This window comes from Eretmochelys imbricata, chromosome 15 (genome assembly GCF_965152235.1).
Source record: "Eretmochelys imbricata isolate rEreImb1 chromosome 15, rEreImb1.hap1, whole genome shotgun sequence".
Classification (NCBI taxonomy): Eukaryota; Metazoa; Chordata; order Testudines; family Cheloniidae; genus Eretmochelys; species Eretmochelys imbricata.
In genome coordinates this window covers 32,341,624-33,354,555 of record NC_135586.1, presented here as the reverse complement: position 1 = coordinate 33,354,555, position 1,012,932 = coordinate 32,341,624, and the positions used below count along the sequence as shown (strand labels likewise).

Here is a 1,012,932-nt window from a genome sequence, read left to right as displayed (position 1 = left end):
CCAAATGAGTCAAGTAGCAGCAGTGTCTACAGAGATGAGATTCACATTATGGACAAGGCATAGAAATATGTGCAGTGGGCTGCACCGCACACGCTCTCATGTGTTAGAGCCACCATAGTACCGAGTGGTGGAATAAAATACACACTGTCACATGTTCTGTTTCTACCACCCCAAGGGGAAGCTGAGGATGTCCTAAGTTTCAACAGGGGCATCAGATTCCACTTTGGGCCATAGCACTGCCTGGATCTCTGGAGCACTGTGTGCTCTGGCCCCATTCCTGACAAGCCTATTTTGCCCATAGCCACACCCCATCTCCTAGGGCTTGTGAGAGATTCCCAGAAGACAACTTTACAATGTCGTCTACCAGGACTGAGCTGGAGGAATCTTCCCCCAGACAGTTACAGGGCTTTTCGTGCCCATGTACACCACCCCAGCACTTTTACCCAGCACAAAGGAGCTTGTGATTGGAGGGTGCTGGGGGGAGTGGTGTTCAGGATCTTACCTTTGCTTCTTCATTACCACAGAGAGAATTCAGTGACTTCCTTGTCTGATATTGGGATATAGTGCTCTCATGCCACACAATGAAGCTTGTACTTGTAATCCACAGAGAATCATAGCAATGTAGGGCTGTAAGTGTTAGATTGGAGCCTTATAGTTAAATATATGTAACAGAAACAACGTGGGCAAAGTCTGCATAAGGAATACCAGGAGATATATTGCTTAGAAGCTTTTGTTTAAAAGTTATTCGCAGTATCTCAACTATATGTTTTCTGTGTGTTACATATTTGTTTTACTAAGAAACTGTATTTTAGTCTCTCTTTGGAGTTGACTGGGAAGTACTAACACCTACGAATCAGCATTTTATGTACATAGCCCAGAGGGTAATTCTGTGTCATACTTTCTGAAAAATCTGAAAAGGGAAAACATTGAGCTTCAGCAAAGACTTAAGCTGAGGTGCAGAAGAAAGGAGAGTGTACGAGCATTGTACATAACATTGCCATCCCTCTGCCCTGTTATTCATGATGATTTGGAGGTCATTCTGAGACTTCATACTGCTGTTATTTTCCAATTTGAAAAATCAGGTAGTGTATCCAAAAGTATCCACTCCCTACAGTTACTAGATGCTGTGCTGGTTAGGGCTGTAGGAGTTCCTGAGCAGACATCGACAGATTACTGTAAGGATTTGATAGTTGAGGGAAGGTAGTGGGTCTGTCACCAGGGGTGGGTGCCTGTGAGTTTATCTTTGTAGCATATATTCAAAAAATATTTGAATCAATCAATCAAATTTGTGCTCCATCCAGATCACAGAACATCTGGAAATACCAAGGAGCTGCACAGAAAATCTGCCAAACTTGCGCAGTGGTCTCCTCTGATAGCACCTCAAAGTTGAGCAGAGAGAGAAGAACCTTCCCCCTCTACCTTTCAGATGACATTAGAAGGGAACCAACAGCCCTGGTTCACTTTCAGATGGGCCCTGGTATCTACAAATTCAAATCTCACATAGTCTGTAGGAAGAGCGCATTCTGGGGCACAAGTGCTCAAGGCCTAGCTATTTCAAAGGTAAAAGAAAATGTTATTCCTCCTCCTAACAACCCGTATTGGTAGAAAAGATACTTTTCTGAATACAGTCAGGCCCATGCACACACCCATTTTTTAATCACCGATGTGCTAGGTGTAAAACTGATAGCCTTCATCTTTTCAGACATGTTTCACGATAGGAATGGGCCATGTCACTGAGCACTGATCAAGAAGCCCATTCTGAGAATAAGTGTTTAATGAGTTTCAGATTTTGAAATAGCATGAACAATTTTAGCTTTTGGCATCTTCAGATATATTTGCTTTAAAAACTCAAATAGTGTCATCATTTCTGCATATTTCCTCTTTCTGGAGAGATACATCCCACAGGGAGATCTCAGCATGTACTTAGGGACATCAACCACTAGATGTCCTCATACCTCTTCAAAAACTCTGCAGTATTTCTGTGCATTAATGTTCCACATTTCACAATAAAAACTAGAACTGACCAAATAGTGGAAAAATCTTCCACAAATATTCATTTGGATTAAAACAATTATCTCTTCCCATGAGCCTTTCATTTTAAAGCATTCAAGCTTTAGTAGTGCAAATACTCACTGCAAACCAAATGTTATGACAAGTATCCTTCAGTGTTTGCTAAAAGCAATTTTTCAGTTCTGTAGTCAATTGTAATGTTCTAAATTTGAAATTCATACTGCATTGATCAGTCACTGTTAAAAACAATTAATTTAGATTTAGATATAACACTAAGCATCCTTCAAGATGGCTTAATGTGCCTTGCCATTACATAAAATCACGAATCAGAAATAAATACATTAGGCTATGTCTACACTAGAGAGCTTACAATGGCATGGCTGTACCGATGCAGATGCGCTGCTATAAGATCTCTTGGGTAGCTGCTCTATGCTGGTGGTAGACATGATTAAATCACCTCCCACCAATATAGTGCTGTGCACCCCTAGTGACAGACCCACAACCCTCCCTCAACTGCTTAAGCCAGCAAAACTTATGTTGCTGGGGGGAGGTTTTTTCACACCTCTGAGCAACATAAGTTTTGCCAACATAAGTGGTAGTGTAGACATGGTCTCATTCCTACCTATCTTCAAATACAAACAGTAATTACCCCACAATATCCCAAACTATGCCCTGTCCCTCTCACCTAGCCCTTCTTAAAGCCAAAACTAGACTAACTAACAAACACTGAATACTGAATATTCAGGATGAATTGTTCACAAGCTATTTGTGTAAGAAAAACAGTATGTGAATGATTTTGGATCTATAGTTTCAGGGCCTCCCTGCACTGTACCGTGTGCAGTCATTTAACTCTGTGGCCAAGTGTTACAATTGTGTTTTGGGAGCATTTCACAGCCACTTTGCACAGATTTATTTGACTACACAAGGTGAGGGGGAACAGTCAACATGGATTCACCAAGGGCAAGTCACACCTGACCAAATGGATTGCCTTCTATGATGAGATAACTGGCTCTGTGGAAGGTTAAAGAATGGTGGTGAATATTTTCAGTTGGAATGCCCATAGCCTAATAGCGTATGGACAGGAATTATTAAATGAAATTATTAAATGAAAAATATTATTGATATGAAAACAAAGCATGAGATAATATGCGTACAAGAGACTTGGCTAACAGGAAAACTAGATTATAAAATCCCACCATGTGGTGTAAAGAAACAGGAAAGGATGAGGTGTCTGCATCTTCATGGAGGAGAACCCTGAACTATCTTGAAGTAGAGATTAAAAAGCTAAATATCAAATATAATGTTACTGAGATACTGATGCAAAACAATTCTTGCATCTTTAAGACTTTATAATATTTATAACCCATGCAAGAAACTAGAGGGGATGGACCTGAAAGAATTAATTACAGATGTCACATGCCCATTCATTATCTGTGCTGATCTGAATAGTTACAACAGATTGTGGGAAAGTAAGAAAAATGATAAAAATGGAAAATGTTTAGAGTAGGGGTAGTCAATTATTTTTTGTCAAGGTCCAAATTTCTTGGTTAAGGTCTAGTTAAGGTCCAGACTCCAGAGAAAATAAATACAAACATAACAATCATCATCATAATAAGTAAATAAAAAGATTTTGGGGTCCGTTCAAAACGTCTGGTTGTTCGGATTCGGCCCATTGACTACCACTGGTTTAGAGCAATTCTTTGAAGAGAATAATTTAGTAATATTAAATGATAGAACCCTGGCCAGGTTCAATATAGCTGACAGAAGTGTCACATGCTTGGCTCTGGGAATAGCTTCTAGTACCATAGCAAGTAAATGCAGCTGGGAAAATTACAGAGAAGAGGGAATGGGTAGTGACCACATCCTGACGTTAATTACATATCAAGGAAAAGGAAATATCAAAGATGAGGATAATATCTCTACTTGGAATCTAAGAAAAGCAATTGGAAGCTCGTTAGAAATGAAAGTGTGGAATATGTGAATGAGCAACGTGTAAATGACGATATTGAGGAATTCTGTCATAATGCTACTAAGGGAATCATAAATGCATCCAGCCTAGCTATTCCTAGGATACCAACATCACTCAGAGATAGGCAAAGGGTACCATGGTGGAATAAGGAATGTGAAGTGGTAATCAGGGAAAGGAATAAGGCATATAAGACAGCAAAAAATTCCTTACCTAGCAAGGATTTAATGAAATATTTTTAAAAAATGAAAAAAAGACAGTTGCACAAAGGACTATAAAAAGGGCAAAAAGAGATATCTGGAGAACATATTGCAGGAAAGTCAATAAAGATGCCAATACTGTAGAGCAGGGGTAGGCAACATGAGCTGATTTTCAGTGGCACTCACACTGCCCGGGTCGTGGCCAACCATCCAGGGGGCTCTGCATTTTAATTTAATTTTAAATGAAGCTTCTTAAACATTTTAAAAACCTTATTTACTTTACATACAACAATAGTTTAGTTATATATTAAAGATTTATAGAAAGAGACCTTCTAAAAATGTTAAAATGTATTACTGGCACGTGAAACCTTAAATTAGAGTGAATAAATGAAGACTCGGCACACCACTTCTGAAAGGTTGCTGACCTCAAAATCTGTAATTTTCCCAGCTGCATTTGCTGTACAGGTATATAAACAACTTAGGAAAATAAATGGAATATAGAGTAAGACCTACATGATACCAAGCCATTCATTTACAAGTCATGATTTAATAAGCACCAGCAAAGAAAAAGTAGAAATTCTGGCCACCATGTTTTAAAAAATCTGTAATGATGAGGATAGAGGACAGAAATTTGGGATAGGAAAAGAACATTAATTATGGAGAATTATGAGATGATGAAGAGATGGGAGGAGGATGTAGATAAGATTTTAAATGAAAACTTTAGTATGAGAGTATGTTTTAAAATAAATGAATAAATAATATATAAAGGTGAGAAATAACAGACTTCAACTCTATTGTCCCTCTGCAAATTTGTGTACACAGAGTCAATCCCTTACCTCTCTCTAAAAGTGCAAAGTTTCAAAAAGTTCAATGAATAGAAGATTGTTCGGGGCGGAACAGGTCTGGACAAGGAGAAGTCTGGAGATAAATGTGAGAAGGGAGGGACAGGCAGTAGAAACAAAAGTGAAACTGTTTGCGCAGCATACTCCAGTAGTCTTGAGGTCTTTCTGAGTGTAGCCTTCATTGATTCGAGATCTACCATACCATTCTCTCACTAGAAGGAAAAACCTATAATGGCAGCAGGCCGTAAAAGAGACCCAGTTTGGGAATATTTTAATGAAGTTCCTCTATCTCTGGGTAAGACAGGTATGCGTGCAAAATGCAGACAGTGCTACAAATAAATGCAAGGCCTGGTTGCCCGAATTAAACAACATTGTGAGAAGTGTTCCTTCTCAGGAGGAAGCCTTGTTGATAGGGGGGAAATGGTAGACGTGGTATATCTTGACTTTAGTAAAGCTTTTCATACTGTTTCACATGACCTTCTCATAAATAAGCTAGGGAAATGCAACCTAGATGGAGCTACTATAAGGTGGGTGCAAAACTAGTTGGAAAACCGATCGCAGAGAGTAGTTTTCAGTAGTTCACAGTCATGCTTGAAGGGCATAATGAGTGGGGCCACGCAGGGATCGGTTCTGTTCAATATCTTCATCAATGATTTAGATAATGGTATAGACAGTACACTTATTAAGTTTGCAGATGACACCAAGCTGGGAGGGGTTGCAAGTGCTTTGGAGGATAAGATTAAAATTCAAAATGAATTGGACAAACTGGAGAAATGGTCTGAAGTAAAGAGGATTAAATTAAATAAGGACAAATGCAAAGCACTCCATTTAGGAAGGATCAATCAGTTGCATGCATACAAAATGGGAAATGACTGCCTAGGAAGGAGGACTACAGAAAGGGATCTGGGGGTCATAGTGGACCACAAACTAAATGTGAGTCAACATTGTAACACTTCTGCAAAAAAAGTGAACATCATTCTGGGATGTATTAATAGGAGTGCTGTAAGCAAGACACGAGAAGTAATTCTTCTGCTCTATTCCGCTCTGATTAGGCCTCAACTGGAGTATTGTGTCTAGTTCTGGGCGCCACATTTCAGGAAAGATGGGGACAAATTAGAGAAAGTCCAGAGAAAAGCAACAAAAATGATTAAAGGTCTAGAAAACATTGTCTATGAAGGAACATTGAAAAAAATTGGGTTTGTTTAGTCTGGAGAAGAGAAGACTGAGAGGGGATATGATAACAGTTTTCAAGTACATAAAAGGTTGTTATAAGGAGGAGGGAAAAAAATTGTTCTTCTTAACCTCTGAGGATAGGACAAGAAGCAATGGACTTAAATTGCAGCCAGGGCCATTTAGGTTGGACATTAGGAAAAACTTCTTAACTGTCAGGGTGGTTAAGCACTGGAATAAATTGCCTAGGGAGGTTGTGGAATCTCCATCACTGGAGATTTTTAAGAGCAGGTTAGACAAACCCCTGTCAGGGATGATCTAGAAAATAGTTAGTCCTGCCATGAGTGCAGGGGACTGGACTAGATGACCTCTCGAGGTCTCTTCTAGGCCTATGATTCTATGAAAAAAGCTCTGAAATGCTTAAACACCTAAGTGAAGGAAGCTTGAGGGTGATACTAAAATTATATAATAGTGTATGGAGAAAAGGTGAAATACCTAAGGACTGGACACATGCCATTAGTTTCCCAGTGAAGAAACCGAGTAAGTTGAACTCAAGCCCTGAGGCATACATACCAATTGCCCTCACAGCACGTTAGGTAAAACCATGGAAAGAATGGTAGCAGAGAGATGAGTAGCACACCTGGAAAGACCTATGTTCATAGATGGAACGCAAAGCGGATTCAGAAGGGGTGGGAGTATGATTGACCACATTGTTAGGATAGAGACAGAACTACAAAAAAGCACGAGAACCAAAGGATTCATGATAGTAACCTTCCTGGACATAGAAAAAGCCTATGGTGTTGTATGGAGAGAGGGACTACTTCATAAAGTGGCCTCAATGGGTAATATAGGAAGAATGTTCGGACGGTAAGGGCCTTCTAAAGCAAAATAACTATACAAGTCCAAATAGAAAAAGCTTTTTCGAACATATATTCAATTGCAAATGGAATGCCACAGGGAAGTGTAATTAGCCCAACCCTCTTTAATATCATGATAAATGACCTCTCTAAGGAGAGGAGTACAGGAATATGGATCACATTTTTGCTGACAACTTGCCAAATGGGCCCAAAGCAAAAATTTTGAAAGCGCTGCCAAAAGAATCAATGATGCACTTAAGAGAAATGCAGAATGAGGAAACAGGTGGGATTTCAAATTCTCCACAGTCTTCAAATTCTAAGGGAATGTTCTTCACAACAAGGAAAATCCAAAATGCTGTGAAGTTATATCAATATGACCAGCAGATAAATACAATGAACATTTTTGAATTTTTAGGTGTGATATTTGATAATAAGCTCACTTGGAGGCACCATATTGAAAATATTAAAGATGAGTGCAAAGGTAGAATTAACTTACGTTAAAGTATCTCTTGAACATCCTGGGCAGTGGATAAGAAAACAGTGGTAATGCTCCCCGAGTGCTAATTAGGCCTATTATTGTGTATGGATGCTAGGCATTTCGTCCAGCAAGGAACACAGATCTGAGAAAACTAGACTATGTCCAAGCATAAGCATTGTATACCACATGTGGGGCCTTCATTACTACACCTCGGTGTGTATTATACATAGCAGCCAGTGAAATGCCTATCACTCTTATAAGAAAGCTCTCAGACTTAACCATTTGGGCCAAAGTACTAGGTAACAGCAAAGATGACAACACAAAGCTAATATATAATGACTGCTAGAAATTAAGTGGAGACGGTAGAACAAAAACTCAAAATTCCCTATGTAAGTAGAGTACAGAAGTGGATGAAGGCTCTTAATGCAAAGAAAGGACTGAAAAAGACCCAAATCTATAGCTATGGGAAAATACTCTGTTACTGGAAAACCATCCCCCTGTGATAGACATGGAATTATATAGTGAAATAAATAAGAGAAGACTGATAAATCTACAAGATGTAGCAAATAAATATATTTGTGATAAGTGGGAACACTATTGCCAAATATCTACAAACAGCCCCAAAGAGGAAGGAACAGGAAGAGTGGGAACAGCTTTCTGCGGGCCCTCACTTGGACTCAAGAAAGCCAGAAGGCTACTAACTTTGTATCCGTCTTTACAGCTGAGCTAACAGGGATTATACTAGCAATAAACTGGGTTTTAGATGTGCGGTCAGTTGCAGTGGCCATTCTGTCTGACTCCTTATCAGGACTGCAGGCAATTTACAGTCCTGGTAAGTCTGACAGCAGAAATGATTTTCTTAATGAAATACTACTGCTAACAACCAAACTGGCTCAATTGGATATAAGAATAACTATAATTCTGAATATACTTGTTATCAATATAAATGTCCAGCTCTGGTTTGAGTCTTCTTAAATTCCATCTACACAGCAAAGAAAAACCTGCAGCTGGCCCGTGCCAGCCAAGTCAGGCTCGCAGGGCTTGGGCTGCGAGGCTGTTTCATTGCTGTGTAGACACTCGGGCTGTAGCCCAAGCTCTGGGACCCTCCAGCCTCGCAGGGTCCTAGAGCCCAGGGTCCAGCCTGCCTGAGCCCATAAGTCTACATGGCAATAAAACAGCCCCGCAGCCGTAGCCCTGTGAGCCCAAGTCGGCTGGCATGGGCCAGCCATGGGTGTCTAGCTGCTGTGTAGACAAACCATAGTAAGAGCATGGATCCAGGTGCACGTAGGGATAGCAGGGAACACATTGTCAGACAAACAGGCAAAAAGTGCTATTAATCATGAACAAATTGACTTAGGGATCCTCTTAAGCAAACAGATATTTAATCAACTGATAAAAAATGAACTAAAAAGGAATGACCAGAACTGTGGGCAAATTAAAGGAAGGGGAAAAAATTCCAAGAAGTATGCCCAACAGCTGATAATGTTGATATAATATAAGGCCCTGACAGAGAGAGCCAAGTGGCTCTATTTAGAATTCTAACACAGCATTGTGAATTAACAGAAAATTTATTTCTAATTAGCAAACATAAAGATGGATTATCCATAACATATAAGGTCCAGGAAATCATATCCTTTCAGACTGTAATAACTGTACCAATGAAAGGAGGTGTTTATATAGGAAACTCGGAGGCCTTGAAGTAACTACATTTTGTAGGCCTTGCATGAACAATGGAAGAAAAGGGAAGTAAGGAAGCAGAGATTAACAATAGACAAAGCATGAATTCACAAGTGGCCTTGTAAATAATATGTAGCTAGTAAATAAAAAAAATAGTAAGAAGCATAATGTGTGTAGTAGGAAGTGGGCCTGAAACATAAGCCCATATATCAGAGGCCTGGTATGAGGCCTGAGACCTGGGCTAAAGTAGTCAAAACTTTGTGATATAAAGCAAAGTTAAGTTGTGAGCAAGAGGCAGGCCCTGCTCACAGAATCTGGCAAGAACAGGACTGATACTGCAGAAACACACATTCCTAAGTAGTGCTAGGCATAAGAATATAAATGCAAACACATTCCAGAAAGGTGGTACCAGAACACCCCGATACCAAACACATTCCCCAAAGATAACAGAAACATGCTGCCCCATCTTAAGGATAAGGTCAGGATGACAGCATGATGAATAAAGATGTGTTGATTGAACCTACAGGTACAAGGCAATGGATGGCACCCTAATACATCAGAGGGTGGCACCCTTATACGTCAGGGGCGATACGTAATTTGTTTGCATTGTGTATAAAAATGTACCTTAGAGAGAGCGTCTGTGCCCAGCTGAGGGGACAGTGGAAAGTCCTGCCACTGACTGAGCTGCATCCATTGTCATGGGCAAGTGTAACTGTAGACATCGATCTGGGGAGCGAGGACCATGCTTTGCTGACAATAAACCTGACCAAGTGCCTTCGCATCTTCACAGATTTTGTGGTCATTTGGCAGTTCGCTGTAGATCTCCTGTGCCAGCTGTCTGCGCACACAAGGAGAACACACACGCAGGCGAACATCTGATGACAATGTGCTAGTAGCTTCTTACTGTTTTTTTATCTACCAGCTACATATTATTTACAAGGCCGCTTATGAATTCATGCTTTGTCCATTGTTAACCTTTGCTTCTTTACTTCTCTTTTCTGCAAAGTAATGCACATTGGAAAACATAATCCCAACTATATATATAGAATGATGGGGTCTAAATTAGCTGTTACCACTCAAGAAAGGGATCTTGGAGTCATTGCGGATAGTTATCTGAAAACATCCACTCGATGTGCAGCAGCAGTCAAAAAAAAGCGAACAGAATGTTGGGAACCATTAAGAAAGGGATAGATGACAAGACAGAAAATATCATATTACCATTATATAAATCCATGGTACTCCCACATCTTGAATACTCCGTGCAGATGTGGTCACCTCATCTCAAAAAATATACTGGAATTGGAAAAGGGCAACAAAAATTATTAGGGGTATGGAATGGCTTCCATATGAGGAGAGATTAATAAAATTGGGACTTTTCATCTTGGAAAAGAGATGACTAATGGGGGATAGCAAAGAGGTCTATAAAATCATGACTGGTGTAGAGAAAGTAAATAAGGAAGTGTTATTTACTCCTTCTCATAACACAAGAACTAGGAGTCACCAAATGAAGTTAATAGGCAGCAGGTTTAAAATAAACAAAAGTGAAGTATTCTTTCACACACCGCAGTCAGTCTGTGGAACTCTTTGCCAGAGGATGTTGTGAAGCCCAAGACAATAACAGGGTTCAAAAAAGAACTAGATACGTTCATGGAGGATAGGTTCATCAATGGCTATTAGCCAGGATGGGCAGGGATGGTGTCCCTAACCTCTGTTTGTGCTAGGAATGGGCGATAGGAGATGGATCACTTGATCCATCTTTAAAAAAGGGAAGGAGGATCCAGGGAACTACAGGCCAGTCAGCCTCACCTCGGTCCCTGAAAAAATCATGGAGCAAGATCCTCAAGGAATCAATTCTGAAGCACTTAGAGGAGAGGAAAGTGATCAGGAACAGTCAGCATAGATTCACCAACGGCAAGTTATGCCTAATTAACCTAATTGCCTTGTATGACGAGATAACTGGCTCTGTGGATGAGGAGAAAGCAGTGGACATGTTACTCCTTCACTTTAGGAAAGCTTTTGTTATGGTCTCCCACAGTATTCTTGCCAGCAAGTTAAAGAAGTATGGGCTGGATGAATGGACTATAAGGTGGATAGAAAGCTGGCTAGATCATCGGGCTCAACGGGTAGTGATCAATGGCTCCATGTCTAGTTGGCAGCCAGTATCAAGCAGAGTGCCCCAAGGGTCGGTCCTGGGGCCAGTTTTGTTCAATATCTTCATTAATGATCAGGAGGATGGTGTGGATTGCACCCTCAGCAAGTTTGCAGATGACACTAAAGTGGGAGGAGAGGTAGATAAGCTGGAGGGTAGGGATAGGATACAGAGAGACCTAGACAAATTAGACGATTGGGCCAAAAGAAATCTGATGAGGTTCAACAAGGACAAGTGCAGAGTCCTGCACTTAGGATGGAAGAATTCCATGTACCGCTACAGACTAGGGACCGAATGGCTAGGCAGCAGTTCTGCAGAAAAGGACCTAGGGGTTACAGTGGACGAGAAGCTGGATATGAGTCAACAGTGTGCCCTTGTTGCCAAGAAGGCCAATGGCATTTTAGGCTGTATAAGCAGGAGTGTTGCCAGCAGATCGAGGGACGTGATCGTTCCCCTCTATTCGGCATTGGTGAGGCCTCATCTGGAGTACTGTGTTCAGTTTTGGGCCCCACACGACAAGAAGGATGTGGAAAAATTGGAAGGCGTCCAGCAGAGGGCACCAAAAATGATTAGGGGGCTGCAGCACATGATTTATGAGGAGAGGCTGAGGGAACTGGGATTGTTTAGTCTGCAGAAGGGAAGAATGAGGGGGGATTTGATAGCTACCTGAAAGGGGGTTCCAAAGAGGATGGATCTAGTAGCAGATGACAGAACGAGGAGTAATGGTCTCAAGTTGCAGTGGGGGAGGTTTAGGTTGGATATTAGGAAAAACTTTTTCACTAGGAGGGTAGTGAAGCATTGGAATGCGTTACCTAGGGAGGTGGTAGAATCTCCTTCCTTAGAGGTTTTTAAGGTCAGGCTTGACAAAGCCCTGGCTGGGATGATTTAGTTGGGGATTGGTCCTGCTTTGAGCAGGGGGTTGGACTAGATGACCTCCTGAGGTCCCTTCCAACTCTGGTATTCTATGATTATCTGTTCTGTTCATTCCCTCTGGGGTACCTGGCATTGGCCACTGTCAGAAGACAGGATACTGGGCTAGATGTATAGGTGGCTGGTGAACCAGCTGTTGGGGGAGGCTAACCCCTTGCCCCTCACCTTCTGCCTGAGGTATTTTAAACAAATATCTATGGAAATGTGGCTGACCAAAATAAAATAATTAAAAGAGATGGAATGACTTACTGCCTGCTTTCAATTAACTACTGAAGTGTTCAAGCAAGATTGGCCAAATGGAATTAATGGATTTTAAAAAAATGATGTAACTTTTCTAAAAAAATATATACCTAGTACATTTACTGTGATTTATAATCTGTACTGTCTCAACACTGCTGTCTTCCTTTATTCATTGTATTTGACATCCCCTCTTTTAATACTTACAACAGAAAATTATTTTACTGACTATAAGTCTGTTAATTTGTAATAAAAAGTTAGTAACTAAATTACGTCAGTAGAGTCTGAACTATTTAATTCTTGGAAGAAAAGAGGCAAATGCCAGTTAAACACCAAGCCACCTGCCAAAGCAATGGCAAGAGGGGATAAAACTGTCCAACACAGGGCAGGGCTTAACATCTTTAAAACCAGAGTTTCTGGTTTCTGGTTCTTCCCAGAACTCCAATAAAAATTGAAACTTTTTGTGAAGTGCCCATCTCTAGCAGGCACTCCTCACTCAGCAGGAGCTCCAGTCTGAATAACTTGCATGTTTCCTCTCTCTTCCTAAGCACTGGCAGGACGCACAGTTTGTTTAATTAGTATAGGCAGAGCTCCAGTTCTGCCTGACTATTCACACAAGCAATGTCACAAAGACCTGGTGCAGCTAAAAGCTAACAAAGTGACTGGAATGAAGCCATCACAAAATATGCAGAGTAGTTTTGTACCTTCCTGAGCACACAGACCACTATATCTGTTGTCCGTAACCCTCATAGTGAGTTTTCAGCACAACAAAATCCAGTCGGGGGGAGGGGGCGAGGAAGACATTACTGACACTGACTGAGTTTTAAAGATCTCTCATCTCTGAACCATTGTTTTGCAAGTTGCATGTGCTAGTCTGAGGCAAAATCTCCTTTGCTTTTTCCTAATACTTTGCCTTTTTTTCCCCTTTGCTTTCACTGTTAATCTCTCAACAGAGCAGGATTCTAGCTAAGAGATGCAGGAGAGAGCATCCAAATGGGGAATATAATTGAGCTGTTTCAAACAGTGAAACTAGGACTCCCATGGGCTTCCAACCAGTGAAAGAGATTTTCCAAATGTGGAAAGTGGTTTGGAAGTGAGAGGAGGAATTTATGCTCACAACCTGGCATTGTTCCAGGAAAAAGCTGGCTGTTACCAACAGGAGGTGGGTCACCAAGCCTTCATAAGTACAAACATTTACCTCCCACATAAAGAAGAGAGGTTCCTGTTCTCAACCAGGATATGCAAACAAGGAAACTTACTGGAATGAGACTGCTGGGCCCCTGGGATTTCAACAACTGGCTGTTTTCCCAAGAGAGCTGGTTCAACCTGCTGAATATTTGGACAGAAGCCAGCCTACACACTGACAACTCCCTGTGACTGAAAGCATCGGGTTTGGCCTGTCCAGTGTCACCTCAATGTGTTCCATAGGCAGTGGGGGGCCCTTCAGGTAGGAAAGGGGAGCTTTGCCAGCCCTATTTGGCACCCAACACTGTGTGATCTTTACCAGTTGCTGTAAACTAGCTCCAAGTGGCACCTCTACACTGTCATTTTTGCCTGTTCACATTCAGATGTCGCTAGTCTCCATTGTTTGTATGGAGGTGGATAAACTACGTCTAAGAAGATCTTTCTGCTCTCTCCAGAGGTTGCTCTATACCACATATAATAGCACATCTGGAAACCTGATTATAACACAACTCCATTTTGTAGTTTAGATGGGACTTTTACCATGTTCCTGAGTCATGCTAAAGCTTTGGACAGTCCAAAAGCTAGCCCAGGCGAGCCCTAAATCTTGTGTATGCAGCACTTTTGCCTGAGCCACCTTTGCTCTGCATTGTGGTGTAATGGAAATCCTGCCAGGGAAGCACAACCATTTGGCATACAAATCTGTTTACATGAACAGAGTTTGCAGAAGTTACATGAACAAGTTTGCAGAACTTTCCAGTAAGCTCTTGGATCATACTGAAGCAGCACAACAGCTGGACCACACCTATTAATTCGTTCATACAGCTATCTTTCCAAACTTGTGAAATGGGGATGGTGGGAGCCATGTCCCTTGATGTGCTGTGGCTATAGAGAGTGAATAGAGCATTTTACTCTGTGTGTGGGAGTTCAGCCTCCCACTTAAAAGAACACAAGGCCTCTTCTGGGAAGAGACTACCAGAGCAAGAGAATATTTGTCAGTTTCTTTACAATGAAATACTTAAATTTCAGCATAAAAGGGATAGGCTTTGCCTTTATAATATGCATTCCATGGATAGAGGGGTTTATTTTCAGCAGGGTGCCACAAAGTTCCATACTTGGACTGGTGGCTGTTTACTATATTCATGTTATCTGGGAAAATAGGTAAGCTGTGAGGTGGCAAATTTTGAAGATGACACAAAATTACTTAGGTTAGTCAAGACTTAGGGTATGTCTTCACTACCCACTGGATCGGCAGGCAGCAATCGATCCAGCAGGGATCCATTTATCATATCTAGTCTAGACACAATAAATCGACCCCCGAGCCCTCTCCTGTTGACTCCTGTACTCCAGCACTGCGAGAGGCACAGGCGGAGTCGACAGGGGAGCGGCAGCAGTCGACTCATTGTGGTGAAGACACCCCAGTAAGTCGATCTAAGTACGTTGACTTCAGCTACGTTATTCACGTAGCTGAAGTTGCGTAACTTAGATCGATCCCCCAGAGTAGACCAGGGATAAGAAGACTGAAAAACTTCAGAGGGACCTAACAAAGCAAGGTAAATGGGCCACACAATGGCAAATAAAAATCAAAGAAGAAAAATGCAAGGTAATGTACATTGGGAGGAATATTTTGAACTCTTAATATACATTACGTGGTTCTAAATTGCCACACAATTACAATCACAAAAGGAGACGGGAATGACTGTGGACAGTGCAAGGAAGTCTGCTGTTCAATATGTAGTAGCAGTCAAAAAAGCAAACAAACAAAATGTTAGAGTGCTTTAATGAATGGGACTGGAAATAGTGAAATATTACACCATTATATAAATCAATGGGACATCCTCACCTGGAGCTCAGGCCAGTAATGCATTGAGCACCCTGGCCACAATGCAGCAAAGCACTCAAGCACCTGCTTACCTGTAAATGTGTGAGGAGTCCCACTGAAGTCAGTGGTTAAAGCTATGCATAAATTGAGTGCTTTGCCAGACTGGAGCCAGAGCACTCAGCACCTTGAAGAGTACAGTGCCTGGAATACTGTGCTTGCTTTGGGCCACTCTGTTTTGAATCAGATAGAGCAGAACCAGAGAAATCTTAGCAAAGGTTCAGAGATGGAGGATGAAAATTATAAGGGACCTGGAAAAAATTATACCTGGAGATAGTATGACAAGATTGGGACAGTTTGGTTTTGTGAAAGATGAATACGAGGAGACATGACAAATATATAAAACAATGACTGGTATAGAGAAGATAAATAAGGTACTCCTATTTATCCTTCTCATAACCAGGGATCCTAGAAATCTGTTTGCCATAGAAAAAAGCAAAATTTGTGTTTTTACGAGAATCTGTAGTTTTTACATTTTGTGGAAAAAATAAAAACATACACAGTAGAACCCCTTGCCACCAACATACACGCAGAATATGGGATATGGACGCTTCAGCCCCGGGTGGCAGGGGTCCAGCTGACAGCCCCACATAGTGGGGCTCTCGCTGTCAGATTTCATTTTAATCATGGAAAAACGTGGATTTTTATGTTTTTTTATCAGAGAATTTTGGGATTTTTATCACAAAAAAATAGGATCCCTGCTTATAACACAGGAAAAAAGGGGACACTAAAAGAAACTGAAATGCAACAAATTTAAAACTGATCAAAGGAAATGATTTTTTACATAAAATATACTTCACCTTTGGAACTTACTGTCAGTGGGTGACACTGAGGCCAAGAACTTAAAGTGAACATCCACAGTTCCATTAGAGAGCTGCCATGGTTCAGGGCTAGCTGCATCTTTGTCCCCCTTCTGGTCTCTGAGTGCACCCCTCAGTGTCAGGCCTTAAGGCTTTACCTCTACTGGGGAGGAATTAAAAAATTCTCCTTCTCTTCGGGCCCTGGGCTTGAGTAGCCTGCATATCAACTCTGCTGACCCAGCAGGTCTCACTGGGTTCAGAATGTGCGGTTTTTTTCCTTCAGGAGCATATGACCAGTGGTGTCTATGGTGACCAGATGCATGTTTTTCTTACCTAAAGATCTGTAATAATTATTTGTATTACAGTAGTGCATAGAATCCCTAGTCCTGTATCAGGACCCCATTGTCCTAGACGTGATACCAACACGGTCCAGAAAGGCAGTGTCTGTCCAAAGAGCTTACTATCTAAGACAACAGAGAATAGGTGGATATTGACAGATAAGGGAGTACAAAGAAACAATGAGACAGTTTGGTCAGCATGATAGGCAATGGCCTCAGCATAACAGCAACTTAACCATAATCAAGTTTTTTGTAGGCATCATGGAAAAGGGAAGTTTTGAGGAGGGTTTTGAAAGAGGATAATCAGTTACCATCCTGTGAGGGTGACTAGGCAAGTCTAATTTCTTCAGACACCACCACCCCCCAAGCAGCACCCTGTGTCAGTCTGGTCCCCACAAAAACCTCCCTCCAAGAGTACACCCCCTCCCCCCTTTTGAAAGAGAATTCCCTTTTACATGGCTAGAGTCCTTCTGATCTTCTGGTTCCCAGGCCTTTTCTAGTCCTGGCATTGTCTCTCAAGTGTTTGCTGAAAAATGGCTTATCTTGAGCTATTCTTCTCCCCTTCCTGCTTGTTTTCTTTACAGTCCCCCCTGTTAAACTAAACCAGTATACTCATTCAGTAAACATCCCAATAAACAGGTCAACATACAGTTTTCATACATTATTACAGGGCAGCTCCTCTTTCATCCAGAGCCGCCCAGAGGATTCAGGGGGCCTGGGGTCTTTGGCGACGGGGGTCCTTCTGCTCCAGACGTGTTCGGCGGCACTGAAGGACCCGCTGCTGAAGTGCGGTGGAAAATTCTCGTGGGGGCCCCTGTGGGGCCCAGGGCTTGGGGCAAATTGCTCCCCCTTCACCCCCGCCCCCCCCGGGCAGCCCTGCTTTCATCACAACAGAATTTTACAAAACGTAGACGGAATATGCCCTCTCATTTCAGGCATAAAATAATCGTTAACAGACAGGGGTAAGGAAGAAACTTCTCTATGGGCAGGTTATTCCACAATTGTCCACTCGGAAGTTTCTTGAATCTTCCCGTGAGCCCTCAGGTACTGGCCATTGTCAAAGACAGGATGCTGGACGGGATGGACCATTGGTCTGATCTGGCAATGCATGTTTCTGTCTCCTCTTTCAATGTGTGTTTGAAGAGAGGTGCTTGGAGAACTGTGTCTCTTAGTGGTGGGTCTTTGCTGTCCAAGATGAATTCACTGTGTCTTGAGATGAATTGACAGAGCTGTGTGAGTACCTCAAAACTAGACACACATGGAATTCTGCAAATCAAGAGTTAGATGCATTTTGGCAGAGCAGTGGGTGGGCCTCAGGTCAAGAACACCAAGAAGTGCTGTAAATCAAGAATGGCTGAAGCTTACCTACTGTCTTCCAATACCATGCTGTTCTCTTGCCAGTGCTATCAGTCCCTAACTCTGATAAGAACACAATTACAGTCATTTTATTGACCTCCCAGCTCTGATATGGAATGTTTGGGCCATGATACTATAATTTTAAAATTATGGGAGATAAAAAAGGCAATTAAAATAAAAAACAAAATAACTAAGTGTTTAGGCCTGAAACCCAACCAAGTCTCAGAATATCAGACATTCTTACTATCCCTCTGACCAGCTCAAACAGACGTGGGAATGCACAAGTTGTTCAGCTGGACTGAGGCCCGAAGCCACTGTCCATATCATCCTGGATACAGGTTGAGCAAACAGGCTCTTTTCTCAGACAATGCCCTTAAATTCAGATGGATTATTAAAAGTTATGCATCTTCCACACCCTCTCTTCCACTTCTTTCTCACTGCCCGCTTTTCTCTTCTCTCTTCCCCTTCCACTGCTCTCTCCTCTTCTCATGTCACATTCTACTTGTCTATTTCCTCCCACAGCCACCCCTTATAGTAAACAAACCTTCACTCTCCCCACCTTCCTTAAACAAACGGTTGTTTCCTTTTAATACAGTGGCCACCTGGAACACAGCAAATAAGGGACATATCATTAGGAAAAAATGGCTTAATCCATGGCAAAGATTCTATCGCCTTGTTGAGGCTAGGAAATTTTTGCTAAGATAGCCTATGTTGTGGAGCTGAACTAGTGATAACAGGCAAGAGCAATGGTGGGAGAAAACTTGTGTAGATAAGGTGCTGGCAGCTGCCAACTTTCTACACGTCACGTTGTGTAAAACCTGCTCTAAGCAGGGCAGTGGAATAAACGGCATTTGCCACCTGGAACCTTGTCTGCACTAGCAACCCTGCGAGTGCTACGGGGAGGGGTGCTGTACTGGTGTTTGCAACGGTGAGAAAATTTTGCCAAATAAAAAACCAGTGAAGAGACAGCCAGAGAGGAAAAAGACAAGGAGTGGTGCAAATCTGAATTAAACCTGAACTCCTGCAATAAAACCTACCTGGAGATGCTGTGATTCATCAGTTCAAGACTGAGCTTCTGGTGAACTTTTGTTTCTCACTCTTTCACTCTGGTCCTGCAACATAGCCATATAATTATTAGAGACTGTACACGCAGTGGGAGCTACTCGAGTATTTAAAAAAATTGAGTGCATATTTCCTAGGTCAGGCTTCTCCACATTCTGGCTGGTCTCAGTGGTAAGATTACAAGCAATCAACAAGAACCAAATATATCATTTACTGTGTAAGGGGTTTATTCAGGGTCACAGGGTGTAAGCATTCGGGGGAGCCTGTACAAACTTATGAATTCTGGTTGATATTACAAAGTTGTTATGAAACTTCTGTATGATGAAAGGCCTTTCTGTGTATCCTCCTCTTCTGATAAGCTTTAAGCATGTATCACCCATTGTTAAAGACTATCAGCACCTGAACAGGTCTTACCTGAGGAGAACAAAAGAGCATGCTGGGGAAACCTGTTCCCTCCACTTTTTCTGGGGATTGAGAGAGTAGGAAGTTACCAAGAAGGACAAAGTGAAGAAATGACAAAAGCAGAAGGTTATAAAAGTGCTCACAGGGGAAGACTCAGAGAAACACACCGGAAGTTTGGGCAGCGAAGGGGAAGGGAATGAACTAGCCGTGGTCAGAGGAAGCATTCTTGGGGAGAAGGCTCTGTGCCAGAACTTTGCTAGGCACTGCAAAGGAAGGATCCTGGATAGCCCCAGATTACTCTGACCCCAACCCAAAGAATGCTCTGGAGTGGTGAAAAAACTGATACAGGGAACTGCATGTAGGGTTGTTTATTGTTGGATAGATCTGTGTATTTTTTGTACTATTAAAGAATGGTGATTCAGAATTTGGTGCCAGTCTGTCTGTTTGTGTTCAGCATTTACACCTACCATGTGCCCTCTTGAAGAAGTAAACCAGAAGGCTCACTTGTGGGTAAAGTTCTGGGACAGGGTGTGTTTTAAGCTACAGGGAGGGAATCTGAGGGCCTAGCACTGGTTCCCTGGACTGGGCTGTGGGCTTTGTGGTTGAAACACTCAAGAGCAGGTGACAGAGTGTACTCAGAGGCCCTAAGATAGGGACAGTGTAGGGACTCTGTTCAGAGTGTAGAGGCTTAAAATACAGGAGATCCAGCAGCTGGGTTGCCTCACAACAGTCTGGTGAGAGGTCAGGAGAGGGTACTCAACTGCAGTTGTGACAGGTGGCATATTTTGCATCATTATTCACTAATGGGTGTCAAAGTCAATGAAAAATAAATGCCAGAGTCAGAAAAACCCCATACAACTTGGTTTGCTTTAGTTTGTATACCACTTCAAAAGTTTTGCATTTCTGTTCTCGCCCTCACTAGCTACAAATGTAGGAGAACAGAAAATCTTTGAAAATAAAAGCCACTCAGGAAGATTAAACAAGCTCGTGGTCCAAAACCTTAGTTAATTACTCTGGTTTTATGCAGGCAAAAAGCCCATTGGCTCAGATTCTGAACTGCATCCAATTTGTATGTAATGCAGCTCATCAGGTGAGTGTGGCAAAGGTGGCTGGTTGTACTACACACATCTGTGGCCCCAGGATTCCGAGGCCAGAGAAAATCAGTACAGCCTCAAGGCTGCTCTAGTTTACGCCCAGCTGCCTGAGGCACCAAAGAACTATTCTGGCTGCTGGCTATAACTGGAATGCAAGTGTGCTCTGGCTATGCTCCATTTTTCCTGGTCATACCCTGTATGGTGACAGGGCTGAGAGGATTAACTGCTTGCTGTACATCTCCTTGGGATTCCCTTTGTCTGGGAATTCTCCTGTCGTAGATGGGTATCTTAGTTTTCCAGCCACATCACAAAGCAGCCAGAGCACTGGTAGGGAATAGGTCAGGATCTGGCCAGTTGACTCTATAGGAGTTTTGATTAAGTCATGACTTCAGGATTTGACTTAATTGCTGAAGTCACCTACAAGACAGCCACTAACATTAGTCTGGACTTTTATTTGAAAATAGCATGGTGTGATGAAACAGGATTTTTTTGGAATGTATTTTAGGAATCTTAGGCATGCCTCAGTTTCCCTCTGTATGTTGCACTGCTACCCAATGGGTGCAAAAGTGTGTGTGTGTGTCCACCCTCACTGTCTGGTTGAATTAACAGTCATTAAAAAAAGTGGCTGAAACAGGTCTAACTCAGCAGAGGTCCAGCAAGACAAAGAGATGTCCCAATGACTGAGCAATCAACATCCAACAGCAGGAAACCCCAGCAAGCAAGACTTGTGAACTGAGTTGGGGAACAAGGTGGCAGGTGACTGGAATAAAGCTGGAAGTCTTGGAGAGACTCAGGAGCCAGGACTAGGGAAACAAGTGGGGGACAACAGAGAGCCAGACCTCAACACAGCTTGGCTGGCTCATCATGACACTGGTTTGACCAGGATGGACTAACCCAAGGACTTTCAGATTCTGTACGTCAGGTGACTAATAAATAGTTACCTGTTTTGAAAAGGCTGCCTGTATCGCTGTAAATACTCCTTGAGAGGGTTGCACCGTGACAGAGCACAGTACAAGCTTCCTGCAGGAGTCTGGCTTGGCAGGATTCTCTGCAAGCAGCCAAAGAGAGATGGGGATAGCAGATACCGAAGGCGCAGTCTCAGAGTCCTGGAGGCCATGGACCCGCCCCTGTGTGGGTCTCTTGGGCCTGGCACACTAAAGGGGTCACTCCCAGGAGTGTGATTGCAACAGACCATACCCTGTGGCTCTATGACACAGCAAAACTATTAATTATATTAAGATTATTTAGTAAAGTTTCCAGCAGCATTGCCAAAGCCTCAACCATCCAGAACGACAAGACTTGCTGTTAATAACGTTGCCTGTCTCTCAGACCGATCTTTCTTCTGACCTTACCACTCTGTTCAGCTGGCTGCAGCAAAGCCTGCTTTTGGGACCTGCAATCACAGGAGCCTCCAACCGCTCCCTCCCAGCCCTTTCACCATCTAGAACAGCCCCCCTGCACCTGGCACCCCAGCTCTCTCCCGCCCGCATCAAACAGTCACGCTTTCCCAGTCTCTGCAATGGCCTTGTTCAGTGCGATGCGCTCCGCCGGGGCTTGTGGCCACGCAGGACGCTGTGCAATTTAAAGACACGGGACTGCCCCTTTACCGATGCGCGGGGCGCCGGGGGGCGCGGGGCCAGGACCCCGCAGCGTGCAGGCCCGCGCTGCCCTGGGGAGGCCGTTGCGCACAGCGCAGGTTGCGCACAGCGAGCGCAGGCAGCATGCGGCGCGGATGCAGCAAGCCGCAGCCAGCAGCCGCACGAGGCGGGCGGCTCAGCAGCGCGTGCGCGGGGACGACTCTCGCCAGCGGCTCGGGCGCGGCGCTCGGCGGCTCCGCTGCCCCGCCCTCGCTCTGACGCAATTCATTTGCACTCTGCCCCTTGCCACGGGCCAATCGCATGCTACCCGTCGGACGGCGCTGGCCAATGCGGCCGAGCCACGGTGGCAGAAGCGAGCGGGGCGGGTGGAACGCGGGGCGCCCAGCGTTCGGCCGTGGAACGCCGGCGGCGCCAGGGTTCTCGGCAGCCGCGCGCCCGCCCGCCCGCCATGGTGGCGCTGCCCGGTTCCGCGGCCCCGCGGCTGCTCCTCATCCCCGGCCAAGCAGCCGAGGCCCTGGGCGCCGCGCCCAGCCGGCCCCTCTCCGTGGCGCTCCCGGCGGGGGGCCCGCGCTCGCCCAGCCCGGAGCCGCAGCCGCCGGCCCGCAAGCGGCAGCGGCTCACTCACCTGAGTCCGGAGGAGAAGGCGCTGCGCAGGTGAGCGGGGCCGGTGGGGCGCCGTGGGGTGGGGCCGGGGCTCGGGGCCGGGCCGGGCCGGGGCCGGGGCCGGGGCCGGGGCCGGGGCTCAGGGCTGCGCTGTCTCCCCGCAGGAAGCTGAAGAACCGCGTAGCGGCGCAGAGCGCCCGGGACAGGAAGAAGGCGCGGATGAGCGAGCTGGAGCAGCAGGTGCTGGAGCTGGAGCAGGAGGTAGGGCTCGGGGGGCTCGGGCCGGCGGGCTGCGGAGGGGAGGGAGCCCTGCGCCGCACATTGCAGGCGGCGGGGACGGAGCTGGCTGCTGCGGCCTGCTCCGCTGAGGTCGCCTGTGGGCTTCTTTCAGAACCAGAACCTGCTGCTAGAAAACCAGCTCCTGCGGGAGAAGACCCAGGGGCTCGCCGTGCAGAACCAAGAGCTGCGCTACCGGCTGGGGCTCGATGCGCTGGAGACGGGGGAGGAGAAGAGAGCGCCCGAGGTGAGCGTCTGCCCGCTCCCTGTGGGGGATTGGGGCAGATGAGTCTGCTGGCGGTTCCTGGGTGCCTGCGACCGGCCAGCACCCGATACTTCAGTGGAAGGTGTAAGAAACTCGGAGCGGGTGAGGTGGGATGATCTGCCCTTGTACTAGGTCTCATCAAGAGGTAACAGATGTGCTTCACGTCCTGAAGCCTGTGAGGCTTAATATCCTTCCAAAATCGTTAATATTGATTGCTGCATAGGGATGGGGGGGCTTCTCTTATCTCCACTGAGGGCTTTAAGGGGCTGCTGGCTGGCACCTTGGAAGAAAACTCAGCAGCATTCAAAGAGTTAATTCAGAACCCTTTCAAATCTACATCTCATGCTGGTCTTGGTGTAACCTGCTTTTTATCCTTGCATGCAAAGTACCATTAAATGTGGCCACAAGAGCTGGTGGTGAATAACACCACAAAAGGCACAAAAGGAAAACAATGGGCTGACAAGGTCAGCCTCCTTCAGAAGATGGTGGTGGATCCAGTGTACTATTAATGGGTGTCTCAGACTGAAGTTAAAGCTCAACCAGAGTGGTGTATTTTGAACATGAGTCTTCAACAGTCGTCTCACTTCCAGTCTCTGCAGCGCTGTTCCTTGTTTTGGCTGCTAGCCAAGTGAGGTTGAGATTCAGGCAACAGACTGCCAAAGGATGGTTGCATGATGACACTCAGTATTGTACTCTTGCAATACGGGGAAGAACATCAAACAGGCGGTTCGGGAGTCAAAATAATATTGGATAATTAGGCTTCTCTTCTTATACAGGTGGTGATGGAATCACAGGTGGATGAAATCAGGATGGTGACCGGGTCCGCTGAGTCCGCAGCACTCAGACTATGTGTTCCTCTGCAGCAGGTGCAGGCCCAGCAGTCACCCCTCCTGACAATCTCCACATGGATGCTGATGGCATTGACTCTTCAGACTCTGAGGTGAGCAGCCATTCCATGTTTACAGATCATGAGTTTTCGAAAGAATTACAGCCCAGTGTCTCCAATTCATCAGCTATGGTACTAGGGGCATTAGAATTTGAGCTGTAACACACCAGCAATGTAGTTCAGATAGGCTGGCATATTTCAAAGGTCCAGATGCTCTCAGATACATTTGTGCTTGTGAATCTTGGGCAGAACTGCTGACCTACAAGCTGTGTCCAATAGGTCAAAGACAGGTGGGTGAGGTAATATCTTTTAGTGGACCAACTTCTGTTGGTGAGAGAGACAAGCTTTCAAATTCTGAAGAAGAGGTCTGTGTAAATTTGAAAGCTTGTCTCTAGCCAACAGAAGTTGGTCCATTAAAAGATATCGCCTCCCCCACCTTGTCTCTCAATATTCTGGGACCAACACTGCATATTAGGTATTCTAAGAGACTACTCAACAGGAAGTGGCCTATTAATGCTCCTGCGGTCATAGGACAAAAACAGGACTATAAATTAAGCGGAAGTTAAGTTCATTATTTTGAAGGCAGTTAAATAGTGTACATTAGTTATTGTTCCCATAAACATTATCATTCAACTTTTTGCAACATGAAGCATAGACCCCTAGAAATGTAGGACCTTGATAAATTATCTAGTCCCCTGCACTGAGGCAGGATTTAAGGATATCTAGAATATCCCTGACAGGCTTGTCTAATCTGTTCTTAAAAATCTCTTAATAGGGATTCTGTGACCTCCCTTGGAAGCCTAGTCCAGTGCTTAATTATCTTTATAGTTAGATAGCTAACCTAAGGTTTTGTCTACACTAGAAATTTTGGTGGTCAGGGATGTGAAAAAACACATCTCTGACTGACCTAAGTGTCACCAACAAAAGTGCTGGTGTGGACAGCATGATGTTGGCAAGAGATGCTCTCCACTGATACAGCTATTGCAGCTGGTTGAGGGTGGCTTCATTATGCCAGCGGGAAAGCTCTTTTACACTGGGATAGAGCAGCTACACAGGAGACCTTGCAGTTCTGCTGTTGGAAGGTCCGGGGTGCAGATGGTCTAATCTGCAGCCCAGGAGATTAGACTGTTACTACTTGTTCTACCTTCAATGGATATGGAGAACTATCCTTCTCCCTACTCCCTTACCTTCTCCCTACTCAGTCTTTTCTGGAGACTAAATATGCGCAGTTTTTTAACCTTGCCTCGTAGGTGAGGTTTTATCACTTCTGTTGCTCTTTTGAACATTCTTCAATTTGTCCAGATTGCGGCTAAAGTGTGGCACCCAGACCTGGACTCAGTTCTCCAGCCAAGGTCTCACCTGTGCTTAAGAGAGCAGGACACTTGCTTCATATCTTGCATAGTATACTCCTGTTAATACACCCCCAAATATGAGCCTTGTTTACAGCTGCATCACATGTTGGCTCATTTTCAGTTTTGTGTGCATGTGAAAACCCTGAAAACATGCAATTCTTCAAAGCACATGCTGTATTTCTACTGTAGCTTTGGACAGGTTTTAAGTAACCTAATATTGTGAAGTCTACTAGTTACTGTTCAACTGCTGTCTGTATCCCAGAGTCAGATACAAGGACATGAGACAGCTAAAAGCCAAGGAACAAACAGGTTGAAACAGATAACCTTGTGGTAATGGAAACTACTGCTCAGGCTAGTACCTGGTGCTGACGCTTTATTTCCAGATTTTGCCTTTGTTTGCTGGCTCTACAGAGATTGTAGGCAAAGAAACTTTTTGTTCGAATAGTACCCACCACTATGCGGAGTACTGTAATGCAAATCAGTAATGTAGAGAACAGTCTAATAGTGCCAGTCAAGCTCCTGGAAGGGTTAATGGACTAGAAAGCTCAGGGTTAAGTAAATGAGCATATCAAAGTACATATGCCATTCCCACTTGTGCTGCCTTTCAGTACTGATCAGGTCTTCAGGTCCTATTGAACTTAACCTACTTGAGGTTGGTTTCAAGGGTAGGTTTGGCTTGTGTACAGTAGTCTGTATGTTCCTTTTAAAATGGTGGGTTTTGTATTCTGCAGTCTGATCTCCTGTTGGGCATTCTGGACAGCCTGGACCCAGACATGTTCCTCCGGTATGGTAATTCAGAGTCATCGTGCTTGGAAAAGCTGGAGGAAGAAATCTGTGGAAAAGAATCAGATTCCTTACCAGCCTCCCCCACTCCCTCTGTGGGGTCCTCATCAGCCAAGTTGGAGGCCATTAATGAACTGATCCGGTTTGACCATGTGTACACCAAGCCCCTAATCTTTGAGATCCCTGCTAAAATGGGCAGCCAAGGTGATATGTTAATGAAAATAGAGGAAGCATCTCTCTCTCCCTCAGAAGACAAGGACCTCCCTGAGTCCCCAGTCTCAGTGAAAGAGGAACCTATAGATAACTTTTTGCCTGAGCTGGGTATCTCAAACCTGCTCTCATATGATCACAGCCTTGAGACCTCTTGCTGTCTGTTGGATGCACGTAGTGACTCTGGATATGAAGGATCCCCTTCTCCCTTCAGTGATCTGCCCTCTCCACTGAGCACAGACCATTCTTGGGAAGATACTTTTGCCAATGAACTTTTTCCCCAGTTGATCAGTGTCTGATTTATTCATTAGTGTTGCATCTCTCTTCTGTGGAGCAACACTTTACAATCTATGCAGGGTAGTAAGAACCATCTCCCCTTTTTCTTAAGCCAGAAGTAAAGTAGATGGCTGTTTCTTAAAGAACATTACTCTTTAAAGTGTTTTCACCAAAGCCAGTATTTTGCTAATTTGTGCCCATCTCAGACTCAGAATACAACTGGGTATGATAGTGCCCTTTGTACCAGAACTTTCTCTTGGAAAGGAAATGGCTAATCTCCCTTCTCAGAGACTAAAAGTAATATCCTCCGAAAGAAACAGGTGCTCTTGTACCTGAACTGTACCTTGCCCCAGTTAGGCAAACCCTCAGTACCTAGGATAAATTTACTTTGGGGGAGTGAAGGGGGGGTGGGAGGAGGAGTTTAAGTCCTTGTCACAGCAATAGCCTGCTTAGGCAGTGGGGCTATGCTTCCCTCCATGTACAGACAGTTGGCTCAACATAAAATTAAAAATCTCTTGTAAATTTTACATAACTTACTATGTAAATGCTTATGAAAGTTTTCTATTGCTACTTAGTTTGTGATTTACTTTCTCCATTTAATATTTAAAAATACCTGTGCAATTAAAAAAGTGCAATGCAGATGTTCTCTATACTTCCATTTTAAAATAACAGCTGGGGGGAGAAGGTCTCTGCTTCTGTGTCAACCTCATACTGCTTACATGGTAAAAGGATGGATGTTGTAATGGTTCCTGTATTGTACAGACATGAAATGGCTTGTTTCAGTGCTTATCTTCGCAACTGCTCACTGCAGCTGTGGAACAAAACTAGTTACAGGGCCATTGCTGGTCTGATCAGCTATCAAAGCCTTACATGGGTAGGAGCATGCTACATGTGCTAGAGTACCCATGCTGCTGTTGAGAGCAGAGACTTCAAAGGGTTTGTCTACACTTAAAACACAAGTGTACATATAAAATAAAGGGGTATAAATGAGCTATTACCACTCAAAGAAATCAGTCACTATGGATATTTGAAAACATCCACTCAATGTGCAGTGGCAGTCAAAAAAGTTAACACTAGTCAGAATCAGTGGAAAAGAACATAGCATATCCCAGTGCCTTTATATAAATCCATGGTACACTTACATCTTGAACACTTGTGGAAAGCTAGTTGCCCCATCTCAAAAAAGATATGGGATTTGGAAAAGGTACAGAAAAGGGCAAAAATGATGAGGGGTATGGAATAGCTTCTCTCTGAGGAGAGATTAAGTAGACTGGGACTTTTCAGCTTGGAAAAGAGACAACTAAGGAGGGGATATGATAGAGGTCTATAAAATCATGATAGGTGCAGAGAAAGTAAATAAGTGTTAGTTACTCTTCATAACACAAGAACTAGAGATCACCAAATGAAATTAATAGGTTTAAAACAAACCAAAGGAAGTATTTCTTCACACAATGCAGTCACCATCTGAAACTCTTCACCAGAGGATGTTGTGAAGGCCAAGACTATAACAAGGTTCTAAAAAGATAAGTTCATGGAGGATAGGTCCATCAACAGCTCTTAGCCAGGATAAGCAGGGATAGTGTCCATAGCCTCTGTTTCCCAGAAGCTGGGAATGGGTGACAGGGGATGGATCACTTGCTAATTGCCTGTTTTGTTCATTCTCTCTGAAGCACCTGGCATTGGCCACTGTCAGAAGACACGTTTCAGAGTAGCAGCTGTGTTAGTCTGTATTCGCAAAAAGAAAAGGAGTACTAGTGGCACCTTAGAGACTAACCAATTTGAGCATAAGCACAAATCACTGAATGCATCCAATGAAGTGAGCTGTAGCTCACGAAAGCTTATGCTCAAATAAATTGGTTAGTCTATAAGGTGCCACAAGTACTCCTTTTCTTTTTGTCAGAAGACAGGATACTGGGCTAAATAGATCTTTGGTCTGATCCAGGATGGCTAGTCTTTTGTTAATGCTTCAGTGTAGACCCTACTGCTGCCCTCAGGAGCCATTCTCCTGTTGGTGTAGGTAATCCACCTCCCTGAGAGATGGTAGGTAGGTTGATGGAAGAATTCCTAGAGATTAGGTTGGTTTAATTATGCTGCTCAGGGCTGTGGATTTTTCACACCCCTGAGCCATGTAGCTGGGCTAACTTAGCCTTTGGGTAGAGACCAGGTCATTGTAAATTCCACATGCAAACTACTATAGGGTAGAGTAGGTAAGGCTAACAATAGTCAAAGCTGCTTTATACTAGAAAAACTACTGGAGAGCGAAGCAGTTTAGAGTAATTTGATCTAAAGCCTCTAGGTTATGTCTACACTTAACTCCTAATAATGGCATAGCTGCAGGAGTGTATGCAAATGGGAGGGGGTGGCTGAAGGTAGTCCACCTCCCTAAGTAGTAGTAACTAGGTCAACGGAAGAATGCTTCTGTCAAACTAGTGCTGTCTACAGCATAGCCATCTCTCTCCAAGGGTGTGGATTTTTCACACCACTGAAACACAGCTGTGCTAATGTAAGTTTTCAGGGTAGACCAGCCCTAAGTAACAAATCATTACAAAACAATTCCTTCAGCTTGCCATTCCACCTGAGGAAGGGTTTCTTGTGACTTCTATTTTTGCATAATGAGTGCAAGAGCTCCTGTTGGGGTTCTGGGAGGTTTATTCTGTATTTTAGGAAAAATTGTCAGAATGGCCACTAGCAAGAGTTGGTGGCCATACTCTGAGGCTACCAAAAAATTTGTGAGAACCCTTGCAGTAGAGTGCTCTTGCTAGGAGCCTCCTGTATTTGAGAAAGATTTGATCTTCTCTGATTTCTCTCCTCTAGCAAGGAGAAAGTCACTAATCTTTAATAAACCAATAAGTACATTCAAACAATTTCTCCTGTTTAAGGGAGAAAACTTCATACCACATCCAAGCACTTCTGTTTCAAACTCAAATCAGCTGTAGACAATACAGTGTTAAACACTGTAAAGAATGAGTCCATGCCTATTAATTTTATGGGCACATATTTACCAAAGTTCAATTTTTTTTTGTTCTGAGCTATTTCTGCAGGAATAAGTGTGGGTGCAGTACTATACATAAACTCCTATTCTAATACGAAGATGTGTCTTAAGAGATGAGTGGGAAATTGAGCTAATCAACCCTCATGTAGCTTCTGTTACATGGTGAGCATGAATAGGTGGGAGGGCAACCCTATAATCCGCAGCCATGAAGAAAAGCAGGGAGGAGTAGGCTTGACATTCATTAGAGGGACAGGAAGCTTTCCAAGCTTGGATAAAGGGAGACAAGTCAAATTTGTGAGTGAGAGTTGATAGCTGAATCCATGCAAGAAGATGAGGTGTAGGAGAAGACCAGGAGCACCCAACATAATAGGGAAACCACACACACACACACACACACACAAAGAGGAATATTGATGAGCATGATGAGCAGTGGCTGCAGGAGTGCTTACAAAAAAAATTGTAAACACTGAAAAGAAGAGCTTGGAGGAGGATAAAGCTTTAGTTTTGCAAATGTTTACAGGGAGCTCCTCCCAACTATGAGGGGCAGCAAGGGAGAAAGCACAAAAGGTGTGCTTGTTTGAAATTTTAAACAAGTAGGCAGAGGTTGCTATCACAGGCCAATCAGAGACAGGAGTCAACATCTTGATACTGAAAGATAAATGATAGGCCTTGAAAGCAAAGACAAGTAGCTTATGTTTGATATGATAGAGGAGAGATGCAAAAAGAGGCGTGACAGTTCAGACACTGAGCTGTGCTACATCCTGAATGGATATGAGCAGGGGAAGGTTACATTTGTGAAGGCGAGAGAGAAGGATGCTGTAGTCATCAAGATGAGAGCTTGCACCTGCTTCTCTCCACAGCCATTAGAAATCACAGATCCCCTTATCCCCACTGCTGTAGGAGTTCCCTAAGCTAGTAGATGTGGCATATACAACATCAGTCACACCATAGGGTTAACAGTTGCAGCTATTTTAAATGTTATTTCACATATGTCAAAAAGAACACATTAAACACTCAAATCCTTCAGATTAGGGGATGGGGAGAGAAAAAAATCAGATCTTAAAATGTGACTGTAGATAGAGAATCATTACATGAGGGACATGGGGGCCCCAGCAATAAAACAGAAGGGTTGCTATGGGCAGGTTTTCACATTCAAGGTAAGTTTTAAGATCTGTAGGTTTAAAAAAAACCCAAACAAAAACAAAAGACACCCCACAGAACAGATAATTTTGTGAGTATGTCAGAAGGGCAGAATTCCCCCCAACAAAATGGACCTTCAGATCTTCTCAACAGACAACCCCTTCCTCCCTCAGACTCTGTCCTTTCAAAATGTACTCCCACAGATCCTAGGCTTGAGGCCAAAAGATTATGTATATGCAGAAATATCCACTACCTGAAAGTTGCACATGTGAAGTCCCCAGAATTCTATACGTTGTCCAGAAAAGTACAGTAAGATCAAGAATAGCTCACTGAGGCCATGCAGCCCAACCCACTGCTCTTGTGGCCACGGTCCCTTCCCTGCACAGATGTGTATATGAAAAACACCTGGCCTTCGAAGGGCTGTTTGAACTGAAATACTAGACCATATAACTGATGTCACTATGCTGCTTGCTGCTCAGTTGCTGGATTAGTCACATGCAGTTTGCACATTTGATAGGGAGAGTAGCATTCACTTCTGGGAAAGTATTATACAATTGTGACAGTCTCATTATATCCTGAACATCCTTATAACACGAGGTATAGAAAAGTTGGGTGAAAATGCCCCTCCCCTACAGAGTTGAAGCAAAGGATTTCCAGCAAGGACTAGAGCTGTTAGTTGCTGTTACCATCTGGAGCTCTCACCATTTCACTCTAGTGACAGCTCTCATTTTAGGTAGAGCTTTTTGTGGTAAACAATACTCCCCTTTACTTACAATAGCATCTTGAGTGAGCTAAAATACTTAAGTTTCACTCACGTGATTTAGCTGAGAGGTTGCATTTCCTATGCATCTGCAGTGGCTCATGACCAGATGAGACACTAGATAAAAGCAGAGGACACAATGGAAAAGTCTTAATTGTCTTAAACACCTTACTAGAAAGCAAGGCATTTATTTTTTAAACAAATCACCACAGCACAGTGAACTGCCAAAAATGAGAAAAAAGTTTTAAGCTGAGCCCTTTAGCTATCTGAACAGCTGCCATAGTCTCTAACATGCCTCCTACAAAGAAAGCCTGTCCATCCTCCCTCAGAAAACTGATGCCCCTACCTGTAGAAACCTGTTCACCCTACTCCCAGACACAATTTAGTATAGTTACCAACCTCTGCTACAGAGACTCTCATAAGGGAGAGTCCAGGGTGGTCTGCCTTGGCTCCTGTTTACTTACTACCCTCTCCTTGTGGTCAGATTAGCTCCAGCACCCAGATTTAGCTGCATTACATATCATTTGTGATGCTACCTGGAAGCCTTCAGGATGAAAGACATTACAGTAGTGTACAGTATTATTTTCTAAGTTATTAGGCCAACTTTCCCCAGACTTCTCCTCTCCAGTCTCTTACAAGTGTTTATGACAGGGCTGCTGTAGGGGACATGGAAATCCTGGTGTTTCCCTATGAAATCTGAGCAGCTACTGTAATAAGATGGCAAGAGGCAGTTACAGGAAGGCATGAAACAGGTGCATCTTAAAGCCCATATAGAAAGCAGTAGCTTAAGCATACACATGTCTGAACAACATGCACTCATCTAAAGGGCTAAGTTCTTTCTTCTCCAGAGACTGGATCTACACTAATTAGCCATGTTAGGGAAGGTTAAGCCAGGTTCTCTGCAAAGCAGCTAAAAATTAGAGGGAAACCTGCTTCCACTCAGCTCCATTCAGTTAACGCAGTAACTTTCTCACAGTGCACACGGAGGCAGTCTACTTTCAGAATTTCAAGCAGTTCTCCCACAGTTTATCTAGCACTGGTACAACTTCACCAGTGCTAGAAGAATCATAGAATATCAGGGTTGGAAGGGACCTCAGGAGGTCATCTAGTCCAACCCCCTGCTCAAAGCAGGACCAATCCCCAACTAAATCATCCCAGCCAGGGCTTTGTTAAGCCTGACCTTAAAAACTTCTAGATTCCACCACCTCCCTAGGTAACGCATTCCAGTGTTTCACCACCCTCCTAGTGAAAAAGTTTTTCCTAATGTCCAACCTAAATCTCCCCCACTGCAACTTGAGACCATTACTCCTTGTTCTGTCATCTGCTACCACTGAGAACAGTCTAGAGCCATCCTCTTTGGAACCCCCTTTCAGGTAGTTGAAAGCAGCTATCACATCCCCCCTCATTCTTCTCTTCTGCAGACTAAACACCCCAGTTCCCTCAGCCTCTCCTCATTAGTCATGTGTTCCAGTCCCCTAATCATTTTTGTTGCCCCCGGCTGGACTCTTTCCAATTTTTCCACATCCTTCTTGTAGTGTGGGGCCCAAAACTGGACACAGTACTCCAGATGAGGCCTCACCAATGTCGAATAGAGGGGAACGATTCGAGTGACCAGTGACATGGATCAGTTGACCTTTTTAAAACCATTTTATAATCAGTGGGCCTGGCACCACACTGGGAGGTGATGTTCAACAGGTTATCCACCATGATCCTCAAAGTCTTTTTAGAGTTACTGCTTCCCAGGATGGGTCCCTGATCCTGAAAATATAGCCTACCTATTTTGTTCCTAGATACATACATTTAGCCATATTAAAATGCTTATTGTTTATGCCCATCTTACAAAGCAATCCAAATGGCTATCACCCTGTCTAATTCACCACTCGCTCAGTATTTCGATCATCAACAAACATCCTAACTCTATCTTCTCCTCTTTCTGCGATATCAGGATGCTACTGTTCAGTGTCACATACCCATAACACGCAGCCAAGAAACACTGCACTACACCAGCAGAGAAGAGATTTACAGCAGATCCAAGGATTCAATAAGAGAGAGAAAGACAACACAAACAAAACAGGGAGCCTCTGTTTCTGCCACTGGATTCCAGAGGGGAGACCGAGAAATGCAGTTGGCCTGATGAGAATTGGTCCAACTTCCATGCACAGAAAATAGTCTCTGTCCACTATATTAAAGAGTTACATTTGCTGAGACAAAAAACACAAAGCAGGCACCTGCTATCTCTCACATCCATGGCAATGAGCAGGGCTTGAATCTTCGTGAACAGCATGTTTAGAGAAGCATAAACACACCTGTGTCTCAAGAGATGGGTCAGGTCATCATAGGCTAAAGACTTCATATACAAATTTTCAGCCCTGTTTGGACTCCAGCATCAGGCAAAAGCACAGCTGCAAAATCCAGTATTTCAATCAATTCCTATAGACAAAACTCAACAGAAATATTTACTATTCTACAATCTATTTCAAGTTGGTTTCTTCCTCCAGACAAGGATCCTCCCAGTTTTCTCCATTTTCTTTCTCCCATGCAAGGCCTTTTGTCACTGCAACTATCCTGAGCCACTGGCTAACAAATGCACAGTGGTCTTTTAATTAAAGAGCAGTCCTGCAACTTTAAGCTGCTTTAGTCAGTTAAACTATTTACAACTAGTTGTTTCTACAGCACTTTGAACAAAGCACTGTGAAATCTATGTATGTCAGCTCTTCCGTGCTGAGACCATATCTACTTCTGTATCACGCATAGTGCAACGGAGCCCTGATTCTGACCGAGGCCTCTGCAGTCTATCATAATATTCAATATACGATACGGTGCTAGAGATAGGAAATTATAACAAGAAAAGGAGTACTTGTGGCACCTTAGAGACTAACCAATTTGAGCATAAGCTTTCGTGAGCGACAGCTCACTTCATCGGATCCGATGAAGTGAGCTGTAGCTCACGAAAGCTTATGCTCAAATAAATTGGTTAGTCTCTAAGGTGCCACAAGTACTCCTTTTCTTTTTGCAAATACAGACTAACACGGCTGTTACTCTGAAACCTGAAATTATAACAGAAAGTGGACTGTTTTCAACTGTAACAGCCCTCCTGTTGTAACAGCCCAATTAATCACAAGAAAATACAGCAATTTTATATCTGGGCTACTAAATAAGGGTAAAGGAAGGAAGTGAACATTTGGGCTGGACATCAGGAATGAGTTTCTTAACAATAATGCCCCCTGCTTTAGGAAACAGTTTTGCAAGGGAAGCAGCTGAAACCCTGACACTGGCAAATTTAATCTTGCATTAGAGAGCCTTCAGGAATGTTGTGCAGAATTTGACAACGGTTAGGCTGCTGATGTGCAGACACCACTGCATATCATGCTGACCAATATTGTCACACATTTCCCTGTTTGCTCCCATCTGTCTGTGTCCATCTGCTGTCTCTTGTCTTTTGCTTAGAATGTAAACTTTTCGGGGAAGGGACAGCCTAGCACAGTAGGGTTCTGGTCCATGCCTAGGGCTTGTAGACCCTATGTTAATACATATAGCAACAATCCTGAATTAACAAGGAAAGAGACTGATCTTAGATCTTTACTATGCTCCTATAGAGAACCATGTACAAACATGGTATTGAATGGACTTTACAGAGGCCATACAAGACCCAATGGAGCACATCACCCTTCACATCTTCTAATCAGAAATTTATGTTTACGCTGTTATATTTTACCTTCATAGCAGGTAGCATAACTGCTGAATAACTCTCCTGAAGGCATTATTTACCATCAACACATGTGCCAGCAACAGCGCTATCCAGTGTTCAGCTTCCAACAGCGTGTGTTCAAGTAGCAGTGCGTTGTTTGTGAGACAAGCAAGACGGCCGTTTCATGTTAGTTTCTTACTGACAAAATAGTGAACATTTTAAAAACAGATCTATGGGACTAAGAGGACAGTCTCTCCCTCTAGAGGAAGATTTCCATTGGGTTGCACCCTTGGGCTGTGAGCTTTCAAAAGAAAGGCCTCATTTTATTTAGCACAGCAGGCTAAAAGTTCATAGTGAGAAGCATTCCCCATGTCGTTGCACCCCGCAGTTTTGCTACCACAAACATTTTATGCTATATTTTTTCAAATGTCACGGGTTCTATCAGAGTTGCCCTGGAATCTAAGACAAAGTTGAACTGGAGGCTACCACCACCCACTGGGGCCTTATTCATGAAAAGTGTGTTTGGTTCTTCCAAAGCATTGGATATTGGATGACATCCTTCTGGGGATCCACTTAACTTTACCTTCTGTGCTGGTATTTCTTCTCTTGGCCTCAGCCATTAGGGGAGCTGGTGAAGCAACATGGATAAGCCAGCCATACATAAATGAGAACCAACCCCAGATCTCCCTTACATCAAATGTAAATGGCACCATCACCCAGCATTCTGAGTGCCCGACATCTGCATCTGGATGAAAGCAGCTGGATAAAGCTGAACCCAGGCAGCATTGGTGGGAAGAAGGAAACTGAAGAATATACCTCCTCTGTAACATCCTCCATTGCAACAACTATTATGACTGGTAGATCAGTCTGCAGCCTTGGAGGACATTTGGACTCCACAGTGCTACTGCAAGACCACATAGCAGGAAGTCCAATTCCATCTGCCTCTGATCAGAAGACTATGCCCCATCCTACTGGGCACAAATCTAGCCACACAGCAAACCACATGTGACACCTTCAGGCTTTATTAGTGCAATTCCCATCTAGGAGTAAGGCCACATGCCTACAAGCTCCATCTGATACAAAACAGTTGTCCACATACGTAGTAACACATCACCTCAGTGCTCAGCTCTTTGTGCTGGCTCCCTACTGACCACAGAGTCCAGTTCAGGAAACAATCTGCCCTCTCCATGGGATTGGCTCCAGGTACATGAGAGATCGCCTCTCCCTCCATACCCATGACCTCTTATGACAGCTATGCTCCATTAGAACACTGGAACCATCAACTCAGCAAAGGGAGGCTTGCAAGCTACGCATGAAGCTGAATAGGATGAGATACTGGCTTTGTAGTACTGCTTTTTTAATATAATATTTAAATGCAATATAGTGTGTACTATATTTTAATTTTGTCATTGCCACACCTAGCCACCTGTGCATGCTTATGAAGTTTAAGATGGACAGCACTACTAATTCTAAATTAAAGTATTGCAAATCAACACTGAGACTGGTTACTACTGAAACCAAAAGAATCACCTTGGCTGCTGTAAGCCCTGCTCAAAAGGATACCAGGCAAAGATGGCTGCCCCTAGGCTTTCACAAAAACACGATGAGTGAAAATGAAAAGGCAGACAGGAAACAGAATCAACACTATGACTTGTCAAAATGGCAGGCAGAAATCTTGTAGAATTATAGTGGGACGAACAACAGAACTGGTGCAACTCTACAATACCTGCACCTTCAGTCTACGTTAATATGGAAGCAGTCTGAACTGATCCAGTCTATGGGGAAGGTCTTCAAACTTACCTGGATCTGGTGCAATTGTTCTGATACTGGGAATGGCTGACAGACATTAGAAGCACTTGTGTATGGACATGAAGCGTATTGCAAGTGATCCACATGTTTGACCTAGTTTGGAGGAACATTAATATTGTTCAATGTAGATGGGTCTAGTCGGTGCAAAACATGGACAAACCACTTAATCACTATACTTCATGTTTCCTCATCTGTAAAATGGAAATAATATTGACCATGCTCATGGGGATGCCTGCTTAATGTTTGCTGAAGTGATTGAAGGCCTATAGATGGATGGTGCTGGAAAAGGGTAAAGTATTATTTCCTCTCACATCCCCAGTGAGAAATTATAGATTAACTATGAAACTTGTGTTATTAATCCCATTTCCAACTCTTTTTCCCTATACCTTGAACACAGCAAAGGGGCAGAAGGGAGGATTTCAGTGTCTCAAGTGGAACTCCTATTTAGGCTGCACAATGAGCTACAGAGGCATGAGGCTACTTTACCCTAATTTCTGCACAGAAAGGCCTCTTTTAAAACCAACTGAACTCCACCTGTCTAGCTTTCATCTTAATTTCCGGTGTGTTTTACAGCAAGAACATCGCACAGCAATCTAAAAAACATTAAAAATTTTATTGAAAAACGATGACATACAAATGGTGATTTGGTCCCAACAGAAAACAGACCAGAATGAGATTTTTCATATTTCAAAATAAAACATCCAGCAAGAATTTTCCCAGAACTGCACCATTTGTGCCATCTCACTTAACATGCAGAACTAACCAAAAAACCTTTTAAGAAAGCTAACAATAGACTGAACTGTAACGACTGCAGCCACCCACACCTGCAGCCGCCCACACGTTTTCTTAAAGCAAGTTTCAGTTCAATTAGCATTCCATTTAGTTTCCGGACAGGAAACAGTTTTCCCTTTCCGCATCAATACAGAAAGAGCTTTGAACTGTTTCCCCTTAATATAAAACAGAAAAGATGTCTGAAAACCAAATTAGATGTTTGCTAATAAAAGCTGAACTGCTTTAGAGATAAAGTCATCCCCCTGCTTAGGCCAATGAACACATGGCCAATAATCCACTGAGAAATCTCAATTCAAGTGGTAGAGTAGGATTAGGGCTCAGTGGAAATTGCATCAGCAAAGAACGTAAGGAGTAAATATACATCTGAATAGCAACCTTTGGCACACATGTGATATGCAAAGGAGTTAAGACTATAAATAGACACAGTATCTACACATTTTTTCCTTTAGAAGTTCAGATGAAAAAACAAGTTTTTAAAAATCAAGTAATATTTTTAAGAGGAAAAAAAGAGCCCTACTTGGATTTCACACTTATCAGCTTTCTAACATCCTCCATGTTCCTCTGTACCATAATTTTAAGTATTGACAAGATGGTTCCATTAAACATATGAATATTTCCTTCTTCTCATTCAGTTAATTTAGGACCAGAGCCATCAAATAAGCGCAATCTGAACTTTGAACCTTTTCCAAAGTCATATAAGCTTGGAGCAGGTGTTTGGAAGCACTGCAACACCTTCTAACCTCACAAAATGGAGGTCGTCGTCTTCCCTCCAGCATCCCACTGTTTTCATTATTTTTACACACAGTAACATTACAGCCTCTTAGATGCTGTAGAATTTAAGTCTGTTTAGTAGGTTAATGACATTCACATGAGATGTTTTACATACTAATATAAGAGGTTTTCACCAACCTCACATAAAAAGTTAGATACAAGAGCAGAAGAAAGCTACACACATTTGCCCAGTAGAGAAATCAAGGTTTCAGATGTCAAGTTATACAACGGTTTCCAGCCTACTTCAATGCTGGTTCAAAATTCAGAATAATTTTTAACATGTACTTCTTAAACATTGTTTAAATATTAAACATTAAAGCTCTTCCAGAATCTTGGGCAAGAAGAGCAGGATAGAAAACTGAGTTAACAGCTGACAGAAATGGAACTTCTCTACCTACCCCCAAAGGCCCATGTCAGAAAGACTGTCTCCTCTCTTATAAAATGCCACTGCCAGCAAAAGGAGCAGAAATGCTGACTGCAAATTGAAGTTTTGATTTTAAAATCCATATGATGGGTTTTTAACTAGAAGAATGTCTCACCACATAAACTATTAAGGTATTGTGCAAAGCAAAGAAGTGTAGATAGTTGCTTTTCCAATAAATCTAAAGCTGCTTTGCTGAGGAGCTATTGCATGGGCTTCCTTCTAGTATGGGGGAAGTCAAGGAAAACAGATTGGGAATTACCATCCTAATACCACCTTTACCCAGAAGAGTATTTTCACAAGAGGAACCTCAGTTCAGATGTCTTCAAGGAAACCTTGAGACTGACTCTTCGTTGACTGAGAAGATTACATGGTTTACTGAATACTGATAAATTTTTGTACTATTTTCTAATAAGTAGCTAACTGGATTCCTTTCCTGCAGTATCATTAGCTGGAATAAATTCCTGCAGTATAAATTAATAATCCAGATGCAATCTGAAACTCCAGAAAAACAGAATAGTTTTAATGACATAAGTGTTTCTGGTTTACATAAACCACTAAGTCCAGGTTTACTTAGACACAAATTCTGCTCACTTTACTAATGCATCAAAGTTTGAGATTAGTCATGTAGGATTTGGCTCTTACTGAGACATTTACCCAAAGCTCAGTTAAAGCAGTGCCTCTATATCTGATTCACAAATTATCATTTATCGAGATTAAAATCAAAAGGTGTCAGTGAATTCAGCACCAGCCACGTCACAAATATTACCAAGGGCAACGTCTGGCTTTCCAATCTGATGCATACCAAGGGAGAATGGCCACAAAAGATAAAATGCCAAAGCAATCAGCTGAAAACATCCTCTAGGCTTCTGCTTTATGAATTCAGAGAAAACTGAACATTTTTAACTGGCCCTTAGGCGAAATTTAGTAACCAGCTTCCAACTGAGTCACTGATTTAACTTTCTACCAAAACTAGACCATATGAGTCTAGTGTTGAGTTATAACTTCTCACCCCCATCACACTGCAGCACAGATAATTTCTATATTTACATTTTAAGGTCAAGCCAAGTAGATCGAGGGATTGTTTTTCTTCCTGTGACTAATCAGAGATATCTTCTCCTTTCAGTACATTTGAGTAGCCTCTCATGAAGCTAACAGACTGAGCCAAGCATATGCCCCAAAGTCTTAATGGCTCACCAAGTATAAGTGGGGGGTCTGAACCACTGTTACATTCAATCTCTGCATTTTACTCTTTACAAAGGCAACTAAGAGGACAGGCCCAATAAGCCATTTTGAGAACCTCTACCTTGCTCAAAAGGCCACTGAACTTCTTGTAAAAGATGCTGCTTTTAACAGTCTATAAAGCTTCTCTTCAACATCCTAAAGTTGTGACTGCCCAACTCCAGATTCTTCTGGTTGTTACCCAGAAAACAAACAAAAAAAAAAAACAAACAACAACTTCAGGTCCACACCTCATACCTGGAAGGTAGAGGGAGTAAAAATCAGCCACAGAAACCTTCAGAAATTCACCATTTCAGCCTGAAATCTGGCTTCTATAATTCCATCTCCTCTTCTACACATCCAGATGTTCCCAAGCTACTATATAGACCTGGAGACATCACAGTTTGTTGTGCTTCAGAGAATGTTTCAGTTTGTGGCTGGAAGGCAGCTCCAAGAGTTGATTGCTTAGCCTGGCTCCCTTCTGTCCCCTGCTGCTTGTAGTTTTTAGCAACAGAAACAGATTTCAGTTTGTCTGTGAGGAATTCAGGGAGAGGTTTCCAGAGCACCAGCTCCATGGAGGGACGGCTCCTAGAAGGGATGGAGTCTTAGTTTAATCAAAACTCTCAATCACAGCTGTGACAAATGAAAACCACCTAATTCCATCATCCACTTAAGTCACTGTCTGTGCAGAAGCGTCCCCCCAAAGCACATGCACTAGTGTTTTCTCCGAACTTCTGGAGAAAGTTCAATTCCTCCCCTTGGGAGATTATTTCACTGCTAACAGGAAGTTTTTCCTTATTTTCATCATAAGTTTCCCCTTTCTTAAGTTCATTCCATTACTCTCAATTCTAACCCAATGTACAACATGAAATAATTCTTCTCTCCCACTGCACCAGCCATGAAGCTCACTATTGTTCAGGACACTATGAGACCTTTCCCTTGATATGGAAACTTACATATATGAACAGCAGGCTATAAGGTTAGTGAAATTGAGAGAGTATATAACATTATGTATTATAGGGACCATAAAACAGTTTAGTCTATATGAATTCAGCATTCTTCTGTAAATTGCAAGTACTCTATGTTTAGCAATTACATATAATGCCCTGCTACACAATATAGTACTGTACATCACAAACACATTATCAAAGAGTCTTCCAACAGTAATGCTATAAAGAATCACAGTGAAATCAACTCTTGCTCAACAGAGGAGAGATGGACTCTGTAGGCAAACCCCTTTTCCCCATTTGGGTATGTTATCTGTGTTGCTCCAACATTTCCTCAAGAACTTACATGGATTCTATTATTTTTTTTGTCAGGACTTGATCAAAATCCCTCCTCAGTCCCTTTTGAAGAGTATCAGACAGGACAAGGGTGGGCAGATTGCTAGTATTCCCATCGGCATGAACATCTTCATCTTCATCAATTATCCTAAGAGTGGAGGCAGGAAAGGGGGAAATAATACATCTTATTATTGACCATATCACTGACAAATATGTATACCTATTGCTAATTGAAATCCCATTCAGGGGAGAGTATGCAGTTCAACCACACAATATAGAGTTAAGCCGCAATTTCATCTTCCCAGCTCCCTGTAGTTCAGCGTCAAAAATTATTTTCAGCCTCTCTGAAAGGTCCTGAATTTTGGTGACCCCATGCTACAGCTGTTCAGAGTACGGATTAGAATGACCCAAAGCTTTACCACTTAGGATGCACTGCAAAAATTGCATTTTTGGTAAAGCTCTTGTATATAAATTCCTAAGAATATCCACAAATATATCCCAGCAGAGCAACTGAAATCCTAGAAAAGGGCAAACAGAAAAATCCTGTATGTATTCCACTATGGACCTCACAGTGCAGATCCAGACAGCTGTTACAAAAGTCAGATCTCACATCACAGACTAATCGATCTAAAGGTGTAACTCACTGCTACAAAACTTTGTTAACACTGATTTAAGGTTGACCTGCAGCACTGTGTACCCTTTCAGAACACTGAGTGCATCTATATTTAAGCTACTGAAATCCAAAAAATACTGTCTTGTGGGCTGATGTATCATTTTAAAGTGTTCACTGTAGTTTCTGCAATGCTTATTTTTCTGTATGAAGTGGGGGGGATACCAACTTTGAAGTTTACTGTGACTGATTTAAAAAAAAAACCTATGACTACATTTTCTTTAGACCCTTTTTCACAGGAGCTACAACACTTTGAAGGATGAAACTGATAAGTGTGAATCCTTGGTTTGTGTAGACTGGATGAATTACAGAAATTTCAATTTTGTTTTCTGTATTTATTTTTCCACGATTATCATAAAGTTTGTTACTCTTTTGACTGACAACAGTATCCTGGTGCTGCAATAGTTGACCTTATACCAGTCCTTAAAATAAGGCCTTCTATTATGAATGTGTTTCCTGATGCTCAACAGCTCCTTTCACAAGAGTCCCAGCCAGAAAGGATGGATGGTCCACTGGCTAGCATACTAGCCTAGGACTTGGGAGACCCCAGGTTCAACTCTCAGCTCTGGGGCAAATCACTTACGTCTCTCTGTGCCTCAGTTCCACATCTGTAAAATGGAGACAATATCACCTCCCTCCCTGTGTCATGAGAATAAATACATTAAAGACAGATGTTCAAATACTACAACAGGGGCCACGGATGTAAGACAGATGGTGAGAAACAGTGGGACTATTTCCTGAACATGTGGCATAGTTACATTACCTTTATGCTACTTCTTACTAGTATCATTCATTCAATCTTTCCTCTCTTAATTTATGCTATTTTCCTTGACAATACTTAAGGAAAATTTGAGTATGCATATGAATTTTAGAACACTGAAATACTAGATCTCAAACCAGAAGCTTTGCTCTAAGGGAAAATCTTCCAGAAGGAGCCCCTAGGTAATGCAGGCAGAAAGAATGCATAACACGTTCTCAGCAAGCTGCCAAGGGCAGGACTTTAACTTGTAGTACATAGGTGTTGCTCAGATGCAATGGCTACAGGACGTCACCCTGAGTTTCCCAGTGACCATGTCAGGCTGCCTGCAAAAATTCTGGCTTGCAACTTTCTCTAGCTTGTGCAACATCGTAAATTTATCTTTAACCCTGAATAACTGTAATACTGTATCCCCAAATGGGCAGTGGGTGCCGGACACTAGCTGAAATCAATCCTGACTCCATAACACCAATTCAGGGAGGATAAGAGGCATAGTTTGAGCTCCCTGTGTGTCAAAATAAAGTTAAGAACTGAAAAATGTTGATATTTTTTGTTTTTGGGGGGACTTTATCTTGAGAATGCCTTGCTCACAATTACCTCAAATTTGGACCAATCACTGTATCTCAGATTCTCATGAGGTTATGACAATCCAAGTCACCATGTGGATTTTAGAGCACTTCAAAAAAAAATCAGTTGTTAAACAGTAAGCTAGTCTCAACACTACTTACAGTGGTGCTGTCACCCCACTACAATAAACTCAGTTATCCCTTATTCATAGGCATCATCTAAAGGGAAAGCTAGTAAAAAACCCACTCTACTCAATCCCTGCGTTTACCTGTCCTCAATTTCCTGAAGCTTCCTGCGGGCAACCTCGCACTGATGTTCCCCCATTGTCTGATCCATATCTTCACAGGGAATTTCTAACAAGCCAGCTTCATGAAGACTACCAATGCACTGCCTTGCTACCTCCCCAGCTGCCTGCTGACCTGCACAGAGAATCTCTTCAGTGCTGGGATTCGGAGAGTAGTGCACAGTTTCAATCAGTCTCTTCTTCTTCACAGGGCAACTAGGAAACAAAGCAAATTTATAGTTGGCAACAGAGAAATCTCTGACATTGTAAAAAACTATTAAGATCTTTGTCTGTCAAACCTATTTCTACAGAGCTGCATACTTTGTCTGTTAAGAAAGACTTCACTTCCAATGTACAAGAAGAAATTTTAGCTCCTCATAAATACAAAAATGCCTTTTCAAGAAAATCAGAATCACACATTCAGTTAGATTTGTATTATACACACTGGAGTGGATTCAAAGTTTCTGTTTATGTTCTGGAAAGAACAAATTGAGAAAGGTTCCAAACAGCAGTAGTATTGGGAAAGATTCCCTCACCCAAGCACAGTGCAATCTTTTGAGCTCTACCCTGGATCATGCATCATTCACTTCCCTCCACCACACAGGACAGACAGCGAATCAGGCTAAAAGCAGTTCACTGAAGACAAGTTAAACTTACCCATCCACCTCTTCCTCTAGTTTATGCTTCTTTCCACAGCGAAGAGAAACTCTGGAAAGGGAGAATGAACAGTTATTTGACTAGTAACAGTGTTTTACACCTTTGGATAGAATTGAGCGTGATCAAGAAAATTAAAGCATATGTTTCTGGCGGGCGATGTTCCATGGCTTTCAGTGTGCAGGTCACCTTGATATAATCAGATGAGGAGAAAAAGAGAGCCAAAGATGCATTAATCTAGAAACATATCTGTTAACTAAAAAGAAAGCAGTTGGAGTATAAAGGGAAGCAGTTTACCTTCGCTCATCTCTCCTTGAAATTAGTTACCTGAATATAATTGAAATAGGGCAACATTTGGATCATCTGGTAACTAGTCTCAACCATGATGGCCAAAGTAGAAGGCAAGTTCAGATAAGTGTGAAGCATGACATTCTAAACATTACACATGTATTTTTGCTCCCAAAAATAAAGACAGAACACTCTAACACAGGGTTTGCTCAGTTGCCTTTTGCTGATTTCCATGAAGTTTCTTTCCTGTACTATGTTTGTAGGGGAAGGTGGGAAAGAAATAGATTTATTTTTCCTGAAGCATTGCTGTTTCTTGAAGTGAGTGCTTAATTATCACAGAATCATAAATTAGGGTTGGAAGAGACCTCAGGAGGTCATCTAGTCTAACCCGCTGCTCAAACAGGGACCAACCCCAATTAAATCATCCCAGCCAGGGCTTTGTCAAGCAGGGCCTTAAAAACCTCTAAGGATGGAGGTTCCACCACCTCCTAGGTACCCATTCCAATGCTTCACCACCCTCCTAGTGAAATAGTGTTTCTTAATATCCAACCTAGACCGCCCACACTGCAACTTGAGACCATTGCTCCTTGTTCTGCCATCTGCCACCACTGAGAACAGCCAAGCTCCATCCTCTTTGGAACCCCCTTTCAGGTCGTTGAAAGCAGCTATCAAATCCCCCCTCACTCTTCTCTTCTGCAGACTAAATAAGCCTAGTTCCCTCAGACTCTCCTCATAAAATCATGTGCCCCAGCCCCCTGATCATTTTCCTTGCCCTCCGCTGGACTCTCTCCAGTTTGTCCACATCCTTTCTGTAGTGGGGGGACCAAAACTAGAAGCAATACTCCAGACATGGCCTCACCAGTGCCAAATAGACGGGAATAATCACTTCCCTCAATCTGCTGGCAATGCTCCTAATAATGCAGCCCAATATGCTGTTAGCCTTCTTGGCAACAAGGGCACACTTTTGATTCATATCCAGCTTCTCATCCCCTGTAATCCCCAGGTCCTTTTCTGCAGAACTGCCACTTAGCCAGCCAGTCCCCAGCCTGTAGCGGTGCATGGGATTCTTCCATACTAAGTGCAGGACTCTGCACTTGTCCTTGCTGAATCTCATCAGATTTCTTTTGGCCCAATCCTCCAATTTGTCTAGGTCACTCTAGACCCCATCCCTCCCTCCAGCGCATCTACCTCTCCCCCCCACCTTAGTGTGATCCGAGAACTTGCTGAGCGTGCAATCCATCCCATCATGCAGATCATTAATGAAGATGATGGGAAAAAAAATAGCCCCAGGACTGACCCCTCAGGCACTCCACTTGATACCAGCTGCCAACCAGACATCAAGCCATTGATCACTACCCGTTGAGCCCAACAACCTAGCCAGCTTTCTATCCACTTTATCGTCCATTCATCCAATCCATACTACTTTAACTTGCTGGCAAGAATACTGTGGGAGGCTGTATCTAAAGCTTTGCTAAAGTCAAGATATATCATGTCCACCGCTTTCCCCATATCCACAGAGCCAGTTATCTCATCATAGAAGGCAATCAGGTTGGTCAGGCATGACTTGCGCTTCGTGAATCCATGTGGACTGTTCCTGATCACCTTCCTCTCCAAGTGCTTCAAAATGGACTCACTGATGACCTGCTCCATGATTTTTCCAGGACTGAGGTGAAGCTGACAGGTCTGTAGTTCCCCAGACTCTCCTTCTTCCCTTTTTTAAAGATGGGCACTGTATTTGCCTTTTTCCAATTGTGAAGCTTTAGTCTCTTAACATGGTTTAATGGCACATTAATCAAACTAACCACAGAAACAGAATAATCAAAAATCTGCAGTGTAATACTTATCTGGATACACACACTTTTCATCCACATTAAAAAGAATGCAGCCGTCTCCTTTTGTATGGCATTTGAGAAGCAACGGGCTGGGATTATAATTCAATGTTAAGATTCTAAAGCCATTCTAATGCTTTTAGAGTATCTGGGTGGATATCTCTGTACCACCACTGTCAGCATAAATGGGGAATTGTTCTGTGATGCATCGCAGGGTTTGTAGCTCAACATGTGGGTGAGTGCAGTCCACTGCCTACAGGGAAGGCAAAATCCTGGGACTTTAAGGACTTCCTGGTCATAAAACAATGGCAATAACGGCTCACACCTTACTTCAAATAGGCCCATCACTGCAAATTACGCAGCTCAACATTGAGAGCTTATCCATCACAAAGTGCGATTACACCACAATGATCCTTCAGATTCAAAACACCAATGTCCTTGTGCTACAAGAAACACACCTGGAGAGCGAAGACCACCAATCAAACAGAAAAAGCACTAAAAACGTTGACAGGTTTCAGAGTAGCAGTCGTGAGCTACAGCTCACTTCATTAGCTGCATTCAGTGGAAAATACAGTGAGGCGATTTATATACACACAGGACATGAAAAAATGGGTGTTATGTCCGTCTGTTTGCATTTGGAAAGGAAGATGATGTCTGTCTGTATCTGTGTGAGTTTTTTCATGAAGTCGATATATTTCCACTCCATACGGCTAAATGCAGGGCCTTGCATAATGACAGGTTTCAGAGTAGCAGCCGTGTTAGTCTGTATTCGCAAAAAGAAAAGGAGTACTAGTGGCACCTTAGAGACTAACCAATTTATTTGAGCATAAGCTTTCGTGAGCTACAGCTCACTTCATCAGATGCATTCAGTGGAAAACACAGTGAGATTTATATACACGCAGGACATGAAAAAATGGGTGTACAGACTAACACAGCTGCTACTCTGAAACGTGTCATTACGCAAGGCACTGCATTTAGCCGTATGGAGTGGAAATCTATCAACTTCATGAAAAAACTCATACAGATACAGACAGACATCTTCCTTTCCAAATGCAAACAGATGGACATAACTTCTTTTTAGTAAAAACATTATAGCTTTTAAATCAAGCCCACATTTCAGCATCCAATTATGACATTCAGAAAACTACACTATAGATAAGAGATGCTATCCCCCACCTTCCCCTTGTTTATTTTTGTACTTACTGGGTGCAACTCTGCTGTTGCAATAAGACTGGTGGGTTTTCAGTGTTTGTGAAAGAAACTGTTGCAATAGTCAAGCCCTCATTATAGCTTCCAGTTGCAGCTAGGGAAGAAAGGTCCAGGTTACTTTGCAAGTATGAGCTGCTGAAGTCAGAGCCTTCTACTATATTATTTCTGTTCCCTGCTGTAACCACCATGGTTTGTTGGGGATATTCATAACCAACAGCTCCAGGCTGAGATTGAGTCTGTATGATTCCAGGTTGGAAGGTACCGTCAGGAAGAGTTGCTGGAGCCTGAGGAAACTCCACAGAAGGAACAGGAGGAACTCCTTGAAAGGATCTGCCCAGGGTTGTCATTTTCATCTGTACCTGGGGGAAAAGACAAACCAACCCAGAACAGAGTGACTATAAGCAAACATGCCGCATAAGCATCAGCGAGGAAAAGGCCAGGTCTATATTAGAGGTTTTGCTGGCATGGTCTTCTTGGTTAGGGTGTGCTTTTGTCTTAATAATAAAATTATGTCAGTAAGAACCCTAGTGCGGATGCAGTTATACAGGCAAAACAGTTCTTTTGCTGGTATCATTCACTAGTTTCTCCAACAAACTAAGGTTATGTCTACACTTAAAATGTGACAATTGCACAGCTGCAGTTGTGCCACTTTATCACTTCAGTGCAGATACTTGCTACAGAAATAGGAGGGGTTCGCCAATTGCTATGATCCATCCTCAGAGATGGAAGCTAGATCAAGGGAAGAATTCTTCTGTTGACCTAGTGGTGCCTACAACAGAGGTTAAGTCTGCTTAACTATGGTTACGTCTACACCACGCAGCTGTGCCGCTGCAGCCATGCCACTAAAAGCGGCACAATGTAGCCACTGTTTGTCAGCAGGAGACAGCTCTCCTGCCGACAAAAATCTTCCACCCGCAATGAGCGGTGTTCGCATTGTCAGCAGGAGCAACAAAGCACTGTTCAAACCAGTGCTTGTCCTAGACAAAACTTTTGTCTTTTGGGCAGGGGTTGTTGTGTTTGGTTTTTTTTTTTAAAACACCTCTGAAGGACAAAAGTTTTGTCTTTGAATTGCCTGCGTAGGCAAAGCCTAAGGGTATGTCTACATGGGCACTTCATCGGCAAAACTTTTGTAGTTCAGGGGTGTTAAACCCCCCCCCCCCGAATGACAAAAGTTTTACCAATGAAAAGCGCGTGTGTGAACAGTGCTTTGTCAGCAGGGGCACTCTCCTGCCAACAGAGCTGCTGCCACTCGTGGGGGGTGTAAGTTTTCTGCCGGCAGGAAAACTCTCTCCTGCCAACCAACAGCAGCTACACTGCAGGGCGCTGAGGGGCACAGCTGTGTGGCTGAAAGCTGCCTAGCACGTCTTCGCTACTCAGCGTTAAAGCGCGGCCACCCCGGCGCTTCAAGGCGCTGTGTAGTCGCGGCCCCGGCGTTGGGCGAAGCGCTCCCAGCCCTCAACCCGCCCTGCCTCCCGGCGCGGGGAGCAGCCGCCAGCGCACTCTCCACACGCCGCTTTACAGCGCTCGGGGGAGCGCTCTCACCCCCGAGTGCGAAATTTTCAGCCCTATCACGCGGCAGCGCAGACCAGGCCGAATTCTCTCAGGCGCGGGGACTGCTCCTGCCCCGGAGAGACGCAGCCCCGCCAGGTAACCGTCCACGCGGCGCGGCGCCGGTGGGAGCATCTTCTGCCGGCATAACGGAGCGGACCGCAGGGACCCCCAGGAGGCGTCAAGCCAGCCGCGGGTTCCAGCGGTAACGGACCCCAGACACACGCCGCGCCCCCGGGCCGACCCCCGCGCCGCGGGGACAGACCAGGCGCCCTGGAGCGCGGCAGGCCGCCGCTGCGCTCCGCTCCAGGGCCCCGCGCCCCCTCAGAAGCACCCGCGGGACTAAAATAGCCCCTGAGGGAGGCCGCTCCCCGGGCCGCGCACCAACCTCCAGGCCGGCCCCGAGGCGGACCGGGCCCCTCAGCCGCGCTCCCTTCCAGGCCTTTCTCCGCGCCGGAGACGACGCGCAGCGGCCGCGGGACGCTGGGAGTCGTAGTTCCGGTGGGAGGGGTAAGACCGAAGCTGGGGCATGCTGGGAGTTGTAGTTCCAGGGTCTGAATGCGCGCGCATGTGCATACTGGGGCATGCTGGGAGTCGTAGTTCCGGTGGGAGGGGTAAGACCGAAGCTGGGGCATGCTGGGAGTTGTAGTTCCAGGGTGTGTATGCACACACATGTGCATACTGGGGCATGCTGGGAGTTGTAGTTCTGGTGGGAGGGGTAAGGCTGAAGCTGGGGCATGCTGGGAGTTGTAGTTCCAGGCCATACTGGGGCATGCTGGGAGTCATAGTTCCGGTGGGAGGGGTAAGGCCGAAGCTGGGGCATGCTGGGACTTATAGCTCCAGGGTGTGTATGCACACACATGTGCACACTGGGGCATGCTGGGAGTCAGGGGGGCAGGAGGATTTATGGGCGCTACGCAGTGTTATTAAACTGGTGCCCCCATGCCCAATGGTAGCCTGGGCCCACAGCCTGGGGGAAGGGGAGGGATGAGGCAGCAAAGGATACCAAGCCGCCCGGCCCACCTCACGGTGGCGGAGAGTCACAGTTCCCCGTACCTTCTCCCTCACGCAGAATACACTACGCCGGTGCATTCAGCTCTGTGAATACGGCCCCTGCCTAAGGAGACTGCAGCGCGCTGGGTGTGCGGGAGCCGATGTTCTTACCTGCTGTCACTTGGCGAGGCTAGTCCCCAGCCCACCTCTTCTGCCTGTGGCCCCGCCCCTACTCCACCCCTGCTGTGCCTCAGGCCCCGCCCCCACTCTGCCCAGACCCCGCCTTCTTCCCACTGTCTCCTTCCTTTCTTCCCTCCCCATCCCTGATCACCCCCTTCCAGCCAAATCCTTGAATCCAAATTAAGCAAATGACATTTGAAAAAAACACTCATCTGCAATTTCTTTCTAAAGAAAATGGAGCATGCTCCCCACTGCATGCCAGAAGGTGAAGACTGGACATGCAGAGGATACCTAATTAAAAGCACTAAACTTGGGAATAAAAAATGTCAGTCACAGGTTTTTTTATGTACCCTGAAGTTTGTACATTCACTCAAAATGTTCAATCTCCAGTGACCTTCCTATATACATGACAAAATGGTAAAGGAAATACTGGTCTGTTGAGTGATGAATCTCACCATCCTCCAGCATGGCTAAGAAACCTCTCAGCAAAGTTGCTTGGGGACAATAAAATAAATAGCTAAATATATTCCTTATTATTTTGAGCTTTTATCCCATACTTTGTAAGCTTCCAGTATTTACAGAAGCTGACAGTAATTAATTCTCCTCCCTCAGAGCTGATGCCATGCGTTAGTTCAGATCTGGGTCAGTTGTTCTGGGCAGTGTGTTAAATCCTAGTCAGATGAGAAGCTCAGTGCTTCCTACTTGTGCCTGAAGGGCCAGCAGATTAAAGAGTTGTGTTTAGGGACAAGGTCTTCTGGTTTCACACACTGTTTAATTTTATTAACTCCACTCTTCAATCTATAATCAATGGAATGCAGTAAACAAACTATTACAGGATCATGGACAGTGGGAGACTTGACAGCAAATCACAAGGTAATTGTCCTTTTGCTTTCTTTACTGGCCAAAATATTGCCCATAACTAAAAGACAGCTAATGTGCATGTTTCCCTGAGTGACTGAAATGAAGGGATTTTTCACAGTTTAATGTCAAAAGGTTTATTGAGAGAGCTCTTCAAACTGTGACTTTATGAGAGAGTTGAATATTTCTGTCACAAAAAAACTCTTCCAAAGGGAAGAAGCTGGAGTACCAGAGCTGGAATAAAGAATCTCAATTTTCTTACATTAGTACTAATAGCAAATAATAATAATAATAATAATAATTAATAATAACTTCAATGTATATGGCATCTCTCATTCTTGTACTGTAGCTTGTTAAAGTTTGCAAGGGAAATCTAATCCAGCCTAATACTAAGAATGGAGTGCCAGCTTCTGCTGAAAGGTCCTAGAAGCCCCAGCAAGGTAAGCAGAATTATCCTTACCAGTAAAGATGCCTGCGGGGTATGGAGTTTTGTAACTTTACCAATGATTTTCAAATGAAACTTTCTCCAGTTATTTTGTGCTGTACCTTTAAATCAGAATCTCTCAAAGGAAATAATTAGGCTTATAAGGAAATGGATTTGAGACTTTTCTCGCACATAAAGGGAGGTTGCCATGGAACTTTTCCAGAACCTTTCCTTAGCCCCACCATGAAGTTAAATGGAACAGCCTTTTGATTAGTGTCATGTTTCTAAATGGATGTAATAATGTCACAAAATGTCATGGCTGGGCAGCTCACCCAGCAAGTACAGATATGGTTCCAACTTTGAAGAACATAGTTCTAAACAACATGACATAGCAAGTGAGAATGACAAACAGACAGAGATGGGCAGAAGTGGGAAAGGAAGGACAATAATCAGATCACACAGTTACTTAGTATGACATGTGTGTATCTTAATGATTTTGTTACTTTTTTTTAAAGTATGGAGCCCTGCACTCATGTGGTGTTTAACCTTGCCTCCAATACCAGATGTTCCCTGAGGGATCTTTTCAGAAAGAAAAATCAGAACTGAAATAGGAGCCTCAGTGCAGATCATAAGAAGGTTTCAACCCAAAATGTAACAGTTTTAGTTCAAATTAAATAAGGCAATGAATATGCTTCCATAACAATAAAATAATAATTCTTATCAGTTTGTCTGTAGAGTTTAAAGTACACAAAAGGTTAAAATCCCTGTTTTACATATGGTAAACTGAGGCACGTGGTGGTTTAAATGGCTTACTCAGGTCACACAAGGAGTCAGTACCAGAGTTGGGAATAGAACCTATGAGTTCTGTCTCCTATTTCCATACCAGACCTGTTGAACTGCACTGTTCCTCAATGATGCTGCATTTGTGGATAGCTTGGTCTGCATAACTATTATTATTTGTTGTTTATTCAGCATCAACTATTCAGTACTTAATTTCTTTGTGTCCATATGCTGTAGGTCCAGAACAGTGACCCTATGGCTGTGGTAGGTGCTAACAGAAACCTTTTTGCCTTAGAGTGAATACAGCGTTGTTAGCATTGTAAAGACTTGTTGTGCTCATAAGAAGAATGTGGGGACATTTCTAAGAGTAGAAGCCAATAATGAGTTAATTCCATCAAGTGATTAATTATAAAAATAATAATTCTGTACAATTACAAGTAAGAAATCATGAGACAAGAGCAACAGTTGGTGGTTGTTGTCTGATTTGCCTGCAGCACTGTGCGAGTCACACGGAGGTAACACGTAACTGTTGAAAGTGGGGGGAGGGGCACAATTTGAAGGTTTGGCCACCCTCCTGAAAAGCTCACCTCACTGCCCCCACGGGCAGGCCTTTCCCCTTCCCCTCAATTTTCCCTCCCTGAAAGCAGTAGTCCTTCCCTGCAGCACCCAGCTGTTGCTCCTGCCTCTCACCCGGCCTCCGAGATTACTTTATTGGCTCAGCTCCGCCAGCTGCCATGTGGGCCCGGTGGCATCATGTGACCAGCTCTGCGTCAACAGGAAACCCGGGAGCCCCTGGAGGCTGGGTGGTTTCCAGCCTGGCTTCCAAAGTCCCCCTGGCTGGGGCTCCTGTGCATTAGCCACCCCATGGCCCTGTTTATATCCCCTTTGTGAGTCCTGATCCCATGGTGGGCCCAACCCTGCAAGCCTTGGGCAAGTGCGGAATTTGCCCCACACGCATGGGCCCCATTGTCGCTCGTGGGTCAGCACCAGCATGAGCTGAGGCTGCAAAGAGGGAGGACAAAAGGGGAGCAGCTTGCGATTGCTGGCATCTCTGCTTTGAAATAAACTACTGTGCACTCATGTTTTTAATCCCCTCCCTGCAAAAAAAGAAATAAAAATATAAACCCTGGCAGAAATCTGGGGGGTGGCATGTGGCCCTGTGTGTCCACCCCCACACATCACGTCTGGATATGGGCCATAGTGGGCAACCGCCCTGTCTTCAGCACTCTTACTTGCTATTAGTAATGATCTTTTTTCCAGCTGTGAAAAGAGAAGAGCAAGAGGCAACAGAACAATTCTGCATATGGTCAAAGGAAGGCACAGTTCTAAAACCACGGCTTCTCATTAACAATAAAAGTATAGAAACACCCTGCAATGCCTGGTGAGAATCTGTTTGCACAGAACTGCCTCCTGGTTCACAGTGACAGAACAGGTTTCAGAGTAACAGCCATGTTAGTCTGTATTCGCAAAAAGAAAAGGAGTACTTGTGGCACCTTAGAGACTAACCAATTTATTTGAGCATGAGCTTTCGTGAGCTACAGCTCACTTCATCGGATGCATACCGTGGAAACTGCAGCAGACTTTATATATACACAGAGAATATGAAACAATACCTCCTCCCACCCCACTGTCCTGCTGGTAATAGCTTATCTAAAGTGATCATCAGGTTGGGCCATTTCCAGCACAAATCCAGGTTTTCTCACCCTCCACCCCCCCCACACAAATTCACTCTCCTGCTGGTGATAGCCCATCCAAAGTGACAACTCTTTACACAATGTGACAGAACAGGGGCCTTATTTCTGCCTCTGCATTTCAGTGCAAGAGAAAATCCTCTGGACCATGGGTTGATCTTTCATGGCTCTATGCCCCCTTGTTGGTTTTTAGTATATATAGTTAATGTTAATCCGTTAATAGTTTAAAAGCCATTCATCTCCATTAGATATGTTAGAACCTATGTCGCTAGACATGCCTTTGTGAGAACCCAGGCGTTGTATCAGCTTAGGCAGTCACATGCCCTCAAAGTACCAAGCAAAGCTGCTGTTCTGTTTCCTGGACTCCAGCTTGCAACTTAGGAGATGTGTGCAACTGTTTGGTGTTACTGAAAGGCAGCGTGTGTTACCATCTCTGCTCTAGTTTCACTGAAGCTGTTCCTGCATTGTCCTTAACATCACACGGAGATCAGAGTAGCAGCCATGTTAGTCTGTATTCGCAAAAAGAACAGGAGGACTTGTGGCACCTTAGAGACTAACCAATTTATTTGAGCATAAGCTTTCGTGAGCTACAGCTCACAAAAGCTTAGTCTCTAAGGTGCCATAAGTCCTCCTTTTTTGTTTCCTAATAGTCTAGGCTCCATCATGTCTCATGCCCTGGTTACTCTTTGTTTCTTTCTACAGCTGCCCAGCTGGACACTGTTTCTGGCTGTTTGTGCTGTCGGAATTGGAGGGACATTTCAATATGGATATAATGTTTCCATTATCAGTGCACCCACTGTGGTAAGGCACCATCTTTATTGTTCCCATTCTTGTGCATTTTGGGCCCCGTTCTGTTCCACTGATGTCAATGGCAAAACTCACATTGACTTCAGTGGGAGCAGGAGACCTTTCATCTGTAGGATTCTGGATGACTCTCTGAGTTTCCAAGCGAGTTTCCAGTGAGTTTGTGTTTCAGTTACATATAACATTGATTTGGTCCATGTCTGTTCAATTCAGCAGAGAGTGCCAACTGACAAGTTATCAGAGGGACATAATCCTCCTTGGAGGACTCAAGGGAAGGACCTAGATGATAAAATAAATCTTTTCACCCTTTAACTTCTGTGGCTGGCTTAGCACAAAGTGTTACGGGCAGGATCATGGCAGCTGATAGAAAAAGACATTTTTAGGGGGGGTCAAGAAATTTTGCGTTTCTTTATACCTGAAAATGTCCCTCAAAAGCTGTCACCCAACTTTTAGCTTCTGCGCCTGCTCTTAGTGGTCTTGAGTGTCCTGCATATTTACAGTAGAGGATCCAGAGAGAATTGGGGTAGAATGGCCCTGTGAAAAAGATGGGTGTGCATTTCTGCTAACAGCAGACTGATTTGCCAATTAAACTTGCAGCTTTCCTTTGTTACAACATTTAATGCTCTTAGTATGGTTAAAATATACTAACCATGAACAGATAAGTTGTATGCTGGAAAGAGAGCAGGGGGTGAGAAAATAGTGCTGTTTGTCTGCTCTTTGGATTTTTTGCTGACCAGAAAGTATGATGCACGCTGATTCCAGAGACTCTGAAAGTGAAATCTGCAGTCATTTCACAGTGTTAGGTGCTGACTTCCCCTCTACCTGGGGGGTGCTTGGAACCCCTCCCTCCCTCCATCCCAGACCCTGACCCCACCCCCCTCTTCCCACCCTTGCTCTGCCCCCACTCCACCCTTTCCCCCAAGGCCACACCCGCATCTGCCTCTTCCCGCCCCCTCCCCCCAGAGCACACCTTGTCCCCACTCTTCCCCCTCCTTCCCAGCGCCTCCTGTACGCCACAGAACAGCTGATCTACAGCAGGCAGGATGGAAGAGAGGGGGAAAACTTGATCAGCAGGGCTGCCGGCAGGGGGGAGGTGCTGGCTACTGGGAGGTGGTAAGCACCCGCTAATTTTTTTCTGTATGTGCTCCAGCCCTGCAGCACCCACAGAGTCGATGCCTATGATTTGGGGCATCTAGGATTTTTATTTGGACTGAGACATGGATAGTGGTAAAATGCTATAAGCCACTAAAAACAGGGACTTAGAATGAAATTTCCATTGGATTCACTCAGTGGGTGTGTAGGTTAACAGTTTACAAATAAATGAGAGGTGTATGTCCCAAGGAAGGAGGAAGAATACTTAGGGTGGCTTAAGACAGCATTACTATGAGTCCTGGGATCAAATTAAGAAAAAGAAAATTTAGGCTGATTATCAGGATCAATTTCCTAACAGTGAGATTATTGAGTTGTGGAAGAGTCACCCCTGGGAAGGGACTTTCAAAACTAAACTGGCTAAAAGACTAAAAAGGGAACAAGCCTGCATTGGCTTCTTGGGAGATGAACTGTATGTGACCTAATAGGTCTTTTCCACCTTAGCTACCGTCAGTCCAACTAGTCTGGAGCTTCTTGACAGACTCAGTTAATAAAAACCCACGAGTAACTTTCCAAGACTAATATAACATCTCTTGTCTGAGTAGCGCAGACATCCTTTCTTACTCTGAGATCTACATTAAGGGGGGGATTTTGAAAAGAGCACAAGTGATTTAGGAGCATGAATCCCATTAAGAGTCACACCCACCCAGCCACACCCCTTCATTCAGAAAGACGTGAAAGCTCTTTATTAACTTTACATGGAAGGATCATTCATCCATTACTTAAAGGCAGTCGCCCCTGAGATAAAGCATGACAGCAACACTGCACACAACAGTCTTTTTGAAGTAGGGAAACTATGTTTTGGCTGTATGAGTGAGTTAGGATTCTGCTAATTTGCAACTAGTTAGTAGCATTTTTGTGTAACACAGCTCTTCCGGGAATGGCTGATATTCAGTAAGATGTTTCCCCTTACACATGTTGGCTCTGAGGATGGGATCTCAAGCATTTGGGCTAAGTGATCAATTGTTTATTGAGATGCAAGTTGATTCACCACTCTGTATTTTCAGCACATCCACAAATTCCTAAATGAAACTTGGAGCAGTCGCTATCAGACAGAACTGAATCCAAGCTTGCTGACTCTCCTCTGGTCTGTCATTGCTTCCATATTTTCCCTTGGAGGTCTGTGTGGAGCTCACATTGGAGGCAGCGTGGCGATTAGACTAGGCAGGTGAGTTAAGCACATCAATGAAAGGTTTGGCAGCAAATCCTGTTTTCTTTTCCTTTTTGCACCTGGAAAGTGATAAAATCAAATAGAGAAAGAGCTCAGAAGGAAACATGCTTTATCCAGAAGACTCTTCCAGTTATTTAACTAGAAACAGAAATCAGTATTAGCTAATAAGGAATGGGAACTTCTACAGTATCCCTGGGACATGATCTCCAGGCTGGCCTCCAATCACATGAACTTGGAAGAAGAGCCCTGAATTACAACCCGCCAGTCCAGTTCTTCTGATCAAACCCTTCTTTGTCAATATCAAATCAGGTCCCTTTATATTTAAGCATATGTGCACTCCATGCAGCATAAAACACATACAGTCATAGAGAAGATAGACATTGTAGGCGTGCGTATACGCACCCTGTATAGATATACAACCTGCACACTAGTATACACATGCTGCCAGGGTTGGCCCTAGGTGTCCTGATGGCCAGGGTGGAAAACACCCTCTCCCCCTCCTGCCCCCCACATACATAGAATCATAGAATCATAGAATATCAGGGTTGGAAGGGACCTCAAGAGGTCATCTAGTCCAACCCCCTGCTCAAAGCAGGACCAATCCCCAATTAAATCATCCCAGCCAGGGCTTTGTCAAGCCTGACCTTAAAAACTTCTAAGGAAGGAGAAAAGGAGTACTTGTGGCACCTTAGAGACTAACCAATTTATTTGAGCATGAGCTTTCGTGAGCTACAGCTCACTTCATCACATGCATACCGTGGAAACTGCAGCAGACTTTATATATACACAGAGAATATGAAACAATACCTCCTCCCACCCCACTGTCCTGCTGGTAATAGCTTATCTAAAGTAATCATCAGGTTAGGCCATTTCCAGCACAAATCCAGGTTTTCTCACCCTCCACCCCCCCACACAAATTCACTCTCCTGCCGGTATAGCCCATCCAAAGTGACAACTCTTTACACAATGTGCATGATAATCAAGTTAGGCCATTTCCTGCACAAATCCAGGTTCTCTCACTCCCTCACCCCCCTCCAAAAACCCACCCCCATACACACACAAACTCACTCTCCTGCTGGTAATAGCTCATCCAAACTGACCACTCTCCAAGTTTAAATCCAAGTTAAACTAGAACATCGGGGGGGGGGGGGGTAGGAAAAAACAAGAGGAAATAGGCTACCTTGCATAAGGAGATTCTACCACCTCCCTAGGTAACGCATTCCAGTGTTTCACCACCCTCCTAGTGAAAAAGTTTTTCCTAATAGCCAACCTAAACCTCCCCCACTGCAACTTGAGACCATTACTCCTTGTCCTGTCCTCTTCTACCACTGAGAATAGTCTAGAACCATCCTCTCTGGAACCATCTCTCAGGTAGTTGAAAGCAGCTATCAAATCCCCCCTCATTCTTCTCTTCCGCAGACTAAACAATCCCAGTTCCCTCAGCCTCTCCTCATAAGTCATGTGTTCCAGACCCCTAATCATTTTTGTTGCCCTTCGCTGGACTCCCTCCAATTTATCCACATCCTTCTTGTAGTGTGGGGCCCAAAACTGGACACAGTACTCCAGATGAGGCCTCACCAATATCGAATAGAGGGGGACGATCACGTCCCTCGATCTGCTCGCTATGCCCCTACTTATACATCTCAAAATGCCATTGGCCTTCTTGGCAACAAGGGCATACTGCTGACTCATATCCAGCTTCTCGTCCACTGTCACCCCTAGGTCCTTTTCCGCAGAACTGCTGCCTAGCCATTCGGTCCCTAGTCTGTAGCTGTGCATTGGGTTCTTCCGTCCTAAGTGCAGGACCCTGCACTTATCCTTATTGAACCTCATCAGATTTCTTTTGGCCCAATCCTCCAATTTGTCTAGGTCCCTCTGTATCCTATCCCTGTCCTCCAGCGTATCTACCACTCCTCCCAGTTTAGTATCATCCGCAAATTTGCTGAGAGTGTAATCCACACCATCCTCCAGATCATTTATGAAGATATTGAACAAAACCGGCCCCAGGACCGACCCCTGGGGCACTCCACTTGACACCGGCTGCCAACTAGACATGGAGCCATTGATCACTACCCGTTGAGCCCGACTATCTAGCCAATTTTCTACCCACCTTATAGTGCATTCATCCAGCCCATACTTCTTTAACTTGCTGACAAGAATACTGTGAGAGACGGTGTCAAAAGCTTTGCTAAAGTCAAGAAACAATACATCCACTGCTTTCCCTTCATCCACAGAACCAGTAATCTCATCATAGAAGGCGATTAGATTAGTCAGGCATGACCTTCCCTTGGTGAATCCATGCTGACTGTTCCTGATCACTTTCCTCTCATGTAAGTGCTTCAGGATTGATTCTTTGAGGACCTGCTCCATGATTTTTCCGGGGACTGAGGTGAGGCTGACTGGCCTGTAGTTCCCAGGATCCTCCATCTTCCCTTTTTTAAAGATTGGCACCACATTAGCCTTTTTCCAGTCATCCAGGACTTCCCCCGTTTGCCACGAGTTTTCAAAGAAAATGGCCAATGGCTCTGCAATCACAGCCGCCAATTCCTTTAGCACTCTCGGATGCAACTTGTCCGGCCCCATGGACTTGTGCATGTGCAGCTTTTCTAAATAGTCCCTAACCACCTCTTTCTCCACAGAGGGCTGGCCATCTATTCCCCATGTTGTGATGCCCAGCGCAGCAGTCTGGGAGCTGACCTTGTTAGTGAAGACAGAGGCAAAAAAAGCATTGAGTACATTAGCTTTTTCCACATCCTCTGTCACTAGGTTGCCTCCCGCATTCATTAAGGGGCCCACACTTTCCTTGGCTTTCTTCTTGTTGCCAACATACCTGAAGAAACCCTTCTTGTTACTCTTGACATCTCTCGCTAGCTGCAGCTCCAGGTGCGATTTGGCCCTCCTGATTTCATTCCTACATGCCCGAGCAATATTTTTATACTCTTCCCTGGTCATATGTCCAACCTTCCACTTCTTGTAAGCTTCTTTTTTATGTTTAAGATCCGCTAGGATTTCACCGTTAAGCCAAGCTGGTCGCCTGCCATATTTACTATTCTTTCGACACATCGGGATGGTTTGTCCCTGTAACCTCAACAGGGATTCCTTGAAATACAGCCAGCTCTCCTGGACTCCTTTCCCCTTCATGTTAGTCCCCCAGGGGATCCTACCCATCCTTTCCCTGAGGGAGTCGAAGTCTGCTTTCCTGAAGTCCAGGGTCCGTATCCTGCTGCTTACCTTTCTTCCCTGTGTCAGGATCCTGAACTCAACCAACTCATGGTCACTGCCTCCCAGATTCCCATCCACTTTTGCTTCCCCTACTAATTCTTCCCGGTTTGTGAGCAGCAGGTCAAGAAAAGCTCCCCCCCAGTTGGCTCCTCTAGCACTTGGACCAGGAAATTGTCCCTACGCTTTCCAAAAACTTCCTGGATTGTCTATGCACCGCTGTATTGCTCTCCCAGCAGATATCAGGAAAATTAAAGTCACCCATGAGAACCAGGGCGTGCGATCTAGTAGCTTCTGCGAGCTGCCGGAAGAAAGCCTCATCTACCTCATCCCCCTGGTCTGGTGGTCTATAGCAGACTCCCACCACTACATCACTCTTGTCCTGCCTGTCTGAGGAGGGAAAAAAGGAGTAGGACAACAGGGATGTGGTGCCCAGGATGGCTGGCAAGCTTTATTTGTGTTGGGTTTTTCAAAGCAGCAGCTGACGCAGCAGGCACCAGAGCAAGGAACAGTGCCCCATGTTCTGAGAAAGGAGTTTTCTGTGAACATGACTGGGCCAAGGCTGGTGGAGGACTGGGACCAGGACCTAGAGTCCAGCCTCTTAATAAATAACAGTGGAACACAGGCTGCCACAATCCCTCCTACCCCACAACAGCACATGGCCCAGCCCCACCCCACTGGCATCCCCACTCCATTCCCTCCCAGTCCACTGCAGTCCCAGAGCCGTGCTTTCCGCCCAGACCCCAACTCACAGGGGCATTTTGCGCCACACTCCTGATGAGCTCACTTTGCATAGGGAGAGCTGGAGAATAGGGGCAGAACAGTGTGTGGAAGGGAATGCAGGAACTCTGATTTCCCAGTGTGGTCAACTCAAAGGAGTTGCTGGTGGGAGCCAGACCCACTAAATGAGAGCAGCTGGAGTTGACTTTCAGATACCTCTCTCCCAGGGCTAGGCAGGGGCTGGAACCAGGCCCAGTTTGGAGGTTCTGCATCATCTGCTCCCTTCTCTCCCATCCCCAGGGATTTGGTGCTCCCTGAATGTTGGTGCTCCCTGAATGTTGTATTACCCAAAGGTGCTAACATAACCCAGTCACTGTCCAACACTAAACAGTGTTAAACAAGATCCAGGAGTGGTATAGAGAGACCTCAGTCTGCTTAGTACAATGGCAAACGTACCATTAAAAATCCCTTTAATCTTTTATTAAAGATACAGAAAAAAAGGAAAAACAGTTAAAACATTTGAAATGTAAAGTATTAAGTAAGGGTTTCATTTTAACAACATCCCTTGTCCCTTTCCATTTAGCTGGAGACAGTTTTAGAAGGGAAAAACCCTTGTCTAACAGTGTCTTAGATGGTATCAAAGACAGTGATACCTGTCCTTTGGGGAAAGAGAAGAGGTTAGTTGATATGGGCTGGAGCTGCTGTTAAAGTGTGATTCTGTCTCATCTCAGTGGGTGCTGGGATTCAGCTGGAGCTGGTAGCAGTGGCGATGTGAACTGGGTCCCTCTCTCTGGTCAGGGCATCCCTCAAGATTAGCATGAAGAAGGTCTGCTGCCAGGAGATGGTGGGGGTGGCAGCAATGATGGGAAGCTCTATCCAGTAGCCTCCATCTGTTCTTTCTTATTTTCCCCACAAAGTCTCTTTCTTTAAGGACCCAAAAAGGACTGATGGGTGCAACAGCCCCTTCCCTTATCTTTTTTACACCAATTAGGCCTAAAATCCAGCATACAGTTTTGGTTAATTGATTTTCAGTTCCATGTCTTCGGTTTTTGCCAAGCATGATTTCAGCATAGTCCTTAAACCATATCAGCAGGCCTTTCTGTTTAGACTAATTGAGTTTTTCTGTCTGCTTTTTGTACCTTTTCCCACCATTTGTTATTATAGGGTATTTTGACATCTTATGAACTTTTACATATTTTTGTAATTGAGCTCACAATTAGAGAGTAAATGTATAGCCTCAGTTATCACAACACTGCCCAGGGCGGGCACGCTGATCACCTGTCCTTTGAGCCAGTCCTGCATGCTGCAAAGAATTCATACACTTTACAGGTATTCCATAAGCACCTTGCATGCAAATAAAGAAACATACTCCATGTGCATGAGTGAGATCACATACACACACATTATTAGGCATGTCTGTTGTTAAATATAAAGTAGGCAGGCAACAGGTCTCCCAATTTCCAGTGAGTACTGTATTGTTGAAATGCAAAGCCTTTTCTCGGTACTATTGTAAGGCATTTTTCTTATAACAGTATGTTTCTGTGACCTTTGTTATTTTTACTTTTAGAAAAGGAGCTCTTCTGGTGAACAATTTTATAGCGATACTGGCCTCCATTTTAATGGGGATCAGTTTTCCAACAGGATTGTTTGAGTTATTGATGGTTGGCAGGTTTTTGATTGGCGTAAACACAGGTAAATGCATTTCTCTTCTTCTTGCCTTTAATAAATTATGGTGAATGGTATTAGAACATATAATTATAATTATTATTAATGATAATCCTTTAGATACTGCTGTAAATTTGCATGTTGCTTTACAGACTTGGAGACAGGGATGTTCCCCTACAATTGTAATGTAAATGCTACTAAATTAAAACAATATAGAATATCACTACTACAATCTTGTTTCTAGTCTTCTAGACTTTTTGCCCAGTAATCCCTTTTCTATTAAAATCCAGTGCCTAGCACAACCCTACTGCTATGGTATTGGCCTGGGTGTAATATGAACTCATTATACTGGAAATAATGGCAAAGAGAACTGTGTCAGATGGACAATATCCTGGACAAACCTTGTGGATTTAAGATAAGTTAAACCTTACTAAATTAAATCTAATTCAGTAAGGTTTAACTTAACACCTTTGGGGTCCACTGTATTAAAAATGCATGTTGTGTATGGAACTGTATGTAACTCCTCTAGGTGGAGGGGGTGCCAGTGTAATTCCTTTGGCCTCTTTGAAGCCACTTCCTGGAGAGGTTTGCACGTACTACTTCAAACTGGATTCTCCAGGGACCAACAAAGAAAGAAACGGTTTTTGGATAAATATCCTGGTTTTAAACAGGCTCAGGGCTTTCTTCCTGATCTAGCAAATGCATAGGACTCCTGGTCCCTGGATGGCCCCAATACTTACAGAAGAGTTGGAAGGACTGGTCTACTGAGACCCTGTAAAACTCAGTGCTTGTTTTGAACCGAAGTTGGGATAAACCTGGAATCACAAGGAAACCCCTTGGCTAGGGTGTTGAAGAACTTCTTCTGCCAGAGCCCATGTTAGGGTTGGGGTGATCTCTAGTAAGCTTATTAGCATGCATGTAGGTTCGTTTATAGTTTTTAAAAAGTTTTCTCTGTAGTCCTTTTACCTTAAGAATAAAAGAGGCTTGTATATCGAAGAGCTGTGTGATAACTCTAACTGGGCAGTCACGCTATTCTCCATCTCTGAAGAGAAAGCAAGCAGGCCTGGTGGAGCAGTCTGTCTCTGCTGGGAATAACACAGTGCAGGCAAGGAACTGGTCAGCCTGGAGACATCCCAGTTAGAAAGGAGAGAGGCTGTGTTTCCACCCAAGAGAGGTGGCAGCCAGGTGAGCCAGTAGCCAGAGAGTGGGAGCCATTGCTGAACCACAGAGGGGAAATATGGGTGCAGTTGCCCTGGACTGTGACAAGAAACACTTCTGTTCTGATGTACAGGGAGTGATGATTTAAACAATAGTATTGGCAATGGGATCCCTAGCTCAAAAAAAAAAAAAAATCAGCAACAGATTGTGAGGAGAAAGGGAAGATGTAAGGGTGGCTGAGAAAGGAATAGAACAGGCTGGGTAGATTCTCGCAGCAGTAGCATAGAGGCAGAAGAACAAGGAGAAGAAAAACTCAGACAAGATCAGGGCAAGACACTTGTGTCAGGAAATAGTGTGAGAGTTAAGGGGCTAATCTACACTACTGTGCAACATCAGTGCAGCTGCACCAATGCAGCTGTGCCTCTGTAGCACGTCAGGTGAAGACATGCTATGCTGATGGGGGAGTGCTCTCCTGTTGGCATAATTACGCCACCTCAACGAGAGGCGGAAGCTATGTTGATGGGAGAGCGTTTCCTGCCAACATAGTGCGGTGTGGACAGCACTTAAATTGATGTCAGTTATAGTGCTTGGGGGGGTATGTGTGTCATTTTCACACCCCTGAGCGACATAACTTACATCAACCTAAGATGTAGTATGCATCTGATGAAGAGAGCTGTAGCTCATGAAAGCTTATGCTCAAACAAATTTGTTAGTCTCTAAGGTGCCACAAGTCCTCCTTTTCTTTTTGCAAATACAGACTAACACGGCTGCTACTCTGAAACCTAAGTTGTAGTGTAGACAAGCCCAAGGTGAGGTGATATCTAATAAAAGATTCACCCACCTTGTCTCTCTCATATCCTGGAACCGACACAGTTACAACAACACTACAAACAGGAAACAGTGTGACAGGCAAAATACCTCATCATATGTTGCAGTCTACTGCGGAAGACATGTCATGGTAGCACAAAGAAAAGGAGTACTTGTGGCACCTTAGAGACTAACCAATTTATTTGAGCATAAGCTTTCGTGAGCTACAGCTCACTAAGTCATCCTAGGGATCATGGGACACTCCCGCTAATGTGTGTTCCATGACTCACTGTCTTGGCAGCAAAGAATTTGGTCCCACATATTTAACAGTAAAATAGGTCAGAATGCTTTAAGTGATTCACAGGCCCTTCGAAGTTTTAGGGATAACTAAAATGGGCAATTACAAAGTGTCAAGAAGCCAGCACAAGCTAATGTTCTGCTAAGGGGGTGTCAAAGCTGAACACATTCCCCTGATACTCACTGCCAAGTAGAACATGATAACAGGACAAAGTGCCTTGGACACAGGTCCATACAGAATGTCATTTACCAAGTCAAAAGCTAATAAGGTTTAATTTATAACAGGAAAATGTTTCCTCTTCTATCTATAGGTATTGGCATCTGTGTGCAACCTCTCTATATAGGGGAGGTTGCCCCAAAACATCTCCGAGGTGCTATGGCCATGGGCAGTTCCATATTTTTGACTGGAGGAATTCTGACAGGACAAATAATTGGTCTAAGGTTAGAAATATAGTCCTTTAGTGCCTTGAAATTACCAACTTCTAAAAGGTAACCAAACTCAGTAGTCACCTGCATTAGTCACCCAGCTTCTTCCAGTGGCTGTCTCTGTAGGGGGAAAGGGATAAAATCCCTCCCATACTCACATTGATCAGCTAACTGCTAGGTGACTTACATGTATCCATCCAGCTGTAGAGTATCCATGTGGAATCATTCTCTCTTTATCTGAGTCAGCCATAGCGACAGCTGTAAATTAGATACATTTATATGCTGAGATGATATTTCTGCAAGTGTCTAGCTGGAGCTTTAGCGCAAAACAATACAAGTGAGCTGAAACATGCAATTTAAAAGGGTGGGACTGATAGTAAAGGAATATTTGTTTATATGACATCCTGATAGAACCAGCAGGACCTGCATGTTAGAACATAAGAGCGGCCATACTGGGTCAGACCAAAGGTCCATCTAGCCCGGTATCCTGTCTTCCTACAGTGGCCAATGCCAGATGCCCCAAAGGGAATGAACAGAACAGGTAATCATCAAGTGATCTATCCCTTGTCACCCATTCCCAACTTCTGACAAACAGAGCGTAGGGACACAGAACCTGATCTGAGGATAATAAAATTAAAAATTTATTTCATTAAGTTTACCAAAGGCTTCCAGCGGTCATATCAGCCTCTGCTGGATCCGGTACTCTGCATAATAGCACAATGTCTGCTGCTTCTCCCTTCTAGTACCCAGAACCTTCTGAAGTCTCCTTTCCTTTACCTTATCCCCAAATCTTGACCTCCTCTTCCCCCACTGACCACTGTAGGTATGAAGTGCCATCAGTGCTTTCCTATACCAATACTACACAGTTAAAAGGATCACAAGGGTAAGGGGGCCACTTTTAAGAATTTGTCCTTCTAGCTTAGTCTGTTAACATTTTTAAAGCACCTATTAATATTTTAAATCCCATTGCATTTTTAACAAGTTTACATTGCCCAAAATACATCATGATGCAGGTCCCAGGCATAAGCTGAATGAATTCCTCATGTTTTTACTTGTTCTAAATTTAATTTCACATTATTGGCAGGTCCTGGCTTGGCAGGTCCTGGAGGCTGAGGTCCTTAGAAACAGTGCAACATAGACAACAGCAGGGCAAGTTTCCCCTGTTGATGTGTCCCAACGCTTAGTGGGTAGTACCTAGTTTAGGGGTGAAGAGGTAGTTAATTCTCCCTATGCCATTAATTCTCTTGCCTCTCTGTTGACACTGACAAGAAATGGGTGACTTTTGAAACAGGGAGACCTTTCATCTAGGAACTAGACTATTTTTGATAGGATCAGCATCTCATTTCTAGCAGAGCACTGAAAGGCCACTAGCAGATACTTACTTTTCTTTTTGTTTTTCACTCAGGGAATTACTTGGTGGAGAAAAATATTGGCCTTTCTTGCTCTCCAGCAGCTGTTTCCCAGCACTAGCCCAACTATTCTTTCTCCCTTGGTTTCCTGAAAGTCCCAGGTATCTTCTTATTGACAGAGGGGATGAGACGAAATGCACCAAGGGTAAGTTACAGCACTTATTCTCTCCTCCTGTCCCTAGGAAACCACAAGATTAACATAGATCGTGCCTCTCTCTTCTCTTCATCTCCCCTGTACAAGTCCCATCTCCCTTCCTTCTCTCAAGAGAATCCTAAAACCTGATAGCTCATGTTCCTTTCCCAGCAGGCTCACAGCCTTGACACTGCTGGCTCACCTGACCTCATCTACCTGCTCAAATCCCCCTGGCTATAGGTCATTTCCCTCTGAGCTCCTTGCTAGTTTCTTTGGGCCTATATCCTGACCACTGTCCCTTGCAGGAGGGGTTGGGCACTGCCTGGGCGAGGGGTTGAGCATTGCCGTGGCAAGGGGTTAGGAACTGGCAGGAAGGAGAGGCAGGAGGTGTCTGTCGTACAGGCCATCAAAAGAAATGGGTTCATGGCAGGACCGGTGTTGCCAACTCTTCCAGGTGGGAATTGGCTGGAGCCTGTCTGTGATGATCTGAGAAGCAATCCTTTGCATTTCAGCTGGCCTCGGGGAAAATCTGTTTGATTGTCTGTCTGTCTGTCTTCCCCGCCTGCCTGCCTCCTGGGGAGGAGCAGCCAATCAGAGCTGCTGCAGGAAGCAGGCAGAGCTCTCCCCTTGCCTCAGGAGCCCAGAAGACATTTTGGGTTAGGGGAGGGAGCAACTTATGCCATTACCACTTGAGGGGAGGGAGGAGCAGAAAGAGCTAAGCAGTTCACAACAGCTCCGCTTTCTCCTCCTCTCTCTCCCACTGTGAATAATGGGTCACTCTGCTCCCTGTTCCTCTCCCTCCCATCCTGGAGAGAGGGTAAAGGACCTCTCGAGCTGCCCCGTTAGGCCTGGATAGGGGGAGAAGAGGATCATACCCCAGCTGCCAACCCCTCTCCTGAGAGACGGGAGTGAAGAACTGCAAGAGCTGCAGGAGGAGAAGAGGTGGGAGGGTGAATAATTGCAGGCTGGGGTAAGTGGGCAGATGTATAGATCACAGAATTAATTAATTTGAATGTTTGGGTTTAGGAAGAATTTGGATCTCTGTGCCATCAGGCTGCCAGTGAGAGCTCTTGCAGCAGGTGACAAAATCACCATATTCAATTATTTGGGGAGTTGGCACACCCACATAATGGGGGTGAGCATGGGGAATTAGAAATTCAAAAGACAGACCACAACCCACAATATATACTTCAAAGTCTTATGATTTTGGGCTAGTCTATGGTTTTTAAATTTTTGGGGTTGGTAGTACTTCAAGAACACTCAGGATTTACTGCAAGCATGATCGCCAATATGGCCTGTTACTTCCTATTCAGCCAAATGTGGATCTTTATAAACTTTAAGAAATGGTCATTCCACAAAACAAAAAAAACCATGGGGGGGCTTGTCTATTGCTATAAGAGTTAATATGGGGGAAATTAATTCTTGAGAGCTGGTTGCTTCTTTTGGCCACCCCAAGAAAAGAAAAGGAATGTGATAACGGGTTGAAGCAAAGCCTCCAGTTTTAAACTGTTTGGATGTTTATCATCTGGAAAACCATGTGGTGCTCCTGGCCCAGATATGGACTGGTCACAGAGCTTTCTTCTGAGCAAGATACACACCAGATGTATTCATTATAAGATCCTTTAATGCTCTGCCAGGTATGGCTGAGGTTAGCTTAAATAAGATATTTTACACACTGTGTCACCTAGTGGCTGAACGGTATGATCCATTTTGGCATTCCATTACACCTCCAGTCTTGGTTACCTTTTAAATACCTTTTTTTCTGTTGACATCTCATGTGTGAGAGAAATATGGGGTCTCAGAATTATTAGCCATAGCTCTTTTCAAGTAGGAAGTACCCTATTCTCCTTAAAAAGAACAGGAGTACGTGTGGCACCTTAGAGACAAACAAATTTATTAGAGCATAAGCTTTCGTGGGCTACAGCTCACTTCATCGGATGCATAGAATGAAACATATAGTAAGAAGAGATAGATATAGATATATATAGATATATATACACACACACACACACACACACACACACACACACACACACATATATACAGAGAACATGAAAAGGTAGAGTAAGAGGCTAATTAAGATGAGCTATTAGCAGGAGAAAAAAACTTTTGTAGTGATAATCAAGATGGCCCATTTAGACAGTTGACAAGAAGGTGTGAGGATACTTGACATGGGGAAATAGATTCAGTATGTGTAATGACCCAGACACTCCCAGTCTCTATTCAAACCCAAGTTAATGGTATCTAGTTTGCATATTAATTTAAGCTCAGCAGTTTCTCGTTGGAGTCTGTTTTTGAAGCTTTTCTGTTGCAAAATTGCCACCTTTAAATCTGTTACTGAGTGGCCAGAGAGGCTGAAGTGTTCTCCTACCGGTTTTTGAATGTTATGATTCCTGATGTCAGATTTGTGTCCCTTTATTCTTTTGCGTAGAGACTATCCAGTTTGGCCAATGTACATGGCAGAGGGGCATTCCTGGCACATGATGGCATATATCACATTGGTAGATGTGCAGGTGAACAAGCCCCTGATGGAGTGGCTAATCTGATTAGGTCCTATGATGGTGTCACTTGAATAAATATGTGGACAGAGTTGGCATTGGGCTTTGAAACTGCTGAGCTTGAATTAATATGCAAACTAGATACCATTAACTTGGGTTTGAATAGAGACTGGGAGTGGCTGGGTCATTACACATATTGAATCTATTTCCCCATGTTAAGTATCCTCACACCTTCTTGTCAACTGTCTAAATGGACCATCTTGATTATCACCACAAAAGTGTTTTTAATCCTGCTAATAATAGCTCACCTTAATTAATTAGCCTCTTACTCTACCTTTTCATGTTCTCTGTATGTAAGTGTATCTATCTTATCTATCTACAGGTTTCAGAGTAACAGCCGTGTTAGTCTGTATTCGCAGAAAGAAAAGGAGTACTTGTGGCACCTTAGAGACTAACGAATTTATTTGAGCATGAGCTTTCGTGAGCTACAGCTCACTTCATCAGATGCATACCGTGGAAACTGCAGCAGACTCTATATATACACAGAGAATATGAAACAATACCTCCTCCCACCCCACTGTCCTGCTGGTAATAGCTTATCTAAAAGCCATTTCCAGCACAAATCCAGGTTTTCTCACCCTCCACCCCCCCACACAAATTCACTCTCCTGCTGGTGATAGCCCATCCAAAGTGACAACTCTTTACACAATGTGCATGATAATGAAGTTAGGCCATTTCCTGCACAAATCCAGGTTGGATTTGTGCAGGAAATGGCCTAACTTCATTATCATGCACATTGTGTAAAGAGTTGTCACTTTGGATGGGCTATCACCAGCAGGAGAGTGAATTTGTGTGGGGGGGTGGAGGGTGAGAAAACCTGGATTTGTGCTGGAAATGGCTTTTAGATAAGCTATTACCAGCAGGACAGTGGGGTGGGAGGAGGTATTGTTTCATATTCTCTGTGTATATATAGAGTCTGCTGCAGTTTCCACGGTATGCATCTGATGAAGTGAGCTGTAGCTCACGAAAGCTCATGCTCAAATAAATTCGTTAGTCTCTAAGGTGCCACAAGTACTCCTTTTCTTATCTATCTATTGTGACTAAATTCCTGCTCTACCTTGATGGGTCTTGTGCTTATTGGTGGATTTGCTCGCCTTGGAGCTTCACGGCAGCCCTCAGCTTGGCCGTTTTTTCTGAACCCACAGCCCAGGTCCACTCCTCCTGTGTCTGACCAGGAGTTGGGAGGATTTCGGGGGAACCTGGGCCCTCCCTCTACTCCGGGTTCCAGCCCAGGGCCCTGTGGAATGCAGCTGTCTAGAGTGCCTCCTGGAACAGCTGTGCAACAGCTACAATTCCCTGGGCTACTTCCCCATGGCCTCCTCCCAACACCTTCTTTATCCTCAGCACAGGACCTTCCTCCTGGTGTCTGACAATGCTTGTACACCTCAGTCCTCCAACAGTCCGCGGTCTCACTCTCAGCTCCTAGTGCCTCTTGCTCCCAGCTCCTCACATGCACACCACAAACTGAAGTGAGCTCCTTTTTAAAACCCAGGAGCCCTGATTAGCCTTCCTTAATTGATTCTAGCAGCTTCTTGATTGGCTGCAGGTGTTCTAATCAGTCTGTCTTAATTGTCTCCAGAAGGTTCCTGATTGTTCTGGAACCTTCCCTGTTACCTTACCCAGGGAAAAGGGGCCTACTTAGCCTGGGGCTAATATATCTGCCTTCTATTACTCTCCTATAGCCATCTGGCCCAACCCTGTCACACTATATATATATATATATATATATATATCTCTTCTTACTATATGTTCCATTCTATGCATCTGATGAAGTGGGCTGTAGCCCACGAAAGCTTATGCTCAAATAAATTTGTTAGTCTCTAAGGTACTACAAGTACTCCTGTTCTTTTTGCGGATACAGACTAACACGGTTGCTACTCTGAAACCTATTCTCCTTGTTGTTCAAATTCCAAAAAGTAATGAAGGAGTCCTAATGCAACAGGTGCCAAGTGTCCCACGAAAGTGCAGGTGAAGTCCACGCATCATAACACAAACTTGACACAAAAACAATGAGGATAGTGGTGGCACCTTAAAGACTAACAAATTTATTTGGGCATAAGCTTTCGTGGGTAAAAAACCCACTTCTTTAGATGGAAGGAGTGAAAATTACAGACACAGGCATAAATATATATTGGCACATGAAGAGAAGGGAGTAACCTTACAAGTGGAGAACCAATGTTGAAGGCAAAACGCAAATGCCGCTCGTTGAGGGTGGAAGATTTTTTGTCACCAGGAGAGCCGACAAACAGCGGCTACACTGCGTGACTTTTAGTGGCACAGCTGTAGTGATACAGCTATGTTGCTAAAAGCTGTGTAGTGTAGACATAGCCTGATCTGGATCTGGATCTTCAGTTTAAACTGATAAAAGAACAGCAAGGAACAAAGGATTACATTCAGCCTTTTGTTCCTGTTCTGGGATCAAATGAAGACCTTTGGATTTGAGAATATGCTCTGTGGAGAAAGTCTGGGATATACACCTGAACACACTTAAAACTACCTTCACTAAACAAAGACACTCCACCAAAGAAGTAGATCACATTATGGAACGGGTCACCTGAATATCCCGAGAGAACCTGCTTCAATATAGAAATAAAACCCCCTCTGACCACACACCCCAGTAGTCACCTACCACCTCTCGCTGGAACCCATACAGGGAATCGTCAAATAACTACAACCCATACTTGATGGGGACCTCATCATGAAAGAAGCCTTTCCTGAACCCCCATTTCTGGCCTTCAAACAAGCCCCCAACCTCCCCAGCTCAACATCAGAAGCAAGCTTCCCACAGACCAGGACACACCAACTCAAAGCATCACCAGACTTTGCCAGAACAACAGATGCAAAATGCGCAGACATACCTCCACTGCTGCCATGATCAACACGGCATACAACACACCTTTCAAGATCCATGGATCCTACACATGCCTATCACAACCTCCTCCAGTGCACTAAATGCCTCAATAACAACTGTATGGGTGAAACCAGACAAGCACTACATTCTCAAACGAGCTCACACAGGAAAATGTCTCTGTCTCTTTATTTTAGTCCATTAAACATATTCCATTGGCACAACATAACAATTGGCATAACAAGAGATGTGACGAACTCAGTACTTCCCTTTCAGCTGTTTAGAACTTCCCCCTCCCCCCCTTTTTTTTCATTCATAGATTGATGTGGGAGCCTAATGTTTCTATTAGGAAAATGCTTTAAAATATCGGTTATGCTCCTTGTGTAAATAGTTCAATTAAGTCTCTCTCCATCTCCCCCCCCCCCAAAAAAAAAATTCAAAAAGAAAAATGGACACCAACCTCCACCAAACAGCCCCCCCGCCAAAATAAAATAATGGCTTGTCTCCCCGCTTCCCTTGAAAATCACAGATTCTGCTCAGATCCCTGCAAAGGTCAGCTCACAGAGGAGAATAGATGGATTTTCAGAGTCTAAGGTCGTTTTGGAAGTATGGTGAGGCATACGGAGATATCGTGTCATTTTTTCTTATTAGCTTTGAAGCGTTTTCATGGGCCCTTGCACTACCACGAGGAGATGGAAGATATAAAGAGAGAACGTTTTGCCTTAAACGGGGAGAAACCCAAGAAACCGTGGCAACTATTTGGTGATCGCAATGTAAAGTGGCAGCTCATTACGGTGATTGTGATGACTATGGGCCAGCAGCTCAGTGGGATAAATGCTGTAAGTGAATTCCTCACTATTCAGAAGCCAAACAATTTGTTTTAAAGTTTTGCCTGTCTAATTTCCATCTGGCTTTGATCTTCGTTAAAAACAGGGAACTCTGATATAGGAGCTATGGAGAGCACGGGGTATAGGAGAAGAGAGAGGATCTTTATTTTACTGATGGCGATAGGGAAAAGCCTCATTCAACTGAAAATATCAGGAAATATTAATGCCAAATTTGGATGATAGAGTGGAAGTTTGTTTTGCTTTGTTTTTTAACTCTCTCTACCCAAAGTCAGCATAATACGTAGGTTTCCTGGAGCAAGAGCCCTACTACTGCTTGTCTTTATGTCATTGGCATTTGACAAAATGATTAAAGCTCCATCATCCCCTCTCATGTTGCATAAACAGCAAAACTTAAGTTACTACATCTTGCTTCACTTCTCATGACTGAATCTCTGCTGTTTCTTTTTTCCCTTGGACAAATTACTTTTGGGTTTGGTTTTATGTTTTGGATGTTTTTGTTTTTTTTAAAGTTGAGGTCTACTTCTAGTTCTAGGTTAACACAGTAAGGGGAACCCATTTGCCTCTTGAAGCAGGGTTGGAGTTCAGATTGCAGAATAAGCAGGGCTCCCACTAGGTCTCTGAACTAATGTGCCTTAGCCCTGGTCTCGCTCCAACTGTGTGTGGAAGTGCAGGCTGCACACTTTGTGTGATCTTTCACACACACTAGAATGTATCATAGCTCAGGCAAACTCTTTCTTATATTGTTCACAAGATAATGTTCAGACTATCAGATTTGTTTTTGTTAGCAGTAAATTTACCTAGAGATTGAATTATAGATTTTCCTTTTTGTTTTCATGGTTTTAGTAAGTTATAGGATGCAATTTACTCAAAGGCTGCTTAGTGTATGAGCCCAATTCTTCCTCTTACTGATGATTTCACTGCTCAAGCACATTGGCACAGCTCTGTTGATATTTTCTTGTAGATTTACTTCTATGCAAGTTACATTTTTAAACAAGCTGGGATCCCTGCAGAAAAAATTCCATACGTTACTCTGGGCACAGGAGCTTGTGAATGCCTTACAGCCCTCACTTGCGTAAGTGATAAATTCTACTTCTACCATACCTGTTGTTTTTATTATAGAAAAAGAGAGATGGGGGAATGTGGCATCAGTGTTAACTGAGAAAGCGATATTCCGTCCACAGGGTTTGCTGATTGACTACATGGGCAGAAGACTGCTCATCATTGGAGGATACACCCTGATGAGCTTTTGGTGCATAGTGTTAACATTCTCCCTGACGTATCAGGTATTAAGAAGCACTCATGTGGACCATGAAATGCAATACTGTTTGTTTGAAAATTTGTGAGATTATAGAGCAGCAGAGCTTTTAACGTTGGAGAACATCCTCTCTTGGCAGTCAGAGAAGGAGCAAGAGTTGCACAGTTTAAACAACAATGTAGGTCATGACCAAACTTTTAAAAAAATTGTTGTGTCTCAGCTTGAGCACTGAAAAATCGCTAAAGGTGCCCGATTTTCAGAAAGAACTCTGTTCCTCCTCTTTGAAGATCAGGCCTTTCTTAGGTGTTTCAAATTGGGCACTCAAAAACTGAGGAATGCAAAATCACTAGTCACTTTTGAAATATTGGCCAAAAGCTCATGGGGTCCTGACATCTTATTACTCTATAGCAGTCCTTCAGAAAACATTAAATTTACAGCTGTGAAGTTGCTATTTCATACAGATTATCCTTGTTCTGAATTACATTGATTAACAGCCAATAACCTCTGATTGCACTGACTGCAGGACTCCCAAGAGTTCTGAATTTGTTTCTGGCACCTAATAGCGTATTTGCAAACAACATCACAATGCTATCATACAAGATTTGGTCCTGAGTTTAAATTCTGGAGCTCTGTGTCTAATGCTGGTAGGATTAAATAATGACAAAATATACTTTCTAACTTTAAATTAATAATAATCCCCAGATAAAATACTACCTAAAGAAAAAGTTAAGTTTGAGACTCCATTTCAGTCACTTAACTGTAAATGTCCTGTACAAATATTGTAGTTATAGAAAGAAATACTAAAAAGCCAACCAAATCAGATTTATGTTTAAATTTACAAAAAACTAAGATACTTGTAAGTATGGAAGTTCACAGCTAAGGTACTTATACTGCCTTAATTCTGCCCCTATAAAGATAGAACACTAGCAAGGAAGGGAAGATTGGAGGCTATCAAAAATACATGCAACACAAAATTGGTTTTATACAGCTAAATTAATTCATATGCCTCTGATAAGTGTGCTGCTTCACCATCATACTAACCTTTGTGTTTTTAATGTAAATAAATGTTATTTCATTATTTGGGCCTAGAAAGTTTGTACACATTACTTATGTGTTTAATGACACTTAGATAATAGACTGGCCCATGGGATTATAGGGCTCCACTGTGGGAGGCTAAACAGTGATAAAACTATATTAAAGTTAAACTGGTAATAATACAAAAAGAACAGGAGTACTTGTGGCACCTTAGAGACTAATAAATTTATTAAAGCATAAGTTTTCATAGGCTACAGCCCACTTCATCGGATACATAGAATGGAACATGTAGTAAATATATATTACACACACACACACAGATCAGTTGGAAGTTGCCATACAAACTGTGAGAGGCTAATTAGTTAAGATGAGCTATTATCAGCAGGAGAAAAAAAACTTCTGTAGTGATAGTCAAGATGGCCCATTTAGACAGTTGACAAGAAGGTGTGAGGATACTTAACATGGGAAAATAGATTCAATATGTGTAATGACCCAGACACTCCCAGTCTCTATTCAAACCCAAGTTAATGGTATCTAGTTTGCATATTAATTCAAGCTCAGCAGTTTCTCGGTGGAGTCTGTTTTTGAAGCTTTTCTGTTGCAAAATTGCCACCTTTAAATGATGAAGTGAGCTATAGCTCACGAAAGCTCATGCTCAAATAAATTGGTTAGTCTCTAAGGTGCCACAAGTACTCCTTACCTTTAAATCTGTTACTGAGTGGCCAGAGAGGCTGAAGTGTTCTGCTACCAGTTTTTGAATGTTATGATTCCTGATGTCAGATTTGTGTCCCTTTATTCTTTTGCGTAGAGACTGTCCAGTTTGGCCAATGTACATGAAAGCTTATCCTCTAATAAATTTGTTAGTCTCTAAGGCGCTACAAGTACTCCTGTTCTTTTTGTGGATACAGACTAACACGGCTGCTACTCTGAAACCTAGTAATAATACAGAATTTTACTTTGATTTTACAGACTTAAAGGAAAGTTTTGCATCTACTAATTATAAATATTACTAACAATGGGGACTCAAGCACTACTAAGTATTTGTGAAATTGACTGACTAGTGTATTTTATTGCTTTAAAAGCAATAACAAGAAGAAATTGGCTATTACTAGCAATTAATGGCTGATAGTGACTAAATGGAATTTGATCAGTTTACAACAAAATATGGCAAACTGTGGGATTTGAAACATTTTTTTCATTTATACACTGTAGTATACTAAGAAGCAGGGATTAATTTAAATACACATGACTTTCTCATTCTTTGAAGACACTTGTTTGATTTATTGAAAGCTAATTATTATCTGAGTCAGTAACCAATTTTGTGTTATTTATTCAGAAAGTCATTTATGGGTTCAAAGGCTAAACACTTGACTTTAAGCCAAATGTTAAGACCTGATGACTGAAATCTGAACTAAATACTTTTCATGCTCTTTTTTCAGGAGCTGTACCCCTGGGTGCCTCATTTGAGCATGGCATCTATATTTGCTTTCATCCTGAGCTTTGGGTTAGGTCCAGGTATTGCACATTCATGAACTCTTGTTTATAAAATTGCCTAAAATGTATCATCTCTAAAATAGTGCCAATATTATCTGTAGTGTAAGCAAGACAGCTAATACTTCCCATAGGGATGCTGATGCTCCAGCTAAGACAACCCAAATGCACAGAATGGCACAGGATGATATGACCAATACAGTGCATTCCTTCACTGTATGCTCTCTTCAAGGCCATGAAGTGGCCTTCATTCTGGTATCTTTGATGCACCCAAACCACATAGGAAGCAAGTATACAGTACTGTGGAAAGGGATCAGAAAGTCATAGAGGATCACAAGCTACATATGAGTCAACAGTGTAACACTTGAAAAAACAAAAACTAAAAAGAAAATATTCTGGGATATAGCAGCAGGCATGTTGTAAGCAAGACACGAGAAGTAATTCTTATGCTCTATTCCACACTGATTAGGCCTCAACTGCAGTAGCGTATCCAGTTCTGAATGCCCCATTTCAAGAAAGACATGGCTAAATTGGAGAAAGTCCAGAGAAGAGCAACAAAAATGATTGAAGGTCTAGAAAACATGACCTATGAGGGAAGATTAAAAAATTGGATTTGTTTAGTCTGGTGAAGAAAAGACTGAGGGGGACATGATAACAGTTTTCAAGTACATAAAAAGTTATTACAAGGAGAAGGGAGAAAATTAGTTTTTGTTGTCCTCGCCTCAGAGGTTAAAAAGCAATGGGCTTAAATTGCAGCAAGGGAGGTTTAGGTTGGATATTAGGAAAAAATTCCTAACTGTCAGGGTAGTTAAGCACTGGAATAAATGGCCTAGGGAGGTTGTAGAATCTACATCACTGGAGATTTTTAAGAGCAGGTTAGACAAACACCTGTCAGGGATGGTCTAGATAATACTTAGCCCTGCCTTGAGTGCAGGGGTCTGGACTAGATGACCTCTCAAAGTCCCCTCCAGTCTTTTCATTCTATGAGGCTTGTTGTCATTGTACTTTTAATGGGCCCTTACTCACGCTAAGTTGTACCTTAGTCTCTGAGCAGTTCCATTGAAATTAATAAGACTACTTCTGTAAAAGGGTACACCTTACTCTGAATAGGGGTTATCAGAATCTGGACCAAAAAAAGTGTCCAAAAAAAAAAAAATTTGGTTAACAAAAAGGATTTATATATAGATCTATCTATATCTTTTACATCCAGGTCAGCTAATGGCACATTCAAAAGCAACTATTTTCTTTTGTTTTTGCTTGAAACTTTCCTTGAAAATGCACACTTACCCTAAGAATCTGTTCTGTTTCTGAAATCGATCCCCAGGTGGTATAACAAATACATTGACTGCTGAATTATTTACCCAGTCTTCACGTCCTGCTGCTTACATGATAGGAGGATCTGTTAGTTGGCTGAGTTTCTTCACAATAGGAATGCTCTTCCCCTTTATAGTGGTACGTATCCGTTACATATACTATCTTCTCTCAGTTGCCTCATGTTCACTTGACTTCTTGCAGAGAAATTTTCCTAGACACAGAAATTGCTCTTCTTTATACAATAAAGAACTTAGTGCTTAGATTAAGATAAGTGAAAACTCTCCTTCAACAAAGGTATTATTAGAGTCAGTCACTCTTAGTAGGCAAGTTTATTTTAGATATCTACAAATAATACAAAAACACACAATAGAAGACAATAAAGTCAGACTGCATATGGAGGACTAATCTCCAGGTTAGGTTTATGATGAGAAAAAATTGAAGAAAAAGTATAAAGAATTCTCACCAAGTTCAGAGATTCATAGGTCACATCTCCTGTCAGCATCTCTTGTTATTGCTTAGCTTGTTAGATCAGAAAGAGGTAATACCTCTGTAACAAATGGTTTACTTCTTATTTGAGGCCATACCACATTTGTCCAAACTCAGTTGAGGACAATCACTTACAATGGAAAATATCTTTGGTCAAGAGAGATATTATTTTAGTGAAGACAATACATGTTGCCAAATTCCATTTCTAGTCTAATCATTTCAGTTACTCTACTTGGTCTTGCAAAGAAATTCAATATATAGAGACACTACTGAAAAGAGATACTGCCTACTGAACTGAGAAACTCTTTTGCGTGCAACCCTAAAAAATATCAAATAATTGACGTGTTCTCAGAATAAGTATTTACATAGGGTGGACTCTATGAAGTTACCTATGTGCCTAAGTCTTGTTTATAGGAGGGAGTGATGGTGGTATCCACATTATAGCTTTTAGCCCACTGGTTAGAGTACTCACCTGGAATTTGGGAGAGCCAGGTTGAGTTCCCCCTTCTGTAGTAGTGGGGGAGGGAAGGTCTTTCACACCACCTCTAAGGAGAGTATGCTAACCATTGAGCTACCAAAAAGTAATGGGGGGTGGGTGGGTCCTCAGACACTCCTGTTGAAGCTGTTCCACTGTGGATATATAAGGAGTCATTGCAGCAGGGGGACATGACATAGGGTCTCCTACCTTCTAGGTGGGTGCCTGAACCCACTGGACTAGAGAGTCATTCTTTCACATTCTCGCCCAGTCACTGTTTCATTATTTAATCCACAGTGGAACAGTTTCAACAGAAGGGACCAAGAGACTCTTACCTCAAAATATCCTGGTTTCAGAGTAGCAGCTGTGTTAGTCTGTATCCGCAAAAAGAAAAGGAGTACTTGTGGCACCTTAGAGACTAAAATTTATTTGAGCATAAGCTTTCATGAGCTACAGCTCACTTCATCGGATGCATGCCTTTTTCAAAATATCCTGTAGCTCAGTGGTTAGTGCACTCTCCTGAAATGTAGGAAACTCCTGTTCAAATCCTCTCTTCCCCCATCAAGGGAAGGGTAAGTTGAATCTAAGTTCTCCCCATCCCAGCTAAGTTCTCTAACCAGTGCGCTAAATGTTATAACATGGGCACCACTTCCTACTCCTCATTTTGTGTGGAGCAAGGCAGGCACCCAATTCATTCCCTACGTAACTATGTAGGCTCTTAAGCCAGGAGAGGGGTTCCTGTTGTGGACTGCTAGTAGAGCTAAGCATCTCCCTGCAGATTTGAAGTGTTCTAAAATAAAAAATCACCAACTTTACTATTGATCATTTCAGCTAATGATACAACAAAGAGATAGGGTAAACTGAAGCTCCATCTGTTCCCTTTTACTTAAAACCTAGATTTGGCACGGTTAGTGACTGACAACAAAATCTGAGTTAGTAAATAATACCTAGTTAAGTTTAGAAAATACTATGATTTTTTTATTAATCTCCAACATCCTGTATTTTGTTTTTAGAATGGACTGAAGCAGTATTGCTTTGTGGTGTTTTTACTGGAAAGCTTATTGGTTGCCAGTTTCATCTTCTTTGTCATTCCTGAGACAAAAAACAAATCTTTTCTGGAAATCAAACAAGAATTTCAACACCTTAATTTCAGAGGAAGAATCAAAGAGAAGGAAGCAGAACTATAATGTGAAAGAAGGCAGCTCTGCAATTAATTTCAGAGTGCACTTCACATCTCACAGGTGTAAGGCAGCCACATTAATGGAAATTATACACATATGATCCCATATAGTATATAAAAATGTTAAGGACTGTATTCAAAGGCAGCTTGTTATATCATTAGGTGAAACTTATTTAAAAGGTAGACTAATCTTGCTGGAATGTCAAAGTACTGTATTTTATGTACACATACAGTACTGCCTACGAAAAAGACTCAATTCAATAAAAATGTTGAGACATTTGGCTAATGTACACATGCAGAAACAGTGCTGATTACCTGGTCTCATGGGAGTACAGACTTCATTGGGGGATTGCTCCAAACATTCAATGTGAATCCATGGCATGCCTCATACTCTCACCATATCAGGTGTCAATATGAAGAATTTAGGAGACAGCGATGGGGTTGGAGCATCACTTCTTGAAATAAAATGTAGCTATTACTTTAATGTGATATTAGAATGCTGAACATTTAAGAATGGCCACATTGAATGCAAAACCTACTGCTAATTGAAATATCCTAGTTCAGCAGTTCTCAAACTTCATTACAGTATGACCCCCTTCTGAGAACAAAAATTACTACATGACTCCAGGAGCAGGGACCGAAGACTGAACCTACCCAAGCCCCACCGTCCCGGGGGGGGGGATGGGGGGGGCAAAGCTGAAGCTCAAGGGCTTCTGCCCTTGGGCAGGGGACATATAATTTTAGCCCTGGGCAGTGGGGCTTGGGCTTGAGACTTGCTGGAGCTCAGGGCCAACACCAGCCTTGGTGAACCCATTAAAATGGGGTCACGACCCACTTTGGGGTTGCGCCGCAATTTGAGAACCCCTGTTCTAGTTACTACATAAAAACACTCCTCCTCCTGTCATCAAGACTAATTCCTCTGACAGGCCTCAGCCTACCTGAGGCTTCTCCTACACAGTCCTATTTCTGTGACAGCACAAAATGGACACAAGCAATGAATCCCATTGGAATGAAGGCAGTAGGTAAGAAACTATATATATGATTCATGATAAAATGTATTACAAGGACCGAATGGCACTGGAGATCAGGATATAACTGGCCTTCCTGAAATTAGTGGTTGAAATCCAGCCTCTATTAGAAAAAAAATCAGAAACTACCATAACAGTTATTTGGTGACCTGTGTGAAAATAATTTGAGTCTCACTGAGTCTGGCTCCATGTAGATGAAAATACCTGGTCACAAAAAGACAATAAATGGTATCTATAGCAGAGATGCCTAAATTCAATTTGTGACAGAAACTGAACACTTCTCTCATTCCCTAGAGATCGGTCATTCCAAGACAGGACTGGGGAACACTGACACCACAGGAAGACCATCTATAGCAGGGGTAGTTAATTATTTTTATCAAGATCCAAATTTCTTGGTCAAGGTCCAGACTCCAGGAAAGAAAATAATAATAGAAACAATAATAAGTAAATAAAAAGATTTTGGGGTCCATTCAAAAGCATCTGGTGGTCCAGATTTGGCCTGCAGTCTGCCTATTGACTACCCCTGATGTATAGCTTCAATTATCAATACTGTACCTGTAGTGTGGAAGAGTCCTCTGTTTAATCACCAGGGCTGTCCAGCCAGCACTTTGAATCAAAAGTGAACTCACATTTTAAATTTCCCTTAAAACTGAAGCACCATAGGTCTTAATTTATTACAGCATTTACATTCCCCTTTGATTGTTTTGTTTCCTCACCTTATAAGGATCTATTACAGAAGCTGTAACTTATGTGCTCTCTGGTGGTTTCCGACTGATGCTACCACTGGTGCAGTTCCACAAGTGATATAATAGCAGGAGCACTGCTGTAGAGATGTCAGCATTTTAACCATTCTTGTCTAGATCTACTCAGAACATGCTTAGATGACATGATGATTAAAACAGCATAGGCACCGGGGTTCTTCTCTACATAGACCTAAAGAGTAAAATCAATGGGAAGTTTTAGGGAAAAAGGCTAACAGACAAAGCCACTGTGTTCTTACTGCTTGCCATGAAGTTATTCTAATAATTTAATCATTTGTTTTTACAATATACAGATAAATTAATTTCTACTCTAGATATCTCCTGCTGCACAGTCATGAACTCATCTCTTGTGTGAAATAAGGTCCTATCTGGTTTAGATTCTCAAAAAAAGGCTAAATATCTCTCTCCCTGTTTGTTCAGTGCACAGCTAGAGCTGGCCAAGAATTTAGTTTAAGCCTTACAAGGCAACATACAAAGTACACTCAAGTCTCCAGTTTTGCTTACTCCTTTCAACTGCCTCACCAACACACAGTGATGTGAAAGGAAATAAGGGCAGCTTTGAGCAGAAGAGTTTGATAAGGTTCTTCTTGCTAGGTTCATGCAAAAGTCGGATATTAAACACATCCTGATCAAAGTGATAGTAAACAAGGTAAGAGCGACTATCACACTGGTTGAAGGAGGCAAATGCATTCCCACCCTGAATAATCTCTGCCCACGGTACAACTGAGAATGTTGTTACCACCTGTCTCCAGGTCCTGCAAGAAACTCTCCAGTGAGCAATGTTTGCTAAAACTTTTCCTATAAACAAGCACCATTTTCCCCATGGCTGTAAGCGTTTGGTAAGGAGTCGGGAAAATCCACCAAAGTGGGCATTCAGGCCTTACTTAGGCAACACTTTTTGATGTCAGTGCAGCATCGGGCCCTGACTAAATCCCAATAGCAACAGTGATCTGCATACTCATTTATTGTCCACTAGGGATAGGTAGCTATACACTTTGGGATACAGAATCTATAAGTATTGACAGTAAGGAGTGTGGCCACAAAGGTAGCAGTTGGAATTCAGCAGTTGGTAGCAATAATGACAGCAACATTCCACTTTCAAGACTGCAAACTAATGACACTGGGTGGTACATGGATGTCTTTTACACAGCTCTTCTGTTTCCGTAGGTAAGTAAGGACCGAAAAAATCAAGAGGCACACAATGGTTGTGCTGCTTTTAGTTCCTGAATCAGAAACTACAAAATCACTACTTTAATCAAAAGTGGATCGGGTCTTAATGGCAAAGAATGTGATATCAGGAAGGATTCTTCTTGCTCTTCACCTTGTCCTCCAAGTTTTCAAAGTATTTCATTTTGGCTAGAAGTTTCTTGGCTTCTTGAAGATCATCTGAAATAAAGAACTGAAGTTTATATTAGGATGGAGTCTGTTTCATCTTAGAAATTTAATTTAAAACATTTTGTTGTTGTAAAATGGCCATATCAATAACAGAACTAAACGTGAATTTAAAAAACTCAAATACCATGAGTACCACAGTAAAGCTTATGTTGTAACAGTGGAGGCCTCAGTCAAGATCGGGCGCCCCTTGCAATAGGCACTCTATAAAACAAATATAAGAAATGGGCTTGCCCCAAAAGCTTACAATCTAAAAAGACAAGGTGTACAAAGAATGGGGAAAAGACATGCAACAACAGTGCCCTCCAATTACTTCTCTGAGAAGCACCAACAGAAAAAAACCCCAGTGGACCATTAGGCATCAAACTGTAAGACTGGCATCAGAGGCGTGCTTGGACTATTTCCATTACAACTATATGACACAGACATAACAGGAGTAAGACCCAGCAGCCTAGCTAGCAACCACTGCTACAACAAAGACTGGCTCCATCCCACCACCACTGCCAGAAGGGCTCTGCCTGTAAAAGGAGCTCTTTCAGACAGCACTGGAGCATGCCTTCAGGCTCCATATTTCTTTTTAAGTGGTGTTAATATTAAATCCTTCAATATAAAGGATCCACTAATATGTTGTAGTTAAAGCAATTTCATCCACAGATGTGAGGCCAGCAGGGCAGATAATCAGGAAACCCTTAGTAAGGTACCTATGTTTGTGGGAGGGAGGCTGGTTATGGGGGATTGTGGAATTAGAAATGTGGGCAGCCTCTAACAGACCAAGAAAGATTGTAATGTTGAGGGAATCTTAAAATTGAGACAGGGTAGATAAAAGGGTTTGTACCCTGGGGTGAGTGAGGGCCCTGAGATAAGGAGGATCTTAAATTCCTCTTTCCACTGATTCCATAGCAGTGACACTGGCAGAGTAGGGATGTAGAGACCACAGGAGTAGATGACTGAGTTCTGGCACAGCTTTTACCAGTTAGATGTTTGGTATATCATGAACCAAGGATGGTCAGTAGGGAGAAAGTGTAGCAGTGCTGATTGCATTCCACCTGAACTATAGGAAGTCTTCGCCAAACTGGATCTGACAGAGTAAGTGTCCATTTAGCATGCAAGCCCCAGATGGGATTAAGGTAGGACTGATTTTAGTGTACCACCGGATCTGCTGCACTGTCAAGTTCCTTTGTAAGGGGACTACATGCCTCAGCCTGGTGGCAATGGAAATACAGGGAAGGATTCAAATCACGGAGAGCAATCTTCATGTGGATGATGAATCTTCTGAGGTGGTCAGGAGATCCTGAACATCATGAAAGCCATGGGCCTATCAAAGGTAGTTACTGGATCAAATCTCAGAAGTGGCCACTCTTTGGACCTGTTTTTTGGATTGGGACTGCAAGTTATGCAACTGAATCTTAAACTAGCATCATGGACCAACAGTTACTGCCTATGGTTTGAGGTTGGGGCTCATTTCTCCTGTCAGGGTGAGAGACTTCTTTGAATGGTCTGCCTTGACTGATTAATGGAACTAGAAGAGTTCCAGAGATTCTTGTTCCATTGTTAGGCCATAATTGTGATGGTTAGGGAAGACAATACTTCTAGGTGCCCTCTTTGCTAGTTTCATTCTCACAGTTACCCTGATTTACTGGGGACCTGAAACAAATTAAGCAAGAGGAAGACAGCTAGAGTGTCAGTGGTGGAAATCTCATGCAGAGGCTCAACAGCTGTTTCATGAAGGTTTGGGAAGTAAAGAAAGAGTTATTTTCTTCTACCAGAGCATCTGCAAAATCTTGGACAGCAGGTTTATTCTAGGTTATAGATAGTCTGTTAAATCAGGACAGTCTGAGTTCAGTGGCTGGTCTGACTCCCTCCTGTTGAGGAAATTTGTTGTTTTACAGACCAAATTGATCAGATTACGGATGGGGTGTCTGATTTCCTGGTGACAGAACAAGGGCCTCATCTTGGCTGGTAGTTTCAGGCAGTAGTTTCAGGCAGTGATTCTGACTGAGGTACTGAAGATGGTGAGAGATTTTTCTTGCAGGCAGTGTTTTGGCTCCACATACTTCCTGGCAGGTGATGTGAGGCAAACCTGCAGCCAAACCAGGGCTACTCACTCAGCTGTCCCTCCCACAGAGCTGCACTGAGTCATCACTCAGGCACGTGGCAATATTGCAGTGAATTACCTTTCCCACAGAGCCTGCAGTTACTCAGCCATCCCTGAGCAGAGCCTGGGTCAGCTGACCCCCAGGCTCAGGTATTTCTCCATCCCCCCTAGAGCTGCAAATCACTCTGTGCAACAGCATTACCCAGTTAGGAACACTGCTACTGCTTCACAGTGTATCAGACTCTCTAGACTCCCAGCCTGTTCCTGACCACTTCTTACACTGTCTCCTGGCCCCCTCCTACCTGATTCTGAACCAACTGGCTTTGACCTCTGTCATATACCTGGACTCCAGCTACAGACCTCTTTGACTTATCTATAGACACTGATTCCTGTTCTGACCCTGGCTGTCCCCAGATCTCAGTTCCAGCACTACCCTTGGCCTAGTGCCAACCCTACGTCCAGCTTTGTCGTCTGCTCCAACCAGTAGGCCTGACTACCGGGAAGCAACGCCTGACAGGTGGAGACCAGTGGGGAATAGTGGGTCCTTTGTTTGCCTCTCTGTGAGGGCAGGGCGCATCCTGCTTAGAAGGAAGCATTAGTACACACTGCTCAAAAAGTCATCAATTGACACTGACAATCTAGTTAATTATTGACCTGTATCCCATGTTGGGTAAGATTATGGAGAAGGCTGTGGTGAGACATGGCTCACACGATCTAGAATGCTTTTGATCTCTTCAACACTTTGCCAAGGCCAGGTCTGTACTCGCATTGCAGAGACTGCAGTGGTTGATTATCTTCTCCAGGAGATGAACGAACATCAGATGTTCATGCTGCTGGTATTCGATCTGTCAGCTGCCTATGATACCATTAATCATAAGATGTCTCACCAGCAGACCCTAGCAGGAGTGGAGAAGGCTGCTCTTCAGTGGCTTTGTTCTTTTTTCTTGGAAAGATCTCACTGTGTAGTTGGCAATTGCTTCTCTTCCCGAAGTGCTGTTAATTGTGGGGTCCCAAAGGGTACCATTTTGTCACCCTGCCTGCATTCAAGACATATATGGGGCTGTTAGGAGAGTTAGCCAGGAGGCATGGGATGCAGCATTGTCAGTATTCTCTCATTTGACTCAGAGAATGTAGTTCACTGCCACAGCCAGTGTCTAAAATTGGGGTATGGATGAGAGTAAGATGGCCGAGACTTAACCCAGACAATAATGACATGCCAACAGTGAGTTGAAGGAAAAGTGGTGGCAATGACAGGGGAGGTAATTTCAGTCCTTTTCACAGAAGGTGTACAACTGCCATTAGGGTTTCATCTCACATGGAGCTACATCATAAAACTATTCAGAGACAAGCTGGTGCAAAACACAGCAGCCTGCTCACTGAGCAGGTCATCTTGCTAGAAGCTTGATACCAGTACTCTGGGATCTGTACTGGCTTGCCCATCAGTTTCTGGAAGTTTTTTATTTTTAAAGGCAGTGAATGATACTTTAATTCTGTAGTTCACTAAATACTTTATACCAAAGCATGCTGTTTTTAGCACTCATTACTCTGACATTACACCAGTAAAAATTCAAGAAGCAACTGAGATCACTACCTCTTTCAAAAGCTTTGCTCACATCCTTGGTCAATTCTTCTCGTTTAACTGTAAAAAACAAAAAATACATAGTCTTATTCAAAGCTGTATATACGCTCACTGAGCACTTTCATAACATTGCCTTATGACTTCATGCTGGGAAACAGATATGCTGCCAGCACCTTTGCAATAACGTTTTTGCTAACTGTTTTGTTCTGTCACTAGCTATTAAACAAACAGTTTAGCACCAAATCAAAGAAGTGAATTTTAGTGTAAATACAGAGACTAATGTCATCACGAACTTTAAGGGCTAGTAGCTTGGTTAAAAGTTCAGCTTACACTCTGAATTTTATTTTACCCTTTAACAATACTGACTATTGCTATTATTTCTTGCAGCCAGAATCATTAACCCTGCAGAATGAAAGTGTGAAAATACTTCACCATTGAACTGATAGTTGGCCACTACCTAGAACACATTAATGGACAAGGTAGGCAGGATGAGAACACACTCTTACAGCACTCTCCCGAATACACGGTTACCATACTTTAAACTTTGTGGGTGAAAGTGTAAGGCTCTTCAAACCAAATACTTTGCTACATTTTCTCCATATTAACATGCTCTACCGTAAAGTGATTTAAAACCTTCTTTGAAACTGGTGACCGTGTTGTTATAGTATATATGTTCTCTTGTCATGGTGACTAGCATTAATATTTAGAGAAAAGTTTACTGAGTGACTCCGGTCCCTCTGAGCAGAGGGCTTTTCACAGCTCCCTACTATGTTCCATATCATGCTCGACTATCCTCTCCTTTGTTTAGTAGATGAGACTTGCTGTATTCAAACTCTATATCTTCATTTCATCAGATTGCACTGGTGTCCCCTGTGGACAGCTGAAGTTCAGACTGTTCATCACTATGTAACCTTCCAATTTATTAACTATCCTTCTGAACCATCATCCACCTAGTACTTCTCCACAGTAGACAAGCCCTCAAACTTTCAGTGCTTGCTGGAGTTCAGTGAAAGTTTCTCTGTCACAGAGTGATAGATTGTCAAGCCAGAAAAGACTCCCAAGATTTTCCAGTTTGAGCTCTTGCATCACACAGCACTGCTCCCCACACCATTTTCCTAAATGTCTTCTCTAAGCTCTCCTTACATAGATATTAAGGTCAGAAGGGACCATTATGATCATCTAGTCTGACCTCCTGCACAATGCAGGCCACAGAATCTCACTCACCCACTCCTGCGATAAACCTCTCACCTATGTCTGAGCTTATTGAATCCTCAAATCATGGTTTAAAGACTTCAAGGAGCAGAGAATCCTCCAGCAAATGACCCGTGCCCCATGCTACAGAGGAAGGCGAAAAACCTCCAGGGCCTCTTCCAATCTGCCTTGGAGGAAAATTCCTTCCCGACGCCAAATATGGCGATCAGCTGAACCCTGAGCATATGGGCAAGACTCACCAGCCAGATACCCAGGAAAGAATTCTCTGTAGTAACTCAGATTCCACCCCATCCAACATCCCATCACAGGCCATTGGGCCTATTTACCATGAATATTTAAAGATCAATTAATTGATCTTTGGGCTTCTGCGTTGCTCCACTATCTCTTTGCAGCCAAGAATTACTTCCCCCATCAGTCTTAACACTTTCTCAATCTCCACGCTGAATACTTCCTTCACACTAACCCATTACTCTTTATCCTGACAACTTCAAACACTGAATAATATATTTCTCTTTATAGGCAACATGACCTCAAACATGTTTAAACCATTATTCAAAAGCTACATCCACATTTTCTTATTGCCAAACTAGTTAGAAGCTTGCTATATAGATTATAACAGGCACTAGATACATTTCCTGTTAGTAAGATTTTGTTAATGATATTGCCCATATGGAATTTTGCTGTAAAAAGCAAAATTCTGTTAACATTAACAGAAAAAATATTTGCTTTGAAAAGGTAGCCTTTATAACAAGCTGTGGCCACATCTGCATCGGACTAATAAAGCTGAACTAATAAAGTCTTTTTTAGATTGCTTATAAAAAGGAACTCTATTTTTCAGGGGCACCTTGGCAAGCAGTGTAAGTTATCTAGTTTGCAGTTTGGGTGGAGAAAATGCAAGTGGTTTTGCAGCTCAATCTACCAGCACAAACTGGTATCCAGACCCCCATGACAATCGCTAGTACGCTATGTATACATATTCATCTGGGACAGGAGAACTGAGAGGTCAATTAAAAAAAGAGAAGTGGTAATGATATTTACGTTCTCTGTAGACAAACAGGAAAATTGCTAAATTAAAAAAAAATTATCCACTAGTTAAGAGAAAATTGGCACAATGAAAGGAGAAAAGAGAAATTGGAGATTAGGCACTAGACACTACGTTGGTCAAACCGATATACTGCTCCGATATACTGCTCCTCTTCCTTTTTTTTAAAAAAAGAGGAACCCGAAAGGAGTCCTATTTCATAGATACCAGGGGAGCAGTCACACAATGCTGAAAGTATATAAGCAGAATTCCTAAGGCAGATAAAGTATGAAGTCCACATACATGACAATAGAAACCTTCAGTGGAAATGAAGGTTGAGGGGGAAGGAACACACTTCTAAAAGCAAGCTTGAGTTGATTGTCTGTTTTGCTGGGTTTTAAACTTGTTTGATGCCCTCTTATGTTTATAGCTTTTGCAGGCCTCAGTGGGTTTGCACACCATAGCTGAACATAAAAAGATAAATACTGATCAGGTAAGGGGACAAGTGAACAACTATAGTGGTAAGTGTTAGATTAAGAACACAGAGGTGTGTATATGTGCAGGGGATGCAAAATAGAAGGACAGAATGATAGAGGATCTAAAGCAATCAGAATAAAAACAAGGACATGGACTAAAGTTTGTCCTATTCAACATAATGATGAAAAACATAGGAAAATGTGGAAAAGCTATTTTCTTAGCTTCCTCCTGTCACAGAGCTGGCCCTTTAAGGGGCGTTACGGACCAGCCTACCTGGGATAGCCTACCTGTGATAGAGAGAATAAGCCAACTCAAACCCATCTGGAACCAACTAAATCCCTGGGTGACTGACTGGCCATTTATTAATAAGCTTGATAAAGGGTTCCTAGACACATTATCTCCCAGGAGAGCTCTCTAGAACAAGGAGCCTGGATGGTGTGCTTCTAGAGACAGAAGCAGCAGGACAGAAGCCCAGGGGCTGCAGGTGGCTGGAAAAAAGTGGCTGCAGAAGATTAAGGTAGAGACTGAATTGGACCCAGAGAACCACAGGGCCAAAGAAGGGCTGTGCACCCTTGGGCCCAAGTGGAGAGATCGCAGGCTGGACTAAGAAATACAGTCCCCAAGGGGAGGGCTGTGCAAACCCTGCACTCAAAAGGAGAGACTTATTTCAAGTATATTTAAATTTAATAAAGTAGAACCTTAACATGGGAATTTTGCTTTAGACCCTTTTGAACTGTGTGGTGTTCTTAGGGGGCCCTGTACAGGGAGCACTTACAGTGCCATGCTCAGGCAGCAGAAGGTGTTATGGAGCAGTCCTCCCCACATTACATCACCTTAATTAGAGAGACTAGCCTTCTGTCACATTATAGAAAATATAGCATTGTAACTTATTCCTGTACATTAGACAAATCTAGACTTCACCTTCAATGAAACTTTCAATCTCTTCTATTTTAGCCTCATTATTAGGTTCTGCCAGTGTCTCATTGATTTCCATGATTTCCTTGAGGAACTCCACATCTATGTCACTGTCTGTCCCTTTTGCCAGTTCCACTCCATTCAGCTCCAGCTGGTGAAGAAGAAAACAATGGGCTCACAATATCTGCTGCTGCCAGGCCTGTATTTCAATCCCAACCACTTTCCAAACTATCAAGTCACTAAGAGTTTATCTACACGTGGAGTTCATCAGGAAAAACTCCCTGTGTAGACATGCTCCAAAATTAGCAGTTGGCTAATGCACAAAGGGGCACTGGGAGTGGTTAGGGGCAAGGCTTAAAGTAAGTATAGAAGGTACATCTTTGCTCAGAGATAAGTAATCTGTTGGATGGGTGACAGACTATTAGTCCATGTCTACACTGCCACTTATGCTGGCAAAGTGTATGTGGCTCAGGGGTATAAAAAAAACCCACCCCTCTGCGTGACATAAGTTTTGCCGACATAAGTGGTAGTGTGCACAGCAATAGGTCAGTGGGAGAGCTTCTCCCGCCAATGTAGTTACTGCCGCTTGCTGGGGGTTGTTTAACATGTTGACAGGAGAGCTCTCTTCTGTCAGCTTAGAGCGGCTACACGAGAGATCTTACAATGGCACAGCAGAATTGGTACAGCTATGCTGGTATAAGGTCTCTAGTATAGACATAGCCTTAGTGAGATTACAGTGATAAAAATAATAAAAGAAAAAAGTTATTCCATAGTAAAGATGCTAACTAGGTGGGACAGAGGAACTCTTTGGCCTTCTTCAGTCTCAAATATTCCCGTTTTCTCTTGTGAAAGTATATGAATGGTGGAAAAACAGTAGAGGAGGTACACAGGATTTGGTTCTTTATACTGTAACAAACTACAGTCATCTCTGCACGTTTATGGTGCGATTCTACAGTATATATTAGACACCTTACTAGGTACAATCCACGTCTCAAGGGACTTAGAAGGGTTTGGTAGGCTCTGTTAACCAAGGAAGAGTGTTGTTCAGAAAAGTCCCGCTCTTTCTGTCAACAGAAGATCCAGAAATATCTTTATTACACAGAATTACCATATTTACAATAAAAGCCAAATCATGCCATTTAGTCAGCAGTAAAGAAATAAAATTACTATACAAACAGTACACATCAGTGCAATCTTTAATTGCAATAAAATCTCTACCAAAACATTTAAGGAAGCCAAAAGAATTAAACTGTTATGGATCTAGATAAGAATGCTGCGTACATTAGAAATACCCAGTGAATACCAGCACTTTACTGGTTCAAAATCTGTTACCTCTGTGATCAAAGTTTAAATTTTTTCGTTATTTTTAAATGCAGGACATCAATTACTTTTCTTCAGCTAGACTAGCAGTTCTCAACCAGGTGTCTGGGGCCCTCTGGAGGGCTGCGAGCAGGTTTTAGGGGGTCTGCCAAGCAGGGCCAGCATTAGACTCACTGGGGCCCAGGACAGAAAACAGAGGCATTAGACTCACAGGGGCCCCTGTGATGTGGGGCCATAGGCAATTCTCTGCTTGCTACCCTCTAGCACTGGCCCTGGCTTTTATATGCAAAAAAGCAGTTGTGGCACAGGAGGGCTGGTGTGTTTTTATAACATGTTGGGGTGGCCTCAGGGAAAAAAAAAAAAAAGGTTGAGAACCTCTGAGCTAGACTAACTTGTAATTCGACCTCTTAAATCTCACACTAAGCATGTCTGTGCATAGTCTGTCTTTGCAGAAAATGCTTCCAAACAACCAAACCAAAGTTTTCCAAAAAAGGGATCCAAACTCAAAAACTGTAACTTGGGACTCCTAGGGTATGTCTACGTACTCCATGGCAGTGAGCTTCCCAGCCCTGGTTGATACTTGGATTAGCAGGGCTTGAACTGGTGTTTTAAAAATAGCTCTGGACAATGCTTTGAAGTTGTGGTTCAAGTTCTGAAGCTAGGGAGCGGGGTGGGCTTCAGAGCCTGAACTCCAGAGCCTAAACCACACCATCAAAGTGCTGTCTATACAGACATTTTTAGAGTGCTAACCCGAGTCAATAAACCCAGGCTGGGAGGCTTGCTGCTGTGGGCTGTGTAAACATACTCCTGGGGCCCAATTTTCAGAGGGAAGTATGTATTCTCACCACAGTTGAAAATCTGGCCCCTGGAATCTCAAGGAGGTCAGACATCCAAAAATGGAGAGAATCAATTAATGGAAGTGTTTTGAAAATTTGAAAACCTTAGGTTCTGGTGGTTGGGTGGACCCAAAAGAAACACCACGTCAGAGGAACAAAGGAAGACTACATAATGACATTGATTAACCGTAATAAGTACACTTTACATCCTCCAAACATCACTGATATAAGCCTCAAGCACTGGGAAAGTGAGAGAATGGGTGCAGATAGCCTGGGGGTGTGAAGGGCTTCCTCCTCTTCCCCAAATTTTAGGGATTGTATTAATAAAGGAAATTGAGTTTGGAATAGAAGCTAGTTTATCTCACTTTATTAGAAGTGGACAAACTCAGTTAGGGACCAAAGTACTTTTTAAAGTGACATTCAACAGCGACTTTTAAAAAAAACTCTAGTCCCTCCAAATAAAAAAGGTCTCTCTCTACCTCAAGTGAAAATCATTCCATTTCATAGGCAGAGAACTTGCAGTGCAAACTAGGAATGTATATGAAGCTTCTGAGCAAGTCGGGGCAGTGATTAGAGAACCCTGGGCTCCACCTCCCACCCCTGTACTCAGTCCATGCAGATGCACAGATTTGGGAGCTGGTTCCCAAATAAATGCACTTGTTGAGCTGCCAATGAGTTGTCACCATGCCCCTTGCCTGGATGACTTTCACTGGAAAAGGTGACAACTCTCCTACACCAAGGCCTGTGCCTGGAGGCCCAAGAGCAAGTCTTCATCACCCCGAACTCCTAACCTGGGGTCTCTGGCTGAAGTAATCAGGGTGCAGGGAGCGTTGCAAGCTCCGGAATCGCTGCTGCAGCTGCTGCACATTGATGTTGAATGAGCGATCGCTGGGGAGAAAGAAGAGGGAAAGCATGAGAGCGACAGCTAACCAACTACTGTCCCCAACCCCCGAACTCCCTCAAGCCCTAACCTCCCGCACCCCCAGCTGCAGCCTCCAAGGCCCTCTGCTGGTTCTCAGCCCCACTCCAACCTCTCAGCCCTTCCCCCACCCTCACACTCCCCTCAAGCCCTAACCTCCAAGGCCCTCCCCTGGTTCTCAGCCCCACTCCAACCTCCCAGCCCTTCCCCCACCCTCACACTCCCCTCAAGCCCTAACCTCCAAGGCCCTCCCCTGGTTCTCAGCCCTGCTCCGGCCTCCCAGCCCTTCCCGGGCCTCCCAGCCCTTCCCCCACCCTCACACTCCCATCAAGCCCTAACCTCCAAGGCCCTCCCCTGGTTCTCAGCCCCACTCCAACCTCCCAGCCCTTCCCCCACCCTCACACTCCCCTCAAGCCCTGACCTCCAAGGCCCTCCCCTGGTTCTCAGCCCTGCTCCGGCCTCCCAGCCCTTCCCCCACCCTCACCCTCACACTCCCCTCAAGCCCTGACCTCCGAGCCCCTCCCCGGTTCTCAGCCCCGCTCCGGCCTCCCACCCCCTCACCAGTCCATCAGGCGGAAGAGGTCAGGCTGGGACTCCGGCGGCTGCAGGGCCTGGCAGGCCGGACAGAAGCGAGGGAGCCCCCCAGGAGCGGGGAGAGCGATACCACAACTCCAGCAGCGTGGGGCGGGGAGCGAGCCGGCTTCCGCACTACGCGGCCGAGAAGAGGCGGCTGCAGCCCGAGAGCCCCACAGCGCCCTGCAGAGCTGACCCCTCCACACAACCCACATCAGGCCGGAACTACAACTCCCAGCAGTCCCCGCGAGACCCACTAAAGCCGGATTGGCTGAGTTTATAAGAAGACTCGCGCGGGGCGCATGCGCAGTGAGCGGCGCGCTCGGGCTCGGAGTTGGGTCAGCGTTCATTCAGTCCTCGCGCGCGGGTGAGTCAGGGTCTCAGGTTCGCGTGGGGCTCAGCCCCCCTGCGCGAGCCCGCCCCGCGGAGTCTGCGCGCGCCGGTAGGCCCGGCCCCGGCCTTGGCCTGCGCCTGCCGCGCCGCACGCCCGAGCGTCGGGGCCGGGCCGGGCCGTCTGAGCGGGGGACCCCCCGGCGCCGCCTCCTCCGCGCGGCTGACTGGCGCCGGCTGTGCCGGTCTCTGTTCCGTGGCGGCCGGAGGCCCGGCCCTGGGAGCGCTCCCTGCCAAGGCCGCGCTCCAGCGGGTCCCGCGCAACAAGGCGCGAGGAGACGGGGGGGGCCGCTGGGCGGCGGGGGGGGCTCTGTCACCCCCCCGCAGTGACGTACCTCTCTGCCAGCGGCTGCAGGTGCCTGACACAAGCTGCCCGCGCTGTGGGGGCGGGGCACGTTACCTCTCCCGCCCGAAAGTCATTTGTCTGCGGGGAAGCCGGGGAGTCTGCCTGTGACGGGGAGTCTGCGCCCAGCAGGGCTTTCGGCAGGTGACATGAACTGCCCTCTCGTGGCACCCGCAGCCTTGCGTTTCTCTGCCAGAGTTGGGGCCTTTGCACTAGTGTCCTTGTTGTGTTTCCATTTAGGTAATAGCCTCTTGTCTCCCCATAACAGAGGTGGGCAAACAACGGCCTGCAGGCCACATCCAGCCCATGGGACCGTCCTGCCCGGCCCCCAAGCTCCTGGCCGGGGAGGCTAGCCTCTGGCCCCCCCCCCCCCACCGCCTGCAGCCACACCGCTGCGTGGGCAGCACTCAGGGCGGCAGGGCTGCCCACTCATGCAGGGCAGCGAGGCAGCGTGTCTGGCTCCGGCCAGGCGGCGTGGCGGCATGGTAAGGGGGTTGGGGCCGGGGGTTTGGATAAGTGGCAGGGGGGCCCTGGAGGACAGTCTGGGGACACGGAGCAGGGGCGGTTGGATAGGGCAGTAGTTCGGGGGGGGCAGTCAGGGCAGCAGGAGGGGTTAGATAGGGGGTGAGGTCCCGGGAGAGGGTTAGGGGTGGGGGTCCTGGGAGGGGGCAGTCAGGGGATAAGGAGTGGGAGGGGGGTTGGATGGGTCGGGGGTTTTGAGGGGGTCAGGCATGGGGGGGAAGTGGGAGAGGGCGGATAGGGGGCGGGGCCAGGCTGTTTCGGGAGGCACAGCCTTCCCTACCCAGCCTTCCATACAGTTTTCATAAATTCATAGATATTAAGGTCAGAAGGGACCATTATGATCATCTAGTGTGACCTGCACAACGCAGGCCACAGAATCTCACACACCCACTCCTGTGAAAAACCTCTCACCTATGTCTGAGCTATTGAAGTCCTCAAATCATGGTTTAAAGACTTCAAGGAGCAGAGAATCCTCCAGCAAATGACCCGTGCCCCATGCTGCAGAGGAAGGCGAAAAACCTTCAGGGCTTCTTCCAATCTGCCCTGGAGGAAAATTCCTTCCCGACCCCAAATATCGCTATTAGCTGAACCCTGAGCATATGGGCAAGATTCACCAGCCAGATACCCAGGAAAGAATTCTCTGTAGTAACTGAGATCGCACCCCATCCAACATCCCCGATGTATTGCACCCCGATGTGGCCCTCGGGCCAAAATGTTTGCCCACCCCTGCCCCATAACTATCTGTTTTAGTGGCTTCTACAGCACGTATTACAACAGTCCCCAAAATGCTCTCTGTCTCTGTTGGGTTAAATGTATACAGCATCTTTTACTTTCCATCCTATGCTCTAGTCTAGTGTTTACAGTACATTGTGAAAACGCTCAGCTGCATCTTAGATGGGGGCTAAGCAATTGCTGCTGGAATGATCAGTAATGTGGAGAAGTGCTTTGGGATCTCTTTAGCTGAAATGTACTATGGAAATACATGATCATTATCATCTTCATTAACTACTTTGCAGGTTATTTTGTGCTCTGATGCCTATTTCTTGCACATGTGTAGCAGCTGATTTTATAAGCTTCATGTCATTGTGTACCTGTGTAGAGTATCTGCAATCAAGGTTGAGACTTTAGGTTTGTATCCAAAGCTAAGGCAAAAACAAAACAAACAACCTCTCTTGGGCTGTCCAGCATTTTATCAGAGTAGTAAGTAGTATAAAATGAAGTTTGTTTTTTTTAAAATAAACTGTCACCACAGACTGTCCCCTTTTTCAAGAATGGTACCAATAATGGGAAGGGATGGCATCAGAAGTTTTCTATAATATTGAATGTTTGTTTGCTCAGGATTTTCTACTTGTAGCATTCTGTTTGCCAAGTTGAATCATTTTCTAATTGTCTCTTTCTGTTTGGAGAGCTATTGTTGTTATTGTAGGACTGGATAATTGCTGTGTGTTATACAAATGCATATGAAATCCGTGCCCTGAAGGGCTTATCCAAAAGTCAGGGATTGTGGTTTAACTACTGCTGTACAACCAGCAGAGGGAGTGTTACACGCTTTTTTGTTTTGTTTGGTAAATTCTTGTTCAATTGAAGTGGATTGCAAAAAAAAAAAAAATAGAGCAAACTAAACATTATCCACAAGTCTGCTGAGTTCTTTAGGCCAGAAATTTCACCTTGAAAACTACTACAATGTCTGTTTTAATTGTATTTAAATATTTGTCAGCTGAATTAGTTTTGGTGATGAGAAATCCTATACAATATAAAGTAATCTCTGTTTTAAACTTTGGTTCTGAAGCCAAGATGTCTCGGGAGACTGGAAATGAATCCCAGCAATCTCAAGGTGCCCAGCAGTCTCAGAGTGGTACAAGTTCTTCCTCCAGTGGATCACAGAGTGCCAGTCAGTCTTCTTCCAGTTCTGGGACCCTCAGTTCTTTAGACACAGTTCCTACTCAGGAACTTCCTTCAATTCCTGAGGATCAGGAACCTGAAGAAATTGTTCCTCAGCCATGGGGTCGACTCTTTGCACTTGGAAAGGGTTTCTGCAATTATGGTATGTATATACCATAGTGGGTTCTCTCAAGCCAATGTGTGTAATAGGACAAAAATCCTGAAGAAATTTAATAAAATGGAATATTTCGCTTTTGAATTAATGGTAAAGTATAATTGATGGTGTGATTGCAGCTTTTGTTTGGATTTTTGTAGGGAGCGTATATTTGGTAAGTAATGTTGCTGCCATAGGGAACAAAGATATACAGCATCTATCAATCTGGAGGAAGAATTCTTTCAAGAATTCTCCTTTACTGCCTCCCTATTTGCCTGGCTAAGATTTTGTACTATTGAATGTTAGTATAGCCATATATTTGTAGAATTTGACCCCAGAGCAGAATGAGACAAACTCTTTTAACTTGTCTCATTACTGAACCCAGGGTGGGAAAAAGAATAATGACATTTCTAAGAATAATTTGATGCCTAGGTGCATGCCATTTATCTGCTAGAACTAAAAAAAGATGTTTTAATCTGTGTGACTCAGTAGCAGTTTGTATGCTCTTCCTGGTCTTAGGCAGAGCAAGTCAAGTGCAGATCAACATACTTAGCTAGCAGACATACTGTGAGAGCAGTGCTTTTACCATGATCTCATGCCAGTCTGCTGTATTGATGTGGAGCAGATAGTCCTTAAAGCCACAGCAGGCTTCACTTGCTTGTTAGCGATCTGCCATTAGGTTTTCCTTCGTTAATAATGCACAATTATCTTATTTTTAAAATAGATAAATAGGAGAATAAATTTATAACAGTTCTGTCACAGGTCTATCAGGCAGTGTCTGCATTTTTCTTGTGGTAACTGTGATTCCTCTTAAAAAGGGATATGAAAAATTACCATGTCTATTAGCTCAGAGTCGATACAAAAATATTTTCTTTTATATCAGAATCTAGCTAGGAGTTGCCTAATGAATTTGAAATTCTACCTCCCTTCTAGCTGCTGGAAGGGAAAAGGTGCATTCTGCTTCTAGTCTCCTTCCCAAAATCTCCTAGCTGTTGTTAAGGAGAAGGGTTTCCACTATTTTACACATTGTTCAGCTTCCTGGATGCTGTAGGGGGCAGGGGAATGGGACTTTTACTGTCACTCTTCCCCAGCCTTCGATTTTTGAAACTTCTCTAGTGGATTGATCATTCCATTACAATACTAAATTTGAGTACCTCTACTATTGCTCAAAGTTCTCCCAAGCACCAGCAATCTAAAATTAATCTTATTCTAGACAATTTCACAGCTGTCCATCAGTGCAACTGACCAGAGTTGTGTTTATCTTACATTGCTGTTGCCTGACAAAGTTGTGAGCAACCGCAGAAGCCTTGGAGCTATCTGCAGAAATGGGGACATCATATAAAACTAGATTCATGTTTGAAAAACTATTATTACAATTATAAGGGCTAGAAACTTAAAGGGACACCCTCAATGTAAAATGTAGTAAATCTTTTTAAAAAAAAAACTAAATAGTTTCAAGCATTACAACTGACCCTGAGCCTCCCTGACCATTTGTTTTTTCTATTTTTTAAAAAAAACCTTTGCATCTTCCCTGTAGGTTGTGTGAAAGACTCACAGAAATTACTAAACTTTAAGCCCTGATCCTGCAAACAATTATGCACATGAGTGATCCCAATGTAGTTACTTACATAAGTAAAACTAAGTATGTTTGTAAGGATTGAAGCATTAGTTGGGACTGTCTCATCCCTAGATTTTTGAGAACCTTTTAACTGCTACATCTAGACATTTTTTCTTGTTGCTGCAGTTTTGTTTATTACTGATCATTGCTCTAGATAGTAGTGTTTTGGTTCTTAAATTAGCTTTTCACCATTTAAAAATTAACTATGATTACACATAGTTTATTTTAAAGGGGTCTGGTTCTTTATGCGTATGCATGTGAATTCTGGTGTTGCTCAACCAGAATTTGTAGTTTTTGGAGTGAGACAGTTTTTATTTTGCTTCACATTTTCATTCTTATACATGAAATGTTAATGTGAGTCATGTTAAAAGGGACAGAAGTGGGGGCGGGAAACAACTGTCTTTTATCTTTATTTAGAAATAAAGAAGTAGCATAGGGTTCAGGCAGTGTCTGATGAATCTTGCTTTGTCTCCTGTTCCAAGTGCTATAATTTGGTACCATTTTGCAGTGGTAGGTCTAATTTACTGGAATTTTGTGTTCTCTCTCTCTCTCTCTTCCTCCCTCCCTCCTTGTCCCCCCAATCCCAGACTGCGTGAATGACGAGTGTTGGTTTGGCAGAGACAGAAGCTGTGATTATAGCTTTGCTAAGCTAGGGTTGACCGAGACAGGCTTATACCAAAACTACAGCAAGAAGCACTTCCGAATCTTCAGGGTAGGTGCTAAAAAGGCCGTTTACCCCTTTCCCCCTGTCCTGTAAAGAAGGAAACTGGATTAACTGAAAAATTCTAAATCAAAGCTTCACTGCTTTTCAGACAAGGTGGATTGATTTAAATCAGCAACCAGGAAGCCTTGATTTAAATAATAAATTAGGATCTTACTTTGCATATACAGTTTTTAGTTATTTTCTTAAAGACAAGTTGGTTCTCATTGGTTGGTAACCATTAAAACATACTGATTAGCAACTAAATATAGCTTTTACACTAAATGTAGTACCAGGAGGAGGTACTATATTTATCCACATTTATTTAGACAGTTATATAGTGCAACATACATTTATTTGTGTTCTTAATTTTTACATTTTTTTATTCTGTTAGAAATGGTGAATGGCACATTTCTTATTAGTAGGTGATTTTAATTTTTATTTATGATTCGTGTCAAGCTCTATTTGGATGGAAACTGGAATTCAGTTAAAAATGAGCAAAACCAGCATAACTAATTTACAGGTCTTAAACTGTAACTGTAAATGGAGAATAGTAATTGAGTGGGGTGTTTCCAGTGGGGTCCCACATGGATCAGTTATTGGTCCTACGCTGTGTAATAACCTAGAAGCAAACATAAAATAGTCACTGGTAAAGTTTGCAGATGAGACAAAAGTTGGGAGAGGTAGTGAAGCAGGCAGACAGGTCACTGATTCAGAGTGACTGAGATCTCTTGGTAAACTGGGAGCAAGAAAACATCTAGAAACAAAGAATGTAGGCCATACTTACAGTGTGTGGGCCTCTATCCTGAGAATCAGTGACTCTGAAAAAGATTTGAGCGATGTGATGGAGTAATTAGCTATATGTGAGCTCCCAATATGAATACTGCGGCCAAAAGAACTAACGGTGTCCTAGGATGCATAAACAGGGGTATCTTGAGTAGGAGTAGAGAGGTTATTTTACCTCTGTATTTGGCATTGGTGTTACTGCTGCTGAAATACTGTGTCCAGTTCGGGTGCCCACAATTCAAGAAGGATGCTGATAAATTGCAGAGGGTTCAAGGAAGAGCCATGAGACGGATGAAAAGAGTGCAATCTCTTAAGCTTAACAAAGAGAGGATTAAGGGATGACTTGCAAAATATATAAGTACCTGATGGGTTCTTCAATCTAGCAGAGAAAGGTGTAACATGATCCAGTGGCTGGAAGCTAAAGCGACTCAAATTCAGACTAGAAATAAGGTGTAAATTTTTAACAGTGAGAATAATTAATGATTGGAACAATTTACCAGGATTGGGGCTGATTCTTCATCACTGAGAATTTTATATCAAGATTGGATGATTTCCTGAAAGATACATTATTTTAGAGAAGCTCTATGCTCTGTGTTATACAAGAGGTCAGACTAGATGATTATAATGGTCCCTTCTTGCCACAGAATCTATGAATGTTTTTTATTGGTTAAATAAAACTACCTTAAATGTGCTTGATACACAAGAAGATGTAAAACGTGTCAAAACATGTTTGGCATTTAGAAGCAACTGATTTATTAAATAAAAGAAGTATATATAGTTAATGAATCTGTGATGGTTTCTGGTCACTATGTATTTCAAGATTTTAGAACGATTAGATTTCATCCCCTCACTTAGTTTTTAGACATAGATTGGAAGAGGAAAACAAGCTTTCCTGCTTTTTCAACTCCCAGTCACTTTCTTATCTTTGAATGAACTAGTCATTGATCTGAATAAGTTGAAAAAACTGAAATGAAGAAAATATCCTCTCTGCACATGTAGAAGAGGCTACTGCTGTCAAAAGCTGTTTAGCACTTCAGAAAATGTTTCAGATGCTTAGCCAGTGACTTTTAGCAGTTCAGAGATTTGACTTTCTATAAAACTTTGGGAGTAAACATGTACTGCTTAATATTTTTTCATTTAATTTACATGATTTTAATAGATTATAGTAAATGTAGGCCTTAACGTCAGTTGTCATAATTTAAAATTTAGTTTTAAATAGGTTTATTTTTTAAAAAGAATGTAGTTAATTTAAATAAAAATTAGTTGTTTTTTTTCTTTTTTTAAAAATCACTGATTTTTATCCACCCTGTTTTCAAAGACTTGAGTCATAGAGTTTAAGGCTAGAAGGGACCACTAGGTTATTTAGTCCGACCACCTGTACATCAGAGACCACTGGTAGCACTCAGCATCCACATATTGAATTCAACAACCAAAATTAGACCAAACTGTTACAGCCTCCAGGAGACTAAACTGTTATGTGCCAAATGCAGAGACTAGGGATGCCACAGGTCTCAAACACAGGACCGTGGGGCTGCTGAAAGCATGATCTTTTTCCTCTACATCACTGAGCTGCAAGGGGAGATGAGGGAACTGCTGCTAAAACCCCACCACCAAAAGTTACACCCACTGAGTGCACAGGGACAGATGACTAACAGAACATTGCTGATTGGATACCACTCGCTATAAAGTTTGCTCTTCCTGTCCCATCTCTTGTCTGAGCAACATGCCTACTGACTAGTTGCCAGGCCTGTTGCTACGCAGATCTCTGAGACCAAGTCTCTGCTTCCTTACCTGGTTTCTACTCCTTATTCCTGCTACCATGCCTCATCCCTGCTACTACCGTGTCTCCTCCCTGCTCCTGTTACCAGATCTGGTTCTTGATTCCTACTTCCTCACTCAGACCCCGGTTGCTGACTCCAGCTTTGACCCTTGGCATAACGTTTGGCTCTGACTGTGGCTTGACCCTTGGTGTGACCATAGTTTACTCCTGGCTCCAACCACTAGGTCAGAGAGCCCACATTAAGGGCCCTGACAAAGAGGGACTGTAGTGCAACAGTAATGAGGCTGTTGCAACAGCAATGATTAAATGAGCTGTATAACCACCATTCACACATACTGCAGAGGAAGGCAAAATATCCTCAGGGTCACTCCCAGTCTGACCTGGGGGAAAATTCCTTCCCTGCCCCCACATGTGGCGATAAGTTAGACCCTGAGCATGTGAGCAAGAACCAGCCAGCTAAACAACTGAGAGAGAGAGAATGCTTGGTTCCACTTCAGAGCCTGGCCTACCCCGCTAAGTGTCCCATCTCCAGCCATATCCATCTCAGAGGCTTCAGAGGAAGGAAATTAATAAAAAAACAACAACAAACCCTCCCAGGATATCATCCCAGTAGCTCTTCTCTGGACCTTTCCTAGTTGAATCTTTCTTGAACATGGGTGACCAAATGAGGTCTTACCAATGTCTTGTACAGTGGTACTAATACTTCTCTCTCTCTACTGGAAATACCTCACCTAATAAATTGTAGGATCACATTTGCCTTATTCACAGCTGGTAGCAGTTCATAGTTATACTGTGATCGACCCACACACCTAGGTTTCTCTCCTCTCTCACTTCCAATTTAGGAGCTCCCAGTTTATTGCAGAAATTCTCATTATTAGACTCTAAGTGCATGACCTTGCACTTTGTAGTATTTGAATTTTATTCCATTCCTGTCACTCCAGTCTTCAAGGTCAGTCAGATCTTCCTGTATAATAATCTGATCCTCATCTGTATTGACAATGCCTCCCAATTTTGTATTATCATCATATTTAATTAGCACACTCTTACTTTTTGTGCCAAGGTGTTTATTAAAGATATTGAATAACATTGGTCCCAAGATCAGTCCTTTAGGAACTTCGCTATTAACCTCTTTCCAGTCCAATAATTTACCTTTCAGAACAACCCAATGTCTTCTCCCCTTTAGCCACTTCCTTATCCACCGTATAATGCTTATACTGATCCCCATCTTCCCTAATTTAAGTATTAATTGCCCATGTGGTACTGTGTCAAATGCTTTAGTGAAGTCCACGTATGTTAGATCTACTGCATTTACCTTATCTAAAAATTCAGTTATTTTCTCAAAGGAGGAAATTAGTTAATCTGGCATGATCTACCTTTGTTTAATCCATTTTGCGTTACATCCCCATTACATTTACTTCTACGAATTTAATGATCCTTTCCTTCACAATTTGCTCTAAAATCTTGCAAACCACAGGTCAGACTAAATGGTCTGTACCTGGCCGAATCACAATTTTTTTTTTTTGGCCTTTTCTCAAATATAGCTTGACACTAGCTATTCTCCAGTCATATGGTCCTACCCCCTGAATAGATAGATTTATTAAAAATCCTTACTACTGGACTTGACATCTCATATGCCAGGTCTTTCAATATTCTGGGATGTAAATTATCCAGTCCCTCTGATTTGAGCACAAGTTTTTCTTCCACATCAGATGTGGTAATTTCCATTTCTAGTCACTCATTTCCATCAGCCATACTGCCTTCATGCCCATTCTATATTCTCATTGGTTTCAGAGTAACAGCCGCGTTAGTCTGTATTCGCAAAAAGAAAAGGAGTACTTGTGGCACCTTAGAGACTAACCAATTTATTTGAGCATGAGCTTTCATGAGCTGTAGCTCACGAAAGCTCATGCTCAAATAAATTGGTTAGTCTCTAAGGTGCCACAAGTACTCCTTTTCTTTTTATATTATCATTGTTATGGAGAGCTGAGGTAAAATATTCATTTAGTTTTTTGGTCATACCTAAATGATCTTTTAATCTCCTTCCCATCCACACTGCATAGCAACCCAACTTCATTCATCCTTAATGTCTTTTTAGTTATATAACTAAAAAACCTCTTTATTGTTTATTTTAATTTCCTTGGCAAGAGCTAATTCAGCCTGACTTTTAGCAATTCTCATTTTATTCCATTTTCTGACCTCCATGACGTAGCTTTCTTTACTAATCAACTCCATTCTTCATTCTCTATATGCTCTCTGCTTATTCCTAATAACCTTTTTAGGTAGATATTCATCCAGCTGGGTCTGAGTCTTTCCCTACAAGTATTTCCCCCTTTCTTGGGAAATTTCAAATAGTTTTTGTCTAGTTGATTTGAAGAAATTCCAAGCCGCCTCCTGCATTTTTAAGTCTTTGAGCTCTTTGGTCCAGCTGACTTCTTAAACTAGTTCCCTTAATTTCCCAAACTTTGCCCTTTTGAAATCAAAAACCATAGTTGATGATCTGGTTTTGATTATCCTTCTATTTAATTTAAACTGAATCAGCTTGTGATCACACGATCCAAGGTTATTTCCTACGATCAGCTCTTTTATGATGTCCTTACTACTTACTAAAATCTAGTCTTAAATTGTTGGTTCCATGACAATTTAGTGAAGAAATTATCTGTGTCTGAGTCTGACCTGGGGATCTCTTGTTTTGATTTTAAGGGCTAAAAGAGTTAAAGATGTTTAACTTTTTTATTGTGGAACATTAGCATTAAAACAGTGACTCTTAGTTGTTTTTGTTTTTTAACAGAGGCTTTGGTGTTACTTTGTTTCTTGGCAAACACTTAAAAGTATTAATTTTAAAACTGAAAGTTTATTAATTTAAACACAGAAAAAACTAAGAAATTAAAATGTGCATTTATATTGAAATTGAATGATTATGCAAAACAAACTTTTTTTACAAAATATGATTTTTTATATTTATTTAACCCTTTTCCATCAAAAAAGGGTAATTTTACTTTCAGTTATGTTGTGTGAAGAGTATTTACTTCTCCTGTTTCTAAGAAATAGACACAAGGTGGTGGGGAGAGAGATGATAGAAAAGGTGGGGGAAATTCATTTTTGTTGATGTTTTTGGAACACTTATGAATGAATGCTTTGTTTGGCAGGTTGACCATGACACCTGTTTCTTGGATCCTAGTTCACATTCTGGTCATGAACATCATCTGATTGGGTTTTTCTCCTTAGGGCAGGATTGTGGTCATTTCAACTGCCTGTGCTGATGCAGTGCAGCTGATTTCAGGATTTGATGAAAAGCCAAGAGAATGAGAGATAGGATAGGAGGAAGGAAAGGGGACAAAGTAACACAAAAGGAAAGGAGGCGGAACAGAATCTTGCATGCCTCTGCGGTTCTGGCAATTAGGTATCCACACAGATAGGCTGAGGGCTGGATGTCATGATGATATCATGATTTTTAGGACTTTCAAGTGAAAAACAAAAGTTCCTTGAGCAAGGCCTAATGGCCTTCCTCTCATGCTGAGTCTTTCTGTCTGGTCTGCTCCTTCTGTCTTGGGGTCAGAGAAGATGAGATGAGTGGGAATGCAAGGTGGGACAGGAGAGTGATTTCTCCCCTCCCCCAAAGTCTCTTTTAAGAACTCCCAAAGGGGGAAAAGTGGGCTTCATAGTTCATCCCCCTTATTATTTTGTTCACCAGCTAGGCCTAATATTTGCCACACTAATTTTAGTTAGTTCATTTCTGGCTTTACATTTTTTTTTTTTTTTTTTTTTACTAAACATGATTTTAACAGTTTTTAAACTATATTAGTAGGCCTTTCTTTTGTTTGGACGAATTTAGTTTTTGTATATTTTTTTGCACTTATTCATAACAATTATTATTAAAAACAACTTGACCTATTTTCTTTTAACATTTGTTGTTATAGGTTGTAACATTTGGTGAACTTTCACTTACTTTTTACTGTTGAACTTAAAGTAAATTTTTAGGCCCAATAATCACATCAGATCTATAGCAGGTCCCTAACACTATCCCCACAGAACCTCTTTTACAATCCTTCCCCAAAGTGATTTTGACACAAATAGGTTCTGTTTTGTCTGTAGCATAGCTTTGTATTTCTTTCCAATTTACTGCATCGTTGATGTACAACACTGCCCCTGCACCTTTACCTTTATTCCTGTCTCTTCTAAACAGCAGATACCTTTCAATAACTATATTCCAGTAATGAGTGCTATTCCACCATGTTTCTATGATCCCTATAATGTCTTGTTTGACCTCCTGCACCAGTAGTTCCAGTTCCTCCATTTTATTGCCTAGACTCTTTTCATTTGTGTACAAGCATTTCAGTTGTTTCCCCCAGGCCTCTCCACTTATCAGTCATGACAGCCTTGGTGCCAGAAGATAAATATCCTAGGTACTTGACTGGAGATCATCTGTTGAGAAGAGTCTTCTTTCCCTAGATGCCTCCCAATGGTTAATCATCCCAAAACCTGCCTTGTAGCTCCAATCCTTGAGCCCTCAGTTGATCTTCATTATGTTGTCATGCCATCACCCTCCTCCTCTAGAGACGAAAAGTATTCCACGGAAAATCATCTGAGCTTCCACGTCTGTAAATGTCTTAGCCAGCTGAGTGTAGTCATCCTTGATCCAGTCCGATGGAAATCTAGCAGTGTCATTCATCCTGACATGCAGAACAGTCATTGGATTTTTCCCTGCTCCCTTGAGGTCCTCTCCAGTCTCGCATCCACTCTTGTATCCTTGCTTCTGCCAGACAGCACACTCTTCTGTTCTCTCAATCTGGTCTGGTGGCAGGCCTGTCAGTTCTTCTGAGTATGGAGTCCCTGATCATGTAGACAATCCTGGTGTTGATATGAATCTGTTTTATGTTCTCTCTCGCAGTCCCATGTACATCATCTTCACTTTTCCTTAGGCTACAGTCCCTGGCTGTCTCCATCATCTCTTCCTCTCTTCTGCAGGGGCTGGCTTCCTTTCTTTTTTTCTTCACCACCAGTTAACAGTGTTGCCAAATACATTGTTCAAAACCATTTTCATGATGTATTATTTCCTGAATTAAGGAAAATAAATTGTGTTAAACTCCGATATGGTTCATTACAGCTTCTTGATAAAAGCCATCTTTCTGTATTGTTACCTTCTTTTTTTTTTTTTTTTTTTAGGAAATGGGACCAAGAAACTCCTACGTTGCCTACATTGAGGACCACAGTGCAAATGGGACTTTTCTAAATAAAGAGCTTATTGGGAAAGGGAAAAGGCTCCCATTGACTCACAATTCTGAAATTGCACTGTCTGTACAGACTAACAAAGGTAAAATAAAGTACAAAGATAACTTGATTTTAAATAGCATCTTTCTTAAAATTGTGCTCCTTCTAAATGCTTTAGAGAGAAAATAATAGATGGAAACTGTGGATAAAGGTAATATTTTATATTTTCCCACTACTTTTTATACACAAAATCTTGAAGATTGTCTTACACACCTGAAATTAGTAAATTTTAAAAAGGGAGTTAAAAGTATTTGCAGGTACTACATTTGAGCCTGGGTCCCACTGCCAAAGTTTGTGCTTTTAAAATCACATTTTAAAAAATGCTTTTCTCTCACAGTTGTTAAACAGGGAAAACTGATTTACTATACAGGAGAAGTTGTGAATATGTCTGTGCACATGGCAGCATCTTATGTACGAAGGAAACAAACTGAAAAATTAAAGTGAGGGTTTTTGTTGTAGCAGTACCATGAATGCATGATTCACACTCTTGGGTTTTAGATCTGTAGCATGAGACTGACGGGTCTCTCCTTGTATTTTTACTCTTGAGTACAGTGGTAATAGATTATGAAGAAGTGTTGGGATTTGTCACGCTGGAGAATTGTTGTGGAGCAGCTGACATTGAAGATGTTACTATTACGGAAGTTCTCTTTCAATAATGAGATCACCTTGTTAATCAAAAGTATTCTTTCGAGTGTTTGCATTTGTCCATTTTACTGTAGGTGTGTGTGCGCCCCATGTACAGGAGTTGGTGATATTTTTTCATCAGTAGTACCCGTTGGGATTGCTAGTGTGCCCTCAGTCGTCACACACCACTGCCTGCTGGTATAAGAGGGTGGAACCACCATGACTTCCCGTCCAGTTCCTTGCCACCAGTGATGGTGATTCAGACTGGTTAACTTAAGTGCTTTCCTCACGCCTTTTCTGTATATAGATTGGGGTGGGCAAACTTTTTGGCCCAAGGGCCACATTGGGGTCGCAAAACTATATGGAGGGCTGGGTAGGGAAGGCTGTGCCTCCTCAAACAGCCTGGCCCCCACCCCCTATCTGCCCCCTTCCACTTCCCGCCACCTGAATGCCCCCCTCAGAATCCCTGACCCATCGAACCCCCCCGCTCCTTGTCCCCTGACTACCCACTTCTGGGACACCCGCCCCAACTGCCCCCTGGGACCCCACCCCCTATCCAAGCCCCTCTTCTTCCTGTCCCCTATCCACACCCCCGACCCCTGACTGCCCCCCCTGCTCCCTGGTGGCCCCCCCGAACCATCCAACTGTCCCCTGACTGCTGCCCCGGGACTCCCCGCTCCCTTACCATGCTGGAGCCAACCACACCACCGCGCTGCCCGGCAAGAGCGGCAGGTAACAGTGGTGGGCCAGAGTGCTGGCGGCAAGGCGTGCTGAGGCTTTGGGGGAGGGAGAACAGCGAGGGAGGGCCGGAGAACAGCGAGGGAGGGCCGGGGACTAGCCTCGCCAGCTGGGAGCTCAGGGCTGGGCAGGATGGTCCCGCGGGCCATAGTTTGCCCTCCTCTGATATAGATCCTGTTTACCAATTTGCCAATTATAGTTAGTGTAAGACAATTTTTAGTACTAGGTTGCTGCTTTTGGTCTCTCTTGACACTTTCTATCTTGTGATACAGCTACTGGAATGATGTGGTGTTCACCAGGTTTTAAGTCGTGCTGCACCTCTGTGAAACCCATGTCAGTCAGTGACCCACACCTGACTTGTTAGAAATGTTTGGGGGAATCCCATGCTCGTGACAATGTCACATCTGCAAAGGGTTCAAGCTCCGCTTGAAAAAAGATAAAGTGACGAGGCTTAAGTGCTTGCTTATGGATGCAGCACTTTGACCCCTGTCAGAGTCATCACATGGGGTGAGTGCCCCATATACATTTACTTCAGTCTGGAGCATTTTGCTGGAGATGTCTGCGGCTCCTTGGGATTGTTCCCGAGTACCAAAGGAAATGCTTAGGCCTTCTTCTGGTTTGGTGCCTCGCTTGCCTGTGTCGGTACCCTGACGGAACCAGATACCAGAAGAAGTGCTTGGGGGATAAATTCCCTCCAGAAATGCTTAATGCTTCTGAAGAGGGGATTGCTGCCTCTGAAGCCTGTGCCAGACATTTCTCCTGAAAGACATTTATGGCTCCAACAGAAGGTGCCGATCGCAGCAACCCTGGAGGCGTATGCAGCCACAAGAGACTTGCTTAGCTTCTTGGTACTGCCTGTGGTTCATACCTTGCCTCATTGAGATTGTGTGGTGCTGCTACCCAAGCCTCCACAGAAATCCGTGTTGTCTAGAGAAAAGCCTCCCATGAGTTCCCTGGTACTGCTGTCCTTGGGCTCAGACTACGTTTTACTAGTCCATTCTGGATTTGCACCTCCACTGTCAGAAGCATCTGACTCTTTTCCTTGGACTCAGAGGTGAGGCCCTCTGTATCCCACCCAGGATGGGGAACATACCTCTCATCAGAGTCGTTGGGACCATGGGCCATGCGCTGGGATCCTTCTAAGGGTCAATGGCCCAGGCAAGGATGGGACTTGGGCCCGTATCGATGGTCATTGTGGACACCCTGGGGTGTCCCCCCAGCTAGAACCTCCCATGAAGCATCTTGCTCACTGACATGGAGAGTGCACCACAAGAAATTGGTACCATTTCCTGGTACCAAGCAGTCAGAAGCCACTCAGGCACCCCCCTGCCACTAGTCACAGACCAACCACCACCTCAGATGTCTGTTTCATCCTTGTCACCTGACGAGGCTGTTGAGTGGTTAAGTGACACTGCCAAAGGACCACAGAGCTCATCAAGATCTTTTAAAAATAGCAACCTCTGTACTTGACATTCAGGCAGAAGAGGTGCGTGAAAGTTCTCACAAGTTGTTGGACATCCTGGTATCAGCGACAGCATCACGGTGCAGCTATGACACCATCATGTTGCCAGTCAAGGCCCTTAGGCAGGCCCCCTCCTCCTGGAACCTCACAGCAAAATGAGCTGAGAGGATGTGCTTTGTCTCCTGTAAGGGGTATGAACATTTTTATTTCATCCCCACTCCGTGTTCTCTTGTGGCAGCTGCCAATGAGTGGGATAGAGAGGGACAAAAAGCTTCTGTGCCATAAAGGAAAGACTCAAAGAAGCTGGATCTGTTTGGTCGCAAATTTTATTCTTGAGGAAGCCTGCAACTCAGGATTGCAAATCAACAAACTCTGAGTCAACATGACTTCGCCCTCTAATTTAAAGACAAACTATTTGAGGACTGCAGACAAGAGTTTGCAATAATGGCTGAAGGTGGCTAGGACTGCCCTGCAGGACAGTTGGGATCGCGCAGACTCAGCTGCTCGAATCATGATGTTGGCTGTCACTGTAAAAAGGTGTTTGTGGTTCCAGTTGTCTGGGCTACCTCTAGACTATCCAGTACTGTACCTTTGAAGGTCCCTCCTATCTTTTCAGAGAAAACAGACAACAGGCTTCATAACCTTAAGGATTCCAGGGCAACATTCAATCGCTTTGAGTCTATACTCAGGCAGCAAAAAGAAAGCAGTGTCGCCCACAGTAGCTATACAGAGTGCAGGGGTTTGCTCCCCAATCCCAAGATCCACGAAGGAAAAAGGACAGAAGTTATAAGAGACAACCTCCACCACTCTCTTCTTCAGCATCAGTGGGCTTATCTCATCCAGCTGTCTCACCCAGTCATTTTGATGGGTTTGTTAAGGACACTGTACCTGTTACCATAGCCCCATCTGTTTCCCATTGTTTGATACTAATCCCTTATCCCACTAAGTGCTTGCGTTCACATATGTAAGACCTACCAGTCTGAAAGTCTGGTGGAACTGTGGTATGCCATCCAGTTCAGTTCTACCCCCTTCCCACCCTCTTCTTATCCCTCTTCAGGGACCATTCTCATGAGATTGCCCTTCAACAGGGTGTCTAGTCTCTTCAGGCAGGGGCCATAGAGGAAGTGCCATTGTACTTCAGGGGTAAGGGTTTCTATTACTGCTACTTCCTGATCCACTAGACAAAAAGGGTCTCAGGCCTATTTTAGACCTAAGGGAGTTGAACAAATTCCTGAAGAAAATAAAATTCCGCATGGTTACCCTAGCTTAAATTATTCCTTCCCTGGAGCGGCGGGACTGGTGCACTGCCTTCAACTTACTTAAAGGATGTTTATTTCCATGTCACAATATGCCACCACCACGAGAATTATCTCAGATTCATGGGGAATGGCTGCTATTATCAGTTCACAGTGCTTCCATTAGGTCTGTCAACTGCTCCTCGAATGTTCACGAAGTACATGGGAGTCATAGCAGCTCACCTGTGAAACTTAGGTGTCCATGTGTACCCATGGTTGGACAACTGGTTGATCGGAGGTCAGTCTGAGGCTAAAGTCCTTTCCAGCATATCAACTATCCTGTCCATGTTCGATGCACTGGGCTCCTAGTAAATCGAGACAAATCAGTCCTAAAACTGGAACAGACAATAAAATTCATTGGAGAAGTCTTAGGCCCCGTCTACACTGGCAAGTTTCTGCGCAGTAAAGCGGCTTTCTGTGCTGTAACTCCCGAGGTGTACACACTGCCAAGCCATTTAGTGCGCAGAAACTGCGCAGTTGTAGTGCTCTTAAAAAACCCAATGAGAGGCGTAGAGCTTTCTGCACTGGGGCTACAGCGCTGCAATGCCAGTGTAAACACGGTGGTCAATTTACAGCGCTGCGATTGGCCTCCGGGAGGTGTTCCACAATGCCTGTTCTCACCTCTCTGGTTATCTGTTTGAACTCTACTGCCCTGCCCTCAGGTGACCAACCGTCATCCCCACTCTACATTCCTTTGCAAATTTGAAAGTCCCCTTCCTGTTTGTTTGGTGATGTGTGCAGTGGTCTCCGCACATCTTTCCAGGTGGCCATTCCTCCTCCACGCACCAGGTGATCCCCCGCTTGGAGCAAGGCTGAGCTGCTGGACCTCATCGGCATTTAGGGAGAGGAAGCTCTGTAGTCCCAGCTGCGCTCCAGCCGTAGAAATTATGATACCTACAGACAGATTTCACGGTGCATGATAGAAGGGGGCCATGGCTGGGACACACTGTAGTGTAGGGTAAAAGTGAAGGAGCTGTGGAATACCTACCACAAGGCGTGGGAGGCTGCGCCCATGAGCTGCTGGCTCCATAGTGCTTGGACAAAGGGGGAGGGCTCCGATGCCAGAGATGCATGCAGTCAGGAGCACTTTTCTACCCCGGAGGAGCCTAGCCAGTCACAGCAGTCGGATCTTGGCGAAGCACAAACAGGAGAGGAGGCCGCTGGTAAGTGGATCTGATTTTGAGAATTACTGAAGCGATTGGTTGGGGGCAGGAGGGTAGCAGAAAGCAGGCTTGTCTCCCACTGCATGCCTATTCTGCGTGGCGGAACAGGCTGTTGATAGACTTCCTCACTTCACTGAAATCTCCCTCACATACTTCCAGGAAACTCTCATGGAGATACTGGGCAATCCGCTGCCACAGGTTCCTCAGCAGAGCTGCTTTGTTTCTTGCCCCCTTAACAGTAACTTTCCCGCACCACTGTGCGATCGCTGGGTGGGGGGAACCATAGCTGCACACAGGCAAGCCGCATAGGGGCCAGGGTGGAAGCCACAGGCTTGGAGAAGACCCTCCCTTGATTCCTTGCTCACCCTCAGCAGTGAGATATCTTTCATAATTAACACAGACTGTGGAAAGTGTGGGGCTGAATGATGATCAAGTCCCCCCTACAGTGCTAGCTCTCTCTCGAAGAGCCACGTGCCCGGTGTTCAGCAGGGTCCAGGAAGAGTGATTCACCCTGGTCCAGCAGCTATTCAGCATTTTGGGGGTCTTGTGGCTCATGTGTGCTTGCTTGGGGTCAGCCAGTTAGTGACAGGTGTGAGAGTACTGACTGTGTTTTAAAGCACTGAATCAGCGTTGTCTGTGTTGCAAACAATACTGCTTCTGTAAAATGTTGCATTTAAACTTCACAGAGATTACCTTGGGAGGCCAGCCCCCCTTATTGGCAGCAGAACGGCTGTGCAGTATTAGAAAGTGACCATGAAGAACTAAGGAGGACTTTCTCTGTGAGGTTATGATGCACTCCACCTCTGAGAAACAGGAATTGAAGGAGTAGTGGGACAGCAAGAAGAAGACCATAAAGAGAATGCAGCACACCAGAAAGAAGCCACGGAGTGGCTCTTAAATGTTATGGCGTGCCAAGTGGACACGCTCCAGGTGATGCTTGCTCTTCGAACCGAGCAGCTCCGCACTCGCCCTCCCCTGCAGACACTGTCACAAAACTCTTTCCCATGCGCGCCCCCCCCCCACCACCACCACACTGTTATCAACCTCCTGGCTCCACTCTCTGCCTTCAGCATTCCACTCCTCCCTCCTCACAGTCCAGCAGTGTGGATTCTCACTACCCTCAACACCCATCCCTCTGCAATTTGGCCCTGCTGAAGTACAGCACGTGCTGTATTTTACTGTGAAGGAGAAGGTTGGGTACGATCCCTGGACATACGCAAATCTGTAGCCGTCCCGGGGCCTCTCCTCTGGAAACCTTCCGTTCCCCTATCCCCCTCCCTGCTGATGTATTTTTGTCCTTTGACTCTCTCCTCAGGTGGTTGTCTTTTAATAAAAGAATTGTGTTGGTTTGAAAGCAATCTTTATTCAATTAAGTGAAAGCAAAAAGAGCACTGCAAAGCAACACACAATTATGTTAAATCCCCATCATGTCACCAGTCGCCTCCTAGCATTACAAGCACTGCAATCCCGAGCATAGTAGCAAATATTAGTGGCTTTCAGCTTCAAATTGCTGCCTCAAGGCATCCCTGATCCTTATGGCCCCGCGCTGTGCCCCTCTAATAGCCCTGGTCTCCAGCTGTTCAAACTCAGCCTCCAGGCGCTGAGCCTCTGCAGTCCTGAGTGAAGCTTTCACCCTTCCCTTCACAAATATTATGGACCATACAGCAAGTGGCTATAAGCATAGGAATATTGTCATCGGCCATGTCCAGCTTCCCATACAGGCAGCACCAGTGGGCTTTTAAACGGCCAAATGCACACTCACCAGTCATTCTGCACTTTCTCAGCTTGTTGTTGAACTGCTCCTTGCTGCTGTCAAGTTTCCCTGTGTATGGCTTCATGGGGTAGGTGAGGTCTCCCAGGATCACGATGGGCATTTCGACTTCTGCTACAGTGATCTTCTGGGCCAGGAAGAAAGTCCTTGCTTGCAGCTTCTTAAACAGGCCAGTGTTCTGAAAGATGCATGCTTCCTGGACATTTCCAGACCAGCCTGCATTAATGTCCGTGAAATGCCCACGGTGATCCACAAGCGCCTGGAGAACCATTGAGAAATACCCCTTGCGATTAATGTACTCAGTGGCTAGGTGGTCTGGGGCCAGAATTTGAATGTGCTTGCCATCTATCGCCTTTCCACAGTTAGGGAAGCCCATTTGTGCAAAGCCATCCACAATGTCATGCACGTTGCCCAGAGTCATGGTCTTTTGGAGCAGGATGCGATTAATGGCCCTGCACACTTCTGTCAACACAACTCTGAATTGGTTAGTGACCTATCGGTAGCAGTCGGGAGTAGCCAGCTTCCACAGTGCAATCGCCACGTGCTTCTCCAACAACAGAGCAGCTCTCATTCTCGTGTCCTTGCGCTGCGGGGCTGGGGCGAACTCATCACACAGTCTCATGTGAAAGTTCTGCAGCCACTGCTCATCATCCCAGACATGCATCATGATGTGATCCCACCACTCAGTGCTTGTTTCCCAAGCCCAAAAGTGGTGTTCCACTGTGGGCAGTACCTCTGTGACACAAGCAATCTCGTGTCGTTGCTACTACGCATGGTGAGATCAACATCGCACTCCTCTTGCCTTTGTAGTTTAAGGAATAACTCCACTGCCACTCGTGAGGTGTTGGTCAGAGCGAGCAGCATCCTGGTCAGCAGTTTGGGATCCATTCCTGCAGCCTGAAAGAGGCGGGGCAGGGCGTGCAGTACACAAACCATTGAAAGATGGTGCTAAATGCAGACGGAAGCACAGGGATTGCTGGGATGCAAAGCAATGCATCATGGGACATTGGGACTGGACCCAGGATGCCTGGCGACCCCCTTGGCCTTCTCACAAGTCTTAGTGGCAAAAAAGAAAGAGGTGCTCTGTGGGATAGCTGCCCAGAGTGCACCACTCCAAATAGCGCAGCAAGTGCTGCAAGTGTGAACACGCTATTGCGGAGGCAGCTGTCAGTGTGAACGCGCAACAGTGATTTTCCTTCTGCTCTCTCTGAGCGGCTCTGTAACTGCTGGCGCTGTAACTTTGCTAGTGTAGACGTGACCTTAGACTCCACAAAGGCGAAGGTTTTTCTACCACAAGCTAGGTTTGACGCTTTACGGGACTTAGTGCTATATCTGACAGCATACACTGTCATAGAATCATAGAATATCAGGGTTGGAAGGGACCTCAGGAGGCCATCTAGTCCACCCCTCTGCTCAAAGCAGGACTAATCCCCAACTAAATCATCCCCAGCCAGGGCTTTGTCAAGCTTGACCTTAAAAATTTCTAAGGAAGGAAATACCACCACCTCCCTAGATAATGCATTCCAGTGTTTCACCACCCTTCCAGTGAAAAAGTTTTTCCTAATATCCAACCTAAACCTCCCCCACTGCAACTTGAGACCATTACTCCTCGTTCTGTCATCTGCTACCACTGAGAACAGTCTAGATCCATCCTCTTTGGAACCCTCTTTCAGGTAGTTGAAAGCAGCTATCAAATCCCCCCTCATTCTTCTCTTCCGCAGACTAAACAATCCCAGTTCCCTCAGCCTCTCCTCATAAATCATGTGCTGCAGCCCCCTAATCATTTTTGTTGCCCTCTGTTGGACGTTTTCCAATTTTTCCACATCCTTCTTGTAGCGTGGGGCCCAAAACTGGACACAGTACTCCAGATGAGGCCTCACCAATGTCGAATAGAGGGGAACGATCACGTCCCTCGATCTGCTGGCAATGCCCCTACTTATACATCCCAAAATGCCATTGGCCTTCTTGGCAACAAGGGCACACTGTTGACTCATATCCAGCTTCTTGTCCTCTGTAACCCCTAGGTCCTTTTCTGCAGAACTGCTACCTAGCACTTTGGTGCCTAGTCTGTAGCGGTGCATGGGATTCTTCCGTCCTAAGTGCAGGACTCTGCACTTGTTCTTGTTGAACCTCATCAGATTTCTTTTGGCCCAATCCTCCAATTTGTCTAGAGCCCTCTGTATCCTACCCCTACCCTCCAACATATCTACCTCTCCTCCCACTTTAGTGTCATCTGCAAACTTGCTGAGGGTGCAATCCACACCATCCTCCAGATCATTTATGAAGATATTGAACAAAACTGGCCCCAGGACTGACCCTTGGGGCACTCCACTTGATACCGGCTGCCAACTAGACATGGAGCCATTGATCACTACCCGTTGAGCCCGACAATCTAACCAACTTTCTATCCGCCTTATAGTTCATTCATCCAGCCCATATTTCTTTAACTTGCTGGCAAGAATACTGTGGGAGACCGTGTCAAAAGCTTTGCTAAAGTCAAGGAACAACATGTCCACTGCTTTCCCCTCGTCCACAGAGCTAGTTATCTCTTCATAGAAGGTAATTAGATTAGTCAGGCATGACTTGCCCTTGGTGAATCCATGCTGACTGTTCCGGATCACTTTCCTCTCCTCTAAGTGCTTCAGAATTGATTCCCTGAGGACCTGCTCCATGATTTTTCCAGGAACTGAGGTGAGGCTGACTGGCCTGTAGTTCTCAGGATCCTCCTTCTTCTCTATTTGAAAGATGGGCACTACATTAGCCTTTTTCCAGTCGTCCGGGACTTCCCCCGATGGCCATGAGTTTTCAAAGATAATGGTCAATGGCTCTGCAGTCACATCCGCCAACTCCTTTAGCACTCTCGGATGCAGCGCATCCGGCCCCATGGACTTGTGCTCGTCCAGTTTTTCTAAATAGTCCCGAACCACTTCTTTCTCCACAGAGGGCTGGTCACCTCCTCCCCATGCTGTGCTGCCCAGTGCAGTAGTTGGGGAGCTGATCTTGTTTGTGAAGACAGAGGCAAAAAAAGCATTGAGTACATTAGCTTTTTGCACATCCTCTGTCACTAGGTTGCCTCCCTCATTCAGTAAGCGACCCACACTTTCCTTGACTTTCTTCTTGTTGCTAACATACCTGAAGAAACCCTTCATGTTACTCTTAACATCTCTTGCTACCTGCAACTCCAGGTGTGATTTGGCCTTCCTGATTTCACTCCTGCATGCCCGAGCAATATTTTTATACTCTTCTCTGGTCATTTGTCCAATCTTCCATTTCTTGTAAGCTTCTTTTTTATGTTCAAGATCAGCAGGGATTTCACTGTTAAGCCAAGCTGGTCGTCTGCCATATTTACTATTCTTTCTTCACATCGTGATGGTTAGTCCCCGTAACCTCAATAAGGATTCTTTAAAATACAGCCAGCTCTTCTGGACTCCTTTCCCCCTCATGTTATTCTTCCAGGGGATGCTGCCCATCAATTCCCTAAGGGAGTCCAAGTCTGCTTTTCTGAAGTCCAGGGTCCGTGTTCTGCTGCTCTCCTTTCTTCCCTGTGTCAGGATCCTGAACTCGACCATCTCATGATCACTGCCTCCCAGATTCCCATCCACTTTTGCTTCCCCTACTAATTCTTCCCGGTTTGTGAGCAGCAGGTCAAGAAGAGCTCTGCCCCTAGTTGGTTCCTCCAGCACTTGCACCAGGAAATTGTCCCCTACCCTTTCCAAAAACTTCCTGGATTGTCTGTGCACCGCTGTGTTGCTCTCCCAGCAGATATCAGGGTGACTGAAGTCTCCCATGAGAACCAGGGCCTGCGATCTAGTAACTTCTGTGAGTTGCCGGAAGAACGCCTCGTCCACCTCATCCCCCTGGTCTGGTGGTCTATAGTAGACTCCCACCAAGACATCACCCTTGTTGCTCACACTTCTAAACTTAATCCAGAGACTCTCAGGTTTTTCTGCAGTTTCATACTTGAGCTCTGATCAGTCATACTGCTCCCTTACATACAATGCAACTCCCCCACCTTTTCTGCCCTGCCTGTCCTTCCTGAACAGTTTATGTCCATCCATGACAGTAGTCCAGTCATGTGAGTTATCCCACCAATCCTCTGTTCACATCACCAAGTCCAATCACATCATAATTCCTTGACTGGCCAGGACTTCCAGTTCTCCCTGCTTGTTTCCCAGGCTTCTTGCATTTGTATATAGCACTGTATGTAAGGGAGCAGTTTGACTGCTCAGAGCTCCGGTATGAAACTGCAGAAAAACTTGAGTGTCTCTGGATTAAGTTTAGAAGTGTGAGCAACAAGAGTGATGTAGTGGTGGGATTCTGCTATAGACCACCGGACCAGGGGGATGAGGTGGATGAGGCTTTCTTCCGGCAGCTCGCAGAAGCTACTAGATCGCACGCCCTGGTTCTCATGGGTGACTTTAATTTTCCTGATATCTGCTGGGAGAGCAATACAGCGGTGCATAGACAATCCAGGAAGTTTTTGGAAAGCGTAGGGGACAATTTCCTGGTGCAAGTGCTAGAGGAGCCAACTAGGGGGGGAGCTTTTCTTGACCTGCTGCTCACAAACCGGGGAGAATTAGTAGGGGAAGCAAAAGTGGATGGGAATCTGGGAGGCAGTGACCATGAGTTGGTTGAGTTCAGGATCCAGACACAGGGAAGAAAGGTAAGCAGCAGGATACGGACCCTGGACTTCAGGAAAGAAGACTTCGACTCCCTCAGGGAACGGATGGGTAGGATCCCCTGGGGGACTAACAAGAAGGGGAAAGGAGTCCAGGAGAGCTGGCTGTATTTCAAGGAATCCCTGTTGAGGTTACAGGGACAAACCATTCCGATGTGTCGAAAGAATAGTAAATATGGCAGGCGACCAGCTTGGCTTAACGGTGAAATCCTAGCGGATCTTAAACATAAAAAAGAAGCTTACAAGAAGTGGAAGGTTGGACATATGACCAGGGAAGAGTATAAAAATATTGCTCGGGCATGTAGGAATGAAATCAGGAGGGCCAAATCGCACCTGGAGCTGCAGCTAGCGAGAGACGTCAAGAGTAACAAGAAGGGTTTCTTCAGGTATGTTGGCAACAAGAAGAAAGCCAAGGAAAGTGTGGGCCCCTTAATGAATGAGGGAGGCAACCTAGTGACAGAGGATGTGGAAAAAGCTAATGTACTCAATGCTTTTTTTGCCTCTGTCTTCACTAACAAGGTCAGCTCCCAGACTGCTGCGCTGGACATCACAACATGGGGAATAGATGGCCAGCCCTCTGTGGAGAAAGACTATTTAGAAAAGCTGGACATGCACAAGTCCATGGGGCTGGACGAGTTGCATCCGAGAGAGCTAAAGGAATTGGCGGGTGTGATTGCAGAGCCATTGGCCATTATCTTTGAAAACTCGTGGCGAACGGGGGAAGTCCTGGATGACTGGAAAAAGGCTAATGTGGTGCCAATCTTTAAAAAAGGGAAGAAGGAGGATCCTGGGAACTACAGGCCAGTCAGCCTCACCTCAGTCCCCGGAAAAATCATGGAGCAGGTCCTCAAAGAATCAATCCTGAAGCACTTACATGAGAGGAAAGTGATCAGGAACAGTCAGCATGGATTCACCAAGGGAAGGTCATGCCTGACTAATCTAATCACCTTCTATGATGAGATTACTGGTTCTGTGGATGAAGGGAAAGCAGTGGATGTATTGTTTCTTGACTTTAGCAAAGCTTTTGACACGGTCTCCCACAGTATTTTTGTCAGCAAGTGAAAGTAGTATGGGCTGGATGAATGCACTATAAGGTGGGTAGAAAATTGGCTAGATTGTTGGGCTCAACGGGTAGTGATCAATGGCTCCATGTCTAGCTGGCAGCTGGTGTCAAGTGGAGCGCCCCAGGGGTCGGTCCTGGGGCCGGTTTTGTTCAATATCTTCATAAATGATCTGGAGGATGGTGTGGATTACACTCTCAGCAAATTTGCGGATGATACTAAACTGGGAGGAGTGGTAGATACGCTGGAGGGCAGGGATAGGATACAGAGGGACCTAGACAAATTGGAGGATTGGTCCAAAAGAAATCTGATGAGGTTCAATAAGGATAAGTGCAGGGTCCTGCACTTAGGACGGAAGAACCCAATGCACAGCTACAGACTAGGTACCGAATGGCTAGGCAGCAGTTCTGCAGAAAAGGACCTAGGGGTGACAGTGGACAAGAAGCTGGATATGAGTCAGCAGTGTGCCCTTGTTGCCAAGAAGGCCAATGGCATTTTGGGATGTATAAGTAGGGGCATAGCAAGCAGATCGAGGGACGTGATCGTCCCCCTCTATTCGACATTGGTGAGGCCTCATCTGGAGTACTGTGTCCAGTTTTGGGCCCCACACTACAAGAAGGATGTGGATAAATTGGAAAGAGTCCAGCGAAGGGCAACAAAAATGATTAGGGGCTGGAACACATGACTTATGAAGAGAGGCTGAGGGAACTGGGATTGTTTAGTCTGCAGAAGAGAAGAATGAGGGGGGATTTGATAGCTGCTTTCAACTACCTGAGAGATGGTTCCAGAGAGGATGGTTCTAGACTATTCTCAGTGGTAGAAGAGGACAGGACAAGGAGTAATGGTCTCAAGTTGCAGTGGGGGAGGTTTAGGTTGGATATTAGGAAAAACTTTTTCACTCGGAGGGTGGTGAAACACTGGAATGCATTACCTAGGGAGGTGGTAGAATCTCCTTCCTTAGAAGTTTTTAAGGTCAGGCTTGACAAAGCCCTGGCTGGGATGATTTAATTGGGGATTGGTCCTGCTTTGAGCAGGGGGTTGGACTAGATGACCTCCTTAGGTCCCTTCCAACCCTGTTGTTCTATGATTCTATGACTTGAGATAAGTCGCTGAAGAGTCCAGGAAGAGGCCCTGGAGGTTTTTCGCCTTCCTCTGTAGCATGGGGCACGGGTCACTTGCTGGAGGATTCTCTGCTCCTTGAGGTCTTTAAACTACAATTTGAGGACTTCAATAGCACAGATACAGGTGTGAGGTTTTTTTGTAGGAGTGGTGGGTGAAATTCTGTGGCCTGCGTTGTGCAGGAGGTCAGACTAGATGATCATAATGGTCCCTTCTGACCTAAATATCTATGAATCTATGAATCGTCCCTCTTTCTCAGTATGAGGCAGGAACCCTCCCCTCTCGCGCGCTTCTGCTTGTGTTTCCTCTCGGTATCCCATTTCCCCACTTACCTCAGGGCTTTGGTTTCCTTCCCCCGGTGAACTTAGTTTAAAGCCCTCCTCACTAGGTTAGCCAGTCTGCTTGCGAAGATGCTCTTCCCTCTCTTTGTTAGGTGGAGCCCGTCTCTGCCTAGCACTCCTCCTTGTTGGAACACCATCCCATGGTCAAAGAATCCAAAGCCTTCTCTCCAACACCACCTGCGTAGCCATTTGTTGACTTCCACGATTTGACGGTCTCTACCCAGGCCTTTTCCTTCCACAGCAGTACACCGCTGCCTCAGTCTTCTCGGTCAGATGGCACCATATACCTATGTAGTTTAGCGTGCCAGATTACACCTCAGAAAGCTGCAGGCATGGCTAGCATCAGTGCATTCCCCAAGTTGCCACCATTTAGAGAAAATGGTTTGAATGCCAACATTAGTTTTGTCATCTCTAGATTGGTGGGTGGACCCTCTAAAAGTTTGCGTGGGGGATTCCCTTTCTTCCCCCACTACCAACTCTCATTCTCATCACAGATGTGTCTCTTCTGGGGTGGGGAGCTCATATGGGGTCCCTGCAGACTTAAGGTCTTTGATCATTTCAAGATTTAGAGACTCTCATAAACATCAGGGTGTTATAAGTGGTACGTTTAGCCTGTGTGGCCTCCCTCCCCCACGTAGTGGGGGGAAAAAAATTAATTCTGGCTGTTTGAGGGGTCATGTTCATGTAAACAGGAGGGGCAGGAAGTAGTTTGCCTCGGAGACTTCTGTATAGACAACTTAGTTAATTTCAGAGCTTATTACCTTCCAGAGAAACAGACCACGTTAGCAGATTAGCTGAGCAGATCCTTCTGCAATCAGCATCATTGGTCACTACTTGCATATGTGGTCAGGTCCATCTTCCAACTCTGGGGGACTCCCAAGTGAACAGGGAATGTCAGCAGCTCTGTTCCCAAGGGAGACTCAGCCCAGGCTTGTTGGCAGATGCTTTTCTTCTGTCGTGGAAGAAGTCTTTCCTGTGTGCTTTCCCTCTGATTCCTTTCCTTTCCTTTCCTTTCCTTTCCGAGACCTCTTAAAGTGAAACAAGACCATGCTGACCTCTTCCTTATAGCACCAGCGTTTCCTTATTAATACTGGTACTTGACCCTGATATCATTTTTGGTCAGACTGCCCATTGGATCCAGATGTAATTTCCCAGGACCATGAGCGCTTGCTTCATCCCAATTCAGCAGCATGGATGCTTTTATGGCTGACACTCTTTAAAAAGTCCTTCTCAAACGATATTCAGAAAGTGCTGTTGAATAGCATAAAACCCTCAACTAAGAGCACTTTCCTGGTGTGAAGTGGAAGCACTTCTCCACCTAGTGTTGTGCGAAAGGCGCATTTCCCTAGCGGGCACCCTTAGGCCTCATGCTGGACTGTCTACTACTCTGTCTACTACAGAGTTTGGGATTAGCTCAGTAAAGATGCATCTAGTGGCTAATTCAGCCCTCAATGTCTTGGTGGATGATAGATCCCTTGTTCACACACCATCATCACACAATTCCTACGGTGCTTGGTCAGATTATACCTCCCCATTCAAGACCACATCCTTCCTTGGGATCTGAACTTAATTCTAGCAAAATTCATTGGGAATCCCACTTTGAGCCCCTGGCAGCTTGCTCCCTCTTTCACCTTTCCATGAAGGTAGCATTTCTTGTGGCAATTAACTCAGCCAGAAGGGTGGGAGGGTTGAGAGCTCAGGTGTCAGAGCCCCCCTACGGTTTTCCATAAGGAGAAGATATATCTCTATCCTCATCCAAAACTTCTCACGAAAGTAGTCTCTAATTTTAATGTTAACCAAGCAATCTGCTTGCCCATGTTCCTTCCAAAACTCCATGCACATAGGAATGAGAGAAAGCTTCACTCCTTGGATGCAAGAAGGGCTTTAGCTTTCTACCTGGACTGGACTAAATCATTTAGATCCTATATGCAGTGGTTTGTAGCAGTTGCAAACAGAGCTAAGGGCTAACCAGTTTCTGCTCAGAAAATCCCATTTTGGATCTCTTCATGTATTTGTTTATGCTACCTACTGGCTAATACAATTCCTCCAGCTAGTGTATTTGGCGCATTCTACCAAAGCGCAGGCACCTTCTGCAGCTTTCTTGATGCAAGTGCAGATTGTAGACATTTGTAAAGCAGCCTCTTGGTCTTCAGTCCACACTTTTACTTCTGATTATGCCGTTTCCTGTCTGTCCAGAGACAATGCCATTTTTGGATGGATGGTCTTACAATCTCTGTTCAGGTAGACTCCGAACCCACCTCCATGTGTGTTTGATTGTGTTACCAATAGTGGAATGGACGTGTGTAATCACTCGAAGAAAAAAAAATATTACTTACTGTTCTGTCACTGTTGCTCTTTGAGATGGGTTGCATATGTGCATTCCACATTGGAGTCTGTCCAGTATGAAGGAACTGAGAGGGGTTGGGGTGGCTCTGCCCTTTTATACCAGCATGCAGTAGCGTGTGGCGACAGAGGGCGCTCCAGCAACTCTGACTGGTGCCACTGAGGGACAAAAATCTCCAACATCTGTGCATGGGGCATGCATGTATCTACGGTGGAATGTACATGTGTGACACATCTTAGACAACAACAGTTTCAAAAAGGTAGGTACCCGTTTTTTAATATAATTTTTTGTTTCGGTTATATGTTTATTTCTAACATACAGCACTCTCTTAATTGTTGAATATTAAAATTTAGGAATAGTAGTCACTCCTTATAACAAAATCTTTAGAGTTAGTAACAAAAATTATCTCCACTCATCTTCCCAGTGTTCGTATTTTCTGATCTTATGGTGGATGATCAGTCGGGGTATCCCAGAGAATTCAGAGAGAAATATATCATGTCAAAGACTTTGGGAAGGTAAGCACCATACTTACTAAAATACTTAGGACTTATTTTCCTTTAGTTCTGTGTGAATGGTATTGGAACTGTAACTAGTATTAACTATTTGCTATTATTTTAGTACTGTTTCAATAATGCTATCCTAGGCACTGTGGTAATAGAAACCAAAACATGGTGCTTTACAGACTAATAAAAGACGAAGGTCCAGATTCTCTCATCCTCCTCCTGCCACTTTTTGCCACTTAGGTGAAATCTGGCCTTAACTGGCCAGCTGAGAATTCGCTCAGTGTAGGGCAGTTTTCACCTGGCATATATCAGTGTAAGTGTCTCCTTTGCCAGGAGCCCCACCATACCCTGGCAAAATGGGCAGGAGTTGGGTGGAGCACACCTGAATTATGTCAATTCACAACTTGTGTATTTTCCATTAGAGGAGATCATAGCTGGTTAGCATAGCCTCTAAAATGCTCTGACTTAGATTAGTAGATCAATGCTGGTGCTTAGGCAGGAGGTATTATGCTGTATATTATAAACCTGGATGCTAATACAATTATACAGGGGAGTCAGACTATGTGATCACAATGGTCCCTCTGACTTTCTAATAAATTAATAATATACTGTGAGAATCAAGGAGGTGTAACTTGCTTCCTAATGCACTCAGCTCAGGGAGTGTCTCTGTGCAGGAGAGAATCTGGGTGTGGACCTGTGTCCCGCTGTGTTTACATTAAGGTTAGTGTATGAAGGAAATGGGCAAGCACTGGCTAAATATGTGTGTGGGGAGAAACTGAAGACAAGATAATGTGGTTACTGAGGTGATTTTGATTTTTTTTTTTAATCTGTCCTTCACTATAGTTTCCTTCTGCTTTCCAGGGAGCACTTGTGTATGCAAATAAAGCTGTTAAAAGGAGGAGGTAGGATTTGAAGGCCTTGTTGAAGAAGTTTGTTTTGCGGAGAGTATTTGAAAAATTTTAGCATCAGTGATGGACAGTAGTTTACATTCTGTAGTGTTCTCCCTCGTAGAATTTTTCTGAGGTGTTAATAGGACAAATTAATTTTTCACTGCAAAGTGTTCTTACTTCTTAATGCAAAGTCCTTTTTTCAGTTGCCTGTCTTGTAAGTGGTTAGTTACTGCCTATTTGAAATATGGTACCCCTGAAAGTAAGTTCCCAACGCTGTCTGTAAAATAAGTCTTCTGTTCTGAATGTCCAAGGGTGAAATAGGTAGCTAACAGCACTCGTGGTAAATCTGAAGTTTAGCAGATTTGTTCATTCATTCCCAATCTACATGGCTTTGACATCTCTTATTCTGCTGCTGGACCATCAGAGTATGGGCTCCTCGGATTGCTGGGATTATAGCTGCCTGTTCGCTGGTTTCAGCTCTGAATGATGAAAACAGTTAAAACTGGAACTCTGAATTATGGCACACAGGTAGACCCATTTTCCTTAAAACAGCTGGGTTTGGTCCTCATGCTTCAAATTGACTTGGGTTTAAAACATACTTTTAATTGTGAAACTCAGATATATGATTGGGTACTCACAGTTCTTCGAGTGCTTGCTCATGTCGATTCCTTTCTAGGTATGTGCATGACCATGTGCATGGTCATTGGAGATTTTTGCCTTAGCGGTATCTGTAGGGCCAATTGTGACGCCTTCTGGAATGCCGCATTCATGCAGCGGTATATCAGGCGTTGTCTGTCCTACTCCTTCTCAGTTCCTTCTTATTGCCCGTGGTGGTTAGTCGGAGTGCCTTTCTTGCTTAACAAGAGCTAGTGTTTTTTTCTCCTACAAACTTTGTGCCTTAGGGCCTTTTATAAATAGTTTGTATAGTGTTAGTTAAGTAGTTGTTAAGTGTAGTTGTTAGGGGGTGAAAAGAAGTATCTTGTTCTGGCCAAAGGGTCACAAGCAGGGTCACACCTCCTCGACACCCAAGAACAAAGAGGCCAAAAAGCTTGATCTCTTTGGGAGAAAAATTTATTTGACTACCAGCTTACAATTTCGGGTGATGAATCAAGTACTGTTGGGCAGATATAACTTTAATCTTTGGGACGGCCTCAAAAAGTTTCAGGAATCCCTCCTGCAGGGTTTGGTTCCAAGTAATAACAGACAGAACAAAGTAAATTACCAAACAAAATAAAATAAAACACGCAAGTCTAAGCCTAATACAGTAGGAAACTAAATTAAAATAAATCTCACTCTCAGAGATGTTCCAATAAGCTTCTTTGACAGACTGGCTGCCTTCTAGTCTGGGTCCAGCAATCACTCACACCCCCGTAGCTACTGTCCTTTGTTCCAGTTTCTTTCAGTTATCCTTTGGGGTGGAGAGGCTATCTTTTGAGCCAGCTGAAGATAAAATGGAGGGGTTTCCCAGGGGTTTATGTAATCTCTCTCTTGTGGGTGGAAACCCCTCTATCCCCCTGTGTAGAATTACAGCTACATGATGGAGTTTCGGAGTCACATGGGCAAGTCACATGTCCATGCTTGACTCAGTTCTTTACAGACCAATGCCATTGTCCACATGCTAGTTTGAGTGTTCCCAGGAAAGCTCAGATGTGCATTGGCGTCTATCAAGGTCCATTGTTAGCCAAGTACTCCCAATTACTTGAATAACCCCTTCCCACTATGTTGACCAGATTTGCCTTAGGTGCTTCCTACAGCGAACGCTTTAAATACAAGCATAGAGCCAACACTCATAACTTCAGATATAAAAATGATACATGTATACGAATAGGATGAATACATTCAGTAGAACATAACCTTTGAAAAGATACGTTACATGGCGAATGTAGCATAAAACATTCCATTTGTCATATTTACATTCATAAGCATATTTCTATAAAGCATTATGGGGTGCAACGGCACACACTAACACCAGTTCAATACATAGAGTTTATTGGAGCGGTTCTTGACTGCACGTGGGCCAGGGCCTTTCTCCTGGAAACACGTTTTCAGGCCATGTTGGACCTGATTTCTCATGTAAGGAGCCATCAGCTCACCATGGCCCCCACCTGCCTGCGATTGATGGGCCACATGGCCGCGTGCATGTACATGGTCATCCCTGCTCGACTTCATCTTCAGCCTCTGCAAGCGTGGCTGGTCTCGGTCTATATCCCCAGCAGGCACCTCCTGTCTCTCTGGCGGAGTTGTCGGCAATTAGGAACTGAAAGGACATAGGGCTGGCGGCGCCGGTTATACCAATGCATGAGCGCAGCTCTCCAGAGCATGCCACGGCTGGCCCTACGGAAGCCGCTAAGGCAAAAAGCTCCTACGACCGCACACACCTAGAATGGAAGAGACATGAGCAACATTTCTCATAGTTACGAAAGGTAGATAACCGTTTTTTTAGGAACAGAAAGTCAGAACAAAGTAAATTACCAAACAAAATAAAATAAAACACGCAAGTCTAAACCTCTTTGAAATAGTTTGCTGGCAGTCAAGTTACTTTCTGAATAAGTATCCCTCTTCTACCCCATGGTTGCAAGCAGGGGGAAGAACTGAAGGTCAGAGTGTAACCCCTTGCGGGACATCACTATTTGGGTCCTCAAGTAAAAAAGAGAGAAATGGTGACCATATTTCTTTTAATATAAAATGCCTTTAAAGTGGAATTTTCCCCAAAGCCTTTGTAGGTCATAGAAGAGCAGCAAAGTGAAAACAGAAATCTGAGTGGATTTGTACGGATTTCCTCATATAATCTCATAATCAAAAATAAATGTGTTGCTATATGTACTGCTCAGTGTTGTGCAACCTTATGGTGCAGGACTTTATGTATTATAATGTCCTTTTGCCACTGGGCTATATTAATGGGGGCTGGGTGGGCTTTGTGAGCTTAAGTCAAAACCGTAGAGATACATTTTGAGAGTTTGTTGTTGTGTTTTTAGCCATTTGTGCAGCTGAAATGCCAACAGTGCTTGTCCTCTGTATTCTCTTAATAGCTTTCAGTTTGGAGTTTTGGTTGTAATTTGATTTCTATATTAGAACATTGGTGGCTACCAGCATCTATCCTAATCTAATGTGCCTACTACCGATGTGTCTAAATACTGCACACCCAGTCAGCTGCATTCAACGGGTTAGGAGACAGCAGCATTCTAATCACATGTAATACTCAAGTAGCAAACACATTCTGTGTTTGATCTATTTTTATTTGTCACCAACGTATTGAAAAGTGCTTGCAAGCTTTAACATAACTAAATTTTTATATTAGTGGTGCCTGTGGAGAGGTTAAATTGGCATTTGAGAGGACCACGTGTAACAAAGTTGCTGTAAAGATAATCAATAAACGGAGATTTATAACAAGCGCTGTGAGTGACACAGTAAGTATCTATTTTTCAGCTATCTTGCAGTGATTCTGAAGTATTTGGTAGTCCTTTGTGAACATTATAAATGTTTATTGCTATAATTTAAGGTTTTCTGGATTCAGATGTATTTTTGTAATGTGTGAAGTTTTGTGTATATTTATATTTAAAAAAATAAATCAAACCACAGCATTTGTAAGAAATTAAGTGTATTAAACAATTAAGATTAGTTAATAGTCTAGGGCAAATGGTCTTGGTGTTAAATATGGCTAGAGGCAGACTCCTTTTGTTACCTCTCCTCTGAGATGGAAGGATCCTTCACATCTTGTTGGGACAGACTATAGTGAGTTTTTCCAGAAACAGCCTGAGATCCAAAAGTATTTTAAATCAAAGCTTATTTAGACAATCAAGAAAAGCTCCAGTTAACTCCACGATAAATGTTACAAGAAATATGCACAGGCCTAAGGATCTCTCGCTCTGGTAGGCCCAAATCCTGAAAGTGTCAGAAGAGGAGGATTGGAAAAAAAAATTCCACTTCCAGAGTTCTGTGCCTGCAGTTCCTTTCAGGCTAATTATTTCATCCCTCTCTCCCTTACGCGGTGCATCTCAGACCAGCAACAGCTGTCAGTTTCCTTCCTCGCTTTGTTAATGTTTCCAGGTGCTTATTATCTTACTAGCCAAGAAGATACCTTTTGTATTTGCATCTTGACAATAAGATTGGTACAACTATGCTATTCTGGAAACATTTCTCTGGTACGAGAATAGCCAGTTAGCTACCATGTTTATTCCCCACTCTCTCCTCCCCCCCTCTCCCCCTCCCCCCCCCCGCTCTCCTGCTGGTAATAGCTCACCTTACCTGATCACTCTTGTTACAGTGTGTATGGTAACACCCATTGTTTCGTGTTCTCTATGTATATAAATCTCCCCACTGTATTTTCCACTGAATGCATCCGATGAAGTGAGCTGGAGCTTACGAAAGCTTATGCTCAAATAAATTTGTTAGTCTCTAAGGTGCCACAAGTACTCCTTTTCTTTTTTTGTTTCTGTTGCATTTATAGTTACATTTTTCTTTATATAAACCTTGGTCGTTTACTTGTTAAGGGCTCCTTGATTATGGGGTATGTACAAAGAAGAACTCAGTGGACTATATCTCCCATGATGTACCAAGAGGTGAGACCGTGTTGCATTGTGAAAGATGTAGTCTAACCAGGGAGCCCAACCACACAGGAGAATGGGAGCCTTAGGCACCCGAACTATAACTCCCATGAGATGTACTGTGGCAGCATTTCAGAATAAATTTGTTTTAGTTTGGGGCCAAAATGTTAAATTTTTTGTTTTTTCATCAAATACATCAAAATTTCCCATGGAAGATTTCAAGTTAAGGAATTCTTTTTCCATTTTTGTTGAAATTTTCTGCAGGAGATTTTTTTTTTCTGATGAGCTCTGCTATTTACATTGTAGCCACCTTAAAATTATTAGGATGGAGCAAATGTATGTTGTGTTTTCATAGGTACATTGCTGCAAAAGTCCATTTATAAACAGTATTACTGCTTGTTCTCTCTGACACTTCATTTCTCTTTAAATAGGATCCAGCTTTTAATGTTAATACAGAAATTGAGATTTTGAAGAAAATAAATCATGTGAGTATAGTCTTAAAATCTGATTTATTTTTTAATGTATATTCTGATTTTCTTGCTTGCTCATCTTCTTTTGAGGTTTCTATAGTCTGGTAACTAATGCTTCAGTTACAGTTAGGAGAAACAGCTTCTTAATTTTAATTTTGTCTTTTCCTGATTGGGTAGCAATGGTCACTTATTTTGCCTATTGTAGATAAGGTTACAAAGCACTTTCTGTTCTACCCCATATTTTTATATGCTTGTTGTAACTATTCCAAAACTTGCATCTTTGAAATTGAAATTGGGATTGAAATTTTCTTTACTTGGTCTCTGTTTGAACCACTGATCAGAAAATAAGACCTTCCTTGATACATCTTTCTGTGAATATTGCTAGATGGCCAAGCTTGCTGACCTAGCTTTGGCCTTGACCAAATCTCCACAGAACCACGTGGTTGAAACTGCTTCGGCTCAGAGACCCTAATCCATGGTAGTCAATTTTTTCTTTTCTTTTTTTTTTTTTTTTTGGTTCTTGTCAAGGTCCATACTCCAGAGGAAATAATACCCCCCCACCCCCCCAAAAAAAAAATTGATAAGTAAATAACATTTTGGGGTCTATTCAAAAACGTCTGGTGGTCCAGATTAGGCCCATGGTGCACCTATTGACTACCCTTGTCTAGTCAATCAGAACATCCAGTGTGGGAATCTTCAGATCTGAGTTAATTCGATGACATTGTTTGAAACTTTCCATTGACTTAAATAATAAACCCCACAAAAGTAGTACACTTCCAAATATCTTAGACACACCATCAATGTGAAATTGAGTAAATTTAATGGAAAAAAATTAGGTCTTATACCTGCTCCTGAATTCCTTTGGCAATTTTAGTGGATTTACTAAATTTTACCCTTTTTCCTGTTTTTTTTTTTTTAAATATTCTCTCTCCCTTTTGCTCTATGTCAACCCTCCACAAAAGGGGAACTCAAGTACAGTGGAATAGTATAATTGATTAGACAGAATGCATTGGCAGAGCTGTGTGGGAACTCATCATAAGAATAACAAGGGGGTTTCAGATTGTGATTGAGGTTCATCGAGAGAAATGTTTTGGGGGAAAACTTCCATGGCACATGTCTGCACTAAGCAGTCAACTTGTCACATTAGTCTCACTACAATTAATATAAAATTCACTTGCATTTTTTTAAAAAGAGAAACCTATTTCAGCATAGTGTCCTGCCACGTATACTTTGGATTGTGCACCATTCTGAAATTATTTTCTTGGGTAATATTTTCTTGTAATATTAGTTTTCATAAAATGATTGTGTTGTTTTATTGTTTCCTTCCTCTTTTGCTAGCCCTGCTTAATCAAGATAAAAAACTTCTTTGATGCAGAAGATTATTATATTGTTTTGGAATTGTAAGTAATTTGCATTCAATTTGTTCCAGAGTAAATGTTTTACTGCCATAAATAAAATAATATAATTTTAATAACTTGAACCTGACTTTGTGATGATCTCAGATGCTGTCGAAACCCTTGGTAAAACTGGGGGTTAGGATAGACAGGAAAGTCATTCTTTTGGAGCTGCAGAGGCACTCCACTTCGGCAGGATTCTCTGCCCTGTCATCCTGATCAATTGCAGCTGATGTGGTGGATCACATAAGTAGAGAGAGTCTCAAAAAGAGCACAGGCCTGGATTATTGAGAGCTTTATTGTTCGAGGTCTGCTTCTTAACCTGGATCTGGAACTTGTTGGGGAGCCAGAGAAGGTAAGTGGGTGGCCAGATGGTGAGCCAGTTGCAGCTTCTGCATGGCCTTCATTGTCAGTCCCAGGTAGTACAATCTGAAGATGATGAGAGCATGGATTGCTGTAGCTGCAGGTTTGTGTGATAAGAAGGGTGAAGTCTCCTGGCTACCCAAAGGGGATAGAAGGTGTTCCAAGGCTTTGTGCTACATTGACAAGCAATGGCCAGATGGTCTTTTAGGAGATGAACTTCCTTGTAATAGTGCTTCTGCTTTCCTATTAACATCACCTCCATCTTTTCTGGATTTAGTTTCAGCTAGCTCAAGACCATTTATTTTTACTGTGTAGGTCACGTTTAAGAATTTATACACGTGTGCCCAATGAATGCGTTTCAGAAAATGAATATACTTTACTTTTCATTGGGGTCTTTTCTTTTAGAGAAGCTTTTCAGTCTCAGGCTTTCCCAGTGAGGTCTAACTTCTGAAACCAGTATATTGAATCTCTTTCTGTATTTCTGTTTCAGGATGGAAGGAGGAGAGTTATATGACAGAGTGTCGAGATCAACGAAGATGAAAGAAGCTACCTGCAAGCTCTATTTTTATCAGATGTTGTTGGCTGTAAAGGTAAATATTCCTGAATGTGTATAAAGAAAAATATGATTTTTCTCTGACTGTGCAATCAGTGCATCTGATGAAGTGAGCTGCAGCTCACGAAAGCTTATGCTCAAATAAATTTGTTAGTCTCTAAGTGCCACAAGTCCTATTTTTCTTTACTTCTATCATTTGTGCTTGCATGTATTTTTACAGCAGTAAATGGAATCTTCTCCTTATTCATAGAAGAGATTTAGGCCAGCGTTCCTTTAGCTGCTACGCTAACCAACCTGGAAAGGATCCATTCTCTTCCACAGGCGTTTTAATCTGGCCCTCAAGTTCCCACTGGGGAGCGGGATCTGGTGCTTGCCCCACTCTTGCGCTTCAGCCAGCGAGCAGGGTCGGGGGCTGTTCCACGCAGCTCCCGGAAGCAGCGGTATGGCCCCCCTCAGGCTCCTTCGCGTAGAGGTAGCCGGGGGACTCCGCTCTGCACGCTGCCCCCACCCCAAGCACCGTCAGACCCACCCCCAGAAACCTCCCCCAGCTGCAGGAAGCTCAGCATCATCTCCTGCTTCGGGCCCCCATTACTCTTCAGCTGCGGAGGGAGGGGTCACTGTATGGGGGGACTGCTCCCCCGTCCACCCAACCACTGTGCATCTGGACCTCCCATACCCAGACACCCCGGCCAGGGCTCACCCTATACACCCAGATATCCCCCCTAGCCATCCAAACCCCCTCCTCACTGAACCTCAACCCCTGCATCTTGAGCTCCCCTGCCTCCGGACCCCAACCCCTGCAGCCACCCCACCCCACACTGAACTCCCTGCACTCAAATCCCCACCCTGATGAGCCCCACCCCCTGCACCACCCTGAGTCCCCATCCCCAGACCCCCAAACCGCTGACCCCCAACTAGCTGCAACCCAGACTCCCACCAAGCCCCACTCTCCCAGCACCCAGAACCCCATGTTGAGACACCCAGACCCCTCCACTGAGCCCCAACCATATTCACCTAGAAGCCCCTGCAAAGTCCCATTGCCCCTGCTCCTGGAACCCCCCAAATGAGCCTCTGTGCATCCAGATCCCGCCCCCCCAACACCTGAGACTCCCCCACTGAGCTGCCTGCACCCAGATTGTCTCCCACAGAATCCTCTCACTCCACACCTGGATCTTCCCCCCCACTGAGCCCCTTCACACTTGGATCCTTCCTGGTTGAGTCTGCCTGCCCCACATGTGGTGCTCCTGGCACAGAGGGGCAGGGCCCCAGGGTATTTCTTGGGCAGGTCCAGGCCTTGTGCTGTATCAGGGTCGAGTACATCCTCATCACTCAATCTGTGTACCAGGGGTGGAGGGTGAGGAAGCTGCAGGGTGATCTCCCACCTGCATACAGCCAGTGGCCAGTGCTCCCCACTGCCATGCTGGAGCCTCTGCATTTATTTATTGACAAATAAAGCTTGCAGAATATTGCAGGCTTTTAAAATATGTGCAGAATTTTTAATTTTTTGGTGCAGAATGCCCTCAGGAGTAACAGACTGGACCCCTGTCTCAGTCTGGACTCACCCCGCCTTTCCCTTCAGGTTGGTTTCTTTGTCCCCTAGGAGAGTCTGGAATGCCTTCCCTCCCAGCCTTAAATAGAATTTACATAAGGCAGGAAGCCTTTTGGTTCCTAAACTTGACCACCTCCTCCTGCCAGTGGAAAATTACTAGAAGTCAAATATAGTCTTGTTGTTCCTTCCTAGTGGACCATCAAATCTGATGGCCTGTCGTCTGGTGGATGTCTTCCCAATATATACCCAGTTGTAATTGTTACACAGTCCATATTGCTAACTTTAGATACAGAAATGATGCATGCATACAAATCGGATAATCACATTCAGTATATCATAACCTAAAGTACAAACAATTATGTCATATCCATATCATAATAATATTTCCATAAAGAATATGGAGTATAATGTCACATCCCCACTATATAAATTGTTCCAACACCACTGTGTAGTGGTGTTTGCCTTGGCAAACTAAGGCAGGGAAATGTACTTAATTTAAGAGGGTTTGAACACAGAAAAAGAGATTGGATCTTAATATCAAAAAAGAGATTGAGGTCCAAAATTCCTTCGTGTCATCATGAAGAATCTGTTTTGATAATGTGGCATATGGATGATGAACTGCAGGGAAGGCACAGCTTTCCTGTTCTACATAGTCTACCTGTGGAGATTAGAAGCTGCTGTGTAGCATCTGACAAATATTTTAAATCTTTTTTCAGAGTAGCAGCCGTGTTAGTCTGTATTCGCAAAAAGAAAAGGAGTACTTGTGGCACCTTAGAGACTAACACATTTATTTGAGCATAAGCTTTCCTGAGCTCCAGCTCACTTCATCGGATGCATTCAGTGGAAAATACAGTGGGGAGATTTATATACATAGAGAACATGAAACAATGGGTGTTACCATACGCACTGTAACCAGAGCGATCACTTAAGGTGAGCTATTATTAGCAGGAGAGCGGCGGGGGAAAAAACTTTTGTAGTGATAATCAAGGTGGGCCATTTCCAGCAGTTGACAAGAACGTGGAATAACACTCTGCTTCTCTTACGTATGTCAGTAGTCTTAATCATGGAGTCATGACCAACAACAACATTCTTGTCAGCTGCTGGAAATGGCCTACCTTGATTATCACTACAAAAGGTGTCTCCCCCCCACTCTCCTGCTGGTAATAGCTCACCTTAAGTGATCTCTCTTGTTACAGTGTGTATGGTAACAACCATTGTTTCATGTTCTCTATGTATATAAATCTCCCCACTGTATTTTCCACTGAATGCATCCGATGAAGTGAGCTGTAGCTCACGAAAGCTTATGCTCAAATAAATTTGTTAGTCTCTAAGGTGCCATAAGTACTCCTTTTCTTTTTAAATCTTTTTGTGAACCATATAGCTTCAAATACACACTTTTCAAATGAATCTGTTTGTTACTTGCATCATCATCATTGGAAAGACTTGGAAGTTCACATTTTAATGCATGCATTCTGTGTTCTGTGTGTGTGTTTGTTTGCATAGTATCTTCATGAAAATGGTATTATACATCGGGATCTAAAGCCAGAGAATGTGCTACTTTCATCTTCTGAAGAAACTTGTCTTATAAAGGTGAGGAAGAAACTTCTATCTCTGCATTTTTTTTCTTTTATTTTGATGTTCTTTATTCAAAACTTTGGAATGTTCTTCAGCAATTCTTCTCTAAATATTAAATTCCAACACACAAAAAAGTTAACATGGCATTAAGATTGCTGATGCGCATTCCTAAATAATAGAGGCTAAAAATACAGGAAATCTTGAGTTAAAGTTTTTTCACAAACTTTAGAAATCACTTCCTCTCTCCTGAATATTTCAATCAATATATACACAAAAGTATGAATAAGAATTTTCGCATTTAATATTTCACATAGTAATCAGTGGAATAACACTCTGCTTCACTTGCGTATGTCAGTAGTCTTAATCATGGAGTCATGACCAACATTACGGTAATTATCCATGCTGTTTGGTGTCTTGCTGTGTTTTTGCCTGAGAGACTTAAGTATTGAGTAGGTTTGGAGATTGAACCATTGCTGTACATGAAATAGTCTCTCCAGGGTAGCCATGAATCCATAGTGCTGCTACTTATGCTTTTCCTCCATCTGGGGATAAATAGAATACTTCAAACTGGTGTTCAATCCAACACTCTTTGCTAGCACTAAAACTCAAACCTCTCTGTCCCAACCCCCCCACAAAATGAGTCTCTTGTCCTGCTGAGTTTTCTGCTGAAGTCCTCTGCTGGGTAGAGCTTAGTACATAGTTGTGTACTGGCAAAATGCCTTGGAAATTAGAGCCATAAATCTCTCTCCTGATACTTGCTAACTAGTATAGTGTATTCTAGTATGTGTTAAAATAAAAACTGACTTAGTGTTATTCTCATAAACAAGATTACAGATTTTGGACAATCCAAGATTCTTGGAGAATCATCACTAATGAGAACATTATGTGGTACTCCCACGTATCTCGCCCCTGAAGTTCTCAATTCACTTGGGACAGCTGGGTATAGCCGTGCTGTGGACTGCTGGAGTTTAGGAGTTATTCTTTTTGTATGGTAAGAAACTTCATGGCTGACAGTTCAGTTGAACAGTCATACATGGGTGGAGGTCTTAGGCCTTTATTTAAGTATGTTTGCTAATGAGTGTGTGTGTCCCATTTTCAATCCTGGAACAGATGTTGTGAAATGCATATTCGCATTAAGGTGGATAGAAAGTTGGCTAGATTGTCAGGCTCAATGGGTAGTGATCAATGGCTCCATGCCTAGTTGGCAGCCGGTATCAAGTGGAGTGCCCCAACGGTCGGTTTTGTTCAATATCTTCATAAATGATCTGGAGGATGGTGTGGATTGCACCCTCAGCAAGTTTGCAGATGACACTAAACTGGGAGGAGAGGTAGATATACTGGAGGGTAGGGATAGGATACAGAGGGCCCTAGACAAATTAGAGGATTGGGCCAAAAGAAATCTGATGTGGTTCAACAAGGACAAGCGCAGAGTCCTGCACTTAAGACGGAAGAACCCCATGCATCGCTACAGACTAGGGACCGAATGGCTAGGCAGCAGTTCTGCAGAAAAGGACCTAGGGGTTACGGTGGACGAGAAGCTGGATATGAGTCAACAGTGTGCCCTTGTTGCCAAGAAGGCCAATGGCATTTTGGGATGTATAAGTAGGGGCATTGCCAGCAGATCGAGGGACATGATCGTTCCCCTCTATTCGACATTGGTGAGGCCTCATCTGGAGTACTGTGTCCAGTTTTGGGCCCCACTTTACAAGAAGGATGTGGAAAAATTGGAAAGAGTCCAGCGGAGGGCAACAAAAATGATTAGGGGCCTGGAACACATGACTTATGAGGAGAGGCTGAGGGAACTGGGATTGTTTAGTCTGCAGAAGAGAAGAATGAGGGGGGATTTGATAGCTGCTTTCAACTACCTGAAAGAGGGTTCCAAAGAGGATGGCTCTAGACTGTTCTCAGCGGTAGCAGATGACAGAACAAGGAGTAATGGTCTCGAGTTGCAGTGGGGGAGGTTTTTCACTAGGAGGGTGGTGAAGCGCTGGAATGCGTTACCTAGGGAGGTGGTGGAAAATCCTTCCTTTGAGGTTTTTAAGGTCAGGCTTGACAAAGTCCTGGCTGGGATGATTTAGTTGGGGATTGGTCCTGCTTTGAGCAGGGGGTTGGACTAGATGACCTTCTGAGGTCCCTTCCAACCCTGATATTCTATGATTCTACAACAGTCAGTCTTTCAACTGCTGTAGCAAAAGCTGCATTATCCATTATATTTGTTTCTCTTTTATTTAGCCTGTGTGGATATCCACCATTCAATGAACAAAATACTCAGCTATGTCTGAAAGATCAAATTACCCGTGGAGAATATACATTTATTCCAAGAGAATGGAAGCATGTGTCAGATATGGGTATGTTTACATTACAATGGCTGTAGAAGTATTTTGCTGACCCTCTAAAGTTTCTGCTGTGCCTTAATTGGTATCTTTGGGTACGTCTACATTTCAGCTAGGAGGTGTGAATCCCAGTTCTCAGAGACACCTGCACTAGCTCTGCTTCAGCTAGTGCACTAAAAATAGTAGCATTGCTGAAGTAGCACCAGCATTGGCTTGGGCTTGTTGCCCAAGTATGTACCCAGGGATCTGCGCTTGCTGATCAATTAAGGTGGGTAGCCTTAATTGATAAGAGCCCACCTTAATTGATTAGTCTCATAAGAGTTGGTATGGCAACACCCATTTTTTCTTGTTCTTTGTCTGTCTGTCTGTCTATCTTCCTACTGTATTTTCCACTACATGCATCCGATGAAGTGGGTTTTAGCCCACGAAAGCTTATGCCCAAATAAATTTGTTAGTCTCTAAGGGTATGTCTACACTATGAAATTAGGTCAACTTTATAGAAGTTGGTTTTTTAGAAATCGTTTTTATATCGTTGATTGTGTGTGTCCCCACACAAAATGCTCTAAGTGCATTAAGTGCATTAACTCGGCAGAGTGCTTCCACAGTACCGAGGCTAGCGTCGACTTCCGGAGCGTTGCACTGTGGGTAGCTATCCCACAGTTCCCGCAGTCTCTGCCGCCCATTGGAATTCTGGGTTAAGATCTCAATGCCTAATGGGGCGAAAACATTGTCATGGATGGTTCTGGGTATGTGTCGTCAGGCCCAGCCTCCCTCCCGCCCTCTGTGAAAGCAATGGCAGACAATCGTTTCGCGCCTTTTTTCCTGGGTTACCTGTGCAGACACCATACCACGGGAAACATGGAGCCCGCTCAGCTCACTGTCACTGTACGTCTCCTGGGTATTGGCGGATGCGGTACTGCATTGCTACGCAACAGCAGCTCATTGCCTTGTGGCAGCAGACGGTGCAATAGGCCTGATAACCATCGTCGTCATGTCCTAGGTGCTCTTGGCCACCTCGGTGAGGTCGGTCAGGAGCGCCTGGGGAGACATGGGCACAGGGACCTAAATAGAAAGAGTCGACCAGGTCATTCTCTTTAGTCCTGCTGTCAGTCGTATTACACCGTCTTCTGCTGAGCAGCCAGGAGATGGGGATGGCTAGCAGTCCTGCTGCAACGTCTACTGCCAGCCTAAGATGTAAAAAATAGATAGAGTGGATCAAAACAAGAAATAGACGAGATTTGTTTTGTATTAATTTGCTCCTCCCTCCCTCCCTCCATGAAATCAACGACCGACAGTCGTTTCAGTGAGGTCTGTCGGGGCACCTTGAAAAGTTTAATGGAGATTCAGTCCTGCCTGGAGGGGGAGGGATAGCTCAGTGGGTTGAGCATTGGCATGCTAAACCCAGGGTTTTGAGTTCAATCCTTGAGGGGGCCATTCTGTGTGACAGTTGTTTTTGTTTCTCCTTGATGTAAAGCCACCCCCTTTATTGATTTTAATTCCCTGTAAGCCAAACCTGTAAGCCATGTTGTCAGTCTCCCCTCCCTCCGTCAGAGCAATGGCAGACAACCGTTCTGTGCCTTTTTTCCGTGCAGACGCCATACCACGGCAAGCATGGAGCCCGCTTAGATCACTTTGGCAGTTATGAGCACATTAAACACCACGTGCATTATTCAGCAGTATCTGTAGCACCAGAACCTGCCAAAGCGAAACCGGGCGAATAGGCGATGTCAGCGCAGTAACGAGAGTGATGAGGACATGGACACAGACTTCTGTCAAAGAACGGGCCTTGGCAATGTGGGCAATGTGGTCTGTTTCAAAAGCTTCAGGAAGGGAGTTTCTTCCCAGACCAGAAAATAACCGTTGGGGAGGTTGAAATGCCTATAGCTATCCTTGGGGACCCAGCCTACCCCTTAATGCCATGGCTCATGAAGTCATACACAGGCAGCCTGGACAGTAGTCAGGAGCTGTTCAACTATAGGCTGAGCAAGTGCAAAATGATGGTAGAATGTGCATTTGAGTGTTTAAAAGCACGCTGGCGCAGTTTACTGACTCGCTTAGACCTCAGCGAAACCAATATTCCCATTGTTATTACTGCTTGCTGTGCGCTCCACAATATCTGTGAGAGTAAGGGGAAGATGTTTATGGCTGGGTGGGAGGTTGAGTCAAATTCCCTGGCCGCTGGTTACGCGCAGCCAGATACCAGGGCGATTAGAAGAGCACAGGAGGGCGCGGTGCTCATCAGAGAAGCTTTGAAAACTATTTTCATAACTGGACAGGCTACAGTGTGAAAGTTCTGTTTGTTTCTCCTTGCTGAAACACCTCCCCCCCACCCCTTGGTTCACTCTACTTCCCTGTAAGCTAAGCACCCTCCCCTCCCCACTTCGATCACCACTTGCAGAGGCAATAAAGTCATAGTAGCTTCACATTCATGCATTCTTTATTAATTCATCACACAAATAGGGGGATAACTGCCAAGGTAGCCCGAGAGGGGTGGGGGAGGAGGGAAGGACAAGGCCACACTGCACTTTAAAACTTAAAAGCTTAAAAAAATTAAAACATTGAATGCCAGCCTTCTGTTGCTTGGGCAGTCCTCTGGGGTGGAGTGGCTGGGTGGCCAGAGGCTCCCCCGCTGCATTCTTGGGCATCTGGGTGAGGAGGCTATGGAACTTGGGAAGGAGGACGGTTGGTTACACAGGAGCTGTAGCGGCGGTCTGTGCTCCTGCTGCCTTTCCTGCAGCTCAACCATACGCTGGAGTATATTAGTTTGATCCTCCAGCAGCCTCAGCATTGAATCCTGTCTCCTCTCATCACGCTGCTGCCACCTATCATCTTCAGCCCGCCACCTCTCCTCGCGTTCATGTTGTGCTTCCTGCACTCTGACATTGTCTGCCTCCATGCATTCGTCTGTGCTCTGTCAGTGTGGGAGGACAGCATGAGGTCAGAGAACATTTAATCGCAACTGCGTCTTTTTCGCCTTCTAATCTTCGCTAGCCTCTGGGAAGGAGAAGATACAGTGATCCTTGAAACACATGCAGCTGGTGGAAGGAAAAAAAGGGACAGTGATATTTAAAAAGACACATTTTATAGAACAATGGGTACACTCTTTCATGGTAAACCTTGCTGTTAACATTACATACATAGCACATATGCTTTCGTTACAAGGTTGCATTTTGCCTCCCCGCACTGCGTGGCTAACCCCTCCCCCCGCCACATGGCTAACAGTGGGGAACAACAGAGGAACGAGCACCTCTGAATGTCCCCTTAATAAATAATAATAAATAAATAATGTCCACCTATTTCAACCAGGTGACCATGAATGATATCACTCTCCTGAGGATTACACAGAGAGATAAAGAACGGATGTTGTTTGAATGCCAGCAAACATACTCTGCAATGCTTTTTTCTGCAATGATTCCCGATTACGTGCTACTTGCCTGGTGTGGTAAAGTGTCCTACCATGGTGGATGGAATAAGGCTGCCCTCCCCAGAAACCTTTTGCAAAGGCTTTGGGAGTACATCCAGGAGAGCTTTATGGAGATGTCAGTGGAGGATTTCCGCTCCATCCCCAGATACGTTAACAGACTTTTCCACTAGCTGTACTGGCTGTGAATGTTAGGGCAAATTAATCATTAAACACGCTTGCTTTTAAACCATGTATACTATTTAAAAAGGTACACTCACCAGAGGTCCCTTCTCCGCCTGGCGGGTCCGGGAGGCAGCTTTGGGTGGGTTTGGGGAGTACTGGGTCCAGGTCCAGGGTGAGAAACAGTTCCTGGCTGTCGGGAAAACCGGTTTCTCTGCTTGCTTGCTGTGAGCTATCTTCAGCCTCCTCCTCATCATCTTCCTCATCCCCAAAACCTGCTTCCGTGTTGCCTCCCACTCCATTGACAGAGTCAAAGCACAGGGTTGGAGTAGTGGTGGCTGCACCCCCTAAAATGGCACGTAGATAATCATAGAAGCGTCATGTTTGAGGCTCTGACCCGGAGCAGCTGTTTGCCTCTCTGGTTTTTTGGTAGGCTTGCCTCAGCTCCTTAAGTTTTCACACGGCACTGCTTCGGGCCTCTGTCCTTCATGCCCTGGGAGATTTTTACAGATGTTTTGGCATTTCGAAAACTGGAATGGAGTTCTGATAGCACGGATTCGTCTCCTCCTACAGAGATCAGATCCCGTACCTCCTGTTCGGTCCATGCTGGAGCTCTTTTGCAATTCTGGGACTCCATCATTGTCACCTCGGTTGATGAGCTCCGCATGGCCACCTCTGCTGATGAGCTGTGCACTCACCTGCAGCTTACCACGCTGGCCAAACAGGAAATGAGATTCAAAAGTTCGCGGGCCTTTTCCTGTCTACCTGGCCAGTGTATGTGAGTTGAGAGTGCTGTCCAGAATGGTCACAATGGAGCACTCTGGGATAGCTCCTGGAGGCTAATACCATCAAATTGCGTCCACAGTACCCCAAATTTGACCTGGCAAGGCCGATTTCAGCGCTAATCCCCTTGTTGGGGGTGGAGTAAAGAAATCGATTTTAAGAGCCCTTTACGTTAAAAAAAAAGGGCTTCATCGTGTGGACAGATGCAGGGTTAAATTGATTTAACGCTGCTAAATTTGACCTCAACTCCTATTGTTGACCAGGCCTAAAGTGCCACAAGTACTCCTCGTTCTTTGTACTCAGAACAGTCTTTTAACAGTGAATGTGTGAAATAGCTTACAAAGCAGGAAGTGTTTACTTGTTAATGGAAGAAAACACTTTTGCTAACCCTGAACTTCCAGGCTCTAAAGTGAAATATTTGGATTTATTTTATTAATGTACATCACAATCCTTTGTACTGCCTTAAACACATTGGATAATTTATTTTAAAGTTATGGAGTCATTAGATTATTGGCGTTATGCCAATCACCTTATTTTATTGTTTTAGCTTTGGATCTTGTGAAGAAGCTGTTAGTAGTGGATCCAAATAAACGTCTTACAACGGAAAAAGCCTTAGAACATCCCTGGCTTCAGGTATGTGTTGAATCATGTATTTAAAGTACAGTACAGCAACGACATTCTGGGAGGGGTACTGCCTATTTGTTGTTGTGTGACATATATAAGACTTCATTCACAAGGAACGTTATGGCTAGTTAGACTAGCTGTATAAGGTGGCTTAGAACAGTCTCTCTCATGGCTTAAAAGCTCGCTCTTAATGAAAATGCAACAATTGTTCAGTGGTTTGACTTTTCAAGACATTACCAATGTCTGAAGAGGAGTGAGCCAGCAGTTGCCCAGCAGGAGAGTATGCTCCACCCCTCAGACCGTGGAGTGGGGCAGGGGAAGGGTAACTGCTAAGGTCATTAGAGGACCTGTGCAACATGTCAGATCCTTGCTTGAATGGAGCACACAGTGTGGAAGGGGTTCCTTTTGTGACTTCATTGTCATAAGACCAACTATGGTGCTTGGAATTGGAAAATTCCTACTCTGCATTCTTCTGGGTTCACTCACTGTTCTGTACCTCGCAGTCCTGTCAATCTCCTGGAGTGGATTAACTGGGTACAGATTTACATTTTAGGTTTTAGTTCTGTGCAGCTTATTTAAACACTGCGTGGTGGGTTCTAAAAACCAGTGATGATGGACATAATGGGAAAGGAGGCAATAAATTACAAGGGATAAAAAATAAGTGGGAGTGGCATTATAGACCAGATGAGAATTTGAGACATTTCAAGGTGTAGTCAATTGAATCTCTTAAAATTCTGGTTGTATTCCTCCACTGGGGAGGGCTCTGATTGCCACACTGTAATTTTAGTGAGACTGACAGGCACACTGGTCAGAAAAGAGTTTATAAGAATATCACAGCTGAAAAATGGTGCTTTGGGTTAATGGTCATAATGGGACAGTGAATTCATGCGCTATCTTTGCCAAGACACAAATACCAAGCCATTTTTTAATTGACAGATGTGGTCTGGGGTGTTGTCCTGGAAAAGCAATGTTTTGGCCAAAAGGAAATCTGACAAATTATTCAGCATTTAATGGACCATACACATTTGCATCACAGCAGATTTCTTTGGTGATAACTTGGAAACAGAGTTTTGTATGCAGGATTTTAATCTTGGCTCACTTCACAACTAGCAGGGGAAAGCTGCCTTCATCTGACAAAAATATAGGGGGCAGGAATACTTTACTTTAAGATGGGACTGCTATGGTTTCTACCCTCCACCCACCGAAATCCAAATGTCAGTCAATCCCTATTTTTAGAAATATTTCCTTACATGGCTGGCTGCCATCTTATACGAGTTGTTTGCAGGTGATGTACCCCTGGCTGCTCTGAAGGCCAGCATCCCAAATGTTCAGTTCTAGATGTCAGGCCACTTGAACACCACCAGAGGAGCCACTTGAGCTCCTGTAACTGTGTGCAGTGAGGAGCTGATGGCCCTCCACTCTCTCTGCCATTGTCTGTAAGTATTGTTTTTAAAAACTAGCATAGAAGAAGCACAATGGATGCATGCATCAGATATACAGATGATGTCTATCAGGCCACAAGAGTTTGAAATGTCTTAGTATTTTTAGCTCCTTAGAGAAATGTTCAGCTATTAATAATAATTCAACCCCTCTGTCCAAATTTTCATTTCTGAACACTACATTTTTTAACCAGTAAGACCGCCAATTTAGGGTTGAAATATTTCTCCTGATGTTTAACCTAAAATTAACCGGTTTTTTTTGTTTGTTTTTTTTTAAACTCCAGTGGTCTACTCAAGACATGGAGCAGAGAGAGCAGCATTCAAGATAGGTTTTATAGTGTCCACTGTTTTTACCTGGGCTCTATTAGGCTTTGTATTCTAGTTTCAAGAAACTAATATTAACAAAATGGATATTAAGCAAGAGATTTCCAAAAGTTCAAATGGCAGTTAGCTACTATTTGTGTCTCTGAAAATCTTACTCTAAAATGCACGGTGACCTATTCTTTATCAGTTTTTCGTGGGTGATCCAGGTTTGATATGAATAAGGCCCATATGCTCCACAATTTTACATGGTCAAAGCTGATTAAATGATGCTGCAGGCCCAGTTTTAGCTCAGCTAGTACTAGTTGAGTATTCTGTGATCCATTGAGGAATGAAAAGATGGGAGAATAGCAATAATATTTTGTTCTTACTTGTGATGCACACAGTAACCAGCTGACCAAAATTCATCATTCTGCTGGTACAGAGACCACAGGATTCTATGGAGGATTGTGCAGACAAATTCACTGAACAGTTACTGTTGCAGTCCTCACAGAATGTTGTCCTTAGAAATTTGTTTGTGCGTGCACTAGCCCATGTCTTCCTGGAAGTGATGGACACAAGTGTTGCCTAAGGAGTAAAGAGCTCCCAAAGGACTAGCCACATATTTGACCTAATATCTGGGTCTGCTCTGAGTATACTGTGTCTGTTATTTGCAAAGCTTATGTTGCATGGTTTCACCATCACATCCTATGGTTCCATTCAAGGTATAGTCCACACCTGTATTATCACTGGAGTAGTTTTTCTTGTAGCCCTGGACACTGCTGAACTCTGTGTGTGCCTGTCCTCCCCCACTGGTCATGAGATATGTGTCTAATCCCACTTCCATCTGTTCGGATATAGATATTCAGGCCTGTCTGTAAAGGCCTATACTGTTCAGAATTTAGGTGTATTCTTATCACTTGGCCAGTTATAGAGGTATAAAAGAAAGAATCAAAATCACTGTCTGCCGGTGTAAGGTCGTTCTCTTACTGTGGCAGTCTGAGGCCCTGTTCTTAGGCTAAGGCCTTTGGCTAAGCAGGAGAGGCAGCCATAAGCTGGGAAGCGAACGGTCGCATCCTCACATTCCAAACTAGTCACATTGAAAGAAGGTGCTATTGGGCTGTTAGGAATACAATCCTGTCCTGATAATGCCTATCGCCTCCAGAGAAAGGGAAGTGCCTAGAAGATGTAAAAGGAAACTTAGTTTAATAGCATCCTGTCTGGCAAGAACTCACTTATCAATAGCTGGGGTGTGAAATCCTCATTTCTGTGTTTGTTCTATCACTGGTTTCAGAGTAACAGCCGTGTTAGTCTGTATTTGCAAAAAGAAAAGGAGTGCTTGTGGCACCTTAGAGACTAACCAATTTATTTGAGCATAAGCTTTCGTGATGCATCCGGTGAAGTGAGCTGTAGCTCACGAAAGCTTATGCTCAAATAAATTGGTTAGTCTCTAAGGTGCCACAAGTACTCCTTTTCTTTTTGTTCTGTCACTGTCTTCCCCATTTCCCTATTGTTTGCCTGTATAATGTCTGTCTGGTTCTGTGATTGTTTCTGTCTGCTGTATATTTAATTTTGCTGGGTATAAACTAATTAAGGTGGTTGGGATATAATTGGTTAAATAATCATGTTACAATATGTTAGGATTGGTTAGTTAAATTTCAGGAAAATGATTGGTTAAGGTATAGCTAAGCAGAACTCAAGTTTTACTATATAGTCTGCAGTCAATCAGGAAGTGGGTGGGTGGGTGAGTGGGGGGAAATGGGGACAGGGAATGGGGGTGGGAAATTGGAATCATGTTTTGCTAAGGAGTGGGGAATGGGAGCAGGGACACAGGTAAGGCTCTGTGGTGTCAGAGCTGGGAAGGGGGACACTAAGGAAAGAAACTGGAATCATGCTTGCTGGAAGTTCACCCCAATAAACATCGAATTGTTTGCGCCTTTGGACTTCGAGTATTGTTGCTCTCTGTTCATGCGAGAAGGACCAGGGAAGTAAGTGGGTGAAGGAATAAGCCCCCTAACACCATCCACAGAGTAATTCGTCTCATTATCGGAGATCTGCTTTTCAGATGCTTGTAGAGTTGTCTTGTAGTAGTTTGAGTCATAACTACAAGGTGGGAATTAAACCAGGGGTTCTCAAATTCATTTGTAGTCTGGATCATATGTTACTAGAGAGATTGCCTGGTTGGACACCACCCCACACATTAATGACTGTGGACCACCTCTCTTTCCATTTGCCATTGCAAGGTATATCTATGCAGCTACAGCAATAGCTTCCCTGGCAAATAACACTTAGACATTACTTGATGTGTTTTTATTTTTTTAATGTGTGGAGTGCCCTGTCCTCTTTTGGGAAAAGTTAATCATGTTATTTGTGCTGCTTTTTTAAATATAATCTCCCATCAGTTCTGTTTCTTTCTCTCCTTCTGCTTGTACTATATTTCCACTTGTGCAAGTCTCCCCATTTCCATTGCATGTGTTTCCCAGCCATTTGCTTCCTTTCTCTGGCTGTTGACTGGTTCCTCTTTCCTCCCCTCTTCCTCTTATGCAGCAAACCCTGGCCTAGTAGAAGCAGCAAGATTGGCTTCTTCTCCTTGCTTCCAGCCACTTTTACAGGCAGTGAGGAACCTGGATACCTGTAGCAGGAGCTGAGAACCAGGAGAACAGTATCCTGTGACCAATCAGCCTGTCCACAGACCACCACCATATGCTTCGTGGTTCACAGTTTGGGAATTACCCTATGAGCAAATTGTGTCTCCAGTGGGGGATTGGGTAGGCAGAATCCTATACCCCGTATTACTTAATGTGTGTGTGTATATATATGATGCATCGCGGCTAGATGGTTTCTAAATATAAGGCAGAGTGTCATAAGCAAGTTTCCTTTGTGGCTTGCTTGTTCAGGGGATTTGTTGGAAGCACTGAGTCAGGTTAAGAACTTTATTAGCTCTTCACAACACTCTTTCCATGGCATCCCCCTGTGTCAGACATAGTACAAAACTGTATTTTCCCATTATGCTATGACCACCTTACAATGGCATCATGTGCCCTTTGTAGGTATGGGACTTGTTCACTGTAATTCCCTTTTAGCAAGCTGTTTTCCTCATCCTTTGCAGCTTGTTTAAAATGCAACAGTGTATTTGAGCTGCTGTGATCATATTGCATGTGCCTTGACTTTTGTATATTGGCTCTCTATAAAGTCATTGGCCTTGAGTTTTCAGTCTTGATTTTTAAAGCTTTTAATGGTGTAGGTTCATTAGCAGCTTCCATATCTTCATTCTGACTGACATCTCTGTCCAAACACCACATGCCTTTGCTGTAGTGGCCTCTAGGGTATGAACTTTGCCTCTCAACCCCTCTTTCCCAACTTCTAAATGACACTTTAAAAAAAAAATCCCTAAAAATGCATGGTCACTCCTTGTTAACCCCCCACCCTTTTTTTAACCTTCCTTCTCTTTGTTCATTCATCACTGACTCTGCTTACTCCATTCCCTTTGTTCTTAAAGTCTTAGGCAGCTTTCAGAGTGTCTGATTTTATTGTTCTTTGGTGCCCCAGTCACTTCTGTGTGGTGTATGATGAATCAGTAAATATGTTATAGCAGAAACATATAAATAATTACAGGTTTCAGAGTAGCAGCTGTGTTAGTCTGTATTCGCAAAAAGAAAAAGAGTACTTGTGGCACCTTAGAGACTAACCAATTTTTTTGAGCATGAGCTTTCCTGAGCTACAGTTCACTTCATCGGATGCATTCTGATGAAGTGAGCTGTAACTCACGAAAGCTTATGCTCAAATAAATTTGTTAGTCTCTAAGGTGCCACAAGTACTCTTTTTCTTTTTATATAAATAATGGTAAGACTTGGTATATTTTCCTGCACCCTTCATAAAGAACGTTACTTTTGAAAGCGCCCTTCAAAGTGAAGCTTTTAATTCCCTCTCCCACCATCACAGGCTGAAGAGGGTTGAATGGAGTCTCTCAATACCTTTCCTAACTAACTTTTGTAGGAATTACTACTAAGTGTGCAGCCTCTTCAGCATTCCCAGCCCCAGGGAGACTGGTCCTGGGAACCTAATTTGAGGAACACATGGTAGTGCAATGCCCTAACCACAGGACTCACCTAACCAGCCATATCTTAGACTTTTTTTCCCCAAACATTCCATGTAACTAAATGTTTATAATTCTTCACAGGATGAAAATATGAAGAGCACATTTCAAGAGCTACTCTCACAAACAAGAGTCTCTATGCATCCACCACAGACATCAAGACTGGTATGTTTTTTGCTTTGTTGTTTTTTAGTTTGCATTTAAAACACGCTGAGTAGGTGTTACCCTGAGTAGGTCACAGCTGAGAGTGCCAGATTCAGAACAAACTACTGAAAAATAGGGCAGACTCACCACAAACTGCTGGTTATTATATCATTAGATTATACCAAGCCAGTAGCAAAAATAAACTTCTGTCTCACTGCACTGGTTAACAAGAAGTCAAAAATGCAGTCTCCTTAAGCATTCAGGCCTTTGTCTCACCACCAAGACACTGGACTCTGACAAGTGGTTACTGAAAACCAATTTAATCAAACATAGGGTCTTTCCAGTCTCAAGAAATTGGGTCAATATATAACTCAGATCTTACCCAATAATCACGCCGCTGCTAATCCTTTAACTAAAATCTAAAGGTTTATTAAGAAAAGCCGAGAGTTAAAATGGTTAATAGATCATATGCATACAATAATTGCAGTGTTCTTATATCAGGTTTGTAGAAGTGATGTTATAGACGGGGGCGGCCAAATTTACTGAATGCCGGAGCCGCATACGACAATCTTCAGAAGTTGGAGAGCTGGGGCACGCTTGCCGGGGCTCAGGTCTTCAGCCACGCGGGAGGTACCTGCTGGAACTCGGGGCTTCAGCCCTGCTCCAGCTGAAGCCCCAAGCCTTGGCAGGCACCCCGCCGCCTCCTCCCCTCCCACCGATTTTTGCCAAGGTTTGCTGGCCCTGCTAGGTCACCTGGTGCTGCCAGGTCCCCTTCCTGCATGGCAGCTACTGGCGCTGGCAAGCTGGGAAGAGGGAGTGGCCACAGCTGGGAGCTACAGGGAGAGCCACTGCTTTTGCTGATGCATCTCCCTGAGGAGCTAAAGCAGTGGAAGCTCCCTGCAGCTGTTTGCTGCTGTCTCTCCATGTGGAGCTAACACCTGGGAGCTACAGGGAGGGGCCGCTGAGGGTAAGAGGGGGTGGTTGTCTGGGGGGCATGACTCAAGCTGTTGGGGAGGGGGAGTGAGAATCTTTAAACTGTACCCCCCCGCTCTCAGCGGGCACCAGTCATCTCTGGCAGAAGCTCCTAGCCCCACCACCCTGCCTCAGGGTAGAAGCCCCGAGCCTCCCTCCCTCTCCCCCCAGTCTGGTAGGTGGAGAATGGGGGTGTGTGGGGGCTCCGTGAACCTCACTTCAACTGTAAAAGAGCTGCATGTGGCTCGCAAGCTAGCTTGAAAAGTCTCTCTGGTAACTTCCAAAAAATTGGAAGATCCTCAGTCCATCGTTCAATATCGTCCTTTTAGTTGTAAAACCACAGTCCAGAGAATCAGAGCAGAAAAGAGGCAAAATGGAGTCATCTCAGGGATCTTTTCTACCCTTTGCCATGTGCCTGGAAATTTTCTGTTTAAAACAAAGCTCACAGCTCAGTTTGTGGAAAGTTACTGGCACAAAATGGAGTCCAGGATCATATGAGCATATCATCTGTTGTTACATGGCTTGATGACTCTCAGGGGCAGCCATTGCTCATATCCATGCTGAGGTGTCCACAGGAAGATCTTCCTGGGTATAATGAGTTTCTTCTGTGGCCCATTATGAGAGCTAAGTGTATTTAATGGGCCACCAAACTTGACTAGTCCGTTCACAATGTGCTGGCTAAACTGGATGTAAACTACCTTGTGGGTGTTACCCCAGGAACAAACACATTTGAGATACAGATATATAGCCTATGTCCATAGCTTCAGATACAGTGATGATACATGGATTTAAACAGATAACTTTATTTGGAAAATCATAACTTTTCCATTGACACCTTACAAGATATACTTCGTACAAAATCTGTTGCAATTGTCTAACAGTGGCAATAAATATCATTGATATAAATGGTCATATTTCAATCATGCAGCATCACAGTAGGAATAAAATGAAATTTTATAAGCAGAGAAATTGAGATTAGAAAGAAATCCATTTATAGTAGTAAAAATTGATTTTGAATATTTATCCTGCAGAAACTTATAATTTCAAGCTAGTGTGGCAGGGAGGGATAGCTCAGTGGTTTAAGCATTGGCCTGCTAAACCCGGGGTTGTGAGTTCAATCCTTGAGGGGGCCATTTAGGGATCTGGGGCAAAAATTGGGGATTGGTCCTGCTTTGAGCAGGGGGTTGGACTAGATGATCTGCTGAGGTCCCTTCCAACCCTGATATTCTATGATTATACCCCTGCCTGCTCTATGATTATGTAGCACTGTGCTGGTTAGCTCTGTCAGTTACTATACCTTTTACCAGTAGAATCAGTAGGTATCATCAAAGCACTTAAGTATGTGGTTACTTCTAAGTGCATAAATTGTCCCAGTAGACTTCAATAGGACTATTCTTGTGCTTAAAATGAACCATATGCTTGAGTATATTTGATCATCGTAGCTTTAAAGACCCAGATACTTAATATCCTAGGAAGAACTGATATTAACTGAAGGCTGGAGATTGTGTGTAGGGTTGTCACTGTAAGATAGTAAGAAGGAAAGATAAGAGTAAGATTGGGGAGCTGGGTGCTTCCTTGTATTTTATTTTACTTTTTTGAGGGGAAAGAATGGAGAGAGAGAAGGGATTAAGAGCAGCTGTCTGATGTTAGATTTCAGAGTAGCAGCCGTGTTAGTCTGTATCCGCAAAAAGAAAAGGAGTACTTGTGGCACCTTAGAGACTAACAAATTTATTTGAGCATAAGCTTTCGTGAGCTACAGCTCACTTCATCGGATGCGTCCACATGCATCCGATGAAGTGAGCTGTAGCTCACAAAAGCTTATGCTCAAATAAATTTGTTAGTCTCTAAGGTGCCACAAGTACTTTTTGTCTGATGTTAGAGGATCATATATGCTTGCTGATTGGGGAGGCCATTGCCAGTTCCCACTGTCTTGCGCATAACGTAAGGATCATCCCGTCCTTAAAACAGGTAGCTATTTCTGCATCATTGCTGTAAATAAATCCAGCTCAGATGCCTTGTTTGTAATCAGAACTTTTAATATGTTCTTAAATTGTTTATCACATTTAGTTTAAGTCTGAAAGAAATTATTTGTTGCGGTTCCTTGATCAGATTTTTTGTGCATCATCCCTCAGAGTGTTCATCTGGTTGGTGTCAGTCCAGGAAAAATTGACACATGAGGGGGCTTTGATGTAACCAGGACAAATAAAACTGACAACAAATGTGAGTTTACTAAATGACAGATGATCAAGAAAGAGAGAGAACTAGTCATATTAATTTTATGGAGTGACAGGCAACCTGATAAATTGTTTTAAGGATTGGTAATGGTGAGAGTGCAGATGATGATGACTGAATCTTTTTCCATGGTTGATTGTTTTTGCTCTCAGTTGTCATATGGGAGGCAGCAAAGAGAGTTTTCTTAAACATCTTGAACTCACAGTAGGCATGATAGTTGGGCTCTGCCTCCATTCTGAACATATATTAAAATTAAAGGTGTTAGGTATTTGTGTTTGACTTGCATAGACATGCTCCTGCCTCTTTCTTTTAGCCAACCACAACCAGAAAACGTCCCCATGAAAAGGAAGAGGAATCTGGCTCTTCTAAGCATGCTGTTCCTTCGACATCATTTCAGGAAAAAAAGTGAAGGAAAGTAAACGTACTTGAATTGCTGTTTTTGTCTATCGATTATACAGATTTTTATAAGAAATGTTTTTCTCTTAATAATGGAATAATTGTTCTGTACTAATAATTGATAAATAAAAATAACTTTGTAAGAATGGAGTGACTCACTGAATTGGACAACAGCTTGTGGGGATTCCCATACATACAAGGTAGAATACCAAGCAAACTACCACCTGCCCTCAAACTTCTTTCTGGGGCAAAGTTATCAAGAGGGTGACGGCAGGCCAACTCCATAAGCAATGGGACCCTCCCTGGTAGTTTGGACCTCTGCCATTCTGGTTTCATAGTGCTGGAATGGCACAGAGATGGTATTCACAACACTAATGGATTACCTCAAGGCTCAGAAGTGAAATATACTTGCTAATGTTGCTGGACTTTCTCAACCATTGACACCATTTCATCATAAGGAAATGCCCTATGGGAACCCATAACAGGAATTTGCTTCAAGGTGATTCAGTCATTCAAATGATTCCAGAGCATGTGATGAACAGCTGATCCTCTTCCCCCACAGGCCATTACCTGAAATGTACCACAGGTATCAAACTTTATTTTGCACTTATATGAAGCTACTGGTAGAGACTGAGATGGTATGGGCTTCAGAAACAATTAGATGGTAAATTCTGGGTGACAGAGTCCATGGCTTTCTGTTTCTGTAAACTGCCTAGTATGCTTTCAGCTGCTGTAAAAACAAATGATGCCATCAATATATGGTTGGCATCTAGTTCTGTCTCCTTCTCAACAAATGTTTACATTATTTACCTTAGAAAGGGGATGAATAAGAAGGGACATTATAAAAGTATATAAAATATTTAACATCTAGAGAAGTAGGTAATGAGAAGTTCTCTGAGGGCTTGCTCATGTCCATTCCACGCTAGATGTGCGTGTGCTGCATGCACCATCACCAGAGATTTTTTCCTTCAGTGGTATCCGTGAGGCTGGCTCTCGCACCCTCTGGTGCTGTACGCTCAGGCACCAGTATAAGGGGCCCGGCTGGTCCCGCACCCCCGTGGCTCCTTCTCACCACCCAGAACGGTTGATGAAACAACTTATCTTGCTTTGGCAAGGTGATCATTCAGTGGTTTTTCCTGTTGTTCTCTAGTTTAGTTACATTCAGTTTTAATTTCTAGTAGTAGTGTACATAGTGTAGATATTTTTAATTTATATAACTAGACCCTCTCTCTTAGCTTAGAGGGGTTCCTTTCACCCTTGGGGCGGGACATACCCCAGTCTCTGGACTTCAAACCTTGTGCCTCCTGTGCCAAGCCTATGCTGCTGAGAGACCCACACTCCAGCTGTCCGAAGTGCCCGGGAGAAGCTCACGTATAAGAGCGTTGCCAAATCTTCGGCAACTACAAGCCCTTGTACAAAAAAGGACAGGGAGGCTAGACTAAGAGCTGTCCTAATGGAAGCTGCTCTTAGGTCGGCATCAGAGTCAAGCCGGTCGGACTCAGCATTGAGCACCTCCGCTTTGGTGCGAATCTCCCCTCAGGCACTGTGTTTCTTGGTACTGGAGAGGGGGAACAGTACGAAGAAAGAAACACAAGAAATAAGGGTCAGAGAGGGGGCACTCCCCAGTACCAAGGAAGGACAAACAAGGGGAATACAGCAGAGTACAACCTGTGTTGGGCCACTCCTCCATTCCTGTTCTGCTAGTGCCACCTTTGACTCCTCCCTGCTTGCAGGTGCTGATAAGTCCACTGCAGGACCATCCTCCAACTCTGGGAAGACATCATGGAACGAGTAGGATCGCATTGCCTTCCACCCTGGAGGCCTTTGCAGCTGCCAGGGACTTGATGACATTCCTGGTTCTTCCGACCCAATGGGACAACTACTGGCTCTGATGAGCATGAGCAGAAGGGAGCACATTGCCTCAAGCTGATACCCAGCACTGGGCTCTTCGGTGCTGACTAGAGGAAAAACAGCCCTTCTGTCATCAGTGAAATCTTCGCAGCTCTTCACCAGGGTCTCCTTAAGAGGACTAGTCCTCGGAGTTGGAGGTGGACCCCACCACACAACCAAGGGGTCGTCGCCAATACCCATCCTATGTTCCACTAGATCTTGGTGTGGGCCCTCCCCCTGGCACCTGGCCCAGAGGTAAGTGGCCGATGCAGGTCCAGTGGCCAATCGAATTTCCATGGGGTTTTACTCCGGTACTGGAACCACCACCCAGCTGTTTCTACTAGGTGGTGTCCGAGAGGAGGGCTCCTCCACTGCACCGTCCGGCTAAACCAGTAGCAAGCCTGGTACTGACATGCAGGACTTAGGCCTAGGTGATATCTTTGGGGCTGAAGAAGAAGAGGAAGGCCCCCCCGCACTGGTACAGGCCTCTTCCTCCTCCTACCCTGATGAAGCTGTCTCGGGACCAAGCAGCTTGGTGCCTCAGGACAACTTTAGAGCTCATCAGGAGCTATTCAAAAGGGTAGCTTCTAACTTGGGGCTAGAGGTGGAGGTTCTTAGAGTCCTCACATAGCCTTATTGACATTTTGGCTACGGTGGTCCTGTCAAAGGTGGCCCTACCCCTCAATGAGGCCATTATGGGTCCAGTCAGGTCTCTATGGCAGACCCCATTCTCTCTCCCTCCCTCCCACCTCAAGGGCAGAGAAAAACTACTATGTGTCTGCCAAGGGGTATGAATACCTGTACTTCCACCCTCCTCTCAGATCTCTTATAGTCACAGTGGCCAATGAGAGGGACAGGCATGGAGAGCTAGGTGTGACCCTGAAGCAAAAGGACTTAAAGAAGCTAGACCTGTTCTGTAGGAAGATTGGGTTATAGCTTCGCATTTCCAACCAAGAAGCTTTGCTTGGGAGGTATGATTACAACATTTGGGACTTCATGGCAAAGTTTAAAGACTTACTGCCATAAGACTCCAGGTAAGAGTTTTCTGCCCTAATGGAGGAAGGGAAGACCATAGCCTGAGCCTCCCTCCAAGTGGCCCAGGATGCAGCTGATGTGGCAGCCAGAACAATGGCTTTGGCCATGGTTATGAGTAAATGCTCCTGGCTCCAATCCTTGGGGTTGCCACCTGAGGTCCAACAGTTCATCCATGATTTTTCCTTTGAGGGTACCACCTCCTCCTTGGAGCAGATGGACTCGAAGCTCCATGGTCTGAAGGACTTCAGAGCTATCCTCACATCCCTGGAACCTTTGAGGAAGCATATCAGGCCTCAACAGCCAACCCACTTCTTGGCTCCTCTGCCCTGCCAGGAGCTGTTTAAAAAACAGAGCAGGGGTTACAAGCACAGGCAACCGCTCCCCTCCACTTCAACCTCACTACTGGGTTCACACAGGTATCTGGGAGGCCCCAAACAAAATGTTTGAAGGTACGCCCGAGAGCATTATCAATTCCTGCACTGGATCCTGCCCCGTTTTTGTTTTCAGACCATCTCTCCTACTTCAGCCCAGTGTGGTCCCTTATCACCTCGGACTGCTGGATGCTCAGTACAGCAGAGGAAGGTTACACCCTTCAGGTTTCTTCCTCCCACCTGCCACCCTGTCCCTTGTCAGGGACCTTTCTCACAAGCAACTTCTAGTCCACGAGGCACAAGCCCTCCTTCACGTAGGGACTGTGGAGGTGATGCCCCAGAATGGGAAAAGAGAAGAGATTTTACTCTCATTATTTCCTAATCCCGAAAGCCAGAGGGGCTCTCTGACCCATCCTAGACCTGCACTGCCTCAACAATTATCTCAGGAAACTGAGGTTCTGCATGGTTTCCCTGGTCTCTGCTATTTCCTCTCTGGATACAGGAGACTGGTACACCACCCTCGACTTCAAAAATCCCTATTTCCACATCTCCATCTTCCAGGGCCACAGAAGGTTCCTCAGATTTATCATAAACCAGCCTCATTACCAGTTCACTGTCCTGCCCTTGGACTGTCAGCAGCCCCTTGGGTTTTCACAAAATGCATGGACTCTGTGCTCATAGTTCTCGCTCCCCTTGACTGGTGGAGGGATTCCTGAGTGGTGGCTGCAGGTGTTCCCTTTGTCATCTCCAAGCCTTCAGTATCCCAAATTTCAGATGCACCTGATCTAGGCTGGGGGACTCACCTTGGAATGCTGGGCCTGTTGGAATGCTTTCCTTGCACATAAACTTCAGCCCCAGATGGCAGGGCTCGGACTATCATGGTTTATGTGGGCTATCAGCCCTCTGTGGTTTATGTATTGCCCATGTCCTGGCTGTGACTTTTGCTAAAACTACCTGTGCTAAAATCTTAGCCTTGATTATGATAGAATCATAGAATCATAGAATATCAGGGTTGGAAGGGACCTCAGAAGGTCATCTAGTCCAACCCCCTGCTCAAAGCAGGACCAATCCCCAACTAAATCATCCCAGCCAGGACTTTGTCAAGCCTGACCTTAAAAACCTCAAAGGAAGGATTTTCCACCACCTCCCTAGGTAACGCATTCCAGCGCTTCACCACCCTCCTAGTGAAAAACCTCCCCCACTGCAACTCGAGACCATTACTCCTTGTTCTGTCATCTGCTACCGCTGAGAACAGTCTAGAGCCATCCTCTTTGGAACCCTCTTTCAGGTAGTTGAAAGCAGCTATCAAATCCCCCCTCATTCTTCTCTTCTGCAGACTAAACAATCCCAGTTCCCTCAGCCTCTCCTCATAAGTCATGTGTTCCAGGCCCCTAATCATTTTTGTTGCCCTCCGCTGGACTCTTTCCAATTTTTCCACATCCTTCTTGTAAAGTGGGGCCCAAAACTGGACACAGTACTCCAGATGAGGCCTCACCAATGTCGAATAGAGGGGAACGATCATGTCCCTCGATCTGCTGGCAATGCCCCTACTTATACATCCCAAAATGCCATTGGCCTTCTTGGCAACAAGGGCACACTGTTGACTCATATCCAGCTTCTCGTCCACCGTAACCCCTAGGTCCTTTTCTGCAGAACTGCTGCCTAGCCATTCGGTCCCTAGTCTGTAGCGATGCATGGGGTTCTTCCGTCTTAAGTGCAGGACTCTGCGCTTGTCCTTGTTGAACCACATCAGATTTCTTTTGGCCCAATCCTCTAATTTGTCTAGGGCCCTCTGTATCCTATCCCTACCCTCCAGTATATCTACCTCTCCTCCCAGTTTAGTGTCATCTGCAAACTTGCTGAGGGTGCAATCCACACCATCCTCCAGATCATTTATGAAGATATTGAACAAAACCGACCGTTGGGGCACTCCACTTGATACCGGCTGCCAACTAGGCATGGAGCCATTGATCACTACCCATTGAGCCTGACAATCTAGCCAACTTTCTATCCACCTTAATGCGAATATGCATTTCACAACATCTGTTCCAGGATTGAAAATGGGACACACACACTCATTAGCAAACATACTTAAATAAAGGCCTAAGACCTCCACCCATGTATGACTGTTCAACTGAACTGTCAGCCATGAAGTTTCTTACCATACAAAAAGAATAACTCCTAAGCATCACACTAGGACTTCTGTTGTGTTAGTTATGGGAGTCAAAACCCAAACCTGATAACTGGATGTACAAAGAGGACTATCTAGTAAGATGGAGGTGATACTAGTGTATATGATGGTGAGGAAGCACGGCTGTGTTCATGCCTCACAAATGATATTGAAAAACGTGGAAAGAGAATCTACAAAAAGGACTTGTCATCTGGACAGTACTTCTCCTGAGAGACTAAGGCCTGGATGAGACCAGGAAATTAGGTCACTATAACTACATTGCTCAAAAATCCACACCCCTGAGTGACATGGTTAAATTAGCCTAACCCCCTGCTGTAGACAGTGCTGGGCTGATGGGAGAATTCTCAGCTCCTGCATCTCGGGTAGGTGGAGTAGCTACGCCAACATGAGATCCCCTCCCCTTGGCACAGGCCAATTGGCGCCAATTTATTGAGGCGCTGGAGCGGCCTAGCTGCGGCGGTGCCAATTGTAGCAGTTTACAGGTAGACAAGCCCTAAGTCTTGCATAGCCCTGTTGGTCCGAAGCTATGAGAGAGAAGGTGGTTGAGGTAATGTCTCTGGGTGAGAGAGAGAGAGAAGCTTTCAAGCTATGCACAGTTCTTCTTGAGGCCTGAGGTCCTCAGAGCACCCTTCTCCGACCCGAGGAAGAGTTCCCTGTAGCTGGAAAGCTTCTCTCTCTCTCTCTCTCACCAACAGAAGTTCGTCCAAAAAGGATATTACCTCAACCACCTTCTCTCTCCTGGGCGAGGTAGTTTAAGGGGGTTTAGAGAAGAGGTGACCGACGCAGTGCCTGTAAGTACCCTCAAAGAAAGAAGACAAGTCCTAAATCTTTGAAAGAGCAGCCGCTATCCCCACAAACTACAAGGGCTGAGAAACCATCCGTCAACTTCAGCGTCGAGGATACAATTTTTGTCTGGCATCCGTGTGTCATTCACCCCAGGACCAGCTCCAGGGCCGTAGTAAATGTCCCCTCGCTTGGCATCTTTGAGCCGAGTCGCCCCCAAACTATGCTCTTGTTCACCCGCACATGGGGCGAGAGGCGCTGGCCGCGGCCGGTCCTGCTGCCTGACGAGTCTCTCAGCGGCACCGGCCGCGGCCAGCGGCGCCGGGCGGGAGTTCGCCCAACGGGCGCCCGAGTTCGGGACACTGCGCCGCCTGCCCCGCGGCCGAGCCCCGCAGCATGACGCTGGTGCCGCGATGCCCTCGGGGGGTCGCGGTCGAGCGTGTGGAAGGGGCGGAGCGAGCCCGGGGTCCGGCGCGAGCCCAGCCCTGGGGGCGGGGCTGGGGCAGCGCGGGTCCCACAGCAGCCGGAGCCCGGATCATGGCGCCGGGGGCTGGGGAGCCGGAGTGGGAGCAGCCCGGCCCGGAGTGCGGGGCGGCGGCCCCTTGAGGAGGAGGAGCTGGAGCTCGAGCTCCATGGAGCAACAGGCGCCGCCGCCTGCCCCGCTGGGGGCCGCAACTGGGGGCTGGGCTCGTAAACGGCAGCAACTGCGGGACCTGGAGCCTCCCCGAGTAAGTTGTAGGCGGGCCGGGGCCGGGGCCGGGGCCGTGTGGCGGGGGTCCCGTGTTGGGAAGTGGAGGGCCCCGGCCAAGAGCAACTTCTCTGTCTCCTCAGCAAGCGGGAGCGGATCCCCCTGCCCCAGCCGCGCGCTCCTTTCCCCCCTCACCGGCCGCCCCCGCCCCTCCCAGTCGCGCGCTCCTTTTCCCCCTCACCGGCCGGGAGCGACCCCACCCCCTCCCCCGTCGCGCGCTCCTTTCCCCCTCACCGGCCGCCCCCGCCCCCTCCAGTCGCGCGCTCCTTTTCCCCCTCACCGGCCGGGAGCGACCCCCCCTTCCCCGGTCGCGCGCTCCTTTTCCCCCTCACCGGCCGCCCCCGCCCCCTCTGGTCGCGCGCTCCTTTTCCCCCTCACCGGCCGGGAGCGACCCCCCCTCCCCCGTCGCGCGCTCCTTTTCCCCCTCACCGGCCGGGAGCGACCCCCCCCCTCCCCCGTCGCGCGCTCCTTTTCCCCCTCACCGGCCGGGAGCGACCCCCCCCTCCCCCGTCGCGCGCTCCTTTTCCCCCTCACCGGCCGCCCCCGTCGCGCGCTCCTTTTCCCCCTCACCGGCCGCCCCCGTCGCGCGCTCCTTTTCCCCCTCACCGGCCGGGAGCGACCCCCCTTCTTATCTCCCTGGTTGGTCAGCCCTGGTTCCCTGAAGCCCAGAGCTGGGCCTGGGGAGGGTGGAACTTGGGGGAACAGAGGTGGGAGGGGGCTGCAGAGTGATGGGTGCAGTTGTGGGTCTCCCGTTGTGGGCAGCGTGATAATAGGGGGTTTACTGTTCTTGCCCCATAACAGTTGTGTAGCAGGGAAATGGCTCATTTCCAGCTCTGCAGGCATACACAGTCACTGCTCTGTCTACAGATGTCGTTTTTATGCCCTTAGCAGGGTATTAGGTGTGATGAAAAATACCTTGGACAGGTCTTGTCTACACTAGAAGTTTGAGCATATGGGTAGAGCATGTTTACACTCAGCCACTTGTGCTGGTGTATTGTGTCCACACAGAATCAAGTACAGTTGCATTGGCAAAAAATGTGTCTCAGTGTTCTCCATGCTGCTTTGAGGCACATGATCTTGTGGGAAAGTGCCACTGTGTATTGTGGGGCAGTCACTGAGTGTTGTGGGATACCCACACCTGTCTTTGGGAATTGTGGGTACTTGGGTCAGGTCTGCATATCAACCTACAGCTGGGATTCATACTCTCAGATTGAGCCACCAGCGGTTGATTTAGTGGGTCTAGTAAAGACCTGCCAAACTGACAGCAGATTGCTCTACAGTCAACCCATGTACTCTACCCCTGACCAGAAGAGTAAGGTAAGTCGATTTTCTCCTGTCAACCCTCTGTGGTGTAGGCCCTGCAGTAACTCAATGTCGACTCCAGCTACGTTATTTACATAGCTGGAGTTTTATAGCATAGGTTTACTTACTGTGGTAGTGTAGACATAGCCTTGGAGTAAAATAATAATCCTTACTTCTTACCTCATGCTTTTCATGACTAGATCTCAAAGCAGACTGTCCAATTGTCCTTAACATGTTTTCTGTAGCAGTCGTGATTCTTGGTGATCCCACCTAGCCTTTATTTCCCTGGCAAGCTGGACAGAAGCATGGAAAGGTTTAACTATTACCTAAGTAGTTGCCAAATTAACATGGGGTGGCCTTCGGAGACTGAAGGGCAGATAGAGATGTCCCATGACAAGGCTCAATCTCAGCAAGGAAAATGTTCTCAAAGTTAGTGCTCTGTGCTGTGCAGTGCATAATATCTGTGAGATCATGTTGCTAGGATGGGTATGTGAGGAGTACAGGAGGCTGTCTGCTGAATTCAAATAGCTTGAAAGTAGTCTGGTTAACGGTGTCACTGCCAATACAGTTTGCGTGAGAGAAGCTTTGTAAACTTACTTGGACAGTGGGCAATAATGTGACTATTTCTATGGGATCATTAGTACAGTAACCTGTGTTTCAATAGGCTTGGATTAATAAATTTTAAGGGATATTGTATTGAAATATGTAAAATAGTGTATGTATGTGAGCAACAGTAAAATAACTGCTGATGTATTTCCAGATTGAGCAAAGGCGATTGCTTCTGTAGTATACATGGACTGCTGACTATATAAATACTCAGTTTTTTAAATTGAGGTGGGGAAAGCCTTTCTGGCTATATGAATTACTCTCTAGCATTGCAGGCAGTTCTGTAATGCTGGAAAGCACAATAAAAATGCACCAACTTTCACACAGCATTTACTTCATGAACACAGTATGTCCAGCATTACAATAAAGAGGCAGTAACTTATAAAAAACTTAGACTATACTAGCTATGGTATGCAGTTACTTATACAAAGTGCCATGTGCACACTGGATGCCAATGCATCCCAGTTAACAAACAGGACATGTAATGAAAGCAGTTCCCTTTGTTCCCTGAGCTTTTGTCCATTGGAGTAGGGTACAGAGGGAACTAATGTAATAGGGGATGTATGATCCTTGTGAATAACCTCTAAGGGTTATACTTTGGTGTAGGGTGAATGCTGAAGTTGTCCTTGGTGTCTCCTAGTCAACACTTGGTTCAAGAGCTGGGTCTGCTGCTTCAGTAGCTGCAGCGTGGCTGTCTGTACTTCTCTGTCCTTTCTGAACTCCTCTAGCAGCTGTTCATGACGGTCCCTTGCATTTCTCTTGGAGTCCTCCACATTCTTGGAGAACATGTCCTTTTTGTACTTCCATTTGGCCCTAGTAGTGCTCAAGTTTTAGTGAGGCTTTCCTCAAGATTCTTCCCATTAAGGTTGTTGATAAATGCATGGATGTGCTGTTGAGTAATGGCAGATGATTTCATATGTATTGGAAGAAAGGATAGATAGATGGATGCCTCCTATCATCTTTTCCTAGCCGATGTAAAAACACAGGCATGCATTTACTAAGAGTTACAGGAGCATATCAACCTACATTATGATTAGGGCCTTACCAAATTCATGGTTCACTTTGGTCAATTTCACTGCCACAGGGTCTTAAAATTGGTCAGTTTCACAATTTCAGATGTTTACATCTGAAATTTCATGGTGGTGTAACCCTGGGGGTCCTGATCTAAAAGGGGATTGGGGGTGGGGCCCAAAGCTACTGTTTCAGGATTGCCATACTCACTTCTGTGCTGTGGAGTTTCCTGCAGCTGGAAGAGGCTCTCGGAGGTGGAGACAGGTCCGATCTTCCCAGTCTGGCTCCTAGCTGCTAGTCAGGGCCAGTTGTGGATTAACACATGGGCCCGTGCCCAGGGGCCCTGGACAATTTGAAAAATGGGTGCCCAAGCCTTGGCAAGAACCATGGGGTGGAAGCCCCGAGCCCCAGCAGGCGCTATGGGGACTGAAGCTCCAAGCCCAGACAGGATCCAGGAAGGGGGGCAGAAGCCCCAAGCCTGGGCGGCCCAGAGCCCACACAGGAGCCGTGGGGGTGGGGGCAACAGCCCTGAGCCCAGGCAGGAGCAACGGGGGGAAGAGGAGGCGGAAGCCTGGAGCTCAGGCATGAGCGGTGGAAGGCAAAAGCTCCGAGTCCCAGCTGGAGTCACAGGGGGTGGTAGTCCCCAGCCCAGGTCTCTGAGATGGGGCAGGAGCCGAGTGGTGGGGGCAGGAGCCCCGAGCCCGGGCAGGAACCACGAGGTGGCATCCCTGAGCCTGGCAAGAGCTGCGGGAGCTGGAGCTGGGAGGGTTGGGGGAGGGTCCTGGCTGGAGCCCAGGTGCCCCCAGCCCTGGCAAGAACCACTGGTGGGAGATAGGGGCAGTAGCCCAGAGCCTGGGCAGGTGCCACAGGGGCTTGGGGGGAGGGAGCAGCAGCTGGCAGGAGCCATGGGGGGGCGGTGGCCCCCCCCCGCCCCCTCCCCCCAAGCCCTGGCAAGAGCCACAGGGGGCGGAAGCCTGGAGCCCAGCTCTGGGGCTGCTGCAGTGCAGAAACCCTCACTTCTTTGCTGCCTGTGGAGGTGGGTCTAATCTCCCTCTGATAACAGCCGTGCAGGGGAAGGACAAATCCTGTCTCTTCCCCCCACCCCCAGCCCTGGCTGATTTGGGGGAGATCAGATTTCACGGGGAAGGGCTTATTTCACAGTCTGTGACATGTTTTTTACGGCCGTGAAATTGGTAGGCCGCTAATTATGATTTATTATTGGAGCTCTAATCATCACTTGCATCTATCAATCTCCCTTCTCTAAGGATGAAACATGTCAGAGCGAGACACTCAGAGTGTGTCTGGGGGGTCTTGCAAGATATCTGTCTGTTCCTTGTTTACAGCCATCTCACTGTATTTTGCCTTGTCATGCCCTTCCTGACCCATGAAGAGCTCCTTCTTCTTGTCTGCCCTCCCAGGGGGCCTTTCTCCTCCATTTACAGGACACCATGTCCAAGGTGGCTACAGGTGTGATGGTCCCTGATGAATATTATAAAAGACATAGGTCATGCAGGCAGCTCCACAAGTCATGTTTTTCTCCTTCACCTTTCAGTAGCCCTGCTTCATCTCCTTTTTCTTGGAATGGCACTGGGATTCTTTTCTTGAATATCTGAGTTTTGCCATCTGCTTGGCAAAGTCACTATAAATATTCTTTTTCCTACTACAGCTGTTCCTTCACTTGCTCCTCTTCCCGTAGTGCATGGAAACCAAGTACCTTTTTCCTGGACCAGGTTGGTAGCGTGAGACCAAGAGCAGGGACCATAGAATTGCCAATCCTCCAGGATTGTCCTGGAGTCTCCAGGAGTTAAAGATGAATCTTTAATTAAAGACTGTCATGTTTTGAAACCTCCAGGAATACATCCAAACCAAACTGACAACCCTCTCAAGGAACCACACTTTCAGTGAAAAGGCAGCGGGTAATGGGACAGATGTAGCTGTGAACACTGTGCTAGACATTTAAAAGTGAGATGGCCCTCTAGTCATTTTGGCCCCTGGGCAGAAGAGTTCAAAAGTGCTGGCAGGCAGGTCATTCCTGAAGGGAGTGTTGTATTGTGGAATTACGGTTGGAATACTTATGCCAATACAGGTATGTATGCACCCACATTCGGCCTTGATAGAAATATACTGGCAGAGAGCTTATGTTGTTCAGAAAATGGAGATGATGATGCCAGGAAAAGTGGAGGGTTTTGTCAGTAGGAGGCAAAATGCAGCATCAGGCTATGTTGAAAAAAGGAATGTTTTGTCAGCACAGCTTTCTAGTGTAGACCAATCTTCAGACTGAATTATTGAGTCATCCACCAATGTGTGACATGCTTGTCTGCCTGTCTTTGGCACATTGTTTAGATGCCATGTTTATATCTCAGCCCATGTACCATAATTAAATTCAGGACTTCATATTCCTTCCAGTCCACATGGACTCTCCCACTGATGTCCGTGAGAGGTTTGCATGGATACAAAGGGGATAATATAGCCTTCTGGTAATAACTAAACTTGTATTTATTAATTATTTATCCCATGCCTTATTGTCACATTCACTGTTGTTCAGTGACAAAATCCTTTTCTGCCTTTTGTTTCTCATCCTTCCCAGTCTTCCTTTCTACATATCTCAGTCTTCTCTGTTTATTCCTACCTTTTTTATTCCCATTGTATTTCCTTCTCTGAAGTAACCTTCAGTCCCCACATTTGAAGGGCTTTAGTCTCAGTCCCTTTCCTGCTCCATCTGCTAAAATGATCAGCTGTGGAATAGTTAATGAGGACACTGAATTGATGACACTTACGCTGACACTGAATTGAGATTTAAAGATTTAGAGTTGATTAACTGTTTACCAATGGCATATCAGAGTTGATCTATCTTAGGGCTTGGCTATGTGTTGGGGTTTTGGGCTCTTCAGGGTCTGATTTCTAAAATTCATTAACATGTTGCACATTAATTGGTCCATGTAAACCCTGCTGGTGCTCACTAAGCATTTCCTAGTTTGTTTTCACGCAGTGCAGTTTTGTCTTTTATGTTCTGGCTCATAAATGTTTACACATTAACTCTGTTTTAAGCACTAAACAAATAGTTTTATATAAATTACTATTATTTTGACAAGTTTGTGCATGAGACAGTGGATCTAACCAAAATGCATTTCTAAATCAGAAATCTGATGCATTGAAAGCTGTGCAGTTACAAAATGTATATTCTTCTTCGAGTGATTGCTCATGTGTATTCCACAATAGGTGTGCGTGCTTGCCATGTGCACTGGTGCTGGAAGTTTTTCCCCTAGTAGTACTCCTGGGGGGGAGCGCACCCCATGATCCCTGGAGTGGCGCCTGCCTGGCACGGTATAAGGGGAGCTGCACGCTCCTCCCACCCTCAGTTCCTTCTTGCCGCCAGTGAAGGTGCATTGGAACTGCTCTGCTCCAGCTTTGCTGTAGCTCGTCTCCAGAACTGTTCATTCGTTCAGTGTTAGTACCCGTAGTTAGTTAGCTGTTTAGTTAATTTAGTTAGTCAGTGAGCCCGGGCTGGGACATGCCCCGCGCCCTGGATTTTAAGTCATGTGACTCTTGTAGGCGTTCTATGCCAAGAAGTGACCCGCACACAGGCTGTTTGGGAGAAACCCATATCAGCGAAAGGTGCAAGACTTGCAAGTCGTTTAAGCCTCAGACCAAAAGAGAAAGGGATATTAAGTTCCTGGCCACCCCGACTCTGGCACGCCGCTCCGAACCGGCACCGCGGTGTTGGTATGCGGCGACCCTCTGGTGCCATCAACCAGTCGGCACCACTCCCCATCCACTGGGCATGCCAAGAGGGCCAGGAAGACTCCCTCTTCACAGCAGCACTGAGAGAAGTCTGGGACGGAGGTTAGGCCCATGTCGGCCACTCCTCGATCCCCACCGGGCCCCAGGCCTCTGACTCACATTGAGTGGAGTAGCCTGGCCCCTTTGGAACAGGCCTGTCTGGATGCTACCCACGCCTGAAGCCCTCCAGGTGGCCTGGGATGTTATGTCCATGCTGGTGCCCGGAGCGCCGCTTACGTCAGCCCCGTGCTCCAGAGGCAAGCTGCCGCTGGGATCTCTGCAGTCACCTCCTGCCCAGTACCGGTCTCGGGCAAGGGAACATTCCCGACACCGTTCACCACCCAGCGACCACTCGGGGCAGAGTCCATGTAGATCACCCTCAACGCTGACCAGACTGTCCAGCTGGGTTTGGTCCGGCCGGGACTCTCAGCACCACTCATCCTCAAGGAGCAAATATTGATGGGACCGTGGTGGGCATTGCCAACAGTCCTTGTCTCGGAGAGGGTACCGCAGTCGGTCACAGCATGGTCATCGATGCCGTTCCCTCTCAGACTCCCACTCCAAGTCTCCGCCAAGACATCGCAGCCCCGGGCATCGATTGCTGGTACCTGGCAGTTGCAGGTCCGCCTGTTGAGGCTGTTCGCGGAGCAGCGGTTACCGTCGGCACCAGTCCTGCACGTCGAGATTGCGGCACCGCCGCTCCTCCTGGTCCAGAGACAGCAGCAGCTCTTATGCCAGCCCGGTCTCCGTTCGTAGCCGTCCTTCGATGGGCCAGGCCAGCCAACCCGAACAGCTGGCGCCACAGCAGGTGCAGTGGCACCAAGCATCGTGGCCGGCCCAATGGTACCAGTGGGCACTGTGGCCTCCGGCACAGCCCCTGGTGGAAGCTTGCTTGGTGGCTGGAACTTCGGAAGCACCGTTGGCCTCCCTCTCCAGACCCCCAAGAAAGTAGTCGGTGGGACGTACGTCCTCGGCACCGTGCCCGGAGTCCGACCAGGTGGTGGACCCTCCGGTGCCTGCCGACACCCAGAGCACTGCACCGGCCTCCTCTCCCCGCCAGGAGGAGACGATTGCGGCCCCGCTCCCCTCCGCCCTGCAGGAGGACTTCAGGGCGCACCAAGAACTCTTAAAGAGCATGGCAGCAAGCCTCCATCTCCAAGCAGAGGAGATGGAGGAGCCCTCAGGCTCCCTGTTTAACGTGTTGTCCCCATCGGCACTGGGTAGGGTGACCTTGCCTCTCCATGAAGGGGTGGCTAAGATTTCAAATGCACTGTGGCAAACACTGGCCTCGTTGGTCCCCATCTCTAAAAAGGCGGAACACAAGTACTTTGCACCCACTAAGGGGCATGAGGACTTGTATATCTACCCGGTGCCCAACTCCTTGGTGGTCGAGTCGGTCAACCGCAGGGAACCTCTGGGTCAGCCAGCCCCAACCCCAAAGAACAAAGACTCTCAGAGACTGGACTCCCTGCCCTAGTTTGAGGACTCCCTCCAGGAGCGCGATAGCAAGGAGTTCAAGGCGCTAGTGGAGGAAGGGGCAGCGGCCGCTAGGGGGTCCCAGTAGAGAGATGGGTATCATGGCTCCTGCTCTCTGGGCTGTCCAGCAAGGCGCAGTCTTCCATGCAGGATCTCCCGTTTGACGGGAAAGCTCTGTTTGCAGAGGAAACAGGTACAAGGCTGCATGGCATGGAAGACTCCCACACGACCCTCCAGACTCTGGGCCTCTATGTCCTGGCTCCGGCAAAACCTAAGTTCAAGCCATAGCAGACTCCCGCCCAGGCCACCCTCCCGAAGTATGAGGCCGCCTACGAGAAGCAGCAGGACTATAAGAGATGCCCTCAGAGGCAGTATCTGCCTGCCTCCAAGGGCAAGCAGATGGGGAAAAGGCATTTTTGATGGGACGCTTGGGGGCACCCCGCCAGTCCTCACCAAGGATCTACCCCCAATAAAGCTCCCCTTCTCCCAATGGTTGTGTGCTTTCCTCCCGGAATGGTCGCAGCTAACCTCGGACAAATGGGTCCTCAACACCATCTTCTGGGGTTACATCCTCCAGTTTACTTCCTCCCCTTCCTTCTTGGGGGACGCCTCGCACTAAGCTCTGCTCAAGCAAGAGGTGGGGTGGCTCCTAGGACTAGGAGATAGAGGCGGTGTCCGAGAAGTTCGTGGGCAAGGGGTATTACTCCCATTATTTCCTTATCTCGAAGGCCAAAGGGGGCTCAGGCCCATCTTGGACCTGCAAGATCTGAACCAGTACATGGTGAAACTCAAGTTCTGCATGGTCTCCCTGGCCTCCTCCATCCCCTCCCTGGATCCCAGGGACTGGTACGCTGCCCTCGATCTACAGGACGCGTACTTCCACATGTACATATTCGAGGGGCACAGGCGCTTCCTCCGTTTTGTGGTGGGACAGAATAATTACCAATTCATGGTCCTTCTGTTCGGTCTGTCCACTGCCCCCAGGGTGGTTACAAAATGCATGTCGGTAGTAGTGGCCTACCTTAGACGGTGGGGGGTCCAGATATTTCCCTATCTGGCCAATTCGCTTGCCAAGGGCACCTCCCGGTCGCAGGTGAGGGATCATGTGGCCCTCCTCCTGTCCACGTGCACCGCCTTGGGCCTGTTGGTAAACAACACCAAGTCCACGATAGTCCTGGTCCAATGCATAGAGTTTATTGGGACGCTCCTGGACGCAGTGTCGGCCAGGGCCTCTCTCCCACCAGACAGATTCGAGACTCTGAAAGGTCTCATCAACTCAGTCACAAGGATCCTGGTGACAACAGCCAGGGTTTGCCTGCAACTCTTGGGTCACATGTCTGTGTGCATGTATGTGGTCCATCACGCCAGACTCAGGATGAGGCCTCTCCAGCTCTGAATCATAGAATCATAGAATATCAGGGTTGGAAGGGACCCCAGAAGGTCATCTAGTCCAACCCCCTGCTTGAAGCAGGACCAATTCCCAGTTAAATCATCCCAGCCAGGGCTTTGTCAAGCCTGACCTTAAAAACCTCTAAGAAAGGAGATTCTACCACCTCCCTAGGTAATGCATTCCAGTGTTTCACCACCCTCCGAGTGAAAAAGTTTTTCCTAATATCCAATCTAAACCTCCCCCACTGCAACTTGAGACCATTACTCCTCGTTCTGTCATCTGCTACCATTGAGAACAGTCTAGAGCCATCCTCTTTGGAACCCCCTTTCAGGTAGTTGAAAGCAGCTATCAAATCCCCCCTCATTCTTCTCTTCTGCAGGCTAAACAATCCCAGCTCCCTCAGCCTCTCCTCATAAGTCATGTGTTCTAGACCCCTTATCATTTTTGTTGCCCTTCGCTGGACTCTCTCCAATTTATCCACATCCTTCTTGTAGTGTGGGGCCCAAAACTGGACACAGTACTCCAGATGAGGCCTCACCAATGTCGAATAGAGGGGAACGATCACGTCCCTCGATCTGCTGGCAATGCCCCTACTTATACATCCCAAAATGCCATTGGCCTTCTTGGCAACAAGGGCACACTGCTGACTCATATCCAGCTTCTCGTCCACTGTCACCCCTAGGTCCTTTTCTGCAGAACTGCTGCCTAGCCATTCGGTCCCTAGTCTGTAGCGGTGCATTGGATTCTTCCGTCCTAAGTGCAGGACCCTGCACTTATCCTTATTGAACCTCATCAGATTTCTTTTGGCCCAATCCTCCAATTTGTCTAGGTCCTTCTGTATCCTATCCCTCCCCTCCAGCGTATCTACCACTCCTCCCAGTTTAGTATCATCCGCAAATTTGCTGAGAGTGCAATCCACACCATCCTCCAGATCATTTATGAAGATATTGAACAAAACCGGCCCCAGGACCGACCCTTGGGGCACTCCACTTGATACCGGCTGCCAACTAGACATGGAGCCATTGATCACTACCCGTTGAGCCCAACAATCTAGCCAGCTTTCTACCCACCTTATAGTGCATTCATCCAGCCCATACTTCCTTAACTTGCTGACAAGAATACTGTGGGAGACCGTGTCAAAAGCTTTGCTAAAGTCAAGAAACAAGACCTGGTTGTTCTCAAAGTTCTTCCAGGCCACGGACAGGATGGACAAGGTCCTCACCGAGCAGGACTCTGATCACCTCCCTATGGTGGTGGTCTGCCCCAAACAACATGCTCCAAGGGGTTCCGTTCAGGGTCAGAGCCCTGTCGTTGGAGCTGGTGTCCGATGCGTTGGATCTGGGTTGGGGGACCCATGTGGGGAACTTTCAGACCTCAATATCTGACCCTACATATACATGTCAAGGAGCTCAGGGCGGTGCGGCTGGCATGTATGGCCTTCCACTCGCACCTGGAGGGAAAGGTAGTCAGGGTCCTCACGGACAACACGGCCTCGATGTTCTATATCAACAGGTAAGGCAGGGCCCAATTCTCTGTCCTCTGCCACGAAGCCCTCAGGCTGTGGGACTTCTGTATAGCCCATGACATCCACCTGAAGGCCTTCCACCTACTGGGTGCCTGGAACGAGAGGGCGGATCGCTTGAGCAGGGACTTTTCCTCGCAACACGAGTGGTCCCTCCACCCGGAAGTGGCCCGCCTGCTCTTCCAAAGGTGGGGAATTCCCCAGGTGGACCTATTTGCGACTTGGCAGAACCGGCGATGCCCCTGGTTCTGCTCCGGGGGGGGCCTGGAGAGGGGCGCTATCTCTAATGCCTTTCTCCTGTCCTGGTCAGGCCGACTTCTCTACGCTTTTCCCCGGTTCCCTCTAATCAGCAGGGTCCTGAAGAAGATAAAGATGGACAAAGGCCTGGCGTGGCCCAGGTAGGATTGGTATGGGACCCTCACGGGCCTGGCGGTAGCTCCGCTGTGGCCGTTGCTGCTCCACCCAGATCTGCGCTCTCAGGACCAGGGCCACCTCCTGCATCCCAACCTAGCGGTGCTTCACCTCATGGCGTGGCTGCTCAGTGGTTAGGTGGAGAGGAAAGGACATGCTCAGAACAGGTTCAGTGTGTCCTCCTTGAAAGTGGATGGCCCTCCACTCGCCACGCTTATTTGGCGAAGTGGTCCTGGTTTTCTAGGTGGGTAGCAGACCAGGGTGTCTCCCCGGTGGCTGCCCCGATCCAGCTTATCCTTGATTACCTCCTCCATCTGAGGGCCGAGGGCCTGGCGCCTTAATCAGTCATGGTGCACCTGGCAGCCATATCAGCCTTCCATTCACCAGTGCAAGGACACGCGGTATTTTCCCATGCTATGACTGGCCGGTTCCTTAAGGGTTTGGACCGTCTTTTTCCCTATTCTAAACCCCCGGTCCCACAGTGGGACCTAAACCTGGTGTTGGCCCATCTCAAGGGGCCCCCATTTGAACTGTTGGCCGTGTGCTCCTCGTCTCACCTCTCGTGGAAGGTGGCCTCAATCACGTCGGCCAGGCAAATCTTGGAGTTCAGGGCTCTGACCTCTGAGCCGCCGTACATGATCTTTCATAAGGACAAGGTCCAGCTCCGCCCACACCCCGCGTTCCTCCCAAAGGTGGTCTCCGCCTACCACATGGGTCAGGACATTTTTCTACTGGTGCTCTGCCCCAAGCTTCACGCGTCCAGTGAGGAGCACTGTCTCCACATGCTCGATGTGCGGTGGTCTCTGGCTTTCTTTCTCAAGCGGACCAAGCCATTCAGAAAGTCCTTGCAACTGTTCATCACCTCGGCTGAGAACGTGAGGAGCCAGCTGATTTCCACTCAGTGGCTTTCCAATCGGATCACTTTGTGCATCCGTTCCTGTTATGAGCTGGCGGGTGTCCCACCGCCACCCATTGTGAGGGCACACTTGATTCGGGCGCAGGCCTCATTGGCTGCCTTCGTGGCCCACATCCCCATCCAGGACATTTGTAGGGCCGCCACTCAGTTCACACATTCACCTCGCACTATGCGGTCATCCCCCAAACCAGGGATTATACTGGGTTCGGCAGGGCTGTCCTCCGTCCTGGGAACTTGTGAACTCCTACCCACCTCCAACAGATATAACTTGGAATTACCTATTGTGGAATACACATGAGCAATCACTCGAAGAAGAAAAGCCAGTTACCTTTTCCATAACTGGTGTTCTTCGAGATGTGTTGCTCATGTCTATTCCACATCCCACCCTCCTTCCCCTCTGTTGGAGTTGTGTGGCAAGAAGGAACTGAGGGTGGGGGGAGCACGCAGCTCCCCTTATACCGCGCCAGGCACTCCAGGGGTCACGGGGGGGTGCTCCCCGCTACGGGTACTGTTAGGGGAAAAACTTCTGGCACTGGTGCCTGTGGCGAGCACACACACCTATTGTGGAATAGACATGAGCAACACATCTTGAAGAACACCAGTTAGGGAACAGGTAGCTGTCTTTTAGTAGCTAAAGTAAGGTTCTTCTCTCACCCTAGTGTTTGCATCTTATTAAAAATAAATCTCTGTAGAAAATGAAATGAAAAGAACCCTTCCAGCCCCCACTGCAGCCTGAGCCCAGATGTCTACGTAGTAGTGAAACTGCCTCGGTGCCTGAGTTGGATGATATGGACCAGCTGCGGATTTTTCTTTCCTGTGTAGACATATCCTTAGTGTGTGGCAGGCCAGTGTGAGATAGATTTACATTCCTACTTGCTGCAAACTGTATTTGTGTAGACAAGCCTTAAGAGTAAAGGTTTTCCCATAACTTACTTCACATTGCTCAAGCCTATCAATTATTTTCAGTAATTAAATTTGAAACTAAATATATTAACAATCAGGCATTGCTTATGTGGCCTAAGTTGTGTTTTTGAATATAGCTGAATTAAAAGAAGATTATTGTCTGAAAAGAGATGGTAAAAGTGACTCCGAACTCAAGTCTTGCTCCCTGTATGTGATGAGTTATAGTTGCTCACTTTAGTATTAAAAGTAGGATTTTACTGTTTTTTTTTTTTTTTTTTACTGATGATTGTTGTTGCACAGGAATAACTAGATAGAGGGACTGCACAGATGTTACTAAGTGTAGAATTTGGTCGGCATAACCTTTATTTTTCATGATGCATCAGCCAGAAAAAAACTCCACTTGAGCCTTGCAGGCTGTTGCTGGAGTTTTAAACATCATATTATTTAACCTTATTCAGAGTGTGTCTAATTGACATGGTACTTACAGAAACAGGTTTAAGGTTTTGGCCCGTCTACACTAGAACTCCCAGCATAATTAACACAAGTGGAACTGAACTGATGCAGGTAAAGACTTAGCGGCGTTGATTTGTTGCATGTGTTTGACTTGTATCTTGTGATTTGTATGTTTGCACTCTGTTCTTTAGGAATTAAATTTGAATTCTCTATTTCCAGAGCTGGAAGTTCAGTACTACTTACCATTTTGATGTAGCTACTTAGATGCTTCTATTATCTCTGTATTAGAGCTGGTCAAAAATCAGAAATTCCATCCCACAGGATATTCCAATCCTGCAACAATTTTTTGTCCTGGATTGCCCTGAAAGGCTGACACTTTTTGTATAATAGAATGTTCCAAAACTGCATTTTTTTGGAAATGTTTGAGAGTTTCCTTTTGATGCTTCTAATTGAAATAAAACATTTTGACATCCCTGAATCAAAACATTCTATTTTGATATGTTGGCTCCTGAGCCAGAACAAAGGCTCATCTACACTGGGAACTTATATCAGCATAGCTATATCTCTCAGGAGTATGAAAAATCCACATCTGAGAGATGTAGCTATGTTGACTTAACTTCTAGTGTTCATAGTGCTAGGTCAATGGAAAAAACTTTCTGTCACCCTAGCTACCACTTCTCGGGCAGGTGGATTACCTACTCCAGTGGGAGAACCCCTTCTGTTGGCATAGGTACTGTCTATGCTGAACCACTGCAGTGGTGCAGATGCAGCAGTTCAAGTGTAGACATACCCTAAGGCTATATCTACACTACGAAATTAGGTCGAATTTATAGAAGTGGTTTTGTAGAAAGCATTTTTGTACAGTCGATTGTGTGTCCCCCCACACAAATGCTCTAAGTGCATTTAGTCGGCATTTAGTTGGCGAACTGCGTCTACAGTACTGAGGCAACCGTCGACTTCCGGAGCGTTGCACTGTGGGTAGCTATCCCACAGTTCCTGCAGTCTCCGCCACCCATTTGAATTCTGGGTAGAAATCCTAATGCCTGATGGGGCAAAAACATTGTCACGGGTGGTTCTGGGTACATATCGTCAGGCAACCCCTTTGCTCCCTCTGTGAAAGCAATGGCAGACAATCGTTTCACGCCTTTTTTCCTGGGTTACCCGTGCAGACGCCATACCACGGCAAGCATGGAGCCCGCTCAGCTAACCGTCACTGTATGTCTCCTGGGTGCTGGCAGATGTGGTACTGCATTGCTACACAGCAGCAGCTCATTGCCTTTTGGCAGCAGACAGTGCAATATGACTGGTAGCCATCGTCGCCGTACTCCAGGGTGCTCTTTTATCCGACCTTGGTGAGGTCGGTCAAGGGCGTCTGGGCAAACATGGGAGTGACTCAGCCAGGTCATTTCCCTTTTAAGTTTTGTCTCATGGCAATTCAGTCTTGCCGGCAGTCCTAATGCACCATCTTCTAATGAGCAGCCAGGAGATGATGATGGCCAGCAGTCATACTGCACCGTCTGCTGCCAGAAAGATGTATAAAGATAGATGAAGTGGATCAAAACAAGAAATAGACCAGATTTGTTTTGTATTCATTTTCTCCTCCCTTCCTCCCTCCCGCCATGAAATCAACGGCCTGCTTAAACCCAGGGTTTTGAGTTCTATCCTTGAGGGGGCCATTCTGTTTCTCCTTGATGCAAAGCTACCCCCTTTGTTAATTTTAATTCCCTGTAAGCCAACCCTGTAAACCATGTTGTCGGTCGCCCCCTCCCTCTGTCAGAGCAATGGCAGACAATCATTTCACACCTTTTTTCAGCGCAGATGCCATAGCACTGGGAACGTGGAGTCCGCTCAGATCACCGTGGCAATTATGAGCACTATAAACACCGCATGCGTTATCCAGCAGAATATGCAGAATCATAACCTCTAATAAAGCAAAACCAGGAGAGAAGGAGGCGACTGCAGTGTGGTGATGAGAGTGATGAGGACATGGACATAGACTTTTCACAAAGTACAGGCCCCTGCAATGTTCACATCATGGTGTCAACTGGGCAGGTTCATGGTGTGGAACGCCGATTCTGGGCCCGGGAAACAAGCACAGACTGGTGGGACCGCATAGTGTTGCAGGTCTGGGATGATTCCCAGTGGCTTCGAAACTTTCGCGTGTGTAAGGGCACTTTCATGGAACTTTGTGACTTGCTTTCCCCTGCCCTGAGGCACAAGAATACCAAGATGAGAGTAGCCCTCAGTTAAGAAGCAAGTGGCAATAGCCCTGTGGAAGCTTGCAATGTCACATAGCCACTGGTCAGTCGGAAATTAATTTGGAGTGGGCAAATCTACTGTTGGGGCTGCTGTGATGCAAGTAGCCAACACAATCAAAGACCTGCTGATATCAAGGGTAGTGAGTCTGGGAAATGTGCAGGTCATAGTGGATGGTTTTGCTGCAATGGGATTCCCTAACTGTGGTGGGGCCATAGACGGAACCCATATCCCTGTCTTGGCACCGGAGCACCAAGGCGGCGAGTACATAAACCGCAAGGGGTACTTTTCAGTGGTGCTGCAAGAATTGCTGGATCATAAGGGACGTTTCACCATTATCAACGTGGGATGGCCGGGAAAGGTACATGACGCTCGCATCTTCAGGAACTCTGGTCTGTTTCAACAGCTGCAGCAAGGACTTACTTCCCAGACCAGAAAATAACGTTGGGGAGGTTGAAATGCCTGCAGTTATCCTTGGGGACTCAGCCTACCCCTTAATACCATGGCTCATGAAGCCATACACAGGCACCCTGGACAGTAGTCAGGAGCTGTTCAACTATAGGCTGAGCAAGTGCAGAATGGTGGTAGAATGTGCATTTGGGTGTTTAAAAGTGTGCTGGCGCAGTTTACTGACTTGCGTAGACCTCAGCAAAACCAATATTCCTATTGTTATTACTGCTTCCTGTACACTCCACAATATCTGTGAGAGTAAGGGGGAGACGTTTATGGCGGGGTGGGAGGTTGAGGCAAATCGCCTGGCCGCTGGTTACGGGCAGCCAGACACCAGGACGGTTAGAAGAGGACAGGAGGGCGCCGTGCTTATCAGAAGATCTTTGAAAACCAGTTTCAGGAATGGCCAGGCTATGGTGTGAAAGTTCTGTTTGTTTCTTTTTGATGGGGAAACCCTCCAAGTGATTTCACTCTACTTCCCTGTAAGCTAAGCACCTTCCCCTCCCCCTTTGATCACCACTTGCAGAGGCAATAAAGTCATTGTTGCTTCACATTCATGCATTCTTTATTAATTCATCACACAAATAGGGGGATAACTGCCAAGGTAGCCCAGAAGGGGTGGTGGAGGAGGAAAGTACAAGGCCACACAACACTTTAAAACTTATTGAATGCCAGCCTTCTGTTGCTTGGGCAATCCTCTGGGGTGGAGTGGCTGGGTGCCTGGAGGCCCCCCCACCACGTTCTTGGGCGTCTGGGTGAGGAGGCTATGGAACTTGGGAAGGAGGGTGGTTGGTTACACAGGGACTGTAGAGGCGGTCTGTGCTCCTGCTGCCTTTCCTGCAGCTCAACCATACGCTGGAGCATATGAGTTTCATCCTCCAGCAGCCTGAGCTTTGGCTCCTGCCTCCTTTCAGCAAGCTGATGCCACCTACCATCTTCAGCCTGCCACCTCTCCTCACGGTCATATTGTGTTTTCCTGCACTCTGAGATTGTCTGCCTCCACGCAATTCTCTGGGATGATGGCTTCACCCCTCCCCCCTCCACGTGGCTAACAGCTGGGAACATTTCTGTTCAGCCACAGGCAAACAGCCCAGCAGGAATGGGCACCTCTGAATGTCCACTTACTAAAACCACCCTATTTGAACCAGGTGACCATGAATGATATCACTCTCCTGAGGGTAACACAGAGAGATAAAGAACAGATGTTTGAATGCCAGCAAACACCGGCACCATACGCTGCAATGCTTTGTTCTGCTGTGATTCCCAATTACATGCTATTGACCTGGCATGGTAAAGTGTCCTACCATGGAGGACGGAATAAGGCTGCCCTCCCCAGAAACCTTTTGCAAAGGCTTTGGGTGTACATCCAGCAGAGCTTTATGGAGATGTCCCTGGAGGATTTCCCCTCCATCCCCAGACACGTTAACAGACTTTTCCAGTAGCTGTACTGGCCGCGAATGCCAGGGCAAATTAATCATTAAACACGCTTGCTTTTAAACAATGTATAATATTTACAAAGGTACACTCGCCAGAGGTCTCTTCTCCGCCTGGCGGGTCCGGGAACCCGCCTTGGGTGGGCTTGGGGGGGTACCTGGTCCAGGTCCAGTGTGAGAAACGGATCCTGGCTGTTGGGGAAACTGGTTTCTCTGCTTCCTTGGTGTGAGCTATCTACAACCTCCTTCTCATCATCATTTTCCTCGCCCCCAAAACCCGCTTCTGTGTTGCATCCCGCTCCTTGGACGGAGTCAAGCACAGGGTTGGGGTAGTGGTGGCTGCATCCCCTAGAATGGCATGCAGCTCATCATGGAAGTGGCATGTCTGAGACTGTGAACTGGAGTGGCCGTTTGCCTCTCTGGTTTTTTGGTAGGCTTGCCTGAGCTCCTTAATTTTCACGCGGCACTGCTTCGGGTCCCTGTTATGGTCTCTGTCCTTCATGCCATTGGAGATTTTTTTCAAATATTTTGGGATTTCGTATTTTCGAACGGAGTTCTGCCAGCATGGATTTGTCTCCCCATACAACGATCAGATCCCGTACCTCCCGTTCGGTCCATGCTGGAGCTCTTCGGCGATTCTGGGACTGCATGGTCTCCTATGATGATGAGCTCTGCATGGTGACCTGTGCAGGTGAGCTCACCACACTGGCCAAACAGGAAATGAGATTCAAAAGTTCGTGGGCCTTTTCCTGTCTACCTGGCCAGTGCATCCGAGTTGAGAGCGCTGTCCAGAGCGGTCACAACTGAGCACTCTGGGATAGCTCCCGGAGGCCAATACCGTTGAATTGCGTCCACAGTACCCCAAATTTGACCCGGCAAGGCCGATTTCAGCGCTAATCCCCTTGTTGGGGGTGGAGTAAAGAAATCGATTTTAAGAGCCCTTTAAGTCTGGAAAAAAAGGGCTTCGTCGTGTGGATGGGTGCAGGGTTAAATCAAGATAATGCTGCTAAATTTGACCTAAACTTATAGTGTAGACCAGGCCTAAACCTTACGGGATGTACGGTGGTCATGTGACTGCCCTGTTGCGTCACAGCCGCTCAATCAGAGGAGACACCTCAAGAGATACAATGCAGCCAGAGAGTTTGGCCCAAAGAGGATACTGCGGGGCATGAGGCCCTTTGACAGCTCAGGCAAACAAAGATTAATAATAAACTGACTTGAAATTAGACATTAGATTCAGTTCAACAGACCAAAAACATTTCAAGTCAGCCTGACATGAAACAAAATGTCACTTTGATTTTTGCAGAAACTGGATTTTCTGTCTCCAAAATATGGTGACAGAAGATTCCCACTCTACTCTAGTATGTGCCCTCCCATAAAAGCTAAATTTTGTTGGTTCTGATTTTTAATCCATTAGGGAAGAAGTTACATTTACAAATGAGCTTCCCAATCTGAAAATCCAGTTTCAAAATGTTTTTTCTTTCAAAGCAGTACAGGCCTGTAATTTATGGGTAGGGCTTTCTGTTTTAGGTATTTCTTCTGATTTAAGGTATTTCTATTTTTAGGTAAATCACAGTTTATATTTTTAGGTGTAGAAATAGATTTTCATGAACATCAAAAAATCCCTCATTGAACTTGTATGTATAAAAAAAGCACTGCTTCCAACATCTTATGCATTTTGGGAACGAGCTTGAAGTGAGTATGTGGTGTCTTTAAGATCTGGTGGGTCCTATTCTCAAGACAGAAAAAGGGTAACTTTCGGGTATTTTGGTATATATTTTATTAAAAGCTGTCCTGTTCGCTTATGAAAACTTACCTGTTTTGGAGATATGGTGACATGCTGTCTGTATAATATTTTATAATAATTTTCTAAGAAGAAATCCAGATTAAAGCAATTGCTGTTCTTCATTTGAGCAGATGCCACAGTGGGCTGGGAAATAGAGCTAGGATTTCATATTGTTAAACGTACAGTTTCAATGGCTTGTCACCTCTTGCTACGCTATTCCTGTAAAAACTCATACTCTGATTGGGTGAAGGATGTGTGTGGCTTGGCAAGATTTAATATCTGCTCAGAAGTGGAGAACTGGCTGTAGAAAATGTATTGGCTCTAAGGCCTATGGAAGTTATTGGGAGGGACTCCAGATTCTTTGTTTGTTCTTGGACTTTTGTCCCAGGCACTTTCTTTTAAAAAACAATAACCCTCCAGAGTTTGGAATAGGAAAACACAAGACTTTTTGTAAAAGCAGACCTTTCCAATTTAGGCGAAGAAATGAAAACGTTAGATAAATCTAGTAATAATGTTGGAGAGGAAACTGTACAGTATGATATATTGCAGAGTTATTCTTCAGAGAGTGCAACTTTCAATTATATATTTGAGTTGTTTTTGGTAACATATATTTAGAGTGAGTAAATGTCACTGTACTGTTTTTCAGTGTCCTGTAATGCTAGTTTTCCCTGTTTTGCCTTTTTCCTTTCATGTCATGTTTTTTCTGATATTTTAATGAGTATCTTAGGAAGTATTTCAGTAGATGTAAAATATGCAACCCCCCTACATGGCATTCTTAAGGTATTAAGATCTTTTTTGTGGAAGTGAAGAGGTTAAAGAAAGGGTTTTGACAGTCTTTCAGTTTTAATTATGGACTTGCCAGCAAAATTTGATCTATAGAGGGGGTATTTGTTTAAACTACTGTATTATAGTTGCATTTGAGGTGGCTTATGGACAAAAGGTTCAGTTCTCAGGTATGTGATTCAAAGTTCTTAGAGAATTTGAGCATTCTGTCTATGCAGTGTTTCCAGATTCCTGTATCATGTCTGTTTCTTGTTATCCTCTGCTTTTTGTTTAATTGGATTTGCTATATTATCTCTTGTCATTTGTGTTGCTGGATTTCCAGGGGAACCTGCTCCCTGGTAGGAATTTTTCTAAGGCTGCATTCTCCTCTGAAAGTCAAACCTTTCTGCCTTTAAACACACTCTTACTTTAGTATATCTTCCACTTTGTTAAATATTCTGTATACATAAAATCCTACTTTGAGTACTTGACTTTAGAAGCTAAACATTCTTCTAACATAGTTTTGTGTGCTTGTAATTCCTAGGTTTTTTTCTCTTTTTTTTTTTTCCTAAAAAAGTATGAGCAAATTGTGCAAAAGTAACAATTCCTTCCCCCATCCTGAATCATTAGCAATATTTGACCCTGCATTTCAGCATAGATGACTCCTACTACTTAAGCTCAGGACTAACATTAGCTGGTGGCAGGAGAAGGCTGTTTTCCCAGAGGTGGGAGTGGGTTGCTGGGTCGATGTTTCGGTGGAAGTTGGGGAAGCTCCTGCCCCATGTGTTCCATCTAGAGGGGGAATTGCCTGCTGGCCCCATGTGCTGGATTCACGGGGTGGTGGTGGTGAGCCTGGGCCGTCTCTCTCTCTCTCTCTCTTCTCCTCCTCCTCCTGCCCACAGCCCTGGAGTTTGGGGAGCTCCTGCTCTTTGCTATGCCTTATTCTGACTCTTTTCTCTACCTCAACCTCTGCTCTGACAGTTCCCAGTTGTTCCCAATACACTCTGCTGGTGGTGGTGCTGAAGCTTTGGCACTGGCATGTGCCTGACCTTAGAAGCTCATTGATTTTTTTTTTTCCCCTTATTGCCACACTTTTTCTGAGTAATGCAAGTGAGAGAAGGGAAATAGAATTTAACAGTTTCTATTTTAGCTAGATTTGAATAGAAAAGCATTTCTGTAGACAATGGAGAAGTGAGAACTTCTCAAGGTTGCAAGAATCCTTTTAATAGAAAGTATTGGGTGGCATAAATATAGGGATTGCTACCAGCTCCCCCATAGTGACTGTAAAGAACACTATGTGCAAATAGTAAAAAGGAATGGTTTTGTAATGAATACTTGCGTGTTGTTGCAGTACCTCTGATGGTTGTAATAATGCCCTCTTATTCATGGTTTGGGTATCAGAACTACTCAGCTTTCCTCTGTGATTCTCTCATGCACCTGATGACATTCTGCTGCCATCCATAGTTCACCTGACAGCAGGGATTAAATTTTAACATGTACCAGAGTCTATCATAATAGTTTCCTTTATCATGAATCTAATTTTTTTTTCTTATGATTATTCAGCTTTACAGTATATTAAATACAGAACCTATGATATATGGACTGGAAATCAGGATGCCTGGATTCTCTTTCTTTCTGTGTTACTGACTCACTTTTGTGATCTTGCGAAAAAGTAGGCATCTCTGTGCCTCGCTTTTTTCTGTTGTCAGACGCCACCACTGTGGTGCTCTGCTCTATCCAATGTTGATAACATCAGGTTTGTGCTTGTGTTCCCTCTGTGTGCTGCCCTGGCTCTGCGCAGATAGTTGACACAGCAGACCCTGAGAGAACCCCCAATGACTACAGACTCCAGTAAAGTACAAAGGCACCTGGACAGGTTTATTGTCAAATGAAACAGTAGCTCCCTTGATCAGATGTCTACAGTTCTGCTCATACATATGTGCTCCCTGACAATGGACACAGCTCAGTCAGTGGCGGGACACTCTATTGCCCCCTAGGCCAGACAAAGACACCGCTCCAGGGATGCATCTTATCCACAGGTACAAACAAGTTACACATCACTCCTAACGTATTGATGTGCAACCCCTCTACACAGTAAGGTGCGGCCTCTCACCTTGAACATGTTGGTTCGAACAAAACAACTCTTATCCATCATATTACCCTTTTGCCCCTGTCTTTGGGATGGGTCAGCTTGTTCCTTGTTATGTATGTGGAATGTCCAAGTATTGGAGTGTTCTGATAGCTCTAGTGTCCAGTACCTTTTGGCTCACAGCTTAACTTTGCTTTATGTTAGCAAAGTCTTGCCCATTACTTTAGTTCAGGCCTTAGGCCTCATATCAGCCTCTGATAATAAGGGTTTATGTTTCAGGGTCTCATCTTACTACATGAGTCTAATGATATTTGCCTCTCTAACAGGATGATTGTTGTCCATAATGTTTTAATAGTTTGTTGAGGTCCTTTGGATGAAAGGTTGCTCTGTAAATGCAAAACATTGTTAATTAAGATTAATTTCTTTTGGGTGTGTCTGAGATTTCTCTACTTTCTCTGGAGGGAAGGACAGAATTAAATGGTTGCTGAAATCTGTGATCAAAACCAAGGTTTCAATTTGAGTTGCTGTGGCATACCTAATGATAAATAATGGCTACTGATCTGTAGGTACAATTTGTATTTTGCTTTTTGAATGCCTTAAACGTCCTGAGGTTCAGCCTGATGAAGTCTGCAGTGCCTGATTTCCTGTGCTGGAGGAATACTGAGCAACTTTGTAATAGGTTAACAAGGATGCTCCGAAGCAAATAGTCCTCTGATACTAAATGCATCTGTCCTCCTTGTTGTGGTTGGATGGAGGTGATGAGAATGAAAGTGGTATATGCTGTGAATTGTGCAGAGCTGAAGATGGTTTCTTCAGAGTAATCCTATTAAGCTTTGAATGAAATCTAGTTGTCATTTCACAGCTGGCCATAGTTCTCTGCTGAAAACAGTTTTAACACTTATAATTGGGAACTTGCTAAAATACAGCTGTTATAAATGTCTTGGCAGGTGTGTGGGGCTTTATTTTTTTTAATTGAACACTATTTTAGTTGAAGAGGAATTCTGGAACTCCCAATCTGTTACCACTTAAGGTCAAATGATCACAGATGTGGAATTTCACTGACCTACGTTGTTTCATCACCTCTCTCCCCACCTTTCTCTGTAACAAACCAGAGAATGACACTTCTTATTTAAGAGAACACTGTTAAAGAGACAATTGAGAAATAGATGTAGCTTGTCTGAAATCTTGTGCCCTTTGAGATTGTTTGTATTATGACCAGAGTTAGAGTGAAGCAGGGCCCACCATGGCTAAGTCTCAGTACTGCTTCACATTTAGTCAGGTTAAACAGAGTGAGGGCCCTCCTCCCCTCTTCATTCAAGCAGCTGATTTGCTTCCTTGATGATGTATGCTGTAGGCTTAATAATGGAATCGGGCCTGAAGAATACACCCAGGCCTTCTGCTGATAAACCCAAATCCTGTGTTTTTTACTCTAAGGAGTGTCTCCCTGTTTATTGCCTGTGACTAGTCGATAAGATGTTATGGATTCTCTTTCAAACTACACTGCGCGGGCTCTCTCTCTCTCTCTCTCTCTCTCTCTCTCACCCCCCACCACATGTGATAAGAATCCACAGTATTTAGCAAGATAGAATGGATTCAGTTCCTTAGAGGGGAAGGTCAGTGCAAAAGATTGTCTGTGATATTACAGTTGCAGTGGATTAGTTAAAGAAAGCTAGTTTTGTAGTTCTTCAAAACCAGAAACCCTGCTGTATGCATTTGCTGTACTACAGTAGATCTGTTTTGTCTGAACAAACAAGAAAAAAACTAATCTTTTTCTGGTCAGAGAGAATGAATGTAGTATAACAAATGTCAAGGTGAAGGGAAATATGCAGTGGGTGTCTGGGAGGTGCCAAAAAAAACCAACCCCTTTTCTGCATAGTATGTGGAAAATCTTGGACAGCAGGTTTGTTTCGGGTTGTAGACCCAGACAGTCTTAGCAGGTCTGACTCCTTCCTGCTGAGGAAATTTCTTTTGTTTTGCAGACAGGATTTCAGGTTAAGGATAAGCTCTCTGCTTCCCTGGTGGCAGAACATGGTCTTGAGGGAATAAGGGCCTCGTCTTGTATGCTAGAGTTTCAGGCAGTGATTCTCACTGAGGTAATGCAAATGGTGAGAGAGCTTTTGGATCTGTTTCCTTCTTGGTGGAGGCCAGTGTGGAATATTGGGTCCCTTGTTTGCCCCTCAATAAGGGCAGGCTGCCTCTTGTTTAGGAAGAAGAATTAGTGCATGCTTTGTTCAAGCAGTCATCACTTGACACTTAAGAATGTAGTTAATGTGAGACTGGTCAATAATTGTCCATTCATTGTAAGATTTTGGAGAAGGTTGTGGTAAGACCATGCTCACAGCCTCCTGAATGCCTTTGATCTCCTTGATCTTTATTAGTGGGTATAGGCCGGGCTTTGGCAGAGAGAGACTGCAGTAGTCAGTCTCCTCCGGGTGATGGATGAAGGTCAGGTGTCCATGCTGGTGATACTAGATCTGTCAGCTGCCTATGAAACCACTGATCATGAGGTGTTGCTGACTTGCCAGTGGACCCTGGTAGGTGTGGAGAAGGCTTCCATTTTATTACTTTGCTCTTTTTTTTCCAGAGAGGTAGAGCAGCAGATAGTCATGAGCAATTGCTCTTCTTTGCAAAGGGCTGTCAATTGTGCAGTCCCACAGGGTGACATTCTGTTACCTCTCCTGTTCAAGGTGTAGATGGAGCTGTTAGGAGTGATAGAAAGGAGGCATGGAATGCAGCGTTGTCTGTATCCTGACAACCATCTGTGTGTCTTTGTCTCATTCGACTTGGATAATCCATTTTAGAGCCTCAGCCAGAATCTGGCTGAAATTGGGACATGGATAAGAGTGAGCTGGCTGCAGTGCAACCCAGACAAAAATGACGTGATGATGTGGATTGGGGAAGCAGCTGAAGGAAATGGTAGAGGTAACATCAGTCCCTTTGAGGGAGTATGTCTGCTTTTAGTAGGTTTTTTTGTGGGGGGCTTTAGCGGCCCCCTCCCAGCTGCTGTCTGATGATCACATTGCAACTATGGCCCAGTCAGCCTTTTACCACCTCTGTCTGGCTAGGAAGTCATGACCCTTCCTTTTGAATGCAGACCTTGCCACTATCTGGAAAGGCCACAGTGACTCATTTGGTTTTTGGAAAAGAAACCACCTATAAAAAAATTTAAATTAATCTGAAAACAGGTGTATAAACTGAAAAATACAGATCAGTTTTTGGGCCTTCAATCATTTCTCCAGGACTTTAGTCTGCTTATTCCATGTATTTAGTAACATTAATAAAGTTGTCATCAGTAATATTGGACTTGCTTCCTTTTTCCAGAGCTGCTGTATGTGATGTTTTCTAATGGTAAATTGCAGCCCCTCTGTTCAGCTGGTAGCAATTATCCCAGTCAAAGTTCTCTGCATTCACTGTGGATTTCAGTGGGAGGGTTCCTTGTGTTTGGAACTGCAGGCTATGGGAAGTGAACATTGCTTAATGCACTTAGGAAGGAGCTGCCGGTGCGTATTTTAGACAGAAGTTGTTCTGGAGTATCAAGTAATCTTTCATGTTAAGACATCAGTGTTTTTAAGGGAATGCTTGACCTGTCTTTGGGGTTGATGGTAGTAGCCTCTGCTGGAGTGATGAATGTTGGTCCTGGGTCGTTTTTGTGATATGGCAAAGAGGCTACAGTAAGCAGTAGTCAGTGGCTAGATGAACTGGGGGATTCTCTCCCTTGTGCTTATTGAGGTTAACAATGTCTTAGTGAAGAGGCATTTCTCTGGCTGTTGCAGATCTGGCAGATGAATGTGTCATGTTCTGTGGATGGTAAAAGAGGTAATTGGTGGGTTTGGGGACTATTAACTGCTTAATTCCAATCTCTGGGACAAGGGTTACCTTCATGGACATGTTGGTAGTGTTCCACTGGTTTTGAATTGTGAACCTCCCTCCCCTTACAGCATCCTTAGGTGCATCAGACCTACAAGATAATGTGGTTTATTGTGAGAGCACTCAGAAGTTCTGATGGATTTCAGTTTGGTGTGAGGACATCCTTGCTCTGCTCTTAAACAGGTGAAGGGTAATTGTTTGTCTTCAGAATACATGCAACTTGGCCATATTTTTGTCTTAAAATTAAGCAGCGTGTTGCTCTTTTCTCCTTGTAATTGGTTTTTAGTTAATGGGGAATATTTCCAGAAAAATACAATTTATTTGAATTATGTTCAAAAATTTTCTCTTGATTATGTCTAACCGAGGAAGTCACTTGTCCAGTGACACCTCCATATATCCAAACCCTCACTAAAAGAAGTGTCTGATTTTTCCCAAAGGTTTATATAAAGATGATCAATGAGAACAGTTCAGATACCGACACTTCATTTTGTCCTGTGCAGAGTAACACTTCATGCTGAACTGTGAATTGTTGGTGGGAAGGGGAGACCCCAGCTTATAAATTGGGAAACAAGGAAGAGAATGTATTAATGTTTTCTTGAACTTGCAGTTTGGGTATGTCTCCATGGCAGCAGCCCCAGGCAGCCAGTACATTGATTAAATGTAGCTAATGTTACCATACAAAAAACAATCTATCTATGATTCATGTTGGAATTTGTTAATACAGGGTTAATCCCATCCACCAAAGCCTGAAAAACAGTTCCCTTCAGTCTTTAATGTTGAGATTTGACACTAGCCCAGAGGCAAATAATGTGATTTTCCTTCGAGTGATTGTGTGCATATATGTACTGCTGCAGTTACTGCACCAGATTGACTGTGGCTCTGGTAACGGATGCACCTACCAAAGGCTGGGGGCCCCATCTTGTTCAACTGCAGGTCAACTCTTTGGTCACTACAAGAAGTTATACTCCATATTAATGTGATAGAACTTTGATGTGTGTGTCAGGCCTGTGACACCCCAAGTTTTATGTGCAAGGTAGCTTTCCATCAGAACCAAACTATTGATCTTCTAGTCGTCTTCTTGAAACCCCATTCTTTCAAAGCTGAAGAAAGACTTCATAGCTTAGATGTTCATGGAGATTTGACTGCCTTCTTCGACTGCACTAGATTCTTCGGAGGCTCTACCAGGCTTTTTGTAGCCTGTGCTGAGACTGTTAGAGGTCAATCAGTGTCAGCTCAGAGAATTTCACATTGGGATTTTTTGAGTACATTAAGATATGCTAAAGTCTCTCCTCTACTGAGAAAAATGGCTCACTTCACCAGGGCTCAGTCCACTTTCATCAGCTTTTCTGAGCAATATTCTGATAGCAGATACTGCAAAGTAGTAACATGGTCACGTGTACATATCTTTTTCCACACATTATGCCATCACTCATGCCTCTTGTGATGATGCCAGCTTTGGCAAGTCAGTGTTACAGTCTCTGTTCAGATGACCAGAAGCCCCTCCACCTGTAAGGGAACTGCTGATGAATCACCTGCAGTGGAATATATGTGTGCACAATTACTCAAAGGAGAAAAAAGTGGTTACTTATCCAGATTCATAGATTCCAAGGTCAGAAGGGGCTATTGTGATCTAGTCTGACATCCTGTATAACCACAGGCCATAGAATTGCCCCAAAATAATTCCTTGAGCAGATCTTTTAGAAAAAACATCCAATCTTGATTTAATAATTGTCAGTGATGGAGACTCCACTCCCTGTACAGCACGCATTGTTCTTAGAGATGTGTTGTGCACATTAACGTTCCATGACCCTCCCCCTTCCTTACTACTTCAGACATTATGTACAGTGGTGCAAAGGAAAGGAGAGGGAGGCAGCAGACTCATCCCTTTTATGCCATCATCTGAGAGTGCATGAGCCCCTGCTCTCCTCCTCCTCCTATTTACTGGTACTGCTGGTAAATATCTGACTTGGGTGTGCATACACCTGCTGTGGAATGTATATGTGCTGTGACAGGGTTGGGCCAGATGGCTACAGGAGAGTGATTGTGTGTGTGTGTGTGTGTGTGTGTGTGTGTGTGTGTGTTAAAAAGCATTGAGTTTTTATTAATCCATTTTAAATAGGTTTTAAGACAGTCCTCAGTTGGGAAGATATTTTAGCCCCAGGTTAAGCAGGGCCCTTTCCCCTGGGTAAGGTAATAAGGCAGTTCCAGAACAATCAGGAACTTGCTGGAACCAATTAAGGCAGACAGGCTAATTAGGACACCTGGAGCTGATTAAGAAGCTGCTAGAATCAATTAAGGCAGGCTAATCAGGGCACCTGGTTTAAAAAGGATCTCACTTCAGTCAGTGAGGGGCATGCAAGGAGCTGAGAGTGAGAGGGTGTGCTGCTGGAGGACTGAGGAGTACAAACACTGTCTGGCATCAGGAGGAAGGTCTTGTGGTCAGGATACAGAAGGTGTTGGGAGGAGGCCATGGGGAAGTAGTCAAGGGAGTTGTAGCTGTCACACAGGTGTTACATGAAACACTGTAGACATCAGTGATCCACAGGGCCCTGGGCTGGAACCTGGAGTAGAGGGTGGGCCCTGGGTTCCCCCCATCCCCCCAACTCCCTATTGGATACAGGAGGAGTTGACCTGGACTGTGGGTCCCACCAGAGAGGAAGGTCCCTGGCCTGCCCCTCGACCCATTAGGTGGACTGGCAGAGACTGTGGGGATTGTTCTCCTTCCTTTTCCCTATGCTGACCAGTGATGAGGTTAGCTGAGTGAACAGCAGGTTTGAGCCACCAGCAAAAGAGGCCAAACTGAGATTTCTGAGGCAAGCAAATCTGCCAATAAGCGCAGGACCCACCAAGGCAGAGGAGGAACTTTGTCACAGTGCACAACAGATCTCTAAGAACAATGCTTACTGTACAGGTAAGTAACTGTTTTCCCTAGGTGGACTGCTTTGAAATAGGGTCATTCAACACTTTGTTTTACAGCTTTTGAGTCAGTGTTGAGACAGAACTATATGAAAATAATGCAAATAAAAACAATGAGGAAGGTTTGTCTGTTCACAGAATAATGGGTGGTGTTAGTTCATGTTCTGGATGATGACTTTCAAAATGTCTGTTAAAAAACAAAGTTGTTGAGTTTGTCTCTGTTCTCAAGGCACCTCTGACCCCTTTGTGGCCTTCTTGAAGGCACTTACATCTCAATTCCACAATACTTTCCGTAGAGTGGGGATTTAGGCTGCATTTCACTGTGATTATCTGAGCAGGTCTGAGTTTAGTTCAACACCTGCAGCTTTGCTCTTTCTCAGGAATCATCACAGGGTTAACCAGTGACCAGCCAGCATTCATAAAGTATTCAGAACAAAAGCAGAGAAAATATATCTTGAAAAACAATAAACAGCTCACATGAATGTCTTAGTTTACCAGGCAGTCATCCATCTTTTTGGCAAGGATTTTGGCGAGTTTCAAAGTCCTTCAGGCCCTTTCTGCTGGGCCTATTCCTCTTGGTCACAGCATCATGACAATCTTGTATCATGTGAGAGTGATGTCCTTTTCTGTATCAGCCTGGTCAGTTTATACAGTTTTCCTTTGGTTGTCGGTTTCTTGAGCTTGGTTAAATGAGCAGATGAAGTTTTTCCTGTGGGGATGAGGCTTCTCCATTGAGATTTGCATTGGTTACGCCCCCCTCCACACTCACGCCCAGTGACTTCAGTTCCTGCAGGCAATTCCTATAACTCCCCCTTAGAATACCTCTCCCATACAGATACATATAACATTTATACAATTGATACAATAGTCTCTGAATATTCCATGTGTGCATAATGTCTGTTACAAAGTTATCAACACATAAAATAGCCTTTTGAATGAGAAACTACTGCTTGCTTTGCATCCTTAGAGGCTTATAATTGAAAGACGCTAAACAGTGTAATTGCAGACTTTTACTTCTGTGCTTTCCGATACTGTCAGACCTTTGTGAGAGCAGGGAGTCTACAGCACTAGCGAACAAGTCAACAGGATGATTCTTTAGGGTGTGTGCGCAATAAATCCTGGTCCACCCTCACTCTCAAACTTCTCTTGACATGGTGCGGACCCTTCATAGGCATTAACTTGTGTACATCTGCTCGCCAACCTCTCTGTACGAGTATGCCCACATATTCACACTTGCTTAATGACATCTCAACATATCTTCACACACATACTTGTGTTTGTTGACCCATCTACCAAACCCATTGATTTACCAAACTCTCCCAATCTGCAAACCACTCCTCTTCCACTCTAACCAGGGAATATGCTTGAAATGATAGTCAAGTAGGACAGCTGTATTTAAACTAGTCTTATATCTGGAGGAGGTAGTCATCTTTCTAGGAGATCATGAAGACATTGTTTGCTGATCATGCTTCATGGGAACGTTTTTTGTTACCTCTGGTACAAAAAATGTACAAAATGACCAATAAATAACAAATTTAAAAATTGGAAGAAGTTCTCATTCCCTGTCCCAAATTTTAAATTGCTAAAATGTTAATGGTTTTATCTTCTATTATACTGTTTCTTCTACTTTTAAAATCTTTAATAAAACAATATGAAAGTGAAAGTAATCAGTACTTTTGGTTAATAACTTTTTCTGTTTGTAGATTCCTCTCTTTGGATCAAAATCTTTGGGAGGAAGAAGCCCCGACGGCCCCATGTTGAGCAAGGCTGAGTTTGTTGAGAAAGTTCGTCAGAGTAACCAGGCCTGTCATGATGGTGATTTTCATACAGCTATTATGCTGTACAATGAAGCCCTGGAAGTTGACCCTCAGAATTGCATCCTGTACAGTAACCGATCTGCAGCGTACATGAAAATCCAGAAGTACGACAAGGCACTGGATGATGCAATCAAAGCACGACTCCTAAATCCTAAATGGCCAAAGGTAGGAAAGCCCATTTCCCTTCTGGTGAGAGACTTTCTATGGGAGTTGCAGCTCCTGCAGTATTATTAAGGCTGTAATTATTTTGTTATAATTGAGATGGACATAAATCATTCTTTACTTACAGTTCACTTTGGTGGGGGCTCTGGAGAATAGAAATCTTTCTGTGTTAAAAGCTACTTGACTTACTTGAGTTTCCTGTTAAGAGTTAAACTATTTTCTGTGTAAACAGACGTTGGCCTATTTTTCCTCAGCTTGCCTGGCAAGGATTCTTTTTTGCTGATCCTTGTGAAGATTTTGGATTCAGCCTTTTAAACAAATGTCATTCATGGTGTGTGAAGATCAGACATCTCTCTTAACATTTACACTAATAAACATTCAGCAGCAGCTAGAAGTATCTTGCTCTGAAAGCCTCAGGAGAACAGTGTGCAGAATGGAACATACTGCATAGAGGTTGTTGGTAACAGGGTATTAGAGTAGAAAACAAAGGACTTCAGCTTAAGTCACCACCTCCTGCCTTTCTTAAAATTTAGTTTTTGTAGAGCTGTTCTGTTTGGTGTATGTTCTTGATAATTTTTTAAGAAATTCCATATGTCCCAACATCCTCAGTAAGACCTGACAAGCAATGGAAAGGTATGACTGTACATGTTGATCTGTCATAGAAAGGGTAAATAGATGCCCTTCTATAAAATAGGGACTCCCAGAGATAGCACTACCTTTATTTAATGGTGTTGCCTGACAGTGGGTTTCTGTTGTGTTCCATTGAGAGAAAGCATTATGTTCTATTTTTCATAGATCACTCTAGTGTTGACTTTCCTGAATCTCACCCTTCAGCATTCCTTCTGTTTTTACAATGTGTGGTGTGATATTTTGGCTGCTTTTCTTCATGTTCAGGTCCGGGGATCTTCAAGTTGGGTTTCCAGTCTCCAGGGAGATTGGGGGCAGATGCTGACTTGGCTGAGTGCTAAGCTGCACTAAGTGTCCAGTTCTGTCTTCACAGCTGCACAGGAAGATTCCTGTCCCTGATATCTTTGGAGCACTCAGTTCCAATGCCTTTCCATTCAAAAATATTCTTTCTGAAGCTGGAAATTTCTCCTATTGAAGTACTTTTCTTCAGTTAATCCTGTCCATGTGTTGGTGCAGTGTTAGCCGACGGCCAAGGATGTTTGGTGAGGTGCCAGCTATGCCCGTTTATACCATCCGTGACTTTAACCGCTAGGACGCACTGTCCCTTCGCGGCGGGCAGCCCGGGCTAGGCTGACGGATGCCCCAAGGTCCTAACCACCCGTGACTTTAACTGCTAGAGCTCAGAGCTCCTTCGCAGTGGGCAGCCAGGATTGACTGACAGGTGCCCCAAGAGTTTGCCCCGTGGAGGTGGCACAACTCAACGCTAGGCTCTTAGTACTCTCACCTAATGGCCAGGCTTTAGAGCCAAAATGGCTGAGGTTCTTTAATTGTGTTGGCTGCTTTACAGTAAACCAGAGAAAACAAGTCAGGCTTATGCATAAACGGTTACCAAAATTTATTAAGCTAGATTCTAATCATGTGGTTACAAAATTGCTAGTGCCTACTTATTTAAATGTAGAGATGTTACACACACAAACAAGTTACAAAACTGAAGCCACAATCCCAAAGAAAGAAAACAAAGTATAGAGCTCTATTTCAAAATATGTGTACACTAAAGATAGGAGATCAGGTGTGGGTGCTTCTTACCCTCCTTGCATCTCTCGATTCCAGCGGTGCCAAGCCAGGATCGGTCACTCAATTCCGCGGAAAGACGAATAAGGAACAAGGCTTAGGGACCCTCTTAGCCGCAGAAGCCTTGGGAGGCTGTCACTTATCTGACCAGCAGATAGATAGTGAAAAGCACTCAAAAATCATGGTGCTGTAGGTCCCCTACTTATACCTCTGTACTCCTTTATTCTCTTTCTCCTTTCTTATGCCAAATTGAGGCTGGTCTGTCTGGGTGACGCCAGCTTTCGCAAGAGTAGTTTACACTTGCAAGGGAGAGAAACAATAAGTGTTGACTACTGGACATTTCTTTTATCAGGGTAAATATTTTCCCACCTAGGATGTTGGTGTGTGTGCATCACGCTATTTAGTAGGGGCTAAGAGCCATGTCTGTCACAGGGCCTCTGCCTGCTGTGAGCTTAATCGTTGTATCTGTTCCCAGAGGCACATTGTAGCAGCACACCTGTGCTTTCACAGCTTCAAAGGCTGTGCTGGAATATATGTTAAGTGCCCTGTTCCGGCTTCCTCCTGTGTTTCCAGCAATGCTGGGGGGGGGGGGGAGCTGTTTGTCTGGCTACATGCAGAACCGAGTTTTCTGAGCCTTTGCAGGAGTTGATCTCCATGCTGCAGGCTCAATTTAAAATAAACATGACATATACCTAAAAAGGGGAAGCAAAGCTCCTCTCTGACGAGAGCTTTGCCTTTTCCGCACCCCAGGGATGAGAGTTCACACCAGGCTGAAAGCAGGATGTTGCTCTTAGAGGTAAGGATGGGCCTTCTGCAAGTGGTCCTGGATTAGTTGCTGTGAAGCTCCTGCTGCTTCGAAAACTCCTTAGACATCCTACTGCTAACTGATGCACTCATCTGCTTGTCCTAGGTCTTGAGGAATGGCAGGGGCTGCAACTTCTAGGTGACTTTGGGGATGGGGGAACTGGGCTCAGCAGGTCAGTTCTCACAGATGCAGCCTGCATAGTAATGTCATTCATGCATCACTCTTCAGTCAATGTGCACTCCGTAACATCATTTTGAGGGGTGGGTTAGCCTGCCTTTCTTGTGGGACCCCTTCCCCACATCTGTTTCCCATAATTGGGAATGGATCCCCAGCTGTTGAAAATTGAAGGCTTGTGTCTAAGACAAGATAACCTTGTTTTCTGCCTTGGGCAACTCAAGTTGCCCTTTTACTTTGGTCATTAATTCACCTCCTCTCTGAACCCCTTGTAGGGCAAATGCCTAAAGCCTCAGCCGGGCCAGTGCACTCCCTCTCCATGGAGGAAAGATTTCTAGTACAGCCAGACTAAGAGGCAGGTTTGGTAAAACATTAGTGGAGATATTCTCCTAAGATCTGCCCACTCATGATGCCAAAAGGAAAGACCTTTCAGTAGACCTGGTGAAGATGATGAGGATGGTATAGGTCAACGTTTCTCAAATGTGGCCACCGTGGCCGAATGCAGCCAACAGGGGGTTTTCATGCGGCCACAACAGCCTCCTAGGTGGTGATGGGTGGGGCATAGCATTGGCCCTTCCCCTTCCTTCTTTTTGCTCCTGGATGCGCCACCCTGCACCACTTCTGGAGCGAGGTGGGGTGCAACGCTGCAGGAGCCAGGTGAGTTCTTGACCCACGTTGAGGAGAGGGGGTTTGTGCAACAGGCTCCAGGGGCAGGACTTCAGGAGCCTGGCCGTGCAGCCTTGGCCTCCGACCACGGGGCTGTGGGTATTGACCCTCGTCCTCTCCCTCTGGCTCTGGCTATGCAGCCATAGCCTCCAGCTGCGGGGCTTCAGCCTCTGTCCCCTGGTTCCAGCTGTGTGGCAGCAGGCGCTGGCTCCTGTCTGCAGTCCCGGGCTCCAGCCACACAGTGTCAGGCAATAGCCACAGGCACCAAACCCCAGCTGCAGGGCAGCAGGCTCAAACCAGGTGCCAACCCCTGGCTCTGGCCGCAGGGCAGCAAGTTCTGACCCCCAGCTCCGGTCATAGAGCTTCAGTTGGCCTCTGGCCCCCAGTTCTGGCCGTGTGGTGGCGGGCGCTGGCCTCAGGCTCCAGCAACGCGACCCTAGCCCATGGTGCTGATCCCCTGCCCCAGCTGCATAGCAGCAGGTGCTGACTCACTGCTCTGTTCTCAGGCTCCGGCCATATGGTGGCAGGAGCTGACTCACATGGCCAACCCCTGGCTTCTGGCTCCAACCATGGAGTGGTGGGTGCTGGCTTCAGCCACACACTCCTCTTCTCTGGCATCCAGCTCCTCGCTCTGGCTGTGCAGCAGTAGGCACTAGCTCTGGGTGTTGCCCGCAGCTCCGGCTGTGTGGCAGGAGGCTCCGATCCCTGGCTCCAGCCACGCAGTTCCTGTCCCCAGCTCCGGGTTCTGGCCACTGGCACTGAGCCCCGGCCCTGGCCACATGGCAGCAGACACCAGGCCTTGGCTCTGGCCATGCCACAGTGGGGCTCATCACCCACCCCCATCACCCCCGGCCCCCGCTGTCTTCCTGGCCTCGAATCCATCCCACCATCACTTCTAGCCCCTGCTGCCTCTCCCTTTTGTCCCCCCCATCCAGTGTTTACTGCGTCCTGGGGCTTGCTGCGAAAAGTGGTATTAACAAACATGCAAGTATCACTTTTCACAGCAGACTTACTAGCTATCTGTGAAAGGTGATACTTGTTTGTATGTTAATATCACTTACCACTTCTCATAGCCTCCCAGGTAGCAATTAAGTGTGCTGTGATATTAACAAATATACAAATATCACTTTTCACAGCAAGTCCCAGGACCCACTAAACTCTGGATGGGTGGGCCGAAGGGGGAGACAGCATTATTTTTATTGAGTCTGCCAAAGACCCCTAAAAATATACATTACAATGATTTGGATGTGAATCTGTGCATATTTAATTGATTCTATGCGGGTCGGACTACATGACCTCCTGAGGTCTCTTCCAACCCTAATCTTCTATGTTTCTATGATTGTAGTTATGACAGCCTTCCAACCTGGGGGTCCTGCTGTCTGGAGTAGCTTGCCTGAATCACTCCACTTTGTTAATTTTCAATATTGTTCTAGATCTTATCTCAAAACACCTTTTCTCCCCTGCCTCTTCCTCTGTTATTTTTACTGGAATATAATTCACCATATTATTTGCACCACTTGGTTCTGTAATTTATACCATGTACCACATCCTGCATTAGTAAGGAGAATTCTGCTTTGACAGGGAGATGGACTAGAAATTCATAGGTCTCTTCCATTACTAACTTCTGTCTTGTATTAATGAATACTATAAAACATTTTGGACAGTTTCAGGCGCTATGTAAAATAAAGTTGTAAGTGATCTCCAAGTTTCCAGTTCGTTCAATTGTATAAATGCTCGGAGGCACGGAGTATAAAAGCCAGTACATTTTTGGATAGTTTTGTTTTTTGTTACTGAGAAATCTGGTAACGATTTACAGTGGAGCCCACTTAAATGAATAGTTATGGAAGGACCTCGTAAAAGAATATTTTTCACATGCCAATCACAGACAGAAATACAGTGAGACCTTTGAAATGAGTCTCTGGTAAAGGAATAGACCTGTGCATCAAAGGGAAAATAAACTAAAAGGGAATAGGAAATTCACTAGCTTAAAAGATTAGCTCTGTTACCTGAAGGCATCTTTCTGCGTTATCAAATCAGAGTCTATTAAATGCAAAGAAATCCCTATATTAATGCAGTGTTAAAGTTGCATAGTTAAACAAAAATAAAAAATGTAGGCAGTAACAGGAGACAATGTGTCACAGTAGATATGGCATTGGACTGGAACTTGGGAGACTTTTCTGTTCTAATCCCAGCTCTCCCACTCTGTGACCTTGGGCAAGCCATTCCTATTTTCTGTGCCTCCAGTTATCATCTTTTTGCAGGTGGAAAATGGTGCTTACCTCCTTTGTTAAGTGATTTGAGATCTACATGTGAAAAAAACTATATAAGAGCTAGATGTGGGTACTATCACTATGTTGTTTGTTCCTGCCATTTTGGATAAATTTGAAAAGAACCATCTTGTTTATATTATAAAATGTACACTTGCTTGCAAAGCCCAACAGATCTTTGTTGAGATAAGAAATGAAACAGTCAGAGGAACTTCTCCAGGCTTTCCTGCACAAAGTTGGTCCTTTTCCTGAACCCCCACTTACTCTTCTTCTTCCCAGAGTGGTAGCCACTATGAGCAGCATCCCCCAGTGGTCTAGTTTGGAACTATATTTGGTTTAACTTTCCTCTTGACAAAGCACTCAGTTTTACAGTGGATTAAATTTGCTTCTATGCGTCTTGTCAATTCTCGTGATTTTTTTCATGAGTGATGGAATTTTGGCCAGGGCTGGAGCCAATTTTGCAGTGATGAGAAGCTCCAGCCTTCTAGCAAATTTCAGCCCTAGAAAGAAAATCCCCTCTGGTTGGTTGGTTGTGCCACTTTCCCACCTCGTGGTGTAGAGCAGCCAAGAAGCAGGCAGAGCTCTCTTCCCATTCCCTCTGCAACCCAACATCATTCTCACAGAAGAGGAAGAGGGAACAGAAAGATCCCAGCAGCTCAGAATGGCTCTATTCCCCCTCCCCCTTTGATCAGGGACAGCTCCTCTGTGCTACCCCCAGCCCACCCTCAATGTGCAAAGGGAAGTGAAGAACCTCTGGTGCTGCCCCCCTTCCCTTAAAGCTGGAAGGGGAAGAACGGGACACTGCTGCAGCTCCTGGCCAGGTTGGTAGAGGCTCATGAAGAACCCCAGGTGGAGCAGATGTGAGGCTCTGGGGCTAGAACTGATGAGAGGCTGGGGTGGGGGGACAGGACTGATTTTGGAGGTTGGGGGAACAGAATTAATTGCTGGGCAGGGGATGGACATATATGGGGATGAGAGCTCCTGCAGCAGGGGCCAAAATCACCTTCCCAATAAATTTAGGAGGTTGGTCAATGTTAATTGTCTCTCACACATACTGTGGATGGGTAGGAGGAATTAAAAATCAAAACAGACCAAAAAACACAGTATAACATATTCTTTAAAAATCTCATGATTTTTGGATTAATTTCATTATTTCTCTGGGCTTCATTCATGATTTTTGAACCTTTTAGAGTTGGCAGTACTGCTTGTAGGATATGACTATCACGCTATAAATAAAGACTAATACGAAAAAGGCCTCATTCTTCTGTGGCCCTACCTTGGCAGCATGTTAACTGTGCTGTTTTCCTGTAAACAGTCTCAATCAACTCAAGATACAAACCAAATTTAAAGACATTCCTAGCTGTTCATTCTGAACTGTAGTTTATACTGGAGAGTATAGTTCAATCAGAAGCATTTCTCTTTTAGAGACAGAATCCTGGTATGCTAATGGCCTGGTAGGAAAGCACACTTTTTCTCACAAAAAAACAAAAAACAAACTTTTTCCTGTTTTGGTGAATTGTGTTTCAGTGGAAATTTTCTGACCAACTTTAATGCTTCCCTCCCACTCTAATTTGCAATTAGCACAGATTTCCATATCAAAAGTGCCTCTGTCATAACCTCCTCCTGTGCTAGTCCTGAAGCAACATGTCTCAGGTAACTTGCGGAATGACTCTTCCACCTCCTCCTTCCATCCCTACGCTACCTAGGGTGAGCCTGTGCAGTCAGCCATTCTCATGGTAGAGAGCTAATGAATGACCCCTGTCTCCAGCTGATCCTGAACTCAGCCTGTCCCATGTTATAAAGCCTTGAAATAACTCCCTTCTCATTATTTGTGTGGATTTGAACCTTCTTGCTTTGGAGCACTATGGAATTATCTGTCCCATGTTAGAGCCACAGAATAACCCCTTTGCAAATGACTGCAGGCTTTGAAGCCAAGAATTGAGGAAGATTCAAAGAAGGATTGGCTATTTCTATGGAAAAAAGGAATATCTTAGAATTGTAGTTTACTGCTAACAAATTTTGGAAGGGAGATAAAATTTACGCTTACGCTTCAGGGCCTAAGCCAGAGGTGGGCAAACTACAGCCCGCAGGCCACATCCGGCCCGCGGGATCCTCCTGCCCGGCCCCATAGCTCCTGGCCTAGGAGGCTAGCCCTGGCCCCTCCCCCACTGTTCCCTCTTCCCCCGCAGCCTCAGCTCACTGGGCCGCTGGCGCAGTGCTCTGGGCGGGGGCTGCAGAGCCCGGCCTGACCCGTTGCTCTGTTCTGCACGGTGGTGTGGCTGTAGCGCCGCCAGCCACCTGGGCGGCAGGGAGCAGGGGGTGTTGGATAGAGAGCAGGTGAGTTTGAGGGGGTGGATAGGAGTCAGGGTGGTCAGAGGGTGGGAAATGGGGGTTGAATGGAGGCATGGGTCCCGGAAGGGCAGTCAGGAAGGAGAGGGGGTTTCGATGGGGCGGTGGGGGTTAGTCAGGGGCATGGGTTCCTGGGATGGTCAGGGGACAGGGAGCAGGGGTGGTTGGATGGGGCAGAGGTCCTGGGGGGCAGTCAGGAATGAGGGGGGGGTTGGATGGGGAGGTGGGGGGCAGTCGGGTGGGGGGTCAGTGGACAGGGAGCAGGGGGTGGTGGATGGGGCAGAAGTCCCCTGGGGGCCGTTAGGGGACAGGGAACGGGGGGGTTGTGTGGGGTAGGAATCTCGGGGGGGGGGCTGTCAGGGGCCAATCCGATAGGGATCGGGGGCTGGGCCATGCCTGGCTGTTTGGGGAGGCACAGCCTCCCCTAACCGGCCCCCCCATACAATTTTGGACACCCGATGTAGCCCTCAGGCCAAAAAGTTTGCCCGCCCCGGCCTAAGCCACACTCTAACTATTAGACACCAGAATGAGACCTGATATGGGGGGGCAAATTGTCCCGTATCAACCTACTGCAGCGTTTCTTAAACCTTCCTCTAAAGTATCTGGTGCTGGCCTCAGTTGGAAACTGTATTGGAATAAATGGATAACGGGTCTGAGCCAGTATGACAATTGTTCCTCTGTTTCTGTATGCAAGGATTTAAGATTTTCAGTGTTCACTTGACATAGTGCGCAATGCATAAAAGAATATGAAATAAACACATTCACAGTGCAATTCTATTTGCTGACTAGACAGCTCGATCAACAAAGTAAACACAGTGGCTGTTTTAAGCCATGATTATCCTGGATGGAGATCTGATGAAAATGTCTCAGCAGGACAATTTCCTTGTCTTTTAAAAAAGCTGCCATCATGTAACACAGTAATTGAGATAATGAAAATCCCCAGCTGAATTTTTTTTTTCACCCTCTGCATTATGTTTTGCTGCTGGCTATGTATTTTTCTCATTCTCCTGCACAGGAATCTTTCTTTGGCCTAAATTGTTGGTCCAGTAGAAACTGTTTCAGATTAGATTGGCTTTAGATGATTTTGCGAGTATTGCCAAACTCTGCTTTGTCCATGTTTGGCTGCTGGACAATGACAGTTTTGAGTGTTGGCTTATAAAACATATTTGTACCTACGAAACTGATGTGATGTCCAAGAGCTGCCTAAGGCATCTTCCTTTGTTGTTTGTGTCTGTTCTGTGTCTTGAATCTTTGTCAGTTTTGCTGAGGTGAAGCAGTCACTATGGTGCTGAATCTGACTATGGAAGTATTTATCTGCAGAAATACCTTGTTTTAGCACCACAGTAATCTCTAGACATTTCTGCTTTGCAGTTATTCCTCAATTCTGTATTTGATCATTCCTCTGTACATGCCCTACTTCATGTCCTTATTTCTTCTCCATTTTTTCCAGTTTATTACTGTTTTAATTTGATCATCCAAAACATTTTATTTCTTTGCACAACTCCTGCCATTTCTATTTGGCTTGTTAAGTAATGGGGCTCTTCCCCTATGTGTTTGGGGTTGGAGCAAATTTATCAGTTGTCCAAGACCATAGTCATATTCATGTCTGTTTTAGAATACAAAAAGAAACAAAATCTGACTTTCCGTTATTTTTAATCTAGAAGCTTGTCCAAAGTTTTGTTCTTTATTCCTGACAAAGTCTCCATACCTTTCTCTTTAGTAGAACATTCCCCACAAAGGCATGTTTATCATTGTACAGGTCTGACAAAAACAGGCACCAATATGACTGAATTCAAAATGTCAATTAAATATATACAGTCTAATAAAAATGGAACTTAAAATGTAAAATCTTTACGAAACCAGTTATTTTCATTTCGTATACAGAAAAGTCTGTGTCATGTTACACTTCTTAAAATTAGTGGTTATTAATTCTATTATCTGTGAACTACCAGCGTAAGCAAGGATAGGGGCTAGTGTCCCCTTAAAAGTGAGTCTGTCCACATCTAAAATATGTTGACCAAGTTTTGCTCACTTCTGATACTACAGTGCTGAAGCTAGCTATTTTCAGTGGTCTAGCAAGAGCAGCAGTCTTAGCCTCATTAACATAGGTCATGGCATAAAATAAACACTAATTATCTGTAATGACTTTAGTACTGACAGTAGAATACTTACTTAAGCGTATTTAATATGCTGTGCTCTGAGAGTCTCTGGGCTGAGCTGTACTTTGTGTATTTCCTCTCTGGAGTTTCCCTGAAATGGTGGGTGAAATCTACACTGAAGGAAAGGGATTTTGTTGTTTGCAGTGACTGGGGCTCTTGGGTCTTTTTTTCCTCCTTTATGGAGGAAGTACAGAGGAGCCTTTGTTATTTATTTGAAAAGCAAACACACAAGTGAATTTTCTCATTACCCCATCTTGCTGACAGCTATTCTCCAGGCCAAGGATGAAGTGAGACTCCCACCAGGTCAGCGAGGTTTTGTTCTCTTTGTTTTATCTTTCACTTATTTTTTTCTAGAAAAATATTCCCCAAAAATGTTGGTCTGAGTGATATCAGTCTGTGTTTCGTTGGGAACTGGAGGACTGCTAGGTGGAATTGGCGTACTTTCTCAATTACATCTGATTGCTTATGAGGGATATGAATCTGAAAGAAATTATTTGTAAACCATAGTTTGGGGACTACTTAACTAGTTCTGTATTCTGAGAACGCCGTAAATTTCAGAATGGATTTTACAATTTAATATAATCTAGAAAAAGCACAGTATGTCTCATTGTTTTCTTGCTAGTGTAAACAAGATTCTGATAAGCTGTCCCTGATCATATACTGTACTGATTACAATCATCTTGCTTTGTTGTGAGATTCATTTTCAATGTGGTATCAGTCTGATAATAAGATGATGGGCACCATGAAAAACCTAATATATATGTTGTATATGTCACAATATAAAATATAGTGTTATATCCCATGTCACCATTCTTTTCTTTAAATCTTTGCTCAATTCACCAGTGTATAGGAGTGGAATTTTTCCTTGTGTTCAGTGGCAGAACACACACATCCTTTAGGGAAATTAGAAGCTTAGGTTTTCTTTAGAATCAAAGCAATTCCATTAATTAGCCAGTACGGGGAGCTTTATGAGTTGTAGAGGTAGTATTGTGTTTTTTAGGAACTGAGGGGTTTTTTTACCTACACAGTATTCAGTTTCCATGTATCTGGGGAGCACAAATCCAAATAGCGTTCAAATCCAAGTTTTTCTGATACATTCTTTACCACAAGCATCTAAAACAGTTGCAGAGAATACAGAAAAATGCTTTGACCTGAGTAGTGTTTGATATCTCTCCCTATCCCCTTCAGGAACTGATTAAAATGAAGCTTGGAGGTAAGTAAAGCTGTTTTTTATATGTAATTATCTGCTATTTTAAAGTTTTCTTGTAGATTGTTTCTAGTTTGGGATCTTGAGTTGATTTTAAAATGATTTTTTAGAGTTTTCCTGTGAGAGCATTGGTATGAGCCCTTTATCCAAAGCTTGTAAAATTTGAGCAGAGCTCCATTAGAGTAACATTTTGTCACTTTTCTTTCCTTTCTTTACTGGGATTACTGGAGATGACTGTATTCTCCAAATGAGTTCTTGTTTGGCTGTGTACTGTCGATCCAAGTCGTTTTTTGAAAGTTACAAAAAGGCTCCACTGATTCCTAGGATTATTAACAAAAACCCAACAGCCTCTTTAGTGGTGGAAATTTGAGGCTGAGGACTTCGCAGAGTGGTCCAAAGACGTGAATTCCCTTTCTGTTTTCAGCATGACTTTCTTGTAAATTCCTGCTTTAACAGACTCTCTTCATTCTTCACTGACATGGAATAAAGTGCTGCACAAACTTGCACTTCAATAACTGGAAGAGAGTTGAAAGTCAATATAGGCCAATTAATGTTACAGATTGGTATAATTCACCTTGAAATACTCCAGGTCTTGAGCAATTATTATGGGAGTACACAGTATATCATACCAATACGTAGTACTTGTTATAATTCGAGTCTCCGAGGTTGAGTTTTAGTCCCTGCTATTTTTTTGTTTAAATATTTATTGTTGGGATGCTAATCAGAAATACAAGGACAATAAAAGTACAACAGAGAGCATAGTATTAGGGGACCTAAGCTGTATTTTGGGAATTCCCTTAAGGAAGATTGGAACAAGAGTAAGAGTTTGATTTTAATTTCCTTTCCTCTATATTTGATTTACAGTTTGTCCAATTCTCTAGAAACTATTAGTTCCTGAGTCCTGTGTTGCCTTTCAACCCCAAGACTGGGTGCTTTAAACCCTCTGAATGTAAATAAAGGGAGTATTCAACTGGTGATTCTGATTGTCAGCTAAACAGTCTCCTTTCTCAGTTCCTGGTAGTAATTCTTAATTCTCAAATTGAATAGAAGTTACTCTCTAGTGCAGTCATGCTTAATTTTGCACAATTTAAATTTTGATCTTAGGCCTGGTCTACACCCAAAACTTAGGTCGACCTAGCTATATCACTTAGAGCAGTAAAAAATTTCACTCCCTGTACAATGTAATTAGGTCAACCTAACCCCCACAGTAGGTACACCTAGGCTGATTTAAGAATTCTTCTGTCAACCTAGCTAGCGTCTCTGGGGGTCCACCTTCCATTGTTGTTGTCTGCGCTGCAGTGGCATAGCTTCAGCTGTAGTGTTTGTAGTGTAGACATTTGGATCTAAAACACAGATCAGGAACTAATTGTCAAGCCATAATAGATTAACATAACTCTGTAAAACTACCATAAATATAATAAACGCTTGAAAAAAAGTTATTTTTTCACTAATCCAAAGGAAAATTATTCATGAGGACTGTGTAGTGACCCTGAGAGGTGTGTGCATTAGAGCTTAGCCTCTCTAGATCTCCCGCAGTAATCTATATTGCAGGAATAAAACCTCTTGGTGACAGTAAGTTTGACTTGATAGTGTGTCTAGCAGAGAAGTTAAACTATGAATTTGACCCATTTGAGAGAGGACTTTTCCAGAAATATTGTGTGTAATCATGTACAATTATAATGTATTACTCAGTGGGACCCTGGTTGCTCAGCAGATTCACATTGTGCAACTTCGGAAGATAATATAGAAAACTAGTAAAGAGCATTTTTTGTGTGTGTTTTTAAACTAGCATTTGGCACTTAAGACTATCTAGGCATATCTAAATTTAGTTACAGATATGGGCAAACTATTGGTTAGATTTTTAACCATAAGTTTTTGGAGTGTGACTCTAGAAATATGAGGGTAATAAAAGTACAACAGGTAAACTTCGTATTTATGTAGTTAGCATTGCATATTCACGTTCTACAGAATCAAACTTTTTTTTGTTTACAAAAAGTTTATATCCCTGATTTTAAAATTAAGTTTTCAAATGTGAAGCCACCATAAATCAAAGCAGGTTTGTCTTCCAGAGTTTGCAGACAGCCTGTAACAATGGCTTTGGCAAGGTATGGACTCCTCTGGCTCATTAATCTCATAGAGATGTTAAATCCAAAGCCTAACAATGACACCATATGTCATTGACTATTTTATTACTGAGCATTCTATCAGATGGCCTTGGGAATGGGGTGTAAGTGATGGTCCATGGTACAGGAGAATTGTGAGTTGCTCCAGGGAAGGAAATGCAGAGGGAAGAAAAGCAGTAAGAGAAACGGGAAGGAAGAGAGAAACAAATATCAGAAATGGCAGTGGTCCTAAAAGTGAAAATACTTCATCTCCTGAGCCAGGCTGAATGTGACTTAACAAGGTGGATGGATCCAGCATCCTTATCCCCAGACTCTTCACCTCAGGGCTTGGTTTTTGGATGGGCATCTTCACTAGAGCAAGAATGTTCATCAGCAGTACAAGACATCTTCTTGAGTAGCAGAAAAGAGTTCACAAGGCGATCCTATGGGGTCAAGTGGAAGTGGTTCAGTTCAGGGGCCCAAGAGAGGGGTCTTGCCCTTGAAGATGTGGACACTCTCTTCTTTTGGACTATCTCCTCTCCCTGAAGATGTCAGGCTTCGCTCTCAACTCCATCAAGGTGCACATATTTGCTATCACTGTCTTCCACCCCCGGGTGGAAGGGCACTCTGTCTTTACTCACCCCTTGACTACCAGGTTATGGAAAGGCCTCCTACGAATTTATCCTCCCATTCAATCGATTGCTTCCAAATGGGACCTCCACCATGTCCTCATGATGTTGATGAAGTCACCCTTTGAGCCTCTGGTCTTACACTCCCTGTCTGTCCTCTCCTTGCAGGTTGCCTTTCTGGTAGCTATTACTTCCATGAGAAGGATAAGTGAAGTGGGCACCATGATGGCAGATCCCCCATTTACCACATTCCATAAGAACAAAGTTACCCTGCGCTTGCACCCCAAGTTCCTAGCAAAGATTGTATCACACTTTCATCTCAAGCAACCCATAAACTTAGCTGCTTTCTTTCCAAAGCCTCGTGCCTCAGCGGAGGAACAGCGCTTTCACTCCCTCAGCATCCACAGGGTCTTGGCCTTCTACCTGCAGAGAATGAGACCATTCAGGAAGTCTCCCAGCCTGTTTATTGCTATAGCTGAAAGGATTAAAGGGCAAGCTGTTTTCACTCAGAGGATTTCTAAGTGGGTTTCAGGATGCATTACATTTTATCAGTTATCTGGGCTGTCTCCACCCCATGGGATATGAGCAGTGATGAGCTGCCAAAATCTTAACAACCGGTTCCCTCCTCACCCCATGAGGGGGTCGTTGCCTACCCCTGCCCCCCAGGATCCCTGACCCATCCAACCCTCTCCCCTGTTCCCTGACTGCCCACAGAACTGGGCAGGAGGGTCTCGTGGGCTACCGTAGTGGGTGCCCATCCCACCCCTAAGAGCCAGAGGCATCTTCCGGGGGGCGAGGTGGGGAGTCCTGGAGGTGCTTACCTGGAGCAGCTCCCAAGAAGTATCTGGCAGGTCCCTCTGGCTCCTAGGGGCGGGGGAATGGCCGCTCCCCCACCGATCACATCAAAAGTGGCGCCTTAGGCACCGACTCCCTGGGTGCTTCGGGGCTGGAGCACCCACAGGGAAAATTTGGTGGGTGCAGAGCACCCACCAGCAGCTCCCCATCCCGCACCTGGACCCAGATCACCTCACCTCCGCTCCGCCTCCTTCGCTGAACGTGCTGCCCCGCTCTGCTTCTCTGCCCCCTCCACAGCTTCCCGTGAATCAGCTGTTCGGTGGGAAGCTGGGGCAGGCTGAGAAGCAGGTGGCGGCTTCCTGCTCAGGCCGAGGGTGGCAGAGGTGAGCTGGGGTGGGGAGCGGTTCTCCTGTGGGGGGGGCCCCCCCAGGGTTACCTGCTGCAGCCCGGGTGGCCCTCCTTGTGCCCCCATCCCAGCTCACCTCCAGGGCCTGGGCGGGAAGCCGCTGCCTGCTTCTCAGCCTGCCCCAGCTGAGGGGGCGGAGAAGCAGAGCGGGGTGGAGCAGAGCGGAGGTGAGCTGGGGCCAGGGGTGGGGTGGGGAGCTGCCAGTGGGTGCTCTACACCCACCAAATTTTCCCCATGGGTGCTCCAGGCCTGGAGCACCCATGGAGTTGGCACCTAAGGCACCACTTTTGGCTGGTTAAATTTAGAAGTCCCTCGCAGAACAACTGGTTCTAAAAGGGCTTCTAAATTTAACAACCGGTTCTAGCAAACTGGTGTGAACTGGCTCCAGCTCACCACTGGATATGAGCCCACTCAACAAGCGTCAAATATGGATGTGCTTTTTACGGACATATGTAAGGCAGACATGTGGCAATCGGTACATACCTTCTCTTTCTGTTGAGCCTTGGTGCGAGACTCTGACACAGATGCCTCATTCGGTGTGGTTGTTCTCTGCTCCACAGTTCCATCATCAGTCCCTGGAAAAATCATGGAGCAGGTCCTCAAAGAATCAATCCTGATGCACTTGCATGAGAGGAAAGTGATCAGGAACAGCCAGCATGGATTCACCAAGGGAAGGTCATGCCTGACTAATCTAATCGCCTTTTATGATGAGATTACTGGTTTTGTGGATGAAGGGAAAGCAGTGGATGTATTGTTTCTTGACTTTAGCAAAGCTTTTGACACGGTCTCCCACAGTATTCTTGTCAGCAAGTTAAGGAAGTATGGGCTGGATGAATGCACTATAAGGTGGGTAGAAAGCTGGCTAGATTGTCGGGCTCAACGGGTAGTGATCAATGGCTCCATGTCTAGTTGGCAGCCGGTATCAAGTGGAGTGCCCCAAGGGTCGGTCCTGGGGCCGGTTTTGTTCAATATCTTCATAAATGATCTGGAGGATGGTGTGGATTGCACTCTCAGCAAATTTGCGGACGATACTAAACTGGGAGGAGTGGTAGATACGCTGGAGGGGAGGGATAGGATACAGAAGGACCTAGACAAATTGGAGGATTGGGCCAAAAGAAATCTGATGAGGTTCAATAAGGATAAGTGCAGGGTCCTGCACTTAGGACGGAAGAATCCAATGCACCGCTACAGACTAGGGACCGAATGGCTAGGCAGCAGTTCTGCGGAAAAGGACCTAGGGGTGACAGTGGACGAGAAGCTGGATATGAGTCAGCAGTGTGCGCTTGTTGCCAAGAAGGCCAATGGCATTTTGGGATGTATAAGTAGGGGCATAGCAAGCAGATCGAGGGACGTGATCGTTCCCCTCTATTCGACATTGGTGAGGCCTCATCTGGAGTACTGTGTCCAGTTTTGGGCCCCACACTACAAGAAGGATGTGGATAAATTGGAGAGAGTCCAGCGAAGGGCAACAAAAATGATTAGGGGTCTAGAACACATGACTTATGAGGAGAGGCTGAGGGAGCTGGGATTGTTTAGCCTGCAGAAGAGAAGAATGAGGGGGGATTTGATAGCTGCTTTCAACTACCTGAAAGGGGGTTCCAAAGAGGATGGCTCTAGACTGTTCTCAATGGTAGCAGATGACAGAACGAGGAGTAATGGTCTCAAGTTGCAGTGGGGGAGGTTTAGATTGGATATTAGGAAAAACTTTTTCACTAAGAGGGTGGTGAAACACTGGAATGCGTTACCTAGGGAGGTGGTAGAATCTCCTTCCTTAGAGGTTTTTAAGGTCTGGCTTGACAAAGCCCTGGCTGGGATCATTTAACTGGGAATTGGTCCTGCTTCGAGCAGGGGGTTGGACTAGATGACCTTCAGGGGTCCCTTCCAACCCTGATATTCTATGATTCTATGATTCTATGATCATCTTCCTCACACCCTCCTCTTACCTAGGTACTACTTGTTAATCACCCTCAGTGGAATACAGTAGTAGGGACCATCACTTGAAGAGGCGAAGGTTACTTACCTGTAACTGGAGGTTCTTTGAGATGTGTGATCCCTATCTCTATTCCAGTCCCGCCCTCCTTCCCCTCTGCTGCAGCTGAGAAGGAACTGAGGATGTGGTTGGTCTGCCCTTTATTGCCTCAGACAAAGCCCTGAGGAGGAGCAAAGGCGCATGCACGGACCAACGGGCACTACTGCTTTCAAAATCTCCAGCTCCGGATGCATGGCACATGATGAGACTTTCAAGGACACAGTAGAGAAGTCCCACCCTCAGTCTGACAGCTTCTGCGCTGTTGAGGAGGATGAAAATTTTGGGGAATGAGTACATGAAGTTGGAGTGGAGGGAAATGACCACATTGTTGGGACCCTTCTTCTAGTTGATGTCATAGTATCCTCTCGCACTGAGGTTCTCTCTCCGGGGGTGGGATCCCTGTTGTTAGGAAGAGCCAGGTAGTAGTTATAGGGGATTCAATTATTAGAAACATAGGTAGTTGGGTTTGTAATGACTGGGAGAAGTGCATGGTGAATTGCCTGCTGGGTGCAAAGGCTGCAGACCTCTCAAGACATCTAGACAGACTTGCCTGCAGTGCTAGGATGAAGACAATGGTTGTGGTACATATATGTACCAATGAGGCAGGGAAAGGTAGAAGAGAGGTCCTGGAAATAAAACTTAGGCTGCTAGGTAAGAAATTAAATGCCCGCAATCTTTTTTGCAATCATACATGCTGCGTTCAGTGCAATAAACTGGATAGTAATAAGTATACAGTTATGCTTCAGGACATCAACCCATCTCTAACTAATAGAGGTCCAAAAGAGATTTTCTCTAAGGGCAGTTTAATTCATAACTGCTTACTGCAAGGTATTTTGCACCTCCCTCTGAAATATCTGATAAAAGCTACTGTTAGAGACAGCATACTGATCTTGGTTGTCCATTAATCTCATCCGGCATGGCAATTCCAATGTTCATTCACATTTTAACAAAAAGAAAAGGAGTACTTGTGGCACCTTAGAGACTAACCAATTTATCTGAGCATGAGCTTTCATGAGCTACAGCTCACAAGCTCATGCTCAAATAAATTGGTTAGTCTCTAAGGTGCCACAAGTACTCCTTTTCTTTTTGCGAATACAGACTAACACGGCTGTTACTCTGAAACCACATTTTAACGTGCATTGGGATGAAGGCATAAACTATTTGTAAGATGATCAGACACAATACTTTTGCTATATTAAACATTACTTTGCAATTCAGAGTAGCTGAAATTCACCCAGATACAGACACTTCAGTGTGTGTTGGGACCATTGTTCATAGCTCGCTCGCTCTCTCTTTTTGGGTGGTGGTGGTGTGTTTTTGAGCAGGAGGTGTATTTTATCTCTTCAGGAAGAAATCATCCTTTGACCTCAAAGGGCTGCTGAAGGCATGTGACTGGGTTGCTGTTCTTGTGAAATCTGCTAAATGCGTATGAATAATTTGCAAATTAATTATAAAAAAGTTTAACTGGACAGACTAGTTTATGCTTCCCATGCCAAAATGACAGGTTTCAGAGTAACAGCCGTGTTAGTCTGTATTTGCAAAAAGAAAAGGAGTACTTGTGGCACCTTAGAGACTAACCAATTTATTTGAGCATAAGCTTTCGTGAGCTACAGCTCACTTCATCGGAACACAGTATGCATCCGATGAAGTGAGCTGTAGCTCACGAAAGCTTATGCTCAGATAAATTGGTTAGTCTCTAAAGTGCCACAAGTACTCCTTTTCTCCATGCCAAAATGTATCTTGCCTGTTGGGATGCACAGAATCTTCATGGCATTAGCACGCCCTCTTCTGTTAGTATTGGTGATTGCGCTGTAACCAATGGCTAATTCTTATGGCTGTGCACCTTGGTTTGTGTGGCAATATTATTCTTGAGATTGTACCATTTTGAAGGCAGATTCCAGTCCCACATCTTGTACACAGGTACAGTACCTGGCTTGTACCTAAATAGAGGTCTGCCAAATGTGCTGCTTACCTAAATTCTCTGAATCCTTCTGCAGAAATAAAAATAGAAACCTCCTGATTACTGACTTGAGCAGTCGTCTGGCCCATGTGGGAGCTGTTCTGGTACCTTACAAATTCCAGAATTTGTCACAGTAACTTCCCTGATTTTTTGGATGTCAGCAACGAGTATTTGCTGCGGCAGAATCTGCCAATAGTTCTGTGTATGTAGTGGTGGTCTGGCATTTCCAGCTTGAAGGGGGGGCCCTGTGAAAGGGGTTAAGTTTGTAAGAGGAATACATTCAAAATGATTGTGAGTGGTGCGTGTGATGTAAGTAGCAGCCCCCACCTAGCAGGTGACTGTCGGACAGACACTTAAAATGACAACATTGTAGTTTTTTAAAAAAAAAAAACTTGTTAATGTGTAGGGATTATTTTAAGACACTTAAGATTTCAGGGAAGCATATTTTTAATGCACACAAAGAAACGTAGTACAGGAGCTACAAAAAGATGATACAGGAGACTGACCTAAATGTAGTTGTCATGGTTTCTTGTTAATATACATTTTAAAATTCCTCAGGAGATCTAGAAGTGAGAGGTCAGACTAAGCCTGTTGTCTGGATAGTCTGTGCTTTCCAGGTTCCTGAATGTACACAAGGGGCAGAGGATGCTGGCACCAAAAGAACTGGTAGTATATTATTCATTTTGCACTTTTATTGACCGTTATATACACAAGGTGCTAGCAGAAAATGCTATTCCAGCCATGATCAAGCAAAATCTCCCAGCCACACAGGTGTCTTCCACCCTTGATATGTACCAGTGCAAAAAATCTTTTCAAAAAGCTTTTAATGGAGAAGCAACAGCCCTGGGTATATATGGATAATAGAGAAAGTGGCTCTAGCTGTGGGTAACAGCCCAGGGGGCTTAGAGGTGTCTGTTGTTGGCTGTGTGTGTGTATTCTCTCTGTGTGCTCTCCCAGTTCTGCTCAGATAGCTGACACAACAGATATTGAATGGCCTAAGAAGACCACAGACTTGGTTCAGTGGCAGAGCTGCTCCGCCAGGTTTATTGGCAACAAAGTAAGGTCCTAGCATCCTATATGTGTTCGTTACAATGGACTTGGCTCAGTGAACAGTGGGACTTCCTGTTCCTCTCCCAAGGCTGCACAAAGACACCCCGTGGCTCCTCTTTTATACTCTGATGCAAACAAATTACGTATTGCCCTTCTGACGTGGTTAGTTACCACTCTTTACCTTATACCTGTTGGTACAGTCAAAACATCTCTCCCCATCACCCTGTCATCCTGACCTTATCTTTAAGAGGAGTCAGTGTGTCCATGTGTCATCTTCAGGGTGTGTGTTTACACCATAACTTTCTGGTGTTCTGGTGCCACCCTTTTGGAATGTGTTTACCTGAATACTTAGGAGTATTCTAGGATTCTAGTAATACTAGGAGTGCCTAGGAGTGCTTGTGTTTTTGCAGTGCCAGCCCTGTTCTTGCCAAGTTCATGTATCAGATAGCGAACCTGCAAGCAGACATCTGCTTTGTAATAGGGCCTGACTTTTTGCTCATAGCTTGCTAATTTGGATTTGTCTCAGCATGGGGTGACTTTAGTTCAGGCCTTAGGCCTTACACCAGGCCCCTTTTACCAGGCTTCATGTCTCAGGCTCTCTCTTTCTACTACAAGAGGTAAGGGAATATTAGTGTAAAGGGTATGTTTTGATATTTTGTGAGCCTCTTCCTAAAAAGATTTTTTAAAATAAAGGTCACTGCATGTTTCCATCACTGCATGGTTCTAAGGACACTAGCATATAATTAAGTACATGCAGCACAGTGAGAATAGACACTACTACTGATGTATACTATGGTACATAATTAGATCAGTTGGGGGAGACTTGCACATGTATCTCTGGAGGAAAAATGTAGCCTTCAGTCTTTTGGTTTCCACCATCATTTTATCATCCACCATTCTTGTTGCCTCAGTCTGAGTGATATTTAGCTGGATTATAGCTGGGCTGAAGTGTGTGGGGAAGTGAGGTGTTTTAGTGTGATGGATCCTTTTGAAGAATATGGAGTCTTTTAGTTTTTAATGCAGTTACTCAGATTTTACAGAGAAGTTCATTTTAAAATGCCAGTTCTGTTCCTTCAAAGGGTAATTTGTGAGTTTCTTGATGCTGTAAAGTTAATCAGTATCTAAGTGCCTGGGAAGTTATAGTGCTTATAGTTTATCTCTGGAGATACTTAACTGTCATTAATGTTCAGTAATGATTCTTAAAACCTCACTGGGATTTTTTGAAATACTTTAATATTCAAGTGAAACCACCCTGCTAAATTTGCATATAGAACTATAAACCCTACTGTGATTACTAGGGCCTTCAGAGGTAGTATTTTATATTGGTCTTGGTGCTGAGGAGCCTATTATTCCTGACCTTAGCACAGTGTTTTGTGACATTTGGTGTTCTAGATAGAAGAAAAGAATTTCCCTCACCTCCACTGGCACTGGAGAAATAGGGATATCTGTGTTGATTTACTGAGGGGTATTTGCTGTAGGAAAGTACACAACACTATTTCAGCAGAGGATATGGAGGCACTTAAGGAAGTTGAAGGGAAACTACTTGGTCTTTCAGTCAAGGTATTTACATCTTCCATTTTGAAGTAGGGAGAATAATAATGAATGGAGAGATTTAATCCAGAGCTAGAACACTGAAATGAAAAAGTGAAAAACAGAAGGCCACTTCCTTCTCTGGACCCATTAATTTCAATGGAACTGTACCAACTTCCCCCAGCTGAGGGTCTGGCTCATAGTTTCTGCAGCTTTCTCATTACTGTGTGTGAGTATGAACCCTGCCAGCAACCTAGCAAATGGATTGGCCCCTGTTTGCTCAGAGAGGGAGGAAAGGAGGGTGTGAAAGTCTTCCTGAATAATCTGTTTAGAAGAAGCCTCTCACTCTTTCCAGTGATCTTCCTTACACACAGAGGGTATGTTCATGCTGCAGTGTGAGCCCAGGCTAAGTAGAACTTGAGTTAGCAGACCATGGGTTTGTTAACCTAGGGCTTGAGCATTTACACTCATTTGTAACCCTGGGTTAGGAATTGTTGAACCCTGAGTCCAACATCTATACTGCATTGTGCGAGCCCAAGTCCAACCACCCATATCCCAGACTTCCTAGCGCTTTCCCAAAAGACGGCTGCTCTAGTCCTTTGTTCATGTGCAGTGTGAGAAAACTTGACTGTCCACCAAACTTGACTGTCGAAAGGACAAAGAAAGGGGGCTCTTGGGATTGTGAAATACTTCAGGTGGACTCCCAGAGCACAACTCCAGCAGGGCTACATCTATACTACAAAGTAATAGGGCTTGCACTCTTGGTCCCATCTTGACTCAGGCTTGGAACTTCCACCCTCCTGGGGTTGGGACCCTGGGTCTGATCCCTGGGTTAGTGATATTTGTGTGTAGACGGAAGTGGGGGATTAGGCTTGAGCCTCAGTTCAAACCCTGGCCTTACATTGCAGTACAGACAGTCCCTTATTCACCAGAAATAATATTGAAAAAGCATGCTTTGTGTTGGACTTGTTTTTCTCAGGCAGTACTAGTTCATATAAGCCTTCAGGAGGCAGTATTGTACCAAATAGTTTGTATGTTTGTACACATTAGAGACACTGTAAATCTGTTCCACATCCACCTGTTCGTGATTAGTTGTGTAATTTATAATGTTCAGGAATTACGGTTGTCAAGCATTAAAAAAATTAATCGTGCAATTAATAATAGAATGCCATTTATTTTAAATATTTTTGGATGTTTTCTACATTTTCAAATATATTTATTTCAATTACAACACAGAATACAAAATGTACAGTGCTCACTTTATATTTATTTTTGATTACAAATATTTGTACTGTAAAAAACAAAAGAAATAGTGTATTTCGATTCACCTAATACAAGTGCTGTTGTGCAATCTCTTTATCATGAAAGTTGAACTTACAAATGTAGAACTATGTACAAAAAATAACTGCATTCAAAAATAAAACAATGTAAAACTTCAGAGCCTACAAGTCCACTCAGTCCTACTTCAGCCAATTGCTCAGAGAAACAAGTTTAGTTACAATTTGCAGGAGATTATGCTGCCCACGTCTTGCATACAATGTCACCTGAAAGTGAGAACAGGCATTCGCATGGCACTATTGTAACTGATGTTGCAAGTTATTTACATGCCAGATGTGCTAAAGATTCATATGTCCCTTCATGCTTCAACCACCATCCCAGAGGACATGCGTCCATGCTGATGACGGCTTCTGCTCGATAACAATACAAAGCAGAGCGGACCGATGCATGTTCATTTTCATCATCTGAGTCAGATGCTACCAGCAGAACGTTGATTTTCTTTTTTAGTGGTTTGGGGTCTGTAGTTTCTGCATCGGAGTGTTGCTCTTTTACAACTTCTGAAAGCATGCTCCACACCTCGTCACTCTCAGATTTTGGAAGATGCTTCAGATTCTTAAACCTTGGGTCGAGTGCTGTATCTATCCTTAGAAATCTCACATTGGTACTTTTTTTTTTGCGTTTTGTCAAATCTGCTGTGAAAGTGTTCTTAAAATGAACATGTGCTGGGTCATCATCCGAGAGTGCTATAACATGAAATATATGGCAGAATGCGGGTAAAACAGAAAGGAGACATACAATTCTCCCCAAAGGAGTTTAGTCACAAATTTAATTTAAAAAATGTGTTAATGAGCATCATCTGCATGGAAGCATGTCCACTGGCATGGTGGCCGAAGCATGAAGAGGCATATGAATGTTTAGCATATCTGGCATGTAAATACCTTGCAACACCAGCTACAAAATTGCCATGTGAAAGCCTGTTCTCACTTGTAGATGACATTGTAAATAAGAAGCAGTCAGCCGTATCTCCCATAAATGTAAACAAATTTGTTTGTCTTAGCAGTTGGCTGAACAAGAAGTTGGACTGAATAGACTTGTAGGCTCTAAAGTTTTACATTGTTGTGTCTTGGAGTGCAGTTATGTAACAAAAAAAATCTACATTTGTAAGTTACACTTTCACAATAGAGATTGCGATACTGTGCTTGTATTAGGTGAACTGAAAAATACTATATTATTTTTACAGTGCAGATATTTGTAATAAAAAATAAAAATAAAAAATAATATAAAGTGAGAAACTTTGTATTCTGTGTTGTAATAGAAATCAATATATTTGAAAATGTAGAAAAACATCCAAAAATATTTAATACGTTTCTGTTGGTATTCTATTGTTTAACAGTGCAGTTAATCACAATTAATTTTTTTAATCGCTGTTAACTCACACGATTAACTCAAAAAAATTAACTGCAATGAATTGACAGCCCTAGCAGAAAGTACTAGTACTGATCTCTGTTCTCTAATGTCAATAATGTGTCCACCCATCCTTTGAGCTCCCATCTTTTGAGAATATAATTTGATCCTGCAAGCATCAAAGCTCCCAATGTAAACATCAAAGCTCCCAAGTTCCTTCACTCTTTTCCCTCCTCCAGCTGAGGTTGTTACAACACAGAGAATGCTGAGCTGATGATGGGGTGGTGGTCTCTCTTGATCTGAGAGGCAGCACTTCAAACTACATGGGATATAGGGATTAAGTGTGGCTACAGTAATAGGTATCTCAAACACATGCATCTGATATATGCCATATCCAAAATGCTTAAGGAAAGGGAGAGCCGTGTCTGGATAAATTGGAGAGAGCAGAAAGATAATGCTTAACTTTCTGTCTGAAAAATGCATTTGTTTCATTGCTACTAACAATACCTGGCAACACCTGACAATCACGTTCCCTGGAGTGAACCAGCTGTTGTGCTTGGCAGCGTTTTAAGTCAACATGTTTGTCTTCGGGCAGGTAATTTAACCCATCAGTTTCTTCATCTGTAAAATGGTCAATATATGATTGTGAATGCCCTAGGTTGTCTTCCCTTAATTGAGTGGACTAATACTAAGCACCTGTAGCTTCTTACCCTGTGGGGATACAATTAGTAAGTGAGAGCTCCTGATATTGGTGTGCATCCCCAATGAAAAGCATCATGTACTCACAAAAACAGTTCAGGGCAACTGCACTTGTATTCTCCCTCTGTGATCCAGCAAGGGCACCCATTCGAGGCTTCTGGCTCCCCAGCCATTGCCTCTCTTGGGTGGAGATTTTTCTCTCTCTCCTGACTGGACTATTTCCAGGTGGCCCAGCTTCCTGACTGTAGTGTGAATGCACAAGCATCTGCCCTTTGCTTTCTCTTTCAGAGGAAGCACATTTTATTCTTAAGATGAAAACAGTACAGAGAGAACTTTGATGAGACTTTCCGGGACACAGTAGAACGGTCCCATCCCCAGTCTGACAGCCGCTATGCTGTTGAGGAGGATGAAAGTCTCAGGGAAGGAGAACATCCAACTGAAGCAGAGGGGAATGATCCTATAGTTGGGACCTTCCTTCCAGATGATGTTGCGGTATCCTCTCGCACTGAGGATACCTCTCCAGGGGAGGGATCTCCAGTTACTAGGAAGAGACAGGTATTAGCAATGGGCAAGTCGACCATTAGAAACATAGATAGCTAGGTTTGCGATGACCGGGAGAACTGGATGGTGACTTGCCTGCCTGATGTGAAGGTAGCGGATCTCTCGAGACAACTTGATAGACTTATGTGTAGTGCTGGGGAGGAGCCGACGGTCGTGGTACATGTAGGTACCAATGACATAGGGAAGGATAGGCGAGAGGTCCAGAAGGCCAAATTTAGGCTGCTAGGCAAGAGATTGAAGTCCAGGACCTCTATGGTAGAATTCTCTGAAATGCTTCCAGTTGCATGTGCAGGGCCAGTTAGACAGGCAGAACTGCAGGGTCTCAATATGTGGATGAGATGATCGTGTTGGGAGGAGGGGTTTAGATTTATTAGGAACTGGGGAAACTTTTGGGAAAGGGGGAGCCTATACAGGAAGGATGGGCCTCACCTAAACCAGAGTGGAACCAGGTTGCTTGCATTTAAAATTACAAAGATTGTAGAGGTTTCAGAGTAGCAGCCGTGTTAGTCTGTATCCGCAAAAAGAAAAGGAGTACTTGTGGCACCTTAGAGACTATTTTGTTGGTCTCTAAGGTGCCACAAGTACTCCTTTTCTTTTTTTAAAGGTTGTAGAGCAGTTTTTAAACTAAGTGCTGGGGGAAAGCCGACAGGAGCGGAGGAGCACATGGTTCGGACAGAGACATCCCTTAGGGGAGGATCTATTAATGGAGATTCTCTATGTCCTAGTAAGGAGGATAGGATGGAAGATGATAAAATACACCTAGGATCTGATGAGAAACAGTCAAGTGGAAAAAAAGTCCCATTCAATTACATCATGTAAGGGCAGACAGCTAAACAGTGACAATTTTTTGAAGTGCTTATATATCAGTGCTAGAAGCCCAAATAATAAGATGGGTGAAATAGAGTGCCTCATATTAAATGAGGATATTGACATAATAGGCATCACAGAAACTTGATGGAATGAGGATAATCAACGGGACACAAAAAGAAAAGGAGTACTTGTGGCACCTTAGAGACTAACCAATTTATTTTAGCATGAGCTTTCGTGAGCTACAGCTCACTTCATCAGATACATACCGTGGAAACTGCAGCAGACTTTATATATACACAGAGAATATGAAACAATACCTCCTCCCACCCCACTGTCCTGCTGGTAATAGCTTATCTAAAGTAATCGTCAGGTTAGGCCATTTCCAGCACAAATCCAGGTTTTCTCACCCTCCACCCCCCCACACAAATTCACTCTCCTGCTGGTGGTAGCCCATCCAAAGTGACAACTCTTTACACAATGTGCATGATAATGAAGTTAGGCCATTTCCTGCACAAATCCAGGTTCTCTCACTCCCTCACCCCCCTCCAAAAACCCACCCCCATACACACACAGACTCACTCTCCTGCTGGTAATAGCTCGTCCAAACTGACCACTCTCCAAGTTTAAATCCAAGTTAAACCAGAACATCTGGGGGGGGGGGGGGGGGAGGAAGAAACAAGAGGAAATGGGCTACCTTGCATAATGACTTAGCCACTCCCAGTCTCTATTTAAGCCTAAATTAATAGTATCCAATTTGCAAATGAATTCCAATTCAGCAGTTTCTCGCTGGAGTCTGGATTTGAAGTTTTTTTGTTTTAAGATAGCGACCTTCATGTCTGTGATTGCGTGACCAGAGAGATTGAAGTGTTCTCCGACTGGTTTATGAATGTTATAATTCTTGACATCTGATTTGTGTCCATTTATTCTTTTACGTAGAGACTGTCCAGTTTGACCAATGTACATGGCAGAGGGGCATTGCTGGCACATGATGGCATAAATCACATTGGTGGATGTGCAGGTGAACGAGCCTCTGATAGTGTGGCTGATGTTACCAGGGTACGAAACATATCGGAAGGACAGAACAGGTCATGTTGGTGGGGGAGTGGCACTATATGTGAAAGAAAGCGTAGAATCAAATGAAGTAAAAATCTTAAATGAACCAAACTGTGCCACAGAATCTCTATGGATAGTAATTCCATGGTCTAATAAGAATATAGCTGTAGGGATATATTACCGACCATCTGACCAGGATGGTAATAGTGACTGTGAAAAGCTCAGGGAGATTAGAGAGGCTATTAAAATACAAAACTCAATAATAGTGGGGGATTTCAACTATCCCCATATTGGCTTGGTACATGTCATCTCAGGATGGGATGCAGAGATAGTTTCTTGACACCTTAAATGACTGCTTCTTGGAGCAGCTAGTCTGGGAACCTAGAGGAGAGGCAGTTCTTGATTTAGTCCTAAATTGAGCACAGGATCTGGTCCAAGAGGTGAATATAGCCGCTTCGTAATAGTGACCATAATATGATTAAATTTAACATCCCTGTGGTGGGGAAGACACCACAGCAGCCCAACACTGTAGCATTTAATTTCAGAAAGGGGAACGACACAAAAATGAGGTGAGTTAAACAGAAATTAAAAGGTACAGCACCAAAGGTGAGATCCCTGCAAACTGGATGGAAACTTTTTAAAGACACCATAAGTTTCAACTTAAATATATACCCCAAATTAAAAACTTAGTAAGAGAATCAAAAAAAGTGCCACTGTGGCTAAACAACGAAGTAGAAGAAGCAGTGAGAGGCAAAAAGGCATCCTTGAAAAAGTGGACGTTAAATCCTAGTGAGGAAAATAGAAAGGAGCATAAACTTTGACAAATCAAGTGTAAAAATATAATTAGGAAAGCCAAAAAAGAATTTGAGGAACAGCTAGCCAAAGACTCAAAAAGTAATAGCAAAATTTTTTTTTTAAAGTACATCAGAAGCAGGAAGTCTGCTAAACAACCAGTGGGGCTACTGGATGATGGAGATACTAAAGGAGCACTCAAGGACAATAAGGCCATTGAGGAGAAACTAAATGAATTCTTTGTATTGGTCTTCACAGCTGAGGATGTGAGGGAGATTCCCAAACCTGAGCCATTCTTTTTAGGTGACAAATCTGAGGAACTGTCCCAGATTGAAGTGTCATTAGAGGTGGTTTTGGAACAGATTGATAAACTAAACTGTAATAAGTCACCAGGACCAGATGGTATTCATCCAAGAGTTCTGAAGGAACTCAAATGTGAAATTGCAGAACTACTACCTGTAGTCTGTAACTTGTCATTTCAATCAGCTTCTGTACCAAATGACTGGAGATAGCTAATGTAATGCCAATTTTTAAAAAGGCCTCCAGAGGTGGTCCCGGCAATTACAGGTCTCTAAGCCTGACTTTAGTACTGGGCAAACTGGTTGGAACTATATTCAAAAATAAAATTGTCAGACACATAGATGAACATAATTTGTTGGGAAGAGTCACCATGGTTTTTGTAAAGGGAAATCATGCCTCACCAATCTACTAGAATTCTTTGAGGGTGTCAATGAGCATGGGGACAAGGGGGATCCAGTGGATATAGTGTACTTAGATTTTCAAAGAGCCTTTGACAAGGTCCCTTACAGGCTCTTAAGCAAAGTAAGCTGTCATGGGATAAGAGGAAAGGTTCTCTCATGGATTGGTAACTGGTTAAAAGATGGGAAACAAAGGGTAGGAATAAATGGTCAGTTTTCAGAATGGAGAGAGGTAAATCGTGGTGTCCCTGAGGGGTATGTCCTGGAACCAGTCCTATTCAACATATTCATAAATGATCTGGAAAAAGGGGTAAACAGTGAGGTGGCAAAATTTGCAGATGGCACAAAATTGCTCACGATAGTTAAGTCCCAGGCAGACTGCAAAGAGCTACAAAAGGATCACTTAAAAGTGGGTGACTGGGCAACAAAACGGCAGATGAAATTCAGTGTTGATAAATTCAAAGTAATGTACATTGGAAAACATAATCCCAACTATACATATAAAATGGGGTCTAAATTAGCTGTTACCACTCAAGAAAGAGATCATGGCATCACTGTGGATAGTTCTCTGAACACATCCACTCAATGTGCAGCGGCAGTCAAAAAAACCCAAAGAGAATGTTGGGAATCATTAAGAAAAGGAGAGATAATAAGACAGAAATATCATATTGCCTCCATATAAATCCATGGTACACTCACATCTTGAATACTGTGTGCAGATGTGGTAACCCCATCTTAAAAAAGATATATTGGCATTGGAAAAGGTTCAGAAAAGGGCAACAAAAATATTAGGGTTATTGAACGGCTTCCGTATGAGGAGAGATTAATAAGACTGGGAATTTTCAGCTTGGAAAAGAGACAACTAAGTGGGGAAGGAGGATATGATTGACATCTATAAAAATCATGACTGGTATGGAGAAAGTAAATATGGAAGTGTCATAGAATCATAGAATATCAGGGTTGGAAGGGACCTCAGGAGGTCATCTAGTCCAACCCCCTGCTCAAAGCAGGACCAATCCCCAATTAAATCATCCCAGCCAGGGCTTTGTCAAGCCTGACCTTAAAAACTTCTAAGGAAGGAGATTCTACCACCTCCCTAGGTAACGCATTCCAGTGTTTCACCACCTTCCTAGTGAAAAAGTTTTTCCTAATATCCAACCTAAACCTCCCCCACTGCAACTTGAGACCATTACTCCTTGTCCTGTCATCTTCTACCACTGAGAATAGTCTAGAACCATCCTCTTTGGAACCACCTCTCAGGTAGTTGAAAGCAGCTATCAAATCCCCCCTCATTCTTCTCTTCTGCAGACTAAAAAATCCCAGTTCCCTCAGCCTCTCCTCATAAGTCATGTGTTCCAGACCCCTAATCATTTTTGTTGCCCTTTGCTGGACTCTCTCCAATTTATCCACATCCTTCTTGTAGTGTGGGGCCCAAAACTGGACACAGTACTCCAGATGAGGCCTCACCAATGTCGAATAGAGAGGAACGATCATGTCCCTCGATCTGCTGGCTATGCCCCTACTTATACATCCCAAAATGCCATTGGCCTTCTTGGCAACAAGGGCACACTGTTGACCCATATCCAGCTTCTCGTCCACTGTCACCCCTAGGTCCTTTTCCGCAGAACTGCTGCCTAGCCATTCGGTCCCTAGTCTGTAGCGGTGCATTGGATTCTTCCGTCCTAAGTGCAGGACCCTGCACTTATCTTTGTTGAACCTCATCAGATTTCTTTTGGCCCAATCCTCCAATTTGTCTAGGTCCCTCTGTATCCTATCCCTACCTGCCACCGTATCTACCACTCCTCCTAGTTTCGTATCATCTGCAAATTTGCTGAGAGTGCAATCCACACCATCCTCCAGATCATTTATGAAGATATTGAACAAAACCGGCCCCAGGACCGACCCTTGGGGCACTCCACTTGACACCGGCTGCCAACTAGACATGGAGCCATTGATCACTACCCTTTGAGCCCGACAATCTAGCCAACTTTCTACCCACCTTATAGTGCATTAACTTGCTGACAAGAATACTGTGGGAGACCATGTCAAAAGCTTTGCTAAAGTCAAGAAACAATACATCCACTGCTTTCCCTTCATCCACAGAACCAGTAATCTCATCATAGAAGACGATTAGATTAGTCAGGCATGACCTTCCCTTGGTGAATCCATGCTGACTGTTCCTGATCACTTTTCTCTCGTGTAAGTGCTTCAGGATAGATTCCTTGAGGACCTGCTCCATGATTTTTCCAGGGACTGAGGTGAGGCTGACTGGCCTGTAGTTCACAGGATCATCCTCCTTCCCTTTTTTAAAGATTGGCACTACATTAGCCTTTTTCCAGTCATCTGGGACTTCCCCCGTTCGCCACGAGTTTTCAAAGATAATGGCCAGTGGCTCTGCAATCACAGCCGCCAATTCCTTTAGCACTCTCGGATGCAACTTGTCCGGCCCCATGGACTTGTGCACGTCCAGCTTTTCTAAATAGTCCCTAACCACCTCTTTCTCCACAGAGGGCTGGCCACCTACTCCCCATGCTGTGTTGCCCAGCGCAGCAGTCTGGGAGCTGACCTTGTTCGTGAAGACAGAGGCAAAGAAAGCATTGAGTACATTAGCTTTTTCCACATCCTCTGTCACTAGGTTGCCTCCCTCATTCATTAAGGGGCCCACACTTTCCTTGACTTTCTTCTTGTTGCCAACATACCTGAAGAAAACCTGAAGAAAGTGTTATTTCCTCCTTCTCATAAAACAAGAAGTAGGGGTCACCAAATGAAATTAATAGGCAGCAGGTTTAAAACAAACAAAAGGAAGTATTTCTTCACACAACACACAATCAACCTGTGGAACCCCTTGCCAGAGGATGTTGTGAAGGCCAAGACTATAACCGGGTTTAAAAAACAAAACAGACAACTAGATAAATTCATGGAGGATAGGTCCATCAATGGCAGTTAGCCAGGATGGGCAGGAATGGTGTCTCTAGCCTCTGTTTGCCATAAGTTGGAAATGGGTGACAGGGGATGGATCACTTGATGATTACCTGTTCTGTTCATTTCCTCTGGGGCACCTGGTATTGGCCACTGTCGGAAGACAGGATACTGGGCTAGATGGACCTTTGGTCTGACCCAGTATGGCCGTTCTTTTGTTCTTAAAACATATTAAAAACAATAAAATAATCATGCATGCTAATAAGCTTACCAGAGATCACCCCAGCTCCATCATGAGCTCTGGCAGGTGAGCAGTCCTTCAAGCCCCACCCAGGGGTTGTCCTGTGGATTTAAGTTAATAACTTCCTTTGCTTAGAACAACATGAAATGGTTAGCTGACCCTTTATATAGTCTAGCCATCTTTGATCTTGAGTTTCCAGGAGCAGGTAGTCATTGGGTTTTTCTCCCCAAGGCATAGCTTCAAAAGGTCTTCCAAGTATCTTGTAGGAAACCCACTTCACATGTATTGTCCCAAGCAGTTCTTTGAAGTTCATAATGCTTCCCAGAGATGCATTAATCATGTCTTCCTCCTAAAGAAGTTCCATACAGTCCCCACAATAATACATAAACATTTGCATATTTAATACAATGGACTCTAATACTTAATTCAGTTAGGTTTAAATTAATTCAGTGAAGTTCATCCAAGATATTGTCATATCTGTCAGTTACTTTTCACAGAAATATTTTAAATAGTGCAGAAGCCCATAGATACAAAAGTTTGGAATGAGGGCACTTCCCTTGGCATTGTGTAATTAATTCAAGAAGGAACCATCTTCTCTGCAAAATGAACCCCTAGTGACATTACCCAGCAATGTGAAAAGCTAAAACTGACAGTGCTCTTAGAGAACATGGAGTAATGGTCTCAAGTTGCAGTGGGGGAGGTTTAGGTTGGATGTTAGGAAAAACTTTCACTAGGAAGTTGGTGAAGCACTGGAATGGGTTACCTAGGGAGGTGGTGGAATCTCCTTCCTTAGAGGTTTTTAAGGTCAGGCTTGACAAAGCCCTGGCTGGGATGTTTTAGTTGGGGATTGGTCCTGCTCGAGCAGGGGGTTGGACTAGATGACCTCCTGAGGTCCCTTCTAACCCTGATATTCTCTGATTCTAAAATAAGAATGGTCAGACTGGGTCAGACCAAAGGGCCATCAAGCCCAGTATCCTGTCCTCTGACAGTGCCCAATGGCAGGTGCCCCAAAGGGAATGAACAGACAGGTTATCATCAAGTGATCCATGCCCTGTTACCCAATCCCAGCTTCTGGCAAACAGAGGCTAGGGACACTAGAGATGATTCCAAGTTCCCAAACACTGCTAGAAACAAAACTGAGAAGATGCTCTGGATTCTGTTAGATCCTTTACACAGGAGGTGTTAAGATATTGTGGAAATAACCTGTAAGAGGACCTAGAAAACATTATTAAACTCAAATTTTTTCACCAGGATTTTGTATCAATACTCAGGGTATCTACACTACAGTGGTGGTGCTTAAGCTGTGCTAGTGTAGCGTAGGTGCTTGCTTTATCGACAGAGAGGTTTTTCCATTGATGTGGATCATTCACCTCTCTGAGTGGAAGTAGCTAGGTTGATGGGAAAATCTTCCTATTGAAAATCTAGCCATGTTTATACCAGGGATTAGGTCAATTTAACTGTGGAGTTCAAAGTGTGATTTTTTTTCACAGTCCTGAGTGACATAGCTAGGTCAGTGTAAGTTTTAGGGGTAGACCAGACCTCAGGTATGTGTGGGATGGATGTAGGGGTGGTGTGAGATAGCACTTGCCAGGGCCGTAACCAGGACAGGGTGAGCAGGCCAGCCACCCAGAGTACAAAGCCAAGAGGGGAGAAAAATGGGTTGGTATGGGGGGCGTGCAGGGTCACGGGCCCACCCAGATTTCTGCCTTCCATTTAGCTCACAGGTTTTCAAACTGTGGCCCTACGGGGGCATGCCCCACAGCTTGAAAATGATCACGTCCTACCAGGAGCTGGCAAATCAAAAGCTGATGGGAGCCGCCCAGCCTGCTGAGGCACCTTGCTTTCTGTGCTGTGGGAGCCTGGCAGACCTCCTTGCCCTGCTCCCCAAGCCGGGCGGCCACCTCTGCATAGTTGGGCAACACAGCTCTGAGCTGTGCCCTTGATGGGCTCTTGCTTCTCCCTAAAGGAGCCCAGCATCTGTCAGAAATGCCCCCGGAGCCCGGCTGCCATGAAATGCTCCCCAAGGCTCTCTGCAGCAGCAGAGCCAAGAGTACCAAGGCAACGGCATGTCCCACAGTTTGAAAACCTCTGTTCTAAATGGAAGGCAGAAATTTGAGAGGAAGGGGCACGTGACCCCCTACGTCCTCTCTAGGGGGCGCTGATATGCTTGTTCACCCTGGGCTAGAATGCCTTGTTACAGCTCTGGTGGTTGGAGTAGCTGAGGTGTGATTAATCCATTTTAATAAACTTTTCACAGCCTTGAGTGACTTAGCTAGGTCAATGTAAGTTTTAGGTGCACACCAGGCCTCAGGTGTGTGTAGCAGGGAGGGATGGGGTGTGTGCGTGCGTGCACAAAGTGAGATGTGAAGAAGCCAGGTAGCAGTTGCCAGGGCCATAACCAGGGCGAGGTGAGTGGGCCAGCTACCCAGGGTACAAAGCTGAGGGGGCAGAAAAATGGGATAGTGAGGGGTCGTCCCCCCCCCCCCCCCCCCGATTTCTGTCCTCCATTTAGTGCACAGGTTTTCAAACTGTGGAGCACAGAGAGGCAAGGAGAGAGGTTAGAGAAATTGTAAAGGAAGAAGTGACAAGATTTGGGGTTGAAAGGGATACACATTTTGAAAATGCAGCATCTGACGGATGGAACTATAACTAGTTAAATCCAGATCCTAATATTGATAGAGAATTGTGACCAAAGGATTGGCTTTTGTGATTTTTATTTCTTCCTAATGAAACTTTGTGTCTGTTATGAAAGCATTTACCTTGTATTGGGAGTTAAGTAGCATTCCTTTGACTGTGAGAAGAAGAATTGCTTCTGTTGAAACTTGGTCCTGGACACTTGCTAAGCCATTGTTGTCAGCAGGTATGCTAATCAGTACAGGATTGGCTTGAAACAGTTCGTTCTAGTTTACTTTCTCTAAATGTATCTGTCTCAAACATGCTTGCCAATATTTACTGATTTTAACACCTACCCTTTTGGTGAGCAGGCAGGGTTTGTAGTTTGTATGACAGAAGTCAAGAATTCTAATTTCTAATTGTCGGTTACAATGGGAGCTACAGAAGACTGCTGGGAGTGGACTGGGTGAGGCTGTGTAAAGGACTGTATCAAATTTGAACTGAGCTTTTGTTCTTGAGAGATGAAGCCCAGTTTCCTCTTAAAAAAACAAAACAAAACAAAAAAAAACAAAAACCAGGCACTAACTAAACAAGCAAAATCTCCCTGGCTTCCGACATGACCTGGATGCCAGAGGGTTGGAACTCTGCCTCATGTAGAGTCAAAGAAGAACAGTTGTTTTAACTTTTGGGTGCAGAGGGTCTTTTTTGTGGAAGATGCATGAACCTGCACGTACTGGCAAATACTCACCAGCAACTACACACCACACAACAAAAACACTAACCCAGGAACCTATCCCTGCAAGAAACCCCGTTGCCAACTCTGTCCAAATATCTGTTCAAGGGACACCATTGTAGGACCTAACCACATCAGCCACACCATCAGAGGCTCGTTCACCTGCACATCTACCAATGTGATATATGCCATCATGTACCAGCAATGCCCCTCTGCCATGTACATTGGCCAAACGGACAGTGTCTACGCAAAAGAATAAATGGACACAAATCAGACATCAAGAATTATAACATTCAAAAATCAGTCGGAAAACACTTCAAACTCCCTGGACACTCAATAACAGGCTTAAAAGTGGCAATTCTTCAACAAAAACCTTCAAAAACAGACTCCAACGAGAAACTGCAGAACTGGAATTAATTTGCAAACTGGACACCATCAAATTAGGCTTGAATAAAGACTGGGAGTGGATGGGTCACTACAAGAACTAAAAAAACTTAATTTCCCCATGCTAATTTGCCCCTACTGTTACTCACATCTTCTTGTTAACTTTTTGAAAAGAGCCACCCTGATTACCACTACAAGAGTGATTTTTTTATCCTGTCGATAATAGCCCACTTTAATTGAATTGTCTCGACCCTCCACTTGGTAAGGCAACTCCCATTTTTTCATGTACTGCTATATATATATCTTCCTACTGTATTTTCCACTTCATGCATCTGATGAAGTGGGTTTTAGCCCATGAAAGCTTATGCCCAAATAAATTTGTTAGTCTATAAGGTGCCACAAGTACTCCTCGTTGTTTTTGCTGATACAGACTAACACGGCTACCACTCTGATACTGGTACATGGTGCCCTAATTCTGTTGCTTATCTGAAGCAAAACGTTGTTCTTTTTGATCTCCGTAATGACCTCCTTTCTAACTCTGTATAACTGCTTTCTTAATTGTTTCCAAGGGATATCAGGCACAACACAGCATTTGTTTCATTGTAGGTCTGAATTCTGAAGTATTTGGCATAGGAAATTCAGTGCATGGAACTATTCCAGGCATGGTAAAAATGTAAAGTAAGGGGGAGGGGCTTATAAAACTCATCCTACCTGCTGGGTTTTATACCCATGCCCTCACTCCTTGCTTCACCCAGCTATAACCTATGAGGAGGTAACAAAACACATGTGCTTATAAAAGGCACTTAAAAGGATGTTCTGAGTTTATGAAAAGGAGAAGTTGTATTTTCACCAACCTATTTTCTAAATCCATCTGAAGGGAGTTTCCTTGTCAGCCTTTAGGCTCCAGGAGTCAAGCTCAGATAAAAATTTAAACCCAAATAGTTTGTAGAGGAGCCTAGTGGAAGAGAACAGCTTGATTCTGCTGTTTGATGTAAAGAAAATGAGTGAGATGTTTCTAAATCCTGCTGTTTGCTTAATCTCTTGTGACATGTTTGTGTGCTCTTAAACAGCACCACTTCTGTGGTAGGTGAAGTAATTCTTGGATACACACAATGCACAGTATAGTATGGGTGGGCAAACTTTTTGGCCCGAGGGCCACATCTTGGTATGGAAATTGTATGGTGGGCCATGAATGCACACGAAATTGGGGGTTGGGGTGCAGGAGGGGATGAGGGCTCCAGCTGGGGATGCAGGCTCTGGGGTGGGGCCAGAAATGAAGAGTTCAGGGTGCAGGAGGGGGCTCCAGGCTGAGTCAGCGGGTTGGGGTATGATAGGAGGGTGGGGGCTCCAGCGGGGGGTGCAGGCTCTGGGGTGGACTGGGGATGAGGGGCTGGGGGTGCAGGAGGGTGCTCTGTGCTGGGACCAAGGGGTTCAAAGAGTGGGAGGGGGATCAGGGTTGGGGCATGGGAGGGGGTCAGGGTGCAGGCTCTGGGCGGCGCTTACCTCAAGCAGCTCCCAGAAGTGGCAGCTTGTCCCTCTTCTGGCTCCTATGCAGAGGCACAGCCAGGCAGCTCTGCATACTGCCTCATCCACAGGTGCTGCCCTTGCAGCTCCCATTGGCCAATGGGAGCTGTCAGGGCAGCACTTGGGGCAGGGGCAACATGCGGAGCCTCCTGGCTGCCCCTTTGCGCAAGAGCCAGAGCAGGGGCATGCCTCTGCTTCCAGGAGCTGTACAGAGCCACGGCACACGTGGAGCAGGGCAAGCCCCGGACCTCCCTCCCCAGTGGGAGCTCGAGGGCTAGATTAAAATGTCTGAAGGGCCAGTTGTGGCCCCCAGGCTGTAGTTTGTCCACCCCTGTCATAGTACATAAAGCATTTCACATCCTTCCAGATAAGATGTCCCCTTTACGTGCAAGATTAAACTAATACTAAGCATGATGGCACCTGAGCCAATTTTTCTGGGCACTGGCACAGAAATAGGGAACAAAGGATCTTTTTGTGCACTTATTATATATTCTGCCAATTAGAAAATTCCAGGCATCTGTTCTGTGTTCACGGATTTAATTTTCTGTAGGCATATTCAAAACTTGGGGTCTGCCATTTTCACCCAGAGTGTTACCTCCATCTCATGTTTTCACTCAGCGGTTATGGGGTTAGAAGCTGCTCAGTGGCAGTGTTAATCTGCTGTTTGCACTGAGCAAAAATTTGTTCAGACTATGAGGGCAGTAATCTCTTTCTTAGCTTTGCACAAAGCGCTCTGGACTTGTTGCACGATCTCCACTCTGCCCCTAATGATGAATATTGGTGTAATTTCAGTGATGATGTTAGGGAATAATAGGAATACAGATATTAAAATGAGAAGACAATAATATTGTTGTCCTATAAAACACTATTTGCACTCTCCTTAAGAGAAAATGCAAACTTTTCTCTAATCCTCCCCCCTCCTCCCCCCCATTATCTTTCTCTGTTGTCGGTTTTGTTCACTATATACATAAGCATGCGGACTCCATGATCTTGAATACCTCATAATTTATTAATGCTGTGATTTTCTTTAAACTCTGGATACGAGTGTTTGAGGACCAAAGCTTCTTAATACAATTTAGCAAATTATGCCTTTAAAGAGAGAGTAAAGTTAGCTACAAGAGAAACAAAATACATCCACTAAAAACTTAGAAACAAAGAGGATGTAAGAAGGGATTGCGGTGATTTTATGAAACTGTTTATTCTGCAGATGGTGGAAATCTTTTGTTCCCAAAACTGTCCAATTCCTCGGTAACAACCTACCTCTCAGTTAAACAGCACCTTTTCCAAAGGAAGGTGATGAAGTGAGTGGGTTTCTTTTATGTGGAGGGGACCTCACCATGTGTTTGTACCCATATGTGTTTTTTAAAATATTTCATCCAGAATCTGAGTAAAATGACTCCCATTTCACATCACATGCATACATTTTTTTTCCCTAGTAATCACTTTTCCAGTGTTCTCTTGCTTCCTTCTACACCACCTCTTGCTAAAAATGGGACTTTATAAGTTGAGAAGACTGCTGAAAAGAACTGCACAGAAGGGAGGGGTGGGCGGGCATTGAGCCATAAGGCAGCTGGGTATTTGAAATGGAGTAGGTTTTTTGTGTGTGTGTTGTCATGTAGCTATAGGGAAGGCTAAAGAATTGCTTACACTGGTATTTTGTTAAACAATTCCAGCTGCTGATCATGTGACCAGTCTTTTGCGCAAGAAGGGGGCATTTGCACTGCCTCTTGTACTTCTACTGACACCTCACCTGAAATGTACCCCCATATGCTGTAGGGAACCCATGTTAAACTGATTGTTCTTGAGATCTATAGAGAAACTATAATCTCTAATTACACACACAAACTTTTGAGCAAAGAATGTGACTTGACCACATAACTATTTTTTAAGAATAGGACTCTTGTTTTCAATTTGATGAGCAGCAAACTTTCCAGTTCTGTCCTTCTCTTTACAATCTGTATTTAATTTGTAGAAAGATGCATTCCAGTTTCTGAGGCAAAACTGTTTAATGGACTTTTTTGGCTTTGCTAGAGCTTCAGTTGGGATGGGTTACCCTGAAACTGAGCATGTTCACTCTTATATCTTTCCATCTTCTCCTTCTCATTTGCATGTAAATTTACTTCTTAAGATATGTTTTTAGACAGTGGCTCCACCTTTCTTCCTTCCCTCCCAGTAATCCATTTTTACAGCTGGTGGTTGCAAGTTGCGAGCTGTACCAATGGGAGCATCATCCATGTGGTATTCTGCTAAAAATAGAATAGAGGAATTCTCTGCATCTTGGACCATTTAGTCTGTTTACTTCAATTTTGTGAATGTCGCTTAATGTATTCTTGGTTCCCTTTTAGGGTTCGAGCTCCAGATTAATGGTGGTTTCTGCTTCCAGGTCCTAGTTTCTTTCTTACTCTTACCTTCTAGAGCAGTGTTAGAATTTAATACTGAGTTGCTGTCTGTCTTAGGTAATTACATGGCATTCTTTACCATAGTATCTAAGTGCCTCACAATCTTCTGTGTTTTCCTCCCAACACCACCCCTGTGAGGCAGGGCAGGTCTGTTACTCCCATTTTACAGATGGGAGCTGAGGCACAGTGTGTCTTAAAGGACATTTCCAAGGTCATACAGGAAGTCGGTCAGAGTTGGGAATTGAGCCCAGGCCTCCTGAGTGCAAGGCTAATGCCTAAGCATTGGATCATCCTTCCTGTCTGTCCGTCTTTCTATATGTGTGTTTAAATAATGATTATTGCTGCAGTATCTTGATAGCCTTACAGAATGATATTGTCCCAGCATGCAGTCTAAACATGGGCGTTCTGTAGCATCCTCCTGCTTTCCCTGGACCAGAAAAGGTGAGGGTTGTACTTTCATTATGGGAAAACTATAGTGAAGAGCTATCTATGATCCTTTTTTTTTTCTTCTAGCGCCCCTGCTGACTCCAGAGTTTGGCTGAGAGTAAGGTGATGAAAGGGTACAGTGCAGTTGTGTTAAATATTACAGTATAACTGCTGTCTTAAAAATTCAAATACTGATAAAATGCCTTTCATTTCCTGCACCTTGCAAGACAAATTCACAATAACTATGCGAGTTCGAAGAAGCCCTGCGGAAGAATCCAGCCCTTAGAGCAGACAGAGGGAGTAGAATGTATGTTCTCAGCAAGAAGCTGCTTCATTTTGAGAAAAAAGGTCACCCAAATTGAGCTTGAAAACCCTCACTGATACACTCAAGTTTTTTAATACAACATCAACACAAAACATCACAGCACTTTCTTCAAACCTTTGTTTGTCTTCCCTGCAGCTTCTGGAGAATACTTGCTGATACTTGGCAGATGGAAGATTTGACATGTTTCTGGTGGAACTGTATTGCAGTTGATATAATCTGAAGTGCATTTCTCTTCTGGAAATGCACTCTTCTTTACTCAACAAATCTTGTCCGTGTATATTCAGAATTAGATCTTTTTATGTTCCAGTAACAAAAATGTGTATTGCTTTTTATTCCTGGTGGTCTTGGAGAACCCCCTTCATCACCATTGTTGGTGGTGGTGTGTGAAAAGGAAAAGGCCCTGCTTGGCTCTTGGAAGCCAGGTTCAATCTGCAGGGCAGTTAGAAAAAAAGAAATCTTTGTGTGTGTCATCAAATTTGGTGCCCCAGGATGCCATGTTTGTCACTTTTCAGAAGAGAACTCTACTGTAGACTCTTACGGTTATCTGAGGACCCTGCCTACATGGTTTTGTACCTATCGTCAGAAATCAAAGCATGTGCTGTTATCTCTTTTCCCTCTGAGGGGTGGCAGTTAAGATTTCTGCTCAGCTTCAGTATCTTTTCTCTTCCTTTATTTGTTTTCCAGTTTATTGACTTTTAAAGACCAGACATTTATTTATCCTTTTTCTCATCACAGGAGGATTGAGTTCCCTCATCTTGGGGATTATTTTCCTTATTAACATCATCACAGTGGTCCTTGAGAGTCTGATAATGAAGCACTCTTCAGAATTATCATGAGCGAATGCACACATGAGAGGGCGCTGTGCCCTCAGTCATCTTTAAAGTGCCAATTTTAGTAGCAACTTTTAGCACGACATAGATTTGGATGTTTCTAGCAATTACTTGGTTTTCAAAGTACCAGTATCTACTGTATAGTTACCTTCCTCCCCGTTCTTAGCTGAGACTCTGAGACTGACTTTTGTTTGCTAGTTCTTAACTGAGCTGGCTCTGAGCCTTTTAGTCCTTAGTGGTGTTGCTGGGGTCTGTTGTTACAAATAGGATATGCCTTATGCATGCTATCTGATACTGTTCGGTTAGAACTATTTATTTCAAAATTTGTTTTGTTTTGCATTCTTATTCAGTCTGCTAAAATTATTTTGCTGCTGTGTTTCTGCAATCTGCTGTGGTTATAAGTAGAACTTTTGCTGTCTTTGGAGTCCTAATGCCCACTGATTGCAACGTATCACTGTTTCTTTCCTTCTGCTTTTACACCGCTCGCTGATTTTAGTAACTGAACCACAAAGAATCCTATCCCATATTCTCTTTTCTACCACTACTTTATAAGTTCGGTGACAGGTGTATTATATAATCCTAGCTGTAGGGAGAACATTCTCCTGGAATATTGTGTTCTGATCCTCTGTGGACCAGAAATGCAGTTAAGGGTAGTAGAAAAGCTGCAGAAGGAACACTGCTGCCATCATGAGGAATAATCTAAGGGCTTATCTATGTGATTGGGGATTTTTAAACACCTGTCAGGGATGGTCTGGATAATACTTAGTCCTGCCTTGAGTGCAGGGGACTGGACTAGATGACCTCTTGAGGTCCCTTCCAATTCTATGATACTTTAGTCTGCACTAGAGGTGTATAAATTTAGTGTGTGACACACTAGTGTGAACTAAGGATGCCTGTGTGGATTCTGCTGGCACTCACTGAAAGTTATCAAATACGTGTTAATGTAGGACTGTTTGAAAAGGGACTACATTAACACTCACTAGCAACTTATAGTGCTTGCCGGCATGGTCCACATTGGGCTAGTTTGTCTGACATGCTTGTGCAGACTAAAATGTACACTATTTTGGTGCAGACTAAAGCACCGTTTAGACCAACTCTTAGGCTATGTCTATGCTACAGCTTATGTTGGCATAACTTATGTCACTCAGTGGTGTGAATAAACCACCCCCCTGCATCTCATAAATTACACTGACATAGGCGCCGATGTGGACAGTGCTATGCCAGCGGGAGGGCTTCTCCTGCTGACGTAGCTACTGCCTGTCGCAGAGGTGGTTTTATTATGCCGATGGGAGCGCTCTCTCCTGTCAGCATACAGCGTCTTCACCAGACATGCCACAGCACTGTATGTTTAGACAAGCCCTAAGACATTGCAAGGTTAGAGGACTGCAGTGAGATTTGCTGTATGGAGACCTTCTTACAGGTGTCTACGATGCAGTTAGGAGCGAGAGAGATTTCCAAGAGGTTGGGCTTGGAGTCCTGTGTAATAAATAAATAGGTAAGTGTGCTGGAACACTGAGCTCTTGTAGGCACATTTGTAATTTCTTGTTCAGGTGGACAGTTTAGTAACACATGAAGGTATCTCTGGACTCCTTGGGATTCTTATCTCCTTTTTGTGTTGTCAAATATTAAGAACCCACCCTATTTGTCAGTCTAGTCTCTAGGGTAATTGCTGAAATGGAAATGGTCTCTAAATAGAGTCAAATGATAGAGAATCATAGAATATCAGGGTTGGAGGGGACCTCAGGAGGTCATCTAGTCCGACCCCCTGCTCAAAGCAGGACCAATCCCCAACTAAACCATCCCAGCCAGGGCTTTGTCAAGCCTGACCTTAAAAACCTCAAAGGAAGGAGAGGTTTCAGAGTAACAGCCGTGTTAGTCTGTATTCGCAAAAAGAAAAGGAGTACTTGTGGCACCTTAGAGACTAACCAATTTATTTGAGCATGAGCTTTCATGAGCTACAGCTCACTTCATCTGATGCATTCAGTGGAAAATACCAACCTCCCTAGGTAACCCATTTCAGTGCTTCATCAACTCAACCTGAGACTGAGAAACAAACTGTGTGTGTGTGGGGGGGTACATTTACTGAAAAAGCGGTGGAAAATGATCGTGATTAGGAGTTTAATAGTGAAAGTTGTGTGTAATTTGTGCAGCCCATTGCACTGAATTAGTATTTCAAATGTTTTTTAGCCACGGCCATGTCGTTTTCTCAGTTCTACACCATATCAGCCTCATGGAAGCCATGTGCCTGACTTAATTTTCTCACGTTGTTGGCCTTTCAGAGCTCTCCAATAGTTTATTTAAAGAAGAGTATTCCTCCCCTTCCCCTCCCCCCCGCCTCACTTCTCTATAATTAAATAGGATCCACAGTGAAGATAATAAAGTAAAGCTTGGAAATGCAACACTTTACACAGATAATTACTGCATTAAATACAGAAATTGTTCTGAGCCAAAAAATGTGATCACACTTCAAATTAGCATTAAATGAATAGCAAAAATTTTGTGGCTAATATCATTACTAATTAAATCTGTTATTCTCTCCAAGTGGATGTTTACCTTCAGTTTCTAGACAGAGCTAATCTCCAGATGCTCAGCCTGTAACCAGAACTGTTACACAAAGTAATAGAGTGGATTCTTCATACTCTACTCCTGGGGGAATTCTGCACCAAAAAATTTAAAATTCTGTGCACAATATTTTTAAAATTCTGCATATTTTATTTGTCAAAATAACACAGTATAATCACTCCAGTTTCAATTATTTTGGTAATTTATTTTGAAATACTTGGCAGCAAGTATGTCTGTAACAATACAGACAACAAAAACGACGTAGGAAATATTTTTTGACAAATAGATTCCTTTCTAAGCATATTAATACAGAACTTTGAGTAATAATTCATTTAAACTACAAAGCAGAAACGTATTTCCTGCACCCCTCGGAAGCCGTGCAAAAGTTTTGGGGAGTCAGGGTTAACAGAGGACCTGAGGGAGAGGGAAGTCATCTTTGGAGTGAAGTTGGAGAGCTGTTGGGTGTGGGTGGGAAAAGTATGGAAAAGGTTTATTTTTTGGGGGAGTGATTATTAGGGAATTGGGGAGCATCCCCCAGGCAGACCCTGGCTGTGACCCCTAGCATCTCCCATTCAGTAATTCACACTTGCCCCTGTCCCCATGTGGTTCTGCACCCCCACTTCCATTCAGCCCCGGCTCAATGCTGTCACTCCACCAGCTCCTGTGCCCCTGCCCCAGTCTGTCTCCCCCCACTAGCCCTTCTGAACCCCAGGCTCAGCAGCCCAGTGTGTGCCTTGCTCTGTCCACCCTGCCCATCCCAAGCCTCCTCATCTGGCCCCAGGGGCAAGGGTGCTATGAAAAATGTAGCCTCTCCTCCTTCCTTTCTGCAGCTGGCTGCTCTGGTCCTGTCTGCCCTGTCTTTTGGTGTCACAGCAGCCCTTGGTGGGCAAAAGGTATAACTGTAGCACCTTTCTGGTAGATTTTATTTTTTGCAGAGAAAATATAATCTGTGGGGGGGCATGAATTCTGTGCCTGCATGGTGGCGCAGAATTCCCCCAGGAGTAATGTTCATTAAAGTTTTTCAAGATTTGGATTCAGCAAAAAAAACAGCAGACTTAAGCAAAGAGTCTTATGGTTTTGGCATCAAGTATTAGGAGCTAAATGTTTCACTCTTACTGAGGCTGCCTTCTGTGGTGCATGCCTTTTTACCAGATCATTCATATATCATGGCCTTTCCTATTCAATGCTCTCTCATTTGCTGTGATGGGCAAATTAGGTAGTCTGCTCTGTTCTGCAGTACAGATGGAAAGAATGTGCCAACACATCTGTTAGTGACTGTGTTTAAGTGAGATTAATACCTAAATTATGAAACTCTTTGACCAGTATGATGCGTTCTGCTCTACAGTGAACAACAGAGATTCATGTTGCTTTTCTTTTCTGGATTTCAGCTAGTTCAGTACTTTTTTCTCTTTTACCTGTTTTACTTGCTCTGAGAAGTTACGTAACTTAACCTCTCTAGAAATTAATGAAGGGTTATAATAAAATCCAAAACATGAAATGCAAGATTTGTAAGATATTTAGTGCAGTTATTTTTATAATCTCTCATGGCACTTCCGGAAGTTTAGCTATGGCACTCAAATTCTTATACTGCATGTTCATAGATTCCAATGCCTGAAGGGACCATTGTGATAATCTAATCTGACTTCTGCTGTAGTACAGGCCACACAACTTCCCCAAAATAATTCCTAGAGCAGGGGTCGGCAACCTTTCAGAAGTAGTGTGCCGAGTCTTCATTTATTCACTCTATTTTAAGGTTTCACGTGCCAGTAATACATTTTAACATTTTTAGGTCTCTTTCTATAAATCTATAATATATAACTAAACTATTGTTGTATGTAAAGTAAATAAGGTTTTTAAAATGTTTAAGAAGCCTCATTTAAAATTAAATTAAAATGCAGAGCCCCCTGGACCGGTGGCCAGGATCCGGGCAGTGTGAGTGCCACTGAAAATCCGCTCCCGTGCAGCCTCTGGCACGCATGCCATAGGTTGCCTAACCCTGTCCTAGAGTATATCTTTTAGAAAAACATCCACTCTTGCATTAAAAATAGTCAGTGGTGGAGGGTGTACAAGGACACTTGGTAAATTATTCCAGTGGTTATTTACACTCACTGTCAAAATTTATGCCTTATATCCTGTCTGAATTTGTCTAGCTTCAGCTGCCAACCATTGGAGCATGCAACATCTTCCTCTGCTAGATTGAAGAGCCCATTGTTAAACATTTGTTCCCTAGGTAGGTACTCATAGATTGTAGTCAAATCACCCCTTAACCTTCTCTTTGTTAAACTGAATAGATTGATCTCCTTGAGTCTATCACTATAATGCTTGTTTTCTAATTCTTTAATAATTCTTGTGGCTCTTCTCTGAACCCTCTCCAATTTATCAGCATCCTTCTTGAATTGTGAGCACCAGAAATGGACAGAGTATTCCAGAAGCAATTGTGCCAGTGCCAAATATAGAGGTAAATTAACCTCTCTGCTCCTACCCTAGAATCCCCTGTTTATGCATCCAAGGATTGCCTTAGCTGTTTTGGCCACAGCCTCACACTGGGAGCTCATGTTCAGGTGATTATTCACAATGAACTCCAGATCTTTTTCAGAGTCACATCTTCTCAGGATGGAGTCCCGCATTACGTAAATATTATTCGTTCCTAAACGTATATGTTGCATTTAACCACATTAAAGTGCATATTGTTTGCTTGCGCTAGGCTTGCCAAGTGATCCATATCTCTCTGTATCAGTGACCTGTCCTCTTCATTATTTACTACTCCTCCAGTTTTTGTGTTATCTACAAATTTTCAATTTTTTTTCTTCCAGGACATTAATACAAATGTTACATAGCATAGGACCATGAACTGATTCCTGCGGGACCCCACTAGGAAAACACCCTTCATTGATGATTTTCTGTTTACATTTTGAGACCTATCATTTAATGTGTGCCATGCTAATTTAATATATTTATAGTTTTTTAATGAAAATGTCATGGGGCACCAAGTCAAATGCCTTATAGAAGTCTAAGTATGTTATATCAGCACTATTACCTTTATCAACCAGGCTTATATTTTTTGTCGGTTTGTGTGTGTAAAGTGAAATCAATGTTGATCAATACTTCCCATGAAAATCTAATCCTTCCAAGCCTAGAGTGTGTCAAAACATATAATCAAGGCTTTCTTTTTGATATTATTCCAGTATGTCAGAATTATTTCACCAATCACTGCATGTGATGGACTTCCTTAGTATTCTTTTGGGGCACCAGGAAGAGTCTTATTCTACATGCCTAGTATGCCAATGGATTAAAATTGTTATCCGTTTTCTTCTAGTAGAACGAGTGGAGCATAGTCACATGTAGACAGACCTTTCCTCACTTCACCTCTCCTCATGCTGGAGAAGTTTCTTTGTTCAGATAATTGTTTAAGCTCTGACAGCATTTCCCCCCCACATTGCTTATGGACTACTTTACAAATATACACAGAGCCCGAACTGCACCTGATGGGAACATAGAGGGTACATACTTTGATATGGCCTATGTGAGTGGAAGCTGCTTCCAGTTGTTAACCAGAAAGAAGCCATCTTGTAATACTGCAGAGAACCATATAGTAAGCAAATACACTACGTATATAACTATCCACCCTCCATTCAGAAAGATAAAGGATATTACATTTTTTGCCAGTGGTTACAATCTCTGTGTTAGGTTTCAGAGTAACAGCCATGTTAGTCTGTATTCGCAAAAGGAAAAGGAGTACTTGTGGCACCTTAGAGACTAACCAATTTATTTGAGCATAAGCTTTCGTGAGCTACAGCTCACTTCATCGGATGCATACTGTGGAAAATACAGATGATGTATTACCAGCAGGAGAGTGGGGTGGGGGAGAGAAAACCTTTTGTAGTGATAAACACCCATTTTTTCCTGGTCTGTGTGTATAAAAACATCTTCTGTATTTTCCACAGTATGCATCCGATGAAGTGAGCTGTAGCTCACGAAAGCTTATGCTCAGATAAATTGGTTAGTCTCTAAGGTGCCACAAGTACTCCTTTTCTTTTTTCTCTGTGTTAGTCACTCTGGAGACACTGTTACAGGCTTATGGTTGAAGTTGAGGTTAATTGCTTACTGCTCTAATTCTTATATTACAATTTATTGGTTATCAGTTAAACAAAATAATTCAAGATCCAGCTTCCCTTCTTCTTTCCTTGTGAGGATGCTATATTTTGGGAGACTGTCTCTTGCAAGCAGTATATTTGATACATTCAGGACTTCTGATGTGATAGATCCTTTTCTGATTCAACCAGGCACATAATGAGGTGCAAATGAAATCCCCTTTTTGCCATTTTTACACTTGATCCAGAAAATCTGGCTCAAGTAAGATACCAAACGGAGAAGCACTTTCAGAGCTCACAAAAGGCATAGTCAGAATTTTTGAGGACTGCAGAGAGGGTGAGGGAGAATACTTAGTAGTTACAGCTAAATTTAGTAGTAGATAGTAGAGTCCTTTGTGGAAAAAATTTCTTATACCTGGAAACTGTAGTGTCAGTGCTTTATTAATTCCTAGCTAACTAATTTGGAGTAATTATTCTTCTGTATGATAGATGCATGCTAATAATAAGTTAGCAAACATGTAGTCTACCTTTTCAGTTCAGTCTAAAGATTCAGGTCCTAACTCCTTGTTTTGCATGTGTCAGTAACAGTTGGAGAACAATGTAACTGTTGTTGGCTGTTGGAACCCAGTACAGACGGTGTGGTGTGTGCATGTGATGGGGGTCTTAAAAGCCTAGATAGCAGATGGATGACTTCTGGAATACCAGCGTGCAGTTAAGTTTAGCATCTCTCAGTAAATTTAAAAGGGAGAACAAGAAATAGCTAATGATTCTTTGCTGCTGAAATCTTGTCTCATTACATACATATTTATTTATCTCTTGCTAACATGCCTTTCTTTATTTAGTGTCTCCTTAAAAGCAATTTATTCATTAGAAACCACTGGTCTCCTCCTTCAGTTCCTTTGATTCAGATGCTCACAGGATGATATTGGGTCAGAGGAGAGGGCCTGCTCAAGAGAGAATGCACACCTGCCCGCTGCAGCAAGCTGCTCTTATACTTGCAAAATGGTCCTTTCAGAGTATGTACAACGTATCCGACATAAGAACGGCCATACTGGATCATAACCATGGTCCATCTAGCCCAGTATCCTGTCTTCTGACAGTGCCGATGTCCGCTGCTTCAGAGGGAATGAACAGAACAGACAATCATCGAGTGATCCATCCCGTTGTCCATTCCCAACTTATGGCAAACAGGCTAGGGACATTCAGAGTACTGTGTTGCATCCCTGACCATCCTGGCTAATAGCCATTGATGACCCTCGTGTCCACACCCTTCATGGGCTAGGAGTCTGCACAATGAGGAAGAGCTTCAGTTTTGTTTTGCTTTGAGAGTTACAACACTCAAACATTGCCTGAAATTTGTAAAAATTGCCATATATAGCAAGTGTCTTTTTGTGAAGAACAGAGGCCATGCTCTTTGTCCCCAGCTTTGTCCACCAAAATACAAGTTTGCCCAGGGTGCCATTTTACCTAAGGCCGTCCCTGCATAAGACCTACAAATGTTCTAAATTCTGTGCCATTGGTAAAATGGATATGGCATGCTTTCTCCTACTTGAAAGCAGGATTAACTTTTTGAATAATGGTGTCACTCTGCTGCTGCATGGTGTTCTGGGGAAATTCTGGCCCTGCAGGAGAAGTGATTTGGAAGGGAGAGTATGAGAAGATCATTATTTAAATAGAAGTTTGCATGTGCTTTGATCCCAGATTGAAAGGGAATGGTGTTTTTTTGTTTTGTTTTTTCCAGTACAAGCCACATCCGAAAGGGCTTACTCAGATAGACTTGATATAGGAAGTTCTGGTTTTGACATCATGCAGATGGAAGTAAAAACCTGTTTTAAACATAAGCCTCTTAATTTAAAACTGTATTTGGGAGACTTTATAGTAGAACTTACTCCCTAAGACAGAAAAGAAAATTGAAATTTGCTCTGAGAAATGAGGGTCTATGTATTTTTTCTGATGTGAGTGATAACAAAATAGAGAAGCAGCAGAAGCAGTCCTATCAATTCAAGGCGATGCTTTGAAAGTCTAAGAAAATGAGCATTTTAACCCCCTCTTTCACTTATTTGTGTGTTGTCTAGGGTAGATAAAAATCACTATCTAGAATAAAATGCTTTTTTTGTGCATTTTTAAGTGAATTTCAATTTCTGTCCAAATATAGCTTGCCAAAGTCATGAGTAAAAAAATTAATAATCTAATAAATAAGAAACACATCATTCAGTATTTTCTAACATAATAAAAAAGGTAAAAAATAAGAATTTGAATAAATATGTAAGCTACATCATTGCTTAAATAAATATATATAGATATAGCATATCCTCCTAGTTAGCACAAAGTACCAAATTCAATGTAAAAGCTATATTTAGTTACAAATCAACATGTTTTATCAACCATTGACAATCAACCTTGCTTTAGGAAAATAACGAAAGTACAAATGCAAAACAAGATTAAAACTGATGACTTAAATCAAGGTTTTTTGCTTGCTGATTTATATTAGTGATTTAAATCCGTTCACCTTGTGGTGTCTGTATGAAGCCTGGTACGTTATCAGGTGCTGGGAGAGTGGGGGCAAGGGATATAATAGAACTCATTTTTGAATGGCAGTTTGATTCAGTGAGGTTGAATTCTGGTCCAAGATGCGTTTCCAGAATGATCAGCTCTGTTTTCTGTTTGAATAGTCTATGGACAGCACCGTCACTGGTCCCAAATGTGGGGATGAACTGGGCAGTTTAACAATTGAGCTCAAGCAACAGACTTAGCCATTTGCTAGAATCAAAGGGCAAATTTACAGTTCTCCACTCACCTAGACTGGTTTGACTACTGCAACAAGCTGTATCTGTGCATATAGAAAGTCAGATGGTACGTTGTGTGGGAGCCTGTTTTCTAAAACCCATATGAGGTACTGAGGACAGCTCACCTCAGTGCTCCAATAACTAAATTTGATCTTAGTCTAATACTAGATTCAAATTTAGTGATCTTGACTTATATGTTCAATATATTGGGCCTTGAATATCTGAGAAATTACTTCTCTCTGTGTCTGTGATCTGCCACATCATTTGCTATATTCAGGGTGAAACTCATAAGTTTAGGAGTTGTGGCCTTCCCATTATTCTGGAGTGTCCATCCATGAGATGGTAGAACAACCCCAGATCTCACCACTTATAGAATAAAATACTAGGCCCATCTGTTTATATTTGCTTTCCCACACAAAAACTGCTTTGAAAAAAGGAAGAAGATGGGGTGGGGGGGGTGGAGTAGAGAACAAAAATGCAAAACTAAGTTACCCTGTTCACTTCTGGACAGACCACAAAAGTAAGAGAAGATTAGTTTTTCAGACTGAGTTTTCAAGACTGCTTAAATGTCATCTGAATATTAAAAGCCTCCTTTTGTTCTGTAATAGAAAAATAATTTGCATTATCCAGCTGCTATCTCAATTATATTTTAAATAATATAAAGTATTATGTTAAACATCTATTTAACTGTCTCGTTGATGCTAAATGATGTCATTTGGGTCCCTTACTGTAGAGCATTGTCCAGACTGTGTCTAAGGATTTATTGGAGCAACTAGATTGATGGATGGATGCTAATCCTGCCCCCTGGTTTCCCTGTGCAGAAAGGTATGAGACTTGGGAGCAGAGGGACAGTATGGACTATTGTGATAGACAGCTGAATGACCCATATTGGTGGAGATCTTCTCATTTTCAATCTCTAGAGGTCAAAGTCTGCTACGTATTTATTTATTTTTCTCCAGAAGCCAGGTGTTGGATCCAGAAGTTGTACAGTTGAGGAGTAGAGGGTCCTCGTGCTGGCAAGGTGATTGCTGTAATGGTTCTGATTTTCCAGAATAACACCAAGAGCATGAGTTACGGTCCCATTATATAAATGTGAATTATGTAGATTGCCTAAAGTGTAGGCAGATCTGTGTGTGCACATGTGTTGGGAGGGTGAATTTGCACCAACCCAGGCCTGAAGCACTAACTGAAAAGCTGGAGGCCAGCACTAATAAAACTTGAGCTGCAGTGGAATCATTCACAACATCTTGATTGCTTCTCTAGTTTATGATGTGAACTAATTACCTTAATAAAAGGCACATTTTAAGCTCTCATTAGAAAAGTACATTATTTGCACGCAGTACTGTTTTATGAGTCTTTCGAGCATCCCTGAGCTGCTCTATCGGGTCTCTCTGTATTGGGAGTGCAAGCTGCTGCTGCCTGACCATGAAAAGAACTGTCCCTTGTGTTCTCTAGGACCAAGGGCACATCAGGGATAATAGTAGCTGAGGGGCCTTGGAGTCCCTGGAGTATTTTTTCTGTTGAGATGTTGCTTTCAAGATTGTTTTTAGAAACACAAATGTGTAAAACCAGATTCTATAATCTGAACTCACTTTACAGACTCTGCGTGGGCCCCCAGTTATTGCCACGTGTCTTGTAAAATTGGTTCACTTCACTTGTGATCTATTGAGCTGTGCACCTGGGTTCTGGAGGGTGGGATTGAGTCTGTCTTCTATATTGGCTCCATGCTCTATACTTGCTGAACAGTCCATGTGAGTGACCATTACAAATGAGATACTGGGATGTTCTAATGGCTCGGTGTGACCATCCCATTTGGAATTCTGATCTGAATGCTGCCATGTTTTGTGAATGTAATATAAAATTTGATAGTGTTAGTAATGTTATGGTTACTGCTTATCATATCTGAAGTGATTCAGTTAAATGAACTGTGCAAAATGCATTTTGTTTGGGTTTTTTTTACAATGTACAAATCCAGTCAATTAAAGAACAGACAAAATAAGGAGGTTGGAGTGTGAAGATCTTATCTTATTTCTGGGATTGACACAGCAATGAGATGTCAACCCTCAATTTAATTTTACTCATTAAAACAAACACACTATTGCTTCCCCCTCAACCCCCTTTATCAGTTGGCTGTGCCTGATGATCAGACACGACACTTCCTAGTTCTTCTTCGAGGTGGGTGCTCCACTGTAGATGTTGGTGTGCCCCTGCGCCGTTGGTCAGAGATTTTTACAGCAGTACCCGTATTGGCTGCCCATGCACGGAGCCTACCTCACATACCAGTCTTGTCTTAATAGTGCGCATGTGCGGCCGAACTCCTCAGTTCCTTCTCTACCATCCCTGGCCGGAGTCGGACCTACAGCAGACTTATTAAAACTTTTTCTCTTACCCATTCTACATCCTTTTTTCCCTTACTTTAGCACTCTAGTTACTAGATAAGTTCATCCCTTTAAAAAATAAATAAATAAAAATTTGTTCCTGCTTGTTCCTCCAGCCGATGCTAATATGCCTGGCTACCCAGGTTTAAGCGGTGCACTACGGCAGGGGTGCCATCCCTATGTCAGATGGTCACTCCCAGTGTATAAAATGCCTAGGGGAATCCCTCATTCCTCAAAAATGTGCCCATTGTTCCAAATTAAAATCCAGGGCATGTAAAGATAGAGAACTTCGCCTGAAAATGATTCTTGGGCAGAAGTCACTCGGACCTGCTTCTGACCCAGGTATGGGCTGCTCAGTGAACCGCAGCCCTCCCGCCTCCAAAAAGGACAAAAAAAGAAAATGCCTGCCTCCCTCATCCAGAAGGGAAACATTGCAAGCAAAAAGGTTGCTGAGCAGGTCTATTTCTTCTATGCAGACCTTTTCTCAGCTCGGCACTTTTGATGTGCCGGTTCCCCTGGCATCGCGCTAATCCCACCTCTGGCTGCGGTGACAGCACAGGCTCCTGGTGCAGAGGCTTCAGGCTTCAAGTTGCCTGCCTCTCTCATGGCACCGTCTGGCACAGCAATGGACACGGTGCCAGCACAGAGGACCTTGCTGGAACAGACCCGGGCTACGCTTACCTTCCCGGCACCACTGATCTCAGCGCATGCATTGAGCGTTATGGTGCAGAGAAAGTTGGTGCTGAATGACCCTCCAGCACCACAGGCACTCCTGACAGAGAGTTTATCTCACACAGGCTCTCTGGCATCGCAGTTCATTCATTCACTGTACCTACAGGTGTCATCTAAGCTACAGTTACCTCTATTTGACACCTATTTTTCTCCAGACATTTGCATGCAGTCCGGATACTTGTCTCCAGCTGTATCTCACTTCTCTCGTGATGAGGAAGCCATAGTGCAGGGAGACTTTTCACCATACCAGTTCTCCCAGGCACAGAGCCAAATCAGCACTGGTCACAGAAAATCTAGGTCTTCGTTCATCAAAGACCTCCCTCCCTGGTATACAAACCCATAGATGGCACCACCTATGCCTTTCCCCGGTCCGTGGCAATACGGGGTCCATGAGTACCATATAAGTGGTTCCACTATGATTGCCAAGATGCCAAAAATAGGAGTAATGCCACTTCACCACCACCAGTGCATATGGCTACAAATGAGACACAACAACAAGCTGTTACTCCACACATCGATGAACACGCTACATATGCTTCCCCAACCCTTGTGGAACCCATATCCACACAGGATGAGGCTATACTGCCTCCCCACCAACACTGTTGGATGATTTCTTAAAATTTCAAGAAAACCTCTTCAAAAGAGTCGTTAAGGAGTTGAGGATTAATCTGGAGGAAGTTTTCTGAAAACCAGCATGAGTTGGCTAACATCCTGCAACCTTCCTCCACGTCCAGGATTGCCTTACCTATAAATTCAGCCATTATGGATCCTGCCAAAACCATATGGCAGACACCAGCTACTAGCAGACCTACCTGTAAGCGAGCTAACTGGAAATATTTTATTCCTTCCAAAGGGTCTGAGTTCCTTTTTACTCACCCAGCGCCAAACTCATTGGTAGTAGAGGTAGCTAACCAAAAGAACAAACACCAGTTCCCAGGTCTACCCCAACTGATGAAGACAGTAAAAGGCGGGACCTGCTTGGTTGTAAAGTATATGCTTTGTCCACATTACAATTCTGGATATCTAATTATGTGGCCGTTCTGGCAAAATATGACCACAGAAATGATGAGAAACTCATGGACTTTATTGATGACATTCCAGAGGGGGGGAAAACAACAACAAAAAAACCCCCCATCCATTTAAAGCCATTTTTCTCTGATGGAAAAATCATCTCCCGAATCGCACTACAAGCTGCGCTTGATGTTGCTAACACAGTTACGAGGTCCACTGCTACAACAGTCGTGATGCGTCGAGCTTCATGGCTTTCATCGTCGTCTTTTCCTTGCGAGGTTCAGAATACCATAGATTTTCACCATCAAAAGGGAGATCTTCTATTTGCCAGTAACACCAACGATGTGCTTCACTCCATGAAGGACTCAAGAATGACATTATAGTCTCTCCGTATCCAAACCCCTGCAAATAAGAAGAGACAGTATAGATACCAACCTTATCAACTTCCATGCTACCCAACGTATACTCAACAAAGTCATAGACCAGATGAACAGCAACGTCTGTGACCAAGATATCAATGTCGCCACACCAGTTCATTGGCTCCATGTCAACCCCCTCCCACTAATAAGCAAATTTGAAGATGTGACCGATGGTATAGAAAACATCATCCCTACTTCAATGCACATTTTCCCCCGCCCCATCCCTTTTCAGGGACCTCTCTCACAAACAACTGGTCCACCAAGAGGTGCATCACCTCCTCCAATTAGGAGCAGTACAACCAGCGCCTGACCAACACAGAGGAAAAGGGTTCTACTCCCATTACTTTTTAACACAAAAGAAAACTGGGGGATGGCAACCCATTCTCGACCTCAGATGCCTCAATAAATTCGTTAAATAAAATGAAAAAAAAAACAATTGGTGACTCTTGCAACCATAATTCCAGCACTGGAGCAGGGAGACTGGATTTTCAGCCCTTGACCTGTAGGATGCTTATGTTCCTGTGACCATACATCTTTCCCACAGATGTTTTATTTGCTTCGTTCTGGGCTCACTAGACTACCAATACAGGGTCCTACCTTTCGGCCTCTCAACTGTGCCTCATGTCTTTTCCAAACTCCTTGCAGTCATCTCAGAAGGCAGAGAATCATAATTTTTACTTACCTCGACAACTGCCTTTTCAAAGCCAGGACCCTCCAAGAAGTCATTCAGTCCACACAACGGACAGTCCAATGTTTCCATGCTCTTGGGCTGCGAATGAACAAAGAAAATCTTCACTCACTCCCACCCAACAACTGGAGTTCATAGCAGCAGATTTCGACTCACGCAAAAGAATAGCATCTCTCCCACTCCACCTTTTTAACGCTATCAACCGTTTCATTCCCAAGCTGTGCAACAGTCCACAAGTGGCTGCACGAGCTTGCCTAGAACTCCAAGGCCACGTGGCCTCTTGCAGTTTTGTAGTCAGGAATGCTCACCTCTTCATGAGGTGTTTCCAAAGCTGGATTCCACTGTCTACAGACCGAATGTCCATGGTCTGAACAAATTTTTATACATACCTCCAAGAGTCTAGGACTCTCTCCACTGGTGGACATTGCCTCACAATCTTTGCTCCGAGTCCCCTTTCTACAGGACGTCCCATTGGCTGTCTTAATTACAGACACATTCCTTACGTTATAGGGAGTACACATGCCCCAATACGCTACGCAGGGTCTTTTTTCTCCTGCTGAGACGTCCCTTCACATCAACGTTTAGAACTCTGAGCAATATGCAATGCCTGCCTCCAATTTCTCCTTTCATACAAAACCAACATGTCAGGATAATGACTGACAACATTGCTTACGTCTTCTATGTAAACAGGCGGGGGCGTGATCCCACTCCCTTTATACAGAAGCAATGAAACTATGGAATTGGTGTCTCAGACACAGTGTCTGAATATCAGCTGCATACTTAACTGGCTTTCTCAATCCCACCATGATGACTTCAGCAGAAGATTTCCCATAGACCACGAATGGGAACTAAACAAGGATACAGTACTAGACATATTCCACACATGGGGATACCCAACCACAGACCTTTTTGCAACTGCAGCAAACAAGAAATGCCCAAGATTTTGTTCCAGAGCGGGACTAGGCAAACACTCCTCGAGGGATGCATTCATGTTCCCATGGAACACCGACCTAATGTATGCATTTCCTCGATACCACTCATACACAAATTATTGATAAAAATACGAACACACCAAGCCAGGGTCATAATGATAGTCCCACATGGCCCGGACAGGCATGATACCTTTCCTTACCAAGATGTCACTTTCTGCACCCATCCCACTACCCTCCGCCTGAATCTCTTGTCCCAACAAGAGGGTCTACTACTGCACCCCAGTTTAATCATGTTACACCTCAAGGTTTGGCTCCTTCATGGTTCTCTCATGCCGAGCCAACTTGTTTGGAGCAGGTTCAAAATGTACTCCTTCATAGCACAACAAATTCTACATGCACCACCTGCCTTTATAACTGGACAAGATTTACACACTGATGGGCTGTCACAAACACCACTCGTTTTTTCTGTGCCTCTCCCGCTAATCCTCGACTATCTATTAGAGATTAAATTATCTGGACTCTCCCTGAGTCCCATCAAACTCTACTTGGCCACAATTACGATGTTCTATGATGCCATCGATGATAGGACTATCTTTGCTTATCCCATTACTAAGTGATTTCTTAAGGGACCCCAAACCCTATACCCACACATCAAACAGCCTAATCCATCTTGGGACCTCCCGTTAGTCTTAACATGCCTAACCCAAAACGATTTGAACCATTAGCCACATGTTCCCTCCTACATCTGTCTATGAAAACTGTGTTTCTGGTAGCGATTGTCTGTGTGAGACGCACAGGAGAAATTGCAGCACTCATGGCAGATCTGCCATGCACCATATTTTTAAGAACAAAGTCACCCTACGGTTACTCCCCAAAATTCCCCGAAGGTGCACTCCTCTTTCCATGTCAATGAGCCTATCCATCTCCCTACCTTTTCCAAAACCACATGTGAATTCCTTTGAAACTGCAATGTACACTTTGGACGTGCGCAGAGCTTTGTCCTTCTACTTCGACAGGACTAAAACCTTTAGGTGTTCTGACAAGATATTCGTCCCCATTGCAGAACGCTCTAAGGGCTCATTTATCTCTAACCACTGACTTTCCAACTGGATCTCGAGTTGCATTTGTCTTTGTTATCAACTACAAAACGTGACTCCTCCTACCTCTATCAGGACTCTCTCCACCAGATCCATGACAGCCTCAGTGGCCTTTCTACATAACATCCCCCTTTAAGGACGTTTCCAGAGCTGCCATTTGGGCTTTTGAAAATACGTTTGCAAAACATTATGCTCTTACACAGGGACCCATCACCAATATGCGTATGGGCAGAGCTGTTCAGATCTAGAAGGAATGCAGTAGATAGAAACTGCTTTTCAGTCACCTACAGTGGAGCATCCACAGGGACACCTCTTGAAGGAAAAGAGGAGGTTACTCACCTGTGCAGTAACTGACGTTCTTTGAGATGAGTGTCCCTGTGCGTGCTCCACTCTCCACCCTCCTCCCCTCTACTTTGGAGCTGGGCGGCCTCCGTTGTACAGAAGGAACTGAGGAGTTCGGCCGCGCATGCGCACTATTAAGACAAGACTGGTGTGTGAGGCAGGCTTCGCGCATGTGCAGCCAATACGGGTACTGCTATAAAAATCTTCGACCAACGGCGCAGGGGCGCACCGACCCCTACAGCGGAGCACCCACAGGGACACTCATCTCGAAGAACGTCAGTTATTGCACAGGTGAGTAACCTCCTCTTTTAAGGTCTTGGCATGTTGGCTAATATTTGTCATGTTTGTAGTGTCTCATGCACAAGAAATTGTTATGAATCCATTGAAACTTTCCAATGACTTCATTGTACCATTAAGTATAAGGTATAATATAGAAATACAATCTTTTGTGCTCCTTCCTTTCTCTTTGATTCTTTACTTAAAACTATTTTTTTTTTAAGTGAGATAAGTTACAGGAGCAAAATATCACACCCAACATAAATTCCTGGTTGTGCCAGTAGAAAGGGAATTGATGAGCAATAGACAATAATAGGGTTCAAAGGAACAGGTATAGGGATCACCGCCTGTTCGTGGCGTTGCTGTTCTGAGTTCCATTCTAGTGCAGTTCTTTTGAGGGAGAGGAATTTTTAAGGGTGATGTGTATTGTAGAAGGAACACCACGGTACTGCTAACATGCTCCTCCCTATTCTGCTTTTTTATCTTTGGTGTATCTGGCTTAGGACTCCTTTACTGAGGAATGCATTTCGCATGTTTGCATGAAGAAACATGAAAACAGTTCCTACTAAGTATCCATAGTCTCACCAAATAATCTGTTGTTACCAAGTTCTGGGTTGTAGGAATCCCTCCCTGTAGTTGAGGAATTAAAATTTAATCTCTATTTTTATGAATAGGCCATAATTGCTTCAGTATAAAAGATTAGTATTGAATTTCCAGGCATGTTGTACATGACTGTGAACATCTTGGACGCTGTGTCGGATCTTTGCTTTCACATTGTGTAAAATCAGTGATTTGAAGATTGAAATCAAAGGCTTGAAAAGAGCCATCCGTTATCACCAAATACAGGACAGTTTAATTCAGCTTCAGTTAAGTATAGATTTCAGAAGCTGTGATTTTTCTCAGAAGCAGCCAGTCAGAGATTCTTTTTCTTGGGAATATTTAAGAAAAATATGCTGTTCTTTTCCCAAACCTCGTGACTATTAGAGCAAGAGGTGATCTAATATATAGAAACCCACGCATGCGCTTGTGGAGACAGACCTTTGTCCCTAGGGAACAAACCCTTTTCAATTAAAGGAGGAAGATTTCAGTGCAAAGCTGGTGTAAAAGTTTCTCTTATTCTAAGTGTTTCTGGTAGATTTTGGAGATTCAGTCCCTATTTTCTCATTCTGGGATGAGAAAATGTAGCTAGCTAATGTAGAACAGATCCATCTTAAGTGTGTCCGTTTGAGAAGCCTGCGCTCACCAACCATAACTGATGCCCTGTTGTACTCTGTGGTGCCTTCAGCTGTGCCGTATGTTAAGAAAGCCTGCCTGTTATAACACTCAGTGTGGTCAGCTGTTAGTCGGCATTAATGTTTCAGCTACCATCTATGACAGAGTCATCATGTTGGCGCAACTTGCTTCTTCACCTTTGATCACACTTGTTAACACTAATGTATCAGAAGCAGAATGCTTGGATACAAAATTAACAGGCACATGCAACTGGCCAAAACACGAACGTTATATTACAGATGGAGATGAGATTGGGAAACTGAATGAAGTCAGATGGCTCAAATTATTGTCACGCTGTCTGCAGTGGCTCACGACAGTGGGTGCCAACCTCAGGGCAGACTGTCAGGAAGCAGGGCAGAGACCCCCAAACTGGTATGTACTATAATGAAGGCTGCGAGTTTGCCATGGAAGTCACAGATTCCATGATTTTCTGTGACTTTTGCTGCAGCCAGTGCGCCTGGCTCAGGGGCAGCTCAGGCAGCCCCTGCGTCAGGCGCACTGGCCGCTTCTGGGGAAGTCTCCCCCCACCCCTGCAGAAGAGTTTGGGTTTGGGAGGGGGCAGGGTATTGGAGCACAGGGAGGGGTGAGGCGGGCTCTGGGTGGTGCTTACCTGTGTGTGTGGGGGGGAGGGGGGATTCCTTATCTATAATTACTATATATTTCTCCAACTCAGTGAGAAGTGAGAACTCCTAAAGCACTATAACAGTCTTACCATGGAGTCACAGACAGTGCCTTTGGGTATTCCAGTCTATCTTGCCACCTAGGCAAGCTGGACATAGTAATAGTTGGTTGTTACTCACCAAAGATCACAACATATTCAGGTTGCTGCCAGTCCCAAGAGACCAGTCACTCACCCCAGGTCAATTCAGACCTTTGATCTCACACCAAAGACAATGCACATAGCCAATCCAATGGTAAACTATCTAAGGATTTATTGACTAAGAAAATAAATGAGAGAGTAGTTACAAGGTTAAAGCAGGCAAGCATATATACACAAATTAGTTCGTTTATAGTTCGAAAAGGTGACAGAGTTGTAGTAATCTATCAGTTCTGGATATCTTTTAGGGCTAAGCCAGGTTGACCCTAAGGATCTGTTTTTTTTTCCATAGCTCTGGCCGTGTGAGAGTCCAAATAGTAAACGAGATGAAAAATTTTCTTTTTTATTTCTTTATTCCAGAATTCGAGCTGGTGGGATGAGCCCTCTTGCATGTAGCCTCTTCATGGATATAAAGGGGCAATTAACAGAGTCTTTGTTTTGTGATGTTTCTAATGGCCCATTTAGTTCGGATTGGCCTTCTTAATGGCCAGGAGACCATCCCTCCTGACTGGTTCACGGTTTCAGAGCAAACATTTTTTTATAGTTAGAAAGCAATAACTTAAATATTATAGGTTTGAGCTGTAGCTCACGAAAGCTTATGCTCAAATAAATTGGTTAGTCTCTAAGGTGCCACAAGTACTCCTTTTCTTTTTTTTATATATTATAGCGTCTGATAAAGGTATAAGTGAGATTAATGCATGCAGCACCTTACAAGCATTTCATAAAGTCTGAACACTAATCACATTATTATAAGTCCAATACCCATCTTAACCATACTAACACACAGGTGAAACAGGCTGATTTCCAGCAATGAATTTGTCAGTGCTCAGTAGAGGCTTAAAGCCTTGGCAAGAGCTGGCACCTGGTCAGCTAGTGTCACAGTTATGTACACAAACTGTGTGACTGTGTTTGTGAAGGCAACTCCCTTAGCGGTATGAGATAAAGGAAATGCTAAAGACGTGACTATTAAAACCCATGAAACAAATTAATTTGCTTTTATATAAAGGCCTGGCCACAAGGGTAAACCATAGGATGCCTCTGTGTAACAAGCCACCCTGAATAATGTAGGGGAATATAAAAAATGAGCCTAGTACAATTAGATCAGCTTTCTCCACCTAGCGCTGTGGCTGAGTTGTTCCATCCTCTATTTCCCCCAAACCCTTGTCCAGTGATGGATTTGTTGTAAGCTTCTGTTGTAATTGCTGCAGTGATGGTGCTTTGAGCACATCCTGAGCCTGCTCCACTGCCTGGTCACGCAGATTGTTAAGAACTTTTGCCCAATGTGTTTCCTCCTGTTAGCTTCAATAGGCTAATATGAGATCCAAACATATTTTCAAAGTGTTGCACCAGGTCTTTTTCTATGGCAGATGTGTTCATCTGTTGGGAAACGGAGCCTGTACTTGCTTGTTAAATATTGCCCACCGACTCTGAGCATGTTCTTCTCAATCAGTATCATAGAATATCAGGGTTAGAAGGGACCTCAGGAGGTCATCTAGACCAACCCCCTGCTCAAAGCAGGACCAATCCCCAACTGAATCATCCCAGCCAGGGCTTTGTCAAGCCTGACCTTAAAAACCTCTAAGGAAGGAGATTCCACCACCTCCCTAGGTAACCCATTCCAGTGTTTCACCACTCTCCTAATGAAAAAGTTTTTCCTAATATCCAACTTAAACTTCCCCCCCCCTGCAACTTGAGACCATTACTCCTTGTTCTGTAATCTGGTACCACTGAGAACAGTGTAGATCCATCCTCTTTGGAACCCCCTATTCAGGTACTTGAAAGTAGCTATCAAATCCCCCCTCAGTCTTCTCTTCTGCGACTAAACAATCCCAGTTCCCTCAGCCTCTCCTCATAAATCATGTGCTCCAGCCCTCTAATCATTTTTGTTGCCCTCCGCTGGACTCTTCCCAATTTTTCCACGTCCTTCTTGCGGTGTGGGGTCCAAAAGTGGACACGCTACTCCAGATGAGGCCTCACCAATGCCAAATAGAGGGGAACGATCACATCCCTCGATCTGCTGGCAGTGCTCCTGCTTATACAGCCTAAAATGCTGTTAGCCTTCTTGGCAAAAAGGGCACACTGTTGACTCATATCCAGCTTCTCATCCACTAACCCCTATGTCCTTTTCTGTAGAACTGCTGCCTAACCACTCGGTCCCCAGTCTGTAGCAGTGCGTGGGATTCTTCTGTCCTAAGTGCAGGACTCTGCACTTGTCCTTTTTGAACCTCGTCAGATTTCTTTTGGCCCAGTCCTTTAATTTGTCTGGGTCCCTCTGTATCCTATCCCTACCCTCTAAGGTATCTACCACTCTTCCCAGTTTAGTGTCTGTCTATAAACTTGCTGAGAGTGCCGTCCATGCCATGGCCAAATGAAGTGACCTGAGTTGTGGAGAACTGGAACATGCCATATGGAATTTGTACTGCAGTTTTATAAGAGACTTTGGGACTGGTATCACAGTGAAGTAACAGTGGTCTTTCAAGAGAACTGTTTCCTGGGAAAAGTCTGGTAAATAGCTTTCTACAGAAATGCTTAAATTTTATTAAACAAGATACATCATGAAGGATAGGTTCATCAATGGCTATTAGCCAGGATGGGCAGGGATGGTGTCCCTAGCCTCTGTTTGCCGGAAGCTGGGAGTTGGCGATGCCGGATGGATCACTTGATGATTCCCTGTTCTGTTCATTCCCTCTGGGGCATCTGGTATTGGCCACTGTCGGAAGAGAGGATACTGGGCTAGATGGACCTTTTGTCTGACCCAGAATGGCCTTTCTTATGTTCTTATATATCTTTTAAGCCATAAATAATTAACGCGTGGAACTTGCTGTTGCAATGTATTTTCATGTTCAGTTAAACTTCAAAAAAGAGTTCAACAGAAGACAGAACAGCATCTGCATTAGGTATAAAAATTACAGGGGCTATCAATGTTCATGCCTCTGGCCATGAATTTTAACACCAGCTGGCTTCATCCCCTAGAAACTTAGAATATCAGGGTTGGAAGGGACCTCAGGAGGTCATCTAGTCCAACCCCCTGCTCAAAGCAGGACCAATCCCCAATTTTTGCCCCGATCCCTAGATGGCCCCCTCAAGGATTGAACTCACAACCCTGGGTTTAGCAGGCCAATGCTCAAAAACCCCTGAGCTATCAGTCCCCCAATGGTGTAGTATTTCAAAATTAGATGCATCCTGGATGGTTTACACCTTTCTCTGAAGCATCCTACATTTTTTGCTGTCTGAGACAGCATACTAAAGTGGAAGGACCATTGATCTGTTCTGGTACAGCAGTTTCTATACTCTTACGGTATGTAAATTACCATCTTTGGTCATACCTTCTTAATTCAGATCAGTATGCAAAATCCATTTGTCTTGAAGCACCATCCTAAAGAGAAACAATGCTAGTGGCACATCTGATCTGACATAATCTCCCTTTTCATTCTTACAGGGCACCTCCTTTTTCCCTAGCATTTATCCATTTCCAAGAGCCAAGACCTGTGAGCTAGGGCTGTGCTTTCTCTCCTATTGGGTGTCTGGGATGATACTGTCCTTTCTGGTTTCTGTGTATTCTTTGATCAAATTCCGCATTGCAGAGGAGGGCTCCTGGTGATACTCTTGTAAATAGAAAAGGAGTACTTGTGGCACCTTAGAGACTAACCAATTTATTTGAGCATAAGCTTTCGTGAGCTACAGCTCATTTCATCGGATGCATCCGATGCTCACGAAAGCTTATGCTCAAATAAATTGGTTAGTCTCTAATGTGCCACAAGTACTCCTTTTCTTTTTGTGAATAGAGACTAACACGGCTGTTACTCTGAAACCTGACTCTTGTAAATGTAACCTTCAAACTCCCTTATATATCTCACAGCATGTGCTTTTTGGAGATCTCAAATAACAAGTAATTCCACATTCAAGCTTCTCACTTTTCATTCTCTTTTCCTTTTCATTGCTTGGGTTGCTCAGTTTTATCTTGATATTCCTGATGGAATGGGCATTACCCTGATTGAAGGATTGGAGGGCCCATTAGCACTTCAGATTAACAGTAGTTTTTTTGAGTACTCTCCCAGGTCTTTGGAGACATGTGGGGCTTCAAGGTCCCCAATTCCTCTAAGTCTTAGCTAGGAAAATGTTGTATTAGGCTGTGTCTACACTATAGTGTATGTTAGCATAACTTACGTCGCTCGGGTGTGAAAAAACCACCTCCCTGAGCAATGTAAGTTTCACTGACAGAAGTGCTCTTGTGCACAGCGCTGTCAGTGGGAGAGCTTCTCCTGTCAACATATAGCTTCTGCCGTTTGCAGAGGTGGTTTTATTATGCTGATGGGAAAGCTCTCTTCTCTCGGCATAGAGCATCTTCACCAGACGCACTGCAGTGGCACAGGTGTTCCGGTACAGCTGCAGCACTGTCCATATAGACATGGCCCTAGTTTCACTCCAGGGAATTTGAATGTTCCACATGTTCGTATTTATTTTCTGCTAATCAGTTTTTGTTAACTTATCTTCCTTTCTGAATGTGCTCAAGGAAGTTACATTTTATCATGAATAGTATGGCTATAAAATGCATGCAACCATATTTCAGGGAGTAAATGTTACATGACTCTAGCACATGGATACTAAAGAAAAAATGAGAACTTCCAGGATTTGGTTGCACTATAAAAGTGTGCCTAGGAATAAAGGAATAATAGGGGGGGAGGGATAGCTCAGTGGTTTGAGCATTGGCCTGCTAAACCCAGGGTTGTGAGTTCAGTCCTTGAGGGGGCGATTTGGGGCAAAAAATGGGGATTGGTCTTGCTTTGAGCAGGGGGTTGGACTAGATGACCACCTGAGGTCCCTTCCAACCCTGATGTTCTGTGATTCTATGATTCTGTGACTGTTTGGAAAGGGGACAGCTAGCTACAGCACTGAACCCAGTAGAGCAGAAAATGCTTGTGCTTTACTCTGGAGAGAAATGTTTGGTGCTGTAATATACATTCATTTAGGCTTTAGGAAGCTGTAACAAAGTAGAGAATGGAAGAGAAGAGGAATGTGAATGAGGGCATGTGAGTGGTAAATGCAGATCTTGTAAAGAGCCGCAATAAGAGTCCCAAAGAATAAAAAAAAAGGTAGCTGCTTGTTGGTTTCATGTAACCCCACCATCCCCCATTCCTTCCCCTCCCCTGCTGTACTGCCTCCTGCTCGGGGCGGGCGTAGAATAGGGTTACTGGTTCTGAAGCCTCTGTAGGGGAGTATTGCTATTTGGATCATTGAATTGAATTCTGGCTCAGAAACAGCTATTTTCCCCAATGTGCTCCTAAAGTCAATATGATCAAACTAGCTAGAAAATAATAAAATTTCAAACATAGAAAATGACCCTACATAACTGCTGCGTTTTCTAATGCAGTGTTAGACTTGCAAGCAAAAATAGGAAGCCATGAAGTTTATTGCTGCCATAAAAAATTTGTTTTTCTAAATCACTCTTGGTGCTCAATAAAACAGAAAATTATCTGAATTTCACCTGTCAAAAAAGACATCAAAGTACTCCAAACTCTACAAACTCATCTTTTACAAAAATTCCTGAGAACAGAGAGAAACAACCTGCCTCTGGTAGCTCTATAAATCTAGGGACAATTAACCTAAGCAATCTGGCTGATCTCACCTGCTGAAATGGAGCTGAAAGAGGCTCCAAGAGGCCCCCCACCCTGAGTTAAATCCTGGGAGCTGTGGAATAATGGCTAATCAGCACCCCTCCCCCATAGCTTCCAATTTCAGTGCCCATTAATCTGATAATCAGGGAACCATTGACTACAGTAACTCCTCATTTAAAGTCATCCCAGTAAACGTCCAGGTTAATGTTGTTTCATTGTTACGTTGCTGATCAATTAGAGAACATGCTGGTTTAAAGTTGTGCCATGCTCCCTTATAACGTCATTTGGTAGCCGCCTGCTTTGTCCACTGCTTGCAGGACCAGCAGCCCGTTGGAGCTAGCTGGTGGGGGCTTGGAACCAGGGTGGACTGGCAGCCCCCCTATCAACTCCCCGCTCCCCCAAGTTCCATGTGCTGCAGCTGCCCAGCAGACTATCAATTGCCGGCAGTTCAGCTGTCACTCCCCCCACTGCTGTGTGCTGTTCCTGCCCTCTGCCTTGGAGCTGCTCCCTGGAGCCTACTTGCTGTGCAGGGGTCGGGGTAGAGGGGGGCTAATGTCAGGGTGTCCCCTTCCCCCATGCTGCTGCACCCCACTTACCCCATTTCCATAGGGCGGGGGAGGGGGGGGACACGGACGGACGGATGACACCGCTCAGGATGGAGGGAGCTTCCTAGCAGCAGCTTCTGTCTCAACTTGCTGATCTATTTAAAAAGGCAGTGTACTTAGAGTGGGTCAGCGTACTTAAAGGGGCAATGCGTATTTCTCTCTTTCTCTCACACAATGTGTGTGTGTCTCTCGGTTTGCCATGCTGTCTCCCCTCACTCCATTTGTGCTGCCTTGTAGAGTGTGAGGCTACATAAACAACAATGGGTTAACTCTTGAGGGCTCAGCTGATTGCTAGTTCATCATTTAGCAGTAACGCATTCCCTGTGAAATATCCCACCCTCTGACTTCACCATCTCAACCAAGCTTCACAATCATCATCGCTGTGTACCAATATTAAATTGTTTGTTTAAAACTTACTGTGTGTGTGTGTGTGTGTATAGTCTTTTGTCTGGTTAAAAAATTTCCCTGGAACCTCCCCCCCCCCATTTACATTAATTCTTATGGGGAAATTTGGTTCGCTTAACACTGTTTCACTTAGTCGCATTTTTCAGGAACATAACTACAACGTTAAGCGAGGAGTTACTGTACTTACCCTGGCTCCAACAGTGACTTCCTCTGTGTCCTGCCAAGTCATTTATCTGCAGTGTTTTATTTTCCTGCTCAGTAAAATAAATCCTGCTTCCTGGGGTATGTGTATTTAAGGGTTAATTATTTGTGAAGTGCTCTGAGATGCTCTGATGGCAGGCGTTGTGAAAGTGCAAAATATTGGTATGTTAAAGGTTAAAAGTGCTACATAATTATATCTACATATTTTCCAATTTCTTTAAATAAAAGAATGCTAATCTATTTCTATCACAAGCAACGCTTCAAGTCAGCCCTTCAATATGTTAGAGAAAGTTCTGTTGGGTCTTGTAAGTTGGTGGTGAGAAGCCTTTATCGTATGTGCTCCTGTATCAGGGGATTCATTTTGGTGTGAAGTTAATTATCTATTAATCAATGCTGTATTTGGGATAAGAAGCAATGGAACCTGGTTAAAGAAGTTACAGCATTTCTGTGTAAATCTAGAAATATGTTGCCTATCTCACTTAAAAAGTTGTCATCAGTTTCTGAAAAAAGATAGGTGATGCAGTCACAGAGACTGTGATTGTGGGAATCATAGATTCCAAGATCACCTAGCCTGAACTCCAGTATAGAAGAGGCGGTAGATAGAATGTCCCCAAAATAATTCTTAGAGCATAACTTTTTTGAAGAACATCCAGTCTTGTTTTAAAAATTTGGTGATGGAGAATCCACCACAACACTTTGTAAACTGTTCCAGTGTTACATTTCTAACAGTGAAGGTAATTAATGCCTTATTTTGAGTCTGAATGTGTCCAGCTTCAACTTCCAGCCATTGGATCGTGTTACACCTTTCTTTGCTAGATTGAAGAACCCATTATTAAATGTTTGTTCCCCGTGTAGGTACTTCTCTTTGTTAAGTTAAATAGATTGAGCTCCTTGGTCTTTCATTATAAGGTATGTTTTCTAATCCTTAATTATTCTTGTGGGTCTTCTCTGAACCCTCTACAATTTATCAACATCCTTCTTGAATTGTGGACACCAGAACTGTACACAGGATTCCAGCAGTGGTTGCACCAGTGTCAAATATAGAGGTAAAATAATTTCTGTTTGTACTCAAGATTCCTCGGTCAATGCATTTAAGGATTGCATTAGCTCTTTTGGCTACAGCATTATACTGGGAGATCATCTTCAGCTGAGTATCCACCACAATCCCCAAATCTTTTGAAGAGTCATTGCTTCCAAGGATACAGTCCGCTTTCTTGTAAGTATGACCTACATTCTTTGTTCCTAGACACACAGCTAAGTATAAATGTATACTAAAATGCATATTGTTTCCTTGCGTCCAGTTTACTAAGCAATCCAGATTGCTCCGTATCAATGACCTGTTCTCTTAAAATCCTAGAATCATAGAAAATCAGGGTTGGAAGGGACCTCAGGAGGTCATCTAGTCCAACCCCCTGCTCAAACCAGGACCAATCCCCATTTTTTGCTCCAGATCTCTAAATGGCCCCCTCAAGGATTGAACTCACAACCCTGGGTTTAGGTCTTCATTATTTACCACTCACCCAATTTTTGTGTCATCTGCAAACTTTTTCAGTGATGCTTTCATGTATTCTTCCAGGTCATTGATCAAAAATTTTAAATAGTATAGCATTGCAGCGCACGCGCACACACACGCACACCGGAAACAAACCCATTTGATGATGATTCGGTTGGCAAGTGTTTGATCCATGTAATGTATGCCATTTTAATTCTATATGATTCTAATTTATTTAATTAACATTTCATATGGTACCCAGTCAAATGCTTAGTAGAAATTTAAGTATATTACAGCAGCACTATTACCTTTATCAACCAAATTTGTAATCTCATCACAAAATTTGATAGGATCTGTTTTCTATAAACCGATGTTGCTTGGCATTAATTATATTACCATCCTTTAATTCTTTATTAATCCAGTTACATATCAGCTGTTCCATTCTCTTGCCCAAGACCTAAGTCAGACTGACAGGCCTAAAATTAACTGTCATGATGTTTACCCTTTTTAAAATATTGGCACGTTAGCTTTTGTCCAGTCTTCTGGATCTTCCACAGTGTTCCAAGACTCATTGAAAATCAAATTTAAGGTCCAGTGAGCTCCTCGGCCAGCTCTTTTAAAACTCTTGAATGGAAGTCATTCAGACCTGCTGATTTAAAAATGCCCAACTTTAGTAGCTGCTGTTTAATATCCTCCTGTGATACTACTGCAACGGAATGAGTGTTATCATGTGATACGACTACATCATCTGTTTTTCCAAAACACAGAAGAGAAATATTTATTGAACACTTCTTCCTTTTCTGCATTATTATTGATAATTCTACCATTTACCTCTAGTAATAGACCAATACCATTGTTAGGATTATTTTAGTTCATAAAATACTTTAAAAACTGCTTCATATTGTCCTTAACTCTGCTGGCTGTAGATTTCTTTATGTACCTTGGCTTTCCCTTATCAGTTTCCTGTGATTCCTAGCTTCTGATTTATATTCATTACATTCAACTTCCCCTTTCTTCTGTTAGTTATAAATTTTTTATTTTGTATAGCTGCCTTCTCTTCTCTAAATCAGGTAATTTTTTAACCTGTATGTGACCTTCCTCAATTGTGAGATTGTAACTTTTTGGGCATCTATAAAGCATGAAATTTGTATATTAGTGGTCTGAACTTTATTTTGTTTGCACGTTATAAATATGATCAAGTCATGATCACTTGTACCATTAATTTTTAGTTCTGTGATCAGTTCCCCATTAAACTGTCAGGACACGGTCTAATCTAGAATTCCCCAGTGTTGGTTGCAATTCTTTTTGAGTTAGGAAATTGCCATATATAATATTTAGAAATTCCAAGGATGCTTTTAATACTAGCAGTTTGAGACCTTCAGCACAGCTCACTCGGGTTGAAGACGTTCATGATTATACAGGCTTTTTTCTTACGTTACAGATGTGTAAGGAGCCAGCCATTCTGTTCCCTAGTGTGATTTGGTGTTCTGTAGCATGTACCCCCTCTTGTATTTTTCTCTTAGGACATTGATTTATAAACATTCAAGATCATTTTCATCTGACTTATCAGTGACTCGGAAACAGATAATGGCATTTTTGATGGAGTACTGCTCCTCTTCCCCTTTTGTCCACTTGACAATTCCGAAATAGGTTATAACCATTGACTCGAACATTCCAGTCATGAGATCCATCCCACCAGGTTTCAGTAATACCACTGAGATCGAGTTTATGCCCATAAATGAGCAATTCTCGCTCCTCATATTTGTTGTCCAGGCTTATAACATTGATATATAGGCAATTAAAGAATTTCTTCTCTTCATGCCTTTTGGTTTCTTGATTAATTTTGTTCTCAGCATCTTGATTTCTGTACTTAGTGTTCATAACTTCCCTCTTTTCACCCTCCCCTTTGTTATTAGTTTAACAGTCTCCAGACTACTCTAGCTAGCCTATCCCTCTGAGAGTGGTTCCCCTTCTACTGAGGCAGCGACCATCCAAATTATACAGCTCTATCTCCAAAGAAAGTTGGCTAATGTTCCACAAAACCAAAACACTACATCACTTATGTGGCCGATGGCACACTTCCTAAACTTTCAGCCTTCTGTTGTCCTTTGCTTGTGGGACAAGAAGGATCTCAGAGAAGATGGATCATTTTTCTTCTTCAGCACACTTCTAAATCATCTATTGTCTGTGAGCTGTCCTGCAACACAGAATAATTTGGGCTGATATGCGCCATCATCAGTGGATTCTTGCCTGCTGACTTCAGAAGACCTCTCATGTCTTGGCTCAAGGAAAATGGTACACATCCTGTTGTCTGCCTATTCCTGGCAGCATGTTCTTTCAATTCTTGAGTATTGAATCTCCAGCCGGATAATCTGTCTTCCGTGGATGGTTGGAGATCTCTTTGTGGGCAAGCTTGATTTTCTTACAAGTGGGCCCAAATTGCCGCCCCCAGCAGTGTCCCGAACATCTATTTCCTCAGACCATTTGGATCTTGAGAGAGACCTTCCACATTTTCCGTGTTGAGGATCTGGTCTTGATTGGAAACTTCTAATGGTGTAGAGTTCATTCCGGTCCTCTTCTTCCTTGTGGCCACCATCTGCCCATTCTCATCTGTCTCCAGCCATGGAGACCGCTGCTGTGACTTCTTGTGGTTACAAACTGCCAGGCTCCCTCCTGTGACTTCTTCTCTAACTGGTTCCTTTGTGGACATTTCCAATCTTCCTTGAATCTGAGGTACTGATGTTGCCTGAACCTGGCTTTCTAGGATCTCCTCAGCTTCTCTGATTCTCAGTAGCATCTCTACTTGTCCCTCCAATCCAAGAAACTTTTGTTCCAGCGCAGCTGCCAGCTTGCACTTCATATACAGGAAGTTCTTTTTTGGCTTGAGGCAGGAAAGAAAACATGGCACATCCATTACAGGTAAACACCACTGTTCCATTGATGGCCATTGTGGAATTGCATGTAGAGCTGATCCTGGAAGGAAAGCATCTCTCATTTCCTTTCCAGACTCCCTCAGAAACTCTTCTGTTAGTTGCTCCTGTTTGCAGCTCTCAAGTTTGCCTAGCAAGTGACTTTTTATACAGTCTCCCCATGAAGCTCAGCACCGCTCACCACCAGGGAGTGATTAACCTCTGAGACTTGAAACCGTGAGATTGATCAAAACTCCAAGGGTCAGAGCCATATGACTCTTAGCAAGGCACCAATAAACAAAGCTGTCTCAGCTTCTTACTCAGGGGCCCATGGCCCAGCTACATGTACACTACATAGCATGATTTGGACACCAGATATGTTCAATTCTGCAGTGCAGCTGTTGGCTGGAAAGCTTGCATATGGCATGCTTCCTTGGTAATAAGGGAGTGTTGGCAGGGGCAGAGATGATTGTTTCTGACCTAGAAAGATGTAATTAGCACATACTTATCAGGAAAAAAGTAACAGAACCAGTGACACCCAAATAGTCCATGATTTTATAATCTAAATGCATTTTCTCTTGTATCTCTCTAGCTGGAAGAAATAGTTGGAAAGGTCTTACTATAAAAGAACTTGTCCTTTATTTCAGTTGGGATGGACATGTTGAACTCCTGGTATCTAGCCACCTGGACTTCTGGATACCTCTCACCATCTGGCTAAACATCTGCTGCATGAGGAGGAGCAGCCTGGAAATGGGGAAGAGTATAGGCCATACAAGTATGAAGCAGACTCGCAAAAAGCAGCTGTTAGCCTTAGTTTGGGTATTAACAAGAGCCAGTGATGGAAAAGAAGCTCTAAAAAGCTAGGGTTGTGTGGGGAGAATCTATTTTGTGGCCAGTTTTGTGAACTATATGTCAATTGAAACATTAAACAAGCTCTTGTTTTTATTAGTAAAGGAGATAGAGTAAATAAAATTGAGGCAGGTGATTCAGCCCCAACAGCCAAATGGCTGTCTGTGGGTCAGTGACAGGCTATTGACTTACCTACTACTGTTGAAAGAAGAAAAGGAGTACTTGTGGCACCTTAGAGACTAACAAATTTATTTGAGCACAAGCTTTCGTGAGCTACAAACAGCTCACATCATTGGATGCGTTCAGTGGAAAAATACTACTGTTGGTTGCTCTCAGCAGTATATTTCCAGCAAAGGAGCTGTGAATTTCAGCAAGAATGGGGCACACACAATGTTTAAGGGAATGCAGAATATACCAAGATACATCAAGTCTGACAGTCATGATTTTTGTCAAGTTGCACAAGTTACTGAGAAGGATATTTAGGGTTAAGACACAAGGAATTACATGACAGGTGAACAGACTGCAGATAGTACCCCTGCTAGTGGAATGAGTGGAGTATGTAAAGTTGGGGATTCTCAGGGCTCCAAAAGGGGAAGGCAATTGATCCCCTAATCCTTGGGAATAAAAATTTAGAACTGTATTATACATGATCATCTGCATTCCTAAAAAAGCCCACAAAGGTATACTTACTGGAGGGGATCTTGAATGGGCTAGATTTAAGGTGTGTTCTAAACACTTTTGCTTTTCACTCTCAGTTTGACGCTTCTAGTCCTTTTGATGTTACAGACATATTTGGAAAGGAATTACTTGTTTTTTTCCCAGTCTGAATCATAGTTATGCCTGTCTGCTTGACAATGTGTCTTCAATATGGATGCCTATCATTAAAAATTTTTCTGCCATGTTGCTATAGAAGATATACTTGCTCTCTGCAATATAAACTCAATGCATTATTACTATGTAAAATTCATTTCCATGAGATACTGCTGAGGCCTTGAGTTTGTCATGATTCAAAAAGGATTGAACTCTTATGTGGATACTAAGAGCTTCTGCAGCTGCATTTGTACAACAAAAATTATAATGGACAAATTGATGCTTCAGGGCATAAGACATCCATTAACTTCTGCTCCTGTCCACTGGTAAAAAAAAGGATAACAGTCTAGATGGGCCACTGGTCTGCTCTGGTAGCTAATTTCCATGTTCCTAATAATATATCACTTCAAGTCTTTGGATATACTTTTTGTGTTAAAGTGTAACATTTCAATGTATTTAAAGTAGAATCCCCAACTGTTCCTCTGAAAGGTCCATAGCAGTTGGTTGTGCCAATTTTTGTAATGCGTGCACAAACTCTCCAATGCTTGTCAGGGGAAGCTGGGGCTATTGGCGTGAATGAAGGGGTGAAAATAGTGAGGGTATTTAGGCACACTGGAGGTAACAGCATACCGGGGAGGGAATGCATTTCCATTTTGCCTATCTATCTTGCGAAAGTTATTTCCAATTTTGTACTTGGTAAATGTTGACGTTGTCTGGCTCTCCTGAAATATCCATGTCTCAAGCACACTGAGAACATAGTCACTGGGATACATTTGAATGGGTTTCCTCTTTTCTAGGCAATTTGCCTTGCTAAGTTAGTGAACTTTTCACACCTGTCACCCTCCTCTGACATACTTGGCTCACATGCTGATTCTTGCAGCTCACACTCATTGTAAGGGTCTGATAGGTTTATTTGAAGTACTATAGCAAAGTGCAATTTCTGAAGGTTGACAAACATCCAAACCTAGCAGGCTTGATGAGATAAAAGCTTTCTCAATTTTGATCACAATGTTATCGTTTGTGTTCCTTCTCTAAGGCCCTGTTTTAAAACTGTGCTTTGCATTTCAATGAATTATTCAGTTTTTAAGACTACCATTTCTGCTTCTGCCTCTCTGCTCACTGTAGACTTTAAATGTGTAGCCTGTGTACACCCTGAGCCAGTCAGTCTTGCAAACTGGGCCTGTCTGCCTTTGATGTCATCCTCCCCCTTACAGTTGGAATAGGAATAAACAGGAGGCCAGCCCCATTTTTTGCTGGTCTGAGATTGCAATCCCTTGTGGTTATATAGGAAAAGAATATTCCAGTAGCAACTACACTGAGCTATGCAGAATTGATCCCATGGTGTAATATCTTGAGACGTGTTTAAAAAAAAATTTATTTTTCACTGTTAGTGAATATTTCCTATTAATGACCTGATTACAGATTTCCCCTAATAGACACAAGACCAATGTGAATCATCCATTAAGTCCAATTATTAGAAATAAATTGAGTTTGGGAAAGAAGGTCATGGCTAATTTGTGTGCTTGTGTGACAGTTCAGGCCACTCCCGAATGTTAACCCTTGGGCTGTTTTTAGCCTTTGGCAGAAGATGCCTGGCAAAGTGCATTTGGCTAGGTCATGGAGAGCTTAAATTTCCTTTTTTCCATCTATGCATTCATGTTCAGGAATTGACAGTATGGTCCATAATAGTAAAGCCTGGAAATAGCATATATATGACTCTGCTACTGGCTTCTATCAGCAGCTTAACTAGGATCACATCTATTCATCCAGTGGCATGTGACAACACAATAGGAGAAAATTAGTGTACCTTCATCTCATTTATCTCTGCCATGGGGTGCAATAGCTGAGAGTTGTAAACACATTGCTTGGTCAGTATGTCTGAGTATGATTTCAGTAGTGGCAATCATTACATGGCAACTTTCATAAAAGGCACTTATGAGAAGTTGTCTGGTTTACATCTTGGGCTTGCTCATTCACTGCTGGCTACTGAAGAAACTTCCATACTTTTAGACAGCCGAAAGTCTCAACTGAAGCTACCAGTCAGGTGACTGTAACCATTTAATAATTGGCAGAGCCAGATGGGCCAGTCAATTGAATAACTTTTACCCTTTGGCCCAAACTTAGGGTTGTGTATAGTATTCCATAAACCTTATTTACAGGTAAGAAAATCTCTTATCACACCACAAGTGGCCTCTAACATGGACGTCATCAGCATTTTTAGACGCTTTCGAAGAGTTCCTTTCTGGGCTGCAACTTACCTACCACATTAAGGGCCAAAGAGACTTTTTTGACCAGAGTTAGGAGGGATGGAGATCCTGGATGAAGATAGTCACCCTTCTTTCCACCCCCCCAAAATAATCCAATTATCTACATTTTAGCTACCCCTCCCTGCAGTGGAGATGGACTGAGTCATGGATCTAGTCAGTGCCTCCCTGTATTAGCAGGAGGGGTTGGCACAGGATTGATAGAACTCTACACTGGTGTGGATATGTGTATGCTGCTCTGCATACTAGACTGTGTAGAGTGTGCTGGGACTGTCACTCACAACCCCTCCAACTTGCATCTGCTTTTTGATTCTCAGGTTCCTTTTTTGAGTAATGTCCCTGTGGTTGCTCCACTTCAGATGTGCATATGCCCCATGCACCTTTTATTGGAGACTTTTGGCAGTAGTGTCTGTTTGGTCTGCGCATGTGCCCCAGTTAGCCTCATGTTCCATACTGAGGATATATAGGGTGGTGACTGATGAACTGCTCTCATTTCCTTCTCAACTGCCTCAGCTTGAAACGGAGCAACTTGCTGTGCCCAGTTCTAGCTAGCTTGCTCATACCCTTTCATGTTAGAAAATAACCTTTATTTGGTTGGTTGGTTGGTGTTTTTTTAATTTTATCAAGTGTACTTCTTGTTTTTGTGCAGAGTATGGGAAGGATTTTTTTCTGAGACTCTCTCTCTACTGACCCTGATTCTGCTCCCCATTCCTGAGGGGGGAAGGGTGGTTCTTTGAAGGAATTTTATTTTCCCTCAGGATATGCCTAAAACTCCTTGATTTAAACATCGAACATCGTATAACCTGTTGGCATTCCATCCCACTTAGCAACTAGTTGTCTCCATTGTTCAGGGCATGTGCATGTCCTGTTTTTTTCTGGGTAGCCCCACCCCTAATCTGGGCTTTGCTTTGATAACACTAATTATGGAAAGCTTAACTCGTATTGATCATCTCCAGAACAGCGAGAGCAATTTCAAGCTATCATCCTGGAAGGACAACTGGTGGTGAAGACTTCATTACAAACAGCCTTGAATGCAGCCCACACAACTATGTGATCTGTGTTAACAGAGATTGTTGTGCACAGTGCATCCTGACTGCAATCAGGATTACTGAGAGAGATCCACAACATTGTCTAAGATCTCTCTTTCAACAGTTCTAAGTTGTTTAGAGATTCCATCAATGAATCCTTCCATTCCCTCAAGGGATACTCTTCAGTCGCCTAGTATTTACACACCTGTAAATAAGAGAAAATTCAGCGGGTCACAAGAGTTCTTGACTAATTTAATTTCTGACTTATAGACCATCAGAACATCCCAAAAAGAATCCATGCTTCCACAAAAAGAGACCCTTTACCTCCACGATGGTGACTTTGCAATCCTCTTCACCAAGCAAGTGTTATTTTGGATGCTTCGTTCAAGGATTGTGAACACTTTCACCAATCAGAACTACAGATGCATTCCCCTGTCTGCCTTCACCTACCTTTTGGGGATCATCTCTCCTATTTCTGAAGATCCTGGGAACAGGTAACTGTGGACAGATGGGTCCTGGAACTTGTAACACTGGGCTACACCATGCAGTTTACCTCCATCTCTCCCCCACAATTCCCCATCCCTTTTCTGGGACCCATCTCATGAACATCTAAAACAAAAAGTTCTATCCCTTCTTCACTTAGGAGCCAGAGAACCAGTACCCTCCCCTATACAGAGGAAGGTGGTTCTATTCAGAGTACTTCTTAGTTCCCAAAAAGAGAGGTGGGTGAAGAATTATCTGAGGTGGGACCTCAGACTGCCAAATACTTTCATCAAAACTCAGAAGTTCAGGATGGTGATATTTACAGATATAATACCATCTCTGGATCTGGGGGACTAGCTTGTAGCCCTGGTCCTCCAAGATGCTCAGTTTCATATCCTGTTGCAGCCAACTCACAATAGGTTTCTACGCTTCACAGTCAGGCAGGAGCACATTCAATACCATGTGCTTCCCTTTGGACTCTTTACCCCACCCCCAGAGTTCTTACAAACGTTTTCGCAGTGGTAGCCTCTCACTATGGCAATGAGGAGTGGTTGTCTTTCCCTACCTTGACAGTTGGCTTCTGAAGGCCCCCATGAATGTTGAAATTCAGTCTGTACTCAGGAAGGCCAAAATCCTATTCAACGTGCTAAAACACTCAACAGGGAGAAGTCAACTTTCAGTGCCTATTCAACAAATAGAATGTATTGGGGCCACGCTGGATACCGGGACCTCCAGATCTTACTTTCTAAGGAACAGGTTTATCAAACTAACAAACCTCATTTCACAAGTTCAAATGAACCCACAAACAATGGCCGGAATATATTTACAACTCCTGGGCCATATGACAGCCTGTACCTTTCTAACTGCACATCAGGTTACATCTTCACTGATTCCAGTGATATCTGAAAACTGTTTATATTCCCAACAAACAGTCTCGTCAAGCTAGTGGTGTTCGCTTGACCAGGTCTATGTTCTCTGGATTGATGGAAGGACAAAGACGGTGTGTAAGGGGATTCCCCTTTATCCCATCATCCCCCATTGACGCTGTAGTGACAGACACATCTCTCATAGGTTGGGGAATGCACCATCAAAGACATACTGCACAAGGGAAATGGATGGCTCAAGATCTATACTCCACGTACACCTTTTGGAGCTCAGAGAGGTCAGATATGCCTGCAAACATTTCCTATCTATTATCAACGGTCACTCCATCACAATAATGACAAACAGAGCCACAAATATTACATAAATTGCCAGGGAGGAGCAAGTTCCCCCTTCTGTTGTGTAGAGGCATTGATTCCTCATCTTGGCCATCCTGAATATGATAACTGATGATTTGAGCAGATACTTTTGCCAGGATCATGAATGGGAAATTGACAGTTTTGCTCTGAGGTATTGTGTAACTGGGGTTCTCAGAAAATGCATCTCTTTGCCGATGCTGCCACAACGACCACCAGGAACTAAAAATTTTGCTCAAGAGGGGGCCTAGGTCACTACTCTCTGAGCGATGCTTTCCTTGTTCTTGGTTGAGAGATCTCAGAGATGCCTCTCTTCCGTCACCATTGCTTCTCAAAGTTTTAAACAAAATCAAAGAGAACAGAGCCAAAATCATACTAGTTATACCAACATGGCCAAAACAAATATGGTTTCCCCTCTCTAATTTGCCTTTTGTTTCACCTACATGTCTATCTTCTGGTGATACCCAACCTGTTAACCAAGATTAAAGGAAAGTTCTTCACCCCAAGTTGGTGACTTGCATCTCAAAACTTGGCACTTAGCCTCTACTCTTCAGAGCCATCTACCTTCTCTCGGAAAGTGCAGGTTGTCTTGCATAACAGGAGAAAAGCATAAACTAGGAAGAAATACCTGCAGAAGTGGAAGAGGTTCCACAGCTGGTGTTCTTAATGACACCTGTTCCATGTTGACTGCCCCTAATCTGGGATAATAAATTACCTCTTGAGTTTGAGAACCTCAGGCCTTTTTTTTTTTTTTTTTTAGTTCTGTTAAAGTTCATTTAGTGGTCATTGTAGCCTTCCACTCTCTAATTGAGAGGTTTTCAGTGTTTGCTCATATCACTGTTTCCTGTTTCATCAAGGATTTGTCAAACCTTTTTCATCATGTCAGGGAACCTACCTCTCTATGGGATTTAAATTTAATCCTCAAAACGCTGATGAAACCTCCTTTTGAGTAACTGATGAGTGTCGTCTTGCACTTGTCTATGAAAACTTCATTTTTTGTGGCTATCAACTCTACTAAGAGAATTGGCGAGTTGGGGGCCTTAATGGCTGATCCTATTTACACCATCTTTTATAAGGTCAGTATACCTCTTGGGCCACTTAGGCTTTCTGCCTAAGGTGTCTTTGGAATTCCATATCAAACAAGGCATTCAGCTACCAGTTTTCTGCCCTAAACCTCATCAGACTAGAGAAGAGACTTCTTTTCACACTCTAGATATCAGGAAAGCGTTGGCTTTTTACTTGGAAAGGACTGAATCCTTCAGAGCAGTGCTAATCAAAGTGGTGGTCCGTGGACCGGCACAGCTGCCGGTCTGCACGCACATTGGAAAGAAAAATTGCTGGTCCCCCACATCAGGTGGCTTGAGAAGCACTGCTTTAGAGCATCTTCTAGCTTTGTTTCTGTCTTGGGCAGAGAAAAAGGAGCCTCCATTTCAACTCAGACTTTTCAGATGTGTGTCTGCTTGCATTATCTCTTGCTACAAGGCTGTTCAGATCCAATATCCTCCTTAGATTTGTAAATAATGAGTTCTTTTGATTATTTATTGATTGGGACATCAACTGGTTAAGTTCAAGTTTGGTTTGTTAATTAGAGTAGACCTCTAAGATCAAACAGAACAGGCTACTCACCAATTCTGGGGTAACAGTTTGTCATTCACCCTGTTCTGAGTTGCGACAGTTTCAATGGATATTTATAGCTAAGGTATTTATCTCACATTACAACTTGCAGTTTTAACTACATAGCTGAGCATCAGTCAGTTAACAGGTGGACAGCTACATTTCCATTACCCTCCAAATTTTCAGCTACAAGGAATCAAAACAGCTATAAGACTACTTCGAAGACTTGTTTTGAACCAATGTTAAACAATCATTTTTAAATGTCCTATTCCGTCATATCTGCCTGTTCATGGTTTTTTCCTTTTATAATCTTATCTACTTATCCCTTTCTTGTAGTTTCCATTACAATTTATAAATTGTTATTCGGGTTGGTTAGCCAATCGTATTTTACCTAGCAATCACATATGAGATTCTGCTCATTTGGGGTAGCCTGTGAGAAATTACCAACACAACACAACTTTAGCCTGGATCAGTCCACACAAGAGATCCACTTCCTGGACACTACGATGCTAATAAGCGATGGTCACATAAACACCACCCTATACCGGAAACCTACTGACCGCTATTCCTACCTACATGCCTCCAGCTTTCACCCAGATCACACCACACAATCCATCGTCTACAGCCAAGCTCTACGGTACAACCACATTTGCTCCAACCCCTCAGACAGAGACAAACACCTACAAGATCTCTATCAAGCATTCTTACAACTACAATACCCACCTGCTGAAGTGAAGAAACAGATTGACAGAGCCAGAAGAGTACCCAGAAGTCACCTACTAGAGGACAGGCCCAACAAAGAAAATAACAGAATGCCACTAGCCATCACCTTCAGCCCCCAACTAAAACCTCTCCAACGCATCATCAAGGATCTACAACCTATCCTGAAGGACGACCCATCTCTCTCACAGATCTAGGGAGACAGGCCAGTCCTTGCTTACAGACAGGCCCCCAACCTGAAGCAAATACTCACCAGCAACCACATACCACACAACAGAACCACTAACCCAGGAACCTATCCTTGCAACAAAGCCCGTTGCCAACTGTGTCCACATATCTATTCAGGGGACACCATCATGGGGCCTAATCACATCAGCCATACTGTCAGAGGCTCGTTCACCTGCACATCTACCAATGTGATATATGCCATCATGTGCCAGCAATGCCCCTCTGCCATGTACATTGGTCAAACTGGACAGTCTCTACGTAAAAGAATAAATGGACACAAATCAGACGTCAAGAATTATGACATTCATAAACTAGTCGGAGAACACTTCAGTCTCTCTGGTCACTCAATTACAGACCTAAAAGCCGCAATATTAGAACAAAAAGACTTCAAAAACAGACTCCAACGAGAGACTGCTGAATTGGAATTAATTTGCAAATTGGATACAATTAACTTAGGCTTGAATAGAGACTGGGAGAGGATGTCTCCTCCCCCCCCCCCCCCCCGTTCCTGTTAACTGCTGGAAATGGCCCACCTTGATTATCACTACAAAAGGTTTTCTTTCCCCCTCCTTCCCCCACCCCGCGCCCGCTCTCCTGCTGGTATTAGCTCATCTTAAGTGATCACTCTCCTTACAGTGTGTATGATAACACCCATTATTTCATGTTCTCTGTGTATATAAATCTCCCCACTGTATTTTCCACTGACTGCATCTGATGAAGTGAGCTGTAGCTCACGAAAGCTTATGCTCAAATAAATTTGTTAGTCTCTAAGGTGCCACAAAAGTACTCCTTTTCTTTCCACACAACACTGAAACTTCTCTTCTTATTAAAACTATTTATTCTGAAAAGAGAATAATAATAATAAACCTTTTGAATACCTTCTGAATACTTAGCAAAACTCAGCAGGTAGGTCTGCCTTGGCTTAGTTATAAAATAATAAAAGGTAATATGAAGCATGTCTAGAAAGCAGTTTCCACTCTCTGGGTATGTCTAGACTGGGATAAGAGATGTTAACTGACGTGTCTGAACTAAACAGGTTTTAAAACCTTAGTGTCAAAGGGTCAAGTTATATTTTAACATGTGCTCACCCAGGGTTCACCTCAACCAGCTAGCACATGTTGAAATATGACTTGCCCCTTATACATTAGGATTTTAAAACATGTTTAGTTAATTTGTGTCAGCTAACATGTTTGTTAAAAATCATCTCTTACCCTAGTTTAGACATACCTTGTGACCCTTTGTTTTGTCAGATGCCATCCATCAGCAGTTCATTTCCCTTCCTTGTCTCCCAGATGTCTTCAGGCAGTACCTGTAGACCTCTTTTTCAAGCACCAGGCCCATATGCAGTCACTTGATGTGCATAGGAGATTTGAGTTCATTATCATATCCAGTACTTTTCACAAAAGGTGTTTATCCCCATGTCCTGGTTCATTATTCTATTAGAGAGCTCCCACTCTGTGTCCTACCTTACCCTCCCCTGCCCCGCATATAGTCCCTGAAAGGTAGATGCAGGATAGATGTATACATCTGCAATCTTCTATCCTTAAGGTGATTGTCCATTGTGGGGAGAAGTCTTTAGAAATGCTAGTTAGTCTTCTTTCTAATACTACTTTCTTGACCACACAGCCAGCTCTTGGTCTGCTAAGTGACATCCATGCAAAATGTTTCTGTATTTATAAATGCAGCTTATAGGATTCCATAATTCTGCTCCGTATTAAATACAATTTTTTGACTAACACAGACTCATTGTTACGTTTACTGTTTCAGCGATAGTACTGTTTCGCAACAGTGAGGCACATGGCTCTGGAAGGTTAGTGAAGGGCACCAGCATTTTTTTAGGTCCTCCTTAAAGAGGAGTTATGGCAAACTGTGACAGTAAAAAATGCAGTTATTTCTTATTCTCCCCATTTTGCCAGTTTTAAGGACAGGACATGTCTGTCTGATTAACTTCTTAGTAAATGCCTGTGGGTGTGTTGTGCAATGCCCAGGTAGTGCTGCTGGGTCGTGCTGGTAATATTTCTGGATTATACCTGTCACAGGCACTGACTTTTGTTTTTCCCAGTGGATGCTCTGCCCCTTCCCGGCGCCCTCCCAGCCTGCCGCTCTCTCCTCCCTCATCTCTGCCCCCTCCCTTTCTCAGCACTTCCAGCCAGCCACTTGCTGATGGGTGGCCAGCCCTGGGACCGGAACCAGTGTAGCTACTGAGTCCAGAGCACCCCCTAGTTTTTTTCCTTGAGTGCTTGAGCCCTGGAGCACCCATGGAGTCAGCGCCTATGATTAAGGTTATGAGTTTGTTATGGAAGTCACGGATTCCGTGACCTCTGTGACTTCTGCAGCAGCCAGTGCGCCTGGCTTAGGGGCAGTTCAGGCAGCCTCTGTGCCAGGCACACCATCTGCTTCTGGGGCAGTCTCAGGCCCCCGCTCCCTCTCCCCAGCAGCAGAGTTGGAGTGTGGGAGGGGGTAGGGGTTTGGGGCACAGGATGGGGTGAGGCGGGCTCTGGGCAGCGCTTATGTTGGGGGGCTCCCCAGAAGCGGCAACATCCCCCTTGTTCAGCTGCTAGGTGGAGATGTGGCCAGGCCGTTCTGCGCACTGCCTCTGCGCAGGGGACCACCCCCGCAGCTCCTGCGGCCAATGGGGAAATGTACTCAGAGTGTCATAGCTAAATGCAAGATGGAGCAGGTAAGGAGTTAACAAGCGTTTAAAGAGACCATTCAAGGTGAAGTGGACAATTAACACCTCTACAGTCATAGGTCAAAGGAGGATTAGTGGGCTACTGATTGTTTTAATGAGCCATAAATCCAATGTCTTTATTAAGTCCATGGTTTTTGTCACCTAACAGAGTTATGAATTTGAGTTCCCAGGCTTGTCTTTTGAAGGTGTTGTGAAGGTGTCTTTGAGGTTGAGGACTGAGATGTCAGATATGGAGTGATTGTTTAGTGAAAAGAGCTCACCCACAGGTGATTTGGTGTTTTTTGTTTTTTATTGTTTTTCTGTGTGACTTCATTCAAGAGCGTAGTGATTGTCTCATTTTACATACATAGTTGTTGTTGGAGCGTTTAATACACTGGATGAGGTACACCACATGTTGTGGTAGGGATATGAAGGACTCCTGGATCTTGAAAGGTGTGTTGTGGGGGGTGTTGATCATCTCTGCAGTGGAGATATGTTTGCAGATTTTACATCTTTTGTTCTGGCAGGGCCTGGTGCTGCTTTGAATTGATGTGTCCTGGTCTGAGGGATGGCTTGGTTCTGGTGATGAGCTGGTGAGGTTGGGGTTGTTTGAAGGCCAGGAAAAAGGCTTCAGGAAAAGTTTATTTCAGGATGTGGTCCCTATCAAGTGTGAATTGTAATTGTTTAATGATACCCTGTATGGTCTCCAGGGGGGTTGGCAGGTGACAACTAGAGGTGTGCGGTTGGGGGTGGGGGGAAGAGAACCTTTTGCAGTGATAATCAAGGTGGGCCATTTCCAGCAGTTGACAAGAACGTGTGAGGAACAGTACGGAGGTGGGAAACATGGGTAAATAGTTTTACTTTGTGTAATGACACATCCACTCCCAGTCTTTATTCAAGCCTGTAATCGAGTCTGGCCAAACAGGACAGTCTCTACCTAAAAGAATAAATGGACACAAATCAGACGTCAAGAATTATGACATTCAAAAACCAGTCGGAGAACACTTCAATCTCTTTGGTCACTCGATTACAGACCTAAAAGTGGCAATTCTTCAACAAAAAAACTTCAAAAACAGACTCCAATGAGAGACTGCTGAATTGGAATTAATTTGCAAACTGGATACAATTAATTTAGGCTTGAATAAAGACTGGGAGTGGATGTGTCATTACACAAAGTAAAACTATTTACCCATGTTTATACCCCCCCCCCTCAACCCCCCACTGTTCCTCAGACGTTCTTGTCAACTGTTGGAAATGGCCCACCTTGATTATCACTACAAAAGGTTTTTCCGCCACCCGCTCTCCTGCTGGTAATAGCTCACCTTACCTGATCACTCTTGTTACAGTGTGTATGGTAACACCCATTGTTTCGTGTTCTGTGTGTATATAAATCTCCCAACTGTATTTTCCACTGCATACATCCGATGAAGTGAGCTGTAGCTCACGAAAGCTTATGCTCAAATAAACTTGTCAGTCTCTAAGGTGCCACAGGTCCTCCTTTTCTTTTTGATTAATTCATGTAAATTGAAAGTCCATTTTTTTGTGGAAAGATTTGCTAAAGAAGATTGCAAGTCTTTCGGACAGTGCAGAAAAGTGGAGAAGTTTGTATTTTCCTGGGAAGATTGGCAGAGTTATGTGCTTTAGTCACTCGAACATCCTCATTCCTGTATTCTCTGCTATGAGGATTGATCCACCTGGGAAGTTAAACTGATATCTGGAAACACTTCATTAGCCAGGAAAGCAGTTTTAAATTGGATCACTATTTCTAGAAATACAAGTGGAATCATGGGAGAAATGCATTTATGAGTTGTGTGCAGTCTGTTAAGCCAAAACACTCGCCAATTTGTGATACATTTAACTTATAGCCTCGGTCATATTCCTGTTAGTGACCTTGGGGTGACCCCATCCTGACGGGTTGGTTGGCTCTTTGTGTGTTGCTTTTAAAACCTTTTTGTGTGAGAGAGGAAAACTGAATTTTCCATCTTGAACTTAAATCTGTTGCAATTAATTTTCACCATATGAATTTCATTAAAGTTGACAATGCAGTCTGCTGGAATGGAATCTGACCTACAAACTGTATGATGTTTGTTGGCACTGGAGGATTGGCTGTTGGGAAATGTTACTGCTTAGTTTCTCTTTCTGCTACTTGCCAGTTTGTAACTGCTGCATACTTATTCCTATGGACTAGTTCCTCCTTTCGATCCAAACTCATGAATCCAATAAAATGAATATGAAACAGAGAACTGATTTTCGGTACACTGCAGCAACAGATGCTTCAGAATATCTGTGTTGGAATAGGGGAGAGTGTTTGAGAGAGGCAACCTTAAATAACTGTTATAAATAGAGTTAATTTTTAATTTACATAATTTAATAATGTGAGAGATGGTGGTAGTGAAGTGCTTGGTGCTTTGTAATGGGGCCGCTGCCACTCCAGGGTCTCTTCCCCTTCCCAAAATTACTCCTGGGGGAATTCTGTGCTACTGCATGTGTGCATAATTAATGAGCTGCACATACTTTTATTTTTTTGCATAGAAAAAAGCTTCTGCTGAAATGTTGCTGCAGTTCTGCCTTTTGCCCACCAGAGGGTACTGTGGTGCAAGAACAGGAGCAGCTCCCAGCAGAAAATAACTCCTGCAGTTCCACCTTTTGTCCACCAGAGGGTGCTGGGATGATAGAACACAGCAGCAGCTCCCTGCCAGCAAGGGAAGAGAAAGAGCCTGCCTTCTTCACAGCGCCTGTCAGGCTGGGTCGGGAGACAGGCAGCATGGGGTGCTGGCGGGGGGGCATACAGGGGCTCATAACGGCTAGTTGGGGAGGACAGACTGGGGCAGGGGCTGAATGGGAGTGGAGGCACAGGGCAGAGGGAGTTGCAGGGCCACATAGTGATGGGGGAGAAGGTGCAGAGTTACATAGGTGCAGGAGTGGCTGGGTGGGGGCACAGAGACACATGGGGATGGGGGAGGAGGTACAGAGCTGCATGGGGATGGGGAGGGGTGCAGGACCACATGGGGATGGGTGGAGGGGTATCTGAGTGGGGGTAGAGGGACACGTGGACAGGGGGTGCAGGGACACATGGGGGTGCAGGAAAACATGGGGACAGGGGCAGATGTGCCTTACTGAATGGGAGAGGCTAGGGGTCAGCCAGGATCTGCATGGGGGAATCTCCCTAACAATCCCTCCCCTCCCCACCCTAACCCCCCAAAAAAAGAAACCTGTTCCATACTTTTCCCACCCATACCCAATAATCCTTCAAGTTCACACCCAGGCTCCTTCCCAGCAATTTACTTCCCTCTCCCTCAGCTCCTTCATCACCCCAGACTCGCCCAAGCCTTTGCACTGCTTCTGAGGGGTGCGGGAAATACAGTTCTGTATTGTAGTTTAAATGAATTATTACTCAGATTTCTGTATTAATATGCCTACTAAGGAATCTATTTTTCAAAAAACATTTCCTGAATCTTTTTTGTTGTCTGTATTTTTACAGACATACTTGCTGACAGGTATTTTGAAATAAATGACCAAAAATAATTGAAACTGATATGATTATATTGTGTTGTTTTGACAAATAAAATATACAGAATTTTAAAATATTGTGTGCAGAATTTGTAATTTTTTGTTGCAGAATTTTAATTTTTTTTGGCACAGAATTCCGCCAGGAATACAAAATAGAAGGAAATACATTCCAGTCCCAGCTTCCACGGCATTGCTGAGAGGGAAACAAGACAAGCACAGGGTAGCCTCTTTTGCTGAAGTGTCCAGAACAAACCATATTTACTGCATCTATAGCCCTTGGGAGCTAGAAGAGTTCTCAATCAGGCAGGTGGTTTCCCAGTTTTAACTTGCTTTCCAGTCTGGGCTTAGTTCAGGAACAAGGGAGCAGTTGTTTCCCCTTTGTAGGAACCTGCCTAACCATTCCTGCTGGAAGCTTCTGATTGATTTTGTCTCACTGTCACAGCTGCGGGCTGCATCTCCCAACAGCCCAGCAAGACACAGCTGTCAGCTCCTCTTCCAAGCCTGGCAGATCCAGCAGTCTTTATAGACTAAACTTCTTCCCTTGGCCCAGTGAAGGGGTTTAACTTCTTCCTGGTTCAGTTGGAGACAGGGCATATACACTCTTTCACATGCTTTTATGGGTAGATGCCTAAACCCAAAGTCTGTCTGTCTGCAGATTCTGCACTGTTGCTTCTGAACTGTGTCTTTGGTATTAAAAATAAATGCCCCAAAGATGATGGCAACCTGATGGCACACAACAGTGTGTACGTGCCCTAACATGCTAGAGGTGGGAGTTCATGCACAGATGTGGGGCCTAGCATGTCAAAATATGGCCCTTTGCAATTCCTGGGTTACTGTTTCCCTTGATCTTCGGGAGGGAGTGGTATACGAAAAAGATATATGTACAGTGGGGTATATTAAAAGCCAGAATCTGGTAAAGAATGCACTTTCCAAGAAATGACAATTGTAACATCATGAGGCACTGCTCAGAGAGGAGTTAAGAAAGGCTTTTATGTGAGTAGCAGGGGAAGATAAACTCGAGAGAGAAAATAGGCTAATTAATAAAGAAGTTGGATTGTTGGTGGGGTCTGCAGGTCTCACAATTTTAAGGCAAAGGAGGAGTTAAAAGCGTGCTGTGAATAAAGGGGAAAGGGTGTGTCCAATGTAGAGAATTTCTGTGAATCTGTATGCTGGGCAATGTTGACAGACAGAATAAAGTAAAGGTAATTTAGGAAAGATTTTCAAACTGTTACTTGGAGTGGATGGGGAAGTTAGATTTGGTATGAGTGGGAGAGAATAAAATACACTGGATGAAACATTAAATAACCTTTTTTTCCTGCAAAAGCCTTTAGCTTCGAACTTGGCCCTCTTCCCCATGGGGACTCTGAAGCTCTGTTTTGGTGGTCTGTACTGTAGGGTCTGAGCTTTGGCAAACACAGAGATGCATGATGTCACTGAATGCATAACATATGCACGGAGGGCTAGTAAATGCTGTTCACACTGCAGTGTACAGCCAGATGTATGTGTTGGAACATGCTTTCAGAAATGGAAAAATAATCTTTATGAAGATACAAAGAAATAAAGTAAGAATATCCTGTACAGAGCCTGGTCAGATCCACAGTACCTGCCAAGTATGAATATTCTCTGCAAGGTTTCTCACTCCCTAAACCTTCAGGTTTCCGCTCTTTAGTTGGCGCCTGGGAGCAGTCCATTCAGAAGACCTTATTCAGCATGTTTTTTCTGTGCCTGAGAGATGAGATCTGAGAAAAAAAACTAATTTTGTCCATAAAAACATAACTGGAGCTTTTTATTGAATGATTTACAGCAGGTGGGAGGCATATGAATCCATTCTGTCTGTTTGCCACATTTTCTCTTTTCCTCTCCTAATATAAATGTGTCACAAAATTATCACAGAAGAGGCTTCTGGTGCCAGCCATTGTTCCAGTTACTAATGTACAGAGGTGGACTGTCTGGTCCCATTGCAAAAATGCCTGATTGCAGAGGTTGTATGAATGTCTTATTCCATAGTACTCCATGTGGAATAAAAGCAAATGTGGGTTTACTAATCTCTTTACATGTGGGTGAAAATACAATTCCTGTATTTTGGACAGGCCCAACAAAGATAATAACAGAACGCCACTAGCCATCACCTTCAGCCCCCAATTGGAAACCTCTCCAACGCATCATCAAGGATCTACAACCAATCCTGAGGACGACCCATCACTCTCACATATCTTGGGAGACAGGCCAGTTCTTGCCTACAGACAGGCCCCCAACCTGAAGCAAATACTCACCAGCAACCACACACCACACAACAGAACCACTAACCCAGGAACCTATCCTTGCAACAAAGCCTGTTACCAGCTGTGTCCACATATCTATTCAGGGAACACCATCATGGGGCCTAATCACATCAGCCACACTGTCAGAGGCTCATTCACCTGCACATCTACCAATGTGATATATGCCATCATGTGCCAGCAATGCCCCTCTGCCATGTTCGTTGGTCAAACTGGACAGTCTCTACGTAAAAGAATAAATGGACACAAATCAGATGTCAAGAATTATAACATTCATAAACCAGTCGGAGAACACTTCAATCTCTCTGGTCACTCGATCTCAGACCTAAAGGTCGCAATATTAGAACAAAAAGACTTCAAAAACAGACTCCAACGAGAGACTGCTGAATTGGAATTAATTTGCAAACTGGATACAATTAACTTAGGCTTGAATAGAGACTGGGAGTGGATGTGTCATTACACAAAGTAAAACTATTTCCTCATGTTTATTTCCCCCACCCCCCACTGCTCCTCGGACGTTCCTGTTAACTTCTGGAAATGGCCCACCTTGATTATCACTACAAAAGGTTTTCTCCTCGCCCTGCTCTCCTGCTGGTAATATCTCACCTTAAGTGATCACAGGAGAGATAGTTCAGTGGTTTGAGCATTGGCCTGCTAAACCCAGGGTTGTGAGTTCAATCCTTGAGGGGGCTATTTAGGGATCTGGGGCAAAAATTGGGGATTGGTCCTGCTTTGAGCAGGGGATTGTACTAGATGACCTCCTGAGGTCCCTTCCAACCCTGGTATTCTATGATTCTATGTCTCCTTACAGTGTGTATGATAACACCCATTTTTTCATGTTCTGTGTGTGTATAAATCTCCTCACTGTATTTTCCACTGAATGCATCTGATGAAGTGAGCTGTAGCTCACGAAAGCTTATGCTCAAATAAATTGGTTAGTCTCTAAGGTGCCACTAGTACTCCTTTTCTTTTTACGAATTCCTGTCCTGAATTTTCAAAGTCTTCCAGGTCTGTAGGAGTGTTGGGCAGTGTGCATGTCCATCTGATATCTCTTATACAAGGGGTTAACTCCAACTTCACGTTCCCCCTCCCCTTGTAGAGGCTCTCAGGGGAATGGGCTGCTAGAAGCAGAAGCAGAATGCCTGTGGAAAGGCAAGGCTTCCCTACCCAGCTGCTAAGGGTTGGGTGAACTCCAGGCTGGGGGGTCTTTTAGTTATATATGTTTTTGCTTATTGTAATTTGTTTTTGATGTTCACTGATGAATTGCTGCTGCTGAAAAATTCTTGCTGATTAATGCTGTTTATTCCTGCTGAATCACCCCTCTCCTCTCCTAGTCACACAGCTAAAACCCCATGCTGGTGTCTTTTGAAGTATGATTTGGCCATACTCTCATAATGGCAACTTAAAAGAATCTGTAAAGCAACCTCACTGGCTTCCTTCAACCCCTTCTCCCCCTTTTAAATCTCTCCTCAGATGTAGTACCTGCAGAAAAAAACCGAACAGAGGTTAGGCACATGGGGAGCTGTGACTACTGCTTATCATGCTTTTAATAATTATCATTGTTACCTTGTGCTTTCCCCTCTGTTATTTCTTAAAAACAATCCACCTGTTGTCTCTTGTCTTATACTTAATCTCTTTGGGGTAAGAGCCATCTTTTTGCTCTGTGTTTGAACACTCGGTAGCACAGTGGGCCTCTGTGCACTTCTGCAGTATAAATAATAATCAGAGCCTGATGGTGTTTTTGGAAATCCGAAGAGACCACAACTGGAGCATAAAATGGGATGATGGTTTGTGAAATCAGATAACAAAAGAGGCAAGTAGCTTAGTATGATTTTAATAAAGAAATAGCAGCCACTTAGGTTATCATCTGCAATTGTGCTAACTAGGATAAAAATTACAAACGCTCTCAGTCCTTCTATTTTAAGGCATAAAGCAATCACCAGCGCACTCAGGAAGGATTTTTTTCTTCCATATGCAGGATTACACGATTTGCCATGTGTATTTGTTTTTTCTCCTTCCTTTGAAGCATTATATGCTAAGCTGCTGGAGACAGGGTAGTAAAGTAGGCTACAGACCATTGTTTGATCTGTAACACAGGAGGTAGTTTACCAGACTGCATGGACCATTAGCTTAATCCGTTGTGGCAGAGAGGCTAAACTGGTCTTGTAGGGTGTGGTAGGAGGAACGATACTGGACTAAGTGAACAACTTGTCTGATTTGATTTGGTGATTCCAGTGTTCCTCTGACTGCGTTCCATGGCTTTATTTTTCAGTCAAGACTCTGTTAGAGAAGAAAATAATTTGAGAAAAATCCTTGAGCATTAGTAACACTGCTTTGGAATAGGACTCTGTTATACTTCCATCTGTCTCCCCTGCAGATCTTAGGGCTAAATCACTACACAAATGAGCAGATCAGTCAGATGGTATTTATTGAAAAGTTACACCAAGTTTCTTTCAGGTAGCTCTATGAGCTTGTTGGGAGCACTTCCACCTATAGCAAGCTACTTACACAACTCTGCCATGGGGTCCATCTTTCATAATAAACCCTTGGGAAATGGTTGAAACAAGCGGGTATTTATTTTTATGCAGAGTTGCTCTTCTTCACAGATATGTAGTGTTTTATGAATACCTATTGGTGACTTTCAGTCACAATATACCGTTCTGTTCTTAGCTGTGTTGTGATATGCACTTTGTGTGTGATTCAGATATACCTAATCCTATTTGTAAGGTAACTAAATTATAAAAAGATACTTTCAAGTAATGTAAACAATCTCACCTGAAATGCATATATTGAGAAAAGGAAAGTTATGGGTTAATCTTCATCCCTCTCTCCCCACCTTAATCTATGGATTGCAGGTCATTGAAACAGTATAAAATACCCCTTTCTGCTGACACTCTTCAATACCCAAGCACATTGGGGTGAGGATTTACAGGACATTTCACTCCCCTTTCTGAGTTCCCTGGATAGCTCTGGATGTTGCTGGACTGTCCAACATGGTTTGTGAAGGGATGTCCTATATCCTAGCTTATTGCGAATTTGGATCATTTAAAAAATTTATAATATGGAAATTGAAAGGGGTTTTTTGAACCTGGGATGGTCTGTTATGTAAGTGGGCGCTCACCAGTTGTGATCTTGTTTGTCAACGCAAGTGGAACTTGTTTGTCAATGCAGTATTAGAGTCCCAAGTAGGTTTGCTCCAGGCTCTGAAACTCTGGAGATTAGATTGACCATTTAAAAAATAATTACTCCTTTCATACAAAAGTATTATTCATCCTGAAGTAGTGAGCACACGATGGAGCCATTGGCGGTGAGACTTCAGTTCAAAAAGATGGAGCCAGTTGGGCCTTGGCTGAAAATGAAAAACAAAATCTCTATTAGTGAAACCCCACAAGTTTAGAATTCACTAGGGTAGAGGACTTGGAGAGGAGAGCCTGCAGTTTATTGGAGAGAGGATAAGAGAGCCTTGATTTGTAATAGCAGAGCTAAAAATCTCTGGAAGGTTTTTTTTAAGACACATCTTCTTTAAATCCAGCAGTCCAAGGAGATGATGTTGCAATAAACAATTCTTAGCAGTTGCAAATATCGTAATGCAACTGATACTCTTCCAAGAACCTGTATCTAACTTAGGATGCACTGGAAGAAGGAGGTTGTTATTGCATTAAAGTATCAATGTAGATGTTCGCGATCATTGTTGCCTATTGTGTCCTGAGGCAACAAAAGAGTACTAAAAATAAATCCCACTCCTGTTTTCATTCCATTCCCTTAATGGTTTGTTCTATACATTTCTCCATTCAGGAGAAGGATTTATCTTTTGGGTTTTTTTATTTGTTTGTTTTTGTTAGCCAACAGCAGGTTCATGTGCACAGGGCTGATTCCCTTAGCGTTAGCAGACAACCTGTAGACCTGCTGAATAAGGACAAGCAGAGGCTTCTGCTCCATCGCATACCCACAGCTTTATAAGACTGAGATTTGGCAAGTTTTCAAGGACCTTTGGTAAATTACATCAACAACAAATACATTTAAAAAAAATACATATTCCATTCCATTCCACTTGGAAAATGTAGACTAGGATCCGTTCGTCACTGCAAAATATATAGGCCAGCAGCATTTGAGTTAATATTACATTAGAATTGCAGAGACTTGGGAAACCTTTTAGTACATTTTCAAAACTGACAGCCTTAAAACTTAAAGGGAACGATACATGCTGTCTGTTCAAAGTCAAAACTTAATGGGGTTAGATTTATATTTATTGCATTCACAACGAGTAGGTAAAGGGATTTTGGGGGAATTATGTTTTCTCACATTTCTGAGAACAGTTGTAACAGTTAAAGGCAAGTAAAAATTGAAAATAGCCTTTTTCCTGTCTACTCTGAATGGAAGCAGCCGCATTATCAGCCCTTTCTGATTCACCACCCATAAACTTGTTACACATCTCCCTAAGTTTCATGTTTGTTCAGCATCAGATACCTGAACATAGGATGTGAAATATGCCAGATATGGTGTCCTCCAATATTTTTATATAGAAATCCCTTGTGCTGCTCAAACATAGCTGCTACCACTGGCCTAGTTTTCTTTAAGTTCTTTCACAGCTTTATGTTTCAAGGCAACATTCTAATCAGCAGTTTTAAAGTGGGTTTTGAGATGTAATCACATAGGGGTCTGTACATTTTAAAGCAAATTCAGCTGAGGTTAACTTTGATCAAAGACCTTGAGCATGGTTGTAAGTGTCAAAGTATAAACCCAAACCTAATGAAACAGTCAAACTATTTGTCCACCATCCAATGCCAGGCAGCGGTTCACAGAACTAATGCCTTGTTTTCCAGACCATTTTTCTCTGACCACTTTCATTTGATGGAATAGTCAATGAAGGCAGCATTTAGTATTGATTAACAAATTTCTGACTCAGAGCCAAGCTTGTGGAAGATGTGTGAAACCCTCAATCATTATTACTATTGAAAGTTCTGGGAGTGTAGATATTAGGTAGTGCAGAGCAGCCTCTCTGATTCATACCTGCTATAGGACTTGATGCAACCAGTTGAGTTCAAGTGAAATGAGTATGTGTCTTTTGCCAGATTAAGTGAAAGATGATTCTGAGACTACTGAATCATAGAATCGTAGATCTGGAAGGGACCTCGAGGTCTTCTAGTTCAGTCCTCTGCACTCAAGGCAGGACTAAATATTATCTAGACCAGGGTAGTCAATAGGGTCTGTGGGACAAATCTGGATCGCCATATGCTTTTGAACGGACCCCAGAATCTTTTTATTTACTTATTTATTAAGGCTACGTTTTAGTCATGGGTATTTTTAGTAATAGTCACGGACATGTCACGGGCAGTAAACAAAAATTCATGGCCCATGATCTGTCCATGACTTTTACTATATACCCCTGACTAAAACTTGGGGGGGGGGGGGGATGGCTCGGGGGGGCAGCCTGGGTGCTCGGGGGAGGGAGGTGGCTAGGGGGCACCACAGGGGTTGTAGGTGATTGGGGATGGGCAGGCTCCCTACCTGGCTTCTGAGCTCCACGTGCTGCCTCCACTCCACCCCAGGCCCTGGTTCTGCAGCTCCCATTGGCTGGGAACCGTGGCCAATAGGAGCTGCGGGGGAGGTGTCTGCCACAGAGGCAACACGTAGAGCTAGGAGCTAAGGGAGGGGAGTTCCTGTCTCCCTTCTGGAGAGCCCTCCCTAGGTAAGCACAGGCCTGAGGCCCCCCCCGCCAAACTCCTGTTGTGGCAGGGGGGAAGACTGCCCCTGCAGTAGCCGGTGTGACTGGCCCAGGGGCTGCCTGAGCTGCTCAGGTGGCCCCCCAGCCAGGCACACCAGCTGCTGCAGAAGTCACAGAGGAATCCATGACCTGCGTGACAAACATGGAGCCTTACTTATTATCATTATTACTATTTTTTATTATTTTCTCTGGAGTCTGGACCTGTACTATACCTTGATCAAGAAATTTGGACCTTGACAAAAAATTGACTACCCCTGATCTAGACCATTCCTGATAGGCGTTTGTCTAGCCTGCTCTTAAAAATCTCTGGTGATGGAGATTCCACAATCTCCCTAGGCAATTTATTCCAGTGGTTAGCTACTCTGACAGGAAGTTTTTTCTAATGTCCAACCTAAACCATCCTGACTGCAATTTAAGCCCATTGCGTCTTGTCCTCTCCTTAGAGATTAATGAGAACATTTTTTCTCCTTCCTCATAACAACCTTTTATGTACTTGAAAACTATTATCATGTCCCCTCCATCTTCTCTTCTCTAAACTAAACAAACCCAGTTTTTTCAATCTTTCGTCACAGGTCCTGTTTTCTAGACCTTTAAATATTTTTTGTTGCTATTCTCTGCACTTTCTCCAGTTTGTCCACATCTTTCCTGAAATGTAGCACCCAGAACTGGACACAATACTCCAGTTGAGGCCTAATCAGCGTGGAGTAGAGTGGAAGAATTACTTCTCATGTCTTGCTTGCAACATTGCTTCTAATATAACCCAGAATGATGTTTGGGTTTTTTTGCAACAGTGTTATACTGTTGACTCATATTTAGCTTGTGATCCACTATGATCCCCAGATCCCTTTCCGAGTACTCCTTCCTAAGCAGTCATTTCCCATTTTGTATGAGTGTAATTGATTGTTCCTTCCCAAATGGAATACTTTGCATTTGTCCGTATAGAATTTCATCCTGTTTACTTCAGACCATTTCTCCAGATCATTTTGAATTATAATCCTGTCCCCCAAAGCACTTGCAACCCCCTCAGCTTGGTATCACCTGCAAACTTTATAAGTGTAGTCTCTAGGCCATTATCTAAATCATTGATGAAGATACTGAACAGAACCGGACCCAAAACTGATCCCTGCGGGACCCCACTAATTATGCCCTTCCAGCATGACTGTGAACCACTGATAACTACTCTCTGGGAATGGTTTTCCAACCAGTTATGCACCCACCTTATAGTAGCTCCATCTAGGTTGTATTTCCCTAGCTTGTTTATGAGAAAGTCATGCGAGTATCAAAAGCCGTACTAAAATCAAGATATACCACATCTACCACTTCCCCCGCATCCACAAGGCTTGTTACCCTGTCAAAGAAAGCTATTAGGTTGGTTTGACATGATTTGTTCTTGACAAATCCATGCTGACTGTTACTTATCACCTTATTATCTTCTAGATGTTTGCAAATTGATTGCTTAATTATTTGCTCGATTATCTTTCCGGGTACAGAAGTTAAGCTGACTGGTCTGTAATTCCCTGGGTTGTCCTTATTTCCCTTTTTACAGATGAGTATTATATTTGTCCTTTTCCAGTCCTCTGGAATCTCTCCTGACTTCCATGACTTTTCAGAGAAAACCACTAATGGCTCTAATATCTCCTCAGTCAGCTCTTTGAGTATTCTAGGATGTATTTCATCAGGCCCTGGTGACTTGAAGACATCTAACTTGTCTAAGTAATTTTTAACTTGTTCTTTCCCTATTTTAGCTTCTGATCCTACTTCATTTTCTCTGGAGTCTGGACCTTCACTACACCTTGATCAAGAAATTTGGACCAATTGCTACTAAACGTTTTGAAAACTAAAACAAAAAAGTCGTTTAGCATTCTGCCATTTCCATGTTTTCTATTATTGTTCCCCCCTCCCCCCCCTTGCTGAGTAACAGGCCTACCCTGTCCCTGGTCGTCTTCTTGCTTCGAGTGTTTTCTTGTTACCCTTTATGTCGTATCTAGTTTAATCTCTTTTTGGGCCTTGGACTTTCTAATTTTGTCCCTACATATTTGTGTTGTTTGTTTATATTCATCCTTTGTAGTTTGATGTAGTTTCCACTTTTTGAAAGCTTTTTTTTTTTGAGTTTCAGGTCATTGAAGATCTCCTGGTTAAACCAGGATGGTCTCTTGCCATACTTCCTGTCTTTCCTACGCATTGGGATAGTTTGCTCTTGTGCCCTTAATAATGTCTCTCTGAAAAACTGCCAAATCTCTTGAACAGTTTTTCTATTTTGACTTGCATCCCATGGGATCTTATCTACCAACTCTCTGGGTTTGCTAAAGTCTGCCTGCTTGAAATCCATTCTTTATGGTGCTGTTTTCCCTTCTACCATTCCTTAGAGTCATGAACTCTATCATTTTGTGATCACTTTCAGATTCTCAAGCAGTTCCTCCCTATTTGTCAAAATCAAATCTGGAACACCCTCTCCCCGAGTAGTTTTCTCCACGTAAAATAAAATAAAAAATTGTTTCCAATACATTCCAATAACTTGGGTAATCTGTGCCCTGCTGTATTATTTTCCCAACAGATGTCTTGGTAGTTGAAATCCCCCATCACCACCATGTTCTGTACTTCGGATGATTTTTTTAGTTGTTTAAACAAAGCCTCATCAACCTCTTGGACTCAAGTTTTCAAGTTACCTGATTCTGTTACTATTTAGTAACAATTTTTCAAACTGAATAACCCCTTTGCATTGATGGCCGGATAGGAGGGAGTCAGATTTCCAATTCAGGACATATTATAGTATTTGGTTTATCTAGGTTTTTGTATTGACACCCCTCTGAGGTTACTTACCCATCTGACACCTGAAAGAAAAGGCGTTCTTGTGGCACCTTAGAGACTAACATATTTATTTGAGCATAAGCATCCGATGAAGTGAGCTGTAGCTCACTAAAGCTTATGCTTAAATAAATTTGTTAGTCTCTAAGGTGCCACAAGTACTCCTTTTCTTTTTGCGAATACAGACTAACACGGCTGCTACTCTGAAATCTGACACCTATGTGTCACCAAAAGAGGTGACCAGGTGCACCTGATGATACCTGTTATGAGGTTTTGATACAGGACTGAGTCCAGAGAGGATGAAGTCTATGAGAGGTAAAGGGAGTCAGCACTCACAGAATTGGCCTGTGAACCATGTAGACAAGTGGTCACGGCACATGGATTAGTTAATAGTATAGTCCCTGACCAGGAAACTACGAGTTGAACAGCAACTCTAGGCGAATGCTGCAGCGTGTTGGACTTCTAGGTGCAGACCCTCAGTTGGTGTATATTATCATAGCTCCATTGACTTCAATGGAGCTATGCCAGTTAACAGCACCTGAAGACCTGCCCCTTAGGGTATGTCTACTCTGCAAAGAAAAGATATGTTCTTAATTTAGGACAAACTTGGATTGGCACAGCTTCAGCACTTCTGGTGAAGATGCTCTAAGCCAACAAGAGAGAGCTCTCCTGTCAGCTTAATAACTCCACTCCATGAAGTGGTAGCTATGTCGGCGGGAAAGCCTCTCCCACCAGCATAGCACTATCTATGCAGGGAGTTAAGGTCAATATATCTACTTTGCTCAGGGGTGTGGATTTTTTACACCCCTGAGCAACATAGTTATACTGAAGTAAGTGTGTAGTGTAGACCTGGTGTCAGGTTAGCAAACTTGGATTAAAATAGCAGTGAAGACATGGCAACTTGGCTTTTAACTCAGGGTTAGTAGGACATATTAAAACCTATAGGGGAGTTTGGTGTTGAATTTATGCTGCTAACCTGAGATAAAGCTGGGTTGCCATATCTTCACTGTTCTTTTTACCTGAGATAGCTAATGCAGGTTAACCCAAGTTAAAGAACATACCTATTTTTTTACAGTAGTGTAGACATATCCTTAGTAATGTGTCCTATTTTAAAATAAGGTTAGTTCAGATACAGCAGTAGTAATCCCAGTGTTCTCCCCACAGACAATGCAATAATGGGGGAATTGTTCTGTGCTAGAGGCAACATCTCTTTCTGGAGAAAAATTTTTTTAAATAATCTGTCAAAGGATCTCATTGGCTGAGCATCCCTAGGTGCTTTGTCATTGTACAGAGATTCAATTTATTCTTTGCTCCCGTGCCTTCCTGTAATGCTGTAGCAGAAAACAGGACTGCTGTATAGCTTCAACATGTTGTGGTTTGGGGAAAAGATGATACCGAATACAGATGAATTGTGTCACATATCTTATTCATATATTCCCATCTGAATATGCAAACAGACACAAACCACATTCCTCCTCCACTTTCTTATAAAAAGTTCAGCAGTAGTACTGCCTATCATTGTAAATCAGTAAGAGAAGACTCCTTTGAGAATTATAAGTGCCGTTCCTGACTGTTATATTATCCTTTGTTGAATACCTCAAGGGCTCAGGAACAGGATAGATGTTGTAATATGCTTGTGTTTCCATAGTGTGGAAGAAAAATTTTGAATAGAGAAAACAGATCTTTTGCAATACAACAGTTTTATTGTGCAGCCTTTTCAGAGTGAGAGAGAGTGTTCTGAATAAATCTTAGATTTCATCAAAGTTAGAACATGTACACCTGCGGCCTGAAGCATTAGGTGAAGCTTAATATGCAGATTGAGCTGCAAATATGCGCAACTCCCTCCACCATTTTGTGTTGCAGAGGACCCCTTGTGAGCTTCCGAAGAGCCACTATTTAAAACAGTTTGGATTGTGTTTTAGTTTGTGTTTGTAGGCCTTTTTCAGATGGACTATCTCAGGGAAGTGTGCCTACCTTTTAAAACAGGCATATATTTGTGTTGGCTGAAACTTCCATAACTAATCAGCAAAAGAGAATGTAGACTAGGTAAGAACTGAAATGGCTGTCTTGGTGGCTGAGCATCAGTGATGCAAGTGAAAAGAAGATTTGCTTCTCTGTAAAATTCTTGTTTTCATCCAATACTATGATTTTGCTTTGCTGGAAATTACCTTCTTTTCTGGAGAGTTGTCATTTATCCATCCTTACTGCACTTGGGTTGCTTTTTGTAAACCTTCACAGCTGGGTTTAAAAGACTGATGAAGAGGATTCTAATGATTATTTTTTAGAAATTTCTATTGGTGTATTGAGCTATGGCCAAGCTGCCATGGATTCAGAGACACTTATTTTGTGCTAATTAATTAACATGTAATAGCAGAAAGGAGAGAACAGCATTTCTTTGCATGCTTTATGATATATAGAAACTCTATATCCACATGCCCATGACCTGCAATTGGTGAAGAAGCAAACAAACCTGTGACCTTTGCATAACAGTAGAAAAATTGCAATTCAAAGATTACATGAACATGACAATTTAAGAGAAACTCTGCTTAAAAAAAACCCTTTTCCTCTGCTGATGCCCTGTTTGTTCCAGGCACCCTTCAACAAGTGTTAGTGTGAATATCCCATAGATTTCTCCAGATTATGAAAACTAGGACCAGATCTGTGGGATCCATTTCTTGTATTTGTTTTTGTCATGGCTTCTCTGAGACTCTTCTCTCCAGCTGGATTCTTCACTAAGATGCACAACTGTAGTACAAGGAAGGGCCATGATTTGGCCAAACACTTACTATACTTGACAGAAGTGCTGGATTTGTGTGGAGAGAAGATTTATTTTGATTCTTCAAGGTGTGGGGGTAAAAGAATAGAATTAAAACTTTAGTCCTACAATACTGAAGTAGGCAAAGTCAATGCGTGCCACTTGTGTTAGCTACCTAGAGACCATTTTCTGCCCCCTAGCAGTAAACTTGATGTCTGGTTTCAGTAGATTGCTGCTGTTAGCAATGACTGAGTAAGAACTGCATACTGGCAATTCTGAACATTCTGGCCTACAAACAAACATCCCAATTAGCACTAAAATTAGTTTCCAAATTCTGATATCCTGTGACTTTTGTTGCAGTTTTTGGTGATTATTGACACAATTAAAGAAGAAAAGACACCCTGAAAAACTTGTTGGAATCTTGCCATTCAGAACAATAGAAATTAGAGATATAAAATAAGTAGGTAATTTGCTTAACAGATCACATGGATAATTGTTCTGCACCTGGAATACTGTGTCCAGTTCTGGTCACCATGTACCAGAAATATATTGGCAAACTATAGGGAGTTCAGAGGAGAGCAACAAAAATTATCAGGCGGCTGAAGGGATTGTCTCACAAGGAAAGCTTGAAAGAACTAATGTATGGCTTGACTCAGAGAGCAATGGATGGGATGGAGATTAAGAGTCTGCAAGTACTTAAAAGGTCCCCATGAAATATCTTCCACCAAGGATTAGTTTGGTACATGGAGGTTGTGACACTGAGTACTTCAAAGTAGCATCCTGGAACCCCCGTATTCACATCTGTCATACAATTATGATATATTTTGTACAAATTATGCCTTGTGAGGTATCATTTTAAAAGTCTTGATCTGTTGAACATTAATATCCTGTTGGATTGTATGTGCTATGATTAAGACTATGTTTTAGTCACGGGTATTTTTAGTAAAAGTCACCAACAGGTCACGGGCAGCAAACAAAGATTCACGGCCCGTGACCTGTCCATGACGTCTCCATGACTTTTACTATATACCCCTGACTAAAACTTGGGACGGGGGGGTGCCACAGGTGCTGTGGATGCTTGAGGTGGGGGTTGCGTTGGTGGGGATGGGGCAGGCTCCCTACTCTGCTCCTGAGCTCCATGTGTTGCCTCTGCTCCACCCCAAGCCCTAGTTATGCAGCTCCCATTGGCTGGGAATTATCACAACAGAGCCCCATTCCTTGGGACTTTTGAACTTGACCAGACAAAACTATAGTGAATGAACAATCGGGATCAGTCCTGGACTAGCCCCAAGGAAATGGACTTGATGATATAACATGTCTCTCTGACCTCTTATTTCTGTGGTTCTAATCGAAGGTATTGTCTAGAATATAGTCATATTCCTGACTATAACAACATAGTGGTTCATGAATACAGCATCACGAGATGCCTGGACTTACATATTGATGAGTCTCTGTTTGCTCCTGACTTTTGTATAATTTCCATTTGGGCCCCTCCCTGCTTACTCTCTGATAGTTTTTCTTTAGAAGGTCACATTGAAATGTAAACCAGGAAAGTAGATGATTTATGATTCTGAATGTATTCATATTTGATATGATGTTTTTCTAAGCACCCTGTAAATGGTTAAACTTGAAGAAGCACTAATGAAGAATTACAGAGTTATTTGTTTGACTTCGCCACTCGGGGCTCTCGGCAAATGAGACTATTCATCTCACTGTGCATCCAGTCGCATTTCTTACAGGAAATTAATTAATGTAGTTTGTCTTCCCCCGATATCTCTGATTATTCTCCTTTTGTTATCCACTCACTATCCCACTTAGCTTTTCTTCCCCAGTAGGTTCCTTTTTTCAACTTCCTGTGTTTCTGAAATGCTGATAAGTAAAAGCAATTTTCCTCTATTTTGTAGTTTCACTTGTTTTTGTACAATTGCCTGTGTCTTCTTCCAGCTAGCTGAAGAATTCCACAGGCTGCATTCTCCTGTCCTTTAGTGATGTATTCAGTTTTCTTTCTTTTCCTTTGTTTTTTTTTCTTCTCACTCAAACAGGATTACATGCCAGTAATATAGCTCAGTTCTTTTAATTTATTATATCTGTGAATTTGTTTCTAAATGTCTTCCTGCCAGTTTAAATGTGTCTGGAATGTGCATCTTGTTTATGAGTGAGTGTGTGTGTGAGAGAGAGAGAGAGAGAGAGAGTGTGTGTGTGTGTGTAATTTTTTTTCTTTCCAAATTTTATTTGGGAAAAGATTGTCATTTCAAGGCTGTGGAAGTTGCTTAGGAGCTGGGCTATTGTTCACAGTTTCTTTGAATGTTTTTATTATTATTATTTCCACAATAAAATTGGCTCTCTTCAAAGGTACAGCAGCTGCCTGCTTTGCTTCTTGGTCTTGATTGCACACATTTCAGTAGAAAGCCTTTTTTTATCACCATTTGTTCCAGGAGGCAGTTGCTGCAGCCCTACAGACCCAGCAAAGTATCAACTTGAGAAGAATAGGATCATTATTGATTACACGCTGTGCTATTTGTGTGTAGGGAAATTTAGACTCACTACTGGACACAGCAGGAAGAATTGACACTATTATATTTAAAGTTTATTGAATGGGAGCAGGCATAGGGAAAAGAGGGATGGCAGTGGGATTAATCAGGATTTTAGGGATATATAAACAACCTTTTATATCAGTCAAAAGATCAGTTAAGAAACAGTAGCAGAAATCATTAACCTGACTCCAGTGTTCTTGGAGTTAGACTTTTTCAAAAGGTGCAAAAGGTATTCTGAGTTCATCAAACCTAGAATATACATTAGTGCAGTTTTGTGACCCTTTTCCTGCTGAGGTTATCAGCTGGTGCTACTCAGAGAGCTTGTTGATGCCTTGGGCATGGAATTATTGAGAATAGGTCAGTGTTACCTACTAGGTAAATACAGACCCCCATTTTTCTTCGAAGTGCGGTATGGATGTTTCATTCTAGCTTGTTCAGTAGGTGAGCCTTGGTGGCATTGGGTTTCATTGAGAAGTTGGCCTTCTGAAACATAGGCTATGTCTACACTGGAGTGGAAGGTGTAATTTCCAGCTTGGGTAGAGAGATCCATGCTAATTCTGATTGAGCTAGCTTGCTGAAAATAGCGGTATAGCCATGGCTGCACAGATGGCAGGGCAGGATTGTACTCGGGATGGCAAGCCCCTCTGAAACCCTACGTACATACTCAGACCAGCTAGCTCATCCTGCCACCTGTGTAGCTGTGTCTATACTGCTATTTTTAAAACGCTCGCTCTGATTTAATTCGTGTGGGTTGGTCTATGCCTCCAGCTCATGTGTAGACATAGACTTTTTGTGGTAAGAAGGCAACAGTGGTGGATTTTCTTTGAGTCTTTCTGTTCAGAGTGACTGCAAAAGCCACTCCTAATCATACGATGCATATAATGCAATATGTGTAAAGGCATACACTAATAGATACTTTAATTATTTAATGCTGCATTGCTTGACTATAGAAATTCAGAAAGAACTTCATCTTGTTGGAACCCGATGGTTTTTCCTGCTAGGATATATGACTCCTGTATTTAAAATAAAAGGCAGAAAAAGCAGCTTCTGGTTCCAGTGTGACAGGTCTGGGGATATGGTATAGTAAGACTGTGCAGTAAATTTTGTTCAGTAAGACACAGAGTAGTTGAATATCCCTATACAGAAACTAAGGATCATAGCCCATCTAAAAATAAGCTTATTTGGGGAGATGAACTTCAGCTGTATAAGTAGTTAGAAAAAGAAATTCTGAATTACAGTTCAGGCATTTCTTTGCCTTCTGCTTGAGTGCCTTTTTGCTAAAAGAGACCTAATTGTGACAATGGACTGTGAGGGTGAAACCTAGTGGCAGAGACAACAAGGCAGCTTGACAATAGAAACTGAACTTTAAGACATAGATACAAAATGGGAAAGTGTTTAACAATAAGCACTTTACATCTGTCAAATTAACATTTTATTTCAATCATAAACATAAAAGTTCTTCTGCTGGCCCCAGCGTGGGGCATCTGGACTGGGAATCAAAGCCATATCTCCAGCCTGGTAGTACACAGTATTAACCCTTAGGCACATGAATTGACACTCTTCCTCACCAACCATCTCATTTTTGTTAAACCATAATGCAAGAGATCAGGAATCAAGCCTGTGGCGCTTGCATGACAATGCAAAACAATAGCCGCAGTCTTCTGAAGAGATAGAGACCCAAAGACTGAAACAGGGAGGGTAATGCTAGGTTGCAGTCTTTTTATTTCTTTAAAAAAAAAAAAAAAAATCTTGGGAGGGATGATCACTGGTGGGGGTTAGTGTGGGGACATAGCCATGTCTTTGACAGTAGTCAGTATTAGATGCTTCAGAGGAAGGTGCAAGAAACTCCATAATAGACAATAGGGTACGTTTCTGGTTTGGAATAAATCTATAAGTGTAATTTGTTTTGCATTCTGAATACTTGGGTTTGTCATTGCTACCATTTGCCTGTCGGGGATGAATTCTGCACTGGGCTCTCTTATGTTACTTCTCTGAGCTCTTCCTTCATTAATTTATCAGTACAACTCTTCCATTTCACGTGAGAATCTCCTATGCTGTTTAATGTTGTAACTGCTTTTTTTTGAGTGGGCAAGGACGCAATAGCATTGTACGCGTGCTTAAACAAATCTTACTGGCTATGACACTTATTAGTAAATTAATGGAATTCCATCATTGGGTAATGAAGGAGAAAGCACTTCTGTGAAACCCCTGGAGCCTTCAGCACTAGTTCTGGGCAGTGATCCTATATCCTTGTCAGTGAGAGACTTTAGCATTGGCTGTTGGGGTATACTCAGAGCACTTTGGGGGTAATGGAAATTGCAGTGCATGTTCTTGGGAGGTGTGCTGAGTGCTTTGGGGTCATAGAGAACATGGTGCTGCCTCTGGGCAGAAGTCCCAGCAGTTTAATGGATTTCATAGAATCAGAGAAGATTAGGGCTGGAAGAGACCTCAGGAGGTCATCTAGTCCAACCCGCTGCTCAAAGCAGGACCAACCCCAAATAAATCATCCCAGCCAGGGCTTTGTCAACATGAGGGCCTTAAAAATCTCTAAGGATGGAGATTCCACCACTTTCCTAGGTAACCCATTCCAGTGCTTCACCACCCTCCTAGTGAAATAGTGTTTCCTAATATCCAATCTAGACCTCCTCCACTGTAACTTGAGACCATTGCTCCTTGTTCTGTCATCTACCACCACTGAGAACAGCCTCACTCTATCCTCTTTGGAACCCCCCTTCAGGTAGTTGAAGGCTGCTATCAGATCTCCCCTCACTCTTCTCTTCTGCAGACTAAACAAGCCCAGTTCCCTCAGCCTCTCCTCATAAGTCATGAGCCCCAGCGCCCTGATCATTTTCGTTGCCCTCTGCTGGATTCTCTCCAATTTGTCCACATCCTTTCTATAGTTGCGGGCCCAAAACTGGACGCAGTACTCCAGATGTGGCCTCACCAATGCCAAATAGAGGGGAATAATTACTTGCCTTGATCTGCTGGCAATGCTCCTACTAATGCAGCCTAGTATGCCGTTAGTCATCTTGGCAATGAGGGCACACTGCTGACTCTCACCCAGCTTCTCATCCCCTGTAATCCCCAGGTCCTTTTCTGCAGAACTGCTGCTTAGCCAGTTGGTCCCCAACCTGTAGCGGTGCATGGGATTCTTCTGTCCTAAGCGCCAGACTCTATATGTGCCCTTTTTGAACCTCAGCAGATTTCTTTTGGCCCAATCCTCCAATTTGTCTAGGTTCAATGATACTATCTCTACCCTCCAGCATATCTGCCTTTCCCTCCTGCATAGTGTCATCTGCAAACTTGCTGAGGGTGCAATTAATGCCATCATCCAGATCATTAATAAAGATATTGAACAAAACCGGCCCCAGGACCGACCCCTGGGGCACTCTGCTTGATACTGGCTGCCAACTAGATATCAAGCCGTTGATTACCACTTGTTGAGCCCGACAACCTAGCTAGCTTTCTGTCCACCTTATAGTCCATTCATCCAATCCATACTTTAACTTACTGACAGGAATACTGTGGGAGACCGTATCAAAAGCTTTGCTAAAGTCTAGATGTATCATGTCCACTGCTTTCCCAATATCCACAGAGCTAGTTATCGCATCATAGAAGGCAATCAGGTTGATCAGGCATGACTTGACCTTGGTGAATCCATGTTGACTGTTCCTGATCACCTTCCTCTCCTCCAAGTGCTTCAAAATGGTTTCCTTGAGGACCTGCTACCAGTGGTGAGCAGGACCTGGTTCACACTAGTTCGCTGGAACCGATTGTTAAATTTAGAAGCCCTTTTAGCAGGCGGCGGCTTTGCACTCAGGCCCGCAGAGGCGGAGCTGAGGGGAGCTGGGGCGGGTAGAGGGGGGGCACAGCAGGTAACCCCGGGAGGAGGTGTGCGCCTCCACCTCCCTGGGCCTGAGCACGAAGCCGCCGCCTGCTTCTCAGCCCTCCCAGGCTTCCCACGCGAACAGCTGATTTGTGGGAAGGTGGGGGGAGAAGCAGAGCAGGGCGGAGCATAACTCAGGGGTGGAGGCGGAGCAGAGGTGAGCTGGGGCCGGGCTTGGGGCGGGGAGCTGCCGGTGGGTGCTCTGCACCCACCAAATTTTCTCCACGGAGTCGGTTGCTCCCCCCGCTCCCCTCCTTAGCTTCGCTACCCCGCCCCTAGGAGCCAGAGGGACCTGCCGGATGCTTCCCAGGAGTGGTCCCAGGTAAGTCCTGCCGGGACTCCCCACCTCACCCCCCGGCAGGTCCCTCCGCCTCTTAGGGGCGGGGCGAGGTGGGCAGGCACCCACTGTGGTGGCCCATGAGACCCTCCTGCCCGGTTCCAGGGGTAGTCAGGGGACAGGGGTCCCAAGGTTGCATCAAGGAATGCAGGGGGTTGGATGGGGCAGGAGTCCTGGGGGGTGGGGGTGGGTCACGACCCCCTCGTGGGGTGAGGAGGGAACTGGTTGTTAAGATTTTGGCAGCTCATCACTGCCCGCTACGTGATTTTTCCAGGGACTGAGGTGAGGCTGACAGGTCTGCAGTTTCCAATAGTCTTTGGAAGATAATGGCCAATGGCTCTGCAATCACGTCAGCCAATTCCCTCAGCATCCTCAGATGCATTAGATCTGTATTTGTTTAATGTTCTTTGGGCATATTCCTAAAAATGCAGTGCATGTTTGAGAAGCCATCACTGTGCTTTAGTGAGTCTTGTTGCAGACTCATTTGAGGCTCTGCTGCCAGGTAAGTGGCGCACCAATGGAGCTGTGCAGGGCTGCATATAATGGACTATTGCCAGAGCAGTTCTTGTTAGCAACAATTTGAGTATTGTTTTGATCAATGTAATTTGAATGGAACTATACCTCACTTTATCCAAATGCAAATCCTTGCTTGGAATGACAAATCCCATGTAGATTTTTTGGGCAGTCACACAGAATTCAGCATTCTTACACAGTTTTTGCTACCCCGTTAAATTTATTTTGAATCATATACTTAATAGCGAGCCATAAACCCAGTTTCTCTCTCCAGTGATCACAGGATAACTATATGTTATGCAATTTCTATAACTCAGCATTGCTAGAGAATCCTAATGCAGTCATGAGAAATACTTTGGAAGGGACCTTGCTCCTAGTACCATGGAATGAGCTGTCAGTAGGAGAGCAGGGTGTAAGGAAACTAAGACTTGAGAATCATGTAAAACTTTCCTGGTTTTGAGTGCATGGCAACCTCTAGGCACAACATAGAACTCACAAGTTCAAACAAGTAAAAATGGCAAATTCTCTCATACACTTATCCTTGTAGAAGTTACAATAGCCCACGTGTCCAATAGATGTATGATCTGTGCCATATATGAACTTGCTGTTCATTTACAGCCAGTAGTGAGGATGATAAACTGGTTGTTTCAATAGAATTTGAATCCTACATACTTAGTCAAAGTAACCCGTTCTCTTTACTTCAAGTCCTTAGAAAATGCAAGGAAACTACATTAGTAAGAGCTTTAGAAGTACCTGTGATTCAGTTTTACTTCTCTTATTTGCTTGTGTTGATAGATGTGTGTACAACAGGGTATCCAGTCCTTATTTTATTTAAGCACTAAGAGTGTGCTTCTATCCACCTGCTTCAGTTGTGTCATGAACACTTTGTAACCCACAGGTCTAAAGAAGAAAGATTCTGAGTCGTGTCAGAAGCATACAGAGCAGATTGAACTGAATTTCAGAAATTCAGAGTGCACTAGTGGTCCCAGTGACCCCCTGGAAAAGATGCCAGTGGAGAGTGCAGCAGATGGATCTTGCTTGCCAATTTACTGATGTTATTAAGACATAAAACTGAAAGGGAACTCCTGGGTCATTGAGTCCAGTCCCCTGTTGTTGCAGGCCACAACTTCATATATGCCTTTTTATAAATTTATTAAGCTGCATCTTAAAACCAGTTAGGTTTCTGGCCCTCACTGGAAGGCTGTTCAAGAACCTCAGTCCTTGGGTGGTTAGAAACCTTCTTCTAATTTTCAGCCTAAATTTTTTCATGGCCAGTTTGTACCTATTTGCTCTTATGCCAGCATTGTTCTTTAGTTTAAACAGTTCTTTTCTCTCCCTAGTGTTTACCCCCTGCTCTATTGATAGAGCAGTCACATCCCCTCTCAGTCTTCATTTTGCTAGGCTAAGCAAGCAGACTTTTTGGGCTCCCCTTATAAGATAGGTTCTCCATTCCCCTGAACATCCTAGTAGCCCTTCTCTGGACCTATTCTAATTTGAATTTCTTGAACCTGGGTGACCAGAATTGTAAGTATTCCAGATGAGGTCTTATCAGTGCTTCGTACAATGTTTCACTATATCTACTGGTAATACTTCTCCTGATGCAGCCTAGAAACACGTGCCCTTTTTGTGGTTGAATCACATTGGTGGCTCATAGTCACCCTGTGATTGACTTATACACCCAGTTCTTTCACCACCTTGGTCATTTCTAATTTATGAACCCCCAGCTTATAGCAGAAAGTCTTATTAGTTACCTAGGTGAATGACCTTGCTATTAAATTTCATCCTATACCTGTTATTCCTGTCTTGTATAATAATCCATCTTCCTCTGTATTGATGTCTCCCAACTTCGTGTCATTAGCAGATTTCTTTAGCACCCTCCTACTTTTTGTGCCAAGGTCATTAATTAAAATATTAAATAAGGTTGGACCCTAGACCAATCCAAGGAAGACAAGTTTGGTTTTCAAAAACTTGAGTTTTATCCAGGTAGCAAAATGCAAATGTCATCTATAAATACATTCTCTTATGTTTTCTAGACATTAAATAATGAAACTAGCAGTTGGAAGAGCTTCTGGGTTGCAGAAAGTTTCACACCGAAGCTCACTATGTGCTGTCTCTGCTTTTGCTGTTAGAGGACTCAGCCAGCTTTCTTTTAACTGGTATTACACAGATGGTGGTTGGTCCACTTGCAGCAGTGCCTAGTGCCATTTGAAGGTCCCTTTCTGTCGCAGGTATTCTGAGACTGGTGTGCCCTAAATAATACATTTGACTTATGAGGAGAGGCTGAGGGAACTGGGATTGTTTAGTCTGCGGAAGACAAGAATGAGAGGGGATTTGATAGCTGCTTTCAACTACCTGAAAGGGGGTTCCAAAGAGGATGGATCTAGGCTGTTCTCAGTGGTAGCTGATGACAGAATAAGGAGTAATGGTATCAAGTTGCAGTGGGGGAGGTTTAGGTTGGATATTAGGAAAAACTTTTTCACTAGGAGGGTGGTGAAACACTGGAATGCGTTACCTAGGGAGGTGGTGGAATCTCCTTCCTTAGAAGTTTTTAAGGTCAGGCTTGACAAAGCCCTGGCTGGGATGATTTAGTTGGGGATTGGTCCTGCTTTGAGCAGGGGGTTGGACTAGATGACCTCCTGAGGTCCCTTCCAACCCTGATATTCTATGATTCTATGTGCCCAGTGGCATTGTTTGTTAAATCTGCATTTGATTATAGAGAGTGGCAGCGTTCCCTACATTTAGGTTGCCTAACTCTTTCCGATATAAAAAATACTTCTGACCTTTTTAGAAGTGCTCCAACACCTCCTTACTTTCAGACAGTACAGTTACTCCTGCATTGTAACCATATGTTAAATGTCCACTAGTAGCTGGTCCCAACTTTCTCATGCTGCCATCTAATCTAGTTAGTCCTAATCTAGTTAGCTCAAGTAGTAGAGGTCTGTGCTTAGGGTTCAAACCAAATCATGCTGGTGCATGATTGGTGGAGAGGGATTATTATAGTTGCACATAATGGGTCTTTAAGATTGTATCAAAAGGGATATGGAATCAAGGTTACATGGATTTAAATCTGAGATCTACTAATTTTTGAGTGTTTTGAATTTGCCACAAAACAACTTTATTTTTTATGTCATCTTACCTAAATAATGAAAAATGTAATGTATAATAATCAGAAAGGAGAGAATCAAATATACTTAATATTACGCCTGGGCTGAGCTACACACTCACGTTAGAATTATACAGATTTCCTTAGCTGGCTGTTGGATTTTCAGGCTCTGGAACTGTTAGGGACCTTTAACTCTCCTTGATGTTTTCCTTAGATGGTGTTTTTATTGTTTATTAAACAATACATTTGTCAATAGACAAATATTCAGAGGGGAATAATCTATAGCGCTCAGATTTTCCACTTCAGTCCTCAGTTAAGGTTGGGGGGAGAGGGGAAGGGGGTGAGTTGGGAGAAACAAACGATTAGATAAATCTTACTCTTAATTAAGGTACCTCCTGCTTCCCCTCAGGCCAAGATACAGATGATCCAGAAAATAAACACCATCTTTCAAAGAAAGCCTCATGTTAACCAGTGCATATAATCTAAAACAGTTTTTAAAAGTGTGTTTCATAGAAGTATGAAATTCAAAAGGAAGAATGTCCTGGCTTATATTGGGATTATATGAAGTAATGACTGCAGAAAAGTATTTGTAAACCCATGATATCAGACTAAACTAATTAGTAGTCTGGTAGAACGACATTTTCATTTCATCCCTATCAACCTCTTCTCTTCACCCCTACCCACCACCTCACAATTCCAGCCGATGTGGTATCCAGTAAAAAATTCACTTCATCATTGTCCAAGAAAATATATTTTCCCCAACCAATTTAACATTTTTCCTGGAGAAAAACACTGCCACCTCAACCTCAGTCAAAACAGAACTAAGTTTTCAGTAACACTCTCTGTTTTCTTCTTTGGTAAGTTTCCTATGCCAAATACAGGAATGTGAGAACACTAAGTCCTAAATATGTTGCTTTTCTTTGTTTTGATGAATTTTCAATAAGAACTGATTAAATGTTACACGAGAGTATAAGAATTTGCGTATGCTTCCTGATTTGGGTTCTTAATAGTTTGTCCAGGGATTCTTGTTAGTTTTGTATATTTCTAATAGTAGAAAATCTTTTCTTCTAAGGCAGTCTCAATTGTAACCGGGACATAATCAGTCATTTCTGGCAAAATAGGTGTTCTACAATCGTGAGAATTTTTAAATTAAATTTCAGGTTGTTCCTTCAGCATCTTAACTCTCTTTATCTAGCACCCAGTTGTCCTTGTAAGGGGCAGAAAAATGACTTTGTACGATTATTTGCCTGTAAAATGTTGTTTAGTATTTAGTTTGTAGTTCCTCTATACAGAAATAAAAGGAAAAGGAGTACTTGTGGCACCTTAGAGACTAACAAATTTATTTGAGCATAAGCTTTCGTGAGCTACAGATCACTTCATTGGATGCAAGCATGATGAAGTGAGCTGTAGCTCATGAAAGCTTATGCTCAAATAAATTGGTTAGTCTCTAAGGTGCCACAAGTACTCCTTTTCTTTTTGCGGATACAGACTAACACGGCTGCTCCTCTGAAACCTATACAGAAGTAGTGTCCACTTCTGTAAGTCTGGCTGTGTATGTATCAAGCTTAATTTCTGGAGCCCTGTGTGCAAGGGGTTGCAAGGCAATTGTATGTGTCACTCTTTGCTTTTCACCCGTGTCTGCTGTGAATGGGAGCTGGCATCTGAGGTTACACTTAATTTTGGGTTAGAATGGCATCTCCAGGACATTGACATGTTGCTTTGCTACATTTTGTTACAGGGCTGTCGATTAATCACAGTTAATTCCTACAATTAACTCAAAAAAATTAATCACGATTTTAAAAAGTAATCACGATTAATTGCACTGTTAAACAATAGAATACAAATTGAAATCTATTAAATATATTGGATGTTTTTCTACATTTTCAAATATCTTCAATTACAACACAGAATATAAAGTGTACAGTTCTCACTTTATATTGTTTTTTATTATAGATATTTGCACTGTAAAATGTTAAATAAAAGAAATGGTATTTTTCAATTAACCTCATACAAGTACTATAGTGCAATCTCTTTATCATGAAAGTGCAACTTACAAATGTATTTACTTGGTTACATAACTGCACTCAAAAACAAAACAATGTAAAACTTTAGAGCCTACAAGTCCACTCAGTCCTACTTCTTGTTCAGCCAATCGCTAAGAGAAACAAGTTTGTTTACATTTACAGGAGATAATGCTGCCCACTTCTTAATTACAGTGTCACCTCAAAGTAAGAACAGGCGTTCGCATGGCACTATTGTAGCTGGCATCGCAAGATATTTACATGCCAGATGCACTAAAGATTCATATGCCTCTTCATGCTTTGGCCGTTGTTCCAGAGAACATACTTCATACTGATGATGCTCGTTAAAAAAAATATGCGTTACTTACATTTGTGACTGAACTCCGTGGGGGAGAATTGTATGTCTCCTCTATTTTACCCACATTTTACCATATATTTCATGTTAAAGCAGTCTCAGATGGTGACCCAGCACATGTTGTTCATTTTAAGAACACTTTCACTGCAAATTTGACAAAATGTAAAGAAGATACCAATGTGAAATTTCTAAAAATAGCTACAGCACTCAACCTAGGGTTTAAGAATCTGAAATGCCTTCCAAAATCTGGTTTCAGTATGCATCCGATGAAGTGAGCTGTAGCTCACGAAAGCTTATGCTCAAATAAATTGGTTAGTCTCTAAGTTGCCACAAGTACTCCTTTTCTTTTTCCAAAATCTGAGAGAGATGAGGTGTGGAGCATGCTTTTAGAAGTCGCAAAAGAGCAACACACTCTGATGAGGAAACCACAGAACCAAACCACCAAAAAAGAAAATCAACCTTCTGCTGGTGGCATCTGACTCAGATGATGAAAATGAACATGCATCATTCCAGTCTGCTTTGGATCATTATCAAGCAGAACCTGTCATCAGCATGGATGCATGTATTCTGGAATGGTGGTTGAAGCATCAAAGGACATATGAATCTTTAGCACATCTGGCATGTAAATATCTTCAACACCAGTTACAACAGTGCCATGTGAATGCCTGTTCTCACTTTCAGGTGACATTGTAAACAAGAAGCAGGCAGCATTAACTTTTGCAAATGTAACCAAACTTGTTTGTCTGAGCATTTGGCTGAACAAGAAGTAGGACTGAGTGGACTTGTAGGCTTATAGTTTTACGTTGTTTTATTTTTGAATGCAGGGGTTTTTTGTACATTATTTGACATTTGTAAATTCAACTTTCATGATAGAGATTGCACTACAGTACTTGTATTAGGTGAATTGAAAAATACAATTTCTTTTGTTTTTTACAGTGCCAATATTTGTATAAAAATAAATATGTGAGCACTGTACACTTTGTATTCTGTCAGGTTTCAGAGTAGCAGCCGTGTTAGTCTGTATTCACAAAAAGAAAAGGAGTACTTGTGGCACCTTAGAGAATAACAAATTTATTTGTATTCTGTGTTGTAACTGAAATCAATATATTTGAAAATGTAGAAAACACCCAAAAATATTTAAATAAATGGTAGTCTATTATTGTTTAACAGCGCGATTAATCACGATTAATTTTTTAAATTGCCTGACAGCCCTACTTGTTACCCAACCATTCTCAACTCCAACAAACAGAGTGGACAGAAAGAAGAGGAACATGGAGAGCGAAGAGAAATCTAAGATTTTGTAAAACATGTTAGGATCATTTTAAAAAGGTTTTTTTTTAGTAAAGAGTAATCCCATAGGGCTACATTCTGAGAGGTAGAGCACCTGCAACTCCCCTTGACTTCTCGGTTGCTCAGAATACCTTAGGATATGGCCCAAGGAATGCAGTAAAACCCCAGTTTTCTGCAGTAATTACCCACATGAGAGAAAATAATGTATTTCTCATTGGTGTCTTGTATTGCATTATGTTATGCAATTACTTGAAAATAGGTCTGACAGTAAATTAAATATACTTTACATGTTACATTGGCCAGAACAACATATTTAAAATCTATAATGTCAACCATTGAAAAATGAGCTCTAGCAAGGTACAAACAAGCATTTGAGAGCAGGCACCAGTGCTTAATTTGTGCCAGGGCTGAGTTCTGATACCTCTCGGCTTGGCAGTTTATGGCACTGGCACCTCTGGGCTTGCTGTGTCAGTTGTGAAAGTAAAAAAAATTCCTTCAGCCTTGGCACCTCTTTCATTACAAATTAAGCACCGGCAGGCACTTGCATAACACTATTTGGAAGTAGAAGAGAGCACCATGTGTTAGCAGTACAGTGTCAGGGCAGGGAATAGAATGGCATGCAGGACAGTAATTACTTTCTTGGGAGAGCAGCTGGTGTCAAACTGGTTGCGCCATGATTGACAAACAGCAAGTTGTATAATTGAAGAGTACAGCCATTAACCTCTCCATCATTGTGCTGTATTGTCTGACTCATAGCTTTGGGAGGAGAGACCTGCTGAATCTGAATGTCATGGATCAGTCTGTAAACTCTACTTTTATTCAGGTTAAAATGACATTTCAATTCTTCTAACACTTGACATAATGTGACTTGATCTCTCTTCCTGCCCGTTGCTCCCATCTCTGCATCCACCAGGGATCTACTCAATTGGTCTTGGATATAACCAAGCTTTCTAGATATTATATTTAGATTTGGATCGTTTAAAACCCTATGGGAGTTAGATGCCCAACTCCCATGTAATGGGTGTTGAGCATCTAACTTTCACAGGCTCTTTTGAAAATCACAGCCTTATTCAATGGCCCTCCAATATTATATATGGATGTCAGGGTGTGTGTGTGTGTGTTCCACATATGATAAATATGTATGAATGCTAGTATATTTTGAATCTCTTTGATTGATCATATATTTGCTGAACTATCCAGGTAAATTCACTGGATAGTACATAGGTTCTCAGTTCTTTGTTATTTTTATGATGCTAAGCAGAAGTTGTGTCCTTGCAGGCACTGACTAGAGGGAATGTTGTTGTATGTCTGATATCTGTATCCATCTGCAGTTGGTGTCTGTTGCTTACAGAGTGTCTGCAGCCTTTAGGATTCCCACAAAATGATCCATGGGCTGAAGGAATGTATGCTTTTCTGTTTTTGACGACATCTGTTTTCATTCTTAAATGTATATTTTTAAAGAAATGGCAATGGTTCTAGCCCTTAAAGCACAAGTCTTGTAGTATGGCTGGGGTTGCTTGGCAACCAGAAAAAGAGCAGGGAGGAGGGGAGAACAAGAAGCTTCGGAATGAATTAACAAAAGCACCTGCTGTGGAGATATGTGATGTGGGTCGGGGGAATCACACCCCACCATAGGCCTGCAGCAGCCAGGGATGATTCCTGGAGTATTAGATGGAGACTGTGACAGGATCACAATTTTCTTCTGATTTAGCCACAATAGTAAAAACTAATTATTTCTAGAGTTCTCCTTCGTGAATCCCCCCCACCCCCCCACGTCCCTGACAGTGCTCCCCATTTGTTCTCTGCTTTCAGTCCTTGTTGATGGCTCCACAGCGTAGCTGCCAGTTTTTTGGAGCCAATCAATGTTGGTGTTTAATGGGCTAGAAGCATGTTACGGGTCACATGATGCTTTCCCTTTCCCACGTTCCTCACTGCATAGGGAGCAGGAGAACTGGGATGGGAATTGAAGCTAATTCTTCCTCAGGCTTTTAACTTAATCACCTAAACTTATGTTGTAGGAAAGATCATATAGAAAACTGAGCTTCACAATAGCATTCTGACATTGCCTTAAAGCAGTTCCTTTCAATAGTTGGAAATCAAAGTCAGCAAACGAGAATTTGTGGACATTAATTCTATTTTAAGGGCAGAAAACCCAAATTCTTGTGTAACCCTTCTGCCCGTCACAGTTGGCAGCAACAAGGGCTGGGTTCAGTATCTAGGGGTTCCATTCTAATAACACAATGCAAAACCGACTCGAGGCCCCACCCAGTGATCTGGGACAAATATATACCACCCCCCCTGGGCGCCTCCAAGAGGCAAAACTTCCCCTCTTGCAAGCACAGAGTCTGAGTGTAGCAAAGCATTTTAATAACAGAGAGAAACAATGTGGCATTATGTTGGGGAAACACCACCAACAGGATTCCTAACACAACCCGTGAGCAAAAAACCCATCCCAAGCAAATTGGGGCATGTCCTTTCCCTTTGATTCTTGAGTCCAGCAACCCAAAGTCCCAAAAGTCCAACACCCCAAAAGTCTCTCTCCCTGGTCAGTGCAGCCTCAGAGTTCAAAAGTTTATCTGCAGAGTTTTACCTCCAACCTGGGTGGAGATGGGGGGGGGAGGATTAAGGGGCACCTTACGTGGTCCAAAGCCGATTGCCGCACCTCTCCATGGGGCTCCGCTCTGCTCCACTCCACCAGCCGTCCCACGAATCGCTCTGCTTTGCCAGCCGCCCCCATGAGCTGCTCCAGGCATCCCACAAACTGCTCTGCTCTGCCAGCCGTCCCACAAACTGCTCCGTAATATATCTTCAGGCTCCCCCACTACTTAACACAATAGTCAGTGATTTCAGCTCTTAGTAAGTTTAGCTCTTTTGTGATTTCAGCTTGTAGTAGGCGAGCCCCAGTGCTGGTGCACCATTGGCCCAAAATGAATTCAGCTCAGCAGCCTGTAACTAGATTCCTAATGGAATCAAAATTAGCTCTGATATTCCACAGTGGAGAGAGGAGGAAGTGCAATTAGCATGTAAGGCCCTCACCGTGGGGGCCCATACCACCAGGTATTAATACCTATCCCCAACTTCTCTCTATTCAGTGGGTTTTGGAACCCATGACCCTTGTCTAGCGAGTGCTGCTTCGTTGATGGTGAGTCCCTCCATCATAACAAAAGGCCAAGTACAGTTCCACTGTCCTTGATTCACATAATCAGGATAATAACAGTTTATTCCTGCCCCAATAACAGAGAAACTGGGACTCCTACAGCAACCAAAGTGACCATCTAGGCAGGGTGGGTGTGCCTATGCAAATAAGATCAGCCCTGGAAGTTCTTTTCCACAACCCACCATGACTCACCACCAGATGTCAGGGTAGAGCTCATCCTGACTCTGCTTACACTTGTTTGAAAAGCAAAATCTCTTACTATTAGGTATCTCTGTTCTCACACATCTTGATCAGCCTACACGTGTCTCCCTAGCAGCAGAAAGGTGTGCACACCCTGGAAATATGTGGGAAGAGGAGCCTCAACTGATTACAAGTATCATAGCATCCTAATAAATATTGACATGAGGTGAGAGAACCTCCCAAGAGGGCATGGCATAACCAGCTGTTTTTACTAAACTGAATTACGACAGACGTTCCCACTAGCTTCTTTTCTGGGGGAAAATATCAGACTGAGTGAGATGATCCTGAAGGAGGACAGCTGATTGGGAATGAGGCACAAGTCTGGACTGCCTGGGGTTTCTTCCTGTTTAAGCAGAGTCTAGATTGAACAGTTTCAATCATGTATTTTATTTGGATGATATTGTGTCCTTGGTTGGCATTATAGCAGTGACTTGAACTGAATCTGCTTCAGTTATTGGCCTTAGAGATTGACACAGGCCAGGGCCATCCCAAAACAGACTTGTTACAATTGCATGCTCTGCAGTATGCTTTACTTATTATCGTTCCCTTTCCTCTAATCTCTGACTGCTTGTCTGTCTATCTTTAGATTGTTAGCTCCTTGGAGAAGGGCCCATCCTCCTTGAATGTTTGGAAAGGGCTGGACATACAGTGGGCACTAGCACTAATAAACAATAATACAGAAGTTGTAGCATTGGCAGCCAGACCTCGCCCAGCAACCATTGCAGCACGGGGCAGGGTCTCACCAAGCGAGATGGCCTATCAGGCTGAAGACCTGGCGCAATCAGACAGAGAGAGGAGAAGGCTGGCTCAACTCTTCTCCTGCAAGATGCTGGGCTTGCCTGTCTGTGTACAACTGACAGGATCACTTGGTGATCTGCATGGATCCTCTCTCGGTTCTCATTTCAGAGCTGGGGATGTGCCAGCTGCCCAGTTGTTGGGATTTGAATGGATGGATTGGTGTGAGAGGGTGCTAGATGTAGCACCCTGGTCACTGAAGTTGTTGCAGCACTGGGAAGATGGCAGGCTTAACTGAAGTTAATTAACCAGTTTCCACTGGGGATTACTGACATTTGGGTGACAATTTCTGGTCTAATGAGGCAATTGATTCAGTAATTAGGAGGATATATTTGGGAGGAACTGGGAAGTAAATAGGTGGGCTCAATGAGTGAGCCAGGAAAAGGACAGAAAGCTGTGTGGAAGTTTACCTATGGTTGTATATCTACGGTTCCTTCTGTTATGCTTCAAAACTGAAGATTAAAAGCACACATGGTGAAAGGGGAACAGCTTGTGTATCCCTGGCTCTGCGACCACAAGAACAGGCAAGGCAGCAGTGCTCACAGAGTAGGCAGACATGCCACTCTCGCGAATTGATTGCGAGAGTTGCGATTTCTGAGTCAAAAAGCCTCACTCGCAATCTCCTGATAGAACTCTCAAATTTCAGGGTTTTTTTCTCAGCAGCAGTGTATTCCTAAATGGGTTTCCAGCCAAACAGGAGTTACCCCACCCTAAACAAAGGAATGTGATTTCTCCAGGAGGCAGTTACTTTCAAAGTACTTTGAAAGACAATGAGAATTGATTTACCTATCAGATAAACAAAGCTATCAAGCTAAAACATGGGGGGGAAGAGAAACTTCATCTGAGATATAAAGAAGGGAGTAAGGGCCAAACCTCAAATAAGCAACTGAATCAACTGGGAGAAAAAAAAAATCCTGACATTTGAGAGCTCTAAAAGTGGGGTTTAATTTTACTTAGAAATCCTGTCAGCTGCTCCAGGAATGGATGGGGCTCCAGCTGTCAGTCCCGGGCGGCTGCTCCCCTGCCTGCCTGGGAAGTGAGAGGGGGTCCCTCGCTGCAGCCCCCCCAGGCCAGCGGAGGGTGAAGAACTCTAAGGAGCAGGCATGAGGCTGGGGAGCTGAAGTGAGGCTGGTGAGGGGTGGGAGGGCTGTATTGATGGGTTCTGAGCAGATGGGTTGGTGGTGGGAAGGTGAACTGAGGGCGGTAGGGATGGATGGGGAATGAACTGATGGGTGGTGATAGCGCTCCGGGGGACTGAACTGGGGAGGCTGAATTGAGAGGGGTTAGATGGGGACAGAACTGATGGCGGTCTGCGGGACAAGATTAATTACTGGAAAGGAGATGGACAGATGTGGGACTGAGATCTCCTGCACCAGGGCCAAAATCCCCTTATCTACTACATGTGAGAAGTGTACAATACAGATGTCACATGCACACACCTGGGGATGGGCAGGGGGAGCTAAAAAAAAATCAAGAGACTGACCTAAAATCACAATATAATCTGTTTTAAAAAGTGATGATTGCTGGGACAATCTTGTGATTTTGATCTCTTGAAGTTGGCATTACTAGGGTAGGTGAAGGGACACCCTGTGACAACAGGGCAGCAGGTAAGGGTTTGCCTGCCAGCTCCTGAAATGTCATCTAGACTTCTGGAGCAGCAGGGGGTGAAAGAAATCACTAAAGGAGAATTTGGAGAAGCAGTCTGCCCAAGTGAGATCAGAAACCCCAAGGGGATTCTTGTTCGGAAATCTTTTCCAAAGAGATTGCTTTTGACCCACATCTTGATTAGATTAAATGTGTCTCCATAGCAGCAGTGAGAGAGCTTGCTGTGGAATGGGAGGGGACGGTCACAATCAGAGGCAGGTTCCAGAACAATATATTTTCTTTTCAGAATCATAAAAGGTCAACGAAATAGCTGAAACTTCTTAAACTAATAACAGGGTCACAATTTAAATCTACAAAACAATCACTTTCCCTGGTAAGATACAGTTATTTAAGGCCTCAAATGAAAACAAAAGTTACAATACATTTTCTTTCCAGTGAACCACAGGAATGAACATGTTGTGCCTGTGAATTATTTATGTAATCGTCTCACAGCAACATTATATTTAAATAATGTAACACTCTGGATGCAAACAGTCACCAGCCAGGAAATTCTGATTTACAACTCAAACCTCCATCCTTAAGCTGCCTTATCTGCAGTCCTCACAACCCCTGTTCTAAGGCTCAGTATATATGCAGCAGTTCTTTTGCTATATAAAAAGGAGCTATGCCCCTTTATTTTATTTGTATGTACGTTGTTTTAATTTTTTTTTTAATTTATGCCACCTCTCTTCCCCAGCTCTGTGCTGCTTGTCCCTGCTAGGACTTTGGCTGTCTCTTATTTTGTACAGGGTAGTTCTGTTCCCCCTTCCCTGTCCCTCTCCCTTCCCGCTCCCCCAATATCTATATTCCTACTCCATGGCCACAGAGGACTGGATGGCACTCCCTTTGGAGTCTGCAAATGAAGGCTTAAGGGGTCCTTTGCATTCAATGTGAGGTTCCCTCCTCTGTGGGCTGAGTGCTTAGCTGGCCACTCAGCCCGAGTCCTGTAAATTCTTTCTCTCTCCTGTGTTCATTCTGTCTCCTGCAGAGTGTGGCTCACTGGTGCATCCTGGATGTAGTGTTTTTAAACTGCTCTTTGTCTGAAGTACTTGCACATTCTTGACAAATCACTCATTCTTTCTATGCCTCAGTTCTCTATCTGTGAATTGGGTGTAATAATACTTACTTCTCCCATGTTTTCTATCTTATCCACTTAGACTGAAAGCTTTTTGTGGCAATGACTGCTTCTTACTCTTTGTATGTATAGCTCATAGCCCAGTGTGGTCCCCGCTTCAGATATGGGCAGTAGGTACTACCATAGTACTTCTATATAAATAAAATAATAATAAAGTAATGACAAATTTGTCAGTTAAATTTCTTCCTGTGAAAAATTTAAAACTAGCCTGAAGGAAGCACTAAAACTGACTGTAGGGATGCCAAGGTGTGTGGGAAGGGAGCCCAATAGGACCTAATGGGTCTGCTTTTGTAATTTAAGAAAAAAAAGCTAAACCTTTAGGAAGGTTCCTAGAGATCCAGAATTTGCTCCATGAAAATGGTAGTTTATTAAGTGTTTTCTGTTCAGAAAGGTGCCTAAAATGAAAAGAGTGCCCTGGAAATAAGGGGACACATTGGCACAGACATCACGGTCTGCGTCAAACTTCCCTATTGGCCCTAGCAATGATACTTGTGTTGGGATCAGGGCTCTGGGCTGTTAGCTCAGACTTTCCTCCTCTGATGGAGTTTATGCTTCTTGTGGCATTAGTATGTTATGCATGCAGAATTCCATAGTCACTGCAAGATCCCATAGAAGGAGAAACTGGAGTGAAGCTCAGGTTTCAGTAATTAGCATGTGTGGCAAGTAAATGCCTGAAAGCCAGGAGAGGAGGGAAGGGATTTTGGTTTCAAGTCTGGGATATTTGACAGTTTTCCCAGTATGAAAGCTCCTCTCCAGAAGTCCTGAGAGGGATGAACTTGTAAACACAGAGCTCTTGTTCTGGGGTTACCAAAGGGGAGGTTCATATGATGGTGGTAATGAGGCATTGTCCATATCTGTATGGCTGGAGAATCTGCACATTGACAGGGCTTCCTGGTTAGTTTGCTGTTTCTTTCTAATCTTCCTTTTTATGTGTAAAGAATGGAGTTTGCCTACTCTTTAGGATTCTGTAAATATGAAGAGTCTGATATTTAGAATGAAGTTTCAATTGCAACTGAGATGACAGCTGGGTAGTGGGAGCCCCACTATACTACAGAAGGGTGGGAGGGGCTCTGCACCCTTTTCTTCCTTGGTGATAAAGGGGTTGGGGAAGTTCTCCCATTCAGGATGCCAAAGGGTGGAGTGTAATAACCACATGGTAGATGCCTTCTTTTTTTTTTTTTTTTAACCTAGTGGACATTAAATGAATAACATGTCGTCATGAGAGTCGATGCTTTTTAAAGGAGAAAAAATAGGAGTGGAAGGTGGAGATAGATCTCTTGAAACTGAGGGCCCTGCTGGGAACCAGCCACAAGAACCCCTACTCTCCTTACACTTACACTGAGCAGCTCAGCAGGCAGGACGTAGCTATCTGAACTTGCTTTCTGGTAAGGGACGTGTTGAAATGTGACTGACAGTCAAGAGGTAACACTGCAGCCTTCACAATGAGCAGATTGTGTATCACTCTCTTTCCACGGGTTTCTTTTCACCTCATCATGTTAGACTGCTCTCTCACTTTCCGTTGCTGAAGCATAATGGCTTTAGCAGCATCATGAGTGAGATTTCAGCACGCTATTTTATTTGCCTTGTATAAAAATTCATCCCTGCTCCCTGTATTTTGCCACTTCTAGTGCATTGACAGTTTTCCATATTTGCAAAGGTAGTCCTGGCCTATTGGATTTTCCTTTTCTATTTTGTTCCCTGCACTGATAGGCCAAGCGGAACCAGGTACTAATGCTGTAGACCAACGGTTCTCAAACTGTGGGTCGGGACCCCAAAGTGGGTAGTGACCCTGTTTTAATGGGGTCACCAGGGCTGGTGTTAGACTTGTTAGACTTGAGGCATCAGCCCTGGGTGGTGGGGTTTGGGCTGCTTCAAGCTTCGGTCTCCCCCCTGGGGTAATTTTTGTTGTCAGAAGGGGGTCGCAGTTTAATGAAGTTCGAGAACCACTGTTGTAAGCCTACCACTCCTCATAATGGATAGCTCCATGCTTCTCAGAGACTGAAACTTTTTTCTGGATCCACATTTGGCTGACAGAGCTAACGTACAAAGTCGAGGGTGTTGGTGGCAGAGCCTTCTCATCATTAGGCCCAAGTCTCTTGACGGTAAGCTCATAGGAAATCAGGAATAGTCCTACAGAATGAGAGCAGGGCATGTGCAGAGGAAGAAACCCAGGATTAATTATGAGGAGAACGGGAAAGAGACTAGACAGTTCTGTTTTCTATAATCCTTGTACAGCCTCTAGATATTATTGTCAAAAGCACTTAAAATATTGAGAGATATCACCAATGTTTTCCTTGCCAATTTGTGAATCCAAAACATATCTGAAGTCTTCACCTGGACTGGGCTGAGAACCCAAGGACATTGTAAATTATATTGCACACATTAATTAAGAAATAATAGTCTTGTGTTTAAGGCACTGGTCTGGCACTCAGGAGGTTCCCAGCTCCATTACAAACTCCCTATTTGACCAAAACCAAGCCACTTCCCCTCTCTATGTCTCAGTTTCCCACTCAATAGAATGGGTACAATAATACTCCCTTTCTCTCATCCTTTTTTTATTTTGTCTACTTAGACTGAAAACTCTCTGGCGAGGGGGTCTCAGTATATTTATGCACGTCTAGCATAATGTGGGTCCAGTCTCACAAAAAAATGAAACCGCAGTAGGTCATAACACACTATGGAACTTTTAGGAAGTGGTAACAGGGTCGATACAGCCAATTAGTGTGTGGCAAGTTAGAGTACTCTAGATGTACAGCCCAGTTTTCCATGCACTAACCATCCATGCAGATGTGCCCCGAGTCTCTTCCTGTATGTTCCCATAATGTAGCAAAAATATTTAATGGGGATGCTGTTAGTTAGACAAGTCCTAAGAGTGAACTGAGATACACTGCACAAGAAATAATTTCTCTCTTCCCCGACCTCCCTCCCGTGCTCTCTAATAATTGTCTCAAGTGTGCCTCTTCTCTGGGTCAGGTTTTTGGCTTGTCAAGCTGGTCATGTGTATTTTCATCCAGAACCTCTTTAGTTGCCACCATGATCCCCAGGTTTTCTCTCTAGCAACATGATTTTGCATCCTGTAGCTTGGAGATGCTAGGGTGTTGTTCACCACTGCATACTGAGGATAACATCTCTGCAGTATGCCTGTTGCCTGCAGAATGGTGCAGCAGGAGTTCTGTGGGGTCTCCAGCCCCTTTTTGCACTAGCTGCTAACTCAGTATATTAAAATAATATTTTTGATTTACTGATGTATATATTTTATAGAGAAAAAATCTTTGCTTTCTTTTCTTCCCACTCACAGGGCCTGTTTGCTAATCAAACTATTTAAAATTATTTGATTTCCAAAGGGAATGTATTCACATTTGAATGGCTTAAACTCAAGGCACTATACCCAGATGACAGGTTTCAGAGTAACAGCCGTGTTAGTCTGTATTCGCAAAAAGAAAAGGAGGACTTGTGGCACCTTAGAGACTAACCAATTTATTTGAGCATGAGCTTTCGTGAGCTAGTCTCTAAGGTGCCACAAGTCCTCCTTTTCTTTATACCCAGATGATATCCATGAAGAACAAATCCTGGCCTGAGACTGTGGGGGAGAAGCATGGAGCTCTGTGTCCCATGCCCTGTACCAGGCACAGGTGAGATGGCTGTGCACCAGTTCATTCCAAGTTCTAGCTAGGGCTTTAGTGGCTGAGAGGGGATTTTCTATCACAATAAGATTAACCCTAGTCCTGTATTAACCTATTTGATCATTTCACAGTACAACTGAATAATCTGTAATTAGCTACAGGCACCTGCAGCCCGGAGATAATCCTGCTTGTGTGGCTGCTTACCTCCCTTGTCCCTCCCAGCCCACCAATCCATTTGCTAGTGATAAATGCTGCAAACACTTTCCTTATCTCCAGTTCAGGGCACTCTGCATCTCTTTGAACTCAATGACACTACAACTCCCTAATTAGTGTTAAGCGGGCAGTTTTTTCTCACCCTTCCCTCCTGTCAGATGTGGAATTTTCCAGATAAGCATATCATCATTTTTCAAAGCCCCATCCCTGGTTTTTCAGGCTGGATTATACCACTGAGAAAAGAGATTTTTCTGCTTGACTAAACAAAGTATTTTCTGGTTTCAGAGTAGCAGCTGTGTTAATCTGTATCCACAAAAAGAACAGGAGTATTTGTGGCACCTTAGAGACTAACACATTTATTTGAGCATAAGCTTTCGTGGGCTACAGCCCACTTCATCGGATGCATAGAATGGAACATAGAGTAAGAAGATATATATACAGAGAATATGAAAATGGGGAATAAGAGTCTAATTAATTAAGGTTTCAGAGTAACAGCCGTGTTAGTCTGTATTCGCAAAAAGAAAAGGAGTACTTGTGGCACCTTAGAGACTAACCAATTTATTTGAGCATGAGCTTTCGTGAGCTACAGCTCACTTCATCAGATACATACCGTGGAAACTGCAGCAGACTTTATATATACACAGAGAATATGAAACAATACCTCCTCCCACCCCACTGTCCTGCTGGTAATAGCTTATCTAAAGTAATCGTCAGGTTAGGCCATTTCCAGCACAAATCCAGGTTTTCTCACCCTCCACCCCCCCACACAAATTCACTCTCCTGCTGGTGATAGCCCATCCAAAGTGACAACTCTTTACACAATGTGCATGATAATGAAGTTAGGCCATTTCCTGCACAAATCCAGGTTCTCTCACTCCCTCACCCCCCTCCAAAAACCCACCCCCATACACACACAGACTCACTCTCCTGCTGGTAATAGCTCGTCCAAACTGACCATTCTCCAAGTTTAAATCCAAGTTAAACCAGAACATCTGGGGGGGGGGAGGGTAGGAAAAAACAAGAGGAAATAGGCTACCTTGCATAATGACTTAGCCACTCCCAGTCTCTATTTAAGCCTAAATTAATAGTATCCAATTTGCAAATGAATTCCAATTCAGCAGTTTCTCGCTGGAGTCTGGATTTGAAGTTTTTTTGTTTTAAGATAGCGACCTTCATGTCTGTGATTGCGTGACCAGAGAGATTGAAGTGTTCTCCGACTGGTTTATGAATGTTATAATTCTTGACATCTGATTTGTGTCCATTTATTCTTTTACGTAGAGACTGTCCAGTTTGACCAATGTACATGGCAGAGGGGCATTGCTGGCACATGATGGCATAAATCACATTGGTGGATGTGCAGGTGAACGAGCCTCTGATAGTGTGGCTGATGTTATTAGGCCCTGTGATGGTGTCCCCTGAATAGATATGTGGGCACAATTGGCAACGGGCTTTGTTGCAAGGATAAGTTCCTGGGTTAGTGGTTCTGTTGTGTGGTATGTGGTTGTTGGTGAGTATTTGCTTCAGGTTGCGGGGCTGTCTGTAGGCAAGGACTGGCCTGTCTCCCAAGATTTGTGAGAGTGTTGGGTCATCCTTTAGGATAGGTTGTAGATCCTTAATAATGCGTTGGAGGGGTTTTAGTTGGGGGCTGAAGGTGACGGCTAGTGGCGTTTTGTTATTTTCTTTGTTAGGCCTGTCCTGTAGTAGGTAACTTCTGGGAACTCTTAATTAAGAGTTAATTAATTAATTAAGATGAGCTATTATCAGCAAGAGGAAAAAACTTTTGTAGTAATAATCAAGATGGCCCATTTAGACAGTTGACAAGGTGTGAGGATACTTAACATGGGGAAATAGATTCAATATGTGGAATGACCCAGCCACTCCCAGTCTCTCTTCAAACCCAAGTTAATGGTATCTAGTTTGCATATTAATTCAAGCTCAGCAGTTTCTCCTTGGAGTCTGTTTTTGAAGCTTTTCTGTTGCAAAATTGCCACCTTTAAGTCTGTTACTGAGTAGCCAGAGAGGTTGAAGTGTTCTCCTACCAGTTTCTGAATGTTATGATTCCTGATGTCAGATTTGCGTATGCATCCGATGAAGTGAGCTGTAGCTCACGAAAGCTTATGCTCAAATAAATTGGTTAGTCTCTAAGGTGCCACAAGTACTCCTTTTCTTTTTGCGAATACAGATTAACACGGCTGTTACTCTGAAACCTGTCCATTTATTGTTTTGCGTAGAGACTGTCCGGTTTGGCCAATGTACAAGTATTTTTGAAGTAATTTTCAGTCTTTTGAAGTGAGTCTGCTGCTAAAATACATACCCCTGGTAACCTAATGATAGTCATGATCCACCGCAGTACAGAACAGTCAACCTTTATCAGAAAGGGAGCAGGTCATATGTGTGCCAGCAGCAAGAGGCAACAGGAGCTAAAGGCAGGTGGGCTAAATTTAACAGAAAAGGAAGGAAAAAGTATAATTTGTGAGAATTTTGTAAAAGGGCCTGAATCGCCATCCTCTTCTTCCTTTTTTCTGTCTCGTTCACCCGCTCTGATGCTACAAGTGGTCACACGCGCACTGATCCACACGTCAAGACAACACTGAATGACCCCAGAAAACGTACTTTCTATTTAGTAGCTCTGTCTTCCCAACTAACAGCCTCTGACTCTGCCTTTCTCTTTGATTTCCTTTAAGTAAATTATCCCATGATGTGATTTACATTATGCAATTGCAGTTAAGCTCTTGGCTGGTGTAAGCGGAGTCCAGCCACTATTTCTCATGTTGCTAGGTTTTCTTGTGCTACTAGTTTGCTTCAGTGAGAACTCTGACAGCACTTCTTGAGAGGTGCATCCTTTTGTCTAGTGTGTTCAAGCAAATGCCTCAGGCCAGTTACCTTGAAACTCCCCTTTTACTTCTCATCAGAGGCCACAAATTCATTTTCCTTGTCTCTGGGAATCCTCATTAACAGTCTAATTTTAAAATAATCTCACGTAAAGATTGTTTTTCTGATTATTTCTTTAAAAATTGAGGGGAAATAGGCAGGCAAAATAAAATGGGTTGTAAAAAGTTGAAAGGGCCATTAGTAACTAGTCTTGAAATAATTCTTAAGTTTCCTATTTTTCTCTTCTTAAAATCCCCAGGTGAACTGGATAGCCTAACCTCTCTTTAGCAACATTCCTTGTAATTATTTTAAAACCAAGTACAGGTGAAATGTCCTAGTTTGATAGGTCTGGAGACAAGCCCTCTGTTTATCAAGGGGGACAACTAAGACTTCTCCCAGTCTTCCCCCTCCCCACCTTAGCCAGCCCAGGGAGGGACCCAGGGGTGGTGGGTGACCCCCTGCCTTCAGGGAGGCTAACCTGCCTGCCCTGTGCCTTCCGCTTGCACCCTCCATGGCTCGCCCGCCCCAGACACCCTGAGCAAGTGGCTGGCCTGTCCCAGCTGCACAAGATGGCTTGAGCCCAGGCCACTGGCTGGCCCCAGTGCCAGATCGAACCACTGGCTTGACCCCCGGGCCGGCCTGAACCCCGGATCGAGCTGCTGACCCAACCCCTGGGCTGAGCCGCTGGCCCAAGCCACCCATGGCAGCCCTGGCCACTGGAAGGCCCAAGCTCCAAGCTGCTGCTGGAGCTGAGCCCCCACTGGCTTCAGGGGATTGGGGAAGGGAGATGGGGCTTCAGGGTGGAACATGGGTGGGGCCACGGCCTGGGTTAGAGGAGGCTTAGCCTGCTCTGGCCTTTGATACCCGCTGCCCATGGAGGGACCATCATGTGCAGGTGGGCGGAGAGTGTAGCTTTCATGCCCATTCAGTTCTGTGTTTCATAGTACAGATTGCAAGGAAGGGGGTCAATTATGCCTTGTCTGGAGAAATTATCCTGGCATAAAGTCACTTTTATTTTGGAATAGTGTGTCCACGGGGTGGGGAGTTATTCCATGATAGCTGTAGCAGAATAGTTATTCATAGATTAATAGATTCCAAGGCCAGAAGGGATCATTTATTACAATAATATAGTCTGACCTCCTGAATAACACAGACCACAGTTCTTCCCCCAAAATAATTCCTAGAGCAGATCTTTTAGGAAAAACATCCAATTTTGTTTTAAAAATGGTCAGTAATGGAGAATCCACTGTCACCTTTGGTAAATTGTTTGCATGGTTAATTACCTTCACTGTTAAAAACGTGTGCCTTATTTCCAGTCTGAATTTGTCTCGCTTCAACTTCCAGCCATTGGATTGTGTCATCCCTTTCTTTGCTACACTGAAGAGCCCATTATGAAATATATGTTCCCCATATAAATATTTACAGACTGTAATCCAGTCATCCCTAAACCTTTTCATCACACTTGTGGCTCTTCTCTGAAACCTCTCCAGTTTATCAGCATCCTTCTTGAATTGTTGGCACCAGAACTGGACACAGTATTCCAGAAGTGGTCACACCAGTGCCAAATATAGAGGTAAAATAACCTCTCTGCTGCTACTTGAGATTCCCGTTTGTGTGTTCCAGGATCACGTTAGTCCTTTCAGCCAGAATGTCTCATGTCTCAAGTTCAGCTGTTTTTTAATCATGTTCAGCTGTTTTTTAATCAAAATGTCATATGATACTACTTTCTTAACAGAAGTTTAAGTATATTACGTTAGCACTATTACCTTTGTCAACCAAACTTGTAATCACATCAAAAAATATCTAGTTAATTTGAGAGGATCTAAATTCCGTATATCCATGTTGATTTGCATTAATTACATTACCCTCCTTTAATTCTTTATTAATTGAGTTCTGTATCAGCTGCTTCCAAGGTGAGTCAGCAGAAGCTACTCTGTATCTCGGAGCAGGTTTCTAGGATTTGACATTGGGTATATGTGTGTCTGCTCTTGACTTCTAGCCCAGTTTTGCAGAGATAGGTAAGTATCAGTGTAAAGGGGTGAACTCCCCTCTGGAGCACTTCCTCATGGCCAGGTATGGCGTAGCGTTTCTCTCCCTGTCTCATACCCCATGCTGACAGCTGCTCTGGTCCACTGGTCATCCACCTCTTTCTGTGACGTGGCCCTCCAGCCAGGTCATGATTTAAGTCCTCCCCTTCCAGAATAACAAAGGTTTGAGAATATCTATTCCTCTGAATTTCCCCAGTGTTGACAAGACCTTAGTGTCACTAACTCTAGTGGTTTTGTGATGTTGATATTTGACTCCTAGGATGGACTAAGACCCTCTCCTTATACCTGTCTCATATCACATACAGCAGATTACCCAACACTCAAATATTGATAATTTAGGGCTCATTGCTGATGTGAGCTTGGGTTCAAACCCATGACCTAGAGGGAAAAATGTCCACACTGTAGCTTATTCACAATCCTCTGATTTTCCTAGTTTGGGTTTCTTTTGTTCAGCTCAGATTACGTCTCTGGGAACCGGCGTCATTGATGGTGTCACTACCCAGAGAATGGTGTTTGTTTGTTCTTCCTTCCTCCACATCAGTTAGCTTCCAAGTTTCAGTTTTGCCACCCAAGTGAGTTCCTTAGCTGGAGTTTTCACAGGCTAGTTGCGGAAGACCCAGCTGTGTTTCTAGTCCCAAGTTCTTATTCCTCAAAACAATGGTAAATTGTACCCAAAGTGCACAGGGGAAAATAAGGGTATATCTCCAATGCCCACGTTACAGCACTGCATGGGCAGTGTAGACACGCTTTATTGCTGGAGGAGAGCTCTCACGGCAATTTAAAAACAAAACACACCAAACAGGCGGTGGTAGCTTTATTGCCAGAAGTGCAGCTCCTGGAGATAAAGTGTTGTCTATACTGGCACTTTTCAGCGCTAAAACTGTTGTCGCTCGGGGTGTGGTTTTTTAGCGCTGAAAGTGGCAGTATAGACGCAGCCTAATTTCATGGACAGTAGGTATCAGGTTAGAGCAGACTGATACAAGACTGAGCCAGTGTTTCACTAATTTCTCATGCTACAGAGAGCTGTGATTCCTCTGAGCCCCCAGTTAAGTTCTCTATCTACAGTGTGTGCTTTACGAGGGAGCTCCTTCCTTGCCAATGACTAGACATCCCATCCAAAAGACCAGGAAAGTGTTCTGAAAGGAATTTTTTCTTTTGTAGCTCAGGCATATTTGTCAGCTACAGCAGCTCAGATTAAGAATGCTGCATCTGAGCTTTAAATATGTACGTGGTACTGTGTATGTGTTAGTGGGAAGCAGACAGACTGATAGACACAGAGTTATTGTAATGAATTGAAAGTCACTTTAATAAATTAAGAAATCAAAGCATTTGATGTTATACTTGCTGAATTTGCCAAGGAACCCTGCTATTAGATGTGTGAACTACAGCCTTCTTGCTCTGGTAGTGTGGTATTAATCTTTAAAGTGCTGTCATTTTTCAGGCTGCTAGTCTAATGAATGCGCAAGAGGATATACATATTCAAATATCATTAGCTGTTGACATTTTACTGTGTATTAACACCAGGGATGCAGTGGTGATATCTATCTGATGAATTGTAGAGCTATGTGATAAATTGAATTTGTTATACACCTTGGACAGCCTTACCGACACTCGGCCCATAAAACTATCTCCAACAGGACTTAGTTTAACATTTCAAACTCCTTCAAACAGCTGCCATAATAATAATAATAATAACAATAATTAATTAATAGTTAAAGAAAATCAGCAGCCAGAGAAGTGGGGGCTTGGGAGGTGTTTTTTTTGTTTTTGTTTTTCAACACTCAGATTGCATTGGTCTGAGGTGCTCTGTTCTGAGCATAGGCAGTATTCAGTCCTAGACCAATATCAGGGTCACATTCTGATATCTTATGACTCTTCCTGGCAAGGAGCAGTAATTTTATATCACTGGAGAGGGAAGATTCCCAGATTTCCTCTGGGGAGAACAGCCCTTCCCACTGGCTCTGGAATGTCTCAAGATGTCAGACATTAATGTAAAAACGTTATTCTATGTAACTTTTAGGGTACTTACAATTTAATAGTTAGATTTTTCCTCTCCTTCCAAGGCTTTTATAGTTGGAGTCCTGCTGCTTAGGTAGCCTGGCTTTTCAGGAGGAGGGATATAAAAATAATACAAATAAAACTTGTAAAACTCTCTGAAATGCTTCCAGAATAGTTCTTCTATAAAATATGTGTCCATCTGTGTGTGTGTGTTGTATAGTATAAAAAATTGGGTTAATATTTTAAATCCATGTTCAACTCTTACTGAAAATATAGAGCATAGGAGGCAGCTGGTCATTTTTCAGGAAGCTCCCCATGTGGAAAAGAGGAGGTTGATAGTAGCTGAGGCAGGAAGTGTCTTGCCAGCAGGGATGCAGAGAAAGAAGCAATAGGATTTGAGGGAAGAAGGCAAGACAGAGGTTAAATGCATCTGGCTATATGCATTTGTATGTGCAGATGAGAGTTGAAAATGTAGTCCTCCAGGCTTAATCACACACTCTGCTGCTCTTTTAGGGCCTTAGTGTTAAACTGCATCTGCAGTTTGATTTGTGCTCTGAATGATGTTTTCTGGTATGGCATTATATACTTTGATGTTTTCTCACTTGCACGGTATTGCCTCCAGAACCTCAGGGAATTCAAAATGAAAGTCCTTCCAATGCTAACTTATGCATGCAGAATTCCATAGTCACTGCAAGATCCCATAGAAGGAGATCATCTCTGTGATGATTGCACTAGGATGACCAGGTATCCGGTTTTGGACAGGAACAGCTGGTCGAAAAGGAATCCTGATGGCTCTGGTCAGCACTGCTCTGGCAGGCTCCCTGCTAGCACCGTACTGCGGCCTGCACGGCTCCCGGGTCTGGAAGCAGCCAGCATGTCTGGCTCCTAGCCTTCAGAGCTTCCGGGGGGGTCCGTGTGCTGCCCTATCCCCAGTCCACAGGTACAGCTCCCATTGGCTGGGTCACGGCAGGGGAGGAACTAGTGCCACTCATGAATGATCAGCAGGTGGCTGTTGAGGAGTCATGTGGCGCACACTTCTCCCACTGCTACCTGGCCCTCGTCTCTTTGCGCTTCTCGTGTGTCTGGGCTTGAGCTGCAGCACATGCGCTGCTGTGAACCGCAGTCTGTCGCCCCATCACCGGCACCCAGGAGTTGGAGGTATGTGTATCCCTGTCTCCAAGTGCTGGGAATGGGGCTGCACCCATATCCTCTTCTCTGCATCCCTCCCTGTCCCAATTCCCTAGGGGTGCGGGGGTGCTGCAGACCCCCCACGTTTTATGCAGGGCTCCGCTGCTGCTCCCCACACCCGGGGTTCCCAGGTGCCAGCCCTGTGGCCCGGCTGCCAGCCCCGCGGCCTGGGTCCCGGCAGCTGGGACAGACCCCAGATGCGGGGCCAGCAGCCCAGAGGGACCCCAGGCACATGGGGCAGCAGCCGGGACCCTGGGTGGAGTTTAACTGTTAACAGAAATGGATCAGCATCAAGCTTATCGGTTAGCCGGTTAACCGATTAAACTCGTACATCCCTAGTATGAGCTGTAGCTGCTCCTGCAGCAAAGCCTTCTTGGAGACCAGTTTAATCACCAGAGCTACTTCTTTGGCATCATCAGTGCCTGCTGCTGATTCCCATATGTTCCCATGCTGGATTCTGGAATCAGCGGATCACTTTCCTGGCTGACCAGATCATCGTGCATCACTGATGACTCAGTGCAAGATGAAATATACAGTATCGAGTTTAAGTCCTCATAAACAAGTTCCCAGAGGTGCAGTTCTGGTTCCTGTCTTTTCAGTAGTTGTTCTGGAGTGGCTTAATCTTCTCCCTGCACGGGCCACAAGTCTGGTAAATTTCTAATGTTGCCAGCTTCTCTGCTGTTTGCTGGGAGGCATAGTCGTTCCTGGTACTCTTACTAAAATGGAATGTTTTCCTGGCCTCAAATCAGAGGTTCATCAAAATCTGGCTGTGCTCCTGTGACCAGGAAGCCTCAGGCTTGGCAAAAGATTTTTGGTTGGTGGTCATTGCAGACTGAGAAGAAGATTCACTGTGTTTGCAGCTCGGTCGTCAGAATAAAATTGAAGGGTTAAACGCTGAGCTGTACTTGAACAAAGAGGGTTGCCTCAGTTTCCTAGGAGTTGATTGGCGACTAATGGGATAGTGAATACAAAGGACACTAGCCAATGGAATTGTGGGATGACATTGGCAGACCCCGCAGGGCTAAGTCTACTGCTGGATCCATGCTGCAAAACAATAGGGCTTGAACTCTAGGTCTGACTGGACTCTGCTTCAGGCCCTCCACCACTGTGGGGTCCTTAGACCCTGGGTCTGAGTCTAAGAGATTTGTATGTAGACGGAAGTGGGGTTAGGGCTTGAGCCTGAGTCTGAGCAGGGCTTACATTGTAGTGTAGACGTACTCTTAGTGGCCTGGAAACATTCACCTTTGGTTGACCGAGATTATTTTCTGTTTCGTGGTTACACTTGTTAAACGAACTTGGCCACTGATACAGTTAAGTTTCACAGACCTGACAAGCACTTGAACTTGCTTGACTTTTACCAGATTCTCCTGGTGAAGAATATGGCAGCTGTATGCCTGCGTATATTGCAGGCAGGGCGATCATGGATATGAAATGACTCCATACCAAGTGTAGGGAAGTGAAATTGAGGGCTGAATTAAACTGCATTTTTCTTCATAAAGAGTTCAGATAGCCTCAGACATTGCAAAGGCAAGTAATTGTTGCTGTTTCCTTCAGATACTAGTGTCATTCACATTACATTTATTTCAGATATTTCCTGTGGCTATGAAAATAAGTATTGAAATTCTTCATCTGCTGTTGAAAAAAGATTTAAGTTTAAATATAGCAGAAATGCCAATCACTGAGTTAAGAATAGAGATTAACAGTGAGCCAGCTCACTTTCCCTGTGCAGTGGGAGTGTGCATCCACACCTCCTGCTTTGCTTCATATTAATTATCTTTATGCAGGGAGAATTTCAATAGCCTTCTGTTGTTGACATCAAAAGAGCACATTTTGCATTCTGCCTGTGAAACGAGCTCTGTTCTGGTAGCATTATGGCAGATGACATGATCTGATGTCTGGGCATCTCCTTTCTGCGCTTTCAGATTTCTCTGGTGTTGGACACTACAGAGTGATACACACTAGTTTTTCAGAGAATGAGAAGCAACACATTTCCAAGTGCCTGTGGGTCTGTTCTTGGGATGTTGAGGCATTAGAGCTTGTTTCAGAGACACTGGATTGTGACCTTGGGGCCAATGCAGCAGCATTCAACAGCAGAGGCTAAGAGCCTGTGTGATGGAATTGAGCTGCCCTGTATGCAGGGTTGCTCTCCTTTCCACATGGTCTGCACCTTCCACTAGAGTCAGCCAGAGTCCTGCACTCCTCAAGGACAGGAGGACTGCATGTAGCTAAAGTTGGCTGGTGAAGCTTTAAGGGACCAACCAGTAGGTGCCAAAACATCACCAGCCTCTGCGTAGCACCCAAACATCTAATGACTTTCAGTATTCATCTTCAAACCAAGTGCTGTCAGATTGGAGGCTCCATGGAGTGCTGTCTCATCCCCATTCAGCACAATGGGGAGACAGAGAGGGAGTAAAGTGACACGGGAATGCTAGGAGCACAAGAGCATCAGGGGACATGTGAGAGCTTTTCCCTTGATAGTGTCTCACTTAATGAGCTGAAACACTATCTAGTGCTGTGACGTGATGTATGATTTCAGGGTGCTTGCCTTTGCTCCTAGTGCTGTACAGCTGTGGTGTACCAGGCCAGGACTTCATTGCATTAGGCACTATGTACGTGCACATATTGAAAAGCTAGTTACACATCTGTATAATGAATGCAGTCTTACAATTGGGTGGATCTTTAATTTTCCTTAGTTCTCTGGATCCTTTACAGTCTGAGTGCAGAAATGGATACTTGTCCTTACCTGTGACATTGACTTAATTCATCTCAAAGTGAGGAAAGAGCAAGGTGAGGAGGCTGTTGGGCAGAATAAGCTTTGATAATACAGCCCAGATTTACATATTTTGTGTGTAACTGACTTTTCACTTTGCAGTTAGGAACACCGCACTCTGAACAAACTGGATGATGGACCCCAGCTCCTTTCTGCTGTATAGAGGGTTGCCCTGCTAGATGCTCCCTGCAACAGTAGGAGCTGCGGTTCTAAATCATTTCAGTAAGCCTGGTTATGAACCTCAGGCAAACCTTGTTCTTTTCATGTGCGTTCAGGAGTTTTGACTCTAAGACCTGTAGAGAAATGGCTCAGAGCAGTGCCAATAGGTCTGGCTAAAGCTCTGCAAGCTTCAGGGCAACTCGGTCTACTGGAGAAAAGAACCTGGATGCTGAAGCCCTCCAAAGTCATGCGTCTAGCTGTGGCTCAGCAGTGGGGAAAACGTTGTAGAGCAAATACTCCAGCCATGACATTGCAGCTGGAATCATATGGGTGTTTCAGTAATAAATCTCTGTGTTAAATTACTTGAACTAGTAAATGAGAACTAAGATGCTGCTTGTCTCCTTAGTTTTCTTCCCCTGAGTTTCACCTTTGACCTCCATTGATGGAACCTCAGGTCAACTGGAGAAATTGATTGCCCAAGAATTCAGGCAGGCGAAAGCCTCCATTAAATCAGAGACAAATTACATTTGTTCCAGTGTAGCAAATGAACAGAATGTGTCATGCACCCTTTCCCCTTGGAGCTCCTCTCCCAGAGAGTTTTATAATAGATTATAAACCTCAACCAATGCTTCTGCTGGCAGTTTGTTTGGCTCTCTTTTCTGTGCATCACTAATGGATTTATCTTGTCAACACTTCTGTAAGGTAGGGAAGTGCTATTGTCCCCAATTAACCTCGAGGGAAGTAGTGGCGCAGATTGGGCAACCTGCTCAAGGTCACACAGGCAGTTTGTGACAGAAGCCAGATCTGCTGAGTCCTGTCCTAGATCTTGACCACAAGACCATCCTTAGGGACAAAGGAGAGCTACAGTGGTACTCCCTTCCTGGGTGAAATGGGTTTCACCCTGAATTCTATGAGTGAAAGCCCTTGCCTGTTTTGGCAAATAGATGTGAAGTGAAAACCACTGACCTCACTTGGACCTACTTAGCAGCCTATGTATTCGTTTATTCCTGTCTAGAGGAAATAGGTTTACGTGAGCATGTGCTAAAAAACTTGTACCCTACTCAGCTCTGTCAGTTCATAATCTATTCTTTATTTTATGTTATTTTATTTTATATGTATTATTGAAGTGCCTAAGAGCCAGAGTCATGGACCAGGATCCATTATGCTAGGTTCTATACAAACACTGAACACATTTACATTCACTTTCTCTTTAAAGCTGGCGGGGACAGAGCAGTTTAATACCAGCCTGTCCTTCCTGTTCCATCTTTTTCTATTTTCCATGTACAGTCCAAATTCTTTCAGTTTGCAATTTTATATGGCACTTTTATTGAATTTATCACTGAAATTACTGTCAATCACTGTGATCCGATTCTACTGGTTACTGAACACTGAGGCTGTTTATTCCATGAGCGTTTCAACTTCTTTATCTTTTCCTCTCACCGTCTCCATTACACCATTAGATACTGTAGGATTAAACTCCTTGGCTTGTTTCTCATGTTAATATGTCTGTAGGCAGAGCTACAATCCAGCTGCCTTTTTGGCATCCTGGCCCAAACACTGATACATATACCTCAGTCCCCAAAATCTGCCTTTTCGTTTGTTCTTAGAAGAATCAAAGAAGAAAGATTTAATCATTAGAAATTAGCTGTAGTTCATTCTCTTCCTTTAAATTTTAGGGGTTAAAAAAATTGCCAGTAGGAAGATTATGAAATGAAAGATGCTGAAGACAATAACGAATAAAATAATTTCTATTTTCTTAAATAGTATATTCAGAATTGTTCAGGTCTGGATGCCTAAGTCGCCCTTCGATAGTAAGATAAGGTAAGAAATTGTTTAGACAGCACAATTATCAGCAAAATCTCCTAATGGAGATTCTGAGATAATTCCATATCAATGAGATGTGTATGTGTTTGGGGAGTGGAGAAAACCTTCCTTCTAGAGATGAACAATTGTGAACAGTGCTCTTCATCTGATGCTAATGTGAGTATTCTCATCTGTTATTTGGGTTTGAATTGTATGGCTTGTCTACATAGATATTTAGTGTATGGCTCCACTTTGAGGTGAAAGGTGTAATTTCCACCTTGAGGAGACACACCCACTCTAGATCTGATCAAGCTGGCCCACTAAAAATAGAGTGTAGCTGTGATGGCATGGAAGGCTTGCTGCATCAAGTATGTTCTCATCCAGGATGCTAGGTCTGTACTTGGGTGGCTAGCCCCTTCTGCAGTTCGCATCATCGCAGCCATGTTTCTATTTTTAGTGTGTTTGCTCGATAAGAGCTAGGACAGGTATGTTGTCTTAACCTGGAAATTACACCTTCAGGTCCAAGTCTAGACCCACCTTTACTTTGTGACAAGCCAGGATGTCACTCTGCAGTGCACTAGCTTGGTATGTTCTGTCTGGCTGTGTGGATCGTGCTGCTGTGCACTAAAAGTTCTGTAGTGCACTTTGATGAAACTTTGTGTGTGGTAGCATGGTCCACATGGCCAATTAGTGTGCAGCAAGCTAGTGCACGGTAGATTTACACCCCAGTTTGCTGCACACTAAGTCTCAGCGTAGACAAGCCCTTAGATGCTTATTTGCCTTTCATCAGATTCAAGTGCCTGATCTTCTTTATAAGAGCTTTCAAAAGGAAAAAATGGTAACCCTGTGGAAACGACATTGCTCTGTGACACACTTTGTGTCTAATGGCACAGGAGACCAGGAACCCTCAGAGGAGTTTGGTACAGAAGTTCTTCCAAAGTGGGGAGACTCTATTTAAAACCTTCTTATGAATACAGCACATTTGCATTGTTCTCCATTTGAAATATTTTCATTATGAGAATTATATCTTCCTGGAGCACCTAAGAGAAGGCACTCATACCATGGTCATGAGCGTGGTATAAATGCCTTGATAGAGACTGACTAATGAAACCAAGATATTTCATATTTAGCCCAGTGTATCAGTGCCTTTTGTTTGTATTGAACATAATGCATGAAGCAATGACAGTGTTCCTTTTTTGTAGAACTGCCCTCTGAACTTACTGTGAAGGGGACAAGCCTTCTGTACCACACATGGCACAAGGAACTCAGTGTATATGGAACTAAGGGGGACATCTTGGATTTTCTTCAAAGCAATGGCAAGGACAGTCCATCCCTGGGACTAGCAAATCTGTAGTTACTTTCTTTGTTCTCAGCTTCTTCCATTGCATCTTGTTGTTTGTAAAAGGTTCAAACATTACAGATAAGGCTATAGACTGTATTAATAAAGAGCAGGTAATTGATATGTTTCATCACTACTTCATATTTCCTGCTTTGGCAATTTTCTCTAATTTAAGAACATCCATAATTTTAACTGTAACCTGCCACTTTACTATCATAGCTCATTATGGGAACCTGGAGGCATTTGAGGGTCTCAAACACTTTAGAAAACTCCTTTGAAAAAGAATACTTAAAAGTAAACAATATATAGACCATACATAACCCTGGCTTCTGCTTTCTTACTAGTATCTGACCATGGACTGATGAAATTAATCCTAGAATACATAAGGAACTAGCAGAAGCAAACTTGGAACTGCTAGCAGTTACCTTTGAGTACTTCTGAAGAATGGGTGAGGTCCCAGAGGACTGGAGAAGAGCAAAACTAGTATCTATCTTTAAAAATGGGAACAAAGACAACCCAAGGAATTTATACACTAGTCAGCCTAATTTTGATACCTGTAAAGATATTGGAACAAATTATTAAACAATCATTTTGTAAGCAGCAAGAGGATCATAGGGTTACAAGGAATAACCAACATGGATTTGTCAAGAACAAATCATGCTAAATCAATCTAATTTCCTGGTTTGATAGGGTACTGGCTTAGTGGATGTGGGGAATATGAATATATAATCTTGATTTTAGCAGGGTTTTTGATACAGTCCCACATGACAGTCTCATAAGCAAACTAGGGAAATGTAATCTAGATGAAATTACTATAACATGGGTACACATCTGATTGAAAGACTGTACTCAGAGTAGTTAGCAATGGTTTGCTGTCAAACTCAGAGGGCATATTTAGAGGGGTCAGTCCTAAGTTCAGTATTATTCAATATTTTAATTAATGACTTTGATAATGGAGTGGAGAGTATAGTTATAAAATTTGCAGAGGACACCAGGCTGGGAGGGGTTGCAAGGATTTTGGAGGACAGAATTAGAATTCAGAACAATTTTGGCATATTGGAGAATTCAGCAACATGAAATTCAGTAAAGGGAAGTGCCAAGTACTTCACTTAAAAAGGAGAAGTCTAATGCACAACTACAAAATGGGGAATAATTGGCTAGGAGGTAGTACTGCTGAGAAGGCTCTGAGGATTATAGTGGATCACAGAATGAATGAGTCAACAATTTGCTGCTGATGTGAAAGGTTAATATTCTGGGGTGTATTAACAGGCGTGTCATATATGAGACATATGGGAGGTAATTGTGCTGCTCTATTTGGCACTGGTGAGGCCTCCACTGGCATACTGGCTCCAGTTCTGGGTGCCTCACTTTGCAAAAGATGTGGACAAATGGGAGAGAGTCCAGAGGAGAGCAACAAAAATGACCAAAGGTTTAGAAAACCGTTGAGGAAATGTTAAAAACACTGGGGATGTTTAGTCTTCAGAAAAGAAGATGGAGTGAGGACCTGTTAAATCTTCAGCTATGTTCAGGGCTGTTGTAAAGTGGACTCAATTATTCTCCATATCCCCTGAGGATGGCACAAGAAGTCATGGGCTTAATCAGCAGCAAGGGAGATTTAGGTTAAAGATCAGGAAAAATCTTTCTAACTCTAAGGACAGTTAAGCTCTGGAACAGGCTTCCAAGGGAGGTTGTGGAATCTCTGTCACTGGAGGCTTTTATGAACAGGTTGGACAAAAACCTGTCAGGGCTGGTCTAGGTTTATTTGTCCTGCCTCAGCACAGGGGTCTGGATTTGATAGCTCCTTGAGGTCCCTTCCAGCCGTACGTTTCTGTGATCTCTGCATAAGGCCCCGGAAAATTCTCCCAATCTGCCTCTACATCATCTCGGTAATCTTACCTGATCACTGCCTACCTGAAGTGATGTGCTAGACATCAGCCCCTCTCATGCAATCAAGAGAGAAGCAAAAGTGAGACTTTCCTGCAGAGCCAGGTTCTGGAATCTGTTTTGTGCCACTGGCCCTCCTGAGAAGGCCCAAATGTGCCATGGCATGTGATTACTGTGAGTTTATTGTCCTCAAGCTGAGTCCTGTTGCTGCCTGCTATGGCAGGCACAGTGCCTGCTGGCTGGTTCTTACGCAGAATATATTTTGGCAACCCCAACTTAAGACAACCTGTTGTTTTGGTAACCGCAGTTCCTGAAGTCTGTGTAATCTTTTTCCAGCTCCTGTTCTGCCATGTATCTATTCACAGAGCTTTTCATGGTCTGAAGAAACCTGTAACTCCAGCATGCCATTGCTGTGACAGAGGAGAGGACTGCTTTCAGAAGAAATGACTCACGTATTTTGCTGAATTTAGGAGCCCACCTGTTGTTGGCACCTGTCCTCTAGTTTAACTAGTAAAGCACATTTGGAGAATGTGCTAGCCGAACTTATGGGTATAGCAACTGCAGGCTGACAGTAGCACCCAGGAGGTATTTTGGGCAGGGACTCTCTCATGACAAACTTAACCCAGTTATGCCCCAAAGCATCAGAACCCTTGGAAATTTTGTGCTGAATGTTTGTAGTGAAATTTGAAACTACCTGATTTGGTGTGGGCACTATGGAGGTTAGGGGGTCCCCAGCCAGGGAAGGGACACTGGTATGAATATCAGACAGGTAGGTAGGCAGGCACCACTCAGAAACTTAGCTTAGTTTAATGTGTTTGCTTATATTATTGACTAAGATAATGTTCAGTGCAGTGGAGAATTGTCTGCTCTTCTTGTTCTTCTCTTTCCCTGCACCTCTTCTTGCTTTCCCATTTCTTTTCTGTCCCTTTTCTTTCCCTTTCTTTCTCCCCATCTCTGATTTTTCTTCTGATTTGAATCAGCAAAATATATGCCAAGAAAAATATGATTTAATAGAAAATGCTATAACTGTTCTGATGGGAAAAAGGAATTTCAAAGTGCTGTGTCTGTATGATGATGTCATCAAAGGACAGGATTTCAGCCAAGTCTACTCCTGAGCAAATACCTTCTCAGAAGGAGTCTGACCTTGTAATTAATATGATAGTAACACTCTCTAACTATGTGTCTCTGAATATTAATACAGTATGAACACATATCGACTTCAAAGGCATTTTGAAGTAGTCAACAGTAATTAGTAATCCTCTGGGAATTGAGCTACCCAGCTGAGGGCCTGGGCCCTACAGATGCAGGAGGTATGGAGAATTCCATACTTGCAGTGTAATATGTGATGATTACATTACAGCGCTGTGTTTGGGGGGATGCATGTTGGTGTGGGGGCTGTTCATTTGATTAATAGAAGTAAGAGAAACCTATTTGCCTGCAGTCCTTCCCCACAGCTGCCTCTTCAGGATGGTTACCTACAGCACTGCTTTTCTTTTCCCACTGTAAAAAATGTTGTTAAAGCAGAATTAATCTGCCTTTAAATGATAGAATACTGCTTCATACATCTATATTCTTCCTACGGAGAGACTTCACAAATGCGAGCAGACAAAATGAGGAGCCACCTAAGGAAATAGCAAAGAACTGCAGTTTCTCCAGCTGCAGGGAACTGACCATAGGGGCTACAGGTTGTTACCTGGATGGTTTTCCTTTTCTGACTGGTGTCTGGGCTAAGGGCTGCCAGGCAGGAAGCTCTGGGTTTAGTGCGGTTTTGTTACTGTGCTTTTGTGAGCATTGTGAGATGTCTGTATAGAACTTAGTGTTTGAGCTTTTGTTGGTATTTGTGCATTTCAGATTTGGAAAAGGGCGAAGTGCAAAACTTCTTTAAAATCTCTATTCCACAACCATGTAGTGCCTCAGCCAACCCTTGTTAAAGAAACTTTTAGACACACCATGGTCTGGGGCATCTCTGTCTCATGAGACCAGAGTTTGTCATATAGGCTTCAGTCCAGATGCTTGAAAGGGTGCCTTTAACTCGTTTGTCAGTGCTTTCTTCACTGGGTGCCTTTGAAATGAAAGGCTTGTGTTAGACTGTAATCCCTCAGAGGAAGTTTGGCTGTGCAGTGGAGATGTCGGAGGCACTAAGACCCAGGAGGCTCCTGCCTTGTTGGCTGGAGCAGGGCAGGCTGTGCATGTACAGAGGGAAGGAAGTCATTAGTGCAGGCTGAGCCGTGGAGTTTGGGGCTCTTGCTGGATTTCCCCACCAGTATGTAACTTTGTCCTTGTGGCAGTTTTTTGTGGGCAGAATTGGGCACCCAGCCAAGGCTGCTCCTTACACTGCAGGGTCTGTAGGGCATGTTCTGCTGATACACCTTTGGAATTTACTTCGTGAAAATTTGACTGAAGCAGAAATGAATCCTGGAGTTGGGAATTCTTCCAGGCTGCGTGTGAGGGAATCATTGGTTTGATCTTTGTTAGCAGAGTAGCTTGGATGGCAGCGGGAGTGTGTGTGTGTGTGCTGATTTCCTGCAGGAGAGAGAATTGCAGCTCCTACTTCACCAAGGCTCTTCCCTGAAGGAGAATCCCTATTCTAGGGATCCACAAGGCTGCAGGTCTCCCTGGAGAATGACTTGTCCAGGCAGTGGAGTTGCTGCTTCTGGGACTTCCTGATGGGCAGGGTTTTTATGGCATTTCCACCAGTTTTACTTGAGTTAAATTCCAAGAGACTCGAGACTTTTCCCCTTTTTCTGGCTCTGTAATTTCCTTTTCCAGTGACTATGGCAAAGATTTAAAGGGGCAAGACGGAGGCAGCATGACTTGCAGCTGCAGCTTCCCTGCATCCGCCACTAGCATCCAGACAATATCTTGATGCTCAACGTTTCTGCTTTACAAATATGATGAAATGGCAGCCCCGGAAGAAGGTGAGTGATGGGAGGAGGTGGGAAAAGCTGCCCAGTGTTTCCCCCCACAGATAAATCCTGGGACCATCCAGCACCCCTCTCCTCTACAGGTGACCATGGTGAGGGTTGAGCAAACCCTTCCCCATCCCCCACAGATAAATCCTGGGAGTGGGAGTGATCCTTCCCTCCTCTCCTTTATAGGTGACCTGGGAATTGAGTAGTTCCATGCTTCTGCGAGGGCAGCATACACGTTCTATTGCTGTTTTCATTATCACATTGTTTTACAGCACCCAAAGTATGCAGGGTGCTGTGTGGGGCTATGTTATCCTCCTAGGTTGTGACTGGCAGCATTAGTGAGCACTGATTTTTCTTCGCTTCCTTTGTCATTTCTCAACTCTGTTCCCTGCACTGGCCCACGGGTAGGAGGCACAAAGAGGAGAAAGGTGGACTAGTAGCTTCGTAGTGTAGGTTCTGGCCTGGATGCAGCCCCCTTGTGCTGTAACCTGACAGAATGTGCCAAAAAGGGCTTTGGAGGTGATTGTGTACTGGGGAGCAGAAATCTGATGTAGATTTGCAGTGGGCACTGAACCCTGGGGAGGGAAGCACAAGCTCCTTGCCTCTCGGGGTTGGGGGGGAACAATGCCTTTTTTATTCATTCCTGGCTCCAAACCTTTGGAGATGTGTAATCAGGGTTTGGAGGAAGGTAAAAGCCTGCAGAACCTATCGTACCTCTTCCCACTGTTTCATTATGTTGAAAAAAGCGCTGAAATTGTACTTGGAATGGCCTAGCTCTGAAGGGGTTAATGAGGCTTTTAGGCCCACAACAGCTTCTCTGGGGTCCCACTGGGGGGCGAGCAGAACATTCACACAAACACAGGGATGGGATGGTTTGCAAGGGTACAAGGGGTGGAGCTGCCTCAGCCTATGTGCATGTGCCTTTGTGGGTGCATAGGTCAGCTTTGTTATTTGCTCTGCTTCTCGCTTAGAATGCGTGTACACATTGCATGCCTTCTCCTCCTCTAAGGCCATGAGTGTCTGCTGACCAGCGTGCCTGTAGGAGTGCCGCTCTGTGTGCATTTGCCACCACGATTCCACCTCTGTGTGCAACAGTGATTGTGCCTTTGTGTGTGTCTGACTGTGTTTGGCGACGGATCGTAAATAATAAATCTCTCTTTTCCGGCTATTTCCTAATATGGCTCCTGTGTTGGAAGCAGAGTCTACAAAGCTCGCTCAGTAGTTACGTAAAAATAAATTGCCATTGGCCACAAATAGTGTGTGAGATGAGGGAATGACCTCTCCAGCTGTGTGCTGTGAATGCAGTTAGCAAGTTGTCTGTGTTGTAGAGGCTCATTTTTGCTAACATGCCTGGATTGTGATAACTATGCAGTGACCCTAGTGGTTTGCCGCATAGCAGGACATTTTTAAAAAACACATTTGGCAGTTTGTTTTATTGACATTCTTTAAAGGAAAATCTAGCAAACCGAATGTGCTGTGCCCCCCTCCAGCAATGACCCTCTGCTTCTAGCAGCTGTGGGCTATTATATTTCTTTGGAAAAACCTGCTTGAAGCTCTCTTTATAGCATGATGTGTGATATTGTGTTTTACATCAGGGCAGAAATAGAAATCATATGTGAAGTGCGTGAGAGGGTCTCCTGCTTTGAGTGTTACTAGACACTGAAATGAACAGTGCTTCAGAATAGCGTGATTGGAGTTCGTATTCCCACTGCAGCTCAGGGTAATGGGTTAGGCTTCCATATCCTGACACCATATCTCGTCTCTTCTCTCCATTCTGAAGCCCAGAGATGTTCTTTTAATATTTCCAACCACTGATGTCTCAGATTAAAAACTGTTAAGTAGAAACAACTGAGGGAATGTAAGCTTGTTGGAGGCGTCTGTTCGTTTATCAAGCTTCCGTCTCCATCTTCCTCCCTCAAATTGCTTTTAAGATGTGTACAAACTGTACGTTCATAAATGTCTGTTTTTACTATTCCACCAAACATACAGTAACTCCTGTGGTTAGGGCTGTGCAAAGCCCTCTAGGCCATGCATACAGAAGTATTGACTGAACCACTGAAATATTATTCTTGGCAGCTGGCTGGACTTTTTGACTCTAGAAGATTCTATTTCAAGTGTCCGGATTCAATCCACCGTATTGGCTCACCCTGGTGATGCTTAAATCACAATACCAGAAGCTATATTTATTCTCTGCACTAATGTCTAGTTCATAATCCCACATTATGATATTTCAGGCAACCAAATTTGATTCTGTAGAATGCGTAGGAGATTTTTTAATTCAGCCTGGGCTATCACATATTTTATTAATCTGGCTGAGCTGGTAGTCTGAGTAAAAATAATTCCTTCTGCTGTGATGTGATGGAAACTCTTTTCATATTGTATTCAATTGTAGTATAGTAGCAATAAAAAACCTAGCAGAGATTTGGTTTATTTAGTCACTGTTGCCAGAGTGCTCACATGAGCATGGCCAGGCTTTCTGCTGGCCTTGCATTAATGCTTTTTTAGTGTTAGGATCATGTGCTTTATTGAGCAGTTTCAAGAACATAAATCAGGCAAAACACTAACAGATGGCACAGTAGTACCACTCTTACTCAGTAGATCAATATCATTTTAACCAAGCTAAGGAGAAGATACAGTAGCTAGCATTTCTGTAGCCTCCAGCTACGTTTAGGTGTAGGTCAGTTCGGATAATGAAATGACTTGCCTGTCTCTTGCTTATTAAACAAATGTTATGTTACAAAACCAGGAACTGCAAACATTTGTAAATGAGCAAACAGCATATTTCCTTAAATTTACCAAATGAGTGCTCTATTTTGATTTATTAGATTTGCACTTGCCCCCTTTGTGCCATGTTTTGTCTAGAGATTTTGAAGGGGTATATTCTTTGCCCAGGCTGTGCCCTTTCAGGTGCCTGGCTAAGTACCATAGGAGTGGTTTAACAGAGCATGCAACTTACCAGCTGCATTAGTGCATGGATAGTCCTGTAAATAGACTGAGAGCAAGCATCCTTTTTTCTGATCCTAAGGTGTAGCTATAACTTTTGAAGTGGCAAAGAGTCCTGTGGCACCTGATAGACTAACGAGCATATTGGAGCACTGCATGACATGCATCCGACAAAGTGGGTATTCACCCACGAAAGCCTTATGCTCCAATACATCTGTTAGTCTATAAGGTGCCACAGGACTCTTAGTCTGGATCTGTAAAAGCCACAAACACGGCTACCCCTCTGATACTATAACTTTGATTCCATGCATTTTGCACCTGGCAAATAAATATATAAAAGGGATTGAAGTAAGCCTCTGCTCATAGACTATCTGTATGTTCATAAAGTTAGAAAGATTCAAACTTCGTGTAATCAAGCAATTAATGTTAGCTGTTTTAGGGTAAATAGTGTAAACAGAACTGCAATTAAGAACTGTAAGGAAGGAGACGGTGACTAGATCTTCCAGTGGCCTATCTATTCTGTCTTACACAAGGATTATGTGAAGCATGGCATCCTGGGAATCTCGCACCATGTGTTGTCTTAGTGGTATTGGCGAGTGGCTCATTTAGAATTTCCCCATGAAGAAGACAATCTATTTCCCAGAGGACCTCATTGTTAGATCCCATCTAGCAATTGTCACCACTGGGCACTTGCACTCTCCACTCCAAGCCCACCTGGTAGGCCAGTAGTGCCTCCTATAGACTTACAGCTGTCACCTGGAAGTGAAAATGGAGGTTATTTCTCCTGTAATGGTCTATCTTGTTCACAAAAATGGGCTCTTAAGAGAGAAGAAGCCATTGGATGAGCAGTTTCACAGACTGACACTGGAATTGGTGAGACCGCCAACTTCTGTTGGTGAGAGAGACAAGCCTTCAAGCTTACACAGAGCTCGTCTGGGAAACGTGTCTTCAGATACAGTGCTACAGCTGCACCGGCACAGATGCACTGTTGTCACGCTTTAGTGAAGACGTTCCGGTGCTGATGGGAGAGCTTCTCCTGTTGACGTAGTTGATACACCTTTCTGAGAGGTGGTAGCTATGTCAGTGGGAGAAGCTCATTGTCTACACCAGGGTTAGATCAGTATTACTACATCACTAAGGGGGGTGGATTTTTCACACCCCTGAGCGAAGTAGTTATACCAATATAGGTCTGTAGTGTAGACCTCACCTCTGAGTGTCATACGTAAATACAATATGAAATAGATAGCATGAGTAATTAACACCTATTTCAAGGAACCATTCAACCCCTCAGACAGAGACAAACACCTACAAGATCTCTATCAAGCATTCTTACAACTACAGTACCCACCTGCGGAAGTGAAGAAACAGATTGACAGAGCCAGAAGAGTTCCCAGAAGTGACCTACTACAGGACAGGCCTAACAAAGAAAATAACAGAATGCCACTAGCCTTCACCTTCAGCCCCCAACTAAAACCCCTCCAACGCATTATCAAGGATCTACAACTTATCCTGAAGGACGACCCAACACTCTCAGAAATCTTGGTAGACAGGCCAGTCCTTGCCTACAGACAGCCCCCTAACCTGAAGCAAATACTCACCAGCAACCACATACCACACAACAGAACCACTAACCCAGGAACCTATCCTTGCAACAAAGCCCGTTGCCAACTGTGTCCACATATCTATTCAGGGGACACCATCACAGGGCCTAATAACATCAGCCACACTATCAGAGGCTCGTTCACCTGCACATCTACCAATGTGATATATGCCATCATGTGCCAGCAATGTCCCTCTGCCGTGTACATTGGTCAAACTGGACAGTCTCTATGTAAAGAACAAATGGACACAAATCAGATGTCAAGAATTATAACATTCATAAACTAGTCGGAGAACACTTCAGTCTCTCTAGTCACTCGATTTCTGATCTCAAAGTGACTATCCTTCAACAAAAAAACTTCGAAAACAGACTCCAACGAGAGACTGCTGAATTGGAATTAATTTGCAAATTGGATACAATTAACTTAGGCTTGAATAGAAACTGGGAATGGTTGATTCATTATAAAAAGTAACCTATTTCCCCTTGTTTATTCCTCCCCCCCCCCCCACTGTTCCTCAGACGTTCTTGTTAAACCCTTGATTTGTGCTGGAAATGGCCCACCTTGATTATCATACACATTGTAAGGAGAGTGATCACTTTGGATAAGCTATTACCAGCAGGAGAGTGGGATGGTGGGAGAGAAAACCTTTTGTAGTGATAAACAGCCATTTTTTTCATGGTCTGTGTGTATAAAAACATCATCTGTATTTTCCACAGTATGCTCCACAGTATGCATCCGATAAAGTGAGCTGTAGCTCACGAAAGCTTATGCTCAAATAAATTGGTTAATCTCTAAGGTGCCACAAGTACTCCTTTTCTTTCTTGCGAATACAGACTAACATGGCTGTTACTCTGAAACCTGCTTATTCCCTGAGTTCATGAATTAAGCCCAGGTGAAAAGTGAATGCATTCTATAGGAAATCGCTACTGGGTCTATTCAAACAATGAGATCTTTCAGTGACCTTTTTTCTTACCAGTGATCATGCTTCTGTGGTGTATTGCTTAGAAACACTGCAGGGAAAACATCCTGAATGCTATCTACACCACTTGTGAAATGTCACCAGCTGAAGAATTCCCCCTCTCTGTAGCAAACTGGGTAGACTGATTCCCTTGCAAGAAGAAAATTTGTTTGTAAAAATCTAACTCCATATTGCTTATAGAACTGAAAGATGTTTCCTAGCTTCTGAGAGATTCCTAATTAGAATGAACAGGAACTCACTGAAACGATCATTTCTCCAGAACAGGAAGATTAATTGGCCCTTAGCTTACTTTAAGGACAAGTTACTTTTGTGAATTGAAGGATGTGGTGGAATCAATTCCATTAAAAGTTAAGTATACTGTCTGGGCTTTTGATTTGCCAAACTAGAGCATCTCTGGCAGAATTCTATTCAGACCAGGTAAAAAAAAAATCCAGACAGATTGAGTAATGACAGAAGGCATGTAACTAATGTTGTGGCTAAGATATGAACTTTTATCTGTATTTCGAAGTAGTACTGGTACTTGTCGGAAATAGGTCAAAATAATTAATTTGTATAGAAATTCCTATATTCACTATTTAGAGGGTGTATTCAATGTCTCCAAAGAGCATTTACAAATCTGAGTCTGACTTTTAATCTACTTTAATTAAAAGGAGTCAGTGTTGTTGGATAGTTAAATATTGTATATGTTTTTCTTTTATGGATATTGTGAATCTTTGCTTTGAAAATGACATCCTACCTGAAAGCCCAGCTCTGCCTAGGCTATTAATATATTTTCTGGCCAATGTGATAGGACAGCACTGCTTTTTCTACGTTCCTCCACCAGAGACCTGGAATGGAGATGCTTCCCCCAAATCTGATGAGAAATATGAGTGGTTCAATTGACTGATGCAGCGGTTCAGGGGACTTTAGTTTTAATAACCTTTACTTTGAAGATGCTCTCATGATGAACTGTGGATACCTAGTTCCCTGAGATTTAAGTGAAGCAGCTTTGTTGTTCAGTATCACATATCTAGATTAAACACATGAAAATTATATGCACCTGGTTTTGTGTGGAATCCATGCTACTGCTCTTGTTGAAGGTTTTGGACAAAGAGGATAAACTTGCAATGCTTAACATCAAAGGAATATATGGAATAAACTAGAGCACTTTTTATCAGTGCTAAGATCTCCATAGTGTCCAATGCAGGAAGAGAAGGACAAAGAACATGAAGTCAGGTAAGGTAGTGTAGTAATTGTAGGTTACTTGGAGACTTGAAAAGACTCCAGTTCAAAACTCCTGGTACTTGCCTCATGAAGCATGTGTGAGATTCAAGTGTTCTGGAATTCATTTTCTTGCCTTAGAAATCCTGTACATGAAAGCAGATGTGCTTTTTGAAGGGAGGACACTACATTGCTTGTAGAGAATGAGGTAATAATTATATGTCTGAGGTAGTGCAAACAGGTTAGAAGAAGAAATTACCAAATAATGCAAGCCCTATTGTAATGTGACACATCATAATGTAATTGCATTCCTTTTCAGAGAGACTACAAGCTTTCATTTTAAATTAGTCTCCATTATTTCAGAGACTCTTTTCTGAACAGTTTTCCTGCTCAGTTATCCAGTGTTATCCATCCATACTCCAATGTTGTCTGCTAGGAAGAAACATAGAATCATAAAAATCTCAGGAGGTCATCTAGTCCAACCCCCTGCTCAAAGCAGGACTAATCCTCAACTAAATCATCCCAGCCAGGGCTTTGCCGAGCCGGGCCTTAAAAACCCCTAAGGAGGGATATTCCACCACCTCTCTAGGTAAAGCATTCCAGTGCTTCACTACCCTCCCAGTGAGATAGTGTTACCTAATCTGACGTCCCCCACTGCAATTTGAGACCATTACTCCTTGTTCTGTCATCAGCTACCACTGAGAACAGTCTAGATCCATCCTCTTTGGAACCCCCTTTTAGGTAGTTGAAAGCAGCTGTCAAATCCCCCCTCATTCCTCTTTTCTGCAGACTAAATAATCCCAGTTCCCTCAGTGCCTCCTCATAAATCATGTGCTCCAGCCCCCAATCAAGGAATAATAATATTCCCCTATCTAGACGATTGTTTACTAAAAGCTTCCATTCAGGCAGACGCCTTTGACATTACTCACAGAACGCTTGCCCTCTTCCTGTACAGAAGTTGGACTTCGTTGGGGCCCATCTTGACTCCCTGGAAGCCAAAGCATTACCACCAATGAACAGTTTTAACCTCATCTCTTCAATACTGAAGAGTCCATGTGTATCAGCACAAACCTGTCTCCAATTGTTAGGCTATATGGCGGCAACCACATTTGTGGTATGACATGCATGTCTTCATATGCGCTGCCTTCAGGGCTGGCTAAGAACCATCTATGTACCACACAAACACAGCTTAAGCAGACACCTTACAATGTCGACCAAAGTCAAAGACTCTCTACATTGGTGGACACAACCCAACAACATGTGCGTGGGAGTTCATTCCATTCAGAACCCACTCTCAATGATACTCAAAACTGATGCCTTCTTGATTAGCTGAGGAGCCCATCTGCAACACCACACAATTCAGGGCAGGTGGTCTCCCCCCAGGACATAGCTAGACATAAATCTCTTAAAGTTCCACACAGTTCACAACACGTGCTTCCACTTCCTACCATTGATAAGGAACGAGAATATATAAATGACTGACAACGTTGCCTGCATGTTTTATATAAACTGACAGACAGAAGCCCAATCACATTCCTTACGCACTGAAGCCCTGAAACTATGGAACTTGAGTATCCAGCACAATATCAGCATCACAGCGTTGTACTTCCAGGCTGTCAAAATACTATAGTGGGCACACTGAACAGAGAATTTTTTCAGGATCATGAATGGGAACTAAACAACAGGGTCCTACCGAACGTATTCCAACAATGGGGCCAACCATCCATCGACCTTTTTGCGACAACCCAGGACTACAAATGCCCATGGTTCAGTTCGAGACCAGATATGGAGCCTCAATCCTTGGGTGATGCCTTCCTCTTCAAATGGGAAGAAGCTCTCTTGATCCCTTTGTTGTTGAGAGTGATGCACAAAATACATACTAACAAGGCCAAGATCATATTGATACCCCAGTGTGGCCCAGACAGACTTGGTACCCTTATCTATTGCAGATAGCACACCACACACTCTTTCACTCCTGCCAGACCTTTTATCACAGGACACGGGATGGGTTCATCACCCGAACCTGGAGAGACTTCACCTGAAAGCATGACTTTAACATGGTTCCATCATGACAAACTAGACTGTCTGGAACAGATTATAGACAGTCAACCATGCGCAATACTTACCTTGAGAAATGGACGTTTCTACCTGTGATGCCAGAACAAACAAATTGGTGCCGTTTCTGCACCTATGCCCTTGATATTGGACTCTATCTTGGAACTAAAAAAATCTGGCCTCTCCATTAGTTAGATCAAAGCACATCTCACAGCTATTACTGCCTTCTACCAGAATATCAATGGGACATCGCTATTTGCCCATCCACTCACCAAACGTTTCCTTACGGGTGTGATGGGTTGGACACCCCCACTCTCCCCCGCCCCCCGTTAGGAGTGCCACCTGATGTGCTGGGGACCCACTGAGCCCACCTGTCCCACCAGCATGGGTTCCCCTTACTCTGTGCTGCTGTGACAGGCTCTCAAGTCCCCTTCCAGCACACACACAGGTGTAGAGTCACACAGAGTCTGCATTCAGATCTGAGTGGGAGGACTCACCTTGGGGATTTCCCAGCACTCAAGTACACACACCCTCTGGAGTGTAAACCCAAAATTATATTGTCTTGTGTTGTATAGAAACCTATATAGCATAAGCTTATGAAATTTGCCCCCTCCCTGAATGTGGAGGAAGATATGCACAGCTTTTTGCCCCCGCTCCCCCCAGTTATGAATTGCATAAACTCGGTTTTAGAATAAACCAAAAACAAGTTCATTAACTACAAAAGGTAAATTTTAAGCGATTATAAGGGTTAGTAAACATGACAAAGCAGATTACTGAGCAAATAAAACAAAATACACAAACTAAGCTTGATACACTAATGAATACTGTCTACAAATAATAATTTCTCACCCTAAACGTTGTTTTAAGCATGTTGCAGAATTTCTTGGGGCTTAACTGCACTGCTTGCAGTTTAAAACTCCAGGTATATCCTTCCCTGGCCAAACACTGTTCCCAGCCCGGGCTCAGCCCCTGCCCCACCCAGCCTAGTTCCTTTGTTTGTTCTGGTGTTTTCAGCAGTCTTCCTTCTTAGGCAGGGAAGTAGTGGAAAAGAGCCTAGATTAACTCAATCCCCAGCCTTAAATATGATTTGCATATGGTGGGAATCTTTTGTTTCCGAGTTTGACCCCCACCCCCTTCCCATGAAAAGTACCAGTATTCAAGATAGTGTCCTGTATCAGGTAACTTGATCACGTGACCCTGCAGTGTCAAAGCAGCATCCCAGGAAACTTCTCAGGAAGGAGGGAGATTAGTATTTTCAAAGTCCTATTATCCTTCCTAATGGCCCATCCAGGCTGATTACATACTGTGTGGTGGGCGTTCCCCAAATACACACACAGTTGTAATTGTTGCATAGTCAGTATTCCTAACTTCAGATACAGAAATGATACATGCATACAAATTGGATAAGCACATTCAGTAAATCATAACCTTTCCAATGATACTTCACATGACCCATCTTGCATAAAACTAGGGCTGTCAAGCGATTAAAAGAATTAATCACAATTAATTGCACTGTTAAACAATAATAACTACCATTTATTTAAATATTTTTGGATGTTTTCTACATTTTCAAATATATTGATTTCAGTTACAACACAGAATACAAAGTGTACAGTGCTCACTTCATATTTATTTTTGATTACAAGTATTTGCACTGTGAAAAAACAAAAGAAATTGTATTTTTCAATTCACCTAATACAAGTACTGTAGTGCAATGTCTTTATCATGAAAGTTGAACTTACAAATGTAGAATTACGTAAAAAAAGAAAAATACCTGCATTCAAAATTTGTTACCAAATTTGCATATGATACAAAATTGCTCAAGATAGTTAAGTCCCAGGCAGACTATGAAGAGCTACAAAAGGATCTCTCAAAACTGGGTGACTGGGCAACAAAATGGCAGGTAAAATTCAATGTTGATAAATGCAAAGTAATGCACATTGGAAAACATAATCCCAACTATACATATAAAATGATGGGGTCTAAATTAGCTGTTACCACTCAAGAAAGAGATGTTGGAGTCATTGAGGATAGTTCTCTGAAAACATCCACTCAATGTGCAGAGGCAGTCAAAAAAGCGAAGAGAATGTTGGGAATCATTAAGAAAGGGATAGATAATAAGACAGAAAATATCATATTGCCTCCATATAAATCCATCGTATGCCCATATCTTGAATACTGCATGCAGATGTGGTTGCCCCATCTCAAAAAAGATATATTGGAATTGGTTCAGAAAAGGGCAACAAAAATGATTACAGGTATGAAACGGCTTCCTTATGAGGAGAGATTAATAAGACGGACTTTTCAGCTTGGAAAAGAGACAACTAAGTTGGGGGGGTATGATTGAGGTCGATAAAATCGTGACTGGTGTGGAGAAAGTAAATAAGGAAGTGTATTTCCTCTTTCTCATAACGCAAGAACTAGGGGACACCAAATGAAATTATTAGGCAGAAGGTTTAAAACAAACAAAAGGAAGTATTTCTTCACACAACACATAGTCAACTTGTGAAACTCTGCCAGAAGATGTTGTGAAGACCAAGACTATAACAGGGTTAAAAAAAGAACTAGATACATTCATAGAGGATAGGTCCATCAATGGGTATTAGCCAGGATGGGCAGGGATGATGTCCCTCGCTGCTGTTTGCCAGAAGCTGGGAATGGGCGACAGGAGATGACTCACTTGATGATTATCTGTTCTGTTCATTCCCTCTGGGGCACCTGGCATTGACCACTGTCAGAAGACAGGATGCTGGGCTAGATGGACCTTTGATCTGACACAGTATGGCTGTTTTTAATCTAAAATTTTAGAGCTTGCACGTCCACTCAGTCCTACTTCTTATTCAGCCAGTTGCTCAAACAAGTTTGTTTACATGTGCAGGAGATAATGCTGCCTGCTTCTTGTTTACAGTGTCATCTGAAAGTGAGAACAGGCATTCTCACGGCACTGTTGTAGTTGGCATTCCAAGATATTTATGTGCCAGATGTGCTAAAGATTCATATGTTCCTTCATACATCAACCACCATTCCTGTGGACATGTGTCCATGCTGATGATGGGTTCTGCTCGATAACAATCCAAAGCATTGCAGACCGACGCATGTTCATTTTCATTATCTGCGTCAAATGCCACCAGTGGAAGGTTGATTTTCTTGTTTAGTGGTTCGGGTTCTGTAGTTTCCGCATTGGAGTGTTGCTCTTTTAAGACTTCTGAAAACATGCTCCACATCTCATCCCTCTCAGATTTGGAAGGCACTTCAGATTCTTAAACTTTGGGTCGAGTGCTGTAGCCATCTTTAGAAATCTCACATTGGTATCTTCTTTGTGTTTTGTGAAATCTGCAGCAAAAGTGTTCTTAAAATGAACAACATGAGATGGGTCATCATCCGATGAATATGAAATATATGGCAGAATGCAGGTAAAACAGAGCAGGATCATACAATTCTCCCCCAAGGAGTTCAGTCACAAATTTAATGAGCACATTTTCTTAACAAGCGTCATCAGCATAGAAGCATGTCCTCTGGAATGGTGGCAGGAGCATGAAGGGGCATACAAATGTTTAGCATATCTGGCACATAAACACCTTGCAATACCAGCTACAAAAGTGCCAGGCAAATGCCTGTTCTCACTTTATGGTGATACTGTTGTCTTCTTCTTATTTACAATATCTCCTGTAAATGTAAACAAACTTGTTTGTCTTGGCAATTGGCTGAACAAGCTGTAGGACTGAGTGGACTTCTAGGCTCTGAAGTTTTACATTGTTTTGTTTTTCAGTGCAGTTATGTAACAAAAAAAAATCTACATTTCTAAGTTGCACTTCCACAACAAAGAGATTGCACTACAGTACTTGTATGAGGTGAATTGAAAAATATTTTTTTTATCGTTTTACAGTGCAAATATTTGTAATAAAAAATAATATACGCTTTGATTTCAATTACAATACAGAATACAGTATATATGAAAATATAGAAAAACATCCAGAATATTGAATAAATTTCAATTAGTATTCAATTGTTTAACAGCGCAATTAAAAGTGTGATTAATCGTGATTAATTATTTAAATCGTGATTAATGTTTTTGTTAATTGCATGAGTTAACTGCAATTAGCTGACAGCTCTACATACAACATATCTTAGTTAGGTCGTATTCCTATTGTAACTATTTCTATGAAGAATATCGGACGTAGTGTCACAATGGGCATCAGGAACACTTACCGCAAAGTATGCGCACCCACTCCACCTTGGGATTTGAACCTAGTATTACACTGTCTCACTTGACCCCTATTTGAACCCTTAGCAACATGTTCTCTTGCACATCTATTGATGAAGGTGGAATTCCTAATGGCTATCACATCAGCCCATCGCATGGGCAAGTTAGGGGCCCTTCTGGCACACCCACCTTGCACAGTTTTTTTTCCAAGAACAAGGTCATCCTAAGATCTCATCCAAAATTTCTACCTAAAGTATCTTCTTCCTTCCATGTAAATTAGCCAATCCATCTCCCCATATTCTTCCCCAAACCACATGGCGTACACAGGATTCAGTATTTACATACTCTAGATTTCAGACATGCACTAGTGTTCTACCTGAATAGAACTAAGTCTTTCAGAAAATCTCCGAGGATATTCATTTCCACTATGGAACGTTCTAAAGGTTCCGCTCTAAAGTCTACACAAAGACTATATAAATGAATCTCCAGATGCATCCATCCATATTATCAACAAAAGAACCTTCAACCGCCATTGGAGATCAGAACTCACTCTACCAGATCCTTTTCAACTTCAGTAGCCTTTCTAAACAATGTTCCAATCATGGGTATATGTAGAGCAGCCACTTGGGCCTTCAAATATATGTTTACAAAACACTATACAATTTATCGGAGTTCAAGATCTGCACAGGGTGAGTAACCTTCTCTGACTGATTGCTCAGTTGGCTGATATGGATAGGACCTGCTCTTTTTCAGTTCAGCAAGAGCAGATGTAATCAGAATGAACAGTCTTGTGTGCTAAACAAGAAGAGTAAAGGCGGGACAATGTGTTGTATCTTCTTAGGCGGAAGTTCCCTTCACGTTTTTAAAGATGTTTTTCATTTTCAAGGCTTTGCAACTTCACTGTGTTAAAGTCTGGAAATAGATGGTAATTGAACTGAGCTCTAAAGATTCTGCGGAAGTGACTGGCACATAGGGAAGGCAGCATAGCATTTGGCTAACTCTGAGGCTTTGGGGTTAGTGGGTTTTTACTCCTCAACATTTGTTTCCTTCAAATGTTTTACTCAATCTTTAATTAACCATTTCATATAACTCTTTCACTTCCCTGCCTCCTGTTCCTCAAATTAAACCCTGGATTTGTGCTGGAAATGGCCCACCTTGATTATCATACGCATTGTAAGGAGAGTGATCACTTTAGATAAGCTATTACCAGCAGGAGAGTGGGGTGGGAGGAGGTATTTTTTCATGCTTTGTGTGTATATAAAAAGATCTTCTACACTTTCCACAGTATGCATCCGATGAAGTGAGCTGTAGCTCACGAAAGCTTATGCTCAGATAAATTGGTTAGTCTCTAAGGTGCCACAAGTACTCCTTTTCTTTTTGCGAATACAGACTAACACGGCTGCTACTCTGAAATTGTAATGTGTAAACTGAGATATTAGATCGCGATGGAGATCTGCAGACACAGCAAAAGTCCAACAGACTCAAACCCCGGTGTTGACAATGAGGCATTTAGGGTTTTATATGTTTGCTTATGAAGAAATAATGAGTGACTTGTTTTGCTTACATTTTACTTCTACTCAAGAAGAAAAAACAAATGCAAAGCTCAGAGTTGCTTGTAACCTCTGGTATTTTGTTTGGCTTTGCACAGTTTTTACAAATACTGCAACAGCTGTTTCCATGTTTCTCCTAATTACCCTAAGAAAAAGTGCACATCAAAATAATGTCTCCAGCTTTCCTAGCAGAAACACACTTCTTGGGCTTATGTTGTATTTTGTTTTAATTTTATCTTAATTTTCTCTTTCTTTGCCTTAACTTCTGGAACTAGCTAAATTTTTTTCACGTTCTTTAATTTATGCTTTTTGTTGCTGTGGTGATCTTATGAATGGGTATTGTAGTTACAGTTGCGTGCTTTCTTGTTAGGATTAATTTTGATAGCTGCATATTCACACACATAGCAGAACTGTAATTTAATCAATGCAATGCCAAAATATTATTCACAAAGAAACATTTGCTCCTCTATTTTCCAAATAAAGCATTTGAAGGGAACACTCTTTCCAGTAAGTGGTATAGTGGGGAGTTTCTGAGAGTACAAGATAATTATTTGTAATTATGGACATGTCTGCAAGGGAAATCATCTTAATTTGTTCCTGCTAAGAAACAGAATTGCCCTAGTTGCAACATATAAATCCTTTTAGGAGATTAATGCCCTATGCCTTTGATACTGTGCATAGACACTGTAACCTCTTGTTTCAGAGAAGCAGCCTTGTTAGTCTGTATCCGCAAAAAGAACAGGAGTACTTGTGGCACCTTAGAGACTAACAAATTTATTAGAGCATAAGCTACAGCCCACTTCATCGGATACATAGAATGGAACATGTAGTAAGAAGATATATATACATACTGTGATAAAGCATGGCCAGAGGGCAGCAGAAGAGTGTTAGAAGGGAGCCTTATTCCCTGTAGAGGGAAGAAAGTTTGCTATAAATTAATTAAAGCACCTGAAGCCAATTAAAGCACCTGAAGGCAGTCACATGATAAAAACCCCCTGCTTCAATCAGACAAGAGGAGGAGTTGAACCAGAGTGGATTGGTGTTGGAGCAGAGCGCAGTATGGAGGGAAGCAAAGGAGAGTTTGGAGAAGTGCTGTGGTGGGCTAAGACGACCACGACCTTAGGTAAAGGGACACCTGATTTGTGCAGAGGGAGGGCACAAGCTGAAGGGCAGGAGAGGGAAGTAGCCCAGGGGAAGGAACCGCTAGTTCCAGTGGTTTACCGCTATCCCTAGGGCCCCTGGGCTGGGACCCGGAGTAGAGGGTGGGCCCGGGTCCCTCCCTCTCCACTCCACTCCACTCCTCTAGGACACAAGTGAGGCAGTTAATACCCTAGTTCAGGGGCAAGAAACGGTGCCCTGAACTCCGACCGAAGAAGAGAAAGCGTGTAGTGCCGGCAATTTGCCACAATACATACAGAGAACAAGAAAAAGTGGAGTAAGATATACCTCTTGGTTTATCTAAAATTGCCCCTTTAATCCCACTCTTCAGTTTGAATTTTTGCCAACAGAAGAGTTCAATTAAAAAAAATACTTAATGAAGTGCAGACAGCCCATGAGACTGAATTCCTACCTTCACTCCAGGATAACTGATACTGAATAGGTTTCAGAGTAACAGCCGTGTTAGTCTGTATTCGCAAAAAGAAAAGGAGTACTTGTGGCACCTTAGAGACTAACCAATTTATTTGAGCATGAGCTTTCGTGAGCTACAGCTCACTGAGCTGTAGCTCACGAAAGCTCATGCTCAAAAAATTGGTTAGTCTCTAAGGTGCCACAAGTACTCCTTTTCTTTTTGCTGATACTGAATAGTAAACTTATAGCTAAGAGAACAGATGTTAAAAGGTATAATGTAGAGTAAGGACAGGTCTACACTACCAATTATGTTGATATAATTTACGTCACTCCGGGCTGTGAAAAAGCCACACCCCGAGTGACACAAGTTACACCAACCTAAGCACCAGTGTGGACAGAGTAATGTTGGCAAGAGATGCTCTCCCACCAACATAGCTACTGCCTCTCACAAAGATGGAGTAATTATGCTGACAGGAGAGCTCTCTCCCATCATCATAGAGCGTCTTCTCCAGTCATGCTATGGTGGTGCAGCTGCATTGATGTCGAGCTTCTAGTGTAGACTGGTCCTAAGATTCCTCTCTCAGCTGTAGTGTACCACACCCAGTGGTAGAGCTTTGCAGCATCGACAAATCCTGTAGTTTAGGAAAGGAAAGCTTCAGAAGTTTTCTTGCCTTGAAGCTGTTGGGGGAATGGATGTGTAGCACATTAGATAAAAGAAAAGGAGTACTTGTGGCACCTTAGAGACTAACCAATTTATTTGAGCATAAGCTTTCGTGAGATACAGCTCACTTCATCGGATGCATAAAGTGGAAGATGCAGTGAGGATGTTTTATACACACATTTTTTCATGGTCTGTGTGTATAAAACATCCTCACTGCATTTTCCACTTTATGCATCCGATGAAGTGAGCTGTAGCTCACGAAAGCTTATGCTCAAATAAATTGGTTAGTCTCTAAGGTGCCACAAGTCCTCCTTTTCTTTTTGCGAATACAGGTAACACGGCTGCTACTCTGAAACCAGCATGTTAGATAGGCTCGCTGTCTGGCATCTGGGAAGAGAATAGAGTCTAAGCTCACTTCTCTTGCCCTGCTGCTGCCTGTGCTGTACCTGCCCTGTAGATAGAAGACTTCGTTCTCCAAAGTTGTGTATTCAGCACCTCTCTTCATGGCCAAATCCACTAAAAAAACTCTTCGAATCTGTGCATATTAACATTAGAGAAAATAAACAGATACAAGCACATGCTGTCAGCAGACCGTTCGTTCCATGGTTTGTTAGCTTGCACTGTTACGAGGAATTAGAATACAGTGCTGAACTGCAGCTATCCCGTGGCTCTGGAATTCAACTGAATAAGAGCAGCTCATCTTGCTCCTTTTGTCACTCAAATAACATGCAGAATACCAAATGAAATGATAAATGTGGAGTTTAATCCCCAGACCTGTTTTTGAGAATCAGTATTTCTGCAGTAGCATCACCCATAGGAATACGGTGTAGATTGTACGTGCACTGAAATGCCATCAGAGTGGTATCATTTTTTATTTAGTTTATTACTGTCTAGAAACATCCATTCCTTTATTACTTTTCATTAGTTTTTAATAAATATGCAGCTGTATGGGATTCATGTGCACTTTGTGCAATGAGCAGAATACAAGGCAAAAGTGAGAACACCTCTGCAAACTGAATACCACTGTCCTTAACTCATAAACAAGGGGGCATTGTTTTAGTGCAGGGGTGGGCAAACTATGGCCTGGGGGCCACATCCGGCCCTCCAGGCATTTTAATCTGGCCCTTGAGTTCCTGCCAGGAAGCGGGGTCCAGGGCTTGTCCTGCTCTGGTGCTCCAGCTGGGGAGAGGGGTCGGGGTCTTGCACCACTGCACATGGCTCCCAGAAGCAGCGGCATGTTCCCTCTCCAGCTCCTGTGTCTAGGGGCAGCCAGGGGGCTCTGCCCGCTTCCCCTGCAGCTCCCATTGGCCGGGAACCACAGCCAATGGGAGCTGCAGGGGCAGTGCCTGCAGACAGGGGAGCGTGCAGAGATGCCTGGCCGCACAGAAGCTGGAGGGGGGACATGCTGCTGTTTCTGGGAACTGCTTGAGGTAAGCGCCACCCAGAGCCTGCCTCCTGACCTCCTCCCACACCCCTTCCCTGCCCTCCCACATCCCAACCCCCAATTTTGTGAGCATTTATACAATTGCCATACCCAGACGTGGCCCTTGGACCAAAAAAGTTTGCCCACCCCTGTTTAGTGGGTTGCCTGGCTTATCCCTAAGAGAGAATGGGCCTTTGGTCTTCATGCAAGACAAAGGAATAGGGGGCACTCTTTCAAGTTCAGTTGGTAGTTTGCTCAGAATACAACATTAATAATAGGAAAGAGACAATCAACTTAACCAAAGTGCCAGTGTCAAGAGGAAAGCTTGTCTAAACAAGCAAGTTTATATAATCACAATGATCACCCTGCTTAAAATGGTTCTTTTCCCTTCACTGCAGTATAGCACATTGGCTGTCCATCCCTGCTGAATCAGGGGACACCAAGCACATAAGTAAAAACTGCTTAAACTCGAGATGGAAACAAATGGCACAAGTCTGAATGCCTCAGAGAGATATTTGGAAACCTTTTGGTTCAGTAACCCTGACCCAAGCTTCTCAGAATAGCTGAGTTCTCAATATGGATTTTCTTCTGTTCCAGTTGATTTGAAAAAGAACATCCAAACAGAGGACTGACTATCATTATGAGTTTGTTCTCAGTTCCTGCATGGGGATTCCCAGCAAATCAAGATAGAAATTTAGCATTAATGCTTAGGCAAAACTGATTTGAACAGCATAAGGTGTGAGATATATTTCTGTTGACTGTAAGTCAACTTAATAGTGCTGGTAGGGGAATTCTGCATAGTACCTGGACTGGTTGGTGGCAGAATTTAGGGACCCCCCAGGTGAAATACTTTTCTGCCCAGGTGATTCCCTTAAACTGATGTATTTCAGGGACTGTTGCCTCATTTCCCTGAATTGCAGGTGCCAAGGAAGTGAAAGCAAACTCTGAAACTGAAATGTGAACCACAGCAGTGCAATCTGCTCACTGAACTACTCAGATTCATTATTATTTTCCAGTGTCCAGAGGTGTGCTAGGCTCCTATCTGTGCATAGAAGAAATAGAAACAAATATGGCAGGCCACCAGCTTGGCTTAACAGAGAAATCTTTGGTGAGCCTAAACACAAAAAGGAAGCTTAGAAGAAGTGGAAACTTGGACAGATGACCAGCGAGGAGTATAAAAATATTGCTTGAGCGTGCAGGGATGTAATCAGGAAAGCCAAAGCACAATTGGAGTTGCAACTAGCAAGGGATGTGAAGGGTAACAAGAAGGGTTTGTACAGGTATGTTAGCAACAAGAGAAAAGGTCTGGAAAAGTGTGGGACTCTTAATGAATGGGGGAGGCAACCTAGTGACAGATGATGTGGAAAAAGCTGAAGTACTCAATGCTTTTTTTGCCTCGGTCTTCACAGACAAGGTCAGCTCCCAGACTGCTGCACTGGGCAGCACAGTATGGGGAGGAGGTGAACAGCCCTCAGTGGTGAAAGAACAGATTAAGGACTGTTCAGAGAAAGCAGGACATGTACAAGTCCATGGGGCTGGATCTATGCATCCGAGGTTTGAGAGTTGGGTGATGTGACTGCAGAGCCATTGGCCATTATCTTTGAAAACTCGTGGTGATCAAGGGAGGTCCCGGACAATTGGAAAAAGGCAAATATAGTGCCCATCTTTAAAAAAGGGAAAAAGGAGACTCCAGGGAACTACAGACTGGTCAGGCTTACCTCTGGAAAAATCATGGAGCACCTCAAGGAATCCATTGTGAAGCACTTGGAGGAAAGGAAGGTGATAGAAGCAGTAAGCATGGATTCACTAAGGGCAAGTCATGCATGACCAACCTGCTTGCAGTCTATGATGAGATAACTGGCTCTGTGGATATGGGGAAAGCGGTGGACGTGATATACCTTGACTTTTGGAAAGCTTTTGATACAGTCTCCCACAGTATTCTTGTCAGCTAGTTAAAGAAGTATGGGCTGGATGAATGGACTATAAGGTGGATAGAAAGCTGGTGGGCTCAACGGATAGTGATCAACGGCTCGATGTCTAGTTGGCAGCCGGAATCAAGTGGAGTGCCCCAAGGGTCGGTCCTGGAGCCAGTTTTGTTCAATGTCTTCATTAATGATCTGGATGATGGGATGGATTGCACCCTCAGCAAGTTCATGGATGACACTAAGCTGTGGGGAGAGGTAGATACGCTGGAGGGATGGGGTCCAGAGTGACCTAGACAGATTGGAGGATTGGGCCAAAAAAAGTCTGATGAGGTTCAACAAGGACAAGTTCAGAGTCCTGCACTTAGGACGGAAGAATCCCATGCACTGCTAAAGGCTGGGGACCGACTGGCTAAGCAGCAGTTCCGCAGAAAAGGACTTGGGGATTACAGTGGATGAGAAGCTGGATATGAGTCAGCAGTGTGCCCTTGTTGCCAAGAAGGCTAACGGCGTATTGGGCTACGTAAGTAGGAGCATTGCCAGCAGATCAAGGAAAGTGATTATTCCCCTCTATTTGGCACTGGTGAGGCCACATCTGGAGTATTGCGTCCAGTTTTGGGGCCCCCGCTACAGAAAGGATGTGGACAAACTGGAGAGAGTCCAGCAGAGGGCAACGAAAATGATCAGGGGGCTGGTGCACATGACTTATGAGGAGAGGCTGAAGGAACTGGGCTTATTTAGTCTGCAGAAGAGAAGAATAAGGGGGGATTTGATAGCAGTGTTCAACTACCTGAAGGGGAGTTCCAAAGAGGATGGAGCGAGACTGTTCTCAATTGTGGCAGATGACAGAACAAAGAGCAATGGTCTCAAGTTGCAGTGGAGGACGTCAGATTAGGTAACACTATTTCACTGGGAGGGTAGTGAAGCACTGGAATGCTTTACCTAGAGAGGTGGTAGAATCTCCCTCCTTAGGGGTTTTTAAGGCCTAGCTTGACAAAGCCCTGGCTGGGGTGATTTCGTTGGGGTTGGTCCTGCTTTGAGCAGGGGGCTGGACTAGATGACCTCCTGAGGTCTCTTCCAACTCTAATCTTCTATGATTCTAAGGTGATGTATGGTCTTTACCCCATGCAGCTGAGATGTGACTGTTTGTAAGGGAAAGAAAACAGGGTGGGATGAAGAGAGAAGGCTGTGTTGTCACTCGTTGAAGGCAATTGTGCATACTGGGTAGCAAAATTTAGGTCTTTAACTCAATGTTTGTCAATGTGGTGGCAAAGTAGGTCTTCAGGAGGGATTCGAATAAGGAGAGAACTCAGGAAGAAAGTTCAGTGCACGGGGCCAGCCAGGAAAAGGGTATGGAGATGGTTGTGGGAGAAGTGGACAAATAGGTCTTCATAGGCTGCGCACAGGATGCAATGAGAGACCAGGTCAGATAAGATTTGCAGGCAGAACTCAGTGCCATTTAGAAATGTAATGTGTACATGCTAATGTAAATTATGCATTGGTATGGATGGCAGAATAGACCCCTGACCCATTCTGGATCCATCCAACTGTTTTGAATCGCATTCTCCATTTTATGTGAACAAGTGGAGCAACTTTCAGCGGCTAAATGGTATCAAAGTGCTTTTGATATATTGGTAATATTCCTTTCTGCCTATCTACGTGTTGAGCTGAGCTCCCGCTCTGGCTGTTGAGCTCTCATTGAAGTGACTCCTGGATCAGTTTGTAACAATTTTTCCAGTAGATCTCAGGATTGGTGGATGTATTTTATTAAAGGTATTTGTACTGGGACACTCATTAAACTTGGAAATAAGGATTGAGCTATTGATGCCATCTAGATCTCCCCTGATTTAAGAGACTCTACCTTTCAGGAGCATAGATTTAACCAGCAGAACTCTAGAGCATGGTCTCTGTGTTTATCCTAGCTATGACTGAGTAAACAAAAGGGTCAGATGGAAAAAGGCCTTTAGATCACTAGTTGAATAGTATTGTGGTTTATTTACCTTTTGGCTACAATAATGTTATTCTAATCCAAAAACCCTGAGTAAATGTTTGTTGAGAGTTTCTGCAATGTCTAAACATTGAACTGTGTGCAGTTTTTAGTGGTAGCATGACTGAATGGCGAACATCTGCCAGGAGCCATTCCACAACTGATCTAACAGATGAGCTTAGGGAAGGGAAGCTGGAGATGCTGCATGGCTGCTACTGCCACTGAGAAGTTGATTATATTGTGGACAACTAGAGATACAAACTGTAGAGTAAATTTGTTTCCATCAGCAAACCAAACTAAGACATGAAGCTCCACTATAAAACCTGTTCTCCAGAAGCTTCATGTTTGAGAGGCTGGGGAATGTCCATGACAAGAGACAGAGTAAAGAACATCCCAGCTCTTGCTGGAATTTAGGAGTCATCCCTTCACCTTTTGAAAGTGTAAAATACTTCAACAGCCTCAAATGTTGTAGCTCTTTTGCTTGGGAGTAAGAAGACTGTAACTTAACCCACCTCCAAAAAGACTGATTTAAAGAAAATTATATAAAAAATGAAACTGATTCTCCCCATCATGTTAATGGACTACTTAAATGTTTTTAAAGCTTTTTTGGACTTCATATATTGTGCATGTTTGCGCAACTTAAGCCATTCCAGTAATTTCCTTTTAGCTCACAAAACTAGACAATAGTGACGGAAACCAGAGACTTATTAAGCCCTGGTATTGTTGTGGTTTGTTTTTAACAATGTATGTTGAGTCATGTGTTCAGGTGAGAAATACCTTGTTTCCATTATAAAGAAATGTTGCTGTTTTTATTGGAGCTGCTCACAGTTGTTTCTTTTATTCTCTTTCTTGTTGTTTACAGCTTATTACATTTAATTGAGGTAAATGAAGATTGTGAGATGCTACTAAATGTCATTTTGTTGCAAACTGCTCTTACATTCCCTTTGCTGGGGGCATGAACTAGGTTGTTTCTCAGAGCACCTTAGTAATTTCCCTCAGGATTTAGAAATTAAATGTTTCATTTTCATTATACAAACGATCTTGCCTTAAGTACATGAAAACTGGAGCTGAAGTTCGGTATACATCTTCAGCTGAGCAGAAATGTTTCTGGAACTGGCTCACCTAAACTCCTGCACTTAGAATTGAGTTTATGGTTTTCAGTTGCAAATAATTTGTGTAATTGTAGCAGGAGATGTTCTGAAAGAGCATTTTTTGCAGTTGATGTACAAATCAGTTGCACCTTCTGTAAAATACAGACAAAACCAGCGCTCTCAGAGGATTTAGGATTGATGAAAAGCCCATGTATTATGCTGATGGGAGCCACTTAAGTAATTATCTAAGACATAAAATCTTTCTTTCATCTCTAACTTGTTTTGATTCTATGTATTTTCTGAGAGACATACAGAATTCTTTCCTGTGCCATGTACTCCCATCAAAGGCTAAAAGGACATCTTTCTAGGGACTCATAGTAAACTTTCCGCTAGCCTTCCCTCTAACCTCTCTGTTTTTACTTTATATTAATTAAATTGCTTCTGATATAGAACTTTTCTCAGCTCAGTAGTAATTATTATCTTAGTTATTTTCAAATGGGAGCTACAAATACCCTGTATTGAAAGGCTAGTTGATTTTATGGCTGCTTCTGTAAGCATCTCCATATCCTCTGTTAAAATACTGTTTTGTAACTTCTCACAGCAAACCCTGCACAATGGATTTGGAACAATCTAGATTGCTTGGTAAAATGGTTGCAACCAAACAACATGCATTTTAATACAGTAAAATGGAATGCTATACATCTGGGAGCAAAGATGTAGGCCATACTTAATGGATGGGGGAGTCTATCTTAAGAAGCAATGTCTCTGAAAAAGATTTGGGGGTTGTGGTGGATAATCAGTTGAACATAAGCTCCCAGTGTGATGCTGTGGCCAAAAGAGCTAATGTGATCACAGGGTGCATAAATGGGGGAATCTCAAATAGGAGTAGAGAAGTTATTTTACATTTTTGTTTGGCACTGGTATGACCACTACTGGAATACTGTGTTCAGTTCTGATGCCCACAATTCAAGAAGGATGTTGATAAATTGCAGAGGATTCAGGGAAGAGCCACAAAAGTGATGAAAAGAGCTCAGTCTATTAAGTTTAACAAAGAGAAGGTTTAGGGGTGATTTAATTGCAATTTGTAAATGCCTATACAGGGAAACACATTTAATAATGGGCTCTTCAGTGTAGCAGAGAAAGATCTAGCAATCTAATGGCTGAAGTTGAAGCTAGAGATATTCAGATGGGAAATAAGGCTTTCATTTTTGACAGTGAGTGTAATGGAACAATCTACCAAGAGTCACAGTGGATTCTCTATCGGTGAGAATATTTAAATCAAGATCGGATGTTTTTCTAAAAGATATTTTGGAGGAATTATTTTGGGGCAGTCCTGTGGCCTGTGCTGTACAGGAAGTTCAGATTAGATGATGACAGTGGTCTCTTGTGGTCTTAGAATATATGAATCACCAAGGAATATTCCTATACCTCAGTGAGCACAAAGAATTGTTATGCCTGTTCCTCCTAATGTGGAATTACACCTATTCAGACATGAATAAGTCCTCACTGAAGTGAAAACATTAACAGTATTTCTGGAGAAGAAAAAATGGAAAAATGTCTGGTTCATAAAGGATCCAGCTGGATGAGTTGTTGTTCATCTTGACTCAGACCAGTCCCTCCTGGGGACTGTTAAAATCTGGCCCTGTCCTGTTGTCTGGCACCCATCTATGTGATTGGATCCAGTTACATGTGTCTAAACCCTCCGTGTCTGGGTAATGGCTAATAACTGTTCTAGCCTTGGGCCTTGTAGTCTGGTTATCTAGAATCATAGAATTGTAGGACTGGAAGGGACCTCAAGAGGTCTTCTAATCCACCCTGCATTCAAGGCAGAACTAAGTGTTATCTAACTATCCCTGACAGGTGTTTGTCTAACCTGCTAGTAAAAATCTCCGATGATGGAGATTCTACAACCTCCCTAGGCAATTTATTCCAGTGCTTAACTACCCTGACAGGAAGTTTTTTCTAATGTCCAACCTAAACTGCCCTGACTGCAATTTAAGCCTGTTGCTTCTTGTCCTATCCTCAGAGGTTAATGAGAACAATTTTTCTCCCTCCTCCTTATAACAACCTTTTATGTACTTGAAAACTGTCATCATGTCCCCTCTCGGTCTTCTCTTCTCCAGACTAAACAAACCCATTTTTTTCAGTCTTCCCTCACAGGTCATGTTTTCTAGACCTTTTAATCATTTTTTTCCCCTATTCTCTTGACTTTCTCCAGTTTGTCCACATCTTTCCTGAAATGTGTCACCCAGAACTGGACTATACTCCAGATGAGGCCAAATCAGTGTGGAGTAGAGCAGAAGAATTACTTCTCAGGTCTTGCTTTCAACACTCCTGCTAATACATCCCAGAGTGATGTTTGCTCTTTTTACAACAGTGTTACACTGTTGACTCATATTGAGCTTGTAATCCACTATGACCCCCAGGTCTCTTTCTGCAGTGCTCCTTTGGCCAGAGCCCTCCCAAGCCACCTTGTTGTTTAGAAACATTCATCCCCCCAGACTCGACCTACCTGTGGGGGCTCTGGTTTCCTAGTTATACCCTTCAGAGACCACATGGCAATAAGACAACGAGCAGAGGCTTAGAAAACAAATTTCTACCCTTTAAACAGCCCCAGAGTTACAGATCATAGGAAAACAACAAACTCCTGAATGCTCTCCCCTTGGCCTGACTTCATCACCTCTGTGAGTCCTGGGTTTGGTCAAAATCATTAGCCTGGGCAGTGCCTCTTTCCCTTCTTGCTTCTGGCTGTAGAATGCTCTCCTTGCTTGGAAAAGTGGTCTCCTTTTAAAACTGTTTCACTTTTCTTGCCCATGCACTTCTGCTGGGGAATTTCCAGGGTCTCTTACCCTTTCTTTTCTGCCCTGTCCCCCAGACCTCTTTCCTTTCAGTGTCCCCTCTCTTTTCACTTTTATTTTATTTTAGCTTATCTTTTCCTAACTAAACCCCCCTAAAACAACCCCCACCCCCAAACTGGCTCTAACCTGCTAATTGCTGCCATCACACACTTCTTACTGGGTGTATGTTCTACCCTGTCTTGTCTATTTAGGCTGTAAGTTTTTTGAGGCATGGACTGTCTGATACTCTGTACAGTGTCCAGCACAATGGGTCTCATTCTTGGTTTGTCCTTAGCTCCACCATAATTAACAATTGAAGGGAGCACAGTATGAGCACATTCTTTAACTCCTGATGAATCTGCAAATGAGCACCTGATAGACTGAGACTCACACTGTTTCTCTCTTGTTAAGAGTAGGGCAGGACCTTTTATGCTGAGACTGAGAAGAGCCATTAATTAGGGGGTATATCCTCTGAAGATAAAGCAGCTCTGTATAGTATGTGGATATTTACACTGTCTCCAAGAGAGGAGATGATATATTACTTACTTGGTGAAATAGGCTCTAACCCTGCAATCCTTACTTACATGACTATACATAGTCCTGCTGTGAGTGCAGGGGACTGGACTAGATGACCTCTTGAGGTCCCTTCCAGTCCTACAGGTCTCTGATTCTGTGATTCTATGACTAGTGCCGTTGAAATCAACTACTTGGATTAGCAAGTTCTTGCAGCATTATCCCTATGCTATGGACACACATAATTACATGCTAGCCATATTAAGTTGGACTTCATTTTTATACAAGTGTCAGATTTATTTCAGTGATAACTTGTTCTCTTTCTTGAAGATGTATTATGTGATTCACATGTCTGATAGAAGTCTGATCACTGTAGTGTCTGTATGCAGGCTTTGTTGCCGACTGGAAAAGCTGTTTCTTCATAGTGGACAGTAGCAGCCATTATTTCCTGTACAGGAGCCCAAGTACCTGATTCAAAGTCCCCTGAAGTAAATGGAAATACTCCTATTGTCTTCAGTGGGCATTGGGTCAGGCCCTGAATCATGATGGTGATATGGTTTATACACCAAAGCTACTGTGGAAATGGATGGAAAATGATTTAGGTCTTTCCTTGACTGCGTGGAATCATAGAATCATAGAATATTAGGGATGGAAGGGACCTCAGGAGGTCATCTAGTCCAATCCCCTGCTCAAAGCAGGACCAATCCCCAATTAAATCATCCCAGCCAGGGCTTTGTCAAGCCTGACCTTAAAAACTTCTAAGGAAGGAGATTCTACCACCTCCCTAGGTAACGCATTCCAGTGTTTCACCACCCTCCTAGTGAAAAAGTTTTTCCTAATATCCAACCTAAACCTCCCCCACTGCAACTTGAGACCATTACTCCTTGTCCTGTCATCTTCTACCACTGAGAATAGTCTAGAACCATCCTCTTTGGAACCACCTCTCAGGTAGTTGAAAGCAGCTATCAAATCCCCCCTCATTCTTCTCTTCTGCAGACTAAACAATCCCAGTTCCCTCAGCCTCTCCTCATAAGTCATGTGTTCCAGACCCCTAATCATTTTTGTTGCCCTTCGCTGGACTCTCTCCAGTTTATCCACATCCTTCTTGTAGCGTGGGGCCCAAAACTGGACACAGTACTCCAGATGAGGCCTCACCAATGTCGAATAGAGGGGAATGATCACGTCCCTCGATCTGCTGACTATGCCCCTACTTATACACCCCAAAATGCCATTGGCCTTCTTGGCAACAAGGGCACACTGTTGACTCATATCCAGCTTCTCGTCCACTGTCACCCCTAGGTCCTTTTCTGCAGAATTGCTGCCTAGCCATTTGGTCCCTAGTCTGTAGCGGTGCATTGGATTCTTCCATCCTAAGTGCAGGACCCTGCACTTATCCTTGTTGAACCTCATCAGATTTCTTTTGGCCCAATCCTCCAATTTGTCTAGGTCCCTCTGTATCCTATCCCTACCTGCCACCGTATCTACCACTCCTCCTAGTTTCGTATCATCCGCAAATTTGCTGAGAGTGCAATCCACACCATCCTCCAGATCATTTATGAAGATATTGAACAAAACCGGCCCCAGGACCGACCCTTGGGGCACTCCACTTGATACCGGCTGCCAACTAGACATGGAGCCATTGATCACTACCTGTTGAGCCCAACAATCTAGCCAACTTTCTACCCACCTTATAGTGCATTCATCCAGCCCATACTTCTTTAACTTGCTGACAAGAATACTGTGGGAGACCGTGTCAAAAGCTTTGCTAAAGTCAAGAAACAATACATCCACTGCTTTCCCTTCATCCACAGAACCAGTAATCTCATCATAGAAGGCGATTAGATTAGTCAGGCATGACCTTCCCTTGGTGAATCCATGCTGACTGATCCTGATCGCTTTCCTCTCGTGTAAGTGCTTCAGGATAGATTCCTTAAGGACCTGCTCCATGATTTTTCCGGGGACTGAGGTGAGGCTGACTGGCCTGTAATTCCCAGGATCCTCCTTCTTCCCTTTTTTAAAGATTGGCACTACATTAGCCTTTTTCCAGTCATCCGGTACTTCCCCCGTTCGCCACGAGTTTTCAAAGATAATGGCCAATGGCTCTGCAATCACAGCCACCAATTCCTTTAGCACTCTCGGATGCAACGCATCCGGCCCCATGGACTTGTGCACATCCAGCTTTTCTAAATAGTCCCTAACCACCTCTTTCTCCACAGAGAGCTGACCACCTACTCCCCATGCCGTGTTGCCCAGTGCAGCAGTCTGGGAGCTGATCTTGTTCGTGAAGACAGAGGCAAAGAAAGCATTGAGTACATTAGCTTTTTCCACATCCTCTGTCACTAGGTTGCCTCCCTCATTCAGTAAGGGGCCCACACTTTCCTCGACTTTCTTCTTGTTGCCAACATACCTGAAGAAACCCTTCTTGTTACTCTTAACATCTCTTGCTAGCTGCAGCTCCAGGTGCGATTTGGCCCTCCTGATTTCATTCCTACATGCCCGAGCAATATTTTTATACTCTTCCCTGGTCATCTGTCCAATCTTCCACTTCTTGTAAGCTTCTTTTTATGTTTAAGATCCGCAAGGATTTCACCGTTAAGCCAAGCTGGTCGCCTGCCATATTTACTGTTCTTTCGACACATCGGGATGGTTTGTCCCTGTAACCTCAATAGGGATTCCTTGAAATACAGCCAGCTCTCCTGGACTCCTTTCCTCCTCATGTTATTTCCCCAAGGGATCCTACCCATCAGTTCCTTGAGGGAGTCGAAGTCTGCTTTCCTGAAGTCCAGGGTCCGTATTCTGCTGCTTACCTTTCTTCCCTGTGTCAGGATCCTGAACTCGACCAACTCATGGTCACTGCCTCCCAGATTCCCATCCACTTTTGCTTCCCCTACTAATTCTTCCCGGTTTGTGAGCAGCAGGTCAAGAAAAGCTCCCCCCCCTCAGTTGGCTCCTCCAGCACTTGCACCAGGAAATTGTCCCTGGTGCAAGTGCTGGAGGAGCCAACTTGGGGGGAGCAAGGGTTAAGGCCTGTCTATCTGACCTTTACAGTCTGTACTTTGACTCTTATTAAACTCTGTGGGGATTTTCAGGAAGCAGTTAAGGGGGATTCCCTAACATGTAGTTTTCTGCCATGTTAGATCGCTATTCCTACAGAGGGCAGCTCGCTTGCTTACCAGATCAGCGGTTGGACAGTGTGATCAGATGTTGGCTGCTTTTGTGTGTTCTCTCTGTGTGCTATCCCAGCTCTGCACAGCTAGTTGGCACAGCAGACCTTGATCAAACTGCCCAATAACCACAGACCTGTTGGTAGCAAAGGAACTTGGTCAGATTTATTGTCAGTCAAGCACGGTCCTAATGCCCTGGGCTGCTCAATGGTTACAGGTACACTGACACATGTATGCCATTGCATTGGACTAGCTCAGTTAGTGGCAGGACTTTCCATTATCCTGTAGGCCTTCCAGACACGCTCCCTTTGAGGCTTCATTTTATACATCAGTACAAACAATTTACATATTGCCCCTCTGACATGGTTAGTTACTGCCCCCTGGTTTGTTGCCACCCATTACCTTGTACATGCTGGTTCGATCAAAACATCTCTATCCATCACACCGTCCTCCTGACCTTATGTTTAGGAGGGATCAGCGGGTTCTTGTTCTCTTTGGGGTGTGTTTGTACCATACTTGGTATCAAGGTGTTCTGGTATCACCCTTCTGGAATGTGTTTGTATGAGTGTCCTGTGCCTAATACCTCTTAGGAATGTGTGTGTTTTTGCAATATCAGCCCTATTCTTGTCAGGTTCTGTAGCCTGCTCACAGCCTGTCTCTTGCTAACTTTGCTTTATATTAGCAAGGCTTGACCACTACTTTAGTGCAGGCCTCAGGCCTCACACCGGTCTTCTGATACAAGGGCTTATATCTCAGGCTCTCTTCCTACTACAGTTGGTTTCAACCACAGGTGTTAACGCCTGGGTCAGAAAGTTCTAGAGTGACTTTTTTGAGAATCTGTATTTTCATTCCCTTTGGCATTATCAAACACTTTGTTTTGTCCCTTCATTGAAGCAAACATGTCTTGAGATTCTAAAATAAAATTGTAGACAAACTACAGCATTTTGAGTTCTAAGCAATTCAACTGCTTAGGTGAGGGCAGGTAAGTCAATGCACTTGATTTGTTATAGCTACTTAATTCTACTTGCTAAGCATTTTTAGGCACTTAATTGCATAGAGGCTTAGGGATGCATTCCATAAGATGCTGAAGACACAGCTTTGCTGAAGTCTGACACACTTTCCTCCTTGGTTACATAGGTACTCTGAGATAATTATGTGGGAAGGAGCTCCAGTGGCCTAATTACTATCTTGTGCAGGCTTTTCCCCTTATAATTTCTCTGTCCACAAAGCTTGAGAAGTTCTGTTGCTTTGGAGTGTGTGTGTGTGTGTGTGTGCGCGGTGTGTGTGTGTGACGCGCGCAAGAGTTCTACATGGGTTCAGACAGGAGTGAAGTAGGACTTATATTTCAGTGAGTAAGGAGCTGCATAAGGAAATCTCTTGCAATTTACAGAGGCACAAGATATACTGTGCAGTGAAAGAGAGACAGTTAATATTCCCAAAGCCACAGTCATTCCTAGACTTCCATTCCAAATAACACCTCATATCAATGCTGTGATCTGTTCATTTGGGTCTTTTGTCATTTTAGCTTAGGAGACCCTGGTCTTTCGATGGCTTTTCCTGTGCTAGAAATTGGATCAGGAGCCAAATATCTGCTGTAATGGAGCTTGGCCATGAGGCTTTGACGGCACTGTTGAAAAGGCATCTGTTCATTGCTCAAGCCTGCTTGTGCTAAAGCACCAGCCCCTCATGCTATTTAGCATCTGTGCATGTGCCAAATGAGTCTAAGCAAGGCCAGGCCTCGTACCGTCACCAGAGTTCATGTCTGGAATGAACACAGAGTGAACCAATTTTGTCTTCGATCTGTGCACACCGTGGATGGCATTGCAACCTGGTTGGGTTACGCCCCTATAAACAGGGATATTGTTCATACCTAATGAATCAGGACTGCCTCTAAGCAATGTTCTTTAAGATGAATTTGGATGGTCCAGTTAGCTTCCACAGGTTTCTCAAGTCCTGTTGTAATGCAGCCTGTTCTGGAGGCAGCCAGAACCATGGTGCATCTTTTGCATTCTTCCTTGTTAAGATGCTCTCCTAGTGTGCGCATGATCAAACAGAAGCGAAGGTGGTTGTCACAGAAAGCAGGGAGGGGCTGTTGCTGTACCAGTCATTAGCTAAAGTAGGATACTAGTAGCTGTTTCTTAAACCAACTTTCTTTCTTTAAAAAGATCAGCCCAAGTTTAAGCTAGCACTGCCCTCCAAACAGATGGGCAAGTGTGATCTAAGGAACCAAGATATCTGTTTCTTGAGCAAAATTCCAGAGAGGGGGGTCTCCAAGCAACAACCCATTATGAGATGCCTGAGCCAGGGGTAAGGTAGTAGAGGTTGGTTTAATTCTCAATTTCAGGGTGGGGGAGTTGTCTGTAACTGTGCAGGATTGCCAACTGAGCAGAACTCCTTTTGATAGTTTCCCAGTTTGGTGTGCTCTGTTCTGTGTAATTGTCTCATCTAAACCGCTTACATAAGAAAATTTCAGGTTTCAGAGTAGCAGCTGTGTTAGTCTGTATTCACAAAAAGAAAAGGAGTACTTGTGGCACCTTAGAGACTAACACATTTATTTGAGCATAAGCTACAGCTCACTTCATCGGATGCATCCTTTTCTTTATGAGAAAATTTAGCACTCTAATTATATCCAGGAGTCACCCCAAAACTGACAATCACAAATTAATAAGATAAATGAAGGCCAAGTTATGTTAGCATAATTCCTTCTCAAACTACACTGGACCCTCTCTAGAACACACGTCTATATAGCGAGAATTTGCATATAACGCAGTCGTGGCCATGGATCCCAAATTTAATTACTTTGATTGGAATTCATTTTAACGCTGTCCCCGCGTTAACGCGGAACCATGTATGGATCCCAAATCCTGCGTTCTAGTGAGGGTCCAGTGTACAAGCATGATTCAAGGTCTGTCTGATCTCTGCCTAAGGCTGAGAGACTAAAGAAACTCAATATCTTTAGTTAGAGAAGGTTAAGAGGTTACTTGATCATGGTCTGACAAGTGAGAAGATTTCTGATGATAGACCGCTTTTTAATTTAGCAAACAGAAGTACAACAATATCTAGTGATTGGAAGCCGAAGTTAGACAAATTCAGACTAGAAATAAAGCACAAATTTGTAACAGTGAGGCTAATTAACCATTGAAGCAGCTTATCAAGGTAAGCGGGTACATTCTTCATCACTTAGAGTCTACAGCAAAATTGCATCTTTTCTAAAATATCTGCTCTAACTCAACTAGATCTTGCAGGTTTGATGCAGGAACCACTTGGTGAAATTCCGTGGCCTGGGTTATACAGGAGATCAGACTAAATGCCATAATGGGCCCTTCTGGTCATAAAATGGATGACTCAATGAGCTAGGATTCACTGTAGAATTCTGCAGATGTTCTTTCTATGCAAACACTCAGCCGTATAGTCTGACAAACATTACTGCAGTTGGTAATCAGGGAACACACACAACTCTGAACCCGTTGGTTGTCCAGGCTCCAGCAAGTGGAGGAGGTATCCCTTGGAAGATAATGATAGCAGTTGCATCAAGCTGACACAGGGAGGAGAGCCAGCTGGTATGGTCTTGGAAAGGAAACGTGTCACGGAGGACAGCAGTGTGCTCCACTAGCCCAGTGACTGATAAACAATTTTTATAAGAGGAGAATCTTGTAAATGGTGCTTAAGTAAAGGAGGAAGCTGATAGGCCTGCCTGTCTGTGGTAAGCAGCCCAAGGCTGCTCCCATTAGTGGACTCCTCAGGAATTCTGCCTAGGTTTTCTCCAGTTTTCTTATGGGCAGAAAAGAAGAGGGCGGGTAGCCTTGTATGACCTGGCATTATGCAGTAAGTCCCTCCCTTCCAGAAACACACACAAGAAGATGGGACCCAAATACATTCTCAAGCATTGTGTTTCCTATGGGGCTCTTCCGAGTGTGATGCTGGGCCAGCTAACCAACCTGGTGAGGCCTGGGGAACAGCTGCTTAATTGATTTTAGGATTGTTTGTTGTTTCACTCACACCAGTTAGTAAGTTTAATCTCCTTCATGGCTCAAAGTGAATACCTGAATCTGTGCTGCTTCTTTGTGTGCTTGCTCATGTCGATTCCATTGTAGGATATGTGCGCTCCCACGTAGGTGGTCGTTGGAGACTTTTGCCTTAGCGGTATCCGTAAGGCTAGCTGTGGCGCCCTCTGGAGTGCTACACTCATGCCACGGTATATAAGGTTCCACCGGCCCTACGCCCTCTCAGTTCCTTCTTACCGCCAGTGGTGGTCACAAGTGCTTTACAATTGGTCAGCAGTTTTTTCTCCTATCTCAGCCTTGTCCTTTCAGGTGGGGCAGCGCCAGGTCTCTAGCCCTTTATCGGGAGGTGCTCAGCCTCTGGGTCTTTTGTGTGTGGCATGCCATTCATCTGGTAGCCACCCACCTGCCTGGAACCAAGAATGTCTTGGCAGATCGCTTCAGCAGGACCTTCTTGTCTCACCACGAATGGCCGCTCCATCCGGTTTCACTAGTAATTCTGAAAAATTAAAGAAAACAAAACAGTTTTGGGTTGAACTGAAAATGAAAATTTTAGAAATATTTGAGAAATTGAAAAGTAAAGGAAAATTTTGTATCAGATCAAACAAAGCATTTTATTCCACCTAAAATGAAACATTAAGTTCGGATTTCAAGCATTTTGAATGTTTTTCAGTTTTTAAAAATAAAATTTAATTTTGAAACAAAGTAATTTTGAATTGGAAAATCGAAACACTTCATTTAAAAAATGTTGAAACAAAGTGTTTTGAATTTTTTTTCCAGAATTTTTAGGGTTTTTCTTTTTAACCCAGAAAATTCATTGAAGCTGATCAGATCGTGAATCATCATGATCAGAGATAAGGACAACAAAAGAGAAGCACTTGAGAAGACTTGAAGCCATTTAAATGAGATGTTTGAGGGCAGTCAGAGGGGCGATGTTGCTGGACCACATCTGGAACGATGTCATCAGGAGTGAGACCAAGATTTGTGGTATTGGAGAAGAGTTGCAAGAGAGGAGGCTGTAATTTGTATGGGCATATACAAAGGATGGATGAAGAGAATCCTGATAAGGAGGCATTTGAGACTAGCGTTTGTGGGCAGAGAACAGGAAGATGACCAAGAGGTGGATAGACTGTGTATGGGAAGACAGAGTGGATACAGACCAAGTGTTAGGGGGCTTATTCCTTCACCCACTTACTTCCCTGGTCCTTCTCGCATGAACAGAGAGCAACAATACCTGAAGTCCAAAGGTGCAAACAATTAGATGTTTATTGCGGTGAACTTCCAGCAACCATGATTCCAGTTTCCTTCCTTAGTGTCCCCCTTCCCAGCTCTGACAACACAGAGGCTTACACCTGTGTCCCTGTTCCCATTCCTGCCCTTAGCCAAACATGATTCCAATTTCCCCACCCCCATTCCCTGTTCCCATTTTCCCCTTTAGCAAAACATGATTCCAATTTCCCCACCCCCATTCCCTGTTCCCATTTCCCCCAGCCAAACACCCACCCACTTCCTGATTGACTGCAGACTATATAGTAAAACTTGAGTTCTGCTTAGCTATACCTTAACCAATCATTTTCCTGAAATTTAACTAACCAATCCTAACATATTGTAACATGATTGTGTAACCAATTATATCCCACCACCTTAATTAGTTTACACCCAGCAAAATTAATTATACAGCAGACAGAAACAATCACAGAACCAGACAGAGATTATACAGACAAACAATGGCAAAGTGGGAACTATAATGACAAAACAATACAGAAGTGAGGACTTCACATCCCAGCTATTGGTAAGTGAGTTCTTGCCAGACAGGATGCTATTAAACTAAGTTTCCTTTTACATTTTCTAGACACCTTCCCTTTCTCTGGAGGCAATATGCATTATCAGGACAGGATTGTATTCGTAACAGCCCAATAGTACCTTCTTTCAATGTGACTAGTTTGGAATGTGAGGACGTGACCAGCTGCTTCCCAGCTTATGGCTGCCTCTGCTGTCTTGCCAAAGATCTTAGCCTAAGCACAGGGCCTCAGACTGTCACAGTAAGAGAAGGACCTTACACTGGCAGACAGTGATTTTGATTCTTTCTTTTATACCTCTAACTAGCCAAGTGATAAGAATACACCTAAATTCTTAGAGTATAGGCCTTTACAGACAGGCCTGAATATCTATATCCTAACAAGAAAAGGAGTACTTGTGGCACCTTAGAGACTAACCAATTTATTTGAGCATGAGCTTTCGTGAGCTACAGCTCACTTCATCAGATGCATACCGTGGAAACTGCAGCAGACTTTATATATACACAGAGAATATGAAACAATACCTCCTCCCACCCCACTGTCCTGCTGGTAATAGCTTATCTAAAGTAATCTTCAGGTTAGGCCATTTCCAGCACAAATCCAGGTTTTCTCACCCTCCACCCCCCCACACAAATTCACTCTCCTGCTGGTGATAGCCCATCCAAAGTGACAACTCTTTACACAATGTGCATGATAATGAAGTTAGGCCATTTCCTGCACAAATCCAGGTTCTCTCACTCCCTCACCCCCCTCCAAAACCCACCCCCATACACACACAAACTCACTCTCCTGCTGGTAATAGCTCATCCAAACTGACCATTCTCCAAGTTTAAATCCAAGTTAAACCAGAACATCTTGGGGGGGGGGGTAGGAAAAAACAAGAGGAAATAGGCTACCTTGCATAATGACTTAGCCACTCCCAGTCTCTATTTAAGCCTAAATTAATAGTATCCAATTTGCAAATGAATTCCAATTCAGCAGTTTCTCGCTGGAGTCTGGATTTGAAGTTTTTTTGTTTTAAGATAGCGACCTTCATGTCTGTGATTGCGTGACCAGAGAGATTGAAGTGTTCTCCGACTGGTTTATGAATGTTATAATTCTTGACATCTGATTTGTGTCCATTTATTCTTTTACGTAGAGACTGTCCAGTCTGACCAATGTACATGGCAGAGGGGCATTGCTGGCACATGATGGCATAAATCACATTGGTGGATGTGCAGGTGAATGAGCCTCTGATAGTGTGGCTGATGTTATTAGGCCCTGTGATGGTGTCCCCTGAATAGATATGTGGGCACAATTGGCAACGGGCTTTGTTGCAAGGATAAGTTCCTGGGTTAGTGGTTCTGTTGTGTGGTATGTGGTTGTTGGTGAGTATTTGCTTCAGGTTGCGGGGCTGTCTGTAGGCAAGGACTGGCCTGTCTCCCAAGATTTGTGAGAGTGTTGGGTCATCCTTTAGGATAGGTTGTAGATCCTTAATAATGCGTTGGAGGGGTTTTAGTTGGGGGCTGAAGGTGACGGCTAGTGGCGTTCTGTTATTTTCTTTGTTAGGCCTGTCCTGTAGTAGGTAACTTCTGGGAACTCTTCTGGCTCTATCAATCTGTTTCTTTACTTCTTTATATCCTAACACCGAGCATTGGACTGGCAAGTCTAGAAAAGATTGATCCAGCAACCTGATCCCAACTGGCTGGGAAGAGTGAAGCTGACAATTTACAAAATGTTTTAGTGTTGCCACATCTTCATTTTTCACCAGGTTTTTGTCAAAAAATGTTACCCAGCTCTATGAGGGAGGCCCCAAGTGTATTTCTTCCTATCCATAGTGGTGATGCTCTTTATCGCTTTGTTGGAGCTGGAATATACCTAAGGCCATCTGCATCAGCGACATAACTAACTAATGCATGTTTTGCCTGAGAGAACAGCTGCATCCCAGCCCTCCCTCAGCGGAATCTTCGGGGGTGTAGGAGTAGCAAATGTCACATAGCAACAACAATGTTAGCTGCTCTTTCTGCAATGAGTGATCCTGTCCAAATAAACATATCTGAGATCTGCACGTTCCTGTGGGCCCAAAATGAGCTACATGATGATACTTATTCCAGTAGTAAAATGGTATTCTCATCTGAAAGCAGAGGATTTTCTCATGTATGCGAATTGAGCCAGTGTGGATTCCTAGAGTGGAACTGCCTGAAGCATTGTGACAACCTGAGCACTCAGGCTCGGGAAAAAACACAAGTTTTTTTCATTTAAACTTCATTTTTTTCATTTAAACTTCTTGGCCCCCTGAATATCCTGAGTGTGCTGCAGAGGTTTTTGTCACAGAGACTTTTGGGCTACAAGGAGCCCTGCTCGCTGGTGTTCTGCGGTATGCCTTGCTCTGGAGTGATAATCTGTGAGGCTTTCAGGGGCCAGACCTGCTTTTCGAGGGCTGGAATTCTAACAATGGGAGTTGAGTTCCATTTATTTCAAGACCATCATTTAGAAATACAAAATGGAAGGAGCCAGACTGCTGCAGCTGGAGCAGTTGTTGAGTCCTCCTATGATCAGACCTATAATTTCTAGGCAGCAGTTTCATTGCAATCTTTGCTGCCATGGAGACGCATCACTAGTGGCCATTAAACTAGCACTGAGGCTGCTGCTGTGATTCTATCCTTTTGTGTCTGTCAGCATTTTCTGTTTTCTCTCCTGCTTTGATGGACTCCATGTCTTCTGTGCTCAGAGAACAGTTTTTGGTGTGTTCTTTCAGGCAGTGACCTGTTGAGCGTGGTGCTTTGTGCCCAAAAGAAGGCCCCCTCTCTCTCCTGCATTTAAGGGGGTAACTTTTAATTTCTGAGATGCAGCACTCTGAGGTGTCTAGTACCATCTCGTTGTCACATAGGGCAGCTCCACACCATCATATGATGTGTGAGGAAGCGTGAATTCCAGGAAGAACCTGTGCGTGCTCTGTACAAGAGGAAAATGGGTTATGTAGACAGTGGATCCAGATGGGACATGGTTGGTTGGAGTGGAGTACAGTCATTTCTGATATTCATGAGATCCATTGTAATCCCACTGCATAAAATGATCTGTGTGGAAACTTTGCAAAGCCAAGGAAATTTGAGGGTTTACAATAAAAGTACTTCCTCAGCCAATCTGCAAATCTAATCCAAGCGCCTCTTGGAAAGGATGAAAACTGGTTCGAGCACTTTGGTTATGTGGATTTAAGGTGCATTCTGGGGGGTTAGAATGATTTGAGTGAGAGTTGTGAATTCCTCCAGTGTAGATAAGAACAGGGAGAACTCATGCTATGCAATGTTGAATGCAGACCAATTCTCCAGTTCTGTTCTCCAAAGTTTTTGCAACCCCTCCCAGCTTGTGTCATCTGAAAGTTTTATAAACATACTTTCCACTCCATTATCAAAATCATTAATGGAAATATTGAACAGTACGAGACCCAGGACTGACCCCACTAAATACACTCTCCCAGTTTGACACCAGACTATTGATAACTACTCTTGATAACATACACCATCCTGGCCACTATGGATGTAGAAGCCCTCTACACCAACATTCCACACAAAGATGGACTACAAGCCGTCAGGAACACTATCCCCAATAATGTCACGGCTAACCTGGTGGCTGAACTTTGTGACTTTGTTCTTACCCATAACTATTTCACATTTGGGGACAATGTATAGCTTAAGATCAGTGGCACTGCTATGGGTACCCGCATGGCCCCACAGTATGCCAACATTTTTATGGCTGATTTAGAACAACGCTTCCTCAGCTCTCGTCCCCTAAAGCCCCTACTCTACTTGCGCTATATTGATGACATCTTCATCATCTGGACCCATGGAAAAGAAGCCCTTGAGGAATTCCACCACGATTTCAACAATTTCCATCCCACCACCAACCTCAGCCTGGTCCAGTCCACACAAGAGATCCACTTCCTGGACACTACAGTGCTAATAAACAATGGTCACATAAACACCACCCTATACCGGAAACCTACTGACCGCTATTCCTACCTGCATGCCTCCAGCTTTCACCCTGACCACACCACACGATCCATCGTCTACAGCCAAGCTCTGCGATACAACCGCATTTGCTCCAACCCCTCAGTCAGAGACAAACACCTACAAGATCTCTGTCAAGCTTTCTTACAACTACAGTACCCACCTGCAGAAGTAAAGAAACAGATTGATAGAGCCAGAAGAGTTCCCAGAAGTTACCTACTACAGGACAGGCCTAACAAAGAAAATAACAGAACGCCACTAGCCGTCACCTTCAGCCCCCAACTAAAACCCCTCCAACACATTATTAAGGATCTACAACCTATCCTAAAGGATGACCCAACACTCTCACAAATCTTGGGAGACAGGCCAGTCCTTGCCTACAGACAGCCCCGCAACCTGAAGCAAATACTCACCAACAACCACATACCACACAACAGAACCACTAACCCAGGAACTTATCCTTGCAACAAAGCCCGTTGCCAATTGTGCCCACATATCTATTCAGGGGACACCATCACAGGGCCTAATAACATCAGCCACACTATCAGAGGCTCATTCACCTGCACATCCACCAATGTGATTTATGCCATCATGTGCCAGCAATGCCCCTCTGCCATGTACATTGGTCAGACTGGACAGTCTCTACGTAAAAGAATAAATGGACACAAATCAGATGTCAAGAATTATAACATTCATAAACCAGTCGGAGAACACTTCAATCTCTCTGGTCACGCAATCACAGACATGAAGGTCGCTATCTTAAAACAAAAAAACTTCAAATCCAGACTCCAGCGAGAAACTGCTGAATTGGAATTCATTTGCAAATTGGATACTATTAATTTAGGCTTAAATAGAGACTGGGAGTGGCTAAGTCATTATGCAAGGTAGCCTATTTCCTCTTGTTTTTTCCTCCCCCACCCCCCCCAGATGTTCTGGTTTAACTTGGATTTAAACTTGGAGAGTGGTCAGTTTGGATGAGCTATTACCAGCAGGAGAGTGAGTTTGTGTGTGTATGGGGGTGGGTTTTTGGAGGGGGGTGAGGGAGTGAGAGAACCTGGATTTGTGCAGGAAATGGCCTAACTTCATTATCATGCACATTGTGTAAAGAGTTGTCACTTTGGATGGGCTATCACCAGCAGGAGAGAGAATTTGTGTGGGGGGTGGAGGGTGAGAAAACCTGGATTTGTGCTGGAAATGGCCTAACCTGAAGATTACTTTAGATAAGCTATTACCAGCAGGACAGTGGGGTGGGAGGAGGTATTGTTTCATATTCTCTGTGTATATATAAAGTCTGCTGCAGTTTCCACGGTATGCATCCGATGAAGTGAGCTGTAGCTCACGAAAGCTCATGCTCAAATAAATTGGTTAGTCTCTAAGGTGCCACAAGTACTCCTTTTCTTTTTGCGAATACAGACTAACACGGCTGTTACTCTGAAACCTACTCTTGGAATATGTCCTTTCAACTCATTGTGCGCCCACCTTACAGTAATTTCATCTAGACCACGTTTTTCCTAGTTTGTTTATGAGAATGTCATGTGGGACTGTGTCAAAAGCATAGCTAAAATAAAGAAGCAGAAACTCTCATGCTTCCCCCCCATCCACTAGGCCAATACAGCAATATTCTTTGCTCACACTAATCAGCCTGCGAAGGCTCAAATATGGAATGCAGTGTGTGATAAAGACCCAAAATGGAGGGGGGAGAAAATAAAATTATTCATGCCGAAGGCTTAAATGCTACAGGATCCCTTCCTTTATTTTAAATAATTCCTTTTACAATCTGTTTCATGATTCATTATTGCAGTTGTATTTCATGCTCCCATTGTCCCTAAACCTCCAAATGTGAGAAGCTGGGACTGGACAACAGGGGATGGATCACTTGAAATTGCCTTGTTGTGCTTTTTCCCTGTGAAGCATCTGGGACTGCCCACTGTCAGAGAAAGGATATTGGGCTGGACAGACCATTGGTCTGACACGTTATGGCTGTTCTTAATTTTCAACAGGATGATCTTTAGAATGGATGTGTTGCTGGTCTTGTGGCCCAGCCTGTCATTGGTTAATTAATATAATGGCATAAATTTGTATAATTTTCAAAAATAAATTAAAAAAAAGGAAATAGGAGGAGGTTTTAAAACATACAGATTTGAAATAGGCAGAGGGTAAGTTAATTTTAAAAATGAAAATAGGTAGAGGCTTATTTTAATTTAATAAAAGGCAGAGGTTAAACGATAATAGGTGAGAGTTATGTAAACCAACAGAATGCAGGTAAGCTTTTTAAAGTTAATTATCCTGCCAGCTTTTTAAACTTTTACTGAATTGCACTCACCAAGATTTATGCATAGGAGCCTATAAAGCTGAGTCATTTAACTTGTTCTTTTCCTATTTTAGCCTCTGATCTTACCTCATTTTCATTCACATTCACTATGTTAGATGTCCAATCACCACCAATCTTCTTGGTGAAAACCGAAACAAAGAAGTCATTAAGCACCTCCGCCATTTCCACATTTTCTGTTGTTATTTCCCCCCCTTATTGAGTAGTGGTCCTACCCTGTCCTTGGTCTTCCTCTTGCTTCTAGTGTATTTGTAGAATGGTTTCCTTTATGTCTCTAGCTAGTTTGATTTTGTTTTGTGCCTTGGCCTTTCCAATTTTGTCCCTTCATATTTATGTTGTTTATTTATATGCATCCTTTGTAATTTGTCCACTTTATTGTGCTGTTCTCCTTCCTACCATTCCTTAGAATCATGAACTCTATCATTTCATGATCACTTTCACCCAAGCTGCCTTCCGCTTTCAAATTCTCAACCAGTTCCTCCCTATTTGTCAAAATCAAATATAGAACAGCACTCCCCGAGTAGCTTTCTCCACCTTCTGAAATAAAAAGTTGTCTCCAATACATTGCAAGAACTTCTTGGATAATCGGTGCCCTGCTGTGGTATTTTCCCTACAGGTGTCTGAGTAGTTGAAGTCCCCCATCACCACCAAGTCCTGTGCTTTTGATGATTTTGTTAATTGTTTAAAAAAAGCCTCATCCACCTCTTCTTCCTGGTCTGTCTCCTATTTCCATCTCAACCTCAGTCCTAGTGTAAAAAGAAAAGGAGTACTTGTGGCACCTTAGAGACTAGCCAATTTATTTGAGCATAAGCTCATGAAAGCTTATGCTCAAATAAATTGGTTAGTCTCTAAGGTGCCACAAGTACTCCTTTTCTTTTTGCAAATACAGACTAACACGGCTGTTACTCTGAAACCAGTCCTAGTGTATACATTTTTCCCTTTTCCCCCTGCCTGTCCTTCCTGAGCAAGCTATACCCTTCAATACCAATATTCCAGTCATGCGTATTATCACACCAAGTCTCTGTGATGCCAACTATGTCATAGTTGTGTTTATTTACTAGCATTTTGAGTTTTTCCTGCTTATTCCCAATACTTCTTGCATTAGTATACAGACATCTAAGATACTGATTTGATCCCCTCCCCACCAAGTTCTGTCTTGCCTCTCCTTTTCCCCTGCTATAACAGCCCATGCTCCCCCCCAAATTCCACATGTTTTTGACTTACCTGTGGGCTTTGGTCACCTGCCCCCTTCGAACCTAGTTTAAAGCTCTCCTCACTAGGTTAGCCCCTCTGTATCCAAATGTGCTCTTCCCTGTCTTCGGCGGCCTTCGTGGCGCACATCCCTATCCAGGACATCTGTAGAGCTGTAATGTGGTCCTCTGTCCACACGTTCACGGCTCATTATGCCATCACTCAGGAGACCAGAGATGACGCTGGGTTCGGGAGAGCTGTGTTGCAATCTACACGTCTGTGAACTCCTACCCACCTACAGTTGTACTGGTTTGGAGTCACCTAATATGGAATGGACATAAGCAAGCACTGGAAGAGGAAAAGACAATTACCTTTTCCGTAACTGGTGGTGTTTGAGATGTGTTCCTCATGTCCATTCCACAACCCACCCTCCTTCCCCACTGTTGGAGTTTCCAGCAAGAAGGAACTGAGGGTGGAGGGAAGCCAGCAGCACTCCAGAAGGCGCCAGAGCCACTCTACGGATGCTGCTGAGGGAAAAACTTCTGGCACTGGTGCATGTGGCGAGCACACACACCTAATGTGGAATAGACATGAGCAACACATCTTGAAGAATACCAGTTACGGAAAAGGTAACTGTCTTTTCTTTAGAGCAGGGTCTGTCTTCCTGTGTTTATGTGCCATACCTAGCACAATGTGGCCCTGATCCTGATTGGGGCCTTCAAGTGCTATTCTTATGCAAAAAATGCATAATAATACTAATAGCATCTCCATCTCCAGTTTTGGAGGATTGCCAAGCACTTTAGCAATATATGCAGGGGTCATGCCATTCACCATTGAAATGCAGCCACCACAGGTTGGAACATGGTAGCTATTAAACAGCTCACAACAACACTGCACAAGAAGTTAGATAAGGACATGAAATAGTTTACTAGATCCATTTTGAACTTCAGAATGAATATTACAATGCTGATTGTTACATGAATTGCAGTTGTGCAGGACACGGGGCTGTCACCCCAGCTTCTGCAAAAACTCCAGCAAACAGCTTTTAGTCTATGTTCTGAATCTAGCCTTTACACTGTGTCCTGTTGACAAGATTAAGGTTGATCACTTTATTGTTTTAGTTTGTATTGTGTTGCATTTGTTTGCCGTTCTGCTTCTGGCATTGCTGGTGTTTGAGACAATTCTATCTTTGTTTCAGTGTCATGGTCTAGTACTTGGCAGCTGGTGACAGCAGTATGCATGAAGCTTGTGAAATGCCTGAGAATTTGCGTGCGTTTGTGGGGAAGAACTAAAGTCAAAGCCTCTCCTTTTTGAGGATTATGATCACATCATTACTGGAGGGAGTTCAGAGAAGAGTAAAAAGGTGATTAAGGGGCTGGAGGGATTGATTTATGAGGAAAGATCAAAAGAGCTAAATTGTGTCACTTGGATAAGTGACAACTAAGGGAACAAAGAAAAGGAGTACTTGTGGCACCTTAGAGACTAACCAATTTATTTGAGCATAAGCTTTCGTGAGCTACAGCTCACTTAATAAATTGGTTAGTCGCTAGGGTGCCACAAGTACTCCTTTTCTTTTTGCGAATACAGACTAACACGGCTGCTACTCTGAAACCTAAGGGAACATAAAAGTTCACAATTATTGGAAGTTTGTAAACAGTGAAAGGGGTGAGAGATTATTCAGGATTTGACAAGGAGGGAATGGGATTATGTTAATGAGGGGGAAATGGGTGCTAAATAGCAGGAAAATCTTCTTGATTTAGATGTGTTTCACTGTGGAATTTCCTCCTGGTTCAAGACTTGTCACTTACAACATCATTTTTAAATTTATTTATTTTTAAAAGTTCCAAATGTAAATATTAGTACAAATACCAAAATCCATAGAAAAATTACTCCTGTGGTTGTACATATTCAGTATCTTTGGCTTTTAGGGAAATTAGAGAGTGACTTTAAGTTTACAGTTAAATATCAAATGTTTACATTGTATAGTTCTTAGTATAGGTAGAAATATGTAGACAAAACACTGGGTAATACAGTGTGGGAAACCCTTCCCTCCAGGATCAGCTTATTTCTGTCTGTAATGTTCCATCATTCGGGCGGTTTCCCACTAACACTGCTGCACTGGGGGAGTGTCTGACACTGTTTTTCAGGAGACCTGGATTTTTCATAGTTTTGGACCCTTTCCTAAAAGATATTGAGCTAGAAACCCAGACATGGGGTTTTAGCTTTCTCCCTGTATGATTTTCAGGCATTCTGAATAGATTATGCTCATGTGCCCAGTCTGCAAGGCCTAGGGCCAGTGTGACTGCATTCTGCATTACAATGAGATCTGCAAAGCATTTGTTCATTTTCATCTCCTTATGGTGGTTATGTATGTATCACCTGCCTCAGTTCTCATTCTGCTTTGTTTATAGGTCACCCAGATCCCTTTATTGAGCTTCTGGAATGCTCCTCACTTCCCCATGCGGGACTGATGCTCAGAATACAATATTGCGGCTTTTAAAACAATCTTAGTAGGTTCCAATCAGGTAACAAGATGATGGTTTTTAAAGCTGCTCTCTGTTGCTCTTGTATCTGTTGCCAATTTTTGGTTCTGGCTATTTGGGTTCCTTTGAAAGCCCAGTTCTTCTGGGTTGCTTTGATAAAGACCTGCTAGAAAAACTATCTGGGAAATATGCAGATGAATATTTTTTAATGTATGTGCTAGATATAGATCTTCGTCTTGCAGCTGTTAATAAAATAACAAATGAATTTTAAAAGTTCTTGGTTTATACTCTAATGAGGAGCCTTTGCATTATATTAAGGCTGAAATTCCCCCCATTGTGACTGGGGAAGGCAGCTGTTCTGGGCTCCTTTGGGCAGGTACAGTAATTTCCTATACCAATTAGCTGAAATAGAAAGGCACTGCAGCTGGATGAGGATGGAGTTCCAGCAGCAGTTCTGCATTTCTGGCCTGTTGGTTTAAAGCAGACCTTGTATATTACTTTATCATATTTTTGTGAGTGTAAACTATCCATACTACCCTCATTTTTCTCTCTAAATGGGACTCTCTAAATCCGCAACTCAGAAGCAGCTGCCCAGGCTGAGGAGATTACAGCTGCTCTGGACAATTATCTTTCTATGTGCTTTGTAAAAGATTAGAGCTCTGAGGCGTTTAATCAAACAGTGAAATGATTAAATGGATTATCAAACTGTGTACTCTCACACCCATATATACACATATAGGTCTCTATATATAATACACATCCACAGTATTTTTGAGTTTAGGTACCTAATTTACACCTGAACAAAATGTGCATCTAGATTAGGGAACCACAGATGCGAACAGAGATTAGGTGCATAGTTACTCACACTGTGTGTACAAAGGCCTCTTATTGCATAAAACAATGTGCACACTTGTTTTTGCTGGCACAACTTAGACAACATATTTGAAACTTTAGCCCATGCTATGCAAATAACTTTGCCTAAACGGAATGCTGCTTTATAATAATTTCTTGTGCTCCTTTTATTTGAATTTATATACCAGCTTTTGCAAGTAATCATTGTGTCACATATGAGTATAATGTTGCAATGACATGAATTTAACATTCTAATGGAGCTGGTGTCACTTAATTTGATGTGGGGATACATTTTTCTGCAAGCAATAAGATGAGACAGATTTCACATTCCTGGTAGTTCCAGCCCACATGGAGCACACTGGGACTTCTAGGTACTTCAGTTTGCTTAAGACTGCAATAATCACATGGGAATTTACTGCCTGTCAGGGCTTGTTGCTGCTATGGGCTGGAAATGCTTAAAATAGGTCGGAAGAAAAGCCATGTGTATGGGTCTGCTGGGAATTAGCAGAAGTAGAATGTCAATATGGAAGGTCGTCCTGAAACCTGCTTGGCACCAAATCCACTTCCAGCTGAGTAATATGAGAGAGAAATGTTTCATTGTTTGCATCTTCTATCCGTAGGACCACTTCTGTCTGTGGCACTTCTGTCCATCTGATCATTGTCTTCCTCCCACACGCTGCTCTCAAACACGATCAGAGTCAAGCTTCATTAGTGCCTCCCAGTTATGGAGTAAAAGAGCATCTCAAAGAGAAGGTGCTACATTCAGGTTATAAATCCTTGTCACAGTTACAGGACAAGCTGCTCGTTAGATCCCTTTATGTCCTCTGGAGTTACACGCCTCTGGTGACAGGTTTTACTATCTTCATCCGTCTCTGGGTGGAACCATGCAGTTCTACCACTCTTAGACTCAGTCTCTGGGCTGCAGCACCCCTACTTACGTGAGAACATGATAGGTCCAGCTGTGTTTGACACCAATAAGCCCTTTTCCTTTGGTAGCCTGTGACCAGTGGCTAATAAAGATACTTAAAAACAGCTTCTTCAAAACCAAATATTATTTATTCAACCACAGGTACACAGCAAGCAGAGAAAAGGGATAAAACAACAAAAGGCCTGTACACCTTACCCAAAACTTGCAAGAAAAGAATAAAGTTTAGGTAAGTTTCACTCAGCCCAGACATCCCTGCTCCTGCCCTGAGAGAGACAGACAGCCCTTTCATCATCCCCTCAATATCTGTCTGACAAAGACTCACCTCCAGTCATTGCTGCGCACTCACCCCACCCTGTTCTCCCACTTCCTCTCTAGAATGGAGTCTTTAACAGTTTAGTACTCTTTTGATCTTAGGTTCAAGCCTGGGATAAGTAAACCTGCTAGCCTGGCTGGAACCCAGCAGGTGGGTGTTTCCTGGTTGTTAAATCCCACATTGTTCCCTAAAGGAAACTTTGTATTCTCTCTGGTGGTACCTTATCTCTGTCATTGTTTCATTTCCTATTTGTTTCTTCCTAAAAGCTTCCTTTGATTTAACTGCTTGCAGTCAGGCAAGATAATAATCAAGCAGATAAACTACGGTGCTAATAAGCAATGGTCACATAAACACCACCCTGTAGCGGAAACCTACTGACCGCTATACTTACCTACATGCCTCCAGCTTTCATCCAGACCACACCACACTATCCATTGTCTACAGCCAAGCTCTACGATACAACCACATTTGCTCCAACACCTCGGACAGAGACAAACACCTACAAGATCTCTATCAAGCATTCTTACAACTACAATACCCACCTGCTGAAGTGAAGAAACAGATTGACAGAGCCAGAAGAGTACCCAGAAGTCACCTACTACAGGACAGGCCCAACAAAGAAAATAACAGAACGCCACTAGCCGTCACCTTCAGCCCCCAACTAAAACCTCTCCAACGCATCATCAAGGATCTACAACCTATCCTGAAGGACGACCCATCACTCTCACAGATCTTGGGAGACAGGCCAGTCCTTGCTTACAGACAGCCCCCCAACCTGAAGCAAATACTCACCAGCAACCACACACTACACAACAAAACCACTAACCCAGGAACCTATCCTTGCAACAAAGCCCAATGCCAACAGTGTCCACATATCTATTCAGGGGACACCATCATGGGAACTAATCACATCAGCCACGCTATCAGAGGCTCGTTCACCTGCACATCCACCAATGTGATATATGCCATCATGTGCCAGCAATGCCCCTCTGCCATGTACATTGGTCAAACTGGACAGTCTCTACGTAAAAGAATAAATGGACACAAATCAGATGTCAAGAATTATAACATTCAAAAACCAGTTGGAGAACACTTCAATCTCTTTGATCACTCGATTACAGACCTAAAAGTGGCAATTCTTCAACAAAAAAAACTTCGAAAACAGACTCCACCGAGAGACTGCTGAATTGGAATTAATTTGCAAATTGGATACAATTAACTTAGGCTTGAATAAAGACTGGGAGTGGATGTGTCATTACACAAAGTAAAACTATTTCCCCATGTTTATTCTCCACCACCCCGCCCACTGTTCCTCAGACGTTCTTGTCAACTGCTGGAAATGGCCCACCTTGATTATCACTACAAAAGGTTCCCTCCTGCCCCCCCGCGCACTCTCCTGCTGGTAATAGCTCTCCTTACCATACACACTGTAACAAGAGTGATCAGGTAACATCCATTGTTTCATGTTCTCTGTGTATATAAAATCTCCCCACTGTATTTTCCACTGCATGCATCTGATGAAGTGAGCTGTAGCTCACGAAAGCTTATGCTCAAATAAATTGGTTAGTCTCTAAGGTGCCACAAGTACTCCTTTTCTTTTTGCGGATACAGACTAACACGGCTGCTACTCTGAAACCTGAGATGTATATGATATTCATAAAAATAAACCAGACAATCCCCTCATCCCTCACATTCCCTTTTCTGTCAGAGCTGCAGCATGCTTTCCAGCTTAGAGAATCCTAGGTGCCACTGTGGTTTATAAAACAAAAAAGCAGCCACTAAGAACTTGACATTGTGCAGAGCCCCTGAAACGTGGGGTACGTGTTACTGGCTAGGTTTGGACCATTACTCTGCTACCCACTGAAAAAGGCAGTTATGCGGCTCTCCCTAATTCTAGAAATTAGTGATGGAAAAGGCCTGTGAGGTCATCTAATCGGTCCCTTGGGGCCAGTGCTGGATGGTGAGCACCAATTTCACCAGAGTTAACTCAGAATTATACTTGGCTCTTTCAACCAATTTTTTGTAATTACATAAATTTGCTCAAATGGAGTTTCCCTTTACAGTCCATAAATTTAAACATTTCTTGCTATATTTATGCATAGAAGTAGAAAGCTCATTAAGTAATGGAATATGGATGTCAGAGATTGCTGGGGCCAGAGGGCCCAGGGTCACGTGTCTGGAGTTCTCTGACACACAAGTTTTCATCCAAGGAATCGATTTTAAAATGATGAAGTGCGTTTCTGGGGACAATCCTCCCATGCTTGGGATCTGGCCCCTAAACTGCACACTGTGAGGTTTGATACACAGGTGCTTCTGCACATCTGCTTGAGTAAGAGCATAAGAGCTGCCACACTGGGTCAGACCAATGGTCCATCTAGCCCAGTGTCTGGCTTCTGGCAGTCAGTGGTTTGCATCCTTGACCCTCTTGGCTAATAGCCACTGATTGGACCAATCCTCAGTGAACTTATCTAGTTCTTTTTTTTTTTTTTTTTAACCCAGTTATACTTTTGGCCTTCACAACATCCCATGGCAATGAGTTCCATGGGTTAATTGTGCAATGTGTGAAAAAGTACAACATCTTGTTTGTATTAAACCTACTACCTGTTAATTTCATTGACTGACCCCTCATTTTTGTATTGTGGGAAGAGGTAAATAACGCATCTTTATTCACTTGTTCGATACTATTCATGATTTTATAAACCTTTATCGTATCTGTCCTTAGTCATCTCTTTTCTAAGCTGAACAATCCTAATCTTTTTTAGTCTCTTCATATGGAAGCTATTCCCAGACCCTTGATTATCTTTGTTGCCCTTCTCTGAATCTTCTCCAGTTCCACTATATCTTTTCTGAGTCAGTGATGTAGCTTGAAATGCAGGGACATGGTGGCTGTGTTAATCATTAACAACTGATTCAAACCCATCTGACTTTGGACAGTTTGGTGCATGGGGACATAACTAATAAAAATAATTCCGGTCTTGTTAATAAGATAAATATTTGTTTTCCACTGTTTGGGGATTATAGACATTGGATTTAAAGAACAGGAGGTTTAGCAGAGGATTTTCAGCCTCTATCATTAAATTCATGAGAAGTAATAAAGCAAACCCCATTTTTGTAGGTATCCAGGTGTCTTCACCCGGGGTAAGGATATTGCCATTTGGCTTGGGAAGGGATTGTGTGTCTTGGGTTGGCCTTGTCTTTGAAATTGGAGATTTTTCTCTTGTTTATTAATTTCAGTTAAAATACAAAAAAGAACAAAGGCTTTATTGCCCTTACAATAATGATTTACAATCATAAAGTACTTCAACAATAGCAAAATACAGTGAGAAAAATATCTGCTACAGCAGCACATACCCATCCCACTCCACCTTAAAGCCTGTATCATCTGTCCTCTCAAGAAATTCTCTGTTGTTAGTTATCGTTTGTACAACACCATTAGTATGCTTGGCACTTTACAAATAGAATGCTTTAAAGATTGATATGGGAACCTAGTCAGAGGCTTGGCTTCTTTGCTTGCTGTTCTCTGGTTCTCCCCATTCACTGTGGCACTCAGTCTGGATCTGCTATGACCACAGCTGGAATATTGCATACGTTTCTGAGCAGCTCATTCCCAGTAAAACTCAGACATTTGAGGATGCTGTTTGAGTTTCTTTAAATGTTGGTGATCTAGGAGCTTTGTCTGCTGGCAATTATTGGCAGCTCATTACTAACGTGATCTTAAAACAGCAAAAGTGTTGAGGAGATGGGCTTATGTGAGGAGCTCATCTCATGAACGCAGAAATAATTTCAAATGAACAAACTGGAGGGAGTTCAGAGACGAGCAACAAAAATGATCTTGGGTTTGAAGGCATTGGGTTAAGAGAAGAGTTTAAAAGTGATAAATATGTTGTCCCCAGGAGACCACTCTAGGGAGGTAGGGCAAGCTTAAGCTACAAATACATGAAGGGTTTAAACAACTAGGAGAGGAATTAATTAGTGTGATACATGGGGGCATAACAAGGATTTTAAATATGAAACGAGGAAAGGAAAATTTAGGGAAGAGGTAGAAGTTCCATTTTTGGGGGGACTTTTAAAGCCAGACTGTCTAAAGCCCAAGAAAAAATGTTCTAGAAAACAATTTTCCACTGGCTGCTGCAGATGGGCTGGATGATTTATAGGTAATTTCCAGTTCTAACTTCAGTAAGGCTATTACATTCACTGATAAAGACAGCAGGGCTGCTTGGTTATTGGTAGGTTTAAATCAGCTGTTAGATTCCACAGTGATACTTGCAGACTAAAAACCTAAAATAGGCTGCTTGGTTGTGTTAGGTGGTGGGGTGTGTTTGGGTCAGGATGCCACTCAGACTCTGTGCTTAATTTGTAATGAAAGAGGTGCAGGGGCTGAAGCAATTTGTTTACTTTCATAACTGATGCAGCAAGCCGAGAGGTGCCGTGGCTATGAACTGCCAAACGTAGAGGTGCCGGGACTCAGCCTTTGCAAGCCCTGGCACAAATGAAGCACTTCTCAGACTGTTCTGGTTTCACAGCTGATCTCTCAATCTCTGATCTATTTCCATGTTTCAAGTATCCGATAGACGCGACTTAGCATAAAGAACTGCATAAAGCCTGCAAATTTCAGTGTGGATTTATGTCGTCCTGTTTCTCTGTGATACTAACCTCAGGGCTGAGGGGAGTGCATGCTGAGCCACACTGACAGCAGAAATGACACCTGCCACTGAGAAGGCAGCTCCATGGAGTCAGAGGTTCTTTGCTTTTATGGAAATCAAGCTTGTCTGATAATGCTCTCCCACCAACCCCTGCTGCACAACCCCCCGTGCAATCAGCTGGTTGTCTCCTCAGACACTTTCTGAGAAGCATTGCAGCAATTGTTTTGTTAGGAAATAAAGCCCCTTGGTAACTACAAACTGCATGAAGCCACTTACCTCTCCTGGCACCAGGTGGACTAGAGAGTGCCTAATGGCCTGTTGGGATAATTGGGCCGACAAATTTACCCTAATTGTGAACTCAGTTATAAAAAGTATGTGAAAGTTCATAAGAAATTACAATAACTTATAATAACAAATGCTGATGGAAAGTAGGTCAAGTTGTGTTCAATAATGAAAGTTATGAACAAGTGCATTAGAACTAGACAGAGAAACTGGATTAGTTCAGAGAAAAAGGGCCTGCTGATACACGTCAAGGACTGTGTTGAAATCATGCTTAGTAAAAACAACAAGATGTGGAACTGGAAATTCATGAACCAAAATTGGCATGTCAGATATTAGGCCTAATTGGTGGACAAAATCATGAGGGGATGAGCTGTTCTGCCCATCATTCCCTTTGTGGCTCCTTAAAAGAGAGAGACTTTGTGAGGAAAAGATGGAAGAAGAGCTACTGGAGAAAGCTTCACTGTTGTGGCCGCTACCCTTACCATCTCCTTGGACTTGCAAACTTTGTTCATCCTAATCCTGAGGGATGCCCTCACCAGATCGAGCCAGAGGGAGGAACCCAGTTGACATCCCTATCCCTACGAGGTCCAGTTGAATCCAGAACACCACCTAAGATGAATTGAGATTAGACTTCAGCAACAATAGCAGTTTCAGCTCATCTCAACTACTTTTTCTCTTTTCCCGTTTGCTATGAAGACTGTGCCGAGTAGAATTTCTTTCTAACACAGTCTGTGTGCATGATGTTATATTCCCTAGAAGGCAGATGGCGAAGGCAACGACCAGACAATAGCGCAGCTCAGCTCCAGCCATTGATCTAGCTATTGCACTGCTCCATTATTGAACACGATGCTCAGTGCTGAAGTCAAGATTTTGCTAACTGTGAAACAAAGTTTTTTTTCCTTCTGAAACTCTCCAACTAAAGGGAACAAGGGTTGTTGTTAAAATGAAACCCTTACCTAATATTTTACATTTCAAATACTTTTAACTGTTTTTCTTTCTTTTCTGTAACTTTAATAAAAACTTTAGAAGGATTTTTAGTGGTGTGTTTGCCATGGTACTAAGCAGGCAGGGGCCCCTGCATACCAAACCCCGAACCTTGTTTAACACTGTTAATGTTGGACAGGAAGTGGTTTCTGTTAACAGTTTTGGCCCATATTGTCCATCTAAATGAAGATTCAATGAAAGAAGTCCCAAGATTCTGCCTTCCTCACAGTCAGTCGACTGCACTCAGCCGCATTTGGACAACACGCAAAGGTGTGGGTATTTCCTCCACAAATGGAAAATCAAAGCATCACCAAATGGTGACTGTGGTGAGGTACAAACCATGTGATTCATCACAGACAATTGCCCCATTCACGTTTAAAAGGATGGTACAAGGGGTATCCAGCTAACTACCCCAGAAGCATTAGAATGCCTTTAGAATCTTAAAATTGAGTTATAATCCAGCTCATTGCTTTTCAAATGCCATAACAAAGAAGTCCATCTAAATTAATATAACATGCTTCTGTGAGGCTTTGGAATCGCCCAAGCCCTTGTTGTTAATATGTGAAGCGGAAGACACAGGCTGCCTTGTGAGGCTAGGGATAATTTGCAGGCAAGAGTCAGGTCAAATGATTGCTATTTATCTCAGGAGAGCAGGGGGTGGTCTCAGTGCTGCTTCAAAAGCAGTTCTCTGGGAGATTGAAAAAAGTATAACTGGCATCCTTTGGGAGACAGCTGAGGTGGAGGACAGCATTGATACAGAGCGCAGCAAAAATATGAGGTGACACGAACAAATGTTGTCAAAACTTTGACTTCAGCATCCTGTTCAATAATGGAGCATTCCAATAGCTAGATTTATTGCTGGAGCTGAGCTGCTCTATCATGTGGTCGTTGCCTTTGCCATCTTCTTTCTAGGGCAGTAGCATCGTGGACATAGTCTGTGCTAGAAGGAAATTTGCTCGGCGTGGTCATAATAGCAGCTGAAATGAAAACATTTTGTAGTGCAAAAGTACACAGCAAGATATTGACATAGAATACAAAATCCCCCCCATCCATGGTGTTACTAAAGGGGAGGAGGGATGGAGGATGGCAGTTCAGTATTGGGACTAGAAGGCAAGAAGGACATCTTTAGATAACAGCCCACTTCAGAAAGAAAATATTTTAAAATCTTCCCCAGTGCAACTCAAACCTGCCCACAGGCCTTACTTTCCATTAGTGCAGCGCTGGGCTGGGTCCAGGATGTTTGGGAACGCTATGGTGACAGGAGTACTGGTGCATTTCAGGGTGCAGGACTCTCTTTATGTTTTACTATTAATTTGTTCTGCGAAGTGTGATGGGACATGCCCTCACCCCAATGGTGGAAAGTGGATTGTAAATTGGGGCTGAAAAGACCCTGTGGGTGACCTGGATTCGTGCTGGGAACAGTAAGATTTCCAGGAGTGGGGGCTCCTGTAGGAGACTTGGGGCAAGAGACTTCAAAGAGACTGCCAGAGCCCAAGCTGGGGATTCGCTGCCTACAATTGATGGAGACTGCAGGCATGAAGTGCTACACCTGATAAAAGGCATTGAGACCGAAACAGGTTCCTCAAGAGGGCATCAGCCAAGAGGGATCCTGAGCACTGGTGTAAGTAGATGGAGTGCAAACAAAAGCAGGCCAACCAGCAGATGTTGCAGCAGCAGATGACCCAGCAGCAGGACCAAGCAGCACAGCTGCTGAAGGAGATTGTTTCCTAGCAGCAAGAATTCCAGAGAGGCCTTCTGCAACAGCTAAGCCTCCTAACCGGAGTTATTCAAGATGGGCCCCGAGGTCAATCTAGAAGCATTCCTCACCACGTTTGAGAGGGTAGTGCTGGCCTCTCAATAGGTTCCAGAGCATTGGACGTTGGTTTTAGCACCATACCTGATGGGCCTGGCACAGCTGGCCTACCATAACCATAATCCAGGGCAGACTAGAAACAATAATTGGATGAACACTGCTGTTTTACATTACCTAGATATCAGTGTAGAGACACATCAGCAGCACTTGAAAGCTGAGACTTACCCCGGGGGGCACGGCTCTGGGTAGTGGTGCAATCCTTAAAAGAGCATCGCTGGTGGTGGCTTCGAGCCCAAGTTGCAGAATTGGTCCTAAGCAATTTGTATCCATAGCACCAGGAGCGGGTGCTCCAGCATTGCTCTGAGTTGTTGTTGGACGCAGTGCAGCTGACGGAGAATTTTCGATTGCTCGAGATGGGATCTGTGCAACCTCCATCCACTCGCCACCTAGGGCAACCAACGGAGTGGGATGCCTGCCAGCAGACGCTGAGCCCTGGGTGCAACAGAAAGTGTGTACGGATCCCACTCCAGCAACCTGGGCCACCCGCACAGAAGAGGGAACACTTGGGAAGACATAGGGTTGAGCTCACGTGAGGTATTGTCTGGATACCCGCACAGCAATGAAGACAGCCAGGCTGGAGCCCTTGAGCTTGGACACTGGTCCTACTCAGGGGTCAACCCTGCTCCCTGCCAGAAAGGAGCCCGTGGACAACAGGGGCATATGAAGAATAAGTGCCCACTGATGGACTTTGAGTATGCTTGGAATAGAATGGCAGAAAGGAGGGCCTGTAGAAGGGCTCCCCCCAAGTTGACAGTCCTGGTATGGGTCCAAAAGAAGGGGATACGAGGATTTATAGATTTGGGGTGTAGCCAAACAGTGACGCAAGCTGCCTGCAGAGGGACAGTTTGCTTGCAGTGTGTACGTGGAGACATGAAGATGACTGGAACTGACCGTGGGAACCCACGCTGATTCAGTTACGGTAGCGCTAGTTACTGAATTAACATACCCTGTGATGATTAGCTGAGATTGGTATTCCTTTCAGGAAATCGTAATGAACTGACCAATTGCTGCAGCTGAGCCATGTGACAGGCCCCAGCCTGTAGGTCTGGGGAACTCTGAAGACCCCGCAGGTGGGGACATCCTAGGGTGCAGGACCAGCCAGGGAGACATATGAATGGCTGGCACCTGCCATGGATCTCAAAGTCCTCAGGGAGGGGGGACTTTCATCCAAGAACAGCGTGATTACATGACACTTAGACACATTTTTGAACAGGTGACGTCTGTGGATGGGGAGGCAGCGAACCCTCAGCGTAGTTCCTGAGACAGTATTCCCACATCGTGCTGGAAAAAGAGCATCTGTATTGCATGGAGTAGAATCCACAGTTCAGGCTAATAACTCAGCTACTGGTACCCCAGGAGTACCGCCAACCGTAATGCAGTTGGTTCATTATGTTCCCTGCACTGGGGCAGCTAGGGTGGGAGAAGACCCTGGAGAGGTACTGACAAGGTAAGGGACCATTGTTCTTCCTGCCCTGAGTATCAGTACTCAGCACCTAAGAATAGCCTGAAGGCCCTGTTGGTCCAAATGCCATTAGTGGAAACACCATTTGAAAGAACAGGGTATAGTTACCAAACCCTGCTGCTGTAGAACCTTCTTAGTAAACCTGCTTGCCTCAGATCATCTCTTTATATTATCTACCTGTTATACCAATAAAATAAAAACCAGCAGGATCTTATTAAAGGCGAAAAGGCAAAATGCCACATTTACTGTGAATACAGAAAGAATCCTATTAAGCAGTTAGTTATAGCTATAACATTCCATTCAATTTCATATTTATTCACACACACACGGTTCTGCAAGGTTGTTATAATAGTTACCAGCCTTAGAGTTGCTCGTGCCAAGCCACTGGCCAGGTGGCCTGGACACAAGGAGGGAGCAGGGCCTTGTCAGATGCACAGCTGACACTCCTGGAAGTTGGTTTGCAGAATCAGACCCCAAGTTCTCAGTTTCTAGAGTCCATTTTTATAGGAATTTATTCCTGTGCCAGTCTATGGGAATTGCTTCATCATGCTGTTGCTGAATCAATCAGCAGATGGCACATTCCTGATGGCTCCGTGCTGCCAGATGTTATCTTGTGCTTTGGTTCTTCCATCCTTGAGGCTGTTGGGTGGATTCCGTCTGCCCTCTGGGGGTCCTCTAGTTGTTTCCTCTTGATGTCTTCTTTAGCTGATCAACACTGGATTCTTAGGCTGGTACCTCCGTGATCATTCATTTATTATCCACACCAAGCATCCATCACATACATCCTCTATTTTAATCACAATTGTTAACAAAGCGAGATAAATAAAACAAAAGGGTGGGGAGTCTCTGTGTGCTGTTTCTCTTATTACAAAGTATTGCTTTGAGTCTCTCTCTGTGTGAGTAGTTGTAGTTACAAAGAATTGCTTTGAGAACAGACTCTGTCTTAGGATGTACTAACACAATTAGCAGCTTGCAAGTTTCACACAGAGAGGGAGAGAAACAGCAAAAACAAGAGACCTCTTAATTAGTAATACTCTGGAATTTAAACTATGGGGAATCAAACTCATTTGTGATTTTAATACAGAACTTCTTTAATATGATCCAGCATAGCACATCTGACGGAATGGCTGTGTCAGGCATTTAGTGTAACCAGGAAATAATCTGTACCTTCCTTTCCTCTACACGAAGACATTGAACTGGGCTGAATCCAGCCGTATGTCTAGACCTAAAACGCTCCTGCATGCGCAGACAGCAAGCCTGCTAGCTTCCCCTGTGAAGTGGTATATTTGCTGGGAGAGATTGCAGGGACCTCCAAACCAAAGGGTAGTTCCAAGTGAGGCAGGAATTAAGACCATTTTCTGCCTGAATTTTCTGGTATTCCGGGTGTGAAAGGGTAGAAATGGATCGGCTGCTAGAAAGTGTTGTGGAAATCTGGCAACACCACCACCACCACCTGTGATTCTTGACTTTATTAGTCAAAGTAGAAGTCTTACTAGCTATCTCCAAGTCTCACACAGTGATTGAAGCCCACACTTAGCCTTGGGTAACAGATGGCTCAGCAGCAAATAAGAGCTATAATACATGATTACGAACAACTCTACTCTGATACTGTTTTCCTAATGCCAGGTTTTCTGAGAGTTGACTTTGAGCTCAGCCTCTGTCTGCCTTTGACTAAGGGTTGAAAGATTTATGTGATGCTGGGGGTGTGTACTCTCAGGCACAGTAGGAGTGTGTATATATTGATATTACATCACTAGTCCTCCCATGAGTTTGTCCAGACCTTTTTCTTCCTCCCCTCTTATTCCCTCATTGTCTGACAATGAAGTCAGTAAGGGTCATCTTCATTTCCTGATCCCTCACATTCTCCTAGCATATTCAGTTCCTGAGCTTTCCAGATCTTCATCCCCACCTGCACTGACCCAGTTACTCGGCTTTCGCAGGATGACTGACAGCTACACTTATTTCTACTCAGTTATTCACACGCAGAAATCTACGTTGAAATTGCATTACAAGTCCAGCATGAACCACAAGGAGCTCAGGAATTCTGATGGGAAATGGGCCGGACTTCACTGATGGCAAATAAAACAAACAAACAAAAAAAAAAACCAAAACCCACCAACTCCCATACTCCAAAGTCCTGTCTGAAGGTGGAGTCTGTGCCACTCCAGCTCTTGGCCTTCTACCCTGTATGTATGTACATGTGTATGGTATGCAGGGAGGGCTTAGGGAGTAGGCACATGTGTGTGTAGAGAAGAGGCTTTGTGTACATCGTAGGAAGGGTCTGTGTACTCTAAATCAAAAGGGGGGATTTTTCTTTCCGATGGAGTATTTCAGAGCAGAGGCTTAGGGCTTGTCTACATGTGAAACTCTACAGAGGCATAGCTGTGCTTCTTGCATTGACCTAGTACTGTCTACACCGGCGTTACGTCCGCTTAACTACATTGCTGAGGGCATGGCTACACTTGCAGTTGTAGAGCGCTTTGAGTGAAACTCGCCTTCGGAGAGCGCAGTAGGGAAAGCGCTGCAGTCTGTCCACACCGACAGGAACAAGCGCACTGGCGTGGCCACATTTGCAGCACCTGCAGTGGCATTGGGAGCGGTGCATTATGGGCAGCTATCCCACAGAGCACATCTTCCCATTCTGGCACTGTGGCTTGTGGGAAGGGTGCAGGGCATTCTGGAACCTGTCCTAACGCCCCGTGATGCATCGGTTCGCATCCCAGCAATCCCTGTGCTTCCGTCCACATTTGGCACCATCTTTCAACGTTTTTTGTACTGCACGCTCTGTCTTCCCTTTCAAAGTGCAGGAATGGAGCCCGAACCGCTGAGGAGTATGCTGATGAGTCTTGCCAGTTTGACAGTCGAGTTATTCCTTATGATCCAAAGTGACAGTGAGGGCTCCGATGATTCATAGATTCATAGATATTTAGGTCAGAAGGGACCATTATGATCATCTAGTCTGACCTCCTGCACAACGCAGGCCACAGAATTTCACCCACCACTCCTACAAAAAAACCTCACACCTATATCTGTGCTATTGAAGTCCTCAAATTGTAGTTTAAAGACCTCAAGGAGCAGAGAATCCTCCAGCAAGTGACCCGTGCCCCATGCTACAGAGGAAGGCGAAAAACCTCCAGGGCCTCTTCCAATCTGCCCTGGAGGAAAATTCCTTCCCGACCCCAAATATGGCGATCAGCTAAACCCTGAGCATATGGGCAAGATTCATCAGCCAGATACTACAGAAAATTCTTTCCCAGAAAATTCTTTCCCAGGTAACTTGGATCTTACCCCATCTAAAACCCATCACAGGCCATTGGGCCTATTTACCGTGAATATTTAATTACCAAAACCATGTTATCCCATCATACCATCTCCTCCATAAACTTATCGAGTTTAATCTTAAAGCAAGATAGATCTTTTGCCCCCACTACTTCCCTCGGAAGGCTATTCCAAAACTTCACTCCTCTGATGGTTAGAAACCTTCGTCTAATTTCTAATCTAAATTTCCTAGTGGCCAGTTTATATCCATTTGTTCTTGTGTCCACATTGGTACTGAGTTTAAATAATTCCTCTCCCTCTCTGGTATTTATCCCTCTGATATATTTATAGAGGGCAATCATATCTCCCCTCAGCCTTCTTTTAGTTAGGCTAAACAAGCCAAGCTCCCTGAGTCTCCTTTCATAAGACAAGTTTTCCATTCCTCGGATCATCCTAGTAGCCCTTCTCTGTACCTGTTCCAGTTTGAATTCATCCTTCTTAAACATGGGAGACCAGAACTGCACACATTATATTGACTCGAGTAATGCATATGACACGAGTTTAATTGTGGCATTCACGGACATGCTCACCATCATGGAATGCCGCTTTTGGGCTCGGGAAACAAGCATTGAGTGGTGGGATCACATCGTCATGCAAGTCTGGGATGACAAGCAGTGGCTGCAGAACTTTCAGATGAGAAAAGCCACTTTCACGGGACTGTGTGAGGAGCTCGCCCCCACCCTGCGGCACAAGGACACGAGATTGAGAGCTGCCCTGACGGTGGAGAAGCGGGTGGCTATTGCAGTCTGGAAGCTGGCAACTCCAGACAGCTACCGATCAGTTGCTAACCAGTTTGGAGTGGGGAAGTCGACTGCTGGAATCGTGTTAATGCAAGTTTGCAGGGCTATTAATCACATCCTGCTCAGAACCACCATGACTCTGGGTAACATGGATGGCTTTGCACAAATGGGTTTCCCTAACTGCAGAGGGGCAATAGATGGCACACATATTCCAAATGTGGCACCAGCCCACCTAGCCTCCGAGTACGTTAATCAGAAGGGGTATTTCCCTATGTTTCTCCAGGCACTTGTGGATCACCATGGACATTTCATTGACATTAACTCAGGCTGGCCTGGAAAGGTGCGTGACACATGCATCTTTCGGAACACTGGCCTGTTCAGGAAGCTGCAAGGTGGGACATTTTTTCCCAGACCAGAAGAAAACCATAGGGAAAGTCGAAATGCCCATCGTGATCCTTGGAGATCCCACTTACCCTTTAATGCCGTGGCTCATGAAACCCTACACAGGGAGTCTTGACAGCAGCAAGGAGTGGTTCAACAACAGGCTGAGCCGGTGCAGAATGACTGTGGAGTGTGCTTTTGGCCATTTAAAGGGCCGCTGGCGCTCTCTGTATGGGAAGCTGAACCTGGCCAATGACAGCATCCCCGTAGTTATATCCGCGTGCTGTTGTACCCTCCATAATATTTGTGAAGGGAAGGGTGAACGATTCACTCAAGCATAGAACTTGGAGGTTCAACACCTGGAGGCTGAATTTGAACAGCCAGAGAGCAGAACTATTAGAGGGGCCCAGTGCGGGGCTGCAAGGATTAAGATGCCTTGAGGGAGCAATTTGAGGCCCTGCACGGGAGTGAAGTGCAGTGGTTCCAATGTTAGTAGGAATCTGTGTTTGCTATGCTGACTTGCAGTGCCTGTTTCTTTCTTGGGTTAAGGTATCTTTTATTTTATGCAACAATAAAGAATGTTTTCAAAGCCAAAAAATCCATTTATTGAAAAGAAAATTCATTTATTGAAAAGAAACACAACTGCTTGGGAAACAGAAAGGGCAAAGGGGCAAGGGGGAATGGTACAAACACAGATTTGCGTATATCCTGTTATCATACTCAGCCTTTCTGTCTGGAGTGTTGTGCAATGAATGCTGCACTTCAGGATGGCTATACTGCATGGTGATGGGGGTTGAGTGCAGAGGGTAAGGGTCGTAGTTTTCAGGGCTGGGTGGTGAAGCTACAGGTGTTGGAGGCAGCTGGTGGCGATAAGAACCCGGAAGTTGGGGAAAGTGGGTTGGAGGTGACATGGGGGCACAAGGGAAAGTGCTTTGGAACAAGGGCTGCAGGTGGAGTCGGCACTGAAGTGTTTCGCCTGCATGGCTATGAGCGCCTGGATCGAGTCTGCTTGGCTCTCCATTATGCTTACCAGACGATCAGTGCTTTGCTGCCGGAGCACCGCGCTTTTTTGCTGGTGCACCTCATTCTGCTGGCGGATCCTCCTTTCGCTGTCCCTCCGCTCCTGCACATTTCGATTTTCATTACTTAAATGCTGCATTGCTTCATGCAACATATCTTCCTTGCTTCTACATGGCCACTTTCTGATTCTTTGGAGTCTTTCGGCCCATGATAACACAGACGGCTGAGTTCTCAAGGTTGCATCTGTAAAGGCAAAATGCAACACTTAACAGAGACAGCATTATTTACACCAGACAGAGCAATGATTCCCCCGTAGTTAAGGGCAAGCACAGTCTACACAATAGCATAGTTTGCCTGTCCCAAAGCAAGCGCACATAATCCACAGGAGCCCCAAAATGGTGAGTAAGCACAGGGTCAAGCGTGACTGATTGTTTCACGGCTGTACTGTCCTCTGGGTTTCTGTGCCTTGGGGAGATCCAACAGTGGCAGGGGGTCCCTATACTGAACACTGTCCCCACATTTCCACAGGAATTCATCCTGGAAGATATCTCACTTCTGAGGGTGACCTGGGAAGCAAGGGAGGGTCTTCTACTGCAATGCGGATTCCGCCCTGGCCTATATGCAGCTTACCTGTGTACAGCAATGGTCCCCCCGCCCCTCACAGCACAGTGGCATGGACAAGTTAGCCTTACTGGGACAAGGAACACAGTGGCTCTCCCGAGAAACCTGCGCAAGCACCTTGCCCAAGTTCTGGATGAGACCTTTGAGGAGATCACTGAGGCTGATTACCACGATGTGAGAGAGCACATCAACACCCTATTCCGCATCTAGGCATGCATGCAGCCCTAACCCTCCTCACCGCAAGAGCCCACACCGAATAACATTCTTCCCAAAATAAAAGCTGCTTACTGGGAACGTTTTCTAGTGTTTGTCCTTCCCCAAGCACCGGCCGCCGTGGCTGGCTACCTTCCTCCTGGCTTGAGAACAGCTCCTGGCTGCATGCATCTAGGGATTCCGGGGTGTCTTCCTCCACCTCAGCACCCTCTCTCCTGCTTTGCTGCTGCTCCTCCTCCTCCTCCTCCCGCCTTGTTGAACTGGGCTCTGAAGTGGCCATGGTGGTACTTGGAGTGGAGGTGGGGTCAGCCCCAAGTATTGAGTCCAGCTCTTTGTAGAAACCGCAGGTCGTGGGGGCAGCACCAGAGCGGCTGTTTGCCTCACGGGCTTTGCGGTAGGCATTCCACAGCTCCTTCACTTTAATCCTGCACTGCAGTGTGTCCCGGTCATGGCCCCTTTCCATCATGTCCCTTGATATCTGCCTGAAGGTATAATTCCTATGGCTGGAGCGCAGCTGGGACTGGACAGCTTCCTCCCTGCAAATACTGATAAGGTCCAGCATGTTGCCATTGCTCCATACTGGGGATCGCCTGGTGTGTGGTGGCATGGTCACATGGAAAGATTCGCTGAGAGCACTGCACGCCTGGCTGAGCAAACAGGAAGGGGATTTTCAAAATTCCCAGAGAATTTAAAGGGCAGGTCTGGTGGTTGGTCACCTGAGGGCCAGGCAGTAGAGTTCAAAGTGAAGACCAGAGTGGCTAGAACAGGCATTGTGGGACACTTCTGGAGGCTGATCAGAGTGCACTATAAAACCAGGGCGTCCGTACTGGCGCCATGGTGCTCCAGCGGGGGCGTAGCTAACGTTATTCCATCTCTGAGGTGGAGTACCAGCAGTGCTGTAGCCGCAGAGTCAGAGCGCTCTACGTGCCTTGCCAGTGTGGACAGGTAGTGAGCTAGTGCACCCGGGGCTCCTTTAATGTGCTCTAACTCGCAAGTGTAGCCAAGCCTTTAGCAGTTGGGATTTCCATGCCACTGACCAATGTAGCTAGATCAATTTAACTTTTGAGTGTAGGCCTGGCCTCACTGGAATTGTGGTGCTTTGACTCAGGGAGTCCTCCAGGAATGCTAGTGTAAAAGGGCAAAAGAGAGGGGATTAGAATTTTCAGCTTCCCTCCAAACCTTACTGAACTGGGTTTTTTAAAGGGGAGCTAGTTACAAAGGAAGAAATACTCTGAGGTTCTGTAGGTTTCATCACCTCCTTAGCTGGGGAGTTACAAAGAGAGAGGTTACATTGTTAGCTGCTAGGTTAACGTGTGTCTGTAATCAGTGAAAGTCTGTCTGCTGCTAGAGGAGTCTTGCACTATGCCCATCATAAAGCAGATAATCCTTGTTCTTCTCAGGGACTGTATGGCCATTGGCTGTGTTTCTGCTGCATGAGTGAAAAGTCTCCAGCTTGTTTATGGCAACACAAAATTAAACACAAGCATAATTGCTTGATGCATCACTTCGCCATCTCCCCAAAGCAGGGATTTTTCTAGATAGATTCTGCCTGGTGACTGAATTTTTATCTTGTGATGTTAATGTAGAAGAGGAATAAATGTTGAGTAACTAAGCAGGCAGTATTCTTACAGTTAACAGCTCTGCTGAGGTAGTGGGTTTTTCAATGTTTCCTTTAGGAAGTTTGGTTGTGCAAAGGAAAGTTTTAGATGCAAGCTGCAAAACCCAAGCACTAAGGATCAAGTAGGAGCCTTTAGCCTAAAATCATCTTGTTCTTCTAGACTGGAGTCAGGCTTCAGAGGGCCCCTGTTTCAGAACTGGTTGGACAATAAATGTTTCCCTGGGTATTCCTTGACCTCTCTATGTATTTTTGACCTTCCTGTGTGCTGCTTTTTGTGTGTGTGTGAAGAACTGCATGTTGTCATAGGCCACATTTTGTAGATAAGCTGTGTGTGTTCATGTCTGCTTGCAGTGGCATAATTGACTCATAGAATCTGAATGCTTATTTTTGGCATCAGTATTATAGAGGAATGTCTTTTGCATGCACCTTATATCAAATAAAAAATCAAATCCTTTTTTGGAGTCCAACAGATAAAACTAGTTTGAAGATTTAAAAGTTAGTGATTCTTTTTAATCTGTGTGTGTCTGCATTCACTCCCCACAAACCCGAACCCTAGAAGACTGACATTTGAAGGGCAAGTACAGTTATACATACCCAAATGTATTGGTGCTAATATGTGTCATGCAAGCAAATTCTTGCCCACTCACTCAATTGTGGCCCAAGTGATTGCCTTGCACAACATGTTAAATACCTACTTTAAAACCAACCCAAGATTTTTAAAATACCTGGTGATTCTTTGTTACTTTACAAGTAACTTGGCACTGGCCAGCTGTCAGAAGAGAGGATACTGGGCTAGATGGATCTTTGGTCTGACCCAGTAGGGCCATTCTTATGTTCTTATGATATTTGCTACTGGCTTATAATCTATTAAATTTGATGTCTGCTGTGAGGTGAAAGGGTTCAGGGTGCAGGAAAGGGGCCTTTATCCCTCAGAGTGCTGTCTCTTTCATGGCACTGGAATGCTGATAGTGGCACTAATATCTGAGTGCATGGGAGTTTAGTACAATGGGCTTTTGCTATCTGAATCCTTTAATTGAAATCCCCAGCTGGGGATTCAAATTAACGATGAGCGTATGGCAGATGTCACTTCCACCAGCACATGGGCTTTTCATCTTATTGATGGGAAGAAGAATGCTTAAGCTGTTTCTCCCACATGAGCGAAAGCAAGTATTGCAGCTCGAGCACATGTAACTGCCTCATTGGGAGAGAGAAGAAATGGAGGAATAGGGAAAATAGTATCAAATGCTGGAGAACCAGAAATTCACACTTCATCCGGGAGCTTGATGTGCAGTAAAAGGATTCAGGGGGTGCGGCAGTTCACCTCTTGGAGTGCTGTCTCTTTCATGGTACTTTTCAGAGTAGCAACCGTGTTAGTCTGTATCCGCAAAAAGAAAAAGAAAGTCCTCCTTTTCTCTTTTCATGGCACTGACATAGATTCATAGATACCAAGGTCCAAGGGACCATTATGATCATCTAGTCTGACCTCCTGCACAACGCAAGCCACAGAATCTCACCCACCCATTCCTGCAAAAAACCTCACCTATGTCTGAGCTATTGAAGTCCTCAAATCGTGGTTTAAAGACTTCAAGGAGCAGAGAATCCTACAGCAAGTGACCTGTGCCCCATGCTACAAAGGAAGTCAAAAAACCTCCAGGGCCTCTTCCAATGTGCCCTGGAGGAAAATTCCTTCCCGACCCCAAATATGGCGATCAGCTAAACCCTGAGCATATGGGCAAGATTCACCAACCAGATACTACAGAAAATTCTTTCCTTGCTGATATTGCTATTAATATCTGAGTGCATGGGAGTTTGGTAGATGAGGACACAAAGCTGGAGGCCTGACTTGTTACTGAGAGTGGGAAATGGCCACCATTTGCCTATCATTTCAGATTCTTTTGCTTTCACGACACACACAATAAGCCTTTCCTTATTTAGGTCCCTACCAAATTCATGGCCATGAAAAACATGTCACGGACCTGTGAAATCTGGTCTTTTGAGTGCTTTTACTCTATACTATACAGATTTCATGGGGGAGACCAGCATTTCTCAAATTGGAGGTTCTGACTCAAAAGGTAGTTGCGAGGGGGGGGGGAAGGTAGTGTCACACGGTTATGTTGGGGGGGGCCCACGGTATTGCCACCCTTATGTCTGCACTGCCTTCAGAATAGCAGTGGCCGGAGAGCGGGGGCTGTTGGCCGGGCACCCAGGTCTGAAGGCGGCGCCCCACCAACAGCAGCGCAGAAGTAAGGGTGGCAATGCCCCACCGTGCCGCCCTTATTTCTGTGCTCCCGTCCTCAGAACGGGGTGGTTGGAGAGTGGCGGCTGCTGACTAAGGGCCCAGCTCTGCAGACAGCAGCGCAGAAATAAGGGTGGCAATGCCCCACCGTGCCGCCCTTATTTCTGTGCTCCCGTCCTCAGAACGGGGTGGTTGGAGAGTGGCGGCTGCTGACTAAGGGCCCAGCTCTGCAGACAGCAGCGCAGAAGTAAGGGTGGCAATGCCCCACCGTGCCGCCCTTATTTCTGTGCTCCCGTCCTCAGAACGAGGTGGTTGGAGAGTGGCGGCTGCTGACTAAGGGCCCAGCTCTGCAGACAGCAGCGCAGAAATAAGGGTGGGCAATACCATACCATGCCATCCTCCCTTCTGCGCTGCTGCTGGCTTCAGTCCTGCCTTCAGAGCTGGGCTCCCGGGCAGCAGCCACTGCTCTCCAGCTGCCCAGCTCTGAAGGCAGCGCCACCATCAGCAGCAGCACAGAAGTAAGAGTAGCGGTACCGCAACCCCCCTGCGATAACCTTTCCCCCCTCCTCCCCCAACTCCTTTTTGCGTCAGGGCCCCTACAATTACAACACCATGAAATTTCAGATTTAAATATTTAAATTTAAAATGAAATTTATGACTGTGAAATTGACCAAAATGGGCTGTGAATTTGGTAGGCCCAAGTGATAGATGTAATGTTTCCAAAATACAGAGAGGACAGGTGGGATTCTGCATTTACTGCATTAAGTGAGCAATGGTTATTTTATTTATTTGTTCAGCTCTGACTAGTATTATTATGCTAAAGAAGATGCAAAGGTAGAACAGTGTCTGCCTCTGAAAGCTTAATGTAGTAGCGATTCTGAGAGTGCAGGACATGCACTGGGGTTCCAGAGTAGGGAATGACTCAATTTATAAATATGGCACGGTTATTTTTAGTAAAAGGCAGGGACAGGTCACAGGCAATAAACAAAAATTCACAGGAGCTGTGACCAGTCTGTGACTTTACTAAAAATAACTGGGGCGGTGGGGATTGACAGCTGGAGCCACATGGTGGGCAGGAATTACAGCTGGAGCCCCATGGGGAAGGGGGCACAGCCAAAGCTGTGGGGCGGGGGCGCACAGTCCTGGCTCCAGCCCTGGTTACAGTGATGGGGGGAGGGAGAGAGTGGTGATGCACAGTCCCAGCTGAAGTTGTGGGGCAGGGGCTCACAGCGCTGGCTCTGACGAAGTCCATAGTCCCAGCTCTAGCTGCTGCTGGGGAGAGGCGGGAGGAGCACAGCCAGGCTCTGGCTGCAGCCACTGAGGGCAAGGGACACAGCTCCAGCTGCAGGTGCTGACAGCTGAAGCTGAAGAAGTCACTGAGGTCCAGTAAAGTCATGGATTCTCAGACCTCTATGGATTTCATGGCTATTTGCTGACAGCAAAGGAATATTGAGACAGTTTCCTTGCTTTCAGTTCCTGAGCCTGGCACCACAGTGGTGTCAGGTGGCTAGGAGGAGCATTTGCAAGGGAAAATTCTGCTTACTGGCTGCATCCCTGGGATGAAACCTGCTCAGTACAAATAAAATCTTTGGAGAATTTACTGGCCAAACTCTAACAAGTCTCTAACCAGCATGTGAGAAATAAGATTTTCAGAGGTTTCATAGGTTGGCCAAATGTGGACAGATTTTCACATGGATGGCAGGAGGTATATTCCTGACATGGGGCTGAACTCCTAAAAAAATTTGAAGCTGCTGCTCCAAAAACATCGCGGCACCAGTCCCAATCAATGGGCAAAAAGTGTTCCCTAGCCTTGTTTTGAGAAACAGCTAAATCATTTTAGCTAAAACTTTCTAAAAATTGCCAACCTGAGGCCAACACCCTGCATAGAATATTTCAGCCCAAATGGTTAAAGTTTGGCAGAGTTATAAGCACCAAATATCAGCCTCTTATAATGAGACGTGTCAGACAACCTGAACTATAGACTGTGCTACCTGCTCTACCTGTGTTATTGTTATGAGCTTGCAACCATGGGAGAAATTATTTTAGAGAGTATCTGATGTCGCTGGCACCCAGAAATTTCTTTCTGATGCCCTGGCATATGAGCAAGGAGCTCTGCCTCCTGGATGCCCCAGTAGGTAGTTCAGTTTCCCTGGGCTATTCTTTACTTGTCATCTCCCAACGAGAGTGGCTTTTGTACTGATGACTTTGTGAGGTGGACACCTGCCTACTAGGAACCGGGCTGATGATAACTACCAACTCTTTGTGTGCAGGCCCCGAGCAGCCATTAGATACCAGTGACTGAAAATCACTACCAAACTGGACTAAATTTTAACCATTAGGGCTGGAAGGCTGTTTAATGCTGAGCCATTCAGTGTCTTGTGTGTTAAATGAAATGTTCCCCTTCACTTGGGTTTTCTGTGGTCTATAATGAGAGGAGAATCACTGAGACCCTTTCAAGATATAAAACTCGTATCGAGGAGGCTGTAAAATGGGAAACAATAAAGCCAAAATTCTAATCCCATGACTCCATTCTGTGAAGACTGTGATTTTGACTGTAAATATCTCTGCAAGTGGATTGTGCTACTATTTTTTCATACCGTATAAATAGCATTCATTTAAATTTACATTAAATGGAGCTGCCATTACTTACCAGTTAATAGAAGTTATGGTAATTGCTTTTGTAGTTTCCATTTATAGATCAAGCTTCTGTGACTAAATTTAATTACTTACAGCTGAATCCAATAAAATAAGTTAAAAATAACCTCTATAGAGCTGCAGTGGAGGAAACATGTTCCCAGAAATGGGCATTTCCTAACAGCTTTATTTTTCAATTCAATAAAATAATTTAGGCTTTGCATATTTAATGTCAGGGTAAGAGAGAAATCTGGCTCCCAAGACCACTCTCACATAGGGACAGGCTCCTCCCTGCCTCCGATTAACAGACTAATAGTCTGTAGCACGTATAGCACTTTTCCCGACATCAACCTTACACTGCTTTACAAAGATGTCTTGATATTATCCCCTAGTACAGACAGACTCAGCCAAAGCACAGAGGTCACACAGCAAGTGAATGGCTCAGTTGTCTTGTACGCCTTGCAAGATCCAGCACCCTCACATGGAGTAGGCAAATCAGATGACTTTTCTCATGATTAATTCATGCTCAGCCATAAATCGCTGATCCCCACTGTCTACATAATGCAACAGAGTCCCATTCGCACAGAGGGGCTTCTCCAGTTTCTGAGGAATGATTCCCCTCTGCCTCTATTAGAGGGGTCCTTTTGAAAGGGAGTTATCCCTCCATTGTTCCTTAAGCTCTCTGACTTCCTTGTTGGGGGAGTTAGATCAGACTGTTCCAATGTGGGGTCACTCAGCTACATCCCTGAATGGCAGGCCTGTAACTGTCGGCCTCTCACTTTTCCAGCAGTTTGCCATTCTGCATTGGTCTTGGAGAGCTACACTTAATCTCCAAGAGCCTGAAGCTTCAGCAAAATGTAAATATGGGCAGTAGTGGCCAAAGAGCAAACAAAATATGAAGATGTAGGAGAATGGGGTAGAAAATAATAATGAAAATAATATTATGCTATTATATAAATCAGTGGCATGCCCTTATCTGGAATAGTTTGTACATACGGATCTCCTTGTCTAATCACCCTATCCTAACTAGAAGCAGATTCAGAGAGGGTGTCGAGAATGACTAGAGACCTTGAAAGATTGACACACAAAGAGAGTGAAAAAGTTAGGGCTGTTTAATAAAGTGGAGACAGTCTAGAGGCGGTTTGATAAAGGTCTACAAAATAACAGATAGTGTAGTTTTCAGAGTAGCAGCCGTGTTAGTCTGTATTCGCAAAAAGAAAAGGAGTACTTGTGGCACCTTAGAGACGAACCAATTTATCTGAGCATAAGCTTTCGTGAGCTACAGCTCACTTCTTTGGATGCATTCAGTGGAAAATACAGTGAGGAGATTTATATACACACAGAACATGAAAAAATGGATGTTATCATACACTCTGTAAGGAGAGTGATCACTTAAGATGAGCTATTACCAACAGGAGAGTGTGTGGGGGGAGGTGTGTGTGTGAAGCTTTTGTAGTGATAATCAAGGTGGGCCATTTCCAGCAGTTAACAGGAACATCTGAGGAACAGCGGGGAGTTGGGGGTGGAATAAACATGGGGAAATAGTTTTACTTTGTGTAATGACCCATCCACTCCCAGTCTCTATTCAAGCCTAAGGTAATTGTATCCAGTTTGCAAATTAATTCCAATTCAGCAGTCTCTCATTGGAGTCTGTTTTTGAAGTCTTTTTGTTGTAATATTGCGACTTTTAGGTCTGTAATCGAGTGACCAGAGAGATTGAAGTGTTCTCCGACTGGTTTTTGAATGTTATAATTCTTGACATCTGATTTGTGTCCATTTATTCTTTTACGTAGAGACTGTCCAGTTTGCCCAATGTACATGGCAGAGGGGCATTGCTGGCACATGATGGCATATATCATATTGGTAGATGTGCAGGTGAACGAGCCTCTGATAGTGTGGCTGATGTGATTAGGCCCCATGATGATGTCCCCTGAATAGATATGTGGACATAGTTGGCAACGGGCTTTGTTGCAAGGATAGGTTCCTGGATTAGTGGCTCTGTTGTGTGGTATGTGGTTGCTGGTGAGTATTTGCTTCAGGTTGGGGGGCTGTCTGTAAGCAAGGACTGGCCTGTCTCCCAAGATCTGTGAGAGTGATGGGTCGTCCTTCAGGATAGGTTGTAGATTCTTGATGATGCGTTGGAGAGGTTTTAGTTGGGGGCTGAAGGTGATGGCTAGTGGCGTTCTGTTATTTTCTTTGTTGGGCCTGACCTGTAGTAGGTGACTTCTGGGTACTCTTCTGGCTCTGTCACTCTGTTTCTTCACTTCAGCAGGTGGGTACTGTAGTTGTAAGAATGCTTGATAGAGATCTTGTAGGTGTTTGTCTCTGTCTGAGGGGTTGAAGCAAATGCAGTTGTATCGGAGAGCTTGGCTGTAGACAATGGATCGTGTGGTGTGGTCTGGGTGAAAGCTGGAGGCATGTAGGTAGGCATAGCCGTCAGTAGGTTTCCGGTATAGGGTGGTGTTTATGTGACCATCGCTTATTAGCACCGTAGAGTCCAGGAAGTGGATCTCTTGTGTGGACTGGTCCAGGCTGAGGTTGATGGTGGGATGGAAATTGTTGAAATCATGGTGGAATTCCATGGTGTAGTGTGTCAGTTTATCCTCTCATAATGTAGGAATGAAAAGAAGCTTCTTACACAGTGCATAGTTAACCTGTGGAATTCACTGCCATGGAATAATACAGAGGCTAAGAATATAGTAGGAGCCAGAAAAGGATTAGATGTAAATTATACATTACAGGCATAAGTGCATCTTCATCTGGTACTAGCTACTGTCAGAAACAGGATACTGGACGGCATGGACCCCTGGCCTCATCAGGTGTGGTAATTATTATGTTTGTGTGGGTTCCGTTCATGTACACTGACCAAAAAATGAGTCGTCATAAATTCTTCCATCCATGCAATAAACTGGAGTATTCCCTACCCTGACTAAACAGCTACTTGTCTACTTCCATTGGGCTCCTTTAACGCCATTCAGGGTCTAATTCAGGCTACGTCTACACAATGAGCTAGGGGTGTGATTCCTAGCTCCCTTAGACACACTCCTGTTAGTTCTCATCTGAACTAGCTCACTAAAAATAGTAGCAGGGATGCTGTTTGATGTGTCGTCCATCTTTAATTGTCTGACATATTCAGCTGCATTTAATATACTTTGTCTGTATGTTCTAGCTAAAGCATTCTGAGTACAGCCAGTTGTGCAAAAGAAAGGGAACTTAACTAGAGTGCAGAATCACTGATCCTCAGTCACTAGAGCAGACCAAAACGGCTCATTTGCAAAGCAAATGTATCCTACAAATGAACAGAAATGACTGGTATCACATGGAATCCACTGCAGGATTTTATTCAACACGGTGGTGGTGGTGAATTCTGTGCTGTCCTCATCATTTCTGCTTCATACTGTTTCATATTCAGTAGAATGTTTCTGACCAGGGCTACTCTTAAAGAATATATTGTTTAAAAATGGTATCAATTAATATTTCATATCTTATATTAAAGTGAATTATTTAAGGTAAAGTTGTTAAACTCTGTGACTTGGTGATTACAGGGAGATAATGCTCTGGTGAAATTGTTCAGGTTTTATGATTTCATTTTGAGTTTTCTCCTGTATACAGGTTAATGGGATAAGATCAAATCAATCTTAGAAATTCTGTCTATTTAATTAGAAATCTTTTAAATTTTGTACTGAGCGAGAATTTACAATGTTTCACTCGGTCCACTGGTCCTAGTCATCTGTGCTGGTAGATGCTCGGTGATAGTTCAAGGTAATGAGCCAGTGGCTAGAAGCATGGACCTAGGGCTTTATGGAAAGTCTGCTTGAGCAGAATATTGCCTATTCAGTGTCAGAGGTTGGGACTCCAGGAGAGATACCACTGTTTATAGACTCTGTGTACTTTGGGATGATGATACAAAAAAAAAATCTCTATGGCCTGCAGCTGCATTTTCTCACTCTGATGTGCTAACTGCTGTTAAGCAGCTTCAGCTGAGAATGTGGATTCCAGATTCTCTGTCTTGTCTTTCCAAGCATGGCCAATGATTTGTCAAGCAGAGAAGGTCCACTGCTCATGACTGAATGCATCCGTTGAAGTGAGCTGTAGCTCACGAAAGCTTATGCTCAAATAAATTTGTTAGTCTCTAAGGTGCCACAAGTCCTCCTTTTCTTTTTGCAAATACAGACTAACCCGGCTGCTGCTCTGAAACCTGCTCATGAGGAATGTACTTCATTTTGTCACCCGTTCACAACTCCCTGCACAGCACACCAATGCTACTTGCACTACAGTTCGCAAAGAGAAAAGGAGGACTCGTGGCACCTTAGAGATTAACCAATTTATTTGAGCACAAGCTTTCGTGAGCTACAGCTCACTTCATCAGATGCATCCTGTCACTACAGTTCTCAGCTCCCATAGCACCCAGCAACCACAGCATATAAGATTTCACAATGCAGTGACAGTGAACAGCGAGCGTCTAGCCGTAACCACTGGCTATATTTAAAGCAGTATTTGTAAACTAATGCACATCATTAATTTAAAATGTTCTAAGAGTCTGATGGACTCTCGCATTTTGTGAGAGACTGAATACAGAAAGCCAACCCCTCCTTTCTCACTTTACTCCTTCATTTGAGGCCAAGACCTACTTCATTGATTTTTTTTATGCCAAAATAAATTTAACTTTTTCAAATAGCTTGCCTATCAAAGGTAAGTTTCAGAGTAACAGCCGTGTTAGTCTGTATTTGCAAAAAGAAAAGGAGGACTTGTGGCACCTTAGTGACTAACCAATTTATTTGAGCATAAGCATCCGATGAAGTGAGCTGTAGCTCACGAAAGCTTATGCTCAAATAAATTGGTTAGTCTCTAAGGTGCCACAAGTACTCCTTTTCTTTTTAACAAAGGTAAGTGATTAATATGCAAAGCCCATGTGTCCATTGGGCCGCTGCGAGTCTGCAGTGATGCACAGGCTGCTTTAGATATGTTGATCCAACTAAATGCATCTGGGTAGTAGCACAAGGAAACCAAGGTCTCAGTAACTGCATATAGCAGTAAGAGATTCTGGCATATGAGCTTTCCTCTCAGATAATGAGGTTTCTCTCCTTGGAGACTGGTGAATAGGAGATGATATGGTGTAAATTGGTGTGATTCCGCATTACTTTTTCTCGACCACAGAGGCCAGAATTACAATCCCAACCAAGGTGTGAATCCTCAAAGACAGTTCATGATATGAGACATTTCGTATAAGAGGAGATTGAGGCATGGAGGAGTCAGTCAAAGACTTGTCCAGTTGGGAGAGAGTTGGAAAGCTGGGTTCTGTGTATATTATTATTACTATTGTTGTTGTTTGTAGGGCAGTAGCACCCAGATGGCCCATTAAGTTGGGTACTGCCACATGTGTAGACACTGTCCCTGGTGTGAGGAGTCTGTACTCTTAAGATGACAGGTAAAATAGAAGCATTGGGGGCGGGGAGAGTGGGAGAATTTTTACTACACAATTTTTAATGTGCAGATATGTCTTCCCTTTTTCCTCGAGCCTACTCATCATAAATTGGCTGATTTCTTTTGGCTGTCCTAGTAGAGTGGATTGTGAAGAGGGATGGGGAAAAGAAGAATGTGTTGAGGGAGGGTGTCCAGTACATAAGAAACAGCACAGAAGAAAGCACAGAGATGTGTTTCTGGGAGAAGTGGACAGCCAATTGGTCGAGGCTAGCAGGAGTTGGGATGGAGACAACATAAGAGAGAAAGTGGTTATTTAGCGGTAGTCAGAGCTATGGAGAGTTCTGAATGTGAGAACAGAAACTTGAGCTTGATGCTGTGGAAGAGAGGGAGCCAGAGGAGAGTGAGGTGATTTGGCCAATGTGATGTGCAAGGAAGATGCTCTTTGCAGCTGCATTTTGAATAGCGTGCAGGGGGGTTGAATATACAAAGGTGAAAGCACCTAGTGAAGAGGATGGTATTGCAGTTGTAAAGATAGGATAAAAGGAGTGTGGGGTGTTGAGATTTAACTCCCTTGGGATGTGTAGTTGAGTCATTAGTGCACGGGCCTAAGACTGGGGAAGACTGGACTTTAATACCATCTCTAAAACAGACTCACTGTGCAACAATTTCCTTCCTTGTCTCAGTATGGTCAAAGTCATGATACAGAGAGGGATAATGGGGCATATGGGAAAAATATTTGCCTCACTCTAAACCAAGTATGGTGTGCCCAAATATCGTCCCGGGGCTGCCATACAAATGCCTGTAAAAATTATATTTTGCTTGGTGGAAAGTAGACTATAGTCTCTCAAACTCCTTTCCTACCAATCTCCTTAAGAAATGCGGGTGGGGAAGAACTGTATATGGAATGCACATCTTTCAGAATTTACACCCCACAGGTAATGGAGGCTCACCGTGGTAAGAGGGGAAGTCACAGCTGGAACATTTGTGCTGCAGATCAGTCTCTGAGAGGAGAGAAAAACTAACAAGTGTGAGAGACGCATGTCAGAGCTGAGATGCACCAGTAATTGGTGTGTTTGAAATCTCTGTAATTATGTACTCTGCTGCTGAGGGAAAACATTCTGTCATGCAGATCCTCTCCACTTACCCAGCTTCTGAGATACATATGCCCTGGTGCATCCTGGGAAGAGCTGCATGTTTTACCATTCGTTCAGGGAAAGGAGGCCTTCTCAGGAGCAGCTGCTCTGTAATTCTCCAGTTGTGAATGATCATGTTTAACTCTTTCTACTCTGATTTATTCCATCCGCCACCTTTTAATAATAAAACTACTTTGCAAGGAGATGAGGCTGTGCTGTTTGGCTGGTAGTCTGGACTACCCCTTGGCTGCTTCTGCTCTGGGAATTCATCAAGGGAAGTGGCTGCTTGGAAAGGGACCCTGCTTAAATTATTGATGTCAACTGCTACCTTCTATCTTTTTATTAGTCAGAAAGGGGGAATTGTAAAGGAGGGGTCTGAACATAAATAACTCAGACTTTCCTAAATAGAAAATAGTCCATTTAGCACTTAGCACCCTCAAATACTTCCTAAAGATCAGCTGATCAGACCATTGGTTCATTGGTCTTATGTGAGGCTATGCTTAGATAACCATGGTGATGAGCACTTTATAAATACTTAGAAAAACAGTGACTTTATACATAGGTCTTCAGAGAAAGTTTTTAAAAAACCCTCCTCTTTACACCTGGTCAATTGTACTTTGCTGCATGTGGGGGAGTACATTACCCCATAACCCCTGCATGTCCCAGACATTATGCTGGGAGCTTACATTTGATTTTCCTGGTCAGAGTGAATAGTTAAATTGTTGTTGTTGATCATAACTTCTCTCTGTCTCCTTAGGATCCAGCCCCAGGTTCTCACTCCTGGCTGCCTGTGGCAGTGTACTGAACAGACTGGCTGTTTGTCATTTGGCAGGGGGGTTTCTTTCAGCTGTACTTAATTTGTTGTCTGTTGATGTTGAGTGACTCCTTATTCTTTTATTATGAAACAGGCTAAAAAGGATGGAAACATTTTTACTAGAACCATCCTAATTTTAAATTCCTCAATCAATTCCTATCAAGTCTTTGTCCTTTCCTGGCTTAAAACTTAGTTTTGCAATTTCCCACCATATCTATCCTTGTACTTTTCTGGACCTTTTCACTCTGGTCATTTTAAAGATAAATCAACAACAATTGAACCATGTTCCTATGAGTGTGTAGCCATTATTTGCTATTTTATCACTATAATAGGGTGTATATTTCTATCTATCCCTTCTTAATGCACCCAAGAATCCCCTTTGTTGTTTAACTTCTTTTGCAAGCTGTGCAGATCATAGAACCATAGGGTTAGAAGGGACCACAAGAGTCCTAATCTAACCCCTGCCATGATGCAGGATATCCTCACTGAGAAACCCATAGTGACTCCCAAGTCTCTTTCCTCAGAGGATCTCATGAGTACAGAGCTTATGTGAAAAATCTATAATATATTTGCTAGTTTGTAATATCTAAATTGAATGTCACCTGTTCTGCTCCAGTCCCAGTGTATTTAAACCCATCCGAAGTGTCTTCTACTCCTCTCTGCTTTATAAACTGAAAAAATTCTGTCATTGACAAATGTCACCAATGGAGTATCCACTTGCTCCAGATCGTCAACAGCTGTATTCAAAGAACATTGGCCAATTACCTGACCCCTCAGAAATTCCTCTGTTATTAACCTTTCCCTGCTCTGAGCAGCCATTCACTGGCACCTTTCATTTTCTTTAACCACTTTTTAATCCATTGCCAGTTATTGCCCTTTTACGTCGGTTATTCATGTAACTAGGGTTTTTCGAGGAGCCTTGTCAAAATGATTTTGAAAGCTATGTCCACTGTATCTCTTTTGTCTATCTATTTAATTAATATTTTTCAAAGAACTTTGCCATGTTAATTTGGATCACTTCCCCATACAGAAACTGTGCTAATTTGATGCGATCAGGTTATGCGTTATCTCTCTGTAACCCTTATTTTAGCCATTGACACAGGTCACAGTAAAAAACCATAAACCACCATCCCTGCTTCCCCCCGAATCACCTAATTTCTAGTCACCCCTTATGATGAAAGTTACAATGTTACGAAACGTGTCCCAGAGCTGATTGTACAGGACAATTGTCATATTATAAGACTCAAATGACACAAGAAAAGGAAAGTTTGTGTGACCTATAAATAAAACAGAAGGTGCACAGAGACAGAGGTAATGCTTCGAGTCAAGTGAAAATGAGGTTCCAGTAGCATGTTCCCCAACTGCATCATATGGTTAGAGGGCAGAGAGCAGGAGAGCATCTGGACTGAGAGCCCTTCTGGCCTTATTTTCATTTCACCTTTCGCCTCTCCCTTCATTCTTATTTAAATGATAAAAGGAGAAATTGGAACATCCAGAAATGGAAAGAGAGTCTTTCTCTGAAACCAGAAGAACTAATACGTGGGGGAATTATGGTAAATATCCTCCTCTCCCCAGACAATCAATTGAAACTCACTTTGCAAAATGAATGTGAGCATAGGTAAAAAGGAAAATTAATTGGTGAGTGCTGTCCTTCCCCACAGAGAATACTGTGAGCCTACTGTGTCCTGTCAGGCTTTCCCTTCTTTTTGAGAAGATGCTCAGGGGAATGGCTCAGCTAAGAGGAATTCTTCTGTAATTTAAGGGATGAACTCGGAGGTAATTACTTATGCCAGCAGGTCAGATGAATTAGTATTGATGAGGGCTACTTTAGGTGTGTTATATATGGATAAGTCTTTGGTAGCTAAGAACTAACTTAAATCCTGAAAGCTTTTTTGTGCAGAAGAGGGTAATGGTACATTTCATAAACGGGTAGCAGAATTCCAGGGCAATTCAAGTAGGCCTGACTGCCTATTTTACCGGGGAACAGCAGATTCTTTCCCCTCCCCAACCCCCAATGCTGCAGTCTCAGGGCAGAATGGCAGACAGTTCAGGATGTTGGAGGGCTCCTCCATTCTCTTCCTTTGGTTGGCTTTAGATTTGGTACAGTAACTCCTCACTTAAAAAGAAAAGGAGTACTTGTGGCACCTTAGAGACTAACCAATTTATTTGAGCATGAGCTTTCATGAGCTACAGCTCACTTCATCGGATGCATACCGTGGAAACTGCAGCAGACTTTATATACACACAGAGAATATGAAACAATACCTCCTCCCACCCCACTGTCCTGCTGGTAATAGCTTATCTAAGTGATCATCAAGTTGGGCCATTTCCAGCACAAATCCAGGTTTTCTCACCCTCCACCCCCCCACACACACAAATTCACTCTCCTGCTGGTAATAGCCCATCCAAAGTGACAACTCTCTACACAATGTGCATGATAATCAAGTTGGGCCATTTCCTGCACAAATCCAGGTTCTCTCACCCCCTCACCCCCCTCCAAAAAACACACACACAAACTCACTCTCCTGCTGGTAATAGCTCATCCAAAGTGACCACTGTCCCTACAATGTGCATGATAATCAAGGTGGGCCATTTCCAGCACAAATCCAGCTTTTCTCACCCCCCCACCCCCATACACACACAAACTCACTCTCCTGCTGGTAATAGCTCATCCAAAGTGACCACTCTCCCTACAATGTGCATGGTAATCAAGGTGGGCCATGTCCAGCACAAATCCAGGCTTTCTCACCCCCCCCCCCCCTTTTTTTTCCCCAGGGACACACACACACACACACAAACTCACTCTCCTGCTGGCAGTAGCTCATCCAAACTGACCACTCTCCAAGTTTAAATCCAAGTTAAACCAGAATGTCTGGGGGGGGGGGGGGTGTAGGAAAAAACAAGGGGAAATAGGCTGCCTTGCATAATGACTTAGCCACTCCCAGTCTCTATTTAAGCCTAAATTAATAGTATCCAATTTGCAAATGAATTCCAATTCAGCAGTTTCTCGCTGGAGTCTGGATTTGAAGTTTTTTTGTTTTAAGATAGCGACCTTCATGTCTGTGATTGCGTGACCAGAGAGATTGAAGTGTTCTCCGACTGGTTTATGAATGTTATAATTCTTGACATCTGATTTGTGTCCATTTATTCTTTTACGTAGAGACTGTGCAGTTTGACCAATGTAAATGGCAGAGGGGCATTGCTGGCACATGATGGCATAAATCACATTGGTGGATGTGCAGGTGAACGTTCCACCTGCCAAATCGGATGTCAAGAATTATAACATTCATAAACCAGTCGGAGAACACTTCAATCTCTCTGGTCACGCAATCACAGACACGAAGGTTGCTATCTTAAAACAAAAAAACTTCAAATCCAGACTCCAGCGAGAAACTGCTGAATTGGAATTCATTTGCAAATTGGATACTATTAATTTAGGCTTAAATAGAGACTGGGAGTGGCTAAGTCATTATGCAAGGTAGCCTATTTCCCCTTGTTTTTTCCTATACCCCCCCCCCCCAGACGGTCTGGTTTAACTTGGATTTAAACTTGGAGAGTGGTCAGTTTGCATGAGCTATTGCCAGCAGGAGAGTGAGTTTGTGTGTGTATGGGGGTGGGGGGGGGTGAGAAAAGCTGGATTTGTGCTGGAAATGGCCCACCTTGATTATCATGCACATTGTAGGGACAGTGGTCACTTTGGATGAGCTATTACCAGCAGGAAAGTGAGTTTGTGTGTGTGTTTTTTGGAGGGGGGTGAGGGGGTGAGAGAACCTGGATTTGTGCAGGAAATGGCCCAACTTGATTATCATGCACATTGTGTAGAGAGTTGTCACTTTGGATGGGCTATTACCAGCAGGAGAGTGAATTTGTGTGTGTGTGGGGGTGGAAGGTGAGAAAACCTGGATTTGTGCTGGAAATGGCCCAACTTGATGATCACTTTAGATAAGCTATTACCAGCAGGACAGTGGGGTGGGAGGAGGTATTGTTTCATATTCTCTGTGTGTATATAAAGTCTGCTGCAGTTTCCACGGTATGCATCCGATGAAGTGAGCTGTAGCTCACGAAAGCTCATGCTCAAATAAATTGGTTAGTCTCTAAGGTGCCACAAGTACTCCTTTTCTTTTTGCGAATACAGACTAACACGGCTGTTACTCCTCACTTAAAGTCGTCCCGGTTAAGGTTGTTTCATTATTATGTTTTGTCACGTTGCTGATCAATTAGAGAACATGCTGGTTTAAAGTTGTGCAATGCTCCCTTATAACGTGGTTTGGCAGCTGCCTGCTTTGTCCACTGCTTGCAGGAAGAACAGCCCCTTGGAGCTCCGAACCAGGGTAGGCTGGCAGCCCCTCATCAGCTCCCTGCTCCCCTAAGTTCCCTGTGCTGCAGCTGTCCAGCAGGCTGTCAATCGGCGGCAGTTCAGCTGTCCCTCTCTCCACTGCCATGTGCTGCTCCTACCCTCTGCCTTGGAGCTGTTCCCTGGAGCCTCCTGCTTGCTGTTCTGGGGGGAAGAGTGGCTAATGTCAGGGTGTCCCCCTCCCTCCTGCACCCCGCTTACCCCATCTTCCATAGAGCAGGGGGGACACACGGGCTCCGGACGGAGGGAGCTTCCTGGCAGCAGCTGTCTCAGCTTGCTGATTAACTTTACAAGGCAGTGTACGTAAGAGTGGGTTCAGCGTACTTAAAGGGGCAATGCACAATCTCTCACACGGTGTGTGTGTCTCTGTCTGCCATGCTGTCTCCCCTCCCTACATTTGTGCTGCCTTGTAGAGTGTGAGGCTACATTAGCAACAGTGTGTTAACCCTTGAGGGCTCAGCCAATTGCTAGTTCATCATTTAACAGTAAGGCATCCCCTGGGAAATATTCCCCCACTCTCTGACTTCACTACTGCAACCAAGCTTCACAATCATCATCGCTGTGTACCAGTATTAAATTGTTTGTTTAAAACTTATACTCTGTGTGTGCGTGTGTATAAAATATAGTCTTTTGTCTGGTGAAAAAAATTTCCCTGGAACCTAACCCCCCCACTCCTTACATTAATTCTTATGGGGAAATTGGATTCGCTTAACATTGTTTCGCTTAAAGTCGCATTTTTCAGGAACATAACTACAATGTTAAGTGAGGAGTTACTGTATTGAATTTTTTTTAAGGTTTCTCATATAGTTTCCTTGTGTTTTGTTGCTTGGGATCAAATAATCAAAAATAATTTTTTCAACTTGATGCAAAAAGATTCTTGATCTTCATTGTCTCCTGCTGCATGCTGGGTCTTGGGCTGTCTCCTCATTAGATATAATTATTCCTGAGAAGTGGTTAGAGCAGCAATTTCTGTTAACTTCATCATATATTCGGAAAAAAATACCCAGAGCTCAGCAGCTGATTTATAAGGTTCCGAACTTTGTCAATGTGCTAATCACCTGGTTTTTTTCATGTTGGCATCCTGTTGTCAGAAATTGTCCTCATTCTGAGACCTCAGGGGTTTAGGATCCTAGAATTTAGTAATGGAAAAGACTTACAGGATCATCAAGTCTGTCCCCCGGGCAAAGGTAGGATATATCCCTTGAGAAACTTTTAGAGAAGATGCCTCAGACATTAGAAACGTAGTACACATGATCTTAGCTTAGAGGAGTGTATTCAGGCTCAAAGTTTTTCTTTATTACAACAGAAACCTGTGATACTAGGAAAAAGTGCCCAACAGTTCAGTAATTCTGAATGGAATTATTCATAATAGACTAATTTTGTTATTTAGATAGATGGTGATGTTGGTTCCAACAACTCTCGCTGTTTCACAGATCTTAGCTTTGCATGAGGAAGAAAATGTCTTATGTCCTTGGGAACGAAATGCTGCAGAGGCTGGAGGAGGATGTAGGAGTCTTTGAATTTAAAAGGACATTTCAGGTCTGCTTCTAGGCAGGGGTTTGCTGCCCCCTTCTTAAAACAGGGAGCAGGTCACAAGGTATTGAACAAGGAAGGGACAGAAGGTCAGGGACACAGAACACTGGGGCATGTTAGAATAAAATGCCTGATGTTTCCGTTTAGGGGCCCTCTGTTGTTGTTGATACAATTGAGCCTAGGAACATCAGTCAAGGATCTGTACAGAAAGACTATAAAAAGACAGTCCCTGCCCCAGAAAGCTGAAAATCTTAGGTGTCAGGTTGTGTCGGCTCAATGGTCCATCTGTCCCAGTATCCTGTCTCTGACGGTGGCCGGTGCCAGATGCTTCAGAGGGAATGAACAGAACATTATTGAGTGATCCAGCCCCTGTCATCCAATCCCAGTTTCTGGCAGTCAGAGATTTGGGGACATCCAGACCATGGGGTTACATCCCTGACCATTTTGGCCAGTGATGGACCTGTTCTCCGTGAACTTATCTAATTCTTTTTGGAACCCCTCTATAGTTTTTGCCTTCACAACTTTCTCTGACAACAAGTTCCACAGGTTGACTATAAATAGTATAAAGAAGTACTTCTTTATGTTTGTTTTAAACCTGCTGGCTATTAATTTCATTGGGAGACTCCCTGGTTTGTGTGTCATGTGAAGAGATAAAAAACACTTTCCTATACCCTTTCTCCATGCCATTCATATTTTTTATAGATCTCTATCATATCCTCCTTTAGTCATCTCTTTTTTAAGATGAACAGTCCAAATCTTTTTAATCTCTCCTCATATGGAAGCCGTTCCATAACCCTACTCATTTTTGTTGCCCTTCCCTATACCTCTTCCAATTCTAGTATATTGTTTCTGAGATGGGGCAACCAGAAGTGTATGGAGTATTCAAGGTGGGGGCATATCATTTATTTATACAGTGGCAGTATATTTTCTGTTTTATTATCTATACCGTTCCTAATGGTTCCTAACATTTGTTAGCTTTTTTGACTTCTGCTACCCGTTGAGCAGATATTTTCAGAGAATTATCTATGATAACTCCAAGATCTTTTTTGAGTGGTAACAGCTAATTTAGACCCCATCATTTTGAATGTATAGTTGGGATTGTTTTCTGATATGCATTACTTTGCATTTATCAACTTTGAACTTCATTTGCCATTTTGTTGCCCAGTCACCCAGTTTTGTGAGATCCCTTTTTAACTCTTTGCAGTCTGCTTTGGACTTAACTATCTTGATAAATTTTGTATCATCTTCAAACTTTGCTGCCTCGCTGTTCAACATATTCATATGATCTGGAAAAGTGGGTGAACAGCACTGGTCCCAGTACAGAACCTTGAGGGACCTCACTATTTACCTCTCTCCATTGTGAAAACTGACCATTTATTCCAATCGTTTGTTTCCTGTCTTTTAATCAGTTCCTGATCCATGAGAGAACCTTCCCTCTTATCCCATGTCTGCTTAGTTTGCTTAAAAGCCTTTGGTGTGGGACCTTCTCAAAGGCTTTCTGAAAATCCAAGTCCACTACATAAACTGGATCATCCTTGTCCACATGCTTATTGACTCCTTCAAAGAATTCTAATAGATTGGTGAGGCATGATTTCCCTTTACAAAAGCCTTGCTGATTCTTCCCCTATATATTGTGTTCAGTTATGTGTCTGATAATTCTGCTCTTTACTATAGTTTCTACCAATTTGCCTGTTACTGAAGTTAGACTTACCCACTTGTAATAGGCTGCATCACCTCGGGGGCCTTTTTTTGAAAAATTGGCATTACATTAGCTACCCTCTAGTCTGGTACCGAGGCTGATTTAAGTGATAGGTTACATACCAAGTAGTAGTTCTGCAATTTCATATTTGAGTTCCTTCAGAACTCTTGCGTGAATACCACCTGATCCTGGTGACTTATTACTGTTTAATTTATTGATTTGTTCTAAAACCTCCTCTACTGATAACATAATCTAGGACAGTTCCTTAGATTTGCAAGCTGAAAAGAATGGCTCAGGTGTGGAAATCTCCCTCACATCCCCTGCAGTGAAAACCAACGCAAAAAATTAATTTAGCATCTCTGCAACAGCCTTGTCTTCTTTGAGTCCTTCTTTAGCACCGAAGTAATAATAAAACAAACAGAGTTTAGCAGAATCGAAGTCTTAGCGCACGAGTTGCAAAACCAGTCTGAGAGAGTAACAATTTTTAGGCATCACAAAAAAAATTGGTTTTAAGGAGGGATTTAAAAGAGGCTAGATGGGTGGTGGCTTCACACATTTTGATGTGGAGTTTTTCCCATGTAAGGGGTGTGGCATGTGGGAGAGGACAGAGGTACCAAAAAGTGAAACTGACTAGTGTGTTAGAGTAGTTCAACTAGAATTTATGGCTCACTGCATGAATTGCTGGGTGAAATTCTACAGTTTGTGTCATGCAGGAGGTCAGAATAGGTGGTCACAATGGTCTCTTCTTGTTAAGTTATTGGATCTGATAGGGCGGGGTCATTGGCCCAAGTTGTTACTTTCACACTTTCTGCTTTTGATGCCACTCTGCAGCCTTAGAGAGGGAGCCTAGAAAAAGAACAGATTAACAACAATCCTGGATGTGGCCACGTGCCGAAATCACCAATACATCTGTATTAGATGCTCTTTGTTCACTTCAACTCTTTGCTGTTTAGGTGACATTTTGGTGAAGATAATGCAAATGGAAACTGAGATTTTTGCAGCGTCTGATACTGACTCATGGAAATTAGAGATAATACCCGATGAAGTGAGCTGTTGATAATACCCGATGAAGTGAGCTGTAGCTCACGAAAGCTCATGCTCAAATAAATTGGTTAGTCTCTAAGGTGCCACAAGTACTCCTTTTCTTTTTGCGAATACAGACTAACACGGCTGTTACTCTGAAACAGATTTATTGGTTACCTAGTCTCATCCCTCTGGGTGGCAGGACTGTTCTGTACCAGGCCCTTTTGTATTTTTGTCTCTCATCACTCACGTCCATAACATCTTCCAATCTAGTCTCATCTGCAAATATAATAAAGGGGCTGTTGCCACCTTTACCAGCTCATTAATGAAGATGTTCAGTAAGATTGAATTTAACAGTGATATCTGAGACACGCTTACCCTCAAACAGTGCCATTCTATCATTAGGCTTTGGTTATGGTTCATCAGCCAGATTTCAGTCTGTGTAACGGGGTTCCTGCTGAAGCCAATGGAATTAATTTTACAGGTAAGAATGTCAGACTGTAAATGCTGAAAATCCACATAAATCACATCGTTTCCTTTATCCAATAACAATTTTGATCCACAGATTTTGTATTCTATTAAAAAAAATGATCAGGGTTGTCTGGGGTGTTTTATTTTTTACATACCTAAGACGCTTCATTACTCATGTTTCCTTTAGCATCTGCATACTTCAGTGACAGGTGCCTTACAGAACCCTAAAAATACAGATTGATGTTTAGAAATATTTTTTCTGAATTTTTGCTCCATTATTTTCCTAGGAATGTGTTTGAAATGACCGCTTGTTTGCACCTAAATATGTTATAGGCATTGTAGATAAATTCTCCTCCAGTATAGATTTCCCTCAGTGTTTACCAGCTGCGGGAGAGCAGATTATTTTACAAGTACTGCTTGAAGATTATGCCCTGCAAATATTCTAGTTCAGCATAAATCCAGGTTCATTGTTCCTTTAAAGCTCTTTTCCTTTATTGCTCTTGTTGAGATTTACACAAACTTGAAGTGCTGTCGAGCAGCGCTGTTCAGGACAACTAATTTGATGCACATTGTATGGGGGAGTAGCATAGCATGAATTTTTCCTATGTTATATTTAGGAAGAAGGTGTAGATTTGAGCTGTAGGTTTGCAGCAAATAAATTAGTAGCTGTGGGATGTTTGCGGTATAGAAAGATTTGTTAGTTGATTTTTCTCTTCTCATCCATTTAATCACCTTCATCTACCTACACAAATAGAAAAAAAAAATATAGTTTTGTAGGTTCAGGCACTGGTAGATGTACAAGTGTATACACAGATAAACTTTGCTATGTCCATGATACGATGTAATATAGGAGAAAATATTTATGACTAGGAGGAACGTGTTGTATAGCAGTATAAATTCTGGGCACCGTGAAATTCCTTAACACATCACACAATGATACTGCTCTGCTCTCATTCTACGTGCTTTATTGCTATCATTAGGATTGTGGAGATTTTGCAAGCCAACTACTATAATGATCAGATGCGAAGTATGCTTGCTTCCCATAATTAATCTACTTTTCATAATCAGAATGTGTAACGCTCTAAGGGTAATGTGAAATCAAGTGATGTATCTCATTTGATTTCATGTGCTGCAGTGCTCCATTTAAAATCCTTTGGCTAGTGAAACAGTGTTAAAATGGAGGGTTAGCTAACCAAATGATATTTTTGTAAGCTTTAAATTACTGTTTGTTTCATAATGCTGAATAAAAATTAAATTATTACAAAAAAATCACATTTGAAGAGACTGTGCAAGACTTTCAAAAGAAACAAACTGACCTGGGGCATAAATCCCATTTACTCACAAGGGAGTACACAACCGCTGTATAAATATATGCAGATAATTTAAACTGTACTTACCCTTTGGATTGGCTCACTGGTGTAAATTTGGTGAAAGTGGAGTTTTAGAAAGGAAAACTTTTTACTCAATTCATGACCAAAACTTTAAATTGAATAAAGGACCAAATATCTGTGAAAGAGAAGGCTATCAATCTAATCTTAACTTTCTACAGTTCTTCTATCATTTCCACCACTGTTATCTGAATGCCTTTGGGGTCTGCTTGTGCATCGTATTGGAATTGGGATTAATACTTGGCCTTTCCTCGGTACTAAATGATGTTACAGACTTGTGTTACCTGCTGGAACATGATGCTCAAAGTAGCCTTTCACACAGGAATGGCAGTACTCTCCCCCACTCCTCCAAAAGCCTGGACTTGAGCGGGTGTCATGATATTTGAAATCTAAATTCAAAAAACACTTGCTGGATAGTGATTAGCAATGATAACACTGGCAGACTGCTGAGGTGGTGCATGTAAGATCAAGGTTCCATAAAGAGCTGCTGTATCTTCCAGTGCTTCCTGTGATGGGAGACATTGCTTTGGACAGTTTGGTACCACAGACAAAGTGAGGCATAATCATAGAATATCAGGGTTGGAAGGGACCTCAGGAGGTCATCTAGTCCAACCCCCTGCTCAAAGCAGGACCAATCCCCAATTAAATCATCCCAGCCAGGGCTTTCTCAAGCCTGACCTTAAAAACTTCTAAGGAAGGAGATTCTACCACCTCCCTAGGTAACGCATTCCAGTGTTTCACCACCCTCCTAGTGAAAAAGTTTTTCCTAATATCCAACCTAAACCTCCCCCACTGCAACTTGAGACCATTACTCCTTGTCCTGTCCTCTTCCACCACTGAGAATAGTCTAGAACCATCCTCTCTGGAACCACCTCTCAGGTAGTTGAAAGCAGCTATCAAATCCCCCCTCATTCTTCTCTTCCGCAGACTAAACAATCCCAGTTCCCTCAGCCTCTCCTCATAAGTCATGTGTTCCAGACCCCTAATAATTTTTGTTGCCCTTCGCTGGACTCTCTCCAATTTATCCACATCCTTCTTGCAGTGTAGGGCCCAAAACTGGACACAGTACTCCAGATGAGGCCTCACCAATGTCGAATAGAGGGGGACGATCACGTCCCTCGATCTGCTCGCTATGCCCCTACTTATACATCCCAAAATACCATTGGCCTTCTTGGCAACAAGGACACACTGCTGACTCATATCCAGCTTCTCGTCCACTGTAACCCTAGGTCCTTTTCCGCAGAACTGCTGCCTAGCCATTCGGTCCCTAGTCTGTAGCTGTGCATTGGGTTCTTCCGTCCTAAGTGCAGGACCCTGCACTTATCCTTATTGAACCTCATCAGATTTCTTTTGGCCCAATCCTCCAATTTGTCTAGGTCCCTCTCTATCCTATCCCTGCCCTCCAGCGTATCTACCACTCCTCCCAGTTTAGTATCATCCGCAAATTTGCTGAGAGTGCAATCCACACCATCCTCCAGATCATTTATGAAGATATTGAACAAAACCGGCCCCAGGACCGACCCCTGGGGCACTCCACTTGACACTGGCTGCCAACTAGACATGGAGCCATTGATCGCTACCCGTTGAGCCCGACAATCTAGCCAGCTTTCTACCCACCTTATAGTGCATTCATCCAGCCCATACTTCCTTAAGTTGCTGACAAGAATACTGTGGGAGACCGTGTCAAAAGCTTTGCTAAAGTCAAGAAACAATACATCCACTGCTTTCCCTTCATCCACAGAACCAGTAATCTCATTATAGAAGGCGATTAGATTAGTCAGGCATGACCTTCCCTTGGTGAATCCATGCTGACTGTTCCTGATCACTTTCCTCTCATGTAAGTGCTTCAGGATTGATTCTTTGAGGACCTGCTCCATGATTTTTCCGGGGACTGAGGTGAGGCTGACTGGCCTGTAGTTCCCAGGATCCTCCTTCTTCCCTTTTTTAAAGATTGGCACTACATTAGCCTTTTTCCAGTCATCCGGGACTTCCCCCGTTCGCCACGAGTTTTCAAAGATAATGGCCAATGGGTCTGCAGTCACATAATCACATAATCATGGAGTCACTGCTGTATATGAATAAAGTCAGGAGTAGCATCAGAAAGGCAGAACTCATTTAATTTCGATCTGTGCAAGATGTTCTCTCACCCTGGTGACATGCTTATAGGTTTCACTGCACAGGGCCTTGGTGCACTGTTTTCTTATAGGCCTCTGAAATCCTAAATTAAAATCCTGTCCTGGAGTGTAAATAATAAGGAAATCCCCAGAGTGAGGGAAACTGAAACACAGCAGCAGCAAGACTGCCAAACAAACGGCTGGAGCCTCTACCCAATCTGGCCACTTGCTTGCTGTTGCTGTAGTCAGGCTTCCACACTTCCCAGGGGTTTGTTTATACAGCAGTAAATGGTGCGTTCTTAACTCAGGCTTGCTAACTCTGGTTAAAGTAGATGTGAAGACATGGCAGCTCGGCTTTTAATGCTGGAAAATTGCCATTTTTATTCTGAAGTGAATAAGTGAATGTGTGCGCAAGATCAGACTCTGTTTGAGTGACAGGCCATTACAAAGAAAATAACCATGATTTAAAAATCTGACTGGTGTTTCTTTGGGTCCCTCTATCTCAGAATTTACTTGTTACCATCCCTTTCTGTCTGCTTAATTAAACCGTCCTTTCATTTAGTAAGCTGTCTGAATTTGAAGAAATTAGGTTATAAGTCGGGCAAGTTGTATCCAATTGTAACAGTACTAGAGTGTGCATGAGTGTGAGGAAGGTGGCAGGAGTGGGCTCATGATTTAGGATTGTATGCGATGTGATGTTTTATACTTGTATTTGAGATTGTATGATCCATGAAGGTTATAGGATATTTATCTGCCTGCCCTCAACCCTTTATACTTAAAAATGCTTGTTTTTTCACCTGTAACGGCCTTAGGTGTACCTGTATATCTTGTGGTTTTATATCTTTCTTTTTATCTTGGTGGGATAACTCACATGACTGGAGTACTGTCATGGATGGTTATAAACTGTTCAGGAAGGACAGGCAGGACAGAAAAGGTGGGGGAGTAGCACTGTACGTAAGGGAGCAGTATGACTGCTCAGAGCTCCGGTACGAAACTGCAGAAAAACCTGAGTGTCTCTGCATTAAGTTTAGAAGTGTGAGCAACAGGAGTGATGTAGTGGTGGGAGTCTGCTATAGACCACCGGACCAGGGGGATGAGGTGGATGAGGCTTTCTTCCGGCAGCTCGTGGAAGCTATTAGATCGCATGCCCTGGTTCTCATGGGTGACTTTAATTTTCCTGATATCTGCTGGGAGAGCAATACAGCGGTGCATAGACAATCCAGGAAGTTTTTGGAAAGCATAGGGGACAATTTCCTGGTGCAAGTGCTAGAGGAGCCAACTAGGGGGGGAGCTTTTCTTGACCTGCTGCTCACAAACCGGGGAGAATTAGTAGGGGAAGCAAAAGTGGATAGGAATCTGGGAGGCAGTGACCATCAGTTGGTTGAGTTCAGGATCCAGACACAGGGAAGAAAGGTAAGCAGCAGGATACGGACCCTGGACTTCAGGAAAGAAGACTTCGACTCCCTCAGGGAACGGATGGGTAGGATCCCCTGGGGGACTAACAAGAAGGGGAAAGGAGTCCAGGAGAGCTGGCTGTATTTCAAGGAATCCCTGTTGAGGTTACAGGGAAAAACCATCCCGATGTGTCGAAAGAATAGTAAATATGGCAGGTGACCAGCTTGGCTTAACGGTGAAATCCTAGCGGATCTTAAGCATAAAAAAGAAGCTTACAAGAAGTGGAAGGTTGGACGTATGACCAGGGAAGAGTATAAAAATATTGCTCGGGCATGTAGGAATGAAATTAGGAGGGCCAAATCGCACCTGGAGCTGCAGCTAGCGAGAGATGTCAAGAGTAACAAGAAGGGTTTCTTCAGGTATGTTGGCAACAAGAAGAAAGCCAAGGAAGGTGTGGGCCCCTTACTGAATGAGGGAGGCAACCAAGTGACAGAGGATGTGGAAAAAGCTAATGTACTCAATGCTTTTTTTGCCTCTGTCTTCACGAACAAGGTCAGCTCCCAGACTGCTGCGCTGGACATCACAACATGGGGAATAGATGGCCAGCCCTCTGTGGAGAAAGAGGTGGTTAGGGACTATTTAGAAAAGCTGGACGTGCACAAGTCCATAGGGCCGGACGAGTTGCATCCGAGAGTGCTAAAGGAACTGACGGCTGTGATTGCAGAGCCATTGGCCGTTATCTTTGAAAACTCGTGGCGAATGGGGGAAGTCCCGGATGACTGGAAAAAGGTTAATGTAGTACCAATCTTTAAAAAAGGGAAGGAGGAGGATCCTGGGAACTACAGGCCAGTCAGCCTCACCTCAGTCCCCGGAAAAATCATGGAGCAGGTCCTCAAAGAATCAATCCTGAAGCACTTACATGAGAGGAAAGTGATCAGGAACAGTCAGCATGGATTCACCAAGGGAAGGTCATGCCTGACTAATCTAATCGCCTTCTATGATGAGATTACTGGTTCTGTGGATGAAGGGAAAGCAGTGGATGTATTGTTTCTTGACTTTAGCAAAGCTTTTGACACGGTCTCCCACAGTATTCTTGTCAGCAAGTTAAAGAAGTATGGGCTGGATGAATGCACTATAAGGTGGGTAGAAAGTTGGCTAGATTGTCGGGCTCAACGGGTAGTGATCAATGGCTCCATGTCTAGTTGGCAGCCAGTGTCAAGTGGAGTGCCCCAGGGGTCGGTCCTGGGGCCGGTTTTGTTCAATATCTTCATAAATGATCTGGAGGATGGTGTGGATTGCACTCTCAGCAAATTTGCGGATGATACTAAACTGGGTGGAGTGGTAGATACGCTGGAGGGTAGGGATAGGATACAGAGGGACCTAGACAAATTGGAGGATTGGGCCAAAAGAAATCTGATGAGGTTCAATAAGGATAAGTGCAGGGTCCTGCACTTAGGACAGAAGAACCCAATGCACAGCTACAGACTAGGGACTGAATGGCTAGGCAGCAGTTCTGCAGAAAAGGACCTAGGGGTGACAGTGGACGAGAAGCTGGATATGAGTCAGCAGTGTGCCCTTGTTGCCAAGAAGGCCAATGGCATTTTGGGATGTATAAGTAGGGGCATAGCGAGCAGATCGAGGGACGTGATCGTCCCCCTCTATTCGACATTGGTGAGGCCTCATCTGGAGTACTGTGTCCAGTTTTGGGCCCCACACTACAAGAAGGATGTGGATAAATTGGAGAGAGTCCAGCGAAGGGCAACAAAAATGATTAGGGGTCTGGAACACATGACTTATGAGGAGAGGCTGAGGGAACTGGGATTGTTTAGTCTGCAGAAGAGAAGAATGAGGGGGGATTTGATAGCTGCTTTCAACTACCTGAGAGGTGGTTCCAGAGAGGATGGTTCTAGACTATTCTCAGTGGTGGAAGAGGACAGGACAAGGAGTAATGGTCTCAAGTTGCAGTGGGGGAGGTTTAGGTTGGATATTAGGAAAAACTTTTTCACTAGGAGGGTGGTGAAACATTGGAATGCGTTGCCTAGGGAGGTGGTGGAATCTCCTTCCTTAGAAGTTTTTAAGGTCAGGCTTGAGAAAGCCCTGGCTGGGATGATTTAATTGAGGATTGGTCCTGCTTTGAGCAGGGGGTTTGACTAGATGACCTCCTGAGGTCCCTTCCAACCCTGATATTCTATGATTCTATACTGAGGCCCATCACTGAGACATAAGATTTTTTTAACCATCTTAATTTAAATGAAACAGGCACAGAAACAGTTTCCTTACCTTGTCAAATCTTTTTTTAAACTTTCCGTTTATTTTTTTAGTAGTTTATATTTAACACAGAACAGTCACTGTATTTGCTGTTTTGTGTGGCTCTGCTGCTGCCTGATGCGTACTTCCGGTTCCAAATGAGGTTTCCGGTTGACCGATCAGTTCGTAGCTCTGGTGTTCGTAACTCTGAGGTTCTACTGGAACACTTCCCAGGGTTTACATTGGTAATGCTTCTTCCTTAGAGAAGTTACATACAATCCCACAATAAGACATAAATTTTGCATTTATAATACAATGGTCTCGAAAGCTACTTAAATTTAATTCAATAAGATCTCCCAAAGATATTGCAGAAAATTGCTATATCTTTCTCAGTTATCTGGCAACTTTAATTTAATGATAACAGATTTTTTTTGTCTGATAACCAGGAAACTCTTCATTACAATTTAGTAAACTGAGCTCTGGAATAACCCCTTAAGGAAGATGATGGAAATTCCATCACTTTAGTCTTTAAAAATAGATGGTAAAAATACTTGAAAATCTTGTAGAAGGATTAGTTATGCCCTGGCCCAGAGGCAAGAGTATGGATTAAGCCTAATGTCTTTTCCATCTCTCGTTTCTATATTCTAGAATTAATTGTATTGTATTTCTTTCCTGCTTTATGTATCTCTGCCTTTTCTATCTTTGAATTATAAGCAGATTGAGATAGTGCTTTTGATACTGCAAGAATAGTTATTGGTCTCCCAGTAAAGGAGATGATCCAAAACCTGTTAAAGCTCTTCTTCTTCTCCTCACACAGCCACTGAAATGAGTCTGATGGGTAGATAGAAAAATCTTTTATCTAGCCAGATATGCCCGCAGGAGTAAATGAAGAATGTGAGATGAGAGCTAACTCCCAGCCCATTTCATGAGCCCTGTGTTTGACACACACTCCGCATCTTTACATGCTGCACAAAATGTTGCATTGTGTTCATGGATGTGTTGCAGGATTAGCCCTCACAAGCACCCTGACTGCTTCCTGATTTCAGAAAGTGTCTGTCTGTCTTGTAGAGGTTGAGTTTGATTTAATTTTCTGATATTTTATTGTTAGTAAAATAAGTAGCAGTGAATGGACTGTTGATGCTAAATGCAAGAAACTGAGTGAGGGGAGGGGTGGGATCTGTCAGTGGCTGGAGCAGCACATGAGTACACACATTCTCAGTACCATGGGTCCCTTTATTCCTTTGGTTCTCTTGGTTGATTAAACATCGGGGGTGACTGGTTTGGTGGATAGGGGGACTGTGGTGGACATAATATACTTGGACTTCAGCAAGGCTTTTGACACAGTACCACGTGACTTTCTGATAAAGAAGCTGGAGAAATGTGGGCTTGACATAATTACCATTAAGTAGATATATAATTGGTTAAACAACCACAAACAAAGGGTAACTATTAATGGAATGATGTCAGATTAGAGGGAGGTCTCAAGTGGAATTCCACAGGAATCCGTTCTGGGTCTGGTGTTGTTTAACATCGTTATTAATGATCTGCATGTAGGTATGTAGAGCAGACTGATCTAGTTTGCAGATGACACAAAGCTAGAGGGGGTTTCCAATATTTTGGTGGGTAGAGCTAAAATTCAGAGGGACCTTGATAAATTGGAGAACTGGGCGATAGCCAACAAAAAGAAATTCAACAAAGACAAATGTGAGGTGCTACACTTATGGAAGAAAACCCAAATGCCCAAATACAGAAAGGAGGATAACTGGCTTGGCGGCAGCACTGCTGAGAAGGATCTGGGAGTTGTAGTGGATCCACAACCTCAACACGAGTAAGCAATGAGATGCTGTTGCAAACAAAGCAAATGTTATTTTAGGTTGCATTAACAGAGGCATAGCATGCAAGCCACGGGAGGGGATAGTACCGCCCTATTCGGCACTGGTTAGGCCTCAGCTGGAGTATTGTGTCCAATTTTGGTCACCAATATATAGAAAGGTTGTAAAGAAACTGGAAAGGATCCAGAGGTGAGTGACAAAGATGATCAAAGGGATGGAATGTAAGCCATCTGAGCAAAGGCTGAAGTAACTGCTTTGAGCACGGGGTTGGACTAGATGACATCCTGAAGTCTCTTCCAACCCTGATATTCTATTATTCTAACTAGGTATGTTTAGTTTGGAAAAGAGGAGATTAAGGGGGGACATGATGACAGTCTTCAAATACTTGAAAGGCTGCTATGAAAAAGATGGAGAAAAATTGTTCTCTCTTGCCAGGGAGGGCAGGACAAGAGGCAATGGTTTCAAACTACACATGGCAGATTTAGATTAAATCTTAGGGAAAAACCTAACTGTAAGAACAGTGGGACAATGGAACAGGCTGCCTCAGGAGGTCATGGAAGCTCCTTCATTGGAGGTTTTCAAAAGGAGGCCTGGATAGCCACCTGTCTGGGGTGGCTTAACACAGCAAATCCTGCATTGTGGCAGGGGGTTAGAGTAGATCAGGGGGTCTCAACCTTTTTCTTTCTGAGGCCCCCCTGACATGCTGCAAAAACTCCACGGCCCCCCTGTGCCACAGCAGCTGGTTTTCTGCGTATAAAAGCCAGGGCCAGCATTAGGGGGTAGCAATCAGGGCATTGCCCGGGGCCCCCCACCACAGGTGGCCCCGCAAAGCTTAGTTGCTCAGGCTTCGGCGTCAGCTCCGGGTGGTAGGGGTTGGGGCCCCAGGCTTCAGCCCAATACAGTGGGGCTTCATCTTTCTTCCCTGGGCCCCAGCAAGTCTAATACTGGGCCTACTTTGCGAACCCCTTGAAATACCCCTGGTTGAGAACCACTGGACTAGATGACCTTTGCAGTCCCTTCTAACCCTGGGATTCTGAGATTCGGTGGCTGCATGCCACCAAACAGCTCTCTTCTGAGCCTTGGCAAGAGCTGTCTCTCAAACCGGGCTGTGAAACTTCAGGACAAATGGAAACACTAGAACCAAAGATAAGATGGATGCTTTGTGATTCCAGATAACAATTGTGTGAATTTTTCACTAAAAATAATTTACCAATGTGTGGTTGCACATTTCTTGATTCCTGTGTCTCTGGTGTGGTAGTTCATTATAGTTCCTAGGGATTTCATTTCTATTGCTGCAAATTGGTCTGTGACCAAAATGAGTGACCAGGCCCAGAAGGTCAGTCAGCCCAGGCTCCCCCAGCAGTGGAACTTACAAATGGAAATGGGAAAACCCACCTCATTCTGGGTTCTGCACAACCTCAGAGGGGCTCGTCCTGTTTCGTGAGTGCAGGACCAGGGTCAGAAATAGTCCGAGTTCTGTCCTGGGTTAGAGTGCATGTTATTGAATGGGATGGGATGTGTACTGGATGGTGCAGTAGAAGGTTTAGTGCGGAAATTGATGAGGTTGCTCTAGTGGTTCCCTTTCTGTGAAGGAGAGAAGAACACTTGCATGGGGATGAGACATTCTAATCTAGCTGCGGGTCCTTTTGGGGACGTTTGTTTGTAGAGCAGTATATTCCTTTCCTGTGTCTGTCCAGCTTGCTGATTAGCTTCTTTTGTATATACAGAGCTGACAAGCGGCCTCACCTAGAAATAAACACTGTGGCTCAGAGGAAAGAGGAGTTGGGTTCACACTGGCACAGTGACATTTAGAAATTGTAAACCTCCTCGGTTTTCCTGACAAGGAACGTGGTCTGTGTGAATTATTGGTGGCCCACCAGGAGCTAGGAGTTGGTAATACACAGGGTGACTGTTGTGGCTGGGACCTCCCCTTGCTACACCCTGTCCCAGGCATCCCAATCTTTTCTGGCAAAACTGGGCATTCGTCCCGTTTGCTCTTGCCAGCTAGCATGATCAAATGGGACAAATGCCCAGTTTTGCCAAAAAAGTGGGGCACGGAGATATGGTGGGATGGGGTGGTGAGTGGCAACACCAACCCTGCACGGCGGGGCTCGGGTGAGCAGTGACCCCAGCCGGCTTCGGACAGCCCTGCACAGTGTCCCGTTTTCCGGTTTGAAAATATGGTCACTCTAGTAATACAGCCAGTGATCAGGCTATTATGGATACATCCTGCTCTAGAGCCAAAAGATTGCGCTATTTAGATCTTACTTCTAGCCAGCTTTATTTTCTCAATGTTTTCTGGATGATTGGCCAGGGTGAGAGGCCATTGTCCCAAAGCTTCTGAACAAATGTAGTTTAGTTCAGCCAGAAACATTCGCTTGCTGTTTGTGAATGTTGATTGGAAAACTAGGATGAAATAGCCATTTGCTTCTTGTGAGGAGATGGCTGTGGTTACACAAGCCTCTGTAAGCATTCAACTTCTTGGCCAAATCCTATAGGTGTGTTAGGTGCAACATCTTGGCATGGGATGGGGAAGGGAGCTCCAGTCCCTGATATTGGTACCACCTGGTGCTGAGCAGCTTCTCCCTCCCTGGTCTCAGCATCAGTGTATTATTCCTCTTTGCAGACAGCTGGGTTAGCATCTCTGTTAGGTCCAGGGACTTGGAACATGGTTGAAAAGAGCAGTGAGTTATACCAGGTACATTGTCAGTTTGACAAGGAATAATGCTGTTCACAATGTCATGGGTGTTGTGGCTGGCCCCTGGTTTCAGCCCCAAATCAAAGCAGAGTCTTATTCTCCAAAAGGAGAAACTTTTCTTACTCAGCAGGTTTTGCCTTTATTGTTTTTAGGTTTCAACAAAAAGAAAAACCCAGCTGTCAGAATCCTGAAGCCTGTCACCCCAAAACTTGTCACAAAGGATCCATGTAGTAAAGCTGTGTGGAGGATGGCACTTTCATTTCACAAAGTTGTAGAGATTTTGGAATGTGGCTTTGTATAGAATTAGAACGAAAATCAAATTTCTCCAAAGGAAAATTCCAAAGAAACATGTTGAAACATTGAAACATGTTGTTTTGAAACATTTGTAAAAATAAATGATATTGTAGTATAGTTTCTAGTACAACATTTAAAAAATTGGAAGGAAAGCTCATTTCAAAACAAAAAATCAAAATGTTTCCTTTTGGAAAAGTTTAAATGGGAAATGGGACCTTTCAGTGTTGTTGGAACTTTTTTGTAAATGAAATTCTGGCAAAATCGATTTGAATTTGCAAAGTGTTTTGATTTTGATGGAACTGCTTATTCCAAGAGAATATGGTTCCATTATAGTTTCTCCCTCCTCCTCTACTTTGCCCATCACAGGGACCAGTAGGCAGATCCTAAGGAAGACCTAGAGCTGGCCTCAAAACTAGATCACTGGGCAGAGAAGCCTTGTGCTGTGTAACTCACCACATGGAGGCTGTAACATTGTTCTCCTGAGGCCTGTCCTATAGCAATTTATACAGCATTTCACTGTGGTGGTGCTTTCCACTGGGCATGATGGGATGATAAGCCCAGGCTATGGGAGGGGTGTATTCTCACTTTGAAGCAGAGATTTACCTGTGTTGTCCCCCTGCACTGGGACTTGGCTATTCTGCTGTGCATTGCTACTGTTAGGGAACAGTTGTCCCTGTTTCTAAACATGTCTTTATGCATGTCACTCATCATCACTAGAGGTTACAAACATGGAAAATGACTATTAAAAATATAAAATTAGCTGTTAGAAATGATCCAAGTGCAAATAAACATCTAGGAAATTCTGGACAATTGCAAGCCAGGAGCTGTGCAATGACTGCTGCTTGATCTAGTAGACATGATTGTTTCACTGATACGCTCATCCTCATTGACTTCTCCCTGTCTGTTTCCTGTACCCACTTGTTGTCTCTTATCATGCACATAGATTCTAAGCTCTGTTGGCCAGGGGCTGCCTTTTTTATTGTGTGTACAGTGTCTCTCACAATAAGGCCCTGATTGCGGCCTGTAAGCACGACAGCTATACAAATTGCCACCATTTCTCATGCTTGTTTCTGAGATATCTAACTTTCATGGATCCACAGGGCATGCTGTGCCTATGATCTTTATATATATCTTTACAAGGGTGAGCCCTGAAGCTGTACAACTCTTTGAGACTCAGCCCTTTGGCTTTAAGCAAGGCCAAAAGAGCTTGAAATCCTGTTCAAGGCTTACCCCGTTGGGAGCTAGGCAATCAGCAGATGTTTGCAGAGACACAGGACAGCCTTTCCAAAACAAAACAGCACTGATAAGTCTGCTGGGATACCATCTTTTAGCTCATTAAGACAGAACGGAAGAGCACAGCTGACATGTGCTTGTGCATGCTTGGCAGCACACTAGCCTCTCTCGCCCAGCACTGACTGAGCAGGATTCAGATCCCCCATTCCCCCTGCACTGAGCAGCAGCCCTTAAAACAGTCTGCTGGTGCTTCACATGTTCCTCCCTTGGCTGGCAATTGTTAAAAGCTGGTCCTTGGTCTTCTGTTGTCTCTCCAAGGTAACTCCATTCCTGTGTTGACAGTTCTTGATGGTTCATTCACACCAGCCCAGAGGAGACTAGCCAGACATCTACACAGCAAAAAAGATAAAAACAAAAACCTGCCGCAGAAAGGCTCAGAGCCTTAGTAAGTTGACCCAGGCTCTGAGACTCACTGTCACGGATTTATTTTTGCTGTGTAAACATATGCTAGGAGATCAACGCCTCTCTCTTATTACCCTGTCCCAGGAAAGAAAATAACCTCCTGAGACCTAGTAGGTTACTGTTCAAAAGTGAGTGGGGGAAACTAATGACATAAGAATGGACCTACTGGGTCAGACTAAAGGTCCATCTAGCCCAGTATTCTGTCTTTTGCCAGTGGTCAATGCCTGGTACTCTAGAGGGAATGAACAGAACAGGTAATCATCAATGATCCATCCCCTGTCGCCCATTCCCAGCTTCTGGCAAACAGAGGCTAGGGACAACAACCATACCCTGCCCATCCTGGCTAATTGATGGACCTATCCCCATGAACTTATCTAGCTTTTTTTTTTTTTAACCCTGTTATAGTCTTGGCCTTCACAACATCCTCTGGCAAGGAGTTCCACAGGTTGACTGTGCGTTGTGTGAAAAAATACTTCCTTTTGTTTGTTTTAAACCTGCTACCTATTAATTTCATTTGATGACCCCTAGTTCTTGTGTTATGAGAAGGAGTAATAAGGCTTCCTTATTTACTTTCTCCACACCAGTCATGATTTTATAGACCTCTATCATATCCGACCTTAGTCGTCTCTTTTCCAAGATGAAAAGTCCCAGTCTTGTTAATCTCTCCTCATACGTTCCATACCCCTAATCATTTTTGTTGCCCTTTTCTGAACTTTTTCCAATTTCAGTATATCTTTTTTGAGATGTGGGGTGACCACATCTGCACACAGTATTCAAGATGTGGGCATGCCATGTATTTATATAGAAGTAATATGATATTTTCTGTCCTATTGTCAATACGTTTCTTAATGATTCCCAACATTTTGTTAGCTTTTTTGACTGCTGCTGCACATTGAATGGATGTTTTCAGAGAAGTATCCACAGTGACTCTAAGATCTATTTCTTGAGTGGTAACAGTTGCACATATTTTTCATAAAAATGCAGAAATTCTCCAGGATCTCTACACAGACACATAAACAATGAGGAGTCCGGTGGCACCTTCAAGACTAACAGATTTATTTGGGCATAAGTTTTCGTGGGTAAAAAACCCACTTATTCAGATGCATGGAGTGAAAATTACAGATGCAGGCATAAATATACTGACACATGAAGAGAAGGGAGTTACCTTACAAGTGGAGAACCAGTGATGACAGGGTCAATTCAGCCAGGGTGGATGTGGTCCACTCCCAATAATTGATGAGGAGGTGTCAATACCAAGAGAGGTAAAATTGCTTTTGTAGTGAACCAGCCACTCCCAGTCCCTATTCAAGCCAAAATTAATGGTGTTAAATTTGAAAATGAATTGTAGCTCTGCAGTTTCTCTTTGAAGTCTCTTTTGAAGTTTTTTTGTTGAAGGATGGCTACTTTTAAATCTGTTTTAGAATGTCCAGGGAGATTGAAGTAGTGTTATACTGGCTTTGTATTTTACCATTCCTGATGTCTGATTTGTGTCCATTTATTCGTTTACGTAGAGACTGTCCAGTTTGGCCAGTGTACATGGCAGAGAGGCATTGCTGGCACATGATGGCATATATCACATTGGTAGACGTGCAGGTGAATGAGCCCTGACGGTATGGCTCATGTGGTTGGGTCCTCTGATGGTGTCGCTAGAGTAGATATGGGGACAGAGAGTAGGCAACGGGGTTTGTTACAGGGATTGGTTCCTGGGTTAGTGGTTCTGTGGTGTGGTGTGTAGTTGCTGGTGAGTATTTGCTTCAGGTTGGGGGGCTGTCTGTAAGCGGGGACTGGCCTACCTCCCAAGGTCTGAGAGAGTGAGGGATCATTTTCCCGGATGGGTTGTAGATCATTGATGATGTGTTGGAGAGGTTTTAGCTGGGGGCTATACATGATGGCCAGTGGTGTTCTGTTATTTTCCTTGTTGGGCCTGTCCTGTAGTAGGTGACTTCTGGGTACCTGTCTCGCTCTGTCAGTCTGTTTCCTTACTTCCCCAGGTGGATATTGTAGTTTTATGAATGTTTGATAAAGATCTTGTAGGAGGATAGTGGCCTGTAGAATATGGTGTTGGAGAGTTGCCTGGCAGCCTCCTGTTCATAATCCGACCTGTTCATGATGACTACAGCACCTCCTTTGTCAGCCCCTTTGGTTATAATGTCAGAGTTGTTTCTGAGGCTGTGGATGGCGTTGTGTTCTGTATGGCTGAGGTTATGGGGCAAGTGATGCTGGTTGTTCACAATTTCAGCCTGTGCACGTCTGCGGAAGCACTCTATGTAGAAGTCCAGTCTGTCATTTCGACTGTCAGGAGGAGTCTACGCACAGCCTCCGGTCCCACTGAGGAGTACCAAAAGAAACTACGCCATCTGCTCAAGAAACTCCCTGCTGTAGCATGGGAACAAATCTACACAGACACACCCCTAGAGCCCCGACCAGGGATATTTTATTTGCTACCCAAGATCCATAAACCTAGAAATCCTGGACACCCCATCATCTTAGGCATTGGCACTCTAACAGCAGGATTGTCTGTTCATCTGCGAAAGAGACTAAATCAATAAACAGTTGAAAGATGGGCTTAAACAAAAGTCAGCGGATGTTGCTTTGTGAAGCAAAAAGCCTCCAGGGACCATTGTGAATTAAAAGAGGCAGATTCACAGATCAGCCATTATCAGTCATGTTTATTTTTCCATAAAATCTGCTTACATGGTAAGGTGAGCCTAAGTTCTTCTTCAATTGCTGGTTCCTGTGTATATGCCACACGTCGGTGTAACGCTGGCAGACCCTGTGCCAGTTCATGCCACGGCCCCAGGCCACACTGAACACTAACAAATACATAGCTGGAAGCCAGTCTGGCTTGCCAGTGTGTTAGTATTGTTAAAATACTTAGTAGAATTCATAGAATCATAGAATATCAGGGTTGGAAGGGACCTCAGGAGGTCATCTAGTCCAACCCCCTGCTCAAGCAGGACCAATCCCCACCTAAATCATTCTAGCCAGGGCTTTGTCAAGCCTGACCTAAAAAACTTCTAAGGAAGGAGATTCCACCACCTCCCTAGGTAACGTATTCCAGTGCTTCACCACCCTCCGAGAGAAAAAGTATTTCCTAATATCCAACCCTAAATTATAATAATGTGTTTAATGTTGAGACTTTATGGAATACTTATAGGATGGTGCATGTATTAATCCTGCTTATAATATCTGTATCCCATGTCATAAGGTAATGTTTAAATCTTTGCTCTGTAACTATGGATATGTTGGCTAAGAAGACTGTAGACACCCCATGCCACCCCAGGCATGGGAGAAGCATTACTTAGTGTGAAATGCTAGTTTACCACAAGAGGTGATATCTCCTCCCAAATAAAAGAAGATCTACAGACACCAGACAAGCCGTTGCAGACAAAATACTTTGTTGGTTGCTTCCTATGTGTTCCTCCACACCTCCCGAAGAGGGTACATGCACAAGCCCACATCCCATCACAACCTGAATGCTGAGAGAAAGGAATAAAAATGCCTGTTAAGGAGAAATTGTCCTCAGTATGCTGCTTGGAATTCAAAGAGGGTAACACTTCTAAACATAAGTGAGGGATCCCCGAGCTGTTTGGCTTAGGTTAGCCCTAAAGGACATAGAAGCTTCCATTTTCCTTGAAACTTAAGATGATAACTCGTTTGTATGCTTACCTGCTTTAACCTTAGAACTTATTTCCTTTTCCTAGTTAATAAATCTTTAGTTAGTTTATTACGGGATTGGCTACAAGCATTGTCTTTGGTGAGAGATCTAGGTAGGATTAATCTGTGGTAAGTGAACTGGCCCTTTGAGACTGGGAGTAACCTGAATATTGTTGTGATGTTTGATAAAAGGGGCTATCTATCACAGAGGCAGGGTTTCCTGGGGTGGTAAGATAGTCCCCTTGGGCACTCCAGTCTATCTGTGACTCCATGGTAAGGCTGTTCTAGTGGTTGTGGAGTTCACACTTGTTAGTTAGTTGGTGAAAGCTAAGAACATATAACCAATTTGGGGTTTGTGTTCTATTTACTGACAGTCTGCCCTGAAGTTGGTGCTTGCACTCATTAGCCCTTCCAGATAGCGTGATGGTGGGTATGCACCGCCATGCACCTGAAATCGGAGATTTGTAGCAAGCAGTGTCCATTGGTCTGTGCCTGTACAGTTGTTCTCCTTGTGCTCTGATTTGAGGGTATAAGTGGTGATGTGGGCTGACTCCTCCCCAAGTTCCTTCTTATGCTGCATGGCCTGAGTCAGAATCTTCTGTGTGAACAGTATTCCTTGTTCTTCACCGGATCTGTAACTGTATATACGGTACATAGTTTTATAGTTTTAGTAGTTTACTGGTTTAGTAGTTTATAGTGAGTTCAATTCTCCCTGTGCCCAGGAGTTTTCCTTGTGGCGAGGACTTTGTGCCCAGAGTCCTGGGGTTTAGGAACTGTATCTCCTGTTCTCACTCCTCCATCAGCAACAAACATTAGCACTGCCTTTACTGTCCTGGAGATTGTCCCATTGCTGCCAAGTGAAGCACTTGCTTCTCTTTCCCTCCCTGAACCTGTGAGGGACAGGAGGTTGGTTTGAAGAATCATCTCATGGAGAAGGATATGAGACCACATTGATACCCGGGTCAGGGAGACCCCCACATATAGCAGCCTCATGCAAGGCTTTGCTGCCCCTTTCAAAGACTTGCATGATTTTTCTAGTCTTCTGCGAGCACACTGCGACTGACGCAATTTACAGGGTGCTAGGACTCAGTGTGGGCGTGTTTGTGATGGGTATACAGAGGCCTCATACTCAGCAACATAGGGCTAATGTGAGCACAGGTGGGCACGCCCCAAGGTGCACCTGTGAGAGACCTGGGGAAGAGTGCTGACTGAAGGCAGGAGCTCCTCTGTTGGCTGTTGCCGCTCCCTGAAGGAAGGGAGTGCCTGATGCTGACTCACCTTTTGAGGGGACTATTCCTCTATATTTGTCTGTGATCTAAGTTGGGGCCTCAGCTTGATCAGGGCTCTCAGAAGGCAGAGAGCTTTACCACTGTTGTGGGATAATTCATTTGTGTTAATCCTTTTTTTTTTTTTGGTTCATGGACAGTCCCGGAAGAGAGAGACTCTGGGGGCTCAGCTGGAGGCCTGAGTCTCTTATGTCTGGAACCAGCATGGGAAAACACGCAGCCGTCGCAGAGCAGAGGCCTGGGTGAGGGCAGGGGCTGCCTGGGGGCCACTTGGGGGAAGGAACCCTGTGACATTGTTATGCAGAAAGTGAGTCAGAACAAGTCTGGGTGTCAGGGTGGTAAAAATACCAGCCCGTCTACACCCTGATTTCCCACTTTGCTGGCACTGATGGAGCTTCAGCAGTGCTACACGAACAACATGAGAATTACCTAAAATTGCCAGAGTGTGTGTGTGAGAGAGAGAGAGAGAGATCACATGCATGTTTTCGGCGTCATCGTCTGTCTTCTGTGGTGTCACTGAATATGGTATTCAGGTGTTTAAACATCGGAGTTTTCCATCTTCTCATGGAGTCAGCCCTCCCTCCCCCCTTTTTAGTTGCACAGCCCCCTTCAGTGGCCCAGATCATGTTGGATTAACACTACCTCCAAATGAATAGTTGCTGACCCAATATTGACACAGGAGTAAATTATTCAGCATGTCTTATTTGGGAATTCAGAGGCTCCATGATGAAATCTACAAAACTATATTATGTCTCTGACATTCTGGGGTTTCATTATTTTGTCTTCAATTATTCACAAAGTCTGTTTGTTAGCCTCTCAAAGCTCTGGTGGAGTTGTAAGCGATCCTGTGACCCCAGGCTGATGAGAGGTAAGAGGCTGCATTAAGTACCACTTTCTGCTTTTTTCAGAGTAGCAGCCTTGTTAGTCTGTATTCGCAAAAAGAAAAGGAGTACTTGTGGCACCTTAGAGACTAGCCAATTTATTTGAGCATAAGCTTTCGTGAGCTACAGCTCACTTCATTGGATGCATCCGATGAAGTGAGCTGTAGCTCACGAAAGCTTATGCTCAAATAAATTAGTTAGTCTCTAAGGTGCCACAAGTACTCCTTTTCTTTCTGCTTTTTGTTTTCGGTAGCTTTTCTTTTCATACCGCTCCTCCAAAGCCCCCGAATCCTTGTGGTTAGAGTAAAATGAATGAGGCTATATCTGTCCCTATTGACTACACATACTGGATGCCTTTAGCAATCTTTAATTATTGGCAGTTCATTCCCTCAGTAGGCATATGCTGGAGAAAGGTCCCTTCCAGTTTACAGTATGTGCCCTGTCTGCAGTGAACATATAAAATGCACAGTAAAAGTAACAAAGAGGCAAAATACTCTCTTTGAGCAAATATCTTAATGGGCATGCCAGGGCAGTAGCCAAACAGGAAGTTACAAAAAGAAGGCAAAAGAATGACATACCCCAGGGAGCTCTGCTTAATGTATAGCTGCAGATTATAGCTATGGACTCTGGAGTGTGCGTGGTTTCCACTATTAACTGTTACTAGGGAGGTGTGGACCAGCTGCGTTGCTAGCTTTTCCCTCACATGGTATATGGGTGCTGAATGTCAGCTGGAATCATTTTCACATACTGAAAACTGAATGGGTTGTAACTTTACTGGGACAATTAAAATGCCAAATATATAGGAAAGTGGTAATATTTTAGATCATCCCTGTTGCTGAATATCTTCAAAAGACACAGATTGATGGTTGTACCTTTGGCAGAGGAACATGGATGATTCTCTCTGATGCGCTCTCTCACAGCATCCATGGCCTCGGCTGCTGGAAATGCTCTGTGCGTGGTTCTTGTTTCCATTGCTTATTTCGCTTTGATACAGTGAAATTGCAGAGGGTGTCACCTAAAGCTGACCTGCATTGGCATTCACGCATCATGAATTCCTGTTTGTTGATGTTAGATTGTTTAATCTTTGGGGAAAGGGTTTCCTCTTTGGGTTTGATTTTTATAATGGTGCCTGTAATTGGGTGGTTTGCCTCCTAAGGGCTGGGGTAGCCAGCCCCCATTACACAATGAGCCACACCTTAGGAAGGTCAGGGTGATTGCCCTATAAAGAACAGCAGGAGGCTGCAATGAAGGAGGGACATCTAGGAAAACCCTCATTTTTTCATGTTCTCTCTGTGTGTATATATATCTATATATCTTCCTACTGTATTTTCCACTGCATGCATCTGATGAAGTGGGCTTTAGCCCATGAAAGCTTATGCTCAAATAAATTTATTAGTCTCTAAAGTGCCCCAAGTACTCCTCGTTCTCTCTGTAGAGAGTGTGAAAGATTCCTGCAGGGAAGACCCTGAGACCAAGGAAGCTGTGACAGAAGGAGCTGCAGTGAGCAAGAGGCACATGCTAGAGATATTGTCTGACTGACAGAGATGGGTTTGGGCCTGGATGCCAGAACCAGAGAGCTGAGGAAGGCTGTGTGTCAGCCGGGTAAAGTCCAGGAGTACTGGGCTCAGCTCCTGCTAGAGAGCCCGCCTGGGAGGAGGGTTTGGGGGCCAGGAAGCTAGAGGGCTTCAATAAGGCAGCGCTCAAGCCAGGTAAAGCCTGAGAGACTTTGAATTGGGACCTAGCTCCGGAAGAAGGGTTGGGGACTCCCGACCGAAAGAGAGAGAGAGTGAACTGGGGTTGGAATGTGGAGGGCCAGTAGGTAAGGGACCCCATGCGGCGAATGTTGTAATCCTGTGGACTGTGAGTTTAGGGGCCCTGCAGAGGGAAAAATTGGTAGCAGGGCACTGCAGAGTGACCTCTGGTCATGAAAGAGTGCTCAGGAAACAGCTGGCCCTGTTACACTGCCCTAAAGAATGATTTACCCCTGCAGTATGGTGACACTATAGCCAATTGTGGAGAAGTAATCTCTTCTGTCTCATTCTGCATCCCTCACACGTCCTTTGCTGCACCTATGCATTCCTCCCTAGATCTGACGTTCTTCTACATGCTTCCTTATGCCTGGAATAGCCTCACAGCAAATACATGCTCCACACTATGCCTTCTCTCTCACTTTCTGCCTTGAAAACACCCACCTTCCCCCTCGATCGATCCATCTATATTGACCATGTGCAATTCAGTGTGTGTTCCTTATTGTTCATTGTCCAGGGCAGGGACTTGTGTGTTCACAACAGTTTAGCTATTGTACAGAACTGTTTCTACCTATGCTGTGATTTCCAGGTAAATAGCTAAATCAGATGTTGGTCTATTTACGCAGGGAGATCTCCGCAAAGGTGACACAGTAGACACAGAGGCACTGCAGAAATGACTAGCAATAGCAGATTTACATCAAGATAAAAGACAGCGGATAGGGAAAAAAGGAGCAATGTCTTGAGCTATGTGCTTTTCAGATTGAAGTAGATCTGAAAGGATCAGATCATATGGACTGTGTTGAACCAGGAAAGAGAGACTATGGCTATGTCTACACTACTGCGGTAAGTTGACCTACGCTATGCAACTCCAGATATGTGAATAACGTAGCCGGTGTCGATGTACCTCAGGTCGAGTTACCGCGGGGTCTACATCCCCATCGACTTACCTTAGTCTTCTTGTCCGGGGTAGAGTACAGGGGTCGACTGGAGGGCAATCTGCTGTCGATTTGGCGGATCTTCACTAGACCCGCTAAATTGACCACCGGTGGATTGATCTCAAATCGTCAATCCCGGCTGTAGTGTAGACATAGCCTATGACAGGCATTCCAGGGGAAACTTGCTGTATTATTGGCCAGGTTGTCTGTGTCACTAAGTGAGGTAGGCCACTGGAAGCTGGTTGCATTGGTGGGTACTAAAACAGAGCCCCTTTTCTGTATGTAACTGAAATTCGATACTGCTTGTCATACGCAGGCTGTGTATCTCGGGAGTAGGTAGCATAAGAAGCAGAAATGAGAAGTACGCTGTAGTACTCATATTTGATCATATCTGTACTTCGCAGTGGGTGAGACTTTCTGAATACTAGGAGTTGTTTTCTCCAGTTCCCATTTGCAGTGTTGTGAGTTTAGTGAGCTCTAAAGCTGGGACACTGGCCTTCAAGTACAATGTCCTGTACTGAGCAAATTTACCTAAAGAAACCATCAATTAAAACGTGGGTGGGGAGGGAAATAACTTCCTCAGATAAGGGAGTGCGAGATTCTAAAGCCTGGGAAAATGCAATGTCCATGATAAGGGAGGCCAGAATCTGTCTAGAGGTCTTGTGTGAGCCCCTCTGTTTCTGCGGAAAGATTATGGCTATTAGGACTAGATAAAGGCACTTTTAACCCCTAAACCAACAAATTTGAGTGTGCGCGCTCAGGAATTAGGGTCTGACTTAAATGAAATCATCTTGAGTTAATGCATTCAAGGATCCTGACTCCTGTTTCCTGAGCAGAAAAACCCAATGACAGCAGCAGCAGCCGCTGGCCATCACCAGCCCCACATTAGACATGGGCAGCAATAATCTCAGAAGGCTCACTCTTTCCTGTCAAGTGAGTCCCAGCAGAGCAGTGTTAACCTTTGTGCTGCAGTTTGGTGGGGGAAGGGTTTGGTTTACAGAGAGGATTTCAGAAAAGAGAACCAACATTAACAGCAAAAAGAAAAGGAGTACTTGTGGCACCTTAGAGACTAACCAATTTATTTGAGCATAAGCTTTCGTGAGCTACAGCTCACTTCATCGGATGCATACTGTGGAAACTGCAGAAGACGTTATATACACAGAGACCATGAAACAATACCTCCTCCCACCCCACTCTCCTGCTGGTAATAGCTTATCTAAAGTGATCACTCTCCTTACAATGTGTATGATAATCAATAAACCTGGATTTGTGCTGGAAATGGCCCAACTTGATTATCATACACATTGTAAGGAGAGTGATCACTTTAGATAAGCTATTACCAGCAGGAGAGTGGGGTGGGAGGAGGTATTGTTTCATGGTCTCTGTGTATATAACGTCTTCTGCAGTTTCCACAGTATGCATCCGATGAAGTGAGCTGTAGCTCACGAAAGCTTATGCTCAAATAAATTGGTTAGTCTCTAAGGTGCCACAAGTACTCCTTTTCTTTTTGCGAATACAGACTAACACGGCTGTTACTCTGAAACCCAACATTAGCAGCACTAACCTAAGGAGAGGGGCACGTCCTTCCTGTGCACGTTGGCTACTCTAGGGTCAGGCTGAGAAATAAAGCTGTCTTCATTTTCCCCTGGCTCCCTTTGAATGGAAAGTCTGAATAAGGGCTGGGCTCTCCATATCCAGACATGCCAAACACCTCAGACTTCGGGAAATTTAATTTCAAGCTGAGACATCAGGACTAATGGAGTTCACAGGATATGTGAGAGAGACCAGAACATGTGTATACAGTGGGGAGCAGCTTTGAATTCTTCACCATCACTTTGTCTGATAGGTTCTGGCTAGGGAGGAAAGGAGAGTGTGTGTGTGTCGTCTGTCTCTTTCTCTTTCTGTGTGCGTATGTACTGGAAAGGGATAGATACCCCTTTCTAATTACTCTGCTCCAAAAAAAGAACTTGGCACGGTTGTCATCGGAGAGCCTACAAGCTCTTGGGCTTGTGTGTGTTCTGTGTTCAAACATTCCTTCCAACCAAGCCCAAATAGATTGTTTTTATTTCTCTATTAGAGTTTAAAAGTGCAAGGTGTTGGAATGGGGATTTCCAGATGCTGCTGCCTTTCTGTCCCTGGAAAGGAAGCAGGAAGTGGCCTAGAATTGGAAAAGTGCTTCTATCCTCCAGAGAGGAAACCACCTTGCTTCACATACTCTCCTGTTACTCTTGGCTGGTGCTTGTAGGTTTACAGCAGAGACAGGTGAGAAGCTTCTGAAGGAAAACTGTATGGAATGTCAGGAAAGCTGCATGGAAAGAGGTGGATTAATGCAGGGTTTGATTGGAAACAGGGCCCTGTCCTGAGTCTGGGCAAGTGTGGTGAGTTTGTTACCAGAGTTTGGAAGTTTAGCCACTAACCTGGCTGTTCTCTTTCCCCAGAGGAGCATGTGCCACTACCTGGCACATGTAATTTACATGCTAATTTGCATTGGTGAATACATGAGACCAATTTCAGTCACTCTTGCTAGCCTGGTGTTGTATGAGGGGTCGGTGAGCAAGCAGGGTGTTTTCCCTTGCTAGCCTGGTGCTGTATCCATGGGTGGGTTGTTCTTGCCCTAGTTTAGCCCAGTGTTGTATCCAGGCTGCCTCCCCATATCACATAGTCACATTCAAATGTTTGGTTTCAGAGTAGCAGCCGTGTTAATCTGTATTTGCAAAAAGAAAAGGAGTACTTGTGTTTAGTTAGTCTCTAAATTTGTTAGTCTCTAAGGTGCCACAAGTATTCAAATGTTTGTAAGTTTTTGATAAAATTCAAGCCTCCTTTTAAACAGACCCTGAGGTGGGGGGAAGAAGGGGGGCGGTGGCGGCAGGTAGGCATGAATATTTCAGGAAAGTCCAAGAACCTGCATAATATGAAACACTGATTTCATCAGCTCTGTCCGGGAGGAGTGCAGTAAAATATTGTAACTAAACTGTGTCCATATATAGTCACAACAGGAGATGCACTTTATGCTGCAGACGTCTGCTGGCCTAGCTATAGCGGACGGGTGTGAAGAGCTGTGATCTCTGTCTGACATAGCTGTGTTGGCAGAAACCCCTAGTGTAGACGCAGCTATGCCACCAAAGCTGTGCTTTTACTAGCATAGCTTGTTTTGCTCTTGGGGTGCGGTTTTACTACGCTGGAGCATGGAGCAGCTTTGCTGGTATAGTGGCATCTGCGGTAGGAACGCTTTGCAGATATAGCATCCCTGGTGTTCCTCTAGAGGGCTCCTGGTATAGACATGGCCTTACTGTGTTAGGCATTGTCTCTGATGTGGGGAGCTGGAATCTCTAGGTCAGCTCCATGACAACTCATGGGATCCGAATTCCCTACTGCAGATGGACCAGCCTGTTGGGTACCTTGCTGTACACTCCATGCAACATAAATGGGAACGCAGCAGTTTGCTGATAGCATGTGTCCAAGCAGTGACTATCTCTACACGTTGATTTCCAAGGGAGCACCCAAACTCAGTACTGATGCTTTGGAGAATGTAGTTACTAGACCACCCCCCATTCAGACTTGGTGCCTGTGAGAATGAAGCTGGCAGAATTTCTCACAATGAAGTATTTTGTGGCTAATTAAAGCCAGTGAGTTGCTAGTGATGGACTTACCCTGTCGCTGCATCCTGCAAAGTGACACCAGGGCTGGGGTTTGCCTGAATATTCTTTAATCATGAAGCAGAGAGGTGACAGGGCTGCTAAAATGAAGCACATTTTCAGTCACTAAGGAATCTGTGAAAGATCAGCCTGGCAATATTTCTTGACTCTATGGAGCTATTAAACCCCTCACTTCCCCCACCCTACAATAGTGCGCGCACACACACACACACACACAAATAAACCCTCAGGCAGTTACATAGCAAGCTACCCAATTACGGGGTGCTTCAGAGATCTGTGATACAGGAAGTAAATCATCTTAAGGAAACACATGGAGATGGTCTTTTCCCCCTTTGCATTATAGAGCAGGAGCGTCTGGTAGAACTTGCTAGGTGTGAAGCCCCTTTTGCAGAATTATTCCCACGCTCACCTTAGCCAAAGAGATTTGTAAATTTAGTGCTTTTGCAAGTTTAATTTATTCCCCCCGCCCCCATCGTCTTTTGGCAAATGATGCTGAGCATAGATAGATAAGAACAGAAGAACGGCCATACTGGGCCAGACCAAAGGTCCATCTAGCCCAGTATCCTGTCTTGTGACAGTGCTTCCGAGGGAATGAACAGAGCAGGTAATCATCGTGATCCATCCCCTGTCGCCCATTTCTAGCTTCTGGCAGAGGCCAGGGACGCCATCCCTGCCCATCCTGGCTAATAGGGACGGGGAGGGACCTGTGGATGGGGAGGGACCTGTGGATGGGGAGGGACCTGTGGACGGGGAGGGAAGGAGCATGTGCTCTTGCAGTGCATCTCTTTGGGCCTCCCTGTCCGAGTGCCCCAGGCTTCCACAATCTTCATTTAAATCCTTCCTGAAAATTAGCTGTTTCCACAAGCTGTTCATACCAACTCATATCCTTAAGGAGCACCTCTCCCGTCTACATATCAAATGTGTTCTAGGCTGGAGCCACCCTATGCTTTGCACAGTGAATTGTTCATCTTATTTCTGTCTTTTAGACTGTAAGCTCCTGGTGCTTTGGGACTGATCTGGTTTGTCTTGTACCGTGCGGAGTGCCATTTCTGCACTTAATGTATAATTGATATGATGGCGGGAAGATAAATCAAGTGAGCTCCTGATAGTCTTTAAAGAGACTATATGAGATGCATGCTGAGGTAGTGTCATCAGAGCTTGCGTGGACCAAAATGGGAGCGTAATTATAAATGTTTTTGAGTGGATCAGAGAATGCTCAAGTCTTTGTATGCTGCTGGAAGTGGTATTTTATCCAGTGCTTTTATTTCACTGTGGAATATGCTTGTTGTCTGCTGAGGAGAGAATCTGTGGTAAAATTGTGAAATGCCTATTTAAAAAGCTGTAATGAATCAGGACTTTTAACCAAATTTAAAAAGCACTTTAAATGTCAAGATCTCAAAGTTCATCTGGCTTCATACTATTATGGAGGTTTTGAGTCACTTAAATTGAATACACTGGCAAGATGAGACCTCTGATTCCGTGACCCTTTCTTTTCAATCTGTTGCCATGGCTGCTTTAGTGAAATCTCTCAGGATTTCTGTCCGTTCTTTTGACTTTTCCATTATGGTGGATGCCACACCTAACAATCCACCCATCATTCTGTGCTGACAACAGACTTATAGGAAATGCTTCCAAGTGGAAATAAGAGATAAATGATTGGCCTGTTTTCTACTTTGCATGCCCCTTGAAGTAGCCTGGTGCCTCTTCAGCGCTGCAGTGATTGTTCAGAAACCATGCTGTAGCTTGATTCTGGAAGGAAATGTCAGCAAAGAAAGCTTTGGGAACATCAGCAAATATGCACTTTAGAGAAATGCTGAGCTGTCATTTCCCCTTTAGCATCTGACTTGGATTTCCAGATGGAATGCTTACAGAAGCTGACATTTGATTTCTCAGTGCTCAGTTGAGCCAGGAGGCGTGGAATTGGAGGCCATAGGCTGATTTGATCTATAACTGGTAGGCCTCATTGGGTCATGGGGCCAGGCTTTTAATGTTCCTTTTTATGTGTTTGGATTAAGTGTCCAAGATGCGTTAAGTGTAAACATTTGTCAGGTGAAGTGGCCAGACTTGGAGTCACTCTGCTGAAGGCTCAGAAAGCTGGGTTTCTTCTATGTCTGGTGCTGTTTCAGTGTTTGAAGTTTGCAGAAACTTGGTTTGGCTCAAATCTGGAAAACAGAGTGACTTTTTGGGAACAGAGCAGGCTTAGAGCTATTCCAAAGAGAATGGAAGTAACAGGTACAACCCATGTGAGAGATAGTCACCTGTGTTCAAAAACTGACTGGTTAGGCTCAGGTTAACCTTCTACACCCCAAATTGACACATTGGATAGTGGACGGTAGGGGGAGACGACTCTTTCCACTATTCCAGATAGAAAGCATATAATTTTGCCGCAGACAAAAGAAAACCACATTGCTATGGAGATTTGGCATGTTGTTTATACAGAAGACACTTCGGAAGAAAATGCTTTGTAGGTTATAAAGAAATCTCCTGATGTAACTAGAATATTGTAGAACGTAACTATTCTTAGCAAAAGCCAGTAGGGTATTAAGAGAACTCTTTAATCACTGCTTGAAACAAGAAAGCCCTGGAATCTCAAAGAAAGATATTAATTAGACAAAAATGTTGCATCTTCTGTGACACAGTCAGAACTTATATTTTATAAATAGTGTTCTCCTCCCGGGGAATGGAAGGATTTGCACTCAGCAGTCACAATGCTGGGTTGTAAAGAGGAAAAACAGCAGGGCTCTTTTCAAAGAGAATAATAAAAGCACAAAGACTTTTAACGAGGGTTTCAAGGACTGTCCTGCTAGTGTAGTGTAACAATTTGGTGTAATTGAATATGAACATTGCATTGCAGTTTCTAGTCCCCTTCTTGTTGTCTGTCTCTCTCCATTTAGCTGTCCGTCCTTAACATGCGTGATGTCACACTATTTAGTGAAGATTTGATGTTATTCCAAATGTGTGTTTTCAAAGCTATATGATTTTCACCATTCTCGTATATGAAAAATATTTTTGTGATCTTCAGCAACTCTAGTGCCAAAGCAGGTGGGGATAGAAATCTGAGGCCTGGTCTATATCTAAAACTTAGGTTAACTGAGCTACATCACTCAGCGCTGCAGAAAATTTGGTGCTCTCTGCAGTGTAGTTAGGTCAGCCTATCTCCCATGGTAGATGCAGCTAGATCGACAGAAGAATTCTTTCAGTGTAGCTACTGCCTCTCAAGGGGATGGATTCAGCAACAGAAAAACTCTTTACAGTCACAGTAGTAAGTGTCTACACTACAGGACTGCACTGGCGTAGCTGCACCTGTGCTGCTGTAGTGCTTGTAGTGTAGACATACCCTAAGCTTGCCACGGAAATAGCCCTCGCTGGGGAGAAGTGCGTTAGGAGTTCTGGAGAGAATTCGCACATTCGCACATTGTGCACCCTTAGCTTTTTCATTTTCCGAACGATTAACTGTGCAGTCTTAACGTTCTCTTTGACTTAGCTGTTAGTCTGAAATATTAATGTCTGACATCATCATCATCATTGTTACGCATTTTCAATAGATAGTATCTAAATGAGAAGCGGCAACATTAAATTCTAGCACTAATGAGGTATAAAAGCTAAGAGCTGCTTTTCAGACTTAAATATGCTGCCCAACCCCTCTCCTCTTCTTGATCAGACGTTGTTAGTTGAGTTGCTCATTGTCTTGTCCGTTCAGAAATGATTTTTTGCCAGTGGTGTTTAACAGACTAAATGAGAAGAAAGCTTTCTCAGAGTCAAAGCTTTTGGCGCCTCAGTCTGTCACTGTTCTTGTATCAAGATCCCAAGCCCCTCCCTGCAGGGCTACTCCTTTGCTTTGTGCAGTCCAGCTGTGTTGCTTCTCTAGGCCCAGAAGCTGCTGCTGCTTAGTTTTAAAAGCAGTTTCTCAAACTCCAGGTTAGCAGCTGGGCTTGGGGTTGGGGGACAGTTGCCTGAGTGAAGAAGAAAAGGGGCACTGGTTCAGTTTCCTTAGGAAGGCACATTCTCAGAGAATGTGACCCCCAATATATGTTTTCTGACTCTTTTAAACATCTGCTCCTGAAGCTACTGAATAATTCTGACCAAACTTCAAGCACAACTGCGAGTTATCAGCAGCATGCAAGGTTCCCAGGGCCCCCTCTGAGTAGAGCATGCACACACGCTGCCCAGAGACCAAGCTTATCTTCTCCCTGGGGCTTGGCTTTATTAATAATTGAACCATGAATAAAACAGAAATTTTAGCCTAATCTTTTCCCCAAAACTTGGTTGTTCCTTGCATTTTCTCTGCAGGTGTGTTTTGTCCCACTCTTTGTTGTCTTTTTTCCAGAGAGATATTCCAACCCTCACATATCCTAGTTAGAGCTAACAAGATGGACCTGCCATTCAACAGTAATTACTCTGCATCTCTGAACAGAGTTCAAACACCTGTTATCAGGATAACTCAACAAGTCAGCTCTGCATCCTCATATAGGGTCCTAGAACCTGCCCGCTACTTATGAACAAATCAGAAAGAAGCCAGAAACCTTCCTGGGATATATAAGAGAACACACAGCAACTTTGTTCCCTGCCTGTGACTTTGAAATCCAGTCCTGTAAAAGGAACGAACTATCCACACCACCGGCTTTGTGACCGACATAACACGTTCCTCCTCTAGAATTGCATAGACATACACATTTCATTTGTAATATGTAAGAAATCTTATAGTTTTTACTGGCCATTTTTGTTTCCATGTAGATCAGGTGAGCAGGCCTGGTTTCTAAAGGAGCTTAGGTTTCAGAGTGGTAGCTGTGTTAGTCTGTATCACCAAAAAGAAAGAGGAGTACTTGTGGCATCTTAGAGACTAACAAATTTATTTGGGCATAAGCTTTCGTGGGCTAAAACCCTTCAGAAATCGAGTGACCAGAGAGATTGAAGTGTTCTCCGACTGGTTTATGAATGTTATAATTCTTGACATCTGATTTGTGTCCATTTATTCTTTTACGTAGAGACTGTCCAGTTTGACCAATGTACATGGCAGAGGGGCATTGCTGGCACATGATGGCATATATCACATTGGTAGATGTGCAGGTGAACGAGCCTCTGATAGTGTGGCTGATGTGATTAGGCCCCATGATGGTGATCCCTGAATAGATATGTGGGCACAGTTGGCAACGGGCTTTGTTGCAAGGATAGGTTCCTGGGTTAGTGGTTCTGTTGTGTGGTGTGTGGTTGCTGGTGAGTATTCGCTTCAGGTGTCACAAATCGGATGTCAAGAATTATAACATTCATAAACCAGTCGGAGAACACTTCAATCTCTCTGGTCACTCGATTTCTGATCTCCAAGTCACTATCCTTCAACAAAAAAAACTTCGAAAACAGACTCCAACGAGAGACTGCTGAATTGGAATTAATTTTGCAAATTGGATACAATTAACTTAGGCTTGAATAGAGACTGGGAATGGTTGATTCATTATAAAAAGTAACCTATTTCCCCTTGTTTATTCCTTTCCGCCCCCACTGTTCCTCAGACGTTCTTGTTAAACCCTGGATTTGTGCTGGAAATGGCCCACCTTGATTATCATACACATTGTAAGGAGAGTGATCACTTTAGATAAGCTATTACCAGCAGGAGAGTGGGGTGGGGGGTGGGAGAGAAAACCTTTTGTAGTGATGAACACCCATTTTTTTCATGGTCTGTGTGTATAAAAACATCTTCTGTATTTTCCACAGTATGCATCCGATGAAGTGAGCTGTAGCTCATGAAAGCTTATGCTCAAATAAACTGATTAGTCTCTAAGGTGCCACAAGTACTCCTTTTCTTTTTTTGAAAATAGAAGATGGGAGCTTTTCAGCTCCTGGTCACTAGTTTTCAAGTCCTTATCTTCAAGTTCTATGTGTCTTATGAACAGAGTTTTTTATCTCAGTCCGGTATCTGGTGGACAAGCGTGCGTACGTACCACTAAAACAACTGTAATTGGTCTCCTTCTCAGCAATCTCAGTAGAGAGGTGAGAGATGGCCTGGGATAAGGAGATTGAACTCCCTGCTCCCCTCATCTATAGAGAAAAGAAAAGGAGTACTTGTGGCACCTTAGAGACTAACTAATTTATTTGAGCATAAGCTTTCGTGAGCTACAGCTCACTTCATCTGTTAGTCTCTAAGGTGCCACAAGTACTCCTTTTCTTTTTGTGAATGCAGACTAACACGGCTGCTACTCTGAAACCTGTCACCTATAGAGGGGCCCCTCCAAGTCAGCGCTGAGGTGCACTGGGGAGACAGCATAGGGAAGCTTGCCGTACTGCTGGCCTTGTGGTACCTATTGTGAAGAGACAAGAACCTTGGCTCCAGAGCTTTTATTCTGGCATGTTTCACTAGTGATAAAACATCACAAAGAACATTTAAAATTGTTCTACCCTCAGAAATAAATGTCAACTTTCAACTATAAAGTTGATTCTCTTTAATTAGGTTTCACCAGCTGGGTATAGGGCAGTAGTTACTCCCTGTCACGTAGTATTAATGAGCGGGAGAGGCAGGTGGGGGGGGGGGTAGTGTGCATTGCTAATCAGTTAATGGGCATGTTATAGAAAACAACACTTGGGAGCCTTTTTATTTACCCAGCTTCACAGGGGAAGGGAGCATGTAGAGAGAAGCGAGTTGTATCATGTGCTGTGTAACTGAATGAGGAAGGAGGGGGTTATTTAGACTGGAACAGGGACTGGAAGGAAGTGTGCACAGGAGAGATGCTCAGTGTGTTCAGAGAGTTCTTGCTTTGGCTTTTTTAAAGCTTATGCTTTAAGACTGAGTGTATGGCTTTGAAAAAGGTTATGTTTGTGTAACCGAGCAGTCACTGTCTCTCTGACTATGTTTACTTTAAAAAAAAAAAATCAGAACTGCAAATGTGCTGCTTTTACAAACCCTCCAAGCTACTTCAAGTGAGAGCACAGAGAGCGAGCTAAGGTCCTCCAGAGCAATTGCCCTAGGCTCTGCTCTGCACAGGGAACGGTAGGAAATGTAGCATATTTAGGGCTCAGTGCCCCTACCCCCACTTAGGGAGATTATTTTAGGGCTCTTACTGGTGTTTTGAAGGCAGCCCCTCCCTTTGTGGAAATCAGTTTTGTTCCTGATTTGAAACTTCTGTCATTTAGCACAAATGAAACCAAACTTTATTGGCTGTTGTAAGGTACCGTCCTGTGTCTTGCAGTATTCCAAGAGTCTGTGGCCATTCTTATGCTTTTCTTCTTAATTTTAGCTCCTGCAATATTAATACAAGCTGGATAGAACAGGCACTTCACATGGCCTGGTGTATCTCAGATATTCAGACCTAACTACAATGGCTCTCCCTACAACCAATCCTAAAGATAGTCCCTAAGCTGATTTCAGTGAGAGTTTTGCCTGGGTAAAGATGGCAGGATCAGGCTATATATTAATTTTGAAGGAAATAGCATAGAACAACTTTGGATTGCTCAAATGTCTGGCCTTTTTTAATAGGCTGCCAATGAGGTCCTACCCTTAGTTGTCAATTATATCAATCCAATGCACAGGACAAATATTCCCAGTCTCTCCTCCTTGTTTCCATTCCCCAGATACAGCCAGGTGTTCGTTGGTGAGCAGTGTTGGGGAAGTTTCTGGGTGTTGCCTGTAAAAACCACTTGTGGTAAAAATTGAATTTTCAAGAGAGCCTGGGGACACGGCTACAGTACAGCAGCACACTATGGCGCGACAGCCATCCCACTGTCGTGTAGATGCTTCCTGCATTGATGGCAGGGTTTTTTCCATCAGTGTAGTTAATCCCTCTCCCCGAAGAATTTTTCTGTCAACCTACCTGTGTCTACACTGGGGGTTGGGTCGACCTAACTACGTCACACAGGGCGCAACATTGTTAACAACCCTGAGTGAAATAGCTAGGTCCATCCAATTTTCTAAGTGTAGACTGGACCTTGGGCTCCAAAGTGCGCTAGTTGCTTTTGACAGTGTTACCCTGGGCCCTTCTCACCTTCGATGACTTGTGAGGCAGGGGCTTAGCCACGGGTGGGCCTTAGCCCACCCACTTGCATCCAGGCCCACCCACATCTGAGCAGAGGTATAGTACTGCCACAGCAACCTGGAGCGTCACTCGGGCACCTGAGGTGCAGGACCGAGCTCTGTGCCCTCCCTTCAGAAAGCTACACTCTGGCTGCTCTTCCCTACCATTGTCTGAGCCGCCCATGCACCTGCCCAGCTCGGCAGTGAAGCCCTGTGTCTGGGGGCACCAGGGCTAGGAAGGGGGCGTAGCGTCAGCAGAGAAGCTGAACTAGCACCGTCTGTCATTGCCCGCCCACCCGAAAGTCGGGGCCACCCAAATTTCCACTCCTAACTAGGCCACTGTTGTGAAATGGGACTCCACTGCTTTCCTTATCACTGTGTCACTGACTCACACATCATGTGACTGGTTCCCGGGGTGAAAAAGACTTTCTCCCTTCTCCTGTTGTGAGAGTCCAGAAGCTGTCTCTCGCCTACGGGTTTGTCATGTGCCTCTGCACTTCTGCAGCCTAGTGGAGGTTTTATGTCTCATTTGCTTGCCAGAGGCTTGGCCTGGCACAGTTAGTAGAACTGCTCCTTTAGCTCATTGCCTGGAAGGGTATGTTCATGAAAGTGAAGGATTGTGCTCTCTGCCACAGAGGAACCCAGCATCTGTGGGATATGTGTGTGCATTAGCGGTGACTGTGGAATGCCTTTAGTGCTCTGCTGTGGGATCTCTACAGATGAAGCCGCAGAATGGAGAGTGAGGAACGATGGTCCAGGGGTTTGGGCACTTGCCGAGGACTTGGAACAAGGAATTGAACCTGCATATTCCACCACAAACGTCCTCTGTGGCCGTGGCCATGTCACTTAGCCTCTCTGTGCCTTAGTAAAATGTTTATCTTCACACGTGTTGTGAGGATAACATTAAAGATTGTGAGAGGCTGGATTACAACAGTGAGGGGGGCCATTTTAGTACCTAAAACAGGTAGCATATTATAAGTGTAGGTCATGTGATTGTTGGTGCCAGTATTACTGTTGTTTACTCTAAATTCCAGGGTTTGAGATTGCAGCCGTTTTCAGCAATCTCACAGCAAGGCATTGCTCATACTTCTCTGCCTGGCAGGAAAATTCCCCTTGGAAGAAAAATGTAAAATTTTTCAGCCATTATTTTAGCTATGAGAAAGTAGTTCCTGGCGCTGGTTAGAGAAGTGAGTTAGAGAACAGGGAACCATGTCCCATGGGAGCTGCGGAGGACGGTGCCTGCGGACAAGGGCAGCACGTGGAGCCACCTGCCCCTCCCCTGCAGGCGCTGCTGTCGGAAGTGCCGGCCACTTCCGGGAGCAGCGCGGGGTCAGGGCAAGCAGGGAGCCTGCCTTATCCCTGCTGCACTGCTGCCTGGGAGCCGCCTGAGGTAAGCGGCACCCAGCCAGAGCCTGAATCCCTCCTGCACCCCAACCCCCTGCCCCAGCCCTGATCCCCCTTGCACCCAAGCTCCCTCACAGAGCCCACATCTCCTCCTGCACCCCAGCCATTGCACCCCACTCCCCTCCCACACCCCAAACCCCTCCCAGAACCTGCACCCAGCACCCCCTCCTGCCAACCCAACCCGCTGCCTGAGCCCCCTCCCGGAGCCAGCATCCCACACCCCCTCCTGCACCCCAACCTCCTGCCCCAGCCCAGGGAAAGTGAGGGAGGGTGGGGGAGAGTGCGTGATGGAGGGAGGGGGATGGAGCGAGTGGGGCAGGGCCTCAGAGAAGGGGTGGGACAGGTGCGTGGCCTCGGGGAACGGGGCGGGGCAAGGGTGTTTGGGTTTGTGTGATTACTGTTATTTCTACGTTTTCTTTGAGGTAGATCCTAGGTTGCACTTAAATTCAAAAAGTAATCTTGTGCTTAAAAAGGTTGGAGACCACTACTCTATCGAGAGGGAGGATCTGGAGTGTGGACTGAACAAACTGGAGGGAGGAATCTGAGGAGCAGGCAAGCCTGGGGCAGAAGGTGTGAGCTGAACTGATAGCTGTGTTGTTGTTAATTTCTGTGCTAGTCAAACCAACCCAAAGGTGAGGTGGAGATTTGACTTAATATATTGTGGAAACCATGTTTAAAGCAGGTGGGAAAGTCATCTGCTCACAGAGGTAAAAGCATAGGACTTAAAGGGACCTCTAGAGGTCATCTAGTCCAGTTGTCTGCACTCAAGGCAGGACTATGTAATAATTAGCCCATCCCTGGCAGGTGTTTGTTTAACCTGTTCTTCAAAACCTCCAATGACGGAGATTCCACAACCTCCCAAGGCAATTTGTTCCAGTGCTTAACCACCCTGACAGTTAGGAAGTTTTTCCTAATGTCCAACCTAAATGGCCCTGGCTGCAATTTAAGTCCATTGCTTCTTGTCCTGTCCTCAGAGGTTAATGAGAACCATTTTTCTCCCTCCTCCTTGTAACAACCTTTTATGTACTTGAAAACTGTTATGTCCCCTCTGTCTTTTCTTCTCCAGACTAAACAAACCCAATTTTTTCAATCTTCCCTCATATGTCATGTTTTCTTGACCTTTAATCATTTATTGCCATTCTCTGGACTTTCTCAATTTGTCCACGTCTTTCCTGAAATGTGGTGCCCAGAACTGGACACAATACTCCAGATGAAGCCTAATCAGTATCAAAAGTCTTACTAAGAGCAATTGGGCTGTGGAATATTCTCCCATTGGAAGTAGTAAGAGCGCACTTGGTATTAATATTTAAATCTTGCCAGAAATTCTGCCTTACACAGTGGACAAAATGGGACCTAGTAGGATATTTCCATCTCTAATTAGTATGGTCTCTGTAGGAGATGGAGATTGTTACAGCCAATGAAACTGGAGTTAAGCTTGATGGCCCACAGGAGTAGAGGAGCAGCTGATATTGGAGAAAGCAGATTTGTTAAATCTCTGTTTATATTTTAAAGAAGGTAGAAGTTACTGGCTCAGGTGCCAGTGGCATGTTTGGATTCTGAAGTGTACTTGTTGCCCAGTGTGCAAACTGCAGCTCAGTGAAAACAGTAGTGTAACCTACGTGGACTGCAAGTGATATTTATAGATATGCTGCATGTGTTCTATATTAAAGTACATTCCTCCTTCTCCCACATTCCTGAAGTCCCACAGCAGGGATTTGTCCTGTGTTCTTTCCAAAAACCTGCTATGGACTAGATAGGATGGGAAGTGAAAGGCTCAGACTAGTGTTTGGTCCCAGAAGCCTCAGTGGATGCTCAAATTTTTGGTCCCTTTCTTTTAGTCACCCTTTCTTGTGCTCGACAGATGCTGTCTTTTTGTCTGCCTGGGAAGCTGTGAGGGAGTTGGTTAATGAATGTTAACCCGCATCACACTGTTGTGGAACAGATACATCTAACATCATAGTATTCTGTAGGGTATCACAGATAATTCACGCTGTTTTTGGCATCCCCTCCAGATACTGCAACTCAAGAGAGCACTGTTGTGAAAGACTTTGATGCATTTGCCTTTTCTGCGCAAATAGCTGTTTATCTAGGGTCTGAAGCTGACATGAATATAAAGGTGTTTTACCTCCCTTGAGTACAGGGAAAGTCTTTGTCTAGGATTGAGGCATTTTTTCAGTTTCCCCAATTTGTTTGACAGTTATTTTCTGCTCCACATTCTTCTGATCTTGTTCCAGTTAACTACTTCCGTCTCTATTATCCAATTACAAACTGGCCAGCAAATTATGTAAATGAGTCAGCCCTGGATACAAAATTACATCATGAATCGTAATCAGGGCTTGGTTTTGGAATAAGCTATATAATATTAGTGCTTCAAACAATCATGTAGGACTACCAACAGCAAAAGAAATCTCTGCTTTAAGACAAATTTCAAAACCGACTATTTCCATCTGGATTAATCCAGTAATCGGGTCATCTTCTTGAAGTGGATTAAACCGCTTCTAAGAGAAAGAAAGGTTTCCTGTTTGCCTCCACTGCTCTCACTATAGCTGAGCAATCCATCTGTTTTGCTGAGTGCTGGTTATAATCTATGAGGAGTATTCTGGCTCCTGAGCATTTTTTAAAATTTGCCACTGTCTCTGCTTAAATTAGCCCTCCAAACTTGTGCTCTGCTGCTTAAAGGCATGGCTAAAATTAAGATGCTACGTGTAGCGTTTCAGTGTAGACACTACCTTCTCCCATCGGCACAGGTGCTCAGCCTCCCTGACAGGCGATATCTAGGTTGCCAGGAGAATTCTTCCTTGGATTAGTGCTGTCTACACCAAGGGTTAGGTTGGTATAGTTACATCGCTCAGGGATGTGGATTTTTCACACTCCTGAGAGATGTAGCTATACTAATGTAAATTCTTAGTGTAGACCAGGCCTTAGTAAGAGTCATCCTGTCCAACAAGGGATACATGTTAATTAACATGCCCTCACATGAGAGAAGCGCTGTCATCCCTGTTGGTGAATGAATGACCAAGTCAGACATCAGCTTGTGCTCCAGAAGAAACAGGAGAACTTGGTCAGGAAAGAATTGTAACCTTTCCAGCTGCTCCATGCTTATAACTTTCACAATAGTCACATGTAGTACATGCAAAGGCCCTGTGCTAACTAATGCCATGAAAGCTTCAGTGGAAAAGGAGGAGGTTTTAGACTTGGCCAAGTGGCTGTAGTCGAGGGCCGGTTGCAGAGACCAGTACAACAAAGGTGGTTGCTCCAAACACTTAGATCGCTGGTCGAGAAAAACTGATGATTAAGAATTTTAATGTGGCCACCTGTCTGGACAGAGAAACACCCAATTAACTCCAGTTTCCCTTGTTAGGGATCTTCAGTTTCTAATCATCAGGAGTCTCAGGAAGTATAATTATGCAAGAGAAGGACAAGGAAGAACATAAGGGAGAGGAAAGTGATCAGGAACAGTCAGCATGGATTCATCAAGGGCAAGTCATGCCTAACTAATCTAATTGCCTTGTATGATGAGGTAACTGGCTCTGTGGGTGAGGGGAAAGCAGTGGATGTGTTATTCTTTGACTTTAGCAAAGCTTTTGACACGGTCTCCCATAATATTCTTGCCAGCAAGTTAAAATAGTATGGGCTGGATGAATGGACTATAAGGTGGCTAGAAAGCTGGCTAGATCATCAGGCTCAATGGGTAGTGATCAATGGCTCCATGTCTGGTTGGCAGCCGGTATCAAGTGGAGTGCCCCAAGGGTCGGTCCTGGGGCCGGTTTTGTTCAATACCTTCATAAATGATCTGGAGGATGGTGTGGATTGCACCCTCAGCAAGTTTACAGATGACACTAAAGTGGGAGGAGAGGTAGATACGCTGGAGGGTAGGGATAGGATACAGAGGGCTCTAGACAAATTGGAGGATTGGGCCAAAAGAAATCTGATGAGGTTCAACAAGGACAAGCGCAGAGTCCTGCACTTAGGATGGAAGTATCCAATGCACCGCTACAGACTAGGGACCGAATGGCTCAGCAGCAGTTCTGCAGGGGTTACAGTGGACGAGAAGCTGGATATGAGTCAGCAGTGTGCCCTTGTTGCCAAGAAGGCTAATGGCATTTTAGGCTGTATAAGCAGGAGTGTTGCCAGCAGATCGAGGGACGTGATCGTTCCCCTCTATTCGACATTGTTGAGGCCGCATCCGGAGTACTGTGTCCAGTTTTGGGCCCCACACTACAAGAAGGATGTGGAAAAATTGGAAAGAGTCCAGCGGAGGGCAACAAAAATGATTAGAGGGCTGGAGCACATGATTTATGAGGAGAGGCTGAGGGAACTGGGGTTATTTAGGCTGCAGAAGAGAAGAATGAGGGGGGATTTGATAGCTGCTTTTAACGACCTGAAAGGGGGTTCCAAAGAGAATGGATCTAGACTGTTCTCAGTGGTAGCAGATGACAGAACAAGGAGTAATGGTCTCAAGTTGCAGTGGGGGAGGTTTAAGTTGGATATTAGGAAAAACTTTTTCACTAGGAGAGTGATGAAGCACTGGAATGGGTTACATAGGGAGGTGGTAGAATCTCCTTCCTTAGAGGTTTTTAAGGTCAGGCTTGACAAAGCCCTGGCTGGGATGATTTAGTTGGGGATTGGTCCTGCTTTGAGCAGGGGGTTGGACTAGATGACCTCCTGAGGTCCCTTCCAACTCTGATATTCTGTGATTCTATACAGGTTCATAAATGCTGTGGTTCCTTGCACTGTAATTGCACTTTCATTACAAGTATTTGTAAGTTAATAACCACTTAATGCTGTACTGTCTGAAATCAATCCATGCAGATAGATATTTGAGTAACCAGTGTAAAGAACAATTCCAGAATCCCTGTTACAGTGGGCATTTCAACAAATGGTATAAAACCCCTAGTACATGTGTTTATTGTTTGGGTGGTGTAGTGACTGTCCAGTTAGACATAGGTAATAGAATAAGATACAGATTCTCAGCGAGCAGTTAAATGGACTGCAATGAACACAAAAAGCTGAAAAATACTAACCCATATAGAAACTACTGTAATCAATAATGTGAGTAGATCAAAGAGGAGCCATGTATGTGTGTAGAATTATCATTAAGAGACATTAAACCGATGAGGCAGACTTCCAGATTCTGCTCTAGCCCAGCTGCCAGGCTTCTCCACAGAACTAGTGTTGCTGATTAACAAGGATCCTTTCTTACTTGTCTTTAAAGTGTGCTGTTGCAGCAGTTCAGCTCAGAAAAAAAGTAAAAAGCCATGTTCTTCGCCCATGAGTCATGCATTCTTTGGACTCGATCAGTTCAGCACAGGGCAATAGGCACAGACATGATGTGTTTATCATTAGATGTCATGTTTTATTGTATCATGGATAGTTGTGTTTTGTTGTCTTTAAAAAGCTCATTGTATGCTATGGAAACCTCATCTGTCCATCATTCTCAGTATCCACTCCAGCATTTCAGGTTCTGTTAGACTGGGAAAGATTAGCCCAGCTAATAAACAAGGGGATACTGATGCAGCTTTAAACCCCTGAAATGGGAACATGTGTGTCTATTACTAATGCTAGTCACCTCAGAGAAGCCCTTGATTGCAGAGCTCTTTCTTAGGGATTTATAAATGCATCAATCAGTTTTGATGTTTTCTTTGTCCAATGGCAACATGACTTAGCAGTAATTTGTGTAGTAATTAGCCAAATAACAGAGAGTTATGACTTGGGATCTGGTTTCCCTTAATTAGCACTTAGTTGGTTTGCATCACTGGAGAACAGGATTTGCTAGTTTGGAACTTAGCTGACATTATCATTTGGCAATAACTAGTTAATTAGCACGTTAAGCAAACAGAGACTCTGGCTCATGTCTTTGTCAGATACAGGTTTGCCTATAGTTGGAAAGTTGTGTGGGTCACGCAAGAAGCAGTTTTACTCACTTTGGGCGGGGTGGGGACGTGGGGGAGATGAAAAGAGCAATGTACAAACTATAGTAAGAACCCCTTAGAATTTCAAACCAACATGAAAAATAAAATGGGTTTGGGGTGGAGATTATTGTGAGGAAGGCAAGTCTGATGAACAGGAGGGCACAGAGGAAGCCCTAGTGAAGAAGGAAGGATGGTTACCTCACTCTGTGTGGGGTGGGTATCTCACAAAGCAAGGATCAACTTACTGCCTTTGTGTCTCATTGTGAGAGTTGTCTCTGTTGTAGGACCAGTGCTGACCAAAGAGTGAAGCCACAGCAGCTTCCCCAAAAGAATGAATTTAACTGATTTGTTTTGTTTACAGAACATCAGCTATGAACTAGTTGCACCAAATGCCTACTGTATCATCTCCAAAGCTCAACTCCCCTGCACTCTATAGAATGTGTGCATTAACTGGATGTGAACTTTGGAGATGAGAACAATTGCCCAGTGGTCTGAAAAATGACTGACACTGCGAGGCTGGAACATACTGTCTGATTCCCCAAAGCCATGGATTTCACTGAAGAAAATTCTGTCGCTCAGGACCAACAGTTTTGCCTATAAGCTGAAAACTGATTTCCGGTAGTCTTGCCCCAGTGATAATAAGCTTGAATGCCGCTGCAGCATACCTGGGACACCACACCTGCACACATTACTTCTTTGGGTGAGTGGCACCATGTGTAACACAGACTCTGGCTGGAGGAGCCATATGATCCTTTCTCAGCCAGTGAGTAGCCAGTCCATAGATGGAAAAACTATTGCCCAAATAGGAAGGCAATAATGCCAAACTCTTCCTGGTCTCAAGACCTTATCACAGCCTTTTGGATTGTGTTTGCAAGCAGTGATACACATGAACAAACATGCACCCAACCACATTAGTATGGGGAAAGCTATAACCAAGCCAAGGCCAAGTTTCAGCCCAGAGCAGGATTTTTATGGTCTGTTATATGGGTATTATTCACTGTAACAGGTTCTTTTAGGAAAGGTGCCCTGACCAGAATTTGAGAGGGCACGTGGGGAGGTGATGGAGAAGTCACTGAGAACTGGCTAGGCTCAGTTTCATTCATTTGTATTTCTACAATGCAGGGGATGAGCCATTTCAAAGCAGCAATATAGACTGGATAAAGAAGACACCTCAAATATTAGAGCCTTCCCACATTAACTGCTAGGTGTGTTTACATATAAACCTTTTCGACCACTGAGAAAAGTAGGAAGAAAGGAACGTGTTAACTTCGTAATGTAAATAGCACCTTTTACAATTCTTGCAGCTACTGTGTGTAGGCAAAGCAGCATGAAGGGTCATGTGTCAAGTGTATACTGGAGTCTCATTGCCAGATTGATTTGATGGACATTAATATTTGGGTATTAAGATACCTGTTTATATTCAGATATAAAGGAAGCACATAACAGTGCTGTAATCCTCTCAGATGGCTCAGAAATAACTGGAAGGGATTAAATTGCTGGGCCTCCTTTTTTCTTATTGTTAAAGGTACTTTTACAGTTGTCAGGTCTGCTGCTTTGTCGTTCATCCCAATTGTTTGCTTTAAGCAAAACAAAAATCTTAAAGTTTTCCAACAGTAGGGCTGGTTCCGCTGCTGTAACTGTTCATGTTGCTTAAAAAATTGTTTTGTTTTTCTTTATGTTGGCTCTTGCTTGTTATATTTAAACTATTTCTCCAGTAAATCTCATTCCAATCAAGAGAGTCTTTTTTACAAGGACGTCCTGGCAAATGAAAACAGTACAGCATGCACTGAAATTCAGGCCCCTGGTTTTATAATGTAACCTATTGCTCGTTCTGCTGTGTGAATGACTCACATTGAAAACTAGAAGATTCACCTACCATTCAGATTAGGAGCAGTCAGAACTATTGATTTTTATCTTCAATTAGAGATGTTAGCTGTTAGTTTATTGCTTAGCAACCAATATTTGTTCTTCTATATTCTTGTCCTGCTAGCCACATTTGTATGGTAGCTATTTCCATCAAAATCAGCATATTTTAAAATAAGAGACTCAGAAGAAATACATGAAAGGAAATTGCTAATAATCAAATTAAACCGTTAGAATTAGTCACTCATTCTAAAGGGAGCTGGTTGCGATCCCTGTATTTAGGTTGCTTAACACCTTTCATTATAAAAGATTTTTTTATCACTCTCCCTTTTTAAAAAGAAAAATGTTCTCATATCCCCATTGTTTGCAATAGGCCTTTTCTGTCTGGTAGCGCAGAAGTGCTTTGGCTAGGCAAGTTCCTTTTCTTTGTCCCATGAAATTCCATTCAGGTTTAGCTGAGTTATCAGCTGTTAAAAACCAGAGCTGGTCCAGCCTCCGCTTCTGGAGCCAGCACACAGGCCCAGCACCTGGGCTCATCCCACTCTCTCTCCAGGGGCAGCAGTCCTCTACCTTCCGTGGGAGAGAGAGAACTGGGCCGGATTTCCACCCCAAACATCATTTGGACCGATTTGCATGGTGTCAGCAGCCCATCGCCACCCTTTTCTCTTGCTTGCAGCCAATGTCGTTAGTCCATTAGCTCAAGTGAAAGCAGCCTGTGCCTCAGTGTTGGAAGTTCAAGGTTCAACCCCTGATGATGATGCATGATTTAGGGAGATGGGATGTTCCACATAATAGGTTTCAGAGTAGCAGCCGTGTTAGTCTGTATCCGCAAAAAGAAAAGGAGTACTTGTGGCACCTCAGAGACTAACCAATTTATTTGAGCATAAGCTTTCGTGAGCTACAGCTCACTTCATCGGATGCATTCAGAGGAAAATAAGGGTTGGTCTTTATCCTTTTCAAAAACATCCACTCACCCCACACCACCACCACTGAAAAACCCCACCTGCTAGGAAGCTACATTAAAAGTGCACATTAAAAGAACACTATTTAGGTTGCAAAGTCAAGCACTTGAAAATTAGGAAGTGCCAGATTTATAGCTGTCTGTGCAATCTTAATTCTGTCCTTGGTGCGTATATCTTATAATACAGTCTTTAATTACACAAAGAATTAAGATTGCCCAGTCAACCCTAAAATCTAGCATTTCCGAACTTTCAAGTGCTTGACTTTGCAACCTAAATAACATTCTTTTAACATAATGTCTATGTATGTAATTAAAAGTATAAATAAGTAAAAGTAAAATGGTTAATGCATCGCACTTGTTTTTGCCTCAGATCAAGGACCAAAGCCAGTCATGTTAAAATGCACAGTTTGTTTTTGGGTTTTAGAATACATTCTGCTTCTCCATCTCAGTTCATTGTGGCACCAGCAGCGTGCATGTGTGACTTGCTGGAGTTTGTGATCCGAATGTAGAGATGTAGGATGTCTCGCAGCTGTTGTACACATCATTATATCTGTTGTTCAGGATACTTTGGAAAAAAGTCAGCCCAGTTGGTCTTGAATATTAATGGACTCAGCTGCGACCTGGTGAAAGTGATTTGACTTTTACCAGAGAAATTGCAAACATATCTAGTGTATCTTCTGTGTTTACTTCAGTGAACTCATGTTTTTGGAAATAATCAGTACTCCTTGCATGATGTGCCAATAAAAATGGGGTTAGTATATCAGCTAATGAGATGTCCAGTCTGTATCTTTAGTTGTGTGGAGCTTCTAAAACTGGCTTCCATTACCAGCACAGCATCTCCTGAAAGGAGATTTGACTTGTTAATGGAGTTTCAGGTCTATATAGACAACTGAGCTCTTCTCAGCCTGTTAGTAAAGCAGCATATTACCCTCTGTCACTGCTGCTTCTTTAGAACTATGTCCATGGTACTCTAGGAAAGCACTGCCAGTCGGTTGTTTCACTGATTAATGAGCGTTCCTCTCTCCTCTGGGCAGGCACTAAGGAGCAAGCTGCAGGTGACCTCCAGCATCACGCTGGAGGAAGAGGCGATATTAGGGAAATATGTGCAAATTGTCAGGAGACAATCAGTTGACTCCAGGGTAAGAACTGTGCAGGGAAGGAGGAGGAGGAGAGAGCTTGTTCAATTAATCATTACCCCAAGTTGTGAGGAGATTATGTGCAGTGCTGAAATAAACCTCTTTGTTCCAAACACAGCAGAAAATGGGCTAATGGTTTATGCCCTGATTGGCCTATTTAGTTACAGTGACAGTTGCGTAAATAGTGTGACAAAGCCAGCGGGGAAGTCGAGCCTCTGGTGTCTGGCCTGTAAGGCCTGAGTGAGCATCCTGTCTTGAACAAAACCTCCCTCTTTGTCTGTGAGGACTGTCAGTTTGGGTGAGCTGGAGCTGTGGTCATGTCTCTGTGCCTCAGCTCCTCCACCTGGGCGGCCTCACAGGGATATTTGGAGACTTTGTTCAGCACACAGTGTTGCTAAAGCACTTCAAGACCCTGCCTGAGGGGAAGCTCTAGAAAGAGGCAATGTTCCACTATTAAATATTTCATTGGTTTGTTTCGATTAAAGGACAGTGCTGTCTGTAGGAATCTCTGCAGGGCTGGGGGCAGAATCATCCCTACCCCAAAAAGATATGATGGAAGTAGAGGGATTCAGAGATGAAAGACAAGGATTAGGGTCAGGGCTGGCCTTAGGGAAAATGGCACCCTGGGCAAACTTGCATTTTGGTGCCCCTGGCCCCATGGGCTCCCTGGGCTCCACACTTTCCCTTCACCCTAATCCCTGTACCTTTTACCCCTATGCCTGCTTCCCCTCCTGTGTCCCTAATCCCTACACTCCCTTCACTCCTAACCTCTGCCCCCTCCTGTACCTTAACCCGTACACTGTGCCCCCTTCACCCCTAATCTCTGCACCTTCCTCCTGCGTCCCTAACCCCTACACTGTGTCTGTCCCCTTCATCCCCAATCCCTGCCCCTAACTCCTCTATTCCCCTCCTGTGCCCCAACCCTAGCACTGTGCATGCCCCCTTTACCCCAATCCCTGCACCCCCTTCACTCCTACCCCCTCGTACTTCCCTCCCGTACTCCAACTCCTGCCCCCTTCTGTGCCCCTAATCCCTGCCCCCTCCTGCACCCCAACCACTGCAGTGTTCCCCCTTTGCCCTAACCCCTGCATCCCCCTCTTGCACCCATGTGGGAAAACTGACCTGCATGCATGAAGCAGCTGCATTGCTGCTTGCTCCGCTCCCCCCTTGGACTGCTGCTCCTCTGCCCCGTGCACCCCTACGGAGCTCTGGGGGGGGTGGGCAAGGAGCAATGTCAGGGCTCCCTGCATCCAGGTCACTTTCCCTGACTGGGCTGCCTCAGGAGCGGGCAGGAGAGCAGCAGCTCCGGAGGCCTCAGCCCAGCCCAGGTGGGAAAAGTGACCTGGATGCAGAAAGCCCTGGTGTGTGTGTTGGGGGGAGTGTGTGACAGAGTGTGTGTGTGATAGAGAGAGGGAGTGTGTGTTGAGGGGAGTGTGTGTGTGCCTGAGTGAGTGTAAGAGCACGCTGTCTCTGTAGGAAAGCCCTCAGGTCAGGAGCCTGAAAGTGTGTTCAAACACAAGCCGTTGCTGACAGCTCCTGACCCAGAGGAGCAGCAGCGCACACAGATTCCCCCTGTCCCATCCCCTCAGCTCAGTGGAGACCAGGCACACAGGCAGAGGGGAGGGCGACACCCCGTTTATCAGCCTCTGCACCCCCTGCACAACAGACAGGAAGACGCTCCCAGTCCGTAGCAGCGTGGCCAGGGGTGGCTCCGAGGAGAAACGGAGTGGGGCGGGACAGGAGCAGCAGTGGCTACACAGGGTGCTGGAGCGGGGGGATGCACCCTTGCTCTGCAGGAGTCAACTAGCTGGTCCTCCGACTGCCCCACTGCAGCTCCAGTCCCTCCACCCTCTCCAGACACTTCCGCTTGCCTTCCTGCCGCCTCCGTCAGCCCAGCTGGCTCTCGGCAGGTCAGCTGGGAATCAGGCAAACCCTGCCACCCGGACCGCCCACCCCAAAGGCTGGTCCTAATTAAGGCCATGAAAAAATCCTCAAGTGAAGAGAGGTTGAAAAGATTGAGAATGGTTACCACAGAGATGAATAAAAGGGAACATGATAAATGCATATGAGCCAGTTAATGGAAGAGAGAAGGGAGACCAGGTTCTGGTATTCACCCTGCCTCTCAGCACAAAATCAAGGACTCAATCAATGACATTGAAAGGTGGCAGATAAAAAACATGCAATGCACAATTAGTCTATGGAACTCACTGCCACAGGATATCATTGAGGCCAAGAATTTAGCAGGATTGAAAAAAGAATTGGCATTTATGTGGGTAAGAAAAAGGTCCAGCATTTTAATGATAAAAGTAACAACACATGAGTTTTGGAAAGAATTTAAACCCTCCTGGTTCAGGCCATGAGCCATCCTCTGACTATTGAAGGTTAGGAGGAAGCTTTCACAGGGGACAGATTACCCCACATTTGTCTATGGTAGGTTCTTGTACCTTCATATGAAGCACCTGGTTCTGGCCACTGTTTGGGATGGGATATTGGATTGGATTGACCTCTCGTCTGATCCAGTGTGACAGCCTCTATGTTCCTAGAAAATCTGGTGCGGAGCTTGGCAACAGGAGCAGTATTACACCCACAGTTGGGCCCTGCCGGGCGACAGCTCAGAGAACACCTGCAGTTTGTCCACCCACTCATTCTTCTGTAGTACTTCATTCTGTTGCTGTTTTAAGCTAGGTGGAAGGAGTCAATAGGATTTCCACCTGGATCACTGGTAAATAAAAGCATCATATTTGTAGTAATGAAGAGAGCATGCTTGTGCTCATCACTTAATCATGGAGCAGGTCCTCAAGGAATCAATTCTGAAGCACTTAAAGGAGAGGAAAATGATCAGGAACAGTCAGCATAGATTCACCAAGGGCAAGTCATGCCTGACTAATCTAATTGCCTTCTATGATGAGATAACTGGTTCTGTGGATGAAGGGAAAGCAGTGGACGTGTTGTTCCTTGACTTTAGCAAAGCTTTTGACACGGTCTCCCACAGTATTCTTGCCAGCAAGTTAAAGAAGTATGGGCTGGATGAATGGACTATAAAGTGGATAGAAAGCTGGCTAGATTGTCCGACTCAATGGGTAGTGATCAATGGCTCCATGTATAGTTAGCAGCCGGTATCAAGTGGAGTGCCCCAAGGGTCGGTCCTGGGGCCGGCTTTGTTCAATATCTTCACAAATGATCTGGAGGGGTGTGGATTGCACCCTCAGCAAGTTTGCAGATGACACTAAAGTGGGAGGAGAGGTAGATACGCTGGAGGGTAGGGATAGGATACAGAGGGCCCTAGACAAATTAGAGGATTGAGCCAAAAGAAATCTGATGAGGTTCAACAAGGACAATTGCAGAGTCCTGCACTTAGGACAGAAGAATCCCATGCACCGCTACAGACTAGGGACCGAGCGGCTAGGCATCAGTTCTGCAGAAAAGGACCTAGGGGTTACAGTGGATGAGAAGCTGGATATGAGTCAACAGTGTGCCCTTGTTGCCAAGAAGGACAATGGCATTTTGGGGTGTATAAGTAGGGGCATTGCCAGCAGATCGAGGGACGTGATCGTTCCCCTATATTCGACATTGTTGAGGCCTCATCCGGAGTACTGTGTGCAGTTTTGGGCCCCACACTACAAGAAGGATGTGGAAAAATTGGAAAGACTCCAGCGGAGGGCAACAAAATTGATTAGGGGACTGGAACACATGATTTATGAGGAGAGGCTGAGGGAACTGGGAATGTTTACTCTACGGAAGAGAAGAATGAGGGGGGATTTGATAGCTGTTTTCAACTACCTGAAAGGGGGTTCCAAAGGGGTTGGATCTAGACTGTTCTCAGTGGTAGCAGATGACAGAACAAGGAGTAATGGTCTCAAGTTGCAGTGGGGGAGATTTAGGTTGGATATTAGGAAAATCTTTTTCACTCGGAGGGTGGTGAAACACTGGGATGCGTTACCTAGGAAAGTGGTGGAATCTCCTTCCTTAGAAGTTTTTAAAGTCAGGCTTGACAAAGCCTTGGCTGGGATGATTTAGTTGGGGATTGGTCCTGCTTTGGGCAAGGGATTGAACTAGATGACCTCCTGAGGTCCCTTCTAACCCTGATATTCTATGATTCTATGATAATCTAACAAAAATGTGTCATTTACAAAGAAATGGGAAGTTTCTCTCCAGCTTGAGGACTGGAAAATAGCCCCTTGTCTCATTTCTTCAGCTATGACTGCTGGCTCCTTGATTTTCCCTTCCCTTTCTTCTCCCAAAATGTGATTCATCCTTATGTCGTGTTTGCAGATTTTCCCTCAATGTGGTGCCTTCATTCCAGCCCTGAAATAACTTCTGAATGTGTCTGCTTAGGGAAGAAGTAGAAGATGCCAAATGCTCTGTGTGGAAAGGGTGTTGTATGAGCTAGGGACTGCCGGGGGAGGAGGGTTACAGTGAGTAACTAGCCAGAAAACTGTTCTGAAATGATGATGTATAGGGTTTTTGTTTCTGGGCTCTGAGTGCCTTTGGCACTAAAATTAAGTGGCTTCCAAAAGGACTTCTAGGAAAAAGCTCTTTCTAGGCAGGACAAGGTGGGATTACTTTCATAATGGATGGTTTGAATCACACTCCATTGCTTGTAACACTTGTGCTCACCCCACTTTATTCTGTTGTCCACACTTGCTGTGTTATGTCTCATTTGGGCCATGAGGCCCTCCTGGCAGGGCCATGAGGCCCTCCTGGCCCTCTCATTGAGTGCTCCTGGAGTGCTGTGTAAACATAAATAGCAGAATGGAGGTGCAGCTTCTTAACAGCCTAATTTCCTGCTACTGCAGCAGCTCCGGAAGTGCTCTTGGAGGGGGCCACTGAGAAGCATAGTGTGGGACGCTCTCCTTTCTTCTAGTTGCTCTTGGAACGCTCTGGGCAGCTTTGTCCTTCTCTCTTGAGGCCACGGTTCCTTACTTCCTTGACACTGGCCATCCCGTTTTCGGTTGGACTTCTAGGTGAGAATTGGGAGTTATTGAGACTTCATCCGTCTGGTTCATCCCATTGCATTCCCCATTGTTTCCCTCCCTGGGTCACATGAACAATGGCTGCCACACCTGCAGTTGGACAGTAGCCAGGAGTTGGCTCGCTGAGACAGGGTTACTTACATTCAACTGTGTGACGACTCTGTGTGAGATCCCATGCATCCTGCACCATCTGGTTCCCTTCCAGGTGTCAAATCATGGTAAACAAGAAGTGGGGCAGAGGTGGAATGCCTGGGGGTCGATGAGGCCTGATTTAGCTGTAGTGCTATGGCAGGCAGCGTGTTTGCTAGGGCATGTGCAAGCATTTACTGAGTCCATTGTCCTGAGGGTGGATACAGCAATAGGATTCTGGCTCACAATTCAGTACGAGTCAAGTGATTCTATTCAGACCTGGGCTGGCAGGCTCGTTCTTTATCAAACACACACAGCACTCTGTTCCCCAACCTATTACTGGGTTCCTCAGCCCACGCACACTACAAACACTTCAGTGGACAAGAGTCCCCAGGCCAGCTGTCTAACCATACTATTCTGCTAACTTCCGTTAAACAATCTGCCCTTCCCTTGCATGGCCTCTCCTGCCCCTGCTGATAGGGTTTCTGTGTAAACAGAAGCCATTTTCTTGCTCCCTTCACTCATGCAGCAAGGTCACAGTCCAGTTGGTGTAACACAGCCACACTGGGTTACAAGGTGTGTCTGGCTACTGTGTCCCTTCAGAGCCAAACTGCCCAGGTGTAAGCTCTTGCATGGTCTTTCTGTCATCAAGCTGTACAGAAGGGAAACTGAGGCTGTGTCCACACTATGCTGGTATAACGCCATAGTGTAGATGCAGCCTACAGTGACATAACAGGTTTTTCCGTTGGTGTAGGAACACCACCTCCCTGAAAAACAGTAGCTACATCAACAGAAGCATTCTGCTGTTAACATAAATGCATCTGTGCTGCAGATTAGGTCAGCATAGCAGTGTTGGTTAGAGGTGTGTTTTTTCCCTCACCCTTGACTAACATAGAATCGTAGAAGAGACCTCCGGAGGTCATCTAGTCCAACGCCCTGCTCAAAACAGGACCAACCCCAACTAAATCATCCCAGCCAGGGCTTTGTCAAGCAGGGCCTTAATAACCTCTAAGGATGGAGATTCCACCACCTCCCTAGGTAACCCATTCCAGTGCTTCACCACCCTCCTAGTGAAATAGTTTTTCCTAATATCCAGCCTAGACTTCCTCCACTGCAACTTGAGACCATCCAGAGCTCCATCCTCATTGGAACCCCCCTTCACGTAGTTGAAGATGGCTATCAAATCCCCCCTCACTCTTCTCTTCTGCAGACTAAATAAGCCTAGTTCCCTCAGCCTCTCCTTGTAAGTCATGTTCCCCAGCCCCCTAATCATTTTCGTTGCCCTACTGGACACAGTACTCCAGGTGTGGCCTCACCAGTGCCGAATAGAGGGGAATAATCACTTCCCTTGATCTGCTGGCAATGCTCCTACTCATACAGCCCAATATGCTGTTGTCCTTCTTGGCAACAAGAGCACACTGCTGACTCGTATCCAGCTTCTCGTCCACTGTAATCCCCAGGTCCTTTTCTGCAGAACTGCTGCTTAACCAGTTGGTCCCCAGCCTGTAGCGGTGCATGGGATTCTTCCTTCCTAAGTGCAGAACTCTGCGCTTGTCCTTGTTGAACCTCATCAGATTTCTTTTGGCCCAATCCTCCAATTTGTCTAGGTCACTCTGGACCCTATCCTACCCTCCAGCATATCTACCTCTCCCCGCAGTTTAGTGTCATCTGCGAACTTGCTGAGGGTGCAATCCATCCCATCATCCAGATTATTAATGAAGATGTTGGGAAAAAAACGGCCCCAGGACCAACCTCAGGGGCACTCTGCTTGATACTGGCTGCCAACTAGACATCAAGCTGTTGATCACTACCCAGTGAGCCCAATGATCTAGTCAGCTTTCTATCCACCTTATAGTCTATTCATCCAATCCATACTACTTTAACTTGCTGGCAAGAATACTGTGGAAGACCGTATCAAAAGCTTTGCTAAAGTCAAGATATATCACGTCCACAGAGCCAATTATCTCATCATAGAGGGCAATCAGGTTGGTCAGGCATGACTTGCCCTAGGTGAATCCATGTTGACTGTTCTTGATCACTTTCCTCTCCTCCAAGTGCTTCAAAATGGATTCCTTGAGGACCTGCTCCATGATTTTTCCAGGGACTGAGGTGACGCTCACCGGTCTGTAGTTCCCCAGATTCTCCTTTTCCCCTTTTTTTAAAGATGGGCACATAACCATGTCAACTTAATTTTTAGGTGTAGACCAAGCCTAAATGAGAGTGTGGGAAACAGAGACCCCAAAGTGTGCATCATGCTTCAGAAGACAGTGTTCTGAGACCACACAGTCGGTAGCCACTGCACGCCACACACTCCTTGTTCCTGGGGTTTCTCTTTGATTTAAATCATCATGCCTGTAATCTAATTAACACGGAACTGGGTTTCCAGTACAGTTACCTGTTTGGTTCAATAAGAACACATTTGTACTAAAGGTTAATTAAATGAATTTTGCCTCCATTTAATTCATTTAAAATTATAGAACCAATCAATGCTTGCTAATGGAAAAGAGATTAAATATTTATGTCTATAAATTTCCCATGTCATTTTTGATTTTTCTTAATCTTTACTTCCGTTGGCTGGGTTCTGAAGGAGTATGAAAGCCCTAATGAAAAGTCCGTTTTGGATATTAATTGCAGATTTATCCAGTTTAAGTAAAAAAGACTTCCACATGTGTCTACTTAATGTACCTTGAATACAGGATTAGTTTCTATTACAAATGGGAAGGAAAAACAGCTGGGGTCTGCCCACGAGTGCAGGGAGAGCCTGCGGCTGAAGGCCCTCGAGAGCCAAAGACAAGAATGGAGCTGACAGGGCACCATCCTGTTCTTACAGCAGTTGTAGTCTTTTTAAGAGAGTTTTCTTTTACCATAACTGTGCTTGCTTTGCTTAACTCCCTCCAGACACTCGGTAGTACAGTGAATGTGGCAGAGCTTGCAGCAAGGAGATTTTTACTGGAGAGCACAATAAAGGGTTATCCATGAACAGCAAAGCTTTTGTAAAAACTAGTTGAAGCTCCTGAATTATTAACGCAATCAGCGTGCAGACATAAATGTTACAAATATGCTTTCATTTTATAAGTGAATGTTAGACAGTAGAGTCTTTGTTCCCATACCCACCAGCTCCCAAGCACAGAACTTCATGTTTTCTCTGGGAGAGGCACTGACATTGCTACCCCTTTGTGAAGGCAGGTTTCTCCTGCTGCTGTGTGTGTCTGTGATCTTAGCACCTCTGGCTCGGAACGTTCAGAACCTGGAATTGCCAGTGGGAACTATTTGCAGTTGCACATTGATGCAGTTGTTGGTTTGGGATTGCAAATGAGTGGTGACGAGGTGTTGGATTTATTTTAAAAGCATTGCATCTTCCCTTGGATGTCAGTGAGACAGAGGTGTGTTTGCTGCGACTCTTCTGTGGTAGCCTCTGGGGAGACTTGCAGAAAATGTGAAATGGAAAAAGTAAAGCAAAATGTCTATAAACATGTCTATATTAAAAATGAAGAGTGTCTGTATTCAGCGGGGGGAAGTGCCTGTCAGAGTTAGGATTCTAAGTGCAGTCAGATACAGCTCTCTGCTGCCTGCTCAACCCACTTCTACCAAACATCTGCATAATGCAGTAGTCACTGTATCAGAGGGGTAGTCATATTAGTCTGTGTCCACAAAAACAATGGGGAAGTGGGTTTTTTACCCACAGAAGCTTATGCCCAAATAAATCTGTTAGTCTTTAAGGTGCCGCCGGACTCCTTGTTGTTTTTGTAGTCACTGTAGTTCACCCAGAAGGTCAGCAGACTCCAGTGCTACCAGGCTGGGTGAGGAGTAGGAGGGTGAATTCCAGAGTCAGTTACTCAATGAATCTGAATACAGAATCATTCTCTGATCATTGATGAATGAAAATTACAAAATATAATTAACGATGAGAGCTGACATGTCACTGGTGGTGATGGAGGCAAGGGAAGTGAACACAGGGCATGCCTCCTGAACTCTACTGAGCTGGGATGGTGGAGGAGGTAGGCTGTACGTGCATACAGAGGGAAGGTGAGGTTTCTGATCGGATGCTCTGGGCAGTGATTTTATTGCAATTGTGTCTTGGAGATTTTTGGTTTCTGTTAATACAAAGTTCTTGTTGGGTGGTGAAGCTCAGGTCTTGTTGGCAGGAGTGAGAGATGAGGATCTCCACTCACAAGCTTTGCGAGCCAGGCGATTAAAAAAAAATAAACAGCCATTTGGGGAGGAGGGGGAGCCAATTCTGAAGGAAAACCTTTATTTTAAATTATTGTAACTTTGGCTTTAGACTCCAGAGCAGCATGTGAGAATTGTCAGTATGGGCTGGGTGAGCCTTTCCTCAGCTCTGTGGGGATTCGGGAACCAAACTACAGCTTTAGAATTGCCAATATTGTCCTGACCTGAAAATACTTTAGGGAAACCTGAGCATGTTCTTGCAGCCCCTATATTCCCCAGCACTAGCTCCCTGATCATGTATGTTTGGGCTCTGAGATCACATCAGTTGAATAACTCACCTCTTTCTTTTGGGCTTGCAGGCGTACTTCCGACAGGGTGTTGCCCTTCAGTACCTTGGACGCCATGCAGACGCACTGGCAGCATTTGCATCTGGGCTGGCTCAGGATCCCAAGAGTCTGCAGCTTCTTGTTGGGATGGTGGAAGCCGCCATGAAATCTCCCATGCGAGGTAAGCAAAACGATCGGTGTCCAAGGCACTGCAGTTACGCTGGCTGCAAGCATGAATGGACAGCAGTGCTAAAGGATCAGCATTTCCGAGAAAGGTAGGAAGCTGATTTCAGTTGGAAACTGATGCTGAGTCAGCACTTGAGGCAGGAGGAAACCTACGTAAGTGATGAGGGGCAGATTATAGGCGTTTTACATCTTCCATTGGGTCACCTGCTTCTGCGCCCTCTCAGAGGGGAAACCAAACTAGATGAGCCTCTTGTCTGATTCAGTGGGGCAGGGTGGTGGGGATGTTGGAAAGAGGGGCTTTGGCCTTGTCTGATGAGGCAGGGATACTGGAATAGGTGTGGCCTGATCGAGAACAGCAGTTCTTGTGTTCTGTGAAGTCCAGCTGTGCTACTTGGAAGTTAATGCATGGCTAACATCTCTGCAAAGGCTGAGCTGGCCACCCAGAACTGGTATTCTCCAGTCAGGGGAACACATGCATTCCCATCTACTAGAGGTCAAACACCTTGTACCTTGTGAAATTCTTCTTTTCCACAGACAAGCGTGCTAATGTTTCACAAGTATTCGTAGTACAACTGCAGCAGATCACAGCCTTCCTGAAACTGTTTCAGTGCAAGGGCAGACTGGAAACACAGGCTTTGCCGCAGCACTGGCTCTGTTGACCCTCCCAGTGTGATCCCACAATACCGTGGTGCCTGTGTGCCCCTTGAGCTCTACAAGAGTTCTGGCACTTAGGTAAACAGCTTTTTGAAATCCAAGGCTTGTGGTAGCCAGCAGGGCTCCGCAGAAGCTTTTGCTTATTTTTCACGTCTCTCAGAACAAAAAGCCCCAGAAGAGGCAGATGACCAGGCTGCTAATTCACTTTTGTCCTTGACAAGTATGGAAATGGCTTGGCGCATGTGATGCTTTCAGCGCCCATGGTGTCTTGCCTCCCCTGTATGATAACATCTCCACTTCCAGGGGTGGGGATTTCACTCTCTTGAAGGGGAACTCCCTCACTGAACTGTTTCTAATCAGTTTTGTTGCAAGCACTTTGCTCGAGTGGTCTAATGCCATTTCCCAGTGGGGAGCATGGAGCGGATCAGCTCTGACTCTCAGCAGACGCTACTGGGAGCTTTGGAACTTAGGGCCAACCAGAGCTGAAATATGAAAAGAATATTGCAGTTTCCCTTTCACAGTGTTTTCTTATAGTTTTCCAAAATGAATTAATTTGGAGTTTTTTCTATGTAGCAAATACCTTATGAGGATAATTTCACCTATGCCATCCTGTGGTGTTGCTGCTGCCTAAATATTGCCAAAATATGACATCAGGTTCATTCTTCTTGCTTTGTAGTAATTTGTTTTGATAGGTGAGACAATCTGCTGCATGCCTCGGTATTAGCCGTGAGCTCCTTCTGTCCGTATGGTGATGTCGTGGTGGGAGTCTGCTATAGACCACCGGACCAGGGGGATGAGGTGGACGAGGCTTTCTTCCGGCAACTCACAGAAGTTACTAGATCGCAGGCCCTGGTTCTCATGGGAGACTTCAGTCACCCTGATATCTCCTGGGAGAGCAATATAATGGTACACAGACAATCCAGGAAGTTTTTGGAAAGGGTAGGGGACAATTTCCTGGTGCAAGTGCTGGAGGAACCAACTAGGGGCAGAGCTCTTCTTGACCTGCTGCTCACAAACCGGGAAGAATTAGCAGGGGAAGCAAAAGTGGATGGGAACCTGGGAGGCAGTTACTATGAGATGGTCGAGTTCAGGATCCTGACACAGGGAAGAAAGGAGAGCAGCAGAATGCGGACCCTGGACTTCAGAAAAGCAGACTTGGACTCCCTCAGGGAACTGATGGGCAAGATCCCCTGGGAGAATAACATGAGGGGGAAAGGAGTCCAGGAGAGCTGGCTGTATTTTAAAGAATCCCTACTGAGGTTACAGGTACAAACCATCCCGATGTGTAGAAAGAATAGTAATTATGGCAGGCGACAAGCTTGGCTTAATAGTGAAATCCTTGCTGATCTTGAACACAAAAAAGAAGCTTACAAGAAGTGGAAGATTGGACAAATGACCAGGAAAGACTATAAAAATATTGCTCGGGGATGCAGGAGTGAAATCAGGAAGGCCAAATCACACCTGGAGTTGCAGCTAGCAAGAGATGTTAAAAGTAACAAGAAGGGTTTCTTCAGGTATGTTAGCAACAAGAAGAAAGTCAAGGAAAGTGTGGGCCCCTTACTGAATGAGGGAGGCAACCTAGTGACAGAGGATGTGGAGAAAGCTAATGTACTCAATGCTTTTTTTGCCTCTATCTTCACGAACAAGGTCAGCTCCCACACTACTGCACTGGGCAGCACAGCATGGGGAGGAGGTGACCAGCCCTCTGTGGAGAAAGAAGTGGTTCAGGACTATTTAGAAAAGCTGGACGATCACAAGTCCATGGGGCCGGATGCGCTGCATCTGAGAGTGCTAAAGGAGTTGGCGGATGTGATTGCAGAGCCATTGGACATTATCTTTGAAAACGCATGGCGATTGTGGGAAGTCCCGGACAACTGGAAAAAGGCTAATGTAGTGCCCATCTTTAAAAAAGAGAAGAAGGAGGATCCTGGGAACTACAGGCCAGTCAGCCTCACCTCAGTCCCTGGAAAAATCATGGAGCAGGTCCTCAAGGAATCAATTCTGAAGCACGTAGAGGAGAGGAAAGTGATCAGGAACAGTCAGCATGGATTCACCAAGGGCAAGTCATGCCTGACTAATCTAATTGCCTTCTATGACGAGATAACTGGCTCTGTGGATGAGGGGAAAGCGGTGGACGTGTTGTTCCTTGACTTTAGCAAAGCTTTTGACACGGTCTCTCACAATATTCTTGCCAGCAAGTTAAAATAGTATGGGCTGGATGAATGGATTATAAGGTGGATAGAAAGTTGGCTAGATCGTCAGGCTCAACGGGTAGTGATCAATGGCTCCATGTCTAGTTGGCAGCCGGCATCAAGTGGAGTCCCCCAAGGGTTGGTCCTGGGGCCGGTTTTGTTCAATATCTTCATAAATGATCTGGAGGATAGTGTGGATTGCACTCTCAGCAAGTTTGCAGATGACACTAAAGTGGGAGGAGAGGTAGATACGCTGGAGGGTAGGGATAGGATACAGAGGGCCCTAGACAAATTGGAGGATTGGGCCAAAAGAAATCTGATGAGGTTCAACAAGGACAAGTGCAGAGTCCTGCACTTAGGACAGAAGAATCCCATGCACCGCTACAGACTAGAGACCGAATGGCTCGGCATCAGTTCTGCAGAAAAGGACCTAGGGGTTACAGTGGACGAGAAGCTGGATATGAGTCAACAGTGTGCCCTTGTTGCCAAGAAGGCCAATGGCATTTTGGGGTGTATACGTAGGGGCATTGCCAGCAGATTGAGGGATGTGATCGTTCCCCTCTATTCGACATTGGTGAGGCCTCATCTGGAGTACTGTGTCCAGTTTTAGGCCCCACACTACAAGAAGGATGTGGAAAAATTGGAAAGAGTCCAGCAGAGGGCAACAAAAAGGATTAGGGGTCTGGAACACATGATTTATGAGGAGAGGCTGAGGGAACTGGGATTGTTTAGTCTGTAGAAGAGAAAAATGAGGGGGGATTTGATAGCTGCTTTCAACTACCTGAAAGGGGGTTCCAAAGAGGATGGATCTAGACTGTTCTCAGTGGTAGCATATGACAGAATGAGGAGTAATGGTCTCAAGTTGCAGTGGGGAAGGTTTAGGTTGGATATTAGGAAAAACTTTTTCACTCGGAGGGTGGTGAAACACTGGAATGCGTTACCTAGGGAGGTGGTGGAATCTCCTTCCTGAGATATTTTTAAGGTCAGGCTTGACAAAGCCTTGGCTGGGATGATTCAGTTGGGGATCGGTCCTGCTTTGAGCAGGGGTTTGGACTAGATGACCTCCTGAGGTCCCTTCAAACTCTGATATTCTATGATTCTCTCATCAGGCTGCAGTGCTTATACATGCCTCAGAGTTAGGAGACTCTACAGCTCTTCATCATTTGTTAGCTCTTTTGTGAACTGCCTCCAACCTGTAAATGTCATTGTGGTGTTGAAGTGCCCGGAAAGGAGCACATACCATATTCTAGGAGCAATCACACTGCAGAGAGACTGTCCCCTCCCTGCTCCAGGACGTGATTCTTCTGTGTCAGCAGCCCAAAGCTGCGACGGCCTTTCTTGCTGTCTTATTGTATTGCAATTTCATGTCTTTGTTGCTGTCCAGTCTTATCTCTAGGTCTCTCAGCATTACTGCTCTCCCTGTGTCTCCCTTCCACTGACTATTTTTGCCTCATTAGTATTAATTATTGTTATGCTAATGTTCAGAAGCCCCGCTCAGGATGTGACCCCATTTGTGCTGGGCACGGTACAGATACATACCAGGGTATGGTCCCTATCCCACAGAGTTTACCTTTGAGAGAGACAAATAACCACAGTGGGTTGGTGGAGAGGGAAATAAATACCGGTAGACCTGCAGAGACACACCTCTATTTTTGTCATTGTTCCTGTGGTAATAAATAACCAAAGTGCCAAAACCCAAGTTTAGAGAAGATTAGTCTTCTCTTCTGCAGACTAAACAATCCCAGTTCCCTCAACCTCTACTCATAAGTCATGTGTTCCAGACCCGTAATCATTTTTGTTGCCCTTCGCTGGACTCTCTCCAATTTATCCACATCCTTCTTGTAGTGTGGGGCCCAAAACTGGACACAGTACTCCAGATGAGGCCTCACCAATGTCGAATAGAGGGGGACGATCACGTCCCTTGATCTGCTCGCTATGCCCCTACTTATATATCCCAAAATGCCATTGGCCTTCTTGGCAACAAAGGCACACTGTTGACTCATATCCAGCTTCTCGTCTACTGTCACCCCTAGGTCCTTTTCCGCAGAACTGCTGCCTAGCCATTCGGTCCCTAGTCTGTAGCTGTGCATTGGGTTCTTCCGTCCTAAGTGCAGGACCCTGCACTTATCCTTATTGAACCTCATCAGATTTCTTTTGGCCCAATCCTCCAATTTGTCTAGGTCCCTCTGTATCCTATCCCTGCCCTCCAGCGTATCTACCACTCCTCCCAGTTTAGTATCATCCGCAAATTTGCTGAGAGTGCAATCCACACCATCCTCCAGATCATTTATGAAGATATTGAACAAAACCGACCCCTGGGGCACTCCACTTGACACCAGCTGCCAACTAGACATGGAGCCATTGATCACTACCCGTTGAGCCCGACAATCTAGCCAACTTTCTACCCACCTTATAGTGCATTCATCCAGCCCATACTTCTTTAACTTTAAGATCCTTTCTGTATCCTTCTGGACATGTCCCTCAAACTTCCTACAATGCCTTTATTATTATTTATTGGTTATATTCCTCCAGCAGTTGTTCAGTCCATGTAAACCGACTTATATATAAGCTGCTTTGAGCTAGTTTTTCAGATAAGATCTTGTGACCTGGGATATCGACAGAGGTAACATTTACTTCACTCCCTTCATCCACTCTGATAATTTGGTCACCGAAAGGCGATGTAGTTTGGGTGACATAATGTGTTCTTGTAACTCCACAGCACTGTATATTGGTCATGGTGCTGTTACCCCTACAGAGTTACAGTTTTCTCCTTTCATAGGTAATTCCATTATTGTACGAGAAATGGGAGTTACAGTCAGACTTACAGGGATAGTAATTGGTAGGATTTCTTTCCTTCAGAGTTCAGAGAAGAGCAACAAAGAGCAAAGGAGCTGGAAGCATTGAGTGACTTCTGAGGAAAGATTAAAAGTTAAATCTCTTTAGCTTGGCTCACTACGGGGGATGTGGAACTTAAGTTTGCAGTACAGATCACTGAGGCCAAACCTCTCCTCCTACAATAATACCATTCTCCTCCCTCAGTGGGTGGCACACCTTGGACAGGTGATCTCTGCTGGGAAAGCCCTGGTTCCAGCACTGCCTTCACAGTGTAATGGTTCTGTCTGCATAGTGCTTCATGGCAACTTTCCACCACAGACCCAGGACAGGCTATGCTGTTCCCCCATCTGATTGTAGTGTTAGATTACACGTGGAACAGCTCACGTGACATGCTCACTCTTAGCTCTTTTTTCCAGGAGCAGTCTTCACTTCCTTTTGTGTCTATTGTCTTTCCTCCCTGAACCCCTCCCCCACATGGTGTGTTACATTTTCTAATTAAAGCCAAGTCTACACTACAGACCTATATCGGTATAACTACGTCGCTCAGGGTTGTGAAAAATCCACCCCCCTGAGCAACGCAGTTATACCGATCTAACCCCCCCGTGCAGACAGTGCTGTGTCGACGGGGGAAGCGTCTCCTGCCATGGCAGACAGCGCTGCATTGGTAGGGAGGTGGATTCACTACGCTGACAGGAGATATTCTCCTGTTGGCATTGTAGCATCTTCACATGCACGCGAAGACAAGCCCTCTAACTGTAAACTCCTGATGGCAGGATCTGTCTTTGTACTTGTTTGTACAGTGCCTTGCACATCAACAGCACTGTATAAACAACAGTTAATCTGTATATGCTTATGGCTTCCTCTGCATCATCTGCCACTGTCAGAGACAGGATCCTGTATTAAACAGCAACTGCAGTACCAGAAGAGATCATCATCTTCTGGCTGTATTTAATCCCATCCCTGACCGGAATGTCACTCGTAATATACAACATAGAAAGCCTGTTCCTCTGCTCAGAGGGCTGTTAAAATGCTCTCTACTTGCTGTACATACAGTTAATAATTGTAGGCAGAAATAATGAAAGTAGGGCACAAATGGCTTTCTGAGGTTGCCATGGTTATGTTGATTCAGGCGAGAGCAGCCTTGTCAAGAAGTGCAACCATCCTAATTTTTAAAAATTACATTTTAACACTGTATCGTTGCCTAGAGAAGAGAGCTGCAGATTTTAAACCCCAGCCTTATTATTGTCCTTTAAGGGACATACTATGGCAGGATTCATGTGACTAATAAAACAATTCGTTATAACTGCACTCCAGCTGCAGTGGCTAGCCTAGGTCCAGTTTGGTCACTCAGCATAGCACCTATAGTCCAGGGGAACCCTGGTACTCCTTGTTCTTGTGGCCAGTTAAGCCAACCTGAATGGGTTCCTTGTTGCTGAGTGGCTGCTTTCCCTTTTCAGTGGGTTTCTCCCAGTTAATTTTCTCCTTCTATCTTGCTCTTGAGTGTCACAAAGTGCAGGACTGTGACACCCAAATAGCTGATATTTCTCGTTGTGCCATTGAATACATGTTACAAAATAGCCGCATGTTACAAAATTTGCATGTGTCACTTTGTCTTTCACCTCTTGTGGGTGTTAATGGACTGACTTCAGGATGCTTGTGTACCTTTGGCATGTGGAGTAATTCTGCCTTCCCTTCCTTATTTTAGAGTCACTCGAGCCAACCTATCAGCAACTTCAGAAGATGAAGCTGGACAAGAGCCCCTTTGTGGTGGTATCAGTGGTTGGCCAGGAGCTCCTGACTGCAGGCCACCATGGTGCTTCTGTGGTTGTGTTAGAAGCTGCCCTGAAGATCGGCACTTGCAGCTTGAAGCTGAGAGGATCAGTGTTCTCTGCTCTGAGCAGTGCTTACTGGTCTCTTGGGAACACAGAGAAAAGCACAGGATACATGCAGCAGGACTTGGATGTAGCCAAGACATTAGGTAGAGTTCTCATTTTCATTCATTCAATCTCTGGTTTAGTGCTGAATTGATATAAATGGAGCAAATTAACAGGAATGGCAGTGGGATGAAGTGCTGAAGCTGCTGAGCCACACAAACAACGTTCTTATTTGCAACAGAATGTGTGAGTTGGGTCGGGTGACCAGACAGCAAATGTGAAAAATCGGGATGGGGTGGGGGGTCATAGGAGCCTATATAAGAGAAAGACCCAAAAATCGGGACTGTCCCTATAAAATCAGGACATCTGGTCGCTCTAGTTATGGGGATCCTGGGTATGTGCTAAAGGGACATTCAAGGGATTTGTTTGTGGCATCATGTGTCTGTGAACTGGCTTTTCAAGTGAGGGGTGTGCTCAAATAATCTGAACTACTAAGGGCTTGTCTACAGTACAAATGCTTTGGTGCCATAGTTAAACCAGTCTAGCTATGCTGGCAGTGTGCCCTAGTGGAGACACGGCTTATACTGACAAAAGTTCTGCTTTGGCATAATTAAACCACATCCCCACAAAGGATGTGTCATGGCAGCAGGACTATCTTGCTGGTATAACTGGGTCTGCACCAGTGTTCCCTCTAAGCTGTGCAGCCGCACAAGAGTCACTCAAGTAGAGCTGCACACATCCGGCGACTTGTGTTTAGGTGCCGCCCCCCCCCGCTGCTCCACGGCCGTGCTGCTCCTGCCCTCTGCCTTGGAGCCCATGGCCAGCTGCTCCCGGGACTCTCCTGCTTGCTGTGGGGGGGGGGAGGGGGAGGGAAGGAGGAGGAAGGGGAAGGGAGGTGCTGATGTCAGGGTATCCCCTTGCCCATGTACCCCATCTCCGAGGAGCAGGGGAGGGGCAGACAGGGCTTGGGAGTTAGTTGGAGCTGCTGGTGGCTGCTGCAGTCTGAACGAGCCTACAGACTGGTGAGTGCCACTCTGCTTAAAGAGACAATGCGTGGTCTCTCATACACTTCTCCAGAAACCAGCATACACACACTGTGTGTGGGTGTCTCTCTCTGTCTCTCTCTCTCACACACTGTCTCGGTCTCTCTCTCTCACACACATGCACACACCCGCTCTCTTGCACGGACACACAAACATGCACAGTGTCTTTTTCACACTCCCCTCCCAATAGATACTGGTGGTGGTGGTGGTGGTACTTCCTGCAGTGCACATATATTCTCTGGAATTTTATTCTTTCAAAGTGCTGGGTTTTTTTAGTTTTTTGACTGGTCTATGCATTTCATATTTTTATTTCTCTTACTCTTAAATTTAATTGTTTTGAGTAGTGAGCCCTAAAATGCCTAACCTGTCCTGGCTGGAGTAATTATCCCTATGGTAACTTTTTAAAAATATATATTCTATCTAGGGTTTTTGTTTCTACTGGTGGCGCACATGCACATTACCTCGATATTGGTGCACATAAAATGAACTCCACACAGGGATGGAAACAATTAGAGGGAACATTGGTCTGCACTGGTATTTTTACTGGCATCGCTGTGTCAGTTAGGGGTGTGGTTTTCTCCCTCATCCCTACCCAACAGACATGCTGGCAAAAGTTTGTAATGTGGACTAGGCCTACGGCACCTCACAGGATTTTGAAATAGTTGTAATAACTCAGGAGAGAGGCTGAGGTATCATTGTGGGCTACTCAATGAAACCACTGCTCACTGTGCAGTGGCAGTTGAAAAAGCAAACAAGATATTAGTGTTCACAGGAATTTGATGGAAAATAACAATTAAAACCATTCTGTAAATCAATGGCATGCCCTCACCTGAAATGGTATGTTCGTTCCTGGTTTTCCTATCTCAAAGGATAAAGCAGAAATAGACAGGGTTCTGAGGTGGGTGACAGAAATGATTAGAGGCCTAAAACAACTGCCATATGGAGAGAAATTGAAAAAACTGGGATTGCTTAGTTAGAGCGCAGGCAAATCAGAAGGGGCATGCGAATTGTGCAGAGCAATAACCAGTGCAGAGGAGGTAGATTGGGCACTGTTATTCACTCTGTCCCATACTAGAAGAAGAGACATGAGTGAAATTGAAAAGTCACAACTTTAATATTGGTAGAATGAAATGCTACTTAGCACAATGTATACTTAACTGGCCAAGCTCACTGCTACAAGATATCATTCAAGCACAGAGCTTAGCAGAACCCAGAAAAGGAAAGGCTGAGAGCATCCACAGTCACACTGGACAGGATTGAACATCAAATCTTGGCAGAGATAGAATTTCCCTCTTTTGTGGTTTCTTAAAGCTTTCTCTGAAATATCTGACACAGACCCTTGTCAGAGCCAAGAGACTGGTCTGACTGTGAAATCGCCAAGCACTGTGGCACAGTTTGACATGGCTGTTAGTCTCTCCTCCAAAGTGGTTCAGGACTGGTCTAGCGAGCGGCAGAACAGGTTGGGAGGGAGGGACGTTGGCGGAGATGGAGATGGAGGGGCTGACTGGGAAGATCCCTAGGTAAAGGTTACCGTGCTAGGTGGAATGTACATTACTTAGGAGTGCTGTAGGTCCGGATTGGAGGGCATTGCCTGCAGGGTGTGGGACCACAGGGGTTGGGGGTATCACTGCTGAAGATCAGTGGTTAGAGAAGTTGGGCGAGCTATGTGAGGACTCCAAAATGGAATAGCAGGTGTGCTGCAGGGCAGGACTGGGGGCGTTAGCAGAAGTGTGTGTGTGTGGGGGGTGTTTGCTGAGAAAGCTGGCCCAGTGCTTGTCAGCATTATGCCTGGACCAAGCCTGTCCAATCCAGCCCAGCATTTTCATGGACACAGATTTCTCACATCTTCAACAAAAAGTAAACAGGAAAAAAAGAGAGGCTGTTACCAAGGTGTTAAGCCAAAGAGGGGTCTAAGGTGACATCAAAGTGGAGTCTGGGGGTTAATTTGGAGAATTGTCTGCTTCCCTCTTCAAGGACTGGGAAGAGAGGAGAATTCTGGCTGAGTACTGAGTCTGTGGCCAGGTTTGTTCTGAACTTGGCTCTCCCAGTGGAGCATCCTTTGCATGATGTGTTCCACTCTCTTGGCTGGACTCTTTCAAAGACCCTTCGTTAGCTAACTTTTGTTTTGTTTGCATGTGACTCAGGTGACCAGATGGGAGAATGCCGAGCTCATGGGAATCTGGGCTCCGCATTCTTCTCCAAAGGAAATTACCGGGAGGCCCTTACTAACCACAGACATCAGCTGGTGCTCGCCATGAAACTCAAGGACAGAGAGGTAGGAACCTTGCTAAATAGACTGGATTGGGAATTGGCACTGTGTGGCTTTCTGAAGAAGCACGAACGTCCCCCTGAGATCCCAAGAATGCCTGCCCCTTTGACCCTCTGGGAAGTTTGAAGCTATGTAACTTCTTGTCCACCTAACATGTAACAAGACACTTAGTCCTGCCCTGAGTGCAGGGGACGGGACTAGAGACCTCTTGAGTCCCTGCCAGTCCTACGAGTCTATGAATGCTATTATGGAGACAGCATGGTCCAGTGGATAGTGCATAGGCTTGGGCATCAGGAGACTTTGGTTCTATTCCCACCTTGGCCTGTCTCTAACGTGCTATTTGACCTTGGGCAAGTCATGTCACCTCTCTCTGCCTCTGTTCCCCTCCCACCCTTTGTCTGTCCTGTCAGTTTAGACTGGAGACTCTGTGGGGCAGAGACTGCTCTTACTATGTGTAGCACAAAGGGCCCTGGCTGTGGGTGGGGCCTCTAGCTGCTACTAATACTATTAATTTGGAGTGCATTAGCATGCACCATGTGCTATGTGCTTTCCATCCATGTAATACAAGACAGTCCCTACCCCAAGGAGCTCCCAGACTTAATAAAACAAGCAACAAGCAAAGAAGGAGGGAGGGAGAGAAAGCATTCAACAGTTATATGTAAATAAACAAGTGTGATTGATTTAGCAATCCGGAAAGTATAAAATGAGATGTGAGCTGCAGTGCTGGTGTTAATGGCTGTTATTTACTTCATTTGAATCTCCTTGGTATTTACCCCACAGCCTCTCAGGTGTTAAACCGGGCCTTCTGCCAGCTCAGAGGAGTGTACTGTATGCAGGCTAAGGGATCTTTGAGGAGTGTATGTCCCGAGAGCTAACCTCTGTGAGTTCACTGTAAGGACAGAGGCATCATTTTAGTGTACTTTCTGGAACAAAAGATTTTGTATCCAGTAGTTCAGGAACTTACAGTGAGCGGTTACAGGGGGTAGGATGGGGGGAGTTGAAGGGAGGTTGAGGGTGAGTGGATATGTTTGAAGGCAAATTGTAGGTGAGGGGACATGAGTGTGTGAGTGATTGTGTTTGAGGTCAGATTTGAGTCTGTGTGAGTGGGGGGAAAGGGGTGTCTTTGGGGCCAGATATAATTGAGGGTGTAAGAGTGACCTTACCAGTGCTTGGTTGTGAAGCCCCATTTTAGGTGGCTGTCAGGTTTACTGAAGTGTAAGCCGTTAGGAAAGGCACCCTGCAGTGGGTAGTGGAGGAGCTGTGATTGGGGGCAGGGAGCTGCCAGACAATTTCATGATTATTTACCATCTGGAAAATTTCCCCAATCACTTTCTGATTCCCTGTTTCCGTTCACACACGGCTGGGAAGCTGTTACCCATCATCTTTTTATAGCTGTGCTGATTAGGACTCCCTGTGCTTTGTAAGTGGCAATCTACATAGCTGCAACTCTTCCTGGGGTATTTCTCAGCAGCCCCATGGGCTTTGCAGGGCTGACCCCAGAAGCTGATGAAGATGTAAGGTATGAGGAGGACCATGGGCAGATAGTGATACTGATTGTTGGAGGCCGGAAGCAGCTGCCACCTGGATAGCAAGGGGAAGTCTAGGGCGTAGTGTAAATGCTAATGGAGCCACAGGGTGCTAGAGGAGGTTGGGGATGGAAGTCTCTGAAGGTTCCTCCGGTGAGTGAGCTCAGGCTGCCAGCCTAGTAGTGCCGGGCGCCCAAAGCCTACCTGTGCTCCAGGTGTTAGGTAGGCTGCTAAGACAGTCAGCTCGGTGTCATCTGGAGTTACACAGCCAATGGCTGCTATCTAGAAATGTATGCACTGCATTCAGCAGGTACACGGGAGCCTGCCAGGCAGGTTGGATTTCCTGGCCTCTGATGCAGAGCTCATGTGAGGGATCGCAAATCTTGAACCTGGGTTCACGGGTCCCCCAGGCAGTCCTCAGACTGCAGCCACCACCCAGCAGCAAGCAGGCAGTGTGGGCTGGTGGGTCCTAGTTCACCATAGCTGTTGCCCAAAAAGCTCCCAATTGGAGATGTCCAGCCTCTCCAGTTGGCTAAGACTCACCCTTTCAGCCAGAAGGAAGCACAGAAAGTTATCCAAGCAACTAGGTGATCCCTGGCTTGCTGCTACATTGGACCTTGCCTTCTCACCTGACTCCTGCCTTGTTCCTGCCCTCCTGCTTTGTTCAGATCCCTGCTTCTACAGCCCACCCCAAGCTACCGACTCCAGCTTTGAGCGTTTGCTTGGCTCCCAACTCTGTCTCTGGCTCAGACCTCTGGGTCCTGGTGCCTGATTCCTGCTCTGACCACTAGGTCTGACCGCCTCACTCTTGGTCTACTACAGCTCCTTCACTGGGTTTTATGTTCTATTCAGAGACCATGGTGTGAATCTGAGCGAGCTAATGGCTGGTCTTGTAGCTGGCTGAGTGCTGGAAATGGGCCCTTAACACTTCCAGAGCAACGCAGTGATCAGCCCCGACAGACTCACCCCAGGAGCACTGTGAAAACAAAGAAAAGGGTGTAACACAGAAGCAAAGCCCAGACCTTGCTGATTGGTGGGGGAGAGAACTACATCGGATGTCTACACTTCGCAATATTGGGAAAGGGCTCAGGCACCATGTTGAGGGAGGCCATGTCAGAACCTAGAGAGAGAGCTAGAACACAGATTAGCTCATCTGAGAAGTGACCCTGAGTAGCGAGTGCTGAGTGCTCTGTTTCATTAACATTAGACCAGTAATGGAAATAATTCCCAGAAGCTGAGCTGGGTGGGTTTTATTTTGTCTGAGGCTAATGCCCTGGATCCAAGAGCATTTTGTATTGAAACCCTGTGCACTAGAATTCAGGGGAATGAAGCTTATTCACAATAGTTTTCAATTTATGACACATCTGGGTACATAATTAACCGTTACTGACAACAAATGGCTACTTGGGTTTGTGAGAAAGCTGAGCCTCTTGGATTTCCTGTAGGATGTAACCACAGGAAATTAATTTGGCGCTTTCTGATGACATCATGTTGACCACAGAGCTTCCTCTGAACACAAAGCTGTTTTTCTTGGCCTCCGTTGCAGACGTTTTTAGAACATGAATATTATTCTAAAGTTGCAATGGTGTTGCTGTGAATTCCACCAGAAGGCAGTTGTGTGTGTGTGTGTGTGTGAGTGACTGTAATGAGGTAATTGTTTAACCTCCAGCTGTACAGCTGGAATTGGCTTAGAAGGTAAAAATGCTCCTTTGTACCAGAGTCCTCTGTCCTCACAGGGAGTATTGACTTCTGAAGCCTCTGTAACAATGAGTGCACCACAGGCTTCTGCTAGATCTAATAGCCCATCAGCCCAGAAAAAAGTTCGAGGGGGCTTTGTATCTGCAAGACCCAGGGCCTCTCTTCTCCCTGTAACGTAGGTGTCAGGAAAACTTGTATCAGCTGAGTAGGGACAGATGGGCTTGTGAGGAGGATGAGAGGTTTTTCTCCCTGGTGATGGGAAATGTACAGTAGCTTCTTTATAAAGGAGAGAGAGTTTGTGCAGCTCCTGTTAACTGCAGTGTATATTGCGACCTGTAAAGTGCAGGGCCTCTTCCCCACAAAGAGAATGTGTTAGCAGATGATTCTGCCTTTGGAGGTGGCAGTGTGTGATAGGAGAGGGACAAGCTGGGGTTAATGTGGTTTTCCCAAACAGACTAATGTAAGAGTGTGCATGTGTGTGGGGTTTTGTTTTGTTGGTTTGTTTGTTTTTAAAGGCTTGGCATTAACATGTCTTCACCAGCATGCACCCAAGAGACGTCAAGAGTTAGAATGGACTAGAAACGAACATGACAACAGTAGAACCTCAGACAGACACTGGAGAGAGAGCAGTTGGGGATTAACATGCTTCCAGCATTGCCCCAAGAGATACCAGAGCAGTGAGCAAAGTTGTGTGTTCAGGTGACTGGGATGGAAGCAGCAGCAGGTGACTGGAGTCTCTGTTTCACGAACTCTGTCCTAGTAGGATTCAGATTCCCAGTGTAAATGCAATACATAATGGAAAGTGTGAGGGAGGTGCCTGTGGTGTGTAGAACGCGGTACTTTCCATTGCCAGCAATGATACTGTATCTATAGTAGGTTAAGAATCTATTTGGCTACCTGCAGTTTATTGACCTCATTAGTGTTCATGAGGAGGGATTATACCTGCAACGACAATTGAGTAGACACCAAGGTAAGAGATGAAATTATTGTATGGCCTTGTGTTACTGCATCATCCCCGGGGGCAGGTGCCTGCCCCACTGGCTTCCCACCCAGGTACACTGGGTGGTCCTGACTGTTGTCTGGAGTTCCCATGCTTCCAGTTGAATAAATAAGCAGATGCCACATTTGTCTTTATGGTGCTCAATCTGAACTTGAGTCCCACTCATGATGAACGGACTTTTTTTAACAACTAGAAATACCCCCCCGTATTTGGACATTTACACAGGATGCAACTGTCTGAATTACAATCAGATTATAGAATCAGTCTCTTATTTCTGCTGCAGATGAAAAGGACATGGGTTTTGGAAATGTGATGTTACCAATCTGTCTCCCCCTGTAATTTAAGAGTCTCAATAATTATATCATGATTTATCAAGATCATAAGAAACAATTAGTCTCTCCTGGTCCTGTAGCATGGTTAGGTTTGCCTCTGTCTTTCATTTCTGACCTCCACTTCAGTCTGCCAGCCACACGTGCTGTGACTAGAGATCACAGATGAAGCAAGTTTCATCAGGGAGGTTTGGCTCTAACTGGGTGAAGTGAGGTTAGATAAACCTGAAAATTGCTGGCTCTGATTCTGCTGCTGGAGTTGGCCAGCAAGATCAGGTGAAATCAGTTAAGACCCAGGCAGACTGCGAAGAGCTACAAAAGGATCTCTCAAAACTGGGTGACTGGGCAACAAAATGGCAGATGAAACTTAATGTCGATAAATGCAAAGTAATGCACATTGGAAAGCATAATCCCAACTATACATATAAAATGGTGGGGTCTAAATTAGCTGTTACCACTCAAGAAAGAGATCTTGGAATCATTGTGGATAATTCTCTGAAAATATCCACTCAATGTGCAGCGGCAGTCAAAAAAGTTAACAGAATACTGGGAATAATTGAGAAAGGGATAGATAATAGGACAGAAAATATCATGTTGCCTCTATATAAATCCATGGTATGCTCACATCTTGAATACTGTGTGCGCAGATGTGGTCACCCCATCTCAAAAAAGATATATTGGAATTGGAAAAAGTTCAGAATTTTAAGGGCAACAAAAACGATTAAGGAATGGCTGCCATATGAGGAGAGATTAATAAATCTGGTACTTTTCAGCTTGGAAAAGAGACTGCTAAAGGGAGATATGATTGAGATCTATAAAATCATGACTGGTGTAGAGAAAGTAGATAAGGAAGTGTTGTTTACTGCTTTTCATAACACAAGAACTAGAGGTCATCAAATTAAATTAATAGGCAGCAGGTTTAAAACATAAAAGGAAGTATTTCTTCACACAACGCACAGTCAACCTGTGGAACTCCTTGTCAGAGGATGTTGTGAAGACCAAGACCGTAACAGGGTTCAAAAAAGAACTAGAGAAATTCATGGAGAATAGGTCCATCAGTGGCATCCCTAGCCTCTGTTTGGTGATTACCTGTTCTGTTCATTCCCTCTGGGGCACTTGGCATTGGCCACTGTCAGAAGACAGGATACTGGGCTAGATGGAACTTTGGTCTGATCCAGTAGGGCCATTCTTATGTTCTTATGAAATACTCTTTGTAGGATTTATTGAGAGAATAAAAGTCAGTAAATCAGAAACAGGACAAACACTGTTCACCCTGCCTTGCCTGCTTCGGAATTGTGTTTTTGGGGTTCTGGAATAAAGAATTAGAGGCCTCTGCAGTATACACCCTGCATCAGTTGGATCTTCAAAAAGAAGCACAGTACAGAAAAGTTGGGGTGGGAAAATTAGAGCAGCCAGGATGATCCGGCAGGGCAGTTATTTCTCTCTTCATCGCATTCCAGAGGAAAGATGAACACAGGAGCTGAGCACTGAGACTGCAAAGGAAGAATTACCGAAGCCAAGCTTAAATCCCACTCTGGGTAGAAAGCACATAGCTTGGCCACTTAGCTAGCCAATGTGCAGGATGCTGTGCAGCTTCATTGAATACCAAGCAGCCATGGGAGCCATTTGGGTGTGTTAAAGGTCAGCTGCCCCAGAGCATTGTGTGTGTATGAGTGAGCTAAATTCAGGATAGCACCTTTAGCACTTGTCAGATCTTGACCTGTTTCATTGACCACAGAGATGAAATATGACATCCTGAGATGGTGGGGGGTTGATTTTGGACTTTTTTTGCATTCCCTGGCAAGTTCACAGCCAGCTGGAGGCAGTTAGGGTTTAACTGCCTCTGCCTTGAAAATAGGACAAGCTGTACGTTTCTGGGATCACTAATGGCTGAAGGAAGGAGCTGGTCTCTAAGCCACCCTTCCTGCAGTGAATTTGTTTCCTTGGTGAGTGAACATTCAGTGGTGAGTAGCTACACAAATCCTAGGCTACAGCTTCACTTTTTTTGTATCATCTCTTGCATTTTCTCTTCTTAAGGCAGAGATACACACACTGACTGTAGACTGTCTTGCTAAGGAAAATAACAAAGCACCCGCCAGCCTGCCCTGCCCTCCAGTGTTTTTATTTGCATAGGTCTAGGAGGGTTACAAACAAGAGTTCCATGCACCAGGCGCTGATAGACAGGGTACATGAGAGGAAGAGAAAGCTTGGTTTTGATCGAGCGGGGAGCTCTGTGCATATATAACTGGGAATTGGTCCTGCTTCGAGCAGGGGGTTGGACTAGATGACCTTCAGGGGTCCCTTCCAACCCTGATATTCTATGATTCTATGATATGTAGGTGTGTATTATTGTAGGCAGTGTTGTTGTAGCTGTGTTCATCCCAGGATATTAGACGGACAAGGTTGGTGAGGTAATATCTATCTATTGGACTAACTTCTGTTGGTGAGAGAGGCAATGTCTACACTGGAACCTGAATGACAAAACTTTTGTTGTTCAGGGGTGTGAAAAAACACACACCCCTAAACCCCCCAAATGACAAAAGCTTTGCTGATGAAAAGTGCTGGTGTGAACAGTGCTCCTGCCGACAAAGCTACTGCTGCTCTTCGGGGGTGGAAGCTTTTGTTGGCAGGAAAGCTTTTGTTGGCAGGCACAGCTGTGTCACTAAAGGTGCATAGTGTAGACGTAAACAGAGACAAGCTTTCGAGCTTACACAGAGCTCTTCTTCAGGTCTGGGAAAGGTCTTCTTCGGCTATCCCTCGATGCGAGGATGATGTCTGCCAAGGGGGTTCATTGGTGAGTTTTTAAGTTGCTGAGGAGCCCATTTCTTGCCCTGTAGATTTTCCCACAGAAGTGACAGGTGTAATCTTGAAGGAGACATAATTGTTGGCTGGAGTGTAGTGCCCTTTCTTTCCTCCTTTGTTGCTTCTCTGTCTCATGAGCCTGTTTGTTCTCCTCAAAGTGAGCTTTCGGAGTAGCAGCCGTGTTAGTCTGTATCCGCAAAAAGAAAAGGAGGACGTGTGGCACTTCAGAGACTAAGGTGCCACACGTCCTCCTTTTCTTTTTTCAAAGTGAGCTGTGGCTTGGTGCATGAGAGTTACAGCTAAATACAAAAAGAAAAGGAGTACTTGTGGCACCTTAGAGACTAACCAATTTATTTGAGCATGAGCTTTCGTGAGCTACAGCTTAATTGGTTAGTCTCTAAGGTGCCACAAGTACTCCTTTTCTTTTTGCGAATACAGACTAACACAGCTAAATACAATGTCTTCTGCAGTTTCCATAGTATGCATCCGATGAAGTGAGCTGTAGCTCACGAAAGCTTATGCTCAAATAAATTGGTTCGTCTCTAAGGTGCCACAAGTACTCCTTTTCTTTTAGCTAAATACAAGGTGGAACAGATCGTTTAGCATAATTAGTTAACACATAGTTCAAGGGACTATTCAAGGTGATGTAGCCCATTAACACCCTTCCAGTGATAGGAAGACAGGGAAGGGGAGAGGGGGAAAAAGCATCTGGTGGGGATTGTTTTCATCTGCCATAAATCCAACGTCTCTGTTCAGTCCATGATTTTTAGTGTCTAGCAAAGTTATGAATTTAAGCTTATATGAAAAATGTTTAAGTTTAAGCTTAAATAAAAGAAGTTGGTCCAGTAAAAGATATTCCCTTACCCACCCACCTTGTCTCTATATTATTATTATTTTATTACATTAAAATTAATAATATTTTAATTTGACTGTTACACATCACAGAAGTTGTGTGTGTGGGGAGGGGGATAGCCGTACTGTGAGACACTAATGTAGCTCAGGTTTCAGAGTAGCAGCCGTGTTAGTCTGTATCCGCAAAAAGAAAAGGAGGACTTGTGGCACCTTAGAGACTAACAAATTTATTTGAGCATCAGCTTTCGTGAGCTACAGCTCACTTCATCAGATGCATTCAGTGGAAAATACAGTGGGGAGATTTATATACACAGAGAACATGAAACACAGGGCGTTACCATGCACACTGTAACGAGAGTGATCAGGTAAGGTGAGCTATTATCAGCAGGAGGGCGGGGCGGGGGTCAGGACGGACCTTTTGTAGTGATAATCAAGGTGGGCCATTTCCAGCAGTTGACAAGAACGTCTGAGGAACAGTGGGGGGGGGGGAGAGGATAAACACGGGGAAATAGTTTTGCTTTGTGTAATGACCCATCCACTCCCAGTCTTTATTCAAGCCTAAGTTAATTGTATCCAGTTTGCAAATTAATTCCAATTCAGCAGTCTCTCTCTGGAGTCTGTTTTTGAAGTTTTTTTGTTGAAGAATTGCCACTTTTAGGTCTGTAATCGAATGACCAAAGAGATTGAAGTGTTCTCCGACTGGTTTTTGAATGTTATAATTCTTGACATCTGATTTGTGTCCATTTATTCATTTACATAGAGACTGTCCAGTTTGCCCAATGTACATGGCAGAGGGGCATTGCTGGCACATGATGGCATATATCACATTGGTAGATGTGCAGGTGAATGAGCCTCTGATAGTGTGGCTGATGTGATTAGGCCCCATGATGGTGTCCCCGAATAGATATGTGGACACAGTTGGCAACGGGCTTTGTTGGAAGGATAGGTTCCTGGGTTAATGGCTCTGTTGTGTGGTGTGTGGTTGGTGGTGAGTATTTGCTTCAGGTTGGGGGGCTATCTGTAGGCAAGGACTGGCCTGTTTCCCAAGATCTGTGAGAGTGATGGGTCGTCCTTCAGGATAGGTTGTAGATCCTTGATGATGCGTTGGAGAGGTTTTAGTTGGGAGCTGAAGGTGATGGCTAGTGGCGTTCTGTTATTTTCTTTGTTGGGCCTGTCCTGTAGTAGGTGACTTCTGGGTACTCTTCTGCCTCTGTCACTCTGTTTCTTCACTTCAGCAGGTGGGTACTGTAGTTGTAAGAATGCTTGGTAGAGATCTTGTAGGTGTTTATCTCTGTCTGAGGGGTTGGAGCAAATGCGGTTGTGTCGTAGAGCTTGGCTGTAGACAATGGATCGTGTGGTGTGGTCTGGATGAAAGCTGGAGGCATATAGGTAAGTATAGCGGTCATCAGGTTTCAGGTATAGGGCGGTGTTTATGTGACCATCTCTTATTAGCACCGTAGTGTCCAGGAAGTGGATCTCTTGTGTGGACTGGTCCAGGCTGAGGTTGATGGTGGGATGGAAATTGTTGAAATCATGGTGGCATTCCTTAAGGGCTTCTTTTCCATGGGTCCAGATGATGAAGATGTCATCAATATAGCGCAAGTAGAGTTGGGGCATTAGGGGACAAGAGCTGAGGAAGCGTTGTTCTAAGTCAGCCATAAAAATGTTGGCATACTGTGGGGCCATGCGGGTACCCACAGCAGTGCCGCTCAGTCTACCTAGTTTATCCAAGAGAAGGTTAAGAGGTGACTTGGCTACAATCTGTAAGAACCTGGGGAGAAGATATCTGAGAGTAGGAGGGTTGTTTCATCTGGCAGACAAAGGGACTAGAAACACCAATAACTGGAAGTTGAAATTAGACAAATGTAGGCTAGAAATAAGAGGTAATTAACCACTAGAACAACTTACCAGGGAAGTGGATTCTAAAGACTGGGGCATCTTTCTAAAAGATCTGCTCTAGCCCAACCGGAATTTGTGGACTAGCTGCAGGAATCACCTTATGAAATTTGTGGCATGTGCTCCGCAGGAGGTCGGACTAGATGATCATAATGGTCCCTTCTGGCCTAAAAATCCAGGGCAGAAATAATTAAGGGTTAAATATACAGTCATAGCTGAACGTATGGGGTTACCTGTGACAGTCATAGCTGAACGTATTTAGCTAATGGAAATATAATTTATTTTCTGGGACCAGCTGCATTGACTGGTGCAGTGTCCCAGGGAGAACTGAAATGGATTTCCATGCCTGAATGGAGATGATTCTGCCTGTTTTTCTAAGGGAGTGATAATATGTGGGAAGGAGCTGAGCCAAGGCAGTCTTGTAACTAAAAGGTTAAATTAATCTTTGGTGTACCTCTGGTGAGGTAAATTTGACCCCAGATCCCCTTTATTCCCTGCTGTCACTGCTTAGGAAAAGGCAGGTGATAGATAAATCTCCTAGGCTGTTTGTTTCCTGGGACAGGTCTACACTTAAAACACTGCATTGGCACAGCTGCAGCGCTCAAGTGAAGGCGCTCCTATGCCAGTGGGAGAGCTTCTCCTGTCAGCATAGTTAATCCACCTCCATGAGAGGCGGTAGCTGTGTCGTGGTGAGAAGCTTTCTTGCTGACATAGAGCTGTCTACACCAGGGTTAAGCTGGTGTAACTGTCGCTCAGGGCTGTGGATTTTTCACACCCCTGAGCGATGCAGTTACACCAATATAAGTCTGTAGAGCAGACCAGACCTTGATCACTGTAGTTCCTTAGAGAACAGCAGGTGTGCTCATCAAACAGCCCATTGCAAAGGTGCAGATCTCCCTGCTGTTTGCTTTCAGGGGCAAAGGGAAGTAACAATGGTTGCTACTTTCTAAGTCCTTGTCTAGGTTGGGATTTCAGGTGTGATGTTAGCCTGTGTTAATGTGTGCTAATTAGGGCTATATCTTCACTGCTGTAAAAGGTGTGTTTTTGAGTGAGATACTGAACATGCCAGAACAATCTCCCTGTAAATCCTACTACAGGCAGGGCTCTGTAGATTTTACTGCAGGCATGGGCAGCAGGTATAATAGGCCAGGGAAGGCCCTAGCTCAGCCACCACCAACCCGCTGCCGGACACCTGGGCCGTGCTGCCCCGCCCCTTCCCCAAGGGCCCCACCAACTGCTGCTGCTGCCTGCCATGCCTGGTAAGTCTTCCTCCACTCCAGCCCTCCACTCTTTGAAGGTCCCTGCTGCTCGCCGTGTCCCTCCTCCTCGGGGTGGGAGAGTGAGGAAAGATGTGGTGAGCCAGCGGCAGGTGGCGGGGGGGCAGGCATGTCTGGCAGGGGAATGAGGAGTTGAGTGAGCAGGCGGGGGAGGGGGGCGTCTGGTGGGGGAATGAGGAGGTGAGCAAGCAGGTGGGGGAGCGGGGTGCTTAGGCAGAAGGGTATAGTGGGAGGTATAGTGTTGACCTTGCCTAGATAGACTGTGGTTAAAAACTTCCAAGCTTTGTCTCCAGTAACGATTTTACAGTGAGATAGCTAATGTACGTTGTTTATCTTGTGTAATCCCCCTGCCTCCCACCCCCACTTTTTTGGCAGTGAAGACATGGACTAACGTATGTAAATTTAGGGTAGATAAAGCACACTGTTTGTCACATGTTAAATTGGTCTAGTTAAAGTCATGAAAGTGCCTAGCCAACGTGTGTCCTGGGATTAAGAAGATAAAGACTCAGACCAGTGTAGCTGGTGGAAACAATGGATTCAGCTTTCAAAGCTTCTCCTTCTACCTCTAGCTCATCTGTCCAGGGCCTGGCATTATGGAGGAGAATAGCCAAATACTACATGTTTAGTCAGGTTGTTTGTTAATTTCCCATGTCCTGTGATAGGTAACATGGTTTGAGAAAGGTGACTATAAATCAAGCTGCATACAACCTTGTACTAAGAAAACTGTAGCAGATTGGAGAGGTTTTCATAGAATCATAGAATATCAGGGTTGGAAGGGACCTCAGGAGGTCATCTAGTCCAACCCCCTGCTCAAAGCAGGACCGATACCCAATTAAATCATCCCAGCCAGGGCTTTGTCAAGCCTGACCTTAAAAGCTTCTAAGGAAGGAGATTCCACCACCTCCCTAGGTAACGCATCCCAGTGTTTCACCACCCTCCAAGTGAAAAAGTTTTTCCTAGTATCCAATCTAAATCTCCCCCACTGCAACTTGAGACCATTACTCCTTGTTCTGTCATCTGCTACCACTGAGAACAGTCTAGATCCACCTCTTTGGAACCCCCTTCAGGTAGTTGAAAGCAGCTATCAAATCCCCCCTCACTCTTCTCTTCTGCAGACTAAACAATCCCGGTTCCCTCAGCCTCTCCTCATAAGTCATGTGTTCCAGACCCCTAATCATTTTTGTTGCCCTTCGCTGGACTCTCTCCAATTTATCCACATCCTTCTTGTAGTGTGGGGCCCAAAACTGGACACAGTACTCCAGATGAGGCCTCACCAATGTCGAATAGAGGGGAATGATCACGTCCCTCGATCTGCTGGCAATGTCCCTACTTATACATCCCAAAATGCCATTGGCCTTCTTGGCAACAAGGGCACACTGTTGACTCATATCCAGCTTCTCGTCCACTGTAATCCCTTTAGGTCCTTTTCTGCAGAACTGCTGCCTAGCCATTTGGTCCCTAGTCTGTAGCGGTGCATGGGATTCTTCCGTCCTAAGTGCAGGACTCTGCACTTGTCCTTGTTGAACTTCATCAGATTTCTTTTGGCCCAATCCTCTAATTTGTCTAGGTCCCTCTGTATCCTATCCCTACCCTCCAGCATATTTACCTCCCAGTTTAGTTTCAACTGAAGTTTCTAACCCTAGAAGGAGGAATTGTTTTACAAATGTTATTTTCCAAAGTTCAGCCTGGTTCCTCAATCATAAGGCAGCCTGGATGCCTTATATGCCTTTGCTTGGCTCTAAATGTTGCACACAGGTTATGTATTGTTTATAGTGTACTAGTACATTTGTTTCTTCACAGATTTAAAACAGCAGCAACGGCTGCTCCTTTTAGAGTTACGTGGGGTTGAATGGTCCCTCTGCACTTACCACCTTCAGAGGTATCACAGGAGTGCTGTTCTTGAAGGTACCTGTCCTGCTAGTGCTTTCCCATATTTGTCTATTTCATTTGTACCGCGCTCTCATACTTGACTCAGACTACATGCCATATAGGATTTGCTGTTGGGTGATGGTTAACGCATATTAACCTGCTCTGAGCTAATACTTTCTTCCCGTATGTTTCAGTCCCATCTTGGGATTTAAGGTTAGAGGTTCCTGTGGTTATCAGAGTGTTTGACATGACGGTGTTTTGCTTGTATCACTGGGTGCGATGCTTGGTGCAATGGACAGGGCTTGGGTTCCGAGTAAGTGTTTCCAAGTTTGGCATTTGATTTTTTTTTTTTTTTATTATTTGTCCAATCGTACGTAGGGGGCAGGTTTCCTGGAGGTACAGAGTAATTAAATTGACCTCCTCTGTTACTAGCTTGTGCCATCAGGGGCCTTCCCTGGGGTGGTGGGACTGGGGTGTTGGTGGAGTGGATTGGAGGCATATTTAAGTGTTGTTGTAACTTTTCACCGTATTATTAGTCCTAGTGAACTGTTACTGCCTCAGTTACGTCATTTTTTAACACAGAACAAAAGCCTGCTCCCAGCCTGCTGCATCTTGACCAGAAAAGCAAATTCTATCCCTGCTCCACTGGCCTCTGCAATGCTAAGTGCTAGGGTTGTTGTTTTGTGATACTGCAGATGGAGAAGGTGTAATAAACAGGAGCTGCACACAACTGCTGTGAGTATGTTCATGACACTGGGTAGGTCTGGGACAGTCAGCTGGGTTTATGGGTTTGCAAGGCCGCTAACAGCCCCGCATTGAAATCTCCTTGTTTGTTTGGTGATATCTATACAAAATTATAGTGATAATTATTACAGTTAACAATGTCCACTGATTGTGTCTGTCCATCCATATCGAAGCATGGAACCAGCAAGCCATGTGCCCATCATCACCTGATCATTATGTTTGTTTGTTGCACCCTTTTCTCCCCTCCTTTTGTCTGCTGCTCTTTAGCTTGTGAGCCCTTCGGGGCATGGACTGGGTGTGTCCCTGTTTGTGCAGCACTGGCGACTCTGAGCACTCCTGCAATAGACCTGATTGTGGTGAGAAGCCGTGCCAGGGCCAGCTGGGCTGGGGATCAGTAGGCTAAACCACTTACGAAAGGTTTTGGTGCTGCTCCACCCTCCCTCTTGTGTGTGTAAGTATCACTGGAAACTGCCCCTCCCCTGTCTGTGTCCCTGTTTGTCTGGCTTTCCCTCTCTCTCATCGGGATCCAGAATTTTCCCTGCTGAGGCTCTGAATGGCGCTTGGTGTGATGCAGAGCAGAGAAGCAGTTTCCCTTTGCTCATGACTTAATCCTGCTGGCAGCATTTGCTGCTGCTCTCTCATGCTCCGAGCTGGGGCGCTGTGCTAGCTGACCACATGCTCTGCATTCAAGGGCCCATTCTGATGCCCGTCTCTTCCAAGCTATTTGGTCTGTAGCTCACGAAAGCTCATGCTCAAATAAATTGGTTAGTCTCTAAGGTGCCACAAGTCCTCCTTTTCTTTTTGCGAATGCAAACGAACACGGCTGTTGGTCTGGAATTGTTGCTCGAGAGCAGTACAGCCACAGGGACTTGTAAGTAGGAAAGGAAGAATGTGGAGCAGTATGTTTCTTGTTGGGTAGCCAAGTTCCCCTCAGGGATTCAGGATTTAAATGCTGACTGACATGGCATTTGAATTCTTGTCTTGCAAAGGCCACTGATACCACAGAGGCTCCACAGTGTAATCGCTCCTCTGTCTCTGAGGCCTTCAGACGCCTTCTATTACAGCCCTGCATTTAAAAATAGAAGGGAAATGAGGCAAAATTATAAACTAGCTATAATAAAATTAGGGCTTGTGTGAAAGCGTGTTGCCAGTGCAGGGCTTTGGGGCAGTAGAATGCTGCCAGAAAGCCACTGGGTGCTGGCAGCATTTGTGTATTTACTGGCTAGTATGTTTAGAACTGAATTGGGCCTTTTATCGTAGCTATAATATTCCCCTCTTCTGGGTGTGAAGAAATGAAAGGAACTGGGGTAGGAAGAAAAGATTGTTTATTACCTGACCTCTCCCCAGGGAGAAAAATGGAAACAAAAGCTCACATGGCTCGAGTTTGGCTGAGAGAGAGAGTTTCCGACAGAGAGAGCATGATTAAAGAGAAGGAGAGGGAAGGCAGGCAGACACAGCATCCAGATGCCAGGATAGTGCATCTGTCCCTTCAGGCTGGCCTGCGGGCTGGGAATAGATAGCCTCATACCTGTATTGCCTTGTAATGTGCAGCACCTTGGAGGAGGCCTGTCATTCTCAGTCTGGTTTTGCCCTAGAAGCAGCTATTTTCAAGGGAAAAGGTTAGAGAACAAGCTGGAGTTAAGTGTTCTCTTGTTGCTAATTATGCATCACTGTGATCACAGGCTGCCACGCCAACATGTCTTCCTTTACATTTTTGATTCTCAGCGACCTCTGCACCAGATGGACATGTTTCCATGACCAGGCTGACATTGTAGAGTCTGATGTCACAAGCCTGCTTGCCTTGGACTGTTGCTGAGCCAGAGAGAGCCTGAACTCCCTAGGGTGGCAACCGGAGGTGGGCTTGCTTGTTCTGAGCCTGCTGGATACTGAAGCAAGTTTATCTGCAGTGTGTGTCTTTTGAAGACAATGAATGTGCTTGGGGGTTTAATTGCTAAAAATATTGCAAGAGCATCTTATCTTAGACTAAGTGGTTCCCCATTGCTTTCCTGTGAAATAAACCACCACAAAAAGGTCATCACTACCAATCTGGCTAAATATTCTGTTACACTTTTTTGAACAGCCCTAAAGTATGCAGTAGATTTCGACATGTTGAGCTGACAGAGTCTGCTCTGGGTTCTGGAGGGGAATTGGGATTAGACACAGCTTTTCTGGTACAAGCAGAGTGAAATACAAGATCTCAAATTTAGAAGAATCATTTTGGAAGGGTTTTGTTGCAGTCAAGCAAACAGTATTACAGTCTTCATCCCCCCGGAGGTTTGATCTCTCCCCTACATTGTTACATGATCATGTTGGACATGGATCATTTCGGAGGGATGGCAAGTATAATGAATGACACACCAGACAAACAAATTGGAATTTGGCAGCCCTCTAATTGATTTCATTGAGTTACAAAGTTTTGGGGAATAAAGGCCCCATTCTGAACAGAGCCTCCAGTCATTCAGTTCATGTGCATAATCACAGCAAATCTTGATAGTCTTGTGTTTTCCTTGTGCCCCAGTGAGTTTCTGTGCCATGCGCCAAATGCCCTGGGTAACTGAGAAGGAATTATGAGGCACTCTAATGATTTGCTTATTTTGGAGCTTCCATTCAGTCCCTTGTATGCAGCTCTGGAGTTTGCCCTCTCTGGAACCATTTGGGCCTTTTCTCAGTGCCTACGGCGTGACTTGCCCTGGTAACTGGCTCCATTCGGATCGGGGGCAAGTTATTTATTTTGCTCCCTTTGGACAGATTTTCTGTAGTGTGAAGTTTTTTCTACTTTGATTTGCCAAAATTAGATTCTTGGATAATAGAAGTGGACTTGCCAAGGAGCTGATGGGGAAATTCAGCTGCTTTATTCTTGGCACCCACAACTTAGGTTACATTAATAGTCATTAATAGCGAAGTTAGGCAATAAAGCGCTCTCTGGGTTTTAGCAGTGGAGCAAAGAGGCTAAATATCCAGGAGGTGGTGAAACTGCTCTAACAGAGAAGCACCACTCCCCGGCCAGAAACCTCTGCAGCGTCCCTCTCTGACTGCGGTGGGGCAGCAGACACATGTGGCCTGATAGGGAAGAGCCACTTGGGGATGGGGAGGAGCTGCAGCACCGAACAAGCCAGATGAGTTTCACCTGCAGGGACTCCAGTTGTTACCTTTCCACAGAGAGGGATTCTATTAGCTGTAATACTGCTGACTTTTGATGCGCATACCAGGAGGCAGTTTGCTTTGTAGTAGTCTCCAAGAACAGGGCACTGCACCGGTGAATGGCTGCTCACAGAACTGGATCATTTCTCTGATCCATGTGCATTACCACACAGGAATACAGCTATGTCGCTGGATTCTAGGGGGCTTTCATTGCTGACTGCTGATTAATACCCCTCAGAACAATCCCTTCTGTCCAGCTGTTATCAGCACATCCTCTGACTGAATATTCTTATCCATTTGGAGCAGTTTGTAAAACATGCTTATCACTTCTGTGTGTGAGAGAGAAGCTATGCACTTTGGCCTGTGACCCTGGCTCAGGGCTTAGCTTTGTTTTTGACTGATACGATTTTTTGGGAGGGTGTAGAATTCCCAGAGAGATGCAGAGAACTGGTCTCTGATGGAACAGCTTCTGCAAAAGTGGTTAATTCAGAAATGCTACAGGATGTTTGTCAGCAAGTAGTGAAGGAAGGTGCTGGCACTGGTGGGCCTCTGCTATGGTGCTGGCCATTAACTAAGCATTAACTAAGCTGGGCAATAACTAAGCTCTAGTTTGAATTTTCAAACCTTCGTGACTCAGCAGCACGCCCCCTGAAGCATGGGTGAGAAGCTGGGGCGGTGGGAGTGCACTTGGCTTAACAGTGAAATCTTCAGTGAGCTTAAACTCAGAAAGGAAGCTTACAAGAAGTTGAAATTTGGACAGACGACTAGGGAGGAGTATAAAGATATTGCTCGAGCATGCAGGGGTGTAACCAGGAAGGCCAAGGCACAATTGGAGTTGCAGCTAGCAAGGGATGTGAAGGGTAACAAGAAGGGTTTCTACAGGTATTTTAGCAACAAGAAGAAGGTCAGGAAAAGTGTGGGACCCTTACTGAATGTGGGAGGCAACCTAGTGACAGATGATGTGGAACAAGCTGAAGTACTCAATGCATTTTTTGCCTCGGTCTTCACAGACAAGGTCAGCTCCCAGACTGCTGCACTGGGCAGCACAGTATGGGGAGGAGGTGAGCAGCCCTCAGTGGTGAAAGAACAGGTTAAGGACCATTTAGAAAAGCTGGATGTGCACAAGTCCATGGGTCCAGATCTAATGCATCCAAGGGTTCTGAGGGAGTTAGCTGATGTGATTGCAGAGCCATTAGCCATTATCTTTGAAAATTCTAGGCGATCGGGGGAGGTCCTGGAGGATTGGAAAAAGGCAAATATAGTGCCATATTTAAAAAAAGGGAAGAAAGAGAACCCAGGGAACTACAGACCGGTCAGCCTCCCTTCAGTCCCCGGCAAAATCATTGAGCAGGTCCTCAAGGAATCCATTTTGAAGCACTTGGAGGAGAAGAAGGTGATCAGGAACAGTCAACATGGATTCACGTAGGGCAAGTCATGCCTGACCAACCTGATTGCCCTCTATGATGAGATAACTGGCTCTGTGGATGTGATATAGCTTGACTTTAGCAAAGCTTTTGATACAATCTGCCACAGTATTCTTGCCAGCAAGTTAAAAAAGTGTGGATTGGATGTATGGACTATAAGGTAGATAGAAAGCTGGCTAGATTGTTGGGCTCAACAGGTAGTGATCAACGGCTCGATGTCTAGTTGGCAGCCGGTATCAAGCGGAGTGTCCCAGGGGTTGGTCTTGGGGCCGGTTTTGTTCAACATCTTTATCAATGATCCGGATGATGGGATTGATTGAACCCTCAGCAAGTTCGCGGATGACACTAAGCTGGGGGGGGAGAGGTAGATACTCTGGAGGGTAGGATAGGGTCCAGAGTGACCTAGACAAATTGGAGGATTGGGCCAAAAGAAATCTGATAAAGTTCAGCAAGGACAAGTGCAGAGTCTTGCACTTAGGAAGGAAGAATCCCATGCACTGCTATAGGCTGGGGACCAACTGGCTAAGCAGCAGTTCTGCAGAAAAGGACCTGGGGATTACAAGGGATGAGAAGCTGGGTATGAGTCAGCAGTATGCCCTCATTGCCAAGAAGGCCAACGGCATATTGGGCTGCATTAGTAGGAGCATTGCCAGCAGATCAAGGGAAATTAGTCCCCTCTATTCGGCACTGGTGAGGCCACACCTGGAGTATTGCTTCCAGTTTTGGTCCCCCCACTACAGAAGGGATGTGGACAAATTGGAGAGAGTCCAGCGGAGGACAACGAAAATGGTTAGGGGGCTGGGGCACATGACTTATGAGGAGAGGCTGAGGGAACTGGGGTTATTTAGTCTGCGGAAGAGAAGAATGAGGGGGGATTTGATAGCTGCTTTCAACTACCTGAAGGGCGTTCCAAAGAGGATGGAGTTCGGCTGTTCTCAGTGGTAGCAGATGACAGAACAAGGAGCAATGGTCTCAAGTTGCAGTGGGGGAGATTTAGGTTGGATATTAGGAAAAAGTTTTTCACTAGGAGGGTGGTGAAACACTGGAATGCGTTACCTAGGGAGGTGGTGGAATCTCCATCCATAGAGGTTTTTAAGGTCAGGCTTGACAAAGGCCTGGCTGGGATGATTTAGTTGGGGATTGGTCCTGCTTTGGGCAAGGGATTGAACTAGATGACCTCCTGAGGTCTCTTCCAACCCTGATATTCTATGGTTCTATGAAATGAGCCTTTGTTTTTCACCAGCTCTATTGCTCTTGTTCATTTGTGCAAAAGCAGGGCAGAGGTCATTGCATGCTGTTATAGTCCACTGGACTCCCTCAGGCCTGAGAGAGTGAGCGATGCCCACTCCTAAAGGGCAGTTTTCTCTGTGCCCCTTTGCAATGCTGACAGTGATGATAGTGTAAGGATTTTCCCTATCACCCTGTGTGTTCTATCTCCAAACCCCGGGCCTTGGTGGAATTGAAACAGAGAATAAAGCCCGCTGCAGCCTCTGTCTTTGCAAACCCATAGTGCAGTGTAGGAGGTTTCCTCTACAAGTGGTATTCTTGTGTATTTTGTGCAAGTTGTCATTAGATTTAACAGTCCAAGATGCTGTTGTACAATAAATAATCCTGGATTGTCAAACACTTTTTCTTGTTGTTCCTTGGGGAGCAGCCCCAAAATGTGTTTCAAATGCCAGAATTTGTGTAATTTACAATCAGTGACTATTATACACAAGTAGGAAACATGGTATCTTCTGGTCTCTGATGGAACAGATGTTCAAAAGCAAACCACATGTCTGAAAATAGGAGTCCCTCTCCTGAGTGGTGGGAGATAATTTATCCAGAGAACAAAACTTGCCTCAGATAGTTCATGTGGCAGCAAAATTCTTATATCATTTGCAAGATTTTCAGAATGGAGTGGCAATGGGAACACTCACAAAACTGCACACATGCCTGTTGAATCAACATGCTCCCACTGTTTACATGGACCAGTGTTCAGTTTCGTAAAACTATCATCACAGTTGAACCCACCTTTTTGACATGCTCAGCAGATGTGCTCCAGATTAAATGGGCCATGGAAACTGACCTCCCCTGTCCCACAGATCCATGCCTCAGGGGTTGAGGCATGGACTTGAATAACTGGGGAGGAAGGCTAAATTGCTGATGTCTGTGCTGCTCTGTTGGTAAAGAGAGGCTCAGGATCTCCAAGGCTGTCAATCTGGCATCTTCTCACACACACAGTAGTTTGTAGAGAAGTTCCGTGAAAGACTGTGCTCAAAGCAGAGTGCTTAGGGAACTTGCAGCATCCATAGGGCTGCTCCTGGTCATTCCGTCTGGGTGACTGGGAACTTTGTGTGCATGGGAGACCAGTACAGAGACACTTTGAAGTGAATGGGAAAAGACCAAAGAAACAAACTGGATAAAGAACATATTATTTTGAAGGATCCATTAATTTAGGCCTGCTGCAGTGTGGAAAATTCTCTTTTTCTAGTTTAGTGGCTCAGAACTATTGTTTGCATAAAATCCCTAATTTACGAAGTCAGTAGCTGGGCTAAATAAACATTTGTGTCAGATATAAATGACTGCAAGGGAGTGTTAGCTATTGTAAGAGTCAAAGCCATACAACTCTCATTGAGTAATAAACAGCAGTTGCAGGGGCTTCTCTGCTTGAACTGGTGACCTCTGGTTTTGCTTTGCCAAATGTTGTAATGCTTTGCAGAAAGTTTTAACCCTAATGTTCCCACCTGCTGCTCTCCTTCCCTGTTCCCCTTGTACTACATCTGCTTCTTGGGGTTATAAAAAAACATAGGCTGCTAAAGCCCAAGTTGGTGTCATCCTCCACCGAAGCATCTTCTGTGGAGCACTTGGTGCTTAAAGTCACTGACTGAATGTAATCGAACCTCTTGGCCAGAGTCAGGGTTCTGGTGCTCAGCTACAGTATAAAATGGTTGTTTAGCGGCTTAGCGTATTCTCTTCCATCCAGGCTTTTCCCACCTTTCTGTAGGAAACAGTCTGGTGTCATCATGGGGCAGTACTCAGGCCCATTACTGATTATTAAGGCAGTGATTTAGTCATGGAAGTCACGGAATCCATGACTTGAAAAGACCTCTGTGACTTCAACCATCGCTGGCTGGGAGCTGCAGGCAGCAGGGAGCTACGGGAGCCCTTTGCAGTCCCGGGTGTCAGGGAGACCCCTGCTGCTCCGGGGTAGCACAGGGGAACCCCTGCAGCTCCAGGTGATTTCTGATGGCAGGGGAACCCCTGCAGCTCCAGGCCTCCATGGGAGGTACGGGGGACCCCCACAGCTTAGAGCCACCAGTGGAGGGGGACCCCAGCTCTGAGCCCCTTTCGGTGGCGGGGGTCCCTGAGGCACTCGGCCCCCACACAGCTGCCCAGGCTCCCCATTTAGTCAAGGATATTTTTAGTAAAAGTCAGGGACAGGTCACTGAATTTTTCATTATTGGCCGTTACCTCTGTCTGACTTTTACTAAAAGTATCTGTGACAAATCTTAGCCTTAGTGATTATTAGAGTTCTCTATTTTTAGCTTTGGGTGAAATGAGTTTAAAGGAGCAAAGTCACATTTTAGGACCAAAATGTAGTTGTTTTTATTTTTAAAAAAGACTGGCTCTGGGCCAGGGATGAATGAGAAGCGGGGCTGGGACGGGGATGGATGAGAAGAATGTAAAGAGAAGAGGTTCTCACGTCTCCCCCAGGAGTGTTTGCTTCACATTGTTTGCAGCCTTGGGTTCTTGCATGACAAAGAGTGGGTAAGACCCTCTTTACCCATTTTCTCCCCTTTGCAAAGGTCTATTCAGTGCCTTGGTGTAGCTGGGCTAGTGGTTACCGCTGCTATTTAAGTATAGGTCAAGTAGACCTACTCTGATTACGCATAGGTGTCACAGTGCTTAAATGGTGGTGACAGCCTGCACTCTGCTTACACTGGCATGCTGAATGCTGTCAGCCCAAGAATGGTGGAAGCTCCCTAAAAGTGGGGGGGCCACCAGTGCCCGAACTGTGGCCCCGCCCCTTCCCCCAAGTCCCTGCCCTGCACTGCCCCTTCTCCCGAAGGCCCTGTTCCCAGCAGCCTCTTCCCCCAAAGACTGCTCTCCCTGCTCGCTCCTCCCTACCCCTTCCCACTCATCGCTCACCCTTACAGCTGGTAAAAAGTTGTGGGGCCATGCCCTCCTGGTCCCCCCTGTTCCGGTGCCCATGTCAGCCCCAGAGCAGCTGAACCAGAGTTAGCAATAGTAAACATTTTTTTTAAAGCATCCCTAGTGTAGACATGAAGTGACTAGAAACTCACTGGTCTTGTCATTCTCCAAGTCAAACTAAATACATGACCAAATTCATCCCTTATGGAAGTCCCTTGACTGTATTAGGGGATGCAAGTGGCCTGTCATATGGGGAGGAGGATGTGGAATCAGATGATCAGAACTGACAGTGATTAATAGCACAGGTGAAGAGTCTAAATCATTTAGTCTGGGATATTTCTTAAACAGTAAAAACCAAAGGCCCTAAAAGTTCTGTGTTTCTGTGAAAGGGCCCAACAGGCTGGGGGATCTTAGAATACAGCAATTTCAGTTCTGAAGGAAAGATCCCTGGCTCCCAACCCAGGAGGTGAGAGAGGGCACCTGAGCACCTTTCTCTGCAAAGGGCACTAGCACTGGGGAATGACAGGGGCACGTGCTGACATCAAAGTATTGTCAAGATGAAACATTGTCCAGGGATAATAGTCCATAGTCTGTGACAAAGATCACACTTGCTGGCAAGAGAATTAGTGAAATACAGCTGCTGTCTAACACGCATAATCTGTGTGTCTGAATTCAGACAGAGACTGTGAATTATGCAACTGTAAGAACATTCTCTGGGTACAGTATAGCCATGGGGACTTATTCATTTTTGTAATATATGCATAAATTCCAAGGCCGGAAGGGACCATTGTGATCTTCTAGTCTGACCTCCTGAATAATCCAAGCCAGAGAAATTCCTAGAGCAGATCTTTTAGAAAAACATCCAGTCTTGATTTTAAAATTGCCACTGATGGAGAATCCACCACAACCCTTGGTAAACTGTTTCAGTGCTTAATGCTTTAACCCTTGCTGCTAAAAATGTACGTCTTATTTTGTCTAGCTTCAACTTCCAGCCATTGGATTGTGTTAGACCTTTGCCTGCTCAACTGAAGAGCCCATAATTAAATATTTATGCCACATGTGGATACTTATAGACTGTAATAGTCACCCCTTAATCTTCCCTTTATGAAGGTAAATAGATTGAGCTCTTTGAGACTATCACCATAAGGCAATGCTGGTACTTTTCCCAGCCCCTGTAAAGCAATATCTGAGCCAGCATTGGCATTCAGCTTCTAGCTTCCTACATTTTGCAAACTGTAGGTCTCCAGCTGTACAAGTCAAAGGTCAAGTTTAACCTTCTCCTTTCCAATAAAAGATGCAATAGGAAAGATAGGTCAGTGCCTTAGTACCAGAATCTGTAAATTCTGCAAAACCAGAGTGTCTCTGTCTCTTCCTGAAGAGAAGCAGAAATGCTTTCCAGGTGTCCTCCCTGCTGGGCTGCCTCTGCCAGGGTAACGTCTTTAACAAATAGCAAGGCTCCAGATATTTGGCCTTTCGTCTGAACCCCCAGTGTGTTTTCCTGTTCAGAGGAAGCTTATATTTTATTCATGTTCCTTGCCAGTCATGTCAGAAATACCTGCTCTGCTGAGTTAGATAAGGAAGGGGCTGGAGCACCGAGTCAAAGTTACAGATGCCACTGCCAGTGCTGCAGGACCGACTCACGTTGCACCTTCCCCAAAACGTGCTCTGTGGACTCCTGAGTGTGCTGTGAGCTGTGACTGCAGAATGCTGAGCCGTTCTTAGTAAGGACGATCCTGCAGACATTGGGTTACGGAGCAAACCCTAGTCCAGTAGCTTTTAGCACTCCAGGCTGAACTGGCACCAGATCCACCCTGTTAGTGCAGGCTTCACCAGCAAGAGCTACTGTCCCCAGAGAAAGTTCATCCTTAGGAGAGAGCAGATGGTGGTTGTGCTTGGGGCTCCCATGGAGCTCAGCAGTGATGTCTTGAATCAATGCATCCCTGGCTGCCTGGCCACACCGCCTCCTTGCAGTGCTACTCACATTTGGGCTGTGCTGGCTGCGTGGAGGCTCCTGGTAGAGGCAACCTTGCAGCTGTTTTGTGCTTCTGCATCATTCTCCCTAGAGCAGTGGTTCTCAAACTTATTTGATTGGGCTCCTCTTCTTTGTGTCTGTAGTCCTTTATGCACCCCCTCTCCCAAAAGTACATATACCACCACCCAGCTCTCAAGACTGACTGGAGAGCAGCGGCTGGTGCCGGGATGCCCGGCTCTGCAGGCCGAGGGGAAAGCAGTGCTGCCGGTCAGGGCCCTGGCTCTGTAGGCTGAGAGGAGAGCAGCGGCTGAGGAGAGCAGAAGTAAGGATGGCAACGTGAAAAGTGATATTCATCAATATCACTTTTCCCAGGGGATTTAGCGTCCCAGTGCCACCCTTACTTCTGCACTGCTGCTGCCACCTCCAGGTGAGGGATTGGGCGGGGTGGGGCTGAGAGCTTGAGTCTGGGCTGCCTCCCAGTGAGGGATTGGGGGTGGGGGAGAAGGAGAGTCTGAGCCCGTGTGGCGAAGATTTGGCTGGCAGCCCCGGAGCAGCAGAGTTCTGGCTGTCCCCTTTATCCCCACCTCTCGGGTGTGCACGGCCCTTCTGCATGAGCCCCAGCCACCTGGGGCTGACAGCCAGAGCTCTTAAAAAGCACACAGCCTTGTGCCTTCCTTGGGAGGCCTGCTGCCCTAGAGGCTCTTCCACTGCTGGGTCCCTGCACTCTGCCTTCACTGGCAGAATTGGCTTGATGTGAAAATATATTTTGCCCTCCCTCTCTTGGGAAGCCCAACATCGGGCATGTTAATGTGGAGTGAGCTCATCAGCACTTGTGCAGTGGATTAGCTGTGGGGCCAGATTCTGCTCTCGGTTATGCTAGTGTAAATGCAGCCCACTGACTGCACAGAAGTTACTCCAGGTTTACACCAGTCCAACCTGGTGTGGCCATGAATGCTGCAGGAGCAGGACTCAGGCCTGAAAGCAGGTTCTTTGTTTTTCTGACTCTAGCCTCACTCCCTTTGTCTGTCCAGCAGCGGTGTGAGCTGTCAGTGAACTCCATCCAGCATGTGACTGTGCTGTTGAAGAGCCTGTGTGAAGCAGGACCTCCAGCTCAGTTCCAGTCTGTCACTTCAGTTCTCCCTGGAGCAGGCTGAGGCACTTTATAGTGCTCTTTGGATGGCTTGGGCTCAGCTTGCTGAAACGCTCCTTGGAGGAGGGGAGTGGGCGTGTGGTATTGCAGTGAGCTAACAGAGCTGGGCTAGTTCTCTCCATGCCTGGCGCTGTGGCTCCCTTTCAGCAGACACAGGAATCTGGCATGTTGGCATCTGCTGGGAGCCCCAGCAGCCAAGGGAGACGCCTAACTAACTCAAAGACCATAATGGTTTTCAAATGATGAATGTGCCCCCAGCACCCATGAGACTCTGCTGGTAGGTGTCTGCCTAATGGTGTGAGGCTCTGTACTAACTAATCTGGTTCTCTCTGTCCTGCTGGTGGCCGGACCACATGGGAGGCTTATGAGCAGGGGTGCTGGAATAGGGGGAGCCAAAGGGCCCTGACCCTCCCACTTTTGGGAAGGCTCCACTGCCCCTGCTTAGGAGTCTGCTTCTGGATCCACAGACAGTAGCTCAAGGACCAGGTTTCTAAGCTGGGAGGCAGTAGGAGGCTCATTAGCCTCTATCCGTGGCCCATCAGCTGAGGGGACTTACCCACACGGTGTTAGTGTGGACTAGACACTCATGATCATCCCTCCTGAAAAGCTTTTCATGGCGTGGGCTGTGTATGCAGTATTCAATAGAAGAGGGTCCTGCTACCACCGTCCAGATAAAGTATAATACAAGATTTTGCTAAGAACTTAGGCCTGGCTTTTTCCTGGTCAAATGGAGCACGGAGGAGGGAAGATGCCAAGGCTCCCTATGTAAGAGAGATGGCCTCTATCGGGGGGGCTAACCTTGCCCAGTGCTCCTAGATGAATGGATGAAGACTCCTAGCTCCATCCCTGCTTAGGGATTCCTAGCACATTCAGCAGAGGCCTGGCAACTAAACCTAGTGTCCTGCTGGTGTACGTAGGTAAAGTCTGAGTTTGCATTGCCGCCAGCACTCAGCTCAGAGAGTGCCTTTCTCACAGGAGCTGTCTGGGCTTTGACGCAGGGCTCTTCAGATCAGTTCCTGACTTTATATTGCTAACAGTTCCCTTACAGCTGAAAATGGCAGTCCTGTCTGACCTACAGAGTAAGTAGGGATGCTCTGGCCCCCATACTGCCATCTGTCTTTAGGGAGCAGGGGATCTTTTCTCATTGTGTGCGCCCGTTTGCTTCGATTAATTTGCATGTCATTCCCCACAATAGGATGTTACTTGATGGGTCTGTGTTGCTTGTGATTCCCCTGCTGTGTTTCTAACCCAAACCATTGAACTGTGTAATCAATAGCTCCATGCACCGCCTAGGCTCCAGTGTTTTGTCTCTCCCCATTGTCAGGTGCTGCCGGCAGGCTGGTGCCAGGTCCTTTGTCCTTTCAGTGCAGGCTCACGTCTCTTCCCTGCTGTCCAGCAGCGCAGTGGAGAAGGGCTTGGGCTGTATACCCAGCACATTGTGAAGCAGCCAGAGATGCCAGGTCCTCACTTTCCAAAGGGGAGGTGACGTTCTCCTGACTTCAGCTGTTCCAGGCTGATAAAATGCTCCTGGGGGAGAGGGGAAAGCCTTTTGCCTTTATTGCTTTAAACTCTGCAGTTACAGCTGAACTCTCTGGCTTCAGTTCTGTGGAAATATGCACCATCCCCCCACCCACAGCCCTTCTGGGCTTTGCAGGGTTCCAGTTATCTTGGAGGAGAATGGCCAGTTGGACAGGCACAATGGAAAGTGTGGCTGTCCCATGTCATGGTGGTGCCTTGAATGCCCGTGTTTGTCAGGAGAAAGGCATTCCTGTTGCTTCCCTGTGAGAGGGGATTGCCAGGGGTAACGGGCGGGACACTCAGGGCTCCTGCATCCATAGTGCCGGGTTTATGGGGAGAGATGAAAGGTGCCCGTCCTCCCTACTCTCATTAAGATTGGGCACTGTGTGCTTCCCAGTGGTACCCAGGATTGTGAGGCACCTCACTGCCACCTGCCCTTAGCATGAGAAAGCCTTGTCTGTAACTGCCAGGCAACAGAGCGCTCCCCTCTCATCCCACACAGGCACCACTGTCCCTCCTGCAGGTCCCGATACCCGGGCTGGCCTTAGAGAAAATGGCACCCTGGGCGAATTTGCGTTTTGGTGCCTGTTGGCGTGGTGCCCCCCCCCCCATTACCCCAAGCCTCCATGGGCTCCCCAAGCTACCCACCCTCCCTTTACCCCAACCTCTGCACTTTGCCCCCTTCACCTCTAACGCCTGCTCCCCCTCCCATGCCCCTAATCTCTGCCTCCTCCTGTGCCCCAATCCCTACACTGTGCCCCCTGCACCCCTAATCCCTCTACTCCCCTCCTGAATCCCAATCCTCGAACCCCCTGCATCCCTAATCCCTGCACCTCCCTCCTGCACCCCAACCCCTTCACTTCTAATGCCTGCACCTCCCTCCTGTGTCCCAATCCCTTCACTCCCCTCCTGTGCCCCTAATTCCTGCACCCCCTTCACTTCTACCCTCTGCACCTCCCTCCTGCACCCTAACCCCTGCGTCCACCTTCTGCACCCACATGGGATAACTGACCTGGATGCACGAAGCAGCTGGCATTGCTGCTCGCTCCGCTCCCCCACTGGACTGCTGCTGCTCCACCCGGCATACCCTTAAGGGGCTGTGAGTGGGGGAGCAAGGAGCAATGTCAGGGCTCCCTGCATCCTCCTGGGCTGCATAAGGAGAGGACGGGAGAGCAGCAGCTCCTGATGCTCACCTCACAGCACAGGAGGATACTCCCAGTCCGTAGCAGCAGCGTGGCCAGGGGCGGCTCCGGGGAGAAACGGAGGGGGTAGGACAGGAGCAGCAGCGGCTGCATAGGGCATTGGAGCCGGGGGGAGGCACCCTTGCTCTGGAGGAGTCACCTAGCTGGTCCTCCAACTGCCCCACTGCAGCTCCGGTCCCTCCACCCTCTCCAGACGCTGCTGCTCGCCTGCCTGCCGCCTGACTCTCCGCAGGTCAGCTGGGAGTCAGGCAAACCGTGCGCAGGGCACCCTCTTTGGCGGGTCACCTTGGGCTGCAGCCCAGACTGCCCACTCCAAAGGCCGACCCTGGCAATAGGCATGCTCAAACCCCAAGGCCTCCGAACATCCCCCTGAATTACCTGATCTCACAGCTTCCTAGTTACGCCTTCAAATCCAGCTCCACTGAACGCACAGCACTTAGATTTGTGCCTAGAGGAAGCAAGTACATGTTTATTTAACAAAGAACAGATTCAGATGATAGCAGACAGAGATCTTGGAAACAAAGGTACCTATCAAACAAAACCATTACATGCAATCTGGAGTCTAAACTCACCTAACAAGATGCCTCATCTCATCAGTTACTGGTCACCCAATGTCTTTTTCGCAGTGTTTTTCAACCAGGAGGGCTGAGACCCTCCTTTCATGAGATCAAGCCTCCTGGCAGCTTGTCTCCCCTGATGAAGGATGCCAGGGTATCTTTCTGCACCCTAGATATACTAGACCAGTCCTTTGTTCCTCACCTCTAAAACAGGGCATCTCTTTCAACTCCCTTCCACCCTTACCTCTTCTTGTTAATTTTAATTCTGAAGTCCCTGCAATCTCCTCATAAGCATTTGACTCAGTATGCAAATAGAAAAGGAGTACTTGTGGCACCTTAGAGACTAACCAATTTATTTGAGCATGAGCTTTCGTGAGCTACAGCTCACTTCATCGGATGCAAACCTGGATTTGTGCTGGAAATGGCCCAACTTGATAACTTTAGATAAGCTATTACCAGCAGGACAGTGGGGTGGGAGGAGGTATTGTTTCATGGTCTGTGTGTGTATATAATGTCTTCTGCAGTTTCCACGGTATGCATCCGATGAAGTGAGCTGTAGCTCACGAAAGCTCATGCTCAAATAAATTGGTTAGTCTCTAAGGTGCCACAAGTACTCCTTTTCTTTTTGGGAATACAGACTAACACGGCTGTTACTCTGAAACCTGTCAGTATGCAAATAGACTCCTATTGTAAAACACAACACAAGTGATCAGCCAAGGAGAGAGCGTCTCCGAGCTCCTACCTGGAGGAACATGACTTAAGGCATACTCTCTCTGGGGAACGTGCCTTTAGCTACAAGGGCATAGGAACATAATTTCCAGTATAAATACCTATCTCCTTATATATTATCTGCACATACATTTTGCAAAGGTTATGATGTGGCAGTGTGGCACAGGCTTTCAGCAGAAACCTGACCTGATACTCTTTGGGGAAGTAAACTGTAAATACCAGATCCAGAGGATCCCTGCACCCCTGTGTTTGGATCAAGAAGTTGCTGGGTCACAGTGATCTCTTTCTTTTGCCCAGAACGTGCTGCTGCTTTCCTGAGTCCTCTGTCATTGCGTGTCTGTGGCGCCATGGGCTGCGCTCTGAATTCTCTCCCCTTGCCCACTGCTTCCTTCCCCCAAAGAGAGAGCCCCTCTGAAATTCACACACAAATTACTGCATTCAGCAAGGGCCTCTGGGGAGTCAAGTTTGAAAGCCCAGCTGGCTCCTCTTTTTTGCAGTTAGCCAATAGAGAGCTGTCAGCAGATCTATGAGGGCTCTGAGGTGTCCTGGTGCTTTCAAGAGGGTTTAGGCTCCCCAAGGGGGCAGTTCAGTGAAGACAATGCCAGGAGCACATGTTGCTTCCATTGGTGGCATCTGGCACCCCCTCCATCTGGTATTACTTGTGAACACTGCCTGGGCTCTTCTCACTCTCCATTCTGGTAAGTGTTTGGTCTGAACTAGGCATTGAGAGCCTGGGACTGTTTCCCTTGTGCAAATCTGAGAAATGAATCCAGGGAGTGGGAGCATCCTACTGCCAGCCAGGCTGTGCTAATAAAGTGCTAGCTGCTGTCAGATCTTCTCCCTGCAATGCGCCTCCATGGGGAGTACTCACCTGTAGTAGAGCAAAAATTGTGCTCGGAAACTGTCTGTTGTGCTTCTGCAGAATTTCAGGGCTGAACAGTATCTCGGCCTGTTTGCTTTCTCTGAGTGTTGTCTTTAGAGATGCTGTCATTCACTTGTGAGCACAGCTCTGGGAACAGGCTTTGGATGTTGCTTCCCTGATGTATTTGACACAAGAGTTCATCTTTGGATGGGTTTGTGTGGTGAGGCAGCCAGGGTCTCTTGTTTAATACCTGCCACCACCATAGCACGTGGAGGGGTGGGATCCATCTGTCAGATCATGCACAGGTGGGTGGTGGGAGGCTGAGCACTGTTCCAATCAAGTACAAGAGCTGGTTGGGTCTGGAGACCACTTTTACGCAGTGAACAGGTGAAAGGTTTCACTCGCTGTACTTCCCAGGATCTTCCCAGGCACTCTGAACTATGTTGTCATCTGGTTGATGCTCTAGGCCCCATTTAGGGCCATAGCTGCACGAGTTTAGTCTCTGGAACCATCAGGGAGATTAACAATGCTGTGTTTAGAAACAGATAACTAGAAATCCAATTGTTTGAAAGGGCTAAGTTGCAGATTTAAAGACAAGACAATCCTATTTCTCTTTGTTCCAGATGGCTTTACTGTGAGGAAGAGAGAGGGAAATTTTCTAAAACTCAATATCCTGGCAGGCTGAGGCAAGGGAGGGGTAAATACTCTTTGGCCCTGCCACCCTCAGCACCTAGACCCCACTCCTGTCTCAGGTCATGCTACAGAAGTGTTCGGGTCTCCCATCCCACTCCCAAGTCCCCCCAGTCACATTCTGAAAAATGACCTAATTCCAGTAGGACTGGTCAGGGAATTTTCAACAAAACGCTGATTTGTCAAAACTGAAGCTTTTTGTGGGACTGTACCAGCTTTGGTGAAGCTTTTGTTGGGAAATGGTTTCTCAGGTCCAGCATGGAATTTCTGGAGAGAGAGAGAAAGATGAAGGCTATGGCTGTATTATAGAGCTTTCTGGTTGACTTCATTACTCCAGCCCCCATGAACGGTGGTAGCTGTGTTGGTGGGAGAAGCTCTCCTGCACGTACGGTGGTGCCCACACTGGCACTTAGGTCAGAGTAACTTTCATCACTTATGGGGTGGCTTGTTCACTCCCTTGAGCAACATGACTTGTACCAAACTAACCTGTAACATGTACATAGCCTGAGTCTATATCCCAGCGGTCAGAGCACTCACCTAGGGTGTGGTATACTCAGGTTCTAGTCCCTGGTCTGAATCAAACAGAACAGGGACTTGAACCTGGATCTGCCACATCCTGCGGTACTGGAAAACAATTTCCCAGCCAGCTCTGATTATCAGGAGCTACTCAGAACTGAAAAGATGTGGATGTGCAGATCACAGTTGAGCTGCTTGGGCGAGGTGTGTGGCTCTGCACGGCTGGAATAGCAGGTAGTATAGCAGGTCGAGAGTGAGGAGCAGTGGAAACAAACGATGCCTGCTCATCTGGTGGATTTGTGTCTGCCTTTGCTGTGTCTAGTTCTAGTCACAATGCTCTTGGTTTTCACGGAACATCCTCTCAAACATTAATCCCTGTCCCTCACCCAGTGAGTGTTTACAGAACAGTAACCAGTGAGAGGCTGTATAGTGCAGCTTGTTGGAGAGAGGTCTGCTACTTTCTGCAGCACCAGGAGAATTTCATCCTATTGTAGAGCCAGAGAATGCGGGAGCCCTGTGTCCACGAGGGCAGAGAGGTGCTGCATCTGCACCAATGACAAGGTCTTGTGAAAACCAAAGACTAATTAGGGGTGCTAGTCAGGCTGTTAGGTGGACTGGCTGGGATCCAGCAAGTTTGGGACCCAGGCTGCTCTTTGAAAGAAATGTGACTGCATCTTTTTACAAATGTTATTAAAACACTTAAAAATAAAATCAAGAAAATATATCACCTAAGCTAAGATACTAAAGCATCATAACTATCAAATGAATATCAAATCATCAAATGAGGCTCAGTATTGGGTTTGAATTAAATCTGTAAAATGAGTTACATCATCAAATTCATAGTAAAAATAATCTTTATAAATGCTAAAGAGGATTCTAAGAAGGTGGCTGTCCATTTGCTTATAAATCCCAACTAAAGAATGTTATCAAAGTCAGTCACATCTATAACTTGGAGCTGGATTACACATCTTAATTCTGAAACCCAAATGATTATCTAATATCTGAACCACAACATCAGAGCCTATTACAGTATAAAGCTTCCTTGTTAGAATGCTGTTCCTGTGTGGTGGCTAACCCTCAGCCCTACCTGCCAGCAGAGAGAGAGAGAAACACTTTAGCAGAGCACTCTGGACCAGCAGAAGTTTGACAGCTCTTGTCTATTAGAAATTACAGATGATGATTTCAAGTCTCTCAGGACTTTTAACCATAGGACACAGAAGACATTCAAACGAATAGTTTTTATGAGATAATAATTAGGACTGTTTAAACCTGGGGAAGTTTCTTTATGGGCTTTGAGCGTTCATCTATACATCCATGCACACAGCCACACTTTCACATCTTAAAATTGAAGGATATAAAATTCTGGGACGTCTCACAACTAATAAAATCAAAAGAGAAGAATAAAAGAAAACTAAGGTACTACTTTTGAGGGGCTCAACAAGCATGTGGACAAGGGGGATCCAATGGATATAGTGTGTTTAGATTTTCCGAAAGCCTTTGACAAGGTCCCTCACCAAAGGCTCTTAAGCAAAATAACAGAGAGTTGGTGGGATAACTCACATGACTGGAGTACTGTAATGGATGGATATAAACTGTTCAGGAAGGACAGGCAGGGCAGAAAAGGTGGGGGAGTTGCACTGTATGTAAGGGAGCAGTATGACTGCTCAGAGCTCAAGTATGAAACTGCAGAAAAACCTGAGAGTCCCTGGATTAAGTTTAGAAGTGTGAGCAACAAGGGTGATGTTGTGGTGGGAGTCTGCTATAGACCACCAGACCAGGGGGACGAGGTGGACGAGGCTTTCTTCCGGCAACTTACGGAAGTTACTAGATCGCAGGCCCTGGTTCTCATGGGAGACTTCAATCACCCTGATATCTGCTGGGAGAGCAACACAGCGGTGCACAGACAATCCAGGAAGTTTTTGGAAAGCGTAGGGGACAATTTCCTGGTGCAAGTGCTGGAGGAACCAACTAGGGGCAGAGCTCTTCTTGACCTGCTGCTCACAAACCAGGAAGAATTAGTAGGGGAAGCAAAAGTGGATGGGAACCTGGGAGGCAGTGACCATGAAATGGTCGAGTTCAGGATCCTGACACAGGGAAGAAAGGAGAGCAGCAGAATACGGACCCTGGACTTCAGAAAAGCAGACTTTGACTCCCTTAGGGTCAGCAGCACTTCCCTCAAGCCTGGGTCGAGCAGCACTTCCAAGCTGCCACCCTTATATGTCCCAGGTGCAGCACGTTCCTTTCCCCACTTTCTTATTACAATTGTTCTGGTCGTAACCCACTTGATGAGCAAACCCCACAGGATTTTTGGACGCTGCAGGGATCTTTAGCTTAAGTACAAGAAGCGTTGCTGCAAAGCGAATGGGGAAGCCAAAAAACACCCACGAAGTCGGCAGGGTGGGGGGCAGAGCGAAGCAACCAGCCAGCCAGCTTAACCATGAAAGTTATTTATTGCCAGATAATAACCATACAAGGGGAGCCAAACAAACAAAACGGTTATAATATTAAATCTAACTTAAATCTGATTACAAAAGTCACGTTTAGAAAACTATAACTGATTGCACAAGTCAGGGTCCGAAGGCTATACCTAGAGAGAGAGAGAGTGAGTTAGGTTCTCACCACTCCATGAAGCTTGAATTGGTCGGGGATCCCAGGGGGTGGTGGTAGCTGAGGGTCTGGAGTGTTGGAGACAGGCAGAGCCCCCAGCACAATCAGTCAGGAGAAAATGAAGTCCCAATGGAACTGATGCAGATTTTGGATCCCGGCATCAGAGCACTTACTTGATGGGTAGGGGGTTTTGTAGGGAAAGAACAATGGTTAATGGGAGAACACTAGATTTGTTTATGGGTAAACTGTTGGCTTAAGGGAGGATACCAAAGTTGTTTTGTTCAGGCTAAACAATAGGAACTGATCATTCTTGGCTATGGGTGGTGTTCCTTCAAGGGAGCTCACAATGCAGTTACGCAGCTTCAGTATTTTGGATACCAAAAAAAGGATTTATTACTAGAATTGGTCTGATAACTACTGAGCTGGGGGTGTACAGGCTTGGGGTCATTAACATCTGGAGCAGAGATTCCCCTTCATGCAGTGCTTTCCTGGTCCCAAAGTTCAGTGCGGTTCTTGCCTTGGAATCTCTGTTCTCCACTCTGTATGCTAATGGAGATGCCTTCCTGTCCCATCTTTGATGCAAATGAGGCTAGGGGAGTTTCCTTAATCCTGTCACCCTTGTCTGGAGGGGTTTAGGTGTGTCTCCCACTGCCTTTTCCGTGCTTTTTGTAAGTCTTTCTTCTGATTGGCTTTGGTTCAAGCAGAGGCTGGGGGCGGGAGAGCCGGGGGGAGACCTTTTGTGAGTCAGACGGGCTGGATACTGCTCCCTGGTTCCCAAAAAACACAGAGCTGGTAGGTAACAGAATGGATTATGTTTGGGACTTCTGCTTACAAAATATTTGCATTGTGTTTTTGTAATAAACTAGTTCTAAGGAGGGTACTATTGAGGCAGAAGAGCCTCTTGTGGAGTCCTCGGGGTGTCGGAAAGGAGAAATTAACACAGACACACCTGGTGTTCTGTGGCCTGCTGCAGGAGGGTGCTCCAGGCAAAACGGTCTTATCACCCCCTCAAGCATATCTAAAATCTAGATACATGAGACCACTTTTGAGGAAGCTGGCGTGGTCTTATCCAGGTGAAAAGGTCTTGAGAATATATTGTGTCACCAGTTTGCAGAAAATTCAACATGAGACTATTGCTTTTCTCTCTGCTCTTGAATGCCTGTTCAGATCTTTTACGGTACAGTTTCTCTCTGGGCCAAGTGGCACCATCTCCCAGTGTTTCTAATGGGGCCTGAAGTGATCATGGCTGTTCATTTACTTCCTTGTTTGTGTCTCAGCACCGTCAGTCACACGTACAACTCTGGGAATAGCATTTGTTCATTAGCTGCAGCTGTAGGGAGCCCCTAATGATCTTTCTACCCAGGGCGTGTATGCAGGACCCATATAAAGGTGATTGTTTTCTCCCAGGGCAATGGAGTTTTTAGAATGGAATAATTCAAATCCCAGCCACTTGGAACCTAGGCTTTAGACTCCCTGTGGAATGTGTCTGGAAAGTCCACTGACCCCACTACACTTGTTAGGTTTACAAGGAGCCTGGAAAATAAGGACAAGATAAAAATATCTCACAAATGAGAACAGGAAAAAGAGTTTAGGCTAAATTAATATATTTGAAAATGTAGAAAACATCTAAAAATATTTAAATAAATGGTATTCTATTATTGTTTAACAGTGCGATTAATTGCCATTCATTTTTTAATCGCTTGACAGCCCTATCCCAAACACTTCATCCAAATACACACTGGTCTAGATAAAACAAGTTTATTAACTACAGAAAGAGAGATTTAAAGTGATTACAAGTAATGAGGCATAAAAGTCAGAATTGGTTACAAAGAAATAAAAGGTAAAATGTGAACTAATACCTAACTTAACAAGCAAAGTGTATTTAAAGCAGAAGATTTCTCTCACCACATGATCACAGCAATCTGGCTGGATCCTCTCGTTCCATGATGCTCTTTTTGTCTTTCAAATGTTTGTTGATAGTGTGAGTAGAGATGAGGGAGGAGAGGTGATCTGAAGCCTCTGTTCCTCATTTTAAAATCTTTTCCTCCTCTTTGAGAATCATCTCCAGTTGAGGGTCAGGCGACAGCCAGCCTGTTCCTTTGCCAAAATGTAAATTACTCGCTCACACCTTCTTCCTGCCAAAGAATGGCCACTTAACCAGGTGGTTGTCCATTTGATTATGTTGACACCTGGCTGAGGTGCTGGCTAACCTTTTGTCTGCGAGTAACAGATTTGGGCTGCTTCCCTAGATTTACACTATGCCTTAATAACATCATATTGTAATATTATAACTTTACAAACAATGTTGCCACGCACATTTTACCATGACAGTAATGATCAGCAAACTGTGAGTTTTCAAATGATCCCTTACAAGGCACACATTGTACAAAATCTATCATGGTCTTATAAAAGTGGTGAATATAGGGATACAGTCTGTCACAGTGTTTAATTGCCGCATAGATATACCCTCTGTCTGATTCCTGTTTCCTAGCACTGTCCATTCTGAGATTTTCAGCACCTGTAACTGGCAGAATTCTCTCCAGTCACCTAGCCAAAGCAATAGGCTGAAGAATGTCCATTAGCTGTGATCCTGTTTGAATCTGTAATGCAGTAAATAACACCTGGCTGAGTGTGGGTAATGCACTGATGATAAATTGGCTATGTCTTCATTCTTTGAAATCACACTGTGACTTTTTTTAGCAGTTTCATAGTGGATAGATGTTCACAGACTGAACAATATGTTAATTACCAGAGGTGATAACTTGTTTCTTTCTCTGCCTTCCCTGGGGGTTGTGGAGCGATGTCACTGCTGAGAGTATGGGATATTTCTAGATTGTGATGTGTGTCACATTCCTGTAGGAGCAAGAAGGATAAAACAAAAAATTGATATGTCAATTCAGATCAAGGCACCTGTCAAAGTGGTATGTTAAATAGAATTCCTAAGCAAATCTCAGAGAAAAACATCTCATGGTTTGCACTGACTGAGCCCTAGCGGTGAGATAATAAATCTGCTGTGCATTTACCTAACCTTCGGGAAAATAACCTCCCCAAATGCCACTGCTCGGCATCAGCCCCATGCTGTGGCTCCCACAGGGAGCAGAAGTGCCTGCTCATTCACACAGCTGTTCCTGCAGGACAAGGTCTCATCTGCACTGACTGATTGAGAGGAGGAACTTGACTGGAAGAGTCGCGCACTAATTCCATTCCATGTGCTCTTTGTAATTAGGGAGGGGAACTTGATATCAACTGCTGAGGAAAAAGGAGAGATCCAGACTTACATGAAGTGAGCTGTAGCTCGCGAAAGTTTATGCTAAAATAAATTTGTTAGTCTTGAAGGTGCCACAAGTCTTCCTATTCTTTTAATCAGAAGAGAGATTCATAAATACATATTTGTCTTATGTAACACATGTGATATAATTATAGTTCATTGCCTCTTGCAATAGCAGCAATCAGTAAATGTTTGTTTTATTCTATTGTGTTTTATACGTGATTAGATGCTGAAGCTATAAAACATCATCTCCCTTTCAGATCTATGATCGTGTCATGGATTGTTGCTGTATTTTCATGGTATTTGACAGTTTTCTCAAGAGGACTGTGGTCCATGGATGAGTACTGCGCTTGTGTTTGCTTGACAGGAGTGTGCTGTTTTGATGTAAGTTAAGTGCGAGAAACATTGTCTGTGGTAGATTTGTTTGCATGAGGCTGACAGTGGTTTTCCCTTTCCTTAGTCCCATTACCTCTCATACATCACTATTTTCATTCTCTTCTCCCAGAGTAATTCCTACCTCTGTGCTCACTAAATCAGTGAATTTGGGATAGGTATAGCCAACCTGGGTTCTGGCCCAATCCTATAGCAGAGTAAGGAAAATGTATAAACTCCTCATATTTAGAGATTGCAAACAATGTGTGTGTGAGACAACAGAGCAACTTGGTTGTCTGAGTTCTAGGGCTGCCTTTATGCCCCTGAAAGGTCTGAATGGTGTATGGAGAAGATTGCTTCCTTCACTCTTGCTCTGTTTATGTCTTCTGCTGGCTAGCACTAACGTTCACACTCACTGCCCCCCAATAGCACAGCCCCCAGACCCATTTTCAGGTGACTATGTGCATCAGACACAGGTAGGTCCCACGGTGTCAGTACTGGATTAGCAGTATTAGCCCATGAAAGCAATATGGTGGGATAATCTCACTACAGGCCATTGTCCCAGTGATGGGGAGAGAATGGACAGTTAGACTGCATAAGATGGAAAGGGCTTATCCTGTCTCAAGTGGTCAACCTTCTAAAGCTGCAATCCTACCAGTTATTTTTAATCAGCTTGTGTCTAGATCCCCAGAGTTAGATTTAATAACCTTCAAAGAAGCTAGAGGAGGATCACTCAGCGTTGTACTTCCAGGGATACAGGCAAGGTGTCTGCCCATGGCCAGGCATAATCCAGACCATGTTTGTCAAGGATTCCATACATCGTTCTGTCACTAGTTATGCCTGCTGTATTCAAAGGGAGAGAGCTGTACCACCATGGGAGAGTTGCCATGGGAATTAGAAGGGTCCTTCCAGGTTGAGCTGGTTGGAGCCTGCTGGTCTCAGCTGGGAGTTGCTTTGCCTCTACCATGTTATTTTTTAGGGGTGACCATTGACCTCACTCCATTGCGGGGGGGCTGGCTGCTGTGATGACAAGGAATGCTGAGAACAACCATCGGCATGATCTCTGTCTGTGGAATGGATGTGGGGGAGATGCTTAGTGGGAGAGCAAAGAAGCTGCCTGAGTGCTGGCTGGAGGGTCCTGTTTTGGAGCGCTTTGTGCTCTGTTCCCATGCTGCGCGGAAGGCTGCCTTACTCAGCAGTCTCGTGTCACTTTTCAGTCTCATTCACTCTCTGGGCTCTTTTCTTTTGCCAAGAAACCAACAGTTTTCCATGTTGATGCCTCAGAAAGTTAGTAATTGCTGCTGCCATGATACCTGTACCCAGCCCTGCAGGCTGCATTCTGGGGTAGAGTTCCTCTCCACCTGGACCCCTGGAGAACTGCCAGCTCTCAGTGTAATGGATGCTGTGTAGCCAGAAAAACTTCCTGTAGCTAAAGTCCTCGAGACCACCAGCCACAGCTTTTCCCCTGTTTGAAGGCTGCCTCGAAGGGAACTCATCCAGTCAGTAAATTACCCAACAAAACCCCTTTCTCAGTACCTGATCCCAACACGGATTAGAACCCTTTCCAGCAGAGCAATGGGGTGTTGTGAAAACACTCAGAACTGAATTTATTTTTCAAGGGAAGTTATTCCCCCCATAACTCATAGTTTTTATTCTTTCCCTCTGGCCTGTTGACATGAGTCTGGAGTAATAGGAGGGAGACCCGTGGTCCTGACAGACACAAACTCACCCACTCCAGCCCAACAGGGGGAAGGGGCAAAGAGCTGCCTGTGCAGTTAACTCCTGACTTTCCATCTGGGAGTCCCTAAAAGTCTGGAGAATGTGGCAGGAGGTGTTTGAAAGCAGGAAGTGGGTCACCTGATGTGGAATGGTCCCGTTTTTGGGAAGGAGTGAGAGGCAGTTTGAAGACTGAGAAATTTAATGTGGCAAAATAGTGCGACCCTGCTCACACTCACATAGACTGTCCTGGAAAACACAATCTCCCTGGGTGGTGCATGTGGGTTTGTTGCAGGTCCATACCGTGGCTTCCCAGGATTAGAAGGGCTTCCCTACATGGACAGTTGAGTTTGAGCTGGGTGAATATATAGTCAGTAATAGTGCATTAGATGACCTTTGCTTCTTTTCTGTCTGGAGACGGACAGTGCACCCTGCCCTCCTCGTGCACTAAACCAAGGGCATAAGGGGTGTGGCTGCCACCTCCCCTCAGTTCCTTCTTACCCCCTCTGATGAGAGCTGGATGCTGTCACCCATATATTTCCCCTGGTCAAGGATATCAGAAGCAAAGAAAATCTCTGCATCCCAACCTGAAAACATGTCCACCTCATTCAGTGGATGATTTATGGTTGAGTACTCGGAAGAGATTATGCACCTGAGATATCCAAGGCATCCTGGTGAGCAACAGAAAGGATTCCACCAGAGCCACATGTGCAGCGAAATGGAAGAGGTTTTGGTGTGTGTTGAGTCTCACCAGGTATCACCAATTCATGCAGAAGTTAGGCACGTAACAGACTATCTACTGCATCTAAACTCCTCTGACCTTTCAGTTAGTACAGTGAGAGTCCACTTGGCTTCTATCTCTGCCGTACACTATCTAGAGGGGATGTTTTTTCTATCTTTTCACACCCATTGGTGTCCAGATTTCTTGTTTACATCTACCCTCCTGTATCCAACTTGGTACCTTCCTGGGATTTGAATCCAGTGCTATCCTGGTTAATGGGTCCCCCCTTTGAACCTCTAGCAATAATACCTCTGCTGCTACTATCCCCGAAAACACCATTCTTGGTTGCCGTTACGTATGCTAGGAGAGTCTCAGAGCTTCAGGCTGCCTAGCTGGCCTTTCTTTTTGCAGTCTTTCATAAAGATAAAGTTTATCTTAGGCTGCAGCCTAAGTTCATGCCTAAGGCAGTATCAGCTTTCCACCTTGATCAAAACAATTCATCTCCCAGTATTCCTCCTGAAACAGAATTTTTCCAAACCTAAAGAAAAGCTGCATACCTTTGCTGTTTGCAAGACTTTGCCATTTTAGCTGGACTGTACAGTCTTTCAGTCCCCTCATAGACTCTTTGAAGCCTATGCTAAGAGAATCAAAGGTCAACCCTTTACAGCATGGTGCATTTCAGGCTGGATTTCTGACTGCATCAAGCTTTGCTACAATCTTGCTAAAGTCTCTCCTCCACCAAGGATGACTGCCCTCTTCACTAGGCTTAGTCCACATCATCGGCCTTCCTGAGCAACATCCTTATAGTACATATCTGAAAAGCAGCCATGTGAACATACCTTCTCCAGTCACTCTATTACTCAAGCTTCCCAAGAAGACACAAGCTTCAGCAAGTCAATGTTGCAGTCTCTGCTCAGATAATCAGAACTCCCACCACCTGTAAAGAAATTGCTGGTGAGTCACTTACAGTGGAAAGTACATGTGCACCACACATCTCGAAGAACAACAGTTTCTGTACAGGAAAGTAACCGTTTTTTCCCCCTACAATGTTCGTCTGGCAGCTTGCTCCCTACAATGTTTGTCGCAGGCGAAGGCAAATGGCACAAACCCAGCCAGAGTAAATCCACTTAGAAACACTTGCAGAACGTTTGAGCAGTGTTTGCCTATCCTCATAAATGCACTAAGCAAATTGGCTGTCACCTGAGTAGTTAGGGCTCTTGTCGATTTGCCTCCTTGCCAGGAGATGCTGTGAGATGATGATTCTTCTTATCAGATGCAGAGCTTGCCAAGCCAGTTTGCGACAGCCTCATTGGTGAAGAGCGGAGCCCTCAGACCACCATCGGATCTGATCAGAGGGCAGCCGTCCGTGATGTGTGACAACATCCATATTTGGCCACAGCCACAGTGGGATCCTCTCCTTGGGCCCAGGTGTGAAGGCAGGCTGCACCTTGACCCTGGCCTGTTCAAAAGTAGTTCAGAAGGGCCCATGAGCAGCCTGGCAAATCAAAGCCAGGTACATGCCCCATCAGGTCAGGTATAAGAGCCTGTTTTCTGATACCAGCTGCAGATTGTTCTTCACATGATCACATGTACGTCGCAGAGAAATCTGGGCAGGGCACGTCAGCCCATGACAGGGGTCTCATTGACAAGTGCACTCTTGGATGGTCAAAGGGGTCTGCATATAGTGCTAGGCTCGTGTTTGCCTGATCTTCTCAACCATTCTGGCTCTAGCATCTTCACCACACATACGTGGAGGAGAGATGTTTAACGTGGGGAGTCATGGTACTGGTGTGGGATTGAAAAACACATGTCCCTGGGATCTTCCATATTATCCACAGTGGCAGCGGTGGATTTCCCACAGACAGACTTCTGCGTGAGCACATCTGGGTGCAGTGTACTGCTTTGCCTCTGGCAACTGGTACACAGTGCTCAAGGTCACAAGGTGGAATTGTCTTGATTCTGCTTATGGATTTGACTTTGCATAAAAGAGAGTGGTATTTTCTCACCTCAGAGTATGTGGCTTCTGCTGCACAGATCCAGGTGCTGTACAGAGAAGGGCAATACAGATGAGACGACCCAGGTTCATTTGGACCCAGAAACTCTAGGTTTTTACCCTTAACAAACAAATTTTTTCTGGTAACTTCTTCCTTTGATCTCTGAAACATTTACTCAAAGAACCACCAGCTCCTACTGGGACTTGGTTCTGTGTTCCCTATCAAATCCATGGGTTTCTCTGCTGCATCCTCCACCCCGGAGTGGGAATCCTCTTTGTGTGACTTCACAGTCATCCCCACAGCAGCTAGTTGGGATGTCACAGGATGATGACAAGAACTCTGACCTAATGGGTTATAGGTGGTGGCTGTGGAACCAAGCAATCTGGGTTCTGTTTACATGGTGATGGGGTTGGTATAAGAATCTGAACAGAACAGACACCAATTAGGGAATCTCCCAAGCAGCAATGATCCTGAAACGTCCCTGGGAATGAAAAGCAAGCGAAGGAAGAAGCAAGGAACAGCTTCTCAATAAAGCGTCATGCCCCTCAAAGATTCCCACAAAGCAGCAGCAGCTCTGGCGGCTGGTGGGTGATAAAGAGATCAGGATAAGTGTTAATGTGTCAATGAATGCAGAACAGCTTTTAGGAAATCCTCTCGTAGCCCCACACTGTATTACCAAATCAATGTAATAATCTGATCCTTTGGCAAGGCATTCTCTTATCTGTCTAATCTATTTGGAGTGGCGGTGTAGCCTGTTGGTCCCAGATATTAGAGACAAGCTTGTCTCTCACCAACTGAAGTTGGTCCAATAAAAGATATTACCTCACCCGCCTTGTCTCTCTAGTCTGTCTGGGGTGATTAACTGCTCTGTGCAGGATGTGACATTTTCAGTAGTTTGTCAAACTTTAATAGACAGCAGCAGCCACTCATGGGAGCCGGAGAAATGTGGACTTACTCTTGCCTGTTGCTTGCATTCAAAGTGAGGATATGAATGTGAGGAGAGCAAACTGAGCACTGCATCCCAGGCCTTGACCCTTAGAGCACACTCTCACCTCTCACAAGGGGCAATCACAAGGCGACAAAGTTCTTCATTATTTACTGAGGCATGTTCTCAGTGGTGACAGGTGACAGAACAAGGAGCAGTGGTCTCAAGTTGCAGTGGTGGAGGTCTAGGTTGGATATTAGGAAACACTATTTCACTAGGAGGGTGGTGAAGCACTGGAATGGGTTACCTAGGGAGGTGGTAGAATCTCCATCCTTAGAGGTTTTTAAGGCCCAGCTTGACAAAGCCCTGGCTGGGATGATTTAGTTGGGGTTGGGCTAGATGACCTCCTGAGGTCTCTTCCAACCCTGATATTCTATGATTCTATGTGTAACCCCCACTTATAGAAATGCTGAACCCACTAGGTCTGGGAATGACCATTCTGAGCTGTGGTGAGGACTGTTCTCCCCTGCTGTGTAAAGTGGGCATGGGTGGCTGGTGACATGGCTGTTGGGGGAGGCTAGCCTCCTCCCCTTCACTGTCTGCCCCCCATCTTCCCCATCCCTTTTACTCCCCTCCCCCACAGGAGCCAAGATCATCCCCACCCTGGCCCCAGCCCTGGTGTGCCGGGCAGTGCAGCTGCAGCACCAGGCAGCGCGGCCGCAGCGCCCCCAGCCCCGGTGCTCCGGGTGGTGCGGACCGAGCGCCAGGCGAGGAGCTCAATCCCAGCTCCAGCCACCCCAAGTCCCTGCAGGAGACAGGGCGGTCAGCCCCAGCCAACCTGGGCCAGGGAAGAATGGAGGGAACTGCAGGAGGGGGCCTGGCCTGGGGGCACAGTGTGGGTGGGACCATGCTAGGCTGTTTGGAGAGGCACAGCCTCCCCTAGTCTACGATACACGCTACCCATGCAAGTGGGGTGAAATTGGAGCTGGCTTTCTTCATTTGCTCAGCAAATGCAAAGAAGTGGCTGCAAAATTCCAAAAGGGTCTGTGTCAGAGGGGCAGCCGTGTTAGTCTGTATCCTCAAAAACAACGTGGAGTCCGGTGGCACCTTAAAGACTAACAGATTTATTTGGGCATAAGTTTTCGTGGGTAAAAAACCCACTTATTCAGATGCATGGAGTGAAAATTACAGATGCAGGCATAAATATACTGACACATGAAGAGAAGGGAGTTACCTCACAAGTGGAGAACCAGTGCTGACAGGGCCAATTCAGCCAGCGTGGATGTGGTCCACTACCAATAATTGATGAGGAGGTGTCAATACCAAGAGAGGTAATATTGCTTTTGTAGTGAGCCAGCCACTCCCAGTGCCCAAGGGTCTGTGGTTTTTCTTTTAGTTAACAGGAAATTTGGGTGTGTCTTTTGTTGCTTATTTGTATTGCAGTAGCATCTAGAGGCCTCAGCCCAGTGCACTAAACATATTATGAAGAGATGATCCTCTCCTAGAGAGAACATTTGCTACTCAGCAGTCATTGTCTTCGGGTGTCCAAGGAATAAAACATTACATGAAAGAGATCTCAAAGCAGGAGCCGGAGGCGGTGAACTGGGTGTGCACTTTTTGTTCTGTGACATTTTCATGGGGTTGGATTGTCTACTGATTTGTTTTCAGTTTTCTTTTGCCCATCCCTGCAGTAACAGATCTTTGTTTCTCAAAGCCAGTGACCAAGAATTGAAACCAGTCACTTTTGATTTAATCTGCCAAGGGGACTGCTGTTGAGCAAAACAAAGTTCTTCCTCCCGTCCATACTCCCAGTCCTTGCTAGCTTAAAGGATGAAAGAAAACTCCTCTAGGAAACTCAGCAGAAAACTACCCACAAAGCCAGAGGCAGGTAATAGGATCTGAGCCCTCCATGGACTGAAGGTTTTCAAAAGGAAAGCGCCATCTCTTTTAAAAGCTGTTGGGTGAGCCCAACCTTGTGAAGTGTGGATTCACAGTCTGCTAGCTGTTTTCAAGATGGTTTTAATTAATGTTTTCATTGTTACTGAGTAGCAGCTTGAATAGGGATCAGATTGCTGAGAGTCACTCATCATTCTGCCTACAGCTCCAGGACATTCCAGAAGTGCGCCATCAGAAATGGAGCTGATGCAAGGACAGAACAGACTGAGAGGCTCCCTACAGGTGCACACTGCAAGGGAAGGGCCTCAGGTATGTCTACACTGCAATTAAAAACCTGCAGCTGGCCCATGCCAGCTGACTTGGGCTCAGGGCGTGGGGCTGTTTCATTACAGTGTAGACTTTCGGGCTCTGGCTGCAGCCTGAGCTCTGGGACCCTCCCACCTCGCAGGAACCTACAGCCTGGGCTCCAGCCTGAGCCCAGAAGTCTGCAATTAAACAGCAGCCCCATGAGCTGGAGTCAGTTGGCACAGACCAGCCATGGGTGTCTAATTGCAGTGTAAACATATCTCAATGAGCAGCTCAGTGAGCTGAGCGGTAGGAGAAAATTAATCAAAAAATGCTCTGTTGGGGAATCCTAACAGCTGTGACTCCATTAATCCTGTATTGAGACTGACTGCAGCCAGGATGTTCCCTTGTATCACAAGTGTGAAAAATTCCTCTTAAATTCAGGGTGCTTTATCAGCCCCCAGAGCTACTGAGAAGTGATGAGTAGATTCCAAGATGATGAAGGCTACAAGCGGTGCCTCAGAGAACCTTGGCTGGTTGCATGCTTGATCCTTCTGGAGAATGATCTGATTCATGGGACAGTAATAGACACAGTGATGATGAAATGGCCATTTGCAAGAATCCATCCAGGCAGGTCAGTTTAGCAAAGTACGCAAGGGCTCCATCTACAGCGGCACTGAACCCCTCCCCTGAGAGGAGCCTCTCTGTGAATAAGGTAAGACAAAGTTATGTGAGAAAGGGGCAGATCTGTTCTCCAGATTTCACACCAAAGCAGCAACGCATTTCCAGCTGGCCTTGGAGTACAGAGTTCTGCAGGTGTTTGTAACTTTGGGAATGGTTAAGCCAAATGAGAGCTTGTGAGAGAGAATTGACTAAGGCCATGTCTACACTACCAATTTTTGTCGACAAAAGTGATGTTGACACCCAAAAGTCGACATAATAAAAATCAGAATCTCTTATGTTTTCACTTGCTCCCTCTGTTGGCATATTGCGTCCACAGTGGGGGCATGATCGACAGTATGAGTAATGCACTGTGGGTACCCATCCCACAGTCCAGCTCGACACCTTGTGTCGCTAGGTGTTGTGGGAAGGCGGAGTGGATCCCTGTGCATCTTAGGACCGGGCTAAATGTTCCGTGATGCATTGCTTTCTGAACTCCGTGGGGTTCTGGCTTTTTTTTGCAGCATTTTTGCAACGGCCCTTCTCTGATATATACCCTGGCATCTTTGTGAGAAGGGATGAATCCTGCACTGCTCTCTTGTGCTCTGTTAACTGTCATGAAGACATCGCAGATGGCAGTGCAGTTAATCATGAAGTTCCTAATTGAAGAAGAGTCGCAGGCACCCGACATTGTGCACGATATGGGTAGGAGCAATTTTAGATTGCTTTTGGCATTCACAGAGCAGCTGCATAGAGTAAGCCATTGCTTTTGGGCTCGGGAAACAAGCACTGAATGATGGGATTGTATTGTCATGCAGGTGTGGGATGAAGAGCAGTGGCTACAGAACTTTCAGATGCGGAAAGCCACCATCCTGGAACTATGTTGGATCTCGCCCCAGACCCACGACACAAGGATACCAGAATGAGAGCTGCCCTCTCAGTAGAGAAGTGTGTGGCAATTACTGTGTGGAAGCTGGCAACTCCAGACTGCTATCAGTCGGTTGCGAATCAATTTGGAGTGGGGAAAGTCGACCACTAGGGCTGCGTTAATGCAAGTGTGCAGGGCAATAAATTGCATCCTACTACGAAGGACCGTGACTCTGGGAAATGTGCGTGAAATAGTGGACAGCTTTGCAGAAATGGGTTTCCCTAACTGTGATGGGGTGGTAGATGGCATGCACATTCCAATTTTGGCACCAGACCACCTTGCAACAGAGTACATCAATAGGAAGGGGTATTTCTCCATGGTGTTGCAGGCGCTTGTGGATCACCGTGGGCATTTCACTGATATCAATGTGGAGTGGTCTGGGAAGGTGCATGATGCATGCATTTTCAGGAACACGGGCCTTTGCAGAAAGCTGCAAACGGGGACTTCCTTTCCAAAACAGAAGAATACAGTGGGGGATGTTGAAATGCCCATAGTGATCCTGGGAGACCCAGCATACCCCTTACATCGCTGGCTCATGAAACCTTACATGGGACACTTGGACAGCAGTAAGGAGCAGTTCAACAACAGGCCGAATAGGTTCCAGATGACAGTTGAATGCGCCTTTGGCAGATTAAAGGCACACTAGCGATGCCTTTATGACAGGTTAGACCTTAATGAGGATAATATTCCCATGGTCATAGCCATGTTCTGTACGTTGCATAAACTCTGTGAAGCCAAGGGTGAAAGGTTTGCTCAGGGGTGGAGTGCTGAGGCAGACCGCTTGATTTTGAGCAGCCAGATACCAGGGCTGTCAGAGGAGCCCAGAGAGGAGCTATTTGAATCAGAAAGGCTTTGAGGCCGCACTTTGACAATGACCATCAGTAACATGTATCTGTGTCTGAGTTGCTTCAGTGTTACGTGACATGTAGTTTTCCTAGGAGGCAGTGGTGACATTTGGGGCCTTATATTCCGGTGATAAAGTGATTAAAATGCCTGTGCATGTGTTGGCAGTAGCTGCAATCTCACCTCATAGAAAAAAAATAAAGATGATTTACCATTATAAAACTTTGCTTTTATTGCACAAGAAACAGCACACACAAGCACACAGATGCCTGCTGGGAAAGAAGGAACCAGTGAAGGGCAGAACTTTCACAGCTGTGTGTAGGTCCAGCTATCATTGTGAAAGTTGTCCGAGGACATGGAGTGAAAGGAAAAGAGAAGTCTCGGAAAGTGGACAGGAATGTGTGGACAGAGTTGCGGGGGCAGGCATGGAAAAGAGTTCTGAATGTGCTGCAGGGGAAGGTTGGCGTGGATCTGCTTAGTCTGCAGCACTATTAAGGACTTCGGCATCTGCGTTTGCTCCTCCATTACTTTAATCATCTGCTCAGTTGCGTCCTTAACAAATGCATGATTCTCTTTTCTGTCCTGCCATTCGGCTTCCCAGCACTCCTTGCATTCCCTTTTTTCTGCATTGGAGCACTGTAGTACCTCCCGGAACATGTTGTCTTTGCTGCATCTTGGACGCTTTCTTATCTGGCAGAGACGGTCGGTCGGGGTGCATTTCTGAAGGCTACATCTGGTGAAGCACAGGGGACAATGCACAGAAGCGGGATTCTTAAATTCATGCACAGCATTGAAACATTTCAGTTAAATATAATTTTTGCAACATTTCAATCATTTTATCACTGGCCCTAGCCAGGCACACATCTCTGTGAACAGCCAAAGCATCATGAGTATTTGCAGGAGGGGGCCCCCGCTCCACTCCACTCAGGGAAAGGAGCACACACTCTTTGCAAGGGTCGTGGTGCAGCATTCTATGGAAAAAATTCTAAAATTCTGCCACACTTTTCCACAGGCAGGGGTCATTCTATCAGACATCTCACTGCTAAAGGTAAGCAGGGAAATGAGGGTATATCTACTACATGCTTGTGGCTTCTGCCCTGCTCCCTGTGCTGCTCACCTATGTGCCGCTTTGGTCCCTACACAAGTGATTGCCGAACGGTGCGGGAAAGTTTCCTACAATGGGGGAAGGAACAAAGCTGCTCTGCCATGGAACCTTCAGCAGAGGATGGCCGAGTACCTCCGGGAACCTTTCCTGGAGACCTCTCTGGAGGATTCCCGTGAGATCTCGGCATGTATCAACACCCTGTTCCGCTGTACCGATTAGCTACACAGGGAAACGTCCACCTCACAGAAACACAGCCAGCCTCCCACATTTCTATACCCTGAACCCACCTCCGCACTACACAGGCCACAGCCACTTACAAGGTGTCTCATCTCCTGCTTTTTGCTCCCCGGAGAGCAACTGCTGAGACTGGCTAGACACCTCTAGAGTGGAGAACAGTTCCTGGCTGCCTGCCCCACAAGGCGACTGCGCTGGGAGCTGCACATTCTCATCTAACTCCACCTCTTCATCAATAACTTCATCCTCTGGGTTAGGTCCTCTTTCCGCTGTCTCCATTCCCTCTCAAGTATCCACGGGGCGCTTGGCAGTGGAGGTGGGGTCGCCACCAAAGATAGCATACAGTTCCTTGTAGAACCGGCAGGTCTTAGGTGCAGGACCGGAGTGACGGTTTGCCGCCCTCACCTTATAGTACGCCTGCCTCAGCTCCTTTATCTTTGCTCTGCACTGCAGCGTGTCCTGATCACAGCCCTTTTCGCACAAGCCTCGAGAAATGTGCCCATCGGTATCAAAATTCCTACGGCTCAAGCACAGCTGGGATTGCACAGCCTACTCTCTCCATATACTGAGCAGATCCAGCAGCTCTGCAGTGGTCCAAATGGGAGAGCCTTTGGTGCTGTAACCCGCCGTGGTCATCTGGGAAGTTGCAAGGAGACCTTTCCACGCCGAGCCAGCAGGAAATGGCATTTAAAAAATTCCTTGGGCTTCTAAGGTGGAGGGGCGGATGGTCGCTTACCTGGCTGCAGGGAGGTGGAGTTCAAACTTCTGGCCAGAGCGGTCAGGATGGCCATTGTGGGGCACCTCCTGGAGGCCAGTTAAAGCAATGAAATCAAGTGTGGTGTCTACACTGGCACTTTGTTGAGAAAAATGATGAGGAAAAAGACATAAGTCTCTTGTTGGGGTGGATGTATTTAGTCGCCAAAACCGGGAGTTTTTCCTGACAAAAGTTGTATTGTAGTATGTACGCATTCACTGTTTGGTCAACAAAAGGCAGTTTTTGGTAACAAAACATGGTAGTGTAGACAGGGCCTAAGTCTAAAAGGCAGAACGCTCCTGACTATCAATTGCAGCACCACTCACATCACTGAAATTTCAGGCTGGCTCCTGCACAGGGGGTTGGCTCTTCTATGAGGTTCACATGGTTACTAGCTTAATTTTGTGTAGTTCTTATTGTTCCCTTAGACACTTCGAACAGCTGATATTCAAGGGGGTTGTGATTAGGAACAGGGGCAAGAAACTAACCATTAATTTTAGGAGTAGATTTTAGATCAGAAATATTCATTAGGAAATACACTGTTAGCCTTTTCTAGCTGATTTAAACTCCTTGTCATCGTTGTTGGTCTCAGTTGGCTAGTTGTCTAGGTCTCAACTCACCCGTCAGCTGAATTCACTTCACCTTTCTGAAGAATTGAAAGACCCTTCCAAGTCAGAGCTGGGATCCTTGGTTTAGCAGTTCTGGGAAACGTGGGTAGCAGCTGCCAGGAAGGTGTGTGCTCCGTGAGTTCTGGTGAGTTCAGTTCGTGGCTCTGTTAGGGCACTAATATTTTGTTAAATCTCTCACTGAAGGGGAACCTCCCTTACTGAAAGGATGAGAACACAGTTGTGGGTACAATATTCATGGGCAAAGAGGTGGTAGCAAGTGTCATTGTATACCAAAGGAGAAATACAGTCCGTAGTGCTGCGGCATTGTGTAATTAGATTTGTATAAACTAAGTTTCAATGAACTGCATTTCACTTTCCGTCATTCAGTTCTTTCTAAAGGAAAACCAGCTTGAATGAAATGATGCAGATTCATACACAGTGTGTGGGGGCTAGGAGGGGAGTGAAAGGGGGAAATTAAGTGGAGTGGTGGGAACTCAAACCCAGGGAAGGGCACTGAGAAATTCACTGGAGACCCAATGCAGTGGGCTGGGGGAGGATTTGGTATTGTCAGGAATTGTGAATTGTAATGGAATGGTAAGAACCCTTTGGGATTGCTTTAAAAAGTCCCCAGCTGTGCTCCAATAATACATGACTTAGCCAACAAACATGCAGCGTTACCAAGTTTTATTTAGCTCTCAGAATATCTACAAAATCGAGCACTTCTCTCCAGTTTGTACTTGAGGTCAGGGTTGCACCAAGAGTATAGGGGCTGAAAGGCAACCTAGCATAGCAATCTGCAGAACCAACAATGCAAAAGCAGGGGAGCCAGCACTTGCTGGGCCAGCAGACTGGCATGAGAATGGGCGATTTGTTGGCCCATGTACGAAATGTATGTTTCAGGGAATGGAACGCTCCTAGGGATGTGAAAGATTCCACTTTTAATGTTTGTGCTTGGGTCTGAGACAGCCTGGCCTGTGCGACCTCTGATCTGCCCTCCCTGGGCCTGGCTCTGTCCCCAGTATGAATCCTCTTTCAATTTCACCATTTCTAAAACCACCACCCTCAAGAGTATTTTAAAACAAGATGGCCTCTTAACCAGCAAGCCACCCATCAGGCCCTTCATAAATAGATGGGAAATACATGAAAGCAGTGACCTACAATAGTTAGAAATCTGGTCTCTCTGCCTGTGGCCCTCCCTCCCCCTAAAAAGTTAGATGATGGAGGGAGAGGAGAAGCCCTGATCCCAGACCACTCAGAAGCAAACCCTCAGCCTTCTCCAAAAACCTGCTCAAACCAGATGTCTTTTGCAGCACGCCCTGAAAGTCACTAAATTTGGGCTCTTTTGGATGAAGGTGTTTGAGTCTAAGGGTGATGCCTGGATTTTGCATTAGGATCTATTTTCCCTGCTCCTTGATTGGATGATTCTGGTGCTGGTTCTCTTCATAGAATCATAGAATATCAGGGTTGGAAGGGACCTCAGGAGGTCATCTAGTCCAACCCCCTGCTCAAAGCAGGACCGATCCCCGACTAAATCATCCCAGCCAGGGCTTTGTCAAGCCTGACCTTAAAAACTTCTAGGGAAGGAGATTCCACCACCTCCCTAGGTAACACATTCCAGTGTTTCACCACCCTCCGAGTGAAAAAGTTTTTCCTAATATCCAACCTAAACCTCCCCCACTGCAACTTGAGACCAAAACTCCTTGTTCTGTCATCTGCTACCACTGAGAACAGTCTAGAGCCATCCTCTTTGGAACCCCCTTTCAGGTAGTTGAAAGCAGCTATCAAATCCCCCCTCATTCTTCTCTTCTGCAGACTAAACATCCCCAGTTCCCTCAGCCTCTCCTCATAAGTCATGTGTTCCAGTCCCCTAATCATTTTTGTTGCCCTCCACTGGACTCTTTCCAATTTTTCCGCATCCTTCTTATAGTGTGGGGCCCAAAACTGGACACAGTACTCCAGATGGGGCCTCACCAATGTCGAATAGAGGGGAACTATCACGTCCCTCGATCTGCTTGCAATGCCCCTACTTATACATCCCAAAATGCCATTGGCCTTCTTGGCAACAAGGACACACTGTTGACTCATATCCAGCTTCTCGTCCACTGTAACCCCTAGGTCCTTTTCTGCAGAACTGCTGCCTAGCCATTTGGTCCCTAGTCTGTAGCGGTGCATGGGATTCTTCCGTCCTAAGTGCAGGACTCTGCACTTGTCCTTGTTGAACCTCATCAGATTTCTTTTGGCCCAGTCCTCCAATTTGTCTAGGTCCCTCTGTATCCTATCCCTACCCTTCAGCATATCTACCACTCCTCCCAGTTTAATGTCATCTGCAAACTTGCTAAGGGTGCAATCCACACCATCCTCCAGATCATTTATGAAGATATTGAACAAAACCGACCCCAGGACTGACCCCTGGGGCACTCCACTTGATACCGGCTGCCAACTAGACATGGAGCCATTGATCACTACCCATTGAGCCTGACAATCTAGCCAGCTTTCTATCCACCTTATAGTCCATTCATCCAGCCCATACTTCTTTAACTTGCTGGCAAGAATACTGTGGGAGACCGTGTCAAAAGCTTTGCTAAAGTCGAGGAACAACATGTCTTTCCCTTCATCCAAAGAGCCAGTTATCTCGTCATAGAAGGCAATTAGATTAGTCAGGCATGACTTGCCCTTGGTGAATCCATGCTGACTGTTCCTGATCACTTTCCTCTCCTCTAAGTGCTTCAGAATTGATTCCTTGAGGACCTGCTCCATGATTTTTCCAGGGACTGAGGTGAGGCTGACTGGCCTGTAGTTCCCAGGAGATAATGGCCAATGGCTCTGCAATCACAGCCGCCAATTCCTTTAGCATTCTCGGATGCAACGCATCCGGCCCCATGGACTTGTGCTTGTCCAGCTTTTCTAAATAGTCCCGAACCACTTCTTTCTCCACAGAGGGCTGGTCACCTCCTCCCCATGCTGTGCTGCCCAGTGCAGTAGTGTGGAAGCTGACCTTGTTTGTGAAGACAGAGGCAAAAAAGCATTGAGTACATTAGCTTTTTCCACATCCTCTGTCACTAGGTTGCCTCCCTCATTCAGTAAGGGGCCCACACTTTCCTTGTCTTTCTTCTTGTTGCTAACATACCTGAAGAAACCCTTCTTGTTACTCTTAAAATCTCTTGCTAGCCGCAACTCCAGGTGTGATTTGGCCTTCCTGATTTCACTCCTGCAAGCCCGAGCAATATCTTTGTACTCATCCCTGGTCATTTGTCCAATCTTCCACTTCTTGTAAGCTTCTTTTTTGTATTTAAGATCAGCAAGGATTTCACTGTTAAGCCAAAAGAAAAGGAGTACTTGTGGCACCTTAGAGACTAACCAATTTATTTGAGCATAAGCTTTCGTGAGCTACAGCTCACTTCATCGGATGCATACCGTGGAAACTGCAGTAGACATTATATACACACAGAGACCATGAAACAATACCCCCTCCCACCCCACTGTCCTGCTGGTAATAGCTTATCTAAAGTGATCATCAAGTTGGGCCATTTCCAGCACAAATCCAGGTTTTCTCACCCTCCACCCCCCCCCCCCCCCCACAAACTCACTCTCCTGCTGGTAATAGCCCATCCAAAGTGACCACTCTCTTCACAATGTGTATGATAATCAAGGTGGGTCATTTCCAGCACAAATCCAGGTTCTCTCACTCCCTCACCCCCCTCCAAAAAACCACACACACAAACTCACTCTCCTGCTGGTAATAGCTTATCAAAAGTGACCACTCTCCCTACAATGTGCATGATAATCAAGGTGGGCCATTTCCAGCACAAATCCAGGTCTTCTCACCCCCCCCCACCCCCATACACACACAAACTCACTCTCCTGCTGGTAATAGCTTATCTAAAGTGATCATTAAGTTGGGCCATTTCCAGCACAAATCCAGGTTTTCTCACCCTCCGTCCCCCGTCCCCCCCCAAACTCACTCTCCTGCTGGTAATAGCCCATCCAAAGTGACCACTCTCTTCACAATGTGTATGATAATCAAGGTGGGCCATTTCCTGCACAAATCCAGGTTTTCTCACCCCCCCACCCCCATACACACACAAATTCACTCTCCTGCTGGTAATAGCTCATCCAAAGTGACCACTCTCCCTACAATGTGCATGGTAATCAAGGTGGGTCATTTCCAGCACAGATCCAGGCTTTCTCCCCCCCCCGCCCCCGGGAACACACACACACACATAAACTCACTCTCCTGCTGGCTTTAGATAACCTTTAGATAAGCTATTACCAGCAGGACAGTGGGGTGGGAGGGGGTATTGTTTCATGGTCTCTGTGTGTATATAATGTCTACTGCAGTTTCCACGGTATGCATCCGATGAAGTGAGCTGTAGCTCACGAAAGCTCATGCTCAGATAAATTGGTTAGTCTCTAAGGTGCCACAAGTACTCCTTTTCTTTTTGCAAAGACAGACTAACACGGCTGTTACTCTGAAAACTGTTAAGCCAAGCTGGTCTCCTTCCTTCGCAGTGACCCCCGAAGGAGCAGCATGCCCTACCCGAGGAGGCCAGCCCCCCTCTGCCTGTGTGGTGCTGCCTTTACCTGCACAGTGAATGAAGCTTATTGGTCTCCATGAACCACAAGCATCCACTTGGTTTTGAGCAAACGTTCCTGAACTGCTGCTGAACAAGCTACATTATCCTGGTCATGGTGCTGGTGAGCTGGGCAGCTGCTCCTTTCCCTCACCCACCGCTGCCTGACACACCCCCCACTCCCACATCACTAACTTTTGGCTATGAAGCTTCCCCGTCTTCTGCTGATACAGTGACTGAGGCTGGTTTTTACAACTCCAGGCAAAACTAACCCCCCAGCTCCAAAATAACTGAGATGGAGACGACTGATTAGAGAGTGTCTCCTTCTAGGGCAGTATTATCTTGAGCCGCAAATGAACGGCTGACAGCCAGAGTTCTCTGTGCAGCCTAGTGTCAGGAAAAGACAAACTGAATTACCCTGCTCTGCAGTCTAGAAACTGGGCGCTGAGCTTTGCCTGGACTCGCACCTAGCACTCACACTTGTCCGTAGCAGCTGATGCCATGGAAGAGGAAAGATGACTAGTGCTTTAAAGCAGAGGTTCTCAAACTTTGATTTAAAATTTTTTGCAGACCCCCAAGCCAACTTCTAATTTTCCCCGAGGGTGCTCAATCCCCACTCAGCCCCAGGCCCTGCCCTACCCTGACTCTACCTCTTCTCCTAAAGCCCTACCCCCACCCCATGTCTTCCCGCCCCCGCTCCATCACGGCCTCTCCTCTTCCCCACCTCTTTCAGTCCGCTCCCCAAAGTGCACTCTGTCCCCACTGGGAGGGAGGGGGAAGAGTTGATCAGCGGGGCTGGCAGCCCTGCACATGACTCGCGGACCCCCTTGGGTTTGTGGACCCCAGGTTGAGAACCACTGCTTTAAAGCATAGTCATTCCTTTGTAGAATTAAACAAAGAGAGGGCTAGAAATGTATTGTCAACACACCTTGTAGCATCCCTCTGATGAGGATAGAGTCCTTTACTCATGCAAGGCTGTGGAATTTAATCCATTTAATCCATTTAAATGGATTCCCATACAACTGGGAATTGGAGTTGTCTCTCCTTGCTGTGTTTGTACATTGTTCTAGTGTGTCATCAATTCCTGGGAGTGGGCTGCTCTGTTTTAATCAGCAATCATTACCACAGACTAGCTCAGCTGTTCCACAACGCTGGCTGGTTCTGTGTTTGCTTTTAATGTTGATGTTTCCTGAACTGTTTCTGTGCTGTTGTAACCCAGAAAAATAGACGTGGGTTCAGTTCCCTGCTCTGTCACAGACTTCCGGAGTGACCTTGGCCGAGTCACTAAGTCTCTCTGTGCCTCAGTTCCCCACCAGTAACACAGGGTCATGGCTCACAGGCATGCTATCAGGATAAAGGCATTGAACCCAGAGGTGATGGGGCCATGTAAGTACCTGTATCGAGAGACAGGTTTTAGAGGGGTAGCCGTGTTAGTCTGTATCAGCAAAAAGAAAGAGGAGTGCTTGTGGCACCTTAGAGACTAGCACATTTAGTCTGCGTGCACAGAAACATCCCAGGGCCTTTTCATCATAGTTGACACAAGTGTCCTCAGCCAGAATTTCCCCTCCCCTTGCCATTGTGCTATATGTTGTGAACCTGCTTGGCTGCCACCCTCCACCCCAGAGGGAGCTGCAATTCAGTGCTGCTGTACGGATACAGGGGTAAGTCCTTCCCCTTCCCTTTTTCCATGGTAGTGGAGGTGCTGTGCCCGAATGAAAAGCCTGCAAAGTTGGGTCCCAAAGAGCTCTCCATATGCTTCCACACAGGGAGAGGAGCGGGGCTCGGGCCAGTGCATTCAGAGCAGCTGGAGATACTGGAGCTTCAGAAGGCTGCAGTAGCAGTGGAATGACTCACCCTGGGAGTAGGGGAGAGGCACTGAACCTGGCATGACCTGTGTGGGATTTGTCCCATAACAGATGAAGATGCTATAGAAATACAAAACATGCTTATCTCCCATCTAGTACACAGATGTTACATGGGGGCAGGTTTGGCTAGGCAGGTCACTTGCCACTGAACAGATGCAAACTCTCCAAACATGCATCATTTTTCTGCTCTGTTGGTGCTTTCACTAAGTGACACTGGGTGCCAGACTGCAGTTCGCACTGCCTGTGATAGAACATGCCTTTGGGATGCTAAGGAAGGCTCCCTTCTTGCTGCTGCAGGAAGCATAATGCTATCACAGACTGGGAAGTCTAGGTTCAGTGGCACGGCTACTCCTCAGTGATGTTCAATTTACTGCAATGCACAACCTGCCGTTTTGAAAGGATGAAATACAGATTCTGAGAAGGAGAATCATTGAAACTAGGGAATGCTATAGAAATAAAAGGCCAAGCCCTACTACACAGAAATAAATTAGGTTTGACAGGGTTATTGATTCCAGTGTATTTTCACAAGATAGAATCACCTTAAAGCAGAGCTGCTCCTCCTTTCTGCATACAAATAATGTCTGGAGGGAGAGTCATGCCTGCTGCTTCTTTTCTCTTCTTCAGATGAGACACAACTCGCAAAGTCTAGCACCAGCACTTCAGCCTGGCTTTCAGGGGGCCGTTTTGGAGATGGTGACACTTTTTGTGTATTGTCTGTTAAATTCACATTTGTACCTAGAGCACATTCAGGTCTTTGAGATTGGTTCTGAAATGCTGGTAATTTCTGAGTAAATGATCAGTGGGTTTAACAGAACTGAAGGAAAATGTGTGTAATAAAGTGCTGCTGACAGCTGCTGGGAGTCCTCTCCTCTTGGCAGAACTGACAGCTAATCCTCTCTGAATGAGCATGTAGATCCTGAAAGCACTCATCCCTTCTTACTACCACCCGGACCTGTAGAGCAAACTGAGGAAGCATCCATCATTAGCTAATCCCCATGGCTTAGTCCCTGGCCAGCACCAGCGATCTGAGTATCTGCTAAGCATCTTCATTATTTGACTTTTCCGTTTGGTAATGGACACACCGAGAATGCCACACTGTCTCCAGACAGGTGTGGAGAGCTGCTCTTCTGTGCCCCGGGAAGCAGCTTTGGGGTGGATGTGAGCATTAAATACCAGTCACCTTTGATAGCCTTCCATGTCTCTCTACCTAAAGCTCTGAGTTGATCATGTCAAGGTTGTAGTGACCACAGCCTGCAAGTGTGGCTCAGCAGGGACAAAGTGGCACTGAATTCCTCTGCAGCCACTGTCCCAGTTCCCTCTTGCTGCTCTCTGGCAGGGCTTAACTGGAAGTGCTAAAGAGGGGACATTTTGGGGCACTTTCTAGTGGCACTTTTTCACTTGTCTTGATGGCAACTAAACTCTGCTTTCCCCATTACCAGATATCCTTGCTAGGCAGCTAGAGCTCATTGGGCAGTTATTTGATCTTATCACATGCTGGTGGCTACCCCACCCATTGCCTCAGTTTAATGACCCAAAATTGAGTTAAAACAATAATCCCTCAATGTTTGCTCCTGGGAGCTGCTGTAAGAATACAAACTAGCAAACTCTACAATCAACTTGCACTCCCAGCTACCTTTGAGACACCACTGACTTCCTGAGGAAACTACAATCCATCGGTGATCTTCCTGATAACACCATCCTGGCCACTATGGATGTAGAAGCCCTCTACACCAACATTCCACACAAAGATGGACTACAAGCCGTCAAGAACACTATCCCCAATAATGTCACGGCTAACCTGGTGGCTGAACTTTGTGACTTTGTCCTTACCCATAACTATTTTACATTTGGGGACAATGTATACCTTCAGATCAGTGGCACTGCTATGGGTACCCGCATGGCCCCACAGTATGCCAACATTTTTATGGCTGACTTAGAACAACGCTTCCTCAGCTCTCGTCCCCTAACGCCCCTACTCTACTTGCGCTATATTGATGACATCTTCATCATCTGGACCCATGGAAAAGAAGCCCTTGAGGAATTCCACCATGATTTCAACAATTTCCATCCCATCATCAAACTCAGCCTGGTCCAGTCCACTTCTTGGACACTACAGTGCTAATAAACGATGGTCACATAAACACCACCCTATACCGGAAACCTACTGACCGCTATTCCTACCTACATGCCTCCAGCTTTCACCCTGACCACACCACACGATCCATCGTCTACAGCCAAGCTCTGCGATACAGCCGCATTTGCTCCAACCCCTCAGACAGAGACAAACGCCTACAAGATCTCTATCAAGCATTCTTACAACTACAATACCCACCTGCAGAAGTGAAGAAACAGATTGACAGAGCCAGAAGAGTACCCAGAAGTCACCTACTAGAGGACAGGCCCAACAAAGAAAATAACAGAATGCCACTAGCCGTCACCTTCAGCCCCCAACTAAAACCCCTCCAACGCATTATTAAGGATCTACAACCTATCCTGAAGGATGACCCAACACTCTCACAAATCTTGGGAGACAGGCCAGTCCTCGCTTACAGACAGCCCCCCAACCTGAAGCAAATACTCACCAGCAACCACATACCACACAACAGAACCACTAACCCAGGAACCTATCCTTGCAACAAAGCCCGTTGCCAACTGTGCCCACATATTTATTCAGGGGACACCATCACAGGGCCTAATAACATCAGCCACACTATCAGAGGCTCGTTCACCTGCACATCCACCAATGTAATATATGCCATCATGTGCCAGCAATGTCCCTCTGCCATGTACATTGGTCAAACTGGACAGTCTCTACGTAAAAGAATAAATGGACACAAATCAGATGTCAAGAATTATAACATTCATAAACCAGTCGGAGAACACTTCAATCTCTCTGGTCACTCGATTACAGACATGAAAGTTGCAATATTACAGCAGAAAAACTTCAAAACCAGACTCCAGCGAGAGACTGTTGAATTGGAATTCATTTGCAAATTGGATACAGTTAACTTAGGCTTGAATAGAGACTGGGAGTGGCTAAGTCATTATGCAAGGTAACCTATTTCCTCTTGTTTTTTCCTACCCCACCACCCCCCCAGACGTTCTTGTTAAACCCTGGATTTCTGCTGGAAATGGCCCACCTTGATTATCATACACATTGTAAGGAGAGTGATCATTTTAGATAAGCTATTACCAGCAGGAGAGTGGGGTGGGGGGAGAGAAAACCTTTTGTAGTGATAAACACCCATTTTTTCATGGTTTGTGTGTATAAAAAGATCTTCTGTACTTTCCACAGTATGCATCTGATGAAGTGAGCTGTAGCTCATGAAAGCTTATGCTCAAATAAATTGGTTAGTCTCTAATGTGCCACAAGTACTCCCTTTCTTTTTACAATCAACTAGAGTCCCAGGCAATGTTCTGTCCTTGATAAGATTCCAAGACCCATTTCATTAGCAAGAGGGGCACATTTTCACAGCAGCACACAGTTTGCAGCCTTGCAACTCCTCATCAGACTGCCCAACAGACTAGCATTGGGGTAAAATTATATTGCAAGATATTATTTCTCACTCTCTCTCTTCCTCCCCCTCCCCCCGTACCTCTCTGTTCCACACGGAACATAAAACCTTCACCACATCATTGCCTGTCTCCTGCTGCAGTCTTAGGAGCCTAAGGCTGCCTTTGTGATGGGGGAAACACAAGGGAAAAGAATTAGGGTTACAAAAATGCTAATTAGGGTTACAAAAATGGAGTGTGGGGGGGTGTTCAGGTGAGGTGAAATAAGGCGTGAAGGCTCTTGAGCGTGGGAAGGAGTATGGCATGAATGCTAGCCTCCTTCTCGAAATCAGACCCACAGACTGGAGGGAGGGGTGCACAAAGATGGCAGGATGTGTATCGAGTAGGGCAGAGACTTCCCCAAAGAACAAGTGCAAAACAAGAGCTGATGCTCTCTTGACAGATGAGAGCTAATGTGGAGACCAGCAGCGTTAACTTGCACAATGAGTCTGGCACATCTTCAGAGTCTCCCAGGCTGAGAAATGTCCCAAGAGTCATTCATGAGCAGTTGCTTACATTTGATCAGACATACACATTTTAGGGTGTTACTTCTGCACCCTGATTGGATGAACACTCTTGGGTGTTGTGGATAAATTCAGAATTTTTATTTTGTTATTTACAATCCTTTCTCTCCAAGAGGTTTTACTTTTCTGGTTTGGCCTTTCTCCTCTGTCATGTTTTTAATGGCCATGTTTTCTCTGTCCCAGCTTCCCCCACCATTTATCTGTCTCTCCTCCTCCATTTCAAACTGCTTTTCATTTATCTCTGGTCCCCTTCCCCCACCCCTCCTCTACTTGGTTTGCTTGGTATGGGGGTAGAGAGTTATTCACCTTACAAATATCTCTTCATGGCCCCCATTCTATATTGTCTGGGGGCTTGTCTACAGAGGAAAAGTATGCCAGTATAAGCTAAGGTGTGAATTTAAACTGATGAAGCTACACTGGTATAACTCCCTGTGTAGACACTCAGGGTATGTCTTCACTAGCAACGTTAAAGCACTGTTGTGGCTGTGTAGTTGTGGCACCAGCGCTGGGAGAGAGATCTCCCAGCGCTGTAAAAAAAACCCCACCTCCACGAGGAGAGTACAGCACTGCAACTTTCTCGCTCAGCTAAAGTGCCAGTGTAGACAAGCCCTTAGCCCTGGTCTACACTGGGAGGGAGTCGATGTAAGGAACGCAACTTCAGCTACAAGAATAGCGTAGCTGAAGTCGACGTACCTAGATCGACTTACCGCAGCATCTTCACGGCGGTGAGTCGACTGCCGCCGCTCCCCTGCCGACTCCGCTTGCGCCTCTCGCGGTGCTGGAGTTCCGGAGTCAACGGGAGAGCGCTCCGGGATCGATTTATCACATCTAGACTAGATGCAATAAATCAACCCCTGATATATCGATGGCTACCTGCCAACCCGGCGGGTAGTGTAGACCTACCCTTAGACTGCTTTGGAAGGGGATTAAGCTTAACCAAAAAAAAGCCACTCTTATTCTGAAATTAGTGTGTCCACAGGGAGTGTCGTACCAGTTTAACTATATTGATATATTATCGGTATAAATGGTAAAACTTTCCTGGGTAGACAAGCCCTATCTTACTTGCAGTCTTTAATGTATTATCTTCACAGCATCCCTGTGAGGTAGGGAAGTGCTGTCCCCATTTCACAGATGAGGAAGCAAGGCACAGAGCGACTGCCCAGGAAGTCTGTAGCAGAGGTCTCTGGCCCTGGCCCCATCCCAACCCCCTCCCTACATACCAGCCCACAGTGGCGGGTGAGGAAGTTCTGACGGGTAAGTGGACAGCACCATGACTTTGCAGGTGTAACTGAGAGTCCTGGTTTGTTGTTTTGCCAGGGTCTAGGAAAGGCTCATCTCAGATGCCTACTTCACACCTGTGTTAGGTGAATTTCATTTTACTCTCTTCCCCTCGGCTGGCCCCTCCCACCTTCTTGGCTTTGCAAGTGAGCTATAACCCCTTTCCCCACCACCCTGACTGGGAACCAACACCACCCTGGTCAGGGCGGATATGAAGGGGAGATGACAAAATTGTTAGGGCTCCCAGTATTTGGTTCTGTTTAGCATTAGAACTCAATGGGAAGTAAGAGAAGGAAGGTGATCCAGGCCCCTGTAGGCCAGTGGCAGCTGCACACTGATGTGTGTGTGTGTGTGTATGTGTACATTACAGCCCAAGAAAACAGCTGCAGTCCACCAATTTAAAATATTATAAATCCAAAGGGAGGTGTTGAGCCTTGGTAACTCTGTAACTCAGGGTCCCGAGAGGTTTGCTTTCTTTGAGTCCTGCATTCCCACACAGCTCCCCCAATCATCCACTGCTTGAGCCATGCACGGGAATTCAATCACTGTGACCACTGGCTCCCTGCTAGAGTGGTGTCTGGGGATGGGGTGAGCCCCAGCTGCTGCCAAGTGCCCCCCCGGGGGGGGGAAAGGCTGGGCTCCCACTCAGCGCTGCCCCTTGGGGACTCGCTTCCAGGCATGCCTGATCTATTTCCAATTCTTCTGTCTGCGCTGCTGGAAGCCGTGTTTCTGCTGTCCAGACCATCATCTTTGGCAAGTGCTTATGCACTGGTGCTGGAAGGAGTCTTCTAACAATCACTACAGACACAGCAGTGTTTGTGGGTGATGTGCATGATGTTCTCATGCTTATAGGTGTTGAACTGTAACTCAGATAACTTCTTCCTAACAATATAGCTGTGACATGGCCACCTTCTGGCTTGGATGAAACAGCTCAGGCCCCTGTGTTTCCCTGTTATCAAGTCCCCCTGTAGCTGTGCTTCTTTATTATACATCTGTTTAGCATCAGGCTCTTTACCTTACTCAGCTAGAAAAGCTGATCTGGCTGTTCTCAGGAAACACAGAACAATTAGAAATGATTTTCTTCTTTAGAACTTACTTCTAAGCCTCAGCTTGGTGGCAGGAGTGTCTGCTTTCTCTGAAAGGGATAAATTGCATGATTACAGGTGGAAGCAACCTCCACTGTAAGATATGTCTTTGTCCGCTTTATAAAGCATTCATTTTCTTCATGTCTCCTGAAGCAAAACCCCAGTGGTACCAGGCCAGAGTCTCCCATCCCCCTGATGCAAAGCAAAGCCACTCCTGAATATGCATCTGGAGTCCACTTCAGGCAGACACCTCTGGGGTCAGCCTTGATGCACCCTTTGTGGTGTTGTGAGGCTCCTTCAAATGCAGATGGAATTCCCTTCCTCTGTTAGTTCTGTGCATGAGCCACTAGAGTTCCCAGAGGACATTATTGTGTGGAGGATTTTATTAAGTATCCAACGAATATATCTTCCCCAGTCCTACTACCAGCCCCCAGCAGCATGTCCCTGGTGTCCCTCAGCAGATTTAATCACCAAATTGTTCCCAAATACTAGTTTTATGTCAGGCTCCACAATCTTCCACTAATGACCCCCATGAGTACTGTGTGAGCACTGAGAATTCTCTTACTGCAGGAGAGATGCTGCAGGGAACCAGCCCAGAAGAAGCCAAAACCACCCTGGGCTCTCCTCATGCAGCCATGAAAATGATGGCGAAAATTGCCTCTGAAACTGCACAAAGCACACGGATCAGACATCGCTCCATTTAACACAATAAACCGCATATCCCAGTGCAAGCACTGCAGTTAGAGTGGGGGGGCTCCCTTCTGCCCTGGGCGTGAGAGAGTCGCCTGTGTTAGCAATAAAGACATCTGTGGAAGTTACAGGATCATAATCCATCCTTTCCTTTCCCAGTCCTCCATCCATTTCTCCCTCCTTTTTCCCCTCTCCACCTCACAACTCTCCTCCTCCGCTCTTCCCCTCCATTATCTGAAGAGTTAAACCCTGGGCATTCAGTGGGGCAAGTCAGGCCCCTTCTGCCATGCCCCAAGGGCCTTGGCCAAACCATAGATCTTAGGCTAGCTCTTCTTGCTGTGCCTGGGGATGATGTTGGACTAAGTGATTACAAGCCCCGGGAACAAATTGCTGCAATAGCCCAAATCGCTTTCTAAGGTAATGATCTGGGGACTTTCTAAATGCTGCTTCTCAGTGTGCAATGTGAGAGGTCTCTGGAGGTGTGCAGCAGTGCTGAGATTCATCTAGCCCTGTCATGCCTCTTCTCCCCAGCTACTGCACTTTGGACAGGCTGAGTCTGTTCCCAGCTGTGATCAATACTACCTGGCCATGGCTCTTCTCGCTGACTAATGTGCAAACGAATGTCCCCAACAAGCCTTGCGAGGCCGGTTCTTATGGTCAGGTTTCCTGAGTGGCACCGTGAGAGAGTTGCCTGCTCCCGGCCTTAATTGAGGCTGCAGTGCTAGTCGGGCAGGGGGTTGTACTGCACTGGGCTTTAACGATGACAAGAACAGGCTACCAGTGCCTGCTGGTCAGTAATGGATACTTCACATGTCACCAGAGCTGGTGGGAGCCCAGGTGTATTGTATGGAGTCACAGCCTGTGCAGGGCCTTACAGTGTTGTGTTTAGAGCCTATACACGGTTTCTAAGTGCATACATTTTACCATTGGGCTGGGAATTTAGACACAACATTGAGCCATTTTCACTTTAATGAAATTTCACAAAGCAAAAAAATTCTGATTTCTGCCTCTAGTTGTATAGCAGCCTCAGAACAGGCTCCGTCAGACCCACCCTCAAATAACTGCAGTGCCTTGTTAGAGTTTGCCAAATAGTTATTGCATTAAATTGCTTGAGAACTCTTTCCAAAGAGCCAGATCTCTTTCAAGATGGTGTGAAACTAACATGAATGGAATGAGGCCTCCTCCCAACTCTGCTTGTTGCTGCTGCAACATGTATGGAAACAAACTGGCCCTGCTTGGGTGGATAACCCTGCATACAGCGCTCTGCCAGCCTGTCAGCAAGCGTGTCTGGGAGGCCACCATCATGTCCGGGGTAATGAGGTACTGCACCTTCTCACTTAGTTGTGGGGCTTCCATTCCCAACAAATCCAAGTCCATTCCCAGATACATTAATATTCTGCTGAGACCTTTCATCTTATGTTCAGCTAGCTGGATGACAAACTCTTGGTAATGGCCTAAAACTTTCCAGCATGGGGAGAAGTTAGAGATGGGGCCAGGAGCCAGTCCAGGAATGTTCTGTGGGGTGCCCCATAGAAAATATTTTTCTGAGCAAATATTGTAACTGCCTTTTTGTCAGGACTCCCTCTGCACGTGAGACAGGTGCCTTCATGTCTGAAGAGAAGTCGTCCTTTTCCACCCTATCGTTGTTCAAAACATGTCTGTCCAGCAGTTCTGCCTGGGCATTGGTGCAGCCCACCAGACTCTTGATCCCAGCAGAAATGGTCTCTTCCTTTTTCAACAGCCTTCCCTGCTACACAGTGTAAACCCTTCCTTTTGAAGGAGTACAGTCAGGCCCCAACCCACCTGCCAAAGCCTGTCTTTTAGGCTCGTTCTGGTGCACACTAGCTGTAGAGGGTGGATTGGAGCAACATGTCCCACAGCCAAGTGTAACTTCCAGCCCAGGCCAGCGTATTCAGTCTCCTCACCCCCACAGTATCAGAGGTGTGAGTAAGAGCAGGTTAGGGGAATTGCTGCTTGCTGCTACATTTTCCATTCTGGGGCAAGATACAGCAGCAAAAGTAACGTAACTTTCCCTCCCTTACAGCATGAATCGAGAGCATTAAACCCTGGATGGCAGCATCGGTACCAAACACCAAAGCCTGTCTCAGCTGTGCCCCTAGTGTTGGACTGCAGGAATTCCCATCCATCCTGTTCTCCTTGGCTAGCAGATCAGGCCCAAGGCTAAGACTCAGGAGATGTGGAAGGGGAATCCTCAGGACTCTAACGGGAGCACTTTAGAGACCCCGAGAAAAGGGGGAAGGTTTCATCATCTGACTTCCTATCCCAGGAGTGTGCATCAGCCTTGCCAGGGAAATCACAATGTTTTTAGCATCAGCTGCAACTCTGCTGGTCTCAGATATTTGCTGCCTATTGTGCTGCATGAGATTCATCTATAGCATCAAGTGAAAAAAAATGAAGTCATTGTAAATTCTGGCAGTTTTTATGGTATAATTAAGCTGCCTACAAGGATCCCTCAGGGAAAGCAAATGCAGCTTTGCTATTTATGGAGCTGGCCGAGGTAGTGCTTTCTGGCCAACTTTCATATCTTATGACCTATAAATTGTGTTTAATAGCTAACCTGTTGCCTCAGATTCTTGTATCAGAAAAACTGGTTTCCTCTTTAATCTATTTAATTTGCATCAGCACAGCATGTTTACAAATCCTTGATTTGGAAACATTAGTCCATTAATGTTGCTAAGCATGGAAGTAATTTATCATCTGCACTATCTGCCCTTTGCTCTGGCCCATAGATCTTCCTGACACTGCCTTATTCTTCCTCCTGTGATATAATTTTAATAAAAATAATCATTAGGAAGGCTCCTCTGGTCTTGGTTGTTGAAAGCCCTGAAAGACGAGTTGCTGCTGTGAGACTGTAGCTAGTAGTAACAGTCTAGTGCAGCTCCCAACGCGGGGACTTGAACCAGCTTTCCTGCTAGAGAGGAACCCTCATCTGCTGCCTGTTCACAGCTGGGTGCATGTGATGGGGTGCCCAGGAAGGGGTTAATGGCCTGACAGGGCTGAAATGGAACCCTCTTGCCTGCTGGATGTGTCCAAGCTGGATGTAGGGCCCCAGCTGTAGAGAACAATCGGGAAGATCTCAGTATATCAAGGACAAGTGGCAGGCAGGCTGGGAGGGAACTGCCTTTGCAAAGGCCTGTATCTGCTGGGGTAGGCGTGGCTTCCATGGGGAGAGGATGGCAGTTCTAACAGCCTCTTCTGGTGCGGTGAGTGGGAGAGGTTTCCAGGGTGGCTGGGGACAGACCCAAGCACACACTCAGCGCCATGATACTACTTGGACATGTAAAAAGCAGGGTTTTCCTCCTAACCTTGCTTGGGGTGAGTCCATCTTGTGGGCTAATGCTGTCGTCCTTCGGGCCTTCACTTGACGCAGCAGCTGCTCAGTGTAGTTCAAGGGGCAGGTTTAATCTACAACCACCTGAATAGCTTGGGTTGGTGACGCTGAGCATGCTGGCTTAAATGTGCAGGTATCCTTGTCTGATTCCTTATCCCTGTCTGATCGCTCCCTGTGCATGGGTCAGAATTCCCACAGCAGATGTTTTAAGGACTATCTAACAAAGCAGATGCCATGAATCTAGCGCAGGAATCTCTGCAGGCTCAGTATGCAGAGGGATTGGGAAGCTCTGCAGTGTGAACATGGTCAGTCTGAGCTGCATCCTGCTGCAATTTCCCACAGATCATCCTCTTAGGCTCCTTATTCAGAGCCTGAGACCTCTGCTGCTGTTGGAAAGGAGCTCATTGTGCAGGAAGTGGCACAGAAGCAAGCAATTCATTAGTCATTATTCTGCAGAGAAATACCATTACATATCTGTCTGCCCAAGAGCCCTGTGGACAGGACTTTGCTGTGATAACTGAAATGACTGTAGGTGTAGTAGTGAGAGATGGGCTGAGATGCAGCTGCCTTCAGGGCAGGAACCCAGCTCTCTGAGGCAGCTCACACAGCCTGATCTCACCTTGTGGCTCCTGATATTGCCAAGTTCCTGCAGATTCCACATTCTGTATTACTCCACAGTCCCCAGGCTTTGCAGTGCCATGGGTTTCCCCACTACGTCTGTCAGGGGATGGGAAGGTATAGTGCATCAATGAGAGAATCCCAGTCCAGTTCTCTCTGCCAGCCCTCCAGGTGCCCTCCCTGCAGCCCCTCATTGCCACAAGCTGCCCTCAGAGAAATGCCGTAGCTGCTGGAGAGCCACAAACAGCACGTTCCCCTGTTCGGCAGCTGGGGATTTTTCTCCTGAGTATCGTGTTGCAGGTGCAGATAGCCAGGTTTTCACTGGACCCTCCAGGAAGCAGAGCTGGAGTCTCCCTGGAAGAGTTTGTTAGAGGCTAACAGGTGACTGTTGTGTGTCCCTTTGACTTGACTCTGTTTCCACAGGCTCTCACTCTCACCCTCTCTCTCTTGTCTTACAGGCAGCTTCCTCAGCTCTGAGCAGCCTGGGCCATGTGTACACAGCCATTGGTGATTACCCCAATGCACTGGCTAGTCACAAGCAGTGTGTTCTCCTTGCAAAGCAATCCAAAGACGAGCTCTCGGAGGCCCGCGAGCTGGGTAACATGGGGGCAGTGTACATTGCTATGGGGGACTTTGAGAATGCGGTGCAGTGCCACGAGCAGCACCTGAAGATTGCCAAGGAGCTGGGGAACAAGCGGGAGGAGGCGCGAGCCTATAGCAACCTGGGCAGCGCCTACCACTACCGGAGGAACTTTGACAAGGCCATGTCCTACCACAATTATGTGCTGGAGCTAGCTCAGGAACTGGCCGAGAAAGCCATTGAGATGCGGGCCTATGCTGGCCTGGGCCATGCTGCCAGATGTATGCAAGATCTGGAGAGGGCCAAGCAGTACCATGAAGAACAGCTGGGCATTGCTGAGAGCCTGCAGGACCGAGCTGCTGAGGGCAGAGCCTCTTCCAATCTAGGTAAGTGCCCCAGGCTGTGTGGGGAATAGTGTAACAATGCCTAACCACATGGTCTACTGCAGGGAACTTCGCTCCGTGTCACCTTCTCAAATCCCTTGCTTCCCCTAAGCCAGCTGCTCATCTCAGTCCCGTTCATTCATAGGTGCGGGAACTAGGGGAGCGGGGCACTGCAGCACCCCTTCGCTTGAAGAGGTTTCCATCATATACAGGGTTTACCGTTTGGTTCAATGGCTCTCAGCACCCCCACTGTACAAATTGTTCCAGCAGCCCTGCCTTCATCCCAGCAGCAAGTGGGCACTTTCCAGGTTCAAAGTGCCAAAGCAATATGCTCCTGGGGCAGCCCTTTAACATATCCAAGTGGTGGAGTGAAAAGCATGAGGTGACTCCAGAGCAGGGAGTGAAATGGTAAGATGATGAGTTTGGGGGGCTGCAAAGGTGAGCCAAGAGAAGGTTTTAGGGGCAAAGCAGGTGCGGCAGCACGATAATGTCCAGTGGGGATGAGGGCATCATGATCTGCCATCTTGTCATAGGTTTGGGACCCATGCAGGACATCGGGCCCAGCTAAGCACTCAGGTGTGAGGGTGGGGACGTTTCATGGACCAAAGGTTGGCTCTGCTCGTTAACCTTACAAAATGCAACTCCTCACGTCCTTCTCGCTAACCCAAAGGGTGCATTGTCCAAATTCCGGCAGAGCTGATTTTCGAAGCAAGCGCAGAACCCAACAAGTTTTGGATGATGTTTGTTCCTGTGGGGAGGAGACGTTAGTGTCCTACAGTTACCACTAGAAGTAGGATTTAGAGCAGGGGTGGGCAAACTTTTTGGCCTGAGGGCCACATATGGGTATGGAAACTGTATAGTGGGCATGAATGCTCACGAAATTGGGGGTTGGGGTGCGGGAGGGGGTGCGGGCTCTGGCTGCGGGTGCTGGCTCTGTGGTGGGTCCAGAAATGAGGAGCTGAGTGTGTGGGAAGGGGCTCCAGGCTGGGGCACAGGGTTGGGGTGCGGAAGGGGGGGTGAGGGCTCTGGAGATGAGAGTTTGGGGTGCAGCAGGGTGCTCCGGGCTGGGACCCAGGGGTTCAGAGGGCAGGAGGGGGATCAGGGCTGGGGCAGGGTGTTGGGGCGCGGGAGAGGGTCAGGGGCAGATTCCGGGCGGCACTTACCTCAAGCAGCTCCCAGAAGCAGGGGCATGTCCCCTCTCCAGCTCCTATGCAGAGTCATGGCCAGACAGCTCTGCATGCTGCCCCGTCCACAGGTGCTGTTCCTGCAGATCCCATTGGCCATGGTTTCCGGCCAGTGGAAGCTGTGGGGGTGACACTTGGAGTGGGGGCAGAATGCGGAGCCCCTTGGCTGCCCCTACGTGTAAGAGTCGGAGGGGGGACATGCCGCTGCTTCCAGGAGCCATGCAGAGCCACAGTATGCACGGAGTGGTGCATGCCCCGCTCCCTGACTGGAGCACCAGAGCAGGGCAAGCCCCGGACCCTATTCCCCGGCAGGTGCTCGAGGGCTGGATTAAAATGTCTGAAGGACCGCTTGTGGCCCCTGGGCCGTAGTTTGCCCACCCCTGATTTAGAGGGAATGCCGCTCTACTGCTTCTCCCTTTCCCTGGTCCCAAGGTGGGAATTCAGAGAGCACAGATGGTTCTTGCTGCTTTTGCTGTGACTTTCGACATTGTGGACTTTCCTGTCGTAGGCGACGGTATCCTGGCTGTAATTCCCTTCAGCAGTCCAGGTGTGGCTGGGGGGGCGGGAATGACAGAGAAGGGCTGTTGGGATGATGAAATGCTGGCAGCCCCCAGAAGTGCAGTTCTAGCAGGCAGCCCTGCACTGTAAATTAGCTTCTGTTTCTGCCTGGCAGTTCGCACTTGGTTCATTTGTTGATGCTAATTGTACTCTGATGTTATCTGCGGCAGGTAATTGAAATGGGCTTGATGAATTACTTAATTTCCTTTAATAGCTGAGTCTTCAAGAGCTGAATAAAGAAGATAAGGTGAACTGGAGAAAACACAACAGCCCCAGCTTTCTAATTAGTGCGCTGAGTTTCCTTTTTCTTTACTCAAATTATGGCAAATGTGTAAGGCTAAATGGGTTTATGATGCAAGAACCCCTTTGGGGCATTGACCTTTAAAGAGCCAGTACTGAGCATTGATAACATTTCTGTTCGTATGACAGGGGATCTGATGGCCAGGAGGTTGGAAAGGATGATGCTTTGAGTCTGACCTTGTATAAGGGATGTTTGTATAAGGAATTTAGCAAAATACAAATGCAAATACATTTAGCAAAGAGCTAATTACGTTCCCCGTGTCTCTGGCAGGTGCTGTGAGATGTCTTTTCTGCGGGTGCGCATGAGAACTACTCTCTGGGTTCTGCTGGCAGATAACAGGGCAGGAGAGGCGTGTTCTGGGTTCTGCTGGACCGGAGTGTGGAGCGTGCGCCCAGGGCTCTGCTGGGGTTTGGGGCATGCACTCTGGACTCTGCCAGCTACAGGGGTGGAAGTGCTTCTGTGGCTCTGGCGGATGTGGGGCTGTGGGCTCTGCTGGCCATGAGCAGGGGGAGCATATGCCTTGGGCTCTGTTGGCAGTTGGGGGCTGGGGGCATTCATCACTGACTTTCTCCAGGTCGCTTGGAGGAGGCCTCTGGATTCCTGCCAGTTTTGTACGTTAAGCAGCTGAGCCCTCGGGCCTCTAGGCCAGAGTCCGTTATCAAGAGGAACATGGCACTGCCTTCAGAACTCATCAGAGCAGTTCCCTAAACCATCACCCAGCTAGGACTGCGCCTGGACTAAGCCCCCAGTGTCTTCCCCAGGTGAACGGAAGTGAATCCCGGATCTCTCCCACTCATGTAGTCATTGTTCAAACTCAGTTTTACAGGTGTAGAATTAAAGGCAAGTTGCTGTCCATAGCCGGTTTTGCCCAGTGTGGCCTGGACACTTTCCTTGCATGAGAGCAGAAAAATAGTGTTCAGGTCTAAGTTAAGTATCACTGCGTTAGTTTGATAGTGGTAGAAGGTCTCCATTAGGGTACCCTGGTAGCGTGAGCGCCTTCCTGGGGCGTGGGGGACATGGGAGTGGGAAGAAAGTGAGCAAGAGATGATCTCTGGGAGATGGGAAAGGAAGATTCCATTTCTAAGTGTCTCAGTCTAGCTGAACTTTGCGTTAGCTTCAGCCACGCTGCCCATCCCTTGTATGAACGAGCCAGTGGACGCTATCCCTCTGGTTTGACTTCAGGAATCCTAGGCCAAATAGAATCCCGCTGACCACGGAACACAGCTGTTGGGCCGCAGCACCCTGGTGCTTCTCCAGGATATTGCCGGGGAGCTGCTCAGGGGGTTTAGTCCAGCATGTATCAGTAACAAGCTACTTACAACTAGTGGTGAGAACTGGCTGGAGAAAGCGGGAATCCGGAATCCTTTACTGAAGGGTCTTTGAAGGGTGCCAATGAGAGGGCACAGCCACATGGGGGTTCTTACCAAGAGGGACTGCACTGAAATGGCCTCTGTACGGTACAGAGGACAGATTGTGTGTGTCTTCAAAGGAGGCTAAACCTTCAGCATGAGGATTTGCTGTTGTTTTCCTCCTCTGCAAAGCACTTACTCCTTTGTGGGGCGCTTCCCCATATATCTCTGCATGTTCAATTTCTGTTGCTGAAAATGTAGTGTGGGGAAGCAGAAGCTAGAATTGGTTTCCTCAGCATTGTGATTCCCTGCATGAGTGTTAAGAGGTGTGTGTTTTCTGGGTCATTCTCTCCCCTCTCATCCTGTGTGACACACGCAGTGGGGCAGAGTGAGTCCCCTGTAGCCTTGTGTGGGGGGAGACATTAGGTCTGAAACTGAACAACATTTCTTCTTACTTGCCTGCGCCTTTGATACATTCTGATGCTCTGTTTGTCAGAGCCATGAAACAACCCTCTTGGCACAGAAATATTGCAAAGAGACGGGATTAGCAATCCTCTGCAAGCAAAACTTTTAACTGTGGCTGCTTAGCCTCAGCCCTGAAGGACCCCATGCACCATTGGCTTGTGTACACGTGCTTGCTCTCTCTTCTGCAGACCTGACACAAACTCACTTAGGTTCTTAATGCTCTCACCATTTTGCCAGCTCAAAACCCCATGAGGCAAGTTTGGATTAGAAAGTTCTTCTCAGTACCATTATTATTCTTATAGCAGCTTTATATTTAGCGATACTTTCATCACATGATTCCAGAAATTTTTCTGTTGAACAGTGAGGGGTTTCAATGCAGCAGAAATATTTTTCTTGAATTGGGTATAAGCCTAAATGTAACTTTGTCAGTAGTGCTGAGTCAGCCCCTCCTTGACTTTGAAACAGCCTTCCTAGCTTCTAAATGTAGGATCTCACGTATCAGTTGATACTTTAGCTGTACCTTTCTGCCCTCCTCTCTGTCAGAGTTGTTACTTTGAGAAATCAAAATGTGTAGTTCTTGTTGAGAAAGTCCATCAATGTTATTTAAAATGCATCCAGTACCAATTAAATGTCGTCTTAATTGTCTTTCATCTAAGCCACATGTAAAACAAAACCTCATCAAAATAACCACACTGCCAGCCAAAAATGTATCTGAATGTGTGTTTCTGAGCCAGAATGTCAGTGCTGGCCTCTTTGCTGAAACAACAGAAATTTTTGTTTGTGTTTCAGTGATTGAGATGGAAGGCTCTCCTTACTGTATTATCTAATGCCGAGTGAGACAGCAGCATCTAACATAGCCCAGCTGCTGGTGTGCTCTGCAGGAGATAGACTGTGCTCTGTGAGTCAGTAAGCAGAAGGTAATGGACTGAGGGCAAGTCACAAGTTATCAAGCCCTTCATAACAAGGAGATGTGGAGTTTAACCAGGACTCTGAATGTCAACCTTTGCAAAGCAGATGGTGTTTTCAGATTCCAAGGCCCCATCTTGAGAGTTGGCATGTCAGTCTCTGCAACTCTTAACTCTGCTTACTGCCATGTAGAAAAGGCACTTCGTATTATGAGCAAAGGACTGTTTATAGTCTCTGTAATTGCATATGGATGCTAAGCTTCTATTTCCCTCTGCATCTGCTTCCCACTAAATCCTGTATATGCTGCATATATTGAAATGCAAAAGCAGAGAGAGGAATTTATACTTCACTCTCAGAGCTAGGGCTGGAGGGCTCTGCTTTATTTTCACAGAGTGGAAGATTATAAGGGATTTAGCTCATTTTGAGAGAGAATCGTTTCAAATCTCAAAGTACATCGAATGTACTCAGCAATAGAACATGGTGTGTAGCATGTGTGTTGTGTATTACGTATGGGAAATACATCGTATGCCACCCATACCACTGGCAGATGCAGCAGGCATGACTCCAATGAAGGCAATGAACTTTGCCCATGTGCATGTACTGCAGGTGTCTTAAGTGCTGTATCTCAGAGGGATGCAGGGTGCAGTCTCAGGCTGAGGAGTTGCAGGGTGTTTTCCCCAGGTAAGTACAAGTAACTCTGCACTGAAGAACTAATTGTACTAACCCAGCCTTTAATCATAAAGGCAAAGTTGCATGGTACCTACAGAGTTGCGGTAGTGAGGTTTTATTTGAAGAGTCACTTTAATTATAGGCCCCAATCATAGAATCATAGAATATCAGGGTTGGAAGGGACCTCAGGAGGTCATCTAGTCCAACCCCCTGCTCAAAGCAGGACCAATCTCCAACTAAATCATCCCAGCCAGGGCTTTGTCAAGCCTGACCTTAAAAACTTCTAAGGAAGGAGATTACACCACCTCCCTAGGTAATGCATTCCAGTGTTTCACCACCCTCCTAGTGAAAAAGATTTTCCTAATATCCAACCTAAACCTCCCCCACTGCAACTTGAGACCATTTCTCCTTGTCCTGTCCTCTTCTACCACTGAGAATAGTCTAGAACCATCCTCTCTGGAACCACCTCTCAGGTAGTTGAAAGCAGCTATCAAATCCCCCCTCATTCTTCTCTTCTGCAGACTAAACAAAACCAGTTCCCTCAGCCTCTCCTCATAAGTCATGTGTTCCAGACCCCTTATCATTTTTGTTGCCCTTTGCTGGACTCTCTCCAATTTATCCACATCCTTCTTGTAGTGTGGGGCCCAAAACTGGACACAGTACTCCAGATGAGGCCTCACCAATGTCGAATAGAGGGGAACGATCACGTCCCTCGATCTGCTCGCTATGCCCCTACTTATACATCCCAAAATGCCATTGGCCTTCTTGGCAACAAGCGCACACTGCTGACTCATATCCAGCTTCTCGTCCACTGTCACTCCTAGGTCTTTTTCCGCAGAACTGCTGCCTAGCCATTCGGTCCCTAGTCTGTAACGGTGCATTGGGTTCTTCCATCCTAAGTGCAGGACCCTGCACTTATCCTTATTGAACCTCATCAGATTTCTTTTGGCCCAATCCTCCAATTTGTCTAGGTCCCTCTGTATCCTATCCCTGCCCTCCAGCGTATCTACCACTCCTCCCAGTTTAGTATCATCTGCAAACTTGCTGAGGGTGCAATCCACACCATCCTCCAGACCATTTATGAAGATATTGAACAAAACCGGCCCAAGGACCGACCCCTGGGGCACTCCACTTGACACCGGCTGCCAACTAGACATGGAGCCATTGATCACTACCCGTTGAGCCCGACAATCTACCCACCTTATAGTGCATTCATCCAGCCCATACTTCTTTAACTTGCTGACAAGAGTACTGTGGGAGACCGTGTCAAAAGCTTTGCTAAAGTCAAGAAACAATACATCCACTGCTTTCCCTTCATCCACAGAACCAGTAATCTCATCATAGAAGGCGATTAGATTAGTTAGGCATGACCTTCCCTTGGTGAATCCATGCTGACTATTCCTGATCACTTTCCTCTCATGTAAGTGCTTCAGGATTGATTCCTTGAGGACCTGCTCCATGATTTTTTCAAGCATCTTGCAACTTTTTGGAGAAATAAAAAAAGACTCAGGTAAAATGTCTCAGGTTTATCCTCACCCATGGTGATATTTTTAAAGTAGTTAAAAATCCATGTAACCATTTTTGAGATTTACAAGCATGAAAACAGTTTTCCAGTTAAGGCTCTCCGATTAAGGAGATTTCGCAGACCCCTTTTTAGCACCTAAATATCTAAAGAACAGCTTATTTTGTATGACACTGTCTGACGTCTCAGTAAGAGTCAGTGGTTTAAGCTGTTATTTTTCTCACTCTTCTGACCTTCCTGATATTGCAGATCAACACTCAACAATAGAATAACTTCAGTTATAGTGAAAATGTGTAATATACAGCAATTAAAAATAGAATTAAATACATTTACACACATTAAATACATTTAGTTCTATAATAAGGGCCTGGAAATGCATCAAAATGATCAGAATCATAGAAATGTTGTGCTGGAAGGGATCTCAAGAGGTCATCTAGTCCATCCCTTCCATGCTGAGGTAGGACCAAGTAATCCTGCACCATCCCTGACAGGTTTTTGTCCAACCTGTTCTTAAAAATCAACAGTGATGGGGAGTCCACAATCTACCTTGGAAGCCTGTTCCAGAGCTTAACTATCCTTTTAGTTAGAAAGTTTTCCCTAATACCTAACCTAAATCTCGCTTCCTGCCCATAATTTCTTGTCCTACCTTCAGTGGATATGGAGAACAATTGATCACAGTCCTCTTTATACCAGCCCTTAACATATTTGAAGACTGTTACCAGTCCCCCCCCCCCCCGACTTCTCTTCTCAAGACTTCTCTTCTCAAGACTAAATGTCCAGTTTTTTTAACCTTTCCTCACAGATCAGGTTTTCTAAACATTTTATTGCTTCTGTTGCTCTCCTCTGGACTCTCTCCAATTTGTCCACGTCTTTCCTAAAGTGTGGCACCCAGAACTTTAGTTGAGGCTTCAGCAGTGCTTGAGTCGAGCGGGACGATTACCTCCTGTGTCTCACGTACAGCACGCCTGTGAGAGCACCCCAGAACGGTATTAGCCTTTTTCACAGCTGCATCACCTTGCTGACTCATATTCAGTTTGTGATCCCTATAATCGCAGATCCTTTTCAACAGTACTACCACCTAGCTACTTATTCCCCATTTTTGAAGTGGTGGATTTGATTTTTCTTCCTAAGTGAAGTACTTTTCATTTGTGTTTATTGAATTTCATCTTGTTGATTTCAGACCTATTCTCGAATTTGTCAAGGTGGTTTTGAATTCTAATCGTGCCCTCCAGAGAGTTTCCAACCCCTCCTACCTTGGTGTCCTCTGCAAATTTTATAAGCATGCTCTCTACCCCATTATTCAAGTCATTAATGAAAATATTGAGTAGACCCAGGAGAGGCTCCTTCAGGACCCCACTAGATATGTCCTTCTAGTCTGACAGCAAATCATAGATAACGATTTTTTGAGTACAGTCTTTCAACCAGTTGTGTACCCACCTTATAGTAATTTCATCTAGACCACATTTCCCTAGTTTGCTTCTGAAAATGTCATGATTATATGTTCAACATCTGAGGTTTAACCACTCGTTATGACCATTCTGATGTCATCAGGATTATTTTTGTAGGTTTGCAGAATACCCAGTAGGAAATCTACTGAGACCTGTGATGTGAAATTAAATAGATAACAAACATAGCACAGATGATTCCACTGATGCTCTTAAAATGCAGCTAACCAGACTGGGTGCTGGCCGACAGGGATGGATTCAATCACAATCTAAGGTCTTGGGTAGAGTAGGATTTAAAATGTGATGTTAATATGTGCTAACTAACGCACTAAAAAAGTCTAGTGCCGACAACACCCAGTGCCTTTAACACATGCTAAATGAGGCAGTTAAAGACATGCGGGAGCCTAGCTAATTTGTGTAAACATCAGGCCTCCAGTCCTAGACTAGACAAAGCCCAAGAAGACAAGACTCGTAAGCTTTCCTTAGCTCTCTGGAAATGCAGGCTGCCTGTGCAGGGTTGTCTTGCCTTTGCTTTGTGATTAGTGAGGGGAGAAGGATCTTGATCCACTGTGCTGTTTCAGCTCTTTAACCTCTTTTAGGGTTGATGGTTCCCATTCATGCTTGTGCCCTTCAATATCTGCTTGTAGCTTAGGTTGCATTTATAATGATTTATACTTGTGTTCTGTAGACACTGCAGCTGGTGCTTCAGATGGCTGTTTCCCTAGAATCCGTCTCTGCCCTGAGCAGTAATTGTTAAGCAAAGGAAGGAGAAGTCCCCATTGGTTCTAGGTTGTGTATATTTTGCTCCAATTTCACAGATCTCAGAAGTGCTGTATGAGCCTTCTTTAGCTTTCCTTGTTCTTCCTCCCGAGACTCTGTTTGGTTCTGTGTTTGGACCTTTTCCCTGTTGCATACTACTCCTGGATGGGGCCCGGCTGCCTAGCTGCCTGGAAGAGAGCCTTTCTTTCCTTTTGAAATATACAATTATAGCCGTGTGAATGAGTCAGTAGCTTTGTGTTTTGAAGTGACAGAGTGTTTCTGGATCCTTCACGCTCGTGTGACAGGCACAGATGGTGAGACAGGCTCCCACCAGGCTAGCTTAGTGATAGGGGCTGCGGAGAAGGAGATTGGAGAGTCCAATTTTCTGCTCTGTTATGCCACTTCCTCAGCTTTGTCTTGGGTAACCATTTGTAAACATTTGCTCATTGCTTGTTTTTTCCCTGTGGTGGTGGTAAAGAGACCGACTGGAACATCTGAAGCTGCATTGGCTTCATCTCCCATCTGCCTACAAGCCTTAATTTTGGCTGTTAAGGAAAGCAAAGCGATGTAATTGTTCTGGTATGTGAGTGTTTCCCCTTCCTGATCTTAGTTAATCTTGCTGTGGGGCCTGCTAATTGCATTGAGTGTGTGGCTTTTCTAGAACCTGCAGAGCAAGAAGTTGCAGGATGTTCCCTGTCAATGCAACTTGTTAGTGTCCCTGGTGCCTTTAATCCCAGAGCTCTGCCTTGGAATCATCATCTGTCGGGGGAGAAGAGCTGCACCTGTGCCTCTGAAGGGGTATGCCAGATTCCCTTGTCCTCAGGAGCAGCCTCTGCTTTCCAGGTGGTGATCTGTGAATCTCTGCTGCCCAGGGCCCCTTTTTGCAGGCAGCAGCCCTTCTCTGAGAACAGCATGCTCTCCCCGGAGAGTTCCCAAGTTCTGCTGGCCCACAGAAGAGCCTTGCTCTAGGAATCCAATCCCAGGAACTGTTCTCTGCCTCCCTTCCTGTGCAGGGCAGAGTGCTTGGGACAGGCTCCTCGTCAACAACTCTGCCATCAAGGAGTTACTTCCCTTCTAGAAACACAGCATCACATCTCATGTTGCTGCCTGTTGAGGGGATTCAGGATGCTAATGTCTTATTTTCAAACTGGACACAGGCTCTCTGCGCCAGGGCAGTGCAGCTTCTAGTTACAAATGAGCCCATTGGAACTGGGTGGGTGAGGAGCAGATTATTCTGCAGGCCCCATAGCTATGGTCAGTTCAGCGGCCACTATCACAGGTACTGGCCAGTAGAGTCTGAGAGAGCCCAGCTATCTCCTAGTCTGCAAATAGTCAGATCCTGGTGGGGGTGGTGACTGGCTAATCATGGACTCTTAATGGCAACCAGTATAAATTATTTCCTCCCATTCCTTCCAAGGAACCTGCATCTCTGGGGGTGCGTGAGCTCCAGATTGGGGAGCTAAAGGGCTGTGGCCTGCTGACTGTGCACCAGGCTCTCCTTAAATGGTTTATGAGTAAGGCTTTGAGTCTGTCACGGAAGTCACGGATTCCATGACTTTCCATGACCTCTGTGACTTCGGCAGCAGTTTGGGTGTGTGGGAGGGGACTCAGGGCTAGGGGCAGGGGGTTGGGGAGTGCTGGGGGGGGCACTTACCTGAGGGGGGGGGGCTCCCTGGCTCCCACTGGCATGGCCCTGCAGCTCTTAGGTGAAAGAGGGGCCAAGGGGCTGCATGCGCTGCCTGCACCCGCAAGCCCCACCCCCACAGCTCCCATTGGCTGCGGTTCCCGGCCAATGGGAGCTGCACAGCTGGGGCTTATGGCGGGAGCAGTGTGCAGAGCCCCTGGGCCCCTCTGCCGCCTAGGAGCTGCAGGGATGTGTGGAGCTGGGTAGGGAGCCCCCACCAACCCTCCCCTCCAGCACCAGTGGAAGGCCCGGCCCGCATGCCGCAGCCTGCCCCCCCACCCCCCAGCAGGGTCCTTGGCCACCTCCCCCAGCACCTGCAGCACCCCCGGACCACCACTCCTCCCGGAGCACCCGGGGGCCCCCGCCCAAGTTTTAGTTAGGGGTATATAGTAAAAGTCATGGACAGATCATGGGCCATGAATTTTTGTTTACTGCCCATGACCTGTCCATGACTTTTACTAAAAATACCCATGACTAAAATGTAGCCTTACTTATGAGAGCTCATTCTTGATGGTGAATGATCCCCCCGCACTCCACCAGCCTTGCAAACAAACTAGATCTTTGCGTGGTGTTGTTTTGGAGTGAAGGCAGGGCGAGGTCAGAGAAATGAGGAGAAACAGACAGCAGGGAGGAGAACTGTATAGCATGAATCTGATTCAGATCACAAGCCTGTGGGGCTTTTCAGAAGCCAGAGGAAACTCAGCCTGAATAAGAACCTTGTGGTTACCATGCAGCAGTGACCTGGTCAGAGAAGACACAATGCTAGTCTATGCCCCACTGCAATGGTCCAGAAACCTGGCTGCTGCTCCAAGCAGTCTTCACTGAGAAAGTGTGAGCTTTTGGTAACAGAAGAGCTGCTCTGTCTGAGAACTGTAAACTGAGGCAAGAGTTTTCACACATGGGTGCCTGTAGCAAGGCGGCATGGCCTCCCTCCGACACCGATAGGGAGGCATGGCCACAACCTCCTGCAGTGCCTCTAGTTGGACTTTTCCAAACACCTGAAACTAAAATCAGTGTCCGGCTGGTGCTCAGCACTCCTTACAGTCTGGCCACTCTGGATTAGGAACTTGTCCTTAGTTACCCAGCTTTGCAAGTCTATTCTGAATCTTTAGTTTTTCATCTCAGTGCTACAAGGGCGGATGAGACGTTAGCTCACAGGCCTGACCTGCTGGAGTCCCGCGCAGTTTCTCAGATGTTGGTTCTGAAGCTGGGATGTTTTAGTCAAGAAACAGGAGCTGATCTGGGCTCTGGGGAGATGGAAGTTAAAGGAAGTGATGACTGCACATCCCATGGGGCCCCAAATGGTCCAGCATTCCCTGCACACGCACACATGCCTGTGCTCTCTCTCTCTTTCCAAGGTTGTTATTGAGGGGTGCTCATGGATGCATCAGATCAGGAAAGGAGTTGGGTGAGGGGACCTGAGAGGGGACAGTGCATTAATTATTTTTAAATTCCTTGATTCCTTTTATCTCACTGATGTAACTTCAAACATGTCAGACTCAGGAGGAATTCGCAGAACAACCAGCTCTCTCCTAATCTCATGTTGTTTATATTTGTCAGCCTTTCGTGTACAGATAAACTCTCTGTGATGTCTCCATTCACAGAGGGAAATTGCAGCTTCCTTCATCAGCAGAGTGTGTGCTGAAGGCTGGGGAGCTGAGCAGTTTATATGGTCCACACAGTGGTGTATGAAATAGGAACATTGCAAAGGGGAGAGAGCAATTGATTGCAGCTGTCCAGTTCTGCCTGCTCTTCAAAGGCCTAATGGGCATCTCCTGCCATCTGTATGATTTGAGTAAGTTTCTTCCTGATGATGGCTTTGCTCCAGGAGCCCAGTAGTCAGGTGACAGGGGCCTCTTGGTCATACTGCTGCCGCACACCTTTCATTCCTGCACAGCTCACTACAACCCCACACCCATTTCTTTGCAGTTGCAAACCCCCATCATTTTGAACCTGATCTTTCCATCTGAAATGTGTCAGTAAAATATCATTTTCCCCAGTATGTGGTGGGGCCAGTAGCTGGCTTGACTCAAGGGGAGGGTAAGTTGCGGGAGAGCAGCTTGCAGTGGCTTTCTGACCAGCCATCATTTTTCTACAGCAGCGTTGGCCTCCCACGCACTTAGTTCAGAGCCTGTGGTGCCTGGAACACTCTCTTGGAGCTCCTCTATGCATGAATGGTTTCAGAGTAACAGCCATGTTAGTCTGTATTCGCAAAAAGAAAAGGAGTACTTGTGCTCAAATAAATTGGTTAGTCTCTAAGGTGCCACAAGTACTCCTTTTCTCTATGCATGAAGCGTTTCTCGAAGCTTGGACCTTTCATGGAGCTCTTCTCTCCGCTCTGGTATTTATGTACTAAAGCCCAAAGTTATGCTTCTGCTTTGTTGTTAGGCTGTAATGCTTTGGGGTCAATCCAGACCACTTAAGGCATTGTCACCTCCTGCCCTGAAACTCTGGGTAGCATAAATACTATGCCTCTGTTGTTCACAGCCCTGATACCAACAGCTAACATACAAGCAGGCAGATCACTCATCCACTGCCCAGTTACTTTTCGTACAGTGACCCTAACACCCTCCCAGTCCCGAATGTCCCCAAAAACATCTGCCCTGTGACAACCTGCTGGGGTACCCAGATTTGTGAGTTACTGTGTTACTGCACTCAGCCTCAGCAAATCAGAGTTTTGCTACCGCCGAGCTGTGTGACAACTCCCTGACACTCCAGCTTGTCTGCTTTGCGAGCAAAATCTTCAGGATTCTGCCAGTCCAAACCTTGCCTTAGAGGTAACAAACAGTTTCTGCATTCCCCAGAGATGTTTCCTTCAGTGCCCAACCCTCTCCTGGAATGCTGACGGATATTATTAAGTTCCTTGTTCCTTTCAAGAGACAATACACTGCAGCTCATTAATTTAACTTGACAAACACTTGTATTTTAGTCATAGCACTGATTTGGTTTATAGTAAAAATAAAACAAGTTCATTTAACAAAAAGACATAGAATTAAGTGATACCAAGTATAAGGAATAAAGATATAAAGGGTTACAAGCAAACAAAAGTAAAACTACACTTCTAAGACTAAAACTTAATTTCAGCAAGTTACAGTCTTTACCTAAGCAGGTTTCTCATCTACGCTCAGTTCCCAGAGACTTCAACCCCCTTGGTTGAAGGATCAAATGTTCTGTGACTGCAAGAGCTCTGGCCCCTAATCCCCCCAAGTGATGGATACTAAAATGGCTTCTGTTTCTGTGTATAATTCCCAAAGTTCATTGACCCTGTTACAAGAGGCAGGAAGGTTTCCTCTCGTTCTTCCCTTCCTGTGGGCTTCCCATCCTCCTGCTGATTCATATGTAAATGGGGCTTCCATTGTTTTGATTCCATAATATTCAATTGACGTTGGAGACAGATAGATAGCTGCCATCCCTTCTGTCTGGGAGAAATCCTGTTTCTCCCTGTGTTTGGTCACAGACTCTAAAGCATAATATCAGTGAGTATCCATAATGCCTCATATAGTGTTAATAGACATTTCATAATGATACCTGTCACCAGGGTGTCACCGGTTTTCATAAAAGACCTTACTCAATATACTTCTATAATATGATAATATTGTATGCAATCAGTTGATTCGGTTGCTTACCATTTGAGGTTCAGACCCCCTGCCTTTATAGCCCAGTAAATCTTTGAAATGTATTCTTTGAAGTGTATGCCCAGAGAAAGTTTTTCTCCTACTGGGGTGTGGACACCATGCTGTCTTCTCCCTTGTTTATTAGCTTGATAGCTTTGGTACCTTATATGTAAATGTACCTTAATTGTCTCTGCCTGATGATCAGGCTGGTCAGAAAAGCAAATGTACATTCCTCTGTCTAAGGCAGACTGTGCGTACTCATTGCTTGCTAATCACTTTTTAAGAACATAATCGTAGCACTTATTAAGAACCTTTTGTTACACCAAACAGTGATTTTCGGGATCAGCGTTTGTATATGATTCCTTACATGACACCTTTGACGACACCTTTGACCTACAGATTATGAAAACAGTGTGTTAGGTATAGTGAGTTGCTGACACAGAGTACTGAACCACCAATGGGCCTCTGTCACCAAGGTGTTTATGGAGTAGTTCCATTGTTGTTGTGGTAGCACCCAAAGACGCCAGTCAGCGTTGGGCCTCCTTGTGCTGGGCACTGTACAGAGAGAGGTAGTGAGAGAGTCCCTGCTCCAGATTGCTCACAAACTAAAAATACATCTAGCAACCCTGGGCAGGGGGAGCAGGACATGACATCCATGTGGAGTGATCCAGATGGCAGCAGGCTAGGGCCATGGCTGTATCCACTTGTTAGAAGAACTTAATTTTAGGGCATACTTGAGGTTGGAGTGTGGGAGAGCAGGAGTTTATTTATGAGGGGAACGGGGGTGGGGGTAAAGGGAGGAGGCAGACAAGTATGTTGGGTATGAGGAGTGAGATTGGGCAACTGAAGAGCTGCAGTGGTAGGAAAGGGGTGTGAGGAAGGGGACCAAATCACCAATGGCAACACAGCAAATGAGCATAAAATGGCACAGTTTGGCCTCCTGTTCAGAACCAAAACGAGATCTGTTACTGAACTCTGCTGAGGCTGCAAGATCTCCATTGCTGAAGTGTGTCCCTCTTCCTTGGTCCATGCACACATTTGGTAGGGTGTGCACATCTGAGGCCCCCACCTTCTTTCCAAAAATCTGTGGTGCTGGGTCATGGAGTCCAGTTTCTTGTGAATGTTTTCATCTGTGTAATGTAAATGAAGCTGGAATTCTTATGTAATTCCCAGTTCGTCTGAGTGGGATCACATTCCACACCACGCCTCCCTCTGGCTGTCTGCTCTTCCTTTTACCTTCCTGAAAACTCCAGTCCGAGCCCCCTGGTGCTGCTAAACTGCTGGCCTTTGAAAACCCCAGAGAGACAGTGATGGGATGTGGCACCTATCCCCTTTCTGATGGCTCTTGCTCTGCTCCCAGAAATGTTGGTGCTGGGTTGTATTATTTCCAAGCCTGATGCCCTTAGGATTAATGAGGCATTTGTGCTGTGTGAAGAAGCGATTTACGAATGTGCTTTTGCATCCAACAAGTCTCACTGGTGAAATCATTAACACCCTGCAGAAGCCACTCCAGTCTGGGCAATGACTGGTGGTTGCTCTTTCTGAGCAGGGTTTACGTTTGATAACTTAATGCTGTTGGTATAGTGCCTGATAATGAATGGCCTTGGGTGTCATGGGACACCGCAGTCAGGTAAGTTGCTGGTGTACTGTGCATAGGTGGCAATCTGAGAGTATGTGGTGTTGCTGGGGAAGGGCGGTGTGGGCTGTTTGGGTACAAGTGGGTCCAGGCTGTCAGTGGGTGAGTATTCAGGGTTTTGTAATGTTTGTGTGGGTAGGTGTGTATCCAATTGTCTTGCAGTTTTGGGGTGTCTTGGACATGTGGGGTGAATACTCAGGTGTGCGTGTGTAGGCAGAAAACTGCCGAAAGAGTCACATCTGTCTCCTGAACACTCTAGTGAGTGTTCCTAGGAAATTCTGCACTGAGTCATTGTATGTGAATGTCTCTGGCTATTACTCTCCCAGAACAGCCAGGACTACTCAGCGTTGCCAAGGGAGCCTGCAGCTGACCTTAATCCCACAGAAAGGAGAGCTTGTTGCTTTTTGCAGCTTTGGGGCAGATGTGGGATAGCTGCAATTCCCTTGTGATTGGTTCTGTTTCTTCCTTCTCCTCTCTTGATGGCCATGATGTTGTGTGTAAATCCAGGCACAGGAGGGATTTTGCCTAGATGGATAAGTGTGAATTTGTGTTGACCTGGAGAAGGTGTCCATGGGAATGTTACCTCCCCGTAGAATGAGCTCGTTTCCCCTTGAGTCTGCAGTGTTCAGAGCCACTTGTTACTCATGACTGTGTCCCCCAGGAAGCTGGGAGTGTTTTCATGGCCTCTTCCAGTGACACTGAGTTTTGTCCTGGGTTTTGAAAATCCCTGCACTCGGGGTCCCTCTGGGAGCTGGTGGGGGGCTATGCCAGTGGCAATGTCCACAGGCTGGCTGAAGACATGCACCCCAAGGAGCTCCCCCACCAGGCCTGTCGCATGTTGAGAGTGTGCCCTCAAGTGAGCGCCCCTCCCCCCCATGCAAGTCCTTGACCAAGGGTTTCCTCCCCTGCATATCCCAGCAAGTCTTCAGGATGTCATCATTTCTTGGCTGAGGGCATTGGAGGAATAAGCATCTTTCCCTCTCTCCTTCATGAGGCCAACACCCAACCACCTTCTCCACCTGACCCAGGACAGAGGTTCTGTTTTTTATTTCAAAATCTAGTTACCCTAACTCATAACCCCCACTGAAAGCATCTCAAATAATGTGTCTCAGTGCATTAGTACAACCTCCGCCCCACCCATACCCTTTGCACACACAGCTCCCATTGCCTTCCGTGTCGCTATTATATGAAGGATTTCCCCATCTGATGGTTGCTACCTTGGAGGAGATGGGTGGGGTTCTCTGTGACTATACTGCCTATGACGGGAGTGGTTACATGTCTTGCACCTCAGAGGACTCTGTCCATGCAGTAGGAACAGGTTAGGAAATGTTTACTGGTCCTTTTATTTTGGAAACCAAATCTTTCTCAGTTGTGGTTTTCAGTGAGCCATGTGTTTTTAGCTTTTCCATACATGGGGCCTGCTGCATTATGTCACTTTGGGATGGGCTTGGTTCTCACACTGATGTCATGGAAGCTCTGCTGAGCCAAGGCACATGGAAAAGCTGGCTGAAAGGAAAAAAAGTGATTAACAAACTCGACAGAAAAGTGTCTGCCCGTCTTTGCTGCCAGTAGAGGCTCTCTTTATTCCCAACCTGGCCACCCCTTATTCTTCCCGTGCAGATCTCCCAATTCATTTCTCTCACTATAGCTCCTAAGGACAATGTGGTATCTTTACAATGATTGTTCTTTCACAATATTAACTCTTAATTAATGTGGTGTCCCGGTCAAATTCCACCTTGGTAGTTACACTGTCTCCAGTACCTAACTGTCCCTTTCTGATACATGATTCTTCTTTCCTTCCTGTGATATCCTTCTGTGTGCAGTTAAGTAGCTGCCGCCTTACACCCCAGAGGTAGCTACATTTCAGTGGTAGGTTTAGTGATACTTATGTCTTCATTGCTTGCCTCTCAGTGGGGTTATGAAGGTGTTAGCTGGTATTTGTAAAAGCTTCCCAGCTCCCAGATGGAGGAGGGCAAGATAGTGTCTTTAAAAGTATATGAGGCTCAGATCTAAATCTGTTTTATAAAGTCTCAAGTTATCATGAATCCCGAGATGACTTCCCACCTCAATGCTTTGACTGTGAGAATGGAGACTCTGAGGCTTGGGGGTGTAATGGGGGAGAGCTCTAGAGCCTTGGTTTCAGATCCCACTTAGGGCACATATGAAACAGGTGAGACCCATCCTAGTGTCACGTGATGTTTGTCCGGTCTGCTGTCCCAAGACTGGCATAGCAGGAAACTACAGGTTAGGACTGAAGGGCAGGAGCCCCAGGAAGGAATAATAGGCAGTGCTAGAGGGAAGAGCTGAGGTGCAGTGGTACAGTTGTGGGTCCCAGGAATGGAACAGTAAGGGGTATGATAGGTCAGGATTGGGGGGCATTGGCACAATTGTGGGGGGAGCTTGCATGGGACTTGGCCACTCAGGCTATCCCATCAGTCCCTCAATTTCATAAACTTTAAATTTGTTCACACAGTGCAAAAAAAGAGAATTGTCAGCAGCAGCCCAGGCCTCGTTATTTAAATCCTATTTCACTCTGCCCATGTCTTGTAAATTGCCTTATCCTGAAGCCTCATGTTGGTAGGAAAATCAGTAGAATTTATAGAACAACTTGCTTTGATAGAAATACGGTTAATCTGGCCAGAGTACATATTGGGACTTGCGGTTTTCAATCCAATATGAATTTAAAAAATGAATCTGTTAAGCTCCAAATTGCCTCAGGAAAGCAAATTTCAGCTATCACATTCCAGCCCTGCTTGTAAAGCCATCTGTCTTCACATTTGTGTTTGTAAGGACAAAACAAGAGCTGGATCAAACACGCTGCCTAATTGTAGCTCCCAGTGTCTACTGGACCTGTGGAAGCCCATCCCTCTCTCATCCTCTCACTGCATCCTCTCTTCTTCCACCCTCAAGATGCTTGTTGTCATATGTTCTGGAGTCAACACATTACTTCTCTTTGGGGTGAGGTGCTGACAGTTGCCACCTATTTGCATTTGTCCTCCTGGCCCAGATATCGTGTTGTGCAGTGCCCTCTTCAGCAGCAGGTGTTGGGGCCACAGTCCTGTTCGTGAATGTCTGCAAAGGGCCCAGAGCTCCTTAGAAGAAAGTGCAGAATCTCATTAGTCCCACTAATGCAGAGTGCACCAGTTATTGGAAGGAGACTCAAACCTGAGACTCAAATTCTTACTTATCCTGCAGGCATAGGACAGACCCATGGAGATTGAGCATATGGCCTTCCACTGCCTCTCAGGTGTGATTGTCAGTCACATCTCCACACTTGCTCCTGGGGATGGCTGTGCTATGTAGGGCACACTTCCTTGGCACTTCAAAGTTCTTATATTCAGATTTATTGTTAAATCGTTTGTGTAATTCTCAAAATGTTTGGGGCATCAGTTGAAAAGCTGATAGCCTTTTGTAGGAACAAACCAGCACTGGCCCCTGGTTTGGGGGAATGGACCGTACGGGACTTGCCAGGGTTAACTCCTGTGTCTGTCTGAACCTCCCAATCCACATCTGAAAACTTAGCAATATCCCCTTGGGTGAGCGTTTTAGGAACTCAGGGACAAGATGCTGGGGTATAGATGTAGGCAGGCCCATCAGAGCTGATGCAGGGAATGTGGTCCCCCTCCCCACCAAGACCCCCGCTGTCTCCGTCCTAAATGCTCAACTGAACTGGCATTTCACAGTGATTTTTGTTTTAAATCAGAGCTAATTCCAGGCAGCCTCTCTGGGTTTAGTGCCCTGGAACTGTCTCATGCAGAGCCAGAGCGGCAACTGGCAGGTGGGTTTCTGCTCCTTAGGATAATGGCTAGTGTGATAGCCTGAGGAAGCTCTCTGTGCTTTTGGGGTTCTCTGCTGCTTCCAAGCTGTCCCTGCTGGCCAGACTCGCTCCCTGTAGCATGGCCTCACTGCTTCTCTGGTGCTTCATCCAGCACTGTGATTGCTTTATTGAGCCACCTCAGTTATTTCTGCTGCTTCTCCGGAGCACAATAAATCCAGCCCTGGGCACTGAGCGCCCAGGCAGCTCAGAGAGTTTCTGGGAAGGCTGCTTTACCAGGCCCAACATCTGATGACTTTGAGCCTGGAACTCACCTAAGACAGTGTTGAGATATTCAGGGTACTTGAGCCACCACTCAAGCTCCAGCAGAAAGCCTGTTTTCTCCCCTGCTCTAGTCACACACATCCTTTGGAAGAGCCCTATGGAGAGAGCGGAGACCGCCTTCTAGGGGATGAGGCATCCAGCGGTGAGGGCCTCATGGCAGTGCTTTTGCCTTTTAGTTTTCCTTCTAGTTTTGTTTAAAAGGTTAGGAATGGAGGCATCCAGGGCTCTGGTTTATTGATTTCCCAGCACCTTCATGTGCTGTCCATTTTCTAGAGGACCCTGTAGCTCCCTGAGCTCTTAGTGGAGGGTTTGCCAGCCGTTCTTTGCCCCGGAGCACAGAATTCTTTGCACGTGCCCAGGATTCGAGTCCTGCCATCTCCTCTCCACTTTTTGGCTGCAAAAATCCTTTGTCCTTCTGCGCTAGTTGTTGCAGGCTCCAGATTGTAGCCTGTGTGGGGCTGTTTGCTGAATAGACGCATGATTTGCAGTCACAGACAAACCTTTGCTGGGGTCCATGGCATGCTGCCTCTGGGCCTCCTCACCCACACCTGGGCCCTCTGCCCCTTACCCCTGCCCCCTCAGTCCTGATCCCAGCTGCTGGCTCTGTGCCTTTGTCCCGTAGCACCCTGCTGCCCCACAATCTGCTGCAATGTCCCCAGCCACTCACTGTTTGTGGGCACCGTGATGGTCTCATTCTGGCTGAAGTCTCTGCGACCAAGCTGGGAGTCCTGGGGGCTGCTCCCAACTCTGCCATGGACTTGCTAGATCCCGTTGGACAGGTCCCTTTTAGAGGTACTGAGCACCCAGCTGCCAGTGACTCCCATCTCTGCTGATCAGGCCTTTCTCTGTGCCATAGAGTGAGGGCTGAGTGAGGTGCCTCTCCACTGTGGCTCCATGCACTGGTCTGGTAGGATCCTAGCACTGAAACACCCTTAAATGCTTGAATACTGGGACTAGAAGGGGAAAGAGCATCTGTAGCTAAAGAACCCTATGAAATGCGCCTGAAAAATGTGGGTGTTTCCCATGCTGTGGGGCTGCAGGGCTGGGCCTGGTGCTGTGGGGAAGGGTTGCTGGGTGAGGCTTGGGGCTATTTCCAGTATCAGGTGGAAGGGATGGGGTTGTGGGGCTGGGGGCCGTGCCCAGTCCTGTGGGGGAGGGTCAGTATGTGGGGCTGGGGGCCGTGCCCAGTGCTGTGGGGGAGGGTTGCAGTGTGAGGCTGAGGGTGGTGCTGTGGGGCTGGGAGCAGTGCTGTGGGGAAGGATGCTTTGTGGGGCTGGGGGTGGTGTGTGAGGTTGGGGGTGGTGCTATGGGGGTTGTGGGCGGTGCTGTCGGGGTTGGGGTGGTGTGTGAGGTTGGGGGCGGTGGTGTGTGTGACTGGGGGCGGTGCTGTGGGGGAGGGGCGGTGTGTGGGGCTGGGAGCGGTGCTGTGGGGGAGGGGCGGTGTGTGGGGCAGTGCTGTGAGGAATGGTCAGTGTGTCAGTGGGGGGTGGCACTGTGGGGTTTAGGGGTGGTGTGTGAGATTGGGGGCAGTGCTGTGGGGGAGGGTTGGTGTGTGGGCCTGGGGGCGGTGCTGTGGGGGAGGGGCAGTGTGTGGGGCTGGGGCAGTGTGTGGGGCGGTGCTGTGAGGAATGGTCAGTGTGTCGGTGGGGGGTGGCGCTGTGGGGGAGGATGGGTGTGTCGGTGGGGGGTGGCGCTGTGGGGGAGGGTTGGTGTGTGGGCCTGGGGGCGGTGCTGTGGGGGAGGGGCAGTGTGTGGGGCGGTGCTGTGAGGAATTGTCAATGGGGGGTGGCGCTGTGGGGGTTAGGGGTGGTGTGTGGGCCTGGGGGCAGTGCTGTGGGGGAGGGTTGGTGTGTGGGACTGGGGGCAGTGCTGTGGGGGAAGGGCAGTGTGTCAGTGGGGGGTGGCGCTGTGGGGGAGGGTTGATGTGTGGGGCTGGGGGCGGTGCTGTGGGGGAGGGGCAGTGTGTGGGGCAGTGCTGTGGGGGAGGGGCAGTGTGTCGGTGGGGGGTGGCGCTGTGGGGGTTAGGGGTGGTGTGTGAGGTGGGGGGTGGCGCTGTGGGGGAGGGGCGGTGTGTGGGACTGGGGGCGGTGCTGTGGGGGAGGGGCAGTGTGTGGGGCGGTGCTGTGAGGAATGGTCAGTGTGTCAGTGGGGGGTGGCGCTGTGGGGGAGGATGGGTGTGTCGGTGGGGGGTGGCGCTGTGGGGGAGGGTTGCTGTGTGGGGCTGGGGGCGGTGCTGTGGGGGAGGGGCAGTGTGTGGGGCGGTGCTGTGAGGAATGGTCAGTGTGTCAGTGGGGGGTGGCGCTGTGGGGGTTAGGGGTGGTGTGTGAGGTGGGGGGTGGCGGTGTGTGGGCCTGGTGGCGGTGCTGTGGGGAAGGGGCAGTGTATGGGGCGGTGCTGTGAGGAATGGTCAGTGTGTCAGTGGGGGGTGGCGCTGTGGGGGAGGATGGGTGTGTGGAACTGAGGGCGGCGCTGTGGGGGAGGATGGGTGTGTGGAGCTGAGGGCGGCGCTGTGGGGGAGGGGCGGTGTGTGGGACTGGGGGCGGTGCTGTGGGGGAGGGGCAGTGTGTGGGGTGGTGCTGTGAGGAATGGTCAGTGTGTCAGTGGGGGGTGGCGCTGTGGGGGAGGATGGGTGTGTCGGTGGGGGGTGGCGCTGTGGGGGAGGGTTGCTGTGTGGGGCTGGGGGCGGTGCTGTGGGGGAGGGGCAGTGTGTGGGGCGGTGCTGTGAGGAATGGTCAGTGTGTCAGTAGGGGGTGGCGCTGTGGGGGTTAGGGGTGGTGTGTGAGGTTGGGGGCGGTGCTGTGGGGGAGGGGCAGTGTGTGGGGCGGTGCTGTGAGGAATGGTCAGTGTGTCAGTGGGGGGTGGCGCTGTGGGGGTTAGGGGTGGTGTGTGAGGTTGGGGGCGGTGCTGTGGGGGAGGGGCGGTGCTGTGGGGGAGGGGCAGTGTGTGGGGCGGTGCTGTGAGGAATGGTCAGTGTGTCGGTGGGGGGTGGCGCTGTGGGGGTTAGGGGTGGTGTGTGAGGTGGGGGGTGGCGCTGTGGGGGAGGGGCGGTGTGTGGGCCTGGGGGCGGTGCTGTGGGGGAGGGGCAGTGTGTGGGGCGGTGCTGTGAGGAATGGTCAGTGTGTCAGTGGGGGGTGGCGCTGTGGGGGTTAGGGGTGGTGTGTGAGGTTGGGGGCGGTGCTGTGGGGGAGGGGCGGTGCTGTGGGGGAGGGGCAGTGTGTGGGGCGGTGCTGTGAGGAATGGTCAGTGTGTCAGTGGGGGGTGGCGCTGTGGGGGAGGATGGGTGTGTGGAACTGAGGGCGGCGCTGTGGGGGAGGATGGGTGTGTGGAGCTGAGGGCGGCGCTGTGGGGGAGGGGCAGAGGTGTGTGGGAAAGGGTTGTCGTGTGAGGCTGTGGGGGAGGGTTGCTGGGGGTGGCGCTGTGCGGAAGGGTCCGTGTGAGAAGCTGAGGGCAGCGCTGTGCGGGAAGGGCGGTGCTGTGGGGCGGTGCTGTGAGGAATGGTCAGTGTGTCGGTGGGGGGTGGCGCTGTGGGGGTTAGGGGTGGTGTGTGAGGTGGGGGGTGGCGCTGTGGGGGAGGGGCGGTGTGTGGGACTGGGGGCGGTGCTGTGGGGGAGGGGCAGCGTGTGGGGTGGTGCTGTGAGGAATGGTCAGTGTGTCAGTGGCGGGTGGCGCTGTGGGGGAGGATGGGTGTGTCGGTGGGGGGTGGCGCTGTGGGGGAGGGTTGCTGTGTGGGGCTGGGGGTGGTGCTGTGGGGGAGGGGCAGTGTGTGGGGCGGTGCTGTGAGGAATGGTCAGTGTGTCAGTGGGGGGTGGCGCTGTGGGGGAGGATGGGTGTGTGGAACTGAGGGCGGCGCTGTGGGGGAGGATGGGTGTGTGGAGCTGAGGGCGGCGCTGTGGGGGAGGGGCAGAGGTGTGTGGGAAAGGGTTGTCGTGTGAGGCTGTGGGGGAGGGTTGCTGGGGGTGGCGCTGTGCGGAAGGGTCCGTGTGAGAAGCTGAGGGCAGCGCTGTGCGGGAAGGGCGGTGCTGTGGGGCTGGGGGAGAGTGCCGATGTGGGAGCCAGAGGCAGCACTGTGCAGCAGGGGGTGGTGTTATGGGGCTGGGGGTGGTGTGTGGGAAAGGTTGTCGTGAGGCTGTAGGGGAGGGACGGTGTGGGGGGCAGAGGCAACGCTGTGGGGGAGGGTCAGTGTCTTGTGCTGGGGGAGGCACTGTGGGGTTTTATCTATTTAATTTCTCTTTCTGTTATTTCTCAGGGATCATTCACCAGATGAAAGGCGACTATGACTCTGCCCTGAAACTCCACAAGACTCACCTCTCCATCGCTCAGGAGCTGAATGACTATGGCGCGCAGGGCAGGGCCTACGGCAACATGGGCAATGCGTACAATGCCCTGGGCATGTATGACCACGCTGTGAAATATCACCGGCAGGAGCTGCAGATTTCTATGGAAGTGAATGATCGGGCCTCGCAGGCATCCACCCATGGGAACTTAGCAGTGGCATATCAGGCCTTAGGCGCCCAGGACCGAGCCCTGCAGCACTACCAAAACCACCTCAACATCGCCCGGGAGCTGCGGGACATACAGAGCGAGGCCCGGGCCCTCAGCAACCTGGGCAACTTCCATTGCTCGCGAGGAGAGTACGCACAGGCAGCCCCTTACTATGAGCAATACCTGCGCCTGTCCCCTGAGCTGCAGGACATGGAGGGGGAGGGGAAAGTTTGCCACAACCTTGGCTATGCCCATTACTGCCTTGGGAACTATGAGGAGGCTGTAAAGTACTACGAGCAGGATCTCGCCTTAGCAAAGGATCTACACGACAAGCTGAGCCAAGCCAAGGCCTACTGCAACCTGGGCCTGGCGTTCAAGGCCTTAATGGACTTCAGCAAAGCTGAGGAGTGCCAGAAGTATCTGCTGTCTCTGGCCCAGTCTCTGAACAATTCCCAAGCCAAATTCCGGGCTCTTGGGAATCTGGGAGATATTTTTGTATGTAAAAAAGATGTAAATGGTGCAATAAAATTCTATGAGCAGCAGCTGAGCTTAGCCCATCATGTCAAAGACAGGAGATTGGAGGCCAGTGCCTATGCAGCCTTGGGTTCTGCATACAAGATGATACAGAAATATGACAAGGCCTTGGGGTACCATACACAGCAACTGGAGGTTTACCAGGAACTAGGGGATATGCCGGGTGAATGCAGAGCTCATGGCCACCTTGCTGCAGTGTACATGTCCCTTGGGAAGTATACCATGGCATTCAAGTGTTATGAAGAACAGCTGGAACTTGGACAGAAGCTGAAGGACCCCAGTATAGAGGCCCAAGTCTATGGTAACATGGGCATCACCAAGATGAACATGAATGTCATGGAGGAAGCTATTGGCTACTTTGAGCAGCAACTGGCCATGCTACAGCAGCTGAGTGGAAACGAAGCTGTGCTGGACAGAGGCCGGGCATACGGAAACCTGGGGGATTGTTATGAGGCTCTAGGAGATTATGAAGAAGCCATAAAGTATTATGAACAGTACTTATCTGTAGCTCAGAGTTTAAGTCGCATGCAAGACCAGGCGAAGGCCTATCGGGGCCTGGGAAATGGACACAGGTAACAAATGCCAAAGGCTGGAGTATTGCATGGCTTTAGTATTGAGAACTGTCTTGAAAGAGAATGAGTGAAAATACCTAAATGACCATAGAATCATAGATTAATCATAGAATATCAGGGTTGGAAGGGACCTCAGGAGATCATCTAGTCCAACTCCCTGCTTAAAGCAGAACCAATGCCCAATTTTTGCCCCAGATCCCTAAATGGCCCCCTCAAGGATTGAACTCACAAACCCTGGGTTTAGCAGACCAATGCTCAAACCACTGAGCTATCCCACCCCCCCGATGATTATACCATCGCTACTCACGTGATTCAGTGGTGAGCAGTGTCACAGCGAGTATATGGGTGCATATGCTCCCAACAGGGAACCAACCTGAGAACACACAACCAAGACAATATGCTGGATTTCTCTCACACTGTGCAGTCACTGGCTAGCAAGCTGTGTTTGTGCTGGGGGAAGATAGAGGGGTGTGTGTATGTGTTTGTGTGTGTAAACAGAGGTGGATGGGCAGCTAGGGGGGTGGGTATGGGGCAGGGTATGTGTACATCTGTGAGAGATAGGAGTATGGGTACATGGGGGAGGGGGAACTTTACAGATGCATTTGTGTGGGTTGGGGTTACATGTATGGATGTTTGGGTATAGAGCTGTGGGGGATGTGTGTACAGATGTGTGTTGGGTGTACGTGTGTGGCTGTGAAGGGTAGATGGGGGTGCTGTGCAGGTGTCTCTACATGTGTGTCAGAGGGGTATATGGCTGTGGAGGGTACATGGAAGCTGCGCGAGTGTATTTGTACAGATCTGTCTGGGGTGTATGGCTGTGGGGGTGTATGTGTACGGATGTGGGAGGGCTAGTGGCTGTGAAGGGTATGTGGAGGGCTGTGGGGGTATATGTGTACAGATTTGGGGGGTGGCAGTGGAGGATACATGGGAAACTGGCGGTGCATGTGTAGAGATGTGTGTAGGATATATTGCTGTGGAGGTGTATGTGTACAGATGTGGGGTGTACGACTGGAAGTATATGCGTACAGTTTTGTGTGGGGTGTATGGCTGTGGGGATGTATGTGTATAGATGTGGGGGGTGTACGGCTGTGGAAGTATATGTGTACACTTGTGTGTGGGGTGTACGTCTGTCGGAATGTATGTGTACGGATGGAGGGATGAATTGTTGTGGGAGGTGTGTATGTGGGGCAGGGTGTACACACTGGGTGGTGTGGAACGACAGCTGTCTGGGTGGTGCGGGAGGGTTGTGGGGGTGTGCGTGTACGACTGTAGGGGAGCTGTACAGCTGTATGTGTATGGCTGTGCGGGGCAGTGTCTACACCCAGGGTAGTATGGAACGACAGAGCTGTCTGGATGGCGAGGGGGAAGGTTATTCAGGCTGTGCTATTACCCTGAATAATGAAACTTAGTTTTCCTGCCCCGGACCCCCTGGAGTGAGGAGTTTACAGGAGATGCAGAGGAGGCCTGGGCAATGTTTTGGGCCTGATTGTGGCCTTCAGGGTCTCTTGTACTATTGACTGCAGGGTTCACTGGCAAGTTCACTGATGATAGTTCTGAAATTCCCTACATCTGGCAGCGGGGACATGGCAGATTTGAGCTGGCTGCAGAACAGCGGTTCTCTGTAGGACATGACGGTGAAAGATGGTTTTCATGTCACACCTGCCTAGGCAAGATAAATGCTCCTTTTCTCTCCACACAGGGCAATGGGAAGTTTGCAGCAGGCTCTCGTGTGCTTTGAAAAGAGGCTAGTGGTGGCCCATGAGCTCGGGGAGGCGTTCAACAAAGCCCAAGCCTATGGGGAGCTGGGGAGTCTGCACAGCCAATTAGGAAATTACGAGCAAGCCATCTCCTGCCTGGAACGGCAGCTAAACATCGCCCGAGAAATGAAAGACCGGTCTCTGGAGAGCGACGCTGCCTGCGGCCTGGGGGGAGTCTATCAGCAAATGGGCGAGTACGACACGGCACTGCAGTACCACCAGCTGGACCTGCAGATTGCAGAAGAGACCAACAATCCCACATGCCAGGGCAGGGCCTATGGGAACCTGGGATTAACGTATGAGTCTCTGGGCACCTATGAGAGGGCAGTGGTTTATCAGGAGCAACATCTCAGCATTGCAGCTCAAATGAACGACTTGGTGGCCAAAACTGTGTCCTATAGCAGCCTCGGGAGGACACACCATGCCTTGCAGAACTACTCTCAGGCTGTGATGTACTTGCAGGAAGGTGAGTGGATGAATTATCCAGTGGCTTTACGTCTGCAGAGGATGGGGGAGAGGGCATATCCGTGTGAAAGGGACCGAGGTGTAGGAATGTGAGCATGTATGTCTAAGACATTCGCTAGCTCTGAGAGTATCCTGCAGACCTGTGCAGTTACCACCCAGGGCACTCTGCCCTTCATTAGTGGCCAGGCTGCCCAGACCTTCATGTAGCAGCACATTGTGACAGACAAGGGAATGGCAAAGCTTTAAAAGCTTATACTGGCATTAGAAAAGGTTCAGAAAAGGGCAATTAAAATGATTAGGGGTTTGGAACAGGTCCCATATGAAGAGAGATTAAAGAGGCTAGGGCTTTTCAGCTTGGAAAAGAGGAGACTAAGGGGGGATATGATAGAGGTCTATACAATCACGAGCGGTGTGGAGAAAGTGAATAAGGAAAAGTTATTTACTTGTTCCCATAATATAAGAACTAGGGGCCACCAAATGAAATTAATGGGCAGCAGGTTTAAAACAAATAAAAGGAAGTTCTTCACACAGCGCATAATCAACCTGTGGAACTCCTTGCCTGAGGAGGTTGTGAAGGCTAGGACTGTAATAGGGTTTAAAAGAGAACTGGATAAATTCATGGAGGTTAAGTCCGTTAATGGCTATTAGCCGGGATGGATAAGAAATGGTGTCCCTAGCCTCTGTTTGTCAGAGGGTGGAGATGGATGGCAGGAGAGAGATCGCTTGATTATTACCTGTTAGGTTCACTCCCTCTGGGGTACCTGGCATTGGCCACTGTCAGTAGACAGGATACTGGGCTGGATGGACCTTTGGTCTGACCCAGTATGGCCATTCTTATGTTCTTAAAGGTCAGTGAGTGCCTTGCAGGGGGAGGATTAATGACTAAACTTCACTCCAAGCAGCAAGTCTCTTTGTAAAGCCAGTCTGCCCTGAGTCAAGAGAGGGAAATCTCCTCAGTGGGTGACATAGCAGGCCAGGGAATGACTTGGGTCCACAAAGCCTGTTTGTACTGAGGACAAACAGCCCCGCAGCCCACTTGGGCTGAGCTTGCCTCAGCTGGGAGCTACCTGTTTATCCCCTTCAGATTAAAGTAGGGGTGGGGCTCAGAGCTGGAAAAGTTAACAGGCCCCTCAACCGTGCACCATGACAGTGTTGTGGGGGATGATCTGAGCGTCTGGGAGCAGGGGACAGCTGGAGGGCCGCCATTGATCCAGCCTTGCACGCCTTACCCTTGATGCTGCTGCACCATCTCCCAGGATAAAAGCATTGTCTGTTCAGCATGGCGGCAGCAGTGTGAGGAAGAAGACAAGCTGTGTGGGTTGAATGGTGTAAGGGGAGCTGGGCTGCAGACTGATAGATTAATTACCCGAGTTAGCCTGGATTTCCTGGAAACTGACTTGAGCAGGATTTCAGTATAGTAGAGGGAATTTCAGTTAAATTGGTGGGGGCGAAATCAGTGCGGCCCCCTTTCCTGATGGGAGGTGACCTTCCTGCTGCTCTGGCTGCTGAGAATCCCTGCAGGCCACTCTTCTGCAGCTGAGCCCAACAGCCCTTACCCCGCCTGGGCCTTTCCCTTACATTCTCTGTGATGCTTGAGACTAACCTGCTGGATGTATCTGACAACACTGCGGCCCATAGAGGTGTGACATGTTGGGGCATTGTAGGAAATGCCTGTGGATGTTGTTGGAAATGAAATGAATGTTCCTGTGGTAGGACAGATCAGAATCCCTGCCCTGCCTCTAGCTGCAACAGAACCCTCATGTCTGCCAGGAAGGTGCTGGGAGACCTGGGGCAAGGGTGGGTGCTGAGGCATGTCCTGGTTAGCTGGATGTATTAGCAGCTGAGAGAGGGAGCCTCTCAGCTGAGGAGGGAGAGGAAGAAGGACTCCAGCAGCACTTGGCAGCTCAGTGCAGTTTTGTTCGTCTGCAGTGTTTGAAGGGTTAAAAGCCAAACCGCTATGGTGAGAGGCTGCCTGTTTGGGTGGGAAGAGGCTGGAGTGGCACAGAGGAAGGGCCTGGATCCTAGCTCTGGTGCCTTCTCCCTGTCCTCTCCATGCACTCCAGCTAGCCTGCTCCCTGCCGCTTGTGCTGGCGCACCCCTTGTGTTACTGTCACACACCCTCCCGCTGACCCACTGACTCGGACAGCACAGGGAGCATGTACAGCACTTCTCTTCAAGGTGCTGTCAGCCGCAACAAATCAGTTACACCTGCACATGGATGAGTGCCCTATTAGCACTGCCGGGACCCTACTCCTGTCTGCAGCCTGGACACACTGCTCTCTTCATCCCAACCCTACCCTCATCCAGCAACAGGGAATCTTTTCTCTTGTCTTCACTTACTCCACTTCTCTTTCAGGACTGAGACTTGCAGAACAGCTGGGGCGTAGAGAAGATGAAGCCAAAATCCGCCATGGCCTGGGCCTCTCCCTCTGGGCTAGTGGGAACCTGGAGGAGGCCCAGCACCAGGTAGGCAGCAGCTCCACCGATAGGAGGCTTATCTCATCCCCTGTAATGCATCTCTCATCCCCTGTAATGCATTCCCTATGTGGTCCTTTCTTACGCATGGTGCCCGTTCAGAGATGACTTGTCACTGCCTACCTGGGTGCAGTCTCCTGGCCTTCTCTCCCTGGACACAGCTATGTCTCTTCCCCTACAGAACAGCCAGCCCCTCTGCCTTGGACACTGCAGCAATGGGTGTGATGAGCTGCTTGCAGACCAGGACTGGATGGGGCAGACCTGACCCCAGCTGAGAGCATGTTGGTCCCAGCTTCTTCCCCTCTCCTCCCTAGTCCCCCTCACTGAAGTGTCAGGGCTGCACGCTGGGCCAGCTACGGTTCTGAGTGTCACCATGGGCTGTTCTCCCCTCCCAGCTCTATAGGGCATCGGCACTGTTTGAAACCATCCGCCACGAGGTGCAGCTGAGCACAGACTACAAGCTATCGCTCTTTGACCTGCAGACATCATCCTACCAGGCCCTGCAGCGAGTGCTCGTCAGCCTTGGTAAGAGATACCTGTGGTGCCCGTGGCTGTTGGGAGCTAGGCGTCTGAGTTCTTCCCTAGCTCCAGGGTTTGACCCAAGTTCCAGGTGTGAAGTTCCTCTCAAGTGTTTCTAGTCTAGTAGTTAGAACAGGAGATTGGGATCAGGGCTCCTGTGCCTTTTTGTGCTTCTGCTGCTGGCAAGCTGAGCCAGTCCCATTGTGCTCCATGCCTCAGTTTCCCCATGTGTAAGGCTACGTTTATGTCATGGAATTTGAGACTTCCAGAGACCTCCCTGACATTTTCTGCTTCAGCCCCTGGGGCTGGCAGCTAGTGGGGCACCGGCAGGGTTACAGCGACAGCCTCCTCACGATCCACCTGCAGGATTCCAGCGACGGGCAACAGCCTGCGGGAGGGTGGGGTGGGGAGAGAACCCCACAGCTCCCAGCCACCACCGTGGCAGGAGAAACCATGGGAGCTACAGCAGTAAAAGTCACAGACAGGTCAAGGCTTCTGTGAATTTTTGTTTATTGCCCATTACCTGTCTGTGACTTTTAGTAGAAATAATGATGACAAAATCTTAGCCTTACGCATATGTAATGTGAGGATAATTCCTCATGGGAGCCTTTGGGGCTGCACTTAACATTTGCACAAAGCACTGAGATCCTGGGATGAGGCATAGTTCAGCATGTCCTTTCCCTGATATTTCATTGCTTTCATTGCTTCAGCCCCTTGCTTGTGTACGCTTCACTCCTGTGCCCCAGAGGGCTGTGCTGGGTCACATCACAGAGCCCACAGCAGCACTCATTTCCCTCCCATTTGTGTGTAGACCTTTCCCTTACAGGCTTGGGTAGGAGATTCCCCTTCACAAATCAGCATCTTCTGCTCCCAGTGCCAGGTGCACTTCTTCAACCTGCCTTTGCTAATACAAACAGAGCAGCCTGGCTAAAACCCTGCCAAAGCAAACCACTTCCTAGCACATACAATCCTCTGGAGGCCTGGGGAGAGAGTGAACCACACACAATGGATATGAGTCACCTTGCTTAATGCACGACAGGAAGGTAGGCGATCGGACCCATGGGGATGAGGGTGGGATTAAAACCTTAGATAGAAGAGAAGAGTGTGACAAACATACGAATTGTCTGTAATGTTTTTAAGAACTATCTGTAGGACTCTGTACTTATTGCTTTGGCATTACTACCCAGTGGGTGCAGAAGAGTTAAGATTCTGCTCCTGGCGCAGAGCAGGAGACATGATGTATTTGGGGTGTTAGGAATGGGTCGTTATGGATTGGGTTCAGCCAGTCTTTATTGGTGGCAGATCCCAGAAAGACAATGGGCATGCTGAGCAATTGACACTTTACAACAGAAAGTTCTGGCAAGGTGAACACACGAACTCAGCCAGTCTGGCTTTGCAGCAGGAGGACACTGGACTGAGAGGTGACAGGAGGCAGTGATAAGAACTGGGCTCACAGAAACACAGACGCTCACCTGGGACTGACAGGCAAAGAGATCAAGAAAGAGAGAGAGAGAGCCTGGATGGTTTCTGCAGCAGCATGGCTCAGCGTAGCCCAGGCATTGGCTAGTCTGAACTCTGTCTTACCTTTGCCTCTCTGGCTCACCAAAAGACTTCTCGAGGCTGGGTTACAGTTGACTAATGAACTCTACTCTGTTCTGAAAAGGCTGCCTGAAGTCATTTCAGATACTTGCTGAGCTTCTTTGATCCCTGAAGAGCATAAATGTCTCTGAACAGCAGTCTGCTTCAGTCAGACTCTCTGGGCAGAGCTCTCAGTGAGAAGCAGGAGCACTGGATCCCATAGGCTCTGTTTCAGAGGTGTGGAAGCCATGTGGCCTACCCTTGTGGAAAAGTGTGACCTCTTGGGGTCTGGCACACTGAAGGGACAGCTTACAAGTCAGAGTGTAGCACAGATCCTGTGGATCTGTGACCGTGGTACTGGATATCTCGGATGTTTGATGTGCCAGGGAGTCCCAAAGGGCACTGGGTTATAGCCGGGGAAGAAGCAACATGCAGGCGGCATATGATGGCGGAGCAGCCAGGATGCTTGGGGTTGCTGGGGAAACAAAGACAGTCTGCTGCCCTGTGACCTGGAGTGCTGCTGCCCAGCCACCCAGTGGTGCTGGTCTGGACTGAAATAACTGCCATGCTCTCTACCCCTTTACAGTGCTCTGCAGGGTCTGGTGCAGGCCTGAGACACGTCTTTGTTCCCTAATTGTGGCTCTTCTTCACAGGCCACCACGACGAAGCCCTGGCTGTGGCAGAAAGGGGGCGAACAAGAGCGTTCGCTGACTTGCTGGTGGAACGTCAGACTGGACAGCAGGACTCTGACCCCTATTCGCCCGTCACCATTGACCAGGTTCTGGAGACTGTGAATGGCCAGAGGGGACTTGTTCTCTACTACTCGCTGGCTGCCGGCTACCTGTACAGCTGGTTGCTTGCTCCTGGGGCAGGTAAGGTTCCTTTCTGTAGATTAGAGCCAACTAGCAAAGCCTGGAAATCAGAGTTGGGACAGACTCATTAGGCTCTCGTCCTGTCCACCACCCAGAGGCTGGGCCTGTCACCCAAAGCCTCACTCTGTAATGTGAAATAGGCCCTGGATTATGTGTGCTTTGCTGCCACATCCTTATGCTCCCTGCTCTTTGATAGTGCTATGACAACTTTTCAGGGTGCTTATTCTGCAGTTGCTTATCACAGCTAATTTTACTGCAACTGATACTCGACTCTTGTTGGGAATTCAGTTAAATCTTGGTAGCTTTGGTGGCAATTCAGCTGCAGAGGTGCTGAGGGAATAGAGCCCTTGTCACCTGTACATGGGAATTGGCAGCTGCTGGGGGAACTTTCTTTCATCCTTTATCTAATATTATCATGAAAGCAGGAAAATAGGATCATCCGTGTAAGCTGGATCAAGAGGCAGGCTGGCTCAGGGGATTGGTAATTGGAGATGAAGCCTTTCACCCTGAGGGCACTGGTTTGAATGCACACTCACAGGCCAAATTCATCTCTGCTCTAATTCTGTTGTAGTCACTGGTGTTACTCTAGGGAGGAATTTGGCCTGAAGACAATAGTAACTAAAAGGTGTCTCCATCTGACAGCTGTTTTGGGGGCCCTGGTAAAATGAGATGGGGGATTTGTCCAGTTCCTAGTGTACAAATATCCTCTCTGCAGAAACCAGTGGTGCATAGCACCTTGCGGGCAGGCCAGGAGAGAGCCAGCCATGGAGACTGGACTCCCCTCTTAACTCTAGAGAGGGAAGCCTCCCTGGTCAGGATTAAGGTGTGCTGGTGGGTCGGTGGGGTGGGGAAAGGTTCACACTGCTGTGCTGGTGCCATACCTGAGGGAAGGTCTTGACATCACCCCAGAGCTGTCTGTCTATCACCTTGCCACCTTGGTTCCAGGGACCACTAGGGACATAAATTGGCAGCTCCTTCATGGAGCCATGAGCACAGATGTGTTGTTGGTGCAGTTTACGCAGTCCATGACACCTGTCCTTTCTGTGGCAAGAGAGAGACCCTAGAGCCTGTTTATTTCAGTGCACCAGGTTGCAGTAGGATTGCCAACCCTCCTGGGTTGGTTGGGAGTCTACTGGAATTGCCATTGATCTCCCGGTGACTATTGAAAGCAATCCAGGAGATTTTAATAGGTACAGTACAAATAATGACATTACATCATGTTGGGAAAAAAATCTCCTGGAATAGCTTCAGTCAGAGTTGGTAACCCGTTTCCTGCCTCCTCCGGAAACTCCTGTTGAAGCTCTGGCTGCACCTTTCCCTGCACATTTTTATTGATGTACTGTCCATGTGTGGCCACACAAAATCTCGGAGCCTTCCTGTCATCCTCCTTCTGGCGCTGGGCAAGAAGGCTATTTACCAGGCTAGGAAGAGGGAGTTGGACTGGGATGTTCTCTGGGACTGTGAAGAGGAGCCAATTTTTGTTCACTTTTTTTATCCGCGCATCCCGGCAGATTCCTTTGGGTGGCGTCCGCTCTGGAGAGGTGGGCACTACCTGGGCTTCTCAGCTCAGTGTTCCTTTCTTGTACCCTTGTTTTGACACCTTCTTCCAGCATTTTTGATTCTTTGTCCCCTGTAACTTCTCAATACCCATGTTTCTTTTGGTCCATACCTCTCTGTTGAGCGGGAGGACTTCATGGTTTTGAGGACTGATCTCCCTTTGGGGGATCTGGCTGGCTCATGGGGCCCAAATAGGCCAGCACATGCGGCATGCACAGAAATAGAGGAAAGGAAAGTTCAGTCAGAGAAGCATGTTCAGGGCTTTGACATTCACCCATAAATGGGAAAGTTTTCAGGTGCTTAATTTACCCATTTTTCAATAGCCAATCTGTCTGGATTTCCCACAGGGCAATGCAAAGAATGATAATAAGATTCCAAGCACGCTGCCTCCAATAGAGAATCTTTTATGTAACAAAAAGTCCTCACTTTAATTACATTTCTCTGTTTTATGCTTCCAAATGCATTTGACATGTATTAATTGCAGTGGATTACAGATAACAGGAGGGCAGCCCAACTTCCTGATATGCCATCTAACTGTCTGATCCTCTGAATCTTCTTCACATGAATGTGGAAACATTTATCACAGAGGAGCAGAGCAGGAAGGATTAATTGGAAGAGGATCCCTTTTTGCAGGCAGCTGTTATTCATTATCTAATAAAGTGATGACTGTAAATCTTCAGGAGTTCTTCTTGTATATAATTTAATAATTGTAACCCTTCACCACGACAAAGCTAAAGAGATAAAGAGCACTAATTCAGATTGCATTGAACATGGTTCAACAAGGAAAGCAAACACAAATGAACTTCTTTGGCTTGGATGACATATTTTTCGCTAGATGTATCTCTTTGATTACTTACTCTAGGAGTGACTTAAATCCTTTATGGATCTGAGTGAAGAGAGGTTACTGTCCTGTTACACAGATGGTCACTAATTGCCCTCTCAAACCATACATTTTGCGTAATAAAATGGTGGTGGTTTTACCACACTGGAGACAGACCTGGGCCTGGTAAGATGGTATCCGTTGGAGGAACAGGGTTTGTCACTGGGATTCATAGAGATTTAGTCATGGCCCCTCCATCCCCACCACAAGTTAGGGACTTGTAGAAGAGCAGCCGCAACCAACCTCCTGGGGCACTTGGGTATGTAACTGCCCGGCCCTTAGAGGCTGTTCTGTGTAACTGAGCTTTGCGAGGCGGTGCTGGTTACACTGTCTGCTCGGACTGTCTCCCACTCTCAGACCCTTATTCTGCAGCTAGTTGCTGTTTCACCTTTGGCTGCCTTACTGTGGGCTCTTATGTGGGAGTTCTCAGGCACTGACTCCAGCTCTCTACTTTCTTCTTGCCTTCTCCAATACGTACGCAGAAACTTTGAGGGCATCTCAGGTTCCTCATTCTAGCATAGGTAATATTCCCTTAGAACTCCCCACTCACCCCTTGACCATTTCAATGGATCCATTTGTGGCTGTTGCTACAGAATAGGTTGCTTAAGTCTTTTGATTTGACCATCTCTTCTTACCAGCTTGGTTTGTTGTTTATGCTGCCACTGCAAACAGGGTGCCCACGGTAAGCTTTGAAGAGTGGTCACAGGTGCTGTGGCACGGCAGGGTTACTCATATTAGAAAGGGTGTGCTGGTCTGAGTGGAGGAGGGTTTTATCTGCAGTAATAGCTGAATCCTTGACAAAATGTTGCACTCCTGATATGAATGTTTCCTTTCTCTGGTGTGCCCCATTGTGTAATGTTCTTGCTTTAGTATTTTAATATGCACTAATCTGCCTTTTACTTCTTTGCATGTGTTTTTGTGCATACGGGTGAAATGAGAAATCTCCATGTGACACAAGGAGATTCTGCTGTAGTAATAACATTTTTGTTCAGCCTTTCAGCCCTTGTGTGTCCAGTTTATGTGGTCAGATACTATTAATAGACATTTTTCATATGCTGCTATTGAAATGTGAATTTCCCTGGTAGATGCTTGCGAGAAACATCTGTTTTATAATTCATATGAGGCTGCTGTGATAGTAAGTGCCTTCTGAACATCTCATTAAAGCCCTGCTCAGTTTTCTTCCCTTGATCCATCATTTGCAAAGTACAAAACCAGATTTTAAAAGCAAAGTCTTAATATAGCATATTGGACTAACTCCTGGAAAGCCCTCTGGAGACACGGCACGGCATGCTTCGCTCCATTTCTGCTGGAGATGCCAAACCCTCAGGGCTTGTAACAGTTGTACTGCTTTCTTTGTCAGTTGCTGGCAGTGCACTCCCTTCACACAGTTGATAATGCTGGTGATGAATGTGTCCTTGCAGGAATTCTGAAGTTTCATGAATACTATCTGGGTGACAGCATGGCAGAGAATGCCGGGGACATCCATGAAGCAAGCAGCGTGGGCTTCCAAACGGTTACTAATTCAGCACTGGAGCTCTACATCTCAAGTGTACGAGAGGCACTGGGCGTGGACTCCTACTATACCCGGTGAGTTAGGGGTTCATATCCTGATTCTCTTGCTCCCACCTGGAAGTCATGTATCCAAACAGCCTGAGAGGAGCTGATGGCTGAGAAGGCTGAGAACTCTGATTTTCTGGGCCAAATTTTAAATAAGCTTCAGCCAATCTGCTCTATTTTGTATCCACAGCCATCTGTGCTGCAAATAATAGATTATGTGCATGCAGATGGGGTTTGCACCCATAGACTCGATGGTTAGATGTCTCATTATCTGCTATATATGGGCAGATTCTATTCAGAGGCACCCCTGTAATTAATTCTCCCTCAGAGATTTGCTCATAAAAAATTGCAGTTGCGACTTGGGCGAGAACATTTTTGAAATATGTCCCTTTATGGCTAGCAAATACCTCATGGGGAATGAACAGTCCCTCTGATCAGCGTAGCTGCTATCTGACAACAGGTAGAGATTTCCTTCAGTTTATCCATTGTACAGGTATACGCCACAAGTATTTTTACACAATTTTTACTCTGTGGCTTGAACATGAATATCTTAAATTCAAGCTGTGTGCTTAGCTGTGATTGGTCTCATAAGTCACATAGTGTTATTTGGTTCCCTGATTGGATGAGCACACAAGCACTTCCTGTACTGATACTTGAACATGCAAATTACACTTTGTCTTCTGCAAACACTTAAGCCTGCAGGAAGGAGCCAGGGACATCCCCATCCTTGCACCTGCTCTGTGAATTGAACAGGTGGGAGGTTCTGCCATAAAGGATATGATGACACTTAGGCCATGTCTGCACTACCACTTATGTCAGCAAAACTTGTGTCACTCAGGGGTACGGGAAAAAACACCCCCCCGAGTGACATACGTTTCGCCAGCATAAGAGGCAGTGTGCACAGCCCTATGTCGGCAGAAGACATGCTATGCCAACATAGCTGCTCCCGCTGCTCCTTGAGGGTGATCTGATTATGTCAGTGGGAGAGCTCTCTCCCTTTGGCACAGAGCAGGTATACAGGAGATCTTACAGTGGTGCAGCTGCGTTGGTGCAGCTGTGCCACTGTAAGCTCTCTAGTGTAGACGTAGCCTTAATCTTCTAACTAAAATTGAAACCCACTGTACAGTCATAGACTGTATGTTCTGAGCAGGTTGGTTTCATCTCAGGCATTGTTTGTGCCCTCAGAAGCATATGCTAGAAAAAGAATCAGGTTAGTAACCAACTTGCACTTTGCCTGATTTACCCCCGGTGAGGGGAAGAGCAAGTGTATTTGCTGGCCTGGGACGTGACCTAGGCCCTGGACACCTGTAGGAACGGCGGCAATGGTTTGTTGTGTTTTATTGTGTTTTAAATTTCTTTAAACTGAATCCACATTCTCTTGTAACCATAGCACTGTTTCTGCAGCACTGAGAATTGTGGGTGACTTTTCTGTGGTTGGATCACTAACACTAACGCAGGGCACTGCAGATGCTGCACTATAGGAAACTTTTTGCAGATCCCGTCTTGCTTCTGATTTCAGTGATTAGTCCTGTGTGTTAAAGATCCATTTGTTTGTCTGACTCTCATATTAGCAGGGAGGGAGTTCCCTGCTGGCTGGGAGCAGGGCATGCAGGATCTGCTTGCAGTGGGAATGATCTCATTTGTAATCTTGAAATCTTATGTTGCTGCCTTCATCACAGAAGTATGCGCTAGGTCATGGAAGGCTCTGCTCTGACTGAACTTCCTCGGGCCTGGACCCCTGGGGCAGGGGGCAGTTATGGCTGAGTGGGACATCACTCAGAAAACTGATTTTTCATGCAAATAGTTCTGGCAGAGAAACAGAAATTTCATTTTTGTGGAATTGAGCCAAAAAGTAAATTTTGCTCAGGATTTTGTGGACAGTGCAGAAAAAGTTGCAAACACCTCCCCCGCCCTCCGCAATTAATCTCTATTAATAGCTGTACTGGTGCCTGCCACAGGAACCAGCCAGATCTGTGTACCTGGTGCTGCAGTAACGTGAGTCAGACCTTCCTGTGCAGAAGGCAGCAATAAAACCAAGAGGTGCTGCAGAGACCTCTCCCCAGCAATGCCTGCGCTCGCTCTGTCCCGCGTTCACACCTCAGTCTGATTTAGTTGGATTTTCCATAAGATTGTGTTAAGAGATTCAGGGTGATTTTTGCAATTCTGTCTGAGATGTTTTAACTGTGTGGAGTGTGATCAAATTTCCAGTCAGCTTCGTCTCTGATTTCTCTGACATCCCTGCCCTGTGATAGGATGGGACATCCTGGGGACACACGGTGGACAGCTATTAGCAAGCCATGCTGAGTTACTGAACAGATGCAGTCAGCATCTTAGAAAGGAATCCCTGGGGAGGCTGTGAATTCTGTTACCAAGTGTGGGCAGGGAGCTTGTTCTTCCCTCTGTGTCAGAATCTATAAGGAAGATGGAAGACCTGGGTAATTCTCAGCTTGGGCCCTAAAGATTTCTGAAACTACTTACCCTGGTGTGATCTCAAACTAAACTGAAGGGTGAGTGTCCGAGAGAGATGAGGGTACGTTGGAAAGGTTTGCAAGGCAGAGAGTTTCAGACTCGGACACTGTAGTATACTAGCTTAGCCTCACCTTTTTTCTTCGGATGACTGGGGAGAAAACGCAACCTAAAAAGCTGTTAGAGAAAATGCCTAATTTTTGAGCTAGTGGGGAAAGGTGCTTTTGTCCAGGAATTCTGGCAACATGTCACAGAACCAAAGAAATATAGAGCTGGAAGGGACCTTGAGGTCATTGCCGTTCCCCCACACTGAGACAAGATTAAGTCATTGCTGTGTTTCTGGGCGTGGGAGCGCCACATAGTGGTGGGGGAATGAATGAACTCTGCTGTGCAGATTGGCCTCTTGCTCTTGATTACCGGAATTTGGATTCAGTCCAGACTTGACAAATTAGTTCAGAGTTACAGCCAAGCTGCTTAGTGCAAGCAGTGGATTACAAGGAAGGGATCAGCATTGCTCATTTTGTGTGTGACCTCCAAGGCTGCTTGAACCACATTGCTGCTGTCATGCTTTCCAAAGGCATGAAACAAAACCCCCAGCTCAGACACAAGAGGGGACTTCTGTGCCCAAAGCTGATTGAGATGGCAATCTAACACATGGAGGGTGCAACGTCACAGAGTCAGAGGAGGTTTCTCCAAGCAGTGCAGGAGACACACAAAACTCAGATTAAAAACTGTTCTTTTTAGCCGTAGGCGGGGCCTGAGCCCTGCTTTCCTCCTCTGGACGAACATCCTTTTGGACCCAGTGGCCTCGGAGGGTGCAGGGGGTTGCAGCTGACAATTCCTTTGTGGTGGAGGAATGAGTTAAGGCCATTGGACATGCTTGTCAGGTTTGCAGCTGCCCATATTTTGGAGGTGTAATCCCCATCGGATCAGCCTTTCCATGGATTTCATACTTCCCATTTTCTTACTGGGACTGTCCCCTTCAGTCCGCATACAGGTGTGCCAGGCTCCTCAGCAAGTGAGTTCTCTCCTCCATAGTCAGAAGGAGACAGTGAGACACTGCTGAGGTGGTTAGAAGCAGTTTGTTATCATCAGGCATATCCAGGGGATAGGTCAGTGGTTTTGCTTCTGGTTTTCCTCGTTTAGGCCACTATTCCAAACACAAGCTGAAGCAGAGGGCACCAGACGTGGCTGGAAAGAGGAAAGTAATCTAATGATTTCGCTTCTTCTTTTTAAACTTTGCCAGGGAGCCTTACACAGCTGCTGAGATTGGAAGCTGCTAGCAGATGGAGCACTCACAGGGCAGATGGCAGGAGCATAAACTACATCCGCCAGAAGTAAATGTATTTAGTTTGGTCATCTCTCTGTGGCATGGATTCTAAAGTCCTCCTGGCCTCTCTGCTTCTGAGTATTGAGATGTGACCTATCCACTAAGACCCAAAGCGCTACTTATGCAGGTAGTAATGGGAGGAGTAAGTTTCACCTATGTGGATGGCAGCCAGCTCCACACATCAGATGTGGCAATGGGGCAAAGGGGATGATATGGGGGATGAATGTCATTCACTTATCTGCTAGACTAGCCACACTGCCAATCTCACTGGGTTTGCGTCTTTTACAAAGGCCTTAGGTATCCACAGGGCTCCAGGTGTCCAGTTTTGTGTTCAGGTATAGAAGCGAGGACTTAGGGACTACAAGCCAACTCTATGGGCATAATAACACTTACAGCAGCCACTTCTATAATTTAGCATAATGAAGGTGATGGGTTTGAAGTGACAAAATCTCAGGTTTCCTGGGGCTGTCACAGACAATGAAGGCCTTTTATTAGTGTTTGATGAGCTCAGACAAATAATACAATGTATGATTCTTAATCGGCCATGAGAGGTGGAATTGGCTTTAAAAAGTCAGTCGCTTCCAATAAAATGTGTTGGCTACACAAAGACAATCTCATTGCAACATTCCTTAATTGCCTTTTCCTTTATCCCTTTGCTGGTTTTCCAACTGTATGCTAATCAGACACATGCAGGGAGGGAGTTCCCTGCAAAATAATGTCTCTCCTGATGCAAACTCCCTGCAGCGAGGAATGCAGTGGCTGTGACTGGCACCCTGCACTACACCCAGAGACACTCCCACTCACAGTGTCTGCAGCGTTGTGTGGCATTCACAGCTAGGGACAGCGCAGGCCAGACTGACTACTGTCTCCTGGCAGCCGGGCCTATGCACTGAAAAGGATGGGACCCTCTGCAGGTGGGGCCCGGGGTGGGGATCTACCAAGGAGGAAAGAATGAACCTGCTGCAGGGCAGGACGCAACTTCTCCTCCGGCATATCACTGAGCACACCAGCGTGAAGGTTTGCCATATAAATTAGTGCACTTTTAACCTCCTGCCCTGATACTGCCTGGTGGTACTCTCCAGAGAGCCCAAATCCAATCTGTCTTCTTAGCCAACTTGCTAGGAAGTTGCTCTCAGCCAGAGGGCTGTGGAGTTCTCCCGCCTGCACAGAACAGGTGTATGGTTCCACTGGGCCTGACTTTGTTGTGCATTCTGCCAGAGAGAAAGAGAACAGCTTCCTTGCCACTGTCCCTACCATGATAGCGAGAGACAGAAATGCTCTCTGTGATAAATGACCAGACATGCAGTAGGGTGACCAGATAGCAAGAAAAATGGGGACAGGAGGTGGGGGGTTATAGGAGCATATATAAGAAACAGCCCCAAATATTGGGACTGTCCCTATAAAATCAGGACATCTGGTCACCCTCACGCTCAGTGAGTTCTGCACCACTCGTGCTTCAGCCTTCTCCCTCACTGCTCCATCAGTTGCGGGCCTTCGATGAGTGAGCTCCAAGGGTTGGGGACAGTGTTGATGGGATTTGCCAGTGTTGGTGTACAAGAGGATGTCCTGATATTCCACTAAACTATCAGCTAAGTGTATTTCCCCTACTGTTCTCTAGACAAGAGTTTGAGTGGTGGCTGGTGATTTGGGGACCACTGGGTTGAATTTCCAGAGACCTTTGGATGTTTCCCTTGCTGTCTCAGATGACGGTTCAAACATAAGAAACAGTCCTTTCCAGGAGAAAAACTGAACGCAAAAAATGTGTCTCCATTCAAGTGTCTGAAGCCTTGAGAAGCACCAGGACTCTTGTCTGTGGTTGGAAATACCTGAGGCAGGAGAGTAGCAACACTTTGAAAACTGGCAAGAAACAACCTGCAGGGCTGCAGAAATCCAGCCTGACAGACACTGATTTGGGCCCTTGATGACTTCAGCTCAGGTACTTCAGCCAAGAACACTCATACATAGAGAGACAAATTACAGCCCAGGAACTTTCAGGCTCTTTATATTCATGGGCTGCTCAGAAGATTCTTGGAAGCTGCCTGGAAATTTATGAGCAGTTTGTGAATGAAATTCTTTTGCCAACAGCTCTCTGCATTTGCGAAGTCTTCTGGCCTGACTGTAATAACTGGCATCAAGTCCAGCGTGAGCAGAAATATTTGTCACCTGCATTATGAGGAAGGGGCCTGTCCAGAGCACTACCAAACAGAAAAGAAACTTTCCCTTATTGAGCAGGATGCCATATCAGGACCCTCATGAAAACAAGTCACTTTCTATCTGCCTTTCAGTGGAAATCTGCCAAGTAAAACCCTGCCCTTCTACTAGAGAAATCACTTGTGGGTTCCTTGAGACTTTCCAGCCATTTTTGTTAGCATGAAAATTATTACCTTAATCCTGAAAAAGCTAAACATGCTGTGCAAGCTCTGGAATATGTTCCTGTCTGAAGAGTGTGGTGGTTCCAGCCCAATCTCTGAGACTCTGTAGCACAAAAACACAGCAGTTCACAGCCCAGGACATTTTTTAAAGGGGAGCAGACGGGCACAACACAAACAACTCTGGAGCCATATTTACCTGGCCAGGATGTGAGAGATAGGGGAAGGTGATGGGGAAGAGAAACAGATCAAAGAAGGTAGCCTCCCCCATGTGTGAAGAAAGTTAACTGGCTTCAAAGGCTTTAAAGAGAACAGGAGCGAGCATGCGGCAGGAGCAGTTAGCTGGAGATGGACTGCATGTATCTCGGAGAAAACTGATATTTGCCGCTCTCTGCTTTGCTGCCCAGTGTTCCGGGGGTGGGGGACTGGTGATGTCAGTGTGATCCGTGTGGGAAAAGGAGAAAGAACTGGGGGCTCAGACTCAGTGCTGTGTGGAGGGTTTGTGTGCCTGTAGGGTGCGCCGGCAGCACCATGAATCTCTCATCCTTGCTACTTATGCAGCCACTTCCTGTAACTTCATTCGTGCGCAGAACGTGGCTGGGTTAGAAGAAAAGGAACAAAATACAAGAAAATATTAGAGGTTTGGCTCTGGGATATTGCTGGACAATTATAAAGAAAAGAAAAATGAGTAAAAACCTGGTTACAGAAATTCCCAGCTGTGAAATGTTTTGTATGAAACTAAAGTAATAGCCTGGAAAATTCCTTTGCAGCATCCCAGATATTGAGATTTGAGTGTTCACATTTAGGAGAAGCAGGTCTACATGAGGCAGAAATCCAGGTGTGTCTTGTGGGTGCATATCATGTATGCTTTCCTGTGATACTGGCTGTGAATGCAACATGTCGTGGTGTGTGCACAGACACATGTTCACATGCTTGCCCCGTAGTTGTCTGATGGTGGAAGCCAGTATGATATAGAGGAAGGAACACAGGACTGGGATTCAGGGAGGTCCTGAGTTCTGATCCTGTCTCTGCCACTGAACTCACCATGTGGCCTTGGGCAAGTCACTTCCCCTTTCTCTTTCTGAGCTTCCCCATCTCTAAAATGAGGATAGTATTCACCCACCTTCCTTACTGGGGTGTTGTGGGATTATGAATGTTCAGTGCTTTAAACTAATGTGGTGTCTTTTAAGTAGCTATAAGTATATGTACATGAGCGACAGGCACTGCCATGGGGAAGAGTAATAGGTAAACTATACAGCTAGCAATTGACTCTGTCCCCGACATTCCCAAATCCGCAATTATTGAATTCTTAATTATCCCTCATTTGAATAAAAATGGAATTCATTCTGCTGAGGGGGTGTGACCTTCCGGGAACCTAGGGATGGCTCCCTGAAGGGAATCCAGAGCTCTTCACAGCTGCGCCATTAGGTTATTCATTTCACTGAAGGCTGCAGCTGTCAGAAACAAATGGCATGCGAGCAATTTTTTTAAAAAGGGCTCCTGGCAGAAGTGATGGGAGTATTCCTGAGCTCAAATATCTCTAGGGGACAAGATGTAAGAGTGGAGGCGGCATCCTTCCCACTAAAGCCCAGACAAGCTTGAACCACGGTATCAGTGATATCCAAATAATAATAAATAATCACTAGATTAATGCCAACCCAACCAGCACCTTACAAGAAATGGAGGCACCAACTCTGTCCTCATCCTCCGTGGTGTGGCGGGTTCCGGAGCTGTGGAGATTTTATAGACAATATAGCCTGGAGTTCTTTTGCTCCTGTTGGTTGCAGACAGACCCTTAGGGTTACATTGTCCAAGCCATGCTTGGAGACTGGGCTGTGTGATTCCTTTTTTAAGTCAGTGTCTAAAATCAGTTCCCTCCATCCCCAGCTGACATTTTCTGGGCTTTGGGGATTGTATCCTGCATGTGGATGCTGCTTCCAACATGCTCTGTACGTACATGTTGGCACTTGATCTTTTCTATAAGAATTAGAACCATCCTTTCCGGACAGTGGGTAGTAACAAATAGGGCAGGAGAAACAATAGAAAGTGAAAAGAAAAGGAGTACTTGTGGCACCTTAGAGACTAACCAATTTATTTGAGCATGAGCTTTCGTGAGCCACAGCTCACTTCATCAGATGCATCTGATGAAGTGAGCTGTGGCTCATGAAAGCTCATGCTCAAATAAATTGGTTAGTCTCCAAGGTGCCACAAGTACTCCTTTTCTTTTTGCAAATACAGACTAACACGGCTGTTACTCTGAAACCTGACAATAGAAAGTGAGCTCCTTAAACCTGTCCCCATGTCTCCTTTTACCAATGGGGTTACAAATTCACCAAGGTTTAGGCAGCTGAACCCCACCCTCTAGGAATGCAGAGACCCTGTCATCTCTGATGCAAATCTCCATTATGCTCTGACCTCTGTTTGCACAACAGATTCACTGGATCACTCACAATTCCATCCACCATCAGTTCCCATAACAACATATAAGAATGGTCAAACTGAATCAGACTCATGGTTCATCTAGCCCAGTGTCCTCTGTCTGATGGTGACCAGTGCCAGATGCTTCTGGCAGTTGGAGGTTCAGGGACATCTCGGAGCATGGGGTTGTGTCCCTGACCATCTTGGCGAATAGCCATTGATGGACCTATCCTCCATGAACTTACTTTATTCTTTTTTGAGCTCGCTTACGCTTTTGGCCTTCTCAGCATCCCATTGGCAATGAGTTCCACAGGCTGACTATATGTTGTGTGTAGAAGTACTTCCTTTCGTTTTTTTTAATCTGCTGCCTATTCATTTTATTGATTGACCCTTAGTTGTTGTGTTATGTGAAGTTGTGACTGAGGTCACAGGGGGGCCACGCTGAGATTGCTCAATTAGGGCAAACTGTAAAGAATGGGGCAGGCAATCCCCAAAACTGGTGGTTATTTTAATACTTAGCTCCATCAAGCTACCAACAAAACAGCTTCTATAATACCTTATTGATTACCCAGAAGCCAAAAACACAGCTCCCTTAAAGCAACCCAGCCTTTGGGCTCCCACCCTGACAGCCAAGTCAAATATGATGAGGATTATTGAAAATCTTGTTCATCATATAAAAGTTCTACCAATCCCAAAGGAAACAATACCTCCCCAGGTCAATGAATATTTTAGATCTTACCCAAAAACACGCTTATAACTAATTCTTATTAACTAAAATTTATTAAAAAAAGAAAAGAGAGTGATGATTGGTTAAAGGATTATTATATGTACAGACATGTATAGAGTTCTTAGGTCACTTTCATAGTGGAGATGATGAACTTTAGAGTTGCATAGAGTTCTTTCAGAATTAGTCCACTGGTTCGTTCAATCCAGTGTTCAATATCAGGGTGACCTAGAATGAAACTGGAGATCTCAATCTTGTGGCTCAAACTTCCCCTGATGAAGCATAAGCAGATTTGAGATGAAAGGATCGGGTCCCAAAAGCCCTTTATACTTTGTTCGGGCAGCCTCTTGACCACATGCAGTGCTTGGCTGAACAATAGTGTCTTTAAAGGTTTCAGAGTAACAGCCGTGTTAGTCTGTATTCACAAAAAGAAAAGGAGTACTTGTGGCACCTTAGAGACTAACCAATTTATTTGAGCATGAGCTTTCGTGAGCTACAGCTCACTTCATCGGATGCATACCGTGGAAACTGCAGCAGACTTTATATATACACAGAGAATATGAAACAATACCTCCTCCCACCCCACTGTCCTGCTGGTAATAGCTTATCTAAAGTGATCATCAGGTTAGGCCATTTCCAGCACAAATCCAGGTTTTCTCACCTTCCACCCCCCCACACACAAATTCACTCTCCTGCTGGTGATAGCCCATCCAAAGTGACAACTCTTTACACAATGTGCATGATAATGAAGTTAGGCCATTTCCTGCACAAATCCAGGTTCTCTCACTCCCTCACCCCCCTCCAAAAACCCACCCCCATACACACACAAACTCACTCTCCTGCTGGTAATAGCTCATCCAAACTGACCACTCTCCAAGTTTAAATCCAAGTTAAACCAGAACATCTGGGGGGGGGGGGTAGGAAAAAACAAGAGGAAATAGGCTACCTTGCATAATGACTTAGCCACTCCCAGTCTCTATTTAAGCCTAAATTAATAGTATCCAATTTGCAAATGAATTCTAATTCAGCAGTTTCTCGCTGGAGTCTGGATTTGAAGTTTTTTTGTTTTAAGATAGCGACCTTCATGTCTGTGATTGCGTGACCAGAGAGATTGAAGTGTTCTCCGACTGGTTTATGAATGTTATAATTCTTGACATCTGATTTGTGTCCATTTATTCCTTTACGTAGAGACTGTCCAGTTTGACCAGTGTACATGGCAGAGGGGCATTGCTGGCACATGATGGCATAAATCACATTGGTGGATGTGCAGGTGAACGAGCCTCTGATAGTGTGGCTGATGTTATTAGGCCCTGTGATGGTGTCCCCTGAATAGATATGTGGGCACAATTGGCAACGGGCTTTGTTGCAAGGATAAGTTCCTGGGTTAGTGGTTCTGTTGTGTGGTATGTGGTTGTTGGTGAGTATTTGCTTCAGGTTGTGGGGCTGTCTGTAGGCAAGGACTGGCCTGTCTCCCAAGATTTGTGAGAGTGTTGGGTCATCTTTTAGGATAGGTTGTAGATCCTTAATAATGCGTTGGAGGGGTTTTTAAAGTGTCTTTAAAGTAACCTCCTATTTCCTAAACATCACCGGTAATTAGCTACATGTATTAACATAAATCTCCCACCATTTGCAGGTGATTTGCTTTATACTTCAAAGAGAAATTACGACAGTGATATTACTACATTCACAGTTCATTTAAATGTTAATATCTCCTTTTGATCTCTGAATTAACAGAATACAGGGATAGACAGGTTTGGTTACATTGTTAACCTCTAACAATATATATGTACACATACAAAAACACAAATATTATCTACTAAAAAGATGGAATATGGGTCAATTAGCCTTTCTGACCCTGTGTCACAGAAGTGTTAAATAACACTTCCCTATTCACTTTCTCCACATGTTCGTGATTTCATACAGATTTAGGTTATTTTATCTCCTCTTCGTCATCTCTTTTCTAAACTGAACAGTCCCAGTCTTTTTAATCTTTCCTTGTACAGAAGCTGTCCTATACTCCTAATCGTTTTTGTTGCCTTTCTCTGCACCTTTTCCAATTTTAATATATTGGAGCAATATAAATATGGGGCAATGAGAACTGCACACAATATTCAAGGTGTGGGCATACTATGGATTTACATAGCGGCATTAGGATATTTTTGTTTTATCTTTCCCTTTCCTGACATTTCCTAACTTTCTATCAGCTTTTTTGACTCCACTGCTCATTGAGCAGATGTTTTCAGAGAACTATCCACAATGACTCCAAGTTTTCCTTCTTGAGTGGTAACAGCTAATTCAGATCCCATAATTTTGTATGTATAGTTGGGATTCTTTTTTCAAATGTGGATTACTTTGCATTTGTCAATATTGAATTTTATCTGCCATTTTGTTGCCCAGTCAATCCAGTTTTGTGAGATTCCTTTGTGACTCTTTGCAGTCTGCTTTGGACTTAACTGTCTTGAGTAGAATCAGAGAAATGTAGGTCTGGAAGGGACCTTAAGAAATCATGAAGTCCAGCTCCCTGCTCTGTGGCAGGACCAAATAAAGCTAGACCACCCCAGGCAGCTGTTTGTCCAACTTGTTTTTAAAATCTATCAGTGATGGAGATTCCACAACCTCCCTTGGAAACCTAGTCCAGAGCTTAACTACCCTTATAGTTAGAAAGTTTTTCCTAACATCTAACCTAAATCTCATTTGCTGCAGAGAAAGCCCATTACTTCTTGTGCTGCCTTCAGTGCACATGGAGAACAATTGATCACCATCCTCTTTATAATAGCCTTTAACATATTTGAAGAGTGTTCTCTTCTCAGCACTAAACATGCCCAGTTTTTTTAACCTTTCCTCACAGGTCAGGGTTTCTAAACCTTTTATCATTTTTGTTGCTCTCTTCTGGACACTCTTCAGTTTCTCCATGTCTTCCCTAAAGTGTGGCACTCAGAATTGGACACAGTACTCCAGCTGAGGCCTCACCAGTGCCAAGTAAAGCTGGACAGTTAGCTCCCATGACTTATGTATGACAGTCCTGTTAATACACCCCAGAATGGTATTAGCCTTTTTCACAGCCACATCACATTGTTGACTTATATTCAGTTTGTGAACCACTATAACCCCAGATCCTTTCAACAGTACCACCACCTAGCCAGTTATTCCCCATTTATTGAATTTCATTTTGCTGAATTCAGATCAATTTTCCAATTTGTCAAGGTTGTTTTGAATTCTAATCCTGTCTTCCAAAGTGCTTGCAACCCCTCCCAGCGTGGTGTTACCCGCAAGTTTTATAAACATACTCTCCACTCCATTATCCGAGTCATAAATGGATAATCCTGGTCCCAGGATGGACCCCTTCAGGACCTGACTTAACATTTTTTTTGCTGTTAGTATTTGTGTCCTTCGCTAGATTGTTTTTCGAATTCTTTCTTGGCCGCCCTTATTATACTTTTACGCTGGACTTGTCAGAGCTTCTTTCTGTTTTTCTCGCTATTTTTCTCTTTGTAGGTTGGGCTTAAAGAACCCACCCTAACTTCAGAGCCCATGGGGTCTGCGTGCATTGGAGGGCAGCGAGGGGCTTCTCCCCATGCTATGCCGTTCCTGCAGCCAGGCTGTCATTCAGCACTCTCTCAGGGCCACACTCGATAATGGCAAGTGGTTTACCTAAGCCATGAGCTTGAGGAAAGAATCCTCCCTGGCTCAGGTCATGACAAGTTCGGGAGCATCTGATGATGACTGAAAAGGAAAACGGCTTTGCCTAGGAGCTAGAGGCAGAAGAAAGTTCCCTTGGCAGCTGCTGGGGGCCTGCGTTGCAGTCACGGATTCACTGGTTGGGATGGAGTGTCCTTTGGAAACAAGGTTATCAGGATTTGGGGGCATGGAGGAGGCGTGAGCTCGTGGTGTGTTCCTAATGTGGCATGCAGCTTTGTCGCTAAATGGCTTACAGGATTGAGAGGGCAGCAAATGGCTAGGGCTGAAGCTCCTGGTCTGTCCCTGAGGTCTCAGAGCTGGCTTAGTATGATTTGCTGCAGGGAATTACATGGACAGATTCTTTTCACTTGGTGGCTTTATGTGGAACTTCATACACCACTTTGAAACCACTTCCCAGCGTGTACCCTGTGGGGCTCTCCTTTGCTTGTCACCAGACCTGAGAGTGCCAGGCCCCCAAAAGAGATTAGAGCAACTGCTCTCCCAGACCTCCTGCTCTCTGGGAGTTACTCTCTTCCTGCCAGCAAAGAGCAGAGAGGGTTAAATGTGAAACACAGCACAGGTTTAGCACAAACCCGAAGACTGCTATTTGACTTTGACTCCCCAGTTCATGCCCTGGCCATGTTTCCTTTTGTTTTGTTTAAAGGCAAAGCACAGTGCCTGGTGGCCTGTTCTGGGAAGGGATTCCCGAACGTCCTTCTGTCGGTGTCTATAATTCTTCAAACACCGTCACAGTGTGTTAATCAAGGAGCTGCATTTCTATGAATAAAGTGCCTTAATCCTGTGGCGTTAGAGCAGGGGTGGGCAAACTTTTTGGCCCAAGGGCCTCATCGGGGTTTGGAAACAGTATGGAGGACTGTGTAGGGAAGGCTGTCCCTCTGCAAACAGCCTGGCCCCCGCCCCCTATCCACCCCTTCCCACTACCCGCCCCTGACTGCCCCCCTCAGGACCCCTGACCCATCCAACCCCCCCTGCTCCTTGTCCCCTGACCGCCCCCTCCTGGGACCTCCCGCCCCTAACCACCCCCCCCGGGATGCCCCCCATCCAACCCCCCCCTGCTCCCTATCCCCTGACTGCCCTGACCCCTATCCACACCCCTGCTCCCTGACAGGCCCCCCAGAACCCCCGACCCATACAAACCTCCCCCATTCCTTGTCCCCTGACTGCCCTCTCCCGGGACCCCACCCTCCATCCAACCCTCCCTGCTCCCTATCCCCTGACTGTCCCGACCCCTATCCACACCCCTGCTCCCTGACAGGCCCCCCGGGACCCCCAACCCATACAAACCTCCCCCACTCCTTGTCCCCTGACCGCCCTCTCCCGGGACCCCACCCCCTATCCAACTCCCCCTGCTCCCTGTCTCCTGACTGCCCTCCCCCCGAACCTCCGCGCCATCCAACCGCCCCCTATCCCCTGACTGCCCCCCCGGGACCTCCTGCCCCTTATCCAGCCCCCCCGCGCCCTCACCATGCTGCTCAAGCAGCAGAACAGGCTTATGCGGAAGCCTGGGAGGGGGGCGGGCACAAGCCGCGATGCCTGTGCAGTGGCAGGGGAGAGGGAATAGTGGGGGAGGGGCTGGGGGCTAGCCCCCCCCGGCCAGGCAGGACAGTCCTGCAGGCCAGATGTGGCCCACGGGCCGTAATTTGCCCACCTTTCCCTTAGAGGTTCGTTTCTGCATTCAATAAGATCCTCACAGCAAAAAATCCAGTTGAAAGGACTTTGAAATTTGCTTGTGTTCTGTTTGGACAGATTATTCCCAAGGATGCACAGGGCCTGCTGTGCTGGGCAGATGAATTCAGGTTTCTATCTTCTCCCAGGAGCTCTGCCCCCCTTTCTGGGAGACTGTGCGATGTGAACACCTCTATCTGCAGCTCGGAAATAAAACCCAAGGAAGGGGAGGCTGTTGGGAAACGAGCTCCATCAGTTGTGTGCTGATGTTCAGTCAGTTCTTTTTCATTCTTCAGTAGGGTAACCAGATAGCAAGTGTGAAAAATTGGCACGGGGGTGTAATAGGAGCCTATATAAGACAAAGCCCCGATTATCAGGACTGTCCCTATAAAATCGGGACATCTGGTCACCCTATTCTTCAGGGGTTTCTTTGGCTTTGGTCCAGACTTAGAATAGAATTTCATTGGTGGAAAGAATATTGACCTGGAAGTATATTTACAAGGCAACCTCTGTCTAGTGCAGAGATGCTGAGAGATTCCAGCTGCCAGTGGCGGTGCACACACATTGTAAATCCTGTTGTGTGTTAACCGGATTTGTGTGCTCTTTATTTTGAAAATTTGCCCTAAAACCTTTTCTGTCCGTGGTGTGAGATTAATTTCCCTTTGTTGTTTTATGAAGTGACTTTCAGTGACAAAAGACAGCATGGTGACCACGAGAGTGAAGTGTGGCAGGGCGGATGGCCTTCGGAGCAAACCAGAGGTGCTGCTGCATTTAAGGAGTGGGGTGAAGCTGCTGAGATGCTGTTGTGCCAGGCTCACACCCTCCAGTCTTTCCCTGTCCACTGGTTGAGAGCCCCCTGGTTCTGGACTCCCACTTCTCGTTCCTTGGAACACATCTGACCACACAGTCAAATCAGTCATTGCAATATCAGCCTGATAATATCAGACTCTCCTGTGCTTGTGCAGCATCTTCTCTCGTGTGGAACCCAAAACAGTTTTCCAAAACTACAAACGTGCAGGAATCATTTCACTGCTGCGATGTACAGAAGTGAAATGGTGAACTGGAAACAGCACAAGTGCCGTTTCGCAGGCTGGGGTGGAGAGCACATGACACACCCTTTTCCTTACAAGTAAACCTTTAAGGAGAGTAATTAGGGAGCCTGCAGTGCCACCTATTTCTGCAGCTGGGAGTAGGCTGCAAACACACCACTCACTTCTGGAATAAGGAGGTTTGTTTTTGCAAAAACAGTGTCTGAAGTGTGAGTACTTCAGGGACATGTAGCTCCTTGATGAAGGAGTCTAATTGGTGGGGAAGACACAGGAAGTGAAGCAGGAGTGAGATGCAGAAGTGTACAGAGGCTTACAGCCCTGGCTCTACATGTTTATTGGCCACAGTAAATATTTTTCTAATGTCAGCCCTTCTGAGCTGCTTCCAGCTGCTCTGCAGATAGATGAATAACTGGTCTCCTCAGAGCAGTCAGTTATTGAGCATTTAGCCTCTTTGAGACTTCGTATGCATTCTCTGCTGCCAATGTACAGAAACCACAGCAAAATGGGTATGAAATAAATCCCTTTGCAATGGCCATCTTGAAAGCAAAAGCCAGAGTTGTCATGCTCAGTGATGAGAACACAACTCCAGGCAGCAGAGATGTGTGCAGAGAGAAGAGATTCCTGCACTCTTCATTCCTGCTAAAAGAAAAGGAGGACTTGTGGCACCTTAGAGACTAACAAATTTATTTGAGCATAAACTTTTGTGAGCTACAGCTCACTTCATCAGATGCATTCAGTGGAAAATACAGTGGGGAGATTTATATACACCGAGAACATGAAACAATGGGTGTTACCATACACGCTATAACAAGAGTGATCACTTAAGATGAGCTATTACCAGCAGGAGAGCGGGGGCGGTGGGGGAAACTTTTGTAGTGATAATCAAGGTGGGCCATTTCCAGCAGTTGAGAAGAACGTCTGAGGAACAGTGGGGGGTTGGGGTGGGAAAATAAACATGGGGAAATAGTTTTACTTTGTGTAATGACCCATCCACTCCCAGTCTGTATTCAAGCCTAAGTTAATTGTATCCAGTTTGCAAATTAATTCCAATTCAGCAGTCTCTCGCTGGAGTCTGTTTTTGAAGTTTTTTTGTTGAAGAATTGCAACTTTTAGGTCTGTAATTGAGTGACCAAAGAGACTGAAGTGTTCTCCGACTAGTTTTTGAATGTTATAGTTCTTGATGTCTGATTTATGTCCATTTATTCTTTTACGTAGAGACTGTCCAGTTTGCCCAATGTACATGGCAGAGGGGCATTGCTGGCACATGATGGCATATATCACACTGGTAGATGTGCAGGTGAACGAGCCTCTGATAGTGATGTGATTAGTCCCTATAATGGTGTCCCCTGAATAGCTACGTGGACACAGTTGGCAACGGGCTTTGTTGCAAGGATAAGTTCCTGGGTTAGTGGTTCTGTTGTGTGGTTGCTGGTGAGTATTTGCTTCAGGTTGGGGGGCTGTCTGTAAGCAAGGACTGGCCTGTCTCCCAAGATCCGTGAGAGTGATGGGTCGTCCTTCAGGATAGGTTGTAGATCCTTGATGATGCGTTGGAGAGGTTTTAGTTGGGGGCTGAAGGTGAAGGCTAGTGGCGTTCTGTTATTTTCTTTATTGGGCCTGTCCTGTAGTAGGTGACTTCTGGGTACTCTTCTGGCTCTGTCAATCTGTTTCTTCACTTCAGCAGGTGGGTATTGTAGTTGTAAGAATGCTTGATAGAGATCTTGTAGGTGTTTGTCTCTGTCTGAGGGGTTGAAGCAAATGCGGTTGTATCGTAGAACTTGGCTGTAGACGATGGTCTGGATGAAAGCTGGAGGCATGTAGGTAGGAATAGCGGTCAGTAGATTTCCGGTATAGGGTGGTGTTTATGTGGCCATCGCTTATTAGCACCATAGTGTCCAGGAAGTGGATCTCTTGTGTGGACTGGTCCAGGCTGACGTTGATGGTGGGATGGAAATTGTTGAAATCATAGTGGAATTCCTCAAGGGCTTCTTTTCCATGGGTCCAGATGATGAAGATGTCATCAGTGTAGCGCAAGTAGAGTAGGGGTATTAGGGGACTAGAGCTGAGGCAGCGTTGTTCTAAGTCAGCCATAAAAATGTTGGCATACTGTGGGGCCATGCGGGTACCCATAGCAGTGCCGCTGATTTGAAGGTGTACATTGTCCCCAAATGTGAAATAGTTATGGGTGAGAACAAAGTCACAAAGTTCAGCCACCAGGTTTGCCGTGACATTATCGGGGATACTGTTCCTGACGGCTTGTAGTCCATCTTTGTGTGGAATGTTGGTGTAGAGGGCTTCTACATCCATAGTGGCCAGGATGGTATTTTCAGGAAGATCACCGATGGATTGTAGTTTCCTCAGGAAGTCAGTGGTGTCTCGAAACAGAGTGACAGAACCAGAAGAGTACCCAGAAGTCACCTACTACAGGACAGGCTCAACAAAGAAAATAACAGAACGCCACTAGCCTTCACCTTCAGCCCCCAACTAAAACCTCTCCAACGCATCATCAAGGATCTACAACCTATCCTGAAGGACGACCCATCACTCTCACGGATCTTGGGAGACAGGCCAGTCCTTGCTTACAGACAGCCCCCCAACCTGAAGCAAATACTCACCAGCAACCACACACCACACAACAGAACCACTAACCCAGGAACTTATCCTTGCAACAAAGCCCGTTGCCAACTGTGTCCACATAGCTATTCAGGGGACACCATTATAGGGACTAATCACATCACTATCAGAGGCTCGTTCACCTGCACATCTACCAATGTGATATATGCCATCATGTGCCAGCAATGCCCCTCTGCCATGTACATTGGGCAAACTGGACAGTCTCTACGTAAAAGAATAAATGGACATAAATCAGACATCAAGAATTATAACATTCAAAAACCAGTCGGAGAACACTTCAATCTCTTTGGTCACTCTATTACAGACCTAAAAGTTGCAATCCTTCAACAAAAAAACTTCAAAAACAGACTCCAGCGAGAGACTGCTGAATTGGAATTAATTTGCAAACTGGATACAATTAACTTAGGCTTGAATACAGACTGGGAGTGGATGGGTCATTACACAAAGTAAAACTATTTCCCCATGTTTATTTTCCCACCCCAACCCCCCACTGTTCCTCAGACGTTCTTCTCAACTGCTGGAAATGGCCCACCTTGATTATCACTACAAAAGGTCGGCCCCCCCTCCCCCTCCCGCCCTGCTCTCCTGCTGGTAATAGCTCATCTTAAGTGATCACTCTGGTTACAGTGTGTATGGTAACACCCATTGTTTCATGTTCTCTGCGTATATAAATCTCCCCACTGTATTTTCCACTGAATGCATCCGATGCAGTGAGCTGTAGCTCACGAAAGCTTATGCTCAAATAAATTTGTTAGTCTCTAAAGTGCACAAGTACTCCTTTTCTTTTTGCGAATATAGACTAACACGGCTGCTACTCTGAAACCTTTCATTCCTGCTGGCATTCTGCAGCTAATTCCTGTTTAAGTGCTGGGGCATGTGGATGCTGTTAAGTGTTGCTCAGTTGTGACTGGGCCCAGCAGGGCACCCTAAGTCTGTGACTGCAGGCAGATTTCACAATGTGCCTTTGCTCCTTGGTTTGTAGTTAGTCCTTAAAGCCACTAATATATAACCTTTACAGAGAGAGAGAATTGGGGCAGGGGAAGAAAAGCAAGATTAGACATATATTCCCACAGACAGACATGCGCACACATTTGCACAGATAGGCATGTGTGTGCACCATTAAATTACCTTCCATGTGGGTGTTTCTATGCTTTGCACACACAACACATGTGCCCGCACAAATACACACATATGGCAGAGGGTAGGGACTGCCATAAGCATAGAGACCAGGATTGTCCTTCTTGCAGAGCTGTGCAAAGTACCATGAGTGTGAAATGGGTTAGCAAAGCCTCCCTCCTGGCTTCTTTCATGGCCAGTGTCATTTCCGGGGAGAGCCCCAGCTGGCACATGCATTCAAACACCATCCTGTTGGCCACTGTCAGTGACCAGACAGTCTTGTGTTCCAAGTGACGAGGCCCACACTGGAGGGTGTGCACATAACTACCAAGATTTGGGCAGCTGTGTGTGTGACATCTATGCAAATTATGTAATACGTACAGGGGGTGTTACAATTGCACATAATATAACTTGTTTTTAGCTTTTTCCTTAACCCTGCTCCGGGCCGTCCTTACCCATACACAAAGCTTGCAGCTGCGTGGGGCACCAAATTTCCTGGTGCCCTGTGCAGCTGCGTGCTGCTCCAGCCTCTGCTCCAGCTCTTCCCCAGGCCCCCACCCCTGCTCCACCCCCCCATCCGCCTTTTCCCCTGGGACCCCGCCCTAGCCCCCCCTCCCGACCCCCCCAGCACTCACTGGTGGTGTGGCTGAGGCTGGGTTGCTGCACTCCCACTACTGGTGAGTGCAGGCCCAGCCCCGCCCCCACTCCCCTGGGCTCTGCAGCCGGGCTGCACTTTCCGGCAGCGGGAGTGCAGTGACCAGGCCTCAGCCACGCCACCATGGCCGGGGGGAGCTGTGTAGGGCCCCAGAATTGCTAGGGACAGCCCTGCACACACACACACAAACACACCACACCCTAGGAAATACCAAAATGTGTGTTAAAAAAGTATTATTTAGGTCACAAAGTCAAACACTTGAAAGTTAAGAAATGCCAGATGTAAGGAACATTACTGCTGCCTCCATTGTTTATCCAGTATGAAAAATTTGGCACAGTCTAAAAGGCAGTGTGGTCAAGCGAGATTTGGGCTCTGTTGCCAGCTCTACTAAGTGTCCTTGTGCAGCCACAGTGACCACTCTGTGAACTAGGTGAGTGATAGTTGCCTTCTCTGGAGATCGGGTTTGAGGCCTTGGTTAATAACAAGGCAGGTGAAATGCAGAGAAATACAGTACGCTCTGGAGAAGCTGGGCTACTACTCAGCCCTCCTGCCTCCCAGCACAGTGCCCTCTGTTTCAGGGAACTGTGTGTGGTTCTTGTTTCCTCAACACTTCACTCAGCATGCAGTGTGGTATGAATTTAGATAGAACATATGGGCCAAAGGTGTTAATGTGACCCAGTCACTGTCCAGCGTTAAACAGTTCTAAACAAAGTTCGGGGTTTGGTATCCAGAGACCTCAGTCTGCTTGGTACCATGGTGAAAACACCAGTAAAAGTTCTTTTAAACTTTTAGACACAGGAAAGACAGAAAAAAGAGTTCGAACATTTGAAATGTAAAGTGTTAAAAAGTCAGGCTTTCATTTTATTAGCATCCCTTGTTCCCTTTCCCTTAAGCTAGAGTGAGTTTTTAAAAGGAAGCCCCCTTGTTGGATAGTCGTTTAGGTGGTATCAAAGATGGTAAGAACTCTTCTTTTATCAGAAAAGAGAAGAGGTTAGTTAAGATGGGTTGGAGCTGCCATCATTGCTGCTGCTGTTAAAGTCCAGTCCTGTTTCCTGAGAAGACAAAACAACACAAACAAACACAAAAGAGAAGGGAAAGGAAAGGAAAGAGAACATGCAGCTTCTGTCTCTGGTGTTGACTTTCACTTGCAACCTCACTGCTTGGAAAAACACAGGCCTAGCACATGGTTTACTACCAGCCACTCCGAGACCTGGCAAACTTGTACCAGCATAGGGCTGTTTAGGGCATTGCTTTTAGCCACCTCTTTCTAGCCATAGGTTTACAGCAGTGTTGCAAAATGTACAGTCTTGGCCAGCTAAGCCAGACTCGTATTAGAAGAAAAAAGGAGAGGGATTGGAAAAAGAAGAAATAAGATGGGGAAGGAAAAGGACTCAGGGGGTGGAGGAGAGAGACAGTCTCCCATCCTACTAGCCAGTGGAGGTGGCCGTGTCGTCTGAGTCTGGTCAGGAGGAAGGAGGTGGAGGATGGCAGCCGTGATGGTGAAGTTTACTCCTTCCCCTTCTCTCATCTTCCAGTCAGCCAGAATCAGCCTCCATCTGTGCCCTTATTTTCCACCCCAAAGTCTTTTTGAATAAAAACCCAAAGGAAGTGATGGTGGGCCCAATTTTGACAACAGCATGCAGACATCACAGAGCTGTGTGACGCTCGGCAGGTCTTCGGTGCCTGTGTGGCCAGTGGGGAGCACGTAGAGGTGTCTGCGCCAGACAGAACCAGCTGAACACGTTGCAGCTTTTCACTGGCCCAGGGTAGTGAGTTGTTAATTACCGATTGAGGGCCAGGAGCATGGCCGGGCTTATAGGTGTGTCACACTCTGCTTGCTATTGGGAGCCCTCCAGGAGGGGGAGGAGCATGAGAGGTTACAAACAAGGGGAGGAAGGCAAGAGAGTGGGAGGGGAGGGGTAACTTGTGCATAATCCTCCATTGGAGCATCTCCCTCTGACCTCCCAAACATGAGGAAGAGGCCATGGGAGGAGTTGCCCCAGCTGTCATGGCTGAATTGCTCTGCGCACAGGGCAGACATGGTGGACAAGCTGCCAGTATTCGGCTGAACACCCCACTGCTTGTAGTTTCGATGAGGCAATGTGTCCTAGCGGATAGAGGATTGGATTGGGACTCCGAAGACGTGGGTTCTATTCCTAGCTCTTCTGGGTGACCTGGCACAAGTCCCATCCCTGTTCTTTGCCTCAGTTTCCCCATCTGTAAAGTGGGGCTAATGATACTGGCCTGCTTTATGATGCAATTTGAGATCTGCTGGCGAGAAGTGCTAGTGAGAGCAAAGTCTGAAGGCCTCAGCAAGACTCCAAGGATGTGAGTCACACTCTGATGTGAGTCAGGGTTTCGCAGAGGCTCCTGTTTCAGGCTGTGGCTTCAACCCCCAGTGCCTGTTACAAGCTGTGGGATTTTGGTTCCAGGATTCCCATCTGTAGGAGTCATGCAGCCAGAGCCCTGAGCAGTGCCCCTGGGCAGAGGAGTGGGTCATTCTCCTCCTGTTGCTGGGTCTCCTTGGGAGAACAGAACAGACCTTAGGCTAGAGAGTTCCTGTCCTCGGCCCAGGTTCTACTCTCACCCCCCCAGTATTTACAATGAAGCTGATGCTGTGCTCTGCCTTACTGACCTTTCTCTGCTGTTCTCTCCTCAGAGCCTGTGCCAGCAGCGAGACAGAGAGTGAAGCTGGGGACATCATGGACCAGCAGTTTGAGGAGATGAACAATAAGTTGAACTCAGTAACTGATCCAACCGGCTTCCTGCGAATGGTCAGCAGGAATAACCTCTTCAACAGGTGAGAGCTGGACCCTTCACCCAGCACAGCAGGGAGATGCTTTATTCCTTGAGGGGTTTCTCTTTGGTGGGTAGGATTCTGCCTCCTGTTGTGACACAGTGTGATAGAAATGCTGTTGTGGAACAATGTGAACTCGCTCCCCAGGGGCGCAGCCGAGAACAGAGCTGTTCAGAGTAGGAGCCATGTTCTATGATGTGCTGCCCCTGCCAGGAACCTCCTGAATGCTCTCTATAAGGCCTCTTAAAAAGGGTGGCAGAGGAGCTTGTCCATGCTACGAGCATTCCACAGCCTGTGCGTCTGCGTCCATCATTTCACCATCAGCTGTCACTGCAGTCCCTGGTGCTTCCCAGGTGCAAAGTCTGCATGGCAGGTCCCTGGTGCGCATGGGGAATCTGCTCTTCTCCCGTCTCTGGGATACACATTGTTTTTTTGTCTTTCTACCCTTCCTTTCCCTCCCCGGTTAATTTAGTTAGACTGGGAAATGCTTGCTCTATGAGGAGGATCTTGCACTGCGCCTTGACAAGGGTCAGACTGGATGAGTCTGCATGGAGCGTGTGGGGAAGGGATGCCCAGCAAGGTGCTGGCCCAGCGTGGAGCACGAGGGAGGGGCGCTTGGTGGCCTGTCAGTGAGCAGGTGGCCATTGTACGCGAGGCTTGCTTTCCATCTTAGATCCAGCTTGGGGGGGTGGTGTCTGGCATAGCTACTAGAAACTCAGATCCTAGAAGTTAGAGGAGGGAAAGCCCTGCTAGGTCTTCGAGGGGCTATGGCAGTGGCATGCCCATATCCCCATGAAACCCAACAGCTCTGCACAGCTAGGTAAGGAGAAGGGGCAGTGAATGGGGTGTGGGGCTGCCTTGCTCACCCAGAAATACAGCGCTGGCCGGGGCTTTGTTGTCATCTGAGCAGTTAGGTTTTGGGGCCATTGTGGACCATGTTTCTAGGAGGGGATCAGAGATTTTCAGGATCGTGGAACGAGCAAGAAGGGAATTGTAAGTCAGATTAAGGTGTGGCTCTGTCCCAAGGAGCATGTGGCAGGCACTCTGATAACCTCACCCTGCCCTGTGTCGCCAGCCCCTCTGATGTGTGCTGTTCTGGGCAAATGGAGATTGCGCAGGCCGAGCTCACGTCTTTGGAGTGTAGAGCTTTCTGTTTGTTTGCCGACTGTACTTTCTCCTGGAAATGTTTGCTTCCCATTAATTTTAACGATGGCATTAATTAGCTGGGAAAATTATAGCACTGTACACCAGCTGCCCAATCTTTGCTCATTTTCTGCGTATTTGGAACTTGCTCAGGTCTCAGCCAGTCCCATCTCTGCGCTGATTAAAGCCAGCGTTTGAAGTGAAATTGGAGACAGAATCTTACCAGGGTCACCAGTCCCCAGATAATGATGCTGTGTGGAGCTGAAATAAGCACTCACTGGCTGCTGCTGGATCTGTGGCTTCCACACTGAGTCTGAGGTCAGGTACATCGACACCTCAGCAGCTGGAAAGGAGTCGTGCCTGGCTGCAGTGTTTAATATCACCACTGGAGCACGTCAGCTGGGACAGAGGCTCCCCGCGTGCGAGCCTGGGGCTGAAACGTTGGCACCAGCACTGGTCCATTCCCACTCTCAGAATCTCCGTTTGCTCCCATTCAAACTTCCCCAACCATGATGACCCGGGCACCAGCTGGGGATCAGGAAGGAGTTCCCTGGGGGCTGCTGGGACGTTTTGCTTGCTTGTTCTCCACACTAGGTATTGTGATTGCAGGAGGGTGATGCGCATCAATTCTATATCCGGGCTCACTGCAAGTCAGTCATATGGTGCCTGAATGTCTTTTCTGTCACGTGGAAGCCGAGGTGTGTGAAGTAAGTCTCCTGGGAGTCGCACGCGCAGTAACTCAGTTTGCAGATGCTGGGAGAGGCATGGGGACTGCGACTCCAGGCGCTGACCTAACTTCCTCCTGGAGAGAGATGTGGAGTAGCACTGGAAATGCTCCATATCTCCTTGCTGATCTCATTAAATATGTTGAGATCCGGTAGAATAGCGAACTACCCTTCTGTGGCCCGTGTGAGACCACACCTGCTATGTGAATCACTTTCCCTGGAAATTAGGGAAGTTTTAGTGACCGCCATAATCCTGCCACAGCCATTTGATTCCAGGCTCAGGCTTGGAAACAAAGTGAGAGTAGGGGCTAATGCTGGAGTTCAGCTGCCCTCTGCCGGCCTGGCTAGGCCTCTTCTCTCAGGTCAGCTCCTGACAGACAATTAAACGAAGGGCTGTGCACAGCGGGGAGGGCAGAGGGAGCTTTGCAGACCAGTGATACTTTTCTGTGTTCAGTTGTACTGTACTGTGTGTTGTGGACTGTGCAGCTGGTGCCATGTGACACACACAGCCCGAGACAATGGGGAGAGCTTGCTCGTCACAACCCCAGATTCAGCAAGGAGTCAGGTTAAGTCAGGGGTGGGCGAACGATGGCCCAGGGGCCACATCCGGCCCATCAGACGTTTTAATCCGACCCTCGAGCCAGGACCGGCTCTAGGCACCAGCAAGCACCTTTTTTTTTTTTTTTTTTCTTGCTTGGGCATTTGTGCTCTTGGAACTTGGGGCGGCAAAAAACCTAGAGCCGGCCCTGCCTCGAGCTCCCGTAGGGGAGCGGGATCTAGGGCTTGCCCTGCTCCGTGTGTGCTGTGGCTCTGCGCAGCTTCTGGAAGCAGTGGCATGTCGCACCTCCAGCTCCTATGTATAGGGGCAGCCAGGGGGCTCTGTATGCAGCCCTCGCCCCAAGCGCCGGCTCTGCAGCTCCCATTGGCCAGGAACCACAGCCAATGGGAGCTGCAGAGGTGGCACCTGCAGACAGCGCAGCACGCAGAGCCGCCTGGCCGTGCCTCCACATAGAAGCCAGAGGCAGGATATGCTGCTGCTTCCAGGAGCTGATTGAGGTTAACGCCACCCAGAGCCTGCACCCCGACCCCCTCCTGCACCCCAACCCCCTGTCCTAGCCCTGATCCCCCTCCTGCCCTCTGAGCCCCTCGGTCCCAGCCCAGAGCACCCTCCTGCACCCCCAACCCTTCATCCCCAGCCTCACCCCCGAGCCCACACCCCCATCTGGAGCTCTCACCGCCCCCTGCACTGCAGCCCCCTGCACCCCAACCTCCTGCGCCAGTCCAGAGCCCCCTCCCACACCCTGAACTCCTCATTTCTGGCCCCACCTCAGAGCCCTCATCCCCTCCCACACCCCAACCCCCAATTTTGTGAGCATTCATGGCCCACCATACAATTTCCATACCCAGATGTGGTCCTTAGGCCAAAAAGTTTGCCCATCCCTGGGTTAAGTTCTATGTGACAAAGAATTAGGCTGGAAGGAGAGAAAATGGGAATGGATAGTGTTCCCACTCTGCTGTTGCCCAGAATGAACAAGGGATGTCTGGCCTCTCAGAGAATCACTGTGGGAACACTGTCCATTCTCATTTTAGCCTCTCAGATTAAAAAATCAACCAACTGAATCAAATAGCGAGCAAGAATTAAAACCACCCTCTAGTTCCCCAGGGCATGATTACTAGTCTACCCAGGCAGCATCGGCATGTTAATGCCTCCTGCTGGTTGCATATGTGCTGTGAGATGCAGAAGCAAAGTGCAGGGTGTTGTACAGAAGTCAGGGGCACTATACACCTTTTAACAGGAAGCTGTAAAACCTGTGGATACCCAGCAGCAGGCTGGCACTGAGGCTCCTGCTTCGTTGGCACTTATGCTGCGGGGGCAGGAAAGTGAAGTCTTTTGTCTGTGAATAGAGAATAGAAGGACATGCTTTCTAAGAACGATGCAAGGCCCAAGCAGGATGCTCAGGTCTTGCATTTGGATGCTTAAGTTCATCAGAAGGGTGTTTGCCTGGCGACATGCCAGCGTGAATGCCCCCAAAGGATATAGCACAGCAAAGCGGGGGCTGAAATTAATGAAGGGCGAAAGCAGCCCATGACCCTACCATAGCTGTACACGCCCTGTATACCGTCTCTCAGACGCAGTCGGTCTTATCTCATTCAGGGTTTTACCTGCTGCCCATCCCTGTGGTATCTGATCATGCTCACCTCCCCCTGTACAACATGCATTCCAGCACGGAGGAGAGCAGAGCTGTTTCCCTAGTAGGTCAGGGCTCTCCTGCTGTGGCTGTACCCTCGTGGAGGAGAAGCATGTAGTCAGTCTTTCTGGAGCAGTGTCAGGCCTGATCAGGCAGTGAAGGGGTGTCTGGCTGGCCTAGGCTGATGTGAGTTTTCGGGAGACAGATGAAAGCAGTGGCCGAGAAGCCCCTTATCTAATTGGCCCTCTGCCGGCTAAGGGTACTGGCCTGCTCTGAGCAGCACTGGGGCTGCCTGAACACAGGCCACATGGCAGAGAGGGCTGGGTGGTCTGTGGGTTCAGGAACCAGTTGAAAGCAGACCCGGGGAGCTCAAATCTGGGTATTTCTAGCACTCCGTGCAGCTCGATGTGAGAGTGAGAATGATCCTGGCTGTGCATCTGGGGTGGCATCTCTGGGATTAGGCTCTCTGGGTACCAGTTTTGGTGGAGGCATGTCCAGTGGATGTCTGCTGTTCTGAGGCTGTGAAAGTGCTTCTGGCGGGCATGGGCTGGAGAACAAGAAACTCGGTGTGTGAAAAATGGTACTTTCTAAATTTGTTTTCATGGCTTTTCATCACAAAACCAAGACCATTGATTCGGGGGAACTGTAGCCCAGAATAGCCAGTCGCCCAGTGGTTGGGGCGCTAAGCTAGCTGAGATGTCAGCCACATCTCCTGCTCTGAAGTTCCATCCTGGTCCTGAGAAACCTTTCCAAGGACAGAACATTACACTTAACACAAGAACGGCAATACTGGGTCAGACCAAAGGTCCATCTAGCCCAGTATCCTGTCTTCCGACAGTGGTCAATGTCAGGTGCCCCAGAGGGAATGAACAGAACAGGTAATCATCGAGTGATCCAACCCCTGTCGCCCATTCCCAGCTTCCCTCCCATCAGTTCCCACCCAGCTCGGCTGCCGCCCCCAGACTCCTGTCTCATGGTCTTTGTCCATGCCTGTGAATACTGTAAAAAGAAAAGGAGTCCTTGTGGCACCTTAGAGACTAATCAATTTATTTGAGCATGAGCTTTCGTGAGCTACAGCTCACTTCATCAGATGCATACCGTGGAAACTGCAGCAGACTTTTCTCTGTGTATATATAAAGTCTGCTGCAGTTTCCACGGTATGCATCTGATGAAGTGAGCTGTAGCTCACGAAAGCTCATGCTCAAATAAATTGATTAGTCTCTAAGGTGCCACAAGGACTCCTTTTCTTTTTGCGAATACAGACTAACACGGCTGTTACTCTGAAACCTGTGAATACTGTCTGACTTGCTTGGAGTCCTGAGTGGTGCCAGGCCCTGATGCATGGAGGTGGGATCGGCAGCCTTGTCTCTGGTGCTCCCTGTGTGACCCTCTCCTACACCCAGGTGTCCTACCCAGTCTGTCCCTCTTGGGCCTGCCTTAGACCAGATCAGTGGGAGGTGCAGCACGTGATCTCTCCCCTTTTCTCTGCGGAGCTTGCAAGGTCACTCTTGGGCCTCTTTGAGGGTCAAAGCACAGTGACACTGATATGCAGTCATCTCCACAGCCTGGTTTGAGATCAGCAGCAAAGGGTGAGATCAGCAGCACGGCAGTGTCTGTGCAGGGTTGAGGTGTTGTTCCAGGCATTAGGCGAGAACACACAGCACACAGCCAGGCCAGGAACGCTGCAGCTCAGGCCTGCTGTTAGGCAACAGCAAGAGCATCTGCAGGAAACCAGCCCTGAGACCCTGTAACTGGGACACTTGGCCAGGCCGCCTCACTGGCACAGAGAGCTGCTGGGAGGGGGAGTGTATGCACACGAGAGAGGGGGAAGTTGGCAGCAGGTGCCAGATCTCACATGTCATGCACAAAGGAGCTTTGTCCTTCCTCCCCTTGTGTGGATTTGTTCTCTTCCCGCTCCAAGGGTTTAGAAAGTGAACAATTTATGTTACTCCTTTGGATTTGGACTAATAAAAAAACATCTGAGTGGTAAGCTGATAAATCCAAGGCTGCCTGGCTGCAAAACCCTTTCAGATGGAGACTTTGCTGATTAGAGTAATCAAGCCGCCTGTAATAAATGTCTGTTATAATTATTTAATGGTGAGAGAGAGGATAATAGTGCCACCTGCTGGCACATAGCTGCTTTCTGCAATGCTGGGACATTACTCCAGCCCTCTAGTCTACAACCGTCCACCCCAAAGAAGCAATTGGACACCCCAGTCCTGTGGAGGTGTAGAAGTGGAGTGCTGAGGCCTGGGTGGAGCTGGGGAAATATCACTTGGATTTCCTGAACTGATTTTAAAATCTGCACTTTGCAAAGCGTGAAAACAGTTAAACTCCATGAAGGGAGATCAGCTCTCTCAGCCAGCACAATAGAGCCAGGGAGCAACCTGGTCCACTGGGGCGAGCACAGGGCTGGGGCCAGTCCTAGCTCTGTCACAGACTTCTTGTGCAAATCACTTCAGTCAGATTATCAGATGTGCTAAGCACACATAGCTCCTGTTAGGTCCCATCAGATGGCTCAGGCCCTTTCAGAAATGGGAATAATCTCTCCCTCCCTCATTCAGGGGCTGCGAGGATGAATTAGATCATCTTTCTGTAGAATGCTGAGGACCCAGTTCTGTGCACAGTTTTGCATCTGTATTTGTGTATGTGGTTGTATGTGGTTGCAATGGGGAACTGTGCACACAGTCAAGTGTCTTGCAGGCACAGTCCTGATGCCTGAGCATACATGTGCAGTTCCAGGCACAAGCAGACCTCTCATCTTCGTAAAAATGTAGGGGGAGTTTTCAATGGCTCAGAGAGCCTTAGGGTGCTAAATTAGGGCTCCTAATTGCCATTTGAAACATCTCCCCTTTAGGCCATGAATGTAAAGTGCAGTTAATGCTGAGCAGCTTCCTTCCTTCCATGAATGGAGTGCAGCCAGCCCCAGGACAGCAGTCAGGGGGCTAGGGAGGGAGAGGTGTTAGTCACAGCAGTGGATTAAGGTCTCGTGGGGTCCTGGGCCGGAGCAAATTGGGGGGGCCCCCAGTGCCAGAACTGTGGCCCCACCCCACCCCCTTCCGCCTGTGGTCTCACCCCTATTTCACCCACAGCCCTGCCCCATTCTGCCCCTTCCCCCACAGCCGTGCCCTTCACTCACTCCTTTCCCCCCCACTCCACTGTGGCCCTAAGACTGGAGAAACTCTGTGCCTCTGCTGTGGCCCTGGAATCGCGGCAGGGAGCAAGAGGCCTGGGGCCACAGCAGGGGGAGATTTTTCCAGGGCCCCCAGTCATGGCCCCATGGGCCCATGCAGTAATCCACCTCTGGTTAGTCAGTCAATGAGATGAGAGGGTGTTTCTCCGGAGCAGAAGGAGTGTAATGTGTTGATTCTGTGGCTTCACCGGCATACTAGCCTAGTGTGTAAGTGTAAAGACACACCAGGGATACATGGTTTACCCTTGGCAGGGTATATAATCTGCTAAGAAAAATCTATGCTAATAACAGAGGTTTTGTTAATGTATTTCACTGGATTGATTGGCCTGTCCATTAGGAACTTACTTTGGCTTTGATTTCCTGGGTTTCTGAGTACTTCCCACTTCTGGCTTTTGTCTCTGTCATCTGTTGATAGCACTGTGGGTGTGTGTGACCTGCACAGAGAAATGGGGACATTCAGCACAAGGAATAGAAACATGCAGCCCTGGGAATGGGGGGGGGTTGTTTGGTGGAGGGGCCGTGTGCCCATGCAGCACATGTGGGGGTGGGGGGATTGTTTGGCAGAGGGCCGTGTGCCCATGCAGCATGGGGGGGGAAGGGGGTTGTTTGGCAGAGGGGCCATGTACCCGTACAGCATGTGGGGGTGGGGAGGTTGTTTGGCAGAGGGGCTGTGTGCACGTGGGAGGAGGGGGTTGGTGGAGGGGCCATGTGCCCATACAGCATGTAGGGGGGTGGGGGGGTTGTTTGGCAGAGGGGCTGTGTGCCCGTACAGCACGTGGGAGGAGGGGGTTGTTTGGCAGAGGGGCCATGTGCACGTGGGAGGAGGGGGTTGGCAGAGGGGCCATGTGCCCGTACAGCGGGTGGGGGATGTGAGGGGGTTGTTCTGCAGAGGGGCCCTGTGCCCGTAAAGCATGTGCAGGGGAGGTTGAGTCTGGCCCCGGGGTCTCAGCACTGAGCAGCATGGGAACGCCAGCAGGAGAGGGAGAGGAAGCATCTCGCTGGGGTCGTAACTTGCCGCGCCGGGCGGGGTCACTTAGAACTCCATCAAGGGGATGGTTCATGCTCGGCTTGGCGCCCTGGTCTAGGTGGGTGGTGCAGGTGCTGATGGCCAGCGCAGGCAGACGTGGCTCTGGGTTGTGCCTGGAAGGGAGAGCCGCACGCTTGGCTTAAACACCTTCCTCGGACTCCAGCTGGCCTGGCCAGGACCTGATGGTTCAAAACATCCTTCTTGTTCTTTGTTGGGTGCTGTAAGGGCCCAGGCAGAGCTCACATCCCGCTAAGGAGCTCATAGTCCAGTTATTGCACCCAGACCAGCCGCTGGGCATCAGGAGCCCTGGCAGTTACTTTTAATTCCACTTCCTTCCTTCTGCTGATACTGGGGAGGAGAGGGCAGCCCAGGGCAGGGAACCTCACCCAAGAGGGGGATGTGATGAGGAGTGGATGGGGCCTGGCACGCTGATGCTGGGAGGCTGTTCTGTCCACAGTGATGGGAGCTGGGGAAGGGCACTGCGGGAACAGTGCAGCTGGAGTGAAGAGGCCCGGGGAGAGGAGAGATGCCATCCAGGTGCAGTTGGGGGGGCCACAGAGATGAGGATCTTGAACTGGATTCAGGGTACAAAGGGAAGATGGTGAAGGGCTCAGTAGGACAGTGATGTGCTGAGGTGGGCTGAGTTCTGGGGGCCAGAAGGCAGGAGATGGCTAGGGCCTGGATAACTGCAGGAGCTGTTGGACAGTGGGGTGGGTCTCACTTTCAATACTACAGTACATGTTGTGCAGGAAAGAGCCCGGCAGGCTGGGGAGAAGCAGAGAATGGCCCCGGATTGTGAGTCTGAGTGGCACAGAGGATCGTGTCAGGCTGCAGCCTGCTGGAGGTCACTGCATGCTCAGAGAAAGCCAACTCAGAACAGCACTAGAGGCGACTGACCCTTTGCTGAGTGTAGAAGGGGCTGGCAGGAATCCAACTCAGCAGCCCCTCTTGGGCCAGGTCTGGGGAGAAGGGTTCGGTGCAGTGGCACTGGGGCATTGTGGGGGCACAGCTTTGGGTGCTGGCATTTGGGCACTGTACAGTGGAGTAGCAGTGCTCACATCTGGACCTCAGCAATGAACCTCTGTGTCGGCTAGTGCAGAGAGAGCGGCTCTAAATGTGCAGGCGATGGTTGGGAGAAGCAGCAGTTAGTGCTGCCCCCAGGGAATAGGAAGGAGGGAGCAGAGTATCTCCCAGCAACGAAATGAGGTGGCAAAGATGGAACACCAGCCGGGAGACGAATCTGCAGGGCCATGGATTGATCGGCAACCTTGTCTCTGGTGAGTTTTTGTCCTGCACTCACTTAAGGAGGAAGCTGCAGTGAGGCAGGCTGGAGTCTTAAGTGCTGGGGTTGGGAGGCCGAGCTCTGAACTCCCCCCTGAAAAATGCTTGGGTAACAGGTGTTAGAGGGGCCACTCGCTGATCCCTGGGACGCCCATGTCCGGCGTCTGCTCCCTCCTGCCGGCACTAGGGCTGGGTCCCAGAGCACCTGATTCCCTCTGGTCTGCTTTCAGAGTAACAGCCGTGTTAGTCTGTATTCGCAAAAAGAAAAGGAGGACTTGTGGCACCTTAGTGACTAACCAATTTATTTGAGCATAAGCTTTCGTGAGCTACAGCTCACTTCATCGGATGCATGGTCTGCTGTTAGTTAGTTAGTTAGTTAGTGTGTGTGTGTGTGTGTGTGTGTGTCCCCGTCCCCTGCGGCTGTTTCACGGCAGATTCCAGTGCTCTGACTGGGCCTGACGGAGAAATGCTGTGTGATGCTTGTGGCCGTAGGTGCACAGGACTTACTCTGGGCCCAGTGCTGTCCGCTTGGGTTTAGGGGGATGTTGGGCATTCTCAGGGTCACTCTTGCAGCTGAAGGACGCAGCTGTGTCTAACAGAGGCTGTAGCTCCAAGTCAGCAGCTTGCTGGCTCCCAGCCCAAGGGGAGGGAGCTGGGCTCCCTCAGGGAGGCTTTCCTCTGTATGGGACCATGCCGACTAAGGGCAGCAAGCACAGGTGTCTGCCCAGCGCTCCCTTTGTCATGTTTGCCTTTTGATGCCATCTCAGATTAATTGGTGCCTAGCGCCAATGTAAATGTTCCTGCGGCTGCAGGCAAGTCTTAATGGGTCTCACGTTCGCCTGCACACAATCGCTGCACACAAGTATGTAATTAAGTGCTTTGAACAGCACTTTGGGACATTTGATTCTGTAGAGAAACTCCATAGAAATGTAAGCTGTTGTCTGCAGCTGGTTCACCCTGCGGTTTCTCTCATTGTTCTGTGTGGTGTGCAACTGAATGGGATAATCAAACCAGGGAGGAAAGCTGCTCCTGGAATAGCAGCCTTTCCTGGGCAGGCCTGGGGACTGGCTTCTGGGCAGCTAAGGTTATGCCAGGGCAATCCACTTCAGATCTCCACACGTTTCCAGTTAACCTCTCGCTTTCCTTCTATCCACAGGAGCTGTCAGAGCATGACCAGTCTGTTCAGCAGCACCATGTGTCCTGCTAAGGATGGAACATCCTCTCTTCCCAGGAGGCAGAGCACCTTCTCCAAACCCCCGTTACGTGCGCTCTATGACCTGTTGATAGGGCCCATGGAAGGGGTAAGTGCCTTGGTACAGGCAAAAGTTGCAGAGTCCAACTTACCAAAACTTTTTGGGGCTTGGAAAGGAAGAGACTAGATAACTCAAGGCTTGGAAACGAAGCACAGAACTTTTCACTGGTGGGTGCCTGGTTCCAGTGTGGCCCAGCTGGGTGACTGGATAGCTCAGGGAGTTGGTAATACGGAGCATTGCTGGATTGAATCCAGGAGAGGAATAGCGACTGCAAGTACTTCCAATGGGTGGCTGTTCAGTGGACCCTACATGAAATGCGTTTGGTGGATCTCAGTCCAGTTCCAAGTGGGAGACATGTCCATATGTCCAGCTTCACCACTTGGTAGCCTTAGCAGAGAGGCCAAGGGTGGACTGTTTCATAGAGTGAACTCTCTTCTCACTCCCAAGGAGATCCCTCTAGGACAGGGATCTCAGGGAGTAGCATGTTGGTGAGGAAGCTTGCCCTGGTAATGCCTATGCTGTATCCATTCTTAGGATAAAGACTGCCTCAGTGTCCCAGTCTCTCAGCCCAGGACCATTCACTGTTACCTCCTCCTGTGACTTGTTACCAGACAGAACCCAAACCCTGCCGGTGTATATGTTCCCGCATACAGCGATAAAAGAGCCCTCTGCCCAACCTCTTCTCTGTACTTTCCACTACCTGGGGCTGCTAGTGTAGCTGCATTAATGTGTTCACTTATCCCAGGCTGGGACGCTGTCTGAAATGCTGAGGGTGGGGGGTTGTGCCTGTGGGTTTCCATGTAGGATTCCCACGTGTTTGACTCATCTTGGTCTGTGCCAGTGGGTCTTCGGCCATGGGAATGGCCTGCCCCTGGGTGCAGAGTGAAACATTTTTCTTGACCCACCAGAAGAGGGGCTGGGCAAGGAGATGGGATCTGAAAAAGGGGGCAGTCTGGCTACAGGGTGATCCACAGAATGGAGTAGCTGCAGGTTGAATTCAGCCCTGGCTCCCTCAGTGAGATCCCAGGAGGGTCCCCACGTTCCTTTCTAAGGATGCTGATAAGTGTGACATCTGCTGAGCTCTGACTGAATGAACGTTCTGCGCAGAGCACTCCCAGGCAGCTTGTCTCCGCAGGGGGCGGGAGAGGGGCTGACTATTACTATCTTATTAGATTCCTCAGCTTTCCCCCATGTTGTGTTTTTATCAGAGAGCCTCTCCAGGACTTTTAATATTTTTGCTGCCCATCTCTGAGCCTGTGAATTTCTGCTGCATCTTTTCAGAGACAGGGTGCTCTGTGGCAGGGTGTTCCATGCAGCAGGTATGGGATGTGTGGAGTGTCTCATGCAGAGGGGTTGGTTGCATGCTGTATGTGTGATGGGGTGTTCCAGGTATCAGTTCATCCCATGCAAAGGATCTGAAAGTTGCCACATGCAGCATAGTGGCACGGTGGTCATATGCAGGAGCGCATCGCATGGAGCGGATGCGAAGAGAATTCAACCCATTGGTGTGGAAGGGAATCCTACCAGACTAACCAGATCTCTGACACCACTTGGGCTAGTGCCTGAGCTCTGGGTGAGGAGTCCGGGGGCTGGGATTCTAATCCCAGCTCTACCAGCGACTTGCTGAGTGACCAGGGGCAAGTCATGTCCCCTCTCTGGGCCTCTGGTTTCCAACCCTTTTCAAACTCTGAAAATGCTCAAGTTAGTGATCAACGAGAATCGACACCCGAGGTTAAATGCGGAATGTGTAGCAAGCAGGCCAGGGGTAAAACAAGGTTGAAATAAAGTAGCCTTTTGCTAGTCACTCCCTGGCCTCTTTGCACATGTGCGGGATCTTTGCTCTCCCTTTGCCTGCTTTTTGTATATTTGGCCTATAAGCTCTTTGGGGCAGGGCCCATGCCTTACTCTGTGTTTGTATCACACCCATCCTGATGGGTAGGTCTAGGCGCTGCCTCAAACATAAATGATAACCTGCATAGTGAGGATGTTCCCTTACCCCTCTCCTGGGCTGTGCAGTTGGATAGCTACTGTTTGCAGAGCCCTGGAGTACACCAGCGTGGAATTGCTGACTCCTAGCCAGTTGCAGCTGTTAACTCCTGCCCGTCAGCCTGCTGACCTTGTACTTTCCAGGACTGACTCTAAGGTGGCTCCACAGCCTTTCTGCAACTTGCCTTTCTGATGCTCCTCCTGCACCCTCATTAGATCCTGCAGAATTCCCTTCCTCAAGGCTGAGAGAGGCCAAGGCTGATTCCTTTCCCCGAACTCCAGCCCAAACCTGGCTATCCCCTGCCCTGCCGTCTCAATCTCAGCTCTGTCCTTCCGAACAAGAGGTGACCAAAGCTGCAGAGAGCATTCTAACTAGAGGCTTATTGAGTCCATACTAGCTTGTCCTGATTTATACTCCACATCTATTGCAAAGCCATGTAAGTTATATCCCCACAAGGTCGTTCTCAGTTCCTTTTACTGCTGTTAAACAACGTGCAGACGGAGTCAGTGAATCCCCAGAGCCTGCTTCTCCACTGCACAGCCATGTGAAGGGTGTTTTCACCCCAGGTTTCCTTAGGCTTCTGCATATTGAATGATGTGAATCTGAGTAGACCTGAAAGCCTTGTCCTCCTCTCCTTTCCCCACCCATCCCGCAATGCTGTGTTACAACAAGAGCCTGGCATAGTCAGTAGGAAAGTGCTTCCCAGGGCCCTAGGCGCAGGCTGTGACGGGAGGCTGCTGGGCACAGGTTGGGTTGCTGGCTGTGTTGGAGCTCAGACAGGATATTGCTCTGGTGGTTTGGGGCACCTGGAGGCGTGAGGTTTCTGGGCACTCTTGTCAGGCTGATCTTGAGTGTACGATGCAGGGAGAGCTGCTGGTGAGCAGCGGGGAGAACAGGAGAGAGCTGACAAGGAGACGAACCAGACCATGTGACCTCATTGCTACAGCCACATGCTGTTAAAGGGCCCAGACAATCTGGGGTGCATGGGAGCAGCACCGTGTGCGAGAGACCTGCAGGGAATGCGGTGTGTGGACAAGGCAGAGCTTCTGCGCATAGGAGAGAAATCGCACAAGAAGAGGACTGCACTTACCACTCACACATCACCGCTGTAGACAGGGAGTGACTTCAGGTGCCTGCTGAGATGTTTGCTGTGGGGTGTTGAGATGTGACAGAATCACAGTGACCTAAAGAGCTGAGAACAATTTTACAACAATGTATTATCAGAGACAAGACGTCTGGGTTTATCTGCCAGCTGGAATTGTGCTGAGGCATCAGGAAAGTCTGCAGTGATTCTGCATAGTACAGGAGTGGGGCAGTAGCTGAGAGTGACAGACTGCACAAGCTTTGGGGGTTCGCTGCAGGAAGAGTTAATGAGGGGCACTGTCATCTCGCCTACATTCCTGACTTCTCTTGGGGGAGGGATTTAATTGTTGTATTTTTGTTACTCAGAGTAGTGACACCTCTTCCCTAAGAGATGCAGGGAGCCTGTGAATGTCAGAATTCCCCTTCTCCATTTTCCTACAGGTCTTAATTCTCCCACCTTATATGAAAGCCAGAGAGATAGCTTTGCTAGCTGGTACCCGTATTTCCCTCTGCAGCGGCTACATGATTCTGTCCAGTAGGGGGAAGTGCTGCACTGTCAAAGTGAGCTGACCTGGGAAGGTGGCTGCAGGTTTCCTAGACAGAATATAGACTTGTGTTTTCAGCCTTTCAATAAAAATATTGAAAATAATAGTCTGACATTATAAATCACAGACACTTCAAGACTAAAGAGATTAGGCCCTTTATGCAGTGCTCATAATTATTTGAACAACTGTCTTTGTTTAGCAGCTGTGATGTTGTTAAGGGCCTGGGTCAGAGAATCTGGAAAGCGGAATGGAATAATACTTTACCTTAGGCATTACGCCGCTATTTGATTTAATTTTTGCTTAAGGGGAAAGCGCTGCCTTGGCGGCTTCCTTGAAACATGCTGTCCTTTGCTGTCAGAAAGGCAGCCACACTTGGACTTATCTTTAAGAAGTGCATAGTATAGTCGCATACATCAGCCATCATAAAGCATTATATCAGCTCCAGTCTGATCCTCACAGGAGAAAGGGCTTCGGTTCTAAAGCTGCCACATCAGAAAACTTGCAAGGGAACCACTGTGGGTGCAAAAGGAGATGGAGAGCCAATTGCACCTGCAATGCTGATGACAGACAATAGGCCACAAGGAGCAGCAGTGGGGACCTGCTGAGTTTCCAGATCGCTGTGGTCACTGCTAACCTACCTGAATATCAACTCTGGAGTGGCTTCTCTGGCTCTGCTGCAGTCTGTTCAGCTAGAGGGTGACAGCCTTGGGAACACCCACCCTGTGCCTCTCTAACATTTTTCAGTTGCTGTGGCATCTGGATGCTGCTCAGATGTCCTGCTCCTTTCCAACCAACCTGCAGGGGAAGAGCAGGAGCTTGGGGCTGCCTCCAGGCTTCTGGTTTGCCCCTGGTTGAGATACTTGTGGTGAGGTGAGCGCAGACTCAGGAGTGATTAGGCAGGGGTGGGAAGATGATTTCTGGCAAGCTGTCTGTCTGATATACAGTAATGATAAGAACTCCCTATGAGATTTCCCAAGACCCAAACAGCATTTCTGGAGAGCTGCCCAAGCAGCCAGCACTGCCATCATCAGGTCTTGTGAGAAGGTGTCAGTGGTTTGGATTTAGGTGTCACCAGAGATTTCTCATTCGAGCTACTAACTCCCAGTGAGCTGTTTGACATCTAGAGACCAGACTATCAGTTCATTGTGGTCAGCTGCCGATCCTTTGCAATTCAGGCACCTTAAAATGTCCACTGGCATCTGTGGTCCACAGGAAGTCCCTGTATCAAGTTGTATTTGATTATCAAAGTTGTTTACTTTTCCTGTGATTCCAGTTATTCCAAGTTCCTTAGGGAGGTGTGGATCTGGTTCCATGGCAGCAGGACAGAGAGGGAGGGTATGTCTGAACTGTGGAGTTTATTCTTTATATAGCTAGTTTGTAATTAATTAATAGCAGGCTTTACAGGTGCAAAGTGTTATATCATACCCAGAACGTCAGACCACCTGATGTCCGAGATCCTCAAGCAGGTTCTAGTGTCACAAAACAATAACTCAACAGGACAAATACAGAGTCTAACTCTCCCTTCTTGAGTTTCTAAGCAGACAAGATGAGGATAATTTTTCAGACATTAATGCTCTTTTCTAAAGCTGGGACAGCAGGGAGAACAGACACGTGATTGTGCTGGACCACAATGCTGGCCGTATGAGAAGAGAAACAATTCCCAGCCACCCCAGGGAGTTTCTGGGATACAGGATTATTTTAGAGAGAGTGGTTTTTTTGGCACATTGGTCCTGCCTGTATAAAGTCTTTCACAGCTGGAGATGTAACTGCCATGAGCCTGGACCCAGTGTCTGCCAACTTAAGCTCATCCGTACCTCCGTAACAATGCATGAAAATCCTAGAGAACATGGCCAGGATTCTGTAGCCTGATCTATAGATGATGTAATAATTACATTGATTACTTAAGAACTCCCAGTTATGACTTTGAGGGTTGGCAGGTATTTGTCCCGAGATCAGGCCCAGTATTATTCAAATTATTATGTGCACAGCAGCAACTCACACTCTGCAGGAGCTCTTCTGTATTTACAGATACTTTATTAACACATTTATCTCAGTCACAAACACCCCAACTCAGGAAGATAAACAGAGATACCATAGAATGTATATCTGCACATCATATACTCACACCATCTCGTGTAGAACAACCTGAAATGTTAGCCATCATCTTCTACATCACCATCACCTTCCCTCTCATCATCAGTGGCCGTTGTTCTGGCACCTCCCAGGGGCTACATCTTTCTCCTACTGCCCGTAGGCTGGGATGCAACTTTTATAATATGTTATGCTGATGCCACCATGTCTAATGCATATTCACTAGGGGTTTCTCCTCTCTTCCTTATTTGTATTTCCTCACTTTACTAATGCTGGAGTGTCCTTCTCCTATAGGTTAGTATATCAGTGATCTCAACTTATTCTCATATACATCAATTCGTTGCCATAGCTCTCTTGTGGTTAGTCATATCGGGATGTTTTCTCATATTTCTGTGGTTGGCAGGTGTCATTATGGTCAAAATTCCCCTTGCACACTTTATTTTCAGTTCCCCAAAACTCAGGGGTGACCATTAGATCATTTGTCTGTGCCAGAATTCATGGGCCCCAAGCTTTATGCTAACTGCTGGAGGTAATGTCTCACAGGGTACAGGCCTGTAGATTCCTTGCATTACTGCTGAATATAATGCAAACAGAATATAATGAAGGCAAGGCAGTGAATATAATGAAGGCAAGCTAGCCCTGTGGGCTACAATTAGGAAGGCGGCACCTGCTTTCAGGGAGGGGAGTAACGTTACTGATGATGATTCTAGTGCAAGGCTCCTAACAGTCAGAGAGCTCTGAGAGGAGCCATTTGCTGAGCAGGCTTTTTGTGCTAGCTTCTGCAAGGTCCTGGAATAAGCTAAATCTGGGAGCTGTACTTCAGCCTTTGTCCAAAGGACTAGGGCTAGGCTGGGAGTGGATCTCCAAGTGTTCTTGGCACCTGCTATCTCCCTCCAGCCTGAGGAGCAACACGGCTGGGCCCTGTGTTGTGATTTTGTGAGACTGACTCAAGGTACCCTGTGGCTGCTGTCCCTGGTGTTAGGGGCTGTAGATAAAGCCTCGGAGAGCCTGCTGCCCAGCATTACAATAACTAATCATATGTGGGGATGGACAGAAGTGGCAGACCATATATGATCACCTCAGCAAATGGCAGCTCCGTCTCTGCCCAGATATCCAGTCCCCTCACTGGTGTCCATAGCTCAGTGACTGCTAAGAGGGACCACCCAGACCAGCAGCTTGTTGGCATTTTAGTGGCTGACCCCACTGCCGGTGCCCAGCAATTTGTCGATCACAAAGGCAAACAATTATGTGGCCTTTACAGCCACCATCATGTGCTGGGACCTGGAACCCCATGGCTGCCAGTGGTGCCCATGTCCTTGGCCTGATGCAGAGCAGGGGATCCCATGCTTTGCACTTCAAACCTTACATCCATTGCTTTCATTGAACAGCTTCTTTTTGTTTAAACTCACTCCTGAAAATAGCTCTTGGAGGTATGTGAAATGCAAATGTGCCTCATAATTTTATTTCTGTTTCCCTAACACACATGCAGCTAACATGAAAAAATATTAAACCCTGGGGGTTTCCCATACAAATGGAAAATTCTGCTAGGCACATGTCACTATGGCTTAGATAGTCTCATTATGTTGCCTGCAGCTAAAGCTCCCGGAGCAGTAAGTCAAACGGAATATATAAAAAAAACATTTCTGGAAAACAACAACCCCCTGGTGGGAAGCTACTGCTTGTCAACTTGGTCTCTGCAGAGAGAGGCAAGATTGAGCAGAGGCTGGTAAATTTAGCTGCAGAGCACGCAGTCTGGTTCACCACAGGCAGTGTGCAGGGGGAGGCCTCCCTCAAGGAGCTGTTGGTGCTTGTAAACAATATGTCAGAATGGAGAGGACATTTTTCTCAGGAAGGCTCCTGAGGCAGCTGGATGTCAGAGTGACTGACCCTGTATCTTTGTCTCCAATCGGTGGAGCAGGGTGAGCTATAGAGCTGCAAGGAGGGCAGGAAAAACAGCAAGAGGTCAGTGACTATTTTTAACTCCTCTTAAAAGAAAATCTCTTTCTTTTCCTTCTGCCGTTTTATTCCCATTTCAAATGGGAATGTTTCTTGTTCTCTCTCTCTCTCTCTCTCTCTCTCTCTAGCCGCCTACCTGTGTGTCTAGCCTGCCTCCTTTGTGTCTGACCCTTCCTTAGGTGTTGCCTCAGCCTCCATCAGTGGGTGGCGGCCAGAGGGAATTTAAGACCCTTATTAATGTTGCTCTGTTTTTGCTGTGGTCTGTGTGCTAAGCTTAGAGAATCCCACAGAAGATTCCTGTTACTTTTCAAGTCATCAGTGAAGTGAGATCAGTGGGTCTCAATCTGAGGTACAGCTATCAACATTAAAAATTGCTGCATGTCATGACTGGAAATCTCTGCTCAGAAGAGGTCAAGGCCTGGGATCAGGGAGCTGTGGGTCAGGACAGAGATGTATCATCCGAGCTGTTTAAGGAGAACTTGGCAGAAGCAATAAAATGCACCAAGTCTCTCTCTGTCCTAACGTACACACATCCAGTCCGTTCCCTCCCGGTTCCCTGGTTACTCAGCACATGCAGACGCAGTCACTGCTGCTGCTTTCTGACTCCTTTTTATTCAAAGGGGTTTGTTTTGTCATTTGACAAGTCAGGCCGTGAACTGTTTGGACAGGGGAAAGAGACACTTCCAGAAAGGAGATCCTGCAGCCTCCAGTTCAGTGGGAATGAGAGAATGAAATTGGCTCTAAATCAAGGAATCTAAAAAGGGGCAATGTAGGTCAATAATGTGAGAGAGAGGCAGAATGTGAGTGTCACTTCTCCCAAGAACAATGTGTCTGTCTGGAGCCAGAGAGGTTATCTAGGTTGTTACCTTCACAATATCGGTCAAAATGTTTGAGAGAGCCATGTCTAGTGTTGCCCGTGCTGGAGCCAGGATTTTCATTCGGAAGAAATGTTCGGAGCGCTTGGAGTGTAATTCAGAATCCCACTCCAAATGGAGTGGGCCAATTTTATCTTCATTTGCTGAGCAGCATGAGTAGCTGTCTTTTTCCTGTCAAAACAGATGTTTGCCATGTCTGATGGCAGCTTAAATGGTGTCACTCAAGAAATTATAGCCCTGAGTGCTGAGCCCTGGTCTCCATCCTGCCAGTGAATATGGAACACCTGGCTCACGCTTGGGGAACAAGAGGTCTCAAGGGAAATGCAGCAACACATGTTGAACTGGTTAATTCCAAAATCAGGTCAAGTTGAAGCTAAGTCCTCTCTGGGCATGTGCTAAAGGCCTCAAGTTTAAATGAAATGTCGATTTAAAGGCCCACACTAAGCCTGCTGCTCTGACATTGAGGCATCTGTTTGCTCAGCAATTTGTTTTCCGTTTTGTGGTTGAGATTAGTTTTGCTGCTTTTGGTTTGTTTGGTGCTGATGCTGTTTCAGTGCTTCTTGTTCCAAGCTGTATGTGATCTACAGAGCTGCTCACTTTAGGGTGCTGTTTCTGGTCTTGTTCAATAAAACATGATGAAACAGATTAAAATGGAATTCACTTTTACATCCTTAAATAGGACCAGAGGCAGCAGCGACTGTATGTGTCCTTTGTGTCTTGGTCTGTTCTGGTGTCTTGGTGTCCCTTGCCTCTGTTTGCCAGAAGCTGGGAATGAGCGACAGGGGATGGATCATTTGATGATTCCCTGTTCTGTTCATTCCCTCTGGGGCACCTGGCACTGGCCACTGTCGAAAGACAGGATAGTGGGCTAGATGGAACTTTGGTCTGACCCACTAGGGCCATTCTTATGTTCTTACATTCAATACCAACCCAGAAACTAAAGTAAACTTCTGTCTCACCACACTGGTTAAAAAGCAGTCCAAACTGCAGTCTCCATAGGCATCCCCACTACCCAGACACTAGACTTAATGATGAGTGGCTATTGAAAACCACTTTCATCAAACAAAGGTTTCTTCTGAACTCAAAAGATCAACCACATACCCAGGTCAATATATAACTCAGGCCTTACCCAATAATCACACTGTTGCCATATCTAATAGCTAAAGGTTTATTTATAAGAGAAAAGAATAAGGAGAGAGTTAAAATGGTTAAGGAAATCAGATACATACAATCATTGCAGAGTTCTTGTATCCAGTTTGAAGCAGTGATGTTACAGAACACTGGCTTGTAAAGTCTCTGGTAACTTCCAAAAGATTTGGAAGGTCCTCAGTCCATAGTCAGTATGCTCCTTTTAGTGTAAGTCCAGAGATCAGAGCAGGAAAGAGGCAAAATGGACGTTTGCAGAGTTGTTTTTTTTACCTTCTCCCATGTGGAGAGACTGCTCTCAGTCTTGGTTTGTTAAAAATGATAGGCACAGGATGGAGTCCAGGGTCACATGAGCAAGTCACATAGCCTTGCATGCTTTGATGACTCATAGGAGAAGCCATTGCCCATATTTTGGCTAAAGCGTCCACAGGAAGGCTCACCAGGCTGGGACAAGCTCTATGGCCCACTGTGTTCTTTAATGGGCAATCAGTTTGAATGGTCGGTTCAGAATGTGCTGGCTAGACTGGATATAAATTACCTTGTGGGTGTTACCCCAGGGGCAGACACATTTGAAATACTGGTACATAGTCAATATTTATAACTTTAGATACAAAGATGATATATGAATACAAACACGATAATCGTACTCAGCAAATCATAATTTTTCCATTGACATCTTACAATGGTATATTTTATACAAGATTTGTTGCAATTCTCTAATAGTGGCAATATTAATTATATAAATGGTCATGTTCCTTTCATACAGATCACATGGGGCTAATGTATGTGGAGGTGGGAGGGGTGGCTAGTCATTTTATGCATAGCAAGAGAGGGGATTAGCAACTTTCAAAGAACCAAATCCAGATTATGCAGTGTTGTTGTAGCTGTATTGGTCCCAAGATATTACCAAGACGAGGTGGGAGAGGTAATATTTTTTATTGGACCAACTTTTGGACCAAGTCCAGATTAGTGAGCCAGCAAATAGCTTCAGAAGTGGCTTAGGAGACTAGTGATAAGGCAGAGACCAAACATGAGCCTTTGCATCCTTCGGTGGATAGGAAGGTTTGCATTTAAGTGGGAATGGTAGTTATAATACAACAAGGCTGGAGATGCCTACAGAGATCTTTGCAGCAAAGAAGTGGAACCCAGTCCAGTGTATCTGACTAGAGATCTTCTGTCCATGAATGAATTGTTAATCAGTGCAAACATGGCAGGGTGATAGGTGTTGCATCTGAGGTCAAATGTGGTCTGCTGAATAGCAATTTTAAAATAGATGTTTCAGGCTTGCTGATTCTGGGAGCTAGAAAGCCTGACACTTACAGCGGGGCCTGAGCATAGAGTGTTTCTTTGGCTGTGTAGACAAGGGGACTGAGCTGCCTGTGTGTCTTTCCTCTTCAGGGTCTGATGCATTCCAGTGGTCCAGTTGGCCGCCATCGCCAGCTGGTACTAGTTCTAGAGGGAGAACTGTACCTTATCCCCTTCGCTCTCCTGAAAGGAAGTTCCTCGAATGAGTACCTCTACGAGCGCTTCAGCCTCATCGCAGTACCATCCATCCAGTCACTGAACCCCAGTTCCAAGGTACTCTCCAGCCCCATGCTCCCAAAGCTCCTGCTGTGAGGTGAGACATGCAGGGCCCCATCCGTGCCATGTGAGAGCTGAAGCTGCTCCATGCCACACAGGCCCTGCGTGGGCCCCAGGCTGAACTGCAGGGATTGCTGTCTCTTCCAGCGGCATCGGCTACAAAAATGGAAATCACAAACCTACCAACTTCCAGGGTACTGGTGCTGAATGAGCTGGGCACCAACAGTGTACTTCGATGCTTTCCAGAGCAGAGTCGGGCGCGGTCCCTACCCCACGGAGATCACAAATCATGTCAAGGCAGTGGTTGGGATTTCTTTCTGAACTAGACTGCAGGTTCTGGGTGGGTTGAGCTCCCATGCAGACAGAGTGACCTAAACTGAGTTTCCCTGGTGAGTTAATCACATCCTAGCAATCTGCTCATATGTTTGCCTCCCTGCCTGTTCCCCTGTGGCGTTGGCCACTGATTCCTCATGACATTGAGGACATAGGTAAAAGCTGATACTTTAAGCAAATTCTGGGGAAATACCGTTTTCATTGATATATGGTAATAACCTTCCACTTCTTAAAGCCCAAAAAATCTGCGGAGTTCAAGGCCAACATCATACCATCAAAGAATGCCACAGGTCTTGGTCTGATTGCTCAGAACAGAGTCTTGTGGTACATCCTGCATTATTGCCATGTGAAATCGTTGTCTAAATAGGAGGATGGGCCTGATTTTATCATGGTTGTTGATGTGTATGACTTGGAGTTTCCCATTCTGGATTCCCATTCCCCAGGAGTCAATCTGTCTCTGGTTAGTACTTGATCTTGAACTGCCACAGCACATTTGTTGGTCAGAGGTTTCCATTGACCTGACTGCAGTGACACCCAGCTACAGTTAATTTAGAGCCCAGCAATGTGTATGGATCATTCAGATGATTCCTTTCAGTGTCTATTACTTAGTGTTTGTCAGCAGTGAACTTCATCAGCCGCTAGATATAGATATAGAGTTTAAGGCCAGAAGGGATCATTAAATCATCTAGTCTAATTTCCTGTATATCACAGACCATTACAGTTACACCTGCATTGAACCCAATAACTTATATTTGACCAATGCATGTCTTCACAAAGGCATCCAGTCTGAGTCTGAAGACATCAAGAAATGGAAAATTCACTACTTCCGTGGTAGTTTGTTTCAATGGTTAATCACCCTCACTGTTTAAAAAGAAAAAAAAAAGCCTAATTTCTAATTTTAATTTGTCTGGCCTCAGCTTCCGGACGTTATTCTTGTTCTGCCTTTCTCTGCTAGTTTAAAGATCCCTTCAGTACCTAGTATTTTCTCCCCATGAAGATACTTATACACTATAATTACACATATTTGAATATTGCCACAACATTAGCACTTATCCAGTGTTCCTGAATTTCCCCCGTATTGCAAGATTTGTTAAGTTATTATCAGCAGGCTAGAGATTTCCTCAGCCAACTCCTTTAGGACTCTTGGGTGCAGGTATCTGGGCCTTTGGATTTAAAAGTATTTATCCCTAAGAGATATTTAACATCCTCCCTAGTTACTAATGGAATGGAAAATATTTCATCCTCATGTGATATATCATACTGCTTCTTTCCAAAAACAGAAAAGAAATATTAATTGAACTCTGCCCAACTGCCTAATTTGGTTAGGTCCCTCTGAAGCTCCTCACAGTCTTTTCTAGTCTTGACTAATCTACATAATTTTGTGTCATCTGCAACTGTTGTATTTTTATTTCATCCTTTCTAAAGCACTTTTATGTTCATCCTGAACATCCCAAAGGGATTTACAAGCAGGAATTGGTTCATTCACCCTTCACAGTACTGACTGTTTCAGAAACAGCTCATAATAGATTCCGTAAATTTCATAACCTGACAAATATAAATAAGGTCAACAAGAAAAAATTATGCTGAATGGGATAAAAAAAAACTTCCGAACGGTAAAAACGATTCGTCAGTGGAACAAGGATTCTTTTTCAAGTAGTGTCCCTATGGGTGCGCCTCATCAAGACATGCATGCGCCTATGCGCTCTTCATTGGAGATTTTCATCAGCAGTGTCCACTGGTCTGCACCTGCGCCCTAGGCACCCTCATGCCTCTCTTGGGGCTTCCAGATTTGGTCCAGTCACCGAGCTATACCTTCTCTTGAGCCTTGTCTGACACACATTCTCGATTACCTGCTCAGTTAAAAAACCTCTGGATTATCATTGAGTTCTATCAAAGTTCACCTAGCTACAATCACAGCTCTTCATCCCCCTAATTGAAGAGTTTTCAGTTTTCACCCACTCAACCACAACAAGGTTTATCGAAGTCGTCTTCAACTTCTTCCCTCCTGTCAAGGAACCAACTCCACCATGGGACCTCAGCTTAGTCTTCAGTGCCCTGAGAAAACCCCCTTTGAACGTATGTTGAATTGTTCCCACCTTCATCTGTCCCTTAAGACTGTGTTCCTCATAGCTGTCACCTCAGCGAGGAGAGCTTGGAGCTTTGATGGCTGACTCACTGTATACAGTATTTCATCATGACAAGGTGTTGACATGTTTACCCCTTGCTTCCCCTTCCAAGAGTCATTGCTCATTCCACCAGGGATCAATCTAGCACAGTAGCCCTGCTGAAAAACATACCTATCCTGATAGGGCAGCCACCTGGTCCTGGGTTCATGTTTTCCCAGGAGTACACTCTTGTCAGCTCTGGATGCAGTTACATGGCTTTTGGCGAGGCTGTTCTACAGTCTGAACTGAATCCACCTCCTTGGCCCCCTTCTCCAGTATGAAATACTGCTCAGAAGTCTCCTGACGTAGAGCACCCATAGGGACATTAGTCAAAGATGGAGAGGTTACTTACCTTGTGTAGCAATGGGAGTTCTTTGACATGTGTGTCCCTGTGAGTGCTCCCCTCTGCCTTGGAGTCTGACTCTTTCTACTTCCATGCTTGAGAAGGATTGGAAATGGCGGCAGGTCCACTCCCCCATCTCTCCTCAGATCAGGGCAGAAGGGTGTCTAGGGCACAGGCATGGACCCACAGACACTGCTGATGAAAATTTCCAATCAAGAGCACACAGGTGTGCGCATATCATGACATGGAGCACCCAAATTACACAAATCTTTAAGAACTCCAGTTACTGTACCAGGTAAGTGACCTTTTCATCCTGTGGAATCCCCATTTCCAGAGCTCACCAATGCCAGACTAGATAATTAAACTACTGGGAGATAGTGGGATAATTAAACTACTGTACAGAGCGACTGGACTGAGGAGGAAGCATGGGCTTGTGGTTCAGCACAAGGCTGGGAGTCGAGATTTAGTTAATATTGCTGGCTCTGCCACAAACCTCCAGTGTGACCTTGGATAAGTCACTTCCATTCTCTGTGGATCCATTTCCTCTCCCCACAAAAGGAAGTAGTAATCCTGCCCTGCCCCCCGAATGGAGCCGGTATGTAAAGGAGTACAGCTTGGATGGAAGTGGCTAAAGAAATGCAATGTTCTAATGATAAAACTATCTCACTGTTACAGAGCCCCGGCCACCCCAGACATTCCTGGGGGAGGCAGGACGCTTGCAGGGCCACGGCTACAACAGACAGTTCTTTGATCCCTATTTTCTCTCTCTCTTTTTCTAGTCCCTTTTGAAGAAGAATGCTCCTGCTTATTCCAGTTCTACCTCAATGGCAGCTGTCATAGGAAATCCCAAACTCCCTGCAGCAGTGATGGACAGATGGCTTTGGGGGCCTATGCCCTCTGCAGAAGAAGAGGCCTATATGGTATCTGAATTACTTGGCTGCCAGCCTCTGGTTGGCAACGTGGCAACGAAAGAGAGGGTCATGAGCGCACTCACTCAGGCAGAGTGTGTCCATTTTGCAACCCATGTGTCCTGGAAGCTGGCTGCCTTGGTCCTAACGCCCAACGCTGATAGCAACCCAGCCAGTAGCAAGAGCTCCTTTGGGAATCCCTACACAATTCCAGAATCCCTCCGGATGCAGGATGATGCCAGTGATGTGGAGAGTATCTCAGACTGCCCTCCTCTCCAGGAGTTCCTGCTCACAGCAGCTGACGTTCTGGATCTGCGGCTTCCTGTCAAATTAGTGGTTTTCGGCTCCTACCAAGAGTCCAACAGTAAAGTCACTGCTGATGGGGTCGTCGGCTTGACACGGGCATTCCTGGCTGCTGGGGCTCAATGTGTCTTGGTGTCACTCTGGCCTGTTCCTGTGGCCGCTTCGAAAATGTTTGTGCATGCCTTCTATGCCTCCCTCCTGAATGGAATGAAAGCCAGTGCAGCCCTCGGAGAGGCCATGAAAACAGTGCAGAGCAGCAAGCAGTTCTCCCATCCATCCAACTGGGCAGGTAGGAGGAATCTGCTTCTTGGGACGGTTCTCATAATAAACAGGAAAGGGTTTGTAGGAGAAACATTTACACCAATTTGTTTGTATTGAGCAAGGAGCTGTGCTAGCAGCAGGGTGCCTGAGTAACACTCTGTGCCATTACAGCGACCAGAAGCTGTGTATCAGACCTGGTTCTGCTCTGAGTGTTGCTGAATGACTGGCCAGTGGGAAATAGTCATTCTTCAATGTAACAATGGGGAGAGCATGTGTTCGACATAATTTACAGCGTATGAAATGCACCTGTCTCATCAGGGAGGTTTAATCATTAGGAAGACCTGATATGCTAAGGGCCATGCAGGCAGGAAATTACCCAGGATCCCCAGCTGATAACAAATAAGATTCCTTTTCTCCCTACAGATTACAGACCAGGATGTGTTATTCTTACTGATACGTGTCCAGCACGGTACAGCAGAAAGATTTGATTCCCATTAGTGTAATGGTGGGGTGGAGGGTGTTTCTTGAATAGAACTGTAACAACCGTGCTGTAATCCACTGAGGAAGATGTGTACTTAATTCAACATTTTAAAATTAAATGTGCTAAATAGTTCAGTGATGAGAAATAAGGAACTGAGACTATTCACCCTTGTTGTACCTTAGCTAGAGACTGTGAGGAATAGCGGCCACCCTAAGAACGTCCCAGAATTCCAGAGAGATGAGGCTTTTCCGGAGTTTGTAAGAATACTGGCAGTATTCCCATCACAGCAGCATTTTCCTCTAGAACTGACAGTCTTGTTCAATGCGTGTCTTCTGCACACTTAGGTTAGATGTGTAACCTAGCCATGTTGAGGACACGAGTGTAACGTTTCTTTAAGAGGCAGTGCCAGCAACAGCAGCAGGCGTAATCTCCAGGAGGAAACATGACAAGACTTGCTTCTGCGCGCCTCTCGTATGTGAGGTTTCCGCTGACATCAGTGGGAGTTCTACAAGCAGAACAGTTGAAGGATCAGGCTCCCTCAGTGCCAGTCAGGAGTGGTTTGATTAATCAAAGGAGAGTCAGAAAGAGAAAGACACTGAGGTTAGCAACAGAGCGACTGGAATTACATTAAATATGAAGCGTATTTTTCTCAGCAAAAATCCTCCTTTCTGAAAGCTGTGCATGTGTCCCAAGCATGTCCCCAGTGTACCCAGCTGGGCTGAAGTGCTTAGACTGGGTAGCTGCTGTGTGCACAACCCTAGTGCCACGTGTTTGTTACCAGAAGGAGAGAGAGCTCGCGTGCTGTTTACTAAAGTGAGCACCTGGGATTAAACCCACGCAGAACTGTCTTGTCTCGCTGAGTCTAGTATTAGGAGGTGATCCAAGGAAAACCAGAGGGAAGTTGGACTTAGGGTACAGACCAAAGTTCAGTTTATCCTTGTTTTTCCTTCTAAGGGAGTTTGTCAGCCTGGCAAGAAAGAAAAGAAATGTGAATGGCTTTCCAGAGCAGATCCCTCATCAGAGGCGTAACAGAACAGACATGGGAGCTCTCCACGCCACTACCAGCAGGAGCAGGCAGGGAATGGCACATAGGGATCCCTGCTCCTCCCCTGAATCCATATGCAAATCCTCAACCCCCATGCTTCTCTTGAGGGTTGGGAATTGAGATTTCAAACAGAAATAATGCTTCACACTAGAGATGAGCACATGCCCATCCAGCTGCAATAAACAGGGGAGGGAGGAAGAATATTTGCATGGTGCACAAGCTAGCGGCCTGGGCAAAGTAGGCATCTTTCCCCAAACAGGGACAGCTCTCCATTTTCAGGGTTCTATTGTTTGCTGGCAGTATTTAGCTTTTATTGATTTCTGCTCCTGTAAAGGAGATGAGGAGCATGCTAGGGCAAGTGTCTCTGCATTGCCACATTTTTCCACATATGTGAGCAGGAAAACAGTATTGATTTCATAAAGGGGGAGAGCAGAGAGCATTGAAGAAGCATCCTAGAAGTTAGGTCCCTGGGCCTAGGCAGGTGGAGGCAGCTGTTCTGGTTGTGGAGGCAGCTGTTCTGGATTCTCCCTTCTCTGTGGGTAGGCACATAACTAAACAAGGGGCAATGAGCTATTCATTTCTGTTAGCTTGAGGAAGGCAGAGTATTTGTTTTTCTGGGACAAGAGGAGATTAAGAAGCTCTTTGTCTGAATCCTGCAGGCTTCATGCTCATTGGGAGTGATGTGAAGCTTAACAGCCCTTCCTCGCTAATTGGACAGGCCCTGACAGAGATTCTGCAGCACCCGGAGAGAGCACGAGATGCCCTGAGAGTCTTGTTACATCTGGTAAGCAAGAGAGAGCTGCCATAAGAGTATCCCCTGCAACCTGAGAGAGGCAGCAATAAGACCCTTGCAGTCTTGCTTTGGAGAGGCTGTCAAGGCTCCTTCCTGCAGCCTGGAAAGTGCCATCAAAATTTACAGACACAAAATGTGGGTCCCTGCCTTGGAGTATGGCAGATGCCTCCTCTTAACTTTTGGAAGGTGATGTCATCTGTGGTGAGGTGTCTCTGAATGTTGAATGGGTGGGGAAGCATTTCGATTTAACTTCAGGAGTAAACCCCCAACCCTCCTTCTCCTCCCTCTGCCTGTGTAATCCCTGCAACTACTCCCTGTCCCTGGGAGAAGAATGGGACACCAGGCAGAGATTCACCTTACTAGCATGACAAATAAAATCCCTCCATCAGACCCAGCTGATTTGCATATGCTGCTGAGTGGGTCTGTGCTTTGAAAATGAGATTGTCACTGACGTTAATTGTTTTTATGACAGAATTGCTGTGAACTAGGCAAGAAGTAGGGAGGTGAGAATGAAGACACTGTATAGTGTGTCTCCTTCCTTGCTAGCCAAGTGACCACCCTCTCTCTACAGATCTTAAGGACTGATGGCTTCAAGCCAAGAATGAACACTGCAGTTTAGAACAGAGCAAGCTCTAAAGCAGCAAGGTTTGTTAGGCAAAAGAGCTGACTCTTTGGGTCCTTCCCTTCTTGTCACCTGATACTGCATGATGCAGGACATTCTGTTCAGTGGACAGCTTTCACCAGAAAATACCACATTGAAATCCACAGCGTTTAACCCCAAAACAGCAGCTCACATGGAAGTTTAATGAGACTCTGGTGTTCCCATAGGTACCAATAACCAGCTTTGGGGAGCAGTGAATGCTGTGACTGATGTGATCTGTAGGTAAAACTCTGGGATGGTTATAATACTATCCTCTCACATCTGTGTAACACCTTTCCTCCTAAAGGACCCTCCTAGTTTCCTTAGGGGCAGTGTCCATGTTGTAATGGCAACACTAGTCGACTGATGATGATAATCCCAGCTGCATCAGGCTGGAAAGGGAGGAGGGTTCTATTTACCATCCAACTGGTAAGTCTGCACATGGAACACTATAACCTGGTAGTCAGCAGCAGACCCAAGAGGCTGGAAACCATAACTCAGCGATTCTGTGGGGACAAATACGGCCACCTGGCTTATGGGAAATCATCCCTTCAGGATAGGCTGGAAAATGGGCAGATTCCTCCTCCCAGTCAAACATGTAGCCTAGTTTTCCATGGCCCTCATCTGCCCAAGATGCTGCTATAGGCTGCCTGACTTCTCATTTTACAGCTATACATGAATTAGTGGAGCCTCTAGTTCCAAAGGGCCCTGACCACCTCCTGTCTGAGGCTGATTGCCATATCTCTGTCACCCAGCCCACCCCTTGACCTGAGATGCCTTTCTGCTCCTGACACTGCAGAAAGAGGAAAGGGTTAATGATAAACTTACTGCAGAATAAGCTAATGCAGTCTTTTGTCCCGGAGGTGGAGAAATCACTGCAGCGAATCCAGAATGGGCAGCACAATTCCATGTACACCTCTCAGCAGAGTGTGGAGAATAAAGTTGGTGGCATTCCAGGCTGGCAGGCACTACTCACTGCTGTGGGGTTTCGACTTGACCCTCCCGCTAGTGGTCTTCCAGCTGCAGTGTTCTTCCCGACTTCAGACCCCGGTGAACGGCTACAGCAATGCAGCACCACCATCCAGTCCCTCTTAGGTAAGGAGCAGGCCACAGGGGGCTCTGGCATCGTCCGTGTTAGCAGGCTCTTGTCCACTTGCTGCCTCTTGGATGGGAGAAGTGGGAAATCTTGCTGTTCAGCTGTTGTTCTGTGCTTTTACAGGAACTAAGTAAAATCATGGAATGGGACTTGGGTAAGACCAGTTGCTCCCAGCATAGCCTAGAGCAGGCTTTGCAGTGAGAACATGGCTGCTTCAGCCACAGATCCCGTTCATTTCCCTCTGGTCCCAATACCCGAGGAGCCAGGGTGTTATTCTTCCTCTGTCCCTGCTCCCAGACGGGAGTTCACTCATCAGGTGCAAAGCTTGTAAAATCCTTACTGTTTGTAGAAACCACAGCCCCTTTCAGGAGCCCTAGTTAGTATGGGAAGCTGGGTCCAGGTGTTGCTTTGGGATGGTTTCTCTCAGGCAGTTCAGAGGCAGCTTTGAACAAACTTTATGGTTTCTGATTTTTTTCAGGTTTGCCTAACCCAGCACTTCAGGCACTTTGCAAACTTATTACTGCTTCAGAGACTGGAGAGCAGCTTATCAATCGGGTGAGTAGGGTAGTGACGCTACAGCACCATGCCTCAAATCCTGCCTAGGGCAAAGGAGTCCCAGAGCCACAGACTGCTTTGTAACTAGCAGAGCAAAACAGACAGAGTGGCTTTTGTGCCCAAAGTTCAAGAACTGTCTCTCTTGTCTGCTCGAGTGAGTGAATGCCTTGGCACGTGGGGGGCAGGCACACTGGTGGGCTTCTCAGCTCAGTGACAGAACTGAGAGCATGTGACATGCACACCAGTCGTGCTGTACAGTACAGCTGAGGAAGGTGGGATCCTAGCACTGAGGGATGGAAAACTTGATTAGGTCCCAGTCAGCCCATCACCCTAAGAGCTTGTACTGGGCTGTTCCCTTCAGGATATTCCCTAATGCTTCATCCAGCGTAGTTCCCTTGGACAGTGCCTCTCAGACCTGTGCTGTTACGTGTGGGCAGCTCGCAGCTCTGCCAAACAGGTTTCCAGCCTCTGTTAGATCCGCTGTCGTGTGGGAATGCACTGCTGCCTATAGCTCCATGGCCTCCATTACCCCAGCCTTCCTTACTCTTCCACCCTGTCCGTCCTGACCCAGCTCTGATCCATGCGTGCCCCCGCATGGCTGGCATGCTTCAGCATGTTCCTCATCTCCTGAGTGCTCTTCAGCAAGTGGGCGCACAATGAATTGTGAACAGGGATGTAGCTCACCATCCCTGTGTCTTGCACAGATATTTTCCTGACCACCAGTATCAGGTTTTCTGGAGAAATACATCAGTGGGCAGCTGGGACCTGTGCTCTCTCTGTTAGGCATTCCCACTTCAGCTAAGAGGGCTTCCTTTGGATCGTCAGGCCAAGAGTCCCTGTTCAGGAATCACGCTGCCAGTGCTGCGTCTGTGCAGACAACCATTAGGAGGGGAGCCCAGAGTAAATGGAACAGGTGGTTTAAAGGACAACAATCCAACATTCTCTATAAAAATCTCCACATGACTGTTTCCTGCTTGTGTTCTTGCCGCAGACAATTAAATCACCCAAGAAAAAGCAGACTTCAGATGGCTGCATGCAGTTAACAAAAGATTTACTCGCCATTTCCCCAGCCGCCTGCTGCAGAGATGTTGCATTGTTTCTGCAGATGTTCTTGTGCAGGCCAAACCCCAGACAGATTTCTCTTTGCACAGGAATAGTGCTGGGTTGTTCAGCCCAGCTCTCTCCTCTGCTGCAGTCCATTCCCCCCAGAAATTCTCTTGAGGTCCCTTCCAGTCCTACAGGTCTATGAAAACCACAGGGGCACGATTGACAGGCACAGCCCATTGACACTATTTCCTTCCCAGCTCCAGCTTGTGCCTCTGTAGTATGGATGGAGCAGGGCTTGTTCTCCTGAATGCTTCTATCATCCCTTTCCCTTAGGGACACCTGGCATTGCCCAGGAAAATACAGCAGACACTGTACCCGGGTACACGGGTTGATGGAAGCCAGGCTCCTTGAAATGCAAAGCCCAGAACCATACTGTCCCCCACAATCTGAGAGGAAGGCAGCCAGTTTGTAATGCTACTTCCCCAGCCTCCCTGTCAGGCTCAGGAACTGAGTCAGGAATGTTGGGTCCCATCTCTTGCTATCTTGCTTCAGCCACATCCCAAAGTTACCACCCTCTGGTACCAGGGCTAAGATCATGGCATTTTCACTATGACCTTGTGGTGCTGAGACCTCTGTCTTAGCTGCCCAATCTGTGAATAGGGATAGTGATCCTCCCTCCATGGGGGCTGTGAGAGTAAACTATGTAAGTACTGTAAAAGCAGCAAAGAGTCCTGTGGCACCTTCTAGACTAACAGATGTATTGGAGCATAAGCTTTCGTGGGTGAATACGCACTTCGTCAGATGCATGTAGTGGAAATTTCCAGAGGCAGGTATAAATATGCAAGCAAGAATCAGGCTAGGGATACCAAGGTTAGTTCAATCAGGGAGGATGAGGCCCTCTTCTAGCAGTTGCGGTGTGAACACCAAGGGAGGAGAAACTGCTTTGTAGTTGGCTAGCTAGTCACAGTCTTTGTGAATGACTAGCCAACTACATTCTGAGCATTCATTAATCATTAAGGAAACAATGGTTTCTACTTTGCACAGGCCAGTATGACCTGGCCTGCAAAACTGCTACAGAGTGACTGCTCCATCCAGTCTCCTACGGGTTCAGAGATCAGGCGCCTTGGGAGAAGCTGCTTTGCGTGTGAGTTGCTCTTCTCCTCAGTCAGGTTGTTTAGTTCTAAAAGAGCAGCTCCAGCATTTGACACAGCACAAACAGTCCCCACTGCAGCATCCGTTCTCTCTGTGCACCCCGCGGGGCTAAAAGTTACACACACTGAAAAGACCCTTTGGATTGGGAGGTAGGTGGTGCTGCACAGTTCTAGGGTGCATTGCGGGGGAGGCTTCTCGAGGTGGATTTCAAGGCTGCTGTAATGCACGCTGCCTTCATCCCTGACTTGTGTTCACTGCAGTGTCTGAGGAGGAGAAAGTGTTCCTGGGAACAGTGAAGCACTGAGCCTGCGCCCTTCTCTCTGGGCTGCTTGTGTGTATTTGTTATGGAAGAGATAAGGACCGTAAGCCTTGTTTGCACGTGCAGTGGGACTGCTAGGGAGTAAAGATTGCATCAAATGCCAGTAAACAGCCCCTGAAAGGAAACTAGAGGAAGGTTGTTTATGTTCCACCTCCTGTCAAAAGATGGATGATTCTGGGGCTCATCTCCTCATTGGCAGGGTTGTAGCTGCCTGTGAAGTGCCAGCTCTGGTTTTAACAGCTTAGGAACTTCCAGATTCCAGCTGCCTGTTCCTGGGTGTTTGGTCCCTTCTCCTCCTGCTCTGTGCTGTGCATCTTGCAGGAGGGGGCTGGCTTGTGATGATCTACTTTGGCCCTATAGGGCTTCATGCCATGCTCACTTCATAATGCAGAATAACCCATGTTCTTTCTTTCTTTCCTTCTCTCTTTTCTTATCTGCTACCCGAAGGCTGTTAAAAATATGGTGGGAATGGTGAGTACAACAAACACCAGGGAACATTACTCCTCTGCAGAGGCAAGCCCTGGGCTCTGGAAAACTCTTCAGCCCCATTTCCCTGCGTTACAGTTTAATAGTCACCAAATTTTTAGGCCTGGGATTTGCTTAATTACTTCTAATGGGGAGAAAGGACATTGTGGTGTTGGGCCTGTGCCGCAGGCGTAGTGTAGATGAGGCTGGGAGTCGGGTTTTGTCCTTCCCCTTTGTGCATGAATGCAGTTCCCTGTGGGTACAAGAAGGGGAACTGCTCCCCGGAGGTCCTGGAAACATGAGGGAAATCTTGGGCTGTTTCACATGACTGACTTTGTCTTGTTTAGTGCAGCTGGGGTGTTCCTGGGTTTGGCCTCACACCCGATCAAATGGCCCAGTTACAGAATGGCCTTTAAGTGGCCATGAGCAGCCACTAAGCACCCTCCTCCTTTTCTTTCTTCCTGCAGTTTTCGTACTGTGCTTCCCTCCTGCCCTTTCTCTGAAAACAGCCGCACTCTAAGGGCTTGGCTACACTTGCAGATATAGAGTGCTTTGGGTTAAACTACCCTTCATACAGTGCAGTAGGGAAAGCCCTGCAATCTGTGCACACTGACAGCTGAAAGCGCACTGGTGTGGCCACATTTGCAGCTGCATTGGGACCAGTGCATTATGGGCAGCTATCCCAGCGTTCAAGTGGCTGCAACATGCTTTTCAAATGGGGAGTGTGTTGTGTGTATGTGGGGGTGGGGAGTGGGTTTTTGGGGTGCTGATAGTGTGTCAGCACACTGTCTTGTAAGTACAGACCCTACTCCCTCGCCCAGCTCTCTCTCACTCACTCAAAGCAAACATTAGCTGTGGGGCCAGTTCTGCATTCCTGTTGTTTGTTCACAACAAAGAGAGGCCACTTCAGTTAATGGGATTATGGGACATTTCGGGAGGGCAATCAGAGCGCTGTAAGGTAACTCCAACTCCTCGTTCACACTGACACTGTAGCGTCTCATCCAATACGCAGCAAACCTTATCCCTCTCGGGGAGGTGGAGTACCAGCAGCGCTCTAGCCAGGGAGTCAGAGCACTCTACGTGCCTTGCCAGTGTGGACGGGGAGTGAGTTAGAGCGCTCTGGGTGGCTTTATTGCGGTATAGCATGCAAGTGTAGCCAAGGCCTAACTCACCTCCCAAGGGTTCACGTGTCCCTGCTGGAGTCTTCCCAGCACTAGTGCAGAATGTCTGGCCAGTTGTAGGGCCACTCCCTCTGTGCAGAGTGTGACCCCACTCGGGCAGCACCTTGACTCCTGCACTAGATAGCGTACTAGTGACTATCCAGGACAAAGGCAGATTAGGTGTGACCCCACAGGCTGGGAATGTCAGCCAGCAGGTGAATGGGTTGGTATGGAAGGGCTGATGTTTGTTCTGTCATCCTCAGCTACATCAGGTCTTGGTTCAACTCCAAGCAGGAGAGAAGGAGCAGGATTTCTCCTCTGCTCCGATCCAGGTTTCCATCAGTGTCCAGCTCTGGAGGCTTCCTGGCTGCCACGAGTTTCTGGCAGCCTTGGGTAAGAGCATGTTTCCTTATTTTATTGCTGCTGTCTGTTGTGGCCATCCAACACCTTACACTTCACAAGCACCTTCACTGCTTACATCCTTTGGTATGTAGGACACGATGGCCCAGCTGCTCATTACCTGGCCGAGTGAATCCTTCTCTGGTCACTGTGAGCAGAGATTGCTCTCCCTGTGTGACTGCCACATGGAGAACTTTGTGTGTATGTGTTACTCCTGGGGGAATTCTGCACCAAAAAATTAAAAATTCTGCTAATTTTATTTGTCAAAATAACACTACATAATCCATAGATTCATAGATTAGATTATGATCATTATGATCATCTCGTCTGACCTCCTGCACAATGCAGGCCACAGAATCTCAACCACCCACTCCTGCGATAAATCTCTCACCTATGTCTGAGCTATTGAAGTTCTCAAATCATGGTTTAAAGACTTCAAGGAGCAGAGAATCCTCCAGCAAGTGACCTGTGCCCCATGCTACAGAGGAAGGTGAAAAACCACCAGGGCCTCTGCCAATCTGCCCTGGAGGAATATTCCTTCCCGACTCCAAATATGGCGATCAGCTGAACCCTGAGCATATGGGCAAGATTCACCAGCCAGATACCCAGGAAAGAATTCTCTGTCGTAACTCAGATCCCACCCCATCTAACATCCCATCACAAGCTATTGGGCCTATTTACCATGAATATTTAAAGATCAGTTAATTGCCAAAATCATAGTATGACATCATGCCAGTTTCAATTATTTTGGTAATTTATTTCAAAATACCTGTCAGCAATATGTCTGTAACAATACAGACACACACAAATTCCTCCAGGAGTAGAGAGTTAAAGAAACCCGTATGACAGCCCAGTTCCTGTTTCTCTGCCCGCTTCTTCCCCCCCAGAGCCCAGCCGGGGGCCAGATACCCACAATCGCTCCCCCCCAGAGCCCACCTGTGCGGGCCTCCCTCAGCAAATACACCCGAACCCCTTCATCCCCAGAGCCTAGGGATCCAGAGGGAGAAACAGCCTGATGTCCAGTTCCAGGTTTGCATGGAGTTTCCTGCATGCCACGCTCTCCTTCCCTCAGGGTATGCTAACCCTCTAGCTCCCTCCCCCTTTCCCCGGCAATGTCTTCTATGCGCAAGCTGGGCTCTGCCAAGTCCCTTGGTCCCTAGTGGTGGCTAGCAGCACTACAGCCCATTTCTGTGGGGGAAGGGAAATTCTGCGTGCACGTTAATTTCTGCAAAATTCAGCATTGCGCAGTGGCACAAAAATCCCCCAGGACTTCTGCACCCTAACACCACCTCAGTCAGCAGGACCTAGATAATATTGACTTCAAGTGGCAACTTCCGTTTGATTTGAGAGCAGCCCAGTTTTGCCTTGGCCCCATTTCCTGGCAAGGGTATGTACGTAGGTAATGAATGAGAGGGTACAACTGCTTAGAAGGAAATGGAGTGGAAAGAAGACAAAGATAAGTCATTGCCTTCCTATCTGCCCTCCACCCTCATCCTTCCATGCGTCAGCATCTCATGCCTTCTCCAGACTGCCCCGAACCCTCCCTGCACTGAACTCCAAGGCCATTGCCCTCTCCCTAGACCCACCGCTGCTACGATCCCCTTAAGAAATCAACCAGTCAATGACAGCTGGAGAGGGCACGTGGGGCATAATTAGCACTGACTCTATTTATAAATATTAGGAAAACATTTGCTAGTGTGTATATCTATAAAATAGAACATATTTGGTTATTTTTCTTTCCTCCATCTGACCCAGGTAAGCTTCTCAGGGCAAGGACTGTGTCTTCCTATGTGTTTGTACAGCGCCCAGCACAATAAGGCCCCTATCATTATGGGACACGTGGGCACTTACTGGAATAGACATATTAAATACTAACCAGGCAGCACATTGGCACAGAGGAGACAGCCCTGAGCAAGGCCACTGCAAGGTCCTCATATCTGTTTGCTCTATGGGGATTATATGCAGCATCTGATGAAGTGAGCTATAGCTCACAAAAGCTTATGCTCAAATAAATTTGTTAGTCTCTAAGGTGCCACAAGTCCTCCTTTTCTTTTTGCGAATACAGACTAACACGGCTGCTCCTCTGAAACCTGTCATTATGCAGCATCAGTAACTTACTGGGACCAGTTCAAGGTACAGAATCTTTGGGTGAGAAATGGTTTTCTGCTCTATGTTCTCCTATAGGTTTTGACCTTTGTGAAGTTGGGCAGGAGGAGGTGATACTGAAAACTGGGAAACAAGCTAATAGGAGGACCATGCACTTTGCTCTCCAGTCCCTGCTGGCACTTTTTGGTAAGGCTACCTGAAGTGACGTTATTTGATCTTGTTCCATCTGATGGCTGGAGGATGATGGTATCTACTGAGGTGGAGTATTACCATCTTTTGCACAAAGAAAAGTGTCACACACAGTTGCTTATCTAGTGAACAGGGGTGTGTGGCACTTCCCAAGCCTGTGCGTTGTCTGCCAGAGAGCTCCCTGTGTGTTTAGACAGGCCTGAAGCTGGGGCAGCTAGCTCTCCACCACTGCTCTGACTATAGGACTCTCTGCAAACATTGAGAAGTGGAGATATAAGGAGGAGAGGGAGTTTATTTGGCAAATGCTATGGGTGGGGTGTCTTAGGCCCACGGGGGTGCACTGAACTAGGCACAACATGGGGGAAGGGGACACTTAATGGACAAGGATTGGGCAGAGGATAGGGGGTGTGGATGAGCAAAAGGAAATCTGGAGAGATTTCTGTCTCTCCAAGGAAAATTTGGGAGATAGGTTGGTCACTTCCATCTCTAACTTCTATGATTCGTATAGTCACTAGTTCCCCTGGAGCTAAATCTCTTTTAGAGTAAAACAGAATGGCATTCAGTTCTCTACAAACAGAGAGCGGCTGTCAGTAAGCGAATATGGATCGTGTCCCTTAAACAGTTCAGGGGCATCACCAAGTTTCTATTACTCTGTAGTATGAATTAGTGCTGGGACAGCACTGAAATCCTCTATTTATATAAAACAGAGACCATAGGGGCAGTATGGACTGCCACCTGTCAGCATGCCTCAGCTACACTCTGGAGAGATCAGATTGATGAGAGGGGAGTTTAGGTTCCATCAACTGGCCTTTCACTCAGCTGAGTCTGCCAACAGGGGTGCAAACTGTGTAGTATCTTTTTGTGCTGTGGATGCTCGTAGACTGGGATCAAGCTCCACCAAATACCAGCTCATTCCTGACCTGAGCTGGCTTTGACTTGGTGTCCCATCGGTGCAAGATTTGATATTTCTTAACAGTCCCGTGTCCTGTCGCTCTCACACTATTGCCTTGTGTGCCTACGATGGCTGCAAGCTCGATTTGTTCTCATTCCCTTATGGTACCATATAGGACTGGGGCAGCTAGAGTCAGGTGACTGCACCAGCAGTATGTTTAGGTATTTGTCCTAAATGAGCCTGCCATAGCCATGGCCCTATGACCAGAGCTGTAGAATGCTCAGCAATGCGGAAATACTCTTCTAAACCTATGATTCTATTAGTCAGCACTTTCCTTCCAAGCATCTCAAAATGCTTTTCAAATGTTAATGGATTAGACCTCACAGCACTCCTGCAAGAAAGGGGAAACACTAGCCTCATTTCACAGACAGGGACATCAAGGCATGGAGCTTTTGTCTTGCCCTTGGTCACACAACCAGTCGATGCCAGAGTTAGGAATAGAACTCAGGTCGGTTGGCAGTTGGAGTCTTATATGAAGAGGTGATTTGGAGGGCTAAAATATCAACTCAACCAACTTCTTTTCTGGTAGAAGCACTGAGTTTCTGCATGCTCCTTTCCTGGGATGACACATTATGTTTCTCACATAATTCGCAGTTGTGGAGTGGAAGCAGCACTGGAGTTGTTAAACAAATGAGACTAGATCGTAGCAGTGAGATTGGGGGCATGTACTGTGCCATTTGCTTTCATTGTAATAAGTGCTGTTGTTTTCATTTACTTAGATTCTACAGAGTTGCCCAAACGTCTTAGCCTGGACAGTTCCTCATCACTGGAATCACTGGCTTCTGCTCAGTCCATTTCCAACCCAATGCCTTTGGGATATCAGAACCCTCCATTCTCTCCTACTTGTCCAGACAGTATTGCATCAGACGCCATTTCTGTGTACAGCCTGAGCTCTATCGCTTCTTCAATGAGTTTTGTTTCCAAGCCAGAGAGCACATCAGAAAGTGCAGGGCACAGAGGGCGACAGGACTATGAAAGGCCTAAGAATGTCTGTCCGCAAAGGTCCTCTGTGCCACGGAGCCAGCTGTCTCCACAGACCAATGCTGCAGCCAGCAAAGACAACGAGGAGTATGAAGGATTTTCTATAATCAGCAATGAGCCTATGGCAACTTATCAAGAAAATATAAAATCAAGATTTTCCCCTGATCACAAACAATCCAAAGCTGGTCAGTCTAGCGGGATTAAAGTTTCTGTCAGTTCCAAAGGGAGCATAAGTACCCCAAATTCCCCTGTTAAAATGACTCTTATTCCCAGTCCAAACTCACCTTTCCAAAAAGTTGGAAAACTTGCTAGTTCTGATACTGGAGAATCTGACCAATCTAGCACTGAAACTGACAGCACTGTCAAATCCCAAGAGGAGAACAATCCAAAGCTCGATCCACAAGAGTTGGCCCAGAAAATTCTGGAGGAGACTCAAAGTCACCTTATTGCTGTTGAACGTCTTCAAAGAAGCGGCAGTCAGATGAGCAAGAAGAACTCGGAAGATGGAGCAGCAGCTGGTGCTTCTGTATTCAGAGCCTCAGAGACCAGTGCATTCAGTAGGCCACTGAGCTCCAGTCAGAGGAGTCATCCTTCACCAGTTACAATTAAACCAAAGCCTCCAACAAGGAGCTCATCCCTTCAGAAGGTGAGTTCCGGATATAACAGCCCCACAACATCGGAGATGTCCAACAAAGACGGCACAGGCCCATACAGTGGGCAGCCTTCTCCAAGTTCTGACTCTCATGGCTCGTTAACTGAACAGTCTCACTTTAAACTCAAGTACCCTAGCTCTCCTTATAGCGCTCATATTTCTAAATCTCCCAGAAATATCTCCCCAAGCTCAGGACATCAGTCTCCCGTGGGCAGCACCCCCTCTCCTGCTCTCTCTTACTCCTCAGCTGGTTCTGCTCGCTCCAGCCCCGCTGATGCCCCAGATATAGACAAATTAAAAATGGCTGCCATCGATGAAAAGGTGCAGGCCATCCACAACCTGAAAATGTTTTGGCAGAGTACTCCCCAACATTCCACAGGCCCCATGAAAATTTTCCGAGGAGCTCCTGGAACAATGACTGCTAAGAGAGATGTTCTCAGCTTGCTGAACTTATCTCCACGGCACAGCAAAGCCGAAAGTGCAGACAAGCTGGAACTTAAGGAGTTATCTATTCAGCAACACCTTGCTTCTCCACAAAAGAATCCTCCAAATGGACACAGGCGCCCTGAAACTACCAATGCAGTGACTTCATCCCATTCTCCACCTTCCAATAGCATTCCAGGAATGGTACGCCCCTTGAGGCTGCCATCTGGAAATGGTTATAAATTTTTGTCACCAGGGAGATTTTTCCCTTCCTCCAAATGTTGAAATGTCTTTTGTACCAGTTGATTCAACTTGCAATCACGTAAAGGTTCTCAGTATTTGCTTCTACCCACTTGCCTTGATCAATACAAAACCACAGAATATTACCCGAGAAGCTGGTCACATCCACGATTAGGAGTGTTGAGTAATGAGACAAATTAGCCTGGCACAGTGCATTACAGTATATGACAAGGGCCTTATGCAAATAGGTTTCAGTTCCTCTTGTCAGTACTTTGGCCAGATGCACCTGATGACCGTTTTGTGTAGCGTTCACAGCTAATTCTGTGCAAAATGTTAGCCTTTAAACCACCTACATGTATTTCTTATCCTGAAAGGATGTTTACAGTTGGATTTTTCTACAGAATTTATACATATCCAGGGATTGGGGAAGGAGGCGAGACGAGGCAAATCTTCCATTTTATGCCACAACGATAATGCACACAACGTTCTGTCTAGAGAAGAAGTACAAGCCATTGCTTTTATGCTTCCAGGGGCTGCGCGGGGGAGTAGATGATGATGTAACTTGGTGAAATTGCTGTTAGCCAAATGCAAGCATATGTGAGAAAATGCTAGCAATGTACAACTCCTTGGCAACATTGTATTGGTGATTACAACACATCATTCTGGTGCTGTGCTGGTGACATGCCGATAAGGTAGAAATGGATGTTCCATTCTTAATTCCTCTTTCAGTTAACTTTTTCTGAAGAAATACCTTTTAGGCTGAAATTTCCATTGAGTGATCTGACCCCAAAAGAACATTTTGGTAAGTAATGAACAAAATCCCATATCTGAGTAGTGGGAGAGTGACAGATACAAGTTCTGGTTTTACAAAGTGATACCTTAGTTGCACATAATTTTACAAGGGTAGGTTTTTCATATCGGCAGGTAGCTGGTCAGCATTAAACTTTTCTGTTTAATTCTGAAAACGAGAGGGAGATGCACAGTGAATGTGAGAGAGGGTTACGCAGTGTGCAGGTCCTCAGCATGCAGAAATCAGACACTGACATGTGATCTAGTGATCACATGTTCAGGGAGCTCTCTCCATTACTGCTAGATCTTCCCAAGCGTCTTCCCAATCTCTTTCCCTGTTATCTTGCTTTCAGGGCCAATATATGCAAATTAAATAGGTCTGTGTCATTGTGCAAACAGACTGCACATTAAAATCTATGCATCTGGGCCTGTTAACCCCTTCTCCCTGGGCCAAGTGGGAAAGCCAGGAGCACTCCTGCAGCTAGGAGGGGAGGACAGGCTGGGCAACAGCCAACACAGAGTGAGGCAGAGCTAAGGCAGTTGGGAATCAGGCTGGGGACACTCATTGTTTTTAAAGAAGGCCATTAAATACAAACCACAGAGTTAATGTAACAAAGACAGAATTTATGTGCACTGAAGTCAGGACATACACAACAACATAAACTCAGCCACACTGCACATCTAGCTCAAAGCAAAGTATTATACAGGCAATGTGCTGTGAGTTTTTGAGCAAGGAACAAAGTGAAGGTACCTGGCTTCTGCTCTAGACTCTTCCCCAATTCACTGTGAGACTTTGGACTAGTCACTTCACCCCTCTGTGCCTGAGCGCCCCCATCTGTCAAATGGGGGTAGTAATACTTACCTACCTACCTCACAGGGGTGTTGTGAGGCTTAATTAATTAGGCCTCGATTTTTAGTTAGACTTCAACTCAGCTCCTGGTATTGTGCTCTGTAGTAGAGGCCTATCTATATGAATTGTGGGTGCAATCAACTGGCTCGGCTTCTAGCTGGGCATAGCTGTAGATGCATAAAATTGTGTCACCCAGACCCTTTTTGAAGCTCTAGGTCTTAACGTTTGTGACGCTCTTTGAAATCCTGGATGAAAGGTGCTACAGCAGTACAAAGCATTAAATTCTCATGGCTATAATATAAAATACTGGCCCTGATTAGCATTTAAAAACCCTATGGTTTGGAGAGAAATGTTTGCCGTATCACAACTGCAAGAAACTAAATGCAAGCACTACAGATACCAGATGTCAGGGCATGTGCATGTAGACAGTTAACAGAGAGAGGGATGATCATGAAACTTTCAGTGCAAAAGACCAGGAAGAGCTTAATGCTCCACTTACACATATTAGAAAATGTGGCAAAACAGTAAGCTAAATCTAGTACACGTCTTACTAGATGAAAATTATTTGGCTCTTGCATTACAGCTTCCTATGTGGGTGAAGTAATATATTTTATTGGCCCAACTTCTGTTGGTGAGAGAGAGAAGCTTTGAGCTCCACAGAGCTCTTCCTCAAGTCTGGGAAAGGTATGAAAGCCAGGTCTATACTACAGACTTATATTGGTATAACTACATCACTTGGGTGTGAAATATCCACACCCCTGAGAGACATAGTTATACCAACCTAACCTCTCGCCCCCTTGTGGACAGTACTGTGTCGACGGGACAGCTTCTCCCATTGACAGAACTACCACCTCTCAGGGAGGTGGATTAGCTCTGCAGACACTTCTCCTGTCAGCACAGGAGTATCTTCACTTAAGCACTACAGCAGCACAGTTGCAGTATTTTAAGTGCAGACCTAAAAGTATGACAGCTAAATACTAGATAGTTTAGTACAAGCAATTAGCACATATTTTAAGGGACTGTTCATGGTGAAGTGGCCCATTAACAACCCTGCTGTCGTAGCACAAAAAGGGGGGTTAGTGGGTTATAAAGACGGTTGTAATAAGCCATGAATCCAGTGTCTCTGATCAGTCCAGGATTTTTAGTGTCTAGCAAAGTTATGAATTTAAGCTTCCAGGCTTGTCTTTTGAAAGTGTTGTGCAGGTTTCCTTTGAAGATGAGGACTGATAGGTCAGATATACTGCGATCCCTTTGAAAAGTGTTCATCCACAGGAGACAGGGTTTTTTTGTCCTTTATCGTCTTCCTGTGTGAGTTCATTGAGGAGCATAGTGATTGTCTGGTTTCACCCACGTAGTTGTTGTAATTGTTATTAAGGCATTTAGTACACTAGATGAGGTAATTCAAAAAGACACGCCTGTGAACTTAAATTCATGACCTTCCTAGACACTGAAAATACTGGCCTTAAATAGACACTAGATTTGTGGTTTATTACAACTATCTGTAACCAGGCTACATCTACACTACAAATTACTTGGAAATAATTTACGTCGCTCAGGAGTATGTCCTATGTCTACAGGGGTGTTTTTGTCCTATGTCTACAGGGGTGTTAACAGGTCGCTTCAACTTTGAATGGTCCCTTATAATATGTGCTAACTACTTATGCGAAACTGTCTGTTCCATCTTGCTGTGACACTCTTTGGGCTTGTCTTCATGTACAGCAGTGCAGCTGCGCTGGCAGGAAGACAAGCCCTTAGGCTACGTCAACACTGTCAGACAGTTGTGGTGCTAAAGCCTTGCCGCTGTAAGGCACGCAGCGTACCCACTCTGTGTGGGCAGGAGAGAGCTCTCCTGCCATCGAGGGGCGGTAGCATTGTCAGCGAGAGAGCATGTCCCACAGACAAAGTGCTGTGCACACCGGCGCTTTTTGTTGGTAAAACTTCTATTGGTCAGGGTATGTTTTTTTCTCCACCCGAGCTACAAAATTTTACAGACTAAAGTGCAGTGTAGACATAGCCTTAGTACTTTTCCCAGACCTGAAGAACTCTGTGTAGCTTGAAAGCTTCTCTCTCACACCAACCGAAGTTGATCCAATAAACAATATGACCTCACCCACCTTGTTTCTCTAATATCCTGGGACCGACATGGCTACAACACCACTGCCTTCAGCTTCCTATGTGACAGTTTGGCCCAAGGAGTTATCCTTTCTTAATTAGCCCAGAAGCATTAGAATAAGGGGAAGAAATACGTCAGTACAACAGCTAAGAAATGTTGTAAATGACGACGAAGATGTTGATGATGTAAATTAATTTAGCCACATTTGTTCAGGCCACTGAGAGACCCCATAGGTTCCACTCCAGTTCTACTCAACTTTACCATTTTGGTACAACATCTTAGAAACATCAAGATTGGAGGTGGGCAGCTTTTCATTTACATAACAGCACATACTCCCTGCTGTGCTGCATGATATGCCAGAAATCCCCCCATATATGTTCCGTACATGGTGCTATAATCATACAGAACTGATACAGTTCAAACGCTGTTATTTTGGTACAGCCTATTTTCACACCTCCAGAGGGCTTCGTACTAGCAACTGAACTTTCAGAAAATGTGGATCAGTAAAAATGTATTAAAGAGGAAAGTGATTAGGGTGCAGAGAAGAGGGGAGTTCAGTATTTGGGGAACTGGTGGTGTATAAATATGGATGATTTGGGGACTGCATTTCTATGGACACATGGTACTTCTACTGGTTTTACTGAGAGCTGTGAACTTCACACGCTTCCTGCCTGCTCCTGGGCTGGAGACACCTCACAAACCCTCAAACCTCACTTCCCCGCCCCATAGATGAGAAATGATCAGATTTGCTATTTATGTGGTAAAATTCAGGAACCCATTGTTCTCCTTTTGATATTAGAATCCCTTCTGTGGAAGTTACATGCGTTTGTCGTCGTATTTGTGCATGGTACAAGTGATAACACTGCTTAATAAGAGCAATAAGAACTAGGTATTATCCACTTTCACGATAAATCTCCCACATGCAAAAAATATCCCCAAGGCAATAGAATATATTTTTGTTTAGTTTTGCCCAGTATGTTTTACTGTGTGAAATACTAATTATGAATATTTTGTTGACTGTCTTTAGCTAAATGGAAAGAGCCAAAAGTCAAATTTTGTCCTTAGGTGGCCTGAACGAGCCAGGTGCGGAGTCTCCTTTTTATCAGACCCTTATTTAAACAAGAAAACAAAAAGATTCATATTGAAAAACCGTTGAGGTAAAGGTAGCGAAGGGGACACTCCAACCACGATCCTACCCCTCAGCGACAGTTCCCTTCAGCTGGTACCACTTTTTCACTGAACATCTGTTTTAGGTTGTAGGGTAGGTACCAAGCTTGCAGAAAATCTGCATGCCCATTTAAGAAGCACTGATCACTTGAGGCTGGGTGACAATGAATTTGAGTGATTTCAGTAAATATGGGAATATTGTAATGCATCTATTCTGCCATGTTGTCCAGAAAGGCTGTATGTGTGTATTGTGAACTGGGCTCTTATGTTGCAGAAATCTTGCAAAAGAACTTTGAAGATGGTAACTCAAGGAGGATTAGTCAGCTAAGACCCTTCTCCCATGCAGCAGCTTTTTAGCAGTCACTCTCCTTGTATGCAGTATTAGCCATGTTTGGCCTATATGGACTTTTTTGTAAATTAAAGCTCTGTTTCCAGACAGCATTAAACATTTTATATTACAAAATTTACCATGTAAAAAGAATTTCATATTTTTATTGAAATTGCTAGGGCATTTGGCCTTCTTTCTTTGTGATTTCAGTGTCTATTAAAGCATGAGTTCTCTCAGTACTTCAGTGTTGTGTCCTAGGATCACATTTCTAATGGATTGTTTAGTCCTCTGACTTCCCTACTCCAGACATCTGGCCATGGACGACTGCTAACTACCTTCATCCTCAGCCTCCAAATAAGACATTTGTCATGCAAAAATTTACATGCTGTGGCTACAGAACATCAGCGGCCATTCCAACACTATGGTAACTGCAAATGTCTTCCAGTGTGGCAATGGGAGGGTTAGTGAGAGCTCCCTTTGCAGAAGACAGTACTCCAATCAGAAAGAGAAGTGATGGTACAGACGCCTACTCTTCCACCAGCATGGGACGGTAGAGCCAACATTTGCTCAATTTCCTTGTTTCTGCCAGCAGCAATGAGAAGTGGAGGGGTGATATAGCCCCCAGAATCTTTGTCTGCTGGAGCTGTGGTCGAGGGCAGAGTTAAACAAGCTTGTTTGGTTTAAGCTAGTCTTTCACAGTGATGTATGTAAGGTCAGTTACTGCTTAGATGCTGTGACAACATGGGCAGCAGGCAATAACTAGTATTTGCCTTTTTATTGTATGTAAGGTGTGTCTGTGGGGCTTATCAGGCAGCTATCTGTGCAATCTCTAGTTGTACAAACAGAACAGAACATCTATGGGGCCTATTGCTCAGCTATCTGTGATCTCTAGTTGCACAAGCATAACACACTGTAAGAGGCTTATCCCAAATATCTGAAACACCAGGGTTCCTCACCCCCAGGGTCTCCAATTAGCAACTTAACCCATGGTAGCATTGCTTGGACAGGCTGCTTGGTTATCACTGAACTCCTCACCTGTTGGAAGGAGCTTTCCCAGGAGCGAGTTCTGTATATTTGGAGTGGCAAGTACTGCAGCCCTCGGATGGGAGTTTTGTAGCTCCCTGCTCCTGATTGCACTCCTGCCCTGTCAGCCAAGCACCATATTTCCATGGTGATGAGCAGAGTGGTGTTAATGGGATCGGCCCCATTGTTTCCTATTGGCTTGCCTCATTCTTGTTCCTAAGATGGTGGCACGTCCTCACAGATGCATAAAGAATACTGTGTCTATTCCATTCAGAGATGTATTTTTAGAGTGCCAACTATTGCAAGATCTCATTGCACCACTGGACAAACATCAGGGATCTGGCTAAAAGTTTAATATCTAAATTGGTCCAACTACATTTCACGGGACAAAAGCAGATGATTAGGGACACTGGCATTTAGACAAAAGCGAGTGCAGCCTTTCTCAGAATGAGACATACAGTACATTCACCTGATGTACTCTGTGCATCTGAACCACACCCCTCAGTGTAGCCTATTTGCTGAAACATACAACATTAGTCTTTTGACATAACAGGGAAAATGGCTACATTTAGAAAATGTTACATTATTTACAGTCAATTATATGACCATTTTTGATGTTATATTGGTAATAAACCCATCCTTTGTCTTGGAAGCCAATCATCAAGAAAGAATACACACAGGAGCAGAATCAGTGAAGGCAGGAAAGCAGAATTCTTCCTTTTAGTGGAATACTGATCTCTCTACAGTCTTGTAAAGCCCCCAGATTCCACGCTGATGATCACGTTCAAAAGGTGTAAGAATAATATACCTTTTAAGTGGATGGTGAGCCAGGCTATGAGCCCAATGTAGTGTCTGAACTTTAAATGTGAATTTCCTGTCTTTTAAATGCTCAGCTATTTTCAAACACTAATTTTGAGGTTGTTATAAAAGTAATTTTAGATTAACAGTTTTGTGTATGAAAAATCCTGAATTTCAGAGATACCTGATAGTCTGTAGCAACTCCCGGTTGGGAGAAACATTATTAATTTTGGAAATGCTTGTTCCTTCATTGCAAGCGAGAAGAATTCAATTTATCCTCCCTTTGTGTCTGGGTTCGCAAAGGCTAATGTGTTTGGCTCCTCTTCTCTGACCTGATTCTTTTGCACTGCTTACGTGGGACAAAGGAGCTGGAATCTGGCCAGTTGAGAATTCCCCAGTGCTCTAAGCTGATGCAGCGCTGGCTCCTGGGTGAACCATCCTGGCCATTGTCCCCTTGTGTTCTACTCCATTCGGCCAATTTTCAGCTGGGCTATGGTCCCCTAGGGGATAGATGTAACTGTCATAGATTAGAGCAGCCACTAAGCTGACACAGACCTGTCCACAGAATCAAGGAGCCATAATCTGCTCCTAGATGGCACTCTCAGCAGTTCTTAGTGTAGGTGAAAATCTGGCCTAATATACCTATAAGCAAATCTTTTTGCAAGGCTCACAAAATGAAAAAACTTTCCATTTGTTTTACCATTAATAACCCATATGCACAAGCTTGTAACCACTTTGTAAATCTGCAGGAGGATATTTCTACTAACTTCTCAGTTTGCAGATGAAATGTGTTTCCATCTCTTGGAAGGTACAGATTCTGCTGCAAATAGCCAGGAGCCATTGAGGTGCTAATACCTTTAAAAATGTTAGATTCACAATCAAGAATGGCAAGCCCAACCAACGTTATTTTCATTGAGAAACTGAAATCCCTAGGAAGTCAGCAGCTCTATAAGAAACTACAGCAGATAAGGTACTGAGTCTGCATCTGAGTTGTGGAGCCTCCAGGATGCAGCCACTCAAGACAATACTATTGTGTGTGGTATAATTTGGATATAAACAAAGAGAATGAGGGTTTCAGAGAAAGCATAGACTGTAGCTAGCTGGGTAAACAAAAGACAAATGTTGTCCATATGCGGGGAGAGTTGCAACAGCGGACGGCAGTCAGTCTATATTTTGAAAAACACATAAAGGAAAATACTAAAAGCTTGAGAGCTTACTGCGGCCCATGCTGGGCACTTTATCATTCTCTTACCTTCCAGACAAAATCAGTGCGATGTATATCCCCAACCATGTCCAAGACACTCAGATGGGAGGATCTTCTTTGTGGCTTTGAAATCTGAAATCTCCTGCTAATATGTTTCCTTTAAAGCCTGTTCTACCATGGGCCTCTCTAGATCAGGAAAATGAGATATGTTTAGCACACTTGTTTTTAATACACATCACACCTTGTAGGCAAAGGCAATGGTGTTTAAAAATGTGTTCGCTAATTACAGTCAGTGCACCATCTTCAGTGCTGCTGGAGCTGGTTCTAGGTTACCACAGGGGACTGACAGTGCAAGAGGAAAGAGGCCTTCGGGTATCCTTTACCACACACTCTTTTCTATCTGAAAGGGCTGGTTAATGGGTGATGTTAGCATTAAAGGAAGCTACTGCACTTTCTAGTGTCTGGGTGAGTGCAGAAATTGGAGCTTGGCAGGATTATATGAGGAGAAATGGGCCTAAGGATTCTGATTTGGGCAATTAACATTCCAAGTAAGGCTGTCAATTAATCGCAGTTAATTCATTCGATTAACTCTAAAAAAATTAATCACGATTAAAAAATTAATCGCAATGAATCTCGCACTTATAAAAATTGAATACCAACTGAAATTTATTCAATATTTTGGATGTTTTTCTACATTTTCAATATTGATTTCAGTTACAACACAGAATACAAAGTGCACAGTGCTCACTTTATATTTTTTTATTATAAATAATATGCACTGTAAAAATGATAAACAAAAGAAATAGTATTTTTCAATTCACCTCATACAAGTATTGAAGTGCAATCTCATCGTGAAAGTGTAACTTACAAATGCATATTTTTTTAGTTACATAACTGCTCTCAAAATAAAACTGTACAACTTTAGAGCCTACAAGTCCACTCAGTCCTACTTCTTATTCTGCCAATCACTAAGACAAACAAGTTTGTTTACATTGACAGGCGATACTGCTGCTTGCTTCTTATTTACAATGTCCCCTGAAAGTGAGAACAGGGGTTCGCATGACACTTTTGTAGCCGGCATTGCAAGGTATTTATGTGCCAGATATGCTAAACATTCGTATGCCCCTTCATGCTTCGGCCATCTTGCCAGAGGACATGCTTCCATGCAGATGATGCTTGTTAAAAAAAAAAAAAATGCATCCATTAAATTTGTGACTGACCTCCTTGGGGGGAGAATTGTATGTCTTCTGCTCTGTTTTACCTGCATTCTGCATATATTTCATGTTCTAGTAGTCTTGGATGATGACTCAGCACATGTTCATTTTAAGAACACTTTCACTGCAGATTTGACAAAACGCAAAATAGGTACCAATGTGAGATTTCTAAAAATAGGTACAGCACTCGACCCCAGGTTTAAGAATCTGAAGTGCCATCAAAAATCTGAGAGGGATGAGATGTGGAGCATGCTTTTAGAAGTCTTAAAAGAGCAACACTCAGATGTGGAAACTACAAAACCCAAACCACCAAAAAAGAAAATCAACCTTCTGCTGGTGGCATCTGACTCAGATGATGAAAATGAACATTTGTCAGCCTGCACTGCTTTGGATTGTTATCAGGCAAAACCTGTCATCAGCATGGAAGCATGTCCTCTGGAATGGTAGTTGAAGCATGAAGGGACATGTGAATCTTTAGTGCATCTGGCACGTAAATATCTTACAACACCAGTTACAACAGTGCCATGCAAACACCTGTTCTCACTTTCAGGTGACATTGTAAACAAGAAGCAGGCAGCATTATCTCTTGCAAATTGTAACCAACCTTGTTTGTTTGAGTGACTGGCTGACCAAGAAGTAGGACTGAGTGGACTTGTAGACTCTAAAGTTTTACATTGTTTTATTTTTGAATGCAGTTTTTTTTTTACATAATTCTACATTTGAAAGTTCAACTTTCATGATAGAGATTGCACTACAGTACTTGTATGAGGTGAATTGAAAAATACTATTTTTTTGTTTTTACAGTGCAAATATTTGTAATCAAAAATAAATATAGAGTGAGGACTGTACACTTTGTATTCTGTGTTGTAACTGAAATCAATATATTTGAAAATGTAGTAAACATTCAAAAATATTTAAAATAAATGGTATTCTAATGTTAACAGTGCGATTACTCATGACTGATTTTTTTTAATCGCTTGACAGCCCTAGTTCCAAGTTACTGCCAGGGTAAAGGCCCCACCAGGTGTTGCCTTAACCAGGGCCAGCGAAGTGGAGCAGAGGCAATACTCCGGGCTCTGAATCAGTCTCTCTGCACTTCCTAGTCCATATTCCAGGCTGCAGGTAATTTATAGGAAGGATTTGTCAGCTGATACTATGCAAAGTGAGTTCAGAGTAAACACCCCACACACACACAGCGCTGTTTTCTGGATGGTGTTAATCAAGTTCGAATTTGACAATTTTTGGGAATTCTTTTCTAACCATAAGGGAATCATTTGCAAACTAGAAATTTTCTCTTTATACCCAATTATTTACTAATTAGTTCAGGTTGGGCCCGAGTGTTTGTAAATAAAACAGGAATGTGACTGAAAGCAGTTTCATGCATTGCTCCCCACAAGCTCTCTTACAGACCTACTGCATACTTAACGCAGTACAGAATTTCAGGGGTTGTATTCATAAGCTGCCTCTTCCCACCCCCAGCACAGGAGACAGGAATCCAGCAGCTGTCAACTAAGAGTAATGAAATGTTACTGAATGACAAATGACTAGCAAGTAAAAGCTAGTGTTAATTGTTCCTAAGGCCACCCACTGCCAGCAAAGAAACCAGGGTGAGTGTTGGTTGGTTCATTGAGAATACCAAGAAGTGAGACCAGAGCTAGCTGGCAAAGCTAATTTAGAGGATTAAGGTGGATGTGCCTGCAGTAACTCAGAACCATTCTGCCAGTGCCACGGCCACGGACTGCGGATCAAACACAAGGACTAATCTTTGCATGATGCAAATCAGCCCAACAAAGTGAAAGGATCTGCAGTATCCAGAGAAGTCAGGCACTAACCATTATCCCATAAACAGGGCGCTACCAAATTCACAGACATGAAAAACACATCACGAACCATGAAGTCTGGTCTTTTGTGTGCTTGTACAGATTTCATGGGGGAGACCAGCATTTCTCAAACTGGGGGTCCTGACCCAAAAGGGAGTTGAGGGAGGGTCGCGGTATTGCCAGCCTTACTTCTGCACTGTCTTTAGGGCTGGGTGGCCAGAGAGCGGGGGCTGTTGGCCAGGCGCCCGGCTCTGAAGGCGGCGCCCCACCAGCAGCAATGCAGAAATAAGGGTGGCAATGCCCTACCGTGCCGCTCTTACTTCTGTGCTCCCGTCCTCAGAGCTGGTCAGCCAGACAGTGGCGGCTGCTGACTGAGGTCCCAACTCTGCAGGTAGCAGCGCAGAAGCAAGGGTGGCAAAGCTCTACCGTGCTGCTCTTACTTCTGTGCTCCCGTCTTCAGAGCTGGTCAGCCAGACAGTGGCGGCTGCTGACTGAGGTCCCAGCTCTGCAGGCAGCAGCGCAGAAGCAAGGGTGGCAAAGCCCTACCATGCCATCCCTTCTGGCGGCGGTTCTGCCTTCAGAGCTGGGCTCCTGACCAGCAGCCGCCGCTCTCCAGCTGCCCAGCGCTGCCTCCAGCAGCAGCACAGAAGTAAGGGTAGTGGTACCCCAACCCCCTCCACAATAACCTTGAAACCCCTCCCTCCCACACAACTCCTTTTTGGGTCAGGACCCCTACAATTACAACACCATGAAATTTCAGATTTAAATAGTAAATTTCATTATTTCAGCTATTTTTAAAACCCTATGACTGTGAAATTGACCAAAATGGACCATGAATTTGGTAGGGTCCTACCCATAAATGAAAAAACATCATTAAAAATTGCATGCTGTCCTGCTTCATACCTAGAGCTTCAAGGCTGGTCCTGTAAAACTGGCTCACTGCCCTTCTCCAGGAGCAGAGTAGCACTACACCATAAAATCGTTGTTAACTTTATCATTCCGTGAACTGTTTTGTAAGCAAGAGAAAGCCCCTTTCTTGAGTCATCTCCCTTCCTCGTTGCTGCCAGCTTTCACAATACTTGGTGTTTTTCTCCAAGGCCCAACTACCATAGTCCTGTGATTGTGTGAGAATCTCAGCTTTTACTTTAAATTTCTAGCCCTTGTGGTTGTGGAGAAAAAGCTAGGAAATATGCCTAGCGTGTAACCAACCAGCTCAGAAACCAGAAAGCAAAGAAAAAGAACCCTAATGTATTATTTTAAAAAGTCACAATGCGGGGGTGACTCATAATTTTCAGTGCTCGGGACTGGAAATGCTGCTCCCCCACATGGTTCTGAATGTCATTGTGCAGCTACCAGGGCATCACAACGCATAGCTTGCGGATTACAGCACCAGGGAGCAAGTCGAACAAAACACCCACGTATGCAACTCAGCAAGTGTCTCCTGTGCAATTCAGTCTACTTTCTGTGGTGAAGGGAATGCTGAATCTCGGTGATAAAATAAAAACAACAAGGAGTCCGGTGGCACCTTAAAGACAAACAGATTTATTTGGGCATAAGCTTTCGAGGGCTAAAACCCAATTCATCAGAGTGAAATACACGGAGTGAAAATTACAGATGCAGGCGTTATTATACTGACACATGACAAGAAGGGTGTTACCTCGCAAGTGGAGAACCTCAAAAGTGGACTCTTTCTGCCCCACCACCCCCACGAACATGATACAGTTCTGCGGTGATCTGGAAGCCTACTTTGTCGTCTCCGACTCAAGGAATATTTTCAACACACCACTGAACAGTGCACTGACCCACAGGAACCCCCTTACCAACACTACAAGAAGAGGAATTCTGCGTGGACTCCTCCTGTCGAAATGACAGACTGGACTTCTACATAGAATGCTTCCGCAGACGTGTACAGGCTGAAATTGTGAACAAACAGCATCACTTGCCCCATAACCTCAGCCATACAGAACACAATGCCATCCACAGCCTCAGAAACAACTCTGACATTATAACCAAAGGGGCTGACAAAGGAGGTGCTGTAGTCAGAATGAACAGGTTGGATTACGAACAGGAGGCTGCCAGGCAACTCTCCAACACCACATTCTACAGACCACTATCCTCTGACCCCACTGAGGAGTACCAAAAGAAACTACACCATCTGCTCAATAAACTCCCTGCGATAGCATGGGAACAAATCTACACACACCCCCAGACACACCCCCAGAGCCCCGACCAGGGGTATTCTATCTGCTATCCAAGATCCATAAACCTGGAAACCCTGGACACCCCATCATCTCAAGCATCGGCATTCTTACAGCAGGATTACCTGGAACTCTCTCCTCAGACCCTACGCTACCAGCACTCCTAGCCACCTTCGAGACACCACCGACTTCCTAAGGAAACTACAATGCATTGGTGATCTTCCTGAAAACACCTTCCTGGCCACCATGGATGTAGAAGCTCTTTACACCAATATTCCACATGAGGATGGACTACAAGCTGTCAGGAACAATAACCCTGATGAGGCCACAGCACACCTGGTGGCTGAGCTTTGTGACTTTGTCCTCACCCACAACCATTTCAGATTTGGAGACAACTTATACTTTCAAGTCAGTGGCACTGCTATGGGTACCCGCATGGCCCCACAGTATGCCAATATTTTTATGGCTGACTTAGAGCAACGCTTCCTCAGCTCTCGTCCCCTAGCACTCCTCCTCTACTTGCGCTACACTGATGACATCTTCATCATATGGACCCACGGGAAGGAGGCCCTTGAAGAATTCCACCTGGATTTCAACAACTTCCACCCCACCAGCCTGGACCAGTCCACACAAGAGATCCACTTCCTGGACACTACAGTACAAGTAAATGATGGTTACATAAACACCACCCTATTCCAGAAACCTACTGACCGCTATAGTTACCTACATACCTCCAGCTTCCATCCAGGACTCATCACGCGATCCACTGTCTACAGCCAAGCCCTAAGATACAACCGAATTTGCTCCAATCCCTCAGACAGAGACAAACACCTACAAGATCTTTATCAAGCATTCTTAAAACTTCAATACCCACCTGGAGAAGTGAGGAAACAGATTGACAGAGCGAGACGAGTACCCAGAAATCACCTACTACAGGACAGGCCCAACAAGGAAAATAACAGGACACCACAGACCATCTCGTACAGCCCCCAGCTAAAACCTCTCCAACACATCATCAGTGATCTAGAACCTATCCTGAAAAACGATCCCTCACTCTCACAGACCTTGGGAGACAGGCCAGTCCCCGCTTACAGACAGCCCCCCAACCTGAAGCAAATACTCACCAGCAACCACACACCACACCACAGAAACACTAACCCAGGAACCAATCCCTGTAGCAAACCTCGTTGCCTATTCTGTCCCCATATCTACTCTAGCGACACCATCAGAGGACCGAACCACATCAGCCACACCATCAGAGGCTCATTCACCTGCACGTCTACTAATGCTATATATGCCGTCATGTGCCAGCAATGCCCCTCTGCCATGTACATTGGCCAAACCGGACAGTCCCTACATAAAAGAATAAATGGACACAAATCGGACATCAGGAATGGTAATATACAAAAGCCAGTAGGAGAACACTTCAATCTTCCTGAACATTCGATAACAGATTTAAAAGTAGCTATGCTTGAACAAAAAAACTTCAGAAACAGACTTCAAAGAGAAACAGCGGAACTAAAATTCATTTGCAAATATAACACCATTAATTTGGGACTGGGAGTGGCTGGCTCTTACAAAAGCAGCTTTGCCTCTCCTGGAATTGACACCTCCTCATCTATTATTGGGAGTGGACCACATCCACCCTGATCGAATTGACCCTGTCATCACTGGTTCTCCACTGGTTCTCCACTTCTCTTCATGTATCAGTATAATAATGCTTGCATCTGTAATTTTCACTCCATGGATCCGATGAAGTGGGTTCTAGCCCATGAAAGCTTATGCCCAAATAAATCTGTTAGTCTTTAAGGTGCCACTGGACTCCTTGTTGTTTTTGTGGATACAGACTAACATGGCTACCCCCTATACAGTGATAAAATAGCAACCTAGTAGCAAGTCTCAATAGGAGGTGGCCCTATCAGGCCAGCACTGCTATACTGAATTCCGTATATAACTCTTCTCCTTTCTTCTCATGCTCCCAGAGAACCTCATCTGTCGGCAACACCCAAACACCTCTCCACCCAACCCTTCCCTCATATTCAGCCCATCAATTTCCATGACTTCACTACTGCACTCATCCCCTCCTCCCTGGTCCTTCCTGCACCTTCTCTGTCTCATGTATTGTCTCCTCCTTCTTTGCTCACTCCTCTAATTGTGACCTGACATGCTCTTGCCCACCAAAGTCGTTTTCACTAACCTCCCAGCCCTGGGTTACCCCAAACAGCTGCTTCCTCCACTCCCATTTCCATGCCTCTGAATACCTCTGAGCCAGTAAGGAGGGAAAAGACGGGCTAGTGGATTGGTCATTAGCCTAGAACCTGAGAGACCCAGGTTCTAGTCCCTGCCCTACCCCAGACATCTTACATGACCTTGGCCAATTCACTTAGCCTACCTGTGCCTCAGTTCCCCATCTGTACAACACAGCAAATAGCCCTGCCCTACCTCCCAGAGGTGATGTAAGGCTGAATACACTGCCAGTTGTGAGGTCCCAGCTACTATGATGATGGGGGCCACATCTGTGCCTCAGGTAGCCAAACCGCCTACGTTCCCCAGCATGCATTCCCACAACCATGGCTTGGCTCCCTGCTGCTCCTCCTCACACATGCCCTTCTCCCTTTCTGCAAGTGCTTACTGACATTCTCAAAGGAAAATCAACAGCTGTGGTCTCCCTCCTCTCACCCAGACCCTCTTCTCCCACCACAGCAAGGTTTCTCTACAGCACACCTCTCTTGCCACCAACCTCAAGCCTTCCACAACTTATTGCTATCCTTTGGCTTTCTAGCCTTTGCACTTACATGGCCATTTGTCCAACAGCATGTGTCACATGGCGTGGCATTGGGAGGGAGGCCCCCCTTCCAGGGAGGGAGGGAAAGTGGCATGGGTCTCTGCACAGCCCCTTTGGAGTGGCATCAGGGGCCCCTCCCCTCCAGAAAGATATATATGGCAACATGAAGACCCCCTCCCCAAGGCTCCCAGTAGCACCTTCTGCGACCCAGTCTCCTCAGCTGGGCTGGTGCTGTCAATGCCCACCCTACTTCCCCCGCCCAAAGCAGTGGATCTTGGCGTTAACACCTCAGAGAGATCCATGGGTCACTCAGATCAGCGCTACTGGTTCAGGCAGGCAGTAGATTCAGGCAAATGTCACTGTATCTGTAGCTTGTGTTTTCAAGCTTTTCTTTGCAGCCAAGAGAACTAGAAATGTACTTTTGTTCAAGTGAACACTGAGGCTGTGATGTAATCACATGGCGCAAGGAGCTGGAGCCTTAGGCACAGAGGCCTGTGGTACCTACGCTTTGATCCAGCCCTTGCAGCATGTGTCCAAATTGAATCAACTGTTCAGTTCATCTTGAGGGAGTGGTGTTATATGGCTATACAGGCTAACCCTAGAATTCTCACACAACGGGGCAGCATTGGTCACACTTGCTGCTGATTACTTACATTACATTAAAATGATAAAGTACAAATATGTTTCCATGTCAGACAACAGTCAACCTTCCTGTCCGATGATTCATTGTGTCTTTATTTGTACAGACACATGCTAAAGAAGGGCCTTCATTCATACTTCACGCAGGCATCTCATGAACCTACCTAACTCCAGGCCTTCAGTGAGAGAGAAGAAGAGGGGTCTGCCGGTTATTGCAGGAGTGATCTGGGCAGCTCTAGGGCATGAACCACACCTATGTAAGAGAAGGGGAAACATGTTTAAAAATCTTACAGTCAATAGATTCATACGGCCAGAAGGGGCCATTGCTCTCATCCTGTCTGAATTCCTGTGTAACACATGCGACAGGTCTTTCCTTAACTCCTGTCTGAACTGGAGCATCTCTTTTAGACAAAGCGCCAATCTTGCTTTAAACATTGTCAGTGGTTGAGACTGCACCAAAGCCCTTGGTAAGGTATTCCAATACTTACTTACCCTAATTGTTGAAAATGTGTGCCTTATTTCCAGTCTGAATTTGTCTAGTTTTAATTGCCAGCCATTGGATCAGGTTATACCTGTGCCTGCTAAACTGAAGAAACCATTATCAGATTACTGTTCCCCATATAGATACTTACCGACTGTGATCAAATCACCCCTTAACCTTCTCTCTGTTAAAATGAACAGATTGCGCTCTTTGTTTCTATTGCTATAAGGCATGTTTTTCACCCTTTAATCATTCTTGTGGCTCTTCTCTGAACCCGCTCAAATTTATCAACGTTGTTTTTGAATGGTGGATGTCAGAACTGGATGCGGTATTCCAGCAGCAATCACACCAGTGCCAAAAACAGAGGTAACATAAGCTCCCTTGTCCTACTTGATATTCCTGTTGGTACATACAATGATCACGGCCCTTTCAGCCACAGTGTTACCCTAGGCGCTCATGATGAGCTGATTAGCCACCATGATACTCAAGTCTTTTTCAGAGTCACTGCTTCCCAGAAGAGAATCCCCTATCCTGTAAATATGGCCTTCATTCTTTGTGCCTAGCTGTGTACAGTTACATTTAGCCACATTAAAAAGCATATTGTTTGCTTGTGCCCAGTGTACTAAGCAGTCCAGATGGCTCTGTATTAGTGACCTGTCCACTTGCTTTTTACCACTCCCCCAGTCTTTGGATCATCTGCAAAGTTTACCAGTGATGGTTTTATTTTTTCTTTCAGGTCATTGATAAAAATATCGACTAGCATACAGCCAAGAACTGTTCCCTGTGGGACACCAGCTCGGATGATTCTCCATTTACAGTTACATTTTGAGACCTGTCATTTAGCCAGATTTTAATCCATTTAATGTGTGCCCGTTAATTTTGTATTGCTCTAGTTTTTTAATCAAAATGTTGTGAGGTACCAATTCAAAACCCTTACCGAAGTTGTACTATATTGCAGCAACACTCTTATCTTTATCAACCAAACTTGTAATCTCATCAAAAAAAGATATCAAGTTTGTTTGACAGGATCTGTTTTCCATATACCCATGTTGATTGGGAATTATTACATTATCTTTCTATACTTCTTCATTAATTTAGTCTCACATCAGCCATTCCATTATTTTGCTGGGAATCAATGTCAGATTGACAGGACTATAATTATCTGGGTTGTCTCATTTAATCTTTTTAAATATTATTATAATATTAGCTTTCTTCCAGTCTTCTGAAGCTTCCCCTATGTTCCAAGATTTACTGAAAATCAAGATTAACTGCTTAGCTAGCTCCTTGGCCAGCTCTTTGAAAACTCTTGGATGCAAGTTATCCAGACTTGCTGTTTTAAGAATATCAAACTTTGTTAATTGCTGTTTAACATCCTCCTGCATTACTAGTGGAATGGAAAGTGTTTCTTCATCATCATCACCATCATATGATATGACTACATCATCTGGCTTTTTCCAGATACAGAATATTTATTGAACATTTCTGCTTTTCCTGCATTATTATTGATAATTCTACCATTTTTATCTAGCAATACTAATGTTAGGATTCTTTTTTGTTCCAAATATACTTTAAAAAATCCTCTTATTTTCCTGAACAATTCTGGCCATTGATTTCTCCCTGTGTCCTTTAGCTTCCCTTATCATTTTTTTTTTTTACAATTCCTAGCTTCTGATTTATGTTCATTATGATAAACTTCCCTTTTATTCTTTTTCTTTCTTTCTTTCTTTTAAACCAATGCAGTCTTCTTTCTTGACCATGGCTTTTTGAGGGCATTTAGTAAAATGTTCTTAAACAATTCCCAATTATCATTCCATTTTTCTGTTTAACTTCAAGTATATATATTACTGAACCCTTAGTATTGCCATTTCAGACACACTGCTTCTACAAGATGTACACAGTTGCCTTTCCAGACGTGCCACTACAGCTGAAGTCAAATGGCTGCTCGGCACCTCTGAAAAGGTAGTCCACAGTCCCAGCAATTATATTAAAATAGATCTGAAATTAACATGGAGATGAAGTGAGCTTTATTTGTGAGCTCAAATAAATTTTAGTCTCTAAGGTGCCACAAGTACTCCATTTCTTTTTGTGGATACAGACTAACACGGCTGCTACTCTGAAATGTGCTAAACTGTATCACTGCTGACTTGCCTTTCTTTTTGCACCTGTGTTCTTTGTCTCATATTCTGTGCAAATGCAGCTACAACCACCCTCCTCCCACTCCACACACACATACAATTATATAAAATCCGTGATTGGGAGCTTGTCTTCATATTTGTCTATACTGTACCTAGAACATTTTTTGAACTAAATAAATAATATTTCAACTTCTGCTTGTCCATATGCTGGATGTCTTGACAAGAGGTAACTTTGCTTGAAAAGAACTTTCCTCCAGTGTACTTTATGTGACCAGATTCTACACACAGACAAAACAGAAAATGCAATTACATTTTATTACAAGGAATTTGGAAAACAGATTTTTTTTAACAAAGTTAGCTATTTTAAAGTGTTACCTGGGGCTGTATATAATGGTTTTCACTCACCAGTGTGAAATGTAATGAAAGACAGCAAAGTTTATTAAGCATGATTCAAACTGCATCTTAATTACTAGCTTCATTTTCTGAGGCAACAAGAAATAAAATGAAAAAAGAAATTAGTTTTACAAATGTTGCCATATATCTTTAGGAAAAAACAATCAAAACCACCACCCTTAAAATTCGCAGAGGGTGCATAGCTTGAGTTTCCCAATGTTTTAAGCTATTTCCTTATATGGTGGCCCATAAGAATTCTCTTCTAAAATATCTGTTGGGGGAGTTAGCAGCATATGTATCTGAGTGCATGAGCTGCAAGGGCTGCAGATGCCTAAGAAAAGGCTTGTACAGTCTTTGATGGACCAGTAGGAGTCTCTGTTTAGATAATTTGATTTAATTTGTAAAACTGAAGCTTAGATTTTCAGGTTTTGCAGCAATGCAGAGATTCTTGTGAATTTGCTGTTAGATTCTTTTCTATTGGATATATTATCAAATAATTAAAAAAAATAAAAATATCAAATTATCAAACGTTTTGTTTAGGCTGGAGGTCCAGCAGTTGGGCAACTGCCACATGTCATGTTATTCCTATTGCTCTGTCTCAGGGCTTTGTCCTACCACCCATCACCATAGTATTTGGGTGCCTTCCACATAAAATAAATAGAAAGAGCAAAGTCCCTTATGGACTTCATAGAGCCTTTGGTACCTTTCCCTTTTTGGGGTAAGAAAACTGCTTGGGGAATGGGTTCTCTTATTATTCATTTCCTTTTTTTTTTTTTCCTTTTTGTCGGGGTTTATAAATAGAAGGAGGTGTCCATGACACTTTTATGATGAAAAGCTTACTGCCTTATTTGACTCTGCTGGCTAACACGATTTCCTTGCCATAACATGTGTGGATGGAATGTGTAAAACTGTTACTACTAGAATGCTGCTGACTGTTACTATTACCCAGGCGACAGAGACTGACGGAATCTGATTTCTGTGACATTCAAAGGGCAGTTTCTCTCAGCAGCAAAAGTCACTAAACTGGAGAAAATTATTCCATGATCTCCAGAACTGCAGCCCCACATTTGTGAGTGATGAGTTGAAAAGATGCTTTTATGTAATCCAAGGCAGCGGTGTGTATGTGAGGGAGTGAATTAAATTTGCCCAACACCTGCCTATTGTGTAGCACATCTGGCTCTGGCTTATCAGCCATACTTGACCTAGGATCTTTAACTAGCCTATACACAGTATGTTTGCCCTTTGTATGTTAATAAATAATAATTTGTGCTTCTGCAGTATCTTCCATCCAAGGATATAGTTTTATGAACATTCATGAAGAAAATCTCACAGCTCTGTGTGGAGTAACTATTATCCACATTGCAGAGAAGCTACAGAGAAACAAACTGACCTTCCCAAGGCTACAAAGCAATTCAGTGGTATAGCTGTGACAAGAATACAGAACTCTACTTCGGTCCTGGCTTCACCACTATACCACACTCCCTCCCCAAAGACCACATCTCACAAGCACTAATGACAACTATACAATGACAGGTTTCAGAGTAACAGCCATGTTAGTCTGTATTCGCAAAAAGAAAAGGAGTACTTGTGGCACCTTAGAGACTAACCAATTTATTTGAGCATAAGCTTTCGTGAGGTACAGCTCAGTTCATCGGATGCAATGGGTGAAATTCTGGTGCCACTGAAGTCAAAAGGGGTCTTTCCAACTGGCTGCAGTAAAACCAGAATTTCATCCTATATTCCCTGAAGAATATAGAAGTTTGTGCTGAGCCCAAAAGGTGACACACCAGATGAAAATCTGGTCTTCCGAAACAAATTTTTAACAAATCTTTACTAGTTGCTACTCTGAATGTGTTGGTCCAAAGAAACATCGATACACTCTGTGTGCAGGAGACCAGATGGTTAGAAAATACAGCCTGAGAAACATCGATACACTCTGTGTGCAGGAGACCAGATGGTTAGGAAATACAGTCTGGGCTGTAAGCTGTACTATGCAGGTGGTGGTGGAAAGAGAAATGGTGTAGGAGTGGTGATTTACAATGATCTTTGTAAAAGCGTTTGGGACATCATTAGTGTGAATGACTGTTTAATGGTCTCCGAATACAAGGAAAGGAGTGCAGGTTATTTGTGGTATTGGTAAACACCCCACAACAGAGAAGGAAGAGATCAGGCAGAGCCTGCAAAACCTAGCAGATATGGCTGGACCAGAGAAATTACTGCTGATCCTGGGAGATTTCAGTGCTCATGCATAGGGCCCTACCAAATTAATAGCTATGAAAAACACATCACGGACCATGAAATCTGGTCTCCCCCTGGGAGATCTCGCCTTTTGTGTGCTTTTACCCTACACTATACAGATTTCATGCGGGGGGGGACGGGACACCAGCGTTTTTAAACTGGGGGGGGTCCTGACCCAAAAGGGAGTTGCAAGGTTATTTTATGGGGGTCATGGGGGCCACCTTTGCTTCTGCACTGCCTTCAGAGCTGGGTGGCTGGAGAGCAGTGGCTGATGGCCAGGCGCCCAGATCTGAAGGCAGCGCCTTGCCAGCAGCAGTGCATGCCATCCTTACTTCTGCACTGCTGCTGGCAGCGGCTCTGCCTTCAGAGCTGGGCTCCTGGCCAGGAGCTACCGCTCTCCAGCTGCCCAGCTCTGAAGGCAGCGCCTTGCCAGCAGCAGTGCGGAAGTAAGGGTCGCCGTACCGCAACCCGCCCTACAATAACCTTCTGACCACCCCACAAACTCCTTTTTGGGTCAGGACCCTTACAATTACAACACCATGAAATTTCAGATTTAAATAGCTGAAATCATGAAATTTATTATTTTAAAAATCCTATGACCGTGAAATTGGTAGGTCCCTACTCATGCGGGTTCAACTCATTCAAGCTCTGACCAAATACGGGGACAGTATGAGCTGGGATCAGAGAATGCAGCAGGCACCGCACTACTTGACTTGCATTTAGACAATCAGTGGGTGACTGCCAACACTTGGTTTAAGAAATGAGGAAGTCATTGCTATACGTAATGAAGTGGTGGAGTAAGCACACAAATAGATTTCTTGCTAACCTGAATGAACCAAAGGAAGATGGTTACAGATTGTAATGTCATCCTGAGTTAAACGGTCGCACCCCAACACAAGCCATTGTTGGTAACAGTAGCAACTTGCAAATGGACCCAGCATAAGCTTTGCTCTAACAATACACGCATCAGATTGTGGAGACTGAGCAGGGCAACTTCAGATAAGTTTAGAGAGACAGTCACAAGGTTTGAGCCAAGAGCTACTCAAACTGGAACAGCAAAAGAGGAGTGGTGTATCTTCAAGAATGTATTGATCTGAGAAGCTGAGATCCTACACGTGCTAAGTTGAGCAGACCGCAATCTCATGACGAACAGCAGTGGAATGCGGAGGTGCAGAAAGCAGTAAAAAAATAAGAGAGAAGCCAGAAAGGTGGTGGAAAATAGCTATAGAGCCTCCAAGAGAAAAACAGCAAAGCAACAGTCAGAAAGGTGAAAAACCTAGTGTTAGACAAGCTGTATAATGAGTTGATCAACTGCCCTCAACTTGACAAAAAAAAATATGTGTGATTGTGTGGACAAGAAACGAAAGAAAGGAAGACAGAATGAACATACCATTTGTCAAGAATGTAGGGGGCAGACTGCTTGTGACAGGAGACATGGTATGTAACTGATGGTGAGAATACTATGAGAGTCTGCTTAATGAGGAGAAACCTTTTTATGCTACACTGCTATCATGTCAACTGATAATACAGCTGTCAATGACCTGTCAGAAGCAGGCATCAAGGCAGCACCGCTGAAGATGGCACTTGGAAAACCAGCAGGTCCAACAAAGTCACGACAGAAATGATCAAAGCCTTGAGAGAGGTTTGGTGAGTCCCAAAAGTCCTAAAAGAATGAAGAAAGTCAATACTGGAAATGATATACTAACAAAAATGTGATATAAATGACTGTTTGAAATACCAAGGAATTAAATTGCAGTCCCACTGCATGAAACTGTTAGAGAGAATCATAGACAGTCACATTTGCCAAAAAGTAGAGCCTATTTTAGGAAAGAAGCAGTGGTTTTAAAAAAGAAAAAGAGGCAATTGGGGATATGTTCATAGCTAGATGGTTGGTGGAAAAGAAGCTGGAGGGAAACATGGAGTATGGTCGGGCTTCCCTCATTTTGGAAAATGCATTCGACAAAGTACCTAAGCAACTGCTACTATTCTATGGGGTACTTAAGAAGGGAACAATCAGTTGTACACATGGGAAATGACTGCCTAGGAAGGAGTACTGCGGAAAGGAATCCGGGGGTCATAGTGGACCACAAGCTAAATATGAGTTAACAGTGTAAAACTGTTGCAAAAAAAGCGAACATCATTCTGGGATGTATTAGCAGGAATGTTGTAAGCAAGACACGAGAAGTAATTCTTCTTCTCTACTCCACGCTGATTAGGCCTCAACTGGAATACTGTGTTCAGCTCTGGGCGCCACATTTCAGGACAAAGTGGAGAAACTCAAGAGAAGAGCAACAAAAATGATTAAACGTCTAGAAAACATGACCTATGAGGGAAGGTTGAAAAACTGGGTTTGTTCAGTCTGAAAAAGAGAAGACTGAGAGGGGACATAACAGTTTTCAAGTACATAAAAGGTTGTTACAAAGAGGAGGGAGAAAAATCGGTCTCATTAACCTCTGAGGCAAGGACAAGAAGCAATGGGCTTAAATTGCAACAAGGGAGGTTTAAATTGGACATTAGGAAAATCTTCCTGTCAGGGTGGTTAAGCACTGGAATAAATTGCCTAGGGAGGCTGTGGAATCTCCATCACTGGAGATTGTTAAGAACAGGTTAGGCAAACACCTGTGAGGGATGGTACTAGATAATACTTAGTCCTGCCACAAGTACAGGGGACTGGACTAGATGACCTCGCAAGGTCCATTCCAGGCCTATGATTCTGTGATCTTGTCCAGATGGTGATGGGTTTCTGTGATGGTTCCATGAAAAAAGTAGAGATGCCCTTTGGTGTAACACAGGTTTTCAAGGTGAAGGTTGGGCTCCACCAGGGATCAGTACTTAGTCCATTACTATTCATAATTGTGATGGACTTCATCAGTAAGCAAATCCAAATGGAAGGTGGTACAAAATTTATCTATGCAGACAATATTGCACTAATGGCTGATACTAAGGAAGATTTTGATGCCTGGAACAGGGAACTAATAAACTCTGGCCTAACAATGAGTAAATAAAAGACTGAAGACTTGTTCAGAAACAATACAGATTAGTATTAACATTGCAGGACAGCACCTAACTTGGGTTTCTGCATTTTAAGTAATTTGTGGTCTGGTTAGTAGCAAATGGAGAAATCAAGAGAATTACAAGCAAGGCTGTTGAGCACAGGGGAAGTCTGGCGCAAGATCAGTGGAGTGATTTAGGATAAACAGATGCCCAGACTACTTAAGGGACGATACAAAAACATGGCAACCCCAGCTCTTGTGTACAGATCAGTCATTAACCTGTTGTATTAACTTAGATGGAAAATAGAGCCAAGCATATTAATATAACCCAGTTACCGTTAAACATTAAACAATGTTAAACAAAGTTCTAGGTTTGGTATACAGAGATCTCATCTTACTTAGCACCACAGGAAACCACCATCAAAAAGTCCTTTTAACCTTTAATTAAAGATAAAGAAAAGAAGGAACTGGCCCAGGGAAATGTAGATCAGCAATTAGTAAAGGGATGCAGCACACAGCTGCTATACTGTGGGTGGGACCAGGTCTGGGGGAAGCGGCTATGCCCTAAGGAAGAGAATTAGAATTGTGGTATCCCAGGGAAGGGGGCTGCACTGGGACTGCCTCAGCAGGCAGTTGTGATCAGAGATCTGAGTCCAAAAGGGGTGGCTCAGCAGGAGGGCTGGGGTCACTGAGGACTCAAGTAGACATAAGGAGTCCCCAGGGAAGAAGCCCATATGGTGCTACTCAATTCCAGTAGGAACCTGGCAACCTAGCCAGATCACGCGAGGGTACCATGATGGGCCCTGCTGGACTGTTAGAAGACTGGGCCCAGGGAGAGCAGCAGGACATTTTGGACTGCGTACCACGGAAGGGGTTTGTTTGTTTGTTTTGCACATGGACTGTGTGAGACTCAGCCAGAGGGCTGACAAGCACAGCGGCCAACAGGGGGCACCGTGAGCAGAGAAAAAAGTGCAGGCATGCATACACCCGACCAGGGGGCGCTCGCGTGAAGTGGGTGCCACCCCGTTACAACCTCTCCAACATCTCCCTTTACAAAAGAGTATTGACTCTTCCACAACAAATCATGTTCAGCTTCGTGTCTGATCATTCTATTCTCTACTATAGTTTTGACCAATTTGTCATCTGAGTCCTTCTCTTTCTGGCTCATTCTGGTCACGAAACCTGTAAGCATCAGGATGATGAAGGCTTGAGGTCCCAGGAAATGGCAGGCGTGGCAGCCATGATGGTGAAGTTTGCTTCAGTAGCCTCCAGCTGTTCTCTTCCAGCTGTTCTTTCTTTTGGTCTGTTCCTTTTTTTGTTCTTTCGTACTTTCCCACAAAATCTCTTTCTTTTAAGAACCCAACAAGGGAGTGATGGGTGGAGTAGGCTATTTCCTCATTAGTTTGTCCACTAATTAACCTAATATCTGACAACCTAACTTCCACCTCCTGCTTTTAAAATGCATAATTTTAACATCGTCCTTGAATCTTATCAACTTGGCCTTTTTGTTTAGACTAATTCAATTATTCTATCTCCCTTACATACCTTTTCCCATAAACATTTGTTGTTATAGTTTGTTGTAACATCTTATGAACTTTTACATACTTTTTACAGTTGAGCTCACTATTCGAGTAAATTTATAGGCCTAATTGTCACAACAAACCAGAGAGAGGCACTTAAGAAGACTTTAAACCATTGAAATTAGATGTTTGAGAGCAGTAAGAAGGGTGATTTTGCTTGACCACATGTGGAATGATGTCATCAGGAGAAAGCCCAAGCAGGAGCGGATTTACCATGAAACAAACCATGCAGTGGCACACCCTCAATGACAGGAGGGCCCCCAAAATGCAGGAGAAATATCTGACAACCTGCCGGCGGTGCAGGAGGGCTCAGGAAGGCAGGCTGCCTGTAGGCTGTGGCTGGTGGCCCCACACTGCTCCTGGAAGTGGCTAGCTGCTAGCACATCTCTGCACTCCCCTGGTGGGGTGGGGGAGGTGGCAGCGCATGGAGGCCTGCTGCCCCCCAAGCGCTAAGGTGGCTCCCTGCCCACTCTGCTTCCCTTCCCCCAAACCACTCCCAGAAGCGGACAGCCTGTCCCTGTGGCCAATGGGTGGGCGGGAGAGGTCTCTACGTGCTGCCTCCGCCCCAACCGCCGACTCCGCAGCTCCCATTGGCCAGAAACTACGGCCAATGGTAGCTGCAGGAGTGACACCTGCTGGCAGCGGCACACGGAGACCCCCAACCCCCTGCACCTAGGAGCCGCTGCTCTGCTCCCCTCACGCACCCCAACCCCCAGCCCAGAGTCTGCACCCAGCACCCAAACTTCCTCCCAGACCCCACCCCCCGCACTCCAACCCCTTGCCCTAATCAAGGTACCTGCACTGATCTGGCAACTCAAGACCAACTAGCTGGGAAATGGGGAAGAAGAAGTAGTAGAGCCTGATTAATGCCATTTGCCCTTTTGTGGGTGGTATGAGTAATGCAGCCAAGGCCTTTTCTCTTTCAGAAGAGTAAATAAAGTTTTCAGATGACACAAAAATTGGGAGAGCGGTGAAGAATGAAGAGGACAGGTTTCTGATTCAGAGCAATCTTGCACACTTGGTAAATTGAGCACAAGCATACAATATGTGTTTTGATACAGCTAAATGTTAATGTCTAAAAACAAAGATTTAGGCCATACTTACAGGACAAGGACTCTATGCTGGGAAGCAATGACTCTGAAAAAGATTTAGGGGTGGTGATGGATAATCAGCTGAACAGGAATTCCCAATGTGATGATGTTTATGCACCAAAGAGTTAATGCAATGCATGTGTGCATAAACAGGGGAATCTTGAATAGGAGTGGAGAGGTTATTTTACCTCTGTATTTGGCTCTGATGAAACCACTGCTGAAATGCTGTGTCCGGTTCTGGTGCCCACAATTCAAGAAGGATGTTAATAAACCAGAGAATACAAAGAAGAGTCACAAGAATGATAAAAGGATTAGAAAACATGCCTTTAGTGAATGAGCTCTTTGAGTCTATCTATTTAGCTTAACAAACGGAAAGTTAAGGGGTGACTTGATTAGTCTATAAGTATCTACATGGGGAACAAATATTTAGTAATGGGCTTGTCAATCTAGCAGAGAAAGGTCTAACATGATCCAATGGCTGAAAGTTGAAGCTAGACAAATTCAGACTGGAAATAAGGCATAAATTCTTAACAGTGAGAGTAATTAACCATTGGAACAATTTACCAAGTGTTGTGATAGAGTCTCCATCACTGACAATTTTTAAATCAAGATTGGATGTTTTTCTAAAAGATCTGCTTTAGGAAGTATTTTGGGGAAATTCTATGGCCTGTGTTATACAGGAGATGAGACTAGATGATCACAGTATTGTTTTCTGGCCTGAGAAACTGTGAATATTCCCCCACTCCCTACATTGCCTGTCTCTGAACGCAAACAGAGAAAAACCCTACCATGTCTTCCTCATTCATCCAGATGAGACAAAGAAAAAAAACTTTATAGTATGTAATCCGTGTGCCCAGAAACCAGTGTAGATGTAAGCAGAGTCAGGATGAGCTCTACCCTGACATCTGGTGGCGAGTCATGGTGGGTTGTGGAAAAGAACTTAGGGGCTGATCTCATTTGCATAGGCACACTCACCCTGCCTAGATGCAAAAAGAAAAGGAGTCCTTGTGGCACCTTAGAGACTAACCAGTTTATTTGAGCATGAGCTTTCGTGAGCTACAGCTCACTTCATCAGATGGTCACTTTGGCTGCTGTAGGAGCCCCAGTTTCTCTGTTATTGGGGCAGGAATAAACTGTTGTTATCCTGATTATGTGAATCAAGGACAGTGGAACTGTACTTGACCTTTTGTTATGATGGAGGGACTCACCATCAACAAGCAGCACTCGCTAGGCAAGGGTCATGGGTTCCAAAACCCAGTGAATGGAGAGAAGCTGGTCCAGTGCCCCCATTGTATGATTCTCACACTCTGGGGTTTGTATAGGGGCCTATATACCATGTAGCCATCTTGCAGCCCAGCATGGAGATGTACCACAAATGGGGAAAGGTGTACCACAAATGGGGAAAGGTGTGTACGGTGCATGGCACTTGCATCTTGGGATGATGGAACATATAGGGTATGGCACTGAGGAAATGAGGTCTAACGTAGTATGTTGTGTGAGCATGCTGCCAGGGTGAAGGGGATGGGTATGAGCCGCTACAAAGGTGCTATCCGCAGGTAATGAGCGTAGAAGGCCCTACAGAGTGGGGTTGCTGAGGTGGGGGAACTCTACAGCATTTAGTACTTGGTTGGGGATTACAGAGTGAGCCTGCAGGATGTGAGATTCAGGGGAGGAACACCAGTTTAATTTTTTCTTTTGAAAATTTTTTCAACAGAACAAGTTTTTTGATTGAATAGAAATTTGTTTTCATTTATTTTTTTTATTTCTCAAATAAAACTTTCAAATAAAAATTTTGATTTTTTTTTAACATTACATTTAAAAAAAAATGTGGATAGGTGTAATAGAGCTAAAGTCTCATTACCAGGCCAGGTGGTCTCATGGCCCATATACCTCTCAGCAGGAAGGCCTTTCTGACCAGTTCCTCACCTGAGGATGCATTTAGCTTCACCTTGAGTTGCAATGTCCTTGCCCTCTTCTTATCAGAGGAGCTTATGCCTTGCTTGCTGAAGGGGCAGTTGGTAGGGGAACCCGGGCCCTCCCATTCCACCAGGCTCCAACCTAGGGTTCTATGAGAGTCAACAGGGTCAGGCATCCTGGAGTACCCTTGGAGTTATCCACCCTGGGTCACTTCCTACTATCTATCTCTCCTCCATGACTTCAAGTGTAACATATGGTAACAAAAGAAAAAGAAGAGGCAACTAAACCTTTAGCCCAAACTGGGCTCAGCATGCAGTCCTACTCCCCACAGGGAGACTTCTTCAACACCCTTGCCCAGGAGCTCTCAAGATAAGTCTGTCTTCTACCCAGCCTCCCAAAGACTGAGCAGGGTTACTCCCTTTTAAGCTTCCTGTCCAGTTGTAGAATGCTCTGCAGGTCTGGAGGGGCATGGCTACCTGGAACCAGTACTGTCCTTTAACCCTTTTGGGCCCCATGTCGGGTATGTACATCCCATCAAAATGGGAAATCATTCTTTCACTTTAACAAAAAGTATGCCTCCTTTTTTCCACTAGAAGGGAGTAAAAGAGGGAGGGTACACACAGTGAAAACCATTTTTTAAAAAATTTGTTTAGAAAATTTCTTGTAAATCCAAAACAATTACTGTACCTAAAATTTCAAACAAAATGAAGAAATTGTCTGCAAAATCAACTTACCTTTTTCGAAAAGCTCTAGACAGGAGGATATATAACTTGTTGCATCAGCAGTACGGCCAGCTCCAAACATTCAAAACTCATGAGTCACACAAATCTCATGACTTTTTGGGGTCTAAAAATGATGAGATTAAAAAAAATGTTGGATTATTTTTATTTGCCTTCTAGTTCCTGAGCCTCCAGAGTCACTCGGTTCATATTTTCAAGCTTTTATCTGCAACCACCAGAGTTAGAAACTTACTCTTTTTCTTTGAACTGAAAAAGAGTCTCTCATAATCTCATTACTCCAGGAGCTGGAGCTTTAGGACACCACCACATATCACAAGACTCTCAATATAATCCTCTACGTGCACACACGTGCACACCCATAGGCGATGCAGAGTCTAGCACCCAGCTGTGGGATGGAGATTCCTATTGGCTGTGATACTTGCACTGCGGGAGCCATACACTTACAGGAAGTGAGAGGTTTGGTTTAGGGTGTAACACTTAGTTGAGAAACTGATTATGGATGGGCTTGGCAGAATTCAATTTATTTATTTTTAGAATTGAGACAGACAATCATAATACTTATTTTAAAGCATTTTTTTATTTTTATCAATTGAAATTTTCAAAATTGCAGGAGATAATGAGTGTGTGTGTGTGCGTCAGAACATGATTAATGACAGTACCTGCTGAGATTCTGAAAGTTAAAGCTTCATAACAATAAAAAACACAAATTGTCAACATTACATGTCAAAACATACAAATTTTCGTATCCGTAAATCAAACTTCAGCTCTCAAACAATATTTTTCTTGCTTTGCCTTGTCTATAAATTTTTGTTATCAATGGAAATATTTTTTCAGCAGTTTGCGTGCGTGTGTATGAAGAAATCAACGTTTACTTACATTTACTGATTAAAATCTATGCCTTCCAAGCCTACCTATAGAGGACAGCACTGTTGTGGGGGGGCCCTAAATTGTGTGACACCAGGTTGAGGGACTCTACAAGCCATGGTTCTCAAACTTTTGTACTGATGACCCCTTTCACACAGCAAGCCTCCGTGTGTGACCCCCCCCATATAAATTAAAAACACTTTTTTACATATTGAACACGATTATAAATGCTGGAAGCAAAGCGGGGCTTGGGGTGGAGGCTGACAGCTTATGACCTCCTATGTAATAACCTTGTGACCCCCTGAGGGGTCCCAACCCCCAGTTTGAGAACCTCTGCTCTACAGGGTGTGATCTGTGTTTTTGGGGGTGGGGGCTCGCTAAGGGATGCTACCCAAGTGGGGAGGAGGACTCCATGGGAGGGCTCTATAAGGGATGTTATTGAGGTGGGGGAGGGGAACTCTATAGGGTGTGGCGCGGGGCGCTCTACGAGGGATGTTATTGAGGTGTGGGAGGGGAACACTATAGGGTGTGGTGCAGGGGGCTCTATGAGGGACGTTATCCAGGTGGGGGAGGGGAATGCAGTAGGGTGGGGGAGGGGCGCTCTATGAGGGACCTTATCCAGGTGGGGGAGGGGCGCTCTATGAGGGACGTTATCCAGGTGGGGGAGGGGAATGCTGTAGGGTGGGGCGCTCTATGAGGGATGTTATCCAGGTGGGGGAGGGGAACGCTGTAGGGTGGGGGAGAGGCGCTCTATGAGGGACGTTATGCAGGTGTGGGAGGGGAATGCTGTAGGGTGGGGTGCTCTATGAGGGACGTTATCCAGGTGGGGGAGGGGAACGCTGTAGGGTGGCGGAGGGGCGTTCTATGAGGGACGTTATCCAGGTGGGGGAGGGGGCGCTCTATTAGGGATGTTTTCCAGGTGGGGAAGGGGCGTTCTACGAGGGACGTTATCCAGGTGTGGGAGAGGAACGCTGTAGGGTGGCAGAGGGGCGCTCTATCAGGGATGTTTTCCAGGTGGGGGAGGGGCGCTCTATGAGGGACGTTTTCCAGGTGGGGGAGGGGCGCTCTATGAGGGACGTTATCCAGGTGGGGGAGGGGAACGCTGTAGGGTGGCGGAGGGGCGCTCTATCAGGGACGTTATCCAGGTGGGGGAGGGGCGCTCTATGAGGGACGTTTTCCAGGTGGGGGAGGGGAACGCTGTAGGGTGGCGGAGGGGCGCTCTATCAGGGACGTTTTCCACGTGGGGGAGGGGCGCTCTATCAGGGATGTTTTCCAGGTGGGGGAGGGGCGCTCTATCAGGGACGCTATCCAGGTCGGCGCTTCTCTGGGGCGTGGCTCGGCCCAGGCCAGGAGCTCTAGGGGGGCGGTACCGGGGACTCCTCGGGCCCTGCCGGCAGTACCCAAGGCGGCCCCACCAGGCAGCGCCATCGGCGGAGGCGCCCGACTAGGGCGGGTGTGGCCCTGGGCGGCCTCGAGGCTCTCGAGGGCGGGGCCGCAGGGGACCGGGAGGGTCCTGGCCGCGGTGATTGGCTGGTGAGGAACGAGGCGAGTCTCTCGAGGAGTGGTGCCGCAGGGATTGGTCGAGCAAGGAGCTCGAGGTTCCTAATTGGACTCGATTAGGGGCGGTAACCTGCGATGCTGCTGGCATCGATCATTGGCTACTGTGGGAGGAGGCTGGCGCGAGCCGGCTGCCGCTTCGGGGATTGGGCGAGCGGCTGCGAAGGGGCGGGGTTCCGATCCCGGAAACCGCGCGGTGAAGTCTGGGTAAGCGGTGCCGGTCGCACCTGCGCACTGTGGCTCTGCGTGTGGGAAGATGGTGCTCATCAAGGAATTGTGAGTGGGGGGCCGGGGATCGACCGCGCCGCACATCGCTCCGAGGGGAGGGGCCCCCGCGCCCTGCCCCCCCGCGCCTCTTTGCCTCTGGGCTCCGGCCGGGCTCCTCCCTCCGTCCCGGGCTCCTCTCCGCCGCCGCCCGCCCCCCCGCAATGCCGTGCTCCTCTTCTCCCCCCCCCCAGTCCCGGGCTCCTCTCGGCCGCCGCCTGTCCCCCCCCGACCCCGTCCCGGGCTCCTCTTCCTCCCTCCCCCCCCGACCCCCCGCAGTGCCGTGCTCCTCTTCTCCCCCCACCCCCCCCAGTCCCGGGCTCCTCTCGGCCGCCGCCTGCCCCCCCCGACCCCGCCCCGGGCTCCTCTTCCCTCCTCCCCCCGACCCCCTGCAGTGCCGTGCTCCTCTTCTCTCCCCCCCCCAACCCCCCCCCAGTCCCGGGCTCCTCTCCGCCGCCGCCCGCCCCCCCGCAGTGCCGTGCTCCTCTTCTCCCCCCCCCCCCCCCAGTCCCGGGCTCCTCCTCCTCCCCCCGTCCCCGTCCCGGGCTCCTCTTCTCTCCCCCCCCCAGTCCCGGGCTCCTCGCCGCCGCCCGCCTTCTTTCCCCCCCTCCGCCCCCAGTTCCGGGCTCCTCCCGTCCGGGCTCGCCGCCGCGCCCCCCCCCCCATACCCCGTCGCGGGCTCCTCTTCTCCCCCCCCCCAGTCCCGGGCTCCTCTCGGCCGCCGCCTGCCCCCTCCCGACCCCGTCCCGGGCTCCTCTTCCTCCCTCCCCCCCCGACCCCCCGCAGTGCCGTGCTCCTCTTCTCCCCCCACCCCCCCCCCCCAGTCCCGGGCTCCTCTCGGCCGCCGCCTGCCCCCCCCGACCCCGCCCCGGGCTCCTCTTCCCTCCTCCCCCCGACCCCCTGCAGTGCCGTGCTCCTCTTCTCCCCCCACCCCCCCCAGTCCCGGGCTCCTCTCCGCCGCCCCCGTCCCCGTCCCCGTCCCGGGCTCCTCTTCTCTCCCCCCCAGTCCCGGGCTCCTCGCCGCCGCCCGCCTTCTCTCCCCCCCTCCGCCCCCAGTTCCGGGCTCCTCCTGTCCGGGCTCGCCGCCGCGCCCCCCCCCCCATACCCCGTCGCGGGCTTCTCTTCTCCCCCGCAGTCGCGGGCTCCTCTCCGCCGCCGCCCGCCCCCGTCCCGGCCTTGGCCCCATCCCGGGCTCCTCACCCCCCCAGCCCGGCCCCTCTCCGAACGGGCCCCCGTGGGGCCTGGCTATCGCCCTGTGGGGTCCTGCAGCACCTGCCTCGGGGACTTCTCCCTCACCCCTGCAGACAGGTGGTGAATCCTCCTTCCTCTTCCCCTCTCTGTACCATGTTTCCATCTTGCCCTGCATCTCCACTGGCTATTGTGCCTGGCTCTTGCCTGTTTCATGCCCTTGAGGGGCACTGCCCCGTCACCGATTAGCTGCCTGCCTCCCCTCTGCCACCGGGGCTAACCTAGTCTGTAACAGCTTCGACTAACTGACCTGCCCACAAATGGTCAAATCGTGTCTAATAGGGACTGAGTGCCTTGTTTGTTCTTAATTAGTAATAAATAATACTCCGCAAGCCATGGGTTTCCCCCACCCAAGGCAGATGAGATGTGCCTTAACTGTGATGTGGGTGTCCCCTGAACCCTCTTGGGGGAAGGGAAAAGTAAAGAAGAGATTCTGAGCCTGGACTGTCTTGGAGGGATGAGTACTGAGCCTGATTCCAGAGAGGGCAAAAGTGAATGAGTTTCAGTAAGTCCTAGAGCACTGGGGAAGATCCATACAACTGGAAGAAAGCTAATGTTGTGGCAATTTTTAAAAAGGGTGAATGGAATGAACTGAGTAATTACAGGCCTGTGAGCCTGCCATTAATTGTAGGCAAGATATTGGAGCAGCTGATGCTGCACTCCATTAATAAAGAATTAAAGGAGGGTAATGTCATTAATGCAAATCAGCATGGGTTTATGGAAAATAGATCTTGTCAAACTAACTCAAGATCTGTCTTCATGAGATTGCAGGTTGTTAATGACTATAATAGTGTTGACATACATAGATTTCTGTGAGGCATTTGACTTGGTACTACATGACTTGTTGATTAAAAGGATGAATGGGATACAATGATCATGGTATACATTAAGTGTATTAAAAACTGGCTAACTGCTAGGTCTTAAATCTGTAAACAGAAATTGTAAACAGGAATAATCATCAAGCAGGTGTATTTCCATTGAGGTTCTGGAGGGATTAGTTGTATGCTAGAAGTGTTTGCAATTGACACACAAATTTGGAGAGTGATAAATAATGAAAAGAGACAGGTCACTGATTCAGAGAGATCTGGGATTGCTTGGTAAATAGGGCACAAACTATGTTTTAATATGGCTAAATAGAAATGTATAAATCTAAGAACAAAAATGTAGGCCATAGTTATAGGATGGGGACTGTGTCCTGGGAAATAGTGACTCAGAAAAAATTGAGTGGTGTGGTAGATAATCATCTGAATGTCAGCTCCCAATGTGATTCTGTGGCAAAAAGAGCTACCTAATGCAGTCCTAGGGTGCATAAACAAGGGAATCCTCTAGTAGGCATAGAGAGGTTATTTTACTGCTGTATTTAGCACTGCTCTAGTGCAGCTGGAATACTGTAGTTCGGTTTTGGTGCCCACAATTCAAGAAGGGAATTGATAAATTGGAACAGGTTCAGAGAAGAGCCAGGAGTGTGAGTAAAGGATTAGAAACCCTGCCTTATAGTGATAGACTCACAGAGCTCAATCTATTTAGCTTAACAAACGGAGGTTAGGGTGTGACTTGATTACAATCTAGGAGTGTCTACATGAGGAACAAATATTTAATAACGGACTCTTCAGTCTAGCAGAGAAAGCTCTAACATGGTCCAGTGGCTGGAAGTTGATGCTAGACAAATTCAAACTGGAAATAAGGTGTACATTTTTGACACGGTAATTAACCACTTGAACAGTTTACCCAGGGTCATGGTGGATTCTCTGTCATTGACTATTCTTAAGTCAAGGTTTGATATTTTTCTAAAAAAGATGCTCTAGAAATTATTTTCAGGAAATTCTGTGACTTATTTACAGGTCACACTAGATAATCACAATGGCCCTTTTGGCTTTTGACTCCATAAATCTGAACTATTGGTTTGCTCTGGACTGTATTTATATTAGACATGAATAACTGAGTTTTAAAATTACCCTGTGAACCTGGCCTAATAATTGCCAACAGACAGTGGTGATGATTATACTTCACATGTTCTCTACTCCTTTTTCATTTTTTTAGCAGGAGAACCAACTCTAGGTTTCTTCTCTAAAGGAAAGAATGTTCCCTTGGTATCATTGCAGTGTGTTGGTAACAGGTTTTAACAAATATGCCAGATTTATCTATTCTATTTTGTTGTTTACAGAGCAAAGTGTAATTGTTGAGATTGTACTATAAATGATGATTTAATGGGGGATTGGTCCTGCTTTGAGCAGGGGATTGGACTAGATGACCTCCTGAGGTCCCTTCCAACCCTGATATTCTATGATTCTATGAAATATGCAAGTGCAGATACTAGAACAGTTTTAAGTATGGAATTACAACTTGTGGTGTGTTATGCATTGTTTACCTGTTAGATAAAGGAAATGCTAGAAGCACTAGAAACCGCAATAACAGATTGGGATGAAATAACAGTTGTCAATTGCGAAGACTGACTCAAACTTTTGCACTTTCTTAGATTAAGCAGTTTTCATACATCTGACAATGTCTCTGAGTGCTCAGCTTCTCCTAGAGCTCTTTCATACAGCAATGCCTTAAAGTGTTGGTTTTGCTCAAACTTGAGGGATGGAATTGGCAGTGGGCAGCTGGCTTAAAATGATGGTTCTGAGTTTTAAAATTAGCTCTTTTCATCTGTCCAAAGTAATGTCAAAGTTGATGTTTGGAGGCCATGTCTAAAATATCTACTAGCAAATGTAATTGCCTCATTCCCATTATCTTGAAATGTCTCTTCCTCTGCTGGGCATTGCACTGAATTTTGTTTTGTTGAAGAAATTCCCACTGTGTCCAGAATAAATCTTCCCTTATGTTGCACTTCCAAGTCAACTATGGTGACTTGTTAAAGGAATGTACTTCTTCCTTGTACATAACCTGAACTTCTGGTCAGGTTTATGATGTTTGGAGCCCCAGTGTTAACTTTAGGACTTAATGCTGTGACAACTTAAGCAATATTTAGCAAATTCCTCTGCCAAGCAAATGAGTTAGTGCTGGAGTGTCAAATGTGGACCACCACCAACAGTCATAATGTACAGAATAATGCTTCAGCTCTTGTCTTTATAGCACAGATACTGATGATCTTGTTGATTTGTGGTTAATATACACTGTCGTCCTGTGCTTTACTTTGTTCTATCCACTCTCATTTGTCCTCACAGCCTACATGAGAGGGGAGAATTGCATCCCAGTAGAAATGAACATTGCAGACTGTGTAGATCATCACTGCACTGAGACTCTGCTGTTTCGATGGCCCACTTGTTTGAGAGAGAGATGGATATGGATGGACTCATCTAACAGTTTCCTTCTGACGGGTTATGAGTAATCAGTCAGCTAAAAAAACCTCCCTCTTACAACAGCAGTTGGGAAAGAGTCCATAGACTCGAGGCTGCAATGTTGGCACAATGACTTATAGACGTCACTGCTTGAAAAGACCAGTTTCATTTCTCTCCCTCCCTTGACCAGTGCAGGCTTGTTCCCTATGTTGTTTTCTAATGGTTTTTGTAGTGTAGTTTTGAAGGGTTCAATTATGGGGCTCTCACCATTTCCATTAGGAGACTGTTTTTCCAAGTGATGTACTGAAATTTTTCTGATGCTTAGCTGTGTATAATTGCACCTACGTATGCCCTCTTTGACCCCTCCAAATAATTCCTTTCTTCTGGTGTCTATATCTATTCAGTGCAGTACAATATAATACAACTTTATTTGCATTTTGTATTTGGCACAAACTGTGTTCCAAAGCCCTTGGATTAAATTTCACAACTGCATCATTGTTATACTATACAAAGTATTACATAACTTTTACTCTTTTGGCATAAGGAATTATTTCAACCTGTTTATGCTGCTTTTATCAGAATTTGCTCCAGTTTTTGATTTTAAGCATCTTTGCAGTGCTTGAGATGTGGAACAAAGAGTTAAAAATATACAGCATTAAAATACAAGTAAACACAAGATGCCAGCCAAGACTCTCCAAATAATTGCTCTCCAAAATCCAGTAAACAGTACCACCTCATCATCATCATCTCCAAATTAATCCCATCAACCCATCTCCCTGTATGCTTAGGGACAAGATGAGCCCCGGGAGAGTGTCCAGAAAAGTAACGAATCTGAGGAGTGGCCAGGAGTGCATTCTGGAGTAAGGAGCACCACCTTCTCTGATTTAGACCAAAGTGGCTCCAGTTTGAGCATTTCTGTTGCTTGCAACCACAGCAGTATGCATAGGGAGATGGGCTGTCACTTAACTAGCCATAATAATTAATTTTTATTAACCACTTTGCACTTTATAGGTCAAAGCAGCACTTTGAACTCCACCTGGGAGTCAGCAGATGGACTGATCAGCTGTATAATGTGCTCCCTGCAGGAAACTCCATTTAGCAAGTAAACAGCCACATTTGCCACTAACTTTAGCTTCCAAATCATCCCAAGGTCTGTCATCATGTGTAGCATGCTGCAATAATCTGAGCTCAGGGTGTCAAAGGCATGAATAATTGTAGCAAGGTCTATGTCTGATAGAAACAGTCACTCCTCAGGCACAGATGAGTTGTGGAGGCAGTGTTCTTGGCCAAAATTCTTAGCTCTGAGCAGTCCCAGAATTTATAAAGAGCTGTGTATTGTATACCTATGAGACAACTGAACAAGTACCAGTAATTTCAGCAGTCAGGTGCCCAGAATTGGATGCACAGAGCATCCTAGCTGTTTGTGCATGCCACAGCTCTAGTAGGAGAGACAATTTCCTCCTTGCTACAAGATGAAGGTGATGCGATTGTTTTACGCATGCCCCAAAACTTCATTGGCCTTTTTTGCTGGTCCCTCCCTTTGCACACTCTCGCCTGGTGTGCTCTCTGCTTGCAACTACTGCTTCCCAAGTTTCTCCTTCCCACCGACTATCTGTATTTAAGATTATTTCCCCCTGAGGTATTTATTAGCTGTATTTTCCCAAATTGAACCTCATTTTATGTTTTGCACTGTTATAGGCTGGAGAATGAGTCACTATTGCTTAAATGAATTAGGGTGGGTGAATTATTATTTTTTAGGACACAAACTGTTTTCTAAAAAAGAAAAGGAGTACTTGTGGCACCTTTAGAGACTAACCAATTTATTTGAGCATAAGCTTTCAAGTACTCCTTTTCTTTTTGTGAATACAGACTAACACGGCTGCTACTCTGAAACTGGTTTCTATTACTCACCCTGTTTCATTCATATAGCTTTCCAAATTATTCACCTTTAGGGCTGAAATCTTCTGTTCTTGGTTTCTGCTTCAAGGTAAATTTTTGGAAAGCTCAATCAAAGTGCTTTCAGTTATGGGATAGGATAAAATATCCTCTGTGGGAAGGAGAACTTCCAAGATCCTTATACAGCTGAAGTATAAAAAGTAAAACTATATATGGGTAGTCCTTGGGGATTAAAATCCTAGCTTGTTGTGGGGTTGAGGCAAAGGAGAGATAATTTTTATAAGTAATTATAAACCATTTCTAAGCATGCATGGTGTGAAGCTAAAATTGAAGCAAAGACTTTTGAATCTCAGCCCTCCCCGCCCTCCCTTGTGGCATCACTGCAAAATTCTGCCTTACTGGAGGCTTATGCAGGCACAGAAGCTGTAGCTGGGGCATTTTGTATTTAAAAACGTTTGCAAGTGTCTAATTGAAAACTCCTCAGCCCAAAAAGTGTCTTAACATTTGGAGCAAGAAAAAGTTGTGGGTGGCAAAAAAATAATAGAGTCTTTGATGGGTGTGCAACCGTTCCTGCATTCTACAAATACAAGCTTTTACTTACAGGAAAATTGTGCCATTCTGTTGCAGAGATGCAGCTCTTCCCAGCGGCAACTGATGTGATGTAGTTTTATTAACCCAGTTTGACAGTGTGGCCAAAATTAGGAGCAACAAAAATGGGGCATTAATCCCTGTCGTCTTTCCATATACACTTTGTTAGTTTAGTGTTTAAATACAGAAAATTCTCCCATCCCATTTTCTTGGGAAAAACAAACCTTTTAAAAAAAATGCAGATTTCTTAATGCAATATTAAGTTGGTCAATTCTGAGGTAATTTCTACATTCCCGATAATTGTGATTTTTAAGGTTTTTACAGCGATATTAAGTTGGCCTATTGCACATGTGCTTTTAGTGTAAAACAGAATTAGTAAATACTGTATTACAAAGCTTGATTGTTGCTGTTGAAATATTAACATTTCCTGATATTTGTGATTAAGTCTGCTATATTAGATGTATCAACACTGTATGTAAAGTACCTGCCCAGTCATACGCACCCTTTGCTCTCCCAAATTCAGTGGAGGGCGATCTGTATTTACTTTTTGTAATGAGTACTTAACAGTTGCAATAATAAAAGAAATCCAGTGCACTCAGATTTGTGGTCGCTCTCATTCATTATCGTAGGGCTAGTCTGTGCTGGCAACGCTAAAACGCTTTGATGTGCCTGTGTGGTCACGGCGCAGTGCTGGGGGAAAGCTCTCCTAGTGCTCTAAAAAGCCACCTCCGTGAGGGGCGCAGCTACCAGTGCTGAGCACTGTCTGCACTGGCGCTTTACAGTGCTGAAACTTGTTGCACTCGGGGTGTGTGTTTTCACACCTCTCAGCGTGGAAGTTGCAGTGCTGTAAATGGCTAGTGTAGACAAGCCCTTGCTTTGCATCAGCAGTAGTAATTCAGGGATCTCAAGTTACTGTACAAAATCTTCATTCCTGTTTTACAGATGAGGAAACTGAGGTCCATGAGTGCTGCGGGGTGGTGGTGGCCTGAGACGTATAGGAGGTCAGACTAAATGATTTGACCGTCCTTCATTGCCTTAAACGCTGACTCTCTGAAGTGACTTGCCTGAGGTGTCACTTCATGTCAATAGCAGAGCTGGATATAATTCTTGGGTCTCCTTACTCCTCCCCTGCTTCAACCACTCAAACGTTTTGCCTTATAACAAGTGTTTAACATGGGGTTGTACTTAGTTGATTACTTTCTACTTATGTAATTTTACTGTCTGCCTAGTATTTTATAAAAGGTCAATGAACATAATTGATTCTGCCATTTTTATGAATATCTGTGGAACAGATGGCTGACTATTTATTTAGATGCTTATTTTATACATTCAGTTTGTTCCTTTTCTCTTTCAGCCGAGTGGTTTTACCATGCTCAGTGCAAGAGGTATGTACTCTCTACCTTTCTAGTTGGGCTTTGTGGTCTTATTTTAAAAACTGATTAGCCGGGATCCAAATGTTGGTTCGGTGCTGTGCGTCCACTAGTCTACCAGATGTGAGATACTGTCCCATCAGTGAGGCAGAACAAACTTGTCTCAGCTCAGTGAACTTCAAAGCAGACAAATGACTACAGGTCAAGAAACTTTAGCTGCTTCCAAGCCAATCCAGTGCTTATGATCAAGAAAAGGAAATTGTAAATCTCTTCATTGCTGCAGAAACTTCCTGTTGATCAGGCATTGTGTGACTCCAGCTAATACAGTTCTGTCCCCCATAAAACAGGGATAGGGACACTCTTTAAGTGTCTGAAACTGAGGATTTAAATGGCACTGAAATGCACTTAAGTAAAGCTCACTCCCCCAAGTTGAACAGAAAACTTCCTGTTCTAAGGGGAAATGCAGCCTCTTTCGTTTACCTTCTGGTAGCTAGTTCCATCCACCTAAATAGCTTTCTCCAAAGAAAGCTGTGTTATATACATGTGTACTGACCTCTTGAGTAACTGTGTTCATGTTAAAGCTGCAACACTGGAAATAAAACTAATCATTTCACAATTTTACTAAACTAAAAACACTTAAATAGCCATACTTGCATGTCTTTTGCCAGAACAGAAATAGTGTTTCGTAGTTCTCTTGGGTATCATGGAAAATTAATAGCACAAAGAATAAAATTCTTGGTCTGTCTAGTGAGGCCCAAGATTGTATGCTGTTGTATTAATGTGGAACAAAACAAATAGATCACAGAGCCTGTTTTCATGATCCATTAGACATATTTTTCCAATATTTTGTCATTCTCTAGTGTGCACTTTCCTTATACTAAAGTGTCAGTTTGCTTGCATGTAATTATGTCCATACAAAGTTCTCTGGTCAAATTGAAATATCTAAATTCTGACACACTAAACAGTTTTCCTCTGTCCCATTTTAATGTTGAAATTTTGTATCTCTTAATTTCAGTATCAGGTTGGGCAACTTTACTCTGTGGCAGAAGCTAGTAAAAATGAAACAGGAGGTGGTGAAGGAATTCAAGTCTTAAAGAATGAGCCTTATGAAAAGGATAGTGAAAAGGGACAGTATACCCACAAAATCTATCACTTAAAGAGGTAAGGGATCTATTTGGGTTCTTTCTGTGGGGGAATTACTGACTCATGATTTCCCAGCTCCTATTTTTATTATGTAAAAGTACAATACACTGCAGTCTTGTCCAGGAAATATTTAGAGCCAGTTTGGAATTTTATAAAGGGTAATGGGGAAGAAGAAGAGCACACCATAAAATGGGTCTGGACGTCAAAAAAAAGTTTTAGGCACTTAATTCAGAGGAGACTTTTCTGCTGTTTTATACAGCTCATCAAATTGCTGATGTTAAATACATGAGTTTTCCCAAAGCTTGTGATACTTCGGCCTGTGCTTTGGTTAGTGAAGAAATTCATGGCAGCAGGATATCGCCACTAACATATATTTTTGACAAGACTTTACTTGATGCCTTTCCCTGTGCGATGTGAGCACTACCTCAGCCAGGCTACAGGTCCCTGGACTGTTCCTGAAATTGGGCCATATTTGCTACCAGTGAGCTATGTTCTCTTCTTTTTACAATTATGGAAGAGGAGTTCCTCTGAGGTCATTTTCTTGCTTACTCTTTTGACACACATGCACCAGTGTGATGTGTCTAGTATAAAAAGTGGTTTAATATCTTGGCTACAATTGTCTTCCACTTCTACTCTTGAATGGGAAATGTTCATTAATATTTGCCTATTAAAGTTGTTGCTGGAATCTTGCTACAGCTGCTGGGACCCCTGATCTATTTTGATCTTGTCAGTACTGTAAACAGACTGTCCAGTGGACCAAAGAGTATAGTTCTGTATCTATTACAGTTTTCTTTGAAGGCTTAAATAATATAGAACAGAAGGTTGTAGTTAAGACCTAGAAAAAACTGACTGACTGACAAGAAATGGATTGTTGAACAGAACTTCCTTCTAGCTTTCTGTGATTGGTAATGTCAAAGTTAGGAATATAACTTTCTGACCTAAGAAATTCCTCCTTGGTTGTCTTTCATTTTCCTTACCTAAAGTGGATATGGGATTCAACTAAGCCCATGCTTTGTGCTAGTGTTTAATTTGGTAGGTGTATGCAGTACAAATTGGTAATGGAGATGTGCCAGGGCTTCATTTCGTCAGGAAGCTGTATGTGTTCTACTTCAGTTTAAAATTAAGATACTGGTAGTTAAGTGTGTTGCTACAATTTTGTGGTGTAGCTAGTAGAAATTGACTTGTGCGGAGTTTGCTCACCAAAGTTTGAGGAGTGAAGCCCTCCTCCCTTATTTTCTGTTGGACTACTCAGCATGATAATCACTGGTGTCGTTTTGCATGGCTTACTATATCTAGTTTACCATTTTACAAGAAATCAGAATTTTCAGCTCTTGTAATTGTTTAAACTGCTCTTCTTTTGTTCCTGCAAAAAATTATGAACATGAGCCTCCCAGCTGGCCTGTCCTATTTCTAGAGCCCCTGTCACAATAGTATTTCGGAACTAAGTGATTTAGAGATGTGTATTAAATAAGAAGTCTTAACTTGGGTCATTAGAGTATGACTTGTTTATAGACTGCTTTTAATGTGGGGTTTCTTACAGCTTTCCAGTTAGTTCACTGAGCTCACATGTTCTAAGAATACATATTATCTTTTTTAAAAGAGATCTGGAACTCAGTAACGTTTAACTTTTTGATCTGGTTCTCTCAGAATATATTATTCCTGGGGAATTCTGCGCTGCTGTGCAATGCAGAATTTAGCGGAACTCCCTGTTTACCCTGCAGAATTTCTGGCTGCCACTAGGGGCCGCTGGACTCTGCGGAGCCCAGCTCAAAGTGAGCAGATCGCCCAGCCTGGGAGGGCTGGAGGCTGCACGCTCTGCTTGATCCTCATTCTCCCAGGATGGGAGAGGACCTGGGAGAACCAACCAGCTTTGGCAAAGGGTGAGGGAGGGCAGGGCTGTATCACAACACGTCCCCTGGTGGGACAGTAAAGAAACAGCGGGGAATAAAGGCTCTGGGTGTGCTGGGGCCTGGGGGCTGCCCTGCTGCTGGGCTCTGTGGGGAGGGAGGTGCTGGTGTCTGGGGCGGTGCCTTGCAGCTGATCTCTGCGGGCCCAACACAGCCCCCTCGAGCACTCCCAACTGGGACTGGGTTGTTAACTGTCTACCCCTGGGGGAATCTTTTTTGCTGTTGTCTGTATTGTTGACATACTTGTTGACAGGTATTTTGAAATAAATAACCAAAATAATTGAAACTGGAGTGATTATATTGTGGTGTTTTGACAAATAAAATGTGCAGAATTTTGAAGAATTTTAAAATATTGTGTACAGAGTTTGGGGGGTTTTTTTTGTTTTTTTTTTTAATTTTTTGATGCAGAGTTTTTAATTTTTTGTTGCAAAATTCCCCCAGGAGTATAATATATAATAGCCACTTTCTGTGATACATGAGGATGTAATTCCTACGTTTAAACTTCAGTATTTTACATACCTAAAACTAGAGCTGGTTGAGCAAAACTCCAATAATTTAGCTAACTCTATTCCATCAATTCATGAAGAAATTATTCATGAATAACTTCTTCTGTTTGACAAACTCCTTAAAAAGTGAAAAACCCAAAGGCACTTTTGCAAGTGCACACACATTCATTAAATTAAATGTAGAGTTAAGTATGTCCTAGTGCATATTAATCTCTGGATGGGAATATCCCTTAGACAGGAAGGTATATTATATTTGAAGGATTGTACTCTAAATGGAAAGGGGGAAGGCAAACTGAAGGCACAGGAACAATAGACAAACTAGGGTGAGGCAATAACAGCAGGGAAGGCTGCAGATCTCCTTGTCAGACCTGGGCACAATGCAGAGATTACACTGGTGGATGTTGTTGAAGGTCTCCTGGCAATGAATGAAGATCCATTGTCCATTGGAGATATTTTCTATCATTGGCTTTCACTACCATTGATTATGAGGTGTTGCTGACTTGCGTGCAGAGGGAGTGGATATGACTTCTCTCAGGTTGCTGACCATTCCCAAGGGAGGAGGATGAATCCTTGTTCATCATCCCCAAGAGTGCTCCCATGTGGAATCAAACAGATTTCAATTTTATCTCCCTGACAGTTCAAGACCTACATGGAATCAGTGGTGGGGGAGGGGTGTTAATGAGGGGTATTTCAATATGTTGTGTGCTTTCTCATTTGACCCAGCCGGTGCTGTCCAATGCCTGATTCAGTGTCTGTGGGAGACTGAGGTGACAGCAAAATGAGATGTCACTCCCAGCAGAGAGCCAAAGCAGGAACCCCTTTGGTTTAAAAGAGGGAGCTGCTCACAGGGTCCTGAAGTGGTGAATGCATTTCTTAAATAGCCAGATTTGTTGTTCTCCAGCTTGTGCTACCTAGGCATTTGGGGAAGGAGGAGTATGAGAAGAGCTAATGTTTATCGTAAAGGTGGGGAGTGGTGACTATTTGTCAAATTTTAATTCAGTCTTTGATTTGTTATTTTTCTAGTGTGGAGTGAGGAGCAGCTACTGGTCCAGTCTTTTTATGTGGCTTTTGTGTTTGTCAATGGTGCATAGAGCTTGGGATGTGTGTATCTTTTGTATATAAATCAAATAAATGTTGTTCGGCTGGCTCACGTCTGATCCTTGGGTGGAAGAGTGTGGTACAGGCACTATTCAGTGTAAATTATACATCAACTGAAGTTACCCAAATGTTAGGATAGCCAGATCTTCATGTCTCTGCTAATTAGATTTCAGAGTGGTAGCCGTGTTAGCGTGTATCAGCAAAAAGAACGAGGAGTCCTTTGTAGCACTTAGAGACTAATGTTTATTTGGGCATGAGCTTTTGTGGGCTAAAACCCACTTCATCAGGTAGGTTTTAGCCCACAAAAGCTTATGCCCAAATAAATGTTAGTCTCTAAGGTGCTACAAAGTACTCCTCGTTCTGTTTTCTGCTAATTAGAATAATTTGGTCATAAAGTGTAGTAAGTAATACCTTATCTATTCACTTTAAATACTGAAATCTCATGTTTGCTATCAATCAGTGTTTTCCTATTCAAGATTAAACTTGTTCATGTCAGATAATTTTTTTTTTTATTGCCAAACAGAGGTTCCAGCTTGGCAGCATGAGCCAAAACATGAGCTGATCTGTTGGAGCTAACTACAAGCATATGGAAAATTATATCTGGAACTTAATGTACAGGGTTGCTGTGGCTACTGTGAAGTTGTTAGAATATTTTTGTTGGGTTGGCTCTGGCTGGCCCATTTAAATCTGTTTCAAGCATTAAGGTTGAATATTTGAAAATAACAATACGTTATTTTGCCATTTGTTCTGGATCTCTCCATCTGGTCAGTCACCAGTCGTACCTATTGAAGTGTGAACTCACTAACTCTACAATCATGTTGAAGAGGTGATCTTTACTTACCAGCCATTCTTTAGGGAAAAGGTGACTTTTCCATTCCATTTGAGGTAGAAAGAACCTTGAATGATTGTCCTGAGTGTTGGACTTCAGCATGGGTTGCTGGCCTTGTTCTTGGCCCCTTCATTCTTTTCTCCAGGTAGCCCCACTGACGTTTCAGCTTGCTTTCTTGATCTAACAGGGCATGGGACACTGAAAATATTCTCCATTTTAAAGGGAATCTGTTCAGGAACTGGGTATCATCAAACACTAGAGGTAGTGAAATGATAAGGAATTAAAGCAGGCCATAGGTTCAAGTGCCATCTTAAGCAGTAATTTCTTTCTCCTCAAGAAATCAGATAAAATCCTAACTTGAGTTGCAAGAGGTAGCAATCTAACCACATAACATGGCATTTGTGAGTAATCATTATCTGCTATGTGGGATCAGTTGATGTGAAAAGGAACAACTAATTCCTGGAAGGTTGTTGCAGGCCATTCTTTAAGTGCATGGGCAGAGCTGAGTGCAGATGTCTGTACTATAACTACCTTAAGTCTGTACCACTGATTACAATTTTATAAGCTACAAACTCGCAGTCTTCAAAAAAAGAAATAAACGTTTTAGTGTTGGAGCTATTCCTGATCCATTATGGATAATGAGAACCACAACTGTAGATAGAATCTCTCCTGTTTCAGGGCATAAACCAATCACCAGTTGCCTGGGGTTCAGAAAAACATATCTTTATGGGGTTTCTGTACTTTTCTCTGAAGCATCTGGTCTGACCACTCTTGGGGAGAGAATTCTGGATTAGGTGGGCCTTAGGTTTATTCAGGCCTGACAATTCCTATACTAAGAATCAAAATTTACTTAAGACATAACTGGGATAATTTAATTGATTCCTATCCAGGTTCTAGATCAGAGCTAACTGAGCTACATGACTTCATCTATGTCACGTCATGCTGCTAGAGAGATCAACAGACCAGAACCTTAGAGCAGAGTTTCTTTAGACAATGGTGTTTACGGTAGTTGAAGAGAAAGGAAAGCTAAACTAAATTTATGATTGAGATCATGCTGCTGAAAATGTTTAATTGACTCCATTACTTTGGGAATGGGAACATTATTGCAGTTCATACAAATTAAACTGATTGCTTGTGCATCATAATTTTTAATATGCTTGGGTAAAAAAAGTGCCTTTTCAATTAGATTGCTAGAAATCATTGTGGAATCTCATTCAGTTGGCAGAGCTGTAACAAACATACACTATTTTGCTCTTCACAGTAAAGTTCCTGGGTTTGTAAGGATGATTGCTCCAGAAGGCTCCTTGGTATTCCATGAAAAGGCTTGGAATGCATATCCATATTGTAGAACAAGTAAGCTTGCTCTGAATTGATTCTTACCTTTTTGCCATACTGCTTAGAGATGCTATCAAGTGGTTTAGGCCCCAAAGTTTTGTAATTGGGTGGAAAATACCTTACAGGTCACTTTTTGGCAAACCTACTCTGGCTGAGCTATGCAGCCATGAAAGACGACAAAAGTTACCAGCAGATTCTAGTCCCAAGACATAATTGTGTGCTGTGCATGATGTCTCCAGTACCAGACTAAAGAGTCTGACTAATGTCTCTTTCCAAATCCAGGATAAAACTTGTTAGGAAAGAGACATAATTTACAGTCCCTAAAAGCTTCTGCAAAGGATGAATGTAAAGGTTAAAAATGACAATTGTAGATAGCAATCAAAGTTCCTTTGATCTGATGCACTATTCATGTTTACTGTCCAGAAAACGCTTTGGTCTTCAGAGGAGGAAGTTGCGTAAAGGAGATGCATTCACCATATTCCATTTCTGAAGCTTTGATTTCTTTAAATTTCAAGAATCCTGTCCCTTTTTTATTTTTTGGCCCGTCTTGTTTCAGTGTTTAAAATACCTTAAAGCATACTTCATCTTTAACATTAACAAATTGTTTCACAGAAGTATGTTGATGAATGGTTTTATTGTGGGGTTATCTTATTGAACAAGGCGTTTTTAATGAGCAATTGTTATACCTTCTGTATATAACTCAATCTGTATTACAGATTGCTTTAGAGTTAAGACTTTTGTGACAGACCTGTTGCACATATTAACACTATTTTGAATGCCTTCTTTTCCTTTTCGTTGCATGTCCCTCTGGCTTTCAGTTGTGACGGTGAGTACCTGGATTATTATTTGTTTATGAAATGTGTTTTAATGTGGCTCTTGGTTATTAAAGTTATAACTGACTTTCTGATGCTGCATATCTGCCAATCCAGACTCTGGTTTACTGATTAGGTAAGATTCCACCAGTCAGAAATCAGAATTTTCAGATCCTATACTTGCCACTACTTCTCTTCCTTATTCTCTTGTTCTGCTCTCATCACTCACGCTGCTCTTCATAATTCCTGATACTGGAACAGTACACCACAGCCAAATGATTTAATAGCTGTGAATATATAGTTTAAAATGGCAAGAGTTCCACAGGAAGCTATCCAGGAAAGGGAAGAAAGTGCCTTGGGGTCTACTTTCCTTCAGCTTAGCATAGCAGACTAGCTTTGCCCTATTGCATCAAACGCTCTCCAGGCAATTATGGCAGGGTCTGGGCATGTGACTTGTTTGAAATTGATAGCCAATGTCTCTGGAGGAGCTTTCTTTCTACCAGAAAGTGGTAAGTACTCTCAAGGATAGTCAGAGGGATGCAGGCTTTCTCTAGTTCAGTGGTCCTTTTGTGAAGGCTGGTGCTGAGGAATGCTGATTGTGTGTCCAAAATGCAAGTACATAACCTCTTCCTGAAGCTGAAGTGAAAAAACCACCCAGCCTAAAACATCCCCCAGCAATCCCTCATAGGAAGCTTTAGTTTTCACCATAGTCTTTGAGAAGGGTAAAACCTCCAATAATGCCTGAATCAGTGTATATATAGCGTTATCTGAGCTATGATACTCTGTTCCCTGCATAAGGCCAAATTAGCCTACTGTATTTATGCATCTCCTCTGTTGGATTCACTCACTGAATTTAGAGGTGGAAAATACTTGGGTCTTTGAACTTCCAGGAGACAGAATACTGAATTAGATGGAGCACAAGTCTAGTCTGGAGTGGCAGTTCTTGCTGTGGTTCCACCCCAGAGCCAGCTGCTGAATTTTCCTGCTGAATGTCCTGCTTGGAATCATTCAAGTTGAGTGTAGCTGTAGAAAGGGAAAAGATTAGCACTTCCTCATTTGATTTATTGTGTAGTGCCCAAGAACTCAGAAGTCTCTTCTGTAGATATAGACAAGAAATGCTCAAAACAGTGTCATTGCACTGAGCAAAGTTAATATCCAAAGTGGTAATGGTTTAATGAAACGGACACACAACTGCTATCATAATTTAATGGGAATTTGTGTAACCTCCTGCATCACTTTGCAAATTTGGCCCAAATTTGGCAATGCAGTAAAGTGAATTTTAAATGAAAGTTAGATTTCTATAAATGAGCAACTCCCTTTGTGACTCTAGTTTGGCCCATCCTGCAACATTATAAACCAGTGTGTTAAAGCTGGATTAGTCAGAGTAGGAATGACACCAGTGGGTATTTAAACATTGAGCTAATATCAAACAAAAAAGCCCTTCTCATTGTTAAAAACTGTTGTAATGTGTAAATCAGTTTTTGGTCTCTTCTATAGTATATAGCCACTGTAGCTTGAAATTAGTCAATTGACCCTGGGATACTTGGCAGAAATACACCCTGCCAGCATCTGCAAATATAATGGATCCTGCCTACAGAGATAACACTGATACTGTCAGAACTCACAGACCAACCTTTCCTCCACATGGAGAGCTAAAACGTTTGTAAAACATTGAAGTGAGGGCATCCTATCATCCCTGGAGCAGATGATGGGTAATCCAGCATGGAGTGAGTTAAGCTTTCTGTTACAGAGAAGGGCTGGGAATTTGGGAATGCTTTGAGGGACCAGACATTCTCATTGGGAAGCTCACATTAACTCAAGCTCCATTTCTATAGTCCTTTTATGTAATCCATGACAACAGTTCATAGTTCTTTGTGAAACTGACATCCAAGGTAATAGCTGTAATGTAAAAAGTGTTTTTTTCCCTGACAAATGAAACTCCTTCATTTGCCAAACTTTTTTCAGTCTTACCAGTAGGCAGTTAGTCTGAAAAGTCAGCTCTTTTGAGGCAGTATGATGAAGGATCACAGGTCAAATCTATAGGGTTCCTTGACTGTGGGAATAGCTGGGTAATAAGACTGGCTCATGTTCAAAAATTCCTATTCCTGATTGGTGAATGGGCTAACCCAGAATCTGGATTGGTATCACTTAATGACTTAAATTTGAAACTCGTGCTTGTCATAATGGTAAGTGTCTCTTCAAAGACTGTTTTTTAGTTTTTGTAAAGTGCCTTGCCTCCTTTCTAATATTTTTATTAGCTGGAAGCAATGTTAAATTGCTTGACCTGCTCTCTGTCAAGCAGATTTCATTTCTGAATCTGAATTTATTGTGGAATCACCACTGTGGACATTCTATGAAAACAGCTCAGCTCTCACTAGAGACCAGCTATACAAGGAGTTGCAGATGGGGCTGTAAATCAGGTTTAGCTTGACCAATCGCAGTATGTGTACACGCATACATGCATGCAAGTGCATGCTTTCACTTTGTATCAGTAACTGCTTTCCTTGCTACTCGAGTGGGGCGGAGGAGGGTGTGGAAATTTGTCTGTTAGGTGGAGTTTCATGATTAGGCTGATTCTTGCTTGCATATTTCTACCTGCCACTGGAAATTTCCACTACATCATCCGACGATGTGGACATTCACTCATGAAAGCCTATGCTCCAATACGTCTGTTAGTCTATAAGGTGCCACAGGACTATTTGCCATGATTAGCTTTGTTACATTAAATTTCATGTTCCCTGGATTTTAGCATTAACTCACGGAATATTAAAAAATAAAATTGAAAATTCTTTTGGGACATTTCCTACATTTTAGTACTACAGGAAAGACCCCACAGCAGAATAGTATTTTTGCATGGGACCTTTTGTTAAGACGTCTGTCATAGTCAGTCTTAATAAATAAAATCCTGACTTTAGAAGAAATAGAAAACTTGCTGTGACATGGGTTGGGGGATACTGAAACCACTTGGAAGAGTCCAACTGAAGTGTTTACAAATTCTCCATATTTGTATGGGTAGGTGTCCTGGGTATCTAGATTTTACCAAATGACCATCATTCAAGTTACTGCTTATGCTCTAACCAATATTTCAGGTTGAGGTGTAGGACATCTAAACTTGTCTGTTTCCATGAGCAGTAGTGAGGCCTCTATTTCTGTTCCTATCAGAGTTAAAATCGGAAGCAAAGTTGCTAGTCAAGGCCTACAGTGCCTCCTCTGGTGGAGAAATGAAGTTGTTAAATGTAAGATTTAAAAGGGGAAAAAATAGTCACCCTTCTGCTGCTTGGTTTTGTTTTTTTACAGAATGAATATATGAAAGATGACTTCTTCATAAAAATCGAGACCTGGCATAAACCAGACTTGGGGACATCAGAAAATGTAAGTCAGGGTCCAGTAGTAACCGAGCGTTTGCCATACTTACTGCACACATTGAACCTGATGGACCAATATCCCTTTTCTGGCTGTGGCCAATAGTTGATGCTTAAAGGAAGGCAGCCTCCCTCCAATAAATAATAAAAACTACTCCTCTAAACCAATGAAGCTATTTCTCCTACAGGCGTGGAAGGAAGAGGTTAGAGAAAGGGAGATGTTTTTATTTATTTTCAAAGCTTAAGAGATCTTCAGATCATTCAGTGAATGGGAATTGTATAACTACCCTAGATAGCTCCTGAACACTTGTTCAAAGAAACTTCTTATCCTGGATGTCTCCTATTCCAGCGGCTCCAGCAAGGGCTTTAAATGAATTGTACTGGTCACTTTGAAGGCATACACTCAGTCCTCTTTGTTCAAGCATTTTATTAATGTTTCATATTGAAATTCCTTTTTTCAGCTAATTTTCTGTCTGGAAATATCCTGGATTGGTCCCTCTCAGTGTAGCTGGTTCAGTGCCAGTACGGTGGTGCGTGATTTGGGCTGTCCCCTTTCTCTTCTCTAATGAAAGAGTAACCAGATACTAATGGTGGGCCCCTAGACAAATATAATTGTCCATTTTCAGTGTTTGGATGACTTGCCTGGACCCTTGTTTTTCACGCAGGCTAGAAACCTGCAGAGGGGATGACTTATGCTAGTGAAAATAGAAAGTAAAAAGTGTTCCCAGACAATTCTGCTTGTGCTTAATCTGAAGTGTATCTATGGCTAACAGCTATATGTATATGACACATGCTATGTATCTGGGCCCTTTGGTTTGCATTAGGTCACTTCTTTTGAGAGAAATTTTAATGGGTACATTTCAAAACAGTATATGGCTAACAAACTTCAAAATGTGCTGGGGTCTCTAATGAACTCATTTGACGTATGGCAGGTTACTAATAACTGGATCACTTGCATTTCAGAGCTTTATGTGAAAGTTGCTCACTAAAACATCTGCCTAGCCTATTGAATGTGTAATGATTCTAATTACAGTGTTTGATGTCATTATCTGTAAAGAAAGTGACAGAAGAATACAATTTAGTCTTAAAACCAAGCTCCTCTGAAAGCACAGAACTGAAGGTTTAATAAAGCTACAACTAGCTTCAGAATCACTTAATTAAATAAATGGTAACTTCGGAGTGTATTCCCCAGATGATTCTAAGAAAACTGTCCATCTCTGTAGAACTCAGAAAAATCTGCGTAATACAGAACTAATGCAGTGCCGCAATAAGGCGACACAGGGTAAAGTCCCTTCTTCTCCCCATTGCAGGTGCACGACTTGGATCCAAACACGTGGAAGAGTGTTGAAGTTGTCCATATTGACATTGCAGACCGAACTCAAGTAGAACCAGCAGTAAGTAGACACTGTGCTTATTGGGAGATGGTTGTCCTGTCATGCTAATTACTTTGGCCTAAATTTGCACCTTTAACATTGGTTATATTAGTTTATTTACAATCAATGGAAAACAATGTGTTTCATCCCACAAGTAAATATAAAATTGTTTTAAATAGAATTATTAATCTAAATTAGGGGATGTCAAATGATTTAAAAAATTGTCATTAATCACGAGATTAAAAAAATTAGTTGCAGTTCTATTTGCACTGTTAAACCGAATACCAATTTAAATTTATATTTTTTGATTTTTCTACATTTTCAAATATGCGGTTTTCAGTTACAACACAAATACAAAATGCACCATGCTCAGTTTTTATTTTGATTACAAATATTTGCATTGTAAAAAGATAAACAAAAGTAGTTGTATTTTTGAATTCACCTCATACAAGTACTGTAGTGCAATTTCTTTATCGTGAAAGCGCAACTTACAGAATTATTATTTTTTTATGTGCTGTTAAATCATCTCATTGAACACATTATTTTTTTTAAACCAGTGTTAATCACACACCTCTGTTTTGACCCTCTTCACTTACAGTACTTCATCACTTGGCGGACACTGGCACAGTTCTACTGTGTTCTCCTGATGTGGAGTGATTAAATATCAGAAAAAGCTAATGGAGCAAATCAGCAAAAGTTCAGGTCTTTTGAATGGGAAGTTTATTTATAAAAACTTCCAGATGGTTCTCTGGATAAAGAGATGGTTATCTGTAGCCATTGCAAGGCTGAATTCCAATACCATTGAAGTACTCTGAGTCTTCAGTACCACCTATGCGCTAAACATGCTTTCACCTCCAGTTCTTGTGCTTCAGGTAACCCACCGACTGCAAATAAATCCTGCCAGCTGCGACAGAGTACACTTAAGAGTTTCAGGGTTGCTGCAATCTCATGGATCAAACAAAGTACAACAGCTTAACCAATGGTATTGCAAAGTGGATAGCTATGGACTGCAGACCACTCATTTTGTAAATGAGAGGGCTAAGAGGTGGTGTTCAAATTGCGTCTTCCAGTCAGTCATACACCCTGCCCTCCTGAGGAACCATTGTATCAGGGACACACGACCTATATCACAATGAAAAGACTACAAGTTTGGTGCTTCTGAAAAATGCACTAGCTATTTGCTTTGGTTGATGATCACTGGACATCCTTGAGTGATCACAGCTATCTTGGAGTCACGACACACCTGATTGATGCTGCATGGATACTATAGTTGTTTGCTTTAACAGTAATACATAAACCTGTGATTAATCGCAACTAATTTTTTAAATCTAGTTAGTTTTGCATTAATCACTTGCATTAACGGCAGTCTAATCTAAATGCTCAGTACTTTTAAATTTTGTGGGTACTTGCTAATCTATCAGGTTTGATTTTTATCAGCACATTGAGGGCAATGGATTTTTGGGAAACAGACAGCTGACTTGATCAAACTGACTTGATCAACATTAGTGTGCTGGTTTCAGTGTGTGAGGCTGAAATTGAAACAGGAATTGAATCCAGCTCTTCTGCATGGCCTGGAACAGAGCTCTGACCTGGCCATCCCTTTTTGTCGCTATTTTAGGAATATATTCTTAAATAGCCCTCCGTTGGGTTATGGCAGGTTCAAACAGATCTGTCTTTGCTGCAGAAATCTCTGTTGGAGAATTGCTATTGCTTCTATCCTTTCCAACTTTATTGAACACTTCTGCCCTTCAGTGCAGCAATTATCACCAGATGGGCTGGTCTTTCATCTCTGCTAGCAGATAGATGGGCCAACTGTAGCTAGAGAAACACCGATGTCATTTCTTCAGCTGTAGCTAGAGAAACACCGATGTCATTTCTTCAGCTTCCCCTCTCCAGTTACTGCTTGGTTGCTGCTATTTATTATTTTGAAGCACGTATTATTTTGCCAAGCACCTCCCATGGTCCCTGCCCTGAGAACTTACGATCTAGTTTCAGATGAGGTGCAATTCAGGGATAATGCAACAAAGAAAATGGCAGCGCCTACACTGGTAAAGTTAGGCAGTTATTTAGTGTAAGTGTGTGTAGTTTGGGTGTTGCAATACTGGATGTGCTCAAGGAGCACAGAACTGGAAAGGACCTTCTGGGTTGTTGAGTCCAGCCTTCTGCTATTGCTGGCAACCCCGTCATAATGTTCATAAACTTAGCAATCTCCATCTTGAAACTAGTTAGGTGTTTTGCTCTCGCTACTCCTATTGGGAGGCTGTTCCTGAACCTCACTCCTCTGATGGTTAGAAACAATCTTCTAATTTGCAGCCTGGCTATAGGCCTGGCAAGCTAACTTGGGAACGGCAGTGCTTGTGTGAGGGGCGGTGAGTGACCAACTAATGGAAATTATTGCAGACGTATTAAATGTCCGCTCAGTGTGCAGCAGCAGTTAAAAAAGCAAACAATGTTGGGAATCCTTAAGAAAGGGAGAGTTAATAAGACAGAAAATATGTTGCCTCTCTATAAATCCGTGGTATGCCCACATCTTGAATACTGTGTGCAGATGTGGTCGCCCCATCTCAAAAGAGATCTATTGGAACTGGAAAAGGTTCAGAAAAGGGCAACAAAAATGATTAGGGGTACGGAACGGCTTCCATATGAGGAGCGATTAATAAGACTGGGACTTTTCAGCTTGGAAAAGAGACGACTAAAGTGGGAATGTGATTGAAGTCTATAAAATCATGACTGGTGTGGAGAAAGTAAATAAGGAAATCTTGTTTCACTCCTCACAAGAACTAGGGGTCACCAAATTAAATTAATAGGCAGCAGGTTTAAAACAAAACAGGATCTGTGAAGGCCAAGACTATAAAGATTCAAAAAAGAACTAGATAAGTTCATGGAGGATAGGTCCATCAATGCTCATTAGCCAGGATGGGCAGGGATGGTGTCCCTAGCCTCTGTTTACCAGAAGCTGGGTATGGGCAACAGGGAAGGCATCACTTGATTACCTGTTCTGTTCATTCCCTCTGGGGCACCTGGCATTGGCCACTGTCGGTAGACAGGATGCTGGACTAGATGGACCTTTGGTTTGACCCAGTATGGCCGCTCTTACGGTCTTATGCATATAACCTTAGAAAAGATCAAGTGGCAGGTAAATATGTTGTGAATTTCCTATTCCAAGCCTGAAATTGTGGTAGACAATACCAGTGCTATCGTCTGTAAGAATGCTAGTTCTGACCACCGTATAGGTTTGTGTATAAATATATGAAGCTATGTTAATTATTAGACTCCAAGGAAATGAGTAGTACGTAAATCTTTCCATCCTGAGGGATTCTCTTAGTGTAAATGCTGCCGTTTACTATATGCCCTTCATGCACCATTAGAGAATGGGCACTACTGTGCTTAGCTGCAGTATCAATGTATTTTGTATTGAAGACTGACCAGGCAGCGTAGCTAAATATCTCTGCTCGGCACTCCTCTTCCTATCTGAGGCATTCTTTGCCTGGTTCCTTTGACTAGTCTGTGGAATGCTTTGTCTTGAACTATTGTTTTTTTAGTCACATTGGTTTTGTTGGAGTGTGGGGATAATGTAAGTGCCTTTCCTGTCTTTTTGTGTGGTATCTTACTGGTACACTGTGGAGAGGGCTTGCTGCTCTCCTGTCTGAGGAAAGTTATATATATATATTTTTCCATTAGTTCACAATTTTTTCTGAAAATAAGGTAATTACATCTGTAATTTTCTAGCAGTTTTTCTAAACTTCTTAAACTTTTGCCCTCATACTAAATGAGTAAACTTTAGCCAAACTCTGTGTGCCAGTTCCTTTAGTTTACAGCTATAATCAAAAGTATAACATAAATATAAAAATAGTAAATTCCTTAAAGATTCTAATGGCATGCATATACTAACCCACACCCAAGTAAAAATGTATACAAATGATTCAGCAGACATCTGCTATTCTCTTAAGGTATACATTTAAACCTAGCCTCTCTTAATCATCTCCAGCACTTTGTCTGAGTAGCTTTTGTGATTTGTATACAAAAGTCACTTCCCAAGAGAGGATGAAGCATTGAAGCATAAGCAGAAGTGTCCATACAATTAACATGAGAAGAGGTTACATTTTTGGAAGTAATCGGAAGGAAAATGAGCATAGTGAAAACAATGAAATTGAAATCGGGTTTGTAGCTATTTCTGAGGAGATTACATCTGCCTTGTTCCAGACCATATTTGATTCCTATTTTGTTTCTAGAACAGCATCTGTGTTTTAGTAATATCATTTAGTACAGATCAGTAAACTTTCTAGCAATGGTGCACAAATACCTGAGGCGACAGAATTTCTATGGAGCATGTGGTACCATCCCTGTTCTCAGAGTGATAGCCGTGTTAGTCTGTATCAGCAAAAACAATGAGGAGTCCTTGTGGCACCTTAGAGACTAACAAATTTATTTGGGTGTAAGCTTTCGTGGCCTAAAACCCACTTCATCAGATGTATGGAGTGAAAAAAAACAGTAAACAGAATATATATATTCCAGCACATGAAAAGATGGGAGTTGCCTTACCAAGTGTGGGTTCAGTGCTAACGAGCCAATTCAATTAAGGTGGAAGTGGTCTAGTCTCAACAGTTGACAAGAAGGTGTGAATACCAAGGGAGGGAAAATTACTTTTGTAGCGCTAACGAGGCCAGTGCAATCAAGGTGGCCCATTTCCAACAATTGACGAGAAGGTATGAGTATCAGCAGAGGGAAAATTACTTTTTGTAGTGTCCCATCCACTCCCAGTCTGTATTCAGGCCTAATTTGATGGTGTCTAGTTTGCAAATTAATTCCAGTTTTGCAGTTTCTCGTTGGAGTCTGTTTTTGAAGGTTTTTTTGTTGAATTGCCATTTTTAAGTCTGAGTGTCCAGGGAGGTTGAAGTGGTGTTCTACTAGTTTTTGAATGTTACAATTCTTGATGTCTGATTTGTGTTCATTTATTCTTTTGCGTAGAGACTGTCTGGTTTGGCCAATGTACATGGCAGACGGGCATTGCTGGCACATGATGGCATGTATCACATTGATAGGTGTGCAGGTGAACGAGCCCCTGATGGTGTGGCTGATGTGGTTAGGTCCTATGATGATGTCCCTTGAATAGATATGTGGACAGAGTTAGCAACGGGGTTTGTTGCAGGGATTGGTTCCTGGGTTAGTGTTTTTGTTGTGTAGTGAGTATTTGCTTCAGGTTGGGGGGCTGTCTGTAAGTGAGGACTGGCCTGTCTCCCAAGGTCTCTGACAGTGAGGGATCGTCCTTCAGGATAGGTTGTAGATCCTTGATGATGTGCTGGAGAGGTTTTAGTTGGGGGCTGTAGGTGACGGCGAGTGGCGTTCTGTTACTTTCTTTGTTGGGCCTGTCCTGTAGTAGGTGGCATCTGAGTCTGTCAATCTGTTTCTTCACTTCACTAGGTAGTTCTCACTAGAAATGTAGCTTGAACATTTGAAATAACTTTTTCTTAAAGTTGTTAAGAGGACTTTTTAAAATATTCCCACTTGAGAATGAATACTTGTTTGTTCTGAAGGTAGAATGGAGCTCTGCTCTGAGTACTCTATTCATGGCATGTTGTGGAGCTAAAAAATTCATTTTGTGAGCTCAGAAGCTTGGGTGACACATCTGTTGTTCGAAGAGGCCTGGGAACTTCTTGTCTGGCTCACAAAAGTTGAGTCTACATTACAAAAACGATCATAGCATACCCAGTGGCTTGTCAAGGGGTATAGACATTGTGCCTGAATGAAGGGGCGAGTGAGAGCCCTAGTTGTTCCAGACTGGCTCCAGATCCAGACCTTATCTTGTGAATCTCTCCAGTTCCAGTAGGCTTGGCTAAGTGAAGGCACTCAGTGCCAAGACTTCCCCATGCAGACAGTGTGTTTAATCAAGAAGTGAATTGCAGAAGCTTGGAAAAAACGAGCTAATCCTATAATGTGCAGATGTTTCTTCACCAGTCCCATGAAGCCCGGCTGTCTACCTCTCTGAAGTGCCGTCACTCTAGAACACATTGGTTTTGAAGAGTATCTTATTTTAAAGATGTTTTGAAGTGCTTGCTCTTTTTAACAAAGTTTTAACCACTGCTGGCCTGAGCTCCTGTGCTCGGACTCCATTGCTCCAGAAGAGATTTTGGTAGCTGTGATGTCCCCAGGTGATCCATCCTAAGGTGTGTTAGTGATCAGTAGCCAGGCAGCAGGGTGTCATGGAATCTAACATTAACAGGTTAGTTTGGGAAAAAATGCTGATTTTGTTTCAGCTCTCTGCTACTTGGGCATTCAGCACAGAGTGGTGGGTTAACTAATGTTCCAAACACCCTTGCAGTTTGCTGTATTTTCTTGAAGAGCTGTTGTCTGAGATGGTTGTGCCTGTGGTCACCAAAGTTCTCTTGTCCCTTCAAGTGCCCAGTAATGATGTAATAGAAAGGACTGAGGAAAACCTCACTCTTCGTGCCCAGGGTTTCTTCCCTGCTTTGCTTGACATCTCTTCTATTCCAGAAGACTGGGCTATGAACCGTGTTTGATTTTACAGAACCTGCAGAGATTTTCTCATTCTCTTGGAGCAAGGGTTGAAAGGATTAAATTGGTTTGCTGAGCTGATATCAAACACCACATTTACCTTGTCTGCTGTGTACTATACCATGTAATTCTCTCAAACTTTAGCCTGCCTATAGGAAGGATTGTTGTATCTCCTGCGATGCTGACATCAGGTATTGGCTTTGAAAACTGAACAGCTTTAACATGCCTTCCATGATTTGGTCACTCCTTCTCAGTTCCACCCTATGGACCCTAGGCTATACACCTTATGGTACAAACCTACCTGTCCTTGTGTTATTCCATGGGGCTCATAAAAACCATGGGGCTTGGGTCTAACTTGTTCTTCCCACTTCTCATTATACTATTTTTATCTCCTTCATCTATCCCTATCTCATGTCTTCTTCCAACTTGCCCTGCTTGCCTGAAATAACCTCCCTTTCCCCATCTGTCAGCTCATTTAGAATGCTTCTAAAAGACCATCTCTTCCATGAATCTATCAACCTCTGAATGCTGCTCCCTTCTCTTCTGGTCTGCTTGTATTATTTCTTTTGCTAGTGCATTTACATTGTAAGTTAGCCTGTTACCTCAAATATGAGACTTAGAGAACAGGAGACAGAGCTAGCAGGACTGTTCCAGAAGAGATCTTAATGAAAAAATGAATCTTGCTAATTCATTGCTTAAATCTCAGCATTTTTACACTGAAGTGTAACGCTCATTGCTTCAACCAGTCTTTCCAACATACCTCCACCAAAACACTCATGCGCACACTCTTCCTGGAGAATGAGCAGAGTAGTGGTAAAAGGTTGTATATAGTTGTACCTCCCTGAAGCACCGTGGTGAGAGGGTAGGCAGTATAGCTGTAAAAAAATCTTCTTGGTACTGACCTGTTACTGTGTAGTGAGGCCTGTGCATTTGCAGTGCTGGATCAGTCAGATTGGATGGAAATTCCTGGCATTCAAGCTCTGCCAACAATGGCCATGTAGCATGATGTGTCTGCTAACCAACAATGATGACACTTAACAGTCTAAAGCTTAAAGGTAAAATTTAACACAGGGCTGAGGTGAGAACTTTGAGAGATTCTGTCCACCTGGGCTCTCAGTGCTGTGTCCGTTCATGTTCAGGAGGTTTTCTTGAGAAAGTCATATGGAATCCTAACTAAAATATGAATGGTTCCATGTAAAACTGGCTTAAGGTAAGCCCAGGGATAGAATTTTCATCCTTCTGTAACTTCCCTTTTTACACGTGCCTTGTGGGTGCTACAGTCCTGGGAGGCTGAACTGAGGCATGGGCTCAATTATAACTTCTAGCAGTTGTGGTGACTCAAGCCTGTACCACCCCAATAGTACTGTTTTCGTCTACTACCTTGGTCTCTGTTGGCGTGGCCACTGGCCCAGGTTTTAGAACCATTTCTCTAGGGAGCCTGGGATGGGTCTCTGTCACTCTGAAAAGAATTGCAAAGACAGAAGCATCTTGGTTCAGGGTTTCGTGTTCTTATTGCTGTAATTTATATAAGTAAAGGCTGAAGTTTCTTTAGAGGGTCCTCTATTGCACTGTTGCAAATGATGCCAAAGGCGCCTTTGAAGCAGCCTTTGAATCCCCCACATGCTGTTGCCCTGTTGCATTATAATTTTGTTTCCTGTCTCTCTTCAGCTTTCAAGAAAAGCTTTCTTTTTTTTTTTTTTAGCTGTACTGTTTATTCAACAGTTGCCTGTTTCACTTCCTAAGAAGGACTTGCTGCTGTTGGGAATTATGCTCTGGCTGGATATATATTTTCCTTAAACTCTGAAAAGAGCCTTTGTTTATTTGTGATCTGGCTCTAGTCCAGGCTCCTTCTTTCAGGCCTGGGAGGACGGCCTGTATCTGAGAAGAGTGCCAACAATTCTGTCTTGTGCATCAAGAGGTTTTAATCCAGACAGTCTCACTTTTTCCTTCTACTCTTAACCAGGCTTGGGTTAAGTGATTCAGCATCTTTGCACAAATTAGTCTTTCTTGTTCCAGAAAAAAATTAAAATGGATTAATCATGGTAATTTTTGCTTGAATACCAGATTTTACTTCTCTGTGACTCTTCATTTGCAATATTTTCTCTTGTCTCATCTCATATTGCTGGTCTTTCCCATCCTTCACAAGAGGAGGTAGATCTTTTCTTTTGCTCTCTTCCCCTGTGCAAAGTGCTAGGAGAAGGCCAAATATTTTGTAGAATAGGGTGTTCTAGTGGTTTCTGGCCAAATTTCAAAAGATAGAATGTAAATTTTGTCTATGGAAAAAACAAAGCTGCATATTTAGGTATGCAAAAGTGATGAATTGCCAAAGCTAAGGTTGCACATGCAACCATGACTCTACCCCTTAGAGTTTGTTTACAAAAAAGCCTGGAATAGCTATTTCTGAGTAACTACTTCTCGCTATCTCCCTATGTGAACATTGATTCTCCACTGAGTGCCCTTGTGTAGTTTGTTAAAGCACTTCGGAAACTGATTAATCTAATCCACAAACAGGCATTCTCAGTGCCGATGAGAACTTCTACATGGAAGTTAGTGTGGAATAGTTGTTGCACTTTAAATTCACACAAACGTCCCCATGACTTCTGTTGTAGGCAAGACCTTAGTATTCGTTATGATGTCCGTTTACTTGAGAAATTGTATGGGATCATGTAATGTCCCCTACAACTTTTCCTGCAGGCTTGCTGAGGAGATGGATAGGTGCCCTGTCTCATTCACTGCAGGTGTTGTATGATGAGCTGAGCGTAAGCCCTTGCCTTATTGACATCTTATATGTGCCTTGCATGGACTCTAGCATTCAGTGCACTTAGTAGAAGACGCTACACGTGTTCCTAAGACCATAGAGAACTATGGGTAGGACAGTGAGGTTATATAAAGACTGTTGTAATGTAAATGCACAAGAGGGCAAAGATCAGGTTGTACAAACCCACCTGGACCCCATAGATACATACTCGGGGTGTCTAGTATGTGCTGATGTGGGTTGTGATCTTTGATTTAAATATTTTCAGTCAGTCTTTTTAAATATAAATAATACCAATAACCAAATTTAATTCTTTAGGTTCAAGCCTCTGGAGCAGTCAGATTAATTTAAATTTAGTGGAGGACTGTGAATGATGCAATGAGTGATACAGTTAAAGACTCTAAAATAAAGTAGCTGAAGCAAACCGGTATTACAATATAATCATAGATGCTATTTTAAACTCTTGTTCCAAGATGAAATGGTGCATCTAGGGGTGAGAAGAATGGGTATATAATCCTTTCACTAACGGTACCGTGATGGTGGGTGAGCACTTTAATCTACCCTTTTTATAACCCCCGCTAATTATTTAGGATTTAACCTGCCTTTTACCAAAACTGTATTTCCACTACCATAATTAAAATACCTTCTACTCCTTTATTAGCTATTTAATATTAAACATTACCTTAATTAACATCTGCGTAGACACCATTCCAGTAACTATCAACATAGATAGTATCCTTCCAAAACATACGCATTTTGTCTAAAACATTTTTAAAACCAGTTAGAACCAAACTTGTTTACAGCATGACCTGGTGTTATGTCCTAACTTATCTCTAGCTTGACTCTGAGCTGTCTCACTTCACTTCACCCACAATTTACCAGGCCTCATTGTTGTCAGCCCTATATTTAGGCCCCAAAACCTGTTCTCTACTTACATTTAGCTCATTTCTATTTAACATCACTCTTATAGGTCACAGGGCACCAGCACTGTTTTTAGTGTGCTGGCTTGATGAGCTAGCACAAGTATCCAAGTGCAGACGTAGCCTCGGATCTGCATGTCGATAGATCATCCCACCACTATGCTGATTGAATCTGCCCTCTGCCTTACCCAGAATGGATTGTTATAGCAGTAATCCTTTAAATATGCCTTTTCTTGTTTGAACATTTGTTGCTTTAGTTTTGATACGTTAAATTAAGTTATGATAATTGTGAAGTAGCAATTTTGCTGAAGGCGGTGCTCTGTGTTGACATGGAGCTCTTACTGACACAAATACAGCTATTGACTTTAGTTTTCACAATTTTTTAACATTTTAAAGAACTTATTAGCAAACACATTAGACTGCTGAAAATACAGTGGAGTTCACTGACATCTTCATAGAAATACTGTCCATGAGTCTTAATGTTAAGTAGAACATCTTAAAAGAATGAACTTTCCCTTTAACCTTAGAATATCACTTGTGCTTCGGGCATTCATCATTTATTTAGCTAAGTGTGCTCTTTGTAAAAATATTTTGTGGAAGAAGGTTAATGCTGCTGGATTACGAAAACCTTCCATTAGATGCTTGTTTTCAGTAAGTGGCTTTTTCAGTGTCTGAATTAATGAACATTTGGCAATCTGTCAGAAGACTTAGATAGCATTAGAGGGATCACATAACCTTTTTGTCTGTAGTTACCTTTCCTTTCCTTCCGACAAGTAGATCTCAGGTTCACCATTTCTTTTTCAATTGTTGTAGTGGGATTTTTGCTTGTTGAATGGCCGGTTTTGGTAAATTGTGTTTTCTGGACTGTTTTCACATACCTGAAGACTTCTTCGTAATGAAATCTCTTCCTGTGCACAGTCTGGTGATGATGTCAGAACGGAGTCTCATCATGTTTGTTGCAATGTTGTGCATTTAATAGGAAGGTGAGGAACTGGAGCCCATCTACTCCTCAGTGAATAGTCTGTCTGTGAAAGTTCTAAAACCAAATTTGAGCCTTCTCATCGCTGAGCTAGAATGCTAATTTTCCATAATCCTCCTGATTTTGAAATGTAATAGCGAAATTACTCTAATTCAAGTTTAAATCTAGTAATTTTGCAAGTGTGTGCATACATGTACATGCATACATGTACACTTGTGTCACTCACCACCACTTGTGTCCAGTGAACACAGCAAATAGTGATGCGGTCTCAGGGGTTGGAGTCTTCCCCACTGATCCTGTGGCACTTGTGCAGACTACCCAGTGAGGTCTGGTGGGCAAACCATGACAATTTTTAATGGGTTGGGGTGCCTCTGGGTTTACTGCCCAAGTCACAGGCTTCTTGTGCTCCAGCTGCTCTGTGTGGACTCTGTTGGACTACGTTAGCATGCTCTAGCTAACGTAGCTAGCTAAAGCATGCCAGCAGGGTCCATACAGGATAGAGTACAGCACGCAGCCTCTGGCTTTCACTGAATTCACTGTCCCCAAACTCCACAGGTAGTTGCTCCAGCTTTCCTCTTGTCACACCCTCATTAACCAGCTTTTCTCTTGTCACACCCTCACTAACCACTGGGTGAGGAGAAACCCAGAGGGGCAGAAGGAGGGGACTGCACCAGAGGAGAGAGAGAATGCAAGAAGGGTGGGATGCTGGGAAGGAGGCTCAAGTCTGGGACAGGCTTAGGTAAATAAGAGCCCTAGGTAGCAGTGGGGGGCAGCTTTCCTAGGGTCAGTCCTCCCCTTCTCGCTGTTTGGGGCTGGGAGCCAGGGGTGCAATGAGGAAGGGGCCCAGAGGATCCAGGCCGCCCCTTGACCAACAAAGAGAGGAGTTGGGAGCTGGTTCCAGTTCCTCTGTGGGAAAAGAGCAGAGAGGAGATGTCCGAATAACCTCACTAATTACTCCCTAATTTTCATAAACCTCCCTAAAAGTCTCTGTAGAACCACATGATTTACCCAGCCCCCAAATTAGCAGTTTGTAAGCTCTGTTGCACAGAAGTGTCTTAAGTAACCATAAAAACCAACATGAAAAGCCCTCCTACCTGCATCTTCCTTGTTCTGCATCAGTGTTCCAGGCAATGAACTGAGGAGCCAGGTAAACCACAATTTCTCTGTACTTCCTGTGGTGAATGTGATGGTGGCATAGGGGACTAAATGTTGCTACCTCATGCAAGCGTCCATGTGTACAACCCTTCAAAAAGGGGTGTCCACGAGAGACTTTTGGGACTAGTGCTTAAATGGTTGGGCCCTTCTCTGGGCTGGGGAGTGCAGAGGTCATACTGCAGAGGTGGTGAACACAATAAACTCAAAGTTATGTCCTAGTGCTGACAAAGTGCTTGGGATGCTGAAAGGCTAAATTGAAATGCCATTTTAAGGGCTGCTTACACACCAATTCTAAGAGTCTGGGTAACGAGGAATTGGAAAGTCTCATTAAGAAGCAATTTGATATAATTGGTATTACTGAAATCTAGTGAGATTAATTGCATTGATGGGATGTTAAAATCACAGATTACAACCTGTTTAGGAATGATAGAATGGGTAGAAGAGGTTGGGTGGTGGCCCTCTATTAAACATTATCTGTTTCTGAGTTATTGATAACTCAGAACCACAAGATATTGAATGTTTATGGATCACTGTGCCAACTACCAAAGCCCAAAGTGGTCCAGATGGAGGTCTGCTGGAGACCACAGAATCAAACTAGGGAACAGGATGAGTTACTATTTAAGCAACTTTCTGTAATGTGTGGAAAGAAAAATTGTGGTATTATACGGGACTTCAGTTTGGAGATATATACTGGGTGTCTCGTGCAGCCAGTAGTAAAACATTCTAGATTATGGTTTTGTAACACAAAAGGTATTGCACCCAACACAAGCTAACATTATTTTGAATCTCTTTATGATGGATCACTGTGAATTAAATTGGACTGAAAGTTGGTGGTTACTTAGGGACTGGTGGTGATGACAAGATTATATTCAATATGTGCAACAGAGGACAGTCTCAACCAGTGCTATGTATATTCTTGGTGCTTCAAAAGGGCAAATTCCCCACAGAGGAAATTGTTAGCAAAATTTCACAGTCAAAAAAGAGGACAACTTTGGTTAATCGGTCTTAGTTTAGCAGTAAATTGAAGGCAGCAATTCGAACTAAAAATAGCAGTATGTAACATGGAAAAAATGGGGAAATATTAATCAGTATAAATGGTTATGAAATATAGAAGGAAAGCTAAAGTCATTGGGGGGAAATCCATCACTGGCAGGGGTAAGGACAATACGGAGTTATATTAGGAACAAAAGAAATCCCTTGTCATAGGATAGTCCAGTTACTATGTGGAGGTGGTAAAATTGTTGTTGATTCAGAAAAGGCAGAGGTGTACAATAAATATTTGTTCTGTATTTGGAAAGAAGCACAATGATATGCTTGTATCCTATGAGGATGAAGTACTTTCCAGTCCATTAGTAACTGAGTATGTTAAACATTTACTAGGGATAAACGTCTTTAAAATCAGCAGACCCAGATAACTTACACCCAAGAGTTCTAAAAGAGTTGGCTCTTGGGATCTTTGGCCCACTGATAATTTTTAATTAATAGGTTCAGTTAATAGAAAGAAAGTGATATAATACCTGTCAATGTCATTTTATAGAAAATAGGTCTTGTCAAGCCTGATGTCATTCTTTGAGATTTACAGATTTGGTTGCTAAAGGTAACTGTGTAGAGTAATATTACTTAATGATCTAGAAGTAAATATAAAGTCTCTGCTGATAAAACTTGCAGATGACACAAAGGCTGGCAGAATGCTCTGTAAGACTGCCCTGTTATTTACCAATCTAGATTGCTGGGTAAGCCGGATCCCATTCGAACAAAATGTGTTTAATATTGCCAAATGCAAAGTTATACATCTAGGAACAAGGAATGCAGGCAGTATTTACAGAATGAGGGACTTTATTCTGGAAAGCAGGGATTCTGAAAAGAATATAGGCATCATAATGGACAATCAACCCAACAGGAGCTCCCAGTGCGATGCTGTGGCAAAAGGGGCTAATGCAGTCCTCGGATGTATGAACCGGAGATGTGACTTTAGTTGGGTATATGACATTGGTGGGAGTGTACTGAACACTGCATACAGTTTTGGTGTCAACATCACAATTATATGGAAAAATTGGAAAATGTGCAGAAAAGAGCTACAAATTTTTCAAGAGCTAGAAAAATGTTACAGTAAGACTTAGAGCTCAATCTGTTTAGCTTTTTGAAAAGGATTGAGAGGTGACTGACTGATTAAAATGTTTAAATGCCTTTATGGAGAGAAAACTATTGGGTATTTAACCATGGGAGCAAACTACCCAAGGAAGTGGTGAGGGAATTCTCTATCCTTTGATGCCTTCAAATCGAGACGGAATACTTTTCTGGAAGATATATTATTTAGTGAAACACAAAATATTGGTCTCAATACATGGGGTCAGTGGGTGAAATGTAATGGCCTATGCCATATAGAAGGTCAGACTAGATGATCTGTTGGTCCCTTTTTGGCCTTAAATCTATGAAAACAAATTTTAAAATATTGGAAACATACAAAATGTTTGTGGGTTTAAAACCACAAGCTCAGAGTTGGGAAAGGGGAGGTTTCAAATGCAAACATGGAAAACTGGAGAGAGGAAATATTAAGGTGGAGCCCATGTCTTTACCCTTTCTACCATCAAGTCACAGCAGCTCTGCAGGTCCATTCTGGCTTATGTTTTATGGTCCTAAAAGCTCATTCTTCAGGGCTTCAGAGGGTCACCTTCAGGGGCAGGACAGTATTCTCTCCTCCTCATCCTCCCTCCAAAATGTGTACAGAGTGGAAGGTCAGTCTCCTTTCTCTGAAGCATCAGAGACTGGTCACTGAGCCGAGTGGGCCTGTGCTCTGAGATGGCACTGATCATTCTTTCTCTCAGATGCTGGGCTGGCTGGTTCTTGTTCACATACTCAGGGTCTAACTCAGGGGTTCTCAAACTGGGGGTCATGACCCCTTTGGGGGTTGCAAGGTCATTATGTGGGGGTCACGAACTGTCAGCCTCCACCCCAAACCTACTTCACCTCCAGCATTTATAATAGTTGCTAAATATAAAAAATGTTTTTAATTTATAAGGGGGTTGTCAGATTGTCAGTGACCTTAGGGATTTTTGTGCCTTCCTCCACAGCATGGGGTGCAGATAACTTGCCAGGATTATCTGTATATGCCTTACTTAATCAGTTTCCTGCCCTTGTGGGGGTCCTCCTGTCCTCTCCATATAGCACATAGTCTGTTCTCCTGTGGGCTGTAATACTTGGTCTAATTTCAGTTGTTGGGTTTGGTGTGCGGGTGTCTGTGACCTGTAGTATATAGAAGGTCAGACTCAATTATCTGGTTGTCCCTTCTGGCCTTAAACTCTATGACTCTGAGTTCTGTTGTAGAAGTGGGGTGAGATGGATGTTGCAATATACCCTACAGTGTGGAACTTGTCTCCCCCAACAAAGGACTTGTTATCTGCCAACCTAAGATGCAACTCTGAATTTGCCTAAAAGGCAGGTGTTGTCAGAAGGCAGATATTCATTAGCTCGGGGGGGGGGGGTTGGATGGGTCACAAGTCCCAGGGGGGCTGTCAGGGGGAGAGAAGCGGGGGGGTCGGATAGGGGACGGGCCATGCCTGGCTGTGTGGGGAGGCAGCACCTCCCCTAACTGGCCCTCCATACAATTTCTGAAACCTGATGCGCCCCTGAGTTTGCCCACCCCTGTTCTGGAAGGTGCATTTTCTGCTAATGACTGGATTCTGACCACTTTCTGACTTGGTTATAGCCCTGGAGGACTTGCCTGATGTTGAAGAATGGACAAAAGAAAGCCAGTACTATTTTCTTGAGTCTTCAAAGGCTGGTTTTATTGCCAATGAAAAAGTTTTAATGTTCCAACACAAAGATGGAGTCTGAGCTCGGATACAACTGTTCAGAAATCATATTTTTAATAATTATATTTGTATATTCAGTGTTACTGCAGATCAGACTGAAATGTCATTTGTTAGACTGGCTTATGCTGTAGCTTGATTAGAAAGCTAAACGTTTACTTAATGAAATGTGAAATACAGGTTGAACCTCTCTAGTCCGGCACCCTCAGGACCTGACCAGTGCCGAGCCAGATAATGTGCCGAACCATGGGAGGTCAATATGTAGCAAGCGCGTCTCTTTATTTTTATCTTGCTGAGACGAATAAACGTAACAACGCTTGCAGCACCACCTAGCCCCGGCTTACCGGCTCTCTTCATAACCGAGTGTTAGTGTTGTTACAGAACTTTACTGTATTTGCACAAGGAAATAAGTAGATAAAGCATAAAAAACATAAAATAAAATCATGCCAGACCATGGATGTTGCTGGATCAGAGAGAGTGCCGGACTAGAGCGGTTCAACCTGTACTGTTGTCATTCAATATCCCATAACTTTTTTTCTCCACCCAACTCTCTTCCTGTAGCTTTTATTTTCAAGGTGAGCAGCTTACTTTTAAATATATTGGTAGGAACATTTTTAATAATCTCTCACAAGACATTTTTTCAGAGGCTCAACTTGATTCACAAATTTTGTAGACCAATTTAGACTAACAGCAGCCTGCAAGAAATTTATTTTTGGTTTAGATTCAAATTGAAGAGGGTTACTCAGTACTCACTTTAAAAGCTCAAAAGAAAAAAAAAAAAGCATTTACCAAAACATGTATTGCTTATGTGTAACTTAGAACTAAAAACTCTTCACACAGTGGCCATTTTTACTTAACAGGTTTAAAAAAGATTCTCCTCTAGAAAAACTTTCCCCAATGGCTACCTGTAGCACTCTATTTACTTTATTTTGATAATTAAAAAAAAAAAAACTAAATATTTTTTTAAAGACTAATGGCTTGGTGGAATTTTTTTAATTTGCTATCTAGGAAGGTGATGTACAAAACTGCCACTGCACCCTTAAGAATTTTGGGGAAGGAAGGACAACAGCGTGAAATAAAATTAGTGGCCAAACTCTGCTGGAATGGGTCGGTAAATGGCAGAGTCATTTGGCTGAAGGCTAACTCCGAAGCAAAACGAAGAGGGGTCTTAGTTGCACTCTAGAGAGAACAGTATGTGGGAGATGGGAGCCACGCTGTTAAGTGGGGCTCTGAGTGTGGTTGTAGTACAGAAAGGACCTTGCAGTGCTCGCTGCTGATTTTCTCTTGAAATAGTTGCTGCTTTGCGTGAAACGTTCAGACCAAAAAGAAAAGGAGTACTTGTGGCACCTTAGAGACTAACCAATTTATTTGAGCATAAGCTTTCGTGAGCTACAGCTCACTTCATCGGATGCATACTGTGGAAACTGCAGAAGACATTATGTACACAGAGACTATGAAACAATACCTCCTCCCACCCCACTCTCCTGCTGGTAATAGCTTATCTAAAGTGATCACTCTCCTTACAATGTGTATGATAATCAAGTTGGGCCATTTCCAGCACAAATCCAGGTTTTCTCACCCTCCGCCCCCCCACACACAACCAACAGGCCTTACCTGGGCAAGTTGTTGACACAGAGGTTGATTGCTGAGGGTTCAGCATACAAGATAAGACTGCAGTCCAGCAATCTGGAGACCGTATGTAAATGAGGTGACACCATAATCTCCATTTTGATATGTATTACCTCATTTACATACGTTCACACTCTTCCCAAAGATTCTCTCTCTCTCCCCTTTCTGTAGCTCTGTCCCCTTGAGGTCCCCTCCCTTCTGCCTCTCTCTGGCTCCCATCTCGTTATCTCTGGCTTCTCTCCTCTTACCTGTATTTCTTCTGCCTGCCTCCCTTCCCCAGTGAGTTTTCATGCTCAACACCGCATGCTCCCCAAACAACCCATGGGCATAGAGATCGCTAGAGTGAGTGCTTACATAGTGCTGCTCTAGCTGTGTCTCTGGCTATGGGCTCTAGGCAGGGTGTATCTTGTTATGACACTGGAGGACTCCTACATGTCTCCAGGCTTCCAGTCCTAGAGTAGTCCTTAAAGATTCTAACCATATGGATGCGTATTAGAGTGTGCGCATATTCATGTATGCAGCTCCCTGGCTCTTTTTCTGGAAACGAGGTAGAAGTAGGTACTGAGGATAGGGTGGCTAAAATAAGAAACATCAGACTACTGCAGGAGGCAGACGAGCACTGGGCTTGGGGAGTTTTTAACTATGAATATGAAAGGCTGTGTTACCAGCGTATTACAATAACAATGTCTATCCATTTGTGTAATGGGATAAGGGCCATTGCAAATTGTTCTGCATAATTGCATATTTTATGCAGATAATTGAAACTGAGACAATTAAACAATAATAAACAGTTATTTCTTCAACAACAAAAAAAGCCTGTCTTCTGAAGTCTATATGTGCACAAATCTTAACTGTTAAAATTCTCAGCTGATACTTTTTTAAAGATTTAAAAAACCCTAAAAGTCTCAGAGGGTTCACTGTTCTGATCAGGTGACTATTGAATGACTGTCACAGGTCTCCTGGTAATTAGCTTCTAATAATTTGGTATAGTTGATGATTCTGTAAACTTAACTTGAATTGGTAACTGATTTTATACTTCTAAGTTTAGTGTGTATCTGACTTGAATTATTCTACTAGGCAGGTGGCCACATGCTAGTTTTACTGCTATCTCATCCTCCACCTTCATAGATTCCAAGATTAGAAGGAATCATTATCATCCATTCTGATCTCCTATGGCCTGTTATACAAAACTTGCATCCAAATAATTCCTAGAGCAGATCTTCTAGAAAAATATCCAATCTTGATTTAAAAATGGTCAGTGATGGAGAATCCACCACAACTATTGATAAACTGTTCCAGTGGTTAATTACTCACTGTTAAGTATTTATGCCTTATTTCCAGTCTGAGTTTGTATCTAGCTTCAACTTCCAGCCATTAGATCATATTATCCATTTCTCTGGTAGATGGAAGAGCCCCTAATTAAATATTCGCAAAAAGAAATGGAGTACTTGTGGCACCTTAGAGACTAACCAGTTTATTTGAGCATGAGCTTTCGTGAGCTACAGCTCACTTCATCAGATGCATACTGTGGAAACTGCAGCAGACTTTATATATACACAGAGAATATGAAACAATACCTCCTTCATATTCTCTGTGTATATATAAAGTCTGCTGCAGTTTCCACAGTATGCATCTGATGAAGTGAGCTGTAGCTCACGAAAGCTCATGCTCAAATAAATTGGTTAGTCTCTAAGGTGCCACAAGTACTCCATTTCTTTTTGCGAATACAGACTAACACGGCTGTTACTCTGAAACCTGTAATTAAATATTGGTTCCCCATGTAGCTACTAATAGACTGTAATCAAGGAACCCCTTAACCTTCTCTGTATTAAGCTAAATAGATAGACTCAAGGAGCTAAATCACTAAGGTATGTTTTCTAATCTTTTAATCATTCTCCTGGCTCTTCTCTGAACCCTCTCCAGTTTATCAACATCCTTCTTGAATTGTGGGCACCAGAACTGAACGCAGTATTCCAGCAGAGGTCACACCAATGCCCAATACAGAGGTAAAATAACCTCTCTGCTCCTACTTGAGATTCCCCTGTTTATACATCCCAGGATTGCATTAGCTCTTTTGGCCACAGCATCATAGTAGAAGCTCATGCTCAGCTGATTATCCACCACAACCCCCAAATCTTTTTCAATCATTGCATCCCAGGATAGAGTTCCCCCATCCTGTGAGTATGGGCTACATTCTTTGTTCCTAGATGTGTACTTTTACATTTAGTCATGTTAAAAATGCATATTGTTTGCCAAGTGATATTGTTCGCTCTAAATCAGTGACCTGTCCTCATTATTTACCACTCCCCCAATTATTTTTTCATCTGCCAACTTTCAGTGATTTTGTTTTTTGTTTTGTTTTCTTCCAGTTTATTGATGTTAACTAGCATAGGGTCAAGAACCAATCCCTGCAGGACCCCACTGCAAACACACCTACTCAGTGACAATCCCCTATTTACAATTACATTTTGAGAGCTATCAGGTAGCTTTTAATCTGTTTAACGTGTGCCATGTTAATTTTATATTCTAGTTTTTTAATCAACGTGTTGTGCAGTAGCAAGTCAAAAACCTTACAGAAGCCTAAGTACATTACATCAACACTTTTATCAACCAAATATGTAATCTCATCAAAAAAGGATCACGTTAGTTTGACAGGATCTGTTTTCCATAAACCTCCATTTGCTTGTATTTGGTCACCTAATAGAGTGAATTGTAATCCAGACTGTAAGATCTTTGGTACAGAAACTATCCTTTTGATAACTGCTTGTACAGTTCTAGCACATTGGAGCCCTGACTGCAATAATATTTATGCAAATAAATAATATCCCCAGTTCTGTCAGTAGTTTCCCAACATATCCAGAAGGAGAATATGCTTCTATAATAGGAGAATAGCATATCTAGCAAGAACTTCTGGCCCAGATTCTGGATGCTATTTCCAGTGTTAGCCATGTTTGTTTGGGTTTCCAGTGGCTCATTTCAATTCTGTGCATTTGCTGGCTTCTCTAAAAATGCTTTTCTAGCCTGTTCTCTAACCATGAAATACAGATCATAGGATTAGGCTCCTTAAAATGATCACACTCCCTTTTCCAAGGAATTCTACTGAGAAGTAAATAAATATCGAAATATAATAACAAGAAAAGGAGTACTTGTGGCATCTTAGAGACTAACCAATTTATTTGAGCATGAGCTTTCGTGAGCTACAGCTCACTTCATCAGATACATACCGTGGAAACTGCAGCAGACTTTATATATACACAGAGAATATGAAACAATACCTCCTCCCACCCCACTGTCCTGCTGGTAATAGCTTATCTAAAGTAATCTTCAGGTTAGGCCATTTCCAGCACAAATCCAGGTTTTCTCACCCTCCACCCCCCCACACAAATTCACTCTCCTGCTGGTGATAGCCCATCCAAAGTGACAACTCTTTACACATGCTCAAATAAATTGGTTAGTCTCTAAGGTGCCACAAGTACTCCTTTTCTTTTTGCGAATACAGACTAACACGGCTGTTACTCTGAAACCTGTCATTATTATAACATTCCAGTTAAATAAAGTCTAATGCTGCAGTGGGGATATTCTTCCAGCCAGGGTTGTGGGTCAGCAGCACACTTCAGAGTAGATGCTGATGCAGCTGGAGAATCTGTTGGTGGCGCTTGTATGCGCCAGAAGTGACCTGTGCCATTGTTCACTCAGAATGTGTACGGACCACGTTTGAAGCACTTTAGGTCACCACCATCCTAGGAGATTCCAGACTGTATCCAAATGCAAAGACTGTTCTTATTTGCAAGAACTAGGATTTGTGCATCTGTGTTTATTCATTCACTTCCTATTGTATTTGCTTTTTTTGAGAATGAATAGCTTTTATGACAGTATAAACCAACTTTAATTTCTGAAAAACTTCATTTAGTATATCCCTAAACCTAATATGCTACCGTTCTTACATAGCTTAATAATAGTCTAGAGAATTTCTTGAATAAATTCTATTTAATCCTTAATATAATTTTATATAGTTAGACCCCTCTCTCCTATGCCACGCAGTCAACATGAACAGTTTAATTACTGTTTATCAAAGTTGTATTTAAAAACATTAAATACACAGAATAACTTGGAGAATAAGAACACTTCTGTACTGTTAATGTAACTTGAAACTCATTTAAAATATGCTTCTGTTACAAAGCAAATTTGCTTTTGTTCTTTCCAAAGGATTGCAGAAAGTGCATACCAAATTCAGCCTTCAAAATACCCAGGAGCTGGAGATTCAAGTAGGCTACAGCTGTCTTCACCCCCAGTATTCAAAAATAACTAACGAGATGAGAAGTCTACAGTTGGTGGCAAGCACCATAAACCATGAGCCAAGGGCTTCTTTACGTTCACTCTTCCCTTTCCCCTGTGGGATCCTAAAAGACAGAATATTAACAAAGCCAGCAGGCTGTCTCATTCCATGCTATTGCTCATTTGCAGCTATAATTGGGAGTTAAGGTTGCATACTGTATGCTGAAACTGTCATATATGAAGGAATATACTGGCTCACTGCAATACGCTTATAGAAAGAAAACATGCAACAACTTTCACTGCTGTATTCCAGCAAAATCACAAATGAACGTAAACTTTGATATTTAAAAAGTCAATATTTTACTATTGTATCAGATACTGGGATTATTATCATAGTAACTCAATCTCTGTTAAATGTATACCCACACATTTAACCCTGACACTGATTTTTGAATGCAAACGTGCAGTGGTTATGCTCCTTCCTTAGCTTGTCCGTGTGGTGGATAAAGCACTCTGACCAAAGTTAACATCATTGAGAGCACTTTTGTAGAATTGTCTGGTTAGTGGGTTTGCTTGGGCTTTTAATGTTTTTTCAAACTTTTTTGTATCATTTTTGTTCAGAAGTGAGACAGGTGAGGTAGAAAACCTTCATGAAAGGTTATAAAACATGATGATTAGACATGAAAACAGTTTTTGAGCCATCTGAGTCTTTGGATAAAGAAGTATTTAGGCAGTTTTTGAAGTGCATATTGAATACACCGGTGAACAAGGAAATGTTGCAATCTGTTGAATACATGTTCATGGTTTGTTTTTAAGTGTATTTATTTGGTGGCCCAGAATAGTTTCAGAGCAGCTTCTCCAGTTTATCTTGTTGATATGTGCTGTGTTTAGATGTATCAGTAGTGAAAACTGCACATGAGCAAAAGCTGACTTTCCATGGGTATCAGTTGATTGAAGAGGACCTCCTGAGTCTTCCAGTTTATCTGTTGCAAGAAATAAGTAATAGACCACTGCAAAGTCTGCATTGTCTGACCTATTTTCTAGCCTAATGATCTTCCATAGTCTTGTTAACCAGGCTGCTAGAAAGATGTCAAGTTAACATTTCCTTTCTTAATGTCATTACTTCCAACTGTACTTCAGTAATTTGTGGTTTTAGTCATCTTTCATCCCCCTCATCTGTTCTTACTGCAATATTAAAATACAATCATGAAAACATTTTTATAACTTTTAAAACAACTTTTTCTACAAAAAGACAACAACCTCGCAGTGTCTCCTCTTATGAATTCTTACAGTGAGGAAGAAGAATCTAAGTTAGTCTCAGGCATATGTCAAATTTCCATTGTGGTCAATTCCTACTTCCATTCTAAAGCTCTCAAAATGGGGGTTATAGGTGGTATCACTGGCAATTACTAACAATAGTATTGGTAAAGTACCTTACCTATTATACACCTGGATGAAAACTACTCTAAGCAGGACCTCCAACAGGCAACCCCACTCTTGAGGACTTTTAAAAATATCCTTAGTGCTGACCAGTTGATAGACCCACCTCTTTTGTTCAGACTTTCGCTAGTCCTTTGGATTTGGTTGCTGAAGTCAGGCTTCATTGTAGCTATAAAATTAGATACATCTTTGTCATTTAAATCAACCCAGTCATTTGTCTCATTAGTAAGTGGTGCTTAACATTACAGGTGTCTAGGTAGTGATTTATTTACACGCTATTTTTGAAAAATAGTGTCTGAACAAGAGACTGTTTTAGCTGCTAGGTTTTGAAGTGGATTTGACAGTCCCACTTTCTAAGGTGGTAACAATTATGCATGTTCTATGCTAAACTGCACAGCATTCTTTGACAGTGAATCTTTGCTGCCTTTCATATGAAGCGGCATGAGCAGTGGCTCATTGTCACTGGCAAATTGTCTCTTTTCCACACGAGCTTCACCTTTTGTGGATGAAATTTGGAAGTAAAAGCAGTGGTGATAGATAACTAATAACAAACAATACCTTGTATTTATGAACAGTGTGGCGTTGTGTCTGGCTTTGGGCTGCTCCAAAACACCCTATGCAACCCCTCAGTGTTTAAGTCCCACTCCAACATTTTAGGTTCTTCTAAACTAATCTGTTGGCCACTCTGACTTGCTGACTAGCTACCTTGATAGCTAAGTCCATAGTCTTCAAAAACTTAGTTTTGGATAATGCTTGCTTTGACTGCAGTAGACTACTGAGGTAAGAGAAGCAGTCTCTCCTGAGATGGTTATAAAAAACAAAAAAATACCAAAGTGTACCAATTCTGTAAGAATTTTGCATTTTCTTTACATTGCCATGTGGACTGTTGTCTTAATGCAAATGATTCAAATCTGTCACGATTCTAAAATGCCTTATTATATGGCATTGATTATGTATATAAAACCAGTTTGTCATTCAGAATATTGCAACATCAGTTAACAGTGAAATAATATGGGCTATAACCTCTGCTCCCAGTGGATCTGTGCACATAGTTAATTAGTTTCCATTTTGATTATTCCTATTTTGATTAAGTAGTAAAGCACAGATTTCCCATTAAGTTTGTGAGCAGCAATGCTGACCTCCTAAATGGCTTTAATTTGTGTAGCAAATGAATAGTAAGAACTGACTAAAACCAGACAAGGGCTTAACTTAGAGACTTAAATGTGCAACCAAAATAGTTAAACAAATAACACTTATTTTTTCTAACTTCATTTTAAAATTGCTATTGAAGATTTTTGTAAACCCAGTTCATCTCATCTCTTCATTCTGTCAGTTCATCCAGTTTCTCTGCTTAATACATTAGTCATCACTGAGGGTATGTCTACACTTAAACTGCTGTCACTGTAGCACTTTGGCATAGGTAGCATCTACACTCATGGGAGGGGTTTTCTCATTGGCACAGATAATCTGCCTCCCTCAGAGGTGGGAGCTACGTCAACAGAAGAATTCTTCCATCGACACAGCGCTATCTACACTAGGGGTTAGGTTGGTTTAATTACATCTCTCAGGGGGAGGTAGATTTTTCACACCCCAGAGACATAGCTATGCTGATGGAAGTTCCCAGGGTAGACCAGCCTTAAAATGCCACAATTAGAGTATTTATTTTTAATTTCATTATGTGAATAAGCAGCACGAAGTGATTTGAGAGAGATTCCTTCAGTTGCAGATCTATTTTGATGTCCCCCTTTCTTTGCTGAGGGCACCAGACCAACTTAATGTTCAGCCTACAATCCTCATCAAGCCCAAACATGTTTTTTAAACCCACCTGACTAGATTTTCTTCTCCTGAAAACTTCATTCTATTCTTTATCCAACTTTGTAATTATATTTTTGAATGATTTGCTGTAAAATCTTCCTAACTAAATTTCTATCCACCCATTAAAACGTGAAGACAAACTGTTTTCGTTTTGCAAATGCTCATCTCGTGCCACCTAATAAAATGGTAGTTAACAGAAAATTCTTCTGCAGGAATAACTAGCTGTGTTGCATCCTGTTTAATCAGACAACACTTACTAGCTTGCTTATTAGCTGCACTTTGGCAGCTGAATAGGCTGCCATGGTCCTGTGAAGCTGAAATTTCAAATTGGAGCTCGTTTTAGCTCCTTTCTACCTGTAGTGGAGAATTCTAGATTTAAAAATACAGTATGCAGTTGAGTTCTTTGTATGATGGTATGACACTAACTTCAGTGTAGTGAAAGATGGATGCATATGCCAGCTACAGAATTTTCAGTCTTAAATTAGTACTTCTGTCTCTTGAGTTCCTGTGGCATTTGTTGCAAATAGAGGATGAAGAAACTGAACTGGTTCTGATGGGTTGAGAAATGCTCACCAGGGTTGTGACCATGTGACCAGGCTTGTTCTTTCCAGCTTGAATTGTGACTTTGCCTTGCATTCAACAAGAATGAATGGTATAGAGAAGACCTGGTGGGAGCTCCTACTTGCCCTGACTTATAATACAAGATCAACGGTAAATCCAGTGAAATTGAAAATCTGCCAAAAGAGATCACTGAGGTTAAGAATTGATGGTTGAAAGAAAGGATTAGATACTTTATATGACAGGTTTCAGAGTAACAGCCGTGTTAGTCTGTATTCGCAAAAAGAAAAGGAGTACTTGTGGCACCTTAGAGACTAACCAATTTATTTGAGCATGAGCTTTCGTGAGCTACAGCTCACTTCATCAGATGCATACCGTGGAAACTGCAGCAGACTTTATATATACACAGAGAATATGGTACCAGCAGGACAGTGGGGTGGGAGGAGGTATTGTTTCATATTCTCTGTGTATATATAAAGTCTGCTGCAGTTTCCACGGTATGCATCTGATGAAGTGAGCTGTAGCTCACGAAAGCTCATGCTCAAATAAATTGGTTAGTCTCTAAGGTGCCACAAGTACTCCTTTTCTTTATACTTTATATGGCACCTTTGCAGTTACATTAGTCAGGATGTTTTTTGTTGTTGAAGTGGATATAAACCCTTATGGGATAAATCAATCACTGACTACTATTTAGAGTTATTCCATAATTGTCCACAATTTTTGGTAACATTTCCTGAAGCATCCAGCGCTGGCCACTCTGACACAAGTTACTGGGCTAGGTGGGCTCTTGTATTAGTCTGTTCTGGTAGTTCCTGTTAGTAAGATCACTTTGTATAAACAACTCTGTGTGTTTTGTATTATAAGATCCTGAGTGCTATATTATATGTTTGTGCCAAATACAATTGCTCATGCTCTTGACTATTGGGACCTGATCTAGCCACAGAGAAAATGGACTATTCTAAACTATGTACTTTCTGCAATTGGCCCTTATCTGGTTGTCTTAAACTTTTTTTCCAGGAAGGAGGAAAGGAAGGTGTTCTAAGTTTAGTATTAAGTGACTTGTTTGATTCAGTTGCTGTGTCTCTGCCTAGGGATTGATAGCACTTAAGGGATGCAGTAAAAGAGATGACAGTTTAATTTCACTTTTCATCTTCAAAACACTCTGCAAACATTATTCCCTGCAACAGCCTCTGAGGCAGGCTTCAGGAAATACCTGTAACTTCTTTGTGATAGTTCTCTCTTCTCACTCCACAAATCTTATCCTGATTAGGCATCAGTCCTATCCCCTCAATCTTTTAAAAAAATTATATAAACCAAGCTTCATTTACATTGTCCTAGTTATATCCCCTGTGTCTCTGTTTCTTGTCTCGGGGTTTTTTAATAGTGTCTGCCACTTTTGTATCTAATTGTTTTGAACGTAGGATAAAAATTAAATGAAGTTACTAAAAAACTTATTTTAGCAATGATAAGTTAGCATTTAAATGTGAATATTGTTCAAGACTGAATAGTTACAAAAGAACTGAAAATTAAACAAAACAATCAAATAACAAATATAAAGGGTAGGAAGTCATTAGTGGATTTATGCAACATAGGCAGCATGCCAAGTCCTCAGGCATCTTGCTTTTCATTATTTACTTCATCTATATCTTTGTGGTCATTGCCTTCAAATTCATCAGTAGCTCAGTCTTCCTTTTCAACCATCTTGCTTTTCCATTATTATCTTTTTCTGAATCTGCTTCCATTGCTTCATCTATATCCTTGTCATCTTCAAATTCATAATCTCCTTCTTCCTCTTATCTGGTGAATATATTGAGTCAACTCTTCAGCTGCCATTTTCTTCTCTAATCTTAAATTGTAATACCTGGTGACCAGTGTCCCCGCAGTAGAGATTTTCAATCTGTTTCTGGTTTTTGACTGGATGACTCCCCAAACTGACCGTTTTCATTCCATACATGCAGTAGTGTATGGAAGTGTTTAAAATAATTTTTGTCACCATAGCTAGAATGGTTTCAGAGTAGCAGCCATGTTAGTCTGTATTCGCAAAAAGAAAAGGAATACTTGTGGCACCTTCGAGACTAATCAATTTATCTGAGCATAAGCTTTCATGAGCTACAGCTCACTTCATGAAGTGAGCTGTAGCTCATGAAAGCTTATGCTCAGATAAATTGATTAGTCTCGAAGGTGCCACAAGTACTCCTTTTCTTTTTTCATAGTTAAAATGCAACCCTTTCCACTATGCTGAATGAGCAAGCTGTTTAGATTCAACTGCTGAGCTTGCATGCCACATTGTTTTACAACTTAATGGGATACTTCTTGCTTTATAACTTGCTACTTCCATGAGAATTGTTTGTTCATTTGTATAGTCTTTAAAAATTGTAACAGCCACTTTGAGGTCACAAGCTGAAGCGAATTCATTGTCAGAAAGGTCTTGGCCCTGGAAGCCTAGATCAAGATTATGTCCAGGAGTGATCTCTTGTTTTTTCCATGATACTATTTTATTATCTTTTTCTTCAGCATTTTTAAGTGAACTATGTTCGGTGTTCTCATAAATGTTCAGGAACTCATTCTTGGCACCAGACACCGTAGAACTGTAATTTTCCATATTTGGAATGGACTGAGCTATGGTTTCGAGCAATAAAATGAATTTAGAGTTTTGCATCCAAAAGACCATCTTCAAGAATGTCAGTGCTGATTTGGAGGTAACACCCAGCCATCCCTTCTTCAGCAGCAGCTGATTGAGGAGACTTCTTGCATATTTGAAGATCTTTTAGACATTTAATAGATACCCATTGAGTATGTCAAGGCTTCCTCAGTGTAGGTAAAATACTAAATGATGCTGAAAAATGGCTGCTAGTATATATTTTTTGGTTTTTGAGAAACTTGAAAATGCTCTTGATTTTTGACGCATGATAAAGTTGTCTTGTCTTAATAACCAATGAAAAGCAGCATCATATGGGCATCACATCCAGAATACAGATGATGTGGATACTCGTTTATCAACAAAGGCCAAGCATCTTTCATATTAGCCTTGTTGGTCAGAAGTGAAATAACTTTCCCTGGATCCAGTTGTTAATAGTTTTAAGCGGGTCAGCGATATATTGGGTTGTGTGGTGATTACGCATTCCAGTGCAAAAGTGAGAAAACACTGGTTGTGAAGTTTTTACTGTCAAGTTGATTGCGCATGTTGCTCTGTCCATCAGACACTAGACACATGAGAATGCCAACTGTGTTACTACACATCTGCTTTGGAACTCCGATTTCCTGCAAGCCATTTCCTACATGGTACTTTAAATTAGGCACAATTTACGGAAAAAGTATAGGATATAAGGAATTTTGACTACATGAAATGATGTGTAACTGTTATAAATGCATCTAAATATAAATATAAATTCATATAAATTCAAATGTACAGTCAAGTTTGTTTCTGGTCATGGGACATTCTATCCAAAAACCTCTTAAAACCAATTTGATGAACATCTGAAGATGTTCCAGGAGTTATTTTTTTCTTTCTCACTGTCTGGCATTTTGTTGGTGATGGCTTCTATCCCTTTGGTTTCACTCCTAGGTCCTAACTTCTTAATCAATATCGTGCTCAGATACTATAAACATGAGGCCTATAGAAATGCTTAAATTAAATTATAGGCCGTAAACATTTAGCACCTTTGGTCTTGTTTCGCTTCATTTTAGTGTGTAAGTTGGTGGGAAAATGTTCTGTGCTCTTGCTTAAAGTGAACTGTTCAAAGTAGTTTACAATCTGAGGGTAGTGTAAATGCCTAGCACTGGATATCTGTCCCTTCCCTCTCAAATATTATATACCTACTTCCGCCGAAATGTAAAAAATCAGCCAATGTGTCATTACTAGCCTGAGGGGGAGTTGCGGAAATTTTGATAGTTACGTAATTATAACTCAAAACAGTTCATGTATAGATGTGTATACTTTGTCAATTCAGTTTGTAAACTCTGTGGACCAAGGATAGTGTCTACCTTTGATTTTGTACAGTATTTAATACATGGGGTATTGGTCCAGAAAGGGACTCCTGAATCCTAGTTATGTAAACATGTAACAAGGTCTTTGTCTACAGGCAATGGAGAAGCAACTCGGGGGGGGGGGGACCAAATACAAATAAAAAAAAACCTTGTTCCAGAGTGCCCCAAAAGGATGCAAAGGAAAGATAGGAAGAATAGTAGGAGGCCAATATGGCTTCATCAGGAGCTCTAGTGACCTGAAAATCAAACAGGAATAATACAGAAAGTATAACTGAGCAAATTGCTAAGAAGTAAATAGAATAGCCCAAGAATTTAGGAACAAAATCAATAGGTATTTTGTGCAGTAGCCTTTCTAAGGAACATAAAAGGCAATAAGAGGTTCTTTAAATACATTGGAAGCAAGAGAGTGACAAAGGAAAGTGTTGGACTGTTACTTATCGGAGAAGGAGAGCTAATTACAGAAGACATTAAAAAAGCTGAGGTGTTCAATGCCTATTTTGCTGCAGTCTTCACTAAAATATTAATGGCAACCAGATGCTCCATACAATGAATATTAATAACAAAGGGAAAGGAATGCAAGCCAAAATAGCGAGAGAACAGGTTAAAGAACATTTAGATAAATAAGATGTATTCAAGTAAGTGGAGCCTGATTAAATTCATCCTAGGATCCATAAGGAACTACCTGATGCAATCTCACAACTGTTAGCAATTATCTTTGAGAAGTAATGAAGGACAAGTGAGGTCCCAGAAGACTGGAGGAGGGCAAACATAGTATCTGTCTTTAAAAAGGGGAACAAAGAGGACCTGCGGAAATATAGACTAGCCAGCTGAACGTCAGAAGGATACTGGCTTATATTATTAAATCAGTAAACAACTAGAGAATAATAGGGTTATAAAGAACAGCTAGCATGGATTTGTCAAGAACAAATTATGCCAAATCAATCTAATTTTCTTCTTTGACTGGGTACTGGCCTATTGGATAACTAACTCCCCCTATTTACATTAATTCTTATGGGGAAATTGGATTTGCTTAACATCGTTTCGCTTAAAGTTGCATTTTTAAAAAACATAACTAGGACGTTAAGTGAGGAGTTACTATATGGTAAGGGCAGTTTTAAAAAAAAAAAAAGACGTTGATCAATTCTCCATGTCTACTGAAGGTAGTAAAAGAAGTAATAAGCTTAATCCTCCTTCTGATGGAAAGGAGGTTTAGGTTAGGTATTAAAAAACAAACAAAAAAACTTTCAGAGTAGTTAAGCTCTGGAATAGGCTTCCAAGGGAGATTGTGGAATCCCTGTCATTAGAAGGTTTTTAAAAACAGGTTTGACAAACACCTGTCGGGGATGGGATATGTTTACTTGGTCCTGCCACAGTGCAGGGGCTGGACTTGATGACTTCTCGAGGTCCCTTCTATCCCCATTTGGTTCAGTAATTTTGCTGCTTTGCTCTGGTGGTGTCTTAGCTTTTCCTCTGACTGTCTAGCTTTTTCTCTTTTCAGGACTATAAAGCTGATGAGGACCCAGCGTTGTTTCAGTCGGTGAAGACCAAGAGAGGACCTTTGGGGCCTAACTGGAAGGTATTGTGAACTGACCTTACTGCCTTACAAAGACTTCATCAGCAGAAAGTAAACATTTGACAGCTCTTGAGGGCCTTGAAGAGTTTGTGGTGTCTTAAGTTAATACTGAGATGGCAGGAATATACTTTAGTTTCTTTCCTTTTCAAATCCAGTTAAATAAAGTCAGTGCATCTGTTACGTTAGCAAACAAAATATACCCAGTCTGTAACTATTACAAAAATACTGTACTAATGTTAAACATAGACAGTGATTTAATCTTTTGGGATCATAAGGTTAATTACGGAATTGGTATATTGAAAAAAGTAATAACATTTTTGTTATAAATGCACAGCTGAATTTCGTACTACAATGAATTCTATGTGAGTCCATGTCCTAAAGACACTGTCCATGGTTTGCCATTTGAAGTAGTTTTAGACTGCAAGAAGCTATAATTGGGAGTAACTTTGTGTTTTTAAATTTGAAGAATCCCTGGGTACATCTGATGATTAGCTAACTTAACTTTCTCAAAAGAGATCATAAGAACAAGTTCTTAACTTTTCTGACCCTTGTTTAATTGTATTTGGAGGGGTGCTATTGGGAGGCTGATTTATCTGGATGTGCATCTTTTATAAATACAAACATTTACTACACGAGTTGGTAAACAAAAAAAAATATGCTGGTTCACTGATTTTTTTTTTTTTTTCCCCTGGTTCTGCATCAAAATGATATCAGAAGTGTATTATGGACTGTGTGTGGATTCCTTGAGGCAAATTTTCTATACTGGCTGATCAAAGAATCCAACATGCCTCCCAGAGCTTTTGTTTTGGTATCTGACCATCCCTACTGCTACAAAACCTTCCATTACTCAGCTTCTCTTAGCATTGTATGACCCATTGTCTGTCCTCCTGATCCTTTGTTGTTGTGTATCTCATTTTATATTGCAAGATTCTGTAGTCTGGGACCTTGCCACCTTTTATGATTGCCAAGCCCTATGTATCCTATTATACTATGTAGGGCTATTGCACGCTTTTTTAAAAAATGAACCATGCACTTTAAATAAATAGAATACCATTTATTTAAATGTTTTTGGATGTCTTCTACATTTTCAAATGTATTGATTTCAATTATAATACAGAATAGAGAGGGTACAGTGCTCACTTCATCATGAAAGTTGAACTTACAGATGTAGAATTATGTAAAAAACAAAACAAAACTGCATTCAAAAACAAAACAATGTAAAACTTTAGAGCCTACAAGTCCACTCAGTTGTATTTCTTATTCAGCCAATTGCTCAGACAAACAAGTTTGTTTACATTTGCAGGAAATAATGCTGCCCGCTTCTTGTTCACAATCTCACCTGAAAGTGAGAACAGGCATTCTCATGGCACTGGTGCAGCTGGCTTCGCAAGATATTTACATGCCAGATGCACTAAAGATTTATATGTCCTTTCATGCTTCAGCCACCATTCTAGAGGGCATGCGTCCATGCTGATGATGGGTTCTGCTTGATAACTATCCAAAGCAGTGCAGGCAGACCGCATGTTCATTTTCATCATCTTAAGTCAGATGCCACCAGTAGAAGGTTGATTTTCTTTTTTTGGTGGTTCGGGTTCTGAAGTTTGCACTTTGGAGTGTTGCTCTTTTAAGACTTCTGAAAGCATGCTCCACACCTCATCCTTCTCAGATTTTGGAAGGCACTTCAGATTCCTAAACCTTGGCTTGAGTGTTGTGGGTATTTTAGAAATGTCACATTGGTACCTTCTTTGCGTTTTGTCAGATCTGCAGTAAGTGTTCTTAAAATGAACAATATGTGCTGAGTCATCATTCAAGACTGTTATAACATGAAATATATGGCAGAATGCAGGTAAAATAGAGCCAGAGACAATACAGTTCTTCTCCCAAGGAGTTCAGTCACAAATTTAAAGCATTATTTTTTTAAGGGGCATCATCAGTGTGGAAGCATATCCTCTGGAATGGCGGCCGAAGCATGAAGGGGCATATGAATGTTTAGCATATCTGGCATGTAAATACCTTGAAATACCTGCTACAAAAGTCCCTTGCAAACACTTATTCTCAGTTTCTAGTGACATTGTAATTAAGAAGTGGGCAGCATTATCTCCCGTAAATGTAAACCAACTTGTTTTTCTCAGTGATTGGCTGAATGAGAAGTAGGACTGAGTGGCCTTGTAGGCTCTAAAATTTTGCCTTGTTTTTGAGTGCAGTTATGTAAAACAAAAAATCTACATTTGTAAGTTGCACTTTCATGATAGAGATTGCACTACAGTATTTGTATAAGGTGAATTGAAAAATACTGTTTTTATCAATCATTTTTATAGTGCAGATATTTGTAATAAAAAATAATGTAAAGTAAGCAGTGTACACTTTGTATTCCGTGTTGTAATTGAAATAGATATATTTGAAAAAATAGAAACATCCAAAAATATTTTATAAATTTCAATTGGTATTCTGTTCTGTAACAATGTGATTAAAGCTGTGATTAATTTTTTGAGTTAATTGCGTGAGTTAATTGCAATTAATCGACAGCCCTAATACTATGTCATTAACAGACACTTAACTCCCTTTTTGTCCAAAGAAACTTAACTCTGTTCACTCTTATTCCTTGGACTAACAGGAGCTGAGTAAGAAGAATTTATAAAAATAAGAGGGAAGTGGCCAGTGGGGAAGGAAAAAGTAAGGTGCTGGTAAACGAAAACAAAGAAAGCAACAGTTGAATGAAAGCAAAGCCCAACCTCTCTTTGCCCTGTTGTGTGTCTGGCACTCTAACTCATAGTGCTATAGTTCACTGAGGCCCCTGCAACAATGGAGCTGCTTATGCTTGTGCTTAATTTATGAGTTTAGATGAGATCATACACCTTGTTTAGGTGTGCATTTGGGTTCTTGAACTCTTGGTTCTGATACATGTACACACTTATCCTTTGGAATACGTGTCTTTCATATTTTTCATTATTTAGGAATCAACCTTCTATTACGTGGCTTGTGTACATAGTGATGAGAGTGATTTAAACAGTAACTTGACTCACATTTTTGCCTCAAGGCAGAGCCTTCAGGCCTGTGTCTCAGTAGTCATGGCTACAAATACCATAGTGGTGGTCTTAATTGCATTAACATGCTGCTTATTCACATGTTTAGTAAAAAAAGAAAAAAATAATCATGCCTGGGTTGATTGAATTTTAGCTTTTCTCTTAGTTTTATGTGGGGAAAGGTTTGTTTCGTAAAGAGAAATATTAAATTCTTTGAAAGCTCTTAATATTAGTGTCACCTTTCTGTGTAAACAGGCTTAATTTATTGGGATTATTTTGGTGCATAACTTGATAGGTGGTCATCCAGATACGGTAGTGGCTCCCTTGTTTCATTCTTGAGATACAGACCGGCCTTGGAAATCTTCTCACAGAAGCTGGGACCCGTAATTCAGCTCCTTCTGCATTGTACAGTCAGCAAGGTGCTTTATAGCGTTGTCTTTTTTGCCTTCCGAAGCATCTGGCTGTCTTACTAGTAGTCGTATTCTGGACTTGATGGCCCAGTAGTCTGACCTAGCAGGGGTAGCTTTCTGTCGTTCTCAGAATGGTTGCTCATCTCGGAAGCTGTGATTAGAATTTGCCATCTGGGGGCAGCTTACGTAAGCAGCCCTCGAATAGAAGGATAAAAATATACTTCAGCTAGAGGCTGAGCCAGTGTGGGTGTGGCTTCATGGTAGAGCGATCTTAAGTTTTCGGGTGTGTTGAGACTTGTGTTCTGCGGTGTTGCATGTCCTGTGTGGGAGTAAGTTCAAATGACGGTGCTTTAAATGAGGTGAGATTTGGAGTGAAACATTGATATGATTTTATATGCTCTGCTCTGGTCTGGTATGATGAATTGTCCTCAGCTGGCTGAATGTTTCTTGTAGAAATGTATTGCATGATTGTCCCCAGATTTCATTTTAAAATTTCCTCTCTTTGGTTGCAAAGAATCAGAATGTGAAATGAGTGTACTTGAGTCTGCAGACAGCATAAAGTAATAGCTCTGAATGTTACGAACTGCCCCAAGTTCTAAGCGTAAACCAGGCCTTAAAGAACTCAAAGGCACAGTAAGGCTCAATTGCTCACCTAATGGGAACTGGTGGCAGTGTCTGTGGCTGTATATCCTTATTTACAGCATGGTGAAAGAGTGGATCCCCTGACAGTCAGGCTGTGCAGACCCTGAAAAGCTGTATTTATCTCAATGTTGTACCAGCAGCTTATTGGCTTAGTAATGAGTGCTTGTACAGGGGACTCCTTGGGAGAGGGATTTCAGCAGTTGATGCTCTGTGTACTGGTTTGTGGGATAAAATATTGACACTGGCTGCTTGCTGTTCCCAGGAGGAAAGATATGGTGACTTCAAAACATCAAGCTAGCATTCTTGTTTAAACGTGTAACTTGGCGGCAAGGGCTTTCCACTACCATGAATCATGGATGTGGATAGGTGTTCATGGCCAATTTAGTGACTTATTTGCACAGAAGGATTAGGTGCATCACCCAAAATTAATTGAATTTGCATCTTAATTTCTCTGTAGCCTCAGTAGAATCAAGGGATTAAGATGCAGTGTTGGTGGATGCATTTTCCATTCATTGAGGAAACTGGTGGAACCAGCTACCAGAGAAGAGTAGATTGGGTCCGAGGGGCTGGCTGACTTTTTTTTTTCTGAGCATGCAGCAAGGCCTCTTTGCAAAAGTTTCCTATGATAACAAGTGTTTGTATTAACCGAGCTTAACCAGGCTGTAGGAAGTGGACAAAGAGTAGGATCCTGTTGAAGGTCAGCATGCCAATCTAGGCATCTTGTTCAACACTCAGATCCTACAGTGATGAGCACTGTAGAAAAACCCAAGTGAAAACAATCCTCTGTGTGTGCGCCTTCCAGTACTCTGCAGTGTTCAGTGTCCCAGTACAATGCAGCGAGAGGTGGAAACATTATAATTCTGATGTACCGCTATTGGCCTGGAGCAAGATCTCCTTTCCTCAAAGAATGCTCATAGCCCATCTTTTAGTATAGAATTAACTGGAAATTTGATTTAATTGTATTAACTAGTCCAACTACATCTCTGCTGTCTTCAAACAAGAGTGCACAGTGTTCAGTATTACTGATGACATTAAAAAGAATCCCACACTTCACTCATAATGTTCAAAGGCAGAGTAGTTCTGATGCCCATATTCCTGCATTAATCATTCCTGCAGCAGGCTTTGGCTTTGCACTCTAAGACCGTTTGGATTTATCAAGCTTCTTAGAAATGATGAAATATTCATTGAAATAAAAAATATATACATTTTGATGTAATGGTCTCTCTGTTTGCAGATGTTTTCATGAACTTAATTTAAATATCTTGTGAAAAACATGAAATGAAATGTTGTGAATTGATATTTGGCTTCCTGTGGAACCATTAAATGATTGATTAATCCTACCTTTGAAGTCAGGAGCATCAAGGGAATAAGGATTTATTCAGTGCTTGCTCTAGAGATTTTGCTTTAAGTTTTTTTATCTGTAGATTGTTTAAAACATCAAGCAAAAATGGCTCTCATCAGGAAGCCACTAGTTTGAATGTTAAAACTATTTCTTTGGAGGTGTCATGTTTTTTATATGTAAAGTGCCTAGCATTTTAATCAGCTAGTCATGGTGCATTTGTGCTACAAAAATAACTGAACTCTGGGCCACAACACACTTGCAGTAATCATGTTATAACATGGTTTCTTCTTGCCTGCATGGGCCACCTTGAAGAATTATTTCTAGACAAATGCACCACGAAACCAGAGGTTTACCTGAGATACATCAGTGATGTTTTCATCCTCTTGACAGATGACCTAAACTCCCTCACAGATTTCCACCACCATCCATCCATTAAACTCTAGTCTAGAACACTAACTTAATAGCAAAAATAAGGAGGAGTCCTTGTGGCACCTTAGACTAACAAGTTTATATGGGCATAGGCTTTCGTGGATTAGAACCCACTTCATCAGATTCTAACCCACAAAAGCTTCGTTATTTTTGCTAATACAGATTAACACGGCTACCACTCTAAAACCTGTTACCATAATAACATCAACTTCCTGGACATCACAGGACACCATTGTTTGATTATGCTAAACAATGTATTCCACCCTATATTTTAGCTGTGACACTTTGAGGCCATGTCTATAGGTACAGTGCTGCAGCCTCACAGCTGTACTGAGACAGCTTTGCTGCTGCAGTACCTCTGGTGAAGACACTCTACGCCAACAGAGTTCTCCCAACAGCATAATAAAACCACCTCGTGAGTGGCAGAAGCTACGTCGGCGGGAGAAGCTCCCCACCGAACTTGTGCTGTGCACATGAGCACTTACATTGGTGTAACTTATGTCACTCAGGGATGGTTTTTTCACACCCCTGAGTGATATGAGTTATGCCGACATAGGCTGTAGTGTAGACCAAGCCTAAGTACCTTCCCCAGAACTGAAGAAGAGTTCTGTGTTGCTCAAAAGCTTGTCTCTCTCACCAGCAGTAGTTGGTCCAATAAAAGATATTACCTCATCCACTTGTCTCTCTAAAAGAGAACCTGATTTAAAATAATAGGTTCCTTACCACGGTTATCTAGTATACGTCAGAGTTACAACAGTTCTGTTATGGGATTATCACATGTTTTTCTGTCTTCAAAATGGTGACCCGTGTTATATTTTGCATCAAAGGTTCCATCCCTTCTAATACATGGGGCCTGGTTTACTGAGCTTCAATGAATATTAAGGAATCTCTTATATAATCAAAGTATTTATATTACATGCAAAAATACATTAAAATAATGTGACTTAAGTTGCAAAGTCAAGCACTTGGAAGTGAAGTAATGCCAGATTTACAGTTGCCTACACAGCCTTAATTCTTGTCCCTTATTCATCCAGTCTGTGCATATCGAGGCTGTGGTACTGTGGAAACGTAGTATGTGATCATGTAATTAAAGGTTGTATCCTAATGCATGCACATAGTTAGTTCTGTAATAGACCTCTACCCCTTGAGCTGCAGGGCTAACAATACTAGCAAACAGCAAGAGAAGGCTGTTATCCCAGAGTGGGGCTGGACTTTTACCACATATACTGGTCTCTGGGGTTAGGGCACCTGGCCTGGCTGACCTTTCTTCCTCCCTTGCTGAAGAGGTGGGGGCTTCCTGCCCCATGTGGTGCCTGTGGGGGTTTGGTTGGGGGAACAACTTGCTTGCTACATCTAAGGGTTGTGAGGTAGGGTGGAAGAGGGTCGGACTAACCATCAGCGGTCCATAGCCTCAGGGTCCTTCTAGACTCTGTGCTGCTCCTGGACTTCCAAATTGCCTCGATATGCTTAACAGCAGACTTGCACCTGGAGCTGACAGACCATGCCCTTCCTTTTGCTTATCCACAGCTTTGTAATGTCTCAGTGATGTTTGTTTGCCATTTAAATTCCTGGTGGTGGTCAAAGTGCGGGTCTCTATACAAAGCTGCAAGTTGACCAGGTCATTTCTGAGCATTAGTACACTCTAGATGTGAGGCAGGTGTTGGCGTATCAGAATCTCATGCATTCCCTTATACATCCTTAATGTTTAGCAGTGACCTACTCAGATGGAATTTTTCCTGTTCTGATCAAAGTAACGGAAACACTTGACCTTGATCAAATTGGGAGAAATAAACCTCACCTTCTCTCTGCATTCTCATCCCCAGTGTTCTCTGTACTTCTGCCTTCGGTAACAGAAAGCTCCAGTATTTCCATCTCATTACTTCATTCTGAGTCTTACAATATTTGGTTTATTTCTTAAAGCTTCGGTTTCTAAAAAGTAACCTTCTAGCCCTCGTGGATGCATAGAAGCTTGAAAACATTCCCTAAAGGCTAAAAAATCGAAAGGCAAATAAAAACTCAACATTTATTATTTCTTAATTTCATTATTTTAGGCCAAACTCATGATTTTTGGTCCTGACTCAAGACTTTTGAGTCCTGGAGGTTGGCTGTTGAAACTCCTCTCTCTTTCCCTCTTTTAGTGGTACCTGGGTTGAAGTTTTGTGCAGTTTCAGTACGTAAAGGAAACATTGCATTTTAAATCTTCTGTTTGTAAACAGAACATAAGAATCAATTCTGGATACACTTATTTTCACTTACTACTGATAACCAGAGCTCTGTAGTGAGAAATTAGTGTAGTAAATGCACATAATTCAGCTCTAGAGTGTCCTATATTTTTTTAAAAAAAGAGGAGTACTTGTGGCACCTTAGAGACTAACCAAGTTATTTGAGCATGAGCTTTCGTGAGCTACAGCTCACTTCATCGGATGCATACCGTGGAAACTGCAGCAGACATTATATATACACACAGAGATCATGAAACAATACCTCCTCCCACCCCACTGTCCTATCTAAAGTGATCATCAAGTTGGGCCATTTCCAGCTAAATGGCCCAACTTGATGATCACTTTAGATAGGCTATTACCAGCAGGACAGTGGGGTGGGAGGAGGTATTGTTTCATGATCTCTGTGTGTATATATAATGTCTGCTGCAGTTTCCACGGTATGCATCCGATGAAGTGAGGTGTAGCTCATGAAAGCTCATGCTCAAATAACTTGGTTAGTCTCTAAGGTGCCACAAGTACTCCTTTTTTTTGCTATATTTTTAAATATCTAAAAAATGTTCAGCAGAAAATCTCATGTTAAAAAGAATTAGTTTCAAAAATTAATTTTACTCTTGTCTGGCATTCCACCTTTAAGTCCTTCTGATGTATTTGCCATAGATATAAGAAAGGAGAACTTGTGGTCTTCATATACTGACTGCTTCCTATTCTAGCCAAACACACAGCTTTTTGTTTAGTTATATAGCCCAAATATACATTACTTTCCCTTTGGTATGCAGAAGAGGCCTTAGAGTAACTTAATATGCATTGTTAAATTAAAAACACGGTATAGCCTCTTGGATTACATTTAAACCTAGACATACAAAATCTAAAGAATCCAACAAAAATAAAATGTACATTAAATACTCTGGAGTCACTTCGCAACTGCTTAGTAGTAAGGAATATCCCAATAAAATAAGTTTTGTGATATTCACATTTTTCAGGATTATTCTAATTTAATAGTTCTTCTGTCTTGCTAATAGCGTTTCAGTGAAATATGTTCAAAGACCTTGGTATTAAAGAGGCCTCCACTAATTGTGTTTTTCATGTGATTGTTTCAGAGGGTCTCTAATTCGGATCATGTAAACTAAAAAGTAATTTCTTAGTGCAGTATATTTATAGGCTGGGTTTAACAGTTTGCAAGAAGTGCTTCCAAACCTTATAAATTGTAGGTAAAGAACACTATAAATTATTTTGACGTTAAGGTGTTTGTAAATGTTGCAGTAATCATATGTAAATGGAAAAACATTCCTATAAAACAACCTACATATTAGTCGTTTTTAAAAATGGACAGGCATATAGTCGAAGGAGGAGCTAGGCAAAATATTTTCCAAAACTAAAATTGCTTGATTTCCCCTGCAAATAATTTTGAATATTTATTTTTGTTTTTCCTCAAGAAATAGGATTTTTATATTCATTTTTAATAGCCGATTTTAATTTTAACATGGAAGGGAACAGACAAAATGGATGCTAGTATTCTTAATAATTTGCCTAAAATAGATGTGCTCTAGCATGAAGTTATCACAAATGCTCACAAGGTTTAAGTACAGTTACAGGGATTTTTGGAAGCAGAATAAATATTGTCAAGCAAATTAGTTGAACTTCACTTCGCTGTCACTTGTTGAATTGCCCTTATACTCTTGATGTCCAGAAAACAAAGCAAATCTAATGTAAGTACAAATAAACTGATTTAAACATGTATTATCTGTCCTAATTAGGATGACTAATTTCAAACCTAACGTACAATTTCAATTGAAAATATATTAACTGAAGTACTTGTTGCTTCTCTAACAAAATAAACTTGGCATGCTGTGACTTCAGGTGTGTAAGAATAATGGACTTCATAAAAGTCACGTCTAACTCAGGTTCTATTGAATGGACCAAGGCATTTAGGCCAAAATATGACTTGTCTTAAAACTTGGCATGGGGTGATGAATATCTTCCCAGTTCTAGAATCTGGATTTAAATCACTAGTCTGTGCTTAACAAATAACCACAAGGTGTTGAGTTCTCCTAGTGCAGTTATGGCAGAGGGAGCATCAGGTTAACGTGAGGCTTGTAATCATCAGTGATGCATGTGCGCAAACAAGGAAGTAACCAAATATCACATTAATGTTGAGGTTTGTTTAAAAGCCTAGCTGAATAAATCAGTGTCCCTGTTAATCAAGGGTGACATTGGTAGGGAAACTTCAGTGAATAATACAAATCCCATTTTAAAAAAAATTAAGTTCTTTCTCTCTGAAGCCCCTTTCTAATGTGAAGCCTGCCATGGCATGCAAATAGGGCTTATAAATTGTTACATAATTTCACCATGTGAAGCACCAAAGTATTACTGTGCTTACCAATGTTACAGTTATAAACTGGTGATCATGAAAACTCTGGAGTTGTGTAATCATGCCTTTTTATATTACAGAAGCCTTGGAGTTCAATGTGTGTTCTTGACCTTGTGGCACTCTCCTTTTGTTTGTAGGCATTTTGGGTGAATTACATTTGTTGTTCAGCTGAAATTGTGCTTTGACTTGCTGCTTTTGTGAGTTATTTGAAAATGCCAAAATAGCCTTTCTACTTTGCAGTAAAAACTGTTTTTCAGATCAGGACTAGTCAGCTAAAATGGTGCCCCAGACTAAAGGCTCTTTCCTCTTGGAACTCTCGAGTTCAGCACCTGATACGCTGGACTTCTAAATTAATTAAGCCATCTTAAAACTCACCTTTTACAGTGAATTTAGAAATCCTGTTGTTACCTAGGTCCTATGTTTAAAACTGGCTTCAGTGCAGTTAAAGACCACGAGACGGGGTGTTAAACTTCCTCTTCTTCAGTGCCAATTACTAATAGTCAGAGAAGTGGTCAGCAAACAGCCGCCATCTTAACTATTTTGCAGAGATCTGGAATCGCCTCTGAGGTCACAGATCCCTGGGTGTTGCAATCCTTAAAGGGCTCCGTGTGAGTTGTCTGACAGTAGGTGGTATGTGGGTTAAGAGAATGTGTTTCTGTTGTGCTCCAGTGACCCGCAGGCTCTATGACCAGAGTGAGGAGGCAGACCGCAGTGCAGGGCCACAAACTTTGATTCACTTTCAAAGAGGCTCAGCACTTTGGGCTTGCAGTTACAGGCATGTCGAGCTGAGTGGTCTATTTACATTACCAGGCTTTCTTTTGGGGGGCCCGACTGGTTTTTCTGGGATCAAGAGGGCAATGTGAAGAGTACTCATGAATTTACTTTTTGTTAAAAGAACAGGAGTATTTGTGGCACCTTAGAGACTAACACATTTATTTGAGCATAAGCTTTCATGGGCTTAAATAAATTTGTTAGACTCTAAGGTGCCACAAGTACTCCTGTTCTTTTTGCGGATACAGACTAACATGGCTGCTACTCTGAAACCTTACTTTTTGTTAGTCACTCTTGTATTTTTATGCTGTGACAGTGCTGGAGAAGACAATCCTCTGTCCGCACTATGGGCAACAGAGAAAACTTCCCCATTAAAGTGCCTCGCTCTTAATATGAAGAGGCCATTTCTTGTGTGAGAAGGAATTATCTCCGCAACCTTCCAGCCTGTTGTCTCTAAGGCTGCTAGTCAGTGCCATTGTAGCTTTTTTTGTTGGTGAGGAGCATGTCTGGCCCACTGGGAGTATCCATGTGGTTCTGGGAACTGGCCACTAATTGGAAATAAACTGCAGTTTTTCAATATTTTAATTAAAGCATAAGCAATGTTTGTCAAGCTTGATTGAGACTCAAAGATTGCAGTAGATATCGGACTCTATTTTGATATCCCAAACCTTATCTCCCCAGATAATACTGGTCACCTGTAACTTTAGATTTTTTTTTTAAGCTAACTAATTTTGTTTCACCAGAGAATTGCTGTCAGAAGTGTAAATTCAAAGTCCAGAGTTCCATTGTTAGGCAAGTAGAAAGAAAACAGCATGCAGACTAATCCCATGGGAAAGACAACTCATGCTTTAACTCTCTCTTCTAATCAGGCCTTGTTAAGTAACTGATATTTTATGATGTAGTGAAATACTGTTACTACTTAATAAACTGCTACAAGGTAAAACATCACAAATTGCTTTGCTTCTGTCTTGGATGACTATACCTCTGAGACCTAGGGAGGTCTTTCTTCATCTTTAATTTTTTTTTAAATAAGATGCATCTCCTTTTCCTCAGTGTTGACAGGCTAAAACTTGAATCTTGGCTAAATCAGTGTAGTGTTGCACTCTTACCCTTGAAAGCAGGATTTAACTGTGTGTTCACCTGGTCACAAAACTAGTCGACCACCTTAGTATTTTTAATAAATACAAAATTACCTGTGTGTGTTCGGAAAAAAAAAATTAATGGACCTATTTGTTACCACAAACGGCTTACATATATTTTGATGTAACTAGTGTTACAGGAGGCAGATACTGTGAAGTCACAATAGAAGCTTTTCAGTGAAGGTTGTAGGACAGTTTCTGTTATGTCTGTTTTTTGCCAACCCACCCACTCCCAATTTCTGAAAAGTTTTCTGCTTCTGTACAGAATTTGTTGTGACATTGTCCCTTATCTGAGTATATTTCATTTTGAAAGTGGGGGTTAGTTGGCCAAATTGTTTGTTATGGCACTTTAACAAGTGGTGGTTTAGCACCTTCTGAAATGTCGTAACTTTTTTGTCCACTCATAACTTGGGAACAAATTAGAGTAAAATCTTCAGTTTTGTCTAGTCCAGAATCCTCAATGAGAGCAAGTAAGCCAGGTGCAAGAGTCCTTGGTCATCAGTGTTCTCCAGGGGTGTGCAAGCCTCCACAAATGGTCAACAGACTACAAACTCTGTTCCACCTAATCTGAGCTTTTCAGTTAAATGATTTTAACCAAATACTAGGCTTCTAAGTTTGTAGTGGAGAATTTTAGGAGATGTACTGCTTCCATCCAGCTGCTCTCACTTGCTACAGCTGGCAGAACTCCAGTAATTCCCGACGGCTACATCTCTTGCTGCAGGGAGGGCAGGTGATGGTGGGCAGCTTTTCTCTCCCCTCTCAGTTCAGTTTCCTGGGGGGCCCCACTCTCCCCATGTCCCTGAGTCTGAGCCTCTTTCCATCGTTCCTATGAGATGCAGTCTCCATGGGGCTGATAGTCACTTGCCAGTACTGCTGGCCATTAAGGAGAATGGAGTGCCCCTTTCTGATTTACTCCTGAGGCAGAAGTATGAGTATTCAAATTTGCACCTACAATTAACTGAGTGCAAACAGACATGCAGATCATGCTAAGAAACTGGACACTGACTAGTACCATTTCCCAGGAAAGGAAGAAGGGTATGACACTTACCTGTCTGCACTGCAGCGTGTAGGCACAATACACGTGATGTACTGGTATTCTAACAAGCCTACTGCTAAACTGCCTTGGTTCTTGGGTTTTATGTTTTCAATGGATTTGTGTTATGAAATGTGGAGAAACTAACTTGGGTTTTAAGTGTAAATGTTGTGTTCCACACATTGTCAAATGGGGGTTAATGTTTAATGGGACATTGTCAGATCAAATTTGTGAAAAATAAGCTGCTACAAAACCAATAAAAACATTTTACATTAATCTCTTTTCAGTTCAGTGGATGTAGTTTCAACAAATATTCCCTTGTAGTGTTAGCTACCCAAACAGAGCAGAATTGTTCTACTAATGAAGAACCAGAAAGGGAAAATGATTTGATATTGATTTAAACCAAAACAAAACCCACCACAGTAGTCTATTTTAATTGTCAAGCTTGAATACTCAATTTAAAATTACATTTCCTTGTCATGATTTATGCCAATAGGTTACTTTATTTCAAATTTAATTATAAGACATGTTTGTAACGGAGGTAAAGCATTTTTTTAAATATGGCTTTTAACCTGACAGTCTTATTAATCCTAGTCTCTAAAGTGCCACAAGTATTCCTTTTCTTAATCCTTGGCACTTTGCGTGTTCAAATGGCAGTACAACCATTGTCTAAGCCTTAAAATGGTGATTTGCAATAATAACACTAAATGCATACATCTGAAATCCTTGTTTATTCACATTTATAAATTTCCATGCTAACAAGTTTTTATTCAAACGCTAACATTAAATGAAGAGAAGAATTTTTTTTCCAATTCTCCACAAACAGAAAGAGCTAGCAGCTGATGAAGAGTGCCCTAAAATGTGTGCCTACAAGTTGGTGACTATCAAATTTAAATGGTGGGGACTACAGAACAAAGTAGAAAACTTTATCCAAAAGGTAAGAGCTGCTTATTAAATACTCTGTGGCATACTTTTTTTAAAGTAGAAGTGAAAAGTTGGGAAATTTTTCTTCTATTAAAATGAAATGTTAGTGAAGACATTGATCCATTCAGTTTTTCAGCAGATCAAACCATTCTAAAGTCCCAAACTTCTAAAGTCCCAAACTTGCAGCCACTTATGGCTTAACTTGACTTCTGTGAGTAGGCGCATTGATTTAATCAGAAGTACTCATGATAGTAAAGTTAAGCACATGTGTAAGTATTTCTAGGATTGGGGCCTAAATGTATATGGCACTTAGGAATGTCCTTTGCTTCCATTATTCTCTCTAGTTAAAAAAAATATATATTTACATAAACATGAGCGCTTTGATGCTTTTCCAGCAGTATGTGCACCAAAAGTCTTGTGAAGTATCTTATTTTTGGTTGCTACTAATACTATAGTAGTCATGCTTTTTTTTGTAGCATTAAATTTTACAACAGCCACAGAGATTGAGGGATTATAATGCAAAATTTAACATCTACCAATGACTTAGTTGAAAGCTGCACCATAACTGGCTGGATAAGTATCCAGAGGGATCACTCCCAATGTGGTCAAAAAACAAAAATGTATCTTACAACTTGGAATGTCCATATACTACTAGACTAATCAAAAAGTGAAAGACCCAAATGCAGAACAGCAATTATTGCCTGAGAACTCTCAAGGTAGAACATAGACATCACTACTCTCAGCAAAACAAGACATGCAGGTGAAGGCCACTTGAGGGAAGGGGGTGATAGTTACACTTTCTTCTGGAAAGGAAAACCGGCAAGCGACAGGTAAATACACAGTGTTGGCTTTGCAATCAAAAACCTTCTAGTCAACTGCCTGACTGAGCTCCCCATTGGCATCGACAAGCACCTTATGACCCTCCACATCCAGTTGGTCAAGAAGTCATTTGCCACTATCATCAGTGCATATGCACCAATTCTTGACACTGAAGAACAGAAACAATCTTTCTACACTGACCTTGATAAATTTTTGTCATCCATTCCAAAAACAGATAAGATCATCCTCTTAGGGGACTTTAACGCAAGAGTTGGCCGAGATTCTAACCTATGGAGTAGCACCATTGGGAAGGAAGGAGTGGGCAAGACCAATTCCAATGGCATCCTTCTACTCGGCAGATTTGCAGAGCATGCCTTTGTGATCACAAACATAGTCTTCAGACAAAGCAACAAGTACAAAACAACTTGGCAACACGCCTGCTCAAAACAGTGGCACCTCCTAGACGGTCATTGTAAGAACACGGGATCTATGAGATGTTGTGACAGGTTTCAGTCGGTCCTCCGAGCCCCTAGGGGAGATGGAGAGCTATGATCCCACTGGCAGGCCTCAGTCACACCTTTCGGGCACTGGGGAATTAGCAGGGAAGGTGTGCCAGCACGAGTCTACAGCGCGCCCCCCAGGCAGGAGAGCGTCGGCACGAGTCTGCAGCGCGCCCCCCAGGCAGGGGAGCGCCAGGGTAGGGGAACTCAGGCCCACCCGACTCCACTGCGTTCCAGCCCCTGGGCCCGGTCAGTGGCGGGAGGCGAAGGTCCTGCTGCTGGGTCAGCGGGGCCGTCCACGCCCGCTGACCAAACACACCCACCCCACGGTGCAGTTCTGCCCCTGGGCTACTTCCTACCCGGTCTCTCCGGCGGGTCTCTCCGGTCCCTCCAGCTCGTCCGGATATTCCGCTGCTGGCAGCTCCAGCTCCCCCTCTGTGTCGGACTCACGCCAGCCCAGGCTGCAGCCAGGCCCCTCCAGGTCCTCCGGGTATTCGGCGGCTGGCAGTCCTGGTTGCCACAGGTCTTCCTCCCGGTCCGGTTCCTCCTTGCCCAGGGCCTCACCTGGTTCAGCAGCAGGATCGCGAGGGAGCAGCCTGCGTCTGTCTCCCTTGCTGGTGCTCTCCTCACTGGGCAAAGGGCCCCGCCCTTTGTACTTCCTGTTCCACCCCTCCCCTTCCGGGGATTGGCAGAAGCTTGGCCTGGCCCCGCCCACTCAGGCTGAGAGGGTGGCTCTTTACCCTCTGGTTCGGAGGGGAGCCACCCTGGCTCCCTACAGATGTCCACATCATCTTTGTCATGAGAGAAGCAGACGATTGCTGGACTGGCCACCATCTGGTGAGGTCTGTCATGTCCATCAGGATTGCACCGAAATGCAGAAAGCAATCCAAATCACACAGACGGCAACACAACATCCAAAGACTTCAATCCTCAGTGCACCAAGAGAACTTCCAAACATTCCTCAGTGAAAGTCTGGCTCTATGCACACTTGGAAGTGACAACACAAGTGTCAAAGAAGACTGGGAAGCCCTAAAACAGACCATCCATGAGGTTTGCGAGGAATCCATTGGTCTTGCTACCCTCCCACGCACCATGATCAGGACTGAATTGACGACAGCATTGACATTACAACCCTTTTGGAGCAGAAGAGAAAAGCTTTCTGCAACTGGCAAAGCCAACCACTATCCAGTCAGAAGCAGAGCTCTTTCCATCTATTCAAAGCTGAAGTTTAAAGGAGGATCTGAGAAATCAAAAACAAATGGTGGGAGGACAAAGTAAAAGAAATCCAAACATTTGCTGACAGACATGATATGCGGAGCTTTTTTTGAGAGACAGAAAACCCCTCTATGAACCAAGCTCATGTGGCCTCACACCTCTGAGATCCAAAGATGGTAGTGCCCTTCTTAAAGATCACTAATCCAAAGAGCGCTGGAAGGAACACAACCAAAAGTTTCTAAATCAAGAGTCGACTGTGACTGATGACACCATCGACTCCATCCCTCATCACCCAATCTGGGAAACCCTTGCCAACCCACTAATACCTGAGTAGGGCTGCAAAGCAATTAAACAAATGAACAATAAAGCGCCAGCCCCTGATGGCATACCAGCTGAAGTACTGAAAGTGTGGGAAGAAACACTGACTAACAAGCTTCACTTGCTGCTCCTCAAAATCTGGTGCATCGAAGAAATCCCTGCTCACTTATGTAATGTGAACATAGTCACTGTTTTCAAAAAGGGAGACAGGGCCGACTTCGGCAGCTATTGAGGCATTGCCCTCCTCTCCATTGCTGGGAAGATTCTTGCTAGAATCTTACTGAATTGCCTGCTCCCTCTTGCAAAGGAAGTACTTCCAGAGTCCCAGTGTGGCCTTAGACCATCACAAGGCACAACCGACATGATTTTCGCAGCCAGGAAGATCCAGGAAAAATGTCAAGAACAACACCAGGAGCTGTGTGTGGCCTTTATTGATCTGACCAAAGCCTTCAACTCTGTCAACTGTGAGGCTCTATGGAAAATCATGTAAAAGTTTGGCTGCCCAGGCAAATTTATCATTTTAGGACTTTTCCATGACCAGATGACTCCTCCCTCCTGTGCAGTGGTTCTACCTCTGAGCCCTTTGTCATCTGAACTAGCACCCACCTTTCCTCCATTTTCTTAGCAGCGATGTAAACATTAACCCAAGACTGTCTACCCCAGGGCATTGGCATCCTATATCGAATTGACATCAACCTCTTCAACCTTTCTCGTCTCCGTGCCAGAACTAAAGTAATATCAGCAACAATAACCAAACTCCAGTACACTGAGTGTGCAGCTACAGCACAGTCATCTAAGGAGGATCTTTAAACAGCCCTTAATTGCTTCTCTGAAGCTTACAAAAGCCATGGGCTAACTCTGAACACTGGCAAAACAAAAGTTCTCCACCAGCCAGTCCCCGGTCAATCATCAGACCCAGCAAGGAAGATCTATGTCGACAAAGAAGAACTGGAAAATGTAGAATACATTGCCTATCTTGGCAGTCATCTCTCACAGAGGACAGATATAGACATAAAGATTCAGCACAGAATTAGCTGTGCCAGCCTTGCCTTTGGCACAGACTATCTCGCCGGGTGTTCAATAATCACAGTATCAGAACACGTACTAGACTTTAATTATAAAGTGGTTGTAATCCCAGCTCTCATCTACGGCTGTGAGACTTGGATGATGTACAGAAAACACCTGAAAAACCTCGAACACCAGCACTTTCTTCGGAAGATCATCAGCATAAAGTGGGAGGATCATCGCACTAATGTCAGTGTCCTCACAGAGGCCAACATCTTCAGCATTGGAAACCTGATTATCCAGCACCAGCTGAGGTGGAGTGGGCACTGTGTGTGCATGCCTAATGTACTCTTACCAGAACTACTGTATGCCCAACTCACCAAAGGAGAAAGGAAATGGGGAGGCCAAAAGAGAAACTTTAAAGACATCCTCAAGATAAACATCGAGATGTTGCATCGACACCACACATTGGGAGACAGCAGCCCAGGATAGCGATAACTGGAGAAGACTTGTCAGAGAGGGAACATCCATTTTTTAGGAAAATCACCTTGCCCTGGTCGCAGGAAGACTTCAGAAAAGAAAGGAAAGACAACTGTCATGCAGCAATCATGGCTCAACCCTGTCTTCCAACACTACCTGCAGTGTCTGCCAACGAGCCTGTGGCTCAAGAATCGGACTTCTCAGTCACGAAAGGACCCACGAAAAATAAAACCTGTGAAAGAGATCGTCCTTGACCTTGAGGATCACAGACAACTAGTTTTGTCACAGTTTGCATTGTTTACTTCCTCTTGTTACCTGAAGCTGTTCTGGGTGAATTCTGGGCAAGCAGCATGCATTGAGATCATAGTACTAATCTGTGGCTTTCTTGCCTGTAGGGTATGACCAGCATGTTCACATCCAATATTCATCCCTCTGATTGATGTGAACAATTTAGGATTTCCAAATTCAATGGGTGAGAGAGAGTGTCCATAATTGATGTGCTCTCTCCTGTGAAGAAATACAAAATGGCAGATCCTGTGTAAGAGCTCTCTGTGCTGTGTAATTTATTCTCTTTATAAGGTAATGGATAAGTAGAGTGAAGCTTGAATGACACATAATAACCTACATACAGGTAGTGTGTTGCACCTTCATGTCAGTTATTCTGTACCATGGGAGAATGTGCTGGACCGATGAGTTATCCAAAACTAGATGTTTTGTAACTCTTTTTGGTAGGGTGTTGGCCTGTGAAGGACCAAAGTGGAGCCAGCTGCTAGTTTCTGTGCACAGGGGTTATTAGCTCTGACTGAGAATACACCTGCAGCTAGCTGCCTTAAAGCTGCATTTACTGCAATATGTACTATGGCAAGAAGATTGGAGACCGCAGCAGTAACTTGGAGTGAGACAAGGAAGATGGAGTAGCCCATGATAGCAGTGACACCTAGTAAGGACCAAAAGATGCTGGGACCACACTTGCTTTAGGCTTGTACTTGAGTTGTTCGCTCTCCCAGAAAGAGGAGCTGCACATGTCAGATTGCAAACCAAAAAATACAAGAGGATAAACCAAGCAGAAGATCCAAAACTGATTCCCTGATACATGGCCTCATCGCTTACATTCTAACGCATTGTGTTCTTTCCATCACTAACTCAAGTCAGTCCACTCTCCTTCACAGAGAGTTAGTCTGACTCTGTTTTCATTTATTGGCAGTAGCCATAACCCTGCTTTACGTAATCAGCATAGTTTCTCCAGAATGAAGCATCCCAAAGGATAAGAGTAGAAAAAATCCCATGAGTAATTACTGTTTACATGGTACCACATGTGTGCATGGCGTTTACAGATAACACTAAGGCAGTGCTCTTAGGAGCTTACTGTTTGTGTTATATGTACCTAATGTCGTGACCAGAGTGATCCACAGTCTGGGGGGTGGAGGGAGTATCAATGAGGTGACAAAACATTCTGTGAGAGAACTTGGGGTTGCAACCTTGAGTAGTTCACTACTCTTTGTGTGTGTGTGTGGTACAACACAGAACTATACCTATCCATGTAATTCTAGCAAGTTAAGAAGCGGGGTCGGCAATTCTACAGTGAGCAAAGTTTGTGTCATTGATATGAGAACAGTATCTTACTTTGCAACTTGAAAGATCTCACAGCCCTACAAACTGTACAGGAATTGCTACAGCCACTTTTGAGTTGGACAGTTACAGCTCTTTAACAGAGCAATGCTACAAATGGTTTAGGATTGGCAGGAATGCAATATCCAAAGGAAATCACCAGGTACCTTAAATATAGCAGACAGATGGAAATACCCAAATTGGAACTGGTCAGGACACAAAGGCTAACCCCTCTAACTCCTAAGAAAAGGTGCCAAGGGATCCTTGATTTGACTTACATGTGCACGATTAAGTCTCTTAAAGATGTCCTTTGAAGCTGCCAATTGTTCCTTGCACCATACTGGGACACAATTCAGCTCTAATACAAGAGAGGAAGGGAGGAGGCTGGGAGTGTAAGTGTGCCACCTACTGAATTCCCAGTGCCATTTTCTTCTTCCTCTCATTTTACCACAGATATTTTTATTACCGAGCTTGTACAGTAGCTTTGGGGTTTTTTAAAGTGGATTCTGTCCCTTGTGTAGCTCATGCATTAGTGTTAGTTCCTGTGTGGTATGTATGTTCTCTCTAGGATCAGATTCAGTGAAGTAAATGTATTTTGGGGGATGCGTCCACAACCTTTCCAAGTAACAAAATTGCCAAACTTTTTTCTAAGAACAAATAGTTATTACAAAGTGCATTTCATTTTCCTTGTTGAGAGGCAGAGAAGAGATGTGAAATTTTTAACTTAAACCCAAGAGTCTGGGGAGGCTGGATAGTGCTATTGTGAAATAAAGAGCATGTGATTATATAGCTGCAACAGCCTTTAAAATTTAACACAATTCTCCTTTGGACATTTTTGATAAATCATGAGCATATTTTCTAATGCTGCTTTGTCTCCTTAAAGCAAGAAAAGAGGATATTTACCAACTTCCATCGCCAGCTGTTTTGTTGGATTGACAAGTGGATTGATCTGACTATGGAAGACATCAGGAGAATGGAGGATGAAACCCAACGAGAGCTGGAAGCGGTAAGAATGCTTTGAGGGCTGTTTTTTAAATGTACAGTCTATGGTAGTTGGGGCTGTATAAGAATCAAAGAAGGCTAAATAAATTGCTTGTGTCCATTTGTCCAACCCTGTGTGCTATGGGATAACGCTGATAAATGCTACGCTCTTCACTGGATCTCCTCCACAGAGCCACACTCGTGGAGCTTCTGCATACCATGCTGCAAAGAGCCAGGAGTTGTTGAAATGTAAATGTTTCTGGTAAGTATCCCATGTCTTGAATGCCTGCACTGAGCATCTCTTTATGCTTTGTATTATATACCTAGTGCACGCAATCCCACAGCTCCCTTTTTACCACTTGTCAGTCAGACCTTGAAGCTGTCACCTCACTTCTGCATCGTAAGCGTCTTGTTTTGTTCAGTTTTCAAGTTATAATTAGAGTTGATTATTTTTCCCTTCAAACATGTCTTGAAGTGAGTTTGTGTCACATGAGGACAGTTTGACTTGTCTTGATGAGCGTGATAGACCTTGAGAAACCCATCCCTAAAAAAAATCTGTCATCAGAGAATTAACAAGCACTGGGTGTTGCCTCCCTCCGTGTCTTGGAGGCTATGAATGCTCATAGTCTGACCTGTCTGTATGGTCTCAGAGGTGTCTGAAAGAAGTCTCATCCTTCAAGCAGTTTTATCCCTCTTCTTTCAGATGCTGAGGAACACAACAAGCTAGGAAAGGACCTTTCTGCTGCAAAGTCATTTTTCAGGGTGTGGTTCTCCCACTGTGAGCCTTTCTCTGTAAATTCTGAGCCTCATTCAGATTTTTTAGCATCTGCCAAAGCTACAGTTTGAACTTTGTAAGGTGCTTGCTGACCGCCTTACTGCCCAGCACCCATGTGGCTTGCGGTCTTCCTCCTAGCACTCTGGTTCTGCTCAAATATTTAGAGTAATGAGCTGTGAGACTTCAACGCATTTGGTCTGCCACAGACCCTGAAACAGCCTGGCTTTCTCACCACAGACCCGTACTGCTATTAATACTAGTTCTTCTCCAGTACAAACCGTGGCTCAGGTCAAGCAGACCTGCTTTGCTATTGATCCGAACGCTACCTCTGACTCTCGCATCCACAGTGTTACCCTGGGCACGTGTGGCTAGATCAACCTTGTACATTGCTGTTTGCATTGTGTGGAAATGTTTGAGGAGGAATAGAGATGTTTCTGCTCATCCCCATGAACTTGAGCCCACCAAACCCTCCTTACCTGGGAGTTTGAACAGGCTCTGCTCTGGAGACTGGAGAGGTTGTAGGAATCAGTCTTTTAGCACAGGAGTCCCTGAGAACGGCTTTGATCAGCTCTTAAGAAAAGGCCAGATATCCTTCACTCTGCTCGCCCTTACAAGACACTTGATTCTTGGACCACTGGATGGGCACAGTCTTGTATGTCTTAGCCATATGGAATGCCAAGTACAGTACGTGACCACCTAATGCTGAGAAATGTCTGTGTCAAAATATTTTGTCTTTTTTTGGATAAATACAGATCATTGGTTTCAGAATGGCCAATTCCATTTCCCCAATTGACCAAGGGTTTGCTAGACTTTTTTCAGATCACGGAATTGGGTATTGCCTTGATTACTTTTAGTAGTTAAGCGCCTGCTGTATTCCTGAGCCATCTTAGATGCTTGACTTTGCTTTTAAGAGTTAGCACTAGTATAATACAGGATGACTGGAATTTCCTAGTCACAGACCTGTAGATGGCAACAAATCCAACCACCTTCAGGACAAAATATGGAGAGACTATCAGACAGCCAAGGCCAGAGGCAGTTTCCAAAGGCCACATGACCAATAATGGCTCTCAGTAATCTTTTTTCGAGCAAAATACCACGGTCAAGATGGCTCAAAAGCATTATGGTTACTCGGACAATGTTCAACTCTATATTTGCAATGTGAGATGCATCTGTTTTGCCTTTGAGGGGCAAAATGCCCCATTTACTGACCCCCTAGAGGGAGTGGGTGGAAGAAATGTATTCGTCGGTTTACTCTGTTTCAAAATGCCGTCCCATATTTCCTAACTTTTAAGCCAAGGGAAAATAAACTTGCTGGCTGTTTTATCAACATAGCTGGGTGCAAAATGTCCTTCCTCTTCAAGTAAGGCAAAGGAAGGGGCTGCTTTGGCAGATCCCAGAAACACTTTCTGGAATAAGATGGATCTCTCCCTCCCCTTATGAACACTCCTGCCTAGATGCCAATATGAAAGTGGATGCTTGTTATGGAAGGACCTCTCTACATCCAAAATTATTTCTTTTGGAAATAGTTAAAGTTCCCCTTGTACTCCCGCTTTATCCCAGACTGACCAGTTTGGGAAACTGTTCCATCAGTAGGGATCTGTGAAAGAGGAAGAGCGGTTTCCTATCTGTAAGGAGTTCATCAGAAGGGTTCTTTTCTTTTTTTTTTAACCACCTCAGTTCCTGATCTGGTATGGGCCAGACATCATCCAGTTTCTCTGAGAAAGAAGGAAATATAGTATGAGGTGTGCACACTGCAGGTATGTGTAGGACAAGCCTCAGATCATGGAAAACTTCCCTAAACCTTCCCCTTTTTGTGTCTGCATGGATTGTAGAAGCTTGTCTTTGTGGAGGAGGTTACCCGTTGATCCATATCTCATAGGTGAGTAAGTGCTTTTTTGACTTTGCAAAAGTGATCTCAAAAATCAAATGTTCAGATTCACAAATGTTTCACATAAATAGAATGTGCTCTCTGATCTTTTACTTCCAGAAGTACATGCTAGTTTGTGAAGATTTTCCTCTAACTGGGAATAAAAGAACATGGACTAATGAGAAATTACCAGAAACTTTTCTGTTTGTATTCACTGCCATGTAACTACTTTCACGTTGTCACTCTACTAGCAAATACTTTAATCCCTAAAATGTTTGCTGTGCCTTAGCTCTTATCTGCCATGCTGAAGTTAAACCTGGTTTTCTTGTTTTCAGGGTATAACTCTTAACTTCGTCCCTTTTTTAAGGATTGTGTCTGTCCTGGAAACTGGCTTTTACTTCCCCTTTCATTCTTTGCAGAATAAAGCAGATGCTTTTGTTTCTCAAGATTTAGTAGATTTAAAGCTCCTCATAACTTACTAAATCACTTTTTTTCAAATATGTACTCTGGTGACTGTTTAAAAAACATGTGGTCTTGTAGCTGGAATATCTTGTGAGCCACGTAGAGAGGGTTGGCTCCTGCTGTTAGAAATACTCTTACTGCTTTTTCTTTACTAACGTAATAGAGGTATCTGCAGGCACCTATAAAACACACATTCCAAGAAGATTTTTGTGATGGGGTATCCTCGTGAGGGACAATAACTTAAGGGCAAAGTGTAACCACGCATTGGGTCACCCACGATAAAGTTGAACATCCCTTTTAATTTTATCCCAAAAATATTTCTGCTTTCCCCATGCCACATTTAACTAGCCACTTGTTGAAATATTGTGGTAAATGGTAACTTTCACTAAATCTCAAATACTTCAAGGCTGACGTTTACTATTATGGGCTTGGACCTCCGGAGAGAAGGGGGCTCAGTGATGAGATGCTCAGCATGATATGAATGTCCTTGCACTTCCAGCCTTGAGCAGTATTCAGCTTCTCTGGTGATATAGTCCAGGAGCTCACAGGTGTCTGCAGTTTTATGTTACAAAGAAACAATTGCAGGAAACAGCCCAGTGTCTAATTGGGTTGGCAGTTTTGCATTCTCTTGTGTTGCTTTCTATTACTATTTGCTTTCTTTAAAATCTTTTCTCCTTTTTCATTTTTGGTGTTACTTTTCTTTACTTCATTAGATTCTCTGCTCCTTTATGTTGCCAGGTATTTTGGTTCTCCAGTTCCTCATCTGGATCTGTTTTCATTTTGTCACTCTTTGTTTCCTTTACTATCCATTGTTTGCTGCTTCCTGGATGCCTCTTGTCATCCCTGTTCAGTGGGCTTCTAGTCTCGCCTCACATCCTGTTCACAATTTTTCTACATTTACCTCTATTTCACTCTTCTGTATGATTGCTCTCCTTATGTGGTCTGACTCTGTGGACAACCCAGAGCGCTTCTGTCATATTACGCGCTCTCCATCGGCTGACTGCTGGACAGAGTGGATCCTAATCAGAGCATAAGAAGGAAGCAGCTTGAAACTGCCAAGACTGTGCTCCCTATCAGCCCTGAGCAGCAGTGCAGGTGCTGTGTGCTTCAAGCAGTTTGGTATAGGCTTCAGGTGGCTCTTAGGAATTGAGGGGCTGCCTCCCTTTACGGCAGCTCTACATTGCTCACTCCGACTTTCCTGGCCTACAGAGTGCCCCTTACATCCTGCCGGCTCACACCTGCAGCGGGATCTGAGACTGGCTTGGAGACATTTAGCTCTCTCCTAATAACCTCATGACAGGGTCTTTATTTGATAGCTTACAGTTTTATTTTACATTTAGATGCGTAAGAAGGGTTCCGTTCGAGGCACAGTGGCTGCTGACGTCTAGAGGAATCCTCTGTAGGTTCAGAGGCAAAATCAAGCTGTGTAAGTGAACTCCTGGGAGAAAAAGGAGGAATCCTTTCTGGTGATGGGAGTTACTGGTGGAAAAAATATTCTAAGGCAGTGTAGCCAGTTTCCTTCTTGGGACTGAACCCCTGCTGCTGCCCCTGCTTTGACAAAATCAACAGCAGGACCACACCCCCAGGGCGAGGATTCATTTGAGACCTTCAGCGTGCTTTTGGCATCATGATGGGCTCTGGGCACATGCTCAGTTCAGTCAGCAGGATGCTGTAATTGTGGTGCAAGCTAGCTGTCTCATCATACTTACGCTTGTCTGGTGCAAAGGCTCACAGCGGAGGCTCCACAGTTTGTCTCCTGACGTGTGCTTTGGCTCCAGGACACTTAGACTCCAAAGCCTGCAAGAGGCTTCCTGGACAAAGTGACGCTGTGCTGCTCTATTAGACCCTCTCTGTGGTTAAAGAAAATATAACTGCATATAGAAACCTGTACAATCGAAATGGGTGTGTGGAGGGGACACCAGTCTGTTTCCCAGTTCAAGAGAAAAAATCCCTAAAATGCTGCCACTAGGGACTAATTTCCTCAGAAGTCCAAACCTTTATATTCACACCCAGTACCTTAATGTTCATATTTCCTACTCTGAGCATTTTCTCACATGCTTTTAATGGTGGATCCTGTATCTGCAGCTAACTTCAAATCCCAGAGATCCAACGTGTGGGAGTGCTTTGTATTTATTTCCACTGTTTGTTGTCTGAGTTGCTGTTCCAGTCACAAGACTGGGATCCAATCTAAAAGATTCCCTAGAAAATTTGAACTGATACATTATGATCCAACTCAATGCTGATGAAGGTTTGACTGCACTGCACTAACTATTTTTCTTAGAGAATTAGTAAAATCTGCATTTTTAGACTTTAATTTTACTTGAGTAACTGTTAGCACTTATTGTATCTTTTGTTTTTTCTACAGTTACGTAATCAAGGCCAAGTGAGAGGAACAAGTGCTGCCAATGATGAATGATGATGGATCTGACCTGTCACTTGCAGTGTTGATACACAGATGTGTGTGTGGATGCATGATTATCTGTATATAATTATATATACATACACGCATACTGAGGGGCTGTTACAGTTTCTCTAGGGTACTATACCCATCTTCAGCAAAGATACAAAGGAAACTGCTTTCATTATAAACCTGAAGCAAATACAGATTGACTGAGTAGTGTCATTTAAAGGATAAATTGACTGCAGAATTATGCTAACTGGTATGTTTCCTGAATGTCAGTACTGGACCAATTTATTCCCTACCTTTGTTTATTTCCCTCTTGAATCACTCTGCTATAATTTGCCTGTGTCTCATTATAAGCCAACAAATTCAGATAAATTAATTTTCAATTTTGTGTTTTCCCTATGTGATTTTGGAATAGGAACTATGAATGTATTTATACCTATTTATTTCTGGATTGTCATCTAAGTCAAATCAGAAGATTTTTTTCTATTAGTGAGAATTGGAAGACTTTTCCTGTTGAATGAGGAATACAATAATGGCCCAACTTTTACCCATTTTGCTGAAAGAAATCACCTGTTTTATTGGAGTTTTGTACATTCAAATGTTTTCTTCATTAAAAATTGGCAAAATTAAGGAAAAATGGCTTGTGATTTATAACAGTTTGAACTGAACAATTTTCCAGGAGGCTTTCAAACAAAGTAACTGACAATACTGGTATTGAGCCTTTAAAGTATATTTTAGGCTGTGTAGTTTAATTGACGGTGTAGCACTTCCCTAGAATGATGTTTATTTCTGAAATCATTTTTTTCAAAGTTTTAGTTTGGAAACTATGCAAATGGTCTCAATTTCACACAGATTGCGCAATGGAATATAACGGTGACTTTTAGCTCTTTTCATGTTGAAAATTCACTTTTAAAAAAGATGTTCACTTTCAGATATGATGAAAGTTTAAATTGTAGCATCTGACGAGTTTCTCTGATTTATTAGAAGTAGACATAAAAGGAAAGATGGTATAATAAAGGCCTTTTTTAGATCTCAAATAGTAAGTTGTCTTCATGATTTTTTTAAAGAAAAATATTGCAATGGAGCATATCATAGATATATTATCAAAATACTTGTTAAATCAGGAACAACTTATTTTAGGACCACTAGTTAGGTAAGGTTTCCTCCCAGAAGCCTCTGTAGGGCGAGGTTTGCTGAAGGATTTCTGTCTAGTTTTTCAACCCCACACCAGACATTTGGGAATAATTGCTTATTTAATTAGCTGATAGCGGGAGTGATTCCTCTTCCTTTACAGTCAGCGGCAAAACTCTCATTGATTTCAAGGGGAGCAGATCAGGCTTGGAATATGACTAGCCCACCTAGTCCATCCTCCTGCAATGACGGTCAGGCACTGCAATGACTGCAGACAAGTGGACATGGTTTTTTTTTTTGTATGTCTGTACTGTATTATTGCCTCACTATTGTCCATGCTACAACGTCAGTCTTCAGTTAATCCTTCCTCGCCTAGCAATGAAAATGGATGTCTATTCTCTGTACCAGCAGAAGATTGGTTTTGTAAAAACTTTTAAACCATGTTTATATAACTTGCTACAAGGAGGGTTTTTGCAAATTTGTGAAACTAAGGGCTCAGTTCTCTTTTCAGTGCAGGAATGTAACTCCCGCTCTCACCAATGGGAGCCAGAATACATTCCGAGGAGGGAAAGGAACCCCTATCATTTCTATTGTTTTTTGGACTAGCTATGAAAATTTGAGGGAACTTTGTAGTGAATGTAAATGTTTAGTTTACTTTGGCAGTCTCTGATGTGAACTACAGTAAAACAGTCAATGGAATTTAATTAAATAAATTTGATCATAAAATATCCTTTGTGTCTTGTCTTAGGTATCATTAATGTCACTTTGTGGCTTTCTTATATTGCCGTCATTTTAATTTTCTCGATCTGTGGAAACTCTGTATGAGACAGTTCAAAATCTGATGTTCTTCAGTCATTTAAGCTGAAAAGAAAAAAAAATCAAATGGTGATGTAAAGCCTGGAATTACTTGGAATCCAAATGGAGTAATGTAACTGCTTAGGTGGGATGTTATTGTTAGTTGTGGAGTGCACTGGTCAGCTGACTGTGTGTTGCTGCCATGCTGTATTTTGTGTGTTCTGTTGATAACTGATACTTTTTTGCTGTTCACCTTCAGAATTATTTGTCTGGAAACAGTGGCACTATCTGCAGTAGAAAATGAGCAATGTGTTTGAATCCTGATGTTGAACCTTCTTTCCTCCATCTCCCCAAGGAACCCCTCAAAGTAGCTACAACAGTTTAGTCACTGATGTGGACAGGGCCAAAATTTCTTCAGCCTCAATACAAAAAGCAGCAGCATCCCCCTTCTAACGATTTAGTCGTGTTTTCTGCAGGTTATTGCAGTAGCATTCAAAGGTCCACTGAGGAGCCCATAGTGCTATGTGTTTGTGCAGATGCAAAGGAAGACCTTTCCCATGCCCAAAAGAGCTTATGCTTTTGTTGTATCTTGTTTTAAATTACATTTTAATGGACAATAGTTGGCAGGTTCCTATTGGCACGCTAGCAGAAGTGGCTGCAGGAGGGATTTCAAGGAGAAAGGGTAGTGACTTCACCAAGTTCAGGAAGAATGTTCCACATGTGAGGAGCGATATGGAGAAAATGAACATGCTTTGGAAGAAGCGGCTGACATTAATTTTTGTTTCTCTCTCATATCAAACTCTCAAATTATAGAGATGCGGGGCTGGGGAAACAGCCCTACTCCTTCAGCAGAGACCGTATTAAGCTCTTCCAAGGCTGATACCTCATCAGGACTGGCATGGGAATATGACTACACAGGGACAAAAAACCTGTCACTGGCCCAGGTCAGCTGACTCAGGCTCATGGTGCTTGGGGTTGAAAAATCACTGTGTAGACATTCAGGTTCGGGCTGCAAGGGTGGAGCGTCCCAGACCTTGGGCTCTAGCCTAAGCCCAAACATCTGCACAGAGATTCTTAGCCCCACGAGCCTGAGTCAGCTGACCCAGACCAGCTGCAGCGTTGCCACAGTTTTTATCCCGGTATAGACACATCCTTAAAGTCCATCTAAAGCCTGCAGTAGAAGGTAGCCAGTTCATGCTAAGGACAGTGCATTGTATCTCCACACATCTTTTGACCTGTGGCTGCTAGCCTTGTTCTAGTGAATTCTGTGCTAATGCTAGACACCAGAAATATTGTGGAGGCAGGACACCATGACCACTGTGGTCACAGTAATAGCAGTGTGCTCAGAGGAGCTGCTAATTCATATGGGTTGTAAGGCGGGGATAGCCATGAGAATATTCCCATGTGTGTTTCAGCACCTGCCATGGGGGCAGTACTGTTGTGGGGTGATATGCCAGGTGACAAAGACCATGACTGTTTTTATTTATATAAGATGCTTGTCTAGCATTCTAAGTGTATGCATAAAGATTGAAATAATACAGACTCTTCAGCTCACACCTCCCTGCCCTGGTCTGACAGAAGCCTCAGTAAGTGGATGAGCCTGGAGCATGCCGTGAAGCGCAGCACTGGGCTCTGCTAGCCCAAAGGGAATCCAATTAGAGTGCTAAGGGCTTTGTCCTATGAACTGTGACCCCGTTTTTTAATTATAGGGCTATTGGATTGGGCACTTTGGTGGGTCTCTGCTGCTGCAAAATTGTGGGGGAGAAAGTGTGTCTTGGGTAGACTAAACCCAAACCAAGCTAGTCTTGTATAGATTAATCAGCAGCTTCAGCTTGCACTGGGGAAGTAACAGAAAGTCAGTCGAGCCTTCGGCCTAGTGGTGGTTAAATTTACTCTGTGGGTGATGCTGTTCAACAGGTGTCAGCTGTGTTCTGTGCTAGGTGGAGACAGTTACCTCCAGGCAAAGCCTCACACAGTAGGGGTAGAAATGTGGTGGAAGTGACTATGGGTAGCACTGGCAAGTTGGACACAATCCTCTAAATGCTGGTGGGAATAGGACATGAAGAGCAGTCATGCCCAGAAAATCTGTTGGATGAGTGAACCGCTATACCCATGATGTGGGCAGCATGTACTATTTTAAACAGGCAGGTATTACACCTGTTTCCCTCTCAATACTTCATGTTGCCTGCCGCGGGCACCTCAGCCTTGCCTGGACTAAGCATCAATCATCTTGCTTTGATCCAAGCCCAGTCTCCACCTGGTCAGTGTCCAAAGATCCCTGTGCAGTGAGAAATATTCAACTCTGCTTCAAGATGAAGGCAGCTTGGCGCAGCAGAGCACATCCATGGGTTCGAGACTTTGTGGGCAATATGGTGGAGGAAAGTCTCCGCCTTCCACGAAGTACAGGCTCCCAATATTGTGAGAGCAGTAGCATTCTTTAAACTCTGAGCACATTTTAAACTACCTCGTACGCAGGGTGTGTATACAACAACAGTCTTTGAGGAAGCCATAGGAGTGTCTGAGTCGAGATGCTAGTGAAGTTTTAGTAGGCCAGGACGATGATGCTATCTTTAATCTTACTTGGTATTTCAATAGTACCTTGCTGTTCTGTAGGCAAAATGTCTCTCATTGTTATATCAGCTGCCTAGAAAAGGCAGAAGTTGGGTTTTAGTCTGTTAGAACCCAACACTTTGAGGGCTAAAAAGGCCTAGAAAAAATGTTTGTGCGAATACTCATGAATGAGTAAAATGAGTTCTAATAGGATCAAGTGAGAGCTGCTGAATTGCAGAGGTCAGTGAAAATTCACACCTGTAAAGGTTTTCATGTGTTGTGATAGTGAAACAAACACACGTGGCTTCCCTGTTTGCCTTTAATGCATTCTGACACTGCCTGCGAATCAGTCAGAAGCAAAACTGCCCTGTGCAGCAAGCTGGGGCAGGACTCGGAAGGGGAACAGAAAGAGTGACTTAGTGTTTATTAATATATTCGCTGAACAAAAGCTTTGCCTGTGGGTATCCCATTGCATGCCAGCTCCCTGCCCTCCCGTACTGACCACACAACCTCAGCGTTCTCCCTGTAGAGCAGTTCTGGTAACTATTTTCTCAAAACATGGAGTGCCAGTTGTCTAAATGCATGTTCTTCTGCTCTGACTGGTGTGTGACTGACGGTTTCTGCTTATCTAGGAGGCACAACACTAATTGTGTTCTTTAGCTTGGTTTTGATTATTTCCAGTGTTTAGAAATAACGCAAGAAAAAGGAACAAAGTAACGAGTGACGTCCAGGCAGAAGGGAAGCGCAGCAGAATCTTTACAGGAAGAGGATTTTGTTCAGTCAGTAAGTTGGTGAGATACAGAGAAGCTTAGACGCTGTGGCTACTTGAACATGTCTTTTGAGGTGCAGTCGCTCAAATACTAAATAATTGACTCATTCCTATTTTTTCCTTCTGTTTGCTTTCTCTCTAGTCACTGTTTTCCATTGTTACTTTATGGTGTCATTGAACACCCAGCATTCGCACCACACCTTGGTCTTGTCTGTCCATAAGCGGCCACACTGGGTCAGACCAAAGGTCCATCTGGCCCAGTATCCTGTGTTCCGACAGTGACCAATGCCAGGTGCCCCATATTCTAATATGTAGAATAAAATTTCAAGGGATGGATCACTCGATTACCTGTTCTACGCATTCCCACTGCTGCTATCACCAGTGCTTCTAACTATGGGGGAGGGATAATGTAGATAATGTCACCAGCTTTACCACCAGTTTATCTCAACCTTATCTGGGCCAGGTTAGACTCCAGAACAAATAACGTAGTGACCGCTGGTGCCCTTTCTCTCCAGACTGTGGTCACGTGCAGCTCCCTGGTGGTGCTAATGGAGAGATTAGTGCAGGTGCAGGCAGAACAGCAGTTGCCCTTACCTCAGTTTACCTGCATATTGACCAGGGCTGTGTGGTGAAGCTGAGGGTGGATGTGTCTCATAAGAAATTCAGCATGTTATTAAAACAAAGCGGTGTTCCAGCGAGGCTGACAGAAGAACAGTGTTTGCCTGTAAAAGAGTAGGTGACTTTCAGAGTGAGAACAAACCATGTACTGATAACAAAATCAAAGGGGAACTGGCTAGATGTCAGAGGCTGCCCAGTCTCCCAGCCCCATCCCAGTGGCAGTAGGTGTGTTTGGAACTGCACCAAACTAAGTGTGGTCATAGCCCAGCTGGAGCAAGGAAAGTTTAGCCTCTGGCTGATTTTATTCTGTTTGCAGCAGTTCGTCTATCAGCAGGGATGAAATTTATATCACCTGAAAACATAAGTCAGATGGCTACTTGCAGAATACAGTGCAAGCTGTGTGTAAAGGAGACAATCCTTCCTCCATCATGTGGGACGAGTGCTTCCATCTAAGGCACTATTCCAAAGGCTGAAGAACACAGGCCCAGGATGGTTAAGGGCCTCTTAACGTTCCCCTGGTGCTGCGGATGCTGGCTTTGGAATCGTAGCCTCTGTTCTCTGCCTGAGAGTTCAGTGCCTCTAGATGCAAACTATGACACTTTCCCGGGCTGTAAGGCACCTCACTATCCCCTGCCCTTAGCGTGTGGGCTCCTTGTCCGTGCCTGCCCAGGGTTCAGCTCCTTGACATGACTAATCACAGGCAGCACAAGGACTCCCCCCTCAGACCACTCGGGCTCCGCTGGCCCTCTGCAGGTTAGCAGGAGGCACACTCCAGCCCTGTGGCCCTCTGCATGCGCCCCTGTAGGGCCTGTCTCCGCTTATCGGGGGATTGATGAGCGGCGATAGATCCACCGGGGGTCAGTTTAGCGGGTCTAGTGAAGACCCGCTAAATCGACTGCCGATCGCTCTCCCGTTGACTCTGGTACTCCACCAGAACGAGAAGTGTAAGGTAAGTGGACAGGAGAGTTTCTCCCATTGATCAGCGCGATGTAGATGCTGCCGTGAGTCTACCCAAGCTACGTCGACTCGGCCACATTATTCACGTGGCTGGAGTTGAGTAACTGGTTGAAAAGGGATCCCGGCAGCTCCAGTCAGCACCGCTGAGTATTCGGTTGGCGGCGCCAAGCAGCAGGGCTGGCGGGCTCGCTGCACGGCTCTGGGCAGTGGCCAGCAGGGCTGGCTTCTAGGCTTAGGGCTGGGTGGCCAGGGGGTCCATGTGCTGTCCCGCCCCCTGCCCACAGGTGCGGCTCCCCTTGGCCGGGGCAGGGCGGGGACAAACTAGCGTGCCCAGCAGGCGGCGGCTGAGGGCTTGTGGAGCACCATGCCTCTCTTCTCGCGCTCCTCCAGTGGTTGGGCTCGAGCTGCGGCTCGTGCCCTGCAGCAAACCGCCGTCTGTCGCCCCATCGCCGGCACCCAGGAGTTCAAGGCATGTATCCCTGTCTCCGCGTGCTGGGAACGGCACAGCAGCCCCATCCCCCTCACTGCATCCGTCCCATCCCGCCCTGTCCCCCACACCGTCCCATCCCAGACCTGTACCCCCTACAGTGCTCTCCCACTCATCCTCTCCATCTCCCAGAGCCGCCATCCCCATGTCCTTCACCCCCCACAGCCCTGCACCCCATTCACCTCCATATACTGCTGCACTCCCGTTATGTCCCTATACACCCCTGTGCCCCCCACATCCTCATGCATCTGTAGCCTTCTGCGTCGCCCCACAGCCCCTCCTCTTTCACTGCTCCATCTCACCCCCACCCTGCTCTTGTCCTTGGCCTCTTTCCCTCCCCATCCTCTCTCCTACACACACACCCCCCCCTTTTCCCCTCCAGCCCACTCTCCTCCCTTCCCAGGTGGGGGTGCGTGTAGGTAAGTGGATGCATGCATTGTATGTGTGTAAGAGACTGGGCCTTTGTGTAGGGAGGTGCGTGTATTGTCGCATGTGTGTGTAACTGTGTGAATAAAATTTGCAGACTAACTTTGACTTTTTTATTCCTTTTGCTGGCTTGTGCACAAAAAAATTGATGACGTAAAATGTCTTCGTCTCATAACGAGTTTTCAAAATAGAAGGGAACCCTAAAAGAAATGTATTTATTAAACAGTGAATGTTGACTAGTAATTGCAAAAGAGCAGATGTATCATACATTTCTCCTCACCTTTGTCTAGATACATTATAAACTCTTTGTTGCAGACTCTCTTTATGTGTATGTCCAGCACTTACCGCCCTGGAACCCTGATCTTAGTTGGGGTCTCTAGGCACTAAACAACAATTGTACTAGTGTATAATGTGGAAGTATTTGTGTTAGTGCATGCTAGATGTGTACACGTGAATACACCTGTGTATCTACATGTGGGTGTAGGAGTCAGTTTCTACAGGTTTATTTTTATAGGTATCTGGACAGGGGTGCGTTTCTGTGGTTGTGCTCTATGGATTTGTATTTGGGCTTCAGGAGTGGGCCTTTAATGGGCCCATTACAGCTGTGATTAGGTGTGGTCCTAATTCCACATATAAAATTATAATAACTTTAGTGAACAAAAAACATGGAGCTCGTTAAGAAAAATCGGAAGATGGGATGGAAAGAATCATGGAAACACTTGTGAAATTTCTTTTTTAAATGACCCTTTTTGACTATTTTGCTGCCAGCTCTACCGTCCTGTAATAAAATTCAGCATAATACATCTGTCAAAACAATAAATATGCCTGTTTGGGCCTTGCAGTGAAAATGAGCATGTGAGCGAGGGTGGGGGAGAGCAAGTGATGCGTGGGGGGCGGCTGGAGTGAGCTGGAGGTAGTGAAGGGTAGGGAAGTGGGCGGGGCCTTGGGAAGGGTAGGGCAGTGGGCGGGGCTAGAGTGTTTGGTTTTCTGGAATTCGAAAGTTGGCAATCCTAAGCTAGTCCAGTGTCACTCACTTCCTGAGAGAGACAGACACCAGGGCATCCCTTTGCAATCCTGGATATATCTTGTCAGGCTTTCTGAACTTTATTCACAAACCAGACACCCTCTGACTGGGTGTTCCTTCTTGTAGATTTTTGCCATCTCTTGTTTATTTCTTGATTAGCTGGTAGCTTAGTATGCAACTAGGAATCCATTGTGCAGTATACAGTACTCAATTTGCATGTAACCCGACAGACAGAGGAGTGTCTGACCTGACTGAAGGGAACGTTAGTCACCTGGTGACCAGCTTTCATTCAGACCCTAAGAACAGAATTTCCAGTATAAGTCTCTAGCTCATTATCTTTACATACATTGCCCTGGTTATCACAACCAGTGAGTTAGTCAGTAGGCCACCCTTTAACGAATTATTATGCACATAACTGACCTGAGGATCCCTGTAAAACACTGCATTCCCTGGGCCCTCTGCCAGTTGGTATCAGGAGGTTCCTGGGGGTGTCAAACTTCAGCACCACTGTCTCATTCAGGTGCACAGTCCTGAGGTCATCTCATGACACTCAGTGAGAATTATTGGGATGAAGGCATCAGCTTGCATTGTTTGTCTCTAGAGCGGTCTCTCTAAGTAATATTCCTCTTTATTGCATGTCTTAGAGCCGATCCGGCAAGACTTGCGTAAAAATAAACTTGTATGAGTAGTTTCAGAGTAGGAGCCGTGTTAGTCTGTATTCGCAAAAAGAACAGGAGGACTTGTGGCACCTTAGAGACTAACCAATTTATTTGAGCATAAGCTTTCGTGAGCTGTAGCTCACGAAAGCTTATGTTTAAATAACTTGGTTAGTCTCTAAGGTGCCACAAGTCCTCCTGTTCTTCTATGAGTAGTTCCATTAAAGTAAATGGGATCCCTCGCATGCATGAGCATTTGTAGGGTTGGATCTATAATGTGTGAATAGTCTTTAGCACCTGAAGTTTTTTCTATAAATGCATCTACAGCAGTAGAGAATTCCATGCAGGTTCCTCTTGCAGCACTGGTGTGAATCTTATTCTCTGTGGAGAGACTTTTGGCCTGCTCAAGTTGCATAATATCTGCTATAAATTGTAACTTGTATGGTTCATTTTGGTAAATGCAAAATTGGATTTTTTTTCACTACACACCACCTGTTTAGTTTCCAGATGGCAACAAACCTACAGGAAGTAATGGGAGTGCAACATAGTTTTGTTATAATGAATATGGAACCCTACTATTTATTCACTGCAATGGGCTGCTGCGAATGATAGTTTAGCAGCAGCATTTTAAGTATATTACTTGGCTGCACGAATGTGTTTCTAAAAGGGAAATGCAAAGAATTTTTTTAAATTGCTTGTTCCCCTATTTTTTCTGCTTTGATATAAAGACCCTGGAAAGTTTTTTCACAAAAGGTTTGCAGGGGGGGCTGGGTTACTTTGGCATTTCTTAAACAAAGTCTGAGTCCCCATCTGGTTTTTCTGGGGTAGTCCCTGGCGGGTGCTTGTTCTCTGAAGCCATCGCAACACTAGCAAACCTCAATACAAATTCCCCAGTATTATTGGCACTAGTTTAGCTTCCCCTGGAGGAGCAGCATTGGGACCTATGGTGCAGAGTCATCTCTGGGCCTGTCAGACGCTTGGGCCAGCAGCAGCCTTAGCAGGTTCTGTGGCATCACGGGTGGGCTCTTGATTCTCGTGGTGTCACTGTTTCTCCAGTTTTCCAGTGACCACAGTCAGAACACTCCTCTCTCCTAATGATGTGTGTGTAGACTGTCCTAGCACCACAGTGTCTGAGTGTAACACCGACAATCCCCAGTCCTGGGCAAGCAGGAGCGAACCAGGGCCTCTGGAGCTTAGTGCAGGAGCCTCCACCGCATGAGCTAAAAGCCAGCTGGCTCTTAGCTAAGGCTGCAGAGCAGACTCCTTTATCTCTCGGTGCCACGGGATGGGACAGAACCCCACCCTCAGCAGGTGTGTGGTTTACATTAGCACTTTTCACATGTCTAAAAATAGAAACACCCTGCTCTCCTCCCTCCTCAGTAGCTTACCTAGTTTAGGAGCTGGTGTGCGTATATGAGGAAAGCGGGAAAAGCGACGTGATCAGAAGAGGTTTGCTCTCTGCTCTGAAGGGGAGAGGGGGAATCCCAATCTGCTGAGGGAGAGTGTCCCATGTGCTCGCTCCTGGGATCTGCAGATCACTGTCAGGTCATGTGGGGTTCGCTTCTTCCATGACCCCTCTTTTTTCCAGATGCTAAACTGCACTGAAAGAAACTGAAAATGCGTCAGTGCTTTCCCAGCGTTACTCTTCCACCTTGGCAGCTGCTGTAAGTGCCACGGGGATGTGTGCAACGGCCACAAGGGGGGAAAGTATCGGGGGGGCCCGTGTTAGGCTGGGTCTGTAAAAGCGGCAGCGAGTCCTGTGGCACCTTCTAGACTAACAGACGTCCTGGAGCATGAGCTTTCGTGGGTGAATGCCCACTTCGTCAGAGGCATGTGGAAATATGCAGGAAGAAAAGTGTCCATGAGTAACAGGGTCTCAAAAAGAGGACACTGGGCGGTGGGGGGAGAGGGTACCTGCGGTGGGGGCACTCATTGGGGGCAGGGGGCAGTGTCGGTCCCTGTCACAGTGGCAGGGCGGCTGGTGCAAGCCCTGGACACGGAGACAGCCACCAGTCAGCGCTTCCCTGTGGGGCCCCCTCCCCAGGGTTGGGAGTCAGGAGCTGGGTGGGCAGGATCTGGCAGCTGCAGATGCAGGGGAAGGACCAATTGGAAAGTGGAGCAATCAGGGCTCTTTCTGAGCTGCAGCCTCTGCTCTGCAAAAACCCTGGACGTTGCCTGATTGAAAAATCCCCATGGAGACTCAAAAAAAAAAAATTGGCTTTGTCTGGGAAAACGTGAACGTATGGTAATCCTATCCAAGGGACAATGTCTCTAGCCAGATGTGGCCCATGCTGGCAGGTGTTTGGGAACCCCCGAGGTAGCTGCTAGGATCCAGCTAGATCAGAATGCAGCATTGTACTGGATGCATTTATTTTTGAGGATGATGGTTTGAATATGAAATAACTGAAAGCCAGAATCCATGCCAGGGAGCTGTTTCAGTGTGTAAGGGGTTAAGGTTCTTGATCAAAGAACTTCATGCTCTGTCCCTCTGAGCCGGAGTCTGCCCAGACCAGCTCTCAGTGTAAACAAGTGCACAGGAGGGAACTGGCTGAGATCTTATTTTTAACATGAGCTTGCAAAGCAGCCAGCTGTAAGCTATTTCTTTCTCTTTCTGTTCTCAACCCTGACATGGGACATGGGGCCCTGGAGGCTGGGAATCTATGGGGAGGAACTGGGGTGTGAAATACAGGTTGCCAAATTCAAAACAAGCAAGGAAACCACTTAGCACTTAATAAACCATCAGGAGAAAACAACCCCCAACAAGATAATGTTCACAAGCTGTGAGAGCTAACAGCCATTAGGTCCAGCTAGCTAGTGCTGCTGTCAGTAATGTTCCAGAATGAATAAGCTAGTGCTTAGCATGGGAGAACGAGGGGCTAATGAGATCTTCTGTGGCAATTGCAGAAGTTATTACTGGTCTGTTTGCTATCCTTCACCATCAAAGTTCTGCAGCCTCTTGAAATAAGGCCGTAGGAAATGTTAGCCAGCCTCCCATCTGTGGCCCAGAGGTGATTTAATACCTTTATGCAGTGGTGCTTTTAATTAAAACTCTGTTATCTAGCCGTATCAGTGAGATTTATATTACAACTCATTACATGAAGAGAGCAGGAGTTTATAGTAAGTTGCCTTAACAGGAAATGTTTCAGAGTAGCAGCCGTGTCAGTCTGTATCCACAAAAAGAAAAGGAATCCTTTTCTTTTAACAGGAAATGCTTGTCTTAACAGCTACCTCCATGGGTGCCCCATGGCCATCTCTCTCTCTGCTTCTGAATGCAGCCGCAATGCAGTCTTTGGCTTTGTAAAGGAAAGGGCGGTGTTGGGAGGTCCAGAGCAGAGAGGAGGAAGTGAGTTGCTAGTCGCATGTGAAATTGCAAAGTTCTCTCCTGTCCTTTCCTGGAACTTTCCTGCACGTCGAGTGAGGTGCTGCCTTTTGCCATGCAATTATGGTAACCTTTGTTTTTGTGTCTGATTCATAGGTGAACCTACCATTTTACAACCGATAAAATGTGCTAAGCAAAGAGCAGGATGCTGTCCTGAAGAGCCCTCTCAAATGGACATTATATGACAGAGAACAGTTTGGGTTAGTCCCATGTAGCCAAACATAGGACTACAGGCCCCTTGTTGCACCAAGGCAGAGAAGTGCCGGCACTACCAGGCCTGTCTACACTGACCTCCCTGGTGCAGCTCCACTGATGGTAGCAGGAACGGGTGCAGCATGAATTTTGCAACAAGGCGACACTCGGGTGCCATGCAGCACTGAGCAGGTTCCTGCGGTTTCAGGTGTCTTCCCCCCCTCCCCCCCGAGTGTGCGCTGTCTGGAGTCGCAGGGCAAAACAAGAAAATTAATAAGAATAAATAACCAGCTGAGGGGGTGTTACAATATCGAAGGAATAACTAGCCATAAGGTAGGCAGCATGTGCCCCTGCGCCGTCCTTCGACACCAGAGAGCTGATGGTACCCAGCGCACAATACCAGTGGCGAGAACATTCCACCCTATTCATGTCTCATTGTGCATGGCACACGGCAAGCCAATGACCCATGGGATGATCATGTGTGGCAGAAGTCAGTGAGGCTTTGTGTGTGTGAGAGACTGAGCCTGACTGCCATTTGTCATAGGTAAGGGGAATGCTGCTCTCCTGCCTGGCTGCAGAGGGAATCACCCGGGGAAGGTATCTGCAGGGAGTGGCCTGGCGTGCGTGTGAGGCTGTGGGAATGGGGGTCAGCAGTCTGGCATGCAGCAAGGAGGGAACTGAAAGGTGGGGCTGAGGTTCTGTGCTGCCCGAGTTGGAGCTTTCTATTTTGAAAAGCTTTTCCTGTTTCACAAGCCGCTGCACCTGTCCTCGTGGTGGAGAGGAGCTGCCCAGGCTGGCCAAGCAACAGCAAAGGAAGCAGAGGGGTTGCTGCCCCAAGGGGGAGGTCTAGGTCACTGTTTTTCACAGAAGAATCCTCTGTAAAGCTGAGACTCCCAACTTTGCAGGCAACTTGCTACGAAGGTCTCAGCCTGGTGATGAGGAGTGTAGGGGCCTGGGCTTAATGCTGGAGTTGAAGATTGTCTCCGAGGCTGGGGAGATGGACTAGCAACAAATCAGGCCAGTAACGTTTTATACCAACATCTGAGCATGCCATAGCCACTGCTCTTGTTGTGCCTCGGCTAATGGCCTCTCAGGTTCCCTCTCTGCACTCGTGCAGCCATCATTCTCTGTGCCTCTCGACAGCATGGCCCCACTGAAGAACCTTGATTTGAAGCTAAACAGGACCCATCTTTTAATTTCTTTCCATACGACAGTCTCTCTGGCCTCTAAAGAGTCTTGTTGCCATTCTCTGAAGCTCCCCCAGTTTCTGCTCTGTCCTTTCTGGGATAGGGCAGCCAGAAATGCACATGCAATTCTAGGCCTGGCCTCCCACTGGTTAATAGCAATGTGGTAGCATGTTTTCAGGCTGGCTTTCTAGGGCAGGGCTCCCCCAGCCTTTCAGCCGTACCTTAGCAGAGTGTCTCATGGATCCCGAGGCTCCTCTCTTTCATGATAGCACATGCCACTTCCCTTCCCACCTTTGACACCATCAGCTCAGGATTAAGCAAAGACTGTGAATGGCTAGCCAACTACAAAAGCAGTTTCTCCCCCCTTGGTGTTCACATCTTAACTGCTAGAAGAGGGCCTCATCCTCTCTGATTGAACTAACCTCGTTATCACTAGCCTGATTCTTGCTTGCGTATTTATACCTGCCTCTGGAAATTTCCACTACATGCATCTGACGAAGTGGGTATTCACCTACGAAATCTTATGCTCCAATATGTCTGTTAGTCTAGAAGGTGCCACAGGACTCTTTGCCACTTCCCTTCCCATTTGTAATCATCCTTGGGCAACCACAGCCCTTGCTTTGGGTGACCAGGCATCTGGTTTTGGTCCAGAACATCTGGTCGAAAAGGGACCCTGATGGCGCCAGTCAGCACTGCCGACCAAGCTGTTAAAAGTCCAGTTGGCGGTGCTACAGGGCTAAGGCAGGCTAGTCCCTGCCTGTCCTGGCACTGCGGTGCGCCCCGGAAGCAGCGAGCAGGTCCATCTCCTGGGCGGGGAGGGGTTACGGGGCTCTGCACGCTGCCCCCACCCCGAGCACCAGCTCCACACTCCCATTGGCTGGGAACTGTGGGCAATGGGAGCTGGAGAGAGCGGCACCCGCAGGCGAGAGCAGCGTGCAGAGCCTCTTGGGCCCCTTGCTGGCTGCTTCCAGGGTGCAGCACGGAGCCAGGACCGGCAGGGAGCCTGCCTTAGCCCCTCTGCACCGCTGACCAAGAGCTGCTCAAGGAAAGCCTGCGATCCCTGCCCCAGCTCTGAGCCCCTTCTTGCATCCCAAACCCCTCATCCCCTGGCCCCACGCCAGAGCCCAGGCCCAGAGCCTGTACCCCCTCCTGCACTCTAAATCACTCGGCCACACCCCCACTCCCTTCCCCAGCCCTGAGCCCCCTCCCACACCCTGAACCTCTCATTTATGGCCCCACCCTGGAGCCCACACCCCCAGTTAGAGCCCTCATCCCCTCCCGCACGTCAACCCCCTGCCCCAGCCCAGTGAGTGAGGGTGGGGGAGAGTGAGCCACTGAGGGGGAGGTAATGTAGTGAGTGGGGGCAGGGCCTCAGGGAAGGGGCAGGAGTAGGGTGTTCGGTTTTGTGTGATTAGAAAGTTGGCAACCCTACCCTTGCTTATATGGCAAAGGCTTATTAGCACAGTAGTTAGTCGATTTTTAGGTTGTTTAATGTGGCTTTTCAGTGGCAACAAGGTGAGCCAGACCATGAACCTGATCACTGGGTGGAGGAGTCCTGCAGAAGGCTCCACTCAGCTCTCCTCTATGCTGCCTCTTAATTACAGTTTAAGGAAGGATTGCTGGCGCGGTTTAACCCTGCTCCCGGTCGTTAAAGCTGGCGGCGGCGATAACAGGAGGCTGAAGACAGACGGGTCATTTTCTACGAGTGGCAGCAGGTTCCCGTGACGTTCCAGAGCAGCAGCCGCGCTCACTGTGTCTTGGTGTCTGTGCAAGGGACTTCCGGAAAGCCCTGGGAGAACAGACTGGTTCTTACAGCAGCGGTTCCCAGCCACCACACAATACCCGACCTGGACCTCCAGCCTCCATCTACCTCCCTCGGGGCCTGAGTCAACAAAGCACTTAAGCATGTGCTTAGGCCCCCGTTGATGTAAATGGGACTTAAAAACATGTCCAAGGGCTTTGCTAACTGGGCTGAACCAAGGTGCAGTGCTGCTCGCTTCCCATTATAATGCGTGCACGTTGCAACACAAAGCCAGCTTGGCCTATCTACAACCTAGTGGCACAGGTTACCTTACCCTAAGTATCGCTGCTCACTAACATCTGGGTGTGGCCCCAGCACCGTGGCATGCAAAAAGGAAAACGTGTTTAAGAATAGAAATAACATTTCTTCTCAGCCTGCAGGAGAAACATCTTCAAGCGTTTTGCATTTGTCCATGATGCTGTAGGTGGATACACTCCTTGTGCACCAGGACCACAGAGCTTTCCCTAGGGGCGGCCCTACCCAGCATCAAGCTCCTTGTATTTTGAAGGGACAATGTAAAGGGCGGAGTTGCCCCCACCCCGCTTTAGTTCCCTCTCATCGTACAGGGTCCAATATTTAGTGTCCCTTGTGAACGGCTCACCTAATGGTACCATACATCCCCAGTGCTCAGAAACCTTATTTTTATTTTCACTTTTTGTTTTAATTGTTTTAATTTTCTTTAATTTATATTGAACCTGTTTTGTTTTTCCACTTAACAGGGCCTCAGGGTTCAAGCCATTTGCGGGCTGCAGAAAGCAGTCCGTGATCCTCATCCATGCTGTCTTGGGTGCCTGGGTGAGGGTCACTTTGGAGGGAAAGTGTTCCATTTGTCATTGCTTTGAGACCAGGACAAAGGAGCTGAGGAAAGCGCCTGGAGGCAGCCCAGAGGCTGGCGTTCAAACCCCTTGGCCATTGAAGGGCAGTTCCTTAGCAATGCCTTCCCGAAGGGCTCCTTCAGCCTTCCTGGCAGATCAGAGATCTCCAGGACCAGGACTCTAGGCCTTCTGAAGCATCCCCACCTCAGAAACACAAGAAAAAATTGGTCTCCAATTCCTTGAAGTCCAGAGTCTGGGACTTCTCCGCAGAAGGACAGTCTGGTTCTGATGGCAGAGCATGCCCTTCAGCTCGCTACTCCCTGGCACCAGCTCATCCAGACAGCCCCGAGCTGCCAGTATCGATGCCCTCGCAGGAACAGTCAAGACAAGCTATTTCATTGGCTGCGACAGAGCAGTTGTCCTGAATTTCTGTAGGTCAACAGCCCATGTCAGTCCCAATCACACTGTGGGCCTATGCGGGGCCAGAGACTTGCTGTGCCTGTCTGTAGCATGCTCTCCTGGGCTGGAGACGGAGAACCCTTGTGCGGGTTGGTACAGCAGTCAAGGCCATCCTCTCTGGAGAGCACCACTGGTACCCCCCTCAGCCCTGGTACCCGTTCCTGCCTGGTCTTTGGGCCAGTACTGGTTCATCCACCTGCCTCTGGCAATAGCTAGGAAACCCTCTATCCCTCCTCTGGCACAGTGTCCTTGGCACAGATCCATATTGCAGTCTGAGTCTCCTCCTTCCACACCACGGACTCCTCCTCAGACTCTCGGAAAGCCCAGTACCAGGAGTCTAGCGCTTCCTCCCATTCCTGTTCCCACACTTGGCGTGGTTCCAGGAGGATGTCTGCTAGAGCCTGGGATGCTGGGGCCAGACATGCCTGAGGCCTGCTACCAAGACACTCCCACCTCCTCTCAAGAGACCTGTGGGATGCCTTGTGGGATACCTCCCGCATCCAGATCTACTTCAGCACTTCCTCACACAAGTCCATCTTCTGAAAGGGAAACTTCTTCCGCAGGTGCCAATCAACCTTTGGACTCTCAAGCCCAGGACTTACTCAGCCTGTCCCAAAGCCACAACACATCCTCGTACCACAAGAGCAGCTTGGGGAGATTCCTCCCTTGCCTCCACTGTAGCTGTCGTCCTGCTTGCCGCCACCTCCACCGTAGTCATCTGGTGCAGAGTACCTGGAGCGCCACAAAAGAAGAGTAGCCTCCCTGACTATGCGAGTGGAGCAAGTGGAGTAGACTATCCCCAAACTCCTGGAAGTCCTCCATCCCACCATGGTGGGGCGGTGAGGCTGCCTGTGAATGAGACCGTTATGCAGCCAGCCAAAAGAACCTGGCAAAGTCTTTCCTCCAGGCTGCTGGTTGCTAAGAGAATGGAACAATCACGATCAGGTTCCATCTAAAGGGCTTGAGAAGTTTTGTTCATACCTGACACCTGGGTAGCTAGTGGTAGCTACAGTGAATAATAAGAGTAGACTGGGCAGAACTAAGGTTACCCCGAGGACAAAAACACCAAGCGACTTGACCTTTTTGGTAGAAAGCTTTATTTTGCAGCAGCTCTGCATGGCCAGTCCTGGATCCTGCCTTTGACTCCTACTCTGTTACCTCTGGCAGCAAAGGCAGCCTTTCCCCCACCGCTATATGTGGTTTTCAACAAGGCTCAGGTGCAGCTGAGATCACACCTACAAGTTCCTTCCGAAAGTGGTTTCTAACTTCCACCTGAATCAAGTTACCTGCCAGTGGTCTTCCTGCAACTGCTTTTACACAGGGATGAGTGAAAACTGCACCCCTCGCCATTGGTTGAGCCATTAGCTTTTTACTTTGGTAGGACTAAGGCCTTTAGAGTTTCGTCCCAGCTGTTTACCCTGTACACAACATACATGTGTTCTTATGTTCAGTCACCACTCAGCCTCTCAAAATGGATCATGAGCTGCATTACTATGCCTTTCAGAGTAACAGCTGTGTTAGTCTGTATTCACAAAAAGAAAAGGAGTACTTGTGGCACCTTAGAGACTAACCAATTTATTTGAGCATAAGCTTTCGTGAGCTACAGCTCACTTCATCGGATGCATACACAGTAATGTTAGTCTCTAAAGTGCCCCAAGTACTCCTTTTCTTATTACTATGCCTTACGCTTCCCAAGGGGTAACACAGCTTGACAGACTCACGACACACTCCAGCAGCGTGCAACTGATCTCAGCAGCATTTGTGACGCGTGTCCCTGTTATGGACGCCTGCAGAGCAGTAGCATGGTCCTCCATCCATACTTTCAGCAGACATTACTCTTTGTGCAAGCTGGAGAGGATGCAGATGTAGGCAAGGCAGTCCTTAAAGTCCCTCTTCCCATGAGAAAATGCTAGAATGCCAGAGAGGGAGTTCTAAACCGGCCAAATGAGGTGAGTGAAGTTGGTTTCTTAGCTTCTTAGACTTTCTCGGCATAGCCCAAAAGGTTGACAGTTTTCAAGGTCACACTACAAGGTTGTCTTTTTAAAGATGTAAATTTTTCCATTAAATAAATTCCAGATTTTCTGGAACAAATTGCTTATTTTAGGCTGATGTATAGAATTTCTCTTTTCTGCCAGTTCTGTAACAGAAAGTGAGTGAGTTTAGGAGAGGTATGAATGGGGTTATTCTCTGTAAATTGAGAGGGCCATTTGTACTTCCCAGCCTGGTGGAGAATCTGTTAAAATTAGATATGTTGAAAGAGACTCCTCCAGTAATTTAACTGTTGGTAATCACTCTGTGAGAGACAGTTATGCCAGAAAGAACCAAATTTTCGGCAACCCATGTGAAACACTCACCTCAATATCAGATAGAAGCAAAGGATTTTGTGTTGGGTTTCCGTAGAAGCTGTGGAAATGGACAGATTTTAGTGTTGTATAACAAGGTAAAAATCTACAAAGCAAAATCTTTGCTTCATAAGGTGTTGGGGAAGGATTTTTTCCTCCTCCATCATACTGGAATGAGAATTCTAGCCACTAGGCCTGAATTTTTACAATGAACAGGTTTGTTTGAATTGAGTTAACTTCAGTTGTGATCATCCCCATTAATGTTCCATTTCCACAGTGATTTCAACAAGTGAGTTTGGTGACAGGAAATGGTGGTTTCATTGGTTTCATAACTGTGAGATTTGTACCAGACACTGAGTTCTGTACAATCAGGTCACATCGTAGGTGTGTGTCCCATCAAAACTATGAGCTCAAGATTGAATTGTTCAGTACTTGCAATGAACTGCTCGTGACCAAGAATTCTTCTTAAAATAAAAATTATTCAGTGAACAACAAATTGGGGATGATGTTAGATTTGCAAACAGAGGTGAAATTCTTCCGACAAATTAGCTATCGATTATTTGCAAGCCTTGTTCCTGACTCCAGCTGCTTCTGAAGCTGTGGCTAATACCAGTATAAAATGTTACCTTGTTGTGTGCAGTTTGTGCTCTCTAGGTTCCTGGTAGATTTGCAGATTTTAACATCTCAGGGCACCTCTGTTAACTGCCTACATCCACCAGCGGAAGAGAAGAATTAATATTGTTCCTGTCACTTGAAACCTTTGTGGTTGTAGCAGCTGAACTTGTGACCCCCAGCAGGCTGGCCTGGCACCAGGTATGTCAGGAACCACATAATGCGCTGGATAGTCAGATAGTTATTTGGGGGGCCCTGATGATGAACATGAGTTTCCTTCTCTTTGCATTGCATCCCTTTAAATCCCAGAACTATTGAACAGCTCTGCTTTATGGCCCTATTCTTTCTTTATTTTTAACCATGCTTGACAGATGCATTTTAACATCTCGACCTTTGCTAAAAGAGTTGGAGTAAATAAGAGTTTCACTTCAAATATTGAAAAATTATGGTTGTTTATGTCAAGAAGGATGAAATAGCTTTGTAACCTTTAAGAAGCTTGTAATCATAAGAGCTTCATAGCTGTCCTTTGTAGTGGCCAGTTTAGGCCTGGAATTTTTCCTTTCTAGATACCTAGGAATCCTAGCTGGTGCTATTGTGAAAGCTGGGAAATGTGGAGAGAACTAGTTTGTAAAACGTGTCTAGCTCCTTGCATGGCAGGTGCTACAAAGCCCAAAGTTTGGGCTGGCCATTTGTAAGGACTCACTGCTGCTCTGCATTGAGTTAGTCACCCTGGCAATCATGTGGTCTTGTGCATCCTGCTTGAGTCTGTTTTTAATACCACACTCTTCCAGTTTTTAAAATCTGACTCCATCACCATGTCATCAGTGAATTTAGCATCATGGTTCTTGTATGTGCGGTTGCATATTATGAAGGATGCTGAGGAAAATGACTGATAGTGGAGTGTACACAGCTGCCAGACAAACACGTGCCTAGTAACCGTGCACATGACCCTCATAATGAGAGCAGTAGAAATGGCGAAATAGCCAAGACCCTTAGTTCCATGCTCTCCATCAACTCATTTACCCCTTTTGCCACCACTTTGCAGCCACTACTGTTCCATAAACCCCAAGGGCTGGCTGCCACCATGTGTCCCATTCCTCCCTGCTATGCTGTGCTGCTGAATGTCTCTGGGAAAAATCCAGGTATCCCATTCACTTTCTCCACTTTCTGCCCTCTTCCTAAGAAACGGCTTTGCTTCCCCTCTCCCCAGTCAGCCCCACTGCAACAATCCCGATGCCATTTTCCTACCTGACACACTCCCTTGAAGCCCTCTTCACTCTCTGCTCCCCTGCAGCCAAAACGATATGAAGAAACTCCCCACCTGGGCACAGCTGGATCTGAAACAGAACCGTGTTTACTTGCTAGATGCAAATCTGCAAGGACCAGCTACAGACACTGCTGCTGTGGTGCCTTTTTGGCAGCTTCTGGAGCACAGTGAACACCACAAGAGACTCTCCTACCACCCTCTTCTGGTACGTTACAGCTGGTACATTGACCAGCAAACGGCACGGCCTCCTCACCAGTCTCCCACTGGTTCGTGCCGTATCAAGGTACCAACTGTGCCAAAGCAAGTCTGGCAGTATCGCCTAGCCAGGCCTTGCGAGACATGCGGGGTGGGAGCTTTGTCTCCTTCCAAATCCTGGATACCTTCTTGGCAGTCAGCAGAAACTGACACCCGGGATCCTCCTTCACTGATATGCTGAGGAAAACGGGAACTAGAGATGCAAGGCAGAGGCATGAGTCAAGGTGCTTCACCATATTATAACCTCCTTATCTCTCCACGCCCATGCCCATGGCCATCACCCCAGCGGCCAAGGGATCCAAACCGTCATAGGGGTCCACATCCGCAGCTCACAGCCGTGCCACTTTACCCTCATCTCAGCCATCACGGGGCTCTAGTGGGGCACCAATGTGAGGGCCTCCAGCACAGGCTGCCAAGGGGATCGCCATGTAACTACCAACCTCCCCGCGAGCAGGTAAAACATCTCTGCAAAAGGGCTGTGATAACCCCAACCAAGTCAAAGAAAAATATTCTCCCCCACCTAACGTGGCCCTGCCCTGGCCCAGCTGAGACATCCTCAGCTCACTCACTCCTGGGGGAGGTGCTCGACACACCACTTCTGTAGTGTAGGTGTAACTACATGCCGCAATGAAAATCGGGCTGCGCCCACGCTGCGGTCCATAGCTGTGTGTCAGCGAAAGGGTCTGGCAGCTGGGGAAAAGCTTCCCTCTGCCGGAGCCTTTCACTGCCGCAAGGGAAGGCTCTGGAAGAGGGGAAGCAGCTGGGAAAGGCTTTTGCCCGCTGCCAGAGTCTTTCCCTGCACTGCCAAGCACTGCAGTGTAGATAGGGAGGCAGGTTTTGCCAAGGGGGGTGGGTGTGTGTGTGTAAGAGAGAGAGAGAATACACACCCCCACCCCTCTTCAGGCATGTTACTCGCCTCAGGCATGCCTCGTTGGTGGCACTGCTATTTATACCTGTGCTAGGGGGGCTATATGGGTAGGTAGACTACACGCCGCAGAAATCCTGAGGCCCAGTCCCTCTCTTGTTGCAGGGGCTGCTGAGGAGTTTGGAGCTGTGGTTTGTGGGGCCCTTGCTGACACATTCTGTGTGACACTTTCCAGCGGAAGGAGGGCTGAGCACTGTGTGTGCGCCGCAATGTGGGGCATAGGGCTCTTATTTTACAGGTAAGGTTTCCTGTAGCCACAGTAAAGTCATCTCGTCCTTTCTTCTGCTTCCAGTTCAGGAAATAAATAAACCTGCCAGTGTAACAGCACCTCTGTGCTGCCCACAAGCACAGCTGGTTTTGTTTTATTTGTGGGATGCTTTACAAAGTTACCAATGGAATGGAGGAACCCGTGGCTGATTTGTGGTTGGAGTGGTTGACATTTCCATGTATCACTAAATCATAATTGCTAGGCCAGGAGTAATTGAGCATTAAAAATAAAATAGCCATGTTGGTTACTTTCATAAACATCTTTATTTGCATGGCTGATGGCCTCCGCTGAGATGGATGTGATATGAATGCTGGGTTCCAGGGATACATTAAAAGGTCAGATAATGTTAACGTTGTTTCTCGGGCAATTGCTTATTGGTGTTCAAGGATTTAATACCTAGTCTTTAATCTCCAGTCCTAGGTCTTTGGTATGTGAATTTTAATATCTTGCATGGAAATAGTTCTAACTATTTCCTACCTTCTGCTGTGTAAAGCTCCCTGAAGCAGTGCAGACGTCCTTATCAAGAATGGCATAGATAGCTGCATCCATATTACTGGCTAGCAGTGAAGTTGAAGATCTGGAAACCCTGGATGCCTCCTATATAAAATAATTAGTTAAGATGCCACAGTGTCGTGAATGGGAAAAAGGTCTGTCTCACAACAAAACACTAGAGTGGGAAGAACACCGATGATGCTGTTAGTCAGTTTTTGGACAGGCCCTTTGCTGCTCCCTAGGCTTTGGTACGCTGCTCGGCAGTGAGTCTGCACTAAAGTACTCTAGAGAACGGTTTGTTCCTCGCTGTTCTGATGCGTAACCTGCCTGTCTTACTGCATAAGGGCATGTCTACGCGGGCAGAGGTACAGCGCCACTCAGAGAGCGCTGAAGGGAAACTGCTGTTGTGTGTTCACACTGTCAGCTGCCTGCGCAACGGCGTGTTCACACTTGCAGTGGTATTCGGAGCAGTGCACTCTGGGCAGCTGTCCCTTCCTCTGCTACCGCTAAGAGTTGTGCAGAGGGGGTCACGGGCATCCTAGGTCCTGTCCCAATGCACCGTGACGCATTGCTTCATATCCCAGCAATCCCTGTGCTTCCGTCTGCATTAGGCACTATCTTTCAATGGTTTGTGTACTGCGCGCCCTGCCCCGCCTCTTCCAGGCTGCAGGAATGGATCCCGACCTGCTGACCAGGATGCTGCTCGCTCTGACCAACACCTCACGAGTGGCAGTGGAGTTATTCCTTAAACTACAAAGGCGAGAGGAGTGTGACATTGATCTCGCCACACGTAGCTACGACACAAGATTGCTTGTGGCATTCATGGAGGTGCTGACCACTGTGATGGGGAGGTGTGGAATGCAGCGGGTACAGGCTAGAGCAAGGAGGCTGATAGGAGTGCGTTGGCGGTGTCTGGAGGGCGCATGGGAAAGAGTTTTGCGACAGCAGCTGCAGGGGAGGGCGGGTGCAGAGCTGCTGTTTGCAGTGCTTGTAGTGCCTAGAGCGTGTCTGCTTGGCGCTCCATAACGGTTAAGAGCCGCTCTGTGGCTTCGTTCTGGCATGCCGCATTCTCCTTTCAGTCCCTCTCCTCGCTGTCCCGCCACTCCTTCAGTTCCTGCTTCTCGGCAGCGGAGTGCATCATGACATCATGCAGACAGCCCTCCTTTTTGTTCTTCATGGTCTCTTTCTAATTCTGCACAGCCGTTCAGCTGGCGATAACAAAGAGGGAGGCTGGGCTCCAAGGTCAGATCTGTGAAGCCAAAATATAATATTTTATAGAAGCAGTGTTTGCAACACACAGACCACTCATTTAAAACACAGCCACTATTCACATACCTGCCTCTAACTGGCTGACCCCAGGCAAGCACACATGAGCCACAAGACCCCCCAAAATGGTGAGTAACCACAGGGGCAGGGGAAATGAGTGTTCCAGGATCATACTGTATGTTGGGCATGTGGCTTTCGGGGAGAGCCAGCACTTGGTGGGGGGGGCACTTATTATTCCTGTCCCCACATTTTCCGCAGGCTGTGTTCATTATGGAAGATATCTCGCTGCTGATGGTGAGCAGGGAATCAAGGGTGGGTCTTCTCCAAGACTGCGGCTTCTGCCCTGACACTTACGCGGCTCACCTGTGTGCAGCAATGGTTCCCCCACCACCCCCGTGACAGCAGTGTGGAGCGGAAAAGTTACCCTTAATGGGGCAAGAAACAAAGCGGCTCTGCCGAAGAACCTGTGGCAGTGGATTGCCCAGTATCTCCATGAGAGTTCTCTGGAGATCTCTGAGGCAGATTCCCGTGAAGTGAGGGAGTCAGTCAACACCCTGTTCCGCCACTCGGACTAGGCATGTGGTGGTATGTGCGTCATACACACACAAGCCTGTTTTCTGCAACCCTCCTGCCCCCAACAACTCGCTTCAGCGATTCCCAGAATCAAAGCCACTTACCAGGGGCCTCCTCTCCTGTTTGCATTTCGCCAAGATCCCACAGCTGTGATTGGCTAGCCTCCTCCGGGGTAGAGAAGAGCTGCTGGCTGCATGCATCTCTGATCTCCGAGTCGTCCTCTGCCTTTGGGTCCCCCTCCACATCCTCATCCAAGATTTCCTGCTGGTGCGGTCCACTCTCGATTGGCGCACGAGCCACCGAAGTAGCCACAGTGACCTTCGCAGTGGAGGTGGGGTTGCCACTGAGTATTGTGTCCAGCTCTTTGTAGAACTGGCAGCTCGTGGGGGCAGCACCGGAGCGGCGGTTTGCCTCCCGCGCCTTGTGGTGGACGTTCCGCAGCTCCTTCACTTTGACCCTGCACGGCCGTGTGTCCCGGTCACAGCCCCTTTCTGTCATGCACTGTGAAATCTGTCCATAGGTATCATAATTCCTACGGCTGGAGCGCAGCTGGGACTGCACAGCTTCCTCTCCCTAAATGCCGATGAGGTCCAGCAGCTCAGCATTGCTCCAAGCGGGGCATCACCTGGTGTGTGGAGGAGGAATGGCCACCTGGAAAGATGCGCGGAGACCACTGCACGCATCACCGAGCAAACAGGAAGGGGACTTTCAAAATTCCCAAGGAATTTAAGGGGTGGGGCTGACGGTTGGTCACCCGAGGGCAGGGCAGTAGAGTTCAAACCGATGACCGGAGAGGCGAGAACAGGCATTGTGGGACACCTCCCGGAGGCAATCGCAGCGCTGTCATCGACCAGGGTGTCTACTGAAGCACTATAGCCACGGCGAAGAAAGCTCTACGCCTCTCGTCAGGGTGGTTTCTTTACAGCGATGGTACTGTGCAGTTTCTGTGCACTAAGTGGCTTGGTAGAGTGTGCACCTCGTGAGTTACAGCGCAGAAAGCTGCTTTGCTGCGCAGAAACTTGCCCGTGGAGACGAGGCCTAACTACTTAAGAATAAGCCCCCAAAATAGAGCATTTGATGTATTTAGTCTACAGTGTCTGAAATCTTGAAAATGACATTCCTTTCCTTGAAAGACAGGTGGGTGAGGTAATATCTTTTATTGGACCAACTTCTCTTGGTGGAAAAGGCAAGCTTTTGGACTTCACAGAGCTCCTCTTCAGGTCTGGGAAAGGGAACCAGAGTGTCCCAGTTTAATATGTGGTGGGACAGGTTAACTGTAAGGAGCTAACACGTATTGCAAGAAACCACTTAAAATGAAGTGGGCAATTGACACCTCTGTTGTGCAGGTTTCCTTTCTCGAAAGAAGTGAAGCAAGGCTGCGTACTTGTTCCAGTGCTGTTCAACTTGTTCTTTGCCTGTGTCCTCAGGGGGCATTGGATCAGGGGATATACATCCACTACCGACTCAATGACTCCCTCTTTGATCTTCGAAGATTCAGTGCTAAGACCAAGCCACTGGAGAGACTTCTCGTTGAGGCACTTTCTGCAGGTGTCTGTGCCTTGATAGCCTATAGACATGACCACCTTTGGGTCATCATTGATAGGTTTTCTGAAGCATCCCAGATCTTTGGCCTCACCATCACTCTCAGGAAGACAGAGGTCTTGTTCCAACCAGCACCTCATTCCAAAGCCCCAGCACCAGCCATCTTCATACAGCATACAGCTGAAAATATGGATCAGTTCCAGTATTTGGGCAGCACCATCTCAAGTGACAGTTCTCTTGATAAGGAAATTGCCTCCAGAATTAGTAAAGCCATCCAGACCCTTGGCCAACTCTGAACAGAAGCCCTTAACCAACACAACATTAGTCTCTCCACCAAATTGAAGATACACAGTGCAGTGGTTCTAACATCTCTCCTGTATGGATCTGAGATGTGAACTCTTTATAGACGGCACATTTAACAGCTTGAGCAATTTCACATGCGCTCCCTCTGCTCAATAATGAGCATTCGCTGGCAGGACAGAGTGACCAATATTAAGGTCCTTGAGAGAGCAAACACAACCAGAACTGAGGAAATGCATTGAGAACACAATTTAGGTAGACCGGATATGTCATCAGAATGGAAGACCACCGTCTCCCAAAACCAATTCTGTATGGGGAGATGAGTCATGGTAAAAAAAAATAAGGGTCATTCATGTAAACACTTCAAAGATAATCTGAAGAGCAGTCTCCAGTCTGGCATCAATCTCGAAGAACTCTAGCAAATGGATTGGAACAGGACTCACGGGAGGTCTCCGACAAGATCAACATGTAACAGGTTTGAGCAGGATCGTTTCCAGGCTGCACATGAAAGGCATCACAGAGCTGCATCATCCAACTTCATAGATATGGACTTCCCATGTCCTCAGTGCAGCCGACTCTGTGCATCAGGGTTCAGACTTCAGAGTCCATGCGTAGCCATAGATGAGAATTATGACCACGCTGTCATCATTGTCAGCGATTGACTGCCAATAATATGAAGGTTTCCTTTGAGGATGAGGATTGAGGTCAGATATAGAGTGATCACTTCGTTACAAGTGTTTGCCCACAGGTGATAGATTATTTTTATCTTATTTTTCTATGGGAATTCATTCAAGAGCGTAGTGAATCTCATTTTGTCCACATAGTTGTTGTTGGGGCTCTTACCCACTGGATGAGGTACACCACATACTGTGATAGGCATGTTTAGGAGTTATGGATCTTGAAAAGGTTGTTTGTGGGGAGGGGGTTTATTCATCGTAGCAGTGGAGGGATTTTGCGTCTGGTCTGGTGCTGCTTTGAGTTGGTGTGGTGTGGTCGTGAGGCATTTGCTTCTGACCATGAGCTTGGAGAGGGTGGGGGGTGGTGTGACGGCCAGAAGAGGAGGTTCAGGAAAGGTTTCTTTCAGCATGTGGTCTCCATCAAGTATGGGTTGTGACCATTTGATACTCCATATGGGTTCCAGTGTGGGGTGGCAGGGGTGTGCAGATTGGGGGTGGTGGTTCTTTTTCTGCATTGAAGCAGGTTCTCTGATGTGATCTACTTTTCTGATGGAGTGTCCTTATTTGGTGAAGGCGGTTAAGGTGTGTATCCCACACTTTCTCCTTGGAGTATATTCTGTGGTATCTGAGTGCCTGGCTGTAGATAACAGATTTCTTGGTGTGTTTGGGGTGGTTACTGGATCTGTGAAAGTAAGGGTGGTGTTCTGTGGATTTCTTGTCTATAATTGTCTGTAGGGTTCTGTTGCTGAAGCTGATAGGAAGTTGATGCAGGAGCATTTTAGAGAGAGTTTAATGGACGGGTGGTGGTTGTTGACGTTGTGGTGGAAATCTATGAGGCAGGATATGTCGTCTGTGCAGTGAATAAAAATATCAATTTATCTCAGATATAATATTAGTTTCATGGTATATTTTTTCCATAAATTCTTCCTCAAGGTGGCCCGTGAAGCAGCTGGCATACTGGGGAGTCATCCTAGTACCCAGGGCTGTTCCCATGGTTTGAACAAAGTGCTTGTTGAATGTAAAATTGTTCTGGGTGAGGATGAAATGGATGAGTTTGGTGGTGATTGGGCTGAATATCTGAAGGTTGTCTGTAGTCTCATAGATATCTGAGGCCAGCAGCGATGCTGTCATTGTGAGGGATGTTGGTGTATAGGGAGGTAACATCACTGGTGGCAAGGATTGTGTTCTTAGGAAGGCTGTTAATGTTTCGGGGTTTCTGGGGGAAGTTGGTTGTATCCTGGAGGAAGATGGCCTTTTGTCTCTCTGATATCCTGGGACCAACATGGCTATGATAACACAGTAAACATTCCTTTCCTTAACACTTTTTGTGTTTTCTTGTTAGCAAATATTTTTTCCCTTTCCTCTTACTTGAGAAGCAAAAGCTCTGTGGTTCAGCTTTGTTTGCTTCCTGGTTATACACCCACATCATCAATGATATTATGACAGCCCTGGAAACATGTTGTTAGTTAATTTTCTGCTCCCCTTGCAAGCTGGCAAAATTTGCTATAGTCAAACAAAAGCACTGCAGGATTTGTACTACCCATGGTTATTGGGTGGGGGTTGAGAGAGAGAGGGAGAAGGGGAGTTGTGCTGTATTTGTTGTGTGTCTTGCAAATATAAAAATTTAGAAACTTGGAACATTCTCTACTATATTAGAACTATTTTAAATCAAGTATTGGTCCTGAACTAAAGCAGTCCCTTGAAGAGGGTAAGAAAATGATTCCTTGCACCAAATATCCATAGGATGCAGTTTATCTATATTTCCATCTGAGCCCTATGGTGCACATAAAATACACAAACCAATGTGTTCTAAAATAATAGAAGATTAACACTAGACTAATGCACTGAACAGGAAAAGCTAAATATATGGTTCTCATCACCATAATTATTTCATAACTTTTCTCATTAGATCATTGGTAAATTGCCAGCTTCTTGAATAGATGTAACCTACTCTAATTGGAATGAAATGTCTCCTAACTCACTTTGTGTGTTTAAAATAAATAGAAATATGACTGGGGATGTAAAGGAAAACCTGCCCGGTTGCTTTGGATTAAATGCATTTTGTTAGCCAAGAAGTTAGATACTTGTAACTGGCAGTTCATCTCCTCCACTTCTTGTTGGTCATTCACTAAACAGATTTACATAAATGCACATACGGTTCACTTTCATTTTTCTCAGATCTCAAATATCCGTGTTCCTGAACTATTTCGCAGACCATCTTGTCTAGGGGAACTAAAATGGTGCTTTAGTACCTGAGACGTTGATATGAGAGAGAGATGTGCAGACAGGGGTGAAGTCTACAGCTAATGTTAAAAACTGCAGCTGTGTAAGAACCCTGAGGCTGGAGAATGTGTTTGAAACTCTGTATCTCAGGGAGAGTGTCCCGATCTCCCTGGATTCTAGGATTAGACCAGACCTGACTTAATATGAACTTTTTATGTAACGTGTTCGCACCAGCGGTTTTGCTGCTGGCTGTGTTGTTTGCATCACTGCAGCACCTTTAGCTACAACCAGTCACGGCCCTGTTGTGCTGGGACTGTACGTGCACTTAGTCAGAGGTAGTCCCTGCTCCAAAAAGTTAACAATCTAGCTAGACAAGGCAAGGATGGGAGTATTAGCCCCATTCTACACATGGGGGACTGGAGCCCAGAGATTAAGGCCCAGATCCTCTCACTGAAATCAATGGGTGTTAGGAACCCAAATACCTTTGAGGATTTGGGCGTAGGTGACTTGTCCCAGGTCACATGGGAGCCCATGGTAGAGTCAGGGCTTGAACCCAGACATCTGGAGTCCCACAAGACCATCCTTTCTTTGGATGACCGTTCACGTCCACTATGGAAATGCGAGTCATGAAAACACAAAATCAGGATTGGTATCTTGAAAACACACTGGCGATGCCATTGAAATGCCGTAAGAATGATCTAATCTTACGTTTTTATACAATGCCCATTACCAAAACACGTTGCTGGCCAGACCGACTGTGAGCAGAAACATGCCGGTGGAACCCAGGCCTGCTGGTGTGGCGCTCTGTCCCCCTCTACTGTGACCTAGCCCAGCCAGAGACTGAGGAGTCGCTACAGCCTCGGCTACGAGCCCCGGGGCTTTTAGCTCACGCGCTAAGCTTCAGAGGTCCCAGGTTTGATCCTGTCTGCCAACAACTGGGGTCTGTCAGCGTAACACAGGCACACTAGAACATGAAGACAGAATGAGCCTAAGAGTGCCTGGGCCATTCAGGTGCAATATTGGGCCTATGTACCTTTGAACCTGTACATATAAGCATGCTACAAAATCATTAGCAAAGCTGTGGTGCATAGAGACAAAGCAGAAGCCCTCCACAGGTACCTGAGAAACAAGACTTGCCTGTTAAGTGTTCCATACTAGTAGGTCTCACTTAATCTTTAAGAAATATCATGATTAAAAGTGACATGGGGTGGGGAGCAGGAAATCTGTGAGTTCCCACCGCTGACTGTTCTGATGTCTAATATATTTCGGGGAAGTGGGGGACAAGGGATATATTTTTGTTGCTCCTGTTGTCAAAGTAACACAAGTTACAGAAAGATAATTGCTTTTGGGGATGCTAAAAACGTAGGTGAGAAAAAAACTTGTCATGGTTTATTTTTAATGTTTTTGATGGTGAGTAATGATAGAACAGGAGATGAGACTGGAATTCAGAGTGAGTTCCAACTGAAAATGCTGACTTGTTCTTAAAATCAATTACAGTGTTCTTTGCAAACATCTTACAGAGCCACCACGCAAAGTAGGAGAAGTGAATGTCCAAATGGTACCAAGACAAGTTCATCCAAGTTGGAGCAAAGTGTCTGGTTCCAACACACCAAGGGAATAAGCTGCAATTACCACATTTCCTGGCTAGTAATTTCTTGTATTTTATTTAGTGAAAGTGTCTTCTGTACCGTAGGTATTTCTTTAAAATGATTTTTTTTTTTCCACTGCTACTTTAATATTCTTTCTGCAAAGAGATGTACTTGGGCTGCTACTAATCTGGTGGCCAGCAGGGGTCACTGAATACTGAACATTTGTAGAAAATCTGAGTTTCTCTTTAGGAATGAAAGTATAATGCTACTAAACAGGGTGGTGGGATTTGTTTAGTTAAGCACAGAAAGGAAAACCCATCTTTTCCCTTGCTTAAGTAACCATGGCTTATGTGGGCTCCAAACATTTAATAAAAGGATCTGTGAATGAGAGGAGAAAAGATTTGAATGAAGTAACTATATCTTAAGTAGTATATACCAGTTTACTAGAAAGACTATTCGGTGGATAAACACAGCACTGTTAGAATGGTCTGTTCCTGTTAATACAAAGCTGAATTATGTTGAATGTGAAAATAAAAAATGCTGTAGATTTGCTGACACTGCTCTGTGACTTTACTACCACAGCTCTGATTCTGGGCGTTCTTTAATTCTAGCTGTTTTAAAGTCTGTGCTGGTTGAGCCTTTGGCCTGCTGGCACTGTGCAATATTTATATAAATCCCCGAACACAAGAATGTAAAAATTCTGTACTGGCATTCAGGATTTGAACCTGAATGTTTCTGAGTTAGGCATACCTTCCCCCTAGCTAAGTGATTTAACAGCTTTTCTGAAATATAAACATACTGTCTAACTGCAAAGCAAATATCCCATTGGGACTTTATTCCACTATGCATAGAAGCATAGCAGGGCTTAGAAACACACTCTGGGTTCATCCCATCTCACCCAAGCATCACATACAGCTCCTACCCCCATTAGTATGAGTTCTGTATTTAAACTGATGCCTTAAAAAGTTTTTAAAAGGACTTCCATCTCAAGCCTTGGGCACCCATGGTAATCTCTTTGTATAATTTTAAAGAATAAAAGTTCTGTATAATGCCCATCACCATGGTATCTGAGGGCAGGATTCTCAAATCTGTTCTGGGATCTTTGCAATGGCAGTGCTTATTTGACCTAAACCATTGTATCTTTAGGCCTCAACCATTTTATAGAATCATAGAAGATTAGGGTTGGAAGAGACCTCAGGAGGTCATCTAGTCCAGCCCCCTGCTCAAAGCAGGACCAACCCCAACTAAATCATCCAAGCCAGGACTTTTGTCAAGCCGCGTCTTAAAAACCTCTAAGGATGGAGATTCCACCACCTCCCTAGGGAACCCATTCCAGTGCTTCACCACCCTCCTCGTGAAATAGTTTTTCCTAATATCCAACTTAGACCCTCCCCCACTGCAACTTGAGACCATTCCTCCTTGTTCTGTCATCTACCACCACTGAGAACAGCGTCACTCCATCCTCTTTGGAACCTCTCTTCAGGTAGTTGAAGGCTGCTATCAAATCCGCCCCCCCACTCTTCTTGTCTGCAGACTAAATAACCCCAGTTCCCTCAGCCTTTCCTCGTAAATCATGTGCCCCAGCCCCCTAATCATTTTCATTGCCCTCCGCTGGACACTCTCCAATTTGTCCACATCCTTTCTGTAGCAGGGGGCCCAGAACTGGACACAGCACTCCAGATGTTGTCTCACCAGTGCCAAATAGAGGGGAATAATCACTTCCCTCGATCTGCTGGCAATGCTCCTACTAATGCAGCCCAATATGTCATTAGCCTTCTTGGCAACAAGGGTACACTGTTGACTGTCATCCAGCTCCTCATCCACTGTAATCCCCAGGTTCTTTTCCGCAGAACTGCTGCTTAGCCAGTCAGTCCCCAGCCTGTAGTGGTGAATGGGATTCTTCCATCCTAAGTGCAGGACTCTGCACTTGTCCTTGTTGAACCTCCTCAGATTTCTTTTGGCCCAATCCTCCAATTTGTCTAGGTCACTCTGGACCCTATCCCTACCCTCCAGAGTATCTACCTCTCCTCCCAGTTTAATGTCATCTGTGAACTTGCTGAGGGTGCAATCCATCCCATCATCCAGATCATTAATGAAGATGTTGAACAAAACTGGCCCCAGGACTGACCCCGGGGCACTCCGCTTGATACCAGCTGTCAACTAGACATCGAGCCATTGATCACTACCCATTGAGCCCAACAATCTAGCCAGCTTTCTATCTACCTTTATCGTCCATTTATCCAGTCCATACTTCAACTTGCTGGCAAGAATACTGTGGGAGACCGTATCAAAAGCTTTGCTAAAGTCAAGATATATCATGTCCACTGCTTTCCCCAAATCCACAGAGCCAGTTATCAGAGTAGCAGCCGTGTTAGTCTGTATTCGCAAAAAGAAAAGGAGTACTTGTGGCACCTTAGAGACTAACCAATTTATTTGAGCATGAGCTTTCGTGAGCTACAGCTCACTTCATCAGATGCATACCGTGGAAACTGCAGCAGACTTTATATATACACAGAGAATATGAAACAATACCTCCTCCCACCCCACTGTCCTGCTGGTAATAGCTTATCTAAAGTAATCTTCAGGTTAGGCCATTTCCAGCACAAATCCAGGTTTTCTCACCCTCCACCCCCCCACACAAATTCACTCTCCTGCTGGTGATAGCCCATCCAAAGTGACAACTCTTTACACAATGTGCATGATAATGAAGTTAGGCCATTTCCTGCACAAATCCAGGTTCTCTCACTCCCTCACCCCCCTCCAAAAACCCACCCCCATACACACACAAACTCACTCTCCTGCTGGTAATAGCTCATCCAAACTGACCACTCTCCAAGTCTAAATCCAAGTTAAACCAGAACATCTGGGGGAGGGGGGGTAGGAAAAAACAAGAGGAAATAGGCTACCTTGCATAATGACTTAGCCACTCCCAGTCTCTATTTAAGCCTAAATTAATAGTATCCAATTTGCAAATGAATTCCAATTCAGCAGTTTCTCGCTGGAGTCTGGATTTGAAGTTTTTTTGTTTTAAGATAGCGACCTTCATGTCTGTGATTGCGTGACCAGAGAGATTGAAGTGTTCTCCGACTGGTTTATGAACGTTATAATTCTTGACATCTGATTTGTGTCCATTTATTCTTTTACGTAGAGACTGTCCAGTTTGACCAATGTACATGGCAGAGGGGCATTGCTGGCACATGATGGCATAAATCACATTGGTGGATGTGCAGGTGAACGAGCTTCTGATAGTGTGGCTGATGTTATTACAAAGAAGGCAATCAGGTTGGTCAGGCATGACTTGCCCTTGGTGAATCCATGTTGACTGTTCCTGATCACCTTCCTCTCCTCCAAGTGCTTCAAAATGGACTCACTGAGGACCTGCTCCATGATTTTTCCAGGGACTGAGGTGAGGCTGTAGTTCCCCAGATTCTCCTCCTTCCCTTTTTAAAAGATAGGCATTATATATTGCTATCTTCTTTCAGATTTCCTATGTACAGCTGTCCTCAGTGTTTCTTTGATTTTTCCTTACCAGAGGTGTAAAGTTTGTTTCAGAACTGAATCTTTAAGTCTTGCGCAATGAGTTCAGAATACACCACAAAACGCTTGTCTACACAGAGAGCAGCAACGCACACTAATGGGGTTGGATTTCTAAAGTGCACCAGCGTGTCTTGCTCTAACTGGCCTGTACAGACCCTGCTGGTGTGAACAAAAAGTTTCCTAGTGTGCATTAATGTAGTGCCATTTCAAAGAGTGTTACATTAATGTGCACCAGAAAACTTTTAGCTCATGCCGGAGGGTCTGTACAGGCCAGTTAGTGGGTGTCACACTGGTGCACTTTAGAAATCCAGCCCCGTTTAGTGTGCATTGCTGCTCTATGTAGACAAGCCCTAAATCTGAACTCCACAATGCTCCATATGGCCCAATTTGAATCTGGGCACATGAATTGGTTTTATTTAAAAAAACAAAAAACCCCGTAATTTTAAAAGCTCTGGTCTTTGTACCATTAGAGAGAAGTAGCTAATACTGCTACTTTTAGCAATGGGCTGTCAACCTCACATGTGCCTTACGCAAACATATTATATAGTCTAAGACAAGTGATGTGAATGTGATTAAAAGGTTTCTAGAAAACCAGTAGTCAGACTAATTTCTCTTTATTAAAAAAAAAAAAAAAAAAGTTCTGAGCTGTACCAACCCGGGGAGTCCCTACAAAAGCCTGGAGGGAAAATGGTTATAATTAAAACCTGAAAGCAAAGACATCATAAAGAAGTAAACGAAGAGGTGGATTCTCTGTAAATGATGATCTAGAAGTGTTCTGGGCTGTAAGACCTCATTTCAAATGAATTCATTAAATAATATTTGAATCATTTAACAGTTTGAACTTTACTGCACTGTTAATATCTTTAGGGAATTTTTTTTCTGTAACAAAGTAGTCTTTGTTCCTAGTCTCTGCTTGGGCTGTGCTTTGGATATTCGCTGGAAACCTGATAGCCTGACATTGCTAGAAATCCATGAGTACAATGTGAGTCCTCTGCAACTGGGATTAAAGCAGGCCTTTTGTACCAAGCTGGGATAGCCTTGGAAAAGTAATGATTATGGCTGGTAAGGGATTTTTAACCCTTGATAGTTATGGCAAGGAGCCAAGCAGGTTTGCTTTTGGAAAGCTGGAATGCCAAGTGTCCTTGTCAGAGCGGGTGGTGAGTGTTGTAATAATTTCTCTAGTATATGTAGCCTCCACAGCATCACTTATAAAATAGGAGTATGAATGGATAATTTAATTAAAACAAATAAATAGCTCCTGGCCCAGGGGTGTGGGGATAGGCTCGGAATGAAAGCGAGTGCCTTGCAAAGGGGCAGGCTACACTGGGGTTCCGTGGACACTGGGACAGGCCGATGCAGCTCTGCAGAGGCTTATGCTAAAGACGAAATTTGAATTTTCAAAAATGAAATCTGCAAAGACTAAGAGAACAGTGCCCCCCCCCATGCCACCTCCTGCCGCTCCCCCACTGTGCCTCCTTCTCACCCCTACAAGCTTAATAATACATTAATCTAGTTATTTAATGTTCTTGTTTTTAGAATGGTCTGGATTAGGGAAAATGGTATGCATTCAATATTGTGAGTACTCGAGAACCTCCTAATGCCAGCTGGCAATAGGGTGCACAGGTGTTAATCTCCTGTGTTTTGAGCTGTACATTCTAGTTCACTAGAGAATATCATGGGAGGTCTTAAATGAAAGCTGGCATCACACCGGTCATCAATATCGTTGAGAAATGCCTGTCTGGATGTTGTGAAAGGAGTTATGTATATACACTGAAAATATGTTCTTGGAGTCTGTATCAAGGCACTGGTCCATCAGCAAAAGTGAAAAACAGGTTTTCTGTCAGACAAGAAGAGCTGTTTATCCAGCTGTTTACATGTAAATTGAGTATTTGCTCACTAATCTAAACTGAATGCAAATGAAGGCAAGAACTTCATAAAGAAACTAACAGGGAAGAAAAACAGCAGGAGGGGAGAACCTTACCTTGAGGTGCACTTCAAAGGTGTGCTTGAGAAGGAGATGCTTAGGGTTAGCATAGGAAGTAAATGGACAGCAAGACACTTAATGAAAGTGGGATCTCAACCAAGGTTGGTTAAAAACACTGGAGAAAACTTTTGGTGAGATAAGCTTCTTTAGACAGGCGGTTAGCCTGTTCGTTAAGTTTAGTCTCTAGAAAGCTGGTTATGATTTTTTTTATATGCAACCATTTCTTTCCAGGGTTCTTACTATCACTTGAATCTCTTTTGGTTATAAACTTCTTCTTGTTTCCACCATAAATATATCTCAAGTCTGTGGTGTTAAGCAAAGTGCTGGTCCTGAGCTGACTCTTACAAGCTGGTGTGTCCTATTCCTTTGGGAACAGCAGATCTGGTAGTTTTGTGGGCATTCAGTGGATGAGGGGCTGGACACTACAGGGGATGCTTGGAAGGCTCAGGGGTTGATGTGGGCCTCTCACTAATCTGTGTGGAGAGCGAGGCCTGCAGGGGCCTGGCAGGCCGTGCTTGGGCTATCAGGGGTTGGTGGTTTCAGGGAGCTGATCCACAACAAGCACAGACAAGACCCCTTTGCAGTAAGGGTAGGTGATGGTGAGGTGCCTCCCAACCCTGGTAGCCCCAGGGAGCATCACACACATGTACATAAAATAACCCAATTAGGCTTTGAAGACTACCTCTGGCTGAGGTGATTGGCACAGAACTCATACTTAACTGGGGAAAATCAGCCTTTGCTATGTAGATTTCCATGGGACACTTACAATCTTTTTTGTGAAAACTGTTCTAGTAGCAACTTCCCTTGTACCTGTAAGGACCCTGGACAGACCAAATGTACATTGTGTGATCACAAAAGGAGCAGACTTGTATTAGGGTTTGTTTAAAATCTTTGCAGGTCCCTACTAAGAATGGTCAGTACTTTTTCAGTCACTTAACTTTGTTGTCCAACCATTTTCTTTTTTCATGTGTGATGAAGAATATTTACAAGCCAAGTTTCAAAATTCAGCTGGTCAACTAGCCGTGTGTGTATGTAAATGTGGCAACTTATTTTGTTTAAATGAGAATTTTTTTATCCATAGAGAACTCAAATGACAAAGGATTTTGCACAAACTCTCAAAATCATAATTGACGAAGACTAATAACAGAATAGTTCAGTCTCTAAGGTGAAATTTTCAGAAAATTAGTACAAAATGGGTTTAAAACCAAATTTGAGTTTCAATTTGAGCTATAAGCAGTCACTCCTCCCACCTGCTAAAACACAGAGACAACTGAAAAGGGTTCTCGGGGGTGGGAGTCATGGTGGTTCAGTGGAACTTGAGGGGAAAGGAAGGAGTGCTATATGTTGAGGGAGAACCAAAGCCAAGATCCCGAACACCTGTGCTGCTTCAGACATCCCAGAGCACTTCTTGTAAGCGTCACGATTCAGGGTGTCCTTTCAATGTGCCTAACTTATGGATTTGCAGCTGTTTACAAGAAATGTTTCTACAGTTTCAACCAGTGAACTTATTTTTCTTTTCCCCTTAAACTGTTCTGAAATTTTGTTGCATAGTGTTTATCATGCCCTGCCCTACAGGGGGCTGCAGTTCCTTGATGGACAAACAATCCTCTACAGAAAGGGGGGTGGGTGGTGGGGGTGTTTGCTAATCCTGCTCTGATTTCACTGCCCTGTTAGTGTTCTCTACTGATTCAGAACATTTGCATTAGATTTGAGAGACATGTTCCTTTTGGGTCCGTCCATCCAACACACTGGTTTTCATGTAACGTGGACTGGCTAATGCTGTTTTGGTTGAGATGGAGAAGCTGTAATACGTCCAGATTCCAGACAGAAATGTTAAAAACTTTCCTGCTACTATTAATGTCAGCCACTACACTTAGACACCTCTTCCCAGAAGCATTCATGTTTCTCTTGCTGTGCAAGTCTACGAAAAGTATAGAGCATTGCCAGGAAAAATCAGTTCTTCAATGGGCACCTTTTATGGGACCATGCTCTGACCTTAAAGCTCATCACTTTGGCCAGTACAAGACAGGAAACACTAACTAAATGCGGTTTTTGGTATGCTTTCAGGTGAATAAACAGTCAAAACTTTGTAGTGGTAAAGCAGTAAAAAAATATTCTTGAGGCCCTGAGACATCTCACTGAAATGATACCTTTACAGAGAATTGGAGGCGTAAAAAGCAAGCAAAGGTAAGATTTTTTGTTTTTGTTTGATAGTGATTTTAAAGTTTTCTTTGCTTATGGTTGGCCAAGCTGAAGTTTCTCCCACACATGTGCTTGTTTTGAACAGGCTATGGTAGCTTTTAGTTAAATTCTCAGTGGTAACGAGCCCACATAGTTAATTGCTGCAGGGAGGAAAAATCATTATGAATAGATTTGCTGAATAATTATGAACTGAGCTGAACTCCTGCCTTTGCTCACTGCTTGCGCCAGGCATTCTGCTTCTGTGTGACGTGCTCACTTCATTAAACAGGGGCGGGCTTTGCTGAGCAGCAGCTTTTCTTCGTGCAAGCTGAATAGGCCCCTTTCTAGTCCCACTTTCTTCTTTTTAAACCAGCAACCCCTTTGCTTGGTTTCAATCACCAGATTTAGAGCTTGTAAAAGGAAACCTTACCTCACAATATTGTCTTGAGAATAAAAATAAATAAATCCTCCAAAATTTGGATTTGGCAGCAGCAATCAGTCACTTTCAGAGAAAACAAAACCAATGAATATAACAGACGATATTTCTACTTTAAATCTTTGGGTACAATATTCTCTTCAGTATTTGGGACAACTTAAGAGAAGCCTCATCTTTACTTGGCTGGACAATCAGTATGACCCTCTGATTTTCTCCTGACTGGGACGGTAGTGTGGACCATCGTTTGTGGGGGAGGTTTAGGTTGGATATTAGGAAAAACTTTTTCACTAGGAGGGTTGTGAAACACTGGAATGCGTTACCTAGGGAGGTGGTAGAATCTCCTTCCTTAGAAGTTTTTAAGGTCAGGCTTGACAAAGCCCTGGCTGGGATGATTTAATTGGGGATTGGTCCTGCTTTGAGCGGGGGGTTGGACTAGATGACCTCCTGAGGTCCCTTCCAACCCTGATATTCTATGATTCTATGATTTGTGCAGTGGCATTCTCATGATGTTTTGACACCATGTTGAGATGTACATGTTACCGACTTCAATGCTCTGGGTGTGTTTTGGCCAAAACGCTCTTTCAAGCACTGGAACTGAGCCTGGTGATGGTGTTCGATTAAATAATAATAGCCGTATTGGTACAGGCCAGTGGCGGACAATTGCTTGATCATAAGTTACCTTGCAATTCCAGTCAACTAAATCCTCTTTTCACTGTCAAGACATTGAGGCTGGTATCACTTTGCTCGTTGCCATTTTTTGTGTAGTAACTCTTCCAACTTACCAAAAGAAAGCCCCCTGCTGGTCACACTGGTAGACATTTCTCATCGGGAAGTAACTGTCCCTATATCATGTGGTCCAGTTTTCTATTTAACTAGTTATCAGAGGCTGACAACTCCTTTCCCGCTAGAAAAGAGAGATTACATTGAAGGGAAATGAGAAGCTGATAGAGGCTGTTGTACCCTTACTATGCAAGTGCAGCTGACTACTAATGGGAATGCGAGTAGGATGTGTGCATGGAGGGGGAAAGACAAACATTGATTCTGCAGCGTCGCAGTTGAGACTTTCTGCCGAAGAATCAAGGAAATGTCCAGTTGCTGAATTTTACTCTTTCAGTGGTGTTCTGCACTTCAGGAAATATGGCTTTTGTAGCCACTTGGAGAATGAGTCCGAGTTTTGATTCCTCCCAGTAATTTGAGTGAGTCTTCCTTCTGAGTAGATGTCTGTCTCACTGAAACAATTGGTTCCTAATTACCCTTCCTTGGATGCTAGCTTGCATTTTTTATTTCAAGAGAGAAACCTAAAAATATAAGCTGATTGTGATTTCACTGGGCCAGAAGTCATTTGGAGTTTGTGGGGGGCTTTAATGAAATGACATTATCCAAGCATGCGCGCGTGCACGCGATTTTTAAAGTTACATTTGAATCCACTATACAGTTTAGAAAGGGAAGAAATTGCATCAGGCAACAGAAGTATTAGTATTCTGCAGTGAAGAATTTCTGAATATCCGTCTTGCTGAAGGTAACTAGCCTTTTCACGCCGTTTATCAAATGGCGGTCATCGCTAGCACTAGTGCAGGGAAGATACAGCATTCTCTTTCAGAACAGCCTGCAAACCAGAGAATGGGACTGTGGTAAAAAGGGACAGTATGCAAGTGAAACTGGGTTTCAGCTAATAACAGAAACAAAAGTATTGACATTTTACCAGCAGGAAAGAGCCCAACTATCTGAACCTACCCTTGTCTGGTTTAGCTTAAACTGGGCCACATAACCTTCCCCTCCACCCAGCTGGAGGGCTCAGTCCAACAGCCTCAACCCTGTATGACCCCTGTCAAGACTGACCTTGAGAATCTAATATTGGTCTGATTTGTTTTGTGATTTTTGTATTTACTTTATAGGCACACTTTTAAAAAGGCACACAGATAAATAACTAGATGGCCTTTTGGTCTGAAAATGTCCCTAGTATCACCAATAAGTATATTAGTAAGGATCAAATTAATAACATACATAACACATCCATACTGAGCCAATGCCATAACAGAATAAAATAAAGAATTGAGTGCCTGGCACTTCTATAGGTCAATGAAGTGTTGGAGCTAAAACCTCAAAGCATAATACTTTCATATCGCTGTAGGCTCACACCCTTGCCTTCAATAATAACCATATCCGTGCTCAGTTCAGCTGTCTTACTGTTGGTAAAGGTGAAAGAGTCTTCAGAAGAGCAGAAAACAAAATATGTTGGGCCTGAGCTTTGTGGGGAATAAAAACAGCAAGTTTCATCTTCATCTCTTGGAACAGTTGTTTGAAACTGACAAATTTCTTTCTCTTGGACACCAGTACTGAGGTCTGGCCAAGGTTTTATGTGGATTATGTTAATTACAGTGGAATCTTCCTCTGGAGCTAGGAAAACAGAAATATGTCCACACCATACTTAGTATTCAACAAATGCAAATTTCTTCCTTTTGGAACTTAGTACAAAAGCCTGGCCAGGAACACCAAGGTGCCATGTACGCTACAACTTCTAACTAGGAGGTTCCCTTCGCTGACTTGATTCTAGAACGAATTCAGACAAGACCAGAGTGATGGGATGTACCAATTGGCTTTCCTGGAAGAATAATGTATCAAGAGACCTTGCTTGCTTCAAGATCTTGTTTCTTAGCTGGGACATGATCCAATTCCCACTGAAGTCAACAGAAGTCATTCATATGGAGAGAGAATAATTCTGGGAGAGACTTTGGCTGTTGATTAGAGGATCCCTGAGCTGGAAGCTGGAGTAGAGGGCAGGCCCGGGTTCACCTACCAGCCACTGGACACTGGCAGTCCCAAGGATTGGAGGACTGCTGGGAACGATACCCAGTCAGCCAGTCCAGTGAAACTTTGAGGCCTTGGAAGAGGGAAAAACACAGTGACTTGGCCGGGGAGCCAAGCCATGAAAAGGGAGCACTCCCACGAGGAAGCACTGAAACTTTTCTTCTGAAAGAACCAGCTTTTCCATACCTGGATCCTCAAGGAAAAGCCTTAACCTACCTTTCATCTGGCATGTAGCTGCTTCCCTTTCCATTAGAGAGACAAGGGGGCAGCCGCCAGGTAATATCTTTGATGGGACTAGCCAGTGTCTGTGACCGAGGCAAGCTTTAGAGCTTAGGTGGAGCTCTTCTTCAGGCCAGTTTTTATTACCATTACTTCTGCTGTCCAACTGAGGCCTGGTTCAGAAACTGGAGTAGAAATGTATTTGCTATGTGCCAACACCCCAGAGATCCAAATTCGTGTGTGTGTGTGGGGGGGGGGGGGGGGGCGGGCAGGGGAAGAGAAGGGACTCTTGTGCCATTTCATCAGGGTCTGGCTATCCCTATTGGAAACTACTCCTGCTTTGAGCATTACTGGAGAATGCTGGCTGGAGCCAGCTGGCTTCACTCCTCTGGCACAGGCAGGCTAGGGACAGGGTGGGGGATCTGGCTGGCTGGTGCTGGGGTCAATGGGTCACTTGCTGCCTCTTTACTGCCCCCTGAAGCTCTAGCTCTTGCCTGGTTCCCCTGCACTCCTTTCCAATAGTTCATGCAACTACCCCAGCCCTGGCTATGAATAGTCTAAAACGGTAGCTATCACCTGGATCAGGTGAGATGCACTTTACATATGCAAACACAGCCTCTTTGCCCTAGTACCTGGTTCTACAATTTGGGAGAGGGTTGGGGGGGGTCTGGGCCCTGGGCCCTGTTTCTCCCTCATTTTTCCTTGGTACAAAGGGCCAGTCAAACTGCGAGGCTGCCACAGAACAGGCCCCTTCCTCAGCTCGGCCTCTCCCCAGCCCTGCAAAGTGGAATTCCTGCTCCCAGGGGCCCCGCCGCAGGGAGCCTTAGGGGCGCCTGCCCAGCTCCTGGGGCCTCCTTCCATCCCTATCACGCCAAGTTGCCGTTTGTTTTCAGGCGCTTTTTAGTCCCGCCCGCTGCCCGTCCGGTGCAGCGCTGCGCTCTAGCCGGGCTGCGTGTGGACGCGGGCGGCGGCGCCCTGGGGGCTGCGTGGCGAAGCCGCCCCTGCCCGCGGCGGGAGCAGGCCGGGTCTGGCAGCCTGCGGCGGGCTGCAGGCACGGCCCGCTCCGGCCTCCCCCAGCCGCCTGCCGAGGCTTGGCCCGGGGGTGCTGCGCCGTGCGGGCGAGGCTCGTCCCAGGGCCCCCTCCGCAGACCGGCCGGCGCCCGGCGCTGCGCTGGGCCAAGCCGGCGCCCGGCGCGCCCCGGTCCCGTTCCGGCTGCGCCCTGCGCGCCGGGGCCGGGGCCGGGGCCGGGGCCGGGGCCGGACGGAGCGAGCCCTGGCTGCGTCCCCGGCTCGGGAGAGCCGCCTGCGAGGCCGGGCTTAGACAAAGGAGACGAGCACCAGGATCAGGGAACCGCTTCAGCGGGGCCCGAACCCGGCGTGCCGGGAGGCGAGGCGGCCCCCTTCCCTTTCGGGGCAGGCAGACCGCCTCCACACGGGGCGTGGACCCCCGCCGCCCCCCCAGTTCAGTCTTAACGCATTGCCAGATTGTAAGTAGGCACCGTCTAAACGGAACCGTCCGTTCCCCACGGTTCTGCTGCTCTGAAACGCTGGGCGGAGATAAGGGATCGGCCCCCTGGTCGCGTTTCCACACAAAGGTTGATAATAGCACCGATCTGTTCATAGGCTGCACAAATAGAGGTAAACTGTTCCATAGCAATCATCTCGATTTCAGCACTGGCAATCATGAGGCGGCTGAGAATTTATATTGTGAAACTATCTTAGAGTCGCAGCTTTGAACATCCTTTCGCCTGATTGAATTGTTTATCGCTGAAGCAGAAACAGTGCGTTTAGTGGAAGTGCTTTGCCACGTCTAGGAAGAAAAATCTTCCCAGGAGCGGGTTGAAAAGGATGCGAGAGCCGCCTTTCGTTCAGAGCCGTTCTCCTGCGGGGTTTGTTTCTTTTCTCCCACCAGCCGGCTGGGATTTGCAGGCCTGCGGGCACTAGGGGGCAATGTGTCTGTTTCAAAGAAACCAGCCCGACAACACTCTTGCAGACACAGGCTGACACCAACCCCCACTCGCTCCCCCAGAAACTCAGAGTCTCGGACAGGCACTAACCGAGAGAGAGACAGACCCAGCCCCTCTTGTGCCCACACGCCTGAGGACACGGTTTAGCCTGAACGGACTGAATACAAGACTTGGTACTTGGGTGCCCTACAATTAGGTTTAGGAGTGGGGGGTTGGGGAAGGTTAAAAAAGCCACCACACGTCTTCCCATTCCTGAGCTGGGTTCTGTTGGGCTTGGTCCTGCCCGTGGAAACAGGGGACTGTGTCAGCTTAGGGTGGTTTTGACAAACAACGCGGGGGCCGCGCTGCTGTAGAATAGGGGCAGCTGCTGCCAGCCCGGCGCTGGGACATTCCTACACCCCACCCGCAGTGCTGAATAAGACTCGAACCTCCGCCTTTATTAAAATAGAAATGCGTTGTTTAAAATGCTGTCGTCCCCCCCCCCGTGTAACATTTAAAACTGGGTTAAATTGTGTTAGCCGCCGGTCTGGGGCGCTGGCATGTTCTTTTGTCACCATTTCCCCTGGAATCGGTAAGATTGTCTTTTATTCCTTTGTAGCACTGTCAGGCTTTTCTTATTTCATTTTCTGCCCATCGCCGGGTCTAAACTAGGCACCCCAGGCCTCCCCCAGCTCTCCTTCCCCCTGTCACTTTGCTAAGTAATAATTTCCGTGTCCAATTCCATTTCTTTTCTAGTTCTGAAATCTCTAAGCCATCAGCAAGGAGGATAGTTCACATGAAAACTAATTACACAAAATCAATATTTAATCACAGCCCGGCATCCTGATCCTGCAGAAAAATCCTTTTAAAACTCTACTGCCATATACAAATACGTCTTCTTGGCCGCTTGTTTATAGATCTCATTTTTTTGGCTGGAGTAATTTTCATTCTTATTTTTTTAAATCTATTGACATCTAGGAGAGGCGAACACCTGAACGGCCTTGGAGCTGTAGTTTCTCTCTAGATCCTCGGCTTTAAAACAACAACACAAGTATTTTGGGTTGGAAGTGCGGTCGCAGACCCACAAGTGCGGGAGACGTTCCTCCAGATGTTTTTGAAGCCTTTGGATTCAGCCTAACCCAGCCGTAACGAGCAGGGGGAGGGGGGGAGAACCGGGTCATTTCTACCGCCCCGGCTTGCTTGGCCTGTTTGGTTCAAGCCCCCATGGAAAGAGGCCTGGGTTGGGAATAGTTTCGGTGTCACACTTATTTAACGCGCAGTTTAGAACATACACAGAACGAACCGGACCTACACCGACCTTAAACACGTGTTTAAACGCAGGTTCTAGGTAATATCTGTATTTCTATTTAAATGAGTTATCGGAAGTGTAGTTGAGTTTTTTTAATGTTACCCTGTTGCCAAGATCCCCTTTGACTACCTGATTTCAAAGCTGTCCACCCTTTTTACAAACTTCCACTTGCGGGGCGGGTTTCAGCCCCAGTGGGGAGCCGAAAGAGCCAAACGTTTTAACTAAGGTTATTGGGATAAATATTTCATAAAGAGCAGAGCAGATATTAAATTACACTTATTGATTTTGGTATCACAACCCAATTCCTCTCCTTAGCCCCCCTAGACTAATTGATCTCTTAAGGAGGCTTGGCTGTCTGGCCATTACTTTGAATGATAATAATAATAAAAAACACTATAAACGTTACAACAGAAGTCTTGCTTAGACACGCTGGTACTTCGCGTAGCGCTCGAAGCAAGTGTAGGAATAAAGCCCAGCAATAAAATATCGAGCCTGTACTTTGCACTGGCCGATTCTCGTGCTCCTAACGGGTTGTCAATAGATCCCCCCCCCCCCTTTCCAGTCCTCTTTCCTTGCAACCTGAAACATAAACGTGGGAGAAGGAAGGCAGGCGCCTTTCATCCAGGTCAGCCGTGCTGCGCCGAGCCCCAATCCCTCAGCAGCGGCCGGCTGGAGAGAGGAGAATTTGAGATGGGAAATGAGTCTGGAGGCGCGTTGGGGGAGTTCAGTCTCACCCGGAAAACTTACCCTGAACAAAAACACTGACAGACAGCGCTCGCCTGACGGAGCAGAGGCAAACGCGTGTGAGGTCTGGGTAAACATGTCATTTACATCCGTGCACCGCCGCGAGGAGCGGGAGCACCGCGCTGTCAAAGGGCTGCGGAGGCGGCGCACTGAGCGTGTCCTGTCAAAAACTCTTTCCCACCAAAACCTCCTCCCCGGGGCAGCCGGTGTTTGTTTTCACTGCCAGCAATGCGCCTCCGGGACGGCAGCGCTTCCCCGGGGAGTGTGACCGCCCGGGCGGGCGCTGCTGAAACGGGACGCGCAGAGATCAGCGCCAGCGGCCCGCCTGCGCCCGGCGCGGAGCCCTGCGCGCCCCCCCGGCTGGCCGGTCGGTGCCGTCCCCGCTCCGCGGAGCCGGAGCGCATTGCAGGCGCTGACAAAGGACCCGCTTTCGGGCCGACATGTGTTGACCGCCTAGTTTGCAACGGGGGCTGGAGGGGGAGGGGGTTAAAACGCCGAAAGGCGCGGCCAGAGCCAAGGCCGGGCAGGAAGGTGATGGGCACAGGAGCGCAGGCGGAGCCCGGCTTCCAGGGGCGGCGGGGCTACAGGGGGAAGGAGCCACCTTAACGGAGAGCCCCGCCCCGGGCCCGGAGCATGCGTCCCGCTCATTGGTGCAGCTCTAATGGCTGAAATTGATTGCTGAAATGCAAAACTTGTTGCTGTTTCTCCAGCTCTGGGTGAGAGAGGGAGCGGAAGAGCGGGGAGCGGAGACCCTGCAGCGCCCCAAGCCGGGCACCCTGCACCGCCTGCGGCCGACGGGACCCGCCAGCAGAGGGGAGCGGGGACCCTGCAGCGCCCGAGCCCGGGCCGACGGGACCCGCCAGGAACCCAGAGACAGCGCCAGGAGAGCCTCGGTCCGGCCGCCGGGCGGGGAGACCCTCGGAGCGCCCAGCCCCGAGCGCGGCCAGGCGCGGAGAGCGGAGCCCGCCGGGACCCCGCGCCGGGCTGGCCGGTTTGCGGGGCGAGCGGAGAAGCAGAGGCTGAGCCGCGCTCCCAGCGCCTCTGCAGCCCGGCGATGCGGAGCGGAGCTCCCGGGGACTGGAGCCGATGAGCCGCGGAGCCGAGCCCCGCCGGATGTCGGGGAGAGCCGGCCGCCGCACGAGGTGTGAGGGAGCGGGGCGCTCCCAGGCGTAAGTGCCGCGGCCGCTCGGAGAGCCCCGGGCTGCGTGGGGCGGAGGCCCGGACCCAGGCCGGTAGATTTCATTTCCTTGAACTTTGTTTGGAAGCTGGGGCTGACGCTGCCTGCTGCTTCTCCGTGCCCGCCCCGCCCGAGCGCATCCCCGCTACGCGCCCCCACGCCCTGGCCACCTGCCCCTGCAAGATGTGAGCGTGGGGACAGCTCCCTGGGGACCCCGGCTCGCCCGCCGCTGCCTGCTGCAGGGACGCTGTGAGTCGGCTTTAAAAGACTTTGGGGCTATCGCTCGCTGCGGTTCTGAGCGCGCTCCTCGCGGAGCCGGTCCGAGTCGCGCACCGGGGCACGCGGGGCGCCATGCCCTACTGATCCCCAGAAGTATGTTTGGGCTGGAGCAGTTTGAGCCCCAGATCAGCAGCAGAAACGCCGGACAAGGAGAGAGAAACTTTAGCCAGGCCGGACTGACCATGGGCTCTCACTTCAAATCGCCAGCTTTCCACTCCGGGGGCCCCGCGGATCCGGCCATCAGCGCCCTGGGCGAGCCTCCCATCCTGGGCATGAACATGAACATGGCTGGGGAAGCGTACGGCTTCCATGCTCGGGGACACTCCGAGCTGCACGCAGGGGGGATGCAGGCTCAGCCGGTTCATGGCTTTTTCGGCAACCAGCAGCCTCACCACGGTCATCCCACCACCCACCACCCGCACCAGCATCACCCGCACTTCAGCGGCAACTTTGGGTCCGACCCCAGCGCCTCCTGCTTGCACGGAGGGCGGCTGATGAGCTACAACAACAGCATGGGCAGCCAGCAAGCGTTTGCAGAGGGATATGAACATATGGCCGAGAACCAAGGAGGCGAGGGCTTTGGACAGCAGAGGTCAGGTAACATGCCCGATTTCCAGCACCATAACTCCAGCGCCTCTAACCACGCCGTGCCCGCGCCCTGCCTCCCACTGGATCAGTCTCCCAACCGGGCTGCCTCCTTCCATGGGCTTCCAGCCTCCAGCTCCTCGGATTCCCACAGCCTGGAGCAGAGGCGGCTTCCCAACCCGGGAGGCGTCGATTCTTTGGAATACAATTACGCCAGCGACGGCCCTTCAGGACACTTTGATTTGCCCGTGTTTTCTCCTTCCGAGTCGGAGGGGCAGCTTCCTCACTATGGCGCTGGCCGGCAAGTTCCTGGGGGTGGCAGTTTCCCTGGCACATCCGTTTTGCCCAGAGCACCGGGCCTCGTGGGGATGTCCAAAGTTCACCCGCAGCAGCAGCAGCACGGCGTATTCTTCGACAGGTTTGGAGGTGCTCGTAAGATGTCTGTGGGCATGGAGCCTGGGGTTAACGCCAGGCATCCTCTAATGCAACAGCAGCCACAGACCGGTTTACTGGCCAGACAAAACTCCTGTCCGCCAGCAATCCCCAGGCAACAGCAAACCGAGGCCAGCGCGCCCAACCCCAGCTTGCAGGACAATGGGCCCCTCCTGCAGAACCAGCACGCGCAGTTTGAGTACCCTATCCACAGACTGGAGAACAGGAATATGCACCCCTATACCGACCCCGTGTTTAATATGCAGCCCCCTCCTCCGCAGCAGCCACCAAATCAAAGACTGCAGCATTTCGACGCCCCGTACATGAGCGTGGCCAAGAGGCCGAGGTTTGACTTCCCCAGCTCCCCCGCCGTCGACAGGTGCGCGGCCTGGAGTAACCCCCTGCACGGCGCGGGGATGGAAAACCACCTGTCGCCCTCCGCCTACCCCGGCCTGGCGGGCGAGTTCACGCCGCCGGTGCCCGAGAGCTTCGCCCCGGGCCCGCCGCTCCAGCACCCGGGCCCCGACCCGCAGGCCCTGCAGCAGCAGCGCCAGAACGCCGCCCTCATGATCAAGCAGATGGCCTCCCGCAGCCAGCAGCAGAGACTCGGGCCGCCCAGCCTGCAGCAGCTGGGGCACCACGGGGACCTGGGCCAGAGCGGCCTGGCGCACGCGGGCCCCGTCGGGACCATGCCGCAGCCCGGCTTCGAGCGCGAGAGCGGCGGCCGCGGGCCCGGCTTCGAGCCGCCCGCCCCGCACCTGGCCCAGGACAGCGGCTGGTTCCCGGGGCCGCCCCCGCCGGGGGGGGAGCTGCTGCCGCCGCCGCCGCCGCCCCCGCCCCCGCCGCGGCGCCTGGGCGGGCCCGCCGAGCCCGGCCCGCACGAGCTCAGCCTGGCGCCCGGCGGCTCCGGCCTGCTCTTCCGGCCGGCCGCGGGCGGGCTGGGGCTGGCGGGGGAAGGCCGCGGGCCGGCCCTGCACTCCCCGGGCGTCCACGCCCCGTTCGGCGCCGGCTTGGCCCCGCTGCCGTCCCCGGGCGCGGGCGGCGGCGGCGTGGGGCTGCCCAGCGCGCCCGCCGAGCGCCGGCCGCCGGCCGACTTCGCCGCGCCCCCGCTGGGCGGCCCGGCGGGCTTCGGCTTCGGCGCCTCGGGCCGGCCGGCCCCGCCGCCCAGCGCCAGCGGCTCGCCCGGCGCCTTCCCGCCGCCCGAGTTCCCGCCGGCGCCGCGCGCCGCCGCCGCCAGCAAGCTGGGCGCGCTGTCGCTGGGCTCCTTCGCCAAGCCGGCCAAGGAGGCCGCGTTCGGGCAGAGCTGCCTGGCCGCGCTCTCCACCGCCTGCCAGAACATGATCGCCAGCCTGGGCGCGCCCAACCTGCACGTCACCTTCGCCAAGCGCGGCCCGCCCGAGGCCCGGCGCAAGCCCGGCCCGCCCGAGCCCGACGGCGGCGCCGCGCCCGGCCCCGCGCCCGGCCCGGACTTCTTCCCCGCCAAGGCCGCGCCCGAGGCCAGCCCCTCGCCCGGCTTCCCGCCCGAGGCCGCGCCGGGCGGCGAGGGCAAGGCGGCGGCGGCGGCGGCGGCGGGCGGGCGCGGGCGGGGCCGGCGGAAGCGGGACAGCGGCCACGTCAGCCCGGGCGGCTTCTTCGACAAGTTCCCGCCGGCCGAGGGCGGCGGCGCGGCCAGCCCCGGCCCCGGCCCCGGCGCCCCGCCCGCCGCGCACGACCGGCCGCTGGCCTCGCCCTCCTGGGCCAAGGGCGGCGAGCGGCCGCGGGGCGAGCAGCCCGACCTCCTGGCCTCGCTGGACGGCGGCCTCCCGAGCGCCAGCAAGTCGGACGGCGGCTCCCCGCGCGGGGACTTCCCCGCCGAGCCCAGCCCCGCCTACGGCCACGAGGACGAGGTCTCCTCCAGCTCCGACGGCGGCCCGGCCAAGCCCCCGACGCGCAGCCCGCTGCTGGGCGGCTCCCCGCCGCAGGCGCTGCTGGGCGGCCAGAAGCCGCTGGCCCTGGGCCTGCTCGGCGGCCCGGGCCCGGCCCCGGACGGCTACGGGCTGGGCGGCGGCGGCGGCCACCCGGGCACCCCGGGCCTGGAGCAGGTGCGCACCCCGGGCAGCAGCTCGGCGCAGGACGAGATCCACCCGCTGGAGATCCTGCAGGCGCAGATCCAGCTCCAGCGGCAGCAGTTCAGCATCTCCGAAGACCAGCCGCTGGGCATGAAGAGCAAAAAGGCCGAGTGCCCCAGCCAGAACGGGGAGGGCGAGTTGAACAGCTGTTGCTCGGAGAGCGTCAAAGGTGCCATGAGCACGATAGACCTGGACTCCCTGATGGCAGAGCATAACTCTACCTGGTACATGCCTAGCGAGAAGTCCTTGATGGAGGGGCAGGAGGAGGACAAGCCTATGGCACCGTGGGAGAAGTCGAAGCCCCAGAATCCCAGCAAAGAAGGTATCCATTTCTAGTCCCTTTCTGAGCATGAATTTAGGCTGGTGGCACGCGTTGCTCTCTTAAAAGTTTGCCTAATCCTAATGCGTGGTGGGGACCTTCCTCCCGCTTGGCTTAGGGCCCGATAAGGGGAACAGGGCTGCTTGGGGTTCCCCTCCTGCCCGTGGAACTCCTTAGGCGGTGTGTGTTACGCTTGAGTCAGGTGGGCCGTCTGTCCTGCTGTTCTGCAGTTTTTCCACCATCCCGAGCAGGTCAGTTTCTAGTTAAAACACAACAGGCTTTCGGCACCCACTATTTCTAGAAGCACTGTTGAATATGGAAATGTAATGACCTAAGCGGGGCTGGTAAAGAGGCGTTAGGATTGTCACCTCTCTCTGTCTGCAACACCCTAGATAAACTCCTGACTCTTGCGTAAGGACCTGCTAATAGGAAATGCATAGCTAACAGCAGTTTGCTTGGATTGTTGCTTTCCAAGACTAGGTTGGGCATCCCTTCATACACAAAGGAACAATTGTTCCGCTGTGAACTCGAAAGAGGAAAATATGTTTGGTCGGGAATTTAACAGGGGAGTTACCGGTAGGTTAGGTAGGTGATCAGTGACTTAGGGAACCTTTGCTGGTTTGGGTGAATGGACTCCACAGATCAGATTAGGAACAAAACACTGCCCCTCCCCTATAAACCTACACACTTAGAGCTTCATTGACTAAATGAATGGTGGCTCTTTGCTACTTAAAACAAACAGAACTCTTACTGTAGAAGAAGCAGACAATCGGTTTCTTTACAGCTTTTAGGATGATGGCTTTAAAATCGTAACTTGTTTGTGCCCATAACACTTTAATTCTAATTTCAGTTAGGCAGTATTCTAAGCCATGTAATTTCTGTGTTAACATGGGTGAATTCAATTATTTTTTTCATATTGGATTAATTAAGCAGGGAAAGTTTAAATATACATGGCAAGTGTTCAGATGGGGGCTCTCAGTTTAATTTGCAGAAATACATATATTGACAGAAGAGAACTTCCTGCTGTGGGAATGTTTACTTATATATATATATTTTTTTCCCCTGTATTATAAAGGTTTTGGTGAATCCAGCAAAAACGTGTTTGGTGTCAATGTTACATAGTCTCTGTTTCTAAGTATTTTCCTGTTTATCTTTTAAAGATGTGGTGCTGAGCTAAGAAGTTTCTACCATTGTTAACATAAAGAAAATAAAATCAGACTCAGTGTTTGTCAATATAAAACCATGCTTAGTTGACAGATGTTTAATATCAACATTTAGTTTTCATTCTTGGTTTTCTTTATTATCTAGAGAGCATTATAATGCTAGGATGAAAAAAATACATGGGTGGAAAACAGTTTTAGTTATAAAAGCTCCTTAACAAAGATTTCAGATTTAATCATTTCCATTTTATCAAAGCCATTTTTTCTAAGCTCATTGATTTAAGGGGTGTGTGTGTTTGCGCACCCTTCCCCACATACTATATATGTAAAATTGTCTATGTATGCACCTCTGCGTGTGTGTATTTTATATCATGTATACACATACATGTATCATGTATTTTATGTTGGTGATTCATTTTGCTAACGTTAGGCTGGTTCAGATCTATTTTCACGATCTCCTCTTAAGAACCATTTTTGTAGTACCCTTGATTGACTTTGGAATTTAGGTAAAGAGAGATGTTATTAAAATGAAAATGGAGTTTGGGTGGTTTGAAAACTCCATAACTTCATACTTCCAGTTCTGGTGGGCTTTCCTGCTTTCGTTTTCTGAAGCATGAATGCTGGCCCCCACTGTTTGTCTCTTTGTTCATGTTTAATGCCCAGCACTAGAGACTCTCATTTGAAGCCGGAGTGCTTAGCATGCACAGCAGACTCTAGGAAACGCATCAGCATTCTCCATGCTTCACCCAGGCAAGGACATAAATTGGTTTGTTTGGGGCCCTTCTTTCCATTTTTAAATGGAGTTGCACACAGCATCCTTCCTGGCCCCTTCTTTTTTATTGTTTCTTGTACACAACATCTAGATCTGACTGGATCAATAGCTAGTTAGCACAAATCACAGTTCCTGTCACTTCTACCTTGTCAGACATACACACGCTCATGCACGCTCTAATTAAAAGCAGATTGGGGTAAAATGAAACTTAAGTTTTTTAGATTTTAATTTATTGGATTAAAAAAACCTAAGTGAAATATTTTTGGACTTTTTTTGTTACAGCTTGGCTTAATATTACAAGTTTTTCTTGTGTACATGTGACTCTGTGGCAGTGGGGTTTTTTTTTTTGTTTGAGACAACTCCCCTACACAGTTTGATGTTTTAAGAAATGGACTTGTTTGATAGTCACCAGTACTTTTAAGGAAATAACTCTTCCTTCTCATATAATGATAATCATAAATATTATTATAAGAGCCAGCTCATCACTCTTGTGCTGGTGTTCCTGGAAGGAAAACTAGGTTACTTGTATTCCTGTATAAGGATAAGTTTTAGTACTTAAACCTCTTAACATAAAATAAGATATTGATCTAACTCTATAACACTGCATAGATGCATTCATTTCGATTTCCATTTTTACCCCTTGGAAGGTTTAAATGGACCAATTCTTCAAATGAGACAAGTGATATAGATAAGTAGAGAATTAACTTTAATTGTTCTTTGAAATGATAGGAGGCAAAGTAGATGAGTTCTTTTTTTTCTGTCACAAAATAAGAATGATTATATTTTTAATTAAATCATATCCTTACGTGCTTGAAGTTGTGTTTAAGAAAGGGGTTTTATTAATCATGTGACAAGTTCAGGAAACCCATTTTTAGTCAACTGGAATTTGCCTAAAACAATGTAGGTTTCTAAGTATTTGCAGTTGTGCATATACAGAAAATATATGTAGGTTTCAAACATCACTACTCAGGATCCACACATTAGTAATACTTAATACAGTACAGTGTGAAAGGTTATAAGTTCATTAAAGCATTTAATTGTTTTATACTATTAAAATACTTGTATTTCTGAAGTATAGTGTAACCTCCCTAACAAATATTTTGATTTTTTTATTTTAAGTTATACTCACTGGGGTCAGAAAGAACCTCTTCTGTTTTGTACATAACACACAAGTACTGTGACATGCATTGATTCTTCTATGGACTTCTTTTGAAGGTTATAAATAGGGTGAATGGAGAAGTTCTAACTCATGGAGCACTGAAGTCAGCATTTCATGTTCTTGAGGCCGTTCTCCAAAGTGTGTGTGGTTTTTGTGTTTTTAAGTTTAGTTAGTTCTACTGTGACTACAGGAGCTTTGTTTGTTCAAGTATTTTCTGTCTGTAGAAGGCAACTCTTTAAATATTCAGTTAATACCCACACTAATGGAAGAAACAACTTGTCTAAATAATTGTTGCAGTGACAACAGACTCTTCTTTGCTGATGCTCTGTAGTTTTTTGATAGTGGTACTAGAATGAGTGTTTGTGTGAGTAGTGAATTTAGGGATAGATGACCATAGATAACACATGCATGTGTACACACATATATACAGCCTGTTTGACATTTTGTGTTTATATATTTGGAAGTTTCATCTTATTAAGATATTATCTTTATTAAGTGTCCTCTTCAGTTAGGAATATTTCCGGTATTAAGTTTTTTGTACTAAAATAACCTTTTTTGAGGTGAATAGTAGGATTTTCCATAAAGCTTAATAGAATTTTATGTCTTCTCTGTGCTGTCCACCCGGGATCTAGTGTTGAGGGGTGTTAAAATTGTGTCTGTAGAAAAACTGATGACTCTTAAAATCCTAGATAAGTGTAATTAGGAAGAGCCAGACCAAAATCACTTGCAAAGCCCAGGATGAATTGAGTATGTTTCATTTTACCTAATTTGACTAAATGAGGAAAACTTTTTACTCCAATGGAGTTTTGGTTAGTACATTCTGGGAGGCCAATAGTTAAGTTCTTGGTTTTTGTTCCTCCCCACCCCCACCATTGAAATTTCTAAGGTCCATATCGATGCCTTCACTTGACATTTGCACCACAGGAATATGTAACCTAAAACCACACCGGTGTTAATCAGGGAAAATGAAAATAGATGTGGTTACCCTTTGTGGCTCTTACATTGGTGGTTGCCCATTTTCATTTCCAAGTCCAGCTCGGTACGTTTAATTTCTAATCTTTAGGTTCTTAAATATTTCATAGCAGTAATAAACTTGTCTTTGGAACAAGCCAACAGACATAAAATGCTAACCAAGCAAACTATTTAAAACTGTACATTTCTACAGCATATTAAAAAAGGACTTAGGTTCTTTCTAGATACGGCTGTTAGTCCTTGTCAGATTTTCTTTTAGGTCCCAATACATTCTTTGGTGAGTTTTATTTTAGTAAGCTGCTGACTTATTTAAGAGATTTTACCAAGGGAAATAGATTTGTTTACTAAGACGGAATTTGTCAAATTTCCTGTGCGGCCTTTCAAATGCTGAAATAACATTAAAAGCAACATATGATTTGAAATTGACTTATACTGTAATAAGGACTATAGGAAATGAGTTAACACTGACTAAACTTACTTTATAGCAGTGAAACTATGATTCCTGATGCTATTTTGTTTGCTTGATGGAGGTATTTAAACTTCCATGAGGAATTTTAAGTTACCAGAAATGCAATTATCTTTGCCAAGAAGTTATGCGATATACTCTGCAGATATGAAATATACATCTTTAATAAATGATCTGGGTTAGCTGGCTGATTTATGGGGAGAGACTACTCCCACTGCAGATTGCAATGAAGATTTCATTGTGCATTTAGATTTGGATTTAATATGATCTCTTAAACTCTTCTGATCTCTAAAAATCTAGCAAGGTCGCTCCTGACTGATTTGGCTTCATTTGAATGACAATAGCACTATTTCATTTACTCTGACCAACCATTAGCTTTGCAGTATAATTTTATAGAAAAATGTTCCTGTTCAGAAGCACTTGCTTCTGTTTTATATACTATTAGAGATAAAATATTTGCAGCTTTATATGCCAAATATCAGACGAGACTGGGAATAAGGGTAAGATTTTTAGTATCAATTGCTATAACTATTTTAAAATACTGAAATATTTAATGCAGGAAGTATGTGGATTTATTGGCTTCAGTAACTGTTGTACTTGTCTGTATTTTTCTTAGTCTTGCATTTCTTTTTCTTTAGATTTTTCAGTCCAGAGTAATAGATGATTGGCATGAATTCAGATTTGGCTTGCAGTGTTAGTACACTCATTTTTTTTGGTAACAGATTCTGTTATTTTCTAATGACCTATTTGGTTGTGGGATTGCCTGTAACAGGAATATTATTTAAACTCTGTGTGTGTGAGCGTGTGTGAGAGAAAGAGAGATGGAAAGATCGATATATTTAGAATACCCATGGTCTCTTCAAATTGTCACATACAGTGTTAAAGGAACTGGGTGAAACTAGAGGTATAGGTCAAGCAGAGATTTATTCTGATCTGTGATTCTGTTGCACTATGTTCCTTTTTTAATTTTGTATGTGTACTACATGTCTTTCTAACAAATGATCTAGTAGTGTTTGAACCATTTATTATAAAATAGTAATTCCATTTTTTCTAAGACTCTTAAGATATCTTGTTCCATTGTTACTTCTACCCAACAAATTCTGATTTTTGTAAGGCATTGAACAAAGGAGTGATTAAAAATAAACAGGCTTCCGATGATTGTAACAATTAAATCACAGGCTCTGCAGTCCTCTGGAGAATGGAAGGGTTTTGATACAGCAAAATGCTTTTTTATATATTCATATAAAATTGTAGTACTAGACAAATGTGCATTATTTAGTATTTATATATGTGTGTTAATGTGCATCTCTGTGTGAAATATGTATGTATATAGTGTGTGCGTGTGTGTGTGTAATACTGGCTTAGTCAGGACCTGATTATATCAAAGTATGAATTTCTGCATATCCTGCAGGCTGGCTTTATTGTCTTTTTAAAGAGAAGTTTCATGTTGTTCAGTATTTACATTTTTCATTTAAAAAAAAGGGTCTGACATCTCCAAAACAGTTGTTACTTGATTCTAACGTATTTAAAATATCTAGAGTAAGAGGTTAATTCTTGGGCAGTGGAATTGTCACCTGTCTTGTAACTACTGTAAAGTATATGCTTTTCCATATTTTCAGGCTGGAATGCTTTCTGTGCATAATGATTTAGATAATCTATGTCAATTTCAGAATACCAATCTGTAGTGGGAATCTAATTCAACCAGTAGCAATCATTCCATCAGTTTGTTTTGGCTTTTTTTCTTTTTAAAGGAAGTCCTTGTATTTTAAAGAAATACAATGTTTGAGGGATTTTTTTAATTTATTTATTAAAGTAAGACTAATTGAGATTCACTTACTTCAGGGAGACTTTTAAAAGATACACCTTTTGATTAGGGATGTACTTCGAACATGATGATTTAGTAGTTCTCGTTTTCTTAGTCTGTATTTTATACTGAGGCTTTTAATTTTGAGATCAGTGACACAGCAGTAGATATCTTATCAGAATTAACATTGAAGATGCTATCACTTTGTCTAAGAAATACGAAATCCAAGCTGACTCTTCTTGCCATAGTTAAATAGTCCAATTCTTAGTTTTGATTTAAAATGGATGTTAAACAGAATTTTCCTCAATATTTTGTAGCTGGATCCCACACTTGGCCCATGTTGATAATCCTAATAATTTAGACAAAAATTTTGTAGTTGGCTGTTCTATCTTCCTGAGACACTTAAGCCATCTTTTCTGTTGAAATGTTGATAATTAGTAATGTAAAAACAACTGTTTTCTTTCCTTTTGCGGAAGAACACCACAAAGAAGTTTCTTGCAAATGTGAAGTATGTTTAAGGATTATATGCAAGAGTTGCAAAGTTAAATACCTTTTAAATGTAAGGCTGCGAATTTAACAGCTGGAGGTCTAATCCATTAATTTTAACAAGATGACTTTCTTAATACTTCAAAGAGAACATTTTAGATGATACTGGATTGCGAAAAAAAAAATTCTGCAAAACATCCAGTCTTTGTTTCACTCTTCTGCTTTCAAATGACAAAAGCCCACTTATGCGAGGAAGGCATTAATGTGTTCCTTAATTGGCGTAATCAGTTGAGAGGTTTTTTTAACTGCACTTGGTCAGTGTTGCACTAAATATATGTTTAAAAAAAAGAGAGCCATTTGTTTTATTAGTCTTTTTCTCACACTTAATTTCATTTATCTGTAACAGTGCAGGGGTTGGTTTAGGAGACGTAGAATTTGTGTTGTGTTCAACAGCGAAGGATAATGAGTTTGTATCTCTTCAGGGTTTAAGTGTATAGTGTAGCCCTTTTAGATCGGAGCAGTGCTAATCCAAATACTGTCATTTCCAAAGAAAGTTTTCTCTTGAATCTGTTACTGTCTAATATAGTCAGCATAAGCGAATCTTATATAAAACTATTTCATTCCCAAAGGTGCACACTGCATTGGTTACTAGTAGTTACTGAAAACAAGACATTTCTTGTCTTTGTGTGTTTAACTTTTACTGGAAGCATCATTCATGTGTGCTAATAAAATTTTTGCAAATTTGTCTTTATTTCTGTATAGTATTTTAACAAAAAATGCAGTGCACGAAGTTGTAGTGTCTAGATTTCTATTAGGTTTTGAGGTTTGTCTGAAGAAGCTTACTCTGGCTCGGTATGCAGAAATCTGGTCATGTTTAAGTGCTCCAATGATAGATTTTGCATTAAAGTAAATATAGTTCATTTGAGATTAAATGCAAAAATAACAAATGTACAAGCCCTAAAGAATTCTGCTGGTGCCTCACTGCAGAATGTTTTATTAGACATTGCACTTACCATCTTTTCCCTGTAAGCTAGTTTACTTGAACTTTTGTGCATTTGATTTATTTTATCTTGCTATGTACAGTGTTTGAAGCACCTGAAAAATTAGATGATGTGAAATGAGTTACAAGCTAATTCCCCCCCCCCCCCTTTGTTTGGCTACTTCTTGGTCATTTTCCCAGGAAAGCATTTAATCATTCAGTTGTTTTGAAATGGCATTTTTATATGGTAAAATAATGTTTTAAAATTAAGGCCAATAGTCATGAAATATTTTAGAGTTTGTATTGCTAATGAAAAGATTATACTAAGGGTGAAGAAGGGCTGATCCCAAGAAATATGCTGCTTTTTTAGTTAAAAATGAAACAAATGTAAAACAACTTTTTGGTTTAGAATCCAGACTTTTAATTCAATGAATGAGGCAAAATGCCCCCCCCCCCATGTAATTGTGAAGATTTAATACCTTTTATATTTTCTCTTAGAATTAGTTCTTTGGTGAAAGTGCAACATGAGGAAGTTGATGCATTCTCTCTCTCTCACACACACACACACACACACACACACACTCTCTCTTTCCCCCCCCCCCCCCCCCCCCCCAAGGATTATAATTATCTGGTTAGAATCTTAGGGATTTGCAATTTTTTTTCCCCAGAAAAGCTCTCATTCGCATTTTTTACATCATCTCCCATTTCAGTGACATTTTGTGCCTTTTGGTGTTGTGTGTGAGAAATGACAGAAAGGGAAGGATGGGAGTAATTGAAGGAAATTCTAAAAAGTAAAATAAACATTCACTGTAACCACTTAACTGCTTCTGGAGAGACTATGCTGCATGTGTCCTACTATGCGCTGTTCTGGATGCAACTTTTATTGTCTAGGCTACACCAGCCAGAGTGAACAAAAAATACGTATGTGGGTAGTCAGTCTCTTGGCTAGATGGCACAGTTGATCAATTCATTACCATTTGGCTTGTGGTGACTTGAGTTTATAATTGCTTTTGATCATAATGGAATCTATTTTAAAAAGGTTTCCACTCTATTATTATTTAAAATAATATTTAGAGAGCTATAAATTGACATGGGCACTTCATAGTGCCCTTTTCAAACTTAAGAGCTCTTCCCCACCCTGCATGATTGACAGCCCCAGTACGAGAAGATAGTCAAATCCAACCCAAGAGAAGATACTGGGTAGTCCCTAGTGTGCATGCAGCCATGTGACAAAATGACCACACAGAACCAATTTAATTATTGCATGGTACAGAGCAGCCAAACATCTTTAACTTGGACGAAACATGACCAATCTTGTACTCCTGTTTTGAAAACAAAATGAAAGCAATGTTCTGGAAAGCAAAATAGTTCCAATCAGTATGAGGACTTCTGTGCTGTAATGGCCTTCCCCACCCCTAAATATAGACACATGGTGCTCTTTTTATGATCACTGGAGCAGCCAGCACACCATCTTTCTGTGCTCTTCTCATATAATTCCTTAGCTTTAGCAGCAGAGGAAAAACAGGACCACTTGAAATACAATTAAGACTGGGATGGCTGTTTTGCGATAGGAAAGATTACAGAAGAACAGGCAGAAGCAAAATCCTTCATATTTTTTGTTCCAGTCAAGGGAGAGTTTCAGAACATCAACTTTTAGTTAATTCTAGCTGTCAAAAAATGGGTATCGGTTATCTGGATTTCTGACTGTGCTGAGAGATGGAGGCAATGAACATGTAAAAAGTTACAAAACTGAAACCTAAAGAACCCCCCAAATCCTTGGAGTTAATCACAGTTTTAACTTCTCTGTTCACATAATTGTATCAAATGTTCTAGATAAAGAAAGGTGTTTAGTGGACACATCATTCTAATACACTTCATTGGTTTTGCTTTCTTGGACTGATGGACATCCAAGAAATGACACATGCATGTTTTCAGAAATGAAGAGTGTAGCTTGGTGCTCTTACTTGGACTGGGTCTCAGACATCCACTATTGGAGGAAAGATTTGTCGTTAGTTCTAGTTCTGAATTCTTTGCCATTGGCAAATGGAAATATAATTTGACCTAGCTTTGTTGCCAAAATAGAAGCCAAGATTCACAGCACTAGCTGCTGACAGATCTGTTGCTTTTATAATTTGTTTGTGTTTTCTTGAGAGAGCGATTACTTTCTAGTTCAAATAATTACCCAAAGCCTCACATTTGGATAATTTATTTTAAACCTCTTTATACAAATGACTTTCAGATATTTTCCATCACAGAAAGAGTAGGTTGAAAATGTCTTCCTTGAATCAGACAGATACGAACTTCAAGAACTGGAAAAACATGCAGTTGGAGAGATGGTGATACAATGACTTTTTTATGTCTACCTATTAAGCATAATGGAGGGTTGGTTGCTGGCCCTAAATTTGGAACGGTCTTTATCTAAACCCTTAAAACAGAAATAGTTTCCTGTAATTACTGTATTGCAGGGAGGACTACAGCTAGGTAAATGGGATAAAAACTGTTACCTGTCCAATTGTATCAGCCATAATTACTGTATTTCTGAACTTCTGTTTTCAGAGATAAAATTTATTGCTATGGTTGTCAAAAATAAGTAGGTTAAAAGAAGACTCAGAGATGAGGAATATCAAATGAATAATGCTCAGAAAATGGTTTAGTCTTACCTCTATTTTTTGGCGATTATTACTTTATCTCTAAGGTTTAGGATCAAATGTTTTTTTTTTTTTTTTAAATACGTGCACACTGGATTGTTTTTATGTTGGTCAAATTTAGGATACTGAGTTATAGAATTTAGAAGTGAGGATCTTTTGTCAGTTTCATGTTAATATCTAATCCTGTTGTTCAGGCAAAGCCTAATTAAAGAGGCCTGTTCAGTTCTGGGTTCTGTTTTTACTTTTTGATGGAGCGTATTTCTGCTGCTTGTTGTATGTGGATAAGGCCACAACATTAGGACAGTGATCATTTGCTTGAAATTGTTTAGATTATATTCGTTTTCAGATTGAAGGAACCCTAGTTTCAATGGGAGAGGAGCAATTGTTTATAATAATTAAAATAGTTTTCCCTGTCCTACATTTTGTTTTGTCTTTGTACATAGCAGTAATGCTGGATTCCGAACTTACCACAGCAAGAAAAAATCCTGTATAATTTCAAAGTGGTAATGCCACTTGATTGTGGTATTTGATCATATTAGGCGCATATATTCAATCAAACAGTAGCTGTTCCTACTTCAGGTCTGAAAAAGGAACCAGAAAGAATTGCTTTAAAATTCTGTAAAGCAGGTTTGGTGTGTTTCTCCTTTCCCCTCCCTATCACCTTGCAAAATGTACTTTACTTCTCTCCCGCCCCCCCCACCCCCCACATGGAATAGATTTTAAAGGGTTTTCTTTTTAATGGTTTTTGACGACTGCTCTTGCTTTCAATAGTGATCTGGCCCAAATAAAAATGGTGAGGAGTGCCCATTACTGAGCTGCAAAAGAATGGGTTATGCCGAAAAACCATTTAGATAAAAATGTAATTTTCCCTTCCACATTCAGTGCTAAGAATTAATAGTACATTCTTCCTAAGTGGGCACTTTTATATTATATTTTTGCCTTTAATGAAATTCTTTCCTAAACAGGAGTGTTTCATTTAAAACTTGATCTCTTTATCCCTTCAGAACTGGTGCCCCAGATTTTTCAGCAATTTTTTTCTCTAGTTAAATCCTGCTGAAAAGTATCCTGGAATTTTGTTGAAACTCTTTTTATGTTGGGTCCAAAGGTGTATGATTCAAATATTAGCACAGTTTGATTCTTCCTTGCTTCTTCAGGAACTAAGTTACTTTGCATTTTGTATGTATGAAATTTTGTATCTTCATTTGTGCCTTTTGATTGATTGATCTGAATGTCAATTGTGTTCTTACCGGCTTTGTTAGGCGCACTCAGCCCCTGGCCAGAAAGCAGTGAAGACACCAATTTGTCACTTACTCGTTTTTCCAAGAAATACTACAAAAGAGGAAATACGAAAGTCAAAGCTTAGATGGTTTACTTTGTGGTCACTACCTAGTTTATTTGTATGTGCGTATTGGATAATAATCCATTTTAATAAATCTTGAGCACTGAAGGTTCACTTAAATGCATTATTATACTATGAGTGCATTGTTTTGTGAAAATAATAACCAGAACAATTTCTTTAAATGTCTTAAGAATCTTCAAAATGATTTTAACAAACAGTTTTCTCTTGAAATAAAGAAATAATGGAAAAGAAGGAAATCATTGGCTAGAGTAATGGGAGAAACTCTGGTGGAAAGCCCCATTGAAAGAATCACTCTGTCAAAGAGTGCTTCTGAGGAACCTGTCTGTCTTCACTTTTGTAGTGTTTACTGTTTGGCTGGTCTGTTGCTGCTCTTGCTTTCTCATTATTAAAGTAGCACAAGGCCAGTGTCCCCATAAAGGATTGTTGTTGTGGCTTTTGTGCCAAGTAGATCAGTGCAGTACATCCCACTAGTATTTCTGGTCACTAGCCTGTGAGGCATGGCTGGGAGTAGTAAAATCTGTGCCGGATTAGTCTCAGTTGGACACGATGACAGAAGATTTTATGCAGTTTGGAGTAATTTTTATGCATGCACACATACCCACACCCCCCAATTTTGGGTGACAGTAATTCTTTTCCTCTACTTGCACTTGCTGTTTTCTTTTTAGGGCATTTATGTCACTACCAGACCCTGATGTGCTGCTGTCATTGACTCTGGCTTCATGCGGTCATGGGTCATTAGCTAGTGTATGTGAAAGCCAAGATATTTTTTCTTCCCTGTGACAGCTTTTCCTTGGATTAGAAGGAACAGTTCCCTGATATGAGTGAGTAATGGTCATTCTTCCATTGATGTAGGTATTCATAAGACAAGCAAGCACATTTGGGTTATAATAGCTTTCCGGCAACCATGCAATAGTCATAAATAACCAGTCTCAGGCAATAGAAAATTAGACCTTTATAGTAATGCTTTTAACATTTTCTTTTTTTTAATAAAGGTGGTTGAATATCACAATAGAGAACAAAATTATATTTTAGGAGTGGGACTAATGGAAAAAGCCCCCTGCTTCAAGCAGATTTTCACTGCTCACACTTACATAGAAAAAAGCATTTAATTAAAAACTTGTTTGGCAATGTTCTGATGAATATTATTAACACACAGTCTATATTTAACAAATATTCATGATGATTAAAAAAAGAACAGGAGTAAATATACCTCAACTTCTCACAAAATAAAAATCTACATAAGCAATATCTTTTAGACAGCCTTGGAATATCTGTTGGGAGAAGCGTGTCTTCAGGTGTCTTTCTTTACTGCAAATTGTTTTTCTTACGATACATTAAATACAGCAAAAGAGACTTCCTTATTTTGCAGCGCACAGGCCTCTGAAATATTTCAGTACTAGGCTTATAAACCAACAGCAGACTTAATGTCCATAATACTGCTTAGAAAATACATCTATCTGCAAATTTTATAAGAACTAGCAGTTCTGTTGCAGTGGACCTGCAATTGGGGTCTTTATTAACTTCCCTGGCCTTGCCCACTGGTGGGCTTCAGTTCAGTTGCTCTTCCATCTATATTCAAACGGTCTGATCCTGTTCCCATTTAGGTCAGTGGCAGAACTCTATTTGACTCTAGTATTATAGGATCGGATGCAAAGAGAAGAGGAGGTGGGATCCTGTTTGTTCAAATCTATTAGTCTTTTAAAATTTTTATTTTAATTTACAGTTATTCCTCAATTGCTTAAACATATTCAGAATAGCCTTGAGCATGCATCTGACGAAGTGAGCTGTAGCTCACGAAAGCTTATGCTCAAATAAATTGGTTAGTCTCTCAGGTGCCACAAGTACTCCTTTTCTTTTTGTGAATACAGACTAACACAGCTGCTACTCTGAAACTTGAGCATTTGTTATCTGATTTATTTTAGTTTCTTAATAGTAAAAATGTGCATAGTCTGCAACTGGGCATATCTCAGACAAAAGAATAAAATGTTGCAGTTTTGGTGACAACTGAAGAACCCTAAGCAGAAGCAACTGCCAAAGCTTGACAAAAATGTAATGTTTCTTTCTTGAGGTGACAACAGTGCCTTATTCAAAACCTTACATTTGTCTTCAAACACAGGGGGGAGAGAAATTCTATTCACTAAAAATAAATAAATTTTTAAAATCCTCCCTGTATATAAACAGTATATTCTAAGAGTCTCCTCCCCCCAAGACTCTTGCTTTACCATCTGAAAAAAGGTAGAAATCAGAATACTGTGGGTTAATCTATTTGACAAACTACTATTTGGTAGACCTAATTTGCAAAGAATAAACTATTTGTTGAATAGTCCCCCCTTCCATTTGCATATTAATAGTAAAGAGATAAAACTCTTCAATTAAATATTCAAAATTTCTTCAGCAAATAATTGTTGGTTTGTAGATTGTGAATTTGCAAGTATTTGTGATTTTCAATTAGTGTTCAGTCTTGGTTAGCTATGTAAATCACTTAGCATTGTTTGTTCTTTGACTGGAGGATTTATGTCCCTAACCAACATGCTAGTTGCAAATTATATTTGTGTGTGTGGAAAATCTAACTAGTCAAAAGCATGATTTGCAAATTGTAAATATTGCAATCTATGAAAAGAAAAATACTACATAATTTAGATAATTTACCAGCACAACTTGAGGTACAGATTATATGTGCAATTGTATAATTTCCAGTTTCATTCATTTTGTGTGATTCATGTAGCCAGTCCAGTGCAGATTACAAATCATGGATTTTGCAATCAAATATGTAGTTCACTGAAAGCAAATTTTGAGAACTTAAGCTTTTTAGTTTAACATTTGCTCTTTGCAAGTATTGTGATAATGAAGCATGAGCTCTAGAATGTTGTGGAAAATGAAAATAAAAAGGTCACAAAAATGATTGAATCAAAATAATTTAAATTTAAACATATTTGTGAATAACTATTCCCGATGTTTGCTCAACTCTAGTATAATGTAGTATAGAGCGTATGTTATATCTGAACTGTCCCAAAACATGCTATTATTAGTGAATATTTATATTATCTTAGTGGTCTGAGGTATTGATATTAGGGGTCCCATTGTGCTAGCTAGCGTATAAACACACACAAATATGCAGTTCCCGAATATGCAGACTCTAAACATGCAGTAAATATCATTGCATAGCTCTGTTCTTCCTCCTGCTCCATTCCCTAAAACAGTGGTTCTAGGATTTGTGCAGTCACCTTGTTGTTGCAGAATGTCATATTTTACGTTTCCTTATCTTCTAGATTTTAGTGCATTTTCCCCCACTTTTTGGCTAACTCTAATACTTAGAACTAGTGTGCTTTGCAGTCTTGTCAGTCACCTGCTTGCCCTTTGAGAATGATGCATGCAAGCACACACACCTGCCAGGAACTGTAGTCTGCATTCAAATGAGGTTTTGATGTTTTTTTGTTTGTTGGGTTTTTTTTTTTTTGTTTTGTTTTTTGTTTTTGTGTTTTAAAGGGTAACTACATGGCTCAAAGGATTGGGTATGGGCTACGGGACCTTTCCCCTTTAGATCACCAGGTCAACTCCAGCCCAGGTCAGTAGTGACCAAAGTCATTTCCATCTGAATCATGTTTGTTGACTTATGTGAAATGTGTTGGTGGTCTGTCTCCTCTTTAATGGACAAATGTGCACATCACAAAGCCACTACGGTGATGGGCATTAACAGACACTCCTGTTGGCAGTCTCAGCAGAGAGGCCAAAGACTGAATGGGCCAAGAAGTCTGAACTCCCCTCTACTAGCTGTCCCTCCAGGTCAGGGGTGAGTTAAACTGGTGAGGAAGGGTTTTGAGAAGCTTGTCTGTTGTGTGATGTTCCCTGTTTCATGGCTTGAAATCTGGCCTCCTGAACGAGCATGAAATTTATAGTAAAAATAAACAGAACAGTGTTTTAAAACTAGGCTTGGAAGGATTAGTGAATGAATATCAATGTAATTGTACACACGCAGACTGACAAAATATTTCTGTGATCATCAAAATTTACAGATAGGCAAAGTAAGAAAAATGTGTGTGAGAACTTCAGAGTTTGTTTTAAGGCTATTTATTTTGACCCTCCCATTGTCTGATTCCCTATAATTTCCTGCAAATGTAAAATTTTAAGTAAATAACAATAGACAAAAATCTTTAAACCCATAATTTTGAACTGAAAAATTACATTGCTAAAAATAAAACAAAGCTTAAAAATAAATGTTGATATTATCTGTTGAAATTATAAAATATAAATCGAATTTTGCCAAGCCTATTTAAAATCAAGGTAGGGGCAACAAATGATCTGAAGCCATAAGAAAACTCTTTAAGAATATTCTGTTAAGCCTTCAGGCAGGAACTGGAGTCTGAAGTTTCAGCTCAGTGCAAATAAAAATTGCCAGGGTCTGTGATTGTTCCAGGTCCGTTGGCTCCATGAATGAGGGTGGAGCCAATAGGGTGGTGGTATGGGTAGCCAGAGCAGTGAAAACTGGAAGGTACTCTGAGTACATTAGGGCTAGACCCACTAGTGCCCGAACTATAACCTCTTTAGAAACCGGCTTTCTAATAAAAATGGCCAGGAATCCAGAGCCTGCATGGGGCCTGTGGCATCGCAGCGTCTCTGACAATTCTGTATTTGCATATTTTTATTAGGTCAGAGTAAAAATGCATCTGCTTAATATGAGTTTTGCTGCTTAGGTTTAAATACAATTAAATCTGAAAATAATCCTTTAATTAGGGTTTGCCTATTAAATCTCGTTTGGTAAATTCTTTATCTTTAAATCCTGGTAAGGTTTTTGAGCAGGGATTTTTGTTCCCTAAGGTTCTTCAAACACTAAAAAGAACCCACTGTGTCTTTATACTCTTATATCGCCAGAACCTCCCTTACGAAGGAGAACGGGGGAAAGGGGCCCTTTCAGGATTAATTAAACAAACATCTAGCCAGGCATGCTTCAGGTTTTTACCACTAAATGTCTGCCCCTCACCCAAGTCAGTTGCTGATTATTATTATTTTATTATTTAATCACAGCCATTAAAGGAAATTTGAGAGATATCCCTGTTCTCCTCCTCCGGTGCTCCTCTATCTATCTGCACAGCCTGTTTGTTTGTGTATGCCTAAGTTTGTACGCCAGTGAGAAGCAGAGTGGAAATGTCAGGGGTCAGACTGCAGGCAGGCAGGGGAGCAATCAGGGCGGCTTCAGCTGCAGTCTGAGTTTCTGAGAAATCGGAGATGTGTTCCAGCAAAGGTTAACTCTTTCCAGCACTGCTGCCTCTCTGCTCAAGGAGAACTGAAGAATGTGTATAGTAGCAATGATCTGACTCAAACTAGTTTAGCATTAGATTTTGAGTTGCTTTTATGTCTCTCACTGATGTCCACAAGGCTACAAACGGACTTTTTTTTTACAGACTTCCCATCTAATTTATGTTGAGTATATCAGCTTTTTTTCAGGCCTCTTGCCTCAGTCAGTAGGCCTAAGAATTTGCCTACTTTGACAGCATTGTATCTGGAGGATATGTCTGCATGGATCCTGGCATCTAAGAAGGAAACTGCAGAAAACTTCACTGTGCTGCCCTTCTAAATCAACAAGAGCCACTGGACATACAGCTTACTGCACAAGTCTTGCAGTAAACAAAGCAGTACAGGCCATAAAGGACATAATTGCCTTTTTAAATTTTTTTCCAGTGTTCCACTCACAGCATCCCTGGAGGCTGCAGTGCGCCAGTGCTCAGAAAGACCACTGTCAAGTGCCAGTTCAGGGAGCCTGCCAACCTTCTCTCCCACTGACATGTCGTCTTGAAGTTGTGTATGTTGTGCTGGCTTCAGTGTTATACAGTGACGCGTAAACAACTGACTGGTTACTCAGTGGAGTCCTTCAAACATTCTGATAGGATGAACCACAGTGTCCCACCTCTGCACCGTCCCATTTGTAGGGAAAGGAATATTTTAGCCCCACTACTCTTTTGTTATGTTGAGTCAACACCATGTTTTACACAGCACAGGTTGTCTGTAAATTCCCTCGAGTGAAATCCGAGCTACACTGAGGTCGATGGGAGTTTTGCCATTGATCAGTGGGGCCAGGATTTTACCCCCATATTAAATAGCCTTCATGATTTCACTCAGACCCATGTGTTGGTCTTGTGGTTGCTTGGTTGTAATAGAATTGGCAGTCCTGGGGTGACAGACTGGATTAAGTTCTACTATATCTTTCTTCTTACGCTGCTCTGACAAAGTCAGGAGCCACAAACAATACAGTACAGGAGCAAGTCCAAATGGTGGCACTGTGGGGTGTCACATACTCTTCCTAACATGGATTATAGGCAGAGACCTCATTATACTGATTTTGATGATGTTGGCCCCAGACTTTAAACTTTGTGTACACGTGGTTTGAGTGCGCTTGTTTGCACGTGCATACTTTGCGGACCAGAAAGGATGTTAAGTTGGCAGATGTTAGCATAGAACTACAAATTGCATTTACAAGGGTAGGCTATTTTCTTTGCTCTAAAACACACAGTCACTTTTGAAAGTAATTATGAATATGCCAAAGCAATACACTCCACTGTAGCTTTTCAGAGTTAATTGTATCATTCATACAACAGCTAGGACAGTCATGCTACAGCTCCACTTCTAATGGCTCCCTGCTATGCCTAGACTGGGTGTGATGAATTGGGAATATGTCTGTACAATTTATGAATTTTATGAATTATGAACTCGGTGTCCCTGTGTTAGGCTGCAAATTCCATTTTGAATGTGCAGTCTGTTGCCTTCTCTATGGTCTGTTTGCCTCTGTGTTGGGCTGGAACTCCAAAGGCTGGTGGCAAAAGAGTGACAGAGAATAGCTGATGTTAAGTACCCTGTTGTTGAAATCTAGTCACTTGAGACAAAAAGTCTGGTCCTTGCCCAGAAGAAGTGGTTGCGGGAGGAGGAGATGGGTGTTGGCTTGGCAACAGTGCCCCTGGCAGGGGTCTGTGCTCAAATGGGGAAGCTGGCAAGAGTGAACATCAGCTGACACAGGGTGGTTTTAAAATTGCAGGCTCTGCTTGGGGGCCTTCTCTCTTGGCACTTGCCATGTGCCAGCCTGCCTGAGGCAGGGGGCACCCTAACTGCTGGGACACAAGTGATCCATAAGCATTCCCAAGAGAAGGGTGAGCTAATGAGGGGCATTGTGGTTTCAGAGTTTGGTTTTGTATGGTCTGTACTCTCCTGTACTTTTATGTGATGAAGGATAAAAAAGCGCAAATGTGTTAGACTCTGTGCCAAGTTCACTGACTGCATTACAGCTACTGCGTGCCCCTGAGAGAGTTAAACGGTAAACCAGACGCTTCACACCTTTGGGGTGGAGCTCTGGAAGTGGGTGTGCTTAAGTAACTGGAGTATGTCCGGGTTCAGTGCTGATCCAGGGTCCTAGAGCAGGTGACTGAGCTCCATTTCTGAGAATGGGTGACAGACTGAGAGTCAATGCCCAGGGAATATGCCAGAGAGGCCAAGGGAGGAACCAGGGCTGCAGCCTGCTGAGGCTCTGGAAGCTTAATACGCCCCAGGGGAAGCAGATTACAGAGTCTTGGACTCTGCTCACAGAGTCCAACATACACCCTCCTCATGGGTGACCGGCTGGGAGCTCTCTCTAGAATCTGTGACACTGGGATTTAGCAACACCTGGGGTGATGCAGGTGCCATTCCCCAGTGTATATTTGGAGACCTGAGTATGCTGAGGTGGGTTGAAAAAGTGATGCGTCTCTCACTTTTAATGTTGTTTACACATAGTATTTGCTTTAAAATTCCCCCTCGTGTTAGTTTGTTTGTTGAAAGTTGTGCCACTTGGCTAAACCTTGGGGAGTATGTATCAGGAGTGTGGGAAATGAGGTGGGGTTCAACCACTAGGAGTAGGGTGATCATAGTAGAAACCCCAACCCTTCAAATGCAGTGGGGTAATTAGTCTGTGTAGGGTTACCATATTTCAGGTTCCAAAAAGAGGACACTGGGCGGTGGGGGGAGAGGGTACCTGCGGTGGGGGCACTCATTGGAGGCAGGGGGCAGTGTCGGTCCCTGTCACAGTGGCAGGGCGGCTGGTGCAAGCCCTGGACGCAGAGACAGCCACCAGTCAGCGCTTCCCTGTGGGGCCCCTCCCCAGGGTTGGGAGTCAGGAGCTGGGTGGGTGGGATCTGGCAGCTGCGGCTGCAGGGGAATGGGCCAGTCAGCTGTGGATGCAGGGGAGGGACCAATCGGAAAGTGGAGCAATCAGGGCTCTTTCTGAGCTGCAGCCTCTGCTCTGCAAAAACCCTGGACATTGCCTGTTGTTTGAAAAATCCCTATGGACAGAGGCCGGAGGCTCAAAAAAGAGGCTTTATCCAGGAAAACGTGAACAAATGGTAATCCTAAGTCTGTGCCTCTGTTATGAATTCCATAAAGCACGTGTCTGCAACCCTCCTGATGGATGGGCTGAATAGCTAGATAGATCTGCTTCCTAAATGTAGACATTTAATGCCCACATAGATTGTCTGTGATTCCAGAATCCAGCTTGGACTTTGTGTGGTTAGGTGTTGATGTTGTTTTCAGGATTTAAATACTCAGACTACACTTAACCCACGCAGTTCTACACCTTTCTGTCTTGCTTAGTAGGCTGTACATATTATAGAGCACCTCCGATCTCAGCCTTGTGTGGAATGGTCATAGCCAGATTAAGAAAAGTACAGAATCTAATCAAATTCAGGCCCTGGCTGATCCATGGTAAAAAGGGGACTCTTACCTAGTGAGAGCCAAAATTGCACCTGGGTGACAAAGGAAATCTTAATAACTTTAACTCCTATATGAATGGCCCATGGGAGGCCGCCAGAAATACTATGTGATTTGATGTTTCAGCCCGACAGTGTTCCATTTATGCTTGATTCCACACCTTCTACCTGGCATTTCTATGTGGCGATTCTGGGGAGGACCCATGTCACCTCATTACTTTAAAGAAGAAATGTAGTGCTGCCTGGGAAATGCCAAATTAATTGCATTTAATTATCACTGATAAACCCCCTGAATAGTACTTGCAATTATTTTGGAGGATTTTTCTACAGAAAGTCAAAGGTCTCATAATTGGAAAGAGAGATGGATCAGTGTCTTTCTGGTTTGCAGGTAGATGGGACTGTGTCCCAGCTACAATCTACTGGCACATTTCCCTGATATGCTGGTCTTGGAAACCTTGTAGTTGGCTTTGGCTCAAGTGGTGAGAGCTTGAGGAGAAAAAAAAACATCATAAAGCTCGCTGAGCTTGCTCCCCATAACAGCTGCCTGCACCTTCCCTGTTGCGATTTTGAGAGTTAGCTATGTGGACTCCAGGGAGATATGGCTTTTGGAGAAAAAACAGGCTTATTTTCTTCCCCTTACTCTGCAGTGAAAACCCAGGACCTGGTTAACAAATTCCATTTTTTAAAAAGTAAATTTCTGTCATCTGTGGCCCTCCTTCACATAACTGCATACTTCTGTCTGATCATTTTTCATTTCTTCTTCCGAGAGATTTCATATAAAAATGTTCAGTACAAACAAACCTTAACCACATCAGTTTGAGCTTCAGCTACCTTGCCCGCCAGATCTTCCCACCCTGGCTATTTCTAGATGGACCAGTACTTGGTGATGTTGTCTCAGTCTCCTTTCCTGTATTACAGCCAAGCTGTGCATAATAAATTTGGGATTTTTAGCTACTTAAATAGCTGGAAAATGACTAACAAAAAACACACCTAAAAATCCATCTCTGTGCCCTGTCATCCTATTGCATACTATCTGCTTGAATGGTGTATATCAGTAGCATACATCCATGCAGTCTGTGTTTTGGTAGATTCCCAGCCTTTGTATTGTGTGTCTGGTCTGGTCTAGTTATTTTTCCTTGCTGTGTTGAGTGGTGAAATTGATTGGACTCCTTTTGATTTTAGGGCAGACTGTTTGCTAGGGAGTCACTGTATAACCTGTTCTGAGAAAATAAATTACAATGGAGGCCCCCTAAAGCGGATTGGGAGATATTTCAAGGAAATACTAAAAAATAAATGGGACTAAAATAGCTAAAGGTACTGGACACTTTCCTTTAGTTTATTGTAAGCCTGTTGTGAACTACAATTATATTTTCACAAATGTGCCTGTTCCACTTAATCCAGACTCTTCACTCGTGTTATCATCACCTCATGGCATTCGAAGACCTGAGTTGCTCAAGGTGCATGGGAGCTATAGCCTTTGCCTGTCGTAGTTGTGTATTGCAGTCTCTTGTGATTGTGAATTATGGGAATGGCAGAGGCACCTACAGGAGCTGCAGGCAGATATGGAAAACATTGAGCGGTATGGGAGGGACTGAAAGGAAACCCAGAAACATGTGGAAAACTTTTCTTCAGTAGCCAGTGGACTCTAGAGACGCCTGCTCTAGTGATTTAGAGTAGACATTGTGCCCAGGTCCTCCAGGCCAGGGAGATGTGCAGTACCACAGAAAAGGAAGAATGGTGGTAATGTGATTCAATGAGCTCATTTAATTTGTGTCCTAAAACTAGGCAGCCACAAATTCCTTTGGAAGGAGTCTTTCACCTTTCACTTCAATTCACTTCAGGAAAGTAGAGATTTCAATAAGTTATATGCGGGATTCAGTCTCCTACTTAGTGTTGCCATATCTGTGCATTGCCAGCTATTATGTAGACACTGCTTTATGAATCTGGTGAGAATAAGCTGAAATTTACATTTCACTCTGTGCATTTATTTGTTGCTGTTACAAGCTCCATTAATACGCTCACTTCCCTTGCCAGTGTGAGTGGGCATTTTAATGCTATTTTTGGAAGCTTGTTCTGTGCACTGAAGCCCACATTAGACTGAAGGTAATATTAGCACTTTTGACCTGTGTGTCCTCAGGATGAAATGAGCTGCAGCAAAGCTTACCAAAATGATACGACTGGTTATAGAATGAACTGACTGTTAAAGTAAATATTGCTCTTTCAGTTACCATTTTCTGGCTGATACTAATGATTATGGCTGTGCTCTAGCCTGCAGGCCAGCATTCACAAGCCAGCACTGGGCCCATTTTAAATTTCACACGTATTAAAGTAATTTAATAACCAAAAAGAAGCACATGAATTGATAAAATCTGTTTTCAGACCTATGCTTCATTCACAGGACGCCCTTCTTGAAGTTGTTTAAAGCTTTTCAGTGACTAATAACTTGCTTTCAGAAATGTTGAGCTGTTGGTTGTTGGTTGGTAGGTGGCTCCTGGGGGAGGGCAGGGGGCTGTGAAGTAGAGTCAAGTGCATGGGAATTGCAGGCATTAGTCATCATTAATGGGCTCAGCTTCTTGTTAAATGTCAAGGTGGCAATTTAAAGCAGTGCATTTAAGCATAGTTTCTCTCAATTTCAGTCTGTCCTGAAATAATGCTAAACAGCATCTGGGAACGGGTTTCGGTTAAATGAACCAATATTTAACCATTCTTTTGTGGCTTTAGTGGGGTCTGAAAATTCTGCCCTGAATCTTATGAAAGTCTGTAGATTGTCTTGGAGTTCTGGGATATCATGAGATGGTATTCACTGGGTTTGGATTGGTGTGGGAAGTTGCCATGTGGTGGTTGTTTTGGAAGCCACCTAGGAATACAAGGCAAAGTTACAAATATTGGATGCAAAAGTCAGCATCCCATCTGTTCTGGGTACACAGGTTGTGGTGTAAAATAGGCTCAAAATATTTAAACTGCAAGTGAGTGAAGTAAACTAACAGCATGGGAAACATCTTTTCAGTCAGCCAATATTCACTGCAACCAGGGAGCTGACCCCTCCTCTCTGCCTTGAATACAGGAGTGGATAGGTGACTGAGACCCTCCCCCCTTAAACATAGTTGTCCTAATCTGCATGCACAGCCAACAACCCGTGTATGCGCATGCATGCATGAGTGATGGACTTCCTGCCAAGCTGATGTAAGACACTGGGCTTAATTTCCTTTTCTGTGTCCCTAAGTGAGAATATTTGGAGAACTTGAAATGCAAGACACTAAAAGTCAACAGATTAAAGAGAATTTTTTCTTTGCCTTTGTCCAGTCTTGGTCCCCTTTCAGAACAGCAGCAATATCAGAGATTCTTCCAGGGAGTCACAGACAGTAAAGAGGAGATAGTGCTTTGTGTGAAAGCTTGCTTCCCAAACTTGGAGTTGTTAGGGAAGGTGGCAGTGTTTCACTTGAGGAGCTCTGCAACTCATAAACACCCATCTATTCTTTATGAATGGCAGCTTCTTCTGTGAGTTGCAGGTATGTTATTGGCATAGAGAGTGGCATCCATTCTCCTCAATAACACGTTTATACAATGTGTTTCATGCCTCCCCAAAGTGAGTCATAAAAAAAGTCTTTATTCCCTGTTCTTTGGCACTTTCAGTTCTATGGTGAAGGGAGGCGTTGGGAAATAATGCAGAGCTCCCTATGGGTTTAGTGGCTTCCAGTTGGTATGACATAAATGGCAGTGTACAATTGAATCAACTGTAATGGGGCATATTCTAATTTCTAGACTGTCACTTGCTTTCTCTTAGAATTGTAAAAAAGCGATTTGGTCTCTGTGGGTGTTCTTTTGAGCAGGATGTCATAACTTGGGCCCAGAGGAAGATTGTAAAAGTATGAAGCTCTTTTGAAAATTCAGGCCTGTATTCAAGAATAGTATGGAACGTCTCCAAGGGTCTGTTCTCGTGTGGGAGTGGATAAATGCTTGGCCACTTGTTCAGGAGACCTAAGATGATGTCTGACTAGATCAAGTAAAATGAGTTTTGTTCTCGGTTGCTCAGTTTTTAACCAACATCATAGAGTTAGCCACGATTTGCCGGTTCAGGACTAGAAGCAGTGCATGTTAGCAGAGATGCATTGTTAGAGCTGTGGAGCAGGTTTGTCTGAATTCTCTCTAGCTTTTCCACATAGCTTTTATTTCATGAGCACTAAAATCCCCCAAATCGCCCCTAAAGAGAGGGCAGAAAGCGCTTTTCTGTGTGAGTTGCAGATGATGCAGTAAACAGTCTGTCTTGAGTTGAAAAGAGGAACTGGCGGCAGCCAGAAAAGAGGAAGGATATCAGTTAAAATCTGTCCATTGTCCCCTGCTCTTGCCATCTAGGGGGAAGCAGAAGCTCGTCCTGTCCCAAGGAAGAAAACTGAATTTTCTCCAGAATTTTAGACCTTTCAAATCTGACCCCGTGGATGTGTTGCTTCTCAGGGAGCCACATAGTTGGGAGAGAAATAAAGTAGTAACTCCCATGGAAATAAATAGGAGGAGGCTTACCTGCTGGCACCCTTCCCCGCTGGGCAGTGGGGGAGTGTGGTCGGAAGAGGAGGAGCCTTTCACCTTTCCCTGCTGGATTTCCATGTCTTTTCCCCTGATCTTGATAAAAAGAACAAATCTGTTTAAACTGTATCTCTCCTTCCACCTCCACACACTCTTCTCTCTGCAAACTCAAGGTCATGCTGCACTGGAAGCTTACTGCTGCCTCCACTAACAGTGTAAGTCATTTTTCCACTTCAGGCATTCACTGCCAGGTACTGCACACACTGTGTCTGGGCATAACATTAGTGATTGAGTGTGCATCCAAGAGACATACACCCTTACTTGCACATTGGGGCTTTTAAAGCGGGAGATAGTGAAATGACTTCAGGCCATTGTGAGGGAGGTAATGACTTGCTGTTAACTCTGCCATACACACTCAGGGTGTCTTTCCTCTTCTGCACTCTTCTCCTCCTGCCATTCCTTGGGGAAATACAAACAAAAAGGAGTTAAGAATAAAATAAAAATTCATATGTACAGCAAGTGTTTTACTTTGTTCTATTACCTAACTTCTGGGCAGGCAGTGAGGATTAGCAGAGCCCCTTGCCAGCTCTGACTACTTAAAGCAAAATAAACATCTTTGCAACATGGTCTGATACTTACTCCCTTTAGAATCACAGGCACCTCCAATTAATCATCCTGTCCACAGAAGAGGAGTTGGTGAAGATTAGAGGATGCTTGCCAGATTTGACGAGCTGACGAGGAAGTGGGGCACTGACACAGCATTAAGGATAAATTGGCTATGTTCCCACACTGGGGAGCAGTGGTGGTGGCCCTTGCTTTTCTCTCTCCTAGGTGAGTGATGTCTCTTCTAGCTGAGGCAAAGTTTAATGCTTTAATGAGCAAAGCTTTTTAGTCTTTTGTTGTGGGATATATTAGTAGTCTAGGACAATGCTCTGTTTTAGGCACACAGCTTTGACTAAAGAACCTTTCTTCTTTTGTGAGAAAAGGTTTCTACAGTGTCACTTGGCTGGTTATAAAAATTATTAGGTTTGATCTCTAATAAATCCATGGGCTGGCCAAGCCAAATGAGTTCTTGAACAGTTAATGAAGAAGATGTGGCCCATACATTGCAGGTGGGGAGTTCTGTGCATGCCATTCCTGGGCAAGAAAGAGGGAAATCTCCTCCTAATCCATATTTAAACTGTGCATATAATTATGAGTCATAGGCTTTATCCACTCATCTGAGCAACCACATAAACCTCATCCTTTTCTTTAATTTTATTCATATGTAGATTAAACAGTAAGTAAAAAGAATGTTCCACATATACTTGTTTTATTGGCTTTAAATAAGAAGCATAGATTGCACAAGTTACAAAAAAGGATGGAAGGAAAAAACCATAGTAGGAAGAATAGGTCAGTGATGGAACAGATTGCACTTCTTATTAGGTGGCAGCAGAGTGCTTGGTGCTGTACAGAGTCCAGAGCAAAACACAATTCCTGTTCCTAGGTGTTTACAGTCACAATAGACAGTCCAGTGCATGAACACAATGTGCGGAGGGAGAGAAAAATGGATTTATCACACTTTTTTTAAAATAAATCTCATGATATATTTCATTGTATTTATAGATGAAAGTGAAAAAATGGGATATACTTCTACTCTTAAGGCTCAAGAAAATATTTTGTCCAACACTTTATCAGCATAGGTTAGTGAGCAGTTAAGTAGCTCATTTGTTTACAAACATGAACAGACTGAATCTGTTCTACATTTCAATTCTAAGGGTAAATTGATCTAGAGAGACTAAATCCAATGTGTAGATAAACATGAAATGTTTTCAGATGTTTTTTTTTTTTTTGAAAACTGAAGAAAATTGTTCTATAGTGTGCACAGATGCAGAGCCATGTGCCCAAACCAATATGTCAAACTGTCATGTGGGAGATTTGGTGAAAAACATCTTGTCCTAAGGGAATCATTTTAAACACTATATGTAGGCTTGTAGCCCATAAGAGATCATAATTCAAATCTAGTCCCTCTTATGGTAGTTTGGCCCTTACTTAGGTTCCAAATGAACAAAAGCCTATTAATGCAGCCTTTGAGTTGTTCTGGAATAGTAGGGGGAAACTGATCTTTGATCAGGGAGTACAGGATTTTGAACCAAAACATCTGATTTAGCCTTAACAAGATCAGTAACAATGTGAGAGCTTCATGCTTGGCTAGTCATTGAGGGCGTGCTGCAGTGCACTGAGCCCACGCTGTGCTGGGTAGATGGGACTCTGGGGCAGCCAAGGAGCAGTAGCAGCGGCTTTGTCAGAGCCTTTGAAGCAGTGTAAGGGACAAGCCCTGAGGCAAGTCGCCATTCCAGGGATCTTTACCTCCTGTTTGTCACTTTAATCTTACAGTAATGCTGCAATGTCGAGTGGAACCCATTCGAAACCAGACCTTTACCAGACTATGATCGTACGCTCTCACTCGCTCCTTGTCTGCATCTCTCTCTCCCTCCTTTTTGTCACTGGCAAAATTAGAGAAATGACACAGGCAGGACTCCATGTCCAGAGGAGCATAAACTCTTATTGCCTTTATACAGCATCTCATACTGCTTTAGCTATGAGCTCCCCTAATTAACCTCACTTTTGGTGTGGGGATATGTAATATGCGTTCTACCAGAGCACATGGAGATGTGTTTTAATGGAATTAGAATTTCTGGAAATGAAGTCAGGGCACATCTTTGGGTGAGTGGTACCATCCAACTGAATAGAATAGGTTTTTATTTTTAAAGTGTCTTTTTATGTAGCATCTCCATGTGCAGAAGCTTCATGGAGAAGTTAGTTGTGGGTTGAAGAGAAAAAGAGAAGACGGAAGCTTTAAAGAAAGGATGTGGTTCATTGCTTCAAAGAAATGGGGTATACTAGGTTACATCTTCATTAGGGAAAAAGGTGTGCTTTTCCTAGTGTGGACGAAGCAGTTTGTCATTTTCACACCGGACATGTGTAGTGAGTTTACTGGTTGAACCCTGGGCTCCTCTATAGTGTGTGTGTGTGTATGTATGTATGTGTATATGTGTGTGTGTGTGTGTGTGTGTGTGTGTGTATATATATATATATATATATATATATATAAATAAATTTGACCTGCTCACACATGTGAAAGCCGCTGCCTTGTCCACGCTAGCATTTTACCCTGTGTTCACTAACACACGGTTACAAAATACTCACCTTCTCTTTTAGTATGGATGCAATGCTAGACAGCCCAGCAGAAGCGAAAGGGCAGCCTCTTAAATGTGTAGGATCCTGGCGAATGGGTGTGTATTTGAGGTACGAGAAGGGCTGCATGACGTATGCTGTTGTAAACCCTGATCTTTTGAGGCTTTATAACTTGGCCATAAAGAGTCAGTCTGGGCTGAAGCTTGGTGTGTAGTCTTTTTGATAAATGTTTTGATTAAAGAATGTATTCTCTCTTATCCCTTTGCTTACTGATGCTATGTGTATACATTTTTCTCTGCCTTCATTTGGTTGTCAGTCCTGAAAATGCCATTTTGTTAGTTGGAGAGTGAAAACATGGGAAAGGATGGAAGAGAAACGTGGTATTTCTGTTCCCTCACTGATTGAGCATAATCTTTAGGCCATGCTCACGCTGCCGCAGTGTGGACTGTGGGGCAGAGCCCTGCGTGGGTGGTGGGACTCTTTTTTTTTTTTTTTTTTAAATCCTGCTCTGCAGTACCCACTCCCGCATTGTTTCTTGCATTTTTATCCCATTCCCACCTGCAAAAACCTTAGATTTCACAAGAGAGACAGATTCCCCTATGCTACTGAAAACCAAAGTCAGTTAATATATTGTATATAAAAAAGAAATTCAGATACAATTTTTACCACTAAAAGAATAAAACACATGTTGCTTAAACCGTGTAAAAAAAATATTTCCTGTTACAATAGACATCTAATCTCTTTCTATCCCTCACTTAAATTTAAGTATTAAAAGTTTTAAAGTGTTTTCCCACAAATTACCATAGTCTGTTTTCCCCCCACCCACCCAATCCTGCCAGAACAAAATACGTTTTACCTGCTGCCATTGTTATGGCAGCAGGTCCTGTGGAATCCACGGTATCCCAGTCCCGCTCCAGTTGCACTCTGACTGCTCTGCGTAGACGCTGCTGGCACAAATGTTAAGGTACCTAGTTTGCGTTAACGTAGTCCTCTTTCAGACCGTGTAGATAAACCCTCAGAATGTCTGTGAATACTCACGACTTCATAAAAAGACAAGTCTTCAGTGAATGTTCTGAAATACTTACTTAAAATTTGCACTTTGGACAAATATCCCTGTCAATAAACAAGTTAATTAGAATGTTTGTTGAAAACAAGCACGTGTGGGTGTGAACGTCGTCAGGCTTCATTCATTTAAATGACTGTAGATAATTTTTTGTAGTGTTTACCCAGCTCTTCAGATGTTGTGGCTGGCTTTTAGAAAGACCTCTGTGCAGGTTGAGGGTAATAATTGTCCATGTTAGCTTCTAGGGCATTTAGTGTTTGGTGCAGGAATTTTCTCCATCGTGTACAGTGTGGTACTATTGGCCTGGGTACATATGTATTCTTTTCATCTTCCTCTGAAGCAGCAGATTCTGGATGCTGCTATATGCAGGATAATGGGTTTGATGGGACATGTTCAGAGGATAGTAAGGAGGAACACACATTTTCCAATGTTAAACTTGGCATTTGCAATAACCCAGCATGGTAGATTTAGAATTATCAGAGCTTTTCCCCATTCCCCCTTCAGGTGAGAGAGCCAGAGGACCCTAGCTGCAGCCAGAGGCAAAATGATCACCTTAGCCCTACAGTTGAGTGTCTCTCCCAGACGTCAAGTCCTAGAGTCCTGGAGAATATGCTTGGAGGTGCTCCTTTGAAAGGGTAAATGCAAGCTGGGGACTCAGCAGGTGGTCACGAAGCAGATAGCTCTTAGGTACCAGCTGAATGCCCACTGTGGATCTGGATGGAAGAGAGCTGGAAATTTCTAGAAAGGAAGTTGGTATGCTATCAACTTGAGCTAATCTTGCATTTCTTTTGTTTTGCTATGATGTTATGCTGATGCAGTACGTATCCAGACTCCTTTGTGGACACTAATTGCTTCATTTGCTTGAGGTATACGACCTTACTCTGTACATGTTATATATCGTAAACATTTAAGTTTTTATCTGTAGTTGAACATTGACCAACAAGAGATGATCATTTTCAAGTGGCATGTCCTACAAATCAAATATTTTTCCTTCGCACCCATCCCAGGTTCTAACTCATGATAAATGTTGCTGTAGAACAGGGAGTCTCCAACACGGTTACCAGGGATCCAGCAGGCAACACAGCTCTGTTGATGCCAGAGTAACAATCCCATTGCTTTCATGAAGAACTTTTACAGCTTTCTTGCAGTAGTTATTTATAGGATTAGTTTTATATTTTAAATGTAACTCCTGTGTGAAAAGCATCTTTAAAATCCTTTGCTTACAAAAAGTTAGGTGCACACTGTAAATGACCATCATTTATCCTAAAATTGGCCACTCTCAGGCAGCGAAAGGCTGATAACACCATATTGCTGTATCGGATTAATTTTAACCTGCTGACCATACCCCTCAGGACAGAGCATGTATTGGATAAAGCAGGTGGTGTGGCGTGGTTAGTTTTCAGTGAGGCAATGAAATGCTGAGGCAGGCCTAGTGACACATTTGCTGAGGCTGCATCATTGTGTTTGGACAAGTGTCATAGTAGAGTTTGCAATGTTACTCATCAAGTGGAACAGGCTCCCTTCCATTTTAAACACAGAACAGGATTCCCACAGGAAAATATTTGTTTGCTGACTTTAAAAGATTGCTGCTTTTGTTAAGGCAAAATCTATATTAAAAAAAACCCCAAACACACAGAAAACCCCGTATGTGAACTCTCACCCCTAAAATTGCTGTTGAACTGGCTCTTGTCACCTGAAACCCATCTGCAGCACTCACCGTCTTCTCTGCCACCCCCGGTATTAGATCTATAACATATTCAGTGTCTAACAAAAGAGCAGCCAGTGCCAGCTAACTCCTCTTTCAGCTGAGTTTACTACCCATCCAGATGATGGCTGTAAATGATACTTCACCAGTTTACTGGCTTTACTTACTTGAGTAGCTGCACTGCAGTCAATGAGTTATAATAGTCTTTGGTGTAGCTCCATTGAAATCACTGGGACAGCTTATGTGAGGAGGGGAGCAGAATTTTGTCCTTATTGCTTTGTCAGGGGCTGACTTTGACATACTGAGAGTGAAAAATTCTGTATTGATTTAAATGAAAACAAACATAACTTTGTATTTTTAAGCACACTTCTGGTACAGAAATATTCTCCACTAATTATCAGTTGCATTACCTGCTTTGCACTGGATCAGTGGTGCCTCTCTTTATTATTTGTGTTACGGTGCTGCCCGCAGCCTGCCATGATCTAACTGATGCACAGTACCCCTGTGCTTCTGTCGTGCTTCAGTGAAGATGCTAATACGCTGACGGGAGCGTCTCCTGTCCGTGTAGTTAATCCACCTCCTCGAGAGGCGATAACTGTGTTGAGGGGAGAAGCTGTCCCGTTGACATAGTGCTGTCTACGCCAGGGGTTAGGTCGGTATAACGACGTCGCTCAGGGGTGTGCATTTTTCACATCCATGAGTGATGCACCATGGTTTACCAGTGTAAGTTTACAGTGTAGACTTGGCCTGGCCCGAAAAGCCCCAGGCTTGCACAGCCAAAAACCCCAAACTGGCAGCTGGTTGTTTGTAGGCAGAGTCCTGTGCACACACAGACCTCTGTACTGGGGCTTAAGACCTTGAAGGATGGTAAGGCCAGATTGCTTCTATGCAAGTTTCTCGGCTTTCTCCGCTGAAATGGTGTTTTATATCTTTCTGTGCCAATTGCTCCTCTCTGAACCTCCACAGATATCCCTGTGCCACCAGGGAGACTCTTCCTCTTTTTCTCCCCCAGCAGAGGAAGAATTCTGCTGTCAAACCAATCACAAAGCACTGGTTGTTCCTATACTGATACCAGTGTGCACTGTACTTAAAGGGAGACCTAAAAATAGAAAAAAATTCAGGTCCTGTGTATTATGTAATAGGCATGAACAAGATATAGTTGAGAAAAATAGATTTTTCCATTTGATCCTTTTTTATTCCTCTGTTGCCTCAAGCAGGTTTATTTTTTAACCCAGCATTGCAAAAGTGTTTAATTAGGGCAAATCATTAAATAAAAATTCATTTTTTAAAGTCCCTAAAAGAAACCCGAGTCCTTGCCTTGTCGTTTTCTTGGAGTGCCAACATGTTAGTATTCTGGGTTCCACCTGATAGGCTTTGCTATCGATGTAGTTAATAATAAATCCTGAAACTGCTGTTTGCTATTCTTTGGCCTGGACAGAGTGTGGCTCTGCATGGCCCGTGCTGCGGGATGCCTGAGGTGGGCAACTCCACAACAGATGAGTGACTGTTGTGCAGACGGCAGGGGTTGGAGTGCCCAGAGTGAGGTAAGACGTCTTGTAGTAATTGTTCAGGGAAGCAATATTTTTGGGAGAGGGTGGGAGAAGTCCAGAACCGTGGTGATGAGGCAGTGTTCAGACCAGGAGGGGATGTGATAGTGTAATCTTTGCTAGCTGCAATGGTGCATTTGGTCATGTGGAAAATCCTGTTCTGTGCTCAGGCTTTGCTGGTCGAAACTTTTACTCAGAACTGCATTTAGCTAACCAAAACAAAACGCCAACCAACTGGTGGAAAAACCTTCACTCAGCTCTTCCTGGCCTTGAAAGGAGGTATGCTTTGTCTCTTCTTTTAACCAAATTGACTCCAGGGTGATTCCGTTATAAATTCAATTTCTAGAAGGAGAGGAGAAGCAGGGGTATATCAATGATAGGAGGTGACATAAAACAACAGCCAGTGACCACTGCTAAAAACAGTGTCTGTCTTTTAATGCCCTTTATTCCCTGTTTATCTCCTGCTCTCAGCAGTTCCTGCTATCTCCCCATGCTTTTCCTTATTTGTAGCCATCCATCCTTCATTCAGATCCTTGTAGGACTTGTCTGTACCATGACACCTACAAGAAATAAATCAACCAAGCATTTTTTAAAAGGAAAAACCAACCATGCTTTGTGCACACCTTGTTGAATGTTCACATTGCCTGGATTATTGCCTTGTCCACTGTCTCTTTTCCTGCACCTTCAGTCCTCCAGCTTGATGCCTCTTTCAGTCTTATGCCATTTAGATTTTAACATCTGGGGCAGACCATGCCTCTTATGATGGGGAGGACTAGCTCTGGGTGCTCAGCGAATAAATAATTTTCACAGTTTTGTAAATTTACAAGGCACTCTCACCCACGTCCGTGTTTAGAAAACCTCAGCATCTTTGACCTAATGATACTTTTTGTTTATTATCACAGCAGAGTTAGGAAGTCTCATCTTCGCTTAGAAATTCAAACTGAAAACACCAATTGCTAGGCAGGCAGCTCTATAATATAGTTTTGTGTTGCCTTTACAAATTATCATACTGATATAGCATCTTGCTAAGTAGGTATCTAAGTCACTAATCCAAAACAAAGCTCGCATTCTTTTCTTGTATAAAGGCTCCACATAGTGTCACCGTCCCCAGTTCTGACCTATTTCTCCATGCTGTATAGTGATCCTGTAAGAGTAAGAACGTTTCTAACATCCTGAAATAATCTGCATTAAAAGCATTTTCAGTTTTAAATCAGGTACTGTCAGATTGTGTTGGGATTTTTTTATGATTAATGTAAAAAATGATATCCTCATGATTTTGTAACAATTCAGGTCCTCTTCATATTTGATTTATTTTAGCAGCAGGTTAAATGAGGGAAATATAACTTGCTCCATGATGTGTAATAAGCTAATACTAGTGAGAGAGAGAGTGGGGGAAAGCCTTAATAGGGTTCAACATTCACGCGAGTTTTCTGACCTTCTCATCACTACCCATGCACGTGGGATTTGAATGGGACTTTGCTCTGAGTTATATGTAAAGGTTTATACAGATCCCTACTTCCTAAAGCAAGAGGCTCTCCTGTCTGCTGTTGATGCTTATGCTTTATTTTGGAGAATGGTCATTTGATTCAAGCTCTGTGGTGACCCTGAGCATTGACTGGCATTTGAGTAGCGAGTGCGTGGGTTGTGGTTATGACTAATAACTCAAAGAGCGTTCTTGTTGTTACTGATGTAACAGGTCATTGGAAGCAGTGAAATTCCATGTTGATGTGAAGGGCCAGCAATCTCTGCTGGCACTCTGTTCATGTGTGTTAATTCATGCTGCTGTGTGAATGTGTAAAATTTGGGTTAAATAGTCAAATGTGAGAGAAAATGAAGACTGCCTGCCTAGATTTGGTTTTTAGCCTGCCTTTACAATGATAATATAAAGTACAGGGTGGGTTTTTGAGCTTGATCTCTGCAAGGCATCCTTGCAGGGGCTGAAAAGGACCTTCCAGGCCAACTAGTTCATTCTTCCTTTCTCAGGTCTCAAGTAAATTTAAAGCTGGAGTGATGCCAGAACTCACCTCCTGTTCAGGACCTGGTATGCCTGTGATGGAAGGTGAAATTGAAAGAAATTAATCTGCCCTCTTCCCCCTCCCCATGTCTGGCAATTGAATTTTGACCCAGGTGTGAATATGTAATTCATTTTCTTTTCAATGACTGTCAGTTGAATTTTAGGAAGTTTGTTATTTAATAGGTGTGATAGGATATCTTCAGATAAAGTCAAATGAATAAGCCACTCCTTTCTGTTTCTGCACCCCTGAGGCCACATTCATTATAAACTCTGTCTACTGGGTCAGCCCAGCTCTAGTAGTTGAAACCTCAGGGTCTGTGCTTTGTTTCTCTGATGGCAGGGCTCAGCAAATAAGGGATAGGAAGCAGTGCAATCTGGCTGTTGGGCATCTTTTGTTACTGTGAGCCAGCCCTCATCAGGTCCTTTTGGAGAGCTGTCTCATAACAGGCTTCAGTGGAGAGTTAAAGGGTGCATGTATCTTGGGATGGGAGTAAAAATGTAAAAAGTCACAGATAATCCTGCAATCCATTATCTTTTATTTCTTTCAGAAAACAGAATCTTTGGCTTTCATACTACAGAGCCCACACAAGCCCTGGGAAAGTTTTGCGAGGGATGGAAGTCTAACTGCAGTGGCTTTTCTAAATTAAAATGTAACTGATATTGTGCCCTGTTCTGGGTTTTACAGGCTAGTGATCTGAACTTCCCTATGTGGCAAATAGATTTAAATACAATTAAGAGTTCTAAGACACCTAGATGAACATAATATGGGGGGTGGGAGGGTAAACCAGCATGCCTTTTCTAAGGGAAAACTGTGTCTCTGTAATCTGTTAGTGTTCAACACAATAAAGCATTTTCAGTTACGTTATCGGCTGAGCGAAATGAGACCTAACACAACTCTGGTATTGCCCTGTTTGTCTGAAGGTGATAATTTTTGGAGACCGTATGCAATCTGTTCCAGAACTTCAGGGAGTGTTCCTGGCATCTGTGGAAAGAATCTATTATTCTTTTTTGGTGGTGATCAGAAAACCAGAAAAGCCTGATTCCACTGAAAGCAGGTGTAGTTGTGATCTCAGCTGCATCTCAGCCAATCACACTGGGGAGCTGGGTGCTGAGAAAAGGGAGACTAGAGGAGTGTTTTTCAAACAGCGGGTTGCGACTCAGTATTGGGTTGCAGAATGTAAGGCACTGGGTCGCGGCAGCTCTGGTCAGCTCCGCCTACCGGGCCGTTAAAAGTCCCATTGGCAGTGCTGTCCGGCTAAGGCAGGCTAGTCCCTACCTGTTCTGATGCTGCGCTGCGCCCCGGAAGCGGCCAGCAGAAGGTCCAGCTCCTCGGCAGTGGGGGGGAATGGAGCTCCGCATGCTGCCCCTGCCCTGAGCACTGGCTCCACACTCCCATTGGCTGGTTTCCGGCCAATGGGAGCTGGGGTGGGCAGTGCCTGCGGCGAGAGCTGCACAAAACCGCTTGCGTGCCTCCACCTAGGAGCTGGACCAGCTGCTGGCCGCTTCCGGGGTGCAGCGTGGTCCACGGTGCCAGGACTTAACACCCCCTCTGCACCACTGACTGGGAGCCGCCCGAGGTAACCCCGCACCCAGTACCCTGCTCTGAGCCCCCCCATACTGGAGCCTCTTGCTGCGCTCCAAACCCCTCATCTCAGGGCCCACCTCAGAGCCTGCACCCAGAGCCCTGACCCCCTCTCACACTCCAACCCCCTGCCCCAGCCCAGAGCCCCTTCCCACACCCTGAGCCCCTTATTCCTGGACCCACCCCAGAGCCCTCACCCCCGCACCCAAACCCTCTGCCCCACCCATCACCTCCAGCTCTGTTGGGTCGTAGGCATCAACAATTTTCTTCAACTGGGTCTCCAGAAAAAAAGTTTGAAAACCACTGGAATAGAGGGAGCAGGGTGCCCAGCATTGGAGGGCTGGGAAGGTGCGACACAAGGTTGGGGTAGAGCTAGTTGGAGATTTTCCTATGGAATGTTTTCTGTCAGAAAATGCTGGTTCATCAAAATCAACCTGTTCTGTGGGTATATGCCGATTTCAACAAAACTTCACTTGAAATTATATAGGTTGGCTGATCCTGCCTGTCCTCCCTCCATCCATCCAACCTACCAGCCGGGACCTGGTGGTATGGGCCATGAGTTTGGCGTACAGAAGCAGTGAAGTGTATGAGTCTCTAGTTCGTTTAGATTTTCAAAAAGTGTTTGACAGAGTCCTGGGAAAATGGCTACTAAGGAAATTAAGTAGTCACAGGGTCAAAGTTAAGGGTCTGTTGTGAATTGACTAAGGAACAAAGAGTAGAAATAATTGATCAATTTTCAGGATGGAAAAAGGTTTGAGGGGCTACAAATATCCATGTTTAATAAAGTTATCAATGATCTACAAAAAGCAGGAGAGGTGAGCAATGAGGTGGCAAAATTTGAAGAGGCCATAAAATTATTTAGAATAGCCAACAGTAGAGAAGGTCGAAGACCAAAGCTAGGCAGATTGGTGCACAAGGACAGATGAAATTCACTCGTGACAAATGCAAGTTAACATGCATTGGAAGGAATAATTTGTACTATCATGTTACTGGGTGCTAAATTAGCAGTAAGATCTCAGGCATTGTGGACAGCTCTTTAAAATCCTCTCTTTTTGTGTATTGGTGGTGGTTAAAAAGGGAACAGACTGTTACAGGGAATAAAGCATGTGATAGAAAACATTATAATCCCATCCCATTCTATTCTGTGCAAACCCATTTATTAACAAATCTATAGGATGCCCTCGCCTGAAATGTGTGTTCATCTTTGGTCACCCTAGCTTAAAAGAAAGCAGTAACAGGAGAAGAAAGGACCCAGAGACAGGTAGTAAACAAGATTCAAGGACTGTGGTATGAGGAAATATATTGAGAAGATAGACTGTTTTTAGGTCTTTTATCATTATTTTAAATACCTCATTATTAGGTGTATCATTACTTTAAATACCTCTACTGAGATAGAGGTATTTAAAATAATGCACGGTGCAAAGGAGATGCATCGGGCACTCCTAATCACCAATTCTTATAGGAGAGCAAAGTGTTATTCAAATTGACAATCAACATATTTAAAACCAATAAGAGGAAATGCTTCCTTTGCACAATGTGCAGTTATTGTGGAATTCACTGCCACAAGATATTAAATCCTGTGATTTTTTTTGGACTCAATAAAGTCATTTAATACATAAATAATGAAAACGTTTACAATCATAGAAATGTTGATCTGGAGGGGACCTTAAGAGGTCATCTAGTCAACTCCCCCATGCTGAGGCAGGATCAAGTATACTTAGTCCATCTCTGAAGGTGTATGTCTAACCTGTTCTTAAATACCTCCACTGTTGGTAGCCTGTTTCAGTGCTTAACTGTACTTACCGTTGGAAAGTTTTCCTGACATCTAACCGAAATCTCCATTACTGCAAACTGAGCTGATTACTCTTGCCCTACCTTCTGTTCATATAGAGGAGAGCTGATCACCATCCTCATTCTAACAGTCCGTAACGACTTTGAAGACTGTTATCATCTCTGCCTTCATTCTTCTTTTCTCTAGTCTAAACTTGCCTATTCTTTCAGCCATTCCTCAAAGGTCAGGTTTTCTAAATCTTTTATCATTTTTGTAACTCTCCTTGGGACTCTTTCCAGTTTCTTGACTGCTTTCTTAAAATATGGTACCTAAAACTGGACAGAGTACTCCAGGTGAGGCCTCACTAGTGTTGTGCAGAACAGTTACTTCCTGTATCTTGCATAGGATGCTCCTGATAATACACTACATTGAATTACATACAGTTACGTCAGACAGGAAAAAAATACAAGGGCTGTAAACTCTCATGGCTGAAGGGCATAAGTCTAATGATGAAGGTTAGGAAGAAATTTCCTTTATGGGGAGCTTACTACATAAGTATCCATGATGGGGTTTCTAGCTCCTTCCTAACTGGCCACTGTTGCTGACAGTATATGGAACTAGCAATATGTACCTTCATGTATGTAGAGCCCTACTGTAAACCAGGAGTGGCAGAAGGCCCCTAAAAGTTGGGGAGAGGCATTAGCACCTGAGCCACAGCCCTGCCCCCATGCTGCCCCTTCCCCCGAGGCTCCCCCCCCCACCTCTTCACCCACTCGCTCCTCTCCGTCCCTCCCCCCTGTTGCTTGCCCTTACGGCTGTTAAAAAGTAGGAGGGCATTGCCTCCTGGTCCCCTCTGCTGTAAACCCCTACAAACAGAGCGCTACTGAGTAATGAAACTTCTGTTGAGTTACTGAGAGAAGCAAGAGTTTCATCTTCTATAGGCCAGGCATGTCCCCTCCCTTCGTGGTCAGTGCTGCAGCTGGTTTGTTTTGATTCCAGTTCTCTCTGTGTCCTGTACTTTGATTGATCACAAAGTATTCAGTGAACTGTGTTCCTTTTTCTTTGCTGCTGTTTTAAATTTGTAAGTGGTTATGTTGCACAGACCTTATAATAATCTCTCTATTAACCCTTTCCAGCCCACGACCTTCCCCAGAACAAGACCTCAGCTGCGGCGCAGACTGGCAGCCATTTGCAGTGCCTCTCAGTCCACTGCACGGATGACATGGGCGAGTCGAAGGGCCGGACTGCGGTGCCGACATGGAGATCCCTGCACTCAGACATCTCCAACAGATTTGGGACTTTTGTGGCTGCCCTGACTTGAACAAAAGGACATTTATTTTTTTTTCTCTTTTTAATTTTAAAGGGCCGCTACTGCTAGGTGGACTATTTTTCTAGGTTGGTACCTGCTTAGTGGCATATGGACTGGAAAGGGTTAATTTAAAGTAAACCTCAATTTTTTTAATCTTCTGCCACAGTATGTTACCAGTGTTAACCCTTTTGCAGTTAGCACACTTTTGCTTAAGATTTTCCTGCTAGATCATTTTCCCCTTTATTCTGTAATCTTGGCATACATTTGTAGATGAGGCCTTTTCCTTTTTCATCTCAACGTATGTCCAAGTAGTGTGTGTCATAATGAGGCAAAAATACTTCTCCTTTTTCTTTCGTTTTTTCTTTTTTCCTTTTTTTTCCCCCCTTGCTTTGTTCAATGCTTATTAAAATGGAAATCCTGAAGAATAGCAGTTCAGGAATAAATGCCGGTTGAAGTGAAATTGTCATCATAATATTATATATTGACACCAAGCTTTCGTCAGTCACATACAAACCAAACAATTAATGCTCTATTAAGTATTCAGCCTGTGATTTTTTGTCTTTCCTGAGATCATTTATTTTTTTGTTACCAAGAATACATTCAGCCTTCATCTCTTGCTGTTAAGTGGAAACAACTATTCAGTTTATTTGCTGACTTCAAGCCCAGATATAGAGTTATATGCTGAACAATAGGGCTTGTAGCAGTGAAGTCTGGTTGACCAAACATGTTTAAAAAAAATTGAAACTGCCAATTAAAGCGTTTTAATCCCTTCTCCACCAAGGACCAAGGTTTGAGTGGAATTCCTCATACCCTTCTTCTATTACTGGGGAGTACAGACCACCTCCAGGACACAGCATATATCTAAAGTTCCCACATCTTTAATTTTCCTTCCAGAAGAAGGGAAGTTTAAGTACCACATTATCTCTGTAACTGTTGAAGCAGGGGCTTCTTTTAAGGAAAATCACATACCAAACCCCCGTTGTACTGTGCTTTTCCTGTGGAACAACTTCCTGGTTACATGAATGTAAGAAAACGCTGATTCCTTGACATGAGGAACTCCCCTGTGCTAGGCTAAATTTAAATCAGCCGTTCAGCTATTACTTAGGCCATGTGTACACTACCACTTATGTCGCTCAGATGTGTGGAAAAAGAACACACCCCTGGATGACATAAGTTTTGCCAGCATAAGTGACCGTGTGCACAGCGCTATGTTGGTGGGAGAACTTCCCTTGCAGACATCGTTACCGCTGCTCGTTGGGGATGGTTTAGTTCTGTTGACGGGAGAGCTCTCTACCGTCAGCATAGAGTAGCTATGTGGGAGATCTTACAGTGGCACAGATAAGGGTTGCTACCTTTCTAATTGCTGGTAACTGAACCCTTCTCTGCCTCTTCCCTGCCCAAGATACCTTCTCCCATTGCTCGCTGGATCATCTCCACCTCCCACCCCACCCACCAGCTAGGCTCCCTCTGCTCTGGGGCTGGAACGGGAGCTGCTGCAGCCCGACAAGAAGCCTGCCTGCAGGTAGGAGGCGGCCCTGGCTGAGCAGGGGCTTGCATGGGTTAATGACTCGGCGCCTCCCCATGGTAACTGGACTTTTGGTATCTGGTCACTACATCTGACTGGATGCTGCCAGGTCCCTTTTCAGCCAGACTTTCCGGGTGAAAGCCAGGCACCTAGCAAACAGACACAGAAGTCGATCACTGGATTGCTGGTTGGCAACCCTAGTGCAGTTGCATCAGGACAGCTGTTCCACTGTAAGCTCTCTAGTGTAGATGTAGCCGCTTAAGTTTACCCAGGGAGTCACAAGTCGGCCCTGAAGCAAAGGCGTCACTTTCTGGTTAAAGAAAAAGGCCCCTCAGAGTGCTGGTAACGTTTTTAGTATAGCTGCTTGTGCCATTACTCGAAGTGCCACCCTTTAACGTATGTCACTGAAAACGTTGAATGTGTGAGACCAGGCATTTTCAGGAGTGGAACCAAGCATGAAGCTGGGAAATTTGGTACATATCAGTACATACCGGTGGGTATCCTTTTCATTCTAGCCAGTTCCCACATTTGTGCACCTGTATGTCAGAGATTAGCGTTCTCTAAACTGCCAGGCTGCTGGTGCGGCCTAACTTGGATCCCATAATTCCTGTTGGTAAAGACAGTTTCTGTTCGCATTTGTGTCCTGTTTGAAGGACAGTATTATTAGATACATACAATAAAAGGAAACCATTCTTTCCTGCCCTTCACAGATAATACTCATCAGGGCAGAAAGCTGGAAACAAATGAGCTAAAAATGAAAAAATGATCGCACACTGGTGTGGTTTTACATTTGTGTCGCCTCTGCTTACAGTAAGACTAAACGGTCCCACCCTTGTTCAGACATGCTCAATCCAGTGGTGCTGGAACAGTTTTTATAGTGGGGGTGCTGAAGGTGAAAACCATATATTTGGGGTGTTGTTACTATTTCAAGACAGGGTGTGGCAGCACCTCTACTTCCAGCACCCTCCGCTCAGTCTCCTCCACTCCTCTGCGGTCAGTAAGAGCACTGGAGGATTAGATCATAGCTGTGAAATGCAGGACTGGTACGCCGTGATTATTTATCCCTCGTTTCGTGGATTGACAGTGTGCCCCTTTTTGAGAGCTGGTGTTTAGAGGACTGTCTTGAACTTGTCTTGGATGGTCGCATTGGGCCATTGGTTTTAAAGCAGAGTTCTGTATCGACACCACTGGGGAGGGAATTGTGCTTAAAAACTCACGGTACAGTGTGGCCCTGAAATCTTTCAATTGTGCTGTTTCAAAACTCACAGCATTTTAAATAAAAAGAAAAGGAGTACTTGTGGCACCTTAATAAATTGGTTAGTCTCTAAGGTGCCACAAGTACTCCTTTTCTTTTTGCGAATACAGACTAACACGGCTGTTACTCTGAAACCTAACATTTTAAATGAAGTTACAGATGGTATTTAACTTGTCACACTCTCCCTGCTCTCTTATTTGGAACAAGCTCTCCTTGGCCTTATGTGGATTTATTTTCCTGCTGTGTCACTGCTCACTGACTTGACTTGGGTTACTTTTTTTTAAACTAGGAAATTTATAATAAGGGTCACTGAGTTTTAGTTGGTCTTTGTTTCAGAATTTAAAAAACATCCCTGATTTTGAGACGCTTTTAATCTTTTTTTAAAAAAAGATTGTTTTGATGCTGGAATGGTGACTGGAATATGGAGCTCACTTGTATTCCCGGGCCTAGAACAAAAAGGCATGACACTTGGCCGGATCCAGGTGAAAGGCTCAAATCTTCTGCCCTTCACCTGCTCTAAATAACATCGTCTGAGGGAATATATCTCCTGGTGTAACAATCGTTACCCAGACTCACTTTGTAGAACACGCCCCAACCCAAGAAAGCACAGTTTCTTAAGTCCCAGTTCAGCAGAGTACTTATGTGCTTAATTTTAAATGGAAGTAATTCCATCTCTCGTCATCCAAGCACTTAAGCATGTGCTTTCCCTGAGGCACGTGTTTCTCTTGTTAGCTTTCATGGAATTTAAACCAAGTTTTAAAAAAAATGAGTAGGAGAGGGGAGGAAACTTGGCTCTGTCTCTAGAGCTGCCCGTTTATTTATCAAACCTGTCTAGACATTCTACAGGATCTGTTTAGCCTTTTTGGTAGCTTTGTTCCATCCACGTCTCCCTGACTTGTAAATGGCTTATTCTCACCTTAACTGAGGGACAGAATGCCAGCTGTCTAATAGTAATTATTGAAGTGATACCAGTACGTTGCAATGGGATTTCAGGGCGTCTGTTTGCAAAATTCGGATGGAATAAGGTGTATGCAATTACCAACCAGGTCAATGTTTATTACTAAGCTTTTATTACCTGTGATAAGTTTTCTGTCCAGCTTCTCCATTGATTTGATAAGTGCACTGATTTTTTTAAACATATACAAAATATCAGCAAAGCACTAGATTATCAAAAAGATTTAGTTTCTGGAATAATGATACTCGTCTTCATTTTAGGAATGCTTTGAGAGCTACAGATGAAAAATACTGAGAGAGCTAAAGTATCACTAGATGTCCATTTTACAGGTCAGGAAATGGAGCTGGGGAAGGGGGGAGTGACTTGAGATGAGTCCCAGAGCTGGGACTGTAACACTGTTCTCCTGACTCCCTCCTAGTTCAGTGGCATATACATTGGCCTATCTGCTTCTTCAGTATAATTTTAAAACTACTGCCTTTGAGGACAGTCTAGTCCAATAAGTAATGAAATTCAATGAATTGCAAGTGCTGCGAAAATGACTGCATAAAGCCAAAAAAAAAAGTTTAAAGTGCATCTGCATATTTTAAAAGACTTCATGGTGGTGAAAACACGGCACTAAAAAGCCAGTAGTTTTATGGTAAATATGCATTTAACATGTGTACAAGCTTCATTTTGTATTGCAAACAGCAGCTTAAAATAATATGGCTTCATACTGGTACTGCAGAGTCCACTTCGACCCGCCTGGCATTTTCAGTTGCTGTACACAGGCGTGTAGTCTAGGCAGCAGTCTAAGCAGCATTTTAGAAATTAAATCTTTTAGTTCTTACCCCTCGAGGGTAAATTTCTCCCTGCACAGTGTTTGCTGACTTTTTTTTGTGTGTGTTAAAAGAAATTTCATACTTACACTTCGAGTGTCAGCATAGTAGCATATTGAGCAAAATATCGTTTGTTTTAAGTTATGGGGAATGATAATTCATCTTTGTCAAAAAAGAATGAATAGGCCTTATTTATTAAATGCTCTTTGGGAGTTTTCCCCAGGGCATGTTCTCATAGGGTTAATATTTCTCCGTCACTGTAGTTCAGTTGTTAGCTCATCAGTGACAGGAGTTCAGATTCATTTTCATTTAATTAAGGTGAATTTCAGCAAATGTGTAATGATTCCAGGATTAATGTGGTATGGTGGGTGGAAAAGAAATAAAAATGAAAATTTCGTCGTCTGTTTCGTTTAGCGAACTCCTTCTAATGCTGCATTTAGAGATGGCCGTTCTAAGGCTAGTTAACCTTTCCAACCAGGAAATCAGTTTGAAGGCTTTCTGGCACAACACTACGGCTAAATGTTCATTAACTCCTTAATGAAGAGCTGTGTAATATGACCACAAATCTATCTGCTGTAGAGCAAGTCATGTTTGCTCTAATACTAAGAAGAAATAGAATTGGTAAATTTGATTTTTTTTTTAAAGCTGCAGTGTATCCTTTTCTTGAATTCTAGATTCACAGCTGTTCAGTGGATGGGGTATAAGAGCTTAATCCATTGTTATAGAATTGTTTCTCCTTTATTGCTTAAGGCTAATGGAGGAAATAGTCTAATTTTGTCTTAGAATTTTTCTATTAAAATTGTTGGTTTGAGTCCATCCATTCATAGATTTTGACTGATGAAACTGCAGGCTGTGAATTCCGGCAGTTATAACTTTATCACTATTCACTACTCAAGAATATTACAGCTTTAAAACAGCCTTAAGCAAAAGGATGTTATTTCTTTGTACTAAATTTGGTTCATGGATAAGAAAAAAAAATAACACTGGTAATCCGTACTGCATAGCAAACTCTTCTGAAAAATGTTATTGCACATGTAAAATATGAAAATTTGACTCTGCTGTGTGTTAGGCAATCCTGTAATCTTTTTTTTCTCTCTTGTTAAATTCATTTCTTAAATGCTTGGTTGGAAGACTGTGACAATAGCTCATGAAATTGAGTGTTATTTTTCTTTCTTTTTTTAAATATGTAAAGTGCAGTCTTCTGTATTCATGCATATTGTATATATCTGTATATGTTTTACTGAGCAACTAAATAACAATAAATATGATGTTAATGGTGGCTATTGTATATTTTATACCATGTTTTAAAATTATTTGAATAAAGTCTTTCCTGAGATTCTTGGGAATAGTGAAATGATGCAGTTCAGACATTGTGAGAGTGAAATCTTTGCCCTGTTGAAGTCATTTTGAAGTTTTGCCATTGACTTCATTGGAGCTAGGATTTCCCCCTGCCTGCCAGGTACCTCTTTGTTTTTTTAGGGTGAAACTTGCTCCAATGTGGAGGCAGGACTAGATGGTGCTGAGACCACGTGCTGCTCTCTGCACAGGGGTGAATTTCCTCCTTGGTGAGTCTTGCTACACTTGACAGAATGCACAGCAAGTTTCCTTTTGTTCACATACTAAAGTTCCCTTCTTTTATTCTTCAGCAAGATGTCAGTGCAAATAAATTCTTGTTACAGTTCCTTAGCCAAATCTTGTGCTTCTATTGCAATTCTAAGGATCTTTGATTCTTTTATATCTGACCTTTGTCATATTGGACATACAATTTAGCACAGGTTAGGGCTAAATTGGACGATTATATCTTAGGAAAGTGTTTTTAACCTTTATAATATCTTTCCTGATGTCTCAGGGAGTATTCTTTGGCTGGAGCACACTGACAAGCGTGGCATAGACTACTAAATCCATGGTAAAGGTGACTGGTACTGGAAAGAAATATACATTTTAGTAATATCGGGGTGATCAAGTCTTATCTTCCCTGTTTTCCAAGGGCTTCTTGGAGGGCCAGAGAACTGAAGTTCTCTGAGTCAGAGGAGCAGGTGTGTTGAATTTTTCACAAACTGAGCTTTTTCTCCCAAGTGTTTGTCAGGATTTTGAGTGAAATCGGTGGGAGCAAAAAGCAAGACAGACCAAAATTCTAAACATATGATCAAAATCTCTTCTCCTATCAGTTGTTCGGGTTTCAAACACTTTTATGCTACCATATTCCTATTAGTCTTCCAAAGAGTTCTCCAGCAAAAATGGAGAAGTGAATACCTGGTATTTTCTAATGTGGAAAATGAGAAAAAACCCAAGCAACCCCCATAAACATATATTTGGGTGAGGAACAACTTTTTACATCTTTATACTCCTAGCAAAGCAACACCAAAAAAATGTGCAACCAAATTGTTTTTCATTTGGGAGTTCCTTTTAAGAGTGACATTTGGATGATGCTGGAGACAACTCTGCAATTTTCTCCAATTAACAGCTTAAAAACTCAGAATTGCACTTTTTGGTGAGCAAGTCTTACAGGAGGAACCAGCTATTGTGAGCTACTATGCCTATGTCTTACCAGCATCTCTTTATGCTTCATTAGGTAACTAGTAACTCAGACATAATGCATCTGAGTATCAGTATAACTAAACTACCAACATAGTGTGTCCCACAGAAGGCCCTGTATATTTTTCAAGGCCCTCTGTTGTTTTCTTTAAACCAAAGTCCTGCTGAAAATGCAAGAGCCTCAGCTCAAGTAGAATAGAAAAATCAAAAATTGTTTTGAGACCCTCTTTAAGCCAGAGTAGTGAGACTGCTTTACTTCCTTTTGAAATCTTGATTGAGTCACTAAATGGGTAAAGAACAGTGGATCATATATACATGTAATTTACCTGAAAAGATATGTGATCATCTCTCACTGAATTGCTTAGATCCAGGGATCAACAGGGAGGGGAATATTTTAATCTTGATCTGTGAAGACCTCACTATCTTTACAATACTGCATTGTTTTAAACTGGTAATAATGCTTTAAATAGTTTGTAACTCTGATCTCTTAAAAAATCTTGTTAGCTTTTATTTTTTGAAACCCTGTTGAGGTGTGAATTTTAATGGTCTTCATGATTCTATGGACTCATACTTCTTGCCATGAAAAGTACTGTTGAGTACAAGACTGGAGGTCCAGGGAAAACATGCAAAATGGTGAGATGAAAAGCACACCTTTTACTTTCATGGTTTTATTAAGATTTTCGTTAATGTGGTTTTAATTTTCTGGCTCATCTGCAATCTTGAGAGAGAACTCTAGGCAAAGTTCCTGGATTTTCTGGAGTTCTTTCCTTAAAGATGAAATGAACATAGGATGAAATACATCATCTTCTACTACCTACATCTTCTCCACAGAACCAGATTTAAAAGGTGGATCTGCGGAGCTGCTCGTGCTCCTTTTTTCTCTGAAGTCCTTGCTCCATATAGTCGTAGGTTCTAAGACCATCTGGGCTCGTCTGGGTGTGGGGTTTAATCCGCAGATTTTCAAGTTAATCTGCTTTGAAAAAATTTGTGTACGCATGAGGCAGTTCCTTGTAGTTCTGACTCTGAGTATATTGTGAATTCTGGAATCCTTTTTCAAGGTGAGCTAACTTGGTTGTGAAATGAGTTAGTTTGGTCTATTGTTCGTGGGTATTCCATGCTGCTGCACACTGCGTTGGCAGTCATCCAACAGCTATCCCACGCTGCTTTGCGGGTGACTGTTACAGACCTGTCTGTTTATCTGGCTGACCTCCCCTGCTCTGGGGTCAAGTTGACTGGGTGGCCTCTCCCCATTTATAAGCTGGTGCATGCCCAGGTTTTTTTCAGTTGCCCCTAGGTTCCACTTTCTAGCAATACCTGCAATAATATTCCAGAGGCCCTACAACATGCCTTAAGCAGCCAGCTGATGCTTTGCTGGCACCCTGGATCTCTACCATCTGGGAAGAAGTCTCAGTGTAGGAAGCTCTTGAGATCAGTTAAAGGGCTTTTTGTGGATAGTGCTAGGCAGATGTCTGCCATGCTCACAATGCTGAACACTAAGGAGATCTCCTAGATCCGAGTGTTCAGATCTTCTGAACACCCCCTCCTGCCCAAGAGAGCTTGAAGAGCTTGCTTCTTGCTTTTACCACTCTCTCTAAGGAGGAGCAGCAAGAGTTTCCTCAGGATGAGCACCAAGAGACCAGTGAAGAGATCTCCCAGGAAAGCCAGGTTCTATTTGGGGACTTACGATCCTGATGCCAGTCAGGCAGAAGGCAAGTCTGATTCCCAGGCAGCAACCCAGACCAGGACTGAGGAGGCAGATCCTATAGCATGAACCTTGGCATGTTTTTATTTACTAGTTGAGTTTAACTTCTTATTGCACTGCACTGCTAGCTTCTCTTCTGGGTGCTGTATGGCCACAGGCAGTGCAATCGGATGTGAGTCAGAAGCATTTCCAAGTCGGAGGTCCCTGCCTCCATCCATCAGCCCATGCTATCTGTTTGCCGCTCTCCTCCCCTGGACATCTTTCCAAATTGCGGCTACTGCAGTTGGGCAAGTGGCCTCCATCTCACTCTAAAGCCCCCGGCCACTGGTTGTTTTCAAGCCCAAACCGCAAAAGTAGGTGGGCCATCCTTCTGGTTTCAAGCCGAACGGTTCGTTTTTTGTACGGTTTATCCCATCCGATACTGACAAAATGGGATGTGGTTTTGTCAGTACAATGCATGGAGGGCACCATTCTGCCAAGTGCTCTGCTCTGCCTGGACACTGTCACCTCAAGGCCAGGCTGGCGAGGGCAGGACCGCATGCTCTGCAGAACGGTGTCCTGCATGCAGCATGATCTCACATGCATGGGTCATGCCTGCAGGCAGTTGGGCCACACAGGCAGGGGCAGGAACAACCAAGGGGCTGTTGTCCTGTATTCTGGGGATGTCAGTGCCCACCCTACCCAGAAGGCACATGCCTGTATACCTATTTTCCTTTCCTCAACCCTCAGCTGTCCTTCCCAGTGAGCAGCCATCCCCCCAGTTTAGCCCACAACTCCCTTCAACTCTTGCAGCACTTCTGGGGAGACCATCTTGGGGGATGACTTCACAGCATATCTCGCTGGTCTGCCTTTTATCTTTTTGAGTAAGGTCATTCTTAGCCTCCTAGTCGCCTGCCTTACTGTAATGGCACCTAGAGCCAGGAGAGTCTAAAGGGGATGCAGAGAGGATTACGTCCAGCTCACCCCAGATTCACTCAGCTACCCCTCAGACACCGTATAGGCACCTCCAAGCAAACCTGCAATGCCAGACTAGGAACTTAATTCCCAACTGTTTCCCCCCCTCAGCCTCCAACACACAACAGCCGTGTCATCTGGCACGTACTACATGGTCAGAAATCCCAGCGCACACACCAGTGATCATCTCCAAGGTTCCCCCAAGACTGGGAAGTTTCTCAGGGAGGTAAAGCCAGAAATACTTGTTAAAAAATTGCTATGGAAGCCTCCCTGCAATATAAACAACAACCACTTGTCATTTTTCAAAATACCCCAGCAGTTATGGCGCTTGCACTGGTCAGGCCCTTAAGGAGATGGCCCTTCTCCACAGCCGAGCGTCTGGGACACCTGAAGGGGAGAAAATAGAAAACTGAGGATGAAATGTTCATAGCCATTGTTACAGAGTGCCAACTCCCCCACTCCTCCAAAAATAATACGGAGAGGTGCAGGGAGTATCAGGGGAAATCTGAGGAGGAGCTTTCTAGGGAGATTGTTGTGGGGGCTGAGGACAGCATGGCGGTTGCCAGGGACTCATTGTTGCCATGGTCAAAGACAATATGGGAAAAGACCGGGAGTTACGGAGACAACTCCCTGAGGCAATGTAAAGTCAAAATGCCCTGCTGCAGCGCAGTATTGCAAACCAGCACCCAGCCTTGTTCTGCAGCCTCTGGACAACTCAGGCTCCTGGGAACAACTCCTCTCCTTGCAGTACCCTTGCAGCGGTGCACTCGGAGACCACTCTCCCCTCCCAGACCCCAACTCAGGGAACTGCGAACAGTGAGAGCTGACACCCCAGCTCTTTGGAGCCAGCTACCGCCCTTGTAACTTTGAGCCTCGATGCTCCACACCAGTAGTCCCATGAACCAGAAGAGACTGAGCCAAGACATATTCTCACCTGGTTTTGTGCCATTTACGGCACTGTTGAACTTCGCTGTTTTGTTTCAAGGCTGGTTTAATTTGAGGCTCCATATAGTTTAATATATTGTGTCATAATTCAAAGCCATTTCTTCATTTTTGTTTCAGTTGAAGGTCCATTTCTGGTTGTTACATAATAGTGTTTAATAAAAACCTTTTAAAATCTCATTCTTAAGGAGTCAACAGTTCATTTTACGCAGAAATAATTGTTTGTGCTAATTCATGAGATTTTACAAACACAGGTAGGCAAAGACTTGTTGCAATAGGGGTGGCCATAACATTACACTTTCGCCACCAAGAATGTCTGAACTACACAAAAATCTTGCAACCCCCAGGTTAACAACTGGATGGACAGCTGCACAGTTTCAGGCCTGAGACTCGAAATAAGAGCAATAGGCACCCTGGACAATATAGCCTGACTCTTTGCATTTTGGGTTGATTGCCTTGCTGCCCGCTCAAACTGCTGAGCAAGTCTCCGCACTACATCCTCCCACCCCTCACTAAGACTTTCTCCCTTAGTCTCACAAATGTCGTGCAAAATACAACATGCTGCTATAATCTGCGATTTTTTCCCCCCCTATTACTTCCAAGCTAGCCTATAAACAGCACCTTGTCCCTTTTCAAATGGGCAAATGCACTCTGCTGTCACTGCACAGCTACTGAGGTGGTGGTTCCTTTCTTCTATCCAAACAGCCTGTGAATGGCTTCATTAGCCAGGGAAGCAGAGGATCAGCCAGGTCTCCCAGGAGAACTGGACTGATGTCCATGCCATTAATGGCCATAGTATTCCTGGGGGAAGACAGCCCTTTCTTCATTAATTTGGATACAGTTGAGTGTCCAAAGATCCTAGCATCAGCTATTGTTCCAGACCACCCAAAATGCGGGTCTGTAATCCTGCCACAGTGGTCAACCAGTCCTTGGAGCACCATGGAGAAATACCTCATTCTGAGCCCTGATTGGAGGAGGGAGGCAAATAATAGGCCCATCGGTCCCATCAATTGCCCCAGCACTGTTTGTGAATCCTGTGGGTGCAGTGTCACCAATAACCTGGACATTACCAAGCTTTATAATGCAGTGCATCAGTAGCTTTCCTGTGGCATCCCACCTCTGCTTGCCAGTGGCCCTAGTGGTCAATCTCCCCACACTTATTTGATTTGCTATGGACCTGTAGCGTTTGCGGGTGGCAATTGCAACCTGTTTGTCCACGGGTTTAGGGCACCACATGCTGGTATGCAGCACCTCATGGGGATAGGGCACTGCATGCCTCTGTAGTTCTGGGGTTCAGCACATATTTCTGAAAAGGTTGCTTCCTGCATGCTGAAATGGTTTTGCCACTGCCGGTCATCCCAGTGTGCAGAACAATCCATTCCCATGTATCTGTGCTGGTTTCGGGGGCCCGGAAACAAGTCCCTCTGCTTGCTCTGACGCTTTAACTTGCTCAGGGTCTTCTGCTTCTTCCATCTCCTGGTGCTGCTGCTGCTGAAGACCCTGCTGCTGCTGGAGCCACATCATCTGCGTAGTGGGGCAGCAGGTGAAGCCCCAAGCTGAATTCCTCCACCTCGGAGTGCTGAGATACAGGCCGAGCAGCTGCCCTGCCTGTGAGGCTGCCGGCATAGCAGCACGGAGTCCAGGCTGGCTGACAGCGGCTAGAAAATGGTGCTGGCTTGCCCAGAAAGGAAGCATGAGGTGGAGATAGATGACTTGTGGGATTTTGAGCGAGCTTTGCTTCATCTTCTGCAAAGCACGGGAAGAAAAATCCCAGCAGCAAAGCCAGGGAGCACGGGGTGTCCTCAGAGAACGCCATGCCTTCAGTTTGCAGCAAGCTGCTGCTGTGGGCGCCCCATGGTACCCGTGGGCAGAGGGTGTTACCTGATGCACAGCGAAAAGCTGCAGATTAACCCCCTCCCGCTGTGTAGACCAGCCCCAAGGGTTTTCTACTGCTGCCCATCACCACAGTATCTGGGCGCCTGCCATGTAAAATCAGCAGGAATAGCCAAGACCCTCGTGGGGTTTGGGGAGCGTGGCCCCTCTGTCTTCGACGGGGCAGATCAGATCTGTTAGAGTGGCAGCATTTCTGCATCTCTCTGAGAGACCCTAGTTTTTCAACTGCATCTAAAAATCCATAACTTCAAGCGATGGTCACTGATTTCTTCAAGGTCCCTGAGCTAGTGCTTTTAAAGCTATTTGCTCGAGTTCTGCATGGAGGGAGAGACGACCCAGTTAACACCAGCCTAGGTCACTCCCTGTGTGTTTCACTCAGGTCAGCTGAGGAAAAGCAGAGTCTCATTAAAATCAGAGGCTGTAGCTTAAATGTAGTTTCCCTGAGTGAGTACGTTACAGCAGAATTCTAGCCCATGGCGCTCTCCAGAACAATCCAAGATGGATCCCCCATAGCAGAGCTCTGTAAGCATTAATACATCCTTTTTTAGTCACTGGATTAGGGTTGCATACATTTGTGGGCTGTTTAATGTGGGCTGATTTAACTGGTCTCTGTGTAATAGTTTCATTTTTTATTGGTACCTATATTGGAATCAGACTGTTTCTCTTGTCGCTATTTCCTAGGTTGCTACAGCTGTTTGTGCCTGGTGGCTGGCTGTGATTCTGTGGCAAGGGCCTACTGAAAATAAACCGTTTGTTTTGTAGCTGGAAGATTCCAGCTTTCCTCATTTCATATCGGTAGCTTCGAGCTCCTTTCCAGTCCTCTGTTTCTGGGAAAGATGTCTGCATGATGGCACCTTATTGCCACCTGGCTCGTTCCTACTTTGCCAGTCCTATGGCTCTTTGAGAGAGAGTGGTTTGGTTTTTAACATTGGCTACCTTAGTCTGCACCCTACCATCTCTGTCTTTGGGATTCGCAATGGCTTTCATCCAAAAAGGGGCGTCTCTTGATTTTTACTGGGTCTCTTTACTACTTTTATTACTGGGGGCCTGGAGCTCATATGAAGAAAGTTGACGTCTTTACAGCTCCATCTAGTACTGTCTCTGTATGGCCCTCGGTGAGTTTGTCTGGCTAGGCAATGAATACAAAGAGGACTTTGCCAAGAGGCGTGATTCTGGGTGCCATTGGCTCCATCGCAGCCTTTTTCATTTATTTTTTTCCTCTTTTTTTGGTAAATGCTCTTTATTAGCTTTGTTTCATGGTAAGTAATCCAGATTCATGTAACTCCTCTAGCAGGCCCATGCAATGGCTGCTGCATGACAGTTAGAATTGCTTGTATGCAAAAAGAAAAGGAGTACTTGTGGCACCTTAGAGACTAACCAATTTATTTGAGCATAAGCTTTCGTGAGCTACAGCTCACTTCATCGGATGCATTCAGTGGAAAATACAGTGTGGAGATTATATACATAGAGAACATAAAACAATGGGTGTTACCATACACACTGTAACCAGAGCGATCACTTAAGGTGAGCTATTACCGGCGGGGGGGCGGGGGGGACCTTTTGTAGTGATAATCAAGATGGGCCATTTCCAGCAGTTGACAAGAATGTCTGAGGAACAGTGGGGGGGGGGGAGTGGGGAGAATAAACATGGGGAAATAGTTTTACTTTGTGTAATGACCCATCCACTCCCAGTCTCTATTCAAGCCTAAGTTAATTGTATCCAGTTTGCAAATTAATTCCAATTCAGCAGTCTCTCGTTGGAGTCTGTTTTTGAAGTTTTTTTGTTGAAGAATTGCCACTTTTAGGTCTGTAATCGAGTGACCAGAGAGACTGAAGTGTTCTCCAACTGGTTTTTGAATGTTATAATTCTTGACGTCTGATGTGTGTCCATTTATTCTTTTACGTAGAGACTGTCCAGTTTGACCAGTGTACACGGCAGAGGGGCATTGCTGGCACATGATGGCATATATCACATTGGTAGATGTGTATGTGAATGAGCCTCTGATAGTGTGGCTGATGTGATTAGTCCCTATGATGGTGTTCCCTGAATAGATATGTGGTTACAGTGTGTATGGTAACACCCAATGTTTCATGTTCTCTGTGTATATAACTCTCCCCACTGTATTTTCCACTGAATGCATCCGATGAAGTGAGCTGTAGCTCACGAAAGCTAATGCTCGAATAAATTTGTTAGTCTCTAAGGTGCCACAAGTACTCCTTTTCTTTTTGCAAATACAGACTAACACGGCTGCTACTCTGAAACTTGTATCCAAAGGTTTCTCTTTATTGGTACCAACTATGAACTCTCAACAGCTGCTCCTCTGGCTTTAGTTGTTAATGGTGATCATCTCCTTCCTGTTTCTGGTCTGAGAAGCTGGGAGTTGCTTTTCTTCCTGTGGCAAAGTTAACAGTTGAAAATAAGCTGACGGGATCTCTGTGATTGGCTAGGCTTTATGGTGGATTTACAGGCAGCTTTTGATAGATTCAAGATTTCTGCAGTCATTGCTGTGCTTAGCTAGCTCCCTGGACATTTGGAGTCCATGGGTACTAGTTTCCCGTTTGTACTGGAATTTAACGAAGAAATCGTATCCCTATTTCGGAAAAACCCATAGTTGGTTCTAGAGCTTTTGTCAGTCTGACCTCCTGCTTATTGCTCCCACTGTTTTAGATTCTGTGCTGAGGTTTGAAAGCTGGCTGTAGACTCGCCTGTTTTCCCAAGCCATTTAATGGATGTAATTCTTGTAATTATGTCCTTTTTGAATTGTTTTCTTCACAACGCTTTGGAATGCTTGTCACAAGGGCCTCTCTAAACATGTGTTGTACACACAAAACTCAGAGATCCATCCATATCCCAGTTGGGTCCACTGCAGAGCATCTGCGGGGCCCGCAGCAGTCACCTGATGATACACTAATAGCCTGTAAAACTTGTAGCTCTGTGTGTGCGTGTGTGTGCGGACACACACTCAACATGCGTGCTTCTTAGAGGAGGCTATTGTGAATGTGGCAAACTTTTAGTATTGTTCATGTTATTTTGGGGTAGTAGGCGTTTAGGTCTGATCTCTTAGGGGACCCTCATGTCTGAGAGTCTTTGGCCTTTGAAACATGCACATCTTACCCAGCACAGCAGAAGGAAAACAGATGATCCTAATACTGAATTTATTACCCCAGCATGTATGACTTCTCAAAAGGTCTTTTCAGACCATTGTGTTTCCAGGCTCCTCTGTGTGGTGGCGGATATTTGAGAATAGCGCCGACTCTGTGTTAGCATGGATGCAGCTTAGGACACAAATGTCACTAGCAAACTAAGGAAAATAAACGCAGCAATGGACATGTGAGTCAAAGGCTTCCTTTTGGCAGCAGAACTTGTAAACTTGTGAAGATGGAATCATGGTTATAATCTGTTGTTTTAATAAAAAATAATCAGGTGTTTCAGATTCTTCAGGTGGGTGCCTTGGAAGCAGTCAGCTCCCTGCTGGGAGAACTTGGTTCATGCTCTCCAACAATCATTGCTTTATGGCTAATGCACATTGCGTATATTTTTTTAATGAAATATGTGAGAACTATTTGTGCAGACATTATGATGTGTCTGCCTGGGCCTCCAGGTGCAGGGCAGCTCTCAGGTGGCTGATCTATCTATTCTGCACCTTTTTTGTGTTGACGAGATGGTGCCAGAGTTAACTAATTATGTTGTAGAAATTAGAGATGGAAAAGACCTAAAGCAAATCATTTAGTTCATCCCCTGGTGACTAGTGCACAAGTCTTTCCTTTAGTCTAGTTCTCCATCACTCCATCCGGCATAGTTAAAACTGATCTGAGCAAATAGGATCCCGCACCCTCCCTGGAGGTTCTGTCACAAAAGTACAGTTGGGCCATTTTTAAATGCACAGAATGTGAGCAGGTTTTATATTCTCATCAGCTTTCCTGGGGCACCCTGTGTAGATTATCCTCTTGTGTTAGGCAGCATTTTTCCTAACTGTTATTGTGACATACGTATTTCAGACAGCGTTAGTTTGTCTATCTGAGGGGGTCTTGTTCAGTAACTCTAAGGGACACCTCCATTTCCTGAGGGCAGGAAAAAAATTTAATGGGGGGAAAATATCCCCTGACCCTAGCCTTGCCTTGGGAGCCAGTGTGTTTTAATGAACTGAAGGTAGGATTGGGAGCCAGGACTTCTTATTATAAATCCTCCTTTGACACTTACTTGCTACATGGCCTGTAGCCAGTCATTTAACCTGTGTGTGTCTTAGAGTGTGCAACTTAAAAATGGGATAGCAGGGATGTTGTGAAACTTAGTTAATGTTTGCAAAGCACTTTCTACATGGCAAATATTGTTATTAACCCTAGACAAAGATTCTATTTAAACATGATGTAAAGTTTACAAACAATAAAAAAAAAAAAAACCTGCATTTTTTTTTTCTGAGCAGGGGTAGAATCAGTTCTGAAGTGTAGCTCTGCTGACAGAGGGACCCATCTTCTGCTGAAAAGTCCTTGGAGATTTTTCATACGTTGGAGCTAGCTGGCAGGGAGGTGGGAATTTCTCTCAATTTCCTTTTATCCCCTGTAAAATGCCCCCCCCCATACACTCCCCTTTTCTCAGTATAAAGCTGGAATTCTTCCAGACCCTGCACTGGGTTTGCAAGAAAACTTTACTGTGTAAATTTGCTCTTTGTGTACGGAGTCCTTTGTTTAAACAGCATTGTGAGTTTGCTGGGGAGGGATGGAAAGAGGGGGAGCTGGCAGGGAAGAATTTGAAAAGCCCTGACCCCTGATGAATAAAATCCAGCACATTAACACATTCTTCAATCAATTCATGATTGCAGATAAGGTGGGAGTCCTCAGGGTTGGGCTTTTCATTAACCCCCTGCTGGCTAACCCAAACACATTGCAGTGTTTTGTTAGTTCACTAGGACAAGCACAGCCCTTTTGTGGCTGAGGGTTGAGTGTGCATGGAGAGATCTCATATAGGGAGCCAGGTTAAAAAATGGGACACTCTATTTCAGAACAAACTCCTTTTGGTTAGTTTGATGAGATTACAAAAGGGAAAAGGCTTTAACAAGGGGCTTATTGAAGCTAAGTAACTGTTTCTGAATACAGTAAGAGCCAGGGCGGAAAACATATGACTGTCAAGTAAATAGAAGTCTGTGAAGTATGGCTAAAGCACCAAGACTGGACATATTCAGATTGGTTACGGTGCAGATCACTGGGAAGGTTTCTGGTGATACAGCTTGGAGCTTCTGCTGATAACTCGAGGATGGCATTAGGAGAGGAGCCCAGATGTGTGATCCTTTGTTCCAAAGATGGGTTACATTATTTTGTAATAAGAAAAGAGGACTTGTGGCACCTTAGAGACTAACCAATTTGTTCTCCTTTTCTTTTTGCGGATAGAGACCAACACGGCTGCTACTCTGAAACCCATTGTTTTGTAACGTAACCTTTGTCCCAAGTAGGAGGCACCAGGATTCTAGTGTGTGTGAGAAATACATCTGAGGAAGAGGTGAAAATATTTACACTTAAACTGAATATAATTGAATGTACAAAGTGCATCGCGTCACTTGGTGATGAGACGTCCTTGTGCGGGTCTGAACTCCTGCTATTTCTTCTTGTGGCTAGCGGCCGTTTCATTTCCCCCCTTCTCAGAAGAAAGGCTGTGTTGTAGATGAAAGCTCTCCTGCAGCACATGGCGTCGCCCTCCCGTTTGGGCGTTCTCGCTGGGCTCGGTGCTCTAGACCCCTGGAGATTGCAAACTGCTCTGAATGCCCCCTTCTCCTAGGCGCTGTGGAACACAAATAGTAATCATCACGGCTAGTAATCAAATAGCATCTAAATACCCTTTGGCCCAAGTGGATGTGTGGTGGGTTGGGAACCATGAGTTCAAGTCTCACTTTTTCTACTGCCTGCTGTTAATAATTCCGTCCCCTTCATGTCCCTTATTGGTGTCCAAGATCTCTTACATCACTGAGCATTTACATAAATGGGAATAGACTCCAGATCTCTAGTAGGGAAGAGCCTATCCTTTGCCACACTATTCCCCAGAATGAAACTGCCAAATCCTAGTATTTGCCCATACTACATGTAAACAGGGGCAACTCATGCAAATACCCACTGTTTCAGTGTACCATGAGTCCTTCCCTAGTGGCAATGCACTGAGGATAACAGCCTTCTCTTGCTGCCAGCTGTTGTAATTAATTCTTTAGCTCACATGGTAGAGGTCTGTGCTGCAGTGTTGAAGGTCTAAGGTTGCCTGGGCAATCTTAATTATGGTATTTCCTAACTTTACAGAGCTTGACTTTCCAACCTTAACATTCGTTAACATAATCTTTTGGTATGTAATTTAATTTACATATAATATATATAATTCTTAATTGTCCCTCGAATTTCCATTATTAACTATTTGATGGGTGGCAGAAAACCAACTCTCACTCAAAAGAGGATACATGAATGCTCAAGGTAGAATCATAGGTCTCTTCCAACCCTTATCTTTTATGATTCTCAGGAGGTCATCTAGTCCAACCCCCTGGTCAAGGCAGTACCAACCCCAACTAAATCATCCCAGCCAGGGCTTTGTCAAGCCGGGCCTTAAAAACCTCTAAGGAAGGAGATTCCACCACCTCCCTAGGTAACGCATTCCAGTGCTTCACCACCCTCCTAGTGAAATAGTTTTTCTTAATATCCAACCTAGACCTCCCGCACTGCAACTTGAGACCATTGCTCCTCTTTCTGTCATCTGCCACCACTGAGAAAAGCCGAGCTCCATCCTCTTTGGAACCCCCCCTTCGGGTAGTTGAAGGCTGCTATCAAATCCCCCCCCCCCCCACTCTTCTCTGCTGCAGACTAACCAAGCCCAGTTCCCTCAGCCTCTCCTCGTAAGTCATATGCCCCCGTCCCCTGATCATTTCTGTTGCCCTCCACTGGACTCTCTCCAATTTGTCCACATCCTTTCTGTAGTGGAGGGCCCAAAACTGGACGCAATACTCCAGATGTGGCCTCACCAGTGCCGAATAGAGGGGAATAATCACTTCTCTCGATCGGCTGGCAATACTCCTACTAATGGTACGAAGACCCTGTCAGGCCATACAGCCTACATGTGTTTGATCAGCCAACTCTGGCAGTAAGAAAATACTGCACGTTTTGTTGAGCCTTCTGAGGGGAGGGGCTGTAAAGGAGGCTCTGCTCTCCCCAAACCCTCCCTCCCTCCCTCCCCAACCATCCATGGCTGCACAGCCCTGTGAGAACCAATGTTATTTCTTTCACAGGCGCTAACCCAGTCCCACAGGCGCCAACTTCTTCTGGCGCCGGTGGGTGCTCGACCCCCCCCCGCGCGCTACCCCAACTCCACCCCTGCCATGCCCCTCCTGCCCCCATTCATAGAATCATAGAATCATAGAATATCAGGGTTGGAAGGGACCCCAGAAGGTCATCTAGTCCAACCCCCTGCTCGAAGCAGGACCAATTCCCAGTTAAATCATCCCAGCCAGGGCTTTGTCAAGCCTGACCTTAAAAACCTCTAAGGAAGGAGATTCTACCACCTCCCTAGGTAACGCATTCCAGTGTTTCACCACCCTCCTAGTGAAAAAGTTTTTCCTAATATCCAATCTAAACCTCCCCCCCTGCAACTTGAGACCATTACTCCTCGTTCTGTCATTTGCTACCATTGAGAACAGTCTAGAGCCATCCTCTTTGGAACCCCCTTTCAGGTAGTTGAAAGCAGCTATCAAATCCCCCCTCATTCTTCTCTTCTGCAGACTAAACAATCCCAGCTCCCTCAGCCTCTCCTCGTAAGTCATGTGTTCTAGACCCCTAATCATTTTTGTTGCCCTTCGCTGGACTCTCTCCAATTTATCCTTCTTGTAGTGTGGGGCCCAAAACTGGACACAGTACTCCAGATGAGGCCTCACCAATGTCGAATAGAGGGGAACGATCACGTCCCTCGATCTGCTCGCTATGCCCCTACTTATACATCCCAAAATGCCATTGGCCTTCTTGGCAACAAGGGCACACTGCTGACTCATATCCAGCTTCTCGTCCACTGTCACCCCTAGGTCCTTTTCCGCAGAACTTTTCCAACCCCTTCCCCAAAGTCCCTGACCCTATATGACTCCTTCCCCAAATCCCTGCCGCAGTCCCGCCTCCTCCCCTGAGCGCGCCACACTCCCACTCCTCCCACCCTCTCTCCCAGCGCTTGCTACAGCTGTTTGGTGACGGCAAGCGCTGGGAGGAAGGGATGAGCGGAGACGCGGCGCGCTCGGGGGAGGAGCCGGAGGCCGAGGAGCAGGTGAGGTGAGGTGGGGCAGGGAGCTTGGCTTCCGGTGGCTGCAGAGCACCCACTAATTTTTCCCCGTGGGTGCTCCAGGCCTCTAGCACCCACAGAGTCGGTGCCTATGCCCAGTTCTAGACAGGAGTGACATGGGATTGTGGTGCTGATGGGATAGGATTGCTTGGGGGACATCCTCTGGTTGGGGTTGTGAGTATCAAGGGTCTGGATCACAGCAGGGCTCCAGGAGGGGTTTCTCTACAATCATCCTTTTGGCAGGGTGGAGGGGGGGTTGCTTTGGGCTTTGCATCATTTCTTATTTGCTCTGCTATTTTGGCTGGCCTGCTCTACTCTCTGGAGAGGGCACACTGGAAGACTTCAGCCACTGACACTTCCGAGGTTTTTCCCAACTGATGATGTCCTCTGTGGGCTTCCCTCGCAGAGCTGCCTTTGGGCGATAGCTGCAGAGGTTGTCCTTCCCAGTCTATTTAAAACAATTTAAATTTCCAGGGTTAATAAAGATGCAAAGGGACCATGTGTTGTATTTATAATTAAACCAAATAGTTTTAATTGATGAACCCACAAGGTTTCTGTTCTGGATGCACTGAGATTAGGAATTAAAATGCCAGGCTCCCTAATTAACTACCACCATACTCAGTGTTCGGTTCTTTCCATGCGTAGTGCATTTCAGCCCTAAATAACCCCAGAGGCTTGCACTGCTTTGTGTGAATAACCTCCTAGATATATTTGCCCTGTAAACTTGATACACTCTTATCAACTTTCTTTCTTACAATCACCGGTAAAGGCAATGCATTGTGGTGAGAGATTGCTGCTGTCTTAGTGCAATTTAATATTTTACCATAGCTGCATCTTGCAGACATGGAGCCACCTGAAGGGAGCAAACGCGATGTTTCCTTTGGATAAATAAGAAACAATAAAGACGCATTCTGCCTGTAAATTGTTGCATGTTTATATTGTCCTGTTGGACTGGGTATTTTTCTCTCCAAAATATGCAAAATCACTTCCCCACTGACGCGTTGCTGTCCTAGCAAATGCAGTGGATTTAATATTTTACAAGCATGGCTCTGAGGAGCTGACACATTTGACTGAAAGGAACAGTCACAGCTCTTGCCCATGGAAAATCCATCTGTTCCCCTTGTATTCAGTGGCACTTTGTTCCCCGGGGGGAGGGGAGGAGTCACTGTAGCTCAGTTATTACGAGCCACGCACTCTCTGCTGATGGGTCATTCTGTGACGCTCGGGACTTGGTTAAGGAGGGTCAGTCAGGCATAGGCTGCTCCCTCTTTATTCGACTTTTTGCTGTGCAGGAAAGCGGTTTTTTACATGTTGAGGCTGCTGTTATTTATTCCCCTTGGCTGTGTGCATGCCTGACAGAGAGCTGCTGAGCCCCGTGCAGGGGCCCTGAAGCCCAGCCTTGTGCTGGAGGCATGGGGCCCAGGTGCGGAGACCAGTCACGGTGGGGGGTGGGGGGCTGGAGAAAGGCCCTTTCAGCGGAGGTTCTTGGATTAAGTTGAAGGGGGGAAGGGTTTTTTTGTTTTTTTTTGTTTTTTAAACTCGCTCTCTGGCAGGATTGTAAAATGCCTGGTCAGATGGGGGGGAAATGCAGCCGTGCTCCCAGCAGCCCAGCCCGCGGGGAGGGGAAATTTAAAGGTGAGAAGAGCAGCCTGGAGGGCTGGCTGTGGCAGCAACTGCCTGAGCCATCCTGCACTTTGTCAGTACTTGGCTAATGTTTGCTTGTTTAGGCCAAGATTTCAATTTCAGATTGGCCTCCTGAATGAAAACGGACCAAATACAGCTGGCAGCTGTGCGGCATGGCCAAGGTTTGTTTTGTTCTCTTTCTTGAATGGGCTGGTATTGAAAAGTCATTAACTAATGATAATTGGCCTAGTCTCTGGCTCTGAAGCAGTGGGCCAGGACACTGGGGCAGGAAATCACTCCAGTCTGGTGACCTTACCAGGCCAGCAGTTAACATTTACTGTTCAACCCCAGCCAGACTGACAGGCCCATGTGAAAGTCACCTTCCTCCCTGTTCAGGGCTTAGAAAGAGTAGCTTGTCTCTGCCACACTGTCACAGAGCAACAGAGCATGGAAGGCTGAGGCCTGATCCCTTTAGAAATAATATACGGCCTGGGGACAGCACAGGTAGCTGTTGGCCTGATAATTAAGGCATTTTATCTTAATTTGAGCTGTTAAGAAGTATCCCTTTTTCTGTGATTTATGGCCTCAAAATCTGGCCAAGAGACTTATCCAGGGTCTAATACAGCTTACATGGAATGTTCCCAGTTAGACCCCAGTGGGCCTATTACACAGTATATAACAGGGGCTGGCTCAGTCTTTCAGCACTTTAAAGGCTGTTTGTCTTTGATTGGCTGATGCGTATCAAATGCAATCCAGCTTCCCACTGTCTGCTCTGTCGGCCCCCTGGTGCTGCCCTTTGACAGAGAAAGCACCCCCTTCCCGAATTTCTGATTTCACACTGATGCACAAACATTCTTTGGCAATTTGAGCCTATTGTATTAAAGCTCGTTAAATTCCTTATGCATGTGCCTCTCCCAGAATGCAGAGGCAATAATTATTACAGAAATATCAGTGTCACAACAATGCCAGATAGACCATCTCCGGAGCCTCCATAACCCTAATGGTTCCCCTGGACTTAGAGATAGCCGATACATCCCTTTAATCTGCAAATACATCAAGGTCACTGATACTGTAATACACTAGATCAAAGGCAATCACTGTAACTTTAGAAATAGTCCAGTGTGCACTATAGAGCGACAGTGTGAGTGTGTGGTCTAGCTAGGTATTGTGCTCATCATCTGTGTATTTGAGCACCTCAGCACAAATATTAGGATCATACGTTCGATATTTATTTTTGGGCTACCACTTTTTTTTTTTTTTTTTAAGGTTAAGAGGAAATTTCTGCTCTCTCTTTGGCACAGTAGAGATTTCTTGTTGCACTGTTTTGCTGTCCCTGGGAGTTCTGTACACAGGGTGAGATCAGAACTTCAGAATCCAGATCTGCTGTGTGGACCTGGGCATAGGGCATTGACCTACCAGTGGAGGTGCTGTCTCTGTCTCCTGTGGCACAGCCCAGATCAGAGCAGGACTTCTAGGGAAATCCCTTGAGTTGAGGAACCCTCCAGGAGAAAGTGTGCCACAAGCATCCAATTAAAACTTATAACCCAAGGAGTTTGGGGTATAGACTAGAGCATATTCCAAACTGATGGACAGGTGGTACAGAGATCTGTGGATGGGAGGGATTAAAAGGCAGGGTTTTCTTGCAAAAATGTCTCTATCCACTTTGAACCTGGGCTACAGAGGGCTTTGGCTGGGCTACCACCAGACAGTGGATAAGACCTAGCTATCAGTCTTGCTCTTGGTGTTTCTCTCTGAGCCAGATCAACTGGGAGGAAGAATTTAATCAGAAAAATGTGAGTAAGTGTGAATTAGTTAAGAACAGCTTACTAGATGCCCAAAAAACCCACAGTCCCAGAAATGAGAAAAAAGGCAGTGCTGGTTAAAAAACCAACCTGGTTTAGAGGGGCAATGAAGGCAACTATAAAAAATAATATATAACAACTGAAAGAAAGGGGAAGTTGGGAGTAAGCAATATAAAGCAGAAGTTAGGAAGTGTAGACAATTGATCAGGGAAGCAAAGGGACACAAGGAGAACTCTCTAGTCAGTGGCGTTAAGGACAATAAGAAGGAATTTTAATAAAAGATATTACCTCATCTACCTTGTCTCTCTAATATCCTGGGACTGACCTGGCTACAACAACACTGCACACATAAATTAACATGGCAAACATCAGATGGATTAAAAACTGGCAAACTGACTGATAGGTCTCAAAATGTAATTGTTAACAAGGAATTGTCATGAAGTGACAGTGTTTCCAATGCGGTCTTGGCCCTACACTATTTAACATATGTATCAATGACCTGGATGAAGAGATAAAATCATTAATGATAAAGCTTGCAGATGACACAAAAACTGGGGGAGTGGTAAATAATGAAGAGGATAGGTCACTGATTAAGAGCCATCTAGATCTCTTAGTAAACTGGGTGCAAGCAAACAATATGTGTTTTTAATATGACTAAGTGTAAATGTATACATACAGGAACAAAGAATGTAGGCAATACTTAGAGGATGGAGGACTCTGTCCTGGAAAGCAGTGACTCTGAAAAAGGTTTAGGGGTCCTACTGGATAATCAGCTGAACATGAGCTTCTAATCCAGTCCTGGGATGCATAAACGAGAGGCTCAAGTAGAGATGTTATTTGTATATTTGGCACTGGTGTGATTGCTACTGCAATAATGTGCCCATTTCTGGGGTCCACGATTAGAGAGGGTTCAAAGAGCAACGAGAATGAATAAAGGATTAGCAAACAAGTCTTATGATAGGCTACATAAATTGAACATTTTAGGACTAACAAACAGAAGGCTACGGGCTGAGTTTATTACAGTCCATAAGTATCTACCTGGGAAACAAATATTTAATAATGGGCTCTTCAGTCTAATGAGAAAGGTGTAACATGATCCAATGGCTGGGAGCTGAAGCGAGACAAATTCAGACTGGAAATAAGGCATACATTTTTAAGAGTGAAGGTAATTAACTATTCAAATAATTTACAAAGGGTCGCGGTGGATTCTCCATCACTGACCATTTTAAAATCAAGATTTTGGATGTTTTTCTAAAAGCTCTGCTCTAGGAATGATTTGGGGGCAGTTCTCTGTTTGGTGTTATACAGGGGCTCAGACTAGATATTCATAATGGTCCCTTCTGGCCTTGGAATCCATGAATCTGCACAGGAAGGGCTCTAGGGTGCCTTGGAGGTCTGAGCTGGAGGAGGAAGAGGAGTTATCCGTAACCTTCACTGCTCAGAAAGGACAATGCTACTGGTGAATATGAGCGTTTCTGCAGAGGAAGGTAGTTGCTCTTTGAGGGATGGGTTGGGTGGTGGTGAGGTGTTGGGTTGCTGAACTGGGCCATGGCATCTGGATCAGTTATGATTCCACAGCCACTATGCTGGCCTCCATTCCAGAAACTACCTCATGTTATGTGGCCACTTGTGAGCTAAGATTCATTTTCAAATGGCTTAAATCATTATCAGTGCTTAAAAAGGTTACATCTGCAACTCATTTTCTATGGCATTGACATTCTTTTCTGACAAATAATTTCAAAAATATGCAGCAAAATGCTGTGGCCTATGAATGCTGCAGTCCAAGATGAGAGCTGCACAAAGTGAGTGCACAGATCAACATCAAGAAAAGGAGTACTAGTGGCACCTTAGAGACTAACCAATTTATTTGAGCATAAGCTTTCGTGAGCTACAGCTCACTGCATCGGATCAACATCTTTACTTCATCACTTAAGGAAAAGCTTAACTCCTTGTTTGCTCCAGCTGGGCATGGCACAGCCATACATGGAGGCCATTTGCTGCTGCTGCTTAGACTATGCCTTTAGAGCACTGTGTTCCTGACTGGTGTGCAGCTGGGTGAAAGTGCAGAGGGCACCAAACCTTGTCCTGTGATGGGCCTTACTTGTACAGCCGCTAACTGTGCCATGTCTGTTCTGTGAATGGAGAGAGCACGCCTTCAGGCTCCAGGACCGTCAGTCCAGTGATAAATGCCCAGTTAAAAACAAAGTTGACGAAGCAGGTAAATGACATATTTTAATGACAACTTTACACATTTCCCTGTGGAGAAACCTGGCTCAGATGAAGGAATGTCCCAGTCTGATTAGAGAAGGCCAGCTCTCTGTCCATCCAAAATGCAATAGTTATAACTTATTAATGCTCCAGCTTTAAACTCCAATTATTAGCAACATCAGGACTTCTGAGCACTTGGTGCTTTTGAAAACTGAAGCAAGAACCAAACCAGAGAGAGAGAGAGATAATCTGGTCATTGTACTGGAATGGCTCACCCCGCATTAGTCAGTGTAGTGGCTTGGTTGGAGAATAGTTCACACTGATTGATTTTCCTACGGTAAATGTGCTCGCAGTGGGGTTGCTGTCTGTTGCAACCAGTGATAACTCGTGCAGATTGCTGGTTCCGATGATCCCTTAGAAGTGGAGTAAGAGAAGGTGGAAGACCGGAGTGGTGTAGGAGGGGAGAACCCTGGACATCTGCATGGCTGAGAGTGGAGGGAGTGAGCTCTTCAGTTTGGTGCTAAGGAGACTCAAATCCGGGGTGGGGAGGGGGCAAACTTTTTGGCCTGAGGGCCACATCAGGGTGTGAAACTGTATGGAGGGCTGGATAGGGAAGGCTGTGCCCCCCAAACAGCCTGGCCCCTGCCCCCTATCTGCCCCTTCCCACTTCCTGTCCCCTGACTGCCCCCCTCAGAACCCTCAACCTATCCAACCATGCCTGCTCCTTGTCCCCTGACCGTCTCCCGCCCCTAATGGCCCTCCCTGGAACCCACCCCCTATCCACCCCCCTGCTCCCAGTCCCCTGACCCCTATCCACCCCTCCCCGACAGGCCCCCCGGGACTCCCACGCCCTATCCAACCCCCCCCGTTCCCCAACCCCTGACCGCCCCAGAACCTCTGCCCCATCCAATCACTCTCTGTCCCCTGACTGCCCCCCAGGACTCCCTACCCAACTGTTTCACTGCCGCCCACGCGCTGCTGCTGCCCCCTTACTATGCCGCTCAAAGTGGCAGGAGCTCACAGCCCCACTGCCCCCACGGCGGCATGGCTGTGGGGAAGGGGGGACAGCAGGGGAGGGGCCGGGGGCTAGCCTCCCCAGCTAGTAGCTCAAGGGCCGGGCAGGATGGTCCCGTGGGCCGGATGTGGCCTGCGGGCCGTAGTTTGCCCACCTCTGCTCTAATCTCTCTCCTCACACTATTATAGTTAACCATCCTGGCGGACAGTGCTACACGGGGTCCAGCTTTGCCGAGCAAATGGTGAAATGCGGAGAAGAGGAGACCGCCCTCTTCAGCAATTGTTTTTCCATCATGTTTTGACCTTTAACCTTATGCTGGAGGTAAATGTACAACACTAGGTATTGTGTTGGAAAGTCGAGTCACTTGTGAATGCCTCAAAGAGGGCACTAGTGTGAATGGACACTATTCAGTGGTCTGTAAGATACATGTCCCTGTTCTGGAGAACTTTTGGGAAACCCTCTGTGTTCAGGGACCTCTTCAAGCTGCAAGGGACGCATTCGTGGTTCATGCCTGGGAACTGCAATTTAAAATGTTGCCTTGAGACTCTTCCTCTCCTTCGCTGCGGTGCCCTGCATGGCCTCACTGCACTGGAGGAATCTACGCATGGTGGGTTTGGAAAGATTTCTTCTCTTCCTCTGATTTCAGAATTGAGAAGTGGTCTGTTCTGATGTGGTGATAAGAGATGCTACCTGCCATTGATTTCTGCTGCACCCATGAAAGCAAAATGGTTGCCACTTGTCCACTGTTCTCAGACATTCAGCTTCATTTGCACCCCTTTGAAATGGCTGTGACCAGAAGAAAACTGCAAATTCCTCCAGCATAGCTGCCTTATGGCTTGCCAGCCTGTGCATGATTCCTAAAGGCTTGTGGAAACATTTCCAGACAGCCAGGCATCTGGTGATGAGCCACTGCACTATGTCTGATAGTGCCATTCAATACATATGAAGCACCCTGGTGATTTGCTTCTTACCCTTACTTTTTCAAGGTGTGCCCCAGAGTGTGTCCAGTTGGAGACCAGGGTGCGAGGAGCAACCAGGAGCAGAGAGGAGACACAGCACTTGTGGGGTCAAAGGAAAGCTTGCAGAAGGAGGCAGTTGCCAGGCAGAGCTCCTTAGCCCTGCTGCAGCTGCATGTGCCTCCCTCCCTCATTGCTCTAGCAACAGAAAACTGCATGCAAAAAAGTGACAGCGGCAAATATGAATCTTCCCCCCCACATCCTCCTAGTATAGTTCCATTCACCCCAATGAGGTATCAACTCTGAAGTTAATCCTAAGAAATGCTCTATCCACCAGCACCCCCTTTGTCTCCCTTCACTTCCTCACCACCTCTGGGTGAATTTTACAGTTTCTAATTCACTTCACTTACACAGGCATAGAGAGAACCGTCTTGAAAAAAGTGAAAAGACCATTTAAAAGGTTTGTCCATTGTGGAAATACTGGCAGGACCAATAATATAAGCTAGTTCCATGCTTTCATTTTGTAGGGCATTTTAAGACTCCTTTCAATGAAACCAAAGGTTATTGAATGACTTTGTGATCAGTTAATCTTGCTGACAATTCCTGGTTTGCCACACAATTCTGTGCTGCTTTGCTACATGGGGGGGCTGGCTGCATAATGTATGTCTCGCATGCTGTGTAGCAGGAAGTGCCATGCATGTGACTGCATCTCAAGTGTTTGTGCTAAATGTATCCTATTTTCTGAAGAGTTGCATGAAGTTGCAACCTCAACATGAGTCGTCAATGCAATTCTGTTGCAAAAAAAGCAAATGCAATTTTAGGTTGCAGTTACAGAGGCATAGCATGCAAATCTTGGGAGGGGACAGTACCGCTCTACTCAGCTCTGGTTAGGCCTCAGCTGGAGTACTGTGTCCGGTTTTGTCACCAGCATATAGAAAGGATGTAGAGAAATTGGAAAAGATCCAGAAGTGAGCGACAAAGGTGATCAAAGGGATGGAATGCAAGCCATATTAGCAAAGGCTGAAGAAACTGGGTATGTTTAGTTTGGAAAAGAGGAGATTAAGGGGGGACATGATGGCAGTCTTCAAATAATTGAAAGGCTGCCATGAAAAAGATGGAGAAACTAGTTATCTCTTGCCACAGAGGGCAGGACAAGAGGCAATGGTTTCAAAGTACACACAGCAGATTTAGATTAAATCTCAGGAAAAGCTTCCTAACTGTAAGAACAGTAGGAGAATGGAACAGGCTGCCTCAGGAGGTCATGGAAGCTCCTTCACTGGAGATTTTCAAAAGGAGGCTTGGATAGCCACCTGCCTGGGGTGGCTTAACACAGCAAATCCTGCATCGTGGCAGGGGGTTAGACTTGATGACCTTTGCGGTCCCTTCTAACCCCATGGTTCTATGATTCTGTGATTCAAAGAGTTTTATCCACACAACTTGCATCCGAGTCATTGGGATTCACACTACAAAATCCATTGCAGATCTTCAGCAAGGAACAAGTTAACATCTGGGGACAATAGCTGCTTCTTCTAAAATGAAAGTGTTTTGTCCAGGCTGAAGCTGTGGGGATCTCCTGCAGTTTGGGCAATGGGACCCCCTTTCTTTCCTTGAGCAAGGAATTTGTTTGATCTCATTAGATGTTGGGCCCCACTTTGGCTTTGTCACTTCTTGTAGTTAGGGTGCTTCATTCCCAATTCTGCTGCCAACGATGTCATCGGGTTTCTGTCCCCTAATTCGTGGCCAAGTTAAAGCTGATCATTGTATGATTCTACCTTGATGGCTGTGTACTCAAGACATGTCCAGTGCACTCCCTAAGTTAGTGTGCAGTTCTGAGCCTCCTGCGCTGGGCTGTGGCCGGGCCTCTATTTTACACTCTGATCACATGAGCATATCTGGCAGCTGTATAACTGCAGAGTGAAGTGCTTTCACAGGACTTCCCAGCTGCTGTCACAATGTGGTAATGATTTCAGGGAGACACAATCCAGATTGTTTTGAATGAGAAAGCAATAAATGACCTTGGCTCCCTGGTTAATGCCCAGGTGTACGGAGGGGAAATAATAGAGAGTTGCCTCACAGGAATCCTCCTCAAAGCCAAACATCGTTTGTGTAATTTGCTTTGGAAGGTGGGATGTGTCTCTTTATTTATGGAAGGCTGCTGATGTCCAGGATAAGGTTTACATCTGATGAAAGCTTTTGAAGTGCTGCTCAGACAGGGCAGCTGACCTTCCTCTGGCCTTATTAGGCATGATGCCTTTGACACTTATCTGAATTGCCGGCCTTGTCGGGTAAGGTGGCTCCAGTAGCTGGGGGGTGAGGCTGGATGTCCTTCGAATGTCTGCTTGGCTGTGCCCTCACAGGCAGAGCTCTGCTGGACGTTTGTCTCCTGGGGGAAGGCAGGAGCGTAACCCACTGGGAGGCTTGAAACAACTGCTTTGTGGAGCTGTCCACAGGAAAGGTCTCCATTGCCGAGCTGGCCTCCCTACCAGATGGCCTTGTGATCTTCCTGAAGTGGCTGCTGTCCCACTGAAGGAATTGCTTCTGAGCCCCCCACTCCACACTGAGTCAGGCGCCCTCCCACGGTGCTGTCCCCTTCGGGCTCCCTGCCAATGCGAGGCAGTCTTGGAAATCCAACAGAAGCAGCAAAGTGCTCGGTTCACCAGCACGCACCAGCTTTCAGAGCAGACCACTCTGGGCAGCCCCACTCACTGCAACCTAAGCAGAGCTAGGTCTTCTCCTGGAACATGAAGAGGAAGTCCAGCTCAAGATAAATAAAGCCTGGGGAGTCCAGTGGCTGACAGGAAAGCCTGGAAGATGTAGCTGGAATAACTGCCTGGGGCAAAATACAAGACGCACAGAAACGAACTTTCTAAATCAGAATAACTGGAAATGTGTGTAAGAGTGAAGAACTCCGCAATAAATCGCCTAAGAGAATCCTCCCTGAGGTTCACAGTCAGAGTGCCCTGAGCTGCACTCATTGTCTGTATGCTCTTGACTGGCTGTCCGCCAGTCGCTGTTTTAATGCCTGGCTCTTTCTGTGTAAAGGATACTGTTGCTTGCATACTCCATTGAGATTACAGAGCCCAGTATGTATCATTCATTCATTTTGGGAAAGGCTAAGAGGGAGACCTGGTTTGATGATGACAATGTCTTTTCTTGGAGACCATGATAATATGTGAGCAAGCCTAAAGATGCAGATTCCTCTGTGTTCCCTAAACTGTTTTTTTGAAGAAAGCTTTGGCAAATTTCAGTGAGGGGTACACCTTAGCATCGGTTCCCTTACTTACTGTCTGTGCATAAGCCATGCTTGGGGGGACAGAGTGCCACACAGAGAGACGTGGCTGATGTGTGCATTTGTGGGTGTAGTAGGAGGCTGGCAGTGGAATCTCAGCTTGACGTATCTCCAGGACTCTGTAATGATATTCATAGATACTAAGGTCAGAAGGGACCATTATGATCATCTAGTCCGACCTCCTGCACAACGCAGGCCACAGAATCTCACCCACCCATTCCTGTGAAAAACCTCTCACCTATGTCTGAGCTATTGAAGTCCTCAAATCATGGTTTAAAGACTTCAAGGAGCAGAGAATCCTCCAGCAAGTGACCCGTGCCCCATGCTACAGAGGAAGGCGAAAAACCTCCAGGGCCTCTTCCAATCTGCCCTGGAGGAAAATTCCTTCCCGACCCCAAATATGGCGATCAGCTAAACCCTGAGCATATGGGCAAGATTCACCAGCCAGATACCCAGGAAAGAATTTTCTGTAGTAACTCAGATCCCACCCCATCTAACATCCCATCACAGGCCATTGGGCCTATTTACCACAAATATTTAAGGATCAATTAATTACCAAAATCATGTTATCCCATCATACCATCTCCTCCATAAACTTATCGAGTTTAATCTTAAAGCCAGATAGGTCTTTTGCCCCCACTGCTTCCCTTGGAAGGCTATTCCAAAAGTTCACTCCTCTGATGGTTAGAAACCTTTGTCTAATTTCAAGTCTAAACTTCCCAATGATCAGTTTATATCCATTTGTTCTTGTGTCCACATTGGTACTGAGCTTAAATAATTCCTCTCTCTCTCCGGTATTTATCCCTCTGATATGTTTATAGAGAGCAATCATATCTCCCCTCAACCTTCTTTTGGTTAGGCTAAACAAGCCAAGCTCCTTGAGTCTCCTTTCATAAGACAGGTTTTCCATTCCTCGGATCATCCTAGTAGCCCTTCTCTGTACCTGTTCCAGTTTGAATTCATCCTTCTTAAACATAGGAGACCAGAACTGCACACAGTATTCCAGGTCTCACCAGTGCCTTGTATAACGGTACTAAAACCTCCTTATCTCTACTGGAAATACCTCGCCTGATGCATTCCAAGACCATCCTACACAATCAACTAGTGCTAATGAGACTGACATCCCTGGACTTGACATCATCATAGTAGCCAATAGCAATGAGGCCTCTTTGTTTCTCCTCTGCATCTTTTGGCAGCTGTTCACGCAATGACTCTTGCTTGCAGGCCTAGAGGGGCACATCTACAAGAGGGAGCCCCCGAGTTATTTCTAAAAGCTGGGCACGTATTCATTGAAAACAAGGTCAACCAGCAGGAAGGTACAAAATCTTCTCACCCATTATTTTCATCTCCTTTCCCATGTGGTGGTTGGAGTCACTCACAACAATCAGTCTTGGGGTCTCCAATGCCACTGTGGAGAGGAACTCAGCCAGAGCTTCTGTGGTGCTACCAGGTGATCAGTACCCAAGGTTCCATCTAAATTCCATCCTGGGTCTCGCACACATGCATTATGCATACTTCATTAGGTCTACACTGGGGATGTGTAACTTTGTGCATTTGAGGCTAGGTGCAACAACAAGGCCACACCACCTCCTCAGACCTCCCTCAGTTTGTTCTGAAACCAGCAAGAGACATGTGGGCTCAGAAGTGTCAGTCAGCCAGGTCTCCATTATATATGCTAAAGCAAGGGCCTGAGCCATGGCCCGGTCACAGATTGTGAAAGCCTCATTAGAGGCTGACTTTTGGTCGAAGAGCATGAGTGACCTGTGGTCTTGGAGTCGCATCCCCGGAGCTAGAGAAGGCCACCTTGGCTGAAATGTGCCATGGATTCATACAGGTTAACTGTTTGTGCACTTTTTCGCTAGCTGGTGCCTGATGCTTTGGCTCATATCTTCATCCTGTAGAAAAGGGTCCCTGTGCCAGGGGAATGCATGATGGCAGCTATTAAATTGCTGTTGTTAATAGTGTGAATGACTTTTTTTCTCTGAGTTTGGTTCACGAGAGTTGAGTAATTGTATTGTTTATTGTGCTTAATGGGACATAAATCAACAAGCCTGGAGGAGCCAATGCACTCCCAATAGGCTACGTTCTCTGCTTATTATCTTTATAGCAGGTGAAGTGAAAATTATAGTATAAGCTGTAGAAGCAACTCAGTCTGTTTAATATCCATCCTCACAATCTGTGGCCTCACAGGGAGAAGCTGGAATCTAGTGTCCCGTCCTCCCCTCCCCCCTCATCTCCCCAGCTTTGCGTCTCTTATTTCATACCCAGTCCCTAAGCCATAGCTGTGGACTGCATGGAGGAGCCAAGGGCTGCAGGGTTTCCATGTAGGTGGAAACATGGAACAAGAAAGAATTTTACTGTCACCTACGGTATGGTGACGGGAAAGGAAAACAGGCTGATTCCAGCCCCTCAAATTGCAGAGATCAATGAACATTACAGTGGGCTTTCATCTAATGGCCTCAAAGTTCTTGACAACACCAATTAATTAACCCTCCCAACCTCCCTGTGAGGTGGGTAAATAACCGTATCCCCCATTTTACAGATGGGGAAAGGCAGGTAGAGAGAGTTTAGTTTACTTACGACCACACAGTGACTTAATGACAGAGACAGGAATAGACTACAGGAGCCTTATTCTCCAACCAAAGATTTTAGGATCTTCCAGTGAAGCCAAACTAGCCTACAAATATACTAGAGTGCAAAAGGCTGGGGGGTCAGATCCTGTGGATGCCTATACTCTCACCACAGTGTACCGTAATGCCTGCTGAAGTCTGACTTATTCCCAATCCTTTGTTCTAACTCTGGTTCATGTCTCCCACATTCTAAGACAAGGTACCGAATGAGGTAAGAGGACAACTGTTAACATTTAGCTGTCTCATTAGCAGTGCAGTTTAGGTTGGAAATTCCTTATTCAGGGCTCATGTAAAGTGGTCTTAGGATACTTTTTAAAGAAGCATAATGTAGAATGGAACAAAAACTGTTTCTGTCTCTGATCTAGCTGTATTTTGAGCTCTCTTCTTATGGGTGATGTGACGTTGGTGGCTCGGCCCTGGGAGTGTGACATTATACCACACTCTTCGAGCCGTCTGCCATTCATCTGGAATCACGGCAGTGTAGGGAAAATCACCCCTGCTCCGAAAGTACCTGCTGTGCAGCCTCTTTTGGGAGAGGAAAGCAGATCATGGTTAGCTTTGCACAAGGTCCCTGCCCTATCAAGACCCGAGAGCGTTTGAACTTTTCACCATTTAGAGGTCTGTTTCATGTACTGTGGAGCAGTCAGAGAACGTTTACTATTTCCCTCCATTTTCTGAGGACATTCTAAGGTTTTCCCATTAACTAAGTTTCTTTCAGAAGCACAGCACAGGGCTCACACTGCTTAAGAGAATCTGGTCACAGTGTTGAAGCATTATTCATGAACAAGGATGAGATGCTGGATAAATTAGTAATGAAAACCCAACTGGTGCAGGATATGTGTAAGATGGTAACACACAGTGGTTGTGTTATTTATTTTGTGTTGCAAATATGCTAGCTGCTATGATTTTGAGGGTCTTTAATGTTTCTCAATACTAAGGAAAAAAGTTTATTTTTTTGTTGCTAAAAAGAGTATCTCCAGTGAAACAAAGACCGCTCGGGTACAAGGTCTGGGATCAGTTCCTTTCAGCTGATCTGAGTTTGGGATATTAATGTGTGCAATCAGATACCATAGTGATGAGCATGGCTTATATGCCTGCATAGATAGATGTACTGGCTCGCTGCCTTCTTCTTTGTGAAACCATGGGTATATCTGTCTGTCTGTCCATGCTGTCCTAAGGTACCATTTATGATGGTTTGTCAGTAAGATAAACTTACCTGAAAGCAGGACTATTACTTCTAAAAGTGGCTGTAGTGAGGCTGAATTGCTCTTCCAGGCCATTCCATTGCCAATCCAAGGTCCATATTTGCTCACACAGTCACCTATGCCATCCTGAGATTGCTGCAGTCATCATAGAATCATAGAAATGTCAGGCTGAAAGAGCCCTCAAGAAGTTATCAAGTCCAGCCCTCTGAGCTGAAGCAGGACCAAGTAAACCTAGACCTCCCCTAGCAGGTGTCTGTCCACCTTACAGTCCATTCGTCCAGCCCATACTACTTTAACTTGCTGGCAAGAATACTGTGGGAGACAGTATCAAAAGCTTTGCTAAAGTGAAGGAACAACACGTCCACTGCTTTTCCCTCGTCCACAGAGCCAGTTATCTCTTCATAGAAGGTAATTAGATTAGTCAGGCACGACTTGCCCTTGGTGAATCCATGCTGACTGTTCCTGATCACTTTCCTCTCCTCTAAGTGCTTCAGAATTGATTCCTTGAGGACCTGCTCCATGATTTTTCCAGGGACTGAGGTGAGGCTGACTGGCCTGTAGTTCCCCGGATCCTCCTCCTTCCCTTTTTAAAAGATGGGCACTACATTAGCCTTTTCCCAGTCGTCTGGGACCTCCCCCAATCGCCATGAGTTTTCAAAGATAACTCCTTTAGCACTCTCGGATGCAGCGCATCCGGCCCCATGGACTTGTGCTCCTCCAGCTTTTCTAAATAGTCCCGAATCACTTCTTTCTCCACAGAGGTCTCAATTGTGGGTCCATAAGCCATTCCAAGGCTTGCTGTGTGACACTGTGGATATCCCCATTTCACCTTTGAATCCGTAGCTGGGGCACTGCATTATGACGTGTTCCATGGTTTGGATGTTCTCACCGCAGCTGAACGAAGGGGAGTCTTTGATTTTCCACTTGTACATCAAGTAGCTACATCTTCCAAGGTTTGTTCGGATGCGGTTCCGTGTGGTCCAAAGTCTGCATGGCAGGTCGAAACCAGAAGGACGACTTGTTGGGTTAGTGCTAATGTGCTTGTTTGGAGCAGTGGATGAGGGCCAGACACTTTGTCATTGCCTGGCAGGATTCAGACACATTAACTGGTCAGAAGTGGTCCATGGTAGGTTTTGCAATTTCAGGCATTGTTGGGGTATGTTGTCCATAACTTGCCGGATGGGAAATTCTAGGTAGTCTTTAGTGCATTTAAGTTCTTGTGCTGTGGCTCTATCTCGAAAGATAGCTGGAGGTCTGATGTTTACTATTATAGAAAGCCCTGGCAGAGGTGTTGTTTTGAAGTTCCCATGACGATTTGCAGGGTCTGATTCCGCATATTGCTCGGGCATGTAGGAATGATATCAAGAGGGCCAAATCGCACCTGGAGCTGCAGCTAGCAAGAGATGTCAAGAGTAACAAGAAGGGTTTCTTCAGGTATGTTGGCAACAAGAAGAAAGCCAAGGAAAGTGTGGGCCCCTTACTGAATGAGGGAGGCAACCTAGTGACAGAGGATGTGGAAAAAGCTAATGTACTCAATGCTTTTTTTGCCTCTGTCTTCACTAACAAGGTCAGCTCCCAGACTGCTGCGCTGGGCATCACAAAATGGGGAAGAGATGGCCAGCCCTCTGTGGAGATAGAGGTGGTTAGGGACTATTTAGAAAAGCTGGACGTGCACAAGTCGATAGGGCCGGACAAGTTGCATCCGAGAGTGCTGAAGGAATTGGCGGCTGTGATTGCAGAGCCATTGGCCATTATCTTTGAAAACTCGTGGCGAACGGGGGAAGTCCCGGATGACTGGAAAAAAGCTAATGTAGTGCCAATCTTTAAAAAAGGGAAGAAGGAGGATCCTGGGAACTACAGGCCAGTCAGCCTCACCTCAGTCCCTGGAAAAATCATGGAGCAGGTCCTCAAAGAATCAATCCTGAAGCACTTGCATGAGAGGAAAGTGATCAGGAACAGCCAGCATGGATTCACCAAGGGAAGGTCATGCCTGACTAATCTAATCGCCTTTTATGATGAGATTACTGGTTCTGTGGATGAAGGGAAAGCAGTGGATGTATTGTTTCTTGACTTTAGCAAAGCTTTTGACACGGTCTCCCACAGTATTCTTGTCAGCAAGTTAAGGAAGTATGGGCTGGATGAATGCACTATAAGGTGGGTAGAAAGCTGGCTAGATTGTCGGGCTCAACGGGTAGTGATCAATGGCTCCATGTCTAGTTGGCAGCTGGTGTCAAGTGGAGTGCCCCAGGGGTCGGTCCTGGGGCCGGTTTTGTTCAATATCTTCATAAATGATCTGGAGGATGGTGTAGATTGCACTCTCAGCAAATTTGCGGATGATACTAAACTAGCAGGAGTGGTAGATACGCTGGAGGGGAGGGATAGGATACAGAAGGACCTAGACAAATTGGAGGATTGGGCCAAAAGAAATCTGATGAGGTTCAATAAGGATAAGTGCAGGGTCCTGCACTTAGGACGGAAGAATCCAATGCACCGCTACAGACTAGGGGCCGAATGGCTAGGCAGCAGTTCTGCGGAAAAGGACCTAGGGGTGACAGTGGATGAGAAGCTGGATATGAGTCAGCAGTATGCCCTTGTTGCCAAGAAGGCCAATGGCATTTTGGGATGTATAAGTAGGGGTATAGCGAGCAGATCGAGGGACGTGATCGTTCCCCTCTATTCGACATTGGTGAGGCCTCATCTGGAGTACTGTGTCCAGTTTTGGGCCCCACACTACAAGAAGGATGTGGATAAATTGGAGAGAGTCCAGCGAAGGGCAACAAAAATGATTAGGGGTCTAGAACACATGACTTATGAGGAGAGGCTGAGGGAGCTGGGATTGTTTAGTCTGCAGAAGAGAAGAATGAGCGGGGATTTGATAGCTGCTTTCAACTACCTGAAAGCGGGTTCCAAAGAGGATGGCTCTAGACTGTTCTCAGTGGTAGCAGATGACAGAACGAGGAGTAATGGTCTCAAGTTGCAGTGGGGGAGGTTTAGATTGGATATTAGGAAAAACTTTTTCACTAGGAGGGTGGTGAAACACTGGAATGCGTTACCTAGGGAGGTGGTAGAATCTCCTTCCTTAGAGGTTTTTAAGGTCAGGCTTGACAAAGCCCTGGCTGGGATGATTTAACTGGGAATTGGTCCTGCTTCGAGCAGGGGGTTGGACTAGATGACCTTCTGGGGTCCCTTCCAACCCTGATATTCTATGATTCTATGATTCAAGTTGCCTGTCTGCAAGGTGGATATGCAGCTCCTTGTTCACACAGGTGCACAGTACTAGGCAATTGAGTACACCAGGGCCCAGTGTGATGCTGCAGCTTGAGTGGAGGCTCCGGCTAGCCAGCCAAGCTCCAGCCCCGGGGTTCGTGTGGGCTTGAGAACCTGAGCTGCAACGTCCGCACTGCTACTTCTAGTGCACTGGTTTGAGCGCCGGAAGTATGAGTCTGTCTGTCAGGGCTGGGAGGCTCACTCCCTGCTGCAGTGTAGACAGGCCCATCCAGGCCTCCCCATGTAATCAGCTGTTTTGATTTGATTTGATTTGTTTATTTGAAGGATAATTTCCTGTCCCTTGGTAGGCTCAGCTTAGAAATGCTAGATAGTCTCTTTTGAGTTTCACCATATGCCTGTTCGAGAATCCTTGGCAGTCAGATTCTCAAAGTTGTTTCTCTGAGCCAAGGAGCCCAGCTTGCTGGCCCAGGTCCTAGTGTTTTCCAGTGGGAATTAATAGAGACCACTGACTATATAAGTATTCCAAGTGGAACTTCTTTCAGCTATGGAGTGCGCAGAATGTCAGAGTGAAGGCACATATCACTACCTTCTGGGCTCTTTTCACTTGCTCCTAGAGTATGTGTTTGGTGGGTAGATTTAAAGAGAAATTTATAGATGCTAAGTTACTTATAATATAGTTCTCACCATGACCAAAGCAGATAGTATCCAGGTTAAAAGTTGATATATAAATAAGTCCTCAGAGCTTTCTGCTTCTAATTGGGAACACATTGTAGAAACTGGCACTGCAGAGATTTTTATTCCATGCTTTATTCTTTAAAAGAAACTCTTAACTAGAAAAATCTGAATGTTCCACTCTCACTGTCTGACTTAAATGTGACTGTTTCTGTAGCCTAATTTCAGTCATATGGCTCCTGCTGGCTCTTTAACTTGGGAAAGGTTCAGGTGTGTCATAAAAAATGATGATTGCATCTTGGAAGATCATCTCTGCTGGGCCCAGATGAGAAGAGGAATCCAAGGACAAACAGCTTTCTTATTTATTTACTTTAACAAAACCTTTCACCCAAGTGTGAGGCGATGGACAGATTTGTTAGCCAGTTAAAAGCTGCAAGGAGCAGAGCGCTGTGGGACTGTGACCCACTGTCCCACCAAACCTCCTTGTGCAGCAAGCTTTTCTGACCCTTTCCTGCCTACCAGACTCCTGGATTTTGCACTTCAAGGAAATACATGATGTGATGAAAGATCAAAACTTGCTTTTGAGAACTTCAGGTTTCTGTTGAATCCATTGCAAAAAACAAAACAAAACAAGCCCTGCTGTGGGCCAGGTTCCTGCATGCAGGGTGATTGTGAAGCTGCCGGATTCTCAGCATTAGGGTTGGTTTGAGGGCAGTTTTAATAACAGGATCCTGAAGTGTCTGTTTCCAGCATAAAAACACCAGACTTGAATGTGCTGGTGACCCGAAGGGTCTCTGAAGTCTCCCAGGAATGCTTGTGGCAGCATCACAAGGTTATCTATAGGGGAGTCACAGTATAAGAATGAGCGCTCTGCCCGGTGCTAGGTAGACCCTCCAACGGAATTCACATCAGCCACCAAGCTGCCATCAGTCACTGTTAAGCTGGGTCACACTGGACCAGTGATCTACAGGTGAAAAGCTCTGCATTGTGACCAATGCCCAGTGACGAGTGACATGACACTGCGCTTCCCAGACTCTTAGCTCAGGGAGCCCATGCTGACGCCTCGCCCTGGTCTCTCGCTCAACGCTCTGAGCCAGGGATGCTCCCATCTTACATTAGGAACCAAGAGCAAGTCACCTCTCCCCAAAAAGCCAGTCTCCTACCGGGATGTGGAAGAACAGCCATGCTGCAAGGAAGGTGGACATGGTTGACTCCTCCCCTTTGTGATCGCAGCTGCAGCTGTGGCTCCATGTGTGTGGGAGGAGACGTCAAATTCTATGGTACGCTTACAGCACCAGACGCAAATGTATTTCCAGGAATAATGCTGCTGTTGAACAGACTGGGAGAAGAACTCTGACGCATTTTCTGTCCTCCAGCTCAGCCCCATGGGACAAGAGCCTGAAAAAGAGACACTAGAGAACGTCAGCAGCTCACTGGAGTTCTCATTTCCAATAGTCCAGAGGTAGAGAATAATAATGGGAGAAGAGAAAGGAAACCTTAGTAACAGTGTAGGAGCTGCTCTTGGCCACCAGAAATGTGGACACGTAGGAATGCTAGCTGCCAGGCTGCATGGCTACACAACCATGGCACAGCAATGGGTAGGAACGCTCCCCAGCCACCAGTGAGGCAGGACAGAGTTATGCAAGTGTCGGAGGGGTCATTATCTGCACCGGCCCTGTGACAAAGCGTTCCTTGGTTTGGAAGTTGATGTGCTGTAAATGAGGAGCACCATGGGGAGGAGGTAATGACACAGGAAGAGGTGGAAGAGGAGATGGCACGAGAATGAAACCAAATTAAAAAAGAGCTTTTCTTTGCTATGTTCAAATCCTTGTGCGTTTGGCAGTTCTGTAGGCAGCGTGACTACTTCTGAATGCTGCTCTCTGTCCCCGGGGTGGGCCCTGCTCTCCATGCTCGGGGCAGGACCTGTTCTCCACACCCGGGATGGGGCCCATGCTCTCCACCACTGTGACTTGGCTTTAGCCCTGTGTGTAACCCTTTCGGTAGAAATTCCTTTCCCTGAACTGATTCTAATTCTTGCTCAGAAGGATTTTCTTGAGCAGTGACTGGGATGGATTAACAGGCATTAGCGAGGGAATCAAAGGGCCCAGACAGGCAAAAAGGCAGCAGGGGCCCAGCATGAGGTTAGGTGCAGGGCCGGCAGAACCTGAGGACTTTCGCAGGGCCCAGAGGGGAACTGCTGGTGTTTGGGGGCAGGAGCATGTGGGGCCGGGGTACAAGGCCGTGGAGGGGGATGGGGGGTATGAATATTGTTCAGAATTCCTAACTTGTGGAAAACATTAAGACTCAGGGGCTTCCCCCCACCCTCCCCCCTTTATTTTTCACATTTCTAGCAGCACAATTTAGGAACAAGCAGTTGCTCCTGAACACAGATATTTTGTCCCTGTGTCAGTAGAGCTCCTGGGTGAGGCATCCTGGATGGGGCGATGCATCCTTTGCTATACTGGCTCCCGCGGGGAGGGTGTGGCCGTGTCTCTGGGTTTGTCTGAGAAGGGAGATGATGAACCTGAACTGCAGCACTTTGCAAAAAGCTAAGGGGAAAAAACAGCCTTAAACTGCAGCATTAAAGCTGAGAATCAGGCAGCCAAAGAGCAGGAGACCCCAGCTTTGCAGTTGCCCCAGCGAAGGCAGCTTCATCTTGGGCATCTCAGAAACACAAAGAATGATATTTAACAGGACAAACAGGAACAGAAAACCCTACAAGCCAGATCCTGCTGTCCTGGTCCCGGGCCCCATGGGGCCAGTCAGGCGGGCTGAGCCTGGGGGATGGGCGAGGGAGGGGTTGGTGGGTGGGGAGCTGGGAGGGCTGGGGAGAGGCTGGTGGAGGGAGAAGGGAGGATTTAAGATAATTTAATATTATTTGTGGACACCTTTTCTGTTTTATAAGCTTTGTATCTGCAGCCAGAGTATTAGATAGGAATGGTTTAAAAAATCAACAGAGATACAAATAAATAATTTGGGAATCTGAGAGGCAATACCTTCCCTAAGGGTGTTGTAGGGCATCCCACTCTAGTGCCCCAAAACAGCCCTGAATCCATCATCAGAACAGGAGTCTTCAATCTGCTTTGTGCTCTTGGCTATTCTCAGGGCGGAAATGCTGCATTCTTGCAGCCTTTTGCTCTCTATCAGTTGCAGCCTTGCTAAACTGGAGGCTAGTACAGTAGATTCTGCCATGGAGAAGCCTTTGACTCCGTACTCCATGTCAGGGTGTGATGGGGATCGCCCCAATACCAGCAAACCTGTTCTGTAAGCAAACTGGGAAAGAGCTTTTATGAGTTTGAACTTCCTCAAACGGCTATATCCAATGGAAGCCCAGTGCTGAGAGACTGAGCAAGAGTGTGCATTGTTGGCTGGATTACCCAGCACTGAATCCCTGGGCATTCTGCACCTCACTCTAGAGTAAATGTGGTTGTGAGACCTAGAAATATCTAACTAGACAAAAAATGATGAGCTCTTTCTGTGGGGATTACAGCATGCTTTGGTCTAATTGTTCTTGGCACCTTGCCCATCCCAGAGCTTCTTCAGTGGAGAGAAATAACAGCTTGACTAGAAAACACTCTAAAAGACAAACTGCCATTAACACACTTCTGTTAACTCCCTACTGAGGCTCAAAGTAGAAGTTTTAAACATTTGTAATAGAAGGAATTAAGGCTGGTACGAACTCGCCGCAGTGTGCAAACATAATCATTTGCAAATACACAGAAACCAAAGGGGCCAGGTGTCTTTGGATCTCATGTGGGGCAGGACATTGAATCATAGAATATCAGGGTTGGAAGGGACCTCAAGAGGTCATCTAGTCCAACCCGCTGCTCAAAGCAGGACCAGTCCCCAATTTTTGCCCTGGATCCCTAAATGGCCCCCTCAAGGACTGAACTCACAACCCTGGGTTTAGCAGGCCAATGCTCAAACCACTGAGTCTGTAGGCCCTGAACTGGGGCAGATCGCGCTGCTGTCTGGGCCATTATTTTCCAGGTCTCTTGTCCCTAGAAGTGCCATTCAGGAGTGTAGTCTGACTAACTGTGAGCTCTCATGGTTGGATAAGGGACATGCTGGAGTGGACAACATGGAAGAGCTATTCCACTTATCTGAGGCTCTTGCTTGGGGGGAAAACACCTGTAAGTATGACTAAAGAGCAAGGTACAGTCACATCTCTGCTTAAAAAATAAAAGAATACATAAATAATTTGGATACTGTGTGAACAGGACGAGTCTACACTGGCTGAGAGACCTACGTGTGAATTCTGCACTTAGTGCTATTTTCCAGCAAGGAATGGCAGAGTGATTGATGTTACTCTCAAATGCATTTCACTGTTTGTTTTTGGTGAGGGGCACTTTTGATCTTCTGAACTTTGACCTGACCTGACCTAGTGAAGTGGGCAGACAGTCCTTGGAATGGGCAGGTAAAGAAGGGGGCATGCTTTCTTTGGTCAGGACTAAAGGGGAACTTGGATTTCTTTTGACTGACAGGTTTCAGAGTAGCAGCCGTGTTAGTCTGTATTCGCAAAAAGAAAAGGAGTACTTGTGGCACCTTAGAGACTAACCAATTTATTTGAGCATGAGCTTTCGTGAGCTACAGCTCACTTCACTAAATTGGTTAGTCTCTAAGGTGCCACTAGTACTCCTTTTCTTTTTTTGACTGACAAATTCTCGAATGTGATGATTTTCAAAGAATCCTTAGCTGACAAGCATTGGGAAATAGTCATCACTTCCTGTTAGAAGAGTATGACCATTCCAATTGGAATAGCAGAATGTTGGAGCAGGGGAATTAATTAAAATTAACTGATGGATTTAAATTAAATCCAAGTTAGAAACTATCTTCAGATTGAAAAAAATCTTGATCTATTGGGGAACTTTGCTCAGAATTAACATTCATTTTCCTTTGTTGTGCAAGGTCTGAATGAACATTCTTGGTTCTCATGAGATTGGTGTGCATGAGGGTTTGATGGAGCTCATCATAAAGTGTGCCTTTCCCAACCAGAGCACGTTATCTGAATAACGAATGTTAGATCCAAGTGTTGTCCTCAAACTCCTCCCAGCTGCTTATAAGGGCGGAGAACCAGGCCTTTTGGGACACTTGTGAGTGCCTTCCTTGGGGAAGCAATCACTGAAATCAAGCAGAGTTAACATTCCTGTTCTGTGAAATCCACGATCTGAAATGAACCCGGTCATCCAGTACCCCCGGTAGCAAGCACAGGCCAGACTTCGCTTCTCCAATCCACATGGCAGGTCTTGACGTGGGTATTCTGCACTCTCTCTGTCTGTAGGTCTTCCCATTGACAAGGCCAGGAGATCCCCCTGGTAGGGACAAGGGACTACTGGAGTTGGGACTCCCCTTGGGGAGGGGAGAGAAAATTTTTGCCCTCAGAGTTTTAAATGAAATTTTTGCACTTTCTTAAACAGCAATTTAGAGAGAATTTCCTTGTCATTCCCAAGCTGCATGTCTGTGTGGTGGATTTAAAGCTGGCCTGTTTTCCTCAGTATTTTTCTCAATCAGATAATGGAAAATGCCTCTCTTGACTGAGGTTAGCTCAGGGCTTGTGGGAAGATCATTAATTCAAAGCTATAACCATTACTAACAAATATATTGCTCCTCACACCTCCGCTTCATTGCCCAAATAAAAAATGGCAACAAGCAGGCGTTCTTACAGTGAGACTTATGGCAGGGGTTTACTGTGCGAGAGTGAGACAAGAGACCTGCATGTTTAGCTGAGTTTCCAGAACTGGGTAGAGTCTGTGCAAATGTAATTTGTGGTTTAAGAGAACTGACACATAGTTACTGTTGCACGCAGTGTTGTTGTAGCCATGTTGGTCCTAGGATCTTAGAAAAGGTGGGTGAGGGAATATCTTTTATTGGAGCAATTTCTGTTGGTGAGAGAGCCAAGCTTTTGAGCCACACACAACTCTTCTTCAGCTCTGTGTAAGCTTGAAAGATTGTCTCTCACCAGCAGAAGTTGGTCCAATAAAAGATATTCCCTCACCCACCTTGTCTCTCTAATATAGTTACTGTGTTTTTTCAAATCAGTCCCTTCACTTCAAATGATTGTCTCGAACAGACCTGCTCAGTTTCCGAGCCTACTCTCCCTTGGCTTTCAGCTTGGTAATTCTTCCGGATGGGCAGGGAGACACTCTCACGGTTTGTGATCTTACCTGCAAGCGGAAACCCCAGTGTATGCTCTGAGTGCAGCGACCCAGCCAGACTTCTCATTACCAGCAAGAAAACGCTGTTTGTTTTTTATTCTGGTCGTTGCTTTGTAATTGGCAGTGCAGGGCCAGGATCAATAGGGTCTCTTTGTAAATTGGTGATAGGAAACATAATTAACAGTGTTTGTGATTTAGTTAATGACACTGGTTAGAAATCTAAGTAACCTAATTTGTGACTGTGCTTTTGAGTACATTTTTGTCCTAACTGAGCATATGTCATTTATGTGTAGAAGGGAGTATGAAACAACCTGAAGCAGTAAACAATTCTACACAAGTGTGTGGCTCTGATAGTCCTGAGTGCATCTAAAGATGTTTTAGGAACCTTTGGGTAACACATTTAAATGCTGGGTGGAAACAAACAGAAAGCTGCTATTATGCCGGCAGTGAACAGTTCTTTGAGTTGCTGACTGTCGTTGTTAAGGAACTGGATATCTCCAGAAGGCCTTCTCTCTAGATCAGGTTTCAAACTGTAAATAATCTATGAGGTTATCAGACGGACAAATGCAGACTGTCCAGAGCCAACATCAGCCTAAGTACAGACATGTGTGGGTATGCTGTGAACATGGGGGAGGTCATTCCACTTGTCCTTAGAGGTGCTCAGCCGAGCTGAGCTATCATTTAAATGGAGAATATAAAGATTTCCGTGTATGCATAAGTCTCTCAGGGTTGCGCTTACATAACTCACTTGAAACTGTCTTCTGTGAACTATGAGCTATTTCCTTGCTGGTCAAAGAGTTCCATATAATACAGGGGTTTATGCATTAGACATACATTCCACATCTGTTGGAAATTAACTTTCTAGGATATTTTGGTTTAAAGAAAATTATGGTTTGGGTTAATGATTATATAATAAGTCACCTAAGCTGATTTTAACATGCAAAACAAGAGAGAGATGAAAAGACACTGGAAGGTATTTCCGAGATGTCTCCAAACTCCAGAACAAGCATCGCTTCTGAGCTCCCAAGGTGTGTCCTCAAAGCCCAGCAGATGTGGTGCTACTGAGCTTCTAAAGTGTCATGCTCCACTGGCAGTTTTGTCAATTCTCCTGCCACAGTCCCACTTGACATCATATAAACAGTGGCCTGTTTCCAAGAAGATCCATACAGATCGGACTTTGAACTCCTTAGGCTGATGTAAATCAGAAGTAATTCCAGTGCAGTCGGTGGAGTTACATCAGCGCGAAACCAGTGTCGGGACCAGAAGAATCAAGCCTTGTGTCCCTTTCAAATGGGATATTTACAAAAGACCATATAGCTTCCCTTCCCAGAGGGAGAAAGCAAAACTGCTTCTCCACTAAGAGACAGTCAGGGAGCTTTTTTCTCCGTACCAGCTTTTTATCAGAGTCTTCATGTGTACGATCGCAGGCAAGTGCTAGGGTACCGTTAAGACGGGAAGGATGGAGTGAGCTCTGTCCTGCTGCTGGATGTGGCCCTCCTTAGTCTCTTCTTTTTCTTTTCTTGGGTTATTCTGATCTTTGCAGACAAACAGACATAGGTTTGGAAATCTAATTTACGAGAAGAAATGGTGGTGAATGGTCTGTTTACATGTGAGGATATGCTGCTAATCCCCTAACCAGAGGTTTCTTCACACTGGTAAGTCGTCGGTCGACCTTAGCTGGATTTAACTTGCAGTGAGCTAAACCCTAGCGACTAGGTTTCAGTGGGCGCTGTCTCCTGTGCTGGGAACTGGTATTGTCTCCTACACAGGGCTTGGGCATTGGGTGTTTTTTCCACGTAGGCCCTGGGGATTATCTCCGGATGCTGGTGTTCTGGCTCCTCTGCGGCCCCCAGTTCAGCACCCAGCTCTGTACAGGGGTCATCTATTTCCCATGTGCAGGAGACATTGGGTGTAGTGCTGCTTCGACTTACTCTCCTCCAGCACCAGGGTGGGCAGGGGTGCTGTGGGTGCAGCAGCACCCCCTGGTTTGGAGTGGCTTCCATCATATACAGGGTTTACGGTTTTGTTCAATGGCTCTCAGCACCTCCACTACAAAAATTGTTCCAGTGCCCCTGGTTGTGGGTTCCCTCCCAGCCCCAGGTGCTTTACAAACCCTATATGAATACATGGTCCCTGCCCCAAGGATCTTACACAAAGCTGCTTCCACCCCCCCCCTTTCATGTGGGGCATACTGCCAGCTAGGCTTGTTCACAAGTTGCACTGAAGTGAAGAAGGAATTGCTCCACGGAATTGGGAGTCGGGAGACCTGGGCTGTTTTTCCTGCTCTGCCACTGACTTGCCGGATGACTTTGAGCAAGTCATTTCCCCTCTCTTTGCCTCAGTCCCCCAATCTGTAAAATGGGGAGAATGCCCTTGTCCTGCCTTGGTGTAGTGTTCTGAGACCCAGGCATGACAAGCCCCTCATAAGAGCTAAGTATTATAGTCTTGTATTATGGTGCATAAATACTATGGGCAGAATTTGGTTTAGTGCTTAAGTATTTGCATTTCTTCTCTATGTAAATTCAGGAGAGAGCCCTCTGTGCACGCAGCTCACAATGCAAATGGCCTTTATTGCTATACACTGATTGCACTGAGAGCACATACTCAGTTCACCAGTAATTGTCCCCACACCTTATGCTTCTCCTGTGCTGACTTGAGCAGGACCCTGGTTCCTGTCTGTGCTGTTCTTCCCCAGGAAGAGTCCTGCACTGATAAGTATGTTACCTTTACACTTCCTTACATTGCATCTTGCATCAGACTGACGTTGGAGCTTTGGCTGGACCAGACTGAGATATCGGTGTCTTTGTTTTGTCTTCCTTCATACTGGTGGGTCCCTTGGCTCTGTCACCAGTGTGTGACATGAAGCATGTACTGCATGAGGCTGGACACATGGTAGTTAGGTTGTGTCGGGGTTGTGGCCTCAGGCCTCTTCCCACCGTCTGTATGGAATGGGAGAGAATGGAGGAAAGTTATAGTAATTCCATGCAAAACACAGCAAAGAGGGCCTGGTCGATGGGAGCACTGTCCACATGGTATGTCCCCCAGCATGGGGCAGCCTGTGGCCTGTCAATGCTCTCCCCATGTCTGCATAGCTTGTGAGTGGAAGTGCTGGAGAAGAATGTTCCCAGCGCTTATTCAATATGCGTCATGGGTTCCTGGCGCTGTGAACAGCAGGATGTTCAGAGCCACAGGAGCCCCACTGAGGGAGGCACGGGAATGCTGCTGTGGAGACGGAGCCAGTGGCAGTGGGGGTAACGTGCCACCTATTTGGGGTATCTGCAGCATTTGGCAAATCTCAACCCCATGGGTCATTTTCCTGACGATGTCCCCACCTCGCTCCATGCTGCTGCTGCTGGTTCCTGGCTTCCGCGGGGCAAAGCACAATGGCAGAGCTCTCCCTAGTCCTGACCCCTCCGTTTGCACATAGGAAGGGGGAATGGCCCTATTGACTCCTCTAATGGTGTCCATGGGCCTGAGTGCGAAACTCTGCTGAGGCTGCCAGAGCACCAGGATTCTAGATTCCTGACTGGGTGACTCTCTCCTGGGGCCACAAAATCCTCTTTCAGAAAAACCAGGGTAAGCTATTTAGCAATGGCTTAAAAGGAGGATGAGACTGTCTTGGGTCCTCAGGGAGATGGTTTGTACAGGGTGAAAGGAGCAGCTCTGTGTCACAGCGACTCTCACTGAAAGGCCATTGTCCTCCCGCTCCCAGGCCAGGAATACCTATTCCACTACACTTCGCATTATCTCTGTCTTCGCTTCTAATGGATCACGCTTCACACCCGAAGGTTCTGCTGCCCGCAGTTCATGATCCTGTCGTAGGCCGGAGACCAGCCCCTGGAGCCTGCGGTTGGTTTGCACAGCGCAGGGTGATGGAAGGGAAGACACACACTCACACTTTTTTCTGAGGTGGGATACGGACTTGGGGGAATAAATAATGTGATGACACCAGGACTTAAATGCTTGTACAGCTGCATTGATTTCATCCAAAGGGTCTCGCAGTTCTATTGATCGGTCTTTCTCTGCTCCTTGCAGCACCTGGGGAATTACAGGGCCAGTCCCTAACACGTGCAAGTAAATGTGATATTTCACTAGAGCCTTCTCTGCTCTGCAGGCAGCTGCCCGGCAGCACAGGGTTTGCTTAGGTTCCTGTGCGAGAGAAGGAAGTCTTCAAAAGATTATGGAGTTAATTGTTGCCATCTTTTGCTAAGGACGCGGAAGCAAAAACCTCCTTTTTACATATTTTACTCACCTCACTAGAAAGAAGGCAAAAGGAGATTGGAGCGGTCGTCTTTGAATAACCACTTTCCGGCCAGGAGCATTAGGATGGAAAAAACTGCCTTGAAGCGCCTTTGCTCACATTCGCCCTGTTAGGCCTTGTGTCTTCTTTCTTCCTCCAGCCCCTCCTTGCTAGCCTCCTTATTCTTACCGGGGGGCTCTGCTCTTGTCTTTCAAGGGCTAAACTTGTTAAAATGAATCACATTTGGCATATCTCCCTGTGGTGCCTCTTCAAATAAAAGTGGGTCCCAGCTCGCATGCTCTATTTTTGTTTTGTTTCTGTATGTGGCAATTTTCTCTATACAAAACCCTCTTTTGTCAGTTTGCAGAAGAGATTATGGGGAAACAAGAGCCCGCCTTTTTTTATACCCATCTTGCATTTTCTCAGGGCTCCACGAATGGCATTGTTCACGGCCAAGGAACAATGACATTTTTCAGTTCCCATATCTGATGTGATTAAAGGAGCTGCAGAGCAGAAGTTACACAGAAGAGTATAATTAACAGCGAAGAAGCTGCTGCTGGATGTGAAATGCAAAGAGCCCAAGACTTAGTTCCTGTGACAGAGAACCCCTTTCTCTGGTCTGTAAAAGGGAGTAAAACTGTGCACCTGACAGAGACTGCAAAAAGCACCACGCTCTTCTTTCAGAGTCCTTTGGCACCCGCAGCCACCTCTGGTGCTTAGCATGCTGCACAGCTATGAGGGGGAAGGGAAATTTTTGGCCAAAACCACAAGGAAAAGCCCTAGCTCTTATGCAAAGTGAGCTGGGACTTCTAGAAGGGACCTCAATATAAAGGTCTCATCTGAAAGGAACCTTTCAAAGATCTTAAGAGGCAGAAATGATGGAAAGGCAGGCAGCTCGGAGCAGTCAGTCACATAGCCCTGGCTCCCTTTCTGTACAGCCCTTGGCAGAGAGCAGCATCCTGCAGCGGGGAATGGTTTAAAGACTTGTAAAACCTGTGAAGATTTTTAGCAAGTGGCAGGAGAGCTCATGAGCTGAGCAGTGCTGAGAAGAGGTACAAATGGATTTGGCAACAGACACTCCAGCTCGGATTCTAAGCTCTTGTACACTGTTGTAATTCTGCTGATTTCAGTGGAGTCACTCCTGATTTGCATTAGCGTAAGTGGGAGCACAATCAGGTCCTGTGTTACCAGGTTCTACATGCCTGAAGCTGGGTGTTATCCAGAGGTAATACAGCGTGTTAGGAGGAGGGACAGCCGTGCACTCTGGAAGCAGGCTCTGGGCAGATGAAATTCAGGAGGTGATGGAGCAATTGAGAGAGGCCATAAAAGGATTAGGGGAGGGATGAGGCAAAGGGGTAAACCTGCAGCAGTGAATGTGCAGGGCTGTCAACAGCTCTGTGTCCAGTGCAAACGCAGCTCCAGCAAAGATACAGTGAGAGGTCACTTACGCAGAATGTCTGTCTTCCTGTTATTTCAGACGTTGGGATTACCATGCGGGAAGGGGCTAGTTCTTCTTACAGCGTTGCTGGCACTGCCATTGCTAGGCAGTATTTCACAGTGCCCACTGGAGATCCTGGGAACTTCAGGGAAAGCAGGTGAAAGGCAGATGGGCATCTGCTCAGTGGAGCTCATGGTCCTGGCCATGAACTTGGCAGAGCAGCATGGCTCTGATGGATGTCAGGAAGGGAGGGGCGAGGAAAGCATCCGTCACGGAGCTATGCTGACATGGTTACTCACCAGGGCAGTGTGTGTACATGAGGAAAACTCCCTTGTGCTTGTGGAGGCGATGTTGCAGGAGCCGGTCGGTCAGAGTAACTGAAGCATAGAGTGGGAGGGAGACTACCGGTGAACAGGTGTGGGAGGGCATTCCAAGCGGAGCAGGTGAGGAGCTGACAGGAGAATGGAGTGTACAGGGAGGAATCCTCCTCCCGTAAGGCTTTTCTTCATCTCCCTCCCAGACTGACTGTTCTGGATGCTAGATGCTCTGTCAAAGCATCCCTGACAGGCTGGCTGGCAGAGCCTGCCACGCCAGGCAGCCTCCCTTTCCCAGTTGTTACCACTAACACAGAGCAGTATTATTCCTCTGGAGTTGCAGCTACCCTGAGTGCCAGAGCCCCTGGGGCTTTGCTGAGAGGCCTGGATTCAGATGGTCCAGTTCCAAGAGAATCTGAATTCCCGACTACAGGAGGCTGAGAATAATCAGGACCAACTGTGCCGGGTAATGGGAATCCCTGATGTTCTGTTTATGTGAGCTCTGTACAGCAGTGCTCTGCAGGCAGCACAATTAGAGCAGCCGTGACAGTGTGTATCCAGGAAAAGCTGTTTAGAGCTTCCTGTGAGTGTGACGAATGGACATTTGGGCACATGCGTGCAGTGCCAGTGAGGGGTGCTGCCCAGAGAGCCCAGGAGGCTGGACACTGCCGGTACACCTGGGACGCCAGACGGGCCAATGGCAGCGTCCACCAGCCAAGAGGAGAGGCGCACAGGGGACTCTCCACAATGGCTTTCCACACTGGGTTCGTTTGTCTCTCCAGCCTATTGGCTGCTCCCTGGCCCCTGGGGTGCTGGGTCCAATGGGTCGCCTAGCTAGTCCCAGCGACGCTCTGTCCTGTGGGCTCCAGGTCATGCTCTCATCCCCTGGGACAGTATACAGATAGAGGCCCAGCACTGGATGGGCACCTGAGCTGACGTCCGTCAAAGAGAGCCGTTGTTTACCCACAACACAGAGCTGCCATCACACTTGGAAGAGGAGTGAGATCATTTCACACTGGGCACTGAATAGCCGTCTGACTCTGGGTCACCCTTCTCCTGGGTCTGAATTGGAGATGCTGACCCAGAGGTGAAAGACCCCTTATCTCATTCCCACTTCCTTGAGCCCTTCACTCCTCCTGACCCGGCTGGATTGGAATTGGTGACCTGGCGAGAAAGGCTCTGCATCTCATCATCAGTCCCCTGAAGATCCCAGACTCCTGACAGTTACGTACATTTTAACCAACTCCCTGCAGTGCCTGCAGTATTGAAAGCACCTCCAGTCGTTCAGGCACTAAGTCGATTGCACTGAAGTCCTTTGGCTGTGAAGCTGTTTGCGTAGTCTCTGGGGGAAGCTGCCTTTGTTACATGAGCTGCACAATGCTGCCTTGAGACAAGTGAGAGTTCCGGATGAGAAGGACTCATTCAGCAAACTTCCCAGGCTTTGCCACAGCCTCTCATGTCCCCCCAGAATGTGGCTCTGCCCTTGTGTCCCCTCCCCCTCTCTCTGCTTTTCTGTAGTTTGCATATCAATAAATACATACATGACAATGCAGAATGGCCCCTTTGTAAGGGCTCAGGCTCTGTAGAAATGTTAAAAGGACAATGGTTTCAAGATGTAGCTGTATAAGGGCCAGCACTGACGGAAACAAATGCACCCCATCTCTCAGTATGGCAGTGCCTGTGGAAACAGATGCGCTTTGCAGTGAGATCTGAAGGCCAGCAGACTTGGACTGTGTCAGGCCAGTGCGGTACGTGAATTCCACAGTCAGACGGGTGACTGTGTAGAAGCCTTGGGGACCCGCCTGAAAGGGGTCTCTGGCTAAAGGAGCAATTGCCCAGCCGCAGCCTCCTGGATCTCCCTAAGAGGCAGGGACTGAACCCCTCTAATGCAACCTCTGCACCTGCAACAGGGCCCACAGTGCAGGCAACAGAACTTGGAAGTCACAAACAAGGACTGCAGATAGCTCTGGTAAAAACACACAGACAGCGGATGTGTGCACATCACTCGGGACCAGTTAGAGCCCCACAGTGCACCCACACGCCCACGTTGAAACCAACCTGATGGGGAAATCTGAGGACTGCAGATAAAGCCTTGCTGCCTCCTTCTTATTAACCGTGCCCTGGAGGACAGGCTAGGAGCTTGGCAGTAGTTAACAAGAGCTCCATGTCAAAAAGATAATGTCTTGAGTAAGGACCTAGTTAGTGCTGACTTCAGGGGTGCTGGCACCCTGCCCTCCCTTAGTGAGGCATTAGCAATCTGCATTTAGCAGGGCCCCACTGTCTCTCTGCCAGGTTCTATTTTCTGCCTAAAGCTTCCCGGGACTGACGGTAACTCCATATGTAATACAGGTGAACTCAGCTGAGCTGATGATGTTTGTCCCTTCTGGATACCCATGGGCATCCCAGCCATTTTCGCACTTTACCGTGAAGCCTCATCAGCTTTATCGCCAGGCAGTGCCAGCCTGGATTCACTAGTGTGTCCTCTGCCTGGAGAGTTCACTGGCCAGGATTTCACAGATGCTGTCACAGTGCAGAACAAAGACTCCTTTGCTTCTCTATTTTAAATGCCACAGTTGGCTTTAGAATATCCCCTTATCTTCCACCTCATGTGTTTAATCTGTTGCAGATCATCTGAATACCATGGTGACCCATGAGTATTGACATATGGGTAGAAGATGTTGTAGGAGCCATTGTATCAATGGTTGTGGAAAACAAATACCCATAATTATCCACCAGGCCACTGACTGAATGGCTGGCTAGCTGGCTGTACAGACCTATCTAAAAGACAGGTTTCAGAGTAACAGCCGTGTTAGTCTGTATTCGCAAAAAGAAAAGGAGTACTTGTGGCACCTTAGAGACTAACCAATTTATTTGAGCATGAGCTTTCGTGAGCTACAGCTCACTTCATCAGATGCATACCGTGGAAACTGCAGCAGACTTTATATATACACAGAGAATATGAAACAATACCTCCTCCCACCCCACTGTCCTGCTGGTAATAGCTTATCTAAAGTAATCTTCAGGTTAGGCCATTTCCAGCACAAATCCAGGTTTTCTCACCCTCCACCCCCCCACACAAATTCACTCTCCTGCTGGTGATAGCCCATCCAAAAGTGACAACTCTTTACACAATGTGCATGATAATCAAGTTAGGCCATTTCCTGCACAAATCCAGGTTCTCTCACTCCCTCACCCCCCTCCAAAAACCCACCCCCATACACACACAAACTCACTCTCCTGCTGGTAATAGCTCATCCAAACTGACCACTCTCCAAGTTTAAATCCAAGTTAAACCAGAACATCTGGGGGGAGGGGGGTAGGAAAAAACAAGAGGAAATAGGCTACCTTGCATAATGACTTAGCCACTCCCAGTCTCTATTTAAGCCTAAATTAATAGTATCCAATTTGCAAATGAATTCCAATTCAGCAGTTTCTCGCTGGAGTCTGGATTTGAAGTTTTTTGGTTTTAAGATAGCGACCTTCATGTCTGTGATTGCGTGACCAGAGAGATTGAAGTGTTCTCCGACTGGTTTATGAATGTTATAATTCTTGACATCTGATTTGTGTCCATTTATTCTTTTACGTAGAGACTGTCCAGTTTGACCAATGTACATGGCAGAGGGGCATTGCTGGCACATCTAAAAGAGATGTTCTGAAGCTGTCTTGTGTTTGTCAGTCTCAGTGGGCAGAGGTAAGGCTTCAAACTGAAGGCGGGATAGTGATTACTTGACAAAGAGGTAATTCTCACTTCCCCAATCACCAGCCCCAGGGCACAAACCAAGATCCAAAGTGTTCCCACAAATATGCATTGAGTCAGGTGCCATCTGGAAGAAGCCCACAAGAGCTTGAGCCCAATAGTTCTGGGCAACTCCAACCCCAGGCCCATTGAAAACTCTGTCTGTTCTTCTAGGGCAGGGACTGCCAAACTTTCCCTAGGATGGGACATGTCTTATTGGAGAGACTGGCTCGTGGACCACTCTCCTCCCATTCACAGGTGCACAGTCTAGTTCCCTTCCCATCAATGATGAAACAACATTCCTGTGGCAGCTACAGCAATCACTTCCATGGAAAAGTAATATTGGCAAATGTTTAATACATTTTTAGATTCTTCTGATGTCATTGAGCAGGTCCCACTCACCCTCCTTCTCTGGACTGCTGACTAAAGCTGGGAAATAGTTTTCTCTTCCCAAGCTGGGATGAAAGGTCAAATTTGTAAAATGTTCACTCATAAACTGAAAATTCAGGTCAATTGAACCATTTAGTTTTGATCATTTCAAAAATTTTGTTTCAATTTTGATCTTAAAAAATTTAAAATATTTGTACTGTAAGTAGCCTCAAATTTGAAATGAAAAGTAATTTTGAAAACTCAGATTCAGAATTCAGAAAACTAAAATTGTTCATTAAAAATATTGAAATGGGACAGTTTGACAATTTTGAAACTTTTTTCAAAATGTTTCGAGTCCACACATTTGTTGAAACTGACTGTAGCTAGGAGGCGTGGCCTCCCTCGGAGATTGATGGGGAGGGACGTCCACACACTCCTACACTGACCCTTCCCTTGAAAATATTCAGGTTAGAAGAAAAAACGTTCAGTCAAACAATTCCTGACCAGCTCTAGTGCTGACCCTCCCAAGGTCACATCGCAAACCGCTGAGGTAGGAAGCCCAGCGGGCAGTAGAGCAGCCTGTAAATCACAGCTATTCCTAACTGAAACCTACCCCCGAGTTTGCTAACAAAGGCCCTGCTATGTCATCCAGTGAGGGATGCATTCAGCCAGCTTTTGCTAACTATATCATGGTACACTATTTACTTGACTCCATGGCTTTGAGACCTGTAACTTTCTACCGTCTAGGCGGTTTTTCAGATCGATTGGAGCCATACACTCCATATGTCTTTGAGGAAATGTGGTTCAACTACACTGCAAGTGGTGGTATATGCCTTCTCTTAGTGCTCCTCACCCCTAGTAAAGTGTAGAGAAGGGATTAGTAACAGATCCAATGTGCATATGTTCTAAAGGTGATGTTTGGCCCTTGAGCTAGTCTCATTGTGGCACTAGGAGAGCACTGGAATGAGTCATTCTGGACACGAGGAAATGTCTCTTGGATGTACATGTGGCTGAGCAGAGCGTTAAAGTGGCTCCATTGGAAGCATGCCTTAGATCTTGTTTTTATTTGTTTTTTTACATTTTCCTTAAGAACCAAAGTGCTGAATTTGTGCTACTTTTTGTGAAGGGAGACAAGCCCTGGGAGGTTTTAATAAAGTGGAAAGATCTGGGATTTCCACTGGTGGATGCTTTTTAATGGACCTAACGTACGCTGATGATACACTGCTCTTTGCTGCAGCCATCTATGCAATGCAACAAATAATGGAGTCTGTAAAAACAGTAAAAAGAAAAGGAGTACTTGTGGCACCTTAGAGACTAACCAATTTATTTGAGCATAAGCTTTCATGAGCTACAGCTCACTTCATTGGATGCATCCGATGCTGCATCCGATGAAGTGAGCTGTAGCTCACGAAAGCTCATGCTCAAAAGATTGGTTAGTCTCTAAGGTGCCACAAGTACTCCTTTTCTTTTTGCGAACACAGACTAACATGGCTGTTACTCTGAAACCTGTAAAAACAGTGAGAAATATGGACTGTTCTTGCATGTGATGAAAACGAGATGCATGGACGTTGACACTATCAATAATAACAGGATGCAAGTGCACACCATGATTAACAGTCAAACTGCAGAAGCAGCAGATGAATTTGATTATCTGGGATCATATGTGTCCAACCAAGGGGGCTGCAAATTCTGCTGTGATGTCACCAATAGTCAGACTTGAATAATTGGACTTTACTTATGTGAAGTGGAAGTGATGGGGAGAACTGAATATGTAACGGGACAGAGGCGGAATGGACTGAGCACGCAGGAGTGTCTCGTCCAAGCCAGGGCATAAGGGCTGAGTGTGAACTTGACCTGGGAGCAAAACTGTTAGTGGTTTGAACACACATGGCTATGGGAGTAACTGAGTCAGTGATAAGCCCTATGGGCGTCTTACCTGCTGGGGTAGAACGCTATCTGCTTAGAGCAGACTTCACTGGAGTCTAATTACAAGGATTGTTCTGTCTCAGATCTTTCCTGGGCTTACTCTGGTTCATCATGGGAAAAAAATAACCACCCTGAAAGAAATTGCAGCCTCTGCTCTGAAGTGTGTTTGGTCTGAATGGAGCGAGACGGTCCAAAGGCTCATTTTCTGTTAAAGAAAAGTCAGGTGAAGAGCAGAGCTTGTGTGTGTGTGTGAGGAGTTCTTGTGAATTACTGTGTGTGGTGTATTTTATGGGGGTGTCAGGGAAGGAGAGGGAGGTGTGGCATGCTACTTGTCAGACTGCAACTGGCACCTTGTGCATCTTCTTCTATTGAGGAGGCCGCAGTGCAGGAAGGACTGATTGTGCATGTCAGTGAGTTGCGAGTTCAGAAAATAACGAGTTGCTTTGTGGTCCCTGAGGTTTCAATAATGAACCTTCTAAAGAGCTTGGTTACGCTCGCCAGATAGAAAGCTGAAATCTGCTTTTCAATTACTTTAGTTTTTGAAATATGAACGCAGCCGGAATTGCTGGGACCATGTGGAAGGGTTGCGCTGGATTCAGTCTCGCACTGGGAGATGAGGAGAGCATGGCTGGGTTGGGCAGCCTCACCCTTTTGCAGTGCTTCCTAGTCTGGACCAACATTAGGGAGCCTGGCTGAATTAAATGGCCATGCACTTGAACTTGCTCTAGGGTGGAGCTTGGTATTGGAGGCATGAGAGGGCTACCCATGCCGTAGGCTCTCGGACACTCTTGTTATTTGGCATCTGCAGATTCTGCTTTGGACCAAATTGCTCTCACTGTCTTCAGCATCTCCACCAACATTACGTCTGATGCCAAGGTAGATCCTCCAGCATTTTAGTCTGTTGGGGGGGATTCTTCTCAGAGCCTAAATATCACCCCACTAAACCTCTTTCTGCCCCGGAGTCCTCTGTCCTCTGGCCGAGGTCTGTGTGGGAGTCTATCTTCAGAGCCTGACCTGAAGGGGACGCTCCCTCCCCTTGGGTTTCAGCTGAGCAAAGAGTCTCTGCAGGCTTATGGCTGCAGCACAGCAGTGCAGAGCACTAACCGGCATCATCTGAGGCCCTGCTTGCACATCTGGCTATCGCCAGTGCAGCTCACCCACGGGCAGCAAGAGGGACAAGATGCCGGGGGTGCCCAGGGCTAGAATGGGAGGTGGAGCGTAGGGCAGGTCAATAGGAGGCTGCATTGGTGGAGCCGTATAAGCACTTGGTTCCAGAATAGCAGAGTGGTGCAGGTCAGAACGGAGGTGCATCGGCAGGGCTGTGTGCTGGGGGGTGGAGGTTCCCAGGACTACTGTACTAAGAGTGTTTCAGGTGATTTAGTCCCTCCCTTTTATTTCCGTTTTCAAACTGATTTTTCCCCTGTCGAGAAGTAGTATTTAAGGCCTCTGTTAGTGATTGTCGTTGCCTCGTCGAGTCAGTCAGTCACTGTGCAGGATAAAAGGCTTGCTGAAGGATATGCTTTGTAAAGTAATTGTATTTTGCAGTAAATGTATTTTGTCACCGTGTACAATGTTTGCCCTCTTTGCCAACGTCTCTACTTAATCTCACACCAATGTGTGACATTTATAAATGCACGTTTGATACAGTTAATAACATGAGAATGTAGCACTGAAATACTGAGCCATTTCCATAACTAGACACAGCTGAGTAAAGCAGCACTAGCCCTTGGACCTTTGTTCAGCCCAGCTGTTTGAAGTCTCTGAGTTGTTAATCGTTCCCTGGTGTTGAGGGGTGGAGCTGAACTGAGCTAAGGAGGGAAGACTTGGTATAAAAAGTCACTTGCTAAGTGAACAGAGGCAGCTAACGGGCATTTTGAAGGGAGCTTGGAAATGGAGTGTGAGAGGCTTTCCTTCCAGGTTCAGCCCTACATGTGGTATCAAGATGGCCAGAGATGGAACAGTGGTGGTTACCTGCAATGGATATGCCATGTTTTCTTTCCTGCCTCAAGACAGAAGGAATTCCCTGTGCATGAAGTGCAAGTTGGTGGCTGTGCTAAAGGAAAAGATTCTTGGATTAGAGAAGCAAGTTGAAAGGCTACTAAGAATCAGAGAAGCTGAGGAGTTCCTAGTCAACTAAATCAAGAGTTCAGTATATCAGTAACTCAGCCAGAGGTTAGGGGTCTGTCACAGGAGTGGGTGGGTGAGGTTCTGTGGCCTGCAATGTGCAGGAGGTCAGACTAGATGATCATGATGGTCCCTTCTGACCTTAAAGTCTATGAGTCTAAGAGCCATGAGAATGATTAAAGGATTAGAAAATATGTCTTATAGTGACAGCAGACTCAAAGAGCTCACTCTATTTAGCTTTACAAAGAGAAGGCTAAAGAGTGACTTGATTACAATCTGTAAATATCTACTTGCGGAACAAATATTAAATAATGGGCTCTTCAATCTACTGGGGAAAGGTCTAACATGACCCAATGGCTGGAAGTTGAAGCTAGACAAATTCAGACTGGAAATAGGGCATGAATTTAACAGTGAGAGTAGAACATAAGAATGGCCCTACTGGGTCAGACCAAAGGTCCATCTAGCCCAGTGGCCAGTCCCAGTGCCAGAGGGAATGAACAGAATAGGTGGTAATCAAGTGATCCGTCCCCTGTCGCCCATGTCCAGCTTCCAGAGAATAATTAACCATTGGAACAGTTTACCACGGGTCGTGGTGGATTCTCCATCATTGACAATGTTTAACTCAAGATTGGATGTTTTTCTAAAAGATAGTCTATAGGAGTGATGTGGGGAAAGTTCTACAGCCTGTGTTACACAGCAGGTCAGACTAGATGGTAGCCATGGTCCCTTCTGGCCTTGGAATACAGGCGGTCCTCGACTTGACGATGACCGACGTACGAACCTGCCTGTATATGACTCTCTAGCACACTTAGCCATGGCTGCAGAGTTCTGTGGGTCCTGCTCATCAAGGGTCTCTTTCTCCAGAGGCAATGGGTGTTCATGGAAGCGATTGTCCCTTTCTTCCTGACATGGTGAAAGCTGTGCATATAAAAACCGACAGCAATAACTTGTCTTTAAAGAGCCAGCTTCTCATTAGCTTTGAGTCTCCTTTGGAAAGGTAGTGGTCAAGAAAAGAGACTGTGATTGGGACTTCTAACTCCAGCAAAATTATCTGCCTTGCTGTGCAAAGTGACTGCTGGCTGGGTCTATCAAGAGCACCTCTGTAGCAGGGACACTGTAATTGCTAAGGCACAGTCATTGTGTCAGTGTTCTCTGACAATATCCTGCTTTTCAGTGCCTTGGAATTTTGGAGTGGTTTCCATGGTTTCCAGGTTGCAGATTTACAGCACTGAATTTTTCTTGCTGAATCTCTGAAAGTTGCTTCTTGCAACATGCTTCTGTTTGTTTTCCTGGAGGCAGCTGTGCCCACTACATATGCACGGGCCAACAACAGAGAGTTACTAATATTATTAATCATTATTACAGTAGTGCCTAAGGGACAGTTGAGAATAGGGCCTCATTGTGCTAGGCGCTGTACATAGAATCAGAGGCAATCCCTTCCTTCTAGACTAGACAGATACAGGGTGGGGGAAGGGAGGTGACATTCAAGCAGAGTGAACAATGTGATGGTGGCAAACAGTGTTACTTTCATGACTGTTTTGGATTTGTTTTGTTGTTTAAATCCTTTCAGTGATGTTATGTCAGCAGGGGTAAAACCTCAGTTTGCAAAGGAACTGGGACTGAGTCTGGCAAACATCACGTGTGTGTTAATAAAGTTAAATATCTTACAGGAGGGGAGAAGAGCTTTTCTACGCACAAGGTGAGGCAGAAATAAAATGAATCAAAGACAGGTATTTCATAAAGCATGTGGCAGGAGGCAGCCCTTGGGTTACTAGAAATAATGTGATATATTAGCCCTTGATTTGGCAGAGTCTGCTTTATACTAAAGAGGAGGAGACTGTAAATTGTGATGATTTGTGTAGACTTTCTGATGTTATCTTGGCAAAAAAGGGCCATCTATAGAGATAAATGCACTTGATCGAAAATGTATGTGTGATTTTTTATGTATGCTGGTTTTCCATGATTACACAGTCTGGGGATGGGTATTAGCAGATCTGTATAAAATGATACTTTGTAAAAACGTCATCTGCAACCTTGGGAGAGAGACTCCAATATGTTTTTACCCCTAGTCCAGAATCTCAACAGATCTGGTGCATTTGCCAGCTAAGGAGGTGATTCTACCGTAGCTAGTATCCTCAGAATTTTAACACTAAGGAGAATTCCAGGTGAGGGGCTGCAGGTGTGGTGGGAGAACATCTCCTGCCTGTTTGTAGAAAAGATGGGAACTTCTGGGTAAAAACGGGAGAGGAGAAATGAAGGGGAGAGAGAGTGAAAAACAGGTTTTAACCTGAAAATATAAAAAGGAGATTTGCAAAAAGCCCACTTCCTCATTGCAGAAGCTGAAGGGCCAGAGACAGGAGTGAAGCATTGTGAGTATTCGAAGTGTTCCCAGCACAGAGCAGCTCACAGACATAATCCACTTTGGAAAGAGTTTCTGGAATTCTCCTGGTAGGAGATTTTGAAAGGAGAATAAGAGAACCTTGCTCCCAAAATGAGGCAGAAGTGAACCAGTGCTGGTGAGAACCCCACTAATGAATCAGGAAATATCCTGGAGATGAGCAAGACACCAATTAAATGCCAAAATGTTTATTGGCACTAGGTTTGATGGTACATTGCACAATGGTAATTGGGTTATTTACCTTTCCCCATAAACCTCCCCAGTATAGATTGCAGATTAAAATAAAATTGCTTATAAATAAAGGAGGCTCCTGGTTCTCTTTCCCCTCATTTTAATTCACTGCAGTAGTGCTGCAAATACCACCAGGTCTGTGACTGTGAAAATCAGCAAGAACCTTTGTGTTCCCAACTTCTTCCCACTGCTGGTTCTGAACACTCCTTTTGCCCCCAAACCCACATTTGTCTCATTCTTGTTAACCACAGATTCGCAATCCCAACATCTGGACCCTCTCTGAAACTGAACAGGTCATCAGCTGAGGACTAAGACCATCGTTTTCAGATCGGGCTGTTTTAGCTCTATTATTTTTCTTAAGATATTCTCTAGTTCAAACAGGAATTAATTCAGGAAGTCCTATGGCCTGCATTATGGGGGCGGGGTCAGAGTGGTCCCTGCTGGCTTTATAATCTATGACTCTATATTTAGGTGCCTAACACCAAGTCTCTACAAGTTTGACAATTTTGGTGTCAATTTGTAATAATTCAGGCTCAGAACCACTCAGGTTTTTGTAAATAATTCAAGATCCATTTTCACAGCTGGGGAATTAGCAGAAATTAAGGATGGAGTTATGCTGTGTTCTTACTGAGTACTTTGATATTGTAGCATGGCAGGTTGTTTGGGGTTGTGAGGTACGAGCAATAGATGAATGGTTTTTCTAAAGTAACCATCAATGCAAAAGTGAAGTTGATATTTTAATAGCCACCATTGGGGTTCAGCGTTAACACGCCTTTTACATGAATGGGGATAGGCCCAGCTCTGAACCATTGTTTCAGGGTAGCCAGGGTGAGTCCTGCATCTTGTATGTTAAAACCCTTGGAAGTGTGCACAAATTCTGGAGCAACTGCTACAGGCATCTTATTCATTAACTATTTACACACACCCCGGCATAGAACACTCCTGTAACTGCACGCAGTTGCATTTGGAAAGTTTTCTTTGCAAACAAGGCCTAGAAACATAATATTTTAAAAAGAAAATATTCATTCTGGAGTTAAATTCTGCAGCAAGGTGGTGGATTCTGCTTCCAGTTTTGTGACCGTGGAATAGCAGACCGCGGGAAGCCCTGCCTATAGCACGTATTGCTGTGATGACTGCTGCAATGAAATCCAGCAGAAAATAAGGCGAGGAAGGGTATTTACAGATTGTATTTAACTGCACAAGTGCTCCTTGCTGGGCTCAGCGTGGCATGTTTATTAAACCAAAGTGTGCCACTCTTGAGTGGACATGGCGATAAAGGAGACTTTGGCTGGTAGGAGCAGGTGGGTGCCGATATCCTACACTGCCAGCCCACAAATGGGCTGCACAGAACATTTTAAACAGCTAATGTGGCTTTTGTGACTATAATTCTTTCTCATCCATTATTTCACTGGCTCTAAGTGTTCCCGCTTCATAGAACCCAGCAAAATCAACAGTTGAATTTAATATGACTGAGTAATTCACATGGAACAGGTACTGACAGTGGTAATTCAGCCTCTAAATTATGATCATAAATTTCCACTGCATGGCGCTTCTGGGGGTGGGGGGTGGGGGTGATGATTTTACTGGGTAAAGCACAGACACTCAACTAATTAAACAGTGTAAGACATCGACCTGCTTAGTGTGCATGCAGTCGGCATACAGCATGGGTGCCTGGTAGGGTGTGCTGGCCTGGAACCAGTCAGAAGCCAGCTTGGATGTGTTTAAGTGCACTGTCAGAAATTGCTGCACTTGACACTAAGACCTTAACTCCAGAAGAGCTACTGATCAGGTGATGAGCTCCGAGCTCCCTTATTTAGTGTCCTGATCTGGAACAGCACTTGCTCAGCTGGGGCAAGAGTCCTAGGAAATAATAAGGCAAGCAAAGCCAGAAACACTGACAGCTGAATCAGCCTCAGGAGGTGCAAGGGACAGAGAGTGGAAGGGAGGAACTGTGGGGGCAGAGGGGTGACCGGAAACGGCACCCATGGAATTGTTGTCATTTCTGACTCCCTGCACGATGACTCTGGGGTGTTACTATGGCAGGGAAATGCAGTGCTAACAGTTGGGATTTCCAGGTCCGGCCTGATGTCGAGTAAGCTGTGAGCTTCCGTGCTCTGGTCCAGGGCCTGCAGTGCCACACCTGTGGATGTAGAAGAGAAAATGTTTGACCAAGCAGGGTATAGTTGGGAATTCAAACAAAAGAGAATGATAACACGTTTGAGCCTTCACCTACTGTGTTAGAAAACAGCAGCTTTGGCAACTGCATAAAATGCAGGGTCTGGCCTATGGCATGAGACAAGGGAATAAATACGATAAATAGTTAGAACAAGAAGAAAGCATGAGAACCAGAAGAGGAAAGTGACACATCTCATTTCCTTGTTGAAGCTGAGTGCAAGGAAGAAACAGTACAGCTGATAGCAGCTGCATTTGATTGATAACAATATTTCAGTGTGATCTGTCACAGGCATTGTTAGTTACACCGGAAACTGTCTGATTTCCATCTAGAGCATATCAATTTAAAATGCACCCAGCACCCTGAGTGGCTTGGAGATCTCCTGCATCACTCCCAGGAAGCCTGTCTCATTAGCGTTCTGGGAGGAAATGGCCTGATGCTCCAAAAGTGGAGATTTTCTTTTCCCTTTTGCTGTTATTACATTGATGCTCCCACTTAGCTAACTCATTCCTCTCGGACTGCAGGGAGTTTGAGCTTGTCAGAACCTCAGCTGATAAACTCCCCACCAGTGTGAAGTGAGGTCAGCACTCCCAAACTGCAGGCTCGGTGGGCGGGACCTCTGCCGGGGGGCTGCCGCATGAGAAATTGTCTCAATACCTGGTAAAGCTGCAGCAAGACGAGAAGGAAACACCTACCAATATTCAGGGCTGGTCTGGAGATTCAGCATCAGTAGTGGGGCCAGTTCCTTATTGTGTCTCCAGAGAGAGGCAACCTCACAGGTCACTGTATTTGTACGGTTGTCCTGTTTGGCTGATTCACTTCTGGGTTCCTTCCTCGACTGATAAATATAGACAGACAATAAGTTACTGAACCATGGCAGGGGTTTATGAGCCAGACATGCAAGAATGGTTGAAAGTTAGAGAAAATATATTTATTACAACACTTTTCATGGGCAAGTTATCATTTTGTCAAACTTTATTAGAGAAAGTAATTAATGGGCTGTAAAAGGTGCTAGTGCGTAGCCAGTAAAAGAGCTAGTCCTGTGCAAATTGGCAGTTTATAGATTTATGGTTCCTTCTTTCCCCATTTGTTAATATGGAGAATGTGCAGGAAGTCTGTTATATACGGGCTTGTGAGCCACTGCGCGTCTGCACAGGGCCACGACTCCTACAGCCCTGCAATGGGAGGGGGAGGATGAGCGCCCAGTGTTGGTGGGATTCCCATGCTTCCCCTTCGGTCACCACCAGGTTCTGTCTTCATGTGGCCGACGATCTTAAAGATAATTAAATAAATAACCCCCTTCAGATCTGGGGCGACATCCTGGCTGCTCCGACGTCAGGGGAGTTTTGCCAGTGATTGCCGTGGCGCCAGCCTTTCTCACTTGGAGCCCGTGGCTGGGTGCAGACCCACAGCCTGCAAGCACCTGGATGCTCATTGTGCACAGATTTTCCAGGCAAGCCCTGAGTCCAGGATTCAGTGTTTCCCCTGGGAGAATACCCTGGCAAGGGGCACCAAGGCTCTCCCTCAGAGACCACCCTTTCACCTACTGGGGCACTGGGGCCAGCTTACTGCCCCTTGATATGTCTGGCAGGGGTTGGCCCTGTCCAGCTGTTGGGGTGTTGACTGGAACGTTGGGGCCCAAAGGCTCCCTGGCAGTTGGGGCTGGTGGTTGGAAATTCAGGTCACTATGTGGTAAAGGGGCCCCACCGTAAAGGCTGTCCAGCGAATGTGCTAGGAGAGACCATGTCCCCAAGCCTTGAACCTGCCATCCCACTGGGGCAGGAGAGCCTTTTCCTGGAGACAAGACTCTCCAGTCAGAGCAGAGCGGAGCCTGTGGTCCAGAGGTGCAGCCAAAGTGATGGTCCTGCAGGGTTCGAGGAGGCATTTGGTCCATCAGCCTGGGAGACCTGAAAGGGGAAGAATGCTGAAATCACCTGTTGGGGACAGGAAAAGGGAGGTGGCATGTGCCTGCAGGGAAGGAGGCGAATAAGCTGCATATTAAAGCATCTGAATTTGAAGTTTGGGTCTCTGCTCCACTTCCTCTGGCTCTGATGAGGTTCCTGCAGGTTGCTTCCTATGAGACGTTGGCGATGTATTGCTCATCATAGCAAAGCTCCTTTTAAACATGCTATTTATAAACACCACTTGTCACAAGGTTGCTCTTGAGAACTGGGTTATGAGCAGCTTGTTCCATGGTTACTCATGAATGCCTGGCTGGACACACTGGTTTGTTGTTATAGGACTGTACATGGGTGTGCATTCTTTATTGTAGGGTTGTGCAGGAGCTTTTTTCATTCTATTATTTTGAAAATAAAAAGCATTGGATTGATTGTTCAAAGTAAGGTTCTACTTAAGAGCTGCATGGACTTTGCAACCAGATACTAGTTAAAAAACCCACCCAAACCAGGTGCTGTAGGTTGGAGACTTGCCCTCTTGACCCCAGCGCCCCTTTTAATTTGGGCTGCATCCCAGCAGTGTCACACCTTTGCTCTTGACCGATGGGGTGTGCTTCCAGCACGTCCGCCTACGCTGCACGCCATCTCTCTCCAGGGTTGGGCTGATTGTCATTTTGTTTGGCTCAATGCTGCTGATAAATTCTGCAGGATGTTCTCCGTTCATCGGACTAGGTGATATTCAAAGTGGCTAAAGAAGCAAAACTAAACCCTTTGCTTCAGATTGCTTTGTAAAGATGCTCATTATAGATGGGACTCTGTAAACTAATTCAGTGCCCAGGCCCATCCAGTTCCTGAGCGCAGTTAGGACAAGATGCTTGGCCCACTTCAAGAGTAAAGAAAAGAGTGCAAACTACCATCGTTTCACCAATTATTTCACCTTTCGAGCTGGAGATCTGGATCTTTGGATTATCAGTTTCCAGATGCCTTCTCCTCAGTGTTTACAAGTTCAGCTCCTTCCCTTGTCACCATGGCCAAGCAGCATAACCTTGGCGTTAGCTGCAGCGTAGCACAGCAGCGCTTCCTATCCTCTCTTCACTGCCTCGGCCTGACTTTGAATCCTATGTGGGACTTGCTCTCCGGAGATGGAGTAGAGTGTTAATGTAATGAAACAGGAAGCAATCATGCATGCTGGTCTTATCTATGGATTTCTCTTTCTCTTCCTCTCAGATATTTAAAGGAATCCCTGGTGTCACCTAACTGTGATCAAATGGGGTAAAAGAACTGGACCAGTTGCTGGAAAGGATAGTGAGTTCCAAGCAATTATTCATCTTTACTTAGACCAGGGGCGGGCAAACTTTTTGGCCTGATGGCCACATCTTGGTATGGAAATTGTGTGGCGGGCCATGAATGCTCATGAAATTGCGGGTTGGGGTGTGGGAGGGGGTGAGGGTTCCGGCTGGGGTGCAGGCTCTGGGGTGGAGCTGGGGATGAGGGGTTCGGGGTGGAGGAGGGTGCTCCAGGCTGGGACCAAGGGGTTCAGAGGGCGGGAGGGGGATCAGGGCTGGGGAAGGGGGGTTGGGCCACGGAAGGGGATCAGGGGTGCAGGCTCCAGGTGGTGCTTACCTCAAGCAACTCCCAGAAGCGGTGGCATGTCCCCCCTCTGGCTCCTATGCAGAGGCGCGGCCAGGCAGCTCTGCACACTACCCCGTCCACAGGCACCGCCCCTGCAGCTCCCAATGGCCACGGTTTCCACCCAATGGGAGTTGCGGGGCGGCACTTGGGGTGGGGGCAGCGTGTGGAGCCCCATGGTTGCCCCTATGCGTAGGAGCTGGAGAGAGGATATGCCGCTGCTTCCAGGAGCCACACAGAGCAGGGCAAGCCCTGCTCCCCGGCAGAAGCTTGAGGGCCGGATTAAAACGTCTGGAGGGCTGAATGTGGCCCCTGGGCCGTAGTTTGCCCACCCCTGTCTTAGACAGTGAATATGAGGAAAATACAATGTCCAGTGTTTAACTGCAAGGAAAGGTTAGGGATGCCCGTGCCAGTCAGAGTGGTGCTGCATTCTCCCAGTCTCTGTCGTCCAACTTCTAAAAAGACATTGTCAGTGCCTTGAACCTGCCCTCCCCAGCACTGTGGGTTCTGGTTCTGTCTCTGCCACGTGCTTTCTGTGGGCCCTTCAAGTCACATGATCTTTCTGTGCCCTGGTTCCCCTCTGTAAAATGGGGTACAGAAGGGTTCTCCAGCTCATCAGTGTTCTGTGCATCAGTCTGGATGTATCTGGAGCCCGGAAGAGACACACGGATATTATTTATGGATGTGAGAGCTGCTGCGTCTCTTCACTGACAGGGACCCCAAGGATGTCGCTCTCCTCTCTTGAAATAATGGAAATATTTAAAATCAGTTTTGAAATGAAGCTAGACCTCTGCCCCTTGGTGTTGTAATGCGTTTCCCATAGCACCAAGCATGCAATGGAGAGATTCATCCTGTTTAAATATATCTGCCAGGCCGTCTTTTTAACGTGACCTTGGATACAAATGCTGCTGCTTTTCTGCAGCAGGAGAGTTACTGCTCTGCTTTCCTCCTCGATACCCCGGGTGTCAACTTCATTTAAACCAAGTCATTCATTTTTTTCTGCAGCTGTCAGACTCCCAATCTCAAAGCCCCCCAAGACTCCACAGAGTTCATTTCTATTTTGATAACACTGGCATCTGATAAACTCCCTGGATGGAGAGGGTGCCTTGGCAGGAGGTTGTGGTTATTAGAACAGTATTTGTAAGGCGTGCAATAAGCAGAGCCATGAACTTTAACAACTCTTTCAGCAAGGGGATAGGAAATGGTTCCAGCTTAAAAAAGCTTACCTTTTTACAGCCACACTAGCCACCGCTGCCCACTTTATGCTTCTTTCACCAAGACAAGGGGGGTTGAGAAGCTGTGGGACATAATCTTGGTGCCGAGGACAGCGGCATGTCCTATCATGAAGCTTATGGTTGAACTGTTGCGGTTAAAATTACAGCAATCGCTTTCTGGAAGCAGAGTGACTCCCAGCAGCCCTGGCTGTCCCATGTCTGTGCTAGGCTCTTGGCACAGCAACTGGCTTTAGGCACAGTGGCCCCCATGGCTACCAGAATGATTCCTGGGTTTGGGGTCCTGCCTCCACAGGGGCCTGCTCCACACTGGCAGAGTGACGGTTTAGATGAGATAGAGGAGTTGCCATACAGGATCAGGTGAAGTCTCTGTAGTCTGGGTCCTGCTTCTGGTGAGCTTTGGGAGCTGGGGCTGTGTTCAGCTGGGGAGCTGGGATGGTGGAAGGCAATTCATGCTCTACACCAGCTGAGGCCCTGCAGTAGGAGGACTGATCCCTGTAACACGGGGGCCCTTCCCATTGGTTTCTCTCACTGTCAGCTAAAGGTCCCTCTCTCCTTGGCCTCCCTCTGTTCCTGCCCCAGGACCAGCTCTCTGTGTGGTGTCTTGTTTTCTCCTGGGGATTACGTTCAGACAATTGATTGGTTTGTTTTAAATAGCTCTGGCTGCTGTGTCATTATTACTAGATGCTGCTGCCTAATTTATTGATAGAAATATTGGCTGACTGGCAGAAGGGGGGCATCGACTTTCACCTGTTAACTCTTTGCCTGCCCACGTAGCCTCTTGTCGTTTTTACAGAACCACAAGTAGTCTTGTTTCTTTCTCCCCTAAAGAAATCAGGCAGGTGGGCTCTGGGGGCTGCTCTAGGGCACGGTGGGGTGGGCGGGCAGGTGAAGCAGCGTATCTGTCTATCATGATTCTGTTGAAAGCTGGGAGTGTGTCAGCACCCGGGGCCTGAACTCGCCATTCCCAGAGAGGTGCTGGAAGGAGCAGCAGTCTCCATTAGGGGCTTCCAGCCAGGATTGGGGAGAGAGAAAATGCTTTTTCCTCCAGGGAACCAAGCCTCCCTCCCTCCTACATGACACTGATGATTGACGGGGAGCAGGGATTGTTCCCCAGCTCCTTGCTTGGATCTGCTAATGTGAGGAAACCTCACCACGAAGCTCAGCTGCCTGGCAGCAGAGTAACTAAAGCCACTTTGGGGAGCTGCTGGCCAGATTCTGCTGAGCGCCTGCTGTTTAAAAGATCAGAAACATGAAACCAGAACTTGCCAGTGAAAACAGGGTTTTTTGCTCAGGAATTGATGCTGCCAAGGAGCCAGTTAGAGAATCTACACTTGCTGCCTGCTGCTCCTGGTTCTGCTATTATTGCTCCTCTTGCTAAACCAAGAGCCTGGCCAAGACACCACAGCTCTGACAGACTTCCCTCCACCCTGGGTGAGAGAGCTGCTGCGAACGCAGCCAGCATCTTAGCAACTGCTCCAGACACCTGTTTGCTAGACCCCAGGTGGGACCACTCGCTGGCTTCAGATAGGCCTCTGAACAGGTATCAGAGGGCACCTGCTATCTTGGTGCAGATCTGAGCCAGTGACCTAGAGAGGAAGGTCTCTGAGTTCTGCTTTCATTGCCAGAGACCAGCAAAGAGTTTACAGCAAAAGATTATTGGTTCTGCATTAGTCTCTGGGAACTGGGAGATAGCTAGCTATATACCATCCTAAAATGTCTTCCATCTCTCATGATCTCTGTTTGCTCTTTCTGCAATGCTGACATTCTTGTGGATGTTAATTTCTGTCTCCCCAGCCTGTGGTTCCAGCACGGAGTAAATATTCCAGGTATCTTTCCTGTCACTTCCTTCATCTGGCTGGTCTCCTGCTGACCACGAGACCACTCTGGGTGTGTTCCAGCTGAAGTTTTGCTGCTGTCAACAACAAAGATCCACCCAGTTGTTAGAAGCCAAAAAGCTATTGCAGAGGGAAGGCAACTGGACCTTATAGAATCAGAGACTTGTAGGACCGGAAGGGACTTGGAGAGATCTTTTAGTTCAGTCCCCTGCACTCATGGCAGGACTAAGTATTATCTAGATCATCCCTGACAGGGGTTTGTCCAACCTGCTCTTAAAAATCTCCAGTGATGGAGATTCCACAACCTCCCTAGGCCATTTATTCCAGGGTTTAACCACCCTGACAGTCAGGAAGTTTTTCCTAATGTCCAACCTAAACCTCCCTTGCTGCAATGTAAGCCCATTGCTTCTTGTCCTGTCCTCAGAGGTTAAGGAGAACAATTTCTCTCCCTCCTCCTTGTAACAGCCCTTCTTCTCATTCATCTCTTGGGCTCAGGAGTCAGGGAAATGAAAACAAAGCTTGGCCAGCACTCAGTGTGGTTCGGATTTCATATTGCCACCATGCTTCTCTGGGCTGATGGATGGCTCCCCGCAACACAGCCCAGCCCCGGGCCTCAGCATGCTGCTGTGAAGGGACACGAATGAATGGGGGGGGGGGGGGGTCCAGATTCAGCGTCCTGTGGTTTCAGTGGGAGATCAGTACATGCATCCAAGGACAGCGTTTGGCTCTAGCTGGGACAAGTTTGCGGGCAGCCCTGGGTGAACTTGAGGGGTTTTATAACTTTGGTTTGGGTGCATTTTCAGACTTCCCTGAATCACCCAAACCTCTTGTGTGTGTAAATGGGGATGGAAATGTGAAATGATTGAAACTGCATTTAGGCCAGAAAGGCTGTTTGCATGGCATCCTGGTGCTTCCAGGCTCCCCTAGAACCAGGAAGGGCAGAAGGATGTGAGAATTGAGAACCAGTTGTCGTCATCCTTACAAAGTTATCTGGATTTACTTGAGCTACCACAAGTATTGGTCTTCGCTGTCCAGCCCACACTGGTTCCCACTTCCTAGTCACTGGCTCTTAAAGCCTTGGAGAAAGTGTTTCGGGATGAATCTTTTCAGATGGGCAATATCCTCCCTAAAAACACATGAAATATGTTTAAATAGCAGAGGGGCAATTAACGTAAACGTGTGGCCCAGTTTCTGCCAATGGTGACAGTTTGATGACAAATTGCTGCGCACCAGAAATGTGGTGAGCCTCACAAGAGGCCCCTGAGGGCGGAAGTTTAACCCATTCACCAGGACTGAACGGGACACATGCAGTTTGTAGAGATCCTGGCACTCACTCCCGGCCTATAACACAAGTGTTTCCGTTGACTTTGGTTTTGACTGCTCCACTTCCCCTGAAAAGTGCATTTTAAACCCCACCAGGGTTGTTTTTCAATAAGTTGTATTTTTTGCTTTGGTGTTAACACTGGTTACGATTGCAGTTTGTTTTTCAAGTTGGCTTTTCTGTCATTGCAATAAATGGGCAGTGCAGCCACGTGCCCATTGCTAGGTATAGAACTGTCCTGTCGTGCGTACGTCGTTCCAGCCTGGAGTAGCCTGACTTGCATGGCCCGCCCTGGAGGCCCGTGCGTCAGTTATTTTGTTCTACAGACTTGCTGCTGTGAGAGGGGCAAATTCATCATTGTGATGAACTGATGTGGGGACCACATTCATAGGAGGCAGTTACTGTATTTTCCCCAAGTTCATAGCTGTAGACATGATATTTAGAGCATTTCTGGTGAGTTATGGCATGCGACAGGTTCATGCACCTTGGAAGATCCTTATCCAGTGATTGCAGCAGCTATTTGACTTTCCATCTCTGCCCCCGTTACTATGAAAGGGTCAGAATTACAGCCGAGACTGTCACCGGCTGCTGCAGCCACACTCCGCATATCAGCTCACTGTTTTCTTGAGAGACAGTAAAGGGGGAAATCAGCTTTGGCCAGCTCTGGCCTTTCATCTCTCGCTGCTAATCCTGCCCCGGGGTTAGCTCTCTCTGTCAGACCAGGGTTTCTTAATTCACAACATCCTTTCCAGCAGCTCTGTTTTTCTTGGACATAGTCCTAGCTCTAGGATCAGAAAGTGCTCACTCAAGAGATCCATTTAGTAAGGAGGTCAAGAGCTGGCTTGCTCATTTGCTGGCGCTAAACCGAGAGGAAATAGGTACGAATACTTTGTGGTTTGAGTAAGATATCTTATAGGTCAAAATCTGCTGTCAGGTGCACCCATGCACCTCCATTGACTTCACTTCAGTGACTGCAGAATTTGGCTCCAAATATACACTCCCACACCCCCCTGAACCCCACACCTCTCTATCCACCTCCTCATAGAATACTGCAGACTAGCAGCTCATGATTAATTTGCCAAAGAGGATCATGGTCTGTTCTCTGATGGAAGCAGCCATGATCGCCTGGACACTACAAATCCCTCTGCCATTTTCACTGGAAGATTTTATATACTATAATTTATAAATTCCCACTACTTTGTTTATTGTGATATTATTTTGCCATTGTGTATTTATTACCACCAGTTATAAAATCCCTCTATAGACAAGGAATTTGAAAAAATCAGACTGAGTATATGGAGGGATAAGACTGTTTTCCTTATTCTAATAAAGTTCAGTGTTCGAAGAAAGAGACTTTGTGATTCTTTACCATCGTCACATGATAGTTTCCATTACTTCTCATGGGAGACTAGTCCACAGCCTTATTGTTTTTACTGTATGTTTTGTACTTACTGTCTATAGTGCCATAGGTGTGTATGGTTCTTTAGAAACAGAAAATACAACTCCTTGCCTCAAGGAATTTAAAACCTTAATTTGAACAGAAACAGAACAATCAGTGTAAGGGGATGCAGGCAACTTGGAACCTAGCCATTGAAATAAATCGAGTTACCAGTAGTTTTAGGTGCTTCACCTGCTGCTGAGTTCCTCTGCCAGTTCTTGTGATTTTTAAAATCACATTCTCCTGCTTGTAAAATGCTTTCCCCTCCACATTTGCTGCATGAAAGACCCCGATAAACAACAGAATTGACTGACTGAGCAGGGAAACAGCATGATTGGCTGTATACAGACTGAAGGAGCAGAGACAAATATTTTTCTCTTTTTTTTTTTGTTTTAGTGATGAGTTTAATTTTTTTTTAATCTACAATTATTTTAAATTAGAGGGAAGTGTGATTTATAAACTGCTATTGTCCCTTTAAGGACAATGCATGAAACTCCGCTACACCCGTGCTGCTCCGCTGTGTAAGGGAGGGTAGGGCCTGGAGTTTGGAGATCAGACACTGGAGGAGATATGAATGTGGAGTTATTAATTATGCTAATTAGAACCTTCCTTTATAGAGTGCCGTCATCTAGAAGGATCCCAAAGGTCTTTATAAACTCCGTGGTGTGTGCCACCCAGAGGCATGAGGGGATATCCCAGTGAGGGTGCGGATGAGGCATAACCGCCTATTGGCAGGATATTGCGGATGGACTGATTTTAACAGCATCTGGTGTTTTTTAATTTGATTTTCCTCATTATGGTCTATTTTTTTAGAGTTCTGAAAACCTCAAAAAGGCAGCTTGGGCTATTTACCCTGAGCTTCTAGGTTCAGCTAGAAATGTGGAAGCAATTAGAAAATACAAAGTCATCTATTGATGGGACACCTGAGATCACAGCTTTACTCAGCACCACAAATGGCTCATTTTGGCTAACCTAGTGCATCATACACAAAACCCCAGGGTTTTAACCAGTAGCCCATTCAGAGGTGGGGGAGGGGGATTTCACTCAGTACAGATGTTGCATTTCATTCAAGCTTTCACTTTCAAATCAATATCCGTGGATCCAAACCACAGACTTCTACCGGCGATGAAGAAAGCACTGGACATACCCAGCCCACTTGAAAGCTGCTTGATGCAGAATCAGAACTAAGGTGTTTGTAGCTCAGGAGAAAGTGGGGTGGTGACCCCTTCATAACACCACCAACTGCTGCTACCAAAGTCATTTCTGCTTGAACCATCTGAACACTGTAATCTATGATTGCCAATTAAATCAATTCAAACCAATCCCTTGTATCGTAGGGAAGAGGAAAGCAAATCCAGCTGTGAAACATGAGAGAATTGAGACTCTGCCACATAGATTCACACAAAAGAAAACATAAAACACACCAGAAGCTGGAGAATTCTGGGCAAGAAGGTACTGTATATTTTGTGAAAAAATCAACATCCTCTAAATTCCAGAAGAACACTTGGAGCTCTGGCCTCCGGAAACACAAATGCAAATTTCAAGGTACAGTTTTAAAGCTGTGCACAGGAAATGCTCACACAGAAAATCCAGCTCCAGGAGTTGGTAAAAGGATTTATGCCTTAATGCCCACACTGCTTGGTAACTGTACCCATTCAAATAGCCCTAGAGGGTACATCTCATCCTAACGGGGCTGGAGCTCAGTTGTGTTCTGTTTGGGATTTCTGGGTGCTTAATAACAAAAATCAAACACTCTTGTAGCAGTAGAGATGTATAAAGCAGACTTGAATACAGACTGTCCTTACAATATGTTATTAGTTAGGGAAGAATAACTCATAAACCAAAGTATTACCAGGCTATCTAGTGATTCTTCAACTGTTATACACATAACAACAACAAATAAATGAAGCATTTTATAGTGTTTCTCCATGTGCCAGGAAATTCCCCTGCTTCCTTTCCTGACCTAAAGAAGGGCAGACCTAAGGCTGTTTGGATTAACTCAGTGTGCTGTGACAGTGGATCCTTTCTAAGGCACTGCCAAGAATGTGTAATCTGACTGCAGCAGAAAATACATGTATCTTCCCCTCTAGAAGAAAGGAGGGAGCCCAACATCTTGATTAATCAGCAATGCAGAGTCTTTTGGACAACATGAGGCAAAAGCTGTTTTCCTCGTAGGTGTTAATAGGTGCCAAGACTGTCAAATGAAGTGTTTGATTTAGTATACTAGCAGGAGCCAGTTATTGCCAAGCGTACCTAAAATCATCTCTCTGTTATACTATGCAAGCTGATAAGCCTCGTGCCTTTCACGTTCAATGGCAATAGGCTGTTAGAGTGCAGTAGCTCTTTCTCTGTCTCAGCACAAGTCAGCATTGCTGCTTCCTCCCCTGACAGAGCAGGCTCCTAGCGTCTGTCTTCTTGCTAAAGATGATACCCCGCCACTAAATTCATTTCTGGTTCTCTTCTTCCCCAAGTGCATCGATTCTGCGCCCTGTGCACAGAAAGGGAGAGCTACCTGCAGTGCTAATGGTCCTGCCAGCGTTCTGACTCCTCCCGCTCCAGCCTCTCAGGCTTGGCACCTCCCTGGAGCTGGCATGTCACGTGTGTGAGCTTATTCTGCTACAAAGGCCAGGGTTGGCATTTGGATTCCTAGTTGCTGTACGGATCCAGAGTATGGGTCTGTCTCATTGGTTATCCCATCTCCTGCTGTGCTGTTAGACCACTGGCCCCGCTAGCCTGTTTATATAGCAGCAGAAGTCTGCTTAATGCTTTACAGATGGCGAGAATACACGGTACCTGCCTGAACATCTGAAACCTACATTCGATACCATACAGACAAAGGGGGTTGGAGGGGCTGTGCCATAAAAGCCCAGCGGTGGACCTATGGGTGTGGCAGCCCCTTGTGTTTTGTGTTTGTGATTGAGGGGGGCCCAGCAGCTCAACACCTTGTGTTCTGGGCGGGGGGAGGAAGGACAGGCTCTGAAGGGAAGGGCAGCCCTTCCCCCAGTACAAAAGGGAAGAATGCTTTCCTCAGGCTTCTGATGCAGGCCCGTTATGAGTGAGCGGGGCACCAGGATGCACTCTGATTCTCAAGGGGGGATCCAAAAGGGACACTCTGACCCCTAGGCCAGGATTGGCAGTACTTCCTTCCTTCCTTCCTTCCCGCAGGGCAGCTGGTCCCTATGGAAAGGGACGGGGCAGGACTTGGTCCTCGAGACTGCTCGGTGGGATGGAAAATGGTGGAGAAGATGGATGAATCGATGTTATTGTTGCCCCTTTCTGAACCAAGCAGCTAGTCAGAGTTTGGGGCCCTGCGGGTATGTCAGCTGGGAGTAGAAATCGGTGGTTGTCCGGTAGTTCTTTGGTGCAGTTTTGGTTATTTACAAAGAATGTACAAAGCCTGCTGTCTCCAAACGCAAAAGGAATCAAATATATTTTAAGCCTGCACCGTGGCCCAAAAACCAATCATAGGATTTTTCCAGGGTCAACCATCCACTTTTAGCTGCGCCTCCAAGCTGTCTCGCTGCCTCAGTCTGTTACTGTCTGACTTCAGTTTCTGAACTCGCATTCTCTCGCTCTGCACGCATACGCCCCCCTCCAGTACTCAGCCAAAGGCTCCTAGTGGGTTCTCACACACCTCTTGTCTTAGGTGGGGCTTATGCTTGCAGTTATATTAACTGAAGGGTGAGTTCACACGTACTAATCTCAATGGGGTTTTAAATCAACCCCTAACAAGATTTTACCCAGCTCATAACGTTAATTTCTAGCATCCATTGCCATTGCTATTCAGGGCTCCCAATATAAAAAAACCCCTACAACAGACCACTCAGCTTCACATAATGGCCATTGGGGTGACATGCTGCATCTAGGGCGCAGCACACCCCCAGTGACCCGGCTGCACATAGGGTATATGGGACAATGCCAGCCAAACACATGGGACTGCGTGGAGTGTAATAAGCCCTGAGTTCGGCCCCAGGATGTGAGTGAGTCACCAGCCCACCATTACATCATGAGGTGCAGGTGGGGAGGGCAAGAAAGGTCTGTCCAGTCTCTGCCCATGGGTTCGGAGCCACACAGCAGAAGCACTGAGCCTTTCTGCTGACTAGGGCACAGTGCCGGGTGTAGTGGGAAGAGCTGTGAAGAGACTAGTGCTTTCATTGTGCTTGTGGTCCTGCAACTGGTGCGTTACAAAGGACACGTTGTCTTTCCAGTGTAAACAGCACAGCAAGAGCATCAGGCTGACGACTCCATGGTCTCTGGGGTCAGTGCGTGGTTGTGACTCTGTCCCTCCGTGTCGTGCGCAGCCCATCGCACCCACAGCTTAGACTGCTCAGCAGGCCGAAGGGCGTCTCCCTCACCGCCTGTGCTTCGCTGGGTCTGGTTGGGGTGGATTCTTCTCAGCCCCCTAAATGTGCTTTTCTTGCCATTCTGGCCTGTGAGGAGCTGAGAGCCTGTGACCTGCACATCCTGATGGTGCAATGGCACACTGCTGCTCTTAGCCACATCTCGAAGACCTGATGGGAGGCTTCTCTGCCTCGCCCACAGCCCTACTGGTGGATGGTCCCGCTCCTATGCGGTGTGTATGTTAAATCACCTGGGGCAATGCAGTGGGTGCAATGTCAGCAATATGCTAATGGTGTGCAGTTATGCGTTGTCCTCATCTAGCCCCCCTGGGCTCGTAACCCTGTAGGAGAGCCTGGCCTGTCAGTGGGTTGGATAGTCCAGGGATGGGCTGGTTGCCCTGGGAATAAGCTGGTTGTCTCTCAAGGGCTGGCTACCCGGGGCTGTGCCTGGCTGTGCACTGCTAGTATTAAAGGGGGAATAAAGCAGCTCATCTTAGATTGCTGGTATTTTTTTCAAAGATGCTGTTTATATTGATAGATTTTTGGATGATGCTCTAACAAAAAAAATCAATGTCCCACTGATTGTACCAGGAAGGGCAGTCGATTGGTGAAAAAGCTGCAGCAGGCGTATTGGGAAATAGATTTTTCTGTCCTCCAGACATCAGCTTGAAATTCTTTGAAATGAGGGGAAAACAATCTGTGTCAGAAATGAAAAATTAAGGAGGTTAATATGTGGCTCTTTTCCACTTTTTATTTTTGTTTTCCAGGATGTCCTTGAACTTGTATGGGGGCCTTGGCCAGTGAGTTCCATTCACAGGCTCTGTCTTGCGCCCCTGCCTCCCGCTGCTCTCATCCCCCCAGTCAGGGAGGGCAGAATTTCAGTGTATTTAACTGTAGATGTGTCACCTGCAGAAGTATAAAGTCCTCAGAGTCCCCTAGACTAAGTGCTGGGGCCCGAGCTGTTCTGTGTTCCCATGACTGCGCAACAGCCAATACAGCTGCATGAGAACACAGAGAGTAGGGGCGGGGCAAATGGTTCGGTTAGTTTGTCTGTTGTTGAAGACACCAGGTTGTTGCAGCTTTCAAAGGGTGGCTGCTTCACTGAGGTCATTTGCTGTAGGGCATTAATGAGCAAGAATTAGTGGGGGAAGCAAAAGTGGATGGGAATCTGGGAGGCAGTGACCATGAGTTGGTTGAGTTCAGGATCCTGACGCAGGGAAGAAAGATAAGCAGCAGGATACGGACCCTGGACTTCAGGAAAGCAGACTTCGACTCCCTCAGGGAACGGATGGCCAGGATCCCCTAGGGGACTAACTTGAAGGGGAAAGGAGTCCAGGAGAGCTGGCTGTATTTCAAGGAATCCCTGTTGAGGTTACAGGGACAAACCATCCCAATGAGTCGAAAGAATAGTAAATATGGCAGGCGACCAGCTTGGCTTAATGGTGAAATCCTAGCGGATCTTAAACATAAAAAAGAAGCTTACAAGAAGTGGAAGGTTGGACATATGACCAGGGAAGAGTATAAAAATATTGCTCGGGCATGTAGGAATGAAATCAGGAGGGCCAAATCGCACCTGGAGCTGCAGCTAGCGAGAGATGTCAAGAGTAACAAGAAGGGTTTTTTCAGGTATGTTGGCAACAAGAAGAAAGCCAAGGAAAGTGTGGGCCCCTTACTGAATGAGGGAGGCAACCTAGTGACAGAGGATGTGGAAAAAGCTAATGTACTCAATGCTTTTTTTGCCTCTGTTTTCACTAACAAGGTCAGCTCCCAGACTGCTGCGCTGGGCATCACAAAATGGGGAAGAGATGGCCAGCCCTCTGTGGAGATAGAGGTGGTTAGGGACTATTTAGAAAAGCTGGACATGCACAAGTCCATGGGGCCGGACGAGTTGCATCCGAGAGTGCTGAAGGAATTGGCGGCTGTGATTGCAGAGCCATTGGCCATTATCTTTGAAAACTCGTGGCGAACCGGGGAAGTCCCGGATGACTGGAAAAAGGCTAATGTAGTGCCAATCTTTAAAAAAGGGAAGAAGGAGGATCCTGGGAACTACAGGCCAGTCAGCCTCACCTCAGTCCCTGGAAAAATCATGGAGCAGGTCCTCAAAGAATCAATCCTGATGCACTTGCATGAGAGGAAAGTGATCAGGAACAGCCAGCATGGATTCACCAAGGGAAGGTCATGCCTGACTAATCTAATCGCCTTTTATGATGAGATTACTGGTTCTGTGGATGAAGGGAAAGCAGTGGATGTATTGTTTCTTGACTTTAGCAAAGCTTTTGACACGGTCTCCCACAGTATTCTTGTCAGCAAGTTAAGGAAGTATGGGCTGGATGAATGCACTATAAGGTGGGTAGAAAGCTGGCTAGATTGTCGGGCTCAACGGATAGTGATCAATGGCTCCATGTCTAGTTGGCAGCCGGTGTCAAGTGGAGTGCCCCAGGGGTCGGTCCTGGGGCCGGTTTTGTTCAATATCTTCATAAATGATCTGGAGGATGGTGTGGATTGCACTCTCAGCAAATTTGCGGATGATACTAAACTGGGAGGAGTGGTAGATACGCTGGAGGGGAGGGATAGGATACAGAAGGACCTAGACAAATTGGAGGATTGGGCCAAAAGAAATCTGATGAGGGTCAATAAGGATAAGTGCAGGGTCCTGCACTTAGGACGGAAGAATCCAATGCACCGCTACAGACTAGGGACCAAATGGCTAGGCAGCAGTTCTGCGGAAAAGGACCTAGGGGTGACAGTGGACGAGAAGCTGGATATGAGTCAGCAGTGTGCCCTTGTTGCCAAGAAGGCCAATGGCATTTTGGGTTGTATAGGTAGGGGCATAGCAAGCAGATTGAGGGACGTGATCGTTCCCCTCTATTCGACATTGGTGAGGCCTCATCTGGAGTACTGTGTCCAGTTTTGGGCCCCACACTACAAGAAGGATGTGGATAAATTGGAGAGAGTCCAGCGAAGGGCAACAAAAATGATTAGGGGTCTAGAACACATGACTTATGAGGAGAGGCTGAGGGAGCTGGGATTGTTTAGCCTGCAGAAGAGAAGAATGAGGAGGGATTTGATCGCTGCTTTCAACTACCTGAAAGGGGGTTCCAAAGAGGATGGCTCTAGACTGTTCTCAGTGGTAGCAGATGACAGAACGAGGAGTAATGGTCTCAAGTTGCAGTGGGGGAGGTTTAGATTGGATATTAGGAAAAACTTTTTCACTAAGAGGGTGGTGAAACACTGGAATGCGTTACCTAGGGAGGTGGTAGAATCTCCTTCCTTAGAGGTTTTTAAGGTCAGGCTTGACAAAGCCCTGGCTGGGATGATTTAACTGGGAATTGGTCCTGCTTTGAGCAGGGGGTTGGACTAGATGACCTTCAGGGGTCCCTTCCAACCCTGATATTCTATGATTCTATGATAATTATTTAGGGTCACCCTAGGGGAAAAGCAGTGTAAAGTGTCTGTGAGCTCTTCAGTCCATAAGAAAATGTTCAGACTCAATTGACCCACATGCACCCAAATTCACCCCCCCCCCCCCGCACCTATCCACCCAGGGCAGTTTGCTCAACTTCAAACCAATGAGAGCCCAGAGTCTGGTGAGCTCTCTCTTGGTTATCTGCTCTCAGAGGGAAAAGCCGAGCAGGAAATTTCATGCTGTTGTTTTTCTGTTTTGGATAATTGTCTGTGCCTCAGCCTTTCCAAACAAAATGCCCCTCTCTGTCTTTCTGTCCTGTGGGACCACTTGTTCCCAGTCCCTTGGGTGGTCTTTTCATGCCGCTTTTTATCCACTCTGTGGTAGGCTTATAGGCATGTCTCCAGAGAGTTGGAAAACCTCTGCTTGCTCTACCCTGCTGCAGAGAGAAAAATGAACTCCCAGAGCCTTATCCAGGTGAAATTAAAAAGAGGGAAGAAAATGAAGAGAGCTTAAATAATGAGAGGATTTTTCATCCCCCACCGAGCTGGGGGTTTGATTTCTACCTGCTGCTGGCAGCTGCCTGAACGAGATCCCTGCAAACGTTTGCACACCACAGAGCCATGCATACACTGGACTGCAATCATGTTGTTGTCTCTGCAGAATTACCACTCTAGGTTGCCTGTGCCTGTTAACAGGATCACATACCCATCTTTACTGGGCAGGGCTCTATGAACAGGACTTTCTGATACTGACTGCACTATCAACAGAGAGAGTCAGAGGTAGAAAAGGCTTGTTGGGTCCCACCTGGTGAAGAGACCGCTATTCATGATGGATAATTTATTCCTGGAGATTCAGTGGGAACCTAGTTCAGCCCACGGGCTGTTTGCAAACTTTGGCCAGGCATACCCTACAAAGTTTTGCCAGCATAGAAAAATGTTGGTTAGAGGTAGGAAAAAAATCACCTCCCTAACTCAGAGCTATGCCAACAAAATCCTTGCTGCAGACACAGCTTATACCAGCACAAGACTCCTGTCCCCAGTGTAGTTGTCTGGGGAGGTGGTTTGGCTGTACCAGCAGAAGAACACCTTCTGCTGGTATAAGCTGCATCTCCACTGAAGGGCTTTGCTGGTGTAGCTGCATGCATAGACTAGCCCTTAGTCACCTACACTGTGATTCACCGTTTGCTATTCACTGTTCCTGTGCAGCTGGATGTGATCGACTGGTCATTTAAGTCACATGGCATTTATTCTGCTCCCTGCAGGGAAGAGTGAAACTTCTCTGGCCAGGAGGAAGGAAATCAGAGATTTGAAGATGGCCATATTTGCCACAAACCTTAGTGTGACCCCATCGTCCCATGTGTGTCCCATGGTTCCCCTTGCCTCAGAGGACCCTCTGAGCCTAAACGTGAATGATGTGCCAGACCCTCCCATCATCAGCCCTTATTACATCTCCAGGCTCTTTAGGGCAAGGTGTAGAGACTTGTGCTTTTTTGTTCTGGAGGTCCCTGGTATAGTTCTTGGTGTTGGCCAAAATCGTAGCTGTAACATGCAAATTCATGTCCACACTCTGAACATCATCTACAGTAAGCAGGAGGGAATTACAAAGATGGCTGCTCCCCGAATCCTGCTTCTCCTCAAAACTTGTGAGTGTGAAACGGGCAGATTGTTTGTGATTTGTGCATGATGTGATTATGGGAAAACATCCAGTGTCCTAACATTTTTTGAAAGAGTGGCGAGTAGTGAAATTGCCCAAAAATCAGTGGAGAATTTTTGTTTGCACAAAATTCTGTCTATATTATAAATGTATCTGCCCTTACTGTCTCTCAGCTCTTCCCCTGTGACTTAGAGAAGTAAAGCCCTGGGTATGTAGAAGACAGCAAACTGGCTAATTAGTTTCCAGAGTAGTGCGGGGAGGGAAAAGGGGGCAAGGAGCCATGATTCTTCTGCATTCTTCCCTCTATTCTGCAGGCATGCTGGAGCCTCTCTTCTTTCAGGAGAGGTTCTGTGAGTGGGTGTGAGAAGTGGGCGGTAGGCAGAAAGGAGCAGCTCTCTTCATGGCATGCTTCCCTTGGGCCAGTTGCATTTCCAAGGAGAACCCTTGGCATCCCGGTGCTCCTGCACTAGAGCGATGTGTGTGCGTGGTGAAGGTAGCTGGAAGACTGAGATAAATCTGCCAGCTGTCACTGTCCCCCACCCTCCGGTCTGCAAACCCCTCTTACAGGGGAAAGGGGCTCTGCAGCTGGCAGTGCGGGGCTCCTAAGGCAGCTGTACGGTCACGGGGATGGAAATCCAGGGAGGGGTGCAGAGCCCTCTGTGTGAACACCCCTACCCCACCTAGGGGGCTGTGCCGTATCACCTCTCTGTGACTTGGACGCGTTGCAGGTTTCTCACAGGGGAGAAGCATGCGGCACCTGGTGCTTTGTTTTCAAAGGACTCAAGCACATTCTTTCTTTTCAGCCACGCCTTCCCCTAGAAATAGGCTAAATCCAGCTCCAGGGGCTCACAACACCCTCCGCTGCCTTGCTGTGCTTCTGAAAGTCCCCCAGCTGGTGTCCTGGGTAAGCACGGCCTGCGGCGATGCTCTCAGCCAGCCCTTGAAGGAACTAGCTGGGGACTAGGGAAACGGTAGTAGTGGGCCGTGCTTTAGGATCTGAGTGAGGGGTGGCAGCAGGAGTGATGGGAGGGGCCGTGTGCTGACACCCACTGCTTTTATGATGAGGGAAGCAGCCCAGTGCTTACTGAGGGGGCAGGCAGGGCTCTGGGCCTTGCTGCTACTTGGCAGTCAGACAGTCTTTGGCCTTGCAGGGCTGGGTGGTCCAAGAGTTCAGCATGGCGGGTGCTGGCCATCAGAATCTGTCTGTCTGTTGATCTGTCAGTTGGCTTGTGGGCGCTCGTCCTGATGAGCGAGAGACGGAACAAAGGCAGAAGCAGACAGGAGAGGACTGGTCATTGCTGTATCACATAATCACCTGTAGGCTTAGGGACAGGGTGCAAAACAAATGTGTCACACAGTTATTGGGTGTTCTGCATCAAAGGGATATGGCATGCCTTTTACTTGCCAGTGCCTGAGGCTCTGTGTTTCACCTGCAACAGCTGAAGGCAGCCTAATAGAGACCGGGAGTTGCAGGGCTAACATTGCTTTGGCTTGCTGTGAAATCACGCTTCGCTGTAGAGGGCAGCATGAAAACCTGAACTCAGACTTAATAGGCACAGTGTGTGTGATGAGGTCCCTGCCTCTGTGGTCCTGATTTAAGAGAAAGTTCAGCCAGTGAGTGTACAAAAGCATGGGCAGGATGGTGAGCAAGCGGGATTAGATCATACAGCCGGGAATCCACTGGAAGTATTTTTTAAAGTATAAATATGTAAAAGAATAGGAACACGCTTTCCCCAAGAGTCCCTCAGCGTAGGCTGCTGATTGCTTCTGTCATGGCGGAGGTGGGTCCCAGGGAAGGAGCTGAAAGAGGAGAGGGTAGTGACTTTGCAGGTTAGTGTGAGAGGGTGCTCCATGTGTGAGGGGCAATGTGCAGCAAAGAATACTGACAGCTCGGGGGGAAGTGGCCAAATGGGTGACCAAGGTCGTATGTACCATGTGTGCAGAGATGGTATCCATGTGTTAGATAAAGGTATCACATAACTGAGGAAAGTGTCACAGGTCTATGGCCCCCATCGCCTGCCCAGTAATCCATCTCCTTGGGACATTCTGTAAAACCAACAGGGTCTAGCCCCATAAACAGAGAGGTCCTCTGTTTGCAGGCAACATGTTCCCTGTTTGTCTACAATAACAGAGCACTTGGAACTCATTAGTGTTAATGCAGAATGGGATGTGTGCCTGGGAGACCAGAATCAAGCATGTTGTTTGGAGTGGGTGAAGGGGGGAGAGGAATCAGCATTTTTGCTAGACTTGCCAAACATGTTGCCTTTAATCTTCCATCCCCTTGAAAAATATTAACTCTGGCCCTCCTCAAAGCAGCACAGACCCAGAGGTATTAGACTCTCTGACCACGTGGGATTGGGAGCAAAGCACCTCTCTCTTCTGTGCCTTCACATGCCATCTGATCTGATCTGCTACTGCCCTAGCTAGTTGGGACCAAGCCATCCTAGAGAGAACTGCTCTTCAGTGGGAATGTTTGAGCAAACAAGTCCCTGGTTTAAAAGGAGGAGTCTGCAGGCAAGGTGTTCTCCAAAGAGCTCCTTCTCTGTCCTGGTCCTGGGTAAATTGGCATTGTTTCCCTGCCACAGACCTTATCTCATGTTCGTGAGGGGGGATGTGCACAAATATGGGCCTTTGGCTCCTAGCAATGGCAAACCCGGGGCTCACCCTGACTGCCTTTGGAAGGGAAGGGGACACCTCAGCTACTGTTCATCCCTTTGCAGATCTCCTTTCTAGCTGCTCTCTTCTCCTCTCACTGTCTTGTCAGACCTTGGTTTGTTTAACTGCACACGGGGTGTTGAGGGAATTTATACAGAGGATGCTCAAGGACTCTCTCTCTGAGGCAGGAAGCAGACACCTCCCATCATGCAAAGCAGCTCTTACTCTTGCTGGGAAAGTTTCCATCTGGGATCCAGTTAGTCACCAGAATCCATTTGGTTACAATTGCACCTTCCATGCTGAAACCTACTAAGTAAGTGTCTTGTCATCTTGTGTCCAGCTTTCAGGAGGGGCCTGGCTGGAGGTGGGGAAATACAGTGAGATTCAGGTTTGAATGTGGACACTTGGATTATGTTGGTGAGTGCACTCAGTCTGTCTCTCCAACAACCAAGGGTGCTCCCTCCCTAGTGTGGGCATGGCCTGTGCATGCTTCTCCATGCACTGTTGCCACTGCACCTGGAGACTGATTGGCCCCACCCGGTCAGGTCCCCTCCCCTATTTGTCCATGCACCTCAGTCTTGATCACATCCCCTCTCCCCACTCTCCAATGGGACCTCTGTGTGTTGCAGGAGCAGCCAGAAGCCCCATAGGAAGGACCCCTTTCTGCTGGGTACTGCACAGACACATGGAAAGACACAGTCCATGCCCCAAAGACCTTACAATGCATTGAACAGTGACTGCTGGTCATGCCAAGCCAGCAAGGGTTTAGTGCTGAGTGTGAACTGCTTGGAACGTGGGGATCCGGAAGTCAGCTCCCAGCTCCTCTGCCCAAGGAGGATTTGGACTGTGTTTTAATAAACACTTTTTTTTTAGCATTCGACTCTCAGAGCCCAGGTGAGTGTCCCTTGCCAGCCTCCCCCCCAGGCTAGCACCAGTTGCAGCCCCTCTGGGTGTGCAGCAGCCTGCCCCTCCCCTTCCAAACAGGGCAAAGCAGAGAACTAGCAACGCCGGCTTGCAGCCTGAGCCACTGTAAAAGGAGCGCCGGAACACCTTCATCGGCATTGCAGCCTGAGCCAAGATTTACTGGTAGGGCCCCTCAGGAGCAAGATGGGGGGGGGGGGGTGGCCTGGTTTTACTGTAGTATTTAATATCTCCTGTTGCATTTATTTGGAATTTGCTGATTAATGACATAATTGAACTGAACTCATTATTCTTACATGTAATGAAGAGTTGTGACTAAAAGTTAACGGACCATTTACCACCTTCTGGAGACTCTGCAGCTGCATTTCCACAGCTGCATCCATTTCAGTAAATACACCGAGCAAAGTCACGCTGAATATTGGCTTGTTGCTGCAGCTCCCTGGTGTACTCGGAGCACAGGGCGGTGGGATCCCAGAGACAGCCGAAGTGCCTATCCTGCAGCTCCCCCACCCCTGGCTGCTGGAGGAGTTGGAGCCAGTCTGGGTGGAGTGTGGCCCTGGGGGAGCGAGTGTTTGTCACAGGTCCGTTCCCCAGTGATACCTTTGATTGAGGAGCCTTGCACAGGGGAGCCCCTCCATGGTGTGTCGGAGAGCAGTTGATGTGGGCAGTGGGCCAGGCAGCAGCTACACCCTAAACCCGAGACGGAAGGGAGGCCACCAGCAGAACACGCCGTCAGCTCCAGGGTCTGGGGTTCCAGAGCCAGCAGAGCACGCCGTCAGCTCCAGGGTCTGGGGTTCCAGAGCCAGCAGAGCACGCCGTCAGCTCCAGGGTCTGGGGTTCCAGAGCCAGCAGAGCACGCCGTCAGCTCCAGGGTCTGGGGTTCCAGAGCCAGCAGAGCACGCCGTCAGCTCCAGGGTCTGGGGTTCCAGAGCCAGCAGAGCACGCCGTCAGCTCCAGGGTCTGGGGTTCCAGAGCCAGCAGAGCACGCCGTCAGCTCCAGGGTCTGGGGTTCCAGAGCCAGCAGAGCACGCCGTCAGCTCCAGGGTCTGGGGTTCCAGAGCCAGCAGAGCACGCCGTCAGCTCCAGGGTCTGGGGTTCCAGAGCCAGCAGAGCACGCCGTCAGCTCCAGGGTCTGGGGTTCCAGAGCCAGCAGAGCACGCCGTCAGCTCCAGGGTCTGGGGTTCCAGAGCCAGCAGAGCACGCCGTCAGCTCCAGGGTCTGGGGTTCCAGAGCCAGCAGAGCACGCCGTCAGCTCCAGGGTCTGGGGTTCCTGAGCCAGCAGAGCACGCCGTCAGCTCCAGGGTCTGGGGTTCCAGAGCCAGCAGAGCACGCCGTCAGCTCCAGGGTCTGGGGTTCCAGAGCCAGCAGAGCACGCCGTCAGCTCCAGGGTCTGGGGTTCCTGAGCCAGCAGAGCACGCCGTCAGCTCCAGGGTCTGGGGTTCCTGAGCCAGCAGAGCACGCCGTCAGCTCCAGGGTCTGGGGTTCCTGAGCCAGCAGAGCACGCCGTCAGCTCCAGGGTCTGGGGTTCCAGAGCCAGCAGAGCACGCCGTCAGCTCCAGGGTCTGGGGTTCCTGAGCCAGCAGAGCACGCCGTCAGCTCCAGGGTCTGGGGTTCCTGAGCCAGCAGAGCACGCCGTCAGCTCCAGGGTCTGGGGTTCCAGAGCCAGCAGAGCACGCCGTCAGCTCCAGGGTCTGGGGTTCCAGAGCCAGCAGAGCACGCCGTCAGCTCCAGGGTCTGGGGTTCCAGAGCCAGCAGAGCACGCCGTCAGCTCCAGGGTCTGGGGTTCCAGAGCCAGCAGAGCACGCCGTCAGCTCCAGGGTCTGGGGTTCCAGAGCCAGCAGAGCACGCCGTCAGCTCCAGGGTCTGGGGTTCCAGAGCCAGCAGAGCACGCCGTCAGCTCCAGGGTCTGGGGTTCCAGAGCCAGCAGAGCACGCCGTCAGCTCCAGGGTCTGGGGTTCCAGAGCCAGCAGAGCACGCCGTCAGCTCCAGGGTCTGGGGTTCCAGAGCCAGCAGAGCACGCCGTCAGCTCCAGGGTCTGGGGTTCCAGAGCCAGCAGAGCACGCCGTCAGCTCCAGGGTCTGGGGTTCCAGAGCCAGCAGAGCACGCCGTCAGCTCCAGGGTCTGGGGTTCCTGAGCCAGCAGAACACGCAATTGCTGGGAATCTGGGCTCAGGCCAAGAGCTGTAGGCTGGGACCTAGGAGGGGTAGGTGACCCCTTTGGCTGATGGGATGAATAACCCTCCTGGGTCCCAAAGAGAGAGTCACTCTGCGGGTGTCATTGTAAAGAGTGGGAGTCCCCTCCTCTCCTGAACCAGGGGCCTCTGCAGAGACTCCTGTTCAGCGTTTCTGCGGGCTGAAGCCAGACTCAGCTTCTCTGCTCACTGCTGCTCTTTGAATGGGAGCTGCAGGAGCTTTGGCTGGAAAGCCGGGCAGTTTCACTGCAGCTGCCGTAACCACCTCCATACCCTCTGCTGAAATGCTGCTCTGCACTTCCCACAGCAAACGCTCCTCGCTGAATCGCCACAGGTATCACTGAGCCTCCAGTCCAGGGAAGATGAGGGACTGTTTTCTCTTTCTCTGGACATGCAAGCACACACCAGTCCCCAAAGCTGTGCTTGCTGAGGGTGACGAGATCATGTCACAGCAGAGGCTCCGGTTCTATTTTGTTCCAGGGATGTTCCCGCTGCTGTTTCTTCAGGGACAGTCTTCATTTCCTCCATGCCCAAGCACGTACATGCGCCATCTCCCCAGTCTGTACCACTCTGCCACTCATCCAAGAGGTTTCAGATACACCTGAAAGCTGCAGAGAGCTGGGGATGTGGCAAAGGGGAGGAGTGAGACAGGCTCTGCCCCTGTGCCAGGGGATGGGCCCAAGAGCTGTGCTGTTGAGGGTTCATTACGCTTTCTCATGTGATTTAGGGGATGCTAGTGGTTTGCTCAAGGATGTCTGGGCTTGCAGTACCAGTGTGCAGAACTGGGACTGGGACTTCAATACTTGAGTGCCGGGAAGGCCCTTCCTTCTGCCACTTTCACTTTTTATCCCTGAAGTGCCGGTATTTCAAGTACTAGAGACCCACTTGTTTGTGCTGTTTTGCATCAGCAGTTTCATGCTGTAACTCTGCATGCAGATATGGTATTGGCTTGTGCCGTCAGACCTGTAGGCACGTTAACTAGCAATAAGAAACGTCTCAGTTTCTCCTCCAACCTTTAAAATCGGGACCCAAATGCAGCAGAGCAATGTGTGCTGCAGGGTGGGGATCTCTGTCCTCAGGGGCTTGCCCCACTCCTCTGATTTGATGTTCTGGTTTAACTTGGATTTAAACTTGGAGAGTGGTCAGTTTGGATGAGCTATTACCAGCAGGAGAGTGAGTTTGTGTGTGTATGGGGGTGGTTTTTGGAGGGGGGTGAGGGAGTGAGAGAACCTGGATTTGTGCAGGAAATGGCCTAACTTGATTATCATGCACATTGTGTAAAGAGTTGTCACTTTGGATGGGCTATCACCAGCAGGAGAGTGAATTTGTGTGGGGGGGGTGGAGGGTGAGAAAACCTGGATTTGTGCTGGAAATGGCCTAACCTGACGATTACTTTAGATAAGCTATTACCAGCAGGACAGTGGGGTGGGAGGAGGTATTGTTTCATATTCTCTGTGTATATATAAAGTCTGCTGCAGTTTCCACGGTATGCATCTGATGAAGTGAGCTGTGGCTCACGAAAGCTCATGCTCAAATAAATTGGTTAGTCTCTAAGGTGCCACAAGTACTCCTTTTCTTTTTGCGAATACAGACTAACACGGCTGTTACTCTGAAACTCCTCTGAACGTGGAGGCATTGGCATGAATAACCCAGAGGGGGAGACATTCTTCTGTCCTGTCACCTGAGTCAGGTGAGCTGCACAGATGTAAGTGAAGGTAGGATTTGGCCCATTCACTTTTTAAGATGGATCTAATTAAGCGGAGGGGTGTGTTCCTTGGATTTCACAAGGGCTATTTCATGCATTAACAAGGAGGCACTGACAGCGGCCACTTCACTTGTCACCATCTGCATCCGCATGAAACTTCGTTTGATTCATTCTCTTTATTTTAGCTTCATAGAAGTAAAGAAGAAAATCACTGAAGGTAACTGTGAGATAGTAGGGGACAGCAAAGGACATATGGGTATGTAAGGGAAGCAGATGGCCTATCTGACTAAACCACATCATATAAGTTTATGAGTCAGGCAGGTGCTCTTTCCTGCTGTTTTATAGTGATGTCTTAAGGATTTCCCTTTTGATATATGAGGAAGAATAGTGAGCCGAGCCCTTCTCTATCAGAGGCTAATCCCAAAGTAAATCACTCTAAAGCAGCAGGAGAGAGGGCTAGCACAGCGCCCACTGTACAGATATTCTTTTGCTATAAATCATCAGTCATGTTCTTAAGAGATTATGCTGGAAAAAGCAAACAATATAAAAAGGTCAAATACAAATAGTAAAAATGAAATAGTTTGTTACTTCTCTCTTTCTGCTCGCAGAGGAGAGACTGCTCGGCCCTGGAGCAGGAGAGCAGGCAACTTCCGCCGCAGCAGAGCTCAGGCCTGGGTCAGCGAAGGAAGATTTTCGCTCCGGACCAAACTACACACAAACAGTATGAACCTCAGGGGTGGCCGCCTTTACTGCACCTGCGGTGTGTGTGTTGGGAGAGGAGCTTTCACCCTCTTAGCCTGGCCTCTCCTGCCCCTCGCTCCTGTACATCTGACATCACAGCTGATACGAACATAAGAGCAGCCGGACTGAGTCAGACGAATGGTCCATCTAGCCCAATATCCTGTCTGCTACCAGTGGCCAATGGCAGGTGTTTCTGGCGGCTGGAGGTTTAGGGACACCTGGAGCATGGGGTTGTGTTCCTGACCATCGTGTTTAGTCGCCATTGATGGGCCTTATCTGATTCTTTCTGGAACCCAGTTATACTTTTGGCCTTCACGACATCCCCTGGCAAGTTCCAGAGGTTGATTGTGTGACTGTGGTTTGCCTTCCTTTTGTTTGTTTTAAACCTGCTGACTATTAATTTCACTGGCTGACCCGCTGGTTCTTGTGTGATGTGAAGGGGTAAATAACACGTCCCTGTTCCCTTTTCCCACCCCGGGCACAGTCTTATAGACTCGATCCTGTCCCCTCCCACTCGTCTCGTGTCTTAGCTGAGCCGGCCCAGTCTTTTCAATCTCCCTTCAAATGGAAACTCTTCCAGACCCCTCGTAATTTTTGTTGCCGTTTTCTGAATCTCTTCATCTTTTTTGAGATGCGTCGACCAGAACTGCCTGCCTTATTCCAGGTGTGGGCGTACCATGGATTTATATAGAGGCATTAATAAAATAGAAAATATCATATCTATCCCTTTCCTAATGGTGCCTAACATTCTGTTCACTTTTTTGACGGCTGCAGCACATGGAGTGGATGTTTTCAGAGAACTGTCCACAGTGACTCCAAGGTCTCTTTCTGGAGTGGTAACAGCTAATTTGCACCCCATCATTTTGTATGTAGAGCTGGGATTATGTTTTCCAATGTGCATTAATTTGTATTTGTCAACATGGAATTTCATCTGCCATTCTGTCGCCCAGTCACTCAGTTTTGTGAGATCCCTTTGTACCTTTCGCAGTCTGCTTTGGACTTAATGATCTTGAGTCATTTTATACTGTCTGCAACCTTTGCCACATCACTTTTCACCCCATATCCCCTATTTATGAATACGTTGAACAGCACAGGTCCCAGTACAGGTCCTTGGGGCACCTCGCTATTTACCTCTCTCCTTTTTGAAAACTGGCCATTTATTCCTCCCTTTGTTTCCTATCTTTTAACCAGTTACTGATCCATAAGAGGACCTTCCCTCTTAACCCATGACTGTTTACTTTGCTTAAGAGCCTTTGATGAGGGACCTCCAAAGACACTATATCACTGGATCCCTCGTGTCCACATGCTTGTTACTCTTTCACAGAATTCTAATAGATTGTTGAAGCATGATTTCCCTTTACAAAAGCTGCGTTTACTCTTCCCCAAAATATCGTGTTCATCTCTGGGCCTGACAGTTCTGTTCTTTGCTGTAGTTTCAACCAATCTGCCTGGGACTGAAGTGAGGCTTCTTGGCCCGTAACTACCAGGGTTGCCTCTGAAGCCTTTTTAAAAGAATGGTGTTACATGAGCTCTCTTCAGTCAGCTGGTAGAGAGGCTGATTTACATGATAGATATGAAAATGCAGAACTACTCATTCTGGTATGTAATCTGCGTTCCTTCAGAACTCTTTGATGAATAACATTTGTTGCTGGTGATTTATTACTGGTTAACTCATCACTTTGTTCTAAAACCTCCTCTTTTGACACCTTGATCTGAGACAGTTCCTCTGATTTTTAACCTAAAAAGGATGGCTCAGATGTGGGAATCTTCCCTCACATTCTCTGCATTGCAGACAGATGCAAAGAAGTAATTTTGCTTCTTCACTACAGCCTTGTCATCCTTGCGTGCTCCTTTAGCACCTTGATTGTCCAGGGGCCCCACTGGCTGTTTGGCAGGCTTCCTGCTCCTGATGTGCTTAAAACTTTTTTGCTGTTAGCTTTTGTTTCCTTACCTAGTTGCTCTTCAGCTTCTTTCTTGGCCTGCCTTAGATGTCATACTTGCAGAAACTCCAGAATGGTCAGAAACCCTCTGCTGCAGCACACCACGTGCTGAGGAGGTGAACGCAGCAGGTACAATGGAAAGTCTGAGTCGTACATGGTAATGGGGGGTAGTAGGGATGCTATGTGAAACTTCCTCAGTGAGCAGCTATCGATGTCAAGGAACAGTCACAAAGATGGGGGTGAACATGCATTTTTATGTTGTCTGGAACGTTATAAACCTTCACTGCAGAGGATGGGTGCAGAACAGAGTTATCAACAGCGTTATGACACGGAGTTGTCCAGGCCCAGGTGAACCTTTTGTCTCTAGGTCCGTGGTTCCAGTGCAGCCCAGAGCAGGAGTGGCTGGCAGGCTCTGCGCTCTCATGGTTGTTCAGTGGCTTAGCAAGTGAATGGGTGGTTTGAGGCAGATGCCCAGAGCAACCCCTATGGGGAGAGCTTGGTGCACTGTGAGGAGGAAGCACACGCAGGGGTGTCTCTCTTGCGGGTTTGTGACCACAACGTAAGGATGGTCACGTGGCTGACACACTGGATGGGACACTGGAGATCTGGCTTCAATTCCCAGCTGTGCCACAGAGTCCCTGTGTGACCAGGGGCGAGTCACTGAATCGCTCCATGCCTCAGTTCCCCTCTACAGTATTCTTCCCTCCCTTGGGTGGCCTGTAATCCATTAATGTTTGTGGGGTGCTGAGACTGTGGAGATGAGGGCCACAAAGAGAGAGACAGCGGTGAGTGCTGTCAAAGAGAGCATGCATGGTGAGGGGAATGGGTATAGGAATGTGTGTATCTCATTGGGGGTGGGAGGCTCTGCTGTGGGGCAGCACATGGGGAGGAGCTGCCTGGAGCATGCCTGCCTCGTGGTGTGGCTTGCTTGTTAATGTCAGAGGTGCTGGCTGCCCTTCTCTCTCTTCCCTGATTACACTGACACTGGTCCAAAGTGCTGCTGGATTGCTGCTAACGCAGTCTTTACAGGTGATCAGCTGCCAGCCTTTAAACGTCCCCTCTCAGAGACGCTGGGGTCCTGCCTGCTCTGGCCCAGAAGCCAAGGAGAAAGTTAGCCCCAGGGAGTGCCGGCAGCGGTGCCTCTCCGTGCAGGAGAAACACCGCCCCATTTATAACTGACATGATGTTTGTTGCTGCCCGCCACGGCAGCCTCTGGGGTGTCCTGCTGTGCTCGAGCACACGGCTTCGTTCTGTAGGAGAGATTTATTCCTTAAGTGTTAGGAGAACATGAGCCTGTACTTTGCTAGTAGGAGAAGCAGTCCCAGGCCCCATGTCTTCCTGTGAGGAAAGACAGCGATTTCCTTCTGGGGAGTGTCCGTCTCCTAGCACCTCTCACTTCCCTGCAGCCATGGTCCCACTGTTCCGGCATCAGTTGGTTCTGACACCCCATGTGCCAGAGTTGTTTGTTCCCTTCCAAACCCTTCTGCCGTCCTCCTCCTTCTGCCTTTGTTGCTCTGAAATTCACTGTCCCTGAAGCTCTCTCATCCTGCTGACACATACAGACCATGTAAGAACCGGGGTCAGGACACTTTGGGAGGATGTCATCCACGACCCAGCCTCTGCTGCAATAGTGAGGTGAAGCTGGGTTTGAGGCGGACTTCCACCTAGACCAGCCCCCAGCTGATGCGTCTCCTGAACAGTTGTAATTTACCCAGCTGATATGAACGGGGGCTTATTCTGCACCCAATCCCAATGCATCTTGCAGAGGTCTCTGGGTTCCTCCCTGCCTCACTCGATCAGGAGACCTGCCTCTTGCTTTGGAAATCCAGTTTTCACTTGACTGCTGGAGTGAGGCAGAGGATGGAATGTGCTTTAGAGCAACTCACTCTCTGCTGCAGAAACACCTGATTTCTCTCCCCCCTTGACCTGGTACTGGCGGCTGCGGCAGAGAGGTGCTAACACAGTGGGGGGCATTTTAACTGTCCTCAGCTGCAGGACCATGTTCTGCCCACGGCCCAGGGGACTGCATCTGCATGGCCCACCTCTGCAGGGCTCTGTGTCCCTCTGTTCCCACCTGACTGGATGGCTCTGCTCTGCCAGGAGCCTGGTGTTCGGCCTTTTGGATAAAATGTAAAACTGTACAAACTGTAAAACTGTGCTTTTGGTTCTTTGGGATGTCTAGTGGCCACAGTGACCTTGTGCAACAGTCAGAGGCTGTTCTGGTGTAATTGAATTCTGCATTCTTAAATCCCCCTTCACTTTCAGTTGGATATGGTATTTACCTTCACTTCCTGGCCTAATATGTCGGGGAGACAAGGTGGGTAAGGTAATATCTTTTATTGGACCAACGTCTGTTTATGAGAGAGACAAGCTCAAGCCACAGCTCTGGGTAGCTCGAAAGCTTCTCTCTTCCACCAGCAGACGTTGGTCCAGTGAAAGCTATTACCTCCCCCACCTTGTGTGTGTGCTGCTCCCAGGATATTGGAGACAACACTACTGCAAACTCTAATATGTTGGATAAGTCGGCTGTGCGCTGTTAAACAGTTGCCATATGATGCCTCAAAGGGAGCCGCATTTCACTGGTGGTTAAAGTGATTCCTGTACTCTATATCTCAGACCTATGTCACAGTTGCTTTGTGAATCTTAACTGGCTAATGTCTGTACAGAGCTTTGCCACTTTCATCCCAGCACCCCCAGGTATTATCAGTCTTTATCTGGCTGCAGGGAGGCTTTGGAACATACCTTTGCTCTGGCCACGACATCTCCACGTGGCAGGCTGCAAGTTTGCTGTACTAGAACAGATATTACATACACAACGGCTTTTAAAGTGGGAGTAACCCAGCAATGTAAACGTTCCTCCCATGACCTCAGGACGAGGCAGTCCCTTCTCTGTGGCTTCACTGGGTTCCTTGCTGTCTGAAAGTCGGTGTTAAATGTATAAAACCTCCTGCTCTCCCCTGGGTGACCCCGACCTTCACCACTGGCACCTTCTCTGATAACAGCATGCAGCGAGCCAGCCTGGAGCAGAAGGAAGGAAAGGGCCATCTCCATTCTCTGCGGTTCCTGCCCTCTCCTTCCTGCGGTGGTGGTGGGGCACCGTGGCTGTGCACAGCAGCTGGGGAGACGCTCCAGTGCTTTCCTGGCTCCCGCACGGTGGCCTCGGATCAGTAGCAGTATCTGTACGGTCAGAACACGGGCGTGCGCCTCCCTGCAATTATATTTAGGCTGTTGGCTGTCCCCAACACAGACACAGATTAGGAGCCCCAGGGTTGACATGCTGACAGGTCGGCCTTGTTCGGGATCCAGTTAAGTGTGCAATTCATCCGGGCACGAATGCAGCCCACAGCTGCTGATGCAGCTGGACTGCTTCAGTGTACACAGTTGCTAGGCAACACCACTAGGCCTGCTTCCTAAATCTTCTGCCTGAAGGCGTTGCTGAGGCCGTGTCATTGCAAAGCCAGCTGGGGAAGAGGCAGGTTGGGGTTTACGTCACCTGGGGTCCATCCCCCATCTCCTTCCCGGCGGCGGGGAGCCTGGGCAATTCAAGCACTGGGCGTTCAGTCACCATGTCAGTGGCTTTGTTTCGTAGCTGCTGTCACTCTGAACGATCTGATCAGAGCTGTAGCCTTGGGAGCGGGTACCCCTCTCCAGCATGGGCCTGACCTTTCACTCCAGCCTCCCAGATGCTGGTAGCTGTTGTCCAGAACGTGGCTGGGTGCCTCTGACTGCCCCTGGCCTCAGCCTTCAGAGGCTGAAAGGGTGAGAAGCTCCGTAGAGCACTTGCCCCGGTTTGGACCAACGCATCTTGAATTGAGGCCCGGGGGTAGCACAGTGCAACCAAACCATGCAAGTTCTGTAGCTTTCTTAATCTTTGAATCCTGCTCTCCCCTTCCTCACTCAGCTCTGCATACAGCATCCCCTTTTCCCCCACAGCCCGCCACAGATCTCCACATACAAAGAGCAGTTTGCACTGTCCCCTGGAGGGAGCTGTGGCCCACAGATGCCACTGTCTGATAAAATAACTGCTTTGTCTAAGTTTTTATATTTTATTCCTTCTCCTTTCTTCTTACTACACTGTTTTTGTAGAATAGTAATGAAATAGTCCATTAACAGTGACCCAGCTCCTATATCCAACGTGTGCACGTATCTGAGGCCGTTCGCTATGGGTAAGTTTCAGAACATTCACCATGCTAACGACCTGCATTCATGTGCTGATAGTTTGCATATGAATGGCCACACTGGATCAGACCAATGGTCCATCTAGCCCAGTGTCCTGTCTTCTGCCCGTGGCTGGTGCCAGATGCTTCCGAGGTAACGAACAGAACAGGGCAATTTACTGAGTGATCCATCCCCCGTTGTCCAGTCCCAGCTTCTGGCAGACAGAGGCTTAGGGACACCCAGAGCATGGGGCTGCAGCCCGTCCAACTTGGCTAATAGCACAGATGGATATATCCTCCATGAACTTACCTTATTCTTTTTTTGGACCAGTTGTAATTTTGGCCTTCACACCAGGCCCTTGCAACAAGTTTCATAGGTTGACTGTGCGTTGTGTGAAGAAGTGCTTCCTTATGTTTGTTTTAAACCTGCTGCCCATTAATGTTGTGGTTCCCAACAGTCTGTTCACTTTTTGGACTGCTGCTGTGCATTGAGCAGATGTTTTCAGAGAACTGTCCCCAATGACTCCAAGGTCCCTTTCTGGAGTGGTAACCACTAATTTAGACCCCATCATTTTGTAGGTAGAGTTGGTATTATGTTTTCCAGTGTGCATTACTTTGGATTTATCAGCACTGGATTTCACCTGCCATTTTCTGGTACTTGTGAGAGCCCTTTGTAACTCTTTGTAGTCAGCTTTGGACTTAACTCTCTTGAGTCATTTCACATTTTTTGTTTGACTGTTTCTCTTCAGTCCCTAGCTGCACTTTATCAACTTAACTTCTCTCCTCTCCTCTGGGATATAGAGCATCCCCTTTATAAACCCTCCCCTTACGAGTGTGTCTGTCTGAACTGTGTGCTCTTCTGCACCTGTCAGCTTTCCTCCAGTCCTTAGTTTAGAAACTCCTCCACAATTTTATATGCCAGCAATCTGGTTTCATTTTGGTTTAGGTGGAGCCCATCCTTCCTGTATAGACTCCTCCTTTCCCAAAATGTTTCCCAGGTCCTAATAAACCTAAATCCCTCCTCCCTACACCGTTGTCTCATCCATGCACTGAGATCCTGCAGTTCTGCCTGTCTAACTGGCCCTGTGCATGGACCTGGAAGCATCTCGGAGAATGCTACCATGGAGGTTCTGGCCTTTAATCTCTTACCTAGCAGCCTATATTTGGCCCCAGGACCTCTCTCCTACCTCCATGTACCACGACCACTGGTTCCTCCCCAGAATTGCACATAAGTTTATCTAAATGTCTCAAAGTCTGCAACTTTTCACACCAGGCAGGCAGTTCACCATGTGGGATCCCTGGTCATCACAGACCCAGCTATATATACTTCTAATACTTGAATCCCCCATTACTGTTATCTGTCTCTTCATGGTAACTGGGGTTCTCTCCCACATGGGGGTATCCTCAGTGCTAGAGGATACCATGGTGTCATCAGGAAGGAGGGTCCCAACTATGGGATTGTTTCGCTCCCCTGCAGGTTGATGCTCTCCTTCCCTGAGACTTTCATCCTCCTCAGCACCACAGAGGCTGCCAGACTGGGGATGAGACCGCTCTGCTTCCTGGAAAGTCTCCTCTGTGTACCTTTCTGTCACCCTCAGCTCCTCTAGTTTGGCCACTCCGGTCTCAAGAGCCCGAACTCAGTCTCTGGGCCATGAGTTGCTTCCACCGAATGTACACATATACCACCTAGCCACAAGGCAGGTAATCATCCATGTTGCATTCAGTGCAATAAACTGCATAGCCCCAAGTGTGTAGCTGGACTTCTGCCTGCATTCTCTTTCCTCTCACAGGGGTTTTTGTTTGGTTGGATGTTTTGGCGGGTTTTGTTATTGATCTTTGGCAGGGGAGAGCGTTTATTGGCCCAAGTTTAGAGAATGTTTGTTGGGTGTATCTGGCTCTCACACTCCCTTGCAAAACTCCCATTGGTTGGTCCTGTTCACGAGCTCCTCTGGTCGTTTTGGAGCTGGCTTTTTAAACCTCTGTTCTCCCTGGGTTAGACCCACCCTCTTTGCAAGAGACCCTAAAGGGATCAGTCATCTCCGAAATGCTCCATGTGTGAACTCTACTCAACAATAAATTGGCGGGTGGGGCATGAGAGAATGGAAGTTTGAGAAAAATCTATTCAGCTATTTGTGACTTCAGAATGGATAAGAAAATGGAAATTCTCAGCTAAACGGCTTCTAGCCATGTTGTTTGGGGCAAGACTGCAGCGGGAAGTGAGACCTGCAGTCTTGGCCTTTGCTTAGTTTGAAAAATGAGGTTTGATTTACCAAAGAGACAGCTCTTTGACAACTGTGCACTGAGCACGTGCAGCAGATTATGTGGTTCAGTTTAGAGCTGCGTTCTTAAAGAGACCTGCACGCTGCATGCATATGTAGTTAGTTACATGTTTGCACACTTCAAAACTTGCCAACTTTAAAGGCTCATAACTTTAAGGTCTCAATAAAATCTACAGAGCTAGCCAAGCTCGAAGGAAACAGGTTCGGTAGTTTCACAGCCAAGCCAGAGTTGAGGAATAGCAGTTCATCAGTTCAATGCTGTGAATGTTTAAGCTCAGCAAGGGGGCCATTTGAACTCCTATGGACTTTAAAATTTACTGCACACAAAAAACTACATTAAAAGAACATTAGTAAGGTTACACAGTCAAATAATCAAACGTTAGGAAGTGCCACAGATAAGGTAGCCTTAATTCGGCCTCCTTGTGCATGTGCCTTAAATACAGTCTTTAATTACATGATGACATTTTTTTTCACAGACCCCTGTCTCAGTCAGTTTACAGGCTGGATGGTGCTCACTTCATGAGCAACTATTCAATGTTTTGTTTTATAGGCTCTGTATTCAGCTTGTAGCTTCGGCCTTATTTACTGTGCCCAGTTCAAACCCTGCTCTGCAGTCAGTATTATTAATTTTCTCATGGGTTTTTCTATGGGGCTCATCACTGTAATAGCTGAGTGCCTTTCAAATATTTATCTTCACAACACCCTGGTGAGGCGAGGGGGTGGTGTTATCCCCATAGGACAGGTGGTAAACTGAGGCAGAGAAAGATTAGGGTCAAAAATATCCACTCATTTTGGATGCCCAATTTAAGATGAGGAGAGCTTAGCATTCAGTAGCATTTTGTATGTTCACTATTGACTTCAATGAGCGCTCAGCACTTCTGAAAATCAGACCCCTGGGTCTCAAGTCAGGCACTCAGAAAATGAAGGACACAAAATTAGCGACCACCTGTGAAAGGTTTGGTTGTTAGTGACTTGCCCAGCATCACATAGGAGCAGTTTGACAGAGGCAGGGATAGAATCCAGTTCTTTGTGGCAACATTCAACTGCCTTAATTGTGAGACTGTCTTTTCTCGACCTGCACTCCCCAGCCTCATTCTCTATGCACTTTCCAACTTCTGCGGCAAACAAACCAGAGGTCCTGTGACAGCCTCCTTTACTGCAAACACTGCAGTGGATCTAATTTACCTAGATTTCAGTAAGGCATTTGATACTGTGCTACATGGGGAATTATTAGTTAAATTGGATAAGATGGGGATCAATAGGAAAATTGAAAGGTGGATAAGGAATTGGTTAAAGGGGAGACTACAACGGGTCCTACTGAAAGGTGAACTGTCAGGCTGGAGGGAGGTTACCAGTGGAGTTCCTCAAGGATCGGTTTTGGGACCAATCTTATTTAATCTTTTTATTACTGACCTCGGCACAAAAAGTGGGAGTGTGCTAATAAAGTTTGCGGATGATACAAAGGGTATCTGGGAGGTATTGCCAATTTAGAGAAGGACCGGGATATCATACAGGAGGATCTGGATGACCTTGTAAACTGGAGTAATAGTAATAGGATGAAATTTAATAGTGAGAAGTGTAAGGTCATGCATTTAGGGATTAATAACAAGAATTTTAGTTATAAGCTAGGGACGCATCAATTAGAAGTAACGGAGGAGGAGAAGGACCTTGGAGCATTGGTTGATCATAGGATGACTATGAGCCGCCAATGTGATATGGCCGTGAAAAAAGCTAATGCATCAGGAGAGGTATTTCTAGAAGGGATAAGGAGGTTTTAGTACCGTTATACAGGGCACTGGTGAGACCTCACCTGGAATACTGTGTGCAGTTCTGGTCTCCAATGTTTAAGAAGGATGAATTCAAACTGGAACAGGTACAGAGAGAAGGGCTACTAGGATGATCCGAGGAATGGAAAATCTATCTTATGAAAGGAGACTCAAGGAGCTTGGCTTGTGTAGCCTAACCAAAAGAAGGTTGAGGGGAGATATGATTGCTCTCTCTAAATATATCAGAGGGATAAATACCGGAGAGGGAGAGGTATTATTTAAGCTAAGTACCAATGTGGACACAAGAACAAATGGATATAAACTGGCCACCAGGAAATTTAGACTAGAAATTAGACGAAGGTTTCTTACCATCAGAGGAGTGAAGTTTTGGAATAGCCTTCCAAGGGAAGCAGTGGGGGCAAAAGATCTATCTGGCTTTAAGATTAAACTCAATAAATTTATGGAGGAGATGGTATGATGGAATAACATGGTTTTGGTAATTAACTATTCATGGTATATAGGCCCAATGGCCTGTGATGGGATGTTAGATGGGGTGGGATCTGAGTTACCCAGGAAAGAATTTTCTGTAGTATCTGGCTGATGAATCTTGCCCATATGCTCAGGGTTTAGCTGATCGCCAAATTTGGGGTCGGGAAGGAATTTTTCTCCAGGGCAGATTGGAAGAGGCCCTGGAGGTTTTTCGCCTTCCTCTGTAGCCTGGGGCACGGGTCACTTGCTGGAGGATTCTCTGCTCCTTGAAGTCTTTAAACTACGATTTGAGGACTTCAGTAGCTCAGACATAGGTGTGAGGTTTTTTGCAGGAGTGAGTGGGTGAAATTCTGTGGCCTGCGTTGTGCAGGAGGTCAGACTAGATGATCATAATGGTCCCTTCTGACCTTAATATCTATGAATCTATGATTCGTCCCCAGAGCAGGTCGAGCCTGTGCACTGAAGGAGTCTGGGGGGTCCTGCACTATAAGGTGGGTAGAAAGTTGGCTAGATTGTCGGGCTCAACGGGTAGTGATCAATGGCTCCATGTCTAGTTGGCAGCCGGTGTCAAGTGGAGTGCCCCAGGGGTCGGTCCTGGGGCCGGTTTTGTTCAATATCTTCATAAATGATCTGGAGGATGGTGTGGATTGCACTCTCAGCAAATTTGCGGATGATACTAAACTGGGAGGAGTGGTAGATACGCTGGAGGGCAGGGATAGGATACAGAGGGACCTAGACAAATTGGAGGATTGGGCCAAAAGAAATCTGATGAGGTTCAATAAGGATAAGTGCAGGGTCCTGCACTTAGGACGGAAGAACCCAATGCACAGCTACAGACAAGGGACCGAATGGCTAGGCAGCAGTTCTGCGGAAAAGGACCTAGGGGTGACTGTGGACGAGAAGCTGGATATGAGTCAGCAGTGTGCCCTTGTTGCCAAGAAGGCCAATGGCATTTTGGGATGTATAAGTAGGGGCATAGCGAGCAGATCGAGGGACGTAATCGTCCCCCTCTATTCGACATTGGTGAGGCCTCATCTGGAGTACTGTGTCCAGTTTTGGGCCCCACACTACAAGAAGGATGTGGATAAATTGGAGAGAGTCCAGTGAAGGGCAACAAAAATGATTAGGGGTCTGGAACACATGACTTATGAGGAGAGGCTGAGGGAACTGGGATTGTTTAGTCTGCAGAAGAGAAGAATGAGGGGGGATTTGATAGCTGCTTTCAACTACCTGAGAGGTAGTTCCAGAGAGGATGGTTCTAGACTATTCTCAGTGGTAGAAGATGACAGGACAAGGAGTAATGGTCTCAAGTTGCAGTGGGGGAGGTTTAGGTTGGATATTAGGAAAATCTTTTTCACTAGGAGGGTGGTGAAACACTGGAATGCGTTGCCTAGGGAGGTGGTGGAATCTCCTTCCTTAGAAGTTTTTAAGGTCAGGCTTGACAAAGCCCTGGCTGGGATGATTTAATTGGGGATGGGTCCTGCTTTTGAGCAGGGGGTTGGACTAGATGACCTCCTGAGGTCCCTTCCAACCCTGATATTCTATGATTCTAACAGTATGTGTTCATACAGTTAAAGACCTTATCATAATGCATGTGCACAAGAGGTTCTACAGGCAAAAAAGGCAAACTGGAAAAACAGAATTTCCAGCATGTGGCATTATACTGACACTGACATTATACTGACCCAGCTGGGTCACTGGCAGGGTTGAAACCTTGAGATCCACCGCATAGACCTCAGCCAGATGTACTAATGAAGTAACTAACAGCAGTAGTAAGTAGTGTGGACTGGCACTAGAGGCCATGGGACACTTTGCTGGTGGTTTTCACTGACACTTGGTGAAAGCAGAGGTGTGGTGAGAATCAGGAATCTCGCATTCCATCCTCTGGAGGGGAGTGTACTCTAATGGTTGCAGACTCTCCTGCTCATTCCTCCCACGCTTGACCCCTCCAATCTGTTCCTGTCCCAGTCCTGCTCTTCCCCACCCCTGGCTCCTCCTCCCAGTCCCAGTCTCCATGTCTCATCCCAGTACCAGCCTCCTTGCTCAGCCAGTCCCAGTCTCCGTGTCTCATCCCAGTTCCAGCCTCCTTGCTCAGCCAGTCTCCATCTCACCCACTATCCCCAACTCCCAGGCCCGGTTTCCTTTTTCTCCCTGCCTGCTCCAGGCTTATGCATGCTCACTGCAGATGGATTCTTGGGGAATTTGGCGGCTAAAATCTAAGAAGTCTCTTCTGACCATGTGCAAACTGAAATTTTTCAAAGTCCTATATCTTGGTCACATTTGAGCAGCTTTTCACAGGCACATGATCCCTGACCCAAATACTCAAGTCCCTGCACCAAAGCATGGGGCTACTAGACCTTTTTAGAGAAAAGGTCACCAGAATTTTGTTATCATGGGCAAAATAATGTCCCCCCACCCCCTTTGACGTGTTCTTAGAAATCTCAGAAAAGCTTTGGCTGAAATTTTCCATAGAAATTCAGCTGGAGGTAAACAACTGGCATGGAAAAGTTCTGCTTGAACAGTTAACTTTTGACAAAGTTATAAACAACGCAAAACAGTCTTACACTGGGAAGTGCTGGACAGCCTTAGCAATTGGCAGACTCACCAGCCATGCGGTTAGTAGGAGTATCTGCAGAGATGGAAATGTCAGCACAGCATGCAGGACTGACAGGGACCTGTCACACTTTAGCTGACTAGTGCCTTTTAAGTCTACGGATATGTAAGTCTCTAGGTTTGGGCACTGGTAGCTGCAGTTGGCCTTTCCTTAGCATCATAGAAAAATAGAATATCAGGGTTGGAAGGGACCTCAGGAGGTCATCTAGTTCACCCCCCTGCTCAAAGCAGGACCAACACCCACTAAATCATCCCAGCCAGGTGCCTGTTAAAACAAGATAAATCTCAATTTCAATAACTTCTTCCCTTTAAAAAAAACACCTAGGAAATTAAATGCAAAAATGCATGGTAAGGCAACTAGGGCCGTAATGTGTAGCATTCAAAAGTTGAGAAATGCAAAAATTAAGCTTCGCTGCAGAGCTCTAACTCTGCCCCCTTGTGCATATTCATTAAAATACAGAGTTTAATTATGTGCTCTCAAATTATCTGAGACGCACATTTATATTTAAGGTTACAGGGAGGAAAGTGCATTAGATTGATTTCTATGGTAAATCCTATTTTATCAATAAAGAAGGCATAAAGGCAAAGAGTTGAAGGCTGCACATTCAACTTTAACTTTCACTGTGTAACCTTACATCACTTTGCATTGTATCTAGGTATATGGCTAGCTAGCAGTCACAGTCATCAAGCTGTGCACATTCGTGGGGATTAGAATTTGGCAAATAACAGATTGTTGGGTTCACTGGCAATTTCAAAAGATAAAAAAATAATTTAGGGCCAGACAAATCAAAAAGTTGAAAGAATTTGTGTTTGGAATTGAACAAAACATTTAGTTTTGCGAAAATTGAAATGTTTCATGCAGATTTTCATTTTAATTTTGACTACTTTAAAATGTTTTTGAGTTTTTTAAATACATTTTAAAAAAATATTGAAACACATTGTTGTTTCAAACAAAGGAATTAGAAAATTCCATTTGGAAAATGTTGAAACAAAATACCCTCACCCCGCCCCAATTCCATAAAAATCTGAAGAAACAATTTGGCAAAATTGACAGAAATTCATTAAATGTTTTGGCTTCACTGAATCTGCGTTTTTCTACCCCCAAACAAACAAACAAGTGGTGCTGATATCTGTAACTCTCTGACAGCTAGAAGTATTTATTCCTCAGAAAATACCCGTTTCTGGTTGTGCTTGACCAGTGTAAATCAGGAGTAACGTGACTGAAATGCACAGATACCCAGTGTAAATCAGGAGTAATGCACCTGAGACCAGTCTAGTCCTCCACTATAAATGCGCTTAGAATCAGGCCCCAAATAATCCTTTGTACGTTGTTTCACAGGCTAAGGAAATGCTGTAACGTACACCCAGGGCTGCCCGGAGATGTAACAAGTGCTCTGTAGTTAATTATGAACGCACCAGCTTATTTGAGCAACAAGGCAGGGTCTGCAATGATGAGTCATCATCGCTTGCCTTGTGTGCCTAGTGAGCTCAGCCACCCAAAAAGTGCAGTGCATTCCCTAGCAGGATTTCTTGGGCTCAGAAAATGATTTAGAGGATTTCAAAGAGTCTGTGCTGTCGTCGTTCAGCACAACCATTGGACAAAAATGAGAGGAAATAGCTTCAGAGGTTTTAAAACACAGCCAGTGTCCGACAAGCTGTAGGACCGTATTTGCTTTTCTGTTCCCAGTTTGCTGCCTGCCTGCCTGAAGCGTGCTCACCATTGCAGTGTCTCTGTAGTGAGGGTGTGCCACCCCCGTGCAGAGAGCTCACCCAAGCACCGTGCACTATTCGGATACGTCTGCACAGCAAGCATGAGCCTGCAGCAGCGAATCTCACAGCCCGTGCCCACAGACCTGGGCTTGTGCTACGGCACTAAAAATAGCTGTGTAGCCAAAGCCGAGGGAGGGGAGCGGGCTTCGGCGCGCGAGCTCCAGCCTGAGCATTTGCACCGCGGCTTTTCGCGCTGTAGCACCAGCCTGACAAACACTTAAAATGCTGCCGCAGTGCAGCTGTCGTGCTCCAGTGAGATGCTCCCTGTGCCGAGGAGAGGGGTTCTGCCGCTGGCATAGGTACCCCGGCGCCCGAGAGACTTCTCCCATCGGCCTAGCACTGTCTGCAGCGGGGCGTGTCGTGGTGTAATTGCATCGCTGGGGGTGGATGTTCCACTCCGCCGAGCAACATAGTTATACCGACCTAATTTCCTCGTGTAGACCAGGCCTGAGCCTCACTGCCACGGGATAGTGCTTGCTCTGTAGATCCACCCCTTAAGTCTAAGGGAATGTCTACACTGCAAAGTTGTCGACAAAACTTCTGTCTTTCACGGGTACGCTAAAAAGCCCCCCCCTGCAAAAGACAAAAGTTTTGCCGATGCAAGTGGCAGTGTGAACGCGGCTTTGTTGGCAGGAGCGCTCGCCTGCCGACGCAGCGAACGCCGCTTACGGGGCTGGAAGCATTTTGTTTGCAAAAGTGCCGACAAAGAGCGTTTACACATCCTGACTTTTAGCGACAAGGCTGTGTCGGGTCGACAAGCTCTCACTGAAACCCGCTGTTATGAGCTGGGTGAAGCTTTGTCATGGGTTGGGTTAAATTTCCATTGCGATTGAGAGGTGTGAACTCACCCTTCAGTTACCATAACTATAAGCATAAGGTGTGTATGTGAACCCACCCAAGAGCTTTTGCCTGCCTATTGTTTTGGGTAGGGGGATGGGAAGAAAGAACGCACAGAAAGTGAGAACAGGAAAGGCCAGAGAGAGAGCAGCAAAGGCAAAAGGCAAGAAAGCCCAGCCGTAGCCTGTAAGCACAATGTGACCCTGGGACAAGCCAGAGAGCTTTCAGGGCTGTTGGCTAAAGAGGCTGGGGGCTGCAAGGTAAGAAACTGCTCCTTTTCTTACTAGCCCTGGCTGTGTTCGGAGACCCAGAACTTTGTACAGTCTTTGTAAATAAACAAAACCGCATCAAAGAAATACCTGACTTCTGCTCTCAGCTGGAGCATCACCAGGGCCCTGAAATTGGATTAGCTGCTCCAGTCAGAAAGGCACATCACCACCGTCATCAATGGACAGCAGTCATTAGTCACTGTTCTGCTCAGAGCTCTGGAGGACTTTGCCCTACCCTGTGTGTTCCTGCAGCTTCTCACACCGACAGCTCAAGCAGGGCTTCCTTCCTCAGGGGCCCCTCTACAATCCTGCTTCTGTTTCAAAATGCTCTTGTTTCTTCTGGGCCATAATAATATGATGGGAATTTTAAATCATTTATCCCATGCAGATGTCTTGTTTTCTATGCTTCCAGTAGTCTATCTTGGATGAGCTCTGTTGAGACCAAGTTAGTGCAGGATATTAGAAGTAAGCTGGGGGTCGCTGCCTATGGAAGATAAGGGCATATAGATTCTTCACTGCTTACTTGCCCATGAGTGGAAGTTCATTGTTGGTGGAGTCATAAACTGTGCCTTGTATGAATACCCAAGTGTAGTTGCTAATAACTGTGGAGCTTGCCTGATTGTAATTTGGCTGTTTCCCCCCCGTTACATGGAAGAGTATTGCATTTCATTCCACTCAGGACTTGCACAGTCCATGAAATAAATGATCTAATAGCCACGTGTATCAGTAGCTCTGCGCCTGGCTCATGAACTTTCCCAGGTAAACCAAGAAGTCCTTAAATGCACTTCAAAAAAGAATCAGGTGCAATGTTCTACAACTGCCATCTCAAGTACCAAAGCTTGCACACGGGGTCAGACTGGAAGGGAAAAGGGATTGCCCACAACCGAAGCTCCTGCCACCAAGCAGTCACCAAGTGAGACGCCACTCAGAGCTGACTGTGCAAATTTCCATTCTCTGGCTGTCTCACTTCTTTCCTCCTGCACTTTGATTATCAGTGAACCAGTTAACAGTGTTCACATTTAAATGGTCCCGATTAGATGTCAGTGTTAAATCTTCATTGAGGTGGATAGGAACAGTTCCCAGCACTGGTGTTAGACGGTAGGGGGCTTTATATTCGGTTTGCATTTGAAGGTTTCCTTGCATACATAAGGGCTAAGGTCTGAAATGAGAGCTTAGATTCTGGAGCACAAGAGAGCAGCCACCAGGAAGCAGTACTGGCTCCTCACTGGGCCAGTTTGGTTCCTGGAGCTCCTGCATTTGGAACAGTTCCACCAAAAACCCATATAAAGGGGAATATTAAATGTCAGACTATTTCAAGAAAGAACGTGCCCATCCAGCCACGGTGTCCTTGCTTTCCATTGGCATCCCAGCCCTGCCTCCTCCTGCCCAGGTGACCGTTTGCTTCAACAGCCTGAAATCCCATCCCATGGCCGGCGTTACTCATGTACTGGTACCTCACTGCTGTTCATCGCCACGCTGACCACGTCACTGAGCGACAGCATGGCTGTCCGCCTTTCACGGAGGGGAACAGAGACAGGCACGGATTTCAATGGGTGTCAATTCCTTGGAGAAGCTGGTCCTCAGTGACTTGCCTGAGGACCAAGAGTTGCATGGGAGAGTTGAGCTCTGAACCCAGGGCTGCTGAGTCCTGATTCAGCGCCTCACTCACCAGCCTATCTTTACCTCACAGCTGGCCGAAGATGGCGTTCCAGTGCCAAGGAGCCCCCTTTCCCCAGGGAGCAGCATCTGCTCCACCAGGATTTGCTGCTTCTCTGTGTTGTGTGTTGCTACGAGGGTAGGATAAAATGCTTTCCCCCCAGGTTGGTAAACCAGGCACACCTGGGAACGAGTTAATGCAGAGTCCTGGGCAGATGTCCTGGCAGAGTGGAGGTAGGTGTTGATACTATGTATTGTTTTGATATCTGGCCTAAATTGGGCCTGAGGCAAACACTGTGGCCCATCTGTTGGATGTCATTACTCTCAGCCAACTTTACTTCCCAATAAATATGCATTTTATGTTTGAAGTATTAAACGGTGGACTTACTCTCTAGAGAACAGAGAGGCTGCTGTGACCTCTGTAAGCTGTGACACCCTACCCCAAGAAGGGAACCTTCGCCCTGACAACCTACCCTGAGACAAGAACCTCACTTCTTCCACTGCAGCCTGACAACCGCCCCTGAAAGGGGAAACCCCACTGCTGCCTGGGGCTCTCCCCCCAGAGACGAACTCAGTGCGTTCCATTTGACGTGAAGGGGATGCAGGAAGCTCTCTGGCGTTGAAGCCAGATAACCTCTCTCTAGTATTGATGCAACTTCAGGTGTTCGGTTTCTTCTCTATCCACCCAGCCAACAGACAGTGACGTTCCTTGAACAATGCATAGTCCAGAGTGAATCACTCTGTTATGCGCTGGCACATGCCCTGCATATCTGAAGAAAGGGAGAGGTTTGGACAAAAGTCTAAGGATAGTTGCCTAATGTTTCACTTAGTGCTTACCAAGGAACCAAAGTTAACTAACATACTTCTGTAGCTTCTCTGTCTGGTTACACATTGATCAAAACACCCAGATACACGTATGCAGGACCCCAGCCCCTTGCCTTACCACTCCATGAACACTGATAATGTCCCACTTATCCACAGACTGCCAACAGTCAGCTGAGCAATCTTCTTACCCAGCCTCATCTGAAACAAAACAGGGTCCATTGACACTAATGGAATTGGCCTTCGTTCCTTCTGTACCGAGAAGAGAATTTAGCCTCCTGATTCACTCTGAGGAAGGAAACCTGTCACTACGGGGAATAATCTTGCTAGGATTGCAGATTTTTTTCTGCAGTACAGAAAACCCCAAACTTTTGCAGAAACTTCCATTTTCACGGCATCTAAGCTGTTTCCCTGCGCTCTGGCTCTCATGCCTCGGCAGGTGTCAGAGACTTGCTGTTTGACACATTGGGATGTATTGAATTGGCTTTGTTGAAATAAGAGACTAGAATTTCCAACCTGCTGCAGAGCAGTGCCTTTCAGTGCTTTCTTTTTCTTTCATTTTGTGTAATTCAGAACAGAAATTACTAGTTGCTGTTGCACACACTGCCACCTTCTGTAACGGAGACTGAAATTTACAAATTGCTCCAAAACGTTGCCTCCCATGCTAGCTATTCTATGAACAAGTGATGTAGTCTCCAGGATTTATAGTAATTTTTACCCAGCAAGTAATGGGACCATTTGGATTCCTTACTTGGACATCTGAATGTGTTAATACATAGAGCTGGTTTATTTGGGTACCGATGCACAAGCGCTTGCTGAGAAATGGGAATCAAGCCCAACAAATTCAGGAAATAATTAACAAAAGAGGGAGCCATTTAAGGACCAGGAAGATTTGGGAAGCATTTCTCCTTTGATCAGCTTTTAAAGAACTTAAATTTGAGATACAGGTGTCCTGTGTTATAGAATAAGAAAAAAGGAGATGGAAAAGTCCTGTTGAGCTATATCAAGGTGAGGCTGTTGCAGGATTTGACCCCTGCTGTTTGTATCTTAGCTTTGAATCCTGTGTTGTTTTATACGAACAATGGAGCTTCTACCACTTGCTTCTTCCATTTCCCTCTGTTGGTTGGAAATGTAAATTCCCAGCTTTAGCCCACTCCATCTTATTGGAATAACTCCTCCGATGAATGCAGAAGAATGTGAGGCTTTGTCTATGTGAAAAAGTGGTAGCAGTTTAATCAAGTTAATGTAAAACCACATATTATGTTAAACAAGTGTGAAAAGCTGTGTGGACACTCTTATTTCAGTTTGAACCATGCTTTTGGTTTAGCTTAAGTCAATGAGGGATCATTTCAGCTAAACTGAAAAGAGCCACTCCTAAATGGAAATAAGTATGCACGCGAGGATTTGCATCTGTTTAACAATAGTTAAGTTAAACAAGTACAAGTTCTGTGGGCAGCCAAGCTCTGAGTGGAGTTACCTTTTCCACTGTGCCTCCGGTCTTCGGTCCTAGTCTCTGTTTGTGTTGGGCCTGCAGAGCCCCTCCATGTGCTACCCCAGGTCCCTATTGTCTCAAAGTTCAGTACATTGAGCAGAGTCCACCCTATCTAAATATGGAGATTCCCCTTTGGAGGAATAGCTCTGAAGCGATCCTTTTAAGAAGATTTTTGCAGATCTCTCATTTTGCTATAAGCTCCCTTTCCCAGGTGTCTGAGCTGGATGAAACGATGTCTGGAGGAGGGCTCCCTCTTCATGCCTGTATGTGGATGTGTGTCGTCAGGATACTACACAGGGTAAAGGCTTTGGTTTAAAATTAATATTTACCAGGGACAAACCAGTAAAAAAGCAAAGCAAACCCATATTTACCATTATGGGTTAACAGTGTGAAAAACAAAGCCATGAGTTTTCATCCTGCTGGTCTTCACAGCTGGGCCCATTTTCAGATCCATGCAGTACCCATCAGAACTCAGACCTCTGAACTCCAGCCACACAGAGCCCCTGCTCGTGCTAGGCCATGGCCAGCGCCCTCCTTGCTCACTTCTAGTGCTCACAGTCTGTTACAATGTGTGGGTGCTGTGTTTGTAACTTTAAAATCATGCTCCATAGGGGCAAAAAATGAGCTAAAAGCATCATATGTAGAAAAGGGCTGCAAGGGAAAACTGGGGTATTAGGGTGGGGTCCAGAGTCTTGGTTTGATTCATAGAATTGTAGACGTGTAGGACTGGAAGAGACCTCAGTAGGTCACCTGCATTCAGTATATAGAGATAATGACAAAACAGGATGTTTGGAACTGGATTTCCCCAAAGATCAGGGGATTTGGATCTAGGATGATGGTTAAGGCCCATTGCTAGTTATAAGCACAGCTAAAATGTAGAGCTAAATGTAAAGGTTTTAGGAGATGTAAGTGTCTTCGAGCTTAGTCAGACTACAGGACAGCCTCTTCTGTGCAGGCTCCACCACTGGATTAAAAATAAAGTTTCTCTCTCTTCCCTGCTATCACACAGGTGTCCCCTGGCTTTTTGTTTCCTTCCCCATGGAAAGGACCGAAAGGTTCAATAAGGAGACAGCCAAAATGAGAGAATGTAGTTGAGATTGGTGGGCGAGCCAATTCGTCGTTCCAACACGCAGAGCGTCCAGTGTTTCTAGGTGTGCCCATCCCACTGTTAGGTAAGCTGCTAAAATGGTGTTTATGAATAGCCTTAATGCTGCAATCCCCACAGAACCCTATTAAACAAAGTATCTCTCTCTACAGTCGGTGGTTACACACAGGTAAGAGGACACAGGAAACCTCTGACTGGAAAGTCGGTGCTAGAGAGTCCCCTGTGTGTTTTCCTCAGACCCTTATTCTCAGCAGGGCTTTAGGACATATGCTGGATTTTTTTTCACTGTCTGCTTTTCTAATTATAACTGCCAGTCTGACCTGGGGTGTGATGGGAGCCGAGGGGCAGAATTCCAGTGGCTTTTGTGTTGAAAGGCAGGAACTGGACTTTGAAAAGGGATCATTAAAGAGAGGCTACATTGTGCTATACAGCACTAACGTACCTATGGCCCACCACTAACCCCCTCCCCTCAGTCCTGTTCTTTTCTACCCTCTTAGAAATATTAGGTTTCTCTCCTGCCCATTAATTCCATATTCTTCTTTGCCATCTTCCCAAGCTCACAGCTTGCGCCAAGCCAGAGACAAAAGGGAGTCAGTTCGGAACGGAGGAACCTTTCTCTTTTTGATGCATCCACTTAGCTGCATTCAGGCCAAGAAGCTCTTTCCCATGTACTGCATCACACCCTGGCTCCAGGGAGGGCAGTCCAAGGAGCTGTAGAAGATGCATGGGGTTTGCTTTCCAATAACCTGCTACTGCAAGCAGGAACCCCCAGACTCAGAAACCAACTGTGACTGAGTTCTCTTGGCTTGCTCTTCATTGTCTGTATGCCCCGCAAAGAGATGTTCAACACTGAGATCAGCTCTAAGAGAAGGTATAGGAGCAATGAAAACCTGCCAGCCAACTGGGAGGGCCGCACGTTGGACTGGGCAGGAGGGGTGTGTCCATCTGGAAAACCAAAAGTAAAAAGGATTAAGGCACAAAGTCTTGTTTTCTAATAAGTCCTTAGCCAACTCAGGTTAATAAAATCAGAACTAGAGATGGTGGCAAATGACCCCGCACTCTGTAGTGACAGGCTTATTCGTTAACCATTACCAAATATTTCCCAGAGTCCATAATTTTCACTTTCTTCAAGGCTGTTCTTCCTTGGATCACACCTTCTTTCACCCACTGTCTCTCTCATGCCAGTTCCCTGACACCACTAACCTGTTGGGTATAGGACTGCGGATAATCATGGTTTTCAGGTGAACTAAATACGGGCTTTTGGAGGCGTCATATTTTATTTTTCACTACAGCTACTGGGCTGAATGCTTTTATACACCTCACCATTATTCCAGCAGGTCTTCGTAATGAAACTGTACGAATAAAGTGACCATCCTGAGACCTGCACACGCACATCTTGTATTCCCAGACATCCCAGCCCTGCCCAGCAGCACGACCTCTCATCGGTCACAAAAACAATGGCTGTGAAGCAGCGAGGGTCACTACCTACAATGCACTCGACACAGACCCACAAAAGCAAGAGAATGAAAAGTGAAGCCGCCTAACAGTAGATACTCACTACTCCTTCCCCACAGGCACACACCTTACCATTTCCACAACTACCGTTCACCACAGGCCATGCACTGTCACCTTAACTCTGCCCTCTTTCACGGTTCTGTGCGTGCCCCGTGACCAGGTCACATTGTTCCCAGCAGCGGAGGGAGCCTGGTGCAGCTAGTTGTGCTGGGAGGAGTAGTTTGAGAAATGGAGTGATGGCTGGCAGGAATCCCGAGGGTTGAGAGAGAGAAAATGGATCATTATGTACACGCCAATGGAACCATCTGTCAAGACACTAGTGGATCTGGGTGTCTAAATGGTGGTAATTCCTACTCACAGTGAGTGGGCTTGAGAAGGAATTTCCCCACAGCGCTCTTGGTGTTTTCTTGCCCTCTGGGGCAACCAGCAGCAAGCAGCTGGGCGTACCCTATGTGATAGTGTCCCTGAGAATGCAGGGGGCCTGGGGCACTAGGAGCCTTTCCCGCCCCTTTCCTAGTTACATTACTGACATCTGGTTGGAGCAGTGTGTGTTCCCCTGCAGCTAAGGGGCCTTCTCTGGGGCCGGAAAGCCAGCGTGCTAATAAGTACTCCTCGTTGTTCGTGCTAACAAAGTTTACATTGCTAAATAGCAAGCTTCAATGCACCCAGACTGCTTTCCTCCTTAGCTGAGAGTGATTTGAGCAAGTCTGAACTCTTCAAAAAAGCCAAAACAACCCACACCTTGTTACAAGCAAATAGGAAATGAGTAATGATGACTATTCAGCAATGAAGTGACTGCACAGGGCTCCGGGACCTGAGGCTTTGATGAAGGGTTAGCTACTCAGGCTGTTTTTCCTGAGCGTTATCAGCTTGGAAGGGGTTTCTAGGCCGGGGATGATGTAGCACAAACTGTGGGTTCCTGTTGCAAGAAGCCTTTCCAAGAATCACTGGGTGGATCCAGTGAGAGGGGCTTCAGGTTTCCTTGCAAGATGAAAGCAGCTAAGGTTCCCATGTGGTAATCAGACTGCCTTTCTATGCCAGTCTCCTTGTGCATTCAGCATCTGCCATGCTCTTTGGCCTCCTCTCTTAAACTGACAGGCCACGCTACCTTCCAGGAAGGGTCTGGCTGAGGCAGTGGAGGGCTTCCTCAGCCCCAGCTTCTCCGGTGGCTGTTTGAAATGGACCTGAGGGGGAATGGAACCAGCCAGGAGTGGCAATGGGCGCTGCTTGGAACCTGGCAAAAGGCTTTGCATGTCTACACGTTGTTCATAGAGGGATGTTTGTCACAATGTAATGGCACATGCAGATGGCTACCGATGGGAAAATATTTCTGTGAGCGTCTCCATCTCCTACAGTGAGTGACTGGTGCGTATCCTGGCAGTAGCAAGGCCACACTGCCCGACTGGGGAAGCTGGGGACAGCTGGTGCTGCGCACACTGAAAATCATGGCAGTCCTGTGCTCCAAGGGGGGCGCCGTGTGCTGCTGGCTGAGTGATTAGCAGATGAAGCACGCTGGTAACCTGTGCCTGGAGGACAAGAACAGAGCTGGGCTTGCTCCCTGGAACCCAGCGTGCCTGGACTGAAAGCAGCAGCTGGCTATGCCAGGGAAGGAGGTTCTGTCTGCAAGCAACAGAAGAGAGAAGGTGAAAGTACCATGGGGCAGTTCCTGAGCAGTGAAGTGTGGGTCAGCACATGGGTATCCTCTCAGCAACTGCATTGCCCCAGAGCTGAACTGCAGACAGCAGCAAGAGGAGCCATCGCTTCAGGTGAAACGACAAGACCAAGGTAGTGAGAGGGAGTCAGCAGCGATGTGAGCAGACTGCAGCATTGAACAGCCTCATGCACAGGGCTGAGCAGCCAGCTTTGCAGGTTTGAAATGTGTCATCGAAGTGCCCTGTACAATACTATGCCCAAGATGGGAGAGACTTGTGTAAGCGGGGGAATAGTCCCGCTATTGTGGGGAACTTTCCTGGCTTCTTCACTACCCCGGTGAAGTGGGCTAGTGAAAGGATCTGAGTCCTCGCTCCCACTTCCTTTACCCAGTGGCCTCCCTGCCCTTGAGGACTCCCCTTCCACCCTCCTGTCTGGCAGAGTCCTCGTAACCCCAACGAGGCTGGGCCCAGGATTCCTGGGGGGCTCGACCCCCAACCCTGCTGTGGTCACCTAGGACAGGGGCTAGGGTGTCCCCACTCCGGGATACTCTCTCTGCAATGGGCACTTCTCTGTCCCACTGACCATTACATACAATTTGAAGCAAATACAAGTTATTTAATCAACAATTAATTTTAAAAAGAATAAGGAAACATGGGAAAGGTTGAAGGAAACACATCACCCCGCTCTGTGGCAGGGAACATCACAAACAGCGTCTGTGGAACGTCCTGGCAGTTCACAGTCTGCTCCTTGTGAGTCCCAGGCCTCCTGCTCAGGCCCTGGCCGTGCTGCAGGGATGCTGTGGGTCGGACACTCGCTCTGGTGGTGGCCACACACTCTCAGGCTGTAAGTGGCAGGGCCCTTCTGCCCTGTGTCGCCCCCGCCCTGTCGGGGTTACCAATCCCCCTCTGAGTCTGGCCTGCAGAGCCTCTTGGCTGAGGCGTCTCCCTGTGCCAGGCCTGCTGCCCAGGGTCCCCCTCGCTCTCCCCAGTTGCTCACCGCACCCAGCTCCGGACGGCTCCAGCCCCAGCTGCACCACTCGGTCTCTGCACTGCTGATGCTCTGCCTCCAGCTCCCTGGGCTGCTTCTTTGGCCCCTCTGGCTCTGGTTGCTGCAGCTCTGCTCCCAGGGCAAGTCTGCTCTCTCTGGGCTCTGCCTCTGGCTTTGGGGCTGCAGCTCTGCTCCCAGGACAGGGTCTGCTCTCTCTGGGCTGCTTTTCTTGTCCCTCTGGATCTGGCCCAGCTTTGCTCCCCAGCTCAGCTCGGGCCCCTGCTTTCTCCTTAGCTCAGCCCCACTCTGTCTGACTCAGGCAATTCCAGCTCAGACGAGGACTGGACCTCCCTGGCCTCCTGACTCCCTGATTAGCCTGCCCATCCTGTCATTCAGGCTGACCTGGAGCATTGGCCTCTCCCCATTGCTCCTAGGGACTGGCAGTCTCAGGGTCCTGATTCCCCATCGACCCTTCCCCCTTTAGTACTGTGAGCTAGCAACTAAAACACCCCCCTGAATGTTAGTAAGGGGGCAACAGTCCCCTTACAAAAAGAAAAGGAGGACTTGTGGCACCTTAGAGACTAACCAATTTATTTGAGCATGAGCTTTCGTGAGCTACATGCTCAAATAAATTGGTTAGTCTCTAAGGTGCCACAAGTCCTCCTTTTCTTTTTGCGAATACAGACTAACACGGCTGCTCCTCTGAAACCAGTCCCCTTACACTTGAATCTCGGCTTGAGGGCGCCTCCTTCCCCAGGAGTGAGACCTAGCAGGTTGGGCTTGATTGGGCCAGGGGTGATGTGGATTATCTGCCCCTTCAGTGCCAACTCCTGCATGTGGGAGCCATGCTGTCCTTTGGAGGGTCTGATGCATGCTGCAGCAGCTTGTGTTGTCCTTCCTAGCTCTCTGCTTCCCGCCTCTGCTCTGACACCCGACCTGAAACATTGCACTGGGACTCCAGGCCATCAGTAACAAAGAGACATTCGTGGCAAGCCACCACAAACCGTCCTGGTAGACCCTAAGGTCTGCAAACTGAGACAAAAACAAATGGCTAGCAACTGCAGATAGGCCATAGGCAATAGATGGTCCTGGCCTTTCTGGGACCTATTGCTGATCTCATTTTTGTATAGTAACATAATGCGCTATTCAGGTCTGCTGTCTGTCAGGTGCACACAGCCTCACCTGCCAACAGTTTGCTTAGTTCACAGTCTGCCCCTGGAAGTTACTGGCTCTCACAGCCACTGATTTTCTTGACTTGTTGAGAGGCTCCGTTGAGAGCAAGCTGGTTGTTGCATTCCGCATGCCGCCTGGTCTCATTATTTCATTATTCCTGCATCAGCTTTTTGAGCATCTCTCTCTTTATTTTCCTCCAATGTCGTAAAGGTAAGGAGGTCAAGCGCTAATGCAGTATTTCTTCCCTTTCATAAAACGTACCTAGCAGATGAGGAGTGTCAACACAGATTTGTTTTTCAAGTGTTTCCACAGGATTATTTTCTTGTTAAAAGTGACAAGGAGGTGCGGAGCTGTCGGCCTTTAGCCAGAGATGTCATCTCATCTTTGCGCAGGTGAATGGGCACATGATGACAGAGTGCTTTCTGTGGGAAAGCTGAAAAGTGGGTCTTGCTTTTGTTGTTTGTTTCAAAAATAGTTCCCCGTCCAATCTATTCCCAGAATTAGGTAATGCAGGGTCAGAGATGGGGAAGACCATTCAGCCACAGCCAGTGCAGGATTGCTCCTTGATGTGTATTTTCCAGGATGCTGTCAATCCAGGTTGGAATGTCTCAAGCAGAGTTTAGTTGTCTATAATCTTCTCAGATTTCACTGCATCTTCCAGCAGCAAAGTCTGAAGGTGAATTCAGCAAAAGCACAGTGTTTTGAGAACATCTGGGGAGGCAGTTCTAGATTCCTGGCTCCTTTCTGCCTTTGTGGGTCTGGCCTCCCTATGTGCTTGTACAAAATCTCTCATCCAGACAAGGCACAGCTGGTGCATATAGAGAGGGAAAGAGACGCTGAAGAATCTCCTTGGATTCTCACCACATGGAAATGAAAGTGTCCCTTCTTACCAGACGGTGTTGCTTTGCCCTGTAACCCTGTCCAAGAGGGCCCTGGTCTCTGCTGCCAAGTGGCACAATACTGAATAAAGTGACCATTGCATGTACAATCTGGTGCTGTTTCCATTATCTGTAACGATCCGGCAAAGACTGACCCACCAATGAAGGTGGAATTTAATTGCAGACACTCTGGCTCACCCAGGAGGATTCGACGTTGCTGCTGGTCAGATCGCTGCGAGGCTCATGCAGGCGGCCGTGCAGTCCTGTCCTGCAACCTTGCTCTCCAATCCGAGGGGCCAGCTCAGCGTGCCGTGGCACTTGATGCAGCGCAATGCAAGTGCAGAGTCTTGCACTCATAGTGCGATGAGTTTGTTTCCTATGAGCTGCGCACCCAGCTGGACACCACACAGAGTCTGTGCCTGGGTGCCAGGAAAGCTAAACCCTTGGCACAGCCCTCTGTAAGCCTCCATCCTCTGTCCCAATAGCTCCCTTCTTCACAAGAGAGCAGTGTAAGAAAACAGGAGTGGGGCCTGGGCAGAGAATGGATGTGTCTGAGGAGACATGGGTTTAGGAGTGACCCTCAGCAGGCTGGTGCTCCCTTCCAACCCAGCCCCCGGGTGGATGACAGGGCTCTGACAGGGCCCCAGCCTTTGTGAGCGCTGTCTGTGAAGGCAGACACGTCTGTGATGCTGCAGCAAGGAGCCATCGGCCGGATGGAATAGGCAGGAGAAGAAGACGACGACTCGGGCTTCAGTTCAGTATGGAAGAGGGAAAAAGCTGGGGAGAACCCTGTTAAGTATTGGTCCCAGAGGAGAGCACAAATCCAGCTCTTGCTGTTCCCGCTGGTGCTGCCTGCCTCGCACCTTCGGGCCCCGGAGGGCTGAATTCCCTGTGGAGAGAGTCAGTTGAGTGTCTCCAGCAGAGGGGAAGGTGTGCGCCGAGCCTGTGCTGCCTTTCCTTCAGAGCTCCCTGTATGAACTGCCCTGTCGTGGTTCTGCTCACAGCCTGGCTCCAGAGGGGCCAGGAGACATTGAACATGGAACTCTCCGCTCCTTCAGACCTGATGTTTTTCTTCTGGCAGCTAAGGAGACTAACAAATGACTTGCCTCTTGACGTAATCATTAAAGGCTCTGCCTCGCTGTTAAAATCTTCTCCTCTCCTGCCTCTTCAAGGGCCTTGAGTGACCCTCTGAGAAAGGGAATGTCCTTGATTGTCATCAGCCGCATCATTTGTGGGATGGAGCTGAGTGAGCCTGTCTCACGTTTTATAGAATCTCTTCACAGCAGCTTCTCCGGGTGACTCAGAAATGTAAACTTTGGTGCCCCAGAGGGAATGAACAGAACAGGGAATCATCAAGTGATCCATCCTGTTACCCTTTTCCAGCTTCTGGCAAACAGGCTCGGGACACCATCCCTGCCCATCCTGGCTAATAGCGATTGCATGAACTTATCTAGTTCTTTTTTGAACCCTGCTCTAGTCTTGGCCTTCACAACATCCTCTGGCAAGGGGTTCCACAGGTTGAGTATGCATTGTGTGAAGAAATACTTCCTTCTGTTTGTTTTAAACCAGCTGCCTATTAATTTCATTTGGTGACCTCTAGTTCTTGTGTAATGAAAAGGGGTAAATTACTTTCTCCATACCAGTCATGATTTCATAGACCTCTATTGTATCTCCCCTTAGTCATCTCTTTTCCAAGCTGAAAAATCCCAATCTGATTAATCTCTCCTATACGGAAGCTGTTCCATACCCCTAATAATTTTTATTGCCCTTTTCTGAACCTTTTCCAATTCCAACATATCTTTTTTGAGATGGGGCGACCACATCTGCACGCAGTATTTAAGATGAGGGTGTACGGTGGATTGATATGGAGGCAATATGATATTTTCTGTCGTCTTATCTCTCCCTTTCTTAATGATGCCCAACATTCTGTTCTCTTTTTTGGCTGCCACTGCACATTGAGAGGATGTTTTCAGAGAACTATCCACAATGACTCCAAGATCCCTCTCTTGAGTGTTAACAGCTAATTTAGGCCCCATCATTTTATATGTATAGCTGGGTTATGTTTTCCAATGTGCATTATTTTGCATTTATCAACATTGAATTTCATCTGCCATTTTGTTGCCCAGTCACCCAGTTTTGAGAGATCCTTTTGTAGTTCTTCGCAGTCTGCCTGGGACTTAACTATCTTGAGTAGTTTTGTATCATCTGCAATTTTTGCCACCTCACTGTTTACCCCTTTTTCCAGATCATTTATGAATAAGTTGAATAGGACTGGTCCCACTACAGACCCTTGGGGGACACCACTATTTACCTCTCTCCATTCTGAAAACTGGCCAGTAAGTAAGGAGAGTAAGGAAAAAAGAAATACACAGCCTCAAAGATTTCCATGAGGTGCTTCTCAATGCCATCTGCTTTTTTTCCCACTTGGAAAAGCAGTGGAAATGACAGCAACCACACCATATTTCATAGAAGATGAAGGAAATAACCTCATTCAGCAAAGGCTGACACTCCAAAGCTCTGTCGGTGGTTATAAAATTAAAAATATCAAGTGGCATATATTGAGTAAAATATTATTTTTGTTTTCTAGTCGGTTTTTTCTCTTCCGAAACGCAGTGCTATAGTTTCACAGCAGGAATACCATAGTCTTTAGGGGAGAATTTTTAATGAGCTCTACAGCTAGCTCTGAAAAAAAAGGGACCCATTGGGCTGAAAGTTTCCCAGCTTGTTTTCAGCCCTCATATGGTTCGTGTGCATAGAGAGCTTGTTAACATGTTAGCATAGATTATTTTCCGCATCACCTACTCATTGTTACTGTCTCATCACAAGGACTAGGGAGTTTTAGGACAGCCTTTCTGAAGGCTTTTAGCAGTGTGCCTGTTTGTTCAACCTGCCAATAAACAATTTTCTGACTTTGTAAGAAGATGAGTCAAAGGTCGTGTTTGGGAGGGAACCAGTATGAAGCTAGAGCAGAATGTTTCTCTTGAAGCCTTGCAAAACCCGCTCTTGATTTGAAAATCTGTTCAGAATCAAACAACTTTGCCTTTATTTTTTAAAGAAGAGACAACTGTATAAACTGATCTCTGAAGGAAGTTGTCAAACAGAGTAGACAGGAGTGTGAAAATGGGAGAATGTCATTGTACTCTTTTGTCATGAATTTAATTCCAAAATTCACAAATGCAGAATAACTTGTAAGTAAAAAATTATGGAAAAGGAACTATGTCACCTGGAAACATCATCAATTAAATAAATACACACAAAGGCAGAGGGGCAAGGTTCAAGATGCTACTGGAGAGACTTTCAGCATTGGTGGGAGAAATCAGTATCTGAACATCTAAGCAGGGAGAAACGCAGTATCATAAGGCACTATTTGCAGGCATAGCCAGGTACAATAATAAATTAACAGAGGTAAATAACATCCATGCCACATGAGTTCTGGTTTTATTAGCAGTGACAACTGGTCTTGGTTTTGAACAGCATTTTATAATCTTGGGGCACAATGTCAAAAATCAAGAGCGTTCCTCTATTTAAAACCCCCACAAGCCCTGAAGTGACCTTTTTTTTCTAAGTGAAGGAACAGGCAGACTGATGACTTTTTCAGATATGAACGGTCATGGCAAAGAAACCCAAATGCTAACCAGAGCTCTGACAGGGGAGCATTGCAGACAGCACACGCTTGGCCCTAGTGTGTCTGAGCTTATATGTACTGGACTGTGGGAAATGAGGTATTTCCTTTTTGTTGCTTGCTTGTATTAAAGGATAGGAGCCAGATCCTGATCTCACCCCACCATGAATCCAACATAACTCCATTAGCTTCAGTGGTGTTTCCCTGGGCTTACTTCAGTGCAGGTGGAATCAGACTCCATCCACAGGTGTCTGGGAATCTATGATCTTTTTGGTCTTTTGGGGCATCATAAGCGAAACATTTTCTTATTTGACTGTATGGTGAATCCAGGTTTTTAATACACTCCATATGTGAGAGCCATTCTAATAAGCCAAAGTGTAAGAACATGCAATCTGTTTGGGATGTGCATGCTGATTAGGAGTCAGACTGTGCTCTGGTCCCTGTATCGCGGCCATTCATGTCACCAGACAGACATTTGCTAGTGTGTGTTTAGCTCACGGTAATACCCATTTTTGGGCTGTATTGTAGTATTTGCAATGCAATGAAAGCATGCTGGTTTCACACACTGAAGTGATTTATTAGTGAAATGGCATGTCTGCATAAAGTGACAATTGACTCGTGGCTCCGGAGGCTGAGCGGGAGGATAAAGGCACATGGGAAAGGCTGGCTGTGCGCACTGTTGGCTTGTTGGGAACTTCTGTGTATGATTTTACTGCAGGCCAGCCGCTGAGAAAGCCCAAGCCCTGGTCACCTCAGTGCTGTTAACTCAGCCATCCCAGAGCACTATAACTGGCCTGGCAGGCCAGCAGCATAAAATGAGACAGACAGGAGTAGGATCAGGCCCTTGTAGTGGGTCCTGTGTTGGGCAGGGAGCTGTGAGGTGCATGGAGTGCTGGGAGACTGGGGTTGCAGCTCCCGTGTTACTCAGAGGAAAGGCTACCATGTTTTGCACCCTCTGGTGTTCCTTCCCAGGCAGAGCATATGGTGGCTCTCAAGCCTGGGTTTGACAGCTGATTGGTCACTGGGGCCCAGAAAGTTCCTTGTGGAGTTCCTGGCTTCTAAGACCATTTAGGAGTCTAGCTTTCAGAGTAGCAGCCGTGTTAGTCTGTATCTGCAGAAAGAAAAGAAGGACTTGTGGCACCTTAGAGACTAACACATTTATTTGAGCATAAGCTTTCGTGGGCTACAGCTCACTTCATCGGATGCATTCAGGAGTCCAGGAGCTGCAAAGACTGTGACCCTCCCGGCAATGTGAGGGCACACACCTTCCGTCAGGCCATGTCCTACTTCACTCCAGTGTCACTGCTGCCTGGGCAAGGCTTATTTCAGCCAGCTCCTTCTTTCCCTGCGGGCTCTCCTCCATCAGCTGCTGGGCGAAGTGCTGATGTGGAAGAGAGGCAGAGCTACATGCCATGTGTCAGCTGCTGCCCCAGGAGCCCGCAGCATGGCATGACCTCCCCAAGGCATTTCATGTCTCTGGGGGGTGAGAGGAGAGAGCTGTGTGCGAGTGGCTCCATAGCCAAGTTCAAGGGGGAAGAGCAGCTGCCATTTTGAGTCTCTGGGCTCTGTCTGAGAGCGACAACCAACACCGCCTCACAGAGACTCCAGCAGCTCCGCAGCAACTCATCATCCAGTGCTGCTGACAGGTCTACCGACACGTGCATGGATATTTGCCCCAACCCATGACTAGAAGCAGTCATCCACCAGTGTGTCCCAGTGCCATACCCAGGGCAGAAGCCCAACTATGGGGTGCAGAGATGTTTGCAATGGGGAGGTGCTGTTGCAGACAGCCCTGCAACAGGAGCGACTTCTTCGAAGTCCATGGAGCTAATGCAATGGCAGCTGAACTAGGCCCAGTGTGCTCCTGGGATGGACACAGTGTCGCTGTTTTTCAGACTGTACTAAGTGTTTCAGGCCTAATTGTGTCTCCTGCGGAGTAACTCTGATTTACAGTGGTGCAAGTGAGACCAGAATCCGGTCCCCTGACTTCTTGGCTAAAACCGGACAAGTTGCTAATAGAATGTATTCCAGTGAGGACACTAACTGCAGCTTCAGCGTACGGAATAAATAAAATAAAATACAAATAAAAAGGGAATCCGAGATTTGTTCTCTGAAGGCAACTAGACTCTGGAAAATTGCTGAAGGAAAAGGAAAGTTCAGACTGTGTTCTGCTCCTTACAATTCAGCTTTGAGATTGAATTATTTCCTTTCTCGTAAAGATTACAAAAAACGATGGCCAACTAACTGGGGAGCCCTTTATCTCGATGTTTCAGCCATTATTTCTGTTTCTACCAAGAAAACTATGCTGGTCCCTTCATTCCAGCAAAATATTAATTCTCTGTGGCTGGCATGAAGAGGGCATTGGGAAGGAAAGTCACAAGTGTTCCTTAAACAGTGTGGGAAAGTTTTTCTTTTCTTTTTAAAAGCAGACTAATGTAGCTTTTCCACGACTGAGCAGAGTGATACAACTTAGCACCTGCATAGAGTACCTGCCCCGAGAAGATCTCAAAGCCAGATGAGTCAGGCATAGTAAGTGTTACTATCTCCACTTCGCAGCTGTGGAAACAACCATAGAAGAGGGAAGTGTCAGAGCCTGGATTAGAAGCCACCTCTCCTGCCTCCCAGCCTTCTGCTCTAACTACTGTACCCCGATGATCACCTACAAAGGCAAATCTTTTCCCCACTCTCTCGAGGTATTTCTTGCAAAGATGCATTTAGATGAAAATGAGGGAGCCCAAGTGACCCACTTTTCCCGGAGCTTTAAGAGCATCTGGATTGGGGTTATAAAGCAGGCGGCTTGCACTGGAAGCCAGAGTCAGGAGGCAGGGTCTGAAGGAGTGTTGGAAAGCATTTCCAAGTGGGAGTTGCACTCTGCCATCCGTCATTTGTTCAGACTGAGAAGAGGGAGTCAGTGTGAGGCATGGCAACTTCTTCCTCCCTGTCTCCAGCATTAATCTAAATGCCAAAAAGCAGACCTTGTGGAATGCACCGGCATTATTGAAAGCACTAGCTTCTAATTCCATATGGCATGAAAATATCCCCCAGGTAGTATTTAACAGACACCCAGCACTGTCTCACAGCTTGTAGGTTAATGCAGCCAGCTTGGCTGTTTATTCATTCCGGTATTAGGCCATATTGAAGAGCCGTTACATTAGGCTGCCTAAGGTGACAAGAGAGCACAGGAAGAGATGAATACAGAAGAGACAATCAGAACACAGTGCTGGAAATTGTTTATTGAAAGGAAAGGATCATATTACACTCCATTTTTGCTGAGTTTATCTTGGTTTTTATCAGATTACACACAGGATAACTCATCAATATTGTGATCCTGCTGACATGTAGGTGAGCCACTGCATAATTCATGGCTGCTGCAGAGCTCCAGCGATGGGAGGCACATATTTAATTAGACACTTAGCAGTTTCACTCCTTTGGAGAAACTCCTGAACTGCACCTGTTAAAGTGAAGGCTGCAGTTCCTGCACCAGGAATGGCCAGAGGCTGCTCGTAGGAGCAGCCTGGTGTTTTCTGACTGTGCTCCAGCTCTTTGTGGGAGAATTCGTAAGTCATAGTTTCTTGGCACATTGATTTCCTGGCATGCTTCTATGCTATATTCTAGAACATAAAACCATAACAGGGGTCATACTGGGTCAGACCAATGGTTGGTCTAGCCCAGTATCCTGTCTTCTCATAGTGGCCAGTGAATTGAGTGATTCATCCCCTGTTGTCCACTCCCAGCTTCCGGCAGTTGGAGGTTTAGGGATACCCAGAGCATGGGGTTGCACCCCTGACCATCTTGACTAATAACCATTGATCGACGTATCCTGCAGGAACTTATCTGTTTCTTTATTTTAAACCAGCTATAGTTTTGGCCTTCACAACATCTCTGGCAAGCCCCCAGGTTGACTGTGCGTTGTGTGAAGTACTTTGTTTTAAACCTGAAGCCTATTAATTTCATTGGGTTACCCCTAGTTCTTGTGTTATGAGAAGGGGTAAATAACACTTCCTTATTTACTTTCTCCACATCAGTCATGATTTTATAGGCCTCTGTCACATCCCCCTTTAGTCGTCTCTTTTCCTAGCTGAACAGTCCCAGTCTTATTAATCTCTCTCCATACTGAAACTGTTCCACACTCTTAAACATTTTTCTTGCCCTTCTCTGTACCTTTCCAATTCTAATGCATCTTTTTTGAGATGGGGCAATCAGAACTGCATACAGTATTCAAGATGTGGGCGTACCAGGGATTTATATAGTGGCATTATGATATCTTCAGTCTTTATTATCTATCTCTTTCCCAATGGTTCCTAGCGTTTTGTTAGATTTTTTGACTTCTACTTCACACTGAGTGGATGTGTTCAGAGAACTTTCCACAATGACTCCAAGATCTCTTTCTTGAGGGATAACAGCTAATTTAGACCCTATCATTTGTATGTATAGTTGGATTATGTTTTCCAGTGTCCATTACTTTGCATTTATCAACACTGAATTTCATCTGCCATTTTGTTGCCCAGTCACTCGGTTTTGTGAGATCCCTTTGTAGCTCTTTGCAGTCTGCCTGGGACCTAACTATCTGTAGTTCTCTCTCTAAGGCATCTGTAGTTCCGGGTGGTAGGGCATTACAGTCCACTAGAGGATTATTTTCAAGTATTAAACCACAATTCCAATAAATTCACATTGCAGAGCAGAGAACTCTCCAGATTATGTTGCCCTTGATGTGACCTTGTATGCTCCCATTACACTTCTTCTGTTAGCGACCTCAGCTCATGCTTGGAATGGGAATATTCTGACTTTAGATTGCACAATAACCATTAAGCAAGCAATACAATACTGGAACATACCAGTCTTGACACTGTTGACCAACCACTTTGCTGCCATAGTGAGTACGTCACCATGGTGAATGCTATTTTATCCATAGAGACTATGCGTGAGCGTTGGCGAGTATCTATTGGGATCCGGATCACGTGTGAGTGTTAGCTCCCTCTTAGTCTGGATAACACCATCTCTGGAACTTCCTCTCAGGTAAGGCCCTCTCACGAATGTCTTGCTCAGACACAGTCAGTCAGCATGGAAAGAAGTGAGATTTTCCCTTTGCAAGTTGAGTCCCTTCCTCACCCTTGGAAAGCCCATTGATATAAGTGGTGGTTCCACGTCAAGCCAGTGGGGCTCCGAGTGAGGGGACCAGAATTGGCCCTGCTGGCTTGCGTCATTAAATGGCATCATACGGCCCCATACATGTTGCTAGAAAAAGCTCAGAAAAGTCAGTGATGCCATGTTAATTTTCTTATTGCTTTTACAGAGTACAGCCAACCCTGCTCTTCCCTGTGATGAACAGTTCCATCAATTAGACGCTAAACAAATCACAACTGGATCAGAGTTACAGGACTTTAATTCTGTCACTTCAGATCTCGCCCTAGGGAGGTAGACGTGGCTGAGGTTATGGCCTAATGCCCAAATAGATGCATCAAAGAAGTACTATTCTCTACTTCTCCCACAATGCTGATTATCTCAAGCTCTCATTCGTGTCTATACCAAGAGCTAGAAATGCAGACAGTGCTCCAGAAAACAGACCGTGCTTATTTCACTGGAGAGTGTCTTACTGAAAATATAGATTTATCTAGCTATCTGTTAATGCTGCTGCCATCCCATAGTATCTGAGCACTTTCACATTGGCATTACAAAGTACATCGTTTGGAAGGGTTTTGCGCTGCTTCTATCGACCCTGAAATGCCCCTGTGAAATGAGATCATGTGAAGAGGAACAGGTGTACTACCTCTTGCGTGAGGTACAGTAATTTGACAGGTATATTGTGTCCTGTGGGGAGAAATATACTTAAAGTAGGTCAATACATTAGGAGTGATAATATATACAGTATATGGTATATGTATAGTTCATTGGTGACATCTCTTACAGGGCTCAATTTTCAAGCATGGGTGAATTAATAGGATGCTCATATGAGTACTTGGACACCTAAAATGGGTATTTGTGTGATTAAGTGCTGCTCCAGATACAGAATGGGGCTGTCCTATTGAGGCACCCCATTTCTGAATGGTTCCCCCAGCACTACAGTAAAAGATACACAAGCTGTCTGCAAACAGATCCCATAGATGCTGCTTTAGAGAGCACACTAACGTTATTCACACTGCAGTGTTAGTCTCATCTCCTCTGCTGGCACTTTACACAGAGGAATCTCGTGGCAGTTCAGCTTTTGCATTGACCATAGGAGGTGATATATGGGTATGCAGCTCTATGTGTCTTGCTTCTCTGGGTGGGCACCTGATCAGGTTTCTCAAATCGGGGGTCCGCACCTCTCAGCTATTAAAACAATGTTCCTAATTGGTTGAGGGAGTTTGAATTTGTGATGTTCTGACGTTCCCATCTACCAGCATCATTCCCCCTGTGCTGCCTGATCCCTGTGATGGGCTCTCTTTCCAGTGGCTTTTCATTTTACATGCCCCAATGGCAGAGTGGTAGATAAGCCCAGAGGAGGAAGAAAGGATGTGTTCTTCTCACCTGCACATTGCCCCTGGCAATTGAGACATCTCATTCCTGAAGATTAAAACCTGTCCTCCCTTCTCTCTGACCATGTCCCACCTCCCCACAACATGTAACTGCCTACAGAGCTTTGTGGAACATAGGGCTTGCTGGATGAAATCCGTCTGGGCTCTGAGCTCTACCCACTCCAATGTCCCATCTCTGACAGAGACCAGCACCAGGTGCTTCAGAGGAGGGTGCAAGAAACCTTACATTAGACAGATATGGTCCCCCACCTGCTCCAGGCCTCCTCTTATTCCCTTTAGCAAGAGAGTAGTTTAAATCCCAAAGCATGAGGGCTTTAGTAGCTCTTCCAAAATGTATGTTCACACTAACTGTTATAACTCTGGATAGTCTTGTTATCTATATAAATGTTCAGTCCTTGTTTGACTCTTGCTAAATGCTTGGTCTCAGTGACTTCTTGTGGCAATGAATTTCACAGCTTAATTGTATATTTTGTGAAAAAATAGTTCCTTTTATCCATTTTGAATTTCCCACTTTTCAGTTTGAGTGTTCTCTTGTTCTTAAGCTGTGAGACAAGGAGAAAAGAAGCTCCTGATCAACCTTCTCTAGACCATTCATTATTTTATATACTTTTGTCTTGTCCCGTCTTCTAATTCCTTTCTTAAAGTAAACAGTTCTGAACCAAAGTGGGGTGCCTTTTCAACTGGGGTGCAGCTGTAGATCCCTGCCGTACTCCAGAGACCTAGACCCAGTTGTGTTCAAATATCTGCCTTTGCCAGAGAGTGTTTGAAAATGTATCTGTGATAGTGAGAGATTTTTTTCATTTTTCTGGTGCTTCCCTTCATTAATTTCCTGGTTGTAGTACATTACTCATGGATAATTAAGAGTGAGCTATTAATACAACATTTAATATTCAAGTGCAGCCAAGAGGAGAGAACAATAAGTCAAGGAATTCTTTTCAACAAGACATTTTGGTCTCGAGATGAGGTGGGGTGTTTGCTTTTTTTTCCGATGGCTTTGTCTACCAGAGTATAGTGCTGCTTCCATTTAAGTGTGGTTCTGAGAACTTCATTTATTGATAAAATACAAACAGGACATTAAATTAGGGGGAATATATTTGGATTGCCGTTCACAGAAATAGCCAGTACTACTCACAATTGTCTTTATCTAACGTTTCTTAAATTGGGGAATTATGTTAGATTCAGCTAAGAAGTGCTCAGAGTGTGTTAAAATTAACAAGATTGAAGTCTGTCTAGGAACAAAATTAATGCTAAAATGCCAGCACTAGAGATAAGGACATTAAAACAAAACCAGACAGGGTAGTCACTTTGGGTCCAGGTGAAGAAGAGCTGAGCTGGTATTTGGGGAGCCTGTCCTGAAATTGCTCATACTTTGTACAGTGTATCAAGTAAATTAATACATTTCAGTCTCTAGTGTTCCTCCTAATCCCACCCCCTTCACATGGTGGAAACGAATGATTTGTCATTATAAATGGAGAGGAGAGTGAAACTTACAATCTGTCTTCTCACTTATTCATAGGCAGGAGAAATGGCTGTGATTTAATACGTCGCAGTCTCTGTCAGTCTCGAGTGGCTAATCCTCAGCATTGAGCCCCATATTTTGACAGCTGCTTTTTGACTGAATGGGTCAAATATCTGTACTTCCCACTAATGTTACACTATTTGGGCTGCCCCGTACGTGACATCCCCATATACCCAGAGTGTGATAAGTCTTAGCCCTGTAGGATCCACAGAGTCGCCCTTCTGTGAGCAAGCCCTGGTTTTGACCATCACTTCTGCATGACGATATTATGGGATATTGTAAACCAACAAAGGAGCCCAGGAGTGTGCTCACATGCTCGCTTGAATCCTAGAGGGAACTGATATAGGCACATAAGCAGGTCTTGTATACCCCGTTCCACAGCAGTCAGTAGCATGTGTGTACGCACAAACATCCACTCCATACCATTCTTCTTCCCCACTCCCAGCTAAAGCAGAGCCCGTCCCGGGGGTCAGAGCAAAGCAGCAGGCATTCTAGTCAACAGTCAAGCCCCAGTCTCCACATGCTGACGCTGTGGTGATAGCTAAAAGGAGTCTTGCCTTTCTGTTCAGGTTGGCTCATGAGCTCTCAGGGCGCAGCCAGAAGAGTTGTTGTGCATGGGATGTGATCTGAGCAGGTAGACCTGCTTTGTAGAGGGAAGAGGAAGGTCAGACGTGCCTTTCTGCCCAAAGTTTGGCTGTGAAATGATCACCTCTGCAACAGGGTATTAAGGCCTGTCTCTTCCGCCACCTACAGAAAAGTTTCCTGTATTGGTCCAACCCTGGCCTCAGTAACGGTGGATGCAGAGTTTCTTGTTTCTGCTCACTGGATGTTCCCAAGAAATGGAAAAGCATGTGTAAAACTGCCCCCAGTTAAGATGTCCAGTGGTTGCCATTTACAAGGCAGCAACTGCGAGCAGTTACTTCACAGGTATATGTGAGCTAGCACAGTTTATTAGTATTTATTTCCAGTGCATCCATAGTGTGCTCGAATCTATTCATACTCAAGTTCCTGCCCCAAACAGGAAATGGCAAATGTTGACTTTTTTATGGCAACTACTGTAGTAACCCTAGTTGGCCAGCTGTATTCTTTGTAAGTGGGAGTTCTATAAATTAGAGAAAAGGATACTAATTCCTTGTATCAGTCAGACATTCGAGTAGTTTTTGTTTTCGAAATATGACTCAAAAATCTCTCCCAAGACTTGTTTCAGAGCATCTAACATGTTCCCTCCTGTGCTCACACGCACACACCACACACATGTGCACAGACACATTATTTTGTTAGATGAGCTGACTGATTGGTTATTTACAGGCAGTAAAGGGTAACTGTGTCTTTGGCCTTTCTTCACACAGCTTGCTTAGTTAATAATGACCCCAGTAAGTACATCTATTTGTCTAATGGGGCCACTCTTTTCTACTGGTATTCAGTGCTCCTGGGCTCTCTGAATCCTACATACAAACTCCTTCCCCTCTGCAATGTAGCAAAGGGAGGACAAACCAATTCCCCCAGCTTCCTGCTGAAGTGGGGAGTGTAATTAAACAGAGGCACCATATTGATTCCAAATTAAACAGGAACAAAACATATTATTTACTAGTATAATAAAAATGTTAATGTTAACATGAGTTAAGCACAAAGCTTTTGTGACCCCATTGTGTACACTCATTTCTGTCATATAAATAGCTACATTTGTCACTGAGAAATCTTATACAGAGCTATGTGCTATAAACTGGATTTGCATTTCTGGATGTCAGGGCCTGGTTGGCCATTAGGACAATGATTACGCCCAGTGCTGGCTATTAGCCGATATTGCCATTCCCATTTCCAATCCTCATGCACTTTTCCTAAAGAAAGGGGATAAATACTAAGACGGGTGAACATGAATGCCTGGTATTCAAGGAGGTATCACAGAAACTTAGTAGAATCAATAGGACACCACAATACCAGAGTACAAAATATACAGGAAGGACAGAGTAAGTGGTGCTGGTGGGGGACTGGTCCTGTAAGTGAAAGAAAGGATAGAGTCACATATAGTATAAAATCTTGAAACAAACAGTACCACAAAAGCTGTATGGATAGAAATTCCATGCAAGAGTATAGCAGTCAGAATATACTACTGCCCACCTGACCAGGATGGTGACTGTGATTGTGAAATACTCAGGGAGACTAGAGAGGCTACAAAACCAGAAAACCCAATAAGAAGTGTGGTTTCAACTATCCCCATATTGACTGGGAACATGTCACCTCAGGACAGGATGCAGAGAGAAATTCTAGATACCATTAATGACTGCTTCTTGGAGCAGCTAGTCCTGGAACCCACAGGGGGAGAGGCAATTCTTGATTTAGTCCTCAATGGCACAAAGGAGCTGGTCCAAGATGTACATATAGCTGAAGCTTTTGGTAATATTGACCATAATGTAATGAAATTTAGCATCCTTGTAGGGCAGAAAATATCAAAGAAACCTACCACAGTAACATTTAAATTAAAAAAAGGGGAACTACACAAAATGAGGAGGCTAGTTAAACAGAAATTAAAAGGAACAGTCAAAAGAGTGAAATGCCTGCAAGATGCGGGGAACCTTTTAAAAAACACAAAAATGGAGACAAACTATGTGTATGACTCAACTAATAATAATAATTAATAATTAATAAAAAACAAATAAGAAGGTCAAAAAACACTACTATGGCTAAACAACAAAGTACAAGAGGTGGCTAGAGACAAAAAGACACCATTTAAATACTGGAAGTCAAATTCCAGTGAGGAAAATAGAAAGCAACATAAACCCTGCCAAGGCAAGGATAAAAATGAAATGAGGCAGGCCAAAAAAGAATTTGAAGAGCAACTAGCAAAAGACACAAAAACTAACAGCAACAATTTATTTTAAGTATATCAGAAGCAAGAAGCCTGCCAAGCAGTCACTGAGGCCACTGGGGACGACTGAGGTGCTAAAGGAGCATGCAAAGAAGACAAGGCCAGTGCGGCGAAGCTAAATGAATTCTTTGCATTGGTCTTCACTGCAAAGGGCGTGAGGGAGATTCTGATAACTAAACCATTCTTTTTAGATGAAAAATCTGATCAACTGTCCCAGATTGAGATGTCATTAGAGGAGATTTTGGAACAAATTAATAAATTAAACAGTAATAAGTCACCAGGACCAGATGGTATGCACCCAAGAGTTCTGAAGGAACTCAAATACGAACTTGCGAAACTACTAACTGTAGTGTGTAACCTATATTGCTTAAATCAGCCTCTGTACCAGATGGCTGGAGGACAGCTAATGTAATGCCAATTTTTAAAAAATTTCCAGAGGTGAAGCTGGCAATTACAGGCCAGTAAGCCTAATTTCAGTACCAGGCAAATTGGTTGAAACTATAGTAAAGAGCAGAATTATCAGACAGATAGATGAACAAGATATGTTGGGGAAGTGCGAACATTGCTTTTGTAAAGGAAAATCATGCCTCACCAATCTATTAGAATTCTTTGGGGACTCTGAAGAAACATGTGGACAAGGGTGATCCAGTGGATATAGTGTACTTGGACTTTCAGAAAGCCTTTATTTAAAAGTCTTTGATGAAGGACCTTGTCAAAGTACGCAGCCTTGGGATAAGCAGGAAGGTCCTCTCATGGACCTGTAACTGGTTAAAAGACAGGAAACAAAGTGAGAAATAAATAGTCAATTTTCACAATGGAAAGAGATAAATAGCAGGGTTCCTTGAGGCTCTGTATTCAGTCCAGGGCTGTTCAATATATTCATAAATTATCTGGAAAAGGGGGTGAGGTGAGGTGAAGTGAGGTGACAAAGTTTGCAAACACTACAAAATTACTCAAGATGGTTCAGTCCAAGGTAGACTGCAGAGTTACAAAGGGATCACACAAGACTGGGTGACAAAATGGCAGATGAAATTAACTGTTGATAAATGCAAAGTAATGTAAATTAGAAACACAATCCCATCTATACATACAAAGTGATAGGATCTAAATCCACATACTCAAGCAAAAGATCTTTGAGTGATGTTTTCAGAGAACGACTCCATGTGCAGCAGCTGTCAAAAAAGCTAACAAAATGTTAGGAACCATTAGGAAAGGGATAGATATTAAGACATTCTTATGATAAGAAAATATCATAATGGCACAGTATAAGTCCATGGTACACCCACACCTTGAATATGGCATGCAGTTCTGATGGCCTCATCTCAAAAAAGATATATTAGAATTGGAAAAGGTGCAGAGAAGGGCAACAAAAATGATGAGGGGGTCTGGAACAGCTTCCGTATGAGGAGAGATTAACAAGACTGGGACTGTTCAGCTTGGAAAAGAGACGACTATGGGGGGATACTACAGAGGTCTATAAAGTCATGACTGATGTGGAGAAAATGAATAAGGACGTGTTATTTATTCCTTCACATAACACATGAACCAGGTGTAACCCAATGAAATTAGTAAGCATCTGGTTTAAAACAAACAAAAGGAAGTACTTCTTCGCACAATGCACAGTCAACCTGTGGAACTCAATTCCCAGGGGATGTTGTGAAGGCCAAAACTATAACAGGGTTCAAAGAAGAATTATATAACTTCATGGAGGACAGGTCCATCAATGGCTATTAGCCACGATGGTCAGGGATGCAACCCCATACTCTGGATGTCCCTAAGCCTTTGATTGCCAGAAGCTGGGACTGCATGACATGGGATGGATAACCCAATAAATTGCCCTGTTCAGTTCATTCCCTCTGAAGCACCTGGCACTGGCCAATGTCAGAAGACAGGATACTGGGCTAGATGGACCAGTGGTCTGACCCAGTATGGCCGTTCTTATGTTCTCGTTTAACAGAACAAATGATAAAGTGAATGGAACTCTTGGAAATCTGTAGATTCAAAGAGCATCTGGAACCCTTCTTTAGTAATGTGAGCATAATCCTTGTGTCAGCTGTGGATAGCAGTAGCAAGCGCCAGGTTCAAGTGAGGTCTAGGGGCTAAATCACTAAAAATGATGAGTTCAAGCCTTCCCATAGAACCCTCTCTACTCCCAGGCTTGAGGGACTGAAAATATAACCACCTGATCCCCTTTAGTGGTATCCCTTCCCTAAAGCACTCAGCCCTGGGTATGTCGATCCACAAATAGCTTTTATTTGGGAGAAATAAAATAAAACATCTGCTTTCATTGCAAATGGAATGAGCAAACGCCCGGGAGCATGGGAGGGGTGTGGTTGTCCCACTAATCACTGCCCAGGCATGAGGAGCCCGCACTTCGGAGTCCATCTGCTCCGAAGGCCAGTGAAGTCAGCGCCACCAGGTCTTGCTCCAAAGTCTGGTTCTGCAAAGTCTGCTCCTCCTGGCCTACCACTGCCAGGTGCTGGTTCCACGAAGCCAGCTCTACTGCTACACGGGCTAGTCTCACAAAGCCTGACCCACCCACGGGTCTCTAAGCCTCTTGTTGACATTGAGTTTGCTCCCCCATCCAAGTCCAGGCTGACCCACTGTCCTGACACTGGACCTTTCACAATTCCCACTCCTTTCATAAATACCCCTCTGACCGCCATTTCGTATCACGTCCCAAACCCCAAATGATAGAGCCCCAAACTGTGACTAAAACTGCATTGGGCAACGTGCCAATACGTAAGTGAAGCCTTCCAGAGCTAACTCCCGCCTTCTCCTATGGGGGAACAGAGAGCTCCTTTTCCCTGGAAGCCTTCCAGCTTTGGGGCTTCCCTGAAGAACATGTAGACAGTAGAGCATGGAAGGCCCTTAAGGAAACAGATCCATTACACGTGAACAATCTTCGCTGGCCAAATATTCCCAGCTATTCTCTGGCCTCGTTTGTGCTGAAGAGAAGTTGCTGGCTGTTGGGCTGAATTTTTCCATATATGCTTCTCAGCAGTAGAATATGCTGCCTGCCTGCTACTAACCGTAATTCCTAGTCAGTACTAGAGCTTAAAAGCAGACTGAAGAGCTACGTGTATGCAGCTAATTGTTCTTAATCGTTGAGTTTATATAGTTATAGCGCTCACTCGGCTCTCTCATGGGAAAGGGAACGTTACAAATTCCAATTTTGTGATGTAAATACTGTATTCAGAAAATAAAATTAACTCCCAAACTAACTCTGTGTGTGTGTGTGTGTTTGTGTTTGTGTTCAGATAGCTCCATTGTTACTTTTGCTTTGAACACCATCTGGCGGTTTGTGTTTTGTTACGAAGAGCTAGCACTGTCTAGCTGCAGTTTTTACGTTTCTTTAGACTGGAGACGAATAGCTTAGTTCTTGTCTGTGTGGGAGGAAGTGGGGAGCTGGGGAAGGAGAGGGGTCTTGGGGAACATGTCCTTGCGACATGCCTGATGCTTGCAGGGCCAGATCTGTCTGACACAGCAGGCTGAACCTTGCCAGGGTGAAGATTCAACCTGACCTGTTTCAGAGCAGTGCATTAGCCCCAGTGTTTACCCTCAGCTCCTAAGCTGTGTTTCTGATGTAATGGTGGAAAGAAGAGATTTGTGTGGCTGAGTATTAAAGCTGGAGATGGAGGATGGTCCTAGAGGTCTCTGGCTTTCCTGAGGTGTAGTTGGGATTAGCACAGATCAGCTGCTGAAGGGCAGTAACTTCCCCTACGGGGATTAAGGTGCTCAACCACGAACTGTCTGTGTTCATATGTACTGCGCAGCCAACCCGTGGCCCAAGCTCACTGGACTGAACGCTGCACAAGACTCATGAAGGGGCAAAGGAAGCAATGCCGGGGTGCAGGCCACCCTTCGGTCTACAGGGTAGCTGCAGCAGCGGCTCGTAAAGCTGGTTCAGCCAGGCTGTTATCAGTTTGCATTAGGAACCTGAACACTTGACAGGACTCTCACTGCCATTTCCATCATGGAGAGAGCGAGAGATGGAAACCAATGGAAAGAACAGGAGAGACGCGTGCCATTCCTCTCAGAGGTAATCACAAGGCTAGCAGCAATGGGCTGCGCAGAAAGTGGCTGCCCAAACTCACACCATTGCAGGAGGCCTCCTGATCCTTTTGTGCTGGTGATTTGTCCCCTAGATAGGTGAGTATGTTGATGTCCTGAGAACACCGAGACAAGAAAATCAAGTCAACCGGCTCCTTCTAAGTGAAGAATTGCTGCAGACTTTGGGGAAGTCGTCTCCTAGTCTCCTTGGTGTAGGCTTTGGCCCACTCGCTGGAGTCAAAGGGGGAGAGTTCTAGCTGGGTAATGGCCCGGCAGAATGTTTTTATTCTGGGGGAGGTGCCGTCGTTTTGATCGTAAACAAGAGAGTTTGTTTTTCTGTACCAGGGCCTCAAAGACAGTTAATTGAAAGCAAGCAGGGAGTTTATTTGTCTGTACCTACAGTGCACTAAATAGAATCATCATGCTCCAGGGGCATTTGGGGGATCATTGTAAAGATGGATCTTCTCTGCATGGCTTTCCAGCAAACTAGCTGTTAGTTAAAGGAGATACTGTTGTTTCTGTTTCCTGCGGTGAATAAAATTAAACAACTCTTTATTTCTGAATGACAGCCCAGGGACCGTACTTGTGCTGGAGCGCCCTATGAAGTGGCTTCATCCCAGTGCAGGTCCTCTGGGGCCTTAAGCCTTCAATTCATTAGTTGTCAGGCTTGTAGGAGGATTCCGCATTAGGCCTTTAATTTAGTGTATTGCCATGGGCTACTGACCACATGACACTGCTCAAATGTGAGCAAATCTAACCAGGAGCTGGAGCTGCTCTTTCATTTGACGAGAATAACAGAGCGAGCAGGGGCCCCAAGAGTGTTAATCATAAAGGAAAACATATTGAAAACCTGCACCAAGTGACCTAGTTTCAACTAAATATGGAGAGAGAGAAGGTGATACCATTTTATTTCAGTAGCATGTAATGTAACAATGAAATTAGAGCATCCGAAACAGGCTCCAGCCAGATGGGCTGTGTGCATTGAATGAAGTTGTGTGATGAGGGGGTCGAATATTTCTTTCTGTTACATTGCAGCAGTAGCTAGTTGGCACATACAGATACAGGATGGTGGAGGGCTTCTAGGCATCGGTTTGGGATGGGCTGCATAACTCATGGCATCACCTCTCCCAAGCAATAGAGCCATCCCAAGCATATGCCAATAAAACACACGATCTTTACATGGCACACCATCCGATGCTCTCGCCCTGCTCTTAGACCTGGGTCGATGTATGAACTTATGGCGCGAGATACCTAGTGGAGCAGCTGGTGGTGTGGCAGGATGGAGCTGCATGAGGATCCAGCACAGGAGCTGCAGAAGTGCTGCCAGTCAGGACTGAGTTGTGTTGATAATGTGACACAGGGACGCTGACACCTTCCTGCACTGTACTGTTCTACCCAGTGTCCTACCCGGTGTCCTAGCTACTCTTGGCAATCGGAGAACGCCATTAGCGCCATTCAGAACATCCGCTTTCCTCATGTCAGACAAAGCAGGAAGGTCAGTGCCAAACACAGCCGAGCTTCCACTCACACGGACATGGGTGGTACTTGGAAGTCCTCACTGAAAATGCTCCCTGCAGCCTCCTGCCTGCCTCCTAGCCCACTGAACACCAGTAAGGCCCCACAGTCCGAGTGTTTCTTGTGCTAAAGCGTTTTCACACAGCACAAGTGTTTGTTCTTCATTTACAAATTCACACTCCACTCCTGCTGGCCATTCTCCGGCCAGATGGGTTCAGCTCCCCTCTGCATGAATCGCACAGATTTATTGCATTATACTGGAGCTTTGCTGAAGCTCGGCTGATTTCTTTAAATCTTCTTTTGGGGGCGATTTGGGGGAAGGAATACAAAAATCCTCTGCAGTCATTCCTGTTGACTGCAGTGACTGGTGAGGCAGAACTGATCAACTGCAGACTTCCCTGCTGCTGAACTCTGCCAACAAAGTGCTTACATCTGCTTTTATGCTACTAGGAACTTCATGGACTGGTTCCCCCTCCCAAGAGTAAATTCCAGCAAGGTCAAACCCCAGAAAGTTGCCACTTGACACCAGCAGCTTGCGGAGACAACGTTGCATCAGAGGTCTTCTGGAGCAGGAGGTCCAACATTATCACACAGTGCCGATAACCCAGAGCCTTCCCCAAATGAGCTCATTGTAATTCTGCTTGTTTACTACAGCAGCTCTTGCTTTATTCCGTAGGGATTTCTGCAGTGAGAAAAGGGCTTTTTTCTGTTCGGGAGGAACGGGCTGTGCAGTAACTTGCCACTCTTTGGCCCATCAGTATTGGTCTGTCTGTCAGCACTAACAGGGATACACCGCAAGAACAAGTCAGAGAAATCAGTCTGCTACAGGCAATGCCAGGGACACATTCCCCTGGGCAGCAGCCCGGGGCTGTTACCCCGACAGTGCCAGGCTGGGCTGAGGCATTGTCTGTTTCCTTTGAATCTTTTTTTTCTCCTTCTTTCACTCCCTGCGGGTGCCCCCGTGCCAGCAGAGCACTGGGTATCGGGGTTGGCGGAGTCGATGAAGCCTTGTTTACTGTCATGTATTTGGAAGAGGCACACCACAAAGCCCTCTGAGGGGGTTGCAAGAGAAGCAGCATATAAATAAATGCCATGGACAGTGAAGCATCCATGAGTCATGCCCGTAAGCTTTGTGCAGGCTGACGTATGGCCGAGCTTAACAGAGATATGGTGAGGAGAGGCAAAACTTGCATTACAAATTTTGTATTTCAAGAGATGTTGGGCCAAGTTCACTTTGGTGTAATGTCATTGGCGTTGCTGGGAGGCTCAGGGGCTCAGCAGCTCTAAGAATCAGGCCCTGGATTCATGGCTCTGTGCATAGATTTAGAGGTGTAACTTCAGGCACCCAAGTTTAAATATTTTAACCTAAATGACTTGCCCAGAGCCATGCACTGAGTCCGTGGCCGAGTGGGGATTAGGGCCTGGCTCCCAGGCACGAGCAGTTGTAAAGGCAGAGTTCTCCTGTTGGATCTGACCATGAATTTCTGACCCATTCCCGCTCCCTCCACAGATCACTGTTGAATAATGCCCACTCGTTCTGTACATGAGCATTGATGGAAACGCTGCTCAGGGAACGGCTGCTGAATATGCAGCTGAGTTCACACATGCTCTGCAGTGAGGGAGAGAGAGGGGAGTTCTGTTAGTGGTGATATGGAAAACCTACCGCAAAGCAATGGCTGAGGCTGGAGGGCTTTTTGCAGCCCTGTCTTGTAGAAATCTGGGGGTACAGCGAGAGCACTATCCATCGCCGCCTTTCTTTGTTTCCCACAGTAAGTCACGAGCCTCACTAGAGGATTCCATGGCAAAGCTGTTCTGAACGCTGACTCCTCGGAGACACTTTGCACATGAAGCCGCTGGTGAAGCGCTGTCCCTAGCAGACAAAATGGTAGAGACAACCCACCAGGCCTCGCCATGCTACACTCGCGTCTGCACAGAAGCTGGTCTTCCCCAAAGGAAATATCTTCAGGATGTGCACAAGGTGCTTGCCGTCTGCGAAGGGACTGCAACTGGGCCTGGTTGGAGGAGCATCTCCTGGGCTCTGTCAGACACAGTCACCAGCTGAGTTGGAAGCCGTCGTCCGCATGCAGAAAGGAGACGAGGTTTAAAATGATTTCTGCTGATTTTCCTCCCCTTTTTCTACCTCTTTAAGTTAGAGTGCTTGCAGAGCTCTCAGGGGAGGGGCAGGACAGCCAAACAGCCGGCTTGTAAGCAGCAAAGTCAGCAACAATGCCTTAGCTGCTGGGTGGTGAACGGGGTATGTGGTACACCCACTTTCCTGAGTACCTTTACATCATTTGTTGACCAGTGAAAGCAGCACAAAAGGCCTGTGTCCGCTAGGTTTTGGAGATGGTGGCTGTGTCTATTAGGGGGACCCAGAGTGTGAAGTGACTGCTCTGAGGGTGTATATTTTCTTGAACATAATAAATGACTATTCATAGTAATATTTGTTACGGTGATTAATACTTTAATTTGTGTGGAAGAGCGTTTGCAGAAACATAACTTGCGTCTCCACAAGAGTTACTGTTCATTTTTCAGGAAATATAATCAGTCCAGACAAGGCCTGCTGAATTGTGGCCTGGCTTGGCAGGCTGGGTGTGAAGGATTATGGACTGTCTCCGATAGAGCTGTCTCTTTTTTAATCTAACTTTGCAGAGCTCTAATTGCTTGGACTTTTAACTAAACAGAAGATGGTTTCCATAATGGCACCCTATGAAATTGTGCCTTGTGCTGCCCTGGAATGCTGCTGACTTGGGTGCTGTCACTCCAGCCCCATGGCGGGCTGGGAGGGGAACAAAGGGGGACCACCTTGGTGGCTTGGCACTGTACAAATGTACAAGGAACTGTGGTTCCTTCCCCAAGGCGTTTACAGTCCTGTGCAGAATCAGACAAAGCAACACAGTGTGTCAAAGCTGGGGAAAATTTTCATCTGCAAAACAAATTTCCCACTGAAAAATGGGATTTTGTTTAACGCTTTTTCAGGGTGGGTGGGGAGTCATTTTATTTTCAGTTCAATGTGTTGGGCTTTTTCAATGACAATTTTTGTTTCATTCCAAACGGAACTTTTCAGTTTGTTCTGGTTTTTGAAAACAGCATTTTTCAAAGTGTTGATGTTTTGCACCATCCCCCTTTTCACACTGGAATGAACGCTGGCTGGATTTTTGGTTTGTGTTTTTTCATGTTTTCCTTCTTTTTGTTTTTCATTTCTGCTTTTGTCATCCTTGTTCAAAACATCTCCAACGCCAGAAAATCACAGATTGGAAGAGGGGAAAACCAAACAAACCTGCTGTATCACAATCCATGCGGTGGGGGTCAGTGGCAAAATGGGGGGAGGGCAGGACAAAACTCTGAACTGTTGAATGGTTTCATGGTTTTCAAACCTGAATCAAAATGCAAAGTTGTGAATGACAAATTGGCGTTTTCAATTTTTTTGTGAGAAAAAAGAAAAAGGTTCAACCCAAGTCTCCATATCGTGGCCTGTTCGGTGCCATGTAGGCCCTGGCCTAGCTGGGGAAGATGGGACGTGGGGCTGTCCTAAGCGGAGTGCCCCAAGACAGGCAGGTGTGCAGGGAGGGCACCACTGTGCTTTAATGTCTCATGACAAGCCGCCCCAGCCTAACGAATCACAGACCGTCACTCTCCTCCAGCACTGAACAAGCAGATTTACTAGCCCCGGGTAAAGGTACCAGCCCCAACACAACTCGGCCTCTCTGCTTCATGGCAGAGCTTCTGGCTAGAATCCTCCTCTTGCCCCATGTGGCACGTGGCTGGTCACACAGCCTGCACTCCCAGGTGTGGAGTAGGCCAAGGCCCGTGTCTTACCAGCCCATGGGTGACCTGCCCCCAGAGGCGTGCAGAGGGAGCATTGCCAAGTCCCTGTCTGGCCCGGCCGGCACTGCCTGGTGTGGGTGTCAGAATGCCAAGGTGTTGGAGGAATCTGCAGAGCTCTGAGAGCGTGGGAGGAGAGGCTTGCTCCGGCCAGGGGCAGGGAACAGGATGGAGAAGTGGGTAGTTGTCTGCAGCCTGGCTGCCCAGCCAGGAAGGGGGCAGGGTGTGGTGCTGCCCTAGGCTTAACCAGAGCATTACAAAGTGCTGGTTTCTCCCTGCAGTTCATGCCTGGCCATCAGCCGCAGCCGCACGACAGCAGCAGCAGCAGCAGCAGATCAGGCTGCAGCCCCATGCACCCACCCGGGGTGTGCACTGACAGCCTGAGTTCACTGCTGCAACGTTTATCACCAGTCACTTGTCTGTCTGACCCTGATGAGGTGGCAGGGCCATGGGCTCCATCCTCCAGCAGCTGCCCTGGCCATGCCAAGGAGATGGCTAGCATGACAGCCTGCTGACCGCGTGGGAGCACAGCCTGAAGCCCCAGCAAGGCTCTGGCACTGCAGTAATTGGGTAAACATCAGTGCCATTATGCAGACAAACTTCAAGGACCTGCCCAGCTTTAATTGGCATCTGGGGGCTGCAGAGCTGGGGGCTGGGTCAGCTCCTTCACTCACACAGAGAGCTTGGAGCTTCTGGGCTCTGTACAGCCCTGGGGAAGGCAGCCCAGGCTTCTTAGGGACTGTGCAAAAGCCTGGTAGTGTGCAGAACTCTTTCCAGGATCATGGCCCATTGTGCCAGCTGCTGTGGGTACACAAAGGAAGGTCCAGTCCCTGCCCTCAAGAGCTACGGTCTAGTGCTGGAGCATCCAGCCACTGGCTTTCCCAGCACCTCTGGAAGGACATGTCTTGATGCTGCGCTAGTAAAATCCTTGTATTAAACCTCTGCGGCCCGGACCCTTTTCTAGTGTCACATCCCGGCAGGTTAGTTTCTCACTCTCCCTGTCTCTGTCTTCTGGTTTCTCTCTGCGTCTCGTGGCTGCAGTCTCTGGCCAGGCTGTGGCAAGCTTGTTAACACGCTGCCTTGATTTGCTGCTTCACATCTTACACACCCCCAGGAAGAGCCAAGCGGGGTTTGTGTTTCTGCAGTGCATGGAGGGACTGGTGTTGCCTGCCATGCATCACACCTGCAGGGACAGCGCACAGCGCAGGTAGCCATGGCTTGCTGTCAATGGGTAAAGGGGCTCCCACCTCTCTGGCCTAGGCTGCTTCCAGGCATCCTAAGCGGGGCTGGCCGATCTTCATGACGTGCCGCGTGTCTGCGGCGAGAAGGGGAGGCGAAGCTTTTGTTCTGAGCGTGGTCTCTCCCCATTAACTCCTGCGGGACCAGCAGGCCTAGGGGATGAGCTGCAGGGCAGGCCTGTGCAAGATGCGTTTGGAAGGTGAGCTGCTGGCACGGCGCTCTGGGCACTATGGCTGCGGGCGTGTGACCATGTGCACACGAATGTGTGTGCACCGGGTATGTGTGCGTTCGCGGGACTTGGTGTATGCTCAGGTGCCCTTGTGGGATGTGCGTGTGGTGCTACGCAATCACACAGGTGTATGCAGGCTTCTGTGTAAATGTGCCCGTACTCTGGGTATGCACCTTTTAGTGCATGTCTCTCATGTTTTTCTGTACTTTAGTGCGTACATGAGTATGCTAGGCGTGTGTAGATATACACACTGGTGTCTCTGTGTGCGGGTGCACGCGAGTATCTGGGGGTGCGAGTGTCTGCACCACTAGTGTGTGTGCGTGGGCGTGTGCACTTGCACACTAGTGTCCCTGTATCAGTATTTCCGGGCAGGGAGGGTGAATTCTTAGTGGGCCTTCAGCCTCCTGTCAGTTTTGTGTTGAGTTCCTGTTGGAACGTTTGGCCGGGCACGCCGGGATGGCATCGGATGAGGAAGGCTCGTGTGCGTAAGCCTGCGTGGAAGGGGCTTGTGGATGGCATCTCTCTTTGGACAGACAGTGCCAGTCCAAAGTCTTGCTCTTGCCGCGTTGTGCGGGGGGGACCGTGCCAGGACCACAGGCAGCAGCTGCTGCAGGAGGCAGGGGGCACTAGAAGAGAGTGACCAAGTCTGACACATCGTGGCACCATGAGTGACTCAATATTGGTGCCCTGAGGGGCAGCTTGTTCCGAGTCTGCTGTGGCCAGGCCGGCCCCATGGCTGTGTCTCATCTGGTTGTGACCCAGCCTTACCTCCCTTGACGTCTCTGTTCTGTTCCCCCGGCAGACTGGTGAATGGACTGGTGAACTGCAGCTCCGGGAGCAGGATGAGAACACCGCCCAGAAAGGGGTGCTTGTCTGCAAGGAGCAAGTTATGCCCTGGGGCTTGTTTCTGACCCGAGGCCTGCTGGAGGCCCTGCTCCATCCCTGCTGCTCTGGGGTGGGGTTTCCAAGGGACAAGGTGTCGGGGGGCAAGGGGGAAATCATGCCTGCTCTTTCTCATGTGCTCTGACACCAACCTGCAGGCTGGCACGGCTCCAGCTTGTCAGCAGCACCTTCGGCTGGCTTCGTAAAAGCAAAGCACCCCCTGTCCTCCACCCTCACCCTCAATAGCTTAGCCCCAAGTAGGCTCTCCACTGCCTCAAGCAGAGATGGGCTCTGTGGGTCTATTTTGTCATGCATGACACTGAATAGAACTCGGCTTCGTTCCTGCTCCGGGCACTGCACAGCAGGGTCCAGAGCCCAAGTACCAGCGTCGGGTACCAGCAATGCACATTCTGTCTAGCTAAGTGCAAGAGCCAGAGAGTGTCCAGCCGCAGCTCACACATCATATAGAACCCACTTACCAAGGGCCCTGCTCTGCAGCCTTTCTGCCCTTGCACTGAGCCGCACTCACACAATCACAATGGTCCTGTCTGGCTGTGGAATCTGTGACCTGATGAATTCAGTGGAGTGACTCATCTCCTCTGGTCCCCTGTGTAGAACAGGCCACAGGACGTCCCCAAAATCATTCCTAGAGCAGTTTTTAGAAGAGCATCCCTGAGAAAACTCCAGGGATATGGACTGATCCTGTCAAAAAGTGCCACTTCCACCGGACCCAGAAAGAGGGCAGACAGGGCCTTTTAAAGAATCTCCTCAAAGGAACATCACACCTAATGCCACAGCCTTTGTTCTGGAGGGGCGAGAGCTCTTGGAGAGACCTTAGACAAGAGTTCCCACAGAAGTACTCCTGTGCTAGTGAAGTCAAAGATAATTTATTGTAGCCGTACTATACTTCTCACTGCCCTGAGAGGCACGACTCCAGCAGACCTCAGGGTTATCATGCTTGGGGTAGATTTACAATGCAGTCCTTTCCTGTAGGTAAATTCTGCTGAATGTGCTGTACAAGGCTGGCTTTGTTCTGAGGGGGAGTTGCACAGTGGGGTTAACCAAGTGGACTACACACACTATAAACAATCTCAGATGTACAGAACACATATCTGTGGAGTTTCTCCAGGTCAGTACCAGGCACCAACACACCTATTCCGCCCAGGGCAAGAGACGTCGACAGAAATGGGGAATGGATAACCCAGAGCATTCGAGAGCCGTGCTCAGAACGGAGACCAGGCAGGGTCTTGCCCGTTGCCTGTCACTCCTGGGGAGCACACAGCTGTGTCCTTTTCACTAAAAAAACGAAGGAACTGGATGGTAGGGAAAGTGCATGCTCTCTCCCGGAGCTACGCCGCAGGCTGACATGTGCCCCTCATTTACAACTCTCCTTGAAAGCCCCCATTTCCTGATGCCTAAAATAGGTGAGTCAGTAACGTCCCTTCGCTTTAGCTCCCCTCCAGGCCAACTCTGGCTAGGTAGGGGAGCAGCTGGGGCTTGGATAACAAGGGTTGTGCCAGTCACTGCCTGCGCACTTTGCCGTCTCTCACATTGTTTTCCCCCACCCTTGGTCTCTTTATTGTCCTTTTAGCTTTCAGCTCTTCAGGGCAGGGCCTGTGTGTCCATCAGCACAGGGCACTCTGCGCATGTGAGCGTGCAGGGCTCTGGGTGTGTGCGGGTGCGCACAGTGTGGGGGTGGCTAGTCACAGCAGAAGGACTAACGAGCGGGCTGGAAGTGGAGCAGGGGGCAGGCTAGACGCCAGAGAAGGAAACAGTGAGGAGCCGAGGCAATGGAGGAGCTTATGGGGGGGCCAGGCTCCATTTCTGCAGGGGTCGGAGAGCTGGGCAGCCGAAACACTGGTGGGATGAGGCAGGGAGGAGTACGAGCCCTGCAGGAACTGCTGGGTGACCCAGCTGCTTTGCTCCTCCAGTCCCTGACACTAGCCGTTCAGGAGGGGCTGGGTCACAGAAGTTCCCTGCACAGAGCTCATTGCAGGACTGGGCCAGAGAGCTCAGCGCATGGAGTAGGGCTCTGCAAGGCCCAGCCGTGGCCCTGCGTGCTGTGTATTTGTTACTGGGCTGCTCCACAGCTTTGGCAAGCAGAGGAGCACCTGGCTGCATAAAAGGCGGGGGTGCCAGCTCTCTACCCGTCGGAGATGGACTGCTTTAATGGCCCTCCTCCTTGGAACGGGCTCCAGGCTCAGCTTTTGGTCTGGTGGCCTGGCTATCTGAAGGGAGCGTGGAATGGAGAGGCCATATACCAGGCGTGCAGCTGCTGGCTTCCAGCTCCTCGTGTGCCAGCGGGGTTTGCAATGACAGCTGCCTCGAAACACACTGAAAGGCGGCTTCCGAGCAGGCAGCTCTCAGTGAATTGGGTGTTTCTCCGACATTGAGTGTTGCTTTCCGTGTTCTCCCAGCCCCTGTGAGCAGACTGCACAGCCGGGGCACGCACATGTGTACACGGAGCGTCACATGAAAGACAGAGGCATCTTGAAAGCCATAATAATGCTGAGTGCCAGTTAGGGGATTTGTCACTGAGAGAGCACTTTACAGATAGAAAGAACTTATTAACTAGTGTGACTAACGGCTTGCAAGGGTTAACCGATGCGTGTTTGTTGTTCTTTTATCTCTGTCTCCCTTTTCTTCCTGGTGGCTCAGGCTCAGGCAGGTATAGGTGTGAGCAGCAGCTACTCGGCTAATTATATGAGTACCATAAATAAAGGTTAATCTACGGTAAAGCTCACAGCAGCCCCCAGGAACTCTGTGTACCGAGCCCCAGCAGCCGGTGCTGCGGAGGTCCTGGCATAGCTTCCTTTCTGCCCTACTTGCCACTGAGATAGTGAGGCTGGATTTATTTTTCTGTTCCGGGTTCTGTTATTCCTACCTAAGTGACAGTGAGTTTTTGAAGATAAAGCTTTTCAGTGCATGAGGCGTACGGATAATTAACGTCTCTGTCAGACAGACTACTCATGGCAAGATTGATTGACTGGGAAGGTCATAACGCAGAAGCCACCCACATGAAACAAACAGTCTAATGTTAGACTTCAGCTTAAGCTGAGAGTTGGTCAGCTGTCCACGGTCACAGTGGGGGCTTCCAGTCATCTGTCAACACGTGATTGATTGATGTGGACACCTTCCAATCTTATTCTGATTATTCTCAGCAGCTTGCCTGGTGGCCATTTTTCAGGAGTTGGCAGCGTTCAGACCTCCAAGACTCCATGCAATGACTGCGTTGGGATTAACCCTTTCCTTTGATCTGAAATGTCTTTGTTATGGGGAACAGCAGCAGTGCACGAGGGGATGATTGTGCGTATGAGCCCTGGTTACAGAAGTGGAGGAAATACACGGAGAGAGTCCCAGAGATTATATTAGAAACCCAATGGTTTGTCTTTCAGACATTTCTGATGATCTTGGCCTGAGTACAGCAGCCAAACTGGGGATCTGTAGAGGCCATTAGGAGCAGAACAGATACTCCAGTTTGTAACTTACTTCTTCATTGGTCTGTCTTTTATGGGCAGTTTACTTGAATGTGCCTGAAAGTCACCTCGGCAGGGGATAAACATCCTGTAAACATATACAATGATAGGAGCGAGTTTGGAATTCACAGGAAGAATTGGGATTCAGATTCAATCATTCGGGGAATGATTCTGAGGGGGAGAAAAGGAAAAGAGTTTTAGGACAATGTCTCCGTGTACAGTTGTTTCCATTTCACTAGGAGAAAGGAGCTGCTTGTGCGCTCTCTGTGTGTACATATGTAGATGTCCAATGTGTATGTCTATGTAATAATGTACATATATGTTCTGAGCATCCAGGTGTGTACCTACGTCAGTGTGTCGGTAACTATAGACCTGTTACTGTGTGTGTCCAGAGCACGTTCAGGTATCTCCGGCTACGTGGGGGCTGCCTTCTCTAGTTCCTTTCTCTTCAATGTTTTGACGAGCTGCAGGTTAGTCTCTAAGGTGCCACGAGTACTCCTTTTCGTTTTTCTTTAACTTTTGATGAGGGCCCCGGTGCCCAGCTCTCTTGCTTTCCTGCGCACTTTCTATTAGTGGCGTTAACATTCAGAACGGACCCACGCGAGCCTGCCAAATGCCTTTCCTCCACAAGGACCTGGATTTGTACGTAACGCAAGGGCATCATTTCATTTTGATGGCAGTATCTAAATGACTTATCTCGACTTAGCCGAGCTGATGCTGGGCTGTTGTACACAAGGAAATCTGGAGATCCTGTCGGGAGATCCAGTGCAGTGCGGCTCTGAGTGTACATGCAATGACACTGACAAATTAAGACACAGGTGCAGCCTACTGGCCCTTTAAGCTGACACAGTGTGTGAAGAAATTGCATGCAAAGCTTGTGTCTGGATGCTGCGGCACCAGGGGCCTGATCCAGCACCCCTTGAAGTCAGGGAGTCTTCCCACTGACTACAATAGGCATTGGGTCTGGCCCTAGATGTGCTTCTCTGTGTACGCCTGTGCTTCTCTGGCCTTGGGTTGTATTTTACTGATCCAGTCTGCTCTCCCATTCCTTTCAGGTTGTGATTCATTCCAGACTCAAGCGGCTCTGCTCCCAGACAGCACCCCCAAGCTGCACCCCCCCAGCCTCGTTGCTGAACGTCTCGTCGACTCCAAGGAGCACAGCACTGTTCATGGCTGTGGGGCAACCCGCTCAGAGATGCTGTATCGGGCCGGGTCGTTGGCAGCTGCCCTGACCTGTACATAAGTGAGCACGGGCTTCCCAAGCCCTGGGTGGAGCTGTCAGGCTCACAGCAGGAGGAGCAGAGGGCAGAGATCTCAGCCGTTCTTTACTGAGCTGCAGAGGCACTGTGTGCATGCTGGTGGGGAGGGGTGGGCCGCGTGTAAACGGATCTGTACGGTATGAAGTGGGGGGCTGTATCCATTTATGGGGGTTAATCGGACAGAATTGCCAGCTGGTTTCTTTCAGGAAGAGGCTGATTCTCATGTGTGTTATCTACAGGCGGGACGTCATTTGCTGTGGGGCAAAAGGGGACAGATGCCCCTCCGGATCTTGGTTTGCTCCCCCCAGACTTTTCATAGGGCTGTATGTCACGTCTTCCACGTGTCCCCCTTCCCCGCCCCCCCCCCGACTT

At 45.2% G+C, this 1,012,932-nt stretch overlaps 8 protein-coding genes and 2 long non-coding RNA genes across 22 annotated transcripts; 7 read left to right on the top strand and 3 right to left on the bottom strand.

Moving 5' to 3' along the window:
- The first annotated feature begins 22,601 nt into the window (after positions 1-22,601).
- Positions 22,602-27,517, top strand: XBP1 (X-box binding protein 1). The gene is given in 6 exon segments (XM_077835213.1): positions 22,602-22,881; positions 22,995-23,091; positions 23,222-23,353; positions 24,148-24,225; positions 24,228-24,311; positions 26,341-27,517. Coding segments are annotated over 6 exon segments (1,158 nt in total). The 5' UTR covers positions 22,602-22,675; the 3' UTR covers positions 26,902-27,517.
- A 10,344-nt stretch (positions 27,518-37,861) lies between these two features.
- On the bottom strand, positions 37,862-50,050 carry CCDC117 (coiled-coil domain containing 117). Its single transcript, XM_077834710.1, has 6 exons — positions 49,949-50,050; positions 48,007-48,371; positions 44,690-44,740; positions 44,018-44,248; positions 41,766-41,903; positions 37,862-41,060 (listed from the first exon to the last, which is right to left on the bottom strand). Exons 2-6 carry the CDS (start codon positions 48,363-48,365, stop codon positions 40,805-40,807), a joined length of 1,035 nt encoding a protein of 344 aa, XP_077690836.1. The 5' UTR covers positions 48,366-48,371; positions 49,949-50,050; the 3' UTR covers positions 37,862-40,804.
- A 1,537-nt stretch (positions 50,051-51,587) lies between these two features.
- LOC144275773 (uncharacterized) lies at positions 51,588-54,102 on the top strand. Its single transcript, XR_013348101.1, has 3 exons — positions 51,588-51,606; positions 51,941-52,031; positions 54,056-54,102. It is a non-coding gene; the product is annotated as an uncharacterized LOC144275773 (long non-coding RNA).
- A 67-nt stretch (positions 54,103-54,169) lies between these two features.
- On the top strand, positions 54,170-80,943 carry LOC144275841 (solute carrier family 2, facilitated glucose transporter member 11-like). The gene is made up of 11 exons (XM_077835370.1): positions 54,170-54,235; positions 57,447-57,607; positions 63,117-63,241; positions 65,788-65,917; positions 67,308-67,456; positions 73,502-73,689; positions 74,660-74,770; positions 74,880-74,981; positions 77,428-77,503; positions 78,804-78,931; positions 80,768-80,943. Exons 1-11 carry the CDS (start codon positions 54,170-54,172, stop codon positions 80,939-80,941), a joined length of 1,410 nt encoding a protein of 469 aa, XP_077691496.1. The 3' UTR covers positions 80,942-80,943.
- Positions 80,944-83,928: 2,985 nt separating this feature from the next.
- HSCB (HscB mitochondrial iron-sulfur cluster cochaperone) lies at positions 83,929-95,316 on the bottom strand. 3 transcript variants are annotated; one of them, XR_013348102.1, is made up of 7 exons: positions 95,051-95,316; positions 94,362-94,458; positions 92,389-92,478; positions 91,421-91,565; positions 87,802-87,849; positions 87,098-87,247; positions 83,929-84,109 (listed from the first exon to the last, which is right to left on the bottom strand). XR_013348102.1 is itself a non-coding variant. In XM_077835315.1 (6 exons), exons 1-6 carry the CDS (start codon positions 95,275-95,277, stop codon positions 84,018-84,020), a joined length of 699 nt encoding a protein of 232 aa, XP_077691441.1. In that variant the 5' UTR covers positions 95,278-95,314; the 3' UTR covers positions 83,929-84,017. The 3 variants fall into 3 exon arrangements, 2 of the variants coding, with proteins under 2 accessions (XP_077691441.1, XP_077691442.1); XM_077835315.1 differs by lacking the exon at positions 87,098-87,247 and having other exon boundaries at positions 95,051-95,314; XM_077835316.1 differs by lacking the exons at positions 87,098-87,247; positions 92,389-92,478 and having other exon boundaries at positions 95,051-95,314.
- On the top strand, positions 95,287-153,977 carry CHEK2 (checkpoint kinase 2). Of its 11 annotated transcripts, none has more exons than XM_077835304.1 (17): positions 95,287-95,429; positions 95,808-95,939; positions 97,334-97,445; positions 98,107-98,361; positions 100,558-100,682; positions 108,400-108,547; positions 125,525-125,615; positions 129,792-129,900; positions 131,469-131,522; positions 132,846-132,907; positions 133,755-133,854; positions 136,870-136,956; positions 137,769-137,932; positions 139,174-139,289; positions 144,188-144,273; positions 150,184-150,264; positions 153,761-153,977. In XM_077835304.1, exons 4-17 carry the CDS (start codon positions 98,112-98,114, stop codon positions 153,854-153,856), a joined length of 1,569 nt encoding a protein of 522 aa, XP_077691430.1. In that variant the 5' UTR covers positions 95,287-95,429; positions 95,808-95,939; positions 97,334-97,445; positions 98,107-98,111; the 3' UTR covers positions 153,857-153,977. The 11 variants fall into 11 exon arrangements, with proteins under 11 accessions (XP_077691430.1, XP_077691431.1, XP_077691435.1 ...); XM_077835311.1 differs by lacking the exon at positions 95,287-95,429 and adding an exon at positions 153,348-153,435 and having other exon boundaries at positions 95,666-95,939; positions 153,761-153,883; XM_077835305.1 differs by lacking the exon at positions 95,808-95,939.
- A 6,768-nt stretch (positions 153,978-160,745) lies between these two features.
- On the top strand, positions 160,746-664,473 carry TTC28 (tetratricopeptide repeat domain 28). The gene is made up of 22 exons (XM_077834936.1): positions 160,746-160,841; positions 191,894-192,172; positions 477,901-478,048; positions 485,440-485,712; positions 488,796-488,926; positions 557,718-558,225; positions 582,660-584,001; positions 585,701-586,224; positions 588,580-588,689; positions 589,094-589,223; positions 591,449-591,667; positions 595,526-595,691; positions 618,443-618,583; positions 629,295-629,439; positions 640,473-640,652; positions 644,276-644,996; positions 647,154-647,278; positions 648,791-649,022; positions 649,502-649,578; positions 653,985-654,114; positions 656,305-656,412; positions 658,087-664,473. Exons 1-22 carry the CDS (start codon positions 160,746-160,748, stop codon positions 659,706-659,708), a joined length of 7,407 nt encoding a protein of 2,468 aa, XP_077691062.1. The 3' UTR covers positions 659,709-664,473.
- Positions 626,175-690,322, bottom strand: LOC144275571 (uncharacterized). Its single transcript, XR_013348049.1, has 5 exons — positions 690,154-690,322; positions 676,756-676,844; positions 667,984-668,121; positions 632,469-632,570; positions 626,175-626,264 (listed from the first exon to the last, which is right to left on the bottom strand). It is a non-coding gene; the product is annotated as an uncharacterized LOC144275571 (long non-coding RNA).
- Positions 690,323-692,776: 2,454 nt separating this feature from the next.
- PITPNB (phosphatidylinositol transfer protein beta) lies at positions 692,777-773,601 on the top strand. The gene is made up of 11 exons (XM_077834940.1): positions 692,777-692,856; positions 701,212-701,242; positions 702,243-702,388; positions 707,972-708,063; positions 708,864-708,871; positions 712,155-712,229; positions 713,530-713,613; positions 744,926-745,003; positions 759,206-759,316; positions 766,132-766,254; positions 771,699-773,601. The coding sequence occupies exons 1-11, from the start codon at positions 692,837-692,839 to the stop codon at positions 771,747-771,749; spliced, it is 819 nt and encodes a 272-aa protein (XP_077691066.1). The 5' UTR covers positions 692,777-692,836; the 3' UTR covers positions 771,750-773,601.
- A 46,431-nt stretch (positions 773,602-820,032) lies between these two features.
- On the top strand, positions 820,033-863,059 carry MN1 (MN1 proto-oncogene, transcriptional regulator). Its single transcript, XM_077835257.1, has 4 exons — positions 820,033-823,384; positions 835,087-835,178; positions 838,971-838,977; positions 862,427-863,059. Exons 1-4 carry the CDS (start codon positions 820,033-820,035, stop codon positions 862,609-862,611), a joined length of 3,636 nt encoding a protein of 1,211 aa, XP_077691383.1. The 3' UTR covers positions 862,612-863,059.
- Positions 863,060-1,012,932: the final 149,873 nt, after the last annotated feature.

Coding starts and splice junctions, on each gene's coding strand:
- CCDC117 (XM_077834710.1), bottom strand. CDS start 48,365: ATGAAAATGACAACCCTGGGCAGATCCTTTCAAGGAGTTCCTCCTGTT. Junction 44,249..44,689: donor CTAGAGGAAGAGGTGGATGG/GTAAGTTTAACT, acceptor TTTGTTTCCTAG/TTGCCCTGTGAAGAAGAAGA. Junction 41,061..41,765: donor AAAAAAATAATAGAATCCAT/GTAAGTTCTTGA, acceptor CATCCCTTCTAG/GAGCCGTCCCTCCATGGAGC.
- LOC144275841 (XM_077835370.1), top strand. CDS start 54,170: ATGCCTGGTGAGAATCTGTTTGCACAGAACTGCCTCCTGGTTCACAGT. Junction 74,771..74,879: donor GCCTTACAGCCCTCACTTGC/GTAAGTGATAAA, acceptor TTCCGTCCACAG/GGTTTGCTGATTGACTACAT. Junction 74,982..77,427: donor CATTCTCCCTGACGTATCAG/GTATTAAGAAGC, acceptor CTCTTTTTTCAG/GAGCTGTACCCCTGGGTGCC.
- HSCB (XM_077835315.1), bottom strand. CDS start 95,277: ATGTGGGTTGTGTGGAGGGGTCAGCTCTGCAGGGCGCTGTGGGGCTCT. Junction 92,479..94,361: donor ACTTCAGCCAGAGACCCCAG/GTTAGGAGTTCG, acceptor TTCTGTTGACAG/AAAGAGCGGGACTTTTCTGA. Junction 91,566..92,388: donor TGAGACGTGGATTGTACCTA/GTAAGGTGTCTA, acceptor CTTCTTCACCAG/CTGGAGCTGAATGGAGTGGA.
- CHEK2 (XM_077835309.1), top strand. CDS start 98,112: ATGTCTCGGGAGACTGGAAATGAATCCCAGCAATCTCAAGGTGCCCAG. Junction 129,901..131,468: donor CAAGCGCTGTGAGTGACACA/GTAAGTATCTAT, acceptor CTCTTTAAATAG/GATCCAGCTTTTAATGTTAA. Junction 150,265..153,760: donor CACCACAGACATCAAGACTG/GTATGTTTTTTG, acceptor TCTTTCTTTTAG/CCAACCACAACCAGAAAACG.
- TTC28 (XM_077834936.1), top strand. CDS start 160,746: ATGGAGCAACAGGCGCCGCCGCCTGCCCCGCTGGGGGCCGCAACTGGG. Junction 584,002..585,700: donor GGCCTGGGAAATGGACACAG/GTAACAAATGCC, acceptor CTCTCCACACAG/GGCAATGGGAAGTTTGCAGC. Junction 647,279..648,790: donor TGAGAGTCTTGTTACATCTG/GTAAGCAAGAGA, acceptor TTTGTCCCGGAG/GTGGAGAAATCACTGCAGCG.
- PITPNB (XM_077834940.1), top strand. CDS start 692,837: ATGGTGCTCATCAAGGAATT. Junction 702,389..707,971: donor AAAATCTATCACTTAAAGAG/GTAAGGGATCTA, acceptor TGCTCTTCACAG/TAAAGTTCCTGGGTTTGTAA. Junction 766,255..771,698: donor CCCAACGAGAGCTGGAAGCG/GTAAGAATGCTT, acceptor TTTTTTCTACAG/TTACGTAATCAAGGCCAAGT.
- MN1 (XM_077835257.1), top strand. CDS start 820,033: ATGTTTGGGCTGGAGCAGTTTGAGCCCCAGATCAGCAGCAGAAACGCC. Junction 823,385..835,086: donor CCAGAATCCCAGCAAAGAAG/GTATCCATTTCT, acceptor CGGCTTTGTTAG/GCGCACTCAGCCCCTGGCCA.